Source organism: Macaca mulatta, chromosome 2 (genome assembly GCF_049350105.2).
Source record: "Macaca mulatta isolate MMU2019108-1 chromosome 2, T2T-MMU8v2.0, whole genome shotgun sequence".
In the NCBI taxonomy this organism is placed as follows: Eukaryota; Metazoa; Chordata; class Mammalia; order Primates; family Cercopithecidae; genus Macaca; species Macaca mulatta.
In genome coordinates, this window is record NC_133407.1 from 114,137,051 (window position 1) to 115,290,483 (window position 1,153,433).

Genomic DNA, 1,153,433 nt, shown 5'->3' on the forward strand with positions numbered 1-1,153,433 from the left:
AGTTGATTATAAGAAAAGAGAGGTCGGGCATGGTGTCTCATGCCTGTAATCCCAGCACCTTGGGAGGCTGAGGTGGGCAGATCACCCGAGGTCAGGAGTTCAAGACCAGGCTGGCCAACATGGTGAAACCCTATTTCTACTAAAAATATAAAAATTAGCCAGGTGTGGTGGCATGCACCTATAATCCCAGCTACTTGGGAGGCTGAGGCAGGAGAATTGCTTGAACCTGGGAGGCGAGGTTGCAGTGAGCCGAGATCGTACCACTGCACCCCAGCCTGGATGAAAGGGCGAGACTCCGTCTCAAAAAAAAAAAAAAAAAAAAAAAAAGAAAAAGAAAAGAAAAGAAGGGCATCCCAGGAAGAGAGAATAGCAAGCGCAAAGGCCTTATAGTGGAAACAGCCTTTGGGATTCTGAGGAGCAGAAAAGAGCACAATATAGAGAGCGCTGGTCTCGTCTAGCCTCCTTCAGACAGAAGTGAGCATGTGGGCATTCTTATGGGACCCAAGGAAGTCAAGCTTCTTGGAGGCACCTTTCTCTAGGTTCTGCCACTGACCACCCAGAATAGAATGAGTCCAGGGCTCAGGATGGGGTGGCCAGGTGTGAAGCAGCCCCCACCTGGCCCTTGACTTTACAGATGGAACACCAGCTCCTAAGATGGCTTTGATATCTAATTGCTGGCAATAAATTAAACCCACAAAACTGTGGATGCACGGCTCATTGGGGCTGTTAACATCAGCAAAGCCAGTGGCTGTGCCTGTTTTCACACCAAGATGCAATAAGATACAACTCACCTCTGGAGATGGATTACATGGAGATAGGGCTCTGCCCTTTGGGCCTGGAAGAGAGAGGTGGATTCCTGTTACTGAGCTCCTGTAACTAGGCTTGATCTTATCACAGTTATATGAATGCTTGGGAGGGAGATCCTGGAGTAGAGGTGAGCAGAGATTTTCAGCAATAGTCACACACTCTAATCTCAGCAAGCAAGAGACAAGCCCCTCCTCCCTCTAGCCCATGAGTCAGTGCAGGCTAGGGGCCTGGGCTAGGAGCACTGCCAAGGGATGAGGGGATCCCAAAGTGTTCTTCCTGGGACAGCCATCTTCCTCCTATGGCCACCTTTCCCAGCCTGCCCTGAGAAGGTTTTCTTCCTTCTGTTGCTCTGGAAGTCAGGTGGGTTTCTGAGAGAGTTAGTTCCAGGGAATAAATACTTCCCACCTGAAGCTGGGAGGGCTGCCTGGAGGAGGTTAGGATGCCGTGCAAGTGTGAAAGGGGGTTTAGGGAAGGAGCAGACAGCCAGTTTCCACACTCTGGAGAGATGATAGTCAGAGGTCAGCTGAATTGTCCAAGGTTGCCCAGAAGGTTAGTAGCTAGATCTACGAACAAAAGAAGGCTCCCTGGAGATGGTCTGAATCATAGGGGCAGAGGAAAAGGGCATCGGGACTGGAGGGACTTAGAAGAGCTTGCAGTTGGCCGGGCGCGGTGGCTCAAGCCTGTAATCCCAGCACTTTGGGAGGCCGAGATGGGTGGATCACGAGGTCAGGAGATCGAGACCATCCTGGCTAACACGGTGAAACCCCGTCTCTACTAAAAAAATAAAAAAAAACTAGCCGGGTGAGGTGGCGGGCGCCTATAGTCCCAGCTACTCCGGAGGCTGAGGCAGGAGAATGGCGTAAACCTGGGAGGCGGAGCTTGCAGTGAGCTGAGATCCGGCCACTGCACTCCAGCCTGGGCGACAGAGCGAGACTCCGTCTCAAAAAAAAAAAAAAGAGCTTGCGGTTCTAGCTTCAGGACTTGTGATGATTCCTCCTTAGAGTATGATTACCCTTAGAAAAAGATGGTATCTCTTGGGCCTCTGCAGTTTCTTGCCTCCATGTTTGTCCTCTTGGACTGGCCAAACCCAGTCCTCCAAGGATGGAAGTGGATCCAGGAAAAATGAAAGTTGACACAGGCATGGTTCAGAAACAGCTTGAGAGCTGGAATGGACAGGCAGTTCTAAATAGACTTCAAGATGGTCAGAGCTGGAAAGTACTATTTGATTTTCATTTTATAAATGAGAAAACTGAGACTCAGAAGCCAGCTACCCAGCTTCAACTGTCTCGCCCAACATTGCAGCCCCCTGACCACTGGCTGGGCCACCTTGCCTTCCCTGGTCTTAGAGTTCCCTCTCAGGTCTTTCTGGCTCTCACCTTCTCCTATAGAGCTGTTTTCCATTTTTGCTTATTCCTGAAGGGGACGGTATCAGTGACTGTTTTTGTGGCATCCATAGCTCTTAATTAGGCTTCCTTAGGCCTCCTTTCAAAAGGCTTTGAGTGAAAAGACCATCAGTATTTGGCACTGGGATCAGTGTAAGGGGCTCTGCCCATAGCATGGAGAGAAGTGCAGATGTGCAGGGAGACTGATGCTGAATTACTGGGGCCTAGAGAGCCTGGAGGCCTGAAGAGGGTTTTTCAGACCCCATCCCATGCATGTTCTGCTGGAACCCAGAGGCCCTTCAAGCCTGAGAGCCCTGGCTTCTGGGCTGGCTACTGATGTCCCCCTGCCTACAACTCTCAGGGCGACAACTGCCCAAAGGCTGGACACAAACAGGGATTTCTTGTGTGCATTCTGTGGTTGGAGTGGGGCTGTGGAAATGTTGGATGCCATGGCCTGGCTGAGTTGAAGTCCCTACTCTCCGGCTGGAAATGCGGCCACTGCCTATAGGCTCTACGGCATAAGGATGTCTTTCAGAGAATCAGAGCTATGGAGATCATGAGAGGAGAGTGGTAGTTTTGCTTGGCCTTGGGACTTGAGGTGGGTTTGGAAGGAATGTGGAAGGTCAAAGCAGAGAGGGCACAGCATGACTCTGGGAATAGTCTTGCTGATTTGGGTGTGGGGAGTGTGGCTAGGAAAGGGCAGGGCCTCTCTTAAGCTTTAAGTGCCCAGCCTGGGGTGGAAAAATAAATGCCAGGCTCTGGAGGCAACAGGGAGCCATTAGGGTCTCTTGGACTGAAGAGAAGTGACAAGAGAGTGGTTTGGGGCAGCTTAGCCTGGGAATTGGCAATGACGAAGCCAGAGTGGAGGAATTCTCCTCACAATTTCTCCCAGATTCAAGTAGCACAGCCTCAGGGTAGATGTTCCTCTCCAAGGGTGACTGGGACTGTGGATGGATGCTCAGAGACAACCCAGGATGATTCCCATGCAAATCATCATTAACCCCTGGCTCATGTCCACCCTTGATTAGAGTCTTCCTTGACAAGCTCTCCCCGGGGCATTCTTAAACCAGCACCAGGTATGTTTTCCAGGTGAGCCGGGCAGTTCTCATGCTGCCAGACCTGAGGTTCCCCACAGCCTAGGACATCCTGTCCAATGGAAGGATAAAGGAAAACTGGCATTATTGACAGATGGATCCTGAACCCCTCAGCTCATGTAATCCTTGCAGCAGTCAGAGGCAGGTGCCATTCGCACCCATTTTATACCTAACATCTCCCGATGAGCCAAGTCTTCTCAGACTCCACAGTCCCTACTGGTCCCTTGACTCTGGGGTTCCCCTGGCTCTGGGCTCCATCAGAACCTCCCTGGGGCTCCATCAGAACCTCCCTGGGGCCCCCACCTTGAGAACCTGCTTGAGTGTGGATGGTGCCTGCATTTACTGTAGGCTTCTTGAGTGATACTGCTCCACAACTGGGTATGGGGAGGTTGGCTCCAGGTGGCCACCTCTAGTGGTCTTTTTCTGGCTGGTGGTTGCCAGCATCAAGAACCACCATCACTTCTCCCACCTTTCAAGAAGCCCTCAGGGTTTTCTCTGCATTTAGAAAAGAGCACAAAAACATAGACTATATCCTGGAAGTGGGCAGGGGATAGGGGAAAGCCTCTGCCACTTTCCTCTTCCCCAAAGTATCTTCCACAGCTTCCAGACTTGTCACTAAGACTATGTCACAGTCTTAGGTTTGATAGTGCCCACTCCAGGTTCTGCAAAAGTTTGAAGGTCAGCCTCTTAAATATTGTGGTTGCTGATTTCCCTGGATATAGAGAAGGGGTTTTGGTGTCGGGAAGTCCTCAGAACTCTGGGGATGGCTGCTATGGCTGATCTTGGACAAGTCTCTTCTGTTCTTTGCAATCTCAGTTCCCTTAACTGTAAAATGGCCAAAATTATGCTCACAGGATTATTGGGAGGATTTCATGTGAGAACACATGAGAAAATACCATAATTACAGAGTCTGGTGCTCCAATAATAGAATTACTTCAGGTTAGAGGGGAGTTGGGGGGCCCTGGACCAGCTCTACAGAATGGGGAGGCAAAAGGGGCTGGAGGGCAGGTAGCATCTGATCTGACAGAGAGGGCCAGAGCAGTTATATTCATTCAGGGGCTCCTATGCTGTGCCCAGGTCTCTGCTGTACAATGCCTGCCCTGCAGACATTGAGGGTAGTCTGCTGTTTACCTAGAAGAGTTTATATAGACAGTAGTCAAAACCTTGGGGTCCAGGGAGCCAGTACTGGGAGGCCAGTGGCCAGCCTGGAGGAAGAAGAGAGTAGGTGGAAAGAGCTAGAGACATAGTGCTCTTTTCCAAAGGCCACACCTATGCTCATGAACTTGGGTTATGCTTCAGGCCTTGGGTGCTGGGGGACAGCCCAACAGGAATAAGAACGTTTCCTAAGCAAACGATAAACTCTGAGAGCACTACCTGGTTCCAGGCCCAAGGAAGGCATGCTTTCAGCCCCCTGTTCCAGCCTCGTCCCCCAGCAGTCCTTGTCCATCTTACTAAGTGCAGATCCACACGCCTTATGCTCCCCAGGGCCAGTTTTGTAAGCCCAGAAGTCAAGGCCTAACCTGAACCTGATGAATGAATCAGATCAAATACATGCTGTATGCTCCCAGGCCTGATTTCTCCAACTCCTCCAGGCCACATCCAAGGGGGAGCTACAGAAATGTCCATGCCTCAGTTTCCATGAGGAATAGCATTCAGCAGTTAAGGTCTGTGATGGACTCTAAGAACAGTGCCAGGGCTGGGCGCGGTGGCTCACGCCTGTAATCCCAGCACTTTGGGAGTCTGAGGCGGGTGAATCATGAGGTCAGGAGTTTGAGACCAGCCTGACCAACATGGTGAAACCTCGTCTCTACTAAAAATACAAAAATTAGCTGGGCGTGGCATGCGCCTCTAATCCCAGCCACTCAGGAGGCTGAGGCAGGAGAATCGCTTGAACCCAGGAGGCAGAGGTTGCAGTGAGCCAAGACTGCGCCACTGCACTCCAGGCTAGGTGACAGAGTGAGACTCTGTCTCAAAAAAACGAAGAACAGCGCCATAGGTTTGTCCATTGGTCACTGTCATGATCAAACAAGTAGCTTCCAAAAGGAGCCAGCATGTCACATGGCAAGAGTGGAAACAAGAGAGAGAAGGCGGAGGTGTCATACACCGTTTTTTGTTTGTTTGTTTGTTTCTTTTTTTGAGATAGAGTCTCACTCTGTTGCCCAGGCTGTAGTGCAATGGCACCATCTCAACTCACTGCAACCTCCGCCTCCCAGGTTCAAGCTATTCTTGTGTCTCAGCCTCCAAGTAGCTGGGATTACAGGAGTGGACCACCACACCCGGCTAATTATTGTATTTTTAGTAGAGACTAAATGCTTCACCATGTTGGCCAGGCTGGTCTAGAACCTCTGACCTCAAGCGATCCGCCTGCCTTGGTCTCCTAAAGTGCTGGGATCACAGGCATGAGCCACTGTGCCTGGCCTTCATACACTTTTAAATAACCAGATCTCAGGTAAACTCACTCATCACTGGGATGGCGCTAAGCCATTCATGAGGGATTGGCCCCCATGATCCAAACACCTCCCATCAGGCCTTACCTTCAACACTGGGGATGACATTTCAACGTGAGATTTGGCAGGGACAAATATCAAAACCATTTCATCATAGATGGACATGTAAGAGGGAGAGAGGCACCAAGGTGACTGCTAGAGTGTTGCCTTGGGCTGCTAGAGAGATGGAGGTGCTGTCTCTTAAGATGAGAAGACTGTGTGTGGAGGGGATGGTTTGCAGCACTGGCCACTTTCAAGATATTCAAGGTGACATTCAAGGTGTCAGGAAAGCAGTTGGAATGATGGAGCTTGGGGCACAGCTTTGGGAGACATCATGATTTATAGGGGGTCCAAACCCACAATATCAGACAAGAGGAGAGAATGTGGAGAGAGACGAAAAGGGAACTCAATCCTGCGGCAGAGGTTGGGGAGATATGAAGAATCCGGAAAAGTAAACTGAGAGGGAGCAGCCGGCTAAGAGAAAAACCAAGAGAGTATGGTTTATTGGAAGCTTCTGAAAGCAAGTATTATAAGAATGGTCACGGCTGGGTGGGTGGCTCATGCCTGTAATCCCAGCACTTTGGAAGGCTGAGGTGGGTGGATCACGAGGTCAGGAGATCGAGACCACCCTGACTAACACGGTGAAAACCTGTCTCTACTAAAAATACAAAAAAATTAGCCAGGCGTGGTGGCACGCGCCTGTAGTCCCAGCTAATCAGGAGTCCCGAGGCAGGAGAATCGCTTGAACCCGGGAGGCGGAGGTTGCAGTGAGCCGAGATCGTGCCACTAAAAAATAATAAAAAAAATAAAAAAGGGATGGTCACTGTGTTGAATGCTGTTGCACAGGAAAAGTAGGATGAAAACAGAGAAGCAATAATCAGATTTGCCAATAGGACTGGAAGCCCACATGGGGAGAAGTGGGGGCTGTAGATATGGAGGTGGAGATAGTGAGTGCAGTGAAGGGGAGTGGCAGCCTTTTTCCAGGCACACCACGAGGAGACTTGAGTTCTGGGCTTCTCCTCTGACTGACCAGAGCCCTCAGTGGCCAAAGAGAAAGACAAAAATGGGTTCTATGTCCTGGAATTCAGGGCCTGGGTTGGCCAGAGTGGATGAGTAGATGAGCTAGGCTGGGAAGGATGAATCAGGTAAAAGAATCCATGTTCAGTGCTGTCACAGTTCTCTGTCACAAGAGCTTAGCTTTGAAAACTACTCCCTGCTCATTAGCAGGAAGGATGAGCTCCAAAGTGGGTGGACTGCAGAGTACAGGGTGGCCAGTGCTGCCGAGCTCCATGTCCCGTCTGTGTGTATTATTCTCCTGAGAAAGTGGTACTGCTGTATACAGGTAAATTTGTCAGAGAAGCAACACATAATCATTGGGAAATTGCAGAAAGGAGGAAAGGGTCTCTTCTTGGTATATTTTACTCTGGTTTGTATCTACATGTGATTGTTTTTGCATAATTATAACCACATTGTGAACAGAGTTTTGGGCCCGATTTTTTTTTGCTGAATGTGATATACTAGCATTCTCTTTGTTGATAGATGGATTTCATGGTTGTTATTGGTTGCATACAATTACATGGGGTAATGTCCCATGTTCAATCACTTCATCCCTTACTGGTTGTCACTGGGATTGTTTCCAATATTTATAGACAATATTACATTGGATATCTATAGAAATGAAACTTCTCTCAATCCATTTTCACAGAACTAACTTTTTTTGGGGGGGTTCTTGATACCCACTTGCCATAGGTTGGTGGGAGGGTCAACCTGGACCCACCCTGCTTGAAATAAGTAGCCTACTATTACACTAACTGACTGCACACAGTCATTAAATTTTTTTTTTTTTTTTTTTTTGAGACGGAGTCTCGCTCTGTCGCCCAGGCTGGAGTGCAGTGGCCGGATCTCAGCTCACTGCAAGCTACGCCTCCCGGGTTTACGCCATTCTCCTGCCTCAGCCTCCCGAGTAGCTGGGACTACAGGCGCCCGCCACCTCGCCCGGCTAGTTTTTTGTATTTTTTAGTAGAGACGGGGTTTCACCGGATTAGCCAGGATGGTCTCGATCTCCTGACCTTGTGATCCACCCGTCTCGGCCTCCCAAAGTGCTGGGATTACAGGCTTGAGCCACCGCGCCCGGCCTATTTTTTTTTTTTTTTTTTTAAATACAGAGTCTCGCTCTGTCGCCCAGGCTGGAGTGCAGTGGCGTGATCTCGGCTCACTGCAAGCTCCGCCTCCCAGGTTCAGGCCATGCCACCACACAGGGCTAAATTTTTTGTATTTTTAGTAGAGACAAGGTTTCACTGTGTCAGCAAGGATGGTCTTGATCTTCTGACCTCGTGATCTGCCCACCTTGGCCTCCCAAAGTGCTGGGATTACAGGCGTGAGCCACCGTGCCTGACCCAAATAAAAAAATTTTAATGGGCTGGGCACAGTGGCTCACGCCTGTAATCCCAGCACTTTGGGAGGCTGAGGTGGACGAATCACTTGAGGTGAGGAGTTCGAGACCAGCCTGACCAACATGGTGAAACCTTGTCTCTACTAAGTAAATAGAAAAATTAGCCAGGTATGGTGGCCTGTGCCTGTAATCCCAGCTGCTCAGGAGGCTGAGGCGGAGAATCGCTTGAACCTGGGAGGCAGAGGCTACAGTGAGCTGACATTGCACCACTGCACTCCAGCCTGGGCGACAGAGTGAGACTCCATCTCAAAAAAAAAAAAAAAAAGGCCAGGCGTGGTGGCTCACACCTGTAATCCCAGCACTTTGGGGGGCCGAGGCAGGCAGATCACAAAGTCAGAAGATCGAGACCATCCTAGCTAACACGGTGAAACCCCGTCTCTACTAAAAAAAAAAGAAAAAAACACAAAAAATTAGCTGGGCGTGGTGGCAGTCACCTGTAATCCCAGCTACTCGGGAGGCCGAGGCAGGAAAATCGCGTGAATCCGGGAGGCAGAGGTTGCAATGAGCCGAGATCACACCGCTACACTCCAGCCTGGCGACAGTTGAGACTCCATTAAAAAAAAAAAAAGGAGGCCGGGCGCGGTGGCTCATGCCTGTGATCCCAGCACTTTGAGAGGCTGAGATGGGCGGATCACGAGGTCAGGAGATCGAGACCATCCTGGCGAACACGGTGAAACCCCGTCTCTACTAAAAATACAAAAAAATTAGCCGCGCGTGGTGGCGGGCGCCTGTAGTCCCAGCTTCTAGGGAGGCTGAGCCAGGAGAATGGCATGAACCTGGGAGGCGGTGGAGCTTGCAGTGAGCAGAGATCGCACCACTGCACTCCAGCCTGGGCAACAGAGCGAGACTCCGTCTCAAAAAAAAAAAAAAAAAAAAAAAAAAAGAAAAAGAAAAAGAGAAGGGGTCTTCTTGTAGCTTCAATTTGTCTTTCTTGATAGTTAAAGAAGATGTTCATTTTCCCATCTTTTCATTTACTATTCTATTTCTCCTCACGGGAGGAAGCAGTTTCCATCAGGTGACCCAAATTTGTACCTTTCCCCAGGGGCTCTCTGAATGGCTCATCAGCCCTGCTAGGGCTGTCCTCACCAGCTGGAATGATGCAAGGTCAAATCTCTGTGTCCTCCTGCATTGTCTCCATGCCTTCAGCCAGTCTTCATAGTTGCACTCTTCCTCCTAAATGCCTCATAGCAGCCTCTTGGCCTGCCCCACAGACTCTCCTCTAAGCCAACATTGACTATCCCCAGCCACTTCCCCTGGACCCTGAAGAGCCTTCAGAAAATATACCTTGACCCACTGACTAGTTTAGTCTCTACTGACTACTCAGAATTCTTCATAGTCTGCCTCCACCCACCTGCCACCCTGCCCCCACCCCCAAGGAAGTCTTGGGCTCTGGTCACACTGGCCTTGTCATTGCATCCCATTCATCTCGCTCTTCCTGCCTCTGTGCCTTGGTTCATGAGACCACCCTGAGAGTCATATCCATTTAAACTCATCCTCTGAGATCTCGCCGCCTCAGCCAAGCCTTCCCAGATTTTTCCAATCCACTCAGCCTCCCCTACCTCTGAACAGCTGAAGCATTTATAATCTATAGGGGCTTTCTGAGACGGTCCCCAATAAGTAGTCCTCTTTACCTCATCCAAGTTCTGAACAATGGAGAAATAAAAACTCAGATGGAGGTCAAAGCATTTTCTTCTTTACTGAAGAAGGCTTAGAGGAGGAAGTGGCTTAGTGTGAAGTCACATGGGTCTGTGTTGGGCTGACTTTCCCCCTTCCCCTAGTCTCACTTGTTTTGGGTAAGTGAGGCCCCACACATCCCAGCAAGTGGAGACCCATACATAGAAGAAAGCATGGGAGTGGGAAATCTGCCCCTCTCCTCACAGTTCATACCCCAGGAGCAAATGCTAAATCCTGTCTTTTTTTTTTTTTTTTTTTTTTTTAATCCTGTCTTGAATTAATAGTTACTGTGGGTTAGCTAGGTGCTGTGGCTCATGCCTGTAATCCCAGCACTTTGGGAGGCCAAGGCAGGCGGATCACGAGGTCAGGGGATCGAGACCATCCTGGCTAATACGGTGAAACCCCGTCTCCACTAAAAAATACAAAAAAATTAGCTGGGCAAGGTGGTGTGCACCTGTAGTCCCAGCTACTTGGGAGGCTGAGGCAGGAGAACAGCGTGAACCTGGGAGGCGGAGCTTGCAGTGAGTTGAGATCATGCCACTGCACTCCAGCCTGGGTGACAGAGCGATATTCTGTCTCAAACAAACAACAATAACAACAAAAATAGAGTTACTATGGGTTTTGTTGCTTCAACTATGCTGGACCAACTATATAAAGTTCTTAAAGCCCAAGGTATGTACAGCTTCTTATCTTCACAGTGCCTTCGAGCAGGTGAAGAGGACTCCCTCTTAGCAAGCCCTTCCTTCTCCATGCACACTCACCCCAGTTAAGTCTAAAATTTGGTTCGGAGGACCTCATTTCCCTATGGACGCTGGTCTGAGTGTGCAGGCAGAACCATGGGAGCAGGCAGGGATGTAACCAGTATCATTCACTCAGGCCTCAGTCAAGGGGGTGACAGGGCCTTTCCTGAGGGCAGTCTTCCATGGGGTGCAGGGCACGAAGGCACAATTGCCCTTGGTGCCTCTGTACTAAGATCAAGGAGAGAGTCAAACAAGAGGTTGGGATGGCATAGACATGTTTTGCTTAACTCACAATTGTATCAAGAACCTCCTTTGGGCTTTTACTGGACCAATGATAAGTGACTGGATTATCCAAGGCATGGGGATTAATTATTTTGGGCTGGACAGAAGAGTCCATGGACAGAGTCAGGTTACAAACTCCACTGTTTCACTGGCTGTTGCTTTCTAGAGGAATGTGAACCCTCATACAATTTGGAACCCACCTGGTAATGCCTGGATTCCAGAGCTGTGGGTGCACACACAACATTGCACCATGTAGAATTAGAAAAAGATTTCTCTAAAAATAACTACCAAGGAATATTTAATTTGATAGCAAGACTATGACTAATCCATGAAACAGAGAGTCTGTGTGACAAGACACAGTACAATAATGGGGAAAAATTCATGTTTGACCTTTAAGCAAGTGCAAAATGAAACAGATCTATGCCTTGGCAGCTGAGGACCTTGTGGCTCTAGGGAGAGTGGCTGTGAGCAGGGGGTTTGATGGTCATGGAGGAGAACTAATGCAATATGTAGTTCTCAGGGGTGTTGCATCATGGAAATAGCTTAGGGAAATCAATACCTTTTGGTGTTAAATAGAGAGAAGAGGCTCACGCTGAGTTAAGTGCTGGCTGGTAAGAGGCAGATACAGGAGGCCAGCCCAGCCGCACAGGGGTGACCAAACCAGCTCTCACAGGCTAACTTGTAGGAGAAGTAGATTCCACAAATACAAGGAGACCCAGCATTTCTGGGAAGCAATTTGAGCCGGTAGGAGGGGAGCAAGGTTCCAAAGTTTTGTGAACATTAACCTTGTGCCAGGCTCTGTGTTGAGAACTTTGCAGGCTTTATCCTCAGAAGCATCCCTGATGTAGAAGCCATTAAACTGGCTTCAGAGGGATTAAGCTACTTGCCTGGGGTCACCCAGTTAGGAAGTATCTATCTGGAGCTGGATGTGAACCCAGCTCTGACTCCAGAGCCCTCAAGTTCTATTCCCTGTTGCTAGGTCACCTGAAACTTGAAAAAGCCTGAGGCTGTCAGTGGGTTGGAGTGACAGACTGGGGCTGGGACAGGCTGGGTACAAGTGAGGTTTGGCCAGGGGCCACCCCATGTTGAGTTCTCATGAAAAATTGCCATGGCTCCCAGAATGGCAGATTTCTGAATCAGGATCACTTCTCTGATTGTTCCATAATTCATAACTGCATATTATAAATTCTGATCCATCACCCTCAATGCTAATTGGAGAACAGAATAGTCCCCATTTCTTAGAGTTGCTTTTCCTCAGTGGTGACAGGGTGAGTACTATTCTTGCTGCTCTCTGGGTCAGGGCCCTGCACGTTCTGAGTAGAAGTCCAAGGTTTGATCTTGTGAGAGAGTTTTCTAAAGATTTCTCTTTGTTGGCATCCCCTACTAAATGTTCTTCAAGGAAGAGATTAACCATAATCCTTGATCAGATTCAGGGCCAATTGCTTGTTGGTGCCCCGGCAATGTTCTTTCTCTGGACCCTTAGCATGGGCAGAGGTGTGATGGACAAGCAAGGTGTTGAGACCACAGCTAAAGCAGTGGGTCACAGAACCTGGAGAGTGGGCTGTGTAGGGACGTAAGCTGTGCTTCCCCTCCAAACCTGGGAGATGAGCGCTAGACCCTGGACACAGGTGTGCCATCTCGAGAACAAAGGAAAGATTGGCTCAAGGAGGAGAAAGAAGCCTGGAGTGGTCCTGTGTGAGCAGTGGTCCTAGATGCTTCTGGGCAGACTTTGTTGGTGCTCAGAGAATTGGGGAATGTGCAGTGGTGCCTCTGAGCCCAGGACTCAAGAGGATAAGTCTTCCTCCTATGCTGTTCCCTCAACAAGCCCAGGATCTCCTTGAGGGGAGATCACGTTCTTATTCATGTCTCTCATCTCTGCTTCTGATCCAAGGTCTGTCAATGGTTGGTTCCCTAATGTCATGGGACGTGGCAAGACCCCGACGGCTGCCCTGTCTCCCACTCTAGTCCCCACATTTCTCCCCACTCCCTACTTGCTCACTCACACATCACGTCCTGGTCACACTGGCCTTTCCTTTCCTTGGATACGTTAAGCTCCTTCTTCACCAGATTCACCTCCCCAAAATGCTACTCCCTCTGCCTAGAACACTTTTCTCTTCTTTACTTGGCTGATTTGTATGTATTGTCAGCCTCCAGTTTAAATATCATTTCCTCCAGGAAGTTTTCCCTATTTGCAAACTAGGTCAGAACCCCTAGTTGAGGCTCCCTCTGTACATGTACACTTTCTCTTCTCTCCTAGTACTTGTCTCTCTCTTCATTTTTTTTGTTTTGTTTTTTGTTTTTTTGTTTGTTTTTGTTGTTGTTGTTGTTGTTTAGATGGAGTTTTGCTCTGTCACCCAGGCTGGAGTACAGTGGTGCAGTCTCGGCTCACTGCAACCTCTGCCTCTTGGGTTCAAGTGATTCTACTGCTTCAACCTCCCTAGTAGCTGGGACTACAGGTGCTTGCCACCACACTGGCTAATTTTTGTATATTTATTAGAGATGGGGTTTCGCCATGTTGGCCAGGCTGGTCTGGAACCCTTGGCCTCAAGTGATCTGCCTGCCTCAGCCTCCCAAAGTGCTGAGATTTACAGGCGTGAGCCACTGCGCCTGTCCTGTGTCTTTCATTAGATATTTGCTGGTGTGATTATTGGTTCAATGTCTCTTCACCTAGCTAGATGTTAAACTCCATGAAGAGAGGCTGGACGCAGTGGCTCCCTGTTATTTATTTATTTATTTATTTATTTTTTTGCTCTGGACCTGGCCCATAATAGGTGCTCAATAAATGTTTGGTAAATAAATGACTCAAATTTTTTACACTTCAAGATAAAAAGTAGGAAAAGTTGGTGCGGATAAAGTCTCAGTTCTCTTCCTAGCCCCAGTCCCATAGCATTTCAGAGATGGGGTAGGTGGTGCTACACTACACAACAGGCTTTTGCTTTTAACTCATTTAACTCAAGTGAGTTGGTGAAGGCATTTCCATTGGTGGCTTTTTATGTGTAGATAAATTACCTCTGTCCTGATTTGGAATATCTGTGCTATTTTGGGCTGTTTTTCTCTTTTGGGCCTATTTGTATTGTAGCAATAATTTCACCATTTGGCTATGCAGAGGCCCAATTAGTATTACAAATATGGTTCCATAAAATTTGCTTCTTGACATCAGAACGTTTTGTTGCTAATTACTCTCCAAGGTTTTAAATTTCAAGCCCTCCTTGGTGACTTAGTGCAGAAATTTAAGGACATAATTATTTCCCCCAAGGGAAAAGAGAACTAGGTAATGCCAAGTTTCCATCTACTTGCGCTTCCTTCCAGGGGGTATCTTGTTTTTGATTCTATCTCCGCCCTTTCTCCTGGACAGAAAATAAACAAGCAAACAAAAACCCTATTGGAACAAAAATACGAATTTCTGGAAAACATTAAAAGCACTAATTTACGAATATATTCATCCAAACAACATTTACTGAGCACCTACTATGTGTCAGATGCTGCATGCTAGTCACTAAAAATAAAAAAGAATATAGCATGGTGCTGTCTCCAGGTAGCTCACAGTCTTGAGTGGGCAGGACACAAGTGCTGAGAATTCTCTGACACATCTGGACACATCTGGGGGTGCTTCTCATGGTGGGGCTTGTTCATTAGACCCCATCCAGAAGTGCCGTATCAGTCTCCAGGAATTACAAACAGGGGAGATTTGACCATTTCTCATTTGAAGACCTTGGCTAACTGAAAGAAATCCACATTTTAATAATATTTTGAATGGGTTGATAAAATAGGAACAGATGGTTAAAGTGTGTCATTTTAGGGAAAATAATGAAATATTGCACTGCTTAATCCGTCTTCCTGTCACACTCTTCCCTATCCCCTCCCTACTGAAAATATATTCAGATACAACAAAACTTAAAGCAAAACACTAATATCTTCTTAGACAATTTAGGTCTCTTCACCTGAAGGGGCTCTAACTGTGTCAGCCATCTCTGTGTTAACTTCATCTTTTTTTTTTTTTTTTTTTCAGACTCCACCCAGGCTGGAGTGCAGTGGAGCAAAATCTCGGCTCACTGCAACCTCTGCTTCCCAGGTTCAAGTGATTTTCCTGTCTCAGCCTCCTACTTAGCTGGGACTCCAGGTGCATACCACCATGACTGACTAATTTTTGTATTTTTAGTAGAGATGGGGTTTCACCATGTTGACCAGGCTGGTCTTGAGCTTCTGGCTCCAAGTCATCTGCCTGCCTCAGCCTCCCAAAGTGCTGGGATTACAGGCGTGAGCCACTGCGTCCATTTGTGTTAACTTACTTTGAATTAGCCCCTTATTCTAAAGTTGCCTCCTGAAAGGAGGCTTCCTAAAAGGTGTTGCTTTGGGATAAATAAGGGGTGGTGGTGAAGTGGCACTAGCTTGCGCGTCTCTCTGCCACGAAGAAAATTAGCTCTGCAGATGTTTTACAACCACAGCAGACCCACTCCTTGAGGAACCCAGAAGGGCAGAAGTAAGTTGGATAATGTGTTCTTGAGCCTTCCATTTACCTGACCCTGGGGTTCATATGGGTATAAGCTCCAGCTGCTGGCACTTCCTGATCAAGAGAAGGCAGAATGTCACCACTATCACCTGCACTTTGTTTGGATTTGCCTCTATACCCATTGCATTTCTCTGAAGTTTTTTTCTACCATTCTGCTTGGACAGAGCATCAGATGAAATCAACTGCTGAGAGAGGGAAGTGAGTGCTGTGGTGGCACCGTTGCCAGAACTCTTGAGAATGAGCATCGTGTGCCACTTACCCACTGCTTGCCGACTTCAGTAGCAAGAGCCTCCAGAATGCTCATGGATAAACATCATCTTTGTGGCCACACATTGTTTTATGAGCTGAGTCATCAGACTGGCTAGCTCCTTAAGTACTGCTGTGTGATTCTCCAGGCAGCAGAAAACAAGGAGAGAAGATTAGAAGTGTATCTCATGGAGCTTTGCAAAGGGCCAGTATCATTCACCAAAGGTGATGGGGGATTTACCATTATGGAGTTCGCTCGTGATAAAAAATTATTGATCAACTTAAACTCTAAGAGAAAAAGATGATGCTGTCTGCATTTCTTGTAAATCATTTATAAAATTTGTTTGGTTATAGGCTTTATTTTATTTTATTTTATTTTTTTGAGACGGAGTCTCGCCCTGTCACCCAGGTTGGAGTGCAGTGGTGCAATCTCGGCTCACTGCAAGCTCCGCCTCCCGGGTTCACACCATTCTCCTGCCTCAGTCTCCCGAGTAGCTGGGACTACAGGCGCCCACCGCCATGCCCGGCTAATTTTTTGCATTTTTAGTAGAGACAGGGTTTCACCGTGTTAGCCAGGATGGTCTCGATCTCCTGATCTCATGATTCGCCCGCCTCGGCCTCCCAAAGTGCTGGGATTACAGGCGTGAGCCACCGCGCCCGGCGGTTATAGGCTGTTTTTAACAGCCACCAGTCTTAACGAATTTCCTGTAGAAAACTTGATTCCTTTCTTGCTCATCGAGTTGCAATTTATCATCTAAGGTAATGAGTTAAACCTAAAAGTAACAGTGACATAAGTCAAACTGTTTGCATACTTTGTTTCTTAGATAAATTGCTCTATCATATTTATCTTTTTTTTTTTTTTTTTTTTTTTTTGAGACGGAGTCTCACTCTGTAGCCCAGGCTGGAGTGCAGTGGCCGGATCTCAGCTCACTGCAAGCTCCGCCTCCCAGGTTCACGCCATTCTCCGGCCTCAGCCTCCCAAGTAGCTGGGACTACAGGCGCCCGCCACCTCGCCCGGCTAGTTTTTTTTTGTATTTCTTAGTAGAGACGGGGTTTCACCGTGTTAGCCAGGATGGTCTCGATCTCCTGACCTCGTGATCCACCCGTCTCGGCCTCCCAAAGTGCTGGGATTACAGGCTTGAGCCACCGCGCCCGGCCTCATATTTATCTTTTATATAGCTACTCAATAAGACATTGCAATGAATTTTTAATTAAAACCAATATATCTATAACAAAGAAATTTAATTAATTAGAGTTTCTGAGTTTGCAGATTTGTGACTTGCTGAGGTAAATATCTCAGTTCTCTCTTCCAACCTATTTCATTATGGTCTCAGAAAACATACAGGGAGATTATTCACCCAAGACTGTATGTTAAATTCATGTTAGGTGGTAGGCACTATGTTAGTCTCTGTGTAAGGTAAAAATAATTGAAGAACAATCCTTGTCACTGAAGAAGAAAACAGATGTTTGCCAATGTGAGAAGCAGACCCATTTGATTTCTTGGAGAAAGGTGGAATGAGTAAGTGCTACAGGAAAGGACATAATGGGTGTGAAAAATCCAGCTGAACTAACGGCAGTTGGGGAAGTCTTCCTCAGGAAAGTGGCCCTGAGACAGCTCTTGGAGGATGATGCAGATGTGTGGGTTTCAAGACTAGAGGACACGAGTTGAGGGAAACTGTATGCAAAAGCCCAGCCAGAACCAGGCAATGGTCTGAAGTTGGGATGGCCCTGGGAAATTCTGGGAAAGTAGTTTCCAGGAGGTGACAGTGTCAGAATGCAGACCTTCAGGTGCTGAGAATCAAATGAATTACATTGAAATAAAAGGATTTGGAGTGGATGATTCTCCTTTGTAGTCAGATGGAGAGAGGAGGAAGAGAGAGGAAATGGGGGGATGAGGGTACCAACAGGGCAGGTCTTCCTAGGACTGCAGAAGGAGTCTACGGAGCAGGTCAGGGTGAAAATGGGAGACGGGGCAATGATAGTTGAGGATCCTGAGAAGCAGTAGGTAGTGAGCCTGGTGGTGGCGAGAACACAAAGCAGAGCGATTGGAGAGGAGGGAAGGTTACTATGCAGAGGGTCTTGATTTTCAGAGGCAAGCTGGAAGGTAGCTCATATACTGGGAGAGTGTGTGTGTGTGGTGTGTTGAGTGGACTGGGAGCCTGAGGAAGGAAAGGATCAGAGCAGATGCTAGGGGGATAAGAGAGCAGGTGCACAGTTCTGCTGAAGGCCAATGTGTGCTATGCCCTTTTGCTTGAACTCACGCAATCTAAATTTATACAAATAGCAAGAGTGTAGGAGTCCAGGCTTACTAAGTCCCTTCCTTCTCACTTTGGTCCCTTCTTTTCCCTTCCCTGGTTGGGTTTAATGCCCTTCCACCCTGGAGCTGAGGTGTGCAATCATGGAGAATTTTCTTCATCTGGGAAAGCCGTAATCTAAGATGGATTCAGACTGGGAACAAGAGTATAAACTTTGGAAAAACTGGCCCTAGGCTCTGTGACTGTCATCACATACAGCAGACAAGGGAGTGAACTTAGAGGATGAAATAAGAGCTTTAAGGTTTTTCCCCGAAGGCCTGCGTAGCTCAGCCCCACTTGTTGACTAGCTCCCTGGAGAGTTCTGTAAGAATGTGGCTTCATTCCATAGTATACTTCCATGGTGGCCACTGGGGAGGGGTCTGTCTTCTCGGACGGTTAGCTCTTTCGTTATGTTGTTGGACATCCCTGCTACCCCTAAATAGAAGTGTATCTGGCTATTGAGAAATTCTATCATTCACAGAACAGACATTTTCTGGGCAGGAGTGGGCAGCTATGATTAGTGAGGGGAGGAGCCTAAAGATCGGAAGGTGGAAAGGGGTGGCCATAACCCAGGAGAGCACAATCAGGCCTGGGAGGAGTTACCAATAATGACACTTTGAAGGAAGAATCAAGATCTGTTGATTACAAGATATTCTTGTACTAGTCTGGCTTCCCATGCAACAACTATACACCAGGTGCTGGGTTGGTGGTGAGGGGTTAGAAAGATGATTTTAGCCTGGAGCTTGCCTTCTGGGAGCTGACAGTCTTATAAGGGAAATAAGACAAATTGAACATAGCTCCAATTCCAGACAAAGAAGGAAAGGAGCCTATGGGTCAGGGCAGGCTTCTTGGAGGTGAGGGGCTGAGCTGGACTTTGAAGGTTGTGGGGGTGTCTGAGAGCGCTAGTGAAGGATGACACTAGGGTTTTGACTTAGTAGTGCTAGTGACAGAGATGGGCAAATCTGCTGGGATTAGGGCATGTGGTCCAAATGTAGGTGTAAAGGAGAAGTTCTGCAGTTCATGGCCTTTGGTAAGTGGTTGACTTGGGGGTCACAAGGTGACATTTACAGGCATCAGAATGAATGGATTCTTAGGGAGGAGAGAGAGGAGGAGTTTCCCGTAGGAGCCTGTACTTAGGGCCCCAAGGGAGGCAGACACCCAGGAGCAGCAGAGGCCGTGTCCTGGGTAGGAACCTGAAGGGCCCAATGAAGTGCTTCTTTACTAGCAAGGCAGCTGTGATTATTCTGGCCCCAAACATTCACCACTCAGGCCAACTTAGAGAAGCAAGAACCTAGGTGTCAGCGGCCTCAGCCCAGAGGGTATCCAGGAGAGACGGCCACGAGTGCACCCCACCTAGTTCCCTCGTGGCGACTCCACCCTGCGGACCCTGGGAATGCACAGGGTGGCTCCGGGGACCTTTCCGACAGCACTGTGGGTGACACTGGGATGGGTCTGAAAATGGTGTCGTCTCCTCCTTTTCCAGATCTCCCCTCTCCGAGCAGGAGGCCTTTGGCCATCTCCGGGCGCAGGCAGGAGGCATTGGAAGCGGAAGCGAGTCTGGAGTCTGGGTAGAGGGAGTCGCCCACCTGACCGGCCTCGCCCCCTCCGTAGTTTGCTGCAGCTGAGGGCCCCAGACCAGCGAGAAAGCCAGTCCGGGGCCGGACAGTCCAATCGCTTCTCGCGGATTTCCCTCTGCTGGCGCGCAGCAGCGGCGCGTGGATTCGCGCGCGGGCTCGGGACGGCGCGAGCCCGGGCAGCGCGAGCCCCTGCGCGGCAGGGAGTGGCGCATGCGCGGGCGTCCTGCGAGCCCGCTGGGGCGAGCCGAGCCGCGGCGGCGCCGGGAGCCCGGCGGCGGAGCTGGGAGGAAGCAAGCGGCGGCACGGGAGCAGCGGCGAAGGACAGGTGGCGAGCCTTCGCCCGCGCCGCCAGGGGCTGCTGGGCCACCCGCGGAGCCTCGCGGTCCAGACGTGGAGGGGGTGGCGGCGGCATCCCGGACGGCCTGTGAGGGATGCGCCGCCCACTGCCCCGCGCCGCCTGACCGTCCCCGCCTCGACTCGCGGTGCGCCACAGCCGGGCCCGCGGCCGTCCCCGCCGCGTTGTCGCCCGGTTGCCGCGCCCGCGGGGCCGCGCCCGGCACGGTCATGTGGACCCCCACGGAGGAGGAGAAATACGGCGTAGGTAGGTGAGGCTCCGGCCTGGTCTTGCCTGGGGTTCTGAGGGACGCGCCCAGCTCCCGGCCCCGCCTGGATTCGCATCCTCTCGCCCCCGCCCCTGCCCGCAGGCTGCGCGGCCTCGGCGCCGGGCTAGCGCGGGGTGGGGGCGGGTGCGGGTGCGGGTGCGGGTGCGGGGGTGGGCGCGGGTCTCTCTGCAGAGAGGGCGGCAGGGGGCGCTGGCGGTGCGGCCTTGGCAGGTGCGGCCCGCGGGAGGGGTGGGCAAGGCCCGGGCAGTTGCCCGAGGTTTCTGGTGTGGGCCACGGGGCAATTTTACCCGAGAAGCCAAATTCTGGTAATATGTTTTTTTCGCTCCAGAAGCTCAATTTTAATGAGTTTCCGCACCTGAATTGATGAACCCGGTGGCTGTTTATTTTTGGTCTGGAACCTTAAACGGATGAAAAACGTTGACATCATTTTCTCAGTTCAAAAATTTGGACATTTGACTGCAAATGTTTGATCTGTTTTGTTTTGCCGTTAGTATTAGAAATAATACTTTACAATGGGAAATGTTTTTGGACATGTATCAATGTTTAGATGTTTTATAGACACGGGTTTTTTTTTTAACCTGTTTTCAGTTGAGACCCTATTCCTCTTAGAAACCTTTTTTTATCTGTTATAAGTGTTAAACTCCAGAAGCTAAATAACTCTTACAGTAATCTACTTCTTTAAAAAGAATATTCAGTAATTTAAAGTATTGAATGTTTTACAATTTTAGTTTTTTGTGTCAATTACATGATAAGAGTTAAGCCTCATTGCATCACCTATCATCTTGTTCAGTTAGAAACAGATTTAAAATGTTGAGTGTACAGGTTTTATTTTTCCTAAGCTCGTAGTGGAAAATTTTAGATAGGAAATCTGTCTAAACAGATTTTTGTTTCCCGTCTTTACTGCAATTTAGTCAAGATTTAGTTCACAGTTCACTACCAAATAACTTGAAACTGCGGTGGTAACGAGTGTTTTGGAATGCTATTAGGCAGGTTATCGTGTGAAAATGAAATTTATTTAAATTTGAGGACCAGCAGAGAGGTCTTCTATTCTGGTAGAAAGTCTTGTTTTAAAAGGAAACTTTGTGAAACAATTAGCTATGCTAGGGTGGAGGTGATAACGGGAGCTCTGGTCCTAGAGTCTCTATTGAGAAGGAATTGGGAAATGATGCGAAGAGCTAGGATTCACCTCTAAGGACATTTTACCCCTTAGAGTATTCCCTGAATACTGAATTGATTCTGTGAAATGAGGAATTGGTGGTTTATCTTCTCCATAACTCGCTCCCAGAACTGCTGAACTAGAATAACAAGTAATCAATGTGAGTGGTCAACTCTCCAGTGGCACCCCATGATTGATTTTTTTGGAGGGGAGAGGAGCCCTTTTTTTGGGGTGGGGAGGAGCCCTTGAATAGTGAACAAAGTGGAATTCAGAGTCCTAGCTTCTCTTTACTGGTGGTGTGGGCAAGTAATTTAACATCATTTTCTTAATGTATAAATTGGGGATAATGTTTACCTATCTTACAGGGTTGTGAAAGTGAAATGAGAACATGCGGAATGCTTAATAAGCGTTGGTTTCTTCTTTTCCCCTTAGTATTTAGACTAATAACACTAAGTGTGTTAGTTCTGAGACAGAGCCAATGCAAGGTAATCAAGATAGGTACATGTGAATCTGAAAGCACTAGGATTTGGTGTGTGATTTACCCAGCAAGATGCAACGGAATTCTTGCATTCCTAGGACTGTGTGTTTAGCTTTAGAAAAATTGTTACTCCCTTTGGGAGGCCACTGCATTGGGCTCAGGGCAGAGCTTAAATGCTTGCTAAATGAGAGAGACAGTTACACTGAAGACGTTTTCATAGCAGCTGTGGTTTAGTATAATTTAGATGCCTTTTCTACCAAACCAAGCAACTCTCTCCCTGTTTATCTCACAGTCTTCTACTGTCCCCTCCTTAGTTATGATCTAAAAGTTTTTGTGTAAATTGTTTAAAACTCAGGACACAATTTTTTTTTTTCCCATAAGGATGTTAGGGCTACACTTCTAGACCTTTTCATAAAATCCGCTTTATGAAGTAGCTTATTCATTATACTTATGAGAAAAATAGTCAATTAAAATGGCATTTTTGCCGCATCATTTAATTGCTATGAAGGCTAGCTTGAAAATTTAAGCATTATCATTTTCCTGTGAGAAAATGTTTGAGTTTCAGCTTTGATTTTTATGACTAAGTTGGAGCACAGATTTCTGTTTCTGTTTGTCAACCTATAACCATATAGCAGAGAGGGAAACCCCTTATACTTAACTTCCTACCAGTTTGGAGAAATTTGTGGAGGAGGGCCTCGAGGGCCTCCTTTTGCCCTGATGTTAGTGAGGGAAGGAGTCTCCTGTTGCAGCAGTACAAAGGGTTTTTTCCACTGCAGCCGTTCATTTGTATTTGACATTGGTAAGGCTTTGAGATCCTATAGTAATATCTTATTAAATTTTTTATAATATAGGAATTCTGTACAGGTTATAACACGACTGAATTGTTTGGTTTATTCATTTAGGATGAGGTGATTACTGAGCTCCCCTTTCCATTATAATATTCTGTGAGTGACTTTAGGCAGTGGGGAGGACATTATCCTTTTCGGAGGGTCAGTGATCGGCCTGTCAATGTGCCCGGGACTCTCACTTAGGTAACCCCATGTCAATTCCCAGAGTAGTCTTAAGACTATCATAGATGAAGAAACTGAATCCCAAAGATTGTTAATACTTTTTTTTTGTCTTTCAACGATTGTATATTTTCCTTAATTTTCTTCTTGGCAGTGGGCAGTATTTTGTGATATACTTGACTGTCTTGCTTTCTTTCTCTGGTACTGTAAGGTACTGTTCTTTACCGTACCCATTCGCCCGCGTTTTGACTTCTTATGTCTCTTTCCCTCTTAGAGAATCTCTGCTTTCCTTTCTGTTGCCATGAATGCTTGGAAAGTCCTGCATCCTTCCATTCTTTATTCTACCTTTCCAAGAAGCTTCCTGCTCTAAAGTGTATTAGGTGAGAAAAATCCAGCTATTTTTGTGAAACACCTGTCTTTCCCTATACTGACTGTACCCAAAGTATCAAATGTAGAATACAAAAACCAAGAAAATACTTTTCTTACCCTCTAACAGGAGCAACAGCAGGAGCAACAAACACCAACCAATTTTTAAAACAAGAATGTTTGTAATTAAATTCCTTGAATAGAGGAGCGGTAAAGGTTTGAGTATGTATGTATTAGTTTGACGTCTTAGAATTGGAAACTGCTTCAGGTCATCTTGTTTATTCTGCTGCTGTCGTGGGCAATTTTTTTGTTTTTTTTGTTTTTTTTTGCTTGAGAGATGGGATTCTGCTGTTGTCATCCAGGCTAGAGTGCAGTGGCATGATCATAGCTCTCTGCAGCCTTGAACTCCTGGGCTCAAGCAGTCTTCCCACTGCAGCCTTCCAAGTAGCTGGGACTACAGGTGTTTACCACCTTGCCTGGCTAATATTTTTTTTTCCTTTTTTTGAGATGGAGTCTTGCTCTGTCGTCCAGGTTGGAGTACAGTGGCATGATCTTGGCTCACTGCAAGCTCCGCCTCCCGGGTTCATGCCATTCTCCTGCCTCAGCCTCCCTAGTAGCTGGTACTACAAGTGCCCGCCACCATGCCCGGCTAATTTTGTTTTTGTATTTTTAGCAAAGATGGGGTTTCACTGTGTCAGCCAGGATGGCCTCGATCTCCTGGCCTCATGATCTGCTCGCCTTGGCCTCCCGAAGTGCTGGGATTACAGGTGTGAGCCACCATGCCCAGCCTTGCCTGGCTAATTTTAAAATTTTAATTAAAAAAGTATTTTTTAGTTATATGGTCTTGCTATGTTGCCCAGGCTTGTCTCAAACTGCTGGCTTCAAGTTATCCTCCCATCTCAGCCTCCCGAGTCACTGGGATTATGCCTGTGAACTACTGTGCCCAGCTAAGGCAAATTTTTAAATAATTTAGGGCATTTATTGCTTATTTTTTCTTAATCCCTTTTAGTAGAACATGAAAAATTTTTTTCATTACCAATCTGAAGACCTTACATTTTAGTTTTGTAATGTTATATTTTTTCCTATTTAAAAAGTAATGCATATTTTATGCATTATTTTTACCTAATTTTCTTTTGGTTAGGTTTCCCCAGATAGGGAAGAAAAGCACTTAAAAACAAAAAACCAAAACAAACAAACAAAAAAAACGAACCCTGAGTCCTTAAAAGAAACTTGTAAAGATCCTGTGGTGCAGGAAAATAATCTGAAGGTGGGGAGGGAATAGATTCTTGAAACCAGATCTGAAATAATTAGTGTTCACAAAATTTGAGTAAATCTGTTGGTAAATGTACTAGAATTCACACTGTCTGAAGACAGTGTGCTCTTTAGATATTTATTCAGTGAGGGAAGCCCAACCTTTGCAACCTCTGGAAGGACCCCAATACCCCTTTAGAGGTAAAGACATCATCCACTAGGGGTAGGAAAGATTTCATATACCTATAACTTTATTTTGTTCTGAAAAGTGAGGATGTGCTTGATGTCTTGTTTAGTGTTTATGGGGAACTTCCACATTCATGATTCTACTTGAGCTTTACACTATATCACCGCCTCTCCCCTCTTTTTTAAACAGATGAGAAAGCAGCTTTAGCTGAGAGAAATTAAGTAACTGATCTAAGGTACTTTAGATAGTAAGTGCTGAGTTGAGATTTGAATGTAGAACTTTGAGATTCTAAGCCACAGATTGTATTATTACACTGTGTCCTCTGAGAGGAATGTGTCAGTAGTATGACTCTGGCTTGAAAGATGAGATATACTCTACAGTTTTCAATTTAAACTGGATAGTTACATTTAAGGAATTTTATTTCTGTATTGGACTTTTTTACTTTTTTTTCCTTTTTCTTTTCTTTTTTTTTTTAGACAGAGTCTTGCTGTGACGCCCAGACTGGAATGCAGTGGTGTGATCTCGGCTCACTGCAATCTCCACTTCCTGGGTTCAAGTGATTCTTCTGTCTCAGCCTTCTGAGTAGCTAGGATTACAGGTGTGCACCACCACGCCTGGCTAATTTTTTTGTATTTTTAGTAGAGACGGGGTTTCACCATATTGGCCAGGCTGGTCTTGAGCTCCTGACCTCAAGTGATCTGCCCGCCTTGGCCTCTCAAAGTACTGGGATTACAGACGTGAGCCACTGTGCCCTGCTTTTTTTTTTTTTTTTTTTTTTAAAGATGAGGTCTTGCTTTGTTACCCAGGCTAGTGTGCTATGGCATGATTGTAGCTCACGGTAACCTTGAACTCCTGGGCTCACGCCATCCTCTCCAGTAACTAGGATAACAGTTCCATGCCACCATGCCCAGCTAATTAAAAATTTTTTTTTTGTAGAGACTGGGTCTTGCTATTTTGCTCAGGCTGGTCTTGAGCTCCCGGCCTCAGGAGGCCCTCCCTCCTGAGGAGTGGCGGGTTTACAGGTATGAGCCACTGTGCCCAGCCTGTCGCCTGCTTTTTTTTTTTTTTGAGATGGAGTCTCGCTTTTGTCTCCCAGGCTGGAGTGCAATGGCCGGATCTCAGCTCACTGCAAGCTCCGCCTCCTGGGTTTAGGCCATTCTCATGCCTCAGCCTCCCGAGTAGCTGGGACTACAGGCGCCCGCCACCTTGCCTGGCTAGCTTTTTGTATTTTTTAGTAGAGGCGGGGTTTCACCATGTTAGCCAGGATGGTCTCGATCTCCTGACCTCGCGATCCGCCCGTCTCAGCCTCCCAAAGTGCAGGGATTACAGGCTTGAGCCACTGCGCCCGGCCTGTCGCCTACTTTTTAATGGGGTTGTTTGGTTTTGCTGTTGAGTTCCTTGTATATTCTGTATTTTAGTCCCTTATCAGATAAATAGTTTGCAAATATTTTCTCCCATTCTGTAGATTGTCTCTTTACTGTTTGTTTCCTTTGCTGTGCAGAAGCTTTTAGTTTAATGCAGCCCCATTTGTCTATTTTTGTTTTTGTCGCCTGTGCTTTTGAGGTCTTAGTCATAAAATCTTTGCCTAGATGAATGTCCTGAAGCATTTTCCCTATGTTTTCTTTTAGTAGTTTTATAGTTTTGGGTCTTATGTTTAAGTTTTTAATCATCTTAAATCTATTCAGTAGACTTCAGATTTCTAGTTCATTTTATCATGCAGTATTAGACTATGATTTAGAAACATTAAGCTAAATTGTAAACATGGCACCTATTTCTGTGTAGTATTAGACGCATTCTGAAGCAGGACAGTCTCAAAAGAATGGTCATTGAGTTTGAAACTACTTTATCTTCATACCATATTTTTATATTGGTGCTAAATTTTAATTTTTAATAGCTTGTATTTTGAATTTTTTAAAATTTTTGTGTCTTTATTCTTTAAGAATGATCTGAAATTATTCCCAATATGTGAGCATTATTGGATATGCTATATTAGGATTTTAATTCCAATGTTATGCTTTTATTGTAATGAACAAACCAAACCTGTTTATGATTATGCATTTAAGTGTTTGCATACCCCCTTTTGACAGCTTTTGCCTGGAAAAGCAAGTATTTTTTTCACATATTTTAGCTCTTAAAACTTAAAAATTTTTTTTTTATACATCACCAAATTATTTTAGCTAAGTACTTGCAGTTGGTTTGCTATATCACACCTTAGGATACTCTAGTAAAGATAATTACTATGTTGGGAAATGTCATTCAGAAGCTTCCCATTTTCCTGCTTATCTACAATGGAATAAAATCCCATCCTCCTACTTCAATATGATTCTCCCTCTCCCTTTGGAACTCATTCATGAGCTCTTGCTAATAAGTGAGAACCAACATGATAGAATAATTAGAGTGTGATAAACACAGAACTTGATAGTACTGATTTAGTACCATACCTTCAACAGATATGTATTTGGCCTATATTCAAACATATCTATTGCCAGTGCCCTCACTACTTTTTGGGACAGCCCATTTTATTGTTAGCTGTAATGAGAACATTCTTTCTTATTGAGTAGAGTAATGAATCCCTGTAGTTTCTTATAAGTCCTTGTTCTGTGCCTGCATATAAATAACTTGTATCATAGCTCTGCAGTAAGTCATAAATTTTAGAACTCTAAGAAATCTTAGAGATAATATGGTTTAAGGCCCCAGAGCTAAGACTAGTTGGAATAGCTAGCATTCATGGTTTATCATGTATCCAACACTTTCATGTTATGGTTCACATGTGCATGTTCAGCCTCATCCACTGACTTGTTAATACTTTACATGTTAGCCAAACTGAACTTTCCTCAGGTTCTTCTGTTTGTGCTTAACTTATAACCAGTGCTGCCATGTCCCAGGACCATTAAACACTTATTTGCTGCATCATGTCTTTGTTAATATTGTTCCTTCTACATAGAGTGCCTTTCCCCCATGTCTTTATTTCTTAAATTATTTCCAGCCTGCCAAGACTTCTCTCATATATTGTTATCTCTGTAAATCCTTTCCTAGATTCTTGGCCCTACCCCTCTCTTTCTCCAACCAGATATATTTTATTCTGTTAAATCCTGTTATACTTTGTAGTTTATAGTGATATGTATACTTTATCCTGTTCATTAGACCAATGTCTTTCCAACTTTTGACTATGACCTACAATAAAAAAAATACATTTAAAATTGTTATCTTGGGCCAGGCACAGTGGCTCATGTCTGTATTCCCCGCACTTTGGGAGGCCTAGGTGGGTGGATCACTTGAGGTCAGGAGTTTGAGACCAGCCTGGTCAACATGATGAAACCCCACCTCTGCTAAAAATACAAAAATTAGCTGGGTGTAGTGGTGCACGCCTGTAATCCCAGCTACTCGGGAGGCTGAGGCAGGAGAATCGCTTGAACCTGGGAGGCAGAGGTTGCAGTGAGCCGAGATCGCACCATTGCACTCCAGCCTGGGTGACAGATTAAGACTCTGTGATCCTCCCAAGTGTTGGGACTACAGGCGTAAGCCACTGCACCTGGCCTGTCTTTGTATTCTTGGCCGATGCACCTCAGAACCAGGCATGCAGAAGGTTTTACACACATATTTGTAGCACTGAATTGGACATTTTTGTTAATGTGATATAAAGACTGATTTTTAGAGACTTCTGAGCTGCCATTTCACACTAATTGCTGATACTGAAATGATAACTCTAAGTTTTATTTTATATGAACTGAGGTCAAGCCATATCCCGTCCATCCTGAACTTGTATGATATTAAACAGAAATGTAAAATTTTAGTTTCATTTAAACAATATTTGTTGGGGTCCACGTGTTTCCTAAACAAAGGAATGAACACACAAGACAACACAAGACAAGACAAACATGGCGGCCGCCCCGAATGGTGCGCTCTGCTTTATTTTATACAGTTGTTTGTGGAATGTTGCCAAGTCACAAGACACATTGTTGTTTTTCTGACGTTTCCCAACGTTTCCCTGATTTTCTGGATTTTCAAGATGTTTACACATAAACAAGCCCCCAGGGTCTGCTGTTTGCAGCTGGCTCCTTTGTCCTCCCTGTTTGTAGGGAAGGAAGCCCCGCTTCGTTTGCAAGAGCAGGACTTATCGGGAACGCCCTGCTTCGTTTGCAAGAGCAGGGCATATCAGGAATGTCTCGTTTGCGAGCACGTAGTCTATTTCTGTTAACATTTTAACCACTGTATTTGGCTCATGAGTACAACCTGTCAAATCTTTTTGAAGCTTAAGTTTGTGATCCAAGATATTACTATATTTTCTTTGAACCTTTACACGGTTTGTCTTCTATGTTTTTCCAAGTGGTTAATAAAAATGTTGGACAGGGCCGAGGGCGGTGGCTCAAGCCTGTAATCCCAGCACTCTAGGAGGCTGAGGCAGGCGGATCACGAGGTCAGGAGATCGAGACCATCCTGGCTAGTATGGTGAAACCCTGTCTCTAGTAAAAAATAGAAAAAATTAGCCAGGCGTGGTGGCGGGTGCCTGTAGTCCAAGCTACTTGGGAGGCTGAGGCAGGAGAATGGCGTGAACCTGGGAGGCGGAGCTTGTAGTGAGCTGAGATCACGCCACTGCACTCCAACTTGGGTGACAGAGTGAGACTCCTTCTCAAAAAAAAAAAAAAAAAAAAAAAAGAATAAAAAGGGTTGGACAGGAGAGGAAGAAAATTTTATTGTCCTAGGGAGAAATTATGTCTAGTGTATAAACAAGTAGTGTTTGCAGTGTTGTGATTTGAATGCAGATTATCTGTGTGAACATTTTTTGATAGTGCCAGCTGTGCCACCTTTGTGAACTTGATAATGTTTGGGGTTAGGATGGGCTCCTTAGCCTTAGTTCATGGCTACGATGTTTTAACAAGGGGCAAAGATGCTACTAAAAGGTCTGTGTGGACTTACTAAGGCATGGGGAATGAGAAAGAAATATCAGCTTTGAAAAGATGTTAACTTCATTTTTGTCTTCCTGTACAGGAGGAAGGGTGGCACTAAACTTTTCTCAGAGTTTTGTTTCTGACATTTTCTCTACATTTTCTCTCCCCTCCCCTCCTCTCCTTCCCCTCCCTGCTCTCCTCTCTCCGACCCCCCTCCCTCTCCCCTCTCCCCTCTCCCCTCTTCCCTCTTCCCTCTCCCCTCTCCCCTCTCCCTTCTCCCCTCTCCCCTTTCCCCTTTCCCATCTCCCCTCTCCCCTTTCCCCTCTCCCCTCTTCCCTCTCCCCTCTCCCTTCTCCCCTCTCCCCTTTCCCCTTTCCCATCTCCCCTCTCCCCTTTCCCCTCTCCCCTCTTCCCTCTTCTCTTGGCTGGTCTTGAACTCCTGACCTCAAGTGATCTGCCTGCCTTGACCTCCCAGAGTGTTGGGATTACAGGCGTGAGCCACTGTGCCCGGTCTCTCTCTGCATTTTCTGTGCTCTAGATATGCTGGGCAACTTACCCTTTTCCAGACAGGGCTATAATGTTCCTACCTTTATTGCTTTGCTCAGGGTGTTGTTATATCATTGGAATCCCATGATTCCCTTTCTCTGCTTGGGGAATGTTAACTGAAAAAGCTCAAATGTCGTCTCTTTTTTATGCCTTTTCCCACTCTGCCTGATATAAATAAGCATTGCTGCTTCTACTGCAGTTGCTACCAACCTCTAGTATGGCATTTAGCCTTTTAGATCATGCTTAATTGCATCTCTGCCTCAGGGACTGAGGATAAGGAACTTTGTCTTCATGTTTGTATCATCAGGACCTAGTTCATAGTGAGTGACTGGTGAATGCTTAATTAAGAATCCAACCTAGTGAAGAATTTTATTTTGTTTTATTAATCCTGATGGTATTTTAAAAGGCAGGCTGTAAACGTAATAATATTTGATTGTTAGAAATTTGTGACATCATGAGTATACTTTTTTTCTCTTGCCCTTTCTCTTTCTTGAGCCTGTTGGAGAGGTTTAGTGCCTATGGCTAAGTTCAAATGACAGATTTTGAGTGGGAGCCTTAGGATTCCAGTATGAATCCCTCTCTCTCACCTCCAGTTTCACAGTCATCACAACAGTGATCCAGAAGTCTTACAGCAGGTAATTGGGATGCAGTTTGAACTTATCCTGACAATACCTCTTTTGTTTGACATCTTTGGGGAATGCTGTGTTTTGGATGAGTGACTTTTCCAGGGAATTCAAGGTTAAACCTTTAAGAGCACCAAGAAAAGATTTTGTCTATTTTTGTTAGATTTTTTTCTTTTTTTTTTTTGAGACGGAGTCTCGCTCTGTCGCCCAGGCTGGAGTGCAGTGGCCAGATCTCAGCTCACTGCAAGCTCCGCCTCCCGGGTTTACGCCATTCTCCTGCCTCAGCCTCCCGAGTAGCTGGGACTACAGGCGCCCGCCACCTCGCCTGGCTAGTTTTTTGTATTTTTTAGTAGAGACGGGATTTCACCGTGTTAGCCAGGATGGTCTCGATCTCCTGACCTCGTGATCCGCCCGTCTCGGCCTCCCAAAGTGCTGGGATTACAGGCTTGAGCCACCGCGCCCGGCCCTAGATTTTTTTCTAAAATATGACATATTTAGTCTTTGCTATATTGTGAATTCAGTATCTTGAATACATTTGAGCTTTTTATTTTCCTGTGTAACATTTCCTTCTGATTACATAACATATATATCATTACAGAAATGTCAGTAAATACAGAAAAACATACAAAAAAGAACATAAAGGTGATGACTTATTTTTGTTACCCGGACAGTACCTCTCAACATATTGGCATATCTTTTTAGTTTTTTTCTTTGTATATACATTTAAGTAGGCATTTAAAATAAATTTGGAACCGTACTGCTTATATTGTCTTATGATCTACTTTTATTTTAAATCTATTGTATTTTGAACATGTTCTTTTTTTTTTTTTTTTTTTTTTTTTTTTTGAGACGGAGTCTCGCTCTGTTGCCCAGGCTGGAGTGCAGTGGCCGGATCTCAGCTCACTGCAAGCTCCGCCTCCCGGGTTCGGGCCATTCTCCTGTCTCAGCCTCCTGAGTAGCTGGGACTACAGGCGCCCGCCACCTCGCCCGGCTAGTTTTTTGTATTTTTTAGTAGAGACGGGGTTTCACCGTGTTAGCCAGGATGGTCTCGATCTCCTGACCTCGTGATCCGCCCGTCTCGGCCTCCCAAAGTGCTGGGATTACAGGCTTGAGCCACCGCACCCGGCCTGAACATGTTCTTATATCTGGATTCTTCACTCTTTTAAGACTGCCGTTCTGTAATACATGTATACTGTCCTTTACTTATTTTCCTACTTTTGAGCAGTTAGTTGTTTGAAATTAACTGTTGCCAGATTGCCCTCCAGGACAGTGAGAGTACTTGTTTTCTGCAGCTTTGTTATAATAGGGCATTATTTCCTCCGCAGATTTGCATTTTGAAAAATTTTGGCTGGGCTCGGTGGCTCACGCCTGTAATTCCAGCACTTTGGGAGTCCCAGACAGGCGGATCACGAGGTCAGGAGATCGAGACCATCCTGGCTAACACGGTGAAACCCCGTCTCTACTAAAAATACAAAAATTAGCCGGGCGCGGTGGCGGGCGCCTGTAGTCCCAGCTACACGGGAGGCTGAGGCAGGAGAATGGCGTGAACCCGGGAGGCGGAGCTTGCAGTGAGAGCAGAGATCGCGCCACTGCAATCCAGCCTGGGCGACAGAGTGAGACTTCGTCTCAAAAAAAAAAAAAAAAAAAAGAAAAATTTCAAAATTGATACATGCTTGAGAGGAGTAAATCCTCAAGCATGACAAAAGTAAAAGGTCCCCTACTACCAGTTCCCCTTCTTGAGTATCAGTTGTTTAACTGAGTTTCTGGTGATTTGACATTATTAATACAGACAAGTGATTACGATGGTTATGACATTAATACAGGGATATTTGTTTCTTCCTCGCTGACATCCATAGGAAAATTGCTAGTTTTTCCTATGGATGTTGCCACACCATTATGAAAATTGCCACACCATTATGGTGTGTTAAGTCACCACCCTGACACAAAAACTCTGGAATATTTATATGAAAGCAGGAACCCTTATTACCAAATCGTTTTTCTCCAGTGGTTGCAGCGTGAAAGTTTTCTGCTGTCTTTGGAACTTTGTCTGCAAACAGCTCAAAGGACACGTGGCTCAGGGGCTGTCCATGGCCTAGAGCATGGTGGGGTTGACCATGGCTGGTGGCAGGGAGCTTTCAGGGGCAGTGGCATCTCCAAAGCCTTGCCCATTTTCTAATTGAGTTGTTTGGTTTTTTGTTGTTGAGTTATAGGAGTTCTTTATATTTTTTGGATAGTAATCCTTTATACAGCAGTCCCCAACCTTTTTGACACCAGGGGCTAGTTTTATGGAACGTAGTTTTTCCATGGACAGGATGAGGGCATGGTTTTGGGATGATTCAAGTGCACTACATTTATTTTGTACTTTATTTCTATTTTTATTACATTGAAATGTATAATGAAATAACTATACAACTCACCATGATGTAGAATCAGCGGGAGCCCTGAACTTGTTTTCCTGCAACTAGATGGTCCCATCTGGGGGTGACGGAAGACAGTGACACCAGAAGTGTGTTGCTTATGTCTAGTCAATGTCTTAGTCTCGCTTTGGTTGCCATCACTCCAGAAAACTCTGCTGCACAAAAATAAGATGTTGGAAATGGAAGCAGGCTTTTCAGTGCTTTTGTGGAAATCTCAGGATATTCCACCTTGACTCTAATCCAGAATGTATGGAGATTTGAAGTTGTCCCAAGCATACTATTAAGGCTACCGTCATTTCTAATCTCAAGCAGTTGATCCTCTTCTAGCGCGCACAAAGTCAGTTCACCTGGTTTATTCACAAATGGGTCGTGGATTTATTCCTTCCCAGTTTGGGGGCCTTTTGTGGTTTGGAAATAATGCTCAGACTCTTTTGAAAGCTGAGATAGGTGATCATGCACCAGCTGGGAGAAAGAAGGCCCTGGCTCAGTCTCTTTTAAAATCTCTGCTGGCCGAGTGTGGTGACTCACAACTATAATCCCAGCACTTTGGGAGGCCAAGGCAGGTGGATCACCTGAGGTCAGGAGTTTGAGACCAGCCTGGCCAACATGGTGAAACCCCATCTCTACTGAAAATACAAAAATTAGCTGGGCATGGTGGCATGCACCTGTAATCCCAGCTCCTGGGAAGGCTGAGGTAGGAGAATCGTTTGAATCTGGGAGGTGGAGGCTGCAGTGAGCTGAGATTGTGCCACTGCACTCCAACCTGGACAACAGAGCGAGACTCTGTCTCAAAAACAAACAAACAAACAAAAAAGGCCAGTGCGGTGGCTCATGCCTGTAATCCCAGCACTTTGGGAGGCCGAGGTGGGTAGATCACGAGGTCAGGAGATCGAGACCATCCTGGCTAACATGGTGAAACCCTGTCTCTACTAAAAATACAAAAAAAAAAATTAGCTGGTTGTGGTGACGGCCGCCTGTAGTCCCATCTACTCGGGAGGCTGAGGCAGGAGAATGGCATGAACCCGGGAGGCGGAGCTTGCAGTGAGCTGAGATTGTGCCACTGCACTCCAGCCTGGGCGACTGAGCAAGACTCTATCTCAGAAAAAAAAAAAAAAAAGCTGGGCACAGTGGCTCACTCCTGTAATTCCAGCACTTTGGGAGGCCAAGGTGGGAGGATCACTTGAGGTCAGGAGTTTGAGACCAACCTGGCCAACATGGTAAAACCCCATCTCTACTAAAAATACAAAAAATAGCTGGGCATGATGGCAGGTGCCTGTAATCCCAGCTACTCGGGAGTTTGAGGCAGGAGAATCACTTGAACTTGGGAGGCGGAGGTTGCAGTGAGCCAAGATCACGCCAATGCACTCCAGCCTGGGTAACAGAGTGAGACTACGTCACAAAAAAAAAAAAAAAAAAAAAAAAAAAAAAAAAAAAAAAAAAAAATTCTGCGAAATCCCAGTGTTCACTCATCGCCCTCATAATTCCAGTTTGGCTTTGAATGCAGCTACTTTATCTGCTGATTTGAACACAGTTGTTGTTCTCCCTTGAAGTGACAGATTGAGCAGGTTGAATATGTCACAGAAGTAAGCAGTTTGTGTCTCATTCTGTGTCACTGAAATGTGCTGCCAGTGGTGACTGTTTTTCTAAAAGAAATCACTGGAGCTGCTCTCATAACTCAAAAACTCTGGCCAGTGATCTACCGTTAGAAAGCCATCTCACTTCTGTATATAAGAGAAGACATGTAAGCCCTGCATCCATCTCCTCACAGAACTGTGCAAATAGACGTGAGCTAAGGGCATGTACTTTAATGTGGTTGATAATTTTAATCACATCCTGCAAAATGTTAAGTTTAGGCGACATTTTTTTTTTGTCATTTTTTGACACAGTGCGTAGACTCACATTCCGAAGTGACCTCTTTGACCTGAGTAGTGAAATTAGAAAGCTGTCCAGTTATGGCAGACATTCCTTCTATGCATATACTGATACAAAATGACCAATTCAATTTTCCTGATATGTAATCAGAGACTTGAATAGTTCTGCAGCTGTGGTGCTGGTTGGCAACAAAGGTGCACACAACATATCCTCATGTGCATCCTCCTGAAAAATATATTGCACAAAAGCAAGCACTGTTGCCTTGTCAACATTGCTGGACTTGTCAACCTGGATTGTGTACCACAGTGACTCAGTCCTCTCTTACAGTTGTACCTCAATATATTCTGCTATTTTATCTATTTGTCTAATTATAGTACTAGCCGAAAGAGGAATGTGTGCCACCTTTTGAACTGCAGCCTCTCCTAAAAGTTTATGGCAAATGTCCTCAGCAGCAGGCAGGATCAACTTTTCACCAATAATAAAGGGCTTCTTAGTTTTAGCGATGTGGTTAGCCACTAAGAATGATGCTCTCAAGTGCAGACACATTTGATCTGCACTTGGCCTCCAGTAATTGCTTCTATTCTTAGTGTTTCATTTTTTTTTTTCTTTTGAAAAACTCCAAAGGCTTGTCTTTTAATGCAGGGTGCTTGGTCTCCATGTGGTGAGACAGTTTTGAAGGTTTTCATGGCTTTGTTGGATAGCTGGTTGCCACATATTATACAAAGCACTTGGAGAATGTGAATCATTTGTTGCAAGGAACCTGAAATGTAAGTAGAACTCTTGGTATTTTCATTAATTAATTGATTGATTTGTGAGATGGGGTCTTGCTCTGTTGCCCAGGCTGGAGTACAGCCTCTGCCTCGCTGCAACCTCTGCCTCCTGGGTTCAAGCGATTCTCCTGGCTCAGCTTCCCGAGTAGCTGGGCTTATAGGCACATGCTACCACACCAGGCTAATTTTTGTAGTTTTAGTAGAGACAGAGTTTCGCCATGTTGGCCAGGCTGGTCTCAAACTCCTGACCTCAGGTGATCCTGCCTGCCTCGGCCTCTTAAAGTGCTGGAATTACAGGCATGAGCCACCATGCCCAGCCGGTATTTTCTTTTAAATTCAGCTTTCTTTATTGTTGGCATTCTTAGAGTGTCTTAGAGTCTTCTGTCTCATCATTGAGTCTTCCCCACTTTTCAAAGAAGCTTTCCAGTGATGTTTATTTTTTACTCATTTTGCCTAGAGCTAGCTTGTGGGCTTACCAAAACTGTGACTGAGACAAATACACCATGTGGGAAAGAGGCATGGACTATAAATAAAATAATGGGCAGGCCATTTAAGGACTAAATTAAGTGTTGGATTGTGACTTAAAGCCTGCCACCAGATACAGCTGTGTTAAGTACATTAACTCACTTGCCACTATAAAGCCTGCCACCCGATGCAGCTTAATTGTCACTTGCCACTCACTGATAGGGTTTCAAATGAGCCTACAAGCAATTGATTGTCAAACCTCTCTGCTAATGTTAATCTGTATTTGCAGCTGCTCCCCAGTGCCAGCATCATTGCCTCAGCTTCACCTCAGATCATCAGTGTCTTAGTCTGTACTCACGGTGCTAATAAAGACGTACCTGAAACTGGGTAATTTATAAAGAAAAGAGGTTTAATTGACTTGTAGTTCAGCATGCCTTGGGAGGCCTCAGGAAACTTAAAATCATGGCAGAAGGGGAAGCAAACATGTCCTTCTTCACATGGCAGCAGCAAGGAGAAGTGCTGAGCAAAAGGGGGAAAAGCCCCTTGTGAAACCATCAGATCCTGTGAGAACTCACCATCAAATCTTCATGAGAACAGCAGCATGGGAGTAACCGGTCCCATGATTCAATTACCTCCCACCAAGTCCCTCCCACGACACATGGGGATTATGGGAGCTATAATTCAAGATAAGATTTGGGTAGGGACATAGCCAAACCATATCAGCCAGGCATTAGATTCTCATAAGGAGCATACAACCTAGATCCCTTGCATGTGCAGTTCACAATGGGGTTCGTGCTCCTATGAGAATCTAATGCTGCTGCTGATCTGACAGGAGGCGGAGCTCAGGTGGTAATGTGAGCAGTGGGGAGTGGCTGTAAATACATACGGATGTGGGTTTGCTTCTTTACCCACTGCTCACCTCCTGCTGTGTGGCTTAGTTCCTAACTGGGATAAAGCAGGGTTGGGGAGCCCTACTTTATCAGATAGGTGATCTGGAAATATTTCTCCCCTTCTGTGGTTGTCTTTTTGCTCACTTGATGGTGTCTCTAGATGTATAAAAATTTTAAATTTTGATGAAGTCCAATTTATTTTGTTGTCTGTGCTGGTGGTGTCATGCTATGAAACCGTTACCAAAGTCAGGATCATGAAGCTTTTCCTCTATGATTGTTTATAATTTATTTTTATTGTGGCAAAACATATGTAACATAAAATTTGCTATTTTTACCATTTTTTTTTTGAAACAAGGTCTTGCTCTCTCACCCAGACTGGAGTGCAGTGATGCAGTTATAGTTCACTGTAGTCTCAAACTCTTGGGCTCAAGTGATCCTCTGCTTCAGCCTCACCAGTAACTAGTACTACAGGTGTGTGCCACCATGCCTGGCTAATCTTTTAAATTTTTTGTATGGATGGGGTCTTGCCATGTTGCCTAGGCTGGTCTTGAACTCTTGGTCTCAAGAGACCCTTCTACCTTGGCCTCCTAGAGAGCTGGGGTTACAGGCATGAGCCATTGTGCCCTGCCCATTTTGAAGCATATAGTTCTGTGGCATTAAGTGTGTTCACAGTGTTGTGTAACTATCATCAAATGTCTATCTCTGCAATTTTTTCGTTATCCCATACTGAAATTCTACACCAGTTAAATAACTCTTTATTCCCCCTCACCTCCAACCCCTGGCAACTACTGTTCTTCATTCATTCATTCATTCATTATTTTGAGATGGAATCTCGTTCTGTTGCCCAGGATGGAGTGCAGTGGTGTGATCTTGGCTCACTGCAACCTCTGCCTCCTGGGTTCAAGTGATTCTCCTGCCTCAGCCTCCTGAGTAGCTGGGACTACAGGCACGCACCAGCGTGCCCAACAAATTTTTGTATTTTTAGTAGATATGGGGTTTCACTATGTTGGCCAAGCTGGTCTCAAACTCCTGACTTCGTGATCCACCCACTTTAGCTTCCCAAAGTGCTGGGATTACAAGTAAAGGCCACTGTGCCTGGCCTCTACTTTCTATCTCTGTGATTTTGACTATTCTAGGTAACTCATATAAATATAATCATATGGCTGGGCATAGTGGCTCACGCCTGTTATCCCAGCACATTGGGAGGCCGAGGTGGGCGGATCACGAGGTCAAGAGATCAAGACCATCCTGGCTAACATGGTGAAACCTTGTCTCTACTAAAAATACAAAAAAATTAGCCAGGCGTGGTGGCGGGCGCCTGTAGTCCCAGCTACTCGGGAAGCTGAGGCAGGAGAATGGTGTCAACCCAGGAGGCGGAGCTTTCAGTGAGCTGAGATTGTACCACTGCACTCCAGCCTGGGCGACAGAGTGAGACTCTGTCTCAAAAAAAAAAAAAAAAAAAAAGTAATCATACAATGTTTGTCCTTTTGTGTCTGGCATATTTCACTTAGCATGAGGTCTTCAGGGTTTATCCGTGGTGTAGTCTATGTAACTTTGTTCTTTCTTATGTCTGAATGATATTTCAATGTATGGGTATACCACATTTGATTTATTCATTCTTCTGCTGATGGACACTTGGGTTGTTTCTACCTTTTGGCTATTGTAAATAATACTGCAGTTAACATTGGCATGCTAATACTTGTTAAGCTCCCTGTTTTCTATTTCTTTGGGTATATACCAAGAAGTGGAATTGCTGAACAATATGGTAATTCTGTCTTTAGTGCTTTTAGGAGCTAGCGTACTGTTTTCTGTAGTAGCTGTACTACTTTACATTCCCACCAGCAGTGCACAAGGATTCTAGTTCCTCTGCATCCTCCCCAGTACTTGTTGTTTTCTGATTTTTGATCATAGCCTTTCAAATAGATGTGAAGTGGTGTCTCATTGTGGTTTTGATTTGTATTTCCCTAATGATTAGTGATGTTGAGAATCTTCTCATGTGCTTGTTGGCCGTTTGTATGTCTTTTTTGGAAAAAATGTCTGTTCAAATCCTTTGCCCATTTTGGAAGTCAATTTAAAAAGTTCTTTTTTTTTTTTTTTGAGACAGAGTCTTACCCTGTCACCAGATTGGAGCGCAGTGGCATGATCATAACTCACTGCAGTTTCAAACTCTTGAGCTCAGGGGATTCTCCCACCTCAGCCTCCTGGCTAGCTGGGACTACAGCTGTGTGCCACCGTGCCTAGTTAATTTATTTTTTATTTTTTAGAGGTAATAGTCTTGCTATATTGCCCGGACTGGTTTTGAACTTCTAGCTTCAAGAGATCCTTCTGCCTCGGACTTCCAAAATGTTGAGATTACAGGCATGAGCCACTGTGCCTGGCCTCAATTTTGTTTTTGTTTTTTTTTGTTGTTGTTGAAGTGTAGGAGTTCTTTATTTCAGTAGTCTGCAACATTTTTGGCACCAGGGACTGGTTTCGTGGAAGACAATTTTTCAACGGACCACAGAGGGGATGGTTTCGGGATGAAACTGTTCCACCTCAAGATCATCAGGTATTAGATTCTCATAAGGAACGTGCAACTTAGATCCTTCACATGCACAGTTCACAATAGGGTTCACACTCCTATGAGAATCTAGTGCCCCTGCTGATCTGACTGGAGGCAGAGCTTAGGCAATAATGCTCGTTCACCCACTGCTCACCTCGTGCTTTTGCGGCTTGGTTCTTAACAGGCCACAGATTGGTATTAATCTGTGACCCAGGGGTTAGGGACCCCTGCTTTATATATTCTGGATATTAATTTCTTATCAGATACATGGTTTGCAAATATTTTCTCTCATTCTGAAGCTGTTTGCCTTTTCACTGTGTTGATAGTGTCCTTTGATGCAAGAAAGTTTTAAGTTTGATGAAGCTGATTTATCTTTTTTTTTTTATTGCCTGTGTCTTTGGTGACATATCTAAGAAATTATGGACAAATCCAGTGTCATGAACCTTTCCCCGTATGTTTTCTTCTAAGAGTTTTTTAACTTTAGCTTTTATGTTTAAGGCTTTGATCCATTTTGAGTCAGTTTTTATATGTGGTATTATAAGGTTCTGATTTTATTCTTTGTGGATATCCAGTTTTCCCAGCACTATTTGTTGAAGATACTATCCCTTTCCCATTAAACGGTGTTGGCACCATGGTCGAGTATCATTTGACAGTATATGTGAGGGTTTATTCTGGGCTCTGTATTCTGTTTCATTGGTCTGTATAGTTCTGTCTTTATGCCAGTATCACACTGTTTTGATACTGTAGGTTTATACTAAGTTTAAATATCAGAAGTGTGAGTCTTCCAACTTTGTTCTAATTTTCCAGTTATTTTTGCTATTAGAGGACCCTTGAGATTCCATGTGAATTTCAGGATGAATTTTTAAATATTTCTGCAAAGAATACTGTTGGAATTTTGGTAGGGACTGAATTGAATCTGTAGATTGCTTTGGGCAGGATTGTCATCTTAACAATGTTAAGTCTTCCAATCAGTTAACATGGGCTATCTTTATTTAGGTATTTAGTTTCTTTTGGCAGTGTTTTGTAGTTTTCAGTATACACATTTTTCATTTTTTTGGTTAAACATATACCTAAGTATTGCATTTTTTGATGCTACTGTAAGTGGAATTGTTTTCTTCCTTTTCATATTGTTAATTAATTTCCTTTCCTTTTCCTTTTTTTATTTTTATTTATTTATTTATTATTTATTTATTTATTTTTTTTGAGATGGAGTCTCGCTCTGTCACCCAGGCTGGAGTGCAGTGGCGTGATCTCGGCTCACTGCAAGCTCCGCCTCCTGAGTTTACGCCATTCTCCTGCCTCCACCTCCTGAGTAGCTGGGAGTACAGGCGCCCGCCACCTCACCCGGCTAATTTTTTGTATTTTTTTAGTAGAGACGGGGTTTCACCGTGGTCTCGATCTCCTGACTTTGTGATCCACCCGCCTCGGCCTCCCAAAGTGCTGGGATTACAGGTGTGAGCCACCGCGCCCAGCCTTTATTTTATTTTTTAAGACAGAGTCTCACTCTGTCGCCCAGGCTAGTGTGCAGTGGCATGATCTCGGCTCACTGCAACCTCCACCTCCTGGGTTCAAGCCATTCTCATGCCTCAGCCTCCCAAGTAGCTGAGACTACAGGCACCTGCCACCATGCCTGGCTAATTTTTTGTATTTTTGGTAGAGATGGGGTTTCACCATGTTAGCCAGGCGAGTCTCGAACTCCTGACCTCAGATGATCCTCCCACCTTGGCCTCCCAAAGTGCTGGGATTACAGGTGTGAGCCACCACGCCTGGCCTTCCTTTTCATATCATTCTCATGTTGTTCATATACAGAAATACAGCTGGTTTTTGCGTGTTGATTTTATGTCCTGCACTGCTGAATTCATTTATTAGCTCTAATAGGCCTTTAAAAAAATACTTTAAGGTTTGCTGTATACAAAATTGTTGGCCGAGTGCGGTGCCTTATGCCTGTAATCCCAGCACTTTGGGAGTCTGAGGCAGGAGGATCACCTGAGGTCAGGAGTTTGAGACCAGCCTGGCCAACATGGCGAAACCCCATCTCTACTAAAAATACAAAAAATTAGCCAAGTGTGGTGGCAGGCACCTGTAATCCCAGCTACCTGGGGGGCTGAGGCATGAGAATCGCTTGAACCTGGGAGGTGGAGGTTGCAGTGAGCTGAGATTGTGCCACTGCACACCAGCCTGGGGGATAGAGTGAGACTTTGTATCCAAAAAAACTAAAAAATAAATAAAAATAAAAATAAAAGAATTTAAGAGTTTCTAATACTCAGAGGCAGATATCCCTAAAAATGTAGATTTCCTTTGTAGATACAGATTTCTTTTACAAAAGAGTTTCAGGATAGCCAATTAAATTCCAGAAAGGTGTATTTTAGTTCAATAGAGTATTATTTTTAACATAACTACTGTTTCTTAGCTAAAATTACTGAGTTCAGAGTAATGGTTGGAGCCCATTAAAGAATGGGGCCAACAGGCTGGGTGCAGTGGCTCACCCCTGTAATCCCAGCACTTTGGGAGGCCAAGGTGGGCAGATCACTTGAGGCCAGGAGTTCAAGACCATCCTTGCCTACATGGTGAAACCCTGTCTCTACTAAAAAATACAAAAATTTGCTGGGCGTGGTGGCGCATGCCTGTAATCCCAGCTACTTGGGAGGCTGAGGCATGAGAGTCACTTGAACTGGGGAGGTGGAGGTTACAGTGAGGCTGAGATCACTCCACTCCACTCCAGCCTGGGCGGCAGAGCCAGACTCTGTCTCAAAACAAACAAAAAACAAAAAACAAAAAACAAAAAGAACTCAGTATAAATAGATCTGAAAAAGAAGCAAGCCTATTTTAATTGAGGGCCTACCTTCATAAACACCTTATCTAGGATAGCTTTCTTTTCCCCTTTGGGGCAGGCTAATAACTAAGCCAAAAGTTTAGCAGATTTAATTTTTTAAAAAATCAATTAGTCACTTAAGGTTTTTATTTGCTTTTGATAAAGTCTTTAGATAAAAATATTGTAATCTTTTTAGAAGCTTCTACATATCAATAGGCATCCCTAGATAAGACTAATTTGGGAGCCCCCAATCACATGCACTTCAGTTCAGTGTTGTTCCTTTGGAACGTTGCACTGTAACTTAACTTTAGTAAGATTTCACTATTTCTGTAAGACTTTGCTGCCTGCAGAGCCTAATACTTATGCATGTATAAGCCGGAAGGAACTCAGTTCTTCACAAATTAAGGAGCCTCTTTTTACCTCAAATACTGGCTTTGCTCTCAGGTTCCCTAATGAACTTAGCTAATGTTTTTTTTTCTAAGTACACAAGAAAAATGAAACAGAGGGTAGAACGCACAAATCCCTGTGAATTTCCAAAAGCCAAATTTTATAACCCCTCCAATTATTGCCATTTACTACCAGTTTCTTTCTGACCCAGTCAAATGTAAGAGGCCTCTAACTGGATCCAGGCCAGTTAATACCAGATGTAATCTGATCCCAGACAGTCCAGTTTCTGTCATGACCTCCAAACCCAGTTTGGATCAGAAATTTGCTCACGTAAACTTGAAGAGCTCTAAACACCAATCTGTGGAACTTAGGAATCCCAGAGAGGACTTACCACGATCCTCAGCTGTTCTGAGAGAGGAATGGACACAGTGGGCCTGGTGGGTACCTCGCTTGGTCACTCAGTGCTCCTGGGGGTCGCTAGAAGCTCTACTTCGGATCCCACTTCTGACACCATCTGTTAAAAGAAAAACTTCAGCTGAATTCAATTTAAAAGACTTTAATTGAGCAAAGAATGATTCACAAATCGGGCAGCCTTCTAAGCCAGAGTGGGCTCAGTGACTCCAGCCCAGCCACATGGTAGAGGAGGATTTATGGACAGAAAAAGGAAAGTGATGTACAGAAAATGAAGTGAGGTACAGAAGTGGCCAGATTGGTTATAGCCTGGGGTTTGTCTTATTTGAACATGGTTTGAACAGAATCAGGTCCTTAAGGCATCAGGACCTCTGTGTCTCCATTTGATATCTTAGTGTCTATGTGTTGCTTTCTTTCTTGCAGTCATTTACTTTTAAAAATTTACTCCTTTTATTATTGGGGACCATAGCTCCTGCAGTTCTGGATACATGTTTACAACAGCATGATGGAATAGGAAAGAGCTGTTTCCAGTCAGGAAAACTTAAGGAATGAATGATATGGCCCAGTCTACTTCATATACCCAGTTATTGAAGGGGTCTAATTGATAGCCCCACTGAAATCACTAGAGTGGGGGAGATTTTGTAAAAGGTAAGAATTAGGAATGCTGAGCACACAGAACAGTAAGGAGACAAGACTACCTTATGCACATTGCGTGCACAAAGCTATTGTAAATGTCAAACATGTACAATGGATAGAAGTAGAATGTGCTGTAGGAGTTCAGAGCTTGGGGGCATACAAGGCAATATCCCTAAGAGTGAAAGTACAACTGAGTGTTGATGAGTGAATAGGATTTTGAGTGAAAAAGAAGCATGAGAGCAAATTCAGGTCGCAGGGGACAGTAAGGTATGAAAGATTTGTGCAAGGTGTTTTGGGAGGACCATGTTATTTGCAGCTACCATCTTCCCTTTAATCTAGTGGTACTTTTTTGGGGGTGGGGTGGAGTAGGTGTCAATTCCATTTTGAGAATCTGATAAGTGCTATGGGAAACCCACATATGCACAAGTAAAATTTTACTAGTCGTGTCAGAATATTTATGGACTTCTTGTTGCTTATCTTTGGACTCAGGTTAAGAATCTCCACTTCAAACATTTCAACTTGTCTTTTTTTCTCTACATTGTGTGTATACTTTTTAAAGCCCACCTTTATGCTCCTGATTTTCTGACACATAGCACTGAATTCTTTTTTTTTTTTTTTTTTTAAAGAGAGAATCTCACTCACTCTGTTGCTCAGGCTGGCATGCAGTGGCGCTATCTAGGCTCACTGTAACCTCTACCTCCTGGGTTAAAGCAATCCTCCCTCTTCAGCCTCCCAAGTAGCTGGATTGCAGGTGTGCACCACCATGCCTGGCTAATTTTTGTATTTTTAGTAGAGACGGGGTGTCACCATGTTGACCAGGCTGGTCTCAAATTCCTGACCTCAAGTGATCCACATGCCTCGGCCTCCCAGAGTGCTGGAATTACAGGCATGAGCCACTGTGCTCGCCCATAGCACTGAATTCTAGTTTCAGAATTTATTTCTGTCATTTACTTAATTGAAATGAAGAGTTTAAAGGAAAATGCAAGTCTGGGCATGGTGGCTCACGCCTGTAATCCCAGCATTTTGGGAGGCCGAGGCAGGTGGGTCACCTGAGGTTAGGAGTTCAAGGCCAGCCTGGCCAAAATGGTGAGACCTCATTTTTACTAAAAATACAAAAAATTAGCTGGGGGTGTGGTGGCGGGTGCCTGTAATGCCAGCTACTTGGGAGGGTGAGGCAGGAGAATTACTTGAACCCAGGAGGTTGAGGTTGCAGTGAGCTGAGATCGCGCCACTGCACTCCAGCCTGGGCAATAAGACCAAAACACCGTCTCAAAAACAAACAAACAAACAAACCCCCAAAATGAGCCGGGCACAACCTTAGCCTCTAGAAGATTGCTTTTTTGTCTTGTTTTGTCATTTCTTCTTTTATTATTATTATGGACTCATGGGTTTTTGTTTATTCAGTGTGACTCAGCTCGTCGTCATAATTCTCTAATGCTTTTAAAGTTCTTCTGTGATGACTTCCTGTGACTGGAGAGACACCTGTTTTTGTCTGCTGCTTTGTTGTGATAATTGATTGTATTTGGTCTTAGGTCCTAAAGTCTTTGCTATTTTAATTTTTTTGAGGTAAAAATCAGTTATATAAAATTTATTCTCATAATAAATTTTCTTCCATGATGTTTATCATCTTTTGCTTACTATTTTTCTTTTTTTATCTTTTAAAAATAGGGTGTTGAGGTATAATTCACATACCATATAGTTAAGCCTTTAAACTGTACTATCCCATTATTTTTAATATATTTGTAGAGTTGTGCCTTCATCAGCTGTATCTAATTCCAGAACAGTTTCATTACCCCTGATAGAAATCCTATACCCATTAGCAGTCACTACTCATTCTGTCTCCCCCACCCTGGCACCCCCAATTGACTTTTTGTCTCTAAGGATTTACGTATTCTAGGCATTTAATATGAATGGAATCATGTAATATGTGACCTTTTGTGTTTCACTGAGTATGTTTTTAAGGCTTATCCATGTTTTAGCATATATCAATACTTCATTCCTTTTTATGGCTGAATAATATTCTATTATATGGATATACTATATTTGTCCATCTACCAGAATGGATACTTGGATTGTTTCTACTTTTTCATTTTTCATCGTTAATGAAATGAATAATTATGCTACAGACATTCATATACAAGTTTCTCTGTGGATGTATGTTTTCAGTTTTTTTTTTTTTTTTTTTTTTTTTTGGCTGTATACCCAGAAGTGGAATTGCTGGATCATATGGTAATTTTTTAGTTTTTTGAGGAACTGTTAACACTTTTTTTTCAGTAGAGGCTGCACTGTTTTTCATATGTGCCCACTAGCTGTGCACAAGGATTCCAGTTTCTTCATATCCTCACCCATACTAATTGTTTTCTGTCTTTTAAGAAGTGGCATCTCATCGTGGTTTTAATTTGCATTTCCCTGATGGCTAATGATGTTAAGTCTCTTTTTGTGTGCTTATTGGCCATTTGTATCTCTTCACTGGGGAGATGTCTGTTCAGTTCCTTTGCCCATTTTTGAATTGGGTCTGTTCTTTTGTTGTTGAGTTTTAGGGGTTCTCTACATATTCTAGATACCAATCCTTTATCAGATAAGTGATTTACAGATTTTTTTCCCATCTTGTAGGTTGCTTTTTCACTTCGTTGATAGTTTGCTTTTATGAAGTCCAATTTGTGAATTTTTCTTTTGTCATCAGTGCTGTTGGTGTATCAAGGAAATCATGGCCAAATCCATTTTAGGTCTTTTACCTATTTTGAGTTAATTTTTGTATGTGATAGTAGAGAAGGGTCCAACTTCATTCTTTTGTATGTGAATATTCAGTTTTTTCAGCACCATTTGTTGAAGAGGCTGTCCTTTTCCCATCAAATGAGATCTTGGCACCCTTGTCAAAAATCATTTGACCATATATGTGGGGGTTTATTTATGGGTTTTCTATTCTGTTTCACTGGTCTATTTGTCTGTCATTACACATGTGTCATACTGTTTTGATACTGTAGCTTTGTCATAAGTTTTAAAATCAGGAAGTTGAGCCTTCCAACTTTGTTCTTATTTTTAATATTATTTTGGCTATTTGGATTCCATGTGTATTTTCAGATGGACTTTTTCTATTTCTGCAAAGAATGTTGTTGGGCATTTTTTTTTTTTTTGAGACAGATTCTTGCTCTGTTGCCCAGGCTGGAGTGCAGTGGCATGATCTCTGCTCGCTGCAACCTCTGCCTCCTGGGTTCAAGCAATTCTTTTGCCTCAGCCTCCTGAATAGCTGGGATTTAAGGCACCCATCACCATGCTCGGCTAATTTTTCTTTTTTTTTTTTTGGATTTTTTTAGTAGAGACAGAGTTTCAGCATGTTGGCTGGGCTGGCCTTGAACTCTTGATCTCAGGTGATCCCCTCACCTTGGCTTCCCAAAGTTTTGGGATTACAGGTGTGAGCCATCACGCTCGGCCTGTTGTTAGGTATTGGATAGGGCATTGAGTCTGTAGATTGCTTTGGGCAGTATTGTCATCATAACAGTTTTAATTCTTCAATTTGTAAGCATGAGAATCCCTTTCATTTATTTATGTCTTCTTTGTTTTCTTTCAGCAGTGTTTTGTAATTTTCATTATACAAGGCTTTCCACTCTTTGGTTAAGTTAATTCCTAAGTATTTTATTCTCTTTGATGCTATTGTAAGTAGATTTTTTCCTCCATTTCTTTTTAGGATTATTTATTGTTAGTGTATAGATATGCAGCTGATTTTTGTGTGTTGATGGTGTTTTATCCTGCTACTTTACTGAATCCTTTTCACATTTTTTGGTGCAGAATCTTTAGTTTTCCATAGATAAGATCATAATACCAGCACATAGAAATAATTTTTAAAAAACTGTCTACTAAATTATAGATGAAGTAAAAATATGAAAGTGATCTTGAGTTAGGTATGGTGGGTCATGCCTGTAATCCCAAAGCCCAGCACTTTGGGAGGCTAAGATGGGAGGATCACTTGAGCTCAGGAATTCAAGACCATACTGGGCAACATAATGAGACCACATCTTTACAGAAATAAAAAAGTTAGCCTGATACGGTGATGCATGCCTGTTGTCCCAGCTGCTTAGGGGCTGAGGTGGGTGTATTCCTTGAGCTTGGGAGATCAAGTCTTCAATGTGCTGTGATTGCACCCCTGCATTCTAGCCTAGATGACAGAGCGAGACCCTGTCTCAAAGTGATCTTGATTGGTGACATTCACAGGTACCTACTACCACAGATCTCCATTAAAGTTCTAAAGGTTGTATTTCAGGGAGAAGAAAATAATCCAAGCCAAAGGATACAGATTCACAGCCAAAAGGAAGAGATGCATAGGACAAGGTGTTGGGGAAGGAGTGTGAACCATCCATGTTCTCTCAGTGTATCGCCCTCCAGATGCCTTCATATGTTCAGTGATCCAGAGGTTTCTGATTGTACTTCTTTCTTACCAATTTGGTTGCCTTTTATTTTTTTTTTTCTTGCCTAGTTGTTCTGGTTAGAACTTTCAATACTGTGTTGAATAGAAGTGGCAAAAACAGGCATCCTTCTTTTGTTCCTGATCTTAGTGGAAAAACTTTGTTTCACCATTGAGTGTGTTAGCTGTGAGTTTTTCATATGTGACTTATTATGTTGAGGTAGTTTCCTTCTATTCCTGATTTGTTGTGTGTGTCTGTGTTTTAGTCTGGAAAGGGTATTATATTGCTAGATGCTTTTTCTGCATCAACTGAGATAATCATGTACTTTTTTCCCCATGTATTCTGTTAATGTGGTATATTACACTGATCATTTCTTTTTTTTTTTTTTTTTTTTTTCTTTTTTGAGGCAGGGAGGGACCCACTGTGTTGCTCAGGCTGGAGTGCAGTGGCATGATTATGGCAGCCTTGACTTCTCTGGCTCAAGTGATTCTCACGCCTCAGCTTCCTAAGTAGCTGGGAAACAGGCACGTGCCATCACATCCAGTTAATTTAGACATTTTTTAAGTGATGGGGTTCTGCTCTGTTGCCCAGGCTGGTCTCAAACTTCTGGCTCAAGTGATCCTCTCACGTTAGCCTCCCAAAATGCTGGGATTACTTTCCTGGTTACATTGATAATTTTTCGTATGTTGAACCATCCTTGTATTCCAGGAATACGTTCTACTTGGTGATGATGTATAATCCATTTCACATGGTGCTGAATTCTGTTTGATGTGGAAATCATCAACAAAATACTAGTAATGTTCATGATGGATATTGATCTATAGTTTTCTTATTGTGCCTTTGTCAGCTTTTGGTATAAGGGTAATGGCAGCCTCAGAATAAGTTAGGAAGTGCTTTCTCTCAGCAGTTGTTTTGAAGAGTTTGAGAAGGATTGGTGTTAGTTCTTCTTTAAATGTTTGGTAGAATTTACCAGTGAAGCCATCAGATCCAGGGCTTTTTAAATTTTTCTGGGAGGTTTTTGATTATTCAGTCTCTTTACTAGTTATGAGTCTATTCAGATTTTCTATTTCTTCTTCTTTTTTTTTTTTTTTTGAGACAGTCTCACTCAGTTGCTCAGGCTGGAGTGTAGTGGTGCAATCATGGCTCACTGTGACCTTGACCTCCCAGTTGGAAGTGAATCTCCCACCTCAGCCTCCTGCATAGCTGGGATCACAGGTGTGCACCACCACGCCTGGCTTATATTTTATTTTTTGTAGAGATGGGGTCTCTCTATGTTGTCCAGGCGTATCTTGAACACCTGGGCTCAAGTGACCCTCCTGCCTCAGCCTCCCAAAGTGATGGGGTTACAGGCGTGAGCCACCATACCTGGCAGTGATTCATTCTTGTTAGGTTTTGTGTTTCTAGGAATTTACTGATTTCACTTAGGTTATCCAGTTTGTTGGCATACAGTGGTTCATAATGCAGCGGTTTTTTTTTCTTTTTTTCTTGAGACAGGATCTCACTCTGTTGCCCAGGCTGGAGTATAGTGGCTCCATCATGGCTCACTGTAGCATTGACCTCCCTGTAGCCTGAACCTCCTTGGACTCAGATGGTCTTCCCATCTCAGCCTCTTGAGTAGCTGAGACTACAGGAGCATGCCACCATGCCTGGCTAATTTTTGCATAATATTTTTTAGTGCATTTTTTTTATTGTGGAATTTTTTTTACCTGGAATTTTCACATAGAATTTACCATCTCAATCATTTTTAAGTATACAGCCTAATAATGTTAAGTGTATTCATTGTTGAAAAGCACATCTACAGAACTTTTTCATTTTGCAAAGCTGAAATTTTAAATTCATTAAACAATCACTCCCCTTTTTCTAGACCCTCCCCCATTCTCTGGTAACTGCCATTATGTTTTCTGTTTCTGTGAATTTGACTACTTTAGATATCTTATATAAGTGGTATAAATATAGCATGTCTTTTTGTAACTGATTTATTTCACTTAACATAATGTCCTGAAAGTTCATCCATGTTGTAGCATGTGACAGGATTTCATTCCTTTTAATGCTAACATTTCTTGTATCTAATACTATATTTTGTTTATCTACTCTTCCATTGATGGATATTTGGGTTGCTTCCATTTCTTAGCTATTGCGAATAGTTCTGCTGTGAACATGGGCATGCAGATATCTCTTCCAGACCCTGCTTTCAGTTCCTTTGGGTATATATCCAGAAGTGGGAGTGCTGTTTCATATGGTAGTTCTATTTTTATTTTTTTTTTAAGAAACTCCATACTGTTTTCTATAGAAGTTGCATCATTTTATAGTCCTACCAACAATACACAAGAGTTCCGGTTTCTCCACATCCTTGCCAATGCTTGTTTTCTGTTTTGTTTGTTTGTTTTGTTTTTTCTTTGATGGTACCCTTTCTAGTGGATGTGAAGTAATATCTCATTGTGACTTTGATTTGCGTTTTTCTGATAATTAGATATGTTGAGCATCTTTTCATATGCTTTTGGCTGTCTGTGTTTCATCTTTGGAGAACTATCTGTTTAAGTCCGTTAACCATTTTTAAATTGGGGTGTTTGATTTTTTTTTTGTAATTGAGGTGTGGGAGTTCTTTCTGGATGTTAACCCCTTTCAAATATGTGATTTGCCAGTCTTTTCTATTTTGTAGGTTGCCTTTTTGCTCTGTTAACTGTCTTTTGATGCACAAAAGTTTTTAAGTTTGGCATAGTCCTTTGTGTTTTTTGTTGCTTTTGTTTCCTGTGATTTTGGTGTCATCGAAGACATCACCAAGCCTAATATTATGGGAGATTTTCCCCTATGTTTTCTTTACGTGTTTTATAGTTTTGGGTTTTATGTTGAGATATTTAATCCATTTTGGGTTAATTTTTGTATATGGCATAAGATAAGGGCCCATCTTTATTCTTTTGTATGTTAATATTCAGTTTTTCCCAGAGCCATTTGAAAAGCCTGTCTTTCCTCATTGAGTGGTCTTGGTATCCTTATCGAAAGTCATTTGACTGTATATGTGAGAATTTATTTCTGGGTTCTCTGTTCTATTTCATTGGTCTGTATGTCTGTTTTTATGCCAGTACCATACCTCTTTAGATTACTGTAGCTTTGTAATATATTTTGAAATAGGAAAATGTGAGTTTTTAAAAACTTTTTTGTTTCACAGTTGGCTTGGTTCTTTGGGGATCAGTCAGATTCCATTTGAATTTTAGGATGGTTCTACTTCTGTAAAAAATGATACTGAAATTTTGATGACAATTACATTGAATCTGTTGATCACTTTGGGTGGTGTAGACATCTTAATAATATTATGTTTTCCAGTTCATGAACACCAGATATCTTTCCATGTATTTCTGTTTTCTTTGATTTCTTTCAGTAATGTTTTGTAGTTTTCTTTCTTTTTTTTTTTTTTTTTTGAGACGGAGTCTCGCTCTGTCACTCAGACTAGAGTGCAGTGGCGTGATTTTGGCTCACTGCAAGCTCCGCCTCCCAGGTTCACGCCATTCTCCTGCCTCAGCCTCCCAAGTAGCTGGGACTACAGGCGTCTGCCACCATAACTTTATGACACTTCCTTTGTGATGAGTTGCTTCTCTCTTGCTGCTACTGCACCTGGCTGAGATGCTTTGCCTTTTAAATATCAGGTTGTCTTTTTTTGTTACTGAGTTTTCAAAGTTCTTTATGTATTCTAGTTAAAAGTTCCTTATCAAGTATAAGATTTGCAAATAGTTTCTCCATTTTGTGAATTGTCTTTTCACTTTCTTGATGGTATCATTTGTAGCACAAAAGTTTTAAATTTTGATGAAGCCTAGTACTTTTTCTTTTGTTGTTTGTGCTTTTGGTGTTGTATATAATAAGTCATTGCCTATTCTAAGCTCATGAAGATTTACTATTATGTTTTGTTTAGGCATTTTATATTTTTAGCTCTTACTTTTAGGTCTTTGATATATTTTGAGTTAATTTTGTGTATTCTCTGGTGTAGGAGTACAGTTTTATTCTTTTGCATGTGAATATCCAATTGTTCTAGTACTATTTGCTTAAAAGACTCTTTTTTGCCTATTCTTGAGGAAGGGCACCCTTCTTGAAAATCACTTTACTGTAAATGTAAGGGTTTATTTCTGGACATGCAGTTCAATTTTGTTGAGAGTTATACCATTATCACACTGTCTTGATTACTGCAGATTTGTAGTAAGCTTTGAAATTTGGAAATTGGTATAACTTTCTTCTTTTTCAAGATCTTTTTGGCTATTCTAGGTTTTGTATTTCTCTATGAATTTTAAAGACCAGCTTGTCAGTTACTGTAAGGTCAGCTGTGATTTTGGTATTGATGGCATTGCATCTGTAGATCAGTTTGTGGACTATTGCCATCTTAACATTAAGTCTTCTGAACCATGTATTTGTAGTTTAGTTCTTCTTTAATTTTTTTTTCAGGAACATTTTACAGTTTTCAATGTACGTATTGCACTTGTTTTTAGACACTTTGTACCTAAGTATTTTATTCTTTTTGATTCTATTATAAGTGGAATTGGTAGGAAAGAAGTCATGTGCTCAGTCTTTTGACTCTGTCTTGGCTTCATAAGAATGGGCCTTGGGCCTGGAATATGTCCTTAGAAGAGAAAGAGTCTTCAGCCTGTGTTGGACTTATCCCCTTGTATGGGAATATCTCCCTTTTTAAGACTGTGTGTATTCCCTTGTTCTGCTTAAGTGTATATATCATATGGCAACTAGTCAACTTTGTTACTATATCTGTCTTCTGCAGAGAGGGGACAAGGTTCTTTTACTGCAGCTCAAGAGGCTTGCAGTCCAACCTATTGCCCTGTGTCAGCTATCAGGAAGGATCCACTAGCCATGGGAGACAAAAGTCTACTACTGAAGCTGATCTTGCTCTATTTCTTTTTCTTTTTTATTGATATGTAATAATCGTACATATTTATGGAATACATGTGATATTTTGATACATGCATACAATGTTTAGTGAGCAAATTAGAGTATGTAGGATATTCATTACCCCAAACATTGATCATTTCTTTGTACTGGAAACACTTCAAATGTCCTTTTCTGGAAGGGAGTGGTGGCAAACACCCGTAATCCCAGCACTTTGGGAGGCTGAAGCAGGCAAGGTCACCTGAGGTCATGAGTTCGAGACCAGCCTGGCCAACATGGTGAAACCCTGTCTCTACTAAAAATACGAAATTAGCCAGACATAGTGGTGCATGCTTCTAATCTCAGCTACTTGGGAGGCTGAGGCAGGAGAATCACTTGAACCCAGGAGGTGGAGGTTGCAATGAGTGGAGATCGCACCATTGCACTCTAGCCTGGGTGAAAAGAGTGAAACTCTGTGTCAAAGAAGACAAGACAAAATAAATATTATCTTCTAGCTTTTCTGAAATATACAGTAAGTTGTATATTACTACTGTGCTGTCCAGTGCTAGAACTTATTTCTTCAATCTAACTATGTGTTTGTACCCATTGACCAACCACCCCTTTGTTCGTCCCCGCCTTTTCCAGCCTTTGGTAACCATCATTCTACTCTCTACATCCATGAGATCCATTTTTTTTTAAAAGCTCCCACATTTGAGTGAGAACATGTAATATTTGTCTTCTGTGCCTGACTTATTTCATTTCACATAATGACCTCTAGTTCCAACTGCATTGCTGCAAATGGCAGAATTACATTGTTTTTTTATGGTTGAATAGTATTCTATTGTGTGTATATACCACGTTATCTTTATCCATATCCACTGACAGACACTTAGGTTGATTCCGTATCTTGGGTATTGTGAATAGTGCTGTGATAAACATGGGAGTGCCAGTATCCTTTTGATATATACTGATTTCCTTTCTTTTGGATAGATACTGGGTTGTGAGATTGCTAGACCATATGGAAGTTCTGTTTTTAGTTCTTTGAGAAATCTCTATACTGTTTTCCATAATGACCATACTAATTTAGATTCCTACCAACTGTGCATAAGAGTTCCCTTTTCTCTGCATCTTTGCCAGCATTTGTTATTTTTTGCCTTTTTGATAATAGCCATTGTAACTGGGGTGAGTTAATAGCTAGTGGTTTTGATTTGCATTTCCCTGATGGTTAGTGATGTTGATCATTTTTTCATATGCCAACTCACCATTCGTATGTCTTCTTTGGAGAATATCTACACAGAGTCTTTGTGGCTTTTTTTTTTTTTTTTTTTTTTGAGACAGAGTCTCGCTCTGTCGCCCAGGCTGGAGTGCAGTGCTGCGATCTCGGCTCACTGCAAACTCCGCCTCCCTGGTTCACGCCAATTCTCCTGCCTCAGCCTCCCGAGTAGCTGGGACTACAGGCACCCTCCACCACGCCCGGCTAATTTTTTGTATTTTTAGTAGAGACAGGGTTTCACCGTATTAGCCAGGATGGTCTCGATCTCCTGACCTCGTGATCCATCTGCCTTGGCCTCCCAAAGTGTTGGGATTACAGGCGTGAGCCACCGCACCTGGCCTTTTTTTTTTTTTTTTTTTAAAGACAGGTTCTTACTTTGTCACCCAGGCTGGAGTGCAGTGGCAGGATCATGGCTCACTGCAGCCTCGAATTCCTGGGCTCAAGCTATCCTCTTGAGTAGCTAGGACAACAGGTCCACGCCGCCACACCCAGCTAATTTTTAAATTTTTTGTAGAGACTGGATCTTGCGGTGTTGCTCAGGTTGGTCTTGAACCCGTGGCCTCAAGTGATCTTTCCACCTTGGCCTCCCAAAGTGATGGTATTACAGGCATGAGCTTGCTGTTGTCCAGCTTGCTGCCTACTTTTTAATGGGATTATTTGGTTTTGTTGTTTAGTTCCTTGTATATTCTGTATGTTAGTTCTTACCAGATAAATAGTTTGCAAATATTTTCTCCCATTCTGTAGGTTGTCTCTTTATTTATTGTTTTCCTTTGCTGTGTGGAAGCTTTTAGTTTAACGTAGCCCCATTTGTTTATTTTTGTTTTTGTCGCCTGTGCTTTTGAGGTCTTAGTCATAAAATCTTTGTGTAGACCAGTGTTTTCTTTTAGTAGTTTTGTAGTTTTGGGTCTTATGTTTACGTCCTTAATCCATTTTGAGTTGATTTTTGTGTGTGGTGAGAGACAGGTGTTTAGTTTCATTCTTCTGCATATTGATACCCCCAGTTTTCTCAGCACCATTTATGGAAGAAAGTGTCCTATCTCCAATGTATATTTTTGGCACCTTTGTTGAAAATCAGTTGGCTGTAAATAGGTGGATTTATTTCTGGTTTTCTCTATTCTGTTCCAGTGGTTTATGTGTCTGTTTTTAATGCCAGTACCATGTTGCTTTGCTTACTGTAGCTTTGTAGTCCAATATTGTGATGCCTCTAGCTTTGTTCTTTTTGCACAAGATTACTTTGGCTATTCGTGGTCTTTTATGGTTCCATACACATTTTAGATTGTTTATTCTATTTCTGTGAAGAATATAATTGGTACTTTAATGAGGATTGCATTGAATCTGTAGATTTCTTTGGATAGTATGGTCATTTTAACACTATTAATTCTTTTGATCCATGATTATGGGCTTTCTTTCCATTTCTTTGTGTCCTCTTCAATTCTCCCTTCAGTGTTTTGTCATTTTTGTTGTAGAGGTCTTTCATCTCTTTGATTAAATTTATTCCTAGGTGTTTTATTTTTCCATGTGTGTTTTAGCTAGTTCATTAGTGGCATATAGAAATGCTACTGATTTTTTCTTTCTTTTTTTTTTTGACACGGAGTCTTGCTCTGTCGCCCATGCTGGAGTGCAGTGGCACGATCTCAGCTCACTGCAACCTCTGCCTGCTGAGTTCAAGCGATTCTCCTGCCTCAGCCTCCCGAGTAGCTTGGATTACAGGTGTGCATCACCATACCCAGTTAACTTTTTTTGGTATTTTTAGTACAGATGGGGTTTCACCATGTTGGTCAGGCTGGTCTCAATCTCCTGACCTCAAGCTATCTGCCCATCTCGTCCTCCCGAAGTGCTGGGATTACAGGCGTGAGCCACTGTGCCCAGTCTGATTGTTGTATGTTCATTTTGTATCCTGTAACTTTGCCAAATGCATTTATTAGTTCTAAGACTTTTTTTTTTTCCCCTGTAGTCTTCAGCTTTTTCTGTGTATAAGATCATACTGTTTTCAGATGAGGGACAGTTTGACTTCCTTTTTCTCAGTTTGAATGCCTTTTATTTCTCTTGCCTGATTGCTGTAGCTAGGACCTGTGTTGAATAAGAGTAGTGAAAGTGGGCATCCTTGTCTTGGTCCAGATTTTAAGGAAAAGCTTTCAGCTTCCTTAAAATTGTTGAATGAATTGGGAAGGATTCCTTCCACTTCAATTTTTAGAATAATTTGAGAAGAACCGGTGTTAGTTCTTCTTCATAAGTTTGGTAGAATTCAGCAGTAAAGCCATTGATCCTTTTTCTTTTTGGCAGACTTTTTATTATTGATTCAATTTCATTACTTACTATTGAGGATCTGTTCAGGTTTTCTGTTTTTTTTTTTCTTGGTTCAGTCTTGGTGGGTTTTATGTGTCCAAGAATTTAGATATTTTCTTTAGGGTTTCCAATTTGTTAGCATATAGTTGTTCATACAGTCTAATGATTCTTTTATGTATCTCTGATATCAGTTGTGATGTCTTCTTTTCTGTTTATGAACTTATTTGGGTTTTCTCTCTTTTCTGGGTTACTGTAGTTAGCTGTTTATTGATTTTGTTTATCTTTTTAGAAAAACAAGTTTTCATTTGTTGATTCTTTGTATATTTTGGTTTCTTTCATTTAGTCCCACTCTGATATTTATTGTTTTTTTCATCTGTAATTTTTTTGTTCTTTTCTAGTTCCTTGGAGGTACATTGTTAGGTTAACTTCTACTTTTTTGACATGGGTGTTTATTTCTATAAACTTTTTTCTTAGCTTTGCTTTTTCCATATCCCATAGATTTAGGTATTTTATTTTTCCATTTTGATTTGTCTCAGGAAAGTTTTTGATTTTCTTCCTAATTTCTTTATTGACCCAGTGATCATTCAGGAATATGTTGTTTAATTTTCATTTATTTGTACAGTTTCCAAAATTCCTCTAGTTACTAATTTCTAATTTGTTTTATTGTGGTCTGAGAAGATACTTGATATCATTTTGATTTTTAAGAATTTGTTGAGGCTTGCTTTATGACCTAACATATGGTCTATCCTGGGAAAACTTTTACGTGCTGATGTGAAGAATGTGTATTCTGCAGCAGTTGGATACAATATTCTGTAAATCTCTGTTAGGTCCATTTGTTCTACAGTGCAGGTTAAGTCTGAAGTTTCTTTGTTTATTTTCTGTATAGGTGGTCTGTCCAGTGCTAAAAGTGAGTGTTAAATTCCCCAGCTATTATTGTACTGGTATCTCTCTTTTTAGTTCTGTTATTTGCATTATGTATCTGAGTATTCCAGTGTTGGATGCATTTTATTTATGGTTGTTATATTCTTGTTATATAAGTATAAAGTAATCATATAATGACTCTGTTACTATAATTACTCCAGTATGCGTGGAAACATGTTTTTTCCATCTCTTCACTTTCAGACTATGTGTGTCTTTATAGGTGAAGTGCATTTCTTGTAGGCAGCAATTTTTTTTTTTTTTTTGAGACAGAGTCTCACTCTGTCACCCAGGCTGGAGTGCAGTGGCTCAATCTCGGCTCACTGAAACCTCCCCTTCCTGGGTTCAAGCTATTCTGCTCCTCCCGAGTAGCTGGGATTACAGGCATGTGCCATGACGCCCGGCTAATTTTTTTTTTCTTGTATTTTTAGTAGAGATAGGGTTTTGCCATGTTGGTCAGGCTGGTCTCAAACTCCTGACATCAAGTGATCCGTCTGCCTTGGCCTCCCAAAGTGCTGGGATTACAGGCATGAGTCACCACACCTGGCCTCTGTATCTTTTAATTGGGGAATTTAAGCTGTTTACATTCTAGGTTGTCACTGATAGTTAAGGACTTATACCTCTCCGTTTGCTACTTGCTACTTGTTTTCTGATTTTTAAAAATCTATTCCTTGTTCCTTTCTTCCTCTCTTATTGTCGGCCTTTATGATTTGGCGGTTTTCTGTAGTGGTTTGACTCTTTTTCTCTTTTGTGTATCCTGTTCTACCAGTGAGTTTCATACTGTCATGTGTTTTCATGATGATATGTATCACCTTTTGCTTTGAGATGTTGATATGGTTTAGCTCTGTGTCCCCACCCAAATCTTGTCTTGAACTGTAATCCCCACGTGTTGAGGGAGGGAGTTGATTGGATCCTGGGGGCAGTACCCTTCATGCTGTTCTCTTGATAGTGAGTGAATTCTTACGAGATCTGATTTTTTTTTTTTTTTTTTGGAGTCTCGCTCTGTTGCCCAGGCTGGAGTGCAGTGGCGTGATCTTGGCTCACTGCAACCTCTGCCTGCTGGGTTCAAGCAATTCTCCTGCCTCAGCCTCCCAAGTAGCAGAGATACAGGCACGTGCCACCATGCCTGGCTAATTTTTTGTGTTTTTAGTAGAGATGGGGTTTCACCATGCTGGCCAGGCTGGTCTGGATCTGACCTCTTGATCTGCCTACCTTGGTGTCCCAAAATGTGGGGATTACAGGCATGAGCTACCCCGCACAGCCGAGATCTGATGGTTTTGAAAGCGGCAGTTTTCTGGCTGGGCATGGTGGTTCACATGTAATTCCAGCGCTTCGGGAGGCTGAGGCAGGTGGATCACTTGAGGCCAGGAGTTCAAGACCAGCCTGGCCAACGTGGTGACACCTCGTCTCTACTAAAAAATACAAAAATTAGCTGGGTATGGCAGTGCACGCTTGTAATCTGAGCTGCTCGGGAGGCTGAGGCATGAGACTTGCTTGAACCTGGGAGGCAGAGGTTGCAGTGAGCTGAGATGGCACTGCACTCCAACCTGAGTGACAGAGTGAGACTCTGTCTCAAAAAAAAAAAAAAAAAAAGTGACGGTTTTCTCCTGTATGTCCACTTCTCCCTCCTGCCACCTTGTGAAGAAGGCGCCTGCTTCTCCTTTGCCTTCTGCCATGATTGTAAGTTTCCTGAGGCCTCCCCAGCCATGTGGAACTATGAGTCAATTAAACCCTTTCCTTTATAAACTACCCGGTCTTAGGGAAGTTCTTTATAGCAGTGTGAAAAAGGACTGCTACAGATGTGGGACTCCCTTACGCATTTCTTTAGGGCCAGTATAGTGGTTATGAATTGTTTCAGTTTTTGCTTGTCTGGGAAAGACTTTTATTTCTATTTTGAAGGATAGTTTTGCTGAATATAGTATTGTTACCTAGCAGATTTTTTCTTTCAGTACTTTGAATATATCATTCTGTTCTCTCCTGGCCTGTGAGGTTTTTGCTGAGGAAGCTGCTGTCAGTCTGATGAAGTTTCCCTTATATGTTATTTGATGCTTTTTTCTTGCTGTTTTTAGAACTCTGACTTTTTACTGTTTGGGTAAAATGTGCCTTGGAGAAAACCTTATGGGATAGAATCTATATGGAGACCTTTAAGTTTCCTGTGTCTGGATGTGTTTGTCTTTTGCAAGACTGGGAAAGTTTTTAGTTATTACCTTGTTAGGCAAGTTTTCTATACCTTTGCCCATCTCTTCTCTGGAACTCTCAAAATTCAATTATTTATTTGCTTTATGATGGTGTCTTGTGTGTCTCATAGGCTTTCTTTACTCTTTTATATTCTTTTTCTTGGTTTGACTTGGTTATTTGAAAAGAGAAAAGTTCTGATTTTTTTCTGTGTCCCCAGCAAATCTCACATTGAATTGTAATCCCCAGTATTGGAGGTGGGGCCTGGTAGGAAGTGATTGGATTGTGGGAATGGTCCTTTATGAATGGCTTAGCACCATCCCCTCAGTGCTGTTTTTATGATAGTGAGCGAGTGGGTTGTTGTGAGATCTGGTTGTTTAAAAATGTATAGTGTTCATCTCTTCCCTCTCTCTCTTTCTCCTGCTTTGGCCATGTGAAGATGCCTGCTCTGGCTTTGCCTTCTGCCATGAGTAAAAGCTCCCTGAGGCCTCCCCAGAAGCAGATGTTGCCATGCTACTACCTGTGGAACTGTGAGCCAGTTTGAAACTTCTTTTCAAAATTACCCAGTCTTGGCCAGGTGCAGTGGCTCACGCCACCAGCCTGGCCAACATGGTGAAAACCTGTCTCTACTAAAAATACAAAAAAATTAGCCGGGTATGGTGGGGCACGACTGTAATCTCAGCTCTCTGGGTGGCTGAGGCATGAGAATCACTTGGACCCAGAAAGCAGAGGTTGAAGTGAGCCAAGATTGTGCCACTGCACTCCAGCGTGGGCAACAGAAGAGAGACTCCATCTCAAAAAAAAAAAAAAAAAAAAAAAAAAATGACCCAGTCCTTGGTATTTCTTCATAGCAATGCTAGAACAGCCTAATACATCCCTGTATGGTTTCTTTGGCTGTAATGAGTGTCAGTGTTGTCTGTGAATTTCTCAGTGGCTTAGGCTGTGGTTGTTAGTGGAAACTCGTGAGTCTTTGGTGGGGATGGGGATTTCAGATGGGCTGGTCCTTGGGCAGTGGTAGCGGGAGAGATTTGCTAGTCCTTGGGCCACTGGGCAGTGTATGTGTGTATCTGTAGTTGTGAGTCTGAGCTGGGTCAGTTCTTGGGCCTTCTGGTGTCATTCTCAGGTGGTAGTGATTATAGTGGTGGGCTGAGTGGCCATTGCCATAGGCCCCTGGGTGGTGTGCACGATGTTGGTGGTGGCAGTCGCAGTGGTGTGCCACCTTTAGGCCCCGATTGGTGTGCATGGATGCCAGTGGTGGTGGTGGTGGGCTGGGCAAGACAGTCTCCTGGCCCCCAGGTGGGGTATGTGTGTGGTGGTGGTGGTGCAGTCTTGGCATGTTGATCCCTAGGCCCCTGTGAGGTGCACATAGGTGTTTTCAGCTAGATGGGGTGGCCCCCTTTTTATGCCTTTGGACAGCCCACATGTGCGTTGCTAGTGGTGGACAGAGTGGCCTATCCACACACACTTGGATGGCATGTGCAGGTGTTGACAGTGGTGGTGGTGGGTAGTGTGGGCAGTCCTCTGGCCCTGCTAATGGTGCATGCAGGTGGTGGTGGGTGGTGCGGACCTATTTTCAGTTCCTGGGATGGCATCCAGGCAGACTGGTCTCTAGGCACTCTAAAGGCCCTTGAATATTCATGGGAACCCTGCTGCTGGAGGGGTTGAGGTTGCTGTCAGTGGCAGTGGCCCTGTGTACGTGACTCTCAGGCTGTGGGGAGTGTATGCTTCTGTTCTTTTTGTCTTTGGGGCAGCCTCCCTGGTGTGCTGTGCTGCCCATTTCTCAGGATGTAGGGCAGTGCATTGGCTGTACTGCAGGGGACCTGGTTGCACTACTGGGTCCAGGTGGTGTGTCTTGATGCTTCAGGTGGACATGGGAGGATGTCACTGGGGCTTTAGGGATGTGGAGATTTAAGGGTTGTAGGGCCCTAGTGGAGGATGTAGTCTAGTGGGGGCTGTGATTTCAAAATGGCACTATGCTGTGGATGCTCGTGTCTCTAGTGGGTATGTAGGACCTGGCAGTAATGCCTTCTCTGCAATAATGCCATTGTGTGGGCTCCTGGGATCTCCCTTTAATAGTCTTAGGGTCCACAAGGGCCTAGGGGCTCTCCCATGGCTACGATTGTGGGAGTCTGCAATGGGAATTTGTATCACTTGGGAATCTCTCATTTACCTTTTTTTCACAATGAGGAGTGCCTCCTGGCACTGAGCCAAACCTGGCTGGCTGCCTTGCTTTCCTTTCCTTTTATGCCTCAGAGATTTCTTGTCACTTCTATGCTGAATTTCAGTGTTCTTCCTTAGAAGCTCTGTTTGATGTGTGGTTATCTACTTAGTGTTTTGGTGAAGGAAATGAGCCTTAGTCGCCTCCAGTCAGCCATCTTGAAGCCCACCATCATCTCTCTGTTCTGTTTTCGTTTATGCAAGTAAAGCATTGTTCCATCCAGTGCTCGACTTTGTTGTGTTTTCCGTGGCAGCTGTGATACCAAGATGCAATGGACAAAAGTGCTGAGACTCCTAATCCTGATAATAGTCAAGGGATGTCACTTGTTAGACATTTGTTAGTGGAATTCTATTTATAATAGGAATTGTTTTCTTCACTTTATTTTTGGATTGTTCCCTGCTAATTCATAGAAATACACTTGACTTTGTATATTGATCATCTGTCCTGCAACATTGCTGAACTTATTTATTCTAATAGTTTTTTTTAGTAGATTCCTTAGAAATTTCTGTATAGAAACTCATACCATCAGCTACTAGAGATAGTTCTACTTCTTTCTTTCCAATCTGGATGCCTTTTTATTTCTTTTTCTTACCAAATGGCTTTTCTTCCACTATAATGTTAAGTAGAGCTGACAGTAGTGAACATTTTTGTCTTGTTCCTGATCTTAAGGGGAAAGCATTCAGTCCTTCACCATTGTAGTATTAGCCATGATTTTTTTTTTTTTAAACAGGTGGGGCTGGGCATGGTATCTCACACTTGTAATCGCAGCACTCTGGGAGGCTGAAGTGGGCAGATCACCTAAGGTCAGGAGTTCAAGACCAGCCTGGCCAACATGGTGAAACCCTGTCTCTACTAAAAATACAAAAACTAGCTCGGTGTTGTGGTGGGTGCCTGTAATCCCAGCTATTTGGGAGGTTGAGGCAGGAGAGTCACTTGAACCCGGGAGGTGGAGGTTTCAGTGAGCTGAGATCACACCATTGTACTCCAGTCTGGGTGACAAGAGTGAGACTCCATCTCAAAAATAAACAAACAGGTGGGCTTTATCAGGTCAAGGAAGTTCACTTCTATTTTAGTTTGTTTAGTGTTTTTATTGCAAAAGGATGCTGGAAGCTGAGCATGCTGATGTTTGCCATAGTTCCAGGTACTTGAGAGGCTGAGGTGGGAGGATCACTGGACCCAGGAGTTTGTGGCCAGCGTGGGCAACATAGCAAGACTCCCATCTCTTTAAAAAAAAGACCTGAAACCAAAAATTTCTACAAGATAATATCAGAAAAACTCTTCTAAACATTGACTTAGGCAAAGAGTTCATGACCAAGAACCCAAAAGCAAATGCAACAAAAATAAAAATAAATAGATGGGGCCTAATTGAACTAAAAAACTTTTATACAGCACAAAAAAAAAAAAAAAAATCAGCAGAGTAAACAGACAACCCAGAGAAAATCTTTGCAAACTATGCATTTGACAAAGGACTAATATCCAGAATCTATGAGGAACTCAAATCAGCAACAAAAAGAAACAAATAATCCCATCAAAAAGTGGGTAAAGGACATGAATAAACAGTTCTCAAAAGACAATATACAGATGGCCAACAAACATATGAAAAAATGCTCAACATCACTATCAGGGAAATGAGATCAAAACTACAACGAGATACCACTTTACTCTGCAACAATGGCCATAATTACAAAATAATAAAAAAATAGATGTTGGCATGGATGTAGTAAAAAGGGAACACTTTTTAAATTGGTGGTGGGAATGTAAACTAGTACAACCACTATGGAAAACAGAATGGAGATTCCTTAAATAACTAAAAGTAGAAATACCATTTGATTGAGCAGTCTCACTACCCAAAGGAAATAAGTCATTATATGAAAAAGATGCTTACAGATCCATGTTTATAGCAGCACAGTTTGCAATTGCAAAAATATGGAACCAGCCTAAATGCCCGTTAACCAATGAGTGTCTAAAGAAAATGTGATATGGACAGCATGGACTACTGCTCAGCCATAAAAAGGAGCAAAATAATGGCATTTGCAGCAACCTGGATGGAGTTGGAGACTATTATTCTAAGTGAAGTAACTGAGGAATGGAAAACCAAATACTACACATTCTCACTTCTAAGTGGGAGCTAAGCCATGAGGATGTAAAGACATAAGAGGTGGGATAAAATACTTCACATTGGGCACAGCATACACTGCTCAGGTGATGGGTGTACCCAAATCTCAGAAATCTCCACTAAAGAACTTATCCATATAACCAAGAACCACCTGTTTCCCAAAAACTTTTGAAATAATAAAGAAGGTCACTGGCTTTTTTCTTGCATACATATATTGTGATGACTATGGTTTTTGTCCTTTATTAATATTACATAGTACATGAATTGATTTTCATATATTGACCTGACCTTGCATTTCCTGGAATAAATCATACTTGTAATGTTGCTTAGTCCTTGTTTTTTTTTTTTGAGACAGAATTTCACTCTGTCGCCCAGGCTTGTGGTGATCTTGGCTCACTGCAAGCTCTGCCTCCTGGGTTCACGCTATTCTCCTGCCTCAGCCTCCCGAGTAGCTGGGACTACAGGCGCCTGCCACCATGCCCGGCTAATTTTTTGTATTTTTTAGTGGAGACGGGGTTTCACTGTGTTAGCCAGGATGGTCTTGATCTCCTGACCACATGATCCACCCTCCTTGGCCTCCCAAAGTGCTAGGATTACAGGCGTGAGCCACTGCGCCCGGCCCAGTCCTTTTTAATGTTGCTGGTAATATTTTGTTGAAGATTCTTGTGTTTGTATTAATAAAAAATATTACTCTGTAGTTTTTGTTTGATGTCTTTGTCTTGTTCTGATATTAGGGTAATACTGGCCCCATATAATTAGTTGGGAAATGTTCTTTCCTTTTGTCTTGCAAGAGTTTATGAAGGATTGATGATACTAATTATTTGAATGTTTGGTAGATTTCTCCAGAGAAGCCATCTGGGCTGTGCTTTTCTGGGCTGTGCTTTTTTTTTTGTAGGAAGTTTTAAAAGTACTAATTTGATCTTTTTACTTGTTACAGGCATATTCAGATTTTCTATTTCTTCAGTAATTTGTCTTTTTTAGGAATTTGTCCATTTCTTGTAAATTATCTAATCTGGTGTACAGTCCATAGTGTTCTTTTATAATCATTTTTTACTTTTATAAGGTAGGTGGTGATGTTCCATGTCTTATTCCTGATTTTAGTAATTTAAGTCTTTTAAAAAAATCTTGGTCAGTCCGACTAAAGGCCTGCCACATTTATGGATCTTTTCAAAAAACCAACTTTCAGTTTTGCCAGTTTTCTCTATTTTCCATTTATTTCATTTACTTCAACTCTAATCATTGTCATTTTTTCCTTTGCTTGCCTTAGTTAATTTTCTATTCTTTTTTCCAGTTTCTTATGGTGGACGTTTAAGTTATTTTAAATTTTTCTTCTTTTTTAGTAGAGATATTTATAGCAATAAATGTTCCCCTAAGCAGTTCTTTAGCCACCTCTTGTAAGACTTTTTATTTTTATTTTTTGAGGTGGAGTCTTGCTCTGTTGCCCAGGCTGGAGTGTGGTGGCATGATCTCAGCTTACTGCAACCTGTGCCTCCCAGGTTCAAGCAATTCTCCTGCCTCAGCCTCCTGTGAAGCTGGGACTATAGGCACCTTCCACCACGCCTGGCTAATTTTTGTATTTTTAGTAGAGACGGGGTTTCGCCATATTGGCCAGGCTGGTCTCGATCTCCTCACCTCAACTGATCTGCCTGCCTCGGCCTCCCAAAGTGCTGGGATTATGGTCATGAACCACCATGTCCGGCTGCCTCTTGTAAGATTTGACAGGTAGTAGTCTCATTTTTATTCATCTCAAAGTCTTTTCTGTTTTCCTTTCTGATTTCCTCTTTGACTCACTGGTTAATTAGGAGTGTGTTGTTTTAATTTCCAGATATTTGTATATTCCCTGATTTTCCTGCTGTTACAGGAGATTGATTATAGTTTATGTAATTTCAGCCCTTTTACATTTATTGAAACTTGTTTATGGCATAACAGGCTCTATCAAGTGTTTCATGAGCACTTGATAACTATGCTGCTGTTGTTGGGTGGAATGTTTTGTAATTGTCTCTTAGGCCTCAAACAGACAATGTTTTGCCCTTAGTAAGAAATATATGTAGGTCTCTGGTTCTTTCCCAGTTCTTAGAATGATTCCTTTGATGTCCTGGATGGAGTTTCAGGGGAGTGCACCTTGGTTAGTTTGAAGATGGGTGAAGAGACATTACTGTGCAAAGGGAGATGAGAAAGGAGGAACCAGTATGGGTGCCTCAACTTTAAGTGTGTTCGTAGGCAGATTTGTTTGAGGAAGTCCTATAAAGGAGACAAAGGATCTGGAAATGGATTATCTTAAAACCATTTGTGGTTCTTTATCTTTTAGTAAGACTTTATTTTTCTCCAGGGGTGTGCGTGCCCCAGGTTGAAGATGAATTGAAAGAATCTTGTAAAGGGTTAAGGTTAAGGATTTGCTTTTATATGCACTGGGAAACTACTGAAGTTTTAGGAAATAAACATTTTGTTTTAGTGAGGTTATATGGATAATGGGAAGAAGAGACTAGAACTATGAAGCCTATTTAGAGTTTATGCAGAAAGAAATTTACATTCAATTCATTAAAAACTTGTTGAGAATTTATTTTGTGTTAGGCATGGGCTGAGCTCCTCTTGTTCAAGAATTCACAATCACATTCAGTGTTTCGAGTACAGTAATTTTGATATGTCTTAGGTATGGTGGTGGCACAAGAAAAGTTACTGTCTGTAGTCTGATACATAATATATATATATTTTGTTTTAGATACCTGTTCTGAGCTCTGGATGCAGATATCCCATACTTATTAGATTTTGCCATTTGGATGTCTCCCAGAGACCTCAACTACATGTCTAGATGGAGATCATGATCTTTAGTCATCTCCAGTCTGTTCTTGTTTTAGTATTTTTTGGCTCAATAAATGATATTAGTCAGATGAAGGTACAAGTTTGCAAGTCCATATTCAATTAGTCACTAAGTATTGATTCTGAAGAGCTCTTGAGGTAAGTGTAGCAGGCCACCATTACACCATTATCTCTTTTTGAACTGCTGGATCAGGTTTTTCATTTTTATTTTATTTATTTTTTAATTTCAGATGAGCTCTCACAGTATTGCCCAGGATGGAGTGCAGAGGCAGTCTACAGGAGCAGTTATCACACACTGCAGCCTCAAACTCCTGGGGTTATGTGATTCCTCCTGCCCCGGCCTCCTAAGTGGAACTGCAGGCGTACACCACCATGCTGGGCAGAATCTTCCTGCATTCAATTTTGCTATTGTTCTCTCTCCCTTTTCTGCACTGTAACTTCCCAAGTGATTTTAATAAAAACAAACCATGTCTTGGCACTCCCTTTCTTAAAACCTTCTTATTGCATCGTTTAGGATAAAGTCCACATTTCTTTTTTTTTTTTTTTTTTTTTTTTTTTTTTGAGACGGAGTCTCGCTGTGTCTCCCAGGCTGGAGTGCAGTGGCGTGATCTCGGCTCACTGCAAGCTCCGCCTCCCGGGTTCATGCCATTCTCCCGCCTCAGCCTCCCGAGTAGCTGAGACTACAGGCTCCCGCCACCACGCCCGGCTAGTTTTTTTTTTTTTTGTATTTTTAGTAGAGACGGGGTTTCACCGTGTTAGCCAGGATAGTCTCGATCTCCTGACCTCGTGATCCACCCGCCTCGGCCTCCCAAAGTGCTGGGATTACAGGCTTGAGCCACCGCGCCCGGCCATACATTTCTTAAAATAACTTAAAAGCAACTTGGACTTCTGGCTCCTGCTTACTTCACCAGCTTCATCCTTTATCACCGAGCTATTAATCTGCCATATTGAACTTTTTGAGTTTAAAATGTGGAATATTCTCTGTAGCCTGCTGTTCTTGCAGATCTGGTCCTGATTTATGTCTGTAACTACTTCTTTTATTTACTTATTTATTTTTGAATAGGATCTCCCTCTGTTACCGGAGGCTGGAGTGCTGTGGTGTGATCATGGCTCACTGCAGCCTCGACCTCCTGGGCTCAAGGCACTGTAGACGCATGCCAGGACATCTGGCTAATTTTTACATTTTTTTGTAGAGATGGAGTCTCTCTATGTTGCCCAGGCTGGTCACCAGCAGTCCTTCTGCCTCAGCCTCCTAAAGTGCTGAGATTACAGGGGTGAGCCACCGCACCCAGCTTCTAACTACCTCTCTGGGTCTCCCTCTCTCCAGCTGTATTATCCAATCAATCAAGTATCTTTTAGTTCCTAAGAGAGTTATTCTTTCTCTTGCCTTTTGGCTCTTTGCACATGCTGTTCTAACACTTTTACTCCTTTTCACCCATTTTTGCCTTACTCGTATTCATTCTTCAGTTTTGAGGTTGTTCAAGGAGGCCTTCCTTGACCCCAGACCAGGTTTGATTTTTCTCTTTTTTTTTTTTTGAGACGGAGTCTCGCTCTGTCGCCCAGGCTGGAGTGCAGTGGTCGGATCTCAGCTCACTGCAAGCTCCGCCTCCCGGGTTTACGCCATTCTCCTGCCTCAGTCTCCCGAGTAGCTGGGACTACAGGTGCCCGCCACCTCGCCCGGCTAGTTTTTTGTATTTTTTTAGTGGAGATGGGGTTTCACCATGTTAGCCAGGATGGTCTCGATCTCCTGACCTCGTGATCCGCCCGTCTTGGCCTCCCAAAGTGCTGGGATTACAGGCTTGAGCCACCGCGCGCGGCCTGATTTTTCTGTTACATGCACCTACTGAACCTTTTATGTGCTTTAGCAGTTGCACTCAACATATTTTATAAGGATTACTTGGTTTTTTTCTCCACAGCTTTGTGAGCTTTGAAAGGACAGCATCTGGGTCTGTCTGGTTCACTACTGTATCTCCAGCACCTGGCATGTTGCCAGACACATGGAAAATGCTCAGTGCATATTTACTGAATGTTGAGAAATGACTGTCATAATTAACTTTGCTTGGGTGGGTCAGGAAATGTTTCAGATACAAGGAAATGCATGAGTTGGGGCTTGAAAAATGAGTAGGTGGACCAGGCGTGGTGGCGGCTCATGCCTGTAATCCCAGTACTTTGGAAGGCTGAGGTGGGTGGATCACTTGAGCGCAGGAGTTTGAGGCCAGCCTGGGCAACATAGTAGGACACTATGTCAACAGAAAATACAAAAATTAGCTAGGCATGGTGGTGTGTATCTGTAGTACCAGCTACTCTGGAGGCTGAGGTGGGAGGATCACTTGAGCCCTGGAGGTTGAGGCTGCAGTGAGCATGATCGTGCCACTGCACTGCAGCCTGGGCAACAGAGCAAGACCCTGTCTCAGGAAAAAAAAATAGAAAGAAAGAAAAATGAGTAGGTGTTTTCAGTATTTTGGAGTGAGAACGAGGGTGATGAGGGGAAGGGCATTTTGGGAGGACAGAACACCATTTGCAAAGGCACAAAGATATGAAAAAGCACAGGACATTAAGCAGCTGACTGCCCATAGTTCCAACCAGGTAGAGTGTGAATTTGAGGAATTTTTGAGAGATGGGACTAGTGATGAAGAAGAGACAAGATCATGGAGGGCCTTAAAGGTAATTATCTTCTGGTTGGCATTAGGGGCCATTCATGTTAAGGAGGATATTTTAACATTTATTAAACTTTTGTTATGTCTTAGGTTTTTTTCTAAAAATGTATTATTTAATACAACAGTCTTCTTTCTGTCAGCTGTGATTCATCTTAAGTGAGTGAAGGCTGCTATCTTATTTATCCTGATACACTAGGTGTTTATATCCTAAGCAAGATCATTATTCTTTGAAATCAGATTTTGTGTATTACACTTCTCTGTATCCCACAGAGAACTTAGGTCATTTTTGGTACTGTTTTGGTATACTCTTATCAATGCCTCTTTCAAAATGAGTACAGCATACCATATGGATCCTGTAGAATAACACTTTTACTACCTGTGTTTCTTGCTGTCTGCTTTCTTAATGAAATTGACAGTGGCATTAACTGGGTGTAGTTGGCCAGGCACAGTGGCTCATGCCTGTAATTCCAGCACTTTGGGAGGCCCAGGCGGGCAGGTCATGAGGTCAGGAGATCGAGACCATCCTGGCTAACACAGTGAAACCCCATCCCTACTAAAAAATACAAAAAACTAGCCGGGTGTGGTGGCGGGCGCCTGTAGTCCCAGCTACTTTGGAGGCTGAGGCAGGAGAATGGTGTGAACCTGGGAGGCAGAGCTTGCAGTGAGCCGAGATCGCACCATTGCACTCCAGCCTGGGTGACAGAGCGAGACTCCATCTCCAAGAAAAAAAAAAAAAAAAAAAAAAAAAAAAAAAAATATATATATATATAAAATATATGTTTATATACATAAAAATATAATTGTTTATGTATATAATATAATTATATATTTATGTATTATATATTATGTATATTATATTTATATACATACATATAAGTATATTTTTATATATTTATATACATACATATAATTATATATATTTATATAATTATATACATAAATATATATATTTTTGGGTATAGTAATTTTTGGTTTATGTTTATCCACCAAAGCTTATCAAGCTTTTTACATGAATTACTTTTAAGATTTTTTTATTTGTAGTTGATCTTTGGAACCTAAATTAGGGATTTTAATCCTTATTCCTGTTAAACTGTTTTAGTTTCTAATTCTGACTTATTTTTTTATTTGGATCTTATTTATATATTTGCATAACTAATAGAGGCTTCAAAATCCCATGATATGGTATACACCACCGTGATGCTTCCCTTGCCCATTCAGTTCTCTGCTTTTTCCACAGTTGTTCCTTATGTATTTTTCTGGAGTTTCTCTGTGCATTCACAATGCTAGCAAATATTAATGCATATTCTTACATTTTGTTTTTTTTGATACTAAAAGTAGCATGCTGTATTTACTGTTCAGCAAATTTCTCCCCCTACTTAATACTTCTTCGAGATCTTTTAATATAGTCCATAGGGAGAGTCCTTATTTTAAAAATCTGCATAGTGTTCTAGTACATGGATATGCCATAATTTAACCCTAGTCCTTTATTAATGGATATTTGCATTATGTACATTTTTTTGCTAATAGAAACAGTGCTTCAGGGAATGACCTTGTATATACTTGCCAGTCCTCATTTACACTTGTGCAAATATACTTGTAAGATAAAGTTACAGGTGTTGGACATGTAGAATCTCTGAGTATATGCACTTGTCTTTCAGTGTTAGTTTGAAGTTTTTTTCTTTTTCTTTTTTATATAGATCTTGCCCATTTCTTAGTTTGTTCTTAGGTAGTTACCTTTTTGTAGTTGTTGTAAATGGGATCTTTTCTATGATTGTATTTCTATTGATTCCATATATTTATGTATGTGTGTATATGTATACATATATATGCACATATGTATGTGCGTATATATGTGTGTATAGACATATATATAGACACATATATATATACCTTTAATTGTAACTTTTTTTCTAGTTATCTTGGGTTTTTTGAGTTTGTGAAATCACCTGCAGAATAGTGTTTATTTTTTCCCTTTCTGTCCACACCTGATTTTAATAACAAAGTGTCTTTGTGTTTACTTTTTTTTGGGGAGTAAAATGCTTTTATTTTTGAAATTTTTTTTTCAACTTTTATTTTAGATACATGGTGTACATGTGCAGATAAGTTACATGAGTATATTGCATTCAAGTAGTGAACACAGTACCCAATAGGTAGTTTTTAGATTCTTCTAGTAATTATTATTATTATGTTAGACGGAGTCTCGCTCTGTTGCCCAGGCTGGAGGTGTTTACTTTTTTAAAATTGAGACGGAGTTTCACTCTGTTGCCCAGGCTGGAGTGCAGTGGTGCAATCTCAGCTCACTGCAGCCTCCACCTCCCTGGGTCAAGTGATTCTCCTGCCTCAGCCTCCCGAGTAGCTGGGATTACAGGCGTGCGCCACCATGCCCGGCTAATTTTTTGGTATTTTTAGTAGAGTTGGGGTTTCACTATGTTGGCCAGGCTGGTCTCGAACTCCTGGCTTCAAGTGATCTGCCCACTTCGGCCTCCCACAGTGCTGGGATTACATGCGTGAGCCACTGCAGCCAGCCGTGTTTGTGTTTACTTTTGCATTATTAAATAATCTTATATTCCTTACTTGGTTTGTGTTATATTAAGCATTTACAGTATATACCAAGTATATCAGAATATCTAAATAATATACTTTGAATTCCAGTGGTTACAGATGAGGCCATCAGCACCTTCAATGTGCCTCTCACCTTCTTTCCTTTTCAGTTTTTTCTTGGGTGTGTCATTCTACATTATCAGGGCATATAACATTTATATCCTGTCACTCTAATCTCCGTATTTGTTTTATTCTTAGTTCAGCTATCAAATTTATTCAGTGCTCATTGTCAGCTCTTTTTTGTGAAATTTCCTCAAAACTATCCTGTTTCCTCAATAAGAAATCATGAGCAAGATATTCCCTGAGTTTTTAGGTGTTCAGAACTGTTTGTAGCTTTTATGCTTTATTCTCTAAGGACATCTTGGTTGAATGGAACATCTTTTGCTTATATTTTCTTTCCTTCAGTATCTTTAAAATGTTTCTCTGGTGTCTTTCAGTGTTAGATATTGCAGTGGAGAAATCTGAGGCTAGTATGACTTTAACCACTTTTATTTTTCTTTTTAAGTTTTAAAGTCTAATAAATTTTCTAGGTTATGTCTTGTGTGGAGCATTCTGTGTCAGTGTTTCTTGGCACAAAATATATGTTACAGTATTTTTCATCCTCCCACAAGAAAACCTTCCTGAATTATATCTCTGTAATTATATTTCTGAATTAATCTTCTCTTGTTTTGGGTTTGTTTAGGAATTTCAATTATGCATATATTGGATTCCTTTTGCCATCCTCTCTAGCTATAATCTCCCTTCAAGTTTGTGGGTTGATTTTTTTTTTTTTTTGAGACGGAGTCTTGCTCTGTCACCTAGGCTGGAGTTCAGTGGTGTGATCTTGGCTCACTGCAAGCTCTGCCTCCTGGGTTGACACCATTCACCTGCCTCAGCCTCCCGAGTAGCTGGGACTACAGTCGCCTGCCACCATGCCCGGCTATTTTTTTGTTTTGTATGTTTTAGTAGAGATGGGGTTTCACTACATGTATTAGCCAGGATGGTCTCAATCTCCTGACCTCGTGATCCGCCTGCCTCGGGCTCCCAAAGTGCTGGGATTACAGGCGTGAGCCACCGCACCTGGCCGCGGGTTGATGTTTTTAATCAGTTTGAGGAAAATATCAGTCATTATCTTTGTGAATATCGTTTCTCTTGTATTCTCTTTTTTTAAGGACTCTAGCTGTAAGTTTTTTAGATTTTTTGATCAAGTTTCACATGTCTATTATACTCTTACTTGTTTTTCCCTCTCTGTTTCAGTTTAGGTATTTTCTTTTTTTTGTTAGTTTTTATTTCATACTCTTAAACTTAACTCTGCAATCCAACTAGGCATGGAAGACAATAAGGAAAATATGGAACCCAAAGAACTGCAGCAAGAGCACAATGATTATAGGATGCTGTGAGCAAATGGGGTGGAGGGTGCTCTCTTGAACTACAGGAGGAATGGTTTGATGGTTAAGATAAAGCACAAGTCAAATTTATTAGAATTGTCCACAGTCAGTCATGGTGATCTTCTCACTGTTCTTGCCATTTCTGGATGCAGAGCACTCTATGGCCTGCATGATATTAATGCTATTATTTACCTTGCCAGAGAGCACATGCTTGCCATCCAACCACTGAGGTCTTCGCAGTGCAGATGAAAAACTGGGAACCATTTGTGTTGGGTCCAGCATTTGTCACGGACAAGATGCCAGGACTTGTATGCTTCATAATGAAGTTCTCATCATCAGATTTCTCCCTATAGATGGACTTGCCACCAGTGCCATTATGGTGTGTGAAGTCACTACCCTGACATATAAACCCTGGAATAACTCTGTGAAAGCAGGAACACTTACAACCAAATGCATTCTTTCGAGTGCTCAGAGCATGAAAGTTTTTTGGAAGTTTGTCTGCTAACAGCTTGAAGGAGATGCAGCCCAAGGGCATACGATCCACGGTGATGTCAGGGCTCTGGGTGGTGTCAATGTCTACAAAGACAGTTTAGATATTTTCTATTGATCTGTCTTCAAGTTCACTAATTCTGTGTTCTGCTTTGTGGTGAAAACATTTAAAATCTACTCTTTTAATAATGCTCTAGAATAGTGTTTTTCAAACTTTAACATACAAAGTTGTTACCTGGAATCTTGTTTTTAAAAAATTTTTATTTTAGGTTCAGGGGTACATGTGCAAATTTTTTATATAGGTAAATTTCGTGTTATGGAGGTTTGTCGTATGATTATTTCATCACCCAGGTAGTAAACATAGTATGCAATAGGTTGTGTTCTATTCTCACCCTCCTCCCACTGTCCACCCGCATGTAGGCCCTAGTCTATTGTTCCCTTCTCTGTGTTCGTGTATACTCAGTGTTTACCTCCCAGTCATAAGTGAGAACATGCAATATTTAGTTTTTATTTTTCTATGTTAGTTCACTTGGGAAAATGGCCTCCAGCTCCATCCATGTTACTGTGAAGGACATGATCTCATTCTTTTTTATGGCTGTGTAGTATTCCATGGTGTATATGTACCACATTTTCTTTATCCAGTATAGCATTGATGGGCTTTTAGATTGATTCTGCGTCTTTGCTATGGTGAATAGTGCTGCGAAGAACATATACATGCATATGTCTTTATGGGAGAATGATTTATATTCCTTTGGATATATACCCAGTAATGGGATTGCTAGTTGGATATATACCCAGTAATGGGATTGCTTGTTGAATATATGCCCAGTAATAGGATTGCTGGGTTGAATGGTAGTTCTGTTTTAAGTTCTTTGAGAAATTGCCAAACTGTTTTCTGCAATGGCTGAACTAATTTACATTTCCACCAGCAGTGTAGAAGGGTTCCCTTTTCTCTGTAACCTTGCCAGTGTCTGTTATTTTTTGACTTCTAAATAATAGTCATTCTGACTGGTGTTAGATGGTGTCTCATTGTGGTTTTGATTTGTACTTCTCTAGTGATCAGTGATATTAAGCTTTTTTTCATATGCTTGGCTGAGTGTATGTTTTCTTTTGAAAAGTGTTCATGTTCTTTGCTTACTTTTTTTTTCTTTTTTTCTTATTATACTTTAAGTTCTAGGGTACATGTGCACAACGTGCAAGTTACATATGTATACATGTGCCATGTTGGTGTGCTGCACCCATTAACTTGTCATTTACATTAGGTATATCTCCTAATGCTATCCCTCACCCCTTCCCCCTCCCCACAATAGGCCCCGGTGTGTGATGTTCCCCTTTCTGTGTCCAAGTGATCTCATTGTTCAATTCCCACCTATGAGTGAGAACATGCGGTGTTTGGTTTTCTGTTCTCGCGATAGTTTGCTGAGAATGATGGCTTCCAGCTGCATCCATGTCCCTACAAAGGACACGAACTCATCCTTTTTTATGGCTGCATAGTATTCCATGATGTATATGTGCCACATTTTCTTAATCCAGTCTGTCACTGATGGACAATTGGGTTGATTCCAAGTCTTTACTATTGTGAATAGTGCTGCAATAAACATATGTGTGCATGTGTCTTTATAGCAGCATGATTTATAATCCTTTGGGTATATACCCAGTAATGGGATGGCTGGGTCAAATGGTATTTCTAGTTCTAGATCCTTGAGGAATCGCCACACTGTTTTCCACAATGGTTGAACTAGTTTACAGTCCCACCAACAGTGTAAAAGTGTTCCTATTTCTCCACATCCTCTCCAGCACCTGTTGTTTCCTGATTTTTTTAATGAACACCATTCTAACTGGTGTGAGATGGTATCTCATTGTGGTTTTGATTTGTATTTCTCTGATGATCAGTGATGATGAGCATTTTTTCATGTGTCTGTTGGCTATATGAATGTCTTCTTTTGAGAAGTATCTGTTCATATCCTTTGCCCACTTTTTGATGGGGTGGTTTGTTTTTTTCTTGTAAATTTGTTTGAGTTCTTTGTAGGTTCTGGATATTAGCCCTTTGTCAGATGAGTAGATTGCAGAAATTTTCTCCCATTCTGTAGGTTGCCTGTTCACTCTGATGGTAGTTCCTTTTGCTGTGCAGAAGCTCTTTAGTTGAATTAGATACCATTTGTCAATTTTGGCTTTTGTTGCCATTGCTTTTGGTGTTTTAGACATGAAGTCCTCGCCCATGCCTATGTTCTGAATGGTATTACCTAGGTTTTCTTCTAGGGTTTTTATGGTTTTAGGTCTAACATTTAAGTCTCTAATCCATCTTGAATTAATTTTCGTATAAGGAGTAAGGAAAGGATCCAGTTTCAGCTTTCTACTTATGGCTAGCCAATTTTCCCACCACCATTTATTAAATAGGGAATGTTTCCCCATTTCTTGTGTTTCTCAGGTTTGTCAAAGATCAGATGGCTATAGATGTGTGGTATTATTTCTGAGGGCTCTGTTCTGTTTCATTGGTCTATATCTCTGTTTTGGTACCAGAACCTGGGAGGCGGAGGTTAGAGTGAGCTGAGATCGCGCCACTGCACTCCAGCCTGGGTGACAGAGCGATACTCTGTCGGGGAAAAAAAAAAAAAAAAAAAGAAAATTAATTGGACATAAATTTAAATTTGAAGGTTATCTCCCGGGACCCCCCATCCTGCCGAAGTCTTAGTTCTTTTCCTTTGACATAATTCTATCCTTATGCCACTACCACACTATCTTCACAATTGTGACTTTATAGTAAGTTTTGAAATTGGGAAGTGCGGATCCTTTATATTTTGTCCTCATTTTCAAGATTGTTTTGGATATTCTGGATCTATGTATCTCTTTTTTTTATTGTGCTTATATATTACCACAGTAAAGAAAAGATATATAATTATATTTACAATTTTAACCATTTGAAAGTATACAGCTCTGTCTGTGGCCATACCACCCTGAATACACCCGATCTTGTCTGAAAGTGTACAGTTCTGCATCATCAAGTACATACACACTGTTGTTAAATAACCATCTCCACCATCTATATCTAGAACTTTTTCATCTTCCTCAACTTGAACTCTGTACCCATTAAACACTGACTCTTCATTCCACACTTTCCCAGCCCCCAGCAACCAAAATTCTACTTTTTTCTTTATGAATTTGAGCACTCTGGGAACATTATATTACAGATACTCCTCTTTTGATGAGGGTACATCCAAAAAGCTTATTGTAAGATTGAAAAATCATGAATTGATTTTGATAAGTTGAGGATCGTCTATAGTGGAATCATACAAAATTTTCCTTTTGTGACTAGCTTACTTTATTTAGTGTAGTACTTTCAAGGTTTATCCATGTTGTAGCATGTCAAGATTTTGTTACTTTGCAAGGCTGAATAATATTCCTTTGTAGGCACATACGGTATTTTATCTGTTCATCTGTTCATCTGTCAGTGGACACTTGGATTGCTTTCACCTTTTGACTGTTGTGTATAATTGTGCTAGAGCATGGGCATACAAATATCTGTCCTTGTCTCCTGCCTTTGGATATATATGCAGAAGTGGAATGGCTGGATCATATAAGTCTGTTTAATATCAAATTAAAATTAAATTTGTTAAATAAAATTAGGTATTTAACTAAATTAAATATTTAATTTACATTCTTTTTAAATTAAAATAATTATATTTGATTATTCTGTTTAATTTTTTTAGGAATTGCTATAATGTTTTCCACAGCGGCTTCACCATTTTACATCCCCACCAGCAATGCAAAAAGGTTCTAATTGCTCCACACCTTTAACATTTGTTCTTTTTTATTTTTTGATAATAACCATCCAGATGGGTATGAAGTGGCATGTCATTGTGCTTTGATTTGCATTTCCCTCATGATTAGGGATGTTGAACATCTTTTTATGTGCCTGTTGAGCATCTGTGTATCTTCTTTGCAAAAATGCCTACTCAAGTCTTTTGCCCATTTTAAGAATCATTTTGGGTTGGGTGTGTTGGCCCACACCTGTAATCCCAGCACTTTGGGAAGCCAAGGCAGGAAGATTGCTTGAGCCCAGGAGTTCAAGACCAGCCTGGTGACAAGTAAGACCCAGCTCTACAAAAAAATGGAAAAAATTAGCGGGGCATGGTGGCACATGCCTGTAATTCCAGCTACAGGAAGGCTTGGGAGGCTGAGGTGGGAGTATTGCTTGAGCCCAGGAGTTCAAGGCTGCAATAAGCTGTGATCTGCACTCCAGCCTGGGTGACTGAGTGAGATAGTCTCAAAAAAAAAAAAAAAAAAAAAAAAAGAAAAAAATCAGTTTGTTTATTGCTGATCTGTAGGAGTTCTTTATCCTGTCAGTTAATTCCTTATCAGATATATGATTTAAAAATATTTTTTCCCATTCTGTGGATTGTTATTGATGTAGCCTTTGATGCATAAAAGTTTCAAATTTTGATGAAGTCAGACTCTTTTTTTTTTTTTTCCCCCTGTACTTTTGGTCATGAAGAAATCATTTCCAAGCCCAGTGTCATGAAGCTTTTCCCTTTTGTTTTCTTCTAAGAGTTTTACAGTTATAGCTTTTACTTTTAAGTCTTTGAGCCATTTTTAGTTTATTTTTGTATATGATGTGAGATAAGGGTCCATCCAACTTACTCTTTTGCATGTGGCATCCAGTTTTCCGCCACCTTTGATTGAAAAGACAGTCAGTTCTTTGTTGAATGGTCCTGGCACTCTTGTCAAAAATCAAGTGATCATTTATTTGAGGGTTTGTTTCTAAGATCACAACTGATTTTTATATGCAGATTGTTCTTAGGATGGTTTGTCTTAGGGTTTTTGGACTTCACTATGGTGTTAAAGTGATGTGAATTCAGTAGAAATCATACCTTGAATATTCATAGTACCATTCTGTTTTTCACTTTCAGTATAATGTTCACTAAATTATATGAGACATTGAACATCTTATAAAATAGGCTTTGTGTTAGATGATTTTGTGCAGCTGTAGGCTAATTGAAGTGTTCTGAGCATGTTTAAAATAGGCTAGGTTAAATTATGATGTTCGGTAGGTTAGATATTTTAAATGCATTTTCAATTGAAGATATTTTTAACTTACGATGGATTTATCAGAATGTAACCACATTATTAGTTGAGGAGCATCTGTACAGATTGTGTATCCTGCAATCTTGCTGAACTAGTTTGCTATCTCTAATAGTTTCATGCGGATTTTTTTTCTTTTCTTTTTTTTTTTTTTGAGACGGAGTCTTGCTCTGTCTCCCAGACTGGAGTGCAATGGGGTGATCTCTGCTCACTGCAAGCTCCGCCTCCCAGGTTCATGCCATTCTCCTGCCTCAGCCTCCTGAGTAGCTGGGACTACAGGCGCCTGCCACCATGCCTGGCTAATTTTTTGTATTTTTAGTAGAGACGGGGTTTCACTGTGTTAGCCAGGATGGTCTCGATCTCCTGACCTCATGATCCTCCCACTTCAGCCTCCCAAAGTGCTGGGATTACAGGAGTGAGCCACCGCACCTGGACGGATTCTTTATTTAGAAAAAAAAAATACACACAAGATCCTGTCATCTTTAAATGGGAGTGGTTTTGTACCCTACTTTCTGATCCTGATCTTACAAAGCATTAAGTTTTTCTTTAGTAAGTGTGATGTTACCTCTGGGTTGAGGAAGTTATATTGTATTCCTAATATTCTGAGTTTTTTTTTTAATCATAAAAGGGCATTAGATTTTGTCAAATGTTATTTCTGCATCCAGAATAAATCCCATTTCATCACATGTAATCATCTTTATATGTTATGGATATTTTTTTCCTTGTAATATGTTTGTTTGGTTTTGGCATGAGAATAAGTAATAATTGCCTTGGGAGTTGTTCCTTCCTTTTTTTATTTTTTTGAAAGTTTTTTTTGAAGGATTAGTGTTCTTTTTTAAGCATTTGGTAAAGTTCACCAGGACAGATGCCCCTTGAATTACAATGGGGTTATTTCCTAATAAGTTCATCATAAGTGGAAAATATTGTTAAGTTGAAATTCCATTTGAAAATACCCTGATAAACCCATTGTAAAGTCAATAAGTTGTAAGTTCAGATGCTTTTCAACTTACAATGGGGTTATATCTCAATAAACCATTGGAAAGTTGAAAATTATATTTCTAACCATTGTTAAGTCAGGGACCATCTGTCTGGTCTCGCACCTGTGAGAAGCATTGTGATTACTGCTTCAGTCTCTTTTCATATTAGAGATCAATTCAGATTTTTCTGTTTCTTCTTTTTTATTTTTATTTTTGAGATGGAGTCTCACTCTGTTGCCCAGGCTGGAGTGCCGAGGTGAGATACTCGGCTCGCTGAAACTTCTGCCTCCTGGGTTCAGGTGGTTTCTACTGCTTCAGCCTCGTGAGTAGCTGGGATTGCAGGTGCATACCACCACACCTGACTAATTTTTGTATTTTTAGTGGAGTTGGGGTTTTGCCATGTTGGCCAGGCTGGTCTCAAACTCCTGACCTCAGGTGAGCCACCTGCCGCGGCCTCCCAAAGTGCTGGGATTACAGGTGTGAGCCACCGTGCCTGACCTCTGTTTCTTCTTGAGTCAGTTTTGATCATATGTTTCGTTTTAGAAATTTGTCCATTTAATCTAGCTTATCGAAAATTTTGGCTTGCAGTTGTTCTAAGTATTTCTTTTAAATATTTTTTATTTTTTTAAATGTTGGTAGTAATAGCTTCATTTTCATTCCCGATATTAGTAATTTAAATCTTCTCTCTCTTTTTCTTGGTCAGTCTGGTTAAAGGATTAATCAATTCTACTGATATTTTCAAAGAAAGTAACATTTGGTTTCATCAGTTTCTTTGCTCTGTTTTCAAATTGACTATGGATATTGGTCTATATGTATACAACCCTTAGAGCACTTGTTCTCACCAAAATGCTAATGGTCTTGAACAAGTTTATATTCTCAGGACATATTTCTTTGTTTGCTGTGATCAAACACTGTTTAATTAATTCATTATTTGTAGGTGGCTTTCCTTGTACGACTAGCTAATGAGCTACTCAGAAATTTACTTTTGCTGGTTTTATTTTCATTTCTATTTTTGTGACATTCTGTGATGAGATGTTGTATTACATTTTTTTTTTCCTGATAGATGGTTTCCTGTGAATTGGGAATATTGTGCTTAGTGCTTAGTCTGGTAATGCTAACATGTATTCTTTTAGCACAGATTTCATATTATTGAATAATAAACAAATAAATATTACAGAAGCTGTATACAATTGGCCTTTCATACCCTTGGGTTCTGCATCTGTGGATTCAACCAACAGCAGATCAAAAATAGAAAACATAACAATACCATGATAAAAAATACAAAATTATTACAGGCATACAGAATTTATACTGTATTAGGCATTATAACTAATCTAGAGATGGTTTAAAGCAAACAAGAGGATGTGTATAGGTTATTTACAAATACTACACCATTTTATATCAGGGACTTGAGCATCCATGGATTTTGGTATCTAGGAATTCCTGGAAACCATCCTCTATGAACACTGAGGGATGACTGTGTGGAATTATGCTGTAAATACTGTTTATAACCCTTTCTACTTAACATAGTATGAAAAAAATTGAAGTTAATAAATATCTACAAAATTTAAGAATTAGCGGCTCAGTATGATGACACATACCTGTAGTTCCAGCTGCTTGGGTGAGGCAGGAGGATCACTTGAGCCAAGGAGTTTGAGACCAGTCTGGGGAACATGACAAGACCCCATCTGTTTTTTTTTTTTTTTTGAAACGGAGTCTCGCTTTGTCGTCCAGGCTGGAGTGCAGTGGCACGATCTCGGCTCACTGCAAGCTCCGCCTCCCGGGTTCACGCCATTCTCCTGCCTCTGCCTCCCGAGTGGCTGGGACTACAGGCACCTGCCACCGCACCCGGCTAATTTTTTTGTATTTTTAGTAGAGACGGGGTTTCACCGTGTTAGCCAGGGTGGTCTCTGTCTCCTGACTTCGTGATCCACCTGCCTCGGCCTCCCAAAGTGCTGGGATTACAGGCGTGAGCCACCGTGTCCGGCCGACCCCATCTCTTAAAATTTTTTTTTTTTTTTTTTTTTTTGAGACGGAGTCTCACTCTGTTGCCCAGGCTGGGGTGCAGTGGCCGGATCTCAGCTCACTGCAAGCTCCGCCTCCTGGGTTTACGCCATTCTCCTGCCTCAGCCTCCCGAGTAGCTGGGACTACAGGCACGTGCCACCATGCCTGGCTAATTTTTTTGAATTTTTAGTAGAGACAGGGTTTTACCACGTTGGCCAGGCTGGTTTCGAACTCCTGACCTCAAGTGATCTGCTCGTCTCGGCCTCTCAAAGTGCTGGGATTACAGGCATGAGCCTGCATGTCAGGCCTTTCTTAGAATTTATATAGTATCTGACAGACACAGTGGGGAACAGAGCCAAACAATCTATTAACTTGTAGATTTATTCTTCATGATATGCCTGCAGATAAAGTATAGGCCTGAAAATGGATCCATGATTATAGGGAGAAAGCTCTACTCTATTTCAGGCTCCCTGCTTTTCTAGCAGGCATAATTTATTTTTTTTCTCCTCTTTTTATATTAATTAAAAAAATTTAATTCATTTTTTAAAGTTTTGTTTTTAATCGACACATAATAATTATGCATATTTATGGGGTACAGTGTGATGTTTTGATACATGTACACATTGTGTAATGATCAAATCAGGGCTGTTAGGTTTTCCATCACCTCAAGCACTTGTGATTTCTTCCTGGTGAGAACATTCAAAATCCTCTTTTCTAGCTATTTTGAAATATACAATACATTATTGTTAACTGTAGTCACCTTACTATGAAATAGAACACCAGAATGTATTCCTCCTATCTAACTGCAACTTTGTTTGACCAAACCTCTAACCATTCCCCATCCCTTAACCACCCCCAGCCCCTGCCCCTGCCTTTGGTAACCACTGTTCTGTATATGTCTGTGGGATCAACTTTTTAAAACTCCACATGAGTGAAATAATACAGTATTTGTCCTGTGCTTGGCTTATTTCACTTAATGTCTTCTCGTTTCATCCATCTTGTTGCAAGTGATAGGATTTCATTCTGTTTTTATGGCTGAATAGTATTCTATTGTGTATATATATATATACCACATTAAAAAATTCATTCATCCTTTAATGGATACTTAAGTTGATTCTGTATCTTGGCTCTTGTGAATAGTGCTACAATAAACATGGGAGTGCAGATATCTCTGATATACTGATTTAATTTCCTTTGGATATATATGCAGTAGTGGGATTGTAGAATCATATGTTATTTGTATTTTTTAAGTTTTGGAAGAGCCTCCATACCATTGTCCTGAATGGCTGTACTGATTTACGTTTCCACCAGCAGTGTATGAGAGTTTCCTTTCTCTTCACATTCTCATCAGCATTTTTTTTTTGTCTTTTTGATAATTGCCATCCTAACTGGGATGAGGTGATAACTCATTGTGGTTTTGATTTACATTTCTCTGATGATTAATGATGTTGAGCATTTTTTGATATGCCTGTTCGTCACATGTATGTCTTCTTTTGAGAAATCTTTTGTTTATTTTTAATTGGATTTTGTTTTGCTGTTGAGTTGAGTTCTTTATATTCTGGATATTAACATCCCTTGTCAGATGCATAGTTTGCAAATATTTTCTCCCATTCTGTAAATTGTCCTTCACTCTGTTGTTTTCTTTACTGTGCAGAATTTAGTTTAATGTAATCGTTTTTTGTTAAACATTTCTGGCCTGTGCCTTTGCCAGACTAATATTATGCATTATTTCTCCCATGGTCTTTACTGGTAGCATTCAATAATATTCAATATCCCTTCATAATAAAAACTCTAAACGTGTTAGATATATTAATGGAAGGAACGTACTTCAGCACAATAAAGTCCATATATGACAAACCCATAGCTAACATCATACTGAATGGGGAAAAGTTAAAAGCTTTTCCTTTACAATATGGACCTAGATGAAGATGCCCACTTTGACCACTCCTGTTCAACACAGTACTAGAAGTTTTGATTGAGCATGGTGGTTCACACCTGTAATCCTAGCACTTTGGGAGGCTGAGGCAGGCAGATCACTTGAGGTCAGGAGTTCGAGACCAGTCTGGCCAACATGGTGAAACCCTGTCTCTACTAAAAATGCAAAAATTAGCCGGGTGTGTGGTGGTGGGTGCCTATAATCCCAGCTACTTGGGAGGCTGAGGCAGGAGAATCACTTGAACCTGGGAGGTGGAGGTGACAGTAAGCTGAGATTGTGCCATTGCAGTCCAGCTTGGGTGACAGAGTGAGACTCTGTCTCAAAAAAAAAAAAAAAAAAAAAAAAAAAGTTTTAGCCAGAGCAGTTAGGCAAGAGAAAGAAATAAAGGGTGTCTAAATTGGGAAGGAGAAAGTCAAATTGTCCCTGTTTGCAGATGACATGATCTTATATATTGAAAACTACAGACTTCACCAAAAAAACTATTAAAACTAAGAAATGAGAATTCAGTAAAGTTGCAACATACAAAGCCTTTCCTCTAAGATCTGAAACAGGACAAGGATGCCCACTTTCACCAGTTATTCAGCATAGTACTGGAAGTCCTAGATAGAGCAGTCAGACAAGAGAAAGATATAAAGGGCATCCCAATCGGAGAGGGAGAAGTCAAATTATCCATATTTGCAGATGATATTATCTTATATTTGGAAAAATCTAAAGACTCCAACAAAAAAACAATTAGAACTGATAAATTCGGTAAAGTTGCAGGATACAGAATCAACATACAAAAGTCAGTAGCATTTCCATATGCCAAGAGTGAACAATCTTAAAAAGAAAGGAAAAAGTAATCTCAGTTGCAATAGTTACACCTAAAATTAAATAGTTAAGAATTAACCAAAAAAAGTAAAAGATCTCCATAATGAAAACTATAAACACTGATGAAAGAAATTGAAGGGGACACAAAAAATGAAAAAAAATTCCATGTTCATTGATTGGAACAATCAGTATTTTTAAAATGTCCATTCTACCCAAAGAAATCTACAGATTCGAGACACTGCCTATCAAAACAGTGATGACATTCTTCACAAAAATAGAAAAAAAAAATCTTAAATTTATACGGAACCACAAAAGACCCAGAGTAGCCACAACATTCCTAAGCAAAAATAACAAAACTGGAGAAATCACATTACCTGACTTTCAGATTATGCTCCATATAGACGCACAGACCAATGGAACAGAATGGAGAACCCAGAAACAGGATTTGTCTAACCCTAACCCTAGCTGTAACCTTAACTGACTGGTTAGGGTTAGGGTTAGGGTTAAGGTTAACACACCTACAGCGAACTCATTTTCACCAAACATGTCAAGAAATACACTATGGAAAAGATAGTCTCTTCAATAAATGGTGCTGGGGAAATTGGATATCCATATATAGACGAATGAAGCTAGACACCTATCTCTTGCCATATACAAAAATCAAATCAAAATGGATTACAGCCTCAAACAATGAAGCTACTACAAGAAAACGTTGGGGAAAATCTCCAGGATATTGGTCTGGGCAGAAACGTCTTAAACAATACCTCAGAGCACAGGCAACCAAAGCACACATGGACACATGGGATCACATCAAGTTAAAAAGCTTCTTCACAGCAAAGGAAACAATCAACAAAGTGAACAGACAACCCACAGAATGGGAGAAAATATTTGCAAACTACCCATCTGAGAAAGGATTAATGACCAGAAAATATAAGGAGCTCAAACAACTCTGTAGGAAAGAAATCTTATAATCTGATCAAAAAATGGGCCAAAGATTTGAGCAGACATTTCTCAAAAGAAGTTATACAAATGGCAAGCAGGCATATGAAAAGGTGCTCAACATCATTGATCATCAGAGAAATGCAAATGAGACCTACAATGAAATATTATCTTACCCGAGTTAAAATGGCTTATATCCAAAAGACAGACAATAACAAATGCTGGTGAGGATGTGGAGAAAAGGGAACCCTTGTATGCTGTTGGTGAGAATGTCAATTAGTACAACCACTATGGAGAACAGTTTGGAGGTTCCTCCAAAAACTAAAACTAGAGCTATCAGCCAGGCGTGGTGGCTCACGCCTGTAATCCTAGCACTTTGGGAGGCCGAGGCAGGCGGATCACGAGGATCCAGGAGAATGGCGTGAACCTGGGAGGCGGAGCTTGTAGTGAGCCGGGATCGCGCCACTGCACTGCAGCCTGGGCGACAGAGCGAGACTCCATCTCAAAAAAAAAAAAACAAAACAAAAAACCAAACTCAGAACCTAGAGCTACCATGTGATCCAGCAATCCCACTGCTGGGTATATACCCCAAAGAGAGGAAATCAGAGATATCTGCACTCCCATGTTTGTTACAGCACTGTTCACAATAGCCAAGATTTGGAAGCAATCTAAGCATCCATGAACAGATGAATGGATAAGAAAATGTAGTACACATACACTACAGAGTACTATTCGATCATAAAGAAGAATGAGATCCTTTTATTTGCAACAACATGGGTGAAACTGGAGATCATTATATTAAGTGAAATAAACCAGGCACAGAAAGACAGACATCACATATTATCACTTATTTGTGGGATCTAAACATCAAAACAACTGAATTATTGGAGACAGAGTATAGAAGGATAGTTACTAGAGGGTGCGAAGGGTAGTGGGTGGCTGGGTGAGGGGAGGTGGAGATGGTTAATGGGTACAAAAAATAGTTACAAAGAATGAGCAAGACCTAATGTTTGATAGCTCAACAGGGTGACTATGGTCAGTAACTTAATTTACATTTTAAAATTACTTAAAGAGTGTAATTGGTTTGTAACTCAAAGGATAAATGCTTGAGAGGATGGATATTCCATTCTTCATGATGCACTTATTTTCACATTGTATGCCTGTATCAAAACATCCCATGTATACCATAAGCATATACACCTACTGCGTATCCACAAAAATTAAAAATAAACGTAAATTAACATACAAAATCTGTAACTTTATATATGCTACGAATATTCAGTCACAAGAAAACAATCTCATATACAATAGCTAAAACAAAAAATACCTAGGAATAAATTTAACCAAAGAGGTGAAAGATTTCTACAATGATAAACTAATGCTATTAATGACAAAAACTGAAGAGGACACACATAAATGGAAAGATCTCATGCTCATGGATTTGAAGAATTAATATTGTTAAAATGTCCATACTATTTCAAATGATATACATATTCAATGAAATCCCTATCGAAGTACCAATGACATTCTTCACATAAATAGGAAAAAAAAATCCTAAAATTAGTATGGAACCACAAAAGACCCTGAATACCTAATGTTGAGCAAAAAGAACACAGCTGGAGGCATCACACTACTTGTCTTCAAAATATACAATAAAGCAATATTATCCCAAACAGTGTGGTACTAGCATAAAAGCAGACACATAGACCAATGGAACAGAATAGGGAACCTAAAATAAGTCCACAATTACAGCCAACTTAATTTTGGCAAAGGTGCCAAGAATACTGATTGGGGAAAGAATGGTTTCTTCTATAAATTATGCTGGGAAAACTGGATATTCACATGCAGAATAATTAAACTAGACGTCTATCTCTTACCATTTACAAGAATCAACTCACAAAGGACTAAACCCTTAAATGTAAGACCTGAAACTCTAAAACTACTAGAAGAAAATGGGAAGCACTTCATGACATTGATCTGTATTAGTTTTTAAAAAATAATTTGAAAGCCAATGTAGAAGGAAGATTGTTATGGAAATGGGAAGTTTACATGGGTTCTCTGAATACACATGAAACACTCAATTTTTTTTTTTTGTTTTTGAGATGGAGTCTTGCTTTGTCGCCCGGGCTGAAGTGCAGTGGCACAATCTTTGCTCAGTGCAAGCTCCGCCTCCCAGGTTCACGCCATTCTCCTGCCTCAGCCTCCTGAGTAACTAGGGCTACAGGTGCCTGCCACCACACCCGGCTAATTTTTTTGTATTTTTAGTAGAGACAGGGTTTCACGGTGTTAGCCAGGATGGTCTCGATCTCCTGACCTTGTGATCCACCCGCCTTGGCCTCCCAAAAGTGCTGGGATTACAGGCGTGAGCCACTGTATCTGGCCGAAACACTCAATTTTAAGCAATGAAGGCTGTTGTTAATTTACATGTTCTTGTTAATTAGTGATGTAGATAAGAAGACAGGAGTGGTGGTGAGTGCTCCGGAGATTGAAATTTAATAGTAAGGGCCTCAATAAAGAGTTTGTTAAAGAGTAAAAGAACTGCTGATGTTAAATTCTTAAGTGCTTATGCAATTCATTGTAGTTTTATTTATGAGCCATGCTTAGAATACGTCTTTGATCTTAGACAGCTGTATCATTGTTAATTTGTGGCTACCTGCAATGACTTGAGACTACAGAACCTAATCCTTTCCCCTCCCCGTTGGAGGGTTCGATGCAGTAAATCCTAGGGTAGACCATTTCTTTTTCTCTTGGTAGTCAGAGTAAGATACCGATGAGTATCTGATGTTTCTTAACAGTTCCCAAGTCTGTACAATATTAAGTGAGAGCTTGGTATAACTGTTTTTTAAAGTTTTAAAAAATTTGAGAAGTTTTTGTTCAGAATTTATTTTCCAAATACATTTAAGAATTTAATTTTATTAAATTAATTAAATTGTTTTAAATTTGAGAATTTAAAACATTTACAGATTTATAATGCTACAAGTATTTGAAAATATAGCCAAATATTCCCACAGTATACAGATTACCAATAGCAGGTTTGATGTCTTCAGCAGAGATCAAATATAAATATACACATATATACGCATGCAAATAGACTCATGGTATATACATTTTTTTCACAGCTTATTTTCTTTGCAACTGAAAGGCTTGATATCTCTTAGTATATGTTCACCTCCTTCATCCTTTGCATTTTTATACACATTTTAGAATCAGTTTATTGATTTCTACAAAAAAGTTTATTAGGATTTTGATTGGGATTGCAGAGAATGTAATGATCAATTTAGGGAGAATATATATTTTTATGCTATTGAGTTTTCTAATTCATTAATATGATGTATGCTTTTATTAGGCTTTTAATGTCTCTAATATTTTATAGCTTTTTGTGTAGAGTTCTTCTACATGTCTCATTAGACTTATTTCCAGTTACATGGCATTTTTTGATATTGTTTTAAGTGGTGTATTTTTCAAAACATTTAATTTTCTAATTGTTTATTGATATATAGACTTAAAAATATTCACTTTGTATCTAGTGACCTTGCTACAGTCATGTATTTGTTGTAATAGTTTATGTCTATATTCTTTTTGACTTTTTTGCATACACAGTCAGACCTGCTGATGAAGACAGTTTTATTTCCTCATTTCCAATTATTACACCTTTAATTGCCTTATTTGTGTTGACTGGTCCTGCATACAGTGTTGAATAGAAATAGTAACAGTGACTGTCCTCTTCTTGTTCCTAATCTTAGTGATAAAATGTTTCATATATCACTGATGTATATGATGTTTGCTATAGACACATTGTAGATGCTCTTTATCAGATTAAGGAAGCTCTCTTCTAGTCTTATTGTGTTAAGAATTTTTGTCATGAGTGGACTTTGAATTTTATCAGTTTTTTCATACATAGAGATGATCATATGATTTTTTTTTCCTTCATTGATTTTTCTAATATTAAACCAATCTTGCATTCCTGGAATAATCCCCAACTGGTCATGATGCTTCATCCTTTTTATGCATAATTGGATTTGATTTGCTTTGTATTTTTTAAAAAATATTTTTGTTTATATTAATGAGAAAGATTAGCCTGTAATTTTCCTTTCATCTCATGTCTTTCTCAGGCTTTGCTATCATGCTGAGTTCAAAATGAATTCCCTCTTTGGAAGAGATTATTTATGATTGGTGTTATTTTTTTCAGATATTTGGACAGATTCACTGATAAAGTCATCAGGACCTGGTATTTCATTTGTGGGAAGTTTTTAATTACAGATTCACTTTACTTTAATATAGGACTATTTAAATTTTTAACTTCTCTGCCAGTTTTTGTAGATTTTGCCTTGCTGTAAATTCATCTCTCATGTACAATTTCAAATTAGTTGGTATAACTTTTGTTGTGTAATATCCTTTTATGATGATTTTAATGTTTTGATTGCTGATATTGATAATTTGTTTCTTTTCTTTTTTTCCTAATTAGTTTTTCTAGATATCTGTCAATGTTAGTGTTTTCAAAGAACCAGTTTTTAGATTATAAGACTTGATTTACAGTAGCGGAAGTTCTTTAAGATTGACAGGGAGTTTCTTCTTAGTTTTTTCAATAGTTTTGAGAGTACAGGTAGGCTTTGGTTACATGGATGAGTTCTTTAGTGATGAAATATGAGATTTTAGTGCACCTGTCACCTGAGCAGTGTACACCGTATCCAATATGTAGTCTTTTATTTCTCAGCCCCTTCCAACCTCCCTCCACCAAGTCCACAGAGTCTGTTATATCACTTTGTATGTCTTTGTGTCCTCATAGCGTAGCTCCCACTTGTAAATGAGAATATGCGGTATTTGCTTTCCCATTCTTGAGTTTCTTCACTTAGAATAATGCCTTCCAGCTCCATCCAAGTTGCTGTAAAAGATATTATTTTATTCCTTTTAATAGCTAAGTGGTATTCCATGGTGTGTATATACCACATTTTCTTATCCACTTGTTGGTCAGTGCGTATTTAGGTTGGTTCCATGTCTTTGCAGTTGCGAATTGTGCTGCTATAAACATGCATGTGGATGTGTCTTTTTCATATAATGACTTCTTTTCCTTTGAATGGATACCCAGTAGTGGGATTGCTGGATCGAATGGTAGATCTATTTTTAATTCTTTAAGGAACCTCCATACTGTTTTCTGTAGTGGTTGTACTAATTTACACTCCCACCAGCAGTGTAAAAGTGCTCCCTTTTCACTACATCCATGCCAACATCTATTGTTTTTTGATTTTTAAATTATGACCATTCTTGCGGAAGGTGGTGTCTTATTGTGGTTTTAATTTGCATTTCCCAGATGATTAATGATGTTGAGCATTTTTGTTTTTCATGTGTTTGTTGGCTGTTTGTCTATCTTGTTTTGAGAACTGCCTATTTATGTCCTTTGTCCACTTGTTTATGTGATTTTTTTTTTCTTGCTGATTTGAGTTCCTTGTAGATTCTGGATACTAGTTTTTTTGTCAGATGCATAGTTTGCAGATATTTTCTTTGTGGGTTGTCTGTTTACTCAGTTGATTATTTCTTTTGCTGTGCAGAAGCTTTTTAGTTTGAGTAGGTTCCATTTATTTGTTTTTGTTTTTGTTGCATTTGCCTTTGGATCTTACTCAGGAATTCTTTGCTTAAGCCTATGTTCAGGAGAGTTTTTTCGATGTTATCTTGCGAAATTTTTAAGGTTTCAAGTCTTGGATTTAAGTATTTTATCCATCTTGAGTTTTTTTTTTTTTTGTGTGTAGAGATAGATGGGGACCCAGTTTCATTCTTCTACGTGTGGCTTGTTAGTTTTCTCATCACCATTTATTGAATAAGGTGTCTGTATTAATCCGTTTTTATGCTCCTGATAATGACATACCCAAGACTGGGCAATTTACAAAAGAAAGAGGTTTATTGGATTTACAGTTCCATGTAGCTGGGGAGGCCTCACAATCATGGTGGAAGGTGAAAGGCACTTCTCACATGGCAGCAGACAAAGAGAAGAGAGAATGCAAGCCAAGCAAAATGGGTTTCCCCTTATCAAACCATCAGATCTTGTGAGACTTTTTAACTACCATGAGAGCAGTATGGGGAAAACTGCCCCGATGATTCAGTTATCTCCCACCAGGTCCCTCCCACAACACGTGGGAATTATGGAAGTACAATTCAAGATAAGATTTGGGTGGGGACACAGAGCCAAACCATATCAGTGGTTTTTTTTTTCCCAGCTTATGTTTTTGTATGCTTCGTTGAATACCATTTGGCTTTATTTCTGGGTTCTCTATTTTTTTTTCATTGCTTATTTTTATTCCAGTATCATGCTGTTTTGGTAACTATAGCCCTGTAGTATAATTCAAAGTCCCATAATGTGATACTTAATATTGCTTTGGCTGTTCAGGCCTTCTTTTGGTTCCATGTGAATTTTAGGATTGTTTTTTCTAGTTCTTGGGGAAAATGATGATGATATTTTGATGGGAATTGCATTGAATCTGTAGATTGCTTTTGGCAGTACAGTCATTTTTACAATATTGATTCTTGTTATCTGTGAGCATGGCATGTGTTTCCATTTGTTTGTGTCATCTGTGACTTTTTTTTTTTTTTTTTTTTTTAGCAGTGCCTTGTAGTTTTTCTTGTAGAGATCTTTAATTTCCTTGGTTAAGTATATTCCTACGTATTTTATTTTTATTTTTTGCAGCTGTTGTAAAAGAGATTGAGTTCTTGATTTGATTCTCAGATTGGTTTTTGGTGTATGGCAGTGCTACTGATTTGTTTCATTGATTTTGTACCTGAGACCTTACTTTACTGAATTAGTTTATTAGATCTAGGAATCTTTTGTATGATGGGTTTTCTAGGTGTATGATTATATCATTGATGGATAGTCACAGTTTGTCGTCGTCTTTTCCAATCTGGATGCCCTTTATTTCTTTCTCTTGCCTGATTGCTCTGATTAGGTCTTCTAGTATTATGTCAGAGACAAGTGAAAGTGGGCATCCTTATCTTGTTCCAGTTCTAAGGGGGAATGCTTTAAACTTTTCCCCATTCAGTGTGATTTGATTGTGGGTTTGTCATATATGGCTTTTATTACTTTGAGGTAAGATGGGGCTTTTCTTTATTCTTTGTATTCTTATATGAATTTTGGAATCAGTTTGTCAATTTCCTTAAAAAAGTTATGGGATTTTGATTGTTATCTATAGATTTTTTCTGTTGTGCATTTGCTTTCTATTTCATTAATTTCTGTTCATCTTTATTATGAGATTTTTGCTTTTCAAAGCATGATCAAATTTATTTGACGATTCTTTTAAAACATATCTATTTGTTTGCTTGTGGTAGATAAGAAGCTCCTAATATTATTTTTTTCTTAAGTAATTGATACAAACTTGCTGAAAAAGGACACTCGAACACAGGGTATCCAAGGGACAGAGACTCTGTTAATAGAAATGTTTTTCTACAAGCAGACATGAACCCACCACTCATGGATAGCAGTTTTCCCACAATGTGTCTTATTGTCCCAAACTGCTAATATTATTTTTCAAAATGTAGATTAAATGGAAAGGGGTTTACACTTTAGAAAGAGGAATTAGTAAAGAAGGGAAGGTATACATTTAAGAAAATTTAGTGCTTAATTCAGTGACTCTGACCCTGTCTCAGTGTTTAAAAATGCTAATTGGTGTGTTTATCCTTGCTTTTCTAGTGATATGCAGCTTTCGAGGATCTGTCCCTCAAGGGTTGGTCTTAGAAATAGGAGAAACAGTCCAGATTCTTGAAAAATGTGAAGGTGAGTATGGACCTACAAAGCACATAAATTGTGATCATTTTTGGCAGTATTATATACATTTATTTTGTGCTAATAAGATTATAAGCAGTAATTCTGGAGCCATAATTAGTCACATGATGAAATAGTGTTATATAAAATTCTTTCTGATCTATGTTCAGCATAAAGGTGTGAGCTTTTTTGATTCTAATGTATTAGCAACAATTAGATAATTAATTTCTGGCTGTCAGAACATGTTTTTTACATATATTTATGGGGTACATGAGATACTTTGGTACAGACATACAATGTGTAATAGTCGCATGGTAAATGTAGTATCTATCACCTCAAGCATTTACTTTTTTTTGTGTTGCAAAAGTTCCAGTTGTACTCCCTCAATTATTCAAAAATGTGCAACAAATTATTGCTGACTGTAGTCACCCTATCGTGCTATCAAATACTAGATCTTACTCATTGTATCTAACTGTATTTTGTGCCCTCTTATTTATTTTTTACAAATAGGTAATCTACCCATGCTTAGCTGCCTTTGAATAGAACTACCTTATAGTCCATTCATTTGTGCGTTTCCATCTGATTGACTCGGCATCTTTAGTCCTAATTAAAACAAGCCCTTAAATATTTTTTGATTTTTATTTATAATTTTTTTTGAGAGGGAGTCTTGCTCTTGTTGCCCAGGCTGGAGCGCAATGGTGCAATCTTGGCTCACTGCAACCTCTGCCTCCTGGGTTCAAGTAATTCCCCTGCCTCAGCCTCCCTAGTAGCTGGGATTATAGGCACCCGCCACCACATCCAGCTAATTTTTGTAGTTTTAGTAGAGATGGGATATCACCATGTTGGCCAGGCTGGTCTTGAACTCCTGACCTCAGGTGATCCACCTGCGTCAGCCTCCCAAAGTGCTGGGATTACAGGCGTGAGCCACTGTACCCAGCCTAAATACGTTTAAATGTAGTTTGGCTTGACGGCTATCCTCTTCTGTGGCATATATGGGTATTTCTACTGTAACATTTACACATTCTTCAGATGGATCATGTTCTCCAGAATCTGTACTTAAATCAATAAGATATGTGGGAAAAATAAATTTAGAGAGAAATTACACAAAATCAGAGTATTAACAAAAGCAAAATTGATGCCATGGGAAATAACTTGGGCAGCCTGGACTAGCAGTTCAGCATGGCTACAAGCCGTCTCAGATGATATAATGAAGTAGAACTGTTGCAGTGTGGGTATAGAACCAATGTATATGGGAGTGGAGCTCTAATCTAGTTGGGTTACTGTTAAGAGGGGTATGGGGGGACATGTAACCTACCATGACCCAGGAATCATATATATTTAGGAATGCACTTTTTCTGGAAAGTGAGCTACACCCGTTTAAAGTTTTTTAAAGAACAGAAGTATAAATCAGCACCCTTTTATGATAACAACTCTAAGGAAACTGAGAATAGAAGGTAATTTTCTTTATCTAATAAAGGGTAGCTACTAAAATACCTGTAGCAAACATCATATTCAGTCGTAAAATATTGAAAGAGTTTTCACTGAGATCTGAAAGTGAGACAATACCTACTGTCTTATTCTGTTTATTTGTTGTTATAAAGGAGTACTTGAGGCTGTATAATTTATAAAGAAAAGGGGTTTATTTGCCTCATGGTTCTGTAGGCTGTGACACCAACTTCTGCTTCTGGTGAGGGCCTCAGGAAGCTTCCACTCATGCCAAAAGTCAAAGAGAAGCCTGTACGTGCAGAGATCACATGGCAAGAGAGAAAGCAAGAGTGAGGGGCGTGCCAGGCTCTGTTTAAAATTTGTATTTTTTAATTGACAAATGATAATTGTATTCATGGGTACATAGTGATGTTTTGATACATATATAGTGATCAGATCAGGGTAACTAGAATATCCATTATCCTAAACATCATTTCTTTTGGTTGAGAAAGTTCAATATTTTGCTTCTAGCTTTTTGAAACTGTATATTATTATTAATTATAGTCATATGGGATAGAACATTAGAACTCATTCTTTTTATTTAGTTGTAATTTTGTATCCTTTGACAAATCTCTTCAAATCCTCCCTTACCCTTCCCCTCCCAGTGTCCTTGGTTCAGGTTTTTTTTTTTGTTAGCTTCCACGTATGAGTAAGAATATGAGGTGTTTAACTTTCTCTTTTTGGCTTATTTCACTTAACATAATGTCCTCTAGTTCCATTCACATTACTACGAATGGCAGGATTTCAGTATTTTTTTTATGGCAGAATAGTATTCCATTGTGTATATACAACATATTTTCTTCATCCATCTGTTATTCGACACTTAGATTGATTCCATATCTTGAGTATCTTTATTGGTGACAGGGTCTCATTCTGTCAGCACGCTGCAGTGCAGTGGTGCCATCACAGCTCACTGTAGCCTCGACCTCCTTGGGTTCAGGTGATCTTCCCACCTCAGCCTCCTAAGTAGCTGGGACTACAGGTGCACCATGTCACCAGGCCTGGCTAATTTTTGCATTTTCTGGTAGATACAGGGTTTTGCCATGTTGCCCAGGCAGGCTGGTCTTGAGCTCCTGGGCTCTGCCCACCCCAGCCTTCCAAAATGCTGAAATTAGAGGCATGAGCTAGCGCACTCAGCCATATAGTAGTTCTATTTGTAGTATTTTTTTTTAATTGGAATATTTATTTATTTTAAGTTTTGATTTAGGTTCAGGGGTACATGTACATGTTGTTATATTTGTAAACTCATGTCACAGGGGTTTGTTGTACAGATTATCTCGTCACCCAGGTATTAAGCCTAGTATCCATTAGTTATTTTTCCTGATCCTCTCCCTCTTCCTACCCTCCATTCTCTGGTAGTCACCAGTGTCTGTTGTTGCCCTCTATGTGTCCATGTGTTCTCATCTTTTAGTTCCCAGTTGTAAGTGAGAATATGTGGTATTTGGTTTTCTGTTCCCATGTTAGTTTGCTAAGGATAATAGCCTCCAGCTCCATCCTTGTTCCTGCAGAGGACAGGATCTTGTGCTTTTCTATGGCTGTATAGTATTCCATAGTGTATGTGTTCCACATTTTCTGTAGTCTGCCATTGATGGACATTTAGATTGATTCCATGTCTTTGCTATTGTGAATAGTGCTGCAGTGAACATACACATGCATATGTCTTTATGATAGAATGATTTATGTTCCTCTGGGTATATATGCAATATTGGGATTGCTGGGTCGAATGGCAGTTCTGTTTTTAGGTCTTTGAGGAATTGCCACACTGTTTTTCACAATGGTTGAACTAATTTACACTCCTGCCAACAGTGTTTAAGCATTCCTCTGTCTCAGCAGTCTCACCAGTACCTGTTATTTTTTGAGGTTTTTGTTTTTTGCATGTAGCTTTTTAAAAAAAATTATTTTTAAGTTAAATTTTAAAATTTCAATGGGGTTTTTGGGAACAGGTGGTGTTTGGTTACATGAGTAAGTTCTTTAGTGGTGACTTCTGAGATTTTGGTGCACCCATCACCCGAGCAGTGTACACTGTACCCAATGTGCAGCCTTTTGTCTCTCACCCACCTCCCACTCCTCCCCCAACCAAGTCCCCAAAGTCCATTGTATCATGCTTATGCACTTGCATCCTCATAGCTTAGCTCCCATTTACAAGTGAGAACATACGATGTTTGGTATTTCATTCCTGAGTTACTTCACTTAGAATAATGGTCTCCAGTTCCATCCAGGTTGCTGTGAATGCCATGATTTTTTTTTTTTTTTTTTTTTTTTTAATGGCTGAATAGTCCATGGCATGTGTGTGTGTGTCTGTACCACCACATGTTTTCTTTATCCACTCAGTGACTGATGGGCATTTGGGCTAGTTCCATATTTTTGCAATTGAGAATTGTGCTGTTATAAACGTGCGTGTGCATGTGTCTTTTTTGTATAATGACTTGTTTTCCTCTGGGTAGATACCCAGTAGTGGGATTGCTGGATCGAATGATAGATCTACTTTTTGTTCTTTAAGGAATCTCCACATGTTTTTCATAGTGGTTGTACCAGTTTATGTTCTCATCAGCAGTATAAAAGTATTCTCTTTTCACCACATCCGTGCCAGTATCTATTATTTTTTAATTTTTAAATTATGACCATTCTTGCAAGAGTAAGGTGGTATCTCATTGTGGTTTTAATTGCATTTCTCAATGGACAATTCTTGAGAATTGTGTATTCCTGTCCTTAACCCATTTTTTGATGTGATTATTTGTTTTTCTCTTCTTGATTTGTTTCACTTCCTTGTAGATTCTGGATATTAGTCCTTTGTTGGATGCATAGTTTGTTAAGATTTTCTCCCACTTTGTGGATTATCTGTTTACTCTCTGCTGATTATTTCTTCTGCTGTGCAGAAGCTTTTTAGTTTAAGTAAGTCCCATCAATGGCATGATCTGGGCTCACTGCAACCTCTGCCTCACAAGTTTAAGCAATTCTCCTGTCTCAGCCTCCCGAGTAGCTGAGATTACAGGTGCCTGCCACCATGCCTGACTGATTTTTTTATTTTTAGTAGAGATGGGGTTTCACCATGTTGGCCAGGTTGCTCTTGAACTCCTGACCTCAAGTGATCCACCTGCCTCAGCCTCCCAAAGTGCTGGGATTACAGGCATGAGCCACTGCACCCGTCTTTGAGTTGATTTTTGTGTAAGGTGAGAGATGAGGATTCAGTTTCATTCTTTTACATGTGACTTGCCAGTTATCCTAGCACCATTTGTTGAATAGGGTGTGTCCTTTCCCCACTTTATGTTTTTGTTTGCTTTGTCAAACATCATTTGGCTATAAGTATTTGGCTTTGTTTCTGGATTCTCTGTTCTGTTCCATTTGTCTATGTGCCTATTTTTATACTAATACCATGCTGTTTTGGTGACTATAGCCTTATAGTATAGTTTGAAGTAGGATGATGTGATGCTTCCAGATTTGTTCTTTTTGCTTAGTCTTGCTTTGGCTGTGTGGGCTGTTTTTTGGTTCCATATGAATTGTAAGTTTGTTTTTTTTAGTTCTATGGAGAATGATGGTGGTATTTTGATGGGAATCACATTGAATTTGTAGACTGCTTTTGGCAGTATGTTCATTTTCACAATATTGATTCTACCCATTCATGTGCATGGGATGTGTTTCCATTTGTTTGTGTCATCTGTGTTTTCTTTCAGCAGTGTTTTATAGTTTTCCTTGTAGAGGTCTTTCACTTCCTTGATTAGGTATATTCCTCAGTATTTTATTTTATTTGCAGCTAGTGTAAAAGGGGTTGAGTTCTTGATTGATTCTTAGCCTGGTGGCTGTTGGTGTATAGCAGTGCTACAAATTTGTGTACATCAATTTTGTATCCTGTGGCCAGGCACAGTGGCTCACGCCTATAATCCCTGCACTTGTGGGAAGCCAAGGTGGGCAGGTCACCTGAGGTCAGGAGTTTGAGACCAGCCTGGCTAACATGGTGAAGCCCTGTCTCTACTAAAAATACAAAAATTAGCCGGGTGTAGTGGTGCACGCCTGTAATCCCAGCTATTTGGGAGACTGAGCCAGGAGAATTGCTTGAACCTGGGAGGCAGAGGTTGCAGTGAGCTGAGATTGTGCCATTGCACTCCAGCCTGGGTGACAAGAGCAAAACTCCATCTCAAAAAAAAAAAAAAAAAAAAAAAAGATTGTATTCCGAAACTTTTCTGAGTTTATTTTTCAGTTCTAGGAGCTTTTTGGATGGGTCTTTAGGGTTTTTTAGGTATATGATCATGTCATTGGTGAGAAGTGATCATTTGACTGCCTCTTTACCAGTTTGGATGTCCTTTATTTCTTTCTCTTGTCTGATTGCTGTGGCTAGGACTTCCAGTACTATGTTGAAGAGAAGTGGTAAAAGTGGGCATCCATGTCTTGTTCCAGTTATCAGGTGGAATGCTTTTGTCTTTTCCTCATTCAATATAATGTTGGCTGTGGGTTTGTCTTAGATGGCTTTTATTAAGGTATGTCCCTTCTATGCCAATTTTGCTGAGGCGTTTAATCACAAAGGGTGCTGGATTTTGTCAAATGCTTTTTACGCATCTATTGAGATGATCATGTGGTTTTTGTTTTAAATTCTGTTTATGTAGTATATCACATTTATTGACTTGCCTATGTTAAACCATCCCTGTGTTCATGGTATGAAGCCCACTTGATCGTGGTGCATTATCTTTTTGATATGCTGTTGGATTCAGTTAGCTAGTATTTTGTTGAGGATTTTTACATCTATGTTCATCAAGGATATTGGTGTGTAGTTTTCTTTTTTTGTTATGTCCTATCCTGGTTTTGGTATTAAGGTGATGCTGGCTTTATAGAATGATTTAGGGAGTGCCTCTTTCTCTGTCTTTTGGAATAGTTTCAGTAGGATTTTTACCAGTTTTTCTTTGAATATCTGATAGAATTCAGCTGTGAATCCTTCTGGTCCTGGCCTTTTTTTGTTGGCATTTTTTTTTTTTAATCATTTCTGTCTCACTGCTTGTTATTTGTCTGTTCAGAGTTTCTATATCTTCCTGGTTTAATCTAAGAGGGTTGTATATTTCCAGAAATTTGTCCATCTCCTCTAGGTTTTCTAGTTTGTGCCCATAAAGGTGTTCATAGTAGCCTTGAATGATCTTTTGTATTTCTTCGGTATTGCTTGTAATATCTCTCGTTTTGTTTCTAATTGAGCTTATTTGGATTTTCTCTCTTCTTGGTTAATCTTCCTAATGATCTTTCAGTGTTATTCATCTTTTCTTTTTTCTTTAATCAACTGATAGGAAATTATAAAATTCCAGAAGTCTTGAGTATTTGAAACTTAGAAAAGTCACCAGAAAATGCAACCAAATTAGGCTTTAGTTTGGTGGTTCCGTTGGTTTAGATGACAGTCCCTCTGTGAGCTCATGGTCGTCTTCTTGTTCATTTCCTTAGATCTGTTGTTTCAATGACAATGACAGAACTCTTAGTGGAGGCTGAGGAGAGTCTGAGAACTAAAGAAACACCCACTGACTCTCTCTGTGCACATTCACACATGGGAACGTATCTCCTGGAGAACACACTTAAGGAGATGGATGTTAGTGATGCTGTGCTGAACTGTTCTTTGCCAGCTGCCGCACAAAGTTGTTCTCTCTCTGGCCTTTATCATTTAAAGTTGTCCTTACTCTGGCCTTTATGATTTATGAAATCTTTTGCCACAGATTTCACAGATAAAGGGTTTCTCTCCAGTGTTTGTTTTCATGTGTTCGTGAAAATACTGCTTCATGTTGAAATCTTTGCCACACCACTGGCACATAAACTGTTTGTGCCCAATGTGGATGCTCATGTGGGTGTGTAGCTGGTAATTGTACTGAAACCTTTCATCACATTTCTCGCCTCTGAAGGGCTTCTCTCCAGAATGCTGCAGGGAATGCCCCATGAGTGGCATACTACATTTGAATGATTTTCCACAGGTTTCACATGTAAATGGCATGTCTGTCATGTGTGCAACCATGTGTTTTCGCACATGAGCCATGGTATAGATTTTTTTCTCACACATTTCACAGGAAAATTTCTTTTCTGCGTAACCATGGATAATCTTGATATGTTAATGAAGGATACAGTTTCTTGAACCATTTATTACAGGAAACACACTGAATGTTTTTTTCACAGTCTGTTTGCCGGTGAAGGTACAGCTCGCTTTCCAGGACAAACTTCTTGCCACATGTATCACAAATCCGCATGTGCCTATGAGTAAGGTTCATGTGCTTCTCCAGACACCACCGAGTGTTAAATACCCTGGGGCACATGCTTGTAATCCCAGCACTTTGGGAGGCCGAGGCGAGTGGATCATCTGAGGTCAGGAGTTTGATACCAGCCTGATCAACACGTAGAAACCCCGTCTCTACTGAAAATACAAAATTAGCTGGGTGTGGTGACGCATTCCTGTAAACCCAGCTACTCGGGAGGCTGAGGCAGGAGAATCGTTTGAACCCGGGAGGTGAAGGTTGTGGTGAGCCGAGATCACACCGTTGCACTCCAGCCTGGGCAACAAGAGTAAAACTCTGTCTCAAAAAAACAAAAAACAAAACAAAACAAAAAACCCTGGGGCACTTCTCACAGGTCACACTTAGCTTTCTGAACTGGTGCTTCAGGCTCCTTTGTGGCCCGCTTCTTACGCCTAGGTGACTCTACGCTCTTCCTGCAACCTCTTGTAGTTCTGGGAGTAGGGGAAGTTGTAGCTGCAGCAACAGAGGCTGCTCTCCTCGTTCTCCTTTCTGTAATTCTGACTTTCTCTATTATCTTCTTCTTTTTCTTCTGCTTTTCATTCTCTCCAGTCATTGCTGTTATCTGTGGCCCCTTCCTCACTCTCTTCCTCCTCGCTGTTGAAGAACAGGAGTCTCTTTGGATTGAGAAGAGGTACCCTTTTCCCCTTTAGGTACATTTAATGTTTGATTATTAAGGTTTACCTCCACTATGATCTGCTCCCTTTTGCAAGAGACTTCTTCCTCTTCTTCCTCCTCTTCTGTGTCATCAGAATTCTCCTGGTCTTTCTTAATAGCATGCCTGTCAGACTCTGCTCTTGTCTCCCTGAAGTATGACTGTTCTTTGTTTCATTGAGATGTGGTTTACTCATCGTGGTGTCCACAAGTGTAGAATAAGGACTTCCTGATTCCCTGTGTTACACTTTGGTGGATAGGTCAAGTTCCTTGTTGGCACCATGATGAAAGCTGGATGGCACTTGCCCATGATGGCTATCTTCTTGTGCCATTCCTGCTATACTCACAGCACAGTTTTCAACCAGCTCCTGATGAGAAATGGCTGTGTACCTTGTTAGTAAATGGTTCCATTTATTAAGCAGTTCAGACTGTAAAGAAAATAGCTTTAAAACAAAGTAATCATTAAGACTAAAATATTTTTCCATCCCAAAGAATCACTCAAATGAAAAAAAGATATTCCTGGAAACTGAATTCTTCCAGTCTTGCAGCACCAAAGCGTAAGTCAAAAAGGTTTGGTATTATGGCAAGAGCAGACCACTAGTGATTTTTCTTCTGAACAGAATTACAAGGGACTTGGAGCATCTCATCTGGGCCGGCCACTTCCACTACCTAGATCAAAGCCTTGGCAGTCTGTCCCTGCAGTGGGGGGACTGTAGCCAGAGTCACAACCTCCAGCCAGTCTGGCCCCTCACTACTGCCCAATGTCTGTCCTCAGGGCTGCTCCTCAGACCCGGCATTGGCTGCTGGCCGCTGTGCTACGTGGCCACCACTCCCATGTCTCTGGACTTCCTTCTGAGTGTCTGAGGGCAAGGAGGGCGGCAGGGTGGGCAGAGTGCAGGGAGGGAGGCAGGGGAGGGAGTGTGGGTGTGCGGATGTGCGTGCAGGGAGGGAGGTGAGTGGCTGCGAGGGTGTGTGCCCGCCCCGTCCCCTTCCTTTATTGGCCACCCCCCTTTATTATCTTTTCAAAGAACGAGGTTTTTGTTTCATTTATCTTTTGTATTGTTTCTTTTTTGTTGTTTGTTTCAATTTCATTTAGTTCTGCTCTGATCTTTGTTATTTCTTTTCTTGTGCTGGGTTTCAGTTGTTTGTTTTTGTTTCTCTAGTTCCTTGAGGTTTGACCTTAGACTGTCTTCTTATTTCTCTTTCAGACTTTTGATGTAGGTGTTTAACGTTAAGAACTTTTCTCTTATCACCTCTTGCTGCATCCCAGAGGTTTTGATTGATTGTGTCACTGTTATGCAGTTCAAATAACTTTTAATTTCCATCTTAATTTCATTGTTGACCCAATGATCATTCAGCAGCAGATTAGTTTCCATGTATTTTCATGGTTTTGAGGGTTCCTTTTGGAGTTGATTTCCAATTTTATTCCACTGTGATCTGAGAGAGTACTTAATGTAATTTTGATTTTCTTAAATTTATTGAGAGTTGTTTTGTGGCCTATAATATGATCTGTCTTGGAGAATGTTCCATATGCTGATGATTAGAATGTATATTCTGCAGTTGTTGGGTAGAATGTTCTGTAAATATCTGTTAAGTTCCTTTGTTCTAGGGTATAGTTTAAGTCCATTGTTTATTTGTGGTCTTTCTGTCTTGACGACTTGTCCAGTACTGTCAGTGGATTATTGAAGTCCCCCACCAATATTGTGTTGCCATCCATCACATTTCTTAGGTCTAGTAGTAACTGTTTTATAAATTTGGAAGCTCCAGTGTTAAGTGCATATATATTTAGGATTCTGATATTTTCCTGTTGGACTAGTTTTTTTATCTTTTTGTTTGTTTGTTTTTTAGATAGTCTCTCTCTTTGTCATCCAGATTGGAATGCAGTGGTGTGATCTTGGTGTCATCGGTGGTGTGACCTGTGCCTTCTGGGTTCAAGCGATTCTTGTGTGTCAGCCTGCTGAGTAGCTGGAACTATAGTTGTGCACCAGCATGCCCGGCTAATTTTTGTATTTTTAGTAGAGATGCGGTTTCACCATGTTGGCCAAACTGATCTGGAACTCCTGGCAACAAGTAATCTGCCCACTTCGGCCTCCCAAAGTGTTGAGATTACAGGCATGAGCCACCATGCTTGGCCTAATCCTTTTATCATTGTATAATATCTCTCTTTGTGTTTTTAAACTGCTTTTGCTTTTGAAGTTTGTTTTGTCTGATATAAGAATAGCTCCTCCTGCTTGCTTTTGGTGTTCATTTGCATGGAGTATCTTTTTCCACCTTTTTACCTTAAGTTTATGTGAGTCCTTATGTGTTAGGTGAGTCTCTTGAAGACAACAGATACATGGTTGGTGAGTTCTTATCTATTCTGCCATTCTGTGTCTTTAAAGTGGAGCATTTAGGCCATACATTCAATGTTAGTATTGAGATGTGAGGTACTATTCTGTTCATCATTCTGGTTGTTGTCTGAATACCTTGTTTGTTTGTTTTTTCTCATTTGCTATTGTTTTATAGGTCTTTATAGGTCCTGTGAGATTTATCCTTTAAGGAGATTCTATTTTGGTGTATTTTGAGGTTTTGTTTCAATATTTAGAGCTTCTTCTTCTTCTTCTTTTTTTTTTTTTAAGCAGTTATTGTAGTGCTGGCTTGGTAGTGGCAGATTCTCTCAGCATTTGTTTGTCTGAAAAAGACTATCCTTCATTTACGAAGCTCAGTTTTGCTAGATAAAACATTCATGACTGATAATTGTCTTGTTTAAGGAGACTAAAGACAGGACCTCAGTCCCTTTGAGTTTGTAGGGTTTCTGCTGAGAAATCTGCTTTTAATCTGATAAATTTTCCTTTATAGGTTACCTGATACTTTTGCCTCACAGCTCTGAAGATTCTTTCCTTTGTCTTGACTTTAGATAACCTGATGACTGTGTGCCTGGGTGATGATCTTCCGTTCTGACTGGTGTGAGATGGCATCTCATTGTGATTTTGAGTTGCATTTCTCTAATGGTCAATGATAGTAAGCTTTTTTGCATATGCTTCTTGGCCACATGAATGTCTTTTTTTGAGAAGCATGTGTTCATGTCCTTTGCCCACTTTTTAATGGATTTTTTTTTGTTCTTGAATATTTGTTTAAGTTCCTTGTAGATGATATTAGACCTTTTTCAGATGGAGAGATTGCAGAATTTTTCTCCCATTCTGTAGGTTGTTGTTTCTTTCATTATGCAGAAGCTCCTAAATTAATAAGATCCCATTTGTCAATTTTTGCCTTTGTTGTGATTGCTTTTGGTGCCTTTGTCATGAAATCTTTGCCCATTCCTATGTCTAGAATGGTATCGCCTAGGTGATCTATTACAGTTTTGGGGTTTACATTTAAGTGTGAAATCTATCTTTTTTTTTTTTTTTTTTGAGACGGAGTCTTGCTTAGTCACTCAGGATGGAGTGCAGTGGTGCGATCTTGGCTCACTGCAACCTCTGCCTCCCGGGTTCAAGCGATTCTTCTGCCTTAGCCTCCCAAGTAGCAGGGACTACAGGTGTGCGCTACCATGCCTGGCTAATTTTTGCATTTTTAGTTTCACCATGTTGAAATGGGGTTTCATCATGTTGGCCACACTGGTCTGGAACTCCTGACCTCAGGTTATCCACCTGCCTCGGCCTCGAAAGTGCTAGGATTACAGGCGTGAGCCACTGCACCTGGCCAAGTGTTTAATCTATCTTGAGTTGATTTTTGTGTATGGTGTAAGGAAGGGTTCCGGTTTCAATCTTCTGCGTATGGTTAGCCAGTTATGCCAGCACCATTTATTCAATAGGGAGTTGTCTTCAGTGCTTGTTTTTGTCAGGTTTGTTGAAGATCGGATGGTTGTAAGTGTGTGGACTTGTTTCTGGGTGCTCTGTTGTTTTCCACTGGTCTCTGTGTCTGTTTTTGTTCTAGTACCATGTTGTTTTAGTTACTGTGGCCCTGTGGTGTAGTTTGAATTTGGGTAGCATGATGCCTCCAGCTTTGTTCTTTTTGCTTAGGATTGCCTTGGCTATTCGGGATTTTTTTTTTTGTTCCATGTGAATTTTAAAATAGATTTTTCTAGTTCTGTGAAGAATGTCATTGTAGTTTGATAGGAATGGCATTGAATCTGTAAATTGCTTTGGGCAGTATGACCATTTTAATGATATAGATTCTTCTTCTCTGTTAGCATGAAATGTTTTTCCATTTGTTTGTGTCCTCTCTGTTTTTTTTTTTTTTTTTTTTTTTTTAAGCAATGTTTTGTAGTTCTTTTTGTAATCATCTTTCACTTCTCTGGTTAGCTATATTTCTAGGTATTTCATTCTTTTTATGGCAGTGAATGAGATTCTGTTCCTGATTTGGCTCTCGAGTTGGCTATTGTTGGTGTATAGGAACTCTAGTGATTTTTGCATGTGGATTTTGTATTCTCAGAGTTTGCTGAAGTTGTTTTTCAGCTTAAGAAGCTTTGGGGCTGACACCGTGGAGTTATGTAGGTATAAGGCATGTCATCTGCAAAGAGGGATAGTTTGACTTCCTCTCTTCCTATTTGAATGCTGCTTCTTTCTTTCTCTTGCCTAATTGTTCTGGAAAGGACTTCCAATACTGTGTTGACTAGGAGTGGTGAGAGAGAGCACCTCTGTCTTGTGCTGGTTTTCCAGGGGACTACTTCCAGCTTTATAGATTCATTATGTCGTTGGCTGTGGGTTTGTCATAGATGTCTGTTATTATTTTACCAAGCTTATTGAGAGTTTTTATCATAAAGGGGTGTTGAATTTTACCAAAAGCCTTTTCTGCATCTGTTGAGATGATCGTGTGGTTTTTGTTTCTAGTTCTGTTTGTGTGATGAATCATGTTTATTGATTTGCATATGTTAGAGCAACCTTGCATTCCAGGGATAAAGCTTAGTTTGATCATGGTGGATAAGCTTTTTGATGTGTTGCTGGATTTGGTTTGCGAATATTTCTTTGAGGATTTTTGCATTGGTGTTCATCAAGGATATTGGCCTGTTCTGTGACAGGTTTTGATATCAGGATGATGCTGGCCTCAAAGAATGAGTCGAGGAGGAATCCCTCCTCCTTAGTTTTTTAGAATTGTTTCAGTAGGAATGGTAATAGCTCTTCTTTGTACATCTGTTAGAATTTGGCTGTGAATTTGTCTGCTCCTTGGCCTCTTTTGGTTGGTTGGAAGTTTATTAAAATTCAGTTTCAGAGCTCATTATTGGTCTGTTCAGATATTCAGTTTCTTCCTGGTTCAGTTTTGGGGAGGGTGTATGTGTCCAGGAATGTAAACATTTCTTCCAGATTTTCTGGTTTATGTGTATAGAGGTGTTCATAATAGTCTCTGATGATTATTTGAATTTTTGTGGGATGAGTGGTAATATCCCCTTTGCTGTTTCTAATTGTGTTTATTTGGATATTCACTCTTTTCTTCTTTATTAGTCTAGCTAGCCATCTATCTATTTTATTTATTTTATTTTATTTTTGAGGCAGAGTTTCGCTCTTGTTGCCTAGGCTGGAGTGCAGTGGCATGATTTCAGCTCACTGCAACCTCTACCTCCTGGCTTCAAGCGATTCTCCTGCCTCAGCCTCCCAAGTAGCTGGGATTACAGGCATGTGCCACCATACCCAGCTAATTTTTGTATTTTTTAGTAGAGACAGGATTTCGCCTTGTTGGTCAGGTTGGTCTCGAACTCCTGATCTCATGTGATCCACCTGTCTCGGCCTCCCAAAGTGCTGGTGTTACAGGCATGAGCCACCTTGCCTGGCCTGTTTTATTAATTTTCTTTTCAAAAATCCAACCCCTGCCTTCATTGATTTTTTGAATGGTTTTTCGTGTTTCCCTCTCCTTCTGTTCACCTCTGATTTTGGTTATTTCTTGTCTTCCACTAGCTTTGGGCTTGGTTTACTCTTGGCTCCCTAGTTCTTTTAGTTTTAATGTTAGATTGAGACAGATATTTATTTTTGGTGTGGGCATTTAGTGCTATATATTTTCCTTTTAACACTGCCTTAGCTGTGTCCCAGAGATTTTGGGTATATTGTATTTTTGTTCTCATTAGTTTCAAAGAACTTGTTGATTTTTGCCTTAATTTCATTATTTACCCAGAAGTCATTTGGGAGCAGTTTATTTAACTTATGTGTAATTATATGGTTTTGAGTGAATTTCTTAGTGTTGATTTTTAATTTGATTGTGCTGTGGTCTGAGAGAGTGGTTGTTATGATTTCACTTTTGCATTTGCTGAGGAGTGTTTTGTGTCCTGAGTATGTGGTCAGTTTTAGACTGTGTGTGATGTGGTAATGAAAATAATGTATATTTTGTTGCTTTTGGGTGGAGAGTTCTGTAAATGTCTATCAGATCCGTTTGATCCAATGCTGAGTTCAAGTACTAAATACCTTTGTTAATTTTCTGCCTCGATGATCTGTTGAATGCTGTTAGTGGCATGTTGAAGTTTCCCACTATTGTTTTGTGGGAGTCTGTCTTTCTTTGTAGGTCTCTAAGAACTTGCTTTATGAATCTGGGTGCTCCTGTGTTAGGTGCATATATATTTAGGATAGTTAAGTCTTCTTGTTGAATTGAATCCTTTACCATTATGTAATGCCCTTCTTTGTCTTTTTTTGATTTTCATTGGTTTAAAGTCGGTTTTGTCTGAAATTAGGATTGCAACCCCTGCTTTTTTTCTGTTTTCTCTTGCTTGGTAGATTTTTCTCCATCCCTTTATTTCGAGTCTGTGGGTGTTTTTACATGTGACACGGATCTCTCGAAGACAGCATTATTAATGGATCTTGGTTCTTTGTCTAGCTTGCTACTCTGCACCTTTTAATTGGGGCATTTATCCCGTTTACATTCAAGGTTATTATTGATATGCGTAGATTTGATCCTGTTATCATGATTAGCTAGTTATTATGGAGACATGTTAGTGTGGTTGCTTTATAGTGTTACTAGTCTGTGTACTTAAGTTTGTGTTTGTTGTGGCTGGTAATGGTCTTTCCTTTCCATATTTAGTGCTTCCTTCAGGAGCTCTGAAAAGGTGGGTCTGAGGGTAACGAATTTCCTTAATGTTTGATTGTCTGAAAAGGATCTTATTTCTTGTTGGCTTATGAAGCTCAGTTTGGCCAGCTATGAAATTCTGGGTTTGAATCTCTTTTTTTAAGAATATGGAATATTGGCCCCCAGTCTCTTCTGGCTTGGGTTTTTCCTGAGAGGTCCACTGTTAGTCTGATGGACTTGCCTTTGTAGATTACCTGATCTAGCTACCTTTAACATTTTTTTCTTTCATTTTGACTTTGCAGAATCTGATGATTGTATTTCCTGGAGATGATCTTGTGAAGTATGTTACTGGGGTTCTCTGCATTTCCTGCATTTAAATGTTGGCCTGTCTAGGTTGGAGGAAGCTCTCATTGTTGATATCCTGAAATATGTTTTTCAAGTTTCAAGTTTCTTACACACTCCCCGTCTCTTTCAGGGACACCAATGAGTTATGGATTTGGTGTCTTTTTTTTAAATTTATTTTTTATTTTTTGAGATGGAGTCTTGCCCTGTTGCCAGGCTGGAGTGCCATGTGGCATGATCTCGGCTCACTGCAACCTTTGCCTCCCGGGTTCAAGTGATTCTCCTGCCTCAGCCTCCTGAGTAGCTGGAACTACAGGTGCGTGCTGCCACCACACCCAGCTAATTTTTGTATTTTTAGTAGAGATGGGGTTTCACCATGTTGGCAAGGATGGCCCTGATCTCTTGACCTCGTGATCTGCCTGCCTTGGCCTTTGGATTTGGTCTCTTTACATAAGCCCATATTTCTTGGAGATTTTGTTCCTTTTCATTCTTTTTCTCTGTTGTTTTCTGACTGTTGTATTTAAGAAACCCAGTTCTCAAGCTCTGAGATTCTTTCCTCACCTTGGTCTGTTCTGCTGTTGATACTTGTGATTGCGTTATCAAATTCTTATAGTGTGTTTTTCAGCTCTGTCAGGTCAGTTACATTCTTTTCTATACTGGCTATTTTGACTTTCAGCTCCTGTATCAGTTTATTGTGATACTTAGCTTCCTTGGGTTGGGTTTCAACATATTCTGTTATCTCAGTGATCTTCCTCCCTAACCATGTTCTGAATTATATTTCTGTCATTTTAGCCATCTCAGCCCCGTTGGGAACCCTTTCTGGAGAGGTGGTGTGGTGGTGGTTTTTTTTTTTTTTTTTTTTTTTCAGATGGAGTTTTATTCTTCTTGCCTAGGCTGGGGTGCAATGGTGTGATCTTGGTTCACCACAACCTCTGCCTCACAGGTTCAAGCTATTCTCCTGCATCAGCCTCCCGAGTAGCTGGGATTATAGGCTTGCGTCACCATGCTCAGTTAATTTTGTATTTTTAGTGGAGACGGTATTTCTCCATGTTGGTCAGGCTGGTCTCGAACTCCCGACCTTAGGTGATTCACCTGCCTCGGCCTCCCAAAGTGTTGGGATTACAGGCGTGAGCCAGCATGTCCAGCTAGTGTGGTTGTTTATATGAAAGAAGGCACTCTGACTTTTTGAGTTGTCAGAATTATTGCACTGATTCTTTTTTATCTTTGTGGGCTGATGTTTCTTCAGTCTTTGAAGTTGCTGACCTTTAGAGTTTTTTTTTTTTTTTAACTTTTATCCTATTTGATGACCTTGAGGGTTTTGATTGTGTTATAAGGTGAATTCAGCTGACTGGCTTAGTTTGCAGATTTTAGGGGACTAATGCTCCACTCACAACTTCTGGGCTGTATGCTCTAACTCTGGGTGACTTGTGTTGGATCCTGACTTTGCTCTCTGACTCCTTGAAGTTAGGAATCCACTGTGCTGGTGGGGGTAGGGGCTGAGGTGCTCCTGGACCACAGGTCACTTACACTCCAATTGGAGTGCATTTTGTAGTGTGGTGACAGCAGGATCCATGTTTGTTTGCATGTGCTGCCAGCAGCAGCAGTGACAACATGGTGGAGTGCACACTGCTGCAGCAGCGTGCTGGTGAATGCTGAGGTTCTTGCCTTTGTGCAAGCATTCACCACAGTGGAGGAGGCAGTATGACTGGGGGAGGTTGGGGCTTCTGTTGGTGACTGTGCAAATGGGTGTGCTGGTGGTGATGTGAGAATGGAGGTGGGGCGCTGTCAGGTGCAGGCCTGTGTGTTATGGGGTAGTCACTCAGAAAGTGGGAGAGTCTGCTCTTCTCTAGGCCTAGTTTCACTCCTGTGGCAGTGTTGGTGCAAGGGTGGGGCATTGGAAGGGGTGGGTCTGCCTTGCTCTGTGCCCCGCAAGGCTCTGACTGCAGTGGTGGTTCAGCTGTGTCTGGTTGGTCATCTTGTCCTCTCTGTTGTCCCAGACAGCAGATGAGACCCAAGGTGCAGCGCCTTTCCAGCTAAATGTCAGTGCTTCAGAGGCTTCTCTGCTTCTGTGTTCTGGAAGAGCCAATTGTAGTATTTTTGAGGCGCCTCCATACTGTTCTCCATAGTGGTATACTAGTTTACATCTCCAGCACAGTGTATAACAGTTCTGTTTTCTCTGCATCCTTGCCAGTGTTTGTTATTTTTGTCTTTTTGATGATAGCCATTTTAACTGGGGGTGAGATGATACCTCATTGTTGGTTTTATTTGCAATTCTTTGATGATTAATGATGTTGAGCATTTTTTTCATGTATTTATTGGCCATTTATATGTCTTTTTTGAGAAATGTTTGTTCAGATTATTTGCCCATTTTCAATTTTAATTGTTTTAGCCTTTAATATCAACATTAATTGTATTTTCAAATCTAAAGACGAATTACAGATAGAAAGAGAAATTTATGAAAATTATGGGGCACAGCATTCACAGCATTAGACAAAGAATACAAAACATTGTAACACATATGTCACTCTTCTTGTAATGATGAACAAAGAAAGAATAGCTAATTTTGTATTCTGACCACAGTATAAATAAATGCAAAAATATACGGCAGTTAAGCAATAGCCGTTAGGTAGAAAGTATTGATCATAGGCGGAATGTATTGCATGAGAGGAGAGAAATATATCAAGGAATTTAGTTAACAATGCTGGAAAAACCATGCCAGTCAACCAGATCTTGAGGCAAGAGTCATACTTCACAGAGAAAAAGAGCAAAATGTAGAGAAAAACCAGGTCTCACTATGGAATGGTCTGTAGTCTTTTAACCACAGTGCCATAGAAGGAACTTGACCAAGCACTGCTCATGATCTGCAGAGTTATGTGCATAATACTCAGTTTTCCTGCTGGGGATACCCCAGTTCATGACAATGACAAGAGAATGAGAAAGGCCACCTGCAAATGAAATGAGATCATCCCACCTGCAATAGCAGATATGGTCTTATTAGTGCCATCTCAGGGGTTGTGCCACAGAAAGAACCGTGTCCTGGGGAAGGAGATCAGATATTAGGTCAAGCCTGCATTCTCACAGGAGCTCATTTGCCCATTTTGTAATTGGATTTTTTTAATTTTGCTTTTGAGATGTTTGAATTTCTTGCATATTCTGGTTATTAAGTCTCCTGTCAGATGAGTAGTTTCAGAATATTTTCTCCCATTCTGTAGGTTGTCTTTTCACTTTATTATTTCCTTTTCTCTGCAGAGCTTTTTCATTTTATGTAATCCAGTTTGTTTATTTTTGCTTGTGTTGCTTATGTCGCTTTGAGGTCTTATTCATAAAATCTTTGTGTAGACCAATGTCCTGAAGCATTTTTCCTGTTTACTTATAGTAGTTTTATAGTTTTGGGTTTTACATTTAGGTTTTTGATTTACTTCAGTTGACTTTTGTATAGGGTGAGAGGTGGAAGTCTAGTTTCATTGTTCTCCACATGAATATCCAGTTTTCTCAGCATAGTTTATTGAAAAAACGGTCCCTTTGCCAATGAGTGTTCTTGGTACTTTTATCAAAAACAAATTGGCTGTAGATATGTGCATTAATTTCTGGGTTCTCTATACTGTTTTACTGGTCTGTGTGTCTGTTTTTATGCCAGTATCATGCTGTTTTGGTTACTATTGCTTTGTAGTATGTTTTGAGGTGTAGTAGTATGATGCCTTTAGCTTTGCTCTTTTTGCCCAAGATAGCTTTGACTGTTTGGGATCTATTCTGGTTCCATGCCGATTTTAGGATTTTCCCCCTTATTTCTGTTAAGAATGTCATTGGTATTTTGTTAGGGATTGTGTTGAATCTGTAGATTGCTTAGGGTAGTATAGCCATTTCAACAATATTTATTCTGCTGATTCATAAACTTGGCCTTTCTTTCCATTTCTTTTTGTCCTCTTTGATTTCTTTTATCAGTGTTTTGTAGTTTGCCTTGTAGAGATCTTTCACTTCCTTGGTTAGATTTATTCTTAAGTATTTTTTTTTTGTAGCAATTGTAAATAGGATTGCCTTCTTCATTTTTTGGTTCTTTCATTGTTCCTGTATAGAAGTGCTACCGATTTTTGTTCATTGATTTTGTATAATGCAAGTTTACTGAATTAGTTTATCAGTTTTAAGAGATTTTTGGTAGAGTCTTTAGGTTTTTGTATATATAAGATCATGTCATCTGCAAACTGGGACAATTTGGCTTTCTGCTTCCCAGTTTTGATGCCTCTTACTTATTTTTCTTGCCTGATTGCTCTGGCTAGGACATCTAGTGCTATGTTGAATAATAGTGGACATCCTTGTCTTGTTCCAGTTCTTAGAGGAAAATCTTTCAGTTTTTCTCCCATTCCAGAAGATGCTAGCTGTGGGTTTGTTATATATGGCCTTTGTATATTGAGATGCTTTCCTTCTACACATAATTTATTAAGTGTTTTCATCATGAAGGGATGTTGAATTTCATTAAGAGCTTTCTCTGAGTCGACTGAGATGTTACGGTTTTTGTCCTTCATTCTATTGATGTGATGTATGATGTTTATTTCTTTGCATGTGTTGAATTATTCTTATATTCCTGGGATTAATCCCACTTGGTTATGGTTATCTTTTTGATATGCTGTTGGCCTTGGTTTGCTAGTATTTTGTCGAGGATTTTTGTGTCTGTGTTCATCAGGGATATTGGCATGTAATTTTCTTTTTTGGTTGTGTCTTTATGTGGTTTTGCTATCAAGGTAATGCTGGGCTTGTAGAATGAATTAGTGAGAATTCCCTGCTTCAACATTTTGAAATAGTTTGAGAAGACTTGGTATTAATTCTTCTTTAAAAGAATGATAGAATTCTTTGGTGAAGCCATTGTTTTTGGACTTTTCTTTGATGAAAGGCTTTTTATTACTGAATTGATCTCATTACTTGTTATTGGTCTGTTCAGATTTTGTTTCTTCTTAGTTTACTCTTGGTATGTTGTAGGTGTCCAGGAATTTTTCTGTTCTAGGTTTTTAAATTTATTGACTTATTTCATAGTAATCACCAATGAGCCTTTGTATTTCCATGGGTCGTGTTGTGCTGTCTCCTTTTTCACTTCTGATTTTATTTATTTGGATCGTTTCTCTTTTTTCTTAGTCTAGCTGATGATTTACCAATTTTATTTATTTTCAAAAAACCAACTTTTAGTTTTGTTGATCTTTTGTTTTTAGTCTCAATTTTGTTTTCTGTTCTGGTCATTATTTCTTTACTTCTGCTAACTTTTTGTTTTGGTTTGTTCGTGCTTTTCTAGTTCCTTGAGGTGCACCATTAGGTTATATGAAATCTTTCTAGTTTTTTTGATTTCAGCATTTATTTCCCTAAAGTGTCCTCTAAATACGGCTTTTGCTGTGTTCCCTAGGTTTTGGGATCTTAAGATTCTATTTTCATTTCAAGGAATTTTGAAATTCATTCTTAATTTCTTCTTCTAGCCATTGGTCATTCAGGAGCATGTTGTTTAGTTTCCATGCATTTATATAGTTTCAGATGTTTCTCTTCCTATTGATATCTAGTTTTATTCCATTTTGGTCTGAGAAGATACTTGATATGATTTTGATCTTGTTATAAATAAAGTTTTGGTGTCGTAAAAGAAATAGCACTCGAATATAAAATTTTCTTTTTTTTTCTTCTCAGTAAGGCAATTTACTTCTATAGAAGGGTGCACCCTCACAGATGGAGCAATGGTGAGCACACACCAGGACAAGGGAGGGGAAGGGGTTCTTATTCCTGACACCTGTGGCCCCTGCTGCTGTGTCATTCCCCCTGTTGACTAGGGTTAGGCCACACAGGCTAAACTAATTCTGATAGGCTAATTTAAAGAGAGTGACGTGGTGAGTGGTTTGGTGGGAAAAATGGTTATGGCAGAGCAGGTAATCGGAATGAGTCAGGGTGGAGCAGGTTATTGGAATGAGTCAGGGTGGAGCAGGTGATTGAAAAAAGTTGCTTTATGAGGAAGTTAAGTTTAAAAGTAGAAGGCAAAGAATTGAACATATGGACATACTGATTCTTTGAAGAGAAATTTAGAACTAATATCTAACAATCTTAATTTTTTTTTTGAGACTTGTTTTGTGTCCTAACATATGATTAATCCTGGAGAATGTTCGGTGTGCTGATGAGGAGAATGTGTATTCTATAGCTGTTGGGTGAAATGTTCTATAAATATCTGTTATGTCCATTTGGTCTGTGGTGCAGTTTAAATCTGATGTCCCATTGTTGGTTTTCTGTCAGGATGATCTGTCCATTGCTGAGAGTGGGTGTTGAAGTCCACAACTATTATTGTGTTTGGATCTATCTCTTCATTTGGGTCTAATAATATTTGTTTTATATGTCTGGGTGCTCTGATGTTGGGTGCATATATATTTATAATTGTTACATTCTCTTGCTAAATAGATTGCTTTATTACTATGTCACCTTGTCTCTTTTTACAGCTTTTAACTTCAGGTCTTTTTTTGTCCAATATAAGTACAAGTATTCTTGCTAACTTCTGGTTTTCTTTTGCATGGAATATCTTTTTTATTCCTTCAGTTACAGTCTATGGTGAGGTGAGTTACTCGTAGGCAGTATATAATAGGGTCTTTATTTTTTATCCATTCAGCCTATCTGTATCTTCTAAATGTATATTTAATCCACTTGTATTCCAGATTATTATTGATAGGGGAGGATTTACTCCTGTTATTTTACTGTTTTCTGATTGTTTTGTGTATCCTTTGTTTCTTACTTCCTCTCATTATTTTTACAGTTGAGTGGTGTTTCACAGTGATAAGGTTTTCTTTTTCTCTCGTTTGTGTATGAGTCCTACCAATGAGTTTTATTGTTTCGTATGTTTTATTGATGGTGGTTATCATCTTTTTACTTCCAGATGTAAGACTCTCTTGAGTATTTCTTGCAAGATCAGTTTAGTGGTGATGAATTTTCTTAGTTTTTCTTGTCTGTGAAAGATTTTATTTATTCTTCATTTTTTTTTTTTTTTTGAGACGGAGTCTCGCTCTGTCACCCAGGCTGGAGTGCAGTGGCCGGATCTCAGCTCACTGCAAGCTCCGCCTCCCGGGTTCACGCCATTCTCCTGCCTCAGCCTCCCGAGTAGCTGGGACTACAGGTGCCTGCCACCTCGCCCGGCTAAGTTTTTTTGTATTTTTAGTAGAGACGGGGTTTCACTGTGTTAGCCAGGATGGTCTCGATCTCCTGACCTCGTGATCCGCCCGTCTCGGCCTCCCAAAGTGCTGGGATTACAGGCTTGAGCCACCGCGCCCGGCCCATTCTTCATTTTTAATGTCTAGGTTTGCTGGGTGTAATATTCCTCATTGTCATTTTTAATTTTAATTTTTTCTTTCAGTACTTTGAATATATCATCCCACTCTCCCTTGGCCTGTAAGTTTTCTCCTGAGAAATTTACTGTTAGTCTAGTGGGGTCCCCTTTATATGTGACTTGACACTTTTCTCTTGCTGCTTTTAAAATTATTTCTTTGTCTTTGACTTTTGACAGTTAGATATATATGTCCCTCAGTGAGGACCTGTTTGGGTTGAATCTGTTGGAGTTCTTTGAGCTTCCTGATTCTGGATGTCCATATCTCTCCCAATACTCAGGGGAATTTTCTTCTATTTCATTAAACATGTTTTCCCCACCTTTTCCTTCTCTTCTCCTTCTGGAATATCTATAATACTTTATTCACATGATGGTGTTCCATAAATCCTGCAGGCTTTCTTCATTTTTATAATTTAGTTTTTGTCTGCCTATGTTATTTCAAAAGACCTGTCTTGAAGTTCAGAAATTCTTTCTTCTGCTTAGTCTAGTCTGTTCTAGAAGCTCTTGATTTTATTTTTTGTTTTAGTAATTGAATTCTTCAACTGTAAGATTTTTTGTTTGGTTTATCTTTTCTCAAATTTCTTATTCAAATCATGAGCTGATTTCCCCAATTTTGTGGAATCATCTGTCTTCTCTTGTATGGCACTGAGTTTCCTTAAGATTAACATTTAATTCTTTTTCTGGCATTTCACGTATTTTCTTATATCTGATAATTTATTTTTCTTCGTAAGTGACATGTTTTCTTGCTTTTTCTTGGTTGATATGTCCCTATATTGATTTGTATCCATCTAGCAGAAAAGTCGCCTCTTCCAATTTTATGGAGTAGGTTTCTTAGGGAAATTCTAATTTGAATGAGTCTTGGGGCATTGGTTTGGTGGGGTGTATTGACCTAGTTTCCATGTAGTTTTTTCAGCTGTAACCCATAGTAGTGGAATTTGCATGTTTCTGAGTGGCCTAGGCTGAGAGAGTTTGTGGTGATAATGGTACAGGTTTTCCAGGGATGGGCTTGCTGGGGCTGTTTCTCTGGGTGGGGCATGTGTATGTACACAGTAGATCAGCCAACTTGGGGTGCGGTCAGCTGGGGTTGGGGCCATGAGCCATTCCTCTGGTTTTGAACATAGGTATACAGTTGCTTGGCTGGTTGGTGGACATGCCTTCCCAGAATGTCTTGGGCTGTTTCTCTGGCCCAGGATGCAGGCAAGCAGCTGCTTAGCTGGCCGGGGGATATGTCTGCCAGGGTCTGCCTGCAGGGCCTTTTCTCAGGTGCTAGATGTGGACACAAGACTTTCTGACTGACCTGTGGGATTGTCTATCAGGCGCAGCCCACAGGGCTGTTTCTTTGGCTTAGGACACAAGGCTACTCATCTGATCTGGATTTTGCCCACCATGGACAGCCCGTGGAGCTATTTCTTTGGCCTTGTATGTGGGTGAGTGGCTGCTCAGCTTTCCTGGGTGCATGTCTGCTGGAGGTGGTTCACTGGGTTTCTCTGGCTCATGATGTGGATGTGCACCTGCTTGACTGGCCTGGGTCTGTGTCTGCCATTGGCAACCTGTAGGGCTGTTTCTGAGGCCTGGTATGTGCAAGGCTGCTTGCCTCGCTTGGGGGAATACGTCAGGGGCTGGGGGGCAGACTTAGGGCTGTTTCTCAAGCCTGTGACGTGGCTGCAGCTGCTCAGCTGGCCTGGGGGTGCTTCTGCAGAGGATGGCCCATAGGGCTGTTTCATAGGCCTGAGATGCAGACACAGGATTGCTTAGTTGGCCTGGGAGCATGCCTGCTAGAGGTGGCCCACAGGCCTGTTTCTTGAGGCTGGGATGTGGGTACACAACTGCTCAGCAGGCCTGGGGGTATGTCTGCCAGGGGTGGCTTATGAGGCTGTTTCTCAGGTCTGGGATGCAGGTGTAAAGCTGCTCAGCCAGCTCAGGGGTGTGCTTACTGGGTGTGGCTTGCAGGGCTATTTTTCAGATCCAAGACTTGAACTCTTTGCTGCTTGGCTGCCTGGGGGCACGCCTGTGAGGGTGGCCTGTGGGACTTCTCTCAAGCCCTTATTGGGAGCATAGGACCTTTGGGTAGGCCAGGGGCATGTCTGTGGTGGGTGGGAGTGCTGCAGGCTTGTAGCCAGGCCACTGGCCCCAGGGAATATTGGCTCCTTGTAGGCTCAGGGACCTCTTCTGCTTGGGGGAGGGTGGGCAAGGACGTGGCTGGCTCTCAAGGTCATGTTCACCCTGGGTGGGAATGGCAGACTTTCTTCTGGCTGGAAGTGTAGCAGCAGGCATTGGTTTCCCTGCCGTGCAGGACCAGTGTCACAGGCAATCCTGAGCCCAAGCTTTGTGCATCTGGGGTTGTGGCATTTAGCCATCTGTGGGTGCTTGGTATAATGAAGATGGAGCCCCAGTGTTGGAGAGGTACAGTGCCTACTGTACCCCAGAGGAGGGAGCATTCCAGAGGTGGCTCTAGTCTCAAGATGGTGTCTTGCTACAACAGCTTGGCTCACAAGGGGTGGGTTAGCACACGTTGTGTTCCCAATCTGGAGCAGTGTAGTTGCATGAATTTCTGGCAGCTTTCCAAACTGGGCTCAGGGCGTGTAAGGACTGTAGGCCTTTGCAGTGGTGGTAGGGGATGGTGAGGATCTTCTGCTTACTTTTCCCTTACAATGGGAAGTCCCTCCTGTCTTTGGGCTGGTTTGGCGAGACGGTGCTGCAGAGGTCAGATGCCTTTACACTGCCTTCTTGTCACCACAGATGCATCTCCACTCCCCTGTGGCATTCCGCTTTTCTTTCTTCAACACTTCAGTCAAATCTTAGCTATTTATCTTTTTACCTTTGTTCGTTCTTGTGGAGGAGATAAGCACCAGGTGTTTCTAGTCGGCCATCTTGCTCTGCCAAGCTCTTTTTTTTTTTTTGAGACAGGATCTTAGTTCTGTCACCCAGGCCGGAGAGCAGTGGTACGATTATAGCTAACTGCAACTTTGAACTCCTGGGCTCAATCTTTTAACAACCAGCTATCCCAGGAACTAACAGAGTGAGAACTCACTCACCTTCCCCCTCCTGAAGGGCATTAGTCTCTTCATGAGAGATCCGCCCTCATGACCCAGACACCTCCCATTATGACCCACCTCCGACATCGGGGATCAAATTTCAACATGATGTCTGGGAGTACAAACATTCAAACTACAGCACCTGCGATCACCACAGCTGTTGAACATAGTATTATAAGTACTAGCTAGTACATACAGTAAGGTAAGAAACATACAGAATGGAAAGGAAAAGTTGAAATAATCATATATATTTGATATGATTTTATGTGAAAAAGTGCAATAGAATCTGTAGAAAATACTGAGAATAACTAAGGGAATTCGATGGCTACAATGTCAGTATTGTATTGATTGATTGATAGATGCAAAGTCTTGCTCTGTTGCCGAGGCTGGAGTGGAGTGACACAGTCACAGCTTACTGTAGCCTTGGCCTTCCCATGTTCAAGCAGTCCTTTCACCCCAGCCTCCTGAGTAGCTGGGACTACAGGTGTGCACCACCATGCCTAGCTAATTTTTAATTATTTTTATAGAGTCAGGATTTCGCCATGTTGCCCAGGCTGGTCTCAAGCAGTCCTCCCACCTCAACCTCCCAAAGTGCTGGGATTACAGGCATGAGCCACTGCACTTAGTCAAAACGTCAGTATTTTAAAAGCACATTGTTTTTCTCTATGTTTGCAAAGAAGAATTACAAAATGAATAAAACAATGCTATTTATAGTAGTATCAAAAGTATCAAATGCTAAGGAATGAAATAAAAAATATAAGACATTCATGTTGAAAACTACAAAAATATTGAAAAAATTAAAATCTAAACAAATGGAAAGATTTACTATGTTTACAAATTGAAAGACTATCATAAAGATGCCAGTTCTCCCCAAGTTAATCTAATGATTTAATGCAATCCTGATAAAAATCCAGCAGGCCTTTTTTGGGTGTGGAAATTGAACAGCTAATTATGACATTCATGTGAAAATGCAAAAGGTTACAAAGAACATGATAATCTTGAAGATTATCTCAACTAGAGGACTTATGCTGCCAGATATCAAGATTTATTATAAATTAAGACTGTGATTTGGGGTGAAAGACAGACTACTGAAACAGAATAGAGGAGCCAGAAATAGACCCTGGAGCCACACCTGTGGGCTAACTCTGGCTCACTGATATCTTTCCAAAAGTTGCTCTGCCAATCAGCAGGTTGTTACTAGAAACTAGCTCCAACCCAAGTGCCCTGGGAAGTTGTGCCATCACCAGCAGGCTGCATGTTCTTGTGGAAGCCATTCTCTTTCCCACAGATTCTGGATCTTAGCCTTGAAGGGAAAGGGGTTCTTTTAAGTTCTCAGTTTCTTGCTTGTCCACTCCGTGGACATATATCATCCACTAGTGCAGTGGAGAAATGATGCCCTTTACAATAAGTGATGCTATGCCAATTGAAATGGAAAATGATTACCTATCCAATAAATGATACTGGACCAATACTGAAAGCAATGAATATTGATTCCTGCCTCGCAGAATATACTCCAAACTCAATTCCAAGTAGATGGTAGATCTGAATGTGAAATGTAAAAATAATTCACCTTGAAGAAAGCATAGGAAACTGTTCTTCTTGACATTGGTGTATACAAGATTTTTTATAAAGATACAAAAAGCACTAACCATAAAGGAAAAGATGGGTAAGTTATACTTTATTAGAATGAAAATTTTCTTGTTCAGAAGATCATTAAGTAGAGGGAAAAGGAAGTCACAATGAGTTATTTTACAAAAGGCTTGTATTCAGAGCATATAAAGAATGGCTAGAAGTCAAAAATTAAAAGATAATCTGATAGAAGAGCAGGCAAAAGGCTTGAGTAGACTCCTGAAAAAACACATATCCTGGTGGCTCAAAAACATATGGAGGGTGCTTAATCTCAGTCATCAGGGAAATGCATATTAAAACTATAGTGAGCTCAAGATGGCCACTTTATCGACTAAGAATTAAACCACTATACCAAGTGCTAGTGAGAATGTTGATTGGTTGTTACTCCCAGACATTACTGATGGTGGGGAAAATGTTATTAGCACTTTGGAAAACTCCTTGGCACTATATACTAAAGCTGAATATATACATACCTTATAATTTAACAATTCTACTCATAAATATGAACCCAACAGCAAAATACCTATGAAATATTAGTATCAGCTTTGTTCATAATAGCCTCAAACTGGAAAAAGTGAAAATGTTCATCAGCAGCAGAATGGGCAAATATGTGGTATATTCATACAACTGAATGTGATATAGAAAGGAAAATGAGTTAGTTATTTCTACATACAATACGATGACCCATCACAGACATATTATTGAAAAAAGAAGCCAGATATGAGAATTAGTGTTATTATGATTTTGTATACAAAAAGGACAGAATCAGGCAAAACTGAATCAGGTGATATTTTTCAGATTAGTGGTTATTGACTGGGAGCAGTAACTTGTGCCTGTAATCTCAGCACTTTGGGAGGTTGAGGCAGGAGAATCACTTGAGGCCAGGAATTTGAGAACAACCTGGGTAACATAGCGAGATCTTGTCTCTACAAAAAATTTAAAAATTAGCATGGTGGTGTGTGCCTGTAGTCTTAGCTACTCAGGTGGGTAAGGTGGGAGGATTGCTTGAGCCCAGGAGTTCCAGGCTGCAGTGAGCTATGACTGTGCCATTACACTTTAGCATGGGTGACAGAGTGAGAACCTGTCTCAAAAAAACCTTTTTAAGGGTGTGTGCATTGTGTTGATGACTGGAGGAGGTACTGGTGGCTTTTAGGATACTGCTACTGTTTTATTTATCTAAGTGGTGGGCAGACAGGTATGTATACTCTTTAAAAATTTATTTAGCTAGTGGGGTGCAGTGGCTCATGCCTGTAATCCTAGCACTTTGGGAGGCCGAGGTGGGTGGATCACTTGAGGTTAGGAGTTTGAGATCAGCCTGGCCAACATGGTGAAACTCTGTCTCTACTAAAAACACAAAAATTAGTTGGGTGTTGTGGTGGCCACCTGTAATCCTAGCTAGTTGGGAGGCTGGGGCAGGAGAATCACTTAAAACCTGGGTTGCAGTGAGCCGGTATTGCACCACTGCACTCCAGACTGGGCAACAGAGCAAGACTCTGTCTCAAAAAACTGTTTTTTTATTTAGCTGTACACTAATGATTTTCACACTTACGGATGTTACATATTAATAAAACGTTTATTTTAAAAAGTAAAACAACTTTGTAAAAAAGTTGATAAAAGTATAAAACTAAACAATATGGAAAAATCTGAAAAATATATTAAACAAAAGAACACAAATAAAAGTTTACATTCTGTATTGATTCCATTTATATGAAGTTCAAGAATAAGCAACACTACAAATCTATGGTGATAGAAACCAGAACAGTAGTTGCTTCTTGGAAAGGGTTGACTGGAAAGAAGTATGAGGAAACTTTCAGGGTGATTAAAAAGTTCTGTATCTGGATGAAATGTGGGTTATTACATTTGTCAAAGCTCATTGTACTGTATGTTCATGATCTGTATTTTTTACTATATGTAAATTATGCATCAATGAACTGGATTAAAGGTTTAAAAATAAAAAATCAAGTCACAGATAAAAACATTTTTGCAGTGATACAACAAAAATAAGCAATCAGAATATAAAAGATGTCTTATAAACCAATAAGAATAAATAATAGGTGAGTACCAGATATGGTGGCTCATGCTTGTAATCATCAGTGGAGGCTGAGGTGGGAGGATCATTTGAGGCCAGGAGTTCAAGACCAGCCTAATCAACGAGTGAAAGACCCTGTCTCTACGAAAAAAGAGAAGAGAGAAAAGAAAAAATTAGGTGGGTGTGGTGGTGCATGCCTGTAGTTCTGGCTACTCAGGAGGCAGCCTGTGTGACAGAATGAGATCCTGTTAGGAAGGAAAGAAGGAAGGGAAGGAGGGAGCGAGAGAAGAAAAGAAAAGAAAGAAAGAAAAAGAGTTATTCACAGAATAGCAAGTTTAAATCAGAATGATGAATGGTTTTATACATATCAGTTTGAGAAAACTGAAATGTCTTACATATTCAGATATTGGCACAGATATGTTACCATTGGAATGCTTATATGCTGGTTGTATCTTGTGAAGTTAAATGTGCATGTCCTATGACCTAGCCATTTAATTCTTAAGTACATACCTTAGATAAATGTTTTTCAAGCTATCTTTATCAAATCATTAGGGGATTATTATGGTTATATTTAGTGGCTCACTTTTCTGTATGAATAAAAAAGAATAGAATAATATCTAAATATATTGCTATAACAATTATCCTATCAAGAGAGAGAAATCACTAATTTGAATAGAGAATATTTAATATAAATAATTGTTAACTAGTAAAAAGTGGTTAACTGCTAAAAGGGCTAAAGGAAGACTCAAAGGAATAGCAAATGCAGAAATCAGCTACTGCCTGTAGGGCTGAGAGGGAGTGGAGAAGCAAGAAACTAAGAACTTAACCCGTATCTTTCTAGCCTAAGATTCAGAATTTATGGGAAAGAGCATGGATTCCATAGGAATGTGTAGCCTGCTGGTGGCGGTGAAACTTGCCAGAGGGCATGCGTTGGAGCTGGTCTATAGGAGCAACCTGGATGGTAGATAAACTTGTGGAAAGGCATGAATGAGCCAGAGCAGATTCATAGGTGTGCCTCTCCAGGTGGTAGAGAAACTTGCCAGAGAATAAGGGCCATAGCTAGTGTGTGCAGGTGGCTAAGATAAGCACTGCTGGGCCTCCAGTGTTACAAGTCCCCTGGGTAGAGTGCTTACAGTAAAACAGTAGCACACCAAATCCCTTCAGCACGCTCTCTTAAAGCCCAACTCCCCGTGAGCTGGCAAAAGAAAAATGTTTATAGGGTTGTATTAGTCTCTTTTCAAGAGAAGGATTTTGTGTGTGTGTGCTCTGGAATATTTGTTTCTATGGAAAACCCAGACTAATACATCTATATATAAATAAAAGATATTACGGAGGCTGAGAAGTCCCAAGATGGGCAGTCAGCAGACTATAGACCCAGGAGAGCTTACGGTGTAAGTTCTAGTCCAAGCCCAAAGGGCAGAAGACCAGTGTTCCAGCTCAGAGAGAATGGCAGGCGGAGCAAATTCTCTCTTACTCTGCCTTTTTGTTCTATTCAGGCTTTCAGAAGATCAGATGTGGGCCACCCACATTGGGGAGGGCCATCTGCTTTATTCAGTCTATTGATTCCAGTGTTAATCTCATCCAGAAACACCCGAACAGGCACATCCAGAATAGTGTTTAATCAAATATCTGGGCATCCTGTGGCCCCAGTCAAGTTGACACATAATAGTAACCATCACAGGCTCCAACTCCGGTATTACTAACCAGGGCAAAGAAGGGTGAGTTTAGTGCTGAGGGGCAATAAATTGGTAACCGGCACAATTGCATGTAGCATCATTAAGTTTTTTCTCTTCATGAGATTTGCTTCAATTTTATGTGAATGGGGTTATGATCTAAAACATATTTCTAAGTCTGGGCCATGGTAAGAAAAAAATACACAAAAGCGGATCTGGAGAAACTTCTACACATGTACACATGAAGACATCCACAGAATTGTTTGTAGTAGCAAAAGATTGGTAATGTCTTAAATGTCTACCAACAAGACAAAGTTGGAGAAATACAGATGCTCCTTGACTTACAGTGGAGTTATGTCCTGGTAAACCCATCGTAAATTGAAAATATCATTAAGTAAAAAGTGCATTTAACTGATAAAGATCAAACCTGTAATCCTAGCACTTTGGCACACTGAGGCGAGAGAGGATCACTTGAGGCCAGGAGTTTGCAACCAGCCTGGGCAACATAGTGAGACCCTGTTTCTACAAAAAATAAACAAGAATTAGGTGTAGTGGAGCATGTCTGTAGTCCCAGCTACTCAAGAGGCTGAGACGGGAGGATTGCTTGAACTCAGAAGTTTGAGGCTGCAGTGAGCTGTGATCGTCACTGCCTCCAAGCCTGGGTGACAGAGTGAGACCTTGTCTTAAAAAGAAAGAACACACACACACACACATACACACACACACACAAAAAAAAAAAGAAAATGCATTTAATACCTCAATAAATATATTTTAAAGTTGAAAAATCATTTAAGTTGAACCACCTTAAGTTCCGATGCTTCTTGACTTATGATGGGGTTATGTGTTGATAAACCCATCATGAAGTTGAAAAATTTTAAGTAAAACCACCTTAAGTCAGGGACCATCTCTGAATCATGGGATATATTTTACAATGAAATAGTATTCAAAATGAAATGAATGAACTGTAGCTCACATATTAATATAAACAGACCTCATAAACATAACATCAATCAAAAACTAAGTGTGCAGAATACTCACTATATGAAGCTATTTCTATGAAGTGTAAAAGCATGCAAAAGAATACTGTGTGTATGCATGAAGGCTATACTATGTAATGAAAGTAGAAATAAACAATGCATAAGAATAATAAATACCAAGTGCAGTGTATCTGGGTAGGGGGTACAAAATGTATGGGCACTGTTTCTTTTCTTAGTTGTGGAGTGAGTACATGGCCTTATTATAATACTGATATTTCATACCTTTTCTTTCCCAAATACTTCATGATAGATTTTAAAATAAAACTTTCTGTTTTGGAATAATTTTAGACTTTTAGAAGAGTTGCAAGATAGTATATAGTTCCTGAATATCCTTGTTCATTCAGCTTGCCTTAAATGTTTCCATAACCATGATATAGATAGTACATAGTTCCTGAATATCCTTGTTTGTTCAACTTCCCTTAAATGTTATATTTTTCCATTACCATGATAAAATTATTAAAAGGAAGAATTAATATTTGTAAGTTATTATTATTGGGACAGGGGGTAGCCCTGTCACCCAGGCTGGAGTTCAGTGGAGCAATCTCAGCTCACTTCATCCTTTGCCTCCCAGGCTCAAGCCATCCTTCCATCTCAAGACTCCTGAGTAGCTGGGACTACAGGCACATGCCACCATGCCAGACTAATTTTTTTTTTTTTGGTAGAGACTGGGTTTCATCATGTTGTCCAGGTTTGTACTGAGCTCCTGGTGTCAAATGATCTCCCTGCTTTGGCCTCCTAAAGCGTTGAGATTTACAGGCATAAGCCACCACACCTGGCCTGGTGGAATATTAGGAACTTAACCATAGACTTTGTTTGAATTTGCTCACTGCTGTTTCTTTTCTGTTCTATAATCCAGTCCAGGATGATAGATTTTTGAAGAGGCGTTAAAACTGGATATAAAATGCCTTTTCTCTTTCAGTTTTATTTATCTTAAAGAATTATATTTCAAAAGTCAATTTTTTTTTTAGTTTCTTGTTTCTCCTGGAATATACTTTCATATTTTAAAATAACTTGCTTATATTTCTATTTCTTACTTTTTTCATTTTTATTTTATTTTATTGCAGGTGTGTACCACCATGCCCAGTTAATTTTTGTATTTTTAGTGGAGACGGAGTTTCACCACTTTGGCCAGGATGGTCTCGATCTCTTGACCTTGTGATCTGCCGGCCTTGGCCTCACAAAGTGCTGGGATTACAGGTGTGAGCCACTGTGCCCGGCCTCATTTTATTTTTATATATTCACTCTGCAGTATAAATCAGGACTTCTGCTCTATTATTATTTCCTATTCCAAACATACTTCTCCTTTCATTCTTCCAATATATTTACCTTTTTTGGTTAATTTAGTATTTGGCTTATGATTAATTCATAACTTAGCTATATAGCATCTTATGATTATATCTTGTATTACTTTTTGTTTTCTTTGGAATTAATATTTAACTTATTTTTTCATTTATCTAGTTTTTCATGTACCTATCAATTTCTCCCCAAATTCTTTGCTGGAAATGAAACTGTTAGACCATTCAGATGTTTTGGATTTTGGTTTTTGTACCTCACTTCATAATCATGAAATTGACCTTTGTCTCTTTTCATGTTGGACCCTCTCTATTTCCTAGGTCCTATTCTAAACTTTTTCTTGGTCAATTTTCTGATTTTTGTCCTCTGGGAAATCCCCTGGGAGTTTCCTAAGAAAAAAATGTCACGGAAGGCATTTTTTTTTTTTTTTGAGTGTTTGAATACCTGAAAGATCTTTATTTTGCTCTCATGCTTTATTGATAATTTCAGTGGGTGTGGACTCCTAGGTTGGGAATTATTTATCCTACATTTCAAGGCATTGCTTCATTTGTGTTGCGTTTTTGTTTTTTTTTTTTTTGAGACGGAGTCTTGCTCTGTTGCCCAGGCTGGAGTGCAGTGGCCGGATCTCAGCTCACTGCAAGCTCTGCCTCCCGGGTTTACGCCATTCTTCTGCCTCAGCCTCCCGAGTAGCTGGGACTACAGGTGCCCGCCACCTTGCCTGGCTAGTTTTTTTTGTATTTTTTAGTAGAGACGGGGTTTCACCGTGTTAAGCCAGGATAGTCTCGATCTCCTGACCTCGTGATCCGCCCGTCTGGGCCTCCCAAAGTGCCGGGATTACAGGCTTGAGCCACCGTACCCGGCCTGCATTGCGTTATTAAGATGGCATTCTGATTTTTGATCCTTTTATTACCTGGAAGCTTTTTAGACTGTTTTTATTTGCAGGATTCTGACACTTTACTGTGATATACTTTTGGGTATGTCAAAAGACAAAATTACAACAGATTTACTTATAGATCTCTTTGGCCTTTATTTGTGAGTCATGGGTTGGGGTAGCCTTCGTTCTACAGAATAGAGTGAGAGCTCCCACTAGGCAGTAGCAGAATGTGCATTTTGTAAAGTCGGAACAGAGAAATGGAAAAATAGCAAAAACTCTTGACTGGTTAATGTTAGCTTACTTTTTTGTAAGAGTTAAAGCAGAGAGGACTTTTATTAAACACTGACTCAGGTAGCCTGGAATCTCTTGTGTTCAGCAAAAACTGGTCTTTTTTTTAGATCTGTCTGCTTCATTCAAGTTTCAGTTTGATTATGTGGCACTTAACATGAGTAACTTCATTTTGATTTGGTTGATCTGTTGCACCTCCTAGTGCAAGAGCTCAGTCCAAAACAATGGCCTTTCATAATTTCGTCTAACAGATATGTATTATTTTTCCCCTTACTATTTTTTTGTGCTGAGTACTCAGTCTGGAAGCTAATGTTTTTCCATTCTCAGTTTTTTTTTTTCATTGTTTTTAGGATTATTTTCTCCCTTAATGTTTTTTTCTGTTCTTGTAACTCTTTTTTTTTTTTTTTTTTTTTTTTTTTTTTGAGACAATCTTGCTGTCACCCAGGCTGGAGTGCAATGGTGTGATCTCGGCTCACTGCCACCTCTGCCTTCTAGATTCAAGTGATTCTCCTGCCTCAGCCTCCCAAGTAGCTGGGATTACAGGTGCCTGCCAACATGCCTACCTAATTTTTGTATTTTTAGTAGAGATGGGGTTTCCACCATGTTGTCCAGTCTGGTCTCGAACTCCTGACCTTGGGTGATCTGCCCGCTTGGCCTCCGAGCGTGCTGGGATTACAGGTGTGAGCCACCATGCCCGGCCTCTTGTAACTTCTGTTACTTGAATGGTGCCTCTCCTATCTAGGCTGAGTCTGTAATTGTCATTTTTTCCTAATCTTTTTTTTTTTTTTTTTTTTTTGAGACGGAGTCTCGCTCTGTCGCCCAGGCTGGAGTGCAGTGGCGCGATCTCGGCTCACTGCAAGCTCCGCCTCCCGGGTTCACGCCATTCTCCTGCCTCAGCCTCCCGAGTAGCTGGGACTACAGGCGCCCACAACCGCGCCCGGCTAATTTTTTGTATTTTTAGTAGAGACGGGGTTTCACCGTGGTCTCGATCTCCTGACCTTGTGATCCGCCCGCCTCGGCCTCCCAAAGTGCTGGGATTACAGGCGTGAGCCACCGCGCCCGGCTTTCCTAATCTTTTCTTTGTTTTTATCTTTTTATTCTTTGTTCTGGTATATATAGGTAATATCTTCCAAGGCTTCTATTGGATTTTTGTTTCTTTCTTTTATTTTCATTTCTTTTCTTTCTTCTTTATTTCTTTGAGATGGGATCTGACCCGTCCCCCAGGCTGGAGTGCAGTGGCATGATCACAGCTCACTGCAGCTGTTACAGGAAAGGGGTCCCAATCCAGACCCCAAGAGAGGATTCTTGGATCTTGTGCAAGAAAGAATTCAGGGCGAGTCCATAGACTCGCCCTCAAGTGAAAGCAAGTTTATTAGGAAAGTAAAGGAATAAAAGAATGGCTACTCCATAGACTAAGCAGCCCAGAGAGCTGCTGGCATTTTTATGGTTATTTCTTGATGATATGCCAAACAAGGGGTGGATTATTCATGCCTCCTCTTTTTAGACCATATAGGGTAACTTCCTGACATTGCCATGGCGTTTGTAAACTATCATGGCACTGGTGAGAGTGTAGCAGTGAGGACAACCAAAAGTCACTCTTGTGACCTGTATTTTGTACCAACTTCCTGTCTCATCCTGTGACTTAGAATGCCTTAACTGTCTGGGAATGTCGCTCAGTAGATTTCAGCCTTATTTTACCCAGCTCCTATTTAAGATGGAGTTGTTCTGGTTCACATGCCTCTGACACAGTCTCAACCTCCCAGGCTCAAGCCATTTGCCCAACTCAGCCTCCTAAGTAGCTGGGACAGCAGGCATGAGCCACCATGCCAGCTAATTGATTTTTTTTTTTTTTTTTTTTTGTGGAGACAGTGTTCCCCCTATGTTGCACAGGCTAGTCCTGAACTCCTGGGTTCAAGTGATCCTCCCACTGTGGCTTCCTAAAGTGCTGGGATTATAGGCGTGAGCCATTGCACCTGGCCATATTTTCGTTTTCTAAGAGCGTTTTCTCACTATCTAAATGTTATAACTTCTTGTTCTTGCTTTATGGATGTAAATCTACTTTTTCTCTTTGGGACTATTTTTTTTTTTCCACTTGCTGGATTCTTTCTCCTCTGAGTCTCCTTTTTCTGTCTTCCTCAAATCTTTCTGTTTTGACTTTTGTGCTTTGTGCTAAAGGCTTTGTTTAAATGGCTGCTGAGCGTTAGTTTTGCAAGTTTGAGGCTGAGAAGAGGGCTTTATACTAGTACTTGATTAGCTAGCTACCTTGACATTTTCATTTCATTTGAAGTTTTTGCCTCACTCCCAGCCCAACTGCTACTATCCTTGTCTTTTTCTCCTTACCTAGTTATCTTGACTAATCCTTCAGTATTACGCATGGAGGTAGAAGCCTCTGCCATTGTCCTGGCTGCCCAATAGGAATAGGGGTTGGAATCTGTTTTCAGATTGGTGTCCATCCCTGATACTCAGCAAAACCTAGGTCCCTGAACCTTGAGCCTGACTTGTCCAAATTCTCTAGGAGTGATTATTCTCTTTTCAGATTGGTGGTGGACACATGTCTAGCCCTACTTGGTGGGCAGAATAGAGGAAGAACCATAGAGTTCTGATTGTTTTTCTTGAACAGTGTCAACTAGTTCTTTTGTTATCAGACCCATGCCATACCCAGGCCTCCTGAATTGTCTGATGCCTTGAATTCCTAATATTTTCTGGGGTTTTATAATGGGAATTGACTCTTGTTGACTTATCTGCATGTGGGCTTAGATTTCAGTATTTGTCTTTTGAGTCTTACGCTTCCAAATGTTTTAAGTGCTTCTTGTTTGCTGTCATCTAAATTATTTTGTCCTAGGCAGATGCCTGATACCTACCGCGTATAAACCCTTGCTGGGCTGGCTCTGGTGATACATAATGTTATAGTTCCTCTGTCTGCCTACAAGGAGTGCATGTCGGCTTGGGGTGATAGGTGAATATAAATATGAAGACATTTTTATATTTGAACATGTTAGGTAGAAGTCAAGTGCAGTGTATTATGGATACTACACTGAGGGTCTGAGCTGTTGGCTTCACTGGGACAGGAAGGGAGAGGGGAGAAGAGCAGGGAAGATTTTAGAAATTATTTGGTATTGAACTGCCTTGAAAGAGAAGTTTACCATGTCTTAGAGGTTGATGGTGTTTGGAGTAGTTAGAAATTGCTTGTGGTGGCAGTCAGGTGCCCTCAGACCATTGCATGATGTTTGTTGGTTATTTAATGTCATTTTCCCTGTCCTAATTAGTGTTAGAATCTCTTTGTTTCAAGAGCCTATTCAAGTAGGTACCTTGTCTTCATTACATCACCTCTAAGCCAGGATTCTTCTTAATAGGCACTTCCTGGGCTCATTCTCTAGCTTAAGTATTGCTAGCTTAAACATCCTCTTAAATATTGATATATTATTTGTTTTTTTAAAATAAATGCTTTGTGCTGGAAGACTGGTACCAGTGATCCAAACTGCATCAGTTTGTTGGTTTGTTCTCCATATAGCTCCCTGAAGCCATCTTTCTCATGTCCTAGCTTAATCTAGACTTGAGTTTTGTATCATGCTTTGACTTTGACACTTGCATGTACTTCTGCTATAGATTTTTTGCTTGATTCCAGCTTCCAGTTTACCTGGAGCATTTCTACCTTCTACCTCTTCTTTCTTGTTCTCTTAGTGTGATTTGACTTAGCTGCCCATTCCTGTGCTGCTTGTAGCAGTAACATTGATGTTGGCTCTTCTGTAAGAACATTTCTACCATCAAGCTGGAGAGTGTAAATCTGACTTTTTTCTGAATCATAGATAGTTTCACACATATTTCATAGTAGATTTCTCTTTTAAAGTGTATCGAACACATTATTCCTTAGATTAGCCAAAGTTTTAAGAATAACAGAATCTAGGTGTGGCATGGTGGCTCACGCCTGTAAGAAGCCAGTCAAAGCTCACCAGAACCAGACGGCGACAAAAGCGATCTCTAGTTGTCCTCATTTCTCATTATACACTAATTATAATGCATTAGCATGTTAAACAGCACTCCCACCAGTGTGCCATGACAGTTTATAAAGGCCATGGTGGGCCGGGCACAGTGGCTCACGCCTGTAATCCCAGCACTTTGGGAAGCCAGGGCAGGTGGATCACTTGAGGTCAGGAGTTTTGAGACCAGTCTGGCCCACATGGCGAAACCCCGTCTCTACTAAAAATACAAAAATTAGCCAGGCATGGTGGCGCACGCCTGTAATCCCAGTTACTCAGGGGGCTGAGGCAGGAGAATTGCTTGAGCCTGGGAGGTGGAGATTGCGGTGACCTGAGATCGCACCACTGCACTCCAACTTGGGTGACAGAGCGAGACTCCGTCTTAAAATAAAAAACAACAACAACAAAAAACGCCGTGGCAACATCTAGAAGTTACAGTATATGTCTGAAAGGGGGAGAAAGCCTCAGTTCAAGAACTCCCCACCCCTTTCCCAAAAAACTCATGAATAATCCACTCCTTGTTTAGCATATAATCAAGAAATAACCATAAGTATACTCAGGCAGCCCATGCCGCTGCTCTGTCTATACAGTAATCATTCTTTGATTCCTTTATTTTTTAAATAAACTTGCTTTCACTTTACTCTGTTGGCTCACTCTTAAATTCCTTCCTGTGTGAAGCCAAGAACCCACATGGCCTCCCAGCTAAACCCCAATTTTGGGGTTCACCCTGTGACAAGTAGGAGTGATCACATCTCATTTTTTATCAGTGGGGTCTTTGTGACCTGTACATTGTGAAATCAGTCCTGCCAAATTCCTGTCTCACACTTATAAATGAGAACATGTGTATTTGGTTTTCTGTTCCTGTGTTAATTTGTTTAGGATAATAGCCTCCAGCTGCATACATGTTGCTACAAAGGATATGATTTCATTATTATTATTATTATTATTATACTTTAAGTCCTAGGGTACATGTGCATGATGTGCAGGTTTGTTACATATGTATACTTGTGCCATGTTGGTGTGCTGCACCCATTAACTCGTCAGCACCCATCAACTCGTCCTTTACATCAGGTATAACTCCCAATGCAATCCCTCCCCCGTCCCCCCTCCCCATAATAGGCCCCGGTGTGTGATGTTCCCCTTCCCGAGTCCAAGTGATCTCATTGTTCAGTTCCCACCTATGAGTGAGAACATGTGGTGTTTGGTTTTCTGTTCTTGTGATAGTTTGCTGAGAATGATGGTTTCCAGCTGCATCCATGTCCCTACAAAGGCACAAACTCATCCTTTTTTATGGCTGCATAGTATTCCGTGGTGTATATGTGCCACATTTTCTTAATCTAGTCTGTCAGTGATGGACATTTGGGTTGATTCCAAGTCTTTGCTATTGTGAATAGTGCCGCAGTGAACATACGTGTGCATGTGTCTTTATAGCAGCATGATTTAAAATCATTTGGGTATATACCCAGTAATGGGATGGCTGGGTCATATGGTACTTCTAGATCCTTGAGGAATCGCCATACTGTTTTCCATAATGGTTGAACTAGTTTACAATCCCACCAACAGTGTAAAAGTATTCCTATTTCTCCACATCCTCTCCAGCACCTGTTGTTTCCTGACTTTTTAATAATCGCCATTCTGACTGGTGTGAGATGGTATCTCATTGTGGTTTTGATTTGCATTTCTCTGATGGCCAGTGATGACGAGCATTTTTTCATGTGTCTGTTGGCTGTATGAATGTCTTCTTTTGAGAAATGTCTGTTCATATCCCTTGCCCACTTTTTGATGGGGTTGTTTGTTTTTTCTTGTAAATTTGTTTGAGTTCTTTGTAGGTTCTGGATATTAGCCCTTTGTCAGATGAGTAGATTGCAAAAATTTTCTCCCATTCTGTAGGTTGGCTGTTCACTCTGATGGTAGTTTCTTTTGCTGTGCAGAAGCTCTTTAGTTGAATTAGATCCCATTTGTCAATTTTGGCTTTTGTTGGATTTCATTATTTTTTATGGCTGCATAGTATTCCATGGTATATATGTTTCACATTTTCTTTACCCAGTCCACCAGTGATGGGAACCCAGGTTGATTCCATGTCTTTGCTATTGTGAATAGCGCAGTGATAAACATGCGAGTACATGTGTCTTTTTGGTAGAATGATTTGTTTTCTTTTGGAAATGTACTCAGTAATGGGATTGCTGGGTCACATGGTAGCCTTAAGTTCTTTGAGAAATCACCAGACTGCTGCCCACAGGGGCAGAACCAATTTACATTCCCATCAATAAGTATATAAGTGTTCCCCTTTCTCCACAGTCTTGCTGGCATTTTTTTTTTTTTTTTTTTTTAAAGCTTTTAGTAATAGCCATTCTGACTGGTGTGAGATGCTATCTCATTGTGGTTGTGGTGATCATGAGCATTTTTTCATGTTTGTTGGCCACTTGTATGTTGTCTTTTGAGAAGTGTCTGTTCATGTCCTTTGGCCATTTTTTAATGGGGTTGTTTTTTGCTTATTGATTTAAGTTCCTTGTAGACTCTGGATATTAGTCCTTTGTCAGATGCATAGTTTGCAAATATTTTTTCCCATTCTGTATGTTGTCTGTTTATTTTGCTGACAGTTTTCATTATTTTTGTTTGTTTGTTTTTTTTTGCTGTGCAGAAGAAGCTCTTTAATTAGGTCCCACTTGTCAATTGTTTTTGTTGCAGTTGCTTTGGAGACTTAGCCACAGTTTGTTTTTGCCAAGGCCAATGCCGAGAAGGTATTTCCTAGGTTTTCTTATAGGATTTTTATAGTTTGAAGTCTTACATTTAAATCTGTAATGTATCTTGAGTAAGTTTTTATGTATGGTGAAAGATAAGCATCCAGTTTCATTCTTCTGCATATTGCTAACCATTCCAGCACCATTTATTGCATAGGGAGTCCTTTCCCCATTGCTTTTGTCAGCCTTGATGAAGATCAGACAGTTGTAGCTGAGCTTTATTTCTCAGTTTTACAGCTTTATTTCTGAGTTTTCTATTCTGTTCCATTGATCTTTGTGTCTGTTTTTGTACCAGTACCATGCTGTTTTGGTTACTGTAGCCTTATAGTATGAAGTCAGATAATGAAGTGCTTCTGGCTTTGTTCTTTTTGCTTAGGATTGCTTTGGCTATTTGGGCTCTTTTTTTATTCCATATGAATTTTAGAATTATTTTTTAAATTCTATGAACAATGACGATAGTTTGATAGGAATAGTGTTGAATCTGTAGATTGCTGTGGGCAGTATGGCCATTTTAACAATATTGATTAAGTTCCTGAGCATGGAATGTTTTTGCATTTATTTATGTCATCTCTGATTTCTTGCAGCCGTATTTTGTAGTTCTCCTTGTAGAGATCTTTTATCTCCTTGGTTAGCTATATTCCTAGGTATTTTATTTTATTTTATTTTTTTGTGGCTATTGTAAGTGGGATTGTGTTCTTGATTTGACTCAGTCTGGATGTTATTGGTGTATAGAAATGCTATTGATTTTTGTACGTTAATTTTGTATCCTGAAACGTTGCTTAAGTTGTTTATCACTTCCTAGAGCCTTTTGGCAGAGTCTAGGATTTTCTAGGTATAGAATTACATTGTCAGAATGATATTGATAAATTATACAATAAAGATATAAGGATATTTCTAGCTCGGATACTTTTTTTTTTTTTTTTTTTTTTTTTAGAGTCAGGGTTTTGCTCTGTCACCCAGGCTAGAGGGCAGTGGTTCAATCATAGCTCACTGCAGCCTCAAACTTCTGGGCTCAAATGATCCTCCCATTTTAGTCTCCTGAATAGCTAGGACTACAGGCATGTGCCACCATGCCTAGCTAATTTTTAAAGTTTTTTGGTAGAGTCTTGCTGTGTTGCCCAGGCTGGTACCATACTCCTGGGCTCAAGCAATCCCCCCTGCCTTGACCTCCTAAAATGCTGGGATTACAGGCGTGGGCCACTGTGCCTGGCCTTAGGTACCATTTTTATTAGTCTCTACTGTACTTTGGTGGATAAATATATTCCTGCCACTTACTAATGACACTTAAGATTTCAAATTTTAATGAGATTATATGGAGAATTGACATTTTCATCTTTTTGATAAGAAAAAAGGCTTCTTGTAGTTATAAAGACTTCATTTCTGTTAGCTCTGGGAACTGATTTATGTTTGAATATTGTCATAGAATTTGAAATCAGCACACTTAGCATACATTTGTAAAATATAGTTCTAAATACTTAACACTATTACTTTTAAATGCGTTTGACAGATTTTTCATTATACTTGCAACTTAATTTTTAAAAATAAATTGGAATTTTATAATAGTTATCATTTGCTCATTAACCACCATGTCCTAGGCACCAGTAGTAGGTATTATACATTCATTATTTTAACTAATCTCACAGTAGTCTTGTGAGATATTACTACCTCCATTTTTTAGTTGAGGAAACTAAAGGTGGCTGAGTAGAACATAGGTTATATATGACAGAAGGTGTATTTGGACTCTCTTAATCTGCCTTGAGTATTAAGCTGTTTGGAACTCACTGAGTGACTTAAGTTTAGAAAGATCACTGATAGTCTAGACCAGTATTTTTTGAGAGCCATTTACAAAGTTGTATGGGGCTTGCTCTTTACCCTGCTAGGCTACTTGAAAAAGTGAATAAATGAATACAACATATTTATGAGGTTTTCTGTTTCTTTACCCTACTAGTCTATTGGGTTTTATGGGGTTTGCTCTTTACCCTATTAGGCTACTTTAAAAAGTGAGTAAATGAATACAACATATTTATGAGGTTTTCTATTTTTGAACACATGAGCAATAGAGGTAACTTTGAACTATAGCTCTCTGGTCAGCTGGAAAGCTTTTCATTCATGGGGAATTATATAAGAGTTTGCTAAGTTAGTAATAGACTGTGGGCTATTGGAAAAAGAAGCCTCAGGGTTTGAAGGTTTATATTAATATGTTTTGCCTACTCCTGGGTCTTGAAGATAGCCTGTGGTAGGCAGAGGAGGGTCGTAATTTGTTTTGTGATTTTGTGTACATATTTGAAACCAAATTTTTTAAGGGGTCAAAATGATGTAGATAACCTAAGTCTTTCATGGCCTTTGATGAATGGCTCACAGGCAACTCAAACTGATATGTATCTTTTCCTTGTGCTCCCAAGTCTTGCCTGTTCACTGCCATTTCCTAGTGTACCTTTTTCTGGATGTATTATTGGCTTTGTAGAGAGGATAATGGACCAGGGTCTTTTTCTAGCTCTGTTTTGGATGATTTATGACAGTGAGCATGACTTTCTGATGCCTCAAGTTATCCTCTGCCACATAGCTATTTTTCCATGTAAATTTTAGGTGGGTAAATGAACTAATAACCTTTGAGCTATGACTAGGAAGATTATATCTGTGCCATGGTTGGTGTTCATTCCAATTTTTCTCTTACGTTTGTTTCAGTGTTAGTGTTAGGACTCAAAAAAGAACATGTATCTTTGTATTAATCTTTAATCCTTCTTGTAATTTTGTTTAATATTAAATATCATAAATTAGCAAACAGTTTAAAAGCAAATGTTATAGCACGTACATCTAGAGGAATGTTGTACCTATAACAGGCACTTGGGCCGATTATATAATTATTTTAATAATATTGGGCTTTTATAAAAAATATTTGGAATTTCCCTCAGAGTAAGTTTACAAACTGTCAAAGGATAAAAATTTGCTACCAAGTTGAAAATAATATTTGGAAGCTTTGGGGTTACAGTGGAGTATTGAATATCTGTATTTAACTTTGCTTCTCTCTGAAACACTACAAAAAAGAAGATACAGAGATTATAAAATGTCATATACCCATAAGGACAAGGAAATTGGCAAGGCATTGAAAGAGTAGGAACTGTCACTTAGTAGAGCTGAGATAGCCGAATCCCAAGGTGGTAGCAGGAATAGCTGAGAACTAACCTTGTTTACACAGCATATCCTCAAAAAGCATAGTAAATTTTAGCACCAGATACCTTTGGAACTGAGGATGAATATATTTTTAAGTGGTTCTCCTTTACTTCATCTCATTTGATGGCCACTCTTATCTCATCCTGGTAGAAGTTTTGAGGTTTGTTTTTGATGGAGGGTTAAAATAGAGCATCCTTGGATTGGGAGATTTCATGCACAGTTGAGGAAAAGCATTCCATATTAAAACTGGGTCGGGGGTGGTTAAGTGACAGTATGCCTACTGAATATTGAAGACTGACAGCCTTCATCCTGTACTTGGCTCTCAAAATCCTGGCAGCCAGTCCTTTCCCCTTTCAAGCAGGAGACTAGAAGACTTTTGTGTGGGCAATCCATGATAAGGGGAAGGCCCTGGACTCTGCAAAATACATTTTTTCTTTGTCAGCTGAATCTATGTTAGTCACTGCCAATAAAGGAGTGCAGTAGGGAGGTTATTAGGAAGAAGGGATGTGGTTCTTCATGGGTTTTTTTTTTTTTTCAATCACAGTGGCAGACTGCTCTGCAAGTAGTTGATACCCACAGTATTTCCCATGGCAAGCAGTGGTCTTTGTTCTGATGCATGACCTTCAGCAGCATCCTTTCTCACTGAGCAGTCAGTGGATAGCATATTTCTGCAGTAGTCGAACATTTCCTCACAGATCTGTATCTTAGCCTTTTGGGGCCCCTTTTGTAAGTTGGTAAGCCTTTTTTTTTTTTTCCTTGTTTACTTTTCCCTCAGCCTTAAATGTGGCAGCTGCTTTCTGTAGTTGCTACCTCCGTTATATATTAGAGCTCTCTTCCATTTTCAGTTGTTTACCATCTTTTACCTATTTAATATTTCTTTATAGTAAATTTTTCCTGTTTGAATGATTGGTATATTTTCTGTCTCCTGACTTTTCCCACTTGATACTGTTGAAGTCTGGGTCTCCACAACAAATGATACACTGAGATCTCTGTGCAGTGAACCATAAGGTCATCAAGCTTCACCCAACTATTTGGAGCTTCCAGTTAACTTTTTATTTCCTTTGCTTTAAATATGAACTGGCAACCAAGGATACAGGATATTTGAGGATGCCTCTAACATGAAAGATGGCCGTATTTAACTATCTCCCATTCTGTCCCCTAAAATGAAAAATCACTTTGTAGGAAACAGACTGCACAGGGTGAAGAAAGATTACCATTAATATCCTCTGAGAGATAAAGGAAGATATTGCATCTATGAAACAGGAGCAAGTGAGATCTCTGGGGTCTTTTTTGTAAGGTCATTAATTCCTTTTATAAGGGCCCTGTTCTCATGATCCAATCACCTTTTCAAAGGCTTGATGTCTGGATACGCTTATATTGGGGATTAGGTTTCAACATATGAATTTGCAGGAGGAACACAAAACATTCTGTCTGTAGCATATATAAATATTAGAATGGTGCAAAAGTAATTGTGGTTTTGCTATTGAAAGTAACAGCAAAACCCCTAGTTACTTTTGCACCAACCTATAGCTTATAGTTTGGGAGTTTATTTTTGTTTAATCTAGCAATCTGGATTATTTAGTTCTTTTGCAGTTTGATATAGTTAAGTGTAAGTGTATCATCTTGGTCCTTGTTTTCTTTTTGTTCCTTAGTTTCTCAACTTATCCTTTCTTACTTACCTTGAATTAACTCAGCATTTTAATTATTTCATTTAGGCTCCTCTATTAGCTTACTGGTTTTACAGCTTTTCCCTTAGTGGTTATCCTAGAGTTTGAAACATGCACTCCTTTTTGTTGTGTGTGTGTGTGTTTTTTTGAGATGGAGTCTCGCTCTGTCACCCAGACTGGAGTGCAGTGGTGCCATCTCGGCTCACTGCAGCTTCTGCCTCCGTGGCCTCAGCTTCCCGAATAGCTGGAACTACAGGTGTGTGCCACCACACCTTGCTAATTTTTGTATTTTTAGTAGAGACAAGATTTCACCATGTTGGCCAGGCTGGTCTCGGACTCCTGACCTCAAGTGATCTGCCTGCCTTGGCCTCCCAAAGTACTGGGATTACAGGCATGAGCCACTGCGCCCAGCCTTTTACCCTTTTCTTTTTTTTTTGAGATGGAGTCTCGCTGTGTCGCCCAGGCTGGAGTGCAGTGGCACAGTTTCTGCTCACTGTAACCTCTGCCTCCCAGGTTCAAGTGATTCTCCTGCCTCAGCCTCCTGAGTAGCTGGAATTACAGGCGTGTGCCACCATGCCCAGCTAATTTTTGTATTTTCAGTAGAGACGGAATTCACCATGTTGGTCAGATATGAGGTCAAACTCCTGACCTTGTGATCTGCCCGCCTCGGCCTCCCAAAGTGCTGAGATTACAGGCGTGAGGCACCGCACCTGGCCCCTTTTACCCTTTTCTTTTTTTTTTTTAAAATTATTATTATACTTTAAGTTCTAGGGTACATGTGCATAACGTGCAGGTTTGTTACATATGTATACTTGTGCCATGTTGCTGTACTGCACCCATCAACTCGTCAGCACCCATCAACTCGTCATTTACATCAGGTATAACTCCCAATGCAATCCCTCCCCCCTCCCCATGATAGGCCCCGGTGTGTGATGTTCCCCTTCCCAAGTCCAAGTGATCTCATTGTTCAGTTCCCACCTATGAGTGAGAACATGCAGTGTTTGGTTTTATGTTCTTTTGATAGTTTGCTAAGAATGATGGTTTCCAGCTGCATCCATGTCCCTACAAAGGACACAAACTCATGCTTTTTTATGGCTGCATAGTATTCCATGGTGTAGATGTGCCACATTTTCTTAATCCAGTCTGTCACTGATGGACATTTAGGTTGATTCCAAGTCTTTGCTATTGTGAATAGTGCCGCAATGAACATACGTGTGCATGTGTCTTTATAGCAGCATGATTTATAATCATTTGGGTATATACCCAGTAATGGGATGGCTGGGTCATATGGTACATCTAGTTCTAGATCCTTGAGGAATCGCCATACTGTTTTCCATAATGGTTGAACTAGTTTACAGTCCCATCAACAGTGTAAAAGTGTTCCTATTTCTCCACATCCTCTCCAGCACCTGTTGTTTCCTGACTTTTTAATGATTGCCATTCTAACTGGTGTGAGATGGTATCTCATTGTGGTTTTGATTTGCATTTCTCTGATGGCCAGTGATGACGAGCATTTTTTCATGTGTCTGTTGGCTGTATGAATGTCTTCTTTTGAGAAATGTCTGTTCATATCCTTTGCCCACTTTTTGATGGGGTTGTTTGTTTTTTTCTTGTAAATTTGTTTGAGTTCTTTGTAGGTTCTGGATATTAGCCCTTTGTCAGATGAGTAGATTGCAAAAATTTTCTCCCATTCTGTAGGTTGCCTGTTCACTCTGATGGTAGTTTCTTTTGCTGTGCAGAAGCTCTTTAGTTTAATGAGATCCCATTTGTCAATTTTGGCTTTTGCTGCCGTTGCTTTTGGTGTTTTAGACATGAAGTCTTTGCCCATGCCTATGTCCTGAATGGTACTACCTAGGTTTTCCTCTAGGATTTTTATGGTATTAGGTCTAACATTTAAGTCTCTAATCCATCTTGAATTAATTTTCGTATAAGGAGTAAGGAAAGGATCCAGTTTCAGCTTTCTACTTATGGCTAGCCAGTTTTCCCAGCACCATTTATTAAATAGGGAATCCTTTCCCCATTTCTTGTTTCTCTCAGGTTTATCAAAGATCAGATGGCTGTAGATGTGTGGTATTATTTCTGAGGACTCTGTTCTGTTCCATTGGTCTATATCTCTGTTTTGGTACCAGTACCATGCTGTTTTGGTTACTGTAGCCTTGTAGTATAGTTTGAAGTCAGGTAGCGTGATGCCTCCAGCTTTGTTCTTTTGACTTAGGATTGTCTTGGAGATGCGGGCTCTTTTTTGGTTCCATATGAACTTTAAAGCAGTTTTTTCCAATTCTGTGAAGAAACTCATTGGTAGCTTGATGGGGATGGCATTGAATCTATAAACCTTGGGCAGTATGGCCATTTTCATGATATTGATTCTTCCTATCCGTGAGCATGGTATGTTCTTCCATTTGTTTGTGTCCTCTTTTATTTCACTGAGCAGTGGTTTGTAGTTCTCCTTGAAGAGGTCCTTTACATCCCTTGTAAGTTGGATTCCTAGGTATTTTATTATCTTTGAAGCAATTGTGAATGGAAGTTCATTCATGATTTGGCTCTCTGTTTGTCTGTTACTGGTGTATAAGAATGCTTGTGATTTTTGCACATTAATTTTGTATCCTGAGACTTTGCTGAAGTTGCTTATCAGCTTAAGGAGATTTTGGGCTGAGACAATGGGGTTTTCTAAATATACAATCATGTCATCTGCAAAGAGGGACAATTTGACTTCTTCTTTTCCTAACTGAATACCCTTGATTTCTTTCTCTTGCCTGATTGCCCTAGCCAGAACTTCCAACACTATGTTGAATAGGAGTGGTGAGAGAGGGCATCCCTGTCTTGTGCCAGTTTTCAAAGGGAATTTTTCCAGTTTTTGCCCATTCAGTATGATATTGGCTGTGGGTTTGTCATAAATAGCTCTTATTATTTTGAGATACGTTCCATCAATACCGAATTTATTGAGCGTTTTTAGCATGAAGGGCTGTTGAATGTTGTCAAAAGCCTTTTCTGCATCTATTGAGATAATCATGTGGTTCTTGTCTTTGGTTCTGTTTATATGCTGGATTATGTTTATTGATTTGCGAATGTTGAACCAGCCTTGTATCCCAGGGATGAAGCCCACTTGATCATGGTGGGCTTGATCATGAAGCCCACTTGATAAGCTTTTTGATGTGCTGCTGAATCCGGTTTGCCAGTATTTTATTGAGGATTTTTGCATCGATTTTCATCAGGGATATTGGTCTAAAATTCTCTTTTTTTGTTGTGTCTCTGCCAGGCTTTGGTATCAGGATAATGTTGGCCTCATAAAATGAGTTAGGGAGGATTCCCTCTTTTTCTATTGATTGGAATAGTTTCAGAAGGAATGGTACCAGCTCCTCCTTGTACCTCTGGTAGAATTCAGCTGTGAATCCATCTGGTCCTGGACTTTTTTTGGTTGGTAGGCTATTAATTATTGCCTCAATTTCAGAGCCTGCTATTGGTCTATTCAGGGATTCAACTTCTTCCTGGTTTAGTCTTGGAAGAGTGTAAGTGTCCAGGAAATTATCCATTTCTTCTAGATTTTCTAGTTTATTTGCGTAGAGGTGTTTATAGTATTCTCTGATGGTAGTTTGTATTTCTGTGGGGTCGGTGGTGATATCCCCTTTATCATTTTTAATTGCGTCTGTTTGATTCTTCTCTCTTTTCTTCTTTATTAGTCTTGCTAGCGGTCTGTCAATTTTGTTGATCTTTTCAAAAAACCAACTCCTGGATTCATTGATTTTTTGGAGGTTTTTTTGTGTCTTTATCTCCTCCAGTTCTACTCTGATCTTAGTTATTTCTTGCCTTCTGCTAGCTTTTGAATGCGTTTGCTCTTGCTTCTCTAGTTCTTTTAATTGTGATGTTAGAGTGTCAATTTTAGATCTTTCGAGCTTTCTCTTGTGGGCATTTAGTGCTATAAATTTCCCTCTACACACTGCTTTAAATGTGTCCCAGAGATTCTGGTATGTTGTATCTTTGTTCTCATTGGTTTCAAAGAACATCTTTATTTCTGCCTTCATTTCGTTATGTACCCAGTAGTCATTCAGGAGCAGGTTGTTCAGTTTCCATGTAGTTGAGCGGTTTTGATTGAGTTTCTTAGTCCTGAGTTCTAGTGTGATTGCACTGTGGTCTGAGAGACAGTTTGTTATAATTTCTGTTCTTGTACATTTGCTGAGGAGTGCTTTACTTCCAATTATGTGGTCAATTTTGGAATAAGTGTGATGTGGTGCTGAGAAGAATGTATATTCTGTTGATTTGGGGTGGAGAGTTCTATAGATGTCTATTAGGTCTGCTTGCTGCAGAGCTTAGTTCAATTCCTGGATATCCTTGTTAACTTTCTGTCTCGTTGATCTGTCTAATGTTGACAGTGGAGTGTTGAAGTCTCCCATTATTATTGTATGGGAGTCTAAGTCTCTTTGTAAGTCTCTAAGGACTTGCTTTATGAATCTGGGTGCTCCTGTATTGGGTGCATATATATTTAGGATAGTTAGCTCTTCCTGTTGAATTGATCCTTTTACCATTATGTAATGGCCTTCTTTGTCTCTTTTGATCTTTGATGGTTTAAAGTCTGTTTTATCAGAGACTAGTATTGCAACCCCTGCTTTTTTTTGTTCTCCATTTGCTTGGTAAATCTTCCTCCATCCCTTTATTTTGAGCCTATGTATGTCTCTGCGTGTGAGATGGGTCTCCTGAATACGGCAGACTGATGGGTCTTGACTCTTTATCCAGTTTGCCAGTCTGTGTCTTTTAATTGGAGCATTTAGTCCATTTACATTTAAGGTTAAGATTGTTATGTGTGAACTTGATCCTGCCATTATGATATTAACTGGTTATTTTGCTCGTTAGTTGATGCAGTTTCTTCCTAGCCTAAATGGTCTTTACATTTTGGCATGTTTTTGCAATGGCTGGTACCAGTTGTTCCTTTCTATGTTTAGTGCTTCCTTCAGGGTCTCTTGTAAGGCAGGCCTGGTGGTGACAAAATCTCTAAGCATTTGCTTATCTGTAAAAGATTTTATTTCTCCTTCACTGATGAAACTTAGTTTGGCTGGATATGAAATTCTGGGTTGAAAATTCTTTTCTTTAAGAATGTTGAATATTGGCCCCCATTCTCTTCTGGCTTGTAGAGTTTCTGCTGAGAGATCTGCTGTTAGTCTGATGGGCTTCCCTTTGTGGGTAACCCGACCTTTCTCTCTGGCTGCCCTTAAGATTTTTTCCTTCATTTCAACTTTGGTGAATCTGGCAATTACGTGTCTTGGAGTTGCTCTTCTCGAGGAGTATCTTTGTGGTGTTCTCTGTATTTCCTGGATTTGAATGTTGGCCTGCCCTACTAGGTTGGGGAAGTTCTCCTGGAATATATCCTGAAGAGTGTTTTCCAACTTGGTTCCATATTCCCCCTCACTTTCAGGCACCCCAATCAGACGTAGATTTGGTCTTTTTACATAATCCCATACTTCTTGCAGGCTTTGTTCATTTCTTTTCCTTCTTTTTTCTTTTGGTTTCTCTTCTCGCTTCATTTCGTTCATTTGATCGTCAATCGCTGATACTCTTTCTTCCAGTTGATCGAGTCGGTTACTGAAGCTTGTGCATTTGTCACGTATTTCTCGTGTCATGGTTTTCATCTCTTTCATTTTGTTTATGACCTCTGCATTAATTACTCTAGCCATCAATTCTTCCACTTTTTTTCAAGATTTGTAGTTTCTTTGCACTGGGTATGTAATTCCTCCTTTAGCTCTGAGAAGTTTGATGGACTGAAGCCGCCTTCTCTCATCTCATCAAAGTCATTCTCTGTCAAACTTTGATCCGTTGCTGGCAATGAGCTGCGCACCTTTGCCGGGGGAGATGCGCTCTTATTTTTTGAATTTCCAGCTTTTCTGCCCTGCTTTTTCCCCATCTTTGTGGTTTTATCTGCCTCTGGTCTTTGATGATGATGGTGACGTACTGATGGGGTTTTGGTGTAGGTGTCCTTCCTGTTTGATAGGTTTCCTTCTAACAGTCAGGGCCCTCAGCTGTAGATCTGTTGGAGATTGCTTGAGGTCCACTCCAGACCCTGTTTGCCTGGGTGTCAGCAGCAGAGGCTGCAGAAGATAGAATATTTCTGAACAGCGAGTGTACCTGTCTGATTCTTGCTTTGGAAACTTCCTCTCAGGGGTGTACTCCACCCTGTGAGGTGTGGGGTGTCAGACTGCCCCTAGTGGGGGATGTCTCCCAGTTAGGCTACTCAGGGGTCAGGGACCCACTTGAGCAGGCAGTCTGTCCCTTCTCAGATCTCAACCTCCGTGTTGGGAGATCCACTGCTCTCTTCAAAGCTGTCAGACAGAGTCGTTTGCGTCTGCAGAGGTTTCTGCTGCGTTTGTTATTGTTTACTGTGCCCTGTCCCCAGAGGTGGAGTCTACAGAGACAGGCAGGTTTCCTTGAGCTGCTTTTGTGTAAAATTTTCAGTGCAAATAATGGAAAGAGGATTTTGAATGTAGACCTTTTGAATAATTACATTTTTCTATTTTGTGGCTGAATTCTCTTACAAGTTTCTTATTTTTACAAGTGGTTGGCACTTTGTTTCCTGCCTATCATTAGTTATATAACTGGAAAAGGGATCCAGAATTGGGTGAACTCCATATATTTTTATTGATTCAACAAAGGGAGAAAAAAATCAGTATTTTAAAAAGATTGTGGATTTTGTTTTTGGCTCTTGAATTTACAGTTGGTTGCTTAAATGATATCTAAAGTGGGTCCTCGTGCAAGTCTTCACAAAGAACCATAGTTTGTTATTAAATTACTTTAAATCATGGAATGGAATGGGAGAGAATTTGTGCTTATCTTCTACCTGTCTCTACTTCCTGTGCAGCTATTAGCCAGGTATTGGATATAAATACATTTTCATTTTTTCCTTTCATCAGTGAGGAATATATGTTAAACCTTTGGAATAAAAAACTTTAATCTTTGAAACTTCTTGTCAAAGGGGTATTTTTTTGTTGGACTGCATTTGATCCTTTTGATCTGGTTTGAATGGTTTGCACCTGGAATCTTTGTAAAGGATTGCTGGTTGTTGACTGTCACATAGCCTGATCTGTATAGAGGCTTCATTCTTTTAGGTTCACACTGCCGACACTGTTCTGTAGCTTCTCTGTCAGCACCAATTGTTGTGGTACTGTTGGCTCTTTGGGATAGTATAGCCTCACTTGCATTGAGTGACTGGCAAGGGCATTTCACCATCTAAATAAGAATGCATATTATTTTTATTTTTTTCAAGTGAAAGGAAGTTTATTAGGAAAATAGAGGAATGAAAGAATGGCTACTCCACAGGCAGAGCAGCCCTCCTGGTTGACTGTTTTTATGGCTATTTCTTGATTATATGCTAAACAAGGGTAGATTATTCGTGAATTTTCTAGGAAAGGGGTGGGCAATTCCTGGAACTGAGGGTTCCTCCCCTTTTTAAACCATATAGGATAACTTCCTGACATTGCCATGACATTTGTACACTATCATGGCACTGGTGGGCATGTCTTTTAGTATGCGAATGCATTATAATTAGCATATAATGAGCAGTGAGGACAGCCAGAGGTCACTTTCATTGCCATCTTGGTTTTGGTGGGTTTTGGCTGGCTTCTTTACTGCAACCTGTTTTTTTGTTTTTATTTTTTAAAATTATACTTGAAGTTCTGGGATACATGTGCAGAATTGTTACATAGGTGTACGCGTGCCATGGTGGTTTGCTGCACTCATCAACCTGTCATCTACGTTAGGTATTTCTCCTAATGCTGTCCCTCCCGTAGTCCTCCACCCACCGACATGCCCTGGTGTGTGATGTTACCCTCCCTATGTCCATGTGTTCTTATTGTTCATCTCCACTTATGAGTGAGAAGATGCAGTGTTTAGTTTTCTGTTCCTGTATCAGTTTGCTGAGAGTGATGGTTTCCAGCTTCATCTATGTCCCTGCAAAGGGCAGGAACGCATCCTTTTTTATGGCTGCATAGTATTCTATGGTGTATATATGTGTGCCACATTTTCTTTATCCAGTTTATCATTGATGGGCATTTGAGTTGATTCCAAGTCTTTGCTATTGTGAATAGTGCTGCAATAAACATATGTATGCATGTGTCTTTATAGTAGAATGATTTATAATCCTTTGGGTATATACTCAGTAATGGGATTGCTAGGTCAAATGGTATTTCTGGTTCTAGATCTTTGAGGAATCACCATACTGTCTTCCACAATGGTTGAACTAATTTATGCTCCCACCAACAGTGTAAAAGTCTTCCTATTTTTCCACATCCTCTCCAGCATCTGTTGTTTCCTGACTTTTTAATGATCACCATTCTAACTGGTATGAGATGGTATCTCATTATGGTTTTGATTTGCATGTCTTTAATGACCAGTGATGATTAGCTTTTTTTCATATGTTTGTTGGCTGCGTAAATGTCTTCTTTTGAGAAATGTCTGTTCATATCCTTTGCCGACTTTTTGATGAGGTTGTTTCAACAAACCTGACAAAAACAAGCAATGGAGAAAGGATTCCCTATTTAATAAATGGTGTTGGGAAAACTGGCTAGCCATATGCAGAAAATAGAAACTGGACCCCTTCTTTACATCTTGTACAAAAATTAGCTCAAGACGGATTAAAGACTTAAACGTAAGCCCTACAACCATAAACACCCTAGAAGAAAACCTAGGCAATACCATTCAGGACATAGACATGGGCAAAGACTTCATGACTAAAATACCAAAAGCAATGGCAACAAAAGCCAGAATTGACAAATGTGATCTAATTAAACTAAAGAGCTTCTGTACAGCAAAAGAAAGTATCATCAGAGTGAACAGGAAGCCTATAGAATGGGAGAAAATTTTTGCAATCTACCCATCTGACCGCGGTCTGATATCCAGAATCTATAAGGAACTTAAACAGATTTACAAGAAAAGTGCAGCCTGTTTTATTTTTTTATTTTTATTTTTTAATTTTTATTTTATTTTATTTTATTTTTGAGACGGAGTCTCGCTGTGTCACCCAGGCTGGAGTTCAGTGGCCGGATCTCAGCTCACTGCAAGCTCCGCCTCCCGGGTTTACACCATTCTCCTGCCTCAGCCTCCGAGTAGCTGGGACTACAGGCGCCCGCCACCTCGCCCGGCTAGTTTTTTTTTTTGTATTTTTTAGTAGAGACGGGGTTTCACCGTGTTAGCCAGGATGGTCTCAATCTCCTGACCTCGTGATCCACCCGTCTCGGCCTCCCAAAGTGCTGGGATTACAGGCTTGAGCCACCGCGCCTGGCCAGCCTGTTTTATTAGCAAGGTCTTTGTGACCTGTATCTTGTGCTGACTTCCTGTCTCATCCTGTGACTTAGAATTCCTAAACTCCTGGGAATGCAACCCAGTAGGTCTCAGCCTTATTTTACCTAGCCCCTATTCGAGATGGAGTTGGTCTTATTCAAACACCTCTGACGTATTTTTCTTCTCCCTTTTACAAGGGAACTCTTAATCCTAAGGTTAGTAGAGGGATGAAGATCCATCTTCTGTAACTTCTTCAGGCTGAATAGGGGCGGTGATATTCCTGCCTAACTCTCAGGGTCCCTTGTATTCATGTTAGAGAGGAACTCAGTCAGAAAGCATTGGTATGTCGAGGGCCATTCATAACTGTGAGTTTGAAGAAAGGTGATATCTGGAGGATTAACAAGTCTTCAATTTTAAGAAAACATTCGGTAAGCTTATCATGCATTCCTATACAAAGAGTATAACAGCAATATATTCCACAACAGTAAAGCAAAATAAGTAAAATTATCCCAAGTAAACTAAATAAGAAAGCTTTTCATGAACTGGGCAGTTGTTGGAACCAAGCTGATATGGGGTTGCTAGCTGATGCCAATGTGTGCCCAGATTTAGAATATTGATCTATATGTTTGCATTAGTCATCCCTCTCTTTCTTCTGAGCAGCAGTCAGAGATCACTGGTTGGTTCACAGGATAAGCAGGGTTAGTCTAAAATGCAGATAAAACTTCGAAACAACTGATGAGACTAGAATCTAATCAGGCATACCGTAGTTCTTGAAACATTTTTTTTTCTTTAGTCTTCCATTTTTACTAAAGACAAATTGTAATAGGACCAATTTGTTTGCAAAAATAAGCCTTATTCTTATACTTGGCCTGATTATTTGTTTAAAGTGTAGCAAGAATAATTATTTGTCACATAGACTTTTTAAATAGGCTTTGATGGAACTGTGTTCCATAAGAAATCTCAGATAAGATTTTTTTTAAAGCCAAGCCCAGCCATTTGTTTGTGTACCCTCAAATACCTATGAATTGGGTAAACGCATCTCCTCTTGAGGTCTCAAGACTATTTGGGGCCCCTGGACCTTTCAGAAAGTGACATTCTTTACTTACCAGAGGTCAGTCCTGTACAGTGACTGTGTAGGCAAGGTATGAGGTCGGTTTTCCCATGGGGCTTTCATGGCTCTGTATGTCAAATTTGATTCCTTAAAGGAAAGCACACCATTCCAGTCAAAACCTTGGTAAAATAACCAGTTTCTCCAATTGTGTCTTGTTGCAAAAGAAAACATTCTTACTGCACTTATGCAAATAACTATATTGCCATAAATTAAGAATACTCACAAATAGTTTGCAAATTCTGGAGAAATCAGGTAGAGAGAAACAAATATGCTCCAAATTTTATTCACAGGAGTATACTTAATGGTTAAAAACTGTAAGTAGCTCAAAAGAAAAGTTTTCTTGACTCTAAAAAACAAAACAAAGGATCAGCAACATTTTAAGCAAAGTCAAAAAGATTACTTTGAACTTTTTAGTTTAGTCCTTGCAGTTAACTCCTCTTCTGCTTGATATTCATGAACATTTCAGCTCTCCAGGAGAGTCCTGAAAGTTTTTTCTGCATTCTGATGTTGCAATCTCCAAACTTACCAGAAACCTACATTCAAGAGCACCTGTCAAAGTTCTATAGCTAATTATAAACCTTGAAGAGATTTTTTTCAAGGGATCAAAACAAGAAAACAATTGTTTTTGAAGAGAATTAAAGCAAGAAAACAATTGTTCGTGGATGACCAAATTCTTTAGGGAAGCCCCTATTAAAGCTGTATTTGACTAGGAGTTTTAGTTACTTCTGTGGCATTCAACAATTTTACATAACAATTATAATTATTAATAACACATGCTAAGTCATATCAGGCTTATAGGAGTTTTTCATAATTTTGGGACACATACTAATAACATTAACACAAATGTATCCCCAAGAAAGCCAAACACCATTCCTTATTTGACAGTGCTTTCTGTATGGTTTGTATACCAAATAAGCCGAATATGTCATTTTTGGACCTTAGGTGACCTAATAGCTAAAACATTAAGTCAGAGAAAGTCATACTTTATAATTTGATTTTGGAAAGTTTGTCAAATATCAAAGTTTTAAGACACTTCATATTATAAAATAGAGTTCCATGTCACTATAAGTTATTAATTTAGCCAAAATGATAACTCAAACATTTAAAAAAGGCAGAAACTAAGAGGGAAGACTTAGCTTTCCAAAGTGTCTTTTTTCTTTCTCTTCTTTTTCCTGTAGTTATTCAAAAGGAGCAAACAAAAATCCTTCATTATTTTTTATTTTTTATTTTTTTTGAGACGGAGTCTTGCTCTGTCACCCAGGCTGGAGTGCAGTGGCACTATCTCGGCTCACTGCACGCTCTGCCTTCCGGGTTCACGCCATTCTCCTGACTCAGCCTCCTGAGTAACTGGAACTATAGGTGCCCGCCACCACACCTGGCTGATTTTTTGTATTTTTAGTAGAGACGGGGTTTCACCATTCACAGGATGTTCTCTATCTCCTGACCTCATGATCCGCCTGCCTCGGCCTCCCAAAGTGCTGTGATTACAGGTGTGACCCAACGCTCCCGACCCCTTCATTATTTTTTAATGTAACATGAAAATCTCGTTCAAGACAGAAAGCTGTATTTCACCCTTGCATTAGTGTACTATTAATGTCACACCCAATTCTTAAAACCTTATAGACAATTCTATTCAATCTTAATCACTTTGACCATAAGGTAGATTCTCATAAACCTTTTTTATAACTGTTTACAAATTTTTGTTACAGAAGGCAGGTTAGTGCTCTGAGAAAACCCTGTTGTACGTTTATTCCATTGTTCACACACAGACTTTTTTTACAAGATTAATTTTTCACAAATGTTTCACAACTTGCACAAATCTTCAGCTATATCCTATCTAACTTAAAACAATCATTTAACCCTTTAATCTAGGCAAAACTACCTCACATTCACATGCCTTTTTATAATCTTTTACCAAATCACATATCACTTTCTTTACACATCTTGCATGCAAAACTGTTTTTATTTCCCAAAGATTACTTAAGTCACATGAACTAAAAGGCATTGCACTTTTTACTTTTCTGACAAAATATTTAAGTGCTTATTACCTTTAAACCAATTAATCAAAATCACAGTCTTCAAACTTACCAGACACCTCCATTCAAGAGCACCTGTCAAAGTTATATAGCTGACTATAAAACATCTTTTTAATAGGATCAAAACAAGACAACAATTGTTCATGGATGACAAAATTCCTTAGGGCAGCCTCTATTAAAGCCTCATATCACACATACAACACATATAAACACACAGACAGAAGAAGATCCAGTACTTGTAAGATTTTTTTTATTCGCCAGTTTTTAGGTTTCTCTTTAAAGTATGCAGTTTTTAGGGACTAATAAGCAGGCACAACTGGAAGGCAAAACAGATTAACAAAACCCAAAATTAAGGGTTCCATTTTTGTAGCAGATTCTGGATCCCCAAAAGAAAAACATTATGGAACAAGACAGTGCAATGATTTTACTGTGCATTTCATTGCAAAGCAACCCAAAGCCAATCAGCTCATTCTGTGATTAACCCAACCCCATGAGATCTTATCTCAGTTGTGGGAGAGGGATATCTTCATTCCTTCCAGGTTGCCAAGAGCTTGCTTCTCTTATCCAAACATGCAAAGAGCCAAGTATCCCCCCATAACTGCAGTAGCCATTGCTAAAAATATATTTCCTCCCAAAGTATATTTTGGTTATCACACCCCAAAGTTCTCTCATAATGTGAAGTAATTTCTGATACACCCAAAAGTAAAAAACATCAGATAACACAATGCAAAACAGAACAGAGCCTTAGATTCTGAGAGGGATCTGTCACTTCTAATTCCCAGGGATCCCATTGTGGAGGATGGTGGCTGTCTTCTGACAGCTCCACTAGACAGTGCCCCAGTGGGGACTCCGTGTGGAGACTCTTACTCCATCTTTCCCTTCTGCACTGCCCTAGCAGAGGTTCTCCATGAAGGCTCTGCCCCTGCAGCAGACTTCTGCCTGGACTCCCAGGCATTTTCATGCATCTTCTGAAATCTAGGCGGAGGTTCCTAAACCTCAATTCTTGTCTTCTACATACCCAGAGGGCCAATACCACATAGAAGCTGCCAAGGCATAGAGCTTCCACCCTCTGAAGCAGTGGCCTGAGCTGTAACTTTCACCTTCTGGAGCAATGACCTGAGGTGTACCTTTAGTCATGGCTGGAGCTGAAGCAGCTGGGACACAGGGCACCAAGTCCTCAGGCTGCACACAGCAGTGGGGCCCTGGACCTTGCCCAGGAAACCATTTTTCCCTCCTAGGCCTCTGGGACTGTGATGAAAGGGGCTGCCATGAAGGTCTCTGACATGCCCTGGAGACGTTTTCCTCATTGTCTTGGTGATTAACATTTGGCTTCCCATTACGTTGCAAATTTCTGCAGCAGGCTTGAATTTCTCCCCCGAAAATGGATTTTTCTTTTCTACCACATCAGATTTTCCAAACTTTTATGCTAAGTTACACTCTTGAAAATGCTTTGCTCTTTAGAAATTTCTTCGGCCAGATACCCTAAATCATCTCTCTCAAGTTCAAAGTTTCATAGATCTCTAGGGCAGGGGCAAAATGCCACCAGTCTCTTTGCTAAACTATAGCAAGAGCCACCTTTATTCCAATTCCCAACAAGTTCCTCATCTCTATCTGAGACCACCTCAGCCTGGACTTCATTGTCAATATCACTATCAGCATTTTGGTCAAAATCATTCAACAAGTCTCTCAGAAGTTTCAAACTTTCCCACATCTTTCTGTCTTCTGAGCCCTCAGTCTCTAGGAAGTTCCAGACCTTTCCACATTTTCCTGTCTTCTTCTGAGCCCTCCAAACTGTTCCAGCCTCTGCCTGTTATCCAGTTCCAAAGTTGCTTCCACATTTTTGGTTATCCTTATAGCAGCACCCTACACTCTGCAGTATGAATTTAGTGTATTAGTCTGTTCTCATGCTGCTATGAAGAAATACCCAGGACTGGGTAATTTATAAAGAAAAGAGGTTTAATTGACTCAGTTCTGCATGGCTGGGGAGGCCTCAGGAAACTTATAATCATGGTGGAAGGGGAAGCAAACACGTCCTTCTTCATATGGCAGCAAGTGAGAGAAGTGCTGAGCAAAGGGGAGAAAGCTCCTTATAAAACCTTCAGATCTCATGGGAACTCACTGTCATGAGAACACCATGGGAGTAACCGCCCCCAGATTCAGTTACCTCACACTGGGTCCCTCCCCCAGCATGTGGGGGTTAGACTTGAGATTACAATTCAAGATGATACTTGGATGGGGACAGAGAGCCAGACCATATTAGTGGGGAGATGGGGGGAAACTTCTCTCTTGTTTATTTAAATAGGATGATTGAGGATGGCCTTTCTGAGAAGATAACATTTGGGCAGAGAACAGATGGAAATGAGGAAGCAATCCTGAGATATTCTGGGTAGAAGGGGTTTGGGGAGGGGAAGAATAGTCCAGAAATATGATGCAAAAAGTATAAAGGTGCTGAGGCGGGAGCCAGCTTAGTAAGTTGAAGGAATTGCAGAGAGACTATTATGGTTGCAGTGGATGGATGGGATGGGGAGAAGCAGAGAGAGTGGTGGACGTTGAGATCGGCAGAGGCTCTAATAAAGGGTTTGGATTTTATTTTGATCTGGGATGCTTTTGGAGAGTTTAGAGCAGAGGAGTAACTGAGGCTCAAAAACTTAAACTTTTCTTTTGGAATGTGAAGTTAATACCCAAACCGTTTCCAGTAATTCTTTCATTTCCATACATTTGGGTAAAGTGGAAAAAGTCTGTGTTTCTTGCAATCATGCTGTGAGTAACATGCCCCTAGCTTAGAAGTTAGAGAGTTGCAGCAAGTTACTGAGGAAGGGAAGAGCTGGTATTTATAGGTAGAAGGGATAGAAGACCAATAGAGAACTTTTGGAGGCAATACTTGTTTAGCATTTTATAGAATTCAATTATATTTTTCTGACTTAGAGTTAGACATAAATCTTTATAAACTTGAGTGTTGTGAGAATGCCTTCCTTTCTTTAATTTCTACAAAAATTTATATCTGAAAATGTTAGAGTATAAAACTTTGCCTTAACCTTAAGTTCCTAGTAGTAATCAAACCAGCAGATGTTTTACTCACCAAATGAGACTCTGATGTGTTCTTCGGTTAAATGCATATGATGACATTGAAATTGATGAAGACTCAGACAATCTGAACATCAAGGGGAGTTTCACTTTCTTTGCTAGTATTCTGAAATTTTGGAAAGTCAAGATATTAATGATGAAAATGAAAGGGGAGAATATAATTGCAGAGGTAGATTGTCCAGAGTTCTTGGACAGTAGGTAGATTGACATTTGGAAAATACTTCATTGTACTGGTTCATGAAAAGCATATATTTCCTGTTGATTCATAATGATTTGGGAGATATTTTAGTTGTTTCTTTGAGAGCTTATGAACTTTTTTATTTCTTATGTGAGAAACAAAAATAATGAGTTGTTCTTCCTTTTCTCTTTTCCTTACTGTCTTCAATTCTTCTTAGTCATGGAATGGATAAATTTGGCAAAGCTTGTAGCAGAGTTTCGGTTTTAAGAAAAGGTGATGGCTGAAGTTCACTGAGCAGAATTCTCATGCGCACCTTATAATGGTGGCATCCCTTAGAAATGATAATGTGGTTTTGAAACTACTTAGTGGTTGTCAGGGCTGGGGGAAGAGGATGGGGAGGAGAGTTGACTACAAGAGAGCATGGTGTCACATTTGCGTTATCATTATATGGTGTTAAATGTATCCATAGTATGCGTTTAAGATTCCTTCAGTGTCTTCTCATGGCTTGTTAGCTCATTTCTTTTTGTCTCTGAATAACATTCCATTGAATGGATGTGCCACAGTTGATTTATTCACTCATCTGCTGAAGAATGACGTCTTAGATGCTTTTGAGTTTTGGCAGAAAGTATGATAAAGCTGCTGTAAACATCAATTTGTAGTTTTTTTGTGTGGATGTAAGTTTTCAACTCATTTGAGTAAATATAAGGAATGGATTGCTCAATCATATGGTAACAATATGTTTAGTTTTGTTAGAAACTGCCAAACTGTCTTCCAGAGTGCCTTGTACCATTTTGGATTTCCATCAACAGTGAATGAGAGAGTTCCTTTTGCTTTATGTCTTCACCAGCATTTGGTTTGGGTCAGTGTTCTGGATTTTGGCCATTGTGATAAGGCATGCAGTGGTATCTCATTGTTGTTTTCATTTGCAATTGCTTAATCACACAGTGATGTTGAGCATCTTCTCATATTCTTATTTGTCATCCTGTATCTTTGGTGAAGTGTCTGTTTAGATGTTTTGCTTATTTTTAAATTGGGCTCTTTTCTTTTCTTTCTTTCTTTCTTTTTTCTTTTTCTTTTTGAAACGGAATCTCATTCTGTTGCCTAGGCTGGAGTGCACTGGTGTGATCTCTGCTCACTGCAATCTCAGCCTCTTAGGTTCAAGTGATACTCCTGCCTTAGCCTCCTGAGTAGTTGGGATTACAGGCATGCACCACTATGCCCGGCTAATTTTTTTTGTATTTTTAGTAGAGATGGGGTTTCACCATGTTGCTCAGGCTGGTATCCACCTGCGCCTGGCCTCTTTTTTTTTTTTTTTTTTTTGAGGTGGAGTCTCACTCTGTCACCCAGGCTGGAGTACAATGACACCATCTCAGCTCACCGCAACCTCCACCTCCTGGGTTCAAGTGATTCTCCTGCCTCAACCTGCTGAGTAGCTGGGATTACAGGCGCATGCCACCATGCCTGGCTAATTTTTGTATTTTTAGTAGAGATGGGGTTTCACCATGTTGGTCAGGCTGGTCTCAAACTCCTAACCTCATGATCTGCCCACCTCAGCCTCCCAAAGTGCTGGGATTACAAGTGTGAGCCACTGCACCTGGCCGGGCTGTTTATTTTCTTGTTGAGTTTTAAGAGTTCTTTGTGTATTTTGGATAACATTCCTTTATCAGATAGGTGTTTTGTAAATATTTTCTCCCAGTTTGTGGCTTGTCATTTTATTTTCTTAACAATTGCCTTTCACAGAGGAGTTTTTAATTTTAATGAAGCTCTGTGTATCAATTATTTCTTCCATGGATCATGCTTTTGGTGTTGTAGTTAAAAAGTCATTGCTGTACTCAAGATTACTTAGATTTTCTCCTATGTTATCTTGTTGGAGTTTTGTAGTTTTGCATTTTACGTTAAGGTCTATGATCCATTTTGAGTTTATTTTTGTGACTAGAGTAATATCTGTGCATAGATTCATTTTTTTGCATATGGATGTCCAGTTGTTCCAGCACCATTTGTTGAAAACTCTTTTTTGTCCATTTTACTACTTTTGCTCCTTTGTCAAATATCAGTTGATTGTATTTATGTGGGTCTATTTCTGGATTCTCTATTAAGTTCTCTAGTTGCCTAATCTTTCACCAATATCATACTGTCTTGATTACTTTAGCTTTATAGTGTTCTCATTGCTTTTGAGGAGAGGCTCTTTGAAGAGACTTACTCTGCCATACCTCTTGATGTCATTTTCTGTTATGTTTCTTAAAATACTGTAAAATGTCACATTGGTAAGTTATCATCATTTTTCAAAAAGGAGAAACTGAGACGCAAGGTATAAAATGAGTTCATGAAATTTATTTTTTCAGCTATTGTTCTAAATAGGAGCAAGGCTCATCTCTTTTGTTGTTTGTTATGTTTTCAGGTGAAAAAAGTTGATTTTTTTCATAGCTTTGTTATTTTAAAAGTTAATATGTGGGACAAACTGTCAGTGATAACCTCTCAATTAATTTAGCTATCATCAGCAATCTCTTCTTTATCTTCCTTCTTTAAAGGAACTCTTGGCTTCCTCTCCTACCCATTGGAACTGCTTCCTTTTAAACCCAAATAAAGAAACTATAGCAAAGCTCTGAAAATAATACATTGAAATTGAGAAAAGTTGGCAGTAAAATTTTCTTTCTCTGAAAATTGTTTTTTATTGTATAATTGAAACTTTTATTAGTATTGCTGAATGTGAATGCTGAAAGGAAATAAAGAAAGAAGGTGATCTGCACTAGCAAGGATGTTGACTTTAGCAGCTGGAAGGCAAATAAGTGAGAGTAGTGTAGTATACTGCATGGGAGATTGGATGAGACCGTGAAACAGAAAGTCTGGGCTATACTCCCTATCTGCCTTGAAAAAAGTCATACAATTTTAGCATTTCTCCGCCCCAACACCTTTATGTAGGAATTTTTGTGCTTTTGAATTACATGTCCTCTGAGGTCTTTTCTAATTGCATTTTACTCAGTTGAAAGGGCTTGTTATGCCTTGTAATGAAAATTAGAAATGTTTTATTCACCCTATGACTGTTCCTTTTGGAGTAAGCTACTATGACAACTCTAGATCCTAATAAAGCCACAATGGGTGATTTAAGGAAAGATGTGCATTTATCTGTTTTTTTCAAAAAATACTATTGTGTCTCTTACTGAACATGACATTGTGATTTTAATATCCTCTTGTGCTTTGTTTTAGGTTGGTACAGAGGAGTTTCAACAAAGAAGCCAAATGTGAAGGTAATGAAAAGTTTATTGTTACCTTTTCTAATGTAGGAAGGAAATACCTTGTACGTTTGTTTGGTATAACAACTCTTAGTGGTTCATCTTTTAATCTTTTACAATAGCCACAATGATTCTTTCCTTTACAAAACTGCAGAAAACTCTTCTCTGTCTCAGCATATTAAAATGTTTCTTCTAAAAGGACAGGAAATGCAAATATGGTCATAGCTCCAAAGCTTATCTTGGAAAAGCCTATTCAGGCTTTTAAATATTTTTTCCTTAAGGTATTTGACAAAAAGTAAATTGACTTATTCACAGGCCTAGTCCTGTGGAACCATATAATTAGATGAATTGTTTTTAAAATGCACAATGGAAAATATTTTCAAATAATCCAATTAGATATTTCTCTAATCATAATTTATTGAAATATGAATTTAAGCAAGGTATTAGTATAGAATACTAATTTTATGTACTAGATTTTATATTTATTACAATTAATATTGATGAAACAAAATATAGTTTAATTAGCAGTTATAATGCAGTTAGAAATAATCTTTCCCAGTAATGTATTTGCAAACACTTCTTTCTGCATATGTTTTCATGTAATTAATATTATCAGTTTTTCTTGTATGTTTCTGTAGCTTAATATTTGATGCAGTATGCTTTTCTTTGTATAGAAAAATACCAAAATTATCACGTTTTCATTCAAAAAGAAAATTGTTTAGAGTTCTAATAATCAGTTTTGCCAGTAGAATCATTCAGTTTGATTAATTTTAAGGTAATGATTATAAGGAAACAATATCTTTATATTTTAATGCCTCCTAGCTGTGGTTTCTCATTCTTGGCACTGTTGACATTTTGGGCCAGGTAATTCTTTATTGTGGGAGACAGTCTTGTGCAATGTGAGATGTTTAGCAGAGTATGTGGCTTCTACCTACTAGATGCCAGCAACCCTCTGTCCCTTAGTATGACAGCAAAAGAGGACTTCAGACATTGCTGAATTTGTCTTGGGGACAAAATGACCCCTGGTTGAGAAGCACTGCTTATAGGTAATTTTTGTTATATTTCTATTTTGAAATACATTCATGAATGCTTCTGTGGGAATAGTTTCTACTTGTGGTTTATTTTTTAAATTTTGATTTAAAATTGTTGAAAAGTTAGAACTGGAATAAATGAGGAATCTTAAAAATGAATATTTGTAATTTGTGATATTGCATGCTATTGATTTATTTTTAGTAATATTTGTGATCTTGGCTACCTCCCACTACCTTATTTCCAGTACTAGTGTTTGGGGATCAGTGTGTAGACTGTGCTTATTAAAATTATTGTATGTTTGTGATTAAAGTATCAGATTGATGCAAAGTTTGTGGCTTGAAAACATTATTGAGACAGGAATGATGATACCCTTAAAATATTAAACATAACTGTTTTGATTATATCTTCCTGTGCAACAAAGTACTCCAAAATTTAGTGAATTAAACTGATAAACATTTTATCTCTCATGCTTTTGTGGCTTGACTGGGTCAGCTGCGTAGCTAGTTATTCTGGGATGTATGAGGTTACCTGTGGCAACAGTCAGCTGTGGGGTCAGTGTCCAAGACATTCTGGTAGGAATGTCCAAGATAGTTTACTCATATGTCTGGCATCTTGGCAGGGTTGGCTGGAAGACTGTCTTCAGCTAGACCACCAAGATAACCAGGCGTCTCTGTGTAGTCTTAGGGTTTCCCTGTTTCCATGTGGCTTCACGTGGTTTCTCCAGCAAGTAATTAGAGTTTTATTTTAGAGTTAAGGAAAAGTACTTGGAACCTCATACTTAAGTTCTTAATTGTCTTTCTTAGTTTTTGGACTCTGTGGGTGAGGCCATTTTGTGATTACTCTTAGCAGTGTTTTGGGAAGCTAAACAAAATGAGGAACCTAACTCACACTACTCCAAAGAATGTTAGAGCTCTTTTTATCTGCTCAGACTCCTTTAATTTTATTACTTTGGGGGCTAATGTATTCAGAGATTGCATATTTTGGTAATATCTCTATTCTAGAATCTTAGGTTATTATAGCATTTATTAGCAACATGTATCTATATATCTCTTAATAGCTTGTATTTGTATTCTTAAACTTAAAAAAATATGGAAAGACAGTATTAGTAACTGAATTTCATCCTGTGTCAGTGATATTTTATGGAACCAGTTATTTAGTGTTTGTAAAATACAATCATTTAGGGATACCACATAATTAAAATAATACAAAAATAAATGCATTTCTATATATTCTTTATTTGTGCTAATGTTGTGGTCCTACTATACTTGATCTTAACCAAAAGGCTAAGAAATGATCTTATTTCAGTCATAATAAGTAAAATTTTCTATAGGTTTTTCATAGCTATTAGTGGTTAAAGGAAAAAATAAACATGACTTATTAAAGTTTGTCTTTAGTCATGTATGATTTATACTAATAAGTAAAACACAAAATAGCTCAAATAAAATAATATCTGAACTAGACAGTGAATATAGTTATTTATTTATTTATTTGTGAGTGAATGAATGAGATTGAGTCTCTCTGTCATCCAGGCTGGAGTCCAATGGCATGATTATAGCTCACTATATTCTTGAACTCCTGGGCTCAGGCTACCGTCCTCCCTCAGCCTCCTGAGTAGCTGGGACTACTGGTGCATAGCACCATACCCAGCTAATTTTTTTTTCCCACTTTTTGTAGAGACGGGGTGTCTGTATGTGCCCAGGCTGGTCTCGAACTCTGGAGCTCAATCGATGCTTCTGCCTCAGCTTCCCAAAGTGCTGGGATTACAGACGTGAGCCACTGTGCCTGGCCAGCACTTAGATATATTAGTAAATGATGAAACAGTTCTTCCTATAAAAGTTTTTAAAAATTTGCAAAGCTTAATCTTTTTGTTGCCTATATTATTTTATAGTAAAACATTTAGAAGGAAAAACTGGGGTGATTATAAAATACCCTTTCTGTTATGACTGCATATTAAAATTTTACAGTTAAAGAGAAGCATGATAGGCAAGAAGTATAACTAAATTTTATGCTAGATGATTTTCAGAATGATAGTTTATTGTCTTTTCATTTTTTGAGGACTTTGTTTTTGTTTTTCTGCATACACTTCTACAGTAGAACTTACTTTAGTTTTATAATTTTAGAGACCAAAGCAAGGTTTTGAGACATAGTGTTCTGTTCCACTGCTGAAATGCCATGATACGTATTTGTTAGAGTCATCAAAATATTGACTTTCTGACCAGGCACAGTAGCTCTCGCCTATAATCCCAGCACCTTGGGAGGCCCAGGCAGGTGGATCACTTGAGGCTAGGAGTTCGAGATCAGCCTGGCCAACAGGGAGAAACGCTGTCTCTACTAAAAGTACAAAAATTAGCCTGGCTTGGTGGTGCACTCCTGTAATCCCAGCTCCTTGGGAGGCTGAGGCAGGAGAATCACTTGAACTCGGGAAGTGGGGGTTGCAGTGAGCTGAGATCTCGTGGACAACAAGGGAAGACTGTCTCAAAAACAAACAAAAACAAAAACAACAACAACAAAAAAAAAACAAACAAAAAAACTTGAGTATACATGAAGAATTAAAGAATAAGAAATACAATTGAGAAAAAAGGACAACAGATATTGATTTTAATTTTGTGCTTTTTATAAAATATATGCTCAAGAGGAATAATGAAATTCAGTGCAGTTTATGTTTACTTCCATTTTGTGATTTCAGGATCAGCTTTTATACAATAATTGTGAACAGGATGTGTAGTATTCTGTGAGATAGGAACAGGGCCTTATGGAATGTTTTGCACAACAAAAAAGTTGCAAGACATGTTCGTGGAATAGTAAATGTTTTAAGCTGGGTAAGGCATAGTGCAGGGGAAAGTGATGGATGGTAAGGCAAGAAAGGTAGATTGGACCTATATATTTAGAGTCATATGCCAAAGAAATCTAAGGAGTTTATGCTTTGGCAACAGGGAATCTGTCATTCAACAGGGATGTAGCTTCATTACTGTCATACAATATAACTAGAAGATAGGGTTTATCAGAAAAACAAAAGGTAAATATTGAAGGTGTTTACCATCAAGAGAATCGCTTGAACTCAGGAGGCAGAGATTCAAGCGATTGAACCTCCTTGAATATTTAAGGTAAATATTGAAGTATTTATGGATAATTTCTGAAATTTTCTCTAAAATACTATAATGGGTAAAATGTGTGTAGATTGATGAGTCAAGATTGGCAAAATGTTAATAATTGTTGAAGCTGAGTGATGGATTTGTGGAGATTCCTTATACTGTTGTCTAATTTTGTCTGTATTTGAAATGGGTATTATGTTATTACTTATCTCATGGAATTGTAATGAGGAATCAAAGAGTTGATATGAAGCCTTTATTGCAGTGCCTAGCACATAAGAACATGATAATTCTTTTGCACATCATCTTTTACTATTAAAGAATAGCACTGCAAATGAGACTGCAAAGACTGCTAACTTGGAGGACAGAGAAAGAGGAACTGGCAAAAAAAGACTAATGGAGGTCATAGTTGGCCAAGGAGAACATTTTTTAAAAACAGGGGCAATTAATGGTTTCAGGTACTGTGGAGTAGCATGAGTACTGAATAATGGCATATAGTGGTACTCACAGCTATGAATTATTACAGTGAAAGAATAGAAAGAAAAATCAGCAAAGGGGAAAAGGTGTTGGGGCAACAGTCTGTGATGAATTATCTTTTGATGTGGTGTTGGATTCAGGTTACCAGTATTTTGTTGAGGATTTTGGTCTGTGTTCAGGGATATTGGCCTATAGTTTTCTCTTTTTGTTGTGTCCTTGAAAGAATTTGGTTCTAGGGTGATATTAGTTTAGTAGAATGAGTTAAGGAAGGGTCCCTCTTCGTTGATGTTTTGAAATAATTTCAGTAAGATTGGTGGCAGCTCTTCTTTGTACATCTAATAGAATTTGGCTGTGAATCTGTCTGGTCCAGGACTTGCTTAGGTTGGTAGGTTTTTTATTACTGATTCAGTTTTTGAACTTGATATTGGTCTGTTCAGGGTTTCAATTTCTTCCTCATTCAATCTTGGAAGCTTGTGTGTTTCCAGGAATTTATCCATTTCCTCTAGATTTTCTAGTTTCCAGTTTCCTGTATGTCTTCCATATGTTCCTAATGGTGTTTGAGGATCTATCGTATTTCTGTGGGATTGGCTATAATGTCACCTTTGTCATTTCTGTTTGTACATATTTGGATCTTTTCTTTTTTTTCTTTCTTATTCTACCTGGCAGTCCATCAGTCTTGTTGATTCTTTGTGTGGATTTTGGGGTCTCCATTTTGTTCAGTTCTGCTCTGACTGTAGTTATTTGTTTTCTTCTGCTATCTTTGGGGTTACTTTCTTCTTGTTTTTCTAGTTCCTTCAGGTGTAATTGCTAATTTTTTTCCCTGACTTTTTGAGGTAGGTGTTTAGCGTTATAAACTTGCCTATTAACTCTGCTTTTGCTTCATCCCAGAGGTTTTGGTATGTTGTGTCTGTTCTCATTTATTTTAAATAATTTTTTGATTTCTGCCTTAATTTTGTTGTTTATCCAACAGGCATGCAGGAGCAAGTTTTTAAATTTCCATGTAATTAGTGGTTTTGAGCAATCTTCTTGGTATTGATTCCTGTTTTATTCCATTGTTACCTAAGAGAATAGTTGGTAACTAGAAAAAAATGACTTCCATTTTTTTAAATTTATTGAAACTTGCTTTATGGTTGAGCGTGTGGTCAATCTTGGAATATGTTCTGATTCCATTGACTTCTGTAGATGAGAAGAATATGAGAATATCCTGTGGTTGATGGGTGGAGTGTTCTCTACCTGTCTGTTAGATCTGACTAGTCAAGTGTTGAATTTAAATCCAGATGTTCTTTGTTAGTTTTCTGTCTCAGTGATCTAATGCTGTCAGTGGGATATTGAAATCCCCCACTATGGCTGAGTGCAGTGGCTTATGTCTATAATTCTAGCACTCTGGGAGGCTGAGGTGGGCAGATCATTTGTGGCCAGGAGTTCAAGACTAGCCTGGCCAACATGGTAAAACCCCATCTCTAGTAAAAACACAAAAATCAACTGGGCATGGTAGTGCATACCTGTAGTCCTAATTACTCAGGAGGCTGAGGCAGGAGAATTGCTTGAACCCAGAGGCAGAGGTTGCAGTGAGCCGAGATTGTGCCACTGCACTCCAGCCTGGGTGACAGAACGAGACTGCATTTCAAAAAAAAAAAAAAAAAAAAAAAAAAAAGCCTGACGGTTATTTTGAGGTTGTCTAAGTCTTTTCATAGGTCTAGAGGTACTTATTTTAGGAATCTGTGTGTTCCAATATTGGGTGCATATGTATTTAGGATAGTTAAGTCTTGTTGAATTCAACTCTTCATCATTATATCATTCTCTTCTTTGTCCTTTTTTAAATTGTTGTTGGTTTAAAGTCTGTTTTATCTGATATAAGAATAGTAACCCCTGATCTTTTTTGTTTTTTTATTTGCATAGTAGATCTGTCTTCAGCCCTTTACCTTGAGCCTATGGGTGTTGTCACATCTGAGATGGATCTCCTGAAGATGGCAGACAGATGGGTCTCTTTGTTGTTGTTGTTCAACTTGCTACTCTTTCCTAATTGAGTGTTTAGACTATTTACATTCAACATTTATACTGATATGTGATGTTTTGATCCTATCGTGAAGTTGTTAGCTGGCTGCTTTTTAGTTTCTAATGTGTAGTTGCTTTATAGGCTATGTACTTAAGTATGGTTGTGTGACAGCAGGTATCGTTCTTTTTGTTTCCATGTTTAGAACTCTTAAGATCTCCTGTAAGCCTGGACTAGTGGTAACAAATTTCCTTAGTGATTGCTTGTCTGGGAGAGATTTTGGTTCCCCTTTGCTAATGAAGCTTAGTTGACAGGATATGAAATTCTTGGTTGGAATTTCTTTTCTTTAAGAATGCCTAAAATAGGCCCCCAATCTCTCCTGTTCGTAAGTTTTCTGTTGAGAAGTCCACTGTTATCTTGATGGGGTTCTTCATTGCATGTGGTCTGATGTTTTTCTCTAGCTTCCTTCCAGATTTTTTCTTTAGCACTGCCCTTGTTCAGTCTTGTGGACTATATGCCTTGGTGATTTTCATTTTGTATTGCACCTCACAGGTGTTCCCTGGAATTCTTGTGTCTAGATGTCTTCCTCGCTAGTAAGATTAGGGAAATTTTCTTTATTTCCTCAAATGTGTTTTCCAGCTTGTTTACCTTTTCTCCTTCTTTCTCAGGAATGCCAGTAATTGATAGATTTGGTTGCTTTACATAATCCCATATTTGTTGAAGACTTTGTTCATATTTAAAAAGTTCTTTTTTCTTTATTTTTGTCTGGATAAGCTCAAAAAACTTTTTTTTTTTTCTTTCTTGAGACGGGGTCTTTTTCTGTCATCCAGGCTAAACTACAGTGGTGTGATGGTTCACTGCAACTTTGACCTCTCAAGCTCAAGCGGCCCTTCTACTTTAGGCTCCTGAGAAGCTGGGACCACAGGCACATGCCATCATGCCTGGCTAATTTTAAAATTTTTTGTACAGACAGAGTCTTGCCACATTGCTAGAGCTGGTCTTGAATTCCTGGGCTCAAGCAGTCTTCCTTCCTCAGCCTCCCAAAGTGCTGGGATTACAGGTGGGAGCCACCATGCCTGGCCAAGAAACGTGTGTGTATATATATCTCATATATATATATATATATATATTTGCTTTATTTATTTACTTATTATTTTGAGACAGGGTCTCTCTCTGTCACCCAGGTTGGAGTGCGGTGGCATGATCACAGTTCACTGTAGCCTTGACCTCCTAGGCCTTAGTGATCTCCCACCTCAATGTCCTGAGTAGCTGGAACTACAGGCACATGCCACCATGCCTGGGATACAGTAATTAAGCAGGCACAGGAATTGATAAAAAATATCAATGAAGACTAGAGTATTCAAAATCAGAATAAATGCTATTGAGAAAATCAGATACACTTTTGGAAAACGTAAAAATTAGATGCCTTTCTCACAACTTGCAGAAAAACAAATTCCAGAAAGATACAATTAAAAGCATACTTTTCAGCTGGGCACGGTGACTCATGCCTGTAATCTCAGCACTTTGGGAGTCCAAAGTAGTGGGATCACTTGAGCACAGGACTTTGAGACCAGCCTGGGCAACATAGCGAAACCTCATCTTTAAAAAACTAATATTTAAGCTCTGACATTCTTTCTTCTGCTTGGTTCAGTCTACCAATAAAGCTTTCAATTGTATTTTGAAATTCTTTGAGTTTTGAATTCTAGAAGCTCTGACTGATTTCCTTTTAAGATGTTTATCTCTTCAGTCATTGTGTGGATTGCTTTAGAAGATTCTTTGTATCGGCTGGGCGCAGTGGCTCACGCGTGTAGTCCCAGCACTTTGGGAGGCCGAGGCAGGCGGATCACCTGAGCTCAGGAGTTTGAGACCAGCTGGCCAACATGGCGAAACCCGTCTCTACTGAAAATACAAAAATTATCCGGGCATGGTGGCACGCGCCTGTAGTCCCAGCCACTAGGAAGGCTAAGGCACGAGGATCGCTTGAATCCAGGAGGTGGAGATTGCAGTGAGCCAAGATTGTGTCACTGCACTCCAGCCTGGGCGACAGAGTGAGATTCTGTCTCCAAAAAAAAAAAAAAAAGTTTTTTTGTGTTGATTTTAAACCTCATTTTGGATCTTGTTGAGCTTCCTTACAGTCCGTGCTTTGAATTCTTTATCTGTCATTTCTGAGTCTCCATTTTGGTTAGGAACCATTGTTGGAGAGGTTGTGCAATTCTTTGATGGTGTCATTATATTCATATTTTTCATGGTGCCAGAATTCTTGCCCTGGTTCTTTCTCATCTGGAGACACTGGCACTTCTAATTTTAAAAATTATTTTTGTGTGAATAGGATTTTTTCTTTTTCTTTCTTTCCCTATGATATTGTTTTGTTTATTTGTTTTCTCTCTCTCCTTCTCCTTAGGATGTGCAATAGTAGAGAATGCTGGGTAGGGACTTTGGCTTTGCTTCTGTAGCCCTATGCACACACTTTGGCAGGTTTTATATTCAGCTGTGCAGTTCAACCTACAAGCCAATAGATGGCACTTATAGGTAAAAGCCACCTGTGGCCAATGGGACTGAATATGTACTTGGTCCTTGTTTACTGGCAGAAGTCTCTGTTGCTTCAGGCAGTGGACTGATTCATGAAATATACAGTGGTCTGAGCTCCCTGCTCAGCCCCAGGGAAGTGGGGGCCATGATGGGCAGGGTGGACCATGCAGGTCTGCCTGTAGGTCCTCTAGTGCTGACACAAGCACCAGCACTGAGGGAGAATATAGTAGGTGGCCATCAAGCACTCAGAGAGTGCCTAGGTGTGGAGATGGGAAACCTCCTTGCCCCCAAATTCTCTGCATATGAATGGTGGGATTGAGGGTGGCCTAAATTCCTAATTCAGGAGATTGGGTACTCTAGATGCCTGGAGATCTGCCTGGGCATGTAGTGGGGAAGGGCCCCTTTGCACCAGGATTTATGTACAAGAGGGGTGGGGCAACTAGGCTGCCGAACAAGGCAAGCAGGTGCTCTGAATGCTTGGAGATCTGCTTGGGTATAGCAGAGAGGGCTTCCCTGCACCAGGATCTCTGCGCAGTAAGGGTGGGGCAGCTCAGGCGGCTGATCCAGATGAACTAGAACTCCAAATGCCTGGAGATCTACCTGGGCGTGGAGTGGAGAGGGTCTTGCTGCACCATGGTCAATGACCATAAAGGATGGGATGGCACAGGCTGCTGGTCTAGGCAAGCAGATGCCCCATATGCCTGAATTTCTGCCTGGGGGTGGAATGGAGAGGACCCTGCTGCATCTTGATCTCAGGGAAGCAGGCTGGGGCATCCAGCAATGGCACATGCAGACTGGTTCCAGGTCACCAAGCTGGCCCTGGCTGCCAGTCTCATTGCCCTGGAGAAACCGCAGTTGTAGCAATTCTCCCACCACAGGCTTGTGACAGGGTAAATCACACTTCAAGCACCTACTGTTAATGTGCTTTCCACAGTTCTGGCTGTGGAGGCCTCTACCCTGCTTCAGAACAGGTACTCCCATCTCTGGTTCAACACTAAAATGCCTATATGGTCATGCTGCCAGGTTGCCAAAGAATGGCTTTGTATACACCTGGATTAAAAATGACATTCTGCTCTTGGGCCGCGGCCTGGAAAACTGTATGCATCTTTTCCTGGTGTCTTTTTCTCACAGTATCTCCAAGCCTCTCCCCAATTTAACTCCAGTGCTTGGGAGAAGCAGAGTACTTTCCCTTGGCCTGACTTGCTTAGATCCCCAGTGGAAAGGTAAGTTACAGAGGGAGATTCTCTGCCTCTTGCACGTACTAGGGCTTCACTCACTTTTATCAGCTGGACACTGTCACAGGAGTTGTTTGCTAGTATTTTCCTCCCTGGGATCTGAGGTTTCTTCACAATTCTGGTGGATTTGTATTTTCCTTAAAGAGAGTTGATCTTTATGCATGATCTTGCTGTTTCCAAATGGCTAAGGCATGCTAATAGCCTCCAGTCTGCCAATTTCTGAATTCTTCATTCTAAATACTAGTCCTTCTTTCAATATACGTAGCCTGTGTTTTTGTTTTCTTAATGTTGTGTTTTGAGGAGTAGATATTAACTTGAAGGAAGTCCAATTTGTCATTTTAAACTTTTTGTTTATTATCAAGGTTTCTTATGTTTTGTCTTTATTATGGTTGTCTAACTTCTCATCTGGTTTTGGTCAGTTTATATTTTAAGAAATCTGTCCACTTTACATTTTTGAATTTGTTTTAGTTAATCATACTGTTATTTTTTAATGCATGTGAGGTATTTAATGATAATCCTCATTTATTTCAGATTTTAGGAATTTTTGTCCTTTCTTTTTCTTGATCAAGTCTAACTAGGTTTTTGTTGCATTTGTCAATGTTTTCAAAAATCAACTTTTAACTTTCTGATTTTTTTTCTGTTATTTAACATATATCTGCTCTTATCCTATTCATTTTACTGACTTAGGATTTATTCACTTTTATTTTTAAAAGATACTTTTATTGGATATACAATTCTAGGTGAAAATTTAAACACATCAATTTATTGTCTCCTGGCTTTACACTATTTCTTTTTTGAAAATTGATATAGTTGTACATATTTATGGGATACATGTGATGTTTTGGTACTTGCATACAATGTGTAATGATCAAAACCAGGGTAATTGGGATATATCCATCATCTCAAACATTCATATTTCCTTTCTGTTGGAAACATTACAGTTTTTCTCTTCTGGCTGTTTTGAAATATACAATAAATTATGAACTGTAGTTTCCCTACTGTACTATCGCACAGTAGAACTTATTCCTTTTAACTGTATTTTAGTACCTATTAATCAATTTCTCTTCATTGTCTTCTCCCCCTTCCCTTCCAGCTTCTGGTAACCATCATTCTACTCTCTCTCTTCATGAGATCCACTTATTTAACTCCCACATAAGAGTAAGAACATATGGTATTTTTCTTTTTTTTTTTTTTTTAAATTTATTTATTATTATTATACTTTAAGTTGTAGGGTACATGTGCATAAGGTGCAGGTTTGTTACATATGTATACTTGTGCCATGTTGGTGTGCTGCACCCATCAACTTGTCATTTACATCAGGTATAACTCCCAATGCAATCCCTCCCCCCTCCCCCTTCCCATGACAGGCCCCTGTGTGTGATGTTCCCCTTCCTGAGTCCAAGTGATCTCATTGTTCAGTTCCCACCTATGAGTGAGAACATGCGGTGTTTGGTTTTCTGTTCTTGTGATAGATTGCTAAGAATGATGGTTTCCAGCTGCATCCATGTCCCTACAAAGGACACGAACTCATCCTTTTTGATGGCTGCATAGTATTCCATGGTGTATATGTGCCACATTTTCTTAATCCAATCTGTCACTGATGGACATTTGGGTTGATTCCAAGTCTTTGCTATTGTGAATAGTGCTGCAATAAACATACGAGTGCATGTGTCTTTATAGCAGCATAATTTATAATCCTTTGGGTATATACCCAGTAATGGGATGGCTGGGTCATATGGTACATCTAGTTCTAGATCCTTGAGGAATCGCCATACTGTTTTCCATAATGGTTGAACTAGTTTACAATCCCACCAACAGTGTAAAAGTGTTCCTATTTCTCCACATCCTCTCCAGCACCTGTTGTTTCCTGACTTTTTAATGATCGCCATTGACTGTTTTTTTCTTTAAAATTATGGATTTAGAGGGATACATGTGCAGGTTGTTACATGGGTATATTGTGTAATGAGGGATGGGGTTTGCGCTTCTAGCAAACCCATCATCCAAATAATGAACATAGTACCCAAGAGGTAGTTTTTCAATTTTTGCCTCTCTCCCTCCTTCCCACTTCTTGGAGTCCCCAGTGTCCACTGTTTTCCATCTTTATGTTACGTGTACTCATTGATTAGCTCCTACTTATAAGTGAGAACTTGTGGTATTTGTTTTTCTGTTTCTGTGTTATTTCATTTCAGATAATGGCCTCAGCTGCATCCATGTTGCTGCAAAGAACATGATTTCATTCTGTTTTATGGCAGCCTGGTATTTCCTGTTTTATATATAACCACATTTTCTTTATCCAGTCTACTGTTGATGGACACTTGGGTTGATTCCATGACTTTGCTATTGTGATTAGTTCTGTGATAGACATATGTGTGCAGTTACCTTTTCCATAAAACAGTTACTTTTCCTTTAGGTAGGTACCCAGTAGTGGGATTGCTGGGTTGAATGGTAGTTCTATTTTTATTTTTTTTTTTGAGAAGTCTCCAAATTGCTTTCCACAGGGGCTGAACTAATTTACATTCCCATCAAAAGTTTGTAAGTGTTCCCCTTTCTCTGCATCCTTGAGAACATCTGTTATTATTTGACTTTTTAATAATAGCCATTCTGACTGGTATGAGGTGGTATCTCTTTGTGGTTTTAATTTGCTTTTCCCTGATGAATAGTGATATTGAGCATTTTTTTCATGTATGTTGGCTGCTTTTGTGTCTTCTTTTGAGACTTGTCTATTCATGTCCTCTGCTCACTTTTTAATGGGGATATTTGTAATTTTCTTGTTGATTTAATAAGTTCCTTATAGATTCTAGATAGTAGTCCTTTGTCAGATGCATAGTTTGCAAATATTCTCTCCCACTCTGTAGATTGTGTGTTGACTCTTGATTGCTTCTTTTGTTGTGTAGAAGCTATTTAGTTTAATTAAACCCCTTTGTCTATTTTTGTTTTTTTTTTTCATATTTGCTTTCGAAATCTTAGTTATAATTATTCGCCTAGGCTAGTGTGTAGAAGTTGTTTCTTTTTTCTTTTTTTTTTTTTGAGACGGAGTCTCGCTCTGTCGCCCAGGCTGGTGTGCAGTGGCGCCATCTCTGCTCTCACTGCAAGCTCCGCCTCCCAGGTTCACGCCATTCTCCTGCCTCAGCCTCCCGAGTAGCTGGGACTACAGGCGCCCGCCACCACGCCCGGCTAATTTTTTGTATTTTTAGTAGAGACGGGGTTTCACTGTGTTAGCCAGGATGGTCTCGATCTCCTGACCTTGTGATCCACCTGCCTCGGCCTCCCAAAGTGCTGGGATTACAGGCGTGAGTCACTGCGCCCGGCCGAAGTTGTTTCTTTTACTTCCCTCCCTTCCCCTCCCCTTCTCTCCCCTCCCCTCCCTTCATCTTTTTTTTTTTTTTTTTTATTTTGGTCATCCAGGCTGGAGTACAGTATTGCGATCATAGCTCGTTGAAGCCTTGAACTCCTGGGTTCAAGTGATCCTTCTGCCTCAGCTTTCAAAAGAGTTGCTTGAACTACAGATGAGCAGCATCACCCCAGCTGTTTTTTTTTTTCCCCCTCATTTCACTATGTTGCCCAGGCTGGTCTTGAGCTCCCAACCTCAAACAGTCCTCTTTGTTTTGGCCTCCCAGTGTGCTGAGATTACAGATGTGAGTCACTGTGCTGGGCTTTTCCTATGTTTTCTTCTAGGATTGCTGTAGTTTCAGGTCTTACATTTAAGTTGTTAGTCCATGTTGAGTTAACTTTTGTAAATGATGAGAGAGATCTATTCAGTATCATTCTTCTGCATAGGGCTAGCTAGTTTTCCTAGCACCATTTATTGAATAGGGTGTTCTCTCCCCGTTGTTTACTTTTCTCAACTTTGTCAAAGATCAGTTAATTGTAGGTATGTGGCTTTATTTCTGGGTTTTCTGTGTTTCATTAATGTATGTGTCTGTTTTTGTACCATTACCATGCTGTTTCATTACTATAGCCTTGTAGTATGGTTTGAAGTCAGGTAATGTGATGCTCCTGGGTTTGTTCTTTTTGCTTTGGATTACTTTGGCTATTCAGGTGCTTTTTTGGTTTTAAAAATAATTTTTCAATTATTTTTTCTAATTCTGTGTAAAATGATACTGGTAATTTGATAGTAATTGTGCTGAATCTGTAGATTATTTTGGGTGGCATGGTCATTTTAGTGATACAGATCTTTGAATTAGCATTGAATGTTTTTCCATTTGTTTGTGTCATCTATGATTACTTTCATTAGTGTTTTATAGTTCTCCTTGTAGAGATCCATCATCTTCTTGGTTAAATGTATTCCTAGGTATTTTATTTTATTTTATTTTATTTTATTTTATTTTATTTTATTTTATTTTATTTTATTTATTTTTGTGGCAGTTGTAAATGGGATTGAGTTCTTGATTTGGTTCTCAACTTGAATGCTATTGGAGTATAGACGTGACATTGTTTTTTGTACGTTGATTTTTGTATCCTGAAACTTTACTGAAGTAATTTATCAGGACTAGGAGACTTCTGGAGGAATCTTTAGAATTTTTTAGGGATAGGGTCACGTAATAAGTGAACAGGTAATTTGACTTCCTCTTTTCCTTTTTGGATACCTTTTATTATTTATTTATTTATTTTTTCCTTTCAACTTTTAAGTCCAGGGATACATGTGCAGGATGTGGAGGTTTTTTACATAGCTAAACATGTGCCATGGTGGTTGGCTGCACGGATCATTCCATTACCTACGTATTAAGCCGAGCATCCATTAGCTATTCTTCTGATGCTCTCCCTCCCCTTACCCGCCCTCCCGCCGACAGTCCTCAGTGTGTGTTGTTTCCCCTATGTGTCCATGTGTCCTTATCATTCATCTCCCACTTTTAAGTGAGAACATACAGTGTTTGATTTTCTGTTCCTGTGTTAATTTGCTGAAGATAACGGCTTTCAACTCCATCCATGTCCCTGCAAAGGACGTGATCTCATTCCTTTTTATGGCTGTATAGTATTCCACGGTGTGTATGTATCACATTTTAAAAAATCCAGTCTGTCACTAATGGGCATTTAGGTTGATTCCATGTCTTTGCTATTGTGAATAGTGCTGCAGCGAACATGTGTGGTTGTATTTTTATAATAGAATGATTTATATTACTTTGGGTATATACCCAGTAATGGGATTGCTGGGTCAAATAGTATTTCTGCTCTGGGTCTTTGAGGAATCACCACACTGTCTTCCACAATGGTTAAACTGATTTACACTCCCACTAACAGTGTAAAAATGTTACCTTTTCTCCTCAACCTTGCCAGCATCTGTTGTTTTTTGATTTTTTAATAATAGCCATTTTGACTGGCATCAGATGGTATCTCATTGTGCTTTGGATCTGCATTTCTCTAGTGATCAGTGATGTTGGGCTTTTTTTTTTTTCTTCATATGTTTGTTGACCACATGTATGTCTTCTTTTGAGAAGTTTTTGTTCATGTTGTTTGCCTACTTTTTAATGTTTTTTTTTTCTTGTAAATTTGTTTAATTTCCATGTGAACTCTGAATATTAGACCTTTTTTCAGATGGATAGATTACAAAAATTCTGTAGGTTGTTTATTCTGATGATAGTTTCTTTTGCTGTGATGGCCTTTTTTTTCTTTCTCTCACCTGGTTGCTTTAGCTAAAAATTCCAGTAGTATGTTGAATAGAGTGGTGTCGGGGGACATTCTTACCTTGTTCCAGTTCTTAGGAGGCATGCTTTCAACTTTTGCCTATTATGATGTTGGCTGTGGGTTTGTCATCTATGGCTCTTATTATTTTGAGGTATGTTTCTGTGATGCCTAGATTGTTGAGGGTTTTTATCATGAGGGATGTTGAATTTTATTGAATGATTTTTCTGCATCTATTTGAGATGATCATATGTTTTCTAAAAAAAATTTATGTGGTAAACCACATTTATTGATTTGCATATGTTTAATCATCTTTACATCATAGGAATCAAACCCTTTTGATAGTGATGAATTATCTTTTGATGCACTGCTGGATTCAGTTTACTAGTATTTTGTTGAAGATTTTTCCATCTATGTTTATCAGGGATATTGGCCTATAGTTTTCTATTTTTGTTGTGTCCTTGCCAGCTTTTTGTTCTAGGATGATAATGGTTTAGTAGAAGAGTTAGGGAGGAGTTCCTCCTCCTTGATATTTTGGAATAGTTTTAGTAAGATTGGTGGCAGCTCTTCTTTGTACGTCTGGTAGAATTCGGCTGTGAATCTGCCTGGTCCAGGGCTTTTTTTGCTTGGTAGGTTTTTTATTACTGATTCAATTTTTAAACTTGATACTGGTCTGTTCAGGACTTCAGCTTCTTCCTGATGCAATCTTGGGAGATTCTTTTCAGGATTTATTTATTTCCTCTAGTTTGTGCACAGAAACTAAAGATCTTCTGCACAGTAAAAGAAACTACTGTCAGAGTGAACAGGCAAGCTACAGAATGGGAGAACATTTTGCAATCTACCCATCTGACAACGGGCTAATATCCAGAATCTACAAATAACTTAAACAAATTTACAAGAAAAAAACAACCCCATCAAAAAGTGGGCAAAGTATATGAACAGACACTTCTCGAAAGAAGACATTTATGCAGCCAACAGACACATGAAAAAATGCTCATCATCACTGGCCATCAGAGAAATGCAAATCAAAACCACAATGAGATACCATCTCGCACCAGTTAGAATGGCGATCATTAAAAAGTCAGGAAACAACAGATGCTGGAGAGGATGTGGAGAAATAGGAACACTTTTACACTGTTGGTGGGAGTGTAAATTAGTTCAACCATTGTGGAAGACAGTGTGGCGATTATTCAAGGATCTAGAACTAGAAATACCATTTGACCCAGTAATCCCGTTACTGGGTGTACACCCAAAGGATTATAAATTATGTTACTGTAAAGACACATGCACATGTATGTTTATTGTGGCAGTATTCACAATAGCAAAAACTTGGAACCAACCCAGATGTCCATCAATGATAGACTGAATTAAGAAAATGTGGCATGTATATACCATGGAATACTATGTGGTCATAAAAAAGGATGAGTTCATGTCTTTTGCAGGGACATGAATGTAGCTGGAAACCATCATTCTGGGCAAACTGTCACTAGGACAGAAAACTAAACACCTCATGTTCTCACTCATAGATGGGAATTGAACAATGAGAACACTTGGACACAGGGTGGGGAACATCACACCCGGGGGCCTGTTGTGGGATGGGGGGTAGGGGGAGGGATAGCATTAGGAGAAATACCTAATGTAAATGATGAGTTGATGGGTGCAGCAAACCAACATGGCACATGTATACCTATGTAACAAACCTACACGTTGTGCACATGTACCCTAGAACTTAAAATGTAATAATAATATAATAGTAATAAAAAATGTTTAGCATAGGCTCCCAGTCTCTTCTGGCTTGTAGAGTTTCAGCTGAGAGGTCTGCTGTTGCCCTGATGGGGATCCCTTTGTAGGTGACCTGCACTTTCTCTTTATCTGCCTTTAACATTCTTTCTTTCATTCCAACCTTGGAAAATCTGATGGTTATGTGTCTTGGGGATGATCTTCTTGTGTAGAATCTTGCAAGAGTTCTCTGTATTTCCTGAATTTGACTTGTTGGTCTCTCTAACAAGGTTCGGGAAGTTTTCATGGATGATATCCTGAAATATATTTTCCAGGTTGTTTGCTGTCTCGCCCTCCCTTTCAGGGATGCCGATGATTCATAAATTTGGCCTCTTTTTACATAATTTTATACTTCTCAGAGGTTTTGTTCATTTCTTTTTATTCTTTTTTTCTTTATTTTTCTCTGTCTTATTTCAGAGAACCAGTATTCAAGTTCTGACATTCTTTCCTTAGCTAGGTTATTCTGCTGTTAATACTTGTGATTACACTGTGAAATTCTTGTATTGGGTTATTCAGTTCTGTCAGACCCATTAGGTTCCTTTTATATCGACTATTTTGTCCTTCAGCTCCTGTATTACTTTATTGTGGTTCTTACTTTCCTTGGGTTTCATATTGTCATCCTCCTGACTCTCGATTATTTTTGTTTCTACTTATATTCTGAATTCTGTTTCTGTCATTCCAGCTAATTCAGCCTGGTCCAGAACTCTTGTTGGAGAACTGGTGTGGTTTTTTTTTTTTTTTTGAGACAGAATCTCACTCTGTCGCCAGGCTGGAGTGCCAGTGGCCTGATCTTGGCTCACTGCATCCTCCGCCTCCCGGGTTTAAGTGATTCTGCTGCCTCAGCCTCCCAAGTAGCTGGGACTATAGGCACACGCCACCTTGCCCAGCTAATTTTTGTGTTTTTAGTAGAGACTGGGTTTCACCATGTTGGCCAGGATGGTCTCAATCTCTTGACTTGGCCTCCCAAAGTGTTGGAATTACAGGTGTGAGCCACTGCGCCCGGCCCGGTGTGATTTTTTTGTAGGACATATGATACTCTGGCCATTTGAGTTACCAGAGTTCTTGCATTGGTATTTTCTCATCTCTGCACGAGGATGTTCCTTTAACTACAGCATAGATTGAGTACAGTCAGTAGACTTTGCTGGATGTTTTCACTAAGCTGAGGCTTTGTGCGGGGGTTTTATATCAAGCTGACTTCTTGTCTCTCGTTTCAGAGGGGGTTATGTTAGTGAGGTATTTTTGGTGTTGAAGCTTGGGGGTATAATCCAGAAGGTGACACTTAGGCTCATTGGTCAGTTTTAGACTCTTGCTTGGTTGTGTGGCTTCCCTGTGTTTCCTCACAGTTGCAGCCATGTTCCCTCTCAATGCTGTGAAAGTGTGGGTTCCCCTCTTTCTTGAGTGCTGGCTGTAATTTATGACTTTGTACTTCTTGACTGCCCACTGCAACTCTGTGCCGAGTGTTTATGTTTCTTTCCCAGCTTAGAGGCAGCAGAGGAAGAGATCTTGGTACTGGTTGTGGCCAAGGGTCGTTTGGTTGACTCTTGGGGACCCCAACCCAGAGAGATGCAGGTCAGAATTTGCTCAGTGCAGTCAGTCCATGATGGAGGGTTTGTCGGCCCAAGTCAGGGGTTTCTTGTCTGGTGATGAGCCGTGGGGGTTGTATGGGACCTGCAGGAGACAGAATGGCCTCCTCTTTTTGGGTCGACTGCAGCTTGTTGGAGGTGTGGATAAGGCCCTTAGGGTCTTTTCTTCCTCTATTCCGAGGGTAGGAAGGGCAGTTCCATTGCAGAAGCAGTGCCAGAGAGGCTTTCAGTTGCCCCTGGAGGCTCTGGTCAGGGAGTTGCTGAGTTGGTATTGGCTTGATAGTTCTAGTGGGGGCTGGCTCGAGGCTCAGGCCTGGAGGACTTGCCCAGTGAGGAGTTATGGGAACAGGTACTCATGTAATAGTCTGGCCATTTTTCCAAAGGGCTGCTACTGTATGCTTGGGGTATATTCTAGATACAAACTGGCTGCTGGCCCACAGCCACTTGTAGGAAGTGGCTGGAGACCATGGTTGAGAGGTCCTGTTTGGTGAGGAGTAATGGGTCAGGACCTACTTGAAAAAGTAGGCCATGTTTTGGTAGAGCAGATGTGCTGTGCTTGGGGTCCTGTTCAGTCCCTGCTCGCTTCAGAGACTCCAAAGCCCAAAGTCTGGAATGGCCATGTCACCCAAACAGCAAAGATGGCAGCCTTCCCCCTGCCCGGGAGCTCCTTCTTAGGGAGGTTCAATGCCACTACTGGCAGCTGGCTGAAATTCCAAGCCAGTGGGTTGTATCTTCTGAGGTGCCATGGAAGTGTGGCCTGCAGGCCATTGCTGCTGAGCTTTCTGGATTCAGTCTCTTTCCTAGGGGTACATACAGCAGCCTAACCTTCCACTTTGCTGTAGCTCTGGTTACTTTTGCTGGAAGCCCAAGTATCTAGGGCTCCAGGGTCTCCATGCATGCCTGAGGGACTGCTCTGCTGAGACTCTGCGTAGCTCAGACTGAAGACTGAAGGTCCTGGTTTAGTGGGATCTCCTGATCTGAGGGTCGCAAACATCTGTGGGAGAAGCATGGTTTTCCAGGGTTGCTTATTCACTCACCACTTTGCTGGGTGGTGGAGGATCTCCTGGCTCCATGTTGCTCCCAGGTGGGTCGTTGTCCTGTCTTGCTTTTCTTTGTTCTCTATGGGTCAAGTTGTTTCCTTGATTAATCCCAGTGTGAGTACTTGGATGTTTCAGTTAAGGTGTTGTATTTACTCACGCCTTTTGTTCCTGTGAGAGACACATACACTAGCTTCTTCTAGTCAGCCATCTTTTCCACTCCCCAATGGTCAATTTTTGAGAGTGTTCCATCTGCAGATGAGAAAAAGGTATATTCTGTGGTAGTTGCCTGGAGTATTCTGTAGATGAATATTAGGTCATTTGGTGAAGAATTTAATTTAAGTCCACAGTTTCTTTTTTCTCTGCCTCAGTGATGTGTCTAGTTCTGTCTGTGGGTATTGAAGTTCTCCACCATTGCTGTATGGCTCTCTGTCTCTTTTTGTAATTTTGGTAGTATATGTTCTATATCCTGGGTGGTATGATATTGGGTGTGTATATATTTGAGATAGTTAAATCTTCTTTTGAATTGAACCCCTTTGTTGTTGCATAATGGCCTTCTTTGTCTTTTTTTTCTTGTTGCTGGTCTTAAGTCTGTTTTATCTCATAGAATAAGAGCAACACCGTCTCTGTTTTTTTGCTTTGCATTTGTGCGATCTTTATCCCTTTATGTTGAGCCTTTGGGTGTCATTACATATGAGATGGCAGCAGAAGGTTGGTTCTTTTTTTTTTTTTAATGCAAATTGCCACTCTCTGTCTTTTAAATGTGCTGTTTCATTTATTTTATGTTCAAGGTTAATATTGCTATGTAAGATTTTGTCCATGTGATGGTATTGTCAGCTAGTTGCTTTGCCGTCTCAATTGTATAATTGCTTTATATGATATGTGAGCTTTATACTTACGTGTGCTTTTATGGTAGCAAGTATCTTTCCTTTTCATCTTTAGAACTCCTTTGAGCATTTCTTGTGTGATTGATTTGGTGGCGATGATTTCTTTTAGCAGTTGCTTGTCTGGATGTGCATAATCGTTTGGCTTAGTTCCTGGGTGCTTTCAGGGGGCCAAGGCTCTGTATGGGTTCCCTGGTTGTGGGTATCTTCTGTGTGGCAGCTTTCTCAGATACTGTTTGTTGTAGTGATGTATTGGATGAATTAGCTTACATATATCCTTCAGGGCTGAGGATACAGAGAACTCAGGAAGCTTAACTTATCAAGCACCAAGCCCTTTGGGCAGCATGTCTTTTATTTGGTGGTACAGTTCAGGCTGAAATCCAGTAGGTGGTGCTTAAGAGTAAGAGCTGGTTTTCCCTTAGGTTGGCTGATGATAAGTGGAAGCACCTGCCCTGCTGGTGGGGGTGGCAGGAAGTGATCCTGTTGGAGTGTGCTTAGTTCTTAGGGGAGGGGCTCAGGAGTGCATCAGCTCCTCGTCATTATTAGGTAGGAGTGCAGTATGCTTCCCTCTCATGCCTTTGTTGTAGGGCTCATGACCTTCACTTCATAAAGACTTTGTCTTTTCATTCCTGGCTTCAATGTGGCTGCAGCCCTTCTCATGGCTACCACCAAATGAGCTCTGGGCAGAGCCTCTTCCCCTAATCCAGAGCAGGCAACTTCATGAATTGGCTGTCCTTTATTGCCAGGACACTGCCATTTTGTGTAGGGAGGGGGAGTTGGGCCCTTCCTTTCATGTAGGCCCGAGTGGCATGGGCTTACATTCAGCAAGGGTGTAGCCACCATGAAAAGCACAAATAACACTTTCTGCAAGTACACATGTGTCTTCCTCCAGTGGGAAGAACTGCTGCTGCTTCTGCAACAATGAATGGGAGCAGTTAGGGTGGGAGAGGACCCGTTCTCCACAGCCATTTCTGGGTGTTGATGCTGGCCCCTGCAGTGATTGGCACTACTCCTGTGTTTTATTTGTGCCAACGAGGGCTTTGGTGGGCTGCACTTCCCCCTCCCTTATGGGTGGCCTACACTGAGGGTTAGATCTCCAGGCATCCTGCAGCTTCCCAGGGACTCAGTGGTTCTCTGTGTTTGTCAAAGTCAGAGTGGATTGTAGGGTATGTTTGCAGGGGATCTGGTGGTGCTGTGACTCAAGGGCAGAGAGTCCCTGGGCATGGTAGTGGCCTACGACAAGTGCGGAACCTCTATGGCATGGTCTGTCTCAGTTCAGGTCTGAGGGGAATGTAGGTAGCCTGTGTGAGCTGACTACCCAGTTCTTTGTCCTTGAGAAGTTCCCAAATAATCACCAATACCATAGCTCTGGGTTACAAGGGCAGAGGGACTTTCCAGCAGTTTGGTGATTCATAGAATGTTACAGGGGTGAGCGCAGCACAGAAGTACTCCCACCTATCCTTTCCATGAGACTCCAGTTTTCCAGCGGTTGATCTTTGCTAGACTCTTGATACTTTCCTTTTTGAATCCCATGTTCTTCCCATGGCTACTCTGACAAGTCCTGGCTACTTTTTCTCAGTTTTTCTTTTGGGATTTGTCCATTCACCAGTAACTTTGATCTTCTTTCTGAGAAGAGCTGGCACCCAACATCCCTAGTCAGGCATCTTGAGAACAAACAAACTGTGTGACTATGTTGTTTCACTTAACCTAATGATCACCAGTTCCATTTATGTTGCTGCAAATGACAGGATTTTATTTGTTTTTATCACTGAATAACATTCAGTTTTGTATATGTGCTTTATTTTCTTTATCCCTTCTTGTGTTGATGAACACTTAGGGTGATTTCACATCTTGACTATTGCCAGTAGTGCTCCAATAAACATAGGCATGCAGCTCTATCTTCTACACACTGATTTCTTTTTCTTCGGATATGTACCAAGCAGGGGATTGCTGGATCATATGGTAGTCCTTTTTAAGTTTTTTGAGAAACCCCTGTATTGTTTTCTGTAATGGCTATGTCACTTTACATTCCTGCCAACAGTGTATGTGCTTTCCCTGTTCTCTACATTACTTGCCAGTAGTTGTTATTTTTTTGTCTTTCTAGTAATAGCTATTGTAACTAGGGTAAGGTGAGTATCTCATTGTAGTTTTGATTTACATTTTCCTGATTATTAGTGGTATTGAGCAGCATTGTTTAATATACCTGTAGCCATTTATACATCTTTTGAGAAATGTCCATTCAGGTATTTTGTCCATTTTCAAATTGGATTTTTTTTTTTTTTTTTTTTTGCTATTGAGTTCTTCGTATATTCTGGTTATTAATCCCTTGACAGATGGATAATTTGCAGATTATTTCCTTTCATTCTGTAGGTTCTTTCTTCACTTTATTGATTGTTTGCTTTGAAGAACTTTAGTTTGATGTAATCCCATTTGTCTGTTTTTGCTTTTGTTGCCTGTGATTTTTCAGGTCTTCCCCAACAATTTTTGCTCAAGCCAATGTCCTGTAGTGTTTTTCTAATTTTGTTTTGTTTTAGTAGTTTAATAGTGCTAGGTCTTACATTTAAGTTTTTAATCCATTTTGAGTTGATTTTTGTATATGGTTGAAGATGGGGATCTAGTTTCGTTCTTTTGCGTAGGGATATCCAGTTTTCGCAGCACCATTTATTAAAGGGACTCCTTTCTCCAATGTATATTCTTGGTTCCTTTGTTGCAAATGAATTGGCTGTAAGTGTGTGGACTTATTTCTGAGTTCTCTATTCTGTTCTATTGATCTATGTGTGTTTTTATGCCAGTCATGCTGTTTTGGTTACTATCGCTTTGTAGTAGTATATTTTGAAGTCAGGTATTATGATGCTTCCAGCCTTGTTCTTTTTGCCCGGCAGTAGCTGTTTGGGGTCTTTTGTGGTTCCACATACATTTTAAGATTTTTTTTCCCTTTCTGTGAGGAGTGTCAGAGGTTTTCTCTTTAATTTTTAATGTTTAATTTTGGGGGGTACATAGTAGATTTATACATTTATGGGGTAAATGAGATGTTTTGATGCAGGCATGCAATGTGTAACAATCACATCATGGAGAATGGGGTATCTATCCCCTCAAGCTTTTATCTTTTGTGTTACCAACAGTCTAATTGTACTATTTTAGTTATTTTTAAATGTACAGTCCAGTTATTATTGACTGTAGTCACCATGTTGTGCTTTCAAATTTTAGGTCTTATACATTCTCCCTATTTTTTTGTACACATTAACCATCTCCACCTCACCCTCTGTTTCTCTATGACCCTTCCCACCCTCTGGCAACCATTCTACTCTCTATCTCCATGAGTTCTGTTGTTTTGGTTTTTAGATCCCAGAAATAAGTGACAACATGTGATGTTTGTCTTTCTGTGCCTGGTTTATTTCACTTAACGTAATGATCTCCAGTTTCATCCATGTTGTTGCAAATAACAGGATCTTATTCTTCTTTATGACTGAATAGTACTCAATTGTATATGTGTACCACATTTTCTTTATCCATTTGTCTGTTGATAGATGCTTAGATTGCTTCCAAATCTTGGCTGTTGTTAACAGTGCTGCAACAAACATGGGAGCACATGTATCTCTTCGATATACTGATTTCCTTTCTTTTGGCTATATAACCAGCAGTGGGATTGCTGGATCATATAGTAGCTCTAATTTTAGTTGTTGGAGGAACCTCCAAACTGTTCTCCATAGTGGTTGTACTAATTGACATTCCCACCAACAGCATACAAGGTTTCCCTTTTCTCCACATCCTCACCAGCATTTGTTATTGTTTGTCTTTTGGATATAAGCCATTTTAATTCAGGTGAGATGATATTTCATTGTAGTTTTGATTTGTATTTCTTTGGTGATCAGTGATGTTGAGTACCTTTTCATATACCTGTTTTACAGTTGGTATATTTTCTTTTGAGAAATGTCTGTTCAGATCTTTTGCCCGTTTTTTGATCAGATTATTTGATTTTTTTCCTGTAGAGTTGTTTGAGTTCCTTATATATTCTGGTCATTAATATTTTCTCTTATTCTGTGGGTTGTTCATTTTGTTGATTGTTTCCTTTGCTGTGAAGAAGCTTTGTAACTTGATGTGATCCCGTTTGTCCATTTTTTCTTTTGTTGCCTGTTCTTTTGGGGTATTAAGAATTTTTTGGCGGGGTTGGGCACAGTGGCTTACGCCTGTAATCCCAGCACTTTGGGAGGCTAAGGTGGGCAGATCACGAGGTCAGGAGATCGAGACCATCCTGGCCAACATGGTGAAACCCCGTCTCTACTAAAAATACAAAAATTAGCTGGGCATGGTGGCATGTGCCTGTAATCCCAGCTACTCGGGAGGCTGAGGCAGAAGAATCCCTTGAAGCAGGGAGTCAGGGGTGACAGTGAGCCCAGATCGTGGCACTACACTCCAGCCTGGTGACAAAGCGAAACTCTTTTTTTTTTTTTTTTTTTTTAAGACAAAGCTTTGACCGACCAATGACCTGGAGAGTTTCCCCAAGATTTTCTTCTAGTAGTTTTGTAGTTTGAGGGTATATTCAAACCTTTCACCCATTTTGATTAGATATTTTTATATGGTGAGTGATGGGGTCTAGTTTCATTCTGTAGGTGGATACTCAGGTTCCCCAGCACCATTTGTTAAAGAGAATGTCTTTTCCTCAGTGTATGTTCTGGGCACCTTTATTGAAAATGAGTTCACTGTAGATGTGTACGTTTGTTTCTGGGTTCTCTATTGTGTTCCTTTGGTGTGTATGTCTATATTTATGCCACTATTTATGGCAATACCATGCTCTTTTGGTTACTATAGCTCTCTAGTATAATTTGAAGTCAGGTAATGTGATTCCACCAGACTTGTTCTTTTTCTTAGGGTAGCTGTGGCTATTCTGTTTCTTTTGTGGTTCCAAATATATTTTAGGATTTTTTTTCTGTTTCTGTGAATGATGTCATTGGTATTTTAGTAGGGATTGCATTGAATCTGTAGATTTCTTTGGGAACTATAGACACTTTAACAGCATTGATTCATGCAATCCATGAACATGGAATGTTTTTTATTTTTTGGCATCCCTTCAATTTCTTTAGTCCTTGTTTTATAGTTTTTATGATAGAAATCTTTTACTTCTTTGGTTACCTCATAGATTTAATTTTATGTGTGGTTATTGTAAAGAAAATTACTTTTTGAATTTCTTTTTTAAATTGTTCACTATTAGCGTATAGGAATGCTACTGACATTTGTATGTTCATTTTGTATCCTGTGACTTTACTGAATTTGTGTGTGTGTGTGTGTGTGTGTGTGTGTAGTCTTTAGGTTTTTCTAAATATAGGATTATATCATCTGCAAGGATAACTTGACTTTTTTCTTTCCAAATTGGATGCCCTGTATTTCTTTCTGTTGTCTGATTGCTGTACCTAGGACTTCCAGTACTATGTTGAGAAACATGGAAAGCGGGCATCCTTATAGTGTTCCAGATCTTAGAGGAAAGAAAGGCTTTCAGCTTTTCCGCAGTCAGTATTATACTAGCTGTGGGTCTGTCATATATGGCCTTTATTATGTTGAGGTGTGTTTCTAGTTACTTACTGTTTTTTTTGAGGGTTTTTTTTTTCATGAAGGGATTTTGAACTTTATCAGATGCTTTTTCATAATCAATTGAAATGATCATATGGTTTTTGTCTTTTGTTGGTAATGATGTATCACATTGATTTGTGTATGTAGAGCCATCCTTCTGTCCCAGGGATGAATCTTACTTGATCATGATGAATGATCTCTTTAATATACTGTTGAATTCGTTTTGCTAGTATTTTGTTGAGGATGTTTGCATCAGTGTTCACCAGAGATACTGGCCTGTAGTTTTCCTTTTTCATGTGTCATTGTTTGATTTTGATATTAGGGTAATAATGGCCTCATAGAATGGTTTGGAAGTATCCCCTCTTCCTCTATTTTTTGTAATATTTTAAAGAGGATTGGTATTAGTTCTTCTTTAAATGTTTGGTAGAATTCAGCACTGAAGCCGTTGGGTCCCAGGCTTTTCTTTACTGGGAGACTTTTTTTTTTTTTTTTTTTTTTTTTGAGACGGAGTCTCGCTCTGTCGCCAGACTGGAGTGCAATGGCACGATCTTGGCTCACTACAATCTCCGCCTCCCGGGTTCAAGTGATTCTCCTGCCTCCGCCTCCTGAGTAGCTGGGATTACAGGCACGTGCCACCACAGCCAGCTAATTTTTGTATTTTTAGTAGAGACAGGGTTGCACCATGTTGGCCAGAATGGTCTTAATCTCCTAATCTCGTGATCTGCCCACCTCAGCCTTCCAAAGTGCTGGGATTACAGGCTTGAGCCACCATGCCCGGCCTGCTTTTGTTTTTCCTTTGGAGACAGGATCTCACTCTGTCACCCATTCTGGAGTGTGGTGGCATGATTATGGCTTACTTCAGCTTCACCCTCCCTGGACTCAAGCATTTCTCACACCTCAGATCCCCAAGTAGCTGGGACTACAGGCACACACCACCACACCTGACTAATTTTTGTATATTTTGTAGAGTTGGGATTTCACGAAACATTTTGCCCAGGCTGGTCTCAAACTCCTGGGCTCAAGTTATCCACCTGCCTCAGCTTCCCAGAGTGCTGGGATTATAGGCGTGAGCCACTGCACCAAGCTGATTTTTTATTATGGCTTTGATCTTGTTACTGGTCTTTGCAGGTTTTGGATTTCTTCATTGTTTAATATTGGTAAGTTGTAGGTCTAGGAATTTCTTCTAGATTTCCCAATTTAGTGGTATTGGCATATACTTGCTCATAGTAGCCACTAATGATCCTTTATTTTTCTGCAGTATCAGTTGTAATGTCTCCATTTTCATCCCTGATTTTATTTATTTGGATAATCTGGTTTTTTTTTTTTTTTTTTGGTCTGGCTAAAAGTTTGTCAGTTTTGTTTAACTTTTCAAAAAACCAACTTTTTTCATTTTTAAAAATTGTTTTCTTTCTTTCAATTTTATTTCTGCTCTGATTTTTTTTTTTTTTTTTTTTTTTTGAGATGGGGTCTCAGTGTCACTCAGGCTGGAGTCAGTGGTGTGATCTCAGCTCACGGCAACCTCTGCCTCCTGGGCTCAAGTGATTCTCCCACCTCAGCCTCCTGAGTAGCTGGGACCACAGGCGCGTGCTGCCATGCCCAGCTAATTTCTTGTGTTTTTGGTAGAAATGGGATTTTGTCATGTTGGCCAGGATGGTCTCAAACTCCTGAGAGCAAACTCCACCTGCTTTGGCCTCCCAAAGTGCTGGGATTACAAGTGTGAGCCACCATGTGCGACCTGATCTTTTTTTTTCTTCTGCTGATTTTGGGTTTGATTTGCTCTTGCTTTGCTAGTCCTTTAAGATGGATTGTTAGATTGTTTAAAGTTTTCTTCTTTATTGATGTAGGTACTTATAGCTCTAAACTTCCATCAAAGTACTGCTTTTGCTGTAGTTTTCTTTCCAGAAATTTTTCAATTTTTTAAAAAATTACTTCACTGATCCACTGGTTATTCAAGAGCATGTTGTTTCATTTGCGTATATTTGTATAGTTTCTACAAATCTTTTTGTTGTGATTTCTAGTTTTATTCCATTGTGGTCAAAGAAGATGCTTAATATTGTTTCCATTTTAAAAATATTTTAAGAGTTGTTTTGTGACCTAACATATAGTTTGTCCCTGAGAATAATGCATGTACTGAGGAAGAGAATGTGTATTCTGCTGCCTTTGCATGAAATGTTCTGTAAATATCTATTCGATTCATTTCATCTGTAGTGCAGATTAAGTCTGATGTTTCTTTGTTGATTTTCTGCCTGGAAGATATCTCCAATACTGAAAGTGGGGTTTTGATGTCTCCAGCTATTATCGTATTAAAGTCTATCTTTGTCTTTCACTCTAATAATATTTGGTTGGTATATTTGTGTTCTCCAGTGTTGGGTGCATATGTACTTAAAATTGTTATATTCTCTTACCGAATTGACACTTTATTGTTATATAGTGTACTTCTTCAAATCTTCTTTTAATTTTTGTCTTGATATCTATTTTGTCTAAGTATAGCTACTTCTGCTCTTTTTTGGTTTCCATTGGTATGGAATATCTTTTTTCATGTTTTTATTTTTAGTGCACGTGTACCTTTATAGGGTAAGTGTGCTTCTTGTAAGCAAAAGATCATTGGGTCTTGTGTTTTCATTTATTCAACCATGCAATATCCTTTGATTGGAAAGTTTAGTCCCTTTCCATTCAGCATTATTATTGATAAGTAAGGACTTATTCCTGTTCTTTTGTTATTTGTTTTCTGGTTGTTTTGTTGTCTTCTCTTTTTTCTTTCTTTCCATTCTACTTTTTTGTGAAGATATTTTTCTCCGGTGATATGATTTAATTTTTTGCTTTTTTTGGATCTCTTGTATTTTTTTTTTGTGATTACCATGAGGCTTGCAAATACTACCTTATTATCCATTATTTTTAGCTGATAACAGCTTAACACTGTTAGCATAAACTTACAAGCAAAAAGAAAACTTAGAAAAACTTCACTTTAACTTAATTCCCCTGCTTTTCAACTTTTTGTTGTTTCTTTTTATATTTTATTGTACTGCCTCTCCTGAATAGTTGTTGTAGTTATTATTTTTTGTGGACTAATCATTTTCTCTTTCTACTTAGAATAAGAGTAGTTTACAGACTGCAGTTACAGTTTTATATATAATATTCTGTATTTTTCTGTGTACTTAGTATTACCGATGAGTTTCGTACCTTCAGGTGATTACTTGTTGCTTGTCATCATCCTTTTTCTTTCTGATTAAAGTACTCCCTTTAGCATTTTTTGTAGGACAGGTCTGGTGTTGATGAAATCCATCTGCTTTTGTTTATCTGGGAAAGCCTTTATTTCTCCTTCATGTTTTAAATGTATTTTCCCTGTATACGTTATTCTAGGGTAAAAGTTGTTGTTTTTTTCTTCAGCACTTTAAATATGTTATGCCACTCTTCTGGCCTGTAAGGTTTCCATGGAAAAGTTTGTTGTTAGACATGTTGGAGCTCCATTGTATGTTAGTTATTTGTTTCTTTTCTCTTGCTGCTTTTAGGATCCTTTTTTAAATCCTTGATCTTTGTGAGTTTGATTATTAAATGTCTTGAGGTAGTCTTCTGTGGGTTAAATTTGCTTGGTGTTCTGTAACCTTCTTGAACTTGGATATGGATGTCTCTCGCTATGTTTGGAGGGTTCTCTGTTATTATTTCTTTTTGTTTTTTTTTTTTGTTTTTTTTTGAGATGGAGTCTCGCTCTGTGGCCCAGGCTGGAGTGCAGTGGCATGATCTCCGCTCACTGCAAGCTCTGCTGCCTCCTGAGTTCACGCCATTCTCCTGCCTCAGCCTCCCGAGAAGCTGGGACTACAGGCACCCGCCACCACGCCTGGCTAATTTTTTTTTTCCTTATAGTAAAGTTCCAAACCCTATTTCTTTCTCTACCTCCTCTTTAAGGCCAACCCTTAGATTTGCTCTTTTGAGGCTATTTTCTAGATCCTGTCATCTTGCTTCGTTGTTTTTTATTCTTTTAATGTTTGTCTCCTTTGTGTATTTTCAAATAGCCTGTCTTAAAACTCACTAATTCTTTCTTGTGCTTGATTCATTCTGCAGAATGAATCATTCTTGATTCAACAGACTCTGGTGCATTATTCAGTATGTCAGTTGCATTTTTCAACTCCAGAATTTTGGCTTGATTATTTTAAATTATTTCAGTCTCTTTGCTAAATTTACCTGATAGAATTCTGGATTTCTTCTGTGTGTTATCTTGAATTTCTTTGAGTTTACTAAAAACAACTATTTTGAGTTCTCCGAAAGGTCATGTATCTCTGTTTCTCTGGATTTGGTTCTGGGTGCCTTATTTAGTTTATTTGGTAAGGCCATATTTTCCTCGATATGGTCTTGATACTTGTGGAGTTTCGTCTGTGGTAGGCATTGAAGAGTTAGTTATTTAAGGCAGTCTTTGAGTTAGTTATTTATTGAGCTTGTTTGTACTTGTCTTTCTTAGGAAGGCCTTCCAGATAATTCAAAGGGACTTGGCTGTTGTGATTTAAGCTGTGTCTGCTTTAGGGGAGACCCCAAGTCTAGTTAATGCTGTGGTTTTTTCAGATTTGTAGAGGGACCACCTTGATGGTCTTGGACAATATCTGGAAGAATTCTCTGTGTTATCAGACAGAGACTCTTGTTCTCTTCTCTTACTTTCTGCCAAACAAGCAGTCTCTCTCTCTGTTTTGAGCCACCTGAAGCTGGAGTTTGAGTGACGCAAGCACCTCTGTGGTCACCACCACTAGGACCGTGCTGGGTCAGACCTGAAGCCAGGTCCACTGGGTCTCACCCAAGGCCTACTGTAACCACTCCCTGGCTACTGTATATGTCTGTTCAAGGCCCTGGAGCTCTAGAATGAGCAGGTGGCAAAGCCAGTCAGGCCTGTGTCCTTTCCTTCAGGGTACTGAGTTTCCCCAGTTCCTGGGTGGGTTTAGAGGTGATATCTGGGAGCCAGGGACTACAGTCAAAAACCTAAGAAGTCTGCCTTGTGTTCTCTTGTACCATAGTTGAGCTGACGCCAAAACCACAAGACACCATCCTTCCCCTTCTTTCCTCCCCTTTCCAAAGGCAAAGGAGCCTCATCCTGTGACCCCTGCCATCACAGGCCCATGGGGCCTACTGCCAGACTACCACCAATATTTTAAGGCCAAGAGCTCTTCAGTCAGCTTGTGGTGACTCTTTCCTGGCCTGAGACTCACCCTTCAGGGCAGCGGGCTCCTCCCTGGCCCAGGACAGGTCCAAAAATGCTGTCCAAGAGCCAAGTCCTGGAATCAGGGACCCAAGAGCCTGCTTTGTTCTGTACCTACCTGTGACCTCGTTGGTTCCTAAGGTGTAAGAGAAAGCCCCCTTTACTTTCCCCCTCCACTTTTCTCAAGCAGAAGGCTTGCCTGGTAGCCAACACAGCTGGAAATGTGCTGAGTTTCGCCCGAAGCCAGCAAGTTTCAGATTCGCACCCAAGGCCCTTGATGTAGTACCTGGGTATCACTCCTGGTTATTCAGGCCCCCAACGGCTCTTTAGGTAGCAGATGATGAATTTTGCTAGGATTTTGCCCTTCCCTTCAAGGCAGCGGGTTCTCTTCTGGCCCAGGGCATGTTTAGAAGTGTCGTCTGGGAGGTAGGGCCTGGAAAGGGGACCTCATGACCTCACGACTCTGAGCAGTGCCTTATACTGCTGTGACTGAGCTGGTATCCAAGATGCCAGACAAAGTCTTCTTCACTCTTTCCTCTCCTCTCCTCACACAAAAGGAAGGGGTCTGTTGGAGCTGCAAGCTGTGCAGCCTGGGGGGTTAAGGGAGAGGTGATGCCAGCACTTTCTTAGCTACCCTAGCTGTTCTCTCATTAGATTGTGTGTTTCCTAATCCACTGGCTCTGGGTCTGGTTTGCCACTGGGACTCACCTAGGAGTTACAGTCCTTGTGGCCTAGACTGCCTTTCAAGTTTATTTAGAGCCCCAGAGTCTTTAGCCTGAGGTGGTGAGACTTTCAGGAACTCAAGTTCCAATCACTGAGATCAGCTATTCTCCTCTGCCTAGGGCTGGTTTAAATGCTTTCTTCATGGGCACACATCAGCCAAATTTATTCTGGTTTTTATTTCTGCTCTAATGGAACAACTTTGAGTTCAATGTCTCCCAATTTCTACGCGCTCTTTCTCCCCCAGCATACAGAATTATTCTCTGCACCATGCAGTAGCTGCTATGGGTTGGGGGAAATGTGGTGTCTGTGATTCAAAACTGTTTTTTCTACCTCTTCATTTTCTCTTTCAGTAACGTAAAGTTAAAATTGGATGCTGTAAGTACTTGCCTGAGTTTTGGTTTTTATGAAGGTGTTTTTTTCTTTTCTTTTGTTTTTTGTTAAATTGTCCTCTCAGTGGGGTGATCAGTGGAGCTTTCTATTTCAGCATCTTGCTCCATCTTTTCCTCCTGTCATTGGTATTTTGATAGGAATTGCATTAAATGTATAGATTGCTTTGGGAAGTATATTTTGCTGGATGTGATAGGTCACACCTGTAATCTCAGCACTTTGGGAGGCTGAGGTGGGAGGGTCACTTGAGCCCAGAAGTTTGAGACCTGCCTAAGCAAGATGGCAAAACCTTATGTCTGCAAAAAATAAAAGAAAAAATTAGCTGGGCATGGTGGATGCATTTGTAGTCCCAGCTACCTGGGAGGCTGAAGCAGGAGGATCCCTTGAGCCTAGGAGTTCAAGGCTGCAGTGAGCTAATTGTTCCACTGCACTCCAGCCTGGTGATGAAATGGGACCCTATATCTTAGAAATAAATTTAAAAAACGAAAAAAGTATAGGCATTTTAACAATATTAATTCTTCTAATCCATGAACCTGGCATATCTTTCCATTTATTTTGTGTCCTCTTCAGTTTCTTTCATTAGTGTTTTGTAGTTTTACTTGTAGAGATCTTCCACTTGGTTAAATTTATTCCTAAGTATTTTATTTTATTTTTGGTAGCGATTGTAAATCAGATAGCTTTTTTGATTTTTCACTGGTAGTATGTGTAAATGCTACTGATTTTTGTATGTTGAGGTTGTATGCTGCAACATCACTAAATACGTTTTTCAGTTCTGAGCTTTTTTGTGGTGGTGTCTTTAGGTTTCTCTAAATATAAGGTTATTGTGGCCATAGAAAAGAATGAGTTCATGTGCTTGCAGGCACATGAATGAAGCTGGAAGCCATCATTCTCAGCAAACTAACATAGAAACAGAAAACCAAACACCACACGTTCTCACTCTTAAGTGGGAGTTGAACAATGAGAACACATGGACACAGAGAGGGGAACATCACACACCAGAGTTGTGGGGAAAGGGTGGGAGAGCATTAAGACAAATACCTAATGCATGCGGGGCTTAAAACCTAGATGATGAGTTGATATGTGCAGCAAACCAACATGGCACATGTGTACCTATGTAGCAAACCTGCACGTTCTGCACATGTATCCCAGAAGTTAAAGTAAAATAAAAAAAAAATTATTTTGTCTGCAAACAAGGATAATTGGATTTTTAAAATTCCAATTTGAGTGCCCTTTCACTTCTTTCTCTTGCCTGTTTGTTCTGGCTAGGACTTGCAGTACTATGTTAAATAAAAGTGGTGGAAGTCTTATCCTTGTCTTGTTTGAGATCTCTTTGGAAAGACTTTCAATTTTTCCCTGTTCGTTCAGTATAATATTAGCTATGGGTTTGTTATGTGTGGCCATTGTTGTGTTCAGGTAAATTCCTTCTGTACTCAGTTTGTTTAGAGGTTTTATCATGAAGGGATTTTGAACTTTATCAATGCGTTTTCAGCACCCATTGAAATGATACGGGTTTTGTCTCTGATTTTGTTGACGCGATGTATCATGTTTTTTGATTTTCATATGTTTAACCATTCTTGATTCCCTGGGATGAATCCCACTTGATCATGATGAATTATGTTTTTGATATGTTGTTGAATTTGAGTATTTAATATTTTGTAGAAGATTTTTGCATTTATGTTGATCAGGATTATTGGCCTATAGTTTTCTTGTTTGTTGTGTCCCTGTCTGATTTTGGTATCAGAGCAGTGCTTGCCTCATAGAATGAAGTTGCAATCGTCTCTTCCTCTTTAAGTTTTTGAATTAAAAAAAAAAAAAAAACTGTTGTGTTTTGAGAGTCTTTGCCTGTTCGCTGTTGAAATAATATGAAACATTTTCTTGATATATTGAACAAGAACAGAGCTGAATAAGCCAGCTCTACTGGAGCATTAAAGAAAATTCTTTACCATTATGTAAGGTTTAAATGTAACTGGCACGAGGGTGCATGCTATGTAAAACATAATAAGATTACTGCTGCTATACCAAGTACTTCCAGTCTCTCCTCAGGTTCTGTTGAAATACTGGTAATATTAATAGTTTTATCAGAATTATTCATGTTAAAAAAATCATTTAAAAAGAGAAATCAAAATTGCTCACTAATCATATATTCAACTCAAACTTTATCTACTTAAATTAGTTTTATTTGTCTCCCACTTGTAAACCTGTATTTCACTAAAACCAGAGCAATAAATCTTCCATACTTAAGTATCTTCCTTGCCTAATGATTTCAGGGAAAAATACAAAATGATTATTAAAGAAAAATATATGAACTAACACATCCTTTTGTTTTAAATGTTTTAAGGTTTAAAATATTTAGTATTTTATTCAGTATAAATATTTAGTATTTTATTATAGTTTGTAATTTCTAGCAGGAACACATGATTTGAATGAATATCCTAATGGCAAACCATAGTAAAATATTCAGCTGCATTTGGGAAAGAGGGATAGAGATGATCTTCAAAGCCTTCTAGTTGTCTTGATCAGAGGTACACTTGTTTGTATTATTGTAACATTTATTAGGTGATCTAGTTTGCTTTTCCTTCACCTAGGGAGTTTTACTTGTCCAAAGGGCATTTTGCTTCACTTAATTGGCTGACAATTTACTGATGAGATTCATAACTTTTTGGTTGCTCTGGTGTTTTGACATATTTGCTGTGTTCTGGGCCACATCCTGGAAGGACCACCGTAACTTCTGTTTCCTGCATGGCTGCAAGAACCTCTAGATCAAGCTTGTCAAGCCCATGGGCCATATGTAGCCCAGAACAGCTTTGAATGTGGCCCAACACAAAATTGTCAACTTTCTTAAAACATTATGAGTTTTTTTGCGATTTTTTTTTTTAAAGCCCATCAGCTCTTGTTAGTGTTACTGTATTTTATGTGTGGCCCAAGACAATTCTTCTTTGAGTGTGGTCCAGGGAAGCCAAAAGATTGAACACCGCTGCTCTAGATCACTAAGAATTTCATTGCATCCAGGCATTTCTGCCATTCCAGACATTGCTCCAGGAAAATTACCAGGCATTCCCCTGGGAAAGCCACCTTGAAAAGAGCCATACTGAGCTCCTGAATGTCATCTGGCTTCTTCTGCCTCTGAGCTCTCTCATGATCTTATGGAGCCTTCTTTAACCCTTTTTATTCTTTCTTTGATTTCTTGCTCTTGATACTTCTATTCAACCTTTCTCTAATGTTCTGCAATTTTCTTGGCCCTCAGTTGAACTTCTTTCAGCATTGCACTAGCATCTTTATCACAATCTAGTTTATAGTCAGGGGCAAGATTATAGCTGCTGCTTTCCAATGGCCCAGAAATTTGTGTGCTTTCCTCACCGCTTGTAAGGCTGAGCCTTATCAGAATTTATTTCATTTGTTCTGTCAGTCTCGAATGGCAATGTTTGGCTTCTGTAATGTGATAAAGACACTGACTCTCTTGACATACAGAATGGTCAAGTGAGGATTCAGCTTGGTGGCATCTGTGAACAAGACAGTGGCTTTCTGTAGTGCACCTTTATCTGGGGCTTCAATGGCAGCCTCGCTTCCTCTCCTCTCCCCTCCCCTCCCCTCCCCTCCCCTCCCCTCCCCTCCCCTCCCCTCCCCTCCCCTCCCCTCCCCTCCCCTCTCTTATCTTTTTTGATATGGAGTCTTGCTCTGTTGCCAGGCTGGAGTGCAGTGGCATGATCTCAGCTCACTGCAACCTCCGCCTCCTGGGTTCAAGCGATTCTCCTGCCTCAGCCTCCTGAGGAGCTGGGATTACATGTGTGCACCACCACGCCTGGCTAATTTTTGTATAGTAGAGATGGGGTTTCACCATGTTGGTAAGGCTGGTCTCGAACTCCTCACCTCGTGACCTGCCTGCCTCAGGCTCCCAGAGTGCTGGGATTACAGGTGTGAGTCACTGCACCTGGCCGCAGCCGCTTTCTTACCATTTGCCTGATCTTCATCTTCTTAGTTATCTTTACAGTTTCATTTCCCATTTCTTGAGAGGCGTCAGTATCTGGTTCAATCACATCTTCATTGTTGATTTCTAGATCACTTTCCTGACTTAATGGTTCATCTATCTTTTTGTTTTCCTTTACTTTCCTACTCTGTTTTTTTCCTTGATATTTTCTTCTGATTCAACTTTGCAAATAACAGATAATACTTTAGCCTCCATGTTCTCCACCCACTTCCTCAGGAAGCGCATTTTTTTTTTTTTTTTTTTTGGTATGCAGAATGTTTGGATCCTGCTGAAGCTAGCTCACTTAGTTGTCGTCAGTGATCAGGATGCAGAGGGCGTGACTGAGGAAGGTGTGGCCTGATGATGGGCCCAGATGCTGGCTCAGTTTGACTGCATAGAAAGGGGGAAGAGTTCTTTACATATTCTAGATACTAGTCTGTGTCAGATGTGTGGTTTGAAAATATTTTCTTCCAGTCTGTAACCTGTCCTTTTATGCTCTTGACAGTTTTCTTTTTTTGAACAGAGAAATAGTTTTTAATTTTGATGAATTCCTATCTGTTAATTTTTCCTTTCATGGATTGTCCATTTGGTGTCAAGTCTGTGGATTTTTGGCTAACCCTAGAAGTTGAAATTTTTATTCTGTGTTATATTTCTAAAAGTTTTACAGTTTTACAATTAAGATGTGATCCATCTTAAGTTAATTTTTATAGAATGTTTTAAACTTAGATTGAGGGTTATAGTTTTGTTTATGGATGTCCGTTTGCTTTGGTATCATTTGTTGAAAGGGTTATTTTCTCCCATTAAATTGCTATTGCATCTTTATAGAAGATTAGTGGCATGTGTTTGTATGGATCTGTTTATAGGTTCTCTGTTTCATTGATCTATATGTAAATTCCTTTGCCAATACTGCACAGTCTTGATTAGTTATATAATAAATCTCAAAATCAAGTAGACTGTTATTTTCACTTTATTCTTTTTCAAAATTATTTTTAGCTCTTCTAGTCTCTCTGCCTTTCCATATAAGTCATTTTTATGGGAATCATATTAAACCTATTTACCAATTTGGGAGAATTTGCATCCTTTTATTGAGTCTTCCATAAGCATAGTATGATATTTGATATCTTTATCTGTGTTTTTTAGTTTTCTACGTACAAGTTGTGTGTCTGTTTTGTTAGATTTATATCTAACTGAATCACTCTTTTTGAGTGAGTGTAAATGGTGCTGTGTTTTTAGTTTCAGAATTTATTGCTAGCATATAGCAATATAATTGATTTGTGTATGTTTATTTGTATCTGCAACCTTTCAGAATTCTCTTGTTCTAGGCGGCATTTTAATTTTTTTTGTTTCTAATCTTGTATGCTTTTTATTTACTTTTTACATTTTTACCTTATGGCACTGGATAGAGTTCCCAGCAGTATATTGATATGAGTGTTGAAAGTGGACCTTGCCTTGTTTCTGATCTTGGGAGGAAAATATATACATTCTTTCACCACTAATTAATGTTAACTATAGGTTTTTTTTTTTTTTTTTTTTTTTTTTTTTTGAGACGGAGTCTTGCTCTGTCTCTGAGGCTGGAGTGCAGTGCCATGATGTCAGCTTAGTGCAACCTCCGCCTCCTGAGTTCAAGCAGTCCTTCCACATCAGCCTCCCGAATAGCTGGGACTACAGTATGCCTGGTGAATTTTTGTATTTTTAGTAGAGATGGGGTTTCACCATGTTGGCCAGACAGGTCTTGAACTCCTGGCCTCAAGTGATCTGCCCACCTTGACCTCCCAGAGTGCTGGGATTACAGGCATGAGCCACCGCTCCCAGCCAGCTGTAACTTTTTTTGTAGGTGCTTTCTATCAGGTTGAGGAAATTTTCTGTTTTGGTGTTTCCAAGAATTTTATTTTTATCATGAATATGTGTTGAATTTTGTCATATTTATTTTCTGCATTAATTGATATGATTATATGATTGTTTTCTTTAAACTATTAATGTGGTACATTACATTGATTTTTCTGAATATTGAAGATGAATTGCATCCTTAGAATAACCCTCAAAATGCCTAACTCTTACATATTACTGAATTATATGTAGTAATAATTGATTAGGCATATTTATACGTATATTCATGAGGAATATTAGTCTGTGATTTTTTATATTGTCTTTGTTCAATTTGGGTATCAGGGTAGTACCAGCTTTTAAAAATGTATTGAAGAATATTGTTTTCTTTTATTCTTTTTAAAATTTTCTTAGAGACAGGGTCTCACTCTGTCACCTAGGCTGGCATGCGGTGGTGTGATCATAGGTCACTGCAGTCTTGAACTCCTGGTCTTAAGTGATCCACCTTAGCCTCCCAAGTAACTGGGATTACAGGCACATGCCACTGCACCTGAATAATTTTTAAACTTTTTAATAGAGATGGGGTTTCTACAAAATGCCCAGGCTGATCTCAAACTCCTGGGCTCAAGCCATCTTCCTGCCTCTGCCTCTGAAAGTTCTGGGATTACAGGTGTGAGCCACTGTGCCTGGCCCTCTTCTGTTATTCTATGGTAGAGATTTGGTAGAATTAGAGCTAATTCTTCTGCAGTCATTTGGTAGAATTTAGCAGTGAAGCCATCTGGGGCTGCAGAGTTTTTAGGAGTTTTCAAAATATAAATTAAAATTTCTTAATAGTATATAGGACGTTCAAATTATCTATTTTAGGTTGAGTGAGTTGTGGTAGTTGGTGTTTTTCAAGGAATTGGTCTATTTCCTGTAAGTTGTCACATTGATGTGTGTGGAGATTTTTATAGTATTTTTAAAATAAACATTTTGATATCTGTGGGATCTGTAATGATACCCTGTTTCTTTCCTGATACTGATAATTTGCATCTTCTCTATTTTCTTCTTTGCCTGACTGGAAATCAATTGATTATATATATATTGTCTAGTACCAGCTTTATATTTCATTGATTTTCTCTGTTTCTTTTCTGTTTTCAATTTATTGATTTCTACATTGTATTCCTTCTTTCTGCTTGCTTCAGTTTTATATTTCTCTATTTTTTCTAATTTCTTGAGGTGGGAGCTTAGATTATTGATTTGAAACTTTTCTTCTTTAATAATATGTGTATTTAGCTGTCATAAAATTTCCTTTCAGCACTGCTTTATGTGTGTTCCATAAATTCTGTTATATTGTATTGTCATTTTCATTCAGTTTGGTATAATTTTTTATTTGCCTTGAGAATTTCTTTTTGCATGGATTACTTAGAGTATATTGTTTTGTTTCTAAACGTTTAGAAATTTTTTTTTGTTACCAATTTTTAGTTTCAATGCATTGTGGTTGGAGAAAATATTCCATGTACGATTTCATTTCTTTTAATCTTATGTTTTTTTTCCCCCAAGATATGATCTTTCTTGGTGTATGTCCTCTTGGTGTATGTCCTTGGTGTACACACTTGAAGTGAAAGTATATTTTGCGGCCGGGCGCGGTGGCTCAAGCCTGTAATCCCAGCACTTTGGGAGGCCGAGACGGGCGGATCATGAGGTCAGGAGATCGAGACCATCCTGGCTAATACGGTGAAACCCCGTCTCTACTAAAAAATACAAAAAACTAGCCGGGCGAAGTGGCGGGTGCCTGTAGTCCCAGCTACTCCGGAGGCTGAGGCAGGAGAATGGCATGAACCCGAGAGGAGGAGCTTGCAGTGAGCTGAGATCCGGCCACTGCACTCCAGCCTGGGTGACAGAGCAAGACTCCGTCTCAAAAAAAAAAAAAAAAAAAAAAAAGAAAGTATATTTTGCTTTTGTTAGGTGGCTATTCAATGACTGTTGCTAGATCCTGTTGGTTGTTAGTGTTGTTGAGTTTTTCTTTATCATTGCTGATTTTCTGTCTAGTTCTATACCTCTCTGTAATTGTGGGTTTACCTATTTTTATTCCTGTCAGTGTTACTTCATATATTTTGTAGCTTTTGTTTGGTGCATACACATTGATAATTGGTATGTCTTGGTGGTTAATCCTGTGTCATTAAATAAGGTATCTTTTTGTGTTTTGTAATTTTTTCTTTTTTGCTTTGGAGTCCACTTTATCTGATATTAACTACTGCTTTCTTTTGATTAATTTTTGTATAACATATCCTCCTGTCCTTTTACACTCAGCTAGCTTGTATCACTGTATTTAGAATGAGTTATTTTGTGGACTCCATATAGGTTGGTCATATCTACCTGTATACTCTGCCTGTCTCTGTCTTTGAGTGCATTTATATAATTTACATTTAGTGTAATTATTGATGTATTAGGATTTAAGTCTGCCATTTTATTTTGTTATGTTCTGTTCCCGTTTTCTCTATAAAATAATTTTTTATTTTTCTCTTTGTCCTGCCTTCTTGTGGTTTAATTGAAATTTTGAAAAGAATTCCATTTTCACATGTACACATGTCTAGATATATAGTGTTTTTGAATATATCCCTTTGTAGAGCTCTTTTAGTAGTTACCCCTAGGCTTATATCATATATGCAGAACTTATAGTCAGCTGTTATTGTCATTTTTTCCAATGGAGTAAATTATAGAAACGTTATCTTCTTTTATATCACTTTACCTCTTTGATAATATAATTGTATCAGTTATTTTTCTACATAAACTAAGAATCATATAAGTTAGTACTATAGTTTTTGCTTCAACCATCAAATCTAATTAAGAAAATTCAAGAGAAAAATGAAAGTCTATTATATTTACCCATGGATTTGCTTACATTTTTTCCTTCTTAGTGTAGTTCCATGGTTTTTTGTTTTATCATTTTCTTTCTGCTTAGAGAATTTTCTTTCACCTTTATTTTTAGGGTATTTCTGTTGGTGACAAATTATTTTCATTTTCCTTCATCTGAAAATGTTTTGATTTCTCTTCCATGCCTGAAATGTATTTTTGGTAGGTATAAGAGTCTAGATTGACAATGCTTTCCTTTCAGCATTTGACAAATGTGCCACTTCCTTCTGTCTTCTATATTTTCAGTGAAAATTATAGGAATTTGTATTTTAAATATTTTATACGTATTTTTCAAAAATCTAGAATGTAAAATACATGTAACATTTACCATGAGTGACGTTTAGTACATTCATAATGTTTTACAAACATCACCGTTATTATGCTCCAAAACGTTTTCATTTCCACAAACAGAAACTTCCAAGCCCCTTAAGCAGTCACGTTTTTTCATCCTCCTGCTCCTGACAACCATTTGACTTCTTTCTGTCTCTGTGTATTTGCCTATTCTGAATATTTCGTGTACATGAAATTATGTAATAGGTGTCTTTTGCATCTGTCTTCTTTCATTCAGTATATTGTTTTCTGAGTTCATTCATGTACATTCCTTTTTATGACTGAATAATGTTTCACTGCAATTATACACCATTCTTTTTTTTTTATTTTTGAGATGGAGTCTCGCTCTGTCTCCCAGGCTGGAGTGCAGTGGCACCATCTCACCTTACTGCAACCTCCACCTCCTGAGTTCAAGCGATTCTCCTGTCTCAGCCTCCTGAGTAGCTAGGATTATAGGCACCCACCACCATGCCCAGCTAATTTTTGTATTTTTAGTAAAGACAGGATTTTGCCATGCTGGCAAAGCTGGTCTCAAACTCCTGACCTTAGGTGATCTGCCTGCATTGGCCTCCCAAAGTGCTGAGATTACAGGCGTGAGCCACCGTGCCCGGCTGGATATATACCATTCAATAATATGAACAGCTCATTTATTTATCAGTTGATGGACATTTGGGTTGTAAACAGCTTTTGGCTATTGTGACTGGTGCTGCTATCTTTTATGGTTTCGATGAAAAATTAATATAATTTTTTTCACTATAGGTAAAGTGTTGTTTCTCTCTTGTCAATTTTTTCTTTGCCCATAGTATTCCAAAATGACTATGTTGTAACTTGTTGTGTATTTCCTTGGTTTTCTTCCTGCTTGGGATTCATTCAACTTCTTGAATGTGTACCTTTATGTCTTTTTCCAAATTTGGAAGTTTTGTGTCATTTTTTAAATTTTACATTTCAAATTAGACTTTATTTTTTAAAGAGTTTTAGGCTTCCAGAAATATTGTGCAGAAAGTACAGGCTTTTCCTCTCCACCCCCCACTTCAGTTTTCCTATTATTAACATCCTGCATTATTGTGGAACATTTGTTATAATGGATGAACCAGTATTGATACACTATTAATATTATTATTTACATTAGGGTTTACTCTTTGTGTTGTACAGTCCTAAGGGTTTTACCAAATGCATAGTGTTATGTAGCTGTCGTTACAGTACCATGCAGAATAGTTTCACTGCCCTAACAATGCCCTTGTGTGCCACCTGTTCATCCTTTCCCACTTCCCCTAGGAACCTTGGCAACAACTGTTTTTTTTACTGTCTCTATGGTTTTGCTTTTTGTAGAATATCATATAGGTGGAGTCATACAGTATGTAGCCTTTCAGATTGATTTCTTTCACTTAGCAATATGCAGTTAATGTTTTCCCTATGTTTTTGTGGCTTTATAGCTCATTTCTTTTTATTGCTGAATCATATTTCATTGTATGGATGTGCTACAGTTTGCTTATCCATTCACCTGTTGAAGGACATCGTAGTTGCTTCCAAGTCTTGGCATTTATGAAGAAAAATGCTATAAGCTTTTGTATGCAGTTTTTTTGTATGGACATCAAATTTTCAACTCATTTGAGTAAATACTTAGGAGTGTAATTACTGGATCATATGGTAAGGCTATGTTTAGTTTTGTATGAAACTGCCAGAGTGTCTTTTAAAGTGACCATACCATTTTGTATTCCTACCAGCAATGAATGAGGTTGCATCACATCCTCACTAGTATACCATTATTTCTTCATGTACTTTTTCAGTCCAACTGTCCCGTGGGGCAGTTCTGATACCACCAGAGAAGGCTGATGGAGGGAGTCCTATTAATGCTGGTTAGGGGTGTAAATCCAGATAATCCAGGCAATCTCCACTGCCACTGTGTGGTGGGAGCTTGTTACTAGCTACTGGAGAAGGTTTTCGGGTCCCCAAACAGCCAGCCATCTCTTATGCTACCCCAGTATGGGTCTGAGTGCTTCGTTACTGCCTGATGATGGTGAAAGTCTAGTATCTCCAATTGACCTTGCTTGTGTGGGTGGGGATTAGGTCACAGTTTTTTGGAGTTGGGGGCAGAAAGGGGTGCTGTTTGACAGCAGTATAGTGGTTATTGTTTAAAAGTTTTCTGTCTTAATAGGATGACCTTTTCCTGGTTCTTTGGCTAGAGAGAGCAAGTTTTTGTTGGAGTTTCTTTCTGTCTGTGCCTGTTGATGCTTCCAGGTTTCCAGCTTCTTCACTTTCAAATAGCCTGATATATATGCAAAAAGATAAACTAGGGAATTCACCACTATGTTTTTTTGTGTCTCCCACAATCCCTAGTTGGTCTGCCTTCTTCTCTCTACCTTTCAGAATATTTTTATTTTGGTTATGTATGTATATATTATATTCCAGAGTTTTTAGGTATGCACTAGGTGTTTATTTGGAGGAATACTGAAATGTATGTTTCTTTCATCTTCTCAGAAGTGTATGCTGAGCATGTATATTTTAAAGCTTTTTACTATCAATTCCTTTTTTTAAAAACAGATAAACAATAGTCATCATTTAGCTATGGTTACATGCGGTTGCATTTTAAATCCTTTTTTAAGTCCCTCTATTCTCCCATATTAGGATTTTACGTTAGCATATGCTCTTTTATTATGAGCCAACACACAGAATTTATTACTGTAGTCTAATTGCTTATAGCCTTCATTGGGATGATTATTGGTGGTAGTGTGGGCCACAGAGTATAAAAAATATTTAGGACGTGTGTGTGTGTGTGTGTTTAAGACAGGTTCTTGCTCTGTCACATAGGCTGGAGTACAGTGGTGCTATGATAGCTCACTATAGCCCCAACTTCTGGGCTCAAGTCATCCTCCCAAGTAGCTAGGACTACAGGTGTGCACCTCAGCCTCCCAAGTAGCTAGGAGTACAGGTGTGCACCATCACACCTGGCTAACTTTTTAATTGTTTGTAGAGACAGGGTCTCCCTATGTTGCCCAGAGTAGTCATGGACTCCTGACCTTTAGCAGTCCTCCCACCTCAGCCTCCTAAAGCACTGGGATTACAAGCATGAGCCACCAAACCTGTAAGCCATTCATGTTTTATTTGAAGAGCATTTTATACATCAGGAGATAGGGTGAAACATTGATTGGAAAACTGACGTGTTTTTTTTTTTTTTTTTTTAAATACGCTACTTATTCTTTAGGGATTGGAATCAAATTATGGTAAATAACAAAGTAGAAACAGTTTTGGAAAGAGTAAAAGAAGACATATTTTAGAAGTTCTCGAGTTGATTCACTCCTGTGAACATTAATGTTAGCTAGAATCTGATGATTGTTTTTCCAGCTCAGAGCTAGATAATCTGTAAGTTGTTGGTTAGATGATGATACTAGTTTTGGAGATATGTGACAAGTTTTGTACATAATACTATATCTGGAGAGTGAATTGATGGACCATCTCTAATCTATAACTCTTTTAAAATTTAAAGTTTTATTTTTGCAGTGCTAAAGATCATGGTTGTCTCCTGAGGATAGATTTTGATTGCATATGGCCATGAAATTCCTACCTAATATACTTTGTACAGCTCTGCATACTTAATGTGCAAAGTGGTTGCTGTAGCAGGAGATCTACTATGTTTCTGTGCTGAGATCTGATTGCTATTTTTGTATATATGAATGTTAATCACAGTTTATTTTTTCTAATGGGAAATATTTTCTCTTTTACAGGGGATCTTTCCTGCAAATTACATTCACTTGAAAAAGGCAATTGTCAGTAATAGGGGGTGAGTAATTGGCCTTACTAAATTTATTTACAATTTTTATAGGCTATAGAGGAGGATTGTTTTTCTTTTTGGTTCATAGTATAAAATATACCATTGACATGTTTTCCTGGCAAAAATGTACATGCTTTATCATGTAATTCTAAGGGAATAATGTTTTCTTAAAATACAGACAACTTTAATCTGTTTTCTTGTATACGAAAGAAGTGACGTTAGCTGTGAATTTTATAAAATAAATTAGGCATGCAGTATGTTTTAAAAAATTAAGTACTATTTTGAGCATAGTCATTCATAGGGTAGGAGTTAAAGAAAAATATGTCATTTTGTTTTTACAAAGTGAAAGAGACTTTTAAAATTTTTTATTTGCAAGTTGAAATTGAAAAAGTTTAAAGGTATACCTTAACCATAAGAAGACAATATACAAAACGGTTTATCACAAATTTTAAAAACAAAGCAATCTCCCTAAAAAGAGACAAGAAATAAATATATCAAAGTGTTACCACTTGTTTTTGCATGTTGGGAATATGAATGAGTTTTCAAAAAATTCTTTATCGTGTTCTGTTTTTAAAAATAGTAAGTATTATAGTTTTGATTTTATTTTTCAAAATTTATTATTTTAAAACATAAAATGTAGGTACTATATAATTTGTAACCAAGGTAGCTTCCTAAAGTAGAAATACTGTTCTTGATTGGAGGGTGAGTAAGCATCAGAGTAACCTTCTGGTCAGTTAGGGTTCATTCAGGAAAATAGAAACATGAGTCACTTTATGAGGTGGAATTTAATGTGGGAAATTATTTACACACGTTTGAAGAGTGAAAGAACAAAAGAGGAAATCCTGATGTAACCCATAGATTATAACTGCATAAAGCGGTCTACACATTAATGGTGGGGATACAAAAGATAGTGGGTTGGGGATACCGAAACCCAGGAACACAGAAATTAGATCTAGAGACATTGGAGCTCAGAAATTTGAGGAGGAAATATCAAATAGCTACTGTTGGTATGTGTAAAGAAGGTGGTAATGAGGCTGTTTTGGGGAATGCCAAAAGCAACTGGAGGCTGGAACCAATTTTCACTGAAAGAACTTGTTTACAGGAACAGCAGGAAACACACTTCTTTACCTTCTTTTCCCCAGTATCTTTCTAATGCTCCCAGCTGGCAATGGAGACTGCAAAACACAGCTTGTGGATTTTAGCCTCATGATTAGTACTTAGAAGAATAGATTTGGAGATGATAGTTATTATTAATTGTCTTGTATGCCTTCCAATATAAAATTTGTGTTGGGGAAATAGTAAGAATATAACTTGGAAGATTCTGATATGAATCCACAACCAGCATACTTCTTATTCTTCTCCTTCTCCTTTTACAAAACATGTAAAGCCATAAGGACATAAAAAAGAAAAACAACTTATACATCTCATGTTTATGAACCTTTGCGGCAAATAATCTGCCATCTCAAGTTTATAAGTACGGACTATCAGAAGTATCGAGCCTGGATAGAAGTGTGAGAAAAGGAAAAGAGAGTATTTCGACTTGGGATTAGCAAAGCATATATTTTGGAAAGTGCTTAAAAACATTTTCTGAATGTGAATGGCTTATCACAAAATTCAGAAATAATATCCTTGATTTATCAGTAATGAGGCTGATCAGAGCTGAAAGTGGGCAGAAGCTATGAGGGACCAAGGTGAGAAAAGGAGATATAGATAGTATCTAGGGATTCTGAAATAGAGTGCCTTAGAAAATACCAGCAAAATAATACACTTTCTGATGATAAGGAACTTACCCTAAGTTCATGAGTCATATGTCCCATTTATAATAGTTACAAAGGACATTGGGGAACACTTTGCTAGCAGAAGAATCCCCACCTGGATTCAGTTTGCTTCAGGAAAGTAGAAGTGTTGTGGCTGTACATAAAATTACACACAGAGAAGCCATATTTGCTGGAAGTGGGATGTAAATCTTAGAAAGCTATTTAGAATTTACTTCCATATCCAAATGTCCAATAAGTTGGTGGTCCAGAATAAAAATTCTAATATCTGGAGAAAATATTAAAAAACAATTGTCTACAGGCACTGGAGAACAATTGGTTGGGCAAGACCAATCTTGAGGGGCTGTGATCTTTGATGGAAGGGATGTGCACAAGGAGAGATTCATGTTTACTTTGGCCTTTTTCTCCAGAGAATTTTTCATTTTACTATGTTGTAGTGGAATAGAACCCAACCAGAAAGTAGTAGTCTTTCATGACATCAGCAGTTTGGCAGAATAAGAAGTTTCAGCTCTCATCCCCCTACAGAAACACAGATTTAACAATGGTATACCAAGAAAAATACCTTTATAAGAGGTCCAGTATCCAGTGAAGAAGTTGCAGTACTCCAGAGGAGCACAAAACAGAGAGTAGACACATTGAAATGGCTAAGAAGAGCAATTTCACTCTTAGCTTTGTCAGTCCCTTCTCCCAGCTGGTTAAGAGAGAATTTGTCCCAGACTGTGACTCCTCCAGTGGGGCAAAGAACAAGTGGACTGTACAACAAACATCTCTAGCATTTGTGGGTGCTGCTTGAATGACCTCTTTCTATCCCACCTCACCCAGAGTGCTGGAGTAGCCAGCATAATTTAAACCTGCGGGGGAAGCTAAGAACAAAGAAAGGGAGTGAGAGGCTCACTGCAGCTTGCTTGTCTCTGCAAGATTGGAAAAAGTGCACAACCCTCAGATTTCTGTAGGAGGGAGGGAGAGGAGTGGGAGCAGTAGCCCGTCATTTCAGTGCCTCACTCTAGAGAAAAGTGGAGGGCAGGCAACTGTGGCCAGTAGAGCTCTGCAGGGTTGGGAGAAGGTGCATATCTGTGAATCTTCTGCTTCAGAAGGGAATGAGAAGAATGAAGCATGCATCCTGGAATTTTAGAGTACTGCCCTAGGGAAAAGAGATGGGCCTCTTACTGTGGCCATCGTTTCTTTGTGAGATTGGGAGAAGGCACACAACCCTGAGACTCTCAGGATGGATGGTGGAATGAAGTGCGTACATTCATAGAATAGATTTGAGAGGTTCCCAGAATCTGGTTGAGCTGATTGGTTGAGGGTCTTTGTCTATTGAAGTCAGTCCATAAAGACTGGGAGGAGTGGTTGTTTCTTCGAATGTACAGGCCCCAGAGCAAAGCTGCAAGGAAGATGAAGAATCAGGAATACATGACACAATCAAAGGAACAAAATAAATATTCAATAACAGATCCTAAAGAAAAGGAGTTCTATAAATTGCCTACAAGACAACTCAAAATAATAGTCTTAAAGATTACTTAACTAAATGAGTTACAAGAGGACACAGATAGACAACTAAATTAAATGAGGAAAATGAAAAGTGAAAATCATGAGAATACCAACAAAGAGATAGAAACCATAAGAAAGCAAAGAACCAAACAGAAATTCTGGAGCTGAAGAATACAATAAATAATACAAAAATTCTATAGAGAACTTCAACAGCATTCTTGATCAAATAGAGGAGCGAGTCAACTGGAAGATAGGTCATTTGAAATGATTCATTCAGAGAATCAAAAAGGAGAAAGAGTGAAGAAATCCTAAGAAACTAAAAGGACACCATCAAGCAAACCAATATGCTCAATATGGGATTATCAGAAGGAGGGCAAGAGAGAGAGGAAGAGGGAGAGCAGGAAGAGAAGTGAGCAGGAAACTTACAGTGGCTGAAAACTTCCCAGATCTGGGGAGGGAAATGAACATTGATCCTTGAAGTCCAAACAACCCTTTAAGAGGAATCCATGCTGAGACGCATTGTGGTCAAATTGCCAAACGTCAAAGAGAATTTTGAAAGTAGCAAGATGAAAAGGACTTGTCTTATATAAGAGAACTTCCATAAATCTGCTGTTAGCAGATTTCTCAGCCAAAACCTTATAGACCAGAAGGGAACAGGATGATATATTTAAAATACTGAAGGAAACAAAAAAACTGTCAACCAGTACCCAGCAAAACTGTCCTTCAGAAATGAAGTAGAGAGAAAGGCTTTCCCAGATAAACAAAAGCTGAGGGAGTTCATCACCACTAGACCTGCCTTATAAAAAAATGCTAAAAGGAGTTCTTTGAGTTGAAACAAAATGATGCTACACAGCAACAAGAAAGCATACAAAAGTACACAATTCACAGGCAAGGGCAAATATATACACATATACAGAATATTTGAATACTGTAAAGATAGTGTATAAACAATTTTAGTCTAAGAGTTAAAAGACAGCAGTATTAAGAATATAACTACAAAAACTTGTTAGTAGATGCACAATATAAAATATGTAAATTGTGTCATGAACAATAAAACATTTGTTGTGGGAATTAAAGTCAGGTTTTTGTTTTTGATTTTTTTTTATAGCATGCAAATCTTTTTTAAGTTTAGCAAATATTAATTACTTTTAAGGGAACTATGAATAATGATTGGTTCTGTTTACATAGTTGGTTAATTAAGCTTTATTCTTATATATTCTTCCCTTCTGTTAGGTCACACAACTCTTAAGTGTTAAAACAATGTTCTGTTGAATTCTAGGTCTCCCAGCTGTTTTTGACTATTTGGTCACAATTCCAAATTGTTATTCTGACTGCTAAGTGATTTATTTTCAAAGTATTCCTCCAGTAATGTTAAAGGTCTAGTTTCTACCACTTCTTCTATTAAAGGAAATTTTAATTTTTTTTTTTATCAGTTGGGATAAAAGCTTCAAACAAAAAACATCAGAAATGAATCACATAAAAAAGTAATCTTAGTTTTTATTTCAACATCCATATGAAATGCTTAGTTACCTTTATTTTTCCTTTTTTTTTTTTTCAAAGTTTGAAAAAGTTTTTTTCCTTCAACTTTTATTTTAACTTCCAGGGTAGAGGGTTCCAGAATGTGCAGGTTTGTTACATAAGTAAATGTGTACCATGGTGGTTTGCTGCACAGATCAACCCATCACCTAGGTATTAAGCCCAGCATTCATTAGCTATTCTTTTTTCTTTTTTTTTTAAGGAAATTATATTTATTCAGGCCTGAGCATTGCAATGGCAGTATGCAGGCCATCATAAACTGTGTGCCCATGTGCATGCTGAGGGAGGTAAGGGGATACAAATATTTTTTTTTTTAATTTTTTTTGGTTATACTTTAAGTTCTGGGATACATGTGCAGAATGCGCAGGTTTGTTACATAGGTATACATGTGCCATGGTGGTTTGCACCATCAACCCATCATCTACATTAGGTATTTCTCCTAATGCTATCCCTCCCCTATCTCCCCACCGCCTGACAGGCCCCAGTGTGTGATGTTTTCCTCTTCATGTCCATGTGTTCTCATTGTTTAACTCTCACTTTTGATTGAGAACATGTGGTGTTTGGTCTTCTGTTCCTATGTTAGTTTGCTGAGAATTATGGCTTCCAGCTTCATCCATGTCCCTGCAAAGGACATGAACTCATCCCTTTTTTATGGCTGCATAGTATTCCATGGTGTGTATGTGCCACATTTTCTTTATCAGGTCTATCATTGATGGGCATTTGGGTTGGTTAGTTGGTTCCAAGTTTTTGCTGTTGTGAGCAGTGCTGCAATAAACATACGTGTGCATTTGTCTCTATAGTAGAATGGTTTATAATCTCTTGGGTATATACCCAAGGGATTGCTGGTTCAAATTATATTTCTGGTTCTAGATCCTTGAGGAATCGCCGCAGTGTCTTCCACAATGGTTGAACTAATTTACACTCCCACAAACAATGTAAAAGTGTTCCTATTTCTCCTCATCTTCTCCAGCACCTGTTGTTTCCTGACTTTTTAATGATCACCATTCTAACTGGCATGAAACAGTATCTCATTGTGGTTTTTATTTGCATTTCTCTAATAATCAGTGATGATGAGCTTTTTTTCATATGTTTATTGGCCAATAAATGTCTTCTTTTGCGAAGTGTCTGTTCATATACTTTCCCCACTTTTTGATGGGCTTCTTGTAAATTTGTTTAATCTTTGTAGATTCTGGATATTAGCCCTTTGTCAGATGGAGAGATTGCAAACATTTTCTCCCATTCTGTAGGTTGCCTGTTCACTCTGATGGTAGTTTCTTTTGCTGTGCAGAGCTTTTCAGTTTAATTAGATGCCATTTGTCAGTTTTGGCTTTTGTTGCCATTGCTTTTGGTGTTTTAGTCATGAAGTCTTTGCCCATGCCTCTGACCTGAATGGTATTGCCTAGGTTTTCTTCTAGGGTTTTTATGGTTTTAGGTCTTAGGTTTAAGTCTTTAATCCATCTTGAGTGAATATTTGTATAAGGTTCTGTAAGGAAGGGATCCAGCTTCAGTTTTCTGCATATGGCTAGCCAGTCTTCCCAACACCATTTATTAAGTAGGGAATCCTTTCCCCATTGCTTGTTTTAGTCAGGTTTGTCAAAGATCAGATGATTGTAGACATGTGGTGTTAATTCTGAGGCCTCTGTTCTGTTCCATTGGTCTATATATCTGTTTTTGTACTAGTACCTTGCTGTTTTGGTTAATGTAGACTTGTAGCACAGTTTGAAGTCAGGTAATGTAATGTCTCCAGCTTGCTATACGGGCTCTTTTTTGGTTCCATATTAAATTTAAAGTACTTTTTTCCTAAACTGTGAAGACAGTCAGTGGTAGCTTGATGGGGATAGCATTGAATCTATAAATTACTTAGGGCAGTATGGCCATTTTCATGATGTTGATTCTTCCTGTCCATGAGCATGGAATGTTTTTCCATTTGTTTGTGTCCTGTCTGATCTCCTTGAGCAGTGGTTTGTAGTTCTTCTTGAAGAGGTCCTTCACATCCCTTGTAAGTTGTATTCCTAGGTATTCTATTCTCTTTTAGCAATTCTGAATGGGAGTTCACTCATGATTTGTCTGTTTGTCTATTATTGGTGTATAGGAATACTTGTGATTTTTACACATTGATTATGTGTCCTGAGAGTTTGCTGAAGTTGCTTATCAGGTTAAGGAGATTTTGGGCTGACACAATGGGGTTTTCTAAATACACCGTCATGTAATCTGCAAACAGAGACAATTTGACTTCCTCTCTTTCCATCAGAATATCCTTTATTTGTTTCTCTTGCTTGATTGCCCTGGCCAGAACTTCCAATACTATGTTGAGTAGGAGTGGTGAGAGAGGGCATCCTTGTCTTGTGCCAGTTTTCAAGAGGAATGCTTTCAGCTTTTGCCCGTTCAGTATGACATTGACCGTGGGCTCATAAATAGCTCTTACTATTTTGAGATACTTTCAATCAATATAGTTTATTGAGTGTTTTTAGCATGAAGGGGTGTAGAATTTTATTGGACACCTTTTCTGCCTCTATTGAGATAATCATGTGGTTTTTATCATTGGTTCTGTTTATGGGATGAATTACGTTTATTGATTTGTGTATGTTGAACCAAGCTTGCATCCCAGGGATGAAGCCGACTTGATCATGATCGATAAGCTTTTTGATGTGCTGCTGGATTTGGTTTGCCAGTATTTTATTGAGGATTTTCACATCGAAGTTTATCAGGTATATTGGCCTGAAGTTTTCTCTTTTTTGTGTGTCTCTGCCAGGTTTTGGTATCAGAATGATGCTGGCCTCATAAAATGAGTTAGGGAGGAGTCACTCTTTTTCAGTTTTTTGGAATGGTTTTAGAAGGAAAGGCACCAGCTCCTCTTTGTATCCCTGATAGAATTTGGCTGAGAATCTGTCTGGTCCTGGGCTTTTATTGGTTGGTAGGCTATTAATTACTGCCTCCATTTCAGAACTTGTTATTGGTCTATTCAGGGATTTGACTTCTTCCTGGTTTAGTGGTGGAAGGGTGTATGTGTCCAGGAATTTATTAGTTTCTTCTAGATTGTCTAGTTTATTTGCATAGAGGTGTTCATAGTATTCTCTGATGGTAGTTTGTATTTCTGTGTGATCAGTGGTGATACCCCCTTTATCACTCTTTATTGTGTCTGCTTGATTCTTCTCTCTTTTCTTCTTTATTAGTCTGGCTAGCAGTCTACCTGTTTTGTTAATCTTTTCAAAAAACCAGTTTCTGGATCCATTGATTTTTTGAAGGGGTTTTCGTGTCTCTTTCTCCTTCATTTCTGCTCTGATCTTAGTTATTTCTTGTCTTCTGCTAGCTTTTGAATTTGTTTGCTCTTGCTTCTGTAGTTCCTTTAATTTTGATGTTAGGGTGTCGATTTTAGATCTTTCCTGCTTTCTCTCTGGGCATTTAGTGCTGTAAATTTCCCTCTACACACAGCTTTTAGTGTGTCCCAGAGATTCTGGTATATTGTGCCTTTGTTCTCTGGTTTCAAAGAACATCTTTATTTCTGCCTTCATTTCATTACTTACCCAGTAGTCATTCAGGAGCAGGTTGTTCAGTTTCCATGTAGTTGTGTGGTTGTGAGTGAGTTTCTCAATCCTGAGTTCCAATTTGATTGCACTGTGGTCTGAGAGACTGTTATGATTTCTGTTCTTTTGCATTTGCTGTGGAGTGTTTTACTTCCAATTATGTGGTCGATTTCAGAATAAGTGTGATGTGGTGCTGAGAGAAACGTATATTCTGTTGATTTGGGATGGAGAGTTCTGTAGATGTCTGTTAGGTCCTCTTGGTCCAGAGCTGAGTTCTAGTCCTGAGTATCCTTGTTAATTTTCTGTCTCGTTGATCTGTCTGTTATGGACAGTGGGATGTTAAAGTCTCCCACTATTACTGTGTGGGATTCTAAGTCTCTTTGTAGGTCTCTAAGAACTTGCTTTATGAATCTGGGTGCTTCTGTATTGGGTGCATATATATTTAGGATAGTTAGCTCTTCTTGTTGCATTGATCTCTTTACGATTATGTAATGACCTTCTTTGTCTCTTTTGATCTTTGTTGGTTTAAAGTCTGTTTTATCAGAGACTAGGATTGCAACTCCTGCTTTTTTTTGCTTTCCATTTGCTTAGTAAATATACCTCCATCCCTTTATTTTGAGCCTATTGTGTCTTTGCACCTGAGATGGATCTCCTAAATACAGCACACTGATGGATCTTGACTCTTTGTCCAGTTTGCCAGTCTGTCTTTTAATTGGGGCATTTTTGCCCATTTACATTTAAGGTGAATGTTGTTATGTGTGAATTTGATCCTGTCATTATGATGCTAGCTGGTTATTTTGCCTGTTACTTGATGCAGTTTCTTCATATCGTCGATGGTCTTTACAATTTGTTATGTTCTTGCAGTGACTGGTACCAGTTTTTCCTTTCCATATTTAGTGCTTCCTTCAGGAGCTCTTCTAAGGCAGGCCTGGTGGTGACAAAAATCTCTCAGCAGTTGCTTGTCTGTAAAAGATTTTATTTCTCTTTCACTTATGAAGCTTAGTTTGGCTGGATGTGAAAATCTGGGTTGCAAATTCTTTTCTTTAAGAATGTTGAATATTGCCCCCGACCCCTGCAACTCTCTTCTGGCTTGTATGGTTTCTGCAGAGAGATCCGCTATTAGTCTGATAGGCTTCCCTTTGTGGGTAACCCAATCTTTCTCTCTGACTGCTCTTACGTTTTTTTTCCTGCATTTCAACTTTGGTAAATCTGATAATTATGTGTCTTGGGGTTAGTCTTCTTGAGGAGTATCTTTGTGGTGTGTGGTGGTCTCTGTATTTTCTGAATTTGAATGTTGGCCTGTCTTGCTAGGTTGGGGAAAAGTTCTCCTGGATAATATCCTGAAGAGTGTTTTCCAACTTGATTCCATTCTCCCCATCACTTTCAGGTACACCAATCAAATGAAGGTTTGGTCTTTTCACATAGTCCCATATTTCTTGGAGGCTTTGTTCTTTTATTTTCATTCTTTTTTCTCTTATCTTCTCACTTTATTTCATTAAGTTGATCTTCAATCTCTGATATCCTTTCTTCCGCTTGATCAGTTCGGCTGTTGATATATGTGTATGCTTCACGAAGTTCTTGTGCTGTGTTTTTTAGTTCCATGAGGTCATTTATGTTCTTCTTTAAACTGGTCATTCTGGTTAGCAATTCTTCTAACCTTTTTTCAAGGTTCTTAGCTTCCTTGCATTAGGTTAGAACATGCTCCTTTAGCTCGGAGGAGTTTGTTATTACCCACCTTCTGAAGCCTACTTCTGTCAATTTGTCAAACTCATTCTCCATCCAGTTTTGTTCCCTTGGTGCCGAGGAGTTGGGATCCTTTGGAGGAGAACAGACATTCTGATTTTTGGAATTTTCAGCCTTTTTGCTCTGGTTTTTCCTTGTCTTTGTGGATTTATTTACCTTTGGTGTTTGATGTTGGTGACCTTTGGATGGGGTTTCTGTGTGGACCTCCTTTTTGTTAATGTTGGTGCTATTCCTTTCTGTTTGTTAGTTTTCCTTCTAATGGTTAGGCCCCTCTGCTGCATGTTTACTGGAGTTTGCAGGAGGTCCACTCCAGACCCTGTCCCTGTTTGCCTGGGTATCACCAGTGGAGGCTGCAGAACAGCAAAGATTGCTGCCTGTTCCTTCCTCTGGAAACTTTGTCCTAGAGGGGCACCCACCATATGCCAGCCGGAGCTCTCCTGTATGAGGTGTCTGTCGCTCCCTGTTGGGAGGTGTCTCCCAGTCAGGAGGCACGGGGTCAGGGACCCACCTGAGGAGGCAGTCCATCCCTTGGCAGAGCTTGAGCAATATGCTGGGAGATTCGCTGCTCTCTTCAGAACTGACAGGCTGGAACATTTGAGTCTGCTGACGCAGTACCCACAGCTGCCCCTTCCCCCAGGTGCTCAGTCCCAGAGAGACTGGAGTTAGATCTATAAGCCCCTGACTGGGGCTGCTGCCTTTCTTCTAGAGATGCCCTGCCCAGAGAGGAGGAATCCTGAGAGGCAGTCTGGCTACAGTGGCTTTGGTGAACTGCAGTGGGCTTCGCCCAGTTCGAACTTCCTGATGACTTTGTTTACACTGTGAGGGGAAAACCGCATGCTCAAGCCTCAGTGATGGTAGATGCCCCTCCTCACACCAAGCTCAAGTGTCCCAGGTCAACTTCAGACTGGTGTGCTGGCAGCAAGAATTTCAAGACAGTGGATCTTAGCTTCCTTGGCTCCATGGGGGTGAGATCCACTGAGGTGGACCCTCGGTTCTCTGGCTTCAGCCCCCTTTCCAGAGTAGTGAACGGTTCTGTCTTGCTGGCGTTCCAGGCGCCACTGGAGTATGAAAAAAATACGCTGCAGCTAGCTCAGTGTCTGCTCAAATGGCCACCTAGTTTTGTGCTTGAAACACAGGTCCCTGGTGGCATAGGTACCCGAGGGAATCTTCTGGTATGTGGATTGCAAGGACCGTGGGAAAAGTGTAGTATCTGGGCCGGAGTGCACTGTTCCTCAAGGCACAGTCCCTCATGGCTACCCTTGGCTAGGAGGGCGAATTCCCTGACCTCTTGCTCTTCCTGAGTGAGGTGACACGCTACCCTGCTTCAGCTCACCCTCTGTGGGATGCACCCACTGTTTAACCAGTGAGATGAGCTGTGTACCTCAGTTGGAAATGTTGAAATCTCCTGCCTTTTGCATTGATGTCGCTAGAAGCTGCAGACCGAAGCTGTTCCTATTCTGCCATCTTGCCATAAAGAAAGAAAGAAAGCAAGCAGGTATTCTTCTTGATCCTTTCTCTCCCACCATCCCCCTGACAGGTCCCAGTTTGTGTTGTTGGCTCCGTGTATGTCTCCTTTTGGGAAATGTCTGTTCATGTCATTTGCCCACTTTTTAGTGTGGTTGTTTGTTTTTTTCTTGTAAATTTGTTTAACTTCCTTATAGATTCTGTCTCCCGTTCTATAGGTTGCCTGTTCACTCTGGTGATAGTTTCTTTTGCTGTGCTGAAGCTCTTTAGTTTAATTAGATCCCATTTGTCAGTTTTTGCTTTTGTTGCAGTTGCTTTTGGCATTTTTGTCATGAAATCTTTGCCTGTGCCTATGTCCTGAATGATATTGCCTAGGTTTTCTTCTAGGGTTTTTATAGTGTTGGGTTTTGCAATTAAGTCTTTAATCCATCTTGAGTTAATTTTTGTGTAAGATGTGAGGGTCCAGTTTCAATTTTCTACATATGGCTAGCCAGTTCTCCCAGCACCATTTATTAAATAGGGAATCCTTTCCCCATTGCTTGTTTTTGTCAGGTTTGTCAAATATCAGATGGCTATGGATGTTCAGTCTTATTTTTGAGGTTTCTGTTCTGTTCCATCAGTCTGTTTGCCTGTTTTTGTACCAGTACCATGCTGTTTTGGTTACTTGAGCCTTGTAGTATAGTTTGAAGTTGGGTAGTGATGCCTACGGCTTTGTTCTTTTTCCTTAGTATTGTCTTGGCTATTTGGGCTCTTTTTTGTTTCACAGGAATTTTAAAATAGTTTCTTCTAATTCTGTGAAGAATGTCAATAATAGGTTTATGGGAATAGAACTGAATCTATAAATTACTTTGGGCAGTGTGGCCATTTTCACGGTATTGATTCTTCCTATCCATGAGCATGGCATATTGTTCCATTTGTATCCTCTCTGATTTCCTTAAGCAGTGGTTTGTAGTTCTCCTTGAAGAGGTCCTATACCTGTCTGGTTAGCGGTATTTCTGGGTATTTTATTCTCTTCATAGCAGTTGTGAATGAGAGTTCATTCATGATTTGGCTCTTTGCTTGCCTGTTGTTGGTGTATAGGAATGTCAGTGATTTTTGCACTATTGACTTTATCCTGAGACTTTGCTGATGTCGCCTGTCAGCTTAAGAAGCTTTTGGGTTGAGATTATGGGATTTTCTAGATATAGGATCATGTCATCTGCAAACAAAGATAATTTGACTTCCTGTCTTCCTATTTGAATACTTTCTCTTGCCTGACTGCCCTGGCCAGAACTTCCAATACTATGTTGAATAGGAGTGGTGAGAGAGGGCATCCTTTTCTTGTCCTAGTTTTCACAGGTAATGCTTCCAGCTTTTGCCTTTTCAATATGATATTGGCTGTGGGTTTGTCCTATGTAGCTCTTATTATTTTGAGTTATATTCCTTCAATATCTAGTTTATTGAGAGTTTTTAACATGAAGGGATGTTGAATTTTATTGAAGGCCTTTTCTGCATCTATTGAGATAATCATGTTGTTTTTGTCTTTAGTTCTGTTTATGTGCCTAATTACATTTATTGATTTGCATATGTTTAACCAGCTTTGCATCCCAAGGATGAAACTGACTTGATCATGGTGGATAAGCTTTTGATGATCTGCTGGATTCAGTTTGCCAGTATTTTGTTGAGGATTTTTGCATTGATGTTCATCAGGTATATTGGTCTCAAGTTTTCTTTTTTTGTTGTATCTCTGCCAGATTTTAGTATCAAAGTATTGATGGCCTCATAGAATGAATTAGGTAGAAATCCCTCCTTTATCATTGGTTTGAAATAGTTTTAGTAGAAATGGTACCAGCTCTTTTTTGTGCCTCTGGTAGAATTCAGCTGTATATCCTTCTGGTACCGGGCCTTTTTTGCATGGTAGGCTATTTATTACTGCCTCAATTTCAGAACTTGTTATTGGTCTATTTAGGGATTCAGTTTGTTCCTGGTTCAGTCTTGGGTGGGCATATGCATCCAGTAATTTATTCATTTCTTCTAGATTTTCTGGTTCATGGACATAGAGATGTTCATAGTATTCTCTAGTGGTGGTTTGTATTTCTGTGCCATCAGTAGTGATATCCCCTTTTAATTTCTGATTGTGTCTATTTGATTCTTCTCTCTTTTTTTAATGAGTCTAGCTAGCAGTCTATTTTATTAATTTTTTCAAAAAACCAGCTTCCAGATTCATTGATTTTTTTTTTTTTTTTAAATCTCAATTTTTTTTTACTTCTGCTCTGATGCTGGTTATTTCTTGCTTTCTGCTATCTTTGGGGTTTCTTTGCTCTTGGTTCTCTAATTCTTTTAGTTGTGATGTTAGGCTGCTCATTTGAGATCTTTCTGGCTTTTTGATGTGGGCATTTAGTGTTATAAACTTGTGTCTTAACACTGCTTTAGCAGCATTCCAGCTATTCTGTTACATTGTCTCTTTGTTCTCATTCTTTTCTTTTCTTTTTTTTTTTTTGAGACGGAGTCTCACTCTGTCACCCAGGCTGGAGTGCAGTGGCGTGATCTCGGCTCACTGCAAGCTCCGCCTCCCAGGTTCACGCCATTCTCCTGCCTCAGCCTCCCCAGTAGCTGGAACTACAGGCGCCCGCCACCACGCCCAGCTAATTTTTTTGTATTTTTAGTAGAGACGGGATTTCACCGTGTTAGCCAGAATGGTCTCGAGCTCCTGACCTCATGATCCGCCCACCTCGGCCTCCCAAAGTGCTGGGATTACAGGCGTGAGCCACCGCGCCCGGCCTGTTCTCATAATTTTCAAAGAACTTCTTGATTTCTGCCTCAATTTCATTATTCACCCAGTAGTCAATTCAGGAACAGGTTGTTTAGTTTCCACGTGTTGTGAGGGTTGGAGGGAGTTTCTTAACATTGAGTTCTAATTTGATTGTGCTGTGGTCTGAGAGACTGTCTTGATTTTAGTTCTTTTGCATTTGCTGAGGTGTGTTTTACTTCTGATTATGTGATCTATTTTAGAGTAAGTACCATGTGGCAATCAGAAGAATGTATATCCTGTTGGTTTTGGTTGGAGAGTTCTCTAGATATCTATCAGGTTTGCTTGATCCAGGCTTAGTTCAGGTCCTGAATATCTTTGTTAATTTTCTGTCTTGATGATCTAATATTGTCAGTGGGGCATTAAAGTCTCCCACTATTATTGTGCAGGAGTCTAAGTCTCTTTGTAAGTCTCTAAGAACTTGCTTTATGAATCTGGGTGCTCCTGTATTGGGTGCATATGTATTTAGGTTATTTAGCTCTTCTTATTAAATTGAACCATTTATCATTATGTAATGCCCTTCTTTGTCTTTTTTGATATGTGGTAGTTTAAAGTCTGTTTTGTCTGAAAGTAGGATTGTGATGCCTGCTTTTTTTTGTTTTCCTTTTGCTTGATAAATTTTCCTCCATCTCTTTATTTTGAGCCTATGTATGTCTTTGCACGTGAGATGGGTCTCCTGAAGACGGCATACCAGTGGTCTTAACTTTTTATCCATCTTGCCATTCTGTGTCTTTTAATTGGGGCATTTAGCCCATTTACATTTAAGTTTAATGTTGTTATATGTGAATTTGATCCTGTCATGATGTTAGCTGGTTATTTTGCAGACTTGTTCATGTGGTTGCTTCATAGTGTCACTGTTCTTCTGTGTACTTCAGTGCATTTTTGTAGAGGCTGGTAATGGTATTTTCTTTCCATATTGAGTGCTTCCTTCAGGAGCTCTTACAAGGCAGGCCTGTTGATGAATTCCCTCAGCATTTGCTTCTTTGAAAAGGATCTTACTTCTTCTTCGCTTATGAAGCTTAGTTTGGCCAGATGTGAAATTCTGGGTTGGAATTTTTTTTTTTGAAGAATGTTGAATACTGGTTTCCAATCTCTTCTGGCTTATAGGGTTTCAACTGAGGGGTCTGCTGTTACACTAGTGGGCTTTCCTTTGTAGATGACCTGTTCTTTTTCTCTGGGTGCCCTTAACCCTTTTTTCTTTCATTTTGACCTTGGAGAATCTGATGATTATGTGTCTTGGGATTGATCTCGTGGAGTTTCTTATTGAGGTTCCCTGGATTTCCTGAATTTGAATGTTGGCCTGTCTTGTTTGGTTGGAGAAGCTCTCCTGGATGATATCCTGAAGTATGTTTTCCAACCTAGTTCTGTTCTCTCCATCTCTTTCAGGTAACTCAATCAGTTGTAGGTTTGGTCTTTTTACGAAATCCCATGTATCTCAGAGGTTTTGTTCATTCCTTTTCATTCTTTTTTCTATATTCTTGTCTGCCTGTCTTATTTTAGAAAGGTAGTCTTCAAGCTTCGAGATTATTTTCTCTGCTTGGTCTATTCTGCTATTGATACTTGTGATTGCATTGTGAATTTCCTGTGTTTTATTTTTAGCTTCATCAGGTCAGTTGTGCTCCTTTCTAAAGTAGTTATCCTCATTATCAGCTCTTGTATTATTTTTTCATGATTGTTAGCTTCTTTGCATTGGGTTAGGACGTGCTCCTTTATCTCAACGAAGCTGGCTGAAGCCTGCTTCTGTCAATTCCGCCATCTCAGCCTCAGCCCAGTTCTGTGCTCTTGCTGGAGAGGTATTGCAGTCATTTGGAAGAGAAAAGGTACTCTGGCTTTTTGAGTTTTCAGCATCACCCCTCCTTACACTCTAGACAGTGCAGCTCAGGGAGAGATCTCTTCCACTGGTGACACAAGCATTCCTTTGGCTGCCCCATCTCATGTCTTACTGGGTCATGTGCACCCCAAGTCCACCAGCTCTGAGCCCAGCACAGCCCCAGGACTTGCCCAAAGACTGCAGTCCTTGTGGCCTAGACGGCGTTTCAGATTTGTTCAGAACCCAAGGGCACTTTAGTGCACTGGCGGTGGGGCTAGCCACCACTCAGGTGCCTACTGCTGGGGTGTAAGATTACCCTCTGGCTGAAGCTGCTCTAAGAGCCCCCTCCATGGGCACTGGCCAAATTCTGCCATGTGTTACATTCTGCTGTGATAAGGAATCACTGAGTTCCAATGCAAAGCCCTACAATCACTTTGTTCTCCCTCCCCCAAGCACACAGATGATCTTTCCATGTGCCAATGGTGGATAGGGATTGGTGGTGTAGGCAATGCAAGTAAGCCTTTCTTATTCTCTTCAACGCTTCTTTCCTTGATATCATGTTAAAACCAGGTGCTCTGTCCACTCACCTCTAATTTTTGGTTCTTAAGAAGGTGCTTTCTTGCATGGGTGGTTGTTGAGTTTGGTGTTCTGCAGAGGATGATTGCTGGAGGGTTCTATTTGGCCATCTTGCTATGCCTTCCCTCATTCGTCCATTTTTATTTGGATTGTCTTTTTGCTGTGGAATTGAGTTCATTATATATGGTGGTTATTAATCCTTTGTCACATGAATAGTTTGCAAATATTTCCCCCTTTCTATAGGTTGTTTTTTCACTTTCTTGATTGCCTCTTTTTCTGTGCAGAAGCTTTTTAGCTTGATACAATCCCATTTGCCTGTTTTTGCTTTTGTTATTTTTCCTTTGAGGTCTCACTCCAAAAATCTTTGCCCAGACAATGTGCTGAGAGTTTTCCCAATGTTTTCTTCTAGTGATATCATAGTTTCAAGTCTTACATTTAAGTCTTTAATCCATTTCAAGTTGACTTTTGTATGTGGTGAGAGATGGAGTTTAGTTTCATTGTTCTACACATGGATATTTAGTATTCCTAGCACCATTGACTGAATATACTGTCCTTTCTCCAATGTATGTTTTTGCCACGTTTGACAAAAATCAGTTGACTTTATATGTGTGGATTTATTTTTGTTCTCTAGTCTGTTTCATTGCTCTATGTATCTGTTTTTAATGCCAGTACCATGTTATTTTGGTTACTGTGGCTTTTAGTATATTTTGAAGTCAGGTAGTGTGATGCCTCCAGCTTTGTTCTTTTTACTCAGGATTGCCTTAGCTATTTGGAAAATTTTGTAGTACCATACAAATTTTAGGATTTTTCTATTTCTGTGAAGAATGTAATTGTTTTTTGAGAGAGAGAGAGAGATTGCATTGAATCTGAGATCACTTTTGGTAGTTTGGTCATTTTTACAATATTCTTCCTATTCATGAACATGGATTTTCTTTTCATTTATTTGTGCCCTCTTCAGTTTCTTTCTATCAGTGTTTAATAGTTTTCCTTGTAGAGATCTTTCACTACCTTGTTTAATTTATTCCTAGGGATCTTATTATTTTTTTGTAGCTATTATACATGGGCTTGCTTTTTGGTTTCTTTTTCTGCCAGTTTATTGATCTCTTGAAGTGCTACTGATTTTGGCAGGTTGATGTTATGTCCTGCAACTTTACTGAATTTGCCTTTCAGTTATAATTAATTTTCTGGTAGAGTTTGTAGAGATACATATGATCATGTTGTTTTCAAACAGAAACAGTTTTACTTCCTCCGTTCCAATTTAGATGCCCTTTGTTACTTTCTCTTTCCTTGAGATGAATTCCACTTGATCATGAGGTACCACCTTGATAGTCTTTGACACAATCCAAAAGTATTCTCTGTATTACCAGGCAGAGACTCTTGTTCTTTTTCCTTACTTTCTCCCAAATAAGCAGAATCTCCCTCTCTGTGTTCTGAGCCATCTGAAGCTGGGGATGGAGTGACATAAGCACCTCTGTGGTCACCACCATTAGCTCTGTGCTGGGTCAGACCTGAAGCTTGCATGGCACTGAATGTCACGCAAGGACTACTATAGCCAAACTCCCTGGCTACTGTGTATGTTTGCTCATGGCCCCGGTGCTCTACAGTCAGCAGGTGGCAAAGCCAGCCAGGCCTGTGCCCTTTCCTTCAGGATGCCATGTTTCCTTAGTTCCCAGGTGGGTCCAGAGGTGATGTCCAGGAGCCAGGAACTAGTAAAAAACCTTAGTGTTGCGGGAAGTCAGGGACCCCGAATGGAGGGACCGGCTGAAGCCATGGCAGAAGAACATAAATTGTGAAGATTTCATGGACATTTATTAGTTCCCCAAATTAATGCTTTTATAATTTCTTATTCCTGTCTTTACTGCAGTCTCTGAACATAAATTATGAAGATTTCGTGGACACTTATCACTTGCCCAATCAATACCCTTGTGATTTCCTATGCCTGTCTTTAATCTCTTAATCCTGTCATCTTTGTAAGCTGAGGAGCATGTATGTTGCCTTAGGACTCTGTGATGATTGCGTTAACTGCACAGATTGTTTGTAGAGCATGTGTGCTTGAACAATATGAAATCTGGGCACCTTGAAAAAAGAACGATAACAACAATGTTCAGGGAACAAGGGAGATAACCTTAAACTCTGACTGCAGGTGAGCTGGGTGGAACAGAGCCATATTTCTCTTCTTTCAAAAGCGAATAGGAGAAATGTCACTGAATTCTTTTTCTCAGTAAGGAACATCCCTGAGAAAGAGAATGTGCCCCTGAGGGTAGGCCTCTAAAATGGCCACTGTAGAGGCGGCTGTCTTTTATCGTGGAAGACAAAGGGATGAAATAAGCCCCGGTCTCCTGTAGTGCTCCCAGGCTTATTAGGACGAGGAAATTCCTGCCTAATAAATTTTGGTCAGACCGGTTGTCTGCTCTCAAACCCTGTCTCCTGATAAGATGTTATCAATGACAATGCGTGCCGAAACTTCATTAACAATTTTAATTTCGCCCCGTCCTGTGGTCCTGTGATCTTGCCCTGCCGCCATTTGCTTTGTGATATTTTATTACCTTGTGAAGCATGTGATCTCTGTGACCCCCACACTATTGGTACACTCCCTCCCATTTTGAAAATCTCTAATAAAAACTTGCTGGTTTTACGGCTCAGGGAGCATCACGGAACCTGCTGACATGTGATGTCTGTCCTGGACACCCAGCTTTAAAATTTCTCTCTTTTATATTATTTCCCTTTATTTCTCAGACCAGCCAACGCTTAGGGAAATAGAAAAGAACTCGTGAATATCGGGGGCGGGGTTTCACCCAATACTTTAGAAATCTACTTGGTGTTCTATTGTGCTATGTAGCTGAGCTGTTACTGAAACAAGACACCATCCTTCCCCCTTTTCCTTCCCTTTTTCAAAGGCAGAGAAACCTCACCCTGTAGCCACTGCTGCTACAGGCCCACAGGCCCACAGCCCCACAGGGAGTACTGCCTGACTACTGTTGATGTTCCCTTAAGTTTTAAGGGCTCTTGAGTCAGCGTGCAGTGAATCTTGCCTTGCCTAGGACTCACCCTTTGGGGCAGTGGCCTCCTCTCTGACCCAGGACAGTTCCAGAAATGCCATCCAAGAGCCAAGTCCTGGAATTGAGGGCCCCTAGAGCCCGCTTTGTTCCCTACTGACTGGTGACCAAGCTGGTACCTAAGGTGCAAGAGAAAGCCCTCTTTACTTTTCCCCTCAACTTTTCTCAAGCAGAAGTCTTGCCCTGTAGCCACCAGAGCTGGGAATGTTCTGTGTCTCACCTGAAGGCAGCAGCTCTCAGATTCTCACCCAAGGCCCTTGACATAGTACCTGGGTATCACTGGTGTTTATTCGTGGCCCAGGGGCTTTTCAGTTAGCAGGTGATCAATTTATTTTGGAATGGATCCTTCCTTTCAAGGCAGCGGGTTTTTTTCTGGCCTCGGTATGTTTAGTTTGGCAGGTTAGTAAGGTCTGAGAGCTAGGACCTGGAAAGGAGACCTTGTGACTGACTGGTGCCCTATCTTGCTATGGTTGAGCTGTTATCCAATATGCAAAACAAATTCTTCCCCACTCTTTCCTCTCCTCAAACAGAAGGGAGTTGGTCTTTTGGAGTTGCAAGCTGTGCAGCCTGGGGCTAGGAGAGGGGTGATGTCAGCACTCTCTTAGTTGCTTCGGCTCTTGTGCCATTAGGTCTCATGCACCTCCCGTCCACTGGCTCTGGGCCCAGTTCAGCACTCACACAGGAGTTGCAGTACTTGTGCCCTGGACTGCCTTTCAAGATTAGGGCCCCAAAGCATGTTCACAGTGGTGAGGCTTGCGGGAACTCACATTCCAACCACTGGAATTGTTGATTCCCTTCTGGCTACGGCTGGTTTACAATGATCCCTTAGTTGGTGGGTATCAACTGAGTTTCGTCTGTGTTGTTTTTGTGCTATAACAGAATAGCACTGAATTCAGTGCCTTAGAATTGCTGCAAGTTCCCTGTCTTCAGTGCACAGGAACCCTCTCTGTACTACTGCTGGGGGATTGGGAAGGAGTGGCATCGGCGATTCATGATTGTTCTTTATACCTCTTTAGTGCCTGTTTCAGCAGTGTGAAGTTAAAACCAGGTACTATATGGAGGTCTTCTGAGTTTTAGTTCTCATAAAGGTGCTTTTTTGGTGTGGATGGTTGTTAAATTGGTGTCCTTGTGTTGCAGGGAGAGGACAGTTGGTCGAGCCTTGTATTCTGGCATCTTGCTTTGTCCTCCCTGTATTGTCTCTCTTTTTTATTTTATTTTATTTATTTGGGTCTTTTTGTTTTTCATGGTTAGTATAGGTAGTAGTTTGTCAGTTTTGTTTACCTTCTTAAAAAACCCAGTTTTTATTTTGTGGCTCTTTGTATTTTTTTCCTCAATTTTATTTCAGCTCTTCATAGTTTATTTTCTTATATTTAGGTTTGGTTTGTTCTTGCTCATCTAATTATTTACACTCATTCTTGTTGTTTATTTCAGGTTGTTCATTTGAGAGCTTTCTACTTTTTTGATATTGGCATTGATTTCTATAAACTTTCCTCTTAATACCACTTTTGCTGTATCCATAGGTTTTAGTATGTTGTGTTTCTGTTTTCACTTGTTACAAGAAATGTTTAAATTTTATTGTTAACTTTTTCATTGAGACATTGGTTATTCTGAAACATGTTATTTAATTTGCATGTAACTGTAATTTTGAAAGTTTTTCTTGTTATTGATATATAGTTTTATTGTGGTCAGAAAAGATAGTTGATATGATTTAAGTTCTTTTGAGTTTGTTGAGACTTGTGTTGTGGCCTAACATACAGTCTGTTCTGGAGAATGTTTCATGTGCTGATGATACGAATGTTTACTCTTCAGCTATTGAATGAAATGTTCTTTAATGTCTGTTTGGTCCATTTAATGTAAAGTATAGTTTAAATCCAATGTTTCTTTGTTGATTTTCTGTCCAGATGATCTGTCTAATGCTGATAGTAGGGTGTTTAAATCTCCAAAACCAATTTGTTGGTTAATTTTTGCTTTTCCCACAATGGGGAGACTTAACCAATGGGATCCCTCTTGGTGTCATGTTTGACAGGCCCACAAGCATTTGCAGTGGTGCTGGATTCTAGGTGGATGTTCTCGAAGTGGCTGTGGGACTAGTGTTCTAGCTTCGGGGTGTCATGAATGTATTGCAGCACCTGGGTCTTGGGGTTTAGGTTTACTCTCTGTGGCAGAGTTGGATATAGATTGCTCACACAGCCAAGATTTGTGAATTTGAGGCACCCCTTAGCAGTATGGGCCGAGTGCCAGGTTTTAGTTGTGATTCTACTTCTGCCTGGCAGGGTACAGCACTGGCTTGACTCCAGGGAAGAGGTGTTCTGGAGGTTTGGGCCTAGGAGCAGGGTCCAGCTGCAGTTTGGCATCCTGATCCAGTGGAACTCAGGGGCAGGGCATGAAGCATCTTGTAGTAGTGACTCTAGACCATTAGATGGCGGGACTTTGCAGTATCTCAGACTGTGAGGTCAGGTACAGGGGCAGAATGTACCTGCCCTTGTAGAATGGTGAAGCACAGCTGTTGTTTGGTCCCTGGAGGGTACAGGGAACAGTACAGCAATGACTGCCCTCCCCAGGGAGAGCAGTCTTTCAGCAGCGTATGCACTAGGGGATGAGTTCACCTGCATGGAAGGCAGGATGCTAGTATTGCGTGGCCTATAGAGCAAGGTATCCAAGTTCAGACACCATTCTGTTTCTCTGGGACATGGGGTACTACACCAACTCAGTCCTGGAATGCACAGCTGCTCCACTTGCCAGGGCACCAGTTTTCCAGGGGGTGATGTGCTGCTTCAGCTGAGGCCTGGGGAGAGGTCTGACTGTTCTGGGTGACCCACGTATCATTTTCCTGGAATGCAGGGAGCTGCTTCAGTGGAGGTACTAGGGTGTGGAGCCAATCCCTAGTGGCCAAGGCACTGTTTTGTTTCAGCTTAGTTACTGGAGAGGCATGACTGTTCTAGGTGACCAAGGTACCGTGTTTTCAAGATGAGGATACTACTTCAGCTCTGGCCCACAGCAGTAGAGGGAAGGTTAGGTAGAGTGGTCCCATCTTTGCTTGTTTCTATGGGGAGGGGTCTAACAGTTGCTCACAACTTAGCTTGGGGATATCCAGCCATAGGTTTGTGATGGTTCTGTGTTGCCTCAGCCGCAGAGATGAAGGAATGCCACGTCTGTTCGCCCCCAAAGCAAGATACACTCCAGCCATAGTTCAGTTCCAAAATGGAGAAGTGTGATAGCCATGTGGGCCATAGGGGATGGGAGATGGTGTCACCTCCTTCTCTGGGGAAAGCACAGCTGTGTGGACTCCAGGCATCTCCCTCAGCTGGGTCTAGTTCCTATGAGGACTGCATTGGCCTGAGTGGTGAGGCCTGCAAGTGTCCAGGGTGTTAATGTGTGTTCCTGGTATCCTTTAGCTTAACTCCTTACTGTTGGGATAAGTTCCTCCTGGTTTCCAGCTGAGCCCAGTTGGGAGATGGGCCCGATGCTTCCTTCCATTCTCTACGTGGCCAAGTTTCTTTTTTCACCAAAGTTTGTATTGCTCCTTTGATGCACTCTGGCACTGTCCCTCAGTTATTTTTGTTAAAATGTAGTTGTCTTGGCCGGGTGCGGTGGCTCACACCTGTAATCCCAGCACTTTGGGAGAATGAGGCGGGCAGATCACGAGCTCAGGAGATCGAGACCATCCTGGCTAACACGGTGAAACACCGTCTCTAGTAAAAATAGAAAACAATTAGCCAGGCGTGGTGGCAGGCGCCAGTAGTCCCAGCTATTCGGGAGGCTGAGGCAGGAGAATGGTGTGAACCCTGGAGGCGGGGCTTGCAGTGAGCCGAGATTGTACCACTGCACTCCAGCCTGGGCAACAGAGCGAGACTCTGTCTCAAAAAAAAAAAAAAAAAGTAGTTGTCTTTTAATTGTTTTGGCTCCCTTTATGAGGGAAACAAGTGCTAGAGGCTTTTAGTTGTACATCTTGCTTGGTAATCATTTCAAAATACATATTTTAAGAAAGTAGGAAAGACCTATGGAATGTAATAATGTTGAGATATTAGAGGCAAGACACGGATGTTCCCATTACCTGTCATGGTAATGATGTATTATTTTTATTACACTATTGCTTTTGATTTTCTAGATTTTTGCTTCTGTATTTATGTATGTGATTGGTCTATGATTTTTTCTTGTCATATCCTTTACTAATATGGGTCTAAATACTATTCTAGTTTTGTAGCATGAGTGGAATAACCTTCACATTATTGCTAGACTAAAAAAGTGAATGTAGAGATTAACCCTTCTTTAAAGGTTTGATAAAACTTGTCTTTTAAAATGTCTGGGCCTGCTATCTTTTAGATAATGAGTTGGGTAGTAGGGTGGGTAGGGGAGAAAAACTTGATTACTGGGTTAATTCAGTTTCTTTAATGGTTTTTTTATTTATCCGGGTGTTCTATTTCTTCTTGAGTAAATTTTAGTACTTTATATTTTCCTGGAAATTTTTACATCCATATTTTTTTTAGATTTATTACTATAAGCTTATTCATTGTATTTTTAAGAATATTTTAAAAATTTCAGATCAAATCTATGATTATGCTCATCCCTTTTATACTAATATTGCTTTTGTGTTTTTAAAAATTTTTCTTCACATCAATTTTTTCGGAAGTTTTTCTGCTTTGACTTTATAAAGAACCAGCTTTTTTATTTTGCTTATTCTTAATATTGTTTGTTTTCTATCTCATTAATTTGTTTCGGTTGTCATGAATGATAGTTTGTATTTTGTGTTTTTTCTTACCTCTGAAGTTTTGTACTTTTGTTTTTTGTTCTTGTCAATTCTGATGTTTATGCACTTAGCAAATTTGTTTTTAGTCTTTAAAAAAAAATTTTTTTTCTCTCCATAGGTTATTGGGGAACAGGTGGTATTTGGTTACATGAGAAAGTTCTCTAGTGGTGATTTGTGAAATTTTGGTGTACCCATCACCCAAGCAGTATACACTGCACCCAATTTGTTGTCTTTTTATCCGTCACCCCCTTCCCACCTTTTCCCTGAGTTCCCAAGGTCCATTGCATCATTCTTTTGCCTTTGCATCCTCATAGCTTAGCTCCCACTTATGAGTGAGAACATACGATGCTTGCTTTTCCATTCCTGAGTTACTTCACTTAGAATAATAGACTCCAGTCTCATCCAGGTTGCTGTGAATGCCATCAATTCATTCCTTTTTATTGTCTTCCATCGTATATGTATATACCACAGTTTCTTTATCCAGTTGTTGATTGATGGGCATTTGGGTTTGGTTCTACCTTTTTGCAATTGCGAATTGTGCTGCTATAGACATGCGTGTGTGAGTATCTTTTTTTGTATAATGACTTCTTTTCCTCTGGGTAGATACCCAGTAGTGGGATTATTGGATCAAATGGTAGTTCTACTTTTAGTTATTTAAGGAAACTCCACGCTATTTTCCACAGTGGTTTTTATTTTTAGGTTTATCTCATGCAAGAATTGAATATTATGGAATTCCCTCTATATAATACCTTAGCTGTATTCCACAATGTTTAATACTTAATATAAATTTACAAATTGATAGTCTCTCCAATATTCTCCTTTAGTTTTATAATGTTTCTCTTTTGCTATTCTGTAAATTATAGATTTTAGTGTAAAGCTAAACCTTATCACTACCTTTTTAAAAATAGGTGGGGAAACAATCACTGGGGAATGGAAGAGGGGAAAAGTCAATGAAGTTAAATTTATAAATGAATACATGACATAACAAGGAATAATATATCGTGGATATTATAGACATGTTTCTCTACTTGGTCACAGAAATTAATCTGCATTAGTGATTTCCTTACTTTACCACCCATTTTATAATTTCCTTGCCTTAGCTAGGTACTACTTAGCTGTGGTGTTTGAGCCCTTGATGGTTCAGTATGCAGAGGGATGCTGTACTCTTGCACTAACTTTTACCACAGAGCATGGTAGTATTATGATATTCCCTGGGGATCTTTTGGGTTCCATTCATACTTCTTCCTACTCTATTATATAGCACCAAAAGTATTTCTGTTAAAGACTTGTAAAAATCATGCCAACCAATGCCAAAACTGCCTCTGTTTTGTTTTTTGTTTGTTTGTTTGCTCAGTGGCAGGGGTAACCTGAACCTGAAATGGCCTCATGGGAATCTCAGCTTCGATATAATTGAATCATATTCTTATCTGGTGTATGCATGTTTCCCTTGAATTCTAAATTAGCAGAGCCAGAGTCCTCAAAGATAGAAAGCAAAAAATTTGCAAGTGAGTCATTACGTGTGAAAATGAGAAATTGTCCTTTACATTTCTACTTCATGTTTCTGGATCCATGTATTCTGGTTATGGGAGAAACATAACTTTATATTAGTTACTGGTTCAGAATAATTGTCTTAACGTGTGGATTGCCCCAGCCTTTAAAAAGCTAGTATAATGAAGTCTTCTATAGTCTTGTCTATTGTTCTATACAGTGTGTTGCTCTGGGTGATGAAGTAATTAGTAAGATCAGTTAATCCGGTGAGTTTCAGCTCCTTATTTTCCTTCTTTTTGTTTAAAGTGAATTCCTTGCTCATATTCCAGTTTTGTATGCAAGAGAGTTATGGCAAATAAGGTATTAAATACTCTGCTGAAGATTATGTTTCCAGAAATGAAGCAGCCAGGGAAAGTAAGTCCAAGTCTCATCCTCTTTGTCATGAACGGGGTCAAAAGTATAAGCTTGCCTGTAGGCAGTTGGCTAATAAACTTGGAGTATGTGTACCACATCCAAGTCTCAGGGTTGCCCACTGCTACCGGTCCGTTCTGATTCAGTAGTTGTAGTGTCAGATTAGCCTCGGTGAGGGAAAGTTCATAGAGTTGAGCTCCTCTATAGCTGCTGTTTCTTTCACAGCGTTCTTTTCAGGATGGCTGGGAAAGTAAACATTGAATTTACAGGACACTGGGGACAGTTATGGGGATGGTGTACGGTCTAAGGAAAATGGGCTTCTCTTTGCAAGATAATTCACTCAGGTGAGGTAATCTCACAGTATGTAAGCAAGGCAAGGATACCCTCATCAGCCCAGAAGGAGGGACTTTTTCTGATGCCAAAAGAAGGTTTACTAGGGGTGGAGCTCAGACTTTCCTAAGTTAGCCCATGTCTTTCTTCTATCTCTATTCTGATTCACAGGTTACTGTTATTTTTATGTTACTACCCTGCCTTTTATCTTAATTTTAATGAAAAGGCCATGAATTCAACTGATCTTGTAATTCAGCAATCCTTAGGATCAAAACTTGAGTTTGATTTTTGGCTATATGAGTGATGAAGCTGAAAGAGAAAATGAACTCTTGCATGAGCATCAGAAAAGTGAGCATTAAGCCTTTTGCAGTCCTGGTTTCCTGATTAGAGATTGTTCTTCCAAGTAGTATTTTGTATATATCAAATTGTCTCATCCATCTGTCAAAGTCAAATAAAAATAGAGAGACAAATCTCTAAACAAAGCATTTTATTTGGAAGGCCAGGCATAGTGGCACATACCTGTAGTCTTGGCTCCTCAGGAGGCTGAGGCAGGAGGATTACTCGAGCCCAGGAGTTCGAGGCCATTGTGCACTATGATCATGCCTGTGAGTAGACATTGCACTCCAGCCTGGGAAACATAGCAAGACTCTGCCTCCTTTAAAAAAAAAAAAAAAAAAAAAAGTTTTATTTAGGAAAGCAGAATTGCCATTCAGGGCATACACACAGACAGGGTAGTCTTCTGTGTGTCTGAAGAAGAAACAGAAGGTTGGGGTTTTATTAGAGAAATGTTACATATTGTTTTGAAAGAAAACTTACACTAGAGAAGTTTTTGGGAGCTGGCAAGCTCTGATTGGTTGGATGAGTGATGGCAGTAGGTAAAACTGTTCTTAGAGTCATGGCAGTTCATTTCAGCAGCTACTAGGTAAAACTAGTCTTTTTTTTTTTTTTTTTTTTTTGAGACAGAGTCTCACTCTGTTGCCCAGGCTAGAGTGCAAATGGCACAGTCTTAGCTTACTGTCACCTCTGCCTCCCCGGGTTCAAGTGATTCTGTTGCCTCAGCCTCTTGAGTAGCTGGAATTACAAGGCACGCACCACCACGCCTGACTAGTTTTTGTATTTTTAGCAGAGATGGGGTTTTACCATGTTGGCCAGGCTGGTCTTGAACTCCTGACCTCAGGTGATCCACCCGCCTCGGCCTCCCAAAATTATAGCGGGCCACTTTGGCAGCTGGCTTGTGATAGAACCCTTGGACAGGTGCTTTGTGCCTGAGTGCTTCCCTCCTCCCCCGACCCAGGCTCTTGACATTAATTTAGTTGGGTATGCCAAGATAATTCCAATTCATGTAATCAATTTTTATATATCCATTCTACATATGCTAGATTTGTTAACTCTTAGTTTGGATTAGAGTTAAAGGGAGAATCAGTAGATCAGCAGTACCTGGAAGATTTCTTGCTTTTGAGCATCCAGACCAAGAGTTTTTTTTTATTTTTAAAAAAGTTTGCCTATTTATTTGTTCATTTGTTTGTTCATCCATTTATTAATTCATTCTGTGACCTCATTCTTGGTCTTATTTAGCAAAGCTTTTCTCAAACTCAATCTCATGCTTTCCTCTAGGATGGAGACAGTATTAGACTCTGCTTCTAGTTATATATATTTTATTTATAAGTGTTATAGGAACCTTGACATTATCATAACCAGAGAGGGTTAGAGATCTGGGGCTCCAAATCTCTAATTTCAGTGGTTAGATGAAAGTGGGAATTGAAAGGGAATTAGCATGTATAGCAAGATTGTGAGAGTTGTTGAGAGTCAGCTGCCAAAGAATGGTAGGAAAGATGTGAGCACCTTATGGACTGTCGGTTGGAGTTGGTACAGCATTAGACAGCTGAGAAGAAGGAGAATCTTGGTGTCCTAAATTGTCCCATTATGGCATGGAATGAAAAACAGGTACTTCCTGGGGTTATATTTTCTTGCCTGTGTTACAGCACTACCTTCTAACTGGTCTCCCTGTTTCTATCCACGTTCCCCTACAGTTTATACTGCAACATAACTGCCAGAGTTGTTCTTTAAAAATATGTTAGATCATGTTACTCCTGTGCTTAAAACCTTCCAGCGACTCCCATCTCATACAGAACAAACACTAAAGTTCTTACAAAGGCTTACAAGTTTTATGATGTGGCTTCCTGTCACCCTGTAACCTTCAGTGACACTGGTTTTCTTGCTTTTATTCAGTCATTTCAGGTATGCTCCTGCCTTGAGGCTTATGTTGTTTCTTATGCATGGGATGCTGTGCCTGATTAGCTTTGTCACTTCCTTCAGGCCTTTTCTGAAATCTTCTCAATGAAACATACCTTGACTACAGTATTTACTTCTGCCTTCTTCCCTCCCCTCACCAACTTAAAACTGGGTGCTCCCACAGGGCAGTGGGGACTGGAGAATGAGGAGGGATTGGTTAATGGGTACTGAAATACCATTAGATAGAATAAGATCTAGTGGTTTTATAGCACAACAGAATGACTATAGCTAACAATAATTTATTGTATATTTTGAAGTAGCTAGAAGAGAAGATTTAGAATGTTCTCAATACAAAGAAATGATAAATATTTGAGGTGATGGATATTTCATTTACCAAGGTTTTCTCATTACACATTGTGTGCTTATATCAGAATATTACATGTACCCCCTAAATATGTATAACTATTATACATCCATAAAAAATGAAAATAAAATAAGTACTGCATGGGAAATTTAGAAAAAGACTGCTGTCTCTGGAAATTGACTGTAGCTGCTACCAAGTTGTCTTCTTTTCAGTCTTTGCTTCTTTAAGTCATTGGTTTCCTTTTCTAAGTCTGGGTTGAAAGGAACTTAGGTCATAGCCCTGTGTTCCCCAGATGCAGGAAGGTTGATAAATCAAGCATCCATCATTTTACACTCACAGAATGGAGGACAATCTGTCTCTACATTCCACCTAGGGGAAGGGGATTATGAGGCAGAACAGAGAAGGAAAAAAATAATCCCACAATTGTCTGTAACCCTGCCATTTACTTCTTTTGGGATACCTATTAGCAGTAGATTAGAGTTTTTCCACCTCTCTCCCATGTACTCTTAAGTACTCACAGATACTTTGGGTCTCTTTTTTTTCCCTGACCTGCATTCTAGAGAGATTTCATCAGTACTGGCTTGCGACTGTTTTCTTTTGAATTCTTTCTAACATATATCCTCTCTATTGAGGTTTTCTTTTTTCATTGGCAATGTTTTTGTGTGATTTTATTGTGGTGAAATATATATATATATAATATAAAGTTTACCATTTCAATTCTTTAAGTGTACAACCCAGTGGCATCAAATACATTCACAATGTTGTGCAGCTGTCATCACAGTTCATCTCTAGAACTTTCATTATCGCCAAAAGAATCTCTGTCCCTATTAAATAGTTACTCCCCGTTCTGCCTCTACCCAGCCCCTGGTAATCTCTATTCTACTTTCTGTCTGTATGAATTTTCATATTCTAGGTACCTAATATAAATGGAATCATAACATTTGTCTTTTTGTATCTGGCATATTTCACTAGCATAGTGCTTTGATGATTCATCCATGTTGTAGAATGTATTAGAATTTCATTCCTTTTTAAGGTTGAATAATATTCCATTGCACTTATATAGACTACATTTAAATTTTCCATTCATCTATTGATGGACACTTGAGTGTTAATAACTTTCGTTTGCAAGTTTCCTAGTTGATTCTATTGCATATCATCGTTTCTTGTTTTATTTGTGCTTGGTTCTGTTTCATACTTTTTCCTTTCTGAAATGGAAGTGATTCTTTTCATTTCTCTAAGCATCCTAAACATTTAAAAATGTTTATCAGGCCATTTCATAAAGTTAATTTTATCTGAAAAGGATTTACAGATGGCCCCCAGCGTATGATGGTTTGCCTTAAGATTTTTCCTCTTTACAGTGGTGCGAAAGTGATACGCATTCAGTAGAAACCATACTTTGGGTACCTGTACAAACATTGTGTTTTTTACTGTCAGTACAGTGTTGCACAAGTTATATGAAATATTTAACACTTTATTATAAAGTACACTTTTTGTTAGATGATTCTGCCAAACAGTAGGGTAATATGAGTGTTCTGAGTACATTTAAAGGAGGATAGGCTAAGCTATGGATGTTTGGCAGGTTGGGTGTATTAAATGCATCTTTGACTTCATGGTATTTTCAACTTACAATGGGTTTATGAGGATGTAACCCCGTTGTAAGTTGAACAGCATTTGTGTTATTTTTAAGCCTTTTAACATAATAGAGTCTTCATGCATTGTAGAATTTTGGATTTCAGAAGTGGATGATTTTGTTTCCCCTCTCCGTTTTTCCCTCTGAGCATATCTGTCTAGTGCTTGAGCAGTTACTGCTATCTGTCCCCTAACCTCCAGTGTGGAACCAGGTCCTTCAGCAGCACTTTAGAGCTTCTTCCCCACAGTGACATTGGGGCTGTGGTAGATTCTGACCCTTGGCTGAAGTGGGGAGGGGGCTGCTTAAGGTCCAGTCTCCTTAGTCCTGCAGCTTGCTGAAAACCATAGTCCTAAATGAGGTTTAATAGCAGTTGGTGTTGTGCCTCATGTTGGCTTTCTTTTCCAAAACTTCATCCAGTGAATCTGGCCTTGGTTCCCATCTCATTTTGAGCACTTTTTCCCTCCTTGTTATCCCCCTAAGTTCCTAGTCACCAGCGCTGGCTTTTGACTTCAGAGTCTAGAAGACCTGTGATTTCACCCTCGTTCACTGCTGTGTTTTTGTTGTTGTCATTGTTGTTCTGTTGTTGCTGTACTGAGATATTTATTTTATTTTGGATCTCAAAAATATTTATATTTTACCTATAATTGCTGTGTCTTTGGAGCTGAGGAAATATGTCAAAATAAGAATTTACTGAGCTATTTTGATAAGACATCTGTAAAAAATATAAAGTACAATATAAAATCTAGCTGATTTTGACATTTTATTCTAGAAACTCTTTGCTTAATTGTAAGCAATGAAAATTAAAGATTGAGAGTCAACAATAGCTACCATTTATTAAATATCCTATATACTAATCATTTTATTTGGTACTTCACACTTAACCACATCACACTTTGGTATCCCAGATTCATAGTGGAATTATCCACTTATTCCCGATGAGGAAGGCAAGGCTTTGAGAGTTCAAATACCTTTACTAAAGTAGCATAGCTAGGAAGTGAGGAAACTAGCAGTTGAGGCCAAATTATCATAAGTCCTATGTCTTAGAACTGTAAGATAGGAACAATCTCAGTTTTTTATAGATCTTAATGATTAAAGTAGCCAAAGACCTAATAGATGAAACTCCAAGGAAATTATATTTTACTTTCTCTTGCATATCATTTCTGCATTAATCTTACTAAAACACAACACTCCTTTAACATCGCTCATGTTTCCCTATTTCCATAGTGTCAAATTTAAAATCTCACAGCCTTGCAGTGAGTGCAGAGGTCCGGATCCACAGCCCCGACTTGGGCGGCTGCAGCCTCACTGGTGCAAGGCTCCTGCCTACTCCTTGCCCCCCAAGAGCCCAGGGAGGCCCAGGTCCACAACCCTGACTCGGGCAGCTGCAGCCATGCCCAAAACGGTGGGGCTGCTACCTGTAGCTCCTGGCCCTCTGGAGCATGCAGCCCCTGCTGTGCTCCCTCACAGCCTGGGGCTGGGGCTCTAGGTCCTTGCTGGGCCCCGGCCAGTGTCCAGGGCAGGGGCAACGTCTCCCCGAGCTCCCTCGGTGGCTCCAGTGCTCAGGGGTGGCCCAGAGCTCCCCCTCACCTGGCTTGGGGCCCTGCCCAGGATGGGCATCTCTAGGAGTGGCTCGCAGGCCTTGGGCCGGCCATTGGGAGTGATACTGTGCAGACCTATATGGGGTAGACCCTGGGGATGCGACCCTGGGCATGTGACCCTGGGCGGGCCTGTGCAGACAGCCTCCTCCAGAGGCGCAGGAATCCAGTGCTCTCTGTGAGGTGGGCATGGTGACTGCACTGCTGGCTGATCCCCGAAGTGGGCACCACTCTCACTTCCTGCCCCTGGCCCCTGAAGCGTGGCTCCAGCACTGCCTCCTCCCATCACCCTCCCTGCAGCAGTGGCAGGAGAGAGCAGTGACTTGGGGAGAGTTTCTGGAGCTGCAGAGGCTCCGGGCCTGGGGCTGGGTCCTGCCTGGCTGTGTAAGGGTGAGGGCAGTGCAGTCAGCCGCCTCCTGGAGGTAGGGCACGAGAGACTCACCACAGCTATTGCTGCTCCTGCAGCCACTCCTGCCTCCACCGCCCACGCCTCCCCACTACAGATGGCCTGCTGCCATCAGTAGCATGAATTCTCTTTAATATGCCTTACTCATTATTTTTTCTGTGCCACTTTTTATAGCATAGTACGGTCTTTAGGACTCTCTCTCCACCTGCTTGCCTTTCAGATGCAAGCCTCTTCTAGTAACTTCACTTTCTTCATGAATCTTTATCTGTCTGCAACAGTTTACAGTGAACCTTTTTAGAACATTAGATGTTACAGTTGATGTCACACATATAGCATCTATTTGTGCTTTATGTTTAAGTTTTGTTACTGAGATTGTGATTTCCGATTGTTTCTATACATCTCCTAATTATCTCCGCAGCATTCTTAAGATGTAGTATATGGAAATAACTTTAGAAATTGCAACGTTTAACCAGTAGCTTGAAGAAATAAAGGATGTCTTCTCATTCAATTTGAATTTGTGTAGCAAGTCATCATGACTTTCTTATGACATTTATCATTAGCTTCCTCTTTTTCATCTGAGAAGATCAATATGATCTATTTCAAAAAATGAAAGTAAATTAAACCACAGTTATTTTCCTGCTCCCATCTTCCCTAAATACTCAGCATGCTGATCACCACAATATTCGGGGTGGGGTGAGAAAAGTGAGTCTCTTGGGCAGTGTCTTACATGGCTGTTGGAGCCGGGTGCCTAATCATTGTGCTTTTACTTTCCGCTTTGAGAAATTGCAGGGTTATGGAGTTTCTCTTGTTGAGCTGTGCTGCTTTGTGGGAGGGGTGATGCAGGTAAAATGAAACTTCTTACTCTCTCCACTGCGTCTATTCTGGGTTTTTTGCCTCAGTAGTGTGCTGAAACTTTTCTGGGGGATTCCTAGACTCCCACAAAGGTGCTCTCGTCCACAAGTTGTTGTGAAAATTGATGCTTCTTGGGGGCATGTGACAATGGAAAGCACCTCTTCTGCCATCTTGCTGATACTACCTTTGTCACATTTTACTCTTAACAAGCCCTTGATGAAGGCTTTTATATTAATGAGCTTGTAAATTTGATGAATATAGATAATGCCATGGCATTATTTCAAGGTGACTTTTTGTGAGCTGTGGGGGTAAGTCACACAAAATAACACAGTAAAACCATGAGGCATAATCAGATAACTTATATATTCATCGATGCTCAATATTAATGCACTGAGTCATCTTTGAACACAGTGGTGCTTTGTCAGCTGCTTCTTGTGGAAACAAATAATACTTGATGCTAATTTTGTGGAATATATTTTCCTGGACGTTTTTTTTTCAGATGGACGATATTCCCCTTGGCTAATAAATGTGTATAAGTTACCTCAGTGTATCAGTATATCAAATCTTTGGTCATATAAAGTATTTTATTAACCCTCAACATTGGTGTAGACATTATAGAAATATTATCAAGTTAGTCTTCCTGCTTTCAGTAACTTTTCTTTCAGGTTACTTGTGTTAAGATCTGGAATTTTTACTGTCTTTTGAAAAGGTCCTATGAGAGCTGGTCCCAGTCATACCAGCTTTTTTCCATCGTGGATGTGTGAAATTGTTTTCCAACTCAGTGACATCTTACATACTTTTCTCATTTGCAGGTGACACCATAACTCATTTTCTCCCTTTGCACACACTTTTCATGTCATGATTTTTTTGCATGTATTGGGCCTTGACACTTCTTCAGAGAAGAGTTTATTGATCTGCTTATTGTAAATTGTATACCACAGCTAAAAATCTTTCATTGTACCTGTATTAGTCTGTTCTCATGCTGCTAATAAAGACATATCTGAGACTGGGTAATTTATAAAGAAGAGATTTAATGGACTCACAGTTCCACGTGGCTGGGGAGACCTTGCAATCACAGTGGAAGGCAAAGGAGGAGCAAAGTCACATCTTTTATTTATTTATTTATTTATTTATTTATTTATTTATTTATTATTATTATACTTTAAGTTGTAGGGTACATGTGCATAACGTGCAGGTTTGTTACATATGTATACTTGTGCCATGTTGGTGTGCTGCACCCATCAACTCATCATTTACATCAGGTATAACTCCCAATGCAATCCCTCCCCCCGGCCCCCTCCCCATGATAGGCCCCTGTGTGTGATGTTCCCCTTCCTGAGTCCAAGTGATCTCATTGTTCAGTTCCCACCTATGAGTGAGAACATGCGGTGTTTGGTTTTCTGTTCTTGTGATAGTTTGCTAAGAATGATGGTTTCCAGCTGCATCCATGTCCCTACAAAGGACGCAAACTCATCCTTTTTGATGGCTGCATAGTATTCCATGGTGTATATGTGCCACATTTTCTTAATCCAATCTGTCACCGATGGACCTTTGGGTTGATTCCAAGTCTTTGCTATTGTGAATAGTGCTGCAATAAACATACGTGTGCATGTGTCTTTATAGCAGCATAATTTATAATCCTTTGGGTATATACCCAGTAATGGGATGGCTGGGTCATATGGTACATCTAGTTCTAGATCCTTGAGGAATCGCCATACTGTTTTCCTAATGGTTGAACTAGTTTACAATCCCACCAACAGTGTAAAAGTGTTCCTATTTCTCCACATCCTCTCCAGCACCTGTTGTTTCCTGACTTTTTAATGATCGCCATTCTAACTGGTGTGAGATGGTATCTCATTGTGGTTTTGATTTGCATTTCTCTGATGGCCAGTGATGATGAGCATTTTTTCATGTGTCTGTTGGCTGTATGAATGTCTTCTTTTGAGAAATGTCTGTTCATATCCTTTGCCCACTTTTTGATGGGGTTGTTTGTTTTTTTCTTGTAAATTTGTTTGAGTTCTTTGTAGGTTCTGGATATTAGCCCTTTGTCAGATAAGTAGATTGCAAAAATTTTCTCCCATTCTGTAGGTTGCCTGTTCACTCTGATGGTAGTTTCTTTTGCTGTGCAGAAGCTCTTTAATTTAATGAGATCTCATTTGTCAATTTTGGCTTTTGCTGCCGTTGCTTTTGATGTTTTAGACATGAAGTCTTTGCCCATGCCTATGTCCTGAATGGTACTACCTAGGTTTTCCTCTAGGATTTTTATGGTATTAGGTCTAACATTTAAGTCTCTAATCCATCTTGAATTAATTTTCGTATAAGGAGTAAGGAAAGGATCCAGTTTCAGCTTTGTACTTATGGCTAGCCAATTTTCCCAGCACCATTTATTAAATAAGGAATCCTTTCCCCATTTCTTGTTTCTCTCAGGTTTGTCAAAGATCAGATGGCTGTAGATGTGTGGTATTATTTCTGAGGACTCTGTTCTGTTCCATTGGTCTATATCTCTGTTTTGGTACCAGTACCATGCTGTTTTGGTTACTGTAGCCTTGTAGTATAGTTTGAAGTCAGGTAGCGTGATGTCTCCAGCTTTGTTCTTTTGACTTAGGATTGTCTTGGAGATGCGGCCTCTTTTTTGGTTCCATATGAACTTTAAAGCAGTTTTTTCCAATTCTGTGAAGAAACTCATTGGTAGCTTGATGGGGATGGCATTGAATCTATAAATAACCTTGGGCAGTATGGCCATTTTCACGATATTGATTCTTCCTATCCATGAGCATGGTATGTTCTTCCATTTGTTTGTGTCCTCTTTGATTTCACTGAGCAGTGGTTTGTAGTTCTCCTTGAAGAGGTCCTTTACATCCCTTGTAAGTTGGATTCCTAGGTATTTTATTATCTTTGAAGCAATTGTGAATGGAAGTTCATTCATGATTTGGCTCTCTGTTTGTCTGTTACTGGTGTATACGAATGCTTGTGATTTTTGCACATTAATTTTGTATCCTGAGACTTTGCTGAAGTTGCTTATCAGCTTAAGGAGATTTTGGGCTGAGACAATGGGGTTTTCTAAATATACAATCATGTCATCTGCAAACAGGGACAGTTTGACTTCTTCTTTTCCTAACTGAATACCCTTGATTTCTTTCTCTTGCCTAATTGCCCTAGCCAGAACTTCCAACACTATGTTGAATAGGAGTGGTGAGAGAGGGCATCCCTGTCTTGTGCCAGTTTTCAAAGGGAATTTTTCCAGTTTTTGCCCATTCAGTATGATATTGGCTGTGGGTTTGTCATAAATAGCTGTTATTATTTTGAGGTACGTTCCATCAATACCGAATTTATTGAGCGTTTTTAGCATGAAGGGCTGTTGAATTTTGTCAAAAGCCTTTTCTGCATCTATTGAGATAATCATGTGGTTCTTGTCTTTGGTTCTGTTTGTATGCTGGATTATGTTTATTGATTTGCGAATGTTGAACCAGCCTTGCATCCCAGGGATGAAGCCCACTTGATCATGGTGGATAAGCTTTTTGATGTGTTGCTGAATCCGGTTTGCCAGTATTTTATTGAGGATTTTTGCATCGATGTTCATCAGGGATATTGGTCTAAAATTCTCTTTTTTTGTTGTGTCTCTGCCAGGCTTTGGTATCAGGATGATGTTGGCCTCATAAAATGAGTTAGGGAGGATTCCCTCTTTTTCTATTGATTGGAATAGTTTCAGAAGGAATGGTACCAACTCCTCCTTGTACCTCTGGTAGAATTCAGCTGTGAATCCATCTGGTCCTGGACTTTTTTTGGTTGGTAGGCTATTAATTATTGCCTCAATTTCAGAGCCTGCTATTGGTCTATTCAGGGATTCAACTTCTTCCTGGTTTAGTCTTGGAAGAGTGTAAGTGTCCAGGAAATTATCCATTTCTTCTAGATTTTCCAGTTTATTTGCGTAGAGGTGTTTATAGTATTCTCTGATGGTAGTTTGTATTTCTGTGGGGTCGGTGGTGATATCCCCTTTATCATTTTTAATTGCGTCTGTTTGATTCTTCTCTCTTTTCTTCTTTATTAGTCTTGCTAGCGGTCTGTCAATTTTGTTGATCTTTTCAAAAAACCAACTCCTGGATTCGTTGATCTTTTGGAGGGTTTTTTGTGTCTCTATCTCCTTCAGTTCTGCTCTGATCTTAGTTATTTCTTGCCTTCTGCTAGCTTTCGAATGTGTTTGCTCTTGCTTCTCTAGTTCTTTTAATTGTGATGTTAGAGTGTCAATTTTAGATCTTTCCTGCTTTCTCTTGTGGGCATTTAATGCTATAAATTTCCCTCTACACACTGCTTTAAATGTGTCCCAGAGATTCTGGTATGTTGTATCTTTGTTCTCATTGGTTTCAAAGAACATCTTTATTTCTGCCTTCATTTCGTTATGTACCCAGTAGTCATTCAGGAGCAGGTTGTTCAGTTTCCATGTAGTTGAGCAGTTTTGATTGAGTTTCTTAGTCCTGAGTTCTAGTTTGATTGCACTGTGGTCTGAGAGACAGTTTGTTATAATTTCTGTTCTTGTACATTTGCTGAGGAGTGCTTTACTTCCAATTACGTGGTCGATTTTGGAGTAAGTACGATGTGGTGCTGAGAAGAATGTATATTCTGTTGATTTGGGGTGGAGAGTTTTATAGATGTCTATTAGGTCTGCTTGCTGCAGAGCTGAGTTCAATTCCTGGATATCCTTATTAACTTTCTGTCTCGTTGATCTGTCTAATGTTGACAGTGGAGTGTTGAAGTCTCCCATTATTATTGTATGGGAGTCTAAGTCTCTTTGTAAGTCTCTAAGGACTTGCTTTATGAATCTGGGTGCTCCTGTATTGGGTGCATATATATTTAGGATAGTTAGCTCTTCCTGTTGAATTGAAACCTTTACCATTATGTAATGGCCTTGTCTCTTTTGATCTTTGATGGTTTAAAGTCTGTTTTATCAGAGACTAGTATTGCAACCCCCGCTTTTTTTTGTTCTCCATTTGCTTGGTAAATCTTCCTCCATCCCTTTATTTTGAGCGTATGTATGTCTCTGCGTGTGAGATGGGTCTCCTGAATACAGCAGACTGATGGGTCTTGACTCTTTATCCAGTTTGCCAGTCTGTGTCTTTTAATTGGAGCATTTAGTCCATTTACATTTAAGGTTAAGATTGTTATGTGTGAACTTGATCCTGCCATTATGATATTAACTGATTATTTTGCTCATTAGTTGATGCAGTTTCTTCCTAGCCTCGATGGTCTTTACATTTTGGCATGTTTTTGCAATGGCTGGTACTGGTTGTTCCTTTCCATGTTGAGTGCTTCCTTCAGGGTCTCTTGTAAGGCAGGCCTGGTGGTGACAAAATCTCTAAGCATTTGCTTATCTGTAAAGGATTTTATTTCTCCGTCACTGATGAAACTTAGTTTGGCTGGATATGAAATTCTGGGTTGAAAATTCTTTTCTTTAAGAATGTTGAATATTGGCCCCCACTCTCTTCTGGCTTGGAGAGTTTCTGCCGAGAGATCTGCTGTTAGTCTGATGGGCTTCCCTTTGTGGGTAACCCGACCTTGCTCTCTGGCTGCCCTTAAGATTTTTTCCTTCATTTCAACTTTGGTGAATCTGGCAATTATGTGTCTTGGAGTTGCTCTTCTTGAGGAGTATCTGTGGTGTTCTCTGTATTTTCTGGATTTGAATGTTGGCCTGCCCTACTAGGTTGGGGAAGTTCTCCTGGAATATATCCTGAAGAGTGTTTTCCAACTTGGTTCCAATTTCCCCCTCACTTTCAGGCACCCCAATCAGACGTAGATTTGGTCTTTTTACATAATCCCATACTTCTTGCAGGCTTTGTTCATTTCTTTTTCTTCTTTTTTCTTTAGATTTCTCTTCTCACTTCATTTCATTCATTTGATCCTCAATCGCTGATACTCTTTCTTCCAGTTGATCGAGTCGGTTACTGAAGCTTGTGCATTTGTCACGTATTTCTCGTGTCATGGTTTTCATCTCTTTCATTTCGTTTATGACCTTCTCTGCATTAATTACTCTAGCCATCAATTCTTCCACTTTTTTTTCAAGATTTGTAGTTTCTTTGCGCTGGGTACGTAATTCCTCCTTTAGCTCTGAGAAATTTGATGGACTGAAGCCTTCTTCTCTCATCTCGTCAAAGTCATTCTCCGTCCAGCTTTGATCCATTGCTGGCGATGAGCTGCGCTCCTTTGCCGGGGGAGATGCGCTCTTATTTTTTGAATTTCCAGCTTTTCTGCCCTGCTTTTTCCCCATCTTTGTGGTTTTATCTGCCTCTGGTGTTTGATGATGGTGATGTACTGATGGGGTTTTGGTGTAGGTGTCCTTCCTGTTTGATAGTTTTCCTTCTAACAGTCAGGACCCTCAGCTGTAGGTCTGTTGGAGATTGCTTGAGGTCCACTCCAGACCCTATTTGCCTGGGTATCAGCAGCAGAGGCTGCAGAAGATAGAATATTTCTGAACAGCGAGTGTACCTGTCTGATTCTTGCTTTGGAAGCTTCCTCTCAGGGGTATACTCCACCCTGTGAGGTGTGGGGTGTCAGACTGCCCCTAGTGGGGGATGTCTCCCAGTTAGGCTACTCAGGGGTCAGGGACCCACTTGAGCAGGGAGTCTGTCCCTTCTCAGATCTCAACCTCCGTGTTGGGAGATCCACTGCTCTCTTCAAAGCTGTCAGAGTCGTTTGCGTCTGCAGAGGTTTCAGCTGCGTTTGTTATTGCCCTGTCCCCAGAGGTGGAGTCTACAGAGACAGGCAGGTTTCCTTGAGCTGCTGTGAGCTCCACGGAGTTCGAGCTTCCCAGCGGCTTTGTTTACCTACTTAAGCCTCAGCAATGGCGGGCGCCCCTCCCCCAGCCTAGCTGCTGCCTTGCCGGTAGATCACAGACTGCTGTGCTAGCAATGAGGGAGGCTCCGTGGGTGTGGGACCCTCCCGGCCAGGTGTGGGATATGATCTCCTGGTGTGCCTGTTTGCTTAAAGCGCAGTATTGGGGTGGGAGTTACCCGATTTTCCAGGTGTTGTGTGTCTCAGTTCCCCTGGCTAGGAAAAGGGATTCCCTTCCCCCTTGCGCTTCCCAGGTGAGGCAATGCCTCGCCCTGCTTCACCTCTCGCTGGTCGGGCTGCAGCAGCTGACCAGCACCGATTGTCCGGCACTCCCCAGTGAGATGAACCCAGTACCTCAGTTGAAAATGCAGAAATCACCGGTCTTCTGTGTCGCTTGCGCTGGGAGTTGGAGACTGGAGCTGTTCCTATTCGGCCATCTTGCTCCGCCCTCGCAAAGTCACATCTTAATGGCAGCAGACAAGAGAGCATGTGCTCGGGAACTCCTCTTTATAGAAACCATCAGATCTTGTGAGACTCGTTCACTATTATGAGAACAGCTTGGGAAAGACCCGTCCCCATGATTCAATTACCTCTCACCGGGTCTCTCCCACAACACATGGGAATTATGGGAGCTACAAGTCAAGATGAGATTTGGATGGGGACACAGCCAAACCACATCAGTACCTTTTCATTTTCATTTTATATTTATTACTGTCCATGTCTGTCTGATTCCCTGTCCAGACCAAGAGATTTCTGAAGATAGTAATCTTGTTCATTTTTGTTCACTGATAAATTTTTGACAGTTGGCACAGGGACTGGCATTATAGTGGATGCTGCTTATGAAGTAGTCAGAGAGAATCCAAGCACCTTTCTGTTACTAGGTTCAGAATTCCTCTACCAGACTTAGAATTCCTCTGCTGACATTGTGTTGCAAGAAATACAATACCAATATAATGGAGTATGCATTAAACTTTTCAAAGTTTAATTGTGTGGGTTCCTCCCTGCCACAACCCCCCACATTTTTCCAGATCTTTTTTTTTAACCAAGGGTATGAGCAAACTTTCATGCAGAAAAATGTTAAAGGACATAAATAATTTAAAAAAATTAATCTGAGCGAGACTTGGGTAGTATCATGGGTTTTCATTGAAGGAAAAAAGCTTAGAGACTGTTCTTAAAAAAGTGTGTTTTAAGGATAGTATTATAAAAAGTAAAACTGAGAACTTACGCAGTAAAACCCAAATCTCTTTAATTCAGTTCACTTTCACTGTTGCAGTATATCATTATAAAAAGGTCTTTGATAATTAGGTATACTTTTTATTTGCATAAATTTAAAATGTGAGTTAAACAAGTAAAAGACAGGAAACAGTTTGCTGAGATTTTTTTCAGAGATAATATGGCTGTCTTTTGTGGCTCTGGTTCTAGGCAGTATGAAACTGTGGTTCCACTTGAAGATTCTATTGTGACTGAGGTTACAGCAACTCTACAAGAATGGGCAAGTTTGTGGAAACAGTTGTATGTGGTAAGTAGTTGATTACTGGTTTATTGGATCATTAAAGTTTAGTGTACCAAGTAAAAATATTAACCTGTGCTAAGTATGCAGTTTTAGATTTCTGAATATTTGCAGTTTATCAAATGTATATTCTTAGTATTTACTGAAACATAGCAGACTGAGTTTTTTCAACCTGAGGAGCACACATTATTGTTCATATGCCTGTAGTTTCTCTACTCCAGTCGCTGGAATATGTTGCATAGCACCAGGGATCTTAGCTGTCTTACTCATTGTTGTGTCCCCAGATGTTTTCATAAAACAGATAATTACAGAACAAATGAACCAACTTGAGAGTTATTTATTTTTATCTTTTGTGAACCTAATGGTGGATATAAAGGCCAATAAATTGTGTTAACAGTTTATAGCAGCTACTAAGCTTCAAGGATATGTCATATCTGACACTTTGCTGGCCCAATAAATTAATAGAAAATGTAATAGAAGCCAGGCATGGTGGCTCACACCTGTAATCCTAGTGCTTTGGGAAGCCGAGGCAGGAGGATTGCTTAAGGCCAGGAGTTTGAAACTACCTTGGGGACCACCATCTCTACACAAAATTAAAAATTTAGTTGGGTATGGTGGTGTGTGCCTGTAGTCCTAGCTACTTGGGAGGCTAAGGAATGAGACCCTGTCTCTTAAAAAAAAAAGTAATAGAAACCTAATAAAAAAGTAATAAAGTTCTCAGAAAACTTAGAAAGTAGAGAGTGATAAGATGTAGAAATAATCATAATATCTACACTAAAAATAAGTGACAGGGTTTGAACTCTGGACAATATGGAGTAAACACATTTTATTTTACTTCTACTAATACAACAAAAAGGCCTGGATAAAGCACATAATTCACCTCCTGGAAAACTCAGAAAGTTAGAAAAAAGAGAATGAACTGCCAAGGGATTTGGGGGCTCAGGATCAAATGAATTTTCTTTCTCTCTCTCTCTCCTTTTTTCCCTTTCCTTACCTTCATATATCCTGACCTGGTCTCTGGAGAGGCACAGAACTTGGAAATGCCAGTGGGTAGAAACCAACAAAGGAAAATTAGTGCCAAGGAAAGCCTGTTCTCTGTAGCCAGAGGATAGCCCCAAAAGACAGAAACTTTTTTAGTAATACTTTACTGTTCTCTAAGAGAACACACAATAAAAGCTGTATTTCTCTCCTACCCTAACAGGCATTTCAGCAGTGGCATCCATAACCAGTGCTGTTTTATACATACATCCTCCCCCTCCTACAGTAACAAGAGGATGCCCCTCTCCAGTGGAGACTGTAGAATGAACTGGAAAAATCTGGAAAAATGTGGGGGCGGGTGGCCGGGAGGAACTCAGAAAATTAGACATTCACCCCCTACCCTATAGTAATGAAGTGGTGCCCCACCTCAGCGGAATATGAAGTAAGGAGGAGGTAACTTTCCATGGAGAAACCTGTGGTTGGAACTCTTGACTTCTACTTTCCTTGTTGTGCTTTCCCCAGCTGAGTCTGTGGGCAAGACTCTGACTTCCACCCTCCCTTCCCCACTGCATTGATGAGGCAGACCCTGTGGGATAGTACCCTGTCTTCCATCCTTGCCCTGCTAAAATGAGGCAGTGCTTGTCCCCACCCAAACCCAAACTGAGGAGATAGTGGGGTGAAGTTATATCATCTACATAACACAAATGAGGGAAATTAGAAAAGCACTGCAGAGATTTTTATAACTAGATTTACATTCATCCACAGCTCATAAAGGTGAGAAGGTTGCAGTTTTAAGCAGGTTGACTACTTGCTAAAATAGATGATTTAAATAGGAACCAGAGTGTCATAGTATAATAATGTTCAGGATATGGTGCAGAATTACTTGTCGTATGAAAAATCAGGAAAATCTAAACTCCGCAGATGCTGATACTGAGATGACACAGATGTGGAATGATCGACAAGGACATTTAAACAGCTTTTGTAAAAATGCTTCAACAAGCAATTACAAACACTCTTGAAACAAACAAACATAGACAACCTTAGGAACAAAGTAAAAACTATAAAGAACCAAATGAAAATGATAGAACTGAAATATACAATAACCAAAATTAAAAATATATTATATAAGCTCAATAGCAGCCTATAGAAATTATAGAGAAATGAATTGGTCAATTTGAAGATAGTTCACTAGAAATTCTCCCATACAAATAATGGAGAGAAAAATAGAAAAAATGAGCTCTGCTTCCAGAGACCTGTGGGACAATAAGATAAGATGTAACACTATAGTCTCAGAATACTAGATAGAGAGGACAGGATGTGGAGTAAAAAAAAAAAAAATTTTTTTTCTTTTTTTTAAATGAAATAATGGCTGAAATTTCCCAGTTTGGCAGAAGACATAAGCATCTTAGATTCAGGAAGCTTAGTGAACTCCAAATGGGAAAACCCCAAAGAAATCCATACTCAGACACATCATAGTCCAAATTCTGAAAATTAAAGCCAAACAAGAAATCTTGAAAGTAGCTAGAGGACATTTAACACATTACCTGTGACAACAATTTGAGTAACAGGTTTCTCATCAGAAAGTATGGCAGACAGGAAGTATCCCATCATTTTTCAACTGCTTAAAGAAAAAAAACCCAAAAAAACAAGCAGATTATCCTGAATTGTGTATCCAGCAAAAATATGCTTCAGGAATGAAGGGGTAATCAACCCATATCAGAAGGAAGAAAGTATGAAAATTTGTTGACAGGAGATTGGTTATAAAAGAATGACTATAAAAGGAAGTTGTTCAGAAAGAAAGGAAGTGACAACAGGATACTTGGAACATTAGGAATGAAGAAAGCAATGGAAAGGGTAGATTAATTCTCTCTTCAGTTTTTAAAGTTATGTTTGATAATACAAAGCAAAAATTATAATGTTGATACAATTTTCAGTGTATGTTGAATTAATATTTAAGAAAACTGTTGGCCGGGTGTGGTGGCTCACGCCTGTAATCCCAGCACTTTGGGAGGCCGAGGTGGGTGGATCACTTGAGGTCAGGAGTTGAGACTAGCCTGGCCAATGTGGTGAAACCCTGTCTCTACTAAAAATAGAAAAATTAGCCAGGCATGGCGTTGCATGCTTGTATTCCCAGCTACATGGGAGGCTGAGACAGGAGAATCGCTTGAACCTGGGAGGCGGAGGTTGCAGTAAGCCAAGGTTGTGCCATTGCATTCTACCCTGGGTGATGAGAGCAAAACTACATCTAAAAAAAAAAACCAAAAAACTGTTTTATAAAGTGGAGAGGGAAAAGGACATAAATTATGATAGAGTAATTACATTCTATTTTAAGTATTAAAACATTCGGCCGGGTGTGGTGGCTCACGCCTGTAATCCCAGCACTTTGGGAGGCCAAGGTGGGCAGATCATGAGGTCAGGAGATCGAGACCATCCTAGCTAACACGGTGAAACCCTGTCTCTACTAAAAATACAAAAAAAAATTAGCCAGATGTGGTGGCGTGTGTCTGTAGTCCCAAGCTACTCGTGAGGCTGAGGCAGGAGAATGGTGTGAACCAGGGAGGCAGAGCTTACAGTGAGCTGAGATCGTGCCAGTGCACTCCAGCCTGGGTGACAGAGCGAGACTCTGTCTCGAAAAACAACAACAACAAAAATTAATACTGGTAGACTGAGCAGCTCCATATGTATATTGCAATCTCTAGAGCAATCATTAAGATATTACATAAAGTGATGTAATAAAAAGTATTATAAATCAAAATAGAATACTAAAAATGTTCAAATAACCTACAGAAAAATAAGAACGGGGGTGAAACCCCGTCTCTACTAAAAAAATACAGAAAACTAGCCAGGCGAGGTGGCAGGCACCTGTAGTCCCAGCTACTTGGGAGGCTGAGGCAGGAGAATGGCGTAAACCCAGGAGGCGGAGCTTACAGTGAGCTGAGATCCGGCCACTGCACTCCAGTCTGGGCAACAGAGCGAGACTCTGTCTCAAAAAAAAAAGAAAGAAAAATAAGAAAAGGAACATAGAGGCAGGTAAAATAGAGGGAGCAAACACAAAAGTAAATACTAAAATGGCAGACTTAAATCCTAGTATATGAATAATTACAAGATAGAGTTTAGCAGAATTGTACAATAAAAAAAACGATATGTTGTTTATATGAGACTCACTTCAAACTCACTTGTCTATATGATGATATAGGGAGGCTTACAGATAGAAAAATATATGCTATGCAAACATGAAAGAAAAACAGGGTAATTATATTAATAACATGTCATTATATTGTGAATAATTTTTTCCTTAAATAAATACTATTAATTGTACTAATATAAGAAAAATTCAATATCAGAGCAAAGAAAACTACCAGGGACAAAGAGACAATACAAAATGATAGAAGGATCAATTCACTGGGAAGACAAAATAATCTTAATCTAACAGAGGTGCAAAATAAATAAAGCAAAACCTGAAAAAACTGAATAGAGAAAAGAGAAAAAAAATCACTGTTGTAGTTGGGGGTTAATGACCCATTCTCTTTGTAATCTGTATAACCACTAGGCAATAGTCATCAGGAATAGGGAAGAACGAAACAGTGCAATCAACCATAGGCTCTAATTGAAATTTATAGAATACTTAATAAAATCAGGATACATATTCTTTTCAGTCAAACATGTTCATTCACCAAGATAGACAATATCTTAGTTCATAGAGCAAATCTCAACAAGTTTGTAGTAATCGAAGTCATACAAAGGATATTCTAACCGTAATGGAAACAAATTAGAAATCAGTAACAAGAAAAAACAAAAAACCAGGAAAACCTTAAAAATTAAACAACCCACTAAATGATCTGTGTCAAAGAGGAAACTGTGAGAGAAATAAAAGATATATCAAAGTGAATTTAAAAGAAAATATATTAAAATCTGTGGGATACTGCAAAAGCATTGTTGAAAGGAAAATGTATGCTTTAAGTCCTAATAATAGGGAAAAAAGAAAGCAAGGTTTCAAATCAGACAATTTCAGCTCCTGCTCTTCTGTAAGAAACTAAAAAAGGACTCCAGCCTGGGCATCACAGCAAGACTCTGTAAAAAAAAAAAAAAAAAAAAAAAAAAAAAAAAAAAGCCAAAGCAAGCAGAATGAAGGAAAAAATGAAGAGCAGAAATTAATGAAATAAATAAAAATACAAAAGCAATAGGGAAAATCAAAGCAAAAACTGATTTATAAAAGATTAATAAAATTGATAAACACCTAGCAAAACTGAAAAAGAAAATGAGGGAAAATACTAATTACCAATATATCAAGAGTAAAGAAAGAGATATCACCACAGACATCACAGACATTAAGCAGGCAAAAAGAAAATACTGTAAAGAACTTTACATACATAATGATAGTTTAAGATGAATAGGTCAAATTCTTGAAAACCATAAATTGTCAAAACTCACCCAAGACAAAATAGATAATCTGAAAATCCTGCAACTGTTAACGTAATTGAATTTATAATTAAAATCCTTCCAAAAAGAACCATCTGGTCAAATAAATGACACTAGTTTTATACAGAGTCTTCTAGAAAATGGATAAGGAGGGAATACTTCCTAATTCATATTATGAGGCTGCTATTACCTTGATACCAAAATTAGACAAAGACAGTACAAAAAGAAAAAAATACGGAGTAGCTCTTATGACTATAGACATAAACATCCTCAATAAGGTATTAACAACTTGATCAATATATAAAAATAATAATATATCACGGCCAGTGGGGTTTATTCTGGTAATGCAAGGATGGTTCAGTATTTGAAAATCATGTAGTATAATCCATTGTATTAACATTCTAAAGAAGAAAAACCACCTGATGACATTAGTTGATTCAGAAAAGTATTTTAGAAAATTCGACACCCATTCATGATAACAATTCTCAGTAAACTAGCAAAGAAGCAAACTTCCTCAGCTTGATAAAGGATATTTATAAAAACCCACAGCAAATGTCATAATGATGAGAGACAGTTTGCATTTGAGAACAAGGCAAGGATGTTACCTCTCAGCACTCCTATCAACACAATATTGGAAGATTTAACCAATGGAGCAAAGCAAGAAAATGAGAGATATAGAGATAGAAAGGAAGAAATAAAACTCTTCCTGTTTGCAGATTATATGGTTGGCTACATGGGAGATCCCAAGGAATCTACAAACAAGAAGACATTAGAGTTTAAAAAGAAACCTCTTAGAATTAATAAGCAAGTTTATGGTTGGAGATATCCAAACACACACACACACACACACACACACACACACACACACACAATCATATTTCCACAAATAACAATGAATAATTGAAAACTGAAATTTAGAACACAGTACCATTTATTAGTTGCTCAAGAAAAAATGAGGCCAGGCACAGTGTCTCATGCTTCTCAGCACTTTGGGAGACTGAGGCAGGAATACTGTTTGAGCCCAGGAGTTTGAGATCAGCCTGGGCAACATAGCAAGACCCCATTTCTACCAAAAAAAAAAAAAAAAAGAAGGAAAAAAAAGAAACACTTGGGCATAAATCCAACAGAACATGTACAAGATCTGTATATTGAAAACTACACAATGCTAATTAAAAGACCTAAGTAATGGAGAGGCAGTATGCTCATGGATTAGACATATTAAAAATATTTGTTCTATCCAGACTATTGATCTGTATATTTAATGTAATTCCTAAAACATTCCTGGCAGGATTTTTTTAGAATAGACAAACTGATTCTAAAATTTATAGGGAAAGTTGAAATTATTTTTTTAAATTAAAACTAAAATTTTAGGGGAGTGCAAAAGAACTAAAATGGTTAAACAATTTTGAAAAGAATAATAAAGTTGGAAGAATCACTCAGTGTAATTTTAACACTTACTATGCAGTAATCAAGGCAGAGTAGTAGTGGCAGAGGGATAGACACTTAAAGGGACCAAGATAAAGAGCTGAGATGTAGATTCACACAAGTGTGCACAACTGATTTTTGACAAAGGTACAAAAGCAATTAGGTAGAGGAACGATAGTGTTTTCAACAAATGGTGTTGGAATAGTTGGATATTAATAGGCAAAAGGAAAAAAAAAAAGAAACTTGCCTAAGTCTCATCCTTTTTTATAAAAAGTTAACTCAAAATGGATTGTAGGCTCAAATGTAAAATGTAAAACGATAAAACTTTCAGAAGAAAATTTTAGGAGAAAACGTTCATGACCTAGTCTTAAGTGGAGACATGGCACTAAAGGAAATGATCCATAAAGTAAAAAGGCAATACATTGGACTTCATCAAAACCAAAATTTTTGCTCTTGAATGACCCTGTTAAAAGGATGAAAAGGTAAGCCATATACTGGAAGAAAATATTTGAAAATTGTATATCCATCAAAAGATTTGTATCTAGAATATTTATGGAACTCTGTAAATGGAACAGTAATACAACAACTCAATTAGGAATTGGGCAAAATACTTGAATAGGGACAAGGAGGATATGTGGCTAGCCAGTAAGCACATGAAAAGATTTTGCCATATCATTAGCCGATAGAGTAATGCAAATAATTGCTACAATGAGATACTAATATATATCTGTTAGAATGACTGAAATAAAAAGTACTGCTAATACCAAGTCATGTCAAGGATGTGGGTCCAGATCTCATACATTGCTGGTTAGAAGGTAAAATGGCACACCCACTTGGAGAAAAATTTGGACTTTTCTTATAAAGTTAAACATATACTTAACATATGACCCAGCCATCACAGTCCTGTTTTTACCCTAGAGAAGTGAAAGCTTCTGTTCAAATAATAGCTTTTACATGGATGTTTATAAAAGCTTTATTTGTGATAGCATAAACTGGAAACAATCCAAATATCCTTCAGTAGGTGCGTAGAAGAAAAAACTATGGAATACTACTCAGAAACAAAAAGGAGTAATGATTAATACATCCAGCAACTTAGAGTGATTGATCTCAAGGGCATGATGCTACTTAAAAAAATGTAACTTTGGTCAGGCGCAGTGGCTAACTCCTGTCATCCCAGCACTTTGGGAGGCTGAGGCGGGTGGGCCGACAGATCACGAGGTCAGGAGATTGAGACCATCCTGGCTAACATGGTGAAACCCCGTCTCTACTAAAAAAAATACAAAAAGTTAGCCAGGTGTGGTGGCGGGTGCCTGTAGTCCCAGCTACTCAGGAAGCTGAGGCAGGAGAATGGCGTGAATCCGGGAGGCGGAGCTTGCAGTGAGCCAAGATTGCGTCACTGCACTCCAGCCTGGGCGACAGAGCGAGACTCTGTCTCAAAAACAAACAAACAAAAAAAGTCAAAGGGTTGCATACTCTATGATTCCATTTACATAACATTCTCAAAGTGACAGAATTATAGCAATTAAGACAGATTTGTGTTTGCCAAGAGAAGGTTGAGGTCAGGGTGTGACTATTAAGGCTTAATATGAGAGAGTATCTTTATGGTGATGGCACCATTCTGAATTCTGATTATGGTGATAGCTATTTGAATTTACACATGTGGTTTCTTTGTAATGGAGTTGATAATATTGTAACAATGTCAGTTTCTTGGTTTTGACAGTGTACTGTGGTTACATAAGATCTTATCAGTGGATGAAGCTGGGTAAATGGTATATGGAATTCTCTGTATGTTTTTGGCAAGTCCTGGTGAATATCAGAGTTGTACACACCAGAGGTTTAAAAAGGAATGTTTGCCAGATATTCAGTAATTTAGGACAAAAATTGTCAATGTGATTGACATTTTCTTCCTGATATCACATACCATATGAACAAAGTTAAATTTTAAGCTTCATGGAAAGAAATAGCTTATTTGTGACAGAGATGGTCTCAAAAATTTTTGTTAAAACTAAAAACTTTTACTAATAAAAATAATAATGTTTTAGATATTTTTAGTGTGAATTATGCTATTATGCTATTATGAATAGCTATTATGCTATGCTATTATTTATGCATGAGATTTTAATTATGATTGGCAGTGTTAACTAAATTGATTCCAAAAACTGTAACATAAATTTGAAGAATCCTTTTTGGATTTGATGTTAATGCTACAAAGTTAACATAAGAGGGTCTGAATTTACTTAACTTGGCTATGGTTTTGAAACTGATAACTGCAGAATCAATAACTGATTACTCTAAAGTCAAATAAATTATTCTAAATTGTTCTATTTGAACCAGAAGAGAAAAACCCCATTCCTCTGAGGCAGTTAAAACCATAATCTCTCTATCCAGTAATCTTGTTTTGATGTGAAACAGATTATCTGAGCACCATCATTTGTGGAAAATGTTGACATTATATTATGCATTCCTGTCAGAACAAGATTTGTCATTACAGATTGAACTCCTTGTTCTCCTTGTTCCCTCTTCTCAATACTGCACTTGACTGGTCTTATAAAAAAGATTGTCATATTTTAAATAGTTATTTATGTTTCACATACTATTTTTTAAAAGCCAAAAGCACATTAGAGGTCACAAAAAGAATTTATATTTTTCCCTCTGCCAAGGTAGTAATTAAGGCCAAGTACTAATATAAGCTAGAAAATGAATTTATTGCCCAGAATCATCTTTATTCTTTATTTTTAGAGTTACTCTGGCAATAAGAAAAAGGGAATTTTCTAGCCACTAGGAAATCTTCATCAAAAAACTTTATAGGTGAGGCACGGTGGCTCAGGCCTGTAATTCCAGCACTTTGGGAGGTCTTGGTGAGTGGATCACCTGAGGCCAGATGTTCGAGACCAGCCTGGCCAACGTGGCAAAATCCCGTCTCTACTAAAAGTACAAAAAATTAGCTGGATATAGTGGCAGGAGCCACTGAGGAATAGTGAACTAACTCATTAAATGATTGATTCCCACTATTTTTAATTTACTAGCTTTTTATGTAATATAGTGCGCTTACCTTCACTACTGTCTGTATTGAAATAGAAATTGATTCTCAAATTATTTGTATAAATATATGTTTTAAAATTTACTTTTTCTTCAAAATATGATTTATTTTAATTTTGTAATATATAGCTTTCACACCAGACATAGTCAACTTATAATAGTTTGAAAGCTTTTAGTCCCCAAGAAGACATGGTAACTCTAGAAGAGATAACCTAAGTAGTCAAATTATTTAGAGTGATTATATGCCTTTTCTACTTGACTAGATTTCAGTGTGAAGTAAATTTCCATTTCAGTTGAAAGCGTTTGCAGGAGAAATAATTTATCAGGGTTATTAGATTACTTTTATGTCATCATTGAGGAATTGTATTAATACAATAAGATAGCATCAGTATAGTTGTATGGAAACAAAATGTTAAAATTGGATTGTATCTCACATATTCACAAATCCTATTCTGGGCTCCTGAACTACTCCCATTTTCCAAGCAAGATATGCTAATAAACTGAAGCATGTGTGGTTAGCATTAGGTGAGTTTAATGAAATATATGGAATACCTGCACACGAAAAGCTAGACAACACTACTGAAAGAAATTTTAAAAGACCTGAAATAAATGGAGGAGATATGCTTATGGAGTGGAAGACTCAATATGGTTAAGATGTTAGTTCTCTCCAGTATTGATGTGTAGTGTCAACATAATCCTAGTGAAAATCAAAATTTCCGCAGGTTTTTTTTTTTTTTTTTTTGATACGGAGTCTCGCTTTGTCACCCAGGCTGGTGTGCAGTGGTGCTGTCTTGGCTTACTGCAAGCTCCACCTCCCGGGTTCACGCCTTTCTCCTGCCTCAGCCTCCCGAGTAGCTGGGACTACAGGCGCCTGCCACCACGCCCGGCTAATTTTTTGCATTTTTAGTAGAGACAAGGTTTTACCGTGTTAGCCAGGATGGCTTGATCTCCTGACCTCGTGATCTGCCCACCTCGGTCTCCCAAAGTGCTGGGATTATAGGCGTGAGCCACCGTGCCCAGCCTTCGCAGATATTTTTTGTGTGTAGAAATTGATGTTGAAGTTTTAATCTTTTTTTTTTTTTGAGTCAGAGTCTTGCTCTGTCTCCCAGGCTGGAATGCAGTGGCACAATCATAGTTCACTGTAAGCTCCAACTCCTGGACTTAAGATATCCTCCCACTTCAGCCTCTTGAGTAGCTGAGACCACCAAACCCGGCTCATCTTTTATTTCTTCCTTTCTTTCCCTTTCCCTTTCCCTTTCTCTCTCTCTCTCCTTTTCTTTCTCCTTCTCTTTCTTTCTTTCTTTCTCTCTCTCTCTTTCTTTCTTTCTTTCTTTCTTTCTTTCTTTCTTTCTTTCTTTCTTTCTTTCTTTCTTTCTTTTTCTTTCTTTCTTTCTTTCTTTCTTTCTTTCTTTCTTTCTCTCTCTCTCTCTTTCTTTCTTTCTTTCTTCTTTCTTTCTTTTCTTTCTTTCTTTCTTTCTTTCTTTCTCTCTCTTTCTTTTCTTTCTTTCTTTCTTTCTTTCTTTCTTTCTTTCTTTCTTTCTTTCTTTCTTTCTTTCTTTCTCTTTCTTTCTCTCTTTCTCTCTCTCTTTCTCTTTCTTTCTTTGTCTCTCTTTTTCTTTCTTTTTTCTTCTTTTCTTTTCCCTCCCCCTCCTCCTCCCCCTCTTGCCATCCCTCCCCTCCCCTCCCTCCCTCCCTCCCTTCCTCCCTCCCTCCTTCCCTCACTATGTTGCCCAGGCTGGTCTCAAAACTACTAGTTTCAAGTTATCTCCCGCCTTGGACTCCCAAGGTGTTGGGATTACAGGCATCAGCCACCACATCCAGCCTGATAAGTTGACTCTAAAATGTATATGGAAAAAGTAAATGACTAGAAAAACCTCAGAAGAACAAAGCTGGAGGTCTTTGTGTGCCTGATTTCAAGAGTATAAAATATAGTAATCAAGACTGTGGTATTAACAAAAGGATGGACATATAGATCAATGAAACAGAATAGAGACAATTCATATATGGCTAATTTTAGGTAAAGGTGAGATGGCGCTTAAATGAGGAAAAGGAAGGCTTTTTAACAAATGAGGATAAATGAATATTCATGTGGAGGAAAAAAATGAACCCAGTTCCTTACCTTACACCATGTACTAGAACCAAAGGATTCCTAACCTTAGAATAGGCTAGATTTCTTAGTACTTTAGAAGCACAAACTGTAAAAGAAAAAAGCTGACATTTTGGATTCTATAAAAAAAAAAACTTTTGTTCTCTGGAATATACTACAGTGAAAATGGAAACTAATCCCAGAGTGGGAGAAAATATTTATGTTTCATATATCAGGAGTCACATCAAGAGAAAAAAACTCTTGACTCTTACAATTCAATAATAAAACAACCCAACAGAGAAGGACAAATGATTTAAATACACAGTTTATAGAAGAAGAAAAAATAATGACCAATGAAAAGATACTCAACATCATTAGTCATCAGGGAAATACAAATTAAAAATTTCTCCATTTCATTGTTGTTTGACATTAATTCTCGTCTTTATCCATGTTTAGGAGTGAGTTTGGGCTTCAATCCCTTTGCTTTTGTAATCAGTTTTTAAGTTTGTGATTATCTGTTCCTTAAACATTTGGTAGAATTCACCTTTGAGCTATCTAGGATTGTGTTTTCTTTATATTAGTCATTTAAAAATTATTGATTCCATTTATCTAATGGTTTGGGAATCATTCAAGGTTTTTGATCAATTTTGATAATTTATATTCTAGGAATTTTTCCATCTTACCCAAGTTTTTAATGGTAAAGCCGTAAAATTGCCTTCTCCCATACCCATAATTACTTCCCCTTTACAATGCTAGTGTTTATTTGTTCTTCTTGCTCTTGCTAGACTTCTGTCTCTTTTAGTAACCTATATAGGAAATACTTTTGACTTTGCCGATCCTCTATTATAGTTTTATTTTTTATTTAACTTCTGTTCTTCATTTCTGTCTCTACATTTTTGTGGGTTTATCCAATTTTTTTTCCAGCTTATAAAGTTAGGTACTTAGCTTATTTATTTTTAATTCTTTTCTTCAGCCATGACTGGTCTGCTGTTTAAACAGCCACAAGTTCATATTTTATTTATTACAGTTTTCATTTCTGGAAATTCTATTTGGTTATTTTTCAAGTTTGCCTGGTTCATTTTGATGGTCCTTTCTGCCTGTTAGATACTTTCAGTGTCCTCCTTTATTTCTTTAAACTTATTATGGGTAGCCATTTTATATTCTGTATCTGATGATTTCAATACCTTCAGGTTTTGTTGTTCTGATTCAAATTTTTAAAAATCTGCTGACTCTTGCTTTGGTTCACTTGTTTTAGTTTTGTTTTTGACATGTTTTATTTTGAGCTAATGTCCCTTGGAACTCTTAAGTGTAGTAATGCCTTGAAACCAGAATTAAAACATTTCTTCGGGGAAGTTTTGCATTTGGTGGTTTTGCCAAGTTCCTGAAGTGTTACCTACCTGGAAACACATTAAAATTTAGATTGAAGTTTGTTAGGCCATAACGTAGTAGTGTGGATTTCTTCTTTAAACTCATAGTAGTGCTCATTTGCAGTTAATATTCCTTTTTGCCCTTTATCCCTGAGACCCAAGCTGAGACCCATACCTAGCTTCAGTGCCTCTATGCCTGGTGGAATTTTCCCCTCCTAATTCTAGGAGAGCACCCACCTTCTAGAATTGCAGCCTTCCAGGGTTTAATACCTCCTGCTTAGGTTTTGCCTAAGACCTGGCCTCTTGACCCACTTTACCCAAAACCCAGGGATTGGCAGGTGCTCACAGGACAAGGGGAAATCCGATGCTAAAATGCAGTCCTCCTTGTTACAACGTTATAGTTGTTTTGGTCTTACTTTCTACTCAACCCTATAGTAAATAAGTTTTACTTTCATTTTGATGTTAGCCAACATTTGCTGACATATTTTATGTGGAGGGAATCTCTCTCTCTCTCTCTCTCTCTCTCTCTCTCTCTCTCTGTCTCTGTCTCTGTCTCTGTCTCTGTCTCCTGTGATATTCCTACATCTTAGAATAAATATTGTTTGCTTTCGAAAGCTATTTCTTTTAAAACAACTCTCTGAAAGGGGTTTCTTCCCTCTGTTAGTAAGAAATAGCCCTCATTTATTGATGGTTTGCTACAGACACAGCACTTTATACATTTACAGCTATTTTGTTCTCACAATAACCTTGTGAGATGGGCATTGATATCCTGTTTTAGCATTGGTGAGTCTCACATGTAGGAAGTAACTAAACTGACTTGGTAACACACTGCCTCCTTCCTTTTTTCTCTCCTATCAATGAGATTTCACTAGATAATAGTTGATGGATGACAAATTTGGGTTATCCTTTTTGCCTCAAACCTTGTCTCCAGCCAGTTCCCAGGAAGATTCACTGTATTACTATGTTGACTAATCTTCATTTCTTTTCCGCATTTGGCTTCCTGTGAGTTCACAAATGAAAAATCAGTATTTTTTTCCATATGAGTTCTTTATGGACTATATCACGGCTTTTCTTTAAACCTGTTTAGGGGCAATATCAATGTAAAAATGATACTGAAATCTTGATTTACAGGCAAACGATTGGTCCTGATTCATCTACATCAGTGGAACAAGGGACATAAAATAGTATTTAAAATTGCATGATTCTATCTAATTTGCTGTTAGAGCTTTTCCTTCATTTATAGTAGGATTACTCAGACTGTTTTGGGTTGTCAGTTCTTTCATAATTATTTTTAATTTTAGCAATGGTGTTTTAGACCATTGGTTTCCTGGTTTAAAACAATCTTGATAGAAATCACTGTTAAAGGAGATTATATAATGCTAAGACTGAAAAAAAAATACATAAGACCTCACTACTTTCATGATGGCATAATGCAGTTGATTTCATTTAACTTACCTTTGTTTGATGCCATTATGACCTGTGGCAGTTATAGCACAACATTCATTTCCAACATTGTCTAAAAATCAGGGCATCCTTCTGTGTAAATGTAGTTTGGGCCAACTTATTAGGCTTCTTTTAAGCACATTTTCAATAGAAATACACTTAATATTTCAGACAAACAGTGGTGGGTTGACTAGGGAGCTTTAGTTGTCTCAGAAGCCGCCCCAGTGGAGTTGCATGTCCTCTTATATTTGTGTGCAGAGAATTGGAAGAGCAAATTATACCCAAGGACATTCTTTCAGTGAGACATAGCCAGCTCTGAGGCTTGCTCTTTAAATCTGAATTATGACAGCAACATATTAAAAAGATTGGAATAGTATAATACTTTCCTAATTCCTGGGAAATGTTTTTACCTAACAGGACCTAAGAGTGATTTTTTCAGGTGTCAAATGTTCTAAAACTTTGGATCAAAAACGTGCAGGAGCACAGCAGTGTTTAGAGATGGCTCAAAGGATATTAATCTGCTTTTTCACCAAAAGACGAACCTAGGGGCTAAGAAACTAAGAAACTGTTCATAGAAAAAAAGATATTTAAAAGAAAGTAAGTGTCTGGTTTTCTCAAAATTCTCTCCTAAAGAAGGACCTGGTTTTTAGAAACTTGCCTTTAGAAATACCATATATTTTCATGCTCAATAAATATCTATTTACTAACTTATTCCCATGTAAAGGATTTGGTAGTGCCTCCTAGATTGGCCAGCTTCTTCATCCTCCTTGTCACAACTTCCACCCAGGAGAATCAGTGTCATTGGGTTCCATGAGAGGCCATAATTATCAGGCACAATACCAGTTTAATTGTATGTAATAGTTGGAAGGAGTGGAAAGTACATAGGCTTTTATATTATATACCTGTGCTTGGATCCCAACTCCCCAAATTTCTAGGTTTGTGTGTTACTGCAAATTAGTTAAACACCGAATCTTAGTTTCCTCATCTGTGAAGCTGAGACAAGAGCCAGTATGTTGGGTTATTGTGAAAATAAATAACAAATGAATAACAGTACATGAAGGCCCTTTCCTGAGTATCTGGCATGTTTGAGGTACTGAAGGTTGATGAAACTTAAGTGATTTTCTTAAGATTTTTGCTAATTGCTTATGTGACTCCTACCTTCCTCAGATGATGTCATAGCTCCTAAAACCATTCTCTGACTTTCTAATCCCTAACTAAAGATTTTAGAAGTTTTCCTCAGAGTTGATGCATATTGTTTTCTTGAAACTTGATTAATCTTTCTTCTTTAATTTTAGAATAAACACTCTTTTGAAATTAAGCAGAATCAAGTAGACTATAGGGAAAAGAAAAGACTCCAGTCTTAAAATGTAATTTTAAAAATTCAGATTTCTTCCTATTTAGAAAATGATGTTTGGTTTCTAGGATAGTCCACAAGTGAATGAATGGCTGGTTGATCTGCTATATTTCCCAAAACCAAAAAAGTGAAGAAGATAAAGTCTTCACATTAGAGCAGTATTCTCAGAGTGGACATAGCAGGGCTTGTGTTCTTCCTGTCTTCCAAGAGAACCATAGAAGACTATTGTGAATTGTCTCATTCCACTTTCCACACCTAGTTATACAGCCTGCCAATTGAGGTCTCATGGGAAGAGGAAAGGTTCATTTCTTAGATGACTGGAAATCTCAGAAAATTCAGTACATTGAATATAAAATGCATGTGGATGACTCCCAACTGAAGAATGTACTTCCTTAGGAAATATGATAAATACAATTACGTATACAAATACATAGATAGATTCTTCCTAGGATATCTTGGGAGGAATGAAAAAATTTGTTAACATTCATGTGACTATTGTCATATTCTTTAATTGTCAGCTAAAATTTCACCTCCTCACAATAATTTTTGCAGAGTGGGCAAAGAGTGAATTTGGATGTGAGAGGCAACAAATTGCTAACTAGCACAGTTCATTCTTTTGGCTATTAAGCTTTCATATGCACTCTTCTACATATATTTGAATTCTCACACAACAAAACAACTATATATCTACCTATTCTTTTTTAATTTTTAAAAGTCTTTTTGTAGTAAAATATGACATAAAATTTACCATTTCAACTATCGTTAAGTGTATAGTTCAGTGGTATTAAGTACATTCACATTGTTATGCATTCCCCACCATTGTTACGCAACCCCCACCACCAGCCATCACTAGAATTTTTTTTCATTTGCCAAATTAAAACTCTATCCTTATTAAACATTAATCCCACGTTTCTCCCTCCCATATACCCTGGAAACCACCAGTGTACTTTCCACCTCTATGAATTTGACTGCTCTAAGTACCTTATATGAGTAGAATCATATGGTCCTATTGTGACTGGCTTATTTCACTTAGCATAATGTCTTCTGGGTTCATCCATATGGGTTCAGGATGTGTCAGGATTTCCTTCCTTTTTAAGGCTGAATATTCTCCATCTTATGTACAGTGTCAGTGGAATCTGAGTTTCATATATATAACAATACAGAAAGAACCAGGATTTGGGAGTTAAATATGTATGCTTGGGTTTAAATCCTGTCTAGGTCACTCACATGCTCTATGACCTTGTTGGAGATTTGTAATTTCTCTGAATCGCAGCTTCCTCATCTATGAAATAATGAAAATAAAGCCTTTCTGATGGGACTGTTGTATAAATTATATTATTTATATAAAGTACTCAATATAGTGACTGGCCCAAGGAGAACAATTAAGGGTAAAAGTTCATATGCTTATTGGCTGCATGTATATTTTCTTTGGAAAAATGCCTGTTCATGTCCTTTGTTCACTTTTTAATGAGGTTTTTTTTCTTGTAAATTTGTTTAAGTTCCTTGTAGATGATGGATATTAGAATTTTGTCAGATGCATAGTTTGCAGATATTTTCTCCCAGTCTCTATGTTGTCTGTTTACTTTGTTGATAGTTTCTTTTTCTGTGCAGAAGCTGTTTAGTTAGATCCTATTTGTCAATTTTTACTTTTGTTGCTATTGCTTTTGGCATCTTTGTCATGAAATTTTTGCCCATTCCTATGTCCAGGATAGTATTGCCTAGGTTGTCTTCCAGGGTTTTTACAGTTTTGGTTTTACGTGTAAGTCTTTAATCCATCTTGAGTTGATTTTTGTATATAGTGTAAGGAAGGGGTCCAGTTTCAATCTTCCACATATGGCTAGCCAGTTATTTCAGCACCATTTATTGAAAAGGGAGTCCTCAGTGTCACTGATAATTAGATAAATGCAGATCAAAACCACAATGAGATACCATCTCACACCAGTCAGATTGGCTATTTTTAAAAAGTCAAAAAATAACAGATGCTGGCGATGTTGTGGAGAAGAGAGAACACTTACACACTGTTGGTGGGAATGTACATTAGTTCAACCATTGTGGAGAGCAGTGTGGCAGTTCCTCGAAGAGCTAAAAACAGAACTATTCAGCCCAGCAGTCTCATTGCTGGTTATGTACTCAGAGGAATATAAATTTTTCTACCGTAAAGACACATGCACACCAATGTTCATTGCAGTGCCATTCACAATAGCCAAATCGTGGAATCAACCTAAATGCTCATCAATGACAGATTGGATCAAGAAAATGTGGTTGATATACACCATGAATGCTATACAGCCATAAAAAAGAATGAGATCTTGTCTTTTGCTGGAACATGGATGGAGCTGGAGATCATTATCCTTATCAAACTGAAGTGGGAACAGAAAACCAAATACCTGATATTCTCACTTATAAGTGGGAGCTAAATGATAACACATGGACACAAAAAAGGGAACAACAGACACTAGGACCTGCTTGAGGGTGGAGAGTGGGAGGAAGGAGAGGAGCATAGAAAGAATAACTATTGGGTACTAGGCGTAGAACCCAGATGATGAAATAATCTGTACAACAAACTCCTGTGACATGAATTTACCTATCTAACAGACCTGCATGTGTACCCCTGAATGGAAAACAAAAGCCAAAAAAAAGGATAATGGTTGATTGCTTACTACTAACTCTTCTGAAGATGCTTATGTATGCCTGGCCCTCTTTATGTCCTTTGAGGATGATGGTACTTTTGTTGAAATTATCATTTCAAATCAGTATCTGGAATTTTCCCTTTACTCACAGCAGAGCCTACTTTGACTGTGATGCTGAATTTTTACTGAGGTCAGCTGCTTATTTTCTGTGTACCACATTTGTTTTTTTGAAAAGCTGGTCAGTCACCAGCCACTGTTTCATTTGCACTTAGTTCAGAATTTGAGAAGTCAACTGATTTCTTAGCATTGTGCATTCTTAGATATATCAAGTCTATCTGAACTTCATATTGCATTTTATAGAAGATATTTTAGAGAAAGCTGTGGAAAAAGGAAAAAAATCTGTGGTTGGAGAGCAACTCCAATAATAAATAAGAAACTTTAGTACCAGTGGACCAGTTGTTAGAAGCACAGATATTTTAAGAACCGCAGATTGTTACATCAAGATTCCTCATGTCTTCACTACAACTCCTTGTATAATTAGATGCTTTATTTTTATCTTGTGAGTCACAGTATTGGGCTTAATTCATTTTGGCTGTTTATAAGATTGAATTAAAACAAGCAGCCTAGTATTTAAATTTTGTGAACTACAGGTTGGATTTTGGTGATGATTATACCAGTGCATTCTTTTGTCAATTTCAGTGCTTTGGAGTCCATTATTCCATTTTATGTTTACTACATCCCAGAAGGTGGGCAGGGATGATTGCTTTTTCCTCATTCTCTTTGTTTTAGATGAGGAAATGGAAGACTAGAGAAGAGGAGTGTCATGGCCAAGCTGAAGGACGTAGATTTTGTCTAGCTGAGTAGGCAAAATGAAACTAGAATCTAAGTGCCTTGCTTTGACTCCAAGTTTTCCATTTTAAGAAAGTTAGGTCCAATTAAAATGAACAAATTCACAGTACTTGTTAACCATTAAGTGTAAAGATTTTAAAATGGAAAAGTTGATGAGTTATTTTATTTTATTTTATTTTTGAGACAAGAGTCTTGTTTTGTTGCCCAGGCTGGAGTGCATTGATGCCATTTTGGCTCACTGCAACCTCCACCTCCTGGGTTCAAGTGATTCTCATGCCTCCGCCTTCGCTCCTGGCCTCAAGTGATCCGCCTGCCTGGCCCTCCCAAAGTGCTGGGATTACAGGCGTGAGCCACCATGCCCAGCCCCAGAGTATTTTATATTAATCAATTTTTCATTGAAGCATCATGCTAAGTCATGGACAAATTGCAATATTGTACCAGCCCTTTCCTTTTATATTTGTGTATTTATTTGAGATGTTTAATATTGTAAGAAAATTTTGATTCATAATATTTCAAATAAATAGCTGTTGTCTAAATACAGAAACAATACTTTCCTGCCAACAAAGAGGAAAACATTTAGAGCCAGGTACTGATATTGAAGTTCCTTTGGTTTCAAATTGATATTTAAGATAAAATAACTTTCTTTTAAAAATGAACATTTAATGAACATTAGATTTCATTTCTAATTACTCCCTTAGCTTCTGTAATCTAGAACTACCTAGTTGCTATTCCAGATCTTGAATATTTTTAGGACTACCTTACTCTGAAAGTTATTCTGCTAACCTATCAAAACCAATGCCAGGAGACTTCCATTGGATGTTGCTACCACTAGACACAGTGCCAGCTTTGTTTTGTCTCATCATTCTGTGCACTTACATAATAATACTTTGTTAGAGTAGAACCAAACGTTTCATGGAGGAATTGTTTTTTTAGACGAATAACATCTGTGTTTACTAAATCTATGACACTCAGGTAAATATTGTAAGGAATGCTTACAATGCTGTTGAACACCAGCCAGAACATCAGACAAGTTTTTATCCAGAAACCTTCTGGATAAAACCTGGTATGTGACAGATTGTTTGTATTATTGTTTGTATTATTCTCTAGCAAGTGTTAGAATAATTCTAGTTCTCTTCGTTTGTTCATTGACTTCACTAGGTTAATTGAGAAAGAAAGATTGTTAAATTATTTAAATTAACTAAAGCCAAAATTTCCACTCCACAATTTCCCTAGTTTATTCTATTTTTTTTCTGTTTGAAAACCTATTCTTTAATTTAGTGTTTTTTGTTTTTCTTGGCCTCTTAAGTTGGTTTCTTTCTGTAGATTCCTCTTCTTTTTCTCTCCTACCCTGCAGACAACAAGTATTTTGTCACCCATACCAGTTCTTCCTTTGATATGTCTTCTGATTTCTCCTCTCTTTGTCCAGTCCCACTGCTATTGTCTAGATATTCATCTCCTCTGATAAGATTTAGTGTGTTTCTTCCTGCAAACTATTTCATGTCACTCTTATTATGTTATTCCTCTACTCAGAAGTCATCCTTGACTGGGTTGTCTTCAGCAGAAAGAATAGCTGCACCTTCAGTTCTCATTCTATATTCATTACCCCTGCTTGCTCAGTCTTGTAGTTTCACAAAAATTATGATTCCCAAAGTATGATGAGTCAAATCATTCCACCAAGCAGCATCCTCCTATTTCCAACTACCTATTGGCTTGTTAGCTATATCTGCCTGAGTGTACCACAGGTGGATCAAGGCCAACATGTCTTTTCAGCTTCTGTGCCCTCTCATCTTTTTTATGTCACCAGGCTCTTGCAAGGATCAACTACGATAATACATATGTAAGCCCTAGATAATCATTGCTCCAGATGCACTTCTAAAAGTGTATGCAATTAGTGGTGTGGGCAGTGCCGAGCATAACAGAAGCTGAATTTATATTCTCTTCAAAGGACATTGATAATTTATTTTTTCATTCAACAAATATTGAATGCTTTCTGTGTTCAGTACATTACAAGGTTGCTCCACATTGCTGCTGGAATACAACAGTAAATAAAAAGAAAATCTTTGCCCTTTTGGAGCTCACTTTCTAGTGTGGGAAAACAAATAGAAGAAATGCATTTTAAAAAATATTTTAGTGAGCCCCCCCAAAAATGAAATGGATTTAATATATTGTAAGATATATGTTTCACATTTCTGATTTATAGTAGACATTGGGAAGCATTTTTGCCAAATAATTTTGCACTTTACCTACCCATAAAATTCATTTATTTTAAGTATAGATTTACATGATCTTTAGTCGATTTACAAAGTAGGGCTACTATCACCACATCCAGCTTTAGAATATTTCCATCACCCCAAAAAGATCCGTCATTCCTATTTGCCATCATTCCTCACTTTTGCCAAATTTCAAACAACCATTAATCTGCTTTCTGTTTCTGTAGATTTACATTTTCTGTGCATTTCATTTAAATACAGTAATAAAATGCGCAGCCTTTTGTATCTAGTATCTTTTTAAATAATAGACTGTTGCATTTATTGATGAATAGGTTGATTTTACTGTATGTAAAGTGTCCATCATGTTTTGACAAACATTTAAGGTGAAGAGATTTCTACTGTCAAGCAAATGAACATACTTTATCATCTTACATAGTTACCTTTCTTTATTTTTTTAATAATGAGAGTATCTAAAATCTACTCTTAGCACATTCCCAGTATGAAATACAGTATCATTAATGATAGTCTTCATGTTGTACATTAGATCTCTACACTTAGTCTCCCTATATAACTACAACTGTCTACCTTTGACCTGCATCTTCCCATTTTCAATCCCTAGTGATCACATTTTACTTTTTATATATGTGTGTGTGTATATATATATTATTCATTTATTTAATTTGTTTGTTTGTTTATTTTGAGATGGAGTCTCACTCTGTCGCCCATACTGGAGCGCAGTGGCGAGATATTGGCTCACTGCAAGCTCCGCCTCCTGGGTTCATGGCATTCTCCTGCCTCAGCCTCCCGAGTAGCTGGGACTACAGGTGCCTGCCACCACGCCCGGCTAATTTTTTTGTATTTTTAGTAGAGACAGGATTTCACTGTGTTAGCCAGGATGGTCTCAATCTCCTGACCTCGTGATCCGCCTGCCTCGGCCTCCCAAAGTGCTGGGATTACAGGCGTGATCCTCCATACCCAGCCCTCTATGTATATATTTTTAAGATTCTACATGTAAGTGATTTCATGCAGTATATTTCTTTCTGTGTCTGGCTTATTTTAGTTAGCATAATGTCCTCTAGGTTCATCCATGTCGACTTCTTTCACTTAGCGTAATGTTTTTGAGGTTTGTGTCATTGCATGAAATCAGTAGTTCATGCTCATTTATTGCTGAATTGTATTCCATTCTGTGGATAATATTTTATCATTCATTGGATTGTTTCCACTTTTTGGTTATTATGAATAATACTGCAGTGAACATTTGTGTACAAGTCTCTGTGTAAACATATGTTTTCCTTGTAGGGGTAGATATCTAAGAGTAGTATTTCTGGGTCATATAGTAAATTTATTTCTAATTTTTAAAGAGGCTGCCAAAATGTTTCCCAAAATGACTGTACCATTTTATATTTTCACCAGTAATGTGTGAGGGATCTATTTTTTCCACATCTCTGGCAACTCTTATTGTTGTCTCCCTTTTTAAATCATAGCCATTATCTGTATGAGAAATGGTATCTCGTTGTAGTTTTTATTTGCATTTTTCTAATGGCTGATGATGTTCAGCATCTTGTCAGTTGTTTATTGGCCATTTATGTATCTTTCTTGGTGAAATGTCTACTTGAATCTTTCACTCATTTTTTTTCCATTAGGTTGTTTGTCTTAGTTATAAAAGTTCTTTATATATTTTGTAGATAATCCCTTTATCAGAGGTATGATTTGAAAATATTTTCTGCCAGTGTGTGACTGTTCTTTTCACTTTCTTAATACATATTTTAAAGTGGAGACATTTTTAATTTTGATGAAGTCCTAGTTTATCCATTTTTTAAAAAATGTATTGTGCTTTTGGTGTCATATTTAATAATTCTGTCTAACTCAAGGTCACTCTATATTTTCTTCTAAGACTTTTATAGTATAGCTTTTATATTTAGACCTGTAATCCATTTTGAGTTAATTTCTGTGGTGGTGTGAGATAAAAATCTAAATTAAGTTTTTTGCAAGTAGATGTACAATTGTTCCACCATCATTTGTTGAAAAGACTATTCTTTCCCCCCATTGAGTTGTCTTGGCACAGTTGTCAAAAATTAATTGACCAAAAATATAAGGGAAAGTTTATGGACTCTAAATTCTGTTCAGTTGTTCTATATTTCTGTCTTTATACAAATACCACATTTACTTGATTACTGTGGTTTTATAGGTAAATATAGTAAGTATAGTTTTGTAGTAATTGTAAAACCAGTCAACAAGTGTGAGTCCTTCAGCTTTGTTCTTCTTTTTCAAAATTGCTTTGACTATTTTGGGTCCTTTACATTTTCATGTGAGTTTTAGGATCAACTTGTTAAAAAATTTGGGAAACATCTTATAAGTTTTTTTTACAATTATGGTTGGCATGTTTTTTTCTGTCAGAGTGATGTTATACTGAATAATATCTTAGATTGAGGGAAAAATGGTAAAATATCAAATGAGGATACATGCAAAAGAAAGAATGCAGTGAGAGGAATAGGAAGTTCTAGGGCTGGTGTTGGATTGCTAGTTTATAAACAGAATGATTAGGGAAGTCCTTCATGATATGGTGACTTTTGAGCAGAGTCCTGAAGAAGATGAAGAGTTGAAACTTGATAATATCTGGAGAAAGTGGTTTAGGCAGAGGAAGAACAAGTTCAAAGGCTCTGAGTTAGGAACATATTGGACTTATTCCAGGAACAAAAATTAGATCATTGTATGTGTAGCTTTAGGGAAGTGACAGGGGAAAAAGTGGTAAATGAGATAAGAGGACTTTAATTAGAATTTTGAATCTTATTTCTCTAAAGGTTAAATGAAACAAAAGTTAATGAGTACTTATACAGGGAGAATATGATTCTTCCAAAGACAGTGCAAGCTTTACATGATATAATTTATCCCCTTACCCATCTTGGTCTACTCCTTGGTCTTACTAAATCTCTGATCTGTTTAGTATGGTATGTATGAAATGGCTTCATAATTTTAATAGAAAAGAATTATTAATTTTTAAATATTATCCAAGCCTTCTTATGGGGAAAAAAATTCATGCATAATCTTGTTTAGTTCATAGTACACAACTACTAGAAGTTATGAAACCATCGATGTAACATGAACCACTTTTTTTAATATATATATATATATACTTTAAGTTCTGGGATACATGTGCAGAATGTAGAGGTTTGTTACATAGGTACACACGTGCCTACATAGGTACACACGTGCCATGGTGGTTTGCTGCACCCATCAACCCGTCATCTACATTAGGTATTTCTCCTAATGCTATCCCTCCCCTAGCCCCTCGACCCCCAAACAGGCCCTGGTGTGTGATGTTCCCCTCCCTGTGTCCATGTGTTCATTGTTCAACTCCCACTTATGAGATGAACCACGTTTTTGCAACAAAAGATATAAAGGTATATTTTATGAAAATCATGATGGCTTATAATGCATATTGAAGTGAAAGTTCCTCTTCTGAAGCCTGTAATCCCAGCACTTTGGGAGGCCGAGACGGGCAGATCACGAGGTCAGGAGATCGAGACCATCCTGGCTAACACGGTGAAACCCCGTCTCTACTAAAAAATACAAAAAAAACTAGCCGGACGAGGTGGCGGGCGCCTGTAGTCCCAGCTACTCGGGGGACTGAGGCAGGAGAATGGCATAAACCTGGTAGGCAAAGCTTGCAGTGAGCCGAGATCTGGCCACTGCACTCCAGCCTGGGCGACAGAGCGAGACTCCGTCTCAAAAAAAAAAAGTTCCTCTTCTGATATCTATCTAAAGGGCTGTTATTTAGTTCCCTGATTTTGGTGTTAAAGTAATTCTTTTGACTTTTTACATCTAGGCAAATCTTGTGTGGTACTGTAGCATTACTTTGTGTGGACTTCTGTTTCTCACTTCCCAGTTTTCATGAGGACTAGATACCTGCCATGGAACACAGTTATATTCCTAGATAGATGTACAGAGCTAGTTCACTCTAAGAGCAACAATGGTTTACACCACTTTTCCTTCTTAGAGCTCAAATAAATCCATGTATACTTTCAGTATTTGAATATTTTTATAAAAATTCAGAATACTGTTCCTAGGTAAGGAGATAGTTAGACCTAGTGAGACCTGTAGCTCAGAGAACATTACTAATGCCTAGGACTTTTTTTATTTTTTCATCTTGTTCTTTCTTGTACATGCTTTCATCTCTTCTAGGTTCTACCTAATTCTTTTTGGTTATGGGTCTCTGCAACCATATGCAGAGTATGTAAATATTCCTGTAACCATATGCAGAGTATGTAAATATTCCTGCCTTTATGCAATAGCTTTGGAAGTTTTAAATGCAATAATTAAACTTACTTTGAAAAGAAATTATTTGGGCCAGGCGCAGTGGTCATGCCTGTAATTCCATCACTTTGGGAGGCTGAGGTGGGTGGATCACCTGAGGTCAGGAGTTTGAGACCAGCCTGGCCAAGATGGTGAAACCCTGTCTCTAAATACAAAAATTAGCCAGGCGTGGTGGTGCACACCTGTAATCCCAGCTACATGGGAGGTTGAGGCATGAAAATTGCTTGAACCCAGGAAGTGGAGGTTGCAGTGAGTTAAGATTGCACCATTGTACTCCAGCCTGGGTGACAGTGAGACTGTCTCAAAAACAACAACAAAAACAGAGAAATAAATTGCTGAGTCCTCTTGCAAAACATCATAATGTATATCCAGACCATCTTACCTGTAAGTCTTGTTTCTTTTGTCAGTTCTTGAAAAGTTTTGCATAAAATTTGTACTTCTGTTTCTGTTGTGTCATTCTGATTACTTCTAGTAAATATGACAGGATGGTAGTGTTGTTTATTCCTCTTCTTGTGGTAGCCATTATATTTATATTGTTTTGTGAACTTAGACATGAAACAAAGTATTCAAATTGAATCCAGATATGTAAAAAGTAACACATCATGACCAAATATTGTTTATCTGAGAATATAAACTTGATTTAAAAATCAATATAGACTTCTGCTTCTGCCTGCGATAAAGTCACTGGAACTGTGTATACCCAGACAGTATATACCTTCCCACTTGAACAACAGCAACATCACAGATAAAATGTACTAAATAAGGGTTTTAAAGCAACTGGACATCAAACAAAAAGGATAGTGATCCTTTAGACACAGGAAACAAGTAAGGTGAGGTATAAGATTGCTTCAGCTTACTGCCTGGGGCATCTCCTCTGCATTGCATTACAGGGAGATGGAATTCAAGTGGAATCCAGGGGGTTCCCTGAACTGAGGAGACAGAATTGAGATTCTAGGGAGAACAAGAAGGCAGTTAGAGTTGGCAGGACACAGTGCTGAAGAGGAGAGAGCTTCAAGAGACCTAGAGATCTGTAGAGGGTATCCTCTGTGTATTCAGCAGTGTGCTGATCAGTGCATCATGTGAGGAAACTACTCAGGGATGGGGAAACACTCATTAGAATGGATTTAATAGTACAGCGCCTGCATTTACACTGTGCTGCAAATAGTGTCTGTTCCTACAGTGCACACTGAAAAAGCTCATCATTCACAGAGCATTAGGTAGAATACTCAGGAAGGACTTGCTTCAGTAGTGGGGAATTATCAGCACTACATTGAGCACTATAAATAATAAAACAACTCATGAAAGCAAGACCAAAAGGATCGAACTATTTCCAAATGGTTTAACTGCATACCAGAATAAAACCCAAGTTTGAATCTCTAGAGGTAAAAATTACGTCTGGGATAAAATATACACTGAATGAGATCAGTGGCAGATTGAAGAAAGGAGGAGAAAAGATTAGTGAATTTAAAAGACTTAGCAATAGAAATTCTCTAAAATGAAGCTCAAAAGTGATAAAATAAGCCAAAATAATGAAAAGAGCATGAACTAGCTGTGAGACAACTTCAGGCAGCCTAATATACATGTAATTTTGAGTCTCCAAAAAGGGACAGGAGTTAGATGAAATAGTTAAATAAATAATGACTAAAAAAATTAGATTTGATGAAAACTGCAAACCTACTGTGAAAGATGTTTAATGAATCTCAAATAGAAGAAACAAAAGAATATACATCATAATAAAAAATGAACATACCATAATCAGTTTACTCAAAAGCAGTGGTAAAGAGAATAAAAAATAAGGATAACAGGAGCTCTCATCAGAAACAATGTAAATGAGAGGACAGAAGAACAAAATCTGAAAGAAGAACTTAGATTTCTATACCCACTGAATTATGTTTAGAAAATGAAAGCAAAATAAAGATGTTTTAGATATAAACCGAGCTGAAAGAATGTATTACTAGAAGACCTGAACCGCCAGAAATGTTAAAGGAATTTCTTCAGGCAGAAGGAATCAATAAAAGTAATACAGTTCACGTCATATAAAGTATGTTCTTTGACTTCAGTGGAATTAAGTTAGAAATCAATGTTAAAAACATCTGGAAAATCTCAAAATGTTTATAATGTACATACTTCTGAATAATTCATGAGTCAAAAAAATGATGATGTATTTGACTAGAATAAAAATGAAAGGTATTAGAATTTGTAGGATGCAGCTAAAGCAGTAGAGAAGAATTTATAGTTTAAATGTCTATATTAGAAAAGAATGATCTCAGTGACCTCAACATTCACCTTAGGAAAATGGAAAAAGAAGAGCAAATTAATTCCCAAGTAAGTAGAAAAGGAGAAATAGTAAAGATCGGAGCAGAAATAAACGAAATAGAAAAACCAAATAGAGGCTGGGAGAGAGAGAATGAGGGAAATATTGTGAAAAACTTTATGCCAGTAAATTTGACAAATTAGATGAAATGACAAATTCCATGAAAGACGTAAACTACTAAGACTCACTGAAGAAATAGGTGATCTGTTTCTGTATATAATAACTGTAATATATCTATCAATCAAATAAAATTATTTTTTAGTTTAACACTTTCTCACAAGGAAAACTTCAGTCTCAAATGGCTTCCCTTTAGAATTTTACATGTTTTTGGATGAGATTGTACCAGGTCTATGCAAGTTCTTCCTGAAATTGAAGACAAAATCAAACATTTTTAAATTAAACATTTTTTAGTTTAAAAATATTTAATTGACGAAGATTGTATATATTCAAGGTGTACAATGGATGATTGGGTGTATTATATACACGTTACATAGTGATTATCGCACTCAAAGGACCACATTTATCGCCACACATGTTGTACATTAGATCCCTAGAACTTGTTGATCTTAGAACTGAAAGTTTGTATCCTTTGATCAGCATTTCCACATTTCCCCCACCTTGCAGTCCCTGACAGCCACCATTCTACTCTCTGTTTCTATGAATTCTTTTTTTTTTTAGATTCCACATATGAGATAATACAGATTTGTCTTTATGTGTTTGACTTATTTCACTTTGCATAATATCCTCCAGGACATTTCATTCATGTTGTTGTAAATGGCTAGATCTTCTTCGTTGTGGCTGAATAACATGTTATTGTATATATACACCACATTTTCTTTACCCATGCATCTACTGACAGACACTTAGGTTGTTTCCATCCCTTGGCTATTGTGGATGAATATGGGGGTGCAGATATCTCTTTGAGATATTGATGTGATTCCTTTGGGTATATACCCAGAAGTGGGATTGCTGGATTGTATGGTAGTTCTGTTTTAATTTTTTTGAGGAACCACTGTACTGTTTTTTCATAATGGCTATGTTAATTGACACTCCTGTCTTTAGTGTACAAGAATTCTCTTTTCTCTACACCTTCATCAATACTGATTATCTCTTGTTTTTCTTTTTTTTTTTTTTAAAAAAATAGCCATTCTAACACTTACTTGTGAGTTGATATCTCATTTTACTTTTGATTTGCATTTATTTGAAGATTAGTGATATTGAACACCTTTTCATACACCTGTTGTCATAGGTATATCTTTGGGAAAATATCTATAGACAGATGTGGTAAAAGGCACCAGCTACTTGGAGTTTGAGGCAGGAGAATTGCATCCAGGATTTCTGGGCTGTAGTGCACTATGCTGATTGGGTATCTGCACTAACATGGATGTTAGTATGGTAAACTCCTGGGACTAGGGAATGATTAAGTTGCCTGAAGGAAGGGGTACAAGCCCAGGTTGGAAACAATGGAACAAAAGTCTTGTGATGATTAGAATCAAACATTTATAATGCCCTTTTTTGTTCCTGTAACCTTATAGGGGAATGAGGCAGAATTTCACCTTTTCCTTAAAAAAATCTTTTTATTGATATATGGTAATTATAATCAAATTAGTGTATTTAGAATATTTTGTTACCTCAAACACTTATAATTTCTTTGTGTTGAGAATTTTTCATATCTTCTAGCTATTTTGAAATACATAATGTATTGTTAACTACAGTCACCCTACTGGGCTTTTAAACACTAGAACTTAATCATTTAACTGTATATTTGTAGCCATTGACAAACCTCTTCATTCCTGCCCATGTTTTCTAGCCTTTGGTAAACATTCTACCCTGTGCCTCCACTTTTTTAGCTCCCACGTATGAGTGAGAACATGTGATATTTGTCGTTCTGTGCCTGGCGTATTTCACTTAACGTAATGACCTCTAGATCCAACCATGTTGCATATGGCAGGCCTTCCTTTTTTTATGGCTGAATAGCATACCATTATGTATCTATACCACATTTTCTTTATCCATTCATCCATTGACGGATTGATTTTATATCCTGGCCATTGTGAATAGTGCCTTGATAAATGGGAGTGCCAGTATCTTTTAGATTGATTTCCTTTCCTTTGGATAAATACCCATATTAGTCCCTTTTCACACTGCTGATAAGGACATACCTGAGACTGGGTAATTTATAAAGGAAACAGTTTTAATTGACTCACAGTTTCGCATGGTTAGGGAGGCCTCAGGAAACTTACAATCATGGTGTCAGAGGAGCAAATACATCCTTCTTCACATAATGGCAGGAAGGATAAGAATGAGTGCCCTGTGAAGGAGGGAGCCCCTTATAAAACTGTCAGATCTGGTGAGAACTAACTTACTGTCACGAGAAAAGGATGGGGGAACTGCCCCATGATTCATTTATCTCCTGCTGGTCCCTCCCATGACATGTAGGGATTATGGGAACTACAATTCAAGATGAGATTTGAGTGAACACAGCCAAACCATATCAAATACCCACTAGTGGGATTGCTGGACCATATGGTAGTTCTGTTTTCAGTTGTTTTGAGAAATCTCGTACTGTTTTCCATAATGGCTGTACTAATTTACATTCCCACTACAGTGTGTAAGAGTTGCCTTTTCTCCATATCCTCAGCAGCATTGTTTTTTATATTAACCATTCTAACTGAGGAGAGGTGGTATTTCATTATAGTTTTGATTTGCATTTCCCTGGTGATTAGTGATGTTGAGCATGTCTTCATTTACCTCGTGGCCATTTGTATGTCTTCTTTTTTAGTTTCATTTTTCTTTTGAGACAGGGTCTCTGCCACCCAGGCTGGAGTGCAGTGGCACAATAATAGCTCACTGCAGCCTCAAACTCCTGAGCTCAGGAAATCCTCCCAACTCAGTCTCTGGAGTAGCTGAGGCTACAGGCACACATCACCCTGTCTACCTCTGTTTTTAAAATAAATAGATTTCAGGGGTACAAGTGCAGTTTTGTTCTGTGGTTGTATTGTGTAAAGTGAAGTTTGAGCTTTTAGTGTAACTGTCACCGGACTAGTGTACATTGTACTCATAAGGGTTCATTTATTGGTATAGTTTATTAGAGAGTCTCTCTTGGAATTATTTCTACCTTTATTCTGCTTTCGTCCAAGAAGATACTTTATATGATTTCATTTTTTTTTTTGAGACGGAGTCTCGCTCTGTTGCCAGGCTGAAGTTCAGTGGCACTATCTTGGCTCACTGCAACCTCCGCCTCCCAGGTTCAAGCGATTTTCCTGCATCAGCCTCCCGAGTAGTTGGGACTACAGGTGTACGCCACCATGCCCAGCTAATTTTTGTATTTTTAGTAGAGATGGGGTTTTACCATGTTGGCCGGGATGGTATTGATCTTTTGACCTCAAGTGATCCACCCACCTTGGCCTCCCAAAGTGCTGGGATTACAGGCATGAGCCACCATGCCCAGCCATGATTTCAATTTTTCAAAAATTTGTTGAGACTAATTTTGTGTCCTGATATATAGCCCATCTTGCAAAATGTTCCATGTGCTAATGAGAAGAATGCACATTTTATGGTTATTGGGTAGAGTGTTCTATGCATGTCTGTTAGGTCCATTTTGGCCTGGAGTCCAATTTAAGTCCAAGATTTCTTTGTTAATTTCAGTTTCAGTTATCTGTCTAGTGTTGTCAGTGGGATTTTGAAGTTCTGCATTGTTATTCTATTGCTGTCTCTTTTCTTAGGTGTAGTAGTATTTGTTAAATAAATCAGGGTGCTCTGGTTCTGGGGGCATGAATATTTGGGATTGTTATAACTTCTTGTTGAATTGTTCTCTTTATCCTTATATAATGACCTTCTTTATCTTTTTCTGTTGTTGAAGTCTTTTTTATCCAATGTAAATATAGCCACTTCTGCTCACTTTTGGTTTCTGTTTGCATGGAATATCCCTTTCCACTCCTTTACATTGAGTCTATAAATGTCTTTACAAGTTAGATGGGTTTCTTGTAAGCAGTATATGGTTGGATCCTGTTTTTAAAATTTATTCCACCAATATGTATCATTTAAATGGTTCATTTAATTCATTTATATTCAAAGTTAATATTGATACATGAGGTTTTGTTCCTGTCATAATGTTAACTGTTGCCTAGTTGCTTTGTAGTCTCAATTTTGTAATTGTTTTATAAGGCCTGTGAGTTTTATACTTTGTGTGTTTTTATGGTGGCAAGCATCGACCTTTTGTTTTCATGTTTAGAACTCTCTTGAGCACTTGTTTTAGTACTGATCTGTTTTTAATTCCCTTAGTGTTTGCTTGTCTAGAAAAGACTTTATTTGTCATTCATGATTAAACTTAGTTTAGCGGGATAAAAAATTCATGATTGACACTTTTTTATTTAAGAACTATGAGGCCGGGCACGTTGGCTCACACCTGTAATCCCAGCACTTTGGGAGGCCGAGGTGGGCGGATCATGAGGTCAAGAGATCGAGACCATCTGGTTAACATGGTGAAACGCCATTTCTACTAAAAATACAAAAAAATTAGCTGGGCATGGTGGCGGGCGCCTGTAGTCCCAGCTACTCAGGAGGCTGAGGCAGGAGAATAGCATGAACCCAGGAGGCGGAACTTGCAGTGAGCCAAAATAGCGCCACTGCACTCTAGCCTGAGCGACAGAGCAAGACTCTGTCTAAAAAAACAAAACAAAACAAAACAAAAAAAGCAAAACAAACAAACAAAAAAAACAAACAAAACTATGAAAATAGGACCCAGTCTCTTCTGGCTTATAAAGTTTCTGCCGAGAAGTCTGCTGTCAGTCTGATGTGACTCCTTTATAGGTGATTATGTGCTTTTATTTTGCTGATTTTAGGACTTTTTCCTTTATGTTCACTTTAGATAGTTGGATGACTGTATGTCTTGCTGAGGTCTATCTTGTAATATATCTTTATGGAGTTCTCTGAGCTTCTCATATCTGGGTATCTAAATCTCTAGCAAGACTATGGAAATTTTCCTCAATTATTTCCTCAAATAGGTATACCAAAACTTTTTCCTTTTTCTTCTTCCTCTGGAATATTTATAACACATAGGTTTGGATATATTGCATAATCCTTTACTTCTTGAAGGCTTTTCACTTTTTGAAATCTTTTTTCTTTATTTTTGTCTGCTTGGGTTAATTAGAAAGACATGTCTTCAAGCTCTGAGATTCTTTCCTCTGCTTGTTCTAGTCTATTGTCTTCAGTGAACCTTTTATTTCCATAAGTTCTATTTGTTTTTTGTAAAAAGTGTGTATCTGTTCAGTAAATTTTTCATTTATGTCCTGAATTTTTTTTCTGATTACTTTGTATTGATTTTCAACTTTCTCTTAGATCTCATTGAGCCCTTTTTTTTTTTTTTTTTAAATTTAAAACAGGGTATCACTCTCTTGCCCAGACTGTAGTGCAGTGGTGCAAAAATAGCTCACTGCAGCCACAAACTCCTGGGGTCAAGTGATCCTTCTGCCTCAGCCTCCCAAGTATCTCGGACTACAGGCACATACCACCACACTGATGTGATTTTGTTTTTCTTTTCTTTTTTTAGAGATAGGGGACTCACTGTGTTTCCCAGGCTGGTCTTGAACTCCTGGTCTCAAGTGATCCTCTGGCCTTATCCTCCCAAAATGGTGGGATTACAGCTGTGTGTCATCATGCTCAGCCCCATTGAGATTATTTAAAATCAGTTTTGAAATCTTCATCTGATATTTCAAAGATTTCATTTTGGTTAGTATGATCTATTGCTGAAGAATTAGTATGATCCTTTGGGGGTGTTGTAATGCTCTTTTTTTTTTTTTAACTATTTTCAGAATTGTTTCTCTGTTTCCTTCTTGTCTAAATAAACTATCTATTTTTCTTATTTTTGAATTTACTTATGTTGGATGGTATTAGTTTCCCCCCTTGAAGATGTGACTATAATGTATGTTGTATAGGATTGTTAGGTTCTGGATGCTTTTAGTGGTAAAGACTATATGAACTCCTTGTAATAGATAGCCTTTGTGGGATGGTTTTCTTAAATGCTGGTTGTAGTAACAATGCACTAGATGTATGAACAGACTCATACCCTCTTGCGGGGCCAGGATGGCGAGGTCTTAGGAAACTAACCTTGTTTCCTGGTGCTGTGCACTTGTGTCAGCAGATTTTGTATTGGGTTTTGCAGTTCAATATGTAGGCCAGTAGGTGACGCTTACAGGTAAGGGCTGGCTGAGGCAGAAGCAGACGTGTATATGCTAGACAGATAAAAGGACTTTATTTACCAGAAGCAGCTCTCTGTTGCCTGAGGAACTGGGCTGGTCTGTAGAATACACAGTAGCCTTAGATCCCTGCTCAGTAACTGATGTGGGGAACAAACCAGGCAGATCTGAACCCTCACACTTACTCTCAGATACCCCAATGCCAAGCACAAGCACCAACACTGATTGGAGTGGCAAGGGGAACTCCTGGTGAAATCTGCTGAGGTCCCCACAGGAGGTGGGGTTGCTGCCCCAGCTCCATGACCTATACAGGCAGAAATATGATCCACTTCCCTGTCATGCTTTTGTCCAGTGCTCAGAACACCAGATTGGACAGACAGTGCTTTCTGTCTCCAGGCTGCAGTGTAGCCAATAACTGTGAAGATACCTATCCTGTGGCTCACAGTCAGAATGTCTTTTGTGTGGAACCTCCTCCCTCATCCCAAAACACACAGCTCTGTGGTTCTCCTGCTCTTCACTGCAGGTATGCTGCTGCTGGGAGGGGCCCTGCATTTTGTGCAAGGCCAGGCCAGGTGGGCACACTACCAGTGGGGATGCTGCTGCCCCCTAATAGCCCTAGAATAGACATCCTCCAGTGTGCCTTCACCAGCCTCCTGCAGGAACAGCCATGACTTTGTCTGCAGCAGTGGGTAATGGTGGGAGAGAAGTCTCCCTCTCTATATCTGTGCCTGAGCACTGAGGCTGCCTGGCTTCTGGTATGGAACCACACTTTTCCCTTTTGGAACTAAGCGCAACATCTGCATCTCCATTGGAAGTGGTGTAGTCACTTTTACCCCACAGGTGGGCAGCTCTCAGGCAAGGGAAAGCATGCACTATAGTCTCTTTTGTCTCAAGGGGTGCCCGTTTGGTGGGCGGCACTCTTCCCTTAGGAACAACATTCCCTGAGGACTGGGACACTGGGAACCTTGCAGCTCTCCTTGGTTCAACCAGCCTTGTATGGCTGCTGCAATTCATGTGGGTGCTGAGAAATGTCTGCTAGGACTCCATTGATGTGGAAACACAAGCGATGAGGTTCCCTGGTGGATTTATTTCTAGTTTCTATATGCTGTCATATTGGTTATGTGTCTGTTTTTATACCAATACCATGCTATTTTGGTTACTATAGCTTTGTAGTATATTTTGAAATCAGGTAATGTGACACCTCTAGATTTGTTCTTTTTGCTCAGAGTTGCTTTGGCTATTTGTTTTTCTTTTTTCTTTTCTTTTTTTTTTTTTTAATTCCATACAAGTTTTAGCATGGATTTGCTATTTCTATGAATAATGTATTTGGTATTTTGATAGGGATTTCACTGAATCGGTAGGTTTTGGGGGGAAGTATGGTCATTTTAACAGTATTCTTACAATCCATGGGTATTCAGTGTATTTCAATTTGTTTGTGTCTTCTTCAACTACTTTAATCAGTGTTTTGTAGTTTCCTTGTAGAGGTCTTTTACTTTCTTAGTTAAGTTTATTTCTAGGTTTTACATTTTTTTGGTAGCTGTTGTTAATGGGATTGTGATATAGTTCAGATATTTGCCCCCTCCAAAGCTCATGTTGAAATGTGATCCCAATATTGGAGATGAAGCTCAGTGGGAGGTGTTTGGGTCATGGGGGTGGATCTCTCATGAATGTTTTGGTGCCCTCCCCATTATAAGAGAGTTCTTGCTCTGTTAGTTCACATGAGCTCTGGGTGCTAAAGAGTCTGGGACTTCCTCCCCTCCTACTCTCTTGCTCCATCTCTGGCTGTGTCACACTTGAACTCCCCTTTCCCTTTTGCCATGATTGGAAGCTCCCTAAACCCCTCATCAGTAACAGACGCTGGTGCCATGCTTCTTGTACAGCCTGCAGAACCATGAACTAATTAGTCTCTTTTTTTAAAAAACTGAATTACCCAGTCTCAGGTATACCTTTATAGCAACAGACTGACAGAGATTGCTTTCTCGATTTCTTTTTCAACTAGTTTCTTTTTGGTATATAGAAATGGTACTGATTTTTGTGTATTGATTTTGTATCCTGCAACTTGACTGAATTCATTTATTGGTTCTAAGAGTTTTTTGGTAGAGTCTTTAGCTTTTTCTATATATGTAAGGTTATATCATCTACAAAGAGGGAAACCTTGATTATCTGTTTTCCAACTTGTATGCCTTTTCTTTCTTCCTCTTGCCTGATTGCTCTAGCTAGGCATTCTAGTACTGTGTTGAAAAAGAATGTGTAAAGTGAGCATCTGTGTCTTGTTCCAGTTCTTAGAGGAAAGGCTTTCAGCTTTTCCCCATTCTAGTATGATGTTAGCTGTGGATTTTTCGTGTATTGACTTCATTATTTTGAGATACGTTCCTTCAGTGCCTGATTTGCTGAGAGTTTTTGTGATGCAGGTTTGTTGAATTTTATTAAATGCTTTTTCTGTGTCTATTGAGATGACAATATTTTGTCTTTCATTTTGTCTTTCATTCTGTTGCTGTGATGTATCATATTTTGTCTTTTGTTCTGTTGCTGTGATGTATCACATTTATTGGCTTGCAGATGTTGAATCATGCTTACATTGCTGGGATAAATTCTATTTGACTATGATGTATTATCTCTTTGATGTGTTGTTGCATTCAGTTTGCTAGTATTTTGTTGAGGATTTTTGTGTCCATGATCATCAGGGATATTGTCCTGTAGTTTTCTCTTTTGTTTGTTGTGTTCTTGTCTGGTTTTGCTATCAGGTGATGCTGGCCTCATAGAGTAAGTTGGGAAGAATTTTCCCTGCTTCAGTTTTTTGAAATAGTTTGAGAAAAATTGGTGTTAGTTCTTCTTTGTAAGTTTGGTAAGTTCAACAATAAAGCCATGCATTCCTGTGCTTTTCCTTATTGGGAGACTTTTTATAATTGATTCAGTCTTATTACTTGTTACTGGTTTATTCAGGTTTTCTTTGTCTTTCTGGTTCAATTTTGGTAGATTGTATATGTCTAGGAATTTATCAGTTTTCTGTAGGTTTTCCAATTTGTTAGTATATAGTTCATAATTATCTGTAATTATACTTTATATTGCTTTGGCATCAGCTATAATATCTGCTTTTTCATTTCTAATTTTATTTATTTGGGTCTTCTCTCTCTCTTTTTTTTTTGGTTAGTCTAGATAGTGGTTTGTTGATTTTATCTTTTTTAAAAAAGCTTATTGTTTTATTGATCCTTTGTATTGCCTTTCATCTGTATTTTGTTTAGTCCTGCTCTCATTTTTATTATTTATTTCCTTCCACTAATTTTGGATTTGGTTTGTTCTTTTCTCTGTCATTGAGGTGCATCATTAGGTTGTTTATTATAACTTATTCAACATTTTTATGTAGTAGGCATTTATTGCTGTAAACTTCCCTCTTAGCACAGCTTTTGCTGTATCCCATAGGTTTAGGTATACTGTATTTTAATTTTCATTTGTTTCAAGAAAGTTTATTTTCTTCTTCATTTCCTTATAGACCCAGTGGTCATTCAAGAGCATGTTTAATTTGCATGTATTTGTACAATTTTAAAAGTTTTTCTTGTTATTGATTTCTGGTTTTATTCCATTGTGACAGATCACAGTATATCTGACAACTTACTTGATATGATTTCAGTTTTTAAAATTTTGTTGAAATTGTTTTGTGACTTATCAGATGGCCTAGAGAATGTTCTGTTTACTGATGAGGAGAATGTGTGTCTTGCAGCTGTTGGAGAAAATGTTCTGTCTTATCTATTCAATCTGAAGTGTAGTTTAAATCCAATGTTTCTTTGTTGATTTTGTCTCAATGATCCATCCAAAGCTGAGAGTGGGCTGTTATAGTCCTCAACTATATTGTATTGGAGTCTGCTCTTTCTTTAGATCTAATAATATTTGCTTTATATATCTGAGCAATCCAGTATTAGGTGCACATATATTTACAATAATTATATCCTCCTGCTGAATCAATCCCCTTTTCATTGTGTAAGGACTTTCTTTATCTCTTTTTAAAAATAGTTTTTGACTTAAAGTTTGTTTGATGTATATGTAGCTATTCCTACTTGCTTTTGGTTTCCATTTGCATGAAATATCTTTTTTCATGCCTTTACTTTGAATCTATGTTTCATTTTTTATTTATTTTATTTTTGACATGGAGTCTCTCTCTGTCACCCAGGCTGGAGTGCAGTGGCGCAATCTTGGCTCACTGCAACCTCTGCCTCCTGGGTTCAAGCAGCTCTCTTCCTGTCTCAGCTTCCCAGTAGCTGGGACTACTGGAGCATGCCACCATGCCCAGCTAATTTTTGTATTTTTAGTAGAGATGAGGTTTCACCATGTTGGCCAGGCTGATCTTGAACTCTTGACCTCAGGTGATCCATCTGCCTCTGCCTCCCAAAGTGCTGGGATTACAGGGGTGAGCTACCGCCTCTGGCCTTAGTCTATGTTTCTTGGTGAAGTGAATTTCTAGTAGGCAGGATATAGCTGGGTCATATTTTTAAAAAATCCATTCAGTCTGTGTATTTTAAGTGGGGAATTTAACCTACTTATGCTCAAAGTTATTATTGATAGATCATATTCTATTGTTAATTGTTTGCTGGTTATTTTTCATATCTTTTGTTTATTCCTGTATTTTTGTTTATCACCGCAATTTGGTGGTTTTTTGTAGTGGTAATGATGGCAGCAGCAGGCCTTTTGTAGCATGCTGGCTGCAGCGGGAAGGTGTAAGCAGTGGTGGCAGGAATGGCTGCTGCAGCAGCAGTGGAGCAGGAATGGCGGTGGTGAGACCCCTGTGCCTCGTGTCCCTGAGGCAGCCAACTGTGTCAGCCCCAGACCCGGAGTCTCCACCACTCCAGACCCTGGCCCTGTGTTGCTGCTCTCACCTGCTGCTGCTGCTGAGAGGGTACAGGGAGGAGGTGGAGCTGGGCCTGGGGAGTGCTAGGCTCCATGGAGGCAGCATGAACCAGGGACAGGCAGGAGCTCCACCTGAGCCCACCACCCTAGGGATCACTACGATGGGGCTGGGCTGAGCTGCCTGCCAGTGGAGGAGCAGTGCGGTCAGGCACAGGGGTGGGCAGAGAGGGGACCAGCGAGGCGACCTGGAGCTCCTGCCCCAGGCTGCAAGGAGACCCAGCCAGGGCTGCCTGCATGCTCCACTGAGTGGGAGTGAGCGGGAGTGAGCGGGAGCCCCACCCTCCCAGGTGCAGGACCTGGGCATCTCCGCACTCTTGGGCACCTGGGAAGACCGCCCATTCCTCAAAAAGCTCAAGGGTTTTTACTCTCGCTGCCTGGCCTCTCCCTGCCCCCAGTATCCGCTCAGATCTTGGAGCAGGGTTCGGGCCAAGCCCAGGCACTGTCACAGCCCAGCCAGGTGTGTGCATGCTTGAGGCAATGCCGACATACCAGACCTCTGCTGCCTCAGCCCCCTCTGGACTTTGGGTGCCCTTCTGAACTTTGGGTGCACAGAGGGTAGGGAAGCTGAGGTGGGGCTGAGGGTGGCTGTGATGCTGGCCTGCAGGTGCCCCTTGGTGCAAGCAGTCTCAGTGCCATGATGACAGGAGGAGGCAGACAGGCTCCTGGGTGGAAGGGGGTGGGTCCCCGATGAGGCCCCACCTTCTGGCTATGGAGGACCTGAAGGCTGCGGGCTGGGCTGCTAGTCGAGGAACTTGTGGTACCTTTTCTGGGCACACCCATGGCTGCACGTGGACCAATCATACACATTTCCTTTCCTCTGTGGCCTGTAAAAGCCCAGGCTCAGCCAGAGCTGGACAGACGATGGGATGACCAGTTGCAGAGAGGAGCTACCATATCTGCTGATAACTGAACACTTTTTGGGATGACCAGCTGCAGAGAGGAGCTACCCTTTCTGCTGAAAGCTGAACACTAGTCAGGATAGCCTGCCTAGCAGAGAGAAGCTACCTACCCTCTCTGTTAGGAGCTGAACACTCATTGGGACACCCTTGCTGCAGAGAGCAGCTGCCCACTGTGAGTCTCATCTGAGCTGTTCTATTGCCCAATAAAGATTCCCTTCGTCTTGCTCACCCTCCACTTGCCTGCATATCTCGTTCTTCCTGGTCACAGAACAAGAAGCCAGGACCCGCCAGTTGGTGAGGCTAAAAGAGCTATAACACAAACAGGGCTGAAACATGCTCCTTGCTTGCCATGTTGCAGGTGAAGAGAAGAGCTGCGGCCCTTTGGGGAGCTCAGTCCTGGGCTATGACTCAGACCAGGTGTTGGGGTCCGCGTGTTTCCTAAACAAAGGAATGAACACACAAGACAACACAGGACAAGACATACATGGCGGCCGCCCCGAACGGCACACACTGCTTTATTTTATCCAGCCGTTTGTGGAATGTTGCCAAGTCATGAGACGTGTTGCTTCTCTGACCTTTCCTTGACTCGCAAGATCAGTAAAACACTGACCAGTTCCCAGAGCCCACTGTTTACAGCTGGCTCCTTTATCCTTCTTGTTTGCAGAGAAGGAATGTCCTGCTTTGTTTGCAAGAGCAGGGCTTATCGGGAACTTCTCGTTTGTGAGCACACAGTCCTCTACACCAGCACTATGACTCTCTCTTTGGGGCCCTCCTGTTCCTGGTGTCTCCAAGCTTCCTGTTGCCACTCTGTTCCCCGGTGCCAGCTGTGGAAGCTGCTTGCAGTGCACCTGGTCTAGCCGCAGCCTCATGGAGAGCTGGCACCTGAAGCTGCCTGCCCGCTGCAGCAGCCAGTATGTCTGACTGCACAGTTGCCAGACCCCACACTTGTTCACACACCCCTTGCCACTCTATGCCTTACTTGCCCTTGGCAGGTGTGGGATCCCGACCAGTTGCATGAGCCTAGTGCAGCCTGCCAGGCTGAGTGGCAGAACAAACCCAGTGGACCCAAGAAAAACAAGCAAAGGTGCCACTGGCCACAAAGGTTTCCAGTCGGAAAAGCGGCACCCCAAAGATCCTGTAACAGTAACATTTGAGTTCTTTCTCATTTGTTTGCTTGCTCTACCAGTGAATTTTATACTTTTATGTGTTTTCATGATGGCACATATCATCCTTCCACTTCTAGATGCAGGACTCTCCTAAGCTATTTCTGGTAGGGTCAGTGTAGTGGTGATGAGTTCCCTCAATTTTTGCTTGTCTGGTAGAGACTATTTCGCTTTCATTTTTGAAGGATAGCTTTGCTTCATATAGTACTTTTGGCTAGCACTTTTTTCTTTCTTCACTGTGCCATCCTCTTTTCTCCTGGCCTAAGGAGAAAAGGTTCTGCTGAGAATACCACTGTTAGTCTGATGGGGGTTTTCTTATATGTTACTTTATTCATTTCTCTTGCTATAAACTTCAGACCGAAAGGGACCCCTGAATGTCAGGTAAAAATAACCAAAACGGCACTTATTTGTATATATATAGTTGGCCCTCTGTATTCATGGGTTCTGTATCTGAGGAGTCGACTGACCACGGATTGAAAATGTTTGAACAACAACAAAATAAAAAATAAATAAAACATTACAGAAATTAAAAAATAATATAACAACTATTGACATAGCATTTACGTTTGTTACTAGATATTATAAGTAACCTAGAGATGATTGAAAGTACATGTGTGGATGTGGGTAAGTTGTGTGCAAATACTGTGCCATTTTATATAAGTGGGGAGTATCTATGGGTTTTCGTATTCAAGGGGGTTCTAGGGCCAGTTTTTCAGGGATACCAAGGGATGACTGTGTACCTGTGTAAATACACTTATGTTCACACATATGTATAAGTCTTAAATACACAAAATAGAATCACATTATATGTATTTTTATGAGACTTGCTTTTTTCACTTTTGTATTCCTGAATTGTCAGAATTTTAACAAGCAATCACCAAAAATTTTAAAACTGAATGTGTATTGACATATGGATGCATATTAGGTTTTTCTGTATTGGACATATGCTTTTAAATTTTGATTACTATTAAAAGCCTACAGTGAAAATATGTATACAAATTTTCTGCTGTATCCTCAGTTGTCCTTTTAAAGCAGATTTGTACAAGAGTAAGTTTTGCTTTTCAGCAACATTTTTTCATGAAAATGCCTATGGATATGTCATGTGAACTTAATTTTTTTCCTGTATCCTCACATTAAATATTAATATTTTTATTGTTTCTGTTTAATAGATTAAAAACTCCTCTGGTGATTTTAACGGACAGTTGCATGAGCAACATTGTAGAGACACTTTGTTCTGGTTGCATAGCTTTTAATCACTTTCAGTGGAATTCGAGAGTACGTATTTGTTTGTTGGACAGGCAGGTATTGGGCTTCCCATTTAAAATGACAACTCTGCTTCTAGTCAGTTCAAAAAATAAATATACTGAGCTCCTTTCATGATGTGCCAGGCATTGTGCTGGGCACCATAACATATGATTAAGACAGGTTATTGAACTCAAGAGACCTCTATTATGTCTTAGGTCAGCATTTTATTTTGATAGGTGTGAATGTATTTCCAGAACTATGGAGATAGTATTTTAAATTTGAATTTATTAATTAAATTAATTAAATTAATTTATTTAATAAACCAGGGATGTATTGTCTCTGTAAGATAGCCATGTGGCCCTCTTCTTAGATTTTTTTTTTAGCTAATCTATTTTAAATGTTTTAAAGATTTTATGTCAATATAGTAAATTTTTCTCCTAGGCATTCTACCTTGTGCTTATTTTTTTATTAAATATCTATTTACTTTATATGTTGTCATTCCCCAGTCTGCAAGTATTTGGACTTTGAACCTTTGAGTCACTATTTCTAGTACAACATTGATTTGATTCAGTTTCTATTATGTTTAATTAACATTTACTGAGAAGCTACCATGTGTCCAGATCCTCCCTTAGAACCCAGGAATACAAAGATAAATGACCTATGATTTTTATCCTAGAGTGTATAAAGAGTGATGGAAGAGGTAGATGAATAAGCCAATAAAATATTTTGCAAGTATATAGTTACAATCTAAAGTAAAACCCATATATATGCCTATTCTTTTCTCCTTATCACAAACCCCTTTAATGCTATCTAACAAGTTTGCCTGATAGCCTGTGACATACTTCTCCAAGAATGACAAATGTCAGTGAAGTTGACATTCATCTGTGAAGATTAGTTTGGCTACTATAAATGCTGTGTGTAGTATTCACATGTGACAAATTCACCCACATACTTACACACATCCCATACTGTATTCCTACCCAGTTACACAATGACATTTTCTTGGTACAGGATTTTTTGGGCCCATTCCCATCCTTACTAGAATAGCTTTGGAAATTTCAAAGTAAGCCCAATTACAATTTGCATTGCTTTTCCAAATGTTCCAAATAATCATATTCTTTTGGATTTTCTCTCTTAACATTATACTGAATCTTTTATTTCTGCCTCACACCTGGCATGTTTTATATTTTAAAATGTATATTTTATGTTGTATAAATATCTATGAGACAGATTAAACTATCTAGTATAAAAACAATATACTTTTACACAGAACTCTGTATTCCCTCAGTCTAAGCACAGGCTTGCTTTTTATAAGAAAAGATGTTAAAGATCCTAAAGTTGTTCATACTTTTCCTACAAATTAAATCTCTATGTATCATTTATGAAAGCAGCATGCTGCTATGATCTTAAGGTGCTGGAGCCTGGAAACCCATTGCCTAGCAACCACATACTAACTCTGTCCATTCTCCAGGCAACATTCTCCAATTTGTAGTCCATTTTGTCTTTCCTGGTATTTATGTTTTTCAGTCACAGTGATTTTAATGTTTTAACAAAGTATGTTTCTTATATTTTTGAGTACCTTCCCAAAGGGCCACATGACAAGGGATATGTGTGTTCTTAATTATTATTTCCTTATAGTCTCTTGATCACAATACTGGTTTTTTGCTGTTGAATACACATTGGTAGGATTGAAATGCTAGAATCTGTAAGAAGAGTTTCTTTTTTATATTGATTTAATATTTAGAAATTCTATTCATAGAGAATACATTCTAGGAATTTTTCCTTGACCTTTTACATTTTATTTTAATGTGTTAATAATGGTAGCTGGTAGTTAGTTACATTTTTAAATGACTGTGTATTGATCATTTGCCTGATCTTATTTAATCCTTAGAACAATCTTTATGAGTGAGATATAATTATGATTCCATTTTTAGAGGAGGATACTGAAGGACAAAAACATTACAACCTACCCTGGGTTACTTTTTATTACTTACTATTTGTGGTTTACAATACTAACTTAAAAAATTTGGTGGGGCAAGTGGCCAAGATGGCCCACCAGAAGCAGCTAGTATATGTGGCTCTCACAGAGAGGAATGGAAGGGACAAGTAAATAAAACACCTTCAACTGAAACATCCAGGTACTCACATTAGGACTAATCAAGGAAACAACTTGATGCATGGAGAACAAAGACAGGATAGTGGCCCACCAGGGAGCAACATGTAGCCAGGGGAACCTTCCCGGCCCAGGGAAGCGGTGAGTGAATGTGCAGCCCTGAGAAACTCACGCTTCTTGAGTGGATCTTTGCAACTCTTGGATCAGAAGATCTCCTTGTGAACGCACTCCGCCAGGGCCTTCAGTCTGACAGACAGAGCTATTTGGAGTCTCAGCAGAGCATTTGCTAAAGCATGCATGGAGACCTTGGAGCCCTAGATATTTGGGCTTTCTGGCAAAAGTAGCTGAAAAGTAGGAGTTTAGACCCCTGTATGTACCCTTAGGAAAGAGGCTGAATCCAGGGAGTTAAGCAGTGACAACCTGCAGGCCTCACGAGACCCACTGGCTTGGAATTCCACCCAGCCACTGGTAGCAGCATTGTACCTCCCTAAGAAGGAGTCCCTGAGGGGAGAGGGAGCTGTCGTCTTTGCTCTTTGGGCACCTTAGCCATTCCAGCCTTTGGGCTTTGGAGAGTGTGAACCCCCCTGGGGACAGAAGGGACCCCCCCCCCAGCACTGCACAACTGCTTTATTAAAACATTGCCACACTGCTGCTTTAAGCAGGCTCCAGATCCCACTCCTCACTGTGTCATAGCTCCCAATCAGGGCCTCCAGCCATCCCTGTTGGTGTTCTGTGGCTGACAGAAATTTGTAACCTTTGTGGGATGGAGCTGCCAGGGGAGAGGCGGGCCACCATCCTTGCTGTTTGGGCTACTTAGCTGTTCCCACCATAGGGCTTCGGAGTGTCCAAAGTGATAGGGGGCTGAAGTGGATGCCCAGCACAGCACAGCTCCTTTACCAAAATGTGGCGAGACTGCTTTTTTAAGTGGGTCCCTAATCCCATTCCTCCTCCCTGGATGGAACCTCCCAACCAGGGTCTCCAGCCACCTGCAGATGTCTTTAGGCTGGCAACTGGCCCGTATCTCCCTGGGACAGACTGCCATCTTTGCTGTTTTGCAGCCATCACTTGTGACACCTCCAGGTACTGGAAAATCCAAAGTGACTAGGGACTGGAACAGGCCCCAAGCATACCGCAGCAGCCCTACAGAAAAGTGGCCAGATTGTTATGTGGGCACCCATTCCCATATATCCTCACTGGGCAGGTCCCCCAGGCCTGCACCTCCAGCCTCCCCCAGCCAGAGCTATCAAGCAAGTAGCAACTTGTCAACTCCCTGGACAGAGCCTCCAGGGGCAATAGAAAGCCTCTCTGGCACTGTTTCTGCAGTGGAACCGCCCTTGCCACCCTGGGACTAAAAAGGGAACAAAGACCCCTGCGTGCTTTATCCAAACCTCCTATAAGCTGCAGTTGACCCAAGAAGAGGCTGGTCTGTCTCGTGTGGGTCTCACACCCCCACCCAGTGCTTGTCACCAGACAGGAAACCCCTGGCTTGGGCCCACAGCACAGACCCTCCATCCTGGGCTGATTGCACTGAGTAATTGCTGACCTGCATCTCTCTGGGGTGAAGCTCCCGGGAGACACGCAAATGACCTTTGGGCAAATCTACATCTAAGATCCCTTCCTCTGCTGCCTCCAAGTTGGAGGAGGCATAACATAAACACTGAGATTGCCCCAGAGCTACAGTGGGCAGCCCAGGAATGCCAAGTCACGGTGTACAGCTAGCAGTCAAGGGGGGGAGGAACCCACATTTTCACAGCATTGAGAGGGAACATGGCTGCAACCATGAGGAAACACAGGGGAGCCACACAACGAAGGAAGCATCTACCAACTGACCAATAAACCTAAGTGCCACCACTAGCTGGATCACATCCCGAAGCTTCAACACAAAATATCTCTCTTACGTACCCACCTCTGAAACCAGAAAGAAGTCAACTTCAAATAAAACCCCTGCACAGCACCTCAGCTCAGTGAAAACATCCAGAAAAGTCTATTGACTGTACTCAATCTACACTGTAGTTAAAGGAACACCCACATGCAGAGATGAGAAAGAACCAATGTAAGAACTCTGATAACTCAAATGGCCACAGTGTCATATGTCTTCCAGATGACCACACCAGTTCTCCAACAAGAGTTCTTGACCAGGCTGAACCAACTGTAATGACAGAATTAGAATCCGAATATGGAGAGGAACAAAGATAATTGAGAGTCAGGAGGATGGCAAAACCCAATCCAAGGAAAAGAAGAATCACAATAAAGTGATACAGGAGCTGAAAAACAAAATAGCAGATATAAAAAAGAACCTAATGGGTTTGACAGAGCTGAATAACACAGTATAAGAATTTCACAGTGCAATCACAAGTATTAACAGCAGAATGAACCAAGCTGAGGAAAAAATCTTGGAATTTGAAGACCAGTTCTCTGAAATAAGACAGTCAGAGAAAAATTAAGAGAAAAGACTAAACGTGAATGAACAAAACCCCCTGAAAAGTATGAAATTATGTAAAAAGGCCAAATCTATGAATCATTGGCATCCCTGAAAGGCAGGGGGAGAAAGCAAAAACGACTTGGAAAATGTGTTTCAGGATATCATCCATGAAAACTTCCCCAACCTTGCTAGAGTGGCCAACAGTCAAATTCAGGAAATACAGAGAACTCCTGCAAGTTTCTACATAAGATCATACCCAAGACACATCACATAACTGTCAGATGTTCTAAGGCTGAAATGTAAGAAAGACCATTAAAGGAAGCTAGAGAGAAAGGGCAGGTCCACCTACAAAGGGAACTCCATCAGGCTAACAGCAGACCTCTCAGCTGAAACCCTACAAGCCAGAAGAGACTGGGGGCCTTATTCAACATTCTTAAAGAAAAAATTCTTCAACTAAGAATTTTATATCTAACTGTATTAGGGTTCTATACAGGGACAAAACTAATAGGATAGATGTATGTATAAAAGGGAGTTTATTAAGGAGTATTAACTCACATGATCACAAGGTCCCACAGTAGATTGTCTGCAGGCTGAGGAGCAAGGAAGCCAGTCTGAGTCCCAAAGCTGAAGAACCTGGATTCCGATGTTCAAGGGCAGGAAGCATCCAGCATGGTAGAATGATGTAGGCTGGGAGGGTAAGTCTAATGTTTCCATGTCCTTCTGTCTGCTTTTTATTCTGGCTGTGCTGACAGCTGATTAGATGGTGCCCACCCAGATTGAGGGTGGTTCTGCCTCTCCCAGTCCACTGACTCAAATGTTAATCTCCTTTGGCAGCACCCTCACAGACACACCCAGGAACAATACTTTGCATCCTTCAATCCAATCAAGTTCACACTCAGTATTATACCACTATACCAGCCTAACTAAGCTTCCTAAGTGAAGGATAAATAAGATCCTTTTCAGATAAGCAAACATTGAGGATATTCATTGCTACCAGACCTGCCTTACAAGAGATCTTGAAAGGAGTACTAAATGTAGAAAGAAAAGACTGCTACTAGCTAATACAAAAACATACAGACCAGTGTCATTGTAAAGGACCACACAAACAAGCCAATATAATAACCAGCTAACAGCACAGTGACAGGATCAAATCCACACATACCAATACTAACCTTGAATGTAAACAGACTAAATCCCCCACTTAAAAGGCAGAGTGGCAAGCTGGATAAAAAAGCAAGACCCAATCGTATGCTGTCTTCAGAAGACCCATCTCAAACATAATGACACTCATAGGCTCAAAATAAAGGGATAGAGGAAAATTCACCAAGCAAATAGAAAACAAAAAGCAGGTGGTGTGATTATTAATTTCAGATAAAACATTTCAAAACAACAAAGATTTAAAAAGTAGCCGGGCGCGGTGGCTCAAGCCTGTAATCCCAGCACTTTGGGAGGCCAAGACGGGCGGATCACGAGGTCAGGAGATCGAGACCATCCTGGCTAACACGGTGAAACCCCGTCTCTACTAAAAAATACAAAAAACTAGCCGGGCGAGGTGGCGGGCGCTTGTAGTCCCAGCTACTCGGGAGGCTGAGGCAGGAGAATGGCGTAAACCCGGGAGGCGGAGCTTGCAGTGAGCTGAGGTCCGGCCACTGCACTCCAGCCTGGGTGACAGAGCGAGACTCCGTCTCAAAAAAAAAAAAAAAAAAAAAAAAAAAAAAAAAAAAAAAAAGTAAAGGGCTTTGTATCATCATAAAGGGTTCAATTCAATAAGACTTAATTTTCTTCAATATATATACACCCAGCATAGGAGCACCTGGATTCATAAAGCAAGCTATTTGAGACCTACAAAGAGATACACAGTTTTACACAATAGTAGTGAGAGACTTCAACACTCCACTGACAGTATTAGGTCACTGAAGCAGAAAATTAACAAAGGTATTCAAGACCTAAACTCTACATTGGACCAATTGCATCTGATACACCTTTACAAAACTCTCCAGCAAAAAAACAGCAGAATATACATTCTTCTTATCGCCACATGACACGTACTGTACAATCCACCACATAATTGGACGTAAAATAATCCTCAACCAATATAAAGAACCAAAAGCATACCAAATACACTCTTCAATCATAGTGCAATAAAAATAGAAGTCAAGACTATAAAAAATCACTCAAAACCATGCAATCAAATGGAAATTAAACAACATGCTCCTGAATAACTTTTGGGTAAATAATGAAATTAAGGCAGATATAAAGTAGTTTTTTTGAAAGTACTGAGAACACATAAACAACATACCAGAATCTCTGGGACACAGCTAAGGCAGTGTTAAGAGGGAAACTCACAGCACTAAATTCCCACATCAAAAAGTTAGAAAGATCCCAAATTAACAACATAACTTCACAGCTGAAAGAATTAGAGAAGCAAGAATAAATCAACCTCAAAGCTAGCAGATGAGAAATAACAAAAATCAGAACTGAACCGAAGGAAATCGAGATGTGAAAAAACAATTCAAAAGATCAACGAATCCAGGAGTTTCGTTTAGTTTTGTTTTGAGATGGAGTCTCTCTTTGTCACCCAGGCTGGAGTGAAGTGGCATGATCTCAGCTCACTGCAACCTCCATCTCCCAGGTTCCAGCGATTCTCCTGCCTTAGCCTCCTGAGTAGCTGGGACTACAGGCACGTATCACCATGCCTGGCTAATTTTCTTTTCACCGTGTTGGCTAGGCTGGTCTTGAACTCCTGACCTCAGGTGATCCACATGCCTCGGCCTCCCAAAGTGCTGGGATCACAGACGTGAGCCATCGCGCCCAGCCCAGGAGTTTTTTTTTTTTTTTTTTTTTTTTAAATAATAGAATAAGTCACTGGCTAGAGATAGACTGATTAAGAAAAGAGAATATTCAGATAAACGCAGTTAGGAATGAAGAAGGGAATGTTACTACTACTCCACAGAAATAGAAACAACCATTGGAAACTACTACGGACACTTCTGTGCACACAAACTAGAAAACCTAAAAGAGATGGACAAATTCCACATGCATCCTTTTAAGACCGAGCCAGGAAGAAATTGATTCCCTGAACACACAAATAACGAGCTCCAAAACTGAATCAGTAATATTAGCCTACCGATCAAAAAAAGCTCTGGACCTGATGGATTCACAGCCTAAAAACCTAAAATTGTATTCTTTTTTTGTACTATGCCAGTGATGTGTTAAGTACATTGGGCATCAAATTTACACAAAAGCCATTAATGATTACACCCTTTAGGGACATCCCTCTTTAGCAACAGACCATCTCCTCAATCCCTTGGGGTAATTAATATGAGAGGACAGTTTACTTCTAGTTCTCCTATCTCTGGATTGTAGCCATTGAGGCTCTAGTTGAATATGATGGGACCTCCTATTAGACTCTCCACTTGAGTGAGCTTTCCTATCTGTCCCCTTGGCTAAAAGAGCTGTCAAAACTGTGGTTTTGCTTGGATTAGCAATTGCCCTTGGGGAAAAAGCAGTTTTGGTTACTTGGCTTCTTTTTCTGGGTTTTTGCCTTTTTTCAAAATTTGGCTTAATAATTCCTTGCCATCCTGCTAGCTCTTTGATACTTTTCAGAAGCTGAATTTTTATAATATTTTATCCAGTAATTTTAGGTAATTTCAGCAAGGAGATATAAATAGCTTAGCCTGGAATGACTGGAAATAGAAATCTTCTTAATTAACATCTCTTTCAGATTGTCTCAAGGCAACTCAGCCTTGGACTTTCAAAACAAGAAAATTCTATCCTCCTCTGCACCCCCAGCATGGTCTTTTCCCAGTGTTTATCAGTTTATTGTGCACATGAAAAATCCATATGAACTCACTATCTGGTTCTCTATAGTTTTACTAAATATTTCTTTAATGGCTTTACTTCCATTGCTTTCATTCTGATCTGTCATTACTCACCAGTACAACAGTAGTAGAATCTACACCTCCATTTTTAGGCTCCTGTAGTCTGTTCTAGGGATTGTAGCCAAAATTACCTTTTTAAAATTCAGATTTGATCATGCCATTGCACTGCTTAAAGTCCTTTAATGACTTCCTGTGATATGGAGAGCAAAGACCCAAATTACTACTATTGTTGATCAGGCTCTGCTCTGTCTGCTCTGTGCTGCCTCCCAGCCACAAGGCCTTGGAGGTAAAACTGTCTAATACAGGTCTGGAAAAGGCTATTGGTCCTAAGTTATAAAGTTTCTTTTTTTTTTTTTTTATGGCAGTGAGGAGTCTGCAGGGAACCACAAGAAAAGAGTTAAAGCAGTAGAAAGATATTTCTGCCTCTGTAGCATTGATACTGGACTGAGTGGCAGGACTGAGGGACCTGTGAAGATGACAAGTAGTGAGAGCCTGGTCCAGGAGGATGGCAGAGGTTTCATACAGAAATGCTTTTTGGGATAGAATTAGTGAGAGTCAGCAACTTACTGCATGTGATTGGTAAGGGAAAAAGAGAAGTCAAAATTATAAAGTATTTCACATGTAAATTTATCAAGCAATTACAATGTTTTGGACACCATTTTAAACATTTTACTATATTCTCTTTTACTTCTCACAGTCATCCTGTGAGATAAGTATTATTAATATCTTCAGCTTTTCAGTAAAGGAGACTCTGACATAGAGATATTAAGTACCTTACCCATTCACAGCTATAGAGTGATGGCAGTAAGATTTCAAACGTAGTGTGATGTCAAAGTTGTGCTGTTTCTAACTCAAAAAAGCCAGTGGACATCAGTTGTGTTAGCTAAGATGTAACACCTAAGAATGGGAAAGATTTTGAAGAACAAGTATGTATATGTCAAAAGATGGGGATGAAAGTGGGAAAACAAAAGATGACTTTATTTCTGGATATCCAGGTGAAGATATCTGTAAACAGTTGGCCATATGGTTGTAGATTTCCAAAGGCAGAGTAGGATTGCAGAGTGAGGTTATGCAATTGTTTGTCAGCGATGTTTAGAGACATAGAAGGGCCCAAGATTCCCCAGGGAGAAAGTGTGACTTTAGAGGCCTGATGTGAGAGTTCAATTAGATAAGGTATATAAAGAGCACATAGCACAGTGCCTGGAACACTCTAAGAGATCAGTAAATGTTACCTGTTATCATCATTATTGTATACCATTAAAAGACAGTAAGGATGAGAACTCAGATTTCTTATAATTTTGCTAAACATGTATAGCATGATTTTCTTAATGAATTATGTTGGTATGCTAGGTATGTCATGAAAGAGCAGGCATTCTATAGGAGATAAATAACTCAGTGTTTATCTCAATGTTCATATTTCTAAATGAAAAGCATTTGAATTCTCATCTTTAGTATTATTTTAATACAGTGTTTTTATATTTATATGTACTACTGTTACTTTCACATGTTCTTTTATCTTTTCAATAGAAAAATGTTCTTCTAGTGATTACATTCATTTGGAAAAGTCAACTGATTTAAACTTTTACATCTATAATAAAAAGCCTAAATTACAACTATCTGGCAAAAGGTTGCCAGCTGTTAGTTTCTGTTTAAACAGACTAGGTATGGAGTGTTTTTTAGCAGTTTAATCAGTGCCACCTACAAAGTCTGTTTAATATTTAATGAAGAGGCATAGTCCTTAGCAATAAGTCTCTGAGATGTTGATGTGTGCAGCAAAAAAGACCTTGCGAACAGCCATTATTTGTTGAGCTCATACTCCTTTAAGGTCTCAGTTGGGCAGTTGGAGAAAGAGGAAGAATGGAGTGTGGAGAATGCACATATAAAATATGGTCCCAGACCTTCAAGTGCTTACAGACTTTGCAGAGGAAGAAAGGTTCACACACGAGAGGTGATATAGGGCAATAAAAGATTCTCTCTATTCCCTAACAAGTAGTAGAGATAGTGAGTATTACAGGCCTTCTTGAAAGTTTGAGATTGGTGAGAACAGTTCAGGAGGCGTGGAAGAGAAATTATATCTATAAGATTGAAATATTGAAAGAAAGTAGGGGCATAATGGGAAGAAGGGTGTTTCAACCTAGAGAGACTGGGCAGGGTCTCAGAATGTCAGGCATTGGTCCTGTAGAATAGGACCCACATGGTGCGTCAGTTTATTTAGCCACTTACTCTGTCATCAGGTATTGTTGATCTCCTTTTTGGCTGGGGCGGAGGGGACTGAGTCTTGCTTTGTCACCCAGGCTGGGGTACAGTGCTGTGATCTCGGCTCACTGTAGCCTCCACCTCCCAAGTTCAAACAATTCTCCTGCCTCAGCCTCCCGAGCACCACACCCAGCTGATTTTTGTAATTTTAGTAGAGACGGGGTTTCACCATGTTGGCCAGGCTGGTCTCGAACTCCTGACCTCAGGTGATCCGCCCACCTCGGCCCACCAAAGTGGTGTGAGTACAGGTGTGAGCCACTGCACCCGGCCGTGTTATTGATCTCTTATTTGCAAGACTGTATGCAGGATTTTTTTTCTTAACTTTTTGTTGTTTTTTTTTGACAGAGTCTCTCTCTGTCGCCCAGGCTGGAGTGCAGTGGCACTATCTCGGCTCACTGCAAGCTCCGCCTCCTGGTTTCATGCCATTCTCCTGCCTCAGCCTCCTGAGTAGCTGGGACTACAGGCACCTGCCACCATGCCCAGCTAATTTTTTGTATTTTTAGTAGAGACGGGCTTTCACTGTATTAGCCAGGATGGTCTCGATCTCCTGACCTCGTGATCTGCCTGCCTTGGCCTCCCAAAGTGCTGAGATTACAGGTGTGAGCCACTGTGCCTGGCCTTTTCTTAACTATTTGTAATTTATTTTCCTTCTTCTCTACATATATAACAATAAACCCCATTATTTCTATCTCCATAATATACCTTGACTTTCAATTTCTTTCTCTTTACTACTTTTCTTACTGATTTGATTCTTAGGGGGGAAAACTGTGTAACCACTAGCCTAAATGAAAAAAGAGAAGAAAAGAGGAAATGGGTAGTGCATGGCATTTTAATTTCCCCTTTCCTTTTATTCTTTCTATACAACAGGAGCCACAAACTTTTAAAAATGCATATGGGACCATTGTGTCTCTTCAGTGGTCAGCCTTGCAGTGGTTCTGATTGTATTTAGAATAAGAGCCAATCCCTGGCTCTGTCTCTGACTGCACCTCTTTTCTTTTTGCCCATTTGCTGAGGTACTAACCTGTTTCCTACCTGTGATCTTTGCTCATGCTGCTTCTGCTATCTGGATTGTTCATCCCTGGCTCTTCATCTGAGAGGCTTTCCCCAGCAGTCCTATAGAAATAGGTCCCTGGTATTTGTTATGACAGTACTATGTAGATTACCTTCAGTGATCTTTTGTGTTTATAATTTAGCTATTACTGTTTTCCCTGCTAATCTGTAAATTCCATGAAAATGAGCACTGTTCTCTTTATCGCTGTGTACCCAGTGCCTAATAATGCACCCTATACATACAAATACATTTGTTTATTTACCTAATTAATTTTCTTTATTTTATTTTATTTTATTTTATTTTTTATTATACTTTAAGTTCTAGGGTACATGTGCATAACGTGCAGGTTTGTTACATATGTATACTTGTGCCTTGTTCGTGTGCTGCACCCATCAACTCGTCAGCACCCATCAACTCGTCATTTACATCAGGTATACCTCCCAATGCAATCCCTCCCCCCTCCCCCCTCACCGTGATAAGCCCCGGTGTGTGATATTCCCCTTCCCGGGTCCAAGTGATCTCATTGTTCAGTTCCCACCTATGAGTGAGAACATGCGGTGTTTGGTTTTCTGTTCTTGCGATAGTTTGCTGAGAATGATGGTTTCCAGCTGCATCCATGTCCCTACAAAGGACACAAACTCATCCTTTTTATGTCTGCATAGTATTCCATGGTGTATATGTGCCACATTTTCTTAGTCCAGTCTGTCACTGATGGACATTTGGGTTGATTCCAAGTCTTTGCTATTGTGAATAGTGCCGCAGTGAACATACGTGTGCATGTGTCTTTATAGCTGCATGATTTATAATCCTTTGGGTATATACCCAGTAATGGGATGGCTGGGTCATATGGTACATCTAGTTCTAGATCCTTGAGGAATCGCCATACTGTTTCCCATAATGGTTGAACTAGTTTACAGTCCCACCAACAGTGTAAAAGTGTTCCTATTTCTCCACATCCTCTCCAGCACCTGTTGTTTCCTGACTTTTTAATGATCGCCATTCTAACTGGTGTGAGATGGTATCTCATTGTGGTTTTGATTTGCATTTCTCTGATGGCCAGTGATGATGAGCATTTTTTCATGTGTCTGTTGGCTGTATGAATGTCCTCTTTTGAGAAGTGTCTGTTCATATCCTTTGCCCACTTTTTGATGGGGTTGTTTGTTTTTTTCTTGTAAATTTGTTTGAGTTCTTTGTAGGTTCTGGATATTAGCCCTTTGTCTGATGAGTAGATTGCAAAAATTTTCTCCCATTCTGTAGGTTGGCTGTTCACTCTGATGGTAGTTTATTTTGCTATGCAGAAGCTCTTTAGTTTAATGAGATCCCATTTGTCAATTTTGGCTTTTGTTGCCGTTGCTTTTGGTGTTTTAGACATGAAGTCCTTGCGCATGCCTATGTCCTGAATGGTATTACCTAGGTTTTCTTCTAGGGTTTTTATGGTATTAGGTCTAACATTTAAGTCTCTAATCCATCTTGAATTAATTTTCGTATAAGGAGTAAGGAAAGGATCCAGTTTCAGCTTTCTACTTATGGCTAGCCAATTTTCCCAGCACCATTTATTAAATAGGGGATCCTTTCCCCATTTCTTGTTTTTCTCAGGTTTATCAAAGATCAGATGGCTGTAGATGTGTGGTATTATTTCTGAGGACTCTGTTCTGTTCCATTGGTCTATATCTCTGTTTTGGTACCAGTACCATGCTGTTTTGGTTACTGTAGCCTTGTAGTATAGTTTGAAGTCAGGTAGCATGATGCCTCCAGCTTTGTTCTTTTGACTTAGGATTGTCTTGGAGATGCGGGCTCTTTTTTGGTTCCATATGAACTTTAAAGCAGTTTTTTCCAATTCTGTGAAGAAACTCATTGGTAGCTTGATGGGGATGGCATTGAATCTATAAATTACCTTGGGCAGTATGGCCATTTTCACAATATTGATTCTTCCTATCCATGAGCATGGTATGTTCTTCCATTTGTTTGTGTCCTCTTTTATTTCACTGAGCAGTGGTTTGTAGTTCTCCTTGAAGAGGTCCTTTACATCCCTTGTAAGTTGGATTCCTAGGTATTTCATTCTCTTTGAAGCAATTGTGAATGGAAGTTCATTCATGATTCGGCTCTCTGTTTGTCTGTTAGTGGTATATAAAAATGCTTGTGATTTTTGCACATTAATTTTGTATCCTGAGACTTTGCTGAAGTTGCTTATCAGCTTAAGGAGATTTTGGGCTGAGACAATGGGGTTTTCTAAATATACAATCATGTCATCTGCAAAGAGGGACAGTTTGACTTCTTCTTTTCCTAACTGAATACCCTTGATTTCTTTCTCTTGCCTGATTGCCCTAGCCAGAACTTCCAACACTATGTTGAATAGGAGTGGTGAGAGAGGGCATCCCTGTCTTGTGCCAGTTTTCAAAGGGAATTTTTCCAGTTTTTGCCCATTCAGTATGATATTGGCTGTGGGTTTGTCATAAATAGCTCTTATTATTTTGAGGTACGTTCCATCAATACCGAATTTATTGAGAGTTTTTAGCATGAAGGGCTGTTGAATTTTGTCAAAGGCCTTTTCTGCATCTGTTGAGATAATCACGTGATTTTTGCCTTTGGTTCTGTTTATATGCTGGATTACGTTTATTGATTTGCGTATGTTGAACCAGCCTTGTATCCCAGGGATGAAGCCCACTTGATCATGGTGGATAAGCTTTTTGATATGCTGCTGGATTTGGTTTGCCAGTATTTTACTGAGGATTTTTGCATCGATGTTCATCAGGGATATTGGTCTAAAATTCTCTTTTTTTGTTGTGTCTCTGCCAGGCTTTGGTATCAGGATGATGTTGGCCTCATAAATGAGTTAGAGAGGATTCCCTCTTTTTCTATTGATTGGAATAGTTTCAGAAGGAATGGTACCAGCTCCTCCTTGTACCTCTGGTAGAATTCAGCTGTGAATCCATCTGGTCCTAGACTTTTTTTGGTTGGTAGGCTATTAATTATTGCCTCAATTTCAGAGCCTGTTATTGGTCTATTCAGGGATTCAACTTCTTCCTGGTATAGTCTTGGGAGAGTGTAAGTGTCCAGGAAATTATCCATTTCTTCTAGATTTTCTAGTTTATTTGCGTAGAGGTGTTTATAGTATTCTCTGATGGTAGTTTGTATTTCTGTGGGGTCGGTGGTGATATCCCCTTTATCATTTTTTATTGCGTCTATTTGATTCTTCTCTCTTTTCTTCTTTATCATTCTTGCTAGCGGTCTATCAATTTTGTTGATCTTTTCAAAAAACCAACTCCTGGATTCGTTGATTTTTTGAAGGGTTTTTTGTGTCTCTATCTCCTTCAGTTCTGCTCTGATCTTAGTTATTTCTTGCCTTCTGCTAGCTTTTGAATGTGTTTGCTCTTGCTTCTCTAGTTCTTTTAATTGTGATGTTAGAGTGTCAATTTTAGATCTTTCGAGCTTTCTCTTGTGGGCATTTAGTGCTATTAATTTCCCTCTACACACTGCTTTAAATGTGTCCCAGAGATTCTGGTATGTTGTATCTTTGTTCTCATTGGTTTCAAAGAACATCTTTATTTCTGCCTTCATTTCATTCAGTAGTCATTCAGGAGCAGGTTGTTCAGTTTCCATGTAGTTGAGTGGTTTTGATTGAGTTTCTTAGTCCTGAGTTCTAGTTTGATTGCACTGTGGTCTGAGAGATAGTTTGTTATAATTACTGTTTTGTACATTTGCTGAGGAGTGCTTTACTTCCAACTATGTGGTCAATTTTGGAATAAGTGTGATGTGGTGCTGAGAAGAATGTATATTCTGTTGATTTGGGGTGGAGAGTTCTATAGATGTCTATTAGGTCTGCTTGCTTCAGAGATGAGTTTGATTCCTGGATATCCTTGTTAACTTTCTGTCTCGTTGATCTGTCTAATGTTGACAGTGGGGTGTTGAAGTCTCCCATTATTATTGTATGGGAGTCTAAGTCTCTTTGTAAGTCTCTAAGGACTTGCTTTATGAATCTGGGTGCTCCTATATTGGGTGCATATATATTTAGGATAGTTAGCTCTTCCTGTTGAATTGATCCCTTTACCATTATGTAATGGCCTTCTTTGTCTCTTTTGATCTTTGATGGTTTAAAGTCTGTTTTATCAGAGACTAGTATTGCAATCCCTGCTTTTTTTTTGTTCTCCATTTGCTTGGTAGATCTTCCTCCATCCCTTTATTTTGAGCCTATGTATGTCTCTGCATGTGAGATGGTTCTCCTGAATACAGTTGACTGATGGGTCTTGACTCTATCCAGTTTCCCAGTCTGTGTCTTTTAATTGGAGCATTTAGTCCATTTACATTTAAGGTTAATATTGTTATGTGTGAACTTGATCCCGCCATTATGATATTAACTGATTATTTTGCTCGTTAGTTGATGCAGTTTCTTCCTAGCCTCGATGGTCTTTACATTTTGGCATGTTTTTGCAATGGCTGGTACCGGTTGTTCCTTTCCATGTTTAGTGCTTCCTTCAGGGTCTCTTGTAAGGCAGGCCTGGTGGTGACAAAATCTCTAAGCATTTGCTTATCTGTAAAGGATTTTATTTCTCCTTCACTTATGAAACTTAGTTTGGCTGGATATGAAATTCTGGGTTGAAAATTCTTTTCTTTAAGAATGTTGAATATTGGCCCCCACTCTCTTCTGGCTTGGAGAGTTTCTGCCGAGAGATCTGCTGTTAGTCTGATGGGCTTCCCTTTGTGGGTAACCCGACCTTTCTCTCTGGCTGCTCTTAAGATTTTTTCCTTCATTTCAACTTTGGTGAATCTGGCAATTATGTGTCTTGGAGTTGCTCTTCTCGAGGAGTATCTTTGTGGCGTTCTCTGTATTTCCTGGATTTGAATGTTGGCCTGCCCTACTAGGTTGGGGAAGTTCTCCTGGATGATATCCTGAAGAGTGTTTTCCAACTTGGTTCCGTTTTTCCCCTCACTTTCAGGCACCCCAATCAGACGTAGATTTGGTCTTTTTACATAATCCCGTACTTCTTGCAGGCTTTGTTCATTTCTTTTTCTTCTTTTTTCTTTTGGTTTCTCTTCTCGCTTAATTTCTTTCATTTGATCCTCAATCGCTGATACTCTTTATTCTAGTTGATTGAGTCGGTTACTGAAGCTTGTGCATTTGTCACATATTTCTTGTGTCATGGTTTTCATCTCTGTCCGTTCGTTTATGGCCTTCTCTGCATTAATTATTCTGGTTATCCATTCTTCCATTCTTTTTTCAAGATTTGTAGTTTCTTTGCACTGGGTACGTAAATCCTCCTTTAGCTCTGAGAAGTTTGATGGACTGAAGCCTTCTTCTCTCATCTCGTCAAAGTCATTCTTCGTCCAGCTTTGATCCGTTGCTGGAGATGAGCTGCGTTCCTTTGGAGGGGGAGATGCGCTCTTATTTTTTGAATTTCCAGCTTTTCTGCCCTGCTTTTTCCCCATCTTTGTGGTTTTATCTGCCTCTGGTCTTTGATGATGGTGATGCACTGATGGGATTTTGGTGTGGGTGTCCTTCCTGTTTGTTAGTTTTCCTTCTGACAGTCAGGACCCTCAGCTGTAGGTCTGTTGGAGATTGCTTGAGGTCCACTCCAGACCCTGTTTGCCCGGTGTCAGCAGCAGAGGCTGCAGAAGATAGAATATTGCTGAACAGCGAGTGTACCTGTCTGATTCTTGCTTTGGAAACTTCCTCTCAGGGGTGTACTCCACCATGTGAGGTATGGGGTGTAGGTCTGCCCCTAGTGGAGGATGTCTCCCAGTTAGGCTACTCAGGGGTCAGGGACCCACTTGAGCAGGCAGTCTGTCTGTTCTCAGATCTCAACCTCCGTGTTGGGAGATCCACTGCTCTCTTCAAAGCTGTCAGACAGAGTCGCTTGCGTCTACAGAGGTTTCTGCTGCTTTGTTGTTGTTGTTGTTGTTGTTGTTGTTTAGCTGTGCCCTGTCCCCAGAGGTGGAGTCTACAGAGAATGGCAGGCTTCCTTGAGCTGCTGTGAGCTCCACCCAGTTTGATCTTCCCAGGGCTTTGTTTACCTACTTACGCCTCAGCAATGGCGGGCGCCCCTCCCCCAGCCTTGCTGCTGCCTTGTGGTTAGATCGCAGACTGCTGTGCTAGGAATGAGGAAGGCTCCGTGGGCGTGGGACCCTCCCGGCCAGGTGTGGGATATAATCTCCTGGTGTGCCCGTTTGCTTAAAGCGCAGTATTGGGGTGGGAGTTACCGATTTTCCAGGTGTTGTGTGTCTCAGTTCCCCTGGCTAGGAAAAGGGATTCCCTTTCCCCTTGTGCTTCCCAGGTGAGGCGATGCCTCGCCCTGCTTCAGCTCTCGCTGGTCAGGCTGAAACAGCTGACCAGCACCGATTGTCCGGCACTCCCCAGTGAGATGAACCCAGTACCTCAGTTGATAATGCAGAAATCCCCTGTCTTCTGTGTTGCTCGTGCTGGGAGCTGGAGACTGGAGCTGTTCCTGTTCGGCCATCTTGCTCCGCCCCCCCCGTAATTAATTTTCATTATGCCAAAGGTAAAAAATGCACAGTGTCTATTGAATAAATGAATTTTTATTGAAGTTAAAGATTGTCTAGTATATATTAAATTTAAAAATTACAGAGCAATGTATGTGAGGAAAAATGTTATATGTTCATATCTTTTAGGAAAAAAGATAATCATAATGTACAGACAAAAACTTGGAAGTATATGTGTGTGTGTGTTTGTATATATATGTGTGTGTGTTTGTGTGTGTGTGTGTATATAGTTAAACCATTAGTATTGGTTATTGTGGAAATGATAATGGGAGTAGGTGTAGGCGAGGCACACTCCAAAAAGAGAGGACTTTGAATTTATGTCTATATTGAGTTTTAAAAATAAGGGTATATTATTTTATAATGAATAAAACATTGGAGAGAAATACACTCAAATGATAAGAGTTAAGTGTCTCTTTTTAGAAATGGGACCCAGAAAGGACCAAATTCCCCCTGACACCTGAGCCATTGTGCTGGTGGTTGCTTTGGTGCTGCACTGGCTGGGTTGAATGCACCGCCCTACCCACCTCGCTCTTTTTGATGTTGGAAAAATAATTGGCTAGGCATAGGGATCAGTTGGAGGAGTGTTTGGTAGCTTTTTCTCTAAATCAGATTAAAATCCCTATTGTGGCCAATTACCAAGAAGAGAAAATTAGATGTCTAAAATTACTTGCTTAAAATAAAGCAGACTGGAAAGAGCTTTTTTATTTTCTGTTGAAGACTTTGCTGCTTCTCTCAATTGTAATGAGATGTAATATTAAAGAATATAATGTATTTTAATGGGTCTGCTTTTAAAGAATATAATGTTGGGGTACTATATTACAAACTTTTTCAGATGAGTAATATACTTTTTGAATATTTTCTATATATAGACATTATTTTATCAAATCCTTGAAATGGCATTGAAGATAATATTAACCACATTTTACAAACAAAGGAGCTGAGAATTAGAGAGGTAACAAAAATCGCCCTGTGCACAAAGCTAGTAAACAAAGGAGCTAGATTTGTGTTATAGGTCTTCCTAGCCCTCATCCCTCAGCATTAGATCTGGATGTACTCCAGACCTGGGACTTTGAATGCTAGCTCTTGATTAGACTAATTGGAGAGCTTTTAAAATACGCCCAGGCTGCACACCAAGTATTTGAATCAGAATCTCTGATTTTAAGAAAAAACAACAGACACTTCAGGTGTTTCTGATGTAGTGAGGGTTATTGCAGACTATTGGAGCTTGCATCCGTGGTTTACGAGTTGATACAATTTCTGGAAAGCTGGGAGGGAGACAATAAAAAGAAGGTTAGTCTCTGATACGTAAGCCATGGGCACCTGTTATTCCCAAGGCCATGCTCTGAATACTTTCTTCCTAGAAAATTTTTACAAATAGTGTTAAAAATCATAGCATCATTAATATAGCAATATCTTTTAGTTTCTTCAAGACCTAGAGGTCTAACTACTGTATGTCTAATTATTTCCGTGGAAAATGTCCAGATTCTAAATAAACAATGTAAAGATTATGTTATGGCTTTTTCATAAGCAAAGGATTACTTAAATTTAATATACAAAAGTTTAAACATCTTTATTTTATCCATGGAAAACTGTCATTTAGATAAGCACCATAAATCTAGCAACTAATCCTGCAGTATGATTAAAAAGATTACAGAAGTTATTTCCTTTGGATGTTGTTCTGGTTAATTGTAAAACTTGAAATATTCATATCAAAATGTTGGCTTAAAATGTTATTAATCTGTACTTAAGTAATATTCTTCTAAGTTTTATTAAAATTTTAGGCTCATTTAACCAACACTAATGTTCCTCTGGAAATTAAAAATAGTTGAAATTATAGCTTATTGTGGTGTAGCATTTATTGCTATCAATGAAGCAAATATTAAAGAATTTTACTGCTTAAAACCATAGAAATAATGCCTCAAATGCACATTTAGCAGAAAATGACAACCAAAATAGGAAATGTTTGCACAACCTGTTAAGATGTAAGTGTAAATAACAGTTATTAGTTAATATATTGTCAGTTTTTCAGCTTGATCTGAAATTTCCAAAGAGAGGGATTGAAAGACCATATGCTCTTGAAACTATGGCATAGCCATTGCAGTGGAGATCTCTGGTTAGAGTTAGACACTTTGATAGCAGGCTGTGGGGAGACTCAAAGGAGATAACATCCAGCCCCTCCTTTTACTCAAGTACTTATATTGGGGATTTCTCCAAATAGAAATCTAATTATTTACGTTGAAACATACATTCTATGATCTCTAAAATTTACAGTACCCAGACCTCTCCTTATACCCTAGGTTTTATCCAGCCTTGTAGCTTTAAATATTCTCTTCATACTGATGACTCAGAAATTTATATTTGTGGTTAGAACCTTTCTTTGTACTCAGGTTTCAGATATCCACTGTCTGTCCAACATTTTCACTTCGGTGTTCAATAGGAATCTTAAACTCAGCATGTGCCAAACAAATTCTTAGACTCTGCTTCCCACCTCAGACTTCTCCTTCTTGGTAAATGGCAGTTCAGTCCTGCTAATAGACCAAAATGATTAAGGTCTCTTTACTTTTCAAACTATTTTTGCAAAGACTGCATTCCTTGTTGTGTATGATCACTTAAGTGTCTCTGTTTCTTCAGCTTGGGTTCATCTATAATTTTAATAGATTTCATTGAATGCCATAAACTAAAAAACAGTAAAACAACACACAATAAAACTAAATAGCACTCCCTTTCTTTGTAGACTGGCCCTGTGCTGGCCACTGCTTCAACACCTAGTTAGGCTTGCAGTGGAACTAGGGATCAGCCCAAAGTGAAAACTGAGGGTCTTCTCTGGTCTTTTCTTAGCATGTGTATGCTTTCTAAATTCCCTTGTATACCTGGATGCTTTTAAATGTTCTAATTTCCCATAGAATCTTTCTCAGGTTTTTGCTTCTGGACCTTGAATGGCCTGTTATATGTTTTGACCCCATGATCTTTTGCCCAGGCGACTATGGTTTGTAAGTTCATCTTACAGTGTTTTTGAACAATGCCAGCCACTTTTTCAGCCTATGTCCAAATCAGGCAAAATAGACAAAAGTGCCTTGTGGCAGCATTTCAGGTATCTAAATAGACAAGTTAGAAAAGACAGATAAAATAATTTGTGAATAAAGTCTCTTCTGCTCCCCTCAGAACCAGGGACCAGGGTCTCACACTGGGAACACAGCTTGCTGCCTGACTGCTACCACTGCTTTAAGACTGTTGCCTTGCTGGGGAAGGGCTAGGACAACGGCAGATAAAACCACCACAAAACGTTCGTTTTCAAGTTGCCTTTATCTTGGTTTAGCATTTGCTTGGTTTTCAGAGTTCTGACAATGTTGGTTCTAATAGTTTCTTCTTATATTTCAGTGGTTCTATAAGGGAACAAACACTTAGAGGTGCCTGTTCTAACATTTTCTTTTTCTTTTCTCTTTTTTTTTTTTTTTGAAGTAGAGTCTCACTCTGTCTCCAGGCTGGAGTGCAGTGGCACCATCTTGGCTCACTGCATCCTCCGTCTCCTGGGTTCAAGCAATTCTCCTGCCTCAGCCCGTCGAGTAGCTGGGACTACAGGCACGCGCCGCCATGCCTCGCTAATTTTTGTATTTTTAGTAGAGACAGGGTTTCGCCATGTTAGCCAGGCTGGTCTTGAACTCCTGATCTCAGGTGATTCATCCTCCTTGGCCTCCCAAAGTGCTGGGATTACAGGTGTGAGCCACCACATGCAGCCTGTTCTGCCATTTTCTAACATCACCCAGTTAATTTATTTTTATCCTGAGTAGAATTCTATTTGATGGACATCCCACAATTTATTTATCTACCTGTCGGGAAACTTTTGGATTGTTCCCAATTTTGGTCTTTTTTGAATAAAGCAGTTGTGATGGTTAATTTTGTCTGCTTGATTGGGCTGCCAAATATTTGGTGAGATATTAATCTGGCGTTTTTGGGCAGTATTAACATTTTGAATGAATAGACTGAGTAAAGTATATTGCCCTCCCCATGTGTAGGTGGCCCTCATCCAATCAGTTGAAGGTCTAACAGACCAAAAAGGACTGACTTTCCTGTAAGAAGGAACTCCTCCTGCTTAACTTACGGAGCTGGGACATTGGTTTTGTCCTACATTCTAACTCAAACGGAAACATTTGGCTCTGACTGGGTCTTGAACCTGCTGGCTGTCAGACTGAAACTTACATCATAGATTTTTCTGGTTCTTGGGCCTTTGGAGTTGGACTGGAACTACATCATTGACTCTCCTGGGTGTCAAAGTTGCCAACTGCAGATCTTGTGACTTCTTAGTGTCCATAATTGCATGAGGCAAATCCTGTAATAAGTCTCCTTCTGTATGTAGACATCCTGTTCTGTTTCTCTGGAGAATGCTTACAGTCACGAATACCAGGTGTATGTATTACGTAGATGTATCTTTTTATTTGTCTTGGGTGAATATCTAGGAGTGGAATCACTAGATCATACTGTAAGTATATGTTTTACTTTATGAAACTGCCAGACTGTTTCCCAAAATTGTCACATTTTACATTCCTACCAGTAATATATGAGAGTACCAGTTGTACTTCATTCTCAAAGTACTCGTCATTGTCAGTATATTTTATTTTAGCTATTCTGATGGGTGTGTCTGTCACCATTGTTTTAATTTAATTTCACTAGTGGCTAGTGATGTTGAACATTTTTTCATGACTAATTTTTTATTTTTATTTTTTAAGAGACAGGGCCTCACTGTGTCACCCAAGCTGGAATGCAGTGGTATTGCATTCATAGCTCACTGCCATCTCAAACTCCTGGGCTCAAGGAATCCTCTTGCCTCAGCATCGTCAGCAGCTAGGATTATAAACACACATGACCATGCATAGCTATTTTTTTTTTTTTTTTTGGTAGAGACAGGGTCTCACTATATCGCCCAAGCTGATCTCAGACTCCTGACCTCAAGTGATCCTCACACCTTAGCTTCCCAAATTGCCGAGATTACAGGCATGAGCTATCGTACCCAGCTGATTTTTCCTTTGTATATCCTCTCTAGTGAATTATCTAATTTTAAAATTAGTTTATTTGTTGAGATTGTAGAGTTTTTCCTATATTTTGGGTATTAGTCCTTTGTCAGATATTTGATTTGCAGATATTTTCTCTTTGTCTATAGTTTGTCTTTTCATTTCTTAGTTGTAACTTCACGCAACAAAAGTTTCAAATTTTGAAATCCAAGTTTATTGATCTTTTATAGATTATGCTTTTGATATCAAGACTATGAATTCTTAGCTCATCCGCAGCTTATAAGGATTTTTCCTATATTTTTTTCTGTAAGTTGTATAGTCTTATAACTGTGATCCAGTTTAAGTTAATTTTTATGTAAGATTCAAGGTTTATTTAGGGGGGCGGTGGCATTTGGATATCCAGTTGTTTCAAAACCACATTTGTTTAAAAAGCCTTGAACTTTGACAAATTCAATTTGTTAAAAGGACTGTTTTCTGCACTCAGACTTATCACCCCTCCTATTGTTTATTCCCTTGTCATTTGGGATAAAAAGCTTGTAGCTCCTTTCTGACCCACTTAGTGATCTTAGACAAATTACATTTCCACTTGGTATGACATTTTTTTCTTAAGCTATATTTGACCCTTTCAACCTCAAAGTATTTGAAAAGAAATAACTGATCTGTTAATGTGATTAATTTTAAATGATTATTATTCATTCTGGAAAGCATTATTTAAGTCTATGTGGTATGCTCTGACTCGTCAAATATAATAAAGAGATTACTCCTTAGATATGGGGCATAGAGTCTAGAAACATAAAGACGGAAACGTGAATATATATTCCTAACATAAAATGTTTCAGATAGCTAGACTATCTTTGTAGCTCTCTTCTTTTCAGTGCTTTGCATTTTCCTATTGATTCATTAAAAAGTAGTTAAGGGGAAAAGAAGATGAGAAGAAAACCTCAAATAGATCTTAGTGACTCTTCATATTTTTTAAAGAGGCGCTAGTCAGTCTTCTAGCAGAAAGTGTGTCCAGCCTAAGCAATACATTACTCTGTAGTCTATAGGCTGATTGGGAATGGAAGCAGAGAGCTGTACAGCAAAGCAGGTAAGGAGGTAAGGTCAATTTACAAGTGAAATTCTGTAATCTCTGAATCCCTCTCTCTCTATATATTGGTGAAACTTAAAAACATCTAGAGATAAATTTTTAGTTATAGTACAGTTTACTGTTTACCAAAACAATTCATAGAGCTGCAAGTGAAAGGCATACATTTACCCTAATGATTTATATATATGCATGATGGATCTTACTGAACCTATTTGTTAGTAATAGACCTGATACCAAGTGGGAAATCTTAACATTTTCCATACTGGAGAATTCGTAGGTAACTTTTACCCATTTTCTATGCCAACTTTTTGATTTTCTATCATTAATCAGCTTCTCCTACTTTTTGATACAATAGGCTGGTACAATTTCATAACATATTTGCCTCTTGGAATGTCTTCAATGTAATTTTTCACTTGGACACATTCTATTCAGAGAAAAAGGAAATACATATTTCCAAATGTGTTTGGATTTGAGCAATTTTTGTCCAGGTGTTGGTGAAATGGGTTGAGTTCTGGGTTTGCTGGGGAAAAACTGCTAGCCATTAGGATATTACCAAAAAATTAATACACTTAAAGTAAAAACAACAACAAAACAGCCTACCTTCCTAAGAATCAAGAAATTTTAACTATGTACGTAGCTGGGAAAGGTAGGTGTGTTAGGCAGCTTCTGAAATGGCCTCCAATTATGCTCATTGACTTCAGATAATTAACACTCGCATGAAATACCCTCCACTTGAGTGTGGGCTTGATGTAATGACTTGCCTCTAGTGAATAGAATGCAGTAAAAATGATGTACGTTGTCATCTTTGAGATTAAGTTATAAAGACTGGAATTTCCATCTTGGATGCCCATTTTTTCTCTCTTTCTGTCTCTTTCTGTCTCTATCTTTTGGATCAATCACTGTGGGGGAATCCAGCTACCATGCTGTGAGGCAAGCTATGGAGAGGCCCATGTGAGTGAGTTTAAGAGCAGACTTTACTTCAGCCAAGTCTTGAAATGACAGCAGCCTGGCTAACGTGTTTTAATTGTAGTCTCACATAAGATCCTAAGCTAGACTACTTAATTAAGCCACTTCAGATTCCTGATCCATAAAAACTATGAGATCATATTTGTGATTTCCAGGCTCTAAGTTGTAGGGTAATTTGTTATACAGCAATAGAGAACTAAAATAATGGATTAGGTTTAAGTTTCTCTTGTCATAAATATGGTAGAGATTGTGATTCCAACTGTGTTTATGAAACTTTGAAACCATGATTTTAGTAGTATGATATACTAGAATGATTGTAGTAGATAATTTGTAATACTGCATTATTCTACTGATTTAATTTTATTCTTTTCTCTCCCCTTTCTACTATAATGCAAACTACATTTTGAAGAAAAGATTTAAGGTCTTTTTTTTTTTTTTTTTTTTTTTTTTTTTTAACAAACCTCCTACATAATATCTCATTAGGTGGTCAGACTGGAAATGTAGAACAGTGATGATCACAATGACTTTTGCTATATAGTTATAAGTTACTTAAGTGGAATATATTTTCCCATAGTATTCTTACTCTTAAACTATTACTCATTCAGGCCTACACATCTTTTACGTTTCATATTTCATTTGACAACATCGTCTTGGATATATGGAGTTAATCTAATTTTAAACGTCCTTTTATTCATTTAAGATTGGTGGAGCAACTAAGTCTTCTTATTTCTTAATTTATATGTTGTGTTGACTGAGCATGAAACATTCTTCATTTTAAGAGAAAATACTGTTTATGATGTCATATCATCCTATGTTTTGAGTCACATTTTAAAGAAATTATTTTGAAGTAAAGATTAAAAAGAAGATTTAAAAATATTTCTAAGCGGAATTCAGTAGTCTGTTCGCAGAGATGATTACTCCCTTCACTTTGAGATTTTTTTTCTCTACCTCTAGAACACTGCACTAAGGCAGATTTTTTTCTTCTGACTCACCAGTAACTTTTATCAATTTTTTTTTTACTGGTTCCTCTTCATCTTTCTATGTTTCTAACACTGCTGACGCCCCCAAACTTAATTTCTGACCTCTTCTTTCCTGTTTATACCCAATCCTGCCACTGTCCCCTCTCCCCATTATCACCATTGACTTCCAGACTTGCAGATTGCTTCCTTGAACTTCCTTCAGTGCATATTGCTTCCTTGAACTCCACACTTTTAACTAAACTTTATCTCTGTTTTGATGTCTAATAAGCACCTCAAACTCGATAGCTCCCAAACAGAATTCCATATTGTATCAGCAAAATGGTTCCTTTCTTGGTATTTATCTCAGTCAATGGTTTAGGCAAAAGACATCTGGAATTTCTCATACTATAACTCCAGTCAAACATTTAGCAGGTTCTGTCAGCTCTACTTTCAAAATACATCTAAATCTGACCACTTGCCACCTGAACTATTCTCACCCTCATCATCATCGTTTATGTGATGGCTGCAATAATCTCCTAACTGGTTTCTCTCCTCCCTCCCTTGCCCCTTCCATTTTTCCCCCAACTAACATCCAGAGAAATGTTTCAAAATCAAAGACCAGATGTCTTTTTTTTTTTTTTTTTTTTTTTTGCCTAAAACCCTCCAATAGCTATCATCTAACCTGGAGTAGAAGCAGAACTCTAGAAATGGTCTCATTGGATCTGCCCTTGGTTATATATGAGACTCTATTTCCTGCTTTCTCTTTTGCCCCTTTCTTTTAGTTCACTCCAGCTACCCTAGTCTCTTTTGTATTCTTTAAGTATGTCAGTGCCAAGCAAGCATTGACCTTACAGCCTTTGTCTTTCCAGTTCTGTCTGCCTAGAATGCTCCCCACTTAGTTATCTTCACAGCTCATTCTCTCTCCCTCGTGTCTCTGCTCATGTCAGTCTCAGCCAGTCTCCTAGCCACTGTGTTTAAAATTATAAATGTTTGGCCGGGCGCGGTGGCTCAAGCCTGTAATCCCAGTACTTTGGGAGGCCGAGGCGGGTGGATCACGAGGTCAGGAGATCGAGACCATCCTGGCTAACATGGTGAAACCCCGTCTCTACTAAAAATACAAAAAAAACTAGCCGGGCGTGGTGGCGGGCGCCTGTAGTCCCAGCTACTCGGAGGCTGAGGCAGGAGAATGGCGTAAACCCGGGAGGCGGAGCTTGCAGTGAGCCGAGATCGGGCCACTGCACTCCAGCCTGGGTGACACAGCGAGACTCCATCTCAAAAATAAAATAAAATAAAATAAAATAAAATAAAATGATAAATGTTTCCTCTCACACTTCTTATTTCCCAATCCTCCTTTTTTTTTCTGTAGCACTTATCACCTCTAAGTTATAACCTAGTTATTCAGCTTAATTATCTTTTCTCTCCTTTCCCCAATAATGTAAACTTCATGAGAGAAGGGATTTAAAAAAATTGTTTTGTGTATTGCTTACAGCCAACTACCCACTGTACCTCTCTAGTAGATCCCATTGATACTTCAAATCAATATACTTTAAAATGCTTCTCCTGTACTCCCAAATACTCCTTCAGATTCTTTGTAAAGAAACCTGGAAGTTGCCAAAGACTTCTACCTTTCCTTCACTCCTTCAAAAGATTGAGTCTCATCAATTGTACTTCCTAAATACTTTCCAAAGCTACCCATTCCCCTCAAGCTCTGCTTCCACAGACCTTCATCATTTCTTTTTTTTTTTTTATACTTTAAGTTCTAGGGTACACGTACACAACGTGCAGGTTTGTTACATATGTATACATGTGTCATGTTGGTGTGCTGCACCCATTAACTTGTCATTTACGTTAGGTATTTCTCTTAATGCTATCCCTCCTCCATTCCCCCACCCCACAACAGGCCCCGGTGTGTGATGTTCCCCTTCCTGTGTCCAAGTGTTCTCATTGTTCAATTCCCACCTGTGAGTGAGAACATGCAGTGTTTGGTTTTCTGTCCTTGCTATAGTTTGCTCAGAATGATGGTTTCCAGCTTCATCCATATCCCTACAAAGGACATGAACTCATCCTTTTTTATGGCTGCATAGTATTCCATAGTGTATATGTGCCACATTTTCTTAATCCAGTCTATCATTGATGGACATTTGGGTTGGTTCCAAGTCTTTGCTATTGTGAACAGTGCCTCAGTAGACATATGTGTGTATGTGTCTTTATAGTAGCATGATTTATAATCCTTTGGGTATATACGCAGTAATGGGATCACTGGGTCAAACAGTATTTCTGGTTGTAGATCATTGAGGAATCGCCACACTGTCTTCCACAATGGTTGAACTAATTTACACCCACTAACAGTGTAAAAGTGTTTCTATTTTTCCACATCCTCTCCAGCACCTGTTGTTTCCTGACTTTTTAATGATCACCATTCTGACTGGTGTGAGATGGTATCTCATTATGGTTTTGATTTGCATTTCTCTGATGGCCAGTGATGATGAGGATTTTTTCATGTGTCTGTTGTCTGCATAAATGTCTTTTTTTGAAAAATATCTGTTCATATACTTTGCCCACTTTTTGATGGGGTTGTTTGATTTTTTCTTGTAAATTAGTTTAAGTTCTTTGTAGATTCTGGATATTAGCCCTTTGTCAGATGGGTAGATTGCAAAAATTTTCTCCCATTCTGTAGGTTGCCTGTTCACTCTGATGGTAGTTTCTTTTGCTGTGCAGAAGCTCTTTAGTTGAATTAGATCCCATTTGTCAATTTTGGCTTTCGTTGCCATTGCTTTTGGTGTTTTAGACATGAAGTCCTTGCCCATGTGTATGTCCTGAATGGTATTGCCTAGGTTTTCTTCTAGGGTTTTTATGGTTTTAGGTCTAACATTTAAGTCTTTAATCCATCTTGAATTAATTTTTATATAAAGTATAAGGAAGGGATCCAGTTTCAGCTTTCTACATATGGCTAGCCAGTTTTCCCAGCACCATTTATTAAATAGGGAATCCTTTCCCCATTTCTTGTTTTTGGTCAGGTTTGACAAAGATCAGATGATTGTAGATGTGTGGTGTTATTTCGAGGGCTCTGTTCTGTTCCATTGGTCTATATCTCTGTTTTGGTACCAGTACCATGCTGTTTTGGTTACTGTAGCCTTGTAGTATAGTTTGAAGTCAGGTAGCATGATGCCTCCAGCTTTGTTCTTTTGGCTTAGGATTGTCTTGGCAATGCGGGCTCTTTTTTGGTTCCATATGAGCTTTAAAGTAGTTTTTTCCAATTCTGTGAAGAAAGTCGTTGGTGGCTTGATGGGGATGGCATTGAATCTATAAATTACCTTGGGTAGTATTGCCATTTTCACAGTATAGATTCTTCCTATCCGTGAGCATGGAATGTTCTTCCATTTGTTTGTGTCCTCTTTTATGTTGTTGAACAGTGATTTGTGGTTCTTCTTGAAGAGGTCCTTGTAAGTTGGATTCGTAGGTATTTTATTCTTTTTGTAGCAATTTTCAATGGGAGTTCACTCATGATTTGGCTCTGTGTTTGTCTGTTATTGGTGTATAAGAATGCTTGTGATTTTTGCACATTAATTTTGTATCCTGAGACTTTGCTGAAGTTGCTTATCAGCTTAAGGAAATTTGGGGGTGAGACAACGGGGTTTTCTAAATATACAATCATGTCATCTGCAAACAGGGACAATTTGACTTCCTGTTATCCTAATTGAATACGTTTTCTTTCTTTCTCTTGCCTAATTGCCCTGGCCAGAACTTCCAACACTATGTTGAATAAGAGTGGTGAGAAAGGGCATCCCTGTCTTGTGCCAGTTTTCAACGGGAATGCTTCCAGTTTTTGCCCATTCAGTATGATACTGGCTGTGGGTTTGTCATATATAGCTCTTATTATTTTGAGATACGTTCCATCAGTACCTAGTTTATTGAGAGTTTTTAGCATGAAGTGCTGTTGAATATTGTTGAAGGCCTTTTCTGCATCTATTTAGATAATCATGTGGTTTTTGTCTTTGTTTCTGTTTATGTGATGGATTATGTTTATTGATTAGGGTATGTTCTTGCATCTCAGGGATGGAACCAACTTGATCTTGGTGGATAAGCTGTTTGATGTGCTGCTGGATTCAGTGTGCCAGTATTTTATTGAGGATTTTCCCATTGATGTTCATCAGGAATATTGGTCTAAAATTCTCTTTTTTTGTTGTCTCCACCAGGCTTTGGTATCAGGATGATGCTGGCCTCATAAAATGAGTTAGGGAGGATTCCCTCTTTTTCTATTGATTGGAATAGTTTCAGAAGGAATGGTACCAGCTCCTCTTTGTACCTCTGGTAGAATTTGGCTGTGAATCTGTCTGGTCCTGCACTTTTTTTGGTTGGTAGGCTCTTAATTATTGCCTCAGTTTCAGAGCCTGTTAGTAGTCTATTCAGAGATTCAATTTCTCCTGGTTTAGTCTTGGGAGGGTGTATGTGTCCAGGAATTTATCCATTTCTTCTAGATTTTCTAGTTTATTTTCGTGGAGATATTTATAGTATTCTTTGATGGTAGTTTGTATTTCTGTAGGATCGGTGGTGATATCCCCTTTATCATTTTTATTGCATCTATTTGATTCTACTCTCTTTTCTTCTTTATTAGTCTTGCTAGCAGTCTAACAATTTTGTGGATCTTTTCAGAAAACCAACTCCTGGATTCCTTGTTTTTTTTTAAGGGTTTTTTGTGTCTCTATCTCCTTCAGTTCTGCTCTGATCTTAGTTGTTTCTTGCCTTCTGCTAGCTTTTAAATTTGTTTGTTCTTGCTTCTCTAGTTCTTTTAATTGTGATGTTAGAGTGTCGATTTTCGATCTTTCCTGCTTTCTCTTGTGAGCATTTAGTGCTATAAATTTCCCTCTACACGCTGCTTTAAATGTGTCCCAGAGATTCTGGTACATTGTGTCTTTGTTCTCATTGGTTTCAAAGAACATCTTTATTTCTGCCTTCATTTTGTTATTTACACAGTAGTCATTCAGGAGCAGGTTGTTCAGTTTCCATGTGGTTGAGCAGTTTTGAGTGAATTTCTTAATCCTGAGTTCTAATTTGATTGCACTGTGATCTGAGAGATAGTTTGTTATAATTACTGTTCTTTTACATTTGCTGAGGAGTGCTTTACTTCCAACTATGTGGTCAGTTTTGGAATAAGTGTGATGTGGTGCTGAGAAGAATGTATATTCTGTTGATTTAGGGTGGAGAGTTCTGTAGATTTCTGTTTGGTCTGCTTGGTGCAGAGCTGAGTTCAAGTCCTGGATATCCTTGTTAACCTCTGTCTTGTTAATCAGTTTAATATTGACAGCGGGGTGTTAAAGTCTCCCATTATTATTGTGTGGGGATCTCAGTCTCTTTTTAGGTCTCTCAGGACTTGCTTTATGAATCTGGGTGCTCCTGTATTGGGTACATACATATTTAGGATAGTTAGCTCTTCTTGTTGAGTTGATCCCTTTACAATTATGTAATAGCGTTCTTTGTCTCTTTTGATCTTTGTTGGTTTAAAGTCTGTTTTTATCAGAGACTAGGATTGCAACCCCTTCTTTTCTTTTCTTTTTCTTTCTTTCTTTTTTTTTTTTTTTTTTTGCTTTCCATTCGCTTGGTAAATCTTCCTCCATCCCTTTATTTTGAGCCTGTGTGTGTCTCTGCACATGAGTTGGGTCTCCTGAATACAGCACAATGATGGGTCTTGACTCTTTATCCAATTTGCCAGTCTGTATCTTTTAATTGGAGCATTTAGCCCAATTATGTTTAAGGTTAATATTTTTATGTGTGAATTTGAGCCTTTCATTATGATGTTAGCTGGTTATTTTGCCCTTTAGTTCATGCAGTTTCTTCCTAGCATTCTTTACAATTTGGCATGTTTTTGGCTCATTCTCTCTTACATTCTCCACCTCCCTCAACAGTTATACCCATCATTCTGTACAATGCTTTCAGAATCAGTTTCCTGAATCTATTTGATAATATTATTTTCTGGTTAAATACCTCCATTGATTTGCTGTCATCTCTCGAATGCAGTCCAGATTCTACAACATGGTATACAAACTTTTCATAATCTCTTAAATATAAAATTAGTGTTATTAATGTGATTCCTCCAGTTTTTTTCATTTTGCTTAGAATGATTTTGGCTATTCTGTGTCTTCTGCGGTTCCATACAGATATTAGGATTGTTTTTTTCTATTTCTGTGAAGAATGTCATTGGTATTTTTATAGGGATTGCATTGAATCAGTAGATTGCTTTGGGTAGTATGGAAATTTTAACAATATCAATTCTTCCAATCCATGGACTGTCTTTCCATTTAGTGTCCTCTTCAGTTGTTTCATCAGTGTTTTGTAGTTTTCATTGTAGAGAACTTTCACTTCTTTGATTTAATTAATTTCTAGGTATTTAATTTGTAGGTATTGTAAATGGGATTATTTTCTTGCTTTCCTTTTCAGATTGTTTGCTGTTGACATATAGGAATGCTACTGATTTTCATATTGTGATTCTGTATCCTGCAACTTTACCGAGTTTATCAGTTTTAATAGTTATTTTGTGGAGTTTTCCGGTTTTTCTAAATATAAGGTCATATCATCTGGGAACAAGGATAATTTGACATCTTTCTTTCCACTTTGGATGCTGTTTCTTTATATCTCTGGTCTAATTGCTCCAGCTAGGACTTCCAGTACTATGTTGAATCACAGTGGTGAAAATGAGTATCCTTGTCATGTTCCAGATCTTACAGGAAAGGTGTTCGGATTTTTCCTCATTCAGTATGATACCAGCTGTGAATCTGTCATATATGGCTTTTATTGTGTTGAAGTGTGTTTCTAATGTACCCAGGTTTTTGAAGATTTTTATTACGAAGGGATGTTGAATTTTGTTAAATTCTTTTTCAGCATCAGTTGATCATATGGTTTTTGTCCTTCATTCTGTGGATGTGATTAATCACATTGATTGATTTGCATATGTTGAACCATCCTTGAATTTCTGCGATAAATCCCACTTGGTCATGACAAATGGTCTTTTTAATGTGTTGTTGAATTTGGTTTGCTAGTATTTTGTTGAGGATTTTTGTATCAATATTTATCAGAGATACTGGTCTGTAGTTTTTATTTTTTGATGTGTCTTTGCTTTTGGTATCAGGGTAATCCCAGCCTTGTAGAAAGAGTTTGTAAGTATTTTCTTCACATCTGTTTTTTGGAATAGTTTGAGTAGTGTTGGCATTTATGTTTGGTAAAATTCAGCAGTAAAACCATTGAGTGTCTTTTCTTTGCTGGGAGGCTTTTTGTTATGGCTTTGATCTCATTACTTGTTGTTATTCTGTTCAGGTTTTGGATTTCTTCATGGTTCAATCTTTGTAGGTTGTGTGTGTCTAGGAATTTATTCATTTCTTCCAGATTTTTCAGTGTATTGGCATATAGTTTTTCATAGTAGCCACTAATGATCCTTTGATTTTTCTGTGGTATCAGTTGCAATGTCTCCTTTTTCATCTCTGATTTTATTATTTGAGTTTTCTCTTTTTATCTTAGTTTGACTAAAGGTTTGTCAATTTTGTTTATCTTTTCAAAAAGTCACCTTTTGTTTCATTGATCATTTGTTTTGTTTTCTTTTAAATTTCTTTATGCTGTGATCTTTATTTTTTCTTTTCATTGGCTGACTTTGAGTTTGGTTTGTGCTTGCTTTTCCAGTTCTTTAAGATGCATTGTTAGGTTGTTTATTTAAATTTTTTCTCCTTTAGACATGGATACTTGTGGCTATAAATGTTCCTCCTAGTACTGCTTTTGCTATATCCAATAGGTTTTGGCATGTTGTGTTTCTGTTGTTTGTTTCAAGAAAATTTTCAATTTCGTTCTTAACCTCTTCATTGACTCACTGGTCATTCAGGAGCATATTGTTTTCATGTGTTTGTATAGTTTCCAAAATTTCTATTGTTACTGATTTCTGGCTTTATTCCATTGTGGTCAGAGAGGATACTTGATGTTTTAAGACTTGTGTTGTGCCCTAACATATGGTCTATCATTGAGAGTGATCATGTGTTGAGAAAATAATGCTAACTTTAATAGACACTGCCCAACAACTTTCCAAATAGTTATGCAAATTTACTCTTCTGTCAATGACGTATGACAATTTTAGGTTTTCTGTATCTTTTTCTTTTTTTTTTTTTTTTAAGACCGAGTCTTACTCTGTTGCCCAGGCTGGAGTGCAGTGGTGTGATTTCAGCTCACTGCAACCTCTGCCTCCCATATTCAAGCTATTCTCCTACCTCAGCCTCCCAAGTAGCTGGATTACAGGTGCCTGCCACCATGCCCAGCTCATTTTTGTATTTTTAGTAGAGATGGGGTTTCACCATGTTGGCCAGGCTGGTCTTGATCTCCTGACCTCAAGTGATCCACCCATCTCAACGTCCCAAAGTGTTGGGATTACAGGTGTGAGCCACCACCAGTTTTCTGTATCTTTTTATCTTTCACCAAAACTCTTGGTTTTGTCAGTCTTTTTCATTTATCTATTCTGCTGAGCATTTACTAACATGTCAATGTAATTTTGGTTTTTTCCTAATGATTAAGAACACGTTGGCTGAGCGTGGTGGCTCACGCATGTAATCTGAGCACTTTGAGAGGCCCAGGTAGGTGGATCACTTGAGTCCAGGAGTCTAAGACGAGCCTGGGCAACAAAGTGAGACACTATTGCTACAAAAAAAAAAAAAAAAAAAAGAGACACTATTGCTACATTAAGTAAATAGTGAGACACTATTTACTTAAAAAAAAAAAAAAAAAAAAAAAACAAAAGAAGAACACTTCGTTGTAAGCTAACTGGCCATTTGGATATATCAGTACAGTTTGAGTCTCTGTTATATAAAATACTTCAGATTTTGTTCAGATTTTGAAATATTTGCATATATATGATAAGATGTCTTGGAGAAGGGAACCCAAATCTAGACACACAATTAATTTATATTTCATGTATACTTTATACATGTAGTCAGAAGGTAATTCTATGTGCTGTTTTTAGTAGTTTTAGATATGAAACAAAGATAACAGGTATGGCATTTTCCCCTTGTGGCATCATGTCGGTGCTCAAAAGTTTTGGATTTTCAACTTTTAGATTATAAATGCTCATCCTATATGTTCTTTTGTAAAATTCCTATTCTTCTGTTCAGTTTTTAAAAATTTACCAGTGTTTTTATTGATTTGTAGACATGTTTTGTTATCTTGGATAGGAATCTTTTATTGTATATGTTGTTAGAAATATAGTCTCCTACACTGTAGCTTATATTTTTAATCCCAGTGGTGTCTTTTTTTGGAGGGAGTGGGGTAAGACATCGGCATGAGCTACCACCACTCCTGGTAAATTTTTTTATTTTCCTTTTCTTGTAGAGATAAGTTCTTGCTATGTTGCCTAGGCTGTCAGTGGTGTCTTTTGGTGAACACAAATTCTTATATACTACGTAGTCTACTTTATCAACCTTGCCCTTTATACCTAGCACTTTTTGTGTTGTTTTTAAAGAAATCTTTGTTTATTGCAAATTCATGACTGGATTACCACATACACACTTTATTGTTTTCCTTTTACATTCAGATCTAATATACACCTGGAGTTGAATTTTAGTCCTGGAAATATGGTATCAATTGATTAGTTGAAGCACCTCATGTTAAAAAGAAAATGCTTTTCTCACTATACTGCAGTGTCACCTTTGTCATAAATCTAGTGACTGTATGTGTGGGTCTCTTTCCATATTCTCTTTTATTTCATTGATTTATTTATATATTCTGTTTTTTCCCTTCAAATTTTATTTTCAGTTCTGGGGTACCTGTGCAGGATATGCAGGTTTGTTACATAGGTAAACATGTGCCATGGTGCTTTGCTGCACAGGTCAACCCATCACCTAGGTATTAAGCCCAACCTCTATCAGCTATTCTTCCTGATACTCTTCCTCCCTCCACCCCCACCTCCAGCAGGCCCCAGTGTGTGTTGTTCCCCCACCCCACCGTGCATCCATGTGTTCTCATCATTCAGCTCCCACTTAAAATTGAGAACATGTGGTGTTTGGTTTTCTGTTCCTGCATTAGTTTGCTGAAGGTAATGGCTTCCAACTCCATTCATGTCCCTGCAAAAAACATGATCTTGTTTCTTTTATATGGCTGCATAGTATTCCATGGTATGTATATACCACATTTTCTTTATCCAGTCTATCATTGATGGGCATTTAGGTTGATTCCATGTCTTTGGTATTATGAATAGTACTGCAGTGAACATATATGTGTGCATGTGTCTTTATAATAGAACAATTTCTATTCCTTTGGGTATATACCTAATAATGGAATTGCTGGGTCAAATGGTATTTCTGCCTCTGAGGAATTGCCACACTGTCTTCCACAAGGGTTGAACTAATTTACATTCCCACCAACAGTGTAAAAGCATTCCTTTTTTCTCTGCAACCTCACCAGCATCTGTTGTTTTTTGACTTTTAGATAATAGCCCTTCTGACTGGCGTAAGATGGTATCTCATTGGGGTTTTGATTTGTATTTCTCTAATGATCAGCAATGTTGAGCTTTTTTTCATATGTTTGTTGGCCGCATGTATTTCTCCTTTTGAGAAGTCTCTGTTCATGTCTTTTGCCCACTTTTTAGCGGGGTTGTTTGTTTTTTTTCTTGTAAGTTTGTTTAAGTTCCTTATAGATGCTGGTTATTAGACCTTTGTCAAATGAATACATTGCAAACATTTTCTCCCATTCTGTAGGTTGTCTGTTTACTCTGATGATAGTTCCTTTCGCTGTGCAGAAGCTCTTTAGTTTAATTAGATGCTATTTGTCAATTTTTGCTTTTGTTGCAGTTGCTTCTAGTGTTTTCATCATGAAATCTTTGCCTTTTCCTGTATGCTGAATGATATTGCCTAGGTTGTCTTCCAGGGTTTTTATAGTTCTGGGTTTTACATTGAAGTCTTTAATCTATCTTGAGTTAATTTTTGTATAATGTGTAAAGAAGGGATCCAGTTTCAATTTTCTGCATATGGCTAGCCAGTTCTCGCAGTACCATTTATTAAATAGGGAATTCTTTCCCCATTACTTGTTTTTGTCAGGTTTGTCGAAGATCAGATAGTTGTAGATGTGAAGTCTTATTTCTGAGATCTCTTACTCTGTTCCATGGGTCTATGTGTCTGTTTTTGTTTCAGTACCATGCTTTTTTGGTTACTGTAGCCCCGTAGTATAATTTGAAGTCAAGTAGCATGATGCCTGCAGCTTTATTCTTTTTGCTTAGGGTTGTCTCGCCTATTTGAGCTCTTTTTTGGTTCCGTAGGAATTTTAAAATAGTTTCTTCTAATTGTGTGAAGAATGTCAGTGGTAGTTTAATGGGAATAGCATTGAATCTATAAATGGTTCTTGGCATTTTTCACGATATTGATTCTTCCTATCCATGAACATAGAATATTTTTCCATTTGTTTGTGTCCTGTCTGATTTCCTTCAGCAGTGTTTTGTAGTTCTCCTTGAAGAGGTCCTTTACTTTTCCAATCTAGCAAAACAGGCCAACATTCAAATTCAGGAAATCCAGAGAACTCCAGTAGGATACTCCATTAGAAGATCAACCCCAAGACACATAATCATCAGATTCTCCAAGGTTGAAATGAAAGAAAAATGTTAAGGGCAGCCAGAGAGAAAGGCCAGGTCTCCTACAAAGGGAAACCCCATCAGACTAACAGTGAACCTCTCAGTGGAAATCCTATTTATATATTCTTTTAGCAAACATGTCTCAATTAATGTAGATTCATAAGTTTCCTTTTCTAGTAGTATAAATTCTCCAAATTCCTTAAGATTTAAGGAAGTTATTTATGATTTTCTTGGCTATTCTTAGCCCTTTATATTTCTATCCAAATTTTAAAATAAGCATTTCAGCCAATTTACTTTCCTTAATAAGATTCTTTAGAGGACTTTGATTAGGATTGTTTTAAAATCAATAGATAATTTCTGGGAGAATTTACATTTTTTTTTTTTTTTTGAGACAGAGTCTTGCACTGTCACCCAGGCTGGAGTGCAATGGCATGAACTTGGCTCCCGGCAACCTCCGCCTCCTGCATTTAAGCAATTCTCCTGCCTCAGCCTCCCGAGTAGCTGGGATTACAGGTGCCTGCCACCACACCCGGCTAATTTTTTGTATTTTTAGTAGAGAAGGGGTTTCACTGTGTTGGCCAGGCTGGTCTCGAACTCCTGACCTTGTGATTCGCCTGCCTTGGCCTCCGTAAGTGCTGGGATTACAGGTGTGAGCCACCACACTGGGCCGAGAATTTACATTTTTTAACAATGTTAAATTATTTAATCAGTGAATGTGATCCATCCCTCTATTTATGTAGGTCACCTTTAATATTTCTCAGAAATGTTTTAGAGTTTTCAGTACAAAACTCTTGCTTTTCTTTTATTAGCTTTAAACTTAGAAATTTGTGTTTATTTTTTCACTTGTAACTCTTAAGTTTTTTGACAATTTACTTTCTAGTTTTTTATTATAGGTAGATAGACTTGATTTGATTTTATACATTGACTGTGTATTTAGTGACCCTGTTAAATTCATTTATTAAATATAACGGTTTACTTGTAGATTCTTCTGGAAGTTCTTTACACATAATTCTGTTGCCTTTGAATAATGACAGTTTAACATTTCCACTTTCTCTTGGATTTCAGCACTTTTACTGTAATGTGCTTTGGTCTGGATTTCTTTTTATTTATGTAGATTGGAGTTCTTAGCACTAATTTCATCTATGGCTTGATGTCTTTCTTTGACTTAAAAGAACTATATTTTTAAATATTACTTCTCCATTTTTGTTTCTTCTCTTTCTGGAACTCCAGTCACATGTATGTTAGATACATGGAACATACTGCTAATGTGTATGTTACTGGCATACACAATAGTTACATTTATTTTATGCATATAAAATTTCTTATAGATTCTGGATATTAGTCCTTTTGGGGATGTATAGATTGCAAGTATTTTCTCCCATTTTGTAGGTTTCTTATTTACTCTGTTGATTGTTTCTTTTGCTGTACACAAGCTCTTGAGTTTAATTAGGTCCCAATTGTCAATTTTTGTTTTCTTTGCCTAGGCCAATGTCCAGGAGAGTATTTTCTAGGTTTTCTTCTAGGACTTTTATCGTTTCACTTCTTACATTTAAGTTTTTAATCTACCTTATGTTAATTTTTGTATATGGTGAGAGGTAGGGGCTCAGTTTCATTCTTCTGCACATGGTTAGTTTTTCTAACATCATTTATTTAACAGTGTACTTTCTCCATTATTTATTTTTGTGGACTGGGTTAAAGATCAGTTGGTGTAGGTGTTAACTTTAGATAGACTGATGAGTATGTGCCTTGGCTGTGGTCTTTTTGCAATGAATTTTCTAGGAATTCTTTGAGCTTCTTATAGGTGGATATCTAGATCTCTAACAATGTCAAGGAAGTTTTCCTCAATTATTCCCTCAAATAAGTTTTCCAGACTTTTATACTTCTCTTCTCCCTCAGGAACACCAGTTATTCTTAGGTTTACCCATTTTATATAATCTCATATTTCTTGGAGACTTTATTCATTTCCTTTTTTTTTTCTTTATCTTTGTCTGATGGCATTAATTTGGAAGCCTGTCTTTGAGCTCTGAAATTCTTCCTCCTTCTTCATCTATTATTGAAACTTTCCACTGCATTTTGCATTTTCCTAAGTTTGTCTTTCATTTCCAGATGTTCTGATTGTTTTTTCTTTTTGTTGTTGTTGTTTTTTGTTTTTTGAGACAGAGTCTCGCTCTGTTGCGCCATGGAGTGCAGTGGCATGATCTCGGCTCACTTCAACCTCTGCCTCCTGGGTTTAAGCGATTCTCCCGCATCAGCCTCCTGTGTAGCTGGTACTACAGGTGCACACCGCCATACCCTGCTAATTTTTGTGTTTTTAGTAGTTGGCCAGGCTAGTCTCAAACTCCTGACCTCAGCTGATCTGCCTGCCTTGGCCTCCCAAAGTGTTGGGGTTTGGCCTGGGTCACCACGCTTGGTCTGATTGTTTTTTTCTTTATATTTATCTATCTATCTGGAAATTTTTCATGCATATCCTTGACTTTTTTTCTAATTCATTTTTTGTTGGTTTTTCACCTTTCTCTGGTATTTCCTTGAGTAGCTTGATAATCAACCTTCTGAATTATTTTTGTCTCATTTCAAGTATTTCATCTTCATTTGGATCCATATCTGGAGAGCTGTTGTGACGTTTTGGGGGTTTTCCTGTTTTGCCATGTTACCAGAATTACATTTCTGATTTTCTTTCTAATTTGGGTAGCCTATTTTTTCAAATTGTTCTTGAATTTATTTTTTACTACACGGTTTTTTTTAATGGTTTTTTTACTTTAAGGGTCTGACTTCATTGTTTGTAGTAAATTATTTTAGCCTAATTTGATTCTTGGGGCTTCGTTAAGATTCTGTATGAGTTCCTTAGTTATAGAAAGTCTTTGTGCAATGGCTTTCCCAGATGCTGGTTGTAGTAGTTATGTACTTGGTGTGTGGACCAGTTCACTGTCTCCTATTGGGTTGAAATGGCAGGGATTCCCTGAAGCTTATCTCATTCTTTCACGGGGTACAGTTTGTTTATTTATTTATTCAATTTTCCCCAGCTAAGTTGATGATTCAGACTTTAGGCCAGTTGTGGAGGTATCCCTGGGTAGGCACTGGCTGTAGCTAAAGCAGGTGGGTAGATGTAATACCCAGTGGTGGGCAGAGGTCCCAGTCTTCATAAAGGCAACAGGGAGGTCAGGGGTTGCTTTCAATTAGATGTTCTGAGATTTTATCAGGGTGAAGGGTGAGAGCTACCTCAGCTTCCCTGCTAGGCCAGCAGAAAAGCTTTCTACCTCTCAGCTTTACTCTTTTCCCAGTGTTCTGGCTGTTCAGATCAGACAGGCACGTCTTCTGTAGAAATATTGATGTTCCAGGTAGGGAGGAATTGTGACTCTGCCTCTTGTGCAAGCCTACATTTGGGCAATGCTCCTCCTGTGGGGCTGCAGTCACCCTGAATTTTTCCCTGAATTGGGGAATGTCTGCAAGGGATCAGTGATGTGATATAGACTCTGAGATTCCTTGGTTGTAGATAGGCTTAGTGTGCTGCCTTTCTTGAATGATGGTAATACTAGTAGTGAACTTGTCACATGAACAGACTCAGGACCTTTGGTTTGCCAGGGTGTTGCAGGCAGTGATGATTGCTGAGGTCACGCAGCTCTTTTCTCCTTCTTGGGCACAGTGTAATTCCATCTAGAAATGGTATCAAGATCTTTGTAGGTTGGCATCCAGCCAGGAGGTGCCACTTTCAAAAGAGCACCAGCTGCCGTAATAACAGTGGGATTTGAGCTTGCCCTAAGTTGCCTAGGGGAAGTATTCTGATTTCTTAGGTGACGGGTGGGGCTGTAAGTCTCCTAAAAGTTTATGTCTTTTGTATTAAGTTACCAGGGCAGGTGGAGAAATACCACCAGGTTGGGTCAGGGTTAGGTGGGCCTGAGCTCTGATTCTCCTTGTGCAAGGCAGCTAAGGCCCCTGTGAGAGAAGAAGGTGGTTCTCAGTTCACTGGGGTAATGTTTCGCAGGGGAGTATAACTGCCTCTGCTGCACAGAGGAGTTTGCAAAAGGAGTGGGGAGTAGTGGGCAGCAGTGACCCTTACCTAGTTCCCACATAGTTTTCAAGGTCGGTGTCACTCCTGCAGTGCTCTGGTTACAGCACCTGGTTTAAATCTAGGCAGTCTGCACACGGAACTCAGACCTGCCCCAGCCTATAAGCTTCCCCACAAAGATAGCAACCACAGCTTTCAGGCCACACTCATCCTCCTCTTTCTGCAAGGTCAGGTGCCCAACTTCTGCACTCTTGTCTGCAGCTCACTTCCTGCTCACTCCCCAGGTTCTGTTCAGAGCGTGTTTGTCCCCACTTGAGATTATATCACAAAATTCAGTTGGGAACTGCTTTTACCCTGTGAATTCTCCCTCATTGACTGACTTCCCCAAGGGCCCCTGTGAGATATAGTCAGGAGTGGCTTCCCTTGGTTCACACTGGAGACTGGGAATGCCTGCAAGCCTCATCCCACTGTTGCTTCTATTTTTATATTTTATGCCACTTTCTAAATTTGATCCAGCTCTTGGCAGAGTTAAGGTCTTCCATGGCCTGAATTTTCAGATTCCTCAGTGGAGATGTACTCAGAGGAGATGTACTCAGAGGAGATGTACTCAGTGGAGATGTACTCAGAGGAGATGTACTCAGAGGCAGACTCTCCCAGTCTCACTCTGAGAACTTAGTTTTTCACCTGTTTCATGGAGTAGGCTGCAGCCTGCCACTTGTTTCAAAGGGTCTGTGGCTTCTTTTGATTTTTCTATTAAGTTCCTGTGTTGGTTCTTGCTTAAAAAAAAAAAAAAAAAATTCGCAGTGTGAATCTCCACCCACTATTCTGTCCTTCCAAGTGGGAGAGGCAAGCTCACACTGCCTCCAATCTGCCATTTTGAAAAAATAAAAAATGAAAAAATGAGGGTTTGTATTATGAAGTGATGTTGGATTTTATCCAGTTGTTTTTCTGAGTCTATCGAGATGGTCATACGGTTTTTTGTTTTCAGTTCCATTGATGTGGTGAATCGCATTTATTGAGTTGTATGCATTTAACCATCCTTGCATCTCAGGAATAAAACCCATTTGATCATGGTGAATTGTCTTTTGATGTGCAGCTGAATTTGGCTTGCTAGTATTTTGTTGAGAAGTTTTGCATCTATGTTTATCAGGGATATTGGCCTGTAGTTTTCTTTCTTTCTTTTTTTATTGTGTCCTTGTCAACTTTGGGTATCAAGATGATACTGATTTCATAGAATGAGTTGGGGAGGCATTCCTTCTCAATTTTCTTGAAGTAGTTTCAGTATGATTGGTACCAGCTCTTTTTTTGTATATCTGATAGAATTCAACTGTGAATCCATCTGGTCTAGGGGTTTTGTTGGTTGCTAGGTTTTTTATTACTGATTCAATTTCATAACTTATCATCGGTTTGTTCAGGGTTTCAATTTCTTCCTGGTTCAGTCTTGGGATATTGTGTGTTTACAGGAATTTATCCATTTCCTCTAGATTTTCTAGTTTGTGCACATAGAGATTTTTGCAGTTATCTCTGGGAATCTTTTGTATTTATGTGGCAACAGTTGTATTATCATTTTGGATTGTGCTTTTTTGGATTTTCTCTTTTTTCTTTGTTAATCTAACTAGTAGTCTATCAATCTTATTTTTTTCAAAGAACCAAATTTCTTCTTGATCCTTTGTATAGTTTTGTTGGTTGCTCTTTTGTTCAGTCCTCTGATTTTAGGTATTTCTTTTCTTCTGCTAGATTTTTATTTAGTTATTATTTTTCTAGTTCCTTTAGGGCACTAGGTTGTTAATTTGAGATCTTTCTATCTTCTTGATGTAGGCATTTAGCAGTATAAACTCCTTTTAGCACTGCTTTTGCTACATCCCAGAGGTTTTGGTGTGTGGTGTTTCTATTTGTTTGAAATAATTTTTTCATTTCTGCCCTAATTTTGTTTTTTTATGCAAAAGTCATTTAGAAGCAACTCGTTTAGTTCCCATGTATTTGTGTGGTTTTGAGAGTTCCTCTTGGTATCGATTTCTAATTTTATTCAACTATGGTCCGAGAAGATGCTTAGTATGACTGATTTTTTTTTTTTCAATTTATGGAGACTAGCTTTTTGGCTGAACATGTGGTCAATCGTAGAGTATGTTCTATGTATAGATGAGTGAACTTTATATTCTGTGGATTTTAGGTGGGGTATTCTGTAGATGTCTGTTAGTCTCATTGGTTAAGTACCCAATTTAAGTCCCGAATTTCTTTGTTAGTTTTTTGCCTTGATGATTATGTAACTCTGTTAATGGGGTGTTGAAGTCTCCCACTATTATTGTGTGGCTGTGTGGCTGTTTTCTTAGGTCTAGTTGTAATTGTTTTATAAATCTGGGTGCTTTGTTGTTGGGTGCATATATATTTAGGATAGTTAACTCTTCTTAATGAATTTAACCCTTTATCATTATGTAATGCCCTTCTTTGTCCTTTTTATTGTCTTTGGTTTAACATCTGTTGTATCTGATACAGGACTAGCACCACCTTCCTCTTTTTTTATTTTTCATTTGCATGATATTTATCTCTTTACATTGAGCCTATGAGTGTCATTACATGAGACCATGAGTCTCTTGAATACAGCAGAAAGTTGGGTCTCTCTTTTTTTTTTTAAATCCAATTCGCCACTCTACATCTTTTAAGTGGAGCATTTAGGCTGTTTAGGTTCAACCTTGATATTGATATATGAGGTTTTGTTTCTGCCGTAGTGGTGTTAGTTACTTTGTAGGCTGGAATGTGTAGTTGCTTTATAGGGTCTGTGGGTTTTGTACTTTTTTGTACTTTTGTGTAGCAAGTGTTGTTCTTTATTTTCATGTTTAGAACTCTCTTAAGCATTTCTTGTTGGGCCAGACTGGTGGTGGCAAATTTTCTTAATGTTTGCTTTTCTAGGAAGGATTGTATTTCTCCTTCATTTATGAAGCTTAACTTAGTGATACATGAAATCTTGGCTGGCGTGTCTTTTCTTTAAGAATGCTAAAAATAGGCCCCCAATGTCTTCTGGCTTATAAGGTTTCTGCTGAGAAGTCTGCAGTTTGTCTGATGGAATTCCTTTTATAGATAATTTAGCCCTTTTTTCTAGCTACTTTTAAGATTTTTTTTTTCCACATTGACCTTGGATAATCAGAATACTGTCTAACTTGGGTATGATTGTCTTGTATATCATCTTGCAGGTGTTCTCTTAATTTCTTGTAGCTGCATGTCAACCTCTAGCAAGATTGGGGAAATTATTCTGAATCATACCCTCAAATAGGTTTTCTAAATCGCTTACTTTTTGTTTTTTTTTTCCTCAGAAATGAAAATAAGTCATGGGCTTGGTTGCTTTACATAATCCCATATTTCTTGAAGGTTTTGGTTTTTTTAATTGTTTTTTCTTTGATTTTTGTGTGAGTGGGTTGATTGAAAAGTGTGGTCTTCAAACTGTGAAAGTCTTTCTTCTAATTGGTCTGGTCTGTTGTTGAGGTTTCCAATGCATTTTGAAATTCCTGTAGTGAAATTTTAAATCCCAGTTCTGTTTGATTCTTTTTAAATATAGCTATGTTGTCTTTCATATCTTGATCATTTCTCTGGTGTCTTTATGTTGAATTTCAACGTCCATGAGAATCTCATTGAGTTTTCTTGCCATCTATATTCTCAATTCTATATCGTCATTTCAGACATTTTAGTCTGGTTGGCATCCATTGCTAGAGAGCTAGTGTGATCCTTTGGAGGTGAAGAAACACTGGCTTTTTGTATTGCTAGAGCTCTTGTGCTGATTCCTTTTCTCTGAGAGAGCTGATGTTTCTTTTTTAAAAAAACTTACTTTAATTTTAATGGGCTTTTTTGATTTTTTATTCTTCTTTCCCTTGAGGGTATGACTGTGCTGTATGTTGTGTATGATCATTTCTCTATGCTTTCAGAGGGCCAAGGTTTTGTATGAGTTCCTTGGTTACAGATAGGTTCATGCATTCATTTTCTCAGATGCTACTTGTAATGATGTATTTTTGTTTAGTTGTGTAATTCAGGCTGCAGTCTGGTAGATGGTGCCTAAGAGTAAGAGCCAGCAGGTAGGCTTTTACTTAGTTCATGCTTGCTCACCCTCTGTGGGGCTGGAGCTGCCATAAAAGCATGAAAAGCTCTCTCTCAGCATGTACTTAGCTTTCAGTGGTGGTGGGGCTGCCAAAGAAGCACAAAAATCGTTCTTTTTCAGTGCACGCTCATGAGGCCCCAGTGGGAAGGGCTTCTGCCATGTCTGCAATAGTGCACGGGGGAGGGGAATGGGGGAAAGAGACGATTCTCTCTTCATGTGCATTTCCAGGCTTTGGTGGAACCCCCTGAAGTGGTTGGTGCCACACCTGCATTCCCTTTGTCCCAAGATGAGGCTTTGGTGTGCTGTACTCCTCCTTCCCTTAGGTGCAGTTTGTGTTGAAGGTTATATCTCCAGGGGACCCACAACTCCCTGGAGATCCAACAGTCCCTCATGCTTGCGAGAGTCAGAGTGGGTGGTGCAGTATATCTGCTGGTGGTCTGAGAGTGCAGTGGCTCAAAGGTGGAGAATCTCCAGTCAGGGCAGCGGTACCACATGTGCACAGCTAGCATGGCACCTGCTATCTCAGTCTGCATCTGAAGGGGCAGGTTCAGCACATCTTCTCAAGGTGGCCACCTGGTTCTCCGTTCCTGAGAAGATCTCTCATTGCCACTGATTGTGTTTCCCTGGGTCATGGGGGGCAGAGGTGCTCTTCAACAGTTTGGCAGTAAGCAGATTATCAGAGGGAGAAGGGGAGGAGGAAAGCACTGTCTCCTGCTCTTTCCATTGGACTCCGACTTCTTTGGAGGTCAATGCCAGACAGACTTTTGCTGCTCATTTTCTATGTACCCCACTTCTTTGATTGGGCATTCCAACAAGTCCTGGCTCTCCACCTTCCATTTTCCTCTCAAAACTTGACCATTCACAAATAACTTTGATCTTTTTTCTGAGAAGAATTTGTTTGTGCTGTTCCTAGTCAGCCATCTTTTGGTCTGTTTCAATTGACTGTTTTTTCCATGGTCATGTCTCCTGGTAGGCCTGATAATTTTTAATGGAATCGCAGATATCATGTATGAAAAATTATAGAGAATTCGCATGCTGTCCTATTCTCCCATAGAGTGCTCACTTTATCCCCTGGCTATTTGAGTGAGGCAGATTCTTTGATGAGGCAGCATTATAGTCATGGTAAGGTACAGTCTACCTCTGATTAATATTCATTTTTAGGATACACCCTCTAGTGGTTCTAGTTGAGAGGCTAGGTTGTTTACTGTGTGTTGTTTACCTTCCTGTCAAGTTCTGAATCCAATTTTTGTCTCCAAAACACTGCTAAAATCTGTTCTACTTTTAGTTTACTTTTCTGTTAGTCATTTTAGTGCTGAGTAATAAGCATTTTAAGAATCAGCAAATGTGTCAAGAGGAATAACATCTCCAAGAGCATAGAGTATACCTAAATAGGCTTCTGTTTTCTTTTAAATCTTAGCCCCTCAAATTTTGGCAACCTTGGCAGCACAAATCCCAATTTTTGTCTTCTTCGTCCTGTGTGACTACCAAAAGCTCTCAACTATTAGTGGCCATCCTCTCTCTGGCTTCTTAGCCTTTCTTGCCAACCCAAGAATCATTAAATCTCTGGGAAAATGGCATGCAGAATGTTGGGCTACCCCACTGAGTTTTCCTTCTTTCCTTGATATTTGCTTTGTAATGCCTGGCTGTCTTGAAAACTCGTTAACTTCAAAAGATATGCTCTGTACTTTTTCATGTTTTATAGCTGTACTCACAGGAGCTTTGGGCTGCTGGAAACTATCATCACTAGGACACAGAAATTTTCGTACTTTTCAATTTGATATGTCTATAACAATTACTTTTTTCTTCCATATTTTATTTTCATCCTTTTTTGATCCGCTACTTTGTTGGTAATAGATTTTGGGGTAGGTTAGAGCTGAAATCTAAGCTTTAGTGGATAGCTATCCTGATTAATTTTAAGAGTTGAGCCTTAGAAAGGAGAGTACAAGATCATAAAACCATATATTGATCACTGCAGTTTTTGTTATATCTCCAAGAAAACTCTGGCCCATGATTATACCTTTAAACTCAGGGATAAGCAGCATCAGGAGGAAGCTGTCTCCTTATATTTTAATCCACCAGCCTTAGAGTCTCTGAATGGGGAGCAAGAGGATAAAGAAGTCTGTGCCAGCACTTATTTTCATCAGTACTTTGTCCCAGAAAAGCTTGCCCTTTATCCTGATTTTACCATGTTGATAGGGCAACCCTAATTGTTGCTACTGATTTTATGGTGAAAGAACCAGCAGTAATGTTCTTAGTATTTTTGGAGAGACAACAACAGTATTCAAAATAATGGCTCACATTATTTACCTTCCTGCTATGGTTTGAATGTTTGTATCTGCCCCTAAATTCATGTCGAAACTTAACCCCCAATGCAGAAGTATTGGGAGTTAAAAGAAGTACCTCCTTTTAGGAGGTAACTAGGCCATGAGGGCTCTGCCCTCATGGGTGGGATTAATGCCCTTACAAAAATGCTGGAGGGAACTTCCAGCATATGAGAACATAGCATTCATTCCTTCCAGAGGATGTAGCAACAAGGTACCACCTTGGAAGCAGAAAACAGCCTTTATCAGATAATGGGTGTAGTGTACTGGTGCCCTGATCTTAGACTTTCTAGCCCCCAGAACTGTGAAAAATAAATTTTAATTGTATATAAAGTATCCAAGTGTAAGGTATTTTGTTACAGCTGCACAAATTAAATGAAACTAAGACACCACCTTCCACATATACATCAGTTTAAGATAATCTTGAGTGTCCTCAAGTACCTCCCTCCCTCTGTGTGTGTGTGTGTGTGTGTGTGTGTGTGTGTGTGTGTGTGTGTATAAGTGTGCACGTTACTTCCAAGAATCTCTATTTCTCACTTCAGTGATTTTTCCAGAGTTTATTTTCGGAGATGTAGCTGGCATCCCAAACTAGTTTGCAATCTTGATAAAACAGAAAGTTGCTTACTTTAGTAGTCTTAGTAAGAATATGATTTAGTCCCTACAACTTAAGTTTCATGTTAGTGCCCCCAAATCCTAAATTGATACTCTACTGAACTTTATTTATTGAGAAATAATTTACATGGAATATATTGCATACATTTAAAATGTACAGTTTTTATTTTGACATTGGTATCCTTGTTTTGAAGTTTATCTTATCTTTTAATTTAGCCACTCCAGCCTTCTTATGCTTATTGTGTTTGCATGGTTATTTTTTTCTTCCAACTATTTTCAATCTTTCTGTGTTCCTATATAAGGAGACTTCAAAAAGTTCATGGACAAATTTTTTCTTATACTAAATAAAAATGAAAAATGTGGAAGCTGGGTACAGTGGCTAACATCTATAATTGCAGCTACTCAGGAGGCTGAGGCAGGAGTATCGATTGAGGCCAGGAGTTTAAGACCAGCATAAGCAACATAATGAGACCTAGACTCTAAAAAAAAAAAAAAAAAAAAAAAAAGTTAGCCAGGCATGGTGGCACCTGTCCTGTAGTGCCACGTACTTGGGAGGCTAAGGTAGGAGGATTGCTTGAGCCCAGGACTTTGAGACAGCAATGAGCTACAATTGTGCCAGTGTGCCCCAGTCTGGATAATGGAGCAAGATCCTGTCTCAAAAATAAAATAAAAATATAAACTTTACTTCTCAAAATAAGCTCCATCAAGTTTAGACTGTTCTATATCAGCTATTTAGTTCATCTTGAGAACTGAGGGACTTGGAAATTTAACTATGTCAATGTAGTCCTTTCTATTATTAACTGAAGAAAAGTGGGTGCTCTTTAAAGATTTTTTAAGATTAGGAAAGAAGTCAAAAGGAGCCAAATCAGGACTGTGTAAGGTGATGCTAGATTTCCCATTAAAACTTTCACAGAATTGCCCTTATTTGATGAGACGAATGAGCAAGAGCATTGTTGTAGTGGAGGACTCTCGGGTGAAACTTTCCCAGGCATTTTTCTGCTAAAGCTTTGGCTGACTTTCTCAAAACAATCTCATAATAAGCAGATGTTATTTCTTCCGTCCTTCAGAAAGTAAACAAACAAAATGCCTTGAGCCTTCCTTAAAACTGTTTCTATGACCTTCAGTCTTACTTGGTCCACTTTTACTTTGACTGGCCCACTTCCACCTCTTGGTAGCCATTGCTTTGATTGTGCTTTGTCTTCAGGATCATACTGATAAAGCCATGTTTCATCTCCTGTTAACAATTATTTGAAGCAGTGCTTCAGGATATTGATCACACTTGTCTAAACTTTCTGTTGAAAGCTCTGCTGTTGTCTGTAGCTTTCTGAATGCAATTTTTAAAAAAAATTTATTTATTATTATTATACTTTAAGTTCTAGGGTACATGTGCATAACGTGCAGGTTTGTTACATATGTATACTTGTGCCATGTTGGTGTGCTGCACCCATCAACTCGTCAGCACCCATCAACTCATCATTTACATCAGGTATAACTCCCAATGCAATCCCTCCCCGCTCCCCCCTCCTCATGATAGGCCCCGGTGTGTGATGTTCCCCTTCCTGAGTCCAAGTGATCTCATTGTTCAGTTCCCACCTATGAGTGAGAACATGCAGTGTTTGGTTTTCTGTTCTTGTGATAGTTTGCTAAGAATGATGGTTTCCAGCTGCATCCATGTCCCTACAAAGGACACAAAGTCATCCTTTTTTATGGCTGCATAGTATTCCATGGTGTATATGTGCCACATTTTCTTAATCCAATCTGTCACTGATGGACATTTGGGTTGATTCCAAGTCTTTGCTATTGTGAATAGTGCCGCAATAAACATACGTGTGCATGTGTCTTTATAGCAGCATAATTTATAATCCTTTGGGTATATACCCAGTAATGGGATGGCTGGGTCATATGGTACATCTAGTTCTAGATCCTTGAGGAATCGCCATACTGTTTTCCATAATGGTTGAACTAGTTTACAATCCCACCAACAGTGTAAAAGTGTTCCTATTTCTCCACATCCTCTCCAGCACCTGTTGTTTCCTGACTTTTTAATGATTGCCATTCTAACTGGTGTGAGATGGTATCTCATTGTGGTTTGATTTGCATTTCTCTGATGGCCAGTGATGATGAGCATTTTTTCATGTGTCTGTTGGCTGTATGAATGTCTTCTTTTGAGAAATGTCTGTTCATATCCTTTGCCCACTTTTTGATGGGGTTGTTTGTTTTTTTCTTGTAAATTTGTTTGAGTTCTTTGTAGGTTCTGGATATTAGCCCTTTGTCAGATGAGTAGATTGCAAAAATTTTGTCCCATTCTGTAGGTTGCCTATTCACTCTGATGGTAGTTTCTTTTGCTGTGCAGAAGCTCTTTAGTTTAATGAGATCCCATTTGTCAATTTTGGCTTTTGCTGCCGTTGCTTTTGGTGTTTTAGACATGAAGTCTTTGCCCATGCCTATGTCCTGAATGGTACTACCTAGGTTTTCCTCTAGGATTTTTATGGTATTAGGTCTAACATTTAAGTCTCTAATCCATCTTGAATTAATTTTCGTATAAGGAGTAAGGAAAGGATCCAGTTTCAGCTTTCTACTTATGGCTAGCCAATTTTCCCAGCACCATTTATTAAATAGGGAATCCTTTCCCCATTTCTTGTTTCTCTCAGGTTTGTCAAAGATCAGATGGCTGTAGATGTGTGGTATTATTTCTGAGGACTCTGTTCTGTTCCATTGGCCTATATCTCTGTTTTGGTACCAGTACCATGCTGTTTTGGTTACTGTAGCCTTGTAGTATAGTTTGAAGTCAGGTAGCGTGATGCCTCCAGCTTTGTTCTTTTGACTTAGGATTGTCTTGGAGATGCGGGCTCTTTTTTGGTTCCATATGAACTTTAAAGCAGTTTTTTCCAATTCTGTGAAGAAAGTCATTGGTGGCTTGATGGGGATGGCATTGAATCTATAAATTACCTTGGGCAGTATGGCCATTTTCACAATATTGATTCTTCCTATCCATGAGCATGGTATGTTCTTCCATTTGTTTGTGTCCTCTTTGATTTCACTGAGCAGTGGTTTGTAGTTCTCCTTGAAGAGGTCCTTTACATCCCTTGTAAGTTGCATTCCTAGGTATTTTATTCTCTTTGAAGCAATTGTGAATGGAAGTTCATTCATGATTTGGCTCTGTGTTTGTCTGTTATTGGTGTATACGAATGCTTGTGATTTTTGCACATTAATTTTGTATCCTGAGACTTTGCTGAAGTTGCTTATCAGCTTAAGGAGATTTTGGGCTGAGACAATGGGGTTTTCTAAATATACAATCATGTCATCTGCAAAGAGGGACAATTTGACTTCTTCTTTTCCTAACTGAATACCGTTGATTTCTTTCTCTTGCCTGATTGCCCTAGCCAGAACTTCCAACACTATGTTGAATAGGAGTGGTGAGAGAGGGCATCCCTGTCTTGTGCCAGTTTTCAAAGGGAATTTTTCCAGTTTTTGCCCATTCAGTATGATATTGGCTGTGGGTTTGTCATAAATAGCTGTTATTATTTTGAGGTACGTTCCATCAATACCGAATTTATTGAGCGTTTTTAGCATGAAGGGCTGTTGAATTTTGTCAAAAGCCTTTTGTGCATCTATTGAGATAATCATGTGGTTCTTGTCTTTGGTTCTGTTTATCTGCTGGATTATGTTTATTGATTTGCGAATGTTGAACCAGCCTTGCATCCCAGGGATGAAGCCCACTTGATCATGGTGGATAAGCTTTTTGATGTGTTGCTGAATCCGTTTGCCAGTATTTTATTGAGGATTTTTGCATCAATGTTCATCAGGGATATTGGTCTAAAATTCTCTTTTTTTGTTGTGTCTCTGCCAGGCTTTGGTATCAGGATGATGTTGGCCTCATAAAATGAGTTAGGGAGGATTCCCTCTTTTTCTATTGATTGGAATAGTTTCAGAAGGAATGGTACCAACTCCTCCTTGTACCTCTGGTAGAATTCAGCTGTGAATCCATCTGGTCCTGGACTTTTTTTGGTTGGTAGGCTATTAATTATTGCCTCAATTTCAGAGCCTGCTATTGGTCTATTCAGGGATTCAACTTCTTCCTGGTTTAGTCTTGGAAGAGTGTAAGTGTCCAGGAAATTACCCATTTCTTCTAGATTTTCTAGTTTATTTGCGTAGAGGTGTTTATAGTATTCTCTGATGGTAGTTTGTATTTCTGTGGGGTCGGTGGTGATATCCCCTTTATCATTTTTAATTGCGTCGATTTGATTCTTCTCTCTTTTCTTCTTTATTAGTCTTGCTAGCGGTCTGTCAATTTTGTTGATCTTTTCAAAAAACCAACTCCTGGATTCGTTGATCTTTTGGAGGGTTTTTTGTGTCTCTATCTCCTTCAGTTCTGCTCTGATCTTAGTTATTTCTTGCCTTCTGCTAGCTTTTGAATGTGTTTGCTCTTGCTTCTCTAGTTCTTTTAATTGTGATGTTAGAGTGTCAATTTTAGATCTTTCGAGCTTTCTCTTGTGGGCATTTAGTGCTATAAATTTCCCTCTACACACTGCTTTAAATGTGTCCCAGAGATTCTGGTATGTTGTATCTTTGTTCTCATTGGTTTCAAAGAACATCTTTATTTCTGCCTTCATTTCGTTATGTACCCAGTAGTCATTCAGGAGCAGGTTGTTCAGTTTCCATGTAGTTGAGCGGTTTTGATTGAGTTTCTTAGTCCTGAGTTCTAGTGTGATTGCACTGTGGTCTGAGAGACAGTTTGTTATAATTTCTGTTCTTGTACATTTGCTGAGGAGTGCTTTACTTCCAATTACGTGGTCAATTTAGGAGTAAGTGCGATGTGGTGCTGAGAAGAATGTATATTCTGTTGATTTGGGGTGGAGAGTTCTATAGATGTCTATTAGGTCTGCTTGCTGCAGAGCTGAGTTCAATTCCAGGATATCCTTGTTAACTTTCTGTCTCGTTGATCTGTCTAATGTTGACAGTGGAGTGTTGAAGTCTCCCATTATTATTGTATGGGAGTCTAAGTCTCTTTGTAAGTCTCTAAGGACTTGCTTTATGAATCTGGGTGCTCCTATATTGGGTGCATATATATTTAGGATAGTTAGCTCTTCCTGTTGAATTGATCCCTTTACCATTATGTAATGGCCTTCTTTGTCTCTTTTGATATTTGATGGTTTAAAGTCTGTTTTATCAGTGACTAGTATTGCAACCCCTGCTTTTTTTTGTTCTCCATTTGCTTGGTAAATCTTCCTCCATCCCTTTATTGAGCGTATGTATGTCTCTGCGTGTGAGATGGGTCTCCTGAATACAGCAGACTGATGGGTCTTGACTCTTTATCCAATTTGCCAGTCTGTGTCTTTTAATTGGAGCATTTAGTCCATTTACATTTAAGGTTAAGATTGTTATGTGTGAACTTGATCCTGCCATTATGATATTAACTGGTTATTTTGCTCGTTACTTGATGCAATTTCCTCCTAGCCTCGATGGTCTTTACATTTTGGCATGTTTTTGCAATGGCTGGTACCAGTTGTTCCTTTCCATGTTTAGTGCTTCCTTCAGGGTCTCTTGTAAGGCAGGCCTAGCGGTGACAAAATCTCTAGCATTTGCTTATCTGTAAAGGATTTTATTTCTCCTTCACTTATGAAACTTAGTTTGGCTGGATATGAAATTCTGGGTTGAAAATTCTTTTCTTTAAGAATGTTGAATATTGGCCCCCACTCTCTTCTGGCTTGGAGAGTTTCTGCCAATAGATCTGCTGTTAGTCTGATGGGCTTCCCTTTGTGGGCAGGTAACCCGACCTTTCTCTCTGGCTGCCCTTAAGATTTTTTCCTTCATTTCAACTTTGGTGAATCTGGCAATTATGTGTCTTGGAGTTGCTCTTCTCGAGGAATATCTTTGTGACGTTCTCTGTATTTCCTGCATTTGAATGTTGGCCTGCCCTACTAGGTTGGGGAAGTTCTCCTGGATGATATCCTGAAGAGTGTTTTCCAACTTGGTTCCATTTTCCCCCTCACTTTCAGGCACCCCAATCAGACGTAGATTTGGTCTTTTTACATAATCCCATACTTCTTGCAGGCTTTGTTCATTTCTTTTTCTTCTTTTTTCTTTTGGTTTCTCTTCTCGCTTCATTTCATTCATTTGATCCTCAATCGCAGATACTCTTTCTTCCAGTTGATCGAGTCGGTTACTGAAGCTTGTGCATTTGTCACGTATTTCTCGTGTCATGGTTTTCATCTCTTTCATTTCGTTTATGACCTTCTCTGCATTAATTACTCTAGCCATCATTTCTTCCACTTTTTTTTCAAGATTTGTAGTTTCTTTGTGTTGGGTACGTAATTCCTCCTTTAGCTCTGAGAAGTTTGATGGACTGAAGCCTTCTTCTCTCATCTCGTCAAAGTCTTTCTCCGTCCAGCTTTGATCCGTTGCTGGCAATGAGCTGCGCTCCTTTGCCGGAGGAGATGCTCTCTTATTTTTTGAATTTCCAGCTTTTCTGCCCTGCTTTTTCCCCATCTTTGTGGTTTTTTCTGCCTCTGGTCTTTGATGATGGTGATGTACTGATGGGGTTTTGGTGTAGGTGTCCTTCCTGTTTGATAGTTTCCCTTCTAACAGTCAGGACCCTCAGCTGTAGGTCTGTTGGAGATTGCTTGAGGTCCACTCCAGACCCTGTTTGCCTGGGTATCAGCAGCAGAGGCTGCAGAAGATAGAATATTGCTGAACAGCGAGTGTACCTGTCTGATTCTTGCTTTGGAAACTTCCTCTCAGGGGTGTACTCCACCCTGTGAGGTGTGGGGTGTCAGACTGCCCCTAGTGGGGGATGTCTCCCATTTAGGCTACTCAGGGATCAGGGACCCACTTGAGCAGGCAGTCTGTCCCTTCTCAGATCTCAACCTCCGTGTTGGGAGATCCACTGCTCTCTTCAAAGCTGTCAGACAGAGTCGTTTGCGTCTGCAGAGGTTTCTGCTGTTTTTGTTATTGTTTACTGTGCCCTGTCCCCAGAGGTGGAGTCTACAGAGACAGGCAGGTTTCCTTGAGCTGCTGTGAGCTCCACCCAGTTCGAGCTTCCCAGCAGCTTTGTTTACCTACTTAAGCCTCAGCAATGGCGGGCGCCCCTCCCCCAGCCTCACTGCTGCCTTGCCGTGATACGGCAGACTGCTGTGCTAGCAATGAGGGAGGCTCTGTGGGCGTGGGACCCTCCCGGCCAGGTGTGGGATATAATCTCCTGGTGTGCCTGTTTGCTTAAAGCGCAGTATTGGGGTGGGAGTTACCCGATTTTCCAGGTGTTGTGTGTCTCAGTTCCCCTGGCTAGGAAAAGGGATTCCCTTCCCCCTTGCGCTTCCCAGGTGAGGCGATGCCTTGCCCTGCTTCAGCTCTCACTGGTCGGGCTGCAGCAGCTGACCAGCACCGATCGTCTGGCACTCCCCAGTGAGATGAACCCAGTATCTCAGTTGAAAATGCAGAAATCCCCTGTCTTCTGTGTCGCTCGCGCTGGGAGTTGGAGACTGGAGCTGTTTCTATTCGGCCATCTTGCTCCGCCCCCCCTTCTGAATGCAATTTAACAGTTTGGGCAGACATTGAGTGGAACATTTGCTGAACTTTAATTTTTCAGTTATAATTGTGTAAGTTGAACTAATTGAGGTTGGCTGCTGTTTGTGCTGTTAATCATTGGTCCTTTTCAATTCGAGCATGAACAAGATTAATTTTTCCCTCACAAATTGACATGGTGGGTGGTCTGTGGCTATAGGCTTCATCTTCAACATCGCCTCTTCCCTTCTCAAAACAAGTTATCTATTTGTAAACTGCTTATTTCTTTGGGGCCCAAAGAAATAAACTTAAACTTTAATAAACTTAAACTTTTGGGGCCGAAAAGTTTATGGGTAAAAGTCTCTATAAACTTTTTGTAAAGCATTGATGATTTCACCATTCTTCCACTTAAGCCTCACAATAAGTTTGTTTATAATATAGAGTTTTTAGTCTGTATTATAAAGATTTAATGCAGTCATTGATATTGTTTGTATGCCTACCATTTCATTAGCTTTTCCATGTGTTTTTTCCCTTTTGCATCTTCCTTTGGATTATTTGAATAATTTTAAGAATTCTGTTATAATTTATGTGTCAGCTTTTAAGATATACTTCTTTGCATTATTTTTTGGTTATTACGGTAGGAATTATACAGTCATAGCTTTTTATAGTCTACTTGGTGTTAGTATTGTTCCACTTCACATGAAATGTAGATACTTTTTTTTTTTTTTTTTTTTTTTTTTTTTTTTTTTTGAGACGGAGTCTCGCTGTGTCTCCCAGGCTGGAGTGCAGTGGCGCGATCTCGGCTCACTGCAAGCTCCGCCCCCTGGGTTCACGCCATTCTCCCGCCTCAGCCTCCCAAGTAGCTGGGACTACAGGCGCCCGCTACCACGCCCGGCTAATTTTTTGTATTTTTAGTAGAGACGGGGTTTCACCGTGTTAGCCAGGATAGTCTCGATCTCCTGACCTCGTGATCCACCTGCCTCGGCCTCCCAAAGTGCTGGGATTACAGGCTTGAGCCACCGCGCCCGGCCGAAATGTAGATACTTTACAACTGTATGATGAGTATATTTATAAACATACATCCTACTGTATTCTTTGTTACATTTATCATTTCATTATATCTTTATATATTATGATTCCTTAAGACAGTGTTGTGGTTTTTTCTTTAATCAATTATATTTTAAAGAAATCAGTAGCAAAAATAGTCCTTAGTATTTATCTATAGATTTACTGTTTCCAGTGTTACTCATTTCTATAGATTTAGGAGTTTCCCCTTGGGAAAGTTCAGTGTGAAAATTTTAGCATTTCTTTTAGTGTGAGTTTGGTGATGTCTCTCAGTTTTCTTTTTCTGCAAATGCCCTATTTCACCTTCATTTTTTTAAACAGTCTTTATTTCTAGATATAGAATTCTGGGATGATTTCTTTTCTAATACATTAAATATGTTATTCCATTGTCATCTGGCCTCAGTTTCTGATGATTGTGTGATATCAGTGATCATGTTCTGCTCTATGTGATCTGTTGTTTTCCTTTGATTTTTTAAGATCTTTATTTTTTTATATTTAGTAGTTTGACTATGGTGTACCTATGCATTAATTCCTTTAGTCTGTTTGCGATTCATTGAACTTATTATTGAATATATATTATACATTTCTTGTAGTTTAGAATTTCTAAATTTACATGCTTCACCAATATTGGAAAATTGTCATTATTTCTACAAATAATTTTTCTGGCTCATTCTCTTTTTGTCTGTTTCTCTCTTCTTCCAACCCCTAGATTCTAATTATGTTAGATATTTTAAATTTTTTCCGCAAGTCTCTGAGATTGTTTCTTTTTGTTGTCTTTTCAGATGAAATTAATTCTGTTGATCTTTCAGGTTCACCGTTTTGTCATTTTTGTTCTGCCATTAAGCTCATGCAGTGATCTTTAAATTTCTCATATTGTGTTTCTGTTCTAAAATTAAATCCAAATAGTTCTTTTTTATAATTCAGTTTTTCTTTTGAGATTTCTTACTTTGTCATTTACTAAGGGCATATCATTCTGTACCTCACTGACTGTAGTTTTAGTAACTCTTTTAAAGTATTGCCTGATAATTCCAACATCTTATCATCTCAGGGTTGACATCTGTTGACTGTCTTTTCTCCTGAGACTGGGTAAGCTTTTCTTGGCTTATCAGATGTTGGTTAATTTTTTATTGTGTCCTAAACATTGTAAATGTTATAGAGAATCTAGATTCTTTTTTGTTGATCCTGAGAGTACTGGTGTTTTGGTTGTACAGTTGGTTAATTTGGCTAGACTGAAACTATACACTGTTACGCCTATGGCAGGCAGTGGCTTAGATCTCAGTTCAGTTCTCTAAACCCCAGGTACAAACTGCTTTCAGTTTGCTCTGTGCATGCATGACTCAGAAATCAGCCAAAGACTTGGTCTGCATTTAAACACAGAAGTCAGGGTCACCCTTAACAGGCTTTCTCCTTTTTAGTATTTTTTCTCCCTCACTAGTGCCCTGGTTGCCTATAATCTTCTCCTGATTCCTTTGACCAGAAAGGTGACTGGCTTTTTATCAGAGTTTTAGCAGATATGAAGACGGTAGATGTCCTTAGGGCAAAATCTCTAAAAAAAAATTTTGAAGGTCACTGGGGATGTGGTGGTATTTCATGGTAGTCACTTGCTCCATACTCCCTTCCAAAATCTACCTGCCTTCATTCAGTCTTCAGAACTCTCATATAGTTGGTGTTTTGTGTTTTGCCCAGAGTTTATAGCTGTCATTTATAGGAGGATCAATTTGTTAGACACTTACTCCTCCCTCTGGGGAGTGGAACTCCAACACTATGTTCCTTCTTGAGGGAATGGAATGAAGTACAGTTGTGATCTGCAGAACCCAGATACCTGGTACCCTATGGCTATAATACAGTCAATCTTTCATAAAATTTATCTTTCCTGTTAATTTCTGATTGTAGAGATCAAAATATTCATTGCCTGACAGTCTGAGCAATGATTAATTTAAATGGGTGATCATTCTACCTTTCGGTAGTTTCTCTTATGCTGTAAGTCTTATACCTGTTACTCTCTCATAGTCGTATATCTAAAATGCTACCTTAAAGGTTTAATATGTCTTAAAGGACAGAATGCTGAACTTCATACTATACCTTACTCTGATACCCTTAGCGCTCTTTCCAGCTAAAGCTCCATTTTTCTTTACTTTAGATGTATTTGGAGTCACAACTAGGTTAATTAAAAAAAAAACAGAAAAACATATTGATATGGTTTGGCTGTGTTCCCACCCAAATCTCATCTTGAATTGTAACTCCCACAGTTGCCACGTGTCATGGGAGGAACCAGTGGGAGGTAACTGAATCATGGGGTGGGTCTTTCCCATGCTGTTCACCTGATAGTGATTAAGTCTTGAGATCTGCTGGTTTTAAAAATGGGAGTTTCCCTGCACAAGCTCTCTCTTTTTGCCTGCCGCCATTCATGTAAGATGTGACTTGCTCCATCTTGCCTTCCACCTTGATTGTGAGACTTCCCCAGCCATGTGGAACTGTAAGTCCATTAAACATCTTTTTCTTCCTGGTCTCAGGTATGTCTTTATCAGCACCTTGAAAACAGACTAATACACATCTATTTATATGTTTTATATTTTTGATGACCTTTAAGACTTGGGGATTTTTTTTTTCCTTTTAAATAACAAAATATGCATAGAGCAGAGTATGTAAATAATATAGGTACAGTTTTAAAAAAAGGAATGCAAACAGCTGTGTAACAACCACCCGTATTAAGAAATGAAACATTACCAGTACTTTAGAAGTCCCCTGTGTTTCCCTTCCTACTGAAATGACCATTATCTTTATTTAAAATTAAAAAAAAATTTTTTTTCCATAGGCTGTTGGGGAACAGGTGGTATTTGGTTACATGAGTTAGTTCTTTATTGGTGATTTGTGAGATTTTGGTTTTGGTGATAATCATTTCCTTGTTGTTTTTCTCTATAGTTTTCTTCCTATGTGAATACTTCATGAGGTTTTTATTCATTCCTTTCCAGAAATATTAGTTTTTTATTACATGCCCCACATTGTTATAGGTTCTAGAGTTGCAACAGTTAATGAATATACACTATCTTTGCCTTCATGGACTTTACAGTTTAGTGATAGAACTTTTGTAGTTAATTTCATTAAATTACCTCTCAGAGAACCTGTAAGAAGATTTATTGAGTAGGGTCATATCTGTGGAGCATAATCAAGTGTTTTTTCTTTGTCTCATTGTTTTATTCATTAATCAAATAGTTCTTGAGTACTTAAAGGAATTGTGTTATGCCTTAGAACACAGTCCTTAGAACTAGATTTCTGTTGTTGAAGCTACCAGTTTATGGTATTTCGTTACAGTAAATGCAGCTGACTAAGACACCTTAGAAAGAGAATGCAGCCTACCAGACTGTTTAGGAACCAGTGTGAATTCATCTAAAGAAAAATGTGTCAGCCAGAAGAGTAATATTTAAACAATTGAAACAGAAAAAAGAAGGGAGAATCCTCTGGGATATTACTGGGAGTTGAACTGCTGGACTGTAGGGTACATGCCTATTTAATTTTTTCAAATCACTCTCCCAAATTGTGGGCTAAGGTGTACTTTTACCATGATTTTTGCAATTCTGGTGGATAGAATCACAGAGTCAAGTGCTAGTATTGCCTATCCAGATACTTTTTACTAAAAGGGAGCCCTATTAATCTGGCCAACTACTACTTCCATTTTTAGGGTATACCTTTGCTGGTAAGTTAGGGTCTGTATAGGGTATATGAGGTGGGTGGGCAGGGTTTTAGGATCTAGGCAAGAGAGAACTGATTTCAGGAGTCAGCTATGAAATGAAATGGAATTTGAGATTGGGTGAGAAAAAGGTAAAAGCCAGGTACTGTAGTGGAAACCAACTGTTCATAATAATCATATCCAGTGGAGATTTCATGAGCCCCAGTTCATAGAAGAGAGGCGTTTGTATAGCAGAGAGAGATCTGGTTTCAATACACTGTGGACATGAATACATCAGTCCATCACACTGTGACTTCTTTAAACATTTAAATGATACCAGATTCTTCTTGTTAAAGTTTATTCCAAATGAGTAGGATTTTGATGTTTTAACTCTCTATGTACAGTGTTGGTAAGGCCAGTGCTAACATCCGGCTCTATTACTGTGTCTCACCATATAGTGATAACTTGGCATATTGTTTTGCTTTTGTTCATTACAATTTCTTTTGGACCCCAAGTAAGGGTTGAAGTAATCATATTTCCTGGTTCATGGCACATTATTGTCATCAGTCAATTTAATGATCCTCTCATCTTATTTATATATGGCTCTTTTCCCCCTTTATTCCATATCCCATCTCCTGTTCTTCCATACATATATTAAGTATGGGCACATATTCTAATATATTTTTTGGATGTGCAGTTATTTCCAAAATGTTTTAGAAATGTGTTTTAATTTATATAAGTTATCAAAACATATATTTCTTTACACAGAATGTTGTATTATTTAATACTAATATAAAATATTATTTTTATAATAATAATAATATTATTATGTAATATTATTATTATTATTTTTGAGATGGAGTCTTGATCTTGGCTCACGGCAGCCTCTATCTCCCAGGTTCAAGGGATTATCCTGCCTCAGCCTCCCGAGTATCTGGGACTACAGGTGTCTGCCACCACACCTGGCTAATTTTTGTATTTTTAGTAGAAATGAGGTTTCACCATGTTGGCCAGGCTGGTCTCAAACTCCTCACCTCAGGTGATCCGCCCAGCTCGGCCTCCCAAAGTGCTGGGATTAAAGGGGTGAGCCACTGCACCCAGTGTATTTTTTATTTTTTCTTCTAGTTTGCCTCCAGTTTTCTGACAGGGTAAAAAGTTCTGAGATAAACATCCTTATAAATGTTTCCTCAAGGACCAGTGTGAGAGTTCCTCTGGGATATTACTGGGAGTGGAATTGCTGGATTGTAGGGTACATGCCTATTTAATTTTACCAAATCACTCCCCAAATTGCTGGCTAAGCTGTACTTTTACCGTGATTTTTACAATTCTGGGGGCTATAAAGTGGCATCTTACTTTTTCCTTTGCATTTTTCTGATTAGTGGTATTGTTGACAGTTGCTTTATTTGTTATTCAAATTTCTTTTTCTCTGAATTATTATTTGTTATCTTTTGTCTATTTTCCTTTTGGGTTTGTTTTTTCTTGATTTGTAGAAACTCCTTATAATTTTTTAGATCTCTCATGGTCAGTTTTGGCTGTTATATATATCTACCCCCAGTCTATCATGTCTACTCTCTACCCACAGTCTATCATCTGTCTGTTACCTTTGCGATTCTTTCATACTGCAGAAATTCTAAATAGTAATGTAATCACCCTCAGGTTTCTGCATTATAACTTGTGCTTTGAGGTCTTTTTTTTTTTTTTTTAAAAACATATAAGACTTCATTTTATTTGTTTTCTCATTTCAGAGTCACAAAGATATTCCTACTACTTTTTATATTATTAGCTCCATAATTTTACTTTTCACATTCATGCCTTTAAACCATCTGGGACTCACTGTCCAGATGGAAATTTGTAATCTCTACTTTTCTCAATATGATAAGCCAGTTTTCTCTATACCACCTACTAATCAATCTGTTTGTACTTCATTGACTTCTAATGCTGTCTCTACCAAATACCAGATTCACATGTATACTTCAATTTATTTCTAGAGTCTTCTTTTATTGTCTGAAATGTGCCAGTTTTTTATCAAAATGGCTTTGTGATCTGTCTTAATACATGACAAGGCATGTCTTACTACCGGCATACATCAGAGGTACTGTAAATGTGGTTCCAGATTACTGCAACAAAGTGAATATTGCACTAAAGCAAGTCACATGAATGCTTTGATTTCCTAGTGAATATAAAAATTATGCTGACACTATACGTACCTTCATTTTAAAAATACTTTATTGTTTAAAAAAATGCTAATGATCATCTGAGCCTTCAGCCAGTCATGATCTTTTCTCTGGTGGAGGGTCTTGTCTACATATTGATGGCCGCTGACTGATCAGCGTGGTGATTACTGAAGGTTGGTCTGGCTGTGGCAATTTCTTAAGACAACAGTGAAATTTGTTGCATCAATTGACTGTTCCTTTCATGAAAGATTTCTCTGTAGCTTGCAGTGCTGTTTGGTAGTATTTTACCCATAAACGTCTTTCTGAATTGGAGTCAGGCTTCTCCAACCTTTCCACTGCTTATCAATAAAGTTTATGTAATATTCTAAATCTTTTGTTGTCATTTCAATAATGTTCACAGTATCTTCACCAGGAGTAGATTCCATCTCAGGAAACCACTTCCTTTGCTCATCCATAAAATGCAACTCCTCATTTGTTCAGATTTTATCATGCGATTGTAGCAGTTGAGTTCTGTCTTCAGGGTCCACTTCTAATTATAGTTATCTTGCTAATTCTACCACATCTGTGATTACTTTCACCATGGAAGTCTTGAACCCCTTGAAGTCATTCATGAGGGTTGGAATGAACATCTAAATTTCTGTTACTGCTGATATTCTGACTTCCTCCTATGAATCAGAAATGCTCTTAATGGCATCTACAATAGTGAATCCTTTCTAAAAGATTTTCAATTTACTTTGCCCAGATCCATCAGAAGAATCACTGTCTATGGCACCTACAGCCTTACAAAATGTATTTCTTAAGTAATAAGACTTGAAAGTGGGAATTACTCCCTTATCTATGGCCTGCAGAATAGATCTTGTGTTAACACGCGTGAAAACATGAATCTCCTTGTGCATCTCCATCAGAGATCTTAGGTAACTAGGTGTGCTTTCAAAGAGCAGTAATGTTTTGAAAGGAATCTTTTTTTCTGAGCAATAGGTCTCAGCGGTGGGCATGAAATATTCTTCTAAACTAGCTGTAAACAGATAGGCTGTCATCTAGCTTTTATTGTTCCACTTAGCACAAGAAGAGTAGAATTAGCATAATTCTTAAGAGCCCCAGGGTATTTGGAAGGGTAAATGAACATTGTCTTCAACTTAAAGCCACTGGCTGCATTAACCTCTAACAAGAGAGCCAGCTTGTCCTTTGATGCTTTGAAACCAGACACTGACTTCTCCCTAGCCATGAAAGCCCTAACTTACTCACAGCTGAATTCTACCATATGTACAAAGAAGAGCTGGTATTATTTCTACTGAAAACTATTCCAAAAAATTGAAGAGGAGGGACTCCTCCTTAACTCATTCTATGAGGCCAGCATCATCCTGATACCAAAACCTGGTAGAGATACAACAAAGAAACGAAAACTTTAGGCCAATATCCTTAATGAACACTGATGCCAAAATCCTCAACAAAATACTGGCAAACTGAATCCAGCAGCACATCAAAAAGTGAATCTACCACAATCAAGTAAGCTTCATCCCTGGGATACAAGGTTGATTCAACACAAGCAAATCAATAAATGTGATTCATGACATAAACAGAACTAAAGACAAAGACTACATAATTATTTCAATAGATGCAGAAAGGGCTTTTGATAATATTCAGTATCCCTTCATGTTAAAAACTGTCAATAAACTAGGTATTGAAAGAACACACCTCAAAATAATAAGAGCTACATATGACAAACCCACGTACTGAATGGACAACATCATACTGAATGGGCAAAAGCTGGAAGCATTCCTCTTGAAAATGGGCACAAGACAAGGATGCCGTCTCTCACCACTCCTGTTCGACATAGTATTGGAAGTTCTGGCCAGGGCAGTCAGGCAGGAGCAAAAAATGAAGGCCATTCAGATAGGGAGAAAGGAAGTCAAACTATCCCTGTTTGCAGATGGCATGATTCTGTATCTAGAAAATCTCATCATCTCAGCCCAGAAGCTCCTTAAGCAGATAAACAACGTCAGCAAAGTCCCAGGATACACTATCAATGTGCAATAACTTTTAGCATTCCTATAGATCAACAGCAGTAGAGCCAAGAGCCAAATCACAAACTCTCATTCACAATTGCCATAAAAAGAATAAAACACCTAGGAGTACAGCTGTTCAGGGAGGTTGAAAGATCTCTACAAGGGTAACTACAAACCACTGCTCAAAGAAATCAGAGATGACACCAACAAATTTAAAAAAAAATTTCGGACTCATGGATGGAAGAACTAATATAGTTAAAATGGCCATACTGCCCAAAGCAACTATAGATTCAATGCTAGTCCATTAAACTACCATTGACATTCTTCACAGGACTAGAAAAAACTATTTTAAAATTCACATGGAACCAAGAAAGAGCCGGAATAACCAAGGCAATCCTAAGCAAAAAGAGCTGGAAGCATCACACTACTGGACTTCAAACTGCTGCAGGGCTACAGTAACCAAAGCAGCATGGTACTGGTACAAGAACAGACACACAGACCAATGGAACAGAACAGAGAACATAGAAATAAGACTGCACACTTACGACTGTATGATCTTCTACAAAACAGACAAAAGCAATGGGGAAAGGATTCCCTATTCAATAAATGGTGCTGGGATAACTGTCTAGCCATAGGCAGAAGATTAAAACTGCACCCCTTCCTTACACCATATTCAAAAATTAACTCAAGATGGATAAAAGACTTAAATGTAAGATCCCAAACTACAAAAACCCTAGAAGACAAACCTAGGCAATACCATTCAGAACGCAGGCACAGGCAAAGATTTCATGACAAAGACACCAAAAGCAATTGCAACAAAAGCAAAAATTGACAAATGGGATGTAATTAAACTAAAGAGCTGCACAGCAAAAGGAACTATCAACGGGGTAAACAGACACTCTACAGAATGGGAGAAAATTTTTGCATTCTATGCATTCAGCAAACGTCTGATATCTAGTATCTATAAGGAACTTAAACAAATTTACAAGAAAAAAACAATTAAAAAGTGGGCAAAGGATATGAACAGATACTTTTCAAAAGAAGACATACATGTGGCCAACAATCATGTAAAAAAAACCTGAACATCACTGATGATTAGAGAAATGCAAATCAAAACCACAATGAGATACCATCTAATACCAGTCAAAATGGCTAATATTAAAAAGTCAAAAAATAATAGATGCTGGCAAGGTTGTGGAGAAAAAGGAATGTTTATACACTGTTGTTGGGAGTGTAAGTTAATTCAGCTACTATGGAAGGCAGTGTGGCAATTCCTAAAAGACCTAAAAGCAGAAATACCCTTTGACCCAGTAATCCCAATATTGTGTATATACCCAAAGGAATATAAATCATTTGATGATCAAGACACATGCACGTGTCTGTTCATTGTAGCATTATTCACAATAGCAAAGACATGGGATCAACCTAAATGTCCATCAATGATAGACTGGATAAAGAAAATGTGATATATATATACCATGAAATACTATACAGCCATACAAAAGAATGAGATCATGTCCTTTGTAGGGACATGGATGGAGCTGGAGGCCATTATCCTTAGCAAACTAACACAGAAAACAGAAAACCAGATACCACATATTCTCACTTATAAGTAGAAGCTAAATGATGATAGCACATGGACACACAGAGGGAAACAACACACACTGCAGCCTTTCAGAGGGTGGAGGGTAAGAGGAGGGAGAGGATCAGGAAAAACGACTAATGGGTACTAGGCTTAATACCTGGGTGATGAAATAATCTGTACGACAAACCTGCATGACACAAGTTTACCTATGTAACAAGCCTGCACCTGTATCCCTGAACTTAAAAGTTAAAAAAAAAAAAAAAAATCCCTAAATGGCATCTTCTTGTCTTCTTTTAACAGAAGACTGCTTTGTTTTTTTCCAATACAAGGCTGTTTTGAAAATCTGTTGTTTACTGTACCCACTTTCATCAGTGATCTTAGCTAGATCTTCTGAGTAACTTGCTACAGCTTTTCCATCAGCACTTGCTGTTTCACCTTGCATTTTTGTGTTGTGGAGATAGCATCTTTCTTTAAACCTCATGAACCAACCTCTTTAGCTTCAGACTTTCTTTCAGCAGCTTCCTCACCTTAGCCTTCATAGAATTAAGGAGAATTAGTGCCTTGTGCTAGATTTGGCTTTGGCATAAGGGAGTATTGTAGTCATTTTGATCTACTACCCAGACCACTCAGATTTTTGTGTGTGTTAGTAATGAGGCTGTTTTGCTGTCTTAACATTTTGTGTTCACTGGAGTAGCACTTTTAATTTCCCCCAACAAACTTTTCCTTTGCATTCACAGCTTGGTTGTTTGGTGCAAGGGGTCTTGCTTTTGGGCTGTCTCAGCTTTCAACATGCCTTTGCCACTAAGCTTAATCATTTCTAGCTTTTGATTTAAAGTGACAGATGCATGACTCTTTCCGTTTAACACTTAGAGGCCATTGTAGAGTTATTACTAGGCCTAATTTTAATATTATTTTGTCTAAGAGAATAGGGAGGCCTGAGGAGAGGGAAAAACATAGGGGAATGCCTGATTGGTGGAGCAGTGACAACACAGACATTTACGAATAATTTCTCCATCTTACATTAGTGTGGTTTATGATGCCCCAGAACAATTACAATAGTAACATCAAAGATCACTAATCACACACCGTTCACCATAACATATATAATAATGATGAAAACATTTGAAATATTGCAAGAATTACCAAAATTCCAGAAACACAAAGTGAGTACATACTCTTGGAACAATGGAGCTGATAGACTCACTTGACCCAGTTTTGCAATTTGTAAAAACTGTAATATCTGTGAAGCTCAATAAAGTGAAATGCAATAAAATGAGATATGCCTGTATTTCGTAGGGCAGGTCTATTTTTATTTTTCATCTTTTGCAAAGTTGATGTAACTATTCATGGTCTTAATTCATATGATAACATACTTTGGTTTATAGAATTTCTTTATTAAAAAAGCTCCTGGAATTTATAATGGAATAGCATTGAAATTAGGGATTAATTTGGAGATATTTGATTTATTTAAAATATTAAGTCGTTCTTACCATGAGCATCTTATTTTATTGTCTTACATTTTTTGGGTTGTACTTTTTATTTTGAGATAATTATAGATTTCCAAACTGTTTAAGAAGCAATACAGATGGGTAGCAGCTCTCCTGCTCGTGGACCCTGACAGCAGGCCTGCAGCACTGTAGTTTTAGTATGCAGTTGGAAGTAACATTGTTATCAGCTTAAAATAGACTGTTACAAGAAGTTTTACAAAAGCCTAATGTAACCACAAAGAAAAAAACCTGTCGTAGATTTTTAAAAGATATAGAAAAAAGAATGAAATTATATCACTCAAAAAAAAAAAGTCACTAAATCACAAAGGAAGAGAGGAAGAGGGGAACAACATAAATACAAAACAGAGAAAGTAGTTAACAAACTGTTAATAGTAAGTCCTTAACTGCCAAGGATTATTTTAAATGTAAATACATTAAACTCATTAAGCAAAATATGTAGAGTGACTGAATGGATTTTAAAAACAAGATCTAATTATATGTTGTTTGTAAGAGATTCACTTTAGCTTTAGGAGACACATAAGCTAAAAGTGAAGGGATGGAAAAAATATTCCATAAAAATGGTAATAAAGAGAGCAAAGGTAGCTATATGTGTACCAGACAAAATAGATATTAAGGCAAAAACTGTTGTGAGAGACAGAGAAGGTTTTTGTATAATGATAGAATCAATTTAACAGGAAGATAGAACAATTATAAATATATATGCACCCATAATGACACCTAAATATATAAAGCAAACATTGGCATATCTGAAGGGAGAAATAGCAATACAGTAATGGGAGACTTCAGTACCCCACTTTCAATAATGGATAGGTCAGACAGAAAATCAATGAGACAGCAGTCCTGAACAACTCTATAGACCAAATGACCCAATAGACATATACAGAACATGTCACCCAATAGCAAGAGAATCAGTCGTTTTCCAAGTTCATTCTCCAGGATAGATCACGTGCTAGATCACAAAATAAGTCTTAACATACTTGTTTGAAATCATTTTAAATATATTTTCTAATAATAGTGGAATGAAAAAAGTTTACAAATACATGGAAATTAACACTCTTGAATAATTATTAGGTCAAAGAGCAAATTAAAAGGGAAATTAGAAAGTATCTCAAGGGAAATGAAAATGAAAACAAAGCATACCAAAATGTTTAGAATGCAGGAGAATCAGTACAAAGAGATAAATTTATAGTGATAAATATCTACACTTTAAAAAGATCTTGAATAAACAGTCCAGCTTTATGCCTCAATAAACTAGAAAAAGAAGAACTAACTAAGCCTAAAGTTAGCAGAAGGAAGGAAATGATAAGAATTACAGCAGAGATAGAGAATGGAAAACAATAGAAAAAAATCAAAAAGACGGTTTTTTGAAAAGAAACATAAAATCAAACTATTAGGTAGACTAAGAAAAAAGAGAGAAGACTCATAAATAAATTCAGAACCAAAAGAGGAGACATTACAGCTGATGCCACAGAGATGATGTAAGGGACTATTATGAATAATTATATGCCAGTAAATTGACAACCTAGAAGAAATGGATAAATTACTAGAAATATGCAACTTCACGAGACTGACCAAGAAGAAAGATAAAGCCTGAACAGACCAATAACAAATAAGGAGATTGAATCAGTAATCAAAAATCTCCCAACAGAGGAAATCCCAGGACCAGATGGCTTAACAGCTGAATTATACCAGGCATTTAGATAATTAATCCAATCCTTGTTAACGCTTACAAAAAACAGAAGGAGGAGCACTTCCAACTCATTTTATGAGGCCAGCATCACCATGATACCAAAGCAAGACAAAGACGCTAAAAGAAAAGATAACTTCAGGCCTCTATTCCTAAGAACATAGATGCAAAAACCCTCAAAAAAGTATTCAGAAACTGAATTCAGCAGCACACCAAAAGGATCATACATCAAATCAAGTAATCCTGGGACGCAAATATGGCTCAACATATACAAATTAATTGATGCAATATACCGCAATGGCAGAATTAAGGATAAAAATCATACGATCATCTCAATAGATGGGAGGAAAGCATTTGATAAAATCCAGCATCCTTTCATGATTAAAAAAAAAAAAAAAAAAAGGCCGGGTGAGGTGGCTCAAGCCTGTAATCCCAGCACTTTGGGAGGCCGAGACGGGCGGATCATGAGGTCAGGAGATTGAGACCATCCTGGCTAACCCGATGAAACCCCGTCTCTACTAAAAAATACAAAAAACTAGCCGGGCGAGGTGGCGGGCGCCTGTAGTTCCAGCTACTCGGGAGGCTGAGGCAGGGGAACGGTGTAAACCCAGGAGGCGGAGCTTGCAGTGAGCTGAGATCCAGCCACTGCACTCCAGCCTGGGCAACAGAGTGAGATTCCATCTCCAAAAAAAAAAAAAAAAAAAAATTCAACAAATTAAGAATACAATGAATGTACTTCAGCATAATACAGGCTACATGTATGACAACCTCACAGCTTATATCATTCATATGCAGTGCTGAAGAGCTGATAGTTTTCTTCTGAGATCAGGAATAAGATAAGGATGCCTACTCTTGCCACTATTCAACACAGTACAGGTTGAATATCCCTTATCTGAAATGCTTGAGACTACAAGTGTTTTGGAATTTTTTGGACTTTGGAATATTTGCATATATGTAATGAGATATCTTGGAGATGGGACCCCAAGAAATTTTAGAATTTCTAAACATGAAATTCATTGATGTTTAGTATACACTTTATACACATAGCCTGAAGGTAACTTTGTATAATATTTTAAATAATTTCATGCAGGAAACGAAGTTTGTTTACGTCAAACCTTCATGAAGCAAAGGTGCCATTATCTCAGCCATCCATGTGGGTAGTCTGGATTGTTTGGTGTCGTCATTATTCCTGACTCTGAATTTATATGCTAGCAATAAGCAATTATTTTCTTAAACTTACACATAAGTACTTAACAGTAAAAACTCTGACACGCCATTAATACAATGGAAAATAATGTGTTCAGGGTAACTGAGCAGCACAGCAGAATCACCAGAATACCTGTATCAGCTTTTAAACAACAGCAGCAACAAACAGTGGCAGGCTTTCAGTCTCTACTTACAATACTGTGTTTTGATTAAAAGGTTACTGTAGACTAGGCGCCGTGGCTCATGCCTGTGATCCCAGCACTTTGGGAGGCCAGGCAGGCAGATTCCTTGAGCTCAGGAGGTTGAGACCAGCCTGGGCAACATGGCAAGACCTTGTCTTTACAAAACATTAAAAAATTAGCCAGGTGTGGTGATGCATGCCTGTAGTCCCAGCTCCTCAGAAGGTTGAGGCGGGAGGATCGCTTGAGCCTGGGAGGTGGTGATTGCAGTGAGCTGAGATTGTACCACTGCACTCCAGCCTGGGTGAAAGAGTGAGACCCTGTCTCAGAAAGAAAGAAAGAAAAAGAAGATTACTGTATACTGTATTTTAATTGTTTCGTGAGAAGAAATACCAGAAGCAGTTGAGGGACCTGGAAGTTGGTCCTGTAGGGATGAGGAGGCATTATGCTGGTTCCTTTTTTAAATGGCTAGCTAACTTTATAGATCAGTTTTCTTTTGGGGACACTAAATACACTGTTCTGTACCAGTGTTTTGCCTGTGACCCATCATATGGGGTTAGGTGTGGAATTCTTCGCTTGTAATGTCATACTGGTGCTCAAAATTTTAGAATTTTGGAGCATTTTGGATTTTTGGATTAGGGATGTTCAGCCTATACTGAAAGTCCTAGCCAGAACAAATAGACAAGAAAAAGAATAAAAGGTATTCACATCAGAAAGGAAGAAGAAAAATTATCTCTTGTTTTCAGAAACATGACCTTATGTGTAGAAAGCCCTAACAGGTCCACACACACACACCAAAAAAAACCCAATATTAGAACTAATAAACACATTCTGTAAAGTTGCAGGATAGAAAATCAACACACAAATATCAGCTGCATGTCTGTAATAAAGAACTATTTGAAATTAAGAAAATCCCATTTATAATAGCATCAAAAAGAATAAAATATTTAGGAGTGAAATTAACCAAGGAAATTGAAGATCCCTGCAATAAAAAAAATATACAACTTTGATGACAGAAATTCAAACAAACAAATGGGAAAGATATTTCATGTTCATGGATTGAAAAGAATAAGCTGGGTGTGGTAGCTTATACCTGTAATCCCTGCTACTGAGGAGGCTGAGGTGGGAGGATTGCTTGAGGCCAGGAGTTTGAGACCAGCCTGGGAAACACAGCTAGACCCTGTCTCTACCAAAAACAAAAACTAAATTACCTGCACATTGTTGTACACACCTGTAGTCCTAGGTACTTGGGAGGCAGAAGTGGGAGGATCACTTGAGCTTAAGAGTTTGAGGCTACAGTGTGCTGTGATTGCACCACTACACTCCAGTCCAGATTAAATAATAATATTTTTATGTGGCTTAAAACTAATATTCTGTTCAGTAAACATCAGCAGGCCAATTGATACAGGAGATTTATAGAATTATAGCACATTAGGGTTCTCCAAAGAAACAGAATCGATAGGATATATATAGATACATACATAAGAGGAGATTTAGTCTAGAAATTGGCCCACACTGTTATAGAGGGCAAGAAGTTCCATGATCTTCTGTCTGCAAGTTGGAAAACCGGGAAGGCCGGTGGTATAATTCAGTCTGAGTCAGAACCTGAGAAATGAGAGGCAAATGGAGGGCAGGAGAAGATCAATGTCTCAGCTCAAGCAGAGAGTGAATTGACCTTCCTCTGCCTTTTTATTCTTCTCAGGCCTTCAGCATGTTGTATAATACCCATCCATATTAGTTCTTCTTTACTCAGTCTGCTGGTTCAAATGCTAATCTCTTCCAGAGGTACCCAGAAGTAATGTTTTACTAGATATTTGTGCATCCCTTAGCCCAGTCAAGTTAACACATTAACCATCACATATAGCGTTATATGAGTATAGATAACCACATATATTTTAATGAAAATAACAAGTGAAAATGTTTTAATTCTTATTAAATTTTTGGTTTTACACTTTGTGATGTAACAGTTTGATGGCAGTTCCTTGGGTTCGGGTCTAGGACTTAGTAATGCTCAATTTATTTGTTTCAGTTTTTTTTTTTAATTTATTTTTTATTATTATTATACTTTAAGTTCTAGGGTACATGTGCATAATGTGCAGGTTTGTTACATATGTATACTTGTGCCATGTTGCTGTGCTGCACCCATCAACTCGTCAGCACCCATCAACTCGTCATTTACATCAGGTATAACTCCCAATGCAATCCCTCCCCCCTCCCCCCTCCCCATGATAGGCCCCGGTGTGTGATGTTCTCCTTCCCGAGTCCAAGTGATCTCAGTGTTCAGTTCCCACCTATGAGTGAGAACATGCAGTGTTTGGTTTTCTGTTCTTGTGATAGTTTGCTAAGAATGATGGTTTCCAGCTGCATCCATGTCCCTACGAAGGACACAAACTCATCCTTATCCTTTTTATGGCTGCATAGTATTCCATGGTGTATATGTGCCACATTTTCTTAATCCAGTCTGTCAGTGATGGACATTTGGGTTGATTCCAAGTCTTTGCTATTGTGAATAGTGCCGCAATAAACATACGTGTGCATGTGTCTTTATAGCAGCATGATTTATAATCCTTTGGGTATATACCCAGTAGTGGGATGGCTGGGTCATATGGTACATCTAGTTCTACATCCTTGAGGAATCGCCATACTGTTTTCCACAATGGTTGAACTAGTTTACAGTCCCACCAACAGTGTAAAAGTGTTCCTATTTCTCCACATCCTCTCCAGCACCTGTTGTTTCCTGACTTCTTAATGATCGCCATTCTAACTGGTGTGAGATGGTATCTCATTGTGGTTTTGATTTGCATTTCTCTGATGGCCAGTGATGATGAGCATTTTTTCATGTGTCTGTTGGCTGTATGAATGTCTTCTTTTGAGAAATGTCTGTTCTGAGAAAAAAATTATAAATAGTTTCTGTCTACCTTATTCAGAGTAACATCTTCTTCAAAAGTAAAGGTTGACTTAGTCAAGAGGGTACAGAATTTCTTCATATAAAGTTTTTAAAAATAGATAAAACGAAACAATTTTTAAAGGGATATATTAAGTAGTTAAATTTAAAGGAACAAAAGGATACTAATTAAGAAGATGGTTACCTGTAGGAAGTTGAAAAGGATTATTATTAGAGAGGTGCACGTGAGACTCAACAGCAAAGGCCAGATGTGGTGTCCTGGAAACACAACTAGAAGACTTGTTGATGTTTGGGAGCCAGGCTCAGAGCAGAGTGTCTTTTGGAGGGAAGTCAAGGAATATGGTAATAGTCACAATCACAGAGCCCTTACTGGGTACTAGGCACAGTTAACCCCTGTAATAATCCTTGGTAGATGACCTTATTCTTTTTTCTTTTTGTAAATGGATGAGCCAATTGAGGCACACAAGTAGTTAGTAAATTTGCCTAAGGTACTGTAGTTGGCAGAGTTGAGATAGAAAACCAACCATTCTGAATCTAAAGCCAATACCCTTTCCCACTGTGTTAGGCCATTCTTGCGTTGCTGTAAAGGAATGTCTGAGATTGGGTAATTTATAAAGAAAGAAGTTTAATTGGTTCACAGTTCTGCAGGGTGTACGAGCATGGCCTTGTATTTGCTCAGTTTCTGAGGAGGCCTCAAGGAGCTTTTACTCGTGTCAGAAGGCAAAATGGGAGCAGACACATCACATGGCAAGAGTGGGAGCAAGGTGGTTGGAGAGGTGCCATACACTTTTAAACAATCAGATCTTACATGAACTCACTCATCACCAAGGGGATGGGGCTAAGCCATTCATGAGGGCTACACCCCATGATCCAAACACCTGCCACTAGTCCTCACCTCCAATAGTAGGGATTACATCTCAACATGAGATTTGGAGGGGGCATTTGAACTATATCACCCACTATGCTCTATTATCTTTATATTAAAGAATTATGAAACTCCAGAGAAAGGATGAGTAGTAGGAAGGCAGGAAATGATGTGGATAAATTTCACAGGTTTGTTTGAAGTTCTCAGCTTTCTTTTTTCACGAGGTAAGACAGTCATTTAAAAGGACTAGAGTAGGCTGGGTGCAGTGGCTCATGCCTGTAATCCTAGCACTTTAAAAGACCAAGGCGGGTGGATTGCTTGAACCTGGGAGTTCAAGACAAGCCTGGGCAACATGGCAAGACCTTGTTTCTATAAAATGCAAAAATTTAGCTGGGCATGGTATGCCTATAGTCCCAGCGACTCGTGAGGCCAAGGTGGCAGCATCACTGGAGCCTGGGAAGTAAAGACTGCAGTGAGCCATGATTGTGCCACTGTATTCCAACCTAGGCAAGAGAGCAAGACCCTGTCTAAAAAATGAATGAATGAATGGACTAAACTAGAGGTAGGAGTTAACGCAACATAATGCCTTTAATAGAGAATTCCTGGATGCCCTTGGAATTTCAGCTCTTTTCGTGTAAAAGGACTGAGCCTGCTGCATCTCTAGAGTTTGCATGCCAGTGTGCACCTTCCACTTTTTTCCTTTCTTTGCCTTAGCAGGGAGACTCAGATCTTGTAGGGGCTTGGTTGGCAGGGTAGCTACTATCATTTCTGCCTTGTATGTACTGTCACCAATGTGAAAGCTGTGAAGGGACAGATGCTATATGTAATCAAGAGACAGAGCTTTCCCTAGAGCATTCTTTTGCTGTGAAATGTGTGTCATTTCTCATCCACTCTAGGAATGAGATGTATAAATGGTCTAGCTTTTGTGTTGATTCTGAGAGGGATCATTGCACTAGTGCAGATTTGGCTGGTTCTATTTATTTAAAGTAATAAATAGCAGTGAGGGCTAAATTGAGACTCTGCTTAACTTTGTGACCCATAGCAACCCAATTGGGGTGGAGGATGGAGGAGGGCCTTTTATAGTAAGAATTACTCAGTTTCATCTTTTAAAAAAGTCAAAGATATATGTATATATGGATTTTTAAGTCATATATTACAGACTACTTGGTATTGAACAAATAGCTTTAAATTCCTGGCCCTATTTCTCCCCATTCCTGATTCTCACTCCACATTTTTAAAGCCCTTTTAGCTGTTTCTTCTGGTATTTTACATTTTTAAATAGTTATTTTAATGTATATCTTGATTTTTCTATTTAAGTTATAGTTCAGTGATCTCCTTATTATAGAAGATAGGAATTAAGCTCCGAATGCTCTTGTCCCTACATACATACTTTTACCCTTTCAGTACTTCCAAACTAGTTGTATCACTATTTTTTTTTTCCCCGTCTGGCGGAGTCTCACTCTGTCCCCCAGGCTGGAGTGCAGTGGTGCCATCTCTGCTCATGCCATTCTCCTGCCTCAGCCTCCCGAGTAGCTGGGACTACAGGCACCCGCCACCACTCCCAGCTAATTTTTTGTATATTTACTGGAGATGGGGTTTCACCATGTTAGCCAGGATGGTCTCGATCTCCTGACCTCGTGATCCACCTGCCTCGGCCTCCTGAAGTGCTGGGATTACAGGCATGAGCCACCATGCCCGGCTGTATCACCATGTTTTGAACCAGTGTTTAGTTGTTACTGTGTCTGTGTAGCCACTTCACATATAGTGAATTAAGGTTACATTTCCCTTCTTGTGTAACTTTGTTTTTCTTATAGTTAATAATTGTTTCTCCTTTTTAATTTGCTTTATTTCCTCTGTTTTCTATGTTTCAATCTTGTGGCATAAATGAAAATCTTTGAGTAGGTTCAAGAACTTCAGGTATTTTATCAGTTGAATTTTTTTTCTCAGTTATATCCTGCATGGACCCTGCCACCCTCTTTGTTACTCCAACCTGAGAATTTTCTTCGCTTCTCTCCTAGGTCCCTTTGTCTCTTAGGTTAAGTCAGTGTTGCTTTAATTCTTGGTTAACGGTTAACTTCCTCATTTGGTGAAGCACTTTCCCCATAGCTTCCTGAAAAAAAAAAAGAAAGAAAAGTGTGTGGGAGAATTTTTATTTCTGAGGTTTTACATATTTAAAATGTGTTAGCTTACCCTTACCTTTGATTGATAGTTTGGCTGGATATATACTTCTTTGTTACAAATAAGATGAAGAATTTTAAAAGCATTGGTTCATTATTTTCTAGCTTCCAGTGTTGTTGAGATGTTCCATGTCCTGTCCCAATGCCCTTCTAGTTCCTGATCCTTTTATTGACAAGTTGTTTTTTATGAAAAATTTAGTATTATCTCTTTGCCCCAGTGTTCTGAAATTTTACAATGATTTGATGTAGTTAGATTTTTTTCATTGGTAATTCTGGCTAATCAGCCAATTCTTTTAGCCTAAAAGCTAATTTCTTTCAATTCTGGGACATTTTATTTGTATTTCGTTTTTCGATACTTCCCTCCTCTTTGTTTTCACAGTCCTCTCTTCCTGGAACCCTTTGATTAGAATTGAACATCTTCAAATGATTCACTAATTTTCTTACATTTTGTCTCCCATTTATCTATTGGATTGCATTACCTTTTCATTCTACTTTCAGGCAGGATTCCTCAATTTTGTGTTTTATTATTTTACTGTTTTTTTAATATTAAATTACAACTACCCTGCTTTTAACTTCCAAAAGCCCTTTTGGGTTTTGGGTGTTAATGCCCCTTTATTATGCCCTATTCTTCTTTGGATGGATGTGCTATAATTTCTATGGTCTTATAAAATATTATTGTTTCTTTGAAATTTTCTTTTATTCTTGTCATTATGTCTGTTTCCTCCAATATCTGTTTTTCTGATTGTTTTGTTCCCTTCATGTTGGAAGCCTTCCTTGTTATATGGTGTTCTTTGTCCATTCATATTTAAGAATGAGACATTAAAATGTTGACAGAAAGCTCTGTGAATTGGGCTAGTATTTATCAATTGGTGAACATTACTTTAGAGGGATTAGAATAGGGCTTGGCTTTTCATGGGAAAAGGTAGAGCAGCTGTCAATATTTCGGAATCTTTTCCCCTGGGCTGAGTTTTCCTAAAGAGGAATCTTCTCTGTTCTTTTTCATATGAAGGTATCAGCCTGGTTGTTAACATTTGGGGAGCTCGATGTGAAAAGGGCAGTGGGCAGGGGTTGGGGGTAAAAGGGGATAATACTTCTAGGCTTCAGAGGTTTCTGATAATACTTCTAGGTTTCTGATAATAGGTTTACTTCTAGGTTTCTTCAGAAGTTTCTGATAATACGTCAGAGGTTTCTGATAATACTTCTAGGCTTCAGAGGTTTCTGGTACCTCCAGAAGTAAGACGCTTGCTGTGTCTTATTGATTTCTTCCCTATTTCCCACCCTCCTCGCTTGTCTTCCTCCACCCTACTCTTAGGGCTTTTTAGTTTTCTATTCTTTGACAAGTCATCTGCTTTCCAGCTTTCACCTTTAATGTTTGGTAGAGTGGGTAGTTGTACATGGGAAAGATTGAGGCTGGCTTTTTATTCATCTCCCTAAGAAGAGATGCCTATGGACACATTAAGGACTGACTTTAAGTAGAGATTTGATCTATCCTGTGTAGTAGGAATGACTGTGAGCCTGAGAACGCCTCAGCTGTTTACTGCCCACTGTTAGGTAAGTCTACCTTGTTCAGTATTGTGAATGGATGCCCTTCACTTGGCATCTGTCCATCCATGAATGGATGACTTCAGCAACTACACCCTCCATTTTCATATCTCTAATATTTTTTGTACCTTTCTACCTTTGGTGTTGTTCCTTTCTTATGAAGATCTGCTCTGTGGAATAGAAAGATTTTTACAAATCTTAGCTCTTCTGCAAATATGTGTGTTGTAAGAGAGGAATAGAGCTATAATGCTGTTTGTTATTTGGAATATCAACTCTATAATGGAGGATGTATTTGGGCTGGGGGTAGAGTGAGGATGACATCGTGGCCCTTGAGATGTGGAGGAGTTAGATGTGTGTGCCAAGGAAATAGATATTGTATAGGTACTTCCTCATATTAGTGAAGAGAAAAAGAATTTTCATATTGTTTCTTTGTGTTTTCATTTGTTGAAAATATGTGCTTGAAAGTCAGTGTAAATTAGTTTTGGTTTAAGTACTGTTTTGTTTCACAAAAATGTCTCTTTTTTACTCAGTTTCTATGTTGTTCGGCAACCTAAAATGAAAATTTAGATTCCTGGATTTAAAGATATTTTTTAAAATATCTATCTATCTATCTATCTATCTATCTATCTATCTATCTATCTATCTATCTTTTGAGATGGAGTCTTGCTCTGTGCCTCGGGCTGGAGTGCAGTGGTGCGATCTCTGCTCACTGCAAGCTCTGCCTCCCAGGTTCGTGCCATTCTCCTGCCTCAGCCTCCTGAGTAGCTGGGACTACAGGCACCCGCCACCACGCCTGGCTAATTTTTTGTATTTTTAGTAGAGACAGGGTTTCACACTGTTAGCCAGGATGATCTCGATCTCCTGACCTTGTGATCCACCCGCCTTAGCCTCCCAGAGTGCTGGGATTACAGGTGTGAGCCACCGTGCCTGGCCGTTTAAAGGTATTTTTGGCATAAAGGTCATTAGGGTTCCAACTACTGCAGTCTAGAAATTTTTTCATTATATTGGGTTGAGTTTCGGAATATAAGAAAACATTTAGAATAGGATTAGAGGTTACTTCATGAGAAGAGACTTGATTATTAGTAGTAATGAAAAAAGAATGCTGTTTTGGGAGTTTTGAATAAACTCAAGTTCTTAATGGTTAATTTGTTAAAAAGAAAGTGAGGAAAAACCCATCTACTTATGTATAAATAAAGGAATATTCAAAAAGAAAATGTAAAATAGGGAAGATCTGGTAATCTTCCCACAGCAACTTGAAATTTAAATGCAATGTTTAGCTTCTATTAAATTGATTTTGATATAAAGTTTTTAGTACTCATGGCCTCAGGACACTATTCTCTTTGAGGAGAGCATTATTTCTGATGTCATTTTTCTTTAATTAGATTTTTATGATGCTGTGTTAGTTTATATTAATTGGTCTTTAAGCATATGTAGTTTTAAAATAAAGGTAATATACTTTCTGGTGAATGCCCTACAACTTTGCTCATTTACTGACTTAGAGGCATCACTGTGGCATAACCTTTCTTTCCATACTGGGTTAAAAATAATTTAGGAAAAATTATCTTTAAAACATAAGCACTAAAACGTATTCTTGTTTTCTGCAGAGCTCCAGGGATTGTTTCACAACAATGAGGCAAATTGTACTTGGCGTGTGTTTGTAAAGTAGTTTAATCATTCTAAATTTATGGTTTCTGGTGACTGTTCAGTGTACTTTCCAAATAATCTGTGACTGATCTTGACAAATACTAGCCTGTAGAGTTTTTGGAGAGGCTGGATGTGTTGCTAAGATGAGCTATACAGGTTTCTTCTGCCCAACCTCCTCCTCATGGAATTTTCCTTTTATTTTAGTGGTGACAGGAAATAGGGATGATTGTGCCAGAAAACAAAACATGTAATGCCAACCTAATTATACTGTTATTTTAATCCACTGAGGAACAGGTCTCTAAGTAGAAAAGGATTGTTTATCCTGAGTGAGGTATTTAGCTGTTTTGTGGCATCAGATGATTCTAGGTGAATGTATGCTCTCATGCTAGTCACCCAGATTGCTCACCTTGAGTGATATATACTGTCTTATGCTAACAAACCCAAGAACACAGTGTGGTGTCGGAGCAATGTTGGTGGAGCCTCTGCTACTAGGGTCTCTGGTCAGAGAGGTCATTAGGTTGACCTGGAAAAAGAAATTAACACCACATTGGTTATAATAACAGTGCTGCTTTACTTAATCCATTTCATTCTTTGTGCATCTTTACACAATTGGTGTAGGGCAAGTAATTTCATCTTCATGTATTTGGAAACAACTGATTTTCTATTGTAAAAAAATGTGTAATTGTTTCAATTACCTACATAACAAACCATCCAAAGCTTAGTGGCTTAAAATAACTATATTTTTCATTCTTTTCTGGATATGGTGAACTCAGTTGTGCACTTTTCATTTAGGATTTCTCATTCTGTTGCAGTTGAATATTGGTAGGGGCTGTAGTCCTCTGAAGGCTCAGCGGGGCTAAGTATTCAAGACTGCTCACTCACACCATTGAAACTCCTTACTTATGGCCCCAGCTGCCAAGAACATGCATTCCAAAACGCAGGAATCAGAGGCAGCCAGATTAGTTAAAGGCTGAGAACTGGCCTAGCTCGCTGCTGCCATGTCTGTTGGTCAGAGCATTCTCAGGGCCTGCCCAGATTCAAAACTGTGGAGAAATAGACTCCATGTCATGCTGGAAGAGTATCAAAGTGACATTGCAAAAGACCACTTGGCATGGGAGATATTGTAGTTGTCTTTGGAAAATGCAATCTGTGAAGCTCTTGATTAAAAAAAAACATGTACAATGTCTTAAAAAACTGCATTTGTATATTCTTGCATAGATACTGTATGTGTGTATATGTGGCATAGATATTGTATATGTGTATTGTGCATTTATGTATTATTATGTGTGTATATGTACATGTATATGCATTAATATTCACATAGATAATACATATATGCCATGTTAGTTTGTTGGGCTGCTATAACAAAATTTTCTAAGTTGAGCAGTCTATAAGCAACAGAAGTTTATTTATCACATTTCTGGAGGCCTAGAAGTCCAGGATCAAGGAATTGGCAGATTCAGTGTCTGGTGGGGGTCCACTTCCTCATGGTTTGCACCTTCTTGCTATGGCTTCACGTGGGAGAGGGGATGAAAAAACCTTCCCCTTGGGCCTATTTTATTTTTTAAGGTAACAAATACAAATATTTAATTAAATATTAATAGGAAATTTGTCTGTGTGTATACATATATATGTATAAAATAATTACATATATATGTATATATGTATAAAATCATTTTAACTTTTCTTGTAGATCCGGGGGTACATGTGTAGGTTTGTTACATGGGTATATTGCATGATTCTGACATTTGGGATACGAATAATCCCCTTGCACAGGTAGTGAACATAGTACCTAACAGGTAATTTTTTCAACCCTTGTACTTCACCCTCTCCCCACCTCTAATAGTCCCCAGTGTCTGTTGCTGTTGTCTTTATGTTCATGAGTGCCCAGTGTTTAGCTCCCACTTGTAAATGAGAACATTCGGTGTTTGTTTTTCTGTTTCTGCATTAATTTTCTTAGGATAATGCCTCTGGGCCTATTTTATAAGGGCACTAATCCCATTCATGAGGGCTTGGCCTTTATGACCTAATCATCTCCCAAATAGTTTCACCTCCTAATACCATTTCCTTGAGGGTTGGGATTTCAACGTATGAATTTGTTGAGGGGGAAACACAGACATTTGGACCATAGCACACATGTACATGAATACACATGATGCCTCATTATCAGTATACTTCATTAGACTTGGCTAGAAAAAAAAACCACACACGCACACACCCCACATTACTTTTAATTAGTTTTCACAAATCTCAAAACTACCTAGCAATGAAACTAACTTTCCGGTCAATTCGATTTACCACTCCATAAGAGACTGTTTTATATTGTTTCCTCTATTCTCAAATCTCAAATACCCCTTCCCATTCTATTCACTCCCAGCTTATGATGTTGCTTTTTATTTCTCTGGGAATAAAGCAGTCAGAGAAAAATTTTAGTTCTCTTATTACCAGATCTACCAGCTACCTGTTTCACTACCCATATTCTGTATCTTTCCTCTCTGTGAGGAAATAGGTGACACAGAGTATCAAGCCTCTTACCTAAATCAAACCCTCCCTTTTTTTCCTCAGGATCCATCTCTTCATGTCTAGTCAAGGATTTAACAGCTGCATCATCACATTTTCTCTCTCTACTAGATTACTCCCTTCAAAATTTAGTTTGAAATTTTGTCAAATCTTTAAAAAACCCTTCCTTAACCACACAGTCACATTCTGTTACCTCATTTCTCTGCTTTTAGTTACTGCAGATTCTTCAAAAGAGTTGTCTGTGCTCTTTCTCCACTTCTTCCTCTCACCATCTCACTCAAACTCACTCCAACAATTTCATTGAAACTGTTCCTGTAGAGGTCAGTGACAGCCACCACAATGCCAAATCCCCTGGCCAATTCTAAGTTCATATTTATTTAACCGCCCGCCAATGCACTTGACAAAGTCCTCCTTAAAATCCAATTTTCATTTGGCTTTCATGACACATACTCTCCTGCTTTTCCTCTCACCTCACTGCTTACTCCTTTTTGGTTTCCTCTGCTAAATACTTCTCACTTTCCTAACCTCTGAATGTTGGAAACCAATGTCGGACTTAGCATGTCCAAAATTAAACTTAGTTTCCTTCTTCCAGACATGCTTTCCAGGCCACAAAACAAGAGTGATACTTCATTAGACTCGGCTAGAAAAAGAAACCACACACACACACACCCCCACACACACACCCACCCACCCATTACTTTTAATTAGTTTTCACAAATGATACTGTGTTCATAACCCACATCTAGTCTTTCAGCAAATTCTGACACCTCTACCTACAAAACATGTCAAAACTCCAAGCCCTTCTTAACATCAGCATTCTTACCTTCATCCAAGCAGCTGTTATGCTGTAAATTGTTGCACTAAATAGCCTCCTGACTAGAATCCCTGCCTTCCTCTTTGCCTTTTTATGGTTTATCTTCAATAGAGCACTCAAGAGTGATGCTTTCAAGACTTACACATCACTCTTCTTCTCCAGATCTCCAGTGACTTCCCATCTTGCTTAGAATAAAAGCCAAAGCCCTAAAGGTGGTTTACAAAATCTCCATTTAACCTGGTCCCTGCGCCTCTCTGCGTCATCGTTCTTCCCTTTGTTCACTTCACTCAAGACACACTTACCCTGTTCTTCCTGAACATGCCACGTTGACTTCCACCTCAAGGCCTTTACACTTGTTTCTTATGCCTGAAAAACGTCCCCAGTTTCCTTAAATGTTGCCACCTTACTTCATTCAGTTGTATTCTCAAAATTCAGCTCCCAAAAAGTCTTTCCCTGACAACTCCACCTAAAGCAGCACCTTCCCCAATTCCCCAACCAGCCTACCCTTGGCCACTCGATTTTTTTTTATAATTTATTACCATCATTAATGATTTGCCTATTGCCTGCTCTCTAGAACGAAAGTGCTATGAGAGCAGGGACTTTTGATAGCAACAAGGTGTTAGATAGAACTCAGCAGGTGCCGCACAAGCATCTGTTAAATGGATGAATGAATGAATGCTTGTGGATGTATACATGCAATGGACTATCATATAGGCTTTGATGGGAAAAAATAATTCAAACTTTCTGTTTTATACTTAAACAGGTGACTTTGTTTTATCAATAAGAAATGTTTGTGTTGGAAACAAATATCACATTGCCTTTATTGCTTAATCTTCAAGATTCCAGTTTTCCAGATGATATAGTTTGCTTAGGCTTTGCTGATTTTTGAGCTGGCAGGAATTTGTGAGTTCTCACCTTTTGCCAGCATTGTGTACCATCAGGATGCTTAACTTTTCTTCATCGGTTAAAGAAAGGAGAAGTTAGAGTGTATGATTCCTAACATCTTCTAGTTTAAAATAATTTCTCTTTAAGATGGATCTTTAAAAGTCTAATGGGGCCGGGCATGGTGGCTCATGCCTCTAATGCCAGCATTTTAGGGGGCTGAGGCAGGAGGATTACTTAGGCCTGAGAGTTTGAGATCAGCCTGGGCAACTTATCAATACCCTATCTCAAAAAAAAAAAAAAAAAAAAAAAACCAAACAAACAAACAAAAAACATTAGCCAGGCCTGTAATCCCAGCCATTCAGGAGACTGAATTGGGATATTGCTCAAGCCCAGGAGATGGAGACTGCAGTGAGCTATGATTATATTGATCCTGTCTCTTAATAGAAAAAAGTCACATTAGATGATTTCTAAGTAGTGTGATATTCTAAATGCTTTCATTATAAGGTCACTGCCACCTCAAAACACTGGCTGATTCTACTGTTTTGTGATTTGCTTTGTAGCTAATTTTATTTATAGCTTCTTTGACTTGAGTTTATTTTGGCAAACATCTTTTTTAGGGTAAATCTCATACAGATATTCTACTAACATCTTAATCTGCCTTCAGAAGCATTATTTATAGATCGGTTACATCCGAAGAATTTTAATTATACGGAAACCAAAAGATTCTAAAATCAGGATTTCACATATCAGCAAATAGGACTTGAGTTTTTAAATTCATATGTTATTTTTAAGTACATCTTTTTTCTGAAGCATCTGTTCTCATGACACTTACATTTTTCTACTTTTAAGGTTAAAAACCACTATAATGTCCATAATTAAGTTTGTTAAGATGTTTCCATTTAACTCTTACAAAGGTGACAATTTTTATTAAACGGAAAAGACTGGAAATCTGTTACACCAAAGGGAGTCGGGGAACGACACACTGTTTAGAAAAGCTAATTAGAAAATTAGATGAGGCCTAGAAATCAGGAGTGAATTTCACTCCAGGGACTGTGGCTTTATATTGAAACTTCAGTTGCTTCAAAATAGGGCAAATGATTCTTCCTCTCCCAACTTGGATATCCCTCCTGGAGAAACCAGAGTTATTGCTGGATGGTTGAAATTTTTGCTTTTATGTGAACTGCAATTTCTATGAGGGAAAACAGCTCTGGGCTCCTGTGTAACATTCTGTTCTAAGTTTAGTAACTTTGATTTCCTAAAGAAGTGAATAATCTAGGATGTGGTAGAGATAAATGCTACTTTTGCATGATCCAGATCAATTATGTTACTTTCTTAGATGTCACTATGTAGAGATTTTTGGATAGAAGGAGGTAATGACTTTCAGACTTTAAAATTAAGTTCCTCTTTATGTTACCTTAGTGGTTCAGAGAAATGAGCACTATTCACAGTTTAACTATTTCTCTTTTTCTTTTCATTCCTTTTCCATATCTCTTGTATTTCATCCAACACCAAAAATGCCCTTTCAGAAACACAAAGTAGATCTTTTCTACAAACTACGCCATGTGATGAATGAACTTATTGACCTGCGAAGGCAGCTACTGTCTGGTCACCTGACTCAGGATCAGGTGCGGGAGGTTAAGCGGCACATCACCGTGCGCCTGGACTGGGGTAATGAGTAAGTATGAAAATTGTTTGGGTATCTCTAAGTTTCACTTGTGGTAACTCACTCTTCAGGGAGTTTGCACCTATACAAAGCTTCTCTTTAATGATTCGAAGACGATGTTACATTCTTCACTAAGCTTTTATCATTTTTGGTAGGAACAGTTATTTGTCCTAGTTAGCAAAGGGTACTCACTGGTTCTAGTTGCTGAACCTCTTTCAGCCTCTGTTTTTGCTTCTGGAAAGAAGAGGTAAATAATACGACTAGATTATCCTATAAAGTTAAATTTCTTTGACCTCAGATTTCTTGATTCTATACCTCCTAATCAGAATACACTTAAAAAATTTTTATTGCTTTCTTCAAACGTGAATTTGGTGTCCTTTACATTTTATAGCCATACAATGAATCTGAATGAGCATAACCTACAAATGGAAACTGTCTACATTTGTACTTCAGAATATTTTTAACTACCTTGTCATTCAGTAATAGTCTTGCATTTATGAAATGACTATGATTTGCTATTGCCATCCAAGTACAATTTGAAGACTTTGGTATGGGAAGTTAGGGTATAATTTTCAATTGATATAATTGATATATCCATAATTGATATAATAATATAATTTTATAATTGATATAAATGTCAGGTGCTTTTGTCTCATTCTCTTAAAATTGGGTCCACTGAACTTTTAAGTGACCAGGTTGCCTCTACTTAAAATATGCATTGCCTTAAGTATATTTAAACGTGTGTCTTCAGCTCCTTATCCTTTTTGGGAGGGGTCCACCAATAAATGAGATCTATGAGCCCATTTCTGGAAGCCGGAAAGTAGATGAAAGATTAATGACAGAGTAAGTCCATTATATGTGGAGGAAACCTTAGTTAATGAGAGAGTCAGTCTGCCTCACAGCTTCCAGAATCAGGGAAGGTGGGATAGGCCTTGAAGCTTTGTAAAGGGTTTGGCTTAAAAGAGTGTCTAGGGAACAGTCTACCCCAGTCAATGAGCAGAAAGCCTGGCCAGGTATTTCCTCTTGGAAAACTGGGCAACAGGGGTATGAACTGGGACTTTGCAAAACCCTCCACATTCTGGCATTTAAGGACTTTAAAGTATAATGAGCAGATTGCTCCCACTTAGCAGAAAGGGAAACTTGCCAGTCACCTACCCATGTACAAAAAAACTCTGCATTTCTTCTGCTGTCTTTTAAGTTTGAATGGACAATCAAGTATCACCAGATGTTTGAAGAAACGCTTCTACAGGAAAGAGAGAGACGAAGATTAACAAAACACCTGTGCCCAAAGAAAGTAAACTGTCCCCAGAGCAAATTGAGATGATAAAGTACTTTAAAATAAAACAAAACAAAAACACTTTAATATCCTCAAATAGAATCTAGAAGATCTATTATGTAGAATAAGATGCCATGTAAAAGAAATGGAGAATGTAATTTCCAAAATAAAATACTCAGAGAAGATAAATTTTATGTAATCTCTAGGAAAATAAAACAAATATATAGGCAATACATGAGGAAAGAAGTTCAATACAAAGGCTCTACCCAGGAGGTCCAATATCAAACATTTTGCCTTCCAGAAAAAGAACAGAGGAAATTCTAAAGGAATAATAGAGAATTTGTCAGAGCCAAAAAAACAGGAATCTTAAGATTGAAAGGGCCCCACCAGATGCTTATAATAAATGGGAAAACAAAACAAAACAAAAAAAACTCACAGCGAGGCACATTAAGATACCTTAGTATTCTAGGAATGAAGAGAAGACTATTTAAGGGTTTTAAAGAGAAAAATAGTTCCTCTCACAAAAGTGTAAGAATCATACTGTCCTCAAAAGTTTTATCATTAACTGGGTGCTAGAAGATAATGAAATAATATCTTCAGAGTTCTGTAGGGAAATGATTTGCCAGCCAGAGTTTTATTTTAAAATACCCAACCATCTAATTAAGTGAGAGGGGACACAAAGCCATAAAGCCATTTTTAGATGTTCAGGGATGCACAAAAGTTACCTCTCATGACCCCTTCTTAAGAAGGGACTTGAGGATGTGCTCCTGCAAAGTAGAATAAATCAGGAAAGAGGAAACATGGAATCTAATAAACAGTGGATCACACCCAAATTCTTACTGTTCGTCAGTAGAAAAGAGAAAATATAACACTAAATTGGTTATTTGTGACCTTTTTGAAGCCACAACATTCTATCCTTGTTTGTTTTGTTTAATTATACCCTCTCACGACTGTTAGTAGGATTGCTTGGCATCTACCACAGACCACCTTCTATAATAGTATATAACATGAATTTAGGTGTACCATAGATCAGTGTTCTCTAAATCTAACTTTGGGGAATAAAAATTTAGTAAAATACAGTATGTTGATGTGCAGCATAGCTACTGATTCTGCCTCTTCAAATGCAAACATTTTTATGTTATAAAATTATGTCACTGTTTTTATTTTTAAGTCAATGATAAGAATACAGAAATTGCAAATACAACATTACTGTGTGGCAAGCAAATTGGTCACACTTGAATTGACACTAATAAATGTGTAATTCATTATGTTGCAGTTTAACTGCCACTATAGATTCCAGTAAATAGAATTATTTCAGAACTATGAGTACCTATACCTCTTTATTATGAAACTTGAAAAACAAACCAATCTGATTTTGCAATCAAATCTGAAAATATATAGATGATAGCTTAGAAACAAGTTCAAATTGTACTGGAAAAAGGCTCAGAACATTATAAATACCTCCCAGTAAATTACAGGGCTATTCCAATTTCATGACTAACTTTTTCTCAATGAAATGTGTGTGTGTGTGTGTGTGTGTGTATGTCTGTCTGTCTGTCTGTGAGTTGGAGGGGTATGTATATGCATATTTTAATAAGCAAAGGTAAAAAACACAGTTCCACTCCCCTCCCTACTTTTCTTCTCCCTCTTTCCTATTTCTCCTTTTCTCCCTTCCCTACTTTCCATCTTCTTTCTTTTTTTCCCCTTTCTTCCTCCCCTTGCACTTCTTTCCCTCCACCCCTGTCTTCCTTTTTTTTCTTGTTTCCTCCTTTCCTTCAGTGGAAAATATAGTCACTTAAAAACCTAAATAAGAACTTTGCAGGTGTGTCATTATTGAAAGGAAAAAACATGTCGCACCAAAACTGATAGGACTCTTCTTTCTGGTTTCTCCTTGAGCTTACTTTTTTAAAATTTTTCTTCCTATTTTGAAAGAAAAGATGGCATATTGTAAAAACAAAGTCATTTTATACCATTAGGTTATGTAAAATAGACTGTTCTACACAAAAGCTGAGAACAGATGACTATAACCATTGTTCCCATTTTATTCTGATAGTTCCACACTTCTTGTTCCACCACACTTTTATAAATGCCATAAAACCTTGAAGTTTAGCACATTAACATGTTGAATCATTGTTTGCCAAATGTATTTTAATGTTTTAATAGATGTAATTAAATATATGTTTTAAACTCGTTATGTCTTTAAGCTCTTACACAGACATTATAGCTCTGCCCTTTCAGACTCTATTTCACAAACTACTATTTGTTATTAGTAGTGTATTGATTAAATATGTCTACATCACTGTGGCAAGTACATGGTCTCACTTCATGCACTGTTGAAATGAAATGCTACTATGCCTTGGCTGGGCGTGGTGGCTCACACCTGTAATCCCAGCACTTTGGGAGGCCAAGGTCAGGAGATGGAGACCACCTTGGCTAACACGGTGAAACCCCGTCTCTACTAAAAATACAAAATATTGGCCGGGCATGATGGTGGGCACCTGTAGTCCCAGCTACTCAAGAGGCTGAGGCAGGAGAATGGCGTGAATCTAGGAGGCAGAGGTTGCAGTGAGCTGAGATCATGCCACTGCACTCCATCCTGGGCCAGTATTTTTAGTCGTTAGGCTATTTGATCTTTGTTCTGTTCTGCAAGTGTGAATACTGTTATATCCTGTGATGTATATCTGAGTAACATTCAGTTAGAACTTCCAAGGATAGAAACTGACCTGGTCCTGTAATCTTTCATTTAGAGTTTTAATTTAGTGAGGAACTCTCCACATCTAGATAACAATTTTTTATTTTGTTTCCTGAGATTAGGAATTATTTATTTGGCCTAAAATTTGAATATTCAGACATTAAACTTACGTGACTTAAACTTATTGGCCTATATGTAGATACTTCATAACTAAAAATTATGAAATTGTATCAAATAGAAACCAGCACTTACTACATTGTGCTCTTATATTTTTAGGAACTGCATTACTAGAAGGGCATAAAGCTGTGTTCAAATTAGTCATCATCTTTGCTCAAGTGTCTTACATAGAGAATTCGTCAGTTAATTAGATCCACTCCAAATAAATTTTAAAATAATTTGTCTAGTGATATAATTTTAACTTAATATTTTCAACATCTTCTCTAAAGATGCTAAGTTTCTTGTGTCTCTAATTTCATCATTACAGTAGCTAGCTAAGTTAAAATTGCATTAACCCAGAACTGACATAGCCTAATTGATCTCTGCCTTAGAAAAATACCTAAGAAATATTTTATTCTTCGAATAATAATTTAACACAAATCACTAATATATATACATATACATGTATTTATATGTGTATATATATATATAAACTTCTGGTTCTTTTATTCTCTTTCTCCCCCTCTGTCATTTTTTCTTCCTCCTCCCCTTTTCTACTTTCTCATATTTTTACATATCCTAACCCATCTCTATCTCTTTCTTCCCACTTAGTATATGTCTCTCATCAAGGGAATTGCTTTTGGAGTAAGATATACAAGCAGTAGTTTAGTTTGTTATATGCAGAAAATATCCCCCAGTGAGTTTCCTCTAAGTAGATTTTTAGCCAGGATCCAGAAGGGTTTGTGGCTTAGTACTTTACCCTTAAGGATATACTGATATTTTCCAACTTTGGGACACCTGAAATTAGCAGAAATTTTCAATGATTTCACAGTTATGGTTCTTCCCATACCTGGTGGTGTGCTCACTGATCAGTGTCTTGCCCTGTTCACAGTCTGGGATGTCTTGACTATGTTTAAAGTATGTATGGTCGAAGTCCTGTCAAGTTTATGTTCAGTCGACTGACTAACACACACTCTTACACTGACACTCTTTTGGCATTTTTCGCTTATCATTATAACCTGCACTCTGCACTTGGTAGGCACTATGTGAACATATTTGAGTAATAAAGTGGATTTGTTTTCATGCCTGGTGGACAGTTTCCTTCTGGTTTGATGTTTGACGCACAGTCATCTTTCAAACAGTTATGACTAAATTGATTTTACAACTACTTGTAGCCATTATTACTTATTATAACTTTCACAGTTATTTTTAAAAAGACAGCAGTTATAATGGAAATACCGTAAGTTAAGAATGAGAACAAGCCAACTTGAGACAAGCCCAGCTCCACTCTTTTAATATTAAGGCCACTTAGTTAACCTCAGTGGGCCCCAGCTTCCTCTGTTAGAAAATGGGTCTAATACTATCTACTTCCCAAAGTGCTTAGAGATGATGTACATAGCCCACGTAAATGTTTGGGAAAGGGTAGTAATTACTAATTATATCTTTTTATATGTTACATAAATATAAATATGCTGTGTTTTCATTAGTATAGTTCTTATCTGTATGCTGTTTTTACTATAAGCATTAGAAAAGGGCACTGCTCCATGAGAAATCTTAACATCTTCATCTTTTCTGAACTGATACTGGATCCCCATCCCCTGGGCTGCGGACCCCTGTTAGGAACTGGGCCGCACATCAGGAGGTGAGCTGCCAGTGAGCCAGTATTACTGCCTGAGCTCCACCTCCTCTCAAATCGGTGTGAACCCTGTTATAGTGAACTGTGACGCGAGAGATCTAGGTTGTGTGCTCCTTATGAGAATCTAATGCCTGATGATCTGAGGTGGAACAGTTTCATCCTGAAACCATCCTAACCCTGCACCCTTGCCACCGTCCGTGGAAAAATTGTCTTTCATTAAACCAGTCCCTGGTACAAAAGAAGTATGGGAACCACTGCCTTAAAGTATCCATTGTATATAATTAATTAACTTCAGATTATTTTCTTTTTTTTTTTTTTTTTTAATTTATTTATTATTATTATACTTTAAGTTGTAGGGTACATGTGCATAACGTGCAGGTTTGTTACATATGTATACTTGTGCCATGTTGCTGTGCTGCACCCATCAACTCGTCATTTACATCAGGTATAACTCCCAATGCAATCCCTCCCCCCTCCCCCCTCCCCATGATAGGCCCCGGTGTGTGATGTTCCCCTTCCTGAGTCCGAGTGATCTCATTGTTCAGTTCCCACCTATGAGTGAGAACATGCGGTGTTTGGTTTTCTGTTCTTGTGATAGTTTGCTAAGAATGATGGATTCCAGCTGCATCCAAGTCCCTACAAAGGACTCAAACTCATCCTTTTTTATGGCTGCATAGTATTCCATGGTGTATATGTGCCACATTTTCTTAATCCAATCTGTCACTGATGGACATTTGGGTTGATTCCAAGTCTTTGCTATTGTGAATAGTGCTGCAATAAACATACGTGTGCATGTGTCTTTATAGCAGCATAATTTATAATCCTTTGGGTATATACCCAGTAATGGGATGGCTGGGTCATATGGTACATCTAGTTCTAGGTCCTTGAGGAATCGCCATACTGTTTTCCATAATGGTTGAACTAGTTTACAATCCCACCAACAGTGTAAAAGTGTTCCTATTTCTCCACATCCTCTCCAGCACCTGTTGTTTCCTGACTTTTTAATGATTGCCATTCTAACTGGTGTGAGATGGTATCTCATTGTGGTTTTGATTTGCATTTCTCTGATGGCCAGTGATGATGAGCATTTTTTCATGTGTCTGTTGGCTGTATGAATGTCTTCTTTTGAGAAATGTCTGTTCATGTCCTTTGCCCACTTTTTGATGGGGTTGTTTGTTTTTTTCTTGTAAATTTGTTTGAGTTCTTTGTAGGTTCTGGATATTAGCCCTTTGTCAGATGAGTAGATTGCAAAAATTTTCTCCCATTCTGTAGGTTGCCTATTCACTCTGATGGTAGTGTCTTTTGCTGTGCAGAAGCTCTTTAGTTTAATGAGATCCCATTTGTCAATTTTGGCTTTTGCTGCCATTGCTTTTGGTGTTTTAGACATGAAATCTTTGCCCATGCCTATGTCCTGAATGGTACTACCTAGGTTTTCCTCTAGGATTTTTATGGTATTAGGTCTAACATTTAAGTCTCTAATCCATCTTGAATTAATTTTCGTATAAGGAGTAAGGAAAGGATCCAGTTTCAGCTTTCTACTTATGGCTAGCCAATTTTCCCAGCACCATTTATTAAATAGGGAATCCTTTCCCCATTTCTTGTTTCTCTCAGGTTTGTCAAAGATCAAATGGCTGTAGATGTGTGGTATATAAACAGAACCAAAGACAAGAACCACATGATTATCTCAATTGATGCAGAAAAGGCTTTTGACAAAATTCAACAGCCCTTCATGCTAAAAACGCTCAATAAATTCGGTATTGATGGAACGTACCTCAAAATAATAAGAGCTATTTATGACAAACCCACAGCCAATATCATACTGAATGGGCAAAAACTGGAAAAATTCCCTTTGAAAACTGGCACAAGACAGGGATGCCCTCTCTCACCACTCCTATTCAACATAGTGTTGGAAGTTCTGGCTAGGGCAATCAGGCAAGAGAAAGAAATCAAGGGTATTCAGTTAGGAAAAGAAGAAGTCAAATTGTCCCTGTTTGCAGATGACATGATTGTATATTTAGAAAACCCCATTGTCTCAGCCCAAAATCTCCTTAAGCTGATAAGCAACTTCAGCAAAGTCTCAGGATACAAAATTAATGTGCAAAAATCACAAGCATTCTTATACACCAGTAACAGACAAACAGAGAGCCAAATCAGGAATGAACTTCCATTCACAATTGCTTCAAAGAGAATAAAATACCTAGGAATCCAACTTACAAGGGATGTAAAGGACCTCTTCAAGGAGAACTACAAACCACTGCTCAGTGAAATCAAAGAGGACACAAACAAATGGAAGAACATACCATGCTCATGGATAGGAAGAATCAATATTGTGAAAATGGCCATACTGCCCAAGGTAATTTATAGATTCAATGCCATCCCCATCAAGCTACCAATGAGTTTCTTCACAGAATTGGAAAAAACTGCTTTAAAGTTCATATGGAACCAAAAAAGAGCCCGCATCTCCAAGACAATCCTAAGTCAAAAGAACAAAGCTGGAGGCATCACGCTACCTGACTTCAAACTATACTACAAGGCTACAGTAACCAAAACAGCATGGTACTGGTACCAAAACAGAGATATAGACCAATGGAACAGAACAGAGTCCTCAGAAACTTCAGATTATTTTCTATATTCTGTGGTTCAGATGAGGAGAGGAAAAAGATAAAATAGGACATAGAATACAGAGTATAGAGCATTTAAAAGAAATAGAGATTCAGGGCCTCAGAGAGCTCCACTTAAAGAATATTGGGTCAGGATTATGTCCTTACTAGCTGCTGTGTCCCTAGGTCCAACATGAGCTTAGCACAGAGTAGGTTCTAATATATATTCGTTGGATTATTGGAATGAATGAATGAATGATCAATGATAGGTGAGAGAAGACCAAGTATTTTTGTGAAGACTCTTTACCTAAACAATTGGTAAGACCATTTCTGAAAACTTAACTCTGTACTACATATGCATGTAGATATACATAGATGTTTGCCCCCTGCTTGCGTTCATCTGTTTAAAGAGTTTTTTATTCAGACGCCATACTTCTTTGATCACAATCCCTATAGTCTAAGCCATTTTTTGGCTAACAATGTAACATAGGGATAACAATTAAAACGACAGTAGCAGTTTACAATGCCAGGTACTGTGCTGGGTCCTTTACATGGATTAATCCTTACAACAGCCTATTATAGTAGATTTTAGACAGTGTGGTTTGGTGGTATACCCAAGATACAGACCAGGCGAACTGACATCAGAACCCATGCTCCTGAATACTGCAATGCAATGCATCTTTTGCTGTGAAGATAGAGATCATGTTGACCATTCCCTGTGCTCGATGTTCACTATTCTTGGAGTAAACCATAGGAAAAAATAGCCAGGAGCCTCTTTTTGAGAGTGAAGTTTGTAGTGAACACATATTGGTTCTCACTGTCCAACATCTCTGCCTTTTTCAAATGAGGATAGTCACTAATATAACTGGCAAACTACCCTTTCTCCATTAAAGATAGTCTTAACAGGAGGAACTCCTTTTGGTTTTTACCAAATCACCCATTAATTATTCTCTTATTTCTCAAGATAATGAAATTACAAAACTGAAAGATACTGTGCTCTAGTTACTTTTAGGAGAGGGAAAACACTCTGCTCTCAAGAGAGGATTGACATGAAGAATATGAACATTTGCATGACTCAAAGCTACTGTATTCTCTATGTCTAACACCATTGGTAGGATACATGATAGTTCCTCAGAAAGTTCTGTGGGGTGAATGGATATTTATATGGGTGGGTGGCTGACTGTACAAGCAAGCTAAGGTTGCCATGATGCTAAGATAGAGTTCTTATAATACCAGTCTCCAGACATGGCCATCACTGTGTGGTGCACTACCACAGAGGAGCACATACACTCAATTCTAGGCCTAATGACTTAAGTGTCATCTGGATATTTTTTAAACTGTTGTATCTAATACATTTTTTTTTGAGATGGGGTCTTGCTCTGTCATCTAGACTGGAGTGCAGTGGCATGATTTTAGCTCACTGCAACCACTGCCTCCTGGTTTCAAGTGATTCTCACGCCTCCGCCTCCCAAGTAGCAGGGATTATGGGCACACACCACCACACGCAGCTAATTTTTGTGTTTTTAGTAGAGATGGGGTTTCACCATGATGATCTTGAACTCTGACCTCAGGTGACCCATTCACCTCAGCCTCCCAAAGTGCTGGGATTATAGATTGAGCCATGGCGCCCAGCTGAAAACATTTTTTTTTTTGAGACAGGGTCTCACTCTGTCCCTGAAGCCTGAATGAAGTGAGACAATAATAATGCACTGCAGCCTCAAACTCCTGGGCTCAAGTGATCCTCCTGCCTTAGCCTCCTGAGTAGCTGGGACTGCAGTCACATGTCATCACAACCTGGCTAATTTATTTATTTATTTTTAGAGATGGGGGTCTCACTGAGTTGCCCAGGCTGATCTCGAACTCCTAGTCTCAAGTAGTCCTCTCTCCCTGACTTCCTAAAACTGTGGGATTATAGGCATGAGCTACCGCACCTGGCCATAAAAAACACCTATTTTGATTATATTATTTACTCATTCTTTTTTGTTGTTGTTGTTTCCTAATTGTAGACTAGTTCACATATATTTTTAGATTTTGGATAATTAAAGAATATGTATGAAATGTTGTCTCTTCATTTTTTATTATTTTAAAAAGTTTAAATAATGTGACTACAGAAAATTTTGAAAGTGTTTTAAATAGTACTATTTCAGTTTTCTAATAAAAATGCTAATATTCTTGTGATCTTTCCATTGTTTTTCCATATCTCCATAGAAGTATTTTAAATATTTGAGATTATATCTGCAAAATTATCTTTATAATGTCAGTTGCTTTTTTTAAGAAGAGAGGTAGAAAGGATATACTGCAGCTCTCTCTTAAACTCCATGAACACCACTGCCTTTGCATGCTCTAACCATTAGAAGCCAGAGGCCTGAAATTGTTTCAAGTAAATGAAGAATAGCTAATAAGAGGTGATGGAACTGAGTGTTTCTTTGATATAAGAAGTCAGGATTCCAATTGTAGAAAAATAAAATTTCATAGATTTAAATGCATCAACTTCAGTTGGCGTAGTTTTATCATTAGATTGTAAACCATCATGGATAAGGCCAAAAGTTTGTTACTGATCTCATTATGCAAAACTGTGGGTTATTTTTAACATTTGATTCAAAACCTTTTTCTCTTTAAAATCTCATTTTTTAAATTAGTGGATAATAGAAAAAAACACTACTTTGACAGAAAAACGTAAGTTTTTATCCTTTAATAGTCATTTATCCTTTAAATTATCATTTAATATAATAGTTTTTATCCTTTAAATTATCATATAATATAATAACATGTTTTTTCTTTTTTTCTTGCCTGCTAGAAAGTGTACATCTAAATTTTAATTCTTAATCCTAGTAACCATTTTAGCATATGCTATTAGTACATTTGCTTCTATAATACCTCCTCCATATAGGTTTGATTTTCCATTTTTATTTTATCAACCTTACTGCAATGTAATTTTATCATATTTTCCTATAAACAGGGTATAAATTGTAAATGAATCTGAATTTTGGATGTGCACCTGATTTTATTTTTAACGATGAGTTTTATGCACAGAAAGAGCTTACAGATTTAGCTGTGCTAGCATATTCTAAAATAGTTCATAGTCTAGTTGAAGAGATAAAAAAATCTTTCTTCTATAATCCCATGGAATGCTTTTGCCAGACACAATAATTCATAACCCTTGTTTTGTAGTAGGGTGGTCACAGAGTGTCTCCAAAATTCTGATGAGAGTTATAGACCCTCTCATCAGAAAAAATATATAATGAATACACACACAAACTCATCCAGTGTCATAAGTAGTTTCAGAGGTCTACAACCCTATAAACTCCATTGAATTCCTGGCTTAGAACTGTTGTCTTAGAGTGTGAAAAAGGAGCTAACATTTATTGACCGTAAACTAGATACCATTTTGAACCCAAAATGTCCAGAGTTATTTCTGCTGCCCAGTACTGCCATTACCATCACTTCTTCTTACTGCCCCAAAGATCCTCCAAATACTATTGTCTTGAGTAGTAATACTTGTTGGTTAAACTTTTATCTAACATTTCTTAAAATATTGGTGCTAATGCATAGCTAGGTCTTTACCAGTATCAGTATTAATTAAATTGAAAATGAGATGAAACTCAGCCAAAATATACATCTCTTTGAACACATGGACACAGGGAAGGGAACAACACACATTGGGGCCTATCTGGGGGGAGGGTGAGGGGAGGGAGAGAATTAGGAAAAATAGCTAATACATTCTGGGCTTAATTCCTAGGTGGTGGGTTGTGAGGTGCAGTAAACCACCATGGCACATGTTCACCTGTGTAACAAACCTGCACATCCTGCACATGTACCCCAGAACTTAAAAATAAAAAATAAAATAAATGAATAAAGAGAAAAAGATACATCTCTTTGAATTTAGTAACTTTTAAGAGGTGAATTTTATGTGTTTGTCTTTGAATTACATCCTGAAGATTTTTTTTCATCCTAATGAAACTAATGCATAACTAAACCTTGAGCATGTTTGTCAGATGGGGAGAAACAGAAAAATAAACATGACTTATTAATGATCTAAAGAAAACCTATCCTTAATGAACTCAAGCATGCTGATATAATGTAATACTGAATGAAACCTTTTTACCATCATGAGTGGAACTGCCTGAACTGGAATTGTGTCAACCTTAAATCCCTAGCCTCATTTATTTACCCAGAAGTGAACACAATTAGATGTTGCTTTATAAAGACATGTTCCTGCTAGGACAGTGTCTGATCGTCTGTCCACAAGATGTGGCAGGTATGGGTTCCCAGGCACATAAAGAGAGATAAGTAATATGAGTACATGGCATACTGAATGTAGTCTCTCTCTTTACTAGACATTTGGGCCTGGACCTGGTGCCTCGGAAGGACTTTGAAGTAGTGGACTCGGACCAGATTAGTGTCTCAGATCTCTATAAGATGGTAAGAAATCTAATATGAGGTAGCTTGTTCCTGCATACCTCATTTTTTCTCTTTTGTTTATTTTCTCTAATGTTATGAAACAACATTGCTAAAATTATTATTTTTTGCCTCTTTCCCAGTGTATTTAAGTGATATTTCTTATTTTGGCCATATCTATCACTCTAGCTTTCCAAATGGGATTCCACTGTAGTAACCTACGGATACTGGGCTTACTAGATTATCTAAGCATTACTTCTTTGTTGACTTTCCTGGTAAACCAGAGCTCCTTCAGCCTGCAGCATAACTAAAGTTATGTTTCTTTCCTCTCATCTGTTTAAAAGAGAAAGTTGTTAAAGCTGGAAAGAGCCAATTATTAGGTAATAGAGAAATTGAGCCTGGAAGTAATGTACCAGTCTTTCTAGAGAGACAGAACCTGATATAGATTCTTAGCTATCTGTTGGTTATTATAAAAATCTATTGGGTTGACTAATCAAGATTATATTTTATAGTCTGGATGCAAAGTGAGTAAATGAAGGGTACAATATTTTAAAGTAAAATAAATAAACAGAAGAAACCTTAGGTGGTGGCAGTTATGCTTAGACTAACAGACTGGATAAAAACTTATTTTGAAGAGTATGTATTTGATGAGTATGTATTGGTGAGATTTGTAAGTTTTAGAGTCTGTTTAAGAAAGTAATATTTCTAGGGAACTTAGAGGGTACTAAGTATATTGCCTGGACAAGGACCTAACGAAATTTGCCTAATATGCTAATAACATATCAATTGCTTCTGCATATTTCCTTGTGTGTACTTACTAGCATACCCAAGCAATTGTGTACAGTTGCTTTAACTATGCTGTATGCAATGCAATAGGTTGATAAGTGTGAGATACAGAGATTAAAGATAGCTGGATGTGGTGGCATGCACCTGTAGGTACAGCCAGCTACTCCGGAAGCTGAAGTGGTAGGATCGCTTGAGCTCAGGATTTTGAGAGCAGCTTGGACAACATAGTGAGACCCATCTATTTAAAAAACAAAAAGTATGAACAAGACTTATCTATTCCCTAAAGAATCTCACTATCTAGGATATTGGTTTCTAATCCCTTTTGGGTCATAGAAGATCAGGTGAAACTTTCTCCCAGGACAATGCAAGTATGCTTTGCATACAGAGTTTTATGATCAGTTTTAGAGAATTGATGGATAGTTTCTCCTGATGCTTGCTGTGAAGCCCATGCATGGACCGTATGTTAGAAACTCTACTCTAGTGGAATCAATAGACCACAGTCAAACAGCCATACGTGTGCTGCATATATGTGCTGTGTAGCATAATTTAAGTATACACTGATGCTCTTAGAGGTAGTGACTGGTTTCTTGGGAGTAGGAAAGGAGAAGGAAAGACATTCCAAAAAGGCACACAGCATGTGGAAGTGGCAGTTCCAGGAAACTATATAAGATATTTAATAACTTCAGCATGGAGTACCACTAACTCATGTTAGTTAGTGGGAGTCAGGCCAAGAAGGAGACAAAAGTCAGACCATGAAGAGCTTTGTATTTCTCAAATTAGACTCCATCCAGTAGTCTGAAAGAAGCATGAGAGTGACATAAGCAGATATTGATTTCAAATGTTGACTCTGTCTAGAGATAATATAAAATGCAAAAGACTGGAATGAGGGAGGAATCCCATGCATAGAATTCAGAGACCCACAGTAGTGATTCAGGTAAGAAAAATGGCTAGGCAGCAATGGACAAGAAATACAATAAGAATGTAGATGTTTGGAATTAAAACTGATAAATTTTGATGATCAATTAAATATGGAAAGTGAAGAGAGAATGAGAGTTTGAAACTAAGAATTCCCCTTGGAATAGTTGGAGGATGCTGTGTTCTTGATAAAGGTTTTGGATTCTATTCTTAGTGTGACAGTAAGCTTGTGAAGGTAATTGAGCAGGAGAATCACATGATCAGCCTTACATTTTTAAAAGATGCCTCTGATTGCTGTGTGGAAAAGGATTGGAGTGGGGCAAGAATAGAAGTAGAGAGGAGTCATTCAAGCAGGAGATCTTAATTTCAGTAGCTTGAGCTAGAGCTGGAAGAGTGAAACTAGTAAGAAGTTGTTGGATTCGGAATATATTTTGAAGTCAGAACCATAGTTGTTGATAGATTAAATTGCCGTACGTGTATACAAGAAAGGGAAAGGTCAGAAAAGAGTTATACCTGTGTTTTTGACCTGCCTAATTGTATAAAAGTGAAATGGGAAACCTTGTGGAAGAAGTAGTTTGCAGAGTGAGGCAGGTAAGGATCTATAGTTCTGATTTTCTTTTCACGTTTGAGATGCCTTTTAGACATCCCACCAGAGATGCTGAAAGACTAGAGCTCATAAGTGAAGTTCAGATAAAACAGTTTTAGAGCCATCATATTACATATGGTATATAAAGCTGTAGGGCTGAATTAGATGACCACCCCCTTGCCCAAACCTTCATACGGTGAAACCCAGTGGCCATACAGCACTTCCAACCAAGCATCAATAGGCAAAGCTCTCGCATAATGTTCACTGTTTGGGTGATGGGTACACTAGAAGCCCAGACCTCACAGTTTTGCAACATCCATACAACGAATCTGAATCTTCAGAAAAGAGAGAGACAGACAGAGAGAGAGAGAAAGAGAAACAGAGAGAGACCAAAATGAACAACATATAAAAGGACCTTGGAAGAAAGAGACAGCCCAACAGAAGAAAATGGTGATTGCTGTCTGCAGAGAGAAATGAGGAAACAGTTAGGAAACAGAGTACAACAATCCAAAGAGCTTTACAAAATTAAAAAGCAGATTACTGGATTACACTTGGAATAAAGGTTAGAAAATAGAGAAAAATCTCCCTGAAAACAGAACAACAACAAAATAAAGTAACAGTAGGAGAGAAAAGGTTTAAAAGTTTAGAGGTTCAATTCAGGAAGCTCAGTATTCAGAAGAGAGAATAAAGAAACAAAGAAAGACAATTACTGAAGGAATCATATTAAAAACTTTCTCAGAATATGGATATGAGTCTCTAGATTTAAAGGGCCCAACATAATTATGAAATTTCAGCTCACTAGAGATAGAGATGAGCTTAAAACTTCCAGAGAACAAAATGGATTACATACAAAGGATTTGTTGTAATAAAAACATTTGGCTTTCTGATAGCAGCATTAAAAATTAGAAAACATAAGACCATTGCCTTCAGAATTCTGAGGAAATATAACATTCAACCCAGAATTCTGTATTTACTCAGCCACATTATAAATCAAGTGGGAGAGAAGCCTAAAGAGAATTTTGGTCACTCAGAGTCTCAAAACAACAATAATAACAATGCTCTTTAACTCCTTTTAAGGAAACTACTGAAGAGTAAGTTATTCCTTCTAAAATGAAGGAGTAAATCAAAAGGTCTACTGTGTGTTATCCGGGAAAGGGATTCTGACACAATTAAAGCCATGTTTATTTCATTTTCTGCTAAATGTTCTGTCTTTTTTATCTCATATTTTGCTTTTTCATACAAACAGTTAGATATGATAAAAAACAATTAAAGGAGTCCACAAATTTATTAAAAACCACTTAGGATTTATATGTTAAATTGCACAGTAAATGTTTTGGTTAAATCTTAAAAGTTCAAGATTCAAAAGAATATCCTTTTAGAACCTTTTTGTGTTAACATGTAAATCTATTACTGGAAATTATGAATACTTTATATGAAACTTTCTGATTATAATACTCCTTGCCATTGATTTTGGGGAAAAAATCCTATATGAATAAGATTATACTTAAAGTTTACACTCATAGCATTTTTTAATAAAAAAATGAAGCCTCCATGCAAATGTTGAATGATAATGATTGATAAAAGTATCTTTAAATACACAGTTGGATTTTGCATTCTTTTTGTTTGTTTTATTTTGTTTGTTTGTTTTGAGACAGAGTCTGTCTTTGTTGCCATGGCTGGAGTGCAGTGGTGTGATCTGGGCTCACTGCAACCTCCACCTCCTGGGCTCCAGCAATCTTCCCACCTTAACCTCCCAAGTAACTGGGAGTACAGGTGCGTGCCACCATACTCAGCTAATTTTTATTTTATTATTATTATTTATTTATTTATTTATTTATTTATTTATTTTGGTAGAGACGAGATGTCGCCATGTTGCCCAGCCTAGTCTTCAACTCCTGGGCTCAAGCGATCCTCCCACCTTGGCCTCCCAGAATGTTGAGATTATAGGCATGAACCACCGTGCTTAGCATTCTTTATGATGAAAACCAGAGGAAGTCCTTAGTGCTCTTCAATTTTGCATCATAACAACTCTAAATCCATTTTAAACAATAGAAAATTGGTGCTGCCGAAAATATAAAGTATTTCAAAAGGCACCACAAACTATTTTTGTTAATCTTAATTAGCCATACATCTTTGTGAAATGTGACACTCAAAAATTACATAATATGAGAGTTTCTAAATTGTGGCAAGATGTAACAGAATGCTCACATTATAGCCCCCTGCTTCATTATTATCCATCCACATTATCATGTATTGGGATTTATGTTTGCTTGTTGTCTTCTTGTGTTAATATTTTTAATAGCTCAATGTTTATACATTCATTTCTGGGATAAATCAATTAGATTCTTTACTAAAAATCAGTGATTTTATATGCTTCATCCTTTCATAGATTCTGACTAGATATGCCTTATATTTCCTTGTAAGACTCACAATATTTAACACAATCCCCAACATATATAGCAGGCAATTAATTTTGTTATTCAGTTGATTAGCATATTCAAAGCTGCATAGTTTCTTTCCGTATTGCTAGACTTTTGTAGACTAAATGAACAAGAGACTTTACAGGGCTGAAAATGACTTCTCTACTGGGGAAAAATTGGCGGAGGCAGTAATGTGTTCTATGCCTTTCTTAATTAATTTATATTTTGGATGTACATTGCTAGGCACTTGGAATATAAAGATAAATAAGACAATGTTTTGCTCCTTGTAAGTGCAAAGTCTGGAGTTATGTAGCAAACAGGGAAACAGTGCATTACAACCCTAATAGAGATGATGATTACACTGAAAAGGGAGATATTGGCTGACCAGCTGAAGACTAGTTGACAAGAGTGCCCAGAAAGAGGTTCCAGAATGCCAGTTCCGATGCCTTTCTCTGGCTGCCCATGTGGTGTGCTTTCAGACTAAATCATTCTCTCAAAATTTAATGACTGAAATAAAAAAAGATTTGTTATTGTCAACAGGGATGTTTCATACTGAAATTAGCTGTTTCATAAACTCCTTCTGTATATAATTCTAATTGAAAATTTATGACTACCAAGATTGGTAGACCTTTTAATGGGTTAACAGTAAATGTACTTGAGAAAAACAGCTTAGTGCAGCTCCTGGATGTAAAGTAAAACAATGGAATTTATTTTAGTCTAGTAACCTTCCAGTGAGATATGAACAGTAAACCACAGAAAACCTGATTTGTTTTTGAACGCTTGAATTTTTTTTTTTTACTTTTTAAAAACCTATTTTATATGTGAATTTTTCTTTTGTGCATATACATTCTATATGATGTTTTGCCCAGCTGGTGGAGACTTTATTTTTTTGTATTTCATATATATCATGGGAACATATATTTCCATGAATGAACATTAATACTCAATAATAATTAGTTAATATTGCTAATATATACATGGATATTGAATAATAAGCAAATATAGCTGGTCAGACACATTTAAATTAATATTTAATTTTACTTCTCTTTTATATAGGGTTAAATATATGTGTTTGGAAAAGAAATGGAAACTTCCACTGCCACAACCATTCTTCTTACCCATGTGATATGGAGCAATTCAACAAATGAGTGTGGTACCATACCTCTAGGGTCCAAAAGGAAGCAGGATGAAATCTCTCGTTGTTGAGTTTACCAACACCAGGCACTGAACATTTGTAAATTCATCATTATTCCTGGCCAGGGTTTACTTCTAAATGTGAATGACTTTCTATAATAACTAATTATAAAAAAGAATAACAATTATACTAATAATAAAAATACCAATTGTGGATAATAATTATCAGCCACTTACAGTATGATAGATAATATGCTGAGTCTGTCTGCTCAAACTCTGTGAGGTTGAATTAGGCATAAAATTTTATACTCACTTTTCAGATAATGAATACACAGATATAAGTGTGAGTCAAGATTCAAAACTAGGCCGGGCACGGTGGCTCATGCCTGTAATCCCAGCACTTTGGGAGGCCAAGGTGGGCAGATCACGAGGTCAGGAGATCAAGATCATCCTGGCTAACACGGTGAAACCCTATCTCTACTAAAAATACAAAAAAAAATTAGCCGGGTGTGGTGGCAGGTACCTGTAGTCCCAGCTACTTAGGAGACTGAGGCAGAATGGCGAGAACCCAGGAGGTAGAGCTTGCAGTGGGCCTACATCGCACCACTGGACTCCAGCCTGGGTGACAGAGCAAGACTCTGTCTCAAAAAAAAAAAAAAAAAAAAAAAAAAAACAGGATTCAAAACTAGAGGGTTGCAGGGGGCGGCATCAAGATGGCTGAGTAGAGGCATCAGGCACTTGCCTTCTACTCAGTGAGTAATTAACTACATATTGAATAGAGCATCTAAGACAGAATACTGGAGTTCATCAAGGAAGTGACAGGAAACTTCGGAGTCATGGAAGGAGAGGGAAGCAAAGCAGCCAGCCCACCCAGGATAAGCTTGGAGCTAGAAGGAACTCCCCATTGTGGGGAAAAGGCATTGTTCCAGAGAGAGAGTTTGGGCTGGGCCTCACACTACCTCTGAGATTCAAGCAGCCACAGCACGGTGTCATTTTGAGAGCCTAGCTCCCACCAGACTACATTTTTCCACCCTTGGGTCCAACACACCCGAATCTCCACATCCCTGGAACCCTGCTGACATCCCCCTATGTCCATTCAGAGGGCTGCAGCATCACAATACATACTGGCCCCAGCATTGTGCCTGGGTCTTCAGCACTTTAGCTCACACAGTGACTTACCTGGGGAATGGGTGGTTCAGTGCACCTAGGAGACTGCCCCCATGACAAAGAAAGCTAAAGCTTGTGCTCCCCAGAGCCTGAGAGCTGCATGTCTGGGGCCACTGCCACTGATAGCAACCCTGCTCCCTCCAGTGGCAGAGCCTCTGCATACCTGCGCAGACATTCAACACATTCAAGGGGCAGGGGGACTGGTTCACGTGTGTACATTGTCCCGGGGACTGAGGACCAATCTGCCTCATACACTGCCACAGGCACATAAGTGCATAGTCCAAGGAACTGAGGATCGACCTACCTCACCTATCACCACCAGTACCCACACATGCTTTCCAGGACCTGAGTATTGACTAGCATTCCTCCTGCCACCACACCTGTGTTTACCACCTGGGGGCCAGAGAACAGACCTCTCCTACTCATAACTGTTGTCCCCATGTGCCATCCAGGGGCCTGGTGATCAGCCTCGTGAAACTGCCCTAGATGTTGCCTGTGTACTAAGGGACCTGAGAGGTGGCACACCACTGCTACTGCCATTGCCAGTGCCACATGTACCACCTGGGGGCCTGAGCACCCACTTGATAATTATCATTAGCACCCAAGCATGCTGCCTGGAGGCCCAAGGACTGACCTTCCACCATGGAGTCCCACATACACCACCTAGGGACCTGAGGACCAGCCCATCTGACATTCTTGTTCCTAGCTAAGCCTCACCGCAGCATCCATTAACAACCACAGTCTAAGTCACTACAGAACTCACAAACACCACTGACACTGATTATAGCTGAAGAAATCATATGGAGAGTCTGCTACTGCACTCACCTATAATCAAAGCCAAAGCATCCTACGTCACACTAAATATATATCTATAGGAAAAAGCCTTTCCCTATGTAAACCAATCTATAAAATTAGAACAAGCAGCTGTTACACTGGATGTCCACATACCAATGTAAGGACACAAGAAACATAAAAAAGCAAGGATATATGACACTTCCAAAAAAAGACAATAGTTCTTTAGTAACAGATCCTATAGAAAAGAAAATATATGAAATCTCTGAAAAATAATTCAAAATAAGATTAAAGAAGCTCAGTGAGATACAAGAGAACACAGATAAATGATAAAAAAATCAGAAAAGCAATTCATGAGCTGAAGTTTAACAAAGAGATATGCATCATAGAAAAGAACCAAACAGAATCCTGGAACTGAAGGTGTAGTGAATGAAATTAAAAATACGATCAAGAGCTTCAACAACAGACTAAATCAAGCTAAAGAAAGACTTTCTGGCCAAGTGCAGTGGCTCATAGCTGTAATCCCAGCACTTTAGGAGGCCAAGGCAGGTGAATCACCTGAGGCCAGGAGTTCGAGACCAGCCTGACCAACATGGTGAAACTTTGTCTCTACTAAAAATAGAAAAAAAAAAAAAATTAGCCAGGCATGGTTCTGTGCACCTGTAGGCTCAACTACTTGGGAGACTGAGGCAGGAGAATCACTTGAACCCAGGAGGTGAAGGTTGCAGTGAGCCGAGATCATGCCACTGCACTCCAGCCTGGGTGATAGAGCAAGACCCCATCTCGAGAAAGTAATAAATAAATAAATAAAAGTTTCTGAATCTGAAGACAGATTTTTTGATATAAAACAGATGAAAAGAAAAAAGAGTAAAGAAAGCTTATGTGAGATACAGGATACCAGAAGCAAACAAATATTCAAATTTGGGGAGTTTCACAAGGAGAAGGCATGGGCAAAGATATAGAAAACCGGCTAATGAGATAATAGCTGAAAACTTCACAAGTCTTGCAAGAGATAAAGACATCCAAACACAGAAAGCTCAAATATCCCCTAATAGATTTAATCTAATAAGATTTTAAAGGCATATTATAATCAAACTTTTAAAAATCAAAGACAAAGAATTCTAAAAACAGTTAAAAGCATCATGTCACATATAAGGGAGTCTCCACCAGACTAACAGTACATTTCTCAGCAGGAAGCTTCTAGACCAGGAGAGAATGGGATGACAGATTCAAAGTCCTGGGGTGAGGGATTGGTCGGGGCATGAGGAGAACTGTCAGCCAAGAATACTACACCCAACAAAACTATCCTTCTTAAATGAGGTGACATAAAATCTTTCTTAGACAAGCAAAAGCTGAGGGAATTCATCACCACTAGACCAGTCCTACAAGAAATGTTTAAGGGATTTCTATATCTGGAAGTGAAAGGACAACGTCCACCATCATGAAAACACACAAAAATATAAAGCTTACTGGTGGCATACATACACAGATGAGAAGGGGGTTAAACATTACCATCACAAAAAACCACCAAATCTTAAAGGCAAACAACAAGGAAGAAAGAAATGAAGAGTGTATTAAACAATCACAAAATAATTAGCAAAGCAGGAATGAGTCCTTACCTGTCACTAACAACCTTGAATGTGAACTGTTTAAATTCTCCAATTAAAAAATATAGACTGACTGAATTGATTTTAAAAATCAAGACCCAACTATATGTTCTCTACAAGAAACTCAGTTTACCTATAATGACACACAGACTGAAAGTGAAGGGATTGAAAAAATTCCATGCAAATAGAAACCTAAAGTATGCAATAATAGCTATGCTTATATCAGAGAAAATGGACTTTACATCAAAAAACATAAAAATAGATAAGGTCATAATGATAAAGGGATCAATTCAGCAAGAGGATGTAACAGTTGTAAATATATATGCATCCAATACCAGAGCACCCAGATATATAAGCAAATACTATTAGAACAAAAGAGTTCAGCAGACCCCAATGCATTAATAGTTGGGGACTTCAGCACCACACTTTCAGCATTGGACAGATTATCCAGGCAGAAAGTCAACAAACATCAGACTTACTCTGCACTATAGAACAAATGTACTTAACAGACATTACAAAACATTTCATTCAGCAGTTATAGAGCACATATTTTTCTCATCAGCACATGGAACATACTCCAGGATACAGCACGTATTAGGCCACAAACAAATCTCAACAAATTTTGAAAAATCAAAATCATGTCAAGTATCTTCTCAGACCACAGGGAAATAAAACTAGAAATCAATAAAAAGAGAAACTTTGTATACTGTATAAATACATGGAAATTAAACAGCATGCTCCTGAATGAGCAATGAGTCAATGAACAAATTAAAAAGGAAATAAAAAGCTTGCTTGAAACAAGTGAAAATGGAAACACAACATATCCGAATTCTATGAGATATGGCACTAAGAGGAAAGTTTACAGCAATAAATGCCTGCATAAAAATTGGAAAGATTTCAAATAAACAACCTAATGGTATGCCTTAAGGACCCCCAAAAAGGAAAAACAAACTAGACCTAAAGTTAGTAGAAATAAATAATAAAGATCAGAGCAGAACTAAACAAAATAGAGCTGAAAAAACCACTACAAAGGATCAGTGAAACAAAAAGTTGGTTTTCTGAAAAGATAAAATCAATAAACCACTAGACTAATTGAGAAAAAAGAAGGCTCATGCTGAGACCAGCTCTGCTTGGGAGACCCAAACCCAGTGGCGTTAGAGGAGTTAAAGACACACACACAGAAATATAGACTTGTGATGTAGGAAATCAGGAGTCTCACAGCCTTCAGAGCTGAGAGCCTTGAACAGAGATTTACCCATGTATCTATTAACAGTAGGCCAGTGATAAGCATTGTTTCTATAGATTAAAAATATTCCTTACTGGAAACAAAGCGATGGGCCAAAACAAAGTGTTGGGTTTGGCTAGTTGTCTGTAGCAGGAGCATGTCCTTAAGGCACAGATCACTCATGCTATTGTTTGTGGTTTAAGAATGCCTTTAAGTGGTTTTTCCATCCTGGGTGGGTCAGGTGTTCCTTGCCCTCATTCCGGTAAACCCACAACCTTCCAGCATGGGCATCATGGCCATCATGAACATATCACAGTGCTGCAGAGATTTTATTTATGGCCAGTTTTGGGGTCAGTTTATGGCCAGATTTTGGGAACCTGTTCCCAACAGATCCAAATAGTCAGAAACAAAAAAAGATACATTATGGCTGATGCCACAGAAATACACAGGATCAGCCAGAATGGTGGCTCACTCCTGTAGACCCAGCACTTTGGGATGCCAAGGCAGGTGGATCACCTGAGGTCAGGAGTTCAAGACCAGCCTGGCCAACATGGCAAAACTCCATCTCTAGTAAAAATACAGAAATTAGCCGGCCATGGTGGTGCACATCTGTAATCCGAGCTACTCAGGAGGCAGGAGAATCACCTGAACCCGGGAGGTGGAGGTTGCAGTGAGCCAAGATTCTGCCACTGCGCTCCAGCCGGGGTGACAGAGTGAGACTCAGTTTCAAAAAAAACAAAAAAACAAAAACAAGGGATCATTAGAGACTGCTATGAACAATTATATGCAAACATATTGGAAAACCTAGAGGAAATGGATTAATTCCTGAACACACACAATCTACCAAGATTGAACCAGAAAGAAATGAAATGCTTGAATAGACCAATAATGAGAAAAGAGTCAAATAAGTAATAAAAAATCTTTCAGCAAAGAAAAACCCAGAACTGTATGGCTCTACTGCTGAATTCTACCAAACTTATAAGGAAGAACTAACACCAGATCTTCTCAAACTATTCCAAAAAGTTGAGGCAGAGAGGAATTCATCCTAACTCATTCTATGAGACCAGCATTACACATTACATTGATAGTAAGTCAGACAAGGACACAAGAAAAAAAAAAAAATGGACCGGTATCCTTGATGAACACGATGAACACAGACACAAAAATCCTCAGCAAAATACTAGCAAATTGAATCCAACATGTCAAAAAGATTAGAAACCATAATCAAATGGAATTTATCCCAGTGATGTAAGCATGGTTCAACATGTGCAAATCAGTCAGTGTGTGATACATCACATTGACAGAATGAAGGACAAAAACGATATGATCATCTCAGTAGGACAGAAAAAGCATTTGATAAAATTTAACATCTTTCCCTGTTAAAAACTCTCGACAAGTTAGACATAGAAGAATACCTCAACATAAAAGCTGTATATGACACATCCACAGCTGACATCACACTGAATGAGGAAAAGCTGAAATACTTTCCTCTAAGACTGGAACAAGACGAAGATACCCACTTTTAATTCTCCTATTCAACATAGTACTTGAAGTCATAGCCAGAGCAGTCAAGCAAGAGAAAGAAATAAAAGGCATCTAAATTGGAAACGAGGAAGTCGAATTATCCCTCTTTGTAGATGACATAATCTTATACATAGGAAAACCTAAAGACTCTACTAAAAATCTCTTAGAACTGATAAATGTATTCAGGAAAGCTGTAGGATACAAAGTCCAACATACAAAAATCAGTAGTGTTTCTATACACCAATAATGAAGTGTCAGAAAAAGAAATCAGAGAGCAATCCCATTTACAATAGCTACAGAAAAATAAAATGCTTAGGAATAAATTTAACCGAGGAGGTAAAAGACCCCTACAACGAAAGTTATAAAACATTATTGAAAGAAATTAGGACACAAACATAAAGACATTTGATGCTCATGGATTTTAATAATTAATATTGTTAAAATGACCATACTGCAGAAAGAAATCTACAGATTCAGTGCAACTCCTATCCAAATACCAATGACAATCTTCACAAAAAATAGAAAACCTAAAATTTGTATGGGACCACAAAAGACCCTAAACAGCCACAGCAATACTGAGCAAAATGAACTAATCGGGAAGCATTACACTACCTGATTTCAAAACACACTACAAATCCAGATTAATGAAAACAGCATGGTATTGGTATAAAAGGACTCATAGACCAATGGAACAGAATAGAAAAACGAGAAATATATCCAACTGTTTACAGTCAACTGATTTTTGACAAATGCACCAAGAACATACAGACACCCTTCAATAAGTGGTGCCAAGAAAATTGGATACCCATATCCAGAGGAATGAAACTAAACCCCTATCTCTCACCATGTACCAAAATCAACTCAAAATAGATTAAAGACTTAAGATACAAAACTATAAAACTAGAAGAAAACATAGGAGAAAAGCTTCAAGATACTGATCAAAGCAAAGATTTTATGACTAAGACCTCAAAAACACAGGCAACAAAAGCAAAAATAGACCAAGAGGACCATATTAAAAGCTTCTCTACAGCAAAAGAAACAACAGAATGAAGAGACAATCTATAGCATGGGAGCAAACATTTGCAAACTGTTCATCTAACATGGGACTGATATCTAGAGTATACAAGGAACTCACACTACTCAACAGCAGAACACCAAATTATTCCATTAAAAAGTGTGCAAAGGGGCCAGGCACAGTGGCTCACGCCTATAATCCCGGCACTTTGGGAGGCCGAGGCAGGTGGATCACGAGGTCAGGAAATAGAGACAATCCAGGCTAATATGGTTAAACCCCATATCTACTAAAATACACACACACAAAAAAGTAGCCGGGCGTGTTGGCATGCCTGTAGTCCCAGCTACTTGGGAGGTTGAGGCAGGGGGATCGCTTGAACTGGGAAGCGGAGGTTGCAGTGAGCTGAGACTGCGCCACTGCACTCCAGCCTGGCAACAAAGCAAGACTATGTCCCCCCCCCCACAAAAAAAAAAAAAGGAAAATAAAATGTGGGCAAAGGATCCTAATAGATCTTTCTCCAAAAAAGACATATAAATGGCCAACAACTATATGAAAAAATGCTCAATATCACTGATCATCAGGGAAATGCAATGTCAAAACCGCAGCAGAAAACCACAGTTAGAATGGCTGTTATCAAAAAGACAATAAATAAATAAATAAATAAATAAATAAATAAATGCTGACAAAGAAGTGGAGAAAAGGCAACTCTTTTTTTTTTTTTTTTTTTTTTTTTTGAGATGGAATCTCACTCTGTCGCCCAGGCTGGAGTGCAGTGGCGCATTCTTGGCTCACTGTGAGCTCTGCTTCCCGGGTTCACGAGAGAAAAGGCAACTCTTACGCACTGTTGGTGGGAATGTAAGTTAGTACAGCCACTATGGAAAACAGTATGAGACTTCCCAAAAAACAAAACAGAACCACCATTCGATCCAGCAATCCTACTACTGGATATTTATCAAAAAGAAAGAAAAATCAGTATATCAATGAGACACCAGCACCCTTGTGTTTATTGTGGCACTGTTCACAATAGCCAAGATATAGAATTAATCTAAGTGTTTGTTAACAGATGAAAGGATGAAGAAAGTGTGGCATATATGCACAATGGAATACTATCCTGCCATAAAAAGAATGAAATCCTGTCATTTGTAGCAACATGGATAGAAGTAGAGGTCAATATGTTAAATGAAATAAGCCAGGCACAGAAAGACAAATATCTCATATTCTCTCATATGTAGGAGTTAAAAAACAAAACCAAAACCAAAAAAAAAAAAAAAGTGAATCTCTTGGAGACAGAGAATAGAATAGTGGTTACCAAGGGTTGAGAATGGTGGGGTGGTGGGGTTGAAGAGAGGTTGGTCAGCAAGTACAAACATCTAGTTAGAAGGAATAAGTTGTAGTGTTTGATAGCACCATAGGGTGAGTGTAGTTAACAGTAATTTATTGTACATTTCAAAGTAGCTAGAAGAGAAGATTTGAAATGTTCCCAACAGAAAGAAATGATAAATGTTTGATGCAGTGAATATCCTAAATACCCTGATTTGATAGTTACACATTGTATGCATGTATCAAAATATCACATGTACTTCATAAATATTTTAAAATATATCAATTTAAACATTTTTTAAAAATTCAAAACCTAGGATCCTCACTTCTGCACTTAGGTCCCTAACTTCTGTATCATACTGATGCTCATTATGTAATTTGAGCTTCAATAACTTTGTAAGGAAGATAATACAGACTCTTATCTGAATTTTACATTCAGGAAAGTGTCTCTTGGAGAGATTAAGTGATTTGTCTGAAATTTCACAGTCTATGAGTGGCATAGCTCGAATTAGAATCTGCTGCTTCTAATTTCAACCAGCCAGCAGTAAAGGAACAGCATGGAGAAGTGTTTTGGAGGGAGCCCTTTATTGTTAAAGGTATCAGTGTGGAAAGTCTGAAGAAGCCGGATCAGGCAGCTCAGAAAGTGGTACAGTATGTGGAGAGGACAGTGGCAAAGCAAAAATTTAGTGGCAGTCACCCACTTGTGACTTGTCTGTTAGTCAGATCTGGAAGGGCTAAGGTTTGAATCTGGACGTTGCCACTTTGTTGCTATGTGACCTTCAGCAAATCATGTCCTTACTCTAGGCCTTAGTTGTCTCCACCAAATATGAGTAACAGTTATTTTACAGAGTTATCAGTATCAAATGAGATCATGAATATAAAAGGCATAGCAGACTGCCCAGCATATCGAAAGTACTTAATAAAATTTAGTTTCTTTCCTGGTAGAGTTTATTTTTCTTTCCTTCTTTCCATAGCATTTATCTAGTCGGCAGAGTGTACAGCAAAGCACATCCCAGGTAAGTAGCTTTCCTGGGTCTTCCAGCCTTTCCTGTCAACTTTTTCTATTAAGAGATTACAACATATGAATACACCAGGAAATGACAGACACCACTGACTTCTCGACTGTGTGGTGTCTTTATCTGAGGAGCCTTGACCTCTAAACAGTCTTGGCCAGACTCTACTTCTACTGTGCAAATTTGCATAAGCACAATTAAAGCAGACTGAAACTAAAATGAATCAGTCTGGGAGAAAATAAAAATGTTATTTAGAATCATAACTATTACTGGGTAACAGTGTAAATCAAGTGCATTGGGGTCATAATGGCATTTCTTAAAAATGACTTTGAAAATGGTTTTCTGGGCCTGGCGCGGTGGCTCATGCCTGTAATCCCAGCACTTTGGGAGGCCGAGGCAGGTGGATCACCTGAAGTCAGGAGTTTGAGACCAGCCTGGCCAACATGGTGAAACCCGTCTCCACTAAAAATACAAAAATTAGCTGGGCATGGTGGTGAGTGCCTGTAATCCCAGCTACACGGGAGGCTGAGGGAGAATTGCTTGAACCCTGGAGTAAGAGGTGCAGTGAGCCGAGATCATGCTATTGCACTCCAGTCTGGGTGGCAGAGTGAGACTCTGTCTCAAAAAAAAGAAAAAAGAAAAAAGAAAAATAGAAAATGGTTTCCTGGAGAATTAAGATGTTTGTCACCTAGTGGAGATCTTTAGTTCACTTATAAGTTGGAATTACTGTCCCTATATTTCTTTCACTGTTTATTCCTCCCAGCTGCTTGCTTGCCCACCTCAACCCAAGTCTGTTGATGCAGCATCCCCTACAAGCAAAGAAAACATCTTCAGTTTCTCAAATAATCTCCTTCAGTAGTGTGAAAAGAGTTTGTAATTTAGTTTGCACCTTTTAATGATCAATATAAAAACTAAAATAAAAATCACCGGGTTTTCTTCTTCCTCATTAGGTAGATACAATGCGCCCACGTCATGGGGAAACATGTCGGATGCCAGTGCCACATCACTTCTTCCTCAGCCTGAAGAGTTTCACTTACAATACTATTGGGGAAGATACCGATGTCTTCTTTTCCTTATATGACATGAGGGAAGGCAAGCAGATCAGGTGAGAGTCACTGGAAATTCTGGTGAGGTTGTGATTCTATATTAGGATGGTATGGGTCATACGCATCTCTGACCTTCAGAGAAGACAGATGCACAGAAGAGGCAAAACAAGATAAGGTAACCTCATCTCATTAGCTAGGAGTTTTGGCCCCAATTCCCTGTGTGCCCTTAAGTCATCTAAACCATACCATGGGTGGCCGCCTTTTTTATGCCTTTTTCCACATAGAAGCTCAAAATTGAGTCTTTGCCACCACCTCACAGAGAGAAAAGGATGCATCTATTTAATACCAAGAAAAGACACAGGAGAAACACAGAACTAGGCAAATGCAGCAGAGACACACAGTTCCAGAGTGCAGGAAGCCCTGGGCCTTGGCTTGCTGCTGTGGAAGAGAGGTTTTGCAGAAAAAAGGGGCTGATGGTGTCTTGTCTGGGCAGCCCATGAAAGGAGAGCATCTTCTGGGTTTCTTTTACATTGCTTGGGAACTTCTTGTGTTAGGAGTGCTTTATGGCTTTTACTTGCTTTAGTACTTAAAATTCGAAAGCAGATTTTTCACTTTTCCAATTATACATCACATGTGGGAAAATTAGAAATGGAAGTTAAAGCAGAATTCAAAAGAAAAACAGTTAATTTGCATGCCCCACAGTGCCTCTGATCTTGACAAAAATATTAATACACTGTGCTTTACTTTGGCATAGGAATAAAATGATGCACCCATTGATCAGGACATGTGAATTTTCCTTATCACCAATGGCTCCTAGTATGTGCCCTTGGGACAGTTATTGTAGAGAAAGTAGCAGTGGTATTGATGAAAGCTAAAACTGTTGCACACAGGCAAGACTATGGGCCAGGACTGTGTGGATATAGATTCTGGCTGCTGTTCTTTTCCTACCCAGATTTTTTGTAAACTCTATTTTGTGTGTGTGTGTGTAAAAATCCTTTCTTCAAGCTAAATTTTATGAGAAAGTCCAATATATGAAACAGATAAAACTATTCCATTATTGTGGCCCGGGCGCGGTGGCTCACTACTGTAATCCCAGCACTTTGGGAGGCTGAGGAGGGTGAATCTCGAACTCAGGAGTTCGAGACCAGCCTGACCAACATAGTGAAACCCCTTCTCTAACAAAAATGCAAAAATTAGCTGGGCGTGTTGGTGGGCTCCTGTAATCCCAGCTATTCCAGAGGCTGAGGCAGGAGAATCGGTTCCACCCAGGAGGCGGAGGTTGCAGTGAGTTGGGATCGCGCCACTGCACTATAGCCTGACTGACAGTGCGAGACTTGGTCTCAAAAAAAAAAAAAAAAGAAAAAAGGTGGATTGCTGGCAAGATGGCCAAATAGGAACAGCTCTGGTCTGCAGCTCCCAGCAAGATCGATGCAGCAGTTGGGTGATGTCTGCATTTTCAACTGAGGTACCCAGTTCATCTCATTGGGACTGGCTGGACAGTGGATGCAGCCCATGGAGGGCAAACCGAAGCAGGGTGGGGCATCCCCTTACCCGAGAAGCGCAAGGGGTTGGGAAATTTTCTCCCCTACCCAAGAGAAGCCATGAGGGACTGAGCCTGAGGAACCGTGCACTCTGGCCCAGATACTGCGCTTGTCCCATGGTCTTTGCAACCCACAGACCAGGAGATTCCCTCTGGTGCCTAACCCACCAGAGACTTGGATTTCAGGCACAAAACTGGGTAGCCATTTGGGCAGACACCGAACTAGCTGCAGGAGTTTTTTTTCTCCATAACCCAGTGACACCTGGAATGCCAGCGAGACAGAACTGTTCACTCCGCTGGAAAGGGGTGCTGAAGCCAGGGAGCCAAGTGGTCTGGCTTAGTGGGTCCCACTCCCATAGAGCCCAGCAAACTAAGATTCACTGGCTTGAAATTCTCACTGCCAGCACAGCAGCAGACTGAGATCAACCTGGGCCACTCGAGCTTGGTGCGGCGAGGGACATCTGCCATTACTGAGGCAGTTGCCCCTCTGCGACGAAGCTTCCAGAGGAAAGAACAGGCAGCAATTTAATCCATCTTGAGTTAATTTTTGTATAAGGTGTAAGGAAGGGGTTCAGTTGCAGTTTTCTGCATATGGCCAGCCAGTTTTCCCAACACCATTTATTAAATAGGGAGTTATTTCCCCATTGCTTGTTGCGTGAGTAGGTGGTTTTATGCTCAACAGTATAAACAAAGCCACTGGGAAGTTTGAACTGGGTGGAGCCTACTGCAGCTCAGTAAGGCTGCTGTGTCCAGACTACCAGATTTCTCTTCTCTGGGCAGGGCATCTCTGAAAAAAAGGCAGCAGCCCCAGTCAGGGACTTATAGATAAAACCCCCGTCTCCCTGGGACAGAGCACCTGGTGGAAGGAGCGGCTGTGGGTGAAGCTTCAGCAGACTTAAAAGTCCCTGCCTGACGTCTCTGAAGAGCACAGCAGACCTCCTAGAACAGCGTTTGAGCTCTGCTAAGGGTCAAACTGCCTCCTCAAGTGGGTCCCTGACCCCCATGTATCCTGACTGGGAGACACCTCCCAGTAAGGGCCTATAGACACCTCATGCAAGAGAGTTCTTGCTGGCATCTGGCAGTTGCACCTCTGCGACGAACCTTCCAGAGGAAAGAACAGGCAGCAATTTAATCCATCTTGAGTTAATTTTTGTATAAGGTGTAAGGAAGGGGTTCAGTTGCAGTTTTCTGCATATGGCTAGCCAGTTTTCCCAACACCATTTATTAAATAGGGAGTCATTTCCCCATTGCTTGTTTGTGTTGTTTGTCAAAGATCAGATGGTTGTAGATGTGTGGTATTATTTCTGAGGCCTCTCTTCTGTTCCATTGGTCTATATATCTGTTTTGGTACCAGTAACATGCTGTTTTGGTTACTGTAGTCTTGTAGTATAGTTTGAAGTGAGATAGCATGATGCCTCCAGCTTTGTTCTTTTTGCTTAGGATTGTCTTGGCTATGCAGGCTCTTTTTTTGGTTCCATATGAAATTTAAAGTAGTTTTTTCTAATTCTGTGAAGAAAGTCAGTAGTAGCTTGATGGGGATGGCATTGAATCTATAAATTACTTTGGGCAGTATGGCCATTTTCATGATATTGATTCTTCTTATCCATGAGCATGGAATGTTTTTCCATTTGTTTGTGTCCTCTCTGATATTCTTGAGCAGTGGTTTGTAGTTCTCCTTGCAGAGGTCCTTCACATCCCTTGTAAGTTGTATTCCTAGGTATTTTAGTGTCTTTGTAGCAGTTGTGAATGGGAGTTCGCTCATGATTTTGCTCTCTGCTCATCTATTATTGGTGTATAGGAATGCTTGTGATGTTTGTACATTGATTTTGTATCCTAAGACTTTGCTGAAGTTACTTATCAGCTTAAGGAGATTTGGGGCTGAGACGATGGGGTTTTCTAAATTTACAATCATATCATCTGCAAACAGGGACAATTTGACTTCCTCTCTTTCCTTTATTTCTTTCTCTTGCCTGACTGCCCTGGCCGGAACTTCTAATACTATGTTGAATAGGAGTGGTGAGAGAAGAGGGCATCCTTGTGCCAGTTTTCAAAGAGAATGCTTCCAGCTTTTGCCCATTCAGTATGATACTGGCTGTGGGTTTGTCATAAATAGCTCTTACTATTTTGAGATACGTTCCATCAATACCTAGTTTATTGAGAGTTTTTAGCATGAAGGGGTGTTGAATTTTATCAAAGGCCTTTTTTGCGTCTATTCAGATAATCATGTGGTTTTTGTTACTGGTTCTGTTTTTGTGATGGATTACGTTTATTGATTTGCATATGTTGAACGAGCCTTGCCCCCCAGGGATGAAGCTGACTTGATCATGGTGGATAAGCTTTTTGATGTGCTGCTGGAATTGGGTTTGCCAGTATTTTATTGAGGATTTTTGCATCGATGTTCATCAGGGATATTGGCCCAAAATTTTCCTTTTTTTTGTTGTGTCTCTTCCAGGTTTTCGTATCAGGTTAAATGCTGGCCTTATAAAATGAGTTAGGGAGGATTCCCTCTTTTTCTATTGTTTGGAATAGTTTCAAAAGGAATAATACCAGCTCCTCTTTGTGCCTGTGGTAGAATTCGGCTGTGAATCTCTCTGGTCCTGGGCTTATTTTGGTTGGTAGGCTACTAATTACTGCCTCCATTTTAGAACTTGTTGGTTTATTCAGGGATTTGACTTCTTTCCAATTTAGTATTGGGAGGGTGTATGTGTCCAGGAATTTATCCATTTTTTCCATATTTTTCTAGTTTATTTGCGTAGAGATGTTTATTCTCTGATGGTAGTTTATATTTTTGTGTGATGAGTGGTTATATCCCCTTTATCATTTTTTATTGTGTCTATTTCATTTTTCTCTTTTCTTCTTTATTAGTCTGGCTAACGGTCTATTTTGTTGATCTTTTCAAAAAACGAACTCCTGGATTCACTGATTTTTTTTGAAGTTTTTCGTGTCTTTATCTACTTCAGTTGTGTCCTGATCTTAGTTATTTCTTATATTCTGCTAGGTTTTGAATTTGTTTGCTCTTGCTTCACCAGTTCTTTTAGTTGTGATGTTAGGGCATAGCTTTTAGATATTTCCCACTATTATTGTGTGGGAGTCTAAGTCTCTTTGTAGTTCTCTAAGAATTTGCTTTATGAATCTGGGTGCTCCTGTATTGGGTGCATATATATTTAGGATAGTTAATATATATGCACCCAATATATCAATATCAACAAGATCAGTCTTGTTGCATTGATCTCTTTACCATTATGTAATGCCCTTCTTTGTCTTTTTTGATCTTTGTTGGTTTAAAGTCTGTTTTATAAGAGACTAGGATTTCAACCCCTGCTTCTTTCTTTTCTTTTTTCTCTTTTTTCTTTTCTTTTCGCTTAGTAAATATTCCTCCATACCTTTATTTTGAGCCTATGTATGTCTTTGCATGTGAGGTGGGTCTCCTGATGGGTCTTGACTCTTTATCCAATTTACCAGTCTATGTCTTTTAATTGGGGCATTTAGCCCGTTTACATTTAAGGTTAATATTGTTATGTGTGAATTTAATCCTGTCATTATGATGCTAGCTGGTTATTTTGCCCATTCGTTGATACAGTTTCTTCATAGTGTCAATCGTCTTTATAATTTGGTATGTTTTTGCAGTGGCTGGTACTGGTTGTTCCTTTCCATATTTAGTGCTTCCTTCAGGAGCCCTTGTAAGGCAGGCCTGGTGGTGACAAAATCTCTCAGCATTTGCTTGTCTGTAAAGGATTTTATTTCTCTTTTGCTTATGAAGCTTAGTTTGGCTGGATATGAAATTCCGGGTTGAAAATTATTTTCTTTAAGAATGTTGAATGTTGGCCCGCACTCTCTCTGGCTTGTAAGGCTTCTGCAGAGAGATCTGCTGTTAGTCTGATGGGCTACCCTTCCCTGGGTAACTCAACCTTTCTCTCTGGCTGCCTTTAACATTTTTTTCTTCATTTCAACCTTGGCGAATCTGACGATTATGTGTCTTGGGGTTGCTCTTGTGTCTTGGGGTTGCTCTTCTCGAGGAGTATCTTTGTGGTGGTCTCTGTATTTCCTGAATTTGAATGTTGGCCTGTCTTACTAGGCTGGGGAAGTTCTCCTGCGTAATATCCTGAAGAGGTTTTCCAACTTCATTCCATTCTTCCCGTCACTTTCAGGTACACCAATCAAACATAGGTTTGGTCTTTTCACATAGTCCCATATTTCTTGGAGGCTTTGTTCATTCCTTTTCATTTGTTTTTTCCTCTAATCTTTTCTTCACGCTTTATTTCATTAAGTTGATCTTCAGTCTCTGATATTCTTTCCTCCACTTGATTGATTTGGCTCCTTTTTTTATTATTATACTTTAAGTTCTAGGGTACATGTGCACAATGTGCAGGTTTGTTATGTATGTATACGTGTGTCATGTTGGTGTGTTGCACCCATTTACTCATCATTTACATTAGGTATATCTTCTAATGTTATCCCTCACCTTGCTCCCCAACCCCCAATAGGCCCTGGTGCGTGATGTTCCCCTTCCTGTGTCCAAGTGTTGTCATTGTTCAGTTCCCACCTATGAGTGAGAACATGAGGTCTTTGGTTTTTCTGTCCTTGCGATAGTTTGCTCAGAATGATGGTTTCCAGCTGCATCCATGTCCCTACAAAGGACACAAACTCATCCTTTTTTATGACTGCATAGTATTCCATGGTATATATGTGCCACATTTTCTTAATCCAGTCTATCATTGATGGACATTTGGGTTGGTTCCAAGTCTTTGCTATTGGAAATAGTGCCACAGTAAACGTATGTGTGCATGTGTCCTTATAGCAGCATGATTTATAATCCTTTGGGGATATACCCAGTAATGGGATGCCTGGGTCAAATGGTATTTCTAGTTCTAGATCCTTGAGGAATCGCCACACTGTCTTCCACAGTGGTTGAACTAGTTTACAGTCCCACCAACAGTGTAAAAGTGTTCCTATTTCTCCACATCCTCTCCAGCACCTGTTGTTTCCTGACTTTTTAATGATCGCCATTCTAACTGGTGTGAGATGGTATCTCATTGTGGTTTTGATTTGCATTTCTCTGATGGCCAGTGATGATGAGCATTTTTTCATGTGTCTGTTGGCTGCATAAATGTCTTGTTTTGAGAAGTGTCTGTTCATATCCTTTGCCCACTTGTTGATGGGGATGTTTGATATTTTCTTGTAAATTTGAGTTGTTTGTCAATTCTGGATATTAGCCCTTTGTCAGATGGGTAGATTGCAAAAATTTTCTTCCATTCTGTAGGTTGCCTGTTCACTCTGATGGTAGTTTCTTTTGCTGTGCAGAAGCTCTTTAGTTAATTAGATCCCATTTGTCAATTTTGGCTTTTGTTGCCATTGCTTTTGGTGTTTTAGACATGAAGTCCTTGCCCATGTGTATGTCCTGAATGGCATTGCCTAGGTTGTCTTCTAGGGTTTTTATGATTTTAGGTCTAACATTTAAGTCTTTAATCCATCTTGAATTACTTTTTCTATAAGGTGTAAGGAAGGAATCCAGTTTCAGCTTTCTGCATGTGGCTAGCCAGTTTTCCCAGCACCATTTATTAAATAGGGAATCCTTTCCCCATTTCTTGTTTTTGTCAAGTTTGTCAAAGATCAGATGGTTGTAGATATGTGGTATTATTTCTGAGAGCTCTGTTCTGTTCCATTGGTTTATATCTCTGTTTTGTTACCAGTACCATACTGTTTTGGTTACTGTAGCCTTGTAGTACAGTTTGAAGTCAGGTAGCATGATGCCTCCAGCTTTGTTCTTTTTGCTTAGGATTTTCTTGGCAATGCAGGCTCTTTTTTGGTTCCATATGAACTTTAAAGTAGTTTTTTTCCAATTCCGTGAAGAAAGTCATTGGTGGCTTGATGGGGATGGCATTGAATCTATAAATTACCTGGGGCAGTATGGCCATTTTCACAATATGGATTCTTCCTATCCGTGAGCATGGAATGTTCTTCCATTTGTTTGTGCCCTCTTTTATGTCGTTGAGTAGTGGTTTGTAGTTCTCCTTGAAGAGTTCCTTCACATCCCTTGTAAGTTGGATTCCTGGGTATTTTATTCTCTTTGAAGCTATTGTGAATGGGAGTTCACTCATGATTTGGCTCTCTGTTTGCCTGTTATTGGTGTATAAGAATGCTTGTGATTTTTGCACATTGATTTTGTATCCTGAGACTTTGCTGAAGTTGCTTATCAGCTTAAGGAGATTTTGGGCTGAGATGATGGGATTTTCTAAATATACAATCATGTCATCTTGTATGCTTCACGAAGTTCTTGTGCTGTGTTTTTCTGCTCCATCGGGTCATTTATGTTCTTCCTCTAAGCTGGTTATTGTAGCCAGCAATTCCTGTAACCTTTTTTCAAGGTTCTTAGCTTCCTTGCGTTGGGTTAGAACATGCTCCTTTAGCTTGGAGGAGTTTGTTATTACCCACCTTCGGAAGTCTACTTCTGTCAGTTCACCTAACTCATTGTCTGTCCAGTTTTGTTGCCTTGCTGGCGAGGAGTTGTGATCCTTTGGAGGAGAAGAGGTGTAGAGGTGTTCTGGTTTTTGGAATTTTCAGCCTTTTTGCACTGGTTTTTCCTCATCTTCTTGGATTTATCCACCTTTGGTCTTTGCTGTTCGTGACCTTCAGATGGAGTTTATGTCTGGTCATCCTTTTTGTTGATCTTGGTACTATTTCTTTCTGTTTGTTAGTTTTCCTTCTAACAGGCTCCTCTGCTGCAGGTCTTCTGGAGTTTGCAGGAGGTCCTCTCTAGACCCTGTTTGCCTGGGTATCACCAGCGGAAGCTGCAGAACAGCAGTGTTCCTTCTTCTGGAAGCTTTGTCCAAGAGGGGCACCTGCCAGATGCCAGCCAGAGCCTCCTTTATGAGGTGTCTGTTGACCCCTGCTGGGAGATGTCTCCCAGTCAGGAGGCACAGGGGTCAGGGATCCACTTGAAGAGACAGTCTGTCCCTTAGCAGAGTTCAAGCGCTGTGCTTGGAGATCCATTGCTCTCTTCAGATTCACAGACAGGAGCATTTAAGTGCCCACAGCCGCCCCTTCCCCCAGGTGCTCTGTCCCAGGAAGATGGGAGTTTGTTCTGTAAGCCCCTGAGTGGGGCTGCTAAGTTTCTTTCAGAGATGCCCTTCCCAGCATGGAGGAATCTAGAGAGGCAGTCTGGCTACAGAGGCTTTGCCGAGCTGCAGTGGGCTCCACCCAGTTTGAACTTCCAGGTGGCTTTCTTCACATTGTGAGGGGAAAACCACCTACTGAAGCCTCAGTAATGGTGGCTGGCCCTCCCCTTACTAAGCTCGAGCATCCCAGGTTGAATTCAGAGTGCTGTGCTGGCAGCAAGAATTTCAAGTCTGTGAATCTTAGCCTCCTGGGTGGGCTCCATGGCCGTGGGATCTGCTGAGCTAGACCACTTGGCTCCCTGGCTCCCCCTTTCCAGGGGAGTTAACAGTTCTGTCTCACTGGCGTTCCAGGCACCACTGGGGTACAAAAAAAACCTCCTGCAGCTAGCTCGGTATCTGCCCAAACGGCTGCCTAGTTTTGTGCTTGAAATCCAGGGCCCTGGTGGTGTAGGCACCTGAGGGAATCTCCTGGTCTGTGGATTGAGAAGACTGTGGGGAAAGCATAGTAAGAGCGCACTGTCCTTTATGGCACAGTCCCTCACGGCTTTCCTTGGCTAGGGGAGGGAGTTCCCTGACCCCTTGCACTTCCCTGGTGAGCCAACGCCCCACCCTGCTTCAGCTTACCCTCCATGGGCTGTACCCACTGTCTAACCAGCCCCAGTGAGATGAGCTGGGTACCTCAATTGGAAATGCAGAAAAACCTGCCTTCTGCGTTGATCTCGCTAGGAGCTACAGACCAGATCTGTTCCTATTTGGCCATCTTGCCAGCCACCGATTGGAGTTTTGCTCTTTCACCCACGCTGGAGTGCAGTGACGCGATCTCGGCTCACTGCAACCTCCGCCTTCTGGTTTCAAGGTATTCTCCTGCCTCAGCCTCCTGAGTAGCTGGGATTACAGGTGCCCACGACCACACCCAGCTAATTTTTGTGTTTTTATTAGAGATGGGGTTTCACCATGTTTGCCAGGCTAATCTTGAACTCCTGGCCTTATTATCTACCTGCCTCAGCCTCCCAGAATGTTGGGATTACAGGTGTGAGCCACCGTGCCTGACCCAAAGTCCCATTCTTATTCTCTTGGAGTTTTTTCAGCATTCAAGATACCCTTGCATAAAATAAACTTTTTGTTGAAAATCAGCTGCTTCTATAATTGAAATAGAGGGCTGTCCCTGAGAGTCAAGCATTCCACCTAAATGAGATAATCTGCGTCTGTGAAAATTTTAGGGGACCCTGAAGATAAATTTTATTTTAAAATGATGGGTGAGCACTTTTTTATTAAAGCAAACAGTTTTGTTTCCGTCTGCAAAAGAGGTAATGTATGTAATGCAGCTGGAGCTTATCCGTAGGATTTAGGCAGTCTACTAACAGACCTGCAATTTAGTCTTGGTCCTTCGACCCTAGGCCCCATGGTACAGTCTAGCCTGTCTTAACTTGGTCCAGGACATAGACTCCAGCTCACTAACCAACATTTTCACAAGGATTTTCTGTGAGTTCTAGCAGAAATAAGAGAGGAGCTGGTACCTTGTCTCTGGTAACTGTTAACATCACTTTCTTTTTCTGCCCTGCTCTCTGGTCTGTCATTGTCAGTATACGTATCTTCCCTAAAAATTACAAGGGTCTAGAGAAATTAATAGTGTTCTCTCTTTCTCTTTCTCACACAACCACAAAGAAAGCTAATGATTTCTGTGCCCTTTGGATGAGGAGGCCAACAAATGGATGTTTAAGTGAAACTTTATAATCCTGTTGCCCTGCTAAGTTTTTCATTAATATATTTTGTTACATAACTCAAAACTGAAAATATAGAGAGAATGAATTCAAATAGGGTTTAAAGCTAAGTATATTTCATACTAGTGGTCAGGCTATCTTGACATGCTTCTACATATATGCCCAACACATCAGCTCTTACTCAGAAGCATTAAAGTGAAAGTCTTTTGAGAGATAGACATGGTGAAACTTTTACTTTAGATATATACTTTGGCCTATGGTTAAACCTGCCTTTTTCATCTGAAAATAAGATCAGAAACTGCTGTTCTATATATGCCATCCCTCATTATGTTCTGAGTCTAGCTGTTAGGCTGCGAAAAATTTTTAACGTATCGTCCTACAGAGTCTAGTTAGAAACAGTGAAAGAAATGATCAGTTTCTTTAGAAAGTTTCACATTGTTTACAAGAAATTTGACTTCTTCTCTGCCTAAAACATAATACGTAGGACAAAGTAGAGCAGAATGACTGATGCTTTTCACATATAAAAAGAAATCCTCTGTCAGGAGAGGAATATGGAGAATTAAGTGAGATCAGAGGTAGAAGTTACAGTGTTTGGTAAAGTCATTTATGCACCAAATGTTTATTTTTACACCTGCTATGTGCTTGTGCTGTTATAGGCTCTAGTAATATGGCAGTGGATAAAACACACAAAAATCCATGTTCTCATGAAGCTTACATAATAGGAAGAGACAGTAAATAAAAATAAGTAAATTGTATCATATTTGAAGGGATAAGTGTTATGGGATAGAAAAAGTAAAGTATAAGGGAGATTTGCTATGCTAAATAAGATTGTCAGGGTAGGTACACCTACCATGCGCTACCTTCCAGGGAAGAGACTTAATTTCTCCCATCCTCTCATCCTTTGATCTCTAAATGATTTCTAAATTAATGAGGTGGAGCTAAGGGATCAAATTACTGGCAGCCATGTCATCCTTAGTTACTTAAGGATAAATAAACTAGATAGAAAGTCTTTGCAGTGACCAGATGACAGACGATGGTGGCTTGGATTCTGGCTATCTTCTAAAGGTAGAACTGTGCTTATTTTATTTCTGGTATGGTGGAGTAAGTCCCTGACAGTCTGACCCTCCTACAATTAACACTGGGCAAAATCCAAAAACTACCTGACAGTGCTGCCGAATGAGTAAAGCAGGCAGATATTGTAAGGCAGTAAAAAGTTGGAGAAAAAGACCAACATGAGGTGAATTTTCTGTTTTTGTGGTTTTGATCTGAAAGTGAGCTGTACTCCTAGCATAGTATAGAGTGTCTAAAACTCCATTAGAAAGCCTGCCATATTTTTAGCCTAAGGAACCAAGAGATGGAACCTGGGGCAAGTATGGCCACTAGAGGGAGTTCTGGAGAGAAGAGAGCAGGAAATGGGAATCTCAGATTCTGTATATGAGCTCTGCCCATGTCACTGGCTCACCTCTGAACCATGCATATCCAAGGCAGATGCAAAGCAGCTGGCAACTAAGGCTAAAAAAAGACTGTTACAGAGCCTGCTATGAGCTGGTAACATTTATCAATTGAACAAATGACTTGTTATAAACTCTCAAGATGGAGTTCCAGCATTAAATCTATAGTTGCAAAAAAGGCTTCGTGTAGAATCCAGCTGAATTCGGATTAAGGCATTCTAGGCTTTTTCCCATTTCTACTCCTGCCGCAAAGCCAGGCTCACAGAAAAGGTGATTTAAACAGACAGTCACTTCCCCTCCGATCCCAGCATCCACTTGGCTAAACCTCAAATTTACAAAGTACCACTAAAGCTTTTCCAGAGTTGGGGATAAAGGAAAATATGAAGGAATCAAAGAAAATACAAGATTGAAGTTTGCTACCTTTCTTGCACTTATTTTAAAAAGTTTTGTTGTCGTTAAAATATATTTAGCTGGGGAAATTTTAACTAATTTGTGTTTATCTGAAAACACGGTACTTGGAGAAACAACTCAATTGTAAGGCCTGTGGCTGGTGTCTTTGGAGTAACAATCATTGAGGGTCTCTGAGGCTTGATTCCCTGACACAGACTTCTAGTGACTGGAGGTGTTTCTGTCAGAGCCAGAGCATTTATTCATAAACTGGGGATTATTTTCTCTTCTTTTACATTTACAAAGCAATGTAAAATATCTGCCTGGCTGTAGATCAGGATTTATTAAAGATCATCTCAAGACAGAGCAAGATTTAAAAAACTGGATATTTTAATCTTCACATGGAAGTGAAGAACACAAGGTACTGGATCCTGTAAGCAAATCAATCAGTATATCAGGATTTGTATTTTGAGGAATGTGCTAAATGGTGTTTAAAAACAAAGTCTGGATCAGTATATCAGGATTTATATTTTGAGGAATGTGCTAAATGATGTTTAAAAACAAAGTCTGGAGACTCATGAGAGAGAATGGAAAATTGAGTGACATATATGTACACTTGCTGTCCATGGAGTAAGCTGTGTGGCTGTTGTTAGGGTAACTAGAAATCAGCTGCAAAAGAACAGAAGAAATAGTGTTGTAGAAATAGCACAAACAAAAGGAAGCCCTGAGACTAGATGACTCCTTTGCAATGCATGGGAACCAGGAGTCCAATAATTATGACTCATTAGAAAAAGTTAAACGGTATGAGAGAAAAATAGAAAATTTAGAATTTCACATACAAAATATATACAATTATGAATTTTTAAAAATCAGTTCTTGGTTAGAAAAGAGAATATTTTGTCTATGTGTAAACTTTTAATGGCATCTAGAGATATGGCTGCTGGTTTCTGAGAAGGAATGCTCCAAATATCTTTCCCTCTGAGCACGTTTAGAACAGAGACTCCCTTGGAAATAGATTCTGCCAGTTGTTTATCTTGAACTCAATTATCATTAAAACTACTATTCCCCTCCCACTGCAGGAAAGCCACAATACCCTTTATATATGGACTCTTCAAATCAAAACTGTAGAACTCTTTATTGAATGTCTACCTGATTGTTGCTATTAAGTTTTGAACCTAAATATATAAAAAGATATCTTTTTCTTTCAACGGCCTTTAATGGAAAATATAAATATGTCAGCACCCCAAGACATAGAATGGAGAGAGGTATATAGCAGATGCACTAAATCAATGATGGTACAGGCCCAAGAGCTGGAGCCTGTGCTACAGTGAGACTACAGAGCAAAGTAGGTGACATGCTCACGCAGAAAAGAGGGAATAGAACAGAAGAGATAAATTCTAGCATCTCAGAAAGTGAAAGCAAAGCTAGTATATAAATGGCACAGGAAAACGAGTCTTATTGTCATCCTGTTTATTAGACAAAAATAATTTTACCTTTCTTGATTATCTACATTCACCAAACTTAGCTCTGAATTACTTTCTGCCATTTCTAATAAATTTACCCTCAAAAAATTGATGAGCTACTCCCAAGATACTTAAGCCATGTGCAACAGTCTCATAGAAGGTTCAAAACAATTCTCCAAATGCTTAAAGCAGGTTGACTGTATTTAGTGCCTACAGTGTTCCAGGTCCTATTCTAAGTCCCAGATATCAGTGAAAATCAGTAAAATACCTCTGCCTTCAAGGACTTAATATAAATCTATTGCCTTATGTATACAAAGGAAGGATACATTTCTTTGGCCAAGTTGGACTCTGTGAGCTTCCTGAGCTATGTTTGTGCTCAAGGAGAAAAAAAAAACTGGGAGGATATTCACTTATCCAACTACGCAATGGAATGAGCCCTCTTCTCATGTCCTGGGGATATACTAGGGAGCTAGACAGCAATATTTCTACCCATCATGGGGGATGAGGGAGAAGCAGACAAAAAACAGGGTAAGTGGAATATGTAATGTGTTCAATTGTTTATATATAGATATTGTATGTAGAAAAATAAAGCAGAGAAGGGAGCTAGAACATGGAATAGGGGAAATTTTTGATAGGATAAATGAGGAGGGAGGTTTACTCAGAGGATGACAATTGAGTAAAGACTTAAAAGAATTGGGGCAACAGTCAGGTGAATATTTTGGAAAAGAAGTTTCCATGTACAGGGAATCAGAGCAAGTTCAGAAGCTCTCAGGCAGAAGCATGAGCTTGAGGACAGCAAGGAGACCAGTGTCATTGGAACAAAGTGAGCAAGGACTTAGGACAAAGTAGACCATGAAGTCAGAGAAACAAATATCGCCTTGGCGAGGGACTAGTAGAGAACTGTAGGGTTCTGAAGGCCATTGTAAATGCTTTGGATTTTACTCTAAGTGAAATGGGGACCATTGAAGTTTCTGAGAAGAGGGACATGTTCTGACTTGGGTTTTAACCTGTTCACTGTAGTAGCCATATTGACAGTGGATTGTGGGAAGTGCAGGCAAAAACAAGGAGTCCAATTGGGAGACTAATATAATCATAGCTGGAGAGATTGGGTTTGGACCAGTGGCGGCAGTAAAATGGCTTTTATGTGGAAATTTTAACAGTGTTCATGATTGCCTCTGAGTGAACAATTTTAGTAGGATTGTGGACAATTACAGCTTTCTGCTTTTGCTTTTAAGTAGTTTCTAGATTTACTGTAGTAAACATTTATAATCTGAGAAAAATATATTAACAACAATGAAGAGTTGCTCAGGGTATTGTCAGAATGTCTAGGAGGATTTCCCATTCCTTTTTTAATTTTTAAAATGTTTTTAATATTTTTGAGACAAGGTCTTGCTCCGTCTCCCAGGCTGGAGTGCAGTGGTGGAATCACAGCTCACTGAAGCCTTAACCTCCTAGGCTCAAGTGATCCTCTAACCCCAGCCTCCTGAGTAGCTGGGACTACAGGTGCACACCACCACACCTAGCTAATGAGAATTTCCCATTTCTTCCTGAGGGTTAGGAAAAGTTTTCTGGGAGAGAGAGTGGGAAAGCATGAGTACTCCTACTAATCTTGGCACTGAGGGGCAGAAGGTATTCCAAGCAAAGAAGAGAGTGTGAGTAAAGACTTGGGAAATAAGCAGTGGCAGGAAGCACCACAAGCATTTGATGTTGTTATAGTATGAATGGTGAAATCAGAGATGAGGGAAAAGAGTCTTCTGTGCCAACTAAGGGTCTTGGGCCTTATTTATAAAGAAGATGATAAAGAACATGATTGAATTTTAAGGAGGGGCCTGGCATAGTCATCTTTAAATATCAAATCATCCCTCCGATGGTGAGGATCTCATAGCACACAGATAATGTGCAGAGGTTAGGTCTGAAGTTTAAGTAGTTTCTAACAAAGTTAAGCATATGCCTACTCTGTTTCAGCAGTTCTACTCCTAGGATAGATATCCAAGAGAAACAAAGCATGTGCCCATAAAAAAGACTTAAACAAGAATGTTCACTGAAGCTTTGTTCATCGTAGCCAAAAATTGGAAACAAATCACGTATCAACAGGAAAATTGATAAATAATCGTATCTATATACATACATTGTATCTATATATAATGGAATATTACTCAGCAATAAAGAATGAAGTATTCATACAGCAACATGAATGAATCTTGAAAGCATTATGTTGTGTGAAGGAAGCCAGGCACAGACTCCTGCTCCAAGATGGCCGACTAGACGGAGCCAGAAGAACATTTCCCACTGAGAGATCCAGACATTGAGAAGATGGTTGCACTCCTAGCATATCTTCAGAGGGAAGGCATTGCAAGCAAATGGAGGGAAGCCATTGAGGCTGGATTGAAGGGGGAAGAAGCTGGGAATTCTGCATGGGGCTACCATGCACCAGGATTCATTCCTGACCTTCAACAACTCCTGCATAGGGGGTGAGTTGAACAGACAAGAAACTATCTGCTCTTGCCACAGGCCCCAGGAATCCTGGCAGGAAGAGATCCCTCAACCACCACAGACACTTACATTGACAGGGAAAGCTGCTTAGAGAAGTAGTAGGGGCAGAACTCTGGCCAGGATGGAGCCCAGAGGGTTTGATGTGGGAGCATGGGTAGTGGAGTGTGGCCAGAGATGCCCCTCCTGCTAGGCTTCACTTGCTCCAATAGGAGACTTTAGCCCCTAGGGGAACTGTCTGACCTGAACTCTGCAAGGTGATCTGGCCCACGAGATAGGGCCGGCGGGTCAGACCTGAGCACCCCTCAGTTGGCTAGCCTCTCCCAGGGCCCCAGCCTGGCTGTGCCTGCATCAGTGCAGCCTTCAGGTAATTTGTGGGTACCCATGTCGTAGCTCCTTCACTGGCGGACCACACTTGACTGGCAGAGAGCTCCAGCACAGCAGCTCCCACTGACAGGCTCCAGCCCACCCACACCCTTCCGCCACTGCAGCCTCCCCATGCCACTTTGCCTGCAGATGCAGACACTTGACCACGGCCACTCTCCATATCACTTTGCAGGCATGTGTGTGTGCATGCACCCTGCCATACCACACCTGCCTACATGAGTGTACCTCGCCCTTGCCCCCCCTTGCCACACCGCCATTGTTTTCAGAATGTTAGTGGGCTCCTTCCCCCACCAGTGCCTTGCCCCTGCACCAGGGGTGCTGGCACAAAACTAGGCATGGAAAACAGTGGACTTGCCCCTAGCCCTGAGCAGCCACTGCTGCCAGCGTCAGTGCATACAGTGGATACACACAGTCCTGTTCCCACCAGTGTGCCGCCCCCGTGCTAACACCACCATTGTGCAAATGTGAGCATAGTCACTAGTAGGAGGGGTTGCCCCCCCCCAGCCATACTTCAAATGCCTGAATGGAGGTTGGCACCTCAGTACCCACTAGCACCCTGCTCCAGTGTGCTCCCTGCTGCATTGCTGCTGCCATTGGCACATGAAAACAAGGACAGATTCCGCTGCCACTACCATATGAAGTACTTTGACTGGCACCACCCAACAGTGTTGTGACCAGCAGTCCCAGAACACCTTGGCCCCTCCAGTGCAGCAGGTTCCTAACCTCAAGCCAGATTTCAAAGCCAAGCCCAATATCAGTTTCCAGAGTGAAACCAAACAATATGGAAGTCCTGAGCTGAGCCTTGGTCTCCTAAAAGCTTCCAGTAATGAAGCTAGTTGACTGAACCCACCTTATATCACAGTCAAACCCCAAGGTCATTAAGTAGTATAAAAGGGAAAAAAAAAACGAAAACCCATCCAAAGGATAGCAACTTCAAATAGTGAAGGAATATTAGCCCACAAAGATGAGAAAGAACCAGTGCAAGAACTCTTGACAACTCAGAAAGCCAGAGAGTGTCTTCTTTCCTCCAAACAACTGCAACAGTTCTCCAACAGGGGTTCTTAACTGGGCTGAGATGGCTGAAATGACAGAAATAGAATTCAGAATATGAATAGGAATGAAGATCATTGAGATTCAGAAGAACATTGAAACATAATCTAAGAAAGCTATGAATCAAAATAATACAATACTGGATAGCCAGTGTAGAAAAGAACATAACCAATCTGATACAGCTGAAAAACACTCTAGAAGTAGTATTAACAGCAGAATAGACCAAGCTGGGGAAAGAATCTCAGAGCTTGAAGACTGGCTTTCTGAAATAAGACAAGAATAAAGCAAAAAGAATGAAAAGGAATAAACAAAACTTCCAATAAATATAGGATTATCAAGAGACTGAATCTATAACTCACTGGCATCCCTGATGGGGATGGGGAAAATGGAAGGAACTTGGAAAACATATTTCATGATATCGTCCATGAGAACTTCCCAACCTAGCTAGAGGGGCTAACATTCAAATTCAGGAAATGCAGAAAACTCCCACAAAATACTTCGCAAGAGGATCATCCCCTATACACATAAGTCATCATATTCTTCAAGTTTGAAATGAAAGAAAAAATATTACAGGCAAGGTAGAGAGAAAGGATAGCTCACCTACAAGGGGAAACCCATCAAACGAATAGTGGACCTCTCAACAGAAATCCTACAAGCCAGCAGAGATTGAGGGCCAATATTCAACATTCTTTTTCTTTCTCTCTCTTTTTTTTTTTTTTTTTTTTGAGACGGAGTCTTCCTTTGTCTGGAGTGCAGGAGGCTGGAGTGCAGTGGCATGATCTTGGCTCACTGCAACCTCCGCCTCCTGGGTTCAAGCAATTCTCCTCCCTCAGCCTCCCAAGTAGCTGGGATTACAGGCACATGCCTGGCTAATTTTATATTTTTAGTAGAGACAGGATTTTGCCTTGTTGGCCAGGCTGGTATCATCATTCTTAAAGAAAAGAAATCCCAACAGAGAATTTCTTATCTGGCCAAACTAAGCTTCATAAGGAAAGGGGAAAGAAGATCCTTGTCAGGCAAGCAAATGCTGAGGAAATTAGTTACCCCCAGACCTGCTTTATAAGAGCTTCTAAAATAAGCACTAAGTATGGAAAGGAAAGACCATTGCCAACCACCACAAACACACACTTAGGTACACAGACCAGTGACACTATAAAGCAGCCACACAAGTTGGCAAATTAACAGCTTAAACAAATAAACATGAATATAGGATAAAAGTTACACATTCAATACTAACTTTGAATGTAAATGGGCAAAATGCCCCAATTAAAAGGCACAGAGTAACAAAGTGGATAAAGAAGCAAGACCCAGTGGTATGCTCTCTTCAAGAGACCCATCTCACATTCATTGATACCCATAGGCTGAAAATAAAGGGATGGAGAAAAATCTACCAAGGAAATGGAAAACAGAAAAAAGCAGGGATTGCAATCCTGATTTCAGACAAAGCAGATTTCACACCAACAAAGATAAAAAAGATGAGCGTTATGTTGGTAAAGGGTTTAATTCAGCAAGAAGACCTAACTATCTTAAATATATATGCACTCAACACAGGAGCAGTCAAATTCATAAAGCAAATTCTTTTTTTTTTTTTTTTTTTTTGAGACGGAGTCTCGCTCTGTCGGCCAGGCTGGAGCGCAGTGGCCGGATCTCAACTCACTGCAAGCTCCGCCTCCCGGGTTTATGCCATTCTCCTGTCTCAGCCTCCCGAGTAGCTGGGACTACAGGCGCCCGCCACCTCGCCCGGCTAGTTTTCTGTATTTTTTAGTAGAGACGGGGTTTCACCGTGTTAGCCAGGATGGTCTCGATCTCCTGACCTCATGATCCGCCCGTCTCGGCCTCCCAAAGTGCTGGGATTACAGGCTTGAGCCACCGCGCCCGGCCTCATAAAACAAATTCTTAAGAGACCTTCAAAGAAACTTAAGACTCCCACACAGTAACAGTGGGAGACTTCAACACCCCACTTACAGTATTAGATCATCAGGGCAGAAAATTAATGAAGATATGCAGGACCTGAACTCAACACTGGACCAAATGGATCTGATAGACATCTATAAAACTCTTCACTCCAAAAAAACAAAATACGTTCTTATCTACACATGGCACATACCCTAAAATTAACTATGCCATTAGATGTAAGACAATCATCAGCAAATGCAAAGCAAGCAAAGTCACACCAACCACTGTCTCAAACCACAGAGCAATAAAAATAGAATTCAAGAAGAAGAAAATCTCTCAAAATCACGCAATTATAGGGAAATTGGACAACTTGCTTCTGAATGACTTTTGGGTAAATAATGAAATTAAGGTGGAAATCAAGTTCTTTGAAACAAATGAGAACAAAGATACAACATATGAGAATCTCTGAAACACAGCTTGAATGTAAATGGGCAAAATGCCCCAATTAAAAGGCACAGAGTAACAAGGTGGATAAAGAAGCAAGACCCAGTGGTATGCTGTCTTCAAGAGACCCATCTCACATTCATTGATACCCATAGGCTAAAAACAAAGGGATGGAGAAAAATCTACCAAGTAAATGGAAAACAAAAAAGCAGGGATTGCAATCCTGATTTCAGACGAAACAGATTTCACACCAACAAAAATTAAAAAGACGAGCATTATATAATGGTAAATGTCTAAAATGTCATTCCAGATTGTGTGTTTTTGAATCTCCTTTTCTCTCTCTCTTTTTTTTTCTTTGAGATAGAGTTCACTCTATCACCCAGGCTTGAGTGCAGTGGTATGATCTTGGCTTCCTGTAACCTCTACCTCTCATATTCAAGCAGTCCTCCCACTTCAGCCTCACAAGTAGCTGGGACTACAGGTGTGTGCCACCACCACCACCACCACCACCACCACCAACAGAAACTTCAGGCCATTATCCTTGATGAACATTGATGCAGAAATCCTCAACAAAATACTAGCAAACTGAATCCAACGGCACACCAAAAAATGTATCCACCATGATCAAGTAGGCTTTATCTCTGATTTGCAAGGTTGATTCAACATACTGAGATCAATAAATGTGATTCAACACATAAATAGAACTAAAGATAAAAACCCCATGATTATCTCAATAGATGTAGAAAAGGCTTTCAATAAAATTCAACATTTCTTCATGTTAAAAACTCTCAAATGAACTAGATATTGAAGGAACATACCTCAAAATAAGAAGAGCCATCTATGACAAACCCACAGCCAACCTCATACTGAATGGACAAAAGTTGGAAGCATTCCACTTGAAAACTGGCACAAAGATGTCCTCTCTAACCATTCATATTGAACAGAGCATTGGAAACCTGACCAGAGCAGTTAGGAAAAAGAAAGAATTAAAGGGCCTATACATAGGAAGAGAAGAAGTCAGTCTATCTCTGTTTTCAAATGACATGGTTCTATACCTAGAAAACCCCATAATCCTGGCCCCAAGCTCCTTAAGCTGATAAACAGCTTGAGCAAAGTTTCAGAATACAAAATCAGTGTACAAAAATCACTAGCATTCCTATACCTAACAACAGCTAAGCTGAGAGCCAAGTCAGTAAGGTAGTCCCATTCACAATTGCCACACACAAAAAAATAAAGTATGTAGAAATACAGCTAATTAGGGAGGTGAGAGATCTCTACAATGAGAATTACAAAACACTGTTCAGAGAAATCAGAGATGACACAAACAAATGGAAAAACATTCCATTCTCATGGATAGGAAGAATCAGTATTGTTAGAATAGCCAAGGCGATCTTAAGCAAGATGGACAAAGCAGGAGACATCATGCTACTCTACTTTGTTCTTTTAAATATACTACAAGGCTGCAGTAACCAAAACAGCATAGTACTGGTACAAAAACAGACACATAGACCAATGGAACAGAATAGAGAGACCAGAAATAAGGCTATACACCTACAACTATCTGTTCTTTGACAAAGCTGATAAAAATAAGCAATGGGGAAATGACTCTCTATTCAAGAAATGGTGCTGGGATACCTGCTTAGCCATATGCAGAAGATTGAAACTGAACTCCTTCCTTATACCATATGTAAAAATCAACTCAAGATGGATTAGAGACTTAAATATAAAAACCCTGGGAGACCAATGGAGACCCGCAATACCATTGTGGACGTGGGAATGGGCAAAGATTTCATGATGAAAACAGCAAAAGCAATTGCAACAAAAGCAAAAGTTGACAAATGGAATCTGTTTAAACTAAAGAGCTTCCACATGGGAAAAGAAACTGTCAACAGAGTAAACAGACAACTTACAGAATAGGGTAAAATTTTTGCAGTCTGTGCACCCGACAAAGGTCTAATATCCATCATCTATAAGAAACTTAACATATTTATAAGAAAAAAACAACTTCATTATAAAGTAGGCAAAGGACATGTACAGTCACTTTTCAAAAGAAGACATACATGTGACTAAGAAGCATATGAAAAATTCAGCATCACTGATCATTAGAGAAATACAAGTCAAAACCATAATGAGATACCATCTCACACCAGTCAGAATGGCTACTATTGAAAAGTAAAATATAATAATAATAATAGATGCTGGTGAGGTTGCGGAGAAAAGGGAACACTTATACGCTGTTGGTGGGAGTGTGAATTAGTTCAACCATTGTGGAAAGTAGTGTGGCAATTCCTCAAATACCTAAAAACAGAACTAGCATTTGACTCGGCAATCCCATTACTGGGTAAATACCCAGAGGAATATAAATCATTCTGTTATAAAGACACATGCATGCATATATTCATTGTAGCACTAATACATTTTTTGGAAAAAAAAAAGAATAGAGATTATAAGTAAGTAAAAAAGGAAGCCAGACTCAAAAGGATACGTACTGAGTGATTTTGTTTATGTAAAGTTCAAGAATAGGCAAACCTGAACTATAGTCATGGTTGGTAGTATTCACTAGAAAGATCACAATGGAATCTTTTAGATGGTGGAATTAATTCTGCATCATGATCTGCCATGGTGGTTCCCTAAGCAAAAATTCATCAAGTTGTATACTTAGATTTGTGCCTATTACCATATGTAAACTGTGCTTTGGTACATTTAGAGAGCAAAAGAGAGATGGCATAGTTTGCAACCTGGGTAGTGGAAGTGACAATAAAGATAAAAGGACACATTCAAGAGACTTGTTTTTAGAGATATGTGAAGTGGGAGGGGCGACTGTTGAGTGTATGTAGAAGCCATTAGCCACAGGAGGGTATGCAAAAGGAGTGGACAGGTTTTGAACCAGGAGTTCTTAATGTTAAATGCACATACAATTAAAGTTTTTTATATTCTGGCCACTCTACAGATTAATTAAATGAGGATTTATCAGATGATTTCAACGTGTAGGAAAGGCAAAGAACTAGTGCTTGTGACAGCTGAGCTCAAGGACTCTGTTGGATTTTGGGTAGAGCTGCTGCACCTAAAAGGTATTAAGAGGGTATTATAAGTAATTCATTACTAATACAGTGCTGATTTGAAAAGCATTTACTTTTTACAAATTTGAGTGGATTTGAGATTATAATATTCTTCTTGTTTATTTATTCAAAACACATTGTATGCCACCATGTATAAGATACTGTTCCAGATGCTGAGGATTCAGCATAAAACAAGACAGAAAAAATCCCCTTATTTTTGTAGTTTATGTTCCAGAGGGGGAGATAGACAATAAATAAATATATACTATAAAACTGGCATTGGGTAAATTCTTTGAAGAAAATGAAGCAATGAGAATCACAGAAATAGGGCATGGCACTTTTTAAAGTAGGGCGGTTAGGCATGACCTCTCTAAAGAGGTAGCGCTGACTCTGCAGGTTATTAAAACGCTGAACATTTCAGGACTCCAGTGACTGACCCCACAACAATTCCCCTTCAGTTGCAAAACTCTAGGCTTCCTCAGCCATTGACCTCTAAAAGACCCCACTAATCCACTGGTGTTGCCCCCCACATACTATTGCTAGATGCTGTAACATCACTGAAACGCTGAAGCTTCTTGAACATTAATCCACATACCAGTAACACTAATCCACCCTGACTCCAGAGCTGCTGACAACTTCCCTTGGTCTATAAATCAGACAGACTCCCAGTCATAAGGCACTGAGACACTGCAGGACCCCAGATAAATTACTGGACTGACATAAATGTCTCCATCAGTGATCTAATATACCTGTTAATCCCTCATACCCCAACACTGATACTCAGAATTTTCCTCTATTCTGCAGTGCCCAGTGGTTCAACAAATCTTTTGTCATTAGAGGTCTTTCAAACCTAGCTATTTGAAGTTTGATTCAAAGACAAATAGCATCAGTAAAACTTGAGAGTTTGTTATAAATTGATAGTCACAGCCTGTAATCTCAGCACTTTTGGAGGCTGAGGAGGGAGGATCACTTGAAACCAGGAGTTTGAGATCAGCCTGGGCAACAAGCAAGATGCCATCTCTACAAAAAAAATAAGAATTAGCCAGACATGGTGGTGCATGCTTGTAGTCCCAGGTACTTGGGAAGCTGAGGTGGGAGGATCACTTGAGCCCAGGAGGTCAAGGTTGTAGTGAGCCATGATTGCATCACTGCATTCAAGTCTGGGCAACAGAGCAAGACCCTGTCTCATAAAAAAAATTAAAAAAAAAAAAAACAATGTCTGAACGATTGGAATGTTAGATATGTAGAAAGAGGTCTAGGCCAGAGATTTAGATAATAGCACTCAATGATTGTTGACATCAGAACAGTGTGCCACATAACCAAGGGGGAATATTTTAGATAAAGAATTGGATGAAGAAAGAACTGAGGAAGGAAAAGGAAGAAGACCTAGCTAATTGGACTGTAAAGGAGCGGTCAGACAGGAGAATCAATAGAAGCCAACAAAGGAAACGTTTCAAGAGCAGAGAGAGGACGAGGCAGGGAAGCTTCCTGTGGCCAACATTATTTCACACCAACATCAATGCCAGAGACTGCAAAGCAGTGACACAGTGATAGGATTGGATATGGAGGCCATCAGTGGAGATTTTAGTTTAAATAAAGTGTTTTGAATTTTTGGATAAGTAGAAACCTAACCAAAGTTGGCTGAGGAATGAAAGAGCAGTGTAGGAATATACAGGCAGAAATGAGGATAACTCTGTAGAAGTTTGGTGGAAAACAAAATGGACAGGGTTAGGGAAGGCTTTTTTGTTGTTATTTCTTTGTTATTATTACTATTATACTTTAAGTTCTGGGACACATATGCAGAACGTGCAGGTTTGTTACATAGGTATACGTGTGCCATGGTGGTTTGCTGCACCCATCAACCTGTCATTTACATTAGGTATTTCTCCTAATGCTATCCCTCCCCTTGCCCCTCAACCCCCAACAGGCCCTGGTGTGTGATATTCCCCTCCCTGTGCCCATATTTTCTCATTGTTCAACTCCCTCTTACAACTGAGAACATGCGGTGTTTGGTTTTCTGTTCTGTGTTAGTTTGCCGAGAATGATGGTTTCCAGCTTCGTTCGTGTCCCTGCAAAGGACATGAACTCATCCTTTTGTATGACTGCATAGTATACCATGGTGTATATGTGCCACATTTTCTTTATCCAGTCTATGATTGTTGGGCATTTGGGTTGGTTCTGTTGTGAATAGTGCTGCAATAAACATATGTGTGCATGTGTCTTTATAGTAGAATGATTTATAGTCCTTTGGGTATATACCCAGTAATGGGATTGCTGGGTCAAATGGAGAAATACCATTCTAGATGCTTGAGGAATCACCACACTGGTTGAACTCATTTACACTCCCGACAGTGCAAAAGCATCCCTTTCCACATCCTCTCCAGCATCTATTTTTTCCTGACTTTTTAATGATTGCCATTCTAACTGGCATGAGGTGGTATGTCATTGTGGTTTTGATTTGCATTTCTCTAATGACCAGTGATGATGAGCTTTTTTTCATATGTTTGTTGGTTGCATAAATGTCTTCTTTTGTGAAGTGTCTGTTCATATCCCTTGTTCACTTTTTGATGGGGTTGTTTTTTTCTTCTAAATTTGTTTAGTTCTTTATAGATTCTGGATATTAGCCCTTTGTCAGATGGATAGATAACAAAAATGTTCTCCCATTCTGTAGGTTGTCTGTTCATCCCGAGGATAGTTTCTTTTGCCATGCAGAAGCTCTTTAGTTTAATTAGATCCCATTCGTCAATTTTGGCTTTTGTTGCCATTGCTTTTGGTGTTTTAGTCATGAAGTCCTTGCCCATGCCTATGTCCTGAATGGAATTGCCTTGATTTTCTTCTAGGGTTTTTTGGTTTTAGGTCTTACATTTAAATCTTTAATCCATCTTGAGTTAATTTTTGTATAAATTGTAAGGAAGAGGTCCAGTTTCAGTTTTCTGCATATGGCTAGGCAGTTTTCACAACAGCATTTATTAAATAGGGAATCCTTTCCCCATTTCTTGTTTTTGTCAGGTTTGTCAAAGATCAGATGGTTGTAGATGTGTGGTGTTATTTCTGAGGCCTGTCTTCTGTTCCTTTGGTCTATATATCTGTTTTGGTACCAGTACCATGCTGTTCTGGTACCAGTACCATGCTGTTTTGGTTACTGTCACCTTGTAGTATGGTTTGAAGTCAGGCAGCGTGATGCCTCCAGCTTTGTTCTTTTTACTTAGAATTGTCTTGGCTATATGGACTCTTTTTTGGTTCCATATGAAATTTAAAGTAGTTTTTTCTAATTCTGTGAAGAAAGTCAGTGGTAGCTTGCTGGGAATACCATTGAATCTATAAATTACTTTGAGCAGTATGGCCATTTTCACAATATTGATTCTTCCTATCCATGAGCATGGAATGTTTTTCCATTTGTTTGTGTCCTCTCTTCTTCCATTGAGCAGTGGTTTGTAGCTTTCCTTGTAGAGGTCCTTCACATTTCTTGTAAGTTGTATTCCTGGGTATTTTATTCTCTTAGTAGCAATTCTGAATGGGAGTTCACTCATGATTTGGCTCTCTATTTGTCTATTATTAGTGTATAGGAATGCTTGTGATTTTTGCACATTGATTTTGTATCCTGAGACTTTGCTGAAGTTGCTTATCAGCTTAAGAAGCTTTTGGGCTGAGACGATGGGGTTTTCTAAATACACCATCATGTAATCTGCAAACAGAGGCAATTTGACTTCCTCTCTTTCTATTAGAATATCCTTTATTTGTTTCTCTTGCATGATTGCCCTGGCCAGAACTTCCAATATTCTGTTGAATAGGAGTGGAGAGAGAGGGCATCTTTGTCTTGTGCCAGTTTTCAAGGGGATGCTTCCAACTTTTGCCCATTCAGTATGACATTGGCTGTGGGTTTGTCATAAATAGGTCTTACTGTTTTGAGACATTTAACACAAATACCTACTTTATTGAGTGTTTTTAGCATGCAGGGCTGTTGAATTTTGTCGAAGGCCTTTTCTGCTTCTATTGAGATAATCGTGTGGTTTTTGTCATTGGTTCTGTTTATGTGATGGATTATGTTTATTGATTTGCATATGTTGAACCAGCCTTGCCTCCCAGGGATGAAGCCAACTTGATCATATTGGATAAGCTTTTTGATGTGCTACTGGAATTGGGCTTGCCAGTATTTTATTGAGGATTTTTGCATCTATGTTCATCAGGGATATTGGCCTGAAATTTTCTCTTTTTTTGTTGTGTTCCTGCCACTTTTCGGTATCAGGATGATGCTGGCCTCATAAAATGAGTTAGGGAGGAGTCCTTCTTTTTCTATTGTTTGGAATAAGTTCAGAAGGAATAGTACCAGCTCCTCTTTATACCTCTAGTAGAAATTGGCTGTGAATCCATCTGGTCCTGGGGTGTTTTTTTTTTGGTTGGTAGGCTATTAATTACTGCCTCCATTTCAGAACTTGTTGTTGGTCTATTCAGGGATTTGGCTTCTTCCTGGTTTAGTCTTGGGAGGGTGTATGTGTCTAGGAATTTGTCCATTTCTTCTAAGTTTTCTAATTTATTTGCTTATAGATGTTTATAGTGTTCTCTGATGGTAGTTTGTATTGCTCAGGATCAGTGGTGATCAGCTCTTTATGATTTTTAATTGTGTCTATTTGATTATTCTGTCTTTCATTCTTTGTTAGTCTGGCTAGTGATCTATTTTTGTTAATCTTTTCAAAAAACCAGCTCCTGGATTCATTGATTTTTTGAAGGGAATTTTGCATCTCTATCTCCTTCAGTTCTGTTCTGATCTGAGTTATTTCTTCTCTTCTGCCAGCTTTTGAATTTGTTTGCTCTTGCTTTACTAGTTCTTTTAATTGTGATGTTAGGGCGTTGGTTTTAGATCTTTCCTATTTTCTCCTGTGGGCATTTAGTGCTATAAATTTCCCCCTAAACACTGCTTTAACTGTTTCCCAGAGATTCTGGTACATTGTGTTTTTGTTCTCATTGGTCTCAAGGAACTTATTTATTTCTGCCTTAATTTCATTATTTACCCAGTGGTCATTCAGGAGCAGGTTGTTCAATTTCCATGTAGTTATGCAGTTTTGAGTGAGTTTCTTAATCCTGAGTTCTAATTTGATTGCACTATAGTCTGAGAGACTGTTTGTCATGATTTCCATTCTTTTGCATTTGCTGAGGAGTGCTTTACTTCCGGTTATGTGATCATTTTTAGAATGAGTGCTATGAGGTGCTGAGAATATATATTCTGTTGATTTGGGGTGGAGAGTAGACGTCTATTAGGTTTGCTTGGTCCAGAGCTGAGCTCAAGTCCTGAATATCCTTGTTAATTTTCTGTCTCATTGATCTAAGATTGACAGTGGGGTGTTAAAGTCTCCCACTATTATTATTATTATTATTTTTTTTTTTTTTTTTTTTTTTGAGACGGAGTCTGGCTCTGTCGCCCAGGCTGGAGTACAGTGGCCGGATCTCAGCTCACTGCAAGCTCCGCCTCCCGGGTTCACGCCATTCTCCTGCCTCAGCCTCCCGCGTAGCTGGGACTACAGGCGCCCGCCACCTCGCCCGGCTAATTTTTTTTTTTGTATTTTTTAGTAGAGACGGGGTTTCGCTGGGTTATCCAGGATGGTCTCGATCTCCTGACCTCATGATCCGCCCGTCTCGGCCTCCCAAAGTGCTGGGATTACAGGCTTGAGCCACCGCACCCGGCCGTCTCCCACTATTATTGCGTGGGAGTCTAAGTCTCTTTGTAGATCCCTAATAACTTGCTTTATGAATCTGGGTGTTCCTGTATTGGGTACATACGTATTTAGGATAGTTAGCTTTTCTTGTTGCATTGATCCCTTTACCATTGTGTAATGCCCTGCTTTGTCTGTTTTGATCTTTGTTGGTCTTGATTGTGTTGGATAAAGTCTGTTTTATCAGAGACTAGGATTGTAACCCTGCTTTTTTTTTTTTTCCTTTCCATTTGCTTGGTAAATATTCTTTCATCCCTTTATTTTGACCCTATGTGTGTTTTTGCACATGAGATGGGTCTTCTGAATATAGCACACCAATGGGTCTTGACTCTTTATCCAATTTGCCAGTCTGTGCCTTTTAATTGGGGCATTTAGCCCGTTTACATTTAAGGTTAATATTGTTATGTGTTAATTTGAACCCGTCATTATGATGCTAACTGGCTATCTTGCCCATTAGTTGATGCAGTTTCTTCATAGTGTCAATGGTCTTTACATTTTGGTATGTTTTTGCAGTGGCTGGTACCGGGTTTTCCTTTCCATATTTAGTGCTTCCTTCTGTATGGTAGGCCTGGAGAGTGACAAAATCCCTCAGCATGTGCTTGTCTGGAAAGAATTTTATTTCTCCTTTACTTATGAAGCTTAGTGTGGCTGGATATGATATTCTGCTTGAAAATTCTTTTCTTTAAGAATGTTGAGTTGATGGGTGCAGCACACCAACATGGCACAAGTATACATATGTAACAAACCTGCACATTATGTACATGTACCCTAGAACTAAAGTATGATAAAATAAAAAATAAAAAATTAAAAAAAGAATGTTGAATATTGGCCCCCACTCTCTTCTGGCTTGTAGGATTTCTGCAGAGAGATGCAGTGTTTGTCTGATGGGCTTCTCTTTGTGGGTAACCCGACCTTTCTCTCTGACTGCCCTTAACATTTTTTCCTTCATTTCAACCTTGGTGAATCTGATGATTATGTATCTTGGGGTTGCTCTTCTCAAATAGTATCTTTGTGGTGGTCTCTGTATTTCCTGAATTTGAATGTTGACCTGTGTTGCTAGGTTGGGGAAGTTCTCCTGGATAACATCCTGAAGTGTGTTTTCCAACATGGTTCCATTCTCCCCATCACTTTCAGGTACACCAATCAAACATAGATTTGGTTTTTTCACATAGTCCCGTATTTCTCGGAGGCTTTGTTTGTTCATTTTCATTCTTTTTTCTCTAATCTTGTCTTCATGCCTTATTTCAGTAAGTTGATCTTCAATCTCTGATATCCTTTCTTCCACTTGATCGATTCGGCTGTTGATACTTGTATATGCTTCACAAAGTTCTCATGCTGTGTTTTTCAGCTCCATCAGGTCATTTATGTTCTTCTCTAAACTGGTTATTGTAGTTAGCAATTCCTCTAACCTTTTATCAAGGTTCTTAGCTTCCTTGCGTTGAGTTAGAACATGCTTCTTTAGCTCGGAGGAGTTTGTTATTACCCACCTTCTGAAGCCTACTTCTGTCAATTCATCAGACTCATTCTCTGTCCAGTTTTGTTGCCTTGTTGGCGAGGAGTTGTGATCCTTTGGAGGAAAAGAGGTGTTCTGCTTTTGGAATTTTCAGCCTTTTTGCACTAGTTTTTCCTCATCTTCTTGGATTTATCTGCCTTTGGTCTTTGCTGTTCGTGACCTTTGGATGGAGTTTGTGTGTGGTCGTTTTTTTTTTTTTGTTGATGTTGATGCTGTTCCTTTCTGTTTGTTAGTTTTCCTTCTAACAATCACACCCCTCTTCTGCAGGTCCACTGAAGTTTGCTAGGGGTCTACTCCAGACCCTGTTTGCCTGGGTATCACCAGTGGAGGCTGCAGAACAGCAAAGATTGCTGTCTGTCCTTCTTCCTAAAGCTGTGTCCTACAGGGGCACCCACCAGGTGCCAACCAGAGCTCTGCTGTATGAGGTGTCTGTCGACCCCTGCTGGGAGGTTTCTTCCCATCAGGAGGCACGGGGATCAAGGACCAACTTGAGGAGGCTGTCTGTCCCTTAACAGAATTCAAGCACTATGCTGGGAGATCCACTGCTCTCTGCGGGGCCGGCAGGCAGAAATATTTGTGTCTGCTGAAGCTGCGCCCACACCTGCCACTTCCCCCAGGTTCTCTGTCCCAGGGAGATGAGAGTTTGATCTATAAGCTCCTGACTGGGACTACTGCCTTTCTTTCAGAGATGCCCTTCCCAGAGTGGAGGAATCTAGAGAGGCAGATCTGGCTACAGTGGCTTTGTAGCACTGTGTTTGGCTTCGCCCAGTCCAAACATCCTGGTGACTTTGTTTACACTGTGAGGGGAAAACCGCATACTCAAGCCTCAGTAATGGCAGATGTCCCTCCCCCCACCAAGCTCGAGCGTCCCAGGTCGACTTGAGACTTGTGTGCTGGCAGTGAAAATTTCAAGCCAGTTGATCTTAAGCTTGCTTGGCTCCATGGGGGTGGGATCTGCTGAGCAAGACCACTTGGCTCCCTGGCTTCAGCCCTTTATCAAGGGGAGTGAATGGTTCTGTCTCGCTGGCATTCCAGGTATTGCTGGAGTATGAAAAAGAAAGAAGAAAAAAAACTCCTTCAGCTAGCTCAGCGTCTGCCCAAACCGCCACGCAGTTTTGTGCTTGAAACCCAGGGCCCTTGTGGTATAGGCACCCAAGGGAATCTTCTAGTCTGTGTGTTGCAAAGACCATAGGAAAAGCGTTGTATCTGGGCCAGATAGTACCCTCCCTCACAGCAGGGTCCCTTATGGCTTCCCTTGGCTAGGGGAGGGAGTTCCCCAACCCCTTGCGCTTTTAGGGTGAGGCAATGCACCACCCTGCTTCTGCTCGCCCTCCATGGGCTGCACCCACTGTGTAACCAGTCCCAGTGAGATGAACCGAGTACCTCAATTGGAAATGCAGAAATCACCCCCCTCTGCGTTGGTATTGCTGGGAGCTGCAGACTGGAGCTTTTCCTATTCAGCCACCTTGCCCAGGAATCCCAGGCAAGGCTTTTAGAGCAGGAAAAGAGCTGGCAGAGAAGGGGGACATGGAGATTTCAATGAGGAAAGATTGCTCAGTGGGGCATTATTCCACAGGGACTGGGAAGGAAGGATAGAAATACCTGCAATCATTAATAAGTTGAGTTATGATAAGTTTTAAAGACAATTGGAAGACATTTATGTCCAATGATTTGTATTTTTCTAAGTGGCTTAAGGAAAAATGTAAAGGTCTGGATCAGTCTTTGTGGGGAATGAGGGAGAGAAAGGGGCAAGAGTGAACACTTCTCTGAAGTATGTGCCAAATCCTGTGTCAGGAGCTTTACATCATTATTTAATCCAGTCCCTAAATCAACTGAGTGAGGTTGAACAGTTTGCTAGTATCCAATCCAAGATTTAAATCCCTGTCGGTGTCTTGCATTATTTTCATTACCTCCTATTGCTTCAGAGATTCATAAGAGAATAGCCAACCATATCACAGGATTAGCATGAGATAGAAATCGGAAGCTTTTAAGAGGAACTAATGGTCATAGTCATGGATTCCAGAAGTCCAAGGATCTGTGCTTGATAACTGCTCACTGTCCCTTCTAAAAAACAACAGGCAAGTTTCCCTATCAGCAACCCCCTAGGATATTATTTATTCTTTATGGCCAGAATATTATATCCCTGGAAGCATATCATGAGCTCAGATTTAAGGAAAAAGTCTGAGGAATAAACTTCCTGATATCAAAATTAAACATTTAGCGCTGGTGCAGTGGTTCATGCCTGTAATCCCAGCACTTTGGAAGGTCAAGGCAGGAGGATTGCTTGAGGCCAGGAGTTTAAGACCAGCTTGGGCAACATAGCAAGACCCGGTTTCTACAAAAAAATTTAAAAGCATCCAGGTATGATGGTGTGCACCTGTAGTCCTAGGTACTTGGGAGGCAGAGATGGGAAGAGCCCAGAAGTTTGAGGTTACAGTGAGCCCAGACAACAGAGCAAGACTTTGTCTCAAAATAAAAGAAAAGAAAGATAAAGAGAGAGAAAGAAAGGAAAACAATTAAACATTTGTATGCTTCAGAAACCCTGGAATACACAATTGTTATATGTCTTAAATAGTTTGTCTTGGATTTTTGCATTCAAACATGTTTTTACTTCCATTAAGAAATGTGTGAAGTGTATTAATGCTTATATTGATAAGGCTGAGCACCCTATGGATAGCTTAAGAGGAACAGTGTAACCTAATTTTTTTAATTATTTTTATACTTTAAGTTCTAGGGTACATGTGCACAATGTGCAGGTTTGTTACATATGTATACATGTGCCATGTTGGTGTGCTGCACCCATTAACTCATCATTTACATTAGGTATATCTCCTAATGCTATCCCTCCCCCATCCCCCCTCCCCACAATAGGACCCGGTGTGTGATGTTCCCCTTCCTGTGTGCAAGTGATCTCATTGTTCATTTCCCACCTATGAGTGAGAACATGCGGTATTTGTTTGTTTATTTTTTTCTTCTAAATTTGATTGAGTTCTTTATAGGTTCTGGATATTAGCCCTTTGTCAGATGAGTAGATTGCAAAAATTTTCTCCCATTCTGTAGGTTGCCTGTTCACTCTGATGGTAGTTTCTTTTGCTGTGCAGAAGCTCTTTAGTTGAATTAGATCCCATTTGTCAATTTTGACTTTTGTTGCCATTGCTTTTGGTGTTTTAGACATGAAGTCCTTTGCCCATGCCTATGTACTGAATGGTATTACCTAGGTTTCTTCTAGAGTTTTTATGGTTTTAGGTCTAACATTTAAGTCTCTAATCCATCTTGAATTAATTTTCATATAAGGAGTAAGGAAAGGATCCAGTTTCAGCTTTCTACTTATGGCTAGCCAATTTTCCCAGCACCATTTATTAAATAGGGAATCCTTTCCCCATTTCTTGTTTTTCTCAGGTTTGTCAAATATCAGATGGCTATAGATGTGTGGTATTATTTCTGAGGGCTCTGTTCTGTTCATTGGGCTATATCTCTGTTTTGGTACCAGTACCATGCTGTTTTGGTTACTGTAGCCTTGTAGTATAGTTTGAAGTCAGGTAGCGTGATGCCTCCAGCTTTGTTCTTTTTGCTTAGGATTGTCTTGGCAATGCGGGCTCTTTTTTGATTCCATATGAACTTTAAAGCAGTTTTTTCCAATTCTGTGAAAAAAGTCATTGGTAACTTAATGGGGATGGCGTTGAATCTATAAATTACCTTGGGCAATTTGGCCATTTTCATGATACTGATTCTTCCTATCCATGAGCATGGTATGTTCTTCCATTTGTTTGTGTCCTCTTTTATTTCACTGAGCAGTGGTTTGTAGTTCTCCTTGAAGAGGTCCTTTACATCCCTTGTAAGTTGAATTCCTAGCTATTTTATTCTCTTTGAAGCTATTGTGAATGGGAGTTCATTCATGATTTGGCTCTCTGTTTGTCTGTTAGTGGTGTATGAGAATGCTTGTGATTTTTGCACATTAATTTTGTATCCTGAGACTTTGCTGAAGTTGCTTGTCAGCTTAAGGAGATTTTGGGCTGAGACAATGGGATTTTCTAAATATACAATCATGTCTTCTGCAAAGAGGGACAATTTGACTTCTCCTTTCCTAACTGAATGCCGTTTATTTCTTTCTCTTGCCTGATTGCCCTAGCCAGAAATTCCAACACTATGTTGAATAGGAGTGGTGAGAGAGGGCATCCCTGTCTTGTGCCAGTTTTCAAAGGGAATGCTTCCAGTTTTTGCCCATTCAGTATGATATTGGCTGTGGGTTTGTCATAAATAGCTCTTATTATTTTGTGGTACGTTCCATCAATACCGAATTTATTGAGCGTTTTTAGCATGAAGGGGTGTTGAATTTTGTCAAAGGCCTTTTCTGCATCTATTGAGATAATCATGTGGTTTTTGTCTCTGGTTCTGTTTATCTGCTGGATTACGTTTATTGATTTGCATATGTTGAACCAGCCTTGCATACCAGGGATGAAGCCCACTTGATCACGGTGGATAAGCTCTTTGATGTGCTGCTGGATTCGGTTTGCCAGTATTTTATTGAGGATTTTTGTATCAGTGTTCATCAGGGATATTGGTCTAAGATTCTTTTTTTTTTTTTTTTTTTGTATCTCTGTCAGGCTTTGGTATCAGGATAATGTTGGCCTCATAAAATGAGTTAGGGAGGATTCCCTCTTTTTCTATTGATTGGAATAGTTTCAGAAGGAGTGCTGCCAACGCCTCCTTGTACCTCTGGTAGAATTCGGCTGTGAATCTATCTGGTCCTGGACTTTTTTTGTTTGGTAGGCTATTAATTATTGCCTCAATTTCAGAGCCTGCTATTGGTCTATTCAGGGATTTAACTTCTTCCTGGTTTAGTCTTGGGAGAGTGTAAGTGTCCAGGAAATTATCCATTTCTTCTAGGTTTTCTAGTTTATTTGAGTAGAGGTGTTTATAGTATTCTCTGATGGTAGTTTGTATTTCTGTGGGGTCAGTGGTGATATCCCCATTATCATTTTTTATTGCATCTATTTGATTCTTCTCTCTTTATTAGTCTTGCCAGCAGTCTATCAATTTTGTTATCTTTTCAAAAAACCAGCTCCTGGATTCATTGATTTTTTTGGAGGGCTTTTTGTGTGTCTATCTCTTTCACTTCTGCTCTGATCTTCGTTATTTCTTGCCTTCTGCTAGCTTTTGAATGTGTTTGCTCTTGCTCCTCTAGTTCTTTTAATTGTGATGTTAGGGTATCAATTTTAGATCTTTCCTGCTTTCTCTTGTCGGCATTTAGTGCTATAAATTTCCCTCTACACACTGCTTTAAATGTGTCCCAGAGATTCTGGTATGTTGTATCTTTGTTCTCATTGGTTTCAAAGAACATCTTTATTTCTGCCTTCATTTCGTTATGTACCCAGTAGTCATTCAGGAGCAGGTTGTTCAGTTTCCATGTAGTTGAGAGGTTTTGAGTGAGTTTCTTAGTCCTGAGTTCTAGTTTGATTGCACTGTGGTCTGAGAGACAGTTTGTTATAATTGCTGTTCTTTTACATTTGCTGAGGAGTGCTTTACTTCCAACTATGTGGTCAGTTTTGGAATCAGTGTGATGTGGTGCTGAGAAGAATGTATTTTCTGTTAATTTGGGGTCGAGAGTTCTGTAGATGTCTATTAGGTCCGCTTGGTGCAGACTTGAGTTCAATTCCTGGATATCCTTGTTAACTTTCTGTCTCGTTGATCTGTCTAATGTTGACAGTGGGGTGTTAAAAGTCTCCCATTATTATTGTATGGGAGTCTAAGTCTCTTTGTAAGTCTCTAAGGACTTGCTTTATGAATCTGGGTGCTCCTGTATTGGGTGCATAAATATTTAGGATAGTTAGCTCTTCCTGATGAATTGATCCCTTTACCATTATGTAATGGCTTTCTTTGTCTCTTTTGATCTTTGATGGTTTAAAGTCTGTTTTATCAGAAACTAGGATTGCAACCCCTGCTTTTTGTTCTTTTCCATTTGCTTGGTAGATCTTCCTCCATCCCTTTATTTTGAGCCTATGTGTGACTTGCATGTGAGATGGGTCTCCTGAATACAGCAAACTGATGGGTCTTGACTCTTTATCCAATTTGCCAGTCTGTGTCTTTTAATTGGACCATTTAGTCCATTTACATTTAAGATTAATATTGTTATGTGTGAACTTCATCCTGTCATTATGATATTAGCTGGTTATTTTGCTCGCTAGTTAATGCCGTTTCTTCCTAGCATTGATAGACTTTACATTTTGACACATTTTTTGCAATGGCTGGTACCTGTTGTTCCTTTCCATGTTTAGTGCTTCCTTCAGGATCTCTTGTAGGGCAGGCCTGGTGGTGACAAAATCTCTAAACATTTGCTTGTCTGTAAAGGATTTTATTTCTCCTTCACTTATGAAACTTAGTTTGGCTGGATATGAAATTCTGGGTTGAAAATTCTTTTCTTTAAGAATGTTGAATATTGGCCCCCACTCTCTTCTGACTTGCAGAGTTTCTGCCAAGAGATCTGCTGTTAGTCTGATGGGCTTCCCTTTGTGTGTAACCCAACCTTTCTCTCTGGCTGCCCTTAACATGTTTTTCTTCATTTCAACTTTGGTGAATCTGATAATTATGTGTCTTGGAATTGCTCTTCTCAAGGAGTATCTTTGTGATGTTCTCTGTATTTCCTGAATTTGAATGTTGGCCTGCCTTACCAGGTTGGGGAAGTTGTCCTGGATAATATCCTGCAGAGTATTTTCCAACTTGGTTCCATTTTCCCCCTCACTTTCAGGCACACCAATCAGACGTAGATTTGGTCTTTTCACATAATCCCATATTTCTTGGAGGCTTTGTTCATTTCTTTTTACTCTTTTTTCTCTAAACTTCTCGCTTCATTTCATTCATTTGATCTTCAGTCGTTGATACTCTTTATTCCAGTTGATCGAGTCAGTTACTGAAGCTTGTGCATTTGTCACGTAGTTCTCATGTTACGGTTTTCATCTCTATCAGTTCTTTTAAGGTCTTCTCTGTATTTTCTAGTTATCCATTCATCCATTCTTTTTTCAAGGTTTTTAGTTTCTTTGTGCTGGTTACATAATTCCTCCTTTAGCTCTGAGAAGTTTGATTGACTGAAGCCTTCTTCTCTCAACTCATCAAAGTCATTCTCTGTCCAGCTTTGTTCTGTTGCTGGCGATGAGCTGTATTCCTTTGGAGGGGGAGATGCGCTGATTTTTGAATTTCCAGCTTTTCTGCACTGCTTTTTCCCCATCTTTGTGGTTTTATCTGCCTTTGGTCTTTGATGACAGTGACGTACTGATGGAATTTTGGTGTGGGTGTCCTTTCTGTTTGTTAGTTTTTCTTCTGTCAGTCAGGACCCTCAGCTGTAGGTCTGTTAGAGTTTGCTTGAGGTCCACTCCAGACCCTGTTTGCCTGGGTATCAGTAGTGGAGGCTGCAGACGATAGAATATTGCTTAACAGCGAATGTTGCTGTCTGATGCTTGCTCTGGAAGCTTTGTCTCGGGTGTACCCTACCGTGTGAGGTGTGAGGTGTTGGTCTGCACCTAGTTGGGGATCTCTCCCAGTTAGGCTACTCAGGGGTTAGGGACCCACTTGAGCAGGCAGTCTGTCCGTTTTCAGATCTCAACCTCCATGCTGGGAGATCCACTGTTCTCTTCAAAGCTGTCAGACAGGGTCATTTACCTCTGCCAAGGTTTCTGCTGCTTTTTGTTTAGCTATGTCCTGTCCCCAGAGGTGAGTCTACAGAGGCAGTCTGGCCTCCTTGAGCTGTGGTGGACTCCACCCAATTCGAGCTTCCTGGCAGCTTTGTTTACCTACTTAAGCCTCAACAATGGCGGGCGCCCCCTCCCCCAGCCTCGCTGCCGCCTTGCAGTTAGATCTCAGACGCTGTGCTAGCAATGAGGGAGGCCCCATGGGCGTGGGACCCTCTGGGCCAGGTGTGGGATATAATCTCCTGGTGTGCTGTTTGCTAAGACCCTTGGTAAAGCGCAGTATTAGGGTGGGAGTTACCCAATTTTCCAGGTGTTGTGTGTCTCAATTCCCTTTGGCTAGGAAAAGGAATTCCCTTCCCCCTTGCACTTACCAGGTGAGGTGATGCCTCGCCCTGCTTCAGCTCTCGCTGGTCAGGCTGCACCCACGGACCAGTGCCAACTGTCTGACACACCCCAGTGGGATGAACCTGGTACCTCAGTTGAAAATGCAGAAATCGCCTGTCTTCTGCGTCGCTCACCCTGGGAGCTGGAGGCTGGAGCTGTTCCTGTTCGGCCATCTTGAGCGCGCCCCCCAACCTAATTTATTTTGACTTGGTTAGTGGTATTTGCATAGGGTCAAAAAGTCAAAAGCCAGACTTTTTGACTTCTGACCCTAAAAGTGGAAAAGGAAATGGAAAAAGTGAAAAAGGAAATGGAGGTATTGACTTGCAGCCGTCTTCCCACTGCCCGGAAGAGCATCCTGACGTCTGACATGGGCCTGGCAGGATTCATGGATATATGAGGACATAGAGATAGATTAGGAAGGATGCTGGGACCCTTTGCTACTCTCTCCTTAGAAGATTGCATGTGCACACAGACACGTAATTGTTTACATCCTGCTGCAGAGGATACGTGGATCTTCTGAAACCTGTCTTGAGCCCAGATTGAAAACTGTACTTTAAAGCATAAAAGACCCACTTTGGTAATAGTTCCCATGCTGTCATATACCTCATGCCTCAGCATCCACTTCATTTTATCTGCCTACTCTGGCTCCACACTTTGCTCCTGACCAGGGTGTGGTCAGCCATAACCAGTCTGTAGCTTCATTCCACTTCCCCTGAGGATAATTCATCCTACCCATGGTCCATCTCCACCCAACACTAGACCTGCCTGTGGTTCTCCAGCTTCGTTCCTGAGTTTGACCTCTGAGATCTGTCCTTGTACTTGTCCTAAACTCTGAACTCACACTGCCACTGGCCTTACCTGCCCTACACTATATTCTTTGAGGGTTGCAGAGATATAAGACCTACAGTCTCTGCTGCTTTGCAGACAAGGACACTGGACTTAAAGACGTGTTGGAGTTCTCCAAGACCACCCTTAGTGATTATTCACTACAAAGAGCTCATAGGGCTCAGCATATACTTGTAGTCATGGCTAAGACTTATGACAGTGATGTAGTAAGGATACGTAGCTGGATCATGACAGAGAAAGACACAGACTTTGGAGGAATCTATGCACAAGCTTCTTTGTGCTCTCTCTCTCATGAGGGGTCACACAGAGCACTCTTCCAGCAATGAATATGTAGCATTAAGTATGCGATGTTTCAGCCCTGGGAAGCCCATTAGGGACTCAGCAGCCAAGGTTTATTGGGGGCTGTCACATAGGCACCCTCTGTGTAGCACATGCCAAATTCCAAGCTCCCAGAAGGGAAGCAGGTATATAACATAAGCCATATTGTTCACACAGACAGTCTAGGCGTAGTGAGCCACCCTTAATTGTTGGGAACACTCTGAAAGCCAAATACCAGATGCTAGCCAAGGGCCAGCCTTGCAAGCAGACCTTTCTAAGGATAGCAGTCTCAGGCCTGCTGTGTTAACTCTTTTCTGTGCCCCAAGCTCCTGTTTCATAGAATTTTGGCCCACCATGTCCATGTAAACCACAGACTTCTTCAGCTATGCTTTGACTGTTAGGTTTTTAGATGTCAAGTTTCCTCTTGCCATTTTTAAGCCTTGGAGACCAGGAATGCCTGTACCAGAGAGTGCCATTCCTAGATCTGGTCCTCTGGACATCCTCCTTCCAGCCCAAGAACCCCACCTGTGTATCCTGACCTCAGTGCTGCTAGCATTGTAATGTTGTACTTTGGAAATTGATGTAGTTTTCTCTAATATGAGAACAGTGCTGCTATGCAATAGTATAGGGTCTTTTGTCTCAGTGACCCCTCACAGACCCTGCAGGGCTATGCTGTCCAATACAACTGAACCGTTCTATATATGGGGGGCATTTTGGTAGCCACTAGCCACATGTGACTGTTGAGCACTTGAAATGTGGCTAATGTGACTAAGAACTGAGTCTTTAACTTTACTTAATTTTAATGTAAATAACAAAATGTGGCTAGTGGCTACCCCATTGGTTAGCACAGCATGAAACCTGGTGGGCTGAACGATCTGGTAAGCTGGTTGTTCAGGGCCATGGCAGAAAGGATAGACTGAGTGCACAGGATATCAAGAGGAAGGAAAGACATGAAGCAAAAGAAGAAAATTAAGAGAGTTCTTTGAAGTCCGGATATATCCATTTGTGCACATTTATAAATATGTAATATTTAGAGAGATGTAGCTGTTTTCAAATGCTTTCTTTTTGATCAATATTAAATCTTATTTTCACCATTCAGATACTATATCTTGAGAGACAGTTGGAATGAGTACAGATTTTGGAAAAGCCAGGCTTAGGCTAAAATCTTGTCTCTGTAGCTTATTAGCTACAATACTATAACATAACACTGTTTTTAAAATAATGCCATAAAGCTGGGTGCGTTGGCTCACGCCTGTAATCCCAGCACTTTGGAAGGCTGAAGTTGGTGGATCACCTGAGGTCAGGAGTTCAAGACCAGCCTGGCCAACATGGTGAAACCCTGTCTCTACTTAAAAAAAAAAAAAAAAAAAAAAAAAAAAAAAAAAAGCCAGGTGTGGTGGCACATGCCTGTAATCCCTGCTACTCTGGAGGCTGAGGCAGGAGAATCGCTTGAACCTAGGAGCTGAGATCACGCCACTGCACTCCAGCCTGGACGACAGAGTGAGACTCCACTTCAAATATAAATAAATAAATAGCCATAATTTTTTGATATTAAGGGAGAGTGAAAAATAATTTAACATAGTGCAGTGGACATTCTTATATTTTAAATGTTTCTAAAACCTAAAAGTTCTTAAGTACTAAAAATTCGAAAGCATTTAGGAACTTTCTTTGCTGTTCTTCCCTGAAATTGTTCCTGAACTTCCCAGTTGTGTACTTTAAAAGCCTAGAAAATATCTAGTGAAATATCTGACAAATTTAAATATTAGTGTGGCTTTCAGGATGGCTGAATTTTCTAGCTCCCATTTATAAACACTCTATATTTGTCTGTTTCCTCTGTGTGTGTTTGGTTTCTGTAAGCTCTGCCTTTCTCATCAGGATTCCCTCATTTTGGACTAAGTCTCTTGTGCTGTGACATGTTATCATATTAAACAAGCAAGGCTTTGCCTCATTGAGACACAGAAACAGCAGCAGAAATAGTGAAAAGAACAAGTTAATAAATATAAATACTGTGTATTCTGATATTCTTAGAGGACTTCCGTAATCAAAACAGGACAAATATAGAGGAGTATATATATTACATGGCAACTATAAAAACCCTTAAATACTGTTATATCTTGTTTTATGCTGAACAGAAAAAAGCTTGTATAATGAGTAAAGGAATGAAGTTAAAAAGAACAAAAATGTTCATGTTGTGGTAAGGAACTGGAAAGCACAGAACAAGATTATCAATACCAGCGTAGGTAATGAGGGAGAGTAACAAAATCAGGAAGACCGTCAATATTATTATTGCTAAGACAGTGTTTTTACATGAGGCTTTAAGAGAGCAAGCACATTTTAGCACTTGTTTAAATCTTTTCAGTTTATATAGTAAATAAGTTGGAAAACAATAAATAGGAAAACACTAAATCATGTTATCAGTTATTTGCTCTTAAATATGTTGTTTACTTGTGATAGTGCTAGGTTACATATTTATCTAAGTACAGTCAGATTGACTGAGAGAATAGTCTTTTGTACACTTGATGAACTAATTCTAAACTAAATTGGCTTCTTCAACATTCATTCATTTATTTATCTGATCATTATTTCAGCATGCCATTCAAAACTGCTAGGTCTGGGTTACTCTTGGGAAGTTTCAAAGGCCTCTGTAGGAAAGGTGCATTCTTCTACACCAGGCAAAAGAGTTTTTCCTGAATAAGGAGAAACAGCTGCTATTCTATTAATAACATTGCTTTTCTGGCATCAAGGGCCAAGCAGGATTACTTCTCTCTGTAAGTACTTCAGACTACTTAACTTTCACCTGAGAAATATAAAATGTATACTTCTTTAGTCCCCATAGGTGTGATTAGCAAAACACATGGAAGGGAGGGTCAGTGTTCTCATCCTCCAGCGTCCTCACATGGACACACACCTTCCTCAGAAGCATTATGACCTGAATGTTGGAGACAGCAAAGATGAACTGACTTAGCATTGTGCTGTCCTGTCATCAGAGCCTTACCACCATTTATTCATCTACATGCTTGTTATTGTTAGAATTAGGAGTCTGATCCTGCGATAAGAGCAGAAATTATTAGAGTGAAAACAGCTGTTTGTAGCTTACCACATTAAGCTACCATTTAGTTAATTTTTGTTAAGTATATGGTTTCTTTGTTTTAAGTTTAGGGGTACATAGGCAGATTTGTCCCATAGGTAAACTCATGTCATGGGGGTTTGCTGTACAGATTATTTCATTACCCAGGTATTAAGCCTAGTATCCATTAGTTATTTTTCCTGATCCTCTCCCTCCTTTCAACCTCCAGTAGGCCCCTGTGTCTCTTGTTCCCCTCTGTATTAGTCAGGGGTCTCTACAGGGACAGAACTAATGAGATAGCCCACAATAGGCCATCTGCAGGCTGAGGAGCAAGGAGAGTAATCCCGAGTTCCAGAACTGAAGAACTTGGGAGTCCCATGTTTAAGGGCAGGAAGCATCCAGCTTGGGAGAAAGATGTTGGCTGGGAGGCTAGGCCAGTCTCTCTTTTCACATTTTCTTGCCTGCTTGTATTCTAGCTGTGCTGGCAACTGGTTAGATTGTGCCCACCCAGATTAAGGGTAGGTCTGCCTTCCCCAGCCCTCTGACTCAAATGTTAATCTCCTTTGGCAGCACCCTCACAGACTTACCACGATCAGTACTTTGTATCCTTCAATCCAATCAAGTTGACACTCCGTATTAAGCATCACAAGTCCATCCCTTGTCAACTTGAACCCATACACATCTCCTGAAATCATTCATAATCTTTGAATAAAGACAATAATGTCATAATTAAGCCCAACATAATACAACTATCCTTCACACAACCAGAAATGCACCAATCCCCGACCCAAATACTATTACGTTAACAATACTTAAATGCTGATGTGAAGTCAATAAATCTTGTATCATGTGATAAAGGAGAAAGAAAATAAAATCAAGATATTTTCTTAGTACAAATGCACAAACATTCTTAACAAAAGGAGGAGGAAATACTTGTGACAATTACAGTCCTCGTTTCTGCAGCTGGTCACGTGGTCATAGCTGGTATTGATGACTACCTTCTTCTACTACCCATTCTGTATTCCCTTTGCCTTCAGCAAGCACCTAAGCAGGTCATGGGGTTTTTCCTGGTGGAGTGACCCAAACCTTCATTCCTGAGGGGTCTGGGCCATTTGTAGTCCTGCCTTGATTGGGCTGTTGTAGTTTCCCATTGACTTTAATCACAGGGCATGGTAATACTAGGAGATGCCCTAATGGATCTCCTGTATTCGATGCTTACTCTTCCTTACTTCTGTTGTGGAGCAGTAGACTGATTTCATCTTGATAGTACGGGTCAGTCACCTCAGCCAACACTGTAACTCCCTTCTTTGCCTGTTGACTTAAAGGTAGGAGGATCCCAAAGTGTCCAGGTGGCAAACTTAACTTCAGTTTAATGGAATCATTGTATCTTTTGATAGCAGCATTCCTCCCTCTGGAACTAAGACCTCTAGGCCAGCAGAATGTAATGTTGTGGGAACAAGAAGCAAAAATTTTGCTAGTGGATCACTAGGGGTGATGGTAAGTGGTGCCATTTCCACTTCTACCCCTTGATTCCTGGACCTGTGAATCCTGGCAATGAGAGAAACTGTACCATACGTTGGATTTTGATTCAGAGCATATACGGCCTTCTAGAGAACTTTGCCCCAGCCCTGCAAAGTGTTGTCACCTAGTTGGCATTGTAATTGTAACTTCAAAAGGCCATTCCACTGTTCTATCAATCCAGCTGCTTTAGGATGATGGGAAACATGGTAATACCAGTGAATTCCATGAGCATGAGCTCACTGCTGCACTTCTTTAGCTGTAAAAGTGAATGCCTTGGTCAGAGGCAATGCTGTGTGGAATACCATGATGGTAGATGAGGCATCTGTGAGTCCGTGGATGGTAGTCTTGGCAGAAGAATTGCATGTAGGATAGGCAAATCCATATCCAGAGTAAGTGCTATTCCAGTGAGGACGAACCTCTGCCCTTTCCATGATAGAAGAGGTCCAATATAATCAACCTGCCACAGCTGGCTGGTCACCTTGAGGAATGGTGCCATATCCAGGGCTCAGTGTTGGTCTCTGCTGCTGGCAAATTGGGCACTCAGCAATGGCCGTAGCCAGGTCAGCCTTGGTGAGTGGAAATCCAAGTTGCTAAGCCCAAGCATAACCTCCATCCCTGCCACCATGGCCACCGTGTTCATGGGTCCATTGTGGGATGACAGGGGTGGCTGGGGAAAGATGCTGAGTGGTGTCCACAGAATGGGTCATCCCGTCTACTTGATTATTAAAATCCTCCTCTACTGAGATCACCTGTTGGTGAGCATTCACATGGGATACAAATATCTTCACAGTTTCTGACCACTCAGAGAGGTCCTTCCACATACCTCTTCCCTAGATTCCTTTTTCACCAATTTTCCAATCATGCTTCTTCCGAGTCCCTGACCCTTCAGCCAAACCATTGACTACAGTCCATGAATTCGTATATAATCACACATCTGGCCATTTGTCCTTCCATGCAAAGTGCACAACCAGGTACACTGCTTGAAGTTCTGCCCACTGGGAAAATTTCCCTTCATTACTGTCCTACAGGGATGTCCTAGAAAGGGGCTGTAGTGCTGCAGCTCTTGACTTTCGGGTGGTGCCTGCTTATCGGGTAGAGCCACCTGTGAACCAGGCCCTAGTCTTCTCTTCCTCTGTCAACTGATCCTAGGGCACTCCCCATGAGGCCATCGGTGCAGGTTAGGGGGAGAAGGCAGGGTGGCAGGAGTGGAGACCATGGGCATTTGAACCGTTTCCTCATGTAACTTATTTGTGCCTTCAAGACCTGCTCAAGCCTGATCATGTATATTCCACTTCCGTTTGATGATGAAATGCTGCTGTGTATGATCCGCTTTATGGCTAGATGGGTCAGAAAGCGCCCAGCTCATGATAGGCAGTTCAGGTCGCATGGTGACTTGATGACCCATAGTCAAACGTTCAGTTTCCACCAAAGCCCAGTAACAGGCCAAGAGTTGTCTCTCAAACTGACAGTAGTTATCTGCAGAAGATGGCAGGGCTGTGCTCCAGAATCCTAAAGGCCTCTGCTATGATTCACCTAAGGGGGCTTGCCAAAGGCTCCAAACAGCATCCCTATCTGCCACTGACACTTCAAGCACCATTGGATCTGCTGGGTCATATGGCTGCTTGCACAGCAGCCTGGATCTGTTGCAGAGCCATCTCCTGTTCTGGACCCCACTCAAAACTGTCAGCCTTTCAGGTCACTTGATAAATGTGCCAGAGTAACACACCCAAATGAGGAATATCTTGCCTCCAAAATTCAAGTAGGCCCACTAGGCATTGTGACTCTTTCTTGGTTGTCGGAGGGCCCAAATGCAGCAACTTACACTTCATCTTAGAAGGAATATCTCGATAGGCCCCACACCACTGGATCCCTAGAAATTTTACTGAGGTAGAAGTTCTCTAAATTTTAGTCAGATTTATTTCCCATCTTCTGGCACACAAATGTTTCACAGTAAGTCCAGCGTGTTTGCTACTTCTTGCTCACTGGATCTAATCAGCATAATGTCATCAGTGTAATGGACCAGTGTGATATCTTGCGGAAGTGAAAAGTGATGAAGGTTTCTCCAAATAAGATTATGACACAAAGCCAGAGAGTCAATATGCCCCTGAGGTAGGACAGTAAAGATATAATGTTGGCCTTGCCAGTTGAAGGCAGATTGCTTCTGGTAGGCCTTATGGACTGGCATGGAGGAAAAGGCATTTGCAGAGTCAGTGGCTGCATACCAGGTGCCAGGAGATGTGTTAATTTGCTCAAGCAATGAAACCACATCTGGTAAAGCAGCTGCAATTGGAGTCACCACTTGGTTAAGTTTACGATAATCCGCTGTCATTCTTCAAGATCCGTCTGTCTTCTACACAGGCTAAATGGGAGAGTTGAACGGGGTTGTGATGGGAATCACCACCCATACGTCTTTCAAGTCCTTGATGGTGGCACTAATCTCTGCAATCCCTCCAAGGATGCAATATTGGTTTTTTGTTTGTTTGTTTGTTTTGAGATGGAGTCTCACTCTGTAGCCCAAGCTGGAGTGCAGTGGAGTGATCTCAGTTCACTGCAACTTCTGCCTCCTGAGCTCAAGTGATTCTCATGCCTCAGCCTCCTGAGTAGCTGGGAGTACAAGTGTGCACCACCACACTCGGCTAATATTTTGTACTTTAGTAGAGGTGGAGTTTCATCGTGTGGCCCAGGCTGGACTCAAACTTCTGAGCTCAGGCAATCCACCCACCTCGGCCTCCCAAACTGCTGGAATAATAGGCGTGAGCCACTGCACCCGGGCACAATAGTTTTTAAATTTACTATTCGTCTAGGTAGAGGCCACTCTAATGGCTTCCATCTGGCCTTTCCCACCATAATAGCCCTTACCCTACTAGTCAGGGAGCCAATGTGGGGGTTCTACCAGCTCCTTAATATGTCTGTGCCAATTATGCATTCAGGCAATGGGGAAATGACCATAGGATCAGTCAGGGGACCCACTGTAAGTCAGACCTGCTAAAACTCCATTAATTACCTGACTTTTGTAAGCCCCTGCTTTAACTGGAGGGCCACAGTGATGTTTTCAGTCCCCTGGAATCCACATCAGCTCAGAGCCAGTGTCTAGTAGTCCCTGAAATGCCTGATCATTTCTCTTTCCCCGGTGCACAGCTACCCTGGTAAAAGGCCGGAGGTCTTCTTGGGGAAGGATGGGAGAAAGATTCACTGCATAAATTGTTGGTAATGTAGTGGGGTCCTTCTTTGGGGTACCTGGCCTCCCTTCATTCAAGGGGTTCTAGATCTGTAAACTAGTTCAAGTCTGGAAATTGATTTGGGGCCATGATTCTCTGTTTTTATAATTCAGATTAGTCTTGTGTCTGTTCAACCTAGAAATTTTCTGCTTGTATAAATTAAGTAGGAATGCAGTAGGCTTCCTATCCGCTTAACTTCTAGGAACACCATGATTAAATAGCCAGTGCCAGAGCTCTACATGAGTCAGACTATTCTGATTGCCGCTTTGCCTCCGCTGTCCGTCGTGGTAGGCCCATTTTGCCTTTGACAGTTGAGTGCTGCCACCTGGCCCCTGCCACCTCGGGATCCAGTTATTTCCACTGTATTTAAATTTTGTAGTTGAGTGACTGTGGTTCCCACTGTTAGATCTGGCATACAGAGAAGAGCAGTTACAGGGCTCTTCAAATTATAGGACATCTTCAAAATGCAGGTGTTGCCCTCACAAATCTGTTTCACAAGGCATTGGTCAAGGGTGTATCTTCTGGACCCTCCCAGCTGGGATGAGTAGGTCTAAGGTGACTAATACACTCCACCATCCCTCTCCCTAAGCCTTTGGATCCCTTCCTCTACATTAAACAAAGGGAGATCAGGCATTTCCAGCTTTCTCACAGTGAACCATCTTTTAATCCATACTTCAGCTAACCAAAGAAACTATTAGAACCTTTTTTAACTCCCCAAGCTGCAACATTAAATGCAGAGTCCCTACTTAGTGGACCCAAATCAATAAATTCAGCCTGACCCAACTCTGTGTTTCTTCCACCATTGTCCCATACCCTTAATGTCCATTCCCATCCTGTTCTCCAGATTTCTGTTTATATAAATTAGAAAACTCAAGCAGTTATTTTCAAGTGTAGCACACCTCCTTATGAGTCACACTCTCAACCTCACCTCTAGGGGCCTGCTGGGACTTTAGCCTAGTTATAGGTCTAGAAGCAAACAGGGGTGTTGGGGTGGGTCCCGAGGAGAATCAACATTATCTTACCTGGCAACTGCCTCAGGAGATAAGACTCTCACTCAGGGCAATTGTAGCAAATTTGAGGCTCGGTATCTGCTTCTGAAGCTGGGAGATAGAATCCCTAAGTTCATCATTTTGTTTCATCACTTTGTCCACCAAACTTAGGAGCAACCAACCAGCTTCATTATGTTCCTGTAGAGAAAGAGCTGGAATTGTGGAAAAACACACAAGCTCTTACCATGTGAGTGGCTGTTCTGCAATAAAAAATGGATGCACAGCTTTGCCAGGTGTCTACTGTTAAAGTGAGGGCATTTATTGGAAAAGAATGGGACCCTGCAACTTGGAATAGGGACGTGTGGAAGGACCCTGATGAAGCTGGGGGCACTGAGTTCCTTTTGCCAGAAGGAACACCGTCCCCATCCCCAGTCATGTCAGCATCCCCTCCCCGGCCCAAGCTGCCATCAGCCTTTCCACCTTTGTCTGAGGAGATAAATGCTGTGCTCCCTGAGACAACACTGATGTCCTCCCCTGAGGCAGTTGCCAGGCAGAAAAATGTTGATTTTCCTCAGGACCCACTCCCAATACCCCTGTTTGCTTCTAGAGCTATAACTAAAGTCCCGGTAGGTCCCTAGAGGTGAGGCTGAGAGTGTGACCCATGAGAAGGTGCACTACACTTGAAAAGAACTGCTTGAGTAGTTTTCTTTATTGTTATTGCTATTATACTTTTAAGTTCTAGGGTACATGTGCACAACGTGCAGGTTTGTTACATATGTATATATGTGCCATGTTGGTATGCTGCACCCATCAACTCATCATTTACATTAGGTATTCCTCCTAATGCAGTCCCTCCCCACTCTCCCCACCCTATGACAGGCCCCAGTGTGTGATGTTCCCCATCCTGTGTCCAGGTGTTCTCATTGTTCAATTCCCACCTATGAGTGAGAACATGCAGTGTTTGGTTTTCTGTCCTTGCGATAGTTTGCTCAGAATGATGGTTTCCAGCTTCATCCATGTCCCTACAAAAGACATGAACTCATCCTTTTTTATGGCTGCATAGTATTCCGTGGTGTATATGTGCCACATTTTCTTAATCCAGTCTATCATTGATGGACATTTGGGTTGGTTCCAAGTCTTTGCTGTTGTGAATAGTGCTGCAGTAAACATAGGTGTGCATGTGTCTTTATAGTAGCATGATTTATAATCCTTTGGATATATACCAAGTAATGGGTTCGCTGGGTCTAATTTATACAAACAGAAATCTGGAGAACAGGCATGGGAATGGATATTAAGGGTGTGGGATAATGGTGGAAGGAACATAGAGTTGGGTCAGGCTGAATTATTGATTTGGGCCCACTAAGAGGGAAGGGTGCAGGACTGAGAAGGAATTTCAGAGGTGATAGAATGTTCTTTCATTACCCAGGTACTAAGCCTAGTACCTAATAGTTATTTTTTCTACTCATTTCCCTCCTCCCACCCTCACCCTCAGTGGGCCCCAGTGTCTGTTGTTCTCCTCTTTGTGTCCATGTGTTCTCATCATTTAGTTCCCACTTATAAGTGAGAACATGTATTGTTTCTGCATTAGTTTGCTAAGAATAATGGCCTCCAGCTCCATCCATGTTCCTGCAAAGGACAGGATCTCGTTCTTTTTTATGGCTGTGTAGTAGTCCATGGTGTGTATATACCCCATTTTCTTTATCCAGTCTACCATTGGTGGGCATTTGGGTTGATTCCCTGTCTTTGCTATTGTGAATAGTGCTTCTGTGAACATATGCCTGCATATGTCTTTATGGTAGAATGATTTATATTCCTTTGGGTATATATTCAGCAATGGATTACTGGGTGAAATGGTAGTTCTGTTTTCTGAAGACTTGATAGGGGCTGTATAATTACAAAAACGTTATTATAATTACTTGAGAATATGTAACAACAGATTTACTCATGTGTCTGTTTTATCTTAGACAAAATGGAAAAAGCCAGTTTTCTGGGATTATTTGCCATTCAGGTTTCTGCTTGTTCTTAAGCAAATCATTATCTACATCTCTTCAGTGGGAATGTCATGAACTTCAAACAAACTGTGTGCCTCCGGAAGAGCTGGAGTGGGAACGTGGCATAGACTTTCTAGTTGGAAGAGTCAGAGTACATGTAGGTAATAGGAATCCTGTAGATAGGTTTCTTTCATGCAGCACCTCTAGGAGCCTATGCCACACAGACACTCTTCATCTCTGGAGCAAGATGTGGCTTGCAGCATTTCCCAGGTATATTTTCCCATGGAACCCAACTTTCCACACCCTAACACTTTTTTTTCAGTACTTATTTCATGAGTTGAAATAACAGATAAAGCATGGGCTTTGAGGTCAAACAGATCCAGATTTGAATTTCAACTTTACTACTCTCCACTTTTTCATCTCAAGCCAGGAACTTTGCCTTTCTGACTCTTAGTTTTTTCAGAGGTAAAATACCTGTTGTAAAGATCAAGTGCAATTAGGTAAGAAAAGAAATACTTAAAAGAATGCCTGGCACACAAAAAACACTAAGTGGCTGCTGTTGCAGCTACTACAGCAAAATAATTAATACCAGAGCTGTATCTCCCTCTCACATATTTTCTCTTTCACACGAGTTTTTAGCTACCTGTTTTCTGTTCACATTTGTGTTCCACAGAGACCTCAAATTCAGTATGTACACCCAAAATTTATATAATCTTCCTTTATATCTTCTCTGGTTGATACAACCACATCCAGTCAACTGCTAAATCTGGTCAGCTGTGTCTCCTAAATATATCTCACATCCATTCACTTCTCCTCAGTTTCAAGACTGCATCATAGCTTGCCTGGGCTACTCCTGTTGTCTCTCTGGAGTACTTTCTATGTTACTAACCTGGTTTCTGCATTGCAGCCCAAATGCTCAGTCTAAACACTTATGGGATCATGCTGCTTCTCAAGTTTGAACTTTCAGAGCCTCTCTAAGGCCCACAATAGGGTTTTTCAAACTCGTTAACCCTAACACCAGTTGAAGTCCTTAAAATTATAGATTCCTGGACTGTCTCTGGGAATCCTTTCCTCTAGAGATTCTGATCCAGATGATCTTGGATTTGGCCCAGGATATTTGCATTTTAAGTAAGCTGCCAGGTACTACAAATGGTAGCCAAATTTGGAAAATCCTCACACGTAAATAATCCACACTGTGTTTGGCACCTCTGACTAGCTATCCAGTACTCTCTTTTTAATTTTATTTTATTTTTAGTTTTAGTTTTAGTTTTAGTTTTAGTTTTAGTTTTTTGGAGACAGGGTCTCGCTCTGTTGCCCAGGCTGGGAGTGCAAGGCTGCATGCAGCCTTGACGTCAGCAGGCTCAAAGCAATCATCCCACTTCAGCCTCCTGAGTCGCTGGGGCTATGAATGTATACCATCATGCCCAGGTAATATTTAATTTTTTGTAGAGACAGGATCTCACCATATTTCCAAAGCTATTCTTGAACTCCTGGGCTCAAGTAATCCTCCTGCCTCGGCCTCCCAAAGTGCTAGGATTACAGGTGCGAGCCATTGCATGCAGCCTCCAGTACCCTCTTAACTCATGCTCTGAGCTTCCCCATACAATAAGCTACATCATCCTTTAGAAAGTCTGCACTGCTCACTCTCTCCTCCTAGAATACCTTTTTCTTCATCTCTAATTACCCCTTACCAAAAGTCTTTCAAGAACCTGTTCCAGTACCTCCTTCAGGCAGCCTATCCTCATTCCAGTAGTTTGTCGGCCCCCCCTTTTTTTTTTTTTTTTGAGACATAGTCTTGCTCTGTCACCCAGGCTGGAGGGGGCAGTGGTGCGATCTTGGCTCACTGCAAGCTCCGCCTCCCGGGTTCACGCCATTCTCCTGCCTCAGCCTCCCCGGTAGCTGGGACTACAGGTGCCCGCCACCACGCCTGACTGATTTTTTTTTTTTTTTTTTTTTGTATTTTTAGTAGAGACAGGGTTTCACCATTTTAGCTAGGATGGTCTTGCTCTCCTGACCTTGTGATCCGCCCACCTCGGCCTCCCAAAGTGCTGGGATTACAGGCATAAGCCACCGTGCCCGGCCTTGTCAGCCCCTTTCTATGTAATTATAGCATTTTCACATTGTGGAGCAATTTTTTGTTTATGTGTGTCTCTGTTCCACTAGACTTGAGGACAGGGATTACTTCATTTCTATAGCCTCAGCATTTAGCTCAGTTTCTGCAAAATGATAGTAGTTAGTGAATGTTTGTCAAAAGAATTAAAGGGAAATAGGAAGGCCAGAAAGAATGCTTGCATTATACCAGTAGTCACAAAAATGTTACTTGGAGTCCTGAAGTATCTCAAGGAGAACCGGTGGTCAGAGTAGAGGCCTAACTATGGAGGATTCCTGCATTATCCCCCTTTCCTGAAACCCTCACCTCTGATTCAACCCAAGAAAATCTGCTTCTTAAGTTTTTGTATGTTGGTGAACAGGGTAAGGTTTTGTTGAAGAGAAAAGCTGACACTAAAAGTAAATTTGGAAACCATAGCCCTGGACCATCATTTGCCTTTATAAAACCCCTTTTTTTTTTTTGTGGATTTCTGCTTTCTGTGCTTTAAAATGAAGTGGGAAAACTTAAAGAATTTGAGAAATAAAGCCAAGTGATCTAAATTGGAAAATGAATCTATGAGGGGATATTAGATATTTCCTACTCTGTTGGGTCATACAGTGTAGTATAACCTTGGGGCTACTTGCTTATTTTCAAGCACCTGGCAGGTTATCATGGGAGAGATGCTAAGCAGTTGGCATCCATATTCATGGAGGACTGAACGGGGAACATAAAGATTAAATTGAAAAAGTTGGGAGAATTCCTCTAAATTTATTTGAGAAAACTGCTTCTGTTTCCAAAACAGTGTCTTTAGGATGTACCCTCTTTGAGGATAAGAAACTCATCTCTGCCTTAGTGCCTGGCATGGGCTGGTACCTCATTGGCAGTCACCAAACATTTGTTGAAGGGATGCATGAATTGCCATCAATGAAGGCATATACAAAATGCGGTGCCATCCAAGAATTATCAATCTCAAAAACGGAAGTTATCTTAAAATTAAGACACCATTAGACTTGTCACAGATTGAAATTATGGGATTCATTTGTAAGAACTTGATCAATAATATGAAATTAATGTAACTTCATATGCTGTATGTCCGTAGTTCATCATCATAAAAACAGCTAAAGGTAGAGTAGTTCCCTTGTAATATTGCTTACTGAAGAGTAAGAATTAACCATCTCTTTTTCTCTTGAAAGAGATCAAATAGTAACTTAGATGGTTTCTCATTCATATAAAGAGAAAGAATTATTCATATAGAGGTGTGAATATTTATGAAATCTCATGGGTAAATTTGACTCTCTTGGCCACAGTTTCTATTGCACCTTTGAAGAATACAAGTACTTGCTGTTGCTCTAGTTGCCAAGTAGATTCAGTCAGCATTTATCTACTATGTTTCTACAGACTCCATTGCCTTACACAAAAGTGGGTTGTGGGGTAAAATGTAACCTGTCCCCTTAGTTCTTAAAACATATACTACCATTTTAAGCCTCTGAAAAGTCCTAGAGGGTAGAAACCTGTCTGTTTCAATACAGTATTTCCCAACAATATTTTGCCACTTTTTTTGTAAAACATCTATTGACAAATCATGGGAACATTGGATAGATTATTTGTCTTCAAATAGTTTGAAGCATTTATTTATCATACCCATTGGGGAAGCTAGCAAAATATATAAATAAACGGGTATATAAACAGGTGTGATAAATAAATGAAATAATTATATGTATGCCATAAGCCCTCTGAAGTGAAAAAAACAGTTATTTTGAGTATTAAAAATCATCAAAAAGGCCAGGTGAAACTAGAGTATGAAAATCTTGAGGAGATATAAAGCTCAGGTTGGCAATGTGAGAACTAATGAAAGGAAAGGGCTTCCTTTCATTATTGAGGAGAAAAAGAGAAGTTCCTATGTTCTGTTAGAGCCAGCAGCCCTATTTACCTAGATAGTTACTTCATCTACTATTTTATCTTTGAACAAGAGCTTGTGTAAGTCCCTCCAAATAGTACCCCTCTATGGGCAGCTCCAAAAAGCAGCCTGTTGGGGAGGTGTCTGCTCTTGAGAGATTCACAGAGTGTATAGTGTGAGGATGAGAGCAATTGTATGTTTTCCTTCTGAAGAATAGTACAGAAGTTATAATAGATTCTCTTGAAAATCTCCTTGAAAGACATAAACTTCCCAAAACCTACTTTTATACTCATGTATTTGCAAAGATATATTATCACATTATCAGATAATTGGGGATTGTTACATGCATGGTATACATATTAGAATAGATCAACTTCTGTAACAAATAAAAAATATATTATGGTTCAAACACAATAAAAGTATATTTTCTTGCTTTTATAACAGCCCTGGGTGGGTGTTTTAAGTTAGTAAGACAGTCTTCATCCACACAATCATTTAGGGACCAAGACTAATGGATAATCTGCCATCATCAATACATAGCACCAAGGTTGTACTGGGGGTCATCTCCACTCCAGCTTTCTAGAAGGGAGAAAGCATGAAGGCACATATATAAGAAATTTTTAGGACTAAGCCTAGAAATTGCACACATCACATTCACACTTTAGTGTCCACAATTCAGTCACATGGCTCCACTCAACTGCAATGGGGAGGCTAAGATGTATACTCTAGCTCTGTACCCAAGAAGAAACAGAAAACATGGATTTAGTGAGCATCTGGGGGACTGTGTCTGTCACAACATAGTTGTTGCATCTTGGTCCTTGGTCACCAAATTAGAAGGTTGATTTGTGCTATCTCATTTGCTCCCTTCTGGCTCATAGATGTTTCTGCATAGTGTGATGGTGATGTACCCATCCATTTTATTGTGACCCTCATTAGCAAACTTCCACATACCACACAGCAATTCTCAGGACATTTCCACCTTTTTCCATTCAACATTTATTGTAGGGTCAGGCTCTTAGAAGTACTAGAGGTACCGAAGGGAACAATGTCCTTATCCTTGGGAGTTTATTCTCTTGTGTAAGAGAAAGACAATAAAGAAAGAAAATAATTAGTTTGTGCCACATGCTGTAAAAAAGAGAGTAAGTAATGGGAAAGGGTAAAGCAGTACTGCTCTTGCCAACATATCAAAGTTGGCTTCTCTAGGAAACTGGAGGCTAAGATCTGAAGGATGGTAGTGAGCCAGCCACTTGGGCTGAAAGAACAGCATTCCAGAGAAAACAACATGCACAAAGGTCCTAAGGCAAGAATGAGCTTGGCAAGTTCAAGAAACTTGTATCTAGGACACCAGTGTGTGTGTGGCGAGTAAGCAAGAAAGGCTCATGTGAGATGAGATAGGGCTGTAAGATAGGCTGAGTCAAGTGTTTCACACAAGGCCATACAGATCTTGGAGAGTTTACATGTTATCTGAGAGTGAGAGTAAACCACGAAAAAGTTTGTTGTTGTTTGTTCTCTGTAACAGCTTTATGTTAATATAATTCACATACTATAGAGTTTACCCATTCAAAGGGTACAGTTCAATGGCTTTTATTAGAGTTATGCAACCATTACCACAGTCCATCTTAGAACAGTTTCATCAACTCAAAAAGAAATCCCATACCATTTAATAGTCACTCAGTTTCCTCCAAATCCCCAGCCCTAGGCAACTACTAATCTATTTTCAGTCTCTGTAGGTTTGCCTATTGTAGACATTTCATAAAAATGGAATTAGACAGTGTGTGGTCTTATGTGATTCGCTTCCGTTACTTAGCATATTGTTTTCAAGGTTCATCAACATTTTAGTGTGTGTCAGTACTTCGTTACTTTTATGGCTGAATAATATTTTGTTATTTGGCTATATCTACCACATTTTATTTATCCATTTGTCGGTGGATATTTTGGTTGTTTTCACCTTCTGGCTACTATTAATAATGCTATGAACATTCATGTACAAATTTTTGTGTGACCATATGTTTTTATTTCTCTTGGATATATACCCAGGAGTAGAATTTCTGAGTCATATGGTAACTATGCTAACCTCTTGAGGAACTTCCAGACTGTTTTTCCAAAGTGGCAATACCATTTTGCATTCCCATCAGCTGTGTATGATAGTTCCAATTTCTCCATTTCTTTGTCAGCACTTACGATTATCTATCATTTTGAATAAAGCCATTCTAGAGGTTTGAAGTGATACCCTCATTGTGCTTTTGATTTGCAATTACCTGATGACTAATGATGTTGAACATCTTTTCATGTGTTTATTTGCCATTTGTGTATTTTCTTTGGAGAAATACCAATTCAAGTTACTTACCCACTTTTGAATTGTCTTTTTATTATTAAATTTTAAGAGAGCTTTATATATTCTAGGTACAAGTCCCTTATCTGTATATGATTTGTAAATATTTTTGCCCATTCCGTGGCTTGTCACTTTCTTGATGGTGTCTTTTGATGCACAATAATTTTTTGCTTTAACGAAGTCCCTTTTTTTGTTGTTGTTGCTTGTGCTGTTGGTGTCCTTCCTACCTAAGAAACCATTACTTAATTCAAGGTCATGAAAATTTATACCTACATTTTCTTCTAAGGATTTTGTAGCTTTAGCTCTTACATGTAGGTCTGTGGTTCGTTTTTACTTAATTTTTATATATGGTGTGAAATAAAGATCCAGCTTCATTTTTTGCATGTGAATATCTAGTTGTCCCAACACTGTTTGTTGAAATACTATTCTTTTCTCCACTGAGCTGTCTTAACACTCTTGTAAAAAATCAGTTGACCTCATAAAAAGGTTTTAAGCTGGGAAAAGATACGATCTGATTGATACTTTAAAAGGATCAGTCTCTCCAAGGATGGCTTTTAGAGAGGCAAAAGGGAAGTAGAGCTGGGAAGCTGTTATAATAATCCAGGTTAGTCAAGTAATGGCCAAGACTAGTGACAGCAAAGAAGATGGCAAGCTTTATAAAGATTGAAGATAGTTTGGAGAGAGGATTGCCTTGACTCTATGTTTTTGCCACTTTTTCACTTGTCTGTGTCACAGCTGTCTTTTCTACTTTTCCCCATTATATTTTCTCTTAAATGGTCTTGAGAATTTTTTCTGTTATTTTTGGAAGTCTTTTTTTTTTTTTTTTTTTTTTTTTTTTTTACTTTACTGTTTTTTATTTCCTGTCTGTGATAAAACTCACAACTTATTTGTATCTACACTATTACTAAAACCACAGCTTATTTGTATCTACACCTATTGTTTCCTTCTTCACTCTTTCCTGGATTCTATCCCTCTTCACCTACTCAGTGATTTTCCTTTACCAGTTATATCCTGTGTCTTCAGTAGTTCTCCTTCTATAAGCCTTGTCCCATTAGATACACATTTTCTTAGGTGTATTCCATCTTTTTTTGAGTCTGGTTTTTAAAATGTAATTTATACATAGTAAAATTCACCCTTTTTAATGCACAGTTCAGTGAGTCCTAACAAATGTATATAGTTGTGAAACCATCACCACAGTCAAAAATAGAACATTTCATCACTCTCAAAAAGTTCCCTCATGTACCTTTGCAGTCAGTCCCTACCCTTCTTCCCCAGTCCTAGCAACTGATTTGATTTCTGTTCCTATAGTTTTGCCTTTTCCAGAATGCAATATAAATGGAGACATAGAGCCTATGGCCTTTTTTCATTGGGTTTTTTCATTTAGTATGATGCTTTTGAGATTCATCCATATTATTATATATCCCAGTAGTTTGTTTTTTAAAATTGTGAAATGATATTCTATTATGTAGATTATTCATTTATCCCCCTGATGGATAGTTGGGTTCTTACATGTTTTGGCCATTGTGGATGATGCTGCTATAAATATTTATATATAGATCTTTGTGGATTTTTTTCGTTTCTCCTGAGTAAACACATAGGAGGAGAATTACTGGGTCATTTAGTATGTGTATGTTTATAAGAAACTATCAAGCTGTTTTCCAAAGTGGATATACCATTTTGCATTCTTACCAACAGTTTATAAGAGGTTTAGTTCTAGTTGCTCGACATTCTTACCAACCTTTGGTATATTGATTCCTTTTTTTTTTTTTTTTTTTTTTTTGAGACAGAGTTTCTCTCTTGTTGCCCGTGCTAGAGTGCAATGGCATAATCTCGGCTCATTACAACCTCTGCCTCCCGGGTTTAAGTGATTCTCCTGCCTCAGCCTCCAGAGCAGAGCAGCTGGGATTACAGGCACATGCCACCATGCCCGGCTAATTTTTATGTTTTTAGTAGAGACGAGGTTTCGTCATGTTAGCCAGGCTGGGCTCGAACTCCTGACCTCAAGTGATCTGCCTGCCTCGGCCTCTCAAAGTGCTGGGATTACAGGCGTGAACCACTGCGCCTGGCCAGTATATTCTTTCTTTAATTATAGCTATTCTAGTAGGTGTGTAATGGTATCTGTGTTTTTTGTTTTTTTTGTAATGGAGTTTTGCTGTTTTGCCCAGGCTGGAGTGCAGTGGCGCGATCTAGGCCCACTACAACCTCTGCCCCCTGGGTTCAAGCGATTCTTCTGCCTCAGCCTCCTGAGTAGCTGGGATTACAGGCGCCCACCACCATGACTGGCTAATTTTTGTATTTTTAGTAGAGATGCGATTTCACCATGTTGGCCAGACTGGTCTCGATCTCCTGACCTCAGGAGATCTACCTGCCTCACCCTCCTAAAGTGCTGGGATTACAAGTGTGAGCCACTGCACCCAGCCCTCACTGTGTTTTTAATTTGCATTTCTCTAATGATTAATGATACTTTGTTGTGCTTATTTGCCATCTCTGCACATCCTTTGGTGAAGGGTTTATTCAGATCTTGTGTCCATTTTTTATTTGAATGTTTATTCTTTTTGGGCATTTTATATGTTCTCAATACAATTTTTTCTTAGGTGAATGTTTTGTGATTATTTTCTCTCAGTCTGTAGCTTGTCCTTTCCTTTTCTCACTAGTGTCTTTTAAAAAGAAAACTTTTAATTTCTGTCTAAATTAAGTCTAATTTATCATTTTGTTGTGATTTGTGATTTTTGCTTAATAATCTCCGGCCACAGAAAGTTTTCTACTATGTGCTAAATGTGGAAACAAATGTGAAAAAGATATATAAGATACTTGTCTTCGTTTTTCACTGAGTTTTCTTCTTTTATAGTTTTAGCTCTTGTATTCGAGCTTGTGATACATTCAAGTTAATTTTTAAAAGCAAGGGTCAAGGCTTAGTTTTTTCATATGGATTGTTCAGCACCATTTGCTGAACGTGGTGTACACCCCCTTTGATACCTTTATTTGAAATCAATTGACTTTGTATATATGGGTTATCCCATATTTTAACAAAGACCTCCCTCAACCCCACATGCCCATTTAACTAAAAATGCATCACTTCCACCTCTTCACAATCATTCTTTAAAGTGTGGTCTAGACTGTGCTTCATCATTTCTTTCTTACTCCTTACACTGGCATCTTTCTCTACCATTTCATTAAAACAGTTCTTGCCAGAATCACCAGTGATCTGTGTTCAAGAGTTTTGTCCTTGTTACATGTGACTCTCAACGGTCCTGGACCTTGCTGACCCCTCCCTCCTCTTTCAAACACTCTCTTCACTTGACCAGTGCAACATCTTACCATCCTTCATATTTTTCTTCTGTTTTTCCATTTGCCCCATGTGTCTACTTTGATAGTTTTTCTTTACCCATTTCTTAAATGTCATTGTCCCTCAGCATTCTGACCAAAGCCCCTTTTCCTCTTTGTTCTTTGCATGTTCCCTGCTTATTCCCGTTTGTTCCCCTGACTGAAGAATCTCAAATTTATGTCTGACCCAAATCTTTCTGAGATTTATTTCTGCATGTCTAACTGCCTACCAGGACCACAGCTGTATGAGGAAAAAGTACCTTGTATATGTCTTGTTCACATTTATATTCACATGCCAAGTACACAGGACTTAATAACAATTTGTAGACTGATCAAATGAATACATGAGCAAACTAAACTGATACCACATATATTCCATGAATATATGACTGGAGGCACAAAATAAGTAAGTTACTTTTGGAATCACATACTTTGTCTTCACCATGGCACAGTTTTCCTTTACAGCTGGTAGTGAATCTTTGGATAAAGAGATGGGAATGAGATTCTGCACAGGGGCAGGAAGGAGATGCGAGAGTAAAGAGACATTTCTCCAAACGTTGCAAACACTGTTTCTAAAGTTTTCTAGTCTAGTAATTGTAATTTTCTTTTGAAATTATGTATATTATTTGGAGAATAAAATAGTTAGTGACTCTATTAAATTCTGATTGTAGCTTTAGCTATAACACATCATTTCTTTTTGAATTTCCACCAAAGTTTTTATATGTTGCTGTAACATTTTTTAAGACCTAAAGCAAACTTGTCCAACCTGCAGTCTACAGGCTACATGCAGCCCACAATGGCTTTGAATGCAGCCCAACACAAATTCATAAACTTTCTTAAAATATCATGAGACTTTTTAAATTTTGATTTTTATTTTTTAGCTCATCAGCTACCATTAGTGTTAGTGTATTTTATGCGTGGCCCAAGACAATGCTTCTACCAATGCAACCCAGGGAAGCCAAAAGATTGGATGCCGCTGCCCTAAAGTGATTCTCAAGAGTTATATAAAACAGCATTCTCCATTGTTTTTGGCACCAGTGACCAATTTCATGGAAGCTAGTTTTTCCATGGACTGATGGGTGGAGGCAGTGGTGTGGGATGGTTTTGGAATGAAACTGTTCTATGAAACTGTTCTACCTTAGCTCTACCTTAGATCATCAGGCACTAGTTAGAGCATACAACCTGTATCCCTCCACGTGAAGTTCACAATAGGGTTTGTGCTCCTATGAAAATCTAATGCCATTGCTGATCTGACAGGAGGCAGAGCTCAGGTGGTAATACTTGCTCACCTGCCACCCACCTGCTGTGTGGCTCAGTTCCTCACAGGCCACGGGCCCATACCAGTCTGCAGCCTGGGGATTGGGGACTTCTGATATAGAAGATGTAAATTTGGTAATGTAGATTCTTTCGGATCTAATATGATGAATGGTTTTATGATCTGAGTGCTCACATCTAAGAATGTATATGCTTGTTATGGATTTTGCATCATGCCAGTGCTTTGGGAATATCTGGGAGATATTACTGCCCTCCTTACTGCCCTCAGGGAGCACACACCTTAAACAGATAAAACACACAGCTACAATCAGCAAATAAACAGAAGCACCTATCAGGTAGTTTGTAGTATCCTTTGTATGTTACTTAGCAGGAAAAAAGAGGGTATCCTGCCACTAGACATGTGTTTTTGGCCTTGCTTGTCACTGCAAGCTGTTATGTAAATATGTTTAGTGTTTTTCCTTATCTGCCCTTTTCCTCTGTTCTGGAGTGTGTTACTCACATTTCTCTGTATCTTTCTTTCCTACATTTCAGTGAGCGGTTTCTGGTAAGACTGAACAAGAATGGTGGGCCAAGGAACCCAGAGAAGATCGAACGAATGTGTGCCCTTTTTACAGTATGTACAAATTCTCTTTTCCTTCTTTGCTGTTGACTCTAACCAGTGGCCTGCTATGTGGATATTGTCACCCTGAAAACAAGCATTTATTCTTATTTCCACACACATGGGAGAGAATAGGACTTGATTTATGTTTCTGTTAGGTTTTAATGAAATATTTATAGAAAACTGAAATTATATACAGTTTTAAACTTAATTTTTATTAATGAAATACAATCAAGTACCTTTCACTGATATAGATTGTATAAGCTATTTCATACAATAGACACTTAAAATCTGACAGAACCAGCCTGGACAACATGCCAAACCCCATCTCTACAAAAAATACAAAAATTAGCCAGGCATGGCATGTGTCTGTAGTCACAGCTACTTGGGGGTCTGAGGCGGGAGGATCGCCTTAGCCCAGGAGGTTGAGGCTGCAGTAAGCCAAGGTCACACCACTACACTCCAGCCTGGGTGAAAAAGTGAGACCAGATCCTGTCTCAAAAAACAAACAAACAAACCAAAATCTGACATAGGTCTTTCTTACTATTCTTATCCAAGGCCACTGGGAATTTCTCTGAGGTGTATAATTTCTAATGCATAATTTATTTTAAAGGTATCCAACAAGTTTACAGCTTTGTAGTTTGTTAGTGAGTTCATATACAGCAAGACAAACTATATAATAGTCCTCTTCCAAATACCAAATGGGGGATATTTTCCTACTGTCATCTGTACTTTTTTTATATATATATACTTTAAGTTCTAGGGTACATGTGCACAACATGCAAGTTTGTTATATAGATATACATGTGCCATATTGGTTTGCTGTACCCATTAACTCATCATTTGCATTAGGTATTTCTCCTAATGCTATCCCTCCCCCAACCCCATCCCACAACAGGCCCCAGTGTGTGATGTTCCCCACCCTGTGTCCAAGTGTTCTCATTGTACAATTCTCACCTGAGTGAGAATATGTGCTATTTGGTTTTCTGTCCTTGCGATAGTTTGCTCAGAATGATGGTTTCCTGCTTCATCCTGCAAAGGACATTAACTCATCATTTTTATGGCTGCATAGTATATACCATGTGTATATGTGCCACATTTTCTTTATCCAGTCTATAATTGATGGGAATTTCTGTTGATTCTAAGTCTTTGCTATTGTGAATAGTGCCTCAATAAACATACGTGTGCGTGTGTCTTTATAGCAGCATGATTTATAATCCTTTGGGTATATACCCAGTAATGGGATGGCTGGGTCAAATGGTATTTCTAGTTCTAGATCCTTGAGGAATCGCCACACTGTCTTCCACAATGATTGAACTAGCTTACACTCAACAGTGTAAAACTGAACCAACAGTGTAAAAGTGTTCTTATTTCTCCACATCCTCTCCAGTATCTGTTGTTTCCTGACTTTTTAATGATCGCCATTCTAACTGGTGTAAGATGGTATCTCATTGTGGTTTTGATTTGCATTTCTCTGATGATCAGTGATGATGAGCATTTTTTCATGTGTCTGTTGGCTGCATAAATGTCTTCTTTTGAGAAATGTCTATTCATATCCTTTGCCCACTTTTTGATGGGGTTCTTTGTTTTTTCTCGTGTTACTTTGTTTAATTTCTTTGTAGATTCTGGATATTAGCCCTTTGTCAGATGGGTAGATTGCAAAGGCCACTGGGAATTTCTCTGAGGTGTATAATTTCTAATGCATAATTTATTTCTACATATGGCTAGCCAGATTGCAAAAATTTTCTCCCATTCTGTAGGTTGCCTGTTCACTCTGATGGTAGTTTATTTTGCTGTGCAGAAGCTCTTTAGTTGAATTAGATCCCATTTGTCAATTTTGGCTTTTGTTGCCATTGTTTTTGGTGTTTTAGTCACGGAGTCCTTACCCATGCCTATGTCCTGAATGGTACTGCCTAGGTTTTCTTCTAGGGTTTTTATGGTTTTAGGTCTAACATTTAAGTCTTTAATCCATCTTGAATTAATTTTTCTGTAAGGTGTAAGGAAGAGATCCAGTTTCAGCTTTCTACATATGGCTAGCCAGTTTTCCCAGCACCATTTATTAAATGGGGAATCCTTTCCCCATTGCTTGTTTTTGTCAGGTTTGTCAAAGATCAGATGGCTGTAGATGTGTGGTGTTATTTCTGAGGCCTCTGTTCTGTTCCATTGGTCTATATCTCTGTTTTGGTACCAGTACCATGCTGTTTTGGTTACCGTAGTCTTGTGGTGTAGTTTGAAGTCAGATAGCATAATGCCTCCAGCTGTGTTCTTTTTGCTTAGGATTTTCGTGGCAACATGGGCTCTTTTTTGGTTCCATATGAACTTTAAAGTAGTTTTTTCCAATCTGTGAAGAAAGTAATTGGTAGCTTGATGGGGATGGCATTGAATCTATAAATTACCTTGGGCAGTACGGCCATTTTCATGATATGGATTCTTCCTGTCCATGAGCATGGAATATTCTTCCATTTGTTTGTGTCCTCTTTTATTTCATTGAGCAGTGGTTTGTAGTTCTCCTTGAAGAAGTCCTTCACATCCCTTGTAAGTTGGATTTCTAGGGAGTATTTTATTCTGTTTGTAGCAATTGTAAATGGGAGTTCACTCATGATTTGGCTCTCTGTTATTGGTGTATAGGAATGCTTGTGATTTTTGCACATTGATTTTGTATCCTGAGACTGCTGAAGTTGCTTGTCAGCTTAAGGAGATTTTGGGCTGAGATGATGGGGTTTTCTAAATATACAATCATGTCATCTGCAAACAGACTATTTGACTTCCTCTTTTCCTAATTGAATACACTTTATTTCTTTCTCTTGCCTGATTGCCCTAGCCAGAACTTCCAACACTATGTTGAATAGGAGTGATGAGAGAGGGCATCCCTGTCTTGTGCCAGTTTTCAAAGGGAATGCTTCCAGTTTTTGCCCATTCAGTATGATATTGGCTGTGGGTTTGTCATAAATAGCTCTTATTATTTTGAGATACATTTCATCAATACCTAGTTTATTGAGAATTTTTAGCATGAAGAGCTGTTGAATTTTGTCAAAGGCCTTTTCTGCATCTGTTGAGATAATCATGTGGTTTTTGTTGTTGCTTCTGTTTATGTGATGGATTACCTTTATTGATTTGCATATACTGAATGAGCCTTGCATCCCAGGGATGAAGCCAACTTGATCGTGGTGGATAAGCTTTTTGATATGCTGCTGGGTTCGGTTTGTATTTCTAGTATTTTATTGAGGATTTTTGCATCAACATTTATTGGGGTATTGGTCTAAAAATCTGTTTTTTTTGTTGTTGTGTCTCTGCCAGGCTTTGATATCAGGATGATACTGGCCTCATAAAATGAGTTAGGGAGGATTCCCTCTTTTTCTATTGATTGGAATAGTTTCAGAAGGAATGGTACCAGCTCCTCCTTGTACCTCTGGTAGAATTCAGCTGTGAACCCATCTGGTCCTAGACTTTTTTTGGTTGGTAAGCTCTTAATTATTGCCTCAATTTCAGAGCCTGTTATTGGTCTATTCAGAGATTCAACTTCTTCCTGGTTTAGTCTTGGGAGGGTGCATGTGTCCAGGAATTAATCCATTTCTTCTAGATTTTCTCGTTTATTTGCGTAGAGGTGTTTATAGTATTCTCTGATGGTAGTTTGTATTTCTGTGCGATCGCTGATGGTACCCCCTTTATCATTTTTTATTGCATCTATTTGTTTCTTCTCTCTTCTTTATTTGTCTTGCTAGTGATTTATCAATTTTGTTGATTTTTTTTTAAAAAAAAAACAGCTCCTGGATTCATTGGTTTTTTGAAGGGTTTTTTTTGTGTGTCTCTGTCTCCAGTTCTGCTCTGATCTCAGTTATTTCTTGCCTTCTGCTAGCTTTTGAATGTGTTTGCTCTTGCTTCTCTAGTTCTTTTAATTGTGATAGGGTGTCAATTTTAGATCTTTCCTAGTTTCTCTTTTGGGCATTTAGTGCTATAAATTTCCCTCTACACACTGCTTTAAATGTGTCCCAGAGGTTCTGGTACATTGGTCTTTGTTCTCATTGGTTTCAAAGAATGTCTTTATTTCTGCCTTCATTTAGTTATTAACCCAGTAGTCATTCAGGAGCAGATTGTTCAGTTTCCATATAGTTGTCTGGTTTTGAGTGAATTTCTTAATCTTGAGTTCTAATTTGACTGCACTGTGGTCTGACAGACAGTTTGTTGTGATTTCTGTTATTTTACATTTGCTGAGGAGTGCTTTATTTCCATCTATGTGGTCAATTTTGGAATAAGAGTGATGTGGAGCTGAGAAGAATGTATATTCTGTTGATTTGGGGTGGAGAGTTCTGTAGATGTCTATTAGGTCCGCTTGGTGCAGAGCTGAGTTTAAGTCCTGGATATCCTTGTTAACTTTCTGTCTTGTTGATCTAATGTTGACAGTGGAGTGTTAAAGTCTCCCATTATTATTCTGTGGGAATCTCAGTCTCTTTGTAGGTCTCTAAGGACTTGCTTTATGAATCTGGGTACTCCTGTGTTGGTCGCATATATATTTAGGATAGTTAGCTCTTCTTGTTGAGTTGATCCCTTTACCATTATGTAATGGCCTTCTTTGTCTCTTTTGATCTTTGATGGTTTAAAGTCTGTTTCATCAGAGACTAGGATTGCAGCCCCTGGTTGGTTTGTTTATTTGTTTGTTTTTTCTATTTGCTTGGTAGATCTTCCTCCATCCCTTTATTTTGAGCCTATGTGTGTCTCTGCACATGAGATGGGTCTCCTGAATACAGCCCAACGATGGGTCTTGACTCTTTATGCAATTTGCCAGTCTGTGTCTTTTAATTGGGGCATTTAGCCCATTTACATTTAAGGTTAATATTGTTATATGTGACCTGAGAGACCTGGCTGTTAGGAGGAAAACTAACAAACAGAAAAGAATAGCATCAACATCAACAAAAAGGATATCCACCCCAAAACCCCATCTGCAGGTCACCAGCATCAAAGACCAAAAGTAGATAAAAACACCCCACTGTCAATATTAGACAGATCAGCGAGACAGAAGGTTATAAGTAGATGTTTGATCCTGTCATTTTGATGTTAGCTGGTTATTTTGCTCGTTAGTTGATGCAGTTTCTTCCTGGCATCGATCGTCTTTACAATTTGGCATGTTTTTGCAGTGGCTGGTACCAGTTGTTCCTTTCCATGTTAAGTGCTTCCTTCAGGAGCTCTTGTAAGGCAGGCCTGGTGGTGACAAAATCTCTCAGCATTTGCTTGTCATTTTATTTCTCTTTCACCTATGAAGGTTAGTTTGGCTGAATAGGAAATTCTGGGTTGAAAATTCTTTTCTTTAAGAATGTTCGATATTGGCCCCCACTCTCTTCTGCTTGTAGAGTTTCTGCTGATAGATCCACTGTTAGTCTGATGGGCTTCCCTTTGTGGGTAACCCAGTCTTTCTCTTTGGCTACACTTTACGTTTTTTCCTTCATTTCAACCTTGGTGAATCTGACAATTATGTGTCTTGGGGTTGCTCTTCTCAAGGAATATCTTTGTTGTATTCTCTGTATTTCCTGAATTTGAATGTTGGCCTGCCTCACTAGGTTGGCGAAGTTCTCCTGGATGATATCCTGAAGAGTGTTTTCCAATTTGGTTCCATTCTCCCTGTCACTTTCAGGTACACCAGTCAAACGTAGATTTGATCTTTTCGCATAGTCTAGTGTTTCTTGGAGGCTTTGTTTCTTTTTACTCTTTTTTTCTCTTAACTTCCCTTCTCACTATATTTCATTAATTTGATCTTCAGTCCCTGATACCCTTTCTTCCACTTGATCAAATCGGCTATTGAAGCTTGTGGATGTGTCATGTAGTTCTTGTGCCTGGTTTTCAGTTCCGTCAGGTCATTTAAGGTCTTCTCTACGCTGTGTATTCTAGTTAGCCATTCGTCAAATCTTTTTTCAAAGTTTTTAGCTTCTTTGCAATGGGTTCGAAGATCCTCCTTTAGCTCGGAGAAGTTTGTTATTATTACCTTCTGAAGCCTACTTCTGTCAACTTGTCAGAGTCATTCTCCGTCCAGCTTTGTTCCGTTGCTGGCAAGGAGCTGCAGTCATTTGGAGGAGAAGAGGTACTCTAGTTTTCAGAATTTTCAGCTTTTCTGCTCTGGTTTCTCCCCATCTTTGTGGTTTTATCTACCTTTGGTCTTTGATGCTGGTGACCTACAGATGGGGTTTTGGTGTGGATGTCCTTTTTGTTGATGTTGATGCTATTCCTTTCTGTTTGTTAGTTTTCCTTCTAACAGTCAGCTCCCTCAGCTGCAGGTCTGTTGGACTTTGCTGGAGGTCCACTCCAGACCCTGTTTGCCTGAATATCACCAGCAGAGGCCGCAGAACAGCAAATATTGCTGCCTGAACCTTCCTCTGGAGGCTTCGTCCCAGAGGGGCACCCACCTGTATGAGGTATCCGTCCGCGCCTACTGGGAAGTATCTCCAGTTAGGCTACACGGGTGTTAGGGACCCACCTGAGGAGGCAGTCTGTCCATTCTCAGAGCTCAAATGCCATGCTGGGAGAACCACTATTCTCTTCAGAGCTGTTAGATAGGGTTGTTTAAGTCTGCAGAAGTTTCTGCCACCTTTTGTTCAGCTATGCCCTGCCCCTATAAGTGGGGTCTACAGAGGCAGCAGGCCTTGCAGAGCTGTGGTGGTCTCTGCCCTGTTGGAGCTTCCCCAGCCACTTTGTTTACCTACTCAAGCCTCAGCAATGGCGGATGCCCCTCCCCCTGCCAGGCTGCCGCCTGGCAGGTTGATCTTAGACTGCTGCGCTAGCAGTGAGCAAGGCTTGTGAGCATGGAACCCACCGAGCCAGGTGCAGGAGATAATCTCCTGGTGTGCCATTTGCTAAGACCATTGGAAAAGTGCAGTATTTGAGCGTGAGTGTCCTGATTTTCCAGGTACGGTCTGTCACAGCTTCCCTTGGCTAGGAAAGGGAAATCCCCCAACCCATTGCACTTCCCAGGTTAGGCGATGTTCCACCCTGCTTCGGCTTGCCCTCCTTGGGCTGCACCCGCTGTCCATCCAGTCCCAATGAGATGAACCAGGCACCTCAGTTGGAAATGCAGAAATCACCGTCTTCTGTGTCAGTCACGCTGGGAGCTGCAGACCTGAGCTGTTCCTATTTGCCTGTCTTAGAACGGAATCCCCTTGTTTCTGTACTTTAGTTTTTTCTGAAAAGCCATACTGTTGTTCATGGTCTCTACAACCATGGACCAATCAAGTTAGAAAAGTTTTGGAAACCTGCTGATTAGAAAATACCAAACCTCACAATCCCATCTTGCCTTGTGTGTTCTTCAAGTTTATTCTGATTTACTAATTTGTTTTTACCTTGTTAAAAAAAACTATCCAGCAGTATTTATTTGAGTTAATTTATTTACTATAGAAGAAAACAAGACTGTGTCACAATTTTAAACCAGTTTTGATTATTGTGAATTCTTTGATCTGTTTCAGTGATCCTGAGATACATCAAAACCTATTGTGTTGGTTTCACAGTTTCACTGACCTTGCTTATGGTGTGTGATTGACAGGTGACAGATATCGTAACGCTTACATTGGGCCTCTTAAATGCAAATAGGATTTATCTGGAGATCTGATATGTGACTTTCTGTAAAAGATACAGTTATATTTGTTCACCTCACTTTTTAGTTCATTTACTGCAACTTTATCTTTCAAAACATCAAATGATATTATGCAGAATCAGATATCACTTTCACAGAGATAGCTTTTATTGATAATATTCCAGATGTGTGGAAAGATTTATAAATCTAGCTAAGGTAAAATAATATTTCATCCATCTTTGAGCTTAGCAGTAAAGGCTTAGGAGATAATACAAGGAGAAAGAACAGGAAAAGCAGACCCATGATGGTGGTTAAGGGAGTTGAGATGTCTTAGTCTGGGAAGATCAGCACTGTGTCTTCAATTGGAAAAGAATGAAAGAAAGAATCTAAATTGTAGTAAATGGGATTTAAGTTAGTCTGTTGAGTGAGAGCTTCCGAAGTGAGAGTGCCTGAACACTGAGGTGGTTTTGTGGGACCTCCTTTCTGAAACAGAATTAGTAAGAGACACTCATCTTCTAGAATGTCTCAGTAACCTTAGGAACTTTTTCTAAATTCTGATTCTCTGATATTACCTGGTAAAGCATCAAGAGAAATTGTTGATTCCTTGTTTCTTGGATTTGTGGGAACAGAGCTGCATGCATGTACTGTCCTTGAATTCTTGAATATGATGAGTACAGTCCTTGTCTTTTGAAAAATGAACTTAATTAGGGTGGTATTTAAATGTAATTATAATAAATCAAAATTTTCATTTAGCATTTTAATTATCCATATGAGCCCAGAGGCCAAAGCTATAGCTCCAACTTTATTGCACATAACACGCATGATGTGCTCTTGTTCTGCCACAATGGGAAGGTACAGGGTGCTAAATATACTATTAATACTTCCATAATTCTATATGCAGTGCAGCCCTGGATTTTTTTTTTTTTTCTTTGCAGTAAGGGTCTCACTCTGTGGCCCAGGTTTCAGTGCAGTGGCGTGATCATAGCTCATGTAGAAACCTTGAACCTTTGGGCTCTAAGCGATCCTCCTGCCTCAGTCTTCTGAGTAGTGGGGCTATAGGTGCACACCAAGCTTGGCTAATTTTTTTTTTTTTTAAGAGATGGCATCTTGCTATTTTGTCCAGGCTGATCGTGAACTCCTGGCCTCAAACAACCCTTCCACCTTGGCCTCCCAAAGTGCTGGGATTACAGGTGTGAATCACCGTACCCAGCCCAGCCCTAGATTTTTTAAAAATGTCCCAAACATGATTTGAGGAATTTTTACAAAGCGCACAAGATTTCTGAACAAGATTATCTTAGCCAGGATTTCTATGTTTTAGTTTAAGCTATATGAGATTATATTGGTGGAACCTGTTTTCTCATTATCTGAGACTTGAGTTCCTCCTATGAACTAAAGGAGTTTCCTAGATTGACGTATGTGCTGCAAAGTCTCAGAATAAATGCAAGAATATGTAGCCACAACTATGGTTGATGCTGACCTGTTAGCTTACCTTAGAATGGGGAAAAGGGAATCATACAAACTGAGCAGATTACAAGGTTACTCAGCACACTTCAGAGCCACATTAAAGTCACATTATTTGGCACAGCCTTATTCTCTTTGAGGCCTTAGTTTTTCTCACTTGGTTAGATTTTAGGGTTTCCTACCAAGGAAGAATTTTATCCAAGGGGAATGTGTTTTATACTTACGTGGATGGCCAATATAATGAGGATTTTGCTGACTTTCATGCTAAAGAATGGCTCTATATACAAATGCGTGAAAGTTTATCTATCTGTTTTTACTCATTCTTAGATATTCATGACTTCATACACACTGCCTGAAAGGTGTCAGTAATTGTTACATAAACAAATGAATATATGTTTATTTGTTGTCATATTCAAGTGACAAACTCAGAGAATGAATTTGTACAGTTATCCATGCATTAGTTGGCATTTTATTTTATATATTTATTTATACTCTTCTACATTCCAAGATAGAATTTTAAGTAATGATCTTTTTAGTTCAGAATTGAACTTGATTATTACTATAATAACATTATGTATTAAAATACCTTATTTTCTGCAACTTACATGTGAATAAGCTGGTTTTATTTTGTATTCATGAATCTCATTATCTCTATAGAAAAAGAGTATCCCCAGCACAGGTAAGTTAATTAACTTTTTAATGTTTCAAATGAGTAAGTCTAAGATGCTGGACCCTAAGTCACTGTCCTCAGTTGTTTCTTCTACACATTGTTTAGTTGGGACCAGCTTCCTAGGTAAGTAGGATTAGAGAGTTTGGTCCAGTGAACAAATCTAATTCCTGCCATGTAATCAGGATTGAAATCCTGCTCACCAGATGAATGATAGATACATCACTCTTCTCATCTTGCTTTTACAGGTCATGTGAGTAATTTAACATAGATAACCACCCTTGGTGCTTAGTCTTGAAGAATATGTGTTTAACAAACCCTGTGGTAACTGTGTTTAGCCATGCACTTACATTTAATAAGATAGCTTTTATATTGAAATTCTGTGGAACTCACAAATAATTATTTTGCTTAAAATATTTTCTTGCATTAATTATTGTCCTATTGATGTCAAATAAATACCACTGAAAGTTCTGGATGCTGTGTATATGATAGTCAGAAAGAGCCCCTACTCAGCCACTTGGAAAATACCATAAATTATACTTAAGTCTTCTTTTATTCACTCAGCAGAGCCAAGGGAAACATTTAGTATTTTTGTGTACAATCCATCAGATTAGTTTCCCTTATTTGGACATCTTTGGAAACTGGCTTGAATTCCATAGGTACATTGGAGTCAGTGATTATACAAGTCATTTGATAGTTTGGATGTACATAATCCAGGCTGTGGAACCATTTCACTTTGAAATGTGTCGAACATTTCTATATCCTTTAGTAATCAACATCTTTCCATCCAAAAAGTATATAAAAATGGTAACCTGGTTTTCAATTTTCACTTGTTTAGTACCACCTTAATAAGTGTTAAAATATAGCATTGTTTTAATAATATTATTTTAAATTCCATTTTTAATTAAAAGAATTAGTGTAATGGGTCCTGAAACATCCTTTTTCAATATCAAACACAACTTTCATGTAAAAACATATCTTTATGATTCCAGGTATCAATTTATGTTTAATTACTTTGTAACCTGTTTCATTGTAAACATACGTTATTATTTTAAGAACTTGGCAAAATATTATAACCATCTAAAAGCTTCAATTTCACCACTATGTATTACTTTTTTTTTTTTTTTGAGATGGAGTCTCTCTGTTGCTAGAGTACAGTGGTACGATCTCAGCTCACTGCAGCCTCCACCTCCCAGGTTCAAGCCATTCTCCTGCTTCAACCTCCCGAGTAGCTGGGATTACAAGTGCATGCCACCACACCCAGCTAATTTTTGTATTTTTAGTAGAGGTGGGGTTTCACCGTGTTGGCCAGGCTGTCTCGAACTCCTGACCTCAAGTGATCCTCCCACCTTGACTTCCCAAAGTGCTGGGATTACAGACATAAGCCGCCACGCCTGGCCCACATATTACTTCTTAATGTCTCCTTTTCTTTCATATGTTCAGGACCATTTAATAGGGCAAGGCTGGGACTAGGCTAAAGCAAACAAAGCACAGCATCTTGAGAGTGAGTACCTTCTTAAATTTTGCACCTTAGGTGCCTTGCTTGCCTCACCCTAGTGCTAATCCTGCAACAGGGTTTACAAATTAAGAAGCATGGAGACTCTGACTCTCTTAAGCTCCTTCCAAATCATGACTGCCATTTGATTGTACCTTTTTTTTTTTTTTTTTAATTGAAGAGAGACAGGCATCGGGGTCAATCAAAAGATGAAAAAGGAAAAGGAAGCGAAACTAAGGGAGCCTTTCCTAGAAGCAAAAGGGAGATCACAGAAACCAGTCACATTAAGGGCAAAGGTTATTCCATCAAGTACCATTAACTTGCAATAATGACTGAGAGAGCAGCAAGTTGACGGCCTGGTGAAAAATCTGAAACAGAATATATATTAAATGAATTTTTGTTATTTCAAGGATAATACATTTAAAAAGCATAATGCATACTTATCAACAAACATTTCAACATATGTTCTAAACACAAATAGAATGATTATCAGACTGGGCATGGTAACTTAACACCTGTAATCTCAACACTTTGGGAGGCTGAGGCAGGAAGATTGCTTGAGCCCAGAAGTTTAAGACCAGTTCTGACAACATAGCAAGACCCCATCTCTACAAATAATTTTAAAAATACCTGGGCATGATGGTGCACACCTGTAGTACCACTTACTTGGGAGGCTGAGGTGGGAGAATCACTTGACCCAGAGGACAAGGCTGCAGTGAGCCGTGATCACACCACTGTATTCCATCCTGGTGACAGAGCAAGACCTTATTTATTTTTTTGTTTTCTTTTAAAACTTTTATTCTTTTTTTTTAGAATTATTATACTTTGAGTTCTAGGGTACATGTGCACAATGTGCAGGTTTGTTACATATGTATACGTGTGTCATGTTGGTGTGCTGCACCCATTAACTCGTCATTTACATTAGTTGTATGTCCTAATGCTATCCCTCCCCCTTTCCCCACCCCACAACAGGCCCCGGTGTGTGATGTTCCCCACCCTGTGTCCAAGTGTTCTCATTGTTCAATTCCCACCTATGAGTGAGAACATGCGGTGTTCGTTTTTTTGTCCTTGTGATAGTTTGCTCAGAATAATGGTTTCCAGCTTCATCCATGTCCCTACAAACGACATGAACTCATCCTTTTTTATGGCTGCATAGTATTCCATGGTGTATATGTGCCACATTTTCTTAATCCAGTCTATCATTGATGGACATTTGGGTTGGTTCTAAGTCTTTGCTGTTGTGAATAGTGCCGCAGTAAACACACGTGTGCATGTGTGTTTACAGTAGCATGATTTATAATCTTTTGGGTATATACCCAGTAATGGGATGGCTGGGTCAAATGGTATTTCTAGTTCTAGATCCCTGAGGAATCGCCACAGTGTCTTCTTCCACAATAGTTGAACTAGTTTACAGTCCCACCAACCGTGTAAAAGCATTCCTATGTCTCCACATCCTCTCCAGCAGCTGTTGTTTCCTGACTTTTTAATGATCACCATTCTAACTGGTGTGAGATGGTATCTCATTGTGGTTTTGATTTGCATTTCTCTGATGGCCAGTGATGATGAGCATTTTTTCGTGTGTCTGTTGGCTGCATAAATGTCTTCTTTTAAGAAGTGTCTGTTCATATCCTTTGCCCACTTTTTGATGGGGTTGTTTGAATTTTTCTTGTAAATTTGTTTGAGTTCTTTGTAGATTCTGGGTATTAGCCCTTTGTCAGATGGGTAGATTGCAAAAATTTTCTCCCATTCTGTAGGTTGCCTGTTCACTCTGATGGTAGTTTCTTTTGCTATGCAGAAGCTCTTTAGTTGAATTAGATCCCATTTGTCAATTTTGGCTTTTGTTGCCATTGCTTTTGGTGTTTTAGTCATGAAGTCTTTGCCCATGCCTATGTCCTGAATGGTATTGCCTAGGTTTTCTTCTAGGGTTTTTATGGTCTTAGGTCTTAACATTTAAGTCTTTAATCCATCTTGAATCAGTTTTTCTATAAGGTATAAGGAAGGGATCCAGTTTTAGCTTTCTACATATGGCTAGCCAGTTTTCCCAGTACCATTTGTTATATAGGGAATCCTTTCCCCATTGCTTGTTTTTGTCAGGTTTTTCAAAGATCACATAGTTGTAGATATGTAGGCTCTGTTCTGTTCCATTGGCCTATATCTGTGTTTTGGTACCAGTACCAAGCTGTTTTGGTTACTGTAGTCTTGTAGTATAGTTTGGAGTCAGGTAGCGTGATGCCTTCAGCTTTATTCTTTTTGTTTAGGATTTTCTTGGCAGTGCGGGCTCTTTTTTGGTTTCATATGAACTTTAAAGTAGTTTTTTTCCAATTCCGTGAAGAAAGTAATTGATAGCTTGATGGGGATGGCATTGAATCTATAAATTACCTTGGGCAGTATGGCCATTTTCACGATATGAATTCTTCCTGTCCATGAGCACGGAATGTTCTTCCATTTGTTTGTGTCCTCTTTTATGTCATTGAGCAGTGGTTTGTAGTTCTCCTTGAAGAGGTCCTTCATATCTCTTGTAAGTTGGATTCCTAGCTATTTTATTCTCTTTGAAGCAATTGTGAATGGGAGTTCACTCATGATTTGGCTCTCTGTTTGTCTGTTATTGGTGTATAAGAATGCTTGTGTTTTTTGCACATTGTTTTTGTATCCTGAGACTTTGCTGAAGTTGCTTGTCAGCTTAAGGAGATTTTGGGCTGAGACAATGGGGTTTTCTAAATATACAATCATGTCATCTGCAAAGAGGGACAATTTGACTTCCTCCTTTCCTAATTGAATACCCTTTATTTCTTTCTCTTGCCTGATTGCCCTGGCCAGAACTTCCAACACTATGTTGAATAGGAGTGGTGAGAGAGGGCATCCCTGTCTTGTGCCAGTTTTCAAGGGGAATGTTTCCAGCTTTTACCCATTCAGTATGATATTGGCTGTGGGTTTGTCATAAGTAGCTGCTATTATTTTGAGATACCTCCCATCAATACCTAATCTATTGAGAGTTTTTAGCATGAAGGGCTGTCGAATTTTGTCAAAGGCCTTTTCTGCATCTGTTGAGATAATCATGTGGTTTTTGTCTTTGGTTCTGTTTATATGCTGGATTACGTTTATTGATTTGCATATATTGAACCCGCCTTACATCCCAGGGATGAAGCCCACTTGATCATGGTGGATAAGCTTTTTGATGTGCTGCTGGATTTGGTTTGGGAGTATTTTATTGAGGATTTTTGCATCGATGTTCATCAGGGATATTGGTCTAACATTCTCCTTTTTGTTGTGTCTCTGCCAGGCTTTGGTATAAGGATGATGCTGGCCTCATAAAATGAGTTTGGGAGGATTCCCTCTTTTTCTATTGCTTGGAATAGTTTCAGAAGGAATGGTACCAGCTCCTCCTTGTACCTCTGGTAGAATTTGGCTGTGAATTCGTCTGGTCCTGGACTTTTTTTGATTGGTAGGCTATTAATTATTGCCTCAATTTCAGAACCTGTTACTGATCTATTCAGAGATTCAACTTCTTCCTGGTTTAGTCTTGGTAGGGTATATGTGTCCAGGAATTTATCCATTTCTTCTAGATTTTCTAGTTTATTTGCATAGAGGTGTTTATAGTATTCTCTGATGGTAGTTTATATTTATGTGGGATCGGTGGTGATACCCCCTTTATCATTTTTTATTGCATCTATTTGATTGTTCTCTCTTTTCTTCTTTATTAGTCTTGCTAGCGGTCTATCAATTTCATTGATCTTTTCAGAAAACCAGCTCCTGGATTCATTGATTTTTTTGAAGGGTTTTTTTGTGTCTCTATCTCCTTCAGTTCTGCTCTGATCTCAGTTATTTCTTGCCTTCTGCTAGCTTTTGTATGCGTTTGCTCTTGTTTCTCTAGTTCTTTTAATTGTGATGGTAGGGTGTCAATTTTAGATCTTTCCTGCTTTCTCTTGTGGGCATTTAGTGCTATAAATTTCTCTCTATACACTGCTTTAAATGTGTCCCAGAGATTCTGGTATGTTTTGTCTTTGTTCTCGTTGGTTTCAAAGAACATCTTTATTTCTGCCTTCATTTTGTTATGTATGCAGTAGTCATTCAGGAGCAGGTTGTTCAGTTTCCATGTAGTTGAGTGGTTTTGAGTGAGTTTCTTAGTCCTGAGTTCTAGTTTGATTGCACTGTGGTCTGAGAGGCAGTTTGTTATAATTACTGTTCTTTTACATTTGCTGAGGAGTGCTTTACTTCCAACTGTGTGGTCAATTTTGGTATAAGTGTGATGTGGTGCTGAGAAGAATGTATTTTCTGTTGATTTGGAGTCAAGAGTTCTGTAGATGTCTATTTGGTCCCCTTGGTGCAGAGCTGAGTTCAATTCCTGGATATCCTTGTTAACTTTCTGTCTCGTTGATCTGTTTAGTGTTGACAGTGGGGTGCTAAAATCTCCCATTATTATTGTGTGGGAGTCTAAGTATCTATGTACAACACCTTGTTTTTTAATGAAAAGGAAGAAAGAAAGAGAAAGGAATGATTTTCATAACTCTTTGGTTTGGAAATTAGTTTTGATTCTGGATTATATCTGTTTACTTAAAGGAAACCCTTAATATTTTTCACTAAGATTATTTTCAACTATAATTTAGTACAAATGATAAATATCAGAATTTAGAAATGGAAATCAAATTATTGAGGTTTTACTGATAAAGTAATCTCTTTTAAGTGGGACATACTTTGTGTGTAATAATCATCTGTGGACAGAGGAATCAATGTAAAATTAGTGGAGAACAAACTTACAGAATTTTAGTTATTGAAGAGCTTTTTGGTGGTTTCCCATTTTTTTCTGTGCTGAACATTTATTCCTTCTGTTACGGAATGTTTTTATATGATGTTAGAGTAAACATGGAATATGCAATATCATGCAGATTTCTAATGTGAGAACTTTTATAGACTTTTTATTTGTTAAGTGGTTTAAATGAGAACTAGAAAAATGTTGTCAATAAAGTAAACTTCCAAAGGCCTGTAAGATATCCAGACTTTTACTCCAGGCCTCTTATAAACTATTAAAGTGCTATGTGCTATAATTTCCCTTCCCCTACCTATAACATACAGTAAAAGCAAATGACTAGAGATTCAAAATGAATTTTTAATTATTTTCTGTGTGTTCCTTGCCTGAGTTTACTTATTTTTTTCTCTTAGGATCTGAGCAGCAAAGATATGAAGAGAGATTTGTATATCGTTGCCCATGTGATCCGAATAGGTACTGTTCACCTTACCCATTCACATGACTAAGACTGGCCCAACTTGGAACAAGTATGTCTTGTGCATGAGCTTTGTTTTCTCCCTAGATCTTACTTGTAATTTCAGATCTCAGGATTAGAGTCCAACTTGTATTGAAGCTATGCCTAAGCTCAACTGCTGTGGTAGCTTGGTTTGATATAAATGGATTTGGGGGAGTGGGTTTTGTTTGTGGTTTTTAATCATTTAAAACCTTCTGCTCCCTATCTGTTTTTAGACCCAAAGTTTTTATTTAAAATGGTTTGCTTATAGACATTATTTCTAACACAGTGCCCTGCCTCTGTACCTACCCTTTCCCTCAGAGATCTTATAGCAGTTTTCCAGAGGTACCAACTTCACAGCAAATGCCATTCAGCACCTATTGGTTGTGTTTTAAATTATGTATCTGTGGTTCTTTCCACAAAATTAGAGTTATTGTCATCACTCCCAACGATGGATGGTATTTCACTTCTATCCCACCCAAGATGAAAAAGTGATTTTTACTACTGTTCTGTGGTTGGTTTGCTCAGACTTATTTCAAGTTTATGATATAACTTTTGGGCCTCTGGCGAACCAAGTCCTCCTTCATAGGTTTGAGTTCTGGCCTATCATGTACATTTTTATCAAAGAATATTTTTTAATCCCTTGCCAGCAAAACAGCTATTTTGCTGTACTTAAAGTGTTTGTTAAGGTTCCAGCATTTGCAACTCTTCTTGCTGCTGTAGGCACAGCTTTGGTAAGCTGGAAAAGTAAATATTCATCCACTTTTTAAGACTACTCTCAATCCCACAATTGTTCAGGATGATGTTGAACAGCGGAATTTGGTTGAAAGAACACAGTATCCTCCTTGTCTGTACATACGTAGCTTATACCTGGCAGCTAAAATACTAAACTTTGTACCTATAACGTACCTGAGAAGTGTAAATCTATTATTGGCACATTGGTCTTTCTAAGAAATTCATAAAATCACTTTTATTCTCATGTGATTAATAAATGAACTGTTGATATTGATTTAGAGTTAGATAAGAATGATTGATTGAATGTAGTACAGGGAAGAGCTTTGGCCAGAGGCTTCTTTGGTGTTCTTACACATAAATATCCTTCAGCCCTATAGTCTTCCAACTTAGAGGATTTCCTAGGTGCCTGTAGCTCAGGCATCCTTGGATGACAATTAGGCAGTACTGGAGAGGAGCATGCTTTTCTCAGTCTGACTGGTGTTTTCTGCTGTGCCCAAGGCCGGATGCTCCTGAACGACTCAAAGAAAGGTCCTCCTCACCTGCACTACAGGCGACCATATGGCTGTGCGGTCCTAAGCATCTTGGATGTCCTGCAGTCACTCACAGAAGTAAAGGAAGAAAAGGATTTTGTTCTTAAGGTTTACACGTGAGTAATGGACATCAGGAATATTAATGATTTGTAGCATAAGACATCCCACCACTGTCCTTGAGAGCAGCAGTGCTGAAACCTTGAGGACACGGGCCACACAGTGGCTCACATCTGTATTCCCAACACTTTGGGAGGCTGAGGTGGGCGGATCACAAGGTTAGGAGATCAAGACCACCCTGGCTAACATGGTGAAACCTCGTCTCTACTAAAAATGCAAAAAATTAGCCGGGCATAGTGGCACGCGCCTGTAGTCCCAGCTACTCAGGAGGCTGAGGCAGGAGAATTGCTTGAACCTGGGAGGCAGAGGTTGCAGTGAGCTGATATTGTACCACTGCACTCAAGCCTGGGTGACAGACTGAGACTCTGTTTCAGAGAAGAAGAAGAAAAAAAAAAAAGAAAGAAAGAAAGAAAAAAAAAAAAACACCTTGTGGACATAGAATCACCAGGATGTAGGAAAGGGAGCTTTTTGAAAATGCAGAAGATTGATCTAAGATTTGGGGTGCGACCCAGGCAGCATTGTTTTTAATAAGCTTCCCAGGTAATTCTGAAACAGCTTCGTTTGGGACCTTCTGTCCTAAAGCAACAATGTAGTACACATTTTCTTTTTTCTCCAGAATTAACCAATCTTATATATTTGTCGAAAAGCTAACAATATACTTCTTATGTGTCTTGGCTATGAGAGTCTTGTGTGTCTAATGCTTGCCCACCAGTTATTATAACTGAGCTGGCTAATGATCAAGATTGTTTAAAAGAATGATCATGAGTCAGGTTTCTCTATCTTTGAAAGATAGCCAGTTTTTCTGAGGAACCAAGATATTATTCTTCACTTGTGCCACTGGAGATCGATAAGTCATATCCAACCAGGCATGGCATTATTTTTAGTGATCTTCAACCAAGGGATATTGTCTTAGATAAGCAGTCCATCTCCTTCTAACTTGTGAAACAATAGGAAAAACACAATAATGAAAAGAAGTACAGAATTCAGTCATATACTTCTTCTTTGCTCATGTAGAGTTAGACACAAATTGTAGTGCTAAAAAATGATCACCGATGAGTTTATTAAGTTTTTAAAGCAAGTATATTTAAAACTGTGAGAATTTTTAAAAACTCATCTTTCAGTTTAAACCCAGTATTGTTTGTCCAAATTAAATCAAATACTGCCAATCACCATGTTAATGTATCTTCACCATAATATTGTATAGAGATTTTTCTGTAGTATCTGTTGCTGTTTCTGACTTGGGCATGAAATAAGCTTAATTCACAATATCTGTTAAGCCACATTTGATTAATTTCAAAATAAAATCCCAATCTCCTCATTACCTATTTTCCCTTCAGCTTTGTTCTATTCAGAGTTGTATACTTTATGGGATGAGGAATCTTCCTTTGGAATCATAACTTACAAAGAAAATTTTGGCTGGTTTTCTCCTCCTTCCATGCGTCAGTCACAGGCTTTCTCCATTTACCAAATCCTCATATTGATGGGTGGTGAAACCTGCTAGTTTATGTGCCTTCCTCCCTTTGAAAAGGACTAAACAGAAATCCAAAATCAACATTATCATCTTACTCCACTGTATTCCTTCCAAGGGCAACGGATTTATAGAGAGCACTCCAGAATTGTTATCTCTTTGCATGTATTATCCCTTCCTTGTTTCAGTGCAAATTTTCATTACGGATAGGAGCTTGCACAGCATTCCTCCTGAAATCATGCTGTCAGGCTCAATTGGCCTAATTGCTTCTAAAGCAACAGCTTTCTGCGAGAAACAGGATTCACGTATATATTTTTCTTAGCTCCTTCTTATGGGTGGGCTGTGTCTAGTATACTAGTTCTAAAAAGCTGAAGAAAAATATGTTTATAGAGAAGATTTTTTTTCAAATTTTCTTTTGAAGGATTAATAGAGTAAAAATGTTCAATAATTTTTCCACTTGAAAATATTAACAGACTTTCAAACGGACTATCAAATGCATGTTTGTGAAATTGATTTTGTGTGCAGTATAGAATTATTCTAGGATTAGTCATTTTAATCCACATCAGCACAGTGAATCTAGCCCCCAGGAGAAGCAATATTTTCCAGTAAGTTTCAGGCAACATTTTTGTTGGTTAGATTGAATTGGAAGCTTAAAGAGTTTACTAATTGCAGTTGATAGTGCTTTAGCCTTTGCTAGGACAGGACTTTACAAAGATGAAAACCTCTTATACAGTTTTAATGAATGAGTTAGCAAATATCTGATTAGTTGTTCACGTTCTCATCATTTCTTTCATTGTTCATAGTCAGCCTTATCCAGAGAAGATAGAAACTCCTGTCTGTCTCTTCCAAGGCCACTACTCTGCTACATAATGTTGTTTTCACATGTGTATGGGAAGGTACTACATCCTTTTAAGAAAATTGCAATAAGAAGCTGAGGCATGAGAACTAGGTCACTTCCTAGTAAGTCAAAAGCCTTAAAACTCACAAATAAATAACCATATGTACATTTCAGTCTGATACAGATACCATAGTTTTCTTGACCAGAAGGACAAGGGGTCACAAGCAGGCACAGGGCATGCTGTACTTAGAACCCAAAAACCAGGAGCTAAAGCCCACATTGGAGGAGGTGGGTGTCCGTAAATAATGCATGTAACCAAATACAAGATGGCTTTGAATATGTGATGATCGCTGTCCAATTTTACAATGAAAAATGTCCAAATAAACGTATTTAGGCCAACCTTAATGAAACAGATAAATACATGTTTTGAACATTAAATTTTTAATTTGGGTTACAGTATATTTTATATTTTAAAATATGTATTACAAATTATGTAATACACATATAAAATCACATACTATATAAAATTGAGATGTATTGCTTATTCTTGACTCTCAAATTTTATGAAAAAATTTATTTAAATTATTCATATGCAGCCATGTCATCAGGTCTTTGTCTTCACTTAAGCCACTTTCTGAATTATCTGACACAGTTTTCCGAGGCACATTATTTTTACTCCCATCAGATTGGCTTTGATGCATCATTCTTTGACACTTTCATGACGCTTTCACACTGGAAATTCATCTTGAGGCACAAGATGATACCACCACTTACTATGCTACTTTTATGGTGATTTTTACAATCGCATTTAACACTTCAATTTGGTGATCATACCCCAACCATAATTACTAATTCTATGAAGCTTTGCTCTTTTTTTAAAAAAAAAAGTCAACCAATTCTGCCAGATAACCTTCATAAGCATCTAAAAACTCCCATTGATTGAGGTAATTTCAGGTTAGCATAACTTACCCAAATAATGCTGCGACGTTCAAAATAAAGAGATTCAGGCTGGGCGTGGTGGCTCACGCCTATAATCCCAGCATTTTGGGAGGCTGAGGCAGGTGGATCACGAGATCAGGAGATCGAGACCATCCTGGCTAACACTGTGAAACCCCGTCTCTACTAAAAACACAAAAAATTAGCCAGGTGCGGTGGCGGGCACCTGTAGTCCCAGCTACTCAGGAGGCTGAGGCAGAAGAATGGCGTGAACCCAGGAGGCAGAACTTGCAGTGAACTGAGATGGCGCCACTACACTCCAGCCTGGGCGATAGAGCGAGACTCCATCTCAAAAAAAAAAAAAAAAGAGATGCAGAGACTGCCCCATATCATGAAAGGCTTTATGAGACTGGAAACATCAAGTGGCATTCACCTACTGTGTACCCACAAAAATTAAAAATGTGAAGAAATAAACTTCTTTTAATTAAAGCAATATGAGGTGGCAGCCTCTTCTGTGAGTGATGACTGGAAGGGAACTGCTCCTCATATTTGGGATAGACACTAGGCCTATTCAGGCATTTTTTGAGAATACTGTCTTTGGGTTCTTTGCTTCATAATCACCTTACCCACGCAACTGTCTTAAGAGTACTTGTTTAGGAGCCTTTTTTTTTTTTTTTTTTTTTTTTGATGCGGAGTCTCGCTCTATCGCCGAGGCTGGAGTGCAGAGTGCAGTGGCGCGATCTCGCCTCACTGCAGCCTCCGCTTCCTGGGTTCAAGCCATATTCCTCCCTCAGTCTCCCGAGTAGCTAGCTGGAACCACAGGCACTCACCGCCATGCCCGGCTAATTTTTGTATTTTTAGTAGAGATGGGGTTTCACCATGTTGGCCAGGATGGTCTTGATCTCCTGACCTCATATTCAGCCTCCCAAAGTGCTGGAATTATAGGCGTGAGTTACCATGCCCGGCCTATATATATTCTTTATTATTCATCTGTTGATGGCTGCTTGTTTCCATATCATGGCTAGTGTATATAATACTGCAGTAAACCTGGGAGTGCGGATATCTATTCAAGATACTGATTTCTTTTTCTTTGGGATATACCAGAAGTGTGATTGCTGGATCAAATAGTTGTTCTATTTTTAATTTTTTGAGGAACTGCCATACCATAATGACTATACCAATTTACATTTCCATCAACAGTGTTCAAGAGTTCCCTTGTCTTCACACTCTTGTCATCACTTGTTATCTCTTGTTTTGTGATTACAACCATCCTAAGAGATATTAGGTGATATCTCATTTTCTTTTTGATTTGCATTTTCCTGATGGTTAGTGATATTGAGTACCTTTTCATATGCCTGTTGGCCATTTTTGTGTCTTCTTTGGGAAAATGTCTTTCAGGCCTTTTTGCCTGTTTTGTAATTGAGTTATTTGTTTTTATGGAATTCAGTTATATGAGTTCTTTATATAGTTTTAGATATTAATCCCCATCAGTTACATGGTTTGCAAATATTTCTTCTCATTCCATAGATTGCTTTTTCGTTTTGTTGATTGTTTCCTTTGCTGTGAAGAAGCTTTTTAGTTTTATATAGTTCCATTTATTTATTTTGGCTTGCCTGTGTATTTCATGTCATATCTCAGAAAATCACTGCTAAGACCCAATGTCAAGGAGCCTTTATTTCTGTTTTCTCCTAGGAGTTTTACACTTTTAGGTCTTATATTTAAGTATTTAATATCTTTCGAGTTAGTTTTTGTATTTTATGTCAGATAAGGTCCAATTTCATCCTTTTATATGTAGATGTCCAGTTTTCCCAGCACCACTTATTGAAAACTGTCCTTTCCCCATTGTGTATTCTTGGTGCCCTTGTTAAAGACTGTTCACTGAGTTTATTTCCAGGATCTGTATTCTGTTCCACTGGTTTGTGTGTCTGTTTTTATGCCATTACCATATTATTTTGATTACTGTAACTTTACAACATTATTTGAAATCAGGAAGTGTGATGCCCCTAGCTTTGTCCTTATTTCACAAGATTGCTTTGGCTATTTGGAGACTTCTGTGGTTCCATACAAATTTCAGGATTGTTCCTTTCTATTCCTGTGAAAAATGTCATTGGAATATTGATACAGGCTGCCTTGAATCTGTAGATCACTTTGGGTAGTATATGGACATTTTGAAAATATTAATTCTTCCAATCTATGAACACTGGATATTTTTTCATTTATTTGTGTCTTCTTCAATTTCTTTCATCAGTGTTTTATAGTTTTCAGTAAATAGATCATTCACTTTCTTGGTTAAATTATTCCTAAATATTACATTTTTTGATGCTATCGTAAATGACATTGTTTTCTTAACTTTTTTGGAGAGCTTGTCATTAGTATATAGAAATATTGCTGATTTTTATGTTGATTTTATCTCCTGCTACTTTACCAAATTTGTTTATTCTAATGGTTTTTTGATTGAGTCTTTAGGCTTTTTATATGTATATAAGGTCATGTCATCTGCAAACAGAGGCAGTTTAACTTCTTCACTTCCAGTCTGGATGTGTCTTATTTTTTCTTGCCTGGTTGCTCTGGCTAGAACTTGTAGTACTGTGTTGAACAAAAGTGATGAGAGTGGACATCTTTGTCATGTTTCTGATCCTAGGAAAAAGGCTTTTAGCTTTTCACTATTGAATATGGTATTAGCTGTGGGCTCATTGTAAATGGCCTTTATTATATACATTTCTTATATATCTAATTTATTGAGAGTTTTCATCATGAAAGGATGTTAAATTTTGTCAAACACTTTTTCTACATCTGTTGGAATGGTCACTCAATGCTATTCCTATCAAACTACTAGTGACATTCTTCACAGAACTAGAAAAAACTATTTTAAAATTCACATGGAACCAATAAAGAGCCCAAATGGCTAAGGCAATCCTAAGCAAAAAGAACAAAGCTGGAGGTGTCATGCTACCTGACTTCAAACTATACTACAGGGCTACAGTAACCAAAACAGCATGGTACTGGTACAAGAACAGACACATAGACAAATAGAACAGAATACAGAGCCCAGAAATAAGGCAGCATGCCTACAACAATCTGATCTTCAACAAAGCTGACAAAAACAAGCAATGGGGAAAGGACTCCCTATTCAGTAAATGGCACTGGAATAACTTTTTAGCAATAAGCATAAGATTGAAATTGGACCCCTTCCTTACATCATATACAAAAATCAACTCAAGAAGGATTAAAGACTTAAACATGAAACCCAAAACTATAAAAACCCTGGTAGACAACCTAGGCAATACCATTCTAGACATAGGAATGGGCAAAGATTTCATGATCAGAATGACAAAAGCCATTGCAACAAATGTGAAAATTGACAAGTGGGATCTAATTAAACTGGAGAGTCTGCATGAAAAAAGATACTATCAACAGAGTAAACAGAGAACCTACAGAAATAGGAGAAAATATTTGCAAACTATGCATCTGACAAAGGTCCAATATCTAGCATTGATAAGGAACTTAAACAAATTTATAAGAAAAAAGAACGCCATTAAAAACTGGGCAAAGGACATGTATAGACACCTTCAAAAGAAGACATACATGTGGCCAACAAGCATATGAAAAAGAGCTCAACATCACTGATCATTAGAGAAATGCAAATCAGAGCCACAATGAGATACCATCTCACACCACTCAGAGTGGTTATCATTAAAAAGTCAAAAAATAACAGATGCTGGTGAAGTTGCAGAGAAAAAGGAACACTTATACACTGTTGGTGTGAGTGTAAATTAGTTCAACCATTGTGGAAAGCAGTATGTCGATTTCTCAAAAACCTAAAAGCAGAACTGCCGTTTGACCCAGCAATTCCATGACTCTATATATATCCAAAGGAATATGAATTTTTCTGTCATAAAGACACATGCACATGTATGTTCATTGTAGCACTATTCACAATAGCAAAGACATGTAATCAGCATAATGCCCATCAATGGTAGACTGCATAAAGAAAATGTGCCACATATACACCGTGGAATACTGTGCAACCATAAAAAAGAACAAGATCCTGTCCTTTGCAGGAACATGGATGGACTGGAGGCCATCAATCTTAGCAAACTAACTCAGAGACAGAAAACCAAATACCACATGTTCTCACTTGTATGTGGGAGCTAAGTGATAAGAACATATGGACACAAAGAGGGGAACAACAGACACCGGGGCCCACCTGAGGATGAGGGTGGGAGGAGGGAGATGAGTAGAAAAAATAACTATTGGGTACTAGACCTAGTACCTGGGTAATAATCTGTACAGCCAACCCTTGTGATACGAGTTTACCTATATAGCAAACCCTCACATTTACCCCTGAACCTAAAATAAAAGTTTAAAAAAAAAAAATGGGCGTATTATTTTTATCCTTCATTTTCTTAATGTGGTATGTCACATTTATTGATTCATGTATGTTTAACCAACCTGCTATCCCAGGGATGAAATCTCACTTGATTGTGGTGTATGATCCTTTCAGTGTGCTATTGAATGTGGTTTGCTAGTATTTGTTGAGAAATTTTGCATCTGTGTTCAGAAATTTTGCATCTGTGTTCATCAGACTTGTAATTTTCTTTTTTTATATGGGTTTAATATCTAAAATCTGAAATGCTCCAAAATCTGAAATTTTTTTAATGCCAATATGATTCTCAAAAGAAAATGCTCATTGGAGCATATTGGGTTTCAGATTTTCAGATTAGGAATGTTCAACCAGTTAGTATAATGCAGATATTCCAACATCTGAAAAAATTAAAAATCCGAAACAATTCTAGTCCCAAGCATTTTAGATAAGGGTTACTCAACCTATAGTATTTTTATCTGACTTTAGTATCTGGATAATGTTGGCATTGTAAAATGGGTTTGAAAATGCTCACTCCTCTTCATTTTTTTTTTTTTTTTTGGAGGAGTTTGAGAAGGATTGACATTAATTATTTTTCAAATGTTTAGTAGACTTCACCCATGAAGCCCTTTGGTCCTGGGCGTTTCTTTGTTGGGAGATTTTATTACTGCTTCTGTATTCTTATTATTGATCTGTTTATATTTTTTGATTCTTTATGATTCAATCTTGGTAAGTTGTATGTTTCTAGGAATTTATCCATTTTCTTAGATTATCTAATTTCTTAACATATACTTGTACATAGAAGTTTGTTATGATAACTTTGTACTTCTGTAGTATCAGCTGTAATGTTTACTCTTTCATTTATAATTTTATTTATTCGAGTCTTCTCTCTTTTTGTTCTTGGTTAATTCAACTAAAGATTTGTCAGCCGGGCGCAGTGGCTCACGCCTGTAATCCCAGCACTTTGGGAGGCTAAGGCGGGTGGATCACGAGATCAGGGAATCAGGACTGTCCTCGCCAACATGGTGAAACCCCATCTCTACTAAAAATACAAAAATTAGCTAGGTGTGGTAACACGTGCCCGTAATCCCACCTACTTGGGAGGCTGAGGCAGGAGAATGGCTTGAACCCGGGAGGCAGAGATTGTACCCAAGATCGTGCCACTGCATTCCAGCCTGGCGACACAGCGAGACTCCGTCTCAAAAACAAAAAAAAAGATTTATCAATTTCATTTAGCTTTTCAAGAAACCAACTATTAGTTATGTTTATCTGTTGTCTTTCTTGTCTCTGTTTCATTTATTTTTGCCCTAACTTTCATTATTTTCTTCCTTTTGTTAACTTTGAGCTTAGTTTGCTGTTTTTCAGTTCCTTGAGATATAACATTACATTATTTGAGATCTTTTTTCTGCAGGTAGGCATTTATTGCTGTAAATGTTTCTCTGAGAACTGCTTTTTCTGCATGCCATAAGTCTTGATAGGTTTTGTTTTCATTTTCATTTATCTCAAGGTATATTTTGAATTTCCTTCTTTGACCCATTAGTTGTTCAAGAAAGTGTTTAGTCTCCACATATTTGTGAAATTTTCAGTTCTCCTCATGTTTTTGATGTCTAGTTTCATGCCGTTGTGGTCAGAAAACATAGTTGAGATTTCATTCTTCCTGAATTTGCTAAGACTTGTTTCGTGGGCCGGGCGCAGTGGCTTATGCCTATAATCCCAGCACTTTGGGAGGCCGAGGTGGGCAGATCACGAGGTCATGAGATCCAGACCATCATGGCTAACACGGTGAAACCCCATCTCTACTAAAAATACAAAAAAAAATTAGCTGGGCATGGTGGTGGGCACCTGTAGTCCCAGCTACTCAGGAAGCTGAGACAGGAGAATGGCGTGAACCCGGGAGGCAGAGCTTGCAGTGAGCTGAGATCTTGCCCCTGCACTGGGCGACAGAGCAAGACGCCGTCTCAAAAAAAAAAAAAAAAAAAAGGTTGTGAAAGAGTGGACAAACAGAGTCTTAATAAGGTCTGCTGCTGTCAACTTTATTACCTTTTGTTAAGTTAGCTTTGTCAGGTGACTTAAAAGAATAAGGCAATCTAGAGAGACAGAAAAAGAGAACCCCTATGAACTAGTGAATCAAATAAGAAAGAGATGAAAAACATAAATTATACAACTGGAGGTTCAGAAAATGAGGTGTACTGAAATAATGGGCATGCTGCATGCCATCTAAAATGGTTTGTCTTTTTTTTCTAGTGACTGTTGGTTATTGGTAAGTTCCACTTTTACATTTAAACTACACATCCTACATAATTCCATCAATAATATCTTAATTACTCCATAGTGGTCACATAAAATGTCACCTGTGTTAATAATAATGCCAGTATACATTTGTTTATTATTCTGTGTACTTTCAGGGCCCTTCTGGATATACAGTTTGAAACCTCATACTAACCCTGTGTAATCAGTCAGGCTTTACGGGGAGGATATGGTCACACCCTGGTTAAGTAGGTGATCCAGCAAGTTGATAACATTTCTTGAAAGAATAAGATAATGCTAGTAATTGTAGTTTTATTTCAAAATTAATTTTTTGTTTAATCTGTGATGATTCAAAACAAAGCAACAATAACCAAAAATGCTAGGGATAGATACCATATCACAGGCTTTATAGAACATGTTACTTTTAAAGTGTTATTCTTCTTTATGATCAGCATTTAGTTTTTATTGCTGTTGGACTATCATACCTCTTATTAACCAATAATATAGGCATACATTAGATCAAAAATAGCATTAATATTTCTATTAGTTAAAATTTAGGCATTCTTTTTGTTTTAGAGGCAAACTATAGGAAAAATTTGGACATTGCTAATCTAGAGGTAACCCCTCATAGAAACAAATGCAGGGCGTATAATTATTCCCCACAAAGGTACAGGTAAGAACGCAAACCATATAGTTCAAAAGCTGCTGTAAAATAGCATTTAAAAATCAGAAGCCATGAGCAAAGCATAGGAGAAGGCCTGTGTCAGTTACAACAGTAAATGTAAATAAGATGAAAAAATATGTAAGATAAAAATTCTTGGCCGGGCATAGTGGCTCATGCCTGTAATCCCAGCACTTTGGGAGGCCGAGATGGGCAAATCACCTGAGGTCAGGAGTTCCAGACCAGCCTGGCCAACATGGTGAAACCCCGTCTCTACTAAAAATACAAAAATTAGCTCAGCGTGGTGGTGCATACCTGTAGTCCCAGATACTCAGGAGGCTGAAGCAAGAGAATCACTCGAACCTGGGAGGCAGAGATTGCAGTGAGCTGAGATCACGCCACTGCACTCCAACCTGAGAGACAGAGTAAGACTCCATCTCAAAAAAAAAAAAATCTCAAAATAGTAAAAAAAAAAAAAGTCTTAAAATAGTCAACAAACAAAATCCATCTATATGATATTAATAAGAGTTTCACAAAGACAAAGTAAACAGGCTGAGTATAATCAAATATAAACAGAATGAAAACAAATGTCACAATATTAATAATAAAAATAAAGTATAAGGTGAAAGATATGAAATGGATGTGTCATGTCAGGAGTATCAGGGTTTGATGGAAAGAGAACATATGCCCACTGTAAGGTTAAATTCAGTTTCTTATTTTATCATGCAAGAACACATGATCTCATGTCAAGCAAAGTGGCCTTTCAGGATTGGCACAAGCATAGCATGTGACATCACCACTCATTCAGCCCCAGAATCCCTAGCAGGACCAGCCCCTGATTGCCTGATCTCTGCAAAGTAGAGCGTTGCTCTTTGCTACCCATTAAATTCAGCGTTCACACTCCCATGCTGGAGGAATTTTCCTGACCGTTCATGCACTTCTGTTTAAAGGAACACTGACCAAATTCAGCCTTAACATACCCGCCTTCTTAGCTAGGACGAGAAAGCAGAGCCAGAACTGGGGGACCTTTGAAGAGTTTGCCTCCAGCTCTTTACTGTTCCAGAAAGCCCCTTTTTTTCTTCACAGGGATAGAAGAGTCATTCCAGTCCATGGTGGAATTTATAGTGAAGATCTAATTGTCATGACCTTAAAGCATATAAGAATGTTAACTCAAAGTTATAGTCAATTTATTAGAAATAAAAAGCAAAGACAAAAGTATAGTAAAAAGATACTTTCACTTGCTTCTTGACAGATATGAACACAGAAATAAGTACAGAGAGAATTTGGATAAAGTTGATGTAACAGATAATAAAGGCATCATTGAGCACTCACCCTGGGCTGTTATTTTTTCTCTTTTACAGATGAGGAAACAAGGTACAGAGTGGGGAGGAATGTGCCTAAGCAACCCGGTTAATAGACCATGCTTTTAACCACTTTCTCTCTTACCTTTAAATAGGGTGAGCATAACTTAGTCTAAACCAGAACACTGTGATAGTCAAAGGGAGTGGTATTGATGTCAGGACAACAGGTGTAGAGTATTCCAGGCCATATTGTCCTCCCAGCTGTAAACACATTTTTTTGTCCAACAAACAGAATACATATTTTCCATTGCTTGTGGAACATTTACAAAAATTGTTCATAGAAAAAACTTCTGTAATTTTCATAAGGCAGAAATTGCACAGCCTTTACTCTCTGATCCCAGTGCAATTATTGTACATTGCATCTTACCAGTCATCCAAAGGTAGAATACCATAGTCATCCTGGTATCAAAAAAGTATTTAACAGAGGTCAACCTTCATTTTCAATTATTTAACAATTTCAAGTTAGTAAACTATGTTATTCATTGCCGTTTGCCCTCATTCTCAATTATTTAACAATTTCAAGAAAACTAAGAATGTTATTCATTGCCTAATGGATATCATAGATCTCCCTGGCTGAGATCAAAACAAATCAAAACGTAGATGTAAAGCAAGTGTAGATAAAAATAGACATACAATGTAGAACAGCATAAATATAACTATCTAATGTAAGTAGTAAGTAGTGTGGACAAAAGTGCCACCTTTGCCTGTAATACCAGTACTTTGGGAAGCCAAGGGGACAGGAGGATTACTGGAATCCAGGAGTTCAGGACCAACCTGGGCAGCATAGTGAGATCCTCATCTCTACAAAATAAGAAATTAGCCGGGCGTAGTGGTGCATGCCTGTAGTCCTAGCTCTTTTGGAGGCTGAGGTCAGAGGATTGCTTGAGCCTGGGAGTTCAAGGCTGCAGTGAGCCATGATTATGTCACTGCACTCAGCTTGGGCAATAGAACAAGACCTTGTCTCAAGAAAAAACAAGTGCCAACGGGCGTGGTGTCTCATGCCTGTAATCCCAGCACTTTGGGAGGCTGAGACTGGTGGATCATTTGAGGTCAAGAGTTCAAGACCAGCCTGGCTAACATGGCAAAACCCCATCTCTACTAAAAATACAAACATTAGCCAGGCGTGGTGACCGGCACCTGTAATCCCAGCTACTTGCAAGGCTGAGGCAGGAGAATCACTTGAACCCAGGAAGCAGAGGTTGCGGTGAGCTTAGATCGTGCCACTGTACTCCAGCCTGGGTGACAGTTCAAGACCCTGTATCAAAAAAAAAAAAAAAAACCACAAGTGCCACCTTTGTTAGCAACAAACTTGAATTTGAGATCATGGTTTAGATTTATGAGCCACGTGGACTTGTGTGTTAGTTTTCTGTGGCTCCTATAGCAAATTATCACAAATTTGGTGGCTTAAAACAACAGAAATTCATTCTCACAGTTTTGGAAGCTAGAAGTCTGAAATCAAGATGTCAGCACAATTGTACTCACGCTTGAGGTTGTAGGGGAGAACGTATTGTTTGCCTCTTCCAACTTCTGGCTGTCCACATGCCTGAATGGGACCACATCACTCCTGTCTGCTGCTTTTTCACATTATTGTCTTCTCTTCTGTTTGTCTTAAATATCCCTCTGTCTTTGTCCTATAAGAATATTTGTCATTGGATTTAGGGCCCACCCTGATAATCCAGGATAATCTCCTTATTTCAAAATCCTTAATTTAATTACATCTGCAAAGACTCTTTTTCCAAATAAGGTAATTCACAGGTTCTGGGGATTAAAATGAGGACATATCTTTGTGGGGGCCACCATTCAACCCGTTACAACTTGTGATTAACATGAACACTTAATTAGAAAGACCTTTAAAATCACTGTCAATGTGGAGCCTTGTGGTGGAGAGATTGTGTGCTCTCTGCAAGGAGGTTAGTCCAAAGGAGGGAAGAGGCAGAACTGAGATGTTCATACACATGTGTTCTAGATGCACTGACAAGAGAATTTATTACTTCTCCCAGTAAGGTGAGTGAATGGGCAGAGAGGCCCTCAGTGTTACAGAAACATGGAAGGAGGAGTAAAAATAAATGGTTCTGCTAAATTGCTGTAATTACATGTATATTCACATACAGGCTATTTGTCTTTATTTTAATCGACTATTAAAGTAAATGTACAAATTGTAAAATAAGAAATAGTTTACATTTTTATAAATCAATGTAATTTTTAATACATTTCCTGTTAACTGCTGTAAGAACCTTATTCAGAAAGGCGTAATAGCCTATTTAATAACATATAAACAGTATATTTATTGTAGATTCAAAACAAAGTGATGGAGGAAAACAAATGATAACCACAAAGTTCAGGATAGTGATTACCTCTGAGGAGTTCCTGAGAGAGAAGGGTGCGGGATTGAGGAGGAACTTCAGAGGGGTTAGAATGTTTATTTTCTAACAAGAGCAGTGAGTACACAGGTGTTAATGATACCAATATTTTATCAATGGAGGGCTTGTTAAAACACAGTACTGGATGGCACCCCGTGGGGTGTCTAATGTAGTAGATTGGGATGGGGTGCAAGAATTTCCATTTCGAATAAGTTCACTGTTGATGCCAGTTCTGCTGGTCTGAGGACAGCACTTCTTATACATTTTATAAATTATCTTTTATATCCATTCACTGTTGTTAAAAAAATAATTTTGTAGAAAGAGTATACAAAGCAAAGTCTGTTTTTTTAACTTCCTGCTCTGGGATAAGGGTGGATTTGCTTTTACTTAATAGTCACAGAGAGGTAGGTGCCTTCCCAGTAGAGCTAGCATAGTTAAAGGTACAGATTCCAGAGCTAAACTGTCTATGTTTGAATCTTGGCTCCACCATCTAGGTTGTATGACCTCAGGCAAGGGTTTTAATTTGTCTATCCCTCAGTTTTCTCATCTTTAATGATATCTATCCTGTTGGGTTGCAGTGAAGATCAAATGAGTCAATATAGGTAAAGCCCTTGGTATGGTACCTGGTCGATTAGGAAGGGCCAGTTGCTACTAGTAGGTTGGTACAAAAGTAATTGTGGTTTTTGCCACATTACTCTAAGGTATTAGACTTTTTCCCTGGCAGTTTCCATCCTGGAGGTACTATTTAGTGTATTTATTCCTTGCTTTCCAGAGAGGACCTCCTGTTCAGGACCCATAAGAAGCCACTGGTCTTTCTCTGCCTCCAGCTGCCTCTTTTCTTGCTAATAGAGAAAGAGATACTTGGAGGAAGTAGTATTCTTTGAAACCTTCATATTTCACCTTAAAGTTTTTCCAATTGATTATTATAATATATTTGGCTTTTAAACCAACTGAGAAGTGGAGACTCCTCCAAATGGTGTAATGAGAATGAGAGGTTTTGATCTTTATTGCCCTGGATGTTAAGCCATAGTGAAGATTGTGATAATGTTTCTCCTGCTATCAGATACTCTCTAAAATTTCCAAAGGGTTATGTGATTCTTCAGTCAGTTCCAAAAAAGCTTTTATAGACAGAGGCAGAATTGTTTCTCCAGCTCTCTAACTCATGGTTTTAACTTCTGCCAAATTGGTGGTATAACTTCAGTGAGAACTTGATCAGCAAACAGCCTGTTGCTATTTCCTCTCTGAGTACAGTTTTTGTGCTAATCCTGGCTCACAGACAAATGTATGCACCTGGGTTCCTCATTAACATCGGCTAACTTAAGTCTGGCTATCTCCTTTAAGGCATGAACCCTAATTCCCAGAATTTCTCCATCTGCCACTTCCTGTGTGGCTCTTTGTATACTTGAAATAAAATGAATTAAAGTAGTTCATTTCTACTTTGAGTATTGATTAGACATTGATTAAGCATTGTCCTCTGATATGAAATTAAATACTTGAGGAAATCAAATCTGCTTTGTGAAAGTACAAACATTTTTATTTACTTATTCATGGTTGATTGCATGTGCCTAGCATTGTAAAAATTAAATGTATACTAACTCATTCTTTGGTTTCTGGGTGTATTAAAGTGTGAAGGAATGGTGAGATACCAGTGGCGTTTTTACTCATTCTCATCAAGAGTGAGAAGAAGAGCTATCTTGAAATGGTTGCGGGTTGGGACGGGAAGAGTGAGAGGAATAGGAATAGTAGGAGGGACTTTGGGCTGTACATCAGGGAGCTGAGACTCAGATCCCTATAGGGTCTAAATGGTATGTATCCTTTTCTCCTCTAGATTTCTAAAATTCCTTTTACCTCTAATATTCTGTAATTAAAGACATCACTGAAACTTTCAAGGAGTTAACGGTCTCATTGGGAAAACCAAACATAAATTAATTATAATACGTGATAAATACATGATGAAATAGAAATAAAAATAAAGTTTCACAAGAATAAACATGAAGGAGCAGTTTATGCCAGACTCCTACTCATTCTTAGAGTAGGAGATTATACATAAGCAGGGGCTATAGATTGAAATACTTCACATAGCAATGGAATAGGGTTGGAGACATTGTATAAACTCATATCTAGCTTAATATAGGTGCATACCGTTACATATTAAAAGATTTTAAATATATTTACATACATACGTTAGTATACACACAAATATTTCCTCACTTTGTCAGCTGAGAGGGCCTACAGGAAACAACACTCCAATTGCAATGACCATACCTAGAGCCTAGACCTTGGTTTCTAATATCATTTTCAAACAAACAAAAAAATACAGACCAGGAGTGGTATCTCACGCCTGTAATTCCAGCACTTTGGGAGGCCAAGGTGGGCAGATAACCTGAGGTCAGGAGTTCGAGACCAGCCTGGCCAACATGGCAAAACCCCGTCTCTACTAAAAATACAAAAATTAGCCGGCCATGATGGCAGGTGCCTGTAATCCCAGCTACTCAGGAAGCTGAGACAGGAGAACTGCTTGAACCTGGGAGGCAGAAATTGCAGTGAGCCAAGATCGTGCCATTGCATTCCAGCCTGGGCAACAAGAGCAAAACTCTGCCTCAAAAAAAAAAAAAAAAGAAAGAAAAAGAAAAGAAAAAAAACCCAGGGCTCTTTAGATAAATGGCTCAGTCTAGGACTAGAGTAGGTAATATACAAAATGATCCTAGAGCAGAAAGTGTCAGAAAGCAAAGACGTGCTCAAAATTTTTTTTAAATTTTAGAAGATCTACAGTGGTGGGAGTGTATCAAAGGAACATTGAAGCCAACTGAAAGAACTTCCAATGGCCAAAATTGGGACAAAAAAAAAAGATACTGAATTTTAACCCAAAGTATAAGATAAATATCCATGAGTCAATACTTGAATAAATATGATGGAATAAATAACTGAGGGAGAAGAAACAAATCTGCTATGTAGAAGAATTTCAAGTAATGTATGTATATAGATACTCAACCATCAAGGAGGTGGAGCATAATTCCCCAGTCCTTAAGTGTGAGATGTACATACTGAACTCTTTCTAAAGAGAACAGTGTGGAAAGGGAGCAGAGGGAAACTACAGTAAAGAAACCTGACAAGCACTACTTCAACCAGATGATCAGGGATAACATCAGCAGGCATAAGTCATGCTGCAGTATGTACCCTTGATATGATATGATGAGACTGAGGTGGTACCAGTAGAGTGGGGCACTGCTGAAAAGATACCTAAAAATGTGAAAGCAACTTTGGAACTGGGTAACAGGCAGAGAAACAGTTTGGAGGGCTCAGAAGAAGATAGGAAAATGTGGGAGAGTTTGAAACTTCCTGTAGACTTGTTGAATGGGGCTTTGCTCAAAATACTGATAGTGATATGGGCAATAAGGTCCAGGCTGAGTTGCTATCAGATGGAAATGAGGAACTTTTTGGTAGCTGGAGCAAAGGTGACTCTTGTTATGTTTTAGCAAAGAGACCAGCAGCATTTTGCCCCGTCGTAGAGATGTGTGGAACACTGAACTTGAGAGAGATAATTTAGGGTATCTGGTGGAGGAAATTTCTAAGCAGCAAAGCATTCAAGAGGTGACTTGGGTGCTGTTAAAGGCATTCAGTTTTATAATGGAAGCATAGCACAAAAGCTTGGAAAATTTGCAGTCTAACAATGCAAAAGAAAAGAAAATCCCATTCTCTGAGGAGAAATTCAAGCTGGCTGCATACATTTGCGTAAGTAATGAAGAGCCAAATGTTAATCCCCAAGACAATGGGGAAAATGTCTCCAGGGCATGTCAGAGGTCTTCACGGCAGCCCCTCCCATCACAGGCCCAGAAGCCTAGGAGGAAAAAGTGGTTTCTTGGGCCAGGTCCAGGGTCCCTGTGCTGTGTGCAGCCTAGGGACTTGGTTCCCTGCATCTCAGCTGCTCCAGCTGTGGCTGAAAGGGGCCAATGAAGAGCTTGGGCTGTGGCTTCAAAGGATGCAAGCCTCAAACCTTGGCAGCTTCCACATGGTGTTGAGCCTGCCAATGCACAGAAGTCAAGAATTGGGATTTGGGAACTTCCACCTAGATTTCAGAGGATGTATGGACATGCCTGGATGTCCAGGCAGAAGTTTGCTTCAGGAGCAGGGCTGTCATGGAGAACCTCTGCTAGGGCAGTGCAGAATGGAAATGTGGGTTCAGAACCCCCACACAGATTCCCTACTGGGGCACTGCCTAGTGGATCTGTGAGAAGAGGGCCACCATCCTCCAGACCCCAGAATGGTAGATCCACAGACAGCTTACACCCTGCACCTGGAAAAGCCACAGATGCTCAACGCCAGCCTGTGAAAGCAGCCAGGAGAGGGGCTATACCCTGCAAAGCCACAGGGGTGAAGCTGCCCAAGACTATGGGAACCTACCCCTTGCATCAGCATGACCTGGATGTGAGACATGAAGTCAAAGAAGATCATTTTGGAGCTGTAAGATTTGACTGCCTCGCTGGATTTCAGACTTGCATGGAGCCTGTAGCCCCTTTGTTTTGGCCAAAGTCTCCTATTTGGAATGGCTGTATTTACCCAATTCCTGTACCCCCATTATATCTAGGAATTAACTAACTTGCTTGTGATTTTACAGACTAATAGGTGGAAGGGACTTGCTTTGGCACAGATGCACTTTGGACTGTGGACTTTTGAGTTAATCCTGAAATGAGTTGAGACTTTGGAGGACTGTTGGGATGGCATGGTTGGTTTTGAAATGTGAAGATACGAGATTTTGGAGGAGCCAGGGGTAGAATGATATGATTTGGCTGTGCCCCCACCCAAATCTCATCTTGTAGCTCTCATAATTCCCACATATTGTGGGAGATACCCAGTGGGAGATGATTGAATTATGGGGACAGGTCTTTCTTGTACTGTTCTCATGAATGGATCTCTTGAGATCTGATAGTTTTAAAAAACTAGAGTTTCTCTGCACAAGCTTTTTTTTTTTTTTTTTTTTGCCTGCTGCCATACTTGTAAAATATGACTTGCTCCTCCTTGCCTTCCACCATGATTGTGAGGTCTCCTCACCCACATGGAACTGTGAGTCCAATTAAACCTCTTTCTTTTGTAAATTGCCCAGTTTGGGGTATGTCTTTATCAGCAGCGCGAAAACAGACCAATACAGTGACTATAGTACAGAATGATTTCTCAGGATGTGCCTTCGTGTAATATGATTGTGATAGTGAAGGAGGGCAGAGTGCGCATTAGTGACTTATAAGCTGTTAGAGGAAAGAGCTAGACTCAGGATGAACAATGGAGCCTTCCTTTATCTGTTCCCTAGAGAAATGCTCAACATAGTCTTTTGTGCTCCTTTTTTCTCATTTGTATTTTAAAATATTTTCATTTTTAAAAATTTCTTCATGAGATGCCCTCATATCTTGGAGGCACATTAGTACCAAGTGGAAAGCAGAGAATTAATGTTATTCTAAGAGAAAATGAAGTTTGTTAAATATGCTAAACATTGTAAGGCTAAAACATATTACTTATTTAAATAGGTTTCACTGAAGACAGCATAGGTTAAACATAGTGATTGTTTTTAAAAATGATATAGGTTTTATTTTCTACAAATGTATGAGGTATATGAGGAATTTCATTATGTGTATATAATGCATAGTGGTCAAATCAAGGTATTTAGGGTGTCCACCATGCAAGTACAATACATTTTTGTTAAGTATAGTGAACCTACTCAACTTTGAAACATTGAATTTTATCCTCCTTACTGTGTGTTTGTATCCTTTAAGTTGTCTTCATCAGTTTCCTTCCCGCTACTCGCTCTTCCCAGCTTCTGTTATTAATCTTTCCATTCTCTACATGCATGTGATCAAATTTTTTAGTTCCCACTTGTAAGTGAGAGTGTCTTTTCATGCCTCATTTCATTTAAAACAATGACCTCTGGTTCTATCCATGTTACTAAAGGTAACATGATTTGATTCTTTTTAATGGCTGAATAGTATTTTGTGTTGGGGGTGTGGCTGTGTATATCACATTTTCTTATCTATTCATCCATTGAACACTTAGATTGATTCCATATCTTCACTATTGTGAGTAGTGCTGCAATAAACCTGTGAGTTCAGATATCCCTTTGATATATTGGTTTTTTTTTCTTTGGGTAGACAGTCAGTAGTGGGATTGCTGGATCAAATGGTAATTCTGTTTTTAGTTTTTTTAAGAAATCTCCATACTGTTTTCCATAGTGGCTGTACTAGTTTACATTCCCACTAACAGTGTATAAGAGTTCCCTTTTTGGAGGGTTCCAAGATGGCTGAATAGGAACAACTCCAGCCCCCAGCTCCCAGCGTGAGCGACACAGAAGATGGGTGATTTCTGCATTTCCAACTGAGGTACTGGGTTCATCTCGCGGGGGTGTGTTGGACAGTGGGTGCAGGACAGTGGGTGCAGCCCACCGAGTGAGAGTTGAAGCAGGGCGAGGCATCGCCTCACCCAGGAAGTGCAAGGGGGAAGGTAATTCCTTTTCCTAGCCAAGGGAAACCGTAACACACAACACCTGGAAAATTGAGTCACTCCCACCCTAGTACTGCGCTTTACCAAGGCTTTTAGCAAACGGCACACCAGGAAATTATATCCCGCACCTGACTCAGAGGTTCCCATGCCCACGGAGCCTCCCTCATTGCTAGCACAGCAGTCTGAGATGTAACTGCAAGGTGGCACTGAGGCTGGGGGAGGGCTGCCTGCCATTGCTGAGGCTTGAGTAGGTTAATAAAGCGGCTGGGAAGCTCGAACTGGGTGGAGCCCACCGCAGCTGAAGGAGGGCTGCCGGCCTCTGTAGACTCCACCTCTGGGGACAGGGCATAGCCAAATAAAAGGCAGCAGAAACCTCTGCAGATTTAAATGTCTCTGTCTGACAGCTTTGAAGAGAGTAGTGGTTCTCCCAGCACAGCATTTGAGATCTGAGAACGGACAGACTGCCTGCTCAAGTGGGTCCCTGACCCCCAGTAGCCTAACTGGGAGACACCCCGCACTAGGGGCAGACTGACAGCTCACACCTCACATGGCCGGGTACCCCTCTGAGACGAAGCTTCCAGAGGAATGATCAGGCAGCAACAATTGCTGTTCAGCAATATTCACTCTTCTGCATCCTCCACTGCTGATACCCAGGCAAACAGGGTCTGGAGTGGACCTAGAGCAAACTCGAACAGATCTGCAGTTGAGGGTCCTGACTGTTAGAAGGAAAACTAACAAAGAGAAAGGACATCCATACCAAAACCCCATCTGTACATCACCATCATCAAAGACCAAAGGTAGATAAAACCACGAAGATGGGGAAAAAGCAGTGCAGAAAAACTGAAAATCCTAAAAACCAGAGTGCCTCTTCTCCAAAGGAACGCAGCTCCACGCCAGCAACAGAACAAAGCTGGACAGATGATGACTTTGATGAGTTGAGAGAAGGAGGCTTCAGATGATCAAACTTCTCCAAGCTAAAGGAGGAAGTTCGAACCCATCGCAAAGAAGCTAAAAACCTTGAAAAAAGATTTGACAAATGGCTAACTAGAATAACCAATAGAGAGAAATCCTTAAATGACCTGATAGAGCTGAAAACCATGACATGAGAACTACGTGACAAATGCAAGAGCTTCAGTAAACAACTCGATCAACTAGAAGAAAGGGTATCAGACATTGAAGATCAAATGAATGAAATGAAGCGAGAAGAGAAGTTTAGACAAAAAGAGTAAAAAGAAATGAACAAAACATCCAAGAAGTATGGGACTATGTGAAAAGACCAAATCTACATCTGATTGATCTATCTGAAAGTGACACGGAGAATGGAACCAAGTTGGAAAACACTCTGCAGCATATTATCCAGGAGAACTTCCCCAACTAGTGAGGCAGGCCAACATTCAAATTCAGGAAATACAGAGAATGCCACAAAGATACTCCTCGAAAAGAGCTACTCCAAGACACATAATTGTCAGATTCACCAAAGTTGAAATGAAGGAAAAAATGTTAAGGGCAGCCAGAGACAAAGGTCGGGTTACCTGCCCACAAAGGGAAGCCCATCAGACTAACAGTGGATCTCACAGCAGAAACTCTACAAGCCAGAAGAGAATGGGGGCCAATATTCAACATTCTTAAAGAAAAGAATTTTCAACCCAGAATTTTATATCCAGACAAACTAAGTTTCATAAGTGAAGGAGAAATAAAATCCTTTACAGATAAGCAAATGCTGAGAGATTTTGTCACCACCAGGCCCATCCTACAAGAGCTCCTGAAGGAAGCACTAAACATGGAAAGGAACAACCGGTACCAGCCACTGCAAAACAAGCCAAAATGTAAAGACCATCGATGCTAGGAAGAAACTGCATTAACTAACAAGCAAAATAACCAGCTAACATCATACTGACAGGATCAAGTTCACACATAACAATATTAACCTTAAATGCAAATGGGCTAAATGCTCCAATTAAAAGACACAGACTGGCAAATTGGGTAAATAGTCAAGACTCATCAGTGTGCTGTATTGAGGAGACCCATCTCACATACAGAGACACACATAGGCTCAAAATGAAGGGATGGAGGAAGATCTACCAAGCAAATGGAAAACAAAAAAAAGTCAGGGGTTGCAATCCTAGTTTCTGATAAAACAGACTTTAAACCATCAAAGATCAAAAGAGACAAAGAAGGCCATTACACAATGGTAAAGGGATCAATTCGACAGGAAGAGCTAACTATCCTAAATATATATGCAACCAATACAAGAGCACCCAGGTTCATAAAGCAAGTCCTTAGAGACCTACAAAGAGACTTAGACCCCCACACAATAATAATGGGAGACTTTAACACCCCACGTCAACATTAGACAGATCGAGATAGAAAGTTAACAAGGATATCCAGAAATTGAACTCAGCTCTGCACCAAGTGAACCTAATAGTCATCTACAGAACGCTGCACCCCACATCAACAGAATATACATTCTTCTCAGCACCACATCGCATTTATTCCAAAATTGACCACATAGTTGGAAGTAAAGCACTCCTCAGCAAATGTAAAAGAACAGAAATTATAACAAACTGTCTCTCAGACCACAGTGCAATCAAACTAGAATTCAGGACTAAGAAACTCACTCAAAACCACTCAACTACATGGAAACTGAACAACCTGCTCCTGAATGACTACTGGGTACAAAACGAAATGAAGGCAGAAATAAAGATGTTCTTTGAAGCCAATGAAAACAAAAACAAAACATACCAGAATCTCTGGGACACATTTAAAGCAGTGTGTAGAGGGAAATTTATGGCACTAAATGCCCACAAGAGAAAGCAGGAAAGATCTAAAATTGACACCCGAACATCACAATTAAAAGAACTAGAGGAGCAAGAGCAAACACATTCAAAAGCTAGCAGAAGGCAAGAAATAACTGGGATCAGAGCAGAACTGAAGGAGATAGAGACACAAAAAACCCTTCAAAAAATCAATGAATCCAGGAGCTGGTTTTTTGAAAAGATCAACAAAATTGATAGACCTCTATCAAGACTAATAAAGAAGAAAAGAGAGAAGAATCAAATAGACGTAATAAAAAATGATAAAGGGGCTATCACCACCGACCCCACAGAAATACAAACTACCATCAGAGAATACTATAAACACCTCTACTCAAATAAGCTAGAAAACCTAGAAGAAATGGATAATTTCCTGGACACATACACCCTCCCAAGACTAAACCAGGAAGAAGTTGAATACCTGAATAGACCAATAGCAGGCTCTGAAATTGAGGCAATAATTAATAGCTTACCAACCAAAAACAGTCCAGGACCAGATGGATTCACAGCCAAATTCTACCAAAGGTACAAGGAGGATCTGGTAGCATTCCTTCTGAAACTATTCCAAGCAATAGAAAAAGAGGGAATCCTCCCTAACTCATTTTATGAGGCCAACATCATCCTGATACCAAACCCTGACAGAGACACAACAAAAAAAGAATTTTAGACCAATATCCCTGAACATCAATGCAAACATCCTCAATAAAATACTGGCAAACCGAATCCAGTAGCACATCATAAAGCCCACCATGATCAAGTGGGCTTCATCCCAGGGATGCAGGGCTGGTTCAGTATACACAAATCAATGAGCGTAATCCAGCAGATAAACAGAATCAAAGACGAAAACCACATGATTATCTCAATAGATGCAAAAAAAGCCTTTAACAAAATTCAACAGCCCTTCATGCTAAAAACTCTCAACAAACTGGATATTGATGGAACATATCTCAAAATAATAAGAGCTATATATGACAAACCCACAGCCAATATCATACTGAATAAGCAGAAACTGGAAGCATTCCCCTTGAAAACTGGCACAAGACAGGGATGCCCTCTCTCACCATTCCTATTCAACATAGTGTTGGAAGTTCTGGCCAGGGTAATCAGGCAAGAGAAAGAAATAAAGTGTCTTCAATTAGGAAAAGAGGAAGTCAAATTGTCCCTGTTTGCAGATAACATGATTGCATATTTAGAAATCCCCATCGTCTCAGCCCAAAATCTCCTTAAGCTGACAAGCAACTTCAGCAAAGTCTCAGGATACAAAATGAATGTGCAGAAATCACAAGCATTCTTATACACCAATAACAGACAAACAGAGAGCCAAATCATGAGTGAACTCCCATTCACAATTGCTTCAAAGATAATAAAATAGCTGCAAATCCAACTTACAAGGGATGTGAAGGACCTCTTCAAGGAGAACTACAAACCACTGCCAAATGAAATAAAAGAGGACACAAACAAATGGAAGAACATTCCATGCTCATGGATAGGAAGAATCAATGTCATGAAAATGGCCATAATGCCCAAGGTAATTTATCGATTCAATGCCATCCCCATTAAGCTAACAATGACTTTCTTCACGGAATTGGAAGAAACTACTTTAAAGTTCATATGGAACCAAAAAAGAGCCTGCATTGCCAAGAAAATCCTAAGCAAAAAGAACAAAGCTGGAGGCATCACGCTACCTGACTTCAAACTATACTACAAGGCTGCAGTAACCAAAACAGCATGGTACTGGTACACAGAAGAGATATAGATCAATGGAACAGAACAGAGGCCTCAGAAATAAAACCACACATGTACAACCATCTGATCTTTGACAATCCTGGCCAAAACAAGAAATGGGGAAAGGATTCCCTATTTAATAAATGGTGCTGGGAAAACTGACTAGCCATAAGTAGAAAGCTGAAACTGGATCCCTTCCTTGCACTTCGTACAAAAATTAATTCAAGATGGATTAGAGACTTAAATGTTAGACCTAAAATCATAAAAACCCTAGAAGAAAACCTAGGTAATACCATGCAGGACATAGGTATGGGTAAGGACTCCGTGACTAAAACACCAAAAGCAGTGGCAACAAAAGCCAAAATTGACAAATGGGATCTAATTCAACTAAAGAGCTTCTGCACAGCAAAAGAAACTACCATCAGAGTGAACAGGCAACCTACAGAATGGGAGAAAATTTTTGCAATCTACTCATCTGACAAAGGGCTAATATCCAGAACCTGCAAAGAACTCAAACAAATTTACAAGAAAAAAAAAAATGCCATCAAAAAATGGGCAAAGAATATGAACAGATTCTTCTCAAAAGAAGACATTTATGTAGCCAACAGACACATGAAAAAATGCTCATCATTACTGGTCATCAGAGAAATGCAAATCAAAACCACAATGAGATACCATCTCACACCATTTAGAATGGCGATCAATAAAAAGTCAGGAAACAACAGGTCTGGAGAGGATGTGAAGAAATAGGAACACTTTTACACTGTTGGTGGGACTGTAAACTAGTTCAACCATTGTTGAAGACAGTGTGGTGATTCCTCAAGGGTCTAGAACTAGAAATACCATCTGATCCAGCCATCCCATTACTGGGTATATATCCAAAGGATTATAAATCATACTGCTCTAAAGACACATGAACACGTATGTTTATGGCAGCACTATTCACAATAGCAAAACTTGGAACCAACCCAGATGTCCGTCAATGACAGACTGGATTAAGAAAATGTGGCACATATACACCATGGAATACTATGTAGCCATAAAAAAGGATGAGTTCATGTCTTTTGTAGAGACATGGATGCAGCTGGAAACCATCATTCTCAGCAAACTATTGCAAGAACAGACAACCAAACACCATATGTTCTCACTCATAGCTGGGAATTGAACAATGAGCACACTTGGACACAGGAAGGGGAACATCACACACCGGGGCCTGTTGTGTGGTGGGGGGAGGGGGGAGGGATAGCATTAGGAGATATACCTAATGTAAATGATGAGTTAATGGATGCAGCACACCAACATGTCACATGTATACATATTTAACACACCTGCACATTGCGCACATGTACCCTAGAACATACAGTATAATAATAAAAAAAAAGTTCCCTTTTCTTTGCATCCATGCAAACATCTGTTATTTTTTCCTTTTTCTGACTGGGATAAGATGATAGCTCATTGTGGTTTTGATTTACATTTGTCTGATGATTTGTGATGTTGAACATTTTTACATTCATCTGTTGGACATTCGTATGTCTTCTTTTGAGAAATTCTGTTCAGATTCTTTGCCCACTATTATTTTTTTACTTCAGTAGCTTTTTGGGTACAGGTGGTTTTGGGTTACATGGATGAATTATATAGTGGTGAAGTCAGATTTTTGTGCAGCCATCACGCGAGTAGTGTACATTGTATCCAATATGTAGATTTGTATTCCTCATCTCTCTCCCACCCTCCCCTTTCTGAATCTCTAAAGTTCATTATATCATTCCTTATACCTTTGCATACCATAGCTTAGGTCCCACTTGTAAGTAAGAACATACAGTATTTGGTATCTCATTCCTGGGTTATTTCACTTACAATAAGGGCTTTAGCTCCATCCAAGTTTCTGCAAAAGGCATTATTTCATTTCTTTTTTAGCCAAGTAGTATTCCATGGTGTATATATACCACATTTTCTTTACCCACTCATTGGTTTATGGGCACTTAGGTTGGTTCCATATCTTTGCAGTTGTTAATTGTACTGCAATAAACTTACATATACAAGTGTCTTTTTGGTATGTTGACTTCTTTTCCTCTGGATAAATACCCAGTTGTGGAATTGCTTAATGAAATGGTATATCTACTTTTAGTTCTTTAAGAAATCCCCATACTGTTTTCCATAGAAGTTGTACTAATCCCACCAGCAGTGTATAAGCGTTCCCTTTTCGCCACATTCCTGAAAGGCTTTCAATAGGTGCTCCCACACTGAATTCCCATGGGAGAAGCCTCAGCTCTGTCTACAGTGGTGATGAGAGGGAAAAGATGTATCCCTCTCAGGACCCTTCACAAGTGCAAGGGCTTTCTGACTGGTGGGGTACAGCCACAGACTTTCCCCACTAAGCCCAGCACTTCAGCTATGCCTCTGCTGAAGGAAACTACCCACCATTGGAAAGATCTAAGATTCAAGGCCTGCCATCTGGATTCTTTTGTCCTACAGGGTGTTCCCTTGATGTGATGTACCCCCCTTTCCTTAGGAGTAGGAGTCACTTAGAGCCAGATTGCTGTGAATGCTGCTGCTCTCTGGGTCTAGCTGCCCAGTCTGGCTGCCATACTGCAGACTGGTGCTGGTGATCCTATGCAAGAGATCCAGTGATATGACCTGTCCTCAAGTCTCCCACCAGCAGCTATCAGCACCAGCTCTGATAGGCATGACAGAGGAGTGATGTAAACTCTGTGAGACTCCTTGGTTATAAATAGCCTTAGTGTGTTGACTTTCTCAGATGCCAGTTATAGTAGTAATGAACTGGTCACCGGGACAGACTCAGGACCTCCTGGTTAGCTAGGGTGGTGCAGGCAATGGTAATAACTGAGGTAACATACAAGTTTTCTCCTTTCCGGACACAGTGTTATTCTATCTGCAGGTGCTGCAATGAACTGTGTCATTTGGCCTCCCGGCTAGGAGACAGCACTAGGAAAAGAGCACCACCTGCTGTAGTAGCAGTGGGATTTGTGCTTGCCTTATGTTACCCAGGAGAGGTGTTCTGGTTTCTCAGGTGAGGGGTGGAACTAGAGAGCTCCCAAAAGTTTCTGTTCTTTGTGTTTTGCTACCAGGGTGGGTGGAGGGACAAAGCCAGGTGGGAACTGGGTCAGGTAGGTCCACACCCTGGCTCTCCACTTGCAGGGCAAGCACTGGCCTCTCTGGAGATCACAGAGATCTCTGTGGAGATTACCACCTCTGCAGGTGGTTTACTGGACACTGAGGTAATGTTCCATGGAGGAAGGTGGCTGCCTCTGCTGCACAGAAGAGATTGCAGAGGGAGTGGAAAGTAGTAGGTGAGAGTAAGCCCCACCCAACTCTTACACAACTGGCAAGGCAGGTCTCACATCTGCAGTGATCCATTAGCAGCAGCTAGCTAAGTTCCAGGCTGTCTACACTCAGAACTCGAAACTCCCCCAGGCTATAAATCTTCCCCATGGAGACAGCAATTGGGGCTTTCATGCTATACCCCTCCCAGTCCACTCCCACAAAGCTAGAGCACCTGGCTCCTGCACTCCTAGCTACAGCACACTTCCCACTTGTCCCCTGGTTCTGGGCAAGGGATTTTATCCCCACTCAAGATTATATCACAGATTTCAGTTGGGAGCTTCCGTTAACCTGAGACTACTGCCTGAGTTAGCTAGCAGACTTCGGTGAGGTCCCCTGTGATGTAGAATGAGGAATGACTTCCCTTGGTCCAAGCTGAAGACTGGGAATGCTCACAAGGCTCTTTCCCTGCTGTTCCTACTTTTATATTCTTCACCACTCCCTAAACCAGTTCCAGTGCTGGGTAGGATTAAGGCCTTTCCGTGTGGTTGAATTGCCAGGTTCCCAGTGGTGGTGTATATCCTGGAGGCAGTGTCTCCCCCTCACACTCAGGGGATTTGGTGTCAGTTATACCTGCTTCATGATATAATGTGCAGCTTGCCACTTCTTTTAAAGGTCTGTGGTTTCTTTAAGCTATCCCGTTCAGTTCTTGTGTTGCTTCTTGGAAAAAAAGTTCAGTGTGAATCTCTACACACTATTGTCTTTCCAAGTGGAAGAGACATGCTGACACTACCTCCAATCTGCCATCTTGGGAGGAAAAAACACAAAAACTCTTTGCCCACTTTTTATGGGATTATTAGTTTATTTTTCCTGCTGAGTTTTTTCAGTTCCTTGTATACTCTGAGTATTAGTCACTTCTTGTATAAATAGTTTGGAAATATTAGTCCCTTGTTGTACAAGTAGTTTGGAAATATTTTTCCCATTCAACAGGTTGTCTGTTTACTCAGGTTTGCTTCTGGTTTGCTAAAGAGACAACCTGTTGAAAGGGAAAAATGTTTCCATACTACTTATATAACATCTCCTATTGTTGTGCAGAAGCTTTTTAGTTTAATATATTACCAGTTGTCTATTTTTGTTTTTGTTGCCTATGCTTTTGAGATCTTAGTCATAAACTTTTTGCCTAGACCAATGTCCAGCAGCGTTTTCCCTAGGTTTTCAAACTTCTATTATGTTTATAGTTTCAGGTCTTATGTTTAAGTCTTTAATCCATTATGAGTTGATTTTTTTGGTATATGGTGAGAAATAGGGGTCCAGTTGCATTCTTCCGCTTGTTCCAAAAAAAAAAAAAAATTGAAGAGGACAGAACTCTCTCTAACTCATCCTACAAGATCATCACCACCCTGATAGCAAAACCAGGCAATAACTCCACAAGAAAAAAAGAAAACTAACAGGTCAATATCCTTGATAAACCCAGATGCCAGTGCCTCACAATTCAGCCCACAGAGGAAGGCCTTAACCCCACCCAGCATTGGAACTATTTAGGGAGTGGTGAAGAATATAAAAGTAGGAGCAGCAGGAAAAGAACTTTGTGAGCATTTCCAGTCTTCAGCTTGGACCAAGGGAAACCGTTCCTCATTCTACATCACAGGAGACCTCATGGAAGTCTGCTAGCTAACTCAGGCAGCAGTCAAAGGTTGAGAGAAGCTCCCAACTGAAATTTGTGATACAATCTTGAGTGGGCATGAATTCTCTTGGTCAGAACCAGGGGCCAAATAGGAAGTATGCAGTAGCTACAAGTGCAGGAGTCAGATGTACAGCCTTGTGGTCATTCCCAGGCTTCAGCTTGGACTAAGGGAAGCCATTCCTGATTCTCCATCACAGGGGACTTCGTGGAAGTCTACTAGCTAACTCAGGCTAAATCATCCAACTTGGATGACTGTTAGTTTTTTTCTCTTGCCTGATTGCTCTTGCTAGGACTTTCAGTACAATATTGAATAGGAATGGTGAAGGTGGACGACTTTGTCTTGTTCCAGTTCTCAGAGGATAGGCTTTCAGATTTTTCCCTATTCAGTGTGATGGTAGTTATGGGTTTGTTGTATGCGGCCTTTATTGTTTTCAGATATGCTGTTTCTATGCCTAGTTTTGTGAGAGTTTTTATAATGAAGGGATGTTGAATTTTATCAAATTTTTTTCTGCATTTGTTGAGATAATCATATGATTTTTGTCCTTTATTCTATTTACTTGATGTATCATGTTTATTGATTTACTTATGTTGAACCATTTTGAATCCCTGGTATAAATGCCACTTGATCATAATGTATTAACTTTTTTATTGGCTCTTAGATTGGGTTTGCTAGTATTTTGTTTAGGATGTTAGCATCTGTGTTTACCAGGGATATTGGCATGTAGTTGTTGTTGTTGTTGCATTCTTGCCTGGTTTTAGTATCAGAGTATTGATAATCTTGTAGGATGAGTTAGAGAATTCTGTCCTTTTCAGTCTTTGGAGTAGTCTCAAGAGAATTGGTATTTAGTTCTTTATACATTTGGTAGAATTTGGCTGTGTATCGATCTGGTTCTGGACTTTTCTTTCTCAGGAGACTTTTTAATTACTGATCCAATCTTGCTATGCATTATTGGTCTGTTCAAGGTTTTTCTTTCTTTCCAATTCAATCTTAGTAGGTTGTATGTTTCTAGGAGTTTATTTATTTTCTCTAAGTGTTTCAGTTTGTGAGCATATAGTTGTTTATAATAGTCTCTAATGATCCTTTGCATTTCTGTAGTATCAGTTGTAATGTCTTCTTTGTTTCTTGTAATTTTGTTTATTTGGGGCTTCTCTCTCTTTTTTTTTTTTTCTTGGTTAGTCTAGCTAGCAGTTTATCAGTTTTGTTTATCTTTTTGAATAATCAGCTTTTCATTTTGTTGATCCTTTTTTTTTGTTTTTCTTCAGTCTATTTCATTTTGCTCTTTTCTTCTGCTAGTTTTGGGTTTGGTTTATTATTCTTTCTTTTTTAGTTCCTTGAGATATGTTGTTAGATTGTTAATTTGTAATCTGTCAACTATTTTATGTAGGCATTTATTACTATAAAATTCCCTCGTAGCACTGCTTTTACTGTGTCCTACAGGTTTTGGTATGTTGTATTCCAGTTTTTGCTTATTTTGAGATTTTTTTTATTTCCATCTTAATGTCTTTGTTGACCCAGTGGTCATTCAGGAGTATGTTGTTTAATTTCCATGTATTTCTATAGTTTCTAAAGTTCCTCTTGGCTTTGATTTCTAGTTTTATTCCCTTGTGGTTTGAGAAGATACTTGATATGATTTTGATTTTTTTAAATGAGTTGAGGCTTGTTTTGTGACCTAACATTTGGTCTTTCCTGGAGAATGTTCTTTGTGCTGATGAAAAGAATATATGTTCTGCAGTTGTTGGGTAGAGTGTTCTGAAATGTCAGTTAGCTCCATGTGGTCTAAAGTGCAACTTAAATCCAATGTTTCTTTGTTGATTTTTTGTCTAGATTATCTGTGTAATGCTGAGAGTGGAATGTTAAAGTCCCCCACTATTATTGTTTTGCAGTTTATCTCTCTCTTTAGCTTTAATGACATTTTCTTTATGAATTCAGGTGTTCCAATGTTGGTTACATATATATTTAGAATTTTTTATTAGAATTTTTTTATCATCTTGCTGGATTGATCCCTTTATCTTTAAATAATGACCTTCTTTGTTTCTTTTTACTGTTCTTGACTTAAAGTCTGTTTTCTCTTGTATAAATATAGCTATTCCTGCTCCGTTTTGATTTCCATTTGCAGAGAATATCTTGTTTTCATTTCTTTATTTTCAGTCTGTATGTGTCTTTACTGCTAAGGTGAGTTTCTTTTTTTTTTTTTTTTTTTTTTTTTTTTGAGACAGAGCATCGCTCTGTTGCCCAGGCTGGAGTGCAGTGGTGCAATCTCAGTTCACTGCAACCTCTGCCTCCCAAGTTCAAGTGATTCTCCTGCCTCAGCCTCCCAAGTAGCTGAGACTACAGGCACACACCACCATGCCCAGCTAATTTTTTTGTGTTTTTAGTAGAGACAGGGTTTCACCTTGTTGGCCAGGATGGTCTTGATCTCTTGACCTCATGATCCACCCGCCTTGGCCTCCCAAAGTGCTGGGATTACAGGCATGAGCCAGTGCACCTGGCCTGAGGTTCTTGTAAACAGCATATAATTGGATTGTGGATTTTTAAAAATCCATTCCGCCATTCTGTATCTTTAAAGTGGAAAATTTAATCTATTTATGGTCAATGTTATAATTGATATGTGGTGCTTTGTTTCTGTCATTTCTTAATTGTTTTCTGATTGTTTTATACAGTTTTGTTCCTTTTTCTTTTACTGGTTGTTGTGGTTTTCTGGACTTCTGCAGTGGTACCATTCGAGTTCTTTCTCTTTCTCCATGTGATTACTTTGCCAAAGAGATTTATATTTTCGTGTGTTTTCTTTCTTTTTTTCTTTATTTGAGACAGAGTCTTGCTCTGTTACTCAGGCTGGAGTGCCGTGGTGAGATCTTGGCTCACTGCAGCCTCCACCTCCTGGGTTCAAGTGATTCTCCTGCTGCAGCCTCCTGAGTAGCTGGGATTACAGATGTATGCCATCACGCTCAGCTAATTTTTTTGTATTTTTAGTAGAGATGGGATTTCACCATGTTGGCCAGGCTGGTCTCAAACTCCTAGCCTCAGGTGATCTGCCCGCCTCAGCCTCCCTAAGTTCTGGGATTAAAGGCATGAGCCACTGCGCCTGGCCATTTTGTGTGTTTTAATCTTGGTAAATGTCATCCTTTCACTTGCAGGTTTAGGGCTCTCATGAGAATTTTTTTGTAGGGCCAGTCCAGGGGCAGTGAATCCCCTTAGCATTTGCTTGTCTGGGAAAGATTTTATTTCTCTTTCACTTATGAAGGATAATTTTGCTGTATATAGCATTCTTAGCTGTCAGATTTTTTTCTTTTTCCTTTTTTTTTTTTTTTTTGAGACAGGATCTCACTCTGTCACCCAGGTGGGAGTGCACTGGTATAAATACAGCTCACTGCAGCCTCAACTTCCCAGGCTCAAGCAATCTTCCTGCCCCAGCCTCCCATGTTGCTAAGACTTCAGGCACACTTCACCACACCCAGTTAATTTTTTTTTTTTTTCCGAAGATTGGTTCTTGTCATGCTGCCTAGGCTGTTCCGAAACTCCTGGACTCAAGTAAGCCTCCTGCCTCAGCCTTCCAAAGTGCTGTGATTACAGGAATGAGCCACTGCTTTTGGCCAGATTTTTTTCTTTTAGTTATTTAAATATATTATCCCATTCTCTTCTGGCCTGTGAATATGTGAATAGATGATTATCTCTTGCTATTTTTAGGATTTGTTCTTCATCTTTGATTTTAGGCAGTCTGACTATAATGTGTTGTGGAAACGACCTTTTTTAATTGTATTTTTATTTTCCTGGGGATTGCTGAGTCTCTTGTATCTGAAATGTCTAGATCTTTTGCTGGACTTGAGATGTTTTCATTTATTGTTTAGTTAAATACATTTTCCAATCCTGTCATTGTCTCTTTGACCTTGTGGATATTGATAATTTTAATATTTAATTGTCGCAAAGGCTTTGCTCAGTCTTTTTTATTCCTTTTCTTTATTTTTGTCCGATGGGATTATTTCAAAAGATATCTATTCATGTTCTGAGATTCTTCTACCTATTCTAGTCTACTGCAGAAGCTTTCAACTTTAATTTGTAGTTCTTATAGTGAATTCTTCAATTGCAGAATTTTTTTTTAATTTTATTTTTATTTTTTATTTTTTTAAATATACTTTAAGTTCTAGGGTACATGTGCACAAAGTGCAGATTTGTTACATATGTATACATGTGCCATGTTGGTGTGCTGTACCCATCAACTCGTCAGCACCCATCAAATCATCATTTATATCACTTATAACTCCCAGTGCCATCCCTCCCCCCTCCCTCCCCATAATAGGCCCTGGTGTGTGATGGTCCCCTTCCCATGTCCAAGTGATCTCATTGTTCAGTTCCCACCTATGAGTGAGAACAGGTGGTGTTTGGTTGTCTGTTCTTGCAATAGTTTGCTGAGAATGATGGTTTCCAGCTGCACCCATGTCCCTACAAAGGACACGAACTCGTCGTTTTTTATGGCTGCATAGTATTCCATGGTGCATGTGTGCCACATTTTCTTAATCCAGTCTGTCACTGATGGACATTTGGGTTGATTCCAAGTCTTTGCTATTGTGAATAGTGCCGCCATAAACATACGTGTGCATGTGTCTATATAGCAGCATGATTTACAATCCTTTGAGTATATAAACAGTAATGGGATGGCCGGGTCAAATGGTATTTCTAGTTCTAGATCCTTGAGGAATCGTCACACTGTCTTCCATAATGGTTGAACTAGTTTACAGTCCCACCAACAGTGTAAAAGTGTTCCTATTTCTCCACATCCTCTCCAGCACCTGTTGTTTCCTGACTTTTTAATGATCATCATTCTAACTGGTGTGAGATGGTATCTCATTGTAGTTTTGATTTACCATCTCACACCAGTTATAATGGCGATCATTAAAAAGTCTAAATGTCTTTCAAATGGTGAATGAATGAACTAAATACTTCTCAGCATAGAAAAACTACTGATACATGCAGTAACATGGATGAATTTCTCAAAGCATTATGCTAAGTGAAAGGGGCCAGTCTCAAAAGGCTGCACTTTGTTTGATTCCATTGATATGACATTCTAGAAAAGGCACAACTATAGTGATGAAGAACAGACCTATGGTTGCATTTGTTAAGTATAGGGGAAGGGTTTGGCTACAAATAGACAGCAAGATCGAATTTTTAAGATCACATGATTGTAGATGTGTGGTGTTATTTCTGCGGGCTCTGTTGTGTTCCATTGGTCTATATCTCTGTTTTGGTACCAGTACCATGCTGTTTTGGTTACTGTAGCCTTGCAGTATAGTTTGAAGTCAGGTAGTGTGATGCCTCCAGCTTTGTTCTTTTAACTTAGGATTGTCTTGGCAATATGGACTCTTTTTTTGGTTCCATATGAACTTTAAAGCAATTTTTTCTAATTCTGTGAAGAAAATGATTGGTAGCTTGATGGGGATGGCGTTGAATCTATAAATTACCTTGGGCAGTATGGCCATTTTCACGATATTGATTCTTCCTATCCATGAGCATGGTATGTTCTTCCATTTGTTTGTGTCCTCTTATTTCACTGACCAGTGGTTTGTAGTTCTCCCTGAAGAGGTCCTTTACATCCCTTGTAAGTTGGATTCCCAGGTATTTTATTCTCTTTGAAGCTATTGTGAATGGAAGTTCATTCATGATTTGGCTCTCTGTTTGTCTGTTACTGGTGTATAAGAATGCTTGTGATTTTTGCACATTCATTTTGTATCCTGATGCTTTGCTGAAGTTGTTTATCAGCTAAAGGAGATTTTGGGCTGAGATGATGGGGTTTTCTAAATATACAATCATGTCATCTGCAAACAGGGACAATTTGACTTCTTTTCCTAACTGAATACTGTTTATTTCTTTCTCTTGCCTGATTGCCCTAGCCAGAACTTCCAACACTATGTTGAATAGGAGTGGTGAGAGAGGGCATCCCTGTCTTGTGCCAGTTTTCAAAGGGAATGTTTCCAGCTTTTACCCATTCAGTATGGTATTGGCTGTGGGTTTGTCATAAATAGCTCTTATTATTTTGTGGTACGTTCCATCAATACTGAATTTATTGAGTGTTTTTAGCATGAAGGGCTGTTGAATTTTGTCAAAGGCCTTTTCTGCCTTTTCTGCATTTATTGAGATAATCATGTGGTTTTCGTCTTTGGTTCTGTTTATATGCTGGATTACACTTATTGATTTGTGTATGTTGAACCAGCCTTGCATCCCAGGGATGAAGCCCAGTTGATCACGGTGGATAAGCTTTTTGATGTGCTGCTGGATTCAGTATGCCAGTATTTTATTGAGGATTTTTGCATCGATGTTCATCAGAGATATTGGTCTAAAATTCTCTTTTTTTGTTGTGTCTCTGCCAGGTTTTGGATCAGGATGATGTTGGCCTTATAAAATGAGTTAGGGAGGATTCCCTCTTTTTCTATTGATTGGAGTAGTGTCAGAAGGAATGCTACCAGCTCCTCCTTGTACCTCTGGTAGAATTTGGCCGTGAATCCGTATGGTCCTGGTCAGTTTTTAGTTGGTAGGCTATTAATTATTGCCTCAATTTCAGAGCCTGCTACTGGTCTATTCAAGGATTCAACTTCTTCCTGGTTTAGTCTTGGGAGAGTGTAAGTGTCCAGGAAATTATCCATTTCTTCTAGGTTTTCTAGTTTATTTGCATAGAGGTGTTTATAGTATTCTCTGATGGTAGTTTGTATTTCTGTCGGGGGTCGGTGGTGATAGCCCCTTTATCATTTTTTATTACGTCTATTTGATTCTTCTCTCTTTTCTTCTTTATTAGTCTTGATAGAGGTCTATCAATTTTGTTGATCTTTTCAAAAAACCAGCTCCTGGATTCATTGTCTTTTTGGAGGGTTATTGTGTCTCTATCTCCTTCAGTTCTGCTCTGATCTTAGTTATTTCTTGCCTTCTGCTAGCTTTTGAATGTGTTTGCTCTTGCTCCTCTAGTTCTTTTAATTGTGATGTTCGGGTGTCAATTTTAGATCTTTCCTGCTTTCTCTTGTGGGCATTTAGTGCCATAAATTTCCCTCTACACACTGCTTTAAATGTGTCCCAGAGATTCTGGTATGTTTTGTTTTTGTTTTCATTGGCTTCAAAGAACATCTTTATTTCTGCCTTCATTTCGTTTTGTACCCAGTAGTCATTCAGGAGCAGGTTGTTCAGTTTCCATGTAGTTGAGTGGTTTTGAGTGAGTTTCTTAGTCCTGAGTTCTAGTTTGATTGCACTGTGGTCTGAGAGACAGTTTGTTATAATTTCTGTTCTTTTACATTTGCTGAGGAGTGCTTTACTTCCAACTATGTGGTCAATTTTGGAATAAATGCGATGTGGTGCTGAGAAGAATGTATATTCTGTTGATGTGGGGTGCAGCGTTCTGTAGATGACTATTAGGTTCACTTGGTGCAGAGCTGAGTTCAATTCCTAGATATCCTTGTTAACTTTCTGTCCCGTTGATCTGTCTAATGTTGACAGTGAGGTGTTGAAGTCTCCCCTTATTATTGTATGGGAGTCTAAGTCTCTTTGTAAGTCTCTAAGGACTTGCTTTATGAATCTGGGTGCTCCTGTGTTGGGTGCCTATATATTTAGGATAGTTAGCTCTTCCTGTCGAATTGATCCCTTTACCATTGTGTAATGGCCTTCTTTGTCTCTTTTGATCTTTGATGGTTTAAAGTCTGTTTTATCAGAAACTAGGATGGCAACCCCTGCATTTTTTTGTTCTCCATTTGCTTGGTAGATCTTCTTCCATCCCTTTATTTTGAGCCTATGTGTGTCCCTGCATGTGAGATGGGTGTCCTGAATACAGCAAACTGATGGGTCTTGACTCTATTCAATTTGCCAGTCTGTCTTTTAATTGGACCATTTAGTCCATTTACATTTAAGGTTAATATTGTTATGTGTGAACTTGATCTTGTCATTGTGATATTAGCTGGTTATTTTGCTTGTTAGTTGATGCATCTTTTTCCTAGCATTGATGGTCTTTACATTTTGGCATGTTTTTGCAATAGCTGGTATTGGTTGTTCCTTTCCACATTTAGTGCTTCTTTCAGGGTCTCTTGTAGGGCAGGCCTGGTGGTGACAAAATCTCTAAGCATTTGCTTATCTATAGAATAGTCTATTTCTCCTTCACTTATGAAACTTAGTTTGGCTGGATATGAAATTCTGGGTTGAAAATTCTTTTCTTTAAGAATGTTGAATATTGGCCCCCACTCTCTTCTGGCTTGGAGAGTTTCTGCCGAGAGATCTGCTGTTAGTCTGATGGGCTTCCCTTTATGGATAACTTGACCTTTCTCTCTGACTCTCCTTAACATTTTTTCCTTCTTTTCAACTTTGGTGAATCTGACAATTATGTGTCTTGGAGTTTCTCTTCTCGAGGAGTATCTTTGTGGCGTTCTCTGTATTTCCTGAGTTTGAGTGTTGGCCTGCCTTACTAGGTTGGGGAAGTTCTCCTGGATTATATCCTGAAGAGTGTTTTCCAACTTGGTTCCATTTTCCCCATCACTTTCAGGCACACCAATCAGATGTAGATTTTGTCTTTTCACATAATCCCATATTTCTTGGAGGCTTTGTTCATTTCTTTTTACTCTTTTTTCTCTACACTTCTCTTCTCACTTTGTTTCGTTCATTTGATCTTCAGTCATTGATACTCTTTCTTCCAGTTGATCGAATCGGTTACTGAAGCTTGTGCATTTGTCACGTATTTCTCGTGTCATGATTTTTATCTCTGTCAGTTCGTTTATGGCCTTCTCTGCATTGATTATTCTAGTTATCCATTCTTCCATTCTTTTTTCAAGATTTTTAGTTTCTTTGCGCTGGTTATGTAGTTCCTCCTTTAGCTCTGAGAAGTGTGATCGACTGAAGCCTTCTTCTCTTAACTCGTTAAAGTCATTCTCCATCCAGCTTTGATCCATTGCTGGCGATGAGCTGCATTCTTTTGGAGGGGGAGATGCACTCTGATTTTTTGAATTTCCAGCTTTTCTGCCCTGCTTTTTTCCCATCTTCGTGGTTTTATCTGCCTTTGGTCTTTGATGATGGTGACAAATTGATGGGGTTTTGGTGTGGGTGTCCTTTCTGTTTGTTAGTTTTCCTTCTGTCAGTCAGGACCCTCAGCTGTAGGTCTGTTAGAGTTTGCTTGAGGTCCACTCCAGACCCTGTTTGCCTGGGTATCAGCAGCAGAGGCTGCAGAATATAGAATATTGCTTAACAGCAAGTGTTGCTGTCTGATTCTTCCTCTGGAAGCTTCGTCGCAGGGGTGTACCCCACTGTGTGAGGTGTGAGGTGTTGGTCTGCAGCTAGTGGGGGTGTCTCCCAGTTAGGCTACTCAGGGGTCAGGGACCCACTTGAGCAGGCAGTCTGTCCATTCTCAGATCTCAACCTCTGTGCTGGGAGATCCACTGCTCTCTTCAAAGCTGCCCGAGAGGGTCATTTACCTCTGCCAAGGTTTCTGCTGCTTTTTGTTTAGCTATGCCCTGTCCCCAGAGGTGGAGTCTACAGAGACAGGAAGGCCCCCTTGAGCTGCGGTGGGCTCCACCCAGTTCAAACTTCCTGGCAGCTTTGTTAACCTACTTAAGCCTCAGCAATGGCGGGTGCCCCTCCCCCAGCCTCACTGCTGCCTTGCAGTTAGATCTCATACTTCTGTGCTAGCAACGAGGGAGGCTCTGTGGGCGTGGGATCCTCCTGTCCAGGTGTGGGATATAATCTCCTGGTGTGCTGTTTGCTAAGACCCTTGGTAAAGCGCAGTATTAGGGTGGGAGTTACCCAATTTTCCATGTGTTGTTTGTCTCAGTTTCCCTTGGCTAGGAAAAGGGATTCCCTTCCCCCTTGCGCTTCCCAGGTGAGGCGATGGCTCGCCCTGCTTCAGCTCTCGCTGGTCGGGCTGCACCAGCTGACTAGCACCGATTGTCCGGCACTCCCCAGTGAGATGAACCCGGTACCTCAGTTGAAAATGCAGAAATCACCCATCCTCTGTGTCACTCGTGCTGGGAGCTGGAGGCTGGAGGTGCTCCTATTTGGCCATCTTGCTCTGGAACTCAATTGCAGAATTTCTATCTGGTACTTTAAAAAACTGTCTCTTTGGTAAATTTCTCATTCATATCCTGAATTGTTTTTCTGAGTTCTCTTGTATCTCACTGAGCTTCTGTAAAATCAAAATTTTCAATTCTTTATCTGGGATTTCAAAAATTTCTTTGATTAAGATCTATTTTTGGAGACTTATTCTGTTCCTTTGTAAGTATCATATTTCCTTGCTTTTTCATGTTTTCTGTGTCATTACATTGAAATCTGTGCATCTGGAGTAACAGTCACTTATTCCTGTTTTGAATTTACTTTAGTAGGGAAAGACCTTTTCCTAAAGATCTATGGTGTCTGTGGTGTTGGTTGGGTAGGGTACTTTGGCTTTGACTCTGGTGTGTGCATTAGTGTCATCTCTGTATGATTTCTTTGGCTGTAAACAGCATTAGTGGCATCTGTGATTTCCTTGATAGGTTAGGGTACAGTTATTAGTTAAGGCTGTGGGGAAGTTGTGCTGGGGACTAGGATGGCAGGTGGGCCAGTGATAGTGTCACTGGGCAGGGTACACTGGCAGCCATGTTGGCAATTATTGTTGTGTCAGTTGGTGGGCCTCCATGTGGCTTGCTCAGATGCTGGTAGTGGCAATGGTGGATTGTACAAGTGGACAGATTCTCAGGTTCCTGGGCAGTTACATGGCGTGAGTGATAGCAGTAGCAGGAGTGGGACAACTCTCTGGGTCCTGAGTGATGTGCTTTGATGTTGGTGGTGGCTCTGAAGGGCTGGGTAACCCAATCTCCAGGAACTCAGGTGTCACTTGCAGGTAGGTGCAGATGAGGTGATAGCAGCCAGGAGTTTATGCCCTCAGGAGAAGTACTCAGGTGCCTAAAGTGGTTGGGTTGGGTATTTGCCAGGACCCTAGGCTGTGTTCTCTGTCACACAGCAGAGAGTGAAGCTGGACTAGGTAGGCTTGTGCTCAGACCTTCGAATGGTGAGAACAGCACCAGCTGTCATGGACAGGGCACTCCGCAGGCCCCAGATGGAGTGCTCAGGTGAGGGGTGTTAGCAGCTGTGCTAACACCCTGTCACAATAGAGGGTTGGGTCATCCTCGGTGACCAGAGCCTGGGCCAGCGGGTGGGAATGCACATTTCTCACACCCTAGTCTCAATGGGGCTTGCTCCCTGGCCCTGGCAAGGGTAGCCCACCTCAGCTGCAGGAGCCCCACCCAACTGGTGATCAAGTCCCAGTGGCAAATTTTACACCACTTGCATCCCAGTCTCCATCCTGGTGGCACTCACTTCTCATCTCCATCAGCTACACCCCATGCCTTGCTTGCTTCTTAGCTCTGGCTGTAGGTATGCTTCCAGCATACTCCCCATTCCCAGTAGTGACAGCTCGAGTTTCTGTCATGCCTCAGTCCTGGCACTGCTGGGCTGCAGGACAGCAAGCAGTCTGTCAAAGGCTAGGTTTGAAAATGATATCTTGCTCCTCAGACATTTCAGGGACAAGATGTCAGGGGAGGCTGGAGAAGCAAATAGACTCAGGAAAGTTCTCCACCTCTTGGTGAACCTGCTTCTGCACCTTGCATACCTGCGGAGCTGCTTAACCACAGGTGCTTTTCACTCTGTTCTCTTCACCTCCTTGTTCTGGGATACAGGGACAATTCTCTGGACACTATGAAGATCTTCCTAGGGATCTCCTGCTAACTTCAAGTCAAAGAGTAACAGAGACTGCAACAGAGCCACTTGGGCCTCTTAGAGCAGAGGATACAGAGCAGTGGGGTAGGTCCCTCAATTCAGTGAGCAGACAAGAGACAAAGGCTGACTTAGGTTTTATTTTCATCATGAGCTTGCAGAAATATATTTTTTCTTGATGTTCAGTGATTACATTCAAAAGTTTATTTTGAATGTAATATTGTTATTTATCATTCACTGACAGGTCATTTGTAGCTTCACAAAAAAAAAAAAAAAAAAGACAAGGAAAGGGAGGGATGGATCTAGTGAGACTGTGCCTAATACAATCTGTGTGTGCATTTCTGTGGGTTTGAAAACCCACTTGCTCTTTATACTAATTCAAACTAAGCAGTTGTGAGTAAGAATAGCTTTAGAAGGTGCACATCTAGGCTGTGCACCGTGGCTCATGCCTGTAATCCTGGCACTTTGGGAGGCTGAGGCAGGCGGATCACTTGAGGTCAGGAGTTTGAGACCAGCCTGGCCAACATAGTGAAACCCTGTCTCTACTAAAAATACAAAAATTAGCCAGGCATGGCAGCGGGTGCCTGTAATCCCAGCTACTCAGGAGGCTGAGGCATGAGAATCGCTTGAACCAGGAAGGCAGAGGTTGCAGTGACCCGAAATCGTGCCATTGCACTCCAGCCTGGGCAACAGAGGGAGACTCCTCCTCAAAAATAAAAAATAAAAAAAATAAGAAGGTGTAGTACATCTATCACCACATAATGAGGTTTAAGGGTTTAGAAAGCAATTTTACCTAAATATGCCTTTAATAACTACATCAGGTATAACATGAGGATGCTGCTAAAGGAATGGAAGAGTAAGATAGGCATGAAATGATGAAGACTTTTATGGGGTTAGGACTAAAGAGAATAATTTTAAAATCTGAACAATTGGCCCAGGTGTGGTGGCTCGTGACTGTAATCTTAGCACTTTGAGAGGCTAAGTAAGGCAGGAGGATTGCTTGAGCCGCAGGAGTTTGAGACCAGCCTGGGCAACATGGTAAAACCTTATCTCTACAAAAAAAAAAAAAGACAAAAATTAGCTGGGCATGGTGGTGTGTGCCTGTGGTCCCAGGTACTCTGGAGACTGAGGTAGGAGGATCACCTGAGCCTGGGGAGGTCAAGGCTGCAGTGAGCAGTGATCACAGCACTGCACTCCAGCCTGGGCGACAGTGAGACCCTGTATAGATCAGTCGATAGATAGATAGAAAGAAAGAATTCATCAATAACAGCATATAGTATTTGAAAGCAAGTATTGTATTAAGAGAATAAAAAGAAGCGTTGGTAATTGAAGGTAAATTGATGCCTTTGTAGCAATAACTTGGCAGTTCTGCAAAGCTAAATCATGTTTATGGCCAGTCATGAGTAGACTGCAAAATTTCGAGAGTTCACTCTTTGCAGCCTGTGAATGAATCTGCATGACATTTGATTTCAAACCATCTTTCCTTTGGAGCTAGCAGGAGCTTCTTTCAAGCATACTTCCAGCCGCTAGTGCTCCCATCCTCCTTGATTCAAATAGGCACAAATATGGCCATCCATTTTTCCTTTACCTTTCCCAGAAATGTGATTGTTTTCACTGCTCTTTTACTGTTTTCCTCTTAAGATAAATATAGTAATGATTTCATAAGATGACCATAACGCAGAATGTTTTCCTAAATATCTGCCTTTAGTGTAATGTAATTCTGATGCAGAATGATGGCAGAGTTTTAATTAGCAACATTTAAGCTATAAGAAATAACCAGTTGACCTTGGCAATTATTCCATTTATGTATTCAACAAATATTATATTAAGCACTTATTATGTGCTATAAGTTTTGCTGCCTGGTGGAGATGATTAGCAAGACATAGTCCTTATCATCTAAGGACTTGCAGTCGGGTGAAGTAGACAAATAGGTGCCCTAAAATATAATAGGCATTCTTCTAGAAATCAGAATTCAGCGAAGACCCAAAAGAGGTAGTGGTCAGGTCTAAGGTAGGGATGTTGAGAATGGAGAATAATAGAGCAAGCTGGAAAGGATTCATAGAAAAAGCAATATTGAACTGAATCCTTTAAAAAAATTAAAAAGAGGGGAAAAGAAAGGAAAGAAATACAATTAATAGAGTCTTTGTAAGCTTTTTCAATGTAAAAGAGATCTGGAGAGGTAAGAGAGGACCCTGATGAGTCTGCCTTAAATGACTTGCTGAAAAGTTTGAACTCTAACCTGTGAAGGGCATTAAGAAGGGCGGCCATATAACCAAATTGACATTCTAGAAAGAAAGATGTGTAAAAGACCAGTTAGAAGATTATTGTACTGGTCCAGAAGAGAGATGATAATGACCAAACCAAGACAATGAAGAGGGAGGAGAGGTAAAATGTGAGATTTGATTATTGCAAAATCTGTAGGATATGGTGAATGCTGGAAGGATATAGTACTACTGAGTTCCTCTCAGTGAGAGGGCATCTCTGGGTCCAGTCAGGTTGGGGAGAAATGAATTTTCTTGGCCATGTAGATCAGAAGCTTAGGATGAATCTGGACTGGAGACAATGCTTTGGAGCTTGGCAGTAGTTGAAGCTGTGGGAATGGTTGAGATTGCCCAGGAAGGCTTGTAGAGTGAGAAAGAAATGGGCTGAAGGCAGAGCTGTGAAGGTCACTAATAGGTAAGGGATATGCAAGGGGAGAGGAATGGCAGGAACAGGCTGTCAGTTGTCTAGCATCTGAATTATGTGTGTTGGGTGGAGGGGTAGATGTGAGTGAAGTAATACAGATTGCCACTGTTGGTATGACTGACAAAGCTCCAGCTCCCCATTATACCACCAAGGGACCAGTGAGTATTTTATTGGAGAAAAACTGAAATTGCCCCATCTAGTAGGGGAGGTAATTTTCAAGGCTTTTAATTTCCTGCTAAGTTGCTAAATCACAAGAGATTGTTTTAAAGGATACTCTTCCCTCTTTCCTTGTTTGGAAGGAATTCTATAGGCAGAAAGTTATTCTCAGAGCCCTGGGCTTTGAGAACCTCCTTTAACCATTCATCACAACAGCTCTGAGTAAATGAGGCATATTTGTATGGCTAAGGAGTCCAAAGAGCCACTGACTGGGTAGCAGTTAGTTAAGCTAGTAACTGACCTGCTTTATCTCTGAGTGGCCTCTATTCCAACCCTTTTATTTAGAGACCTGATATGCTTCATACTATTGGATGGCACATTCTAGAACTCTTACTGGGGTGTCCTCCTGGAAGTGGCCATGCTGAACTGGACACATCTGAGTAATCCATGGAAAGTTCCATGGGTTCTTTTTGCATGGGTCCTGTTTTCTGAGATAGGTAGATCCATACCTTCCTAACCAACAGGGGAGGGGGTAGAACCAGGGCTGTGGGAACTCCCTGAGTGTCAAATGGAATTTTCAAGAGATTACCCTCATCTTTTTCCAAATGTTTTATTAAGGTGTCTGTACTAGCATAAGGAATTCGTAGTCTCTGTTCCTAAACTTTGTTCCAAATGGTTATGTGGTTGCAGTTCTCCGGGAATTGACCTTTAGAAGGAAGACACTAAAACATCGGAATGTAACAGAAATGCACTGTTATTCCTCCCCTCTTTTGTCTCGATCCCATGGTTCCTAGGAAGCAGCTTTATTCCTAGGAAGGAACTTTATTCTTACACATTTAGGCATCAGCTTTGTCTGCTAAGTCCTCCTTCTCCCTGACCACAGAAGACTTCATGGTAAATCAAGCCCACTGCTCTCACAAGCTTTTCTTCTTAACTTGGTCTGGTTGAAACATAGCTTCATGCAAATAGTATCAACATTGCTTATAGCTTAGCAGGGCTGTCCTTTGGGGCCAGTCATAATGACAGCTGTATGATAGTAAAAAACCAATGCCAAAGCAGTTTCTAAACAGTAGTACTTGTTGAGAGGAAATGTTTTTCCTCTATCAGGAACTTTCCTCTGGGACCTGTTTGTATGTCTGTGCGCACGCATGCAATGGGTGCTAGAAAAGAAACAACTTTTCATGTGGAATAGTGTTACTTCTGAGAGAAGGAATTTTGCCAATTAAATGTTTGTAGGGATTCATTTTAGAGTTTCTATCCTTTGCCCAAGTATGTCTTTTGTGCTTAATAGGAAATGAGCCTTGTTTAATTTAGTAAAACATAACACCATTTCTTTAGGAAAGTGAGGGATCCTTTTCCCTTTGAACTTAAGTGTTACACATTGGAACATCAAACCAGGTGTTTAAAATACTTGAGTGCTATAACACCTGTCCTTCTGTTATAGGTGCAACAATGAGAGTGAGTGGTCCCAGATCCACGAGAACATCATCCGAAAGTCCAGTGCCAAGTACTCTGCCCCCAGCGCCAGCCATGGTGAGGTACTTCTCTGACTAGAACATTTTGTGTTGCATTTGTAGTTGCTAATCATACAGTACTTCAGTTGGTTGGTGCAGATTGCCTGCTGTATTCCCTACGGACATTTATTCTCCTGTCCAGGCATTTCCTACCCATTCTTTTTGTAGTAATTTGAGGCTTTCCCTAATATCTGCTGACCAAAATACATTTTCTGCTTTTTCTAGGATGAGTTCCATATGCTTTGATAGGTAACTTGAGTTCTAATTCAAATCCAGAGTGAGCAAAAATGTTGCAGGGTTTGTTACATTGTGAAGTCTATGTTTGCCTAAAAAAAAGATTATACTCAGCCAAATAAATATCTCTCTCTATATATAGCTAGATATCTATATAGATATAGACATCACACACTTCTCTTTCTATTCCTGAAAACTGACCATAATGAGAATCAGTGATTAGTCTGTCAGTATCAGTCATTCTGAAACTAGAATGGAAAATCTTTATTTCAAAGAAGCTTCATTTTAGCTCAACTTCTCCTTTTCCTTTTCCCGTCCTTTCTTTAAAAACTCTGTTTAAATAATTTCTATAAAATCTCAGTACAGTTCTACATATTGTATTGTTTTCTAAGTTAAACATTAATGCTTGATTAAATTAGAAACATTATTTAAAAGCCTATGTGCCTTTATAGACCCTTGCAGATAGCTATCTAATTTACGCAGAACCAAGTTACTCCTGACAGTTTTTACCTCTAAATCATTTTATAACCTCTTTTACATAATCCTCTTTAACTTGCATAGACCTTGTTGGAAATTATAAGTTGTCCTTAAATGACAGTGTAAAATCACTGAGAGGCAAGCAGTTTCTAAAGAGTAGTACCTGTTGTAGAAAACTTCGTTTTTTCTCTGTTGGGGTGAGCAGATACTCAACTAGGAGGATCCTTAGAGGAGATCCACACCAGAGGCTGCCAAGATTGAGACCTTCAGCTGTAACAACTTGATTCCTCTAAAACCCTAGTGGGGGTTTAGGTGATATCTGAGAGCCTCTCACTATTTTTAAATGACAGTTTTCCCTTATACATGTGCCTGGATGCCAGGTAGCTCCATGCAGTATGCTAAATCTAGGCTAAAGCAAGAGACAAATAAAATTTTATTTTGAAAATATAGGAAAGTTACTAGCAATTTGGGAAACTACAATTCACATCCATATTTGTCATGTTCTTTGCTTTATTTACTTATTTGATTTATAAAGAGGTGCCCTTGACTACACATTCTTGGGACATAGTATGATTAAAACATATAGAGAATATTTAAAAAGAGAGATGATAGTACTAATTCGTGAAAGAGCAACTTCTACCATTGCTTCACCGGGTTAAGATGATGAGATTTGTCTTGCTCCCCAGAGCGAGCAGGGACTGTGCCATGTTCTGTGTCTGATTTTTGTCTAGAACTCACAGACACTTGCCATTTAAACAGTGTTAGAAAGACCTCTCTGCGGGGCACCACAGACTTCAGAGAGCCTCAGTTGGGATGGCTGTAATGAGAGGAGGTCTCTGTGTAGTTGTGGAAAAGTCAGTAGGAGGAACAGGCTGCTTCTTTTTGAAGTATGTTAGAAGCTAGCTGAGACCTTGGAAATCACCTGTTTCAACCCCCTCATTAAACAAATGAGGAAACTGAAGCTCAGCAAAATGACTTAGTGGCTGAACAAGGATAGAACCCAGGTCTCCAGACTCCAGACCTTTGGCCTTTCTACTCAGTTGCCAAGCTTCTGAGCATGGGTTTTCTACTGCTGGACTCTGGGGTCTTCGTGTCAGAGAATTTTATAGATTGCTCAAGGAATATTTCAGGTCTTTGTTAGTCTGCTTAATTAAAGATACATCTTTATTAAAAATCAGTTTACTTTGCTATAAACTTTTACCCATCTTTGTTAAATATTGTGGGCAGTTCATTGCCTTGCAGTTCTGTTTCCAAAGTCATTAGTGCTTTTCCTTCAAGTCACATAATTTAAAAATGCAGAAGCAATTGCTACACTGGGTTTGAATGCTGAGAGTAAATGTATCATCCAGCAATAACTCTTTTATGTGAACTTTAATAGATGTGGGTCTTCATTTCCATTGTTGGCCTCTTGGATATGTAGCTACAAACTGAACTTTTAACAGTTCCAGTAGTAGCATGAAGAGTATTAAGGACAAGTGAAGATAAAGCAGTTGACACACAAGTTTTCTATTTATTTTAAAATGACTGTTAACTACAATTTATTTCCATATCTTGGGCTGATATTAATTTATATAATTAATCCTCATCCAGCATTTCCACAAGGAGGGGTGGGGGCGTGTGGCACAAGAACAGAGTCAAGTTGGTGCCCTCGAATATTTTACACAGGTGTTAATTTGTCCAGTTACTTTTTTATGAGTCAGTCTTTAATCCAATAAGAGGTTCAGTAAGAAAATGGTTTTCTTGTGTCAGGTAATCAGTGAGACCAGATTAACAGAGAAATTGTATAGACTTTGTTATTTTCAAATTCTTTGATTTGAGGTCAGGTAGAACATCAAGTGTTGCCAAGGGACTGGTTGCGTACTGGGTGAGTGAGTGGGTCACTTTTCTGAACTATTAATGAAGGCCCTCTTGTGCCCAGAATCATGCCTTAGCATTATTTGGTATGTGCTTCATACCAACACAGGGTTTCAGAACTAGAAAGGAAACCCACAAGTTCCAGGATCCCAACTCTACAAAAGGACATACAGTTTTTATAGCCTCCATTGTTGATTTCTTTCATTCTTTGCATGTCTTTTCATCTGATCCCTTGCATGAACTTGAAGGTTTTCTCTTATTTGTTATGTTTAGAAGTAGAGAGCAGCTCTTTAGGATCCCTTTGGGTAACTCAAAAGCTAACTGTGATACTCTCGGCACCTTTAGTCAACATCTTCATGAGTTTCACTTTGCATCTGTAGGCCGTTTTGGTTGCTCAGAAAATGCAGGGACAAAAGGCAGTCAGCAAGTACTTAAATAAACCCTTGCCAATGCAGAATGGTTAGAGTATACCCACTGATTTTTTTTTTTTTTTTTTTTTTTTTGGCTTTTGCCCTCCAACCGCAACTCCCTCAAATTATGGAGACTTTCATCCCCAGCTGTTTGCTTCATGCTGGGCTGTCTCATAAGTCTGATTTCTGTTTACCCAGAGGATATGATTTGATAGCTATGTAAACACAACAAAGATGAATAAGTTAGGGTTATGAGGGGAGGGCAGATATATCCTAAGCTGTTCTCTACAAAGATTATTGTGGTTTTGGTTATGGCTCCCAGCCTTTCAGGTTCATAAACTAATTGCAGTTTAGTCCGACAGTGATTAGGTTTAAGATAATTACTTTAGAGGGGCTGAAATCTTAAACACTGATTATCTAACCAGAATACCAACTGGAATACTGTATGTTTGCCTTTTCAGGGCACTGTGATCCTGGTGTTAATGACACTTGAGATACCATGTTTGTAATCCCAAGGTTTCTTGGGAAGCATGAGTTTAGCAGAAGCAACAAGATAATCTTGAGGTTCTGTCTGAGCTGTAGTAGAACCGTATTTCATCCCTTGGCCCAGCTCTGAGAGTACATATTCCTGGCTACTGGCATACTTTTCGTGCCAGATAAAATATCTGTAACTCTTTTATCTGACTTCTGTCTTTGTCTACTTTTCCATTCCCTCCTCCATCCCCATTCCTAGACCATTCTTATTTTACAATTCTACTTGTTACTATCTCCATTCCAGCTACTACTCTTGTAATTGTATTCATTATCATAACACCTTATTCCCTCATTTCTATAGATGTTCATCTGCTATTTAACTCCCAAGTTTATAGACCAATGAGGGTGCCTCCTCTCAACCCATAGATCAACGCCTAAATTCTTCATCCTGTTAACAGCTAAACCCATTCACAGTTATAGAGGTAGCACTTCCTAATTCCATAGAGGCTTGACTGTTACAGCCTTCTAGCCAGTAGCTGCAGAGGGGACCCTCAGGAGGGTGCTGTGGAGGTGGAAATTTCAGGAGATTCTAGCTTTGTGCACAACTCCAAGGGTGTAAGTAATGAGCCAGAAGGCAGCTCACCTGGGGTGATATTTCAAATACTCCCAAGTTTTGATTAAAGATCATGTGGAGGATCTGAAATCCTCATGGAGTCAAGGCTTGGTTAGTCCCACAAAAGCACCCTCTTTTCTTTGCAGAATGTGATGTCTCCTCTGTTGCTAGCCAGTGCAAGATTAAACTAGCAAGTTACTTCCCACACTTTGACATACTCCCGGCATAAAACACAGCACATCTTAGCTTGCTCATTTCTCATATTTGGGATGCCCTGACTGAAGGTCTTCTTTGGCCATGCTTGTTTCTACTCTATAGATTTCTCTAGGTTCCTAAATATATAACTTACGTAGTTCAACCCTCTCATTCAGTAGGGCCAGCTGGACCCTAGTTGGATGCTGGGGAACAGAGGGAGAGACAACTCAATCTCCCAGACCTCAGTCTGTGTTTAATAGACTAGTTCTCTGGGTTATTGGGGTCACTTTAACTTAAATTTCTTTAGCTTTCCAAAATGTTTCTTGAAAATAACTTACACTTTCTGCCTCAAAGTTTTTCTCAAGAATTTTGCTGAACTTCGCAAATTTTCTTCTGGAAAATGTGACTATGTCTTTTCTAGTACTATATAACAGGGTAGAACTGTGGTTCTAAGAAAATGCTTTTGGTTTTGCAGGTCTTATCATTTCTCTGCAGCTTCTTCGTGGAGACATGGAACAGATTCGGAGAGAAAATCCCATGATATTTAATAGGGGATTGGCAATTACAAGAAAATTGGGATTTCCTGATGTCATTATGCCAGGTATGCAGAACTGCTTGGGGCTGGGAAGGTAGATGGGTTAGGATGGAGTCTAGTGCTCCCCTCCTGAGAAGGTGGTGAACTGTGCTATGGAGGAGACCTGCAGCTATTAAAATCTCCCACATCCCAAGTCAGACTGCTTACTGCAGTCTGCAGTCAATGGCCCTTCGGCTCTTATAGGCATTTGTTCTTTTCCAGAAGCCCCTACATTGCATTCACCAGTGCAACATGACAATCCAGCAGATAGGTAGGCTTTGTTGTCTTCTATGAAGCCTGGATGGTAGAAGTGAATATGGAACCTTCATGGAGAGTTTTTATACTCTTCCTTCCTTTTCTTAGAAGATAATTGTCTCACAAGAACTTCCTGCTTAAGGGGAAGAATATATCAAAATATATGCGTGTAGTATCAGTGAATCCCATATGTGTAGGAATAGCAGATACCTTGCCATTTTCATGTATCAGAAAAATAGATCAGGCAAATGGTATAAATTAGACATTGTGAATATAGCACTACCTGGCCAGCTTCTCAGAAATTGTCTCACCCATTTCATCTAATGCCCAGTGGAGAGCCAGGGCACAAATTGGGAATGCATTGACCTTCAAATGTGGTCCCAGTAGGTCAATATCAGGTTCATGTTTTCTAATTAGGCAGACATGGGTAGGACTGGAAAAGTGGATCCAAATGGGGCATCAGAGCCAAGGGAGTTATCAGGAGTGAAGAAGGGGTAGAGGCATGGTTCAGATGGATGGTAGGTGTTCAGATAACCAGAGAAGATGCAAATAAGGAGAAGAAGATTAGAACAGGTAAATGTCTGGTTGTCTGGATAGATTATAGGAGGAGTGGACTTACCCTCTCAGTTGAGTTTTTTGTTGTTGTTTGTTTGTTTTGAGACAGAGTCTTACTCTGTCGCCCATGCTGGAATGCAGTGGCGCTATCTTGGCTCACTGCAAACTCCACCCCCTAGGTTCAAGCGATTCTCCTGCCTCAGCCTCCCGAGTAGCTGGGACTACACATGTACACCGCCACACCTGGCTAATTTTTGTAATTTTTGTAGAGACAGGGTTTTACCATGTTGGCCAGACTGGTCTCGAACTCCTGACCTCAAGTGATCCATTGCTGGTATACTGGTCTTGAACTCCTGACCTCGGCCTCCCAAAGTGCTGGGATTACAGACTTGAGCCACTGCATCTGGCCTCAGTTGAGTTTTAATGCCCTGCTAAAAGCTTATTTGCTTTTATTGTAAAGGGCCAGGCCAGACTAGACTGAACTGATTATGATCACTTTAAATATCACTTATTTGGAGTTCTTCATGGTGGTTCACTAAATTCTCTTGTTGGAAGCATTTGCCAGCACATACACAAAGGGTTGGGTAGCCTGGCCATAGAGAAGGCCTATGTGATGGGTTCCAGCTGCCTTCCAACTTCCCAGGCTATGCCCAGATTTATTTCCTGTCACCTTCATTCTCCCTCCATAGACACAGTAAATGCAGAGCAAGCTGCCACGCACAGCCTTCATCTTCTACTAATGCACACAGGAGAGTCTTTTGGATGGGAAACGTAGGCTAGTAGATCAATTATGTTTTTATCTAAATGCTAGGGAGACTTCATGCTTTTGAAAGCTGTTGTAGGGGTAATGACCGCCACAGGACACTTCTACCATCCTGTCGTGACACCTTTCTTAGCTCTTTCTGGGCTGCTAATTAGGAAAAGAGCCCAAGCATAGTCAGGCTTCTTGACTATGAAAAAAAAAAAAAAGGGCCAGGCGCGGTGGCTCACTCCTATAATCCCAGCACTTTGGGAGGCTGAGGTGGGCAGATCAGGAGGTCAGGAGATCAAGACCATCCTGGCTAACATGGTGAAACCCTGTCTCTACTAAAAATACAAAAAATTAGCTGGACATGGTGGTGGGCGCCTGTAGTCCCAGCCACTTGGGAGCCTGAGGCAGGAGAATGGTGTGAACCCGGGAAGTGGAGTTTGCAGTGAGCCGAGATCGCACCACTGCACTCCAGCCGGGGAGACAGAGCGAAACTCCGTCTCAGAAAAACAAACAAACAAACAAAACGTTACCAAAATTGAAAAAAGAATAAATAGATACCAAAATCAACCTGGTGATCTTTTAAAAATTAGATATCTAGGCTTATGTGGTGGAATGTATCCCAAGGGGATATACTTAAAGTCCTTCCTTTCTCTTAAGAACTTTTCTAAGATTCAGATACTATCTTCCTGATAGTCTTCACATACTCCTGGGATTAAAACCAAGTGATCAGAGACTAGAAAGGAACAAGCTTCAGTCAAAAATGTATTTAAGCAAAATTTGATTTTAAGTTACATTGTCAAAATCTCATCTGTGGAAAGAAATCTTTTTTAGGATACTCTGCATCTCTTTGTATCATTGGCACACAGCTAGACATGACTGTGCAAATGTACAATTTCAAGCATTGGTAAGGCAAGCTGAGGTTAAGGGGATTTTCCCTCCTCTGGGCAGCTAAGATATCATCATATGATTTTCCCCACAAGGCAGAGATACTGGGCAGTCGTGGCAGGCCCAGGGTGGGGCTGTGAGCCTGCCTTTGAAGTACTGAGTGCTATAGCCGAAAGTGAGGACTGATTCATAGGCAGAACAGCCCTTTTCCATAATCTTCCATCTTTTCTCTTCCAGAGAAAAGAACTTTTGCACAGATGGCCACTCCCAGGGTTGTGGGCTGTTAACAACTCTCATTTCCCCCTTAATATGCCCCAATATACTGTCAAGAGTAGGTTTGCAGTCCCTGGGCAAAGTGATAGGACTGTACCTGCAGGTCCTATTGGATCAGCAGGAAAAGTATGCAGGAGTGTTTTACATTGTGGTCAGCCTGTCTTGGGAAACAGTGACTGTTAAGAAGTCCTTAGGAGTCTTTTTCAAACCCTGGCCACATCTCTACCTGAAGCTAGTCCACCCATCATCTGTGAGAGTGTTTTACTTGAGTTGTACAGTCCCTCAGCTCGCACGGTGCTGGTGTGACCAAGTTACAAGAAATTACAACTTCATCTTCTTGACCCATGAACATGTCGAGAAATAAGAAGGAAAGAAATCATGTCAGTAACTGTGACCATGACAGCATGATAAGTCTGAGAAATTAAAGTAAATGAAAAAATTAGAATTATTCATAAACTGTGATCCTTATTTTAAAACTGTCCAGCATTTGGCAGAAACTATCACTCATTTGGAAAGGTCTTTTTTTTTTTTTTTTTTTGGTCAGGATGGCCCAGATAGGTCCTTGTCAAAGCATACTGGCAGAGCTGTAAGGGAGAGTTCACACAGGCTCTAGCCACACCAGTAGCTAACATATGATTTCTAAAAAGATCTTCTTGACATTCTACCATTGCTTTCCATGAGAGCGTACATACATATCACAGGGATGATGTGAGCATGAGATATTCTGCTCTTTCATGACTGAGGCCATGACTGCATAGCCATTCAGTTCTGCTCATGACCCTTGGTAATGAGCAAGAGGCAACAGTGATACTGCTGGTGTTCTGGGAGCCAACCCAGGAAATGCCATCTTAGATTATGGAAGAACAAATAGATATGAGAAATTTAGCCACTTTTTTTAAAACTGAGCACATAACCTTTTGTTAGTTGATCACCATATTTCAGTGGATACTTTTTCTTTCCTTCTGAACTCATTTTAGTGAAGTACAAAAGCTAATAATAACTCTATGGCACACTTTTAGTCCTTTTCTAGATTTTTTAAGAAGATGGGCAGGCAAGACAAACAGGACAGGTGTTCCAGGTAAACAAATTGATGTTAACATTGTTTTCTGTAACTCCTGTGTCAGAATTAACTATAATAAAACTTTAAAGAAAACGGTTAGCCAAAAATGTATAACCTGAAAGAAATGATTTAAAACCTCTAACTCGGGCCAGGCTCAGTGGCTCATGCCTGTAATCCCAGCACTTTGGCAGGCCAAGGCAGGCAGATCACTTGAGGTCAGGAATTCAAGACCAGCCTGGCCAACGTGGTGAAACCCCATCTCTACTGAAAATACAAAAATTAGCCCAGAGGTAGTGGTGGGCACCTGTAATCCTGGCTCCTCAGGAGTCTGAGGCAGGAGAATCGCTTGAACCTGGGAGGTGGAGGTTGCAGTGAGCCAAGATGGCACCACTGCACTCCAGCCTGGGTGACAGAGCGAGATCCCAACTCAAACAAAAAACTTAAAATAAAATAAAACCTCTTGCTTGGTCAGACACGGTGACTCACGCCTGTAATCCTAGCACTTTGGGAGGCCAAGGCAGGTGGATCACCTGAGACCAGACATTCAAGACCAGCCTGGCCAATATGGCAAGACCCCATCTCTAAAAAAAAAAAAAAAAAAAAGCAAAAATTAACCGGGCACGGTGGCGTGCACCTGTAGTCCCAGATATTCGGGAGGTTGAGGCATGAAAATTGCTTTAACCCGGGAGATGAAAGTTGCAGTGAGCCAAGATAGTGTCACTGCACTCCAGCCTGTGCGACAGAGCAGAACTTGTCTCAAAACCAAAACAAAACAAAAACCTCTTGCTCAAGAAGGGACTGTACCCTTCTTCAGACCATGTCTAAGCCAGCAGAGATGTGCCACCACTTGCTATGGCTGTCTTTCTTTGCTTTCCTGGAAAGTCTGTACCCTGTAGTCAGTGGAGATAAAGGGCTTTGTCGTGGTTCTTTGGGAAGCACAATGATTTAACCTGTTTTCTAGGCCTTGAATTTCTAAAGTTATCATTGACTGTAGGTGATATGAACCAAATTTCATATTAAATGGCTTTCTGTCTTGTCATAAGAAGCCCATCTACGATTCATTATGTTGTTCTAACAGATGACTAAGTTTTTTTCCTAAAGCAGTGGTTCCCGAACCTTAGTGTGCTTCAGAATCCCCTGCAAGGCCCATAAAACAGATTTCTGGGCCCACCCCAAGAGTTTCTAACTTAGTAGGATTGTGGTGGGACCTGGCAATTTGCGTCTCTCACAAGCTCTCATATGATGGTGATGCTGCTGGTCTGGGACACCCTTTGAGAACCAAGTCCTAGAAAGTACTCTGCTTCTCCCCTTCTTGATTCCCTGTACTCAATTACTGCTCCCCTCTGGACATATCTATTAGAAGGCAGCTATATAGGCATAACATCCTTTTAGAGGACCCTCTGACTCCTCCCCTTGTGCTCAGAAACACACTCTGTCCTTTTCTTTGACTCCTGACAGAAATGTGCATGTTTCATCACTGACCTTCAAGTGATGTTTCTTTCTTTTCCTGTTTGTCTTAATTGTTCTTGTTTTTCTCTGTGCTGTCCCTTCATTTTCGTCCCTTTCTTTCTGATGCAGAGATGAAGACAGTTGGGTGTAAGTTCTGTCTTTTGTGTCTCTGTCTGCTTATTGCCTGCTTTGTTCTCATCTTCATTTGTTTCATGGAATGTTGCAATACTGGGGTGGGGTGTCATGTACATATTAATAATCCTCATCAGCCTCACCTTCTTGGGTAACTGACAAGACATAAAAAGAAAAGCTACCAGCCCATCCTATAGCACTATGTATTACTTTTGAGTATTCACTAAGATCTGAAGAAACTGGGGACATACTGGAATGTCTAGAAAATCTTAACAAGCTTAAGGTGTATAGATACAGGAAACAATTTTTGTATGAGACTGATCAGTTACATTCATTGAAAAGAAAAGGAATTGTGCTTACTCCAAGCCACAAAGAATCAGAAAGGCAGAAAGCTTCTCTTTTTGGCTTTGCTGGGACATACTTCACATGAAAAGGCAAACCAGCAGAGACATGGTTTTTGGAAGACAGCTTTCCTCAAGGGGAGCAATGACATTATTTACCACAAGTGGGTTCATAGTGCTCATCAATCTGAGTGTCAAATGAGGCTATGGCAGTGTATCTAAGGGATGGTTTAAGAATAATCACATCTAGTCTCAAAAGAGGTTGGAAGATCATCACATCCCTGATTCAGGAAAGGAAAAACTATATATAGTGATGTCACACTATGCCCATACCTTTCATCCTGTTAGAGCAAAGAGCATCACTGACTTTGTTGCAATGGAAGCCGGAAGTGTGACACCAAAGACATGGTAAGAAAAAGAAAGAATCCTCCTTTCCTGGGTACTCTAAAGAAGTCCTCTCAAGAGCCTTTTTTTTTTTTTTTTTTTTTTGTCTCTTCCTCAGGAAAATAAGAATACTCCATTGGTTACATACCTAAAACCATCGAAGTTAAATGGTAGCTGACATTACTACATTTCCATGTATACTGTTAGGAGACATCCTTCTATTCTTCCAACAGATAGGCTTGGCATCATCCCAATTGTACTGAAAGAAAGTCAGTTCTCATCTTACATGATCTTAAGGAAGAGAAAGCACATCTATAGAAACCCGTCCTAATCCTGTCTAGAAGTAGGCAAGGTATAAATAATATAGTATTAAATATTATTGGGCAGTGCGTGGTGGCTCACGTGTGTAATCCCAGCACTTTGGGAGGCCAAAGCAGGCGGATCACCTGAGGTCAGGAGTTCCAGACCAGCCTGGCCAACATGGTGAAACCCCGTCTCTACTAAAAATTTAAAAATAGCTCAGCATGGTGGCGGGAGCCTTTAATCCCAGCTACTCAGGAGGCTGAAGCTAGGGAATCGCTTGAACCCGGTAAGTGGAGGTTGCAGTGAGCCAAGATTGCGCCACTGTACACCAGCCTTGGCAACAGAGCGAGACTCCATCCCCAAAACACATACACACACACACACACACACACACACACACACATATATATATATAAAAATATATAAATACTCAAACCCAGAGCCTCCTAATATGAAGTGTGAGTAATTTATACAGAAGGAATGTGGGTATAATAAAGAACTCATATCAGATTTTGGCCAAATTTGTTTGGGCCTTGCCAGATTATTTCTGCTGGGATGGAATTCCACATAGGCTAGCACTAATGAAACATTTGGCCCCAAGTTCCAAGTAGTACTGGAGTATCTGGCAAGATATTCTCTTGCTAACAAATATTCTGGTGTCTGAGCTAGACTTCAGAGGTTGGGAGACCTCTGAGACTACTCTCAGAAGAAATCTGCAAACACATCATGAACTGTTTCTCCAGAGTCACCAGGATGCAGGTCTTCAGAGGATCAGACCTGTCACTCGTCTGTCAGAGTGCTCCCTATCTATCCCCCTAAGATTTCTGGTAGCTGAACAGCACTGTTTACTTTTAAGATCGCTTACTCCGTAAGCACCTCAAGAGTATTCCAGGCCAATCCCTGTCATAATAACAGCCCCAGGTTCATTACCTTGCCTTGTCCCAGTAGCTGTTTGTCTAGGTGCACAAGAATCTGTATTTTTGATGTGCAGTTGCAGTGTAGTGCAGCTGTTCTTCACACATAAACGTTTCTAGCCAGGTATCAGTAAACTATAGCCTATGGGCCAAATCCAGCCAACAGCCTATTTTTGTACTTCTTGCCAGCTAAAAATGTTTTTCTTTTCCATGTTAAAAGTGTTGTAAAAACAAAGAACACCTGCCAGAGACATGTGTAGCCAACAAAACCTAAAATATTTACTATTTAGTCTTTTACAGAAAACGTTTGTCAACTCCCGTAAACTTAAGTGCCCAGTTTTCTGAGTGCAGCTGTATCAACAGATCCTGTGAGACTGTGAAAGGCACAGATATTTTATTCCAAAACCCTCTTATAAGAAAAAACTCAAATCATTCCACTTCATTCAAGAAACTCTATTGGATGTCACCCAGGCACTAAGCACTCAATGTAAGGCATTACTGATGCTGTAAGATGCCCTGCCAACCTTAGGAAGCAGAAGGCACTTAACAACGGGAGTCAGGGCTGCCCAAAGTCCTTCCTAAAAGAGAGACCCATCATCAGGGCTACCCTCAGAAATACCTACTCCTACTTCTTGTAAAGACTCACCCTCTCAGCACTCCTCCATGCTGCCTAAGAGTTGCCCAGTCCCCCACCCCTACCCAAACTCCATCAGTGTCCTCCCAGCAGACCTTCATGTTCTGGTTTCCTAGTGTTAAACAATGAAGAACATCAGAATCACTTGGTGATTTTTTTAAAAATATATGTACACAAGACCCACTGGAATTTCAAGGTGTGCATGCTAGAAATCTGTTTTCAACAAGTTCCCCAGGTGGTTCGAATGCAATCATCCAGGCACTGGTATGCAAACTAACCTCCAAAACCACTGCTCCATCTTTCTCTTTCTCATCTTCATTGTAATGTGCCTGCCCTCATGCCTGTCTCTCCTGGCAATACTTCCTGGCAGTTAGTGCCAAAGTCTACAGGAGCCTCTTGGAAACAGAGCCTTAACCCAAAGGCATGATCCCACTGGTAGGTTTTGTGAACGTGTAACATGCAATAGGGACAGCTGAAGAGTGGGGGAACCATAGAAGGCTATCTGTAAGATAGGCAGGCAGGGGTCTGGGTCATTAGATCCCTGGAGCTTTTCACATTTGCTTCCGCTTATGTTTTCTTCTAGTTCCAAGAGAATTAGTGGAGAGCTTGATTGAAATGATCCCCCAGAGAGATTTTGACAAGAAGCCTCTCCCTCCCAGCAACGTTCATTTTCACAAATTGTCGCTCTTGAAATTGAAACCATAATTGCATAATTACAACCCATAAGCCCAATAGCCTAATACCTAACCTGGCTGAGAATAGTTCTAGTCTAGACAGGTCTGTTCTCCAAATAAAGAGCAGCTAAAGACCTGATGAAAATAAACTGCTTCAGTCTGTAACTCAGAGGGTAAAATTACTTGTATTGATAAATTTTCTCAGCTAGTTGATCACCAAGGGCATTCTGTTTTTTTAAAAAATGAAAACTACAGGAATATGTAGCTTAATCCTTCCATTTTGAACCTGGCATTTTACCTTAAAATGCTCTGCCCAGAAACTGAGCATATCTCTGTATGGTCAACACAGATCAAATTCTGTCATTAACAATCTCCAAGAAACTAATTTTATTTATCTATTTATTTATTTTTATTTTATTTTATTTTTTTAAGAGACAGTGTCTCACTGTCTCACCCAGGCTGAAGTACACTGGCATGATTATAGCTCACTGCAGCCTCAAACTCCTGGGCTCAAGCAATCCTCCCTCCTCAGCCTCCTGAGTAGCTAGGACTACAGGTGTGCACTACCATGTTTAGCTAATTTAAAAAAAAAAAATTTTTTTTTGAAGAGCCTCACTATGTTGCCCAGGCTAGTCTGGAACTCTTAGCCTCAAACTATCTCCCCACTTCAGCCTCCTTATAATCCATAGCAGGGATTACAGGTATGAGCCACCATGCTCAGCCCCTAGTTTTATATTAGTAATCTATATAATATATAACTAGGAAAAGTTTGAAAATGTTTCATTTGAAGGATATGTTTATTGATTAACCTGTGTATAGAGCCACAGAAACTAAAAATGTTTGTACAACCTACAATAATGTTGCTGGTAGCCAACAGGTAATTAATTGCTTTTAAAAGCCTCATAGATTATTTTGAGAATAACTTCCAGAGAGTTCAAACCAGGGTAGTATTTAAACCAAGCAGCTATTCTTTAGATTAAGCATTAAAATTTTCTAGACTGTTTGACTCAGAAAAGGATAAAAATTAAAATTTTAGAATAAATAATTTTAAAATTCTAGATTATTCACTTTGTGCTAAATCAGTCTACAAATTTACTTAAATTCCATAGGAAAACTAATGTACAATTAAAAGACTTTTATAAGAAGCCTGTTTCAATTGTTAAAAATTCTAGGTATAACTATGATTTATCCCACTATAATAGCAATAACCTGACTTTAAAGGGAAAGTTTAAATGAAGAAAAATAGCAATAAGCCATAGTAAAGTTCTCAGTTAAGTTTGGATTTTACTTTCAGGACTGACTTTATTCAGCCTCTGTCCTGACAGTAACAGACTGATGAATTTGAGCTTCCTTTCTCGTTCTACCTGTCTTCCCCACCCAAACCTACCGTGTACTCCTGGGTGCTTTAAATAGTGTACCAAGAGGGCCCAAGCAGCAATGTCCAAAAGGAAGCAGATTAAGATTCTAGACTCATCAGAATTTAAAGCAGAGGCACTTCCCAATCCAAGGGTCTGTGCAGATGTGGTCCTCCAGACTATCCCACATATGCAACAGTGGCATTTTGGTATGATTTTCAAAACACATTTTCTTTTTCCTTCATGGTAACCTCAAGGTTGCTTGTTTGGGAAAGAAGATGGCTTTCACACATTAGGGAAAGTTCTTAGGGCTTCTGAGGGATAATTAATTACTTGTCATGAAATTTTCTTCCCCACTTTAGCTACAGTATTTTGAGAACCTTCATTATGCCACCAAATAACCATGATTGCAAGATTGCATACCTGTGATAGGAAAATGACCTGAATAATGGAAGGGCTAGTCACGAAGACCCTGAAATCCTCAAATATGTGCCAGTCCTGGTCTATTCCTGTTTCCTGCGTGACAGAAACTCAGATGCTTCCATTATTAGAGAGGTAGTCAGTGCAAAAAAGAGAGCATTGTCATTTATGTCTGACCAAACCAGAAAGTCCACTTGCTAACCAAAAACAAACCCTGCTTCTATCATTGTGATTCCAGGTAGTAACATATTTAAATGTACCAGTTTTTCTAAGAACTGAAGTAGAAAAAAATATCTGATTTCCGAATTGGCATGTTTTGCAAGTTGTTTCATTACCTCTCATTTGGTTTCTTCAGGCTGTTAACACATCTTCACTTTGGTCTTACCCATTTTCCTTTGCCATTTTTTCCCTTTGAAGTTTGTTGCCCCCACAGCTTTTACTATTTTTTTCATATGAATAAAACTGGTTATGTTAAAGGTTTAGGAACTTAGAGCAACCTAAGTACACTCTTATACATGAACAGGCAATGCTGTCTCCCCTCAACTCATCACCCTAAAAAGGAAGATATAACTTGGGTCATTTTAGACTTGAAGTTTGAGCTTCTCCTCCCCAGTCTTGAACAACAGAGATGGGCAAATTGGGCTGGAGTCAGAGCACAGGGAAGCAAAAAAGCACAACACATTGTTGCCTCATTGCCTTACTGCCTATGCTTCTGGAAAGTGATCTCCCAGTGCACTTGCAAACAAAAAGAAGAAAAAGTGACAGGTAGTCCAGTGACCTCTACCTGTCACTCCAGCAGGCAATGGGATTTGGAACAAAGCCTCCAGGAGGAAGGAAAAGTAATATATCCTCTAGTCAGAATGGATGTGGATTGCAAAAAGAAAGCATATAAAAAGTATAAATCTATAAAAGAGAAACCCTTCTTGAGGGAAAAGAAGAGGGATTCGTAGTTAAAACATAGGCATGTTAAAATGTTATTCCTGTTGATTCTAGAATCTTCCCACTTTGGGAGGCTTACATTACAGCCATTCTCCTGGAAGGGAGAAACACTGAGCAGTCTGAGTATCTACAATCTGAAAGATTCTCCACCCTTGACAAGATGTAGTGAACATCTTTAGAATTCAGACTTAGAGGACACATGACTAACCAACCTGGGTGCTGCTGCACTGATACTGGTAGAATGTCCATCATTATTAACCAAGCTTGGAATGCCCTGAGCAGCCACCAAGCCCCAGAAGATCCAAATGCTAGCCTAGTTCTCTGTGAAAATGGGGCAGTATGGCTTGTGGAGTCATAAGGATGTGGCATTTCTTTCCCCACAGGTGATATCCGCAATGACCTGTACCTAACCCTGGAGAAGGGGGATTTCGAGAGAGGAGGAAAGAGTGTACAAAAGAATATTGAAGTGACCATGTATGTGCTTTATGCAGATGGAGAAATCTTGAAGGTAAGGCTTGCCAGTCAGTCATTTGGGTTGGAGGATAATCCTATAATAATTCTCTGTGGACTTTATCCAGAGGCCCATTCTCTTCAAACAGGATTAAAATCACCCCATCAACCTTTTTCTCTGCCTTTTTCTTTCTTGAAGAAAACCCTAAAGTGTGCTTTGATAATGACTTCCAGTATTGTACAGCAATTGTGGAAATTTATCCTAGTGTCTGACCTGAATCCCTCTTGCTCCATTTTAGACCTATTCCCTCTAGTTCTGTCCTACATGTTGCCTCTCCTGCCATTCCACCTAGCATAGAGCTGCCTACTTTTGGTAACTGTTATTAGGTCCCATTCTGCCTTTTTATTCCTTGAGCTAATACAGAAAGTTATATTTACACTTTGGTCAAGGGTGGAACTTAGACAATCACTTCCTGGTACCAACTTACAGGACAAAGAACAGCAGACTCAGGCCCTGGAAGATTAATTAAAGCCAACGTAGTACAAGTGTCCTTGTACTACATTGTCTTCACTGAAAGTGAAGACTTGGAGTGCTATTTTTCTGTTGCATGTGAGTTTTTTCTTCAGTCATGTCATGGTAAAGTCTGCAGTGAATAACAAGGCATCATTTGCAGCCCGCTTGGTAGAAGACAAATCGGTGTTGAACAAACCTTGCTTCTGTGTGTTGGCAGCAGCCCTGTGAGATAGAACAGGAATGATCATTCCCATTTGACAGAGAAAAAAGGTAAAATTAGTCAAAATCATTTCCCAAATCAAGACAGAAATAAAGGAGAATGTTGAAATAGTAGTAGAAACAATGCTTTGTGTGTCATTTTAAAAACTTAACTCAAGAACCTAAGCCTGTTCACTGTTTGCATGGAGTGTGCCAGTGGCAGGAGAATGGTCAGCTGATCACATCACCCCTGTGTGGACAGGGACCTACTCTGGATTATGAGGCCCAAAGCTTCCTGTCGTCCAGACAAGGGCATGGGCAGTACTGAGACTGCATCTTCATGGCAATATTTGGGAGATGGGTTAAGTTAAATCTGGCCTAACTTGGTTATATCTAAAGAAAGTCAGCCAAGGGTGACCTAAAATGCCAGTCCAATGTGGAACTGAGGACAATTAGAAAACAGACTCTCTCCACTTTGTAATTTAATTTTTTTTCTGATCTGGTAAAATGTTACAAAAAGTTGACTTTTCTCATGCAGCTTGTTGTTTCTCTTCTTAGTGAGGATGAAGAGCCTACCTTAGTGATTTAGATGTACCACCCTGCTTCCCTGTGTTTTTGAGGAGTACATGTGGTTACTTTCACCCCAAAGAAAACAAGCAGCATTGTGACTGCTGATTTCATATACCATCTACATAACTGTTTCCAAAAGTATTGAATTTAAAGCAAATGCATTTTCTTATCTCATAGATTTTGATTAGAGCAAAAATGAGACCTTTAGACAAGAGAAAGAAAAGTGTCCTAGTGACACAGAAATCCAGACATTTCCTACCAGGAAGATGACATCTTATTTTGTTTCTTTCTTCCAGGATTGCATCAGCTTGGGTTCAGGAGAGCCAAATAGGAGTTCCTACCACTCCTTTGTCCTCTACCACAGTAATAGTCCTCGCTGGGGAGAAATTATCAAATTGCCTATCCCCATTGACCGGTTCCGGGGCTCCCACCTGCGCTTCGAGTTCAGACATTGTTCCAGTGAGTTAGACTTCCCCCGCCACACACACACATTCCCTTGAGAATATAAATATAACTCTCTCCTTTCTGGAACAGAATTAAGTGGATTCGTATTATTTGGGCAAGAAAATGAGGAGTTAGGAATAAATAGATACTCAGAGATGGGTTGTCACCAGAGGCTGTTCTTGGGACTGTAAAAGCAGTGATGCAAAACCACAAAGTCTGTGTTGGCCCTTCCTAGTGTCTGACCTAGTGTCTGAAATTATTATCCATTGTCATTCTCCTTTGCATATTCCTTTGTACCATTATTAAACTCCTTATTAAAGAGACCCTGGTTCATCAAGACCAGCAATTTAGTTTCTTTTTGGGTCTAGGTAGCCTATATGCCTTAAGTATGAATGGAAACTCATTTCAGTACATTTCTCATCGTTCCTGCAGTCAGGTTGCCACCTAGTTAATGAAAGAGGTGAGGAACAAAAGCATAGGTGATAAGCACAAGGAGAATTTCCATGAGGAAGCAGAGTGGAAGGCAAAAAACAACTAATACTTGGCTCTGATTGCAGCAAAGGACAAAGGGGAAAAGAAACTCTTTGGCTTTGCATTCTCACCCCTGATGCGTGATGATGGCACCACCCTCTCAGATGATATTCACGAGCTTTATGTGTACAAGGTATGAAGCCTAGCTGCCTTTCATCCCCACCCCTCACCTGCCCTGAGGCCGCTCTCACATATGGTTCTCAGTTAGGTGGTTTTCACTGGGCAGGCCAGAAGACCCAGGGAAGTGCACTGATGGGTGACAATGGGACATCTTTGATCAGGCTTCTGTCTTCTAAGTGCAGTGGCCTTCCTCCCACAAGTAATCCCAACAGGTTCTTTGTTTTCTGCTTCTCACTTCACTGGATGGAAATCCATTACCAACCCCTCATTGCCATTGTGGTCTTGTTTAGTACATTCTTAGACCTGCTACTTGAGATCATGGTACTGTTAGCTGCCACAGCATAGCTGCCACCCAAGGTTACTTGCACATCAGGTGGCAACCACATGCCCCACTATACTCTGTTTAAAAGGCACATGAGCTGTTCTAGGGAGTTTCTGAACAGAAAGTACTCTTCCAAGATGACCTGAGGCTCAGTGTTCAGCCTTAGGAAGATGAGAGCAAATATCAGCCCAGAAATTCCTAGGATCTGGTTTTTGCATGTTGCATGGCTCAGGGGACATTTTTTTCTCCATTTTTGCCTACAGTGTGATGAGAATAGCACGTTTAATAACCATGCTCTGTACCTGGGCCTGCCTTGCTGCAAAGAGGACTACAATGGCTGCCCTAATATCCCGTCTAGCCTCATCTTCCAGCGCAGCACCAAAGAGTCTTTCTTCATCTCCACTCAGCTCTCCTCTACCAAACTCACCCAGAATGGTAGGTGATAGTGCCTGCACGGTAGTGCCCTCTACCCTCCTCCATTGTTCACTCCACATTACTAGTGCATGTGAAGGGAGACAGAAATTATTCCTTCTTGATGCCATAATAATGAGCTTCTTTTCTTTTGAAGTTGAAGGAATCACTCAGCAATAGCAGCCTACAAGGTTTTCCATGGTTTTAGTAGCTCCACAATACATCCGGAGTTCACAGATGAGTCTTTGGCCTTGATCTCAGTCTGCGGTGATGCTTGCAGCTAGTTCTGTTCCTCTAGATTTCACCTGTCCTTGACTGGGAGAGTCTGGGCCTTGCTTGACCTTACAATAGCCAGGGTTTGGCCATGTGCAGTGACTCATGCCTGTAATCCCAGCACTTTGGGAGGCTGAGGCGGGCAGATCACTTGAGGTCAGGAGTTCGAGACCAGCCTGGTCAACATGGTGAAACACCATCTCTGCTAAAAATACGAAAATTACCTGGACATGATGGCGCATGCCTGTAATCCCAGCTACTCAGGAGGCTGAGGCAGGAGAATTACTTGAATTCAGGAGGCAGAGGTTGCAGTGAGCTGAGATCGCGCAACCGCACTCCAGCCTGGAAAACAGAGTGAGACTCTGTCTTAAAAAAAAAAAAAAAAAAAAAAAAAGACGCCGGGCACGGTGGCTCAAGCCTGTAATCCCAGCACTTTGGGAGGCCGAGACGGGCGGATCACGAGGTCAGGAGATCGAGACCATCCTGGCTAACACGGTGAAACCCCGTCTCTACTAAAAAATACAAAAAGCTAGCCAGGCGAGGTGGCGGGCGCCTGTAGTCCCAGCTACTCGGGAGGCTGAGGCAGGAGAATGGTGTAAACCCAGGAGGCAGAGCTTACAGTGAGCTGAGATCCGGCCACTGCACTCCAGCCCAGGCAACAGAGTGAGACTCCGTCTCAAAAAAAAAAAAAAAAAAAAAAAGACAAAAAATAGCCAGGGTTCATCCTCTTTTGGGCTTGCTTTCTAGTGGACCTCCTAGCTCTGCTGAAGTGGAAGGCCTTCCCCGACCGGATCATGGATGTACTAGGGCGGCTGCGGCATGTCAGTGGGGAGGAAATTGTTAAGGTATGTCTTCCACATAATTTAAACATACTGCATGAGGAAGAATCTGGGCAGAAGACCTTACTTTGTCATGATTTTTGCCAATAACCCTCTGAGACTGTTTCATCAGATTGTTGTTTTTTGTTGTTGTTGTTGTTGTTGTTGTTAGCTTCCTTTTCCTCCTTTGGAATACTTTTGATTTTATTTTTAACTTACAAATAATAATTGTTTATCTGTATGGGATACAATATGATGTTTTGACAATGCAGAATATATGTTCACAATGCAGAATGACCACAACTTTCCCTCAGCCTTTGGTATTCCTCGTTGCACTTCCTACTTCTATATATTTTTTATATTCCACATATAAGTGTCATAGTGTGGTCTTTCTGTGCCTGACTTAATTTCACGTAGCTTAATGTCCTCCAGTTCTATCCATGTTGTCTCAAATGACAGGATCTCTCCCGTTTTAAGGCTGAATAGCATTCCACTGTGTTTTTATGCCATGTTTTCTTTTTTTATTTTATAATTTCAGCTTTTATTTTAGATTTAATGGGTACTTGTGCAGGTCTGTTACATAAATATATTACATGATGCTGAGGTTTGAGATACGAATGATGCGATCACTAACGTACTGAGCATAGTACCCAGCCGTTAGTTTTTCAACCCTTGCCGCCATCCCGCCCCACTCTAGTAGTCCCCAGTGTCTGCTGTTACCATTTTTATGTCCATGAGTACCTAATGTTTAGCTCCCAGTTACAAGTGAGAACATGCAGTATTTGGTTTTCTGTTCCTGCTAGTTTCCGTAGAATAATGGCCTCTAGTTGCATACATATTGCTGCAAAGGACATGGTTTTCTTCTTTTTTATCTGCATGGTATTCCGTGGCATACATGTGCCACATTGTCCTTTTTTTTTTTTTTTTTTTTTTTGAGACAGAGTCTCACTCTGTCGCCAGGCTGGAGTGCAGTGGCACAATCTTGGCTCACTGCAACCTCTGCCTCCCAGGTTCAAGCAATTCTCTTGCCTCAGCCTCCAGAGTAGCTAGGACTACAGGCACGTGCCACCACGCCCAGCTAATTTCTGTATTTTTAGTAGAGATGGAGTTTCACCATGTTGGCCAGGATGGTCTCCATCCCTTGACCTTGTGATCTGCCCACCTTGGCTCCCAAAGTGCTGGGATTACAGGCGTGAGCCACCATGCCCAACCTGTGTACCACATTTTCTTTATCCAATTCACTGCTGATGGACACCTAGATTGATTCCATGTCTTATGATATTGTGAATAATACCACAATGAACATTCAAGTGCATGGGTCTTTTTGGTAGGATGATTTTTTCTTCTTATGGATATATACACAGTAATAAGATTGCTGGGTCGAATGGTAGTTCTGAGTTTTTTTTTTTTTTTAGTAAATCTCCAAACTGCTTCCCACAGGAGCTAAACTAATTTACAATCCCACCAAGAAGGTATAAGAGTTCCCTTTTCTCTGCAGCTTCAACAGCATCTGTTATTTTTTTACCTTTTTTTTCTTTTTTTTTTTTTTTTTTTTTGAGACGGAGTCTTGCTCTGTTGCTCAGGCTGGAGTGCAGTGGCATGATCTCAGGTCATTGCAACCTCTGCCTCTTGGGTTCAACTGATTCTCCTACCTCAGCCTCCCAGGTAGCTGGGATTACAGGTGTGTGCTACCATGCCTGGCTAATTTTCATATTTTTAGTAGAGACAGGGTTTCGCCATGTTGGCCAGGCTGATCTCAAACTCCTGACCTCAAGTGATCCGCCTGCCTCAGCCTCTCAAAGTGCTGGGATTATAGAAGTGAGTCACCATGCCCCGGCTTTTTGACATTTTAATAGTCACTCTGACTGGTGTGAGATAGTATCTCATTGTGGTTTTAATTTGCATTTCCCTGATGAATAATGATGGTGAACATTTTTTCATACATTTGTTGGCTGTTTGTATATCTTCTTTTGAGAAATGTCTATTCATGTCCTTTGTCCCAGTTTTTGATGGGATTATTTGTGGTTTTTTGCTGATCTGTTTGAGCTCCTTGTAGATTCTGGATACTAGCCCTTTGTTGGATGCATGGTTTGCAAATATTTTCTCACACTCTGAGGGTTGTCTGTTTACTCTGTTGGTATTTCTTTTGCTGCTAGCATCATTTATTGAATACGGAGTTATATCCTTATTGTTATTTTTGTTGATTTTGTCAAAGATCAGATGGCTGTAGGTAGGCTATTTTATTTTGAGGCTCTCTGTTGTGTTCCATTGGTCTGTGTGTCTGTTTTTGTACCAGTATGATGCATTTTTGGTACTGTAGCCTGGTAGTGTAGTTTGAAATTGGGTGATGTGATGCCGACAGCTTTGTTCTTTTTGCCTGGGATTGCTTTGGCTATTTGGGCTCTTTTTCAGTTCCGTATTAATTTTAGAATAGTTTCTTCTAATTCTGTGAAAGATGATGTTGGTAGTTTGATAGGAATAGTGTTGAATCTATAGATTGCTTTGGGCAGTATGGCCATTTTAATAATGTCGATTCTTCCAACCCATGAGCACAGGATGTTTTTCCATTTGTTTGTGTCATTTATTTTTTCTTTCAGCAGTATTATTTATTTATTTGTTTGTTTGTTTGTTTGTTTTGAGATGGAGTCTCGCTCTTGTTGCCCAGGCTGGAGTGCAATGGCGCAATCTTGGCTCACTGCAACCTCTGCCTCCCGGATTCAAGTGATTCTCCTGCCTCAGCCTCCCTAGTAGCTGGGATTATAGGCATGTGCCACCACGCCTTGCTAATTTTTTTTTTGTATTTTTAGTAGAGATGAGGTTTCACCATGTTAGTCAGGCTGGTCTTGAACTCCTGACCTCAAGTGATCCTCCCATCTTGGTCTCCCAAAGTGCTGGGATTACAGGCCTGAGCCACCGCACCTGTCCTCTTTCAGCAGTATTCTGTAGTTATGCTTGTAGAAGTCTTTCACCACTTCAGTTAGATGTATTCCTAGGTATTTTGTGTGTATGGCTACTGTAAATGCAATTGCATTCTTGATTTGGCTCTCAGCTTGAATGTTGTTGGTATAGAGAAAAGCTACTGGCTTTTGTTAACATATACCACATTTTCTTTATCCATTCATCTGCTGATGAACACCTAGGTTGTTTCCATATCTTAGCCATTATGAATAATTTTGCAGTGAACATGGAAGTGCAGACATCTCCCATGTTCTGAAGATGTCCACGACATCTTCAGCCTACTGATTTCAATTTCTTTGGACATATACCCAGTAGTGGGATTGCTGGCTTATATGGTAATACTATTTTTAGTTTTCTGAGAAACCTCTATACTGTTTTCCATAATGGCTGTATTAATTTACATTCCCAGCAACAATGCATAAGAATTCCTTTTTGTCCACATGCTCACCAACACTTGTTATGTTTTATCTGTTGGTAATAGCTCTCCCAACTGGGATGAGGTGACATCTCATTGTGGTTTTGATTTGCATTTCCCTGATGATTAGTGATGATGAGCATTTTTTCATATATCTGTTGGCCATTTGCGTATCTTCTTTTGAGAAATGTCTACTCAGGTCCTTTTTCCCATCTTTTTGATTGGGTTGTTTCCTTGCTAGTGAGTTGTTTGAGTTCTTTATACATTTTGGATATTAGTTCCTTATCAGAGATACATGGTTTGGAAATATTTTCTTCCAATCCATGAGTTGTCTGTTTTTTTGTATCAGTTTTTGTTGCCTTTGCTTTGGGGGTCATACTCAAGAAATCATACTTTGGGATTTTTTTGTTAGCTTCTGTTTTTAAAGGTATATAGCATATCATTTTATTAACTTTTAAAAACTATATTTAAGCCTGATATCTTTCTGGCTCTACTCTCCTAATTTTAAGAACTCCAAATACTGCTCATTGACTTGTACCTGCTGATTTTGTCTAGTCTCTCACTTGGAGTCCATAATACCTTCCTTTCTTACCCCTACATTAACTGTACCTTTGTGACATTCCCTATCTACTGGCTTTAGCAGGCTGACATCAACACTGCCAGGCCCCAGTTGCCTTCATAGGGCTTTTCTGGGCGGAGTGTTTCCCCTTAGCTCAATAAAAACCCCAGGCACTTCCTGGTGGTGAAAGCCCATCAGGTGAATCCTACACAGTGGACTAAACTCTACTGAGGAAAATGGAAGTATTTTTCGTTATCAGCAAGCAATGGAATGTAGACTAGAGATTAAATCTGGAGGAGGCATCCTGTGCATAATGAACATTCTTAGCTTTGCCATTGTAAGTGTCAAATGAATTAGAAAAAATGCACCATCTAATTTTGCTTTCACAGCTCCATTAACTCAATAATATACAACACGGTGTTTCCAAATGAGGAAGAGTTTTAAAGCCTGTATACCACTGTGTACTTTCATGAAGTTGATGTATGAATGTTGTTTTAATTATGTGATCAGATTATCATAAAAATTTTTAAACTATTCAGAACAATCTAATGCTAGTTTTGAAACTTAAGATAAATTCATACTCATATTTTCCTTCTAAGAATGTTGAAAACATCAACCAGTAAACAAGATATTAAGAAGTCTGTTGCCTTTTCAAGGGTGAGCTTTTATATTCCTGAGAAGAGAACATCCTACCAGCATATCTGGTTTTAGCATCAATAATTTGTCTCCAGCTAGCTAGAAGACGAAGGGGTGGCCTGCCCCTCCACACCTGTGGGCATTTCTCGTTAGGTGGAATGAGAGACTTGAGAAAAGAAATGAGACACAGAGACAAAGTATAGAGAAAGAAAAAGTGGGACCGGCGCTCAGCATACAGAGGACCCATGCCAGCACCGGTCTCTGAGTTCTCTCAGTATTTATTGATCATTATCTTTATCATCTTAGAAAAAAGGGAAGTGGCAGGATAATAGGGAGAAGGTCAGCAGTAAGACATATGAATAAAGATCTCTGTGACATGAATAAGTTTAAGGAAAAGTGCTGTGCCTTGATATGCATTTGCAAACATCTCCATAAACCTTCTCAGTGCATAAAGAGCAGCATTGCCGCTAGCACGTCCCACCTTCAGCCCTAAGGCAGTTTTCTCCTTTCTCAGTAAACAGAACATACAATCAGGTTTTACACCGAGATGTTCCATTGCCCAGGGACGGGCAGGAGACAGATGCTTTTCTCTATCTCAACTGCCAAGAGGCCTTCTTTCCTCTTATACTAGTCCTCAGCACAGACCCTTCACGGGTGTCAGGCTGGGGGACGATCAGGCCCCTTCCCACAAGGCCATATTTCAGACTATCACATGGGGAGAAACCTTGGACAATACCTAGCTTTCCTAGGCAGAGGTCCCTGCGACCTTTGGCAGTGTATGTGTCCCTGGGTACTTAAGATTAAGAGAATGGTGATAACTTTTCACAAGCATACCGCCTTCAGGCATTTGTTTAACAAAGCACACCCTGCACAGCCCAAAATCCATTAAACCTTGAGTCACCACAGCACGTGTCTCTTGCAAGGACAGGGTTGGGGGTAGGGTCACAGATTAACAGCATCTCAAATACAGAACAAAATGGAGTCTCTTATGTCTGCTTCTTTCTATATAGACACAGGAATAGTCTGATCTCTCTTTTCCCCACAGAAGAGAATGTAAAGAGAATGTGCTAGCATTTTGAAATATGTTTACTTCTTACTGGAAGATTTCAGGCATATGCAGAAGTATATAGAATAGTATAAAGAACCAACCCAGCCCCAAAGACTGTTAACCCATGGCCAGTCTTGACCCATCATTATTACCCCTATCTACACCTTCTGCCTCATATTTTTCAGAAATGAATTGTAAACATTGTATCTTATAAACTGGAAGAAGGATATACTTGAGTTTTAAAGGCTGCAAGTGTCTGTCAATATTTATTATTCTCTTCCTTTGTTTTGCATCTAAAAAATAGTCACATGCTCAAACAACAACAAAAATACTGCCACATTTTTTACCCCCACTGACAGCCCTCATTGACTGCATTCTCCCTTCTCCTGTAATACTAATTCTTAGACCAAAAAATAATGTCTGTAGGTAAAGCCTAGTTTGCCATACCCTTATCCAAATATACTCTATATAGTTAGGCCACAGTAGAGAGCAAGAGACTACTGAACTTTTGGGGATACCAGTAAAGTGAGCTCTTTTTCTCAAAATAAATTTAGCATCAGTATCACTTAGATTGTTTTTATTTCAAAATTGCTATTCTGCATAGGTGTTCTGTGGTTTTTAGGTCATTGCCCTTTCCTTAGACATGTATCACCCACCGAACGGGAAGAGCCTCTCTAAGTCTTTCTTGGGGCCCTTTGGGCTATAAGCCAACACCCCAAGTCCACCTAGTTATCACTTAGCTGGGTGGAGGGTCAGGGTACTAGATGATTTTTAAGTGGTGTTTTGAGATCCTAAGAGATCTTTCACTTTTTTATTGGAAGTTAAATTCATTGGTTTATGGAAGTTTGTGCATGTAAGGTCCTGAGACATGAACCCTCTGCTTTTTATGTTGTTTCAGTTTCTGCAGGACATCTTAGATACACTCTTTGTGATTTTGGATGATAATACAGAGAAGTACGGCCTGTTGGTTTTCCAGTCTCTGGTAAGTCACCTTCCCAACTCTTTACTTTTATTAATTATTCCTGTCATATATTTCAGAAAATTTAAGGGAAGCAATTTATTAGAGTGAATCAGCACAAGATGTAGCTGTTTCCAATAGAAAAGGGACTAAGGAGTGTCGCCCAAGGAAGACCAAGCAACCAACCAGGCAGATCAAATTTGAAGAATCCAACATGATCAAGTCCAGACCTTGGCTTTATAGTTTCTGGATCTTCCATCTCATCACTATTGCAGTATGCCTGGCCCCTGAAATAGTGACTTCCATGAGGTCAGAAACCCAGAGAGTAATACAAGAAATCAGATGGCCCATTTTTTCGCTTACAGAGTAGGTTATCATGAAAAGCAGAGACTTACCAATGCTGGTCTCTAGAGACCTGTGCAGGTCCAGAATCTGTGCAGTTGTTTCAGAACTAGAGTCTCAGAAGGTTGGTTAATGAAAATGGACAGGGATTTGAATGTTTAGTGCATTTTGCGTAATATATCCAGTCCCATGGAGAGCCACACATTCAAAGAGAGCCAGATACTCTGAGAGATGGGGAGCAGAGGTGAGAGTTGGAATGAGTACTTGCATAGTTTGCCCCTCTGGCTCTTCTTCGTCCTAACTTCCCTGTCCACCAGCCCCATTTCTGAAGGGCACAGCCTTTCATAGGCTGATTTGGCTCAGAGGACAAGCTTTTTCTCCTGTCTTCTCCAAGTTTTGGGGGACACCTTATTGTTTATGCCATCTGCACACATATTGTTTTGCCTTTCCCTACCCAGCGTTATTGTGAAGGGAGAGGCTCAGAGTAAATACAGGAAGAGACTGATGAGCCTGGGTCTGAATTAGGAGGCTGGGGTGTTAGAGAAAAGACAAGACAGAAGTACAGACACAGAATGGAAATCTTACATTCACTACCCATGAGGAATGCTAGAGGAAAGCACTGACAATTTGCCATTCCTTGGAGAAGGAAGACTGTGTTTCCTGCTAGGGATAGATTTGAGGCCTCCAGTGAACCCTGGTGGCTTACTCTCCATATCTCCCAGGTGTTCATCATCAACCTGCTCCGAGACATCAAGTATTTCCACTTTCGACCTGTGATGGACACATATATCCAAAAGCACTTTGCTGGAGCTCTGGCATACAAGTAAGTTCCATTTGGTATCATCATTAGGACTTGTGTTTGAGTAGAAATACAGGCTTTAAAAAAGTTTAACTGCAACCACCATTTAAAAAGTTCAGCTGACTTTTTAAAAACTTTATATTTGTAATTTTGATAAAATACACATAACATAAAATTGACCATCTTAACCATTTTCTGAGTGTAGTGTTCAGTGACATTAAGTACATTCACATCATTGTAAAACCATCACCAGAACTCTAGATAATCTCCAAAACTCTTTTCATTTAAAAAACTGAAATATTGTAATCATTAAAAATAACTCTCCATTCTCCCCTCCCCTATCCCCTGGCACCCACCATTCTATTCTACTTTCTGTCTCTATGAGTTTGACTACTCTAGGTACCTCATGTAAGTGTAATCACAGTATTTGTCCTTTTGTGGGTAGCTTGTTTTACCCAGCATAATGTCTTCAAGGCTCATCCATGTTTTAGCATGGGTCAGAATTCATTGCTTTCTAAGACTGAATAATGTTCCATTGTATATATTTACCACTTTTTTTTTTTTTTTTTTTTTTTTTTTTTTTTGAGACGGAGTCTTGCTCTGTCGCCCAGGCTGGAGTGCAGTGGTGCAATCTTAGCTCACTGCAAGCTCCACCTCCCGGGTTGACGCCATTCTCCTGCCTCAGCCTCCCGAGTAGCTGGGACTGCAGGCACCCACCACCACGCCCAGCTAATTTTTTGTATTTTTAGAAGTGACGGGGTTTCACCGTGTTAGCCAGGATGGTCTCGATCTCCTGACCTTATGATCCACCTGCCTTGGCCTCCCAAAGTGCTGGGATTATAGGTGTGATGAGCCACCGCACCTGGCCATTTACCACATTTTTAAATTCATCTATTCACCTATCTGTGGACACTTGAGTTACTTCCACCATTTGACTATTGAAAATACTGCTATAAACACTGGTGTACAAATATCTCTTCAAGACCCTGCTTTCACTTCTTTGGGGTGTATACAGAGATGTGGGATGGCTGCATATAGTAATTCTATGTTTAACTTTTTGAGGAAACACCATAGTGTTTTCCACAGCGGTTGCACTGTTTTACATCCTGACAGTGCACAAGGGTTCCAGTTTCTCCACATATCACCAAGACTTGCTATTTTCTGGGTTTTTTTTTTGTTTGTTTTTGTTTTTTTTTTTCCTGGCATGATCATAGTTCAGTGCAGCCTCAAACTTCCAGACTAAAGTGATCATCCTCTCTCAGCCTCCTGAGTAGCTGAGACTATAGGCACATGCCACCATGCCTGCCTAATTTTTAAGAAATTTTTTGTAGAGAAGGGGCCTCACCATGTTTCCCAGGCTGGTCTCAAACTCCTGGCCTCAAGCAATCCTCCTCCTCCAGCCTCCCAATGTGTTGGGATTATGGGCATTAGCCACCACACCCAGCCTATTTTCTGGGGTTTTTTTGTTTGTTTGTTTTTTAATTGTATTTTAAGTTCAGGGGTACATGTGCAGATTTGTTATATAGGTAAATGTGTGTCATGGAGGTTTGTTGTATAGGTTATTTCATCACCTAGGTATTAAGCCTAGTACCCATTAGTTATTTTTCCTGATCCTCTCCATCCTCCTACCCTCCACCCTCCGATAGGCCTCAGTATGTTTTGTTCCCCTCTATGCGTCCATGCGTTCTCATTATGTAGCTCCCACTTATAAGTGAGAACATGTGATATTTGGTTTTCTGTTGATGTGTTAGTTTGCTAAGGATAATGGTCTCCAGCTTCATCCATGTTCCTGCAAAAGACATGATCTCATTCTTTTTTATGGCTGCGTAGTATTCCATGGTATATATGTACCACATTTTCTTTATCCAGTCTACCATTGATAGGCATTTAGCTTGACTCCATGTCTTTGCTATTATGAACAGTGCTGCAGTGAACCTATGCACACATGTGTCTTTATGATAGAACAATTTGTATTCCTTTGGGCTTATATGCAGTATTGGAATTGCTGGGTCAAATGGTAGTTCTGTTTTTATGTCTTTGAGAAATTGCCACACTGCTTTCCACAATGGTTGAACTAATTTACACTCCCATCAACAGTATATAAGCATTCATTTTTCTCTGCAACCTCACCAGCATCTGTTCTTTTTTGACATTTTAATCATAGCCATTCTGACTGGTGCAAGATGGTATCTTGTGGTTTTAATTTGCATTTTTCTGATTAGTGATGTTGAGCCTTTTTCATATGATTGTTGGCCTTTGAAAAGTCAGGTCCTTTGCCCACTTTTTTATGGTGTCTTTTGGGGTTTTTTAAAAATAAATTTAAGTTCCTTATAGTTGCTAGATCTTAAACCTTTATCAGATGCATAATTTGCAAAAATGTTCTCCAATTCTATAGGTTGTCTGCTCACTCTGTTGATAATTTCCTTTGCTGTGCAGAAGCTCTTTAGCTTAATTGGATCTGATTTGTCAATTTTTGCTTTTGTTGCAATTACTTCCGGCTTTGTTGTGAAACCTATGCCTATTCCTGTGTCAAAAATGGTATTGCCTAGGTTGTCTGCCAGGGTTTTTATAGTTTTGGGTTTCACATTTAAGTCTTCAATCTACCTTGAGTTGATTTTTGTATGTGGTGTAAGGAAGGGGTCCAGTTTCAATACTCTGCATATGGCTAGCCAGTTATTCCAGCACCATGTATTGAATAGGGAGCCCTTTTCTCCATTGCTTGTTTTTGTCAGCTTTGTCAAAGATCAGATGGTTGTAGGTATGCAGCCTTATTTCTGGGCTCGCTATTTTGTTCTGCTTGTCTATGTGTCTGGTTTTTTGGGGGTTTTTTTTGGTTTTTGTTTGTTTGTTTGTTTGTTTGTTTTTTGAGATGGAGTCTTGCTAAGTCGCCCAGGCTGGAGTGCAGTGGCACGGTCTCGGCTCACTGCAAGCTCCACCTCCCGGGTTCACATCATTCTCCTGCCTCAGCCTCCCAAGTAGCTGGGACTACAGGCACCTGCCACCATGCCTGGCTAATTTTTTGTGTTTTTGTAGAGATGGGGTTTCACCATGTTAGCCATGATGGTCTTGATCACCTGACCTCGTGATCCACCCACCGTGTCTGTTTTTGTACCATGCTGTTTTGGTTACTGTAGCCCTGTAGTATAGTTTGAAGTCAGGTAGCATGATGCCTCCAGCTTTGTTCTTTTTGCTTAGGATTGCCTTGGCTATTCAGGCTCTTTTTTGGTTCCATATGAATTTTAAAACAATTTTTTTTCTAGTTCTGTGAAGAATAACAATGGTAGTTTAATAGGAATAGCACTGAATCTATAAATTGCTTTGGGCAGGATGGCCACTTTAATGATGTTGATTCTTCCTATCCATGAGTGTGGAATGTTTTGCCATTTGTTCGTGTCATCTCTGATTTCTTTGAACAGTGTTTTATAGTTCTCCTTGTAGAGATCTTTCACCTCCTGGTTAGCTGTATTCCTAGGTATTTTGTGTGTGCTGTGGCAATTGTGAATGGGATTTCATTCCTGATTTGGCTCTTGGCTTGACTGTTGTTGGCATATAGTAATGTTAGTGATTTTTGCACGTAGATTTTGTATCCAGAGACTTTGCTGAAATTGTTTATCAGATTAAGGAGCTTTTAGACCGAGACTGTGGGGTTTTCTAGCTATAGGATCATATTGTGTGCAAAGAGGGATAGTTTTACTTCTTGTCACCCTATTTGGATGCCTTTTATTTCTTTCTCTTGCCTGATTGCCCTGGCCAGGACTCCCAATACTGTGTTGAATATGAGTTGTGAGAGAGCACATCCTGGTCTCATACCAGTTTTCAAGGGGAATGCTTCCAGCTTTTGCCCATTCAGTGTGTTGTTGGCTATAGGTGTATCATAGATGGCTCTTATTATTTTGAGGCATCTTCCTTGAATACCTAGTTTATTGAGAGATTTTAACATGAAGAGATATTGAATTTTAGCAAAAGCCTTTTTTGCATCCATTGAGATAAGGGGGCTTTGTCTTTAGTTTTGTTTATGTGATGAATCGCATTTATTGATTTGCATATGTTGAACCAACCTTGTACCCCAAAGATAAAGCCTACGTTTTATTTATTTATTTATTTTGAGACAGAGTCTCACTCTGTCACCTAGGCTGGAGTGGAGTGGTGCCATCTTGGCTCACTGCAACCTGCACCTCCTGGGTTCAAGTGATCCTTCTGCCTCAGCCTCCCAAGTAGCTGGGACTACAGGCACATGCCACCACGCCCGGCTGATTTTTGTGTTTTTAGTAGAGATGGGGTTTCATCATATTGACCAGGCTGGTCTTGAACTCCTGACCTCAGTTGATCTGCCCACCTCGGCCTCCCAAAGTGCTAGGATTACAGGCCTGAGCCACTGCGCCCGGCCGATAAACCCTACTTGACCCTACTTGATTGTAGTGGAAAAGCTTTTTGATGCGCTGCTGGATTTGGTTTACCAGTATTTTGTTCAGGATTTTTGCATCAATATTCATCAAGGATACTGGGCTGTAGCTTTTTGCTGTTGTTGTGTGTCTGCCAGGTTTTGGTATCAGAATGATGCTGGCCTCATTTTTTTTTTTTTTTTCCTTGAGGCAGAGTCTTGCGCTTCGCCAGGCTGGAGTGCAGTGGTGCCATCTTGGCTCACTGCAACCTCCACCTCCTGGGTTCAAGTGGTTCCCCTGCCTCAGACTCCTGAGTAGCTGGGACTACAGGTGTGTACCACCATGCCTGGCTAATTTTTTTTTTTTTTTTTTTTGTATTTTGGTAGAGACAGGGTTTCACCATGTTGGCCAGGATGGTCTCGATCTCCTGGCCTCGTGATCTGCCTGCCTCGACCTTCCAAAGTGCTGGGATTACAGGTATAAGCCACCACGCCCAGCTGCTGGCCTCATGTTTTTGTGCATTTGGTACAATTCGGCTGTGAATCTGTCTGGTCCTGGGCTGGTGGTGGTGGTGGTGGTGGTGATGGTAGGCTGTTACTGACTCAAGTTCAGAGTTTATTATTGGTCTGCTTGGGGATTCCATTTCTTCCTGGTTCACTCTTGGGAGAGAGTGTTTGTGTCCATGAATTTATTTCTCCTAGATTTTTTAGTTTATGTGCATAAAGGTGTTCATAATATTCTCTTATGGTTATTTGTATTTCTGTGGGGGTCAAAGGGAATATCCCCTTTTTGATTTCTGACTGTATTTATTAGAATATTCTCTTTTTTCTTCTTTATTCATCTAGCTAGTAGTCTATTTTATTTTTTTCAAAAAATCGTCCTGGATTCATTGATCTTTTGAATGGTTTTTTGTGTTTCAATCTCCTTTAGTTCAATTCTGATTTTGGTTATTTCATGTCTTCTGCTAGTTTGGGGATTGGTTTGCTCTTGGTTCTCTAGTTCTTTTAGTTCTGATGTTAGGCTGTTAAATTGAGGTCTTTCTAACTTTTTGATTTGGGCATTTAGTGCTATAAATTTCCCTCTTAACACTGCCTTACCTGTGTCCCAGAGATTCTGGTATATTGCATCTTTATTTTAATTAGTTTCAAAGAACTTGTTGATTTCTGCCTTAATTTCATTATTTACCCAGAAGTTATTCAGGAGCAAGTTATTCCATTCCCATGTAATTTTATGGTTTTGAGTGAATTTCTTAGTCTTGATTTCTAATTTGATTGTGCTGTGGTCTGAGAGAGTATGATTTCAGTGATTTTGCTGAGGAGTGTTTTGTGTCCCAATTATGTGGTCAATTTTAGACTATATGCCATATGGCAATGAGACAGATGTATGTTCTGTTGCTTTTGAGTGGAGAGTTCTGTAGGATGTCTGTCAGGTCCATTTGATCTAGTGCCAGTGTAGGTCCTGAATATCTTTGTTAATTTTCTGTCTTGATGATACGTCTAATATTGTCAGTGTGGTGTTGAAGTCTCCCTCTATTATTGTGTAGGAGTCTGAGTCTCTGTGACGGCCTCTAAGAACTTGCTTTACGAATCTGGGTGCTCCTGTGTTGGGTGCATATATGCTTCAGGAGAGTTAAGTCTTCTTGTTGAACTCTTCAACATTATGTAAATACCCTTCTTTGTCTTTTGTAATCTTTGTTGGTTTGAAATCTGTTTTGTGTGAAATCAGCATTGCAACCCCTACTGTTTTTCTGTTTTCCATTTGCTTGGTAGATTTTTCTCCATCCCTTTATTTTGAGCCTACTTGTGTCACTGCATGTGAGATGGGTCTCTCTGAAGACAGCATATGAATGGGTCATGGTTCTTTTTTTTTTTTTTTCTTTCTTTTTTTTTTTTTTATTATACTTTAAGTTCTAAGGTATATGTGGATAACGTGCAGGTTTGTTACATATGTATACTTGTGCCATGTTGGCGTGCTGCACCCATCAACTCATCAGCACCCATCAACTCGCCATTTACATCAGGTATAACTCCCAATGCAATCCCTCCCCCCTCTCCCCTCCCCGTGATAGGCCCTAGTGTGTGATGTTCCCCTTCCTGAGTCCAAGTGATCTCATTGTTCAGTTCCCACCTATGAGTGAGAACATGCGGTGTTTGGTTTTCTGCTCTTGTGATAGTTTGCTGAGAATGGGTCATGGTTCTTTATCCAGCTTGCCACTCTATGCCTTTTAAATGGAAAATTTTGTCCATTTATATTCAAAGTTAGTATTGATATGTGTGGATTTGATCCGGTTATGATGTTAGCTGGTTATTTTACAGACTTGTTTATGTAATTGCTTTATATTGTCACTGGTATGTGTACTTGTGTGTTTTTGTGGTGGCTGGTAATGGTCTTTTCTTTCCATATTTAGTGCTTCCTTCAGGAGCTCTTATAAGGCAGGTCTGGTGGTAACAAATTCCCTCAACATTTGGTTGTCTGAAAAGGATCTTATTTCTCCTTCGCTTATGAAGCTTAGTTTGGTTGGAGATGAAATTATTTGTTGGAATTTCTTTTCTTTAAGAGTGTGGAATATTGGCCCCCAGTCTCTTCTTATGTGTAGGGTTTCTGCTGAGAGGTACACTTTTAGTCTCATGGGCTTCCCTTTGTAGGTGACCTGATCCTTCTTTCTAAATGCCTTTAATACTTTTTTCTTTCATTTTGACCTTGAAGAATCTGATGAATATGGGTCTTAGAGATGATCTTCTTGTGAAGTATTTTACTAGGGTTCTCTGCATTTCCTGAATTTGAATGTTGGCCTTTCTAGCTAGGTTGGGGAAGTCTTCATGGATGATATCCTGAAATATGTTTTCTAAGTTGGTTCCGTTTTCCCCGTCTATTTCAAGGACATCAGTGAGTTGTAGACTTGGTATCTTTACATAATCCCATATTCCTCAGAGGTTTTGTTCATTCATTTTCATTCTTTTTTCTCTGTTCTTGTCTGACTGTCATATTTCAGAAGGCCAGTCTTCAAGCTCTGAGATTCTTTCCCGAACTTGGTCTATTCTGCTGTTAATACTTGCAATTGCATTTTGAAATTCCTGTAGAGTGTTTTTCAGCTCTGTCAGGTCAGTTACATGCTTTTCTATACTAGCTATTTTGTTTGTCAGCTCCTGCATTGTTTTATCATGATTTTTAGCTTCCTTGGATTAACTTTCAGCATACTCCTGTAGCTCAATGATCATCATTCCTATCCATATTCTGAATTCTATTTCTGTCATTTCAGCCCTTTCAGCCCAGTTCAGAACCCTTGCTGGAGAGGTGATGCAATCATTTGGAGGAAAGAAGGCTTTTTGAGTTGCCAGGGTCTTTGTGCTGGTTCTTTCTCGTCTTTGTGGGCTTGTCACTCTTCAATCTTTGAGGTTGCTGTCCTTTGGATGAATTTTGGTTTTTTTTTTCCTTTTATCCTATTTGATGACCTTGAGTGTTTGATTGTGGTGTAAGGTGGATTCAGCCAGCTGGATTCATTTCTGGAACATTTTAGGGGTCAGTGCTCAACTCCTAACTCCTGGACTGTGCACTCTAACACAACTTGGAGACTTGTATTGGGCCCCAACTTTGTTCTCTGGCTCCTCAAGGTTAGGAATCCACTGTACTGGGTAGGCTGAGATGCTCCCAGACTGCTGGCCATTTCACTTTGGCTGGGTGGTGTAAGCCAAAGTATTTCATAGTGCAGTGACAGCTGGATCTATCCCCTTTCACATGTGCCAGCAGCAGTGGGTACAGCAGCTGTGGCAGAGTCACCTGTGGCAGAGTGCTAGCAGGTGCTGGTGCCGGGGTACCTGCCTCCCTGCACGTGTTGACCAAGGTGGCAGAGGCAGCACAGCTGGGCAGAGCTGGGGCCCCTGCTGGCAACTTTTGCACAGTCACAGTAGAGGTGGTGATGGTGCAGGGTTGGGACACTGAAGGTCTGGGTGCTTTCTCTGTGTCCTGCAAGCAGAAGTGGTCACTCAGGATAGGGGAGGATCTGCTATTCTCTGCACAGTGTTAGGGCAAGGGTGGGGCACTGGCAGGGGCAGGGCTGGCTGGCTCTGTGCCCACCAAGGCTCTATCTGCAGTGGTGGTGGGAGCAGGGGGCAGGCTGCACTCCTACATGCTAGCCCACTTTTTAATGGAAAAAGGAAAGCAAAACCTGCCAGTGCAGACACAAGCCAGTAAAGCATTGTGGAGAGTTGCCATGGGTCCTGGGGAACCTGCAGTATGGGGAGGGGGCATGCGGGCTGGTGCGTGGCATAGGGTCGCTGCAGTGGAGCTCTCCCCACCGTCAAGCATGGTCTGTGTAGAAACTATGATGTGGGGCCCGCAGGTCACCTGAGGCTGCCCTGCAAGCAGGTATGGCCAGACTTGGGCCCCAGGAGAGGCCAGCCGATCAAGGAGTGCTCAGGATAGACCAGCCCCATCTGATGAGCAAGACCGCCCTGTAGAGTTCAAGAGCAACAGTTCCCCTAGGGCTGAAGTCTCCCATGGGAGCAAGTCAAGCCTAAGGGGATGGCCATCCCTGGCTATGCACCACTGCCGACACTCCCACACCAACACCCCTGGGCTCCACATCAGCTGGTTTGCTACGCCTACCACTTCTCTAAGCAGCTCTCCCTGCCAACTCAAGTATCTGTGGTAGTTGAGGGTTCTCCTTCTGTCAGGGTTCCAGAGGCCATTGGTAAGAGCAAATTGCTCCTTAATAGTTCACTCACCTTTCCTCCAGAGCCATTGAGGGCCAGGCTGGTTTCTGGGGGTTTTTTTGATAGTAGCCACCCTAATGGGTGTAGAGTGATATTTCTTTATGTTTTTTATTTGTGTTTCCCTAATTATCTTCCTTGGAGAAATGTCTATTCAAGTCCTTCACCCATTTTTTTAAAAGAGGTTATTTGTTTTATTGTTGGGTTATAGGAGTTGTTTATATATTCTGAGTATTAATCCCTTATCGGTTATATGATTTATAAATATTTTTCCCAATCACTTGGTTACCTTTTCACTGTTGATTTTGTCCTTTGAGACACAGAAGTTTTTAAAATTTTGATGTAGTCCACCTTGTTTTTTGTTGTTGCCTGTGCTTTTGGTGTCATTTTCAAGAAATCATTGCCTAATGTCATGAAGCTTTCACCTGTCTTTTTTTTAAGTGTTTTATAATTCTAGCCTTTTCATTTAGGTCTTTGATCCATTTTGAGTTAATTTTTGTATATTGTGTAAGATAAGTGTGTGACTTCATTCTTTTTGCATGTGGATATCCAATTTCCCAGTTCCATTTATCGAAGCTGTCTTTTCCCCACTGAATGGCCTTGGCATCCTTGTCAAAAGCGTGGTACTTTGGCCCCTTGACCATATATGTGAGGCTTTATTCCTGGCCTATTTTTTTCCATTGTTTTATAAATATGTCTTTATGCTAATTCAACGTTGTTTTGATTGCTGTAGCTTTGTGATGTTTTGAAATCAGGAAGTGTGAGACCGCAATTTTGTTCCTCTTTTTCAAGATGCTTTTGGCTATTCCAGGTCACTTGTAATTCCATATTAGGATGGACTTTTTTTTTTCTTCAAAAAATACCGTTGGAATTGTGTTAGGGATTGCATTGAATCTGTAGATCACTTTGGGTAGCATTTACATCTTTAATAACAATATTAAACCTTCTAATTCATGAATATAAGATATATTTCCATTTATTGCTATCTTTTATTTCTTTAAGCAACATGTATAAAACTCTTTTGTCTCCTTAAATATGTCCTAAGTATTTCATTCTTTTTGATGCTCTTGTAAATGGAATTGTTGTCTTAATTTCATTTTCAGATTATTCATTTTTAGCATATAGAAATGTATTTTATTTTTTGTGTTGATTTTGTGTCCTGCAACTTTACTGAATTTATTTATTAGTTCTAACAGGTTTTTGGGGGGGATTCTTTAGGGTTTTCTACATATAAGATTGTATCATCTGAAAACAGAGCATTTTATTCTTCCTTTTTAATTTGAATGTATTTTATTTCTTTTTCTTGCCTAATGTTACTGGCTAGGACTTCCAGTACTATGTTGAATAAAAATGTCAAAAACAAGCATTTTTATCTTGTTTCTGATCTTAGATGAAAAGCTTTCAGTCTTCTACCATTATGTTTGATGTTAGCTGTGGGCTTTCAGCTGATATTTCAAACTATAGTTTGTTACATAGTTGCTATACTTTTACTTCTAGGAAATGATGGTAAAGCTGCTAAAAATGTCTTGTTTTTTCCATGAGAAACATGTGAATAGCTAAAATAGCACCCACAAAAAAATGTCAAAGAATATAAAAAGACAGTTCATAAAGGAGTTTATATAACTAGTAAACAAATGTGAGAAACACAGGTTATCTAAGACCATTAAAGCAAGCCAGACATGGTGGCTCACACCCGTAATCCCAGCACTTTGGGAGGCTGAGGCAGGTGGATCACTTGAGGCCAGGAGTTCGAGACCAGCCTGGCTAACGTGGTGAAACCCCATCTCTACTAAAAATACAAACATCAGCCAAGCATGGTGGTGTATCCTCCCCTTCCTGTAATCCCAGCTGCTTGGGAGGCTGAGACACAAGAATTGCTTGGACCCTGGAGGCAGAGGTTACAATGAGCTGAGATCGCGCCACTGCACTCCAGTCTGGTTGACAGAGCAAGTGTCTGTCTCAAAGAAAAAAATAAATAAGACCATTAAAGCAATAAGAAATCACCATTTTCTTTCTTTCTTTCTTTCTTTCTTTCTTTCTTTCTTTCTTTCTTTCTTTCTTTCTTTCTTTCTTTCATCTTTCTTTCTTTTTTTTTTTTTTTTTTTTTTTTTGAGACAGAGTCTTGTACTGTCGCCTGGGCTGGAGTGCAAAGGCCTGTTCTTGGCTCACTGCAACCTCTGCCTCCTGGGTTCACATGATTCTCCTGCCTCAGCTTCCCAAGTAGCTGGGATTATAGGCACACACCACCATACCCAGATAATTTTTTGTATTTTTAGTAGAGATGGGGATTCACTATGTTGGCCAGATTGGTCTCAAACTCCTGACCTTGTGATCCACCCACCTCAGCCTCCCAGAGTGCTGGGATTACAGGCATGAACCACCACACCCAGCCAGAAATCACCATTTTCTTATGCGAAATTAGCATAATTATTGAAAATATAAATAAAACCCAATGGTGGCAAGGCTGTGGAGTCACTGGAACTCTGATACTTTAATGTCACTTTGGAGAGTGGACTGTACTATGTGCTTTATATTTGTCATTCTATTAGTGTTTACAATAACTTTGAGATGTACCATTTCCCCATATTTTCATTGAAGAGAACGAGACACAGGGGATTAAATAACTCATTCAATGATACAAAACTAGATATTGATAGGCTCCAGAATATCCACGGCCTATACTCCTGACCTCTGTGCTCTGTTGCCATATAAATATGCAGACCTTCTGACCCAGTAATCTCATTCCATTCAGATGACTTATTCCTAAGGAAATAAGGTAGATGGGATAGAGCAGGGGTTGTGAATAGGGACTCCTGGGACTACATACTTTTATTCAGAGTCTACTATTTACTAGCTGGTGTCAGATGTTCTGAAAACCTAGCAATTTAAGACAAAATAAAAATATACACATCCAGTCCAGGTCTTTAGGAAAACTATTTTTTTTTTTTTCAGATGAGATCTTGTTCTGTTGCCCAGGCTGGAGTGCAGTGGCACAGTCATGGCTCACTGCAGCCTTTACCTCCTGGGCTCAATTGATCCACCTGATTCAGCCTCCTGAGTAGCTGGGACTACAGGCGTGCACCACCATGCCTGGCTAATTTTTGTATTATTTTGCAGAGATAAGGTTTCGCCATGTTGCCCAGACTTGGGTGGAAACTTTCTTGTAATCAAAAAGAAATATATGTCAGAGATAGTGGGGAAAAGTTATTTTAATTGCTGTTTAAAATGTGGCAACTCCTATGGACAAAGGGTGTTGTTTGTTCTCAGATGACCTGAATATTCCAAAGCTATAATGGATCTGCCACTCCTTTCTAGCTTATCAGCAGAATATTATTTCCTATTTGCCTAATTCAGGGCTACAAACATTTCAGTCTGCATTACTTTTGAATTAAAGTGGGGTTTCTGGAACTGTTCTCTTTCCCAGGGAGCTCATCCGCTGTTTGAAGTGGTATATGGACTGCTCAGCAGAACTGATTCGACAGGACCACATTCAAGAAGCCATGCGGGTAATGTACTAACCTCTCCATACATAAGAGACCCACTCATGCAATTATTTGTGAGTAATCTCAATGATATAATGTGCATGACAAATGTTGACATCGCAGTACCTGGCCTGCTTTCAGGAATTACTGTCTTCATCCACATAATTTCTCTTTCTTTACCTTGATTTTGTCCCAGAAAACCTTTATTCCTGGTAATTTTAAAGAAGGAGGGAGAGATGATATGCACATGGCTCCTGGCCATCCTCCCCTGCCTGATTTCTTACCCATAGTATCAGTCCTTTCTACCACTGGCTAAAGTATAGTAACTCCTTCTAAGCCAATGTTGGTGGCAATGTTGATTGAATTAAGATCCTCTAATAGTGTTCTGTTTTTTGGTAGTTACTAAGCATTCATTTTTTGAACTGTTTTAAGTAAAAAAAGCTGAGTAGATGCACTGTATGTGGATTTGTTCAGAAGAAGATAATCTTAAAATTGTGGCCTTAGGAAGAACTGTGGTCTTCCATGGTCGTGACCATTGTCAGCATTCCTGCTTGGACAGGTTCCCTGACAAGGCACCCCTTTGTATTGCTGGGTAGCTCCAATTGACAGGGGACTGTTCTCATTTTGAGTTAACTCACTGTCTGGTAACTTCTTTTCATGGCTACTGCTTCTGCAAAAAAAAAAAAAAAAGCAAATTAGTTTTGCTTTATTTCTGTCCTCTTTTAGTATCACATCACCTGCACAGAGTAGTACTGGACCTGTGTTTTTGTCCTTTTCCACATGTTTAACAGGTGCAACATAATGTCTTCTCAAACATTATCAGACTGAAGGGGCAAAATCAAATCATAGATTTGCATTTACCCTGCTTCTTCTTTGCACATTCTGTAAAAATCTGAGGCTACAAAGTTCTTTTCTGTCCTCTTTCATACAAATGTCTACTGAGCAGTACCATCTGTCCTAGGGGCTGAGATGCAATGAGGAATAAAATCAGCCCATCTTCTTCAAGAACATATCTGCAGTGTCCTAAGGGGCGGCACGAACACAAGTGTAGGGCAGGGTGCTGAGGCATGTGAGGAAAGGGCCTGGGTTCTCTTCTTCTCAGAACCCTAGCACCTGTCAGGTACCTAACAATCTTTGAGTGGATAAAAGTTGAGTTAAATGCAAAAGATTCTATATGAGCCTAAAAAATAATTGCTTAAGGATACTGGAGAAGGCATCACAGAAGTTAATTTCTCCTAAAAATAATTTGTTTAATCATTCAGTCAATGTTGCTTGATACCTGCCATGCTTCAGACATTGTACTAACCACTGGAGTTTCAGCAGGGGCCCAAATAAAAATGGCTAGGGCTTCATAGTACTTTCATTCAAGTGGGGAAAGACATACAATATACATAAAACAGATAAATACATGTATTTATCGTAATTCTAATTAATGTTGCCACCAACCTTGGCTTACAAAGTCAGTTAAAAAAAAAAAAAAAAACTTGGCTGGCCGTGTCGACTCACACCTATAATCCTAGCACTTTGGGAAGCCAAGGCGGGCAGATCACCTGAGGTCAGGAGTTCAAGACCAGCCTGGCCAACATGGTGAAACCTCATCTCTACTGAAAATACAAAAATTAACCGGGCATGGTGGCATGCACCTGTAATCCAAGCTACTCGGGAGACTGAGGCACAAGAATTGCTTGAACCTGGGAGGCGGAGGTTGCAGTGAACCAAGATCGTGCCGCTGCACTCCAGCCTGGGTGACAGAGCAAAACTCCATCTCAAGAAAAAAAAAAAAATAGTTGAGTACTATGAAGTAAATAAACAAGATAATGGAACAGACTAGCTGGAAAGGGGGGTTTACTTCAGATCAAGGGTTTGGGAAACCTTCTCCGAGGAGGTGATCTCCGAGCTGAAGTCAGTGTTAAGAGTTAAGGAATGAGCACTCCAGACTGAGGAAACAGAATCTTTAAAAGCCTAGATGGGAAAGGGCTTGGGTTTTGTTTTTGTTTTTGTTTTATTATTATTATTATTATTATTATACTTTAAATTCTAGAGTACGTGTGCACAACGTGCAGGTTTGTTACGTATGTATACATGTGCCATGTTGGTGTGCTGCACCCATTGACTCATCATTTACATTAGATAGCATCTCCTAATGCTATCCCTCCCCCCTCCTCCCTCTCCCCTCCTTCTCCCCACGACAGGCCCCAGTGTGTGATGTTCCCCACCCTATGTCCAAGTGTTCTCATTGTTCAATTCCCACCTATGAGTGAGAACATGCGGTGTTTGGTTTTCTGTCCTTGCAATAGTTTGCTCAGAATGATGGTTTCCAGCTTCATCCATATCCCTACAAAGGACATGAACTCATCCTTTTTTATGGCTGCATAGTATTCCATGGTGTATATGTGCCACATTTTCTTAATCCAGTCTATCATTGATGGACATTTGGGTTGATTCCAAGTCTTTGCTGTTGTGAATAGATGTGCATTCGTCTTTATAGCGCATGATTTATAATCCTTTGGGTATATACCCAGTAATGGGATTGCTGGGTCAAATGGTATTTCTAGTTCTAGACCCTTGAGGAATTGCCACACTGTCTTCCACAATGGCTGAGCTAGTTTACAGTCCCACGGACAGTGTAAAAGTGTTCCTATTTCTCCACATCCTTTCCAGCACCTGTTGTTTCCTGACTTTTTAATGATCGCCATTCTAACTGGTGTGAGATGGTATCTTATTGTGGTTTTGATTTGCATTTCTCTGATGGCCAGTGATGATGAGCATTTTTTCATGTCTGTTGGCTGCATAAATATCTTGTTTTGAGAAGTGTCTGTTCATATCCTTTGCCCACATTTTGATGGCGTCGTTTGATTTTTTCTTGTAAATTTGTTTAAGTTCTTTGTAGAATCTGGATACTAGCCCTTTGTCAGATGGGTAGATTGTAACAATTTTCTCCCATTCTGTAGGTTGCCTGTTCACTCTGATGATAGTTTCTTTTGCTGTGCAGAGCTCTTTAGTTAATTAGATCCCATTTGTCAATTTTGGCTTTGTTGCCATTGCTTTTGGTGTTCTAATCATGAAGTCCTTGCCCATGCCTGTGTCCTGAATGGTATTGCCTAGGTTTTCTTCTAGGGATTTTATGGTTTTAGGTCTAACATTTAAGTCTCTAATCCATCTTGAATTAATTTTTGTTTAAGGTGTAAGGAAGGGATCCAGTTTCAGCTTCCTACATGTGGCTAGCCAGTTTTCCCAGCACCATTTATTAAATAGGGAATCCTTTCCCCATTGCTTGTTTTTGTCAAGTTTGTCAAAGATCAGATGGTTGTAGGTGTGTGGTGTTATTTCTGAGGGTCTGTTCTCTTCCATTGGTCTATATCTCTGTTTTGGTACCAGTACCATGCTGTTTTGGTTACCGTAGCCTTGCAGTATAGTTTGAAGTGAGGTAGTGTGATGCCTCCAGCTTTGTTCTTTTTCTTAGGATTATCTTCGCAATACAGGCTCTTTTTTGGTTCCATATGAGCTTTAAAGTAGTTTTTTCCAGTTCTGTGAATAAAGTTATTGGTAGCTTGATGAGGATGGCATTGAATCTATAAATTACCTTGGGCAGTACAGCCATTTTCACGATATGGATTCTTCCTATCCATGAGCATGGAATAGTCTTCCATTTGTTTGTGTCCTCTTTTATTTCGTTGAGCAGTGGTTTGTAGTCCTCCTTGAAGAGGTCTTTGTAAGTTGGATTCCTGGGTATTTTATTCTCTTTGAAGCAATTGTGAATGGGAGTTCACTCATGATTTGGCTCTCTGTTTGTCTGTTATTGGTGTATAAGAATGCTTGTGATTTTTGCACATTAATTTTGTATCCTGAGACTTTGCTGAAGTTGCTTATCAGCTTAAGGAGATTTTGGGCTGAGACAATGGGGTTTTCTAAATATACAATCATGTCATCTGCAAACAGGGACAATTTGACTTCTTCTTTTCCTAATTGATTACCCTTTATTTCTTTCTCCTGCCTGATTGCCCTGGCCAGAACTTCCAACACTATGTTGAATAGGAGTGGTGAGAGAGGGCATCCCTGTCTTGTGCCAGTTTTCAAGGGGAATGTTTCCAGCTTTTACCCATTCAGTATGATATTGGCTGTGGGTTTGTCATAAATAGCTCGTATTATTTTGAGATATGTTCCATCAATACCTAGTTTATTGAGAGTTTTTAGCATGAAGAGCTGTTGAATTTTGTCAAAGGCCGTTTCTGCATCTGTTGAGATAATCATGTGGTTTTTGTCTTTGGTTCTGTTTATGTGATGGATTACGTTTATTGATTTGTATGTTGAACCAGCCTTGCATCCCAGGGATGAAGCCCACTGATCATGGTGGATAAGCTTTTTGATGTGCTGCTGGATTCAGTTTACCAGTATTTTATTGAGGATTTTTGCATTTTGATGTTCATCAGGCATGTTGGTCTAAAATTCTCTTTTTTCATTGTGTCTCTGCCAGAGTTTGGTATCAGGATGATGCTGGCTTCAAAAATGAGTTAGGGAGGATTCCCTCTTTTTCTATTGATTGGAATGGTTTCAGAAGGAATGGTACCAGCTCCTCCTTGTACCTCTGGTAGAATTCGGCTGTGAATCTGTCTGGTCCTGGACTTTTTTTGGTTGATAGACTATTAATTATTGCCTCAATTTCAGAGCCTGTTGTTGGTCTATTCAGGAATTCAACTTCTTCCTGGTTTAGTCTTGGGAGGGTGTATGTGTCCAGGAATTTATCCATTTCTTCTCTAGATTTTCCAGTTTATTGAGTAGAGGTGTTTATAGTGTTCTCTGATGGTAGTTTGTATTTCTGTGGGGTCGGTGGTAATATCTCTATTATCATTTTTTATTGCGTCTATTTGATTCTTCTCTCTTCTTTATTGGTGTTGCTAGCAGTCTATCAATTTTGTTGATCTTTTCAAAAAAACCAGCTCCTGGATTCATTGATTTTTTGAAGGGTTTTTGGTGTTGCCATCTCCTTCAGTTCTCATCTTAGTTATTTCTTGCCTTCTGCTAGCTTTTGAATGTGTTTGCTCTTGCTTCTCTAGTTCTTTTAATTGTGATATTAGGGTGTCAATTTTAGATCTTTCCTGCTTTCTCTTGTGAGCATTTAGTGCTATAAATTTCCCTCTACACACTGCTTTAAATGTGTCCCAGAGGTTCTGGTACATTGGTCTTTGTTCTCATTGGTTTCAAAGAATATCTTTATTTCTGCCTTCATTTCATTATGTATGCAGTAGTCAGTCGGGAGCAGGTTGTTCAGTTTCCATGTAGTTGAGCGGTTTTGAGTGAGTTTCTTAATCCTGAGTTCTAGTTTGATTGCACTGTGGTCTGAGAGACAGTTTGTTATAATTTCTGTTCTTGTACATTTGCTGAGGAGTGCTTTACTTCCAACTATGTGGTCCATTTCGGAATAAGTGTGATGTGGTGCTAAGAAGAATGTGTATTCTGTTGATTTGGGGTGGAGGGTTCTGTAGATGTCTATTAGGTCTGCTTGCTGCAGAGCTGAGTTCAAGTCCTGGATATCCTTGTTAACTTTCTGTCTCGTTGATCTGTCTAATGTTGACAATGTGGTGTTAAAAGTCTCCCATTATTATTGTGGGAGAGTCTAAATATCTTTGTAGGTCTCTAAGGACTTGCTTTATGAATCTGGGTGCTCCTTTATTGGGTGCATATATATTTAGTATGGTTAACTCTTCTTGTTGAATTGATCCCTTTACCATTGTGTAATGGCCTTCTTTGTCTCTTTTGATCTTTGTCAGTTTAAAGTCTATTTTATCAGAGACTAGGATTGCAACCTCTGCTTTTTTTTGTTTTCCATTTGCTTGGGAAACAGCAAGCAACAGATGGGGTTGATCTTCCCCCATCCCTTTATTTTGAGCCTATGTGTGTCTCTGTATGCGAGATGGGTTTCCTGAATACAGCACACTGATGGGTCTTGACTCTTTATTCAATTTGCCAGTCTGTGTCTTATAATTGGGGCATTTAGTCCATTTACATTTAAAGTTAGTATTGTTATGTGTGAATTTGATACTGTCATTATGATGTTAGCTGGTTATTTTGCTCATTAGTTAATGCAGTTTCTTCCTAGCATCAATGGTCTTTACAATTTGGCATGTTTTTGCAGTGGCTGGTACCAGTTGTTCCTTTCCACCTTCAGTGCTTCCTTCAGGAGCTCTTGTAAGGCAGGCCTGGTGGTGACAGAATCTCTCAGCATTTGTTTGTCTGTAAAGGATTTTATTTGTCCTTCACTTATGAAGCTTAGTTTGGCTGGATATGAAATTCTAGGTTGAAAATTCTTTTTTTATTTTATTTTATTTATTTATTTATTTATTTATTTTTATTATTATACTTTGAGTTCTAGGGTACATGTGCATAACGTGCAGGTTTGTTACATATGTATACTTGTGCCATGTTGCTGTGCTGCAACCATCAACTCGTCAGCACCCATCAACTCTTCATTTACATCAGGTATAACTCCCAATGCAATCCCTCCCCCCGGCCCCCTCCCCATGATAGGCCCCGGTGTGTGATGTTCCCCTTCCTGAGTCCAAGTGATCTCATTGTTCAGTTCCCACCTATGAGTGAGAACATGCGGTGTTTGGTTTTCTGTTCTTGTGATAGTTTGCTAAGAATGATGGTTTCCAGCTGCATCCATGTCCCTACAAAGGACACAAACTCATCCTTTTTTATGGCTGCATAGTATTCCATGGTGTATATGTGCCACATTTTCTTAATCCAGTCTGTCAGTGATGGACATTTGGGTTGATTCCAACTCTTTGCTATTGTGAATAGTGCCGCAATAAACATACGTGTGCATGTGTCTTTAGAGCAGCATGATTTATAATCCTTTGGGTATATACCCAGTAATGGGATGGCTGGGTCATATGGTACATCTAGTTCTAGATCCTTGAAGAATCGCCATACTGTTTTCCATAATGGTTGAACTAGTTTACAGTCCCACCAACAGTGTAAAAGTGTTCCTATTTCTCCACATCCTCTCCAGCACCTGTTGTTTCCTGACTTTTTAATGATCGCCATTCTGACTGGTGTGAGATGGTATCTCATTGTGGTTTTGATTTGCATTTCTCTGATAGCCAGTGATGATGAGCATTTTTTCATGTGTCTGTTGGCTGTATGAATGTCTTCTTTTGAGAAATGTCTGTTCATATCCTTTGCCCACTTTTTGATGGGGTTGTTTGTTTTTTTCTTGTAAATTTGTTTGAGTTCTTTGTAGGTTCTGGATATTAGCCCTTTGTCAGATGAGTAGATTGCAAAAATTTTCTCCCATTCTGTAGGTTGCCTGTTCACTCTGATGGTAGTTTCTTTTGCTGTGCAGAAGCTCTTTAGTTTAATGAGATCCCATTTGTCAATTTTGGCTTTTGCTGCCATTGCTTTTGGTGTTTTAGACATGAAGTCTTTGCCCATGCCTATGTCCTGAATGGTACTACCTAGGTTTTCCTCTAGGATTTTTATGGTATTAGGTCTAACATTTAAGTCTCTAATCCATCTTGAATTAATTTTCATATAAGGAGTAAGGAAAGGATCCAGTTTCAGCTTTCTACTTATGGCTAGCCAATTTTCCCAGCACCATTTATTAAATAAGGAATCCTTTCCCCATTTCTTGTTTCTCTCAGGTTTGTCAAAGATCAGATGGCTGTAGATGTGTGGTATTATTTCTAAGGACTCTGTTCTGTTCTATTGGTCTATATCTCTGTTTTGGTACTAGTACCATGCTGTTTTGGTTACTGTAGCCTTGTAGTATAGTTTGAAGTCAGGTAGCGTGATGCCTCCAGCTTTGTTCTTTTGACTTAGGATTGTCTTGGAGATGCGGGCTCTTTTTTGGTTCCATATGAACTTTAAAGCAGTTTTTTCTAATTCTGTGAAGAAACTCATTGGTAGCTTGATGGGGATGGCATTGAATCTATAAATAACCTTGGGCAGTATGGCCATTTTCACGATATTGATTCTTCCTATCCATGAGCATGGTATGTTCTTCCATTTGTTTGTGTCCTCTTTTATTTCACTGAGCAGTGGTTTGTAGTTCTCCTTGAAGAGGTCCTTCACATCCCTTGTAAGTTGGATTCCTAGGTATTTTATTCTCTTTGAAGCAATTGTGAATGGAAGTTCATTCATGATTTGGCTCTCTGTTTGTCTGTTACTGGTGTATATGAATGCTTGTGATTTTTGCACATTAATTTTGTATCCTGAGACTTTGTTGAAGTTGCTTATCAGCTTAAGGAGATTTTGGGCTGAGACAATGGGGTTTTCTAAATACACAATCATGTCATCTGCAAAGAGGGACAATTTGACTTCTTCTTTTCCTAACTGAATACCCTTGATTTCTTTCTCTTGCCTGATTGCCCTAGCCAGAACTTCCAACACTATGTTGAATAGGAGTGGTGAGAGAGGGCATCCCTGTCTTGTGCCAGTTTTCAAAGGGAATTTTTCCAGTTTTTGCCCATTCAGTATGATATTGGCTGTGGGTTTGTCATAAATAGCTCTTATTATTTTGAGGTACGTTCCATCAGTACCGAATTTATTGAGCGTTTTTAGCATGAAGGGCTGTTGAATTTTGTCAAAAGCCTTTTCTGCATCTATTGAGATAATCATGTGGTTCTTGTCTTTGGTTCTGTTTATATGCTGGATTATGTTTATTGATTTGCGAATGTTGAACCAGCCTTGCATCCCAGGGATGAAGCCCACTTGATCATGGTGGATAAGCTTTTTGATGTGTTGCTGAATCCGGTTTGCCAGTATTTTATTGAGGATTTTTGCATCCATGTTCATCAGGGATATTGGTCTAAAAATCTCTTTTTTTGTTGTGTCTCTGCCAGGCTTTGGTATCAGGATGATGTTGGCCTCATAAAATGAGTTAGGGAGGATTCCCTCTTTTTCTATTGATTGGAATAGTTTCAGAAGGAATGGTACCAGCTCCTCCTTGTACCTCTGGTAGAATTCAGCTGTGAATCCATCTGGTCCTGGACTTTTTTTGGTTGGTAGGCTATTAATTATTGCCTCAATTTCAGAGCCTGCTATTGGTCTATTCAGGAATTCAACTTCTTCCTGGTTTAGTCTTGGAAGAGTGTAAGTGTCCAGGAAATTATCCATTTCTTCTAGATTATCTAGTTTATTTGCATAGAGGTGTTTATAGTATTCTCTGATGGTAGTTTGTATTTCTATGGGGTCGGTGGTGATATCCCCTTTATCATTTTTTATTGCGTCGATTTGATTCTTCTCTCTTTTCTTCTTTATTAGTCTTGCTAGCGGTCTGTCAATTTTGTTGATCTTTTCAAAAAACCAACTCCTGGATTCATTGATTTTTTGGAGGGTTTTTTGTGTCTCTATCTCCTTCAGTTCTGCTCTGATCTTAGTTATTTCTTGCCTTCTGCTAGCTTTCGAATGTGTTTGCTCTTGCTTCTCTAGTTCTTTTAATTGCGATGTTAGAGTGTCAATTTTAGATCTTTCCTGCTTTCTCTTGTGGGCATTTAGTGCTATAAATTTCCCTCTACACACTGCTTTAAATGTGTCCCAGAGATTCTGGTATGTTGTATCTTTGTTCTCACTGGTTTCAAAGAACTTCTTTATTTCCGCCTTCATTTCGTTATGTACCCAGTAGTCATTCAGGAGCAGGTTGTTCAGTTTCCATGTAGTTGAGCGGTTTTGAGTGAGTTTCTTAGTCCTGAATTCTAGTTTGATTGCACTGTGGTCTGAGAGACAGTTTGTTATAATTTCTGTTCTTGTACATTTGCTGAGGAGTGCTTTACTTCCAATTATGTGGTCAATTTTGGAGTAAGTGCGATGTGGTGCTGAGAAGAATGTATATTCTGTTGATTTGGGGTGGAGAGTTCTATAGATGTCTATTAGGTCTGCTTGCTGCAGAGATGAGTTCAAGTCCTGGATATCCTTGTTAACTTTCTGTCTCATTGATCTGTCTAATGTTGACAGTGGGGTGTTGAAGTCTCCCATTATTATTGTATGGGAGTCTAAGTCTCTTTGTAAGTCTCTAAGGACTTGCTTTATGAATCAGGGTGCTCCTGTATTGGGTGCATATATATTTAGGATAGTTAGCTCTTCCTGTTGAATTGATCCCTTTACCATTATGTAATGGCCTTCATTGTCTCTTTTGATCTTTGATGGTTTAAAGTCTGTTTTATCAGAGACTAGTATTGCAACCCCTGCTTTTTTTTGTTCTCCATTTGCTTGGTAAATCTTCCTCCATCCCTTTATTTTGAGCCTATGTATGTCTCTGCATGTGAGATGGGTCTCCTGAATACAGCAAACTGATGGGTCTTGACTCTTTATCCAGTTTGCCAGTCTGTGTCTTTTAATTGGAGCATTTAGTCCATTTACATTTAAGGTTAATATTGTTATGTGTGAACTTGATCCTGCCATTATGATATTAACTGGTTATTTTGCTCGTTAGTTGATGCAGTTTCTTCCTAGCCTCGATGGTCTTTACATTTTGGCATGTTTTTGCAATGGCTGGTACCGGTTGTTCTTTTCCATGTTTAGTGCTTCCTTCAGGGTCTCTTGTAAGGCAGGCCTAGTGGTGACAAAATCTCTAAGCATTTGCTTATCTGTAAAGGATTTTATTTCTCCTTCACTGATGAAACTTAGTTTGGCTGGATATGAAATTCTGGGTTGAAAATTCTTTTCTTTAAGAATGTTGAATATTGGCCCCCACTCTCTTCTGGCTTGGAGAGTTTCTGCCGAGACATCTGCTGTTAGTCTGATGGGCTTCCCTTTGTGGGTAACCCGACCTTTCTCTCTGGCTGCCCTTAAGATTTTTTCCTTCATTTCAACTTTGGTGAATCTGGCAATTATGTGTCTTGGAGTTGCTCTTCTCGAGGAGTATCTTTGTGGCGTTCTCTGTATTTCCTGGTTTTGAATGTTAGCCTGCCCTACTAGGTTGGGCAAGTTCTTCTGGATGATATCCTGAAGAGTGTTTTCCAACTTGGTTCCATTTTCCCCCTCACTTTCAGGCACCCCAATCAGACGTAGATTTGGTCTTTTTACATAATCCCATACTTCTTGCAGGCTTTGTTCATTTCTTTTTACTCTTTTTTCTTTTGGTTTCTCTTCTCGCTTCATTTCATTCATTTGATCCTCAATCGCTGATACTCTTTCTTCCAGTTGATCGAGTCGGTTACTGAAGCTTGTGCATTAGTCACATATTTCTCATGTTGTGGTTTTCATCTCTTTCATTTCGTTTATGACCTTCTCTGCATTAATTACTCTAGCCATCAATTCTTCCACTTTTTTTTCAAGATTTGTAGTTTCTTTGCACTGGGTACGTAATTCCTCCTTTAGCTCTGAGAAGTTTGATGGACTGAAGCCTTCTTCTCTCATCTCGTCAAAGTCATTCTCCATCCAGCTTTGATCCATTGCTGGCGATGAGCTGCGCTCCTTTGCCGGGGGAGACGTGCTCTTATTTTTTGAATTTCCAGGTTTTCTGCCCTGCTTTTTCCCCATCTTTGTGGTTTTATCTGCCTCTGGTCTTTGATGATGGTGACATACTGATGGGGATTTGGTGTAGGTGTCCTTCCTGTTTGATAGTTTTCCTTCTAACAGTCAGGACCCTCAGCTCTGGGTCTGTTGGAGATTGCTTGAGGTCCACTCCAGACCCTGTTTGCCTGGGTATCAGCAGCAGAGGCTGCAGAAGATAGAATATTTCTGAACAGCGAGTGTACCTGTCTGATTCTTGCTTTGGAAGCTTCCTCTCAGGGGGGTACTCCACACTGTGAGGTGTGGGGTGTCAGACTGCCCCTAGTGGGGGATGTCTCCCAGTTAGGCTACTCAGGGGTCAGGGACCCACTTGAGCAGGCAGTCTGTCCCTTCTCAGCTCTCAACCTCTGTGTTGGGAGATCCACTGCTCTCTTCAAAGCTGTCAGACAGAGTCGTTTGCATCTGCAGAGGTTTCTGCTGCGTTTGTTATTGTTTACTGTGCCCTGTCCCCAGATCCCCTAGGATCTCTTTTCTTACAGTCTACAGAGACAGGCAGGTTTCCTTGAGCTGCTGTGAGCTCCACCCAGTTCGAGCTTCCCAGCAGCTTTGTTTACCTACGTAAGCCTCAGCAATGGCAGGCGCCCCTCCCCCAGCCTCGCTGCTGCCTTGCCGGTAGATCACAGACTGCTGTGCTAGCAATGAGGGAGGCTCCGTGGGCTTGGGACCCTCCCGGCCAGGTGTGGGATATAATCTCCTGGTGTGCCCGTTAGCTTAAAGCGCAGTATTGGGGTGGGAGTTACCCGATTTTCCAGGTGTTGTGTATCTCAGTTCCCCTGGCTAGGAAAAGGGATTCCCTTCCCCCTTGCGCTTCCCAGGTGAGGCGATGCCTCACCCTGCTTCAGCTCTCACTGGTCGGGCTGCAGCAGCTGACCAGCACCGATTGTCCGGCACTCCCTAGTGAGATGAACCCAGTACCTCAGTTGAAAATGCAGAAATCACCGGTCTTCTGTGTCGCTCGCACTGGGAGTTGGAGACTGGAGCTGTTCCTATTCGACCATCTTGCTCCGCCCCCCCGAAAATTCTTTTCTTTAAGAATGTTAAATATTGGCCCCCACTCTCTTCTGGCTTGTAGAGTTTCTGCCAAGAGAGCCGCTGTTAGTCTGATGGGCTTCCATTTGTGAGTAACCCAGTCTTTCTCTCTGGCTGCCCTTAACATTTTTTCCTTTATTTCAACTTTCAATTATGTGTCTTGGAGTTTCTCTTCTTGGGGAGTATCTTTGTGGTGTTCTTTGTATTTCCTGAATTTGAATGTTGGCCTGCCTTGTTAGGTTGGGGAAGTTCTCCTGGATAATATCCTGAAGAGTGTTTTCCAGCTTGGTTCCATTCTCCCTGTCACTTTCAGGTACACCAATCAGACATAGATTTGGTCTTTTCACATAGTCCCATATTTATTGGAGGCTTTGTTCATTTCTTTTTACTCTTTTTTCTCTTAAACTTCTCACTTCATTTCATTCATTTGATCTTCAATCACTGATCCCCTTTCTTCCTCTTGATCGAATCGGCTAGTGAAGCTTGTGCATGTGTTATGTAGTTCTTGTGCTATGGTTTTCAGCTCCATCGGGTCATTTAACGTCTTCTCTACACTGTGTGTTCTAGTTAGCCACTCCTGGCCTTGGGTGATCCACCCACTTCCACCTTCCAAAGTCCTGGAATTACAGGGATGAGCCACTGCACCGGGCCCCAAGAGCTTGGATTTTTAAGGAACCAAAAGGCAATTGATGTGGCTAAAGCAAGGGCTTTCAAATGCTAGATTGGATGTAGAAGATGATAATAAGGGAGAACTGTGACTGTTTCTAAGGGGTCTTTGCTAAATCAGCTGAGTTGATGGCAAGGCCATTTATGGAGGTACAGAATTCTGGGAAAGATAAGGTTTGGGTAGGGAAAAGGAAGAATTCCCTTTCGGGGAGCATTTTTCTGAGGTGTTTTCATATTTGTTCTCACCATTTCACACTTGTTCTGTAATATATCCAACACTAAGGTTTTATCAGTTCATTTCCTCTTCCTTATCTGATTTCAGTTTACATGTCTCCTTCACCAAATTAGTAAGTTTCCATCTAATCCTGTTTTCCTCCTTCTTCATAGGATGCATGCTCCTGGCCTGATACTTCTCATTCCAGTATCAAAAGCCATGAACCAGGAAACTTCTTCCTTAATACTTTTGATTCAATATATCTTTCCACTCATAACCTTATCTCTTCCTTTTACCTTCAGAATCATGACCTTAAAAAAAGTTCTGTTGAAGAAGGTGAAAATAAAAAGTTCATTATTTCTTACTTGGTTTTATTGTTTGTTCACAATGTGAGAGGCATGCAGGGGTGTCATTGTGGGTTTTAGGGTGGCTCTTCACAAGGCATTCTAAAACAGCAGCACACTTTTCCATGCTGAGCTGTATCAGTTCCTTAGCAAGTAGCCACAAGGAGGAAAGAGAGGGCACGGTGGATCTTCTTGGTGATACAAACATGGTAATAACTTTTAGGATCTCTTTTCTTACAGGTTTATTAACTTAAGCAAAAATGGACAGGGCAGCTGCTTGAGCCACAGTTAAGTGCTCCATTGTCTCTACACAGTAATCGGAGCACCTTTAAAGCTTGAACAAATTCCACAGGCTCCACCTCTCACCTTCTATTCCACTCCTCTGCCCCACTCTCCTTCCCCAGTTGAATCTGTCAGAGGTGGCCAGCATCACCTGGTCCTGATCAAGATGGTACTGATCCAAAAATTCAAGAGATTCAAGAGGAGTGGGGAGGAGGGAAGTCAGGTACTGACGAATGACTGGAAGTGGCTTTATTTTCCATGTCCTCATCCGGGTTTGCATGGAGACTTCTCTGACATCAGCCTTGTGCTCCTCTGCTAGTTGTCTTATATTGTGTAACCTAATAGAGGAAGCAAGCTCTCATGCCCAAAAGGTGCAAGTCACTTTGCTGTCTAGTTCTACCTCCCTGAAACTGGCAAATGTTTAATGCCACTCATTACATCTCTTGTGGTAGCTGTTTCAAACTTAAAAACCAAACAAACAAAAAAACTTTTTAAAATTAGAAGAGTAGTATGGAGCACATAATTAGATTTGCCTACCTCTCAGGTGTCCTAAAATTATACTTTTCAGAAAAAATATTAGTTTATTTTACTGTCTTTATTTCCAATGCTCCACGTAATTACCAATCCTTCCTGCATCTTCTGGGGCTTGGGCATATGATAGTAGGATGCTCAATAAGTTCATGTTCTTCTTCTATGCATAGTACATTTTTGGTGAATCTTTCCAGGTCTTAGCATGCTTTTCATTTTCTATGTGACTTAACTGAGGAAGAAATCCTGGCCTTTTTAGGCTGCTCCAAGATCTATTCTATCTTTTACCTATAGGGATTCTAATCCCTACCTCTAAGGATTCCAGAGTGTCAATCCTGACCCTGTCCCTCTTTTGTCCTCTGCTGAGCCCAGCAAGCCATGTTAATCATACAAAACCAAAGTACCTAAAGGGAAAGGTCAGACCTGCTACCTAGCCATTTAGTTTGGAAAATGTACACGTTTATTTTCTTTATTTTAATAGAAAATACGTCCTACTTCAGTGACTTCAAACTGGCATGACCTAATAAATGAAGCTGGCTCAGAAGCGTATACTTTCTGCTTCATGGGCCCGAAGAGTCACCGCAATATAGACATACTAGAGCAGTGGCAGAGTCCAGCCTGCAAGTGTCTGGGTTTAACAACTGACAGATTTTTCAAGTTCTTTATAGACTAGGCATTAAAAAGCTACTAGAACAGAGGGTGTAGCATTTATGGAGACGAGGCCACACACTCATTTCTTCTACAGAATCATCTGATACAATCCCTGGATGACACATTTTCTAAACTGGCATTCCCCACTGCCAACTGAATTTTGTATGGGCCACAAAATATTAAGTTCTGCTTTTCCAAACCGTCTAACAGCTGGATAGATCATGAAAGGGAGTTTAGGAATTGTTTCCTGTTTATGTTTCAAGTACCTGACTTCTGTTTGTTTCAGCGTTGCATAAGTTTCTCTCCATTATCTCTTCCTTTTCAGTGTCTGGGAAATCTGTGTTTTTTTGTTTTTTTTGTTTTTTTAATTAGAAAACATAGTATTGGGTCTTGAATGTGTTCTCTTAAAAGGAAATTACTCTGTAAGCATGGGCCAAGCGTCAGGAACTCCTCAGAATCAGATTCTGCTCCCAAACTTTTTGCAGAAGCTTCATCTTATACTATTTATGAACTGTTTATGGCAGATGTCTTTGTGGAAAGAGGGTGGATACTGGATATATCAGGCCTATCGGCTGCTGTGCAGCCTGGGACAAGTTTTCTTCAGATTTCTGTGACCCCTGGTGAAAAAGGAGGAACTGTGTCAGGCCCCAGCTATATCTTAAAGATGTAGGAGACTCCTAAGTCTGAGGACTCCTGAGTCCTTTAGGATACTTCCTTCTTGCAGTAAACTTGAGTGTTTCTTACATCCTTGCCTTGTGACCCTTTTATTTCCAGACCTGAAAAAAAATACAAAGAAACTTATTTTTTAAACTCTGAATGTTCTTGAATTCAACTATTTCTATAACAGTCTATGGCTCCTTAATTCCAGAACCTCAGAAAACAGTTGTGAAATTATTTAATGATTTTTTCAATAAGAAGGTAGCTGCTGCTTAGTGACAATTTGGATATTTGAGAAAAAAATTTAAAAAATAAAGTGCCTATCTATCTCCATAGTTAGAACTGTCCATCACCTGATTTTGATATAGAAACTGCTGTTACTTTGCCCTTTGTTTTCTGCTATATGAGTTCCTGACCATCTTCAACACCTCTCCATCACTTTTTCTCCCACACTTTCCAGGCCTTGGAGTACCTTTTCAAGTTCATTGTACAGTCACGGATCCTGTACTCACGAGCCACTTGTGGAATGGAAGAGGAACAATTCAGATCGAGTATCCAAGAACTTTTCCAGTCCATCCGGTTTGTGCTCAGTCTGGACAGCAGAAACTCAGAAACACTCCTTTTTACTCAGGTTCGCACACTGCAGGGAAGCTTTGCTGCTGGGTTCCTCTTTCTCAGCGGGTGGTTTCTTTGTCTTCTGGTTTTCAGAGATGAAGAAACCCTGCCAGGATCATGTGTGTTGGGTAAGGGGTGATTTATAAGGAAATACCTGATACAACAAAATGCTGCTTTTACTGCAAATCTGGCCGTGCCTCAGCTGCCAGATGTAAAACAGCTCATTGGCTTTATGTTGGAGATGAAGCACAAATTTGTTCTTGTGAACAGTCTTTAGACCAAATTTATTTAGCTACATACTACTTAGTTTTTTATGAACATCTTATTCATAGGAGATAATCAGAATGTATGGGGAATTTTATTTCCTGATTAAGCATTGTATTAACGAAAGTTGGGCACAGTGGCTCACGCCTGAAATCCTAGCACTTTGGGAGGCCAAGGTGGGCGGATTGCTTGAGCTCAGGAGTTCAAGACCACCCTGGGCAACATGATGAAACCCCATCTCTACTAAAAATAGAAAAAATTAGCATGCACCTGTAGTCCTGGCTACTCAGGAGGCTGAGGCAGGAGAATTGCTTGAACCCGGGAGGTGGAGGTTGCCATGAGCCAAGATTGCACCACTGCACTCCAGCCTGGGCAACAGAGTGAGACTGTCTCCAAAAAGAAAAAGGAAAAAAGAAAATTTAGATTAGCTTTTGTCCATTCCAGAAGTTGAATGAAATAATTTGTAAAACAGTAGGATTAACTAGGAAGCTTTGGCTAAGAATTAAGATTAAATTAGGATCAGAGGGCTGGCAAGATGGCCAAATAGGAACATCTCTGGACTACAGCTCCCAGTGAGATCAACGCAAAAGGCGGATGATCTGCATTTCCAACTGAGGTACCCGGCTCATCTCACTGGGACTGGCTAGACAGTGGGTGCACCCATGAAGGGCAAGCAGAAGCAGGGTGGGGTGTCGCCTCACCTGGGAAGCTCAAGGGGTTAGGGAACTCCCTCCCTTAACCAAGGGAAGCCAGGAGAGACTGTGCCTTGAGGAACGGTGCATTCCGGCCCAGATACTACGCTTTTCCCACAGTCTTTGCAACCCGCAGACCAGGAGATTCCCTCAGGTGCCTACACTACCAGGGCCCTGGGTTTCAAGCACAAAACTGGGTGGCTGATTGGGCAGACACTGAGCTAGCAGCAGGAGTTTTTTTCATACCCCAGTGGAACCTGGAACACCAGCGAGACAGAACCGTTCACTCCCCTGGAAAGGGGGCTGAAGCCAGGAAGCCAAGTGGTCTAGCTCAGCGAATCCCACCCCCACGGAGCCCAGCAAGCTGAGATCCACTGGCTTGAAATTCTCACTGCCAGCACAGCAGTCTGACGTCGACCTGGCACACTCAATCTTGGTCAGGGAAGGGGCATCCACCATTACAGAGGCTTGAGAAGGCAGTTGTCCCCTCGCAGTGTAAGAAAGGCTGACAGGAACTTTGGAGGGGGCAGAGCCCACCACAGTGCTGTCAATCTACCATAGCCAGACTGCCTCTCTAGGTTCCTCCTCTCTGGGCAGGGCATCTGTGAAAGAAAGGCATCAAGCCCAGTCAGGGGCTTACAGATCCAACTCCCATCTCCCTGGGACAGAGCACCTGGGGGAAGGGGCAGCTATGGGCACAGCTTCAGCAGACTTAAGTGTTCTTGCCTGCCGACTCTGAAGGGAGTGGCAGATCTCCCAGCACAGTGCTCGAGCTCCGCTAAGGGACAGACTGTCTCCTTAAGTGGATCCCTGACCCCCATGCCTCCTGACTGGGAGACACTTCCCAGTAGGGGACGACAGACACCTCATACAGGAGAGCTGTGGCTGGCATCTGGTGGGTGCCACTCTGGGAAGAAGCTTCCAGAGGAAGAAATAGGCAACAATCTTTGCTGTTCTGCAGCCTCCGCTGGCAACCTATAGAATAGGAGAAAATTTTTGCAATCTATCCATCTGACAAAGGGCTAACATCCAAAATCTACAAAGAACTTAAACAAATTTACAAGAAAAAAAAAAACATAAAAAAGTGGGCAAAGGAGATGAACAAACACTTCTCAAAAGAAGACATTTACATGGCCAACAAACATGAAAAAACTCATCATCACTGGTCATTAGAGAAATGCAAATCAAAACCACAATGAGATACCATCTCGCACCAGTTAGAATGGCGATCATTTAAAAGTCAGGAAACAACAGATGCTGGAGAGATGTGGAGAAATAGGAACACTTTTACACTGTTGGTGGGAGTGTAAATTAGTTCAACCATTGTGGAAGACAGTGTGGTGATTCCTCAAGGATCTAGAGCTAGAAATACCATTTGACCCAGCAATCCCATTACTGGGTATATACCCAAAGGATTATAAATCATTCTACTATAAAGACACATACACACGTATGTTTTTTTCTTTCTTTTTCTTTTTCTTTTTCTTTTTTTTTTGAAATGGAGTTTCATTCTTGTTGCCCAAGCTGGAGTGCAATGGAGCGATCTCAGCTCACTGCAACCTCCACCTCCCGTGTTCAAGCGATTCTCCCGCCTCAACCTCCTGAGTAGCTGGGATTACAGGCGCACACCACCATGTTCAGCTAATTTTTTATATTTTTATTAGAAATGGGGTTTCACCCTGTTTGCCAGGCTAGTCTTGAACTCCTGACCTCAGGTGATCCACCTGCCTCACCCTCTCAAAGTGCTGGTATTACAGGCATGAGCCACCGCGCCCAGCCACACACGGATGTTTATTGCAGCACTGCTGACAATAACAAAGATTTGGAACCGACCCAAATGCCCATCAGTCATAGACTAGGTAAAGAAAATGTGGCACATATACACCATGGAATACTATGCAGTCATAAAAAACGAAGAGTTTATGTCCTTTGCAGGGACATGGATGAAGCTGGAAACCATCGTTCTCAGTCAACTAACACAGGAGCAGAAAACCAAACACCACATGTTCTCACTCATATGTGGCATATGTGGGAGGTGAACAAGGAGAACACATGGACACAGGGAGGGGAACATACACACCTAGGGGGGATCGGGGGACTAGGAGAGGGATAGCATTAGGAGAAATACCTAACGTAGATGACGGATTGATGGGTGCAGCACACCGCCATGGCACGTGTATACCTATGTAACAAAGCTGCACGTTCTGCACATGCATCCCAGAACTTAAAGTATAATAAATTAATTAATTAATTAAAATGAAACTTCAAAAAAAGATTAGATTAGATTCAATATTAGAAATACCAGTATGGGAAGAAAATTTGGTTTCTTTTATTAAAACTACCTGGCCAATCACCTGAGCCCAAGAAGTTAAGGCTACAGTGAGCTGTGATTGGACCACTGCACTCCAGCCTGGCCACAGAGTAAGGCACTGTCTCGAAAACGAACAAAACTGCCTGGCCAGCTAATCTTTTACCTTTCCACACAGTCTTACCCTAGAACAAATCAAGAATTCATTACCCCAGTCAAAAGGGAAGTATTTTTCCTTACAAAATGAATGTCAGAATTTTTATGTAATGGATTATATTCTTCAACTTTTTGAAGCTAAATATTACGCCAAAACCTGTAAGCAGAGATCAGAGAGCCTCTCTCATGTCCAGTCATTCAGTCACTGCCAAGTATATTGTTAGCCCAAGTATATATTTAAACTGTCTCATTTAAGATTAAAATTAAAAAACAAAAAGTTTTAAAAAAAATTTTGTTTTCCACTTGCCTCTGTGTTGCCTCTTGATACCAGTCGCCTGTAGGTTTCTCAGCCCAGAGGACAGGTAATCAACTGGGAGTACCTTAAGACTTCCTTGACTCTATAAGGAAATATACTCTATAAGGGAGTCTATAAGGAACTCTATAAGGGAGTACCTCAAGGCTTCCAGGTGCTTCTGTAAGGAAGACACCTGTGATCTCCCCTTCTAAGTACCTTAAGCTGCTCATGTTCCTCTTCCGTTCCCCTCCCACAGCCAGAATACGGAGAGATTAGAGGTAGCTAGCAAAGCAATGCACATATGCTTTCTGGGAACTTGGTAACACAGTAATGCCCTGTATTGAGTGGCACACTCCTACTACATCAAGATAAATAGCTTAGATCTGGTCTCAGCTAAGACCTGGGTGAGAATCTGACCACCTTCTTTGGTGCAAGGCTCATGTTTCGTGAGTTTCACATATATGTATGTGTGTGTGTGTGTGTGTGTGTGTGTGTGTGTGTGTGTATAGAGAGAGAGAGATACACACACACACGTATGCATATTATTCACTTAGACTTTATATCTTTGATTATGACCACTAGAAGATGTCAGGGTGTGAAAGTCCTTCTGTCCTGGTGTCTAAGTACAGGACATTTCACCATTTAAGAAAGCAAATGAGTTACTGTTTGTTATTGATTATAAAGCACCTACTTCACCACTCCTTTGTTTTTTATATCTAAGCTGCTAACAATATGTTTTGTTCTGGTTCTAATTACTGGGAAACAATCTCCTCAATATTCCAGGAGTTATAAATCTGCAGATAGAACTCATATAAGTGCTCCAGTGGGGCCTGGCCTGAATAAAAACCACAGCAAAAGCCTGTTTTCCATGGCATAAATTTTCACTCACTCTAAGCCAGTGTCTGTTGCCTGATAGAGCAGTCAGGAAAACAGCCTTCCCTCCCCAGCCTGCCATTTGGGAAGGGTGCGTTCTCACCTTTTTGTCTCAAGGTGGCACTCCATTTCTCTTTGTAAACCCTGAGTTAATGGCATAAGGGGACTGAGAAGTGAAAAAAAGTCTTCATGCTGCTTCTACTTCCACAAGAGAAAATCATGAGAACCAGCATATATCAAAGGCCTATTGTGTTCCAGACATTCTACTGGAAACTTTATGTAAAAATTTCCCTCATACCAGCATCAAGAAATAAGTAATAGCATCATCCCCATTTTATAGATGGGGAAACAGAGAATTAGGTTAACTTGCCAAAGTTTATGTGTCAGGTAAGTGGTAAAGCTCAAATTTGAACTCGTGTAATTCCAAAACCCATTCTCTTTCTCCTATAGTGCTCTGCCTCCCAAAGGTTCTGGAACTGTTCTATTATCAGATTTTTCTCAAGAAACTACCTTGTGGTCTACCAGAGCTTACATCCTAGAAGAAAAGCCTAACATGCACACTCCCACTCCCCTTGCTTGGGTGTCTAGGTCGCTGAACTCTAAGCCCACGTCAACAGTCCTCAAGAGTTTATGGCTAACCAAATACACAGATTTCTCATCCTCTTGAATTTACTCTTGAGACTACCAGGCATCACTTATGAAAAAAATAATTTATGAAGCCTTCATATTTCATGGTTGCAAATAAGAATCTCTATTCTGGGGAAATGGTACAGCTCTCAGAACTGGATCATTGGCTGCAGGGCTGTGAGCAGAGTTCAGCTGATGCTGCTTGAAGGAACTCAGCTCTCTGCCATACTTTCTTGAGTTTGGAACCAAAATTGGAAAGTTAAGAACTTGATCATAGAGATGAACAAAAATATAAATACATTTTATGAACAAAAACAGCTGTGGATCTTAAGCCACACTGAGCAGATTTTTCTTTATACCCCATTCTTTTGCCAGCAAATGCTATATGCAAGTTATGAAAGCCTCAGATTTCCTGGATCCCAGTAAATTATCTTGTTTTGGTTTCCTTTTTGGTTTTTCCTGCTCCATGCCTGAGTGCTGTAGTCAGTGGCCAGGGAGGAGCCCACCTAAGGCAGAGATGCTACAGTGCCTTCTCAGCCTCTTACCACCTTGTGTCATTGTCTGAGTGTGAAAGATAGACACACACCCTAATTCTGTGCTAACCATAGCTTCATTTACTTCTGCAGGCTGCACTCCTCAATTCTTTCCCAACCATCTTTGACGAGCTGCTGCAAATGTTCACCGTGCAAGAGGTGGCAGAGTTTGTGAGAGGGACACTGGGGAGCATGCCCAGCACTGTGCACATTGGGCAGTCAATGGACGTGGTCAAGCTGCAGTCCATTGCCAGGACAGTGGATAGCCGCCTGTTTTCTTTCTCAGGTAAATCAAGTTGGGATGAGAGTCAGACTCACCTTTCCTTCCTTCTAGGGGTGATAGCCAAGTGATAATCAAAGGATCAGTTTCCTCAACCATTATGCAAGAAACCAGTGACCCTTAAGATGCAGAATATTTTGGTAAACTATAATAGAGAATGTAGCCAAGACCTAGGCCTACTGTCTTACTCACAGTTTATTCCTAGGAATCCACACATACGGGCATGTCACTGGGGTGGTGTCTGAGTCCATTCAGGCTACTGTAACAGAATACCATAGACTGGGTGGCGTGTAAACAACAAACTTTCTCAGTTCTGGAGGTTAGGAAGTCTAAGATCAAAGCACCAGCAGATTCAGTGTCTGGTGAGGCCTACTTCCTGGTTCATAGACAGCTGTCTTCTCTCTGTGTTGTCACATAGCAGAAGGGGCAAGGCAGCTCTCTGGGGTCTCTTTTTTTAAAAGGTCACTAATCTTGTTCATAAGGGCCCTGCCTCCAGGCCCACAGCTTCCAAGAACAGAGCTTGCCATACACTCAGGAAGGGAAGGAGAGGAAGAGAGAAGGGACTATCTCAAGGAAACAAGGATAAGCCAAGAAAATAAAAAGAGGCCCTACAGATGACTTGAGGTCAGGAGTTCAAGACTAGCCTGGCAAACAGGGTGAAACCCTATCTCTACTAAAAATACAAAAAATTAGCCAGGCGTGGTGGTGGGCACCTGTAATCCCAGCTACTCAGGAGGCTAAGGCAGGAGAATTGCTTGAACCCAGGAGGCAGAGGTGGCGGTAAGCTGAGATCATGCCATTGTACTCCAACCAGGGCAACAGAGCGAGACTATCTCAAAAAAAAAAAAAAAAAAAAAGGGCCCTGAAAGGGGGCCCTGAGGACCCTGTGCTTTCTCGTTTCCTTGCCATACCAGTCGATACATTTTCCGAAAGTCTTTGGAGAACCAACAAGGATTAGAGAGAGGAATAGACAGGGAGCTCTTTATGCTCCCCAAAGGGTCAGGACAATCTAATATATTAGCAGCCTAGTCTGTCTTTCACGAAGAACTTCTGGTTTTGTTCCTGAAGCCACATCATATGTGATCAAGTTCTGCCTTGCAGGGACAACCAAATGCTCAATGGCCATATATTAAGATCAATATGAGCCTAATTCTTTAAATATAATATCATTGTGCTAGGATAAACTTCTGAGGCACCAAAATAAATCCAAAACACCAGCAAAACAATTATTAGAATTTTTATAATTTTGGTGGTTAATTTTTTAGGTTTGACTTTTTTTTTTTTTTTTTTTTTAATGAGATGCAGTCTCGCTCTGTTGCCCAGGCTGGAGTCCAGTGGCGTGATCTTGGCTCATCGCAACCTCTGCCTCCCAGGTTCAAACGATTCCCCTGCCTCAGCCTCCCGAGTAGTTGGGACTACAGGCATGCAACACCATGCCTGGCTAAATTTTTTTTTTTTTTTTTTTTTTTGTATTTTTAGTAGAGATGGGGTTTCACCATGTTGGCCAGGCTGGTCTCGAACTCCTGATCTCATGATCCACCCATCTCAGCCTCCCAAAGTTCTGGGATTATAGGCGTGAGACATGGCACCCGGCCAGGTTTGACTTTTAAAGTATAAGACCAAAAATTTCTCAGCCCAGTGCTACACATATTTGTAATACTAAATAAGTGTTCCCTTTGACTTAGCTCTGCCAGCGTATGGTATTGCTAGTAGTAGTAAAGCTGCCACCAAGAAAGTCATCTTTTTTCGACCAGTAACTGTTTATGCTGGTAAACAATTCTCTCTTCAGCTCCTATGTTGAAGATTTTATTAATGGTTTGGGCACACTGTCACTGAAGGCCACTGTACACACTTGAGCTTTGTGCACTGCTTAAAAGAAAATGCTTTCAGCTGGGTGTGGTGGCTTACGCCTGTAATCCCAGTACTTTGAGAGGTCGAGGTGGGCGGATCATGAGGTCAGGAGATTGAGACATCCTGGCTAAAACGGTGAAACCCCATCTCTACTAAAAATACAAAAAATTAGCCGGGCGTGGTGGCGGGTGCCTGTAGTCCCAGCTACTCAGGAGGCTGAGGCAGGAGCATGGCGTGAACCCAGGAGGCGGAACTTGCAGTGAACTGAGATCGCACCACTGCTCTCCAGCCTGGGCGACAGAGCAAGACTCTGTCTCAAAAAAAAAAAAAAATGCTTTCAAAATATGTGGGAAGGGGAACAGCAGACTGCTCTCACTGACATACTTTATTTCTAATATCTCTGCATGTACTTGCTGCTTCACACAAACACTTAAGAAAAATTTTCTTAATACTTATGTGGCCTTGGACTATGTAATTGGATTTTAGATGACAAACACCGCCAAAATTTTGTTTGCATCTCACTTTCATTGAATGCCTGAGTTGCAGCATCTTCCCTGAAGCAAAAGGTTCTTTACCAGTGATGTCCTTTAACCAGCACTGGTATTCTCAAAGTATAAGTTTGGTCTCTTCTTCAGCAGGTTCTAGTAACAAACCACTGTTTTTTTCTGTAAGCAGCTATTGGTTATTACAAATACTAAGTATGTTGGTATTTTCATCCACACAGTGCGGTATCAACTTTTTTTATTCAAGCAGCCTTTTAAATCTAGACTAGCTAGTATTCTATCCTGTTTGAACATATTCTAAGCATTTGACAAGGCAGGCCCAAATTTCTTATATATCATGTAATTTGTCTTTGACTGAAAAAGATTTTCTGTCTGAATTTCATGTGGAACTCTTAACTAAAGACAGATAAGAATGATAAATCCAAAATGCCATGGCTTGTTTGTGTTACTGATAATCTGACTAAATCATGCTGGCCAGATATGATGGGACCTGCAGAGTCACACCATCACTGACCACGTAGGAATACAGGGTGCCAGAAACACATTCACATTTGCATTTCACTTGTCTCCTAACCTCCCCTGTGAAGTAAATGTATTCTAGAAGAGGCCCTTACACCCCATTCTACAGATGAGGAAAATAAAGCTCATGAGAGGAGTCAACTTGCCTGAGGTCTCAGAATGAGTTAATAAAGGAGCTTGAAGTAGGACAGCCTTCCTGAATTTGGGATTCTAAATATAGTCACCTTCTGATGAAAGTGCTATTCTGGTAACATTGGGAGAAAGTAAAAGAAAATCATTTGAAGTGTTCAGTGGGATTGGTGATAAATGTTGGCTAATTATCAAAGTCTTGTGACAATACAAAGGTCGTGCTTCAATTGTGTTCATTGCTGTGTACACACTGAGCAGCAATCTCACAAGGCTGTGGGGGAAAGGGAGCAGGCCTGTTGGCTGTGGCAAGGTAAATGCCCACAGGGGTGGAAGTGTCAGACTACCTACCTAGCCAGGGCATAAAGAGGGACAATCTATAATCCATTTCAAGCCTGCAAGTTCAGGCAGTGTAGTTCATACTAAGTATACCATTTAAATGGAATTTTCACTGTAAACTGTGCTTTTAATTTGGAGTCTATTCATTAAAGAGATTTCATTTGGGACCGGGTGTGGTGGCTCACACCTGTAATCTTAGCATTTGGGGAGGCCAAGGAGGGAGGATCGCTTGAGCCCACGAGTTCAAGACTTGCTGGGCAGCATAGTGAGACCTCATCTCTACAAAAAATTAAAAAATTATCTGAGTGTGGTGCCATACACCTGTGGTCCCATCTGTGTGGGAGGCTGAGGTAGGAGGATTGCCCTAGCAATCCTAGAAAGTTGAAGCTGCAGGGAGCCATGATCATGCCACTGCATTCCAGCCTGGGTGACAGAATGGGACCCTGTCTCCAAAAAAAAGAGACTTCATTCCAAGTGAAGCAGACTCCTAACATTCATCCTGCACAAAATATCATGGATGCTTGGTATTGAAATGAGAACAAAGAAAAGATGGAAGAATAATGTCATGTGATGGCTTATAATTTCCAGGCAGTGAGCTTTCAGGCCCTTGTAAGGTAAGGGGATTACCTTCACTTTTGCTCTAGTCTCAACCCCACCTGCTTTGAGAATAGCTAGGTCCTATAATGCCACTGGCTTCCCGCAGTAGCTAGTTCTCCTCTAAAGGCTTCTTCACCTTTGTGTTTTCTCTCCCAGAATCCCGCCGCATCCTGCTTCCTGTGGTTCTCCATCACATTCACCTTCACCTGAGGCAGCAGAAAGAGCTGCTTATTTGCTCAGGAATTCTTGGCAGCATCTTCTCCATCGTCAAGACCAGCTCTCTGGTAGTAGCCCCACACCCACTCCACCCTGCTCAGCTCTTCCCTAGTCTTGTATTAGTTTAGCCAGAGGCAGACCAACAAAGATCGCTTTGTACACTTTTCAGTCACAGATGCTTTCATCAGTGACAGGAAGGTGCCCAAGTGAATGGTGGCCTGTGTGTTCCCAACAGGTTTCTCTGTACAACGTATTCTTGCTATTTTTAAAGGTTGCACTATCAAATCTACCCAGAAATATAGTTATCTGTAGTACCACAAAGCCCAATTCTGTGTCATGCTGTTTCCATCAATAGGTTTTAATTCTGCATTCTTGGGAGTTTTCTGAGAATATTCAGGCATGAGCACAGGGAGGCAGACCCAGACTTGAGAGGTAGCTTGCTTATTCAGGCTCTTCTGTTAGCTTCCTGACAGCTTGATTCCACCCATATGGCGTTCCTATACTGTGCCAAATGAGGTCAGGGCATACAAGAGGTTAATGTTGCCCACCAGAGCTCTGAGCCTCAGAGGATGGTAGAATTGTGCTTTAAGGGTCGGGTTTCAACTGATACTGCTTTTACCCATTTTCTTTCCTCTTTATTTTTTCTTTTTGAAAGAAATCGGTGGTAGGCGGGGATGAACTGAGGTAGGGAAAGAGAGAAGAAAAGATATGAATCAGGCACAGGTGAGAGTAGGAATTTATTTTAATGATACTTATTTCATGTACTTTTGATAATAGAAGAAAGGCATATTACTTATAGAAAATTCAGAAATGATAGGAAAGCATAAGGAAAGAAATGTAAAACAAAAATGGATTTTTAAATTATACCGTTTTATTAAGTTGCTAGAGAATAGAATTTCACATGCATTTAAAATGAACGGCAGTTACCAGGTGATAAGAATATACAAGGATAGGCTAGCTACATGTAGTGGGAGAGGCACCTAAAAAAAAAAAGTATATTTTGTTTGAGCAGGGGACAGGGACTCAATAGGATACTCTGATGTTCAAACTCAAAGTACCATCTGGTGACAGGGGTCTAGCTTGGCAGAGAGTGACTATGATGGTGATAATGGCCCTATTATTTGCTCTTGGCTCCAGGTAAGACTTGGCAGCTCTTCTTCCCACCAGGCCTCAGAGAAGCCACACCAAGCACATAAGATCTACTCGTAGCCCAAGGTTGTATTGAGGGGGGGACAGCTTATTGCTAAAGGAAGGAGAGAAATTGAAGCAAAAAAAGAGGAGGAATGGAACAGGAGTGGGAACCAGTAAAAACCTGGAGGTGATGGTTTGGTTGTGTTTGTGGGGCTAGAGTCAGTATAATGAGTTGCTTATGACTACCCAAAGATACATCACTGGTAAGTGTTATGATCAGTTGGACAGATAGGAAAAATGACTTTGGTCCCAAGAGCTACTCAAATTCTTCATGTGGAATGGGGCAGAGTATAGTTAAAATGGATGGATGGGTAGAGGAACAATGAAATTGAAGCTCAATGAGAGCAGAGATATTATCTGTCTTGTTCACCTCTATATATTCAGGTTCACAAACAGTGACTGGCACATGGTAAATGTTTAGTGAATGATAGATTGATGGATGGGTGAAGGATAGACACTAGGACCAGTGATAGTATAAACATCTTAGGCAAGGGGCAACAGGAATCTCTTTGTGAGATAATTAAAATCATGCTACAGAATTTGAGATGAATGTGAGAGGTCTATAATAGGATAACAGATTCTTCCTAAATTAGGAAGTGGCCCTCAGTGAGGAGACATGCTTTATTGTTTTTGTGAGGTGGCCAGAGAAAGATGCACTGAGGCTGGAGTCCTTCAAATGGACCCTGTAACACGAAGGAGAGAGCTGAGGAGCTAGAAGTGGACCCAGGCATATCTAGGCAGCAGTCCAGGCTGGCAAAAATTGAGGGCACCCAAGGGGAAAACCCTGAGGAGAAAACAGGGTGCTCAGAAAGATGAGCTACTTCTGTGCATTAGTGCTATGCACTAGTGAAGGTACTGCTGCCACACCCTGTAGTGTGAATTCGTCACCATTTCTCAAACTTTATCATTTCCAAAAGTGTCAGCAGAGTTGTGCCTTCTCCTGACTATTCTAGGGAAATCAAAGAAAACATTTAACTCAGGATCTTTGTTTCTGCCCTGTATATCAAAATTAATGTATCTGCTTGAGATTCGAAGTTGCAGGTGGTGTTGAGTTAGGGTAAGGCCCCAGCCACCATGCCTGGGCAGCAGTGGCAGTTGTGCCTCACCTCCTGTCAAAGCCATTGTCCTGGGTTCCTTGACACTGCATGTTGGTGAGACTGAGAGCTTGGTGTCGGGAATCCAGAAGACTACTGCTGATGTACCTGACATAGTAAGTGCTGCCAGCTGTACTTCAGCCTGGCTTGGTGCTAACGGTGTGCTCTCTTACTGCTCGCTCCAGGAGGCAGATGTCATGGAGGAAGTAGAGATGATGGTGGAGAGTCTCCTGGACGTGCTCTTGCAGACTCTGCTCACCATCATGAGCAAATCACATGCTCAGGAGGCGGTAAGAGGGCAGCGGTGCCCGCAGTGCACAGCCGAGATCACTGTTAGTAACTAACATCCAGGTTTTCTTGCCTTCTTTTCTAACCTGGGGCTTCTCCACAGTACTCCCCCTCCATCTTACCATCCCATCACCTTCATCTCAGCCTCCCCTCCTGCATGGTTGTCAGCATGCTGCCCTCTTCCCTCCTTGAATCTGACTCTCCTCTCCACTCTGAAAGCTCTAGGTTCATATTCCCAGAACTCTTCTTTAGGGCAGATCCGGGGAATGTTTGTTGTCCTGTTTTCCTGCATACTTTGAGCCAAGTCATTTTCTATATTGTGGAATGAAGCAGGGATGTATGTAAGATGTAGTAAGAAGTTGAAGTTGAAAAACAGACTACTTCTTCTAGGAACCCCCTCATATAGGTTCTCCTAAATGATGTACAGGACAGAATAATTGTCTCAGAATTGGCTTCTATCTACAAATTAGTTGCTTTTGTCCATTATGTTTGTATCTACATTTTTAGGATTTGGAAAAATGTGATGAGGTAAATTTCACTGGCATTACTGAATAATGATTTTTCTGTAATCTAACTAGAAGAGAAACAAACTGGGAAGGCTTCTCAGGAGGGGCAGAGAGACGATGCCTTGGGCCCCTCATGTACCCCAACTCCAGAATAGACTTCTCAACCCTGAGGTGGGGACATGATAAACAGTTTTCGTGGAATCTTTCCATTGGCAGATGGGAGATTACAGTGATCTCTCTGAAGAAAACCCTCTGGAGCAAGCCAAGCTACAGCGTGCTAGGGGGAGCAGGGAGCACTCAGGGAGCAGGTACGTGTTCTGAAGCACTGGGCTTGGAAAGAGTGTCTGCTCCTTTAGGAGCCTCTGTTGAAGGCACTCTCACTGTAAGTAAAAAACATATATGTATATGTACCCTGGCATTTCCTGGTAACCCAGCCTTCTAACCAAACTTACACAGTGCTTGCTGTGGGCCAGAATCTGCTTTATGCACTTGTCCAATATTAGCTCATTTAGCAGTACTGAGGAAGTGATTCATTTTATGTAGATTTTAATGAGGATGATGATAATTGTAATTTATTTAGTACCTTTTTACATAATGGACTTTATTCTTAAATGCTTTATATACATTAACCCATGTGACCCTCATGACAAATTACCTATAGCTTTTTATGCCCATTTTTGAGATAAAAATGAGGTTCATGAACATATATATTTTGCACACATGTATTTTTAATAATTTCAGGCCAGGCGCGGTGGCTCATGCCTGTAATCCCAACACTTTGGGAGGCCAAGGCGGACGGATCATCTGAGGTCAGGAGTTCAAGACTAGCCTGGCCAGCATGGCGAAACCGAGTCTCTACTAAAAATACAAAAAAAATTAGCCAGGCGTGGTGGTGGGTGCCTGTAATCCCAGCTACTCGGGAGGCTGAGGCAGGAAAATCGCTTATACCTAGGAGGTGGAGGTAGCAGTGAACGAAGATCGTACCATTGCACTCCGAACTGGGCGACAAGAGCAAAACTCCGTCTCAAGAAACAAGAGTAATAATTTCAGAGACCTAGAAAGGGTTTGAGAGACTAAAAACTGTTGTCACTTTCTCACGAGTTCATAAGTATTTGAAAATTGCCCACGAGAAGTAAATGTTCTCCCTCCCTTTTAAAGAGGCAACTAAGAGGAGGCCATGCTTGTCTGCTCCATGCCAAAAGTTGCAATAAGATGGTTTTTGAAGTCCTTAAAGCAGGATTTTATTCCATGTATCCCAGTTGGAACTTGAAGACATTTTGAACATTGATATTTATCCTTTAATTTCTACTTGTCTTAAAGCCCATAGCTTGTCCCCTCAAAAAGGTCAATTTTAACTCATCTGCCTTTCAGACAGGCATATTGATCTGCTGTGTTTTGTTTGCCCAGTCTAGTAACCCTGTGCAAATTCTAGGAGATTCCAAAGAAGTCCTTGTACAAGGGCTGCTCTAGCCCAGCAGGATCGGCAGAATCCAAATTCTATCCAGAGAAGGTTAAGCTCTCCCCTGTTCCAAGTATCCTCTATAGACTTAAGTACAGTGCCTTGGCAGCAAAGGACTATTTAGCCAAAACTTTCCTAGGAAAAAAAGGGAGAGTATTTGTCTCACTTTGCAATACTACTTTATTATTGTGTAAGATTTTTCAGTAGCCCCATACTGCAGAGACCTTATTCCCCCCCAATCCCTCCAGGCTTTCCTTAGCAGAAAAGAAGCTTTAGAGGGCCAGATTTGTCATCTTTCTTCCATGATCATTGGGGCCATCTCATACCCTCCCTTCTCTCCTTGCCCTCTATGGATGGGGGGAACACAGCCCTTGCAATTGGCCATGCTAAATGTTTTTTTTGGGTTGGTCCCTAGGGCGAATATGTGTCCTGCCTTCTCTCACTGCTCCGCCAGATGTGTGACACCCATTTCCAGCACCTCCTGGACAACTTCCAGAGCAAAGATGAACTCAAGGTAGGCAGTAGAACACCTTTCATGTGGGAGCCAACACTCCCCAGGGGCTTTTTCCCTGTCAGGGGGATGAGTGCAAGTGACTAGCATTGCCACGGGTGTAGGATTCACCAGCCCTACTTTACAGCTGAGTGTTGGCCTCCAGAAGCTGAAAGCCAGCAGTGTCCCCACACAGCTGGACCCTGGTAACACTGCCAAGTTTTCCTTAACTATTGGCAGCCCTGTGATCATGTGCCTCTATTAGAGTCCCACACTGGTTGTCGGAAAACCAGGACTCCTTCCTTTCTTAGTAACTTGGCAGTTACCCTTATATTTTGTACCTACAAATTGGGATTTGCTGTTTTAATGCCTTTAATAATAATGATGACAACTTTTTTTCATTTAAATATATTTGTGGAAGATACCTTTAGAGAGCAAGGTGTGCACTGCTCATTTGCTGCCAGACTCTGGGTCTGGAACACTGAAGGGCTTATTTTTGTCATAGATTGCTATACATAATTTAAAAAGCCAAAGTGTACTATAAAGTTCATAATATAAAACACCTGTTTTTTTTAGCTAGTAGTCCTAGCTACTCTTGAGGCTAAAGTGAGAGGATCGATTGAGCCCAGGAATAATTTTTTTTTTTAATTTAGTGGTTTCCTGGCTCAGCCTGACTCATGTCCAGTCCCTGCTCCACAAAGGCAGCCATTTTCAATTCATTTGCTATTCTTCAGGAAGCTTCTACTACTATTTTTAGCTATTAGTTATTATCTATTTTTCCCTTTCTATGGAAAATGAAGGTGATTCTCCAGAATCATTCCTCTCCCACACACATCCTTTCTCCCATTCTCCCAATGTAGTTTTCATATATTTTTGTTTGCATTGGTTATATTGGTTATCTTTTCTTTTATTTTTTTTTATTTTTTTTTTGTTGTTGTTGAGACAGAGTCTCGCTCTGCCGCCCAGGCTGGAGTGCAGTGGCCGGATCTCAGCTCACTGCAAGCTCCGCCTCCTGGGTTCACACCATTCTCCTGCCTCAGCCTCCCGAGTAGCTGGGACTACAGGCGCCCGCCACCTCGCCCGGCTAGTTTTTTGTATTTTTAAAGTAGAGACGGGGTTTCACCATGTCAGCCAGGATGGTCTCGATCTCCTGACCTCGTGATCCGCCCGTCTCGGCCTCCCAAAGTGCTGGGATTACAGGCTTGAGCCACCGCGCCCGGCCTATCTTTTCTTTATTACAGCTAAATAAGTACTGTGGTGAGCCAAGACTGTCCTGGGATTATGTTTCTTTTCTTATAGAACAGTGATGTCCAGTCTTTTGGCTTCCCTAGGCCACATTGGAAGAAGAATTGTCTTGGGCCACACATTAAATACACTAACACTAACAATAGCTGATGAGCTAAAAACAAATATATATATATACACACACATATATGTATACACACACACACACCCATATATATAAAATATTTTAAGAAAATTTACATATCTGTTTTGGGCCTCATTCAAAGCCATCCTGGGCTGCATGTGGCGCATGGGCCATGGGTTAGACAAGCTTGTTGTCAAACTTACTGTTTTTATAAAAATTAATTGCCTCTTTTTTTTTATTTGCTTATGTTTTGTTTTGGTCTTCAAATCTGGTGAGGATTTACCACTCTTGCTATCATCTTTCTAATGTATCTCTTCTTCTAGCTTGCCTTATGGTCAAATGTATCAGATGTCAGGTCACTTTTTTTTCCTAGAGATTTCCTCCCCTACTGCTTTTATTTATTTCAGTCTCTATCTTTTGTGTTGGAGACTCTCCTCCTACAGACTTTCCTGCAGAGACTCCTGGATGATAGTGTGTATCTAAAAGTGAAGTCCTTTAGTGCTGATTACAAACTCTATGTATAGGCAGGGCTTTCTCTAGCAGGTTCCCCTGTAGATGGCCAAAGAGGATCTGCCCTTTTGGTCAGAGCATTCCCTAATTCCTGTATCTGCAGGACTTGGACTTGTTCATTCCCTAGAGGGGAGTCTTCTACTTCTCCTGTGTTGGGCACAGGAGTTCAGTGTCGCAAAAGATCAACACTGAGACAAAGGATTCCTCAGCAAGGCTAGTTTACTTTCTGCAGAAAGGGTGCCCTCGCCAGCAGTCCAGCCACAAGAGCACAAACAAACAAAGGAGACAGGGTCATCTGTAACCTGACCCATCCACCCTACTGCTGTGTCTGGTTTCCATTGGCTGGAACGGGATCTCACATTCTATACTTGACCCGATTGGCTAGCAACTTAGAACTTCCCAAAAGAGGTAAAGGTAGAGGAGAACAAAGAGAGGAAGTAACTTGTGGAATGCTGAGAGAGGCAAAAACACTTCCAAATAAGAGAGAGGAATAGGCTGTGACCTAATGCTTGCTTGGATTGGTTCAGGCGTGCCAGGGCAGATATCTAGGCTAAAATGTGGAAGCTGAGAACAGAGTATATTGATTTCTTTATTACAGCTAGCAGAATTTGAGAATATTAGCACTGGTCTTTGAGTAAATTTTGCTTCTAAGAGAGGTTACTATCTATTCTTAATTAGACTGGGAGGAAAGTTCCTTTGAAGAGGAACCTCTGTGTATTTCATTTTCTGCATTCTGGAAATGGAGTAACCTACCAATATTTTAGGAACGACATAGCAAAAAGGGGCTGTGAGTCTTCCAGTTCAGCAGGTAAAGTTTCTTTAAATGCCTATTTTCATTTTGGCACCTCAGTCCTCAGCTGTTAATGTATCCTTGAAGACAGACCCTCAGTGATCAACTCCTCCAGAAAACAGCCCTCAGTACTCCGGCAGGGCAGAGAAAAACTTATTAGCTAGTGACATGAGATAGCAGAGGGGATGTTAGACTTTAATCTTCCTATTCTTAGCCCTCATACCTTAGATTACGGGAGGTGCCTAGTGGCGCTTCAGTTTGTGTGCCTTGCTTCTTATTGTTCTCATCCCCAAAGGCCCTTGGCTCTTGGTATTCCCAGGTCTGTTAAGTCAGTTACCAGTTTCTTCTTTTTCAAGTTTTCAGTATTTGTTGACCTCATTTGCTTACCATCTTCTCCCCTCTTGTTTTCTTTGTGTGGGTCTGTGCATTTCTCTTTCTTGGCTATTATTTTAGAGGATTTGAGGAGAAGCCACGGTAAGGGAACATGTTCTGTCCACCACACTGAATATGGAGCTTTGTATGTGTTTTCTTTTTTTATGACAGTATTATTGAGATACAATTATACCGTAAAATTCATACTTTTCACAAGTGTACAATTTAATGCTTCTGATTATATCCATCTTAAAAAGACTCATCACAAATAGTGATATCAAGTTAATAATTTAAGACTTCCAGCCAGGCACAGTGGCTCTCGCCTGTAATCCCAACACTTTGGGAGGCCGAGGTGGGTGGAGGCAGATCACCTGAGGGTAGAAGTTTGAGACCAGCCTGACCTGACCAACATAGAGAAACCCTGTCTCTACTAAAAGTACAAAGTTAGACGGGTGTGGTGGTACACACCTGTAATGCCAGCTACTCGGGAGGCTGAGGTGGGAGAACCACCTGAACCTGGGAGGCAGAGGTTGCGGTGAGCCAAGATCGTGCCATTGCACTCCAGCCTGGGCAACAAGAGCTAAACTCTTGTCTCAAAAAAAAAAAAAAAAAAAAAAAAACTTCCACAAAGAAAAGCCCAGGACCAGATGCCTTAATTGGTGAATTCTACCAAATTTTTAAATAAGAATTAATATCAGTCCTTTGCAAACTATCCCAAAAAAATAGAAGAGGAGAGAACATTTACCTACTCATTTTATGAGGTCATTAATAAATACTGTGATAAGAAAACTGGACAAAGACATCACAAGAAAAGCAAACTACGGACCAATACCCCTTATGAATATAAACACAAAAATCTCCACTAAAATACTAGCAAACTGAATCCACCAACATAGTAAAGTAAAAGGATTATATACCATGATCAAGTAGGATTTATCCCAGAAATGCAAGGTTGGCTTAACATGTGAAAATCGTCAAGGAATGGCGTGAGCCACACAGAAAAATAGGAAGCTCTTGACTTCCCCTCCACCCACAGACACCATATAAACATCTATTCATGGATCACTTCCCTCTGAGAGAAGGAGACCAATTGAAAGACTCTTACCCACCAGGCAACTGAGGAAACATCCACATTGAATGGGTAGGAAAAGCTGAGAGGCACACTCAGGCACAGACCCCACCCCTGGCACTGCACCATAAAATCAGGAACGGAATCCTTAACATTTACCTGCTCCTTGTGGAGAGGAGGGTTTGGACTTCACATATACCACCCTAATTCTAAGATTTGCCGTGGTTTGGCTCCTAACTCACCAACTCTGGGAGGGGAGGAAATTTGACACATGTAAGCATCTCTGGATCACAAGGAAAAAGCAGCAGTTTTATATGGGCACACAAGCACTTCCAGGGCTTTATCCTCTAGAAGCACTCAGAGAAAGGGCTCCAAAAATGCAGCTCCATGTGTCTCTCAGGAACAGACAAATTCTTTCAGTGCACATGTGGCAGTCTGGCTTCTTACTGACTTAGACTGGGGAGTTAAAGGAGCAGACAAGTAGTAGCTTGCTGCTAGCCTGAGCAGCAGATTGGCACTTCCTGAGCCTCCTCCCCCAGCTCACCCTAGTGATAATTTCAAACAAACTCCTCTCCTAGAAGGAGTTTGTCCACACATGGAGCATCCCAACTTTTATAGCTTCTACCCAAGGGAATGCATCCTAAACCTCCCTGTTCTGGGAGCAAAGAGGACTGGCTTCCGTGTGTCTCTAGACTACATGAAAAAGGTCGTGGTTTCATATGGGCATGCAGGCACTTCTGGGGCTTTATCCTCCTGAAACAGTGCAGAGAAAGGGCTTAAAAACACAGTTCCCCTGTTTCTCCCTGTAAGGGGTGTATGACTACTTGGTGGTCTGGCTTCTAACTCACTTACATTCACGAGTTAAAGGGACAGGCAAGTATTGGCCCACCCGCAGCCTGAGAAGCAGATTGGTACTTCACAGGCCTTCTCCCCCAGCTCATCTCAGGAATAATTCCAGGCCTGTTAATCCCTCCTGGAAAGAATTGTCCACATATGAGTGCTCCAACTTTTACAGCTTCTACCCGAAGGACTGCATCCTGAACCTCCTAGCATTAGGAACAAAGGAAGCTGCATATATATGAGGCTGTCTAGACCTCAGGAAAAAAAAGTTGCAGTTTTATATAAGCACATAACTACTTCCAGGGTCTTCATCTCCCAGGATCAGTACAGAAAAGTGGCTTTAAAAACTCACCTCTCATTTCTCCCTGGAAGGGGTTTATGCCATGCATCAAGTACCGCAACTTTTACAGTTACCTCTCAAAGGACTCTATGTTAAACCTCTTAGTTCTAGGAGCGGAAAGAGGCATTTATGAATCTCCCCAGATCACAGAACAAAGATGGTTTTAAGTGGGCACACAAACACTTGCAGGAGCTAACACCCCTTTGAAGCAGTGAAGAAAAGGAGCAGGAACATGCAGCTCCAATTTTTCTCTTTAGAAAGGTCTCATGGCACATAATTCCAGTGGCTGCTTTGTAGCTTGGCTTACATTGAACTTGTTTCAGGGAGCTAATGGAGAAAACAAACAATAGCCATTTAGCAGCCTGAGCCAAGGCTCAGCACTTGATGAGCCTTTCCTTTGGCTCACCACAGTGATAAGTCCAAGTGTACCCATTCTTCCTGGAAGGCGTTTGGCCACACATTAAGTACCACAACTTCTATAGCTCCCACCCAAGAGACTATCTCCTTAATAACCTAACCCTGGGAGAATGGGGCTTTGCATTCCTGAGTGGCCCTAGATCACGGAAAGCCAAGACATAGACATACAGTGTTTGCAACAAATCCTCTTCCCCAGCTTAGTGCAGTGACAGTGGGAGATAAATGCCCATGTTCAACTTTACCATGAAGATACAATAAACTGGAGCATGCATCCAATACTTTAACCTTTGCAGCTACATAACAAGAGTCTGGCTCCTAAGTTATCAGTTTCAGAGTATGGAGAGGACATGGCACATCCTAAGCTCCAGGAAGTCACCCAAAACAGAGACAGCAGTCTGGAGAAACACAAAGATTTGAGAGGCACCTTAGAATCTCTGGATGGATGGATTGGTGAGATCCTTCTACACAAGTCCAATCTGACAAGATTGGGAGAAATAGTTGTCTTATCTCATATGCAGAAATGAACCACAGAGCATCGAGGAAAATAAACAGGAGTATATTTCAAACAAAAGAATAAGATAAATCTCCAGAAACCAGCCCAAGTGAAGTGTAGAGATGTGATCATCCAACAGGGAATTCAAAATAATGTTCATAAAGATGTTTACTGAGGTCAGGAGAGCAATGAAAGAATAAACTGAGAAATTCAACAAAGAAATAGAAAGTATACATAAGTACCAAACAAATCATAGAACTGAAGAATACTCTAAACTGAAAATTTCAATAAAAGGATTCAGCAGCAGACGATCAAGCAGAAGAAAGGATTAGTGAAATCAAAAATAGGTCACTGAAAATTATATAATCTGAGAAACAAAAAGAAAAGAAATTTTAAAAAGAGGTAAGTCTGGGCACGGTGCCTCACGCCTGTAATCCCAGCACTTTGGGAGGCCAAGGCAGGCAGATCACGAGGTCAGGAATTTGAGACCAGGCTGGCCAACATAGCGAAACCCTGTCTCTACTGAAAATGCAAAAAATTAGCTGGGTGTGGTGGCGGGCACCTGTAATCCCAGCTACTTGGGAGGCTGACGCAGGAGAATCACTTGAACCCAGGAGGCAGAGGTTGCAGTGAGCCGAGATCATGCCACTGCACTCCAGCCCAGGCAACAGTGCACGACTCCATCTCAAATAAAAGAAGAGTTTAGTTTGGAAGTCCTAGCCAGAGCAATCAGGCACAAGAAAGAAAACGCATCCAAATAGGAAAAGAGGAAGTGAAACTATCTTTGTTTGCAGATGTTATAATTCTATACCTAGGAAACCCCATGGCCTCTGCCCAAAAATTCCTAGATCTGATAAACAACTTCAGCAAAGTTTCAGGATACAAAAATCGATGAAAAAAATTAGTAGCATTTTTATACACCAGCATTCAAACTGAGCCAAATCAAGAACATAATTCCGTTCACAATAGCCACAAAAAGAATAAAGTATCTAGGAATAAAACTAACCAGAGAGGTAAAAGATCTCTACAAGGAGAGTTACAAAGCTGCTAAAATAAATCAGAGATGACACAAACAAATGGAAAAACTTTCCCTGTTCATGGATAGGAAATGAAGAATCGATATTGTTAAAATGACCTTACAACTCAAAGCAATTTACAGATTCATTGCTATTCCTATTAAACTACCAATGACATTTCTCACAGAATTTAAAAAAAAAAATTTACTTGATATGGAATTTTTAAAAAAGCCTGAATAGCCAAAGCAGTCCTAAGCAAAAAGAACAAAGCTGGAGGTGTGACATTACCTGACTTCAAACTATATACTACAAGGCTACAGTATCAAAAACAGCATGGTACAGATACAAAAAAACAGACATATAGACCAAAGGAACAGAATACAGAGCCCAGAAATAAAGCTGCATACCTACAACAATTTCATTTACAACAAAGTTGACAAAAACAAGCAATGGGTAAAAGACTCCCTATTCAATAAATAGTGCTGGGATAACTGGCTGGCCATATGCAGATTGAAACTGGACCCCTTCCTTACACCATATACGAAAATTAACTCAAAATGTATTAAAGACTTAAATGTAAAACCTGAAACTATAAAAACTCTGGAAGATTTTCAAATAACTTTAAAAAGAACTACCTGGACGTAGGCCCTGACAAAGATTTCATGACAAAGACACCAAAAGCAATTTGCAACAAAAGCAAAAATTGATGAATGTGATCTAATTAAAGAGCTTCTGCACAGAAAAACTCTCCACAGAATAAACAGGCAAGCCACAGAATGGGAGAAGATATTTGCAAACTATGCATCTGACAAAGCTCTGATAACCAGAATCTGTAAGGAACTTAAATTCACAAGCAAAAAAACAACCCTGTTAAAAAGTGGGCAAAAGACATGAACAGACACTTTTCAGAAGAGGACATATAGCAAACAAGCACATGAAAAAATGTTCAGCATCACTAATCACTGGAGAAATACAAATGAAAACCACAGCAAGATACTATCTGAGACCACTCAGAATAGCTGTTATTAAAAAGTCAAAAAAAAAATTGGGAGGCTGAGGCAGCAAGATCACTTAAGCCCAGGAGTTCAAGACCAGCCTGGGCAACATAGCAAGACCCCATCTTGACAAAAATAAAAATAAAAATTACCTAGACACGGTGACATGTGCCTGTGGTCCGAGCTGTTTGGGAGGCTGAGTTCAGAAGATTGCTTGGGTCCAGGAGATCAAGGCTGCAGCGAACCGATTATACCACAGTTCTCCAAGCTGGGTGACAGGACAAGACCCTGTCTCAAAATAGTAAAAATTAAAATTAAAAAATTAAAAGTCAAAAAATAACAAATGCTGGTGAGGTTGCAGAGAAGAGGGAACACTTATACACTGCTGGTGGGAATGTAAATTAGTTCAGCCATTATGAAAAGCAGTTTTGTGATTTCTCAACTTAAAAAAGAACTATCGTTCAACCCAGCAATCCCATTACTGGTATACACCCAAAGGAAAGAAATAATTCTACCATAAAGACACATGCACACGTATGTGTTCATCACAGGACTATTCACAATAGCAAAGACATGGAATCAACCTAAATGCCCATCAGTGGTAGACTAGATAAAGAAAGTGTGGTACATATACATGTTGGAATACTGCACAGCCATTTTAAAAGAACAAGATCATGTCCTTTGCAACAACATGGATGGAGCTAGAGGTCATTGTCCTAAGTGAACTAACACTGAAAACCAGATACCACATGTTCTCACTTGTAAGTGGAAGCTAAACATTGAGTACTCCTGGACATAAGAAGAGAACAACAGGCAGGCTCAGTGGCTCATGCCTATAATCCCAGCACTTTGGGAGGCTGATGCAGGTGGATCATTTGTGGTCAGGAGTTCAAGATGAGCCTGGTCAACATGGTGAAACCCCGTCTCTACTAAAAATACAAAAATGAGCCAGGCATGGTGGCACATACCTGTAATCCCAGCTACTCAGGAGGCTAAGGCAGGAGAATCACTTGAACCTAGGAGGCAGAGGTTGCAGTGAGCCAAGATCGTAGCACTGCGCTCCAGCCTAGGTGACAGAGTGAGACTCAGTCTCAAAAAGGAAAAAAAAACTAAGAGAACAACAGACATCAGGGCCTAAGAGTGGAGGGTGGGAGGAGGGTGAGGATAAAAAAACTACCTATCAGGTACTATGCTTATTGTTGGGGCAATATAATAATCTGGACACCAAACCTCCATGATGCTCAATTTATCTGTATAACAAACCTATACATGTACCCCTGAACCTAAAATAAAAGAAAGAAAAAAATTAACATAAAGACTTTTAAATACCTTTTACTCAAAGTAACAAGTGACAAAAACTCACTTAGAATGAGGGAGTAAATGACTAATGGTCTAGTTTTCCTGAAAATGAATTTGAAAGAAAAGGACCAGAGGAAATGGTCCTGAAGAAAGAAACTGAGAGCATGAAAGACTGACTTCCTTGATAGCAGTGTGCCTCTCTGACTACAGGTAAAGGCTACTCATAAGCCAACAGATTTTATTTTTTATTTCCTAAGCTGAAACAGCCTAGCCCAGGAGGGTGTGTGTGTGTGTGCACACGCATGTGTGCGCATGTGTGTGTATTTAAATGGGCAGAGGAAGTAAAGAGAGGAAAGGGAATAGCCTGGGGGAAGACAGATGAGAGACTTGAGTACAAATGACTTAGGACAGGAGTGACAAAATAGAGAAACAGCTCTAGGTTATTTTAAAAAAGAACGTATATACCATGGAATTCTACACAGCCATAAAAAAGAATGAGATTATGTCTTTTGCAGCAACACGGATGGAGCTAGAGGCCATTATCTTAAGAAAACTAATGCAGGAACAGAAAACCAAATGCTGCATGTTCTCACTTATAAGTGGGAGCTATACATGGACACAAAGAAGGGAACAACAGACACTAGGGCCTATTTGAAGGTGGAGGGTAGGAGGAGGGGAATTAAAGTATAGAGTTTCTTTATACAATCAAAGTTGTTATCAGCCTAAAGTAGCAAGTTGTAAGTATAAGATGTTTTATGTAAGCTACTGAGTAACCACTAAGCAAAAGCCTGTAATGAATATGCAGCAGATAAAAGCATCAAAACATACCACTAGACAGCCATCCAGCCACAAAGGAAGAAAGCAATACAGGAAGAAAAGAACAAAGGATCTACAAACAACCAGAAAACAATTAAAACAGCACTAGTAAATAAGTCCTTGCCTATCGGTAATTACTTTGAATGTAAATCAAATTCTCCAATCAAAAGATGTAGAGTTCCTGAATGGATTTTTTTTAAAGACCCAACTATATGCTGCCTACAATAGCCTCACTTCACCTTAAAGGACATTCATACACTGAAAGTGAAGGGATGAAAAAAGACATTTCATGCAAATGGAAACAAAAAGAGCAGGGGTAGCTATACTATTTCAGACAAAGTTGACTTTAGATCAAAAATTATAAAAAGAGACAATGGGCTGGGTGCAGTGGCTCATGCCTGTAATCCCAGCACTGTGGGAGGCCAAGGCAGGTGGATCACAAGGTCAGGAGTTTAAGACCAGGCTGGCCAAGATGTGAAACCCTGTGTCTACTAAAAATACAAAAATTAGCCAGGCATGGCGGCGGGCACCTGCAATCCCAGGTACTTGGGAGGCTGAGGCAGAGAATTTCTCGAACCCGGGAGGCGGAGGTTGCAGTGAGCCAAGATCGCGCCACTGCACTCCAGCCTGGGCAACAAGAGTGAAACTCCATCTCAAAAAATAAATAAAAATAACAAAAATAATAAATATCTAGAGATAAAAATGGAAACATATCAAATCTTACAGAATGCAGCAAAAGCAGCTCTGGGAGGAAAGTTTATAGCGATAAATCCCTACATCAAATAAGAAGCAAGATCTCAACCCAGTGTCACACCTCAAGGAACTAGTAAAATAAGAAAAAACTAACCCCAAAGTTAACAGAACGAAAGAAATAAGAAAGATCAGAGTAGAAGTAAATGAAATGGAGACTAAAAAAAAAAAAAAGAAAAATCAACTCAACTTGTTTATTTTCTGAAAAAACAAAATTGACACTTTTAGCTAGAGTAGAAGAAGAGAGAAGACATTACAACTGACAACACAGAAATATAAAGGATCATAAGAGACTGCTACAAATAATTATATCCCAACAGATTGGACAACCTAGGAGAAAATGATAAATTCCTAGAAACATATATCTACTAAGACTTAATCATGAAGAGATTGGAAATCTGAACAGACTAATAGCTAGTAAAGAGCTTGAATCAGTAATTAAGAGTCTCCCATCAAAGAAAAGCCCAGGACTAGATGGCTTCACAGTTGAATTCTGCCAGACATTTAAAGACAAACTAATAATAATCCTTCGCAAACTTTTCTTAAAAATTGAAGAGGAGGGAATATTTCCAAGCTCATTTCATGGGGCTAGCATTACCCTGATACTAAAGCCAGACAATGACACTACAAGAAAAGGAAGCTGTAAGTCAGTAACATGGATTAATATAGATGCAAAAGTCTTCAACAAAGGACTAGCAAACTGTATTCAACAGTACGTTAAAAGGATTATTCACCATGATCAAGTGGGATTTATCGCTGGAATACAAGGTTGGTTCAACATACACAAATCAATTAATGTGATTTACCATATTAACAGAATGAAGGAGAAAAAAAATGATCATCTCAATAAATGCAGGCAAAGCATATAAAGAATTCTTCATTTCATGATTTTAAAATTCCCAACAAATTACGTATAGAAAGAATGTTCTTCAAAACAATAAATATCATATATGATAAGCCCATATAGTTGACTTCACACTCAACAGTGAAAAACTGAAAGCATTTTTTTTAAAGATCAGGAACAAGACAAGGATGCCCACTCTGACTACTGTTCAACACAATACTAGAAGTCCTAGCCAGAGCAGTTAGGCAAGAGAAAGAAAGAAAAGGCATCCAAATTGGAAATGATGGAGTAAAATTATCTCTGTTTGCCATTGACATGGTCGTATATGTAGAAAATTTCAATGACTACAAAAAAACCTGTTAGAACTGGAAAACAGATTCAGTAAAGTTGCAGGAGACAACACCTAATTAGTTGTGTTTCTATACAATAACAACAAACTGTCTAAAAAAGAAATTATGAAAACAAGCCAGTTGTGGTGGCTCACACTTGTAATACCAGCACTTTGGGAGGCTGAGATGGGAGGATCGCTTGAGCCTAGGAGTTTGAGACCAGCCTGGGCAACATAGTCAGACCTCCTCTCTACAAAAATAAAAGTTAAAGAAGAAGTTACAAAAACTGTCCCATTTACAATGGTATTTTTAAAAAAATACTTAGGAGTTAAAAAAAAATTTTTTTTTTTTTGAGATGGAGTCTCGCTGTGTTGCCCGGGCTGGAGTGCAGTGGCCGGATCTCAGCTCACTGCAAGCTTCGCCTCCTGGGTTTTTACGCCATTCTCCTGCCTCAGCCTCCCGAGTAGCTGGGACTACAGGCGCCCGCCACCTTGCCCAGCTAGTTTTTTTTGTATTTTTAGTAGAGACGGGGTTTCACCGTGTTAGCCAGGATGGTCTCGATCTCCTGACCTCGTGATCCACCCGTCTCGGCCTCCCAAAGTGCTGGGATTACAGGCTTGAGCCACCGCGCCCGGTCAAAATTTTTTTTTTTAGACAGGGCCTCCCTCTGTCTCCCAGATGGGAGTGCAGTGGCACAATCTTGGCTCAGTGCAACCTCCACCTCCCAGGTTCTAGGGATTCTCCCACCTCAGCCTGCTGAGTAGCTGAGATTACAGGTGCATGCCACCACGCCCAGCTAATTTTTTTTGTATTTTTTGGTAGAGATGGGGTTTTACCATGTTGACCAAGTTTTAGGGGTACATTTAACCAAGGAAATTAAAGATCTACATGTTTACTGAAAACGATAAAATATTGATTAAGAAAATTAAAGATTATGCAAATAAATTGACAGATATCTCGTGTTTATGGATTAGAAGGATTAATATTGTCAAGATGTTTATACTCCCTAAAGCAATCTACAGATTCAGTGCAATCTCCATCAAAATTCCAATGTCATTCCTCACAGAAATTTTTTAAAAATCCTAAAACGTGTATGGAATCAAAAAAGGCCCCAAATAGCCAAAGCAACCTTGAATAAAAAGAACAAAACTGGAGGCATCACACTACCATATTTCAAAGCATATTACAAAACTATAGCGATCAAAACACCATGATACTGGCACAAAAACAGACACATTGACCAACAGAATAGGATAGTGAACCCAGAAATAAACTCACACATCTACCATTAATTGATTTTTGACCAAGATGGCAAGAACACACAATGAAGAAAGGAGAGTCTCATCAATAAGTGATGTTAGGAAAACTGGATAAACCACATATAGAAGAATGAAAGTAGACCTTTACCTCACCTCCCTGTACAAGAATCAGCTGAAAATGGATTGAAGACCTGAAATGATAAAGCTACTAGAAAACACATGACGTTGATGTAGGCAGGGCTTTCTTGGATATGATCCCTAAAGCACTGGCAATGAAAATAAAAACAGAAAATAGGATTGCATCAAACTAAAAAGCTTCTTCACAGTAAAGAAAACAATAGAATGAAGAGAAAACCTACAGGTTGGGAGAAAATATTTGCAAATTACATGTCAGATAAGGGACTAATATCCAAAATACACAAGGAACCTCAAGCTACTCAATAACAAGACTACAAATAACCCTATTTTTAAAATGGGCAAAGGACTTGAGTAGATATTTCTTCAAAGAAGACATCAGATATATGACAAAATGCTCCACATTTCTAATCATCAGAAAACACAAAACCACAGTGAGATATCACGTCACATTTGTTAGATAAGCTATAATCAAAAAGATGAAAGATAAGTGTTGGTGAGGATGTGGAGAAAAAGGAACTCTTGTACACTGTTAGTGATATTGTAAATACAGCCATTTTAGAAAACAATATGAAGTTTTCTCAAAAAAACTAAAAATAGAATTACCATATAATCCAACAATTCCACTTCTGGGTATATACCCAAAGGAATTAAAATCAGTATGTCAAAGAGATATGTACACTTCCATGTTCATTGTAACGTTATTCACAATAGCAGAGACATGGAAAAAACCTAAGTGTCTATCAGCAGATGAGTAGATTTTTAACATGTGGTATATATACACAGGGAATACTATTCAGCCTTAAAAGAAGTAGGAAATTTTGTCATTTCCAGCAACATGGATGAACCTGGAGGACATTATGTTAAGTGAAGTAAACCAGGCACAGACAAATAATCATGTGATCTCACTTATGTGTAGAATGTAAAAAAATTGAACTTGAGGCTGGGCGTGGTAGCTCACGCCTGTAATCCCAGCACTTTGGGAGGCCTAGGCAGGCGAATCAAGAGGTCAGGAGACCAAGACCATCCTGGCTAACACAGTGAAACCCCATCTCTACTAAAAATACAAAAAAATTAGCCAGGCGTGGTGGCAGGTGCCTGTAGTCCCAGCTACTCCGGGAGGCTGAGGCAGGAGAATGGCATGAACCTGGGAGGTGGAGCTTGCAGTCAGCCAAGATCGCGCCACTGCACTCCAGCCTGGGTGAAAGAGCGAGACTCTATCTCAAAAAAAATAAATAAAAATTGAACTCCAAAAGTAGGTAGTAGAGTGATGGTTACCAGAGGCTGGGGGTGGGGGCAGTAGACAGAGAAAGGGGAGACGTTGGTCAATGGGTGCAAAGTTTCAGTTCAGGTGTTCTGTTGCACAGCATGACAACAATAGTTAATAATGGACTGTGTATTTCAAAATAGCTAAAAGAGTATTTTCAGTGTTCTTACCACAAAAAACGATAAATATCTGAGGTGATAGATATGCTAATTAACCTGATTTGTTCATTCCACAATGTATACATGTATTGATGCATCAGATTGTGTTTAATAATTATATACAATTATTATTTGTCAATTAAAATAAAATTTTTAATAAGAAAATCAGTGTAATACACCCTTAAATGGTATAAAGGACAAAACCACATGATCGTCTCAGTGAGTGTTGTCTTCGTCCGTTTTGTGTTTCTATAAAGGAATACCTGAGGCTGATTAGTTGATAAAGAAAACGGGTTTGTTTGGCTTACAATTCTAATGTCTGAAAAAGTTTAAGACTGGATCTCTGGTGAAGGCCTCAGGCTGCTTCCACTCATGGCAGAAGGTGAAGGGGAGCCAGTATGTGCAGAGATATCATGGTGAGAGAGAAAGCAAGAAAGAGGGAGAAGGTGCCAGGCTCTCTTTAACAACCAGCTGTCATGGGAACTCATAGAGTGAGAGCTCACGTTTCCCCCAAGGGAAGGCATTTATCTATTCTTGATGGATCCACCCCATGGCCCAAACACCTCCCATTATGTTCTATCTCCAACATTGGGGATGAGATTTCAACATGAGGTTTGGAGGGGACATATCCAAACCAGAGCAAATGTAGAAAAAGCACTAAAAAAAGTGCCAACAATTTTGATATTTTGTAATAACTGAACAAACTAAAAATAGAGGCAAACTTCTTCAGCCTTATAAAGGGCATCTACGAAAAGCACACACCTAACATCATACTTCGTAACAAAAGATTAATTTATTTCCCCTAAGATCAGGAACAAGGGCAAGATGTGTGCTCTAGCCATTTTTATTTATTATACTGGAGAGTCTAGCTGGGGCAATAAGGCATTGTGGGGTGGGGAGTAACCCTTCAGGTTAGAAAGGAAGAAGTGAAACTATCTCTATTCACAGATGACCTGATTCTTTTTTCTAGAAGGCGAGGTCTCATTCTGTCATCCAGGCTAGAGTACAGTGGCATGATCATAGCTCACTGCAGCCTCAAATTCCTGGGCTCAAGTGATCCTCCTGCCTCAGCCTCCCAAGTAGCTGGAACTACAGGCACTCACAACTATGCCTGGCTAACTTTTTAAATTTTTTTAAGAGATGGAGTCTCACTATGTTGCTCAAGCTAACTTGATTTTATGTACAGAAAATTCTAAGGCATCTACAAGAAAATTATCAAAAGTTACAAACAAGTTCAAGATTTCAGGACATAAGATCAATATCCAAAACTCTATAGTTCTATACACTAGCAATAAATGATCCAAAAAATGAAATTAAGATTAAAATTCCAGTTACAATATCATCAAAATGAATAAAAAAGAAGTTCCAGCTTTATTTTTGCAGAGATTGGCAGTCTGAGCCTTCAATTCATGTGGAAATATTGGGGACTCAGCCAAAACAATCTGGAAAAAGAACAAAATTGAAAGATTCACACTTCGCATTTTCAAAACTTACTGCAAAGTAACAGTAATCAAGATTTGTACTGACATAAAGATAGATACATAGATGAACAAAACTGAAGAGTCCAAAAATAAACTCTTATTTAAATTGATTTTTTTTTTTTTTGAGACGGAGTCTCACTCTGTCACCCAAGCTGAAGTGCAGTGGTGCTATCTCGGCTCACTGCAAGCTCCGCCTCCTGGGTTGACGCCATTCTCCTGCCCCAGCCTCCCGAGTACCTGGGACTACAGGCACCCGCCACCATAACTGGCTAATTTTTTATATTTTTAGTAGAGATGGGATTTCACCTTGTTAACCAGGATGATCTTCATCTCCTGACCTCGTGATCCACTCGCCTCGGCCTCCCAAAGTGCTGGGATTACAGGCGTGAGCCACTGCCCCCGGCCACCTATGTTTTTATATTTTTAGTAGAGACGAGGTTTCACCGTGTTAGCCCGGAAGGTCTTGATCTCCTGACCTCGTGATCTGCCCGCCTTGACCTCCCAAAGTAAATTGATTTTTTATAATAATGCCAAAGTAATTCTGTAAGGAAAGAAGTGTCTTTTCAACAAATGGTTCTGGGACAACTTAATATCCACATGTAGGGCCAGGTGCAGTGGCTCACGCCTGTAATCCCAGCACTTTGGGAGGCCAAGGCAGGCAGATCACCTGAGGTCAGGAGTTCAAGACCACTCTGGCCAACATGGGGAAACCCCGTCTTTACTAAAACTTTAAAAATTAGCCAGGCATGGTGGCAGGCACCTGTAATCCCAGCTACTCAGGAGGCTGAGGCATGAGAATCGCTTGAATCCAGGAGGCAGAGGTTGCAGTGAGGCGAGATCATGCTACTGCATTCCAGCCTGCGAGATAGAGCAAGACTCTGTCTCAAAAAAAAAAAGTCCACATGTAAAAGAATGATATTGCACCTCTACCTTATACTACATACAAAATTAACTAACTTGGAATGGATTTTAGACCTAAATGTAAGAGCTAAAACTATGAAACTGTTGGAAGAAAACATAGTAGTATATCTTGTTGTGTTAAGCCGTGGTTTCATAGATGTAACACCAAAGTGCAAACAAAATTTATAAATAGGGTTAGATTTCATCAAAGTTAAAAATTTTTGTGCTTCAAAGGCTACCATCAAGATAACCCACAGAAAAAATATTTGCAAAACATACATCTAGTAAACACCTTGTGGTCTAGAATGTATTCAGAAAGACACCTACTACTCAAAGATAAAAACCCAGTTTAAGAATGGGCAAAGGATTTGAATAGACATTTCCCCAGAGAAGACAGACACATAGCCAGTATGCACAAGAATAGATACTCCACATTATTACTCATTAAGGAAATGCAAATTAAATCCGCAAGATAGCACTTCACACTGAGAGTAGATATAACAGGTCAGGCATGGTGGCTCATACCTGTAATCTAGCACTTTGGGAAGTCAAGTCATGAGGCATTAAGTCAGGAGTCGGAGACAAGCCTGGGCAATAGAGCAAGACCCTGTCTTTACCAAAAAAAAAAAAAATTCTTTTTTTTAGTTAGGTGAGTGTAGTGGTGCATGCCTGTAGTCCCAGTTTAGTCCCAGCTAAATTTGTTGAGACTTTCTTTAGTCAAGAGACTGAGGCAGGAGGATCCCTTGAGTTCAGGAGTCGATGCTACAGTGAACTATGATTGTGCCATTGCATTCCAGCCTGGGCAACAGAGTAAGACCCCATCTCAAAAAAAAAAAAAAAAAAAAAGAGAGTAGATATAATGAAGAAGACAAATACTGGTATTAATTATTTAAACATTTCATAGATTTTAGTAGTGAAACCATCTTGTCCTAGAATTTTCTTTGTGAAAACGTTTTTAATTATTTGATCTTTCACTTGTGAATAGGTGTACTCAGATTTTCTGTTTCTTCATGAATGAACTTTGGTGGCTTGTAACTTCCTAAGAATTTGTCAGTTTCATCTAGGTTATATAATGTTGGCATGCATTTGTTCATAGTAGAACCATGTAATCCTTTCTGATTTTATAACGTTGGTAATGATGTTACTTCTTTTGTTCCTAATTTTACTAATTTGAGTTCTCTTTTTCTTTCTTGGTCAATGCAACTAAAAGTTTGTGCATCTTGTTGATCTTTTCAAAAAACCATTTTTTTTAATTTTAATTTTGATTTTAAGTTCTAGGGTATATGTGCAGGATGTGCATGTTTGTTACATAGGTAAATGTGTGCCATGGTGGTTTCCTGCACCTATCAACCCATTACCTAGGTATTAAGCCCAGCATGCATTAGCTATTTTTCCTAATGCTCTCCCTCCCTCCACCTCACTCCCCAACAAGCTCCAGTCTGTGTTGTTTTCCTCCCTGTGTCCATATGATCTCATTGTTCAGCTCCCACTTATAAGTTACAACATAACAGTATTTGGTTTTCTGTTCCTGTGTTAGTTTGCTGAGGATAATGGCTTCCAGCTCTATCCATGTCCCTGCAAAGGACATGATTTCATTCCTTTTTATGGCTGCATAGTATTCCAGGGTGTATATGTAACCCATTTTCTTTATCCAGTCTATCATTGATGAGCATTTAGGTTGATTCCATGTCTTTGCTATTGTGAACAGTACTGCAGTGAACATACACATGCATGTATCTTTGTAATAGAATGATTTATAATCCTTTGGGTACATACCCAGTAATAGGGTTGCTGGGCCAAATGGTATTTCTGCTTCTAGGTCTTTGAGGAATCGCCACACTGTCTTCCACAATGGTTGAACTAATTTACATTCCCACCAACAGTGTAAAAGCATTCCCATTTCTCCACAGCCTCACCAGCGTCTGTTGTTTCTTGGCTTTTTAAATAATTGTCATTCTGACTGGCATGAGATGCTATATCATTGTGGTTTTCATTTGCATTTCTGTAATGATCAGTGATGTTGAGCTTTTTTTCATGTTTATGGGCCGCATAAATGTCTTCTTTTGAGAAGTGTCTGTTCATCTCCTTTGCCCACTTTTTAATGGGGTTGTTTTTTTCTTTAAGTTTGTTTAAGTTATTTGTAGATTCTGGATATTAGACCTTTGTCAGATGGATAGATTGCAGAAATTTTCTCCCATTCTATAGGTTGTCTGTTTACTCTGATGTTAGTTTCTTTTGCTCTGAAGAAACTCTTTAGTTTAATTAGATCCCATTTGTCAGTTTTTGCTTTTGATGAAATTGCTTTTGAAGTTTTTATCATAAAATCTTTGCTGGTGCCTATGTCCTGAATAGTATTGCCTAGATTTTCTTCTGGAGTTTTTATAGTTTTGGGTTTGACATTTAAGTCTTTGATCCATCTTCAGTTAATTTCTATATAAAGTGTAAGGAAGGCGTCCAGCTTTAATTTTCTGCATATGGCTAGCCAGTATTCCCAGCACCATTTATTAAATAGGGAATCCTTTCCCTGTTGCTTGTTTTTGTCAAGTTTGTTGACGATCATATGGTTGTAGGTATGCAGTCTTATTTCTGAGATCTCTATTCTGTTCCATTGGTCTATGTGTCTGTTTTGGTACCACTACTGTGTAGTTTTGGTTACTGTAGCCTTGTAATATAATTTGAAGTCAGGTAGTGTGATGTCTACAGTTTTGTTCTCTTTGCTTAGGATTGTCTTGGCTATATGGGCTCTTTTTTGGTTCCATATTAATTTTAAAGTAGTTTTTTCTAATTCTGTGAAGAATGTCAATGGTAGTTTAATGGTAATAGCATTGAATCTATAAATTACTTTGGGCAGTGTGGCCGTTTTCACAATATTGATTCTTCCTATCCATGACCATGGAATGTTTTTCCATTTGTTTGTGTCCTCTCTGATTTCCTGAGCAGTGGTTTGTAGTTCTTCTTGAAGAAGTCCTTCACTTCTCTTGTTAGCTGTATTCCTAGGTATTTTATTCTCTTTGTAGAAGTTGTGAATGGGAATTCATTCATGATTTGGCTCTCTCCTTGGGTGTATATGAATGCTTGTGATTTTTGCACATTGATTTTGTATCCTGAGACTTTGCTGAAGTTGCTTATCAGCTTAATAAGCTTTTAGACTGAGACAATGGGGTTTTTTAGATATAGGATCATGTTATCTGCAAAGAGAGACAGTTTGACTTCTTCACTTCTTATTTGAATACCCTTTATTTCTTTCTCTTTCCTGACTTCCCTGGCCAGAACTTCCAGTACTGTGTTGAATAGGAGTGGTGAGAGAGGGCATCCTTGTCTTATGCCGGTTTTTAAGGGGAATGCTTCCAGCTTTTGCCCATTCAGTATGATATTGGCTGTGGGTTTGTCATAAATGCCACTTATTATTTTGAGATATGTTCCATCAACACCTAGTTGATTGAGAGTTTTTATCATGAAAGGATGTTGAATTTTATCAAAGGTCTTTTCTGCATCTATTGAGATAATCATGTTTTTATCTTTTGCTCTGTTTATGTGCTGAATTACCTTTATTGATTTGCATATGTTGAACCAGCCTTACATCCCAGGGATGAAGCCAACTTGATCATGGTAGATAAGCTATTTGATGTGCTGCTGGATTCGGTTTGCCAATATTCTATGGAGGACTTTTGCACCAATGTTCATCATGAATATTGGCCTGACGTTTTCTTTTTCTTTTTTTTTTTTTTTTTTTTTTTTTTTTTTTAATTTATTTATTATTATTATACTTTAAGTTGTAGGGTACATGTGCATAACGTGCAGGTTTGTTACATATGTATACTTGTGCCTTGTTGCTGTGCTGCACCCATCAACTCATCATTTACATCAGGTATAACTCCCAATGCAATCCCTCCCCCCTCCCCCCTCGCCCTTCCCCCCTCCCCCCTCCCCATGATAGGCCCCGGTGTGTGATGTTCCCCTTCCTGAGTCCGAGTGATCTCATTGTTCAGTTCCCACCTATGAGTGAGAACATGCGGTGTTTGGTTTTCTGTTCTTGTGATAGTTTGCTAAGAATGATGGTTTCCAGCTGCATCCATGTCCCTACAAAGGACACAAACTCATCCTTTTTTATGGCTGCATAGTATTCCATGGTGTATATGTGCCACATTTTCTTAATCCAATCTGTCACTGATGGACATTTGGGTTGATTCCAAGTCTTTGCTATTGTGAATAGTGCCGCAATAAACATACGTGTGCATGTGTCTTTATAGCAGCATAATTTATAATCCTTTGGGTATATACCCAGTAGTGGGATGGCTGGGTCATATGGTACATCTAGTTCTAGATCCTTGAGGAATCGCCATACTGTTTTCCATAATGGTTGAACTAGTTTACAATCCCACCAACAGTGTAAAAGTGTTCCTATTTCTCCACATCCTCTCCAGCACCTGTTGTTTCCTGACTTTTTAATGATCGCCATTCTAACTGGTGTGAGATGGTATCTCATTGTGGTTTTGATTTGCATTTCTCTGATGGCCAGTGATGATGAGCATTTTTTCATGTGTCTGTTGGCTGTATGAATGTCTTCTTTTGAGAAATGTCTGTTCATATCCTTTGCCCACTTTTGGATGGGGTTGTTTGTTTTTTTCTTGTAAATTTGTTTGAGTTCTTTGTAGGTTCTGGATATTAGCCCTTTGTCAGATGAGTAGATTGCAAAAATTTTCTCCCATTCTGTAGGTTGCCTGTTCACTCTGATGGTAGTTTCTTTTGCTGTGCAGAAGCTCTTTAGTTTAATGAGATCCCATTTGTCAATTTTGGCTTTTGCTGCCGTTGCTTTTGGTGTTTTAGACATGAAGTCTTTGCCCATGCCTATGTCCTGAATGGTACTACCTAGGTTTTCCTCTAGGATTTTTATGGTGTTAGGTCTAACATTTAAGTCTCTAATCCATCTTGAATTAATTTTCGTATAAGGAGTAAGGAAAGGATCCAGTTTCAGCTTTCTACTTACGGCTAGCCAATTTTCCCAGCACCATTTATTAAATAGGGAATCCTTTCCCCATTTCTTGTTTCTCTCAGGTTTGTCAAAGATCAGATGGCTGTAGATGTGTGGTATTATTTCTGAGGACTCTGTTCTGTTCCATTGGTCTATATCTCTGTTTTGGTACCAGTACCATGCTGTTTTGGTTACTGTAGCTTTGTAGTATAGTTTGAAGTCAGGTAGCGTGATGCCTCCAGCTTTGTTCTTTTGACTTAGGATTGTCTTGGAGATGCGGGCTCTTTTTTGGTTCCATATGAACTTTAAAGCAGTTTTTTCCAATTCCGTGAAGAAACTCGTTGGTAGCTTGATGGGGATGGCATTGAATCTATAAATAACCTTGGGCAGTATAGCCATTTTCACGATATTGATTCTTCCTATCCATGAGCATGGTATGTTCTTCCATTTGTTTGTGTCCTCTTTGATTTCACTGAGCAGTGGTTTGTAGTTCTCCTTGAAGAGGTCCTTTACATCCCTTGTAAGTTGGATTCCTAGGTATTTTATTCTCTTTGAAGCAATTGTGAATGGAAGTTCATTCCTGATTTGGCTCTCTGTTTGTCTGTTACTGGTGTATAAGAATGCTTGTGATTTTTGCACATTAATTTTGTATCCTGAGACTTTGCTGAAATTGCTTATCAGCTTAAGGAGATTTTGGGCTGAGACAATGGGGTTTTCTAAATATACAATCATGTCATCTGCAAACAGGGACAATTTGACTTCTTCTTTTCCTAACTGAATACCCTTGATTTCTTTCTCTTGCCTAATTGCCCTAGCCAGAACTTCCAACACTATGTTGAATAGGAGTGGTGAGAGAGGGCATCCCTGTCTTGTGCCAGTTTTCAAAGGGAATTTTTCCAGTTTTTGCCCATTCAGTATGATATTGGCTGTGGGTTTGTCATAGATAGCTCTTATTATTTTGAGGTACGTTCCATCAATACCGAATTTATTGAGCGTTTTTAGCATGAAGGGCTGTTGAATTTTGTCAAAAGCCTTTTCTGCATCTATTGAGATAATCATGTGGTTCTTGTCTTTGGTTCTGTTTATATGCTGGATTATGTTTATTGATTTGCGAATGTTGAACCAGCCTTGCATCCCAGGGATGAAGCCCACTTGATCATGGTGGATAAGCTTTTTGATGTGTTGCTGAACCCGGTTTGCCAGTATTTTATTGAGGATTTTTGCATCGATGTTCATCAGGGATATTGGTCTAAAATTCTCTTTTTTTGTTGTGTCTCTGCCAGGCTTTGGTATCAGAATGATGTTGGCCTCATAAAATGAGTTAGGGAGGATTCCCTCTTTTTCTATTGATTGGAATAGTTTCAGAAGGAATGGTACCAACTCCTCCTTGTACCTCTGGTAGAATTCAGCTGTGAATCCATCTGGTCCTGGACTTTTTTTGGTTGGTAGGCTATTAATTATTGCCTCAATTTCAGAGCCTACTATTGGTCTATTCAGGGATTCAACTTCTTCCTGGTTTAGTCTTGGAAGAGTGTAAGTGTCCAGGAAATTATCCATTTCTTCTAGATTTTCCAGTTTATTTGCATAGAGGTGTTTATAGTATTCTCTGATGATAGTTTGTATTTCTGTGGGGTCGGTGGTGATATCCCCTTTAACATTTTTAATTGCGTAGATTTGATTCTTCTCTCTTTTCTTCTTTATTAGTCTGGCTAGTGGTCTGTCAATTTTGTTGATCTTTTCAAAAAACCAACTCCTAGATTCATTGATTTTTTGGAGAGTTTTTTGTGTCTCTATCTCCTTCAGTTCTGCTCTGATCTTAGTTATTTCTTGCCTTCTGCTAGCTTTCGAATGTGTTTGCTCTTGTTTCTCTAGCTCTTTTAATTGTGATGTTAGAGTGTCAATTTTAGATCTTTCCTGCTTTCTCTTGTGGGCATTTAGTGCTATAAATTTCCCTCTACACACTGCTTTAAATGTGTCCCAGAGATTCTGGTATGTTGTATCTTTGTTCTCATTGGTTTCAAAGAACATCTTTATTTCTGCCTTCATTTCGTTATGTACCCAGTAGTCATTCAGGAGCAGGTTGTTCAGTTTCCATGTAGTTGAGCGGTTTTGATTGAGTTTCTTAGTCCTGAGTTCTAGTTTGATTGCACTGTGGTCTGAGAGACAGTTTGTTATAATTTCTGTTCTTGTACATTTGCTGAGGAGTGCTTTACTTCCAATTACATGGTCAATTTTGGAGTAAGTACGATGTGGTGCTGAGAAGAATGTATATTCTGTTGATTTGGGGTGGAGAGTTCTGTAGATGTCTATTAGGTCTGCTTGCTGCAGAGATGAGTTCAATTCCTGGATATCCTTGTTAACTTTCTGTCTCGTTGATCTGTCTAATGTTGACAGTGGAGTGTTGAAGTCTCCCATTATTATTGTATGGGAGTCTAAGTCTCTTTGTAAGTCTCTAAGGACTTGCTTTATGAATCTGGGTGCTCCTGTATTGGGTGCATATATATTTAGGATAGTTAGCTCTTCCTGTTGAATTGATCCCTTTACCATTATGTAATGGCCTTCTTTGTCTCTTTTGATCTTTGATGGTTTAAAGTCTGTTTTATCAGAGACTAGTATAGCAACCCCCGCTTTTTTTTGTTCTCCATTTGCTTGGTAAATCTTCCTCCATCCCTTTATTTTGAGCCTATGTATGTCTCTGCGTGTGAGATGGGTCTCCTGAATACAGCAGACTGATGGGTCTTGACTCTTTATCCAGTTTGCCAGTCTGTGTCTTTTAATTGGAGCATTTAGTCCATTTACATTTAAGGTTAAGATTGTTATGTGTGAACTTGATCCTGCCATTATGATATTAACTGGTTATTTTGGTCGTTAGTTGATGCAGTTTCTTCCTAGCCTCGATGGTCTTTACATTTTGGCATGTTTTGGCAATGGCTGGTACCGGTTGTTCCTTTCCATGTTGAGTGCTTCCTTCAGGATCTCTTGTAAGGCAGGCCTAGTGGTGACAAAATCTCTAAGCATTTGCTTATCTGTAAAGGATTTTATTTCTCCTTCACTTATGAAACTTAGTTTGGCTGGATATGAAATTCTGGGTTTAAAATTCTTTTCTTTAAGAATGTTGAATATTGGCCCCCACTCTCTTCTGGCTTGGAGAGTTTCTGCCGAGAGATCTGCTGTTAGTCTGATGGGCTTCCCTTTGTGGGTAACCCGACCTTTCTCTCTGGCTGCTCTTAAGATTTTTTCCTTCATTTCAACTTTGGTGAATCTGGCAATTATGTGTCTTGGAGTTGCTCTTCTCGAGGAGTATCTTTGTGGCGTTCTCTGTATTTCCTGGATTTGAATGTTGGCCTGCCCTACTAGGTTGGGGAAGTTCTCCTGGATGATATCCTGAAGAGTGTTTTCCAACTTGGTTCCATTTTCCCCCTCACTTTCAGGCACCCCAATCAGACGTAGATTTGGTCTTTTTACATAATCCCATACTTCTTGCAGGCTTTGTTCATTTCTTTTTCTTCTTTTTTCTTTTGGTTTCTCTTCTCGCTTCATTTCATTCATTTGATCCTCAATCGCTGATACTCTTTCTTCCAGTTGATCGAGTCGGTTACTGAAGCTTGTGCATTTGTCACGTATTTCTCGTGTCATGGTTTTCATCTCTTTCATTTCGTTTAGGACCTTCTCTGCATTAATTACTCTAGCCATCAATTCTTCCACTTTTTTTTCAAGATTTTTAGTTTCTTTGCGCTGGGTACGTAATTCCTCCTTTAGCTCTGAGAAATTTGATGGACTGAAGCCTTCTTCTCTCATCTCGTCAAAGTCATTCTCCGTCCAGCTTTGATCCGTTGCTGGCGATGAGCTGCGCTCCTTTGCCGGGGGAGATGCGCTCTTATTTTTTGAATTTCCAGCTTTTCTGCCCTGCTTTTTCCCCATCTTTGTGGTTTTATCTGCCTCTGGTCTTTGATGATGGTGATGTACTGATGGGGTTTTGGTGTAGGTGTCCTTCCTGTTTGATAGTTTTCCTTCTAACAGTCAGGACCCTCAGCTGTAGGTCTGTTGGAGATTGCTTGAGGTCCACTCCAGACCCTGTTTGCCTGGGTATCAGCAGCAGAGGCTGCAGAAGATAGAATATTTCTGAACAGCGAGTGTACCTGTCTGATTCTTGCTTTGGAAGCTTCCTCTCAGGGGTGTACTCCACCCTGTGAGGTGTGGGGTATCAGACTGCCCCTAGTGGGGGATGTCTCCCAGTTAGGCTGCTCAGGGGTCAGGGACCCACTTGAGCAGGGAGTCTGTCCCTTCTCAGATCTCAACCTCCGTGTTGGGAGATCCACTGCTCTCTTCAAAGCTGTCAGACAGAGTAGTTTGCGTCTGCAGAGTTTTCTGCTGCTTTTGTTGTTGTATAGTTGTGCCCTGTCCCCAGAGGTGGAGTCTACAGAGACAGGCAGGTTTCCTTGAGCTGCTGTGAGCTCCACCCAGTTCAAGCTTCCCAGCGGCTATGTTTACCTACTTAAGCCTCGGCAATGGCGGGCGCCCCTCCCCCAGCCTCGCTGCTGCCTTGCCGGTAGATCACAGACTGCTGTGCTAGCAATGAGGGAGGCTCCGTGGGTGTGGGACCCTCCCGGCCAGGCGTGGGATATGATCTCCTGGTGTGCCTGTTTGCTTAAAGCGCAGTATTGGGGTGGGAGTTACCCGATTTTCCAGGTGTTGTGTGTCTCAGTTCCCCTGGCTAGGAAAAGGGATTCCCTTCCCCCTTGCGCTTCCCAGGTGAGGCAATGCCTCGCCCTGCTTCAGCTCTCGCTGGTCGGGCTGCAGCAGCTGACCAGCACCGATCCTTCGGCACTCCCCAGTGAGATGAACCCAGTACCTCAGTTGAAAATGCAGAAATCACCGGTCTTCTGTGTCGCTCGCGCTGGGAGTTGGAGACTGGAGCTGTTCCTATTCGGCCATCTTGCTCCGCCCCTCCGTTTTCTTTTTCTTATTGTATCTCTACCAGGTTTTGGTATCAGGATGATGCTGGCCTCATAAAATGAGTTAGGGAGCAGTCCATCCTTTTCAATTGTTTGGAATAATTTCAGAAGAAATGGTACCAGCTCCTCTTTGTACCTCTAGTAGAATTCAGCTGTGAATCCATCTGGTCCTGGGCTTTTTTGGTTAGTAGGCTATTCATTACTGCCTCAATTTCAGAGCTTGTTGTTGGTGTGTTCAGGGATTCAACTTCTTCCTGGTTTAGTCTTGGGAGGCTGTACATGTCAAGGAATTTATCCATTTCTTCTAGATTTTCTAATTTACATGCCTAAAGGTGTTTATAGTATTCTCTGATAGTTGTTTGTATTTCTGTAGGAATAGTGGTGATATCCCCTTTATCATTTTTATTGTGTCTATTTGATTCTTCTCTCTTTTCTTCTTTATTAATCTAACTAGCAGTCCATTTATGTTACTAATTTTTTCAAAAAGCCAGCTCCTGGATTCATTGATTTTTTTGAAGGCTTTTTCATGTCACTCTCTCCTTTAGTTCTGCTCTCATCTTGGTTACTTCTTGTCTTCTGCTAGCTTTTGGTTTGTTTGCTCTTGGTTCTCTAGTTCTTTAGTTGTGATATTAGAAAGATTTATTTGAGATCTTTCTAGCTTTGTGATGTGGGCATTTAGTACTATAAATTTCCCTCTTTAAACTTTTTTAGCTGCATCCCAGAGATTCTGGTACATTATCTCTTTGTTCCCATTGGTTTCAAATAACTTCTTGATTTTGGTTTTAAATAACCTGATTTCTGCCTTACTTTCATTATTTACCCAGGAGTCATTCAGGAGCAGGTTGTTCAATTTCCATGTAGATGTGTGATTTTGAGTGAGTTTCTTAATCTTGAGTTCTAATTTGATAGCACTGTGTTCTGAGATCCTGTTTGTTATCATTTCATTTCTTTTGCATTCACTGAGAAGTGTTTTACTTCCAATTATGTGATTGATTTTAGAGTAAGTGCCATGTAGTGCCGAGAAGAATGTATATTCTGTTGTTTTGGGGTGGAGACTTCTGTAGATACCTATCAGATCCAGAGCTGCGTTCAAATCCTGAATATCCTTGTTAATTTTCTGTCTCAGTGATCTTTCTTTTTTCTTTTCTTTTCTTTTTTTTTTTGAGACGAAGTCTCGCTCTGTCACCCAGGCTGGAGTACAGTGGCCGGATCTCGGCTCACTGCAAGCTCCGCCTCCCGGGTTTACGCCATTCTCCAGCCTCAGCCTCCCGAGTAGCTGGGACTACAGGCGCCCGCCACCTCGCTCGGCTAGTTTTTTGTATTTTTTAGTAGAGACGGGGTTTCACTGTGTTAGTCAGGATAGTCTCAATCTCCGGACCTCGTGATCGGCCCGTCTCGGCCTCCCAAAGTGCTGGGATTACAGGCGTGAGCCACTGCGCCCGGCGTTGTCTCAGTGATCTTTCTAATATTGACAGTGGAGTGTTAAAGTCTCCCACTGTTATTGTGTGTGGGAGTCTAAGTCTCTTTATAGGTCTTTAACAACTTGTTTTATCAATCTAGGTGCTTCTGTATTGGATGCATATATATTTACGATAGCCCTTCTTGTTGCATTGATCCCTTTACCATTGTGTGATGCCCTTCTTTATCTTTTTTTATCTTTGTTGGTTTAAAGTCTGTTTTGTCAGAAACTAGGATTGCAATCCCTGCTTTTTTCTGCTTTCCATTTGCTTGGTAAGTTTTCCTCCATTCTTTTATTTTGAGCCTATGTATGTCTTTTGCACATGAGATGGGTCTCTTGAATACAGCACACCAATGGGTCTTGACTCTTTATACAGTTTGCCATTCTGTGTCTTTTAATTGGGGGCATTTAGCCTATTTACATTTACAGTTAATATTGTTATGTGTGAATTTGATTCTGTTATCATGATGCTAGCTGATTATTTTGCACACTTGTTGATGTAGTTGCTTCATAGTGTCATTGGCCTTTGTACTTTTTTTTTGCAGTGACTAGTAATGGTTTTCCTTCCATATTTAGTGCTTCATTCAGGAGTTCTTGCAAGGCTGGCCTGGTGGTGACAAATTCCCTCCTCATTTGGTTGTCTGAAAATGATTTTATTTCTCCTTCACTTACGAAGCTTAGTTTGGCCAGATGCGAAACTCTGGGCTGAAAATTCTTTTCTTTAAGAATGTTGAATATTGGCCCCCAATCTCTTCTGGCTTATAGGGTTTCTGCTGAAAGGTCTGCTGTTAGTCTGATGGGGTTCCCTTTGTAGGTAACCTGGCCTTTCTCTCTGGCTGCCCTTAACATTTTTTCCTTCATTTCGGCCTTGGAGAATCTGATGATGATGTGTCTTGGGGTTGATCTTCTCATGGAGTATCTTACTGAGGTTCTCTGGATTTCCTGAATTTGAATGTTGGCCTGTCTTGTTAGGTTGGGGAAGTTCTCCTGGGTGATACCCTGAAGTATGTTTTTCAACTTGGTTCTGTCCTCCCTGTCTCTTTCAGGTACCCCCATCAGTCATAGGTTCAGTCTTTTTACATATTCTTGTAGGTTTTGTTTATTCCTTTTCATTTTTTTTTTCTCTAATCTTGTCTGCCTTATTTCAGCAAGATAGTCTTCAAGCTCTGAAATTCTTTTCTCTGCTTGATCTATTCAGTTATTGATACTTGTGTTTACACTATGAAGTTCTCATGTTGTATTTTCAGCTCCATGAGGTAATTTATGTTCCTCTCTAAACTGGCTATCCTGGTTAACAGCTCCTGTAATGTTTTATCATGGTTTTTAGCTTCTTTGCACTGAGTTAGAACATGCTGTTTTAGCTCAGTGAAGTTTGTTATTACCCACCTTCTGAAGCCTACTTCTGTCAAATCATTCATCTCAGCCTCTGCCCAGGTATTGCAATCATTTGGAGAAGAGGCACTCTGCCTTTTTGAGTTTTCAGTGTTTTTTCACTGATTCTTTCTCATCTTCATGAGTTTGTCTAGCTTCAATCTTTGAGGCTGCTGATCTTTGGGTGGGGTTTTTGTGGGGACTTTTTTGTTGATGCTGTTGTTGTTGCTTTCTGTTTGTTTTTGTTTCAATAATCAGACCCCTTTTTGTAGGGCTGCTGTGGTTTGCTGAGGGTTCACTCCAGACCCTGTTCACCTGGGTCTCTCCCACACCCAGAGGTGTCACCTGAGGAGACTGCAGAACAGCAAAGATAGCTGCCTGCTTCTTCCTCTGAGATCTCTGTCCCTGAGAGGCACTGACCTGATGCCAGTGGGAATGCTCCTGTATAAGGTGTCTGGCAGCCCTTATTGGAGGGTCTCACCCAGTCAGGGGGCATGGGATCTGGGACCCACCTAATGAAGCACTCTGACTGCCCCTTGGCAGAGGGGGTGTGCTGTGCTGCGGGGGAGTCCCACTTGTCTGGGCTGCCTGGATTCCTCAGAGCTAGCGGGGGAAAGACTAAGTCTGCTGATCCACGGAGACCATGGCCACCCCTCAGTCCCAGGGAGATCAAAGTTCTGTCCCTAAACCCCTGGCTGGAGTTGCTGAAATTCCTGCGGGGAGGCCCCACCCAATGAAGAAGAATGGTTCAGGGTCCGACCTAAAGTGGCAGTCTGGCCACAGTCTGCCACAGCCAGTGTGGAAGTTTGGGTCCAAACCATCCAGTCTCCCCACACCAGCAGGGGGAAAACCGCAGACTGGAGCTACAGTGATGGCTGCTGCCCCTCCCCTAGGGAGTCAGTCATCTTAGGTAGCAGGCAGTGGCTCCAGTGGCACAATCGGTTAGCACATGGTACTGATAAGGTAGCAGGCAGCCATAGTGATGCCTGCTGCCCCTCTCCTGGGGAGCTCATTTGTCTTAGGCAGCAGGCAGCCATAGTGATGACGGCCTCCCCTCTCCCTCAGGAGCTCAGTTGTCTTAGACAGCAGGCAGCTGCAGTGATGGCTGCCTTGATTTCGTCTTTTTTTTTTTTTTTTTTTTTGAGACAGGGTCTTGCTCTGTCACACAGGCTGGGGTGCTGTGGCACAATCATAGCTCACTGCCACCTCAGTCTTCCCAGGCTCAAGGGATTCTCCCACCTCCGCCTCCCAAGTCGTTGGGACTACATGTGCACATCACCAGCTAGTTTTTTTTTTCTCTTTTTTTAATTTATTGTTGTAGAGATGGAGTCTCGCTTTGTTGCTCAGGCTAGTATCAAGTTCCTGGGCTCAAGCAGTCCTCCTGTCTCAGCCTCTCAAAGTGCTAGGATTACAGACATAAGCCACTGTGCTTTGCAGTTTCTTTAGTTTTGAATGGTAGTTTCGCTGGCTATAGGATTCTTTGTTGATGGTCTTTCATTTCAGACTTTGAATATTTCTGCTGTCTGCCTTCTGGCCTCCATTATATCTGATGGTGTCACCTGTTAATATTATTGAGGGTTATTTGTTTTTCTCTTGTTGCTTTCAAGATTCTCTTTATTTTTGGCTTTTGACACTTTTGATTCTAATGTGACTATATGTGAATCTCTTTGATTTTATCCCATGTAGAGTTTGTTGAGCTTCTTGGCTGTGTGAAGACTTTTTCATCAATTTTGGAAAGTTTTTCCCCATTATTTCTTCCCATTTCTCTTTCTCTTTTCCTTCTGGCACTACCACTATGTGTATGTTTATACCCTTAATGATGCCCCACAGATATCTGAGGCTCTGTTCATTTGTCTTCATTCTTTTTTCTTTTTGTTTTTCTTACTTGAGGTAATCTCAGTTAACTCGGCTTCAAATTTGCTAATCCTTCTGCTAGCTCAGATCCGCTGCTGAGCCCCTTTAGTGAATTTTTCATTTCAGTTATTGTATTCTTCAGTCCTAGAATTTATATTTGGTGTACTTTAAGTAATTTCTACCCTTTTTGTTGGTATCCTCTTATTTGGTGAGTCATTGTTCTTACACTTTCCTTTAATTCTTTAAGTGTGATTTCCTTCAGTTCTTTGTTTAAAGTATTTTCCAAGCAAGTCCAATATTTGAGCTACCTCAGGAAAAGTTTTTATTAACTTCTTTTTGCCTGTGTATGGGCCATACTTTCCTGTTTTTTTATATCTTATGATATTTTGCTGAAAATGACATTTTAAATAATTTGGCAACTCTGAAAATCAGATCCCTTCCCCACATCCCCAGGGTTTGTTATTGTTGCTTTTTATTGTTTTATGTTGTTGACGATGCTTGTTTCTTTTTTTAGTAATATTATTGGACTCATTGCTTTTTGGGGTTTTTTTAGACAGGGTCTTGCTGTATTGCTCAGGCCATAGCGTACTGATGTGATCATAGCTCACTACAACCTTGCCTGGGCTCGAGAAATCCTCCTACCTCAACCTCCTGAGTAGCTTGGACTACAGACATGCACCACCACATGCAGCTAATTTTTTAATTTTTTGTGAAGACAGGGATCTTGCTATGTTTCCCAAACTGGTCTCAAACTCCTGGCCTCAAGTGATCCTCTTGCCTCAGCCTCCCAAAGCACTGGGATTACAGGTGTGAGCCACCATTCTTGGACCCATTCTTTAATATCTGTATTTTTTAATTATATGCAGTCACTAAAGTCTCCATGCAGTTAGTTAATGATCAGCTAATAACTGAACAGAGATATTCTTAAATGCCTTAAATCAATAACTCTCCACATTTTAAGGGGGTTTTTATATGTATGTGTTGAGGCTCACTGTCATTGCTCCAGCACTTTTCAGTTCAGCCATAGCCTTCACTTCCTGCTTACCCAGAGCCTCAAGGTCAGCACTGGTGAGAGATTAGGCCTTCTCAGGCCTTCTCTAGGAATTTGCACAGCCCTGTATACATGTGTGGCCTTCTAGATTCCCAGGAATATGTCAGAGCTTTTCAAGGCCCCCTACAGATATTTCATTCCTCAGATTTTCCTTATATAATTTTTTTTTTAGTCGTTCTCTTGTTTGCCTCAAATGACATGGCTGCTTCATGCAGCTGGGATGTTAAATTATACGTTTTTTTGTTTTTTGTTTTGCTCCAATAAATGCCTTGGGTATAGAGTTTTCCTCACTTGAGTAAGCTCTGAGTCAGGTTAAATTAAGACAAGCCCTATGAATGGAGTTTTTCCAAGAAGCTGCCAAACAGATCAAATAATAACAATTCTGTGGGTCGGAACTTTTTGTAGGAGTTCCAAAACCATTCTCTCCCTTCTAATGGCTGCTAGGCTGCTGGTGTTTCATGACTTTCATGATTCTACAGCAGCTTGTTTTTAAGGCTACTGTGGAGGTAGGAGGGGATGGGAATAGTGCAAGTTAAAAATTCAACAAAGCTCATTGTTATTATTCATCCATTATCATTGAATAAACATTTCTTGGATTGTCACAAGCCTTTGGTTAACCAGTGTTAGCCACCCCATTGCTTTCATGGACAAGCAGATTTTCAGAGATCTGCCATTCCTAAAATGCCTCTCCCATCATTGTGTTCTTAATATCCAAAAAAGCATGTTCTTATAATCTAACGCTCGGGGGCCATGCCCCAGAAAATGAAGCCCATGGATTCAGTCGGACACCAGTTTGGCTAGACCTTAGTCTGTCCCATGCTTTGGGCTTTGTGGGTATAGAGTGGGTATAGAGCTGCTTTGGGCATTGTGGGAATAGAGCTACCTCTGTTCTGCCCAGTTTGGGTCTGCTCCCATCTGGCCTGTGAGAGTACCCAGAACTCACTCTCATGTAGCCATCTAAGAAACAACTCACAGAGAGAACCATACGTAACTCACTGGTCCCACCCATTCTCATGATCTAGTGGCCAGGAGTGGCCTATTGAGGAGATGCATATTGTAGTGGTGGTATCTCACATCAGCTTTCCTCTGCTGTCAGGAATTTCTGCTGAAGATTTTTTGTGTGTTCCGGAACCTGATGAAGATGAGTGTGTTCCCTCGGGACTGGATGGTAATGAGACTGCTCACAAGCAAGTGAGTATGGAAGGGATCTGTGTCAGCATTACTGAGCTGTTCTCAGACTAAGAAGAGTATGTGTGTTTCAGAGAGGGAGCACATGAGCAAGACAAATGAAGGGCAGGACCATGGGAAAAGAGAGGAGAGGGCAAATGAGAAAAACGTTTTTGTGCTTGGCAGATGATGGCACAGTAAGGATAGAGAAGGAAGTTTTCAGGATGTGAAATATAATATCCTGAGAAGGGTTCTTCCTTGAGGAAGGCCTGCTTAGTGTCTCATTGGCCTCTGCTGCCCTGTAGGTTTAGGCATTGTCCCAAGCCGCCTTCTCGATTTAAATTGTGTTGTCTACCATAGACAGTGCCAGTTACCCACCTGAGACCTGGCTGCAAGGCTCTGACCACTTCTGATTACTGACATAGAATTTACTCTAAAGATAACCCTAACCTGACTGCCTCATTTATATTTCTAGCCTGTGCTTCCTCCTGGCAAACCAGACAAATGATGCATGTGGTAAGGGGCTGGCTCATCTGGTCTCTCTCTATTCAGAAGAAGGCTACTTGGCCTACACACTCTAGCCCATTGCCTCCTCCCACTGATCTGCCTTTTATATTGACATGTAAAATATAATTAAAGTATTTGTTAGATATATTAACAAGATACTAGCATGGTCTTTCCACTTTACACCTTTTATAGCGCACTGTAACTTTTTCCAAAATGCAAATGTTTTATAAAGAATGGAAGGATGGTTATAAACAAAGTTGCACAGATACTTCCTCACATAGTGACTTTTCCATTTGAATCCTTCTTGTTTCTATCTCTTAACTCCATTCAGAGCACTTCAGGCTCCCCAGCCTGTCCTGCAAGAGCAGTTTTTTCTTTCAAAGCTGTGACCCTTTAAATTTTTCACCCCCTCTAGTGGTGGGCTAGTGTTTCTAATGCACTGTTTTTGTCATGTTCTTCTGCATCTAAGCAGAGGTGGCCACTGTTAGACATAAGTCTCTTTGTCAGGTAGCCAAGGCCCTATGTAATGAAAATGAAACCTACTGTCCCACTAGACTTCCTCTCCATTTCACTCTCTTGTTCCAGCAGGACAGCCTCCCATTGTCCCTTCTGTGTGCCCAGGCTAAGATTGAGAGTGATTACTCAAGCTAGACCAAAAGAGCTGAATTCAAATGACACATAGATGAAAATAATAGTACATGATTAAAGCAAAGATTTATTACCTATATAAACCCCTGTTATCCAGTATAATAATAAAATTATGTTCTAAGTCCTAGAAAGTGATCATAATATCTATTGATTACCCAGAGGTCCCCAAAATACTAGAACTACTCTGAACTGAGAGAAACTTTAAAGAACCATCGAACTCCTACCACCTTTTATAGGTAGGGAAAATGAGACCCAGAGAGAAGTATGAAGGCCAGGTAATGGCAGAACTAGGTCTAGAACCCAGTGACGTCCCGTGCTGTCCTGCCAACTGTGGGGCATTTATCCAAGACTGGTTTTCTGTAGAGTTTTTTCTATAGAGTTTGTACCATTTTCTCTTTCCTTTATAGTCACATCTTACATGGGAACAAGTTGTACCCAAGAAGCTTGCACACAGGCTATAGACAGCTGATGCCAAGCCATCAGATGCCATTGTTAGTCTTTTAATTCTGCCAATGCCTTGTTTCCCTACTGCAGTATTATAGTCACTACTGTCCAGTACCTGTCCTCTGCACTGCACAAGAATTTCACAGAGACTGACTTTGACTTTAAGGTAGGCACTCCTGAAATCCGTCAGTATTATTGCAATAACCTTAGAAAGCCAAAACCAAGCTCACTTGTTTTTGCTTTATTAATAGATTCATAGTATCAAACAGCTTCTAAGCCTGATGATGATTAGAATATGACCTGGGGTACGCCTGTTGAAAGTGTTGGTAGCCAGACTTCCATGAGTATGCTTTCTAGTCCAGAATCAACACAATTGGCTTCAGAAGGAGTCAAGAGGGGAAAGAAGAAGAACAAATTCCTGTTCACAAAGATATTTAAAAGGGAAAAAAAATGAGGATCTTAAGATTATAAAATGGGTTCTATGCTACATGTATGTATTTAGTAACTCTCCCTACAAGATTGAGTTCTTAGACTGTCACGTTTTCTCTTTCTCTGTCTCTCTAGGTGTGGAATTCTTATTTTAGCCTGGCAGTTCTATTCATAAATCAGCCAAGCCTTCAGCTAGAAATTATCACCTCAGTCAAAAGGAAGAAGATTCTAGATAAGTAAGATAAACGTCTTATATTCATCTCATTACCACTTGGCCAAATAGGGCTATGTTTCCATGAGAGTTCCTTCAGAGGTTCACAGGTTCTCAGCTGGGTGGTTTCCCAGGGGCCAGGTGTGGGAGTTCAGTCGAGAGCCCAATGGCTTAGCGCATTGGGAAGCATTAGAAACAAACAGTACTGAAGTACTAGCCTCATGGGTTTGCAGCCCTATCTTCCTGAACCTTCTCCCACTAACGGTTGGCTCCTGTGTTACTATTCTTAGGTATGGGGACATGCGTGTAATGATGGCTTATGAACTGTTCAGCATGTGGCAGAATTTGGGTATGTTTTTTATCTCTATTCTTCCCTTCTATATATTGCATAGCCAAATAGAAAGTAGCAAGACTAATAACATCTCCCAGGCTTTATGAATGTTAATTCAGACCCAAGAGATCCTTACATATCTTTCACATAACACCTCAGATGGATGGTGTAGCACATGTGCATAAAGCCCTTGGCAAGGAGAGTTTGGCTGAGAAATAAGACCTCAGTAATATATGTGCAAAATCCCCTTTTTTAGGAACTAAAGTCAAAAGAAAGAAAAAGAAGAGGAGGGCTGTAGTAGTTTTTTTCCAATTTGAGAACCCATGCCTGTAAGATCCTCCATACTCTTCACTTCCCAATCTGGATGTTGCAGGCTCAAAAGCTTAGATCGGAGATACCCAGTACATGAGCAGAGGTGGCCATTGATTTTAATAAAGATTGAAACATTTCTTGGATCTCTGGTATTCATGCATCCAGATCAGATACTTGACACCAATTGCATGGAGTAATATATGAGAAGAGAACTGCAACCTCTGAGTGAGATCAGCTTTGGCTTTCCTTCTTTGCACAGCTTCTGCTTTGAAAGCTTTGAAAATAGCCACTGCTTTGAATCTAAATTTGTCAGATCAGTGTTTTTGGTAGAATTTCTGGGTTGCCCTGGTGACTGAGTGGGCCATCCTGTGATATTGTAGAGATCTGAGTGGCCTGTCAAGATGCTAGATAACTATTATTATTTCAAGTAAAGTTTGCTTTCAGCTGAGCTCATGGCTCTGAAGCTATAGGAATGATAGTCATAAAATCTCCAGTCCTCTGTTAACCATCCCCACCACAAACCTAGAGGCAGCAAGCAAGATGTGAGGTATTTCTGCCAGTGGGAGGGCCTTCTATTCATGAGTGGGGATGCATTTCCCCAAGCATGACTTTCCAGCACTCTGGTTCCCTGTATCCAGCACAGTTTGGAAATGGATTTTAACCCAAAGTTGACTCTGAAATTCCCAGGAATGCAAGAGACTGGCTACTGTGCCATGTACCAAAATTGGAATATGCTGAACCAGCTTCAGGGCTAAACATTTGCTTCTTAGACAGGTTTTCAAAATGGAAATTTTTTTAATGCCATATTTGCCTGATAAAGCCTTTACTGCCTCATTGCTTTTGGTGGAAATGACATTCTCTGGTCCCCAAGAAATGGTTTTACTTGGTTGTAGCATTTATTGCACAGACCCACAGTTTATCTCCTCCTTAGTCTCTGAAGGACTGAGAGCAGAGCTCTAAAAAATGGTTCACTCCATTTTACCATTGCAAGGAAGAGAAAAATCCTATCCCACCATCCACAGAACTGTCTCTGGCTTCTGGTAACATACCCTAGATGGCAGGCCAGTGAGAGGGAAACCCACATCACGCACTTACTATGGAAATGCTTCATTAAGGAAGTTGAGGGTTGAGCTGAGCCAAGTAGGTGTAATGGTACCATCAGAAATGCAATATGAACACAAAGTTCAGGATGGGTAAAGAGAGAATCTCTAAGCCAGCCTTTTAGGGTAGGGCTGTACAGGAGGCTCCTGCTAGCTCAGGAGGAGGACTTCTTTGGCATAGATGAACATAGGCGGTGTAAGGGTCCATGGACTTATTAGGCCTCTGGTGGCTAGACCAGGGACTGGATATCCTCATCACTTAAATGTCTCTGGGCTACAGCTAGAAACTCCAAGGGGAGTGCATTGTATTTAAGCAGAAATATATAGGCTTTTCCAATAAACACTGTGAATAGACCATCTGACACTCATAGGTTACTCAGAAACCTGTTCTGTCTAGAGTAGCAAACTCTGTTCCTTCATCTCAGAGAGATTTTCAGGTAGTTTGTGGGATCTGTCAGGAAGTTCTTTGGAAAAGCAGTTTTGTGACTGTTGCACATTTACTTTAACTGGGCTAGGCCAACTTTATCCATAAACTCTAAAAAGTTGAGGGGGAGTATCTCAAAAAACCATAGGGGAGAGCTTGCTTTGCTCTTGGAAGCTTCCAATATAGATTATAGCATGTGTTGTGGCCCCATTTGGGAATCTTCCATGAAAGGAGCAAAGCAGGCATAAACTAATTTGGGTTTTGTTTTTCAGGTGAACATAAGATCCACTTTATTCCGGGAATGATTGGTCCTTTTCTGGGTGTGACACTGGTCCCACAGCCAGAAGTACGGAATATCATGATTCCTATCTTTCATGACATGATGGACTGGGAGCAGAGAAAAAATGGCAACTTCAAACAGGTAAGAAACCTGGCACAGTGTTCAGGGTATTCTCTGGAATGGATCCCTTCTGCTTAGGCAGGTGGCCTAGATGACCAAGCCATGATTCTAGTGGGAATGGGCTGTAGCTTGGCTAATTTGAATCCTGTTCAAGGGTTTTCCCTTACTTGCTAGCCATAATTGATTTGTGGATTTTCTTCATGAAGTTAGAGGCCAGAAAATAATGAGGCCAGCAAAGAATGAACATCACTATAACTTTCTGATCAAGGAGAGAATGATTGAGACTGTAGCCTCCCAGTTTCATTCAGGATAGGGCCCTGGGAGTGTGTGATGTCATTCCTTTACAGAGGATTTTCACTGTATAGTCCAGGCATTTCTAGGGCAGTAGCCCAGACCAGTTGAGTTCTCATGGCTCAGGGTAGCCCAGCATTTTACAGACTACTGCACAGAGAGGTTGGTCCAGGAGATACAGGCCCCTTGGTTTTCAACTGAGTGGCTTCAGGCTGTCCTCCTGTGTAGTTCTTTTGCCATCACTAAGGTGGATGACATGGCCCCTGCCTTTATATCTGTAGTTCTAGGGCATAGTACCAGGACCAATAGGGGCTATTGGTGAGGAAGCCAATTTTAGCTAATAAAATAAATAACTTGCTAACAACAAAAACTGTCCACTGTAAGCAGGCCTGCTTTGGGAGATAGAGATTTTCTCTCTTAGCAGATGATCTTCAAGCAGAAGCTCCCAGGACACCTCTAGGGGAATTTTCTGTATTGGCTTGGGAATTGTACCAGTTCCCCACTAAGCTCCTTCTGAGCCTGTGATTCTAGGATGAACCAGTGGTCTTAGAATAGGTGACTGTAACAGTGAGAAGTAGACCAGGGAAGCAGTAATTTTTAAATATTTATTTATTTTTAAATTTACATAGAGTAAAATGTATTCTTTCTGATTTACATTGTATGTGTTTTGGCAAATGCATACTCGTGTAACCACCACTGCAATCAAGAGTTTTTGAATACTTAAAAATTCGATCTTGCTGTCTATTTGTAGTCAAACCCTTCCCCTATACTTAACAAATGCAGCCATAGGTCTGTTCTTCATCACTATAGTTGTGCCTTTTCTAGAATGTCATATAAATGGAATCAAACAAAGTGCACCTTTTTGAGACTGGCCCCTTTCACTTAGCATAATGCTTTGAGAAATTCATCCATGTTACTGCATGTATCAGTAGTTTTTCTATGCTGAGAAGTATTTAGTTCATTCACTCACCATTTGAAAGACATTTAGACTTCTTAATAATCGCCGTTATAACTGGTATGAGATGGCACATCAAAACTACAATGAGACACCATCTCACACCAGTTAGAATGGTGATCATTAAAAAGTCAGGAAACAACAGGTGCTGGAGAGGATGTGGAGAAATAGGAACACTTTTACACTGTTGGTGGGACTGTAAACTAGTTCAACCATTGTGGAAGACAGTGTGGTGATTCCTCAAGGATCTAGAACTAGAAATACCATTTGACCCAGCCATCCCATTCCTGAGTATATACCCAAAGGATTATAAATCATGCTGCTATAGAGACACATGCACACGTATGTTTATGGCGGCACTATTCACAATAGCAAAGACTTGGAACAAACCCAAATGTTCATCAATGATAGACTGGATTAAGAAAATGTGGCACATATACACCATGGAATACTATGCAGCCATAAAAAAGGATGAGTTCATGTCCTTTATGGAGACATGGATAAAGCTGGAAACCATCATTCTGAGCAAACTATCACAAGGACAAAAAACCAAACACCGTATGTTCTCACTCACAGGTGGGAATTGAACAATGAGAACACTTGGACACAGGGTGGGGAACATCACACACCGGGGCCTGTCGTGGGGTGGGGGAAGGGGAAGGAGTAGCATTAGGACATACAGCTAATGTAAATGACAAGTTAATGGGTGCAGCACACCAACATGACACATGTATACATATGTAACAAACCTGCACGTTCTGCACATGTACCCTAGAACTTAAAGTATAATAATAAAAAAAAGAAAGACATTTAGGTTGTTTCCTTTTTTGTCAATTATAAATAAAGCTACTAAAAACATTTCTTTACAGGTTTTTGTATGCATATAAGCTTTCATTTTTCTTGAGTGAATACTTAGGAATAGGATTGTTGGGCCTTGTGACAAGTGTATAATTAGCTTTCAAAGAGGTTCTCAAACTCTTTTCTAAAATAGCTATACCATTTTGAAGTCCCAGCAGCAGTATATAATCAATTGCTCCACATACTAACCAGTACTTACTATTATCTGTTCATTTATTTTAGCCATTCTAATAGGTGTATAGTTGTATATCATTGTGGTTTTCATTTCTATTTCCCTAGTGACTAATGATGTTGAGCACCTTTTCATGTGCTTATTTACCATCCTTATATTTCTTTGGTGAAATGAGTTCGAAGCTCTTGTTCATTTTCATTTGAGTTGTTGCTTTCCTTATTGTTGAATTTTAGGGTTCTTTATGTATTCTGTATGTAAGTCCTTTGTTGAGCATATGATTTACAGATATTTTCTGCAAATCTTTAGCTTATCTTTTCATTTACTAAACAATATCTTTCTTAGAACAAAAGTTTTTAATTTTTATGAAGTCCAATTTGTCAGTGTTTTTCTTTTATAGATCATGCTTTTGGGGTCATACCCCAAGAACTTTTTCTTAACATAGGGCCACAAAAATTTTTCTCCTATATTTTCTTCTAGAAGTTTTATAATTTTACATTTTAAATTTAGATCTATGATCTATTTTGAGTTGATTTCTGTATAAGGTATGAAGGATGGAGCAGGTTCTTTTTTTTATTTTGCAACAAGATGTCCAATTATTCCAGCACCTTTTGTTGAAAAGAGTATCCTTTCTTCAGCTGTCTTTATGCTTTGGTGAAAAATCAATCGCCAAAAAAAAGAAAAACAAGTGGATTTGGATAAGGAGAGGCTTAAAAAAAAGAAAAAGAAAAAATCAACTGACCATCAAAGGATGCAAAGTTTCAAAGTTAGGAGAAATAAGCTTTAGTGAGCTATTGCACCACATGGTGACTATAGTTAATAATAATATATTGTACACAAATTAGCCAGGCTTGGTGCCACGTGCCTATAGTCCCAGCTACTCAGGAGGCTGAGGCAGGAGAATCGCTTGTACCTGGGGAGGTGGAAGTTGCAGTGAGCCAAGATTGCACCACTGCACTCCAGCCTAGGTGATAGAGTGAGACTCCATCTCAAAATAATAATAATAATAATGTTTATTTAAAAATTGCTAAAAGAGTAGACTTTAAATGTTCTCATTGCAAAAAAAAAAAAATTAGGTGAGGTGACAGATAGTTAATTAGCTTGATTTAACCATTTCACAATGTATACATATATCAAAACATCATATTGTACTCCATAAATACATATAATTATTGTCACTTAAAACTACTTTAAAAAATCAGTTATATTTGTGTGAATCTCTTTCTAGACTCTAGTCTTTCCATAGATCAATGTTTATTCTTTCATCAATACCACACTACCTTATTATAGTAGCTTTATAGTTAGTCTTAAAACTAGGTGATATGAATCTATCTTCCAGCTTTGTTCTTTTTTTTTTCAAGTATTGTGTTAGCTGTCTAATTCTTTTTCCTTTTTTAAATAAATTTTAGAATCAGTATGTCAATATCTATAACATTCCTGCTGAGATTTTGACTGGGATTGCAGTGATTCTGTAAATCAAATTGGGGGCCGGGCGCATTGGCTCATGCCTGCAATCCCAGCACTTGGGGAGGCCAAGGCAGGCGGATCATTTGAAATCAGGAGTTCGAGAGCAGCCTGGCCAACACAGTGAAACCCCATCTCTACTAAAAACATAAAAATTAACCAGGCGTGGTGGCAGGTGCCTGTAATCCCAGCTACTTAGGAGACTGAGGCAGGAGAATTGCTTGAACCCGGGAGAGGGAGGTTGCAGTGAGCTGAGGTCGCACCACTGTACACCAATCTGGGCAACAGAGCAAGACTCTGTCTCAAAAAAAAATATATATATATATATTATATATAAAATAAATATATATACAATTATTTTTATATATATATAAAATTAATATATGTTATATATATATAATTATACATATATAAAAAAATTGGGAAGAATTGATGTCTTAATAGTCCATGAAAACAGTATGTCTTTCCATTTATTTAGGTGTTCTTTTATTTCTTTCATCAGTGTTTTATATAGAGATCTTACACATATATTATTAGATTTTTATGTATTTCCTGTTTTTTGGTGCTCTTCTAAATAATTCCATGCAACTGATTGATATTGATTCCTTGAGCAAATTTTAGACTCCCTTTATTGCCAAGTATGCAGCATTTCAAAAAATTGTTCTACATGAACTTGAAAACAATGGGTATTCTGTGGGTGAGGGAGTAAAATTTATGTTTATCTAGTAGCTCAAGCTCCTTAATTATATTGTTTGAACTTCTGTAGCCTTACTGCTTTGCTACTTGATCCATTAGTTTTAAGAAAGTTCAATTAAAATGTTCCACTTTGTTTATATAAATAAATAAATAATTGCAATTTTTAAATTTTGTTTTATTTTTGTTTCTAGGATATAGAAATTCAATTGATTTTTATATATTGACATTATATCCTGTACCCTTGCTAAATTTACTTATTAGTTCTGGAAGCTTTTTTGCAGATTCCTTGGGATTTTCTGTTTAGACAATCATGTCATCTGAGAAAAGAGAGTTTTATTTCTTCCCTTCTACTCTATAGATCTCTTATTTTTCTTGCCATATCACATCAGCTAGGACCTCCAGGATGATGTTAAATAAGAGCAATGAGAAACTTGCTTTGTTCTTAGAAGAAAGTATTCACCAGTGTTTTACCAGTAAATATGATACTATCCTTATGTGCTTCTCCTGTTAAACAAATAAATAAATATGATACTAGTTCTAAGTTTTTTATAGATTCTTTTAACATGGGTAAATAGTATTTAAGATTAGATCAGTTTGGGAGTGTGTAACTCTAATGCCTCCAGGTCTTTGGGAAATAATACCTTCAAACAAAACAGGAACTGTTACTTTTCTGTATTGTCACAACTTGTGCCTTCTAAATGTGCAAAATGCACACCACCTGATTAAAAAAAAAAAAAATTTTACCAAGAAGTGGATGACATTGCAGAGCTGCACTGTGGGTCATCTGAGTCAGCTGAAAATGGGACTGGGTTGCATTCCACCATCACTAACACTGACCAGCCTAAAACTACTTTTTCTAATTATAGAACAATATTTATTTAATGTAGAAAAATTTTAAATCCAATAGTGGGCTGGGCATGGTGGCTTGCACCTGTAATCCCAGCACTTTGGGAGGACAAGGCAGGTAGATCACAAAGTCAAGAGATCAAGACCATCCTGGCCAACATGGTGAAACCCCGTCTCTACTAAAAATACAAAAATTAGCTGGGCATGGTGGCGTGTGCCTGTAGTCCCAGCTACTCGGGAGGCTGAGGCAGTATAATCGCCTGAACCCGGGAGGTGAAGATTGCAGTGAGCTGAGATTGCACCACTGCACTTCATCCTGGTGACAGAACAAGACTCCATCTCAAAAAAATTAAAAAATGCAATAGCTATAATGCAGAATTTTAACACAATCCTACCATTGTTAGGAACTTGGAGAGGAGGCAGTTTATGTCATTTTTAGACTTTTTCTTCTCAATACGTAGGCTTTTTTTAACTTAAAAAATGAAATTGTTAGAGGGCTGGCCAGATGGCTGTATAGGAACAGCTCCGGTCTGCAGCTCCCAACGAGATCAACACAGAAGGCGGGTGATTCCTACATTTCCAGCTGAGGTACCCAGCTCATCTCATTGGGACTGGTTGAACAGTGGATGCAGCCCTCAGAGGGTGAGCCAAAGCAGAGTGGGGTGTCACCTCTCCCGGGAAGCACAAGGGGTCAGGGAATTCCCTTCCCTAGCCAAGGGAAGCCATGAGGGACTGTGAACGGTGCAGTCCGGCCTAGATACTGCACTTTCCCCATGGTCTTTGCAACCCGCACACCAGGAGATTCCCTCCAGTGCCTACACCATCAGGGCCCTGGGTTTCAAGCACAAAACTGGGCGGCCCTTTGGGCAGACACCGAGCTAGTTGCAGTTTGTTTTTGTTTTTGTTTTTTTTCATACCCCAGGGGTGCCTGGAACACCAGTGAGACAGAACTCTTCACTCCCCTGGAAAGGGGGCTGAAGCCAGGGAGCCAAGGGATCTGCCTCAGTGCATCCCATCACCACGGAGCCCAGCAAGCTAAAATCCAGTGGCTTGAAATTCTCACTGCCAGCACAGCAGTCTGAGGCCAACCTGGTACACTCAAGCTTGGTTGGGAGAGGGGCTTCGGCCATTGCTGAGGCTTGAGTAGGTGGTTTTACCCTCACAGTGGAAACAAAGCCGCCAGGAAGTTTCAACTGGATGCAGCCCACCACAGCTCAGCAAGGCCGCTGCGACCGGAATGCCTCTCTAGATGCCTCTTCTCTGGGCAGAGCATCTCTGAAAAAAAGGCAGCAGCCCCAGTCAGGGGCTTATATATAAAACCCCCATCTCCCTGGGACAGAGCACCTGGGGAAAGGGGCAGCTGTGGGCGGAGCTTCAACAGACTTAAACGTCTCTACCTGATGGCTCTGAAGAGAGCAGCAAATCTCCCAGCATAGCGTTCGAGCTCTGCTAAGGGTCAGACTGCCTCCTCAAGTGGGTCCCTGACCCTGACCCCCATGTCTCCTGACTGGGAGACACCTCCCATTAGGGGCCAACAGATACCTCATCCAGGAGAGCTCTGGCTGGCATCTGGCAGGTGCCCCTCTGGGACAAAGCTTCCAGAGGAATGAACAGGCAGCAATCTGCTGTTCTGCAGCCTCTGCTGGTGATACCCAGGCAAACAGGGTCTGGAGTGGACGTCCAGCAAACTCCATCTGACCTGCAGCAGAGGGGCCTGGCAGAAGAAAAACTAACAAACAGAAAGGAATAGCATCAACATCAACAAAAAGGACGTCCATTCAGAGACCCCATCAGAAGATCACGAATATCAAAGACCAATGGTAGATAAATCCATGAAGATGGGGAGAAAATACTGCAAAGACAATGAAAATTCTAAAAACCAGAACGCCTCTTCTCCTCCAAAGGATCACAACTCTTAGCCAGAAGGGGAACAAACCTGGATGGAGAATGAATTTGATGAATAGACAGAGGTAGGCTTCAGAAGGTGGGTAATAACAAACTCCTCCAAGCTAAAGGAGCATGTTCTAACCCAATGCAAGGAAGCTAAGAGCCTTGAATAAAGGTTAGACAAATTGCTAACTGGAATAACCAGTTTAGAGAAGAACATAAATGACCTGATGGAGCTGAAAAACACAGCACAAGAACTTTATGAAGCATGCACAAGTATCAATAGCCAAATTGATCAAGCAGAAGAAAGGATATCAGAGATTGAAGATCAACTTAATAAAATAAAGCAAGAAGACAAGATTAGAGAAAAAAAATGAAAAGGAATGAACAAAGCCTCCAAGAAATATAGGACTTTGTGAAAAGACCAAATCTATGTTTGATTGGTGTACCTGAAAGTGACGAGGAGAATGGAACCAAGTTGGAAAACACTCTTCAGGATATTATCCAGCAGAACTTCCCCAACCTAGCAAGACAGGCCAACATTCAAATTTAGGAAATCCAGAGAATGCCACAAATATACTCCTTGAGAAGAGCAACCCCAAAACACATAATCATCAGATTCACCAAGGTTGAAATGAAGGGAAAAGTGTTAAGGACAGCCAGAGAGAAAGCTCAGGTTACCCACAAAGGAAAGCCCATCAGACCAACAGCTGATCTCTCTGCAGAAACCCTACAAGCCAGAAGAGAGTGGGGGCCAATATTCAACTTTTTTTTTTTTTGAGACTGAGTCTCACTTGGTCGCCCAGGCTAGAGTACAGTGGTGCGATCTCGGCTCACTACAAATTCCGCCTCCTGGGTTCATGCCATTCTCCTGCCTCTGCCTCCCGAGTAGCTGGGACTACAAGTGCCCGCCACTACACCCAGCTAATTTTTTTGTATTTTTAGTAGAGACGGTGTTTCACCATGTTAGCCAGGATGGTCTCAATCTCCTGACCTCATGATCTGCCCACCTCAGCCGCCCAAAGTGCTGGGATTACAGGCGTGAGCCACCACGCCCAGCCAACATTCTTAAAGAAAAGAATTTTCAAGAATTTCATATCCAGTCAAACTAAGCTTCATAAGCAAAGGAGAAATAAAATCCTTTACAGACAAGCACATGTGGAGAGATTTTGTCACCACCAGGCCTGCCTTACAAGAGTTCCTGAAGGAAGTACTAAACATGGAAAGGAATAACCTGGTACCAGCCACTGCAAAAACATACCAAATTGTAAAGACCGTCAACACTATGAAGAAACTAGCTAGCTAGTTTCTAGCTAATACCTAGCTAGCATCATAATAACAGGATCAAATTCACACATGACAATATTAACCCTAAATGTAAATAGGCTAAATGCCCCAATTAAAAGACAACAGACTGGCAAATTGGATAAAGAGTCAAGACCCATCAGTGTGCTGTATTCAGGAGACCCATCTCCCATGCAGAGACACACATGGGCTCAAAATAAAGGCATGGAGGAATATTTACCAAGCAAATGGAAAGCAAAAAAAAAAAGCAGGGATTGCAATCCTAATCTCTGATAAAACAGACTTTAAACCAACAGAGATCAAAAGAGACAAAGAACGGCATTACATAATGGTAAAGCGATCAATGCAATAAGAAGCACTAACTATCTTAAATATATATGCACCCAATACAGGAGCACCCAGATTCATAAAGCAAGTTCTTAGAAAACTACAAAGAAACTTAGACTCCCACACAATAATAGTGGGAGTCTTTAACACCCTACTGTCTATATTAGACAGATCAATGAGACAGAAAATTAACAAGGATATTCAGGACTTGAACTCAGCTCAGGACCAAGTGGACCTAATAGACATCTACAGAACTCTCCACCCCAAATCAACAGAATATACATTCTTCTCAACACCACATTGCACATATTCTAAAATTGACCACATAATTGAAAGTAAAACACGCCTTGGCAAATGCAAGAGAACGGAAATCATAACACTCTCTCAGACCACAGATTAAGAAACTCACTCAAAACTGCACAACTACATGGAAACTGAACAACCTGCTCCTGAATGACTACTAGGTTAATAACGAAATGAAGGCAGAAATAAAGATGTTCTTTGAAACCAATGAGAACAAAGACACAATGTACCAGAATCTCTGGGACACATTTAAAGCTGTGTGTAGAGGGAAATTTATAGCACTAAATGCCCACAAGATAAAGCAGGAAAGATCTAAAATTGACACTCTAACATCACAATTAAAAGAACTAGAGAAGCAAGAGCAAACAAATTCAAAATCTAACAGAAGACAAGAAATAACTGAGATCAGAGCAGAACTGAAGGAGATAGAGACACACAAAAACTCTTCAAGAAATCAGTGAATCCAGGAGCTGGTTTATGAAAAGATCAACAAAATAGAATAATAAGAGCTATTTATGACAAACCCACAGCCAGTATCATAACTGAATGGGCAAAAACTGGAAGCATTCCCTTTGAAAACCAGCATAAGACAAGGATGCCCTCTCTCACCACTCCTATTCAGTATAGTATTGGAAGTTCTGGCCAGGGTGATCAAGCAAGATAAAGAAATGAAGGGTATTCAGATAGGAATAGAGGAAGTCAAATTGTTTCTGTTGGTGGATGACATGATTGTATATTTAGAAAACCCCATAGTCTCAGCCCAAAATCTCCTTAAGCTGATAAGCAACTTTAGCAGAGTCCCACAATACAAAATCAATGTGCAAAATTCACAAGCATTCCTATACACCAATAAGAGACAAACAGCCAAAACGTGAGTGAACTCCCATTCGCAATTGCTACAAAGAGAATAAAATACCTAGGAATACAAATTACAAGGGATGCAAAGGACCCCTTCAAGGAGACCTACAAACCACTGCTCAAGGAAATAAGAGAGGATACAAACAAATGGAAAAACATTCCATGCTCATGGATAGGAAGAGTCAATATCATGAAGTGGCCATACTGCCCAAACTAATTTATAGATTCTATGCTATCCCCATCAGGCTACCATTGACTTTCTTCACAGAATTAGAAAAAACTACTTTAAATTTCATGTGGAACCAAAAGAGTCTGCATAGCCAAGATAATCTTAGGCAAAAAGAAAAACTGGAGGCATCATGCTACCTGACTTCAAACTATACTACAATGCTACAGCAACCAAAACAGCATGGTACTGGTACCAAAACAGATATACAGACCAATGGAACAGAACAGAGGCCTCAGAAATAACAACATGCATCTACAACCATCTGATCTTTGACAAACCTGACAAAAAGAAGCAATGGGGAAAGGATTCCCTATTTAATAAATGGTGTTGGGAAAACTGGCTAGCCATATGCAGAAAGCTGAAACTGGACCCTTTCCTTACACCTTATACAAATATTAACTCAAGATGAATTAAAGACTTTAAATGTAAGACCTAAAACCTTTAAAACCCTAGAAGAAAACCTAGGCAGTACCATTCAGGACATAGGCATGGGCAAAGACTTCATGACTAAAACACCAAAAACAATGGCAACAAAAGCCAGAATTGACAAATGGGATCTAATTAAACTAAAGAGCTTCTGCACAGCAAAAGAAAGTATCATCAGAGTGAACAGCCAACCTACAGAAAGGGAGAAAATTTTTGCAATCTATCCATCTGACAAGGGCTAACATCCAAAATCTACAAAGAACTTAAACAAGTTTACAAGAAAAAAAAAACCCATTAAAAAGTGGGTGAAGAAGATGAACAGACACTTCTCAAAAGAAGATATTTATGCGACCAACAAACATATGTAAAAAAGCTTATCATCACTGGTCATTAGAGAAATGCAAATCAAAACCACAATGAGATACCATCTCACACCAGTTAGAATGGCAATCATTAAAAAGTCAGGAAACAACAGGTGCTAAGAGAGGATGTGGAGAAATAGGAACGCTTTTACACTGTTGGTGGGAGTGTAAATTAGTTCAACCATTGTGGAAGATAGTATGGCAATTCCTCAAGGATCTAGAACCAGAAATACCGTTTGACCCAGTAATCACATTACTGGCTATATACCCAAAGGATTCTAAATCATTCTACTGTACACATGCACACATATGTTTATTGTGGCACTATTCACAATAGCAAAGACTTGGAACCAACCCAAATGCCCATCAGTGATAGGCTGGATAAAGAAAATCTGGCACATATACACCATGGAATACTATGCAACCATAAAAAAGGATGAGTTCATGTCCTTTGCAGGGAGATGTATGAAGCCAGAAACCATCATTCTCAGCAAACTAATAAAAGAACGGAAAACCAAACACCGCATGTTCTCACTCATAAGTGGGAGCTGAACAATGAGAATACATGGACACGGGGAGGGGAACATCACATACCAGGGCCTGTCAGGGGCTGGGGGGCTGGGGGAGGGATAGCATTAGAATAAATGCCTACTGTAGATGACAGGTTGATGGGTGCAGCAAACCACCATGGCATGTGTATACCTATGTAACAAAACTGCCCGTTCTGCCCATGTACCCCAGAACCTAAAGTATTAAAAAAAAAATGGCCAAAAAAATGAAAGTGTTGTATATATTGGTTTGTAATCTCCCTTTTTTGGTAGCAACTTGTCATGACTACCTCTTCATGTGAATTAATGCTCCCCTATACTACCCCATCAGTTTAGAGGCTATATGGTATTCCATTGTATGGCTGGATCATAAGGTATTTTGTTAAGCTCGTAATTTAATTTTTTTAATTAATTTATTTATTTATTTTGAGACTGAGTCTTGCTCTGTTGCTCAGGCTGGAGTGCAGCGGCATGATCTCAGCTCACTGCAACCTCTGCCTCCCGGGTTCACGTGATTCTCCTGCCTCAGCCTCCTGAGTAGCTGGGATTATAGGTGCATGCCACCACGCCCGGCTAATTTTTATAGTTTTAGTAGAAACTGGGTTTCACCATGTTGACCAGGCTGGTCTCAAGCTCCTGACCTCATGATCTGCCCACCTGGGCCTCCCAAAGTGCTGGGATTGCAGACTTTTTTTTTTTTTTTTTTTTTTGAGATGGAGTTTCCCTCTTGTTGCACAGGCTGGAGTGCAATGGCATGATCTTGGCTCACTGCAACCTCATCTTCCCAGGTTCAAGCGATTCTCCTGCCTCAGCCTCCCAAGTAGCTGGGATTACAGGTGTGCGCCATTATGCCCAGCTAATTTTTTTTGTATTTTTAGCAGAGATGGGGTTTCACCGTGTTGGTCAGGCTGGTCTCAAACTCCTGACCTCATGTGATCCACCCACCTCCGTCTCCCAAAGCGCTGGGATTACAGTCATGACCCACCTCTCTCAGCCCCTAATTTTAGCAATTTAGGTTCATTCCAAATTTTTGTTGTTAATATTGCCAAAAACATTTATGCTTATTTTCTTAGGTAAATTTCTCAACCTGTAATCACTAGATCAAAGAGTCAAAAACCTTTCTTAAGTTTTTATAGCACAATTCTTTGAAATCCAGACTACCTTTTCTGTGTATGTTCCATCTAAGCAATTACCATGCTGAGATGTGTCAGCTGTCCTACCTGCCACCTCTGCCAGATGATGGGCTTTTAGGGACCAAGATTATTTCTTGTGCATTTTTATATCTCAGAACCCACCATGGTGCCTGGGACATGGTAGGCTCATAGAGATGAAAATCAAAACTAGCATTTATTAAGTACTTCCCAAGATCCAGGGCACAGTGACACCAAAGAGGAATGTTACCACCATTCCTATTTCACAAACGTAGAAAATTGGGCTTAGAGAGGTAAATGTTAGAACTGTGCATATCATTATGTCACAGGACAAATATTTGTTGAATGAAGATGTCACTTCAGGAATATTGTTTCTATGGAATAAAAGTAACTACAAACTTGATGGTCAGTGTCACTAATTATGACCTAATATGTTTGAAGAACTTATTGTTTGACTTAGAGATGTTGATTTTGCGTGTGTTGATATTCAGTGTCCCATGTTTTAGATTTCTAGATTTCTCCTAATAACTTGCTCCTTTATGAGCTCTGTAGGGGTGATTAAGTCATGTCTCCCATATCCTTCCATCACCAGCTTTTTTTTTTTTTTTTTTTTTTTTTTTTTTTTTTTTTTTGAGATGGAATCTCACTCTGTTGCCCAGACTGGAATACAGTGGCATGATATTGGCTCACTGCAACCTCCACCTCCTGGGTTCAAGTGATTCACCTGCCTCAGCCTCCCGAGTAGCTGGGACTATAGGCAAGGTGCCACCACACCTGGCTAATTTTTTTATAATTTTATGCTGGTAAGGCTGGTCTCAAACTCCTGACCTCAGTTGATCTGCCCACCTCAGCCTTCCAAAGTGCTGGGTTATAGGCGTGAGCCACCACGCCCAGCCCCGTCACCAGCTTCTTTGCCTAATACAAAGTTCAAAACACTTGAATAGGTTTCAGAAGCACGTGGAAGACTCATTAAAGCACAGCTTGTGCACTCCCACCCTGAGTTTCTGATCCGACAAACTAGATGAGGCCTGAGAATTTTAATTTCTAACAAGATCTCAGGTGAAACTGCTGCTGCTGGCCCAGAGACCCATTTTGAGAACCATTTAGATTCCAGTGGACTGTTGTACCCTGTTTACACTGTTGTACACTCTGCTGCTCCAGGTCCCCTCCCCACCTTTTTGCTGTGTTCTGAAGGCACAATCTACCTATACCACCATGTGTGAAGAGAGATCCCTTGTTATAATCAGGCCCTTCTCTTGGGGGCCTTTTAGCCAGCAGGTTGACCCAGTGAGCAAGAAAAGCTCTGAACTGGGACTAATCCACTTTGGCTTCTAGATGCAGCTCTACCTGACGTAACATAACCCCAGGCAAGTCACTGCTTATGCCTTTTCTCCACACAGAGAGAGTGAGAGGGCTTCAATCCCTAAGGACTCCGGGTCTCAGACTTTCTGCTTCTTCTCAAATGTGTATTCAAGCAACTCACTCATCCCTGCCCTGGCCATGTAGCAGACCACTATTTTAAAAAAAGGCCTCATTTTCCGGTCATCGGACTTCAGAGGCCCTAATTGCCTTCATTGAATTTACTAATTCAGTTACTCTTTTATTATTTCTTAGCCTTAGGATTCTTTGTTCTCTGTAGAGTGAGAAAGGCTTCTGTTTATAGCACATTATTTCATGCAGCCATGCTGTGACTTTTTTGTTTATATTAAATACTAAATAAATAATGTCACAGTACTATAGTTTAAAGGTTAATAAAGGGGTCGAGCGCGGTGGCTCGACCGCAGTTTGGGAGCCTGAGGCAGGTGGATCATCTGAGGTCAGGAATTCAATACCAGCCTGGGCAACATGGTGAAACCCCATCTCTACTAAAAATACAAAAATTAGCCAGCATGGTGACGCATGCTTGTAATTCCAGCTACTCAGGAGGCTGAGGCAGGAGAATCGCTTGAACCTGGGAGGTGGAGGTTGCAGTGAGCTGAGATCACACCTGTGCACTCCAGCCTGGGTGACATAGTGAGACTCCATCTCAAAATAAATAAATAAAGGTTAATAAAAGGTTAAAACAATTTTATATCATATCACTTACAACCAGTTTCTCACCTCAGAGTAAATCCAGTGAGACCTATTAGAAAAGTGGCTGAGATTAGGATAAATAGCCAATGCATCTGAGGCTTAATACCTAGGTGATGGGTTGATAGGTGCAGCAAACCACTGTGGCACATGTTTACCCACATAACAAACCTGGCACAGGTATCAATCAACAATCAAACAGTCAAGCACAGGTATCCCCTGAACTTAAAATTAAATTAAATTAAAAAAAAGAAAAGTGAGTACTGCTGAATGCCCTTGCAAATCCACAGGGTAGGAACAAATATAGTCTTGCTTCTTATGATTTAGGTATCCAATAACAAATGCAGGGGCCCAGTGATGGTCCAGTGATAGGAACAGCAGCCTCAAGGGCTCTAGGTTCTGTGGGTACAAACAGTGGAGCCTGTTATCCTGAAGGAAAATCTCAGGAGGAAACACTCAAATCTCATTCAGCTCCATTTAATGCCAGCCATTAGAGTGAGGACAAGCTCCCCAGAAAGCATCTTTTTTGACTGGCTGACTAGAGGGTAAAGTTCTAACCAAATGTATTTTATGCCTACAAATTATTTTGAATTAATGTTTTTAAAGGGGGGAAAAATCTGAAAAAGCCCTCTTTTGAATCCAAAATACTTTTCTCGGTAGGGAATCCTTGCCTTTTGCCCTTAGATGGGAAAGAGTACCTGAGACTTTTAAGTCCTACCTCTTTTTCAGACCACTAGGGTGGGAGGCCTTCTTGATTTGGGGAGGCAGAGTGATTTCTTGGTGCTATAGGTAAGATACTATCTTCCCTGGGATTTCTTTGGAACAAGGACAGAATCAGGAAGTAGTTTACCGCCATCCTCACCCACCACAGGAACTGGATTTCCCATTCTTCTTCTGAGGTCATCTCAGGTTTATGAAGTTTCTGCTTCCTTCTAGGTGGAGGCCGAGTTGATTGACAAGCTGGACAGCATGGTATCAGAAGGGAAAGGTGACGAGAGCTACAGGGAGCTCTTCAGCCTACTGTAAGCTGCTCCAGCCCCAGGCACATCACAATGGGGGATGGGATGAAGTGGGCCAATGAAAAGTAGAGTTTGCAACTGCACTGGCAGGCTTTAGAGTCTGGTTATCAAGAGAGACCTGGGTTGTTCCTGATGGTAGCAATGCTCAACTTCTGTCACCAAGAAACCAAGCTCTTTCAGGGATTCCCATAGTTGACTGAAAAGATAGAAAACAGGTAACCTCTGAGCTCCTAGATTTGCTGAAAGGAAAAGGATCATTGTTTGTCTTCATAACATGCACTGCATCTGGATGGGGGGCAGACAGTTCATGGAGACTCAGTTCTGGGCTCAATGCTGGCATTTCAAGGTGGGGGATAAATCCTCCTTTGAGAGACAGGTTCCTGATTACCCTGCTTGGTAAGTTAGTACAGTCAGCTTGAAAAACATTGCAGTGAGCTCTTGAACAAGCTGCAACACTCTTTCCAGGCCAGTTTTCATGTTTGTGGAATGAGATGGTTGTACTGAATGATATCAGGGTTCTTCTGGGTCCTCCATTCCATGGTTTCTGGCTTAAGTTGATGGAGGCAAAGAGACCTGAAGAGAGACCCAGGGGAACTATGGCCCTCCCAAGTAGATAGTGATGTTGCTATCTTATCTTCCTAAAAAATGAAATCTTAAGATATTTACAGCTCTAGAATACCCTCCCTGTTGTACTTATGTCCAACTTTGAGATGTTCTTTGTTTTAGTTCCATTTTGAAAACAAACCTCTAGCGTATTTTTTCAGGAATACTATCCATTTGCTTAGAACTTTCCAGTGTGCAAAATGTGTTGGCATTTCTTACCTTATTTGATCCTCACAACATACCTGCAAGGTGTGCAGAGTAGAAATTATCTTCCCTCCCACTTGAGAAATAAAGAACTGGGCTCAGGGAAGTGCCAGCATGCCCTCAGTTGTGTCATCAGTAACAGACAGCTCTGGAAGGAGGGCCCAGATCTTCTAATTTCCAGATGGGGGAGTCTTTCCGCTATACCATGCCCACTTTGTTTCTTGAGGAGTCATGAGGTAAAATGTAAATTTATTTTAAATTTAAATAATTATAATTTGTGAAAATGAATCCATCCTTTAGTATTTCTTTTTTAGCCGAAGATTTGTCTAATTGTGGAAACAAGGCAGTGTTCCTTGGCCGCTAACAAATGACTGCTACAAAGGAAAAAGTACAAAAATAATCTGCAATTACTAGTTACCTGACCAAATCATGTTTATAAGCTCTTTTAAAACAGTCTAAGAACTGAGAACCACTCATAACATGGAGCAGCATTTTCAAATTTGTGTTTTTAGAAGCTAAAAAAAAAATGTAAATCATGGGTGAATTAGTTTAGAAAAGATTCAACTAAGCAAAATTGAACAAGCCTCTTTATTAGGACTTCTCAAAGACTTTGTTGTGCAAAAGGATATGAGCTGGGTGCAGTGGTACTTACCTGTAATCCCAGCTACTTGGGAGGCTAAGGTGGCAGGATTTCTTGAGCCCGGGAGTTCGAGATTATCCTGAGCAACACAGCAAGACCCCATCTCAAAAAAAAAAAAAAAAAAAAAAGGATATGAAAAATCTCCAACAGGAGGGTATAGCGATCAGCATTTCCCAATTTCCCATGCTTGTGTGCTCACAGAACATTTCCACCTGTCCTCTAGGACAGAGACCTCTGCAGAACACAGTTGAAAAATGCTGGTACATTTCTCAATGGATAAAGCCGCAGAAGTCAGATTCAGTGTTCTTAACCTTCTCTAACAACAGGAGTTACCTGGAGAACCCTCACTTTCCCAGAAGCCTGGCCTAGGCAGTATGCTCTGTGCAAGGAGACAGTCATCATTGTAGCAGCAGCATTAACAGCAGTCAGGGTGTGGGTTTGAGTACCCAGTGCTAGACCCCTAGCTGGGTGTGCCACCCCAGGTGACTCTCATGACCTTAGAGAGCAAGGAATAGTGTGGAAAGGAATCAGGAATAAAATTGTATGGAGTGAAGGATGGCTCATCACTGGAGCGAGCCGAAAGAGTTCAAGTCATTGTCCCTTAGGAAAGACCTGTGGGATGGCAGAGGATCTCAGAAGCCAGGCTTTTGGAGAAGCCAGGGGCTGCCCTGAGGTACCAGGAGCATGAGGTTGTCAAGTAAGAAAAGAACCTGGGCATTTAGCTCCTGGCTCTGGCACATTTTGCTTGGGAGCATTCCCTGCAACAGTAGGATGGCCAAGTATAGCTCCTGGACTTGCTCACTTTCCCTTATTTTGGGGCCCCAAGACTAATGAGAATCTTTCCCTTAGTTTCCATGAAGATGATGGGTTTAGGCTGGGTACGGTGGCTCATGCCCATAATCCAAACACTTTGGGAGGCTGAGGCAGGAGAATCACTTGAGGCTAGGAGTTCAAGACCAGACTGGGCAATATAGCAAGACCCCATCTTAAAAAAGAAAAATTAAAATTTTGAAAAACAGAGCTTGGTTTGTATGTTTGCTGAGGATGACTCTGGGCAGTGATAAAGACAGTCAGCCATTGGCAAAGCCAGGCTTATCCCTCAGTGGGCTCTTGTTCAACTACTCCTTCAGAACAGAAGGTAGTTACAGTGTATGCCTAAGGTGGCTGGAGCCGAGCCCCTCCCTCCCCTCCTCCTCAGTGGCATCCTTAGGAACTTGTACATGGAAATAGAAGACGTGTTTTCATTTGTTGCTGCCAGTTCAGTAACCTCCTTGTCTTTGCTTTCTGCTGCATGGAGTAGAACCCAGCTGTTTGGGCCCTACCCCAGGTAAGACTGCAGTGTGGTAAGTCTGCTGTCTCCAGATCCATCACAGCCTCCATGGGCTCTTGGACTTCACTCTTGTGCCCAGGGGAAGGCTCATGAATTGTGTTTGCTTTCTCCACCCCTCCACCAATAGCCTGTTGGAGAAGGTTGAACAAGAAACATGGCGTGAGACCGGCATTTCCTTTGTGACCTCAGTCACCCGCCTCATGGAACGTCTTCTTGACTACAGGTATCTTCTCAGCCACCCGCTCACCTCTTCTTTTGTCAGGATACTCTCTCTAGCAAGGGAATCCCCCGACCTGAAAACTGAGACCATGTGCCCTTCATGGGGAGCACTGTTGTGATATTGGGTGCCATCACCAGTCAGTAGGAATCTGCTGATGACCAAGAAGAGACAGAGACAGAGACTTTTCCCAGGGGTAGGCTAGGGCCTCCTGGGATTCCCCGCTAAAATGTGGGCACATGTACCCAGGAGGGATCTTGGGGATATGTAGTCATCTGGCCTTCCATCCAGAAGGGTTAAGGCTCAGAGGAATGGGCACAGCAAGAGAGAAGAGTAAAGCTATCTCCAGAGCAGGGCAGGGAACAGCTATAGGTCCTTAGTGCAGACTTTCCTCCGAACCATATGGCAGATGAGCAGAGAAGTATCACCTAGAGGACATGAAGTTGGCTTTTCCAGGGACTAGGGACCCCACTTTTCAATGCCTATATTCTTTGTCTAAAGTCTATTTATTTCTGTCCCCTGGTCATGGCCAGAATAGATTAGAGGAAACAGCCTGTGAGCTCAGAGATCTTCATATTATGTTCAGTCTGGGAGTTCATGTGAAATAAGAATTTTTTTTTTTTGAAGACAGTCTTGCTTTGTCACCCGGACTGGAGGGCAATCATGGCTCACTGCAGCCTCGAAGTCCTAGGCTCAAGCTGTCCTCCCACCTCAGTCTCCGGAGTAGCTGAGGCTACAAGCCCATGCCACCATGCCCGGCTAATTTTTTGTTTTTTGGTTTTTTTTGTTTTTGTAGCGACAAGGTCCCACTGTGTTGCCCAGGCTGGTCTCAAATTCCTGGGCTCAAGTGATCCTCCCACCTCGACCTCCCAAAGTGCTGAGATTACAGGCCTGAGCTGCTGCGCCCAGCCAGAATTAGAATTTCTTAATGGAAGTCTGCCTTCTCAGTTGTATCATGGCTTTTGAATTAGTCCAAACATGACAATGAAACCACAACTGCAGCCTTAATCATTCTCTCAGCAGGGTTCAGGTGATGGCTAAAGGTACCTTTTGGGAGCCTGGAGGAAGGTGAGGAGAAATGATAAATGAAACCCAGCTCCAAGCAATAGTTGCCTTCTCTGTGCTATAAGCTGTGCAAATGCCAAATGAGGAGAGCATTTTGAGCTCATGGATCAGGAAATAGGAGAGTTAAGCCTGGCTCCAGTTGCTGCTGAAGTAGAAGGTGCTGCTGTGCAAAAGACTCAGGTGTCCAATGCACTGGCCTGGATATGGAAATGGAATTCCTGAGAAATATGCTCTCGTCTTAAGCATCCCCCCGTTCTGTAGCACAGCTATGCTTGTGTGAACTTCAGGCCGTTTTTCCTGGGCCTTTCAAGTTCAAAGCTGGCCTTGGGGCCCCTTTTACAGCAAGAGACTTCTTTGTTCACACCAGGTCCGTAGCTTCTCCTGCAGCTACAATTAGAAAGGGAAGAGAGGTGAACAAAGCGCTGCACCTCCCCCTTACCAAAACATTTTCTAAAGTTTGGTTTTATTCACCGTGTCCTAACGAAGGAGCAGAAAATAATTTCTTAGGCTTCAAGGCCTTGTTCTAGCTGCCTGTTTGATTTCTTTAGCTACCTTCTACAAGCTGCTCAAACTCATGCCCAAAACCAACTTCATTCTCTATTTCTTGTCTCGGTGGTGGTATCTACAAAAAGTCCAAAATCCTTAATATGGCATCACTGGCCTTTGCTCACTTCTCCAGACCAATCTTCTGCTAGTCCCCAGTACTCATGCCCTACACCCCAGCCTCCCAGTGTTGCTCCTTGCTAACGTGAAAGGAAACAGCATAATGTTGATGATGGCCCCTGTCTATTGAAAATCCACCACTTGAGTGCTCTACATACATTTTCTCTAATCCTATAAGCATCCTCATTCTTTTTATCCATGAGGAGAAACTAAGAGGTACCACTGCTAGGATCTGAATCCAGATCTAGCTGACTCAAGAACCATGCCCTGTCTCTTTCTCCATGTTGTCACCACTTAACCACTTGTATTTTCCCTTCAGGTTTCTCTATATGCTGTGTTCTCTCCCAAGAGTGGTCTTCCAACTCACCCCTATTAAGAAAGCTTTCCCAAGCCAGGAGCTTACCTGTCTGTGCACACATTGAATTATGATCATTTATCATCTTTCTGTCTTACCTTACAAAAGAGGACCAGCTCCTTGAGGATAGGAACCTTGTCCTTATCTCCCTGTTCCCCTGTATGGGGGCTGGCTCCTGGCAGGTACAGAGTAAATAATGAGTGATAAACTTGTTGGAAAGACCATGCAGAAACCAAGCAACTCTTTTCCTCTACCTCAATGCAGTTAGTTCAAGAACTTACTAAGAAAAGAGTTATTGGCCAGGCACAATGGCACATGCCTGTAATCCCAACACTGTGGGAGACCAAGGCAGGCAAATTGCTTGAGCTCAGGAGTTCGAGACCAACCTGGGCAATATGGTGAAACCCCATCTCTATGAAAAATTGGAAAAGTAGCCAGGTGTGGTGGCATGCACCTGTGGTCCCAGCTATTTTGGAGACTGAGGTGGGCAAATCACTTTATCTGGGGAGGTCGAGGATGCAGTGAGCCAAGATTGCGCCACTGAACTCCAGCCTGGGTGACAAAATGAGATCCTGTCTCAAAAAAAAAAAAAAGTAAAAGAAAATAGTTGTTGATATGACTCAAGGAAAGGACATCAAACAAAAAGGGAAAAAATAATTGTTCAGAGTTTTAAAATATATACATTGATTAAACATAATCAACAGATTGTACTCTAGAATTACCTGAACTTGTTATGTAAGATTCAATGTTAGACTAGCAAAACTTTAGATACTCAAAGGAGTACCTCGTCAGCTTTTATATCAATGTCTTTAACTTTTGTGTGAATTTCAGACACTCTGTGTCAAGCATGAAGATTCTCACTGGTAGTAACTATATTTCCCAGGATAGGAAGCAGGGCCCTAGAAGGGTTTTCTTTGTGCCTGGAACAGACAGGGACAGAGCTAGAGTTGCCAAGCCCTTGTGGCTCAAAGTGGAACCTGTACCTGGAACGGGCAACTGAAGGTTATGAAGCCTGCCTTTCCCAGGCCCCTCGGGTTGCAATGAGGGCTGCCTGGTCACTGATGTAGTCCCCAGCCAGCCCACTACCCAGGTGAGCCAGATGCTTCAGAAGCCTCTTTCAGGAGTCTTCCCTGCTCACCCTTCAGAGAAAGAGCAAGAGGGAAAGCAACAGCTGCACCTAAGTCAGACTTTAAAAGGCATCCACCATGAAGTAGCCACACAGAAGTGATGCAAAGCTACACAAAAAAGAGTCTGCTGTCAGCAGTGCAGAGGAGAAGCAGTCATAGAGCACAGAAGTGTATAGGATGCCCCTGGTATCACAGTGTTGAGGCCAGTTCCTTTCTGTTTAAGGGACTTAGCTATGAAGTTCTAGTTATGGCCAAACAGAAGTTAATGCTTGGTAAGTGTTTCAGATGCTTTATAGAAAATACAAATCACTAAATGGAAATGGAATTCCTGGGAAATGTGCTCCTGTCTTAAGCATCCCCCCATTCTGTAGCACAGCTACATGCCTGCCTATAGCTACACTAAATGCTGAAGTGCCCTTCATGGGGCCAACTTACTCGGGAGACAGATGCCTTCTACCATTGTGTGGGTTGCTTGGAACAACTTGGCCATCTGACCTCAGGCTCACTTCTCTTGAAAAGTCAAGCAGTTTCCTGGCCCTGCTAGCACTAAAGGGACAGGTTCTGCAGAAGGATGTTCAGGACCCTCATGTCTGGCTACATAGGAACCAAATGTCTTATGTGGTGATAGGTCAACCCCCCGCTCAAGAAAGGAGGGCCTTGGTTCCAAACATCACAAACCTGTCAACTCTGACCGGAGACTTCCACAGGAAGGACATTTGGCTTTGCAAAATATCATGAGAGGAGTATGGATTTTCAACATCTTTTTCTTTCAGAGGAGTCATCCCGGGGTTCTTCCTCTGCATGATGGGAAGGTGGGGAGAACTGGGTTTGTCAAATGGCCATCCAGAGGCTCAGTGACTTGGCCTAGGGCCCCTGATTCCCAGCTGTACTGCTCTTCACTGGGCCCTGTGCCTGTCAGTGGAGCAAAGCCAAAGACACTCTCCAACCTGACCCTAGAAATCTGTATAAACCCCTTTCTGCAGCTTTTCCCCAGAGCTGCTAATATACAGCTGCACAAGAAACTAGATCTTCTCTAGAGCAGTGTGGGCTGCTCTGGAAGGAGACACATCAGGCAGATGGCTCTCTGGCTGGCTGTGTGCATAGGAGACTTCTTGCTGGATTCACCAGTCTGGTTCTCATTCTCCTTCATCTCCTTATGCCAGGCTTCTGCTCCTTTCCAGAGGAGCTTGGCTTTGACCAACCCTCTCCCTATCTTGGAAAGGATCCATTCTCAGTGTTCCTATTTTCCTGTCTCTCACAGGCCATCCCTGATACCTCCTATACCCAGACCCTGCTAGGTATGAATGCAGCTCAGTCCTGGCTGATGCCTTAAGCACGAGACCTGCTGCTTCTGGTGATAGATGGCTCCAAAGACTAGTACACAGGAAGGAAACCGTAGGGAGAAATGTCAACTATGTGGTGAACATGTACAGAGCCCTGAAGCTAGGGCCATGAAGTGGAGGATCTTGGCTTCTATTCAGCACTCCTACAAAATGAAACCTGTCCTTTAAGGAGAATTCTGTGCCTCCCTTTATGGGAAGTTGAGGATTTGGCTTTTCACCTAATTAATATGCCCTTTTGTGCCAAGGACCTTTGTAGGTGCCACTTAATACCCTGATGTAGCTCTGGGCTCTGTCTGTGCTCTGCCACCAGAATAAGGGGCTCAGTTGAAGAGATATTTGAGCCCCGAGAGTGGGTCCAAAGCTGAAGGAGCTCACAGTAGACTCCTCATCTATGGAAACAGTTCCTGTTGGAGGCCATCTCAATCTGGGATTTGGTCATACTAATGCCCCAGTAATAGTACAGTTCTATGTGTTGTCTCAAGGCCCCACTTCATATCTGGTGCTCATCTGTGCTGTCTCTTCCAGGGACTGCATGAAAGGAGAGGAAACAGAGAATAAGAAGATTGGCTGTACTGTTAACCTGATGGTGAGAGGACATGGGCCCTGACCTCTCTGCCTACTGAAATGGTTTCTGTCCTGCGCTGTGATTGGCTTGGCCCTTCTACAATACATGGCTATAGGCCTGAGGGTTTTAATCAGGACATCAGCCCAGTTACTGGTATCTTAGAGGCCTGCACTTCCCCAGACACATTCCTACTTGGGGAAGGAATGAAACGAGCTTCTCTTTGTACCGAACTCTAGCCTGGCCTCTTGGCAGGGACCCACTAACTCTGACATGCCCCAATTCACAGTCAACCCTGACTCCTGATCTGCCCTGATGCTTTTCCTCTTTCACACTACCCAGGGCTCCCATAGACCTGCCAGTGGTTCCACCCACAGCAGGTGTTCCTTCTGGCTGGTGCTTTCTCCTTCTGGTGCTGTCTGCCTCCAGGAGCCTGCCCTCCCTCTCCTGCCCAGCACACCCACGGCTTTGGCCAGCTGCCCAGAGCTTGGCTATGGCCTCCACAGGTAGTTAACAGGTGTTTCCTTCTCTTTATTATAGAATTTTTACAAATCTGAGATTAACAAGGAAGAAATGTATATCCGCTACATCCATAAGCTTTGTGACATGCACTTGCAGGCCGAAAACTACACAGGTAAGTGGGGAAAAGAGAGAGCCATGCCTGACCATGAGGACAAACTGAAGGGATTTGTACAATAGGCAGAGAAAGGCTTCAGGGTGGTGCCTGCCAGATCTCAGCAGAATGTTGGGGCTTGTGCTATCCCCTCACCTCACTCATTTCCCTCAACTCCTTTGTGGCACATGGTAGAGAGAAAGCAGGCAGAACTTCCACTTGTGCCTTTGTGCCATGTCCTCCACTACTTGAGGCTGTTTCACTCTCCTTCCCTCCTGTCCACCCCTCTGAAGTCTCAACGGTGACCTCCAAATTCTGGTGCACCAGGTTCAGAGCATCCTGAGCTAACTGTCACTCCTTATGAACAGAGAGCCTTTTTTAGGACTTTCAAAGCTGGAGCTAAGGTTATAACAAAGGAATATCCCCCTAACCCTGGAACTTCCAGAACTCACTAGCAGACCTTCCTTGCAGGCTAGGTTCTTCAGACCCTGCAACTGCATAGCAGGCTCACATTGCGCTCCCAGTGCAGAGTATGAAGAGTGTTCATCTGACTTCTTGACAGGCCAGACAGGGCCTGTCATTGTATCTACAATATAATCCAACATCAAGGCCTTTTCTAACTAGAACAAATTTTAAAGCATTTCAGAGTGGCTGTCACAACTGTTTACTGAGAACCACGCTGAATCAGGGGGTTGTGCGCATGTGTGTGTGTCCTGTCTGATTGACATGCCATCGTTCCCCCCAAAGAACTATTTTCTCCACTGTGGTGACCAGCCATTATGTCTTAGCTCTTAGGTGATAGGACTTGAATTTGTGTGATAGACCAGGAAATTTAAGCTATCCTTCTCTGCAAACACTATTGCAATTAGATAGATTTGTAGAAACAGAGAATCCTCCTTCTTTATCTCTAGCTGTTAGAGAGTGTTTGGCATAGATGATATATTATCTGATAGCACAGCTTGGCAATAATTAAATCTAAAATGACTGGGCTTTGAATCTTAAATTCAGCTGACTAATAAAATGACTGGGCTGAGTCTACCATTCTCTGCATCCACTTGCACCCATGATCCAGCAACCCTCTGAGAGGGCAGTGAAGAGAAAGACTTTAATAAATGTTGTGTATCAGCAGAAGCATTTGCTAAACTTCTGGGGAACTGGGCCATGACTGGGAGGCTGGGTCAGGGACTTTAACAGAGAAAGAGTGCTAAGCCTTGTCTCTGATGGCTCAGGGAATGACATCTGAAAATAATATAGGCAAGGAAGAAAAAGACGTTCCATGATTTCCTAAGCTCCAGAGGGAGGCCGTGAGTTCCACAAGGCTTGTTGCTAGAGAAAAAAGGCTTCCTGATCCCATGAGGAGGCGTGTACATTCCTTGGCAGGAAGTTCCAGTGGCAAGGGCACAGGCAAAGAGGCAAGGATGAGGAGGAGCCTAAAGAGTGGACACAGGCAAGTGGGCCTAGCTAAAGCTGGAAGTGGGTCAATAAATGGTTAGAAATGAGATTCTTCATAGTCATGGAGAGTAGATTTGAGTAGAACCTTGAAAACCAGGCAGAAGCACAGAAGCTAGAACTAATTAACTTGCCAGTAGGAGATGCCCACTAAAAATGAACAAATGGAACAGAAGAGAGAAAACTGTGTAATGAGGCCCCTGAGCCATGGCTGTGATTCAGTGTGACTCATCCCTCGGAATGTAGGGAGCCGTGGTATTTCACTGCTGCTGTTTTACATAACCCTCTCTAATTGTTCCACACATAGAGTAGGATGTTGCCAGGCCTTCACTCTGGGTCTAGTATCAATTTAGGTTCCTTTGGTAATGGAGCCCTAAGAGCCAGTTCTGAGAAGGTTGGAAAGGAAGCTGTAGTCAGTTGAGCAGAAAGGAACCCAAGAGCTCTCTCTGATGTGTCAACGTCTCCCACAGCAAAGCCACCTGTACACAGACTTTTGGGTAGCTGAGTCATTCTTTATTAATCTGGAGGCCGGAACAGGTGACCAGGCCATGGAAGGAAGGTGTCTACCAGGATATTTGGCTCCTTCATGCTATGGACCAGGGTTATTGGCTTGCTGAGCAGGCCCACTGTTCTGTCTTTGGTATCCAGTGTCCCTGACCTGGGCTGCACATGACTTGCGCTGGCATTCTGCCCAGCATAGTCCTCTGACACTAGGCTGCTCCTGGGCCCCTGAGCAAGGGAAGCCCCTGGACCTCCGTGCTGTCTGTCCCCACAGAGGCCGCATTTACCCTGCTCCTTTACTGTGAGCTGCTGCAGTGGGAGGACCGGCCACTGCGGGAATTCCTCCACTACCCATCGCAGACAGAGTGGCAGCGGAAGGAGGGACTGTGCCGGAAGATCATTCACTACTTCAACAAAGGCAAGGTACGTGTCATTAGGCAAGCCCTTTAGCCTTCCAGCTTCTGCTGTGATGCATGGCATCTTGACACCATAGGGTTAACAGCAGCTACAGGGGGTGGTGTGTGGGGTGGTGAGTGGGTGGGTGCCTATCTATGTGCCTGAGATATGGAGACCACATGATTTTCTCTGAGGGAGAAAAAGACAACAGCTTAATTCTGTGACTTGAAAGCCATATCCAGATTGTAGGTGTTAGAGACTACCCCACATACCAGCTTTGCCTATCTATAAATACGAATGCTTCTACAGCAGGGGCTTCTGGAACCCTGTTTGTTTTTATTGGATTTACTTAAAGAACTGATATGGCTTTCTAATCTGCTGCCATATAAAATATGAGTGGTAGAAATGAATGGATTTTAATCACAGCCAAAGGAGACCTAAACTGCTTCTTACTGGTATGTGTTCTTTTCTTAGATTTCCCTTCCCTACAGCACAGCCAGGGCTCCTCTCGTATCGGGGTTACTTTCCATCAAACTAGTTTCTATGGGATTGGCAGCATTGTCAGCACTGGTTTAGGCTTCCTTGGGGCTCCAGCCATTCCGCTCCCATCTCTGGGAGAGCTCTATGTGGGGCCCTCTGACTACCTACTGTTGAATGTGGCCCATGTGCTGGAAAAACTTGTTGAAGCCATTTTCTCATTACTAAGCTTTGAGCACGTTTTCAAGCTGAAATAGGGTCATTCAGGGAACTGTAGTAACTGAGCCCCTGACTCAAATAGAAATTGGTTTTTGAGATGAGTTTTTTCATCAAAAAGAAAGATGTAAACATTAATGGCTTTTGCCTATAAATCAGAAAACATTCTTCAGTTTTACATAACATGGGGGACTTCTGTGTTTGTCAAAAATATTCACTCAGAAAACATTTCCCCATGCAGAGAATGCACTGGTAAGCAGGAACCTTTCCAAAAGCACAGAAACTCTTATGTAACCTAGCCCAGAAAGGATGCCCATGCTCAGCTCTCAGCCAGCCTGTGCGACTGATCCACAAAGCTGACCCAAAACCTCTGGTCCTTGCTGATCCAGGACCTGACACAGAGCCCCTCACTTGCAGTTTTAGGCTGGTTTTCTGGCTCCTGGCTAACCTGGAGCTGCCCCTCACCTACATGCCCAGCAAGCCCTCCTAGCTCACAGGGAATGACATAAGCATGGTGTGAGCATGCATGTGTGCTTCTAGTGCGTTCATTCTCATTTCTTTCCATGGGCACAAAGTACAGAGTAGAGAGTTATTCTAATCTGACTGAGTCTGCCTGTGGGATGCATGAGCATTGATGGTCCCCTCTTCATCCCACATTATGGTAATGCATAGAAAAGCAGGATTAAACTTTAACATGGACTAGGGAGTAAAACACAAAGTGTGCCTGAGTACTATAGATGGACAAGAAGGAGAGAAGGACTAGGAGACTCCATAGGCCACCTTCTCAGGAATCTCCTCACTTCTGCAATCCTGCCTTTGCCCTGAATTGCTGGAGGAGCAGAGTCTATGCTGAGTAGAGACCACTCAGTGAGCCCTCTCATGAGTTTATCATCAAAGGAGCAGTCATCAGGCCCACTGTCTTAGGCTCACACAGGAGGCCTACCTTGTCTGTTCCTGTGCCTCAGCTCCTGATGAAACCATCAGGTGAGATTAACCAGTTCTTCTTGAAAATATTCATGGTTTTCAAGAAGAAAACCATGGTTCTAGAAAAGCAAAACGTAGATGCTATGGGAAAAAGATGTTCTTATGGCAGGGATGCTTGGCACCAAGAGAAAAGCCACCTTGGCAACAAGAGAAGGGCAAAGAAAGAAAGGAGGAACAGGTAGTGAGTTTCTACCTCTCAACACTGCCAGCACACCCTGCCTCACAAGGCAAGCCCCTCCTGGCTTTTCTTCCACACATTACCCCCAAGACCTGCCCCATAGGGACTGCTCATTTAGGTGATGATGGCCCCATGTAGGGCTAAAGATGCCCTGCCTGCTGACAGTAGCTTCCAGTGAAACAAATGTCCTCCACTGGGATCAAGGCTCATCTGTCTTGCTGGCATCTCTTCCCTAGTTTGTAACCCTGCTGCTCCAAGGCACTCGCTCCAAGGCCTCTACTCCAGTTATCTTTAGAATGAACGAGGACAAAGAGTAGTAGAAGAGAAGTGACTGGATTTCAGAGACTGGTAAGACATTTTAGAGTAGCTTTGCTTTCTGCCTGAAGGAGGGAAACCAAGGGGAAAGATGTAGATGGGGATGCATTGCACCTGTAGTACATTCGCTACCTCTATGCAGAGGCAGCTCTTAAAGCCCCCAGACCCACCATTGTTCCAGTACACCCCTCAAAGCTGGCACATGCTCTCTGGTGTCTGCCTTAGACAACACAATCTCCCTTGGTCCCATGTTTATGTCCTGGGTACCCAAGAGGATTAGCCGTGGCTAATAACATGGCCATAGTCTAGTTCTGGGCCATTCTGTCCTGTAGTGAGGTAGTTGACTTATAAACCTGCTACAAGTTGGACTGGGCTCTGGTCCACAGAGAGTCAGCTTTCCCAGGCCAGACAAGGAGAGAAGGAAACTCCAAAGAGACAGGATGTGGCAGGGTGAGAGTTGAGAGAAGAAAGGGGTGATGTGAAGGTCAGAACTGGTCCTTATCTCTAGGTGGAGGAAGCAGGCAGGAGGAGAAGCTAGACAGAGGCTAGCAGAGCATCAGGGCTACACCAACCACTTCTGTGGGAGTGGGCTTGAGCTCTCCTGCTTGAGGGTTTACCATGGTCCACACTCTTTTGAAGGAATGACTGTTACTTCTAATATGTAATGTGCAAACAGACTGGTGGCCCATGCTTTTCCCTTCCTTTGCCATTTGATTAGAATGAGCCCTAAGTCAGTACAACTTTTTGTGCTGTCCCTGCAAGGGAGCAACAAGGATATATAAAAGCACATATTAGGCCAGGCAAGGTGGCTCACAATTGTAATCCCAACACTTTGGGAGGCCAAGGTGGGCGAATCACTTGAGGTCAGGAGTTCAAGACCAGCCTGGCCAACATGGTAAAAGCTTGTCTCTACTACAAATACAAAAATTAGCCGGGTGTGGTGGCGCACGCCTGTAGTCCCAGCTATTCGAGTGGCTGAGTCACGAGAATCACTTAAACATGGAAGGTGGAGGTTGCAGTGAGCTGAGATTGCACCACTGCACTCCAGCCTGAGTGACAGAGCAAGACTCTGTCTCAAAACAAAACAAAACAAAAGCACAAATCTGCAGGAGCTGGTAGAGGTGACTGGATTTTAGACACTGGTAGGGAGTTTTAGAGTCAGCTTTGCCTCCTGCCTGAAGGAGGGAAACCAAGGCGAAAGATGTGGATGGGAATGCATTGCACCTGTAGTATATTTACTAACTCTGTGCAGAGGCAGCTCTCAAAGCCCCCAAGCCCACCAGTGTTCCAGCATACCCCTCAAGGTTTGCAGGGTGTCTTAAAATTCTTGGTCCTGGTTCATTCTAAAGATAATTATGGTGGGGAGGGATGCCTTGGAGCATCAGGGTTACAAGCTAGGGCAGAGATGCCAGCAAGATAGATGAGCATTGATCCCAGTGGAGGAGAAGACCTGTTTTTATTGGAAGCTACTGTTAGCAGACAGGGCATCTTTAGCCCCACATATAGCCATTGTCATCTAAATGAGCAGTCTCCCACGGAGTGGCTCTTGAAAGGCTGGCCAGAAGTCTCTACACAACTCAGCTATAAACTTAGCTAGCCCCCATGAAGCTGCCAGCCAGATAGACCCTGTTCTGGGTCCATTGCTGAAACCTGCCCAAGGAGCACTTGCAGAGGACTGATATACGCCCTCTTGAAAGCTGTGATAATGGGGGTACAAGAGGCTTTCTAGCTCACTGAGGCACAGGCATTATATTAAAGCAAGGAGTCAGGGTCTATTTAAAATTCCGTTTGGCTGGGCATGGTAGCTCATGCCTGTAATGTCAACACTTTGAGAGGCCAAGGTGGTAGGATGGCTTGAGACTACAAGTTTGAGACCAGCCAAGGTAACATAGCGAGACCCCATCTCTATAAAATATTTTAAAAACTAGCCAGGCATGGTGGCACACACCTAGCCCCACCTGTAGTCCTAGCTACTCAGGAGGTTGAGGCAAGAGAATCTCTTGAGCCCAAGCATTAAAGGTTGCATGCCAGTGCATTCTAGGCTGGGTGACAGAGCAAGACCTTGTTTCTAAAAAAAAAAAAAAAAAAAAAAACCGCACACAACAACAGCAACAACAAACACCTCTTTGGTTTGTTTTAATCTTTTTAATCGGTCCTGCAGTTTCAATCCATGTGGTGTTAATTTCTTTGAAGGATAGAAAAATATATTCTTTTGAGAAACACAATTGCAAATGAAACAATGTTTTCCTTCTCCCTGATGCTATTTCAAAGAGTATTCTTACAAATATAGTCCTTATGTTTAATGATTTATGCTGAAATATTTACTGGTGAAATTATATCTGAGATTTGCTTCAAATGCTATGGGAAGGAATAAGTGAATGGGGTATGAATAATACAAGATTGGCTGTGAGTTGGTCATTGTTGAAGCTGGATGATGGATAGGGGTTTATTCTTCTAGTCTCTCTATTTTTCTATATGCTTCAATTTCCTATAATAAAAAATTTTTATTAGTATTGAGAAGTTGAGGAGTCTGGGTAAAATATCAAGTAAACTAATGACCCTCAATCTAACCAAAAGAGGTATATATATATTTATTATTATTATTATTATTATTATTATTATTATTACACTTTTAAGTTCTAGGGTACATGTGCACAACGTGCAGGTGTGTTACATATGTATACATGTGCCATGTTGGTGTGCTGCACCCATTAACTCATCATTTACATGAGGTATTTCTCCTAATGCTATCCCTCCCCCCTCCCCCCACCCCACAACAGGCCCCAGTGCGTGATGTTCACCACCGTGTGTCCAAGTGTTCTCATTGTTCAATTCCCACCTATGAGTGAGAACATGCGGTGTTTGGTTTTCTGTCCTTGTGATAGTTTGCTCAGAATGATGGTTTCCAGCTTCATGTCCCTACAAAGGACATGAACTCATCCTTTTTATGGCTGCATAGTATTCCATGGTGTATATGTGCCACATTTTCTTAATCCAGTCTATCATTGATGGACATTTGGGTTGATTCCAAGTCTTTGCTATTGTGAATAGTGCCGCCATAAACATACGTGTGCATGTGTCTCTACTCTGTAGCAGCATGATTTATAATCCTTTGGGTATATACTCAGGAATGGGATGGCTGGGTCAAATGGTATTTCTAGTTCTAGATCCCTGAGGAATTGCCACACTGTCTTCCACAATGGTTGAACTAGTTTACAGTCCCACCAACAGTATAAAAGTGTTCCTATTTCTCCACATCCTCTCCAGCACCTGTTATGTCCTGACTTTTTAATGATCGCCATTCTAACTGGTGTGAGATGGTATCTCATTGTGGTTTTGATTTGCATTTCTCTGATGGCCAGTGATGATGAGCATTTTTTCATATGTCTGTTGGCTGCATAAATGTCTTCTTTTGAGAAGTGTCTGTTCATATACTTTGCCCACTTTTTGATGGGGTTCTTTGATTTTTTCTTATAAATTTGTTTAAGTTCTTTGTAGATTCTGGATACTAGCCCTTTGTCAAATGGGTAGATTGTAACAATTTTCTCCCATTCTGTAGGTTGCCTGTTCACTCTGATGATAGTTTCTTTTGCTGTGCAGAAGCTCTTTAGTTAATTAGATCCTATTTGTTAATTTTGGTTTTTGTTGCCATTGCTTTTGGTGTTCTAGTCATGAAGTCCTTGCCCATGCCTATGTCCTGAGTGGTACTGCCTAAGTTTTCTTCTAGGGTTTTTATGGTTTTAGGTCTAACATTTAAGTCTTTAATCCATCTTGAATTAATTTTTGTATAAGGTGTAAGGAAGGGATCCCGTTTCAGCTTTCCACATATGGCTAGCCAGTTTTCCCAGCACCATTTATTAAATAGGAAATCCTTTCCCCATTTCTTGTTTTTGTCAGGTTTGTCAAAGATCAGATGGTTGTAGATGAGTGGCATTATTTCTGAGGGCTCTGTTCTGTTCCATTGGTCCATATCTGTTTTGGTACAGTACCATGCTGTTTTGGTTACTGTAGCCTTGTAGTATAGTTTGAAGTCAGGTAGTGTGATGCCTCCAGCTTTGTTCCTTTTGTTTAGGATTTTCTTGACAAGGTGGGCTCTTTTTTGGTTACATATGATCTTTAAAGCAGTTTTTTTCCAATTCTGTGAAGAAAGTTATTGGTAGCTTGATGGGGATGGCATTGAATCTATAAATTACCTTGGGCAATATGGCCATTTTCACGATATTGATTCTTCCTATCCATGAGCATGGAATGTTCTTCCATTTGTTTATGTCCTCTTTTATTTCATTGAGCAGTGATTTGTAGTTCTCCTTGAAGAGGTCCTTCACATCCCTTGTAAGCTGGATTCCTGGGTATTTTATTCTCTTTGAAACAATTGTGAATGAGAGTTCACTCATGATTTGGCTGTTTGTCTGTTATTGGTGTATAAGAATGCTTGTGATTTTTGCACATTGATTTTGTATCCTGAGACTGCTGAAGTTGCTTATCAGCTTAAGGAGATTTTGGACTGAGACAATGGGGTTTTCTAAATATACAATCATGTCATCTGCAAACAGGGACAATTTGACTTCCAAAAGAGGTATACATTTTTTAAAGGAGGAAATGGATAATATCACCTCTTAATGAAGGCCACTGCAGCCTTCCCTCAGGCTGTTGCATGGGCATGTTACTATAACAGGAGCCATACCACAGAAAGCCTGGAATCTAACTAGGCAAGGATCATCTGAAGCCTAATTTAAGGTCAAATAGTTCCATAAAGGAAATTGTCCGACCTACTGCCAAGTCCTTGAGTAGGCATTTTCTTCTTGATTTCCATACTTGTTTTGGAGCTTAAACAATCTTAATCTAAAAATCAGTGTTTCATTAACTTATCAAATAAATCTTTACTGAGTACCTGATACATCCCTGGCATTGTTCTAGTCTCTGAGAATAAAACAAACAGGGTCCCTGCCCTCTTTGTGTTTATCATCTGATTGAGACTAATACAACAAAAAAGTAAATAATTTTTTAAAATTAAGATAACTTCATAGTAACAGAACAGAAATGGACAAGGAAGTGCCTCTTCTTGACAAAGTAGTCAGGGAAGGCCTCTTGAAGGTGGAGACATTTGAGCAGAGACCTAAAAGCTATGCTTGAGCTAGAAAGCCACACGGCTGTTCATGACCCCCAAATTGGTTTTGAGGCATATGTTCTTTGTGACACAAGTTGGAGCTGGCGGGAGACCTTTTGTGTGTCTTCTGATGTATTTAATGTGGGCTTCGGCCATTCTGAGGATGAGATGCTGAAGCCCTGTTTCTATTTCTGACACAGAGCTGGGAGTTTGGGATCCCACTGTGCAGGGAGCTGGCGTGTCAGTACGAGAGCCTCTATGATTACCAGAGCCTCAGCTGGATTCGGGTGAGCTGTGCCCCTCCCCCCACCCCAGCCCTGACTGGCATCAGTTTCTAAATGAGCATTCTCTATGGGCTAGCCCTTGGTTTAGTGCTGTGGACAATACAAGAGAAACAAAAGCCAAGACTCCTGCCCTCAGGACACTTGCAGTCTGACTAGGAAACCAAAAAGAACACCTGAAAAATAATTGTATGATCTGGACCCCAAGAGCCATGGTGCTCAGAGAAGGGAGAAGTAGCATAGGCAGGATAGGATGGTGGTTTCAAGAAAGAGAAGGAGGTGGCAGCTCAGCTTCACAGAGAAGCTTTTCCTGGAATGGTTTTGTTTATGGATGCTTCATCCAAAATCTTTATAAGAGCTTTCCCCACTTTGCTTATGGTCAATTTTAAACATGTTGTACTTGCTGCCTTCTTTGATGCAGAATATTAAAAAATTAAATTAAATGCCCGATGGGCTTTGAAGGTCTGCACCAAATTTTTTCTGGTTGCTGGTGCTGGGTTCTCAATCATAATGGCTACTGATTTCATCAGCGAAAAAGAGGCTAGCAGTCTCAACTCACCCTTTCTGCACCCTCATCCTTGTGGCTAACTCTCCTGTTCTCTGATCCAGATTGGTGTTTGGGCATGTTCCTCTAGCAGTGGCTTCTTAACCCGTTCTGGCAGGCTGGCTTGATTTAATGCATTAGAGCTATCTTCCCAATCGAAGTTTCAGTGAGTTTTGTGTGAGTGTGAAGCCAGGTCAGCCACAACTAAAAAAGTTACAGACCTTGGAATGCTAGACATCATGGATATTAGTTAGCTTTTCAAATTTAAAATATCTTAACTTGGAATGAGTACCAGTGCTGTTAGCATCTGAGCCTTCATCACTACAGTTGTTAGCATCTTTAGTCAGATAATAGATGAACAAGAGTTGGACTGATAGAAAATGGTGGTGAGAATTGCTGATAGCCAGCTACAAGCAACCTAGTCAGGGGTCAACTGGTATAGTGAGTATTGGTCAAAACCAGAAATCCCTGGGCAGAAAAAGTCCATGTTAAAAGTGTGCCTCCCAAGTACAGGAATCTATAGGGCTGAGTCCACTCCCTAGGAAGGACATTCACAGCAGCTACACAGGGCTGCAGTGGGCAGGCCTGTCCCCATCCCACCATCAGACAGTGGTGATGGAGGGCCTTCTCTTCCATAATGCAACTCCCCAGAGAGAGGCTGGTCATGTCTAGAGGCTCACTTACTTCTTATCTAGATTGAGTTGCCATGATCCCTTTCTGGAAGACAGTGTCCAGTTGGGCCTAGGAGAACTTGCTTTGGATACCAACAGCAGTCAAGCCAACCCGAAGACCTTTCTCATTCACAGAAAATGGAGGCCAGCTACTATGACAACATTATGGAGCAGCAACGCCTGGAGCCTGAGTTCTTTCGGGTCGGCTTCTATGGCAGGAAGTTTCCTTTCTTTCTTCGGGTGAGTCCATTCAGATGGTCACAAGAACTTATATAATTATACACATAATTCACTTAAAACCTGTATTCTTGTCTTCCCCTTTTTGCCTTTTCTGCTGAATACTTTTTTACAGAGGATAGACCAGTTAACAACAGGCATTTGGTTTTATTTGACTGGACTGGCTGCCAACTTCAGACTCTGTTTTAGTCTACTCTGTTGTTCTGTAGCTACCAGGAATGTGTGAGGGTGGCTTTCTTACCAAATCAATGGAGTTTCTTCAGGAAGTGACCAGGGTCTAAGTATGTCCCATAGGTACCTTCCAACTTCTGCCTCCAGTGCCTGGAACCTCCATTGTGAGTCTTCTCAGCCATACAGGGCGCCAATAAAGCCCTGACCTTAACAGTAGACTGACCTCTTAGAGTTTGTCATCTGAAATGATGGTTTTTCCTCCTGGCTGCACTGTAGCCAGCATGTGGTTCCTGGGATCCTGAGGGAGCTGCCAAGCACTGTGTTTGGCTGTAGAAAGCCTCTTATAGGCAGCCAGTTCTCTGACCCAGGATGACAACAGCCTTTTCTCCCTACCATTCCCTGGCAGGTTGAACCGGAATATAAAAAGAGTGGAAAGGATGACTGAGTATAGATCTACTGACACCAGTTGTGATTTTCTTATTTATTCAGCACAACTCAGAGGCTCCAGGAGTAGTCAGTCAACATACACTGCAGGCTGAGTCCCATAGAGATGTGTTCTCAGATGATCTAAATGAAGCTGCCCTGATGTGTGGGCCCTGGAGCAGTTGAGACCTAATCTCTGATCACCCCCAGTTCCGATATCTTTAAAGTTCACTGTCCACAAGTCTCAGAAAGTAGCTGGGAAAATTCCCTTTGATATGTTTGGGATCCTGTATTCTTGGAGAAATTGGGTTAGCCAATGAGCAATAACAAACTTGTTATCACATCAAAGGTCAACCGGGCTTAATAGCTCCTTAAAAAAAGCTAGTCTGCTAGCGGCAGAGTCCAGGCTAACCACATTGCAGAAGTAAGGCAGGTCAACTTGCACTTTTCTTAGGCAGTAGTCATTCTAGGCTAGAAGGAAAAATGATCTGTGTGGGCACTGGTAATATGACAGGAACAGCAAGCTCACTGCCTAATTTACCTAGTTGTGATCCCCGGGAAGGCTGTAACTGTTCCACAGGAGTGTGTTTCTAGTAGCAGAATGGGAATGAGTAGAGAGAATTTCTTTTTTTTTTTTTTTTTTTTTTTTTTTTGAGACAGAGTTTCGCTCTTGTTGCCCGGGTTGGAGTACAATGGCACGATCTCAGCTCACCACAACCTCCGCCTCCCAGGTTCAAGCGATTCTCCTGCTTCAGCCTTCCCAAGTAGCAGGGATTACAGGCATGCACCACCACGCCCAGCTAATTTTGTATTTTAATAGAGACGGGGTTTCTCCATGTTGGTCAGGCTGGTCTTGAACTCCCAACCTCAAGTGATCCGCCTGCCTCGGCCTCCCAAAGTGCTGGGATTATAAGTGTGAGCCACCGCACCTGGCCGGAAATGAGAAGAGAGACTTTCTTAAGAGGACTAGGCTTCCTTCATCTCTAGTGACCATCCAGCCCAGGCATTTCAGAAGTGGCATATTTACTAGCCCCATCAACATAGATCATATAAGAACAATGGAAGTGGTGGAGGTCAGCAAAAGAAGTAGAAGCAGCTGTACAAGAATTAGAAACCAAAAGTGTTTCCAGAAAGTCCTTTGACAAACTAATGATTCTGGTCTTGTAACTTGCCTTTTTCTCATTTTATCTTTGCAAATTATGCTTTCTTGTCATTTTCTTCTTCTTGTGTAGATCCACAATTTGTACATCAAAATTGAGATTTCACTGTAAAACATCATTATTTTGGATATTACAGAATCAGGCCCTGGTGTCCCCTGTTTCTATTCTGCCAAGCAGGAATGCTCCATCATGGTCCAACCTGTTTCCCATCCTTTCATGCGCATGTCACAGGGCACATTAGTGTCTCAGGGTGCTTGGAGCTTTCTGACAGGTAGGACCTGGCATAAAACCTGCATCTAAGCCATCCAAACCATGCTCACAAGTAACAGTACAAATGTTCAAATGTGGTTTCAAAGACCCTGGTAATGGAGGAAGAATAACAAGGGGTGTTAGGAAATATCACCCATCAATACATTCCCATCTCCACACAAGATGCAATCTCAAGGGGAGGTATAATGCATGTATAATTCATGCATACAAATTTCCTCAGCCAACCCACATGCTACCTTCCCTTATTTCAGCTGCTCAGTTCATCTGTGGCAAACATAATAAGTCCCAGTGGAGGTAGCTCTTTGCCTTGCAGATGGTGAGAACCAGGTACAAAGGAGTGGCGGCCAGATCTGTCCTTTGTGGGAATGCTGGGGCTCTTGCCCAGGCGAACATGAAACCAACAGTCAGCCTCAAGGTCAACACTGTGCATTGTTCCTGCTGGGCCTTCCCCAGAAGGCTAGGCTACTCTCCTACCATCCCTGAATGCACAGGCCATCTATTACTTTAGCTCTGTCAGCTTGGTTTCTCTGGACCATCTGCCTGCTTCCCCTCACAAATGTGATTATTTACTAATCTGCAAAGAGTCAGGAAAACATCCAACCCTCCCTTCTTGAGGGAATTTTTATTTCTCATCATTTGACCCATGAACAGACATTGTTGAGGGTTGTACATATGAATGATATGAAAAGGCCAGTTCTTCACAAGTACTTTCTTTGTCAGTTTTGTTTATCAAGCCAAAGATGTAGAAATGCCTCTGTCCTTTGACTACTGGTCTATTCCACTGGAGAGGCCAGCCTGTTCCTCCTGACCTTAACTTCCCTTCTAGTGTGCCCTTCCATTCTGATTCATCCAGACACATGGCCCAGGCCAGACGCAGTGGCTCATGCCTATAATCCTAGCACTTTGGAAGGCTGAGGCAGGTGGATCACCTGAGGTCAGGAGCTCAAGACCAGCCTGGCGAACATGGCGAAACTCCATCTCTACTAAAAATACAATTAGCCAGGCATGGTACAAGATGCCTGTAATCCCAGTTACTTCAGAGGCTGAGGTGGGAGAATGACTTGAGCCCGGGAGGTGGAGATTGCAGTGAGCCCAGATTGCAACACTGCACTCCAACCTGGGCAAGAGAGTGAGACTCTATCTCAAAAAAACAAAAGACAATACAGATACATGGCCCAGCCTTAGCCAAGTTCTCCCATAGTGAGAGAGGAAGTAAAAGGGAGACAGAAATCCTATTTCAAGAAGGTCAGGGTGTTCCAAGGCCTGCCCTGTGATTAACCCTCTCCTGGGAAGCATATGGCTGGCCCTGTGATGGCTCTCTCTCTCTTTCTTCCTTTGAAGACATGCCAAGAGGGGCTGGCAGTGCCTGATACCATTTTGTTGAAATGGGTCTGGTTAGGCAGTTGGTTGGGCAGACTGTGTCACCGGTGGGTTTCAGGGGAACTTGCTCCAGCCACCCACTCATGACCGGCTATGATATAGGCAAAGCAAGCAGAGTTGGGGGTGCCTTGTCCACGAAGAGAAAAACTGAGACATAACCCAAACTAAATGTGACATAATGTAAAATTTTAAGAAATCTGTACTTAGAATGATGTCTATTTGTTCTGCTGACATGTTTGCAAAGGAGTTTGCTGCCAAAGGGTTATTAATGCAATAAACAGCTACTGAATGCCTCCTGGGCACTGGGCAACATTAGACTGTTTGTCTCAACTAATAAAAGTGATCCTTCAGAATCACACACTTGATCACTGCCCCCCGCCATTTAAATTTATTTGATGGCACCCATAGCAATCACTCCTTGGTAACACTGGAGTCAGGGTCAGGGTCTTCCAAGGCCTGCCCAGTGATTAACCCTGTCCCAGGAAGCATATGGCTGGTTCTGTGATGCCTCTTTCTCTCTTTCTTCCTTTGAAGACATGCCAAGAGGGGCTGGCAGTGCCCCTCTGCCCAACTGCTTTTACCAGTTCTCTACACAGACACCTTCTTTCCAGCTCCGCCTTTTCCTGTCTTGATTGTTGTTGCCCTGGTTGTCACAGTATCCACATAGATTGCCCTTCTCCACTCATACCATACCATACCAGCCTGACCTAGGTGGACCTTTCAGGACATTTTTTAAACACAATTTTTTTAAAATCACATCTCCCACCTTGCTCTCTTTCCTGTGTAAGGTTTTTCTCCTTCTTCCAAGCTTCTTGCAGCCTGTACCCTTCCCTCGGGGCTGCCACACCACAGTGTAATTCTCGCTTTGTTTTTCTTCTCCCTCCTTGATTGTCTGGAGACTGAGGGCAATGCCCTGCACCTGTCCCAGGGCCTGATACAGAGAAGACTCCTAAGATATGTTTGTGATGTATGTAGCTACTGACTCCATTGTGGAGGTTGGGGGCTACAAATAAGGTATACATAGAGTGTGCTCTTATGTTTGTGGCAGAACAAAGAATACGTATGCCGTGGCCATGACTACGAGAGGCTGGAGGCCTTCCAGCAGAGGATGCTCAGTGAGTTCCCGCAGGCTGTTGCCATGCAGCACCCCAACCATCCTGATGACGCCATCCTACAGTGCGATGCCCAGTGTATCTTTTGATACTGGGTGGGAGGACGGCAGGGGCCCTGGGAGGTGAGGTCCACCCAGTCAGCTGCCCTCTACCACATTGCCAACCATATAGGTTAGATATCCCATAGCCCTAAACCTGAGTGTGTCCTCATTGCTTAGCACACACTTAGAAACGCACTAATGCCTCAAAGAGGAAGCACTGGCGTGCCCTTAGCAGTGGGTGGTCTAGTCATCAGTGGGACTTCAGGAAGGTCTTTATCCCTCAGACTGGCTGCTTCCAACAGCTTAATCCTCACCCTGCCCTATGAGGAGTCTGCCCAGGCAGCCAGGAGCAATCACTGTACAGGGTGACTTGGGGTCCTATCAGGGCTCTTGTCACAGGAATACCACCTGTGCTGTGACCTGCGCCACTCCCATGTGTACTATTATTGTCCCTTGTCTTCGTCAGGCGGACTGGGGCAGGGCCCAAGGATGTGCGGAGCAGGAGAGATGGGGGAGTTCCTTTGGTTTGGTGGCACTTGGAAGTCTGAATGGAAACACTGCCCTCCCCCTCACCTTTCACACACAGCTTCCTTGGGGACCACATGACAGATGCCATGACTATGGCAAGCTTGTTTCAGAGAAGGGAGGGCAAGTGGACTCTTACCTGCTTTTTTTCCACAAAGATTTCAAACAGTATTTTATTTAAAAGTTGTTCTTCAGTAAATATACTTTACCTATAGAGGGGAAGCCCAGACCCTTGTAGCCTTCTCTCACTCCCATGGGGTGGATGCCTGCATTCCCCTCTTTCCCTTTGTTTCTTAAAGGGGCACCAGAGAACACTTGGCTGTTGACATCTCACCTTGGTTGAGTGCTCATGAAACTCAACTACTAGAGCAGGGAGAGGGAGAGAGCAGATAGAGATTTACGTAACTGTGCTTGGCTCTAATCTGCCCCTGAAGATACCACTGCCTCCACCACTGGGCTGTCAGTAAGGAGCAGGGGCTATGGTGCACTTCTCCCCTTTGAGGAGATAACAGGGGTCAACCTCTCAGGTCCATCTCTGGCAAGTCTGCATTTCTCCTTCACTTCCTGCCCAGACTTGCAGATCTATGCAGTGACGCCCATTCCAGATTATGTGGATGTTCTGCAGATGGATAGGGTACCAGATCGCGTCAAGAGCTTCTATCGCGTCAACAATGTGAGGAAGTTCCGGTACGACAGGCCTTTTCACAAAGGCCCCAAGGACAAGGAGAATGAATTCAAGGTGAACAAATCAGGAAAACAGGGGCAGTACACACAGCAAGTCCAGGGGCAAGCTCAACTTTCTTGGGAACTCACTGTTTTATCCCTCAGGTAGGCAGGGTGTGGCAAAACTTGCCTAACTGCCCACACCTGCCTGTTCCCTCCCTACAGAGCCTGTGGATTGAACGTACCACACTGACCCTGACCCACAGCTTGCCTGGCATCTCACGGTGGTTTGAAGTGGAGAGAAGGGAACTGGTGAGACATGTCTCAGATGAAGCTGAGCTTCACAACTGCTCCCTCAGCCCCAGCTCTGGGGGCCCTTCTCTAAGAACTGAAGATAAAGAGAGCTTCGGCCACCTGCCTGGCCTAGGCTCCCACAGGTCAACCCTGTGCTAGGATCTTTGTGTATCTTCTCTCATCTAATCCATACAACACCCCTGAGCAGCAGGTATTTTCAGCCTCCCACTTTACATATGAGAAAACTATTCTCTGAGATTCAAGAAAGCAGAGTGTTCTGATTTCAGAACTAGTGTTCTTCACTATTTGCTGTACTTCCAAGTGCCTATACATCAGAAAACAGAAGTGGAAAGTGTCCAGGGAGTCTCAAGTTCACAGGAACAAGGAAGGGGAATCAATACCACAGATCTTAGACCCCAGGTCTCAGGAATATGATGAGGGGTTATCATCATTTCTGGGATGACTCTGTGTGCTGTGTACCCCTAGGTGGAGGTGAGCCCTCTGGAGAATGCCATCCAAGTGGTTGAGAATAAGAACCAGGAGCTACGCTCCCTGATCAGCCAGTATCAACACAAGCAGGTGCATGGCAACATCAACCTGCTAAGCATGTGCCTGAATGGTGTCATTGATGCAGCTGTCAATGGAGGCATTGCACGCTATCAGGAGGTGAGCTGTGGCCACAGACCAAACCCATGCAGGCAGCCTGGCTGGGAAGGTGACTCACAGGCTTCTCTTTTCAAGATTGTAGTCTCCTTAGGTAGCCTTCCCTACATGCCCTCTCTTGACTAAACTAACTTGGGATGGTCCTGGAACGAGGCCCTAAGCTCCCTATCACTCCCTATTTCTTTGGCACAGTTCTCTGGTAGGGCCTTTTCTTCATTTTTATTCTCTGAACTCTGATATGGGTAATCTGTAATCCTGATTATGGGAAGATGTTAGGTGCCCTCCAAGAGGAGCCTTGGAGCCCAGCCCATCATGAGAAGTGAGTCATAGGCTGGATAAGAGGCTAGCCCCTACTCCCAGTCCACCAGTCCTGCCTGCCCTACCTAGGCCATCCAGGCTCCATAAGGGACTGGGGTCAGCATCCAGACTTAGATGGCTTGGCCACGTTCAATCCTTCTCAGACAAAAAACACACCTCGCCAGGCGCAGTGGCTCATGCCTGTAATCCCAGAACTTTGGGAGGCCGAGGTGGGCGGATCACGAGGTCAGGAGATTGAGACCATCCTGGCTAACACGGTGAAACCCCGTCTCTACTAAAAATACAAGAAAAAATTAGCCGGGCATGGTGGCGGGTGCCTGTAGTCCCAGCTACTCAGGAGGCTGAGGCAGGAGAATGGCGTGAACCCAGGAGGCAGAGCTTGCAGCGAACCTAGATCACACCACTGCACTCCAGCCTGGGCGACAGAGCAAGACTCCATCTCAAAAAATATATCATAAAATAAAATAAAACACACACACCTCTAATTGCCAGAAGTTCAAACAGGCCAGACTGGTGTATGTACCTATGAGGAGACAGCCTGGCTACGTTTTAGGTGGCATTAGTGAACTCAAATCTCCTGGGCCCCATATAAGTAGTAGTCCTGGGAAGAGTCTTCCTGACTTGGCCTTTCCTTTCACAGGCCTTCTTTGATAAAGATTACATCAACAAGCACCCAGGAGATGCTGAGAAGATCACCCAGCTCAAGGAGCTTATGCAGGAGCAGGTATGTCTTGGAGAGCTTGGGGACCAGCAGCCAGGTGAGAAAAGCCATGCACTACAAGATGGCTTCAGTTCTCAGGGGCTGCTCATGGTTCACAGAGTGGCCTTGTTTGTGACTCTGATAGGTTCATGTCCTTGGAGTTGGGCTAGCAGTTCATGAGAAGTTTGTGCACCCAGAAATGCGACCTCTGCATAAGAAGCTAATTGATCAGTTCCAGATGATGCGGGCCAGTCTCTACCATGTAAGTTAATCCCTGTCCTGCCCCTGCTGCAGTAGAACCAGGTGTCACTTTCTCCAGACCTATATACCACAAGCCAAAGGAAAATAGGAGGGAGAGAGCCTGGGTGGGGGCCGGGTCAGGGAGAGAGGCTGTCCTCCCCACAGAGGGACAGGGGGCAAGGATGGATGCTATATCCAGGGGAAGGATGCTAAGGATCTTCTCACTCACTCACTCCCAAAGGAGGAGCCAGATTCAAGGGCAGAGAACATGTTTCAGAGCACTGTGCTAGTGAACAGGTTTTCATATGTGGAGGAAAAGAGCTAAAGTATATGGCCCACATGTAGGGATCTTTTTGGAGATGTTTTTCATCTCAAGAACCTAAAGAGGTAGGCATGGCCTGAGCCAGCCTTCTCTCCCCATCTCCCTCCTCCTCCTCTTCTCTTTCTCTGCCCTTCTTCATTCTTCTCCCTCTAATCGTTCTCTTTTCCCTCTTTTTACTCTTCCCCCAACTCTCTTTTCTCCCTCTTTCCCTCCCTCCCTCTCCTTCCCAGCTTCCTCTATCATGTCTGGTGATCCAAGCTCACATCTGAGATAGTCTAGGATGAGCAGTACTTTGATGCTAGCGGTTCTTAAAGGGGTCAGCCAGGTCCTGGGGCTGGACCAGGCTCCTGAAAGTCTCCCTAACTCTGGCCCAGCTCTTCAGCCTCCACAGTAGCATTTGGCCCAAGGACTTAAACACACAAACAGGACTTATATTCCAGGACCAGTATTCCTTGGCAGGGTCTTAGAGGAAGGGCTGACTGGCTGAGGATAGAGCCCCCTAGTCACGTACCCAAACCTCATTTTCAACTGTGGGGCCGACTCCAAATGTTTTCTAGAGATCCCTTCCTGCTAAACAGGCTGTCTCCCAGATCTTAAGGGGTATGAGCCCAATTACCTGCTGCTACCTGGCACCCAAGCCAAGTTCTCTTCTCATCACCCAGGACCACTGGGTAGTGGCAGGTCGACAAGAAGTAGAGCTGTTTGAGCTGCACGAGGTTGTCATGAGCAAAAAACATCCCCGTCTAGGGATACCCATGGCCACAGGAGCCCTGAGAGAGGCTGAACTACTTAAACACAGTGGGCCTGACCCATTTGGGGCGGACCTACTTTGTTCGTGGATGCTGCAGGTTCTGGTCATCTCTGTCCCTCCAGGCTCCCAGTGCAGATCTCAGCCTGTGTGGACAAGTGTGGATAACATGAAAAGAGAAAAAGAAGCTTGTTGTAGTTTGAGGGGTAGGGGCACATTTTCCAGAGGAAAGCCTGGAGATCCTGAAATTTCTCCCATCTGTTAGGATTCTCCCGTGGTATTTCAAGGTGAAATATGCAGAGAAGCTCTTTTACATCTCCGCCTTAAAAATTGGAGTATCGTTTAGTTAGGAACTTGGGCAGTATTGCTGAGCCTGGTGGGTATTCATTCCACTACTTCTCATTCCAAGGTCTCCTGCATACTTCCCCATCACAGCAGGTGACCCAGGCAGGCTGGAGCCTGGCCAGTGGGGAGGTTCTCTGCCATGTGGGTTGCAGCAAAAAGCACAAAACACTTTCCTATATACATCACATTCTTCTGTGTGCACACATATCCTTTATCCAGCTACAGAAATACATTTTAGCCCTCTGTATACTTTGGAAGAAGTGGGTGGAAAACCCGGTGCTTCTTCACACCAAGCTCAGAAATATCCCCAGTGGACGTAGGGCCCCTGTTCACTACAGATTTTGAAGGACTTGAGGAAACCTGAACAGTTATTTCCTCTGAGTTGCACACAGGGACGCAAACAAACATGCTGTCACCTAGTAGGGTTTGAGATCAGAAGTGTGTGCCCAGAAATCTGTATACTTAATATGAATTAATTAAGCTAAAATAGATCTGTGCTATTTTTCAGTTACATACATCGGGATTTTATGTTCTGTCTCCCCGTAGACTGTGTCACAGACAACCCAGGTCACTAAGAGCTGGGCCATTTAGCAGTCTAATAAAACTTGACACCAATCCTTATGTAATTGGTGCCCACTGATTGACAACTAATAATAAGCTTTTCCTCTCCTTTTTCCCAAATCTTGTTCTACTTATTCCATAGCGAGAAAACCTGTTAACACACTCCTATGAGCTCAGACCAGCTTCAGTTCATTCCAGATATGCTTCTCTTAGTGTGGAGTCAACCTGGGGCCTCGCACACGGCCTTGGGTCTAGGTTCCCATGCAGTTAGGAGGGTGTTTTAGTCATGAAGGGGGCATTGCCAAAAGGAAGCAGTTCAGGTTCAGCCAACCATATGACTCTTTTTTGTTTCTTTTAGATTTTTGATCACCAGTCAGTTCTTCCCTCATATCCCTTAGTTACTTATTTATTCTTTACTCTCTATGAAGGGGCATTCATTTCTCAACAGGAGTTTCCAGGTTTGGATAAGCTAAGTCCTGCATGTTCAGGCACCAGCACCCCACGGGGAAATGTTCTGGCATCCCATAGCCCCATGAGTCCGGAGAGCATCAAGATGACCCATCGGCACAGGTATGGCCTTAGGGCTGGGGAGGGTTCCCTCTGGAGAGGTGAGTCTAAATTGTCAAGGGTCAGACAAAAGAGTCCTTGTGTATACTCATATTCCCTCTTACCCATGCACACAGCAAACACTTATGTGGCTCCTGCCATAGGACCCACACCCTGCATTCAGTCAGTCACTATCCTGGTTAAGGGAAGTGTATACATGATATTGTGGCAGCATGGAGGAGGGGGCATTTGGGGAAGTCTTGAAGGATAAATAGATGTTTGCTAGGGGTTAGGAGGGTGATAGGGCAAGATCTAGGCAAATTGACTGACACATGCAGAAGCCTCAAGATATGAACAAGCCAGCCTGGTCAGCACTCTGAGTAGAGTCAAGTGGCTGGAGTGCAGGATTCCAGGGCATGGAAAAGGGGATAGGACCAACTCTGAATGGGCCTTGTTCATGCAGGCCTTTGGACTTGATCCCAAGGAGAATGAGGATCACCAAGTCAGTTTTAAGGAAGAAACAGCATAGTGATGTGAACATCAAAGACTGGTTTGCCTGGACTCAACTGAGAATACTGAAAGTCTCTAGGCCAGGAAGGCCAGGTTGGAGGAGGAGACCAGTGAGAGGAGCCCCTCACTTAGGCTTGTTTTCCAGTGTGAGTGGCAACTCAGCACAGAATGGGCACTTAGGAACAAATGAATGAGAGGTTTTCCTGGTATTGCTAGAGGAGAGCTATTGACAAGCCTTTTGGCCACAGATGTGGAAAGAGGACTGCAGATAGTTCACAGCCGGCTATTTTGGTAGCTTCCCACACTAGGAAGAAGCCTCTGACCAAGGAGCAGATCCCATCATGGTGTGGGGGGTGGAGGGGTGGGCACTGACCCAGACTAATACCCCATAGAAAGGGGGACCTGAGATCTTTGACCTGATTTGGCATATCTCTTTATTCCTCCTGAGAAACTGCTAATGTCGTTAAACTGAGTGGCCATAAGCCATGTAGCTATAGATAGAGGCTTGTCCGGTGTACCACACCATTGTCTCTCCCAGACCAAGGGCTCCTGAGTAGCAGGGTACAGCTCAGGACTGCTCCAGGCCTCAGATGGGTATGAGCATTGGCTGTGGAACCCTCCAAACCGGTGGTAGCTGAAACCAGGGATGACTGTTCCACACATTCTGCTCTATTGTCCCCCTGCCACCTGCCATCGGCCTGACTCCTCCCTATTTCCCACTCTTGCTCACAGCCCCATGAACTTGATGGGCACAGGCCGCCATTCATCATCCTCTCTCTCCTCACATGCGTCTAGTGAAGCAGGAAACATGGTGATGCTGGGCGACGGCTCCATGGGCGATGCTCCCGAGGACCTGTACCACCACATGCAGGTACAGAGCTGTCCAGGGAGAGTGGGCCAGGGCACCATGCCTAACAGGACTCACCTTGCTGTTGCAATGTCTGATCTGAGGGCTGGCAACCCTGCCTAATTCTCTAGCTCCGAATTCAGAACACCCCTCATCAGAGCTAGAAAGCCGCCTTTCCTCCACACACCATCCTAAGTATCAGTTCCCAGGCCTTATTTCCCAAGAAGAAAATCCAGCTTCAGCCCTGGTTGCTTTAAGAGATCCCATGGGAAAGATCCTCTGCCAGAGTGCCCCCTTGCCTGGCATTCCTGTTGGCTTAGTCCTGCTTCCTCCGTGGTCACCGTAGTATGGCCAGCCCAACAACTTTGTTCCATATGGGTGGTATGGGTGGCCCCTAGTGCCCAACCATTAGCCTGGCCTCCATCAGGGCTCAGGGTATAGCATAAGGCACTGGGGCAGAGCACCTCAGGGCATGAAAAAGCCAACTCTGTGCCAGCCCTAAAGTCCTGGCCATTCAGACCTCTATCCTGCTGATTTTTCTCCCTTTGCAGCTTGCGTATCCCAACCCCAGGTACCAGGGCTCGGTCACCAACGTCTCTGTTCTGTCCTCGTCCCAGGCAAGCCCTTCTTCCTCCAGCCTGAGTTCCACTCACTCAGCACCATCCCAGATGATTACCTCTGCCCCTTCCAGTGCCCGAGGTAAGGACGGCAGGGTGCTGCTTGCAGACTGGAGAAGAGAGGTCTTCATGAACCCCACTCAGCTTCCCGTTATCTGTGACTGTGTCATTGAGAGCAGCCCTGTGACTTAGAGAATACTCATTTGTGCTTTTACCACTAGGGACTCAAGTGTTCCTGCCTCCAGGCCTCTTCTCTGGCTGGCTTTAGACTCCACTCTGAGCAGTGGCTGCTGCTGTGTAGCCATTGCATTTCTACCTCAGTGAAAGGACACACAGCTTAGAAGAAAGCTCACTTCTTTCTCATTGAAATTTTTGCTAGAACAAAGATCAAAGTCAAGGCAAAAGTCAGTATTTTGTCTTGAGGAATCAGGCATGATGACAAAGTATGGAAAGTAAATCGGGAGACTAAAATTAACCCTGGAAAATGTTATTCTAAAACAGTAACAGCAACCAAAAAGTTTTTCTTCAGTTGGGAAAGGCTTTCTCAGAAGAGATGGCTCTGTAAAAACCTATTTACTTTGCCAATTATTACTTGATTTCTAGTTCAGTTGAATAAATATTGTTCTTTGAGAGCCAGCATCTTTTTCACATTCTAATCCTAGTTCCCAAGTGAAAGTTGATTCTGCCGTTGTAGACAGAAACATTTGCTGTGGAATGGAAATTAGCTGTGGTAAATAGGATCTAATGCTTTCCAGGGTTGGATTTGCAGGGTAGTGACAGTGGTCTGAACTTGCCAACCAGTCACTTGCTCTTGCTTCCAGGCTTCAGAAGGAGGGAGTCTCTTTGTTCTTCTCATTATTATGAAACCAAAGAAAAATAGCACAAATGTATTTATTTATTTATTTTTATTATTGTACTTTAAGTTCTGTGGTACATGTGCACACGTGCAGGTTTGTTACATATGTATACGTGTGCCATGCTGGTGTCCTGCGCCCATTAATTCGTCATTTACATTGGGTATATATTCTAATGCTATCCCTTCCCCCTCCTGCCACCCCACAACAGGCCCCAGTGCTGATGTTCCCCACCCTGTGTCCAAGTGTTCTCATTGTTCAATTCCCACCTATGAGTGAGAACATGCAGTGTTTGGTTTTCTGTCCTTGCAATAGTTTGCTCAGAATGATGGTTTCCAGCTTCATCCATATCCCTACAAAGGACATGAATTCATCCTTTTTTATGGCTGCATAGTATTCCATGGTGCATATGTGCCACATTTTCTTTTTTTTTTTTTTTTTTTTTTTTTTTTTTTTAAATTTATTTATTATTGTTATACTTTAAGTTGTAGGGTACATGTGCATAATGTGCAGTTTTGTTACATATGTATACTTGTGCCATGTTGCTGTGCTGCACCCATCAACTCGTCATTTACATCAGGTATAACTCCCAATGCAATCCCTCCCCCCTCCCCCCTCCCCATGATAGGCCCCGGTGTGTGATGTTCCCCTTCCCGAGTCCGAGTGATCTCATTGTTCAGTTCCCACCTATGAGTGAGAACATGCGGTGTTTGGTTTTCTGTTCTTGTGATAGTTTGCTAAGAATGATGGATTCCAGCTGCATCCAAGTCCCTACAAAGGACTCAAACTCATCCTTTTTTATGGCTGCATAGTATTCCATGGTGTATATGTGCCACATTTTCTTAATCCAATCTGTCACTGATGGACATTTGGGTTGATTCCAAGTCTTTGCTATTGTGAATAGTGCTGCAATAAACATACGTGTGCATGTGTCTTTATAGCAGCATAATTTATAATCCTTTGGGTATATACCCAGTAATGGGATGGCTGGGTCATATGGTACATCTAGTTCTAGATCCTTGAGGAATCGCCATACTGTTTTCCATAATGGTTGAACTAGCTTACAATCCCACCAACAGTGTAAAAGTGTTCCTATTTCTCCACATCCTCTCCAGCACCTGTTGTTTCCTGACTTTTTAATGATTGCCATTCTAACTGGTGTGAGATGGTATCTCATTGTGGTTTTGATTTGCATTTCTCTGATGGCCAGTGATGATGAGCATTTTTTCATGTGTCTGTTGGCTGTATGAATGTCTTCTTTTGAGAAATGTCTGTTCATGTCCTTTGCCCACTTTTTGATGGGGTTGTTTGTTTTTTTCTTGTAAATTTGTTTGAGTTCTTTGTAGGTTCTGGATATTAGCCCTTTGTCAGATGAGTAGATTGCAAAAATTTTCTCCCATTCTGTAGGTTGCCTGTTCACTCTGATGGTAGTGTCTTTTGCTGTGCAGAAGCTCTTTAGTTTAATGAGATCCCATTTGTCAATTTTGGCTTTTGCTGCCGTTGCTTTTGGTGTTTTAGACATGAAATCTTTGCCCATGCCTATGTCCTGAATGGTACTACCTAGGTTTTCCTCTAGGATTTTTATGGTATTAGGTCTAACATTTAAGTCTCTAATCCATCTTGAATTAATTTTCGTATAAGGAGTAAGGAAAGGATCCAGTTTCAGCTTTCTACTTATGGCTAGCCAATTTTCCCAGCACCATTTATTAAATAGGGAATCCTTTCCCCATTTCTTGTTTCTCTCAGGTTTGTCAAAGATCAAATGGCTGTAGATGTGTGGTATTATTTCTGAGGACTCTGTTCTGTTCCATTGGTCTATATCTCTGTTTTGGTACCAGTACCATGCTGTTTTGGTTACTGTAGCCTTGTAGTATAGTTTGAAGTCAGGTAGCGTGATGCCTCCAGCTTTGTTCTTTTGACTTAGGATTGTCTTGGAGATGCGGGCTCTTTTTTGGTTCCATATGAACTTTAAAGCAGTTTTTTCCAATTCTGTGAAGAAACTCATTGGTAGCTTGATGGGGATGGCATTGAATCTATAAATTACCTTGGGCAGTATGGCCATTTTCACGATATTGATTCTTCCTATCCATGAGCATGGTATGTTCTTCCATTTGTTTGTGTCCTCTTTGATTTCACTGAGCAGTGGTTTGTAGTTCTCCTTGAAGAGGTCCTTTACATCCCTTGTAAGTTGGATTCCTAGGTATTTTATTCTCTTTGAAGCAATTGTGAATGGAAGTTCATTCCTGATTTGGCTCTCTGTTTGTCTGTTACTGGTGTATAAGAATGCTTGTGATTTTTGCACATTAATTTTGTATCCTGAGACTTTGCTGAAGTTTCTTATCAGCTTAAGGAGATTTTGGGCTGAGACAATGGGGTTTTCTAAATATACAATCATGTCATCTGCAAACAGGGACAATTTGACTTCTTCTTTTCCTAACTGAATACCCTTGATTTCTTTCTCTTGCCTGATTGCCCTAGCCAGAACTTCCAACACTATGTTGAATAGGAGTGGTGAGAGAGGGCATCCCTGTCTTGTGCCAGTTTTCAAAGGGAATTTTTCCAGTTTTTGCCCATTCAGTATGATATTGGCTGTGGGTTTGTCATAAATAGCTCTTATGATTTTGAGGTACGTTCCATCAATACCGAATTTATTGAGCGTTTTTAGCATGAAGGGCTGTTGAATTTTGTCAAAAGCCTTTTCTGCATCTATTGAGATAATCATGTGGTTCTTGTCTTTGGTTCTGTTTATATGCTGGATTATGTTTATTGATTTGCGAATGTTGAACCAGCCTTGCATCCCAGGGATGAAGCCCACTTGATCATGGTGGATAAGCTTTTTGATGTGTTGCTGAATCCGGTTTGCCAGTATTTTATTGAGGATTTTTGCATCGATGTTCATCAGAGATATTGGTCTAAAATTCTCTTTTTTTGTTGTGTCCTTGCCAGGCTTTGGTATCAGGATGATATTGGCCTCATAAAATGAGTTAGGGAGGATTCCCTCTTTTTCTATTGATTGGAATAGTTTCAGAAGGAATGGTACCAACTCCTCCTTGTACCTCTGGTAGAATTCAGCTGTGAATCCATCTGGTCCTGGACTTTTTTTGGTTGGTAGGCTATTAATTGTTGCCTCAATTTCAGAGCCTGCTATTGGTCTATTCAGGGATTCAACTTCTTCCTGGTTTAGTCTTGGAAGAGTGTAAGTGTCCAGGAAATTATCCATTTCTTCTAGATTTTCCAGTTTATTTGCGTAGAGGTGTTTATAGTATTCTCTGATGGTAGTTTGTATTTCTGTGGGGTCGGTGGTGATATCCCCTTTATCATTTTTAATTGCGTCGATTTGATTCTTCTCTCTTTTCTTCTTTATTAGTCTGGCTAGTGGTCTGTCAATTTTGTTGATCTTTTCAAAAAACCAACTCCTGGATTCATTGATTTTTTGGAGGGTTTTTTGTGTCTCTATCTCCTTCAGTTCTGCTCTGATCTTAGTTATTTCTTGCCTTCTGCTAGCTTTCGAATGTGTTTGCTCTTGCTTCTCTAGTTCTTTTAATTGCGATATTAGAGTGTCAATTTTAGATCTTTCCTGCTTTCTCTTGTGGGCATTTAGTGCTATAAATTTCCCTCTACACACTGCTTTAAATGTGTCCCAGAGATTCTGGTATGTTGTATCTTTGTTCTCATTGGTTTCAAAGAACATCTTTATTTCTGCCTTCATTTCGTTATGTACCCAGTAGTCATTCAGGAGCAGGTTGTTCAGTTTCCATGTAGTTGAGCGGTTTTGAGTGAGTTTCTTAGTCCTGAGTTCTAGTTTGATTGCACTGTGGTCTGAGAGACAGTTTGTTATAATTTCTGTTCTTGTACATTTGCTGAGGAGTGCTTTACTTCCAATTACGTGGTCAATTTTGGAGTAAGTATGATGTGGTGCTGAGAAGAATGTATATTCTGTTGATTTGGGGTGGAGAGTTCTATAGATGTCTATTAGGTCTGCTTGCTGCAGAGATGAGTTCAATTCCTGGATATCCTTGTTAACTTTCTGTCTCGTTGATCTGTCTAATGTTGACAGTGGAGTGTTGAAGTCTCCCATTATTATTGTATGGGAGTCTAAGTCTCTTTGTAAGTCTCTAAGGACTTGCTTTATGAATCTGGGTGCTCCTGTATTGGGTGCATATATATTTAGGAGAGTTAGCTCTTCCTGTTGAATTGATCCCTTTACCATTATGTAATGGCCTTCTTTGTCTCTTTTGATCTTTGATGGTTTAAAGTCTGTTTTATCAGAGACTAGTATTGCAACCCCTGCTTTTTTTTGTTCTCCATTTGCTTGGTAAATCTTCCTCCATCCCTTTATTTTGAGCCTATGTATGTCTCTGCGTGTGAGATGGGTCTCCTGAATACAGCAGACTGATGGGTCTTGACTCTTTATCCAGTTTGCCAGTCTGTGTCTTTTAATTGGAGCATTTAGTCCATTTACATTTAAGGTTAATATTGTTATGTGTGAACTTGATCCTGCCATTATGATATTAACTGGTTATTTTGCTCATTAGTTGATGCAGTTTCTTCCTAGCCTCAATGGTCTTTACATTTTGGCATGTTTTTGCAATGGCTGGTACCGGTTGTTCCTTTCCATGTTTAGTGCTTCCTTCAGGGTCTCTTGTAAGGCAGGCCTAGTGGTGACAAAATCTCTAAGCATTTGCTTATCTGTAAAGGATTTTATTTCTCCTTCACTTATGAAACTTAGTTTGGCTGGATATGAAATTCTGGGTTTAAAATTCTTTTCTTTAAGAATGTTGAATATTGGCCCCCACTCTCTTCTGGCTTGTAGAGTTTCTGCTGAGAGATCTGCTGTTAGTCTGATGGGCTTCCCTTTGTGGGTAACCCGACCTTTCTCTCTGGCTGCCCTTAAGATTTTTTCCTTCATTTCAACTTTGGTGAATCTGGCAATTATGTGTCTTGGAGTTGCTCTTCTCGAGGAGTATCTTTGTGGCGTTCTCTGTATTTCCTGGATTTGAATGTTGGCCTGCCCTACTAGGTTGGGGAAGTTCTCCTGGATGATATCCTGAAGAGTGTTTTCCAACTTGGTTCCATTTTCCCCCTCACTTTCAGGCACCCCAATCAGACGTAGATTTGGTCTTTTTACATAATCCCATACTTCTTGCAGGCTTTGTTCATTTCTTTTTCTTCTTTTTTCTTTTGGTTTCTCTTCTCGCTTCATTTCATTCATTTGATCCTCAATCGCTGATACTCTTTCTTCCAGTTGATCGAGTCGGTTACTGAAGCTTGTGCATTTGTCACGTATTTCTCGTGTCATGGTTTTCATCTCTTTCATTTCGTTTATGACCTTCTCTGCATTAATTACTCTAGTCATCAATTCTTCCACTTTTTTTTCAAGATTTTTAGTTTCTTTGCGCTGGGTACGTAATTCCTCCTTTAGCTCTGAGAAATTTGATGGACTGAAGCCTTCTTCTCTCATCTCATCAAAGTCATTCTCCGTCCAGCTTTGATCCGTTGCTGGCGATGAGCTGCGCTCCTTTGCCGGGGGAGATGCGCTCTTATTTTTGGAATTTCCAGCTTTTCTGCCCTGCTTTTTCCCCATCTTTGTGGTTTTATCTGCCTCTGGTCTTTGATGATGGTGATGTACTGATGGGGTTTTGGTGTAGGTGTCCTTCCTGTTTGATAGTTTTCCTTCTAACAGTCAGGACCCTCAGCTGTAGGTCTGTTGGAGATTGCTTGAGGTCCACTCCAGACCCTGTTTGCCTGGGTATCAGCAGCAGAGGCTGCAGAAGATAGAATATTTCTGAACAGCGAGTGTACCTGTCTGATTCTTGCTTTGGAAGCTTCCTCTCAGGGGTGTACTCCTCCCTGTGAGGTGTGGGGTGTCAGACTGCCCCTAGTGGGGGATGTCTCCCAGTTAGGCTACTCAGGGGTCAGGGACCCACTTGAGCAGGGAGTCTGTCCCTTCTCAGATCTCAACCTCCGTGTTGGGAGATCCACTGCTCTCTTCAAAGCTGTCAGACAGAGTCGTTTGCGTCTGTGCAGAGGTGTCTGTGTGTCTTAGTTTACTGTGCCCTGTCCCCAGAGGTGGAGTCTACGGAGACAGGCAGGTTTCCTTGAGCTGCTGTGAGCTCCACCCAGTTCGAGCTTCCCAGCAGCTTTGTTTACCTACTTAAGCCTCAGCAATGGCGGGCGCCCCTCCCCCAGCCTCGCTGCTGCCTTGCCGGTAGATCACAGACTGCTGTGCTAGCAATGAGGGAGGCTCCGTGGGTGTGGGACCCTCCCGGCCAGGTGTGGGATATGATCTCCTGGTGTGCCCGTTAGCTTAAAGCGCAGTATTGGGGTGGGAGTTACCCGATTTTCCAGGTGTTGTGTGTCTCAGTTCCCCTGGCTGGGAAAAGGGACTCCCTTCCCCCTTGCGCTTCCCAGGTGAGGCAATGCCTCGCCCTGCTTCAGCTCTCGCTGGTCGGGCTGCAGCAGCTGACCAGCACCGATCGTCCGGCACTCCCCAGTGAGATGAACCCAGTACCTCAGTTGAAAATGCAGAAATCACCGGTCTTCTCTGTCGCTCGCGCTGGGAGTTGGAGACTGGAGCTGCTCCTATTCGGCCATCTTGCTCCGCCCCCACATTTTCTTAATCCAGTCTATCATTGATGGACATTTGGGTTGGTTCCAAGTCTTTGCTATTGTGGATAGTGCTGCCATAAACATATGTGTGCATGTGTCTTTATAGCAGCATGATTTATAATCCTTTGGGTATATACCTGGTAATGGGATGGCTGGGTCAAATGGTATTTCTAGTTCTAGATCCTTGAGGAATTGCCACACTGTCTTCCACAATGGTTGAACTAGTTTACAGTCCCACCAACAGTGTAAAAGTGTTCCTATTTCTCCACATCCTCTCCAGCACCTGTTGTTTCCTGGCTTTTTAATGATCACCATTCTAACTGGTGTGAGATGGTATCTCATTGTGGTTTTGATTTACATTTCTCTGATGACCAGTGATGATGAGCATTTTTTCATGTGTCTGTTCGCTGCATAAATGTCTTGTTTTGAGAAGTGTCTGTTCATATCCTTTTCCCACTTTTTGATGGGGTTGTTTTTTTTCTTATAAATTTGTTTAAGTTCTTTGTAGATTCTGGATCCTAGCTCTTTGTCAGATGGGTAGATTGTAACAATTTTCTCCGATTCTGTAGGTTGCCTGTTCACTCTGATGGTAGTTTCTTTTGCTGTGCAGAAGCTCTTTAGTTGAATTAGATCCCATTTGTCAATTTTGGCTTTTGTTGCCGTTGCTTTTGGTGTTCTAGTCATGAAGTCCTTGCCCATGCCTATGTCCTGAATGGTATTACCTAGGTTTTCTTCTAGGGATTTTATGGTTTTAGGTCTAACATTTAAGTCTTTAATCCATCTTGAATTAATTTTTGTATAAGGTATAAGGAAGGGATCCTGTTTCAGCTTTCTACACATGGCTAACCAGTTTTCCCAGCACCATTTATTAAATAGGGAATCCTTTGCCCATTTCTTGTTTTTGTCAGGTTTGTCAAAGATCAGATGGTTGTAGATGTGCAGTACTATTTCCAAGGGCTCTATTCTGTTCCATTGGTCTATATCTCTGTTTTGTTACCAGTACCATGCTGTTTTGGATACTGTAGCCTTGTAGTATAGTTTGAAGTCAGGTAGTGTGATGCCTCCAGCTTTGTTCTTTTGCCTTAGGATTGCCTTGGCAGTGCAGGTTCTTTTTTGGTTCCATATGAACTTTAAAGTAGTTTTTCCCAATTCTGTGAAAAAAGTCATTGGTAGCTTGATGGGGATGGCATTGAATCTATAAATTACCTTGGGCAATATGGCCATTTTCACGATATTGATTCTTCCTATCCATGAGCATGGAATGTTCTTCCATTTGTTTATGTCCTCTTTTATTTCGTTGAGCAGTGATTTGTAGTTCTCCTTGAAGAGGTCCTTCACATCCCTTGTTAGTTGGATTCCTAGGTATTTTATTATCTTTGAAGCAATTGTGAATGGGAGTTCACTCATGATTTGGCTCTCCGTTTGTCTGTTATTGGTATATAGGAAGGCTTGTGATTTTTGCACATTGATTTTGTATCCTGAGACTTCACTGACGTTGCTTATCAGCTTAAGGAGATTTTGGGCTGAGACGATGGGGTTTTCTAAATATACAATCATGTTATCTGCAAACAGGACAATTTGACTTCCTCTTTTCCTGATTGAATACCCTTTATTTCTTACTCTTGCCTGATTGCCCTGGCCAGAACTTCCAACACTATGTTGAATAGGAGTGGTGAGAGAAGGCATCCCTGTCTTGTGCCAGTTTTTAAAGGGAATGCTTCCAGTTTTTGCCCATTCAGTATGATATTGGCTGTGGGTTTGTCATAAGTAGCTCTTATTATTTTGAGATATGTTCCATCAATACCTAGTTTATTGAGAGTTTTTAGCATGAAGCACTGTTGAATTTTGTCAAAGTCCTTTTCTGCATCTATTGAGATAATCATGTGGTTTTTGTCTTTGGTTCTGTTTATGTGATGGATTACGTTAATTGATTTGCATATGTTGAACCAGCCTTGCATCCCAGGGATGAAGCCAACTTGATCGTGGTGGATAAGCTTTTTGATGTGCTGCTGGATTCAGTTTGCCAGTATTTCACTGAGGATTTTTGCATCAATGTTCATCAGAGATATTGGTCTAAAGTTATCTTTTTTTGTTGTGTCTCTGCCAGGCTTTGGTATCAGGATGATATTAGCCTCATAAAATGAGTTAGGGAGGATTCCCTCCTTTTCTATTGATTGGAATAGTTTCAGAAAGAATGGTACCAGCTCCTCTTTGTACCTCTGGTAGAATTTGGCTGTGAATCCATCTGGTCCTGAACTTTTTTTAGATGGTAGGCTATTAATTATTGCCTTAATTTCAGAACCTGTTATTGGTCTATTCAGGGATTCAGCTTCTTCCTGGTTTAGTCTTGGGAGGGTGTATGTGTCCAGGAATTTATCCATTTCCTCTAGATTTTCTAGTTTATTTGCATAGAGGTGTTTATAGTATTCTCTGATGGTAGTTTGTATTTCTGTGAGATCGGTGGTGATCCCCTTTATCATTTTTTATTGCATCGATTTGATTCTTCTGTCTTCTTTATTGGTGTTGCTAGCGGTCTATCAATTTTGTTGATCTTCTCAAAAAAACCAGCTCCTGGATTCATTGATTTTTTTTTTTTTTTTGTGTGTGTGTGTGTGTCTCTATCTCCTTCAGTTCTGTTCTGATCTTAGTTATTTATTGCCTTCTGCTAGCTTTTGAAGTGTTTGCTCTTGCTTCTCTAGTTCTTTTAATTGTGATATTAGGGTGTCAATTTTAGGTCTTTCCTACTTTCTCTTGTGGGGATTTAGTGCTCTAAATTTCCCTCTACATACTGCTTTAAATGTGTCCCAGAGATTCTGGTATGTTGTGTCTTTGTTCTCACTGGTTTCAAAGAACATCTTTATTTCTGCCTTCATTTCATTGTGTACCCAGTAGTCATTCAGGAGCAGGTTGTTCAGTTTCCATGTAGTTGAGCAGTTTTTAGTGAGTGTCTTAATCCTGAGTTCTAGTTTGATTGCACTGTGGTCTGAGAAAGAGTTTGTTATAATTTTTGTTCTTTACATTTGCTGAGGAGTGCTTTACTTCCAACTATGTGGTCAATTTTGGAATAAGTGTGATGTGGTGCTGAGAAGAATGTATATTCTGTTGATTTGGGATGGAGAGTTCTGTAGATGTGTATTAGATCCGCTTGGTGCAGAGTTGAGTTCAATTCCTGGATATCCTTGTTAACTTTCTGTCTCGTTGATCTGTCTAATGTTGACAGTGGGGTGTTAAAGTCTCCCATTATTATTGTGGGGGAGTCTAAGTCTCTTTGTAGGTCTCCAAGGACTTGCTTTATGAATCTGGGTGCTCCTGTGTTGGGTGCATGTATATTTAGGATAGTTAACTCTTCTTGTTTGAATTGATCCCTTTACCATTATGTAATGGCCTTCTTTGTCTCTTTTGATCTTTGTTGGTTTAAAGTCTGTTTTATCAGAGATTAGGATTGCAACCCCTGCTTTTTTTGTTTTCCATTTGCTTGGTAGATCTTCCTCTATCCCTTTATTTTGAGCCTATGTGTGTCTCTGTATGCGAGATGGGTCTCCTGAATACAGCACACTGATGGGTCTTGACTCTTTATCCAACTTGCCAGTCTGTGTCTTATAATTGGAGCATTTAGCCCATTTACATTTAAGGTTAATATTGTTATGTGTGAATTTGATCCTGTCATTATGATGTTAACTGGTTATTTTGCTCATTAGTTGATGCAGTTTATTCCTAGCATCCATGGTCTTTACAATTTGGCATGTTTTTGCAGTGGTTGGTACCGGTTGTTCCTTTCCATGTCTAGTGCTTCCTTCAGGAGCTCTTGTAAGGCAGGCCTGGTGGTGACAGAATCTCTTAGCATTTGTTTGTCTGTAAAGGATTTTATTTCTCCTTCACTTATGAAGCTTAATTTGGCTGGATATGAAATTCTGGGTTGAAAATTCTTTAAGAATGTTGAATATTGGCCCCCACTCTCTTCTGGCTTGTAGAGTTTCTGCCGAGAGATCCACTGTTAGTCTGATGGGCTTTCCTTTGTGGGTAACCCGACCTTTCTCTCTGGCTGCCCTTAACATTTTTCCCTTCATTGCAACTTTGGTGAATCTGGCAATTATGTGTCTTGGAGTTGCTGTTCTCGAGGAGTATCTTTGTGGCATTCTCTGTATTTCCTGAATTTGAATGTTGGCCTGCCTCGCTAGATTCGGGAAGTTCTTCTGGATAATATCCTGAAGAGTGTTTTCCAACTTGGTTCCATTCTCCCCGTCACGAATAGGAGCAGCTCCAGTCTGCAGCTCCCAGCGTGAGTGACACAGAAAACAGGTGATTTCTGCATTTCCAACTGAGGTACCGGGTTCATCTCACAAGGGCTTGTCAGACAGCGGGTGCAGCCCACGGAGCAGGGCGGGACATCGCCTCACCCGGGAAGCGCAAGGGGTCAGGGAATTCCCTTTCCTAGCAAAGGGAAGCCATGACAGATGGTACCTGGAAAATCAGGACACTCCCACCCTAATACTGCGCTTTCCCGATGGCCTTAGCAAACGGCACACCAGGAGATTATATCCCGCGCCTGGCTCGGAGGATCCCACGCCTGTGGAGCCTCACTTACCTCTGTCTCAGCAGTCTGAGAGCAAACTGCGAGGTGGCAGCGAGGCTGGGGGAGGGGTGTCCGCCATTGCTGAGGCTTAAGTAGGTAAACAAAGTGGCTGGGAAGCTCAAACTGGGTGGAACCCACCGCAGCTCAAGGAGGCCTGCCTGCCTCTGTAGACTCCACCTCTAGGGGCAGAGCATAGCTGAACAAAAGGCAGCAGAAACTTCTGCAGAATTAAACATCCCTGTCTGACAGCTTTGAAGAGAGCAGTGGTTCTCCCAGCATGGAGTTTGAGATCTGAGAATGGACAGACTGCCTCCTCAAGTGGGTCCTTGACCCCCGAGTAGTCTAACTGGGAGGCATCTCCCAGTATTCGGCAACTGACACCTCATAAGGCAGGGTGCCCCTCTGAGACAAATCTTCCAGAGGAGGGATCAGACAGCAACATTTGCTGTTCTGCAGCCTCCACTGGTGATACCCGGGCAAACCGGGTCTGGAGTGGACCTCCAGCAAACTCCAATAGACCTGCACCTGAGGGTCCTGACTGTTAGAAGGAAAACTAACAAATAGAAAGGACATCCATACCAAAACCCCATCTGTACATCACCATCATCAAAGACCAAAGGTAGATAAAACCACAAAGATGGGGAGAAACCAGAGCAGAAAAGCTGAAAATTCTAAAAATCAGAGCACCTCTTCTCCTCCAGAGGAATGCAGCTCCTTGCCAGCAATGGAACAAAGCTGGACGGAGAATGACTTTGACGAGTTGAGAGAAGGAGGCTTAGACGATCAGTAATAACAAACTTCTCTCAGCTAAAGGAGGATGTTCGAACCCATCGCAAAGAAGCTAAAAACCTTGAAAAAAGAGTAGATGAATGGCTAACTAGAATAAGCAGTGTAGAGAAGTCCTTAAATGACCTGATGGAGCTGAAAACCATGGCACGAGAACTACGTGATGCATGCACAAGCTTCAGTAGCCGATTTGATCAACTGGAAGAAAGGGTATCAGTGATTGAAGATCAAATGAATGAAATGAAGCGAGAAGAGAAGTTTAGAGAAAAAAGAGTAAAAAGAAACGAACAAAGCCTCCAAGAAATATGGGACTATGTGAAAAGACCAAATCTACGTCTGAATGGTGTAACAGTACAAATTTATGACATGAGAAGTCGTTAAGGAAAGAAGCTCTCCAAAGCACAGAAACCCATGAAGCCCACAACTGGGAGTGATGGAGAGAAGCCCACAGTAGGAGTGATGGCCATGTGGCACAGTGAAAAGATGCAGTGACCACCTGGGAAAAGCCTTGGCGGATTGTAGAGGGAAGTGGAGTAAGGTTGCAGCAGGCAGTCAGACTTCCACCTGAAGTATTCAGACCAAGCCCTAATTTCCAGGGCAAGGGGATTAAGGCCACCTAGCCAGTTCATGGCCAAGCTAAGTTTGGTTCACAAATCTTTCACTCACCAGCCCTCACTCTCATGCCCATTCCACTGCCCATATTGCCTCCCTAGCATGGACTCTGAAGTCAGAAAAGGGGAGCCAGCATTTGAAAGCAGACATTTCTAGTACTAAATAGGACAAATGAACCAAAAGATTGGTGCATGCTGAAGATTTGTCAGTATGTGAAGGCTGCAGACATAGAGAAGGAGCAGTGATACGTGTTATGAAGAAGGCACATTGAAAGACAGCCTTGGGAATAAAAAGAAACCCTGAGCGATGAATGCCACAGTTGAGGTTGGCATTTACAGTATCTTCAGGTAAATAGTCCTGAACAGAGCTGCAGAAACAGATTTTGTAATCCCTCTGGTTTTGTTTTTTTCCCTAACCTAAAGCATATCTAAGATATGCTCAGACATATCTAAGACTTTATCTGGTATTCTTGCTGAGGACAGATCTCTGAATCATGATGACTGATAAACACAGAAGGCAACCAAGGATGAACATTTGAACTCAATTACACTCTGACATTGGTCAGACACTTCCTCTAGGCTGTTTCAGATACTCAGTGTCCTGAAAAGAAGAAAGAGGAGGAATAAGCAGGCCCTGCTGTTGGGGACCTCACAGGCTGGCGGTTACCACCTTTTCCTTCCAGCTATTGACTGATTTATTCACTTATCAAGCTTTTACTGAATGCTCGTGAGGAATCTGCATGGCTCTTGCCTTAGGGGCAGGTGGTGCACTACGTCAGTGCTGAATAGAGAGAAATTATCTTCTCCTTGTTTGGAAATAACTCCTTTTTACTTCAAATGACTTGGTTATCTGTTGCTGCATAATAAACCACCCCCAAAACTTCTGAAAACAATCTATTATCATCTCTTATTCTGTGGGTTTACAGGGCTCACTGAGCAATTCTCACTTGGAGTCAGATGTCACTGGCTGGAATCATCTAAAGGCTCAGCTGGGCTGGATATTCGAGATGGCTCACATACGTGGCTGACAATTGATGCTGGTGGTCAGCTGGGGGTGCAGCTGGGGCTGTCAACTTGAGCCCCTACATATGACCTTTCCATGTGACTTAGACTTCTCACAGCATGGCAGCTGATTATCCCCAGAGAAAGCATTCCAAGAGACCCAGGAAGAAGCCTCAAGGCTCCTTTTTACCCAGCCTTGGATGTCCCAGGAAGTCCCCATGTTTCTATTGTCTCGTCAAGTCACTAATGTCAACCCAGATACCAGAGAGGGGAATGAGATTACACCTCATGTTGTAAGGAATGGCGTGTGTGTTTTGGGAGGGAAGGCGTTGATGGTCACCATTTTTGGAGAGGAGCTGTCACAATGGCCAAACTCCGGAAGGAAGGCTGAGAGAAGCCCCTTCCCTTTTGGGGGTAAATATTAAGTGCAAAAATAAGCAAAATGGTTAACTAGAACTGGGCCCAAAGAGAATAGTGACAAGATCAGAGGAAGTAAGAAAGAAAGGAAGTCCCTTCTAGACCACAACTTCCATACAATCCGTGTGCAGGCTCATCTGGAGAAAGGTGCAGGTCCTACATCTGTCAAGCACGGTGTTAGGCCCTGGGAGACAAAATAGAAGGGTCTGTGTGACATGGCATCATAGAGAAAGACTGATACTTTCAAATGCATGTAGTAGATGTAGATGCACTCTGGGCTAAAAAGGGAGGAAACAGTCCACTCTGTTTGAGGTTTGTGTTTGGTATTACCAGGGAGGGGAAAGCTTTCATAAAGGTGATCTTGAGGGAAGTCCTTTGCATTGGGGTTACTTTCCCCACTCTCAAGAGTGGTCATGAGACCAGTGGCCTTCCTTGCCATACCCATGGACACTGCTGTGATTCCTGTTGCTTTGGAGATGTCAGAGAGGAATGGCCTGCAAGGCAGTCTAAACTCTTGTGAGTTGACAGCTCCCCCTGCTGATCAAAAGGCTGATTGGAGCTAGGAAACAGGGATTTTGAATAATCCTTAAGTAATTCATTGACACTGGGGTTTACTAGACTACAACTCACATAATTTGGAAGTCCCATGAACACAGAAACCCTTGTGGTGTTCAAATGTTTTCATGAAAAGTAACCATCACCTTCTCCTACCATGGGATTGGCTGCCCAGGGCAGAGGGCAGGGGGAGGGAAGTGAAGTGGTACGGATAAAAAATTTAGTGGTGGCACAGAGCACCCCTTTGTGGCCACCATAGCCAGAGAGACCACCATAACAAGAGTCTGAATCTTCAGCAGAGCCCCTGAGCCCTGGCTACAGCCTTCAGGCTTCTGTATCTCCATCCTAACCCCCTCACACAGATCAGCATATTGAGTATGCAGATGTGGGGCTTTCTTTATGAGCTGTGAGCTCCATGAGGTGAGAGATCACAGACAACCTAAGCAAGACAGTATACCAGGTTCCAATCACATGCTTGGTGTGGAATGGGCATTAGATATGGGTTTGATGTTACTGAGTTGGTCTAAAAGTGCTGTGTTTTTTTGTGCATACTGAACAGAGAGTAGTCCTGTCTAGAGCTGTGGGCTGCAAGGCTCAGGAAGCATTCTGAGAGTTTCTTGCTGGGAAAGCATTATATCAGTCAGTGAGAATAGGTGCTTTTTCCATTTCTCTTTACATAGCCATCTTCTTGAGGTTGCCTAAGAGTACAGGTTCTAAAAGAGAACATAGAAACCAGTAAAATCACAAAATAGCAATTCAGGTTGAGTTTTAAAAATCATACTTTATGGCCGGGCGCGGTGGCTCAAGCCTGTAATCCCAGCACTTTGGGAGGCCGAGGCGGGCGGATCACAAGGTCAGGAGATCGAGACCACAGTGAAACCCCGTCTCTACTAAAAATACAAAAAATTAGCCGGGCGTGGTGGCGGGCGCCTGTAGTCCCAGCTACTCAGGAGGCTGAGGCAGGAGAATGGCGGGAACCCGGGAGGCGGAGCTTGCAGTGAGCCGAGATCGCGCCACTGCACTCCAGCCTGGGCAACAGCGTGAGACTCCGTCTCAAAAAAAAAAAAAAAAAAAAAAAAAAAAAAAAAAAAATCATACTTTATTCATTCTCTTACAAGTGAAAGAACATTTTTTAACGACTGGGTCTTAAAGCCAGCCCTGAGGTTCTACAAACAGGATTACTCAGACCAACTGTGGAAAAAGTTACATTACTGGTATTTATTAAGCTGACTTCTTCAAAGTATTTTAGTCTCATCTTCTTGGACTGACATGAATACAAGAGGAATTTCTCAAGGACTCCTGTGGCAAGCTGGCTGAAGAAGACTTATTTTTAGCTGTGTCCTGACAGTGCTGGCACTGCACACTCAAGGGAAAGCCCCAGAGACCCTGAGTTCCAGAGACACAGAGCCTCTAGGAGCTGCAGATTGACCCCAGCTGCAGATTCAGCTGGAGCCCATGGGTTGGTTTAAACTACCCAGCTTCACTCAGATGACACCCCAGACAGGGGTTTCAACCATAAGAGCCAGGCAGAGGTTTGAGGTCCAGTTGATCCTCCTGTGATGGCTCCGATTCCCCCAGTGGTTTCTCATGGATATGCTGGTATCTGGTACAATGAGCACATTTGGAGGGCCTTCCAAATTACCCATTCCCCCAGGAAAGCCAGCAAGTTACTCTTGCTGCTTCTGTGGAAGATCTTCTTAAGGACCATGGGTTGACAAGTTCCTGGACCTATGGCTGTGGCCTGAATCCATGGGGATGAGTCACACCACATGTGGCTTGGTGTGGCCTCCATAACAGTCCCTCAGGCTAGGGAAAATCACTGCACCCCACAGGAGTAGAACATGAATCAAGTCAACTAAAGAGCCTGGGTTAAAGCCCCATAATTTCCACATTAGTTCCATGAACCCTGAGTTCACGGAAGGGCAAGTGTCACAGAGCAAAACCCCAGAGAGCAACCTGAGTGCAGAGCCCTGGCCCCCAGCCAGCCTGGCTCTAGGGCTGCAGTAGGACTGGCAGGAAGGCAGAGGCCAGGCGCTGGGTACCTAGAATTTGGAGGGGGGGAAGCCTCTGAGAAAAGCCGGTAGGGAGCCAGGTGAGAACAGGGCCAGTGGTGTCAGAAGGTAAGTGTGTAAAGACACAGTATGTCAAGTAATAACAGTGTGGCTATGTTATCTGAGTGTGTCTGTCTCTGTGTGAGTGTCTCCATTGCAAGCTGGCCTGTTCCCATGCCTGGACCCCAGGAGAGCCCAGCATACAGGCCACACCCATTCCCTGATAGTGCTGGATGCAGGGAGCCCCTAGCCACCCTGCTCCAGTTCTTAACTCTCCTCACCCTCTGCTTCTGAGCATGGTGGGGGCTGTGTCAGCAGATCTGCATCTCACCAGCCTGCCGTATGTCAACCTTGGCTGGGACATGAGGTGCAGCCACTGCCACCATCTAACAACCAGGCTCTGCTTCATTCCTCCTGTGCTTGCTGAGTTCATCCTCACCCTAACTGCAAGGGACACCTACCCTGGTTCCCTAATCCTGAGGATGCTTGACTGCTGGACCCTCCATCTGTGGCTTGTCATCTGTGCTTGATTGTTCTCACTTGGTTACAGGCTCTCCCTCTCTGCCAGATAAGTACCGCCATGCCCGTGAAATGATGTTGTTGCTGCCCACATACCGGGACCGCCCAAGCAGTGCCATGTATCCAGCAGCCATCCTGGAGAACGGACAGGTAATAGACCCACCACACTGACTGCCCTCTGCTCCAAGGGAAGCCTGTGCTTCCCTCCTTGCATTTGCTGGGCCTTCTGCATTGTTCTACATGCCTCTCTCATTCCGCTGTAAGATCCCTCAAAAGGCTGCTGGGCTCCTGGATGTGGAGTGCAGTGAACCTGAGGACCAGCAATCCAGACAGAGTGTAGGCGTGAGTAGAATGGTGGCAGGAACCACCACTGGAACCAGCACTGCTCATGTAGCTATCTGTCCTTCCCGCCAGATTCCTGGACTCCTCATCCCTAAACAGTCTAGCGGAGGTCATTGGTTCTTTGCAGCCTGTCCTGAGAAGGCAGTGGTGGACACATTGGTCTGGAAGATGTTCTTCCTCCCTATTTGTGTGGCATCCTCACTGGAGCAAAGTCTGCCTCTTTTATTCATCCATCCAGCTGAAGTCCCTCACTACCTGCTGGGCTGTTCTATATGCCATTTGCACAACTCTCCAAATGCTCTGCCTGGGGACCTTGATCCAGAAGCTATAGGGATTAACTCCCTCCCCTGGGCAGTCTGCCCCCACCCTTCTATCAGGTTCCATAAAAGTCACCTCTCAGTGACCATTACCTAGCCTCAGAATGCCAGGAGTTTCTTAGTGGTACCTCCCTGTGCCTGATCGGCTCTGCCAGCTAGAGGGATGAGGTTTGCTTGGCAGCTGCCCATCAAAACAGCAAGTCCTGTCTGTGACGCTAGGCTTGATGCTGTCCTTTCCTCTACCTTCGGCGCTAACACGGGCCTGTGCAGGGCCTCTCCAGGAGGCTAAACCTGTCAGTGCTCATGGGGAAGTGGGGATCTCTCTGGCCAGACAAAAGGATGCAAACAGATGCTCCCAGGTAGCTATGTTCTGTTTCTTGGGCCCTACATAAGACAACCTGGGTCCCAGCCAGATACTGGAGGATGATATCGCAAATATTGTGTATAGAAGCAATGAGAACCAGACATCCTGGACAGTCTTTCCTGGGGCTGGCCAGGAGGTCTCAGTATATCTCAAGTGTGAGCTGTACCACTGCTTTGTTTTCCCTGTCTGATCTTGTAATGCCCTGTCTCTTGTGGCCCACAACACTGCCTCCCAAGATATAACTGGTTGTTTTCACTCTCTATAATGTTTATCTCCTTCCTTCAGCCGCCAAATTTCCAGCGAGCCCTGTTCCAGCAAGTGGTCGGAGCCTGCAAACCTTGCAGTGATCCCAATCTGTCTGTGGCTGAAAAAGGTATTGTTCCCCAGGTGGCCTTCCCCCCATGTCTGTCCCCATCGTGAGTGTCTGACTCTTGTCCCTGAGTACCAGCTGGCCAGGGCTAAGCCATACTTCAACACTCAGGTCTGTCTGTCTGTCCAGAATTCTGACCAATTCTTGTGCTCACTATTTAACCCATGTCTGGCTTGATGCTAAGGTTTATATCCTGTATCCCTCCTTCCCCAGGGGCTACCCTCAAAGAGGCCCCAGCTGCCTCCTGCCCTGAGCCCACCTTTATGGAAACTTGGGCTTGTGTGTGCGAACTGTAGACAACTACTTCCCTAGACTCCTCCCAACCACCCGCAGAATTCAGCAGGCCTTGTGGCCCCTTTGGTCCCTCTCAGCTTGGGCCCTCAGGGATCTTTCCTTGGAGCTCAGAATAGGCCATGGCGAAACAAGCCCCAAGAGGAAGGGGAAAGACATGCTATTTCCCAGACAGGCTTCTCCAAGTGAAGCCCAGGGTGCCCCAAAGGAGTCCAGTCCTCCTGTGGCCAGCAGCTGCTGTGAATTCATCTTTTATTGCCAGGCCACCAACCATACTGTGAGACTGAGCAATCCTCCTTAGACCTGTGGCTGTTTAGAGAGTGGGCATTTTACCCTGTGTTCTGCTTCTGCAAGCTGATGAAAGAAGCAGACTCAGACCTCATGACACAGAGATCTGAGTTAATTTTAACAGAGAGTAATACTAAGTGCAGAGCCTTCCTGCCACCCAGAACCTGGCCTCATATCCACCCCTCTCCTCACAGGTTCTCTGCCTAGCTGTTCCATCTATTGGAGTTTAGGGCACATTCAGTTCCCACCAATACAACCTATCATCCCCTATTCCATCAGAACATGTCCCTCCAAAGCTGTCATCATCCCGTTATCATCGTACCTGTTCATCGAGTGCTATGTGCTGTCCCCACTGTTATGCTCTGCCTTTGCTCATCATGGAGGACATACCTCTGTGTCCTCTTTAAAGAGACAAAAAACTGATGGGCACTGAAGCTGGGTGCCCCACCACAAAGGGCCTGGAGACTGGCTGAAGATGCCTTCATAGCTTCAAGGTCGCATATCCCGAAAACATGCAGCTTCTTGGACTTCTGCACCTGTGACCCAAAACAGAGTGCGCTTTTCGCCTGGAGGGCCAGAATCCACAGTGGCATTTCTTCAGCTGAGATGCAGAGCAACGTCAGAAGTAGCCAAGAGTCTAGATGGGCTTAGAGCTCAAACAGGTGCTGTTGGCCAGACCAGGACCCTACCCCAACCAGATACATTAGCGCTTCAGGCCTCAGGCCAAGGCCAGACTACATCAAGGAGCTGGACATGCCCACTACTAGGTGTGGAAGGAAAGGAGGGTTGTCTCAGAACAGAGGTGAGCCCAGAGCAAGCATATCCATACTACAAGGCCAGCATTTAGAGGGCAGCTAATCAGACATTTGCCCAGTGGCAACACACAGGCTGGAGTGTAGCTCCCTAAGTCTCTACCTGGATCCTCCAGGGCAGGAACTGTACATACTTGTCATCATTCTCTTGTCAGTCAGGGTTCTGAGTCCCATGAGGACTACATCTCTCACAGGTATCTCTTTTTGCCACGCAGTGACTCCCAGATCAGGCGAGCCTGCCCTCAGGACCATGGGCTATGCACTGGCGGCCTCAGGCCAGTGCTGGACAGTTGTTAATGGTGAGGGAGGGAGGCGACAGGATACAGTTGGGATCACCCCTCTTTTCCTACGATAAGTCATTCTATATTAGCCTTCCCTCTAGCCCCAGTGCACATGTGCTACACGACAAAGGTCTACTGGCCCCACTGCTCATAGACATCAGGCTGCAGGGCAAACTTGATGGTTTCTGGTTTACGTGGAGTCACTCAGGCAGGCACCCTTTTGTAAACCATTACAGCCCTGTCAGCTTTCTTCTCCCATAGCCTTCCTGGCCTAGAGCTCCTTTGAGCCATTGTGGGTGAACATCTGCACCCCTTAATTCTTCCAGGGCTAGGTGTGCATCTGAGATCCTGGGCTGTCCGAACCCCTTTAGGGAAGCTGCCCAGACCCATTTCCAAGCTTCCTATTCCCTGATACTTCTTTGGTGGCTTTTTATGGAGAAGGTGCTTTTTTTGGCAGAGAGGGGAAGGTGCAGGGAGCCTTAGCACCAAGAAGCTCATGCTGCATCTTGTAGAGAGTGTGGGTGAGTGGGCCTGTTCTTGGGATGGCTCAGGCTCTCTGAGGAGGCTATTTGGTGAAAGCCATCTGATGCTCATTAGATGCAGAATTATTTCCTCCTTTCAGGCAACAGCTAAGTGTCTTGCCTGCAACTCAATCGTTGGCACACCCCTCCTTCCTGCCACCAGCAATCAACAATACCAGGAGACTGGGCAGTTCTCAGAACTGAGGCTGTTTAGACAGTGGAGTTTTACCCTGTGTTCTGCAAGCCCACACCAGTTCCTGAGCAATGAGGAAGATGATGATGATGGATGGATGTCACAATCTTATCCCTGGAGAGCTGAGGGGGCCCAGCCCTTCTGGCCACATCCTTTTCAAAGGACAGACTCTAGTTCCTTCCCTTCCAAAGCTTCTCAGCTCCCATTAGGCCCTGAAATTCCCCTCTCTGTGTCTAGACCAGGAAGAATCCAAACCTCAGGCTCAATGTAGCTACTACGGCCTGAGAACAAATTCAGTAACAGCACCTGGATTGTGAGCTGCTTCTCTGCTGCTAATAGCCCAAAGGGGAGAGTGGAGTTGCCTGGCTCCAACAGAGAAAGGACATATTTCTTTTTGCTGGTATTTGTTCTCTAGGAGGAGCTGGCCAAGAGAATTCACATGTCCACTGCTGCTTCTGCAGAGTGGCACCCTCAGACCCCAAGGTCCAGCCATCATTCCTCTCTCCTCCTGAAAAGTCTGTCATTCCAACTGTGGCTGAGGGGACAGTATTCTGGCAGTAGACTCCTTCTTTAACACAGAAGGGCACTCTGTGCTTCCCTTTATCCTGGGCCCACTGCACCCTGCATCCATGGCACGTGGGTGCTAGGAACTGGGGTTCTCTAGATGCCAAAGGGCACTCATGGGCTCCACAGCCCTCCCTCCTCCTGTTAGGAAGCAGTGAGTCCAGCTGAATCTGGGCTGCAGTTTCTTCCAACAGGTACCTGTCTTTGCTCCCTGCTTTTCCTACTGAGCCTGGGCAGTAGGAGAGCTGACTCTAGACTTTGGCAAGGAGCTCTATGTCCTGTGTTCTCTCTATATTCTCTCATTCTCATCTCTACTCTTCTGTCCTGTTTTCTCTTCTCCTCCTGGCGGATCCCAGAGGCTGCAGCTGTTCACTCCTTGCTGCACATTCAGCTGTCTCATCCTGAATACTCTTTAGATATAAGCTCACTCTGTTGCCCTCCTCTTAAGCAGCTTCAATCCCTGGGCAGTCTCCCCTGTGGGCCACAGTGCCTTGCTTGGCCAGTGATTTTATTTTTTATATATATATATATATATATATATATATATTTTTTTTTTTTTTTTTTTGAGACAGAGTCTTGCTCTGTCGCCCAGGCTGGAGTGCAGTGGCCAGATCTCCGCTCACTGCAAGCTCCGCCTCCCGGGTTCACGCCATTCTCCTGCCTCAGCCTCCCGAGCAGCTGGGACTACAGGCGCCCGCCACCTCGCCCGGCTAGTTTTTTTTTTGTATTTTTAGTAGAGACAGGGTTTCACCGTGTTAGCCAGGATGGTCTCGATCTCCTGACCTCGTGATCCGCCCGTCTTGGCCTCCCAAAGTGCTGGGATTACAGGCTTGAGCCACCGCGCCCGGCCAAGGCCAGTGTTTTTAGTTCCAGGTGCTGGCATGCCCCACACGTGTGCTGGATACATGGTGCACACTGGAGAAGCCACAGGCTGTACTTCTCCCAAAGGGTGGCTCAAGAAGTAACCTCCCTTCATGCCATCTGTTTCCACCCTTCAGCTGTGCCAGCAGCCCCCAGCAGCTGGAGTCTGGATAGCGGAGCCCAAGAGGCCCAGCCCTTCCTGTCTGCCCATATGGGGCGCATCCTGGCCCCCCCAGTGCCTCCCCGAAGCCTGCTGCATGGTAAGAAGACCTCCAGCGGGTCCCCAATAGTCCCTGGTCTCAGACTCTGCTCAAGGGCCACAGCAACAACCATCTAAGCTGAGAAGATTGGCCATTCTCTGGGCCGACTCAGCCAAAGCAAAAACACCCCCACCACAGGAAGGATCCTGCTGGGCTTTGGGGTCAGTGAGGTTTCTGAGTACAGCAGGTTAGCTCAGGAAGGCCATCCCAACTAGAAGGCTGAAGACAATGGAATTGACTTTGCCAGGCACACTTCTCACCAGACTGTTTCATCGCCTAGCAGTCGGCTACAGCTGCCGCTGCCTGAGGCCTGTTCCACAGACTCTGAAGCACTCAACTTTTCTGACTTCCTGTGTGGAGTGGGTTTCTTCTACCCCAGCAGCCTGTGTTTTGGAGAAGGCCAGTGTAAAGAGAGGTTTATCCATAGCCCTCAATGCTGAGGGGTCCCCGGGGGACTCTTCTCATGCCTGCCCAGTTGGCCCAGCAAGATGGTGCTGGCATGAAGCCTGTGCAGCGCCCCCAGCTGAGGCTCTGGTTCTGTTCCCTTTGCAGGTCATTACTCCCTACACTTTGACGCCTTCCACCACCCTCTGGGTGATACCCCCCCAGCCCTCCCTGCCCGGACCCTGCGCAAGGTAATGTACTGAAGCGGCAGCCCCACCAGGCTGTGAGATGAGTCATCTTGTCTGCTCTAGAACCACCCTTGGGGTCTACAGGAGGAACTGGAGCCCTCCCCTTCACCTCTCTCCCCAGCCTGGCAGAAGCTGGGGGTGGCCAGAGCCACACTTGAGCTGCAGTTGCACACTTGTGTCCTGCAGCAAATGTGATGGGGGCAGGGAGATCAGAGGGTCCTGGAGACAACACCACACAGTTCCAAGAGTGTGTGGGCAGTGAGCACTGGGAAACCTGGGGGCTGTCAGCCAGCACCAAGGTATCAACACACCATAGTTCGCTAGCTAAACAAACGTTCCTGTGGTGGATCAGAGAGCATTTCAAACTAGAATTCAGTAAAAGAAAGAACTTTATGAAAAACTCAGGAGAGTAAAATTTCCTACCTGTTAGTTTGTCTGCAAATTGGAAAAGACTGAGTCTATCACAGATTTTAGCAGCAGAATACATTCCTCTAGTCCATGGCCCACCAGGGTTCTTTCTGTCCCCCTCAACAGGCCTGATGACCCAGCCTTTATGTCAGTATCCCAGAGCCACCGACGGCAGCCTGGGACCTGGGACCAGGGGGCACCAATGCCCAGCAGCCAGGGCAGGGCCATTTTTTGGCCACTGAAATGCAGATGATTCTGGAGTTCCACTGGCTTACTTCAGGGTGGTGGGAGGAGCTGGGAGCTTGCTGCTGAAGAAACAAGAAACATGCTGTTGGTGAGGGTTAAAGTTCATTCATAAGCAGGCTCTTGGTCTTCCCGTGGCAGGCAAGTCAGCCTGTCTGAGAGAGGGATTCTAACATGCCCACCCTTTCCTTCACAGTCTCCTCTCCACCCTATCCCAGCCTCCCCAACAAGCCCCCAGTCAGGTCTGGACGGCAGCAACTCTACGCTGTCCGGCAGTGCCAGCAGCGGCGTGTCCTCCTTGAGTGAGAGTAACTTTGGGCACTCCTCGGAGGTCCCACCTCGCACTGACACCATGGACTCCATGCCAAGCCAAGCATGGAATGCTGACGAAGATCTTGAGCCACCCTACCTCCCTGTCCACTACAGCCTCTCTGAGTCTGCCGTCCTGGACTCCATCAAGGCCCAGCCATGCCGAAGCCACTCAGCCCCAGGGTGCGTCATCCCTCAGGACCCCATGGACCCGCCTGCGCTGCCGCCCAAGCCCTACCACCCCCGCCTGCCAGCCCTGGAGCACGATGAGGGGGTGCTGCTGCGTGAAGAGACTGAGAGGCCTCGAGGCCTGCACCGCAAGGCTTCATTGCCTCCTGGGAGCGCTAAGGAGGAGCAGGCCCGCATGGCTTGGGAGCACGGCCGAGGGGAGCAGTGAGGGGCAATGAGGCGGCTGGGATGCCGCCCTCAGTAAGCAGCTTGCCAACCACTCCAGGTCTGAAAAGCAAGTCCCCCAGCCCGACCCCAGGGAGCCAGAGAGGCTTGGCACTCAGGAGAGAACCACCCCAAGTCTCCATTCTACTGCCGTGAACTCATGTGTTGCCATGTACAGAGGCCACAGCAGCATGAAGGGTTGTGGCTTCCCTTTTTATTTTTTTACATTTCCATTTCTATGAGTTTTCCTTTCTTTCCTTTATGCAGTAGATGCTTTCTTCCTCCTGCAGTTCTGGACCATGTGGAGCTATATGGAGAAATTGCACAGACAGAATCACTTTGCCACACTGCAGGGCCCAGGAGCAGGAGCCCAGGTCCTCCCTCCAGGGTAGAGATGCACAGAATGGAAATTGCACTAAGGACCTCTTCCTTTGCTGTATGGACAGAAGAGTTCATGGTTGCATTCAGGGATTGCAAGGACCATATAGACATGTCACAGGTGGAAAAAGGGCCACAAGCCGTTTTGCACAAATGCCTGTCCACCTGCCCCTCTTCCATCCAGGAGTGTGCTACTGAGGGGCTGGCTGGACCAACCTGCTGGCTCAGGCACGTGACTGGCCTAACTGCATGCCCAGGGAACTGCCAGGGTTCAATGGGCCAGCCATCTCCTACTCCATCTTGGATTTTTCTCTCCATCACATTATTTCTGACCATTTGCTCCCTTCCATTCTTGAAACACCTCATGCCCCACAGGAGCCCCAGTGGTGACTGGATCTGCAAGGGTTATCTCTCACCCTCTGGGGTTTGAGTGGAGGTATGGAGCCAGAGGGGCTATCCTAGCCACCTTCCTCCTAGGGGGAGCTGGTCCCCTTCCTAAGTGGTAGAGACTGGTGTAAGAGTGAGTCTGGGGTGTGGCAGGCGCCAGAAATCCTCGAAGCTTTCAGAAGCGTTCAGAATGCCTACCATCAGCTCCTGAATCAGGGATTTTCAGCACTACCTCTGAGCCATGGGGGTGGCTGCCTAGCCAGGCTTCCAGGCCCTGAGGACATGTGGTCAGGTTCAGCAGGCTCCTTGGTAAAGAGGGTGGGAGGGGGCTTCTCCTTTTGGAAGCAGATAGCCATGCAGGTAGAATTGTCATCTCCCAAGTGGCCACATACAGCAACCCGCTTCAGGCCATAGGGACCACCACTCAGGGTTTGGGGCTGGCAGGAGGGCAGTTTCTCCAGTCTCCCCAGTCTGTTGGTGTCTTTATAGGAAACTATAAAGCAGAGCAGTGGTGTCTTTAGAAGAAACTCATTCAAGTCAGGGCACTGATTTTCCTCTCAGTTTATTATTTGGGGGGATCGGGTCAGGTGGGTATAGTAGTACTTCACCAGGGTGCTTTTAAGTTACTTTAAAAAAAAAAAAAAGCCTACAAAATATTTCTTTTCTTTTATTTGCTCAAGTTCACATTAATGATGGTCACAAGGCTGCCTTGTTGGGCAGGCATGTTGCCCCCATTTCCTCTTCTGCTGGCCTGTGTGACCTCCACAGCCAGGCCCTGGGCCCGAGCCCCTCGTCCCTTCTCCACTGCCCCTATTTCCAGACAGTAAAGGCCATGGTCAGGGTGTTTTTCACTTGTAAACAAACCCCAGCTTGTTTAACAGAAATGCTAATAACCTACTGGGAAAGATGGAGGTCTAAATTACCTTCAGGGTTTTTCTGGGGCTTTATCATCAGTGTGGGTCCCTTCTGATACCATTAGGCTCACTCCAGGCAGAGTGGGGCAGAAGGCTGCTGAGGATGTGGGTCAGTCACAGCAGCCCTCACCTCAAAGGGCTGGCCTGCTTCTCAGCCTACATTTATTTGCAAGCTTCAATCTCTGGAGCATCTGGTGTTCACAGGTGTTAGAGGGTCGGGGCTAGCTTCAGATTTGATTCATAGGTAGGAGGGCTTAGATTTTAAGGCACTTCTGAACGTCAATCCCTGGACAAGGCAGTCATCCCATAAGAACAGCTACCTTCTCCACTTCGTGGCACAAGAGGTAAGGAGGGGAGTATGGGTTCATTTGGCTTCGCATTATGCAAGTTGAAACCGTTTGTTTCCCCTTTCCATTTTCCCTAACTGAATGAAAAGGACACATTCTGAAATCCCTTTTGTTGGAGAATTATTCAGTCTGAGGGGAAATGGGAGGCCAGAGATGAGAACCCTTTGAGAAGATTGTAAAATACTGATTTTCATTCTTTCAAGCTTATTTGTAAATACCTATTTGAATGCTGTGTATTTGTACAGGAATTTGAGCAAAAAATGTATAGAGTGTGATGTCCAATTGGTATTCAGCACTATAAATGTGTTTTTAACCTCACGCATTCTGTGCTTATTTAAAACAAGAAAACTTCTAACCATTCTTTTGTGTATTCATGTTTAAAGAAAACAAGTGATTTAAAAATGATCTTACCTGTACCAGAAAAGCAAAGTTAAAGGAAACAAAATTTGTACCATTGTCCCAAGAGGTATTTTACTGTATATATTGTGGTAGCATGTTCAAAATCCAACAAGTAATGTGAATTTTAGATGTAAATATCTGCCACTTGATTTTTTCCCCCTTTCCCCACTTCCTTGACTGCTGTGATGTGAATTAAAGATGAATATCTGATAATGATCCACTGAATTCACTGAATGGGAGCGGAGGATGTGCCCCTCTCCAACCCTTGTCGCCGGGCTCCAAGCCCTTTTTAGCCCCATAGACATGTCCTTTTTGCACTGAGTAGAGCCAACCCTTCCCCAACGCAGGAAGCCAGGGGGGCACTTGAAAGGAGGGCAGTCGAAATGGAAACATCCTCCAGTGCTTCTCTGCTGATCCCCGGGACCCCACTCAGGAGGCCCCTCAGCAACAGGGGACCCCGAAGGCCTAGCGGGGAGGCAGGAGAAGGCGGGCCAGCCACTGAGCCACGCTTCTGAGCTTGTAAGGGCACCTCCCGAGCCCCTCACCTTCCCACGCTGAGGCGACCCCATATCCTCGACCGATGATCCGGCCCGGGCGCTGCCCTCCACGGTCTAGAGTGGCGGCCCAGCTTTGAGATTGGCGCGCCTTGAGCCCTTCCTCCGGATGTCCCGCAGTCCGTCCACCCCGCACGTCTCCTGTCAGCCTACGCACGGCGGGCTCTGGTCAGGTGGAGGTTCAGCAGATGGGCTTCCAAAGGTTGGGTCCGTTGCCCACGCGTAGGAAAGAAGAAAAAAGGAAAGAAACTTTTGAGTCTTGCCTGCGGTCGCCCGCCCTCCCTGCCTAACCTGCTGTCTTGGCTGACCCCAGAACAACTGCGCCACGAGTCGGAGTCCGGGCGAGGAAATCCGCAGGGTTTTTCGAGCAAGCCTGGGGCCCAGAGCAGGGGTACGCGGGTCAACTCAACAGATGTAAGGCAGTGGCGAACCCCATTTCAGCTAGCGGTACCCAGCCTCAGTAGAGTCGCTGCCCTTACCCAATATGGTGGCCCACGCCGCTTCCGTCGCTGCTGTAGCCGCTTCCTGCGGCCGGCCCGGGTTCAATCAGCGGCCGACAACTGTCTAGGGCTCAGACACCACCAGCCAATGAGGGAGGGTAGCGTGGAGCCGCCCGTCTGGGCTCCACGGCTTATGGACCAATGGAGATGTGGCGTGTGGGAGGGCGCGGAGGGCCCCCCGCCAATGGGGAGCTACGGCGCGCGGCCGGGACTTGGAGGCGGCGCGGCGCGGCGGGTGCGGTTTAGTCGGTCGGCGGCGGCAGCAGCGGCGGAGGAGGAGGAGGAGGATGTGGGCTACGCAGGGGCTGGCGGTGGCGCTGGCTCTGAGCGTGCTGCCGGGCGGCCGGGCGCTGCGGCCAGGCGACTGCGAAGGTGCTGGATGGGGGGCCTGGGGCCGCGCTCCGTGACCGTTCTGGCGACGGCGCTGAACCCCACAAAATCACCAGACGGCGGGGGCCAAGAGGGCGGGGGCGAGGGCGGGGGCGGGGGCGACGGGGGGTCCCGGCGGGGCCTGCACGAGGAGGCTTCGGCGCCCGCCCTAGTAAATCTTGCCCGGGCCTAGAAAACATTGGTCCGACGAGGAAAAGTTGAGACTAGATCCCGTTGAAAACTTGGCCTGAAATCTCCATCACGCCTGAGTTATTGTCCCCACCACCGTCCAGAGGTTACCGCTCCCCGTCCGACGTCGGGAGCCCCAGGGCTGGCCGTGGGTGCTGCGCCCTGTCTGTTGGGATCACGAAGCTGCACCTCTGGGTGCGCTGTTGTATTTGGAAATTAGCAGCAGCATTTTGATGGTTTTTCTCCTCACCTTCCAGTCTCTCCATTTACGAGGTCACAGTGAGTCCCGTCTCAAGGACACGTGTTCACCATGGGCTTAAACTTGATGAAAGGAGCAGGGAGGAGTCGTTTATAGGTCATTGGGTGATGCTTGGTCTTTTGATTACCTGGGTGTACCAGGGGACCCCTGCCACCTTGAACCGGGTTCCGTCTACCTGTAGGCAACTGAGAAAAATCGGTGATGGAAAAGCTCACCTCTAATGATTCATCCTCATGTCTCCTATTAAAATTGTTGGCGGAGTTCCTTCCTGGTGGATTGGAACAGCTTGGTGATTGCTGAGCATCTCCCGTCCCTCTCTTTTCCAGTTTGTATTTCTTATCTGGGAAGATTTTACCAGGACCTCAAAGACAGAGATGTCACATTCTCACCAGCCACTATTGAAAACGAGCTTATAAAGTTCTGCCGAGAAGCAAGAGGCAAAGAGAATCGGTTGGTAAGTAGTTGGTGACCCTCCCCAACTGGCCCTGGCTCATGTTAACCCTCAGCTTCACTAGCCTTTTGATAAAAGGCCTTGCCCGCCTGTCTATTCAGGAAGCCAGCTACTCTCCATAAACTAACGTGAGACTGAAGTGTTTCTATGTCCTTCCCAAAGCAGGCATGTATTCTGCAACTGTGATTTTTTTTTAATCCTGTTAGTCCTTATTAAGCACCTACTATGTGCTGGGCACTGGGAGTATCAGGGGAAAGAAGTGACAGTCAGGCACACAAATAATGCAGTGTCTGGGTGTCATGAAGAAAATGGACCATTAGGTGCTGATTTAGAGTGGCCATGAAGTCTCTGAGGAAAGGTTATCATTGAAGTGAGATAAGAACATCCCATACAGGAAACAGCAGTGTGAGTGCCCAGAGGCCTGAACGAGTTTGGCATGTATGTGGACAGGAGAAGGTGACAGGGTGCCCACAGGATAGGCAAGGGCCAAATCAAGACAAGAGCCCTAGTGAAGCAATGGGTTTTCTAACTTTAATTTCCCTGGCAGTCTCTGGCTTATCTGTTAAAGGTTTGAACCCTGGTGACATTTAAACTCATTTGGTGGCTGCCAGCTTGGACTGAGCATGTGTTAAGAGTCCAGGGTTTACACTGACTGAATCTGACTACCAGTACAGGCAGGGCACTGAAAAATGCAGCTGTGGGCCAGGTGCGGTGGCTCATGCCTGTCATCCTAGCACTTTGGGAGGCCAAGGTGGGAGGATTGCTTGAGCTTAGGAGTTTGAGATCAGCCTGAGCAAAGTGGTGAAATCCCATCTCCACAAAAAAATGTTTAAGCTGGGCACGGTGGCTCACACCTGTAATCCCAGCACTTTGGGAGACCGAGGTGGGTGGATCACCTGAGGTCAGGAGTTCAAAACCAGCCTGGCCAACATGGCAAAACCCCGTCTCTACTAAAAAATACAAAAATTAGCCAGGCATGGTGGCAGGCGTCTCTAATCCCAGCTACTCAGGAGGCTGAAGCAGGGAGAATTGCTTGAACCTGGGAGGCAGAGGTTGCAGTGAGCCGAGATCATGCCACTACACTCCAGCCTGGGTGACAGAGCGAAACTCTGTCTCAAAAAAAAAAAAAAAGTTTTAATTAGCTGGATGTGGTGGCCCACACTGGTAGACCCAGCTACTAGGGTGGCTGAGTGGGAAGGATCACCACCCAACAGATTGAAGCTGCAGGGAGTCATGATCGTGCCACTGCATTCCAGCCTGGGCGACAGGGGGACCCTATCTCAAAAAAAAAAAGTTAGGCCCTACCAGAGAGATGATGTTTCAAGGTGTCAGTATGTTTGGAGGCGATGGCTCTCAAGCACCTCCTGAAGGCCACTGTCCTTTCTTGATGCAGTGCTACTATATCGGGGCCACAGATGATGCAGCCACCAAAATCATCAATGAGGTATCAAAGCCTCTGGCCCACCACATCCCTGTGGAGAAGATCTGTGAGAAGCTTAAGAAGAAGGACAGCCAGATCTGTGAGCTAAAGTATGGTGAGTACGCCTAGTCCTTACTTAATGAATGCTGTGCACCTTCTGGGTTTATTTCCCATCTGGGAGAGGAAAATGATGAGCTAGAGTCATGAGTGGATTGTATCGTTTGACAGATGGTGCTAAATGCTGGAGGGCTCTGGCATGGAAGTGGGTGGAGGTCAGAATAGGCCTTATTGAATAGGTGATATTTCAGCAAACTTTGAAGGAGGTGAGGATTAGCCAAGAGGCCAACTAATGGAAAAGCATTCCAGGCAGAGGCTACAGGCAGGATAAAGGTGGCCAGTGGCATGGCAAGTCAGAGAGCATTGCAGGCTGGTGAGGGCTTTTAATCTGCATGAAGTTAGGAGCATTAGGAGTTTTTGAGCAGAGAAGTGACATGGTACGACTTGGGTTTAACAGGCTGGTTCTGGCTGCCAGCTCTGAAGCCCCAGTGATCTTTACTATTCTGAAAAGAAACGCTATGTCCAAGTATGCAAGCCCAAGAGTTAGGAACTACAGCATCTCTCTTGCTGACTGGGTCTCTGGTTGTACATAGTCCCAGTCTTCAGAAACAGGGCATCTTCTGAAAAACTTGAATGGCCAAGGACCTGTGTTCGCCCACTTGGGTCTTCTGAGAGTCATCCTGGTACAGGTCCAGTTGGCTCCAGGTCACTGTGGTCATGGAGAGTAAGTTCCTCAAGGGCCTGAGCAGGGCTGCTCTTTGTCACCAGCCTGGAGCTGTTAGTCTGTGGTGACTATGTCAGAGGCCCTTGGAAGATGGGAACCACGTTTCTCTTGTAAGGACAGTGTGGCCTCTGTCCCTATCCTTGTCCACACTGCATATCTGTAGTAGACACAATATGTGGCCAGCCTTCCTGGTGAAGAGGCTAGTTCCCTCTTGTGGTGGCAGTAGGCACTGACATGCCTGTAAATGTGTCTGAAAATGTCTCTTCCTCTGAAACCAGTAGGGCTGGTTTGGCCATTCAGGGAGTGATATATTCTGGGACTACTGGGGGACTGCGGCTGCTCCACCTAGCCAGTGACTCTCCCTGCTCTCTCCTCCAGACAAGCAGATCGACCTGAGCACAGTGGACCTGAAGAAGCTCCGAGTTAAAGAGCTGAAGAAGATTCTGGATGACTGGGGGGAGACATGCAAAGGCTGTGCAGAAAAGTCTGACTACATCCGGAAGATAAATGAACTGATGCCTAAATATGCCCCCAAGGCAGCCAGTGCACGGACTGATTTGTAGTCTGCTCAATCTCTGTTGCACCTGAGGGGGAAAAAACAGTTCAACTGCTTGCTCCCAAAACAGCCTTTTTGTAATTTATTTTTTAAGTGGGTTCCTGACAATACTGTATCAGATGTGAAGCCTGGAGCTTTCCTGATGATGCTGGCCCTACAGTACCCCCATGAGGGGATTCCCTTCCTTCTGTTGCTGGTGTACTCTAGGACTTCAAAGTGTGTCTGGGATTTTTTTATTAAAGAAAAAAAATTTCTAGCTGTCTGTGGAGAATTATGGTGAATACTGAAATGGGGTTTTGCCCCAGAAGGTTCCTACCAGTTTATGCTTTCCAGTTGCAAAGTTTGGGGGGATATTCATTTCCATTTATCCCTCAACCCACCAGCGCTGAAAAGACCAGAGCAGGACATAGGGGCTAGGGCCCGCTGATGTGCCTGGGTGTGTGCCACTAGAGGGCAGCAGGCACCTCAGCAGAAAGGAGGTAGGGGATGCTGGGCTTGATACCCTGCCCCTTGATACCGTATGTCTTAGCCACCCAAGAGAGCTGGAGGCCACAGCTTTAGGAGGAGTGAGTCTGGATACATTGGAGGGCCTTAAATTGTGGCTCAGTACAAGCAAGACAGGGTGTGTGGAGTGTGGTTTTCCGCAAGGATGCCTTCAATAACAGTGCATGTCAGCACTGACATCTCAATGCTGTTGGCCTGGCCACCAACTTGCTTTTTTGTCCATTCCAAGCCTCTGATGTCTTTTCCAGTTTTTGCAAGACTAGCAGGAGTCAGCTTATACAAGGAGGGAGTGGGAAGCTGCCTTTTGCCTTTGTTTACCCTACATTAGTCAAACAGTTGAGGTCCAGGGTTTTTCTGGAGTCTGCTTCTTAAGCCACGCTCTGTGGCATTGGTGCTTAGGAAACCCAGTTGTTAGTGTGAGCTGTGGCTCAATGAAAACACCTGTAGAAACCACCTGAAAGGACGAACTAAGAACCAGTGCTTTCCAAGGAATTGCTCTTGCCTCAGATCACTTGTGTCTCCTAAGCTCAGTTTGCCAGTAGGAGGCCTTACAGGCTGCTGTGGAACCCGTTGCTTTCTTCCAAGACCTTTCCCCCTGCACCTGCCTGAGCTGCTCCAGGAGCTGCTTTCTCATTGTGAGAAGATGCCATGACTTGGTGTGCTCTTCCCCATCGCAAGGATTCTGTGCCGGGAATTGGGTCAGGTTCTACCATGGCTCCAGCAACTGTCCTTGGAGAATGAAAGCTTCCTCAATAGGCTTGAGCACCTGGGCACCCTTTCCCTCACCTCACCTGGGGAGAAGAGGTTCTCCTGAAGGTGATGAACAGGAGGGTACTGGCCAACGAAGGGTCAGCGTGGCAAACTGATAACGGCTGGCACTATCTGTGCATATGGCCTCTTCATCCTTAGCTCTTGTGGCCCTACCTTTCCAGCCTGCTGTCTGCCCAGATGCCCACAGAAGAGGGTGGGACCCAAGAGTGGTGTTAGAGTCTATTCCAACTGAACTGCAACTGCAGGCTTGTCTCCGCTTACCTGAATGACAACAATTGTCCTCATGGCATTTTCGGGGACTCCTGCAGGTGAACCTACACGTGGAGAATGCGCGGAATGTGCGCCTTGGATCCTGGACAGGGGCTAAGGAAGGGCATGCATTAGTCCTTGGGGCTGTCAACCCCAGATCCCAGGCAGGAGAAGCCAAGGAGGGTGATGCGGGGTTTGCTCAAGCCTAGTCCTGGGACTGAGGGGATACTAAAGAGACCACTGACTGGGTTAATGCCCCAGACCCAACGCCCATGGAAACTGTCACTCTTGCTCCAATCAGCGCGGGCTCCAGCGCCTGCAGGAGGAGGTAGTTGGACCCAAAGCGGCAAAGCACGCCAGGGAGCACAAAGCGTTAGGTCGTCCCGCCGGCCTCTCAGGGTTCCCTACACTCCGCGTAGCCTCAAGCATCTGCCATACGGGCCGCGCGGTGGCGGCAGAGCGCGCGGCCCAGGCCCACTCACCCGGCACTCACAGGGTCACATGGCACTGGGCGACGCTGCGCGATGAGGCAGGCCCGGCGCGGATCTCGCCCCGCCCGCCGCAGGGTCACGTGGCACGGCCGGCGCAGCTTGATAACGCAATGCCCGGCCCCTAGGCGCCGCTCCCGCCCCGCCCCGCCCCGCCGCCACCGCCGCGCCGAGTCCTTTTGTCCAAGATGGCGGCGCCGGGGGCGCTGCCTCCTCGGCCGCCGCCGCCGCCGCCGCCGCTGTGAGAAACCTACGGGCCGCCCGCCCGCCGCGCCAGCGCCATGAAGCGGCAGAGCGAGCGAGACTCTAGCCCGAGCGGGCGCGGCTCGTCATCGTCGGCCAAGCGTCCGCGGGAGCGCGAACGGGAGGCGGAGGCGGGCGGGCGGCGGGCGGCGCACAAGGCCTCTGGCGGCGCCAAGCACCCGGTTCCAGCGCGGGCCCGCGACAAACCCCGCGGCAGCGGAAGCGGCGGGGGCGGGCATCGCGACGGCCGCGGCACCGGGGACGCGAATCACCGCGCGAGTAGCGGGCGCTCCTCGGGCTCCGGCGCTGGCGGCGGGGGACGCGGTGGCAAGGCCTCGGGGGACCCGGGCGCCTCCGGCTTGTCGCCCCGCGCGTCTCCTCTGCCGCCGCCTCCGCCACCGCCTGGGGCCGAGCCCGCGGGTCCCGGCTCATCCGCAGCCGCGCCTGAGTACAAGACGCTGCTCATCAGCAGCCTGAGCCCCGCGCTGCCTGCCGAGCACCTCGAAGACCGGCTCTTCCACCAGTTCAAGCGCTTCGGCGAGATCAGCCTCCGCCTGTCGCACACGCCTGAGCTGGGCCGTGTGGCCTACGTGAACTTCCGGCACCCACAAGACGCGCGCGAGGCCCGCCAGCACGCCCTGGCCCGCCAGCTGCTGCTCTACGACCGCCCGCTCAAGGTAGAGCCCGTGTACCTGCGCGGCGGCGGCGGGAGCAGTCGGCGAAGTAGCAGCAGCAGCGCCGCCGCTTCCACGCCTCCCCCAGGGCCGCCCGCGCCCACCGACCCGCTCGGCTACCTTCCGCTGCACGGAGGCTACCAGTACAAGCAGCGCTCGCTGTCCCCCGTCGCTGCCCCGCCCCTGCGGGAGCCCCGCGCCCGCCACGCCGCCGCAGCCTTCGCCCTGGATGCCGCCGCTGCCGCCGCTGTGGGACTGTCCCGAGAGCGGGCCCTGGACTACTACGGGCTGTACGACGACCGTGGGCGCCCCTATGGCTACCCAACTGTGTGTGAGGAGGACCTGATGCCCGAGGACGACCAGCGGGCCACGCGCAACCTCTTCATTGGGAACCTGGACCACAGCGTATCTGAGGTGGAGCTGCGACGGGCCTTCGAGAAATATGGCATCATCGAGGAGGTGGTCATCAAGAGACCTGCCCGTGGCCAAGGTGGTGCCTATGCCTTCCTCAAGTTCCAGAACCTGGACATGGCCCATAGGGCTAAGGTGGCCATGTCGGGCCGAGTGATTGGTCGCAACCCCATTAAGATAGGCTATGGCAAGGCCAACCCCACCACTCGTCTCTGGGTGGGTGGCCTGGGACCTAACACCTCACTGGCAGCTCTGGCCCGGGAGTTTGACCGCTTTGGGAGCATTCGGACCATTGATCACGTCAAAGGAGATAGCTTTGCCTATATCCAGTACGAGAGCTTGGATGCAGCCCAGGCCGCCTGTGCTAAAATGAGGGGTTTTCCCTTGGGTGGACCAGACCGCAGGCTCCGCGTGGATTTTGCCAAAGCAGAGGAGACTCGGTACCCCCAGCAGTACCAGCCCTCACCACTCCCTGTGCATTATGAGCTGCTGACAGATGGATACACCCGGCACCGCAACCTGGACACCGACCTGGTGCGGGACAGGACGCCCCCACACCTTCTGTACTCAGACCGAGACCGGACTTTTTTGGAAGGGGACTGGACCAGCCCCAGTAAAAGCTCTGACCGCCGAAACAGCCTTGAGGGCTACAGTCGCTCAGTGCGCAGCCGGAGTGGTGAGCGTTGGGGGGGAGATGGGGACCGTGGTTTGCCCAAGCCCTGGGAAGAGAGGCGGAAACGGAGGAGCCTTTCCAGTGACCGTGGGAGGACAACCCACTCCCCTTATGAGGAACGGAGCAGGACCAAGGGCAGTGGGCAGCAGTCAGAGCGGGGCTCCGACCGCACCCCTGAGCGCAGCCGCAAGGAGAACCACTCCAGTGAAGGGACCAAGGAGTCCAGCAGCAACTCCCTCAGCAACAGCAGACACGGGGCTGAGGAACGGGGCCACCACCACCACCACCACGAGGCTGCAGACTCTTCCCATGGGAAGAAGACAAGAGACAGCGAGCGCAATCACCGGCCCACGGAGGCCGAGCCCAAGCCTCTTGAAGAGCCAAAACATGAGACCAAAAAGCTGAAGAATCTTTCAGAGTATGCTCAGACACTACAGCTGGGTTGGAATGGGCTTCTGGTGTTGAAAAACAGCTGCTTCCCCACGTCTATGCACATCCTAGAGGGGGATCAGGGGGTAATCAGCAGTCTGCTCAAAGACCACACTTCTGGGAGCAAGCTGACCCAGCTGAAGATCGCCCAGCGCCTTCGACTGGACCAGCCCAAGCTCGATGAGGTCACACGACGCATCAAGCAGGGGAGCCCCAATGGCTATGCGGTCCTCTTAGCCACCCAGGCAACCCCCAGTGGGCTTGGCACTGAGGGGATGCCCACAGTGGAGCCAGGTCTGCAGAGGCGGCTTCTCAGGAACCTGGTCTCCTACTTGAAACAGAAGCAGGCCGCAGGGGTGATCAGCCTGCCAGTGGGGGGGTCCAAGGGCAGAGATGGCACAGGCATGCTCTACGCCTTCCCACCCTGCGACTTTTCCCAGCAGTACCTCCAGTCAGCACTAAGGACATTGGGCAAACTAGAAGAAGAACACATGGTGATAGTCATCGTCAGAGACACTGCCTAGCCCAAGCCTGTCTTTCCCGGCGTCATGTTTGTGTCACAAAAGCAGTTATTTTAAAAATCTGATCCCCTGTCTACCTTACCACTTTGGTTTGAATTATCTCCTGGGTTATTTTGGTTCATTTGGGTGGGGATCAAAGTCCTGTCCAGCACCAAAACTAAGTTCTTAGAATTTGGGGGAATTTTTTTTTTTTTTTTTTAACAATGATGAGAAGGGAATCCGGTTATGTTGATTTCTAGTGTACAAGATACTGTCTGCTGTGGTTCTGTATTTTTTTATTTTTTGACCAACTGTATGGAAAGTTGTCAGTAAAACCTTTGTCAGGATGGATTTTTAAACCTGTTCAGAGTCCTGGTTTAATCAAGCTAAGAATCGAAGACTTCCCTAGTGCATGTACACGAATGTCCTACGTCATCTTTCCAGCACCACTGCTGCATAGGTCACTCTCAGCCTCTCAGTTCTTCAGGCTGAGTCTGGACTCTAATCACTCATTTTTATCTTGGCTGACAGGCAAGCTTCAGTTTGGGCTCTGGACCCTGCCACACAAGCCCGAGTAGAGCCCATGCAAAGGAAGGGATGGGGTGAGCCCAAGGCTTGTGGTTAGCAGCTACTGATGGTTTTTTTCTTCCCTAAACGGTGTGTGTGTCCATCATCAGTTTGAGCTGTGACTGTTGGACAGAGTGCCCACTCAGCATGTTTGGCAGCAGGTAGCCTTCAGCAGCTGTGTAGTCTTGTACAAAGAGAAGCTGTGCACTGTTGATGCCAGGGGGTCTCAGGGCCCCTGATCTGTCCAGGCTCCGCTCCCTCTGTTTTGGCCTCCTTTCTAGCCTCACTCAGCCTGGGGATATCCAGCGTCGGGAGACGGAGTTGCCTCATATTCCCAGGGGCCCAGCAGTCCGAATACTGGAATGGAGGGTTGGAGGCAGCCTTCCTTGGATTTACTCATGAACTTTGCCTAGATGTTTGTGATTTTTGGCTTTCTCTGGGTCGTTCAGGGCTGATGGGTAATAGAGCAGGCCCGTGCCCAGTCATACCTAGAGCTTTGTGGGGGATACTGAACCTCTAGACTGAAGTACTTTTACAAAGCTACAGGGGAGCACAGTGGACTAGGGGATGCCCTGGGTAACTGATGTGACGGTTTCCTAGGTGCAAGATCAGAGCATGTGCCTACACTTTGTACCCTGATGCTGAGGTGGAGCCCATTGGGAAATAATAGATATTTTTCTGGGGGTAAGTCACAAGTCACTGAGGGGTCAGGCAGTGCTAGAGGTTGAAGCCACTCAAGCCAGTTGGGGAGGGAAGGGATGCAGAGGTGGTGTGGACAGTATGGGCCAGGGAGGAAAACCAGAGCACACAGTTGTCACCATGGAACACCCCAAATGCCATTGTTCAGAGTGTCTGTGTGGCACCTTGGATGTTCAAAGGGAACATTGTGAGGGCTGATGAGAACAGAAGCTCTGGTAAGCGAATGAGCCCCTAGATAACCAGGAACTCCAGATTCTGCTGGCCGTGGCATCCTCTCGCCAGGTCTGGTCCCTTACCTGAGCTGGGATGAGGCAGCATGAGTGACACCTGAGAGTAGAGGCTGGGGCTCAGTGCAGGCTGTGGAGAGGCCACGCTGGTCCACAGGAACACTTGGCAGTGCTCTTGTAGACCCCTCGGTGATGTGGAATGGACAGGCGCTTCGCAAGAGAGCAAGCACGATCATAACAAAACAGCAACACAAGGACATGTTAAACATGTTTATTTATTTGCCTGTTTTTACTTGAGCTGTGGTCACAGCTGCTAGGTACCTACGCAAGTCAGCTGGGTACAGCAGGACATGCCACCATTCCAGGGTAGCTGGTACTGCCAGAAACAGGAGTGGGTCTTGTCCTGTTGAAGGCACACTGCAGGGTTTTTCCTGCAGATCTCCAACAAACGCCTGAGTCACAGGCCAGAGCTGCCTTGGTATGTAAGTCCAAAACTTCTCTGGGCTACCTATCTTCCTTCATGAAGCGGGTGCTCAGGACCCGGAAGAATCTACCTCCCAGCTTTCTGAGACAGAACCAAGTAAAAGGAAACATGCTAGAAAACGTGCCTGGAGAAGACACTTCAACCTTTGCCTTATCCAACCCCTCTTCAGAGAAAGAAAGGTGCCCCATGGACCCAAAAAGAACTGCCAAGTTTTGGTGAGGAGTAACACCCTGGCATGACCTTCCTTCTCTTTCTTGGCCCTCAACCACTTCCTCTGGCTCTTAAGACCCAGCAGGTTCTGTGAACTCTTGGGCCTTGGCCAGCACTAGTGAGGGGAAGTCAGGTGGTCAATGCCCTGATGATTTTATGAAACTGCCCCAGTGAGAAAACTCTTACTTCAGGCATCCAGTGACCCCACCCAGGGTTCAGGTCCTGTCTAAGGTGTTGCTTAAAGACAAAAAGGCAACATTTGCCTCACCGGTGGTGTGCCACTGTTCTCATGCTGCCTCCTATGTGACTCCGATTTTGAGCCCTGGTAGAATAAGGAAGAGAGCTGATGCTTCCTTAGCCCCTTAGCACATGTTCCTAAGGGTGTGTTGTCAAGCCAATCCGAATTCTGCCTCCCTATTATAGTTCCTATCTCCCCCTTAGAGACCTGTGGGTGCTCCCAGCAGAGTTGAGACTGGCTCCACTGAGTTAATGACTAGAATATAGTGCTTTCACTACTTCTTGATTGTTAACCTGTTTTCTTCTGATGCTGGTCAGTACCAGCAGTCAGACTATTCCACTGGTTAAGTGTTAACTACCATTAAAGTGAGGCATGAAGCAAAAGAGCTGAGTCCTCTGCTCTCCAGAGGACTAAGAAATACCTGTGTGACACAGACCCACTTCAGTGTGTACAGCAAATTCTATAGTGCTCCTAAGCCCAGCAGGGCTTTACCTGCCCCTGGAGAGTTTTAGCCATCTTGTGTTTCTTGTTTACTTCACAAATTTGTCCCCTCTTCTCTCTGTTAAGGGAGAGAAGTCACTTTAGCTGGATAATACCTATGTAACAAACTCAGCAGCTGTTATTTGGGCAAAATCAAACGAAGAAAGAGACTATGATCTTGTATTTATTGTGGGAATGGAAAACAGGGTGGGGTGGGTGAGTGAAAAGGTAGAAATCCCTGGTCCTTTGCCTGATGGTTACACAGTTTCACCATAGGCCAATTTTAGGGGCCTCTGAAGTATCTTTCTACAAACACAGACCAAGCTCCACTACCCCAAACCTGCCAGGACTGCTCAAGTCCACTGTCACAATCCCTCTCAGAAAACATTAGTGGCCGTTGCCCCAGCTACACAGAAGGCCAAAATGCTTTCACTCCTTAGCTTTGCCAGCTGCATCCTCCAAAACTTCCCAGAATACCTCCCTTTCCAGTTCCACCAAATCTGTACTTGGGAGCAGCCTACTGGATCCAGAACATGAAGACAGAGAGCTGCGTCCACAGGGGACACAGCCCTGACTTCTCCTCTCTCCACATTACCCTTACAAAAACAGGTCCTCCCCATGAGAGAGCTACAGGGCAGGGGCAGACACTGTGAGTAAGCTACTTTCCTCCCTGGAGTGCTCTATGTGGGCAGAACATGCTCTCCCTGCCTCTCCTGGAAGGTGTCTCCTCTATGGCGTGGCTAGAGCTGCAAAAAAGGGACACACCCCACTTGGGTAAAAGAAAATAGGGAAAGGCCATAAACAAAGACAGACTTGTAGTTTATTTTGTATTTTTTTTAAATAAATACACTTTACATTAAAGAAAAAGGCCTTTGATTTGTAATTTCCACATTGGGGAGAAAGGGAAGAAAAAAAGATTTTTGAAAAACTGAATCACAAAGAAAAATAGAGGGAGTGAACTTATATCCTAAGTTCCCTCAACTCCACAAAACCAATATCCAATGACCATGCTGCCCCCAAACCATGAAGGTGAGTGAATTTAGGCATTTACCCAGCAGACAGAGTGTCTTCCTCCCCCACTCTGGCACGAAGGAAAACAAATTAACCTGACAGCATATGAGGCAACAAAACAGGTTAAAAAATCATATATTATATTTATAATAAAATATTCTTAATCCTTATCAATTTAAGAAACCACGATTTTCCTTTTCATTTAAATACGTATGTAAAAATGCCTCTATATTGTTATTTAGACATCATTTTCTTCCAAAGAAAATGAAGTGCAGGGACAAGAGACCTGGTGGATATAAGTTCATACCCTCAGTTATAAATGCCTGTTTTTTTTTCCTTTTTAAAGTTTTATAAAAAACTATTTCTTGTTCTTTAAGTAAAGAACATTATACAAAGAAAATATATTGTGAAATACCCCAGAGACATGTTTTTTTTTTTCCCTTGAAAGATATGTCCATTCTAGGAAATGGTGGGGGGTGGGGGTCGGGGGTGCAGAGTAGGGCCTAGTCCCTGTTGTCATTTTTGTGGTTGTTATTGTTTCTGGAAGGACTCTCGGGTGCCAATGAGGCTCTCTAAGCCATAATCCTCTGAATGCAGGGCATGCAGCTCCTTAAAAGACAGACAGCCCTGGGAGAAAGAGAAGGGAATATGTTCTGAATTCATTTGACTCAGTTTCTCGCCTGCCAAGAATCTCTTCCAAGCAGTGATGGTTCCTCACTCATTCAGGGATAAGATGATGTCATCTTCCAAATCAGAGTTGTCAGAGCTGTCAGCTGAAAGGGAAGAACAGGGAGAGACAAGATTACACACTAGGCCTATAGGAAGCTTTCATAAGGAAGCACCTGCACTCATATACATTCATGGTCGAGCAAGGTTAAATACCAGTTTCCAGAAAGAAGAAAACACATCAATTAACTGCTTGGAGCTGGCTCTGGAGAATACTCCTGTTGCTTGGCAACTGTATTCTCCCTGGGACCTTTTGCTCTCCTAAGGGCCTGGACACGGTGCCCCTGCTTCCTGCCTGGGAGGCGCTGAAGGAATCAAGCGAGTGCCATCTGAAGCTTCCCCCCCATGCCACTTTAAATGGCTGCAGAGGGGCAGAGCTGAGGGGACAGTAGTGAGCCTCTATGGCCCTTGGCCTCTGGTGTCCTTCAAGGATGGGCACAGGCCTGCCTGACCTCAAGAGACCACTACTAGAAAGGCAGGCTAAGACCAGGCAAAAGTGAGAGATGTATCTTTTCTGAAATACCTTAGTCACGCCCTTCGATCCTCAGAACACCAACCACCAAGACAGAGATAGTCACCCTACATTCATGCCTCTGTAATTTCGGAATATGGTCTGCAAATTATATTCCCAAAAAGGTGCAGGCCAGTTGCAGCAATACAGGAGAAGCAGCTACCCATCCAGAGGCAGGAGGCCAGCAGGAGCAGTGTGACGCCCTGGAAGACAGCACTGTCTCTGATGAGGACCCTCTCTGCTTGACAATCTGCCTTCTCTGGCAGCATATGGACACATTAACACTTCTGGAAGGATCTGTTAAGGGGTGAAACTTAAGTGGTAGCAAAAAGGACCCTCGAGATGAGGTAGATACACCATGTCTGGCTGATCAAAATCAGAATGAAACAGGGTACCTAGCTGTAGGGACTCTAATATTCACTGAGTCAAAGAAAAGGAAAGTTCTCAGTGCCCAATTTGATTACTCGTAGCTCAGGAGGCTATGAAACCATTTTAACCAGGTCCCCCGTAAAACAGACAAACCCTGAGCTGGAGCCCTGCAAATGCCCAGTGTGTTAAGGGGCAGTCACTAGATGCAAAGAATCCCCTCATCAGCCTTTTCCAGTGCCTAAGAGAATCAACTCTTAGACAAACAGAGAAAGAACAATTCATGTTCCCAAACCTTCCTTCATTCACCATCCCCAAACACAACTGAAGAGGACAAAGGAAAACCAAGAAAAGCATTGCAATGATACAGAAAAGTCTTGAAGTAAGCAAAAGAAATGGCTGACAAAACCAGTGTTCCTGGGTCTAAGTGGGCACACTGTACTGGTGAAGAGTAGGAAAACAAGATGGAGATGGCAAAGAACTATTATCTAACACAGCTGAACAAAGCAAGCCTCAGCTCCTCTGCTATAAGAGCTCCAGGAGGAAGTGTCACAGGAAGGTGTAGGGCCTCCTCCCCAGAGCCAAGTCCAGCACCGTGTCCCCACCCCACACCACAAACTTGCCTGATCCCTGCAGCAGCATCCACCGCATCCCCCAGGACTCGTGCTCTCCACAAGCCAACAATGCCAGACCCGCTGGCCTGAGACCCTTCTGCCCAGCAGCTATGCAGCTCTTAAGAACTAAGAATCTTAACCACGCTATCGCACATCTAAGAACTGTAAATGCAGCTTAACGAGATCACAGCACAATCTTCTTTAAGCAAATAACTGTCAGGCTCAGAGTCTGAGAGAAAACCTCCAGGGCTTGGGCACCAACTCCCCTCTGGTGGTCAGATCATAGGACGCCTTTCTCTACCTTCCTTATCCTTTCCCCATTCTCCAAGTGTTGAAGTGACCCAGTCCTAAACCCTGGTTGGGACCTCCCATTCTGAAAGGTCACTAAGGCAAAGACAATCTAGGTATAATTAATCCCTGTAGTGTTTAACCTATCACTCCACAACATACAGGCTTCGGAGGCAGGGCTGACAAGCACAGACACATAAAGATCTCAGAATCAGGCCGGGCGCAGTGGCTCACGCCTATATCCCAGCACTTTGGGAGGCCAAGGCGGGCGGATCACCACGTCAGGAGATCGAGACCATCCTGGCTAACAAGGTGAAGCCCTGTCTCTACTAAAAACACAAAAAATTAGCCGGGCGTGGTGGCAGGCGCCTGTAGTCCCAGCTACTCGGGAGGCTGAGGCAGGAGAATGGCATGAACCCGGGAAGCAGAGCTTGCAGTGAGCCAAGATTGAGCCACTGTACTCCAGCCTGGGTGACAGAGCGAGACTCCGTCTCAAAAAAAAAAAAAGTCTCAGAATCAAGGTGTTTCTCTTCCTAGAGCCAGTGCTCTGCATCTGGAATCATCAAGTCCCCGCAGACTCCAAGGCCTATGTAAAGGTACATGGGGGCACATGGGTGTAGTTTGCTATCATTTCTATGGCTTTCACCCTATCCTAAAAGGGCTCTTCATAAGCCCAGTAAGGTTCAAAGCTACTGCTCTAAAGGATTAGTGTGAGGCAAAACTATGGGTGCTAAGAATGCTCTGCTTGCTGACAGCAGCTGGGATCTTCTATGAAACACAAGAAGAGCTATGGAGTGTGCACCAGATGCCACCTCTGCATCTCCACCTCAATTCTGAAGTCCACTCTGAGACGTCCTCAAGTTGTGATCCATTATTTTCACATTGTAAATATTCTCATAAAGTAACAACATTCTCATAACTGATAAGAGTTAAAGTTTTCCAGATTATACCTTTGGCTTGAAAGAAGGAATTTCCTAAACAGCTAAAAGAGGTAGTAATTGTACAGGCCAAATACAAACTGAGTGGCTTTATATTCAAATTAAGAATGGAAAAATTAAAGTGATGCTGTCTTATTTTGGGAGCACCACCATCAGCTGGCCTGCTGTTTGCTGACCCTGCCAACCTGCCCTGCTAACTACCTGTAATTGAAAGGAGGTATAACTTGTTTCCCATGTCTCACTATTCACATATGACAAAAACGTTCATTAAAACTTGCCCAATGTCTGACCATGGCTTCGGCCTACTCCACTGAATCACCTCAGCCTCCAAGTATGAAAAAACAGAAGTTGATCAACAGCAGATGAACAGATAGAAGACACTACCCTACCCTCCCACCCTCAAGCTTCCTCAAAATACAGCCTTGGTAAGAAGATTCATGTACAGCTGCAGAGCTAACAGGCTCTTTGAATTATTTGCTGATTTTTGCAGGATTCATTACCATAGTCAGGGGACAACTTGACTTCAGAAACCTAATGGGAAGTAACTAGAAAAACTGGAGTTTGTTCCTCAAAATTTGGATTAAGAAAAAAAGGTAAATAAAAGGAAGTGAATGAACCAGAAGCCAAAGGGAAAATATTTGTCCCTTGGCTGTTAGAAGGGATTAGCCAAAGGGAGACACGAAAGGGCTTCTCCACAAGAAGGCCTGCATTTCTTTATAAGTCACCCCAAAAAGAACAGCACCTCATGAGGGGCTACTTCTGACCGATTCTAGCCCTGCCTCTGAGCAGAGAGCTACGCTTTGGCCTTTCATTCTAAGGCTAATTCTCTAAAGCAGGAGCTGACAAACTACAAGCCCACCGCCTATTTTTGCAAAACAAAGTTTTATTAGAACACAGCCACATTCATTCATGTATGTATTGTCTATGACTGCTTTCTCACTACAACAGCAGAGTTGAAGAGCTGCAATAAAGGCCATATGGCCTACAAAGCACATATATATATGTGCTTTGGAGTGCAGTGGTGTGATCTCAGCTCACTGCAACCTCCGCCTCCCAGGTTCAAGTGATTCTCCTGCCTCAACCTCCCAAGTAGCTGGGATTTACAGGCATGTGCCACAATGCCTGGCTAATTTTGTATTTTTAGTAGAGACAGGGTTTCATCATGTTGCCCAGGCTGGTCTCGAACTCCTGACCTCAGGTGATCCACCCGCCTCAGCCTCCCAAAGTGCTGGGATTACAGGCATGAGCCACCGTTCCTGGCTGCATAAAATATTTACTGTCTAGTCTTACAGAAAAAGTCTGCCAATCTCCACTTGAAAGGTAAGAGATGACAGCCATTTGGTTGGGTTCCATAGTCTGAAAGGAGAGGAGGGCAGAGATGCAAAGGTGCTTTGCCTCAAGAGACCAGAACAGTGAATCAAGTTATGGGGCACAGAACCATGGTATGGCTTTGCCCTCTAAGTTGTATAGGCACAAAAGAAGAGATTTTGCCCTGGGTGCCAAGGTTCAGCCTGAACTCTGCCCTATACTTACTGTCCCCCAGGATCAGTTCCACCTCCTCATCTGCATCAGAGTCTTCATCCTCCCCGTCCTCTCCCTCCTCTAGAAGGTTTGCTAGCTCCTCATCAGACGGAGAGAAGTCATTGTCCCCATCTTCCCCTGCGTTCTCATTATTGTCATCCTCTTCCAACTCTGCCTCCAGCAACTGGTCAGTGTCAAGCTCATCTAAATCATCGGTGTCGTCATCATCTTCATCATCATCTTCTTCCTCCTGTTCTTCCTCTTCCTAGTAAGAAAGCATAAGGTTCATTAGTACAAACACAGAGGCCTGACCCATGTGGGCCACATGGCAAGTCGACGAAAGGAACAGGGTGGGAAACTGTCAGTAGAAGGGGTAGTGATCTAGAAGAACACAGACTTCATGAGCCAGCCAGACTTGTCAGTGATGGCTGAGATAGGCACACATGTCCCCCAAGACTGTCAAAGCACCCCTCAGACAAGGATTAATGGTCACACAGCCCTTATGCAAGGGCTCAAGAAGTCTACTCGCTTCACAGAAGTCTCTCCCATCAATCTTCTAGGAACCCAAGGGGGCTCTTCCTTCTCACCTGCATCAACCAAAGCAAGGGAAATCAGCTGAGGCACTAGAAAAATCCTTTTACCTGGAATCTAAAATGCAACAGTTTAACAAAATGGAAGAACACAGCTGCTCATTATCTCCTCAGCCCTTCAAGCTCTTGCCCTTGATCTTCTAACCAAGAATGTGGATAAGCTCCTTAACCATGCTATCATAAACATTTGATCAGAACATTGCAACAAAAGACTTAAAATATAGAACACTAACAGAAACCCATATTTCCTGTTATAAGCCAAAAAGAAAAAAAAAGTATGCTAGAGAAACTATCTTTCTTTCCATTCTTACAAGAACTTGCCAAAGGCAAGAAAATTACCAGAACATCAATGAAATACTTTGTTCTGGGGACCCTGGGCTTTGTAAATGGTACATTCTGGCATCTGCCACAGATTTCAGGTTTGCATTAGAATCCCAACTGTTTCCCTTCAAAAGGGAGAGGACACAAAGATACCCATCTCTTTGCTTTGACAGGGATAACAGGCATTCCCAAGTAAATGTAGCTGCCACTCAGGACACTTATCTTTCTGCTCAAACATCAACTGTCAGCCTTGCCAATAGCAAAGGATTCTAATTGTTACAATAATAAAATGTAAAATTCATTTAATACATCAACCTAATGAAAGTCAAGATGGAATAAGCCCGACGTAGGCACAAAAAAATTTTTTTGGTTTTTATTATTTTAAAACTTATACTGAGTGGTTACATCTTTTTTCATTTTAAAGGTGTTAGTGCCTGCCAAGCACTTAAAAAACAAGCATTTTGTGCTTACCCAGCCATTAGAAACCAGTGTGTAACATAAGCTAGGATCATTCAGCAGGGTAGCTCCACTTCGTGGACTTCTGGTAATTTTGGAACCACCACTAGTGACTTTTTGATAAACTGTGTAATTCAGTAATTTAGAGTCTTCAAAATTTCTGCCAGCTACGTTGGAAAAACTGAGCCCCTTTTAAATACCTAGTACTCCTAATACTTGTGCAAGTGCATGTATGGTCTGTACCAGATTTTGTGGGAGCATGTGTGTATGTGCCAACACACGCACACATAGAAGGCCTGAGACTATTCCATAGCCTTGGCCACACATCCCCTCCAGAGGTGAGTGGATAAATACTAAGCATTCACCCACCTCAAAGGAACTATGAGTGTCTGGAGGCAACAATGATAAACTGAAACACAGACAGGCTCTCAGCCCCTACAAGCACACAAGCTCATACAAATAACTGGGAGAGGAGAGCAGGGTCCAAATACAGGGAAAATCATCCAAGTGCTTACCAGATTACAACTTTTGCCTCTTTTTCCAGGCATATTTTCATAGACTTGACCAAAATTAGCTAATCCACTAACAAAGTGCTGCAGTTAAAAGTAAGTAAAGAAGAAAGCATCCAGGGCCCTGTGTCTCTTTAGGCTTCATGGACAGAACATTTATATTTAAAATTTAAGATAGCACAACTAAAGGTCCATGGTTGAGTGGGTACATGAAAGGTTAAACTGCTCAAATAGGCATAGGCTGGCCAGAAAATTCATGAAGACAATTCTCTTTCATTTTGAGGAACATCAAGGGTTAGCTGATCCAGAAGAACTGAACAAAAACCTTCCAAATCAAGAGCAATCCTGGAAAATTTTCAAGCAGGGTCTAAGCTTTGAACTACATACCATTCCAAACTCTTCCAGCAGCAGACAAATCCAAATTTTACTTAGTTTTATAGCAGAAGAAGCAGATGTATATATATTCATCCCAGAAGGCCACGAACACATCATATGTGACCATGAGAGAGGAGGGGAAATCAGTAGGAAAGAGATCTACCTGAATCTCAAGTTGAGCAGCACCTCACTTTGTTGTCTCTACTTTGTATTTATTGCCCAATGCTGATTTCTCACCATGTATTTTGTCACACATGGACATAGTCATAAACTCACTTTCCAAATTTTAAATCTGAAACCGGGATCATGAAGCAGAGGCTCACAAGACCCATCCAAAATGCTGTGGCAGAACCCAAAAGAGATTCTAGGAAGCCATTTTAGGAGCATTCTCTGCTGGTCAAGTAACTGATTGGTGGCATGAGCTCCTCTCCTTCAGATCTAAAGAATAAAGTTTCCAATAATGAGTGGTCCAAAAAGTAAAAACTAAAAATAATTATTTAATGAAAAAGCAAAGCTTAGCTGGGCACACTGGCACGCACCTGTACTCCCAGCTACTCAGGAAGCTGAGGCAGGAGGATCACTTGAGCCCAGGAATTCAAGGCTACACTGAGCTATGACTGTGCCACTGCACTCCAGCCTGGGCAACAGGGTGAGATCCCATTTTTTTTTTTTTTTTTTTAAAAAAAGGTTGAGCACGTTGGCTCATGCCTGTAATCCCAGCATGTTGGGAGGCCGAGGTGGGCGGATCACAAGGTCAGGAGATCGAGACCATCCTGGCTAACACGGTGAAACCCTGTCTCTACTAAAAATACAAAAAATTAGCCGGGCATGATGGCAGGCGCCTGTAGTCCCAGCTACTCAGAAAGCTGAGGCAGGAGAATGGCGTGAACCCGGGAGGTGGAGCTTGCAGTGAGCCGAGATCATGCCACTGCACTCCAGCCTGGGTGACACAGCAAGACTCTGACTCAAAAAAAATAAAAACTTTTTTAAAAAAAGCAAATTTTGTTGAATCCTGACTCAACTCTGACAACATTTAGATAATGTTTTGGATCCAGGGATATTGTTTTTTTCAATTCTCTAAGACTTCTTTTAGGGCTCCGAGGAATTCAGGGTCAGGCCATTTTAAATTAAGGTACTAATAAATTTCCCTACAGAAAGAATTCTAAAACTCTTCTCTCCTTAGTTCCACCTACATCAATTTCATGGTTACCCAAAGCTCCCAAACCCTGCAGATAAACAACTCACCCCTTTCCTTTACAGAAAATAGGCCAACTGGCAGAAGTTCCTTCTGCTGCTCTCTGGTCCCCTCCACATCTAAACCTGCCTTCAGCCCTGGTCTGAGGAGGAAGCATGCTGCCTACTCCTGCTCTGGATCTCAGCCAACCCTGAGACCCTGTTACCACAGACACTGTTCTCATCCCCACCTCACCACCACCTTCACACTGGCTTCTCACCTTCCACGCCAAGAGGTTCAGTTCTCCCAAACCTAATAAGCTCTCAATCTACATAGGCTTCAGATGCCTTCTATCTACACTTTGGTCGGGCATGGTGGTTCATACCTGTAATCCCAGCACTTTGGGAGGCTGAGGCGGGTGGATCACCTGAGGTCAGGAGTTCCAGACCAGCCTGGCCAACATGGTGAAACCTCATCTCTACTAAAAATACAAAATTAGTCTGGCATGGTAGCACATGCCTATAGTCCCAGCTAGTTGGGAGGCTGAGACAGGAGAATCACTTGAACCTACAAGGTGGAGGTCTGGGCAACACAGAGCGAGACTACGTCTCAAAAAAAAAAGTCATTCAAATCTGATCCTGATCTTTATGTAACATGTCATATTTTGCTAAATGTATAAATGCCTACTTTTTAAAAAATACTTTTTCTGTACTTAAAAGCTATAGGTTCACTTTAGGGTCATAAATGTTTGTGTTTTTTTTTTCCTCACTGGCAGAATCTAACTCAAGTTACATTTTAATTATTTAGGAAAAAGAGCCTTTCAGGAATCATCACATTCAGCTCTGACCAGGTGTGTGTAATCAGTAAAGACTTTTACCATCTGCTTCTAGGCAGTGGAGAACACACAAGAATCACGGCACACGGTGTGTCCCAAATGCCAAAATGGAGTGGAACATAGACAGCATTATTCCTTTGTTGAGCTTTTTCTTATAAATTTAAGGTTAAGTATAATTAGCTAAAATGTATTGGCTTGTCAAAATCTAGAAGCAATGATCAATTACTCATCTTCAGTTTTATAACTTTTCTAAAAGCCAAATCAAAGATGAATGATTTCTAAAAACACAGGCACCAGGCCTGGTGCGGTGGCTCATGCCTATAATCCCAGCACTTTGGGAGGCCGAGGTGGGCAGATCACCTGAGGTCAGGAATTCGAGATCGGCCTGGCTAACGTGGTGAAACTCCATCTCTACTAAAAATACAGAATTAGCTGGGTGTGGTGGTGGGCGCCTATAATCCCAGCTACTCGGGAGGCTGAGGCAGGAGATCTGCCTGAACCTGGGAGGCAGAGGTTGCAGTGAGCTGAGATCGCAACACTGCACTCCAGCCTGGGTGACAGGGTGAGACTCCATCTCAAAAGAAACAGATACCAAACTTCTAATGGATAATAATGAGCTTTGATAGGTGACTAGCTTATCTCCACTTTCATCAAATGCCTGAAGGTAGGCAGACTAGCAGCCTCGGGAACCAAATATTTATGGCTGTCCAACACATTGTGTAGGTTTTCATTCATCTAGATACAGCTGTACCTTTCATCCTTTCCTCTTAATCTCCAGACTTATTTAAGCATAAGGACAAAGGACAACTATTTAATGGCACGTCAATTATATCTCAATAAAGCTCTTTATATAAGCTGGACCATTTTATTAGATGGCGGCTGATCATTCAGGTTTCTGAATTTATTTTACTATAATGAAAAGGCAAATTCAAAGGTGTTGGTCACAGGTGCCTGTATCCTTGAGCCATATAAGTCATATCTGGAACATCTGAGAAAACCTGAGAACAGATATCTAGACTAGGGCAAAACTTTGAATAGCAAATGATTCATAGGAAAATGTAAAGTCTCTAGTTTTAAAATCAGGTGAAGCATACAAAGCAAAGTAAAACTAGAGACTGGTTTTCCTACAAAGGAAAGTGAGTTTAAAAAAAAATCAAGCTGGCACATTGTGCATGAGGCGCAGTGGGAAGAAATCTGATGGAGATAGTTAAAACAGCCAAACCCCACCACAAGATTCTAGAAGGAGCATGGATCAACAGAATTAAGATTACAAAGGAGACCTACTCAAATAGATATGATATTATCCCAGCTGAAACATCTCTAAATCAAAAATCAAAATGCCAAGGGTTTGAGGAGATAAGCAGTTCTCTAACAGAGGTCCTTCAAACATGAAATGCACCAGATGGTCAATAAGGGCTGTAATATCAGTATGGAGTGAAACATGCCTAGATCCTAAGAAATCTGGAAGCCACAATAATAACTTAGCCATGTTGCACACCTACCCTGCCACATAGTCTTCTCTGAGCTAGAAAGCTTTCTGGCTCTTCTACAGGCTGGGCCCCAGAGCCACTCCTCAGAGTCCTCTTGAGCCTGCCCCTCTCACTCTTGGCTGTCATGCTGAGGCAGCCTCTTGCTTCCCTTCCTGCACCCAAGTCAAAAGTCCTGACCACTACCATATGCCCTTCCTAATATCTTTCTCCCTTAACTTCTCAAAAGTTAAGCAGAAAAAAAGAAGAATTAGTCAGTCTTTTTCCTGACCCAAGCCTCAGGAAATAAGAGGAGTGTAATTCTTAAATTATTCCCTTATGGTGGCCTCTTGCTTCCACAGCCAGCCACCAATCACCAGTGCCTTTGCCTCTCACCACTCCATGTGTGCAAAAATAAGGCCAACCCAGAGAATAGCCTTCCAACTCCCAAGGTGTCTAGGGCAATCTCAACTTTCCTCTGAGTTGACCTCCTGCTCAAAGACAGACACCAGGCATCACATGGACCCAGGTGATGGTTCCCAGAGAAGACTGCTGCCCACTGCCTTATAAAATGCAAGGATATGGGAGGGCTAGGATAATGATGTTGACAAATAACGCAGTTTTGGCCTCAGATTTATGCTTCAACATGTAACATCCAAGAAGCCTGATTCAGAACTGATACCTGGTAGTCATTAATAAACCCATGGAGGACAAAGCAGTCGATAGTCACCCACACCATTGCAATGTACACGCAAATGGCTTGACAACTACACCCTCTATATCGACCCAAGAATAAACTACGTCTTGTTTCATGATAACTAACATGAAAAAGTAGGCATTAAGGCAGTGAGGTGTGTAGGTAGCAAACTGAAGTGAGAATAAAAGAATAGGCAGTATTAAGAAACCCACTCAAGGCAACCACATAAAATTTGGAGGACCTAATACCAAGTTCTGCTACCCAGAAAGACTAGAAACATGTACAAGCTCTAACAGCACAGCGCTCAAGAAAACACTAAAATTCATGTCACAAATAAATCAAAGATCTCAAGGATCCATCAGAAAACCTCTCCCTTCTACGCACATCTCATAACTCACATGAGCTTTAGACACTGCTGGCTCCTCTCACCCATGAAACCAAGGCCCCTATAAAGCCCATATAGCTGGAAAGCAGCAAAGGAAAGCCTTTCTACACTAGGAGATCCTTGGCAGCATTTGGTGAAGTTGTTTCAAACTCTACAGCCTAATTATCCTTTACCAGGCCCTGAGGAAAGCTCTGCTGTGATCCCACAGTGGCCACCAGCTGCCCACCACACAAGAGTCTCCTCACTCTGCTCAGAAGCCTATTTCTGCAGATCATGAATCATCTCGGGCCTCTAATAAAACGCATGCTTAGGCAGTCAGAACAGTGAAGACCAAGAGAGCACACACAGGGGATTTTAGGTTGAGTCTCTGTTCTAGCTTTTTCACCCAGGTGTATTTGATCCAGGTATACTGTGTCATCTTTGATGTACAGGTGATGCAGTATTCAAAGGATTTGATTTACAGAACAAATTATATGCTCATAACCTGTAACTCCCAACAGTAAAACACATAGCTAAATCTCAAACTAGCTAAATCTCAACAAAACACCCTTGCTTAGTCCGTACTAAGTCCTACTAGAAATAAACATGGGTCCTTTGCCCTAGTATTAGACTTGCATCCTTACAAAATTACCATTTTCAAAAATTCTTGCTTTTAAAGAATTATTTTAAATGTAAGTACAAGCTGTTTCGAAAGGACACTAAGAGAAAACTATTACATTAGCCCTAACCATTGAGCATGATTTATCAAAAAGTAGGGGAGGGATGAGAGCAAGAGAGTTGTGGCAATGCAAACTGAGGGAATTGTACTTTTCCCGGTCCTGTGATGCCACTGCTCCTCATCCAGAGCACCTCTGTGCCCTTAAAGAGGAGACAAAGCTGGCTGGGCATGGTGGCTCATGCCTGTAATCCCAGCACTTTGGGAGGCCGAGGCGGGTGGATCACCTGAGGTCAGGAGTTCCAGACCAGCCTGGCCAACATGGTGAAACCCCATCTCTACCAAAAAAAAATACAAAAATGAGCTGGGCATAGTGGCACGTGCCTCTAATCCCAGCTACTCAGGAGGCTGAGGCAGGAGAATCGCTTGAACCCTGGAGGTGGAAGTTGCAGTGAGCCGAGTTCACATCATTACACTCCAGCCTGGGTGACAAGAGCAAAACTCCATCTCAAAAAAAAAAAAGGGACAAAGCACCAAGACTAAAGAATACAATAGTGGGGGGGAAAACAGAAATGAACTCAAGAACTGGGAAAGAAAACATTTTTAGTTGCTTTAATATCTGAAGAGCAAAGTCAAATCCTAGTCATTCATTTTCAACTTTATAGTACTCACTCAGCAATAAATACTTCTCAGAAAAGTAGACAAAAGAATCTGCCCTGGAGAGTGTACTCTTGGAAAGAGAATGTGGTGTGAGCCCTGTAGGCTGGAAAAAGTCTGCTGAAACTCAGAAGTTTGAGAAACTCTTCAGAACCCATACTGACACACCACACAGGCAAGTACCTAGCATAATACAACCACAAATTAAAATTCCCTATGAAAACAAAATGCAAAGACTGAGGGACATGATATTATCTACCCACATTTTATATATGTTTAATTTCTCCAAAGCATCAAAATCTTATCTTTACCTCCATCTCACCAAAGTGACTGTTCTGTTTTTTATTGACATTGGGAGTATAAAGGGATGCTTATTTGAAGCCAGAACAGGGCACAAAGAAATCTCTAAATGAAAATCAGAGATTGCTAGGATGAGTGCGGTGGCTGACGCCTGTACTCCAAGCACTTTGAGAGGCCGAGGTGGGCAGATCACCTGAGGTCAGGAGTTCGAGACCAGTCTGGCCAACATTGTGAAACCCCGTCTCTACTAAAAATATACAAAAATAGCCAGGTGTGGTGGTGGGCACCTGTGATCCCAGCTACTTGGGAGGCTGAGGCAGGAGAATCACTCGAACCCAGGAGGCAGAGGCTGCAGTGAGCCGAGCTCGTGCCATTGCACTCCAGCCTGGGCAACAAGAGCAAAACTCCGTTCTCAAAAAAAAAAAAAAAAAAAAAATCAGAGATTGCTAAACTTTAAATCGATCTGCAAATGGAATTTACAGGACCATCAGATACTGGTTAAAATCTTGTAATAAAATTTCTTCTGAGTTTCAGTCATCAAGGGTACATGACAAGCCTTATGAATGTGGCAACAGGTAGCAAAGGCTGAACAGACCTTTGAAACCTCCTACAGCAAAAAGCAGAGCATAACCTCTATTAAGCACTGTTCAGCAGAAAGAAATCTCGAAGACCACTGACCTGGTCCTCCTCTTCATCCTCATCCTCTGCCAGACGCTGCCTGCCCACTTCATACAGCCTGCATACTGTGTCCATGTTCAGGGCATCCATGCTGCCTTGATTCTGAAATAGAACACCCAGTCCATAAGGAGCAGTTAGTTTTCAGAAGGTCCACATCCACGCCTCAGCCCTGACTGGTGCCCATGACCTTGATCCTGTAATTATCAAAGCTTCTGATACCCTAAATTCTTGGGCTGACTCTGAAAATGTTATACCTAGGACACATAAAGGGGAATAAAAACAGAATGAAAAGACTTGGTGAGGAACCATCACCCTGGGAACAAACCCGGTGAGAGATCCAGATTCCTCTGAGAAAGGGATGACAGTGTGAGTCCAGAAAAAAAGGAGATAGGATGCTTTAAGCTGTCTTATATTGGGATTTTCTTACTATTTCTCTGTGTACTGTATATCTCCCAAGCCCCATCAAATGAATAGGTTATCAATAATCTACCTTCAGGAATGTATTGACTTTACATCTTAATCAGACAAAATGTAGTACAACTTGAAAATTATCCTAAACATCAGAACAAAAGAGCAGGGCCTCTGCAAGCTCCCTTTACCTCAATGACAGCAAGATAGCAGTCTTTGGTGTCTGTACACAGGTCAAAGATGTTCCGTTTCACATCAATGGTTGCTGGAAAATAGAACATGAGAAGACTTGGGATTGGACTATTGCTGTGACCCTAAAACCCGCTTTTCCTCTAAAGGAATTCAGGATGATTGCTCAAAAGTATTTCCGTAACTCCTCTGTTTTTCAATAAAAAATTACAGGCCTCCAGAAAATGAAGGACCTTAAATAAGGAACACCAAAACATGGCAACATGATCAATGTCTGTCCCTTCCTGCTTACCTATAGGTTTGTAGTCAGTTGCATTAAATGTTCGGAAGGATGACCCAAAGGGGCTTTTCATCCTCTCTTCCATTAAGTCATCTTCATCATCTGCCTGCAACATAGCTTGAGCGGGGGTTGGGGAGGAAACACTATTAAGAATCACAAACATCCCCTCTTCACAAGTGCAGAAAACATTAATGGCCAATCAAAACAATCTACTTGTATATAGGTTTACATACAGATTCCCTTGTACATAAATCTACTCTGCATCTACTTAGCTCCTCTCAGAGCATCTTCCTTGCATATCCCACCTATTGTGACAAATAATATCCTCAGCCTCTCATCTACCTCCAAGAAGTGTTACAGTACTTACAAGACTTACAACACCACAAGAGAATAAATGCAAAAGCTCTTAAGTTCATAATGACACACTGGAAAATACTGCATGAAATTTCTTTCCACACAAGATTTCCTTGTTATCTTCAAAGTCAGCTGCCTTTCACCCTATATCAACATTATTTTCATATCTTTTGTCACCATTTGTACTACCAATTTTTTATCTTTTATGTTACAACTCTCAAATGCTTTCTAGTTCACAAGTGAGAGATGGTTCCAAAAAGAAGTATCAAATGAAGTGAAGGGGTAGAGCAGAAGGAAAGAGAACAATGAACAATAAGATTTATTACCTCCATACATCACTGTTCCCGTGTGATTGAACACCACGCGACACTGATCCAGAGCAGGAACAGTATGCAAAAGATGAAAAGTTCGAAGGTCCCACTAGGAGGGGAATGGTCAAGGAAAGCTATTTTACACAAAACTTATCTAATCTCATGGGAGGAAATTCTAAAATATCACTTTTTTTCCTCCTGCCAGGTATTGACACTTTAAAAGTCAATGAGATCGAGGTAAAACAAATACATATAGAATGCATATTATTGCATGATGTCTCTGAAAATATCCTAGGGTATCCTCATATACAGGAATGCTTTAAGAGCTCTTTTCCTCCCAACAGTAGTACTTCATTTTCCTCTTATGTGGCAAGTGATTTTTATAGTGCAAAAGTAAAATCCTTCTGAAGACAGATAAGAGCTAATTGAATTTTTGGAGAATTGGGAGGTAGGAAACTGGTCACTCTTACAAACACATAGAAAACATGCTAGTGAAAGTTGTCAGTAATTACTAACACTGGCAACAGTGCTTTGGAGATTTCACTAACATTTCAAACCAAAGGACAGGCACCATATTATTACCAGTGTGTATACTTTAACCAGGTATTGGTGTAAAGACAGAACACATTATTTCTGCACCACAAACCGGACAACAAATGGAAGGTAAGACATGATTGTAAAGGATACAATCTCAGTATTAATGATCACCTCCAGTCCATTTGGATGGAAAACACCACTGATGTTCATATTGAACTTGTCAAACTTGTGGATGGCCTGTGCAGAGCGGACATCCCAGAGGACGCCATCATTTAAGACAAGATCATCTGTAGGATTAAAGGTGGCACAGTTCCTCTTGTAGTTGTTGGCAAGATCTGGGTTAAACAGAGTCAACAGCTTGTTGCCAGTCTGAATATCATAAATCTTTAGAGAAGAAGGGGTGGGAAGAGAAAAATCAGACCAATCCATCCACTGACAAATTTAAAGAGAAAATGTGCAAAGCAGTTTCTAAGATTAACACACAAATTCTCCACATGGATCAATGATTACCACAGAATACTCCTGAAGGGTTACTTTTTGGAGAAAGGCATCAATGAAACACCCTTTTCTCCTTAAAATCACCCAATGTACATATTTTAGCCCTGCCATATTAAAAGTTTCCAAAGTCTATATAATTTAGTACAACCCATGCAGACACCAGATCTTTCTCATCAGCTTATAAATATGCATGCTGTAACATTTCCAATCTTTAAAAAAAAAAAATTCTCCGTTAACATAGGAACAAATAAGGAGACACCAGAAGGAAACAATCAAACAAATCCAGATCATGGGAAAAGAAAACTAGCCTGGTATCTTCAAAAGTCAATGTCATGAAAACTGGAAAATTAGTTCTTGGCTTTAAAACATTAGTAAGACGTAACAACCAAATGCAGTATGTGAATCACGGCTGGATCCTGGTTGACAAAAAAAAAAAAAAAAACTGAAACCAAACACGTCAGGAACAATGAAAAAACTGAGTAAGTATGGACTGGCTATTAGATGATTATGTAGCGGATTATAAATTTTCTTAAATTTGGTAATAGTGTCATTGTGTAATATCATTGTTAGGAGACACGTGCTATAAGACTTAGCCATAAAATGTCATGACACTTGCAATTTTCAAATGGTTCACAAAAACACATTTCATGGAAAGAAAATATGACAAAATATTAAATTGATGAATCTATGTAGTAGGTATATGGACTATTCTTTTCGTTTCTTTGTATATTTTAACATTTTCAAATGAAAAGTTGAGGGGGAAAATCTCCCTCCACCACCTCCCTCTTTTTTCTTTTTTTTGGCCAGACCTATGTGAAGTTACTTATTGATACGTTTAATCATTTATTTATCACGGAGAGGCTTATGCCTTAATTACAGCTGGTAACTAAGAAAAACTATTGACTGGGCCTGGATTCCTGTTGTAGAAGCAGAGATTACAAGGTACCTTCTTTATCAGTTGACCTTGTTGATTTTTTTATTTTTAAGTTCCAGGATACGTGTGCAGAATGTGCAGGTCTGTTACATAGGTATACACGTGCCATGGTGGTTTGCTGCACCTATCAACCCGTCATCGAGGTTTTAAGCCCTGCATGCATTAGGTATTTGTCCTAATGCTCTCCCTGCCCCCATGCCACCACCCAACAGGTCCCAGTGTGTGTTGTTCCGCTCCATGTGCCCATGTGTTCTCATTCTTCAACTCCCACTTATAAGTGAGTGAGGACATGCGGTGTTTCGTTTTCTGTTCCTGTGTTAGTTTGCTGAGGATGATGGCTTCTAGCTTCATCCATGTCCCTGCAAAGGACACCACCTCATTCTTTTTTATGGCTGCATAGTATTCCATGGTGTATATGTACCACATTTTCTTTATCCAGTCTATCGCTGATGGTCATTTGGCTTGGATCCACGTCTTTGCTATTGTAAATAGTGCTGCAGCAATAAATATACATATGCATGTGTCTTTATAGCAGAATGATTTATAATCCTTTGGGTATATACCCAGTAATGGGATTGCTGGGTCAAATGGTATTTCTGGTTCTAGATTCTTGAGGAATCGCCACACTGTCTTCCACAATCGACGAACTAATTTATATTCCCATCAACAGTGTAAAAACATTCCTATTTCTCCACATCCTCTCCAGCATCTGTTGTTTCCTGACTCTTTAATGATCACCATTCTGACTGGTGTAAGACGGTACCTCATTGCGCTGTTTTTGTGTTTTGTTTTGGGGTTTTTTTTTTTTTTTTTTTGAGACGGAGTCTCACTCTGTCACCCAGTATGGAGTGCAATGGCGTGATCTCAGCTCACTGCAACCTCCATCTCGCTGGTTCAAGCAATTCTCCTGCCTCAGCCTCCCAAGTAGCTGGGACTACAGGTGCGCACCACCATGCCTAGCTAATTTTCTTATTTTTAGTAGAGACAAGGTTTCACCATGTTCGCCAGGCTGGTCTCGAACTCCTGACCTCAGGTGATCCCCCCACCTCGACCTCCTGAAGTGCTGAGATTACGGGCGTGAGCCACTGTACCCCACTCTCATTGTGGTTTTCATGTGCATTTCTCTAATAATCAGTGACACTGAGCTTTGCTTTTTTTTTTTTTTTTTTGAGATGGAGTCTTGCTCTGTCACCCAGGCTGGAGTGCAGTGGCATGATCTCAGCTTACTGCAAACTCGGCCTCCTGGGTTCAAGCAATTCTCCTGCCTCAGCCTCCCAAGTAGCTGGGACGACAGGCGGCCGCCACCACACCTAGCTAACTTTTTTTTTTTTTTTTTTTTTTGAGACGGAGTCTCGCTGTGTCTCCCAGGCTGGAGTGCAGTGGCGTGATCTCGGCTCACTGCAAGCTCCGCCTCCCGGGTTCACGCCATTCTCCCGCCTCAGCCTCCCAAGTAGCTGAGACTACAGGCGCCCGCCACCACGCCCGGCTAGTTTTTTGTATTTTTAGTAGAGACGGGGTTTCACCATGTTAGCCAGGATAGTCTCGATCTCCTGACCTCGTGATCCACCCGCCTCGGCCTCCCAAAGTGCTGGGATTACAGGCTTGAGCCACTGCGCCCGGCCAGCTAACTTTTATTTGTATTTTTAGTAGAGACAGGGTTTCACCATGTTGGCTAGGCTGGTCTGAAACTCCTGACCTTGTGATCTGCCTGCCTCAGCCTCCCAAAGTGCTGGCGGTATAGGCATGAGCCACCGCGCCCGGCCTACGTTGAGTTTTTTTCATATGTTTTGTTGGCCACATAAATGGCTTCTTTTGAGAAGTGTCTATTTTTTGATGGGGTTTTTTTTTCTTGTAAATTTAAGTTCCTTGTATAAATTTGTTTTAAGTTCCTTGTAGATTCTGGATATTAGCCCTTTGTCAGATGGATAGACTGCGCAAGTTTTCTCCTATTCTGTAAGCTGCCTGCTAACTCTGATGGTAGCTCCTTTTGCTGTGCAGAAACTCTTTAGTTTTAATTAGATTCCATTTGTCAATTTTGGCTTTTGCTGCAATTGCTTTTGGTGAAATCTTTGCCCATGCCTATGTCCTGAAGGTATTGCCTACGTTTTCTTCTAGGGTTTTATAGTGTTGGGCTTTACATTTAAGTCTTTTTTTTTTTTTTTTTTTGAGATGGAGTCTCGCTCTGTCACTCGGGCTGGAATGCAGTGGCCAGATCTCAGCTCACTGCAAGCTCCGCCTCCCGGGTTTACGCCATTCTCCTGCCTCAGCCTCCCGAGTAGCTGGGACTACAGGCGCCCGCCACCTCGCCTGGCTAGTTTTTTGTATTTTTTTTTTAGTAGAGACGGGGTTTCACCGTGTTAGCCAGATGGTCTCGATCTCCTGACCTCGCGATCCGCCCGCCTCGGCCTCCCAAAGTGCTGGGATTACAGGCTTGAGCCACCGCGCCCGGCCTACATTTAAGTCTTTAATCCATCTTGAGTTAATTTTTATATAAAGTGTAAGGAGGGTGTCCAGTTTGGTTCCAGCATAACACTAGCCAGTTTTCCCAACACTACTTATTAAATAGAGAATCCTTTCCCCATCACTTGTTTTTGTCTGGTTTGTCAAAGAAGAAAGCTTCCCTTTACCACTTCATATCACTCCCTCAAGCTAGTACCCTACTTCTCTGCTTCATTTTTCAGCAAAACACTTTGAAATAATTGTCTATATTGTGTGCCCATTTCTCCCTTGTTCTCATGAACCAACTCTAATGAGGCTTTTGCCCCACCAGTGTACACAAGTTTTTTGTTGTTGTTGCTGTTTTGAGTCTGGGTCTCTCTCTCTCACCCAGGCAGTGGTATGATCACAGTTCACCACAGCCTCAACCTCTTGGGCTCAAAGTGATCCTCCCACCTCAGCCTCCCAAGTAGCTAGGACTACAGTTTCACATCACCACACCTGGCTAATTTTTTTTTTGTAGAGACGGGGGTCTCACTCTGTTTCCCAGGTTGGTCTCAGACTCCCACCTCGACCTCAGAAGTATTTCTTGACATGGTTAACAATGACCTCCACATTGTTCAGTCAAAGGCCACCTCTCAGTTCTCAGCTTATGCAACTCATCAGCAGTTTCTGATCCAGCTGATCAATCCTTCCTTGAAGCACAATCTTCCCTTGGCTTCTAGGGCACCTCTTTTTTTTTTTTTTGAGATGGAGTCTCACTCTGTCGCCCAGGCTGGAGTGCAGTGGCACGATCTCGACTCACTGCAACCTCCGCCTCCCAGGTTCAAGCAATTCTTCTGCCTCAACCTCCTGAGTAGCTGGGAATAAGGCGTGCGTCACCACGCCCAGTTGATTTTTGTATTTTCAGCAGAGATGGGGTTTCACCATATTGACCAGGCTGGTCTCGAACTCCTGACCTTGTGATCCACCCGCCTCTGCCTCCCAAAGTGCTGGGATTACAGGTGTGAGCCACCACTCCTGGCCAGGCACCTCTTTTTCTCGGGGTTCCATTCTGCCTTACTGGCCACTATATTTGATTTCCTTCCCAAGTTCCTCATTTGGCAACTCCTAAACACATGGCAGGGTTGTGTACCCACAACTCTTCTATAGTCCCCTTGATGATCTCATATAAGTTCATGGCTCTAAATACTATCAGCTGGGGACAGTGACTCATGCCTATAATGCCAACACTTTGGGACACCAAGGAAAGTGGATCACTTGAGCCCAGGAGTTCGAGACCAGCGTGGGCAACGTTGGGGAGATGCCGTCTCTACAAAAGTACAAAAAAATTAGCCAGATGTGATGGTGCTTGCCTGTAGTCCCAGCTACTCAGGAGGCTGAGGTAAGAGGATTGCTTGAGTCCAGGCAGTCAAGGCTGTGGTGAGCTGTGATCATGCCACTGCACTGCAGCCTGGGTGATAGAACAAGACCCCATCTCAAAAATAAATAAATAAATACTATCAGTATGTGGACAAGTCCCATTTTATATTTCCCAACCCACACCTCTCTCCTGAACTCCCAATTTTTCGTTGTTTTTGTTTTCAGACACAGGGTCTCACTTGTTTACTCAGGCTGGAGTACAGTGACACAATCGTAGCTCACAGCAGCCTCCAACTCGTGGGCTCAAGCAACCCTCCTGCCTCAGCTTCCTGAGTAGCTGGGACCACAGGTCCCAAGCCCACCAAGCCCAGCCGATTTTGTTTATTTTTTGTAGAGATGGGGGGAGTCTCTCTCTGTTGCCCAGACTGGTCTCGAACTCCTGGCCTCCCACCTCAGCCTCCCAAAGTGCTGAGATTAGTCTGGCCAACTCCCAACTTTTGTATTCAATCTCCATTCTCTACTTGAATGTCTAACAGAATCTCAAATTTCATGTGTCCAAAATCCCAGGGCCAAGGCCCTCCATTTCTCATAGCCTCTACCATGCCTACCCAGGCCCAAACCCGCAGCTCCTCTCATGTGTCAAGTGGTACAACTCCCTCTAACCTGGAAGGCTGCTCTTGCTTCTCTCACAAAAACCAGAGTCATACTTTAGGAACTTTACATCCACTCATGTATCCTCTACTCACCCTCCAGTGTGTTCATCTCACTCAAAAGAAACGCTAAAGGTCCTAACTATCACCTACAAGATGCCACCAGATATGGGCCCCTCACTGACCTCAGCTCTCCTCTCACCTCCCAAGCAAGGGCTTTCCCTTGCCATTTCCTGTGCCTCACGCTGTTCTTCCAGGTATCTTCCTGAACCTCGTGTTTCCTTCAAGGCTCTGCTTAAACATTACCCCATCAGTGATGCTGTCTACCCTAGATAACAGAGAAGTCCCCCCACACCACCACCGATTTCCTACCTCTTACCTTGCTTTCATTTTCTCTGAAACACTTACCACCTAAATTCACCATATATTTATTTGCTTCTTTATTGTCTCCCCAAAGAGGGTCCCTAAAGGCAGGGACTTCATTTCTAATGTAAAACTTACTAAGAATTCAAAAATATCTGTGGCGCTAATGACATCTTTCTCAATGTCACGTTGAGCCCTTACACATTTTTCCCATACAGCTCAGAACTATATTATCACACTTTCAGATTCTAACTGGAAGGAATATCATTAATTTCTAGTTGCCCAAAGGACTTAGGTCCTCACATTCTATCAAGATTTCAGTATGAACAAACGGGCATAATCAGCTTGAAAACAGTGGTTCTTAAGTACTTACGTGGGCAATGTCTCCTTTTGTGCCGATGACCCGATCCTGGGAGTGCTTACTGAACTCAACATAGTGATCTTCTGTGAAGGAATGCCTGTGGACAAACAGGAGCACTGAAGTGACAGATCTTCAGGACATATTCCTGCAACCAACTGAAACATGGGTGACCCCCAGCCTCTTGCACAATCACACTCACCTAAAGATCCTGGACTCCCAAAGAGGAAACAATCATACACTTAGATTACAAAGAAAATTTCTTCTATCAGCTTGTCCAAGCAGATACAAAATAATGAATGGGAATTCCTTAGAGAAATGACAAACAGGGCATACGTGCCTTTGAAACACGCAGCAAAGGGGCCAGCCACGGTAGCTCACTCCTATAATCCCAGCACTTTGGGAGGCTGAGGCAGGTGGACTGCCTGAGCTCAGGAGTTCGAGACCACCCTGGGCAACATGTCAAAACCCTACCTCTACCAAAATTGCAAATTAGCCAGGCATGGCGGCACATGCCTGTGGTCCCAGCTAATCAGCAGGCTGAGGTGGGAGGATCACTTGAGCCTGGGAGGCAGAGGATGAAGTAGGTCATGCTTGTGCCACTGCACTCCAACCTAAGTGACAGAGTGAGACCCTGTCGAAAGAAGGAAAGAAAAGAAAAAGCCGGGCACAGTGGCTCATGCCTGTAATCCCAGCACTTTGGGAGGCCGAGGTGGGCAGATCAACGAGGTCAGGAAATCGAGACCATCCTGGCTAGCATAGTGAAACGCTGTCTCTACTAAAAATACAAAAAATTAGCCAGGCGTGGTGGCTGGCGCCTGTAGTCCCAGCTGCTCAGGAGGCTAAGGCAGGAGAATGATGTGAACCCAGGAGGCGGAGCTTGCAGTGAGCTGAGATCAGGCCACTGCACTCCAGCCTGGGTGACAGAGTGAGACTCCGTCTCACAAAAAAAAAAGGAAAAAAAGAAAAGGAAAGGAGACGAGAGGAGAGAGAAAAGGAGAGGAGAGGAGGAAAGAGAGGAGGGGAGAGGAGGGGAGAGGAGAGGAGGGGAGGGGAGGGGAGGGGAGGGGAGGGGAGGAGAGGAGAGGAGACACAGCAAAGACGGCAATGTCCTATGTGAACACGGGAAAATACATAGATTCTGGGTCAGGGTCTGCTGCATAATGAGAATGTATATACCTCATAAAAATATCTAGGAATTAAGAAAGATAAAGTCTTATTAAACATGAGTCTTAGATGAGGAAGAGAGAAGTTAACAATAACTGACAGCATCCTCTTTCCCCAAAAGCTTCGTCTAAAAACCAAATGAAAGGGGGTCTAAACAAACTAGGTAAATAAAACACAGACTAGGTTCCAAAAGCAGATACATACTTCATATCAAATACTGATTTCATTCCCCAAAGTGCAGACAAAGGCTGGCTCCAAGTAGCAGATGTCAGCAGCAAGGACCCATCCTAAAAGAAGGCACAAGGTGGGTAACCGTGCATTTACATACATGCAGATGTCACTACCTGCCATTAGCATTTTTAAATATATGCATAAAAATGTTGTTGAATTAAAGAGAAAATTTTATAACCCACAGAAACCAAGAAATGGTCAGAAGCCACTATGATTTGAATACATATACCTATAGTGTCCTAGAAAATAACTAAACTTAGGAGAGTATTAAATCCTACTGAACTAGCCACAAAAATAGAACAGATAAAAGGGAGGTGGGAAAAATGAGACGATGTCAAAGATAGTTCCTTTCTTCCTAATAACTTTGCCATATTCCTCAGTCTCCATCTGAAATATGAGTTAACCTCAACCAGACTTTCCAGTTGAGAACTCATTTAAAAGAGAGAGCTCAATAAAGGGTAAGCCTCCTTTACTCTAGTTCACTAATTCATCTTGGAAGAATGACTGACAGCATCCTAGGAAGGAACCCTTACCCTGGAAGGTTCAAGATGTGTGATGGCTGAGTTGTGACAGTTATAGCTGGCCTCCTCCTGTCCACTAAACACATTATAGAGCTTCAGCTGCCCTGTGCAGGTGCCAAGCATCAGGAACCGCTCCCGAGCTGAGAATGCACAGCAGGTGAAGCCACTCTCATCTTCATTGGCTTCCCGGAACACTGAAATAGGACGGAATCTAAGCACAAAAAAAAGGAGAGAATCAGAGGCAAAGAATGTGCAGGGACTCAGAAAAAGCAAACTGCTAGGACAGAAGAAAAAGCACAGAACATTAATGTTTCAAATGGGTTCTTCCAAAATCACAGTGACCTTCAGTGCTTTTTATTTTAAATAAGAAAAATATTTCCACTTACAAATTTAAATAACAAAAATTCCCATGTTTAGGCCAGACGCAATGGCTCACAACTGTAATCCTAGCACAGGTGGGGGGATCAGTTGAGGTCAGGAATTCAAGACCAGCCTGGTCAAAATGGTAAAACCCCATCTCTACTAAAAATGCAAAAATTAGCTAGATGTGGTGGCGCCTGCCTGTAATCCCAGCTACTTAGGAGGCTGAGGCAGGAGAATCACTTGAACCTGGGAGGCAGAGGTTGCAATGAGCCAAGATTGCACCACTGTACTCCAGCCTAGGCGACAGAGACACTCCATCTCAAACAAACAAAAAAAAAAATTCCCATGTTTAAAACCTGTGATCCCATAACCTTTATGTAAGATTTGTCAAGAATCAGAACAGGAAGCCACTTGCAACAGCACAAGTTTGGGAGCCTCCTTATGGACAGTAATGAGGGGGTGTGGGTTCTAGAAAACATACTAGTTGAGATGAGAACACAAAGGATTATATCAATATACTGCCAACAATCACACAAGGAGCCCATGGTTGACAAAAGGTGATACAATTACATTGTTCAAGTATTACACAAAGTGACAATCAGTGGTATTTCAAGCCAACTATGCTGATACTGCCCAATTTGATTTAAATAAAAGAATCGTTCCAATTCCCAGAGAGTAAGAAGGGGCCTTCTTCTTACCTGCTAAAGATAAGGTGCCTATCAAAGCATCCGCCATCCACCCCTCCATACTTTGGAAATGATGCCCTGCGGTTTAGCCTTGAGGTAAAGTTTATTGGCGCTTGCCGCCTCTGTTTTGGCTCAGGACATTGGTGAGGAGTAAAGAGGGAGAAAGGTGGGCAAGTGGCAACTGGATTCTTGCAGCGAGCATGTTGTTCTCTAAGATACTCTGTGATTATACTGTCCAGCGTAGGTGGGGAAGGAAGATGTCTGTCCAGCTGCTTTTTTATGGCTGGGCTTTGGCTGTAGGCGCCATGGTCCGACTTCTGCCGCAACACTCTGATTTTCCTGCCATTACAGGGTGACGGCCTCTCTCTGATAAAACTGATCCTACCAATCAAAGGGGAGTTGCCAGCATAAGATGGGCCGGGCAGAGCTAGTGGACCCTGGGGAGGCCGTGGCTGAGGATGGGCAGTGGGGGCAGAAGGGGCAGAGGCACCCACGGCAGCATGGCTGCCCAGTCGAGTTGCAATGCCATTAGCGATACGAGGGGTTCGGGGTAGAGAGACAGGAGAAGCAGCAGCAGTGACTGGGGTAAAGGCAGAAGAATGGGAGGCAGCAGTCATGGGCAGGTCGGCCTCTTTTGTCAGCACGGTTGCTGTTTCTCCAAGCCCTTTAGAAATAAGATGGTTTCGTATCAACAAAAGCAGCTCTTTCTCAGGGAAGGAGATCCTTGACTGGGCAACAACATCTGCTTTCTGCAGTCGTGCTAGGGAAACATCAGTGCCAATGAGAAGTGGTTTTCCTGACACCCGTTCAATGAGTTCAGCAGCATACTTGCAGAACTTGACATGGTCACTGCGCTTGTCCTGCAGCACAGGCTCCTTCATCAGCTGCTGGATCTGGCAGCTGCTGAAAAGGGGCAGTTTACTGATGATCTGCCGGACAGTGCTACTGCGAGACAGGCCCACCAGGGCCTTGCAGGCCAGTGCCCGGATCTGGTCTGCATCTGTGATGGGCATCTTAATGGACAGTAAGGACAGGAGCACCTTGATGCCGTTGTTGGACTGAACCACATTCCACATCTTGGCCAGGGTGTGCTCACTGCTTTTGGGGTTCTGAGGCAGCTTTCTCCGAGGAGTACCAGAGATAAATTTACCAATACTGGATATGCGGTTATCTGGGCCACACACACAATTGATGATAATCTGAAGTGCTGACTTCTGAATTTCAGCATCATGGATGAAGAACTCACCCTCAGCCACTCCCAAAATAATGCTGATACCTAATGGGAAAAAAAAAATTCTGTATTATTCATCATAAAACTAATGACCAATTTCAATAGTTGTTCCAGAGTCAAAATTTGGTGTTCCACTCACTTTGTTTTACTTTAAAAAACTACATTATTTTTGTAAAAACTGCAAGGAATTGTTTGTATAAAGTACAATCAGTTCTACTACAATGTATTTTTATGATCTCATATGCAGTTATTAAATAGGGAAATTATGTCATAATTATGGAAAAGTCACCAAGGTTCGTGTGTAATTTTTTCTGGTTTTATTATTTTTTTGAGGCAGAGTCTTGCTCTGTCACTCAAGCTGGAGTGCAGCGGCACGATCTCGGCTCACTGCAACCTCCGCCTCCCAGTTCAAGTGATTCTCCTGCCTCAGCCTCCTGAAGAGCTGGGATTACAGGCGCCTGCCACCACGCCCAGCTAATTTTTATATTTTTAGTAGAGATGGGGTTTCACCATGTTGGCCAGGCTGGTCTGGAACTCCTGACCTCAGGTTATCCACCCGCCTCAGCCTCCCAAAGTGCTGGGATTACAGGTGTGAGCCACTGCGCTCGGCCTTTTCTGATTTATTAATTTTAATACATTAAAACCTTAGGAATGGAGAAAGCCCTCAGTTGGGCTGCTACTGTGGAAGCAGAACCCTTTCTACTTTATTTTAAGAAAATTAAAAACAAGTGCCTGTGTCTTAGTCCTATCCTGCATCTTGTCCTGTCACACAACTTCCCATGCTCACCCCAGCAGTGCCCTGATCACCCCTGCTCTTAATAATGTATATTATCAAAGTGTATTTTCCTTTTTTTATATATGTATGATGGTTTCTACCCATTTTGAGCTACCTGCCAATTACTAACTCAGGTTACAAAATTGCTCACTTTGTTTTTTTTTCCCCTTTAACTCCTGGAAAGCTGTGATGCTTAAGTTTTTTACTATCTGCCTCAACCTATTTTTCCCATGAACTTTTAGTGCAAGACTCTGCAGAGTGTGAGCTTTTCAGGAAAGCTATAATATACCATTATAGCAGAAATGCCAGAAAACCTGAGTTTACTAGCATGACCCCCTTAAATCAAACTATCTGGTACTACGTTTGTATTTTTGTTTTCTTTTTTTTTTTAATTAGTTTCTGATCTGCTGAATGGTATTCCTTATAAAGGACAGACAAGGAGCCCCCCTCTACTACTTTTGTTCTGAAATCCAAAATTAGGTCAGGTAGGTAACCACAACCAGAGTGGCAAAGAAAAAACAAACCCAGACCAAGAAACAACAAAAATGGCAAAATATAACCTACCTACAGTAGAGACTGTAGATCCAGCCTCATCCAACACGTCCACTGATTCTGCCAACTGGAGCTGGATTTTAGGGACCACAGTAAGAATAGCCAGGACATCCAAAGCAAAGCGCACAGTGTCATTCCTGGACAGTAAGAAGAATTAGTCAAAGGGAAATTAGAATATAGCCACAAGAACCAAGAGAGACAGAGATAGAGAGACAGAAACAGACACACGCACACAGAGAGACTATAAATCAGAACCGCTACCAGTGTGGCTCTATCTCGAGCTGTCACAACAAGAGAGGATTTTATAGTTACAATGACATTACTTCCAAAAAATACAGCAATAAAATTTTTACCTATCAAACTTCTACAATAAAAAACACAGAATAATCCTGAATCCTTTCATTCTAGCGAAAATATATAGACACACACACTCTCAAACTTTTGGTGAGAGTAGAAATTAGCACAATCTTTCCAGAAAGTAATCTGGAGGCCAGGCTCGGTGGCTCATGCCTATAGTCCCAACACTTTAGGAGGCCGAGATGGAAGGATCACTTGAACCCAGGAGTCTGAGACCAGACTGGGCAACATGGTTTTATATTTTTCTATTAAAAAAAATATAGGCCGGGCACAGTGTCTCACGCCTGTAATCCCAGCACTTTGGGAGGCTGAGGTGGGCGGATCATGAGGTCAGGAGATCAAGACCATCCTAACACGGTGAAACCCTGTCTCTAATAAAAGTACAAAAAATTAGCCGGGCATGGTTGCGGGTACCTTTAGTCCCAGCTACCTGGGAGGCTGAGGCAGAAGAATGGCGTGAACCCGGGAGGCGGAGCTTGCAGTGAGCCGAAATCGTGCCACTGCACTCCAGCCTGGGAGACAGCGAGACTCCGTCTCAAAAAATATATATTTTTATATATATATACAAAAGATATTAGCCGGATGTGGTGGCACCTGCCTGTAGTCCCAGCTTCTCAGGAGGCTGAGGTGGGAGGATCACCTATGCCCAGGAAGTTGAGGCTGTGGTGAGCCATGATTACACCACTGCACTCCAGCCTGGGCAACAGAGTGAGAGCCTGTCTCGAAAAACAAAAAAAGAAAAATGAAAAAAAAAAAGAAAGTAATCTGGAAATATGAAACAAGATTCTTAAAATGTTCATAAACCCTGTCCTAGAAATTTCACCTCTAACAATCTGTCCTAAAGAAATAATCAGGCCGGGGCCAGGCGTGGTGGCTCATGCCTGTAATCCTAGCACTTTGGGAGGCTGAGGCGGGCAGACTGCCTGAGTTCTGGAGTTCAAGACTAGCATGGGCAACATGGTGAAATCCTGTCTCTACTAAACTACAAAAAAAAAAAAATTAGCCAGGCTTGGTGGCGGGCGCCTGTAGTCCCAGCTACGTGGGAGGTTGAGGCAGGAGAATTGCTTGAACCCAGGAGGCAGAAGTTGCAATGAGCTGAGATCGAGCCACTGCACTCCAGCCTGGGCCACAGAGAGAGACTCCGTCTCCAAAAAAAAAAAAGAAAAGAAAAAAGATTCAGGCCGGGTGCAGTGCTTCACGCCAGTAATCCCAACACTGTGGGAAGCTGAGGCAGGCAGATCACCTGAGGTCAGGAATTCAAGACCAGCCTGGCCAACATGTTGAAACCCCATCTCTACTAAAAAATACAAAAATCAGCCGGGCGTGGTGATGGGCATCTGTAATCCCAGCTACTCAGGAGACTGAGGCACGGAGAACTGCTTGAACCCAGGAGGCAGAGGCTGCAGTGAGCCAAGATCACACCGCTGCACTCCAGCTTGGGCAACACAGTGAGACTCAGTCTCAAAAAAAAAAAAGAAAGAAAGAATCAGAAGAATTTACGTATTAAGATGTTCATTAGCCACATTAAAATAGCAAAAGAATGAGAAAACCCACATAGACAAGAGCAACATATGTGTTACAGTACACTCATAAACTACAGTCATTGACAATCATTTTCAAAGAACCCTAAAGAATGAGGGAAAGGGTTCAAAATACATCATTAATGATATAAAAATAAAAAATGTAAGATATAAAATTAAAAATCAGACAATACCAAGTACTGGCAAGAAAGTAGAGAAATGTTGGATGTCTTTTGTAGTTAAAAAAGAAAAAAACGGCTGGGTGCGGTGGCTCACGCCTGTAATCCCAGCACTTTGGGAGGCCAGGGTGGGTGGATCACGAGGTCAGGAGTTTGAGACCAGCCTGGCCAATACGGTGAAACCCCATCTCTACTAAAAATACAAAAATTAGCTGGGCGTGGTAGTGGGCGCCTGCAGTCCCAGTTACTCGGGAGGCTGAGGCAGGAGAATCGCTTGAACCCAGGAGGCGGAAGTTGCAATGAACCAAGATCACACCACTACTGTACTCCAGCCTGGGTGACAGAGCAAGACTCCGTCTCAAAAAAAAAAGAAAAAAAAGTAGAGAAATGAAAGCTCCTATATATTGCTGGTGGGGAATGACAATGGCATGAACGTTTTTAGAAGCAATTTGGCAATATCCAATTAAGGTAAGAACACAGACACCCTACAAAACCAGATGCTCTACATCATATCCTCAAGAGAGCCTCCAAAAGGAGGTTCATGATACCATTTATTTAATAGGAAAAAAAAAATACAAAAACACTAAATTAGCCATCAATGGCAGAATAAACTGCAGTATAGAAATACAGTGTTTTAAATAAATATTAACATATATAAATCTCAAGAATAGAAGTGTAAAAACAGCAAGCTGCAAAAGACAAACTTAGGAAAATAACAATTTAAAAACATGCAAAGCAGTACTATATTATTATTTATGAACACAGCACAGATATATATAGTATAAACACATGAGTGGGGAGAATATGGTTCAAATTCAGAAGATGAGTGACTCTGGGGAGGCAGAAAAAGAACTGAGGGAAAAGCAAATACAACAACATGCCTATCCTGGTTAATGATGGAGCAGCTGTTATACTATTCTCTGTGCCTTTCTACATTTTGAAAATATTCATAAAAAAGATGAATTTGATTAAAAAGTATAATATCAATTATGTGTACTTACAAATATTATGTAATGAATGCTAAGTAATTTTGTCTTTAAAAGATTCTGCATATTCTAAAGCAGAAACATTTACTAATTTTATTTCTAAAAATAAACTTTTAAAATCAAGGACTATTTTTTCAATAATCCAAATACAGGCCGGACAGTGTTTCATGCCTATAATCCCAGCACTTTGAGAGGCTAAGGCAGGCAGATCACTCAAGGCCAGGAGTTGGAGACCAGCCTGGCCAACATGGCAAAACCCCATCTCTACTAAAAAATACAAAAATTAGCTGGGCTTGGTGGTGTGCGCCTGTAATCCCAGCTACTTCAGAGGCTGAGGCATGAGAATCACTTGAACGTGGGAGGTGGAGGTTGGAGTGAGCTGAGATCGTGCCACTACACTCCAGCCTGGGCAACAGAGCAAGACTGTGTCTCCAAAACCAACAAAAAAATAAATAAATACATATGTACCAGTTTAAAAAATGTATTTATACCCTTTCTAGTTATCTTGTGAGCTGTCATAATCTTTTTTTTGGAGACAGAGTCTCGCTCTGTTGCCCAGGCTAGAGTGCAGTGGCACAGTCTTGGCTCACTGCACCCTTCACCTCCTGGGCTCAAGCAATCCTCCCACCTCAGCCTCCCTAGTAGCTGGGACTACAGGCATGCGGCAACACACCATGCTAATTTTTTTTTATTTTTGGTAGAGATGGGGTTTTACCATGTTACCTAGGCTGGTCTCGAACTCCTGATCTCAAGCATCGAACTCTGCCTCAGCCTCCCTAAGTGCTGGGATTGCAGGTATGAACCACCATGCCTGGTCTGTCATCACTTTTTAAACAATTCTCCAAATAAATATAATAACCTACTTTTCCAATATTCTAAAACAGCACTTCTCAAAGTATAGTCTGAAGACTTCGAGAAGTCTGAGACCCTTTCAGAAGGTCCTGTGAAGTCAAAGTTATTTTCATAATAATAAGATGTTACTTTCCTTTTGCACTCTCATTCTCTCATTGCATAGTAAGAGAGTCTTCCAGAGATTATGTGATATCACAAAAACTGAATACAAAAGCAGACATTTTTCCGAACTTGCTAAAATTATCTGGTTTTATTTTGGAAATTTTTCATGAATAATGCAAACATGCAATGGGTTCACTTTTTTTTTTTTTTTTTTTGAGACAAAGACTTGCTGTGTTGCCTAGGCTGTAGTACAGTGGCATGATCTCAGCTCACTGCAACCTCTGCCTCCCAGGTTCAATCGATTCTCCTGCCTCAGCCTCCCAGGTAGCTGGGATTACAGGTGTGTAACACCACGCCCGGATAATTTTTCTATTTTTAGTAGAGACGGGGTTTCACCATGTTGCCCAGGCTGGTCTCAAACTCTGGACCTCAAGTGATCTGCCCACCTCATCTTTCCAAAGTGCTGAGAGTACAGGCATGAGCCATCGTGCCTGGCCCACATTTTTTTAGTGCATAAATATTTTTACATTTTTCTGTTTTAATTTCTAATACACTGAACACTGATAGATATATCACAAAAACAAAAGCCTTTTAGAGTTCTCAGTAATTATTAATACAGTAAAGGTATCCTGAACCCAAAAAGTTTAATTACACCTGCTCCAAGAGTACCTCACTATATTTAAACACTGGGATTTAACAAACATACTATATTCCCCTAAATAAGCCCCTCTTATCTTTATGGCTGTGATTAAATAGGAAAAGAAGGTCAAGCACTCTGTTTATAAACTTTTTTACTATCTTCTCTTAAGATCCCATCTTTTGGCCGGGCACGGTGGCTCAAGCCTGTAATCCCAGCACTTTGGGAGGCCGAGACGGGCGGATCACGAGGTCAGGAGATCGAGACCAGCCTGGCTAACACGGTGAAATCCCATCTCTACTAAAAATACAAAAAACTAGCCAGGCGAGGTGGCGGGTGCCTGTAGTCCCAGCTATTTGGGAGGCTGAGGCAGGAGAATGGCGTAAACCTGGAAGGCAGAGCTTGTAGTGAGCTGAGATCCGGCCACTGCACTCCAGCCTGGGTGACAGAGCAAGACTCTGTCTCAAAAAAAAAAAAAAAAAGATCCCATCTTTTTCAAAAGAGTTTTATTTCTTTTTATATCATATTCAAATAGAACCTACCCAATTTCCTGATTACATCAGCCACCCTTTTCTGGGCCTTGTCCTGCTCTCCCTTCAACTAATTTGTGAAAATCCTAACAGTGTGTTGAATTCCAAGAGTAAAAGGACAATTTTATATGAACATAATATAAACATTATATATGGTTGTCAAGTACTAGCAAGACACTTAAAGTCTAAGCACTGAAGAATCCTGGACTCTAGCCTCAAGACAAGACTTTAACCCCAGCTCTGCAGCTGTGGCCATGTAAATCACGTACCTTCTCTGACAGTACAGACGCTGATCCTTGCCTATTACGTAATATTTACAATCACCAAGACCATACATATGAACAAGTGTGCTGTAAATTAAAAATCATATTTTCATGCCTAATTTCTCAGTTTCAAGTCCAAAATTTCAATTCAAGAAATTTTGTTAAGCATATACCATGCACAAACCAACATCAACTTTAGTAAAAAGATGCATCAAACTTCATTTGAAATCTCTCTCTGGTCCCACCTTGCATAATAGGTCTTCCAATTGCAGGCAATAGAAATAAGCTGCAACAAGAGTTGCACACAAGAAAGTTTGAGGAAGACTTCAGCTGGTTCCCAATATAGCTGTGCTGGGCCATATTCTATCAAAAATTCCATCATTTCCACAATCTGTTCATGAGTATATGAGCATGCCTATAAGGAGAGATATACAGTATTATTATTATATATAACTCTACATCTGCCTACTACCTTCTTGAGCGCAGCTCACTGGCCAAGATATTTCATTTTACTTATTTATTTCAAGACAGGGTCTCACTTGGCCGCCCAGGCTGGAGGGCAGTGGCTTGATCATGGCTCACTGTAGCTTCAATCTCCCAGGCTCAAGCTATCCTCCTGTCTCAGCATCCCAAGTAGCTAGAACCATAGGCACATGCCACCACACCCAGCTAATTATTTTATTTTTCGTAGAGACAGGGTCTCATTTTGTTGTCCATGCTGGAGTGCAGTGGCACGATCATAGCTCACTGCAGCCCTGAACTCCTAGACTCAAGTGATCCTCCCACCTCAGCCTCCTGAAGTGCTGGAATTACAGACATGAGCCACCATGCTTGGCCAAGGTTTTAATTAAAAAGTAAATAATAATACCTTTCAAATTCCAAAATTCTTAAGTCAAAAGCCCATATGTGAAATAATGACCATATATTGATTAATCTTTTACCTTATTTATAATTAGACTCACAATATGATTTGTCCAAAAAGATAACAAGTTTCCTTTGTGCATATAAGTTATAGCTCAAGAGAAAGAAGCATCATGTGACTGATTTCTTTTCAATTTGTGACTTTTTTTTCTTAAGACTGGGTTTCACTCTGTTGCCCAGACTGGAGTGCCATAGCCTGATCACATGCAGCCTCAAACCCTCAGACTGAAGTGATTCTTCCACCGCACCCTCCAGAGTAGCTGAGGCTACTCATGCACCACCATGCCTTTTTTTTTTTTTTTTTTTTTGAGACAGTCTGTGCCCAGACTGGAGTGTAGTGGTATGATCATAGCAGTCTTGAACTCCTGGGTTCAAATGATCCTCCCACCTCTGCCCCCAAAGTAGCTAGAACTATAGATGCACACCACAGGGCCCAGCCAATTTTTAAAACTTTTGTAAAGACAGGGTCTCACTATTGTTGCCCAGGCTGGTCTCAAACTACTGGCCTCAAGAAATCAGTTGGTGATTTTTTAAAAAACATGCAGCTACTCATCTATATCCCAAAACATATCAAACTCCACAATGATAGAGAAGTAGAGTTACAAACACATTTTCAGAAAAGAAATTCTGCATAGAAGGCAAATCATCTAGTACTTTTCATACAAAATAGTTCTTTGCCAGGTACAGTGGCTCACACCTATAATTCTAGCACTTTGAGAGGTCGAGCTGGGAGGCCTCTTTGAGCCCAGGAGTTCAAGACCAGCCAGGACAACATAGTTGCACCCCCAACTCTACAAAAAATTTTAAAATTAGCTGGGTGTGATGGTGTGTGCCTATAGTCCCCCAACTACTCAGGAGGTTGAGGTGGGAGGATCACCTGAGCCTGGGAGGTTAATGTTGCAATGAGCTGTGGTCACATCACTGCACTCCACCCTGGGCGACAGAGGGAGACTATCTCAAAAAGAAAAAAAGAAAGCTTTTTTATACACACTTCAGTTAATCTTTTAGTTCTAGAATCCCAGCAACTTACAACTGGAAGCAAAATAATTCCCTGAAATTCACCTATTACATCCATTTTTCAATTGGTTCTGCCTTCAAACAGGGAAGTATACTCCAACAATGGGCATAACACAGAGTCCACTGATCTGAATGTGAGTTTCAGGACTGAGATGCTACAGAGAGGGCTAACAGAACTTTCCCTTTCAAGACAAGGTCCTCTCACCTTGTACGGGGGTTGTGGGTGGACAAGAATGCCACCCTCAGTCCTCTGAAGTGACTGCTTCACTTGTTCCAATTTAATGGCCAGGTGAGCCTCAAAGTATTTGCGCAAGGCCATGCAGGTATGTTTCCCAGTTTGGCGGCTAGCAAATATTTCATCATCACTCAGAAGTGCACCCTGATCTTCCAAATTTAGAATCTCCAAAGTACTGATCTATTAAGATACAAAATATTGGGGTAAAAGAGGGGAAAAGGCAAGAGTTAAGAAAAAAGATTAAAAATGGGAAAATATTTTAGTAAACTTTTTTTATTTTCCACACACATTCTGCTATGTATCAGTAAACTTTTATGCTTAACAATACTGACAAATATCAAACCATATTTATGTATATCTGTGTATATAACATGATAACAGTAGCTATATGAAAACAAAACATTAAACCCATACCGAAAAATGAACAAGCTTTTAATCACAGCAAAAAATATACAGGCATAAAACTATTGCTTTTAGAAAGATCAAGATCATCAACTGCCAATCCCCGTGATAAGATTACTATATCCAAGGCAAGTCTACAATGGCACAGTGTCCTCAAACTACTAAAGAAAAAGAGAAATTTGTGAAGGAAGGAAAAAAAAAAACAAAAAAAAAACTTCACAGAAAGAATGGCAGCAAAACTCCTCTAACCAAAAGCTTCCTTTCTTCAAGGGTGTGCTGTTAAAGGGCAGCCAAGACAACCAGGACCCTTAATCCTAGTGAGAAAAGCACTGAAATAATCTCACCAAGTTCACCAGACGACGAAGACCATCATAGCGGTCAAAGAGCTCCAAGACGGCCCGAAATGAGAAGCAAATTGAAAAAAACATGGTAGCATGGCAGCATCCTGAAGCATGAGAACACTCCATTAACCACAGGGTATAGTTCACCACATCAGACAGAACATTGTGGGGATGCATGCAAACCTGCAAAAAAATACAAATAAAGCAATGCTTTTAAATTGTGGGCAAAGGAGCCCTCGAACAGGATGAAAAATTCACCAGTATAGATATCTGCAGAATACAATGACCATTTCCAATCAAGTCACTCTTAGTACAAAGTTTAGGTTATAATACAAAGGCAATTTTAGAACACAATCCATTCCGAACCTGAAAACGACCTAAATTTAGATAAATATTTAAATACAACCTATACTTACTAAGTGCCAACAAATATTTACATTATTTACTGCTCACGAGGGCTCCATTATACAGGTATTAGGATTCTCACTTAAAAGAAGAGGAAGAGGTAAGGAACTTCTCCAATGTGATAAAAGTGGCTCAGATTTCTGATCCTAAGTCTAGGAGTTTGGTATTCATTCTCTGGTTAATTCACACACATTTTGATGTCTACTATGGGTCACAAAATGAAACTGTAAAGCATCCCCAGGTTTCCTTGATATTTTTTTCTCTATCTTAGCCATAAGTAATTTTGTATGTACACACACAGATTAGTTTATTACTCCCAAAAGACTACCTATCTTGTATAAACACCAAAAGAAAAATTAAAACTGATATTATTAATAAGCAAAGATAATGTCATAGCTCAAGAAGAAATTACCCATTTCACTCTACCAGAAAAGACACACCAAATAAGAATACTAGAAAAATGTTCCAGGAATAGAACTAACAAGAACTTTGCTTTCCTAGGGGATCCCAGGAGCCCATCACTTTTCAAATGTACAACCCACAGCCTGGGCAAAATGGCAAAACCCTGCCTCTACAAAACATGTAAAAATTAACCAGGTGTGGTAGTGTGCCCTTGTTGTCCCAGCTACTTGCAAGGATGGTTTGAACCCAGGAGGCAGAGGCTGCAGTGAGCCAAGATCATGCCACTGGACTCCAGCACAGGCGACAGAGTCAGACCCTGCCTCAAAACAAAAACAAAAACGAAAAACCACATACATATGTATAACCCATTTACACTTTTAAAAAATCACAAAGCCAGGCATGGTGGCTCATGCCTGTAATCCCAGTACTTTGGGAGGCCGAGGTGGGTGGATCACTTGAGGTCAGGAGTTCGAGACCAGCCTGGCCAACATGGTGAAACCCTTTACTACAAACACAAAAATTAGCCAGGCACAGTGGTGGGCGCCTGTAATCCCAGCTATTCTAGAGGCTGAGACAGGAGAATTGCTTGAACCTGGGAGTTGGAGACTGCAGTGAGCCAAGATGGCATCACTGCACTCCAACCTGGGCAACAGAGCAAGATTCTGTCAAAAAAAAAAAAAAAAAGTATAAAAAGTAGCCAGGCATGGTGGCACAAGCCTATAGTCCTAGCTACCTAGCAGGCTGAGCACTTGGGCAATAGGGCGAGACCTTGTATCTAAAAATATACACACATATACACCCCTATATACAATATAAATTTGTGTGTGAATGAATCAGTGAGAGACTATGTCTGTTGCGTGTGGCTTTTTTTTTTTTTTTTTTTTTTTTTTTTTTTTTTAAACAGAGTCTTACTCTGTAGCCCAGACTGGAGTGCAATGGCAGTCTCGGCTCACTGCAACCTCCGCCTCCTGGGTTCAAGCAATTCTCCTGCCTCAGCCTCCCAAGTAGCTGGGATTACAGGCATCTGCCACCATGCCTGGCTAATTTTTGCACTTTTAGTAGAGACAGGGTTACATCATGTTACCCAGGCTGATCTTGAACTCCTGATCGCAGGTTATCCACCCGCCTCAACCTCCCAAAGCACTGGGATTACAGGTGTGAGCCACTGTGCCCAGCCTGTTGTTTTTACAATAACTCATAAACGTCACTCCACTAAGACATCAGAAAAGTACCTGAAGGCTAATCTTAATGCCATAGAAATGGCAAAAACTAAATAAAGCTCCCAGACTCCAATCCACCCAGCATTTTCCCAGTAGAGTCAGAAAAAAATAGAATCATTTCTAAACAATTTTACATTTTTAGAATGCTTTATAAAGACTAGATATTCACGTTCCTTGCTTCTTTCATTAAAATTTATTTATTCAACTATTGTTTTTTTCTTATCCAAAAGTCATTCTGCAAATGTGATCTTTTAAAGAGGTTGTCCCCAACCAAATCTCATCCCCACAAACCTGTATAGATGAGACTTACTCTTTCCATGGCATCCTGATTGTAGGATAGGTAATACAAACACATAGATACACCGGTTGCAGCCATAGAAGGACGAGGTATTTCCAGTAATTTCTGTACTCCACCATGCGCAACAAATTCTGTGGCAAATTTGTTATGGAGCAGGAGAGATGCTAGGTGCTAAAAAATGAGGACACAAATTACCACAAAATAACCTAGAAAATTAACAAAATCTCTTGACCTAATATTCAGTTAAGCTGTTAAATACAAAAGTCCTCTAAGGAGACAACCAATCCCTCACAAAAGAAAACCTAATATTATTTAAAATAAACAAAAAGACTAAGATTCCTTAACATTTCTCTTTTCTTTCCTAACACCAGGGATTTTTTTTTTTTTTTTTTTCCCAGATGGAGTTTCACTCTTGTTGCCCAGGCTGGAGTGCAATGGCGCAGTCTTGGTTCACTGCAACCTCCGCCTCCTGGGTGCAATCGATTCTCCTGCCTCAGTCACCTGAGTGGCTGAGATTATAGGCACCTGCCACCACATCCAGCTAATTTTTTTATTTTTTAGTAGAGACAGGGTTTCACCATGTTGGCCAGGCTGGTCTTGAACTCCTGACCTCAGGTAATCCGCCCACCGGGGCCTCCCAAAGTGCTGGGATTACAGGTGTGAGCCACCATGCCCAGCCTGATTTTTTTATGAAGGTGAAAAATATTGCTATAAGGGCTGGGTGCGGTGGCTCATGCCTGTAATCCCAGCACTTTGGGAGGCCGAGGTGGGCAGATCACTTGAGGTCAAGAGTTTGAGATCAGCCTGGCCAACATGGTGAAACCCTGTCTCTACTAAAAATACAAACAATTTGCCAGACATGGTAGTGGGTGCCTGTAATCCCAGCTACTCGGGAGACTGAGGCAGGAGGATTGCCGGAACCCGGGAGACAGAGGTTGCAGTGTGTCAAGATTACACCACTGCACTCCAGCCTGGGCGACAGAAAAAGACTCTGTCTCAAAAAAAAAAAAAAAAATTACTATAAGTAATGATATTGGTCAGGTGGCTTGTCTCACTCCTGTAATTCTAGTACTTTGAGAGGCCAGGGTGAAAAGATTGCTTGAAGTCAGGAGTTCAGGGCCAGCCTGGACAACACAGCACAACCCCATCTCTGCAAAAAATTTAAAAATTAACCAAATGCAGTGGCACATGCCTGTAGTTCCAGTTACTTAGGAGGGTGAGGTAAGAGGATCGCTTGAGCCAGAGAGTTCAAGGCTGTAGTGAGCTAAGATCAATTGTACCACTGCACTCCAGCCTGGGTGACAAAGTAAGACCCTGTCAGTCAATCAATCAATCAGTAACCCTACAACCATTTTACTATTACATATTTAGGTTGGTGAAAAACTGCAGTTTTTGCCTTTGAAAGCAATAGCAAAAACTGCAGTTACTTTTGCACCAACTTAATAGCTTCCCTAACGGACTTTTGCTAACCTTCCCATTTTAATCCTTTTAATATAAATAGCTCTATATCCTAGCTTTTGCTCAATGACTCATCAACTAATGAATTCCCAAAATCTGCCTTCCTTTAAATTGATCAATATATCCCCAAAAGAAGAATCTTGAGCAAATTATCTAAACAAGTATATTTTTAGAACTAACCATGTGCATTTTAAATAGATGCCTTAAAGGTTATCTTTTAAGGTTTTTTAACTGCCTGTTCAAGTCCCACTAGCCTCTCTGGGTGGACTTGATCTCCTGCACAATGTTATGAGCAAAGAATATAATCCAAGCAGCAGGCTGCTTGATGACTCTGAACCTAGGCCAACATAAACAGGGCCTTGGGAAAGCTAGAGCTCCCCCTACTGTTTCCCACGTCAAGGTATCTTCCAGGTACCAACAACATAGATTTGTAATGCACAAAAACATGATTTGATATCTGCACAAATCTCACTAAGGTCAATGGAAAAAAACAGGGATGTGCCCTCTTCAAAAAAGTTCTCTCAACAACCAGGCTCAGGCTAACCCTTATATATAATTCAAATCCCTTCTATCATTACCCTACTTTTTGTTTGTTACACAACACTCTACCACACTTCCACACACTCCTTCCCACAAGACACAGCTAAACTATGTGACACCCATTATAATTCTCCACACAAAAACCTATAAAAACAGCAACTGCCCAATCCCTTCTTCCATTGCACCCTGTTCAGGACCAGAAATTGTATCTGAAAGCAATATCGTTGGGCCACTGGAGACAACTTTGATCTCCAGCTTCATCCCACTGTGCGAAGTATAACCATGAGCTTACACACTTAATATACACACACACCAAATCCCACATGTAGAAACACGTTACTCTAATTATGTCTGACCTCCTCCAAACTTGAAATTTCTGAAAGTTAAAAGGCAAATTTCCTCATTTCTATTCCATTTCAAAATACTTTGGAACTATACTACTTTGGCCAACATGGTGAAACCTAGCCTCTACTAATAATACAAAAATTAGCCGGCCATGCTAGCACATGCCTGTAATCCCAGCTACTCAGAAGGCTGAAGCAGGATAATCACTTGAACCCGGGAGGCCAGGGTTGCAGTGAGCAGAGATCGTGCCACTGCACTCCAGCCTGGGTGACAAGAGCGAAACTCTGTCTCAAAAAAAAAAAAAAAGAAAAAAATTATAGGTTTATATGTCTGTATCTCTTAACAAACAAAAAATGACAAAGACTTGATTTATTTATTCGTTGGCCTCCTTGTATCCCTCATACCTGAACATAAGCCTCTGGCCCATAAAAAGCACTCAATAAATGTTCAGTAAAGAACAAACACAAAAATAAAGTTACCAAGTGGTAGTAAAATAAGCAGTTCGGCAAAGAGAAGATAAACTAGAAGATGATTAAAGAAAAAGCAAGAAGAGTGTTGTGTCAAGATCACCGATGGGCACATCACAAAAGTTTGATCCAACCTTGGTCCCCAGAGTTTTCACAAATGCTCACTGAAGAAAATTCCCAGGACGATTTGCGGGCCTCTCAAAACTTCTGCTTCGAGACTTTGATAAAGAACCTTAGTAACTTGACTACACACCCTAGTACTGAATTCCCTTACCATCTACCAGAAAATTCACCCCAACAATATACAGGAGCAGTGATCCTCAGGGAAGTCAGAGATGAGTTGCTCTACAGGAGAGGGGTAAGAACACTGCTGTCTGTGTAGAAAGAAAAGGATGGCAAAACTGAGATACATGTTACTCAGCAGAGTTTCTAGGCTTGAAAGAAAACTAACAAACAATGGGCTTAAGAGAGTTCAGAATGAATCAAGTAGTGGACCATTCAGATGTCGCTGCAGTTTCTGCATGTATAATTGATGGGATCCTTCTGAGGATGCTAGAATACAGAATTACGACACTGAGCCACGCCAGCCATAACCCTTATTCTTGTACTTTTCTTTCTTGCTAGTAATTTTATGTAGCAGGTTGAAAAAGCTACCCCATGCTAGGATAGACTGTATACCGATAATTTTGAAATAAGTTCTAGGATGTATTTTTCTTCTTGTATCTTTTCCTTCCTACCATGATATTAATAATTTATAAAGGATCTGCATAGTTTGAACGTATTTGAATAACTTCAGTATACTTTAGCTCTACTGTTTGATTTGACCCAAAGAAGCACCAAGAGGACAAAAGTATTCCCATGTGTTTTAGAAGCCCAAAGTCAGTGAGACAAAACCCAACATCAAGAATCTGAAGCAAACTCACTTGTGGGGAAAGAATGTAAAGAGAGCATTGGGTAGTTTAGCTAGAGTATAATAGATTTTCTGGCTTTCAAAAATCTAGACTGCAATAAGATGAAACTTCGTGTTATTTTTACAATTTTCAGTACAAATAAAGGTATGTATAGAGAAATAACAAAGTTGACATATTTGAGTGTCTTTAAAAAAAAAAAAAAGAAAGAAAGAGCCAGGTGCGGTGGCTCACACCTGTAATCCCAGTACTTTGGGAGGCTGAGGTAGACCCTTGAGGTCAGGAGTTCGAGACCTGCCTGGCCAATATGGTGAAACCCTGTCTCCACAAAAAATTTAAAAAGTAGCCAGGTGTGGTGGCACATGCCTGTAATCTAAGCTACTCAGGAAGCTGAGGCAGAAGAATTACTTGAACCCGGAAGGCAAAGGTTGCAGTAAGCCGAGATCACACCACTGCACTCCAGCCTGGGAGACAGAGCAAGACTCAGTCAAAAAAAAAAAAAAAAAAAAAAAAGGCCAGGTGCGGTTGCCCTTGCCTGTAATCCCAACACTTTGGGAGGCTGAGGCGGGCGGATCACCTAAGATCAGGAGTTCTAGAACAGCCTGGTAAACATGGTGAAACCCTGTCTCTCCTAAAAATACAAAAATTAGCTGGGTGTAGTGGCTTATGCCGGTAGTCCCAGCTACTCGGTAGCCTGAGACAGGAGAACTGCTTGAACCCGGGAAGCGGAGGTAGCAGTGAGCAAAGAGCACCACTGCACTCCAGCCTGGGAGACAGAGCAAGACTCAGTCAAAAAAAAAAAAAAAAAAAAAAAAAAAAAAGGCCAGGTACGGTTGCTCTTGCCTGTAATCCCAACACTTTGGGAGGCTGAGGCGGGCGGATCACCTAAGATCAGGAGTTCTAGAACAGCCTGGTAAACATGGTGAAACCCTGTCTCTACTAAAAATACAAAAATTAGCTGGGTGTAGTGGCTTATGCCGGTAGTCCCAGCTACTCGGTAGCCTGAGACAGGAGAACTGCTTGAACCCGGGAAGCGGAGGTAGCAGTGAGCAAAGAGCACCACTGCACTCCAGCCTGGGTGACAGAGTAAGACTCCGTGTCAAAAAAAAAAAAAAAAGAGCAAGAAGACCCCAAACTCACTAAAGGGAAATTATTTCCTGGGTTGCAAAAGGGCTGAACATGGGCGAGCAAGTAAGACTAACTCACAAGGTCCCCACTTACCCATGATGACTAAGCTGATCTGAATGGAGCAATACAGTTGAATGAATAACAATGTGGCTATCATACAGTTCTCAACAGGTAACTACTGAGAGATGAGGCCATTGCATGGTTGCTCACATCTATAATTCCAGCACTTTGGGAGGGTGGCACATGGAAAACTTGAGCCCAGGAGTTCAAGACTAGCTTGGGCAACATAATGAAACCCAGTCTCTACCAAAAATACAAAAAATTAGCTGGGCAGTGTGGTGCACACCTGTGGTCCAAGCTACTCAGGAGGCCGAGGCAGGAGGATGGCTTGAGCCTGGGGGGTGGAAGTTGCAGTGAGCCAAGATCACGCCACTGCACTCCAGCCTGGGTGACAGAGTAAGACCCTGTCCTCAAAAATAACAAAAAATAAATAAAATAAAATGTATAACACAAACAACATTGTTGTAGTCCAGTCACTACGCCAGAAAAAAAAAAAGAAAAATGAAAAAAGAAAGAAAACACTGTAACAATCCTAGAAACCCAAACAAAAGTTACATTCAGTCTCACTTATAACAAAGTAACTTATCATCTTTGTGTTCCATTCAAATCTTGGCTAATTTTATACCTGTTACATGTTCATCTTAAAATTTTACTTGTTACATATTCATTCATTCTTTTCTGACTTCTGCATACCCAAGATTTCACTAAAAGTCTGGAGTGGTTATGCTTTTTTTTTTTTTAACTGTAATTTCACTTTAAAATTAAACTTTAGCCTAGCAGAGTAACTTCAGTTTTTCATGAAAATCCTTATTTCCATGGTTCAACAAACAAATATTAAGGGAATTCATTCAGTTCCTAAGTGACTACTATTTGTTGATTGCTTACCATATACCAGTCCGTTTTAAGCAGTAGAAATTTAAAAAAAAAAAACCCTCAAAATTATATGCAAAGATGTTCACTTCAATGTCCCCTGTAACAAAAAAATGAAACAGCACAGGTATATCACAAAACTAAGAAAATTACAGAGCATCTAATTTGTATAGAACAATCATATAGCTACATGTCAACATTCTTAGGATACAAGTGAAGCTGAACTGTAAAGTCTAGCTAACAATTATTTTCAAAGCAACTGTGTCTATTAAAGATTAGAATGAAGCACAAAAATAAAAAGTTATTTTATTATAAGCGAGACTGAATGTTATTTTCTTTTGGGCTTTCAGGATTGTTACAATGTTGTTTATGTTATACTATTTTTTTTTTTTTTTTTTAGACAGGGAGTTTCAGAGTTTCGCTGTTATTGCCCAGGCTGGAGTGCAATGGCAGGAGCTCAGCTCACCACAACTTCCGACTCCTGGGTTCAAGCGATTCTCCTGCCTCGGCCTCCTGAGTAGCTGGGATTACAGGCATGTGCCACTACACCCAGCTAATTTTGTATTTTTAGTAGAGACGGGGTTTCTCCATCTCTAGTTGGTCAGGCTGGTTTCGAACTCCCGACCTCAGGTGATCCACCTGCCTCAGCCTCCCAAAGTGCTGGGATTACAGGCATGATCCACTGCACCGGACAAAGTGTTATACATTTTTTTTTTAAAGTAATTTTAATGACCTCATCTCTCAACAGTTACCTATTGAGGAGAACTGTATGATAGCTACATTCTTATTCATTCAACTCTCTCTCTCCATTCAGATCAGCAGTCACCTTGAATTAAGTGTGGACCTTGTGAATTAGACTTAGTTGCCCTCCTATGTTTAGCTCCTTTGCAACCTTTACTGAATTAGGGTCTGCCTGTCTTGTTTTTTTCCGAGAGTCTCGCCCTGTCGCTCAGGCTCATCCTAGTGATCTTGGCTCACTGCAATCTCCACCTCCCGAGTTCAACTGATGCTCATGCCTCAGCCTCCTGAGTAGCTGGAATTACACGCGCAAGATACCACGCCAGGCTAATTTTTATATTTTTTGTAGAGACCAGGTCTCCCATGTTGACCAAGCTGGTCTCAAACTCCTGGGCTCAAGCTATCCTTCTGCCTCCGTCTCCCAAAGTGCAGGGATTATAGGCGTGAGCTAACGTGCCTGGCCTGTCGGCGACCCTTTTTTTTTTTTTTTTTTTTTTTGGGGGATGGAGTCTCACTCTGTTGCCCAGGCTGGAGTACAGTGGCACAATCTCTGCTCACTGCAACCTCCGCCTCCCAAGTTCAAGCAATTCTCCCACCTCAGCCTCCTGAATAGCTAGGATTACAGGTACCTGCCATCATGGCCAGCTAATTCTGTCCGCTATTTCATTACTCATTTTCTAGTTTATATTTTGTTACCCCTAGGTAATTTAACATATACAATATGTACATAGTTTAGAAAAAATTTTGTGGCCGAGCGTGATGGCTCACACCTGTAATCCCTACACTCTGGGGGGCCGAGGTGAGTGGTTCATTTGAGGTCAGGAGTTCGAGACCAACCTGGCCAACATGGTGAAACCCTATCTCTACTAAAAATACAAAAAGTTAGCCAGGCATGGTGGCAGGTGCCTATAATCCCAGCTACTCAGGAGGCTGAGGCAGGAGAACTGTTTGACCCAGGAAGCGGAGGTTCCAGTGAGCAGAAATCACGCCACTGCACTCCAGCCTGAGCGACAGAGCAAGACTCCATCTCAAAAAAGAAAAAAAGAAAAAATTGTTGTTAGCTGATACAGGTAATATCTAAAAAGTAGCGCATAAGCAAGCACTATTTCATATTTTTCCTCTCCTATTCAGCCACAATAATGGAGGCCAACTCATGTCTAGATCCACTTTTTATCTCAACACTCAGCCCTTTAGATTAACACCTAAGTTTCTGTAGAGATACACAGTAAGCCTCCTCTCTTCTATCTAAACAAGAATGTTTTGATTGTTACTATTCTGATGCATCTGGCTATAGAAATATCCTGAGCAATATAATGCAGAGAAATTACATGTTAAAACCCCCAGCATATCTCTGTCAATAAAATGGTCAGTGACACAGGGTATGTGGCTCATACCTATAATCCTAGTACTTTGGGAGGCCAAAGCAGAAGGATTGCTTCAGTCTAGTTTAAGACCAGCCTGGGCAACATAGTAAGACTGTCTCTACAAAAAGTTTTTAAAAATTAGCTAAGCATGGTGGCATGCACTCGTCTCACTCAGGAGACTGAGGCAGGAGGATTGCTTGAGCCTAGGAGGTCAAGGCCACAGTGAGCTATGATCACCCCATTGCACTCCAGCCTGGATGACAGAGTGAGACCTATCTCTAAAAATAAATAAATAAAGCTTCACCAGGTGCGGTGGCTCACGCCTGTAATCCCAGCACTGTGGGAGGCCAAGGCGGGCAGATCACTTGAGGTCAGGAGCTCGAGTCCAGCCTGGCCAACATGGTGAAACTCCGTCTCTACTAAAAACATACAAATCAGCCATGCACAGTAGCATGTGCCAGTAATCTCAGCTACTCAGGAGGCTGAGGCAGGAGAATCACTTGAATCCGGGAGGCGGAGGTTGCAGTGAGCCGAGATCGCACCACTGCACTCCAGCCTGGGCAACAGAGTGAGACTCCATCTTAAAAAAATAAATTAAAAAAAAAATAAAGTTTTTAAAAAATCCCCAGTGACCCAATATTTTTAAGAACTTTACCTTTAGTGCCTCAAATGTAAGCAGGACATCATTAGTTTGCTTCAGGTCAATATAGAACATCATCAGCTCCCGTGATCCAAGTTGCATGAATATGGGAAGTAGCTGAAATGAAGACCAAATACAAGTCTTAAATTGTGGTTTTATTTTCATGTATTTCCTATTCCACTCTTTGAGGATAGAAGCCTAAAGAAATGACACACCTCTTCCTCCCTCCCTATGAAGATAAATGTATACACGCACTGTAATCAAACAGACCATATCAGGAACAACCTGCATAAGACTTGACCAGTTTCAAGCAAAGTCTTGTTTGCGGCAGAGTTAGAATATATCTTTGTATAAAATGCTACCATAAAACACCAGAGAAATGAACACAATAATTCCTATGTGTGAACAGTACTCTTCCCAATAAGCTTACCTCCTGATACTCTCCTAGAGGGGTCAAATACTGGAGAATGAGTCGCTGCTCGATAGCAGGAGTCATAGGATAAAGGGTATAATTGGTGCCAATCACCCAGGGGGACATTTCTGACCAGCTGCTGTTAGACAGCTCAACAAACATGCGATCTGGATCAGAAGATGAGAAACCCAACTTTTGCTTGGCTTTCCTAAAGTTCTCTCTGTCACCCTGTTTTGCTGACTTGTTTTTCTTTAATCCTCCATCCTCAGGTTTGGTTGTTGAGTTCACTCTGCTACTGGTCTTGTGGCCTGAATCAAGATGAAAGGAGATCTCCATGTCTCCAGAAGCTTCCTCTTGGTCTCCATCCACTACATCTACAGCCATGTCACCATAGTCCATATCCACAGCCTCCTCATCCAGAGGCAAAAGGGGTTCAGAAGAGAGCTTCCGTGGACTGGGACGCTTGTTTTCCTGCCGCAAAGCCACTTCCTGTAGCTGTAGCTCCCTCAGTCTTCGAAGCACTATTGCCACCTATCAACAGATAATTGGAGAAAAATGGGGTGCCTCTTTATTAAGGATTAAGTAATCCTTAATAATTCTTATTTCCACATAACTGGAGACTCACACAGTGAGCCCAATACCTGGTAATAACAACAAGTTGATAAATATGTTGCTTTGATTCCTACAAATTGATAAAATAAGTAACAGCTAAGTATTATTCCTCATAAAATTTTCCAGAGAACCCAAACCAGAAGATTTGCACGTAAAATACATCATGGACAACTGATCTGTTTGGGTCAACTTGACCTGGACCATCACACCTGAAGAGGCAGAAATTAGATATATTCATGATTTTTCTAATGTGTCGTTGAAAACCAAACATGAAAGTTTCTCAAACTTTTATCTACTGCAGGTTGTATTCCATTAGATATTGCCATCTATATTATACATAACTACATTATCATTTTTCAAGTTCTTTTTTTTTTTTTTTTTTTTTTTTTTACTTCTTAAGTACTTACTTTTTGGGCCAACCCTATAAAGTGGTACTGTGTTTCATTTTAAAAAGAGAGGGATGGCCAGGCGCAGTGGCTCACACCTGTAATCCCAGTAATTTTGGAGGCCAAGATGGGTGGATCACCCGAGACCAGGAGTTGGAGACCAGCCTGGCCAACATGGTGAAACCCCGTCTTTACCAAAAATACAAAAAATTTCCCGGGCATGGAGGCGCTCGCCTGTAATCCCAGCTACTGGGGAGGCTAAGGCAGGAGAATCGTTTGAACCCGGGAGGCGGAAGTTGCAGTGATCCAGCTTGGGCAACAAGAGTGAAACTCCGTCTCAAAAAAAAAAGAGAGGGATTATGTGTGCACTTTACTTTGAATTGCATTTTTTAAATTAGAATAGTGGATAGATAAAAGGAAGGGCACTTGGAAGCTGTTATCCTCACCAAACTAATACAGGAAAAGAAAACTAAACACTGCATGTTCTCACTTATAAGTGGGAAATGAACGATGAGAACACAGGGACACATTGCGGGGAACACCACACACTGGGGCCTGTCGAAGGGGAGTGGGAAGAGAATCAGGAAGAAGAGCTAATGGATGCTGGGCCTATTACTTAGGTGATGGGTTGATCTGTGCAGCAAATCACCATGACACATGTTTACCTATGTAATAAATGTGCACATCCAGGAGAGGTACCCCAGAACTTAAAATAGAAGTTGATGGGGGGGAGGGGGAAAAAAAGGGCAGAGGGATGGATATTATAAGTGTTCACAATCAATTTAGGTGATGTATATATGTAGTTGTTCACTGTAAAATGCTTTCAATTTTACTACACATTTGAAAATTTTCATAACACAAATGGTAGAAAGGGAAACAGAGAATGTTACTATTCTTTATTGGCATACAACGTCATCATCCTTGACAAGATTAAAAGTAGCTATTTTGTGCCAAACACGGTGGCTCACGCTTGTAATCCCAGCACTTTGGGAGGCCTAGGTGGGTGGATCATGAGGTCAGGAGTTCGAGACCAGCCCGACCAACATGGTGAAACCCTGTCTCTACTAAAAATACAAAAAGTTAGCCAGGCATGGTAGCGGGCACCTGTAATCCCAGCTACTCAGGAGGCTGAGGCAGGAGAATTGTTTGAACCCGGGAGGCGGAGGCTGCAATGAGCCAAGATTGCATCACTGCACTCCAAACTGGGCAACAAAGCAAAACTCCGTCTCCAAAAAAAAAAAAGGCAGCTATTTTCTATTTTTAAAAACTCTTATGGAAACTAATATTGAAATTATAGCCATGCTCCAGTACAAGGTAATCAATAGGATCTACTTATTCAGATTCAGGTAACAAAGAATTTGTGAATACTCTCCCACCTTATACAAAAATTTATTCTAATACAGTCCTTACCAGCTGTGAATTTTCATCTCTATAGTTGGCAGCAATGTCTTGATTTTCCATAGCACCTCCTAACAGTCCAGTAGAGTATGTCCTCAATGGTTGATCAGCCTCTCGGGCCCATTTGAAAAGATTCTCGACAATGCCCTCCTATAGTAAAGGAAATTAAATAGTACATTTCGGAAAAAGTCCACGTTCATGATTAACAATATAAGCAAAGATTTCAGTCTCATGAAAAAAATTTTAATATTTCAATGTTCATAAGAGTAAAAAAAGCACTACTACACCATCTAATAGGTTCCTTAGTTATATAAAGTATCTGTGCAAAAGAAGCCTATTCAGCCAATAAAACTCAATCTATCTCTTTTAGGTTTTTGCAGTCAGAAAAAAATAATTAAAAAATAAATAAAACTCAAGCTAAAAATTAACAATCTCCAGAATATAGTCCTAATCTAGATGTTAACTTCCGAAAGGCTCCATGATCAACTGGGGATCACTGAAAGTAACCCTCATAGAAACTCACAATAATATGTTAACGTTCTGAGAAGTACTCCATCAAAGTAGTGTTTAATTTAGGCCCCACATACCAGAACCTTCTTTTTTTTTTTTTTTTTTAAGACAAAGTCTCACTCTGTCGCCCACGCTGGAGTGCAATGGTGTAATCTTGGCTCACTGCGACCTCTGTCTCCCAGGTTCAAGCGATTCTCCTGCCTCAGCCTCCTGAGTACCTTGGCCTATAGGCATGTGCCACCACAGCCGGCTAATTTTTTTATTTTTTAGTAGAGACGGGGTTTCACTATGTTGGCCGTGCTGGTCTCGAACTCCTGACTTCAAGTGATCCGCCCACCTCAGCCTCCCAAAGTGCTGGGATTATAGCGTGAGCGACCATGCCTGGCCTCCCAAACTTATTTCTAATTACCTTTTATTATGAAATATAATACATATAAACATGCATGGTCCAAAGAACTTGAAAATCACCTATGTCCTACTGCCCAGCTTAAGAAATAGAAACTTTCTGTAGGCCAAGATTGATAAAAACATAAAATAAAAATAAGTAATACATTAAAATTCTTTTACCTTTTCCAGATCACAAATTTAAAAATAAAAAAATTTTTAAAGAAATAGAAACCTCCAATGTACCCCTCCTTATGCCACCTCCTGCAAGGAGGTTTAAACACTCCTAAATTTTAAGAATTTTCTTGTTAAACTTTGTTAACTGCTATATGCCTTTGAACTACATAAATTGTGACAGTGTATATATTCTGCTGCAACTTATTTTTTACTCAGCATATGTTTTTTAGATTCATCTATATTGCTGCATGTAGCACACTTAAATAGCACTCAAGACAGGCTACAAATATTAATCTATCTCATACTCATATCAAGCCTGTAGGATTGGGCAGGTACTATATTTACAGATGAGGAAAATGAATCACAATGAGGCTAATGAACCAAAAGTTACAAAACTAGTTAGTGGCAGAGCTAGGATGTGAACCTAGACAGTGTACCCCTACAGATGCTCTTCACTGCCATACTCTGCTATTTTATTGGCTTGACCAATAATGATGATATAAACTATGTTTGTGCTAGCCAAGTATCTAACATACAAACCTAGGAACAGAACTGCTAGGTCATAGGGTATGTGCATGCTCAACTTTACTAAATGAGGCCAAACTTTTCCAAAGTGATTGCAACAATTCACATTTCCACCAATAGTGAATAAAATTTCTCTTCCTTTTTCCACATCTTTGCCAACACTACCACTATCAGTCTCATGGGTGTAAAAATAGCATTTCATTTAATTTGAATTTCCTTGGTTATTAAATAAGTTCTGCATTTTTTCATTTATGTGTTGACCATTCAGGTTTTTGCTTCTGTGAAGTACTCTTGCTTTTGTCAGTGTCTTTTGCTAAACAAAAGTTCTTTTTTTTTTTGAGACACAGTCTTGCTCTGTCACCCAGGCTGGAGTACAGTGGCGCAATCTCGACTCACTGCAACCTCTGCCTCTCAGGTTCAAGCGTTTCTCCTGCCTTGGCCTCCCGAGTAGCTGGGATTACAGGTGCACACCACCACGCCCGGCTGATTTTTGTATTTTTAGTAGAGATGGCGTTTCACCATGTTGGCCAGGTTGGTCTCGAACTCCTGACCTCAGGGGATCCACCCGCCTCCCACTCAGCTCCCAAAGAGCTGGGATTATAGGTGTGAGCCACCGCACCCGGCCAAGTTCTTAATTTTCTTATAAGCGTACTTAAGGCTGGGAGCAGTGGCTCGTGCCTGTAATCCTAACACTTTGGGAGACCAATGCAGGAGGATCACTTGAAGTCAGGTGTTTGAAGTCAGGTGTTTGAAGTCAGGAGTTTGAAACCAGCCTAGGCAACATAGCAAGACCCCATCTCCACACACAAAAAAAATTTAAAAATTAGCTGGGCATTGTGGTGGACACCTGTAGTCGAAGCTACTTGGGAGACTGAGGCAGGAAGATCACTTGAGCCCAGGAGTTCAAGGCTGCAGTGAGTTAGGACTGCACCACTGCACTCCAGCCTGGGTGACAAAGCAAGACCCCATCCCTAGAAAGAATAAAAATAAAAATAAATTTAAAAATAAAAAAAAATACTGGCTGGGCATGGTGGCTCACACCTGTAATCCCAGCACTCTGGGAGGCCAAGGAGGGTGGATCACCTGAGGTCAGGACTTTGAGACCAGCCTGGTCAACATGGTGAAACTCCGTTTCTAATAAAAATGCAAAAATTAGCCAGCATGGTGGCGGGTGCCTGTAATCTCAGCGACTCAGGAGGCTGAGGCAGGAGAATCGGAGCCCGGAAGGGGGAGGTTGCACTAAGCCGAGATTGTGCCACTGTGCTCCAGCCTGGGCAACAAGAACAAAACTTTGTCTCAAAAATAATAATAATAATAATAATAATAATAATAATAATAATTTTTAAATTTTTCAAAAACTTAATATTTTCTTTTTCTTAAATTCTTCAAAACAGTCATCAGCTCATTCTCCTATATATTACCAAAAGTTTTTACCATTTTTTAAAAATTCCTACTATGGGTTAGGCATGGTGGCTCATGCCTGTAACCCTAGCGCTTTGGGAGGCCAAGGCGGGTGAATCACCTGAGGTCAGGAGCTCAAGACCAGCCTCCTGGCCAACATGGTGAAACCTCGTCTCTACTAAAATTACAAAAACTGGCTGAGTACAGAAGCGCGTGCTTGTAGTTCCAACTATTCGGGAGGCTGAGGCATAAGAATTGCTTGAACCTAGGAGGCGGAGGTTGCAGTGAGCTGAGATTGTGCCACTGCACTCCAACCTAGGTGACAGAGCAAGACTGTCTCTCAAAAAAAAAAAAAAAAAAAAAATCTACTCTGAAGAACACATTTTTGGAAATTTTGTTGTAAAATTTCTACTGATACAGAATATATTTACCATGTATTTTCAGCGTATCTCTTTGTGCCCTTTTTCCAAACAGTGTAAAAAACTTAAAATATTAATTCTATCTATTATCTTCCACTGACATGTTATGAAGAATTCTGTTCCACCTTTTGTCCTCCTAAACTGTTTCTTTTGATTAACAGTTCTAGGTTTACAGGCCAGGCATGGTGGCTCATGCCTGTAATCCCAGCACTTTGGGAGGCGGAGGCGGGTGGATTACATGAGATCAGGAGTTTGAGACCAGCCTGGTCAACATGGCGAAACCACATCTCTACTAAAAATACAAAAATTATCTGGGTGTGGTGGCACATGCCTATAATCCCAGCTGCTCAGGAGGCTGGGGCAGGAGAATCACTTGAACCCGGGAGGCAGAGTTGCAGTGAGCTGACATCAGACCACTGCATTCCAACCTGGGTGACAGAGCAAAACTCTGACTCAATTTAAAAAAAAAAAATAGCCCTATGTTTACAAACAGACACTGAGGATATTTTCTACTATCTTCTGACCTCTACTGCCACTGTGGCAAAGTTTGCTGTGTTTGATTATTTGCAGGAATTTTTTTTACTCTAGTTGCTTTTAAGATCTCCTCTTTGGTAATCTTCACTGTACTTCCTGAATCTGAATGGTGATGTCTTTCATTAATTTTTAAAATTCTACTGTCATCTCTCTGAATGCTGTCATCTCTCTGAATATGCCTTTGTCCTTTCTCATCTCTCTACTCCTTCTACCTGAAACTCCCTTTAGATATTCTGAACTTTCTAATTCTAGTCCATGTTTCAACTTCTTTTATACTTTTCATTTCTTATTTCTAGGAGCTTCATTATTAGTTATCCTGTCAGATCTTCCAGTCCATTAATTGTATCTTCAGCTCTGTCTAAACTTCACTCTAACTCAGAGAGACAGGTGTCTCACTTTGTTGCCCAGGCTGATCTTGAATTCCTGGCCTCAAGGGATCCTCCTGCCTCAGCCTCCTGAGCAACTGAGACTATAAGCATGCATCCCTATACCCAGCTCATTTACTAAGTTTTTAAATTCCGTAACTATAATTTTTGTTTTTTCATAGAATCTTGAACTTTTCTTAGAGTTCGGATTCCTTATTTTACATCCAATAGTTTAACCATTTTTAAGAGTATAATTCAGTAGGACTAAGTACATTCACAATGTTAAATAACTATTACTGGTATAGTATCTATTTTCAGAACTTCTTCACTATGCAAACAAAAACTCTATAGCCCTCACTTTCAATTACGATTAAGACAACCAGACAGAAGATCAATAAGGAAATAGAGAACGTGGCCGGGCGCGGTGGCTCCAGCCTGTAATCCCAGCACTTTGGGAGGCCGAGACGGGTGGATCACGAGGTCAGGAGATCGAGACCATCCTGGCTAACACAGTGAAACCCCGTCTCTACTAAAAAATACAAAAAAAAATAGCCGGGCAAGGTGGCGGGCGCCTGTAGTCCCAGCTACTTGGGAGGCTGAGGCAGGAGAATGGCACAAACCCGGGAGGCGGAGCTTGCAGTGAGCTGAGATCCGGCCACTGCACTCCAGCCTGGGCGATAGCACGAGACTCCGTCTCAAAAAAAAAAAAAAAAAAAAAAAAAAAGGAAATAGAGAACGTGAACAACACTATAAGACATTGAACCTAAAAGATGTACACAGAAAACTCCACCCAACAACAGCAGATTACACAATCTTCTCGAGTACACATAGAACTTTTTCCATGTTCTTTTATGTTTTTTTTTTTCCAGAGTAAACCATATGTTAGGCCACAAGTCTTAATAAATTTTTTAAAATGATTGAAATCTCATAATCTTTTCTAGTCACAACACAATGAAACTAGAAATCAACAATAGAAAACTATAATATTCACAAATACATGGAAATTAAACATCACTCTTGACTAACTAATGAGTCAAAGAAATCACAAGGGAAATTAGAAAGTCACTTTGGACAAATGAAAACACAACCATACCAAAACCTATGGAATGCAGCAAAGGCGGTGGTTAAAATGAAATTTATTTATTTATTTCTCTTTTTTTTTTGAGATGCAGCTTTGGTCTTGTTGCCCAGGCTGGAGTGCAATGGCACAATCTCGGCTCACTGCAAGCTCTGCCTCCTGAGTTTGAGTGATTCTCCTGCCTCAGCCTCCCAAACAGCTGGGACTACAGGCACATGCCACTACGCCTGGCTAATTTTGTATTTTTAGTAGAGATGGGATTTCACCATGTTGCCCAGGCTGCTCTCGAACTCCTGACCTCAGGTGATCCATTCACCTCAGCCTCCCAAAGCGCTGGGATTACAGGCGTGAGGCACTGCACCCAGCCAGAATGAAATTTATAGCTGCAAACACATACAATTAAAAAAGAAGAAAGATCTCAAATCAAATTCGGAACTAGGCCTAACTATGCCTTATTCTATATGACACTAGAAAAAAACAATACTCAAAGCTAGCAAAAGAAATAATAAAGATTATAGTGGAGAAAAATGAAATAGAGAACAGAAAAATACAGAAAGTCAATGAAACTACAAGTTCTTTACCAAGATCAACAAAATTGACAAAGTTTTGGCAAGACAGGTCAAGAATAAAAGAGAGGACTCAAATTACTAGGATCAGAAATGAAACAGGCCTCATTACTATCAACTTTATAGAAATAAAAAGATTTATAAGAGAATACCATATACAATTGTACAACAACAAATTGGATAACCAAGATAAAATGGACAAATCTACCAAAACTGACTCATAAACAGAAAAACTAAACAGACCTATAAGTAGCAAGGAAATTGAATCAATAATCAAAAACTTCTCAAAACAGAAAAACCCAGGACATGATGACTTCACTAGTAAATTCTACAAAACATCTAAAGAAGAATTAAAGCCAGGTACAGTGGCTTACATCTGTAATCCCAACAATTTGAGAGGCTGAGGCAGGAGGATCACTTGAGGCTAGGAGTTTGAGACAACTTAAGCAACAAAACCAGACCCATCTCTTTAAATAATTAAATAAAATAAAGAAGAATTAACACCAATCCTTCTCAAAACTCCTCCCAAAAACTGACTAGGAAGTAACACTTCCTAACTCATTTTATGATGCCAGCATTACCAAAGCTAAAGACACTATGAGAAAAGAAAACTATAGACCAATATATCACTAATGACTATAGTTATAAAAATCCTCAACAAAATACTAGGAAAATGAATTCAGCAACATAAGAGGATTATACATCATGACTAAATAAACTGTATTTCAGGAATTCAAAGATAGTTCAACATGCCACATGACCACTGCAACTGATACCAAAAAAATGTTGACAAGTCAATACCTTATAATGAAAAAACTATAAACTAGAAATAGAAGGAAACATCAGCATAATAAAGGCCATTTATGAAAACTCACAGCTAATATCATACTCAACAGTGAAAGACTCAAAGGCTTTCCCTTAAGATCAAGAAAAAGATGTCCACTTTTTTTTTAAAAGACAAGGTCTCCCTGTGTTTCCCAGGCTGGTCTTGAACTCCTGAGCACAAGCTATCTTCCCACCTCGGCCTCCCAAAGTACTGAGGTTACAGGCATCAGCTACCATGCCTGGTCAAGGTGTCCACTTTTGCCACTTCTATTAAACATAGTACTGGAAGTTCTAGTGAAAGTAACTAGACATAAAAAAGGAAATTAGCCGGGCGCGGTGGCTCAAGCCTGTAATCCCAGCACTTTGGGAGGCCGAGACGGGCGGATCACAAGGTCAGGAGATCGAGACCAGCCTGGCTAATACGGTGAAACCCCGTCTCTACTAAAAAAATACAAAAAACTAGCCGGGTGAGGTGGCGGGCGCCTGTAGTCCCAGCTACTCGGGAGGCTGAGGCAGGAGAATGGCATAGACCCGGGAGGCGGAGCTGGCAGTGAGCTGAGATGCGGCCACTGCACTCCAGCCTGGGCGACAGAGCAAGACTCTGTCTCAAAAAAAAAAAAAAAAAAAAAAAAAAAAAGGAAATTAAAGGAATCCAGATTAGAGAGGAAGAAGATTACATCTGTTGGCAAATGACATGAACTTATATGTATAAAACCCTAAAGACTCCATACACAAAAAAACCCATCAGTTAAGAAACACATTCGGCAAAGTATAGGACACAAAATCAACATACAAAAATCAGTTGCATTTCTACACACTAGCAATGAAAAATTTAAAAAGGAAATTATTTTTCTTTTTTTTTTTTAAGTGACAAGGTCTCATTCTGTCACCCAGGCCGGAATGCAGTGACATAATCATAACTCACGGCAACCTCGAACTCCTGCGCTGAAGCAATCCTCCTGCCTCAAACTCCCGACCAGCCAGGACTACAGCCATGTGCCACCACACTCAACATATATATATACACACATATATATATGCACACACATATTTTTACAGAAGGGGTCTCACTATGTTGCCCAGCCTGCAGTCAAATACTTTTAAATAAAAATAAATTTTAGCCCAGACAGAGTGGCTCATGCCTGCAATGCCAGCACCTTGGGAAACCAAGTCAGGGAGGATCATTTGAGCTCAGGAGTTCGAGACCGGCCTGGGCAACATAATGAGACTCTGTCTCTATTTTTTCATATATATTTTTAAAATAAATAGATTTTGGGTCAGGTGCAGTGGCTCATACCTGTAATCCCAGCACTATGGGAGGCCGAGACGGGTGGATCACCTGAGGCCAAGAGTTTGAGACCAGCCTGGCTAACATGGCGAAACCCCATCTCTACCAAAAATACAAAAAATTAGCTGGGCATGGTGGCAGGTCCATGTAATCCCAGCTACTCGGGAGGCTGAGGCAGGAGAATCTCTTGAACCTAGGAAGCAGAGGTTGCAGTGAGCTGAGATCGCGTCACTGCACTCTAGCCTGGGCAACAGGCAAAACTCAGTCTCAAAAAAAAAATTGTAAAGCTTTTTTTTCAATATCTCTGAAAGTAAAAGTCAGCAACTTTTTAAAAACAGTGGCTGAATAAAATCAACTTAGTACACTGAACCAGCATTTTAAAAAAGAAACAAAGTAAAAAGTATCAGAATGAATTGCACTAAGAGTAAACAGTGTTTTTAAAACTTCTTTTTCATACATATAATGTATGGACTGGGTTTCAAGGTTTTAAAAAAAAGTACATCACTATGTTTCACAAAATTTGAAAAACATTGTCCTAGAGCAGTAAGTCTTTTTCTTTTCTGTTTTGAGACAGGGTTTCATTCTGTCTCCCAGGCTGGAAAGCAGGGGCACAATCACAGCTCACTGCAGCCTCCACCTCCTGGGCCCAAGCAACCCTCCCATCTCAGCCTCCCAAGCAACTGAGACTACAGTGTGCACCACTACACCCACAAAGAGACTCCATCTCTTTGTAGATGAGGTCTCCTTAGGTCATCCAGGCTGAATAACTCTTAATTATAACTTTGAGGAACACCAATAGTCAATTTGTTGAGAAATAATTATTTCTGACTCATTAATTGCTATAATTAAAGTATTTTAAGAAACATTGATTCATTTAAAAAAGCTGCATAGGATACTTCTGAAGAGTACAGATCATCATGTAATCAAGTAACACAATATGAAAGAGGCTTGCAATCTGTTCTCTAAACACTGGATTCAAGACAATTTCCAATCTAATACACAATGGAGTAAGTCACTTCTCCCAATAAACCATTAATTAAGAACTGTTCTTGCAGAAAGCTTTATTATTCATAATTTCCCTTAAATAGGGTTTCTAACCTCCAAAAGGCATTCATTTCTTTTTAGATCTACAATGATGAAACTATAAAGAACCAGAGATGATTTTCCTACAAAGACAACATGGAAATTTTCAAAAAGCCCAGTTAAATCATCTGTAATTGGCTGGATGCGGTGGCTCACACCTGTAATCCCAGCACTTTGGGAGGCTGAGGCGGGTGAATCACCTGAGGTCAGGAGTTCGAGACCAGCCGGGCCAATGTGGTGAGACCCCATCTCTACTAAAAATACAAAAAAATATTAGCCAGGCATGGTGGCAGGCGCCTATAATCCCAGCTACTCAGGAGGTTGAGGCATAAGAATCGCTTGAAGCTAAGAGGCGGAAGTTGCAGTGAGCCGAGATCACACCATTGCACTCCAGTCTGGGCAACAGAGTGAGGCTCTGTCTCAAAAAAAAAAAAAAAAAAATCTGTAATCTTAGCTAAACCTTGTGTATACAAATATATTGCCATAAATGCTTGTACTATCCTGATTTTCAGAAGAATCCACATCAAAATTTTTTTACAAAGATATAGATTCTTCTAGTCTCACACAGGGGTTGCTAACTGGAGATATTAGTCTATAAGAAATACTGCAAATTATAACGTTAATCACAATGTTATTCTTTAAAATACTTTATGTGGCACAATTATTCTGCAATAAAAGTTAATATGAATTTTCTTAAAAGCTAAATAAGAATCCAGATCTTTAATTTGGGTCATACACTTAACTATGATAAGACTTCCAGGCTGGGTGCAGTGACTCATTCCTATAATCCCAGCACTTTGGGAGGTTGAGGCGGTAGAACTGCTTGAGCCCAAGAGTGTGAGACCAGCCTGGGCAACATAGGGAGACCTCATCTCTACAAAAATTTTTTTTAAAAATTAGCCAGGCATGGTGGCATTTGCCTATGGTCCTAGCTACTTGGGAGGCTGAGGCAGGAGAATGGTTTGAGACAAGGAGGTCAAGGCTGCAGTGAGCTGTGATCACACCACTACACTCCAGCCTGGGCAACAGAATGAGACCTGTCTCAAAAGAAAAGAAAACAAAAAAGGATTTCCAGAGTGCTTAAGAAGATTAAAATTTTAATAGCTTTAAAAATAAAGCAAGTGGCCAGGCGCAGTGGCTCACACCTGTAATCCCAGCACTTCGGAGGCTGAGGCAGGTGGATCACCTGAGGTAGGGAGTTTTAGAACAGCCTGACCAACATGGAGAAACCCCATCTCTACTAAAAATACAAAAATTAGCCAGGCGTGGTGGTGCGCACCTGTAATCCCAGCTACTCAGGAGGCTGAGGCAGGAGAACTGCTTGAACCCGGGAGGGAGAGGTTGCAGTGAGCTGAGACTGCGCCACTGCACTCCAGCCTGCACGACAGAGCGAGACTCCATCTCAAAAAAAAAAAAAAAAACAAGCCATGGGGCATATCCAATTCACATAGCAAATTCTTAAAGCTAGGATACAAAATATTTACATTACTTCTAAAACTTGAGTAATTTTTTTTTCTGTCTCACTCTCTTGTCAGGGCTGGAGTGCAGTAGCATGAATAGGGGTCACCACAGCCTCTACTTCCTGAGTTGAAGCGATCCTCCCGCCTCAGCATTCCAAATATCTGGGACTACAGGCATGACCTACCGTGCCCAGCTAATGATTTATTTTTGTAGAGACAGGGTCTTGCTGTATTGCCAAGGCATATGGCCGGTCTTAAACTACTGGGCTCTAGCAATCCTCCTGCCCTAGCCTCACAAAGTCCTGGGATTACAGATATGAGCCACCTCACCTGGCCCTAATTTTTCTCTTTATTTTATTTTATTTTATTTTATTTTATTTTATTTGAGATGGAGTCTCGCTCTGTTGCCCAGGGTGTGTGTAGTGGCATGATCTTATCTCACTGCAACTTCCACCTCCTGGGTTCAAGCGATTCTCATGCCTCAGCCTCCCAAGGAGCTGGGACTACAGGCGCACCCCACCACACCCAACTAATTTTTGTATTTTTTTGTACAGACAGGGTTTTGCCATGTTGGCCAGACTGGTCTCAAACTCCTAGCCTCAAGTGATCTACCCGCCTTGGCCACCGAAAATGCTGGGATTACAGGCGTGAGCCACTATGCCCAGCCCCTATTTTTTTTTTGGGGGGGACGGAATATCACTCTGTCACCCAGGATGGAGTGCAGTGGCACAATCACGGCTCACTGCAAGCTCCACCTCCCAGGTTCACACCATTCTCCTGCCTCAGGCTCCCAAGTAGCTAGGACTACAGGAGCCCACCACCACGCCTGGCGAATTTTTTGTATTTTTAGTAGAGATGGGGTTTCACCATGTTAGCCAGGATGGTCTCAATCTCCTGACCTCGTGATCCACCCACCTTGGCCTCCCATATTGCTGGGATTACAGGTGTGAGCCACCATGCCCGGCCAACCCAGTCCCTAATTTTTGATAGTTGAAGTATATGTGCATAGTCACTATCAATTTAACATTTGCTTGTCTTCCTAACACTTACTCTTATTTCAAATTATCAGTTTACTTTTGTTTGCCCACCCCCAAACACCTACATGAATGTAAAGCTCTCATGTTGCTAACAAAATATTCCAAGCCCCTACAACAAACACAGCACAAAAGAGATCTTCTAATATTAGCTACACGAATACTAAATACCACGTAGAAAAGGCTTCCTCAAATACAAAGCTCTTCATCACTGGGAAGGTCATTCATCAAGAGTAAGAGTTTGAGATCATAAATCCATTCCAGAAACACATGAGCCAGGCATGGTGTCCCACATCTATAATCCCAGCACTTTGGGAGGCCAAGGCAGGAAGATGATTTTAGCCCAGAAGTTCAAGACTAGCCTGGCAACATAGTGAGACCTTGTCTCTACAAAAAAATTTAAAAATTAGCCGGGCATGGTGGCACATGCCTCTACTCCCAGCTACTCAGGAGGCTGAGGTGGGAGAACAGCTTCAGCCCAAGAGGTCAAGGCTGCAGTGAGCCATGGTGATCTCACCACTTTACTCCAACCTGGGCAACAGAGACCCCATCTCAAAAAAAACGCTGGGTGCGGTGGCTCACACCTGTAATCCCAGCACTTTGGGACACCGAGGCGGGCGGATCATGAGGTCAGGAGTTCAAGACCAGCCTGACCAATATGGTGAAACCCCGTCTCTACTAAAAATACAAAAATTTGTCAGGCATGGTGGCACAAGCTTGTAGTCTCAGCTACTCGGTAGGCTGAGGCAAAAGAATCATCTGAACCTGGGAGGCGGAAGTCGGAGTGCACCAAGATCACACCACTGCACTCCAGCCTGGGTGACAAGAGCAAGACTCTGTCTCAAAAAAAGAAAAAAAAAAAAAAAAACCCCACACAACATATAGTTTCAAGATTTAAAAAAATACTATAACGGCCAGGTGCGGCAGCTCATGCCTGTAATCCCAGCACTCTGGGACGCCAAGGAGGATGACCAGATCACTTGAGTCAGGAGTTTGAGACCAGCCTAGCCAACATGGTGAAACACTGTCTCTACCAAAAATACAAACATTAGCCAGGCATGGTGGCAAACACTTGTAATCCCAGGTACCCAGGAGGCTGAGGCACAAGAATTGCTTGAACCCAGAAGGAAGTTGCAGTGAGCTGAGACTGCACCACTGCATTCCAGCCTGGGCGGCAGAGCGAGACTCAGTCTCAAAAAAAGAAAAAAAAAGTAAATAAAATAAAATTTAATACACTGCCTGGGCGCTATGGCTCACACCTGTAATCCCAGAACTTTGGGAGGCCAAGGCAGTGGATCACCTGAGGTCAGGAGTTCGAAGCCAGCCTGACCAACACTGTGAAATTTCATCTGTACTAAGATTACAAAAATTAACTGGTCATGGTGGTGGGCGCCTGTAATCCCAGCTACTTGGCAGGCTGAGGCAGGAGAATCGCTTGAGCCCAGGAGGCAGAGGTTGTAGTGAGCCGAAATTGCACCACAGAACTCCAGCATGGGTGACAAAGCAAGACACCATCTCAAAAAAAAAAAAAAAAAAAAAACTATAGCACCCAAGCAACAAGTATTCATCAAAATAACTATTTTTAAATTTCTGGCTGGGCGCAGAGGCTCACGACTATAATCCCAACAATCTGAAATGCTAAAGTGGGAGGATCACTTGAGCCCAGCTGCTCACTGGGCAATACAGCAAGACCCCATCTCAATTTTAAAAATGATAATAAAAAATAAATAATTTTATTAGTGCCTATCAGGATCTCTTAGATTTTTATAACATGTATTACTATATGAATAACAAAAACTGTAACAATGATTTTAACCACAAAGACAAATCAAATAGAACATAATTCAATTACAGCATAACATTACGACTTTACTTTTCGCTAAGTACCTTTTCTTGAAAGACAACAGCAGTTTCCAGCCCTGGCATGATGTCTAGTAGGAGTCTGCAAGCTGCAGTGTTTAAAGGGGGCTCTCGGCTTGTCATCACGTATGCATTCACCAGCTATAAAGAAAAAAAGAAATAGTGTTCATCTAAAATTCAACCCAGTCAAACTAAGGACATCTAATAAAACCTCAACATATTCCCATTACTTTCTTAACAGGTATGAAAGAAGACTGTATGTAACTAATTAAACTTTTACTAATAAAACCTTTAATTATTATAAACACTTATGATCCTGCTGAGCCATGATGATATCACACATAATTTCTTCTGCAGCTTTAAAGCCAAATCCCCCCAAAACAACTCAGCAATCACAGAAATTAAAGCTCGAATGCTGACGCCAGTGATGCACACTTGTAATCCCAGCACTTTGGGAAGCCAAGGCAGGAGGATCACTTAAGCTCAAGAGTTTGAAACCAGCCTAGACAACATGGCAAAACCCCATCTCTACCAAAAATACATAAATCAGTCAAGGGTGATGGCCCATGCCTGTAGTCCCAGCTAAACAGGAGGCTGAGGTGAGAGGATGCCCAGAGCCAAGGAAGTCAAGGCTGCAGTGAGCCCTAATCACCACTGCACTCCAGCCTGGGCAACAGTGATACCCTGTCTCAAAAAAAAAAAGAATGCCACAAAGAAACCTAACCCCTTCCATATACACTTTATTTTTTTTTTTATGGACAGGGTCTCATTCTGTCACTTAGGCTGGAGTGCAGTGGCACAAGCACAGCTCACTGCAGTCTCAACTTCCCAGTCTCAAGTGATCCCCAGCTTCAGCCTCCCAAGCAGCTGGGACCACAGGTGCACACCACCATGTCCAGCTAATTTTTAAATTTTTAGTAGAGACGGGGCCTCATTACGTTGCCCGAGCTAGCCTGTAACCCTTGGCTTCAAGTGATCCTCCCACCTCAGCCTCCCAAAGTGCTGGGATTACAGGCATGAGCCATCACATCTGGCCCCTACACCACTGCATATACACTTTTTTAAAAGCATAAGCAGGGCAATATGAGCCCCATATTCTTGACAATGGTTAATGAAAAACTCAGATTTTATAATAAATTATATATATAATTAATACATATAATAATATATATTAATAAAATCTCCATTTGGCACTTATTTACTGAATCTCTAACATTAAGTGGAACTATGTTCTGTGCTGGGCCTATAACAGTAAATAACTGACACAGTCCCACCAACCCAAGATTATCCAGGCTGGGTGTGGTGGCTCATCCCTGTAATCTCAGCACACTGGGTGGCCAAAATCTGAGGATCGCTTGAGCCCAGAATTCAAGACCAGCCTGGGCAACTCAGTGAAATCTTGTCTCTACAAAAAAATTTAAAACTTAGCCAGGCATGGTGGCACATGCCTGTGGTCTCAGCTACTCAGGAGGCTGAGGCAGGAGAATCCTTGAGCATGGAAGGTCAAGGCTGCAGTGAGTGATCATACCAATGCACTCAGAGTGAGATCCTGTCCCAAAAAAAAAAAAAGATGTGTGATTCAATAGAGGTGACATTTGGGAAAACACGTAATACCATGAGTAAAGGATGCTACAGAAGCCCCTAGGAGGGCACACAACCCCTGCAGAGGAATCAGAGAAGACTTAAGAGAAGAAGGGATTCCAAGCCAGGATGTAAAAGATTAGAAGAAGTATCTAAGGAAACACTGGAGGAGAGGAGGGCCAGAAGGCAAGAACTGAAACTGCAGAGAACAAAGTTCAGAGACAGATTTGCTTTTTATACCAAACTAAGAAACTTAAAATTTATCCTGAAGGTAACAGAAAGCCATTAATGGATTTTAAGCAAGAGGGTACCACAATTTCTGGGCTATAAAGTGAAGAATGAATTAGAGGAGGACAAGACAAGAAACCAGTAAAGACGTTATTTCAGTAACCAAGTGAGAAATGATTGGCTCAACTGTGGTCTAGCTAAAATGGGGTCTGGTGACAAGAACAGAACTAGAGAGATTTGTGAAGTTTAAGGTGAAGGGAATAATGACATCTGTAAATCCACTGTATAAGAGAGTTTGGAGGCGTAAAGGATGCTTTCTAGCTGACTAGACAAGGACATCATTACTGAATTAGAGAACAAGAGAAATAAATTATGGAGCAAACGGGGTTAGATACGTAAAATTCAAGGTGTATATGGGAGATACCCAGAAGGAAATGTCTAGAAGGCAGTTGGAAGTGATCTGAAACTAAGAAAGACACATTGGTGATACAGAAATAAATCTAGGAGTCAACATAATACAGATAATAATAGCTAACACTGGCTGGGTACAGTGGCTCATGCCTGTAATCCCAGCACTTTGGCAGGCCAAGGCAGGTGGATCACCCAAGGTCAGGAGTTTGAGAACAGCCTGACCAACATGGAGAAACCCCGTCTCTACCAAAAATACAAAAATTAGCCGGGTGTGCTGGTGCATGCCTGTAGTCCCAGCTACTCAGGAGGCTGAGTCAGAAGAATTACTTGAAACCCGGGAGGCAGAGGTTGCAGTGAGCCGAGATCACGCCACTGTACTCCAGCCTGGGTAACAAAAGTGAAACTCTGTCTCAAAATATAAATAAGTAAATAAATAAATGATAATAATAGCTAATACCTATTCGGCCTTCATCATGTGCCTGGCTCTCTGCCAAGCACCTTCATGCTTAATTTCACTCAAGGATTACCAAAAAGGTTTTAAATGCTATTAACTCCATTTTATAGACTAGAAAAATAAGGCTGCGGCGGGGCGCAGTGGTTCACGTCTGTAATCCCAGCACTTTGGGAGGCCAAGGTGGGTGGATCACTTGAGGTCAGGAGTTCAAGATGAGCCTGGCCAACATGGTGAAAGCCCATCTCTACTTAACATACAAAAAAATAAACCAGGTGTGGCTGGCAGGCACCTGTGGTCCCAGCTACTCGGGAGGCTGAGGCAGGAGAATCGCCTGAGCCCAGAAGGCAGAGGTTGCAGTGAGCCAAGACTGTGCCATTGCATTCCAGCCTGAGTGACAGAGCCAGACCCTGTCTCTAAAGGAAGAAAAGAAAAAGAAGGCAGGGAGAAAATAAAGCTTGAAGGGACTTAAGTCTGTCAGTGAAATATGGAGCTGGATTTAAATCCAAAACATGGACTCCCAAAGCCCACATTCTCAAACATCATGGCATCCCACCTCCAAAAACAAAACTATCAGCCACAATTTGTTGAGCAATTACTATGTTCAGGAGCTGAGTAAAATACATATATTCTCATTTACTCCTCACATGCCCCTCAAGATAGAGAGAAAGCACCTTTCTATCCCTCTGCATGCCCAATGCATACCCCACAGTGTCAGTGCAGAAGCATGCTGTATGCATCACTCTTATTTTTCCATTAAAAAACTCAAGAGGGCCCCTATACTCTCAAATTCAAAATCATTTTGCCCAAGAATGAGCGGAGATACCTTGGGAGGCCTCACCAATATCAAAGTACATATCAAAGAGAAAGCATTATGGCCACAACCAGGACTTTGGCAAAAAACTCTACTCCCAACTTTGTCAAGGCCTTAGGAGAAAGCAAACTATTCATGAAAAAACAATAAAGATACAAAATCTACAGGTGGTAATTGCTGGAGAAAAGTAAGAAGCAAACCTACTGCATTCATGAAATCATCATTCTTGAAGAGTATTCTCAGCAAGTGGCCCAGCATACACTCTGGATCAGCTCGACCTACCAAGAGAAGAGGGGAGGAACAAAGGAATGAGTAAGTCACCCCAGTCAAGCAACTTAGACCTCTGGAAAGGCACCTGGGTTGTTACAAAAACTAATAAAATGCCAGCAAAAATAATCAGAAACAAAAGATTATTGTGCTAAACTAGATTACATAAGAAACATGCTTTAGGCTGGGTGTGGTGGCTCATGCCTGTAATCCCAGCACTTTGGGAGGCCGAGGCGGGCAGATCACAAGGTCAGGAGTTTGAGACCAGCCTGGCCAACATGGTGAAATCCCATCTCTAGTAAAAATACAAAAATTAGCCAGGTGCAGTGGCGGGCACCTGTAATCCCATCTACTCAGGAGGCTGAGGCAGGAGAATTGCTTGAACCTAGGAGGTGGAGGTTGCAGTGAGCCGAGATTACACCACTGCAATCCAGCCTGGGTGACAGAGCAAGACTCTGTCTGGAAAAAAAGAAAAAAGAAAAAAAGAAATATGCTTTAAAAATAACAATGTAAAAACCTGAGACACTGTTCTCTAGCCTTCCCATCTCCTAGCATACTGCCTATACAGCACTGCTGAATTAAACAAGTACTAGATCCAGATCAGCATCACCAAGAGTACACAAGGTCTACAAAAGAATCATAAAGAAACCTAAGAGAGAGAAAACTTCTGACTTCCCATCCATAAAAAGGTAGGAAGCATGCTTCTAACCATGGGTGGCCTGAAGAAGACAGGCTCCAAGTCCAACCTCTCCTTCTACTACAATGACAATAGCAACAGAGATGCATCCTCAAACATGTAAGGACACCCTGGGTCAAGGTGACGGGGGTGAATTCCACCAAGCAATCACTAACCCTAAAGATACAGTAACCTTGGCCATCTTAACTTCCTAGCTCTTGTGGAAAGAAAGGAGGCCAGGGGCCTAGGATCAACTCAATGCATAGCCTAATGACAGAAGAATTTGTTGATGGAAGGGAGAATTACGGTTTGTTGTTGTTGGATTTTTGAGACGGAGTCTTGCTCTGTCGCCAAGGCTGGAGTACAGCAGCTCAATCTTGGCTCACTGCAACCTCCACCTCCTAAATTCAAGCAATTCTCCTGCCTCAGCCTCCCAAGTAGCTAGGATTACAAGTGCCTGCCACCACGCCCGGCTAATTTTTGTATTTTTAGTAGAGTCGGGGTTTCACCATGTTGGCCAGGCTAGTCTCGAACTCCTGACCTCAGGTGATCTGCCCGCCTCAGTCTCCCAAAGTGCTGGGATTACAGGTATAAGTCATTGCGCACGGCCTGGTTTGCTTTTAAAGCAGAAACCTCTAATTTATTTCATTTCCTTTCAGAGCATTTAGAGAGGTAAATTTAGTCAAAACATACAATAGAGGATGAAGACAAGATGTGAGCTGCTGATGTTTTTACCAAGCTGTTAATTAGTATCTCAAAGTAATTCACAAAAAGAAACATTAGAGAAAAGCACCACCAAAACAAAAAAGATCATACATTACCTAATGTTAGCTGTTTATAAATCATGAAACTGAAATCCTTATTTTTAATGAAAGAGATAATGCCACTGACAAATATTGCTTAATATTAACAGTTAGTAAAAAATTGCTTTTTAAGCTTTACTGAAAAATGGCATATCTTTCTGTCTCTCCTTTCTTCCTCATTGCCATTTAATCCATCTCCAGGCAATGACACTCAGCATGATCATCTATCTTTTAATGCTTTTCATAATCCTATGCATTAACTTAATTTCTGATTTCACATTCACTTTCTTCTTCATGCTCTGATTTGAGTTACTGAAGATGTGGGTTAAATCGTGACTATTCCTCTGTAGTCACAAGTAGGGATGTCCAGGACAAGAACAGCAGATAACATCACATAAGCAACTAGACTCTCAATCTGAAATGCCTAGCTTACATGTGAGAACAAAAGTATAAGAAATAGCAGTAAACCCTGGAACATTCAGGTGAATATACAATGTTCTTATTTTTATAACTCCCACTCATTCACACTCTCTTTCCACACACAAATTTTCTTTCTTTTTTTTCTTTTTTTTTTTTTTTTTTGAGACAGAGTTTTGCTCTTGTTGCCCAGGCTGGAGTTCAATGGAGCGATCTCGGCTCACCACAACCTCTGCCTCCCGGGTTCAAGAAATTCTCCTGCCTCAGCCTCCTGAGTAGCTGGGATTACAGGCATGCACCACTATGCCTGGCTAATTTTGTGTATTTAGTAGAGACGGGGTTTCTCCATGTTGGTCAGGCTGGTCGCGAACTCCTGACCTCAGGTGATCCTCCTGCCTCGGCCTCCCAAAATGCTGGGATTACAGGCGCGAGCCACTGCACCAGGCCAAAATTTCAGACTCCTCTCCAGAAAGGACTGCTTCAGGCTATAGAGCTTATATGCACTATGGGCCCATGAATGACTTCAGCTTTGCCTACTGGTGATCTACTTTATAGTAAACATAAAATGGCAGTCTCAAGTCCCTCATAATTCTGTACCACAGTAGCAAATTCCATACCAAAGCAGGTGCTATCATGGCCTTAATTAAATTAGCCCAAAATTGGTCAGGCTCAGTGGCTCACGCCTGTAATCCCAGCACTTTGGGAGGCGGAGGCAGGTAGATCACTTGAGTCAGGAGTTCAAGACCAGCTTGGCCAACATGGTGAAACCCCTTCTCTATTAAAAATGCAAAAATTAGCTGACTGTGGTGGTGCATGCTTGTAATCCCAGCTACTTGGAACACTGAGGCACAAAAATTGCTTGAACCCAAGAAGCCGTGGTTGCAGTGAGCCAAGACTGTGCCACTGCACTCCAGGCTGGGCGACAGAGCAAGGCGCCATCTCAAAAAATAAATAAATAAATAAGCCCAAAATAAAACCAAATTAACACGAGAAGGCACACTTTAGTTCTCAAGACACCAAAGCAGACATAAACGTCAAGGTTCCAAATACCAACTTCCTAACTAAAAGCAGGACACTGAATGTTTTCTCAACTATATTTCTCCAACAGTAAAAGGATAATTATTAAAAGGATAACTATTATTAGAGAGATGAAGGCACAGAGAAGAACATCTTTTGCTTTTATGGTTTAAAAAAGTTGGCTGGGCACAGTAGCTCAAGCCTATAATCCCAGCACTTTGGGAGGCCCAGGCAGGAGGACAGCTTGCATCCAGGAGTTCGAGACCAACTTGGGCAGCAAAGCAAGACCCCATCTCTACAAACAAATAAAAAATAAAAATCAGCCAGGCACGATGGTACATGCCTGTAGTCGCAGCTACTCAAGAGGCTTGAAGTGGGAGGACAGTTTGAGCCAGGAGATCCAGGCTGCAGTGAGCTATGATCATGCCACTGCACTGCAACCTGGGCAACAGAGTGAGTATCCGTCTCCAAAAAGGAAAAAGTCCGAAAGGAAGACCAATTTTTCTTTTTAATTCTTTGTCATCATACCAACCGAGTTAACTAAAGTACACCTACTTTTGTTCCTTTAGGTTAGTTAAGTGATATTTAATCGGCAAATACCAAAAATATTTCCAATTTTTTCCAGAAATTTATTTCTCCTCACCGGTTCCACCTTGAGCAACATTTTAACAAATAAAAGGTCTTAAAACTTACCACAGAAGATGCTATTGCAACTCAAAAATATTCCCATAAGCAATTTTTCTTTTTTAAAAAAGAAAAAAAAAGACTCTTGCTTTTTTTTTTTTTTTTTTTTTTTTTTTTGAGATGGAGTCTCGCTGTGTCTCCCAGGCTGGAGTGCAGAGGCGTGATCTCGGCTCACTGCAAGCTCCGCCTCCCGGGTTCACGCCATTCTCCTGCCTCAGCCTCCCAAGTAGCTGGGACCACAGGCACCGCCACCACGCCCGGCTAGTTTTTTGTATTTTTAGTAGAGACGGGGTTTCACCGTGTTAGCCAGGATAGTCTCGATCTCCTGACCTCGTGATCCACCCGCCTCGGCCTCCCAAAGTGCTGGGATTACAGGCTTGAGCCACCGCGCCTGGCCAAGACTCTTGCTTTAATAAAAGTGTCTTAAAAGAAAAAAAAGAGAAAAAAAAGACCCACACTTAGGAGCACAAGTCTTACCAGGATGTCGATCATCAAATGGGTCTGGATCCCCTTTACGATACTCTTCAGTTTCTTTTTCAATCAATTGAGACATCCTAGCACAAAGGGAACAAGAAGTCAACTCTGGACAAGCATAAAAAAATGCACCACCTCCTACAACAGTCAATTCGACAGTCAAGGTAGAAAATAAAACCAAAGTTAGAAAAAGGCTATTTCTTCTGACGTACACCGAAATCTAAGCAATTATCTCATAAAACAGTTTCTTCTCCCAAACTCATTCTTTTTTTTTTTTTGATGGAGTCTCGCTCTGTCACCCAGGCTGGAGTGCAGTGGTGTGATCTTGGCTCACTGCAAGCTCTGCCTCCAGGGTTCACACCATTCTCCTGCCTCAGCATCCTGCATAGCTGGGACTACAGGCACCCGCCACCACGTCCAGCTAATTTTTTGTATTTTTAGTAGAGACGGGGTTTCACCATGTTAGCCAGGATGGTCTCAATCTCCTGAATTCGTGATCTGCTCGCCTCGGCCTCCCAAAGTGCTGGGATGACAGGCGTGAGCTACCACACCCCGCCCCCAAAACTCATTCTTATATAAACTTTCCCTGCCTCAAAAAATAACATTACCTTCACCTCAGAAACCAAAAACCTAGGAGTCATCTTTAAAATCTTCCTTTTCCTGCCAGGCACGATGGCTCACGCCTGTAATCTCAGCACTTTGGGAGGCCGAGGCAGAAGGATCACCTGAGGTTGGGAGTTCGAGACCAGCCTGAACAACATGGAGAAATCCCGTCTCTACTAAAAATACAAAATTAGCTGGGCATGGTGGCACATGCCTGTAATCCCAGCTACTCAGGAGGCCGAGGCAGGAGAATCGCTTGAACCCAAGAGGCGGAGGTTGCGGTGAGCTGAGATCGCGCCATTGCACTCCAGGCAACAAGAGCAAAACTCCGTATCAAAAAAAAAAAAAAAAAAACTTCCTTTTCTACTCCCTCTCCCACAACAATTTCTATTAGCTCTACTACAAGGTATTTCCTGACTCACATCACTTCTCTAACTCTTTACCACTCCTATCCTCATCCAGACCACCATCATCAAGTGCCTGGATTACTTCCAATGGTCTCTTTACCAGTCTCCTTGCTTCTCGCTTCCATGTCTAACCTGACGCAATTCATTCTCCAACTTCCAATGACTTACCACAATACCCTGAATTAAATCCAAGTACTACTATGGCCTGCAATTATCTGGCTTCTGCCTGCTGCTTCCTGACCATTTCTTCCACTCATCCCCACCCCCCCGCATTAAGCTTCAGTCACTGTTCTTCAAAGAGCCCAATTTCAGTCCTATTCAGGGTTACAGTGCTATTACCTCAGCTTGTAACATTCTTCCCACCATCTAAGCCTCCACCCCTGCCCCAAGTAACCATACATCTGCTTTCTCTCACTGCAGGTGAGTTCTGCCTGATCCAGAATTTTTTTTCTTTTTTTTCTTGTAGAGATGGGGTCTTCCTATGTTGCCCAGGCTGGAATATAGTGGCTATTTACAAGCATAAACATAGCACACTACAGCTTCAAACTCTTGGCCTCAAGCAATCCTCCTGCCTCAGCCTCCCAAGTAGCTGGGTCTACAGGCACGCAACACTGTGTCTGGCTTGTTCCAGACTTTCACATAAATTGAACCATATATAATCTTTTTACATCTGACTTTCATATAGCATGTTCTGAGAGTCATCCATATTGCTAAACATATGAAAAGTTCTATTTTATTCATGCAGTCTTTTTTTTTTTTTTTTTTGAGATGGAGTTTCACTCTTGTTGCCCAGGCAATGGTGCTATCTCAGCTCACCACGACCTCTGCCTCCCGGGTTCAAGCGATTCTCCTGCCTCAGCCTCTTGAGTAGCTGGGATTACAGGCATGTGCCACCATGCCCGGCTAATTTTTGTATTGTTAGTAAAGATGGGGTTTCTCCATGTTGGTCAGGCTGGTCTCGAACTCCTGACCTCAGGTGATCTGCCCGCCTCAGCCTCCTAAAGTGCTGGGATTACAGGTGTGAGCCACTGCGCCTGGCTATTCATGAATTATTTATAAAGCAAGAAAAATGGCTGGACACAGTGGCTCACACCTGTAATCCCAACACTTTGGGAGGCCAAAGTGGGTGGATCACCTGAGGTCGGGAGTTCGAGACCAGCCTGACCAACATGGAGAAACCCCATCTCTACTAAAAATACAAAATTAACAGGGCATGGTGGCACATGCCTGTAATCCCAGCTACTCAGGAGGCTGAGGCAGGAGAATCGCTTGAACCCAGGAGGCAGAGGTCGCACTCCATTGTACTCCAGCTTGGGAAGCAAGAGCGAAACTCCATCTTAAATTAAAAAAAAAAAACAAGAAAAATTACTATTTGAGTGTCCTAAGACTGACACTGTATTACAATGACAAGCCAATACAAGACTATCATACTCTCCATCTAACATGCTCTGTCCTATGTCAAACTCTCCTATGTGCTTATTTCCAGGACACCATACTTTCTAGTTTTTTTTTTTTTTTTTTTTAAAGAAACAAGGTCTAGCACGGGTGACAGAATGAGATTCTCTCAAAAAAACAAACCAAAAACCAAAAAAAAAAAAACGGGGTGTCACTCGGTTGCTCAGGCTGCAGTGCAGCAGCACGACTCATGGCTCACTGAAGCCTCAAGTGATCCTCCCACCTCAGGCTCCCGAATAACTGGGACTACAGGCACACCACCATGCCCAGCTAACTTTAAAAATTTTTTGTAGATGGGGAATTTGCTCCCCAGGCTGACTCAAACTCCTGGGCTCAAGCCCACCTTGGCCTACCAAAGTTCTGGGATTACAGGCGTTCAGCTGCCACACCCAGCCTTGCTAGTCTTTTTTTTTTTTTTTTTTTTTTTTTTTTTTGAGATGGAGTCTCGCTCTGTCACCCAGGCTGGAGTGCAATGGCGTGATGTCGACTCACTGAAACCTCCGCCTCCCGAGTTCAAGCGATTCTTCTGCCTCAGACTCCCAAGTAGCTGGGATTACACACATGTGCCACCACGCCCAGCTAATTTCTGTATTTTTTTTTTTTTTTTTAGTAGAGACAGGGTTTTGCCATGTTAGTCAGGCTGATCTCAAACTCCTGACCTCAGGTGATCCGCCCGTCTTGGTTTCCCAAAGTGCTAGGATTATAGGTGTGAGCCCAGCCCTTTCTAGTCTTAAGAGTTAAACTTTCTTGGCTGGTGTGGTGGCTCACGCCTATAATCCCAGCACTTTGGGAGCCGAGGCGGGCTGATCACCTGAGGTCGGAAGTTTGAGATCAGCCTGAGCAAGATGGAGAAACCTCATCTCCACTAAAAATACAAAAAATTAGCCAAGCATGGTGGTGCATGCCTGTAAATTCAGCTATTCGGGAGGCTGAGGCAGGAGAATCGCTTAAACTCGGGAGGCGGAGGTTGAAGTGAGCCAAGATCATGCCATCGCACTCCAGCCTGGCCAACAAGAGTAAAACTCTGTCTCAAAAAAATAAATAAAGAGTTAAACTCTCTGCAAAAATTACTGGTCCACTCTAATCAAGCTTCAGAAGTATTTCTGCTTTTTCTTCCTTTCCTTCTAAACTCTGAAACCTCTCTTTGACACAAAGGGCAATCACACAAAATAATGTATGTGTACATATTTTTTTTGTTGGTGATGGTTTTTACTTTTTTATTTTTTAAGAGACAGGGTTTCACTGTCTCTCAGGCTGGACTACAGTGGCACAGTGGCACAATCATACCTCACTGCAGCCTCAAACTCCTGAGCTTAAACAATCCTCCTGCGTCAGCTTCCCAAGTAGGTGGGACTACAGGTGTGCATAAGCATACCTGGGTGTTTTTTTTTTTTTTTTTTGAGACGGAGTCTCGCTCTGTCGCCCAGGCTGTAGTGCAGTGGCGCAATCTTGGCTCACTGCAACCTCCGCCTCCCAGGTTCAAGCGATTCTCCTACCTTAGCCTCCTGAGTAGCTGGGGTTACAGGTACACACCACCATGCCCGGCTAGTTTTTGTATTTTTAGTAGAAATGAGGTTTCACCATGTTGGTCAGGCGGTCTCAAACTCCTAACCTCATGATCCACCTGCCTCAGCTTCCCAAAGTGCTGTGATTACAGGTGTGAGCCACTGTGCCTGCCCTTATACCTGGCTATTTTTTTTAATTTTTTATATAGACAGTATCTTGCTATGTTGCCCAGGCTGGTCTTGAACTCCTGGACTCAAGCAATACTTCCACCTCAGCTTCACTAAATATATTTAGAATTATATATTGTAAGATCTACTAGTATCAAAAAAGAAAAAAAAAAAAAACAAAAAGATCTACTAGTATCCTCAGTTGAAACTAAGCAATATAGCAGAGAAGTTAAAAATATGGCCTCTGGGCCAGACACAGTAGCTCATGCCTATAATCCCAGCACTTTGGGAGGCCAAGGCGGGAAAATCACTAGAAGTAAGGAGTTAAGAGACCAGCCTGGGCAATATAGGGAAATCCCCCCATCTCCTCTAAAAATTTAAAAATTAGCCAGGCATGGTGGCAACACATCCTATAGTCCCTGCTACTCAGGAGACTGAGACTGGAAGATGGCTTGAGCCCAGGAATTCAAGGCTGCAGTGAGCTATGATAAAACTGCTGCACTCCAGGGCGGGGAGCGGTGGCTCATGCCTGTAATCCCAGCACTTTGAGAGGCCGAGGCAGGAGGATCACGAGGTCAGGAGATCGAGACCATTCTGGCTAACATGGTGAAACCCCAACTCTACTAAAAATACAAAAAAATAGCCAGGCGTGGTGGCAGGCACCTGTAGTCCCAGCTACTTGGGAAGCTGAAGCAGGAGAATGGCGTGAACCCGGGAGGCGGAGCTTGCAGTGAGCCGAGATTGTGCCATTGTATGCCAGCCCAGGCGACAGAGGGAGACTCCGTCTCAAAAAATAAATAAAAAAAAAATAAGAAGAAAAATTGCTGCACCATGTCTCCAAAAAAATAGTAAAAGTGACTTTTGGAGCCAGATATTCAGGGTTCAAATCTGAGCTCTTCCACAGTGTGAGACACTCTGGGTAAATTATGTAACCTCTCTGTGCCTCAAGCTAATAGTCTACATTAGAGTTTCCCTGGGTTTAAGTTAATTAGAACAAAACCTGACAAGTAAGAGCTCTTCAGGTGTTAATTGTGGGGGTTTTTCCTTCTGTTTAGTCTTCTCTTCTCATTTTCCAAGAGTAATTGGCATTATAAAAACTGGGAATTGGGCCAGGCACAGTGGCTCACACCTATAATCCCAGCACTTTGGGAGGCTGAAGCAGGTGGGTCACTTGAGGTCAGGAGGTCAAGACCAGCCTGGCCAACAGGGTAAAACCCATCTCTACTAAAATACGAAAATTAGCCAGGCATGGTGGTGGGCACCTATAATGCCAGTTACTCAGGAAGCTGAGGCAGGAGACTCACTTGAGCCAGGGAGGCAGAGATTGCAGTGAGCCAAGATCAAGCCACTGCACTCCAGCCTGGGTGACAGAGTGAGACTCCATCTCAAACAAAAAACTGAGAATCAAAAATAGGAAAAACAGTTAATTTAGGGTAGCTACTGACTGGGATGAGGCAGGAGGGTGCAATCTGGTACTCAAGTTCTACTATAACTCAATCTTGATAATGGTCTTACAAAAAAAAATCCATCTAGCAGAGTACTTTACAGTATATAAATTACATCTCAAAAAAAAAAAACGGCTGGGCACGGTGACTCATGCCAGCAGTAATCCCAGCACTTTGGGAGGCAGAGGCGGGCGGACCATGAGGTCAGGAGATCAAGACCATCCTGGCTAACATGGTGAAACCCTGTCTCTACTGAAAACACAAAAAAATTAGCCAGGCGTGTTGGCGGGCGCCTATAATCCCAGCTACTGAGGAGGCTGAGGCAGAATAGCATGAACTCGGGAGGTGGAGCTTACAGTGAGCTGAGATCACACCACTGCACTCCAGCCTGGATGACAGAGCAGACTCCGTCTCAAAAACAAGACCAGCCTGGCCAACGTGGTGAAATCCCACCTCTATTAAAAAAATACAAAAAATTAGCCAGGTGTGGAGGTAGGTGCCTGTAATCCCAGCTACTCGGGAGACTGAGGCAGGAGAACTGCTTGCACCTGGGAGGCAGAAGTTGCAGTAAGCCAAGATAACACCACTGCACTCCAGCCTGGGCGACAGAGTGAGACTCCATCTCAAAAAAAAAAAAAAAAAAATTTAAAAAATTTTTTTAAAAAAAGCCCACTCACACAGCTTGGCCCAAAGCCAGCCTCTTTCAGCAGAATCAAGTCAAAAACTAATAAAAGGATGATTCAGGTTACAAAATGACATACATTGTTCTTACGAAACTGTCAAAAGATCATAAAAATAATGGTCAATAAAAAAGCAGCCAGGCCTAAAATTCATTTGCTCTTCCTGGAATACACTAAAACACGCAAACCTGCAGCCAGATGAGGGAAGAAAACAAAAAACAAAACCCTAAAACTATTTCAGAAAATACCCAGTAAACAGACCCACAATTTGGTGAAGAAGGGAAGTTGCCCGCGATTAAAATAAAATAAACTGACCAGCCTGGGCAACCTGGCAAAATCCCGTATCTACAAAAAAAAAAAAAAAATTAGTGGAGCATGGTAACATGTGCCCCAGCCACTCAGAGGGCTGAGGTGGGAAGATCACTTGAGTCCAGGAGGTTGAGACTGCAGTGAGTACAACACTGTACTCCAGCCTTGGGGAAAAAAAAAACATTGGAATTGGAGTCAAAACCCAGGATTCTAACCTAAGTTTCCACTGCCTCACTATGCAGTTTTTTGCAAGTAAATCTGAGAAAGTCTATCATTTAATGATGTATCTTTCAGAGATACTTTGAGGGACAAATGAGGAAGGGGAAGTTCAGATAAGTGCCTCTTACAGTTCTGACACCAAAACAATGTCCTCAAATATTTGTTGAGTGGAATGAACCGATTCACTCATTTTCTTTCCATTCTGATAACCCCTTTAATATTTATAAACCTTCCCATTCCAGTAGGTGTGTTTTATATATATATATACACACACAAACACACACAAACCACCATACTGCCTGACTTGGCACTTAATCATTATATACTATTTTGTGCTACTATGCATTGTTCCTTATCTGTCAGTTTTTGTTGTTGTTATTGAGAAGAGTCTCTGTTGCCCAGGCTGGAGTGTAGTGGCACAATCTCAGCTCACTGCAGCCTCGACCTACCTGGCTGAAGCAATCCTCCTACCTCAGCCTCCTGAGTAGCTGAGACTACAGGCACGTGCCACCACGCCTGGCTAATTTTTGCATTTTTTGTAGAGACAAGAGTCTCACCATGTTGGGCAGGCTGGTTTTGAGCTCCTGGGCTCAAGCAATTCACCTGCCTTGGCCTCCCAAACTGCTAGGATAACAAGTATGAACCACCATGCCAGGCCTCTGTTAGTCTTAGTTGCTTCCCAGGTAGTTATCTCCTTGAGGACCCCTCTGTCCAAACAAATTTTAGGTTTTGCATTGCTGAAGAGCATAGCATATTGAAAAAGTTGAGGATAAAATATGATAATGTAAAATAATGTTGAAAATAAAACATTAAGTACTTTTAGTATAAGTGCTCAAAGAATATTTCTTGGCCAGGCGCGGTGGCTCAAGCCTGTAATCCCAGCACTTTGGGAGGCCGAGATGGGCAGATCACGAGGTCAGGAGATCGAGACCATCCTGGCTAACACGGTGAAACCCCGTCTCTACTAAGAAATACAAAAAATAGCCGGGCGAGGTGGCAGCGCCTGTAGTCCCAGCTACTCGGGAGGCTGAGGCCGGAGAATGGCGTGAACCCGGGAGGCGGAGCTTGCAGTGAGCTGAGATCCGGCCACTGCACTCCAGCCTGGGCTACAGAGCGAGACTCCGTCTCAAAAAAAAAAAAGAATATTTCTTGAACAAGTGAATGAATCCACATAACCATCTTCATTAACAACACTCTCCTCCTTTCACAGTTACATCAATTATACACATGTTAACAGCACAATATTTAGATTCTCTAACTCACTGTGGCTGCATTTCAAGTATCTTGTTTAATAGCTGGTGTTTAATTATTCTTTTTTTGTTTTGTTTTTTAAATTAAGACGGGGTCTTACTATGTTTCCCAAGCTGGTCTTTAACTTGTGGCCTCAAGCGATCCTCCTACCTCAGCCTTCCAAAGTGCTGGCATTAGAGGCATAAACCACTACACCTGGCCTAACTTTCTTAATCTCCAATGCCTCTACCAATTAAAATCCAGTTTCCACCAGTCAGCAATAATCCTGTTCCTTAAAGAAACGCGGTATTCTCACATGTTCCCTATGTATTAAAAGCAATTAGGAACAATGCATTTATCCCCATTTAAACTTTCATAATATCATAGTTCTCCATAAAAAGTAAGAGATCACTGCACAAACAAAACAATTTTTTAACAGCTATGGTATTGAAGATGAGATGTTAAGGATCCCCACATTCCAGTGACCTTCCCCTTAGAAAACCCATGAGCACCCCTCCCCAGCCTTTACTTTTCACTTTTTCTCCATCTTGACACATTTATTAAATAAAATTATATACCATACATATATACCTACATATCCCAGGCAGTGGACAAATCATCATTTGAGGAGACACCAATAAAAAGACATAGTCGTAGGCCAGGCATGGTGGCTCACGCCTATAATCTCAGCACTTTGGGAGGCCGAGGCAGGTGGATTGCTTGAGTCCAGGTGTTCAAGACCAGCCTGGGCATCATAATGAAACCTATCTCTTCTAAAAATACAAAAAATTAGCCAGGCAGGGTGTTGTGTGCCTGTAGTCACAGCCACTCAAGAAGCTCAGATGGGAGAATCAACTAAGCCCAGGAAGTTGAGGTTGCAGTGACCCGAAATCACACCACTAAACTCCAGCCTGGGCAACAGAGGGAGATCCTGTCTCAAAAACAAAAAAAAACAAACAAAAAAAAGGACATAGTCTCTGCCTTCAAGAAGCTTACAATTTAGTGAAGAGACGTGTAAAAAAACAATTATAGCTGGGTGCGGTGGCTCATGCCTATAATCCCAGCGCTTTGGGAGGCTGAGGCAGGAGGACCACAAGGTCAAGAGATTGAAACCATCCTGGAGCTAACACGGTGAAACCTGAGACCCCGTCTTTACTAAAAAATATAAAAAATTAGCCAGGCATGGTGGCGGGCACCTGTAGTCCCAGCTACTCGGGCAGCTGAGGCAGGAGAATGGTGTGAATCCAGGAGGCAGAGCTTGCAGTAAGCCAAGATCGCGCCACTGCACTCCAGCCCGGGTGACAGAGTGAGATTCTGTCTCAAAAAAAAAAAAATATATATATATATACACACACACACACACACACACACACACACATATAGTACAATGTGGCATAATGGGTGAAAATTAAAATACATACATATGAATGATAGGAGTATTAAAACAAAGTGGTGGCCGGTATGGTGGTTCACACCTGTAATCCCAGCACTTTGGGAGACAATGTAGAAGGAACGTTTGAAGTGAGGAGTTTGAGAACAGCCTAAGCAACATAGTGAAACCCTGTCTCCCGCAAAAAAATTAAAAAATAAAAATTTAGCAGTGAGCTATAATCACACCAGTGCACTTCATCCTGGGTGACATAGTGAGACCCTGTCACTAAAAAAAAAAAAAAAAAAAAAAAGTTTTTTGTTTAATGATGGGGAGCCCAAACCTACCTATGGAAGTCAGTCAGTGAAGGTTTTACAGACATGATTCTTGAACTACTTCTTGTAAGGACTAGGCCTGCCATGCAGACATGCCAAGGAAAGGCATTTCAGGCCAAAGAAATACCAAGTGTAAAGGCACATAGACATTAAAAAATATGTTAATCCAGCCGGGTACAGTAGTTCACGCTTGTAATCCCAGCACTTTGGGAGGCCAAGGCGGGCAGATTATGAGGTCAGGAGTTCAAGACCAGCCTGGCCAACCAGCCTGGCCAACACAGTGAAACCCCATCTCTACTGAAAATACAAAAATAAGCTGGGTGTGGTGGTGGGCGCCTGTAATCCCAGCAACTCGGGAGGCTGAGGCAGGAGAATTGCTTGAACCCAGGAGGCGGAGGTTGCAGTGAGCCGAGACTGTGCCACTGCACTCCAGCCTGGGCAACAGAGCTAGATTTCATCTCAAAAAAAAAAAAAAAAAATGTTAATACTTACAGAAAGAGACTAATACTATGAGGGAGAAAAAAGAGGCCATCCTTCTTTTTCTCATCCTATGGGGCTACTTATGATGTGATGCCATTTATGACAGGCTGGGATTACAGGTGTGAGGCATCCAACCCAGCACCCCTTGATTTGTTTTAATACTCCTATCATTCATGTGTACGTATTTTTATTTTCCACCATTATACCACACTATAACTTTTTTTCACGTGGTTCCTCACTAAATTGTAAAATTCTTGAAAGCAGATACTATGTCTTTTTATTGGTGTCTCCTCAAATAATGATTTACCCACTACCTGGTACTTGATAACTGTGTGGTACATAATTTTATTGAAAAAAAATCTGTTAAGGTAGAAAGAGAGAAAAGTAAAGGCTGGGTAGAGGTGCTCATGGGTTTTCTAAGGAGAAGGTCACTGGAACGTGGGAATCCTCAACATCCCATCCCCAATATCATAGCTGTGAAAACAACTTTTTACACATTGATTTCTTACTTTTTATAGAGAAAGAACTACAATATTATAAAAGTAAGCCACATCATAAATGGCCTCATAGGCCACCCTAAAAACTTTACATTTTACTCTGTAGGAAAAAGGAAGCCAGAGAAGAATTATGAATGAAGGTAGGGGAATCATATTTGTGTATGAGAAAAAGGAACCTTTCAGCAAGGGGATGTATTAAAAGAAGGTAAACTGGAGACAAACTTATAAGACACACTGCTTAATGGGCCAGTCCACATGAGCAATACCTAACGAAGGCCAGGCGCAATGGCTCACTCCTATAATCCCAGCACTTTGGGAGGCTGAGGTGGGCGGATCGCCTGAGGTCAGGAGTTCAAGACCAGCCTGGCCAACACGGCAAAACCCTGTCTCTAATAAAAAAATACAGAAAAATTAGCCGAGCATGGTGGCTCATGCCTGTAATTCCAGCTACTCCAAAGGCTGAGGCAGGAGAATCACTTGAACCTAGGAGGTGGGGGTTGCAGTGAGCCAAGATCCCACCACTGCCTGGGGCAGAGAGCAAGACTCCGTCTCAAAAAATAAAAATAAAAGTAAAAACAGGCTGGGCATAGTGGCTCACACCTGTAATCCCAGCACTTTGGGAGGCCGAGGCAATCAGGTCGCTTGAGGTCAGGAGTTTGAGAACAGCCTGGCCAACATGGCAAAACCCCACCTCTGCTAAAAATACAAAAATTAGCCGGCATCATGGCAGGCACCTGTAATCCCAGCTACTCAGGAGGCTGAGGCAGGGAGAATTCCTTGAACCCGGGAGGTGGAGGTTGTGGTGAGCTGATATCGTGCCACTGCACTACAGCCTAGGCAACAGAGTGAGACTCCATCGCCCCAAAAAATAAAAAATAAAAAAAGTTTTTCAGTTTAAAATCATTTAGTTTAAAACTAAGTAGGGAATAAAAAAAAGTGTTAAGTTATGAATAAATGAGAAGGCACACAGAAATGAGGATGATAATCTCAATTTTGGACATGGTCTGTTTCAGGTATCTGTGGAAGAGTCAAGTAGGCCAGCATGGTGGTTTCGCCTGTAATCCCACCACTTTGGGAGGCTGAGACAGGAGGACTGCTTGAGCCCAGATGTTCAAGACCAGACTGGGTAACACAGGGAGACCCTCCCTCTACAAAAAATTTAAAAATTAGTCAGGTGTGGGGGTGCACACCTGTGGTCTCATCTAGTATGGAGTCTGAGGTAAGAATATGGCTGGAGTCCAGAAGATCAAGGCTGCAGTGAGCTGAGATTATGCCACTACAGCCTGGCAACAGAGTGAGACCCTGTCTCCAAAAAAACGGAGCCAGAAGAGCCAGGTAAAGATATATTCATCAGGACGAGTGTGGTGGCTCACACCTGTAATCCCAGCACTCTGGGAGGCCGAGGCAGGTGAATCACCTGAGCTCAGGAGTTCAAAACCAGGCTGGCCAACATGGTGAAACCCCGTCTCTACTAAAAATACAAAAAATTAGCCAGATGTGGTGGCGCGCACCTGTAATCCCAGTTACTCAGGAGGCTGAGGCAGAAGAATCGCTTGAACCCGGGAGGCGGAGGTTGCAGTGAGCCAAGATTGCGCCACTGCACTCCAGCCCAGGAGACAGTGCGACACTCCGTCTCAAAAAAAAAAAAGATACATTCACCAAACAGTTACAAAATGAGTCAAATTTTTTTTATTTTTATTTTTCTAATTTAAAAATAGGCCAGGCATGGTGGCTCACACCTGTAATCCCAGCACTTTGGCAGGCCAAGGTAGGTGGATCACCTGAGCTCAGGAGTTCAAGACCAGCCTGGCCAACATGGTGAAACCCTGCCTCTACTAAAAAGATACAAAACTTAGCTGGGCGTGGTGGCAGAAGCCTGTAATCCCAGCTACTCAGGAGGCTGAAGCAGAAGAATCGCTTTAACCCAGGAGGCGGAGGTTGCAGTGAGCTGATATCATGCCATTGCACTCTAGCCTGGGCAACAAGAGCGAAACTCTATGAAAAAAAAAAAAAAAAGGCCAGGCGCGGCGGCTCATGCCTGTAATCCCAGCACTCACTTTGGGAGGAGTCCAAGGTGGGTGGATCACTTAAGGTGAGGAGTTCAAGACCAGCCTGACCAACATGGTGAAACCCCGTCTCTACTAAAAAACAGAAAAATTAGCCGGGCATGGTGGTGGGAGCCTGTAATCTCAGCTACTCGGGAGGCTGAGGCAGGAGAATCGCTTGAACCCGGGAGGCGGAGGTTGCAGTGAGCCGAGATCACGCCATTGTACTCCAGCCTGGGCAACAGAGCAGAACTCTGTCTCAAAAATAAAAAATAAGAAAATTAAACAGCTTCAGGAAGTAGGGAAATCTGACTAAATCTGAGGAAAGAAAAAAATTGATTTAGAATTTACAGTCTAGGTGAAAATGTTCCTATGCTATTCTCCATACCAATTTTTGCTTCTTTTAAACTAGCTTGTGTGTGTGTGTGTGTGTGTGTGTGTGTGTGTGTGTATGTGTATGTATCAAGAAATCTAGCATATGAGTTGTGTGAGGTTTTTTATTAAATTAGGTTTTAAAAAAATTATTCATACCTGGTAAGGATAGGTACCATGTCCTGCCCACTGCCATGTTCCTTTTCCCACTGCTCCAGCAGGGTAGTGAGCTCAGCTTTGGAGTCCACATGTACCACTACTGTAGTCATGGCTTTGCCTAAGGAAGCAAAAAAAAAAATTAAAAAAACAACCAATAAGTGAACACAAGCAAATAAAAGTGAAGAAGGGGTAGAAAAGGGATGAGAAAGCAAGAGAAATAATTAAAAAGGGAAATTTAAATTTAACCCCTTGAAACCTTTGGATTTGTGGTACAGCGGAAAACTCAGGATACTCATCAAGCCTAGATACCCATTCAGTCATGATGAACAAGTACTTTCACCTTTCTCAGCCTCAGCTTCAACTGTCACATGAGGCAAGAAGCTGGATCAAAACAGTGACTCTTAACCTTTTGAGGAGCCCCTTTGAAAATCAGACAAAAGATATGGTACCTTTCCCTCATCAAAAATGCATTTACTGCCAGGCATGGTGGCTCACGCCTATAATCCCAGCACTCTGGGAGGCTGGGGCAGGTGGATCATCTGAGGTCAGGAGTTCGGGACCAGCCTGGCCAACATGGTGAAAACCTGTCTCCACTAAAAATACAAAAATTAGCTGGGCGTGGTGGCAGGTGACTGTAATCCCAACTACTTGGGAGGCTGAGGCAGGAGAATCACTTAAACTTAGGAGGCAGAGATTGCAGTGAGCCGAGATCACACCACTGCACTCCAGCTTGGGCGACAGAGCAAGACTGTCTCAAAAAGAAAAAAAAAATAGATTTACCTAATGCCTACCTGTTATACAAAAATCCGAGGCCTAGATCTCTGAGGTTTGTGCTTACATTTTTTTAAGTACAAAATGTGGCTAAAACTATTCCTAAAAATATTTTGATCGTTAGTTCTTTGAGGGAAGTTCTATCAAAGATAAACGGCACACTCCTGGTTTTTTTTTTTTTTTTTGTTTTGTTTTGTTTTTTGTTTTTGAGACAGAGTCTCACTCTGTCACCCAGGCTGGAGTGCAATGGCACAATCTTGGCTCACTGAAACCTCCACCTTCTGGGTTCAAGCAATTCTCCTGCCTCAGCCTCCCAAATAGCTGGGATTACAGGTGCCCGCCACCACACCTGGCTAATTTTTGTATATTTAGTAGACAGGCAGTTTTACCACACTGGCCAGGCTAATCTCGAACTCCGTTTTATGTTTTTGTTTTTTTTTTTTTTTTTTGAGACAGAGTTTCGCTCTTATTGCCCAGGTTGGAATGCAATGACATGATCTCGGCTCACTGCAACCTCCGCCTCCCGGGTTCAAGTGATTCTCCTGCCTCGGCCTCCCAAGTAGCTAGGATTACAGGCATGCGCCACCATGCTCAGCTAATTTTTGTATTTTTAGTAGAAACAGGGTTTCACCATGTTGGTCAGGCTGGTCTCGAACTCCTGACCTCAGGTGATCTGCCCACCTCAGCCTACCAAAGTGCTGGGATTATAGGCATGACCCACCATGCCCAGCTCTGTTAATTCTTAAGGAGGCCAATAAATGAAATGGACCCTATTGCCAGCATGAAAGTGGAGAAGGAACACTATAAACTCATTTATCCTTCAAGCTTCCTAACCTCTCTCACAGCTGATTTCCTGGAAAGAAGACGCTGGAAGAGAGGCAGAGAAGGTTGGTTGGGTTGAGTGGTCAAACTAGGAATGCAGAAGGGCAGGGAGCTGAGGTGGGCTTTGGAGGTCCAAATAAGACACCCACATGCAAGAGGCTTATAAGGGGATCCAAAAGGGATAAATGAGACGCAAACATCTGACAGGTTATAGCATCAACTTCCTTATAAAAGTAGCCTTAAAAGCAAAATGTCATATTCTGCCAAGCAAAATGTGTTATCTTCTCAGAAATAGCAACCATTCCATAAAAAGAGCTTCACATCAGAAAGGAATTACTAGCTGATCTAAAATGAACACTTCTAAAGATATCTATCATAAAACCAAATAAAATACATGTAAAAGATGATATCATTATTGCATTGCATTATTGCACTGCATTGTAAAACGTAAATAATATTTGTGTTTTCATCAAGTAGACGCAATTCCAGTAGTAGTGATTCACGTCACCTGGGTTACACATAACTCCAAAGGAAAATATCTGCCCCACTCCCAAAACTGAACAAAATCAAAAAGTTTTTTGTTTTTTTTGTTTTTTTTTTTTTCTGTTTTGAGGTGGAGTTTCGCTCTGTCATCAGGCTGGAGCGCAGTGGTGCAATCTCGGCTCATTGCAACCTCCACCTGCTGGGTTCAAGTCATTTTCCTGCCTCAGCCTCCCGAGTAGCTGGGACTACAGGCTCGTGCCACCACACCCGGCTAATTTTTTGTATTTTTAGGAGAGACAGGGTTTCACCATGTTAGCCAGGATGGTCTCGATCTCCTGACCTCATGATCTGCCCGCCTCGGCCTCCCAAAGTGCTGGGGTTAGAGCCATGAAAACCATGTCTGACAGATTTTTTTTTTTTTAAGGGTCTCAGTGCGGTCCTAGCTCACCGCAGCAGCCTCAACCACCTGGGTCAAGGGATCCTCTCACCTCAGCCTCCAGAGTAGCTGGGATTACAGTATGTGCTGCCATGCCCAGCTTATTTTTATTTTTATGATTTGTTCAGGTGGGGTCTCACTATTGCCCAGGCTGGTCTCAAACTCCTGGCCTCAAGTGATCCTCCTGCCTCAGCTCCCCAAAGTGCTGAAACAACAGGCATGAGCCACCACACCCTGCCACATTTTCAGACTTTCTAACCAAAGTCACAAAAAGGAAATGCTATAGGTGTGACAGACTAATATGGACTTCTGACTTCAACCTGAGAAAACTCAGGTTGCATATTTTACTGTCTACTAACTATATATACATTGTTATTTTATTTTTTTTGAGACAGCATCTTGCTCTGTCACCCAGGCTGGAGTGCAGTGGCACGATCTTGGCTCACTGCAACCTCCACCTCCCAGGTTCAAGCAATTCTTCTGCCTCAGCCTCCCAAGTAGCTGGGACTACAGGTGCACACTAGCACACCCAGCTAATTTTTGTATTTTTAGTAGAGACAGGATTTCACCACATTGGCCAGGCTGGTCTCGAACTCCTAACCTCATGATCCGCCCACCTTGGTTCCCAAAGTGCTGGGATTACAGGTGTGAGCCACTGTGCCTAGCCTTGATATATATTTTTTTAAAACACTTTTTTTTTTTTTTTTTAAGACAGAGTCTCACTCTGTCACCAGGCTGGAATGCAGTGGCATAATCTCGGCTCACTATAACCTCCGTATCTCAGATTCAAGCGATTCTCCCACCCCAGCCTCCCAAGTAGCTGGGATTACAGGCGCGCGCCACCACATCCAACTAATTTTTGTATTTTTAGTAGAGACGGGGTTTCACCATGTTGGCCAGGCTGGTCTCGATCTCTTGACCTCATGATCCGCTCACCGCGGCCTCCCAAAGTGCTGGGATTATAGGCGTGAGCCACTGCACCCGGCCAAAACAAACTTTTTATTTGGAGTAATTTTAGATTCACAGAAAAGCTGCAAAGATAACAGTGTTCCCACATACCTCTCACCCAGTTCAGTTTTCGCTAACGTTACCATCTTATAGTGGTACACTGTCAAAATTAAGAAACCAGCATTGTTACATTATTAACTAAGCTCCAGACCTGATCCAGATTTCACCATTTTTCAAATCATGTGCTTTGTTCCACGATCTCATCTAGGATACACTGCATTCAGCTGTCATGTCTATCTAGTGTCCTGTGGTCTATGATGGATAGTTTGATGGATAGTTTGGGGGCTTGTCTTTGTTTTACATGACCTTGACAATCCTGAAGAGTACTAGCCAGGCTGGTAGAATGTGGCAACAATTTAACCAATTCTTTCTTTCTCCTCTCTTTCCTCTCTCCTCTTTCTCTGTCTCTCTCCTCTCTTTCTCTCTCTCTCCTCTCTTTTTTTCTTTTTTAAAGACAGGGTCTCCCTGCCATGTTGCCTAGGCTGGTCTTGAACTCCTGGGCTCAAGCAATAATCCTGCCTCAGCCTCCCAAAGTGCTAGGATTACAGGGATGAACCACCATGCCCAGCCTATCAAATTTTTTTTTTTTTTTTTTTTTTTTGGAGATGGAGTCTCGCTCTGTTGCCCAGGCTGGAGTGCAGAGGTGTGAACTTGGCTCACTGCAACCTCCCCCTCCCAGGTTCCAGCGATTCTCCTACCTCAGCTTCCCGAGTAGCTGGGACTACAGGCATGTGCCACCACGCCCAGCTAATTTTTGTATTTTTAGTAGAGACGGGGCTTTACCATGTTGGCCAGGCTGGTCTTGAACTCGTGACCTCAGGCAATCCGCCCGCCTCGGCATCCCAAAATGCTGGCATTACAGGCGTAAGCCACTGCACCAGGCCTACCAAACATTTAAAGAAGAATTAACACCAATCCTTCTCAAACTTCTCCAAAACCTGACGAGGAAAGACACTTTCTAATTCATCCATGAAGCCATCATCACTGACATCAAAGCCAAATAAAGATATCACAAGAAAAGAAAGCCACAGCCGGATATCCTTTATGACCGTACACATAAAAATCCTCAACAAAATACTAGCAAACAGAATCCAACAGTGTATTAAGAAAATTAAGGCCAGGCACGTGGCTCACGCCTATAATCCCAGCACTTTGGGAGGCCAAAGCAGGTGGATCATCAGGTCAGGAGTTCAAGACCAACCTGGTCAACATGGTGAAACCCTGTCTCTACTAAAAATACAAAAGTTAGGACTGGCATAGTGGCTCACGTCAGCAGTTTGGGAGGTCAAGGCGGGCAGAACACCTGAATTCAGGAGTTCCAGACCACCCTGGCCAACATGCTGAAACCCTATCTCTACTAAAAACACAAAAATTAGCCAGACATGGTGGCATGCGCCTGTAATCCCAGCTACTTGGAAGGCTGAGGCAGGAGAATCGCTTGAACCTAGGAGACAGAGGTTGCAGTGAGCCAAGATCGCACCACTGCACTCCAGCCTCGGTGACAGAGCGAGACTTCGTCAAAAAAAAAAAAAAAATTATCCGGGGGTGGTGGTGCGCGCCTGTCATCCCGGCTACTCAGGAGGCTGAGGCAGAATTGCTTGAACCTGGGAGGCGGAGGTTGCAGTGAGCCGAGATCATGCCACTGCACCCCAGCCTGGGCAACAGAGCGAGACTCCATCTCGGCACGGGGGGCGGGGGGGAAGGTAATGCTCAATAAACTAGGAACAGAAGAGACCTCTTACAACATGATAAAGGGGATTATGAACAACCCACAACTAACATTATACTCAATGATGAAAGACTGAAAGCTTTGCCCCAAAAATCAGAAACAAGACAAGAATGTCTGCCTTTGCTACTTCTATTAAAACACTGTACTGGAGTCCTCGGCCTGGCGTGGTGACTCACACCTGTAATCTCGGCACTTTGGGAGGCCGAGGCAGGCATCACTTGAGACTAGGAGTTTGAGACCAGCCTGGCCAACATGGTGAAATCTCGTTTCCAATAAAAATATAAAATTAGCAGGGCATGATGGGGCACACCTGTAATCCCAGATATTCATGAGGCCGAGGCATGAGAATTGCTTGAACTGAAGAGGCAGACATTGCAATGAGCCACAATTGTGCCACTGCAGTCCGGCCTGGGCGACAGAGTGAGACTCCATCTCAAAAAACAAAACAAAAAAACTACACTCTACTAGGGTCCTAGCCAGAGTAATTAGGCAAGAAAAAGAAATATAGGCTGGGCACGGTGGCTCATGCCTGTAATCTCACAACTTTGGAAGGCCGAAGCGGGAGGATCATGAGGTCAGGAGTTCAAGATCAGCCTGGCCAACATGGTGAAACCCTGTCTATACTAAAAATACAAAAATTAGCTGGGCATGGTGGTGTGCACCTGTAATTCCCAGCTACAGGGGAGACTGAGGCAGGAGAATGGCTTGAAACCAGGAGCGGACAGAGGTTGCAGTGAGCCGAGATTGCACCACTGCAATCCAGCCCAGGTGACAGGCAAGACTCCGTCTCAAAAGAAAAAAAAAAGTCTGTATGTGTCTGTGTGTGTGTGTGTGTGTGTGTGTGTGTGTGTATGGTATCCAAGTGGAAAAGAAAGAAGTAAAATTATCTTTATTCCCAGATGACATAATCCATATATAGAAAATCCTGAAGAATCCACATAAAAATTATTAGAATAAATGAATTCAGCAAAGTTGTAGGGTACAAGAGCAACACGCAAAAATCAGTTGTACTGCTAAACAGTAGCCAAGAACAATATGAAAGTAAATAAAGAGAACAATTTCATTTACAATAGCACCAAAAATATACAAAATAGAAACAAATTTAATTTAAAAGGCACAAGGCCGGGAAGGGTGGCTCACACCTGTTAATCCCAGAACTTTAGGAGGCCAAGGTGGGTAGATTGCTTGAGCTCAGGAATTCAAGTCCAGCTGGGGCAACATGGCAAAACCTAGTCTTTACAAAAAAGGCAAAAAATTAGCCAGGCATGGTATGAAACTGTACAAGGTGTGCACCTGTACTCCCAGCTACTTGGCAGGCTGAGGTGGGAGAACCACCTGAGCCCAGAAAGTTGAGGCTGCAGTGAGCCAAGATCATACCACTGCACTCTAGCATGGAAGACACAGTGGGACCCTGTCTCGACAACAAAAAAGGCACAAACACAAGACTCGTATACTGAAAACTACAAAACATTGCTGGAGTCAATTCATGATGACCTAAATTTTAAATAACCTAAATAAACAAAAAAGATATCCTGTGTTCACAGATTAGAAAGCTTAGTATCAAGATGGTAATACACTCCAACGTGGTCTACAAATTAAATGCAATCGCTATCAAAATCCCAATGACAGATCAGGCTTGGTGGCTCACGCTTGTAATCCCAGCACTTTGGGAGGCCAAGGCAGGTGGATCATGAGGTCAAGAGATTGAGACCATTCTGGGCAATATGGTGAAACCCCATCTCTAGTAAAAATACAAAAATTAGCTGGGTGCGTTGGCAGGCACCTGTAATCCCAGCTACTCGGGAGGCTGAGGCAGGAGAATCACTTGAACCCAGGAGACAGAGGCTGCAGTGAGCCAAGATTGCGTCACTGCACTCCAGCAAAGCAACAGACTGAGACTCCGTCTCAAAAACAAAAAAAAACGTTGGAAAAATCACACTTCTGATTTCAAAACTTGCTACAAAACTATAGTAAATGGAACAGCATGGCACTGACATAAGGATCAACGTATAGACAAACACAATAGAATTGATAATCCAGCAATAAGCACTCACATTTATGATCAATTTTCAATAAGCATACCAAGACCATTCAATAGGAAAAAAGTATTTTCTTTTTTTTTTTTTTTTTTCTGAGACGGAGTCTTGCTGTGTTGCCCAGGCTAGGGTGCAGTGGCCGGATCTCAGCTCACTGCAGGCTCCGCCTCCCGGGTTTACGCCATTCTCCTGCCTCAGCCTCCCGAGTAGCTGGGACTACAGGCGCCCGCCACCTCATCCGGCTACTTTTTTGTATTTTTTAGTAGAGAGGGGTTTCACTGTGTTAGCCAGGATGGTCTCAATCTCCTGACCTCGCCATCCACCCATCTCGGCCTCCCAAAGTGCTGGGATTACAGGCTTGAGCCACCGTGCCCGGCTGGAAAAAAGTATTTTCAATAAGTAGTGCTGCCCGGGCACAGTGGCTCACGCCTATAATCCCAGCACTTTGGGAGACCGAGACAGGCAGATCACTTGAGCAGGAGTTCGAGACCAGACTGGCCAACATGGTGAAACCCCGTCTCTACTAAAATACAAAAATTAGCCGGGGGATGGTGGCGCACGTGTAACCCCAGCTACTCAGGGGGCTGAGGCAGGAGAACTGCTTGAAGCCAGGAGGCGGAGGTTGTGGTGAGCCGAGATAGAGCCACTGCCCTCCAGCCTGGGCGACAGAGCGAGACTCTGTCTCAAAAAAAAAAAAACACAAAAAAAAGTACTGATGAGGCTGGGCGCGGTGGCTCACGTCTGTAATCCCAGCATCGTGGGAGGCCGAGGTGGGCAGATCAGGAGGTCAGGAAATCGAGACCATCCTGGCCAACATGGTGAAACCCCATCTCTACTAAAATACAAAAAATTAGTCAGGTGTGGTGGCACACGCCTGTAGTCCCAGCTACTGGGGGGCTGAGGGAGGGGAATCGCTTGAACCTGGGAGGCAGAGGTTGCAGTGAGCTGAGACTGTGCCACTGGACTCCAGTCTGGTGACAGAGCAAGACTCGTCTTAAAAAAAAAAAAAAAAAAGTAGTCCTGAGACAATTGGATATTATCACACAAAACAGTGAAGTTGGATCTTTGCCTCACAGTATACGCAAAAATGGGCCAAGTGCTTTGGCTCATGCCTATAATCCAACACTTTAGCCAGATCACCTGAGGTTAGGAGTTTGAGACAAGCACGGCCAACAAGTTGAAACCCATCTATACTAAAAATACAAAAAATAGCCCGGCATGGTGGCGGGCACCTGTAATCCCGGCTACTCAGGAGGCTGAGACAGGAGAATCACTTGAACTCGGAGGGGACAGAGGTTGCCCACTGCGCACCAACCTGGGCAAAAGGGTGAGACTCCGTCTTAAAAAAAAAAAAAAAAAAAACAGCCAAGAAACACATGAAAGATACTCAACATCAGTCACTAGGGAACTGCAAATCAAAACCACAATGAGCTATCACCTCTCACCTACTAAGATGACTATAGTTTAAGAAATGAGAAAATATAAGCATTGGCAAGCATGTGAAGAAACTGGAACACATATTGCTGGTAGAAATGTAAAAGAGTATAGTAGTTATAAAAAACAGTTTGGGACTCTCTCAAAAAGCTGTAGGGTTTTTTTTTTTAAGTCACATGTAGAATTACTATACGACCCAGCAATTTCACTACTAGATATATATCCAAAAGAACTGAAAACAGGGCTGGGTGTGGTGGCTCACACCTGTAATCCCAGCACTTTGGGAGGCTGAGGCGAGCAGATTACCTAAGGTCAGGAGTTTGAGACCAGCCTCACCAACATGAAAAAACTCCATCTCTACTAAAAACACAAAATTATCTGGGCATGGTGGCACATGCCTGTAATCCCAGCTACTGGGGAGGCTGAGGCAGGAGAATCACTTGAACCCAGGAGACAGAGGCTGCAGTGAGCCAAGGTCACACCACTGCACTCCAGCCTGGGCTACGAGAGCAAAACTCCATCTCAGGAAAAAAAAAAAAAAGGGAATTCAAACAAAGACTTATACATAAATGTTCAGGGTAGCATTATTCACAATAGCCAAAAAGTAGAAACAACCTAAAAAGTCCATCACCAGATGAACAGATAAACAAAATGTGGTATATTCATACAATGGAATATTCAGCCATAGAAATGAATGAAGTAGTAACATGCTATAGATGTGGAAAAACCTTGAAAACAGTAAGTGAAAGAAACCAGACCCAAAAGGGCACATATTGTATGATTCTATTAATATAAAACACTGAAGGCTGGGCGCGGTGGCTCACACCTGTAACCCCAGCACTTTTGGAGGTCAAGGTGAGTGGATCACGAGGTCTGGAGTTCGAGACCAGCCTAGTCAAGATGATGAAACCTCATCTCTACTAAAAGTACAAAAATAAGCCAGGCGTGGTGGTGTGCGCCTGTAGTGCCAGCTACTCAGGAGGCTGAGGCAGAAGCATCGCTTGAACCCGGGAGGCGGAGGTTGCAGTGAGCCAAGATCACGCTGCTGCACTCCAGCCTGGGCGACAGAAAGAGATTCCATCTCATTAAAAAAAAAAAAAAAAAAAAAACAACCTTGAAATAGGTATACCAATATACAGAAAGCTAACTAGTAGTTGCCAAGGGCTTGAAGAAGGGGGAAAATGGGTAGTGACTGCTAAACGGGTATGAGGTTTCCTTTTAAGGTGATAAAAACATTCTAGAACTAGAAAGATAACAGTTGCACGACACTGTGAATCTACAAATGCCACTGATTTGTACACTTCAAAATGGGTAGTGGTTAATTTTATGCTATGTAAATATACCACAAATTTTTAATGAGAAAAGAATTGATCCAGAAGAGACTGCTTCTTAGATAACTTAAGCAGTTAGCTTACTAGAGCACATAAAGACGTGATTTTTAAAAAAACACTACCTCTAATAAAGATGAATTCAAGGGCATTAAAACACTAAAATTTTATATTTTTTAAATTTTTTAATTTTTATTATTTTGTAGAGACAGGGTCTCGCTATGTTGCCCAGGCTGGTCTCAAGTTGCTGGGCTCAAGCAATCCTCTCCACTTGGCCTTTCAAATTACTAGGATTGTACACATGAGCCACCATGCCTGGTCTAAAACACTAAAATTTTAGAGTTCAACTTAGAAACATATACATATATACTTCTGGTATCATTTTCAGAACTTCCAACTAATCTATGCCTCAAGATAATTATAACTTTGGGAATAAGGCCAGGCGTGGTGGCTCACGCCTGTAATCCCAGCACTTTGGGAGGCTGAGGTGCGGATCACAAGGTCAGGAGATCGAGGTCATCCTGGCTAACATGGTGAAACCCCGTCTCTACTAAAAATACAAAAAATTAGCCGGGCGTGGTGGCAAGACCCTGTAGTCCCAGCTACTCAGGAGGCTGAGGCAGGAGAATGGCATGAACCCAGGAGGCAGAGCTTGCAGTGAGCCGAGATTGCGACACTGTACTCCAGCCCGGGTGACAGAGCGAGACTCCGTCTCAAAAAAAAAAAAAAAAAAAACCTTTGGTGGGAATAACCATTTGCCCAAGGAAAATATAAACCTTAGTGAGACCTTGTCTCTATTATTTAAAAAAATAATAAAAAATAGGCCAGGCGTGGTGGCTCATGCCTGTAATCCCTGCACTTTGGGAGGTCGATGTGGGTGGATCATCTGAGGTCAGGAGTTCGAGACCAGTCTGGCCAACATGATGAAACCCCGTCTCTACTAAAAATACAAAAAATTAGCCAGACGTGGTGGCAGGCGCCTGTAATCCCAGCTACTCGGGAGGCTGAGGCAGGAGAATCGCTTGAACCCGGGAGGCAGAAGTTGCAGTGAGCCAAGATCGCACCACTGCACTCCAGCCTGGGCGACAAGAGCAAAACTCCATCTCAAAAAAATATTAATAATAATAAAGAATAAAAAAATATAAAGGCAAGGCGTGGTGGCTCACACTTGTAATGCCAGCACTTTGGGAGGCTGAGGTGGGAGGATCACTTGAGCCCAGGGGTTTGAGACCAACCTGGGTAACAGTGAGACCTTGTCTCTATTATTTAAATACATAAATAAAGGAAAATATAAACTTATAATAGACTTAATAATAGCAATGTGAATTAATTTAGTATCAATGAAAACAGTCAGCAACTGGGTGTGCTGGCTCACACTTGTAATCTCAGCACTTTGGAAAACCTAGGTGGGCAGATCACCTGAGCCCAGGAGTTTGAGACCAGCCTGGGCAACACATGATGAAATCCTGCCTCTATGAAAAAAATTTAAAAATTAGTAATAGTAGTACCTACTTCAATGTTTGTTTTTTGATTTTGATTTTTTGTTTTGTGAGACGGAATCTCGCTCTGTTGCCCAGGTTGGAGTGCAGGGGCGCGATCTCTGCTCACTGCAACCTGTAGTTCCAGCTACTCAGGGAGGCTAAAGCAAGAGAACTGCTTGAGCCTAGGAGGTGTAGGCCACAGTGAGTCATGACTGCACCACTGTACTCCAGCCAGAGCAAAAGTGCGAGACCTTGTCTCAAGAAAAAAAAAAAAAAAAAAAAAAGGCTGGGCACAGTGGCTCATGCCTGTAATCCCAGCTCTTTGGGAGGCCAAGGCAGGCGGATCACCTGAGGTTGGGAGTTTGAGACCAGCCTGACCAACATGAAGAAACCCCGTCTCTACTAAAAACACAAAATTAGGCCGGGCACAATGGCTCACGCCTGGTAATCCCAGCACTTTGGGAGGCCGAGGCCGGTGGATCACAAGGTCAGGAATTCAAGACCAGCCTGGCCAACATAGTGAAACTGCGTCTCTACAAAAATACAAAAAAAATTAGCCAGGCATGGTGGCACGTGCCTGTAATCCCAGCTACTCGGGAGGCTGAGGCAGGAGAATCACTTGAACCCAGGAGGCAGAGGTTGTGGGGAGCCGAGATCACACCACTACACTCCAGCTTGGGCAACAAGAGCAAAAAGACAGTCATCTTCACCTTGTTATGCCCAAGACAGTGAGGATGCATTACTCAAGTTCTTAAGTGAGTTATTTAAGTGCTATGAAGAAATGATGGTCTGTCCAATGGTGACACGATAGTTACCAATTAGTGAATATCTAGTATGGAACAGACATTGAGTAAGTAATTTACTATACTTACATTATTCTGAATTTTCACAACCATCCTACCCTTTTTTACACATGAGGAAACAAGCTCCGAGAGGTCCCCAAGACCAGCTAGTACTAGGTAGAAAAAGTATTTCAAGGATTCAAATCCCAATTCTGCTGACATACCTGTGAAGTCTTGGTTATTTAACTTCTCCAAATCTCAATTTCCTTATCTGTAAGATGGAAACAGTTGTTGTGCGGGGTTAAATGACAATATTGTCCCCATGGTGGGATAATACAAAGCCTCAAGAAATACTTATGTAAAATTTCCTTATCCTAACAAGTGTCTGCTAGCGTAGTCCACAAAATAAATATATAGATACCACACACAAAAACAGAAAAAATATGGCATAATATTAACAATTGTTTGCCGGGCACAATGGCTCATGCCTGTAATCCTAGCACTTTGGGAGACTGAAGTGGGTGGATTACTTGAGGCCAAAGTTCAAGACCAGACTGGCCAAAATGGCAAATCCGCATCTCTACTAAAAATAAAAAAATTAGCCAGGCGTGGTAGCACACACCTGTAATCCCTAGCTACTCCAGAGGCTGAGGCATGAGAATCACTTGAACCCGGGAGGCGGAGGTTGCAGTGAGCGGAGATCATGCCACTGCACTCCAGCCTGGGCAACAGGGCAAGACTCCGTCTCAAAAAAAAAAAAAAAATTAAAAACTTGCCAGGCACAGTGGCTCAAGCCTGTAATCCCAACACTTTGGGAGGCCAAGTCGGGAGGATTACTTGAGGTCAGTTGGGCAACATTTCGAGACACAGTCTACACAAAAATTTAAAAATTACCCAATCATGGTAGACTGTGCCTGCAGTCCTAGTTACTCAGGAGGCTGAGGCAGCAGGCTCCTTTGAGTCCAGGAGTTAGAGGCTGCAATGAGTTATGATCACACTCGAGACCATCCTGGCTAACACACTGAAACCCTGTCTCTACAAAAAATTAGCCGGGCGTGATGTCAGGCGTCTGTAATCTCAGCTACTCAGGAGACTGAGGCAGGAGAATGGCGTGAACCTAGGAGGCGGAGCTTGCAGTGAGCCGAGATCGCATCACTGCACTCCAGCCTGGGTGACAGAGCGAGACTCTGTCTCAAAAAAAAAAAAAAAAGGGTTATGATCACACCACTGCACTCCAGCCTAGGCTACAGAGCAAGATCCTGTATCTAAAAAAAAAACAGTCCAGGTGTAGTGGCTCGTGCCTGTAATTCCAACACTTTGGGAGGTTGACAAGGGAGGATCACTTGAGTTCCAGACCAGCCTGGGCAACACAGTAAGACTACTGTCTCTACAAAAAATAAATGAATAAAAATAAAAAATTTAAAAACTGTATAATAGGCAGAACAGTAAAACACTGTACTCAGCAACTACCCAAGAGGTACTGAGCAAAAAATGATTTCCCTACATTCCCCAAATTCTCTATTATCTCAACATCCAAAAATATATACCTACTCAAAAATGGGTAATGAATAACTGCTATATAGAAAACCCAAATGTTCACATCATTAAGAAAAATACTAAATCGATTCCTAAAGTCTACATTTACACACATAAACATTAAAGGTAAACTCCAGTAAGCTGGAAAAAGAAAATGAAGGATATTACCAATTAACCTCTCATTCTGTACATTAACAATGCATTTTGAACAGGAAGATGCTACTAACATAAAAAATTAAAACGTGTAAAGACTAATTAAAAGGCTTCATCGAAAAAACAGGGTAAGGAAAAACTGAGACCAACATGACGTGGCCAAGGACAAGTCATTTCTGACTCAAAAATAACTAATACAAACACTCCAAAACTATTTCCTCAACAAATGGAAAACCAGAGCGCTGCCACTGCAGTAAGAGGAAGCCAGACAGAAAACCGTCTAGGAAGTGAAGTTGTGAAGCAAACGCTTCTGAAACCCCAGTTGAAAACTACTATAACCCCCGGAAACAGACTCCCGGGAAGTTTGGCGGGCACTCTGAGGTTTGACTCCAGGCTGCGGGACCCGCACACCTCTTTCCAACCCTTCCCTTCTTCATGGGGATGAGAGGAGTGACCAGAAAGCTCCGCCCCCGTCGCAAGGTCCAAGAGCCGGGCGGGTGCAGGGAGAGGTGGCACGAGGCCGAGAGACTGGAGAGCCCGCCCAGGTGACTGGAGCTGGAGGCGGAGACACAGTCCGTGAAGGGGCCCGCCGTATAGTACGGAAGATGGAGCCCCCCCAAGCCCGTACGGAACAGAGACTAGAAAGATTGGAAGGGAAAAGATGACAAGGGATATGACATGCGCCCCTCCCTCCAGGTAGGGGCTGACACACCCCGCCCCCCCACTCCGGGCGGAAGAGTTACTCTCGGGAAGCTTCTCGTGGGGAGTGGAGGAAGAACGTGGAGGCCCCGCCCCCGGGACAAGAATCAGGAGGAGGAAAAGTCCTGTCAGGCCCCGGGCCCAGCCTCCCGGCTGACCGGCCCGCCCCCTCCTCGCCGGCGGCCCAAGCAGGTGCCGCCCCTCCCCCAGCCCGGCGCCCACTCTGCCGCCCGGCCAGCCACGCGCCCTGCCTCCTCGCGCCCCTCCCGTAGAGTCGCCTCCCTCCATTTCCCACTCACCGTCCGAGGCGGCTCCGCCACTGCCCCCCCGCGACCCCGCCAGTGGCCACAGTTCACACACACAGCCTCAGGTCCCGCACTCACTCTTCACTCACATACACACACAGCGCGACCACGGCTCCACAGCGGCCCACATATTATGCGTCACTCGCGCGCTACGTGCACCGCGCGCGCGGGCGCGCGCGCCTACTTGGCGCGAGGACAGTGAGCAAGGGGCGGGAGGAGAACGCCTGCACGATCCGAGGAAAATCGAAGAGCCCCGGGGACGCCTGGGAAATGAAGTTCCGCGTCTAGGGGCGGGCCCACCAGTCCCAATTGACGCATGAGCTCTTCGCCCCGCGCATTGACTTCTGGATTTGTAGTTTTTTTGGATAAATGCGAACTGCTGAGTACTCATTGGCTGCTTCGGAAAGCGGAAGTGAAAAGTGAGGGAGTCAATCCTTCCAAGACAGTACTATAATCGCCTGATGCTTTAGTGTCTTGTTCTGACCTGTGTGCGCAAAGAGCCTCTGTTTTATTCGGCTATTTGCCTCATCTTACCTAGAACATACCGTGATCTAAGAAAATATTTTCTCATAAACATATCAGAAATCACAGCACTCATTAAAACAGAAGGCACTAGTTGTTTTTTATGTGTTTGTTTTGAGACAGAGCCTCGCTCTGTTGCCCAGGCTGGAGTGCAGTGACGATCTCAGCTCACTGCGACCTCCGCCTCCCGGGCTCAAACAGTCCTCCCACCTCAGCCTCCAGCTGAGACTACAGGTGCATGCCACGACACCCAGTTAATTTTTGTTTTTGTTTTGTGTGTGTGTATTTGGTAGAGACATGGTTTCACCATATTGGCCAGTCTGGTCTCGAACTCCTGGGCTGAAGCGGTCCACCCACCGGGGCCTCCCAGCCTCTTTGTTCTCCGTCTTTTTTTTTTGAGACAGAGCCTCGCTCTGTCACCCACGCTGGGGTGCAATGGCGCAATCACAGCTCACTACAGCCTCAACCTCCTGGGCTCGAGCTGTCTTCCCACTTCAGTCTCCCAAGTAGCTGGGACTACGGGTGTGCACCACCACACCCAGCTAATTTTTTAAAATTTTTGTAGAGACGGAGTCCCACTGTGTTGTCCAGGTTGGTCTTGAATTTCTAGGCTCAAGTGATTCTCCTGCCTCAGTCCCTCAAAGTGTTGGGATTACAGGTATGAGCCACTGCGCCCAGCCTCTCTTTTTGTTCAAGACCTAGCCTGTAGGAATCAATAGATACTTATTGCCAGGTATTATACGTGAGGCAGAGAAGTGAAAAATCAAAAGCTCATAGATTGAGGCAGGACTGACCTCACAGGTCACTTAATTCAATTTCTTCATGTTATTGGGAAAAATGAGGCCCAGAGGGAGTGAGTGACTTGCCCAGCATCACACAACCAATTAGCAGAACCAGAAGACTCCTTACTCCGACCAGCGGTCCCTTTTGCGGGGCATAGAAGATAAACATGACTCCACATTTGAGGAGAATCTTGACCTGACAAGATCCTACCCAACCTTCAAGGCCTTACGCAGCTCATTATCTCTCTGGGAATGCTGAGCAAGTCTCCGTGCATTTCCATGAGTCTTCACGGACAATACTGTCACATGAACACAAGACACAGCAAGCCTGCCGCTATGCTCAGTGTTCCACAGCTAGTAAGGAACCTGAATCCTGGTTCCCTTGGTTTCACTCCCCACTAGATCCCATTTCCCTCTTTCCAGAAAAGAGACCATCCTCCTTCTCTTAAATGTGTACTCTACTGTGTGCTGGGAGCGCCACAGACATGTCACCTCTCTTCACTTCTTTCTCCTGCAACAACACACAGCTTTCTTCTCTGTGCTTCTGGAACTTTGCCTCTATCAGTAATGGCCACTACCATTTCTTTCAACTTTAGAGCATGCTGGGCTCTGAGCCAAGTGTTCTAGCCACACTCTCTCATTTAACCCTCACTACCCTGCCACACACACAGGGAAGATATGGTTAATCACCTTTACAGATGAGAAATCTGAACCCAGAGAGGTAGATCAAGGAATGGAACCCACATGCCTTTCCTCCAGCACTCCTTCAGGTGACTTTCCTGGGCCATGAACCTAAAATGTATGGAGATGGGACATTTAAGCCTTAGATATCTCCCCTCTGTCTATGGTCTAGCCGGCCCAGTGATGACTTCTCCACTGGCTGGGGTCCTAAAAGGCAGAGCCCTTAAGGGAGCTCAAGGCCCAGCTCACCAGCTCCTGGCACTGCCTCAGCCTGCCACCAGATGGCACTGCTTCATTTCAGAAACCCAACCTGGTCAGCGTGCTGTGGCTCACGCCTGTAATCCCAGCACTTTGAGAGGCTGAGAATCTCTTGATCCCAGGAGTTCAAGACCAGCCTGGGCAACATAGAGAGACACCCCCCCACTCCACTGTCTCTACAAAATATCTTAAAAATTTGCCAGACATGGTGGTGCATGTCTGTAGTCTCAGCTATTTATGAGGCTGACTTGGGAGGATTGTTAGTGCTTGGGAGGTTGAAGCTGCAGTGAGCTGTGATTGTGCCACTACACTCCAGCCTGGGTGACAGAGACTCTATCTCAAAAAAAATTTTTTTTTATAATTTTTTTTTAAAAACAGAAACCCAGCCTGGGGTCCTGGGTTGGTGATGGGAGCAAGAAGCATTAAGAAGGGGCTTTGGAGAAGCCAGGGCCTAGGAGGCAGGGGAAGCAGAGCAGGAGACAAACAGGGCCTGTCCAGCAGCCACACCCTCAGGATTCTGCACTCTTAACTCCTGCAGCCTCCTCTGCCCCTGCCAACACCTCCCCCTCCCCAACACACACACAGGCACACACCTGCAGGCACCTTCAAACACCTCCTTCCCACCTCTGGGAAGGGGAAGAGGGAGCACCCAGGCTTTCCCAACTGCTCACGCATTCCAAGTGTGCTTGGTGGCATATTTCACAGTTCAAGTATTACCCACATGTGCCAGATACACAAGCATGCACACTACACATTAGGCACCTAGTCCGCACAACAAATACTTCCACATCTAAGCATATGCACATACAAAGCTACAGACAATCCAGGCCCACACACCTGGCTTAGTTCTGGCACATGGGTCCTGCACCACTGGGAGGAGATTTATTGGCCTCTTTGGTAGGACATCTCTGGACTCCCTCTCACCTTGCTCTGCCTGTTCCACCCCCTGCTCCATGGTGTGCCCAAGAAAGAGGAAGCCCCATCTGAAAGAGTGAGGAGTGCTTTGGGGGCTGCCCAGCAGCAGAGAAAAGGCAAGAAGACCCCAACTCTGGCCCCAGGACCAAGGCCTACAGATAGGCATGCTCTACCTACTCCCACCTCCAAGCACGCCCACTCCCTGGCTAGGAAAATGGACAGCACCAAGCCCTCTGAGCTTCAAGCTTCTCCTTCATTTTCCTCCCTCTCCCGCTCCGATCCTTCTGTGAGCTTTTCACTCCCAGCACCTCCTTCTAGGCTTACCCAGGTGCTCCCACCAGCCCATCCTCACCCTGGTGCCACCCCACAACTCCTGTGCTTCTTCCAGCAATTCCCTGGGGCTGGAAAGTGAGGCCAGCTGTCTCATATCCACCTCTGCTCTCCTGTTGGCTAGACAAGACTGCTACTGCAAAGGTCCAGGAGTGTTGCAGGAGCTACCAATTAGAGGCTCAAGACTACCAGGCTTTGGGAACACCAGCCTGGACAAAGAGGAAATCCCAATCATTCACTGGGTACCCTGCTCCTGCCTGGTGGCCCCTATACCCCACCCCCATAAAATGAGGAGAGGGAACACCACAACATTTCCCAAAGGGTGTGTAATTATGTCTGATTACATCTACATCCACTACTCTCAATTTACAGAGAAAGAAACAGACTCCAAAGTCAACAACTTAAGTGCTGACATCGACCATTGGGCACAGGTAACAGGGAGATAAAAAAGCAAGCACACCTAGCCTCTTTTGCCTCAGGTTCCTGGGGTTGGAACTCCTTCCAGGAGGAAGAGTGGAGTCAACATTGGGATGAGAGTCTGTGTTGGCCTGGCCCCAAAGCTCTCAGAAGCCCCTGAATTTTTATTTACATATTTATTTTCAGATGGAGCCTCACTCTGTCCCCAGGCTGGAGTGCAGTGAAGCAATCTCGTCTCACCGCAACCTCTGCATCCTGGGTTCAAGTGATTCTCCTGCCTCAGCCTCCTGAGTAGGTGGGATTACAGGTGCCTGCCACAATGCCTGGCTAATTTTTGTATTTTTAGTAGAGATGGGATTTCACCGTGTTGGCCAGGCTGATCTCGAACTCCTGACCTCAAGTGATCCACCCACCTTGGCCTCTCAAACTGCTGGGATGACAGGTGTGAACCACTGTACTCTGGCCACCCCTGGATTTTTTGAAAGACCATTCAACAGGATTCAGGGATCTCTGGCCTGACCCATTTGAAGTTACTCTGGAGACTGCTGGGGCAGACCCTCATGATGACTCAGGTCAGAAAGAGTTTACCACTCTATCAGTTCTTTCATTTTGGGAGGGCCTGTGCCTGGCACAGTAGCTCACACCTGTAATTCCAGCACTTAGGGAGGCTGAGATAGGAGGATTGTTGAGCCTAGGAGTTCAAGACCAACCTAAGCAACATAGTGAGACCCTGTCTCTATAAAAAATAATAAAAATAAAAATAATTCTTATGGCCAGATGTGGTGGCTCATGCCATAATCCCAGCATTTTAGGGGGGCAAGCCAGGTGGATCACCTGAGGCCAAGAGTTCAAGACCAGCCTGGCCAACATGGCAAAACCCCATCTCTGCTAAAAAATTACAAAAATTAGCCAGGTGTGATGGTGCATGCCTGTAATCCCAGCTACTCAGGAGTCTGAGGCATGAGGATTGCTTGAACCCAGGAGCTGAGATCATGCCACTGCACTCCAGCCTAGGCAACAGAGCAAGATTCTGTCTTGAATAATAATAATAACAATAAAATTAATAATAATAATTTTTTAAGTTAAAAAAAGAGAAGGCCTAGAGAAGAATGGCTTTGTCGAATGGGACAAATTCAGAGGTCAGAGACTCACCCCACCACCCGAAGTAAATACCTCTACCATGGGCCTATCCCTCTTGGAGATGTTGCCAGATACAACCTGAGGTACCCAGTTAGGCCTGGGAGCCAAAATCACCAAGGAGGGGAGTTTCTAGGTATAGAGGGTGTCGTGGGCTCTTACCATGGGGAAGTTCTTCATCCCTTAGAGGTGGAGATGTCTCTCTATGAAAAGTCACATGATGTTCCTGAGGGGAGCCACCTCTGCCCTGCTCCTGCTTCACCAGGTCCAGGCTTCTCACAAGATAGCCTTTTGTGAAGTCACAAAGCTGGTTGCCTCCCCACAGGACCAGGGACCAGGACAACCAGGGACTAGTGGGCATGACTTTAGGGGAGAAAGGACTTCACAACAGCCTGTAGGCTCTGGAGAGGGGTGTGGAGTCTGGAGGGGCTCAGTGGACCAGCCTCAGGCTGTAGTGGGCAAGAAGGGTTATTGGAGACTCAGGATGGAATTAGTTTCTCATGTCTCAGTGATCGCCAAAAGATGAGAACAGCTGGGGCCTGTGCCTGTATTCCTTGACCATTGTCCTGTCCCTTGAGACCCTAGGGCTGGAGGAGGACTCTTGCCCCTTTTGAATATATATAAGGGTCCTGATCACTGATGTTCTAGGTCATCCATGGAAAAAGGAGGTTAAGGCCCCTGAGCCAGGGACCAGATCTTCTCTCCTCAGTGCCATCCCTCTGTGACCATCCACTTTCTTTTCTTTTCTTTTCTTTTTTTTTTTTGAGATGGAGTTTCACTCTTGTCCCCCAGGCTGGAGTGCAGTGGCGTGATCTTGGCTCACTGCGATGTGCACCTCCCGAGTTCAAGCAATTTTCATGCCTCAGCCTCCCGAGTAGCTGAGATTACAGGTGCCTGCCACCACACCTGGCTAATTTTTGTATTTTTAGTAGGGACGGGGTTTCATCATGTTGGCCAGGCTGGTGTCGAACTCCTGACCTCAAACGATCCACCTGCCTTGGCCTCCCAAAATGCTGGGATTACAGGCATGAGCCACTGCACCTGGCCTGACCATCCATTTTCTACCTGTTTCCTGGGCAAGCACATGCTACCAAATTCTGCTGCATTGAAAAGCAGCCCTGGTAGCCTTGGGGCACCCCTACCTGTTGGATTACGCAGAGGAAGAAGAGTGTCAAGAGAAGAAACTGGAGCACTCAGTGCCCACTCTCTCCAGAGGGTAGAGACTACCACCTCCTGAAGAGGCAACCCAGGGGAGAAAACAGAAAACAACCCAGGAGAAAAAGTGTCATTCCATAAAATGTGGAAACTCAGTTACTGCCTTGGAAGGTCACACCTCGTAAGTGGGGCATGGGGGCAGCCACTAAATGGAAACCTTGTCTTAAAAACAAGTGGCAAGGCGTGGGTGCCTTACGCCTGTAATCCCAGCACTTTGGGAGGCCGAGGTGGGCAAATCACCTGAGGTCAGGATTTCAAGACCAGCCTGGCCAACATGGTGAAACCCCATCTCTACTAAAAATACAAAAAATCAGCTGGGCGCTCCTGTAATCCCAGCTGCTCGGGAGGCTGAGGTAGGAGAATCGCTTGAATCCCAGAGACAGAGGTTGCGATGAGCCAAAATTACGCCGCTGCACTCCAGCCTGGGCGACAGAGAGAGACTCTGTTAAAAAAATAAAAAAGAACTAAACTGTGTTTTAAGTTACGATTCCTGAGCCCTTGCCCTGTGCCTGGCCCTGCACCCTGTGTCTTCAGTGCTCAGGAGAATGCAGCACAGACCCTGCCCTCAAGGCTCACAGTCTAAGGACTGAATGACCATGTGCAGCTCCCTCCCTTAAAATGAAGGCTGCTATTCCCAGAAGTCAGGGGCAGCCTGGAACTCAAGAGCCTTGTATCCCAGTCCAGGGCACTACATTTCACGAAGGCAAAAACAGACCAAATCCTGTGGACTTTTGGCGGTTAAGCTAAGACAGCGTCTCACTGCCTCTCAGGGTCTGCAGGTCTGGGTCTTGGTGTCATTATGTTGAGAGTGGCTCACCACCATGTGTCTCCTCCAGACCAAGGAGACCTCTTGGCCATTTTGTGTTCAAGCCTTGCCTCCACTGAGGGTTTCTGCCATCTGCTCTACAGAGCCAACAGGCATCCTGTGGGACAGGTCTGGTCTGACGTACAGGAGACTAGATGTGACTCTGGGCAAGTTTCCTCATCCATCCCCCATAAGGAGGGCTTTACTAGATCTATGATCTTTCTTTCTTTTCTTTCTTTTCCTTCCTTCCTTCTTTCCTTCCTTCCTTCCTTCCTTCCTTCCTTCCTTCCTTCCTTCCTTCCTTCCTTTCTCTCTTTCTCTCTTTCTTTCTGAGACAGAGTCTTGCTCTGCTGCCCAGGCTGGAGTGCAATGGCACAATCTTGGCTCACTACCACCTCTCTACCTCCCCCGTTCAAGCGATTCTCCTGCCTCTGCCTCCCGAGTAGCTGGGATTACAGGCGCATGCCACCACGCCCAACTAATTTTTGCATTTTTAGTGGAGATAGGGTTTCGCCAATTGGCCAGGCTGGTCTTTAACTCCTGACCTCGTGATCCACCCACCTCAGCCTCCCAAAGTGCTAAGATTACAGGTGTGAACCACTGTGCCTGGCCTAGGTCCACGATTTTCAAATTATGTTAGTATTACGATTTTACCACAGAGTCCTTTTGGTCCCAGCGAAATCTTGTATACCTCTTTGTTAAGTAGAGAAAAGGAATGATGCAAGGGATTCTAGGACATGATGTAGCAGAGAAACTCCTAGCGTTACAAGGAATGCAGTTTAAAAATCATGCACCAGCCGGCCGGGCGCGGTGGCTCACACCTGTAATCCCAGTACTTTGGGAGTCCAAGGCGGGTGGATCACAAGGTCAGGAGTTCAAGACCAGCCTGGGCAATATGGTGAAACCCTGTCTCTACTAAAAATACAAAAAAAATTAGCTGGGTGTGTTGGCGGGCACCTGTAATTCCAGCTACTCAGGAGGCTGAGGCAGGATAATTGCTTGAACCTGGGAGGCAGAGGTTGCAGTGAACAGAGATCGAGCCACTGTACTCCAGCCTGGGTGACAGAGCGAGATTCTGTCTCAAAAAAAAAAAAAAAAAAAAAAAAAATGCACCACATGGCTTCCAGACCCTTTCAGGTGCTGTGAATCTGTGACTGCAAAGCCTGAGCTCTATGAAAGATGGGAACAGGACAAAGAATGCCACATGTAGTGGCCACCTCAAGAGTCCTGCTCTGAATATTTTTGCCACAACTATTTCTCGTTCCTGGTTCCAGTTCAGCTTATTTCCAGCCACCAGCGTGTCCCCAGCCCACCTCTCAGTGGGCCCTCTGCTCCTACCTTTGCTCCTCTCTTACAGGATCTGAAATCAGCATCTAGACCTTAGGGGCTCAAAGTCCACACGGGTTCTAAGTCAGGAGTACAACAGTCACCTCTCTGTACCTGAATCCAATAGGCAGGAGACAGGAGGCTTTCTCCAGGTAACATTCACCTTTGCCTAACTCTCTTCTGAGATCCTTGTAGCCTCTGGAATTGTCCTGGTCCTTTTTTGGATGCAAGGCATGTTTGATTTCATGGGCTGCCAACCTCATCTGCCAGAAGATGCTCAGACAGCGAGGGTGCAGTACAAAACCTGCCGTCTCCATTTTCTTTTCTCCTAAGATACAGATCAGAGGGAAGACAGGCAAGATGGGCTTCCCACCCTACAAGGCAGGCATGTCTGAATTCTATGAGCTTTTGTTTCAAAGAATTTATGAGAAGCATCATGGCCTTGGCCCATTCTAAGAGCAAGTCAGGAGAGCAGAGTTATGGTGCCATGAGCCCTGTTGCAGGGAAAGGGAGCTGCATTATAACTGAGAGCAAAGGCTGCTCTCTGCCTTATGGCTAGTGAGGCAGGGCAAAGAAAAGCGAACATTCCTTAGGGCCAGGCATGGTGAACGAACAAGACTAAGCTGACAGGCTAGTACTAGGTTCTCAAGCCTGGCTGCAATTCAAATCACCTGCAGAGCCTTTCTGAACCTCTAGTGTCAAGACCCTATCCCAGTTCAATTAAGTCAGAATCTCTAGGGCACAGGCAACAATGTTTTCCAAAGCTCCCTAGATAATGAATACTCTGAATACTCCGCTAAGGCGGAGAACCTCTGGTCTAGGAGGAAGACTGGCATTAAACAGGATGTGGGCGGGCTAGGTGTGGTGGCTCACACCTGTAATCGAGGCACTTTGGGAGGCTGAGGCGGGCAGGTCACCTGAGGTCAGTTCAAGACCAGCCTGGTGAACATGGTGAAACCCTGTCTCTACTAAAAATACAAAAATTAGCTGGGCATGGTGGCAGGTGCCTGTATTTTTAGTCTCCACTAAAAATACCAAAATTAGCCAGGCATGGTGGCAGTTGCCTGTAATCCCAGCTACTCGGGAGGCTGAGGCAGGAGAATCGCTTGAACCTGGGAGGTGGAGGTGGCAGTGAGCCCAGATTGCGCCATTACACTCCAGACTGCGGGACAAGAACTAGACTTCATCTCAAAAAAAAAAAAAAAAAAAAAAAAAAAAAAAAAAAAAACTAGGATGTGGGCATGATGACCTTTACCCTGAGGTGGGGCCTAGAGGTCTAAAATGTTGGGGTCTAGTAAGCTGGATCTTTCTGCTCCTGGGATCCACAGGGCTCCCTCTTACCCACCCCTGCACATCCTCCACACACATCCCACACACACTGAGCACCTCTTGTGGGGAAAGCAAAACAGAAGGCTCAGGAACCCAGCTCCAGGGAGGGGAAGAAACATACGCTCTAGGTTAGAATCATGACCCTGGATTCTCTAGTTGTGTGGGCCTGGCAACCCTTTGAGCCTCAATTCCTCCTCTGTAAAATGGAGGTAGTAGGCCGGGCACAGTGGATCATGCCTGAAATCCCAACACTTTGGGAGGCTGAGGTGGGCGGATCACTTAAGGTCAGGAGCTCAAAACCAGCCTTTCCAACATGGTGAAACCCTGTCTCTACTAAAAATAAAAAATTAGTTGGGTGTGGTGGCATGTGCCTGTAATCCCAGCTATTTGGGACGCTGAGGCAGGAGAATTGCTTGAATCCGGGAGGCGGAGGTTGCAGTGAGCCAAGATCACATTACTGCACTCCAGCCTGGGCAACAGAGCAAGACTCTGTCTCAAAAAAAAAAAAAAAAAATGGAGGTAGTAATACCTGCTTCGAGGGTGGTTGCAAGGAGGGCAATGGGAAGCACTGGCTTACAGGAAGGGCTCCAGAGATGAAGCTGCTAGCAGCAGCAGCCACAACCCCAGCTCCCTCTGTCATCTTGGACAAAGCTCTAATGATCATCTACCCAGTCCCCTTGTCTTCACATGAAGATCTCAATGTCCAAAGGAGAGAGGTTTGCTCCAGACATGCAGCCAGCAAGAATCTTAATCTGCCGCCTCCCAGGCAGCTTCACATCACAGCAGTCTTTTTGTATTGAACTTTAGTTTTCCTCTCTCAGCAAAACTCTTAAAATTACTATAGGGGCTTCTTCTCTCTTTCTCTCTCTCTTTTTTTTTTAAACAGGGTTTTACTCTGTCACCCAGGCTACAGTGCAGTGGCGCGATCATAGCTCGCTACAGTCTCAACCTACCAGGCTCAGTTAATCTCCAACCTTAGCCTCCCTAGTACCTAGCACTACAGGCACACGCCACCATGCCCAGCTAGTTTTTTTATATATTGTTTATTTTTTGTAGAGACAGGGTCCCACTGCGTTGCTCTAATTACAGGTGTGAGCCACCATACCCAGCCTACTGGGGCTTCTAAAGCAGCAAGTAGGGATTTAAAAATACCTTTAGGCTATCTTATCTGAGATGCCTGACTGATCGTTGAAGTAGAAGCCAGTCTGACCACTTGGCTCCAGTCCCCTTTGATGTTCCTGATACAGAGAAGAAGGTACATTACCTCAGTGGCAAGGGTATGGCCATCCCAAGGCTGACGATTACATAAGAAGATGCCACTCTGCCTGGGCTGGGGTTAAGAAGTGGGTGGGGGCCGGGCGCGGTGGCTCACGCCTGTAATTCCAGCACTTTGGGAGGCTGAGGCGGGTGGATCACGAGGTCAGGAGATCGAGACCATCCTGGCTAACACGGTGAAACCCTGTCTCTACTAAAAATACAAAAAATTAGCCGGGCGTGGTGGCAGTCACCTGTAGTCCCAGCTACTCAGGAGGCTGAGGCAGGAGAATGGCATGAACCTGGGAGGCGGAGCTTGCAGTGAGCCGAGATCGCGCCACTGCACTCCAGCCTGGGCCACAGAGCAACACTCCGTCTCAAAAAAAAAAAAAAAAAAAAAAAAGGAAGTGGGTGGGGTATGCAGGGAAGAGAGACGCTGGGTTTTCCATATAAGCCTTTTTTGAATTCTTTTACTTTTTTTTTTTTTTTGAGATGGAGTTTCGCTCTTGTTGCCCAGTCTGGAGTGCAGTGACGTGATCTTGGCTCACTGCAACCTCCGCCTCCTGGGTTGAAGTGATTCTCCTGCCTTAGCCTCCTGAGTAGTTGGGATTACAGCCAAGTGCCACCACACCCAGCTAATTTTGTATTTTTGGTAGAGATGGAGTTTGTCCATGTCGGTCAGGCTGGTCTCGAACTCCTGACCTCAGGTGATCCACCCGCCTTGGCCTTTGAAAGTGCTGAGATTATAGGCATGAGCCACCACACCCGACGTATTCTTTGACTTTTAAGCCACTGAGTATACGTGGTTTTTTTTTTCTTTTTTGAAACAGAGTCTCACACTGTCACCCAAGGTGGAGTGCATGGCACAATTGCAGCTTACTGTAGCCTTAAACTCCATGCTCAAGTGATCCTCCCATCTCAGCCACCCAAGTAGCAGGGAATACAGATGCATGACACCATGCCCAGCTATTTTTGTATTTTTTGTGGAGACAAAGTTTCGCCGTGTTGCACAGGCTGGTCTCCAACTCCTGGGTTCAAGCAATCCGTTTGCCTCAGCCTCCCAAAGTGCTGGGATTACAGGCATGAGCCACTGCACCTGGCTGAGCGTGTACCACTTTAATACAAACAAAATTACACTGAAAAGTAAAGCATAGGCCAGGTGCAGTGGCTCACACCTGTAATCCCAGCACTTTGGGAAGCCAAAGCAGGCAGATTGCCTGAGGTCAAGAGCTTGAGACCATCCTGGCCAACATGGCGAAACACCATCTCTACCAAAAATACAAAATTTAGCCAGATGTGGTGGCAGGCGCCTGTAATCCCAGCTACTTGGGAGGCTGAGGCATGAGAATCGCTTGAACCCAGAAAGTGGACTTTGCACTGAGCTGAGATCGCACCACTGCACTCCAGCCTGGGGGATAGAGCAAGACTCTGTCTCCAAAAAAAAGTAAGAAAGGAAAGAAAAGTAAAGCTATACATGTCACTATATGTTTTTCAAAGCCTATAGAATATACAACACCAAAAGTAAACTCTAATGTAGACTATGGATTTTGGTCGATAATGATATATCAGTATGGGTTCATTGATTGTAACAAATGTACCACTCTGACGTAGGATGTTGATAATGGAGGAGGACGTGCATGTGTGGGAGCAGGGGCATATGGGAACTCTGTACTTTCTGCTCAATTTTGCTGTTTTAAGGTTACTCTAAAAAAGTAGTACAGTTGACTCTCGCATGGGGGTTAGTGGTGCTGACCCCCCACCACAGCAGAAAATCCATGCATAACTTTTTTTTTTTTTTTTTTTTTTTGAGACACTCTTACTCTGTCGCCCAGGCTAGAGTACAGTGGCACAATCTCAGCTCACTGAAACTTCCGCCTCCGAGGCTCAAGCGATTCTCCTACCTCAGCCTCTCAAGTAGCTGGGATTACTGGTGCCCACCACCACACCCAGCTAATTTTTGTAGTTTTAGTAGAGATGGGGTTTTACCATGTTGGCCAGGCTGGTCTCTAACTCCTGACCTCAGATGATCTGCCTGCCTCAGCCTCCCAAAGTGCTGGGATTACAGGCGTGAGCCACTGTGCCTGGCCCCATATATAACTTTTGATTCCCCGAAAACTTAACTACTGATAGCTTACTTTTGACCAGAAGCCTTACTGATAGCATTAACAGTCAATTAACACATACTTTGTATGTTATATGTATTATATTCTGGTTTTGTTTTTTTTTGTTTTTTTTGTTTTGGAGATGGAATTTCCCTCTTGTTGCCCAGGCTGGAGTGCAATGGCACTATCTCTGCTCACTGCAACCTCCGCCTCCCAGGTTCAAGCAATTCTCCTGCCTCAGCCTCCCCAGTAGCTGGGATTACAGGCATGTGCCACCACACACCGCTAATTTTTGTATTTTTAGTAAAGACGGGGTTTCGCCATGTTGGCCAAGCTGGTCTCGAACTCCCAATCTCTGGTGATCCACCTGCCTTGGCCTCTCAAAGTCCTGGGATTACAGACATGAGCCACCGCACCCAGCCTATATACTGTATTGTTAGAATAAAGTAACTAGGAAAAACAAAATGCTGGCCGGGGTCAGGTGCGGTGGCTCAGGCCTGTAATCCCAGCACTTTGGGAGGCTGAGGTGGGTGGATCACCTGAGGTCGGGAATTTGAGACCAGACTGGCAAACATGGTGAAACTCCGTCTCTACTAAAAACACAAAAATTAGCTGGATATGTTGGCAGGTGCCTGTAATCCCAGCTACTCAGGAGGCTGAGGCAGGAGAATCGCTTCAACCCAGGAGGCAGAGGTTGCGGTGAGTGGAGATGGTGCCACTGCACTCCAGCCTGGGCAACAGAGCCAGAAAAAAAAAAAAAGAAGGAAGATGAAGTGGCACCTCTGGGAGGCTGAGGCGGGAGGATCCCTTGAGGCCAGAAGTTTGAGACCAGCCTGGGCAACATAGCAAGACCCTGTCTCTACAAAAAGAAAGGAGAAAGAAAATGTTAAGAAAATCAAGCCAGGCATGGTGACCCTCCTATAGTCCTAGATACTCAGGAGGCTGAGGCAAGAGGATCCAAGCCCAGGAGTTTGAGGCTGTAGGGCAACATAGTGAAACTATGGCTCTAAAAAATGTAAAAGAAGAAAGAAAGGAAAGAAAGAAAGAAAATCATAGGAGAAAATACATTTATAGTACTCTATTGATCAATATCGTAAGTTTACATTATCTGTTTACAATGATATCTGACTGAAATGGGGGTAACCACAGCTGCAAACCTCAATCAAGGAATTCAACTTTTTCTTATAATGTCATGACTTTTCTCAGCTTCTTGGGAGCACTTCCAGCATCAATAGTGATACTTCACATGGGTCCCATGGCGTTATTTGAAGTTTACAGTATTGTACTTAACAGGATGAAAAATACAAGAGAACTGGGGGAGGTCACTTTTAGTGCTATACACAGTTTACTGGAGAGACGAATTGCTCATGTGATGATTAGCAACACATGATGTTTTAAGCTTTAGCTCACAATAGCAACAGGAAGTGGCTAGGAAATTATTACAGTAGTACAGTACATACTAGTTAATTCTATGCAGTTATGATTTATTTATTTACTTATCATTCCATTATTTGAGACTGAATCTTCTCTCCCTATCATCCAGGCTGGAGTACGGTAGTGCAACTATGGCTCACTGCAGCCTCGATCTTCTGGGCTTGCTCAATCCTCTTGCCTCAGCCTCCCTATTAGCTGGGACTATAGGCACACACCACCACGCTCTGCCAGCAGTGTGTGTGTGTGTGTGTGTGTGTAGATGGGGTCTGCCTACATTGCCCAGGCCAGTCTCAAATTCCTAGGCTCAAGTGATCCTCCTGCCTTAGACTCCCAAAGTGCTGGCATTACAGGCTTGAGACACTGCACCCAGCCAATTATGATTTAACACTGCATCTTTACATTTGTTCATATTTCTCTTGGCTGTAAATGGTGCTATATACAGTCTTTAAGTGTTTGCATATATAAGGTTTTGTTTTGTTTTGTTTTTTTGAGACGGAGTCTCGATTTATTGCCCAGGCTAGAGTGCAGTGGCACGATCTCAGATCACTGCAACCTCCACCTCCAAGTTTCAAGAGATTCTTGTGCCTCAGCCTCCCAAGTAGCTGGAATTACAGATGTGTACCACCACGCCTGGCTAATTTTTGTATTTTTAGTAGAGACTGGGTTTCATCATGTTGGCCAGGTTGGTCTCGAAGTCCTGACCTCAGGTGATCCACCCACCTTGGCCTACCAAAGTGCTGGGATTACAGGCGTGAGTCACATGTGTGACCTTGTATGTGTAAGTTTTGATAAATTTTAACTTTTTATTTTATTTTATTTTTTATTTTTTTGAGATAGAGTCTTGCTTGGCTCACTGCAAGCTCCACCTCCTGGGTTCCAGTGATTCTCCTGCCTCAGCCTCCCGAGTAGCTTGGGTTACAGGTGTGCACTACCATGCCTGGCTAAAAATTTTAAGTTTTTATAACAGATTTGTGAATATGTTATGGTGGTAAATGAAAAAATGAACTCATATCTACATATATTTTATGCATTCATGATATAACTGTTTCTTAAATTTTAAAAATATTTCTAACCTGTAAGGTTTATCTGCAAGTTTTTTAAATTGTTGCACCAAAATTTTTTCCAATGTATTTATTGAAAAACATTTTTGTATAAGTGAACCTGTACAATTCTTTTTTTTTTTTTTTTTTTTTTTTGAGATGGAGTCTCGCTCTGTCGCCCAGGCTGGAGTGCAGTGGTGCGATCTCGGCTCACTGCAAGCTCCACCTCCCGGGTTCACGCCATTCTCCTGCCTCAGCCTCCCGAGTAGCTGGGACTACAGGTGCCCGCTACCTCGCCCGGCTAGTTTTTTTTTGTATTTTTTTAGTAGAGACGGGGTTTCACTGTGTTAGCCAGGATGCTCTCGATCTCCTGACCTTGTGATCTGCCCGTCTCGGCCTCCCAAAGTGCTGGGATTACAGGCTTGAGCCACCGCGCCCGGCCTTTTTTTTTTTTTTTTTTTTTTTTTTTAAATTGAGATGGAATTTCACTTTTGTTGCCCAGGCTGGAGTGCAATGATGAGATCTCCGCTCACTGCAACCTCCTCTGCCTCCTGTGTTCAAGTGATTCTCCTGCCTCAGCTTCCCGAGTAGATGGGACTACAAGCATGTGCCACCGTGCCCGGTTCATTTTTGTATTTTTAGTAGAGATGGGGTTTCACCATGTTGGCCAGGCTGGTCTCAAACTCCTGACCTAGGTGATCCACCTGCCTCGGCCTCCCAACGTGCTGGGATTACAGGCATGAGCCACCACACCTGGCACAATTATTATTATTATTTTTTATTTTGTAGAGGCCAGGCATGGTTGTTCTTGCCTGTAATCCCAGCATGCTGGGAGGCCAAGATGGGTGCATGGCTCGAGTCCAGGAGTTCGAGACCAACCTGGGCAACATAGCAACATTAGCCGGTGTGATGGCACATGCCTCTAGTCCCAGCTACTAGGGGGACTGAAGCAGGAGGATTGCTTGAGCCTGGGAAGTGGAGGTTACAGTGAGCCAAGATTGCACCATTGCACTCTCGCTTGGGTGACAGAGCCAGACCCTGTCTCAAAAAAAATTTTTTTTTTGGTAGACACAGGGTCTCACTGTGTTGTCCAGGCTGGTCTCAAACTCCCGGCCTCAAACCATCTTCCCACCTTGGCCTCCCAAAGTACTGGGATTACAGGCATGAGCCACCATGTCCAACCAACCCTCACAGTTCAAATCTATGTTGTGTTGTTCAAAGGTCATCTGTATATTTATAAATAAACACTCACACATGCAAACCCTTTCCCATGGGGTTTGCAAGGATTACATGAGCTAAGGGATGTGAAGGGCTTAACCTAGGCCAGATGAGTGTTCAATATGAGTTGGCTTTTTCTTTTATTGCCGTCTCTGTCCCATGGTTCCCTCTCAGCTGTCATTCATGGGAGGGAGATGGTGGGAACAGGTCCCTCTTGCCCTTTATCTCAGTATGCTGAAGCATCAGAGGCTTTGTCACTGGCTCAGGCACATGGCTTAACTGGTGATGCTACAAGCCAGGCCTCTGATGACAGTTACTAATCCCTGTTGGGGACAGAATTCTGCACTCAGCCCAGACTCCTGAGAGGAAGTAAGCACCTACTTTGTGCCAGGTCCTATGTTCAGCCTTCAAATTATTCTCTCGACAGTCTGACAAGGTAGGGTAGGCATTATGTTCTATTTTAAACAGATGAGTAAGATGAGCCCCAGGGAAGTTAAATTACACATTCAAGGCTACTCAGCTACAAGAACAGTCCAGGCAAAGTTTCTGCTCTCCTCTATCAGGAAGGAGGCACAGAAGTGAACATTCCACCAGCACCCCAGGGACACTCCCCAACCGCACACCCTCAGCAGCCTAATGAAAAGGCCACCTGGGAAGACTGCCTCTTCTTCCCAGGGGGGCAGGAGTAGATTGGTGGTTCCAGCAGGTCTGTTGGGACACTTGCCCTGGGGGAAGAATAAGAAAGCATTGGCCGGGTGCGGTGGCTCACACCTGTAATCCCAGCACTTTGTGAGGCCGAGGCAGGTGGATCACCTGAGGTCAGGAGTTGAAGACCAGCCTGGCCATCATGGTGAAACCCCGTCTCTGCTAAAAATACAAAAATTAGCCGGGCGTGGTGGTGCATGCCTGTAATCCCAGCTACTCAGGAGGCTGAGGCAGGAGAATTGCTTGAACCCAGGAGGCAGAGGTTACAGTGAGGTGAAATCGCATCACTGCACTCCAGCCTAAGCGACAGAGCAAGATTCTGTCTCAAAAAAAAAAAAAAAAAAGAAAGAAAGAAAGAAAGAAAGAAAGAAAGAAAGAAAGAAAGAAAGAAAGAAAGAAAGAAAGAAAGAAAGAATCTCAACGCTCTCCTTAGGGGCCTGGGGCTGGGGCTGGGGCTGCTGGAGCTGAAGGCCTGATTCTCCACAGACTCCAACAGGTTTTCTCTTCCATTCCCCTGATCTCTCCCCTGCTCCTCCATCTAGCCACATGCAGTTTTCTTTCTCTCTCTCTCTCTTTTTAGCTTTTCTTGCTTGGTTCCATTATTATTATTATTATTGTTTTGTTTTTTAGGTGGAGTTTTGCTCTGTCACCCAGGCTGGAGCACAGTGGTATGATCTCGGCTCACTGCAACCTCTGCCTCCAGGGTTCAAGCAATTCTCCTGCCTCAGCCTCCTGAGTAGCTCGAACTACAGGCGCGTGCCTCCCAGGTTCAAGTTATTCTCCTGCCTTAGCCTCCTGAGTAGCTGGGGTTACAGGCATGAGCCATCACGCCCAGCTAATTTTTGTATTTTTAGTAGAGACGGGGTTTCACCATATTGGTCAGGTTGGTCTTGAACTCCTGACCTCAGGTAATCCACCCACCTCGGCCTCCCAAATTGCTGGGATTACAGGTGTGAGCCACTGTACCCAGCCTCTTTTTATAATTATTTGATTTAGGGCCAGGCACAGTGGCTCACACCTGTAATCCCAGCACCTTGGGAGGCTGAGGCAGGTGGATCTCCTGAGATCAGGAGTTCAAGACCAGCCTGGCAACATGGTGAAACCCCATCTCTAGTAAAAATTTAAAAAAATGGCCGGGCATGGTGGCTTATGCCTGTAATCCCAGCACTTTGGGAGGCTGAGGCGGGCGGATCATGAGGTCAGGAAATTGAGACCATACTGGCTAACGAGTGAAACCCCGGCTCTACTAAAAATAGAAAAATTAGCTGGGCGTGGTGGCGGGCACCTGTAGTCCCAGCTACTCGGGAGGCTGAGGCAGGAGAATGGCATGAACCCAGGAGGCGTCGTGTCCAGTGAGCTGCGATTGTGCCACTGCACTCCAGCCTGGGCGACAGAGCGAGACTCAGTCTCTAAATAAATAAATAAAACAAAACTAAAACAATTAGCCTGGCATGGTGGCAGGCACCTATAATCCCAGCTACTTGGGAGGCTGAGGCAGGAGAATCACTTGAACCTGGAGGCGGAGGTTGAAGTGAGCCAAGATCGCACCATTGCACTCCAGCCTGGGCGACAAGAGTGAGACTTCATCTCAAAAAAAAAAAAAAAAAAAAAAAATTTTTAATTATTTGATTAAATTAAATTAATTTATTTGGAGGCAGGATCTCTCTCATCCAGACTGGAGTGTAGTGGTGTGATCTTGGCTCACTACAGCCTCCACCTGCCAGCCTCAAGTAATCCTCCTACCACAGCCTCCCAAGCAGCTGGGATTACAGACATGTGCCACCATGCCTGGCTAATTTTGGTCTTCTTTGTAGAAACAGAATTTTGCCCAGCACTTTGGGAGGCCGAGGCGGGCGGACCACAAGGTCAGGAGATCGAGACCACAGTGAAACCCCGTCTCTACTAAAAATACAAAAAATTAGCCGGGCGCGGTTGTGGGCGCCTGTAGTCCCAGCTACTCGGGAGGCTGAGGCAGGAGAATGGCGTGAACCCGGGAGGCGGAGCTTGCAGTGAGCCGAGATCGCGCCACTGCACTCCAGCCTGGGCGACAGAGCGAGACTCCGTCTCAAAAAAAAAAAAGAAACAGAATTTTGCTATGTTGCCCAAGCTGGTCTCAAACTGCTGGGCTCGAGCAATCTGTTCCCCTTGGCTTCCCAAAGTGCTAGGATTATAGGTGTGAGCCACCACACCTTGTCCAGTCCTCTCACTTTCAATGTAGGCCACCACCATCTCCCCAAAGGGGCCATTATAGGGTTTCACCATCCCCAGACTTCTACTCTTAGTGCCTTTATGGTCCCTTTAAATTGCAATTTTCTTAAACTTCCTTGTGGCTTACAAGTTCCTGTGTGGCCCTGGCCCTATCTCCAGCCTTGCCTCTTTGCACCTTACTCCTGGAGTTCCCATCCCTTGGCCTTTGCCTATGCTGTTCCCCTTGCTCAGAATCCTCTCCTGCATCTTTCACCCAACCCCAATTTCTGGCCCTGGCCTGTCCTGCCTGCTCCCTTCTGTCCTTTACCTCAGCATAGGTTGGGAGCCTGCCTGGCTACTCTTGCCTCAATAAGGACCATTGTAATGGTATCCAGAATGCTTGAAGCTCCTTTAAGCAAAACAAGGAGACGATTGTAAGGATTGTAAAGAACTGATTGTATGGGGGTGTTCTTTAGACTCCACAGGCAACAACGCTTGTCCTTCCCTCCCTCCCTCCTCTGGTACTCTCAGCCCAGGGCTTTCTGCCTGATTGTTTCACAGCTCTCTGCATCTTTGAAACTGATTCCAAATCCTGGGATACAGAATCGAATTGGCCCACCTGTAATGAAGTAATCTCCCTGGGCCACTCAGCTACTGGTAGGGAATTAAGACTCACTAGACACACAGGGTCTGCAAGCCTCAATCCTGAGTGGGTAAGCAGTTTTACAGAGGGCAAAATGGGCTAAAAAGACCCCAAAGGTGTCTCCCATGGCTCCTTCAGGGAGTATTTACCTTGTGCTCCCCTCTTGCAGTGGTGTAACTATCACTGCCTGCTGCTGTTCTATCTTCCCCAGTGGATATACACGCTTAGGACAGAAGCCAAGTGGTATAAATCCATCTCCAGGGCCAAAATGAAATTTACCCAGTAAGTATTTGTGGGATGAAGTGCAAAGAAAGCACAGAAAAAAAGCTGGCCTTCAAGTTCTTGGAGCCATCACAAAACAGGTGACATTTGGGCTGGGCATTAGAGGGAGTAGATTTACTAGTCGGGAGGGAAAGATAACCCTCTGGCTTGAACTGGACCAGTCACACATTACTGTGCATCCAACCCATTGGGTGACTTTATGGGATTAGGATGAGGCCTGGAAATGGGTGAGGAGTGGCCAAAGGAGGGATTTGACTCCTAAATGTCTGAGGCAAATATTTCCTTTTCTGAACACCCCTGCTGATAGTTCTGTTCTCACAGGAGTTAAGGCTGTATTATAATTATGTTTGTTGGCCAGGCGCAGTGGCTCATGCCTGTAATCCCATCACCTTGGGAGGCTGAGGCAGGTGGATCATTTAAGCTCAGGAGTTCAAGACCAGCCTGGCCAACATGGTGAAACTCTGACTCTACTAAAAATACAAAAATTAGGCAGGCATGGTGGTAAGTGCCTGTAATCCCAGCTACTCAGGAGGCTGAGGCAGGAGGATCGCTTGAACCCAGGAGGCAGAGGTTGTAGTGAGCCGAGATTGTGCCACTGCACTCCAGCCTGGGCAATAGAGTGAGACTCCATCTCAAAAAAAAAAAAAAAAAAAAAATTATGTTTGTGTACCTGTTTCTCCCAGGGGCCTTAGGGACTGTGAGGTTTTCATCTCTGTATAACAAGTCCCCTGGGTCTGGTGGATGAAACTGAATCCCCAGATGGCAAATGTGTGGGCAGTAGCAACCCTAATATCCTCTTCAGTACATGCTCACAGAAGCCAATCCTCATCCAGACTTTGGGGCTTTTGGGGCTACTGCAATAGACTGACCTGGTCCCATCTGGAGCAATCAGATACAATTCCAGTAAGAATGGGATGCTATAATCTAGATAACTGCAAAAGTGCAGCTGAGTCTGGGGAACCCAGCTTACTTATGTATTGCTTTTTTTTTTTTTTTTTTTTTTTTTTTTTTTTTGAGACAGGGTCTTGCTCTGTTGCCCAGAGTGCGGTGGCATGATCAAAGCTCACTTCAGCCTCAAACTCCTGGGCTCAAGCAATCCTCCCATCTCAGCTCCCCCAAGTAGCTGGGACTACAGGTGTACACCACCATGCCCAGCTATTATTTTTATTTTTAGTAGGGATGGGGTCTCACTATGTTGCCCAGGCTAGTCTTGAACTTCTGGGCTCAGGGGATCCTCCTGCTTCAGCCTCCCAGAGTGCTGGGATTATAGGTGTAAGCCACCATATGTGGCCCATTTAGCACTTTAAAAAGTGTTTATAGGCATTTCCCCATTTCTCACCACTGCAAGCATGTTATTCCCATTTTACAGATGAAGAACCTAGCTCAGGGTGGTTAAGTAATTTGACCAAGGTCACATAGCATGTGAAAGAAGCTAGTCCCTCCCTCCTATCCCTAAGGAAGATCCTTTCATTGCTTTGAGGGAGTTATGGTCCCTCCTAAACATCCTAAGTTCTCTCCAGACTTCAGAGCCTTATCAGTGGGAATCATTGCTCTTTCCTTCCTCAGAGAAACAGAAATTGTGTGCCTACTATGCAGAAGGCACTGTCCCTTCTCCCTTACAAACACCTGCTCTCAGAAAAACACCAGCATCAGCATAGTGAGACCTTGTCTCTACAAAAAAAATAAAAATAAAATTAGCCGGATGTGATGGTGCACACTTGTAGTTCCAGGTACACAGGAGGTTGAGGAGAGAGGATCACTTGAACCCAAGAGGTCAAGCCTGCAGTGAACTATGATCATGCCACTATAATCCGGCCTGGATAATGAAGACCCTGTCTCTGGAAGAAAGAAAGGAAGAAAGGAAGGAAGGAAGGAAAGAAGGAAGGAAGGAAGGAAGGAAGGAAGGAAGGAAGGAAGGAAGGAAGGAAGGAAGAAAGAGAGAAAGCACCAGCACAACAGTCATTTACCCCTGAAATAAGTAAAGGAAATGCACCTGCTTTCTCACTGTGTAACATATGCTTTATTTGAATTCACGGATCTGGGTTCAATTTATGGTTCCACCAGTTACTGGCTGTAAGATCTCACGTAACTCAACCACTCTGAGCTTCAGTTTCTTTTTCTTTAAAACTGTGGTAAAATTCATATAACATAAAGTCATTTTAAATGAGGAATTAAGTGGCATTCAGTACATTCACAGTGTTATGCAACCACCACCTTATCTAGTTTATTTCTTTTTTGAGACAGAGCTTGCCCTGTTGCCCAGGTTGGAATGCAGTGGTGCAATCTCGGCTCACTGTAACCTCCACCTCCTAGGTTCAAGCGATTCTCCTGCCTCAGCTTCCCAAGTAGCTGAAATTACAGGCATGCCCCACCAGGCCCTGCTAATTTTTTGTATCTTTAGTAGAGACAGGGTTTTGCCATATTGACCAGGCTGGTCTTGAACTCCTGACCTCGTGATCTGCCTGCCTCCACCTCCCAAAGTGCTGGGATTACGGGCGTGAGCCACTGTGCCCGGCTTTTTTTTTTTTTTTTTTTTGACAAGGAGTCTCACACTGTCCTCCAGGCTGGAGTGCAGTGGCATGATCTCAGCTCACTGCAACCTCCGCCTCCCAGGTTCAAATAATTATCCTGTCTCAGCCTCCTGAGTAGCTGGGAGAACAGGTGCACGCCACCATGCCTGACTTTTTTGTAATTTTAGTATTTGCCGTATTGGTCAGGCTGGTCTTGAACTCCTGACCTCAGGCGATCCACCCACCTCGGCCCCCCCAAAGTACTGGGATTACAGGCCTGAGCCACTGTGTCCAGCCTCTATCTAGTTTCAAAACATTTTCATCACCCCAAAATAAAATCCTGTACACATTTTTTCTTTTTTGTTTTACATTTTTAAAATTTAATTTTAATTTTAATTTTTTTTGAAATAGGGTCTGGCTCTGTCACCCAGAGTGGAGTGCAGTGGTAAGATTACGGCTCACTGCTGCCTCAAACTCCTAGGTTCAAGTGACTTTCCCACCTCAGCCCCAAAGTAGCTGAGAGCACAGGCACGTGCCACCACATATGGCTAATTTTTTAATTTTTTTTTTTTTTTTTTTTGAGATGGAGTCTCGCTCTGCCGCCCAGGCTGGAGTGTAGTGGCGCAATCTCGGCTCACTGCAAGCTTCGCCTCCCGGGTTCACGCCAGTCTCCTGCCTCAGCCTTCCAAGTAGCTGGCACTACAGGTGCCTGCCACCACGCCTGGCTAATTTTTTGTATTTTTAGTAGAGACGGGGTTTCACCATGTTAACCAGGATGGTCTCGATCGCCTGAAGTCGTCGTGATCCGCCCACCTCGGCCTCCCGAAGTGTTGGGATTACAGGCATGAGCCACAGTGCCCGGCCAATTTTTAAATTTTTTGTAGAGATAGGCTAGGCTGGTCTTAAACGCTTGGGCTCAAGTTTTCTTCCCACCTCGGCATGAGCCACTGCATCCAGCACTTTTCACTTTTCGGATAATGGCTATGATTTCCCGAACTTTAAATTTTGATAAAATCCAATTTATCTATTTTTATAATGCTTTTTTCTTTTTTTATTTATTTGAGATGGAGTTTTGCTCTTCTTGCCCAGGCTGGAGTACAATGGCGCCATCTCAGCTCACTGCAACCTGTTTCTCAGGTTCAAGCGATTCTCCTGCCTCAGCCTCCCGAGTAGCTGGGATTACAGGCATGTGCTACCACGCCTGGCTAATTTTGTATTTTTAGTGCAGATGGGGTTTCTCCATGTTGGTCAGGCTGTTCTCAAACTCCCAACCTCAGGTGATCTGCCCACCTCGGCCTCCCAGAGTGCTAGGATTACAGGCGTGAGCCACTGCGCCCGGCCTTTATAATGCTATTTTATTTTATTTTATTTTATTTTATTTATTTAATTTTATTTTTATTTTTATTTTCGAGACGAAGTCTCGCTCCGTCGCCCAGGCCGGAGTACAATGGCCGGATCTCAGCTCACTGCAAGCTCCGCCTCCCGGGTTTACGCCGTTCTCTTGTCTCAGCCTCCGGAGTAGCTGGGACTACAGGCGCCCGCCACCTCGCCCGGCTAGTTTTTTGTATTTTTTAGTAGAGACGGGGTTTCACCGTGTTAGCCAGGATGGTCTCGATCTGCTGACCTCGTGATCCGCCTGGCTCGGCCTCCCAAAGTTCTGGGATTACAGGCTTGAGCCACCGTGCCCGGCCAATGCTTTTTTATTGTGACAAAATATCCATAACAAAATTTATCACTTTAGCTTTTTAAAAAAATATTTTTTTTTTTTTTTTTTCAGATGGAGTCTCTGTTGCCCAGGCTGGAGTGCAATAGCGAGATCTTAGCTCACTGCAACCTCCGTCTCCCAGGTTCAAGCAATTCTCCTGCCTCAGCCTCCTGAGTAGCTGGGACTACAGGCGCCCACCACCATGCCTGGCTAATTTTGTATTTTAGTAGAGACGGGGTTTACCACGTTGGTAGGGCTGTACTCAAACTCCTGACCTCAGGTAATCCACCTGTCTCGACCTCTCAAAATGCTGAGATTACAGGCGTGAGCCACTGAACCCGACCCACTTTAGCTATTTTTATTCATTTATTTATTTTTCTCAAGAGGGAGTCTTGCTCTGTCCCCCAGGCTGGGGTGCAATGGTGCGATCTCGGCTCACTGCAACCTCTGCCTCCTGGGTTCATGCCATTCTCCTGCCTCAGCCTCCTGAGTAGCTGGGACTACAGGTACGTGCCACCACCCCCGGCTAATTTTTTGTATTTTTATTAGAGTCGGGGTTTCACCATGTTGGCCAGGCTGGTCTCGAACTCCTGACCTCGTGGTCCGCCCACCTTGGCCTCCCAGAGTGCTGGGATTACAGGTGTGAGCCACCGTGTTCAGCCCATTTTACCTATTTTTAAGTGTACAGTTTAGTGGCATTACATTCACATTGTTGTGCAATCATCACCACCATCGATCTCCAGAACTTTTTCATCTTCTCAAACAAACTCTGTACCTATTAAACAATAATTGCCCATTCCCCACTCCCTATGGTCTCTGGCAACCACCATTCTACTTTCTGTCTCTATAAAATTGACTATTCTAGGTACTTCATATAAGTCGAATATATAATATTTGTCCTTTTTATGTCTGGCATAATTAACTTAGCATAATTTCTTCAAAGTTCACCCATATTACAGCATGTGTCAGATTTTCCTTTCCTTTAAAGGCTGAATAATATTCCATCAATTTATACCCCACATTTTGTTTATTCATTTATCTGTCTGTGGACACTTGGGTTGCTTCTGCTTTTTAGCTATGGTGAATTATGCTGCTATGAACACGAATGTACAAGTATCTGTTCAAGGCCTGCTTTTGTTTCTTTTGGATATATTTCCAGAAGTGGAATTACAGTGATGCTATGTTTAGTTTTTTGAGAAATGGCCATACTGTTTACACAGTTGCTGTAGTTTTTACATCTCTACCAGCAAGACACAAAGTTTCCAGTTTCTCCACATTCTCACTGAGAATTGTTATTTTCTGTTTTTTAAAAAATAACATCCTATATTTTAAAACATCCATCCTAATAAATGTGAAGTAATATCTTTCTGTAGTTTTAATTTGTGTTCCCTATTTAGTGATGTTTGACATCCTTCCCCAAGTTTATTGGCCATTATATAGCTCCTCTTTGGAGAAACGTCCAAATTCTTGGCCCACTTTTGAATCAGGTGTTTGTTGTTGTTTAATTGTAGAAGTTCTTTCTGTCTTTATTTATTTATTTCTAGAAGCGGAGTCTCACTCTGTTGTCCAGGCTGAAGTGCAGTGGCACAATCATAGCTTACTGCAGCCTCAAACTCCTGGGCTGAAGTTATTCGATCTTCCAACCTCAGCCTCCCAAGTAGCTGAGACTACAGGTGTGCACCATCATGCCCAGCAGTTTTTTTTTTTTTTTTTTTTACTTTTTGAGAGCTGGGATCTCACTATGTTGCTAAGGGTATGTTACTCATGGGGTCAAGCTATCCTCCTACTTCAGCTTCCTGAGTACCTGGGATTACAGCTGTGAGCCACCATGCCTGGCTCCTGCAGAAGTTCTTTATATATTCCAGACACCAATCTCTTATCAGACATATAACTTGCAAATATTTTCTCCCATTCCATAGGTTGCTTTTTCACTCTGTTAATAGTGTCCTTTGATGCACACGAGTTTTTAATGTTGATGAAGTCCAATTTATTTATTTTACTTTGTTGCTTGTATTTTTGTTGTCATTTCCAAGAACTCATTGCCAAATCTAATGTCCTGAAGTTTTCCCCTCTATATTTTCTTCCAAGAGTTTTACAGTCTTCACTCTTACATTTAGGTTTTTTATGCATTTTAACTTAATTTTTGTATATAGTGTAAGCTAAGGGTCCAACTGCATTCTTTTGTATGTGGATAGCCAATTTTCCCAGCACCATTGGTTGAAAAAAACTGTCTTTTTTTCCATTTAATGGCCTTAGCATCCCTGCTGAAAATCATTTGACCATATATGGAAGGATTTACTTCTGGGTTCTCTATTCCATTCCATTAGTCTATAAGGTGTTCTTTGTGCCAGTACCACACAGTTTTAATTACTATAGCTTTGTAATAAGTTTTGAAATCAGCAAGTGTGGGATCTCCAACATTGTTCTTCATTTTCAAGATTGTTTTGGGTATTTGGGGATCTCTAGAGAGTTCACATGCATTTTTGGATGGGTTTTTCTATTTCTGCAAAAATATTGTTGGAATTTGATAGGGATTGCATTGAATCTGTTGATCACTTTTGGTAATATTGCCATGTTAGTGACATCAAGTCTTTTGATCCATGAACACAGGATTTTTATTTGTGTCTTTATTTCGGCAGTTTTGTAGTTTTCTGTGTACAAGTCTTTTTTTCTCCTTAGTTAAGTTTATTCCTTTTTTTTTTCTTTTTGCAATAGGGTCTTACTTCTTTGCCCAGGCTGGAGTGCACTGGCATGGCCATAGCTCACTCTGGGGCTCAAGCTATCCTCTCACCTCAGTCTCCTGAGTAGCTAAGTAGCTAAGACTATAGACATTCGCCATTTGGCTACTTTTTAAATATTTTCATGGAGACAGGGTCTCTTTACGTTGCCCAGGCTAGTCTCAAACTCCTCACCCCAAGCGATCCTCCTGCCTTGGCCTCCCAAAATCAGGTGTGAGTCACCATGCCTAACCTATTTTGCTCTTTTTGATGCTATTGCAAACGGAATTATCTTCCTTCCTTCCTTCCTTCCTTCCTTCCTTCCTTCCTTCCTTCCTTCCCTCCCTCCCTCCCTCCCTCCCTCCCCCTCCTTCCTTCCTTCCTTCCTTCCTTCCTTTCTTTCTTTCTTTCTTTCTTTCTTTCTTTCTTTCTTTCTTTCTTTCTTTCTTTCTTTCTTTCTTTCTTTCTTTCTTTCTTTCTTTCTCTTTCTTTCTTTCTTTCCTTCTTTCTTTCTCTCTCTCTCTTTCTTTCTTTCTTTCTTTCTTTCTTTCTTTCTTTCTTTCTTTCTTTCTTTCTTTCTTTCTTCCTTCCTTCCTTCCTTCCTTCCTTCCTTCCTTCCTTCCTTCCTTCCTTTCTTTTCATATGGTGTCTCACCCTGTCACCCAGACTGTAGTGCAGTGGGTCAATCTCAGCACACTGCAACCTCTGCCTCCCAGGTTCAAGTGATTCTCCTGCCTCAGCATCCTGAGTGGCTAGGATTACAGGTGCCTGCCACCATGCTTGGCTAATTTTTGTATTTTTAGTAGAGACAGGGTTTCAACATGTTACTCATGCTGGTCTCCAACTCCTGACCTCAAGTGTTCTGCCTGCCTTGGCCTCCCAGTGTGCTGTGATTACAGGCATGAGCCACTATGCCTGGCCTATTTTCTTAATTTCCTTTGAATTGTTCGTTTTTAGTGTATACAAATTAAACTGAGTTTTTAATTTTTTTAATTTTTTACTTTTTAGAGACAGTGTCTCATTGTTGTGTCCAGGCTGAACTTGAACTCCTGGTCTCAAGCAATCCTCCTGCCTCAGCCTCATGAGTTTGAGGGATTATGGGTGTGTGCCACTGCACCTGGCTTCAACTGATTTTTGTGTGTTGATTTTGTTTTTGTTTTGAGACAGAGTTTTGCTCTTGTTGCCCAGGCTGGAGTGCAATTGGCAATCTCGGCTCACTGCAACCACCGCCTCCTGGGTTCAAGCAATTCTCCTAGCTCAGCCTCCCAAACAGCTGGGATTACAGGCACCTGCCACCATGCCTGGCTAATTTTTTGTATTTTTAGTAGACACAGGGTTTCACCTTGTTGGCCAGACTGGTCTTGAACTCCTGACCTCAGGTGATCTACCCGCCTTGGCCTCCCAAAGTGCTGGGATTACAGGCTTGAGCCACTGCACCCAGCCTGTGTGTTCATTTTGTATTCTGCAACCTTGCTGCCTTTATTAGTTCTCACACTTTTTTTTTTTGTAGACTCTTTAGGTTTTCTACATATAAAATCATGTCAGCTGGCTGGGTGTGGTGGCTCATGCCTGTAGCTCCCGCACTTTGGAAGGGTGAGGCAAGGCAAGAATATCACTTGAGGCTAGGAGTTCTGAGACCAGCCTGGGCACATAGTGAGACCCTTTCTCTACAAAAAAAAAAAAAAAAAAAAGCCTGATGTACCTATAGTCCCAGCTACTCTGGAGGCTGAGGCAAGAGCACTGCTTAAGTTTCCTGGAGTCCCAGGCTGCACTTAGCTACGATTGCATCACTGCACTCCAGCCTGGGCAACAAAGTGAGACCCTGTCTCTAAAAAATAAAGAAATGAATAAAAAATCATGGCCATCTGAAAATAGAGATAATTTTACTTTTTCCTTTCCAATTTGGATTTCTTGTATTTCTTTTTATTGCCTAATTGCTCTGGCTAGAATTTCCAGAACTATGTTAAATAGAAGCAGCAAAAGTGGGCATCTAAGCCAGGCGTGGTGGCTCACGCCTATAATCCCAGCACTTTGGGAGCCCGAGGTAGGCTGGATCACCTGAGGTCAGGAGTTCGAGACCAGCCTGGCCAACACAGGGAAACCCCGTCTCTACTGAAAATACAAAAATTAGCTGGGCGTGGTGGCAGGCGCCTATAATCCCGGCTACTCAGGAGGCTGAGGCAGGAGAATGGCATGAACCCGGGAGGCGGAGCTTGCAGTCAGCCGAGATCACGCCATTGCACTCCAGCCTGGGCAACAAGAGTGAGACTTCATCTCCAAAAAAAAAAAAAGTTGGCATCCTTGTCTTGTTTCTGATCTTAGAGGAAACAGTTTCAAGTTTTATACTTAAACATGACATTAGCTATGAATTTTTTCATATACAATATTTATTATGTTTCTTCTCTATTGCTCGTTTGTTGAGTGCTTTTCTCATGAAAAGGCGAATTCAGATGCCTTTTTTTTTCTTGCCTAATTGCTCTGGCTAGAATTTACAGTACAATATTAAATAACAGTGGTGAAAGTGAACATCTTGTCTTATTCTGGTCTTACGGAGAAAGGGTACAAAGGTTTCAGTATTTCATCATTGAGTATGATTTAGCTTTGGGTTTTATATAAATGCCCTTTTCAGACTAAATAACTTTCTTTCTTTCTTTCTTTTTTTTTTTTTTTTTTTTTTTGAGAGGGAGTCTCCCTCTGTTGCCCAGGCTGGAGTGCAGTGGCACAATGTCAGCTCATTGCAACCTCCACCTCGCGGGTTCAAGGGATTCTCTTGCCTCAGCCTCATGAGTAGCTGGGATTACAGGCACACACCACCATGCCTGGCTAATTTTTTGTATTTTCGGTAGAGATGGAGTTTCACCATGTTGGCCAGGCTGGTCTCGAACTCCTGACATCAAGTAATTTGCCCACCTCGGCCTCCCAAAGTGTGTGATTACAAGTGTGAGTCACTGTGCCTGACCAACTTTCTTTCTTTACTAGTTTGCTGAGTATTTTTATCATGAAAGCTGACCCTGCCACCAAAACTTTGGCTCTACAGTGATTTGAGAGTGGCTACTGACTGAGCTGTTGGGAGTCACTAGGAATGGTACATCCTGGCCTTCCCAGACAAACCCTCGAGTCCAGCTAGGACTACCTCTCTCTTGTCTTTCCCACATCCATGCCTTTTGTCATGCTGTTCTTCAATCCGAGTCCTCCTCACCCTTAAAAGGCCTTCTTCAGCAAGTCTTCTTCCTTTGTACAACACTCCCACCTTATGCATTCGCCAAGTCAGTAGTCAGGTTTAATTGTGCCTATGAAGCAAGTACCTTGCCAGTGATAAGGTAGCCATGAGTAAGCTTGGATTCCACATATCCAAAAGAATCCATTGGGGCAATCCATTGTAGGCTGGTGTTCATAGGATTTTCCCATAGTGCACTTAGGCGGGGGTATGTGGCATAAGGGTTAGTGGTATTTGTACAGTTCCAGGCCCTTTTTGATGGAACACAATTGAGGTAGCTTAAGTTAGAGAGAGACCAGGCTCTGTGGAGTAACCTTGGCCACCACTCGGCTGTGGAGGCGTTGACTGTTAGGGTTTGGTGACAAGTGCTTTCACCTACAATGCAATGGGTTTTATTAGTCCACTTGTAGGATATGCACACCATCCCTCTTACTGGGTTGGTAAGTGTCCAGGACTGCAGGCATTCCTGAGGAGTGAAAGTGAGGCTGTAGTTTTGGGATATTAGTAAGGGGGAATGTCTATCCCATACCATGGCCACTGTTCACTCATACAGGCTCCCCTGCATACCCAGCAATTGGACACATTCATGGTAAGCACGATGCGTTCTCCTAGATCTACAAACAGGTTTTTCTTGGCTTGGGAAGGGATATGTCTGCTCGTAGTTTTTTTAATAAAGGGATGGAAATACTATGGGTGGTTTTGGGTGATAGTTGTTGGCTTTGGCTTTTGCTTTGGCTATAAACTGTTCTCTCTTTATGTCCTCTAGCACTTGAGTATTTACTCCCCAGTGTCCAATTTTGGTGAAGCAAAGCCACTGCTTCCCTTTGGGGCATATAGCCCCATTACGACTGCCAGATACTCCTAGATTTTTTACTTTATAATAACTTTTCCCTGATTCAACACATTTTTCAACTAAGGTTCCATAGCAGGATCTTTCTATATGGGTATGGTAAGTAAAGGACTGTTGCATTTTTTTCCTCCATAGTAGAAAGACTGATAACACTCACGGCAACTTGAAGGGCTGCTGTGGACAGCAGGGTGGCTACTGACAGCATTAGGATTGTGATGAGGGATATTCCTGTATTAAGGCTTTTGGTTGGGGCCAGGCACGGTGGTTCATGCCTATAATCCCAGCACTTTGGGAGGCCGAGGCAGGTGGAACACGAGGTCAGGAGTTCAAGACCAGTCTGGCCAACATGGTGAAACCCCATCTCTACTAAAGATAGAAAAAATTAGCCTGGCGTGGTGGTGCACACCTGTAATCCCAGCTACTAGGGAGGCTGAGGCAGTAGAATTGCTTGAACCTGGGAGGTGGAAGTTGCAGTGAGCCAAGATAGCAGCACTGCATTCCAGACTGGGCAACAGGGTGAGACTCCGTCTCAAAAAAGGAAAAAAAAAAGACTTTTGGTTGGAAGTGAGGCACAGCAAGTGGTTGGGTAGATACACGCCATTTCTGGAAGCAGGTAATTAGTCTTCCCTGTGTTTATGCTTTCTAGGGGGTTTTTGGTTTTAAGAAGGTTTTTTGGTTAATTTCAGCGTGGTAGGAGAAATTGTGCTTGATGACCACTTAACTGTTAATGTTTTAGAGGAAGACGTAGCCTTTGGGATGAGTTTAACCCTGTTGTGATGGATCCAGTGGGGGAGTCCTTGGACTCTCACTACAGTTGGCATGCTGAGTATCACAGTGTAGGGGCCTGTCCATTTCGGTCGCAGCTTTTTGTGAGGGTCGAGTTGGCAGATGAACACCTCTGTGCCTGCAAGACAGTTACATTGAGAGGACAAGGAGGTGTCGACCAGGAGAGGCATTGCCTCATTTGCTGCTTAACAGATGAAAGACCATGTCTGGATTACGGAGGGGAGGTAATTCCTGAGTGGCTCAGAGTCTGGGGAGGATGAAGGCCCTAAGACAAAAGTTCGGCCACACATGATTTCGAAGGGACTATAAAAAGAGGATGCTTTTGGTGTTGCGCAGAGTCCCATGAGGGCGACGGGGAGATTTCTTGTCCATGACTGATGGGTTTCTAGAGCTAGCTTAGTGAGTTGGGCTTTAAGGACAGAGTAGACCTTTTCAACTTTGCCTGAAGATTGAGGCCTGTAAGGTGTGTGGAGAATCCACTTTATTCCTCAGGATGTAGAGATGCCTTAGGTAATTTGGCTGATGAAGGCAGGCCCGTTAGCAGACTGGATGGATGTTGGGAGTCCGAAACAGGAAATTATAGGCATGATGAGAGTTTGTGTGACGATATTTGCCCCTTCTGAAGTTATTGGGAATACTTCTATCCACCTGGAGAAAGTACAAAGACTAGAAGATAGCAGAGCCGTTTATTGGGCGGCATGTGAGTGAAGTTTACTTGCCAGTCTTGCCTGGGATTTGGCCCTGGGCTTGGTGGGTAGGAAAAGGTAGTGGCTGGAGGGAATCCGGGGGTGACACTGAGTGGCAGATAGAGCAGGACTGGAAAAATCACTCGGACGCAGCTGGAAAGGTGAGAACAAGTGGGAATAGGGCAGAGAGTTTTAAGAGAGGTTTGTAACTACATGAAGAGTTGTGGAGACTTTGGAGGATAGGAATTGTTTGAGAGTGAGGAAGAACGAAGTGCCCTTCCTTGACATACCGTGGTCCTTGCTTTTGGAGGTTCTGGGCCTGGAAGTCCTCCTTTTCTTCTGAGGAGTAAAGAGGAGAGAACAAGGACAGGGACAGAAACTGGCCTTGCACAGGTTGTAGAGCTACTTGTTTGGCTACCTGATCTGCTAAAGCGTTTCCGGCCAATACGGGATTGTCTGGGGTTTGGTGGCCCCTGCAGTGAATGATGGCAACTTTCTGTGGGAGCCTGGCAGCTTGAAGGAGCTTGCTGATGAGAGAGCCATTTATGACAGGAGTGTTTTTTGCAGTTAGGAAACCTCGTTCTTTCCAGATAGATGAGTGTGGTGAGTGTACTATATGGAATGCATAACGAGAATCCAAATATATGTTAATTTGTTGTCCAGCTGCTAGAGTGAGAGCTTGAGTGAGAGCAATGAGTTCAGCTTTTTGGGAGGTGGTGCCCAGGAGGAGTGGAAAACCCCTGCCCCGTCCTCACTTGGGGCTGATGCCATTTTAGGCCTCAGCCCACCTGCACCCAGGGGCTCATTAAAACAGCGTGTTGCTCCACAACACGCCCTCGGGGTTTGAACCGATACAAGAACTTTCATCGGGTGCCGAAACCTGGGAGCACGCCAACAGACAACACGAGGCGGTGTGGAGCAACACGCTGTTTTAATGAGCCCCTGGGTGCAGGTGGGCTGAGGCCTAAAATGGCATCAGCCCCAAGTGAGGATGGGGCAGGGGTTTTATAGTCTCCTGTAAACAGGAAGTGTCCCCGTCTGGCGTAACTGCTACGTGGTATCTGGGTGGCCTTTTTCTTGATCTTTGGGGGTACGTGTCTTCCAGCCAGGGTAGGTGTCTTCTGGCCTGGGTAGATGTCTTCTGGCCGGCTCTCTTCCTGCTTCTGCTATCTTGCTGACAGATACTCCTGGCACAAGTGGCCTTTTGCCTTGGGACCGGGCCTGAGAAGGGAGGAGTTACTCATTCCTTCAAGCTTTCGGGCCCCGGGGAGAATCTTTCAAAGAGCAGTTTTCTGGGGCTTCTCACTACACCTACACAGCATGCTGCCCCCAAGTTCTGGTCCCTCTGCCTAGAATTCTTCTTCCCCCAGACTTTACGTGGTTCTCTCTAGCATTCTTGGCATTCAGGATTCAGCTCACAGGTCACCTCAGTGGGTTGGTCTTACCCAATGCCTTCTCTCTTCCAACAGCCTCTCTCCCATACTGGTCTCTGTTTTGTGTTTTCAGCACTTATTAGAATTTGCAATTATTTTGTACTGTCTTTCCTCCCTGTTTAGAAGGTAAGCTACTTGAGGGCAGATACCTGTTCCCTCCTGTTTAGTGCTGTGTTCCCCAGGGCATATCAGCATCTGAAATACAACTGGGGAACAATAAACATCTGTTCATCTGAATGAACATCCATACAGGATAGGTTTCTATTAGTCACACTTTACAGACCACACTCTTCCAGGCTCAACTCTGAACATACTTCTTCATTCATGATGGGGATGGTTATAAGCATGGGCTCTGGACCTAGATGGTCTGCACTCAAACCCCATCCCTCTTCTTACTTCTCAGCTTATTTTTCCACCTTTGAAGTGGAATGTTGATGTGAGGATTAAATGAGTTAATAACTGTAAAATGCTTATGGTCATGCCTGTCATGTCTTATTACTATTCCCCAGCATTGGGTACAGTGCCTGGTACTTTTTTTTTTTTTTTTTTTGAGATGGAGTCTCACACTGTCGCCCAGGCTGGAGTACAGTGGCATGATCTCAGTTCACTGCAAGCTCTGCCTCCCGGGTTCACACCATTCTCCTGCCTCAGCCTCCCGAGTAGGTGGGACTACAGGTGCCCGCCACCACGCCCAGCTAATTTTTGTATTTTTAGTAGAGATGGGGTTTCACCATGTTAGCCAGGATGGCCTCGATCTCCTGACCTCGTGATCCACCCACTGCAGCCTCCCAAAGTGCTGGGATTACAGGCATGGGCCACCGCGCCTGGCCAGTGCCTGGTACATATTGGTACCCAGTAAATAGTTGCTGAATGGGGAATTTTATGGTGTAGCAATTATACTAGGCTGTCATTAGAAACTGGGGTCAATTTTTAAAAAATCTCCTAGGACATTATAATCTGGGTGATGAGTGTTATACAAGCAGAAAGGTAAAAAAAAATCCTAAGAATGGGATAACTGTTGAAGAAAGCAATACAACTCTTTGTCATCTTGGAATCTGGTTCAGAATGATCATGGCTTTGGCATTCAGAAGTGAGGGAGGGCCATTAAGTGTGGCTGGTGGATGCAGGATTAAGCTAACTCTCATGGAATAAGGAGGAGGTGAAACAGATAAAATGAAGAGGGTGGCTTGAATCTGGGAGGCGGAGGATGCAGTGAGCCGAGATCGTGACACTGCACTCCAGCCTGGGTAACAGAGCAAGACTCCATCTCAAAAAAAAAAAAAAAAAAAAAAAAATGAAGAGGGTGTTTTTCCATTTGTGTTTTCATGGTGATGAAGACAGCCTTGTTCTGGTTTCTGATTAATCAACAAGTCCATGGAGAATTTTGCCTAATCCCAGAAGGGCAGTCCCAGATCTTTTAAACTCATTTAAAGGTATAGCCAACAATAAGCAGGTATATGCATAAATCACTCTTGGGACTTCCCCCTAATAGAACCCATCTTTCTACAGGTGAATTTTGGGGTACCATGAATCTCAGAGGTTGTTGTGAGGGTGTGACATCATCCAAGTAGTCAGGGAAGCTCTAGGAGGGTGAGGAAACAGATGTTACAGAAGGGCAATGGCATCCTGGGAGGAGGGAATGGAAGAGGCTTCCATCACCAGGGGAGCTAGCTCTGGCCTTTGTGGCTCCAACTTTAGTGATATGAGAAATGTAAGTGCCTGTGTTTTGGTGGTTGTGCCTTAAGTCTTTTAATTGGGGTCGGAGGATGGAGGTGGGGGGATTAACAATAGGAGTGTTTTTTTTTAATCTGACCAACCTGACTGGTTTCTTTCTTCTCTCTTTGGTAGTCTCTGGGGCTCTCATGTGAACCCTTTGCAATTCTTGAGGCCAAATCTGCTCTCTGTGTCACCCAGAGAGTCCCAGCTAAGAGGCCAAATGGGTAAAATGCAAGACGTGAAGCTGGGAGGGATTGGAATGCTGATCTGACCTCAGGCTGCTTGAGAGAAGTTAACTAGCCTTTTAAAATTTTTATTTATTTTTTTAAGAGGCAGTGTCTTGCTATATTGCCGAAGCTGAACTTGAATTCCTGAGCTCAAGTGAGCCTCCTGCCTCAGCCTTCTGAGAAGCTGGGACTACAGAAATGTGCCACTGCACTTGGCTGGAACCAGCTTTTGAGGCATCCTTTGCCTCTGAAGAACCTAGGATGAAGTTCCTCTCACCTGAGGGAGCAGAGTATCTTCCAGAGGCTTTGACTGTGCTGTTTTCTAACCCATGAGCCTGCTGTTTCCAGAAGGGACACTCTATTAGTCTATTCTCACACTGCTATAAAGAAATGCCTGGCACTAGGTAATTTATAAAGAGGTTTAATTGGCTCATGGCTGTACAGAAAGCATGATGCTGGCATCTGCTAGACTTCAGGGGAGGACTCAGAAAACTTACATGCATGGAGGAAGGCAAAGGGGGAGCGAGCACCTCACAAGGCTGGAGTAGGAGGAAAAGAGAAGTGGGGGGAGGTGCCATACACTTTTTTTTTTCTTTTTTAAAGACGATCTCACTGTTGCCCAGGCTGGTGTGCAGTGGCACAATCTTGGCTCACTGCAACCTCCACCTCCTGGGTTCAAGTGATTCTCCTGCCTCAGCCTCCTGAGTAGCTGGGATTACAGGCACGCACCATTATGCCTGGCTAATTTTTGTATTTTTAGTAGAGACAGGGTTTTGCCATGTTGGCCAGGCTGGTCTCAAACTCCTAACTTCAGGTGATCTACTTGCCTTGGCCTCCCAAAGTGCTGGGATTACAGGTGTGAGCCACTAGGCCTAGTCGGCACCATACACTTTTAAGCAAACACATCTTGTGAGAACTCACTCACCATCACCAGAAGAGAACCAAAGGCACGGTGTTAAGCCATTCATGAAGGATCTACCCCCATGATCCCATTACTTCCCACCAGACCCCACCTCCAACATTGGGGATTACAATTCAACATGAGATTTGGGTGGGGACACAGATCCATATCAGATAGCAAAGTGCCTTTTGACAGGCAGAACCCTTTCATTACCTCCAGAAAATAATATACATGGAAAATCAGGCATATATGTGTCTCAGAAGCCAAGGGGATATGTAAAAATGGGAAATTTGAGAACACCTGAAATCTAGGATTTTTTTTTTTTTTTTTTTTTTTTGAGACGGAGTCTCACGCTGTTGCCCAGGCTGGAGTGCAGTGGCGCGATCTCGGCTCACTGCAAGCTCCGCCTCCCGGGTTCCCGCCATTCTCCTGCCTCAGCCTCCTGAGTAGCTGGGACTACAGGCGCCCGCCACCGCGCCCGGCTAATTTTTTGTATTTTTAGTAGAGACGGGGTTTCACTGTGGTCTCGATCTCCTGACCTTGTGATCCGCCCGCCTCGGCCTCCCAAAGTGCTGGGATTACAGGCTTGAGCCACCGCGCCCGGCCTAAATCTAGGATATTTTTTTGGAACACCTTCTGCAGACCTAATTCCCATCGATAGTTAGCTCCAAAAATAACTGCATCTGGTGTCTTAGAGGTGTGAAGGCCTAGAAGAAAAGGGAAGTGGGGACGAGAAAGGAATTGTTATCCTCTTGATTTCATGAATAAAATACAAAATCTTCAAAGAAAGATCCACTTTCATAATTTAAAACACCATTTTGTGGGCCGGACGCGGTGGCTCACGCCTGGTGGCCCAGCACTTTGGGAGGCCGAGGTGGGCCGGATCACCTGAGGTCAGGAGTTCGAGACCAGCCTGCTCAACATGGCGAAACCCCGTCTCTACTAAAAATACAAAAAATTAGCCGGGCTTGGTGGCGGGCGCCTGTAATCCCAGCTACTCGAGAGTCTGAGGCAGGGGAATCGCTTGAACTCGGGAGGCGGAGGTTGCAGTGAGCCAAGATCCCACCACTGCACTCCAGCCTGGGCGACAAGAGCGAAACTCTGTCTCAAAAAAAAAAAAAAAAAAATCATTTTGTTAACATTCAAGTCTTGGGAAGAGGAGAAGAGAACCTGAGGCTGTAGCAGAGAGAGCTGTTATAGTCCCATCAGTAACTGGAGCCCACATGGCAGTAATTCCCAACTTTAGGAAGGAGAACCTGCATTCTTAACCTCCACTTGAGTGTCAACAATCAAGAAAGCCCCGTTTTGCTTCTGCTTCTCTTCCAGGGAATTCTGAAGACAGCTTAACAGGAAACAGGATGCTAGGTGGGGACCGAGGGTGAAAAAGGAAGAGTTACATGGTGCGCATAATTTCAAGGGCCCTTGAGGGCTGAGCACAACCTACGTTGGAGGCAATAGTAGCAGCAGCATTGGCAGGATCAGTAACGATCGTAACCCCAGTGTAGAGCTCCCTATCTCTGAGCGAGGTATTCGCATCACTTCATTCAATTCTAACAAGCCGCCTAGATTATTCCCAATGAGAAATGAGGAGAAACTGCGGCTCAATTGAGGCGCTAAATGGCTGGCGAGTGCAAAACCATTCCGTTGGACCCACCCCTAGAACCATTCTCAGGCAGCTTCTGGCTTGGGATTTCCGTACGGCATTCACTCCAGAAACGGTCCCATCCAGGCAGGAATCGCCGTACACCCGGCGGCGGGGAACTGCCTTCAGTCGGCTCTCAGCGGAACTTTCCTCTCCGCGGCGCGTGTTCCCGTCCGTGCGGTCGGGCGCGCGGGCCGGGAGGGGGACGCTTTCTGGCGCGGACCGCGAGCGGAGGCTGGCGAGCGCCGCCGCCGGTGGAGACCGACGCTCGGCCAGAGCCAGCCCGCTGCGCCCGGGCCTGGCCGGCTGCTTCCCGCCTCAGCCGCCGCCTCCGCCTCCGCCGCCGCAGACTTTGCCTAGGCGGGCGCAGCGGAACGTGAGGTCCCTCGGCCCTGCGCGGTCCGGCGCGGCCCGGAGCCGCGGCGCAGGAGGTGAGAGCCGGTGCCGGTTCCTCGCTCCCGGTCGGGGCCGCCGGGTCCCGCAACAATGGGGACCGACTGGAGACGCGGCCTGGGCCCCTGGCATGCAGTGGCTCGGGGCAGCTAGATGGACCCAGCACCCCGGGCCTTCGGGACACGGGGTCCCACCCGGGAAACTCCAGTGACCGGAGGCTTGGCGGGGGTCTTGGGCCTCGACCCGGGGCCTCAGAGGCTTGATATTTGAGGATTTCGTAGCCGGGGAAGGGAGTCATAGGGACACGGAGACCTAACTGTGGTCGCCCTGCGCTTTTGGCGCTGGATGCTGGCGCCCCGGAGGATGACCAGAGCGCGGTGTGGGGTAGGGGAAGTATTTGGAATTTTAGGGGCCTCTGTGTGTCTAATCTCTAAGGCGCATCTGGACGCGTTTCCCGGCCACCCTCTCCTGAGGTCTGGGAATTTGGCAGACTGCGGTCGGGCTGGGGCAGAAGAGGCATTGAGAGTTTAGCTTGTCTGAGGTAACTGGTGATTAGTTCCTGGAAAGGCAGGAGCTCAGCTGGGCACAGGAGAGTTAAGCAGAGAACTGGATCCTCCGGGGCCTTGATGCACCCTGACGAGGAGTGGTTCTCAGGCAAGGAACTTATCAGAAGAGTGAGTAGTGACACACGGTGAGTAGTGCTAGCTGTCTTGTCGTTAGGGTGAGGCTGGTGGGAGTTGTGGTTTGGGGAGTGTAGACGAGGGTTGATAGGCTACTGAGATTGGAGAATCAGCTTTATTTGGGTCATGGTGGTGGCAGCCTGGGAGATGAACAAGGAAACTTTGCAGAGTGGGCTTCCTGATGGAGAATGACCTCTTACTGCGTGGGAGTGGGTGACTCATTATCTGTTAGGATTCCTGTTGCTTGCTAGGGATTGTGGCTGACTATATTGGTGGCTGAACATTGAGGTATATGCAACTGGAAGGGTTATGTGGGGCTGGATGAGTTTGTTCCCATGTAGAGGACAGTGTGGACCTTTCTTTCTTACTCCAAGTCAGAGTGGTGGTTGTCATTTGACAACATTTTAAGTAAGGAATTTCTTTGTGGTATTTGGATCCACAGCTTTTCTTTGTTCATTTTTTTCTTTCCTCCGTTGTTTTTGAATTGTGACTCATACTTTCTTTTCAGCACTGTGGCTATTGTTTGAAATGATAGACAAACTTAGACTTCATCATACATGTAAGTTCCAGGCATTTTTAGTCCAATTCTTATAAATCTAAATTAATTTAAAAGCTTCTTTTCACTAATTTGTGTGCCATTGTTTAATGTGTGCAACACTAAAGAAGGATAGGAAAACCTTAACATTTATGTTGTTAAATGGTCTTTCCATGCTTAAATCCATGAAATTTCATCTTCTCTTACTGCCATGAAGTGAGTTTGTTGAATCTGTTAAATCTTAGTGACTCTCATTTCAGCATCCTTGTTTACTCTCACAGGACATTGTCTTCACTAGAAGTATTATCCATCTTCAGTGAATTTGGCCTGTACACTGTCTCCCTGTGACAATCTGTATCATTGAAAGACAGTACGCAAACTCCAACTCTGAGGCCTGCAGCTGTGGGCCAGAGCTCTGTATGTATTATTCAGGCAAAAGTTGGTGTGTTGGCTGTAGGTGAGGTATAAAGGGAACCCAACATGTACAGAAACAGTATCAGAATCATTGTACCTTCTGAGTTTAGAGTGGTAGGAAGTATAGCCTAACTGGAGTCTAGTATAAACTTTCAAGTGCAATGTTAGGTAATTCTGTTTTTGTTGTACTGAGAGTTCTCATTATGGTAAACATTATCTTTTTTCTTAAGCTTTAAATAATTATTTTTCTTCAATGGTATTCTTTCTCTCTTGGCTGGGTGTGGTGGCTAACGCCTGTAATCCCACCACTTTGGGAGTCCGAGACAGGTGGATCGCATGAGGTCAGGAGTTCGAGCCTGCATGGCAGAATCCTGTCTCTACTAAAAATACAGAAATTAGCTGGGTGTGGTGGCATGTGCCTGTAATCCCAGCTACTCTGGAGGCTGAGGCACAAGAATCACTTGAACCCGGGAGGCAGAGGTAACAATGAGCCCAGATTGTGCCACTACACTCTAGCCTGGGCGACACAGCGAGACTCCGACTCACAAAAAAAAAAAAAGTGGTATTCTTTCTCTCTCTCCATTCATTGTTTCATAAACCAACATTGACTGCATTATGCCAGGTACTGCTTTGGGCACCTCCAAAATGCTGATGGTATTTTTAACATTTTATTAGTGGTAGTTCCTGGTTTACATGTGGTTATAGGTCTTTGAAGAAAGAAGTGATTCAGGTATATCAAGCTTGTAATCAGTAAAGCCATTGAATAAAGTTTTTATAATGTATTAATTTTGACTGGTGACAGTTAATTATCTTAACATCTTCATGGAAAAAGTTTAGCTATCACTGTGAGTTCATGTTGATATGGGATTATTTTTGCATTATTTTATACACCTGTTAATTTTAAGTACTCCTGTAGACAAACCACAGGTAAAACATTTTGTTTTGGTGTATGTCTCAATGAGCAGTGATTTACAAATACTATATGTGTTCAGATTCCCTAGGAAGCCATCACACTCCTTCCCACTGTGGTTTTGGGAGCATGAAGGCGTTGCTTATCCCCTGTGTCTGGTTCACTGTATGTAGGCTGGGAGTGTCTGCTGATCACCTGGAGTGCTGTCCCTTGGAACAGGAGGAGTAAGATTGAGGTAAGGCTCAGTCTGTTTGAAAGTCACTTGTCTCTTCATTTTTACTGCATAAAATATAACGTAAATCTGAATGTTTTTGCTTTGTTACTCTTCATTCTGATTTAGTAAAATGAAATTCTGCCTTTTGCTGTCTTCTCTATCTCTCTGTGTATGTATCTTGGGCAAAAATAAATGAAGAAATATAAAATCAAGGTATTTAGATAATAAGTGAATTCTTCAAAATATCTCGTTTTCTATCTGGACTATTCACTTGATCAAAGAAAATAAAAACTTGTTTATTTGTTGCCTTGAAGGCAAGGTGATTGCTTAAATAAATGTTTTTGGCCACCTCTTAGTTAAATGGATCAACTTCAGAAACTCTTGGAAATAAGGCTTAGAGTGTTTCTATTTCTTTAGAAAAAGCCTGAGAGAAGAAATGTCTGGTACAATGGGAAGAGCTTGGTTTTTGGAGTCTTCACACTTTTTATTGCTCAATTTTTAACCCTGGATAAACTGTTAACCTCTCTGAGCTTTGGTTTTGTTTTGTTTTTCCATCTGTAACATAGGCCTAATACAGCCTTCTTTGCAGATTGCATTGAGGACTGGAGATGAGGGCCTCAAGCTTTGGGGGTGGTCAGTGCTGGCTGTCAGTAGTAGTTAATGTGTATTATTATATAGGACCTCTAATCTCAGTAGTATTAATAGTAGGAATGTGGCTGGGTGCTGTGGTGCTGTGCAGGGTTCAAGTGCCCAGTTTCTTTGTCTGGTGAGGAAGGCAGCTGTCTGTACCTGTTGGCACTCCGGACAGGTGAGGGAATTTTGAGATTGTCTTTATTCAGTGCTGGTAGGCAGGAGTCCACACGATAAAGTCCAAGGTCATTCCTGGCAGTAGAAGGTTTTTTTCCTGACAGTTCGTATGGAGAAACCAGGAGGTAACCGTTTGGCATGTTCTTTGGGAACCATGGGCATTCCCATTGATAGAACACTACGGTGTACCAGGCAGCATTGTGTTCTGTATCGCCCCGATCAGGACATTTTTCTAGCTTTCTTCTGCTGGCACCAGAGACCTGGCTTTGGTGTTTTTGCCAGGAATTCTCCAGATGCAGGAGAGATTTGTCATCTTCTTTAATTGGGGCTACTTTGGTAGAATCTAGCACTCTGTTCAGGCATGTTTTTGATGAACAGACGGCTCACAGACTTAGTTATAGAATTTTCAGTTTTATTTTTTCCCAATAAGAGAGGAAAAAAAAAGTCCCACTAATATTTAAGAGAAAAATAAGTAGAGGCCAGAAGTGATTTGAAATAACTGGGCCGGGCGCGGTGGCTCAAGCCTGTAATCCTAGCACTTTGGGAGGCCGAGACGGGCGGATCACGAGGTCAGGAGATCGAGACCATCCTGGCTAACACGGTGAAACCCCGTCTCTACTAAAAAGAATACAAAAAAACTAGCCGGGCAAGGTGGCGGGCACCTGTAGTCCCAGCTACTCGGGAGGCTGAGGCAGGAGAATGGCGTGAACCCGGGAGGCGGAGCTTGCAGTGAGCCCAGATCGCGCCACTGCACTCCAGCCTGGGCGACAGAGCGAGACTCTGTCTCAAAAAAAAAAAAAAAGAAATAACTGGTCTCTAATTTCTTGCAGTCTTGCTGTAGTCAAATGCCCCCTCCATTCTGGTGGTCTTTAATTCCAGATAAGAGTAAATAATATACCTCTGGTCTTGAACATCTAGATCCTGGCCTGTATCTGCTTCAGCATCTCATAAGGACCTTTATCACCTGGCCACTTCTTTATCTTCCTTTCTCCCCTGCCACAATTACTCTGGCATGTGAGGCTCAGTTATAGTGAACTCCTTGAAGGTCCCAGCATTCTCAGGCTATTCCTTCTGTGATACTTTGCTCTCCATTCTACAGCTTGGCTGACTCTAAGGCTTGAGCCAGGAGTTCAGGCACCACCTTCTCTTAATAAAAGCCTTCCTTGATTCCCTCCAGGTTCAGCAGAATGCCTCTCTTCTGTATGACATTGCAGTCTGTGCAAGCTTTTATAATCATTCTGTCCTGCTAAGGTTTGGTTTTTTTTTTTTAATTATATTTATTTTTATTTTTTTTCCTCAAATTCCTTTTTACCATATTTTGGTATTTTTTTGTGTGTTTCCCATACCTAGTTTATTACCTACTTGAAGGCAGGAGCTTGCCTTGTTTATATCCCAGCACCTGACCATTTCTGGCACAGGGTAGCTACTTGGCAAATGTTTGTTGAGTGAACAAATGAATAACCTTTGCTTATGAAATAACAGGAAATAATTCACCGTGGAGCTAGTGATGTGATGAGAGTTCTGACTTCGTGGCTGCATCTGATCCTGGCTGAAGCAGTATCTCCGCTTTTGTATTTCCAGGTTGCTAAAGGCAACACTTTGTTATGAGAATGTGTTGCTTATTCATATGTTCATAATTTTGAGGCTGGAGGGCTATTACTTGCTTTTTTTGGGTTTTGCAAACATTTCCTTTGGGAGAAAATGTGACAGTTCTTCATTGGTATTGTTTGATCTGCAGGCCATTTATTGCTCTGAGTGCTTTGTCCTCATATGTAAAGAAGTGACTAGTTTGGGCCACAGGGTATCTAGACAACTAACTACTGGTGAGCCACCACCTGCTGGGAATGGGGAATGACCTGATTGATTGATTGATTGATTGGAGATGGAGTCTTGCTCTGTCGCCCAGGCTGGAGTGCAGTGGCGCAATCTAGGCTCACTGCAACCTCCACCTCCTGGGTTGAAGCTATTGTCCTGCCTCATCCTCCCAAGTAGCTGGGACTATAGGTACGCCACCATACCTGGCTAATTTTTGTGTTTTTAGTAGAGATGGAGTTTCTCCATGTTGGCCAGGCTGGTCTTGAACTCCTGACCTCAAGTGATCCGCTCATCTTGGCGTCCCAAAGTGCTGGGATTATAGGCATGAGCCACTGCGCCTGGCCTGGGAATGGGTAATGGATTTAACACTAGGATATTGTGACTTTTGCTGCCTGGTTGGCCTTTTGGAGACCTATCTGAGCTCAGTGTCACCATATTCAGGAAATACAATTATTTGAACAAACTTTATTCAGGGGTTAGAATTCAGTGACTGTAAAATTATCTGTATCCGTTTTCTGCTCAGTCTAATACTGTACTAATTCTGAAGTGTCTGGAGCTGTATGTTCTGAGTTATTTACCTAGAAATTACAGAATTGTGCCAATTTATTTACCCTCCTGGATCTTTTTTGTTGTTGTTTTGTTTTTGAGACAGAGTCTTGCTCTGTCACCCAGGCTGGAGTGTGGTAGCGCTATCTCAGCTTACTGCAACCTCTGCTTCCCGGGTTCAAGTGATTCTCCTGCCTCAGCCTCCTGAGCAGCTGGGATTACAGGTGCGTGCCACCATGCCTGACTAGTTTTTGTATTTTTAGTAGAGACGGTTTCACCATGTTGGTCAGGCTGGTCTCGAACTCCTGACCTTGTGATCTGCCTGCTTCTGCCTCTCTAAGTGCTGGTATTATAGGCGTGAGCCACCGCGCCTAGCCACCCTCCTGGATCTTAGTGGTAAAATAACTTGAGTATACTATCTAAATTACTTTGAATTAATTAGGTTTTTTTTTTTTGTTTTTTTTTTGTTTTTTTTGTTTTTTGTTTTTTTTTTTTGAGACAGAGTCTCGCTCTGTCGCCCAGGCTGGAGTGCAGTGGCGCGATCTGGGCTCACTGCAAGCTCCGCCTCCCGGGTTCACGCCATTCTCCTGCCTCAGCCTCCCGAGTAGCTGGGACTACAGGCGCCCACAACCGCGCCCGGCTAATTTTTTGTAATTTTTAGTAGAGACGGGGTTTCACCGTGGTCTCGATCTCCTGACCTTGTGATCCGCCCGCCTCGGCCTCCCAAAGTGCTGGGATTACAGGCGTGAGCCACCGCGCCCGGCCTGAATTAGGTTTTTTAAGATTTTTTTTAATTTTTACTTTTTTTTTTTTTTGAGACAGAGTCTCTCTTTGTCACCCACGCTAGAGTAAGTATAGTGGCATGATCATAGCTCACTGTAGCCTTGACCTCTCAGCCTCAAGCAATCCTTTCACCTCAGCTTCTTGAGTAGCTGGGAGTACAGACATGCATGACCTTGCCTGGCTAATTTTTATATTTTTTGTAGAGGTCGGGGTCCCACTATGTTGCCCAGCCTGGTCTCAAACTCTTGGGCTCAAGTGATCTCTCTGCATTGGCCTCCCAATCAAATTAGTTTTTATGGGTGATTAGACTGCATAGAAATCCCTATTGAAGGCTGGGTGTTAGGAAACTTATCAAAGCCTACATCAATTCTTTTTTTTTTTTTTAGAGACAGAGTCTCTCTCTGTAGCCCAACTGGAATGCAATGGCATGATCTCAGCTCACTGCAGCCTCTGCCTTCTGGGTTCAAGTGATTCTCCTGCCTCAGCTTCCCAAGTAGCTGGGATTACAAGCATGTGCCACAACGCCTGGCTAATTTTTGTATTTTTAGTAGATACAGGGTTTTGCCATGTTGGCCAGGCTGGTCTTGAACTCCTGACCTCAGGTGATCCCCGCCCCCACCCCCCACCTTGGCCTCCCAAAGTGCTAGGATTACAGGCGTGAGCCACCACGCCCAGCCAAATGCAATTATTCTTTCATGCAAGTGATAAAATAGCAGACTGCAGAAAATAAAAGCATGTAAAGTAACTGTAGTTAGGTTAAAGATAAAAGTTGATATCAGATAAAAAGGAAAACTGAGGGCCAGGCACTGTGGCTCACGCCTGTAATCCCAGTACTTTGGGAGGCTGAGGCGGTCAGATCACCTGATGTTGGGAGTTCAAGACCAGCCTGATCAACATGGAGAAACCCTATCTCTACTAAAAGTACAAAATTAGCTGGGTGTGCTGGCACATGCCTGTAATCTCAGCTACTTAGGAGGCTGAGGTAGGAGAACCGCTTGAACCTGGGAGGCGGAGGTTGTGGTGAGCTGAGATCGCGCCATTGCACTCCAACCTAGGCAACAAGAGCGAAACTCCATCGCAAATAAAAACAAAAACAAAAACACTGAGGCACTTTAAATTTGGCAGTAGCTGTTAAAAATTGATGACATTTTGTGAGCAGCGTCGAGATGTTAGGAGGAAGTTGTTGAGGCTGGGGGCGGTGGCTCACGCCTATAATCCCAGCACTTTGTGAGGCTGAGGCAGGCAGATCACCTGAGGTCAGGAGTTTGAGACCAGCTTGGCTAACATGGCGAAACCCCGTCTCTGCTAAAAATATAAAAATTAGCTGGACGTGGTGGCGCACGCCTTGTAGTCTCAGCTACTTGGAACGCTGAAGCACGAGAATTGCTTGAACCTGGGAGGCAAAGGTTGCAGTGAGCCGAGATCTCACCACTGCACTCTAGCCTGGGCAACGGAGTGAGACTTGACTTTGTCTTTAAAAAAAAAAAAAAAAAAAAAGGAAGTTGTTGGTTGGCCAGGTGCAGTGTCCCAGCACTTTGAGAGGCTGACATGGGAGGGTTGCTTGACCCCAGGAGTTTAAGACTAGCCTGGGCAACATAGTGAGACCTCATCTCTACATAAAAATTAAATAAAAATTAGCTGGGCAAGGTGACACACACCTAGAAGTTATGGGCCACATCTGAGCTACCAGTGTCCCAGTTAGGAGGCTGAGGTCGGAGGATTGCCTGAACTCCAGAGACAGAGGCTGGAGTGAGCTGTAATTGTGCCACTATCCTCCAGCCTGGGCGACAGAGTAAGACCCTGCCTCAAAAACAAAAAAAAGAAGGAAGATGTTATCATATAGGTTGAAAGTGATACAAACACAGAAAATTTCAGCCAGTGGAGGCACATTGGAGGTACTAACATGTGCTTATGGTTTTGTAGTACCATCAGTAGTAGGCAGAAATGAAAAATGTTTGCTTTACTGTGATAAGTATACTTTGCATACGTATTCTGTTTATAAAACACTTTTTTTTTTTTTTTTTTTACATTTGAGACAGGATCTGGCTCTGTCACCCAGACTGGAGTGCAGTGGCATGATCTCAGCTCACTGCAGCCTCCACCTCCTTTGTTCAAGTCATCCTCCCTCCTCAGCCTCTTCAGTAGCTAGGACTAATGGCATGTGACACTGTGCCCAGCTAATTTTTGTATTTTTTGCAGAGAGAGGTTTTTGCCATGTTTCCCAGGCTAGTCTCGAACTCCTGAGCTTAAGCGATTCACCCACCTTGGCCTCGCAAAGTGCTGGGAGTACAGACGTGCCCAGCCTGTAAAATACTTCTTTTTTTTTTTTTTTGAGATAGAGTTTTGCTCGTCCAGGCTGGAGTGCAGTGGCGCCATCCCAGCTCACCACAACCTCTGCCTCCTGCGTTCAAGTGATTCTTCTGCCTCAGCCTCCCGAGTAACTGAGATTACAGGTTCCCGCCACCTCGCCCGGTTAATTTTTTGTATTTTTAGTAGAGATGGGGTTTTGCCATGTTGGGCAGGCTGGTCTCGAACTTCTGACTTCAGGTGATCTGCCCACTTTGGCCTCCCAAAATGTTGGGATCACTGGTGTGGATCACTGGTGTGAACCACTGTGCCCAGCCACTTCCTTTTTTTTTTTTTTTTTGAGATGGAGTCTTGCTCTGTCGCCCAGGCTGGAGTGCAGTGGCGCGATCTCAGCTCACTGCATGCTCCGCCTCCTGGGTTCACACCGTCCTCCTGCCTCAGCCTCCCGAGTAGCTGGGACTACAGGCGCCCGCCACCTTGCCCGGCTAGTTTTTTGTGTTTTTTTTTAGTAGAGACGGGGTTTCACCGTGTTAGCCAGGATGGTCTCTATCTCCTGACCTCGTGATCCGCCCGTCTTGGCCTCCCAAAGTGCTGGGATTACACGCTTGAGCCACCGTGCCCTGCCACTTTCTTTTTTTTGAGACGAAGTCTTGCTCTGTTGCACAGGCTGGAGTGCAGTGGTGCGATCTCAGCTTACTGCAACCTCTGCCTCTCAGGTTCAGGTGATTCTCTTGCCTCAGCCTCCTGAGTAGCTGGGATTACAGGCACCCATCATCATGCCCAGCTAATTTTTGTATTTTTGTAGAGATGGGGTTTTACCATGTTGACCAGACTGGTCTTGAACTCCTGACCTCAGGTGATCTGCCTGGTTGGCCTCCCAAAGTACTGGGATTACAGGCGTTAGCCACCATGCCCGGCCAGCATTTTCATATATATATTTACTTCATCCTCCCAACAACCCTGTGAGGCAAGTATCCCCATTATACAGATGAGGAAGCAAACCCGAAAAGGTGAAGTGGCTTGCTTTCCAGTACACAGAGCTGATAATAAGAAAAGCTGGGAATTGCTGCCTGTTTTCTGATGCTAAGTTTAGATCTCTTTTTATATCCTTATAGGATATTGTTAGGGCTTCAGTTTGGCATGGCAGTCACCCCTTATTTCAGGCTGCTGGCCAATAGGGGATACTCACAAGGAAGATAGTGCTACACAGTGAGTAGAATCTCTGCTCTAGCGGCCCAGTAACTCTGCTTTTTTTTTTTTTTTTTTTTTGAGATGAGTCCTGCTCTGTTGCCCAGGCTAGAGTGCAGTGGCGCTGCCTCCACTCGCTGCAGCCTCTGCTTCCGGGGTTCAAACGATTCTGCCTCAGCCTCCCAAGTAGCTGGGATTACAGGCACGGGCCGCCACGCCCGGCTAAGTTTTTTGTATTTGTGTTTTGAGACAGAATCTCGCTCTGCGCAGGCTGGAGTGCAATGGCGCGATCTCAGCTCACTGCAACCTCCGCCTCCTGAGTTCAAGCTATTCTCTCTGCCTCAGCCTCCCGAGTAGCTGGGATTACAGGCACCCACCACCACGCCCAGCTAATTTTTGTATTTTTAGTAGAGATAGGTTTTGCCATTTGGCCAGGCTGGACTCAAATTCCTGGACTTCAGGTGATCCACCTGCCTTGGACTCCCAAAGTGCTGGGATTACAGGCGTGGATCATCGCTCCCGGCCTAGCAGCCCAGTAACTCTGGAAGAGCTGGCTGCTGGAGGAAACTAGAGGGAGCTCTACTGTCTTCACAGATTGCTTAGTGGTCAGGAGAAAAATCCAGAACCAGGTGGAGATAGTTCTGCAATTGAGGCCCATGAAACAAGTAGGAGCCTTTCTCCTAATGTATATTGTATAGAAATTGGAAGAAAAAGACTGGGTGCGGTGGCTTATACCTGTAATCCCAGCACTTTGGGAGGCCGAGGCAGGGGAATCACCTGAGGTCAGGAGTTCGAGACCAGCCTGGCCAACATGGTGAAACCCCGTCTCTACTGAAAATACAAAAATTAGCGAGACGTGGTGGCGGACACCTGTAATCCTAGGTACTCGGTATTGCTGAGTCAGGAGAATCACTTGAACCCGGGAGGTGGAGGTTACAGTGAACTAAGATCACGCCACTGCACTCCAGCCTGGGTGATAGAGCGAGTCAAAAAGAGGGAAGAAAAATGGATGTATTCTGGCTTGAGCTCTGCTGTCATTGTGCCTTCCAGTACCACTGTCCCCCACACCCTATCTCTTCATTTTTCTTTCTCTGTGTTTCACCTACCTCCCCTACTAGCTTAGCTCTGGTTGGTCATGGTCCACAGTTCCAGTGTTCCTTCCCCAGGTATTAGAACCCTTTGCCTCCCTTTGTGCTCTGCCGGCTATGCTAGTTGCTATCTCTGAATTCTCTTGCCTGGCTGCTTTTCACTGCCCCTAGGCTGCCCATTCCTAGTGTTTCTGGACAGTCAGGAACATGTGCTATCTTGGTTGCTAGCAGTTCCTACTGCCTCACTTGAGCTGAGCTCTCTCTGCCCCTCAGGGTGCTCCTGTGCTGCCTCCTAAGGATCCCATTTCCTACAGCAGCTGTTTGCATGTTTCCCAAAGGTGCCTTTTCCCCAGGCGCTGAACCAGTGACCTCATTTTAGGGCTTGTGTTCGCAAATATTTTCCCCATTCTTTCTCTCACCATACTTTCGTCATCCAGTCTCTTGCTTTTAGAAAGTCCTTGACCTTTTTTCTCTGGTCACATAAACAATGTATGAGTACAGTAAAATTCAGGCATTTTTAAATAGAGAAAGGAAACCATAATTTGATATTTCATTGTTAACTACCTTGAATTTAGGCCTGCTGGGTGCAGTGGTTTATGCCTGTAATCCCAACACTTTGGGAGGCTGAGACGGGTGTATTACTTAAGTCCAGGATTTCGAGACCTGCCTGGGCAACATAGGGAGGCTCTATTTCTACAAAAACACAAAAATTAGCTCAGTGTGGTGGTGCGCCCCTGTGTTCCCAGCTGCTCAGGAGGCTGAGGTGGGAGAATTGCCTGACCGTGGGAGGTAGAAGATGCAGTGAGCTGCTATTGTGCCACTGCACTCTGGCCCAGGGCAACAGAGTGAGATCCTGTCTCTAAAAATAAATAAATAAATAAAGTCCAGGCACGGTGGCTTACACCTGTAATCCCAGCATTTTGGTTTGGGAGGCTGCGGTAGGCAAATCACTTTAGGCCAGGAATTCAAGAACTGCTAGGCCAACATGGTGAAACCCTGTCCCTACTAAAAATATAAAAATTAGCCAGTGTGGTGGTACATGCCTGTAATCCCAGCTACTTGGGAATCTGAGGCACGAGAATCCTTTGAACCCAGGAGGTGGAGGTTTCAGTGAGCTGAGATGGCGCCACTGTACTCCAGCCTGAGTGATAGTCATACTAACAGATGTGTGTACATGTGTAAGAGAAAGTAATTCCTTTGTACAGAAATGGGGTCACAGTCTATCTACCTTTCTGTGACTTTTTTTTTTCATTTAATCTTTTTTGTTGTTGAGACAAGGTCTCAGTCTGTCAGCCAGGCTGGAATGCAGTGGTGTGATTATAGCTCTTTGTAGCCTTGACCTCCCAGGCTCAAGCAGTCTTCCTGCCTCAGCCTCCTGAGAAGCTGGGGACACAGGTGCATGCCACCATGCCCAGCTAATTTTTGTATTTTTTGTAGAGATGGGATTTTGCTATGTTTCCCAGGTTGGTCTTGAACTCCTGGGCTCAAGTGATCTGCCTGTGTTGGTCTCCCAAACTGCTGAGATTACAGGCATGAGCCATCATGCCCGGCCTAATTTAATTTAATTTTTTTTTTTTTTAGGTGGAGTCTCACTTTATCATCCAGGCTGTAGTGCAGTGGCGTGATATCGGCTCACTGCAACCTCCGCCTCCTGGGTTCAAGTGATTCTCGTGCCTCAGCCTCCCAAGTAGCCGGGATTACAGACGTGTACCACACGCCTGGCTAATTTTTGTATTTTTAGTAGAGGTGGGGTTTCACCATGTTGGCCTGGCTGGTCTCGAACTCCTGACTTCAAGTGATCTACCTACCTCGGCCTCCCACAGTGCAAGGATTACAGGCATGAGCCCCTGCACCCAGCCTGTAGGATACATTTCCTTTTCTTTCTTTTTTTTTTTTTTGAGATGGAGTCTTGCTCTGTTGCCAGGCTGGAGTGCAGTGGTGAGATCTCGGTTCACTGCAAGCTCTGCCTCCCGGGTTCATGCCATTCTCCTGCCTCAGCCTCCCGAGTAGCTGGGACTACAGGCGCCCGCCACCACACCCAGCTAATTTTTTGTATTTTTAGTAGAGACGGGGTTTCACTGTGTTAGCCAGGATGGTCTTGATCTCCTGACCTCGTGATCCACCCGCCTCGGCCTCCCAAAATGCTGGGATTACAGGCACGAGCCACCGTGCCTGGCCTTTTCTTTTTTTTTAAAGACAGGGTCTGACTCTTGCCCAGGCTGGAGTGCAGTGGCACAATGATCATGACTCACTGCAACCTGTCTCCTGGGCTCAAGTGATCCTCCCACCTTAGCCTCCTGAGTAGCTGGGATTACAGGCGCTCACTACTATGTCCATTTTTTGTAGAGATGAAGTCTCACTGTGTTGCCCAGGCTGGTTTTGAACCTCTGGACTCAAACAATCCTCCCCAGTTGGCCTCCGCAAGTGTTGGGATTACAGGTGTGAGCTACCATGCCAGGCAGGGAATCAATATTTTGAATCTTTGCCAATTTGAAGCCTAGGTAACTAATTTTTATTTATATTTCTTTATTGAAGAGGATGAGCATCTTTTCACGTGTTTATTTCATCTGTGTATTCATTTCTTGTCCTTTGTCAACTTTTTGGCTGATTTAATTTATTTTGTTGATTTGTGAGAAGTTTTTGACTATTATGAATTTTAACTTCGTTTTTTTTTTTTTTTTTTGAGAGGGAGTCTCACTCTATTGCCAGACTGGAGGGCAGTGGTGCAATCTCGGCTCACTGCAACCTCCGCCTCCCAAGTTCAAGTGAGTCTCCTGTCTCAGCCTCCTGAGTAGCTGGGACTACAGGTGCCCACTACCACACCCAGCTAATTTTTGTATTTTTAGTAGAGACAGGATTTCACCATGATGGCCAGGATGGTCTCAGTTTCTTGACCTCATGATCCACCTGTCTCGGCTTCCCAAAGTGCTGGGATTACAGGTGTGAGTCACCGCACCCGGCCTATCTTTGGTTTTACTAATAATAATAATAGCAGCTCACATACTGTATACAGGCATGCTTTGGAGATATTGCAGGTTGAGTTCTAGACCATTACAATAAAGCAAATATTGCAGTAAAGCCTGTCACACACATTTTTTTGTTTCCCAGTACATATAAAAGTTATCGGGAACCCGGGAGGCGGAGCTTGCAGTGAGCTGAGATCTGGCCACAGCACTCCAGCCTGGGCGACAGAGCGAGACTCCGTCTCAAAAAAAAAAAAAAAGTTATGTGTACAGGCTTGGCATAGTGGCTTATGTCCATAATTCCAGTACTTTGGGAGGTGGAGATGGGAGAATCACTTGAGGCCAGAAGTTCAAGACCAGTCTGGGCAGCATAACGAGACCCTGCCTCTACAAAAAAGTTTTTAAAAAGCCGAGTGTTGCAGTGTACAACTGTTTAGTCCTAGATACTCTGGAGGCTGAGGTGGAAGAATCACTTGCCAGCCCAGGAGTTTGAGGCAGCAGTATGCCATCATTGCACCACTGCACTCTGGCCTGGGCGACAGAACAAGATCTCATCTTAGAGGAAAGAAAGTTATGTTTGCACCATACTATAGTCTATTAAGTTCCTAATAGCATTATGTCTAAAAAAAGCAATGTACATACCTTCATTTTAAAATACTTTATTGCCAAAAAATGTTATCAATCACCTGAGCCGGCCAGGCGCAGTGACTCATGCCTGTAATCCCAGTACTTTGGGAGGCAGAGGCGGGCGGATCACGAGATCAGGAGATCAAGACCATGGTGAAACCTCATCTCTACTAAAAATACAAAAAATTAGCCAGGCACGGTGGCGGGTGCCTGTAGTCCCAGCTACTTGGGAGGCTGAGGCAGGAGAGTGGTGTGAACCCAGGAGGTGGAGATTGCAGTGAGCCGAGATTGTGCCACTACACTCCAGCCTGGGAGACAGAGCAAGACTCCGTCTCAAAAAAAAAAAAAAAAAAAAAAAAATCAATCACCTGAGCCTTCAGGACTTGGAATCCTTTTGCTGGTTGTGGATCTTGCCTAGACATTGATGGCTGCTGACTGATCAGGGTGGTGATTGCTGAAGATTGGAGTAGCTGTAGCAATTTCTGAAAATAAGACAACAGTGAAATTCGCTGCATTGATCAGCTTTTCTTCTCATAAAAGAGATCTCTGTAGGCTGGGCGTGATGGCTGTAATCCCAGCACTTTTGGGAGGCCGAGGTGGGTAGATCACGAGGTCAAGAGACCAACATGGTGAAATGAGATCGAGAGCAGCCTGACCAACATGGTGAAACTCCGTCTCTACTAAAAATACAAAAATTAGGCCGGGCGTGGTGGCTCACGCCTGTAATCCCAGCACTTTGGGAGGCCGAGATGGGCGGATCACGAGGTCAGGAGATCGAGACCATCCTGGCTAACACAGTGAAACCCCATCTCTACTAAAAAAAAATACAAAAAATTAGCCAGGCGTGGTCGTGGGCGCCTGTAGTCCCAGCTACTTGGGAGGCTGAGGCTGGAGAATGGTGTGAACCCGGGAGGCGGAGCTTGCAGTGAGCTGAGATTGCACCACTGCACTGCAGCCTGGGCGACAGAGCGAGACTCCATCTCAAAAAAAAAAAAAAAAAAAAAACAAAAAATACAAAAATTAGCCGGGCTTGGTGGTACGCACCTGTAATCCCAGCTATTCTGGAAGCTAAGGCAGGAGAATCTCTTAATCCATGGAAGCGGAGGTTGCAGTGAGCCGCGATCACGCCACTGCACTCCAGCCTGGGCGATAAAGCAAGACTCTCTCTCTCAAAAAAAAAAAAAAAATTAGCTGGGTGTGGTGGTGCACAGGTGTAATCCCAGCTACTCAGGATGTAGGAGAATCACTTGAACCCGGGAGGCGGAGGTTGCAGTGAGCCGAGATCACATTATTGCACTCCAGCCTGGGCAATAAGAGTGAAACTCCATCTCAAAAAATAAGTAAATAAAAGTCAGATGAAGAAATCAAAATATTTTACCCAAAATATATTTCTTCGCTATATTTTGACATCTGCAAAGCCATTATTTGTGGTGGAAAATTTGCATCTGTAAAGAGTCTCTATGAACACAACTAGATCTTTTCCTTTCCAGGTTCTCCCAGTCCTGGAGAGATTACCTGAGAGTCTAGTACCTTTTTTTTTTTTTTTTTTTGAGACGGAGTCTCGCTCTGTAGCCCAGGCTGGAGTGCAGTGGCCGGATCTCAGCTCACTGCAAGCTCCGCCTCCCGGGTTCACGCCATTCTCCGGCCTCAGCCTCCCGAGTAGCTGGGACTACAGGCGCTGCCACCTCGCCCGGCTATTTTGTTTTTGTATTTCTTAGTAGAGACGGGGTTTCACCGTGTTAGCCAGGATGGTCTCGATCTCCTGACCTCGTGATCCGCCCATCTCGGCCTCCCAAAGTGCTGGGATTACAGGCTTGAGCCACCGCGCCCGGCCGAGTCTAGTACCTTTTAAAGGTCTGACTAGGAAACATTTGCCATCTATTGCCTCTAAGGGCACCACCTTTAAGACTTCATCTACATAATAAGAACCTTGGTCTCCACCATCCCTTGTCTTAACTCAGACACTCATTTCGTTTCTTTTCTTTTCTCTTTTTTTTTGAGACAAGGTCTCCCTCTCTCTACCAGACTAGAGTGCAGTGGTACGACGTCTGCTCACTATAGCCTCTGCCTCCTAGGTTCAAGCGATTCTCTTGCTGCAGCCTTCTGAGTAGCTGGGATGAAAGGTGTGTGCCACCATACCTGGCTAATTCTTGTATTTTTTGTAGAGAAAGGGTTTAGCCATGTTGGCCAGGCTGGTCTTAAACTCCTGGCCTCAAGTGACCCGCCCGCATCAGCCTCCCAAAATGCTGGGATTTCAGGTGTGAGCCATTGTGGCGGTCTCAGACACTCCTTTCTATTGATTCCAGGTTTTTAGATGATAACTCTTTCAGCCAATTGCCAATCAGAAAATCTTTTAATCTGTGATCTGTAAAGCCTCTCCCCTCCCCCACTGTAGTTGTGCTACCTTCTGGACAGAACTGATACATACTTCACAGATACTGAGATGATGTTTTATGTTTCCCTCAAATACATAAAACTGGCCGGGCACAGTGGCTCACACCTGTAATCCCAGCACTTTGGGAGGCCAAAGGGAGCAGATCACCTGAGGTCAGGAGTTGGAGACCAGCATGGCCAATATGGTGAAACCCTGTCTCCACTAAAAACACAAAAATTAACCAGGCATGGTGTTGCACACCTGTAATCCCAGCTACTCGGAGGCTGAGGCGGGAGAATTGCTTGAACCCGAGGGAGGCGGAGGTTGCAATGAGCTGAAATTGCACCAGTGCATTCCAGCCTGGGTGACAGAATGAGACTCCCCATCTCAAAAAAAAAAGTATAAAACCAAGCTGTAACTCAACCACCTTTGGCACATGTTTTCAGGACCTGTTGAAACCGTGCCTTGGGCCATGGTCATTCATTTTTGGCTCAGAATAAATCTCTAATTATTTTACAGTTAGATTCATTTCATTGACAGTAATGAAACAGCATATGTCTGTATTTACCCCCAGACACAAGTACTTTACTTATGTCAACTTCAGTGACGGTGACAAGCTGAGATCAAAGTCAAATGGTTGAATGTCAGAGCCTCCTCCCTTAACTGTGGTATTACATGGCCCCTTTTGCATTCTAGTTTCAGAATGTTACCTTTCTCTATATTCATTCTCCCAGAAGAGATGGTCTTCATTGTTTTTTCAGTCTAACCCCTTGAATTGAATTTTATCTATTCCTGTTTTTTCTGTAACCTTGATTTACCTGTTACATCCTTTCTAAGGTCCTCCTATAGTTTTTCCTAGCCTTGATCCCCTCCCCTTTTGTTTTTCCTACATAACAGTAGGACCACAGTAACTGCTTAGCTCTGTGCCTCTCATGATAGCCTAACCTTCTCCTTCCTGTCCTCCTTTGGTTTATTTTTTATCATCCTCTCATTAAGTTTTACTGCCATTTCCTTACCAACTGCTTTTTTGTTTTGTTTTGTTTTTGAGACAGGGTTTTGCTCTTTTACCCGGGCTGTAGTGCAGTGGTACAGTCTGCTCCCTGTGGCCTCAACCTCCCTGGCCCATGCTATCCTCTTAGGCGGGTGTCACCATGGCTGGCTAGATTTCACTTTTTATTTTTTATTTTGTAGAGACAGGGTATCCCTATGTTGCCCAGGCTGGTCTCAAACTTCTGTCCTCAAGTGATCCTCCAGCCTTAGCCTCCCAGAGTGCTGGGATTACAGGTGTGGGCCACCTCGCTCAGTGCCAACCAGAAGCTTTATCTCTCTCTCTCTCCCTCTCTTTTTTTGAGACAGAGTTTCACTGTTGTTGCCCAGGCTAGAGTGCAGTGGTGTGATCTTGGCTCACTGCAACTTCTGCCTCCCAGGTTCAAGTGATTCTCCTGCCTCAGCCTCCAGAGTAGCTGGGATTACAAGCATGCGCCACTATGCCTGGCTAATTTTGTATTTTTAGCATAGACGGGGTTTCTGCATGTTGGTCAGGCTGTTCTCGAACTCCTGACTTCAGGTGATCTGCCCACCTCTGCCTCCCAAAGTGCTGGGATTACAGGCATGAGCCACCACACCTGGCCTATATATCTCTTAATCCTTTATTGTCTGGCTTAGTCCTACATTCCTCCTGAGCAATATCTCTGAGGTGAGTTCCTAGTTGCCTGTACCAAAGATTCTTTTCCTGATGTTTATTCTCCCTTGTTCTGACTAACTTCCCCTTTCCCATCATCCTTGCTGGGAGGGATGTTGCACATGTGTGGCATACATGTACAGCTGTGGAGAGTATAGCATCATGAAGCCTCATGTACCTGTCACCCTGTTTCAACAATTTTCAATCCTTCCCCATCTTTTTCAATATATTCCCTAATTTTTGTTGTTGTTGACTTTTTTTTTTTTTGAGACAGGGTCTCACTCTGTTGCCCAGGCTGGCATGCAGTGGCATGGCTTACTGCAGCCTTGACCTCGCAGCTCAAAGGATTCTCCAACCTCAGCCTCCTGAGTAGTTGGCACTACAAGTGCACACCACCATGCCCAGCTAATTTTTAAATTTTTGTAGAGATGGGGTCTCACCACATTGCCCAGGCTGGTCTCAAAACTCTTGGGCTCAAGCTATCCTTCTGCCTCAGCCTCCCAAAGTGCTGGGATTACAGGTGTGAGCCACTGCACCAGGCTGTTGTTGGCATATTTTAAAGCTAGATCCTAGACATTGACACTGAGTGTTTATCTTTAATTAATAAGAATATTCTGGCTGGGCACGGCAGCTCACGCCTGTAATCCCAACACTTTGGGAGGCTGAGGTGGGCAGATCACGAGATCAGGAGTTCGAGACCAGCCTGACCAACATGGTGAAACACCGTCTCTACTAAATATGCAGAAATTAGCCAGGCATGGTGGTGGGCACCTGTAATCCCAGCTACTCAGAAGGCTGAGGCAGGAGAATCGCTTGAAACCAGAAGGCGGAGGTTGCAGTGAGCCAAGATTGTGCCACTATTCTTCAGCCTGGGTAACAAGAACAAAACTCCATCTCAAAAAAAAAAAAAAAAAAAAAAGAACATTCTATTTTTTTTTTTTGAGACAAGGTCTTGCTCTGTTGCCCAGGCTGGAGTGCAGTGGCGCAATCTCTGCTCATTGCAACCTTCACCTCCCAAGGCTCAAGTGATCCTCCTACTTCAGCCCCAGGAGTAGCTGAAACCACAGGCGTGTGCCATCATGCCCAGCTAATTTTTGTATATTTTGTAGAGAGAGGGTTTTTACTGTGTTGCCCAGGCTGGTCTAAAATTTATAAACTCAACCAATCTACCTGCCTCAGCCTCCCGAAGTGCTGGGATTACAGGTGTGAGCCACCACCCCTGGCCGATTTGTTTATGAATCTTATGAAGTCTGGCTTGTAAGCTGATTAGGGCAAAGTAGAATTTACTGATTGACCTAATCTGTGCTTTCAGAGCCAGTTTCTCCACCAGAGACGTGTGACCTGGTCTTATCTGTCAGTTGGCTCCTGTTTTAAATGTTTTAAATTTTTTCTTAGATTAAATGTTTGAAAAATTTCTTAGATGTTTAGAGGAAGACTATTTTTTTCTAATCAAAATTATGTGCCATATCAGCATCTTAAAGATCAATTTCATTTCAAAGTGATTTTGGCAAGCTTTTTTCCCTTGAAGGTCCACTTCTCTCTCTCTCTCTCTCTCTCTCTTTTTTTTTTTTTTTTGAGACAGGGTCTTGCTTGCTGTGTTGCTCAGGCTGGAGTGCAGTGGCATGATTATGGTTCACTGCAGCCTCAGCTGCCTGGGTGCAAGTGACTCCCCCCACCTTAGCCTCCAGAGTAGCTGGGACCACAGACATGTACCACCATGCCCGACTAATTCTTTAATTATTGTAGAGATGGGGGTCTTGCTATGTTGCCCAGGCTGGTGTTGAACTCCTGGGCTCAAGCAATCCTCCCACCTCTGCCTCCCAAAGTGCTGAGATTACAGGCATGAGGCACCATACTGGTATTTCTTTTACTATCCTATAAGTGGAATAGCAAAGAATGCCTTGTGAAGTATACAGTCAATACATTCCTTAATAGAAATCAACTGTGTAACAATAGCAGCATTAACAAATAGCCTATTTATTTTTGAGACAGAGTCTCACTCTTGCCCAGGCTGGAGTGCAGTGGCATGATCTTGGCTTACTGCAACCTCTGCCTCCCACGTTCAAGCAATTCTCCTGCAATAGCCTCCCTAGTAGCTGGGATTACAGGCATACATCACCACACCCGGATGATTTTTTGTATTTTTAGTAGGGAGGGGGTTTCACCATGTTGACCAGGCTGGTCTCGAACTTCTGACCTCAGGTGATCCACTCTCCTCGGCCTCCCAAAGTGCTGGGATTACAGGCGTGTATTAATGGCATGAACCACCATGCCCGGCCAACAATAGCCCACTGAAATGGAAAGGGTTACTCTTTCACATTTAATGTGTCTAAATTTTATCTCCACTGATATTCTCCCCAGGTTATGCTCTCCAGCTTCCTAACCTCTCATAAGGAATCTTGAATCTTAATGAGGATAGAACGTTGGCTTTTTGTGCTTGCATAAATCTTTCATGTTACATAAATAACGTAGAATATTTATGTCCCAGATATCTTAAATTTAGTAAGTTTGGTGTCTTATACTTGGTAACACAGTGCCTCCCCTGAGTGCTTCATCAGATCCAAACTGATTCATCCCACTGCCTCACTTGATTCCACTTGATTCTGAGTGGGTCTTTCCATCTGGGTTATTCTAGCTGTCTTAGAGCTCTTCCCTTCCCTACTGTTTTATCCACTCATTGTAGATTTGGTTTATCTAGTTTTGTCTGTGAGGAATGCATGTTTTCTGGGCTTGGGGCCAAATTTTTACTTAACTTTTGGGTAAAACTGTATCCCAGCTGCTGTTCTAGAGATGAACTCTCTGAAATCAGTTTTATTTGTTTAGGAACCAGATAGCACATATTATGGTGGAAGATATACCTATATTGAAAATAAAAACAATCTTCCTCTAAATGGAACACCGGTTGTCTGTATGAGAGCCAACATACTGATGAGTACTGGGCAGTTTCAGCTACAGGAGCTTCCAAATGGACTACAGATATGATAAGGCTATGTAGTATTTTCATAAGAGACACTGTTTAGTATGTTTCACATCTATATAGGATTTGTTTGTGATGTGCTGCTATTGAATGATTGCCATGTTGTATGCTGTGTGAATCCTCACAGCACAGAGCTGTGGATGCCATTATGCCAGTTGCACAGGTGAGAAACTAAGTGATTTGCTCCAGTTAAGTGGTGCTGTTAAACCAGGTGTCTGACACCAAAGAGCTCCCACCCCATGATATACCTATGGCCCCTTCAGCAGCGTTGATAGTAAAAGCTGAAATATGTGTGGCGTCTGGTCTTCAGCCTGGGCTGGTGTTTGAGGAGGAGGTGACAATAGCACTGTAGGCCCTGGTTAGGGAAACCTGGAAAAGAAACCTCATATGTCTTTTACTCTTTTATTGAGGCTTGAAGAGCAGTACTTTACTAGCGTAGTTTATTTTACCTTCCAAGTAGTTTTCTTTTATTTATTTATTTATTTATTTTTGAGATGGAGTCTCGCTCTGTCACCCAGGCTGGAGTGCAGTGGTGCAATCTCAGCTCACTACAAGCTCTGCCTCCCGGGTTCACGCCATTCTTCTGCCTCAGTCTCCTGAGTAGCTGGGACTACAGGTGCCCACCACCACGTCTGGCTAATTTTTTGTATTTTTTAGTAGAGACAAGGTTTCACTGCGTTAGCCAGGATGCGATCTCCTGACCTCGTGATCTGCCCGCCTCAGCCTCCCAAAGTGCTGGGATTACATGTGTGAGCCACTGCGCCTGGCCGCCCAAATAGTTTTCAAATCTGGCCTTTCCTCTGGCTTTTTAACTGGCCTTCTATTTTCAATCCCCCTTTATTCCGCCTTCCACATTTCTTCCAGCAAATTTTTCTTCTAGGCCATGTTTTGAATACAATGTGCTAAATACTGAGCCAGGTATCTTTATTGTACAATTTATATTCATTCACCACTTGATCCTCTTAAGAAAATTTGAAGGTAGGGAATATCTTCATTTTACAAGTGAGGAAACAAACTGTGGTCCAAAGAATTTAGGTAGCTTGCTGAAGCTCATGTAGCAAAATGAGCTGGTACTTGTTTTCAGTTTGAAACTGCTTTTAAGCATTAACATTCTGTGCCGCAGAGTGACCTTTATAAAAGACAGATCTACTTATACCATTCAGCTCTTGCTTGGAGGCTAAAATCCTATCTCCTTAGCAGGTCTCCAGTTGCTCTATGTTCTTGACCCTGTTACTTCTCCAGGCTCATTTCCTACTCTAATCCCATACTTCCCTACTTTATGCTTTAGTAATACAGACTTCTTGGATTTCCTTGAAAACATTCTGCTTTCTTGTTTCTGAATCATTGTTCATGAAATTCCCCTCCCCCCCCTTTTTTTTTTGGTGAAACAGTCTCGCTCTGTCACCCAGGCTGGAGGGCTGAAATGTGATCTTGGCTCACTGCAACCTCCGCCTCATGGGTTCAAGTGATTCTCTCAGCCTCCCAACTAGCTGGGATTACAGGCATGCACCACCACGCCCCGCCGAAATTCCCTTTTATCTTTTTCTTTTTTTTTTGAAACGGAGTCTCACTCTTTTGCCCAGCCTGGAGTGCAGTATTGCAATCACAGCTCACTGCAGCCTCAACCTCCCAGGCTTAAGCAATCCTCCCACCTCAGTCTCCTGAGGAGCTGGGACCACAGGAGCATGCCACCATTCCTCGCTAATTATTTTATTTTATTTTTTGTTCCCTATGTTGCCCAGACTGGTCTTGAATTCCTATGCTTAAGCAGTCCTCCTGCCTCAGCCTCCCAAAGTGCTGGGATTGCAGGTGTGGGTCATCACGCCTGACTTGGCTGATTCTTTGATTATTTATTTATTGTTGAGACAAGGTCTCACTTTGTTGCCTAGGCTGGAGTACAGTGATGCAATTGTGGCTCACTACAGCTTTGACTTCCTGGGCCCAAGCAATCCCCACACCTCAGCCTCCCAAGTAACTGGGACTATAGGTGTGTGGCACCCTGCCCAGTTAATCTTTTTTTTCGTCCCAAGACCGAGTCTCACTCTGTTGCCCAGGCTAGAGTGCAGTGGTGTGATATCGGCTCACTGCAACCTCTGCCTCCTGGATTCAAGCGATTATCATCCCTCAGCCCCCCAAGTAGCTGGGACTACAGGCGTGAGCCACCACACCCAACTAATTTTTGTATTTTTATTCTTTAAATTTTTTAAATTTTATTTTTTTTGAGATGGAGTCTCGCTCTTGTTGCCCAGGCTGGAGTGCAGTGGCGTGATCTTAGCTCACTGCAACCTCCACCTCCTGGGTTCAAGCAATTCTCCTGCCTCAGCCTCCCAAGTAGCTGGGATTATAGGCGCCTGCTACCACATCTGGCTAATTTTTGTATATTTAGTAGAGACTAAATATACATGTTGGCCAGGCTGGTTTTGAACTCTGGACCTCAGGTGATCTGCCTGCCTGGGCCTCTGAAAGTGCTGGGATTATAGACGTGAGCCACTGTGCCCTGCCAATTTTTGTGTTTTTAGTAGAGACAAGGTTTCACCATGTTGGCCAGGCTGGTCTTGAACTCCTGACCTCAGGTGATCCACCTGCCTCGGCCTCCCAAAGTGCTGGGATTACAGTTATGAGCCACCACGCCTGGCCAGCTAATTTTTTTGTTTGTTTTTTTGTAGAGATGGGGTCTCCCTATGTTGCTTAGGCCGGTCTCGAAGTCTGTGCTCAGCAATCTTTCCACCTTGGCTTCCCAAAGTTCTGGGATTACAGGTGAAAGCCACCACACCCAGCTTGATATTTTGTAGAGATGAGGTCTCACTTTGTTGCCCAGGCTGATCTCAAACTCTTGGACTCAAGCCATTCTCCCACCTCAGCTTCCCAAAATGCTGGGATTATAGGCATGAGCCACTGAGTCTGGCCAGAAATTTCTTGTCTTTGAAGTTCTTCCCAGTCATTCCCAGTCAGTACCTCTGCCTACCCCATTCCCTGGACATTACCTAACAGTCCAATTCTTTCTTCAAAACTCTCTTTGAGCCTCACTCTTAGTGTTTTTAGCCTTTCCTGACCTGACCTGTGTATCTTTGTGTCTCCAGTAGATAGTAGTTGTTTAATAAGTCTTTGTTGAGCTGAACAGAATCTTTGGAGATGTGACTCTCTAGAAGCAGACATTCCAGAGACCACCAAAGCTTCCACATTGGTAAGCTGTTTTGTAAATTTAAAAAACCTGAGTAGGTAAGGGTCAATTTCTGACTTGAAGGATATAAACCTATTAATAAGAGCATGTTTAGATTTTGGCACCTGGATGTGTTAGAACTATCTTTGTAGAACCATCTTCTTCCTCCTTTTTAAACTTCTATTACTATTTAGTCTTCATTTTTGGACTAGTACCCTAGGAGACTGTTCCTTATTTTAATGGCTTTCATTTCATATGGTATAAGAGCTTTCCAAGTATTGGTTCTCATCCATCCCATTTACTTTTTCTCTGAAGCTTCATAGAACAGCCTGATCCATGCCTTGAGAGCCTCTTTATGTCAGGGTGCATAGAATGTGCATTTTAGTAGAACGACCTTCTGGTTTTTGCCACGGTTCCCTCCCCGGTGTGTTTATCAAAGATCATCAGGGTCAATAGTTAGAAAGTAATAATACCGTAGTATTTGCTTTATCATTTTGCAGAGAAGGGTTTATTTTTTATTTTTTTCTGTGTTTAAGCATTTGGTAATACATTTAGTGAGTTTTAACTGATTGTTAAGCCTGCAGATAATGAAAGTGTTGACTATCACTGACACTGGAAAAGGCCCAGGTGTGGGAGGATTAGTTATTAGGTGGTAGACTATCAGCTTGTTCTGCACAGATCGTGATCCCTTTTCTTTCACGGAGGTTTCTCTTAAATAATTCCCTAAATGTCCTGTGGTTATTTGTAAATCTTTCTTAAAACATGCCACTTCCTGTCAAGTTTAGAGGCAGCCCAGAGGGGGACAACTTATGGAAAGCAAAATTAAATAATTGATTTAGGTATCAATGGGCTTTTCAAGGTTTTGAGTCTGCTGGCTATAGTATTTTAATTCTGATGTTAATGACTTGTATAGATACAAACCCTTCTGAAGGGTTTGAGGCTGCTGCCAGTGCCTGGTAAAGCCTTAGGAAATCTCAGGCCAGGCTTCTTTTCTATTCTTCTCTTAAATTGCAATGAAGCAATATGTCTCTGCCTTACACAGGAAAACAGGGAATGCTTCACTCTGGGCCACAGAATACATTAGATTTGGAGTCCTGTAACTGCAGATAGGAGGTTTGTTATCTACTACTACTATGTAAACATAGACTCAGGAGTTAGGAATGGAGAGACTGGATAGGAGGAGGTATAAGGGGAGCTCTTGGGGTCTGCCCTTTCCTTTAGCCATCTAAATAAGGCAAATTAGTATTATTAGGATTCAGCAAAACTTAGACATTGGCTTCTTGGCTTAACTATACTAGCCTGTTGAAGACATGGCTCAGGCCAGGCGCAGTGGCTCACACCTGTAATCCCAGCACTTTGGGTGGCTGAGGTGGGCGGATGGCTTGAGCCCAGGAGTTCGAGACCAGCTTGGGCCACATGGTGAAACCTCATCTCTATTTTTTTTTTTTTTTTGAGACGGAGTCTCGCTCTGTCGCCCAGGCTGGAGTGCAGTGGCCGGATCTCAGCTCACTGCAAGCTCCGCCTCCTGGGTTCATGCCATTCTCCTGCCTCAGCCTCCCGAGTAGCTGGGACTACAGGCGCCCGCCACCTCGCCCGGCTAGTTTTTTGTATTTTTTAGTAGAGATGGGGTTTCACCGTGTCAGCCAGGATGGTCTCGATCTCCTGACCTCGTGATCCGCCCGTCTCGGCCTCCCAAAGTGCTGGGATTACAGGCTTGAGCCACCGCGCCCGGCCATTTTTTTGATTTTCTGTTTATTAAGTTTTTAAAATTAAAAAAAAAAAACTGGCTCAAATATAATAGGGGAAAAAGAGTTAAGAGAGAGCAGTCACAGCTTTGCAGGAGCATGTAGTACATGTTATTTATATGTTAGAATGCTGGTAAGAAACAGCTTTTCATTTGAAGATCACGTGTTTGATTCTTTTCTGTAAGTTCAAATGAGGGAAGCCTTATTTCTTCCCATTTTGTTGATGACACTCTGAAGTCAGTGTCTAGACCTGAGATTAGAACAAAGAGGCCTTTTCACTCCTGTACACTACTCACTACTCAGTCTAATTGCTAGTCCTCAGGTGCTTGGAGAAGCCTGCATGAGGTGCTAGAATGTCAAAAACATACTGTATAATTATTGTAGCAAAGGTAAATAGGCTTTAAAAAAAATACTTTCCAGCCTGGGCCACATAGACCCTGTCTCTACAAAAAGTGAAAAAAAAGTTAGCTTGGTGTGGTGGCGCATGCCTGTAAGTCCTAACTACTGGGGTTGGGGGTGGGGTTGCTAAGATGGAAGAATGGCTTGAGCCTGGGAGGTAGAGGCTGCAGGCTGCAGTGAGCTGAGATCTCACCACTGTACTCCAGCTGCCTGGGTGACAAAATGAGACCCTGTCTTAAAAAATATGTGGTGGGTGCGGTGGCTTAGGCCTGTAATCCCAGCGCTTTGGGAGGCCAAGGCAGGCGGATCATGAGGTCAGGAGATCGAGACCATCCTGGCTAACACGGTGAAACCCCATCTCTACTAAAAACACAAAAAAGGCCGGGCGTGGTGGCTCACACCTGTAATCTCAGCACTTTGGGAGGCCGAGACGGGCGGATCACGAGGTCAGGAGATCGAGACCATCCTGGCTAACACGGTGAAACCCGTCTCTACTAAAAATACAAAAAAAATTAGTCGGGCGTAGTGGCGGGTGCCTGTAGTCCCAGCTACTCGGGAGGCTGAGGCAGGAGAATGGCGGGAACCCGGGAAGCGGAGCTTGCAATGAGCCGAGATTGCACCACTGCACTCCAGCCTGGGTGACTGAGCAAGACTCTATCTCAAAAAAACACACACACACACACACACACACACACACACACACACAAATTAGCTGGGCGTGATGGCGGGCGCCTGTAGTCCCCGCTACTTGGGAGGCTGAGGCAGGAGAATGGCCTCAACCCAGGAGGCGAGCTTGCAGTGAGCCAAGATGGCACCACTGCACTCCAGCCTGGGTGAGAGAGTGAGACTCTGTCTCAAAAAAAATATGTGTGTATATATGTGTGTGTGTGTGTGTGTGTGTGTGTGTGTGTGTGTTTATACTTGTAGGTATTGACTACATAGAAATAAAATAGATTTTTATTTTTTGAGATGGAGTCTCGCTCTGTCACCCACTCTGGAGTGCAGTGGCGCCGTCTCGGCTCATTGCAGCCTCCGCCTCCCCAGTTCAAGCAATTCTGCCTCAGCTTCCTGAGTAGCTAGGATTACAGGTGCGTGCCACCTTGCCAGGCTAATTTTTATATTTTTAGTAGTGATGGGGTTTCACTGTGTTGGCCAGGCTGTTCTTGAACTCCTGACCTCAGGTGATCCACCCGCCTCAGCCTCCCCAAGTGCCGGGATTACAGGCGTGAGCCACTGTGCCCAGCCTAAAATAGATTTTTCCTTATTGATCTTTCATGTAGCCACCTTACTGAGCTTCCTTTTTTTTTTTTTAAGACGGAATCTTGTTCTGTCACCCAGGCTGGAGTGCTGTGGTGCCATCTCGGCTGACTGCAAGCCCCACCTCCCGGGTTCATGCCATTCTCCTGCCTCAGCTTCCCAAGTATCTGGGACTATAGGCCCCCGCCACCACGCCCGGCTAATTTTTTGTATTTTTAGTAGAGATGGAATTTCACTGTGTTAGCCAGGATGGTCTCGATCTCCTGACCTCGTGATCTGCCTGCCTCGGCCCCCCAAAGTGCTAGGATTGCAGGCGTGAGCCCCTGCGCCCGGCACCGAGCTCCTGTTGTGTCTAGTAGTTTGACTGTGGATTTTCTTTTTTTTTTTTTTGAGACGGAGTCTTGCTCTGTCACCCAGGCTGGAGTGCAGTGGCGAGATCTCAGCTCACCTCAAGCTCCGCCTCCCGGGTTCACGCCATTCTCCTGCCTCAGCCTCCCGAGTAGCTGGGACTACAGACGCCCGCCACCTCGCCCGGCTAGTTTTTTTGTATTTTTTAGTAGAGACGGGGTTTCACCGTGTTAGCCAGGATGGTCTCGATCTCCTGACCTCGTGATCCACCCGTCTCGGCCTCCCAAAGTGCTGGGATTACAGGCTTGAGCCACCGTGCCCGGCCTGACTGTGGATTTTCTATGTTGAGATAATGTAGTCCTTGACACTTTACAGTTTTCTTTCTTTGTTCCAGTCCCTTTGCCTTTTTTTTTCATCTTACGTATTGTAGACTCCAGTTTGATGTTGAGAGAAACACTCTGACTGACTGCATGCAACCTTGTTCTGAATTTAAAGGGTACGCTCCCAGTCATACTGTGTGGGGCTTGTTTCTAGTAGACTCCTTTTATCCAGTGGAAGTTTTCCTCATGTTTGCTAAGGGTTTGTTTGCTTTTGTAATCATGAATAGGTTCTGAATTTTATCACAGCCTTTTCTGTGTTTTTTTTTTTTTTTTTTTTTTTTTAATGGCAGTCTCACTCTGTCACCCAGGATGGAGTGTAGTGGTGCCATCACAGCTCACTGCAGCCTCGAACTGCCAGGCTTAAGCTTTCTTGAATAGCTGTGACTATAGGCATGCACCACCATTTTTCTGCATTTTTAGAGATAGTTATGTCTGTTGACCCTGTTGGCTCTTTCTTCTGTTTGATTTGTTCCTCGTGTGTTTGTATGTTTGGATTGTGAGCAAGACTTTATCTGTGGGAATCTCACATGGCCTGAGTCGAGATATGTGCCTGAGCTATTTTGCATTTGCTTCTAGGCAACTAAGATGTATCATTTGCCTAGGACCACTTTAGTTTTGGTTAATTTCTTGGACAGTGTAGGTAAGTATGTATTTAAACCTCAAACTGATTTGAGGGCCGACTGATGATTACAGGCTCCCATTTTGTCTCCATCCTCCAACCTAGGTTGACGCAGCTTTTATGTTGTCTTCTGTATTGGCTGGCAGATTTTTTTCTAGTTCATTCTTTCATGAGATTTTAACTCCTTAAGGTCCTGGCTTTAGGTAGAGGTCATAGTTACTCCTTTTTAGCTTTTTTGAGCCCAAGGCATTATCTCTTACCTTTTATTTGTTCCTCAAGATTGGCAACCTCTTCTCCCAGAACTGCTGCAGTGTCAGCTCTCAAGAGTATTAGTCTATGTTTTCAGTTTGTTTTTCATTCTTGGTCCTTGGGGGTTTATATTACCTTTTTTATAAGCCTAGCTGTGAATCATTTAAAAAGGACAGTTACTATAATTTTATCCACATTTCTAGGTGTTTTGCATTGGGATAAGTTGCATGTTTTCTTTAACTGCCAAGGTACCAAGTAGGAAGTTCTTGTCCAACTTGTTAGATGTACCTTTTTCATTGTGTTATCTTGTTGGTTTCTACCAGTTATTCAAGTACTTCCTCTCAGTACTTTTTTTTGTTAACTTTTGCAATTTTTTTGTTTTTGCAGATAATAATTTTATAGGCTTTTGCTGCAAAAATGGAATCAGTAGGGAAGCTATAAAATGACATACTTAATCTTGGTTTGTGTTAATTCTGAAATTTGAAATGGGCGTATTTCATACTCATTGATCAAGACAGCAGCAGCACTAAAGGTGTTTGTAAAACGACATGGGTCCTTCTCATCCTTTTATGTGAATGGTGTTTTTCAGATTCTATCCAAGCTCAAAATACGTAATTATTCTTTTAATTTTAATATTTTAATTACTGTAAAGAGTAAACTCCAGTTGGTATAGTATTAATATGTAGTTAGAAATCTAAGTAGAGGCCTTTTCAGTATGTCATATCCAAGCTAGCACAAAAAATAATTTAGTGCAGGAATAAGGCAGGAAAATCCCTTGAGCCCAGTTGGTTGAGGCTGCAGTGAGCTATGTTGGTGCCACAGCACTTGAGCCTGGGTGACAGAGCAAGACCCTGTCTCAAAAAAAAAAAAAAAAAAGAACAGGAATATCTTAAAAATGGGGATATTTGGATGTGAAGGTGCACTCCTTTCGAATTGTTATGGTAGCTCATGTTTTTTAGCTTTAGTGGGAGAGATGATGAGATTCTAGAAATAGAAGTGGCTGTGGTGTGGGGCATTTGGTAGTTTACTACTTCGTATGGCTGAGTGGCAGTCTCCAGCCCTGGTTTATAATGTTCTGCAGCTGTCATCATTGACTTAGCTGGGCCTTTTGTTCAGCTTCACTGTTATGTAACAGTGAGTTGCAGTCCTCATTCTTGTATGCTGTGGTGAGCAGAAGGGAGGATTAGCTCCTCATCCTGTCCTTTTTCTGTCATTCACTCCTCTTCCCTTTTTTGGACAGACATTTTTATTTTGGCTACAGTGCTGGGGAAATGTTCACTTGAGACTAGGTCACAAGAATGTTTAATAACTACTTGTTGACTGAATAACCGGAAGATTGTAACTTCATGAACCCTCCTACTCAAATGCAGGCCTAAAGTCTCTGTCCTTGAGTTTTGGCAGTTTTTTCTAGGTGTTCCACTTTTATTTTTCACTCTTAGGCAGCTAGATTGTCTGAGACAATGATTGGTTGCCAACTGTTATAGGTTGACACAGTGAGCACTGGTGAGGCAGGGATTTGGGGTTTAATTCCAGGCTGCGGCCCCATGGTTAGAAATCATGCAGACCTACATGGTACTCTTAACTGAGTATCCTTGAGCAGTAGGGTACCAGGTTGGAGCCTGTAGAAGTGTTCAAGGCAGGATGTGTAATTAGGGAAGAGAAAGGATTATAAATTTCCTGGTGGGGAATGTAGTGCTATCTTTCATTTTTGTATTAGGGATATAATTTTATATTATGATATGTTTTAATTTGGTGTTTATTCAAATTGTCAACCTTAAATAATGCATTTCAGAGGATATGATTAAGTATGGCGTTTATTTGAGTACAAAGCTTGAGGATGGCCATCTGGAAACACTGAGTCCAAACAAATGGGGTCAGCATTCCAAAGTGGAAGAGTTAAGGTTTCACTTACGTAGGTAGAGACAGAGAAGTTCCAGTAGGATTATAACGTTTTCCACAGAAGACCAATGCATATCTACAGCCATTTGATTGGTTATAGATTGCTACATTTCAAGCAAGATTACTTTATTACTTAATAAATAGGGGCAGGGATCTGAGAGATCTTATCTCTAGTGCCACTGGTCTTCCTAATTGTTTATAGAAAAAAATACAGTAGTTATAGCTGCATGCCAAGTCACTCAGACAGCATAGCCACATTCCTCTCAAGGCTCAGAATAATTTAAAATTCTGACAGCTTTAAGTTTGAATTATTTATTTTCACGAAATGATACAGACTTCTTTGATGACCAAATAGGGTATTTTTGTTGATTCTCTCTCTATTTTTTTTTTTTTTTTCCTAGATGGAGTCTTGCTCTGTCAACCAGGCTGGAGTGCAGTGGCACGATCTCAGCTCACTGTAGCCTCTGCCTTCTGGGTTTGAGCAATTCTTCTGCCTTAGTCTCCCAAGTAGCTGGGATTGCAGGCGCCCGCCACCATGCCCAGCTAATTTTTGTATTTTTAGTAGAGACGGGGTTCTACCATGTTGGCCAGGCTGGTCTTGAACTCCTGACCTCATGGTCCACCCGCCTTGGCCTCCCAAAGTGCTGGGATTACAGGCATGAGCCACTGTGCCTGGCCTAATTCTCTCCATTTTTGAGTCAAATAGTCTTACTGCTTTTTGTTCTTATCTGAGTTCTTTTATTTGATGCTTATATTTGTGCATCATAGTGGCTGGCACAGTGTCTTTTTAATTTATATTTTTATAATATGCTAGCATTTTATTTATCATCATTTGTTTTATTTTATTGTATTTTCAAGACACAGTCTCGCTCTGTTGGCTGGAGTGCAGTGATATAATCACAATTCACTGCAGCCTTGACGCTCTAGGCTCAAAATACTTCCACTTCACCTTCCTGAGTAGCTGGGTCTGCGGACATGCACCACCATGCCCAGCTGATTTTTTAGTTTTTTATAGAGACAGGGTCTCACTATGTTGCCCAGTCTGTTCTCAAACTCCTGGCCTCAAGTGATCCTCCTGCCTTGACCTCCCAAAGTGTTGGGATTACAGGCGTGAGCCACTGTGCCCAGCCTTTTTAATTTTTTTTTTTTTTTGAAGACAGAGTCTCACTCTTACCCAGGCTGGAGTGCAGTGGCGCGATCTCAGCTCACTGCAGCCTCTGCCTCCTGGGTTCAAGCAATTCTCCTGCCTCAGCCTCCTGAGTAGCTGGGATTACAGGCGTCCACCACCATGCCTGGCTAACTTTTGTATTTTTAGTAGAGACGAGGTTTCACCATCTTGGCCAGGCTGGTCTTGAACTCCTGACCTCTCGATCCACCCACCTCAGCCTCCCAAAGTGCTGGGATTACTGGCGTGAGCCACCGCACCTGTCCATCTTTAAAATTTTTATTTTTAAGAATCAATGTTTTGTCATTGGTGTGGTGTCTTTATACAGAGAATGCATAGGCTTTTGTTTATTTATTTATTTTTGAGATGGAGTTTTGTTCTTGTTGCCCAGGTGGAGTGCAATAGCATGATCTTGGCTCACTACAATCTTTGTCTCAGGGGTTCAAGCGATTTTCCTGCCTCAGCCTCCTGAGTAGCTGGGATTACAGGCGCCCGCCATCGTGCCTGGCTAATTTTTATATTTGAGTAAAGACAGGGTTTCACCATATTATCCTGGCTAACATGGTGAAACCCCGTCTCTACTACAACTACAAAAAATTAGCCGGGTGTGGTGGCGGGCACCTGTAATCCCAGCTACTCGGGAGACTGAGGCAGGAGAATGGCGTGCACCTGGGAGGTGGAGCTTGCTGTGAGCTGAGATCGCGCCACTGCACTCCAGCCCGGGCGACAGAGTGAGACTCCATCTCAAAAAAAAAAAAAAAAAAAAAAAATGCTATGAATCTTTTTTTTTTTGAGATGGAGCCTCGCACTGCCACCCAGGCTGAAGTGCAGTGGTGCCATCTCGGCTCACTGCAACCTCTGCCTTCCGGGTTCAAGTGATTCTCCTGCCTCAGCCTCCCAAGTAACTGGGATTACAGGCGCCCGCCACCACGCCCAGCTAATTTTTTGTAATTTTAGTAGAGATGGCCTTTCACCATGTTGGCCAGGTTGGTCTCGAACTCCTGACCTTGTGAATCGCCTGCCTCAGCCTCCCAAAGTGCTGGGATTACAGGTGTGAGCCGCTGCGCCCGGCAAAAGGTGCTGTAAATCTTAAGCTCTCTTATTTCTACAATGCTGAGTTGTGTATGTGTGTGTGTATGTGTGTGTGTAGGAGCCTAAAACAGAAACAGAAAATGTGGGCACAGGTTAGAATAACTTTGTCCATAAAGTAATAGTGAAATATGTAATCTAGATGGATACATAAGTCTCTTTACAAGATTCTTCAGAACTGGGCCACATCCATACACAGAGGGAGGGCAAGCTGGTGAGTACAATTTCTACCTGCATGTGGGGTGCTGTTTATTTACATCATTGATCATGCCTAGAGCCTTCCAAAGACAGGCCAAGTGAGACTTTTTCCTCAGAGATGGTTCTAGTTCCTGCTGTGCTCAGAGGAAGAAGGAAAGAGACTCACCCCTTTAGAAGGTAGGCTTAATTAGCCTTTTTAACCCTAAGTCATTGTGTCTTAAAGGAAAGGAAGTTTGTTACTAATTTGTTATTAACTAACTATAGAGAATGGTCAGTTAGGTTATATTTCAAATCTATCTTTTTTTTTTTGAGTTGGAGTCTTGCTCTGTCGCCCAGACTGGAGTGCAGTGGCACAATCTCACTGCAGCCTCCGCCTCCTGGGTTCGAGTGATTCTCCTGTCTCAGCCTCCAAGTAGCTGGGATTACAGGCATGCACCACTACACCCGAGTAGCTGGGAGTATAGGTGTGCCAACACACCTGGCTAATTTTTGTATTTTTAGTAGAGATGGGGTTTTGCCATGTTGGCCATGCTGGTCTTGAACTCCTAACCTCAGGTGAGCCACTGTGCCTGGCCCAAATCTGTACTTTGAAATGAGATGTTTTGGGATTTTTTAAGTGTTTAAATCTTTGGAGAACTAGGGACAGAAATATTTATTTTCTTCCTTGTAATTGTCTTTTAGAAAGTTATTTATTTTTTATTTATTTTTTAAAATTATACTTTAAGTTCTAGGGTATATGTGCACAACGTGCAGGTTTGTTACATGTGTATACATGTGCCTTGTTGGTGTGCAGCACCCATTACTCATCATTTACATTAGGTATATCTCCTAATGCTATCCCTCCCTCCTTCCCCACCCCATGACAGGCCCCGGTGTGTGATGTTCCCCACCCTGTGTCCAAGTGGGGACATTGTTCAATTCCCACCTATGAGAACATGCTGTGTTTGGTTTTCTGTCCTTGTGACAGTTTGCTCAGAATGATGGTTTCCAGCTTCATCTATGTCCCTACAAAGGACATGAACTCATCTTTTTTTATGGCTACATAGTATTCCATGGTGTATATGTGCCACATTTTCTTAATCCAATCTATCATTGATGGACATTTGGGTTGGTTCCAAGTCTTTGCTATTATGAATAGTGCTGCAATAAACATACGTGTGCATGTGCTTTATAGCAGCATGATTTATAATCTTTTGGGTATATACCCAGGAATGGGATGGCTGGGTCAAATGGTATTTCTAGTTCTAGACCTTTGAGGAATCGCCACACTGTTTTCCACAATGGTTGAACTAGTTTACAGTCCCACCAACAGTGTAAAAGTGTTCCTATTTCTCCACATCCTCTCCAGCACCTGTTGTTTCCTGACTTTTTAATGATCATCTTTCTAACTGGTATGAGATGGTATCTCATTGTGGTTTTGATATGCATTTCTCTGATGGCCAGTGATGATGATCATTTTTTCATGTGTCTGGTGGCTGCATAAATTAAATGTCTTCTTTTGAGAAGTGTCAGTTCATATCCTTTGCCTACTTTTTGATGGGGTTGTTTGATTTTTTCTTGTAAATTTGTTTAAGTTCTTTGTAGATTCTGGATATTAGCCCTTTGTCAGATGGGTAGATTGTAACAATTTTCTCCCATTCTGTAGGTTGCCTGTTCACTCTGATGGTCATTTCTTTCACTGTGCAGAAGCTCTTTAGTTTGATTAGATCCCATTTGTCAATTTTGGCTTTTGTTGCCATTGCTTTTGGTGTTTTAGTCGTGAAGTCCTTGCCCATGCCTGTGTCCGGAATGGTATAGCCTAGGTTTTCTTCTAGGGTTTTTATGGTTTTAGATCTAACATTTAAGTCTTTAATCCATCTCGAATTCATTTTTGTATAAGGTGTAAGGAAGGGATCCATTTCAGCTTTCTACATATGGCTAGCCAGTTTTCCCAGCACCATTTATTAAATAGGGAATCCTTTCCCCATTGCTTGTTTTTGTCAGGTTTGTCAAAGATCAGATGGTTGTAGTTGTGTGGTATTATTTCTGAGGGCTCTGTTCTGTTCCATTGGTCTATATCTCAGTTTTGGTACCAGTAGCATGCTGTTTTGGTTACTGCAGCCTTGTAGTATAGTTTGAAGTCAGGTAGCGTGATGCCTCCAGCTTTGTTCTTAGGATTGTCTTGGCAATGTGGGTTCTTTTTTGGTTCCATATGAACTTTAAAGTAGTTTTTTCCAATTCTGTGAAGAAAATCATTGGTAGCTCGATGGGGATGGCATTGAATCTATAAATTACCTGTGGCAGTATGGCCATTTTCACAGTATTGATTCTTCCTATCCATGAGCATGAAATGTTCTTCCACTTTATTTCATTCAGCAGTGGTTTGTAGTTTTTCTTTTTTTTTTTTTTTTGAGACGGAGTCTCGCTGTGTCTCCCAGGCTGGAGTGCAGTGGCGTGATCTCGGCTCACTGCAAGCTCCGCCTCCCGGGTTCCCGCCATTCTCCCACCTCAGCCTCCCAAGTAGCTGGGACTACAGGCGCCCGCCACCACGCCCGGCTAGTTTTTTGTATTTTTAGTAGAGACGGGGTTTCACCATGTTAGCCAGGATAGTCTCGATCTCCTGACCTCGTGATCCACCTGCCTCGGCCTCCCAAAGTGCTGGGATTACAGGCTTGAGCCACCGCGCCCGGCCATGTAGTTTTTCTTGAAGAGGTCCTTCACATCCCTTGTAAGTTGGATATCTAGGTATTTTATTCTGTTTGTAGCAATTGTGAATGGGAGTTCATTCATGATTTGGCTCTTTGTTTGTCTGTTATTGGCGTATAGGAATGCTTATGATTTTTGCACATTGATTTTGTATCCTGAGACTTTGCTGAAGTTGCTTATCAACTTAATGAGATTTTGGGCTGAGACGATGGGATTTTCTAAATACACAATCATGTCATCTGCAAATAGGGACAATTTGACTTCCTCTTTTCCTAATTGAATACCCTTTATTTCTTTCTCCTGCCTGATTGCCCTGGCCAGAACTTCTAACACTATGTTGAATAGGAGTGATGAGATAGGGCATCCCTGTCTTTTGCCAGTTTTCAAAGGGAATGCTTCCAGTTTTTGCCCATTCAGTATGATATTGGCTGTGGGTTTGTCATAAATAGCCCTTATTATTTTGAGATGCATCCCATCAATACCTAGTTTATTGAGAGTTTTTAGCATGAAGGGCTGTTGAATTTTGTCAAAGGCCTTTTCTGCATCTATTGAGATAATCATGTGGTTTTTGTCTTTGGTTCTGTTTATATGATGGATTACGTTTGTTGATTTGCATATGTTGAACCAGCCTTGCATCCCAGGGATTAAACCAACTTGATTGTGGTGGATAAACTTTTTGATGTGCTGCTGGATTCGGTTTGCCAGTATTTTATTGAGGATTTTTGCATCGATGTCCATCAGAGATATTGGTCTAAAATTCTCCTTTTTTGTTGTGTCTCTGCCAGGCTTTGGTATCAGGATGATGCTGGCCTCATAAAATGAGTTAGGGAGGATTCCCTCTTTTTCTATTGATTGGAATAGTTTCAGAAGGAATGGTACCAGCTCCTCTTTGTACCTCTGGTAGAATTTGGCTGTGAATCCGTCTGCTCTTGGACTTTTTTTAGTTGGTTGGCTATTAATTATTGCCTCAATTTCAGAGCCTGTTATTGGTCTATTCAGGTATTCAACGTCTTCCTGGTTTAGTCTTGGGAGGGTGTATGTGTCCAAGAATTTATCCATTTCTTCTAGGTTTTCTAGTTTGTGTAGAGGTGTTTACAGTATTCTCTGATGGTAGTTTGTATTTCTGTGGGATTGGTGGTGATATCTCCTTTATCATTTTTTATCGTGTCTATTTGATTCTTCTCTCTTTTCTTCTTTATTAGTCTTAGTAGTCTATCAATTTTGTTAATCTTTTCAAAAAACCAGCTCCTGGATTCATTGATTTTTATTTTTTTATTTATTTTTTATTTATTTATTTATTTATTTTTTGAGACGGAGTCTCGCTCTGTCGCCCAGGCTGGAGTGCAGTGGCCGGATCTCAGCTCACTGCAAGCTCCGCCTCCCGGGTTCACGCCATTCTCCTGCCTCAGCCTCCGGAGTAGCTGGGACTACAGGCGCCCGCCACCTCGCCCGGCTAGTTTTTTGTATTTTTAATAGAGACGGGGTTTCACCATGTTAGCCAGGATGGTCTCGATCTCCTGACCTCGTGATCCGCCCGTCTCGGCCTCCCAAAGTGCTGGGATTACAGGCTTGAGCCACCGCGCCCGGCCTTCATTGATTTTTTTGAAGGGTTTTTTGTGTCTCTATCTCCTTCAGTTCTGCTCTGATCTTAGTTATTTCTTGCCTTCTGCTAGCTTTTGAATGTGTTTGCTCTTGCTTCTCTAGTTCTTTTAATTGTGATGTTAGGGTGTCAATTTTAGATCTTTCCTGCTTTCTCTTGTGGGCATTTAGTGCTATAAATTTCCCTCTACACACTGCTTTAAATGTGTACCAGAGATTCTGGTATGTTGTGTCTTTGTTCTCATTGGTTTCAAAGAACATCTTTATTTCTGCCTTCATTTTGTTATGTATGCAGTAGTCATTCAGGAGCAGGTTGTTCAGTTTCCATGTAGTTGGGCGGTTGGGAGTGAGTTTCTTAATCCTGAGTTCTAGTTTGATTACACTGTGGTCTGAGAGACAGTGTTTTATAATTTCTGTTCGTTTACATTTGTTGAGGAGTGCTTTACTTCCAACTATGTGGTCAATTTTGGAATAAGTGTGATGTGGTGCTGAGAAGAATGTACATTCCGTTGATTTGGGGTGGAGAATTTTGTAGATGTCTGTTAGGTCCGCTTGGTGCAGAGCTGAGTTCAAATTCTGGAGATACTTGTTAACTTTCTGTCTCGTTGATCTGTCTAGTGGGGTGTTAAAGTCACCCATTATTATTGTGTGGGAGTTAAGTCTCTTTGTAGGTCTCTAAGGACTTGCTTTATGAATCTGGGTGCTCCTGTATTGGGTGTTTATGTATTTAGGATAGTTAGTTCTTCTTGTTGAATTGATCCCTTTACTATTATGTAATGGCCTTCTTTGTCTCTTTTGATCTTTGTTTGTTTAAAATCTGTTTTATCAGAGACTAGGATTACAACCTCTGCTTTTTTTTGTTTTGTTTCCTTGACAGATCATCCTCCATCCCTTTATTTTGAGTCTCTATGTGTCTCTCTCTGCACATGAGATGGGTCTCCTGAATACAGAATACTGATGGGTCTTGACTCTTTATGCAATTTGCCAGTCTGTGTCTTTTAATTGGAGCATTTAGCCCATTTACATTTAAGGTTAATATTGTTATGTGTGAATTTGATCCTGTTATTATGATGTTAGCTGGTTATTTTGCTCGTTAGCTGATACAGTTTCTTCCTAGCATCGATGGTCTTTACAATTTGGCATGTTTTTGCAGTGGTTGGTACCGGTTGTTCCTTTCCATGTTTAGTGCTTCCTTCAGGAGCTCTTGTAAGGTAGGCCTGGTGGTGACAAAAATCTCTCAGCATTTGCTTGTCTGTAAAGGATTTTATTTCTCCTTCACTTATGAAGCTTAGTTTGGCTGGATATGAAATTCTGGGTTGAGGCCGGGCGCGGTGGCTCAAGCCTGTAATCCCAGCACTTTGGGAGGCCGAGACGGGCGGATCACGAGGTCAGGAGATCGAGACCATCCTGGTTAACATAGGTGAAACCCCGTCTCTACTAAAAATACAAAAAACTAGCTGGGCGAAGTGGCGGGTGCCTGTAGTCCCAGCTACTCGGGAGGCTGAGGCAGGAGAATGGCGTGAACCCGAAAAGGAGGAGCTTGCAGTGAGCTGAGATCCGGCCACTGCACTCCAGCCTGGGTGACAGAGCGAGACTCTGTCTCAAAAAAAAAAAAAAAAAAAAAAAGAAATTCTGGGTTGAAAATTCTTTAAGAATGTTGAATATTGGCTCCCACTGTCTTCTGGTTTGTAGAGTTTTTGCCAAGAGATCTGCTGTTAGTCTGATGGGCTTCCCTTTGTGTGTAACCCGACCTTTCTCTCTGGCTGCCCTTAACATTTTTTCCTTCATTTCAACTTTGGTGAATCTGACAATTATGTGTCTTGGAGTTGCTCTTCTCAAGGAGTATCTTTGTGGCGTTGTCTGTATTTGCTGAATTTGAATGTTGTCCTGCCTTGCTAGGTTGGGGAAGTTCTTCTGGATAATATCCTGAAGAGTGTTTTCCAACTTGGTTCCATCTTCCCCATCACTTTCAGGTACACCAATCAGACGGAGATTTGGTCTTCTCACATATTCCCATATTTCTTGGAGGCTTTGTTCATTTCTTTTTACTCTTTTTTCTCTAAACTTCTCTTCTTTCTTCATTTCATTCATTTGGTCTTCAATCACTGATACCCTTTCTTCCACTTCATTGAATTGGCTACTGAAACTCCTGTATGCATCACATAGTTCTCGTGCCGTGGTTTTCAGCTCCATCAGGTCATTTAAGGTCTTCTTTACGCTGTTTATTCTAGTTAGCCATTCATCTACTGTTTTTTTAAAGGTTTTTAACGTCTTTGCAATGGATTCGAGCATCCTCCTTTACCTCGGAGAAGTTTGTTATTGCCGATCGTCTGAAGCCGCCTTCTCTCATCTTATCAAAGTCATTCCCTGTCCAGTTTTGTTCCACTGCTGGCGAGGAGTTGTGTTCCTTTGGAGGGGAAGAGGTGCTCTGATTTTTAGAATTTTCAGCTTTTCTGCTCTGGTTTCTCCCCATCTTTGTGGTTTTATCTACCTTTGGGCTTTGATGATGGTGATGTACAGATGGGGTTTTGGTGTGGATGTCCTTTCTGTTTGTTAATTTTCTTTCTAACAGTCAGGACCCTCAGCTATAGGTCTGTTAGAGTTTGCTGGAGGTCCACTCCAGACCCTGTTTGCCTGGGTATCATCCATGCAGGCTGCAGAACAGCAAATATTGCAGAGCAGCAAATGTTGCTGCCTGATCTTTCCTCTGAAAGCTTCATCTTAGAGGGGCACCTGGCTGTATGAAGTGTCAGTTGGCCCCTACTGGGAGGTATCTCCCATTAGGCTACTCGGGGTTCTGGGACCCATTTGAGGAGGCAGTCTGTCCATTCTCAGATCTCAGACTCTGTGCTGGGAGAGCCACTACTCTCTTCACAGCTGCCAGACAGGGACGTTTAAGTCTACAGAAGTTTCTGCTGCATTTTGTTCAGCTCTGCTCTGCCCCCAGAGGTGGAGTCTACAGAGGCAGGCAGGCCTCGTTGAGCTGCGGTGGGCTCCCCCCAGTTTGAGCTTCCTGGCTGCTTTGTTTACCTACTCAAGCCTCAGCAATGGCGGACACCCTCCCTCAGCCTTGCTGCCACCTTGCAATTCAGTCTCAGACTGCTGTGCTAGCAGTGTGGAAGGCTCCATGGGCGTGGGACCTGCTGAGCCAGGCGCAGGATATAATCTCCTGGTGTGCTGTTTGTTAAGACCACTGGAAAAGTGCAGTATTAGGGTGGGAGTGTCCCTATTTTCCAGGTACCATCTGTCACAGCTTCCCTTGGCTAGGAAAGGGAATTCCCCGACCCCTTGTGCTTCCTGGGTGAGGCTGAGGAAGTGTTGCAGTACTCTCTTAGCTTTGTAATCTGTGGATGGCTTACGTGTTAACAGCTCAGCGGAGGGTCCGTGTGACAGCCTCTTGCACCCACCCTCATAGCACCTGAGTTCTTGTTCGGCGTCCAGGAGGAATGAGGTTGCAGGAACGAATTGAAGGTGGTAAATGCGGGGGCTTTTATTGCTGAGGAAAGTAGCTCTCAGCCAGAAGGGGAGCTGAAAAGGGGACAGAGCGGGACTGTAATCTTTCCCTGTAGGCCTTCCCTGGCTGGACTCCTCTACGAAGCTACACCATCAAGCTATCCCTCTGAAGTCAAACTGCTTTTCTGTGACATCCAAACATAGTCTTTGATGCACACCTGCTTCTCTCTCTGCTGGCTGAGCCTGTTTTTTTTTTTTTTTTTGAGACGGAGTCTTGCTCTGTCACCCAGGCTGGAGTGCAGCTGCATGATCTCGACTCACTGCAAACTCTGCCTCGAGCCTGGGGTTTTTATGGGTGCAGGATTGGGGGCAGGGCAGGCCTTGGTTGGTTTTGGAAAAGCAGACATTTGGTTGGGAAAACGGATGTAAGTTCTCACTTTGGGCCATGGTTCCAGGCTTGAGGGTGGGGCCCTTGCCAGGGACCTGCCCTCTTCTGCCCAGAATTTCCCTTCCTCCTGTTTCCATCAGTTTTCTCCTAATTCTCATTATCAGTTTTATTATTATTATTATTTTTTTTTTTGAGACGGAGTCTCGCTCTGTCGCCCAGGCTGGAGTGCAGTGGCGCAATCTTGGCTCACTACAAGCTCCACCTCCGGGGTTCACTCCATTCTCCTGCCTCAGCCTCCCTGAGTAGCTGGGACTACAGGCGCCCGCCACCACGCCTGACTAATTTTTTTTTGTATTTTTAGTAGAGATAGGGTTTCACCTGTATTAGCCAGGGTGGTCTCGATCTCCTGACCTCGTGATCTGCCCACCTCAGCCTCCCAAAGTGCTGGGATTACAGGCGTGAGCCACAGCGCCTGGCCATCAGTTTTATTATTACTTAAAATATGGAAAACAGTACATCTGAAACAAATTTGGTTCATGTGAGATTCTTGTCCTCCTTTGTGAATTGAGGGGGTGAAACTCACTACGTATTTCTATTTACAAACCCCTGTACCATTTAATGACTAAGTCATTAAATTAATAACTAGAAATGTGACATTTAGTAGTTTAAAGGTACAGTTAGGGGCTTTAACTGTACACTGTACACAGGGATCCTGTGTTCTCAGGATCTCTGAGGCTGTATCACAGGCAAACAAAAAAGTTAAATAAGTAGTATATAGATAAAAAAAGGTGCAGTTTACCTGTTGTGTTCCATAGTTTATTTTTACATGTGGGAAGTCAAGAAATTAATCTTCAAACTTTCTGTTGCACTTTGCAGATAGAAACTTTTTACCCTTATTTGCCACTTAAATCCTTGTACAATCACTTCTCCAAACAGCACCGTGGTGTTTCCAGCATTAACAACCAATTGTCCGATTCTCTGGACAGCGACTAGATGTTCAACAGTCTTCAATTCTGACACTGCCAGGAGTTGGAGCAGATACCACAGGCTAAGGGCTCAGTCTTACAACAACACCCCCACTTTAGACACTAGTCTGAAGTCTTGGCCCACCAGTAACTTCTGACCAACCAGCTATGAATAGGGCATTCCCAAGACCCCTCCTCAGGTTTAATAATTTGCCTGAATGGCCCATGGAACTCAGGAACGCACTTTACTTAGGTTTACCTGTTTCTCATAAAGGATACAATTCAGGAACAGCAAAGTGGAAGAGATGCCAAGGACAAGGTATGGAGGGAGTGGAGGGCAGAGCTTCTGTGCCCTATCCTGGAGTGTCACCCTCCCAGCACTTTGATGTGTTCTCCAACTTGGAAGTGCTCTGAATCTCATTGTTCAATAATTTTTATATAGCTCAATTTCCAGCCCTGACAACCCTACTTCTTAGAGTTCAGTGGGTGGGACTGAAAGTTCCATCCTGTAGTCCCTGGTCATTCTACGGACAGGGTCTTTCTAGGACTTTCCAGTCCCATCCTGAGGCTATCTAGGGGCCCCACCCCTAAGTTTATTAGCATAAACTCTGGTGTGATCCAAAGGGGCTGATTATAAATAACAAAAGACACTCCTATCACTTAGGAAATTCCAAGGGTTTTAGGAGTTCTGTGCTGGGAACCTGGGACAGAGACCAAATATCTTTTGTCTTATACCCAAAGCACCACAAAGGGCCTGCAGCTAACATTACCATTGATTTTAAACTGTGAGAAGCAGAGCCAAAAGAGTTTACTCCTGTCTTGAAGCTAAGTGCATAGAATGCCCAAGTCACTGGCAAAGTCACAGTGGAGAAGCGTTAATAACTATACAAATGCAATAATATTAGTATATTATTTTCTGTAGAATATTTTGAAAATACAAAAGTATGTATCACAACTTAGTAGTCATCCATTAAAACTTTTATTTGTAGTAGATACCAATTAAGGAAAAACTGTAGTCTAGAAACAACCTGTATACCATGTAGGTGTAGCTATTTTAAAAGAATTAGTAATTGAAAAGCTAAAGTGACCAGTGTCAGCTCAGAAAATCAGCGGTGGTTGTTAGTATTCTTATCGAGACGGGGTCTGACTCTGTCGCCTAGGCTGGAGTGCAGTGGTGCAGTCTGGGTCCACTGCAACCTCTGTCTCCTGGGTTCAAGCGATTATCCTGCCTCAGCCTCCCAGGTAGCTGGGACTACAGGCACCCACCACCACACCCGGCTAATTTTTGTATTTTTAGTAGAAACGGGGTTTCACTGTGTTGGCAAGACTGGTCTCGAACTCCTAGCCTCAAGTGATCCACCCACCTCAGCCTCCCAAATTGCAGGGATTACAGGCATGAGGCACTGTGCCTATTTGCATTATAAAAGGATTCATGTAGAATTCCTGCAAGTCTTATTTAAAAGCTTTGATTTGTTGAAATGCTATTTCCACAGAGCTTTTTGGGATCATGTCTGGTGAGTAGTTTGACTAGATATAATCTTTGTCACGGATTTCATACTGAATGTTCGTGCGGCTATGTAGGGCAAAACATTTCCTCTGTGCACAGCTTGTATTGGTCTGGACTTGAAAGCACCCAGACTGAGCTCTGTGGCTCTGTGATAGAGCTCTCAGGAGAGGGAGGATCCTCAGAGGGCTTGAAATTTGAGAAGAGACTGGTAAGGGAGAATGGAGGCAGTGGTGATTGGGGAGTTGGAAGGATGAGACACTGAGCGTGGCTTGGCTTTTTTCCAAGCCTCTTCAGTCTCATTGTCTAGCAGATAAACCTGATCTGCTTTTAAGCTGTTCTGAACTCAGGGCTGATTTAGGCTTAGGGAATTCTGAGGAAAGTGGGCCCTCCATGTCCCTGCCATGTGGGTTCTTGTTTCTGTAGTCTTCTGTCCTCTTTTTTTTTTTCCTTCCTTCCTTCCTTCCTTCCTTCCTTCCTTCCTTCCTTCCTTCCTTCCTTCCTTCCTTCCTTCCTTCCTTCCTTCCTTCCTTCCTCTTTCTTTCTTTCTTTCTTTCTTTCTTTCTTTCTTTCTTTCTTTCTTTCTTTCTCTCTCTCTCTCTCTCTCTGTCTCTCTCTCTCTCTCTCTGTCTCTCTCTCTCTCTCTGTCTCTCTCTCTCTCTTTTCTTTTCTTTTCTTTTCTTTCTTTTTTTGAGTCAGGGTCTTACTCTGTCACCCAGGCTAAAGTGCTGGGGTATGATCATGACCCACTGGAACCTTGAACACCTGAGCTCAAGTGATCCTCTGGCCTCAGCCTCCCAAGTAGCTGGGACTATAGGTGGGCACTAGCATGCTGGCTAATTTTTAAATTTTTTTGTAGAGATGGGATCTCACTATGTTGCCCAGGCTGGTCTCAAACTCCTGGGCTCAAGTGATCCTCCCACCTTGGCTTCTCAAAAGTTCTGAGATAATAGACATGAGCCACTCTGCCTGGCCAGTAATCACCATCTTAAGAAGTTAGAGCTGTGTGGAAAGACATAGGACTCACAGGTCGAATGGTAACATACTACATACACAGGAGGAAACACACACACAAACAAAGCCTTTGTTCACATGCAAAGAATTTCTTTCTCATTCTTGCGTCATCCCCTGTATCCAGAGATCTTATTTTTTTCCTCTTTTTATCACTTCGTATTACACTGGTCTGATGTTTTTTGTTTTGTGTGTGTGTTTGTGAGTGAATTTTTCAGAGCTCAGCTTTCTAGAGGGTGGACCGGTGTCTGTCACACAGGCTTCTTATAGCTCAAACTGTCGTCCCTGCTTTAGCTCATCTCTTCCTAATTGTTCTCTACCCTCCACCCCCCACAACTCTGCTGTTTTTTTTTTTTTTTTTCCTGCTGGCCATGATTCCATGGAGAAGGAAACGAACCTTTCATTTGCTCCCCTCAGAATGGCCTTCTAGAACTTTACGTCTATTTACTCAAAATATCTGGGAATAATCCTGTAGGGGTGTGCTATTCAATGACTTCCTACTTGAAGGGCCTAAGCCAGGGAAGTCTTGAGGGGGGCCACAGAGAACCTCTCAGCTCTTGTCCATTTTAAACCAGTTGTGGATAGCAGATTCAGTGGTAAAGGTAAAAAGTTGACTTTGCAAATACAGCATTAACTTCAGTCATTGAGAAAGCTTGCCTTTGATGGCTACTTACGTATATAAAATAACCTATCAATAACACATTTGTAAAATACATATATCATTTATGTATCAGATTAATCTTATATTTTGTTGTTGTTGTTTTTGTTGGTTTTTTTTTGGAGATGGAGTCTTGCTCTGTTGCCCAGGCTGGAGTATAGTGGTGTGATCTTGGCTCACTGCAACCTCCGCCTCCTGGGTCTCAGCCTCCCAAGTAGCTGGGACTACAGGCGCCCGCCACCACGCCTGGCTAATTTTTTCTATTTTTAGTAGAGATGGGATTTTACCATGTTAGCCACAATGGTCTCGATCTCCTGACCTCGTGATCCACCCGCCTTGGCCTCCTAAAGTGCTGGGATTACAGGTGTGAGTCATCGCGCCCAGCCTGTTGTTGTTTTGAGACAAAACACTATTTTGTCTCACTGTTTCCCAGGCTGGAGGGTAGTGGCACGATCACAGTTTACTGCAGTCTCAACCACGGGCTTCCCAGGCTGGTCTTAAACTTCTGGACTTAAGCATTCCTCCCATCTTGGCCTCCTAAAGTGCTGGGATTGTAGGTGTGAGCTACCTTGTCCGGCCTATTTGAAGACAATATGGAACAGTTCAGATATTTTATGATGTTCACATGTAATTTGGTCCTCTGCATATTAGATTTTTAGAATGTAAAAATTCTTGGTTGGGCGCGGTGCCTCATGCCCGTAATCCTAGCACTTTGGGAGGCTGAGGTGGGTGAATCACCTGAGGTCAGGAGTTTGAGACCAGCCTGATCAACATGGCGAAACCCTGTCTCTACTAAAAATGCAAAAAATTATCCGGGCATGGTGGCAGGTGCCTGTAATCTTAGCTACTCAAGAGGCTGAGGCAGGAGAATTGCTTGAACTCGGGAGGGGGAGGTTGCAGTGAACCAAGATTGTGCCATTGGACTATAGCCTGGGTGACAGAGCAAGACTCTGTTTAAAAAAAAAAAAAAAGTAAATTTTTTTTCTTTGTGACACCTGAAAATTTGAGGGAGGAGATCATAGATCTTAGAGTTTTGTAGTCTTAGAACAGCAAAGACTAAGTTTTTTTTTTGTTTTGTTTTGTTTTTGTTTTTTGAGATGGAGTCTTGCTTTATCTCCAGGTTGTAGTGCGGTGGAGCAATCTCTGCTCACTGCAACCTCCACCTCCCGGGTTCAAGCGATTCTCCTGCCTCAGCCTCCCAAGTAGCTGGGATTACAGGCATGTGCCACCATGCCCAGCTAATTTTTGTATTTTTAGTAGAGACGGGGTTTCACCATGTTGGCCAGGGTGGTCTCGATCTCCTGACCTCGTGATCTGCTCACCTCGGCCTCCCAAAGTGCTGGGATTACAGGCGTAAGCCACCGCGCCCGGCTGACAAGTGGTAGCTTCTTAAAGGTTAATTGTAATACAGAGTTTGAAAAAATTACCTGAAGAAATTTTTTTGTACTTTGTTAACATAAAAATCCATTTTTTATCTTGCGCTTTGAATGGCTTTTTTTGTTGTTGTTTTTTAATTGGGGTAGCCTCTTGAGCCAGAGTGGGCTCAGAGATGCCCTGAATGTCTCTTTAAACTATAATTTTGACATTGTAGTTCCATTGAAAGGGTCTTGGGGACTCCCAGGGGTTCCCGGGCCATACTTTGAGAATTGCTGTTTTAGAATCTGGAAGAGATCTTGAAGATTAACTCAGGCCCGTTTCTCCCTGGGTTGGAATAAGAGGAGTGATTGAAGCTGAGGGAGGACTGACTTGCACAAAGTCATGCAGCTAGTTACTCATAGAGCTGTGGCTGGATTTAGGTTTCTTGACTGATTCTGTAAATATGTGTCTAGTGCTATGCGAGGTTCTGATTCCCTGGGGCCAGGCTCCATTGTGCTATCTTTTGGAGGTAGTTGTCTCCTGTGGAGAGAGTTGTCTCCTGTGGCCCTGGTCCAAGTCTTGAATGCATTTGTTCACCTTTTGTTTCTTATTTTCTCTTAAGTTTCAAATTGCCAAAATCATCTTTATATTTCCAAGTAAAATGTTGAGCTGTTATGTCAGTTTAGCTCTGTGGCTGCTTTGTGTGATCTAAATTTTTTTTAAGTAACTGATAGACACTCAAAAGGCATTGGGCTACTGGAGGTTTGAAGTATGCATTGGGTGTGATTGGAGTAGTGTCTGTTTTGCATAGGAAGGTGTTTGGAAAGAACTTTAACAATCCATGGTGGATCTCTCAGCAGACTGGAAGAATTCTGTGGGTACTTGGTGAGTACTATATAGTACTACATACACTATATATATATGTGTGCTATATATACTATACTATATATACTCTATGGAGTAACTGAACTCTTTCTTTTGTCTTTAAATTATATAAATTCCTTGTCTAATTTTTTAAGGGTATTGACCAAAGCTTTGGACTGAATGTTTTCCTGATGTTCTTTTTAAAAATTATTTATTTATTTATTTATTTATTTTTTGAGACTGGCTCTATTACCTAGACTGGAGTGCAGTGGTGCAGTCATGGCTCATTGCAGCCTTAACCTTCTGGGCTGAAGTGATCCTCCCATCTCAGCCTCCCAAGTAGCTGGGACTACAGATACACACCACCATGCCTGGCTAATTTTTGTTGTTGTTGTTGTAGAGATGGGGTGTTCCTATGTTGCCCAGGCTGGTCTCAAACTCCTGGGCTCGAATGATTATCCTGCCTCAGTCTCCCAAAGTGTTGGGGTTATAGGAGTGAGCCACCATGCCTGGCCTGATTTTCTACTCTTTTTTTTTTTTTTTGAGATGGAGTCTTGCTCTGTCACCCCACTCTGTCGCCCAGGCTGGAGTGCAGTGGCGCAATCTCGGCTCACTGCAATCTCCGCCTCCTGGATTCCCGCCATTCTCCTGCCTCAGCCTCCCGAGTAGCTGGGACTACAGGCGCCCGCCACCAAGTATGGCTAATTTTTTGTATTTTTAGTAGAGACGGGGTTTCACCGTGTTAGCCAGGATGGTCGCAATCTCCTGACCTCGTCATCCACCTGCCTCAGCCTCCCAAAGTGCTGGGATTACAGGCGTGAGCCACCTCGCCCGGCCTGTTTTTCTACTCTTAAAAGACTTTCTTCTCCTTGTAAATTAGCTCAAATCCAGTGTTTTGTGTATTCTTCAAGAAAAAAACAAGTCATTTGCGCTTGCCGTGGACTTGCTTTGAGATCATTTGACAGATTTTAGTACTACTCAAGGTCACCAAAATTAATGAGGACATGGCAGTCTGGGAAGGATCCTTTTATTTAAAAGGAACAATCATGATGCTATCAAGGACCATAATGACATCTTTGAAATTTCATGAGCTGCCTCACAATGATGAGACAGCGTGTATGCTCGGAGTCTTATGATTTCAATGTGAACTCTGCAAGTCTGGTGGTCTGCGTTGTGAACAAAGGCTTTGTGTGTGTGTTTCCTCTTGTTTATGTCCTAATATCCCCACCTTGCCATGCCTCATGTCTCTAAGGGCTGTGCCTGCCTGATTAATTCTGCTGATTCTTGGCCAGGTACCACTCTACTGACAGGTGTTTTTGTCTTTGAACTTAGCAAAGCCGAACAACATTTTCCTTCACTCTCAAGATTGCCATGAGGTGCTAGGTTAGGATTGTCTGTGGGTTTCTTAATAATTACAGCCTCTTTTTAACAAACCCAATATATTAAACTGCAGACTTATTAAAACACTTAGGGGTTGAATATTTGCTTTTCAGAGTGGTCCTCTTTAGAATTCCTTTAAATAGCTAGTTCTCCAGTTTCATTAAAATATAATTTGATTCCCAGAATTTGCTTTGTAGGAACACAGGTCCTCATTAAGGTACAGCATACCCATTATTGCTCTTGTGGTTTCTATGCATTAGAGGCAGAGCTCCTTGTCACTGGAGATTGAAGCAGTGTTTTCCCTGGAATGAGGAGCAAATGAGGGAGATGGATTATTTTCTTTATCACCCCCCCCCCCACCAACCGTGTCTGTCTAACAGTTCTAAGAGCTGAGTACTGAATCAAGGCCGCCTTGTGTTCTGAAAGGCTATGCCCCCATAGAGGTATGTGTGTGTGAGTGTGGAGCCCCTTAGAGACAGAATACAGTTGACTGCTGCTGCCCACCAAGGCCAGCTTTTCCTCTGCCATTTTCACTTGTTGCCTGGGCTCAAGTGATCCTCCCTCCTCAGTCTCCTAAGTAGCTGGGACTACAGGTGCACGCCACCATGCCCAGCTAGTTTTTGTATATTTTGTAGATATGGGCATCGCTGTGTTGCCCAGGCTGATCTTGAACTCCTGGACTCAAGCAGTTCCCCCACCGTGGCCTCCCAAAGTGCTGGGATTACAGGCGCGAACCACCACACCAGGCTCTTTGTTGCCTTTTTTTTTTTTTGGACAGGGGCCTGGGAGTCTCTCTCTGTTGCCACCACACAATTTCTTCCCTAGAATGACAGGCATTCAGATTACCTAAAAGTACTTGCTAATTAAAAATGGTTCTCTAAAATCAGCCAAGCACACTGCAGAGAAAACACTCTTTTTTTTTTTTTTTTGAGATGGAGTTTCACTCTTGTTGCCTAGGCTGGAGTGCAGTGGCGGGATCTCAGCTCACTGGAACCTCCGCCTCCCGGGTTCAGGCGATTCTCCTGCGTCAGCCTCCTGAGTAGCTGGGATTACAGGCATGCACTACTATGCCTGGTTAATTTGGTATTTTTAGTAGAGATGGGGGTTTCACCATGTTGGCTGCGCTAGTCTTGAACTCCTGACCTCAGGTGATCTGCCCACTTCGGCTTCCCAAAGTGCTGGGGTTACAGATTTGAGTCACCGTGCCCGGCCAAAACACTCTTATCTCAAGGAGTCTAGGATGAAAGAGAGGGGTTATGCTGATTGCAACTATTGACTTCCAAACACAGAGTAGTTATTGATGAATATACTAACATTCAGAAATAAATTTCACTGCAAATATTAAGAAGTAAATTTTACTTCCAAAGTTGTTGATAGCTAATTGATTTACTACTTCCTTTATGAACCAGTGACACAGGATAGTTATTTCTTTCTTTCTTTCTTTCTTTTTTTTTTTTGAGATGGAGTCTCACTGTGTCGCGCAGGCTGGAGTGCAATGGCGCGATCTGGGCTCACTGCAAGGTCCGCCTCTTGGGTTCATGCCATTCTCCTGCCTCAGCCTCCGGAGTAGCCGGGACTACGGGTACCTGCTACCACGCCTGGCTAATTTTTTGTCTTTTAATAGAGACGGGGTTTCACCCTGTTAGCCAGGATGGTCTCCATCTCCTGACCTCGTGATCCGCCCGCTTCGGCCTCCCAAAGTGCTGGGATTACAGGCATGAACCAACTTGTCTGGCCCTTTTTTTTTTTTTTTTTAAAGACGGAGTCTCGCACTGTTGCCAAGGCTGGAGTGCAGTGGCATGATCTCGGCTCACTGCAACCTGTGCCTCTGGGGTTCAAGCAATTCCCCTCAGCCTCCCGAGTAGCTGGGATTACAGGCATGTGCCACCATGCTCAGCTAATTTTTGTATTTTTAGTAGAGACGGGGTTTCACCATGTTGGTGAGGATGGTCTCAAACTCCTGACCTCGTGATCTGCCCGCCTCGGCCTCCCAAAGTGCTAGGATTACAGGTGTGAGCCACCACGCCCGTCCGGATAGTCATTTCTACAGAGATTTAAAATCTGCCAGGTCACTAAGTGAATGGTAGCTCAGCATTAGTTATATGAATTTGTATTTGTTGATCACATTTCTCCCCTGTCCCTTAATGCCCTTTGCAGATGTTTTTGAAAGTGAGTTATTAATGCAAAAATTTAAATTTTATTACTAGATCCTTTCACAGCTGTTTTTTACTTTGTCTTAAGAGGCTAAGTACATGAACCATCTGGACACACGTACTCTTAATTCCTGTTATTTCTAACTCTGAACAATCCTAAAGTTCTAGTTTTCCAAAACTCTAAATAATCTAGTTTGCTTTTCTTTTCTTCTTCTCTGTTCACGAGAAGATAGATGTTATGTTTCAAATTATCTGAAGCTTAGTAAGAGATTGCAGTTCTGCAGTACTTTTTATGTTAAATGACTAGAGACTTGTACTTCAGTTTTTATTTTGGGAGATAGGAATTTGAGGATGATCTGATTGTTGATGTATTTATCTACAGCAGTTTGTCTTATAAAAGATGATTTATGGCCGGGCTCGGTGGCTTATGCCTGTAGTCCCAGCACTTTGGGAGGCCGAGACGGGCGGATCACGAGGTCAGGAGATCGAGACCATCCTGGCTAACACGGTGAAACCCCGTCTCTACTAAAAAATACAAAAAACTAGCCGGGCGAGGTGGCGGGCGCCTGTAGTCCCAGCTACTTGGGAGGCTGAGGCAGGAGAATGGCGTAAACCCGGGAGGCAGAGCTTGCAGTGAGCTGAGATCCGGCCACTGCACTCCAGCCTGGGCGACAGAGCGAGAGACTCTGTCTCAAAAAAAAAAAAAAAAAAAAAAAGATGATTTATGGCCGGGCTCGGTGGCTTATGCCTGTAGTCCCAGCACTTTGGGAAGCCAAGGCGGGCGGATCACGAGGTCAGGAGATGGAGACCATCCCGGCTAACAGGGTGAAGCCCCATCTCTACTAAAAATACAAAAAATTAGCCGGGTGTGGTGGTGGGCGCCTGTAGTTCCAGCTACGGGGGAGGGAGGCTGAGGCAGGAGAATGGCGTGAACCTGGGAGGCGGAGCTTGCGGTGAGCCAAGATTGCACCTCTGCACTCCATCCTGGGTGACAGAGTGAGACTCCGTCTCAAAAAAAAAAAAAAAAAAAAGATGATTTACCTCTTCTCTGATTTTAGTATGAAAATTTGAGCCTGGGTGCAGTGGCTGATGCCTGTAATCCCAGCACTCTGGGAGGCCAAGGAGGGAGGATCACCTAAGGTCAGGAGTTTGAGACCAGCCTGGCCAACATGTTAAAACCCCGTCTCTACTAAAAATACAAAAATTAGCTGGGTGTGGTGGTACACACCTGTAGTCCCAGCTACTCGGGAGGCTGAGGCAGGAAAATCACTTGAACCTAGGAGGTGGAGGTTGCAGTGAGTCGAGATCGTGCCACTGCATGCCAGTCTGGGCAACAGAGTGAAACTGCATCTCAAAAAAAAAAAAAGAAAAAAAAAGAAAAGAAAAGAAAAATTGAAATATACAGAAAAAGTGGAAAGAATTGGCCAGTGAACTTACTAGTTAACATTTTGCTATATTTACTTTATCACAGAGCTACCCAACTAGCCATCTCTTTACCATGGTTTTTTTTTTTTTTTAACCCTCAAGAAGGAGTGACCTTTATAGCTAATGGTAAAGTGATGAGAGACAAACAGACATGCACAGTACCTGACACATGGTGGACATAATATAGCAGGTTAACAAATGACGGACTGAATGTGAATGAATGAATAACTTGGGTAAAACATAATTCTAGCTCCTGAGTACTCCCAGCCACTCCTCCTCTGCCGTTGGTGCTCACTCTACCTGGAACACACTCCCTCCAGATGTCTGTATGGCTTTCTTCCTTTCTTTTGGTTTCTGCTCAGTGAGAACTTCACTGACCTCCCCTATATAAACTAGCAGCTCCTCCTGCCACACACCAGCCTTGAGTACTCCCTGCATGCTTTGTTCTGCCTCCTTCTGTGTCCCCAAACTCTAGAATAGCACCTGCGATTATATACAGCTGTTCCTCCACGTACAGTGGGGTTACATCCTGGTAAATGCATCGTAAGTTAAAAATATTGTAAGTTGAAAGTCTGTTTAATACACCTACCTTACTGAACATCATAGTTTGGCCTAGACTACCTTAAAGATGCTCAGAACACTTAACACTGTCTTAGCCAGGCATGGTTGTATGTGCCTGTCATCCTAGCTACTCAGGAGGTCTTAAGCAGGAATATTGCTTGAACCCAGGAATTTGAGACTGCAGTGATCTATGATTGCGCCAATGTACTCCACCCACACTCCAGCCTGGCCAACAGAGCTGGACCTTGTCTAAAAATAAATAAATAAAATAAAGAGCACTTACATTGTTTACAGTCAAAATCATCTGGCAGCACAGAAAACTGCATACTTTATGATAGCATGGTGGATTGGAAGCTTCGGCTCGTTGCCGCTACTCAGCATTGCCAGAGAGTATAGTTTCATATGTTACTAGCCTGGGAAAAATTTAAAATTTGAAGTACAGTTTCTACTGAATGTGTGTCATTTTCGCACAATTGTAAGGTAAACCATTGCAGGTTGGGGACTCTGTGTGTATATATATGTACATATATATATACACACCCACACATACATATATATATACACACACACATATATGTATATGTATAAAGAAATATAGAGAGTTGGTGCTTAGGAAACAGTTGATGCAGGAAGGAATGAACAAATGGGAATTTTAAGGTTTATAGTTTTGTTGTTATTGTTACTTTAAGGTGTTTTCTTGTCAAAATAGCCAAGAGATGTTTGAGCTATGCAGAGTCACCAAAACATGACTCAGAGCCAGTACACTCATAGAGAATGTTGTGATTTGGGTACGGTTAGCTTTCCTTTCTTTTTTTTTTTGAGACGGAGTCTTGCTCTGTGCCCCAGGCTGGAGTGCAGTAGCGCGATCTTGGCTCACTGCAAGCTCCGCCCCCCTGGGTTCACGCCATTCTCCTGCCTCAGCCTCCCGAGTAGCTGGGACTACAGGCGCCCGCCACCTCGCCTGGCTAATTTTCTTGTATTTTTAGTAGAGACGGGGTTTCACCGTGTTAGCCAGGATGGTCTCGACCTCCTGACCTTGTGATCCGCCCGTCTCGGCCTCCCAAAGTGCTGGGATTACAGGCTTGAGCCACCGCGCCCGGCCAGCTTTCCTTTCTTAGAGAAGTTCCAGGGAATTCATGTTCAGCATTTTTTTATTTGTTTTTATTTTGGAGACAGAGTCTCACCTCGTCGCTCAGGCTGGAGTGCAGTGGCGCCATTTGGCTCACTGCAACCTCTACCTCCCTGGTTCAAGCAATTCTCATGCCTCAGCCACCTGAATAGCTGGGATTACAGGTGTGTGCCACCATGCTTTACTAACTTTTGTATTTTTAGTAGAGATGGGGTTTCACCATGTTGGCCAGGCTGGTCTCGAGCTCCTGACCTCAAGTGATCCACCCACCTTGGCCTCCCAAAGTGCTGGAATTACAGGCGTGAGCCACTGTGCCCAGCTGGCAGTTTTTTCTTTGAAAGACTTGTGCTTCTAAGCAAAACCCTTGGTGATTCTGATGTCTCTTATCCTCCTCCTAGCACCCCTGCAGTGGACCATGAGTCGGTAATGCCCACTGAGGACCTCTGGGAGCCATGTCAGACGAATCTGCCTCAGGGAGCGATCCAGACCTGGACCCGGACGTGGAGCTGGAGGATGCGGAAGAGGAGGAGGAGGAGGAGGAGGTGGCAGTGGAGGAGTGTGACAGGGATGATGAAGAAGACCTGCTGGATGGTAAGTGGGCTAAGACCTGCTGGATGGTAAGTGGGCTCTACTGAGTGGCAGAAATTGCCTTATATTTTCCTCCAATGGAATTTTTGCTGGGAGACTTTGGTGTTTCCAGTGGGATTTCTTAGGTCATCCATAGTGAGAAGACACAGACTAGGAACTGAGATGCAATGAACTCAGCTGCTCTTTCCTAGGAAGTGGATTGTTGTTCCTCCACATAAGCTTTGTTTTACTGCTGAAAGAACCTTTAGCCTTTAGCTTGTCTCTGACAGATTTATGGACTCAGGTCCAGAGATTCGAGTGTTACATACTTGCCCAGGTTATGGAGGAGTCAATGGCAGAGTCCCTATGGTAAGACTTTGCAGTCTGGAGGCCATGGGCTCTTCAGGTAGATGTGAGGGTAACTGTGAGTGGTCTGTAAGTTTTCTGAAATTATACATACAATTCTGCTTGTGTGTACATGAGAGAATTCCCCAGGCAGAGATTCTCAGACAGTTTCACAACTTCAGAAAGGTCACTGCATCTCCTGCAGTGCTGCTCTACCTCTTAGCCATTCCAGTGACTATAAATTGCTCCTACTGGGAGGGCACTGCATCTCCATAGCTGGTAGGCCCCCTTTTGATGCCTTCTATTTGGTTTGCTCAGCTCACTCCTTTCTTTGCCCTCAGCTTCTTGAAATGGCATTGGACTTTTAATGTTCAGTCTAATGTTAGGTCATTTGGCCAGCCACAAGACTTCTCAATTAATTCCAGCCTTTTATGGCATGGGATTTAGTTGTTTGTAAGCTTCCTACTGACTGAGGAATAGGGTTTTTGTCTGTTCATAGCAGACCCCCTAGTGGAACTGAACCTTGCATTAGATCATCTATTTACTTGAATCTGAAGGAACATAGGAAAATGCACTCCTGCCATTCTCCAGATTCCAGGAGGATGAGCACTGATCCTCCGTCTTTGCTGATGTTTACTATCTTCAGTTCTCATTCATCCTAACAGCTGTTATGTGGCTTGGGATCCATTTGCCCTCCTTTATACTGTCTAGAAGCCTCTCTCCATTTCTGCAGGGAAATGACGTTTCACTTTTATCCCCCCAATAGCATTTGCTGTCCATTGCTAGCTTATTCAGTTGGAGTCTTATTTCTAGAAAGTAGAATGAATAGAAACAATGGAAGACAGTAATGTTTGCTTGGTTCTTATTATTCCTGAGATGATGTTAGAGTCCCTAGGTGTCAACATCACTTTTTGCTTTTCATCATTTGGGTTCTCATAACTGTATTTACAGACACCCTTAGAACTCCCATCAGGTTTAGATTGGATTTTAGATGCTTCTGGTGAATGTAATGGATTTATACACACTGTCTTCCCTGTTGGCTTCTTGGAATTCTCTTTTCCTTGTAAAATTGTTAATTATTCAAAAATTATGATATGCTTCTGCGGACTTTACTATTATTTAGAAATGACAACAATTTAATTGTGATTTGTCTCAGAATAGTGTAGCTGTGTAATTCAATTTTTTTTTTTTTTTTTGAGACAGAGTTTCTCTCGTTGCCCAGGCTGAGTGGAATGGTGCCAACTCGGCTCACTGCAGCCTTCACCTCCCGGGTTCAAGCGATTCTCCTGCCTCAGCCTCCTGAGTAGCTGGGATTACATGTGCCTGCCACCATTCCTGGCTAATTTTGGATTTTTAGTAGAGATGGGATTTCTTCATGTTGGTCAGGCTGTTCTCGATCTCCTGACCTCAGGTGATCTGCCTGCCTTGGCCTCCCAAAGTGCTGAGATTACAGGGGCGAGCCACTGTGCCCAGCCTTAAATACTTTTTTCAAATTTTGAAATGACTCATTTTTATTGAAGTTCAGAGTGATAAACAAACGTCCCATTAGGCACTATGTCCTGCTGTGCTCTGCTAGGTTAACTGACTTCTTGGAATTTGACTCATGGACCATCTTTTATATTTCACTACAGTGTTAGAGCCACAAAAGTAAAAGTGATACTTCTGTTACTTGTAGTGTCTTTTATCCTATTTTACCTCTTAAAGCTTTTTTTTTTTTTTTGGTCGGCCCTGGCTGGAGTGCAATGGCGTGATCTTGGCTCACTGCAGACTCTGCCTCCCAGGTTCTAGCAATTCTGCTGCCTCAGCCTCCTGAGTAGCTGAGATTACAGGTGCCTGCCACCACGCCCAGCTAATTTTTGTATTTTTAGTAGAGACCGGGTTTCTCCATTTTGGCCAGGCTGGTCTTGAACTCTTGACCTCAGGTGATTCACCCCCCTCGGCCTCCCAAAGTGCTGGAATTATAGGTGTTAGCCACCAAGCCCGGCCTAAAGCTTTTCTTTTCCTCTCATGTTGAGCACTCTATGCAATTTTCCTGAAAAATCCAAGACCTGCCTATGTCTTTAGTCTTGTCCTTGCTGCCATCCCGTAGTCATGGGTAGAGCAGCTAGCTATTCTACCATTAAGAGTATCTGTGAATAGGCTGGGTGCAGTGGCTTACACCTGTAATCCCAGCACTTTGGGAGGCCAAGGTGGGCGGATCACGAGGTCAGGAGATTGAGACCATCCTGGCTAACACGGTAAAACCCTGTCTCTACTAAAAATACAGAAAAAAAAAAAAAAAAAAAAAAAAAAAAAAAGCCAGGCGTGGTGGCGGGCGCCTGTAGTCCCAGCTACTTGGGAGGCTGAGGCAGGAGAATGGCGTGAACCCGGGAGGCGGAGCTTGCGGTGAGCCGAGATCACGCCACTGCACTCCAGCCTGGTCAACAGAGCGAGACTCTGTTTCAAAAAAAAAAAAAAAAAGAATAGCTATGAATAATCTAGTTTTAGTTGGCGTAGTGTGATGTGGCCTTTTTGTTTTCTTTTTTTTTTTTTTTTTTTTTTTTTGAGACGGAGTCTCGCTCTGTAGCCCAGGCTGGAGTGCAGTGGCCGGATCTCAGCTCACTGCAAGCTCCGCCTCCCGGGTTCACGGTTCACGCCATTCTCCGACCTCAGCCTCCCGAGTAGCTGGGACTACAGGCGCCCGCCACCTCGCCCGGCTAGTTTTTTGTATTTCTTAGTAGAGACGGGGTTTCACCGTGTTATCCAGGATGGTCTCGATCTCCTGACCTCGTGATCCACCCGTCTCGGCCTCCCAAAGTGCTGGGATTACAGGCTTGAGCCACCGCGCCCGGCCGGCCTTTTTGTTTTCTTAGAGCAGTGGTTCTCATCCTGGTATGATTTTGCTTCTTAGGGAACAGTTTACAATGTATGAAGACATTGGTTGTCAGGATTCTTGGGGATAGGGTAGGGATGTTACTGTCTTCTTGTGGATAGAGGCTGAGGATGCTATTAAACATCCTATAATGCATAGGAGAGCCCCCAGCTCACCTCAAAAATTATCTGTCCCAAATGTCAATAGTACTGAGATCTGAGAAACCCATTTCACAAAGGAAATTTACTTCAGCCCTTTTTATTTGAAGTTTCATTTCTTTTTTTTTTTTTTTTTTTTTTGTTTTTTTGAGACGGAGTCTCGCTTTGTCGCCCAGGCTGGAGTGCAGTGGTGCAATCTTGGCTCACTGCAAGCTCCGCCTCCTCGGTTCATGCCATTCTCCTGCCTCAGCCTCTGAGTAGCTGGGACTACAGGCGCCCGCCACCACGCCCGGCTAATTTTTTGTATTTTTAGTAGAGAACGGGGTTTTATCGTGTTAGCCAGGATGGTCTCGATCTCCTGACCTTGTTATCCGCCCGCCTCGGCCTCCCAAAGTGCTGGGATTACAGGCTTGAGCCACCGCGCCCAGCCTGAAGTTTCATTTCTAATGGATAACCATAGCTTACTTTTATATTGTTTGTCATAGTTTACACAAGCATGTGAACAATCTTATTCTTTTCAAAAAACTGTCTTTTGGCTTTGGTATATTGTGTTTGTTTTCTTTTTAATTTCTACTTTATTATTTTCTTTTCTATTTCTTTTGGGTTTATTTTGCCTTTCTTTCAGACTTCTTATGAATGTGTGTAGCTCATTAATTTTCAGATGTTTTTCTATATAAGTATTTAAAGCTTTCTTTCAAACTTCTTAAGAATGTGCATAGCTCATTAATTTTTAGATTTTTTTCTATATAAGCATTTAAAGGTATAATTTTCCCTATAAGCTTTAGCTCCGTTCCCCCATAAGCATTTTGACACACTTTATCATACTTAATTGTCTTTCTTTTTTCTTTTCCTTTTTTTTTTCTTTTGAGATGGAGTCTTGCTCTGTCGCCCAGGCTGGAGTGCAGTGGCGTGATCTCAGCTTGCTGCAACCTCTGCCTCCTGAGTTCAAGCAGTTCTCCCACCTCAGCCTCCCGAGTAGTAGCTAGAATTACAGGCATGCACCACTATGCCTGGCTAAGTTTTTGTATTTAGTAGAGACATAGTTTCACCATGTTGGCCAGGCTGGTCTCAAACTCCTGACCTCAGGTGATCCGCCTGCCTCTGCCTCCCAGAGTGCTGGGATTACAGGCATGAACCACCACGCCCGGCCCATACTTAATTGTCTGGATAATCTTGTGTGTTAGGTAGGGTAGATACATTTTACATATGGGGAAACTGAGACTCAGAAAGGTGAGTGGCTTACTCAGTATAACTTAACAAGAAAGTGGCAAAGCTAGACTTTTGATCTTGAAGGCAGTGCTCTTTTTTCAAACCAATGCTGCTTCTGAGACCATAGATTCTTACAATACCCTTTCCTGTGATAATTTTGCTTTCTTTCCTAGTTTCTGCTTTGAGGGAAGAAGGTGATTGTTGATTATTGTAGAGCAGAGGTGGAAGGACAGTTAGAAGTAACTGCAGGTATAAGGCAAAGTAGAAGGCAAAGTATGGCAAATGCTAAGGAATGATGAGCTGTCTTACTTGTTAATGCACTGGACACAAGACGGGGATCACTGGAGTCAGACTGAAGAGATGACCTATGGTCAGATAGATCATGGAGTAGTTTAGAATTTGCTTTATAGGCAACATGGAATTGATGGGTGCTTTTCTTTTTTTTTGAATGGAGTCTCACTCTGTCATCCAGGCTGGAGTGTAGTGGCACAATCTTGGCTCACTGCAACGTTCACCTCCCAGGTTCAAGCGATTTTCCTGCCTCAGTCTCCTGAGTAGCTGGGACTACAGGCACCGCCACCACACCCTGCTAATTTTTTGTATTTTCAGTAGAGACAGGGTTTCACCACATTGGTCAGGCTGGTCTCAAATACCTGACCTCAATTAATCCACCTGCCTCAGCCTCCCAAAGTGCTGGGATTATAGACGTGAGCCACTGTGCCTGGCCGATGGGCACTTTTACTGAGGAGCATCCATCAGACCTTTGACTTCAGGAATGTTACTCTAGCACTGCATCAAAGACATGGACTGTATTGTAGATAGGCAGGATCAATTAGGTCTGTAGTAGAACTCTATGGGAAAGGGTAATGAGGATTAGAACTGTTTGTGTCAGTCAATCACACAGGAGAAGTAAATGGTCAGACTTGTTGCATTGGATTTTATAGGACTTGATGACTTATTGGATTTGTGGGGCAGATTGAAGAGGGATGGGTAAAAGCCTAGGAAGATGATGAGATCTTTTACAAAGGTGGGATGAACAGGATAGAGAGTGGATGGGGGAGTGAAAGCTATTTTTGGCTTTACTACAATAAGTCGGGGCATTGTTTCCTCCTTGATACTGACCTTTGTATGTTGAGTAGTGGGATAGTAGTGCAAGAACTGGTTATTATAGAACACAGAGGTTTGGCTGTTGGAGAATAGCACCATGACTTTTATCTTCAAACCAACCTTCAAGTGAGGAGAAGATAGTTCTTTTTGTTTATAACATGTTAAAGGACCCATGACATGTTGTGAGACATTTTAGATTTGGTTTTTCACCCCCCTCTTTTTCTTTTCTCCTGATATCTGTCCTTAGCTTTCTCTATTCTTTCAGAATAGTAGGGAAGGTAGGGTGTTAACACCTTTAGGGTCTGTTGTTATTAAAGGTAGAGGTTCAAAATTTGATACCTCTGGGATTGGCTTTCCTTATGTGATGGTTTTTCTTTCATTCATTCATTCTTTTTTTTTTTTTTTTTTTTTTTTTTTGAGATAGGGTCTCACCCAGGATCACTCAGGCTGGAGTACAGTGGCATGATCACGACTCACTGCAGCCCCCCCAGGGTCAGGTGGTCCTCCCACCTTAGCCTCCCAGGTAGCTGAGACTACAGGCGTGCGTCACCATGCCCAGCTAATTTTTAAAATTAAAAAAATATATATTATTTTATTTTGAGATGGAGTCTCACTGTGTTGCCTGGGCTGGAGTGCAGTGGAGCTATCTCAGCTCACTGCAACCTCCGCCTCCCAGGTTCAAGCGATTCTGCTGCCTCAGCCTCCCAAGTAGTTGGGATTACAGGCATGTGCCACCATGCCTGGCTAATTTTTGTGTGTGTGTTTTTTTTAGTAGAGCTGGGGTTTCACCATGTTGGCCAGGCTGATCTCAAACTTATGACCTCAAATGATCCACCCACCCCAGTCTCCCAAAGTGCTGGGATTACAGGCTTTTAAAATTTTTTTAAAAAATAGAGACAGGGTCTCTCTATGTTGCCAGGCTGCTCTTGAACTCCTGGCCTCAAGCAGTCCTCCTGCCTTGGCCTCCCAAAGGTGCTAGCATTACAGGCATGAGCCACTGCGCCCAGCCTGGCTAATTTTTTTTTTTTTTTGCAGAGACAGGGTTTTGCCATGTTGCCCAGGCTGGTCTCAAACTCCTGGACTCAAGCAATCTGCCTGCCTCAGCCTCCCAAAGTGCTGGGATAACAAGCGTGAGCCACCGCACTTGGCCTGGTAATGGTTTTGGGGCTCCATATTTTCTTCTAGCTTAGCTTCAGGTCCAGTCTATTGCCCCACATGAGGTACTTTGGAATATTTAGATGAAAAGAACTCCTGGAATAATCCAGCCTTTATTTTAAAAAGTTTATTTCCAGTTGCTGCTTAATGTATGTTCCAGTGGATGTGAAAGTGTGGAATGATTGGATACATGTCGCAGGTAGAGTCCTATGTTTTCGTGGCTTTGTAAAGGGATTTTCCAGTGTATTGCTGGTTCATTGGCACGTTTATTTATTTCCTTGATGTCACTTCACTGTTTTTTGTTTTTTTTTTTTGTTTGTTTTGTTTTTTTTTTTGAGACAGAGTCTCACTCTGTTGTCCAGGCTGGGGTACAGTTGCAGGATCTCGGCTCAGATTCCCAGCCTCCACCTCCCAGGTTCAAGCGATTCTCCTGCCTCAGCCTCCTGAGTAGCTGGAATTACAGGCACACACCACCACACCTGGCTAATTTTTGTGTTTTTAGTAGAGACGTGTTTCACCATGTTGGCTGAGCTGGTCTCAAACTCCTGACCTCAAGTGATCCACCCACCTCGGCCTCCCAAAGTGCTGGAATTACAGGCGTGAGCCACTGCTCCTGGCCTTACATCACTCTTTAAGCCTGCAGTAGACTCTTCCTTAATGGTTGATAGCTCTGTCAACTGTCCATGATAGGGAGCCCAGACTAAGAGAGTTGTCCAAGGGTCTGTCAGTCTGTACAAATGGCAAAAATCCTAATATTATTTCTCCAAAGTAATTTCTTGCCCTCCTGCAGCAGAAAAACATGGGAGAAAAATAACAAGAAGAAACCTGGGCTTGAATATGCACTAAAGGTTGGAGGGTAAAGGAGACTGTTAGAATTTAACATGTTTTCTTTGTTTAACAAGAATTTTATGTTTCTTATTCATGCAGACTTATGGATCCAGTTCCTAGTTTCACTCCAGAATTTCAACTACTTTCCAGATATATGTCAAATCTTAGTTAATAATGAGATTCCCCTTCCCAGTACCACTTGCATTTCTTTTAGGCTACCCTTTTTCTTATGTGAATATTTGCAAGGAAAAGCCAGATGTCCCAGTTCTTTTCCTCCATTGCTTTTACTTTATTACCTGTGCTGGTTTCTTTGGTCTTTGGTTCTCCAAGAAGGTATCCTGAGCCACCACCATCCTTGTCTTCTGAGAACACTCTGCTCATCAAAACTGTTTGGCCTACATTGTGGATAGCCATGTTCAGCTAAGACAAGAGTAGGGCTTTTCTCGGCCAGGCGCAGTGGCTCATGCCTGTAATCCTAGCACTTTGGGAGGCTGAGGTGGGCGGATCACTTGAGGTCAGGAGTTTGACCAGCCTGGCCAATATGGTGAAACCCCGTCTCTACTAAAAATACAAAAATTAGCCGGGCGTGATGGCAGCTACTCAGGTGTACTGAGGCAGGTACACCTGTAATCCCAGCTACTCAGGTGACTGAGGCAGGAGAATTGCTTGAACCCGGGAGGTGGAGGTTACAGTGAGCTGAGATCGCGCCATTGCACTCCAGCCTGGGGTACAAGAGCGAGACTTCATCTCAAAAAAAAAAAGAGTAGGGCTTTTGTCAAGAATTTTATTGTAAAACAAATCAAAGCCCAGACCAGAAACTACAGACATAAGTAACTTACTGGTTATTCTAAGAATGACTGCTTGCCATAGGGCAAAGTTAGTTCCTTCATTTTGGAAACTAGTTCCATCCAAAGTTTTATTTCCAAAGTTAGTTCCTTCATTTGTGGTTGGGGATAACTGGGAGTTTATGGAGCTTTAGGATGAACTTGACAAACTTGTTGGAACGTCAGTTTTACCGGAAGATTGGTGAAGTGGTGTCAAGGTTAGGAGGTTTGGTACTTTAACTGGTAAAGAATTTAAATGTTTTTTTTATAATGAAAATTATGACATAGAAATAAAAATTCACATATATTTTTTAAGATGAAGTAAGATATTTTGGCCGAGCGCGGTGGCTCATACCTGTAATTCCAGCACCTTGGGAGGCCAAGGAGGGTGGTTCACCTCAGGTCAGGAGTTAGAGTCCAGCCTGGCCAACATGGCGAAACCCAATCTCTACTAAAAATACAAAACTTAGCTGGGTGTGGTGGCCCATGTCTGTAGTCCCAGCTACTTGGGAGGTTGAAGAACGAGAATCACTTGAACTCGTGAGGCAGTGGTTGCAGCAAGCCAAGATTGTGCCATTGCACTTCAGCCTGGGTGACAGAGCACAGTGGTGCTCGCCTGTAATTCCAGCACTCTGGAGGCTGAGGCAGGAGAATTGCTTAAACCTGGGAGGCAGAGGTTGCAGTGAGCCGAGATCATGCCACTGCACTCCAGCCTGGGCTACAGAGCGAAACTTTGTCTCAAAAAAAAAAAAAAAAAAAGAATGAATATCAAAATAATTATGCTGAGTGAAAGCCAGAACTCCTGAGAGAGAAAGAAAAAGAGCAAGAGAGTGAGAGAGAGAATAAGGAAGAATGTGGTATTAAGCCTAAAATAGCCATTTTTTATATATATATATGGATAGCCATATGTGTGTGTGTGTGTGTGTATATATATATATTTCTAGGCATATATATGGATATGCCTAGAAAATACAAACCAATCCTTAATGACAGAAAGCAGCTTAGTGCTTCTCTAGGGGTAGGATTAGGGGCTATATATATGTGTGTGTGTATATGTATACATATATATGTGTGTGTGTGTATATATACGTATATATGTGTGTGTGTATATATACACACTGTTATATATATCTAAAAATATATATATATATAAACCGATATATATATGGCTATATACATACACACACATATATACACATATATATATAGTGCCATATATATTAGTTTTCTTCCACAGTTCTTGGCTTCTAACTCCCATAGTCTTTGTTGCAGTCTTTTGTTATAATGGTGCATGTGTTAGGCCTCAGGGGGATATCTCAGGAAACAGAATCTCTCTGACCTACTCTTGCCATCCTTTTACCTGCCCCAAGGCAGGACTCTAAAATTCCAAGCCCCCCTTTCTAATTATGGCTCATAAGACCCTCATTCCAGAGAGGGTCCCACTTATACACTGGGGAAGTAATACTGACGTGAAGCTTCCATAAAAACCCTAGAGGGGATGGGCGTGGTGACTCAGGCCTGTAATCCCATCACTTTGGGAGGCCGAGGAAGGAGAATCACCTGAGGCCAGGAGTTCGAGACCAGCCTGGTCAACATGTTGAAACCCCATCTCTACTAAAAAATACAAATATTAGCTGGGCGTGGTGGTGCATGCCTGTAATCCCAACTATTCGGGAGACTGAGGCAGGAGAATTGCTTGAACCCAGGAGGCAGAGACTGCAGTGAGCCAAGATTGCACCACTACACTATAGCCTGGGTGACAGAGTGAGACTCTCCAACAAACAAAAAACCCTAGAGGACCGAGTTTGGAGAGCTTATGGATAGCTGAACATGTAGAGGTTTCTGGAGGGTGTCACACAAAGGGAAGGCATGGAAGCTCTGCACTCCTTCCCCCATACCTTACCCTACCATCTCCTCATCTGTGTCCTTTGTAATATCCTTTATAATACCAGTAAACGTGTTTCTCTGAGTTCTGTGAGTGGTTCCGGCAAATTAATTGAACCCAAGGAGGGGTTCATGGGAACCCCAATAGGAAGCCTATCAGCTGGTGTGTGTCAGGGCGCAGTCTTGGGACTGAGCACTTAAATGGATTTGATACTATCTGACATAGTGGGATCTGACATTATCTCCAGGTAGATAGTGTTATAATTGATTTGGAGGGCACCTAGCTGATATCTACTGCAGAATTAATTGGTCGCTTGGTGGTGGGGAGAAATCCCCACACATTTGGTCACTAGAATTCTTCTGTGGTGGTGATTGTTGTTGTAGTGTGTGAGAGCAGAGGAAAACCATGGTTTTAGAGTTTTTCCAAAAGAGAGTGAGAGAGCAAGAGAGAGAGAATACATCATGTGATTTCATTTGTATTAAAAGTCTAGAAAATACAAACCAATCCTTAATGACAGAAAGCAGCTTAATGCTTCTCTAGGGATAGGATTAGGGGCAGAGAGAGGAGAGAAGGACTTTAAAGGGGCATAAAAACTTTCAGGGTGACACATGATCATTATCTTGATTTTTATTAGTTTTATATAAATAGTATACAATCAAACCTGAATAAAGATGGGAAAAATGTGAAAAAAAATTTAAAAAAATCCAAGTATCTTTTTTTTTTTTTGAGACAGAGTCTCATGCTCTGTCACCCAGGCTGGAATGCAGTGACGCAATCTTGGCTCACTACAACCTCCATCTCCCAGGTTCAAGCAATTCTCCTGCCTCAGCCTCCCGAGTAGCTGAGATTGCTGAAATTGTAGGTGTACCCCACCACACCTGGCTAGTGTTTGTATTTTTTACAAAAAAAAAAAAAAAAAAAACCGCGATTACTTTTGCACCAATCAAATAGTAGAGATAGGATTTCACAATGTTGACCAGGCTCGTCTCAAACTCCTGGCCTCGAGTGATCCACCCGCCTCAGCCTCCCAAAGTGATGGGATTACAGGCATGAGCCACTGTGCCTCACCCCAAGTTAACTTTTTTTTTTTTTTTCTCCAGACGGAGCCTCACTGTCACCCAGGCTGTAGTGCAGTGGTGTGATCTTGGCTCACTGCAACCTCCGCCTCCCAGGTTCCAGCGATTATCCTGCCTCAACCTCCCCAGTAGCTGGGACTGACTACGGGCACCTGCTACCATGCCTGGCTCATTTTTGTATTTTTAGTATATTTTTAGTAGAGATGGGGTTTCACCATGCCGGCCAGGCTGGTCTTGAACTCCTGACCTTGTGATCTGCCTGCCTCGGCCTCCCAAAGTGCTGAGATTACAGGCATGAGCCACCATGCCTGGCCCCAAGTAACTTTTAATATAGTACTCTGTCTGTACCACTCAGTGGAATATATTATATGGGGAAAAAAACTGTAAAAAAATAAAAATCTTATTGCTGGCCACAATGGTTTACACCAATAATCCCAGCCCTTTGGGAGTCCAAGGCAGGAGGATCCCTTGAGCCCAGGAGTTCAAGACCAGCCTGAACAAAATAATGAGACTCCATCACTACAAAAAATTTAAAAATTAGCCAGGCATGGTGGTGTGCAGCTGTAGTCCAAGCTACTCAGGAGGCTGAGACAGGAAGACTCATTGAGTCTAGGAGGTCAAGACTGCAGTGAGCTGTGATCATGCCACTGCACTCCAGCCTTGGTGACAGAGTGAGACTCTGTCTCAAAAAAATAAAGTAAAACCTTGATCTTTACTTAGATTTATTGTTTGTAATGAAACTATTTGAAACTATTTTGAGGCTGGGCGTGGCAGCTCACGACTGTAATCTCAGTACTTTGGGAGGCCAAGGCGCATAGATCACATGAGGTCAGGAGTCAAGAGACAAGCCTGACCAATATCGTGAAACCCCGTCTCTACTAAAAATACAAAAATTGGCCGGGTGTGGTGGCATGCACCTGTAATTCCAGCAGTTCGGGAGGCTGAGACAGGAGAATCGCTTGAACCCAGGAGGCAGAGGTTGCCGTGAGCCGAGATCGCACCACTGCACTCCAGCCTCAGTGACAGAGCAAGACCCCATCTCAAAAAAACAAAAACAAAACCCACCTATTTTGAGTAGGACTGGGCAAATAAGCAAATGTATTGATGCTGTTGGAAACAAGGTTCTCACTGGGGGACAGAAGAGATACAGATATGGAATAGGAGAACTGAAATTAAGAGTATTGTTATGAACACATGATTTTTAAAATAAATGTATTTCCTAACTAACTAATCACCATGCCCAGCTAATGTTTTTGTATTTTTAGTAGAGATGAGGTTTCACCATTTTGGCCATGCTGGTCTTGAACTCCTGACCTCGTGATCCACCCGCCTCAGCCCCCAAAGTGCTAGGATTACAGGCGTGAGCCACTGTGTCTACCTTTTTTTTTTTTTTTTTTTTTTTGAGACGGAGTCTTGCTATATCCCCTAGGCTGGAGTGCAGTAGCATGATCTTGGCTCACTGCAACCTCTGCCTCAGGGGTTCAAGCAATTTTCCTGCCTCAGCCTCCTGAGTAGCTGGGATTACAGGTGCGTGCCACCATGCCCTGCTAATTTTTGTATTTTTAGTAGAGACGGGGTTTCACCATGTTGGTCAGACTGGTCTCAAACTTATGACCTCGTGATCCGCCCACCTCTGCCTCCCAAAGTGCTAGGATTACAGGCATTTGCCACCACGCCTGGCCAGAGATTCATTCTCGTATATTTGAATAGCTCATTCCCTTTCATTACTCAGTAGTATTCCACTTTATGGATATATATCCCAATTTGTTTATCCATTTGGGTTTTTTTTTTGTTTGTTTTTTTTGTTTTTTTGAGAAAGAGTCTTGCTCTGTCGCCCAGGCTGGAGTGCAGTGGTGCGATCTCGGCTTACTGCAACCTCTGCCTCAACCTCCTGAGTAGCCGGGATTGTAGGCGCCTGCCACCATGCCCAGCTAAGTTTTTGTATTTTTAATAGAGATGGGGTTTCACCATGTTGGCCAGGCTGGTCTTGAACTCCTGACCTCAAGTGATCTGCCTTCCTTCACATCCCAAAATGCTGGGATTACACACTTGTGCCACTGCACTCAGCTTCGTTTTCTTTCTTTTTTTTTTTTTGGCCCAAGATGTTGCTTTTTTGTTTTTGTTTTTGTTTTCAGTTACAAATAAGACCACTATGAACATTCAGGTACAAGTCTTTGTGGGGCATGTGCTTTAATTTTGCTTAGATAATGGATTCTGCCACACTACTGACTATCCACATTATGGGGAAAAAATGGAATAGATTAAAACTGAGAATAGAACTTAGTGGCACTTTGCTAGAGATCTCCCTTTAGCTGAACCATTATCATTCAGTGAATAAGGTTATTCATCTGTCTCTGAATCTATGTGACTACTCTCCAGCCCACAGATCACCATATGATCTATAGGACTATCAGAATAGACTTTGTCAAAAGCGTTAGTTGAAATTAATTTCTTGTTAGGTATGTACCTGGTAGTTAAAAGTCAGCTTGGAGTGAAAGTTGCTTGAAAAGCTGTGTAGCCCCATGAGTATCAAAGAGACCAGTGGGCATTAGGAAAGCAATAACAGTGTGTGACAGCAGCAGGGGAAAGAAATACATTCATCCAGGCATTCAATAATAATTATTGAGCACCTGTTCTTTGCCAGGCATTGTCGTGGGCATTGGGAATGGGGAACAAAAATGCCTGTCCTCATGGGATTTTCATTTTAGTAGGGAGAGATAGATGGTAAACAAGTATATAAACAATATATCAGAAGGTATAAGTGTTATGAAGAAAGGGAGAGTAGGTAAAGTCTGGGGTGGTGCTTCTTTTTTAGAGACAGAGCTCACTGTAGCCTTGAACTGCTGGGCTGAAAGGATCCACCTGCCTTAGCCTCCAAGTAGCTAGGACTACAGGTGCATACCACCACTCCAGCAATTTTTAAAAAACTTATTGTAGAGAGGCTGAGACTAGTGGCTTATGCCTGTAATCCAAGCACTTTGGGACACTGAGGTGGGAGGATCACTTGAGGTCAGGAGTTTGAGACCAGCCTAGGCAACAGAGTGAGACCTCATTACTACTACTACAAAAAAAAAAAAAAAAAAAAAAAAAAAGCCGGGCATGGTGTCAAGCACTTGTAGTCCCAGTTGCTTAGGAGGCTGAGGTGGGAGGATCACTTGAGCCAGAGGTTGAGGCTGTAGTGAGTCAACTTTGTGCCACTGCACTCCAGCCTGGGTGACAGAGTGAGACTTTGTTTCAAAAAATAAATAAATAGGCTGGATACAATGGCTCATGCCTATAATCCCAGCACTTTGGGAGGCCGAGGCAGGTAGATCACTTGAAGTTGGGAGTTTGAGACCAGTCTGGCCAACAAGGTGAAACCCTGTCTCTACTAAAAAATACAAAAATTAGCTGAACATGGTGGTAGGTACCTGTAATCCCAGCTACTTGGGAGGCTGAGGCAGGAGAACTGCTTGAACCTGGGAGTGGAGATTGCAGTGAGCCAAGATTGTGCTGTTGCACTCCAGCTTGGGTGACAGAATGAGACTCTGCCTCTAAATAAATAAATAAATAAATAAGTAAGTAAATGGGGGTCTCCAAGCCTACTGTGGCTTGGAAGGCTGCCTGAAAAATAAATGAATGAATGAATGAATAAATAAATAAATAATTTTGGGGGTAGAGGTGGGGTCTTGCTCTATTGTCCAGGCTAGTCTTGAACTCCTGGCCTTGAGTAGTACTCCCACCTCAGCCTTCCAAGTGATGGGATTACAGATATGAGGCACTGCACCTGAGGGAAGTAAGTGGGCTACTCAGGTGGTTGTCTAGGGAAAAAATATTGTAGACAAGTGGAATAGCAAGAGCTGTTGGAGAGTTTGGGCAGAGGAGTGACACAATCTGACTTTTAAAAGATCATTCTGATGGCCAGGGGCCCCCGGTGGCTCAAGCCTGTAATCCCAGCACTTTGGGAGGCCAAGACGGGCGGATCACAAGGTCAGGAGATTGAGACCATCCTGGCTAACATGGTGAAACCCCGTCTCTACTAAAAAAAAATACAAAAAACTAGCCGGGCGAGGTGGCGGGCGCCTGTAGTCCCAGCTACTCGGGAGGCTGAGGCAGGAGAATGGCGTGAACCTGGGATGCGGAGCTTGCAGTGAGCTGAGATCCGGCCACTGCACTCCAGCCTGGGCGACAGAGCGAGACTCCGTCTGAAAAAAAAAAAGATCATTCTCGCCGATATGGAGATAATTGCCTGTATGGGGGATAAGGGATCAAGCAGGGAGGCCAGCTAGGAAGATATTGCAGAAATCTAAGCAGGAGGTGATGATAGCTTGGTGGAGGTGGTGAAAGTAGTTGGATTCTGGATATGTTTTGAAGATAGAGCTAACTGGATTTGTTAGTCAAATGGATATAGATTGTATGAGAGAAATTAAGGATGAATTCCATGGTACTTGGACTGATAAACTGGAAGATGCCATTTTCTGAGCTTGGGAAGATTGTTGGGGAGGTACAGACAGGGAGCAGATAGGAGTTTGGTTTTGGAATCCATCGTTTAGGTTTGTAATCCATCAGGAATTGATTTTTGTGTGATGTGAGATAGGGGTCGAGGTTCATCCCCCTTTGCCCCAGTATGATTATCTAACTGATCCAGCACTCTGCATTGCATTTTTGTTGTACCCTTTGTTGTAAACCAAGGTATAGTGCATGTGTGGATCTGAACTCTCTATTTTGTTCCCACATAGCTTTCAGGGAAATGGGAGTAGAGGGGAGGTAGTGCAGTGTGGTGAGTTAGAGCATGGACTTTGTAGACAAATCAACCACTTGGAATCAAATCTTTTTTTTTTTTTTTTTTTGAGACGGAGTCTCGCTCTGTCGCCCAGGCTGGAGTGCGGTGGCGCGATCTCAGTTCACTGCAAGCTCCGCCTCCTGGGTTCGTGCCATTCTCCTGCCTCAGCCTCCCGAGTAGCCGGGACTACAGGCGCCCGCCACCATGCCTGGCTAGTTTTTTTCTATTTTTAGTAGAGACAGGGTTTCACCGTGGTCTTGATCTCCTGACCTTGTGATCCGCCCGCCTCGGCCTCCCAAAGTGCTGGGATTACAGGCGTGAGCCACCGCGCCCGGCCTGGAATCAAATCTTATCTTTACCCCTTAGGGCTTTGTGCAGTAAATGTCCTCATCTGTAAAATGGGAACAATTAGAGCATGATCTCCTTAATAGGATTGTTTGATGACTGAATTAGTTTATGTTGTAAGGTGACTAAATAGCTGAAGAAGGATAATAAGCATTGCTGATGGGCTGGACCCAGTGCTCCTGCAGGAGTGACTGGAGTAGTTGTTGGATGGCCTTGGATATGAGTGGGAATACAATGGAATTCCTCTCTAGAAGGGCTCATCACAGACTTGGGACTGGGGCTGTAGGCAATAGTCTGTTCTGCCAACCTTCCTGAAGGGAAATTGGTTAACTCTTCTTTGAATTGTTATCTTCTGAAGTCTTCCAGTGGTCTTCTTTTTTCTTTTTCTTTTCCTTTTTTTTTTCTTTTTTCTTTTTTTTTCTCTTTTTTGGAGTCTCACTCTGTCGCCCAGGCGACAGTGGTGTGATCTCGGTCCACTGCAATCTCCGCCTCCCAGGTTCAAGTGATTCTTCCTGCCTAAGCCTCCCAAGTAGCTGGGATTACAGGTGTGAACTACCATACCTGGCTAATTTTTTTTTTTTTTTTTTTTTTTTTTAAGACTGAGTCTTGATCTATCGCCCAGGCTGCAGTGCAGTGGCGCGATCTCTGCTCACTGCAACCTCTGCCTCCTGGGTTCAAGTGATTCTCCTGCCTCAACCTCCCGAGTAGCTGAGATTACAGGCCCCCACCACCATGCCCAGCTAATTTTGTATTTTTAGTAGAGATGGGATTTCACCATGTTGGCCAGGCTGGTCTGAAACTCCTGACCTCAAGTGATCCACCCACCTCAGCCTCCCAAAGTGCTGACTGAGATTAGAGGTGTGAGCCACTGCACCTGGCCTTCCAGTGGCTTTTGATACAATTAAGATTACAGAAACAGGATGTATTTGCTTGAATTTGAGGGTTTTTTTTTTTTTTTTTTGAGACAGAGTTTCACTCTTGTTGCCCAGGTTGGAATGCAGTGGCGTGATCTTGGCTCAGTGCAGCCTCCACCTCCCAGCTGTCAGCGATTCTCCCGCCTCAGCCTCCTGAGTAGCTGGTATTACAGGTGCCCACCACCACACCTGGCTAATTTTGTAGTTTTAGTAGAGACAGGATTTCACTATGTTGACTGGGCTGGTCTCGAACTCCTGACCTCAAGTGACCCACCTGCCTCGGCCTCCCAAGTTCTGGGATTACAGGCGTGGGTCACTGCACCCGGCCTGAATTTTGTGTATTTTAAATACATCTAGTTTTGAATGTAGTTTCTCAAACAGTAATTATAATTAGAGACAGCAGCAGCCATTGCCTTTCTCTCTGCAGCTTTACTGATAGGCATGCAGTGTGGCAATGTTGGGCACACTGTAATAAAGTGAAAGGAACCTAGAGAAGGCTTTCTGGAGGAATAACCATTAAACTGAAACCTGAGAACATGAATTAAAATTAAGTCATTCGTAACTGTTGGATTAAGAGGTGGGGAAAGAAGGAGACAGCATCAGCAAAGGCCCAGAGACCTGTGAGAGCACTGCGATTTTGAGACTGAAGATCACTGGGCAGAAGCTGTGTGGGTAGAGGTGGTTGGAGGGAGGTAGTAGGTGGTCAGAGAGAAGGCAAGAGGTGAGCAATCAAAAGAACCCTTAAACATTTTAGATTTTTATCCTAAGCGCAAAAGGGATAGGTGTAGTGTCTTAAAAGGTCCTGGGTGGGTGAAGACTCACATGGTCAAATTCAGAAAGCTCACACTCCCTGCATTGTGGGTTGGAGAGGAAACAAGTTAGGAGGCAGGGAGACTATGTGGAGGTTGGTGTAGGAATCCAGACCAGGTAGTAGTAATGGTACAGAGAGGAGTAGCCTGAGATACTTAGGTATACTCTTTAGGTACAGAATCCATGATGGACATAAGAAAAGGCAAGGATGACATTTTCTTTTTCTTGATGGTGACATTGTGGAGTGTAGGATCTTGAAAGAGCCACTGCTCTAAAAATGCCCTTCTAGCTTAGAGACTTTGTACTGTGTTCTTCTTTTCTTTGTTCTTTTTCTTTTCTTCTTTTCGTTGTTCCTTTCTTTTCACCCATCAGGAAGCAATGTTACACCATGGTCCCAGATAAATACATATTTTCTTTGAATTTTCTATCATCCTATGGAAAAAGTTTATTTTTTAAAATGTATGTATGTATGTATGTATGTATGTGTGTATGTATGTATGTATGTATGTATTTTGAGACAGTCTTGCTGTGTCCCTCAGTCTGGAGTGCAGTGGTGCAATCTCGGCTCGCTGCAGCCTCCACTTCTCAGGTTCACACTATTCTCCGGCCTCACTCTCCTAAGTAGATGGTGTTACAGGCGCCTGCCACACATCTGGCTAATTTTTGTATTTTTAGTGGAAACGGGGTTTCATCACGTTGGCCAGGCTGGTGTCAAACTGCTGACCTCAGGTGATCCCCCCACCTTGGCCTTCCAAAGTGCTGGGATTACAGGCATGAGCCACTGTGCCTAGCCTATTGTTTTATTTATTATTATTATTTATTATTATTATTATTTTGAGACAGAATGTAGCTTCGTTGCACAGGCTGGAGTACAGTGGCACGATCTCAGCTCACTGCAACCTCCGCCTCCCAGGTTGAGGAGATTCTCCTGCCTTAGCCTTCCGAGTAGCTGGGATTACAGGTGCCCACCACCACGCCCTGCTAATATTTGTATTTTTAGTAGAAATGGGGTTTCACCATGTTGGCTAGGCTGGTCTCAAGTGATCTGCCTGCTTTGCCCTCCCAAAGTGCTGGGATTACAGGTGTGAGCCACTGCGCCCAGCCTGTTTTAGTTTTTAAATGGCCAGTCAGAAGAGGCTTTACCTGCCTTCTCTGACCAGAGTTTACTCTCCAGCTTTTTGCATTCACAGTGTTAAGATTTAGGGTTTCAACTAATGAGATAGTTCAGAAGGCTCATTACATGCATTAGTTTATTATTTTGCCAAGGCATGGCTTTAAATGATGCTTGCTTTATCCTTTCTCTTAGGCTGGGGTGTGGGAACTGGTAACTTGGCCCTGCCCTCCACAGCATATGCTCTTCAACCTACTCTATTCTCTACTCCTGAATCAGCAATTCTTATCATCATTAAGGTTCTGAAGGGATCATGTAAAATTTTCAGTTATACTTAAGTGCATTTTATGGAGGAAATTATGGGCTATAGCAATATTCTTTAATTTGTGATTTTGTAAAGGTTTCTTATTTCTTCCTTGCCTCTTGTGCTTTCCCAGCATAGTGTTTGCTATGACATCTGATGCTCTGCTTGTGAAACCCCAGTCTTCGTTCAGTCCTTTTTTCCTCAACTACTGAATCCTTTTGGGCATTTGTGTGTATGTGTGTGTGTGTGTGTGTGTGTGTGTATGTGTGGTTTGTAGTTTCAGTCCTTCAAAGTGTTCACCAGTCGAATGGAATAGTAAACTGAGTTCTGTTGCTTCCGCCCCCACACCGCACAGGTTACTAGCATGCTTTTGTTTGTTCATAGGATCAATTTTATTGTCGTCTTCTCTCTTAAGGTAACAGACATAATAGCAAAAAATTTGGAGGGATTATCACTTTAGTTTGTATACCTAAGTCCTCTCAAATAAAATAAGCAGAATGAGCTATTGTTCCTTTTTGCCCATTCCTTCTTAAAAGGGACAGTAGTTTCCTCTCCTAGTTTCTTCTCGATTGATGTGGCCACCTCTACACGGGGCCTTAGAGGAGTTTGTGTGTTATGGAAAGATTTGTATACTATTCCATATCTCTGTCACCATTTAAAATGGATTTGGGGTAAAAAAAATTAGCCGGGCGTGGCAGCAGGCGCCTGTAGTCCCAGCTACTCCGGAGGCTGAGGCAGGAGAATGGCGTGAACCCGGGAGGCGGAGCTTGCAGTGAGCCACTGCACTCTACCCTGGGCGATAGAGCGAGGCGAGACTCCATCTCTAAATGAATGAATGAATGAATGAATGAATGAATGAATGAATAAATAAATAAAATGGATTTTGGGGAGGGAGAATGGGTGTGATTCTGCACTATAACATGAGGTATTACCTGGCTAAGCCCTTAGGGAAGGATCACAATCCCCCGAGGCTACAGATTTGTTCTCATTATTATTACCTGTATCTCATTCGTTATTAAAAAATGAATCTTTGGGGCTAGGCTTGGTGGCTCACGCCTGTAATCCCAGCACTTTGGGAGGCTGAGGTGGGTGGATCACTTGAGGTCAGGAGTTTGAGACCAGTCTGGCCAACATGGTGAAACCCCATTTCTACTAAGAATATAAAAATTAGCTGGGCGTGGTAGTAGGCGCCTATAATCCCAGCTACTCAGGAGGCTGAAACAGGAGAATCGCTTGAACCTGGGAGGCAGAGGTTGCAGTAAGCCAAGATTATGCCACTGCACTCTAGCCTGGGCGACAAAAGTGAGGCTTCATCTCAAAAAAAAAAAAAAAAAAGAGAAAGAATTAATCTTCTTTAATAATCTCCCCTTTTAGGATATAAAGATTCCTTTTGCTCCTCCAACTCTCAGCTCCCAGGCTCTCTGGAGATGCTAGGAGAGAGCTTTCTGTGTCTCCTTGAGAGAGGCCGCCAGTTGGAGCCCTTAAGAGGGGCAGGAAGCCCAGCACCGATTGATATGACCCTTATACCAGCTCTAAATCCAACACATCAGGCAACTGCAGTGTCTGGAACCATTTTATTCCTTGTAGTGCATAATATCAGGTGGAGGAATCACCGACCCTTTAGTGATTCTGAAGTTTCCAAGAATAATATGCTTAAGGCTTTAATTCTATTTTTATTTATTCCCATGTTTTATTCATACTTTGGGAAGTAAGCAAGAAAATATTGGCCGGGAGTGGTGGCTCACGCCTGTAATCCCAGCACTTTGGGAGGCCAAGGTGGGCGGATCACGAGGTCAGGAGATCGAGACCATCCTGGCTAACACGGTGAAATCCCATCTCTACTAAAAATACAAAAACTTAGCTGGGCATGGTGACAGGCGCCTTTAGTCCTAGCCACTCGGGAGGCTGAGGCAGGAGAATGGCATGAACCTGGGAAGTGGAGTTTGCAGTGAGCCAAGGTCGCGCCACTGCACTCCAGCCTGGGCGACAGAGCAAAACTCTGTCTCAGGGAAAAAAAAAAAAAAAAAAAAGGAAAAGAAAATATTTTATCACCTCTGTTCTCCTATTCAGATACCATTCCTTTAATAGATTTTTTATTTTTTTTCCTTAGAGAGATGAGAGACCCTTGGAGGTAAAATTGTAAGAGGAGCTCTTAAGTGGTCAACCTATTGTCACTTGAATCCTTTGGCAGTGCCTGGAAGGAAGGGTTCAGATGGGTAACAGGGACCAAGGATTGCCTGTTGCCTTTTTTTTTTTTTTTTTAATTTTTGTGAGTACGTAGCAGGTGTATATATTTATGGAGTACATGAGATGTTTTGATACATGCGTACAATGTGTAATAATCACATTATGGAAGATAGGGTATCCATCCCCTCAAGCATTTACTGTTTATGTTGCAAACAATCCAATTATATTCTTTATGTTGCAAACAATCCAATTATATTCTTTTAGTTATAAAAGCTATAGTTTGATGCTTCAAAGTAGGTGGCTATGCCTTAACTGTATGTATATTTTCAGGCCGAGGGCCTCTTTCATCCTTGTCAAGGACATTGCAATCTTTGCTGTGTCTCCCCTCCCCTCCACTGCCCTTTCCTCCCCTCGCCTCCTTTCCCCTCCGTTCCCGTCCCCTCCCCTTCCTTCTCCTCCCCTCTCCTCTTTTTTTTTTTTTTTAATTTGATTGAGTCGGAGTCCTGCTCTGTTGCCCAGGCTGGAGTGCGGTGGCGCAATCTCGGTTCATTACAACCTCAGCCTCTGGGTTTAAGCAGTTCTCTGCCTCCGCCTCCCGAGTAGCTGGGATTACAGGTGCCTGCCACCACGCCCGGCTAATTTTTATATTATTTCCCATCCTTAATGTGTGGTGATGGCTATGTATAAGATTGCTTCTGGAATTCTGGGAGATGGAAGGAATGAGGGAAATCGAACTAAATATGTGATTCAGCATTTATGTTTGGCATAAGGACTTTGGTTAAAGACAGATAAAATTAGTGGATCTTTTCTCATAGCTGATGGAATAATGAAGTTGAGTGATTGGAGAAAGTGGGGGAGTACTTTTAAAAATCAGCTCAAGGCCGGGTACAGTGGCTCACGCCTATAATCGCAGCACTTTTGGAGGCCGAGGCGGGCGGATCACCTGAGGTCAGAAGTTTAAGACCAGCCTGGCCAACATGGCGAAACCCCATCTCTACTAAAAAAACAAAAATTAGCCGGGCATGGTGGACGCTTGTAATCCCAGCTACTTGGGAAGCTGAGCAGGAGAATCACCTGAACCCAGAAGGCGGAGGTTGTGGTGAGCCGAGATTGCACCACTGCACTCCAGCCTGGGCGACAGAGCAAGATTCGGTCTCAAAACCAAACCAAACAAACAAAAAAATAGAATCAGTTCAAATTTCTGAAGCAGTAATGCAGTGATGTTAGCTTTGGATATGTGAGATAACAGTGTTTTACATATTTTTAAGTGTTCTTTTTGTATTCTAGATATACTAATCCTTTGTTACTTATATTGTTAGTAATAGCTAGTCTGTGGCTTATCTTTTAACTTAGTTCATGATGGTCTTTGTTGTAAAAAAAAAAAACAAAAACTAATTTTATTGTAGTCAATTTAAGCAGTCTTTTCCCTTGTTTCATAGTCATTTATTTCATGAGTGAAAAAGTAAGGACATAGGAGAGGCATACTTTAAAGATTGGAATATGATTTTCATCAGTGTCTTTAGTTTTAATTTGGATTTTAAAATTTTGGACTTTTTGAAATTTTTCTTGATACTTCCCTGTCTATAAGATTTTAGTAGAACCGGGCATGTACTTTATTTTATTTATTTATTATTATTATTTTTGAGACGAGTCTTGCTCTGTTGCCCAGATTGGAGTGCAGTGGTACGATCTCGGCTCACTGCAAGCCCTCCCTCCTGGGTTCACGCAACGCCATTCTCCTGCCTCAGCCTCCCGAGTAGCTGGGACTACAGGCGCCCGCCACCACGCCTGGCTAATTTTTAATTTTTTTTTTTTCTTTTTTTTTTTTTTTTGTGACTGAGTCTCGCTCTGTCGCCCAGGCTGGAGTGCAGTGGCCGGATCTCAGCTCACTGCAAGCTCCGCCTCCCGGGTTTACGCCATTCTCCTGCCTCAGCCTCCCGAGTAGCTGGGACTACAGGCGCCCGCCACCTCGCCCGGCTAGTTTTTTGTATTTTTTAGTAGAGACGGGGTTTCACCGTGTTAGCCAGGATGGTCTCGATCTCCTGACCTCGTGATCCGCCCGTCTCGGCCTCCCAAAGTGCTGGGATTACAGGCTTGAGGCACCGCTCCCGGCCTAATTTTTAAATATTTTTAGTAGAGATGGGGTTTCACCGTGTTAGCCAGGATGGTCTCCATCTTCTGACCCCATGATCCGCCCACCTCGGCCTCCCAAAGTGCTGGGATTACAGGTGTGAGCCTGGCCCCAGGCATATACTTTATATGTTTTCATAACTCTGTGTTATTCAGAAATTAAACTAGAACCCTTCACGTTATCATACGTAGTCCTTCTTCTTTTACTTCTAGCTGAGACGTTCCCACTTTGTGGCTGGTTTGCTGAGAACATGGTAATTCTTGCCTATGGTTGCAGTGGTGGCCAAAAATCATCATGATGCTAAGCAGAGTCAAAATTAATTCTGTCTTCAGCACAGGGATAGAATTTAAGATGGTTAAAAAGGCATGTAGGCTGGGCGTGGTGGCTCACGCCTATAATCCCAGCACTTTGGGAGGCCGAGGCAGGCAGATCATGAGATCGGGAGTTCGAGACCAGCCTGGCCAACATGGTGAAACCCCGTCTCTAGTAGAAATACAAAAATTAGCTGGGCGTGGTGACGCGCACCTGTAGTCCTAGCTACTGGACGCTGAGGCAGGAGAATTGCTTGAACCTGGGAGGCGGAGGTTGCAGTGAGCTGAGATCATGCCACTGCACTCCAACCTGGGCGATAGAGTGAGACTCTGTCTAAAAAAAAAAAAAAAGGCATGTAGTTGTATTTAAGAATGATTGTTTCGTTGCTACTGTTTTAGCCTTAATTCTGCTAAAGCAGTGATTCGCAACTGGGGGAGTGATTTGGCCCTGAAGGGGACATTTGACAATGTCTGGAGATATTTTTGGTTGTTACAATCAGGATGCTGCTACTGGAATCTAGTGGATAGAGGTCAGGGATGCTGCTAAACGTCCTACAGCACACAGGATAGCTTCTCCCACCACAGCGGTATCTAATCTCAAATGTTAGTAGTGCTAAGGTTGAGAAACCCTGTGTAGCCTTGCTATCTTTTAAAAATGGTCTGTAGTTGTTCCCATCCCTTGTGAGAGCTGAGTGGGAAGGCTGGCCATTTCATTTCTTCATTTTTTTTTTTTCTTTTTTTCTCTCTCTCTAGAAAAAGAGTTTTGCTCTGTTGCCCAAGCTGGAGGGCAGTGGAATGATCTTAGTTCCCTGTAACCTAGATGTCTTGGCTTCCAGCAATCCTCTCATGTCAGCCTCTCAAGTAGCTAGGACTACAGGCATGTGCCACCATGCCCGGCTAATTTTGTTATATTTTTTGTAGATACGGGCTTTTGCTGTGTTCCTCAGCCTGGTCTCAAACTCCTGACCTCAAGTGATCCTTCTGCCTCAACCTCCCAAAGCACTGGGATTAAAAACATGAGCCACCACACCTGGCTTAGGTTGTTTCTTGAGCAGTCAGAATGATCTTGGTCCCCTTGCTCTCAGATCTCTTTTTTTTAGACAAGATCTTGCTCTGTTGCCCAAGTTGGAGTGCAGTGGTGCAATTATAACTCACTGCAACCTTGAACTCCTTGGCTTAAGTGAACCTCCCATCTTGGCCTTCTAGTGGCTGGGAATATAGACATGTGCCACCATATCGGGCTAATTTTTTATATTTTAGTAGAGACAAGGTATCATTATGTTGTCTGGGCTGGTCTTGAACTACTGGGCTCAAGCAGTCTTCCTCTCTTGGCCTTCCAAAGTTCTGGGATTACAGGCGGGAGCCACTAGCCCCTGGCCTCTAATCCCATTTTTAAAGATTTATTTAGAATCCCCAGCTGCCTTTAATATTAATGCTATAATGATTTTTTTTTTTGTCCCAGGGTGTAACTATGATGAGAAATTTTTTTTTTTTTCCCTAAAGCTGGCTTCATGACTATTTCAAAGGTGAATTACATTTTGGTTTGCATGAGTTTTTAATTAGTTTTTAATTTTATTTTATTCTATTTTATTTTATTTTTTTGTGATGGAGTTTTGCTCTTGTTGCCCAGGCTGGAGTGCAATGGCGTGATCTTGGCTTACTGGCTTATTGCACCTCCTGGGTTCAAGCAATTCTCCTGCCTCAGCCTCCCAAGTAGCTGGGATTATAGGTGCCCATGACCATGCCTGGCTAATTTTTTGTATTTTTAGTAGAGATGGGGTTTCACCATGTTGGCCAGGCTGATCTTGAACTCCTGACCTCAGGTGATCCATCCACCTTGGTCTCCCAAAGTACTGGAATTATAGGCATGAGCCACTGCGCCCGGCCGAGTTTTTAATTTATTTAGGCCTCTTGGCAAATATATTGCCTTTGTATAACGTGAAGAATTAGGGAAAGTGTGGTCCACAGAGAATATCAACATGTGATTGCAGATGATAAATAAACATATTGAATAAGGACTGATATACGTCAGTGGATTTTTTATTCATACATATTTTACTCTAGTGGCAAAATTTTTAAAATTTAAAAAATTTTAAAAACTCATTTAAAATTAATTATTGAATGCTTGTTATGTGATAGGCATTTTTGTCAGGCATAATGATACAATGGTGATTGAGATGGACATAATCCCTGCCCTCAAGGAGCTGCATTATAGAAGGGGAGACAGATGACAAGTTTTTTTTTTTTTTTTTTTTAATTATACTTTAAGTTCTAGGGTACATGTGCATAATGTGCAGGTTTGTTACATATGTATACTTGTGCCATGTTGGTGTGCTGCACCCATCAACTCATCAGCACCCATCAACTTGTCATTTACATCAGGTATAACTCCCAATGCAATCCCTCCTCCTTCCCCCTCCCCGTGATAGGCCCCGGTGTGTGATGACAAGTTTTTAATCAAATTACTAAAATTGATAAGATCTTGGTAAGAACCATGTAGACAATAAAGGAGTGAGCCCCAGCAGTAGGGAGGAAGGGCCTATTTCAGCTAGAGTGGTCAGGAGTCTTCTGAGGAGGCAGCATTTGTACTTGTCTTTTCAAAACAATTTGGTTGTGGTTTTGTTCTTTTTTTAAACTTATGTCTGGTTTATAAAGAAGATTACAATGTTTTTGTTCTTAACATTATTTTTCATTTCTCTATTAATCTGCTTTTTGTTTTCTTCCTACTACTTTTCTGGGGTTTTATTTCTAGTTCTCTCTTTTTCAAAAAAAGGAAAATTGATGCATAATAGATGTACATATTTGGGGGGCACATGTGATAATTTTGTACATTCATATGTTTCAAGTTCAAATCAGTGTAATTGGGATATCCATAACCTTCAATATTTGTCTTTTCTTTATGCTAGAAACATTTAAATTATTCCCTTCTAGCTATTTTGAAATATACAGTAGAGTATTATATACTCATCCTACTGATCTGTCAAAGACTAGGTCTTATTTCTTCTATTATACTGTATATTTATACCCATTAATCAATCTCTCTTCATCCTCTCTCCCCTACCTTTCCAACTTCTGGTATCTCTAATTTCTTGAAAAGAAAATTGATATCATTGACTTTTTACCTTTTATTCTTTTTAAATATGTTCATTTAAGGCTATGTATTTCCTCCTAAGCATAACTGTAGCAATATCATAAGTTTTGTTTTGTTTTTTTTTTTTTTGAGACGGAGTCTTGCTCTGTAGCCCGGGCTGGAGTGCAGTGGCCGGATCTCAGCTCACTGCAAGCTCCGCCTCCTGGGTTTACGCCATTCTCCTGCCTCAGCCTCCGGAGTAGCTGGGACTACAAGCGCCCGCCACCTCGCCCGGCTAGTTTTTTGTATTTTTTTTTAGTAGAGACGGGGTTTCACCGTGTTAGCCAGGATGGTCTCTATCTCCTGACCTCGTGATCCGCCCGTCTCGGCCTCCCAAAGTGCTGGGATTACAGGCTTGAGCCACCGCGCCCGGCATAAGTTTTTTTTAAAAAAAATCAGCATTATTGTATAATTTAAATAAAATAAAACTCACATATTTCACATGTATGTGACTATTGGTTGTATACATCCAGGTAATCACCACTATAATCAAGGTAAAGAAAATATCCACTGTCGGCTGGGCGTGATGGCTCAGCCTGTAATCCCAGCACTTTGGGAGGCTGAGGTGGATGGATCATCTGAGGTCAGGAGTTCGAGACCAACCTGGCCAATGTGGCGAAACCCCGTCTCTACTAAAAATAGAAAAATTAGCCAGGCTTGGTGGTAGGCACCTGTAATCCCAGCTATTTGGGAGGCTGAGGCAGGAAAATTGCTTGAACCCAGGAGGCGGAGGTTGCAGTGAGTGGGGATCGTGCCACTGCATTCCAGCCTGAGTGACAGAGTGAGACTCTGTCTCAAAAAAAAAAAAAGAAAGAAAAGAAAATATCCATTGTCCCAGAAATTCCTCTTTCTGGGAACTTTAATTTTCCAGGCAACCAATGAACTGATTTCTGTCATTATAGATTAGCTTTGCCTATTCTAGAATTTGATATAAATGAAATTATACAACACATATTCTTCTGTGTATGGCCTCTTTTGCTCAGCGTAATGTCTGAGATTCATCTGTGTTGTTGCACGTGTCCATAGTTTGTTCCTTTTTATTGTTGAGTAGTATTCCAATTGTATCAGTGTACTAAAACTTGTTTATCCATTCACTTGTTGATGGACATTTGACTCTTATGAATAAAGCTGCTCTGAACATTCATCTAGAGATGGTTTGCTGTTTTTTTTTTCAAAATTATAGATATGTTTTCGTTTCTCTTAGATAAAATTCCAAGAAGTGAATCGCTGGGTTATATAATAGATGTGTTTAACTTGATAAGAAACTGCCAAAGTGTTTCCCAGAATGATTATACCACTCTACTCCTGCCAGCAGTGTATGAGAGTTCCACGTGCCCCATATCTTTGTTAGCACTTGGTATGGTCAGTCTTATTAGTTTTAGTCATTCTAGTGAGTGTCAAATGTCATCTCATATTTTAAATTTGCATTTTTCTAATGATATTGAGCATCTTTTCACATGTTCATTGGCTATTTGTATGTCTCTTTTTGTAAAGTATGTTTCTCCTCATTTGCCCCTTTTTATTGGATTCTGTGTAGTCTTACTGAATTGTAAGAGCTTTAAAAATATATTCTAGGCCAGGTGTGGTGACTCTAGGCCAGAGCTTTGGTAGGCTGAGGCGGGAGGATTACTTGAGGCTAGGAGTTTGAGATCAGCCTGGGCAACATAGTGAGACCCTGTCTCTTCAAAAAATTTAAAAATTAGCTAGGTGTGGTAGTGCTTGCCTGTAGTCCCAGCTACTCAGGAGAACTACTTGAGCAGGAAGATCACTTGAACCTGGGAGTTTCAGGCTGCCATGATTGTGCCACTGCACTTCAACTCTCATGACAGAACAAAATTCTGTCTCTAAAATAGAAATACACCACATTTTAAATATATAATAAATAATGTATACTTAATACATACATGTTTCTAGATATATGTCTTTTTTTTTTTTTTTTTTTTTTTTTTGAGACAGAGTCTCACTCTGTCACCCAGGCTGGAGTGCAGTGGCAGGATCTCGGCTCACTGCAACCTCAGCCTCCCGGGTTCAAGCGTTTCTCCTGCCTCATCTTCATGAGTAGCTGGGACTACAGGCACGTGCCACCACGCCCAGCTAATATTTTGTATTTTTTTTTTTTTAGTAGAGACGGGGTTTCACTGTGTTAGCCAGGATGGTCTCAATCTTCTGACCTCGTGATCTGCCTGCCTTGGCCTCCCAAAGTGCTGGGATTACAGGTGTGAGCCACCACGACCGGCCAGATTGTGACTTGATTTTCTTTTTTCTGTCGGTGTCTTTTGAGGAGCAGAGGTTTTAGATTTTGATGAAGTACATTTTACCAGGTTTTTTATTTGTGATTTGAGCTTTTTGTGTCCTTCTTTATTAAATCTTTATTACAAAATTAGCCAGATGTGATGGTGTGTGTCTGTGGTCCAGCTACTCAGGGGCCTGAGGTGGGAGGATCGATTGCTTGAATCCTGGAGGTGGTGGCTGCAGTGAGCATTGATTGTGCCATCATACTCTAGACTGGGTGACAGACCAAGACTCTGTCTGAAAAAATAAAGAAAGAAGGAAAGAGAAACTATACGTAAAAAGTGTATCCAAGGAACTACAATGGAGAGCCACATCCATACATCAATTTGAGTTAGACAATAAGATCTTGGACTTTGAGCTGATGCTGTAATGACTTGGAGGGGTTCTTCAGAGAGGGAAGTGTATTTTGCATATGAGAAGAATGTGAGTTACTGTGGCCAGAGAGTGGAATATGACAGACTTTTTTCCATAGATGAATACAACAACATATTCTATCCCACATGCTTTTCTAGAGTTGACCTTGATAACTCCTCCAGTTGAGAGGTGGGTTCTAATTTCCCTTGAACGTGGGTGGGAAAGGAGTTCCTGGAGCTGCTGTGGCATAACTCTAAGATTTTTCTAAGCTCTGTTTAATGGAGAAGGTCTGCTAGGTATGCCTTTAAGATCTTCAGGAGGTCTCTTATCTGTTGGAAAAGGTCTATGAGGCCCTATCTTTTTTGTTTGTTTGTTTTAGACAGAGTCTCACTCTGTTGCCCAGGCTGGAGTGTAGTGGCGCGATCTCAGCTCACTGCAACCTCCGCCTCCCGGGTTCAAGCAAATCTCCTGCTTCAGCCTCCTGAGTAGCTGGAATTACAGGTGCCCACCACCATGAGTGGCTAATTTTTTGTATTTTTAGTAGAGGCAGGAGTTCACCATGTTGGTCAGGCCGGTCTCGAACTCCTGACCCCGTGATCTGCCCACCTTGGCCTCCCAAAGTGCTGGGATTACAGGCATGAGCCACTGCGCCTGGCCTAGGCACTATCTTAAATATTTCTGAGACTGTAACAAAAGGTCTCATAGGCCTGCTCTGGATTCAATCTCTGTTTTTCATATTATTGCAGGTGACAAAAGTTGCTCAAGTTTCTGACACAGTGCAATGTGTCTCTGTCTTTTTTTCCAGCTTCCTTTAACGTTTTCCTTTACACTTTACCAACAATATCCTTGATGACCTATAGGCTTTTACTACCGGTCTCCTCATGGCCTTTCCAGTTTTCCATTCACCACCTTATCTCAAATACAATGTCATGGTTTAATTTTTTATTGTGTGGCAGGACCCATGTACCAAATTTCTATTTCAATTACTACTGTTGTGTCATAAATCACCCTGAAACTTAGTGGCTTAAAACTATTATTTCTCTTGGCTTCTGAAGGTAAGCAATTCAGGAAGGTCCTGGCTGGCAATCTAACAGCTAGTCTATCTACATTGCTCTTGACTGAATTTTCTGGGCTATGGATCATATTTTCCTGTTCTTTGCATATCTAGTGAATTTTGATTAAACAATGGTCTCTGTGCATTATGCATTGTAGAGACTGCATTCTGCTGTTGTCCTCTGTATTTTTGTAAACTAAGAGTGAGATCTTAAGGTGTGTTCAGGCTCCAGTGCAGAGTTTTTGGCACACATACATCGTTGTATGTGTGTGCATCCAGTTGCATCACATCAGGAGAAATATGGTGCGACTTTGAGTCTATTTTATTTTATTTTATTTTTATTTTATTTTAATAGACGGGATCTTGCTCTGTTGCCCAGATTAGAGTGCGGTGCAGTGGTATAACCTTGGCTCACTGTAGCCTCAACCTCCTGGGCTCGAGCGGTCCTCCCATCTCAGCCTCCTGGGTTGCTACAGGCCTGCAACACTATGCTCAGCTATTTTTTTTTGTTGTTATTTATTTTTTGTAGAGATGGCGGTTTCCCTGTGTTGCCCAGGCTGGTCTTGAACTCCTGGGGTCAAGTGATCCTTCCACCTCAGCCTCCCAGAATGCTGGGATTACAGGCATGAGCCACTGGGCCTGGTCCTACTGGTCTTTTTTTTTTTTTTAACTTTTAGGTTCAGGGGTACATGTGTGGGTTTGTTATATAGGTAAATTGCATCTCTCAGGAGTTCGGTTAGTCTTTTTTATACCATAGGAGAGAGAAGAGATGGAACCCCTGGAAAAAGAGTCCTGGAAGTGTTTGTACCTTGTGCCTTCACTGAATGTAATGTAGGAATTTTTCTTTCAAAGCTACTCATTTGCCTGGTCAAATTTATAGTGGTGGTGTTCATAATTCATTCCCAAGAAACTTACATAAGTGTTCTTTGGTGTTTATATAACTCTTGCGGTTACTGCTCACAGCTGGCTCACGTGAAGGAGAAAGTTCAGGGGTATTTGCAACTAGGTCTGATTCTGTAATCCTGAATTGTGGTGGTAATAGTCATTGACTTTTAAGCTATGCAGATACTAATTTAATTTACATTTGTTGTCTGTCAAAGCACATGTCTCTTTTCCTCCTTATTGAACTTTTTTTCTTTTCTCTCAGTAACTGTTGGTGGATTATAGTCTAGAATCTGGGGAAGGGCTATTTTTTGGAAGTTAAATTATTTTGCTTAGGTTGTAAATTCGCTTGATTCAGTGTTCAGAAGGTAAAAAAAGAACACATAGTGAAAAGTTACATTTTGACTGAAGGAAATTTAATTATAGAATTTTTGAAATAGATTTATTATTAAGAATAGTTTATTAAAGGTATAGCATCTGTTATTATGTAAAAACCATAATCATCATGAAACAGCAAAAATGAAGCACTTGAAAGACATTGATTTACATGACAATGAGCTTTAAATATTAGCACATCTGTAAACTAAATTCCTTTAATAAGCTAAAAGTAGTTGATGAACCCAGAAGCTGAGGATTCACTCAAAGAATGCTGGGTGGTAAGGAGCTGGTTTAGACGTGTATCATCTGTATAAGGCATGAGAATTAAATATACTGTGCCTGATGATTTTAAAATTGTTACTGCACTTGGCCATGTTCAGCCCCATGTCAGACAGGAGTTCACAGTTGGGTCACAAGCCTTGTAACTTGGGATGAATGTTTGATAATAAATCTGTTGGTGATATTGAAAGGTCAGCAGGTTCTATTCTTTATCCTCCCAGGAACAGCCCATTCCGCAAGGCAGAAGCTAGAACAAGGAAATATAGCAGTTGGCAAAAAGTTCCCCCTGCCCAGCAGATCAATTTCAAACCCCTCTGGACTTGCGCTCTATTCTCTGACTCTGTCCTATCTGCTTACTCTCTAATCTTGCCTCCAACTGTTTCTCCAAGTGATTGCCCAATAAATTTTCTTGTGAAATAGAAACAAAACAAAAAAGACCAGGAGAGCATCGGGGTCATTATCAGAACCAGGCCAGAGGACCTAGCAAAACACTAAGTTGAAGTGTGTCAACCTCGCCCCAAGTGTAGTTGGTATGTTGTAGGCCAAGCTGCAGTATTGGTGGAAGTAGTCATTTAGCAGTGGATATCCCCTCTTGGGGAGTCTGCTGCCCAGCCAACTGTTTGTTTGGGAGGAGGAATTTGATGGCCTCCCCTTTTAGGAGGGAAGAATTCAGGGCTGTGAAGTAGGAAGAAGTTGACAGCAGTATTATGTGAAATGCTGTGGAAGTGTTAGGTCTTTGGAGGGGTAGGGGGCCTGAAAGAGTGATAGTTCTTTTAAAGGAAAACAGGGAATTGCTGAACTTTCTCCTATGATGTTTCAGATGGAAATTGGAGAGCACTGTTTGAAGAGGTTAGTGAATTTGGGAGGGCAACTAGTCAGACTTGGAGCTCTATTTTGAAACTTCTCTTTTAGTTCTCATGTCTGGCTGGGCACATAAGCAATGGCACTTTGTTTCCTCAGCAGGTAGAACATGTCCGTGAGCCAAGGCTTACACACACAGTACATTCCTAGTGCTGCTTGCCACCCTAGGCTCTGCTTTCTTTGGGAGGCTTTTTGTGGTAGGCCTACTACAGACCGGTGGTAATGGAGAAGGGAGTGTGACATTTTAAACTCTTGCTTATGTTAATGGTATTGCAGTGTCCCATCATGAGCATTTCTTGTCTGATGCCTTTCTTGACCGTGTCCCCTCTGCTTTTCGAAAAGCAAAAGCTGTCTACCTGAAACCTTCTCTCAGTTGAGGGCCAAGGAAGTTGCTGCCAGTGCTGCTGCAGGGGAGTGAATCATCCTGGGCATCCACATGTGAGACCCACCCATCTGTCCACTTTTACTCTAACCCCATTAGCCTCCCCTCTCCACCCAAACACTAGGACAGTGGAAAGTAGAATGCCAGGAAGGAGAGGTTTGGGAGTAGTCTTCCCCAGGACTGGGGTTGACTTCTGTACCAGCATACAGAGAAGGATCTTAGATCCTCACCTAAGTCTCCCTTGGATGCGGAGCTCTAGGAAAGGCACAGGAAAGTGGTTCTTGGGTTGGAAGGTCCTTCCTGTTGCTGCTTTACTTCCTTCATTTTGAAGACCAGGTCTCGGTCTTCCCAAGGAAGCGCCCCAATGCCCAGCCAGTAAGCCTGGATTTGGTGTCTTTTCCTCAAGTGTTATTGCTCTTGGGCACTTTCCATATAGCATATGTGTTTCCCCATGTGGTCTGTTCCACTGTGCCTTGGCACAGGGCCTGGTACCTAGCAGATGCTCATATGTGTATTGGGCTAAATTGAAAGCAGGGAGCAGGAGAGGCAACAGTGGCTGGTTTGTAGTAGTCTCACATGGAGAGGTTTAACGTGAAAGTGTAGTCTACAATTTCATGGAGGCAGTATGTGTGTGTGTAAGAAACATTGATTTTGTGACAAGATGCAGTTTGCACATGTCATTTCTGCTTCCCCCTTTGCTTTCTTATTTCTGATCTTTGATTAGAATATATAGTTGAGATTTGAATTCTCACACAAATGTTAGCATGTCTGACCAAGGCCCCCGAGCTTTGCATGCTCCCAGACCGTTCAATGTGGTTGGGAGTATGGAATTCCACGGCGTTAGGCAGACAAGGGTTTGAAGAATACTATCTTCCACAAGAAAACCGTTGACATCCCTATTTTGCAGATGTGGAAACTGTGGCTCAGAGAAGTTGCGTCTGTAAACATAGAGCTACAGGATTTAAAGGCAGCACTGCCTGAATGCAAAGCTCATACTTTTAACTGCCTGCTCCTGTTTTTCTGCTTATTTCTTATATTCCCATGGGCAAGTATTTTTAACTTTTCAGGGCTTCAGTGTCTTATATTTAGAATTAGGGGAGCAAAGTCTAAGCGTAGTGGCTTACGTCTGTAATCCCAGCACTTTGGGAGGCCAAGGCGGGTGGATCACGAGGTCAGGAGATCAAGACCATCCTGGCTAACATGGTGAAACCCATCTCTACTAAAAATATTAAAAAATTAGCCGGGCGTATTGGCTGGTGCCTGTAGTCCCAGCTACTCAGAAGGCTGAGGCAGGAGAATGGCGTGAACCCGGGAGGCAGAGCTTACAGTGAACTGAGATTGCGCCACACAGCACTCCAGCCTGGGTGACACAGCGAGACTCCATCTCAAAAAAAAAAAAAAAAAAAAGAGGGGAGCAAAAATTCTCATGTTTAGAATTAGGGGAGCAAAACTCTTGTAGAGTTATTATAAGGGAGAAAGGAGGCAATGTAAAAAACTAAATCCATACCTCATACCTGGAGTAGTAGTAGTCATAGTAAAAGCAGCAGCTGTTTTTTGTTTGTTTATTTGTTTTTTAAATGTAGTGTTTACTATGTGGCAGGCACTGTTTTAGTTCTTTCTTTCTTTCTTTTTTTTTTTTTTTTTTTAGATAGGGTCTTGCTCTGTTGCCCAGGCTGCATGCAGTACAGTGAGTGGTGTGATCATGGCTCACTGCAGCCTCCACCTCCCAAGCTTAAGCAATCCTCCCGTCTTAGCCTCTTGAGTAGCTGGGACTATAAGCGCATGCCACCATGCTCATTTTAATTTAATTTAATGTCTTTTTTTTTTTTTTTTCTTTTTTTTTTTTTTTGTAGAGATGGGGTTTTGCTATGTTGCCCAGGCTGGTCTCAAACTCCTGGGCTTAAGCTGTTCCCCGACCATGGCCTCCCAAAGTGCTGGGATTACAGGCGTGAGCCACACTTGGCCTGTTTTAGTTCTTAATTTAGGCTATCTCATAAAATCATCACCACAACCCTTAGAGGTTACTACAATTGTTCTCCTCCAGTCCCTTTATAAACATGAACAGAAAGGTATAATAAGGGGCATAGCTGGAGTTCACACTCCATCGGTCTGGTTCCAGTGTCCTTACTGCACCCCTATGCCATGTTAACTCTTAGCAAACATTAGTTTTGAACTTCATGCTGTTCTAGAATCTGGCATCAATCTGAAAGGGACCATAAGGAAGCTGGAGTAGTAATATGACAAGGAGGAGGCCATACCAAGCTATGGAAGGTGAGCAGTAACATGGATACTCATGATTGCCTGATTCAGCCAGTGAGTGGTGAGACAGCCCATATGTTATTTCTTAGTAGTGACTGAGTGCATAGGATGATGATGACCCATGGTACATCATTCTTTTGGCCTAGGGACATCAGCCTACAGGTTCATTCATCAAGACTTAATGACAGCCCGACGTCTCTTTACCAAAGGCTCTCAGGTTGAATGTTTCTTACCCCAAAGACCCTTGACTGCATACTCATAGAAAAAAAAATTGAATAAATAAATAAATGGGAGGCCGGGCACAGTGGCTCACGCCTGTAATCCCAGCACTTTGGGAGGCCGAGGTGGACGGATCACTTCAGGTTGGGAGTTCGAGACCAGCCTGACCAACATGGAGACACCCCGTCTCTACTAAAAATACAAAATTAGCTGGGCGTGGTGGTGCATGCCTGTAATCCCAGCTACTTGGGAGGCTGAGACAGAAGAATCGCTTGAACCTGGGAGGTGGAGGTTGAGGTGAGCCGAGATCGCATCATTGTACTCCAGCCTGGGCAACAAGAGCGAAACTCCGTCTCCAATCAATCAATCAATCAATCAATCAATAGGACAATTCTTCCTTACAGAAAAATTCCAAATAATAAATGTAGAAGGAAAGAGGAAAATAGAAAACCACCATTAACATACTACAATAATAATTAGTTCTAGGTAAGACCCATTGATGAACGTTAAAATTAGTGGGTAAGGCTTGGTGCAGTGGCTCATGGCTATACTCCAAGCACATTGGAAATGTGAGGCAGGAGGATCACTTGAGTCCAGGAGTTTGAAATGAGCCTGGCCAACATATCGAGACCTTGTCTCTACAAAAAAGAAAAAAAAAAATTAGCTGGGTGTGATGGCGTGCACCTGTAGTCCCAGCTACCTGAGAGGCCGAGACTGGGAGATCTCTTGAGCCCAGGAGTTTGAGGCTACAGTGAGCTGTGATTGGGCATCAGAGCAAGACCCTATCTCTAAAAAATAGTGTTACAGTCATGAGAGACCAGAATAGACTGAGAAGCTGCCATAGTTTAGGGGAGACTAAGGTGATATGACAGCTAAATGCAACATGGTATCCTGGATGGGATCCTGTAACAGAAAAAGGATATTAATGGAAAACTGGTGAAATCCAAATAAAGTCTATAGTTAAAAGCAAACAATAAGCCACCAGCCCCCTGACTGCACCCCTCAAAAAAAAAAAAAAAAACTAACAGAAAAACCCCACAAAGCTCCTGGTTCCTTCCTGCCTAAGATCCAAATGGCATTGTCTAGAGCACCTCAGTTCTGGCATTTATATTCTAGTTCTGAATTCCTGTTACCTTTGGGAAAGACCTTTTGGTTGTGTAGTGCTTATGTCTGGGAAGCTCTGACGAATTTGGGGACAGGCTTGTGGTCTATGTGACTCTCAAAGCCTGTCTACCCATTGAACAGAATGCTACTCAGCAGGCTGAGGACAGGGGTGTGCACATGGATTCGCCTACTCCAACCCCAATCCTTGCTGGTACTAGATGTTACAAATGACATTCCTGCTATCAGGAATCTTCCCTGGACCCCCAACCTTTTTTGTGTGTGTTTTTTAATAGACGGAGTCTCACTCTGTCGCCCAGGCTGGAGTGCAGTGGTGTGATCTTGGCTCACTGCAACCTCCACCTCCTGGGTTCAAGTGATTCTCCTGCCTCAGCCTCCCGAGTAGCTGGGATTACAGGCACCTGCCACCATGCCTGGTTAATTTTTGTATTTTTAGTAGAGACTGGGTTTTGCCATGTTTGCCAGGCTGGTCTCGAACTCCTGACCTCAGGTGATCCTCCCGCCTCAGCCTCTCAAAGTGTTGGGATTACAGGCATGAGCCACCACGCCCGGCCCCCAACTATCTTTTAAGGTATTACCTTTAGACATTCTGCTTATCTTTCAAGGCCTGACTCACATTTTACCTCCCATATAGTTCCTGCATGATCATCACATGTATTAGTGTCTTTCAAATTCCTGTGATGTCGTCAACCTTAAAGTTCTTTATATCTGTTGATCTGCCCTTCCTGTGATATTTAGCACACCTTGCCATGTTGAGTCTGTGTGTGTACATGCCCTGTCTCCCTAAGCAGAACACAAACTTCTTGAAGGGAAGGAGTCTTACAAAACCTTCTAAACTTCTTGAAGGGAAGGAGTCTTAGAAATATCCCTTGAAGCATCTAGGATAGTGCTTGCCATAAGCCCTCATGAAATGACTGGCAAGTTTGAATGAGTGAATGCTTTACGACACTAAAAGGAGTAATATTGTCCCTGTTGGCAGATGAGAGGTGAATGGACTTGCTTAAAGTCATACAACTGATTATGAGCTATATTTGGAGCCCGGCTGCTCAGATTGTCCCTTTCTGAGCATTCTGAGGCCATGAAACTTCCTCACTCTGATCATAGCACTAAACTATAGTAAGAGTGATGGCTATCATTTGTTGTGGGCTTACTCTGGGCCAGGCTTGGTTCTAGGCATGCACACTATTCAGTCCTCACAATAGCTCTGAGGTATGGGCCTCACTATCCTCATTTTGTAGATACATCCACTGATGTTCAGAGAGATGTAAATAATTTGCCTTAGACTCCCAGCTAATAAGTTGCTGAGTTGAGATTTGAACCCAGGTGTGTCTGGCATCAAAACTCATTCCCCCTCACCCCTGTAAAGCAATGTCTTTCCCTTTGTTTTTTCAGACCCATCCCTGGAAGGCATGTGTGGCACTGAGCATGCCCAGTTGGGAGAAGATGGGCAGCAGCCACCGCGGTGCACTTCAACTACCTCATCTCAGTCTGAGCCTTCAGAGCAGCTTAGGCACCACCAAGGCAAGAACCTAGTCTCAGAGGACCCCAAAAAGAAGAGAGCTCAGAAGCCCTCCCACATGAGAAGAAACATACGGTGAGCTGTGCTCTGTGTAAGAGGAGAGGGAAGGGAATAGAGGTTTTACCTTCATCTTAAGGCTGTCAATAGCAGAAAGACTGATTTGGGAAGGAGAATTCTCTCTCCAAAGGAGAAAAGTGTCAAGTGTGTGTCTCCATTAATAGTGAAGGTGCAGCTCAGGATCACTGGACTTGGGCTTTCAGAGGACTGTAGGGAGAATGAGAAAGGCCTTGACCACTGTGGGAGGGTGTTCTACTCTCTGGAGACCCCAGGTGGCAGCCCAAAGATGATAAGGTGCTCTCAGCTGGACTTTCCGGTTTTTCCTCTATTTTTCTTATGTCTCAAAACAAGACTTTACAAGTTGAGTTCTCATCTTCTTAGATGTCAAATTCTAATGGTAGAGGACTGTCTGACCCAAAGCAAGGCTCCTTCTAAGAGCAAAAATGTGAACTTCTTTAACTGTCCAAATCCCCAACAGTTCTTCCTTCTATCAAATAACAATATGTGCCATTGAAAGGAAATCAGTGATATCTTTTTCTCCTTCTGCCTCCACTTAAAAAAGAATAACAATAATGACAACTTGAAATATTACTCTGAGTTTGAAAATAATATAAAATCCCTGTAAATTTAGTTTCTTTTCTTTTTTTTAAATTTCTTTTATTTCATTTTTTTGAGATAAAGTCTCTCTCTGTTGCCCATGCTGGAGTGCAGTGGCGCAGTCTCGGCTCACTGTAACCCCCACCTCCCGTGTTCTAGCAATTCTTGTGCTTCAGCCTCCTGGGTAGCTGGAACCACAGGTATCCGCCACCACCCCTGGCTAATTTTTGTATTTGTAGTAGAGACAGGATTTTGCCATGTTGGTTCAACTGGTCTGGAACACCTGGCTTCAAATGAACTGCCCACCTTCGCCTCCCAAAGTGCTGGGATTTCAGGCATGAGCCACTGTGCCCGGCCAATCCTAGTTTCTTTTCTACATGACAATACTATTATTATTTTTTTTTTTCTTGAGATGAAGTCTCACTCTGTCACCCAGGCTGGAGTGCAGTGGTGTAATCTTGGCTCATTGCAACCTCTGCCTCCCAGGTTCAAGCGATTCTCCTGCCTCAGCCTCCTGAGTAGCTGGGACTACAGGTGTGCACCACCACACCTGGCTAATTTTTGTATTTTTAGTAGAGACGGGGTTTTGCCATGTTGACCAGGCTGGGCTCGAACTCCTGACCTCAGGTGATCCACTTGCCTCAGTCTCTAAAGTGCTGGGATTATAGGCGTGAACCACTGCGCCTGGCCAACAACACTATTTTTAATACTGCTTTTCAGCTTCGTGAATCAAATATTACTCTAGTTTATTCTTGATCTGTTATGTGGAGAGATGAGTTGGCAGGGGCATCTGTCAGGGAGTTAAATAATATGGAAAGTATGTTTTTCTAGAGCCATCTGAGCTTGATGTCCTATTTTTTTAATGCTGTTCCTTGCATGGGTGTGGTGAGGCTGATGTGGCTTCTCTTTCTCCTGCCTCAACTCTCTGAGATCAGCAATGGCTATTTCTCTCTTTAGCTTGCCATTACATTGCCCAAATCTTAATTGAACCCAAGTGCTGTCTCTTATGTGAATGTTTAGAAAGCTACTCCGGGAGGATCAATTGGAGCCTGTTACCAAAGCAGCACAGCAAGAAGAGTTGGAAAGAAGGAAGCGCCTGGAGCAGCAGAGGAAAGATTATGCAGCCCCTATTCCTACTGTTCCGCTGGAATTCCTCCCTGGTAAGCAGTGGACATGGCAGGGAAGGCCCTTTGCTTCAGGAGGAAGAAGCCCTAGGTGCACACAGTGGTCAAAAGCAGATCTGGAATAAGATTGTGGCCTCTTGGCTGGGCGCTGTGGCTCACGCCTGTAATCCCAGCACTATGGGAGGCTGAGGCAGGCGGATTGCCTGAGGTCAGGAGTTTGAGACCAGTCTGGCCAACATGGTGAAACCCCATCTCTACTAAAAATACAAAAAAAAAAATTCGCCAGGTATGGTGGCGTGCACCTGTAATCCCAGCTACTAGTAGGCTGAGGCAGGGGGAATAGCTTGAACCAGGGAGGTGGAGGTTGCAGTGAGCTGAGATTGCGCCACTGTACTTCAACCTAGGCGACAGAGTGAGACTCCATCTCAAAAATAAATACATAAATAAATAAAAATAAAATGATTGTGGCCTCTCAGGAATCCTTTAAAGTCATTCAGCTTCTTGAGAGCACACAATCAGAAGAAAATCATCTAAAAAGCTAAAATGAATAAAAATGTACTCTTTAAATAGGTTTTTATCTAGATTTTTTCTCATAACTTTGGATTTTAACTTGCCAAAAGATTGGGACCTTTTCTAGTGGTCAGGTGGATAGCAGGAAGAAAAAACCAGTAGAGAAAGGGAATTTGGAAGGAGGGCTGAGGTTTTTGAGATGGGCTCTGTTTCTCTTCTTGGTGGATACTCCCCAAGAGAGCTATAAAAGAAAAGGGGTGGTGAATTGTTTTGGGAAATATGTTAGAGCCAAATGTGGTCTTGACATCGTTCCCTTCCATTTTGCTTTTCCTAGAGGAAATTGCTTTAAGAGCAAGTGATGGTCCCCAACTGCCTCCTCGGGTCTTGGCCCAGGAAGTCATTTGTTTGGACAGTAGCAGTGGCAGTGAGGATGAAAAAAGCAGTCGAGATGGTAAGATGAAACCAGGTGCCTCCCTTTCTCCCGACCTGGTGTTCATGCTGAGATTGACTGTACTTTGAAAAGAGTCCAGTCCTTCCTCATTCAGTTTGGGATGTGGCTTTGACTAATTTCCCTGTGTCTCATTGGTAAATATAAGTTTTTTGCTTGTCTTAACTTGAGCTGAAAGAGAGAAATAGTAAAAGTCAAAATTTTAATAAGTGATGAGAAGTTCTAACTTTAAGTTTCTGTAGTCTTCTGCTCTGACTGTGTGCAGTAAATTATCTTCACTCCATGGATTTTTGGTTTTGCTTTTTTTGCTGTCTCAGAGGTGATAGAACTGAGCTCTGGAGAGGAGGACACTCTGCATATTGTGGACAGCAGTGAGTCTGTCAGTGAAGACGATGAGGAAGAAGAGAAGGGTGGCACCCATGTCAATGATGTCTTAAACCAGCGTGATGCCCTTGGGCGGGTCCTTGTCAACCTAAACCACCCTCCAGAGGAGGAAAATGTCTTCCTTGCCCCACAGTTGGCACGGGCTGTGAAACCTCATCAGGTACAGCAAACCTTGACTGTTTCTCCTTTTTCTTTTTGTTTTCTTGTTATGAACATTGCCTGCTGGTGGTTATTAGCGTCACAGCCTGTGAAGTACTTGTTTGGTACCAAGAGCAGCTTGTTCAGCTATTGAAAAGACCTGCTACTTCCTTCCAGCAGTTGATGCTTCAGGATTCCTGATGAATAGGAAGGGATGGGGAAAGGGAAGAGACAAGCTTCAGGTTTGCCGTACCCCGTAGAAAGCACTGGATCTCTTGACCTAATAATTTGAGCCTCTTTCTGTGGGATCCCATGACTGAGGTGGTCTCTGGCGAGCAGTGCTTTGATTAGGAAGGTCTGTATCTAGAAGAGATGTGAGAGTCAGAAGATGGAGGGACTTTCTGATAGGAGGGAGTAGAGTAGTTTGTGTTGATCCAGACCCTGGAACCAGGACTGGTGAGTAAAAGTTCCATGAAGACAGACATTGACTCAGTTTACAATTAAGAACTTTTTTTTTTTTTTTTTCTGAGACAGGGTCTTGCTCTGTTGCTCAGGCTGGAGTGCAGTGGCACAATGTCTGCTCGTTGCAGCCTTGACCTCCCTGGCTTAAGTGATCCTCCCTCCTCAGCCTCCCAGGTAGCTGGGATTATAGGCCTATACCACCACACCCAGCTAATTTTTTTTTTTTTTTTTGTAGAGATGAGGTTTCACCATGTTGCTCAAGCTGATCTTGAATTCCTGAGCTCAAGTGATCCACCCGCCTCAGCCTCCCCAAGTGCTGGGATAACAGGCGTAAGCCATTGTGCCTGGCTGAGAACTTTTTGTTTTTGAGACAGACTCTTGCACTGTCGCCCAGGCTGGAGTGCAGTGATTATGACTCCCTGCAGCCTTCACTTCCTGGGCTCAGGTGATCCTCCAACTCAGCCTGAATAACTGGGACTATAGCCTCATGCCACCAAGCCCAGCTAATTTTTAATTTTCTTGTAGAGACGAGGTCTCACTGTGTTGCCTAGTCTGTTTTTGAACTCCTGAGCTCAAGTGATCCTCCTGCCTTGGCCTCCCAAAGCATTAGGATTACAGGCATGAGCCACCGTGCCTGACCTAGTAACTGTATTTTTGTACCCATTAACCAACGTCTCTTCCTCCCCCTCCTCTCCCTTCTCAGCCTCTGGTAATTACCATTCTATTTTCTACTTCCATGAGATTGACTTTTTTAGCTCTCCCACATGTGTGAGAATGTGTGATACTTGTCTTTCTGTGCCTGGCGGGTTTCATTTAACATAATGACCTCCAGTTCCATCCATGTTGCTGCAAATAACAGGATTTCATTTTTCATGGCTGAATAATATTCCATTGTGCATAGGCACCACATTTTCTTTATCCTTTCTTCCACTGATGGACACTTGCGTTGATTACATATTTTGGCTATTGTGCATAACTCAGCTTAAAAACTCTGCTGCTGTTGTTGTTGTTTTTGAGATGAAGTCTTGCTGTGTAGCCCAGGCTGGAGTGCAGTGGCACAATCTTGGCTCATTGCAATCTCTGCCTCCCAGGCTCAATGATTCTCCTGCCTCAGCCTCCCAAGTAACTGGGATTATAGTTGTGTGCCACTGTACCCGGCTAATCGTTTGTATTTTTAGTAAAGACGGGGTTTCACCATGTTTGCCAGGATGGTCTTGAACTCCCAACCTCAGGTAATCTGCACACCTTGGCCTCCCAAAGGTCTAGGATTACAGACATGAGCCATCGAGCCCAGCCTTAAGAACTCTTTAACAGGCCGGGCGTGGTGGCTCACACCTGTAATCCCAGCACTTTGGGAGGCCGAGGTGGGCAGATCACCAGGGCAGGAGATTGAGACCATCCTGGCCAACATGGTGAAACCCCGTCTCTACTAAGAATACAAAAATTAGGTGGGCATGGTGGTGCATACCTGTAGTCTCAGCTACTCTGGAGGCTGAGGCAGGAGAATTGCTTGAACCTGGGAGATGGGAGGTCGCAGTGAGCTGAGATCGCACCATTGCACTCCAACCTGGGTGACAGAGCGAGACTCTGTCTCAAAAACAAAAACAAAAACAAAAAAAACTACTCCTATGGAATGGGCTGCCTTAAGAGGGTGAGCTTCCCAACGCTGAGGGAAACCAGACTGACTGAAAGATCCTGTCAGGAATTTGACACTACTGATTCATGCATTACATGGGGCATTACACTGTACTAGTGAATGCTTTTCTGTTTTTTCCAAGAGGACTGTCACCAGCAAATAGACCAGTCAAGGTACAGGGAATCTTCTATGGCCATCCACACCTGCTATCTATTATAATGCCTTCTCATTTACTTAATTCTTACTAATTACAAAGTGAGTAAAAACTGGAGCCCTCATCTTTTTGAGCCCCTCTGACATTTGTCTTTGTCCCTTGTCAGATTGGCGGAATCCGGTTCCTTTATGATAACTTGGTGGAATCCCTGGAGAGGTTTAAGACCAGCAGTGGCTTTGGCTGTATTCTGGCCCACAGCATGGGTCTGGGGAAAACTTTGCAAGTGATCTCTTTCGTCGATGTCCTCTTCCGCCACACGCCAGCCAAAACAGTCCTTGCCATTGTGCCGGTAAGAGTTTTTGGGAAGGCACCACTTAAGTCACTCCTCTGAAGAGCTCTGCGTTAATGCCTTTACTGGGCACCAAAAGGCTTGATGAGCTCAGCTCTGAGTTTGTTCCATAAAACTCTCTTTTTGGACTTGGCTTTCTAATAGGTTAATACTCTTCAGAATTGGCTGGCAGAGTTCAACATGTGGCTTCCACCTCCTGAAGCCCTCCCGGCTGACAACAAGCCTGAAGAAGTCCAGCCTCGGTTCTTTAAAGTTCACATCTTGAATGATGAGCACAAGTAGGTGGCCTGCCCTTTCCTCTCTGCCCCTTTCCTTTTAGACTTCTGTCTGGGATCTGATGTTAAGGCAGTCTCTTTGAGTATGTAGCCTGTGCATCCAGATTTGTTTTGGTTTCTTGATGTGTTACTTTCTCTGTTCTTGCTACTCATTTTTTTCTCTACCTAGCTTTTCAGGAAAGCCAGAGTTAAGTAGCCTGAGAAATTTCCTGTGTTCTGCTTTAGGAGGCTTTTAGATCTTGAAAAATATGTAGGGATGGTCATATTTTCCCCATGCATATTGTAGTAAAATTCAGCACGAAACAATGGATCTTTCCATTGTCAGATTTTTTTTTGTTTGTTTTTTGAGACGGAGTCTTGCTCTTTGACCCAGGCTGGAGTGCAGTGGTGCGATCTCAGTTCACTGCAACCTCCGCCTCCTGGGTTCAAGTGATTCTCCTGCCTCAGCCTCCCGAGTAGCTGGGTTTACAGGCGCCCACCACCATGTCCGGCTAATTTTTGTATTTTTAGTAGAGACAGGGTTTTGCCATGTTAGCCAGGCTGGTCTCGAACTCTTGACCTCAGGTGATCCACGCACCTCGTCCTCCCAGAGTATTGGGATTACGGGCGTAAGCCACCGTGCCTGGCCTCTACTGTCTAATTTTTTACTTATTACATTTCACTTTTCTTAAAACCCTAATCATTAGTCACTTCTTTTAGGCACTGGTCTGCAGTTGACCTTTAATGGTACAACTCCCAAAGCTTTGAAAGGTGTAAGCCTTGCTTTGTTTTAGATTTAAATAAAATTATCTATCTATGTATGCCATAAAGTCAACCTGATTTCCAAAAGTCTAAAGCTATTTCTTGGTTCAACAAACCAGCTCTATATGCTAACCTTTCCCCTCATTGGTATGGATAATTGAGAAGGTAGACTTACTGTATTTTTTGCGGAGGGTGCCTTTTGTGATGTTTGGACACACACATAAAAATGAGGAGATGATGAGTTGACCTCAGGTGGTTGCTCTGCTTTCTTAGATTTCAGGACTTTTAGTCCACATGCAATCAATGAAATACAGTGAGGGCTCTGGTGTTTGGAAGTGGAGTGACTTACTGAGGGTCATCTGGTCTCTTCTCTTTCCTCTTTACTGTTTGTGGCTCTTTATTCACTTGAGCCCAGGCAAGTAAACTGCAGAATGTTGCCCTTCCTTCTGTGACCTTGTATTTATCATGGGATTGAAATGCTCCTTCAAATGTTGAGTTGTAGTCATGCGTGAATATCCAAGGGGATTTTCATTTTCTGTTGCCTTATGTAGTTGAATTGCTATGTTTCTTGTTGTTTAACCACCATCAATGATCCAGTTCATCCTGAGTGCAATTAGTTTCTCTGAGATGATGGGAGGTCCTTGGGTGGTAGGCTAGCTAGCCCTGTGCTTGCTGCCACATGAAATCTTTGGTAATAAGAAGTTCTGAATGTACATCAACACAGCTTTGATTGTGAGCAATTCTTCCTTGGGAGCAGTGGAAACAATAATTCTTGAGATATAATTCACATCTCACACAATTTTCTCTGTTTACCTTGCAGGACGATGGCATCTCGTGCTAAAGTAATGGCTGATTGGGTGTCAGAGGGTGGGGTGCTACTGATGGGGTACGAGATGTACAGACTCCTCACTCTGAAGAAATCATTTGCCACAGGTAGACCGAAGAAAACCAAGAAACGTTCTCACCCAGTCATCATTGATCTAGATGAGGAAGATCGGCAGCAGGAGTTTCGGAGAGGTGGGCAGCCTATCCCAGGAATACTCTTGTTGGTGTTTCACGAAAAAAGAAATCATGTCTACTAATAGCACCTAGTCAGATGTAAAGGGCATTATTGATGTGAATTGTTATCATGGATCAAAAATCCTGGTTCCCAAGATGAGTAGGATGACTTCCAATGGCTCTTAGAAGGTACTGCTTTCTCTGCCAGCTGTGCAGTTATGGTTAGGCCAGGCCACACACTGGCTTGGGGGAGATTATTCCTCTGTTCGTCTGTCCCTGTTTCTCTCACAGAACAGTTGGAATAGTAACCATTTCCTTTACCACTTTCTAGAGATGTTCTGAGAAAGCATGAAGAAAATATAAAGTGTTTAAATCACTAATATAAAGACAAAGTAGTAATACTATTGTTTGTGAATTTATAAAAAAGAATGTATCCCAGTTGCTTTTAGTGAAAACCATTCCTGTCATAGTTCTAATTCTACTCCATCTTCTAAGGGGCCTTTGCTCATTTGCGAAAGAAAGTTTTTAAGGGCTCAGAGGCCATTTCACTTTATAAGTCTCTTCATCTATGAGATTATGTTTGTTTTAGGTTTGCTTCTATGGTAGAGCTGGGATGAATTTGCCATTTAGCAATGACTGGAGAATAACTGCGGGAAGACCCTGTCCTTTAGCTAGCTCTTACCAGCCAGCCTTCAGATGGAGTCAAGACGCTGGCAATGGTGAGAGCCCACTAAAGTGTCTGGATTATTCCCATTGGTTTCATCCAGATGCATTTTTAATCCTAGGCTGGCACTCTGTAAGGTCCCTCTCTCTGCTGCCCAGTTGGTCCAAGCCCTAGGAATGCAAGTCAGTTATACTTTTCACATAAAGAAAAACAAAGTAAGGAAAGGAACAGGGGAAAGGGATATTTATTGCAAGAGTCAACTGCCAGATTAGCGTCATACCAAGTCATACCAGTCATATCCAGGAGCTTGAATGGCTGGCACCCTCTCACCAAGGGGGGCTGACTCTTGCTTCCTGCTTCCTTCATTTCTTCTGTCTCCTCCAGGGTGCACCCCTACTTCTCATATTATTGACTAAGAGCAGGCCCTGTCACCCTCTGACTCCGGATCCTCTTCCCTCCCTAGAGTTTGAGAAGGCTTTATGCCGCCCTGGCCCTGATGTAGTAATCTGTGATGAGGGACACCGCATCAAAAACTGCCAGGCCAGCACCTCACAGGCTCTGAAGAATATCCGCTCTCGCCGCCGGGTGGTGCTGACGGGGTACCCTCTGCAAAACAACCTCATTGAGTACTGGTGCATGGTGGACTTTGTGCGCCCAGACTTCCTTGGCACCCGGCAGGAGTTCAGCAACATGTTTGAACGCCCTATCCTGAACGGGCAATGTATTGACAGCACACCTCAGGACGTCCGTCTCATGCGGTACCGGAGCCATGTCTTGCACAGCCTTCTGGAGGGCTTTGTGCAGAGGTGAGCCATCCTCAGGGTCCTGCTTCCTGAATTTTCAGAGGGCCCTGTTGCCAAGGGCATGCCAAGCCTGTTATATAGGATAGGATGTTGGAGTAGGAGGGCCCCTTCCCTGAGGCAGTAGTAAAACTTTGCTTCCTGTGACAAGCTAGCAGATGGTGGATATCCACTGTTTCAATTCTCTGAAAGTTTGGCCTAGAAGTGCTTCTCTCAAAAGTTATCTTTAAAGGTACTGGAGACACCTCTCTTGCTGAGAGAAGCAAGAAAAAGGTACCATTCTGCTGACTTACTTTAGGCTAGTCTAAAGCAGATCCCTCATTTTTCCTTGTTGAGATGGCATATGGAGCGAAAGCTCAGAGAGGCAGCCCAAATTAAAGTAAGAACCTCAGGTTCCCCTGTCTCTGTCATGCAGTCAAACATGACCTGGGACAGGTCACTCTGCCTCTTAGTGTTAGTTTTCATCCTTAAGGTGAGTTTCTTCTTGCTTGTTGAACCGCTCTGCATTATTGCAAGGCTGCAGTGCATGTTGAGATCCTCAAGAGGGAGGTGTGGTAGGAGTGCACAAGGCTCTGTTTTTATCTTGCTCTGACCCCTCCTGGCCACACTACCTTGCCATTTCTGATCTGTTTGCCTCCGTAGGAGAGGCCACACTGTGCTGAAGATTCATCTCCCTGCCAAGGAAGAAAATGTGATCCTTGTGCGGCTCTCCAAGATCCAGCGAGATTTGTACACGCAGTTCATGGATCGCTTCAGGGACTGTGGTAGCAGCGGTTGGCTGGGGCTGAACCCCCTTAAGGCATTCTGCGTGTGTTGCAAGGTGCATTGGGGCCTCAGGAAAGATTGAGATGGGTACTAAGGATACACATGGTCCCAAGGGAGTTACTTCTACTGAGAGTCTTCAATAAAGGAAGAATAAAGTGAGAAGGGGCCACCTCAGTTCACTGCACTGGAGGTTTGGGGGCTCTAAGGAGAGAGGTGCTGGTCGTGTACCACATAACTCCTGGGGGTGCCATTCACACAGTGTAATATAACTGATGCTTCCTGCAGTGTGCAACTCAGCTGCACAACTTGTTATACCAAGGGGGATAATGGAAAAATACTGTGGGGCAGTGTTTTTGACTGCTAGCATAATCAGAATTCAAGAGATATATAGCTTAGACAAGTTATTAGGGATACCTTCCGTTGGATTCCATACTAATCATATTGAGATTGCTTTCATTCTTTTGTTGAGGGACCTGTTTCATTGACCTTGTACCTCTACCTCTGGCTACTCTTTAGCAGACCTGTTAGGTATTATTCTTAATTGGCCACTGCTTTGATAAGTCAGCAGAAGGTATGTGTCTGAGCTTAGGAGGGGTTTCCAAATATTTCTTTTATAGCCACAGTGCTGAGTCAAGGCCAGGAAACTAAGGCAAACATGTTCTGTGATGATGCTTTGGTGTCACTGCATCCTTCCTTCTTCCTTTCCTCTCTTCTCCTGGGAGTTCTCAACTCTTGCTAGGAATACTCCCTGAAATGATATGTGATTGATCTACTATAAGTCAGATACATTTTTGTCTATAGTTTTATACAGTAGCAGACTGTAGTCACACGGTGAAACTGGAACATTCTTACTCTTATTTGAATAAGAATGTCAAAAAGGCTTGTGACAGCTTTTTTGATTATGTAGCAAACATACTTACTGGTATGGCTCCTGGTATGAATGCTCCCATTCATGTGTCATGGTGACCAGAACTGGCAATGAAAACAAATATGCAGGCTCTTTGGCTGTGAAGGGCTCTGACTTTAATTTTTGGTGTGACAGTGTTTACTGTGGGACGTGTGTGTTTGAGTAAGTATGTGTTTCCAGACTTCCTGGGACACCCTTGCATTGTTCTTTGTCCTGTGTCCCCTCTCCCTTTCCTTGAACCTCAGATCTGGAATCACCCTGATGTGCTGTATGAAGCCCTTCAGAAGGAGAGCTTGGCCAATGAGCAGGACCTAGATGTGGAAGAACTTGGCTCTGCGGGGACCAGTACCCGCTGTCCACCACAGGGAACAAAAGGCAAGGGGGAGGATAGCCCCTTGGCTTCCTCAGTGGGAGAGGCAACCAATAGCAAGTTCCTACAGGGCGTTGGCTTCAACCCTTTCCAGGAGCGAGGCAACAACATCGTCACATATGAATGGGTAAGTCAAACAGATCCTTCAGGAACCATAAACTATTGCTGAGAAGGGGTGGTGCAAGTCCTGCGTGGGGAAAGGGTAGGGATGCACGGCTAGGGTCTCTTTATGGAATTACAAAGGTGGCCAATGAGCTGCTGCCTTGGAAGGAAAGAATTTTATTTCTAGTGATCTGACCTTGCACCTGCTCCAAGCTGCCTTGTTTCTCTCTTGCAGGCCAAGGACCTTCTGACTAATTACCAGACTGGAGTCTTAGAAAACTCTCCCAAGATGGTACTGCTTTTCCACCTGATTGAGGAAAGTGTGAAGCTTGGGGACAAGATCCTTGTGTTTAGGTAGGATGAGAAACTTCCAGTTGAGGCTGTGTGTCTGTGGTAAAGAATGACAAAACCACCACAGAACAAGACCAAGGCCACCGCCCCCCCACAAGTGCTTATTGTGAGGACCTTCTTGCATGTTGTCTGTCTCTTGGAGTTTATTTCATTGCCCAATTTGATTTCTCCACAGAGAACAATTTAGAACCCTAGGTTAGCATTGGAGTCTAATCTTTCAAATTCTGGCCTGTTTTTGTTTACTTTGAGAGCTAAGGATAGTTTTTACATTTTTAAAGGGTTATAAAAAACATACAAAGAATATGTGGCAGAGACTCTATGTGGCCAAGAAAGCCTAAAATATTTGCTGTGTGTCCTTTTACGGAAAATGTTTGCTGACCCTTGGTTTAATCTTCTGTCCCTCCCTAACCTTTTATTTTCGGTTTTAAGCTTTGTCTGTAAAGCCAAATAAGTGATGTAGTTTGCTCCAAGTTATATTCTCAGTCTGGCTAGAGCTTTGAGTCTCATTAAGACTTGACTCCCCAGGAAAATGAAGTTGATTGCTTCTCCTCCTTTATAATCTGACCAGATTATGCTCCAAGAAGAACCAAGTGGCAGGAGCCTGGCTCAGGAGCCTCAGAGTGAGGGCTTCCACATGTGACACACTTTGAGAGGACAGCAGTGATTCTAGCTTGGGGAGAGCCTAGTGTTGATTTTATGGATCACTTCTAAGGACACTGGCTCTCATGATATCTTGGAAGCAGTTGAGTGATTTTGTCTCTCTAGTAAAACCCATAATCATATCTGATGTATATTCATGCAGTGGTAGTGTTTAATGCTAAATGCTATTTGTTACTCTGCATTGAGCTAAACCCCAGAAACTTTCAACTGTGGAAGTGAAGAATGAAGAGAGTATTTTTTCAGTGTGGTGGTAGTCATAAGTATGTGGTTGACTCTGCTCCCATTATGTGCTAGGAAGGATACCCTTGGTTGTTCTTGGTAGAGTTACCTCTTTCTTTTTCTTTTTCTTTTTTTTTTTTTTTTTTGAGATGGAGTTTCACTCTTCTTGCCCAGGCTGGAGTGCAGTAGCGCGATCTTGGCTCACTGCATCTTCCACCTCCCAGGTTCATACGATTCTCCTGCTTCAGCCTCCTAAGTAACTGGGACTACAGGCACGTGCCACCATGCCAGGCTAATTATTTTTGGATTTTTAGTAGAGATGGGGTTTCATCATGTTGGCCAGATTGGCCTTGAACTCTTGACCTCAGGTAATCCGCCCACCTTGGCCTCCCAAGTGCTGGGATTACAGGCGTGAGCCACTGTGCTGAACCTAGAGTTACCTCTTTTTTTTTTTTTCCTTTTTTCTGAGACAGAGTTTCACTCTTGTTGCCCAGGCTGGAGTGCAACGGTGTGATCCTGCACTGCAACCTCCGCCTCCCAGGTTCAAGTGATTCTCCTGCCTCAGCCTCCCAAATAGCTAGGATTACAGGCGTGTGCCACCACACCCAGCTAATTTTTGTATTTTTAGTAGAGATGGGGTTTTGCCATGTTGGCCAGGCTGGTCTTGAACTCCTGACCTCAAGTGATCCACCTGCCTTGGCCTCCCAAAGTGCTGGGATTATAAGCTTGAGCCACTGTGCCCAGCCTAGAGTTACCTCTTACTAGTGCTAGGTTCTGGAGCTCCCATTGTCAGAAAGTTGTACAAGAGTATGAACCTATTGGGAACAATGTTCCCTCAATTCTGGGAGCCATCTGAACAAAATGTTTTCCATTTCAGCCAGAGCCTTTCCACCTTGGCTCTCATCGAGGAATTCCTTGGAAAACGAGAAGTACCCTGTCCACCTGGTGCCGAGGGGCAAGGAGCACAGAAGTGGGTTCGAAACATTAGCTACTTCCGTGAGTTCATTGTTGCGTTGTTCTTGAAGCCTTGGCAAGGTCTGCTTAAGGGTTTCCTTTCCTTCTCTCTCTTTTCTTTTTCTCCACTCCATCAAATGCATAGGAATATTTGTGATTAGCCAAGGAGCAGGGGAATACTAAGAGCCAGTCGTTGCGTACAGGGTACTGTACTAGGGGCTGGGGGATTGAGAGAGATGGGAGAGTATAGAGAAATAGAAGGCATAGGCCTTCTCTTCATCTGAGATATGACAATTCAAGAACAATTGAGTGCCCTAACTGGGGTTCTAAGGAGGATAGAATCACTCTGGTGAGGATGATTGGCCAAGGTGTCTCAAAAATGGGGAGGATTTGAATATACAGGGCTATTGTTGCCTGAGGATCATTCCAGGCTGAAAGATCAGAGTGAACACAAGCCTAGATCATGCATTCTCTGTGGGGGAGGTAATACTTTAAAGGGCTGAACTTTTTTTTTTGAGCAGAGGGTGGAAATCTTAACTTTTAAAATGTGTAAGTCACAGATATACATACAGTACATAAACAGATATACAGTATATCTGTGGTATTAAATTTCATGGAGGACATAGTGTCATTGGGGAAAAAAAATCATTCCTTAGTGGGGTGGTAATGAAAAAAAAGTTGAGAAATACAGACCTCAGCACTGCTGACATTTGGGCCAGATAATTCTTTGTTTTAAGGGGCTGTCCTGTATATTATAGGACATTTAGTAGCATCCCTGGTTTCTACTCAGTAGATGGCAGTAGTGACAACCAAAATATCTCCAGACATTGCCAGATGTCCTGTGGGGAGTGGGAGTGTGGAGAAATCGCCCTCATTCCACTGCCCTAATGGAAGGATTTAGAGAGCTGGAAGTTCAGGGAGTAGCAGGAAGACCCCCAGCACAAGGTGTGGCTCAGAGCTTGCCCTATAACTCAGTGGTGAGCTGTGCTTGGAAACTGTTGGAACTCAGGTTGGAAAGGTAGGTTTGGGTCCTGACATAGAACCCCAGTACCAAGCAATTAAACTGTTGCTACCTACAACAGTAGTAATTCAGTTTTCCAGGTGGTATTTCATGCCCTTAGTTTTGCTGTTTACTCAAGATGATAAGTGTTACCCTTACTATTTATGTTTCTTAACTGAAGTTTTTTTTTTTGTTTTTTTTTTTGGGAGACAAAGTCTCACTCTGTTGCCAGGCTGGAGTGCAGTGGCACGATCTCAGCTCATTGCAGCCTCCGTCTCCCAGATTCAAGCGACTCTCCTGCCTCAGCCTCCCAAGTACTGGGACTACAGGCACAGGCCACCACGCCCAGCTAATTTTTGTATTTTTAGTAGAGACGGGGTTTCACCATGTTGGCCAGGATGGTCTCGTGATCTGCACACCTTGGCCTCCCAAAGTGCTGGGATTACAGGCGTGAGCCAGTGCATCCGGCCCTAAAGGCTATTTTTTCTCCCTCTTTTGAGCTTCCCACCTTTCATTCATGTGTTTCATCCTACTGTTCCAGATGTATTTCCTTTATGTCTCCTTACAGCAAGTTCTTAGCCTCAGGAGCTTGTTAAAAATGCAGATTCCTAGTGGAGGAACATAATCCATATCAAAACACAATCTCTTAGTCCTTCTGCACTCACCAGGACTCACAAGACTGAGGCAGAGAGGTCACCTTGAGCCAGTATTTTCCAAATTCCCTAGGTGATTACTATACACTCTGAAGTCTAGGATTCTTGGCTTTAGAATTGACCTAAGAACTAAAGGGGAGAAATGTAGTTTATAATCCATGGTGCACCTGAGAATCACCTGGGGATATTTTCAAATTGTAGATGCCTGGGCCTTACTTACTATAGGCCCATGATATGTCCAAGGGGTGAGATCTGAGCACTGTTGTGTTTCTGTTTGTTTTGCTCTTTAAAAGACATTGCCCAGTGATTTTGCTGTGTATCCTTGCTCTAATATATCCACTTCTTATGGTTTTCCTTCCTCCTAGGGCTAGATGGTAGCACCCCTGCCTTTGAGAGGGAGCGGCTCATTAATCAGTTCAATGATCCCAGCAACCTCACCACCTGGCTGTTCCTTCTTTCTACAAGGTGAGTGGATCCCAAGAGGTGAGGTCAAAGGAATCTGTACAGGCTGTTGGCCACCTGGGCTGGTACCCCAAAACTCCAAGTTCCCTCAGAAGAGATCAGCTTAGATTTGTAATTGTTTTTGGGGTCAGAGAGGGGACTTCAAAAGGAAATTAGGTTAGCAGGGCAGTCATGATGGTATCATAAAATTTTTTGAGACCTTCATTAACAATGGTTGTGGCTCATGCCTGTAACCCCAGCACTTTGGGAGGCCAGGGTGGGAGGATTGCTTGAACCCAGGGGTTCAAGACCAGCCTGGGCAACGTACTAAGACCTTGTCTCTACAAAAAATCAAACAATTAGCTGAGTGTGGTGGCATGCGCCTGTGGTCCCAGCTGCTTGGGAGGCAGAGGCAGGAGGATGGCTTGAATCTGAGAGGTTGAAGCTGCAGTGAGCTCTGATTGAGTCACTGCACTCCAGCCTGAGTGACAGAGTGAGACCCTGTCTCATTTTTGAAAAAAACAAACAACAGCAACAAAAAATACCCAAGGGTTTTAATTGGCTTTTCTCTCAGGAGTGTTATGAGGCTTAGATGATGTGGTGAATGTGAAAGTGCTTTAAAAAGGAGAAAGTGCAAGGTAACTGTAAAAGGCTGATGGCATTGTCTCATGCCAAGCAGCTTGAAGGCTGTGCTGCCTTCTGCCATCATAATGCCCTTGGCAGGCTGTGAGCCAGTCACTCTTCTAAGCTGTTGGACTAAAAATAGTGGAAACATCTGTGTGCAGAAGTTTCCCCTCACCAAGGAACATCACTCCAAGGCCAGGATGTGGGGGCCTTACTTGGTACAGAGAAGAGGAGAGTAAGTTTTCTTTCTGAGCTGGTAGACACTTTCATGTTGGATTTCAGGGCACAATTTTCAGTGCTTGAGGAATGTACTGTTTATCAGCAGGACAGCAAAATTCTTGAGTATGTTGTGCTTAGGGCTTAGGACAGAGTAATATTGGGGTAGAAGTCACAGAAGGCAAAACTGATTTGAAAACCTTTTTTAAGACTAAAGATTCTGTGATTGTTGGCTTGTCTTTTAAAGGGCCGGATGCTTGGGTGTGAATCTGATTGGTGCCAACCGAGTGGTGGTGTTTGATGCTTCCTGGAACCCTTGCCATGACGCCCAGGCAGTATGTCGGGTATACCGTTATGGCCAGAAAAAGCCCTGTTACATCTATCGCCTTGTGGCTGATTACACTCTAGAAAAGAAGATCTATGACCGTCAGATTTCCAAGCAGGGCATGTCAGGTGGGCCATCTTCCAGACTTCAGAGAGGCACATCTATACAGCCTTTTAGTATCAAGGGTGGGAGAGGAGGAGCAGGATATGGGAACACAGGCAGGCTTCGAGAAAGCCATCATTTCCTCCTATCTCATTCTGATTCACATTGCTTAAAAGGTAATTGACCTCAACTTGTTGAAGGTGAGTTTAATGATAACAAACCAAGCTCGTTATACAAGTTCTCCCCTTATATGATGTTTCCAGTGTCACCAGGACCTCAGACCTAGTCTTTGACTTTCAGATATGGGATGACTTTTCATTATTAGTGACAGTTATGCTACTTCTCTCTGTTGACCTTTACAGTTTTTAATGCGGTGTGCTGACTTTCTCCATGTTTTTATCCTTCTAGATCGGGTGGTGGATGATCTAAATCCAATGCTGAACTTTACCCGGAAAGAGGTAGAAAACCTACTGCACTTTGTTGAGAAGGAGCCAGCTCCCCAAGTTTCCTTGAACATAAAGGGGATCAAGGAGTCAGTCCTGCAACTGGCTTGTCTGAAGTACCCTCACCTCATCACCAAGGTAAGAACTTGGTATGCATGCAGTCCCCGGAGTGGGAATCTCTCTGTCAAGGGAGGCTTGTCTTGTAAGCTTGTTTTCTTCATCCAAGGTGATGTTTCATGCAGGTGACTTGGACTCAAGGGCTTCTTTTTCTTGCCCCACTCAGTCCCCCTCCCTTTCCCCAACCACTTACCCCCTTCCCTAATCTGGTCCTGGGAGTGCTAAGGTTAGCCATGTATAATAATTTGGCCAGTGTGAGTCTTCTTAGCAGAAAGAGAGGGGAAATTTCTAAAAATGTGGTTTGTTAATTATCTGAACTCCCCCATTCTTTTGATAGGGAAGGCAGGCTTTGATGTCTAAAGCTGGTCCTAGGTTAGAGCTATAAATTACACTCTTGACAGAAAGACAGTAAACCAGCCTGTGTATCTATGAGCAGTCTCTTCACTAGTGCTGGAGACAGCCAGCTCTTTTCTTGGTCTTAAAGTAAGGCTCATTATCCATCAGCCATATTGGTAACTAAATCAACATCCTCCTGTGTCCCCAGGAGCCTTTCGAGCATGAGTCATTGCTCCTGAACCGAAAGGATCACAAGCTAACCAAGGCTGAGAAAAAAGCAGCAAAGAAAAGCTATGAGGAAGACAAACGCACGTCAGTCCCCTATACCCGCCCATCGTATGCGCAGTATTACCCTGCCAGTGATCAGAGCCTGACCAGCATCCCTGCCTTCAGCCAGAGAAACTGGTGAGTTGATGCTTCCTGGAACCCTTGCCATGATGCCCAGGTGGTATGTTGGGTATACCGTTATGGCCAGAAAGGGGAGGGTCTCCTGCTGGGCCAGGCACAAACACCTTTCAACTTGTTCATATTTTAAACAAAAGCAGAGCCTACAACTTGTTCCTTGACTGCTGTGAATTAACAGGCTCTGCTCTAGGGTAGGTGTGAAAGTAGTTTAGCAGCCCTGGTGTTTTGAATGGTTCTGGTTTTGACTGCCCTAGCTGGAAAAGTGAGCTGCTGGCCCATGACCCAGGAGAGTCCTTCTGGACACCTGGATAGGAGTCGGGGATAAAACTTCCCAAAAAGAGGCCCAGCCATTCCACACAGGTGCATCTTACCCCTAGCACCTTAGTTCTAGGCCTCACTTAGCAGTGATGTTCAAGGATAAAGGATCTGTTCTCTCAGATTACAGTCAGGGAATCCTGCTGCTCCTAAGGGGATTCATTCTATGTCTGTGCCATGATCTGGAACCAAAAAATCTCTTTTTTGAGTACAACATCTAGACTTGTTCAGAATATTAACAGAATAGAAGCCAACTGCTAAGCAGAGAGAGAGGCTCCTTGTAAGATATTACAGAACAGTTATCTAGGTTTAATTTTTTTTTTTTAATTTCAAAACAGTGCCTCACAGCTCTCACCCTCCACTTACTGATCAGATCTGCTACCTGATTCAGTAGCTTGCATTTTTAATTATTTGATTATCTTGAATTAAAAATAATTATTTGATGTGAACAGATTTAAATTTTCTTTCTTTTTTGCGACAGGGTGTTACTCTGTTGTTAGGCTGGAGTGCAGGGGTGCGATCACAGCTCCCTGCAGCCTCGACCTGCTGGGCTCAAGTGATCCTAACACCTCAGCCTCCCAAGTAGCTGGGACTACAGGTGTGCATCACTATGCCTGGCTAATTAAAAAAATTTTTTTGGCTGGGCGCAGTGGCTCACGCCTATAATCTCAGCACTTTGGGAGGCCGAGGCGGGCAGATCATCTGAGGTCGGGAGTTCAAGATCAGCTTGACCAACACGGAGAAACCCCCATCTCTACTAAAAATACAAAAATTAGCTGGGTGTGGTACCGTGTGCCTGTAATCCCAGCTACTTGGGAGGCTGAGGCAGGAGAATTGCTTGAACCTGGGAGGTAGAGGTTGTGGTGAGCCAAGATCGTGCCATTGCACTTTGGCCTGGGCAACAAGAGCGAAACTCTGTCTCAAAAAAAAAAAAAAAAAAAAAATTGGCCGGGCGCAGTGGCTCAAGCCTGTAATCCCAGCACTTTGGGAGGCCGAGGCGGGCGGATCACAAGGTCAGGAGATCGAGACCACAGTGAAACCCCGTCTCTACTAAAAATACAAAAAATTAGCCGGGCGCGGTGGCAGGCGCCTGTAGTCCCAGCTACTCAGGAGGCTGAGGCAGGAGAATGGCGAGAACCCGGGAGGCGGAGCTTGCAGTGAGCCGAGATCGCGCCACTGCACTCCAGCCTGGGCAACAGCGTGAGACTCCGTCTCCAAAAAAAAAAAAAAAAAAAAAATTTTCTTTTAGTCGAGATGAGGTCTCACTGTGTTGCTCAGACTGGTCTAGAACTCCTGGGCTCAAGTGATCCTTCCATATCAGCCTCCCAAAATGTCATAATTACAGGCATGAGCCACCATGCCCAGCCTAAAATTTTTTTTCCTTATTAAGATTCTCATGTTAAAAACAAACAAGCTGCAGCTCCCAGCATGATCGATGCAGAAGTCAGGTGATTTCTGCATTTCCAACTGAGGTACCTGGTTCGTCTCATTGGAACTGGTTAGACAGTGGGTGCAGCCCACAGAGGGTGAGCCAAAGCAGGGCAGGGCATCGCGTCACCTGGGAAGCACAAGGGGTCTGGGGATTTCCCTTTCCTAGCCAAGGGAAGCCGTGATGGACTGTACCTGGAAAATTGGTACACTGCCACCCAAATACTGCGCTTTTCCAATGGTCTTAGCAAACGGCACACCAGGAGATTATACCCCGTGCATGGCTCAGTGGGTCCCACGCCCATGGAGCCTTGCTCACTGCTAGTGCAGCACTCCAAGATCGAACTGCAAGGTGGCAGCCTGGCTTGGGGAGGGATGTCCACCATTGCTGAGGCTTGAATGGGTAAACAAGCAGTCCGGAAGCTGCAGCTGGGTGGAGCCCACCACAGCTCAACCAGGCTTGCCTGCCTCTGTAGATTTCACCTCTGGGGGCAGGGCATAGCTGAATAAAAGGCAGCAGAAACTTCTGCAGACTTAAATGTCCCTGTCAGACAGCTCTGAAGAGAGCAGTGGTTCTCCCAGCACAATGTTTGAGCTCTGAGAATGGACAGTCTGCCTCCTCAAGAAGGTCCCTGACCCCCGTATAGCCTAACTGGGAGACACTTCCCAGTAGGGGCTGACTGACACTCATACAGCCAGGTGCCCCTTTGAGACGAAGCCTCCAGAGGAAGGTTCAGGCAGCAATATTTGCTGTTCTGCAGCCTCCGCTGGTGATACCAAGGCACACAGGGTCCGGAGTGGACCTCCAGCAAACTCTAACAGACCTGCAGCTGAGGGACCTGACTGTTAGAAGGAAAACTAACAAACAGAAAGGAATAGCATCAACATGAACAAAAAGGTCATCTACACCAAAACCCCATCTGTACGTCACCAGCATCAAAGACCAAATGTAGATAAAACCACAAAGATGGGAAGAAACCAGAGCAGAAAAGCTGAAAATTCTAAAAACCAGAGCACCTCTTCTCCTCCAAAGGATCACAGCTCCTTGCCAGCAACAGAACAAAGCTGGACAGAGAATGACTTTGGCAAGTTGACAGAAGCAGGCTTCTGAAGGTCGGTAATAACAAACTTCTCTGAGCTAAAGGAGGATGTTCAAATGCATTGCAAGGAAGCTGAAAACCTCGAAAAAAGATGAGACAAATGGCTAACTAGAATGAACAGTGTAGAGAAGACCTTAAATGACCTGATGGAGCTGAAAACTGTGGCATGAGAACTATGTGACGCATGCACAAGCTTCAGTAGCCGATTTGATCAACTGGAAGAAAGGGCATCAGTGATTGAAGATCAAATGAGTGAAATGAAGTGAGAAAAGTTTAGAGAAAAAAGAGTAAAAAGAAACGAACAAAGCCTCCAAGAAATATGGGACTATGTGAAAAGACCAAATCTACGCTTGATTGGTGTACCTGAAAGTGACAGGGAGAATAGAACCAAGCTGGAAAACACTCTTTAGGATATTATCCAGTAGAACTTCCCCAACCTAGCAAAGCAGGCCAACATTCAAATTCAGGAAATACAGAGAACACCACAAAGATACTCTTCGAGAAGAGCAACCCCAAGACACATAATTGTCAGATTCACCAAGGTTGAAAGGAAGGAAAAAATGTTAAGGGCAGCCGGAGAGAAAGGTCGGGTTACCCATAAAGGGAAGCCCGTCAGACTAACGGTGGATCTCTCGGCAGAAACTCCAGTAATTGGAGACCAGCCTTGGCAACATAGTGGGACCCAATCTCAAAAGAGAAAGTCACTCTCTTTCAAAACTTTCAGACTTTACTTCTGTCATTTCCCAAGATAGTATTGCTCAGGAATGGTCTCTTCTCTTTTCCTCCACCGGCGTCCCCCTCTTCCCCCCCCCCCTTTTTTGGGCTTTTCTGTGTAACATCAGGAATGGACTAAATCTGAGCCCAGTGAGAAAAGCCACATGGAGAGATGTGACAAATGGTCCAGGCTGGCTATAAGGAGATGTCAGCTTTGTTTCTGGCTTAGTTCTGGCCCTATGGGGGCACCAGCTTCTCACAGCATTTGATGAGTTCATGATCCTGCTGAGTTTTTTTTTGTCCACATGGGTACATGTGAGGAACACTTCTTACCCAAATTCTTAGTCTTAGTGCCTGCAGGGTATGAGGCTTGGGCTGGGTTTCTGTTACATTGATACCTGACCAGGGCCTCTAACTCCTGCCAAACCATCCTAGGAAGACATTGGGGAAACAGGCCAGATAGTACAGGTCTGGGGCCCATCTGGGAAGTTGGAGGTCCACAGGGACAAAGGGCTGACCAAAGGGGCCTTTAAAAACCTAAGAGCAATGTGATTGAGGAGTCATGCAGACCAGCTCCAACAGCAGAGTGGTATAAAAGTGTTATTTTATGTGCCAGTCTTCAGTCAGATGAGGAAGAATGTATCAGTCCAAGGGTTTCCACACCCCCCTGCCTCCGCCCCAGGCCCAAAGACAAAAGATGCAGACTTAAGAAAGCTTGTAGACAGGGACTTTTCAAAAATCTTAAATCAGTAGAAGCCTGGCTTTTGTACACAGTGCTTTGGCAGCTGCTGCTTTTGTTGTCATGACTGGAGGGGCACTTTGAGGGTTGGTCCAGGCTGGAGCTAGGATGAACTCAATGAAAAGTAATGCAGAAGAGAGAGAGAGGTGTCTGTATTACTTATTGAGACTCAAGGTTTCAGAGAGAAAGTAAAGATGTTTAAAGTTGGGACACTATTTTTTAGGATCACCTAAACATGTGTCATTACATGGCCCATTTTCCATGGGTGAATGGGGAAAATTCTGCCCATCTCAACTTAACATACGCCGTGGTCAGGAGAACTTTTCCTGCCTTATTGCATCTTGACAGCTTCCTGGCTTCCCTTTAGGGACTAACTCCTAGTGTAGATAGTCCAGGTTCTAGAGGAGCAAATACTGTCTTGCGTGTCCAGAAAATATTATTCCACCAACATCTGATTATCCTTAGACTTTGACAGATTTTATCCCTCTGCCTCTTTTGCTACAATTGAGTCCTGCCTTCTAGTCTCCTTTTGAATTAACCAGACCCTGCAGATTCTTCTGATCCTTCTCTGAGCAGCAACTGATGGTGTAGAATGGGACAGCCTAGAGAGGCTCTGTAGCCTTTGGAGAAAGGTAAGAGTTGTTCTGGCAAACTCTTTTAGTGTCCTTGTCTTTCTCTTACAGGCAGCCAACTTTGAAGGGTGATGAAAAGCCTGTGGCCAGTGTTCGTCCTGTACAGTCCACCCCCATCCCCATGATGCCCCGGCATGTCCCACTGGGAGGCAGCGTAAGCTCTGCCTCCAGCACAAATCCATCCATGAACTTTCCGATCAACTACTTGCAGCGTGCAGGAGTCCTTGTGCAGAAGGTGGTCACCACAACAGGTGGGAACTCCTGGGTTCTGTGGCAGAGCTGCTGTCCCTTTTAAAATTACTTTGTTCATTTAGGAAGTATCTTATTAAACACCTTTTGTATTTTTGACCTTACTACACTTGGCACTGTTGATAAAAAATAGGGAAGACAACAGTCCCTGGTCTTGAGGAATTTGGATTCTAGTGAAATATCTTGAGAATAACAACACAGAACTGGGTTTTCTTGGATTTGGTGGGTGAGATAGACTCTGAGCGCTGCAGGAATTGTGGAAATGTCACTGGAACACAGGGTCGGTCTCAGGTTCTTACAGAGCTGTGAATATGCTGAACCCTGCCTGACTGTAGAGCCATCTGGGTTTAAAAGACAGCTGTCAACCTTTGTACATAATTAGAAGACCTGAATTGTCACTTGCTCTACCTTTGCGAGTCTGATGTAAATTGAGCATGGTGGGCCAGTCAGCAGTGGTGGGAGGTAGCCAACCCATCCACTCCAGGAGCTTGTTCTGTAATTCAGTATGATTAAGATGGAAAACATTTTGTGATCCTGTTTTTTATCTTGTTATTTGGAAATATTTGTTATATATAAATTATTATTATTATTACTTTTTTGAAGATGGAGTCTTGCTCTGTTGCTCAGGCTGGAGTGCACGATCTTGGCTCACTGCACTTCCAGGCTCAAGTGATTCTTCTGCCTCAGCTTCCCGAGTTGCTGGGATTACAGGCATGCACCACCATGCCCAGTGAACTTTTTTGTATTTTGGTAGAGATGGGGTTTCACCATATTGTCCAGGGTGGTTTCAAACTCCTGAGCTCAAGCAGTTCACCCGCCGTGGCCTCTCAAAGTGCTGTGATTACAGGTGTGAGCCACTGCACCCGGCCAATATATAAATTTTAATGAAAAGATCTTAACTGATTTTTCTAAGTAAAAAATTTGAAACGAGTGAAAAAGAGAGCCCCTTGTAATCCTATTATCTACTAATTCTTGAAAATACTGTTTCCCAGGTGTGGGGGTAATGCCAGCAAGGAAGAAGATTAGGCCATTTTTGGAGCCTAAAGTGATGTGGAGCAGATACGTGCAAATAGTTTAGGGAGGAGGAAAAAAATACACAGAAACAACCATCTGAACTAAAACATTTTTCACACCAAAAACTATGAATTTCTATTTAAATCAAGGGAAATTGATTACAAAGATAATCAGCTCAGATTTCTGGCGAGGTTCCTGTTTTCATAGTATTCTTTGTTTAGATAATTGTGAAAGATCCTGCTTGCTTTACCTTCCTTGGTTTTGGACCTATGCCCCACTGAGAGGCTGTAGGGAAACCAATGAAGAACTGGGGTAGATGTGGGACTTTGCAATTTCCCCCCCTCCTTCAGTCAGGCCCCGTGCAATCTAAATTTAAGATCTGTGTTTTTCCTAGATATTGTTATTCCTGGACTGAACAGCTCCACAGATGTACAGGCAAGAATTAATGCTGGTGAGAGCATCCACATCATCCGTGGGACAAAAGGTAAGAGCCTGACCAAGGACCTGTGCCCTGCCTTTGGTTGAAAGTGCTGGGCTGGGAAGAATAATAAATATGTATGACTTGAGCTAGACAGGGCATAGGAATCATCCCATTAGGATGTCACATTCGGGAACTGAATGAGAAAATAGCATTTGTAGGAGCTTAGGGGAGTTGGGTTGAGCCCATAGGATTATTAGTCAGTGGTTTAAAAGAAGGAAATTAAGGTCCCTACATTTCTCTTATCTTGCTGTCCTTTTTTTTTTTTTGAGACGGAGTCTCGCTCTATCGCCAGGCTGGAGTGCAGTGGCGCGATCTTGGCTCACTGCAACCTCCACCTCCCAGGTTCAAGCGATTCTTCAGCCTCAGCCTCCCAAGTAGCTGGGACTACAGGCACGTGCCACCACGCCCAGCTAATTTTTGTACTTTTTTTTTTTTTGTTTAGTAGAGACAGGGTTTCATTATGTTGGCCAGGATGGTCTCAATTTCTTGACCTCATGATCCGCCCACCTTGGCTTCCCAAAGTGCCGGGATTACAGGCGTGAGCCACCATACCCGGCCCTTACTGTCATTTTTATGAGAATCTTGGGATGGGACAAGTAGACACAAGGAGACCAAAATTGGAGGGAAAGAGCGGTGGAATGGGTTATAAGCCTACATATATTTACCCACTTGCTTGGAGCAGGGTGGGAGTCCCCTGATAGGAAATGTATTATGTGGATGAATTACACATGGGTTGCATGATAGAATTTTTGCATGTGGTAATTTGAAAAGTCCACATCTGCCTCTGTCTTCCTTACAGAGGGACATGAGATTGGTGGAATAAAAAAGCTGAGCTGAACAGTGTTGAGACACAATCTAAGTCTGTTTTTCCCCCTCTTTTCTGCACCCACATCTCCTAACCAAGCCTGTTTTACATATTAGCCTTTAAGCCCCATGATTGTGTGAGGCTCTTTGAGACTTTTTGTTCAGTAAAGAGATTTTGCCCTAGCTTCTATTGGATTAGAATACCTTTGAGGTTAGGGAAAAAGTGCCATGAAATACCCGGACTCACAGAAAACACCATTCCCAGCCTCCTTACTGGATTCTTCCTAGTCTAGATCCCAGCCCCCTTTACTGCTCTCTTCCTAGTGTATAGCAGGAGTCACCAAACTCTATGCCCCATGGGCCAAATCTAGCCTGCTACCTGTTGTAATATCTGCAAGATAAGAATGGGTTTTACATTTTTAATTGGTTGAAAAAAAATCAAAAGAGTAATATTTTGTGACATGTGAAATTATATGAATTTCACATTTCAGTGTCCATAAAAATTTATTGGAGAACAGTCATGCCAAGCTATTTTTGTGTTACAGCAGCAGAATTGACGAGTTTATGACTTATAAAGACTTTATGACTTATAAAGCTCTTATAAAACTATCTGGCTCTTGTTTTTGTTTTGTTTTGTTTTGTTTTGTTTTGTTTTTTGAGACGGAGTCTCGCTCTGTCATCCAGGCTGGAGTACAGTGGCGTGATCTCGGCTCACTGCATGCTCCGCCTCCCAGGTTCATGCCATTCTCCTGCCTCAACCTTTCGAGTAGCTGGGACTACAGGCGCCCACCACCACGCCCAGCTAATTTTTTGTATTTTTAGTAGAGACCGGGTTTCACCGTGTTAGCCAGGATGGTCTCAATCTCCTGACCTCGTGATCCTCCTGCCTCGGCCTCCCAAAGTGCTGGGATTACAGACGTGAGCCACCCTGCCTGGCCCAAAAACTATCTGGCTCTTGTAAAAAAGTTTGCCAACTCCCGGCCTAAAGGCAGCACTGACATTCAAGGAGGTTGATCAAATGACATACCCAAGGCTGAAGAGAAGATAGATTAGTGCCTTGTGGGAATAGAATGCAGGTCTTTCTTGAATTATTCCTACTAGGGGAGAGAGGATATTGAAGCAATAAGGTTCCTTCCTTCCAGATCAAGAGGAGGACCTGGGCCAGAGTGCCTGGGAACATAGGATGCCAACTTACTCTCTTTTGTAGTACCTTATTTATTTCTCCATTGCATTGAACCCTTCCTGATACTTTGTGGTGTAAGTCTCTGTCTCCCTCTAGAGACTAAGCTCCATGAGACAGGGACTTTTTCTGCCTTGTGCATTCTAGTGTCTAGAACAGTGCCTGGCACATGGTAGTCATGTAATCAATGTTTGTGAAATAAATGAATAATTATGAGTCCATAGCTCAGTCACCCCACTCCTTATTTCAGGGGTCTTGGGAGATGGTATAGCTAATTGCATAGCTATTTACAAGCCCATGGCGCATAGCCTGGAGTTTCCCAGGATTGGCTGTATTGAATGTCTGCTTCTAACTGTCTTCCTCATGTCTATTCTTAGGGACATACATCCGTACCAGTGATGGACGGATCTTTGCTGTCCGGGCAACTGGCAAACCAAAGGTTCCTGAAGATGGTCGGATGGCTGCCTCAGGTGTGATGGCTTTTACTTTCCATTTTACTTTTCAAACATTCGTTTGCTTTATTTTGGTTAGGTATTAACTTATTATGTGAACAGATAATATGTACATGGTTCACAATTCAGAATGTACACAAAGAGGTAAAGTGAAAAGTAAGGTTTTTTTTTTTTTTGGTTTTTTTTTTTTTTTTTTTGAGATGGAGTTTCGCTCTGTTGCCTAGGCTGGAGTACAATGGTGCAATCTCGGCTCACTGCAACCTCCGCCTCCCATGTTCAAGTGATTCTCCCGCCGCAGCCTCCTGCGTAGCTGCGATTACAGGAGCATGCCACCACACCCAGCTAATTTTTGTATTTTTAGTAGAGATGGGATTTCACCATGTTATCAGGCTGGTCTTGAACTCCTGACCCCGTGATCCGCCTGCCTCGGCCTCTCAAAGTGCTGGGATTACAGGCGTGAGCCACCACGCCGGGCCATAAGTTTTTCCTCCACCATGTTCGCAGCCATCCATTGCTCCTCCTTTTTTTTTTTTTTTTTTTTTTTTGAGACACAGTCTTGCTCTGTCACCCAGGCTGGAGTGCAGTAGCGCAATCTCAGCTCACTGCAACCTCCACCTCCCGGGTTCAAACGATTCTTCTGACTCAGCCTCCCAATTAGCTGGGATTACAGGTGCGTGCCACCACACCCAGCTAATTTTTGCATGTTTTGTAGAGATGGGGTTTCACCATGTTGCCCAGGCTGGTCTCTAACTCCTGACCTCAAGTGATCCACCCACCTCGGCCTTCCAAATTGCTGGTGTTAAGGTGTGAGCCACCTTGCCCAGCCAACTTTCTTTGTATTTTTAAAACAAATGCTAACATACCATAAAATACTATTTACTCCTTTTTTCACTTACCAGTAATAGTTTATTCCTTATCATTTCTTCTAGATATGTCTCCTTGAAGGTTCGCACAGGATGAGCTATAACACAATGTATTAACTAGTTCCCTGTCAACATACATTTTGATTATTATACTCCACCATCACTGACAGTGCTTTTTCAGAGGTGGTTATATCTATAGGATATGTTCCTTAAAGTGGGATTGCCAGGTCAAAGGGCGTATGTGTGGCACATGAACAGTGTTAAGAACTCTTGCCAAGTTCCCCTCAGTGGGAGTGGTTCTCATTGAATCCTCCCACCCCAAGCTAGAATTCTAGAGGGCTAGAATGCTCTTATTCCCTGCTTTGTATTATGGAAATTTCAAATTTTCATACATACAGAAAAGTTGAAAAATAGCACCATGAGCACCCATATATCCTGCACCTAGATTTAATGATTGTTGGTTTTCATAAACCTTCTTCTTTCTCTCCCTCCCTTTCTATTATTTGAGTCATTTGTAAGTTGAAGATATCATGTCATGTTTTTCATCATGTCATTTTATCTCTACTTCAACATACATCTGCTAAGATTAAAGATATTCTCTTCCTAGCCACAATATCATTATTACACTAAAGAAAGCTAACAGTTCCATAAAATTACCTAGTATTCCAAAATTGAGATTCCTATTTGTCCCAGTTGTCTTTCATAGCTATGGATTTTGTTTTGTTTTCAAATCAGAATGAAGTGCTTTTTAGCTTGATTTTCCTCTTTCTCCCACACTGATCACTGACTGTCTCTTACTGCCAGAAAAAGTTTGACTAGTTTTAAGAATGATCTCTTAGTGTTTCATATCCCTTATCTCATAGGATTTACTTTGGTATACTTTTACAGTTTGGGGAACTGGGATGCAGAAAAGTTACATGTCTTGTCATAGATAGACTTATTTCTGGGGTCAAAGAATTTCTTTCATTGTGACTGGAAAAGGTTGACTGGGTGATGTTGTTTAGACATCAAACTATTATAATTTTGGGGACTACAGGATAGGATTTTTTTTAATGGAGTTTTCTCCTCCACCCTTCTTCTCTCCCTGGCCACTCTGGTTCTCAGTTACCTACATTTTGTCCCCAGGTTCCCAGGGACCTTCTTGCGAGTCCACAAGCAACGGCAGACACAGTGCCTCATCACCCAAAGCCCCTGATCCTGAGGGGCTGGCCAGGCCCGTCTCTCCTGACAGCCCAGAGATCATCAGTGAGCTTCAGCAGTATGCAGATGTGGCTGCTGCCCGGGAATCCCATCAGAGCTCCCCAAGCGCCAGTGCCGCCCTGCCTGGCCCCCCGGCCCAACTTATGGACAGCAGTGCTGTTCCTGGGACAGCTCTCGGAACTGAGCCTCGACTAGGGGGTCATTGCCTCAGTAGTTCCCTCTTGGTGACTGGCCAGCCCTGTGGTGATAGGCACCCAGTGCTGGACTTAAGGGGCCACAAGCGAAAGTTGGCCACACCACCTGCTGCCCAGGAGTCATCCCGCCGGCGGTCCAGGAAGGGTCATCTGCCAGTCCCCGTGCAGCCGTATGAACACGGGTATCCAGTCTCTGGCGGGTTTGCCATGCCACCCGTCTCCTTAAACCATAACCTCACCACCCCCTTCACCTCCCAGGCTGGGGAGAACTCCCTGTTTATGGGCAGTACCCCCTCCTACTACCAGCTGTCCAATTTGCTGGCAGATGCCCGCCTGGTGTTTCCAGTGACTACTGACCCTCTGGTGCCAGCAGGCCCCGTCAGTTCCTCTTCCACGGCTACCTCAGTCACTGCCAGCAACCCCTCCTTCATGCTCAACCCTTCTGTGCCAGGGATACTACCCAGCTATTCACTCCCATTCTCGCAGCCACTCCTGTCCGAGCCGAGGATGTTTGCGCCTTTTCCTTCCCCTGTCTTGCCCAGCAACCTTTCGCGGGGCATGTCTATCTATCCAGGCTACATGTCCCCACATGCAGGCTACCCAGCTGGTGGCCTTCTACGGTCCCAGGTGCCTCCATTTGACTCTCATGAGGTCGCCGAGGTGGGGTTCAGCTCCAATGATGATGAGGATAAGGACGATGATGTGATAGAGGTCACTGGGAAATAGCTGGGGAGCCCCTCCCCACCTCACTTGGGGCCCCCAGCAGGTTGCCCACCAAGCTGGAAGGCAGTGATTTAGACTTTTTGAGAATAGGACACTTGGCAGGAGGGAAAAGGAAGAGGACAAAGGAGGGTGGTTGGCCAAAGTGGCAGAGCTCTGTTGCTGTTTAACAAAAGAGGCAAAAAAAAAAAGGTCCAACAGAGCAGCAATAGTGGGAAATCAGGGACCCAAAACAGGGATGGAGGGGCAGTGCAGCCTCTTTTCCTTCCTGCCTTGCTTATGCTGTCTGCTTGCTTACTCGCCCATCTGAGTGTAGAAGCGCACATCCCATTTCTGTTTTTGGGAACATTCTCTCCCAAGAGAGCTGCCTTACTAGGTGACTTAGCTTGGCCTGGGGAGGGGATTGAAGGGAGGGAGAATGAGTGAGAGAAGGAGGGTGGGTAGCAGGAGCAGACTGTGATCCCATGTGAAGTGGGGTCTTTTTAGGGGTTGGGAAGGAAGCTGACCAGGTATGTGTGTTTGTGAGTGTGTGGGTGTATGTTTATGTATGTATGTATGTATATGTATGGAACAGAGCAGGGGTGAAGGTGGGAGGGGAGGGAGGGAAGAACTAAGAGGGAAACTGAAAAATGAATTTATCTTTCTTTAAATGGAAGTCAGTTTGGTGGTTCATGGCACCTATTAGTGTGAACATCAGGGTGAGCCCAGAAGAGCCATGGAAATCACAAGTTTCCTTCTAGATGGGTGAAGAGAAGGCCCAGCTAACTCAAGTGTCTGGTTTTCAGAGCCACATTTGTGTGAGAATGTGGGGAAATTCATGAGAGAAAATGGGCATTACCAATCTATGTCTCTTAACCCCGGTGGCTATCTCTGAGCAGCTCTCCCTTTCCAGCGTGGAAGGTTGTTTGTGTGCAGAGGCTGGGAGGGAGAAGCACTGCAGTATGTGAATGAAAGGTCATAGAGTTGTGGCTGGAAAAGACATTTTTCACCAGGGTGGAACTGAGCCTCCAGCTGCCTATCCTGGTAGTCTTTCCTGTTTCTTTCCTTCCCCTTTAGAGAGCTCCATGTTAATTTATTTCTTATGGGCAATTATTTATTACTTGGACTTTTCATGTGTCTTGTTTATTTGGGGGTGGGGTGGGGGGAGGTTAGGGGTAAGGAGGATAGGAGATAGAAAGGGAAGTTTTAAGATATCCCAGACCCTATAGCTACTGGTGAAAAACAATCCTGGATGGATGGTAAATTGACCAGGGAAAGAGTTAGGTTTGACCAAGGTTTGGATTAAACAACTATATTTTTGAGAGATGGCTTTTCAGGAAGATCAGGGAATCCTGAGACTGGATAGTTAGTGGAGGGTGGGACTCATTCCACAGAAATTGAAAGTTGTGATCATAGAGTTTGCAATTGGAAAGTAAGAGACCCCAGATTTGGAGCTATATCCTCCTGGGATGACCTTAGAGGCTGGCTGTCTATGCCAAATAGTGAAGCTGTGGATAGGTGGTTGCTGGGTTGAGGGATTATTGATTTCTTGTTAGGAAATGTCTTCAGGTAGTCCATGTAGGCCTGGTGTCTGCTGCCTCCATATTTGAAGGAACATGGAGGAGCCCTTTCTCTGTAGGAGCCCTAAGTCTGGGTTTTACCTTAACGCGCCAGTCATTCTGGGTCTCCCATTATTGCCATTGCCAGGGGAGGGTCGTCTAGTCCTTAAGCATAAACACTGGCTGTCTTCCTATTGGTGTCCCTGCCCCCTCTGTATCCACCACCCCAAGACTTTGCCAGACGGTTCTTTATGATGAACAAACTTTGGCTTTAGAGCTTTACCACTTACCCATGGCTCCCTCCTTACTGGGCAGGTGCTGTACCTGCCTCTTCCCAGCCCAGAAGGCAGCTTAGTCAGGTTATCCCAGTAGTAGCTCCTGCAGTTCTTCTGACCAGCCCATTTCCATCTTTGGAGGGCCTTAGCAGACTCTGGGGTATTGTCCTCAGAGAAGAGACAAGGACATGATGGATGGGATGCATGTGTATATGTGTGTTTGTCTGCTGTCCAATAACACCAAAAGTGGAACTTAAGAAGCTTTGTGTTTTCATAAGCACCCTGCCAGACACTTAACTCTTCTACTCATGGAAGCCTTAGATCTACAATTTAGCTATGCAAATTATTTTAATAATTTAAAAATAGCAGTTCCAACCAGTGCTTTCTCTTTCAGATGCATCCCAAGAATGGATGGTGAAGGGACTCAGTTGGAGTGGGCTCTCAGGTTGAGGCTGGTGCAGTAGGAGTGAGCTAGACTGAATCTCCAATTTACAGGACATACTCAGAACCTGGGTTACACTGATGCCTCTCAGGCCCTGGAGCACTGGGATCCCAGAGACGCATGTGTGCAAGTGTGTATGTGTGTGTGTGTGTGTTTTGTCGGGAGAAGGGGGTATTTCTGTGTTCACTTCTAGGAAATCACTGTACCAACCTCCAAGAATCCGGAAACCTTCCCAGCCGGGAACTGAAACCATTCCCTGGAGGGATGGGCTTGACTTTTGAAGTTGACAGAAAGTAAATGGGTATTCTGAGAGGCAGCACATGCTTACTCTCTACCCAGTGTTCCAGGGACTGGGTCTTGCTTCTACTCAGCAGAGGCCATCATTCTGAGAGGCTGACCTGACTAGAGAAGACTTTCTCTCATATGTGCAGTTTCTATTGTGTAGAGGGGTTGGGGGTGGGATCATGGGAAATTGGAGTGCTACCAGGTCCGTGGTTTTTGCTTTTTTTTTTTTTTAAAGAAAAGAACCTGAAAACACTTCTGACTTTTCCGCTGTCTCTTTATGTGTGCTGGTAGGCAAATGTGCATGCATACCAAACATAAGCATGTTTGTGAGGGAAGCGGGAAGTATCTCAGAGCCTAAGAACCATGTTTTACAGTTTCTTTGATCATAAACACTTGGTGGTGTCTTCCACCCACCATCCAGGCCTGAGTGGGGGTTGTGGCTGGTAATAAGAGGGAGGGCAGAAAATCAGGCCTAGGCGTTTTCCCTTACCATTGTCTTCATGAAATGTTTTCAAGGGCCTCTCAAGCCCCATTCATCTGGTTTAGCCAAGTTCTCAGCCTGGGGAACACAGTACTACTTAATGATTCAGGTTTACCATTTATAGTGATGCTTGATTTCCTTAATATATTTGTAGATAAAAATTGAACAGGGACAAAGTAGCTATTTAAGAAAGGAAGTGAACCATGTTGGGTCATATCATTTTATTTAGATTGGATATCTATGAAGTCCACACTTTGAGTTATGCTTCTTAGCCATCTATCTCATCATCTCCTGATTTAAGGATAATTCTGTCTGGTCCTTGGAGCTCTCTTCCCTAAGAATTAGTGTGTGGAGTCTCTATATGCTTGTGATTCACAACTAAATATGAAATTTCTCAATTCAGGAGCAGGAAGCAAAGTGCTGGGGTAAAGTTTTGCAGATTGGTTGAAACACTTAGCCAAACTTAAGTGACCTGGGTAGGACCATCACTCCCAAAGTTGTCAGCAGAGAAGGGCCCTCTGTGTCAGTCTATTCAAGCCTGGTATTGTTCTGAAATTAAGTCCTTATCCCATGGAGAAGGTCTTCTGGGGGCTTTACATTCTTTGTTACTAGTGTTCTGGATATTACCTTCTGCTTTCCACTTCTTTTTTTTTTTTTTTTTTTTGAGATGGAGTCTTGCTTTGTTGCCCAGGCTGGAGTGCAGGGGCATGATCTTGTCTCCCTGCAACCTCCACTCACGGGTTCAAGCGATCCTCCTGCCTCAGCCTCCCAAGTAGCTGGGATTACAGGTGCACACCACTATGCCCAGTAATTTTTGTATTTTTTAGTAGAGACGGGGTTTCACCATGTTGGTCAGGCTGGCCTTGAACTCCTGACCTCAAGTGGATCCGCCTGCTTTGGCCTCCCAAAATGTTGGGATTACAGGCATGAGCCACTGCTCCCAGCCCCCACTTCCTTTTGATTTCTCAGAAGATCAGTCTTTCCCTTCTGAGCCATGGCCTTCTGTGCACCCAGCTCAGTGGCTCTTCACCTCCAAAACTAGGTGAAGTCATCCTTCCCCAAAAGGACACCGGGGAGATGTTCTGGCCCTCTGCTGACTACTCCCAGGAATCAGTATCTCAAGGACTATTTGAGAATGCTGTGCTCTCCATTGGTCACCTTCAGACTCTGTTCCCCTGCTGCCAGCTCTTCTCTTCTGCCCTGTGTATTTTGCTGTGATCCCCTTAATGGCTTTTCTGTGCTACTAGCTTGGCCCTAGGCCTTTTATGAATATCTGAGTCTTATAACGATGAACTTGAGCAGGCAGTGTCCAACTTCTTTGCTCTTCAGGGACCTGAGTGTGCACCTTTCGCTTTTGCAGGTCTATTTGACATAGTAATCTAGTGCGTTGGGGAGGGGTAGCCAAGCAGGCTGCAGTGTCTGCAATGCAGAGGGCTTGGGGAGGTTTGGGTACTCTCTGCTGCCACTACTGGGATGATATTCAGAAGAGAGAGGACCTAATACTGTGACCGGACCCAGGACCCTCCCTGGAAGAGAGCTCAGCCCAGCTGTGTGTGTGTGTGTGTGTGCGCGCGCGCGTGTGTATGTATGTGTGTGCTGTGCTCATCTGCACCTGGGTGTAAAATGACTGTTATCTGGTTGTGTTACTCAGGGTGGGCTGGGGACTCACCAGAAGAATCCCCCCCAGCCTGCCCAAGACAGGTTTTTCCCTTGTACCATCTTCAGAGAGGTCAGGGGAAGAGGGTCCAGGTGGGTTAAGGGGGGTCGCTATGGACAACCACTAAGACCAGACTGCTGCCAGGAGGAGTGGGGGATAATGAGGTGGCCCCAGGGTCCTGGCATCTGGCTTTGGTTTTCCGTCTTCTTTCCTCAGGACGCCCCTGAGGCCTGGGACCTGTGCCTGGCTTTGAGGAGCATCTGTGGCTGGGTGATCCAGCTGCTGGTGTGATCATGGGCTTCCCTCCTCTCAGCAGGGCAGGCGCTCCTGCGCCAGAGACTGGGCAACTGGCTGTTTCTATGACGTATTTATTTTTACTTGTGTTTCATGTCACTTTTTTAAAAAAAAAAGCAAACAGAACAATTGTAAGTCAGTATAACTGCCTATCAGTTTTCTTTATTTCTCTTTTTGTAAAATAAAATTTAAACTCAAGAAGGCAGTGTTGCTTGATCAAGGAATTGTCTGGATAGCTGTTTGGCTGGGTGGTGGTGAAAGGAATAGATCTTAGAACATAGTGGGCTCTGGGATAGCCCTTGGGTGGTGAGATAGGCAGGAGCAGAAGAAGGAAGACTGCTGGCAGGCTCTTTGTTGCAGTGGGGTTCACTGGGCTTTTTCTGCTTTTGTTCACCTGAAGAAGGATGTATTACCAGGCTCCAGGGGAAACAGCAAGCTGACTTCAGAGTGGCTTGAAGCTAGCTAGTCCTCAGCCAAGGCAAGACCAGTGAAGGGGCAGCCCTGACTAGACCAGTGAGTGGCTGGGGATTGGGCACAGTGCCTTCAGAGGGTGGGAGATGGTGTGTCTGTGAGTGGCTGGTGGCAGCGAAAGCATTCTTACTGCATGTGTATTCTCTGATTGTCATCCGTGTTGGGGAATCTAAGTCACTGGCCCACAGAGTTAACCAGAGCTTTGGAGTGTGAGAGGTGGGGGAAAGAAGGGACAGTCTACTCCAGCTTCCTGTTTAATTCTTCAAGGGGAGGGGCCCTGGGGAAACAATTTTCTGGAAATGTACAAAGAAGGATAGAGAAAGAATCTCTGTAGTGATTCCTTGGACAGAGGAAGGCAAGAGGAGATGAAGGCCAAGTCTGGACTCATGATAGGGGAATCTGTGCTATTGGGAGATAAGATTGGGGGTGGAGGCCGAGCGTGGTGGCTCACGCCTGTAATCCCAGCACTTTGGGAGGCCGAGGCGGGCGGATCACGAGGTCAGGAGATTGAAACCATCCTGGCAAAACATGGTGAAACCCCGTCTCTACTAAAAATGTAAAAAAAAAAATAAGCCGGGCGTGGTGGTGGGGGCCTGTAGTCCCAGCTTCTTGGGAGGCTGAGGCAGGAGAATGGTGTGAACCTGGGAGGCGGCGGAGCTTGCAGTGAGTGGAGATCGCGCCACTGCACTCCAGCCTGGGCGACAGAGCGAGACTCTGTCTCAAAAAAAAAAAAAAAAAGATTGGGAGTGGAGGGTGGTAGCAGGTGGCTGGGCGAACTTGTTTCCTCCAACTTGTTACAAGGGGTTGGAGTAAAGAAAGTGCCTTGCAGAGTAGGCTGCTGCCTCCTGGTGGCCAGCCGCTGCCTTGCAGGGATCCTGCCAAGGGACTTCACTTGGCACTGTTGGAAGCAGCCTGAGGTGAAGCTGGGCAGGCTGATGTGATGGCCTGCAGCTCCAGTCACCAGCGGACTCTCCTTCCACAAAAGAGGTGCTGAAGCTCCTGAGGCACATGCTGAACTCTGATGTGGGGCTCTAGAGTTCCCCAGTCAGGCTAAAGGAAGTGAGCAGAGAGAACAAGATAAAGAATGGGCACCTCCTTATAATGGTTTCCTGGGAAAAGCTCACCACCTTCTGAGAAGCAGGAGAAATGACCACGCAGACCCCGAAGGCAGAGGCTGTCAGTCTCTGAGCCTGGGCCATGGCCGCTCGTTGTGTCAAAGGAAATGCTTCTAAGTGTGTAGCCCGCCTGCCTGGGGCACCTAAGCTGAGGGTTTGACCATGTGCTTGATGTTCATAGGTAAAACAACTGCTGCGACCTGCACTGGCCCAGCCCGGAGTGCCTGTGAGGGTCCAGCTGCCTGTTCTGCCAGTGTGCCTAGAGAGCTGGGACAGGCTTGGCCCTGTAGATAAAGTTCAATCTCCCCTGCCTGCAGAAGGAAGAATGTGAAGCACAGGGAAAGGAAGCTGGGATTCTGACTGCCTCTGTGTGCCCAGCCTGCTCTTTGCTGGTGCAGTAGTGGGGATCCACAAGGTGAACCACCCTGTGACTGCTGACTTTTCCCACCACCACCTTCGTGGTGTTCCCATCTGCTGGATCCCCTCCCAAACATCAGTCCTTGTCAGGATACCAAAGTAGCTCTTGGCCTCGCCGGTCTTGTAGCCAAGCTTAGAAGCATAGTTGTCACGTTCCCCACCTCCCACCAAAAGTCCGGGACTCTCACTAGGGGAGCGTTTTATCTTTGGGCCCCTAGAAGAGTGCTTTGTAGTTTGTAGGTCCTCAGAAATTTGAGGCGAAGATTGAACCAATCATCAAGGAGCTTACACTTGATGTGGGAATCACGTAAGTTATCGCTAAACCAGAAAAGTAGACCAGCCTCCCCCAGCTACAACCCGGGCACTGAGGGAGGAGCCTGGAAGAAGGGCATTCCCATGGAACGTGAACTCCAGGAGGGCGGTGCCTTGGTTTTGTTCACTCTATCCCCAGCCCCTAGAACTGTCCTGGCAAGGAGTGATAATAAGTGTTGCATGGATGAATGTACTCACGGAAGTGGGAATGGGTGGACAGAGGCAGGAAGCAGATATTTGCACTACGCAGAGATTGGATCCACCAGTTTCTTCCGCGAGCCCAGACTGGGCTTCAGCTTCCTCAGCTGTGTATGCCTTGCTTGGTTCCCAAGTCTGTTGTGAAGCCACAGTGAGAGAAAGTGGCAGGACTAAAGGTGGTACAAATGCCAGAGGCTGATACTGCTGTGCTGCACCTCCTTAGCCTGTACAAATTCTCCTCAGCCCCAGCTCCCTGGTCCCCAGCCTGGCCCTCTACTGCGGACCACTGGGGTGCCTCCCGTACCCAAGCCTGGGCCAGGCTGTCATTATGGTGCTCCTGGCAACCCAGATGCCGGGGGGTGTTGCTAAATCAACCTCAGCAACCGGATAGTTTGTTGGAGGCGGGAAGGTACGCCGTGGGTTCCGCCGCAGCTGGCGCTGGGACTAGGCGCACGCCCGTTGCCATGGAGACGGGGCGGGGCAGGCTCCGCTCTCGGGTTCCCGCGCGCACGCGCCCACGGCCACGGCCACGTCCCGCCGCGAGAGGGGGCGGAGCGAGCGTGCGCGGCGGGCGCGCGCAGGCTCCGTAACCGAGCCCTGAGCCGCCTGCGCGGATCGGCGTCCGCAGCGGGCGGCTGCTGAGGTGAGGGCCGGGCCAGAGAAGAGGCATACCCGCTGGGGCGTAGGTCTGGGACCCCTGTCCGCCCTGGCGCGACCTCAGGACTCCCCGTGTCCCCTCCGTGACCCCCGCGGCCCGGGCCGCTCTTTGCATCGTCTTGCCCACAGATGGCCTCGGGTCCGAGGGCCTGGATGCGACGTTGGGGCAGCCCCTACTCTTACGGGCAGCCCACTGCGGCGGCCACCGGTGCAGGGCATGCCCCGGGGCCGTGGAGGTGGGGGAAAGAGGCGCGAGTCGCGTTTTAACTCCGCCCCTGTCCCCCAAGGCCGCGCCTCGCAGCCTGGGCTGCAAACTTTAGCGTCCCTTAAGTTACAGATGTGCGTGGGGCTCCGTGAGGAGGTGGGCGAAGAGAAAGGCTCTGAGTAAATAGGCGAGGCCCGGGATGAGCAGGGGCTGGAATCCGAAAGTGGGAGGCGGCGGTCCCCGACCCACCATAGTCCACCCGCTGCCTGCTAGCACCGAAGTTTAGCCTAGGACTGGGGCCGTTTAAGGGCCCGGCCCTCCGCCGCCTCGCATGTGAGCGGCACCAGGAAGCCGGCTGGGCGCAGCCATCCCTGACGCTCGCCGGCACCGGCCGCACGCGTTCATGCCGGGCCTCCGAGCGGAGGGGAAACCGAGGCTAGAGGGAGGGCGCAGTCTGCCCAAGGTCGGCGGCAGCGGCAGTTTCTGAGCGCCAAGTGTGGTTGGAGCCCTCCAGGAAGAGGGGCGTGACCAGAGCTCCAGTGAAGAGCCCTGACCTTGTAAAGCTAGGTTTAGCTTCTGATTTCCCCCAAAGGGTTTGAGAATGGGACGACGGTGCTTTAGAGGCCCCGGTAGGCTTTCCCTGAGGAGGGTAGTCAGGGCACGATGGTCGGCTCAGTGGTTATTTCCTGGGCAGGGGTGGCTGTTCTTTCAGCTCCCAGCACTGGAGCGCTCGGCTCCTGCCGCACTGGATGCAAGCAGTTACTAAAAGTGAGCCTGGCATTTCAGGTGAACTCCCAGACCGTCTTCCTTTACTTTTGAATATAGGGGAAATTCATGTTACGCCTCCCCGTGCCGACCAAGCCTCTGAGACGCACAGGTGCATTCCCCCCCCCCCCCTTTCTGAGCAGTTTGGGAAGTGAGAGGAAGAGAAAGGTAGATACTAAGTTTCCTTGAGGAGACAGGAAGTGTTCAGCTGAAATGGCAGATCAGGGTGAGAGTCTGTCATTCCCAAGGCAAGTGGGGGCCTAGATGCTGAGAGTTTTCCAGCTTTGGGCTCAGAGATGTCCAACAAGGATTTAATGCTTGAGCCTTTCTGGAAGCCAGTCACCAGAGAAGAGAGAGAAAGTGGAAATGGGGGCCTGGAGTCAGAGTGTCTGGGCTTGTGTTGCCTGCATTTTGGTCCACGTGGCTCTGTTTAATACCTGTGTTACCTTAGGCAAGTCTCTTAACCTCTAACCACTTGTACCTTTAGCCTTACCTACCTCTTGATTGCTTTAAGGTAATGAAGTAGCTGTGTTTCAACATTTAGACAGTTCCTGGCATATAGTAAGTGTTCTGTGGAAGATTTCTCATCATTATCAAATAAAATTGGAATGAAAGTAACTGGAGATGAGATGAGTAGGACAGGCAGAAAAGAGAGAGATACTGATGGGTAGAAGCACAGATGGGTGAGACTAGTGGGCAACACCTCAATTTCCTGACACAAAAAGTTTAGAAATTTACTTTGCCTCTTTGTGAGCAAATACTGTGTGCTCATTGACTCCAAAGACGGTTTTTTTTTTTTTTTTTTTTTTTTGCATAAAATCAACACCCAGCACCCACAGGGAAGAAATAATTACACAGAGCTAAGTTTTCCACAAAGCTGCAGTGTGGCCTTTTCAGCTTCAAAACTTTTTAAATGTTAAATATTACTTTTAAATAATTGAGGTGGGAATGTCCCCCCAGTGGGTCACATGGCTCCCTTCCTCTTTAAACAGTCTTCTCTGGGCTGTGATTTATTCCCCCCGCCTGGGCAACTCAGGTCAAGCCCTCCTTGTAAGAGGGTTAGGCCTCTGACCCCAAGCTGCCTGAAGACCTAGGCAGCCTGCCTTGAATAGCTCACACACTGGCCTCTGTGTTACGTTCCTGGGCCTGCTGTTGAACAGCTTCTTTTCCTCTTATGGATAATTTTTACTTCTTCCTGCTATGCGACTCCCCTTTTAGCAGCCTTTTCCTCTTACTCCTCACTGTTTCTTCTATGGGCTGGAAAATTGGGATGAAGCTTGTTAACATTGGTGGTTCAAGTCTGGGAAGCTTAGTGTTGGACTTTGTTCTAGCTGTTCAGGCCGTTTTGCTCTGGTCTTTCCTCTGGTTCTGGATGGGTGAGCTTGCTGGATTGCAAGGTCCCTGAAGGCCAGATGTACTTAGAAAAGGAGAGTTTCTTATGGAATTCTCTTCCTGAGGCACATTTTCCCTCACGGGTTTTTGTTCGGTATGGTTTGTCTCCCTGTTCATTAATAAGTGTTTGAACCCTAGCATTTGCCAGTCCTCCCTCTGGCAGTCCTCCCTGAGGCTTGGGGAGGCTGGGCTGGTGGCGTGGTTCAGCTGTGGGGAGGAAGAGGTAATGTGGAGGAAAGGCAGGCTGGCTGGTATCTGGTGCATCTTGGGGGAGACTTTTCAGGGCCAGGAGTATGTCTCTGGCTGACTCATTCCTGTGCCCCTCTATGACTCAGTTTCCCCAGGTATGACCAGGGCTGCCAGCTCACAGGTAGAGCTGCTCTGAGATCCTCACCAACTGCGATTAAGAAATAAAGAGGCTTGTGGCTTCAGTCATCCTTTGTAGCTCCCTTCTAGGTCACTCTGTGTGTAAACACCTCTGGCCCCTCCCCTCTCTGGGTCAGAGCACCCAAGGCAGGACTGAGGAGGTTGGGCCAGAACTGCTTGGCGGGCAGGTGGGCACATTGTCAGAGCAGGCTACCAGCCTCCTCTCCCTTCTTTCTCCTTTACAGCTGCCTTGAGGTGCAGTGTGGGGGGTCCAGAGCCATGTCGGACCTGCTACTACTGGGCCTGATTGGGGGCCTGACTCTCTTACTGCTGCTGACGCTGCTGGCCTTTGCCGGGTACTCAGGGCTGCTGGCTGGGGTGGCAGTGAGTGCTGGGTCACCCCCCATCCGCAACGTCACTGTGGCCTACAAGTTCCACATGGGGCCCTATGGTGAGACTGGGCGGCTTTTCACCGAGAGCTGCAGCATCTCTCCCAAGCTCCGCTCCATCGCTGTCTACTATGACAACCCCCACATGGTAAGGAGCCTCCATGGGGTTCTGCTCCATTGATGGACCTGGTGGGCCAGGGCTTCTTTGGGGAGGGTAGTTTTGGTTGCTGAGGAAAGGGTGGGAGAATCTTCAAGCTGGCTTTCACACCCCTCCTCTAAGAGCTTGAAGCGCCTTCCAGATTTAGCCTGGACTTCTGCTCCCAGCATCCATATGTGGGCTTTCTGTTTGCCCAGGTCTGGTTCCCCTTGCCCATGGCTAATTGTGGATTTCCAAATGCAGTGGACTATACCACCATGAATCCCTAGCTTCTGCCAGGACTTTGGTCCCCTGCCTCCTCTTCTTGTCATCCCTCCTTCCATCTCCATTTGGGGCCAGTGCTCTAAGGCCAAGCCATTCAGATTCTGCCCACTCTTTGGGGTTACATCTTGCTGTTTCTGTGCTTTCCATCCCTCAGCTCTCCTGCCATAGTTGTAGGCCCTTGAGGGCTGAGAGGGCAGTCCCTGGGCATGGGGCTTGGAATCTTACCTCTTCAGCCATTCTGATGCCCCCCAACCCAGTGATATGGCATTTCCTTAGACCTCAAGCTGCCTAGTTGGGAGATGGCCTAGGGGGCTAGTGGAGCCAGATGAGCTACTAAGATTGTTCAGAATGCTGATGTCAAAGACTAATCCAGCATCACTAGCACCCTGTGGGCGTCTGGCTGTTCTTACAACCTATGGTGAGTCAGAGCTTGCCAGTGTAGCCTACTGCTATGCTATGGGGTGGTGCTGCCCACAGCTGGATGGGCTGGCAGCTCTGTCAAGGGTTCTTCAGCCTCTAATACTAAGCTGTGCCAAACCAAGCATTTGAAATCCCCAGCTCTGATTTCTTTGCCTGGAGAGCTCAAGTGGACAAGCCCTGCAGCCTACCCAATGCCTGCTGACTGGCTCACTGGGGCACTAGTTGAAACAGGGTGTGCTGGCTCCCTGTCTGTGCCAGGTTCTACTCTACACCTACACTCTGGAGATGAATCAGACCTGGCTGTGCCCTCAGGAAGCTCTGTGTGGCTGACATGTCAGCCCCACACAAGTGATTCTGCAGCAAGACACTGTGCTTGATGTCCACAGAACTTTGAGCTGTAGGTTCAGGGAGGCTGCCATGAGTCTGCTGGGGAGGCTCAGAGAAGGGGTAGATGTCTACTGGGCCTTCTCACGTAAGTAGAATTTTTGCTCTGTTGGGAAGGGGTACTTGGCTAAGAAAACTGCGACAGCAAGAGCCTGAAGACATGGGATGACCGGAGAATTGTGGTTAGTAGACATGTTGTGGGTGGAGAAAGGTGGAAGGGTTTGCTCAGCCAGGTGGTAGGGAAGTACAGCAGGTTGAAGAGAAGGGTGTGGCACAATTTGCCACCTTTGTTTTAGGAAGTTAGCTGAAGGGCAAGTGGAGGAGGGAAGGAGATGAGGCAGGAGGCCATAGAAGAGATTGGGCTGGGCCCAGGTGAGAGGTGACATGGGTTGGTTGAGGTTTTGCAGTCACATGGCCAGGAGATGGCACTAACTGAAGTTGGGAGCACTGGAGCCTGAGTGAGATGGGACAGACAGTGGGCTATGGGGAGCTCCTAGATCAGATGTGTGACCCTCACCCCTTCAAAGGCTCTGTTGTGTAAGCCCCTGCTCCTCCTTCCACACCTGGCCCTGTCAGAGCCTTCTGCAAGGAGAGTCCTTGCATCTGGCTCTCTTCCCATTGGCATGTCTGCCTGTTCTGGAATCAACATGTTGCCTCTTGGGTTGGAAGTGCTAATTCCTGGATGGGAAAGGGCTAAGGCAGCAGGGTACTCTGGGGTCAGTGCTGGAGGCTGGTCTAGGGAAGAGTGAGATGGAAGAAACCTGGCATGGGATATTCTGGCCTGGTCACTGCCTCCTGCAGCTTTCCCAGAGATGTGGTGGACCCCATGGGGTGGGCCCTGGGTCTCCAGGGTTGGTTGGTCATAGTCTGACTTGGGTGCTTGTCTGGGGGACTGTGGCCTGAGAGCACAGCCTTGAGGCTAGCAATCCCGAGTTCTGATTCTGTCCCATCACTATCCTGCTGAGTGATCTTAGGCATATCACATAATCTTTCTGAGCCTGTATTTCCTTGTCTGCAGAGTAATGATAAAATACCTGCTTCATAGTAGACTGAGAAGAGTTAAGTGATATAGGTGAGGCATTTATCCCAGCACTTAGCCCTCAACAGATGCTTAACAACAACAAAGACAGGTGGGAAAACCACTTGTGCTAACATGTGCTGAGAGGTCAGACTGAGCAAACCTAGACCCTTGGCCTGGCTGTGGTCATTTGGCTGGCACAGAGGATGATGAACAGGTCAAGATGGCCCTTGTGACCCTGCCCCTCCCAGTCCTGTGTCAGTCCGAAAGACACCTGTGTCCCCATTTAGAGCTACATCACACGCTGGCACGTGGGATGGCTCAGGGACACTTGGGTCCCCATCTACTGTGGGAGCTGGTCATTGCATTCTCTGCCTGACAGAGATTGTAACAGGTTCAGGGAACCATGGATCCCCAGGCTTCAGGTGCTCGTGGCTATCACAGACTGGTCCGGAAGGACCTGAGGCCTCCTGGTCCACAGTCCCTATTATGGAGGGGAAAACAGGTTCAGATAGTAGGAGTAAGGTGCTGATCTCATACGTTTTTGTTTTCATTTAACAAATATCTGAGCACCTGCTCTGTACGAGGCTCTGTGTTGGGCACTAGGGTACCATGGGGACCAGGACCTGCCAGTGTGTGGGTGTTAGGAGCCTAGAGGAAAGGCCCCATTCTGGTCCTGGAGTGGGCTGAGAACCCAAGCTTTTTGCCCCCTAGGCTGCCTCCACCAGCAGTATGCAGTCTGGGGCATGCTCTGGTTCTCAGAGAAAGAGAATAGAGGCTGACCTGTTGAGTGTCCCACCCCCATTGTGTCCTTCCCTTGCCCAGAGCAACAGGTGCCAGTATCTGCTTCTCTGTGAGTGTGGAGAGGCAGTGAGGCTGTGTCAGTCTCTGTGAGTGGGGTGGTGAGTAACCAGGTGAGAGTTGCCACCTTTAGATGCTGCCCACCCCCATGAGGTATGACGGACAGTTCCCTAGGCATGCCTCTTCCTGTCCTCAGCTGGGCAGGGAGGAAGCTGGTCCCACCTAGGCTGGGTGTGGACTCAGGAAGTAGCACAAGAAAGGGTACCACTAAGGTGGGACAGTGGCAGTTGCTGTGGACCTGTTCATAGTAGCTGCTGCTGGAGCTCTTAGCCTTGAGCCCTGGAGTCCTATATGGGAAGAGGCTGCAGGTCTGGGTGAGTGGTTCCTGTGAGGCAGGAGGAAGGATTCCATTCTCCATCCCTGAAAGCCTTGGCATGGTTGGGGATGGGAAGGTAGGGAAGAAGTCTCTTGGGAAGTGGACAGACCCTGGCAGGGGCTCATGGGTGTACTCACCCACCTCAGAGCCCAGCATTCATGGAGTGTGGGCCATTCCTCTTCAAGGTATGCAAGGGAAGGGGGATGAGTTCAGAGATAAGGGTCATGTGTAGGTGGATATCAGTCACAGATCTGCTACCTTACACACACTGGTCCATACTGCCCTTGCATGGCTGAAGAAGGGTCCTGACTAGAAAAACTGCTCTGCCCTCAGCCCTGCTTCTGGGGTGGGTGCTGGGGGCTTGGAAAGTGACTTCAGGCTCCCTTTTTGGGCCTTGTCCCTCTGGGAGCCTTCAGTGTTGGAGGGGAAGGAAGGAGCTGGGAAGACCCTGAGTGCCTCGCTTGATCCTGGCCTGCTCTGGCCCGTGGACAGGCCCTAGTAGATGGGCTGCTGTCACTGTGCCTGTGGGCCCATCCTGTCTGCCAGGCTGGCCCTTTACCTCCTGCCCCACTCCATGCCACCACCACTACCGCTGCTGTGTTTGGGACTTAAGCAACCTGCCTGCTTGCTTGTTTGGGGAGCCTGGCTGGGGCAAGAGGAGTGTGGCAGCTAGTTCAATTTATGTGGACCTGTATTTGCTGCTTACACCTACCACCTAGGAGGTGGTGTTTGCTCCAGGCATGGAGTGGGTTGGGGAACTGGTGGTACTTGCTTCTGCCTTTAGTAAGCAAGACTGCCATCAAAGCCCCCTTTCCCCTAGTCCAGTGAGAACCAAGGCCCAGGGCCACTAGGTCTGCAGGGGCTGAGGCTGGTGAGAGTTCTGACATAGGCCTGTGTCACACTCCCTCTTCCCTCAGTATGTGTGGAGAGGAGGCTCCCTGCCCTCCCTGGAGGCACTTAGTTTGGATGGAGCCTGGGAAGGGGTGAGGGAGCAAGATTTCCCAGGACTGACCTCCTCAACAAGGGCAATGGGAATGTGGGCTGGGATGTTTCCTGAGGGCCCAGGCTGCCCCCTATCCTGGTTACTCCATGGTTATTTTCTGCCAAGTGGAGTCCAGGCATTTGCTGTGCAGCAGGTTAACTATGTGGAACAGGTCTGGAGGCACGAGCTCCTCTCTGCCCACTAGAACTGTCCTTGAGGTGAGGTGAGATGAGGTGTGAGAGGAAGGGGCTTTGGATTTGCCCTTATAGGTTTGAATCAAGGCTCCACTGCTAACCAGTGTGTGACTTTAAGTGACTCACTTGGCCTGTCTGAGTCTGTCTCCTCATCTATCACATGAGAATAAAAGAATCCCTACCTCAGGGTTTTTGTTTTATGGGGGCTAATTGATAAGGATATGGTCCAATACCCAGCCCTTAATAGGTGGGTATCACACTTGACATCCAGTCCTGCCTGAGGACCTCATGCCACTGGGACTTTGTACTTTTAGGGACCCTGCCTGCCTTTCTGGTTTAGTCCCAGCCTCCTGCGGGTTGTCTGGGCAATGTGAGGTGGCAAAGTACAGGGAAAAGCCATTGTGAAGCCTGCTCCTTGCCAGGGCCAATTTCTCGGACTCTTGGATGCCTCTGGGTTGTGTAGTGCAGCTCTGAAGCTGGTCTGCTTGGGTTTGAATCCTGACTTCAGCACTGCCTTGCTGTGTGATATTGGCTGAATCAGGAACAGGGGTGAAAACAGTACCAACCATAGAAGCCTGTTTGGATTTAATGAGCTTAGGCTTGGAAGGCAGCACCTGGGGAAAGTGGTGAGTGCCTGGTCAGATATCAGCTATTTTTAGGATTCTGTTTGAAGGTGTAGGGGTATAGAGGAAGGTTCCTGAAAGGTTTCTAAGTAAACTCACCTTTGAGGGCTGGTATCTTGTTGACTCCTCTCTTTCCTCCCGAGCCTGAAGAATGAGTCCTGTCCTCTGGCCTGGCTGTCTGCATCATCTCGTGTCCTGACTGGTGCCTGTCTCCATGTGCCTTTGGGCGTAAGCTTCCCAGGGAAGTTGGGGGTTGGCGTGTTGACCTGTAGTACCTAGGAGGGCAAACGAGGTCCCATATCAACCCTCTAGTCATGGGCCAGTGCAGCTCCTCTATTCCCTTGGGAGTACCAGTGCAAACGAAGGGCCCTGCCTCTACTTTCCCCCTTAACTTGGGTAGCTCTGGGTCAGTAGGCTGGCATGGGAAGAGTAAGGGCAGCCCTCTGTGCCTGGGTTTGAGAGATGGTGCTGCTGTCCCTGTCAGGTTGTGTAGGTTGTGGGCCTGGGGTTGGCTGTTTCTATTAACCCTGAACCCAACGGCTACATTTGGTCTGGGCCGCTGACACCATTTCTCATTCCTGCATCCTGAAAGATTATCAGTCTTGTCCAGTTCCCAGACTCATCAAAGTCTTGGCTTGGCAGGGGCCCTGAAGTGGCTATCTTTACTATAGCCTCACGCAACAGGGTCAGCAGGGCACTGTGACACCACTCAGGAAGGGCCAGTGGGGCCAGCCTTAGGACTAGTTCAGACCTGAAAGCTTCAGGTTCTAAGCAGATTGCCCTCTTCTCCCAGTAATGGGACTTAGGAGGCTTCTCTGCCCAAAGGAGATGCTCTGGGGTCTGGCATGCCTCTATTGTTTTCCTGGTACTCTTGCTTTGAGGACACATCCTGGATGGGCTTGTCTTTACCCCGAGTGGTGGTGGGCCTGGCCACTGCCCTGTTTCCTGGGTGTGGTTCCTTGTAGGTACTAGTTCTGATCCAATTCTTGTTCTGGGCAGAGGTACCCAGAGAAATAGCTGATCTGGGGAGGAAGAGGAGCAGGCAGGTAGAGCTGGGAGGCCCAGGCCTGTGTCCTAGGGTTAGGCCCAAATAAAGATACTGCATTGAGCCAAGGTGGATGGGGTCTCTTGCCCGTCGGGACATCCCAGCCTTCTGGGTGCTTGACAGCCTTAGTAGGCCTTTTCCCTGGAGGCGGGTCTGGGCTTTACTGGGAGGCCAGGAAAGCTTTCTTCTGCCACTGGATCAGCCTTGCCACTCTCTGGGTTATTTTAGGGCCTGTTCCATTTCCTTCTTGCTGGTGCCTTGTTCAGCTGCTTCCCAGCTTCAACTTTGCATGGGGCTGCTTAGTGGGTGGTAGGCTTGCTGAGGGACCTTCTAGGCTCCCACTTAGGCCAAGGCAGGGGAGGGGGTAGGAAGTGTTCTTACTTGTAGAATTAGGGGGTTGCTCAGCCAGGAAAGGAGCTGCTGTGCCCCACACACCTCCTGGATCCTAGGAGCCCTGCCTTCTTAGCTCCCTTCTTCCACTGTGACAGGAGCTCCACCTTTTCTCCAGGTAGAGGGAGAGGAAGTTTGTTACGGTGCAGGGCTTGTGTGTGCATGCATGTACTGTCACTGAGCATGCCTCAAGAACTTTCTGTGTGCGCAGGATCCTGGACCTTTTTGCCTAGAGGCCTGGAGTAATGGAGAGAGATGGGGAGGCCATCAGTTACAGTGCAGCACAAGACCTTCTCCCTGGTGGGTACTTGGGATCAGAGAGGAGGGGCTGCTTGGTGGAGAGCAACAGAAGGCTTTGAAGGAGAAAGTTGAGCTGAGTCTTGCAGGATGGGCAAGAGTTTCCCAGGCAGAAGGGACTCTGGAATAGAGTGAAGAAGGACATTTCAGACAGAGGAAGTAGCTTACGCAAAGGCAGGAAGCATGGGAGGACGTGGCATGTTTGGGGAGCTGCAAATAGTTTCATGTGGGTGTGTGTGGGGGTGTGGCGGGTGAGGAGGCTGGCAAGGCGGGCTGGGCCAGAGCCTGGATCCATCCCTCCCTCTGCCATGCAGACACTCAGTAGGTGCCTGCCCATCTGAGCTGTGGCCCCTGCTGGGGCCTGAGGCTGCAGAAGGGGAGTGCAAGGTGAGTGTGTGGGCAAATTCATGCAGTATTATGTAGGCCACTCCAAAAGAACCTTGCCTACTTGGCTTGTGAATTTAGTTTCATCCTAGAGGTAAATTGGGAGCCATTGAGCGGTTCTAAGCAAGATGACCACATGTGTTCTGTTGCCTTTTGGCTACTGAAGAGGATGTTGAGCTGGGAGTCCCATGAGGGCTGCTGAAGCGTTCCCAGGAAAGACCCTGGAACTCAAACCCAGGCAAGCCAGCAGTAGAGAGGAAGAGATCAAGTGACCTTCCACTTGTTTCTCCATGTGACTTATGTAGATGTTTCTTTTGCACAGCACAGGTTGGTAAGGTCAGGGACATGAAGATAGGCTTTGTGGCAGGCAGTGTCCCTTGGCTTGTCAGCAGGAGGTCCACCAGGTAACTTCCTGCCTATATCTGGTCATGCTCAAGTCTTGGCGTGTGAGTAGGGCAGTTGCACCATCTAGAGACAAGAAGTGGTATTGCAGTGGTCTCCTGTGCCTCTGGGTGGGGTGGGAGGAGTTTTAGGCCAAGAGAAGTGACTGTGTGCAAGGTAGACTTGTGGAGGTCAAGAGAGTTTACAGCAAATTATTGGGGGAGAAGAGAGTGCCACTGAACCACTCTGAAAGGCTCTCCAAGAGGGCATTTGAACCTGAAGGACAGGCAGGGAGGAGCTGCATATTCAGAGGTTTGGGTCGCTGGGCATTCTGGGCCATGGACAGTTGTTTGGACTGTGTCATAGCTACTAATAACCAACAATTATGGAGCACTTGCTGAATGCTGGGCCCAGGCTAAGCTCTCGTGAAGTTTCTTGTTTAATATGGCAGTTCTGTAATAGGTATTGAGGCACTGGGGCTCCCAGAACCCAAGGGACTTGTCTAGAATCACACGACTCAGATTCACACCATGGCTTGCCTCTCTCAAGCTGTGTTTCTGACCACTATACCCTGTTGCCTGCTACTAAAGCTCTGAGCCCGGTTTGGATGCCATAGGATTCAAGGGGGCTGCAAGGGGACCACAGCCACAGGCAGTTGAGGGTTACCGTTAGGGTCTGCTTAGAGGTGAGAGCCTGGAATAGGTGCCCAAGTCCCAGGCAAACTGTGACTAAAAGGAAGGGCTGGGTTGGCTTCAGCAGAGGAGGCCATTCAGGGCTGAGAAACCCCCAGGGGATTTCAGAGAGGGCTTGGAAAGGGCTGTAATGGGAGGGAGAGGTGAGAACAGGTAATAATGACTTCACAGTGCTGGGAAGGAGGGGTAGGGACAGGAGTAAGTGGAGGTAGAGGGAGAAGCCTGTTTAAACTTAGGGGTCATCCCTGTGAAGGTGAACTGCTGGCAAAAAAAAAAAAATTTTGTGGTGGGTGGGGAGAAAGGAGCCTTTAGAGTTGAGCAAAACCCAGGATTGAGGGTACAAGGTCTGTGCTGAATCTCTTGGATTTAAGATCACATGCCTCTGAGGGCTCAGCCTGAAGGCTGGTACAGACTTAGGCACCTGGAAAGCTGACATGGGAAACAGGGAGCAGTAGGTGAGACAAAGTGAGGCCTCCTGATGCCAGGAGGAGAAATGAGTACTGGGTCTTGCAGCCTTGGGTCAGTCCTAGGAAGTGATGGAGGCTCACACGGGAGCCTTACATGGCTAAGGTTTCTGGGAGCCAGAGGAGGGAAGTTAGGTAGGGAGAGGAGCAGAGTGGAAAGTGCAGGCACTAACAACCTATAGAGACTTGAAGGGGAACCCAGTGGTCTTGGCTTTTAGCCAGGAAGGGACTTAGGAAGTGGGATAGGTCCCTGGATGGGCCATGGGTTGGAGAAGAAGTCTAGAGGCTCTGGTGATGGTAGCTGGCCCTACGAGAGGGATGGGGAGGATGATCTCTTCACAGAATTTCACCAGCAACCCAGAGGCCAGTGATCCCAATTCTGTGTCCTGACAGGTGCTTCCTGCAGCCCCTCCACAGCCACTTGCCAGGTCCTGACCCTGCAAGCATGTGTGTAAACACACACACACACACACATATGTTCTTGCTTTCCTAGGGCATGACCTTGGAGGGCTCTGAGCTCTTTATTCCTACTCCTCAGTTTTGCTCCCTTGCCTGCCATAATTTCTCTGCCCCTGAAGCCTGCTCTTCTCCAGGAGATAGGAGGGAAATGAGCTAATAGGATTGTGCTGGACCCAGGCTGAAGGATCAGCCACTGTACAGTTCTGCTGGTGGCCCTGGGGCGTGGGGGCTGACAGCGGGTCTCATGGTGGGGTGGAATGGCCCCCTCAGTGGAGGCATGTGGAGGGTGATGGTCAGAGGTCCTCTCTGTCCTTCCCTCTCCTGGCCTCTGGGAGGGCAGAGACCAAGTCTAACCCCTCAGCATGATCCCTGGGTTTCCACAGGGCGTGGCCTGTTTGTTGAAGGAATAGATGAGAGTCCTGCGGTACGATGCCACAGGCAGGGGCCATAGGTGGGTTCCAGTAAGAAAACAGCTAGCTCTGTCCTGGTATCTGGGGCTTCATGGCTTGTCAGAGCTGGTGGTTGTTTTAGGCCTGATCTGGCACAACTCCAGGAGGAAGGAGGTCTGAGGGCCTCCTCCCTTTGCCCAACTCTCACACCCATGCTTTGCTTCCCCAGGTGCCCCCTGATAAGTGCCGATGTGCCGTGGGCAGCATCCTGAGTGAAGGTGAGGAATCGCCCTCCCCTGAACTCATCGACCTCTACCAGAAATTTGGCTTCAAGGTGTTCTCCTTCCCGGCACCCAGCCACGTGGTGACAGCCACCTTCCCCTACACCACCATCCTGTCCATCTGGCTGGCTACCCGCCGTGTCCATCCTGCCTTGGACACCTACATCAAGGTGAGGCACAGGCCTGGGGTGTGTGTGTTGGGGACAGCCAGGCCCCTTGGGTGGAGCTGAGGAGGCCTGCCTAGAATGGGAGGAAGAGGTGGTTTTGGCAGAGCAGCACCCTGGGACCCTCATGGAACAGGTACCTGTGGAGCTAGGAAGATGGGCAGAGGTTGTTGGCATCTCTTTCAGATGCCCAAGATCTTGTGGGAGCCGGAGCATATCCCAAGAGCATGGAGAGCTTGTTCATAAACCTGGTCTGGTTAGTTTGGCTCTCTGGCTTTGACCAAAGACATCCTTAGTGCTTATCCCACACTCTGGCTCAGATGAATGGACAGGCCACTTTATTCTCATCCTGCTGGAGGCCTGCACAGCAAGGACCTGAGGCTCCCAGTGTCTGGGCAGGCCCCAGGTAATCATGTATTGCCCGTGGCCCTGCCTCTGCATGGGCTTATATACCTGCTCCCAGAGGCCAGGGCTGGGGCAGCAGTGGCAGGCTCTGTCTCCTTTACTTCCTGACTTGGTCGCTGGCAATGCTGGCAGCCCAACCTTCCTGGAGGAAGGAGAGCCAGCCACCAGGTCATCTGACAGGAATTTCTGTGTCTACAGAGATATATTTTGTAAAAACATGCCCTGTTACACATCCCTCCTCCCCTAAACGTTTTGTAAACTTGGGTGCTAGGGAAATGACCCCAGTTGGGTTTGGACGTGATTGTTTGTTCATTCATTTAACTTTTATTTATTGTCTGTGTGCCAGGTGCTATAATGGGCACAATGTGAATGAAACATTGGTGCATGAAACAGACATTCACAGTGAGGTGGTGAAGATAGGTAATAAATGTCAGACAAAAATGGGACATGTGCTAGAGAAGGAGAGGGTGAGAAAAGTCAGGGAACCAACTTGGACAGAATGATCAGGGACAGCCTCTCAGAGGAGACAACCTCAAGGCAGAGTCCTACAAGAGCCTTTAGAGAGGAGATAAGAACTTCTAGGCAGAGCTTTGATCTACATGCATCAGGAAGTCACTGCAGTGTTCCAGCCAGGAAAATAACACAGTTGGAGCCACGTCTGTACAAGATGGGCTGTCCCATATCTGGGCAGGGTGGGACTGGACCATAGACCTGGGACCAGGTGGAGATGCTTAGACCTAGGGCTGAGGAATTAGCCTAGGAGGCTGTCATGAATCCCATTGTAAGTGGTGGCAGCTTGGGCAGGCCCAGTGGCTACAGAGATGTGGACAAGGATAGAGATTTACAATCACTTTTGGGATAGAACTGATGGACTTTGGGTGGATTCGCTGTTGGGGAAGGAGAGGCAATGAGGGAGTCACAGAGGGCTCTGCTCCCCTCTGGCCTGGGCAGGTGGGCAAGCGTGTAGTGATGCTTTTCACTGACATGTGGGAAACTGAGGGAGGTCCTGGTTTTGTGGGGAAGGTAGCTATTTGGGCTATGTCAGGGGAGCTGCCTGAGATACATCTAAGTTGGGGGGTGTGGAGTCAGCAATGGTATGTGTGGCCTGGAGTTGAGAAAAGGCTGGGCTGGTGGATATATTTGGGGACATCAGCCTGTTGGCAGTATTTGACCTGGGAGGCTGCCCTGTGCCTCCCAGCCTCTGTGGGGCCAGGTAGGCGATAGACAACCTGTGGCAGCAAAGGCTGCACAGAGGGTATGGCCAGTGTGGCAGGGGTCAGGGAACAGGACAAGAGAGTCAGTGGGAGTGAGAGCCTGGTACACTTGGAGGATCCTTGCAACTTTGTTCACCAAAGCAGCTTGGGGAAAGGGACAGAGTGTTGATGATGGAAATGGGAGCTCAGATGTCCCTGGAGTCTGGTGTTGGGGCTGAGGAATGAATAAATGAGGCCCTGGGTCACCAGCTGTGTCCTTGGTGGTCAAGGACAGGTTTAAAGAATCAGGAGTGAGAAGACCTGGAAAGGGGAGGGCTGTCACAGTGGTAGGGCAGGGGCACAGGGAAAATAGAGGGGAGTTTCCTTTGTGAGCTGGAGGGTGGTGGCCAGAAGGGGTGCTAGGCAGGATGTGCTTGCCTGGCTGCGGTTGGACTGGAGGTGGGGGTGGGCTGGCTGGTGGTGTGGGCAGGAAGGAAGATACCAGTGCCCTAGGCCTGCTTAGTGTGCCACCTCTGGGGAGTCCTCCCCCATTTCACTCAAGGAAGGCCTCTCCAGTCCTGTCGGTGCCATCCTCAGCCTCATGGGCCCGTCTGGAGGGGCACCCCTGGGAAGAGACTTCTTGGGTTCCAGACCTCAGAACAGGACGTGTGGCATGTGGTGTGGTGGCGAGCAACTCAGCCACCAAAGCCTTTTCCTGGCTTCAGGGGTTTATTTTTAGACACCTTTGTCCAAATTTCCCGGCCCCTGACAGTTTCACAAGTTGCCTGGTTTTGACGTCACCTCTTTGATGAAAGCCCTTCCTCCTTCCTCCCCGCTCCCATGGGAGCCTGTCAGCTGTGCTCCTAGAGTGGGGGTTGAGGCAAGAAAGCCAGGGATGTGGGGGAGAGCAAGGGGCTTCTCCCCTGTGAGGCATGCTTGTGTGGGCTTGGCCATCAGCAGGGAAAGTAAGATAGAGACCAGCTGCCCACAGAAGAGGCATGGCCCAAGGTCCTGGGCTTGTATTGGCAGCAGGGTGTGGGGGTTGCCTCTACTCCTGTGTTTAGCCTGACCTTGCGTCTTGGGGAACAAAGCCAGGGGAGAGATGAGGAAGGGGCTAGCTCTGTTTGCTGGTCACAGCCTGCAGTGGACAGGGGTGGCCCTGTGCCTCTCTCAGCCCAGGAGACAGCAAGGAGAGAATATAAGGTTCCCTTCCATCCCTGCCTTCATCTCCCCTGCCCTGGGGTCAGAGAAAGGAGATTACTAATGAGACTGGGTGCTTCTGACTGTAGCACCAACAGCTGACTGCCTTTAGCTGTGTGTGTGTGCATGTGTGTACACCCTTCTTTTTTCTCTCTGGATCTGGGACTGCTGTGAAGGTTCTTCAAATGGAATGACAGCAGCCATCAGCTTTCTGTTTTGGCAGGGGTGAGGGAGGCCAGGAGCCCTGCTGCCAGGAGTTGCGGGGGGAGGATGTGTCAGGCTCACCAGCCTCTCTAGAGGCTGGGTGAGGGGCAGGGGTGAATGGATCTTAGCTTTGGGTTTGAGAGGTGGAGAGCAGCTGCTGTCCTGGGAGTTGCAGATGTGCCTGAGCCTGGGACCAGATTGGTCTCATGGGACAGAGGGACCTGAGACCAACAAACCTGAAGTTCACAGTGAGAGGCCCAAGGAGAAGCACTTGTCAGGACTCTCGGGATTCTGGAAGGGATGGCTGATCTCAGCTTTCCTGGTTTGCATGGCAGCCTCTGGCTCTCTGGCTAGTCTTCCCCAGCTTGGCAGCCTGGCAAACTGCTATAGGAGCTGGAACTCTGCCTTTCTCCATATAAACTGCTAAGGGCCCCCAGGCTGAACACTCATTCCCCAGGAATCCATGGGTACCGTGTGACCATCACTCCATATGGAAGATGCCTCAGCTTTATCAGGCTGCTCCCCTGGAGTCCAAGGAGGTGGCCTCTAGTACAGGAGGAGACCACTCCCCAAGTCCCAGGAAGGGGGTGTCTTCTGGAAGCTGCAGGATGGAACAGAACTTGTTTGAAATTGCAAACCTGCAGAGGAGAGATGGGGCCCAGAGCAATGGGCAGAGGCCCCCAAATTCACCACAGTCTTAATGAGTGTCCAGGGAAGGCTTCGGACACATGGAACAGACCAGGACTGAGGGATGGGCCTGGGAATTCCATGTGTGGGATTGTGTGTGTAAGGTCTCTAGTGCAGTTTGCTCATATCTGTCTGTAGCACTTGGTGGGACAGGCCATTGAGAGTGCTCCACTGGCATAGCCAAGCCCCCATACCTGACTTCTCTCCCAGACCCGTCCAAAATCCTTTTCATAAGTGCCCTTCCCCGTTGTCTCTGATTTCAGGGAGTTTTTAGGGGAGGGTCTTTGTAAAATGGTTTGATCTTCTTCTCCCAAGTTCAGGGTGTTACAGGGCATTGTTCATATAGTGGCTGATTGGCTGGGGAGTGCAGGTGGCCCTGGAGGTCAGACTAATGTCTGACCATCCACCATCAAATTGGAGAAAAGTGTGTGGGGAGGGGTCACCGAGGGGATGTAGTAAGCCTCTGAGGGGAACCTTGGTGGCTGAATTCTGGGACAGCTGAGTTGACTGGGACTGTCTTACCAGGGGCTTAAAGGGGATAAGGCCAGGTGTGGTGGCTCATGCCTGTAATCCCAACACTTTGGGAACCTGAGGCGGGAGGATCACTTGAGCCCAGGAGTTCAAGACCAGCCTGGGCAACATAAGTGAGACCCTGCCTCTAAAAAACAAAAAACAGAAAAAAAAAAATTAGCCAGGCACTTATAGTCCCAGCTACTCAGGAGGCTGAGGTGGGAGGATCGCTTGAGCCTGGGAGGTCAAGGCTGCAGTGAGCCATGATTATGCCACTGCACTCTATCCTGGGTGACAGAGTGAGACTCTGCTCAAAAATAAATAAATAAATGAAGGGGACATGGTGGCTCACACCTGTAATCCTAGCACTTTGGGAGGCTGAGGCAGGTGGATTACTCCAGCTCAGGAGTTTGAGACCAGCCTGGGCAACATGGTGAAACCTCATCTCTACAGAAAAAAAATACAAAAAAATTAGCTGGGCATGGTGGCATGGACCTGTGGTCTCAGCTAGTCGGGAGGCTGAGACAGGAGAATTGCTTGAGCTCAGGAGGCAGAGGCTGCAATGAGCCAAGATCACGCTATCGCACATCAGCTTGGGTAACAGGAGTGAAACCCATCTCAAAAAAATAAAAGTAAAAACATTTAAAAAAAAAAAAAAAGAAGCAAGGAAGGAAGGAAAAGGAAGGAAGCAAGGAAAAGGAAGGAAGTAAAGTAAGGAAGTAAGGCAAGGACCCCAGACCATAGTTCTCAGACTGCTCTGACTGTGCTGAGGTGCCCTGTGGCTATTAGCCTAGGGTGGAGGCTGTACTCAGACCCTTACCTGCTTCACCTGAAGTAGTTCTGCCTGTGCGTTTTACAACCCAGGTGTCTTGAGCTTTTGTTTGGAAGGGAGCTTCTGAGGCTCAACTGGTTTGAAAACCTGTCCTAAGAGAGGTGCAATACTGGGCAGATGCCACCTCCAGTCCCGCCCACTGCATGTCTGTTCTCGATCCTGAGGATGCTGTAACTGCAGTGTGAGTGGATCTGGGAGGCACCAGGGCCCAGCCCTTGTGCAGGTAGGGCAGGGGCTCCAAAGAGACGCACTTGTCTTGAGGGGAGTGTGACTGATTGGAAGCTGGACCCGGAGGGACCCTGGGGAGCTGCAGGTTGGAGTTCTCCTGGGGTGGTGGTGACTGAACTCCTGAGTGGTGATAGCATTATGGGGCAGCCATCTTAGAACTAAGGCCTATGGGCCCCAGCAGGGTGCCTGTGGAAGTGGGTCAGCCTGTTGAGCCGTGGCTGTGAGGAAGCTCGAAATAGCCTGGCCACAGCCTGTGTTCTGTCCAGTGGGAACAGAACCCCTTCTGTTTGTTTCCCCTTAGTCTGCCTCAGTGACCCTGAGGGAGTCAGTGGGTGGGTCTGAGTCCACGCTGGGGTCAAAACACCAGTGCAGAGCAACAAGGCCACGGCAGGGAAAATACTGGTGAGGACGCCACGCATGGTGGCTCACGCCTGTAATCCCAACACTTTGGGAGGCTGAGGTGGCTGGATCACCTGAGGTCAGGAGTTTGAGACCAGTCTGGCCAACACGGTGAAACCCCATCTTTACTAAAAGTACAAAAATCAGCTGGACTTGGTGGCACACGCCTGTAATCTCAGCTACTCAGGAGGCTGAGGCACGAGAATTGCTTGAACCCGGGAGGCAAAGGTTACAGTGAGCTGAGATCACAACACTTCCCAGTGAGCTGAGATCATGACACTGCCCTTCAGCCTGGGTGACAGAGCAAGACTCCATCTCAAAAAAAAAAAAAAAGCAGGTGAGGAAGCCCTAACAGGAATGTGAAATCTGCGGTCATTTCCCTCTTACTGACTGTCACCTTTGCCAGGCTAACGTGGGAGGCTTCCAAACTTTATTTTTAACAAGGGAGGCCCTCTTGGCATCTCAGCTCAGTCACTTATTCAGCAGTTATTTACTGAGGTCTCTTGTGTGTGTCATTGTTCTGTGCATGGAGGAACCAGCTAGGAGGCATGATAGAGTCCTAATCAAAGCCAGCATCCTCATTGTTTTACAGATGGGGAGGCTGAGGCCTAGGGAAGGAAGGTGCCCCAAGGTCAAGGGATGGAGCAGTGGCTGAGTCCAGACTGGGTCCCTTAGGCTGAGGATCGTTCTGATGGCTACATGCCTTTTGCCACTCGTCCTATACATAAGTGGGGCTGGAACCAAGAGGCCGAGGACTTGTCGTCAATTTGGCAGGGCACCATCCCGAGCATATCCCAAATCCACTTGATCTTCTTTCTCCAACCCTGGTAGTCACAGTTGGGGGCTGAGGCTTCAGGTCTAGGAGACTGCTGGGAGAGCCGAGTCTAAGCATAAGAAGAGGCTGTGTACCTGCTTGCCCAGCAGGCACTCACTAGTGCCCTGGGCACAGGAAGCAGCTGCTGCAGGCACCTTATCAGGCCTCATGTCCACACCCTCAGTGAGGCAGAGGCGGTTCTATTCCCAGGCTTCCCTCCCTGGATCTCAAGGGCTGGTTCACCTGCTGGTGCTGCCACCTGCTAAGTGGCCTGTTCTGGCACAGGGAGGAGGGCACTTTTGACAGCATCAGGACCTGGAGCTGAGTGACAATCCTCCAGCACTCTTTCCTCCTCCATCTCCTCCAGCCACAGAGCCTAGCCATGACTGGGGGTGGGGAGGGGAGGGATAGATTCACTGGGAAAGGCAAAACAACCCTTGTAGGGTGGTGGTATTTGGGTTGCACCTATAAGGTGGGCAGTGTTCCCCAGGTGGCAAGGCATGTCAGGCAGAGGTACTGGCTTGGTGGCAGTCATGGCTTGTGTATCCAGTGAGACTGGAGTACAGGAGAGGAGCGAGTTTGGGCCTAAGAGATTAGGCTGGGTCCTGCAGGCACTAGGGAGACACTGATGGCGTCTGAGCAGATGAGTGACAGTATCCAAGCTGGGATTCAGATCAAGTCTCTTGAGTACCTGGGAGATAAGGAGGAAGAGCCAGAGGCCACAGCTAAATTCTGCAAAAGGATAATGCAAGTTAGCAGTAAGTAGCAGTGACTTTTCATTCCCAGATGTCCCCAAGCCAAGAGGCGATCCTCCCACCACATCAGGGCTTGGCTTCCCTGGCCCCCTTAGGGAGCTGCCCTTGGGTGTTGAGGTGTTGAGGGCCAGGCCTCTCCCTTTTGTTGGCCTAGGCACTGGAACCTGCTCCTTAGCCTCTCTGGCTTTACCCCACCTCCCTCCCTTCCCCCAGGAATGAAAGCACAAAGCCAGCCTTTGCTGGGGCGGCGTGGGAGCCACCACTCTCAAAATACCAGCTCGGATATTGTAGCTTGGCAGCCCTGCAGGACCCTGGGGGCTGAAGCTTGTCTGGATGGTGCTGTGGGGTTGGGCTGTCACCAATCCAGAGGGAGCCTTCTTCCCCAGGCAGATGGAATTTACTTATCAAGGAAGAATTCTGTTGCTCTTCTCCAGGAAGCTCAAGATTGGAATTAGGGAGAGGAAAGAGATTCCAAGGAAAGAACTTGCAGTGCACCCCCTCTCCCCCAAGCAGAACAACTTCTCCTTCAGCTGAGCCCTCAGATGAGGAGAGGCTAGCTGTCTAGTTACGCAGGTGGGAAGGAAAGGACTTCCTGAGGAGTGGAGCAGAGGTCAGAGGTACCAGTTGGAGATGAGAAATTCAGGGCCTTTTCCTCTCCCTCTCTTCTGTCCCCTGTCTCCTCTGCATCCCCACTTGCCCACTTGTCCTTCCCCTCTGGCAATTCCTGACTCCTCTGGCTCTCAGGTGCTTGGCTTCACAGCTCCATCTGTACGAGCAGCCTTCCTGCTGCTGGATAATCATCAGCAACCAGTTTGTCAGCTTGTGAGCAGGACAGGGCTCAAGGTCCTTGACTACACAGACAAGCTGCTAAGAGTGCTGGATCTTGGAGAGGGGGTGGGCTGTGGAGCCTGCGATGGTAGGGCCATCATCTGGAAGGCTGTAGCTCTCCTCCCAGATTTGCAAGGGAGAGCGATGGGATCTCAGGGCTGACTCACTCTGTGCTCTAACTGAGCTCTCCTTGGGGTACTCACTCCCGTACTCTCCAACGCTCTGGTCCGGCCACACAAGGGCCCAGGCCCGAGAAGGCCAGAGCAGGGCTGAGCCAGGGTTGTATCTTGGCCCTCTGGGCCTAGAGAAAGGTAAGACTGGGTATGGATGCAGGATTAGGGGCCTCCCAGTCCATCTGGGCACTGAGGTGCTTCAGAGCCTGTGTCCCATGTGCCTGCTTAGAAGGAAACATTATTTCCCCACCCCTCAATACCCCAGACTGCCCTGGTGCTTGACTGCTGCCTAGGCCCTCCTCCACGGGCTGCCCAGGAAGCCAGGGTCTGCGTCGTGCCAGGGAGATGAACAGAGGTGTAAATTGTGTGGCAAGCTGCCGGCTCTGAGGTGAAAATGAAAAGTCTTCAGGCAGTGGCAGCAGCAGGCGCAGCAGGCTGGGGTGCCAGGCACAGCACACCGTCTCCCGCCCCACTCTCCCTCACACCTTCCCCCTTCTGCAGTCTTCCCCAGATTCCCGCCCAGGCCTGGACCTGCCTGCCTGGCTCCTCTGCCATTCCCTGCCTTTCAACACGGGGCTCCCAGACTGGCCCTGGGTTCATCCTAACCCCAAGAGGGCTGTTATATCTCGTTTCCATTATGTTTTCTTTTTTTTTTTTTTTTTGAGATAGAGTCGCATTCTGTCACACAGGTTGGAGTGCGGTGGCACTATCTTGGCTCACTGCAACCTCTGCCTCCCGGGTTCAAGCAATTCTCCTGCCTCAGCCTCCCAAGTAGCTGGGACTACAAGCATCCACCACCATGCCCGGCTAATTTTTATATTTTTAGTAGAGATAGCGTTTCACCATGTTGGCCAGACTGGTCTCAAACTTCTGACCCCAGGTGATCCGCCCGCCTCGGCCTCCCAAAGTGCTGGGATTACAGGTGTGAGCCACCATGCCTGGCCTCCATTATGTTTTCTAATTGGCTGATCTGCTGCACAGAAAAATGGGCTGTGCTTGAGTTACCTTTGTGACTTAATGTTCGTACTAGTCCCTCCATTGAGTCTTTTTGGGTTTTCTGAGTATACAGTTTTCTTATCTTCACATAATGGTGTTTTTATTCATCGTTTCCAGTTCCTCACTTCTTTTGAGATCATCTATTCTAATCTCTTCCTTTCTTTCCCTTTCCTTCCTTTCCTTCCGTCCCTTCCTTTCCTTTCTTCCCTCCCTCCCTCCCTCCCTTCCTTCTTTTTTTTTCTTTTTCTTTTTCTTTTTTGAGAGAGTTTTGCTCTGTTGCCCAGGCTGGAGTGCAGTGGTGCGATCTCAGCTCACTGCACCTCTGTCTCCCGCGTTCAAGCAATTCTGCATCAGCCTCCCAAGTAGCTGGGATTACAGGCACCTGCCACCACACCTGGCTAATTTTTGTATTTTTAGTAGAGTTAAGGTTTCACCGTGTTAGCCAGGCTGGTCTGAAACTCCTGACCTCAAGTAATCCACCCGCCTTGGCCTCCCAAAGTGCTAGGATTACAGGCGTGAGCCACCACGCCTGGCCAAAGAGGGAAAGAGGGAGGGAGCGATAGGCCAAAAGCCTACAGCACCTGGTGTTCCCAGTCTCCCATCCAAGTACTAACTAGACCCGATCCTGCTTAGCTTCTGAGATCAGACAAGATCAGGCGCATTCAGGGTGGTATGGCTGTAGACCCTTTATTTCATACTTGGGCAAATTGAGGGCCAGAGGGAAGCTACCCATTTGTCTAGCCAAGCCAATGCCCTAGGCTCCTGCCTGGGGTGCTCTCTGCCACGTCCTACTTCCTCTCTCTCCCCTCCCTGGCAATCCTGTCTTACTCCCTATCTCCTTTGCCTGCCATTTTCAGAGCTTTGGGCTCTCCTGGTGTGAGAGGAGAGTAGAGAGAGGGGAAGTGCTCACCAGCCCTTCTGCAGGCTCTCCCTGTTGGTGTGGCAAGACCCCAGAGCACCAACAGACAGGTCTAGCTTCTGGGCCAGAGGCTTTGAGGCAGCCTGGTGGGGGTGAGAGGAAAGTTTCTGGGCAGAATAATAACCTGCTACCTTCTAGCTGCAGCCTCTTGCTATACCTCCCCAAAGCATTCACATGCCATGAAGACCAGCTGCCTGAGGGGCCTCCAGGGTCTGAGCCCCCACTTGCAGGGACTGCTGTGTGCAGGCAGGTACATGTCGGTGTCTGTAATTAAAAACGAACATGCATCACTTCGCCCAGCAAGGAGACGCCACCACCTCGGGTGGGATGCAACAGCTGCTTTCTGGCTGTGCAGCTGCCTGGGTGTCCAGCCTGGCACAGAAGGATAGATAGGATTGGGTAGCTCAGGGTGAACAGTAAGGCAAGGCCCAGGGCCCCTCAGCCAGACCTCATGCCTTTCTGGGCCTAGAGCTTAGGTAGGAAATGTGACCCAGTCCTTGGCCCACACGTTGCCTCCTTCTTTTGGGCATTTGCAGCCACCTAATTCTAAGCAAACCTTCAGCCTCTGGGTAGCCTGGGAGTGGGACCCATCATCAGCCTCCATCCTGGGCCTGACCTCTTCTGTCTTCGATTTGCTCCCAACGCCTAGATGAAGCCAGGGCACAGGGTGATGTCCTGAGTACAAAGCACTAAATGAGGATAGTTCAGGTCCTCTCTCATCTCTTTTCTTCCTCTCCCATAATTCAGAAAGACCTGCTGGGGAGGCACTGTGGGTCCTGTGGGGAAACCTTGGCCTGGTGTATCAGTCTTGCCCTGTTGTGGGAGCCCTTAGCTGAATGGGCTAAATGCCTGCACCCTACCCAGGAGACGAACTGAGGCTGAGGTGAGTTGGGAGTGTGTGGCGTGTCCCCAAGGTAGCCGAGGCAGTGGCACTGTGGCAGCCTGTGTGAGGTGGGTGAGCTGCTCCTTCCCTTTTTTACCAGCTCTCCTGAGTGGGTGAGCAGGTGTTGGTGCAGGGTGGGGTGGTGGTAGGGAAGTGCTGGTGTTTGGGGTCTCTTAGAAATTCCTGCATCATGGGTGGTGTCACAAGTCCCCATCTTGTTTCTGCATGTGGAAGACCCAGGTGGGAGGGAAGGCCCACAGGTGTGTCTGAGGGACCGGAACTCTGAATCCAGTTTCTGGCAGTCATTGGCGGCACCTTGGCATGATTCACTGACTTTTGCCTGTTAGGTGGAGAGGAATGTGAACATCTGCAACTTTCCCACCTTGGAAAGAGGCTTTATGGCCTCCTTGGGTCTGTGTGTGGGAGTGAGCTGCTCTGGGCTGTGGGTTTGTCAGATGGCCAGTGGTGTCAGTGGCAGAGCATGTTCTCATGTCCTGGCAATGCTTCCACACACTTCTGGCTGTCTGGGCTGTGGAAGGGGGTGTGCCAGGGGTAGGAGGACCCCAGGCCCACCCAGGCTCTTCACCAGAGGGGCCAGCCCAGTGTGACCTTGAGCTAGTGTCCTTGGCCGTTGGCAGTCTGCTCTCCAAGGGCTCCCTGGGGCTAGCTGAGGGAGAGGCAGCTGGCCTCGCCTTCCTCCAATGATTTTCCAATATTTACTGGCTCATTGACATATTGCCCGGGCCATGGCTCCTACCGCGCAGCAAGGACCTGAGAGCCAGCCCATGGTCACCCTCTCTTCCCTCTGAGGTTGCACCTGACTGGGAGGGAAAGGGCTTGTCCTCTCTGCCTAGTCACTCAGGGACAGAGCATATAGCTCGTCCTGCCCCTCACCCTCTATCCCCAGCCCCCACTAGACTCGTTTTTGCTCAGTGGGCAGAGCATGGAAGGGAGAGCAGTCTCCCAGGAAGGGCCAGGGCCAGCTACAAGCCCCTTCTCTGCCTGTGGGCCTGGCTTATAAGTTTGCTCCTTTGCCTTCTTCCTGCCCCTTCTCTACCCAAGTCTGAATTTTGGTAGGACCTGGTGTTACAATGATTTGGGGCTGAACAGTCAATGGCACTTTAATTAGCTCCATGCCTCCCTCCAGTAGGGAGGAGCAGGGCCCCCAGGTAACAGTGGGTAGGACCAGGCTAGTTTTGGGCCTGAGGCTGCCCCTCCAGGGGTCTGGGAACAGGCTGTAGGACCTGGTGCTCCCTGTGTGGGATGCTGTGAGGAGGGAGAGCTGGGCAGAGAAGGAAGGGCTGTGTGGCAGGGACATGGTTTTCTCTCCATCCGCTGTCTCCCTTGTTCCTCTATTCTCCCCGATGGCTTTGAGATGAAGGCGATGGCAAGGATGGAGGATGCAGTTTCCATGGCAACGGGGCTGTCCACAGCCAGGCAACTTCAGAGCCGGGCTCTCCGGAGGAGGCAGATGCGCAGAACAGCCGCAGACTGCCTCCCGCCTGCCAACAAGGGGGCTGGCAGAGCAGGTGGCACCGGGTGGCAGCCTGGTGCTGCCCAGCCTAGGGGAGAGGGTGGAAAGAGCAGTACTCCCTCTTATCATCTTGTTACTGCCAAGTTCCTCCAGAAGGGAAGCTAGGGAGGTGGCTTGAGTGTTGAGAGGGGTTGGGGTAGGGTCCTTGTTGTCCCTGGAATCTGTGGGTGGACACAGGCTCTGGCCTCTGGGATCTTCCCCAAAGCCAAATGTCTGCTGCTCTTGTGATGGCCACTCAGCTGCTACCCTTTGGACCCTTTGTCCAGAGTGTGAGGATGTTGGTGAAGGCCATGCCCTGACTAAATTCAGGGATCCTTTTCTTCCATCTAGCTACTGGGGAAGGACCTGGATCTTCTTCAGGGGCCTCCCTGCCCCTGGCCTCAGTGACCTGGCCCAGTTTCCTGAGTGGGGCTCAGGTTTGGCAGATGCCTGCCTCTAAGTGCTGGCATTGGAGGGGCCCCAGAGCCTGACAGCTCCTGCTTCCTGACACTGTGATCTTGTTTAGCATCCTCCTGGAGACCAAGGCTGGAGTGGGTATGTGGGTGGGTAGAGAAGCAAAGACAGCCATCTGTGTGTTTAGAAATGGGAGGTGTCAGGGGCATGGACTCTTGAGATGGAGGAAGCCCCAAGGGCACCCAGGTTGGCAAAGAAGATTTGAATCCAACTATTAAAAAATAATGACTTTCCTTCACTGACCTTGGAAGCATCAGGGTTGGGGTGTTCTACTTTGCCGTTGAGCACATGGAGACTTAGGATGAAAGGCTTTGCCTGGATCACCCGTGGAGTCAGAGGCTGAGCCACAACCAGACCTGGGCCAGGCCATCCACCTCCCACGTGGCCTCCTAGATGCACCCTTCCTCCAGCTGGCTGCTGAGGGTACTAGCTAGATAAACCTTTCAGGCTCACTCCCCTTTCCCTTTATCATCCATGGGCTTGCTTTTAACTGTTCTTTGCTTGCTTGCTTTAGTTGAACGAGGTTCCTCAACCCTAGGGTTGGCCAGGCAGGCGGACAAGTGGAGTCCTGGAATGGCTTCTCCTTGCCAGGCAATAAGTTTCTCATTACTGCTAAGTGGAAGGCTCATTTCAGAGCTCATGGTGAGAGCGGGGCGAGTGCTATAAATAGTCATGTTGTGAAGGTTGGCGGGTGAGCAGTGACAGGGCAGGGGCCTTGCAATCATCTTAGTGGGTATTTGTGCTCCGTCGCAGGAAAGGTTGGAGGGCAGACCGTGAGTGAGAAGCACTTGACCCCCTGTTCTGGCTGTCACTGCCCGCCTCAGGGTGGCTCTGGCATGTCTGTGCCCCTCCATACACATCAGAGCACTGGATTCTGTGTCTAGGCAGAGGGAGGTGGAGTGCCTTTTGGAACTTGGGGCCCAAAAGGTGGTACATCAGCCCATTGCGTAATGTCCTGTGCTAGATCTACTTGTCTTACCTGCCCTTCCAGTCCAGGGTCTCCCTCCTCCCCATCAGCTAAAACCCTGGGTTTATACGTGAGGAGGTATGGGAACCACACCTGATAGTCTCAGAGGTTGATATAGATCTGAACTAGCAGGGGAATTAATGGGAGTGGAAGTGGTGTTTAACTGGCCTTGATCCTTGTTCAGGGTCTATAGTAGCATGTCTGCAAGAGCAAGGGCTGGAGGCCTAAGGACTGAGGGTACTGGTCTTCTGATATCTATGGGTCAGTCAGCGTTGTCCAGGGTGGAGAGGAGGTCAGGTCCAGGGGGTCCTGGGATGGAAAGTCTGGCAGGTGAGACTTTGGCTTGGGCACATGGGGTCCCTATCCTGGGGTGATCCAGGGGTGCCAAGCTTTATGGCTCTGTGAGACCAGTGCCTCCTGGAACAGATTTCTGGTCTCAGATGTACACATAAGAGAGCAGTGCCAGGCTCCTGGGTTCTTTTACCGCTTGCCCTAGGGTGTCATCCTCGGTCTTCAGACTATTATTGCACTCTGGACTATGGGGCCCTGCTGTTAGGGTGATCTATGTGTGCCTCCCTCAGCAGGGCTTTGGAACTTGGAAGAGGTTGAGAGGCAGAACCAGCCCCTGGGACGGAATAGGTAATAGACAGTTCTGGGGGCCACCCAGGGACAAGTGAGTCAGGGGCCCTGTAGGGCTCATTTTACCTTTTGCCACTCTCTGACTAGGCACGGAAGCTGTGTGCCTATCCTCGGCTGGAGATCTACCAGGAAGACCAGATCCATTTCATGTGCCCACTGGCACGGCAGGGAGACTTCTATGTGCCTGAGGTGAAGGAGACAGAGCGGAAATGGCGGGGGCTTGTGGAGGCCAGTGATACCCAGGTGGATGGCACAGGTACAGAAGGTGGGGTATGAGGATGGGGCCCTCCTGGAGCTCCTCTCTTCTGGACTCCAGGGGCTTGGTTGAGGAGGCTCCTCCCTCTCTGGGTTGGCACTGTGGGTGTCAGGCTATGCTTGGCAGAGGGAGAAAGGAGACCCACCTACCCGAGGACCCACATGTGGAGTTGCCTATTCCCAGACACATGGATCTACATAGATCTGGATTCACACACATTACCTCCTGGCAACACAGATACAAAGACCCTGCCTGGATTCCCTCCAGATGCAGCAGGAGTACCCTTGGAAACAAAGATCACAGACAACTTGATGTTCATGGGAGGGGGCTGAGGCTGCTCAGGAAAGGAGTCCCTTGGGTGGGGCTCAGCAGGAAGTAAGATTGGCATAGATCTGGAAGGTAAGGAAGGGAGCAAAGTGTTCTCCTGTCCCTCAGTACGGGCCCCACCCAGAGCCAGCTGCTTTCTCCCTGCCAGGGAACAACCAGGGAGCATGCAGAGGGGAGCCAGGAGATCCGTCCCCTGCGCCATCCTCCAGGGCCAGTCCACACTCCTGCTGGCAGCCTCAAGGCCCCAGGTCCAGGCTGGAAGGCTGCTTGCCTGCCCACCTGTCTGCAATGATCTCTGTGACCCCGGGCTGTCTCAGGCACAAGGGGATCTGCTGGGTTACATCCCAGATGGTCCCAGGGGACCTTATCCTTGGCCAACCTGGTGGAATTTGTGACTTCTAGGAGTGGTACAGGGCTGTGGGGAGAGGAACTGTCCCTCCTCCCCTCCTTCTTTAACAGATGATCTGCCCATCCAGTCAACAGCCAAGGTCACCCTAGGGAGATGTGTGTCAGCTAGGGCTGGACAGGAGCAGTCTCTACTCCCTAGGGGCCTGTGTCCAACACAGTTAACTTCATCTGCCACTTAATTACCTCCATGGGGTACAGCTCCCTTCTGCCTGGTAGTGCCCAGCAGACACTCTTCAGTTCCCCTACTGTGGGCACAGGACATGGCACAAGGTCAGCAGGCCCAGGCAGCCTCCAGGGCAGGAAGACAGAGTGCCTTCACTTTCCTGTGACCTCCCTCTGCTGCCAGCCTCCCCCTCCTTGACCCACCCACCCAGCTTCCTTCCCTCCCAAACACTGCCTGCCAGGGACATTGAAGGACTGCTTGGCACCCGCTACAGCTGGCTGCAGCAGCGGCTCCCACATTCCCCAGCTCCTCAGCCTGTTTTCCTCCCCTCCAGCCCGCCCACCCACTCCCTGGTGTTGGGACCAAGGGGTCTGCCCGCCTCTCACAGGGCCTGTCCTGACACCCCAGAGGGACTCGGTGTTTGCCCGCCAGGTGCATGCCACTGACACAGCAGTTGGTGGTGGGTGCATGCAGGGTGTCTGACTGCCCAAGGCTTGGCCTGCCCCTGCCCACCTCCCTGCTGTGGCCCCAGCTTGGGCTGAGAGGTGAAAGGGGGTGATTAGCTGCCTTGTGCCTGTTACTACATTGATGTATTATTTAGCTCCAGAGAGGCGATGAATATTTGATCATCTTGCACTGGCTGTGGGCAGAGTGGGAGGGAGGGATTGGGGTGAAGAGGGTGGACTTCAAATCCCCTGCCTCAGCAGCCCTGGGGATTTAGATAGGGCCCTGCCTTGCCTGGTATCTTCTCCTCAGGGATGCAGGCATGGGACTCTTGGACCTCCTCCTGTGTAGATCTCAGTGGGGCTATAGGGATGCTACTTCCCTGTATTGCTTTTTTTTTTTTTTTTTTTTTTTCTTCTTCTGAGGCAAGGTCTGACCCTATTGCCCATGCTGGAGTGGTGCAGTGGCAAGATCTCAGCTCACTGCAACCTCTGCCTCCCGGGCTTAAGCTGTCCTCCTACCTCAACCTTCTAAGTATCTGGGACAACAGGTGTGCACCACCACGCCTGGCTAATTTTTGTATTTTTTATAGAGATGGTGTTTTGCCATATTGCCCAGGCTGGCCTTGAACTTGTTAGCTCAAGTGATCCTGCCTCAGCCTCCCAAAGTGTTGGGATTCTAGGCATGAGCCACCATGCCTAGCTGGATTCCTTTTTTTTTTTTTTTTCCCCCTAAAGATGGAGTTTTCCTTTTTTGCACAGGCTGGAGTGAAGTGGCATGATCTTGGCTCACTGCAACCTCCGCCTCCTGGGTTCAAGCGATTCTCCTGCCTCAGCTTCCCGAGTAACTGGGATTACAGGTGCCTGCCACCATGCCTGGCTAATTTTTGTATTTTTAGTAGAGATGGGGTTTTGCCATATTGGCCAGGCTGGTCTGGAACTCCTGACCTCATGTGATCCCCCTACCTCAGCCTCCCAAAGTGCTGGGATTACAGGCGTTAGCCACTGTGCCTGGCCTCCAGCTGAATTCCTTTGCTTGAAGTGTATATATGTCCCCAGGGGCTGTCTTCATCTCAGCAGGCTGTCCTGGCCTGAAGGTGGCACCCCTAGGCTCCTTCCTCTGAACACTCCTAGCCTAGGAATTGGGTGGTAGGAGGTAGCATGCTGGGAAGCAGGCACATTCCTGTACCTGGGGTCCCAAGAGAGCCATTGAGTGGGTGGGCAGACAGAACATATAGTTTAATAGGGCCAGGGAGAAACTGTCTCCCTCCTTTGCTCTTTTCAGGCCTGCAGCCCCTAGGGCACTGATCATTATTTAAGGAGCAGTGAGGGCCTGGCATCCTGTCCCCTGGTCAGAAGAAACTACCCAAAACTCATTCCCCCACTTCTCCCCTACCGCCTCATTCACAGGCCCCTGTCCTGGGAGCCACACCTGGGGCCTCAGCAGGAGGGGAGCCCTGAGCCAGCAGCCTGGGCTTCTAGGACTTACCTCACCTCTGCCAGTAGCACCCAGAGGGCATATTCTGGGGGCTGAGTGGGTAGTAGGGGTAGGGAGAGACCCCAAATTCCCCCACCTCCTAATTCTCCCACCCCTAACCTAGGCCCCAGCTGAGGCTCAAGAAAAGCCCCAGGCTGAGTCCAGGTGCCAGGCAGACCCCAGCTGCACCTAGCTTGGCTCCAGCACCATGGAGACAGCGACTGGGGAAGCTGGCCCACCCCTCACCTGTGATGTTTGACAGCTGACCCTCTCCCCATCACACATGAAGGGTAGCAGATCCACTCTGTCCCAGTCTGGATTCCTGCACACAGCAGGCCTGAGCCCTGTGTTCCTCCTTGCTACCCCAGCCTGCATTCAGTGCCTCTGATCCAGGGAGATGAACCCAGGGGTTGTTCCTGGACAGGGCAGATGAAGGGGCTGCTTGTTTGGAGGATGTATTGGGGGTGGAAGGAACAGGTTAGAAGGGGTTTGGGCCATCAGCCTGGCTCAGCACTGGTTTGGGGCACCCCAACCACCAGCAGAGTGCTCTCATCATCCGCTTTTGCTATCTTGTGGTTCAGGAAGCACCAGTCGTTGGGGGTGGGGTGGGTAAGGGTTTCTCAGGGTCGGCCCAGGCATAGGGAGAGAAAGCCAACATGTTTTATCCCAACACCCTCCTCCTTGCAGCTGGTTGAGTGTTTCTCAGGCCTTCTCCATCCTGCTCATACTTCAGCTCCCCCCTCAAGTGGGGACTTGGTGTGGGCCAGAGGCAGGGGCCTGCTGACTCCCTGGATGCTGCTCCTGGGAACCCTGCATGGGGGAGGGCTGCAGAGGGGCCTCCTGCTGTATTCTGCAGTCCTCATGCCCTTGGGTGATGTTCTGTAGCTGGCCCTGGATACATCTCTCTCCAAGCTTGAAATGGGGTTGGGGGAAGGTGGAGGGGACACTACTTGGGTCTCTTTGTTCTATCTCAGCTCCTCACCTCAGGGCTGAGTGGCCCTTAATAAATGTAGGGGGAAGGGCAGCAGGCTGTGTGGAAGTGCAGGGAGCTGAGGCTAATTCAGGGTGGGGAGAGGAGTGCACAGCTACCTCCTCCCTCCCTCCCCGCTCTTTCCCTCTGCCCTGTCTGTGCAGCCCCAGTCAGGGTAGAAGACAGAGGGCAGCTGGAGTGAGCCCCCTGAGCCCAGGAGGCTGCATTATTCATGAGTGCACTGTGTGCTGAGTTGCCTCTCCCTGGAGGAGAGGGTGGGGTGGTCCTGGCTAACCTGTGCTCCCTTTTCCTGGCCATAGGAGCTGACACAATGAGTGACACGAGTTCTGTAAGCTTGGAGGTGAGCCCTGGCAGCCGGGAGACTTCAGTTGCTACACTGTCACCTGGGGCGAGCAGCCGTGGCTGGGATGATGGTGACACCCGCAGCGAGCACAGCTACAGCGAGTCAGGCGCCAGCGGCTCCTCTTTTGAGGAGCTGGACCTGGAGGGTGAGGGGCCCTTAGGGGAGTCACGGCTGGAACCTGAGACTGAGCCCCTGGGGACTACCAAGTGGCCCTGGGAGCCCAGTGCTCCTGAGAAGGGCAAGGAGTAACCCGTGACCTGCACCCTCCTGCAGTGCAGTTGCTGAGGAACTGAGCAGACTCTCCAGCAGACTCTCCAGCCTTCTTCCTCCTTCCTTTGGGGGAGGAGGGGTTCCTGAGGGACCTGACTTCCCCTGCTCCAGGCCTCTTGCTACGCCTTCTCCTCACTGCCCTTTAGGCTCCCAGGGCCAAAGGAGCCAGGGACTATTTTCTGCATCAGCACCCAGGGCTGCCGCCCCTGTTGTGTCTTTTTTTCAGACTCACATCGGAGCTTCCAGGACCCACAATAAAGCCAATGATTTACTTGTTTCACCTGGATTTGGGTTGTGTATTTGTTTGTTAGTTCTGCCTTGGTTGGGGGTGGCGGGGAGTGGCTGTACAGATAGGCTGGGAGTGGGAAGGAGCCTCCCCTCCCCAGGACAAAGAACAGAGGGAACATGGCAGGTACCCTGGGGTCGGGGGAGGAGGGGTGTTAGAGATCCTCCACCTCCTACTCTGTGACCCCAGTGGCCAGCTGCCCCCCCACTGCAGTTGCCAGAGAGCAAGCAGAGCCTGGCTTGGGTGAGAGCTGAGCATGGGGTACCCTCCAGGGTTCAGGAGTGGGGAGCTCACAGCCTGTCTTCGTCTGCCTCCAAGGGATGCCTTTGTGTCTGTAGCTCTAGTGTGCCTGCACGCTGGTACTTCCCCAGTAGGCGAGGCTGCCCCACTGTGCCTACCAGTGTCTGTGTACCTGTGTGTGTGCATGTGCCCCCATGCTCATGCATTTGGCTCTGTATAACCACGGATGGGGCTGCTTGGGTAAAGCTGTGCCCAGGTGAGCATCAGGGTATGATTGTACCTGAGCGTGGCTGAGTCTGTGTGGATGGCTGTGTGCCTGTGTGTGTGTGTGTGTGTGTGTGTGTGTGTATTGCTGTGCTTTGTGTCTGTGTATGGTTGTATTATAGGAGCATGTGAGGCCATCTAACAGCATCTCTATGGGGTCTTTGTTCATATAGAACTGTGTGTGGCTGTGTGTGTAACTGTGTGTGTGGTGATGTTCATGACATTCATGTATAAAGCTATGTGTTTTGCTGTGTCCACATATAAAAGCTATGGCTCTGTGCAGCCGTGTATCCATAATTATGGCGATGTATGTGTGGACATGTTTTGGTGTACAGCTATTTGTGGCATGTCTGTGTGAGCAGCTGTATATATGTGGCTGTGTCCACATGTGCAGCCATGTGTAGACATGGTCACATGTTCTTAGGGGCAGGGGTGTGCCCATGTGTATTATTGCTGTCTACAAGTATAGCTGTGTGTGGTTGCATGTTTACATGTACTGTGTATGTGGCCATGTCCACATGTACAACTGTGTGTAAGGCTAGGTGTATGTCCTCATCTGTGTGCACACAGCTGGGAGTAGTGGCTGCCTAGCTGTGTGTAACTGTGTGTCCATGAGCTGTGACTGTGCAGCTTGTTTGCTGCAGGCCACATCATGGGCTTTTCTGGCTGGTGCTGTACATAGCCATATCTGTGTTTACAGCCCTGTGCCTTTTGTGAGGCTGACTTGTAGAGCTGGTTGGGAGTGTGGCTAGAAGGAGTGTGTGACTCCTCACCTCAGCACCCTCCTGCTGTCAACAGAGGCCTGGCCCATTGCTCACCTACCCCAGGGAGCGGTTGCTCTTCAACAGCCAGAGAGGGTGAGAGCAGCCGGTGGCAGAGTTGGAGGTAGAAGACAGCATGTCTGTCTCCCACTGCCACCTTGTCTCCTGTTAGTGATGGGGCTTGTGTTTGTTTGGGTTTGATGTGTCTGTTTTGTTTCAAAGCTGTGTTCTTTCCACAGCAGCAGGGCATCGGGTTTCTGTGTCCAGGGAAAATGCTCGTCCTTGGTGATCACCCCCGCCCCCCTACGAACTGCCACATGCACAAGTGGGTGTATGTGTCTGAGGGGTCTGGGCTTGGCATGTTCATTAGCATGTATCTGAGCTGGGCTTTCTTCCACTGACACTTGTGGAAGAAAGGGCAGTGTCAGGGGAATGTGTGTAGGGGATGCCATGCCCCTTGGCACTTGTTAAGTGTATGCACATGTTAGGGGCAGATAGCACAGGCTCTCTAATCCCCATTCCTTCAGCACAGTCTGGCACTACAGCTTATCCACTACCCTCTACCCAGGGGCATCCTTCCCCATCCTGCTGTGGGAGGGAAGAGTCAAGAGCATCTTCTCAGAGCTGTCCTCCCTCTGCTTGGGCTCCAGCTCTCACTCCCTCCTACGCAGCAGCCAGTTCCAGAAGCCTTTCCCCAGGCCCCTCCCCTCCCAGATCCCCCTGCCATCCCTAACACTCCCTCAGGGTTGACCCTAGTACTTGGTTCTGCAACCCTTCCTGCAGGTTGCTCTCTCCTTGCTTAAATACCCTTTTTACATGGGAGTGGGTGGCAGGTTTAAAGGGCATCTGCAGGAAGGAAGGGGAAGCCCCATTCTCCTCTGACCTCTCCCTTCCCCCAATCTTTTCCTCTTAGTGACTCGGGCTCCAGCTCTCACAAGGGACTGAGGACATATGCCTCAACCTCAGGCCTGGGATGTGGACCCAGCTGAAATGGCTGGGTGGGGAGAATAGCCTCCACCCGTCTCCCACGCGCCCCTTTACCTATCCCCCAGAGGCACCCCTTGCACTAGGGCCAGCTCCTCCAGGGCCAACTCCTCCATTCTGCAGTAGCACTATGTGACCCTGTCGGGGCGCAGTGACCTCCCCACCCCGTGCCCCGTGGCATCCCCCCGCCCCGCACCTGTGCTCTCTAGGTGGTAGTCTGACTATGGAGCGGAGTGGGCCACCAAGCATCTGCTCCAGCGCAGAGCGAGAGCGCTCGGGGATTCAGCACCACGAGGCGGACAGCTCCAGGTCCTGAGGTCCCGAGAAGAGCAAGAGCGTGGAGGGTCCAGAGGCAGGCGGAGGCCGGGTTGGGAGCAGGAGACCCGGAGTTGGGAGGAACGGAGGAGGGGCTGGGGGCGGGCCGGGGCCGGGGGCGGGGCGGGCCGCGATTGAAAGCGGCGGGGTGAGCGGGCGGGAGGAGAGCGCAGGGGCGGAGAGCGCAGAGCCAGCGAGCAAGCGAGCTAGCGGGAGCCGGAACCCCGCGCCCCCAGCTCCACTCCGGTTCTCTCCGCGCCAGAGCCGGGCGCGCCAGGTAGGGTGAGCCGGCGGTGCCGCTGCCGCTGCCGATCGTTTTGGCCCTTACCTTATGTCCCAGGGCCCCGCGGGCCCTCGAGTTGTGGGGCGTCCGCACTGGGGTGTCCAGACAACGTTCCTTGCGAGCTCTGGGAGGCGGGAAGACAGCCCCGGGCGTCCCGCCTTTCTTCTCCAGAAAACGCAAGCCCCGCATCGCGCTCTCCCATTCCTCCTGCTCCAACGTCCTCTGGTCCTTCTTTCTGTCTGTGCCTCCGTCTTTGTCTCAACCTCTCAGGCTTGCTCGCTCCCTGCCCAGATTTTGTGGCCCAGGCCCCCGGCTGCCTGACTCCGGGTTTCTGTCCCCTTCCTGCCTCTGAGCTTCTATCTGGGCCTCCCCTGTGGGAGGCTTGCGACTTGACCAGTTTTGGCCTCAGCCCCCATCTGGGTCCCTGTCCCCATCTGTGCTGGTCTTCCTCCCCGCTTCTCCCTCGCTTGCCTGGGTGAGCTGCTTCTTTCCTGATCCCCAGAGGAGCCCAGTGCCCCTGCCCTGGGGAGGGGCAAAATGCAGAGGCCCAGCCTCCGTGGCCAGCACATGGGGTCCCTGAGTTAGTTGCTGCCCTTCTTCAAACTCAGTTTCCTTTCCTGTTCTGAGGAAAGAGGTATGTCCCTCTCCCAGCCTTTCCATGCCCGTGTGATTGTGAGAGCCTTGTGGGGTGTGTGTTTGGGAAGGCAACTGGGGTACAAATGATAGGACACAGTGGGGAAGAGACAGGGAGGGGGTCTCTAAGGGCCATGGCTAGGGTGGGCAGGACCCTGAAGCTGAGGATGGGGAGATTGGAAATGGTGACTTTCTCTGCTGGGTTGGGAGTGAAGAGAAAACAGAGGCACAAAGTCTCAAACAGCGTTCTACATAGAGCTAGAGAGTCCCGCACTCTCACCCTCAGCACTGTTTGGAGACTCTGGCCCCCAACCTTGACACACACATACATGAACATCTGCTTGCCCTGTTGACTTAGGACCTTGAGCCACTTGGGTACCCTCCCTGAGGCCAGCCATTCTACCTTGCTGTCTCATTCCCAGGGCTTAGTGTCTCTATTTCTTCCTCAGTCAGGAAACTGTGGGGATGGCTTTTTAAGAACCACAGGCTAGCACCCTTGGGTGTTCACATGGGCTCCAGTCTCCCCACGGGTTGGAGACTGTCCCTTAGAGACTGTCTTTTCCTCTTCCCTGGTGGGTCCTTAGACAGCAGTTCCTTCTCTCTGGAAATTCAAGGCTCAGGATGGGGACCTCTGAGTTTGTAACTCTGACATAGTCTGTTCCAAAGGTATTGACCTCAGGATCCTGGGAGGTTTATACTGTTCTTGGACACCCTTTGATTTACAGAGGGGTCAGCATTGGCTAGGGTCTCCTGTCCTCTGCCTGGGACTTCACTGCTTGCATCCCTCCCCACTGCTGAGTTTGGTAGGTGAATAGGGCCCATCTCTCACCCAGCTGAGGCCAGGGCTGAGAGACAGGCCCAGGGGAGTCCCAGGAGCTTCTCAACCTACTTAATGACACCATCCTGTCCCTTGTTCTTGAGTACCCAGGAAAGGGGCTTGTGGGGAGGCAGAGTCAGAAGGGGCAACTGCTCTCAGGCTCCACTTTTCCTGGTCTGTTTTTCTGTCTTTCTGTATCTCTGCAGGAGCTGGGTCCCTTCGCATCTCTCTTCTTGTCTGTCCTTTCCTGGTCCCTGTTTCCTCCTCTCTTTGCCTTCGCTGCTTCTAATCTCATCCCCTGGAGACCCAGGTCTGCTGGACCCATCCATCCCCTTTGGGGCCATGGGATCACTGCTTGGGCTCCTGGCACTGCTGCTGCTGTGGGGTGCTGTGGCTGAGGGCCCAGCCAAGAAGGTGCTGACCCTGGAGGGAGACTTGGTGCTGGGTGGGCTGTTCCCAGTGCACCAGAAGGGCGGCCCAGCAGAGGACTGTGGTCCTGTCAATGAGCACCGTGGCATCCAGCGCCTGGAGGCCATGCTTTTTGCACTGGACCGCATCAACCGTGACCCGCACCTGCTGCCTGGCGTGCGCCTGGGTGCGCACATCCTCGACAGCTGTTCCAAGGACACACATGCGCTGGAGCAGGCACTGGACTTTGTGCGTGCCTCACTCAGCCGTGGTGCTGATGGCTCACGCCACATCTGCCCTGACGGCTCTTACGCCACCCATGGTGATGCTCCCACTGCCATCACTGGTGTTATTGGCGGTTCCTACAGTGATGTCTCCATCCAGGTACGTGGAGGCCACCCAAATGGGGGCTAGGGAGGGAGGCCAGAGGTGGTGACCCAGAATTCCTGCTGAAAAGGGAAACTAGAAGCTTCCCTGCAGTAGCTTTTACAGAAGCTAAGAAAGTGCCCTGGTCACATAATGGCGGTCAATTTTTAGAGACTGTGCAGGAGAACATCTTACTCCTATTACTCCCACCACACACACCCTACACACCCTCACACACACACACCCTACACACACACACACACACCCACACACACCCCCCACACCCCCACACACCCCCTACACCCCACACACACCCACACACCCCACACCCACACCCCCACACACCTACACACACACCCACACACCAACACACACCCCATACACACCCACACACACACCCACACACCAACACACACCCCACACACACCCACACACCCCACACCCACAGCCCCACACACCTACACACACACCCACACACCCCCACACACCCCATACACAACCACACCTCCATCCCCACACATACCCCCACCCACACACCCCCAACACACCCACCCACACACACCCCCACACCCACACCCCAAACACCCACACCCCCACACACACCCCCACACCCACACCCCAAACACCCACACCCCCACACACACCCCCACACCCACACCCCAAACACCCACACCCCCATACACACCCCTACACACCCACACCCACCCACCCACATGCACCCCCACACACACCCACACACCCACACACACCCACACCCACACACCCCCACACACCCACACCCATACCCACACCTTCACACCCCCCACACACACCCACACCCCCGACATACCTCCACACACCCATACCCCCCCACACACCCACACCCCACACACCCCCCCCACACACACCCACACACCCCCCACACACCCATACACACCCCCACACACACCCTCTCTCACACACACACACCCTCACCCTTGATGTTAAACAACCCTGAGGGGCTTAATAGCCAGGTCTCCCCACTTACTAACTGCATGACCCTGGCACGTTATTTCTCTTTTCTGTGTCACAGTTTCTTCCTTATAAAATTGGATTCACAACACTTTTTTTTTTGTTTTCTTTTTTGAGACAAGATATTGCTCTGTCTCCCAGGCTGGAGTGCAGTGGTGAGATCTCAGCCCACTGCAACCTCTGCCTCCTGAGTTCAAGCGATTTTCCTGCCTCAGCCTCCCAAGTAGCTGGGATTACAGGTGCCTGCCACCATGCCCGGCTAATTTTTGTATTTTTAGTAGAGACGAGCCTGACCTCACCATGTTGGTCAGGCTGGTCTCAAACTCCTGACTTGAGGTGATCCGCCCACCTTGGCCTCCCAAAGTGCTGGGATTAGAGGCGTGAGCCACTGTGCCCGGCCCACATACTTTCTACTTTTAGGTTTGCCATGGAAATTTAATGAGTTGATACATGCATAGTATGTATCGGGGGCCTGACAAGTCATAAGGGCACAGTTGATATTAGCTGCTATTGTTTTTAACCCATTTTATAGATGAGGAAACCAAGGCTCAGAGAGAGGTGGGCCACATTCAAGGCAGTGGTGGAGGGGAGCTGTGAAATCGGCTCTTGGCCAAGGGACTCCTGACTTGTCAGATCATCTCTGCCTGGATTGGAGAGGGGTGGCCAGATAGAATCCAGGAGTGGCCAGAGGAGAGAATCAGGGCAGAGGAGTCAGGAGGAAGATAAACAGAATGTGTCGGGGGAGGGCACCAGAGAGTCTTCAGGGGGCACAGGATTTGAGGGGGTGGGAAGGGTGGGGAGCCAGCTCCCCTGCCCTTAGCCTCCTACTTTCCCACAGGGGCCAGCAGAGGGTGCCCTGTGGTTCAGCTTCAGCAGAGGCTGCTGGCCCCGCTGAGCCCTCTGCTGCTCCCAGGGCTGTGCCCAGCTGTGATCCTCCTGTCTCTGACTGGGTCCTACCTCTCATCCAGATTCCCGCTTGCCAAGTGCCCAGCACAGGCTGCTGGAAGATGTGGCTGGAGCTAGGATCAGGGCTGGGGGACATAAGGTAGGCCTTGGCTGGGCCTCAGCTTCCTATAGGAGAGTGACTGAGGGCATTGTCGTGATGGAGAGGGCCAGGCCCCCTATCCTGGAACAGTTGTTCAGGAGAAATGGAGCAGAAGCAGCAATCAGAACCCTGGAGTCAGTTACTGGCCTGGAGTCGGGGAGGCCTGGCCACGCTGTCCACTGCTGGGAGTGGATTATCTGTCCTGCTAGTCCCAGTCACTGGAGGTGGCTAGGCAGCAGCCTGGGGAAATGTGGCTTGCTAGCATCTACGTCTGCAGCCCTGGGTTGGGGCAGGGATGAGTGGGTGGCCTCCTACCTGCTGCTGTCTTCCAGGACCTCTGCTGATGTTTTCTCCACAGTTCTCCTTAGGGCCCATGTATTTATCTCCAGAAGTCCAGTTACCTGCTTGCCATCCCGAGCTGCCTGCCTCCTGGATCAGGACCCATGCCTCAGCAGTGGTCTGCTTCTCCCTTGTCCTGATCAACATGAGGCTAGCCTGTCACCCGTAGGCTGCACCTACCTGTTGATATTCCCCCTCATGGCTGCTCCTTCTCTCTTGCCCATGTCCCTATCATCTTCCCTTTGCCAGGCACTGTGGCCTCCCATGCATTATCGTTTTTATCCTCTCAGCAGCCTTGTAGGGCAGGGACATGAAACTGAGGCTCAGGGAGATTTGCCAACTCCAGGGGCCCAAAGGTAGAACGTGTGGGAGGGGAGGAGACATTGAACCCTAGACTGTCAGAGCCATAGGCTGTATCCAGTTGCAACACAAGACTCACCCTCTGCTGTAGAATCTGAGCCGTGCTCTGCTTTCACCTACCCACCCTGTACCTGGCCCTTGGCTGGATCCCACTCCTGTGGGACCTGAGGGTGGAAGATGGGGTGCCAGGAAGCTAGTGGTAGAGCAGAAGCCTTGTTTATTTAAGACTCACGCATCCAATGGAGACCAAGCCTTGGACTATTAGGGTCATGGGACCCTGGGATCTGTGTCTTTCTTCCTGAGGGAACCTTTCCTTCTTTCTGTATCATTCTGTCAGATTGATTCAGGGGAAGGGCTACCTACCCTCAAATAAGTAGAGAGCCAAAGAGCTCTGAGTAGCCAGATGCCATCTCAAGCCTCCCTCTGCCCCAGTGTAGCCAGGTGCCAACCTCCCTCCACCCAGGCCTTCCCTTGGCCCCCCTGCCATGTGTCTAAAAGGGGATGGCAGAGGGGATCAGGTGTGGCTCACGACCCTGGTGTCTCAGCCCTGGGTCTTCTCTCCCTCAGCCCTTGGAAAGATATTAAAAAAACTCCCTACCCCACAGGGAAGACTGTCAAGTCGGGATGCAGGGCTTTAGAGAGGGAGCCTTTAGGGCTGACCTTGCGGACACTTGACACCAAGACCTGCTAGCTGTGGGGGATGCACCTGTCTCTAGTGTTTGATCTGACCTCTGATCTTTGCCTTCTCTAATCCTCCCCCAGGTGGCCAACCTCTTGCGGCTATTTCAGATCCCGCAGATCAGCTATGCCTCCACCAGTGCCAAGCTGAGTGACAAGTCCCGCTATGACTACTTTGCCCGCACAGTGCCCCCTGACTTCTTCCAAGCCAAGGCCATGGCTGAGATTCTCCGCTTCTTCAACTGGACCTATGTGTCCACTGTGGCGTCTGAGGGCGACTATGGCGAGACAGGCATTGAGGCCTTTGAGCTAGAGGCTCGTGCCCGCAACATCTGTGTGGCCACCTCGGAGAAAGTGGGCCGTGCCATGAACCGTGCAGCCTTTGAGGGTGTGGTGCGAGCCCTGCTGCAGAAGCCCAGTGCCCGCGTGGCTGTCCTGTTCACCCGTTCTGAGGATGCCCGGGAGCTGCTTGCTGCCAGCCAGCGTCTTAATGCCAGCTTCACCTGGGTGGCCAGTGATGGCTGGGGGGCCCTGGAGAGTGTGGTGGCAGGCAGTGAGGGGGCTGCTGAGGGTGCCATCACCATCGAGCTGGCCTCCTACCCCATCAGTGACTTTGCCTCCTACTTCCAGAGCCTGGACCCTTGGAACAACAGCCGGAATCCCTGGTTCCGTGAATTCTGGGAGCAGAGGTTCCGCTGCAGCTTCCGGCAGCGAGACTGCGCAGTCCACTCTCTCCGGGCCGTGCCCTTTGAGCAGGAGTCTAAGATCATGTTTGTGGTCAATGCAGTGTATGCCATGGCCCACGCGCTCCACAACATGCACCGTGCCCTCTGCCCCAACACCACCCGGCTCTGTGACGCAATGCGGCCAGTCAACGGGCGCCGCCTCTACAAGGACTTTGTGCTCAACGTCAAGTTTGATGGTAATGTTGTTGGCCAGTGTCCATTGGCCTGCTGGCTGTCAGAGGATGAGGGGAAGCAGGCCTTCAGCTTCCATTCCTTTGCTAAGGAAACAGTAGAGTGAAAGTAAAGGACTCACCCAGGAGTGGCATCAGAGCCAGGGCAAGGATGCTAGGCAGAGAGGACTCCAACTGAAGCCAGGGCTGAGGTTCCACTTTCTTCCAGAGAGTAGACCTCTGGCCTGGTCCTGCCATTTTGAGGGTCTCTGGCTCCTCCTTGGGCCCTGCCCTCTATCTTCTATCTCCTTATCTTGCCAAAGGTGGAGACCAGGAGACCTCAAGCCCATTCTCAGGCACCAGTGAGAGTTAGAATCAGTCTGGCTTGAGGGTGAGCATCAGGATGACACTATATTCTTTCTTTCTTTCTTTCTCTTTCCTTCTTTCTTTCTTCTTTCTTTCTTCTTTCTTTCTTTCTCTTTCCTTTCTCTCTTTTTTCTTTCTTTCTTTTTCCTTCCTTCCTTCCTTCCTTCCTTCCTTCCTTCCTTCCTTCCTTTCTTTCTTTCTTTCTTTCTTTCTTTCTTTCTTTCTTTCTTTCTTTCTTTCTTTCTCTCTCTCTCTTTCTTTCCTTTCTTTCTCTCTCTCTTTTTCTTTCTTTCTCTCTCTCTTTTTCTTTCAGAGATGGGGTCTCACTATATTGTCCAGGCTGGAATGCAGTGGTTATTCACAAGCACAATACAGCCTCCAACTCCTGGGCTCAAGTGATCCTTCTGCCTCAGTCTCCAGAGTAGCTAGGATGACAGGCATGTGGCACTGTGCCTAGCTTCAGGGAAAATTTCTATTCCTAATCTTGATTTTCCACTCAAGGTGACCTGAAAGTCTCCTGAAATCAAAAGTTATTTTAACAAGAGTGCCAGCTTTAAGAGAAGTGAGTGCTACAGATCATCACTATGCTTCAGGAAGAATCACCATGGGAACAGTGGGAGACAAAACTTGGAAGCCCTGGCTCAGGGTTAAGATGAAGAGTAATTCCAATAGAAGTGACATTCAGAGTTATGCTACAATCAGCGTAGGGGTTAGGGTTGGAGTCTGGGGTCCAACTGGGCTGATGTTAGAGCAAGGCTAAATTCAGCATGTTTGACTTGAGTGGCATTTATGGTAGGGTTAGAGTTGGATTTTGAGAACTTTTAGGCTGAGTAGAAAGAGTAGGTACTTGAGGGAACCTGGGTTTGAATCTAGGCTGCACTATTCACTCATGGGGCCTTAAGCATGTCTTTTGCTTTCTTGAACCCTGATTTCTCACGGGCTGGGGATGGCTGTAAATTCTGGCTAGAGCCTGGCTGGGAGATGTGAGGGATGAAGTGGGAGTGGAGAGAGGAAGTGATTTTCCAGCCACTGAGCACATTCTGGCGAATGGCAATGGTTGCAGGTGACCTCTGAGGTTGGGATTCAGTTTGCACCAGGATGACTATTAGGACTGGGGGTGCTGGAGGTGGGGTTGTTGTTGGGATTAGTGGGGACAGGATTGGAACTCAGACTGGGTTTAGTCTTAGCATTGAGTCTGGGGAGAGGGCTGTAGTGTATGTTTCGATGAAGTTGGGATTTGGGGCCTGGGTTGGAAAGTGTTGGATAGTACTAAAGTTGAATTTGGGGAGTCATGGTTGGGGACTGATGTGGGCATTAGGTTTTTGGAGATGTCTGGGCTTTAAGGCTGGGATTACATTTGGCATTTAGGGTTGGGGTTTGATGTTGGAGTTTAGGAGTAAGACTGTTGTCATCTCTCATTTAGAAAAATGACTGGGGTCAAGACAGGATTTAGTATTGGGTTAAGGATTGGAAGGGCTAATGGTGGCCTTAGCTCTGGCGTTTGGGTTCCATGTTAGGGTGGATGTTGAGGTCACATCAGGGTAACACACTAGTCCAATCTTCTCTTCCTTCCCTTCCCCATCCTAGCCCCCTTTCGCCCAGCTGACACCCACAATGAGGTCCGCTTTGACCGCTTTGGTGATGGTATTGGCCGCTACAACATCTTCACCTATCTGCGTGCAGGCAGTGGGCGCTATCGCTACCAGAAGGTGGGCTACTGGGCAGAAGGCTTGACTCTGGACACCAGCCTCATCCCATGGGCCTCACCCTCAGCCGGCCCCCTGCCTGCCTCTCGCTGCAGTGAGCCCTGCCTCCGAAATGAGGTGAAGAGTGTGCAGCCGGGCGAGGTCTGCTGCTGGCTCTGCATCCCGTGCCAGCCCTATGAGTACCGATTGGACGAATTCACCTGTGCCGACTGTGGCCTGGGCTACTGGCCCAATGCCAGCCTGACTGGCTGCTTTGAACTTCCCCAGGAGTACATCCGCTGGGGCGATGCCTGGGCCGTGGGACCTGTCACCATCGCCTGCCTGGGTGCTCTGGCCACCCTCTTTGTGCTGGGTGTCTTTGTGCGGCACAATGCCACACCAGTGGTCAAGGCCTCGGGTCGGGAGCTCTGCTACATCCTGCTGGGTGGTGTCTTCCTCTGCTACTGCATGACCTTCATCTTCATTGCCAAGCCATCCACGGCAGTGTGTACCTTACGGCGTCTTGGTTTGGGCACTGCCTTCTCTGTCTGCTACTCAGCCCTGCTCACCAAGACCAACCGCATTGCACGCATCTTCGGTGGGGCCCGGGAGGGTGCCCAGCGGCCACGCTTCATCAGTCCTGCCTCACAGGTGGCCATCTGCCTGGCGCTTATCTCGGGCCAGCTGCTCATTGTGATCGCCTGGCTGGTGGTGGAGGCACCGGGCACAGGCAAGGAGACGGCCCCCGAACGGCGGGAGGTGGTGACACTGCGTTGCAACCACCGCGATGCAAGTATGTTGGGCTCGCTGGCCTACAACGTGCTCCTCATCGCACTCTGCACGCTTTATGCCTTCAAGACTCGCAAGTGCCCTGAAAACTTCAATGAGGCCAAGTTCATTGGCTTCACCATGTACACCACCTGCATCATCTGGCTGGCATTCCTGCCCATCTTCTACGTCACCTCCAGTGACTACCGGGTGAGCTACCTGCCACAGAGGTCAGGGGAGATGGGACACCAGACCCTCTGTTTCCTGGTATCTTATTTAATCTACTGGTAGCTCTGGGGCTCCAAGAGGTTAAATGCCCACTTAGGGGACCACAGCTTGTGTGGATCCCAAGGGGAAGGTGGGAGGGCTGAATAGGGCCTAGGGAAATGGCCAGGAAGGTGGGGAACTCGAGTTAGAGAGAGCTGGGATTTCAGGACTTGCATGTCATCCCCTATCCTGGGAGGAAATAGGGGTGCAGAAATATGTTCAAATGAACAGGGTTCTGCCCTGCTCCACTGAGGGGTCAGCTGCAGAAGGGGTTGCGAGATGAAGCCAGGGAAGGCAGGAAAGATGAAGCAAGGTGGGTAGGGGAGGAGATCTGTGGTATAGAGTTGAGAAAAGCTAAAGCAGGTGAAAATTGTTCCCCAGTTGGTGGCTTCTGAGCAAATTTGGTTCCAACTGGCACTGTGTCTCAATGGTCTCCCCAGCTCCAAGGGGCAATGACTGCTTCAGATAGGGTGGTCAGGGAAGCCCTGAGGAGGTGACAGAAGAGCTGTGTCCTGAATAAGAGGGTCATCTTGGTTAATCTTCATGACTTGAGTAAGCTCCATGGCTCTCCCATTTTACAGATGAAGAAACAGAGACTCAGGGAGGTTCAATCCCTTGCCCAAGGTCACTCAGCTTGGCAGTGCAGAGCAGGGTCTGAACTGCAGAAAAATTGAGGCGAAAGCCCCGGCAAAGGCCCCTTCCCCAGGACAGAGGTGTGGTGGCACAGTGCTGGGGGCCAGGGACCGCTGGGCTTGGCTGCTCTGCTTGCACCTGCTGGGCCACCTGCTTGGGTGGTAGAGGCCAGGGCTGGGGAGGGATTCTGCTCTAACTCAGCCTGTATTTGCATATGATTTGCATTTGCATGCCAATCACAGGCAGCTAAGGACTCACCTGGGACACACACTGTACCCATACATGCATGCACACACACACACTTGTACACACAGACATAGCCACATGCATGCACACACACATATCCCACATACACACACTCGTTGGCACACACACACATATCTTCCTAACAAATGAATCCATATCCATGCACCCTACACTCACACACACATACACTCATGCAGACACCTGCAGAAATTCACCACCCCACATGCATGCACTTACACAGATATACACACCTACATGCATGCACTCCATACCTGCACCCCCTCAAATGCACACACCCCTGTGCATACATGCACCCCTGCATGTTCTCCCCTTCAGCTGGAACTCTTGTCACCCTGGGAAAATGGTCTGGGTCTGATGCTGGGACTGTGCCCAATTTTCCTAGCAATGCTTTGGGACCTGGCAAATGGACCACAGCCCAGTGTTGGATGCTCAGTCTCCCCCACTCCCTCCCCCACAGCCCGGGCAGGGGATCCTGGGGTCAGGCCTAGGTCTTGACCTGTGCCTGTTCACCCACTCACCCACCGCAGGTACAGACCACCACCATGTGCGTGTCAGTCAGCCTCAGCGGCTCCGTGGTGCTTGGCTGCCTCTTTGCGCCCAAGCTGCACATCATCCTCTTCCAGCCGCAGAAGAACGTGGTTAGCCACCGGGCGCCCACCAGCCGCTTTGGCAGTGCTGCTGCCAGGGCCAGCTCCAGCGTTGGCCAAGGTCAGTGTCGTAAGCAGCCCTCTCTGCCTGTTCCCCTCTCCCTGTCCAGCTCCTTGGGTTGCTGAGATCTCTTGTCTGGGGGTGAGGTGCCCCTCAAATGACACTGGCAGGAGAGGATGGGAGAGGGGAGGGGAGGCTTCCCTCACAGCCCTGCTTCCCCGCTGCCTGCCCTCCATGGAGGACCTCGGAGGTGGCCCCAACCTCTGGCTTCCTTTTCTTAGGGTCTGGCTCCCAGTTTGTCCCCACCGTTTGCAATGGCCGTGAGGTGGTAGACTCGACAACATCATCACTTTGAAGACCCCATACTCCCGCCCTGACACAGCTGCTCCTGGAAACCTAGTGCAGACCCGCGTCCAGGGCCAGGAGGAAGTTGGCTGGAGCACTGCAATAATTTATTACCCACCCCATGTCTGCCCCCAAAGTCACTTACCCACCTCCTTACCCCAACTCTTCAGACTCAGAAGTCAGGAGCCTTGGCCGGGAGCCTCGCAGTGGCCACGAACTGCCGTTGTAGCTGTGTTTCATCCTGGCCAGGCCCAGGGCTCGGAGAGGAGCAAGCCAGGGTCCAGTCTGTCCTGGACCGGGGTGGCGGAGGACGGCAGGCCCCAGTCCTAACCAGCAAAGGTGCTTCCAGCCCAGCCCCTCCCCCTATCTAGGGCCTTTTTTATTTTTTATATCAGTTACTCTGGGATGGGGAGGGTGGTTATTGTGGGGGCTGCCCCTCCCCCACACAGTAGTTTGTCCTGTCGTTTATTTTGTATTACCTGTAAATAAAGTGGCTTTATTTTAAAAAATCACTCTTTGCCTTTGACCCAGCAAGGCCCCTCATGCCCTCCACAGCCTCCCAGCCATCATTCTGCTAGTGTTTAAACATCGACTCTGCTCTGCGCCTGATGTTAGGACCTGTCTGCCACCGAGACAGACCCAGCCCTGCCTGGTAGGGAGATGGAAAATGAATGAGCCATGCTCCCTTAAAAGGAGCCACTGCAGACTGGCCCAGGCATCCTGGGGTTGGATGGGGGCTTTAAATGGATAGAGATGAATGAACAGGCTTATCTGGCAGTCCAGGGGTTTCCCTGGGGTCCTGGCCTCCATGATGGTGTGGGTGATGGAGCAGGAGTTACCTCCGGGAATAGTGGGCTTTCCCCACAGCTGGCCAGCCTGGCACTGGATCCTCCAAGTGTATGGAGCCACACCAAGCATTTGGTGCAGGGGGAACCGAGAGGAGGCATGGACTGAACGTCGCCTGTTCACATGGCACTTACAAAGGCAGAAAGAGCTTTTGGGGAGAGGGGGTGGGTGAAGCAGGGAGGGCAGAGGCGGAGCAGCTGGAGACACCATCTGCTGTCAGGCCCAGCGAGAAGTCAGAAAAGGGAACCTTTCTCCAGTCCGCGGAGGAGCTCTGGCCTGGTGGGCCGGTTGAGGAGCCCAGAGCCTTTGGGCATCTTCGGAGTTTGCTGTCAGGGTTCACCAGCAGAGGGCGCTAAGGTACATGACTGTGGCCAGGCGACCGCTGCCCTCCTGTGGCCTAGAAGGCAGCGGGCACCGAACCGGAAAACAGCAGCTTCTGGAGAGTCCCCAGACTGCGTGGCGCAGAGGGACAAAGTCCTGCATTAGCCAGCAGCCCAGGGCATTTGTTATTTTTAAGTGAGCCCATTTGCATCCACAGGCTGGCAAGGCTGTGGAAATTTGGGTAAACAATTTAAAAAACAAAAACAAAAATAAACAAAGAAAATTGCAGGAACAGCCAACATCTGGGATGTACGAATGACAAATGAAATACAGACTGCGCAGTTAAATTTGAATATCATAAACAACGAATACTCTTTTTTAGTATAAATATGTCCCACACAATATTTGGGACATACTTATATTAAAAATTTTGGTTATTTATCTGACATTCAACTTTAACTGGACATCCTGTATTTTCATCTGTTCATTTTGGCAACACTTTTGGGCCAGTCTGTATTCTAGATCCCCCAATAACTCAGGCCTGGGTGCTTTCCCCAGTGGCTGGTCACCAGGGAAATGCACCCCACGGTACCCACAGCCCCAGCCCCCACTTCCAGTATGGCCTTTTCTGGGTCTTCCTGCCAAACTGGACTCTGAGGACATTTGCCCACCATGCCCAGCACCCAGACAAATGAAGACGGGGCTCTGAACCCCTTGTACCCAAAAAGCAACCCTTCTTCATATGGCTCAGGAATATTTTCCTTAAAATGTAAAACAACAACAGCAACAACAAAACAAGTAGTTACGAACATGGTTCACAGCTAAAAAGGTTCAAAGGGTATCCAGTGAGGAATCTCCTTCTATCCCTGCCACCCATCTAGCAGGGAGAGCCAAAGGCCTGGGGGCCAGGGAAGAAGTCCAGAAAGAATTCCTAAGGACCAGTCCTCACATCTGCCTGTCACACCTCTTTTCTTCCGCCTGCTCCTCTCATTTCCCCTTCCTGCATTTGTGAGAGCGGCCTTCTTATTTTTTGTCCTGTTGTCTCAATGGCTCCACCCCTCAGTCATGACCCATACACCTGTATTACATGATCCCTCCCACCCATCCTTATTGTGTTGTGGGCAGCAAATCTTGGCCTTCACACCTCAGCTGTCAGTCCTTAGCACACATTACTAAGACCTGCCAGCTTTCTCCAGTCCCCGGAGGAGCTCTGGCCTGGTGGGAGCTCCAGGCCAGAGCTCCAAGGCTGGGAGTCCTGGGATATGGAGTGGCCTGGCTTTACATCTCTGGATCTCCTCTTCTCCAATACCATAGTCCATGTCCTACAAACACTGACCCATCTGCTTGCGTTAGACTTGGAGTCCTCAAAGGAGAGCTCTTCCCCTTGTGGAGACTGAGGACCAGAGGTGTCCAGCATTTTGTGTTCTCTTCCACCCTAGGGAGGCACCCATCATGGTGAATTCACTGTCTGTGAGTGTAACTACCAGGTTGCTTTACTTGGATAGCCAGAACTTACACTGGGACATAGGTGTTTCTCCCATGGCTGTGTTCGAAGGCTCTCCCAGATCCACTTCTATCCTTTCCCCTGTCCCTTGCATTGGTCCTGTAAGACTGCAGAGTAGCCCTCTCCCTGTCTGGGTGGGCCTGGCTCTCTCTTACTGAACCATAAGCTCCCGCAGCTTGGGAAAGGGTGGTTCGGGCCATGCTGCTCTTGGCTCCCCAAGTCCTGACATGGGAAAGGGGGAGGGGAAGAGTCATGTTACAATGGCAGCTCTGACGATGCCCGCTTCCCACATTTGAGCCCTGTCCAGCAGCAGACCCTTGAGATAGCACACCAAAATCCAAGAGGAAGTGGATACATTGGACAAAGGGACTGGGAACAAAAAGTGGAGCCAAGGGATGACATGGAGCTGGGAATGAGATTCAGAATCTGCCATACCCCAGAGCCCTGAAGGTGGACACTGCCTAGAGCCGCATCAGGCCAATGCTCTCCCTTGTTCTCCCAGCCCAGCCTGGCTGCTCATCCTTCTCCCCTGGGCTGAGGGGTCATGGGAGGCAGAGGGGAAAGGAGGGACCACTGAAGGTCTCAAAAGCCCCTCAAGATGTCTCTGCCTCAAGTTCCAGCAGAAAAAGGAATGGAGACCACGGCTCCTACCCCCATGAGCCAGCGGGGAGTTCAGCACTGAGAGACGAGACTTCTCAGCCTGTGGGAGAGAGACTAGATGTGGGGAAAGCGGGGGAAGGAGAAAAGGGTGCATGTGCACGTGTGTGCGCATGTGTGGATGTGTGTCTCTGCACGTGTGTGAGAAAACAGGAAGAGGGAAATGGAGGGGACTGAGGGTGAGGGGACAGGAAGCGAGGAGCAGGAGGAGGAAAGTAAAATAGGGACGTGTTAAACCCCAAGGCCTCCTGCCAGGGGGTCAGTTTTTTCTTTAAAAAAAATTACTTTATTCTTTCTGTGAAAACAGTATATGCTCCCTACAAACAGCTTAAGCGTTGCAGAAAAGTACAAAAAGAAAAAAGTATTACCTCAAGTTCTATCATTCAAATATAACCGTCATTAACATTTCTGGTACAGCATCCTCAACATATTTCTATGCATTTTTACAGATAGGAGAGATAGAAATACTTTCATAAAAATGGGATCATACCATATGTCTATTTTTTTTAGCAAAGATTTAATTTTACTTGACTCTAATTGAAGAAAATGAATCAGAAGTAAAACAAGAAATTCTTGAACTCCACATTTATGCACCATGAGATATTTTTCCTCCTTGAAAGATCCTTCTAAGTTTAAGAAAAGGGATGGAGTGACATTCACAGGTAAACATTCCATCAGTCTCAGGGGATCTGAGGAGAGTTAGACCTGTGTTGTCAACCTTGCAATGTGAATGGAAGGAATCATCTCCTGGGGAAAGCGGGAGTCTGCTGACCCAAGTGGGTCCGATGCACACTGCTCCTGGTCCTGGGATTATGGACTGAATGCCTGTCATTCATGCACAGCAGCCACACTCAACAATGGGAAGGAGGCAGGCACCATACTGAAGCATGCCTGGGGAGGGATGGGTCCTTGAACCTACCTACTCTGTCGCTGTCATGGATGTTACTTCTTTCCTGATTCTTTCTCTTCCTCCCCTCCCCTCCCTTCCCCTCTCCTTCCCTTTTCTTTCTTTCTTCTTCTTCTTTTTTTTTAATATAGAGACAGGGTCTTGCTCTGTCCCCCAGGTGGGGATGCAGCGGCACTATCATGGCTCACCGCAGCCTCAAACTCCTGGCCTCAAGTGATCCTCCCACCTTGGCCTCCTGAAGTGTTGATATTACAGCCATGAGCCACCTCGCCTGGCCCTGATTTTTTCTAGAAACATTATAGTTTTTAGATTTAGGTCTTTGGTCCTTCTCAAAATAACTTTTGTGGGTGAGATAGGGGTCAATATTATTTTTTACCCATATAGATATTCAGTTGTTCCAGCATTGTTTGTTGAAAAGACTTTCCTCCTATACTGAATTATACTGGTAATAACCCTTGCTTTAAATCGGTGGACCATAAGTGGGTGGGTCTATTTCTGGATTCTGTTGTGTTTTGTTGATCTACTTGTTTATCCTAATAAACACTACATTGTCTGACTTACTATAGCTTTATGGTAATTTTTTTTTTTTTTTTTTGAGACGGAGTCTCACTCTGTTGCCTAAGCTGGAGTGCAGTGCTGTGATCTCGGCTCACCGCAACCTCTGCCTTTTGGGTTCAAGCGATTCTCCTGCCTCAGCCTCCTGAGTAGCTGGGATTACAGGCATGTGCCACCACACCTGGCTAATTTTTGTATTTTTAGTAGAGATGGGGTTTCACCATGTTGGCCAGGCTGGTCTCCTGACTTCAGGTGATCTGCCCACCTTGCCCTCTGGAAATAATTTTCTTTTTTTTCGGTTTTTTTTTTTTTTTTTTTTTTTAGACAGAGTCTTGCTGTTGGGTAGGCTGGAGTGCAGTGGCACGATCTCGGCTCACTGCAACCTCTGCCTCCCAGGTTCACGCCATTCTCCTGCCTCAGCCTCCCAGGTAGCTGGGACCACAGATGCCTGCCACCACACTCGGCTAATTTTTTCTATTTTTAGTAGAGACAGGGTTTCATTGTGTTAGCCAGGGTGGTCTCGATCTCGACCTCATGATTCTCCTGCTTCAGCCTCCCAAAGTGCTGGGATTACAGGCATGAGCCACCACACCTGGCCTGGAAATAATTTTTTAAAGTATCTTTTCTTTTTCCAGTTGTTTGTTGCTAGTGTATAAAAATACCATTGATTTTTAAAATTATGTCAAATTATATATGACATAAAATTTACCTTTTTAACTATTTTTAAAATTACCTGATGTAGGTTTAGAATTTTTTTTTTGGTAGTGAGAACACTTAAGATCTCTCTTAGCAATTTTCAAGTATATGTCATTATTAACTATAGTCACCATGCTATACAGTAGATCTCCAGAACTAATTCTGTCTGATTGAAACTCTGTACCTTTTGATCGACATCCCCCATTCCCTTATTCCCCCCAGACCCTGGCAACCACTATTCTACTCTTGGTTTTTATGAGTTTTGACTTTTTTAGATTTCTCATAAATGTGAGATCATGCAGTATTTGTCTTTTTCTGCCTGGCTTATTTCTCTGAGCACAATGTCCTCCAGGTTCGTTTATGTTGTGGCAAATGACAGAATTTATTTCCTTTTTAAGACCGAATAATATTTGATTATATATATATATACTACATTTAAAAAGTTCATTTATTTGTCAGTAGACACTTGGGTTGGTTCCATATTTTTGCTATTGCAAATAATGTTGCAATGAACATGGAGGTGCAGATATCTCTTGAAAATACTGACTTCATTTCCTTTGGTTATACAGGAAGGAGTAGGATTGCTGGGTTATATATATAATAGTTCTATTTTAAAGTTTTTGAGGAACCTCTGTACTGTTTTCTATAATGGCTGCACAGTTTACAGCCCTACCAACAGTGTATGAGGGTTCTCTCTCTCTTTTTTTTTTTTTTTTTTTTGAGACGGAGTCTCACTCTGTCACTCAGGCTGGAGTGCAGTGGCTCGATCTCGGCTCACTGCAGCCTCTGTCTCCTGGGTTCAAGTGATTCTTCTGCCTCAGCTTCTCAGGTGGCTGGGATTACAGGTGTGTGCCACCATGCCCCGCTAATTTTTGTATTTTTAGTAGAGATGGGGTTTCACCATATTGGCCAGGCTGGTCTAGAACTCCTGACCTCAGGTGACCCGCCTGCCTCAGCCTTCCAAAGTGCTAGGATTACAGACGCAAGCACCACACCTGGTCAAGAGTTCTCTTTTTCTTACATCCTTGCCAATGCTTGCTGTCTTTTATCTTTTTTAATAATAGCCATTCTAACAGATGCAAGGCGGTATCTCATAGTGGTGTTCATTTGCATTCCCCTGATAATTCGTGATGTTGAACACCTTTTCATATCCCGTTTGTCATTTGTATGCCTTCATTTGAAAAATGTCTATTTGGCCCAGTGCAGCTCATGCCTGTAATCTCAGCACTTTGGGAGGCCAAGGCGGGCGGATCACTTGAGGTCAGGAGTTTGAGACCAGTCTGGCCAACATGGTGAAACCCTGTCTCTACTAAAAATAAAAAATTCGCTGGGCCTGGTGGCGCACACCTGTAATCCTAGCTACTGGAGAGGCTGAGGCACGAGAATCGCTTGAACTTGGGAGGTGGAGGTTGCAGTGAGCCGAGATCACGCCACTGCACTCTAGCCTGGGCAACAGAGCAAGACCCTGTCTCAAAAAAAAAAAAAGAAAAAAAAGAAAAGAAAAAAGAAAAAGAAAACTGTCTATTCATGTTCTTTGCCCGTTTTTAAATCAGGTTTTTTTTGTTATTAAGTTTTATGAATTTATTACCTATTTTGGATATGAACTCCTTATCATATATGGTTTGCAAAGTTTTTCTCCGATTCCTCAGGTTGTCTCTTCACTCTGATTTTGTGCTTTGCTGTACAGGAGCTTTATAGTTTGATGCAACCCTATTCGTCTAGTTTTGCCCTTGTTGCCTGTGCTTTAGGTGTCATATTCAAGAAGTCTTTGCCTAGACCAACGTCAAGAAGCTTTCCCTGTGTTTTCTTCTAGTCATTTTACAGTTTCAGGCCTTATGTTAAAGTTTTAAAGCCACTTTGAGTTGACCCATAGTGTGACATAGGGTCCAATTTCATTCTTCTTCATGTGGATACCCAATTTTCCCACCGTCGTTTATTGACGAACTGTTCTTTCTCCATTGTGTGTTCTTGGGAACTTTGTTTTGACTTAAAGTCTGCGGGTGAATATACATAGGTTATATGCAAATACCATGCCATTTTTTATATAAGGGACTTGAGGATTCTCAGAGTTTGGTATCCTTGGGGAGTCCTGGAACCAATCCCTCATAGATATCAAGGGACAGCTGTATAATTTGAAATCAGGTAGTGTGAGGCCTCCAGCTTTGTTATTTTTACTCAAGATTGCTTTGGTTATTTGGGTTCTTCTGTGGTTTCTGTGAATTTGAGAATTTTTTTTTTCTATTTCTGTGACAAAAATGCCACTGAAATTGTGATTGCATTGAATTTGTAGATCACTTTGGGTAATATAGAAATTTTTAACAATATTAATTATTCTAATCCATGAACATGGATTGTCTTTCCATTTATCTCTGTCTTCAATTTCTTTCATTAATGTTTTATAGTTTTCAATGTACAGATCTTTCATTTCCTTGATTAAATTATTCAATTATTTTTGTTTTTCACATAGGATTAAATTTTTTGGCGTAGTTCATTGTTAGTACAGTCGTGAACCTCATAATGATGTTTCATTTGACAGATTACATATACATGGGCGTTCCCATCAGATTCTAATGGAACTGAGAAATTCTTATCACCTAGTGACATTGTAGCCATTACAAGGTGATAGTGCAATGCATTCCTCACGTGTTTGTGGTGATGCTGGTGTAAACAAACCTACTGTGCTTCCAGTTGTATAAAAGTATAACACATCCAATTATGTACAGAATATATTACTTGATAATGATAATAAACAACTATTGCTGGTTTATATATTTACTATAATATACTTTTAATCATTATTTTAAAGTGTACTCCTTTTACTTATTAAAAAAGTTAATTGTAAAACAGCCTCAGGCAGGTCCTTCAAGAGGAGGTATTTCAGAAGAAAGCATTGCTATTATAGGAGATGACAGCTCCACGTGTGTTATTGCCCCTGAAGACCTTCCAGTGGGACAAGATGTAGAGGTGGAAGACAGTGATATTGATGATCCTGACCCTGTGTAGGCCTAGGCTAATATATGTGTGTGTGTGTTTCACAAAAGGCTTAAAAACAAAAAAGTTTAAATAGAAAAAAAGCTTATAGAATAAGGACATAAAGGAAATATTTTTGTACAGCTATACAACGTGTTTGTGTCTTTCTTTCTTTAGAGATGAGCTCTTGCTATGTTTCCCAGGCTAGATTCAAACGCCTGGGTCAAGCAACAGCCTCCTGAGTAGCTGGGACTACAGGCACATACTACCATGCCCAGTGTGTGTTTTTGTTTGGAGCTAACTGTTATTACAAAAGAGTCAAAAAGTTAAAAAAAAATCAACAAGCTTATAGAGGAAAAATTATAGTAAGCTAAGGTTAATTTATTATTAAAGGAATAAAAATATTTACCAAATACATTATCATAGCCTAAATGTACAGGGTTTATAAAGTCTACAGCAGTGTATGATAATGTCCTAAGCATTCACACTGACTCACCCAGAGCAACTTCCAGTCCGGCAAGCTCCATTCATGGTAAGTGCCCCACACAGGTGTTCCATCTTTTATCTTTTTTAAAAAATCATATTTTACTGTACCTTTTCCATGTTTAGACACATAAATACTAACCATTGTGTTACAAGCACCTATAGTATCAGTACAGTAATATGCTGTACAAATTTGCGGCCTAAAAGCAATAGGCTATACCGTATAGCCTAGATGTGTCATAGGCTATACCATCTAGGTTTGTGTAAGAACACTCCATTATGTTCACATAATTATGAAATTGTCTAATGACACATTTCTCAGAGTGTGTCCCCATTGTTAAGTGATGCATGGCTGTATATTAGAAGTGCTACTGACTTCTGTATGTTGATATTGTATCCTACAGCTGTACTGCATTTGTGTATTAACTCTAACAGTTTTTTTGGTGGAGTCTTTTGGGATTCTATACATAAGATGAAGTCATCTGCAAACAGAGACAATTTTACTTCTTCCTTTTAAATTTAGATGCCTTCAATTTTTTCTTCTTGCCTGATTGCTCTGTTTAGGACCTTTAGTATCTAGTATGTTTAATAGAAGCTGTGAGACTGGGTATCATTTTCTTATTCTTGATCTTAGGGGACAAGGTTTCAGCTTTAATCATTGGGTAGATGTTAGCTGTGGTCTTGTCATACATGACGTTTATTATGTTGAGGTATCTGCCTTGTACAGCTAATTTGATGAGAGTTTTTATCACGAAGGGATGTTGAATTTTGTCAAATGTCTTTTCTGTATCTGTTGAGATGATCATGATTTTTGTCTTTCATTCTGTTAATGTGGTGTATTGCATTTATTGATTTGTATATGTTGAACTCTTCTCACATCCCAGGGATAAATCCCACTTGGTCATGGTGTTTGATTCTTTAATGTGCTGTTGAAATTGGTTTGCTAGTATTTTGTTGAAGACGTTTGCATCTATGTTCATCAGGGATATTGGCCTGTGTCTTAAGTCCATTTTGTGTGGCTGTAAAGGAATTCCTGAGACTGGGTAATTTATACAGAAAAGATGTTTATTTGGCTCATGATTCTGCAGGCTGTACAAAAGCATGGCATCAGCATCTGCTTCTGGTGAGGACCTCAGGAAGTTTTTAATCATGCTGGAAGGCAAAGAGGGAGCAAGTATGTCACATGGTGAGAGAGGGAACAAAAAAGAGAGGAGGGTGCTGCCAGACTCTTTGTAATAATCAGATCTCAAGGGAACTAATAGAGCGAGAACTCACTACCACAAAAATGGCACCAAGTCATTCACGAAGGATCTGCTCCCATGATCCAACACCTCCCAGTAGGCCCCACCTCCAATATTGGGTATCAAATTTCAATATGAGATTTGGAGGGCATAAATATTCAAACTGTATCAGCCTATAATTTTATTTTCTTGTAGTGTTCTTATCTGGCTTTGGCTTCTGATTAATGCTTGCCTCATAAAATGAGCTTGGGAAGTGTTTCCCCTTCTTCAGTTTTTTGAAAGCATTTTGGGGAATACCGGCACTAATTCTTCTTTAAACTTTTGGTAGAATTCACCCACGAAGACATCAGGTCCTGGGCTTTTCTTTGTTGGGTGAGTTTTGATTACTGACTCAATCTTTTTACCTGTTATTAGTCTGTTTAGATTTTCTTTTTCTTCATGATTCAGTCTTGGTAGTTTGTAAATTTCTAGGAATTAATTTATTTCTTTTAGGTTATCCAATTTGCTGGTGTATAATTGTTCATAACAGTCTCTTATGATACTTTGTATTTCTGCAGTGTCAGTTGTAATGTCTCTTTTGTTTATAATTTTATTTATTTGAATCTGCTTTTATTTCATAATCTAGCTAAAGGTTGCTCAATTATGTTTATCTTTTCAGAAAATCAACTCTTAGTTTCATTGATCTTTTCTATTGGCTTTCTAGTCTTTATTCAGTTCTGCTCTGATCTTAATTGTTTTCTTCCTTCTGCTGATTTTAGGCTTAGTTTTTTCTTCTTTTTCTAGTTCTTTGAGGTGTAATGTTGGGTTGTTTATTTGAGATCTTTCCTTTTCTTAATATAGACATTTACTACTTAAACTTCACCCTTAGAACTGCTTGTGCTGCATCCCATGAGTTTTGGTATGTTGTATTTCCATTCTCATTTAACTCAAGAGAGTTTTTGATTTCCCTTTTGATTTATTCTGTGACTTATTAGTTGCTCATATGTTGATTAATTTCCACATATTTGTGAATCTTCCAATTTTCCTCCTGTTATTGATTTCTAGCTTCATACCATTGTGGTCAGAAGAGATACTTGATAGGATTTCAATCTTCTTAAATTTGTTAAGACCTTCTTTGTGGCCTGACATGTACTCTATCTTGGAGACTGTATGTGCTTGAAAAGAATGTGTATTCTGCTGCTGATTAAAGAAAAGAGAGAGATGGGGATCTTGCTCTGTCTAGGTGACAGAATGAGACAAAATGAACTTAAGACACATCTACATAAGCTCACTGCAGCCTTAAACTCTTGGGCTGAAGCAATCTTCCCTCTTCAGCCACCCAAGCAGCTGGGACTATAGGCACACACCATCATGCCCAGCTAATTAAAAAAAAATTTTAAGAGATGGGCTCTTACTATGTTGCTCGGATTAGTCTCAAATTCCTGGACTCAAGAGATCCTCCCACCTTAGCTTCCCAAGTAGCTGGGATTACAGGTATGAGCCACCATGCCAAACTCTGCTGCTGATTATTTAATATGATTATTTTGGATGCTTTGTTGGACATTTTATAGATCTTCATTTCTTTAGAGTTGGTTAGTGGTGCTTTATTTTGTTCATTTGGTGGTATCTTGTTTCCCTGATTATTCATGATCTTTGTGACCTTGCATTGGTATCTGTGCATCTGAAGAAGCAGGCACTTCTTTTAGTCTTTACAGACTGGCTTCAGCAGAGAAAGCCCTTCACCAGTTAGCCTGTCCAGAGATGCGGGGCAGGCAATTGGACTTGCTGCTGGATTTCTCTGCAGGCCGGTCTGCTGCCTTGGTCAGCAGGTGGGTGGGCTTGATGCCTGGCTCTGTAGGGTTGAACCCGGAGCCTAAATCCACTGGGGCAAATCTGGAGCTAGGGTCTGCTGGGTGGGACTGGGTTCTTTTTTTTCATTTACTTAGGATTTAATGTGCTCTTCTTTTTCTAGTTTTCCAAGATGGAAGCTTAGATTATTGATTTTCTTTTTTGATATTTGCATTCAATGCTATAAAATTCCCTCTAAGCACCACTTTTATTGCATCCAAAAAAATGATGTGTTGTATTTTCATTTTCATTTACTTCAAAATATTTTCAAGTTTCTCTCAAGATTTCTTCTTTGACCCAAGTGTTATTTAAAAGCTTGCTTTTTAACCAATCTCCAGGTATTTTTGGGTTTTCCAGTTATCTTTCTGTAATTTATTTCTAGTTTAGTTCCATTGTGGTTTGAGAGCAGACATTATATGATTCCTATTCTTTTAAATTTATTGAGTGTGTCTTAAGGAGCAGAATGTGGTCTATTGTGGACAATGACCATGTGAGCTTGAGGAAAATGTATATTGTGCTGTTACTGGATGAAGTCATCTATAAATGTCAATTATATCCAGTTGATATTTGGTGCTATTTTCAGTTATGCACTTACTGACTTGCTGCCTGCTGGTTTTGTCCGTTTCAGATAGAAGGGAGTTAAAGCCACCGACTATAATAGTGGATTTATCTCTTTTTCATGGAGTTTCCTTAGTTTTTGCTTCATGTGTTTCATGCTCTGTTGTTAGGTACATGCACATTAAGAATTATTTTGTCTTCCTGAAGTATTGACCTGTTTATCATTATGTAGTACTCCTCTTTATCTGTTATAATTATGCTTGCTCAGAATTCTGCTGTCTGAAAGTATATAGCTACTCCATCTCTTTTTTTGATTAGTGTTAGCATGTATCGTTCTTCATCCCTGTTTATAAATTTTAATTTTAATTTTTTAAAAATAGAGATGAGGTCTCTCCATGTTGCCCAGGTTGGTCTCAAACTCCTGACCTCAAGCAGTCCTCCAGCCTTAGCAGCCCAGAACGCTGTGATTACAGGTATGAGCCACTGTGCCTGGCCTCTTCATCTTTTTTCAATTTATGTAGGTCTTTATATTTAAAGTGGGTTTCTTATAGGCAACATATAGTTGTGTCTTGTGTGATTCACTTTAACAACCTCTGTCTTTTAGTTGGTGTATTTAATCCATTGAAATTTAAAGTGATTATTGATATAAATAACTATTAGGTTGGTGCAAAAGTGATTGCAGTATTTGCCATTGAAAGTTATATTTGTCAGATTCATCATTGCTTTCTATTTGTTGTCCTTTTTCTTTGTTTCTGTTTTCCACTCTTTTTCTGCCTTTTGTGGTTTAATTGATCATTTTGTGTGATTCCATTTCTCCCTTTCCATATCAGTAATACTTAGCATACCAGTAATACTTCTGTTTTTTAGTAATTGCCCTAGAGTTTGCAAAATACATTTACAACTAGTCCAAGTTCACTTTTAAGTAAAACTATTCCACTTCATGGGTAATGCAAGTATCTTATAATAAAGTATTCTTAATTCCTCCCTCCTATTCCTTATATTATTGCTGTTGTTCTTTCACTTCTACATAAACTATAATCATTAAATACATTGTAGCTATTGCTATTATTTTGAATAAGCTGTTATCCGTTATCAATTATAAATTAATTTTTTAAAGTTCTTATTTTACCTTCACTTAATTATTTCTAATGTTTTTCCTTTCTTTCTGTAATCTGAATTTCTGATTATATCATTTTTCTTCTCTCTGAAGAATTTCTATTGATTGATTGATTGATTGATTGAGACAGAATCTCAGTCTTTCACCAGGCTGGAGTGTAGTGGTGTGATCTCGGCTCACTGTAACCTCCACCTCCTGGGTTCAAGTGATTCTCCTGCCTCAGCCTCCCAAGTAGCTGGGATTATAGGCATGTGCCACCATGCCCAGCTGATTTTTTGTATTTTAGTAGAGACAGGCTTTCACCATGTTGGCCAGGATGGTCTCGATCTCCTGACTTCGTGATTCACCCGCCTCGGTCTCCCAAAGTGCTGGGATTGCAGGCATGAGCCACCATGGCCAGCCTCTCTCTGAAGAATTTATTTTAACATTTCTTGCAAGTCAGGCCTACTGGCAAAAAATTCCCTCAATTTTTGTGTATCTGACAGAGTTGTTATTTCTCCTTCCCCTTTGAAGAATAACCTCAAAAGGTGCAGAATTCTGAGTCAATGATTTTTTTCTCTCAACTCTTTAAATATTTCACACCGTTCCTTTCTTGCTTGCATGGTTTCTGAGGAGAAGTTAGATGTAATGCTCATCTTTGCTCTTCTATAGGTAAGGTGTTTTTCCCTCTGGCTTTTTTCAAGATTTTCTCTGATTTTCTGTAGTTCCTTCCTTCCTTCCTTCCTTCCTTCCTTCCTTCCTTTCTCCTTCCTTCCTTCCTTCCTTCCTTCCTTCCTTCCTTCCTTTCTTTCTTTCTTTCTTTCTTTCTTTCTTTCTTTCTTTCTTTCTTTCTTTCTTTCTTTCTTTCTTTCTTTCTTTCAACTCAGAGGTTTGCTCTTGTTGCCTAGGCTGGAGTGCAATGGTGCAGTCTCTCAGCTCACTGAAACCTCTGCGTCCCAGATTCCAGTGATTCTCCTGCCTCAGCCTCCTGAGTAGCTGAGATTACAGGCGCCCACCACCATGCCTGGCTAATTTTTGTATTCTTAGTAGAGATGGGGCTTCACCATGTTGGCCAGGCAGAACTTGAACTCTCGACTTCAGGTGATCTACCTGCCTTGGCCTCCCAAAGTTTGGGATTACAGGGGTGAGCCATCATGCCAGGCCTGCAATTTCAATATGATATGCCTAGTTATAGTTTTTGTTTGTTTTGTTTTGTTTTCTTTGGTTTTCTTGGCATTTATCATCCTGGTGTTCTCTGAGAGTCCTGGATCTGTCGTCAGTGTCTGAAACTAAATTGGAAAATACTTAGTCATTATTGCTTCAAATATTACTTTCTGTCTTGTTCTCGTTTTCTTTTCCCTCTGGTATTCCCATTATGTGTATGTTTCTTACATTATATAGTTGTTTTGCAGTTCTTGGATATTCTGTCCCATTTAAAAATCTCATTGCTTTTCAGTTTTAGAAGTTCCTATTGATATATACTCAGGCTCAGAGATTCTTTCTTCAGCCATGTCCAGGTTACTAACGAGCCCATCAAAGTCACTCTTAATTGTGTTACAGTGTTTTGGGTCTCTAACATTTTCCTTTTATTCTTTCTTAGAATTTTCATCTCTCTGCTCACATTATCCATCTGTTCTTGTATGTTATCTACTATTTCCATTAGAGCCCTTAGCATATTAATTACAATATTTTAAATTCCTGGTCTGATAACTTAAAATTTTTTTAAAATTTTATTTTAAGTTCTGGGATACATGTGCAGGAAGTGCAGGTTTGTTACATAGGTTTAAACATGTGCCATGGTGGTTTGCTGCACTATCAACCCATCACCTAGGTAATTAAGCCCCACATGCATTAACTATTTTTCCTGATGCTCTACCTCCCCCTACGCCCCGCAACAGGCCCAGTGTGTGTTATTCCCCTCCCTGTGTCCATGTGTTCTCATTGTTCACCTCCCACTTGGAAGCGAGAACATGTGGTGTTTGGTTTTCTGTTCCTGTATTAGTTTGCTGAGGATAATGGCTCCCAGCTCTAACCGTGTCCCTGCAAAGGACATGATCTCATTCCTTTTTATGGCTGCATAGTATTCCACAGTGTATATGTACCACATCTTCCTTATCCCGACTATCATTGATGGACATTTGGGTTGATTCCATGTCTTTGCTATTGTGAGCAGTGCTGCAGTGAACATACATGTGCATGTATCTTTATAATAGAATGATTTATAAGGTCTGATAACCCTTACAACAAAAAAATTACAAGGCATAATAAAAGGCAAAATACACAGTTTGAGGAGAATGAACAAGCATCAGAATCAGGGTTAGATATGGCAGGAATGTTAGAGAAACTGTGGTATACAGGCCTTTAGTAATGGAGTGGTAATGTGTATGGGGAGGGAAAGCATTGTCTAGTTCTGTGATTAGGTTTCAGTCTTTCGGGGAGCCTGTGCTCCTGGACTGCGAACTTCACTGGTGTTTCTGTTTTCTTCTTCCTTAGGTGGAACAGGATGGGTGGAAGGGTCTAGAGTTAAATATTTCCCTTGCCCCCAGTTGGTTAGTTTCAGATAAAACCTGAATAGGTTAGGCTCTGGTTAAAACAGTTTCCCTTGAGGGAGGGTCTCATGAAGACCAGAATGCTCTGCTGTGTTTCAAAACAGTTGCTCTCCCCCTCCCCTATCAGAAGCAAAAGGGATTTTTTTTTTTTCCTCTAATCTTTACTCTGATTCCTGGTAGAGCTACTGGAGGTAAAACCCACAGAGTGTGGGCAATCCTTCACCTAAGACTGGCCCCCTGGAGTTTTAACCTATCAGAAACAACCATGAGGAGGCTTTAGCATTTTAGGTTTTTCTACCCCGGTTTTGGTTTATTCATAGGTTTCTGCCATGGTAAGTTGTAATTTTCATTCTTTTTTTTTTTTTTTTTGAGACGGAGTCTGGCTCTGTCGCCCAGGCTGGAGTGCAGTGGTGCGATCTCGGCTCACTGCAAGCTCGGCCTCCGGGGTTCACATCATTGCTCTGCCTCAGCCTCCTGAGTAGCTGGGACTACAGGTGCCGCCACCACGCCCAGCTAGTTTTTTTTGTATTTTTAGTAAAGACAGGGTTTCACCTTGTTAGCCAGGATGGTCTCGATCTCCTGACCTTGTGATCCACCCGCCTTGGCCTCCCAGAGTGCTGGGATTACAGGCATGAGCCACTGCGCCCCGCCGGTAAGTTGTAATTTTCTGTATCTGCTTGTCTCTCTTCAATTTGAGGGGCAGCAGCTTGCCCTGTGAGCTCGATTCACTGATGGATATATAAAGAGTTGTGGATTTCCAGTTTGTTCAGCTTTTTATTTTGTTAGGGCAGAGTGATGACTTTCAAGCTCTTTACATGCCTGATTAGAAACTGGAAATCCTTGTCTTTCATGTTCGCCCTCCACTTTTAAAAACTGTGGTAAAACACATGTATCATAAAATTTACCTTCCTAAGCTTTTTAATATGTACAGTTTAGTGGTATTTAGTGCTTATATATTGTGCAACAATCACCACCATTCATCTTAGAACTCTTCATTTTGCAATACTGAACCTCTGTACACATTAAATAGTAACTCCCAATTCTCCTTCCTCTCAACCCCTGACAAACATCATTCTACTTCCTGTCTCTGAGTACCTTATATAAATGGAAACATATAGCATTTGTCTTTTTGTAAAGCACTACCTCACGTAGCGTAATGACTACAAAGTTCATCCATGTTGTAGCATGTGTTAGGATTTCCTTCTTTTCTTGTCTTTTTGTTTTTTGAGAGGAGTTTCGCTCTTGTTGCCGAGGCTGGAGTGCAGTGGTGCGATCTCAGCTCACCGCAACCTCTGCCTCCCGAGTTCAAGTGATTCTTCTGCCTCGGCCTCCAGAGTAGCTGGGATTACAGGCGTCCGCCGCCACGCCCGGCTAATTTTGTATTTTTTTAGTAGAGAGGGGGTTTCTCCATGTTGGTCAGGCTGGTCTCAAACTCCCGACCTCAGGTGATCTGCCCACTTCAGCCTCCCAAAGTGCTGGGATTACAGGCGTGAGCCACCGCTCCCGGCCAGGATTTCCTTCTTTTTAAAGGCTGAATAATATTTTTCTGTAATACACCAAATTTTGCTTAAGCATTCGTCAGTTAATGGACATGGGTTGCTTCCACCTTTTAGCTATTGTGACTAATAATACTATGAACACGGTGTACAAAAATCTCTTCAAGATCCTGTATTCAATCATTTCGGGTATATATCCAGAGTTTGTGAATCATATGGTAATTCTATTTTTAAGTTTTTGAGGAACTGTCATACTGTTTTCCACAGCAGGTGCGCCATTTTGCACCTGCACCAGAAATGCACAAGTGTTCCAATTTTTTCACATCCTCGCTGACACTTGTTATTTGCAGTAATTTTGATAGTAGCCATTCTAATGGGTGTGAAGTGGTATTTCATTGTGGTTTTGATGTGCATTTCCCTACTGATTAGTGATGTTGAACCTCTTTTCATGTGCTTATCGGTTATTAATATATCTTCTTTGGTGGAATGTTTATTCAAGACTTCACCTTTTTTTGAATAGGTTCAGGTTTTGGTTGTTGTAAGTTTTAGGAGTTTCCTATATATCTGGATATTAATCCCTTATGTAATTTGCAAATATTTTTTCCTATTCCATGGATTGCTTTCTGTGTTGATAGTGTCATTTGATGCACAAAAGTTTTTAATTTTCATAAGGTCCAATTTTTCTGTTTTCCTTTGTTACCTGTCTTTCATGTGAGATGAAAGAAATCATTGCCAAATCCAATGTTATGAAGCTTTCCTCTTATGTGTTCTTCTAAGAGTCTTAGAGTTTTGGTACTTACAGATCTTTGACCCATTTTGAGTTAATTTGTGTATGTGGTGTTAAGTAGGGGTTCAGCTTCATTCTTTGGCATGTGGACATACAGTCTTCTCAGCATTATTTGGTGAAAAGATTATCCTTTCCTCATTGAACAATCTTGGCACCCTTGTTGGAAGTTAATTGACTGTATATGCAAAGGTTTATTTCTGGGCTATTTTATTCCATTTGTTTGTATGTGTGTCTTATTGCTAGTCCCGTGTTTTTTATTTTGTTTTGTTTTGAGACAGGGTCTTACTCTGTTGCCCAGGCTGGAGTGCAGTGGTACAATTTCAGCTTACTACAAACTTTGCCTTCCTGGTTCAAGTGATTCTTCTGCTTCAGCCTCCCGAGTGCTGGGACTACAGGCATGCACCACCACGCCTGGCTAATTTTTGTATTTTTTGGTAGAGATGGGGTTTCAACCATGTTGGCCGGGCTGGTCTTGAACTCCTCACCTCAAGTGATACACCATTGTCAGCCTCCCAAAGTGCTGTGATTACAGGCTTGAGCCATCACACTGGGCCTCCCGTGTGTTTTGATTACTGTAGCTTTAGGGTAAGTTTTTTTTTTTTTTTTTTTAATTCTTTTATTTTACTTTAAGTTCTGGGATACATTTGCAGAACGTGCAGGTTTGTTACATAGGTATACATGTGCCATGGTGGTTTGCTGCATCTATCAACCCGTCATCTAGGTCTTAAGCCCCATATGCATTAGTATTTGTCCTAATGCTCTCCCTCCCCTTGCCCCCTACCCCTGACAGGCCCTGGTGTGTGATGTTCCCCTCCCTGTGTCCATGTGTTCTCATTGTTCAACTCCCACTTACGAGTGAGCACGTGTGGTGTTTGGTTTTGTGTTCCTGTGTTAGTTTGCTGAGAATGATGGTTTCTAGCTTCATCCATGTCCCTGCAAAGGACATGAACTCATTCTTTTTTATGGCTGTATAGTATTCCATGGTGTATATGTGCCACATTTTCTTTATCTAGTCTATCATTGATTGGCATTTGGGTTGGTTCCAAGTCTTTGCTATTATGAATAGTACTGCAATAAACACAGATGTGCATGTGTCTTTATAGTAGAATGATTTATAATCCTTTGGGTATATACCCAGTAATGGGATTGCTAGGCCAAATGGTATTCCTGGTTCTAGATCCTTGAGGAATCGCCACACTGTCTTCCACAATGGTTGAACTAATTTACACTCCCACTAACAGTGTAAAAGCATTCCTATTTCTCCACAGCCTCATCAGCATCTGTTGTTTCCTGACTTCCTAAGAATTGCTATTCTAACTGGCATGAGATGGTATCTCACTGTGGTTTTGATTTGCATTTCTCTAATGATCGGTAATGATGAGCTTTTTTTCATGTTTGTTGGCCACATAAATGTCTTTTTTGAGAAGTGTCTGTTCATATCGCTTTAGAGTAAGTTTTGAAATCAGAAAATCTGAGTCTTCCACTTTTGTTCTTTTTAAAGATTGTTTTGGCTATTTGGGGTCCCTTGAGAGTCCATATACATTTTGGTATAATTAAAAAAAAAATCTTCAAGAAACATTGGGATTTTGATAGGGATTGCACTGAATGTGTAGGTTACTTTAAGTAGTATTGATATCTTAACATATTAAGTCTTCTAATCCATGAACATGCAATGTCCACATTTTTAAAATGTCTTCTTTGTTGGGTGGGGTGGTTCATGCCTGTAATCCCAGCACTTTGGGAGGTTGAGGAGGACAGATTGCTTGAGCCCAGGAGTTCTAGATCAGCCTGGGCAACATGACAAAACCCTGTCCTTACACACATATATATATATATACACACACACACATATATATATACACACATATATATTTACAAAAAAAACAATTAGCAGGCATGGTTATGTGCATGTAGTCCCAGCTACTCGGGAGGCTGAGGTGGGAGAATCGTCTGAGCCCAGAAAGTCGAGGTTGCAGTGACCCATGATTGTGCCACTACACTCCAGCCTGGGTGATGGAGTGAGACCCTGTCTCAAGAAAAAAATTTCCTCTTTAATTTTGTTTAGCAATGTTTTGTGGTTTTCACTGCACATGTCTTTTGCCTCCTTGGATCCATTAATTCCTAAGTTTTTTCTTAGATGCTATTGTAAATAAAATTGTTTTCTTAATTTCCGGTTCATATTTTTCATTGTTAATGCATAGAAATGCAACTAATTTTCATTCATTGATTTTGTATTGCACTACTTTGCTGAATTCATTTATTTAGTTCAAACATTTTTGGGGGGTCAATCTTTAGGGTTTTCTACATATAAGATCATAACATCTGTAAACAGAGACAATTTTACTACTTCCATCTCAACATGGATCCCTTTTTTTTTTCTTGCCTAATTTGACTGGCTAGAACTATTTTAATAGAAGCAGCAAAAACATCCTTGTCTTCCTGATTTTAGAGGAAGAGCTTTCAGTCTTTTACCATTGACTATGATTTTTTATTGTGGGTTTTTCTTGTATCACTTATATAGTGTTGAGGTAGTTTCCTTCTATTCCTCATTGTTGAATGCATTTACCATGATGGGGTGTTAAATTTTGTCAAATGCCTTTTCTGCATTAATTGAAATGACTTTGTGTTTTCCCCACTTCATTCTGTTAATGTAGTTTATTACATTGCTTTATTTTGATATGTTGAAACTTCCTTACATTCCAGTGTGAGAGGAAAATATCTTGGGCCCCTAAAATAACTAAAGGGAAAAGTCAAGCTGGGAACTGCTTAGGGCAAACCTGCCTCCTATTCTATTCAAAGTCACCTCCCTGCTCACTGAGATAAATGCATATCTGATTGCCTCCTTTGAAGAGGGTAAACAGAAACTCAAAAGAATGCAACCATTGTCTCTTATCTACCTATGACCTGGAAGCCCCCTCCCATCTTTGAGTTGTCCCATCTTTCCAGACTGAACCAATGTTCATCTTATATATGTTGATTGATGTCTCATGTCTCCCTAAAATGTATAAAACCAAGCTGTGCTCTGACCACCTTGGGCACATGTCATCAGGGCCTCCTGGGGCTGTGTCACAGGTGCTTATCCTCAATCTTTAGGGTTTTCTACATATAAGATCAAATTAACTTTCTTATTTATTTATTTGAGATGGAGTCTCGCTGTCGCCCAGGCTGGAGTGCAGTGGCGCTATCTCAGCTCACTGCAAGTGCCACCTCCTGGGTTCATGCCATTCTCCTGCCTCAGCCTCCTGAGTAGCTGGGACTACAGGTGCCCGCCACCATGCCTGGCTAATTTTTGTATTTTTTTTAGTAGAGACAGGGTTTCACCATGTTAGCCAGGATAGTCTCGATCTCCTGACCTTATGATCTGCCTGCCTCAGCCTCCCAAAGTGCTGGGATTACAAGTGTGAGCCACCGCGCCCGGCCTAAATTAACTTTCTAAATTAACTGAGACCTGTCTCAAATTTTTGGGATTCACAGAGGAATAAATCCCATTTTGTCATGTTGTATAATCCTTTTAAAATGCAGTTAAGGCCGGGCACGGTGGCTCAAGCCTGTAATCCCAGCACTTTGGGAGGCTGAGATGGGCGGATCACGAGGTCAGGAGATCGAGACCATCCTGGCGAACACGGTGAAACCCCGTCTCTACTAAAAAATACAAAAAAAACTAGCCGGGTGAGTGGCGGGCACCTGTAGTCCCAGCTACTTGGGAGGCTGAGGCAGGAGAATGGCGTAAACCCGGGAGGCGGAGCTTGCAGTGAGCTGAGATCCGGCCACTGCACTCCAGCCTGGGCGACAGAGCGAGACTCCGTCTCAAAAAAAATAAAAAAAAATAAAAATAAAAAAATAAAATAAAATGCAGTTAAATTTGATTTGCTAGTATTTGGTTGAGGATTTTTCTGTCAATGTTTATAAGGAATATTGGTCAGTAGTTTTTGTTTTTTTTCTTAGAGTGTCTTTGTCTTTGGAATCAGTCCAATGTTGGCCTCATGGAATAAGTCAAGAAGTGTTCCCTTTTCTTCAATTTTTTCTGGGGGAAGTTTGAGCAGAATGGTGTTAGCTCTTTAAAGGTTTAGTTAAATTCACCAGTGAAGGCATCAGGTTGAGGGTTTGCTTTGTTGGTACGTTTTTTCTTTTTTTGAGGAGGGACAGAATTTCACTCCATTATCCAGGCTGAGTGCAGTGGCATGATCACAGCTCACTGCAGACTTGATCTCCTAGGCTCAAGTGATCCTTTTGCCTCAGCCTCCTGAGTAGCTGGGACCACAGGTATGCATCACCTGGCCTGGATAATTTTTGACTTTTGTCAAAAATTGAGATGAGGTCTCACCGTGTTATTCAGGCTGGTCTTGAACTCTTGGATGCAAGCGATTCTCCTGCCTTGGTCTCCCAAAATGCTGGAATTACAGACATTAGCCACCACAGCTGACCTTCCTTTCATTTTCAACCAATTCAAGTCTTTGGATCTAAAGTGAGTCTCTCATAGGCAGCATATAGTTGAATTTCCAGAGATGGTGAATTCCTCTTCAAAGGGTTTAATTGTGTAATGGCCTTGTCCTTGGTTCGGAGGTCTCACCTCCTTGTACTTTCTTGTTTCTAGCCTGCAAGCAGCCCTCCCACTCATGTTGTGCCCTGACTTGCCCAGACATGTCCGAACATGCCTTGTTCTGTAGCAGAGGGACCACTCCTACCCGCTCCCTCCCTTGCGAATCACACGTTTACCCTAATTGGAAAAGTTTAAGTCTTAGCCAATGGGTGTCAGCTTAGATTGTGCTGTCCAACCCTAGCCAATAGGGGAAGGACACAGGGATAGGGACTGTGTTAGGGATAAAAACTCCTTCTCTTCTTTGTTCAGTGTGCTTTCACAGTGGCCAGAAATGCGAGTGGCACCCTTCTGCAGAAGTAAATTTGCATTGCTGAGAATTCCTTTGTTTGAGTGCCTGTTTTCCTTGCAACTCCAAGCTCTTGTTTCTAACAGGATCATAGTGTTTGAAATCAATTCTGCCAACCTCTCTGTCTTTTTCTTGATTTTATGTATTTACATTTAGCTTCATTGCTGATAAGGAGGGACTACTTCTGTCATTTTGCCATCTGCTTTCTATATGCTTTATAACTTTTTTTTTTTTTTTTTTTGAGACGGAGTCTCGCTCTGTCGCCCGGGTTGGAGTGCAGTGGCCGGACCTCAGCTCACTGCAAGCTCCGCCTCCCGGGTTCCCGCCATTCTCCTGCCTCAGCCTCCCGAGTAGCTGGGACCACAGGCGCCCGCCACCTCGCCCGGCTAGTTTTTTGTATTTTTAGTAGAGACGGGGTTTCACCGTATTAGCCAGGATGGTCTCGATCTCCTGACCTCGTGATCCGCCCGTCTTGGCCTCCCAAAGTGCTGGGATTACAGGCTTGAGTCACCGCGCCCGGCCGCTTTATAACTTTTTTGTGCCTCATTTTCTGCATTACTGTCTTGTTTTCTATTAAGTTTTGATTTTTTTTGTAATGAAATGTTTTAATACCCTTTTCATTTACTTTTTTTTGTATACTCTTCAGATATTTACTTTGTGGTTACTGTGGGGATTACTTCTAACATCCTCAAGTTGTAATAGTTAATTTGAGCCGGGTGCGGTGGCTCAAGCCTGTAATCCCAGCACTTTGGGAGGCCGAAGCGGGTGGATCACGAGGTCAGGAGATCGAGACCATCCTGGCTAACCCAATGAAACCCCGTCTCTACTAAAAAATACAAAAAAACTAGCCAGGCGAGGTGGCGGGCGCCTGTAGTCCCAGCTGCTCGGGAGGCTGAGGCAGGAGAATGGCGTGAACCCAGGAGGCAGAGCTTGCAGTGAGCTGAGATCCGGCCACTGCACTCCAGCCTGGGCAAGAGAGCAAGACTCCATCTCAAAAAAAAAAAATAGTTAATTTGAATTTATATGTGCTTAACTTTAACACCACAAAAACTGATCCTATATGCTTTGTCCTCACCCATTTCAGTTATTAATGTCACAAAATTACATCTTTTTACATTTCATCTGAAAACCTGTTTTTTAATTTTTATAGTAAACAAAATGTGTAGTTACAAATCAAAGGTACAATAATACTTTTATAATTGCCCATGAACTCCCTTTGTTTGTTTTGGAATTAAAAAAAAATTCTCGGCCGGGCCTGGTGGCTCAAGCCTGTAATCCCAGCACTTTGGGAGGCCGAGACGGGTGGATCACGAGGTCAGGAGATCGAGACTATCCTGGCTAACATGGTGAAACCCCGTCTCTACTAAAAAATACAAAAAACTACCTGGGCGATGTGGCGGACGCCTGTAGTCCCAGCTACTCGGGAGGCTGAGGCAGGAGAATGGCCTGAACCCGGGAGGCGGAGCTTGCAGTGAGCTGAGATCCGGCCACTGCACTCCAGCCTGGGCAACAGAGCAAGACTCCGTCTCAAAAAAAAAAAAATTTCTCTCAGTTAAAAAAATATATCACAGTCCATGCAGCCTTGACCTCCTGGGCTTAGGTGATCCTCCCACCTCAGTCTCCTGACTAGCTGGCAATACAGGCATCCACCACCATGTTTGGCTTCTTTTTTAGAGGTGGGGTTTTGCCATGTTGCCTAGGCTGGTCTTGAAGTCCTGGGCCCAAGCAATCTACCACCTTGGCCTCCCAAGTTGCTGGGATCACAAGCTTCTCTCACTTTTAAAGAATAGTTTTGATGCATATAGGATTCTTGATTGACAGATTTTTTTCTTTCAGCACTTTGAGTGTGTCAGCCCACTGCCTTTCAGCCTTCAAACTTTCTGATGGAAAATCTTCTCATAATCTTGAAATCACCTTTGTAAAATTTATAACTGAGGAAATTATGACAGTGAAAGAGATCAGACCTAACTGACTCCATCTTGCATCTTACTTTTAAACTGCCTCTGTTCATTCCTGGGCATAGGTAGAACTAACCTTGGGTAGGAATTTAGTTTATAGTTTGACTCTGAAACAAATTGATAATAGTCCTTTCCCGAAAAAACCTCCTTCTTGCCTGGAGACCAGTCTGCTTTTGTAGAACTAGAAAATTAGCTACAAGATTAGAAATTAGTGTTGGGGCCAAGCAGCCTCCAGCTTCAAGAGTCTGAACTTCCCCAAAGTGCTTCTGGGAATAACATCACTGTTGTAAAACCTAAGATCAGTACTTGAGATATTTTGAAGACCCTACACTTAATGCACCAGATGACACCACCCAGACCAGTAATCCAGCTCAACCAGTTTAGCAATCCCACCCAAGAACAGAAGACAGCAAGAAAAACACAACTTGACTCCCTAAGGAAAAAAATCAAAAACATTATTTTGAAGACTTGTAGCACGAAAAATTAGAATTTGATTCAAACTGTAGAAAAACAATAAAAATTGAAAAAACATTAGGCAAGACTAGAATCTAACAACAGGTGTACTATAGTTTTGAAACAATTTTCCTCTCTCTAGTTTCCCACTTTTGCTAAAGACAAATCATAGTAGGACTGGTTTACTTTATTATATTTGGCCTAATTGTTTGTATACAGTGCAGCAAGAATAATTATTTTTTACATAGTCTTTTAAATTGGCTTTGATGCAACTGTATTCCATGGAGGAATCTCAGGGAAGACTTTTATAAAGCTGAGCCCAGCCATGGATTTGTGCCATCAAATACCTTTGAGTTGGGTTGATCCTCTCCTCTTAAGGTTCCAAGATAAACTTGGGGCTCCTGGACCTATTAGAAACTGACATTCTTTATCCAACCACAGGTCAGAAATCCTGTACAGGGGCTGTGTAGACAAACATATGAGGTCAGTTTTTCCAACGGGCTTTTATTGGCTCCATAAGTCAAGTCTGAGTCCTTAAAGGAAAACACATCATTCCAGTCAAAGTCTTGGTAAAATAACCAGTTTCTCCAATTGTATCATGTTACAGACAAAAACAGGTTCTTATTGCACTTATGCAAATAACTGTATTGTTGTAAGTAAAGAATACTCACAAATAGTTTCCAAATTTTGGAGAAATCACATAGACAGAAACAAATATGCTCCAAATTTTGTTCATAGGAGTATACTTTACTCTGTTGTTAAAAGCCGTCAATAATTTAAAATAAAAGTTTTCTTGACTCTGAAAAATAAAACAAAGAGTCAGCAACATTTAAGCAAAAAGTTAAAAAGATTACTTTAGTCTTCTACTAGTTCAGTTCATGCAGTTATCTTCTGTTCTGCTTGATATTCATGAACATTTCAGTTATCCAGGAGAGTCCTGAAAGATTTTTCTCTATTCTAATGTCACAATCTCCAAAGTTATCAGAAACCTGCATTTAAGAACACCTGTTAGAGTTCTGTAAGTGATTATAATATAATAGGTGATTATAATTATTATATTATAGGTGATTATAAAACCACCTTCTAAGGAGGACCAAAACAAGACAACAATTGTCCGTGGATGAAAAAATGTTTTAGGGCAGCCATAGTTAAAGACACAATTTGACAAGGAAATGTGTTACCTTTGTGGCACAAAATAATATTTTTTAAAATTAAACTGGGTTTGATTTTTTCTTTTTTTAGACAGGGTCTCATGTTATCACCCAGGGTAGAGTGCAGTGGCAACATGTTAGCTCACTGCAGCCTCTACCTCCCAGGTTCAAATGATCCTCCTGCCTTAGCCCCACTAGTAGCTGGGACTACAGGCATGCACCATCACAACTACCTAATTTTTTTGTAGAAACAAGGTTTCACCATGTTGCCCAGGCTGGTCTTGAACTCCTGAGCTCAAGAAAACCACCCACCTCTGCCTTCCAAAGTGCTAGGATTATAGGCATGAGCCACCACAGCCAGCCAATGGCATGCAATAATTTAACATAACAATTATTACTGATAATGTACACTAACTCATATCAAAATTATAGGAGTTTCCTATGATTTTGGAACACATACCAATAATATATTTATACAAATACAGCCTAAAGAAAGCCAAACACCATTTCATATTTGACAATGTTTCCTGTATAATTTTTATACCCAATAAGCCAAATTAAGTCATTTTTGGACTTAAGGGAGCCTGATATCTTAAAGGATTAATTAGACCAGAAAAAGATATAATTTATAATTTGATTTTGGAAAGTTTGTCAAATAGCAAAGGTTTAAAACACTTGATATTACTGGCCATTGTAAAATAAGTCATTCATTTTACCAAAGTAATAACTCAAGGAATTCAAAAAGAAAGCAAAGCCCTCATTGTTTAAGAGGAGACTTAACTTTCCAAACAATAAGCCCTAATTGAAACAGCATGAAGCCAATTAAATGTGTTTTCCAAAATTTTATAAACAACCTATAAAATTTTAATCTTGACCACAAGCTATAACTTCCATAAGCCTTTCACAACCTAAATTTAAGAGGTGGTTAATGTGTCAAGAAAACCTTGTTAATCTGACATGGTCCCATATGCTAGTCTTGCATCAGTTTGCCTTTGACATTAATGAGTAATTTATAGAGAAACGGAACTTATTTTATCTCTTAAAATCAGCCCTTACAATCTCACATGCCCATCTCTTCTGCAATAGTCCCTAGGCCTTGAGGAGCTGAATCGTTTTAATTTCTGGCTCTGTGTTTCAGGATTGCAGTTTATTTTGATTGGCATCTTCTACCAGGCCTGAAGATGGGGATTTAGTTGCTGTCAGTGTTTAAAATTTAGCAGGACTTGGTGTCCTTTTTAGACCCAGGAGTCAAAGCCCTATAACTCAATGTTGTAAGTACTTCAAAAACACATACAGAAAGATACATGGAAGTAATAACCTTAATAAAATTTTTTTTTAATCTCAGTTTTTTTCCTTAGCAAACCAAAACTTAATAATATTGTGACAACTTGATCATGTAAAAGTTTTGTTTTTAAAAAAATTTTATTACACAGACCATTCATAACATGCTTGGAGTTTCTGGTTTATCCTGAATATCCCTCCTTCTTAAACAACATTTTAATAGAGGACTAAATTTACCATACAAGATTTTTCTCAAATAAAATTATTTTTCTTTCAGCTTTCTTATATAAAAAAAACTCTCTATTTTTATAACTTTCTTTACATCTCTTTTATTTCCTCATTCCTTTTACCTTGTTTTATACATGACCTTTAAATAAGTTTTGAATTAGACAAAAATTTTTCAACTTTTTTTAAGGGACACAGGTTTTTTAAGAATGTTTTCCTACAACTATATTTTTACTGGAAAATACCCAAATAATGAAATATCTATTATTTAATTTAATATAACTTTAGATTCTAAATTATGATGAATTTGTCTATAAGTATTTATCCTATTACATTTACCTAATTATTTTATTTTAATTGTTTACCTAGATTATTTATGAAAGCTGTGATAGTCATCAGTTTTTTGTTTGCTTGTTTTTTTGTTTTTTGTTGTTTTTTGAGATGGAGTTTCACTCTTGTTATCCAGGCTGGTGTGCAATGAGGCAATCTCAGCCCACTGCAACCTCTGCCTTCCAGTTTTAAGTGATTTTCCCACCTCAGCCTCCTGAGTAGCTGGGATTACAGGCATGCACCACCACAGCTGGCTAATTTTGTATTTTTAGTAGAGATGGGGTTTCACCATGTAGGCCAGGCTGGTCTAGAACTCCTGACCTCAAGTGATCTGCCCACCTTGGCCTCCGAAAGTGCTGGGATTACAGGTATGAGCCATCACACCTGGCTGATAGTCATTACTTAAAGTTATGGAACTGCTATTGCAAAATTATAACTGAGTCAGTAAAAAAGATTTAACCTAACTGACTCCATCTTGCTGTTAACCTTCAGGCTGTTCTTGTTCATTCCTGGGTGTAGGCTGAACTAACTTTGGAAAGAACTTAGTTTATAGTTTAGCTTTGAAACAAAGATAATAACAAATCTTACTGACTGTGGACTAGCCCACCTAAAACCACAAGATTAAAATTATGGTAATCTTACTAAATTCAAGATGTAGCTATTTTTATTAAACCAGTATCAATGTCTTATTTATTAAAGATGACACAAGCAAGGATCATTCTGTTTTGGGTTGGGTTTATAGTTTTACAACCCCATGCCAAATTTTGACACCTTATAGTATTTGGCAGTGATAAGTATGAAATTGCTTAATAAATGCAAACAAAAATGTATGCTGGCAAAGTCTTAAGACATTTCTAATATTATTTTACCAATAATTTAAAAGCCAGCTTATTTACTGAAGATTTTACTTAAGTCATGTGAAATTGAAATAGCATTAGGCTAGTCTTTTTTCTTTAGTATCTGATTTAAGTGCTTTTATTTATTTATTTATTTATTTATTTATTCAGACAGAGTCTCGCCCTGCTGCCCAGGCTGGAGTGCAATGGTGCAATCTCAGCTCACTGCAACCTCCATCTCCCAGGTTCAAGTGATTCTCCTGCCTCAGCCTCCTGAGTAGCTGGGATTACAGGTATGCGCTATCATGCCCAGCTAATTTGTATTTTCAGTGGAGATGGGGTTTCGCCATGTTGGCCAGGCTAGTCTTAAACTCTTGACCTAAGGTGTTCTGCTCACCTTGGACTCCCAAAGTGCTGGGATTACAGGTGTGAGCCACTGTACCTGGCCTTAATTATTTATTTATTTAAGCCAATTAATTAGAGCTCTTTTGCATATTTTTAGTAGTGAAATACTGTGTACACAACACATAAATATATAGATGTATGAGGCATGCCAATAGAAATACATCTTATAAATTCATAAAGACCTTCTTTTTTTTCCTTTTTTAAAATCTTACCCTAGGCAGTCATCAGTTAAATAGCTTTAAATGTGTATATTAAAGGAAACAACTCAGGTGAAAATCAGATAGCAAAATTTACATCATAAGGTATGAAGAAAAAGTCTGGTGAGCTAGAGGGAAATTAAAATGAATTTAATTGCCAATAGAACATAAAATTATAGAAGTCTATTATAAAGGCCTTCAAATATATACACACACACATATACATACACACATACACACACAAAGATTCTATAGTTTTTACTTCAGTACTTTAGCCATGAGATTAATACAAGTTCACCAGTTTGCAAAAACAAAAAAACAAACAAATAGATCTGTTAGAGTCAAACAGTGGTTTTTATCTTAGTAGAAAAGTAACAGCAGATTTGGCTGGGTGTGGTGGCTCATGCCTGTAATCCCAGCACTTTGGGAGGCTGAGGCAGGCAGATCATGAAGTCAGGAGTTTGAGACCAGCCTGGCCAATATGGTGAAACCTCATCTCCACTAAAATTACAAAAATTAGCTGGGTGTGGTGGTGTGCAGCTGTAGTCTCAGCTAGTTGGGAAGCTGAGGCAGAAAAATTGCTTCAACCCAGGAGGTGGAGGTTGCAGTGAGCCAAGATCACACCACTGCAATCCAGCCTGGGCAACAGAGCAAGATTCTGCCTCAAAAATAAATAAATAAATAAATAAATAAATAAATAAATGAAAAAAGAAAAGAAACAGCAAATTTCAAGAAAGCAGAAAAGAAAATAGAGAAAAAGGGGACCTAGGAACACTATAGTTTGCAGGTTGGCCTTAAGGCTCTTTTTCCTTAATGTAAATGTGCACAAAGACCATGTTGTTTCCATTTTATTCTGGCAAGTAGAGGTACCATAAAACCTACAGAGTGCTTGAAAGGGGGTCATTCTCCTTGTTTTCTCCTAATTCTTAGATTATTTGTGTCCCGCTTTTTTTTTTTTTTTTTTTTTTTTAAAGGAGGAGCTGAGCTGTGGCCTAGGGTTTTTTGTGTGGCGGATTGATGTGTGCTGCTTGCAAGATTCCACAGTGAGTGTCACCACTGAGTTGTTTCCACCTTCTTACATGTCTCAGTTTCTCTCTCCAGAGGTCTATAACCTCTGAGAGGGCCACCAGGTGAGCAGTTCTTATATGCATTTTCTGGATGAGCCATTTTTAAAATTAATTTTTGTTAGGGATTTCCCAGGGCCATGGCATGGGGGATCAACCCCCCAGATACTACCACAAAGCCCCCAGTCACCTAGGGGCACCTTTCAACTGGGAGGAGCACATCCCCTTTCTCTTTGGATCTGAGAGAAACTCAGTCTCTCATTAACCAATGAAAACACCAGTTCAGTTCCTCACACAAATATGCACAGAGAAACTGAATTAAGATTAATTTTGGGAGAAAAAGCAATAGAAAAGACCCTGTAGAATGCACATCTGAACTAGAATTAGGATCCTTAACCAACAACTTCCTAGGAGAGAAAAGAAAAAAAAAGAAAAACAGCCAAGACTACTTCTTGTAAACTGTGTTCAGCCACCTGTAACTGAATAGCTCTCGTCCACCATTATACATGCTAAGGTCAAATCCTCTCGTAGTGCAAAATCATCTCTGGTACTCCCAAAGCCAAAGAGGTCAGGTCATGCAATACAGGAAAACAGAGCTTTAGACCTCAAAGGAATCTACCCATGACTCTTGAAACTCTACAAAGAAAACCAAACACCCCAAAAGGGGGTGAGTAGCACTTTTGTTCTGAATTCTTCAAAGAGGTTCAAGTCATTAGAAGCCTTCTCTAGACTTTTTGGTATTGCAGGTGGCAAAGGGGGAAGAAGGTATAGGGCAGAAGAAAAGTAAAAAAAAAGAACAATTTTTTTTTTTTTTTTTAACACAGGAAGCAAACACAGAAACCAAACACATGGTTTTTTGTTTTCTCTATTTTTTTCAGTTTTGCAGCTGCAAGGACTTTTAGCCAAATTAGAGAGACCTTATTACCCATAATTTCAAATTCTCACTCAGATTTGACCAAGGCAGGTAGAATTGTCAAATCCAATGGGAGAAAGACTGGAAGAAAACAAAAATGAAAACCCCCAGCAATATGATAACTGAGTGCTCTAATGGTAAGGAGAAATTAAGACCAGGTGGTTCTTAAACTTTAGCCAAGACAAAACCCCAATTCAGCTTGTTACCTAGGGTTGGGTCTCAGGCTGAAGACTGTTTTCTACCATCCTAGAAGCAGGAAAACTCAAATTCATCTTCCCTGCTGGGAGCAAGCTCAAACTCTATAAAAGAGTTACCTGCCTTCTGTCATCATGGAAACAACAAATCTTGCCTTCCTTGTTGAAAGCAAGTAAAACTCAAAAAAAAAAAAAAAAAAAAAAAAGGAGATGTACAGCAAAACAAACTTTAGCTCTCCACCAAATTTTGAGAGACCATCTGGAGGGGTGCTCCTAGACCTCAGCAAATTGTCCTATTAGTTTGAGCTATAAAGTTAGCTCATGTTGACACCAAGCACTGACAGGAAATTTGTCAAAGGTCAGGCATATCTCCACCCAGAATCCATCCATGGTTACCAAATGTGAATCCTGAAAATTTGAGACATGTCTCAGTTAATTTAGAAAGTTTATTTTGCCAAGTTTGAGGATGCGTACCCATGACATGGCCTCAGGAGGTCCTGATGACATGTGCCCAAGGTGGTCGCAGCACAATTTGGCTTTATACATTTTAGGGAGACATGAGACATCAATCAACATATGTAAAATAAACATTGATTCAGTTTGAAAAGGAAAGGTGGAACAACTTGAAGTGCGAAGTGCAGAGAAGGCTTCTAGGTCACAGGTAGGTGAGAGACAAATGGTTGCATTCTTTTGAGTTTCTGATTAGCCTCTCCAAAGGAGGCAATCAGATATGCATTTATCTCAGTGAGCAGAGAGGTGACTGAACAGAATGGGAGGCAGGTTTGCTCTAAGTAGATCCCAGCTTGACTTTTCCCTTTAGCTTAGTGATTTTGGGGGCCTAAGATATTTTCCTTTCACACTAGGCATATGACGAATAATGTAGTAACTCTGGAAATTAGATTCTCCCCCTTTCCCAGAGTTTGCTAGGAGGAGGGATGCAAGGGGATAGTAAAGAGGCATCTTTGAGGTCAATAACAGAACAGAATAGTGAGTTGTGGAAGGGAGTATTGAAGATAGGAGGGTGTGTGGGTTTGGCACTATAGGGTGGAAAGGATGACATGATTAATAAGATGAAGATCCTGAACCAACCTGTATGAACTGTCCGGTTTCTGGACAGGTAGGATAGGGGAATTGTAAGGAGAATTTGTAGGCTTTAAGAGGCATTGTTGTAACAGGCAGGAGATAATGGGCTTTAACCCTTTTAAAGCCTGCTGTGGGATGGAATATTGGCGTTGAGTAGGGTAGGGGTGATTAGGTTTTAATGGGATGATAAGGGGTGCATGATTGGTTGCCAAGGAGGGAGTAGAGGTATCCCATACTTGTGGATTAAGGTAGGGAGACACAAGGGGAGGATGCAAAGGAGGCTTTGAACTGGGGAAAAGGGTGGTAATGAAGTGTGGCTGTAACCCAGGAATAGTCAGGGAAGCAGATAATTTAATTAAAATATCTCATCCTAATAAGGGAGCTGGGCAGGTGGGGATAACTACAAAGGGGTGCATAAAAGAACGTTGTCCAAGTTGGCACCAGAGTTGGGGAGTTTTAAGAGGTTTAGAAGCTTGGCCATCAATACCCACACCAGCTATGGAGGCAAGGGAAACAGGCCCTTGAAAAGAAGGCAATGTGGAGTGGGTAGCCTCCATATTGTTTAAGAAGGGGACGGACTTACCCTCTACTGTGTTACCTGAAGTGTTTGTGATGGTCCAGGAGGCTTCCGAGGCGATCAGGCAGCATCAGTCTTCAGCCGCTAAGCTGAGAATATCTGGGAAGGAGTCAGTCAGAGAGCCTTGGGCCAGAGTTCCAGGGGCTCTGGGAGTGACTGAAGGGTGAGTTGGACAGTCCGTTTTCCAGTGGGGTCCTGCACAGATGGGACACGGCTTAGGAGGAATCCCAGGCTGTGGGCATTCCTTGGCCCAGTGGCCAGATTTCTGGCACTTGAAGCAAGAACTTGAGGGAGGAGGTCCTGGAGGAATGCCTGACCACTGCGATTTAGGTGTTTTGAAGTTCTTGTGTGCTGGAGATGTGGCTGGGGTTTCTCTCGCAGTGGAGGCAAGTAATTGCAACTCCGAAATACGTTGCCACTTGGCTGCCTCTTCTCTATTATTGTACACCTTGAAGGCGAGGTTAATTAAGTCCTGTTGTGGGGTTTGAGGGATGGAATCTAATTTTTGGAGCTTTTTCTAATGTCAGGAGCGGATTGGGTAATAAAACGCATATTGAGAATAAGATGGCCTTCTGGCACCTCCGGGTCTAGGTTGGTAAATCTTCTAAGGGTTGTTGCCAAAAGGGCCATGAACTGGGGTGGGATTTTATATTTGATGAAAAAGAGCCTAAATGCTAACTGATTTGGGAGCGATCGGATAAAGAAAAAGGAGTGTTAACCTTGGCTGTACCTTCAGCTCCAGCCACCTCTCTAAGAGGAAATTTTTGGGCAGGTGGGGGAAGGCTAGTCACAGAACGAAACTGTGAACCAGACCAGGTGTGAGAAGGGGAGGTGATAGAAGGATTGTAGGGTGGGGGAGTAGAGGCTGAGGAAGAATTGGGACCTGGCTTCACCTGGAGAGGAGCAGCCTGGGGAGGAGGGGAAAGGTCAGATTGGTCTGTAGAAAAGGAGGATTCAAAGGACTCAGAGCTTGGGGTGGAGATTGAAGGAACAGACAGGAGAGAAGAAATATTTGGGACAAGTCACACTGGGAGCAAAGATGAGGGAGGGACCAATGTGTAAAAGAATGCCTGGACATCAGGTACCCCAGACCATTTGCCCATTTTATGACAAAAATTATCTAGATCTTGTAGGATGGAGAAATCAAAAGGGTCACTTTTTGGCCATTTAGAACCATTGTCGAGTTTGTATTGGGGGCAAGTAATATTGCAGAAGAAAATAAGGTGTTTAGGTTTTAGGTAAGGTGTGAGTTGAAGAGGTTTTAAGTTCTTGAGAACATAGGCTAAGGGAGAAGAAGGGGGAATGAAGGGTGGAAGCTTGCCCATAGTGAAGTTTGAAGAGAAAGGTAGAGACGTGGAGAAGGGAAATGTGAGTGAGCAACCAAAGCAGGCATCCCCACAATTGGTTTGCCACCAGAGGAGTGTGGGTGAATAATCAAGGGAGGTGTCCCCATGGTGACCAGACACCAGTGGAATGTGGGTGGATGATCAGGGCGGGCATCCCTGTGATGATCAGACAACAGCGGAACATGGGTGAATGATCAGGGCAGGCATCCCCGTGGTGACCAGACACCAATGGAATGTGGGTGAATGATCAGGGCAGGCATCCCTGTGATGACCTGACACCAATGGAATGTGGGTGAATGATCAATGTAGGCATCTCCGTGATTATCAGACACCAAGGGAAGACTGTCTTCCCAAGTCCGTGACCGGTGCTGGAGTTTTGGGCCCACAGATAAAATGTGTCTCCTTTGTCTCTACTAGAGAGGAAAAAGAACTGGAATTGGAAGTGTTATAGATAAAGTTTCAGCGCCACAAAAGAAATAGCACTCAAACATAAAATTTTCTTTTTAATTCTCAGCAAGGGAAGGTACTCCTATAGAAAGGTGCACTCTCACAGATGGAGCAATGGTGGGTGCACACCTGGACAAGGGAGGGAAAGGGGTTCTTATTCCTGACACAAGTGGTTCCTACTACTGTGTTGTTCCCCTATTGGCTAGGGTTAGACTGCACAGGCTAAACTAATTCCAATTGACTAATTTAAGGAGAGTGACAGGATGAGTGGTTTGGTGGGAAAAATGGTTATTAAATGAGTCAGGATGGAGAATGAATCAGAATGAGTCAGGGTGGAGTAGGTAATCTGAATGAGTAGAATGAGTCAGGGTGGAGTAGGTAATGAGTCAAGGTGGAGAATGAGTCCGGGTGGAAAGGTTGCTTTACGAGGAGGTTAAGTTTAAAAGTAGAAGGCAAATAATTGAATATACTGACATATTAATTCTTTGAAGAGAAATTTAGAATTCAAATTTAACAGAAGTACGGGGAGATTGAAGGTAGCAAGAGAGGCTGGAGAAGAAAGTGAAGAGACCACTTACCCAATTTGAAATTGGTGAGACATTCCTTAGGCTGGTCTGAGGACCCGAGGTTGTAAGTGGATCTCCTCACAGAGTGAGGGTGAAGACAGGGGACCAGTCTCGTGAAGGAGTCCCCCTGTCCCGGGTCTTTGGCACCAAATGTTATGCGCATCTGTGCGAAGAGACCACCAAACAGGCTTTGTGTGAGCAATAAAGCTTTTTAATCACCTGGGTGCAGGCGGACTGAGTCCCAAAAAGGAGTCAGCAAAGGGAGTAAGGGTGAGGTAGTTTTATAAGATTTGGGTAGTAGTGGAAAATTACAGTTAAAGGGGGTGGTTCTCTTGCAGGCAAGGGCAGGGGTCACCAGGTGCTTGGTGGGGAGCTCCTGAGATTCATTGTCTAGGAGAAGGAATGTCACAAGGTCAATTGATCAGTTAAGGTGGGGCAGGAACAAATCACAATGGTGGAATGTCATCAGTTAAGGCAGGAACTGGCTATTTTCACTTCCTTTGTGGTTCTTCAGGCCATCTGAATGTATATGTGCAGGTCACAGGGGATATGATGTCTTAGCTTGGGCACAGAGGCCTGAAAAACCAGACTCAGATGGCAAAAATCTATGCTGTCTGAGTTTGGTTCTGTAGCCTGCTTTGTCTCTTCAGACTGTGGGTGTTTTTATTTTACATTTATTTATTTATTTATTTATTTATTTATTTATTTATTATTATTTTTTGAGATGAAATTTCTCTCTTGTTGCCTCTGCTGGAGTACCATGGCATGGTCTTGGCTCACTGCAACCTCTGCCTCCCCGGTGCAAGTGATTCTCCTGCCTCAACCTCCTGAGTAGCTGGATTTACAGGTGTCCACCACCATGCATGGCTAATTTTTGTATTTTTTAGTAGAGATGGGGTTTTGCCATGTTGGCCAGGCTGGTCTCAAACTTCTGACCTCAGGTGATCCACCCACTTTGGCTTCCCAAAGTGCTGGGATTACAGGTGTGAGCCACCACACCCAGCCTTATTTTATTTATTTTTTGCTACGCCTTGTAAGAGGTAAAGAGAACCGAAGACCTTCGTGTGAAGTTTTATGATTATCTGGTTCAACATTAGACTCTCTTTCTGTGGTGTGGCTGTAGTGGCCAGAGTCAAAAATTTCCTCAAGTGTCCTTGTTTTTGTCTTCTCTGCTATCTTTGGCTTTCCCTACAGACTTCCTAGAGTCAGAGCTTGCAATTCTTTTAACTGTAGTCGTTTGTTGTTATACAGGCATCCTGTTGATATGGTGGTAAAATGTAGTGGGAAGGGAAGCATTGTAAAATCGTATGAGCAGGTCTCAGTCTTTCAGTGAGCCTGTGCCCCTGGGATGTGACTTGCACAAGTGCTTCTCAGCACAAGCGCTTACCATAGATAAGACAAGAAGGCTAGAGAGGGCTGAGTTGAGTATTTTCCTTTCCCCTGCATCAGGTAGGCTTTGGTGGAATGCTTTCCCTTGAGGGCACCTCTTTGTTAAGGTGGCCAGAACCCTTTGCATATATTTCAAAATGGTTACTGTTTCCATGCCCCTACTGAAGGGGATAGCTCCCCCATCTTCACTGTAAGAACTCTGTGGGGTTCCTAGAGGTAAAACTCATGAAAGTGAATGGGGATACTCATAGGGCTGGGTCCCAAAAGGTTTTTATTTCTCAAGCTAGTGCATACCCCAACTTAGCAAATAGTCAATTATTCTTTAAGTCTTCCTGTCTGTTGTGATTCTTTATATTCACTTATTTCTCTAGTTTTTTTTTTTTTTTTTTTTTTTTTTTAATGCAGTTTTGCTCTTGTTGCCCAAGCTGGGGTGCAATGGCATGATCTCGGCTCATTGCAATCTCTGCCTCTTGGTTCAAGTCATTCTCCTGTCTCAGCCTCCCGAGTAGCTGGGATTACAGGCATGCACCACCATACCTGGCTTTTTTTTTTTTTTTTTTTTTTTTTTTGTAGAAATGGGGTTTCTCCATGTTAGCCAGCTGGTCTTGAACTCCTGACCTTGGGTAATCCACCCACCTTGGCCTCCCAAAGTGCTGGGATTACAGGCATGAGCCACCATGCTGGCCTATTTCTCCAGTTTTGGGGGCACTAGTTTGTCCTGTGAGGTAAATTCTCTGATAGATCTAGGAAGAGTTGTTTATTTTTGTTCAACTTTTTTTTCTTTTTAATGAGGATGGGAGTCATCACTTTCATGCTCTTTGCATGTGAAACCAAAAGTGAACCAGAAACTAAAAGTGAACTATACCTTTTATTTTTTAACTTGATTTTATCTTATTGTGGTAAAATGCTTAACATAAAATCTATGTATTTGGTTTTTTTTTTTTTTTTTTTTGAGACGGAGTCTTTGCTCTGTTGCCCAGGCTGGAGTGCAGTGGCACGAACTCGGCTCACTACAGGCTCCGCCTCCTGGGTTTACACCATTCTCCTGCCTCAGCCTCCCGAGTAGCTGGGACTACAGGCACCTGCCACCTCGCCCGGCTAGTTTTTTGTACTTTTAGTAGAGACGGGGTTTCACCGTGTTAGCCAGGATGGTCTCGATCTCCTGACCTTGTGATCCGCCCGTCTCGGCCTCCCAAAGTGCTGGGATTACAGGCGTGAGCCACCGTGCCCGGCCTATGCATTTGGTTTTTACTTGTCTTATTACATTGCCCGGGACCTCCAGTGCAACACTGAATAAAAGTGAAAATAGACATCTTGTCTTATTCCAGATAATGGAGAGAAAATATTCAATATTTAAACTGTTGGGACCAGGCCCCCAAATCTGGCCGTAAACTGGCCCCAAAACTGGTCATAAACAAAATTTCTGCAGCACTGTGACATGTTCATGATGGCCATGACACCCACCCTGAAGGTTGTGGGTTTACTGGAATGAGGGCAAGGAATATCTGGCCCACCCAGGGCAGAAAACCATTTAAGGTGTTCTTAAACCACAAACAATAGCATGAGCAATCTGTTCCTTAAGGACATGTTCCTGCTGCAGATAACAAGCCAGAGCCCATCCATTTGTTTCAGCCCATCCCTTTGTTTCCCATAAGGAATGCTTTTAGTTAATCTGTGATCTATAGAAACAATGCTTATCACTGGCTTGCTGTCAATAAATATGTGGGTAAACCTCTGTTCATGGTTCTCAGCTCTGAAGGCTGTCAGCCCCCGATTTCCACACTTTATATTTCTCTCTCTGTGTATATGTGTGTGTGTCTTTAATTCCTCTAGTGCCACTGGGTTAGGGTCTCCACAACTGAGCTGGTCTTGACAAGTGGTGCCCATATGTGGGGCTTGAACCCAGGTCTAAGTGTCGCTGGAGCAATGGTTGGAGAATGTGGAACTAAGCTGGAGGACACCTGAGTACTCTTAAGCAATCCCCATGGTGAGTAAGAAGGGGAGCTCAGAAGCATCAGGGTAACAATGGGGCAAGTGTGGGCTCTGGTTTCTTCCCTTGGAATCTTTTCACACTAATGATGAGGAGGAAGGAAAGTATAATGAACTAACAGAAGAGATAACAGAACAGGTTTATTTGCCAGCTAAAGCTAACGTGGCAAAGGAGGGAGAGTTTTGTCCCTAACCTTCTACACTCCCTCATTATTTTGAAGAAAAAGAGTGGCCTGACCCTCAAGATCTTTCTTTTCCGGAGGACACTGGGTGAAAAGTCATTGCCCCAGTGACTGTTCAAGCAGTGCCTTGAGTGACTGCTCTCAGTTCTATTCAGGCAGGAATTCAGCAAGCTAGATGAGAGGGTGATATAGAGCCTTGACAGTTCCCTGTTATAATACACCCCCCAGATCAACAGGGAAATATTATAGCTACATTTGAGCCTTTTCCTTCTAAATTACTCAAAGAATTTAAACAAGCTATTAATCAATATGGACCAGTTTCTCCTTTTGTAATGGGGCTGTTAAAGAATGTTGCTGTCTCCAGTCAGATGTTGCTAGTGGGGATGGTAGGATTACTTCTAGGTAGAGCTAGTTTAAATTTAAAAGGAGTGCAAGTACAAACAGGAGTCATTGATTCAGATTACAATGGGGAAATTCAAATTGTTATATCTACTTCTGTTCCCTGGAAAACAGAGCCAGGAGAGCGTATAGCACAGCTCCTGATTGTGCCATATGTGGAAATGGAGAAAAGTGAAATTAAACAAACAGGAAGATTTGGAAGCACAAATAAACAAGGCAAAGCAGCTTATTGGGTGAATCAAATTACTGATAAACGTCCAACCTGTGAAATAACTTATTCAGGGAAATAAATTTAAACGTTTGGTAGATACAGGAATGGACATTTCAATCATTTTTCTATAGCACTGGCCATCCATGTGGCCAATTCAACCCACTCAACATAGTTGGAGTAGGTAAAGCCCCTGAAGTATATCAAATTAGTTATATTTTGCATTTTGAAGGACCCGATGGACAACCTGGGACTGTTCAATCAATTATAACTTCTGTACCTATAAAATTATGGGGGAGAGATTTGTTACAACAATGGGGAGCACAAGTTCTAATTCCAGAACAATTATATAGCCCTCAAAGTCAACGTATGATTCATGAAATGGGGTATGTCCCTGGTATGGGACTAGGAAAAAATTTGCAAGGTTTGAAGAAACCATTTCAAGCGGAAAGATAAAGTTCCCACCAAGGTTTAGGATACCATTTTTGAAGGTGGCCATCGTTAAGCCTCCAAAACCTATACCTTTAAAATGGTTAACAGATAAGCCAATTTGGATAGAACAATTGCTGCTGAGTAAAGAGAAACTGGAGGCTTTAGAGGACTTAGTTACTGAACAATTAGAAAAACGACACAGCTCCAACATTTTCCCCTTAGAATTCTCCAGTTTTCATAATAAAGAAAAAATCAGGTAAATGGAGAATATTAACTGACTTAAGAGCCATTAGTTCAGTTATACAACCTATGGGAGCATTGCAGCCAGGACTGCCTTCTCCTACTATGATTCCAAAAAATTGACCTTTAATAGGCATAGATTTAAAAGACTACATTTCTTTACTATCCCCTTAGCTGAGAAAGACTGTGAATGGTTTGCATTTACAATTCCTGCAGTAAACAACTTGGAACCTGCTAAGAGTTTTCATTGGAAAGGGTTGCCACAAGGCATGTTAAACAGTCAAACAATTTGCCAGACTTATGTAGGGCAAGCAATTCAACCTACTGGTAAAAAATTTTCATAGCGTTTCATTATTCATTATATGGACAATATACTTTGTGCTGCCCCCACTCAAGAAATATTACTCCAATGTTATGATCACTTGCAAAATTCGATTTCTCGTTCTGGTTTAATTATAGCTCCTGACAAAATTCAGGCTACTACTCCTTGTTCCTGCTTGGGGACCTCAGCAAATGACACTACAATAGTGCCACAGAAAGTAACCACACATAGGGATCAATTGAAAACATTAAATGACTTTCAAAAATTACTAGGGGACATTAATTGGATATGACCCGCTCTAGGCATTCCTACCTATGCTATGAGTAATCTATTTTCCATCCTTAGAGGAGATCCTAGTCTCACTAGCTCTCGGCAATTAACAAAGGAGGCTGAGGCAGAGTTACAGCTGATTGAAAAGCAAGTCCATAAAGTTCAAATAAATAAAATAGATCCAGAGAAGACTCTAGATTTGCTAATTTTTCCAACATATCATTCACCTTGTGTTATTGTCCAAGAGCAGGACTTAGTAGAATGACTTTTTCTTCCACACACTAATTCACAGACTCTAATTCCTTATTTGGATCAAATTGCTACTATGATAGGAAATGGGAGAACTTGGATTGTTAAATTACACGGATATGATCCTGGAAAAATTATTGTCCCTCTCACGAAGGCACAAATACAGCAAGCTTTTATAAATAGTCTTATTTGGCAAACCCATTTAGCTGACTTTGTGGGTATTCTCGATAATCATTTTCCTAAAACAAAATTATTTCAATTTTTGAAATTAACTAAATGGATTCTCCCTAAAATAACTAAATTCAAACCAATTGAAGGTGCTGAAAATGTCTTCACAAAGGGGTCTAGTAATGGTAAAGTCTCTTATTCTGGATCAAAATGTAAAGTGGTAAAGCCTCTTATTTTGGATCAAAAGGTAAAGTTTTTCAGATGCCCTGTATTTCAGTTTAAAAAGTGGAGCTTGTAGCTGTAATTGAGGTATTGACTGCTTTTAATATGCCTATTAATGTGATTTCTGATTCTTCATACACAGTTCATTCCACACAATTAATTGAAAATGCTCAGTTATGATTTCATACAGATGAACAACTGATGACTTTATTTACCCAACTGCAAAGAGCAGTCAGTAGTAGAATGCATCCTTCTTATATCTCTCACATTAGGGCTCATACATCTCTTCCAGGACCTTTGACTGCAGGGAATCAAATGGCTGATCGCCTAGTTGCTACTGCAATATCTAATGCCAGACACTTTCACAATTTAACCCATGTTAATGCCTCTGGTCTCAAATGCAGATATAGCGTTACCTGGAAAGAAGCTAAAGCTATTATCCAGCAATGCCCAACTTGCCAAATGGTGCATTCCTCATCTTTTACAGGAAGAGTTAATCCTCGAGGATTGGAACCTAAGTCTCTTTGGCAAATGGACGTCATACATATTCCCTCGTTTGGGAGACTAGCTTATGTACATGTATTTGTGAATACCTTTTCTCACTTTTTCTGGGCTACATGCCAATCAGGGGAGTCTTCTGCCTGTGTTAAATGTCACCTTTTGCAGTATTTTGCAGTGATGGGCATTCTAGCTTCTATTAAAACAGATAATGCCCCAGGCTATACTAGCCAAGCTCTAGCTACATTTTTCTCTATATGGAATATTAAACACATCACTGGTATCCCATATAATTCTCAAGGACAAGTCATAGTGGAAAGAACAAATCTCTCCCTGAAACAGCAGTTGCAAAAGCAAAAAGGGGAAAACAGGGACTACAGGACACCCATATGCAATTGAATCTAGCATAAGTGGCTTTAATTTTTTTGAGCCTGCCTAAAGACCAGATGCTGTCAGCAGCTGAACAGCATCTACAGAAACCAGTTGCAAAGACAGAAGCAGAACAGCTGGTTTGGTGGAGAGATCTGATAACAAAAAGTTGGGAAATAGGTAAAATAATAACTTGGGGTAGAGGTTATGCTTGTGTTTCTCCAGGACTGAATCAACAGCCAATTTGGGTGCCATTGAGACATCTAAAGCCTTACTATGAGCCATATACCAAGGAAGAGATTTTGGGAGGATCCCAAAGACCCACCAATTGAAGCCATGTCAAGACTTACACTGAGGAGGACCCCAACTGTCATGAGCAACACCTGTCAAACACAGCCACCTACCTGGGGAAAGATCAAGAAGCTGTCACAGATGGCAAAAGAAAACCTGAAGAAAGCGGGACAACCAGTCACAATGAATAATTTAATGATAGCCATGATAACGGTGATCACCATTGCCATGAGTATTCCTTCAACAAGGGCTGACACAGAGAAGAATTATACTTATTGGACATATTGGCTGGCAATAATGCCTGGATGTAATCACTCTATGGCACAGTTACACATGCTTTCTGGTCTCAGTATTTACCATAATAAATCCACTCCTATAATTGAGGCATCCTGCCCTCAAAAACCTATTTGTAAACAGAATTGGACCTGGCCAGGAATAATGAACATACTTGTTTAGGAAGATTGCATTGTAGAACAGGCAGGGGTGCTGTGCAGTGATTCCCATGGAATCATTATTGATTGGTCCCCTAAGGGGATGTTTAGCTTGAATTGCACCTCTCAGTCTGCATGCCATGGCCACACTATGTTCAGCTAGTCTGAACAAAATGGTCAGATGGTAGAAATGGTAAGAAATACAGCAAGAGTTCCTATTATCTGGAAACATGGCAGTATAGTGGCACCTCAACCTCAAATGACATGGCCCACTGTAGGAGCTAAACATAAGGATTTGTGGAAACTATCAATGGCTTTTAATAAGGTCAAAGTTTGGGAAAGAATAAAAAAGCATCTAGAAGGACACTTTACAAACTTGTCTTTGGATATTGCAAAATTAAAAGAACAAATATTTAAAGCATCCCAGGCACACCTGACCTTAATGCCAGGAACTGGTGTGCTTGAAGGAGCTGCAGACAGATTAGCAGCTATTAACCCATTAAAGTAGATAAAAACACTTGGAAGCTCTGTGATTTCAATGACTGTGCTTTTAATCTGTGTTGTTTGTCTTTGCATAGTCTGCAGATGCAGCTCCTGACTCCTGAGAGAAGTAGTTCACCGTGATAAAGCCACCTTTGCTTTTATCATCTTGCAAAAACAAAAAATGGAGACATGTGGGAACAGGCCCCCAAACCTGGCCATAAACTGTCCCCAAAACTGGCCATAAACAAAATTTCTGCAGCACTGTGACATGTCCGTGATGGCCATGATGCCCATGCTGAAGGTTGTGGGTTTACCGGAATGAGGTCTAGGAATACCTGGCCCACCTAGGGCAGAAAACCACTTAAGGCGTTCTTAAACCACAAACAATAGCATGAGCAATCTGTGCCTTAAGGACATTTTCCTGCTGCAGATAACTAGCCAGAGCCCATCCATTTGTTTGGGCCCATCTCTTTGTTTCCCATAAGGAATGCTTTTAATCTATAATCTATAGAAACAATGCTTATCACTGACTTGCTGTCTATAAATATGTGGGTAAATCTCTGTTCGTGGCTCTCAGCTCTGAAGGCTGTCAGCCCCCTGATTTCCTACTCCACACTCTATATTTATGTGTGTGTGTGTCCTTAATTCCTCTAGTGCTACTGGGTTAGGGTCTCCACAACTGAGCTGGTCACGGCATTTGAATACTAAGTATAATATCACTTTTAGGTTTTCTGTGGATGTCCTTTATCAGATTGAAAGCATTTCCTTTTATTCTTCATTCTCTGAGATTTTCTATTATGAATGATGTTGAATTTAAAAAAATAATTTTCTGCACTTATTGAGATAATCATATGGTTTATCTCATCCATACTATTGAGGTTAAATTACATTACTTTTTCAGCTTTATTGAGATACAATTGACAAAAATTATACATGTTTAAGGTGTAAAACTTCATGTTTTGATATGTGTATACATTGTGAAGTGATCACTGCAACCAAGATAATTAACATATTTATCACCTCACAGTTACCCTTTTTTGTGGTGAGATCACTTAAGATTGACCCTCTTAGCAAAATTCACATAGACAATACAGTATTGTATATATAGTCACATTGCTGTTGATCAACTCTCCAGAATTTATAAAACTTTACTCTTTGATCAACATCTCCTCATTTGCCCCTCCTCTCAGCAACTAGCATCCACCATTCTACTCTTTGTGTCAACAAGTTTGACTATTTTAGATTCCACATATCTGCGAGATCATGTAGAATTTGTTGTTCTGTTCCTAGTTTATTTCACTTAGCATAATGTTCTCCAGGTGCATTCATGTTGCTGTAAATGGCAGGATTTTTTTTTAAGTGCTAAAAATTATCTTATTATATATGTAAATAGGAAATAGAAAATGTGTGAGAGATATATAGTGAGTATATAGTGAATTTTTATATAGATAAATTTATAAATATGCATCTATCTCATCCATATATATATATATAAATAAAATAGTGCAGATGTTTTTTCAATTTCCTTTGGATATATGCCCAGATAAAGATTGCTACAAACAGTGTATAAGGGTTCTCTTTTCTCCACATCCTTGCCAACATTTGTTATCTTTTGTCTTTTTGCTAACAGCCATTCTAACGGGTGTGAGATGATAGCTCATTGTGGGTTTCATTTGCATTACCCTGATAATTAGTGATGTTGAACATATTTTCATATCCTATTGGCCATTATGTATCTTCATTTGAAAAATCTGCTTATATCCTTTGCCCATTTTTAAAATAGGGGTTTTTTTGGTTATTAAGTTGTATGAGTTTATTATGCATTTTGGATTTGAGCTCCCTATCAGATATAGTTTGCAAATATTTTCTCCCATTCCATAGATTGTCCCTTCACTCTGTTGATGTTGTGCTTGCTGTGCAGAAGCTTTTTAGTTTGATGCAATACCATTTGTTTATTTTTACACTTGTTGCTTGTTTTTTTGGTGTCATAGTCAGAAAAATCTTTGCCTAGACCAACGTCAAGAAGCTTTTCCTCTTGATCTCTTTTAGTAGTTTTACAGTTTCAGGTTTTGTCTTTAAGTTTTAAAGTCACTTTGAGTAATTTTTTTTTTTTTTTTTTTTTTTTTTTTTTGAGACAGAGTCTCACTCTGTTACCCAGGTTGGAGTGCAGTGGCTGAATCTCGGCTCACTGCAAGTGCCGCCTCCCGAGTTTATGCCATTCTCCTGCCTCAGCCTCCCGAGTAGCTGGAACTACAGGCACCTGCCACCTCGCTTGGCTAGTTTTTTTGTATTTTTTAGTAGAGATGGGGTTTCACTGTGTTAGCTGGGACGGTCTCGATCTCCTGACCTCGTGATCCGCCCGTCTCGGCCTCCCAAAGTGCTGGGATTACAGGCTTGAGCCACTGCACCCAGCCAAGTAATTTTTATATATAGGGTGATGTATATAGGGTTCAATTTCATCGTTCTGCATGTACATACCCAATTTTTCCAATATTGCATATTAAGGAGATTATATGTTCCTATTGAGTGTTCTTAGTATTGTTGTTGAAAAGCAACTCACCATAAATGTGTAGATTTAATTCTGAGCTCTCTATTCTGTTCCATTGGTCTGTTTTTATGCCAGTACCACACTGTTTTGATTACTATAGCTCTGTAGTATATTTTGAAATCAGGTAGTATGATGCCTCCAGCTCTTTTCTTGCTCAAGATTGCTTTGACTATTTGGAGTTTTGTAGCTTTATGCGATTTTCAGGATTTTTTTCCATTTATGCCAAGAATGCCATTGGTGTTCTCATAGGGACTTCACTGAATCTATAGATTGCCTTGTGTAGTCTGGACATTTTAACAATATTAATTATCCAATCATGAACATGAAACATCTTTCTATTTGTCTATGTCTTGTTTAATATCATTCATCAATGTTTTACAATCTTCTGTGCACACGTCTTTCACTTCTTTAGCTGAGATTATTCCTACATCTTTAAAAAAGTTATTGTAAATGGGATTGTTTCTTGATTTCTTTTTTTGGATAGTTTGTTGTTAGTATATAGAAATGCTACAGTCAGTCATGGTGGCTCACAACTGTAATCCTAGCACTTTGGGAAGCCAAGGAAGAATTGCTTGAAGCTGAGGAGTTCAAGACCAGCCTATGCAACATAGCCAGACCCTGCCTCTGTGAAAAAAAGAGGCTGGGCATGGTGGCTCACACCTGTAGTCCCAGCACTTTGGGAGGCCTAGGCAGGTGGACTGCTTGAGCCCAAGAGTTTGAGACCAGCCTGGGCAGCATGATGAAACCCCATTCCTAAAAAAAAAAAAAAAAATTAAAAATAAGTTAGCTGGGCATAGTTGTGCATGTCTGTAGTCCCAGTTACTTGAGAGGCTGAGGTGGGAGGATCACCTGAGCCTAGGAGGTTGAGGCTGCAGTGAGCTGTGATTGTGCCACTGCACTCCAGCCTGGGTGACAACAGTAAGACCCCCATCTCAAAATAAATAAATAAATAAGAAATACTACTGATTTTTGTATGTTAATTTTGTATCCTGCAATTTTACTGAATTTTTAAATTAGTTCTAACAGTTTTTCATTATTGTTGTTGAGTCTTTAGGAATTTTTACATATTTGATTATCTCATCTGCAAACAGATAATTTTACTTCTTCCTTTCCAATTTGGATGCCTTTTATTTCTGTTTCTTATCTAATTGCCCTGGCTAGGACTTACAATACTATGTTGAATGGAAATGATAAGAGTGGACATCCTTGTCTTGTCCTCAGTCTTAGAAGGAAAGTGTCTGAGTCCATTTTGTGTTGCTGTAAAGGAATACCCAAGGTAATTTACAAAGAGAAGAGATTTATTTGGATCATGGTTCCATAGGCTATACAAGAAGTGTGGCCTCAGCATCTCCTTCTAGTGAGGAACTCAGGAAGCTTCCAATTATGGCAGAAGGTGAAGGGAGAGCATGCATATCACATGGTGAGAAAGGAAGGAAGTGAGAGAAGGTTGGTGCCAGACTCTTTTTAACCATCAGATCTTGTGGTAACTAATAGAGTAGAAGTCACCCATTACTACTAGGACAGCACCACGCTGTTCATGAGGGAATCTGCCCCCATGTCCCAAACACTTCCTACCAGGCCCCACCTCTAATATTGTAGATCAACTGTCAACATGATATTTGGAGGGGACAAATATCCAAACTATATCAGAAATATTTCAGATTTTTCCCATTGATTACAATGTTAGTTGTGTGCTTTTCACATATGATCTTTACTGTGTTGGAATGTTTCTTGAATACTTCTTGAGAATTTTTATCATGAATGCATGCTGAATTTTGTCAAATATTTTTTTCTGCATCTATTGAGACAATAATGTGTTTTTAATCTTTCATTTTGTTAATGTGGTGTATCAAGTTTATTGATTTGTGTATGTTGAACCATACTTGCATTCAAGGGATAAATCTCACTTGATAATGGTGTATGATTCTCTTAATGTGTTATTTAATTCAGTTTGCTAGTATTTTATTGAGGATTTTTGCATCCATGTTCATCAAGAATGTTGTCCTATAACTTCCTTTTCTTGTGATGTCTTTGTCTAGCTTTGGTATCAGGGTGATGCTAGCCTCATGAAATAAGTTTGGAAGTGCTTCCTCTTCTTTTTTTTTTGGAAAAGTTTAAGAAGAATTGATATTAATTCTTCTTTGAATGTTTGGTACAATTTACCCATGAAGCCTTCTGGTCCTGTGCTTTTCTTTTTTGGGAAGTTTTCAATTACTAGTTCAATCTCCTTATGCATTATTGATCTACTCAGGCTTTCTATTTCTTCTTGATTCAGATTTGATATGTTGTATGATTTCAAGAATTCATCCATTTTTGATAGGTCATCCAATTTTTTGGAGTATAGTTGTTCATAATAGTCCCTTATGAAACTTATTTCTGAAGCATCCATTGTAGTGTCTCTGCTTTCAAGTCCCATTTTATTTACTTGAGTTTTATTTCCATTTTTCTTAATCTAGTTAAGTCTTTGTTAATTTTGCTTATCTTTTCAAAAACCTAAGTCTTAGTTTTGTTGGTTTTTAAATATTTTTCCCATTCTCGATTTATTTTTGTGCTAATTTTTTATTATTTCTTTTCTTCTGGTAACTTTGGGCTTAGTTAGTCTTTCTTTTTTTAGTTCTTTGAGGTATAAAGTTAGGTTATTTCAGATCTTTCTCCATATTAAGTGAAGGTATATGATATGGTTTGACTGTGCCCCCACCCAAATCTCATCTTGAGTTGTAGCTCCCACAATTCCCGTGTGGGAGGGACCGGGTGGGAGGTAATTTAATCATGGAGGTGGGTCTTTCCTATGCTATTCTCATGATAGTGAATATATATCACAAGATCTGATGGTTTTACAAGGGGGAGTTTCCCTGCACAAGCTTTCTTCTCTGGTCGGCCACCATTTGAGACATGCCTTTTACCTTCTGCCATGATTGTGAGGTCTTCCCAGCCATGTGGAACTGAGTCTATTAAACCTCTTTCTTTCATAAATTGTCCAGTCTCAGATATATCTTTATCAGCAGCATAAAAATGGACTAATACAATATATAATACTATAAATTTCTCTCTTAGTACTGCTTTTGCTGAGTCTCAGGAATTTTGGTAGGTTGTGTTTTTGTTTGTTTGTGTGAAGATATGCTTTTAAAATTCCTTTTTGGTTTCCTCTTTGACACAATGATTGTTCAAGAGTCTGTTGTTTAGTTTTCATGTAGTTGTAAATTTTCCTTTTTTTAAAAACTATTACTGATTTCTAGTTTCAATTCTGTTGTGGTCAGAAAAAAATACACGAAACAATTTTTATCTTAAATTTGTTGACTTGTTTTTTGACTTAACATGTGATCTCTTCTGAAGGATGTTCTGTGTACACTTGAGAATGAAAGTATATTCTTCTGCTGTTGGGTAGAATGTTCTCTATGTTTCTATTAGGTTCATTTGACCTATATTGTTGTCCAAGTCAGCTGTTTCATTATTGGTTTTTCTGTCTGGATGTTTTATCCATTTCTAAAATTAAGGGTATACTCAATATAATCCACAGGCTTTAAAAAAAGTGGGGTATAGAAGTCCCCTGATATTATTGTATTGCTATTAATATCTCCCTTTAGATTTGTTGATATTTGCTCTGCATGTTTAGGTGTTCTGATATTGAGTGCATTTACATTTAGAACTGTTATATCTTCCTGTTGCGTTGGCCCTTTTATCATTAGATAATGAATTTCTCTGTCTCTTGTGACAGTTTTTTTACTTAGGAGTCTATTTTGTCTAATATTAATATAGCTACCCCTGCTCTCTGTTGGTTACCATTTGCATGAAATATCTTTTTCCATTCCTTCACTTTAAGCCTATCTATGCTCTTAAATCTAAAGTGAGTCTTTTGTAGACAGCATATTGCTGGACGTTGCTATTGTTGTTTGATCCAATTGGCTACTCTATGCCTTTTGTATGAAGAGTTAAATCCATTTAAGTTTAAAGTGATTATTGATAGATGAGAACTTACTATAGCCATTTTGTTGTTTTTTGCCTGTTTTGCACTTGTTTTATTCCCCTCTTTCTCTCTTAGTTTCCTTTGTTGTTTCATGATTTTCTGTAATGTTTTGTTTAAATTCTTTTTTTTTTTTTTTTTTTTTTTTGAGACAGAGTCTTACTCTGTCTCCCAGGCTGGAATGCAGTGGCATCATCTAACCTCTGCCTCCTAGGTTCAAGCAATTCTTGTGCCTCAGTCACCTGAGTAGCTGGGATTACAGGCATGCACGACCACACCCAGCTAATTTTTTTTCCTATATTTTTAGTAGAGATGGGGTTTTGCCTTGTTGGCCAGGTTGGTCTTGAACTCCTGACCTCAAGTGATCTGCCTGCCTCAACCTCCAAAAGTGCTGGGATTACAGGCATGAGCCACCGCACCCAGCCTAAATTCTTTTGTTTAAAGTTATATATCTATTAAGAGTTTTTTTTTCTTTGTGGTTATCTCTAGGTTTGCATAAAATATCTTGTAGTTATAACCATTTATTTTAATTTGATAACAAGTTACCTTCAATTCCACATAAAAACTCTACACTTTTACTTCCTGCACCCACTTTATGTTCTTGTAGTCTGCGTTTGCTTTTTAAAATTTTGTGTATATATTAACAAACTTTTTTTCGAACTTCATGTTAGGGTTAAAATATTTTATGCCTCATAATGTTACATTATTGTATATTTTTCTATGTATTTACCAGTGAGATTTATGTTCTTATATGCTTTCACATTGCTGTTTAGCATGCTTTTATTTTTTATTTCAATTTGAGGAACCCCCTTAAGCATTTCCTATAATGCAGAGCTGGTGGTGAATTCCCTCAGTTTTTTTTTTTTTTTTTTTTTTCTTTTCTGGAAGGAGTTTATCTTTCCTTCATTAAAGAAAATTTTTTCTTTTTTCTTTTTTTTGTTTATTTTTTGGCGGGACAGGGGATGGAGTCTCACTCTGTTGCCCAGGCTGGAGTGCAGTGGCCCAATCCCAGCTTACTGCAACCTCCACCTCCCAGGTTCAAGTGATCCTCCTGCCTTAGCCTCCCGAGTAGCTTGGATTACAGGCATTTAATAGAGATGGGGTTTCACCATGTTGACCAGCCTGGTCTCGAACTCCTGACCTCAAGTGATCCACCCACCTCAGCCTCTCAGTGTTGGGACTACAGGCATGAGCCACTGCATCTGGCTTTTTTTCTTCTTTTAGAGACAGGGTCCCACTATGTTGTCCAGGCTGGTATTGAATTCCTGGGCTCAAGTGATCCGCCCACCTTGGCCTCCCAAAGGGCTGGGATTATAGGTGTGAACCACTGCGCCCAGACTCTCCTTCACTTTTAAGGATTGCTTTTGCTAGGTACAGTATTCTTGGTTGGCAGTTTTTTTTTTTCTTTCAGTACTTTGAGTATCTCATTCCACTCTCTGGGCTTTTAAGTGTTAAAATGGTAAACTGAGACTCAACAAAATTTTAGAGTTTATTTGAGCAAACAGTGATTCATGAATTGGGCATCTTCAAACCAGAAGTGGTTTGGGAGCTTGACTAAGAAAACAAAAGGAGGCCAGGCACAGTGGCTCATGCCTGTAATCCCAGCACTTTGGGAGGCCGAGGTGGGTGGATCACAAGGTCAGGAGATTGAGACCATCCTGTCTAACATGGTGAAACCCTGTCTCTCCTAAAAAATACAAAAAATTAGCCAGGCGTGGTGGTGGGTGCCTGTAGTCCCAGCTACTCAGGAGGCTGAGGCAGGAGAATGACGTGAACCCAGGAGGCAGAGCTTGCAGTGAGCTGAGATCATGCCACTGCACTCCAGCCTGGGCGACAGAGTGAGACTCCATCAAAAGAAAGAAAGAAAGAAAGAGAGAAAGAGAGGAAGAGAGAGAGAGAGAGAGAGAGAGAGAGAGAGAAAGAAGAAAGAAAGAAAGAAAGAAAGAAAGAAAGAAAGAAAGAAAGAAAGAAAGAAAGAAAGAAAGAAAGAAAGAGAGAGAAAGAAAGAGAAAGAAAGAGAAAGAGAAAGAGAGAGAGAGGAGGAGGCTTTTACAGGACAAACACAGAAGTAAAGCAAAGAAAATATGTGATTAGTTAGAGTTATACAGTTGCCTTATTTGATCTATCCTACTGGAAGTTTCCTAATTATATATTTGTTGGCTGCTTCTGATTGATTTAACTTAAGTTCTTTCTTTCATATAGTCATGTACAAAAAATAGCTCAAGTTAAGTTTTGTTTATGTTTGTAAATCAAGCAAAATTAAGGTCAATTATGAGGCCTAATTCACTTTGTTCTGCTTAGGGATTTTTTGGGCCTTGTCTTTACATAATTTGCTTTAACACAAGGTCTGCTGAGAAATATACTGATAGTCTTATGGAGGTTTCCTCACATGTGACACATTGCTTTTCTCTTATTGAAAAAAATTCTCTCTTTTGTTTCTGACTTTTGAAAATTTAATTATAATGTGCTTTGATATAGACCTCTTGATATAGACCTCTTTATATTCAACCTATTGAGGTATTTTGGATTACTTGAATGTGAATATCTATTTTCCTCACCAGATTTGGGAAGTTTTCAGTCATTATTTCTTTAGATTATCTTTCTGCTCTTTTCTCGTTCCTTTCTCCTTCTGTGACTCTCATCATGTATTTATTGGTTGTCTTGACAGTGTCTCATATATGCTGTAGGTTTTCTCCACTTTTTTTCAGTCCTTTTTCTTTTTGTTCCTCTGACTGGATAAATTCAAGTGACCTATCTTCTAGTTTGCTGATTTGTGCTTCTGTCTGTTGTTGAAGTTCTCTATTGTGTTTTTCATTTTATTTATTAGATTCTTTAGCTCCAGAATTTGTTCAGTTTTTATGATTTTGATCTCTTTCTTGAACTTATTGTTTTGTTCATGCATCGTTTTCTCGATTTTGTTGAGTTACCTGTGTTCTTTTATAGGTACTGAGTTTAAAAAACAAAACAAAACAACAGTCATTTGAATTCTTTGTCAGGCAATTAATAGGTCTCCATTTCTTTTGGGTTTGTTACTGAAAATTTGTGTTTCATTGGTGGTGAAACATTTTTCCTATTTTTTGTGTTTATTGTAGCCTTGCATTGATATCTGCACATTTAAAGAAGTGGTTACCCCTTCCAGAATTAATGGATTAGCTTCAGTTTGGAAAGCTGCACTCACCTGTTGGTGAGCATGAGGACATCAACTGGATGAAGTATATGGCTGAACCAAGTCTGAGGACAGGTGGGGATGCCAGTTCTGAGGACATATGGAGTATTGTTCTGAGGGCACCTGGGATTGCTCATTCTGAGGGTGTATGATAGCACCAGTTTCAGAGGTACATGGTAGTACCGATTTGAGGGGAGGGGCATGGCAACACTGAGTCCAGGGACATATCAGCACTGGATTTTGTGGGCATGAAGTAGCACTGGGTCTGGGATGCCCAGGGATGGTGGCACAATGGCTGATAAAGGAAGGAATAAAGTGGCTTCAGTTCCAGGGGCTCTGCTCAATACTGATTACAGTGCATGGATGGGAGTGCTAGGTCCTGAGTGTGGATGTATACACAGTGGTGCCAGGTTCAGAACACAGGTGCACTCATGGTGGCATGGCATGGGCTCTGGATGACTCTGTCAGCTGGAATCCACGTCTGTAAAGACTGGAGATCCTCAACAGTATGGAGTGTCACTGTGGTCTTCAGTGATGGAAGCTGCTGGGGTTTTCCTTCTCTCCTTTTCCTCCACAGGGCAAAATTGTGGCTAAAGAGATTCCTCTTGGCTCTGAGCTATGCCAGCCTAGAAGATGGGGGATGGGGTGAAGGTAAAATGATTTTTCACTTTTCCTCTGTTTTTGCGCTCCACTGGCTTACTGCATTTTCTTAACTATACTCTGGAGCTCTCACAGAGCTATTTTCATCCCCAGATTGCCAAAGTATTGTTTTTGTGGGCATCATGGGAGTTCCCACTAGTTAACCATCTTGCTAATGGTTTTATGGGTATTATGGGAGCTCCCCATAGTTAACCATCTTGCTAATGTCACTCCCTTACATTGAATTTTTTAAAAAGACAGTGTCGGCTGGGTGTGGTGGCTCACGCCTGTAATCCCAGCACTTTGTGAGGCCAAGGCCAGCAAATCACCTGAGGTCAGGAGTTCAAGACCAACCTGGCTGATATGGTGAAACCTCTTCTCTCCTAAAAATACAAAAATTAGCTGGGCATGGTGGCATGTGCCTGAAGTTCCAGCTACTCAGGAAGCTGAGGCAGAAGAATCACTTGAACCCGGGAGGTGGAGGTTGCAGTGAGCCGAGATCATGCTACTGCACTCTAGCCTGACAGCCTGAGTGACAGAGCAAGACTCCGTCTCAAAAAAAAAAAAAAAAAAAAAAAAAAAGACAAGGTCTTGCTCTGTTGCACAGGCTGGTGTTCAGAGGCATGATCATGGTTCACTGCAACCTTGACCTCTTGGGCTCAAGTGATCAACCTCCCAAATAACTAGGATCCAAGTGTGTGCCACTACATTTGGCTGCTAAAAAAACAATAGAGATAGGTTCTTGTTATGTTGCCCAAACTGATCTTGAACTCCTGGCCTCAAGCGATCCTCCCACCTTGGCCTCCCAAAGTTCTAGGATTACAGGTATGAGCCACTGTGCTTGGCCTGAATTGATTTTAAATGTTAAATGGAATTGCCATGCTAGATCATTTTACTGTAAACTGGGTTTTACAAGGAACCATGTTTCCCAGAATCCTGTTCCATGTGTACTTCTGAGTGAGAGTCAGTCCAAAGTGAAATTGCATAAGATTCAAGAGGTGAAAGTGAAGCAGCATATATTACTCTTTAAAGGTTGACATTGGTTAGCAATTAAGATTCATGTGCAGGCCGGGCACAGTGGCTCACATCTGTAATACCAGCACTTTGGGAGGCCGAGGTGGGAGGATCATGAGGTCAGGAGTTCGAGACCAGCCTGACCAACATGGTGAAACCTCGTCTCTACTAAAAACACAAAAATTAGCCAGGCCTGGTGGCACGCACCTATAATCCCAGCTACTCAGGAAGCTAAGGCAGGAGAATCGCTTGAACCCGGGGGGCGGAGTTTGCTGTGAGCTGAGATCGCGCCACCGCACTCCAGCCTAGGCGACAGAGCAAGACTTGTCTGAAAACAAACAAACAAACAAAAATAAAAAATAAAAAAAAAAACAATTCAAGTTCAGACCTGTTGAGGGGATTCCAATTTGTCCTCATTTTCTTACTCTGCATCCAGCTCTTCTTCCAGTCAGTCACGCCGACCAACACTGGCCTTAGGCCCAACCCCAGATGCTTTGCTGCAAATCACAAAGGTAGAAATCACAAAAATTAGCTACCTTCCATGGAATTCTATGTTAGTCTCCACTCCCTCCCCATCAGTTCCCATCCAGCAGCTGGACATGCTTACTTTCTAGAGTTTTCTGTAAGCTCTGACTTACTCACTTTTACCAGTACTGGTTAGTGACTTTTCTCTGATCTTCAGCTCTATTTTTTAGATTTTTTTACTTCTTCAATTCCTCCCACAATTGTGTAAGGTCTATTTCTTCTATTACATTTTAAAACAGAATATTATTAAGAGCAGTCTTAGATTTACAGAAAAGCTGTATAGAAAGTACAAGTTGTCGTATACCCTCTCTTCTCTCTCCACTTGCAGTTTCTTCTATTAATAACACCTTGCTTTAGTGTGGTACATTGTTGCAACTGATGAACCAAAAATAATACATCATTATTAATTTAAGTCCATAGTTAACATTTGGGTTCATGTTTTGTTTTGTACAGTTGTATGGTCTTTGACAAATGCATAATGTCATGTATCCACCATGACCTATAATACATTTTTTATTGCATACTGCTCATGGTGGTTCTTCTTTTATTTCATGCCTTTGGTGTTATATTTAAAAAGTCATCACCATATACAAGGTCATCTAGCTTTCCTCCTATGTTATCTTCTAGGAGTCTTACAGTTCTGCATTTAGATTTTGGTCTATAACCCATTTTGTTTAATTTATTGCCAAGTATTTTATTCTGTTTGATATTTTAAAATTTATTTATATAAATGTGTGGGGTACAAGTGTGATTTTTTACACACAAGTCAGAGCTTTAGGTTTTCCATCACTTGAATAACATACATTGTACCCATGAGGTAATTTCTCATATTTGATGCTATTTGATGGAATAAGTTTTCTTGATTTTATTTTTGGATGTTCATGGCTGATATATGGAAATACGATTTAATTGATTTTTGTATATTGATCTTATATATGCAACCCTGATAAACTTGTTTATTACTTCTAATCATTGTTTTTGAAGATTCTTAAGGATTGCTACATTGGCAATCATGTCATCTATGAGTAAAGATAGTTTTATTTCTTACTTTATAATCTGAGTTTGATGCATTTAATCCTTTCTTCCCTCTTTCCTCTCTCTTTGTACTTCCTTCTCTCCATTATTTCCACTCTTCCTTCTTTTCTTTCCCTGATTGCACTAGCTAGAATGTTTATTATGTGTTGAATACAGGCAGCAAAAGCAAACATCCTTGCCTTTTTACTGATTTTAGGGGAAAATCATGCAGTCTTTCACAATTAAGTATGGTGTCAGCTGTAGATGTTTCATATCTGCCCTTTATCAAGTTAATATTCTCTTCTATTCTTTGTGTTTTGAGAAATTTATGAATGGGCATTCGATTTTGTCAAATGCTGGCTTTTTTGTTGTGTTTTGTTTTTTGTTTTGTTTGTTTTTTGAGACAAAGTCTTGCTCTGTCACCCATACTGGACTGTAGTGTCACCATCTTGGCTCACTGCAACCTCTGCCTCCTGGTTTCAAGCGATTCTATTACCTCAGCCTCCCAGGTAGCTGGGACTACAGGTGCATGCCACCATGCCTGGCTAATTTTTTTGTATTTTTAGTAGAGATGGGGTTTTGCCATGCTGGCCAGGCTGGTCTTGAACTCCTGACCTCAGGTGATCTGCCCACCTTGGCCTCCCAAAGTGCTGGAATTACAGGTATGAGCCACTGTGCCTGGCCCAAATGCTGTTTTTGTGTCTATCAAGATGCTCATTGTTTTTCGCCTTTATTCTATTTAATATAATATTGAATTAATTGATATTTGGATGTTAAACCAACTTTGAATTCCTTGGATAAATTCTACTTGGTCATGGTGTAAAATCCTTTTATATATTGCTGAATTTGGTTTGCTAATATTTTTAAGTCTTTTTGTATATATGTTCATGAGACATATTGTTTGTAGTTTTCTTTTACTGTAATATTTTTGCCTAGATTGTATATTATTTCTTCTTTAGATGTTTTGTAGAATTCACCAGTGAAGCCATCTAAGCATGGACTTTTCTTTATTGGAAAATTTCAAATTAATAATTAAATCTCCTAACCTGGGCAACAGAGTGAGACCCCTTCTGTACAAAAAATATTTTTTAAAAAGTTGGGCATGATGGCACATGCTTGCAGTCTCAGCCACTCAGGAGGCTGAGGTGGGAGGATCATTTAATAGTGCCACTGTGCTCTGGCTTGGGCAACAGAGGGAGAACCTGTCTCAAAGAAATTAATAATAATTAAGTGTCTTACTTGTTATTAATCTTTTCAGATGTTTTGTTTCTTCTTGAGTGAGTTTTGGTAATTTGTGTCTTTGCAAGAATTTGTCTATGTAACATAAAGTGTCCAATTTGTTGATATTGAGTAAGGTCAGTAATGATGACCCATCTTTTATTTCTGATTTTGGTAATTTGTTCTTTTTTTTTTCTTGGTAACTGTAGCTAAGGATTTGCTAATTTTGTTGATCTTTTGAAAGAACCAACTTTTGGCTCCGTTGTTTTTCTGTATTATTTTTCTGTTTTCTATTTCATTGACTCTATGATTTCCTTCTCTGTGCTTGATCTGGGTTTAGTTTAGTATCCTTTTTCTAATTTCTTAAGGTGAAAACTTAGATTATTTATTTGAGACTTTTCTTCTTTTATGAGTGTTTAGTGCTCCTCCTAAACACTGCTTTAGCTTCATCCCATAACTTTTCAACAATTTTGTTTTTTTTTAAATTCAGTTAAAAAAATTTTTTTTGATACAGGGTCTCACTTTGTTGGCCGGGCTGGAATGCAGTGGTGTGATCATAGCTCACTGTAGTCTCAACCTCCTGTGCTCAAGCAATCCTCAGACCTCAGCCTCTTCAGTAGCTGGGACCACAGGCATGTGCCACCATGCCCATTTAATTTTTTGACTTTTTGTATAGGGGAGGTATCACTGTGTTGCCTAGGCTGTTCTCAAACTCCTGGGCTCAAGCAGTTCTTCTACCTTGGCCTCCCAAAGTGTTGGGATTACAAATGTGAGCCACCATGCCTGACTAGTTCAAACTATTTTAAAACTTACCTTGTAATTTCTTCTTTGAACCATGGGTTATTTAGAAATCTATTCTTTAATTTCCAAATATTTGTGCTTTTTCAAGACTTTTTTGTTGTATATCTTTAGTTTAATATCTTTTCATTTAATTTTAAATTAAATTAATTAAACAAATATCTTTAATTCTACTGTGGTCAGAAAACATGTTTGTTTTGGTTTCAATCTTTTAAGATTTATTTAGATCAATTTTGTGGCCCAGCATATGGTCTATCCTGAACACTGTTCCATGCGTATTTGAAAAGACTATGCATTCTGCTGTTGTGGGGTGGTTTTCTATAAATGTCAGTTAGGTTGACTAGTCCATGGAATTGTTTAAATCTTCTGTAATCATAATGATTTTCTGTCTAGTTGTTCTGTCAATTATTGAAAGAGGAGTATTAAAACTTTTGTATTAGTTTGTTCTTGCACTGCTATAAGGAAATACCTGAGACTGGGTCATTTATAAAGAAAAGAGGCTTAATTGGCTCACAGTTCTGCAGGCTGTACAGGAAGCACAGCAGCTTCTGATTCTGGAGAGGCCTCAGGAAGCTTCCAATCATGATGGAAGGCAAGGCATCTCACAGAGTGGGAGCAAGAACAAGATAGAGAGTGACATGGGACGTATTACACACTTTTAAACAACCAGATTTCATGAGAACTCATTACTATCACAAGAACAGCACCAAGGGAATGATGCTAAACCATTCATGAGAAATTCACTCTCATGATCCCACCAGGCCCCACCTCCAACACTGGGGAATACAATTGAACATGAGATTTGGTGAGGATACAGATCCAAACCACAAACCATATCAACCTCCAACTTGTTGCGTTTTCTCTCTCTCTGTCTCTCTCTCTCTTTCTTTCTTTCTTTTTTTTGGGGGCAGGGTCTGGCTCTGTCACTCAGGCAAGAGTGCAGTGGTGTGATCTTGGCTCATTGCAACCTGTGTCTCCCAGGCTCAAACCATCCTTCCACCTCAGCATCCCAAGTGACTAGGACTACAGGAACATGCCTCCATGCCCAGCTAATTTTTATATATTTTGTAGAGACATGGTTTTGCCACGTTGCCCAGGTTGATCTCAAACTCCTGAGCTCAAGCAATCCTCCTGCCTCCATGTCTTCTTTGGTAGCTTGATATCTCATTTCTTTTTATCACTGAATAGTATTACATTGTATGGATGTATCACAATGTGTTTATCCATTAACCTATTGAAGAATATCTTGGTTGCTATTATAAAAATTTGAGTGCAGATTTTGTGTGGACACAAGTGCAATTCATTTGGGTAAATACCAAGAGGCACAACTGCTGTATCAAATGGCAAAACTTTACTTAGTTTTTGTATTTTGTTGTTGTTGTTGTTTGTTTGTTTTTTAAATCAAACTGACAAACTGTCCTCTGGAGGGGCTATACCATTTTGCATTCCCATTAGCAGTGAATGAGAGTTCCTGTTGCACCATATCCTCATCAGCATTTAGTGTTGTCAGTGTTTGAATTTTGGCCGTTTTAGTAGCTATGCAGTGATATCTTATTATTTATAATTTTGACTTACAATTCCCCAATGGCATATCACGTTCAACAACTTTTTATATGTTTACTTGTCATCTGTATATCTTCTTTAGTGAACTGTTTGTTTAGATTTTTTTTGTTCATTTTAAAATTGGTTGTTTTCTTATTGTTGATTTTTAATATTTTTTAAAAATATTTTTTGGACAACAGTCCTTTATCAGATATGTCTTTTGTAAATGTTTTCTCCTAGTTTGTGGCTTCTTTTCACTCTCTTAACAGTGCCAAGAAGTTTTTAATTCTACTTCATCACTTTTAAAATTTGTTAAATTTTTCCATCATGGATCATGCTTTTGGTGTTGTATCTAAAAAGCCATTGCTGAAAGCAAGGCCATGTAGATTTTTTTCTATGGTTATCTTCTAGGAGTTTTCCAGTCTTATACTTTACATTTAGGTCAATGATCTCTTTTGAGTTGATTTTTGTGAAAAGTATAAGGTCTGTGTCTAGATTCTTTTTTGCGGGGGGAGGGGGGCATGTGAATATGCAGTGTTCAAGCACCATTTGTTGAGAAGACTATCATTTCTCCATTGAATAGCATTTGCCCCTTTCTCTATGACCAGTTGACTGTATTTTTGTGTTTTTTATGGGTTGGTCTATTTTGGGGCTTTCATTTTTGTTCCATTAATTTATTTGTCTATTTTTTCACCAGGACCACACTGTCTTGATTACTGTAGCTTTTTTTCTTAATTTTTAATTTTAAATTTTTTATTATTATTGTACTTTAAGTTCCAGGGTACATGTGCATAACGTGCAGGTTTGTTACATATGTATACTTGTGCCATGTTGCTGTGCTGCACCCATCAACTCATCAGCACCCATCAACTCATCATTTACATCAGGTATAACTCCCAATGCAATCCCTCCCCGCTCCCCCCTCCCCATGATAGGCCCCGGTGTGTGATGTTCCCCTTCCCGAGTCCAAGTGATCTCATTGTTCAGTTCCCACCTATGAGTGAGAACATGCAGTGTTTGGTTTTCTGTTCTTGTGATAGTTTGCTAAGAATGATGGTTTCCAGCTTTATCCATGCCCTACAAAGGACACAAACTCATCCTTTTTTATGGCTGCATAGTATTCCATGGTGTATATGTGCCACATTTTCTTAATCCAGTCTGTCACTGATGGACATTTGGGTTGCTTTATTATCTTGAAGTTGAGTAGTGTTAGTTCTCTCTCCCCCTCCTCCTCCTCCTTCTCTTCTTCTTCTTCTTCTTCTTCTTCTTCTTCTTCTTCTTCTTCTTCTTCTTCTTCTTCTTCTTCTTCTTCTTCTTCTTCTTCAGTATTATGTTGGCTATTCTGGGTCTTTTGCCTTTTCATGTAAACTTTATAATCAATTTGTTGCTATCCACAAAATAACATCCATTTTTATCAGGATTGTAGTAGATCTCTACATCAAATTGGAAAGAACTGAAATCTTAACAGTATTGAAGTTTCGATTCATGAATATGTAATATCTCTCCATTTAGATATTCTTTGATTTCTTTTAATAGGGTTTTGTAGTGTTCCTCATATAGATCTTGCACATATTTTGTTAGATTCATACCTAAATGTACTTTTCTTTCTCTCTTTTTTGGGAGTTGTCCTAATGTAAATGGTATATGTATTTTTATTTAAAAACTTATCCATCTTGGATAACTGAAACTATATCCATTGAGGGATTGTGTTTTAAATTTCAGATTGCAATTGTTTATTGCTGGTATACAGGAAAACAATTTTTGCATGTTAACCTGTATCCTGCAACTTGTTGTACCTATTTAGTAGTTCTAGAAAAAGCTTCATTTTTTATTTTAATTGTCTGTAATTCTACTTCAATTCTATATTCTGTCTCTTGGCTAAAATAGTAATCTAATGAATTTCTACAAACTCAATCACTTTGTTTCTCAGTCATTTAGGGGCTTCTTGCCCTCCCCTGCTTCTCCCTAGGTTGGCATGCATGTATTAGGTGTTAGTGCACTGTTCTGGCAGATCTATCAGGTGCCTAGTTGGTGGCTCCTTCACTATGTTGGCATTGGCTGCTGATATCTGCACATTCACATATGTAGCTAAGCCCCAACCTTTGGAGACTGGAGGGGGTGAATCCTGGGCCTTCTCTGCTGAGGCCACCATGTTGCCAATTCTACACTGTTGCTGCCACCACTTGCTGGCTGAGAATGGGGGAGAGATACTGTGATCTTGCTTTCTTTTCTGGGTCCCACCCAGGAAAAAAACACTGGTATCCTTGCTCTCAGGTTCTCCAAATTGTATGGAGATTGTTAGCCACCTTCCATTGTTATTGTGGGGGAATGGATCTGGACAAAGGCCACTTTCTCAGGGACACATGGCAAGCTAAGCTCTCTAGTTTCTGCTCCAACTTGCTCTATATTTAGTATTTTTAGTATAAGTTTAGGCCCAGATTCCTTGAAATTTTTGAAACCCTAAATCCTGCTTTTTTCTCAAAAAGCATGGTTCTTGCCAATCAAAAGGTTTTGCCTCTGCCATTAGTTTTAAGAGTCTATTCCAAGATTTTGAGTCTATTTTAGAAAGTCAGAAGCCAGTATTTGATTTTAATTCCTTGGATTGCTAGTATAAAGTTTCTTTTCTTTACATTTTGCTAGTAATTTTTAAAAATGGGAATGAGTGTTTAATTATAATCATGATTTTTCTTCTTTAAAATAGTTACAGTGATGGATTTTTCACTGTTGAGCCATCAGTATTTTCCTGGAGAAACCCCTATATATATAGAAAGAATTCTGATTGCAATTTGCTTATAGTTTATTTAGAGTTTTTACATCTACATTTATTATTAACAATGGTCTAAATTTTCCTTTCTCATAATATACTTGTCTGGTTTTGACATCAGTGCTTTGCCAACATGATAGATAGTTGGGTGGCTTTCTATTCTTTGTATACTCTAGAATAGTTTGGAGTACTTGGAATGATCTGCTGTTTTACATTTTGCAGAACTATTCTTGGTGGCAAAAACTGCCCATTGCTCGCAATACCCATTTTATCCTTTAAATGTATATGTGTGTAATGTTTTAATTAGAGGGAGAGCAAGAGAGTGAGAGAGCGCGCGCGCGCGCGAGAGAGAGAGAGTGTGTGTTTGTGTTCTTTTTCAAAAACGTCATTGTATCAGGGCTTTCTTACAGCTGGAGTCACAAGTCCTCTTGAAGAGGCAGTTTGTAGAGTGGTTGCAAGCCCAGGTACTGGCGTCAGATGCTTGCAGTTGAATCCTGGTCACCTCATCCCTTTGCTCCTCTGAGCATTTTTTTCTTCAGCATCCTCCCTCTTGCTTACCCTTCTCTTCTAGCTTTCCCCTTTCCAGAATTGTGATCCTCTCTTATCCACTGAAAGCATTTCTCCCACTCTCTTCATGATGTGAGCTTTCCTGGGTGAAGCTAATTTCTTTATCTTCATTTTACTTGGACTCAGGAGAGAGGATTGAGTGTGTTTTAAACAGCTAAATTTTCTCTCCTGATTTACCTTTTCTCATTTTTAGTTTCATCCTCCAGCTTCCTTTTGTTTCAGGTGTGTCCATTATAAACAACATATGGCTGGGTATTTTTAAAACCCAGTGTGAGATTCTGTTAATAGACACATTTTACCCATTTCCATTTAACACAGACTTATCCATCTTTGAGTTTTCTATCTATCATGCTTTCTTATTATTGTTTTCTTCTGTTTCATGCTGCTGTTGAATTGATTGAGTTTTCCCCTTCATGTTTTTCTTCTAATGTTTTAGGAGTTGTGGCAGAGGCTGCTGGATGCCTCCCCAAAATCCACTTTCACTTCTACCTTAGAAATGGAACCTAGATGTAGAGGACATTGTTCTGTTCATCAACATTCTTGTTCTCTTTTCCTTTTTGGCATGTGGGAAGATTGTATTTCCCTTCTCCTTGAGGTTAGACACAGTTACATGGCTAGTTGAGTCAACAGAAGAGGAGCCGAAGTGAAATATGACACTTCCAAGTGAAAGACTGTAACTGCTGATGCTCTTCTCTCCATCCCTGCTAAGCTCACAATCACAGAGGTTCATATCCATACGAAGGCAGTATCAGAGTGGAGGAGCTTGGAATGCTGAGCAAACACACAGAGGAATGCTGCCGTGGTCCTTTACATGGACCCCAGCAGGCTTTGCGTGAGTGAGAAATACACTTCAGTCAAGCCACTGAGGTTAGGTAGTTTGTACTGCAGCACAATCTAGCCTATTTGGAAGTATCTGAGTTTAGTCATGGTAGCATTATGCATCCTTGTAGCTGGGAGGGTCAAGTAACAGTTCTAGCAAACAAAATATAAATTGAGGTGCCTGGTCAAGTGAGCCTTCTAGGAAAAGCCTTTTAAAGAAATAAATTCGGCCGGGCGCGGTGGCTCAAGCCTGTAATCCCAGCACTTTGGGAGGCCGAGGCGGGTGGATCACGAGGTCAGGAGATCGAGACTATCCTGGCTAACATGGTGAAACCCCGTCTCTACTAAAAATACAAAAAACTAGCCGGGCGTGGTGGCGGGCGCCTGTAGTCTCAGCTACTCGGGAGGCTGAGGCGGGAGAATGGCGTGAACCCGGGAGGCGGAGCTTGCAGTGAGCCGAGATCACGCCACTGCACTCCAGCCTGGGAGACACAGCGAGACTCCGTCTCAAAAAAAAAAAAAAAAAAAAAAAAGAAATAAATTCAGCTGGCATGAGCAGTTTCTCTTTTTGTCCTTCATTTTCTTGCCTAGGATGTAGACATGATGGTTGGAACTGTAGGAGTTATCTTAACAGCATGAGGAGTAGGGTCCCATCCAGTGGTGCAGTGTGGACAGAGAAAAGGAGATGGGGCTCTGTTGACATCATGGAGCTGCCATGCTTTGGACTTCCCACTGCTGGGATTCATTTATGGGAGACGAAAACAAACTTTTGTGTTGTTTAAGCCACTGTTTTTCAGGTTTTTATTTCTAACAGCCCAATGCAATTTTTAACTGTTATGGAAGGTACAGAAGTAATTTTTATTCTTCCAGTATTTATACTACTATTAGTTTTTCATATTTTTATTGTGGAAACTTTCAAACATATCCAAAAATACAGCGAGTAGTCATCATCCAGCTTCAGCAATGATCAGCTTATAGTCAATCATGCTTTACTCACATCTCCCACTTTTTCCCCCGGGTCGATATCTATCTATATATATATATTACATATTATATATGTGTATATATTTAGAGACTAGAGACAGGGTCTCACTATGCTGCCCAGGCTGGTCTTGAGCCTCAAGCAATCCTCCCACCTTGGCCTCCCAAAGTCCTGGGATTACAGGCGTGAGCCACTGCTCCTGACCCTGGGTTGATTCTTGCAACTGGTTCTACTGCTCTTATGGGTGACATGTTGTTTATCCTCAACCCACCTCTGAGAAAGGGACCTCTCTGTGCCCCACTCCTTGACCTAAACTCACCTTCTGCAATGCCCATGGTCCCTGCCTTGACCTCAGGTGGCAAGGTCCTTATAGTCTGTGGCTTCTTGTCTCTATCTCAGGCCTCTTTGGGACCACCAGTCCTCTTGCCACTTCTTGCCTCCCCCATCTGGGGGTCCCAGGGATCTTGGCTACTTGCAGGCTCCATAGGGAAGTGTACAGGGCTCAGTGGGAGCTGCCCCCAGACCCATCACTTAGGCATCTCCCTCGGCTTCTGCTTCCTTTCATCTCCGAGCCATGCAGTCTCCCCAGGTTATATTCTCAGATTTCCCTATGCCTATTGGGGTAACACAAGGGAAGGAGGTGGAGGGCATGTTCTGCAGCAGTATCTCAGCCTCCTCACACTCTGTCTCAGAGTCATGCATGGGCTTTTCTTTTGTCTCTTCTTGCGTAGCTGGAAGTTTCTCTGCCCTCTACCCCATCCCCCACCTCCTGCCACCCTCTGCACATGGAGGCTTACCAGTAGGCTGCTAACACCTCCTGGTTTTCCTAGGACAGTCCTGGTTTGCACTTGCTATTTCCGACGTATTTATCAGTAGTGTCCCTTTCACTCTCAAAATTTATGGTTACCTTTTTAAAGGTGAAACTCTATGCAAAGTTATTTGTTGACGCTTGACATGAAAGCCCAGCTTTGAGAGTGCCCAGGAAACATTTTTTTCTTTCAACTCACTGTAGCTCTTCAACATAAGTGCCTGCTTCCACTAACTTGTGGTGGACTTGAGCAAACTCAATTTTTTGAAACAAAGTTAATCGATTTGTTTACACCAAGCATTTCCACCCTGGCAGGGAGGGGATGGAGTAGGGTGGTGCCCTCCAGCAACACGGGTGTATGTGTGGTCAGCGGGGTGGTGGTCAGTCCACTCAACCTGCCTGGCATGGCATGGCGGTGGCTTTGGTCATCTCATTTTGGATTTAGCATGTGGGACACAAAGAAGCAGAAGACAAGGCTCTGGGGATCCTGGGGCTGTGTGGTCAGAGCTGAGGTTGGTGATGTATCAGGTGGGAGGCTTGAGAGCATAGGGTGGGCACCCTGGGGACAAAGAGATGAGATGCCGTCTGGGAATCCTTTCCCAGTGGTGGAAGAGAACTGCAGGGGATGGGCCCTCACTTACTGGACTACCTTCCTAGGACTTCAGCAGGCTGTGCCAGTCTGAGGGCCAATGCAATTCTTTACTGATGGGAGGGTTGTGGCCACATATCTCTTGGGGACACCATGTCATCTGAGGGAGGAGCAAGATTGGGGATACTTGGTCCCCCTAGAGTGCTCTCAGGCCTACTCCCATCCCAAAGCCACAAGCACAGCCTCCCCTTCTACACTTCAGTGTTTCAGCATATGATACATGTTGTCAGAAAGAGTTCTTCCTGCAGCTCAATCCTCAGCGATGGTGAGGAGTGGCAGGAAAGGCCTCTGAGGTCTGCCTCTGAGAATCCCACCAGCAGCCTTACCCTTGCTGAGGAGGGAAGGGTGGCTCCAGTGATCTAGGCCAACACTGGCCACAGACCTCACTGTTAAAGAGGAGTCTTTCTCCCGACTCCCATCCCATGCCTCACTCACTTCCTCTTCCTTGGGACTCTCCAGTGCCCACTGCCCACAGGTCCAGACTATCCCTAGTTTCTTAAGACCCCTGACCACCAGCAGGACACCCAAAGTGGAGTGGTGGTGAAGGCTTTGGATGAAGCTTGGCTTTCTTGGGCTAGCCCTTGAGTCTCATTGCTCACATCTATGTGGTGCCATCTTCTTGAGATCCTGTCTACCTGGGACAGGAGGTCTCACTCACGTTCCCCTCAAAAGCCCCTCCCATTCAGCCCCCAGCTCCAAGCTGTGTCTTCCTGTTTCCAAAAGTTTTTGACCCAAAGTGGTGCTCCTGCTGGATTCCTGTTTCACTTGGCATTGTTAGAACATCAGAGAGCAGGAAGCCTTGATGACCTGAGTCTCCTGTGTGAGCATGAAATTCTGTAGAGCACCCTACACAGGCCAGTTGAAAAGGGCTTAACACAGCAGTTCCCAAACTAAGGCTGCACTTTGGAAAGCTGATGCCAGGCTGCATACCAGCCCAGTTAAAGCAGAATCCCTGGGTGGATCCAGGTATCTATATATATATATATATTTTAGTGTCCTAGGGGATTATAATGTCCTGTGTTGAAAATATATAACTCAGAAACTTAAACCATTGCCAATCCAGGTTTTAAACACCTCTCACTGTTCAGGTAGCACCTAAGGGGTTAGTCACGCAGACTTCCTATTATGCCCAGCTGCAGACCTATCTAGTTTCATACCACTCGCTACTGTGAGTAGGAGGTGGGCAGAGCTGTATCCAGCACCCCTGAATGGGTTCCCCTGGAAGAGTGGGATTCAGTCAGAAAGTCCAGGTACCCAGCTGCTTCACTGCCACCTGCAGCTACTGCAGATGCTGTGTGTCAGGCTGAACCCTAAACCCTCACATCTGCTATAGCTGTTCTGGAGACTCACCCCCAACACACACACACACACACACACATACACACACGGATTAGGGAAAGTGTCACCCAGCTGCAAGGCATGAAGACCCCTGCACACCTCCCCACTCGCCCTCCCACCTCTCCTGAGGGATCCACCATGGAAAGACCCTGTGGAGGGTTGCAGACCTCAGACTTCTGGGATGAAGGTTCACACAAACATCTGAGGGACACAGGCTGAGAGTGAGGGGCCTTGGGCATGGATGACAAAGCAGAGACAGTGAGAGACCACGTGAGAGATGGTTGCACCATAGGTGCCCAGAGACAGAGGGAGACTCAGCAAAGCAGTGGCCCAGCAGCACCCACCCAAGGCAGGTCCAGCAGAGGATGAGGCAGCCTGGGGGTAGGCCGGAGAGGGGACATGGGAGTGGATGAGGAGCACAGCTGCTTCTGAGGACGTGGTAGGATTTAGAGGCTGTGTGCCCAATGACCTGCACTGGCGGAGGGACAGCCCTTTCCCCTGCCTACCCCTAGTTGTTTACCTACCCCCATGCCACCCCCACCACCATCTCCCCACACCCCCCGAGTCCCTCTTCCCTCCCAGATCCCATGCCTGGTTCTCCCAGGAAGTGCCCAGCAGAGGGGAGGGAAGCCTCGTTGTTCAGCCCCAGGGTGGGGAGGCAGTAGGCACAGCTGCTACCTTCAGCTCCTGCTCTGGCTTCCCCAGGGGCTGGCTCTGGCTGGCTGATCCCCCACTGCCTCCCCCACCATAAGGCAGAGCGTCTGTCCTGCTGTTGCCAGCTGAAGTGCCATGTCCTCCTGGCTCCCTGCCAAGCACTCTGCCGGCCCTGAGGGTCCTGTCAATCACAGGCCTGTGGAATCCTGGCCTTCCCAGCTGGCCCTGGCTGCAGCCAGATTCTCTGATCTTCTGATCTGAATGGAGATGCCTGGACAGGGGCTGCAGGAAACTAAAGCCCAATGCCTACTCCCACTGTGGAAGGGGCCAAAATCAGGCAATCATCATCAGTGCTTGACCTGGGCCCTGGGGTCTCTCTTGGATGCCAGGTATGCTGTTAGGAACAGGGGCCTAGGGTTGGTGACCTGAGGACAGGGGCTCTAGAACATACCAGGGAATCTTTCTGGGGGGAAGGCAGAAAAGTTAGGGGCTGAACCCTCCTCCATGAGTCTAATCTCCAAAGAGCAAGTGTGTGGTCAGTAAAGGTCTTTATTGGAAGAGAGATCCAGCCTCCTTGGCTCTGTCAGCGCCCTAGGTCATGAGGATTTCGATGTCAAGCTCCAGCCGGCTGGCTCTGACCTCATAGTGGCCCCGGATCAGGCCTCGGGTTTGGCTGGCATGCCAGCGCCAGTGAGACTGGATGATGCAGGCTGCTTGGCGTGCCTGGAGGAACCGCCTGCGGGCCTGCCACATTCGAACCTGTGCCTGCACCTTCACCACTGCCCACTCCTGGCAGGTATAGAGTCTTAGTGCCAGGCGCCGTCTTTGCTCCAACATCTTGGCCTGCATCGACCTCCACCAGCACTGGATGACCCAGGCTCTGAGTGCTGCATGCAGTAACGTCCGGCGCACCATGTTGCCACGCCACCATGACTGAATCTTTATGGCTGTCTTCTCTAACTGATTGGGGGGAAGGAAAAACAGGGAGAGGCTCAATGGGGGACCCTCCCCTCCTGTTCCTATCCCCACCTCTGATCTTGGGAGGAAAGAAGGCCTGGCCCAGGTGCCCCTGACTTCTTGTTTCTAGGGCCCATCCATCTTGTTTCCAATTCCCCTCCCGCCTTTAGACACTGTTCATTACCCATCAGGCAAGTCCCTCCTGCAAGGGCCTTACTCACATTTTGCGTGTCCATGGCCTTGGTCCTTAGGGTCCACTTATCTATTATTTAGGCCACCCTAGTCTTTAGCCCCACCCTCAACTGTTAGTCACACCTCCATCATTGGACTCCGCCCACCTGTACACCAGACTCCACCTCATTAGGTCCTGTCTGCGCACATTTTAACCACATCTCTCTCTCCTCTTCTCTTGCTTGCATCTCTTTTGCTTTATTGATTCCCACCACTGTGGGAGCGTACCATTATCTCTTGACTTCAGTTAATTTCCCAGCCCCAGTGGCATTCCTATTCCTCCTGATGACAGTGAAGAGTCATGCAGCTTACCTACAAGTAAGGAGTTTTACTTTAAGCCTACTCATAGCCAGAATAGATTTCCTGAAGCTTAAGTGTCAGGGCACCTGTCCGGGCCCGAGGAACGTGTTTACAGAGCTGTATATTTTGGGGTAAAATCTGTGAAAGCAAGGTATTTCAGCGGCAATTGGAGAGGACCTCTGTTTCTCTTCCCTCTTACTCCCTCTGTCACTCACCTCCTGTCGAGTGGTGTGGAATGGCAGCCTCTTTTGCAATGAGACTAAGGAAACTCTGAGTTGAGATAGACTCAGTTTAACAGCATAGATTTATGTGGTTCGCAGTCACCCTTGGGAACACATAAATCCTTGCTAGCCATTCTGCTGTTGCTGTGTTCATTCACCTTGCTCATAGTGTGAAGATGCAGGAACAGAAGCGCTGCTATCCTGATAAGAATGTGTCTTCCAGTGCTGGCACCAAAAGTATCTGGGCAGGGGAGGAAAAGTAAGTGTGAAAAATATGGAACCAGAAGCCAGTCTGTAGAAAATTCTTCCTGTTATTAGATGTGTAAAACTGTAAGTGGAAGATTCAAGTCTCATTGACGCCTGATTAAAATTGAAGTTCTCTCTTGTCAGGAATATACTTGACAATGCAATGATACAATTTTAAATATTTCATGCTTATTTCTTTTCTTGGTGGGAATTTCGTGAAATTCCAGCTACTGTAAACAATGTGGAAGTCAGTGTGAAAAATCACATGCTTTATGCATACCAAATGTCAATCATAAGAATGTTTCTGTAGACAATGTGGTTGTAAAATCATCCTATGAAGAAACATTAAAAGGTTATGCAGCTGAAATGTAGAAAAATATAGAGGTGGGGCAGTTAATTCATATAAATATTATGTTATGTTTGATGTGTTTATCAACTTAAAAAATGTGTAATTTGTTGTAATTTCTTTTCTCATCTTAAATAAATACTAATTTGACATCTGTAATTTTGTGTGCTTTTCTTAAAAAGTAGGCTTTCTAAATCGTATGTTTTAGGTGCCACAAAACCTGGATCTGTCCTGCTTCACTGTAAGAATGCAGTTGTGCAAGCAGATCTCCTGGGAGCTCACAAAAAGCTGTGCTTCTAGGATTCAGAATTAGCACTGGAACTGCACACTCAGGTGATTCAGAGATGCTGGGAGTCCTTTGAGATCTGGGAGGCCATTTTGGCTCTGGCTTTAGCATGCATTTCATTATCCATTTTCCTGCAAGAAAGGTTTGCTGGGTGCCCACGGCTTGTAGGGCCACACACTGTCCATGGCTTCTGTTTATATGTTTTTGAGGATCCTGCTGCCTCATATCATTGCTATGGCACTGCTCATCTGGGTGTCTTACGGGTTCTGGCCCCACTGTGAACCAAGCAACCTTGGTAAACCAAGCATGTTTAAAGTCCTCAAAATAGTGGATCCTATTGCTTCCCTTAATGATTGCCAATCTGGGTGAGCAAAGTGCTGGAACCAGCCATCTCAAGGGCCTTCACTTTGTCAGTCCCGGCGTCAGGCATCCACCCCTACAGAAGGGATCACTTAGTGGCCACTGTTCTGGGGGCTCAGCCCATCCAGGCCAGGTTGCCATGGTCAAGATGCCACACTCCACCATTTCTCCCCTATTTTGGCCTGGTTGGGAGTTGCCATAATACCGTAACTTTGCTATCTTCTTGGCTGTCCCTGGAAAATCCTGCCAGAGTTTACAGTTTTGCAGTTGAAAGTGGCAGCAGATGGGGGTGGGGGTAAGACAAACGCTCTGAGTCTTACTAAGTTTTCACAGAGCATGGTCCTCGGTCTCTATTTCCTCACTACTTCTTCTCCAGCTTCCTGTTCTTTTCTTCTTGCTTGATATATATTTCTTCTGATTATAAATGTAGTACATGTCTGTTGCCAAAATTTCAATATGCAGACACATATAAGGTGGAAAGGGAATTTCCCATGAAATTTTTCCCCAGAGCTACTTTCAGACTTTATACCATGTATATACTGATGTAAATTTTCTAATAAAATAACTTACTTTTAATTAAACATGTAAAATATATTCTTGTAAAAATTTGTGCATTTCAAAATTTACCTTGGCGATCAATGTTTCCTCCTCTGCATTATTACTGGTTCCAGTTTGGAGGGTATCCTGGACAACTAGCTACGCGTTTATCTTTCTTGTTTTTAACTATGCATTTATAAACGCACTACATCCATATACCTAAAAAATACATAATACTGTTTTTAATGTGTTTCTGTGTATCTTTTTTAATTAAAGTAATCATGTAACATAACATTGATCATTTTAACCATTTTAAAATTACAGCTTCTAATTTTATCTAATTTCAAAAAGAAACCCTGTACCCATTAAGTAGTCATTCCCCATTACTTTTTCCCACCCTAGTCCCTGGCAGTCACTAATCTGCTTTTAGCCTCCATGGATTTGCCTATAAAAGACATTTCATGTAAATGGAATCATACAATATAGGGCCTTTTGTGTCTGGCTTCCTTCACTAGGCCTAACGTTTTCAAGGGTAATCCATGTTGTACCATGTATCAGTACTTTGTTCCTTTTTATGGCTGAATAATAGTCTACTGTACAGATGTACTACATTTTGTTTATATATTCATCAGTTGATGGGCATTTGAGCTGTTTTCACTCTTTAGTGATTGTGAACAGTGCTGCTGTGAACATTCTTGTATAAGTATTTGAACACCTGTTCAATTCTTTTGGGTATATACTTAGGATTGAAATTGCTTGGTCATGTGGTAATTATGTGTTTAACTTTCTGAGGAAGCACAAAACTGTTTTTTGTGCAGCTGAACCATTTTTCATTCTCACCAATCTCTGCATCCTCACCAACACTTATTATTTTCCTTTGAAAAATCATGGCCATCTTGAGTGTGAAGTGGTATCTCACTGTGATTACAATTTTCATTTCCCTAAGACCAACGACATTGAGTATCTTTTCCTGCACGTGTTGGCCATTTGTGTACTTTCTTTGGAGAAATGTCTGTTAAAGTCCTTTGCCTGCTTTAATTGGCTTATTTGTATTTTTGTGGTTGAGGTGTAGGAATTCTTTATATATGATGGGAAGGAGACCCTTATCAGATATATGATTTGAAAATATTTTCTCCATTCTGTAGGTTGTCCTTTCATTTTTTTCATAATGTTCTTTGTTTCAATTTTGTCAAGTCCAACTTATCTATTTTCTTCTTTGTTGCTTGTGCTTTGGCATCCTAGCTAATAACTCATTGCCAAACCCAAGATCATGAGGACTTACCTGTGAGTTTTATTGTAAGGGTTTTGTAGTTTTATTGGTTACATTTAGGTATTAGATCAATATTGAATTAACATTTGTATATATTGAGGAAAGAATCCAACTTCATTCTTTGCATGGGGTTATCCGGCTGTCCTAGCACCTGTGTTGAAGAGACTATTCTTTCCCCTGGGTCTTGGTACCCTTGTTGAAAATCAGTTGAACATAGGTGTACACTTGATTTTTATTTCTGGTCTCTCAATTCTAGTCTGTCAATCTAATGCCAGGATAGATACCACACTGTCTTGATTATGGTAGTTTTGTAGTAACTTTTGAAATGGAAAGTGTCAGTCCTCCAACTTTGTTTTTTGTTTTCAAGATGATTTTGTCTATTCATAGACTCTTGCAATTCCATATGAACTTTAAGATTAGCTAGTCCATTTCTGCACAAAAAGGCAGTGGGAATTTTGACAGGGATTGCAGTAAATCTGTAGATAAATTTGGGGAGTAGTCTTCCAACACACATACACGGAGTATCTTTCTATTCCACTTACATCTTTAATTTCTTTCTACTGTGTTTTGTAGTTTTCATTGTACACGTCTTTCACCTGCTTGGTTAAATTTATTCCTAAGTATTTTATTCTTTTTGATGCTATTAAAAATGGAATTGTTTTCTTAATTTCATTTTTGAATTGTTCACTCCTAGTGTGTAGAAATACACGATTTTTCATGTTGATCTTATATCCTGCAACCTTGATGAATTAGTTTTTTAGCCCTAATAGATTTTGTTGTGGATTCTTTAGGATTTTCTTTATGTCTTTATGTATGTAAGGTCATGTTATCTGAAAACAAATAATTTTCTTTTCTTTTTGTTTGGTTTTTTTTGTTGTTATTGTTGTTGTTTTTTGAGACAGAGTCTCACTATGTTGCCCAGGCTGGAGTGCAGTTGTGCAATCTCAGCTCACTGTACCCTCCGCCTCCTGAAAGCAATCCTCCCACCTCAGCCTCCTAAGGAGTTGGGGCACACCACTATGCTTGGCTAATTTTTTATGATTTTTTTTTTTTTTTTTGAGACAGAGTCTCACTCTGTCGCCCGGGCTGGAGTGCAGTGACCGGATTTCAGCTCACTGCAAGTTCCGCCTCCCAGGTTCACCCCATTCTCCTGCCTCAGCCTCCCGAGTAGCTGGGACTACAGGTGCCCGCCACCACGCCCAGCTAGTCTTTTTTTTTTTTGTATTTCGGGGTTTCACCATGTTAGCCAGGATGGTCTCGATCTCCTGACCTCGTGATCAGCCCGTCTCGGCTTCCCAAAGTGCTGGAATTACTTTTTTATGATTTTTGTAGAGACAAGGTCTCATTATATTGCCCAGATTGGTCTCAAACTCCGGGACTCAGGTGATCCTCCTGCCTCAACCTCCCAAAGTGCTGATATTACAGGTGTGAGCCACCGTGCCCGGCTAGTTTTACTTCTTCCTTTCCAATTTGTATGCATTTTAATTTTCTTTCTTGCTTAATTGCCCTGGTTAGAACTTCCAGTACAGTGTTGAATAGCAGTGATGAAAGCAGACATCCTTATCTTGCTCTTGATCTTAGAGAAAAAGCTTTCAATCTTTCGCCATTAAGTATGATGCTCATTGTGGGTTTTTCACAGATGATCTTTAGCAGGTTGGAAAAGTTCCCTTCTATTCCTAATTTATTTAGTCTTTTCATCATGAGAGAGTGTAGGATTTTGTCAAATTCTTTTTTTGCATCAATTGAGATAACTGTATGTTTTCCCCCTTTAATCTGCTAATATGATGTATTACATTGATTTTTGTATGTTGAACCTCCTTTGCATTGCTGGGCTAAATCCCAGTAGGTTGTAGTGTATAATCCTTTTAATATGCTATTGGATTTGAGTTGCTAGTATTTTTTGAGGATTTTTGCATCTATATTCATTCATAAGGGATATCACTCTTTAGTTTCTTATAGTGTCTTTGTCTGGGTTTGGTAACAGGGTAATGCTGGCCTCTATAAATTAGTTAAGAAGTGCCCCCTATTCCTCTGTTTTTTGGAAGAATTTTAGAAGAATCGGTGTTGGTTTCCTTTAATGTTTGACAAAATCCACCAGTGAAGAAAATCGGTCCTGGATTTTTCTTTATTGGAAATTATTTGATTACTGATTCAATCTCTTTACTTGTTATAGAGCTATTCAGATTTTCTAATACTTCTTCAGTTGGTTTTGGTAGTTTGTGTGTTTCTAGGAATTTGTCCATTTCATCTAGGGTATCTAATTTGTTGATACACAATTGTTCATAGTGTTATTTTATAATCTTTTTTGTTTCTATAATGTTCCCACTTTCATTTCTAATGTTAATAATTTAAGCCTTCTGTCTCTTTGCTTGTTTAGCGTAGCTAAAGCTTTGCCAAATTTTGTTGATATTTTTAAAGAATCAACTTTTGGTTTTGTTGATCTATAGTTTTTTTAAAATTTTCTATTTAGTTTATCTCTGCTATAATCTTATTATTTCTCTCCTGTTGGTTTTGTGTTTAGTTTTCTCTTCTAGTTTCTCAAGGTAGAATGCTCTTCTTTTTCTAGTTTCTTGAGGTAGAAGGCTATGTTGTTAATTTGAGATCTTTCTCCTTTTTTAATGAATGTAGCCATTTGCAGCTATAAATTTCCTTCTTACACTGCTTTTTATGCATTCCACAGGTTTTTGCACATTGTGCTTTTATTTTCATTCATATGAAAGTAAATTCTATTTTTTTGTGATTTATTATTTGACCCATCAGTTGTTTAAAAGTGTGTTGCTGATTTCCTCAAATTGGTGAATTTTCCAGATTTCCTTCTATTGTTGATTTCTATGATCAGAAAAGATATTTTTATGATTTCAATCATTTTCAATTTATTGAGACTTGTTTTGTGGCCTAACATGTGGTCTATCCTGGAGAATATTTTGTGTGTACTTAAAGAGAATGGGTATTCTGCTGTTGGATGAGTACTCTAAATAGGTTTGATAAGTCTAGTTGCTGTGTATTAATGTTCAAATATTCTATTTCCTTGCTTTTCTTTTATCTAGGTGATCATCTATCCATTATTGAAAGTGGGATGTTGAAGTCTCCAACTATTGTTGTTGAATTGTTTATTTCTCCCTTTATCTGGGTCAGTTTTTGCTTCTTATATTTTGGGGCTCTTGTTAGGTACATATATGTTTATAATTATTATGTATTAATGGATTGACTCACCATTATATAATGCTTTTGTCTATTGGAACAATTTTTTTGTCTTACACTCTATTTTGTCTAATATTAGTTATTGTTTAGTGTCCTTTCATTTCAGCCAGAGGGACTTCCTTTACCCATTCTTAAAGGGCAGGTGGTCTACTAGCAATGCATTATCTTAGTTTTTGCTCATCTGGGAATGTCATAATTTCCTTTTCAGTTTTTCTTTCTGCTTTTCAAACTAGGTAATCTCAATCAACCTATCTTCAATGCTTCTTCTGCCTGTTCATATATGCTATTGAACCCCTGTAATGAATGTTTCATTTCAGTTATTGTACTTTTCAACTTCAGCATCTCTATTTGGTTCCATTTCACAATTTCTACCTGTTTATTGATATTCTCTATTTACTAAGACATAGTTCTCATGTTTTCCTCTAGTTTTTGTACATGGTTTTCCTTAGCTCCCTGAGCATATTTAAAATAGTTGCTTTAAAGTCTTTATGTAGTAAGTCCAATGTCTGGGCTTCCTCATGGGTAATTTTTATTACTTCTTCCCCGCCCCCCTGCTATGTGTAGACCATGCTTTCTTGTTTCTTGCCTTATAGATTTTTGTTGAAAACTTGGTGTTTTGAATGTTATAATGTAGCAACTCGGGAAATCAGATTATCCTCCTTCTCCAGAATGTGCTATTGCTGCTTGTTGTATGTGTTGCTGTTTGTTTACTAACTGTTCTAAACTAATTTTGTAAAGTCTACATTCTCAGTTTTATGTGGTTACTTACGTGTTTTTCTGTTAGCTTAGTGGTCAGCTTGTGACTCAACAGAGATTTACTTAGGTACCTGGAACCAAAAGGAAAAACGAAACAAAACAAAACAAAAAAAGGAAAAATACCTCCCAAACTCCAACTATTTGCAGAAGGGCCCTATGTAAGTTTGGAGGCACATCTGTAACTCTGTGCATACTTTATAACTCTGCATTAGCCTTCACTTTCTGTTTAGAGCCTGAAGATTAGCCAGAAGTGAGAGATTAAGGCTGACCCCATGATGCCTAGGCATTAATTAAGATGTTATGCATAGAGACAGAAACTGTTTGAATAATGGAGAGATTAAGAGTTACCAGAGAAATCTGGGTCAGGTACTTACTAAGGCATTTGATGAGCATAAATAGACAAGCAATATGAAGACACCCACTATGATGTGAAATCCCATGTGCAGCCATCCACCCTACTGTGTAGGGTCAAGCCAAGTGAACGGGTCATATATTTTACTCAGAGTCAGAGAGGAAATGTTATAAAACTGGGTAAGCTCACAGAATAACCTGTACTTGTTGGGTCATGGCCTTTAGATTTGTTTATACTTGGTCAGAATTATTTATATACATGCAATAGGTTGCTCCTTAGATGGCGCAGACTCCCTCCCATCTGCTCTGACCAGGAACTAATCTAATCTAGGGTGAGGTGATTATCTAATACCATCTAGGTTAGAGAGTCATGTGATAGTTGCACCTAGGGTGAGACTGCGCTATATCAGATTTGTGTGTTGGGCCAGCATAGCTGACAAGTTTGTATTGACCTGAATGATCTGTTGCTGTGTTACAGTAGCAGTACTCATTACAGTTCCTGCTGGTGAATAGTCCTGCTCCTAAGAGTATGGGAATAAAAATAGCTCACCTTTGTCAGAATGAATGTGGTCTGACTGGGAACCAAAGGGTCTTGGCTACTTGAATATAAGGGAGGGTCCAAAGACATTAGGTAGTGATATGGCTTGACTATGTCTTCACCCAAATGTCAATTTGAATTGTATCTCCCAGAATTCCAACATGTTGTGGGAGGGACCCAGGGGGAGGTAATTGAATCATGGGGGCCAACCATTCCTGTGCTATTCTCATGATAGTGAATAAGTCTCAAGAGATCTGATGGGCTTATCAGGGGATAGCGAATAAGTCTCAAGAGATCTGATGGGTTTATCAGGGGTTTCTGGTTTTGCTTCTCTCTCATTTTTCTCTTGCTGCCACCATCTAAGAAGTGCCTTTCATATCCTGCTGTGATTGTGAGGCCTCCCCAGCCATGTGGAATTATAAGTCCAATTAAACCTCTTTTTCTTCCTAGTTTCATGTATGTCTTTATCAGCAGCATGAAAATGAACTAATATAGTAAATTGGTACCAGTAGAGTGGGGCATTACTGAAAAGATACCTGAAAATGTGCAAGTGACTTTGGAACTGGGTAACAGGCAGAGATTGGGACAGTTTGGAGGACTCAGAAGAAGACAGGAAAATGTGGGAAAGTTTGGGACCTCCTAGAGACTTGTTGAATGGCTTTGACAAAAATGCTGATAGTGATATGAACAATAAGGTCCAGGCTGAGGTGGTCTCAGATGGAGATGAGGAACTTGTTGGGAACTGGAGAAAAAGTGATTCTTGTTGCGTTTTAGTGAGACTGGCAGCATTTTGCCATTGCCCTAGAGATTTGTGGAATTTTGAACTTGAGAGAGATGATTTAGGGTACCCGGCGGAGGCGATTTCTAAGCAGCAAAGCATTCAAAAGGTGACTTGGGTGCTGTTAAAAGCATTCTATTTTAAAAGGAAAACAGATCATCATAAAAGTTCAGAAAATTTGCAGCATGATGATGCAGTGGAAAAAAAAATTATTGAGAAGAAATTCAAGCTGGCTGCAGAAATTTGCATAAATAGCAAGGAGTCTAATGTTAACCCCCAAGACTATGGGGAAAATGTCTTCAGACCATGACAGAGAACTTCACAGCAACCCCTCCCATCACAGGCCTGGAGGTCCAGGAGGAAAAAGTGGTTTTGTGGGCTGGGCCCAGGGTCCCCATGCTGTGTGCAGCCTAGGGACTTGGTGCCCTGTGTCCCAGGCACTCCAGCCATGGCTGAAAGGGGACAATGTACAGCTCAGACTGTGGCTTCAGAGGGTGGAAGCCACAAACCTTGGCAGCTTCCACATGGTGTTGAGCCTGTGGGTGCACAGAAGTCAAGAACTGAGGTTTGGGACCCTCTGCCTAGATTTCAGAAGATGTATGGAAATGCCTGGATGCCAAGGCAAAAGTTTGCTGCAGGGGTGGGGCCCTCATGGAGAACCTCTGCTAGGGCAGTGCAGAAGGGAAATGTGGGGTTGGACCCCCAACACAGAGCCCCTACTGGGGCACTGCCTAGTGGAACTATGAGAAGAGGGACACTATCCTCTAGATCCCAGAAAGGTAGATCCCCTGGCAGCTTGCACTGTTTGCCTGGAAAAGCCACAGACACTCAAAACCAGCCTGTGAAAACAGCCAGGAGGGAGGCTGTACCCTGCAAAGCCACAGGGGCAGAGCTGCCCAAGACCGTGGCAACCCACCTCTCGCATCAGTGTGATCTGGATATGTGATCTGGACTCAAAGGAGATCATTTTGGAGCTTTAAAGTTTAACTGTCTTGCTGGATTTTGGACTTGCATGTGCCCTATAACCCCTTTGTTTTGGCCAATTTCTCCCATTTGGAACAGCTGTATTTACCCAATACCTGTACCTTAATTATATCTAGGAAGTAACTAGCTTGCTTTTGATTTTACAGGCTCATAGGTGGAAGGGACTTGCCTTGTCTCAGGTGAGACTTTGGACTGTGGACTTTTGGACTGATGCTGAAATGAGTTAAGACTTTGGGAGACTGTTGGGAAGGCATAATTGGTTTTGAAATGTGAGGACATGAGATCTGGAGAGTCCAAGGGTGGGATGATATGGTTTGGCTGTGTCCCTACCCAAATTTCAACTTGAATTGTATCTCCCAGAATTCCCACATGTTGTGGGAGGAACCCAGAGGGAGGTTATTGAATCATCAGGGCTGGTCTTTCTTGTGCTATTCTTGTGATAGTGAATAAGTCTCACAAGATCTAATGGGTTCATCAGGAGTTTCCGCTTTTCCTTCTCTCTCATTTTTCTCTTGCCACTACCATGTAAAAAGTGCCTTTCACCCCCATGAGTGTGAGGCCTCCCCAGCCATGTGAAACTGTAAGTCCAATTAAACCTCTTTTTGTTCCTAGTTTCGGGTATGCCTTTATCAGCAGTGTGAAAATGAACTAATACAAGTAGGTCACATTTGAAGTTATAGATTTGGGTCTGGGCCCTGTTGTTCCCCTTGCATAAAGGGAGGCAGAAGTGGGCTGTGGGAATCAGGAGTCATGTAATGAGTCCCAAGTTTCACAGGACCATGGTATACCCCTTGGATGAATTAGAGAACCTGAAAATGGGCTATGTTACCTCTAGGCCCCAAGAGGTGAAGTGACACTGAGCTCCCAAGTGTCTCCAAGTCATGTTAAATCTGGGGCAGATATGTAAACACAATCCCTGCCTGGGGTTCTGGAGGGGCAAATAACAACAAGTATGCCTTGGATGCCGAGCAGTTGGGCTGTAATTTTGGGTTTTATGTTAGCAAGAGAGAGTGATATCTGTGATATCTGTAGTGTTGGTAATTGTGCCAAATCAGAGGGAATTAGAGTAGCTCAGGGAACAGCTTTGGTGTGGTATATTAATAGGCCCAACAATTACATCTCCTGAGAAGCTTGGCTCTGATTTCAGCCCACTGTGTTAAAATATTGGGACTGTTAGGCTTGTAAGGGGAGGTGGTAGTAGAGGCATGGTCTGATCTCTGATGGTGTGGATGATCCTCCAATTGGGGAGACCTCAAAGGATGTGTCTAAGGTGTCAGGGGAGAAAGTGGTGAAGTTGTAGGTGGAGCAGCGGTGGTAGAAAAATAATTATCCCAACAGATGTCAAAATGTCTCCCATCCTGGAGGACCCAGAACTCAGTCCATCTCAATGTTGGAGGTGTGGCCAGACAGGGGATGGTTAGGTTAATTGGGACTCCAGTGAGGTGTGGGTAAGCACACATGACTTAGCCTGCCACAGTTGGTGACAGGAGTCAAGAGTGGTCTGGCCAGTGTCATGGGCCAATTGGTAGAATCACAGGCAATAATGTAAGCCAGGAGACTTCGTGACAGGGAATGCACTAGCTTGGTAAAATGCCCTTTCAAAGGTTCCTTCTCATCAGGGAACTTAGAAAGGCAACTTTTGAGTTCTGTAACCAAGTCCTAGATGGGGGTGCAGGGGTTGTCAGTCATCTGTTGGCTTAGCTTCCTGGACAGTGTCATGGCCAAGGGTCCAGGTCAGGTAAATGTGGTGCTGTCCCCTGTTGTCTTGGGCTGAGGCACTGTCATATTCTGTGTAGCAAGGTCCCACATTGTCTTGGGCTGGGTGCTATCATTGGAGGCATTTCCATCTCCAAGACTAAGTTATCATCTCCTGACATTGATGATGTCTACCAATTTTAGCACCTCCTCTCCTCCAAGACAAGTATACTTCCCAGGTAGCAACTCAAAACAGGAAGATGGGGCATTGGGGGCCTACTGTGGTCCAATACATTTGGAAGGCTCTGAGCAGGCTATGTTTACATTGTTGGGATGGACTACTGAAATCACAGGTTATAAGTAATCACCGAAGGTCCTTGAGGGTGCATTGTGCAAAGGCTTTGGTGGTGGTTTTTTCTGAAGAGGAGGATATTTCCATCCATAGATAGTACACATTGCATGCATGGCCTTTGGCCAAAGAGAACACAATATGTTGTGGAAATATCACCAAATCAGCTGGTATAGATCTAACCATTCTTTTCATTGAGAATTAATACTCCAAGGAATGGAAATGCCACTATTTATTCATCCATTGCCTTACCCATGAGTATTCTTTTGTTCATTGTTTTTATTTGCCACTACCTATTGTGTGGCATAAATGTCTTTCCTGTGTGTCATCACACACATGAAATGCTATCACTCAGAGTTTCTCATAGGAAAGTGTGGCTTCTGGGCCAAAGGGTATGAAGGGTGTGGGTCTATTAAATTTTAACAGGTGATGCCAAACTGCCCCTTTAAAAAGTTATAATTCCACCAACCATAGTGTATGAGAACACCATGCATCTCTGACAACAGTAGGCATTATTACACTTACAGATTCTTTTTAGTCTAAAGTGTATAAAGTAATATCTCATAGTAACTTTATTTTACATTTCTGTTGCTACTGGGAGGATTGGGGATACTTTCATCTGTTCATTGATAATATTAGGTTGGTGCAAAAGTAATTGCGGTTTTTGCCATTACTTTTTTATGTTGAGACGGAGGCTCACTCCATTGCCCAGGCTAGAGGGTAGTGGTACAATCTCGTCTCACTGCAACCTCCGCCTCCCAGGTTCAAGCGATTCTCATGTCCCAGCCTCCTGAGTAGCTGGCATTACAGGCATCCGCCACCATGCCCGGCTAATTTTTGTATTTTTAGTAGAGACGGGGTTTCATGATGTTAGCCAGGCTGGTCTCGAACTCCTGACCTCAGGTGATCCGCCCACCTTGGCCTCCCAAAGTGCTAGGATTACAGGCATAAGCCACTGCGCCTGGCCTATTTTTGCCATTACTTTCAATGGCAAACCGCAATTACTTGTTCACCAATCTAATATATATTTGCCCTTCTATTTAGATTCTTTTGACCATTCTTCTATTGGATTGTAGTTTTGTCATCCGGGACAACTCTACAGGCATTCAAACTGTTTATCTGTCATTTGTTTTGCAATTCTCCTTTCTGCTTTATTTTTAACTTTTGCTTATGAAAATATCTTTTGCCAATAAAGCATTTCAGTCAAACATATCTCTTTTTTTCTTTTTCTTTTTTTTTTTCTTTTTTTTTTTTTCTTTTGAGATGGAGTCTTGCTCTGTGGCCCAGGCTGGAGTGCAGTGGCGCAATCTCAGTTCACTGCAACCTCCACCTCCTGGGTTCAAGCAATTCTCCTACCTCAGCCTCCTTAGTAGCTGGGACTACAGGTGCCCACCACCACGCCTGGCTAATTTTTTGTATTTTTAGTAGAGAAGAGGTTTCACCATGTTAGCCAGGATGGTCTTGATCTCTTGACCTCATGATCCGCCCATCTTGGCCTCCCAAAGTGTTGGGATTACAGGTATGAGCCACTGCACCCGGCCAAACATATCTTTTTTCTTTCCTAGCTTTTGTGTTTCCTCTCTGGTCTAGAAAGTTCTCCCAAACCTACAGGTCATACAGTATTGTCTCAAACTTTGTGGAGAGGGAAATATTGATTACAGATAAAATCTAGTAAAAGGGAAGAAAGGAAAACATCAAGAAAGTTAATTAGGACATCCAGGAGAAACTATGCCCATCAGCTAGAGCCTTGAGGTGAAAGAGAGAAAACAGGCAGAGGGCAGGCAGCAGGTAGAAAGGTTTGTCTTCTGTTAACCTCAAGAGCGAGGGAGCCAAGGCCCAGATGAAGGTTGCACCTGGAGCTGCCCTCTCTCGCAAATTCCTCTCCCGGTTACTCTGGCACTAGTATCCCAACCTCCGTGGTCATAGAATTATAGTGAGAGACACTATGTGGAAATGAGGTAATGTCACAAGAGGAGGGCTCCTGTGTCTGCTGAGCTCTGCACCATGGGAGGCCTGCCAGGTGATGTGTGCTGGTGTCAGGAACGTGCAGACTAGTGGTCTCCAACCTTTTTGACACTAGAGACTGGTTTCATAGAAGACAATTTTTCCATGGACGGGGTTAGAGGGGATGAAACTGAAACTATTCCACCTCAGAGCATCAGGCATAAGATTCTCATAAGGGCGTGCAACCTAGATCCCTATGCGCAGTTCACAATAGGGCTCATGCTCCTGTGAGAATCGAATGCAGCTGATCTGACAACAGGCAGAGCTCAGGCTGTAATGCTCACCTGCTGCTCACCCTCTGCTGTGTGACCCCATTCCTTGCAGGCCATGGACTGCTACTGTCCCTGGCCTGGGGTTCGGGGACTCCTGGTGTAGACTATACCTCGGGTGTGGAAGGACTCACTCCAGTCCACTAGCTGGCAGGTAACTCCTGGCTGTTGCTGGCCGGAGATCTCCTGCTGCTGCTACACATCCAAGTTGGACATCCCAGGAACTGGAAACAAGGGCTTTAAAAAGTGGGTGCCCTCTCCTTAGGGCCCTTGGAAGGGTCTGAGCTATCCTGGCCCAGATCTCATTGCCTGATCATCTTGTCAAGGGTGGGCCATCCAGAGTGTGCTGGAATCGGTTGACTGGGAATTGGGAGTCAGCCACCTCAGGGGTTGATTTTCCAGTTAGATTTTAGTCTACCAGACATTAATGTGGACATGTGTTGAGAGATGAAGGGTCCAACTTTATTCTTCTAGATGGACCCACTATTTATTAAAGAAGCTGTGATTTTCCCATAAAATTGAAATACCATCTTTATCATTTATTACATTTTCATATTAGTTGGGGTCTATTTCTTTTTGTTTGTCCACTCTGTTCTGATCTTCTGTATGTCTATTCCTGTTGTTTGGAGTACAGTTACTTTAGAGTGCTAAGTCTGGACTCCCTGTCTATTCTCTCTTTTTTTTTTTTTTTTTTTTGAGATGGAGTCTCGCTCTGTCACCCAGGCTGGGGTGCAGTGGCACAACAGCTCACTGCAACCTCTGTCTCCTTGGTTCAAACGATTCTTCTGCCTCAGCCTCCTGAGTAGCTGGGATTACAGGTGTGTGCCACCATGCCCTGCTAATTTTTGTATGTTTTGTAGAGACGGGGTTTCACCATGTTGGCCAGGCTGGTCTCAAACTACTGAGCTCAGATGATCTGCCCACCTCGGCCTCCCAAAGTGCTGGGATCACAGGCATGAGCTACGGCACTGAATCCCTGGCTGTTCTTTATTAATGATTTCTTGGTAACTGGATATTTATTTTAAGAGATATGCCTTTGTATCATTTTGTATAATTAAAAATCCATTGGTATTTTATTTGGGATTGTATTCATTATATATTTGCTATCATAATCTATTCTCTCTCTTAGAAAATACGTTAATAATCTTACCATCCAAGGACATTTTTCAGATCCTGTTTTGTGTCTTTTAATTTGACCTACAGGTTACTTCATACAGATTCCATATTTAATTGATTCCCAAGTATTTAACAGTTGTGGGGATTTTTTGGCTATTATGGATGGATATTTTATCCAATTCATTTTTCATTTGGCTATTGTTAATACAGAGAAATACTATAGATTTTTGTGTATTTTTTATTAGGCCACATGCCAAATTCTCTATTAATTTCTCTATTTTGTCTTCATTAGATTCTCTTGGAATTTCTAGGTACCTTATTATTATTTTTTATTTTTATGGGTACATAGTAGGTGTATATCCTGGGTATATTATTATATCAGCATCAGAAAGAAGTAATTTTTATCTTCTTTTCAAAATGTATTCTAATGTTTCCATTTTGCCATCCTGTTGCATTTGGTGGAACCACGACAATATGTATAGTGATAGTAAAAGGCATTGTTGTCAGGTTCCTAATTTTAATGGAAATGGCTTTTTAATGGAAATGGTGCTCTGTCATCCAGGCTGGAGTGCAGTGGTGAGATCCTTGAGCTCCTGGCCTCAAGCACTCTTTCCTCCTAGGCCTTCCATAGCTCTGGGATTACAGGCGAGAGCTACTGTGACTGCCACCACCACCCCTCCCCCACCACTGCTCCCCTACCCCACCACTGCACCTTTATTTTTAAACCATTCAGAATGCTCCTTGCCTTAAAAAAAACAAAAAATCAACAAACTAGTCTTCAGTTTTTAGCAGTTTCTTTCTATTCTAGTTTTTCTCAGAGTTTTATTAAGATTGGCTGCTGAACTTTATAAGCAGCATTTTCAGCATATATTGAGTTGATCGGGGGGCTTTTTGTTTTCCCTTTAAATTGTTGATGTAAAGACATATGACTAATTCTTCCTGCTATTGAATATTCCTGGAATAACCCTTATTTACTCTTACTGTCTTATTCTTTGGACATATTGCTGGATTCTATTTGGTAATGTTCAAGTTTTTCACTTTGACATCTGTATTGATTACTGAGATTGGGTCATAGCAGAGGTCAGCAATTACTGCCCCTGGGCCAAATTCAGCCCACAACTCATTTTTGTACATCTCATGACCTGAGAATGGTTTCTGCATTTCTTAATGTTTGTGAAAAAAATTAAAAGAAGAGTAGTATTTTGTGACAATGGAAAATTATATCAAATACAAATTTTAGTGTTCATAAATAAAGATTTATTTGGAACACTACTGCACTCTTTCATTTACATATTGTTCGGAGTGCTTTTGTGAGTGGTAGAGTTGAGTACTTGCAAAAGGGACTGCATAGCCCCCAAACCTAAAATATTTACTATTTGGCTCTTTACAGAAATGTTTGCCAACCTCTCTGATCTATCTTTTTGTTGGGGGAGGAGCTATCTTTATCAGATTTGGTATGAAGTGTAATCTGGCCTCGTAAAATGAATTGGAGAATTTCTTTTCTTTTTTCTATTATGTGGAATAGTTTAAATATCTTTGGAATGATCTTCTCTCTAAAGGTTAGATAAAGCTCAGCTATGAAACTATTTCTTCCAGGGCAATATTTAATATATAAAAATATAATCTTCCTTGGTAATTGGTCTATTCAAGTTTTCTATTTTTTTCTTGGATTGATTTTGGTAATTTAGATTTTGTTAGAAAACCATCCATTCCCTCAATATTTTCAAATTTGGTTTGCCATAAATTTGCATAGAGTGTTCTCCTTAATATAATTTTAATTTTACCACATCTGTAGTTGAGTCTCAGTTCTCATTTTCTGTCTTGTATATTTTTACCCTCTTTTTTTCTTTAATCTGGTTTATAAGCGAACTGGAGAGTTTATCTGTTTGTTTGTTTTTCAAATAAACAGTTTTTGATAACTTTCCTTTAACTTTTTTCTTGGTTTTCCATTTAACTAATTCAAACTTTTATTATTTCCTAGTCTTCATTTATGTTATTTTGTCTTTTTTCACTGTTAGGATGAGTTCCCACATTTTTGGGGTGTATTTTGGGGATCTATCTTCCATAATAAGGCATTTGAGGCTATTGGGGTCTATCCTCCATAATAAGACATCTGAGGCTGTGAAATTCCCTCTAAGCCCAGGCTTTATTAGGAAGTGGTCTATTTTTTCATTGTTTTATGGGTAGTTTGCAATTTTATCTTGATTTCACCTTCCATTAAGAATTTTTCTTAATTTCCAATGAGGTAAGATTTTTATTAATTTTTAAATTATTTGTTTCTGATTTTATTGGATATGATCACTGAAAATATGTATACAATTTCTTTTTTTTTGTTTTGTTTTTAAGCTTCCTTCAGTGGCCAAGTACATGGCAGTTCTTTGTTAATATTCTGTGGACATATAAAATAAATGATAATTCTCTGTTTGAAAGATATAAAGTTCTGTATGTATCTGCTGATGACTGCTTGATGATTACTGTTTATTCAATTCCCCTGTCCCTGCTTTTTGGCTACTGATGTTGAAATTTCTTACAATAATAGTCACATTCTCCTTGCATTTCATAGTTTTAATAATTTGTTAGTTGATTCTTTGGGGTTTTTAAAGTAGGTGACCATATTGTAATGCCCAGACTGTGTTCCCCAAAGAAGACCACTAGAGTCCAGAGTCAAAGCCAAGCGGCAAGGATCTTTTACTGCAAGTTCGAACTCGGTCCCTCCATTCCACAGCATACAAGAGGGCCCCGAACAATGCGAGTGCTTGCTTTTTATAGCCCGATGTAAGTAGGATACGTAAAGTTACAGAGGAACAAGGGAATTCTTTTGGTTACAGCATTACAATTGGTTTACATTTTAAGTTATACATTTAGTAGTTTTTCTATTGGTTCCCGCGCTTTCAGTAAAACCTCAAACAGCTGTGTCCTTATCGGGGATTTTCCAGGTGGTGTTTGTACTGGGCTCAGGAAATTGAGAGATATATGGTGGGATGTGTTTGTACTGGGCTCAGGAAGTTGAGAGATATATGGTGTTTGTACTGGGCTCAGGAAATTGAGAGATATATGGTGGGATGTGTTTGTACTGGGCCTGTTTGTGTTGAGCCCAGGGCTGAGGAATGTGCCTGATTTCTTTCAATATCAGTTATAAATACTAACAACTTTTTTTTTTTTTTTTTTTTTTTTTTTTTTTTTTTTTTGAGACGGAGTCTCACGCTGTTGCCCAGGCTGGAGTGCAGTGGCGCGATCTCGGCTCACTGCAAGCTCCGCCTCCCGGGTTCCCGCCATTCTCCTGCCTCAGCCTCCTGAGTAGCTGGGACTACAGGCGCCCGCCACCGCGCCCGGCTAATTTTTTTTTTTTTTTTTTTTTGTATTTTTAGTAGAGACGGGGTTTCACTGTGGTCTCGATCTCCTGACCTTGTGATCCGCCCGCCTCGGCCTCCCAAAGTGCTGGGATTACAGGCTTGAGCCACCGCGCCCGGCCAATACTAACAACTTTGTAGTTTTTTTCCCCCAACATGATTCCTTCCTTCCCTTCCTTCCTTCCTTCCTTCCTTCCTTCCTTCCTTCCTTCCTTCCTTCCTTCCTTCCTTCCTTCCTTCCTTCCTTCCTTCCTTCCTTCCTTCCTTCCTTCCTTCCTTCCTTCCTTCCTTCCTTCCTTCCTTCCTTCCTTCCTTCCTTCCTTCCTTCCTTCCTTCCTTCCTTCCTTCCTTCCTTCCTTCCTTCCTTCCTTCCTTCCTTCCTTCCTTCCTTCGCTGTTGCACAAAGACTCGAGAACAGCGTTGAAAAGCATTGTGGGGAGTGGCACCACGTTTCCCTCTGACTTTAATGGGGGATATTTCTTCTACTTTCCCACCAGTGAGGATATTTGCAGGAGTTTCATTTTATCTAGACTTAGCAAATTAAGTACATTTCCTTCCATTCTTGTGTGCTAATTGTTTTTTTAAATCAAGATGTTTATTAAATGCTTTTCTTTTTAATAACAGCATGTAACCTCCCAGTAGGTTCTCTTTGCCTGCTGTCTAGACAGAGCTAGTATCAAGACAGGGGAATTGCAATGGAGAAAGAGTTTAATTCACACGGAGCTGGCTGTATGGGAGACCTGAGTTTCATTATTACTTAAATCAGTCTCCCTGAAAGCTTGGGGATAGGGGGTTTTAAGCATAATTTGGCGGGTAGGGGATCAGAAAGTGGGGAGTGCTGATTGGTCAGGTTGGAGATGAAATCATAGGGAGTCAAAGCTGTTCTCTTGTGCTGAGTCAGTTCCTGGGTGGGGAGGCCGCAGGACTAAATGAACCAGTTTACTAGTTTGGGTGGTGTCAGCTGATCCATCATGTACGCTGAAAATATCTCAAGCACTGATCTTAGGTTTTACAATAGTGATGTTATCCCCAGGCGCAATTTGGGGAGGTTCATAATCTTGTAGCCTCTAGCCGCATGACTCCTAAACCATAATTTCTAATCTTGTGGCTAATTTGTTAGTCCTGCAAAGGCAGTCTAGCCCCCAGGCAGGAAGGAGGTTTGTTTTGTGAAAGGGCTATTACCATCTTTGTTTCAAAGTTGGACTACAAACTAAATTCCTCCCAAAGTTAGTTCAGCCTATGCCCAGGAATGAACAAGAACAGCTTGGAAGTTCGAAGCAAGATGGAGTTAGTTAGGTCAGATCTCTTTCACTGTCAGAATTCTCTCAGTTATAATTTTTGCAAAGGCAGCTTCAAGCAGGAAGGATTTCACGGTTTTCCTCTTTGATCTGTTAATATGGTAAATTACATCAATATATTTTTCCCACAGAAACCTCCTCAGAGTGGTGGACTTTAGCCAGATTTTAGGCTACCTGACACCTTCAGGGAAGTTTAAACTTTCCCTCTGAAGTTTTGATAATTGAATCTGCTGAAATAGACTGACGATAGACAGACAGGAGAAAAGACATCAAGTGTATTAGCATGCAAGCACATGGGAATCATACAAGCATGAGACTCAAAGAAAAGTCAGATAATTGAAGTTTAAATACCCTCTTCATATGGGAGAGATAAGTGGAGGATGTAGACAATTATAGAGGAAGAGTAAATGATTTTTAAGAAGGATGAATGAGCCTGAAGCACAAACAATAGCTGAAGGCAAAGTTCTTCTAGGCTCTGATAGGGGTAGTGATAAGTTGTAGGAAGGTGCAGGGTGGAACCGCATTGCAAACAAAGGTTGTGGGGGTTTTTTCGGTTTTTTTGTTTTTATTTTTTGAGACACAATCTCGCTCTGTCGCCCAGGCTGGAGTGCAGTGGTGCTATCTCAGCTCACTGCAACCTTCGCCTCCCAGGTTCAAGCGATTCTCCTGCCTCAGCTTCCTGAGTAGCTGGGATTACAGGCACGTGCCACCACACCTGGCTAATTTTTGTGTTTTTTAGTAGAGATGGGGTTTCACCATGTTGGTCAGTCTGATCTTGAACTCCTGACCTTGTGGTCTTCCTGCCTTGGCCTCCCAAAGTGCTGGGATTACAGGAAGTGAGCCACCGTGCCCGGCCAAATTTGTCTTATTATGCAGATAAAGTCTTTTGGTGACAGCCCTCAGAACAGATGAAAAGTCTGCTCATGCAGATGATCTTTAATTTCTTCTTCAGTGAGTAACTATCCCTTTTTAATTTGATTTCAAACAGTGGATTGAAGGCAATTGTGTTTCTTTTTTTTTTATTTTATTTATTTATTTTTTTTTTATTATACTTTAAGTTCTAGGGTACATGTGCATAACGTGCAGGTTTGTTACATATGTATACTTGTGCCATGTTGGTGTGCTGCACCCATCAACTCGTCAGCACCCATCAACTCGTCATTTACATCAGGTATAACTCCCAATGCAATCCCTCCCCCTTCCCCCCTCCCCGTGATAGGCCCCGGTGTGTGATGTTCCCCTTCCCGAGTCCAAGTGATCTCATTGTTCAGTTCCCACCTATGAGTGAGAACATGCGGTGTCTGGTTTTCTGTTCTTGCAATAGTTTGCTGAGAATTTGTGTTTCTTTAAAAGAACTTCCCTCAGTCAGATAAAGGAACTTCAGAGAGAGCCCCTTCCTGCGCTTGGAGGGGAGAAACAAGGGAAGATCAGAGATCTTGATTCTGAGGCAGCTTGGGAGGCCTTTCATTCAAGGTGCTTAGTACGCCAAAGAGTTATACTTTGGGGTTGTTGTTTTCTGAGCCCAAACACACCTGATTCCCTTCCGCATGTCTGGGGACTGTCCTTCTTATCTATCTGGGTGGGAAACAGTCTGCCTCTAATTATAGAGCTGAAAATGCCAGTTTCTCACTTTCCCAGCTCCCCTGGCTGCTGGGACAGACATGTGACCAGGTTTGGCCAATCAAATTTGTGTGCTGAGAATTTTCAGTCTGCAGCTTGGGATGCAGAGAATGAGGATAGCACCCCCTGTGTTGGTGCTGGACTCCTCAGCAGGCTGGTTCTGTGGTATGATGCTTTCTGTGGTTCTGGGTGCATAACTTCTCTTTGATCTGCCTGTTTCTGAGCCTGGTTCCTGGGCTTTCTGACAATTTGGTGAGCTACTAAATATTGTTTCAATACACTTCTATTTTGCTTAAATAAATATGAATCTGTTTATGTTTGTAGTTAAGATCAATGACTAATATATTTGCATTTGTGGAATAAATCCTACTCATTCAAGCATTATTTGATATCACCATTGGATTCAGTTTGTTGATATTTATACCTGTGTTCATAAATCAGATTGGCTGATAGTTTTCTCTTCTTGCACTGTTCTAATCTTATTTTAGTATTAAGAGGGTGCCAACTTTTGGGAATTTTTTGTTAGAAAAATTCCTACAGCAGAATTGCTGGATCAAGGGGTCTGCGCATTTTCAGTTTTGATGACCGTTGTCAAATTGCTATCCAAAGAAATTTTGCCAGTTTACATTTTGACCAGCAACATATAATACTGCCTGTTTCTCTCTATCCTTGCCAACACAAAGGACCTGTTATCAATCTGTTTCTTTATTTTTTTTTTATGGGTATGTTGAGCATGCTTGCATATGTTCAGAGTCTTTCTTTCTCCAGCTGTTTTGTTTTCTATGAACTGTCTGTTGATGTTTTTTGACTAGGTGGTTAGTTTTTCTTCTTATGTTTTTTGTTGGGGAGGGAGGAGGCATGAGAGAGTCAGGGTTTAACCTTTTGTCCTACAGTGACCTGTTGGTCGGAAGTTTAAACTCAGTTCCTGGGTGCTGGTTGTAATGGCTGTCGAAACTGGAAAAGACCCTCACAAAGACCTGCAATGCAGAGGGAAGATGGCGTGATTGGTTCTGCCTTCCAACTCAAGACATTCACTGTCCAGTTGCATCCACCAATTAAGCAAAGGTTTTTATTGAAGTCAGGTGAAAAAAATTTCATATTCCCTAATGATAATCAGTTGTTCTATAAATCAGTCAGAAGTTGTTGCATTTTTACATTTTTAACAAATGAGTCCAAAACCAACACAGTGATTTTGTAAGTAATAAGTAGGTGAGGAAATTCTATCTCCAAAGTTTTAAGTGTTTGGCTGAGAGAGTTGTTATGAGTGAGCCACATTCCTTTTGGCAACAGAATCACATAAAGAAGGAAACATTTCAAAACATCTGTTTTCTAAAAGCATTTCCACGGCATCTTAATTTGACTGATGAGGAGCTCCCTCTAGGGGAGAGAAAAATACCAGCACCAGGGTTTCTTGTGCGTTTCGCCTAGGGGTTTTTGTGGAAATCTTTTTAATCCCCTTGCCTATGCTGGTAAGGCTTAGCATTGTTATAACTAAACAACGCAATCCATAAATGCTTTGTCAGTGCAGCACAGTCACAAATGATCATCTCTCCCAACGCATGGAAAGCACATATATTGGCCTGTCTCTTTTATCAGAATGTGACCTTTATGTGGGGAGGGCTTTGCCTGTTTTATTCTTTTCTTTAATAAATACCAATAACAGTACCTGACACATAGCAAGGTTCAATAATTTTTGAATCAATGAACAAATCTTTGAACAAAAGTTTTGAGCTTAGTGTAGCTTGAAATCCATGACTAGGCTCTGTGGCCAAGGGCAGGCATTTGTCTGTGACCTAAGGCTGAGTAGTCTGTGCTGAGGGTGTGGGTGAGGTTTATTTAACTGGCTTAGGCCAAATGTATTCACTCAATGCTTATGTATCGAGCACCCACTGTGTGCTAGACAGTGTTATAGGGGCGGGGCTCCCAACAGTGAAAAGGGCAGGCAAGATTCCTGAACTTAAGGAGCAGTGATACAGAGAATGTTGAGATGATAATACTTACTATGGGGAAAAAATCAAACAGGGAAGGGAGATAGAGTATTCTGGCATGGAGAGGAGGTCTTGATTTTATCTGTGGTGAGAGAAGGCTTCACTGAGAGGTGAAGGAGAGAGAGAAAAGGTTGAGCAGCCATCTGGGAGACAGTCATCAAGGCACCAAAGCAGGAACGTGCCCAGCATGTTTGAAGAATGCGGAGGAGGCTGGTACAGCAGAGCAGAGTAAGGGAGAGGGAGAGGGATAGGGACTGGAGTCAGAAAGATGTGGCCTACGGGTGTGAAATTCCTAGAGAGAATGTTTGAAGATTTTCCAGCAGTGAGGAAGGTCCTTGTGAGTCAAGGGCAAAAGCAGGCCTAGGCCTTTCCTGCATCCTTCCCTGCTTCTAAAGGTGATTTTCAGGTTTTCTCTGAGACCATTTTCTTGGAAAGAGTCAGATCATCAATATGAGGTAACAATGCCTAAGGTGGTTCTGCTGCAGCCCACCTCTCATGAGGTGGGAGATGTTGTAGGATAGAGGGGAGAACATACTGAATTGGATTCTGGCTGAACTAAGCTGAACGAGAGAGCACTTTAGACCCTGGATGTCAGAGGTGGAGGAAGGGACCATCGATCTCTCCCAGCTCCTGTCTGTAGGGCATCGTGCCCCACTTAACTGCAACCACCACTCTCATTAAAGAATCTTAATCTAAAAACTCTTGAAACCTCCTAACAGCCAGAAAGAAACAGCCTCCACTGGAGATGACAAAACAAGATTAACCTTTTTGGACACTGATATGATTCCCTTTAGCCTCATTTTGTTATTGTTAGATTCTTTTGTATTTTTTTTTTAAGTCTACGAATTGTTCTAAACTTTGTAGTGTAAGTGGTGATGGGCGATGGTGCTGTCCTGGGCTTCCTGCTGGCCAGTTGAGTTGGGGGTGTGTGCCAACACCTCTTGCTGCATCTGGATTCGTGACATATTTAGCTAGCCTGGCTCCAGATGGAAAGCCTGGCTGCAGTCAGTACTCTAAGTCGGCCTGATCACCGTATTAAGAGTCATTGTTCAAGAGAAGAGAGCTTGGGCAGGGAAAGTCCCTTTTTTAAAACCATCAGATCTCATGAGACCCCTTCACTATCACAAGAACAGCATGGGAAAGACCTGCCCCCATGATTCAATTACCTCCCTCCAGATCCCTCCCACAGCACATGGGAATTCAAGATGAGATTTGGATGGGGATGCATCCAAACCTTATCCTGAAATATACTACAATCTTGCTTGTCTTTAAAAACAACCATTCCTGTCACATAGAACCTTGAGAGCCCCCTCTTATTATTTTGTATCATTTTCTCATTTTCTGGGGGTATAATAAGTGATTTAAGAAAAAAGTGGTTCAGGATTCATACATTATTAAATATCATATTATAAAGATGCTAATAGATCCATTAATATTATTCATACAATATAAAGACAAATTTTTACTTTTCCCATTTAACAAGTGATGCATACTGTTTCATTGACTTTAATAAAAGCATGAATTGTTAACAAATAAATTCAAAAATGACACACAAAAAAAAGAGTCATTGTTATGGTCACACACCTTGTTGTCGGTGACAAACAAAATGCACTTATTCAAGCCCTAATCTGTATAATGAATTGGGGTATCTGATGGGGTGACCCAGGCTCCTGAGAATTCTTAGTAGGATACATGAACGTCAAAGGATGGAGTTGTAGGGGAATGACTTTGCCATGGCAACCTTGCATATATCTACACCCCCTGCAAAGGCGAAGGCTTGAACCACAGTTAATCTGAGTCTTGGCAGAACACTTCTTGATCCCCTCTGGAACAGAAGACGATGGGAGGCTTGTAAGGCATGCTCTGAGGCCCTTGTCTCCTTTGGGAGGCTGTCATGAGACAGTTTTCTATCTCCTCCCTAGTCCTGATGAGGTGTGGGGCTTTCTGCCTCGTGCCCCTCAGAATAGAGCTACAGAATATAAAACTACATAGCCGCAGTCTAGAATTGGCTCAACAGCCACAGGGTATTCCATGACTTGCCTTGTAGTCATCGATCCCCTTTTGTGTTGTTCCTTTTGCTATGTGAGAAAAGAACCACAGGGAGCTGGCACTTTTGACTAATCTTCCTTTCTCTGTCTATGTGAGTAACAATCAGTCTGAAGTGGCTCGATTGGATTGGTTAGACCTGGGCCTTGGTTTTCTCTTGTGTGCCTTGTGTGTGCTTGACAGAAAGGCCACATCCTGGGGGTCAGTTATCTGTCACAGTTACTGTGAAGCCTCTGAACTGGGAGAGCTGTAAGTTGTAATGCTGACTGGCATGATAGAAAAGACCAGTGGAAAAATGAGGCAGTGGTTCCCTGTGGCAAGGGGAACTGCACACACTTGGACCTCGTTCCTGGTGGATGTTTGCACCCCTCCTTGCCCCTTGTGGGTGGAAGTAGGGTTAGGGAGGAATCAGAATCTGCATTCTGAGTAGTTGCTGGGACTCCTGAGGAGAGTGAAGCTGATTTCCTGACCTGTATCTTCTACAGGGCTAAGGAAACTTAGTGCTAAAGTCTGTCGTGTCTTGAATTTGAAGTCTAGCCTACCCTCCCAGTGGTGGGACAGACCTGAATCTTCAGACTGAGGATGAACATAAGTCCAAATAGATCAGTAATCACAATAAGTTCAATGAGTTAAACTTGATAATTAAAAAGCAGTTTGATAGATTACATTTAATAGATCTATATAATGTTCATAAGGTATATATCTAAAACAAAGTAACACAGAAAGTTTGAAAACAAAAGGATAGAAAAAAGATATATCAGGCAAATTTCCAACCAAAGAAAACTATCACAACAAAATATAATTTAAACCTTAAAAGGAATGAAGGAATCAGCAAACTATGGCCTGCAGGCCAGCTGAACCCACCAGCTGTTTTTAGAAATAACGCCTTATTGGAACACATCACTCCCCTTTGTTTACATATAGTCTGTGGGTGCTTTTGAGCTACAATGACAGGGTTGAGTAGTTGTGACAGACATTGAATGGTTGTCAAAGCCTAAACTATTTATTACCTGGCTCTTTATAGAAAAGCTTTGCCAACTCTAGTTATAAACCAATGAAAGGAACACTACTCTAAGATGCTATAATACTTGGGAATTTGTATGTATGCAACAAAACTTCAAAATATAAAAATAAAAAGGCTGATAGAATTACAAAGAAGATAATTCTACATTTATACCTATTTCAGACACTCATGGATCAAGGAGACAGAAAAATGATAATAGGATATTTGAAAAATCCAGTCCATACACATACACACAGGTTTGAATTGTGGTAAATGGAGATGATTGGACAGAGAGTGGCAGAGCTGAGGATCATATGCATAGATGCATGAGGGATCATAGTGGTCATGACCAGCCAAAATTATGAAGCCATCAATGTTACAAGGCAGAGAAAGCAAAGACAATAGAAAAATCACGAAAAAATGGTAGTAACGAGAACAATTAGAGCATAAAAAAGTTAGCCAAACTGGAGAGACCAGCCCAGAGTGAATGTCACTAAAGTTCTGAGGAGTCCCAGAGCTACCTTGCATTCCATTCAAGTCTTTCAGATGCTCCTTTTTATGACTTGTTTGTTTGTTTGTTTGAGACAGAGTATCAGAGTATCGGAGTATCACTCTGTCATCCAGGCTGAAGTGCAGTGGGCGCAGCAATCTCGCAATCTCAGCTCACTGCAGCCTCTGCCTCCTGGTTCAAGCAATTATCCTGCCTTAGCCTCCTGAGTAGCTGGGATTACAGGTGCGTGCCACCATGCCCGGCTAATTTTTGTATTTTTAGTTTCACCATGTTGGCCAGGCTGTTCTCAAACTCCTGACCTCAAATGATCCACCTGCCCTGGCCTCCCAAAGTGCTGGGATTACAGGTGCGAGCCACTGCGCCTGGCCCGTTTTATGACTTTTTAAACCTGCATCTCCAGAACACCCTCTTTGTTGTATTGATCTTGTATTGGCCGTCCATCTTGTGAGCTAGCCCAAGAAAAGTCATCCTTCTTGTAATAAAGGGAAATAAAGTAAAATCTCCTTTTGAATGTCTTGCCACAGCTATGACACAGTGCCACGGTGGACACATAGATGGGTGGGTGAAGTCCAGGAGAACCTGGTCTGCCAGGAAGTCCTAGTGAGACTTGTCCCTCCATCTGATGCTAACTGTCACAGCTAATCTTGAGATTTCTGGCTTCCTCTGGAAGGAAATAGACGCATCAGCTCTGAGATGTTAAAACAAGCATGTGAATACCTGGGTTTCCTATATTGTCTCATGTGCAGTAAGGAGCAAGGGTTTGGGAATCAGTACTATATGAATGCCGTAAACTTTGTTACAATCCCCACGTTTTTTTTGTTCCCCTGTATGAAACCTTGAAAACAAAGAGGAATAGTGTGCTTCCCTGGGAAGCATTGAGGAAAGCTGAAGAGCTGGGCAGCATCTAGATTTGATGTGAGAGAAATCCTCAAGTACCCACAAAAGCACGGAAAAGAAAACAGACCAAGGACAAAGGATCAGGGCCAAGGGAAGAATGTCCAGGGCCAGTTAGGGCCTGAGAAGAGGGTACAGAGAGGGCTTTCAAGGGGCAATGTGGCCTTGGTCCTTTCTTTCTTTTTATTTGTTTCTTTTCTTTTTTTCTTTCTTTCTTTTTTTTTTTTTTTTGACATGGTCTCACTCTGTCGCCCAGGCTGGAGTGCAGTGGCGCAATCTTGGTTCACCGCAACCTCTGCCTCCTAGGCTCAAGGAATCCTCCCACCTCAGTCAGCCTCCTGAGTAGCTGGGACTACAGGTGTGTGCCACTATGCCCTGGCTAATTTTTAAATTTTTTATAGAGATGAGATCTTGCCATGTTGCCCAGGCTGGTCTTGAATACCTGGGCTCAAAGGATCCACCTGCCTTGGCCTCCCAAAGTGCTGGAATTATAAGCATGAGCTACCAAGCCCGGACTTTCTGTTTTCATAAAAGACTATATCAGGAAAGAACTGTGCCCAGACCACACAGGAGGAGAACTTGGTGAGTGATGGGATTCAGGTTTCACGTATTTTTACTTATGCCACTTTTTTGACAGGAGGGAAACAGACAAGTGTTACATTTTTGTCCATGGAGCCTCTCCCTGAGGAAGACTCAGTTATATGGCCAGCATCCTAATCCCTGGGCTGTAGTTACTTTCCATTTCATAATTTTTCATCACCTTTACCCATGCCTGGTGACTGAACCACCTAGAAACAAGCTTTGGGCATTTGCCATTGTATAGGAAACATAACTATATCCACCCAGTTGGCAGAAGTATCCCATGACTATCCCAGGATGAGAGGGACCCTGGAAATTCATAGACTCTGAGACTGATTAGGAAGCTAGGG

General features: G+C 42.2%; 9 protein-coding genes, 9 long non-coding RNA genes and 5 pseudogenes across 58 annotated transcripts; 10 read left to right on the top strand and 13 right to left on the bottom strand.

The window, feature by feature from the left end:
- The first annotated feature begins 19,752 nt into the window (after window positions 1-19,752).
- DOCK3 (dedicator of cytokinesis 3) lies at window positions 19,753-718,201 on the top strand. 2 transcript variants are annotated; one of them, XM_077992951.1, is made up of 54 exons: window positions 19,753-20,145; window positions 93,468-93,551; window positions 158,841-158,881; window positions 204,713-204,768; window positions 246,822-246,918; window positions 376,036-376,184; window positions 388,870-388,954; window positions 404,396-404,437; window positions 405,385-405,539; window positions 467,169-467,250; window positions 483,568-483,628; window positions 484,881-485,028; window positions 531,231-531,319; window positions 536,033-536,158; window positions 547,839-547,963; window positions 549,484-549,646; window positions 550,189-550,295; window positions 550,868-551,039; window positions 552,036-552,133; window positions 558,621-558,704; window positions 559,745-559,845; window positions 572,337-572,418; window positions 588,740-588,910; window positions 594,736-594,928; window positions 599,014-599,141; window positions 601,544-601,690; window positions 604,027-604,125; window positions 638,309-638,403; window positions 640,069-640,144; window positions 640,543-640,643; window positions 640,909-640,967; window positions 643,058-643,206; window positions 658,867-658,952; window positions 661,595-661,723; window positions 661,854-661,949; window positions 667,022-667,082; window positions 667,599-667,692; window positions 669,896-670,044; window positions 677,495-677,581; window positions 678,926-679,030; window positions 683,480-683,621; window positions 684,682-684,848; window positions 684,998-685,084; window positions 685,553-685,732; window positions 686,688-686,771; window positions 686,893-687,009; window positions 689,412-689,533; window positions 690,752-690,890; window positions 691,418-691,565; window positions 709,492-709,610; window positions 710,769-710,856; window positions 714,802-714,924; window positions 715,477-715,559; window positions 716,404-718,201. In XM_077992951.1, the coding sequence occupies exons 1-54, from the start codon at window positions 19,755-19,757 to the stop codon at window positions 716,911-716,913; spliced, it is 6,672 nt and encodes a 2,223-aa protein (XP_077849077.1). In that variant the 5' UTR covers window positions 19,753-19,754; the 3' UTR covers window positions 716,914-718,201. The 2 variants fall into 2 exon arrangements, with proteins under 2 accessions (XP_077849077.1, XP_014986313.3); XM_015130827.3 differs by lacking the exon at window positions 714,802-714,924 and having other exon boundaries at window positions 661,697-661,723.
- On the bottom strand, window positions 99,112-102,720 carry LOC106996910 (zinc finger protein 652 pseudogene; annotated as a pseudogene). Its single transcript, XR_013413443.1, has 3 exons — window positions 102,676-102,720; window positions 101,596-102,351; window positions 99,112-101,294 (listed from the first exon to the last, which is right to left on the bottom strand). The product of XR_013413443.1 is annotated as a zinc finger protein 652 pseudogene (transcript).
- LOC144338957 (hsc70-interacting protein pseudogene) lies at window positions 194,598-195,978 on the bottom strand (annotated as a pseudogene).
- On the bottom strand, window positions 316,683-324,760 carry LOC144339222 (uncharacterized). The gene is made up of 2 exons (XR_013413990.1): window positions 324,336-324,760; window positions 316,683-316,944 (listed from the first exon to the last, which is right to left on the bottom strand). It is a non-coding gene; the product is annotated as an uncharacterized LOC144339222 (long non-coding RNA).
- LOC144339224 (uncharacterized) lies at window positions 341,938-356,843 on the bottom strand. The gene is made up of 2 exons (XR_013413992.1): window positions 354,515-356,843; window positions 341,938-342,299 (listed from the first exon to the last, which is right to left on the bottom strand). It is a non-coding gene; the product is annotated as an uncharacterized LOC144339224 (long non-coding RNA).
- On the top strand, window positions 423,790-426,538 carry LOC144339220 (uncharacterized). The gene is made up of 2 exons (XR_013413988.1): window positions 423,790-423,941; window positions 424,944-426,538. It is a non-coding gene; the product is annotated as an uncharacterized LOC144339220 (long non-coding RNA).
- Window positions 433,628-438,191, top strand: LOC144339218 (uncharacterized). Its single transcript, XR_013413986.1, has 2 exons — window positions 433,628-434,021; window positions 437,959-438,191. It is a non-coding gene; the product is annotated as an uncharacterized LOC144339218 (long non-coding RNA).
- LOC144339221 (uncharacterized) lies at window positions 505,408-527,229 on the bottom strand. Its single transcript, XR_013413989.1, has 2 exons — window positions 525,202-527,229; window positions 505,408-505,465 (listed from the first exon to the last, which is right to left on the bottom strand). It is a non-coding gene; the product is annotated as an uncharacterized LOC144339221 (long non-coding RNA).
- LOC144339219 (uncharacterized) lies at window positions 593,481-595,779 on the bottom strand. The gene is made up of 2 exons (XR_013413987.1): window positions 595,586-595,779; window positions 593,481-594,202 (listed from the first exon to the last, which is right to left on the bottom strand). It is a non-coding gene; the product is annotated as an uncharacterized LOC144339219 (long non-coding RNA).
- On the bottom strand, window positions 717,105-720,095 carry LOC114676355 (uncharacterized). Its single transcript, XR_003727309.2, has 2 exons — window positions 719,880-720,095; window positions 717,105-717,216 (listed from the first exon to the last, which is right to left on the bottom strand). It is a non-coding gene; the product is annotated as an uncharacterized LOC114676355 (long non-coding RNA).
- A 419-nt stretch (window positions 720,096-720,514) lies between these two features.
- On the top strand, window positions 720,515-724,667 carry MANF (mesencephalic astrocyte derived neurotrophic factor). Its single transcript, XM_015130831.2, is given in 5 exon segments — window positions 720,515-720,560; window positions 720,563-720,760; window positions 721,532-721,659; window positions 723,050-723,191; window positions 724,236-724,667. Coding segments are annotated over 5 exon segments (684 nt in total). The 5' UTR covers window positions 720,515-720,529; the 3' UTR covers window positions 724,421-724,667.
- Window positions 724,668-726,619: 1,952 nt separating this feature from the next.
- Window positions 726,620-729,517, top strand: RBM15B (RNA binding motif protein 15B). Its single transcript, NM_001265669.1, is given in 1 exon segment — window positions 726,620-729,517. A coding segment is annotated over 1 exon segment (2,673 nt). The 5' UTR covers window positions 726,620-726,706; the 3' UTR covers window positions 729,380-729,517.
- Window positions 729,518-731,104: 1,587 nt separating this feature from the next.
- On the bottom strand, window positions 731,105-833,280 carry DCAF1 (DDB1 and CUL4 associated factor 1). Of its 11 annotated transcripts, XR_013413983.1 has the most exons (27): window positions 833,140-833,280; window positions 830,677-830,723; window positions 818,143-818,260; window positions 804,868-804,944; window positions 800,731-800,804; window positions 797,069-797,182; window positions 783,545-783,682; window positions 781,155-781,667; window positions 780,740-780,841; window positions 772,219-772,377; window positions 769,885-770,064; window positions 769,109-769,318; window positions 767,211-767,380; window positions 761,552-761,676; window positions 758,994-760,257; window positions 757,945-758,143; window positions 757,385-757,467; window positions 756,029-756,113; window positions 749,563-749,796; window positions 748,891-748,984; window positions 748,223-748,327; window positions 747,933-748,006; window positions 747,334-747,435; window positions 738,248-738,500; window positions 733,952-734,044; window positions 732,273-732,339; window positions 731,105-731,409 (listed from the first exon to the last, which is right to left on the bottom strand). XR_013413983.1 is itself a non-coding variant. In XM_028844182.2 (26 exons), the coding sequence occupies exons 3-25, from the start codon at window positions 818,250-818,252 to the stop codon at window positions 733,986-733,988; spliced, it is 4,524 nt and encodes a 1,507-aa protein (XP_028700015.2). In that variant the 5' UTR covers window positions 818,253-818,260; window positions 830,677-830,723; window positions 833,140-833,280; the 3' UTR covers window positions 731,105-732,339; window positions 733,952-733,985. The 11 variants fall into 11 exon arrangements, 8 of the variants coding, with proteins under 8 accessions (XP_028700015.2, XP_077849081.1, XP_028700011.2 ...); XR_013413982.1 differs by lacking the exon at window positions 830,677-830,723; XM_028844182.2 differs by having other exon boundaries at window positions 731,105-732,339.
- LOC144339217 (uncharacterized) lies at window positions 771,552-800,490 on the top strand. Its single transcript, XR_013413985.1, has 2 exons — window positions 771,552-771,692; window positions 800,057-800,490. It is a non-coding gene; the product is annotated as an uncharacterized LOC144339217 (long non-coding RNA).
- LOC144339223 (uncharacterized) lies at window positions 805,741-809,293 on the top strand. The gene is made up of 2 exons (XR_013413991.1): window positions 805,741-806,459; window positions 808,840-809,293. It is a non-coding gene; the product is annotated as an uncharacterized LOC144339223 (long non-coding RNA).
- Window positions 833,281-844,016: 10,736 nt separating the features above from the next.
- Window positions 844,017-865,327, bottom strand: LOC106996895 (suppressyn pseudogene; annotated as a pseudogene).
- A 6,997-nt stretch (window positions 865,328-872,324) lies between these two features.
- RAD54L2 (RAD54 like 2) lies at window positions 872,325-1,000,151 on the top strand. Of its 10 annotated transcripts, none has more exons than XM_077992963.1 (23): window positions 872,325-872,548; window positions 875,132-875,284; window positions 928,457-928,675; window positions 967,543-967,744; window positions 969,344-969,483; window positions 970,292-970,408; window positions 970,723-970,949; window positions 973,346-973,528; window positions 973,673-973,806; window positions 975,365-975,561; window positions 976,671-977,013; window positions 977,650-977,827; window positions 978,925-979,176; window positions 979,387-979,505; window positions 981,259-981,377; window positions 983,354-983,453; window positions 984,517-984,722; window positions 985,105-985,277; window positions 985,801-985,997; window positions 990,977-991,176; window positions 992,583-992,672; window positions 995,031-995,123; window positions 997,094-1,000,151. In XM_077992963.1, the coding sequence occupies exons 4-23, from the start codon at window positions 967,560-967,562 to the stop codon at window positions 998,086-998,088; spliced, it is 4,248 nt and encodes a 1,415-aa protein (XP_077849089.1). In that variant the 5' UTR covers window positions 872,325-872,548; window positions 875,132-875,284; window positions 928,457-928,675; window positions 967,543-967,559; the 3' UTR covers window positions 998,089-1,000,151. The 10 variants fall into 10 exon arrangements, with proteins under 10 accessions (XP_077849089.1, XP_028700017.1, XP_077849086.1 ...); XM_028844184.2 differs by having other exon boundaries at window positions 928,457-928,649; XM_077992960.1 differs by having other exon boundaries at window positions 928,457-928,649; window positions 983,360-983,453.
- On the bottom strand, window positions 950,764-950,869 carry LOC114676608 (U6atac minor spliceosomal RNA; annotated as a pseudogene).
- Window positions 1,000,152-1,006,168: 6,017 nt separating the features above from the next.
- On the top strand, window positions 1,006,169-1,039,089 carry TEX264 (testis expressed 264, ER-phagy receptor). 12 transcript variants are annotated; one of them, XM_077990293.1, is made up of 6 exons: window positions 1,006,172-1,006,253; window positions 1,007,124-1,007,306; window positions 1,009,198-1,009,489; window positions 1,019,291-1,019,512; window positions 1,034,213-1,034,381; window positions 1,038,490-1,039,089. In XM_077990293.1, the coding sequence occupies exons 2-6, from the start codon at window positions 1,007,179-1,007,181 to the stop codon at window positions 1,038,780-1,038,782; spliced, it is 1,104 nt and encodes a 367-aa protein (XP_077846419.1). In that variant the 5' UTR covers window positions 1,006,172-1,006,253; window positions 1,007,124-1,007,178; the 3' UTR covers window positions 1,038,783-1,039,089.
- On the bottom strand, window positions 1,029,300-1,029,414 carry LOC114676650 (5S ribosomal RNA; annotated as a pseudogene).
- A 2,444-nt stretch (window positions 1,039,090-1,041,533) lies between the features above and the next one.
- On the bottom strand, window positions 1,041,534-1,046,944 carry LOC144339216 (uncharacterized). The gene is made up of 4 exons (XM_077992966.1): window positions 1,046,715-1,046,944; window positions 1,046,511-1,046,624; window positions 1,041,982-1,042,060; window positions 1,041,534-1,041,650 (listed from the first exon to the last, which is right to left on the bottom strand). Exons 1-4 carry the CDS (start codon window positions 1,046,798-1,046,800, stop codon window positions 1,041,621-1,041,623), a joined length of 309 nt encoding a protein of 102 aa, XP_077849092.1. The 5' UTR covers window positions 1,046,801-1,046,944; the 3' UTR covers window positions 1,041,534-1,041,620.
- Window positions 1,041,840-1,053,955, top strand: GRM2 (glutamate metabotropic receptor 2). Of its 8 annotated transcripts, XR_013413366.1 has the most exons (7): window positions 1,041,840-1,041,930; window positions 1,043,593-1,044,178; window positions 1,047,657-1,048,494; window positions 1,050,421-1,051,496; window positions 1,052,135-1,052,266; window positions 1,052,981-1,053,161; window positions 1,053,383-1,053,955. XR_013413366.1 is itself a non-coding variant. In XM_077990290.1 (6 exons), the coding sequence occupies exons 2-6, from the start codon at window positions 1,043,729-1,043,731 to the stop codon at window positions 1,053,454-1,053,456; spliced, it is 2,625 nt and encodes an 874-aa protein (XP_077846416.1). In that variant the 5' UTR covers window positions 1,041,840-1,041,930; window positions 1,043,593-1,043,728; the 3' UTR covers window positions 1,053,457-1,053,955.
- Window positions 1,053,956-1,123,532: 69,577 nt separating this feature from the next.
- Window positions 1,123,533-1,124,205, bottom strand: IQCF6 (IQ motif containing F6). 2 transcript variants are annotated; one of them, XM_015130603.3, is made up of 2 exons: window positions 1,124,178-1,124,205; window positions 1,123,533-1,123,959 (listed from the first exon to the last, which is right to left on the bottom strand). In XM_015130603.3, the coding sequence occupies exons 1-2, from the start codon at window positions 1,124,190-1,124,192 to the stop codon at window positions 1,123,591-1,123,593; spliced, it is 384 nt and encodes a 127-aa protein (XP_014986089.1). In that variant the 5' UTR covers window positions 1,124,193-1,124,205; the 3' UTR covers window positions 1,123,533-1,123,590. The 2 variants fall into 2 exon arrangements, with proteins under 2 accessions (XP_014986089.1, XP_077850208.1); XM_077994082.1 differs by having other exon boundaries at window positions 1,124,121-1,124,205.
- Between the last annotated feature and the right edge of the window lie 29,228 nt (window positions 1,124,206-1,153,433).

What these genes read in the sequence shown, in the direction of transcription:
- TEX264 (XM_077990293.1), top strand. Translation starts at nt 1,007,179, where the DNA reads ATGCAAGCAGTTACTAAAAGTGAGCCTGGCATTTCAGGTGAACTCCCA. An exon ending in CAAGCCTCTGAGACGCACAG is followed by an intron (nt 1,007,307 to 1,009,197) that starts GTGCATTCCCCC and finishes TCTCCTTTACAG; the next exon opens with CTGCCTTGAGGTGCAGTGTG. An exon ending in ACTATGACAACCCCCACATG is followed by an intron (nt 1,009,490 to 1,019,290) that starts GTAAGGAGCCTC and finishes TTGCTTCCCCAG; the next exon opens with GTGCCCCCTGATAAGTGCCG.
- DCAF1 (XM_028844178.2), bottom strand. Translation starts at nt 818,252, where the DNA reads ATGACTACAGTAGTGGTACATGTGGACTCCAAAGCTGAGCTCACTACC. An exon ending in ATGGTACCTATCCTTACCAG is followed by an intron (nt 804,945 to 818,142) that starts GTATGAATAATT and finishes CCTTTGTGCTAG; the next exon opens with GATGTCTCAATTGATTGAAA. An exon ending in CTCTAGGAGAGTATCAGGAG is followed by an intron (nt 780,842 to 781,154) that starts GTAAGCTTATTG and finishes TCTTCATTTCAG; the next exon opens with CTACTTCCCATATTCATGCA.
- LOC144339216 (XM_077992966.1), bottom strand. Translation starts at nt 1,046,800, where the DNA reads ATGGGAGGCCACAGTGCCTGGCAAAGGGAAGATGATAGGGACATGGGC. An exon ending in GTCCTGGAAGACAGCAGCAG is followed by an intron (nt 1,042,061 to 1,046,510) that starts GTAGGAGGCCAC and finishes CCCGCCTCCCAG; the next exon opens with AGCTCGCAAGGAACGTTGTC. An exon ending in GCGGGGCCCTGGGACATAAG is followed by an intron (nt 1,041,651 to 1,041,981) that starts GTAAGGGCCAAA and finishes TCGGGACCTCAG; the next exon opens with GACCTGGAGCTGTCCGCCTC.
- GRM2 (XM_015130559.3), top strand. Translation starts at nt 1,043,462, where the DNA reads ATGACACCATCCTGTCCCTTGTTCTTGAGTACCCAGGAAAGGGGCTTG. An exon ending in TCACCTCCAGTGACTACCGG is followed by an intron (nt 1,051,497 to 1,052,980) that starts GTGAGCTACCTG and finishes CACCCACCGCAG; the next exon opens with GTACAGACCACCACCATGTG. An exon ending in CAGCTCCAGCGTTGGCCAAG is followed by an intron (nt 1,053,162 to 1,053,382) that starts GTCAGTGTCGTA and finishes TCCTTTTCTTAG; the next exon opens with GGTCTGGCTCCCAGTTTGTC.
- DOCK3 (XM_077992951.1), top strand. Translation starts at nt 19,755, where the DNA reads ATGCGCGGGCGTCCTGCGAGCCCGCTGGGGCGAGCCGAGCCGCGGCGG. An exon ending in ACTACTTCAACAAAGGCAAG is followed by an intron (nt 670,045 to 677,494) that starts GTACGTGTCATT and finishes TTTCTGACACAG; the next exon opens with AGCTGGGAGTTTGGGATCCC. An exon ending in CTGCCCGGACCCTGCGCAAG is followed by an intron (nt 715,560 to 716,403) that starts GTAATGTACTGA and finishes TTTCCTTCACAG; the next exon opens with TCTCCTCTCCACCCTATCCC.
- IQCF6 (XM_077994082.1), bottom strand. Translation starts at nt 1,124,192, where the DNA reads ATGGACACGCAAAATGTGAGTAAGGCCCTTGCAGGAGGGACTTGCCTG. An exon ending in GTAATGAACAGTGTCTAAAG is followed by an intron (nt 1,123,960 to 1,124,120) that starts GCGGGAGGGGAA and finishes CCCCCCAATCAG; the next exon opens with TTAGAGAAGACAGCCATAAA.
- RAD54L2 (XM_028844184.2), top strand. Translation starts at nt 928,511, where the DNA reads ATGTCAGACGAATCTGCCTCAGGGAGCGATCCAGACCTGGACCCGGAC. An exon ending in ATCTTGAATGATGAGCACAA is followed by an intron (nt 973,807 to 975,364) that starts GTAGGTGGCCTG and finishes TTTACCTTGCAG; the next exon opens with GACGATGGCATCTCGTGCTA. An exon ending in CTGGAGGGCTTTGTGCAGAG is followed by an intron (nt 977,014 to 977,649) that starts GTGAGCCATCCT and finishes TTGCCTCCGTAG; the next exon opens with GAGAGGCCACACTGTGCTGA.